The sequence below is a fragment of the Pelodiscus sinensis genome, chromosome 3, assembly GCF_052426305.1.
Source record: "Pelodiscus sinensis isolate ZL-2025 chromosome 3, ASM5242630v1, whole genome shotgun sequence".
Taxonomy (NCBI): Eukaryota; Metazoa; Chordata; order Testudines; family Trionychidae; genus Pelodiscus; species Pelodiscus sinensis.
Window position 1 is genome coordinate 92,621,649 of NC_143054.1, and position 1,016,935 is coordinate 93,638,583.

Below are 1,016,935 nucleotides of genomic sequence, written 5' to 3' on the forward strand. Positions count from 1 at the left end.
TACCACCATGGGCCAAATTATTCTCTCAGTTAAACCTATTTGAATCCAGAGAAACCCTGTTGAGGTCTAAGCAGTTTAATCCAGATTTACAGCAACACTAATGAGACCAGTATTTTGCTCTGGGCATTTGGACATATCAATTTCCTTTCTTGAAGGTATAATTGTTTAGCTTCATCCTCTTGAAAAGAAACTACAAAGCAAATTGGCTCATGCACATTGTATCTGTCCTAAATTGGCAATGCTTCCTCCTGTTGCTGCCACTATTAATTTTCCCCCCCTTTCACTTTTCCAGCATTGGAAAGCATCCTTAGCCCCCACATGGGATATGTCTGGCAGCTACAGGGATTTGCATGCCAAGTGGAATGCACTTGATATCAACGACTGCATCTGGAACGGTGTCTGTCCCTTTGGCTGCCTTCCCGGGGTGATCTTTTCCTTTGCAAAACTGCTGGACGCTGCTGCTAGTGCTCGTGACTGCTTGCTGGGGTGTCACAAAGTCGCAAGCAAAATAAAGACATTCTGTTCTCCTGTCTTGCTAACAAATAAAGACCCCCTCCCCCCCTTTGTTTCCATAAGTTTGGGGCCAGAGAGAAGTTTTCTGCCTAGTAAGAACCTAATCATGTTCCCCCGAAAGCCAATAGAAGTTTGCCATTGAGTGCACTTGTGGCATGCTTGGATCCCATGGAAGATTCCTGTCACTGCTCAGCAACAATCTGCCCTACCCTTATTTGGGGCTAACTTGCCTATGACCCTAAGAGTAATTGCAATCTCTGAAGAGTGGAGAGGACAGGAACTGCTCCCTTGCTGTACCCTTGGTAGTGCATATTGCCTCAAATGAGGCAGAAAGTAGGTGTGACTGTGTCTAATGTCCCCAACATTACCCTGAGGCTGTGTCTACACTGGGCCACTTATTCCGGAAAATCAGCCGCTTTTCCGGAATAAGCTGCGAGCTGTCTACACTGGCCCTTGAATTTCCGGAAAAGCAACGACGCTCTACTGTACAAAATCAGCCGCTATTCCGGAAAAACTATTCTGCTCCTGCTCGGGCATAAGTCCTTATTCTGGAACACTGTTTCGGAAAAGGGCCAGTGAAGACAGCCCAGTAGTCTTTTCCAGAAAAAAGCCCCGATAGCGAAAATGGCGATCGGGGCTCTTTTCCGGAAAAGCGCGTCTACATTGGCCACAGACGCTTTTCCGGAAAAGGGCTTTTCCGGAAAAGCAGCCTGCCAATGTAGACGCTCCTTTTCCGGAAAAACTGAAAATGGAATAGTATTCCGTTTTAAGCAGTTCCGGAAATTCATGCCAGTATAGACACAGCCATAGAGTGTTAAGAGTGAATTAGCCAGAGCAGATAGCACCATCCCAAGGCACAATCCTTCTGTTGGCTCTTCCTGGAGCAGGTCAGGTCCACGCTTGCCCTCTACACAGGACAGCGCCTGTGATCTAACCCTTATGATAAGAAGTGATGAATCTGTGATGTGGGAATGTGGACACAGGGGCTTCCGTCTCCCCCATCAGCATACACGGACAGCAATTCTATGGCATGTGTTGTATTTGTGTGTGTGAATCAGGAATGACATGCATTCTTTTAGCTGAATGTATCTGTTTCCTTGACCCTGGAGCCATCTTCACAACCAGAAACTCAAAACACATGATCATTAACACATGCAGCACAACAGTGTACATCAGAACTGGCCCTGCTCACAAATATATGTGAGAACATTGGGAAATAAGGTATAAATCATGTTTGTCAAGCAGTCAAAGTATGGCATGCTGAGAAACATGACTAACCTAACCCTAACTCTAATCCTAACCTGAGGACATTGACTCCAACAGTCTAATTTTCATTTAAACTCTGGAAGAAGGCCTTAAAGCAGATGTATGTTTATACCAAAATTTAAGGCCCCTTTACTGCCAGATGGCCATTTCAATGTAAATAAAAATCAGGCCCAAAATGTCTATTTCAAAAATATAATGTACAATACCATGAATGACCAAACGAAGGCCGGAGCCTGAAAACATTTACTACCAAGTGGAATGCTGCTTCCCATATCTGATCTCCCAATGATACTCACAGCAAAGAGACCTGCATTCCAGGAATATGTTCACAACCAGGTTCTAACATATCAGAAGGAGGTAAAATGACTTTACTTATCATTCAGTGTAGCTTCCCCTCTGCTGTTGTCCGCGAGTCATCTGACGCATTCAGACCTATTTGATAAATAGATTGTGATTAGGAATATAATAATCAGTCCACCCACCCCAACTTACTCTTGCATAGCACCTCTCACCAACTGAAGACAACTGTATGCTGAGTCGCAACTGTGTAATGGAGCACAGCTATGCTATGAGACAGAAGAGTAAGAAGAAAACTTGATCTAAGCTTAGGGACTATGAAGGTGTCAGCCTATGGTCAGGGCAGTGTGTGTGTGTTACACCCGAGTCTTCAACTGCTGGGACACAAGGTCCTGTCACAGCAGGCAGCCTAGGGAAGGCTGACAGGCGCCTCAAGAAGTTTAATGTCCGTGTCTTTGACTGCTAGGACCAGGTCCCTTTGTGGTGGGCAGTCAACAGGCTGACAGACGCCCCAGAGTTTAGAGGGACAGCTTATTACACCTGAGACTTTGACTGCTAGGATACATATTCCCTTCGCAGCAGGCAGCCTAGGGAAGGCTGAGAGATGCCCCTACAGATCTGTCCTCTGGAAGCGACACGATCCAAATGCCCAGCTCTATCTGTATCTGTCCCTTATGACCGGCTGGAGTTCTTTTAAATTGTGCTTAGTTCTGTTACAGCAACTGAAGGAGTCAGGTTAAAACTTAAAAAGTTACAGGTTTATTAAATAAGCTTAGAAATCATATAGTTACAATGGCTATTTCTCTATTTCTTAACTGCTAGCAAATATAGATCTTAAAAATGGTTACAAAGAAAATAAAAATAGAAAATAGAAATAATGGTACCAAGTGACAGCTTAATCTTTAAAGAGCTCTAAGTCTATGTGTACACTTAAGACAAAGGACACATACAGGTACAATTTTTACCCCCTTCTGTGCCTCTCGACTCCAGCGTATCAGGCCAGGGCCGGTCCCTCAATTCCCAGGAAAGACGAATATGAGGTGGGCGTCCCCATGGAACCTCGGGAGGCCAATCACCTAACCTGACCAGCAGTTAGATGGTAGATTGACACTCAGAGTAAGTGTGCTGCTGGACCCATCTTTATACCCATAGGGGCCCGGATCCTCTTTCTTATCTAAGATGCCAAATTGTGTTGGTCCGTCTTTGTGACGCCAGTTCTTACAAGGGAGTTTCAACTAAATTTACACTTGTAAGAGAGATAACTAAATTGTGAGTACTGGACATTCTTTACTGGGCGAGATTCCTCCCCCTGGATGAGTGTATGTTCGTATCAATATGGGTTTCAGTCAAGGGCACTCCTCTGCAGCCTCTTGGTCAGCGATTAGCTCGATCACCCTCATATCTCTGCTTACAGTTGTCCAGGGTCACAGCAGCCAGCATATCCAGCCCTTCTGTCAAGGCTTCAAAGACTATGCTGATTTTACTGCTCTCTCTCTATGCCCTGTGTGCTCCAGGCAACCAAAGATGGATGTTACGTTGGGAGGGGGGGGGGGCGATTCTTGTCTGGCTACAGAAGGGGTTTCTTAACTGTATTCAGCAGTGTACAATAATTTGTTGGTCGATTGACATCTATTTAGCTCCAGTTAAGCCAAGCACTTTAAACAGTCATAAGTTTAAGAGCTTTGATGATTTGGGGCTTTAACCCTTTAATCTCCCAATGTCACTGGGAAGGGCTCTGTATTATAGTAACAGTCTCTTTAGCCCCTCCCTCTGCCACCCATCAGAGCTACTCCAAACATTACTCAAAAGGGATTTATTAGCTAGAGATGTTAAGAGCAGGTTGCTCTTTCCCCTTAGAGCACACACTGCCTTGTCAGCACTCTTGTCTGATTCACGCACTTTGTGGCATGAACGATCAGTATCAGGATCATGATCCCTCCATGGAATTCAGGAGCTAAATCGCTGTTATAGCACTGCCACTCTACTACCCCACTACCCCTGTAGAGGGTGCTTTAAAAATGGAACCCTCAACAGCATTCAAATTGAGGCACAGGGAAACTAGCGTAGGAGGAGATGAATAGTTCAATAGTTGCATTGCGTTAGCCAAAAGGTACTTCGCTGTTACACAGTCTGTTATTATATACACAAAATCCAACCAACATCTATTTCCATGTTTCTTTATGACAGTTAAACGTGTAACAGATATGGCAAAGCACAAGTGGCTTTCTGCTGCAATCGTATTTCAAAAATATTTCCCTTGTGACTGCAAATTCTTCAAGTTGCTATAGGGAAAACTGCTGAGCTTGGCAAAGAGCCATTTCTGCAAGGAGAAGAGACTCACTGAGGACCATCTGCCCTAAAAATGTCGCTGTCAATATAGATTCATGCACCAATGCAATGGGAGCAAAAACCTTGCCGAAAAGCTAACATAACTTACCAAAGCAAACCCTGTGTCACTCTGTAACCCAGTTAGCTCAGTTAGCATAGCTGCAGGAATCTCGTTGCTAGCCAGATTTACTAATGAGTGTTTTTTTATTCCCTTCCACTTAGAGGCAGGCATTAGTGTACTTACTGGAATGTGTTTCTAATGCTTTGTTCACGGTGGTGTAACTGGGCTGGAATAGCTTTGTACACTGTCACATGATACAGAATCTAGAAACAGATATAAAAGGATGCTTTCTAATGTAATGCATTCTAGTCAACAAGCTATCTCCGATTACATTTATGATGTCTGACAGAGGCGTCTTTAGATTTCAGAACTGGCTCTATTCATAGCGATGTTTCAGTTAGGGATCAAATTAATCTAATAATATTTCATACTAATGGCTACTGTTTTTAAAGGCCCATCTTTGTGCCCAGGCATTGCAGCAACAACAGTGTGTCTAAGTAGGTGCCTGTTTCCAAAGCTACTTGGGTAGTTTACAAGGTTTGCTAGCTTCCCTAGGATATGTTTGAGGTCTTTGAACTAACTGCGTGCACAACTAGATTCACATACGTGCATCAATATTAATTTGTATGATTGAGCCCAAAGGCCCATGCTAAAAGCAGCACCCATTTGTTTTAGGCAATGTGTAGAACCTCTACCCGTAAGAGTTTATACTCAAAAAAGGCCAGACAAGGTGAAACAGAAGCACAACAGGTCAAATAATTTGCCCAAGGCTATCCAATAGATCAGTGGCAGAGCTGTGATGAGACCCTCCCAAGTCTCTTGATTTCCAGACCAGTGAGCTAGTCACTAGATCTGTCTAGTGCAACCAATTATGTTTTTAAATATGTACTTGTAGACTTGAGGAAATCAGCAGTACATGCTTGCTGTGTAGTTTTCAAATGCTCACCACTTTGCTATAGCAAAGCCAAACAAGGGCACTAGTTCTCAGAGAGGCCCATGCCCACATCAAACCTGCTGTTTCAGACGACAGCCATTTTTGCTGCACCCCACTTCAAAAATGCCTGTCTTGCATTATTTAACATTGGGAAAGTTGTGGGGTTTTTTAGGGGTTTTTTTGGTTTTGCTTCCAGAACAGCTTACCGGAGTTTGCTCAAACTTATAAAAAAATCACAATAATAAAGAGGTAGATATAACTGGAAACATGTGTTGTAGTTCAGTGACTATTACAATTATGTAATTTTTGTATATTTTCATAGCACCATTTTTGTGTGTGGTTCTTAAAGCCCCATTGCTCTGACAATCATGTGTTGGGGAGATGGGGGAAGCAGGGAGTAGAGCTAGCTGACACTTTTTTGTCAGAAAATGTCATTTTGACCAAATCAAAATTATTGGCAAATTCATACTGATTTCAACATAAGCTTTGACATTGTTTTTGAAATTAGAAAATGTACCCAAAAAATCCCATTTCAACACTTCTGAAAAGAAAAAAAATGACTTTTGTTTAATGACTTTTTCAAAATGTAGTTGATTATGTATTTAAAATTAAAATTAAAATATCAACATTGAAATTAAATATTTCATTTTTCTTTTAGAATGTAATTTAGTAAACATTTTAAAAAATTTGCCTGTGTTATGATTTGGGACAACTCGTTTTTGAGATCTCAAAATTTAATTTTCAGGATGGAAAAGCTGTTTTCTAACCAACTGTAGTAAGGAGCATTTCACATTACAGGAAAGCATGGCCAGCTATAAGATGGTTACTATGGCAACTGAGGACACATGAAAACAGAAGAAATAATGTGGCAAATCACAAAACAATTATTGTGCCCTTATATCTTTGTCTAATAAAAAGAAAAGAAAAGAAAAGAAAAGAAAAGAAAAGAAAAAACATAATGTCATGCTGTCTGACGTGGCTCATGACAGTGAGTACACACCTCCAGGAAGAATATTAAAAAGCGTAACCCCAATTTGGTTGTATGTGCTATACTTATGTTTCACCAACTCAGTAACAAGCATGAACTCCTAAAGCCCTATATCCTATAACATATTCCTTTCTGTGGAATCACAGAGGCTATGTCTAGACTGCAAGCTTCTCTTGAAATAAGTTTTTCTAGAAGAGATCTTCCACCACCAGGGGTGGGGAAAGGGCTGAACTGCCCCTAGGATGTGATGCAGTTCATTAAAATACGGGCAGGAGTTGGGTGCTGGCCTGGAGTGAGACCTGCATTCCCTGGCCCTGGTATAGCTCCTTCGCCTCGCTCCTCACTTGCCCCAGGCTCTTGGTGCAGCCCCTTGTGGTCAGGTTGATGGCCATCTGGCCATAGATATCGGCATTATGTCATCTGGAGCGGAGATCCTGGAGGATATCCTCCTCGCCCCACACCTCCAGGAAAGCCAGGATCTCCACCCCAGATCATGACAATGCATGCCTTTTCCTGCCCCTGGCAGGTTCCTGGGAGTCCTAGGCAGGCCAGTGGGCTCTTGGGGGACTTGTGGCTGGGACATGGGTGCCCACAACTCTGGAACTGGCAGTCACATGGTGAGTTGCAGCTTCCAGGGCTGGCTTCCTGGCACAAGCCCTGTCCCGGGTGTGTGCAGCTTTAAGAGCTGCCAGGAGACAAGAACTGTAGAGTTGTGATGAGTGTGAACATAGTGGCCAGCAGGCACCTGTGTTATTTCCTGGAGGCCTCTTTTTTCGAAAGAACTCCCTCTTCCTCATCCACACGTCTTTTTCCGAAAAAGTTTTTTGGAAAAAAGCATTATTCCTTGTAGAATGAGGTTTACCGCCATCAAAAAAAGTCCTCGGTTATTTCAATTTTTGTCGACAGTGTGGACAGAAGTATTGTTTTTCTGGAATAACAACCATTATTCTAGAAAAATGCTGCAGACGTACCCAGATAGTCTTCTGGAGCATTCCACTCTGTTTTGCAAGCTGGGCTACAATAGATGGTTACTTTACACCAAAGTCACAATATTCAGGTCACTCCTAGTCCCAAAGGACCATTCACTTACTCCAGGTCAGTTGTGCTAAGATCTCAAAACAAAGACAATGCCTTTAGCCAATCCTGTAATAAACTAAATGTTATTAGCAAAAAAAAAAAAAAAAAAGGGTAAAGACTGGAAACACACATAAATGTGTTAGACTCTAAGATTTTAAAAGATAATACAGCTGAACCTCTACACTCCGTTGACAGAGCCATGTAGATTTGTTTCTTCGGCAAAGGGAAATGAAGCCGCGATTTAAATAATCGCGGCTTCATTTAAATTTAAATGGCTGCCCCACTCTGCCGATCAGCTGTTTGTTGGCAGATCGGGGCAGTCTGGACTCTCCCCTGCCGACATGAAAGCCCTTTATCGACCTCCCCGGTAAACCTCATCCTACGAGGCATAACGGGGAGGTCGATAAAGGGCTTTCAGGTTGGCGCGGGAGCATCCAGAGTAGCACGCTGAGCTGACAAACAGCTGATCAGCTGTTTGTCGGCTCAGCGCGGCAGCCATTTAAATTTAAATGAAGCCACGATTACTTAAATCGCGGCTTCATTTCCCTTTGCCGATGAGCCTAATCTACATCGATGGAGCCATGTAGTTTAGACACACTCTGGGTGTCCCTGATACCACTGGGAGGAAATGGCTCTGCATGCTGCTGCTCCCCCTGCAGATGGGGGATCGGCAGCACAGCGAAGCACCGCTACAGAAGCTTTTGTCTCACCATTCTCATAGCAACGGGGGGCGGTTCTAGGGCTAGAGGGGGGCACAGACCCACATGTGCTCCCAGGGGTGGAGCACCACGTAAGTGCCCCACCCCCATTACACATCCTTCCTCCCTCCTAGACCCTGCCCCAGCACCCTCCATGGTCTGCAAAAATCCTTAATTTGGCATAATCTATTTCCCAGGGTTGTTGGATTAAAGAGATTCAAGTGTATATGTTTCTATAATCAGCAGCTTCTATAATAAGCAGCGTCCTTTAGGGTCAAACCATACCCTGCAACATGGGGATCACTTGCTTATGTTTAAGAATATTTTTCCTTGGCAGGGATTTTTAATTCCATGCCCACCCCAGAATCCAAGATGATGAGAGGAGTGTTCCTGCATGTATCTTCTTCATGGGTGGTGCGAGGGGAAGCAATCAACTAAAAGTCTTCATTTCACAATGGCCCATTTGGACGCAATAGTCATTTCTGATAGACAAGAGATAACACCTCTTGGAGTAAATGAAAATATTTCACACGTGGTAAAGTTTTGGCCCTGACCTTCGGGGGAATTCACAAACATTTTTATAATTACAGAGCAAACATTTAAACTGTACCTCATACCATGGGATGCAGATATTGTAAGTAGGCTTAATACACAAGGTATTCTACATGTGTTTCATGAACACTAATTGGGTTATTATAACATTGCAATATCTATTTTGCTAATGTTAACACAGGCAAGCAAGCCTAGTTCCTAGCTCTACATGTGCAAGTGTTCAGGGAGGCCTAAGGATTTTGGCATGAACATGTACCTGATCTGCCAATACCACAGGTGCACTCTAGGCTCAGGATGTGTGAAATAGAATAAAAAATAAAAGAACAAGAAAAAGGTATTTTGTCTCTGAGACATTTGTTGTATCTGTGGATAAAAGTAGATCTAGCAAGACAGTGAAGTGTAATTATCATAAGCAGGGGGCTGGCATGCCAGCCCTGGCCTGAGAGTGCAGGATATGTGTGGGAGTGTGGCTCCATGTTCCATGTTGGCCGAGGCAGGAGCACACCCAGAGTTTGAGTTGCACAGCTCAGATATATTTTTGGCTCCCCAATCAGACTTATGTACTAGAAGCAGAAACTTGCACCTTTTGCTGCATAGTAGTTATAGAGTTATGAGTGCCATGAATTGCTCTGCAGTCATTACACTTTCATTTAGTGTTGTGCAGTGGAGATTTTTACATTATCTAATGTTAATTAACTTTTAATCTCCATTTGTACAATGAATTAAGAGATATAAAATGGCACATAAAGGCCAACTACTATAAACTATCAAGTAATGAGGCATACCTGTAAGAACTAGCTACCGAGAAAAAGTAAATGCACCAAATGTTGCAGCAGTCCTACTGTTTGAATTCCTTTCTGACAGAATCCCTCCCTTCAATCCAAAACTGTTTCTTTGTTCCTCATGCCAGGTCTACTAGACCTGGAAGGTCAGCTTAAAGAATGGGACTCCAGGAGGAGTACAGATGCTGGCCAGAGCTGCCCTCAGCATTCAATTTACAGGTCTATACTAGACCCACTAAATCAAACACCAGAACGTCCATCTCCAGCGCGGCAAGTAAATACATGCCCTGAGGAATTGTGGCTGCTGTGGGTAGCAAGAACGGGAGGAATAACTTGGAGTGTCTGTTTCCCATTCTTTGTACTTTTTCCTCTTCTTTGAAGAATCATCTCCAGCTGGGTTCAGAAGACTGACAATTGGGCTGTGTCTAGACTGCAGGGTTTTTTCCAAAAAAGTAGCCTTTTTTTGAAAAAACTTCACCTGCGTCTAGACTACAGCCGTGTTCTTTCAAAATTAAATCGAAAGAATGTGGCTTTTCTTTCGATGGCGGTACTCCTCATTTCACGAGGAATAACGCCTTTTTTTGAAAGTGCTCTTTCGAAAAAAGGCGCTATGTAATGCAAACTGTGCTTTTTCGAAAGAGACTGCCTGGGTGCTCTCTTTTGAAAAAGCGGCTTGCTTTTTCGAAAGTACTGATTGTAGTCTAGATGCTCTTTTTCGAAAGAAGCTTTTTCGAAAGTATCTTTCAAAAATCCTCTTTTGAAAGAGGTTTGCAGTCTAGACATAGCCTTTGAGGGGACAGGAACCTCCAGTTGTTTCTTTGCCCAGATGTTAAGATTTCCTGCTTACCTCTCTTTCCTGTCAAATGATGGCCGCTTATCCAGGTGATAATCCATTTGATCTTGATACTTGGCTGAGGCATCAGCTAACTTTTTGTCTCTGAGGAACTGGTTTGTGACTCCTTCCCTAGAGGCAGATGTTTTCAGTAATATCATACAGAAGAATCTTATAATTTTACATACAATGTTGCCACATTTTACCAGGACAATAAGAATCAGGAAATTATGAGTTCAAGTGATAATCTCTCCAGGCATATTTTGTACAGAATTTATCCTACTCTTGTAAAAGAGGTGGATATGAGGATTCAGAGTTTCCCACTTGCATGTACATACTATACTTGCAACTGCATGTCCAGACTATGTATACTTAGAACCTTTCCTTGCAGATTGTGAAAGTGTTCAACAGTCAGGGGGGCCAACAGACATGCCGGGCCCCTAAGCAAAGAGCAAAGAGGGCTGGCTCTGTGCTCCAGAAAAGGACAGGGCCTCAGAGGGAAGAGACAGGGTTGGGGGCAGCCAGCCCTCAGTATTGCCCAGAGCATGCCACACCAGTAACCCTCCTCCCTCCAGTCCTACGACCCACCCAGAGTGCTCTGGCAGAAATTTAAAGTGCTTGGTGCTCCAGCCACCATCACTTCTGTGGTAGCAGAAGCAGTGGCTGGTGGCTCGGGGGCAACTGCACCCCTTAGCCCTTCCTGTCAGTGGACCTGTCAACAGGACAAGAGTGCTCTAGATATTAATCTTGCTGATCCCATTTTACAAGTTGAATGATCCCATCCTCTTCTCTTTCCACCCTTACGTTAATAGACAATTGGATCTCTTTTGTCATGTGCATACAGATGTGGATGTGTAAGATAATGGTAAATCTCCAAGTGCTAATATACCATGATGGATTTAAATTAACAGTATCAACTCTGGGACAACAACTGGGAATCACTGTGGCCAGCTCACTGACTAGCTCTGCTTACTGTGCAGCAGCTGTCAAAAGAGCAAACAAAATGTCAGGAGGCATGAAGAGAGGATGGAGAATAAAATGGAACACACACACTGTCATTTTATTACACAAACCAGTGACATGTACCCACTTGGGATACTTGGTCCAGTTCTGTTGTGGCCATTCCAAATTACAAGGGATAGGGCAGAGTTAGGGAGGATTTGGAGAATAGAGAATTATTAAAGGCATGGAAAATCTCTCATGTGAGACGTTGAAAAGATTGGGACTGTTTACCTGAGAGATAAAATGGGCCAAAAGCATATAAAATAATAAATAGGACCGAGAAGGTAGAGAAAGAACTTAATAGATGCCATGGGCAGAAGGAACCATTGTGATTCTATAGTCTGGCCTCCTGTACAATACAGGTCATAGAGCTTCCCCAACTGGACTGAGCTCTTTAAGTCCATCACTCTAAGGCGGGTTTTCTAGCCCTTTTGCCATTCTTATGGCTTTTGTCTGAACCTCTTCTATTTACCAACAGCATTCTGGAATTGTTGACACCAGAACTGGCCACAGTAGTCTGGCAATTGCTGCAGTGCCAAACATAGGTGCTGTCTTCCCTTCTAGTCAGGAGGTGCTCAACCCGCCCCCCCACATCTCAGTCCCTGCTCATACTCCACTCTTTCCACCCAAGCCACTTCTTCTTCCACTTCCACTTCTTCCCACAAGCTGGTGAAATCATAGAATCCCAAGGTTGGACGAAACCTCAGGAGGTCATCCAGTCCAACCCAAACCCCTACCCAAAGCAGGACCAATCCCAACTAAATCAACTCAACCAGGGCTTTGTCAAGATGGGAGTTAAAAATCTCTAGGTATAGAGATTCCAGCACCTCTCTAGGTAACCCATTCCAGTGCTTCACCGCTCTCCTAGTGAAATAGTTTTTCCTAATATCCAACCTAGATTTCCCCCACTGTAACTTGAGATATTGCTCCTTGTTCTGTCAAATGTCACCATTGAGAACAGCCTTTCTCCATCCTCTTTGGAACCTCCCTTAAGATAGTTGAAAGCTGCTATCAACTCCTGCCTCACTCTTCTCTTCTGTAGATCTGCCTCTTCTTCCCCCTATCTCCCTAAGCATGCTTCGCTCCCTTCCTCCTAATGCTTCCTAAACACTGAAAATCAGCTTATACAGAAAAAATAATGTATACTCCTACTCTTGATACCCATGTTTATGAAATCAAGGATTGTATTAGCCACAGTGTTGCTTTGAAAGCTCATGTTCACATGATTGGCCACCTCACCCTGAGTCTTTTCCAGAGTCCTTGCTTTCAAGGATACAATGCCCCAGCCTGCAAGTGTGGCCTGTATTCTTTGTCCCTATACATTTAGATTTAAGTACACTAACATGCACACAGTTTGTTTGCACTCTGTCACAGGGTGTTCGCTCACCACAGGATGAACTTTCTCTTGGTGGTTCTGAGGAGTAGCTCTCTTCCAGGTCTGATGCCTCTCCTTTCAGTCTTTCCATTACAATCTTCCACCTTGCTCTGCAGCCCTCTCTCTCACTCTAGGAACTGCAGTTCCCTTTTCATGACTTGGCCCTCTGATCTGTTCACTGTGATGTTACCCTACAATGTCCAGAGTCTCACTGGATCTGCTGTCCAGGCAATGCCATTCCATCAGTGGCTGGCATAGGAACTCAGGCCAGCCCACTGCTCCAAGTTCCAGCTCATGGACCCTCAACATGCAGCCAAGGTCTGTTCAGTCCCCAGTCTTGCTGCTCTCTCCTCTTGCCTGCCTCCAGAAGCTTTCTTCTCCACCTTTCCCTCTTCTAGGCATACCCTTCCACCAGGTCCACATATCTAGGGTCCTATTCTTTCCCTGGTCCCCTCCTAATCCCGAGCAGAGAACTATAGACATCTTCACAGCAACTACTTTTGTTGCCAGATTCCTGGTTTTATATTAGTCCAGACCACACTGCTCAGTTGAGCTTCATTTTCCAATCAGGGGTTGCTTCTCCAACCTAAGCCCCTCATATGTGGCCTAGGGATGTAAATACCCATAACAAGTTAACCAGTTAAATGAAATCATTTAATAATTTAACCAGTTAGCTGAGGGCTGGTGCAGAGTGACTGGGGCAGGGGCTGTTCCAAGGGCCCTGCAGCCAAAGTTCTGCCAGCCAGCATACCAAGGGCAGGCAGCTGCTCTGGTCTGGCTGGCTCTGCCATGCTGTGGTCAGGGGGCTGCTCCAACCCCGCAACCCTGTGCCACAGGGGGGGGGGGGGAGGGAGAGTGCTCTGGCCCAGCCGGCTGTGTTGCGCTATGGACGGATGAGGGGCTTCTCCTGCTGGCCTGGCCCTCTGGGTAACTGGTTAACTGGTTAATCTTTTACATTACTAGTGTGGCCTACCTCACTAATTAGTGCTTTCTCATTTTCCTTTACCCTTTCAGAGCTGGTGTAGAATGAAAAACCCCATTACATGTCCACTTACTGAGCGATCCAGATTTCTCTCTATAAACTCTGGTCTTCATTATTTAACAGTCTTCCAACGTGTGTGTCTTTTGTAGTCTTTATCCGTGATGACTTGAGTGTCTTTTACCAGTTCACTGATTTAAATAAATAGTATCGAGGTCAAATTTGGTGTCAAAGCACAAGAGCATGGGGATATCTAATGAAACTGAAATGTGCAACATTAAACTGAAAAAAAAATGCTTTTCCATTGTTGCCCAATTACCCTGTGGGATTCTTAGCCACATGGTTTTGTTGAGAAACCCAGAACTGCAACAATTAAAAGGGAGTAGATATTTATATGCATTACAAAAATATCCAGCATATAACAGTAATTATTAGGTGTTAAGATAAGTTTTGGAAGCCACATAAGATCTCATGGTTCAGGGCACAGACCAACCTCTAATTTTGCTGGATTAGGAGAGAGGATGAATGCTCTAGTGGGTGGGGCTATAGCCAAAGAGCTGATTTCAATTCTTTGATCCACCAAAAACATCCTGTGAGAATCTGGGCAAGGCGTTTAGTTTTTGTTTGCCTATTTTTCCATCCGTGAAATGGGGGTAGAGGCACATTCCGATCCCTTAGGATTGTTGGGAAGATAAATCCATTACAGACTGCAAGACGTTCAGATACAACTGTTCTGGGACAATATAAATATCTAAGGTAGACAGTAGAGGGAAACTTTTCCTGAGGTCTGGTTATGCTGTAAATTTCTACTGCTAGTTTTCTTGCTTCTTCCTCTGGAGCACAATATTAGCCCCTGCTAGTGACAGGACACTAGACTTAATAGACTAATGCAGGGGTGGGGAACCTCAGACCCAAGGTCCACATCCAGCCCCCTCTTGCCTAGATCCAGCCCCAGAGCCCATGCTGGTACTCTAACCCCCTTACTGCTTCACCATGGGCTGGAGTGCACAAAATCTACTAGGCTGGGCTCCCTTAGACTCTGGTGTGGGAGGGGAATGTGGGGAGTGTCTTTCAATCAGGGATCACATCACTAAGGGTTTCTTTTTGTCACGTGTGTGTAGGCCCCAACTGATTTTCCTGTGGCTAAGTAGCCCCCAAACCAAAAAAGTTCCGCTGGACTAATGGTATGGAAATTTTGGTGTTCCTCAGTATTTTCTGTCTTTGGTTTGGGAATTCCAAAGACTGTTTCTGTCCTATAAAGTGTAACCCAGTTCTTTGTACCTTCAGGCAATGATTCAGAGTTTTTTCCTTCAATGGTACTCACTGTATTGTGGCCTTCTGTGCTTTATCCAAGCCTTTCCCACCTTGTGGTTGATGTTGGGTATCAAAGCATTAGCAGGCATAAACAGTAAAGGACAAGAAGATGGATAAACAAAGTGTGGCCCATGGGCCAAATATAGCCACAAATTTCTCAGCTCTTGTCTGTGGGTCTCCTTGCCTTCAATATGATGGCACAGCCCTCAGAAACTACAAGTGCAAGTGCAAGTGAATGGAGCATTCACTAGGAGGGTGGTAAAGTACTGGAATGGGTTACCTAGGGAAGTGGTGGAATCTCCATCCCTAGAGGTGTTTAAGTCTCGGCTTGACAAAGCCTTGGCTGGGTTCATTTAGTCTGGATTGGTCCTGCCTTTGGCAGGGGCCTGGACTTGAGGATCTCCTGAAGTCTTTTCCAGCTCTTTGATTCTATGTGCTCTGATCTATGGTCTCTGCAACAAAGATCGATAATGAATAGAAATCCACAGAAAACTGTTGTCCTGCACCACAAATATTTTCAAGAGTTTGGAATTTTTTTCCATTAGGCAAAGGGACAAAACAGAAACCTTTGACATTTTTTGAAAAAAGAAAGAGAGAGAGAGAGAGAGAGAGAGAGAGTGTTTGGTGGTGGTTAGGATGCTCGTCTAGAATGTAAGAAGCCTAGGTTGAAGGCCCTGTTTTGGAGCAAAGACTTGGCTCTCCCCATGTGTGCTCTAACTGCTTGGCTTTTCTGGGGTGGATGTCTTTCTCTGATTTTGATCAGAAATTGCAGTCTGACCCTCAGAAACCTCTCACAACAACACTTTCTTTGGACCAGAGTATATTCCTGCAAACAGTTTTGGATTTGATGAACTGGAATTTTCCATGTCATCCAAAAGACCCGACCAGCTGTAATAATGAATGTGGGGGGAGACCATAACCAGATTTAGGCCTCAAGTTTCCAGCAAATTGTCAATGTAGGGTCTGACTTAGCAAAGTTTGGATGAGACCACACATAAAGCACTAAACAGTTATAACACAGTCAGTGAAAGGGGAAATGCTGAATTTTTTGATTCTTCAGTCTGCCCAGAATGTGTATAGGGATCACATGGCAAAATCACAAGACCCAGTGTGGCATTATATTTTTACCATGCTTCAATAATCAGGTCATTCTCATTTGTCACTGATCCAGCCTTTCAAACAAATACTAGCTTCCTTGTCTAATTCCAGTTCATGCTGGCCCTGCTACCGTATACAATTTGGCTTTCTCTTGAGTTAGGAGAGGTCAGTGGGGAAGAAAGGAAAGGGAGTGTTTACAGAGAGTAAAAAAGACAGTTTTCCTTTTTAGACTGCTTTTGTGTGAACTCTTCTGGCAATATCTCCAAATTCTTTTCTTTCACTGGAACATCTGACTGTGTTAAATGTGGAGGCCGAGTGTTTTATTAAAGATGGGCTTTTAATGAGAAGAGTTTTCCCAAACAATTACATGTGAGTTGCATGGGCCCAAGATCTTAATCAGGACAGGAAAATAAAATATTGCAGAGTTGGAACCTAACACATGGAATCTGTCAGCTCCTACTGACATATATGCACAACTGTTCACTTTTGAATCCAGTATTCCTTATATGGTGAATTTAATCATCTTTCAATGTCTCGAGCCTCTTCACCTGTTAATTGTAAATTCCTTTAAAAGACTTTAGAGGCTATCACTTGTCACTTCAGATACCTTAAAAACAATGAGTCCTATGGCAGTAACAGCTTTATTTGGGCATAAGTGTTGGATGCAACATCTGTATTTGACAAAAGGGCTTTTTGCCCATGAAAGATTATGCCTAAATAAATCTGTTACTTTCTATGGTGCCACAGGACTCCTCATTGTTTTTGCAGATACAGACTAACATGACTACCCCTCTGAGACTTGGGATACCTTAAATATTTTCCCACTACCAGAACCTGAGTGGGGCAAATCTTATAAAAATGTTATTCATACACATTTGTTCAAAATAATTAATGTATTCTTTTCACCTTTGTTCATGTCCCTTTTGTGAATACTTCCTGCCAATATTCTAACAAACAAATTTACCAAGAGGAATATTCTCAGAAAGCTAATCTTAAGCATATGGGGCCTGATCCAAAACCTAGTGAAATACTGTATCCAGTTCTGGTGTCCCCAATTGAAGGAAGATATTAATAAATTAGAAAAGGTTTAGAGAAGAACCCCAAGAATGATTAAAGGATTAGTAAACATGCCTTATTGTGAGAGTCTCAGGGTACTTTACAAGAGATGGCTGAAGGGTGAATTGATTGCTGTCTATATGTACCCATATAGAGAACACATATTTAATAATTGGCTCCTTGCTCTAGCACAGAAAGGTATAAGGCAATCCAATGGCTGGAAGTTGAAGCTAGACAAATCCAGACTAGAAATAAGCTGTATATTTTTAATGGCAAGAGTAATTAACCAGTAGAACAATTTACCAAAGGTAACAGTACATTCTCCTTCGCTAACAATTCTTAAATCAAGGATGGATATTTTTTTCTAAAACAGCTACTCTAGGAATGATTTGGGGAAGTTCAATGGTTTGTGTTGTATGAGGACAGAGTAGATGGTCACAAGGGTCCCTTCTGCCCTTGGGATCAATTAAGCTATTAATGGAGGAAGGGATAGCTCAGTGGTTTGAGCATTGGCCTGCTAAATCCAGCGTTGTGAGCTCAATCCGTGAGAAGGCCATTTAGGGATCTGGGGCAAAAATCTGTCAGGGATGGTAATTGGGCCTGCTGAGAGGCAGGGGACTGGACTCAATGACCTTTCAAGGTCCTGTCCAGTTCTAGGACATAGGCATCTCCATTCATTTTTTTCTTTATTCCACTGGCTAAAATAAAAGATAAAATGGATGTGTATTTTCTAACTATTTAAGGTAACATCTAGTGAGGGTGGAGGGGGCCTCTGCTTGATCCTGCTCCCCCAAGCCCTGGGGCAGTAGTGAATATGTACCTGCCTTAGGTGCCCGGGGGAGGGGGTTTAAATGTGTCTGCAGCAGGGCAGGCTCCAGCTAGGAGTCCCTACTCCCCCAAGCTGAGACCCCATATCCCCAGCCCCCTCACACACTGCCCTGCTGGGACCCTGCATCCTCATCCCTTTCACCCCCTCCACTGAGACCCCACACTCCCACCCTTCTCACTCATACCCCCAAGCTGAGACCCTGCACCCCCAGCCTGCACACTCACTGCCCTGCCGAGACCCCCACATCCCTAGTCCCCTCACTCACCACCCAGCCAAGACTCCCACACCTCCAGCCTCCTCGCTCACCCCCCCAAGCCATGACCTCACACCCTCAACCTGCTCCTGCACCCTCTCCCCAGCTAGATACTCTGCCCTCAGCCTGTTCCTGCACCCTCCCCTTCTGGCCAGACACCCTGCCCTCAGCCTGCTCCTGCACCCTCCCCACAGCCAGACACCCTGCCCTCAGCCTGCTCCTGCACCCTCTCTCCTGGCCAGACACTTACCCCCAGAGAGAGGGGGTTAGTAGCATAGTAAGCAGGGGGCACAGCTCCCTAGTTCTTGTCATAATCAATATTTTTCTTTTTTTGCCAAGAATTAAAAGGCACATTAGAGGAAGAAATTAAAAAATAGTAGAGGTGAGGTTGAATTTTAACTTCTTCATTACAACAGAAAAGAAAAGAAAGACACTACCTTAAGTTATGTACACAGTGAGGGGAAATATTTCTTCATCCATCTCCTTTTCCAGGAAATGGGATCCTGGATCCAGTGGATTCTGCAAGGTAGTCTCCCAGGGTGCTGATTTATGGGGGCAACACTTTAGACTCCCTGAGTGCCAAGATCACATTTCAGTATAGATCCACCAGCCATTCCTGCCACACTGTGAACTTGGTGCAATGCTGGGAATTCAGTAGGAACTATGGTGTGGTTCCACTAATGCTCCTCAGTGCAATGCCTTTCCCTTTCAGCTCCCATCGAGGGTGAAATATTCATAACTCTGAAGCCTAACAATAACCATAGGAATGTTAACACTGTTAGCTGCTTCACTGGGGACCATTTTAGCAGAAACACCCAGAACATGGATGAAGGTTGGGCAGACTAGTGCAGTTTCTCTCTCATTCTGTTCTTACCATAGGTGTTTCTGCAGAAGTATGTTGTTTTAGGAGTTATGCTTTGCAGGTCAGGCTAGTGTGTGAAATGGTTCCAATGGACCCTAAACCCTATGAAATGCTTCAGGTTTCTTTACAAGAGCTAAGCCCTAAAATATTAATTAACAGACATCAGTTTTTTAAAATTTGCATTTCATAATCATATAACATTCAGTAGCAGTGGGAGAAACTTGGTAGTTTTGCTTGAGTTTTGAGTTGAGATATTGGGTGGGGTCAAAAATAAAACTAGAGACAAGTCTGAGCTAAGGTCCTGGATTTGAACACTCTGCTCCGTCCAAACATTACAGAAGTTGAGCTCTTAATGTGGATGTGAGCTTTTCAGTTGGTTCCTGTGTAGTAATGGGCTGAACCAACACTCTTCAACCAAGTGCCCTCAATTTGGAAAAGTTTAGATCTGGTTCCAAATCTTGCATTGTGATCCACCTCTCTTCACAATCAAACTCATGGTGGGAAAAAGGCTCAAACACACTCAAAATGGCATCAAAGAAATATTTTCCTGAAACCCTGTGAAGAAAAGCCACGAAGTCTCATGGTGTTCTTAATGGTGATATACTGAGGAATGTGTGTGTAAAGCAGAGTGAGGCAAGGCAAGTAAAGTTGCTAGCACCCCTGTGGTACAAACATGTACTGTGGATAGAGTGGTGTAGCCCCCAAAGGCTATGTCCACACCACCAGGTTATCTATTTCAAAATAATAACTCCCAAAATAACTATTTTGAAATAAGCTTATTCCTCTTCACAAGCAGGAGCTATTATTTTGAAATAACAGGCGTGGTAGTATGGATGCTCACCTGGTTATTTTGAAATAAGGGGAGTTACTTCAAAATAATTCCCCAGTGTAGACATTCCCAAAGAGGTCAGTGTGTTTCCTTTCACCAGCACTAAGGATCTGATCCAAAGCCCACTGAAGTTAATTAAATGAAACCCTTGACTTCAGTCAGGGCCGGCTTGAGTCATTCCTGCACCCTGGGCAGTGGGCGCGCGACACATGTGCGGCACCGCCCCAGGCGCACGGCATATGAGCGGCCCCACCCCCTGGCGTGCTGCGCACCTTACAGCTGGCATCAGGCGCCCCCCCATAGGTTGGCACCCCGGGCAGCTTCCCGGCTAGCTTCCCCCCTCCCCTTAATCCGGCCCTGACTTCAATGGCCTTTAGATCAGGCCCTACGTTCACTTTTTTCTTCTTCTTCTTTTTTTTTGGAAAACCAACTATAGCTTCCTATTAAGCGTTTGTGTCAGTTTTATTTTAGGATTCAATTGTTTTTGATTGTCGGTGTAAGCAAATATCATTAAGTGGACATATATTTATGACAAAGGGTGAGGCCAGCTTTGAGTACAATGTATAGTTTAGGAAAATGCTTCTGGAATACATTTGCCAGCCACCGTCTGTGGTTCGTGACAACATAGCTCAGCAGGTGTGGTGGGTGGGAAAGTAAGGCCTCAATCCAGCAACGAGAGTTGCATGAGCAGTCCCATCTCCCTGAATGGAGTCTGTGCAGAGCTCAGCACAGGTGTCCATCCACAGAGTAGCTCAGTGCAGGATCCTGACTTACAGTTTTTAGCACATTCATATCATGGAATCATTTTAAAGCTGGTCAAATAACAACCTGTTTAAAAACAATAGAGTTGCCCTCCTTCTCTTCTTGTTAACAGTCAAGCTGCTTGATCAATAGGAACACAGCTTCTTCTGTTCACATCCACGTTATGAAACCAATGAGGCAAGAGGTCAGTATGTTCAGGAAAGACAGCAATTTACCTTCTGTTGTGAAACAGCCATAATTGCCTTTGCCCTTCAGGTTCCATTGTATTTTCCTGGCATTTAGACTCTTTCACTCAGATGGCTGAGTGGTAATTCAAGCTACTCGGGCTCCACTGTGGGTCAAAACATTCTGACTTAAATTACAGTTCCCACACAACTGACTAAATGTAGAAATGGTAGGGGGAAGGGTGGAAAAAAATCAGTGTACGCGCATGCACACGTGTGTATGCTTGGCAGGAGGCAGCAGCACATTGGCTTACCAAACTATTTTTTCTCATATATCATGCACCATCAATAGGCTGCCTCCAGCATTACATCTCCAGGACTTACTAGAGTATGTCTCCTATGCAAACAGGACAGATTAGGCCAAATGAGATGTGCTAACACTGAATGGCATCTCTTGGAAAAGAGTATCTGGTTTTTAACCATTCATAGGACCAATGTAACTTTTTTTGAACCATGAGGCCGTTGTTATGAAGTGCATGGGAGTTCATATCCCACCCGGGGTTCTGTTTTGTAATGAGTCATGCTTGTGTATGCACACGTGCGCACCTCCTACACAGTCTTAAGCAGGGATTTAAGTATGGGACTTCAGCACCAAACACACCATTTCTACCACTTGAGCTAAAAAAGAAAATAGCAATCAGTGCCATTGCTGCTGCTGCTGACGACATTGGTGCAATTCTCATCACTGGCTATGCGTGACTGTGAAGTCCAAACCCTGATACGATTAAATTGGCCGCACTAAGGTCATGGGAAGTCCATATCTATGGGCACGTCTTGACTACATGGCTCTGTCGACGGAGCCATGTAGATTTGTTTACTCGGTAAAGGGAAATGAAGCGGCGATTTAAATAATCGCCACTTCATTTAAATTAAAATAGCTGCCGCGCTGTGCTGATCAGTGTTTGGTGGCTCAGCGCTCTAGACTGGACGTGCCGTGGTCGACATCAAAGGCATTTGTTGACCGTCCCGGTAAACCTCATCCCACGAGGCATACTGGAGAGGTCAACAAATGACTTTGATGTCAACCGCGGAGCATCCAGACTACAGCGCTGTGCCGCCAAACAGCTGATTGGTACAGCGCAGCAGCCATTTTAATTTAAATGAAGCGGCGATTATTTAAATCGCCGCTTCATTTCCCTTTGCCTACAACCCTAATGTACATGGCTCTGTCGACGGAGCCATGTAGTCTAGAGGTGCCCTATGAAATTAAACAATGCAGCTCTGTGACAACTTTCACATGCAACCTGGTGATTATTTCATTGACCTTGCTCACATCTGTTACATTTCATCAAGATCTCTGAGACTAATACAAGCCCACTGAGCACTGCCCCGAGGATGTCTCTGAGGTGCTTAAATGGACAAACCTTCTTTCTTTTGCCTGGGCTCAGCTCCCCATACAAGTCTGTTTTGGGAGAAGGCGTTCTCCCATCCCACAAAAATATTGATATTGCAGCATCGAGTGAGGCGAGACAGGCCAAAGAAGGTTCCACCAGTGATCTAGGAGGCAACTAAACTTTCTTTTGGAAAAGCAAAACAGAGGATGAAGTCAGAATCCATGGAGTTGGATTTGCAATTAGAATATCTTTCCTGAAACAACTTCCTGATCTCCCTGTTGGCCTGAATGAAAAGGTTATGAAACTTCAATTCCTCCTGAATCCTTTATGGCTTATCACTGTCATCAGTGCCTATGCAACCCATACTGATCAGCACAGAGAAACACAAGGAACAAGTCTACACTGACCTGGATTTCATCCTCATATCAACTCCTGCCTAGGATAAGCTCATCCTGCTGGAAGGCTTCAATGCTAGAGTTCGCAGAGACAGCAGTGACTGGAGAGGTGTGATAGGATGACACAGAGTGGGAAAGATGAATAAACTCCTCCTTTGGGTAAATGTGCAGAACAGTTTGCTCATCACGCTCTAGACAAAACTATGAACATAAAACCAAATGCATGCACCAATGGTCCAAACAATGGCACCTGATCCACAATGTCAGAATTACCAGAGCCAGGTGTGGCGCAGAAAGATGGGCAGACCACAGATTAGTAATCTCAGCACTCAATCTGCATATAGTCCCTTCACAGCGCAAGCGCCCCAAGATCAACAGAAGAGCGTTCAACACAGGAAAACTCAAACACATTGACTTTCAGGTGCAGTTTCAGTAGCCACTTGATGATGTCAAGCTTTTTTCATGCCCACCAATCTTGGCAACCCAACAGAAAAATGAAACCAGTTCAAAGACCCGATTACTGACACAGCTAAATTGGTGCTGGGGCCAAAGACAAGGGTACTTCAGGTTTGGTTCAATGAGAACAAGGGGGCATTTCCAAACTGCTAAGTGAGACATAGAATGATCTCATTTCCATCTCAAAGAAAGACAGGGTTAAGTACCTACAGAGCAAGGCCCAGCCTGAACTGAAGAGATGGCAGGATGACTGGTGCAAGGAAAGCTGCAGAAGTTCAGAATTACTCATACTGCTAATAACATGCACTAAAGCGAGCATGTTACAGTTACATCCTTGTCTTTTTACTCTCCTTTTCCCTAACAAATAGCAGAGAATTTAGTATCAGTACAAGCTGCAATGTACCCACAATATACTTATAAAAAATCAGTTAAAAATGTCTGTCACTCTGACAGATGCTACCATTGGAATGTGGTGATTTCCCCCAGATCTTGTTCTGTTACTTCAGCAAACCATTTAGTCTGCTGGTATCTTACTGGAAGTGCAGGACACACACACACACACACACTGGCTGAACTCCTTTTACAGACCATTCATCCAGGCCTGTGTAATGTTGCTATCATTTCAATTACATAATTGACTCTTATCACTCTAATTCTTACATGGGGTCAGACTGCACCAAGAAGGGGTTAGACACAAGTTAGAGATGGTGGGGACATATAGCACTTCTGGGCATAGGGCTGGAACTAGGGATGCTGGTGGTGGTGCTGCACCCATTGGGCTTGAAGTAGCAATATCAACCCAAATACATGTTTGCTTTTTGCTGTCATATCCCTATTAGGAATTAGGTACCTACACACCTTTGACCTGAGACTGTGTTATAGATTTCATAAATGTCCAAATCATGAGTGCTATATCATATCTGCTGGCAGATGGAATTTAGTATCTACAAACGAACAGGTGAAAAAATAATTACTGGAAATTTCAGAAGACACACCACAGGCAATACAATGGAATGGTTCCTTAGAAACAAGAACTTACAAATTTACTACAAGTGTAGCGTGTTGGTATTTGATTCTTCTGTTGCTTAACTTTGTTCATATTGTGGGTTCCGTTTGTACCTCTCAGGAAGTTCTAGTTAAGGATTTAAAACAATGTATTTAACTGGTTAACTGATTAAAGGGGCAGGCAGGAGGCGGAGGGCATATAAGCCTGGCTGGAGCGGCCCCCTCTGTCTGCCACTGGGTCAACTGGTTAAACATTCACATACCTAGTTCTAGTAAAATACTTTTCAGAGTAACATCATAGCAAGGCACTCTAAGTATGAAATCCCATATCCACATAGCTGCGGATGGAACAATGCACATTAGGAACATGTTCCTGCTAATGTGAATGTTTTTTTAATAGAAAAGAAAAAAAAGCAAGTTTTATATAGGTTATGATATTAGCAGATGATTAAGAAAATGCATTTCAAATGAGCCAAAACAATAAATTAAGATCTAATATATTTATGGATGGCAACGGTAATATCAACAAGCTTAAGAACAAGATGTGTTGGGGGAAAAAGTTTGAGTGCAGTACAAACAGAAAATCCTACAGCATGTCATATACATATGAATCATTGGCAAGGAACCACAAAGAAACCATACCTTTACTGGGAATCAAGAAGTGGTGCAAAGGGCAGATGCAAAAAGAATTTTTACTTTTCAGATTTAGCAGAGAAAAGTAAATGTCTTCTACCTTTCATTTTAAAGAGCAAGTACACAATCGAAGGGAATATTACAGATTACTTCAAGAAAGAATAATGATAGTATACTAGATAGAATTGTATATTGTAGACCCCAATGCCAAAGAAATTCGTTTCATAGCAACACTGCAAAAACTGCACACTTTTTGCATGCTAGGGAATTTATACTTGGTCCATAAATTAAAATTGAGATATTGCTGACCAGCCTGCTGGGATGCTATGGAACTTTATAAAAATAACATTGAAGCCATTTGGATACAAGATCCCTATTTACAGTTTCAGCAGAAACATATTCTTAAATAGACAATGGTGCATATACTGAACAGAATCAAAGGGCAGTAGAAAGTAACTGGTGTTCAGAAGAACACTGAAAAATTATCTTGCACAGATTGACAATATATTTTTATAATGGTCAATTCATCCCTTACTGGATGAGTAAAGATCAACATACTAATTCTATGGCTCACAGAGAACAAGAAAAGTATTGTCTTCATTTCTTTAGCGTCATTTAAAATGTATTCTTTATCAGAAGACTATAACTAATACAGCAAAGATAAAACATTACATAGAACTAGACAGTGAATGATAAGCTATAGGCGACAGTATTTATGAGCATTTCTTTGGAGATTTACCTTTTTTTTAATTCTTTTTCCCCTGCCCAAGGCCTCTGTATCAGGTCAAACAATCATTCTAACTAAGCTAAGTTGGTTGGAGTGGTGTGTGTCTCTCATTTTTGCAAGCTTGGTTTATATACGGGATTACACTGATTTAACCAAACTGGTTTACAAACTGATTTTATTAAAAACGAGTGGTCCTGTGGCACCTTAGAGACTTACTATATAGTCTAGTATAGTATAGTCTCTATATATATCATGAGCTTTCGTGGGCAAAACCCACTTCTTCAGATGAGCTTGAGTGGCTATTAAATTCATACAACTTATTAAGTTCATACAACTTTTATGTGTAGACAAGGCCTAAAGATCTGTTTCTGTGTGTGTTTTCTCTAGTAAAATTAAACTAAGGAAAAATTCTGACTCCATGCCCTTTTGTAATAGAGTCAAGACATACTCCCTTTGAGCATCAAAGAAGGGAGGCAACTGATTCATAGTGACATTCACGTACTTTCAGTACCTGGTAAGTGTATGGGTTGGCAGCTAGCTCCACTGTGCCTGAGGAGTTTCTATTTAAGGTACTCTTACCCTGTTGCCAGTTAGAGTTTTTCAAGACTCTCTACTGGATTTATGGTGAAGCCAAAGTAAAATATATTCCTGTTGTGAATCTAAGCCATATGGAGAATCTAACAGTGGTTCAGAGAATGAATAAAAAGAGTGTGCCTCTATACAGAGACTTCCATCAACACAGGAAAGCATAACATTCAACCTGTCATTTTCACAATAGGCTCACAAAATAGGTCAGATTGGGGGGAGAGAAAAAAAGTTATGTTCCAGTTTGAAGATACATGAATTCTTTGTTCTCGAGACTCTCTTCTCTCAGAAACTCCAACTTGGCTGCTCTTCTCAATCTGAGGGCATGTCTACACAGCAGCATTATTTCAGAAAATCTGAGGTTATTCTGAAATAAAGAGTGTGTCTACACCACAAACCATTATTTCAACACAATGGTGAGCAGGAGGACTTCTTACTCTGACTCCTGTAAGGGAAGTCAAAGGAAGAGTGTTCTTCCTTTGACCTCCTGCTGTGTAGATAGCACCAAAAGCTGAAATAAGCTATTTCCACTTCAGCTGTACAATTGACATGGCTGATGTTGAGTAGCTTAATTCGACTTTTGCCCTGCTGTGTAGATGTGCCCTTAGTTAACACTGGGAAAACCAGCTAGTATCCCTTCCTCCTACAGCAAGAGCATATATTGTATGGTAAGGATGACAGATAGAACTTAACCTGGGACCACTGGAAGTTAGTGCATGAGTCTCTACAGCTTGAGCTAAAAGCCAGCTAGCACTTCACTAAGGCTGTAGAGGAAACTCCTTCTCTCTCTCTGTAGGTGGTCTAAAAGCCACTACATGGGACAGTGAACCACGCCCAGTAGGTGTGTGAGTTACGTAATCTCTAATTCTACTCAAGACAGTTGCCAAAATGTGGTTATCACAGTGCTGGGAACTGGCTTGGACATGTTTACTGCTGCAAAGACAACTTTCTTTTTAAACAGCCTTAGGGGCATATTACGAAAATCAGTATATCCAGCTGGCTTCCTAGGGTATTTATAGTGCATAAATTACTGCAATCTCTAGATACTAAAATGTAAGGTGTATGCACTAGAGAGACTCACAAGATCATCACAAAATGGACTTGTCATTTACCTATGTAATGGCTTACCTCCATAACTTTGTGTTAATAAAGTTACATATGCCAGGGAATGTTGCAGGTTTTTATTCCTATGTTATTCAACAACCTAATGTAGATCAAAAGTAGGGGGAGAGGTGGAGTGGGGGTGAGGGTGGAACAAGGAGACTGTCCTGGGCCCCATATCTCTCTAGGGATGGGCCTTGCTGAGCTCAGCCCATGGTAGGGCACAACTAGGGGGATGGGACTGGCCACTAGAGCTGCCACATATGCAGCACACAGCTGCCTAGCACACCATGAAATGTGGGGCAATTTGGTGCCCTATTAAGTTGCATGTTTTACATATGATACTCCCAATTTCTGAAGAGCTACTGCGTCTGTTTCCTGGTCTGCAGCACCTCAAAACCATCCATAGGTGCTTTTTTTTTTTTATGGAGAAGGACAAGATCCTTGAAAGAAATGACAGGATACTTATTCTGCTTCTTCATATGATAAGAGTGAGGATAACAAATGACTCCTAGGATAAGCATGTCTAGTATCCTACAGTATCACATGTATCATCCACCAGGACAAAAGCCTCTCTGAAATCCTGAAAAGAGTATAAAGGAAAATATGCACATTAATGGGATCCTGGGATTCTTCTTGAAATAACCATAAACACGCTGTGTTTCTTGAGGGGAAAAAGAAAAAGGTGCAAGAGATAAGACTATTCTGATAGTAAAGAAACATCTGTTTGTTCCTTGTAAACTGAGCACATCGTTCAAGGAAAATTTTTATCACCACTACTACACTATATATCTGGCAACTTTATTATGATGAGTACAAAATTTCTGGAATGGAAAACACTGCCATTATGACAGTTGAACAAAAATGCTGAATAGTGTCAATATTTCACTGAAGCTATGAGAAGGGAATAAGCCACCCTACACACACAGCATTCTAACGGCCAATAATACACAGACGGATGAGGGTACAAACATACTTCTAATGCCATCAGTCTAGGATTTCTGGCACCACAACGATCAGATCTCCTTCACCTCTTGAGGCAATATTTATGTACTATAGGAAGCTATTGCCAGAATGCAAGTGAACTTCATAACAGACTGCCACTTATACCATTCATGGGAGCAGTAAGTGAGCTGTTGGCTTACACTCTATCAAGTCCAGTAGCAAAGAGTAAAAATACAGCATTTGGTAATCATAGCATTCCTTATTTTCCTGTTTTCATTTAAAGTAAACAGGTTAAATTCTTCCAATGTAGCTATAAATACAATGATTAAAGAAAACAAACCTGAAAGAACTGCCATGCTTACCATCCTTTTTTTTCCTCCACAAACTGTATATTACAATATAGCGGAAACTACTGAAGTTAATTCCCTACAATAGGTTATATTAAATGGCACGTATAAAGCATTTTAAGGCAGCGGAATGTTTTAGGAATATCTCTGGTGCTGAAAAAGGCTCTAATATAGTACTAATCATACAGTATTTTAATTCAGAAAAAATATGCCCAGCTATATTGACCCTAGCATCATAAGGGTTGAAAAACCAAACAAGTATGCCATCAAGCATGCCTGAGGAATCCACTGAGCTAGTCTGCTTCTGATACATATTGTGCAAGCCCTTGTCGCTGCAATTATAGTCAAAAAAGTGTATTCACTACACTTGTGAACCTATGTAAAAGATGTACAAAATATAAATGTAATCAGGACTTTATATTTTCAAAATTTTAAAATAAACATAAAGTATATATAGGCATATATGTTGTAATTTCAGTGTCAATGCTAACACAGAGTTTGTCTCTTCTAAATACAGACCAGTATACTTCCTATTCCAACACATGCACCTACAAACACATGATCATGCACACAGCTTTACTTTCTGCTATTTGCAGAAAAGTCAGAATATACAGAACTATACATTGTATCAACTCAAAATGGATTGGTAAACCAAGGAGGATGTTATTCAAAAGTAATTTGTGAACCATTAAAAAAAGACAGACACCAAAAGAAAATGGGGGGGGGGTATACTTATTTCATCAATAAAACCACTGAAGACTGCAATGACGATCTAAGATTTAAAATGCTTTGTCCAGTAAGGTAAGTGACAGGATTAATCTTGGACGCTATACAACAGTGTAGAACTGGTTGCTGTCACAATCACAGAACACACCATTATAAAGAGGTGCAGAATTTTCATATTGCACAACAGCATGAAACACGTCCTTGAGTTCAGACTACTGCCAACTCTGACTTCAGGGAGACAGAATAACGGTTTGCAGTCATTCTCACAGCAGGTGGTGCTGATGGTGATCTGGATGCCCATCTGGAAGGTAAGCGTCGATTTGCTGGTCGCGCTGGCCGGGAGAAGCCTTTCCCAGTTGAATATTTATCTGGCACTGGTATCTAAAATGCAAAGGAAACTACTTGCCTCAACAGGTTAAAATACAATCTTTCAAGGAATGCAAAGGCAAAGGAAGTGGTATACACTGGCCAACCTCAGAACAGGTGGCCTTGGGCTATTAAAAGGATCTGAGGATGTGTTTACATAGCAATGTGTAGAATGCAAAGGAACAGACATTTCTATATATAGAAATTCTTACATCATTTGTAGCATGAAATATGTAGACATGGATGCTAGATACAAGGGAGGTGACATTTTAACCCATATACAAACCGTAAATGTATTGATCCTGAAAGCATGTTTTCATTTTTGGAATTTCTGTGGATGAACTTTTATGCTGGTTCATACACATAACTCAACATACAACAATACACTGAAACATGATTCCATGGACCTTTCAGGTATCCTTTGATGTACCCTGTTGTTGCAGTCAAGGCTCATTATACAGGACTGTGCTTCCATTACTGTTAAGTGAAGATGTTTGCACTTCATAAATTGATAATAATGACTTATGACTATAGTGTCATAACTGCATGCAGAGCATCACAAACACATGAAAAACTACAGTCCAAATTCTGTTCTTTGTTTCAGTGGTGTACATACACAGTAATTGCCATAGATCTGATTCTTCTGTGCATTGGACTATGTGTGGTTCCTTATACCTTTGCAAAGCGAGTGCAGATGGGTTTAAAATGTTGTCATTCTGATTAGTTAATATTTTACACCCACTTTACATGGGCATAAATGGTGACACAAGGGGCAGGGCAGCAGAGAGTCAAGCCCACTGGCTGAGGAGTTACTCTTAATTTATGCCAATATACATAAAACCACACTCTGGCTAATTGTTTTGCTCCAAATATTCACTGATGAAAATTCATTTTCCTATCAGATTTGCACAGAGCAAAAAACTCCTGAAGCTTCTCTTTTTTTGTTTGCTTGTTTTCTGTTGCTATGGTGGAAGAAAGTTGTTTCTGCTGAAAATTATGCTATACACCATGGGCTTGGGAACCAAAGGTGCAGGGGTGCTGCAGCATCCCCAGGTTTTATGTGGGGTCCCAACTGGGGTCTTGGCTGCTGACTCCAAGCTCGAGGCCATGTTCCTGGCCCCACTTCTACCTTCAGCCTCAGCCCATTACCACTGTCCAGGTTCCCCACTTCCCCATAGCCATTGGTAGGACCAGTAACTTCAACCACATAGTTTTTAAAATACCTGTTTCCTTTTTTTTAGGCTTTGAGAAAAGGGCAGTATTTCTACACTTCGCCAGTAAAATAAGGCCAAATGTAAAGCATTGCAGCTGTGCCAGCCCCCTTCTTTCCTCTAGGCCAATTTTGGAAGTGATGCATGCTCTGGATTTGAAGAATGTAAGAATGCTCCATTACTGGAAACTTACCAAAACAGCAGCATGGTACCTTCAGAGGCCAAGTAGCAGGTATCACTCCAGAAATTGCTGTCTCAGCCACCATAGGTTGTGCCATGGAAAGGCTTTGTCAAGGTCATTGGGGTGGTGGGAATAGGCCAGATTCTGATGTTAGTTACAGCAGAGCAATTCTCAAATAACTACACTGAAGTTAAACTCTAGATTTATACCACTGTAAGGGTACATCTACACTGCACCCGTAGCTCGAAATAAGATACTCAATTTGAGCTACACAAATTGCATAGCTAATTCTCAATTAATTTCAAAATAGCTTATTTCAAAATTTGGCACTATCTACACAGCATTTATTTCTAAATAGATCACTGTTCCAAAAAGTCCCTTCCTCCTCATGGAATGAGGTTTACAGGGAAGTCAGAACAGCAAGCCCATTATACTTAGAAATAATGGGTGCGCTCAAAAGAGGCGGAATAGCTATTTCACAATAAAGAACACTGTAGTGTAGACGTAGCCTAACTGAGAATAGAATCTGGTCCCACAGCACTCCTCTATTACACTGATGTATCTCCATTAACTTTCATGGAATTCCTCCTGATTCACACAGGTGTAAGACCCAAAGCATCTAATATTACACTGACATACAAAATATCATTTTGGACTGTCCCATTTTAGTGGTTTGTTTTTGAAGTGGGGCATACAATTGATTTTTATAAATCTTACCTCTGGTAACTTCTGTTTCTCTTTGCCTTGTTTGACTTGCTGCCCAAGACGCCTGGCTGAATTCCTCTGAAACTCTTGCTTTCCTTGCTCTATCTGGAGCTTTTCTAAATAATGACTCAATGTCTCACAACTCCCATCTGTGAACTCAGTATCTGCCTGTACCCACTTATCTTTGCAGCATTTAGAATTATACAAAGAAGTCACTGTTGATTTTTCATAGTTTTTCAAAAGTTTTTCAACAACTCCATAGTTTGACCTTGAGTCAGCTGAACGCGGGCGACCAGATAAATTACTTGGTCTCCAATCATGCTCCTGAAGCATATGTCGGTAGCCAGTGGTGTTTAGAAGTCCATTTATTTGTTTTTGTTGCCCTGTTGTTCTAGCAGTTTTGCTCACATTGCATGTATCCTGTTCCTCTGCAGCAGAGAGTCTGGGGTTTGAAGCATAAGCTGTATTTACAGTTTCTGTTCTGTTAACCACACAGTCACACACAAAGCCATATTGTTTATGATCTTCAGCTGGTGTTTGACGTTTCTGATTTTCTTGCAAAGACTTGTTGCATTTATCTGTATGAAATAAAATTCTGTTAAATTCATCAATCTTTGCTGCCAAGATTTCATTTCCTTGGGTCTTCTTTGGGAGCACTGCAGGGTAACAGGTGTCATTACCATAACGCAGAACATTCTGAGATTTAGGGCAATGTCTCCTGTGCATATTCTCTGTTTGTGCCATATTTCCATCTGAACAGCTTTTCTGGGTAGACAATGGGGAGGATCCATTCTCAGAACCTTTTCCAAGCTTGCCTACATCACAAGACCAGGTATTGTGACAAAAACCAGTCACTATACTATGCTCAGAGACTCTCTCTTTTTTAGCTATAAGTACTGAATCAGTTACCACTGCCTCACATGCCCCTTCATTTGCATGTGCCTCTGGAGCATCACTCTGTTTTGCAAGAGAAGGATTAATACATTTCCTTCCATTCCTACCTTCCTGAGCCTTGCACTTGCTTTTGCTGCCTGAATCTTTTATGGGTACGTCAGAGACATGTACAGCAGCAGAAAGTGAGCTTGTCAGATGTCGAGAAGTGCTCCGTGGAGGAACTGGTGGAGCTTCTTTCTTTGACCAGGGCATGAAGTCTCTTCCTCTATCACCAGTAAGAGAGCTACAAGGCATATCTTTCAAACCCTTGTTAGCACTCATCAAGTTCTTCCTGTTCTTTTTTCCTTCTGTTTCAAAAGTGACAGAAGAAGTTTGTGGTTCATTGCTGGAGACACGGTTCATCTCAGGCATAATAACTGTGTTTTGGGTTTTTCTAAATTCTTCCAGAAAAGGAAGTGACTTCATTCTATACATAAAAGAAGAGGCATTTTTAGGTGTGAGCAATGGCGATGCTTCTCTTAAGAAATCATCTGGGGAAAAGGAAGGGATGGCTTAACCTGTAAACATGTGTCAGAGGGCAAGGGCACTGCCTGACCCCTAAGGGGAACAAGCAGTTAACCCCAGCACAAGTTCCCCCTCCCAGTACACGTACACCCAGAAGAAGGTCTTTAAGACTGGCTGTTTGAGGAAACTTTGGGAGCATTCCACTACTAGGTCCAGAGGGGAAAAGTTCTACCCTGTAATGGAAGAGTTTAAACAAACCTAGTCAAAAAGAATGTCCCCTCTGCTCCTCCTCTGCCCCCAAGGTCACCTCTCACAGGTTTTACTGTAGGAAGGAGGACAGGCCCTCAAGTTTTTACTAAGCTGAGTGAGAGTTTGCATGAGTATGGACTGAGTGAGGAGAGCCTGTGCATCCAGTCATTAGCCTGTGCAAATGTCTTAATATTCAAGGAGACAGCACTAACGTGTGATTTATGGTTCCATTCAATAACCACATTTTCTAGCACACATTCACAAACTGTACACCATCACCTTCCCAGATATAGATATGAAAGCAGTCATACACTGTGAAAGAGACTCTGGGCTGCCCATGAGTGCATACCCTGGGGGAAACGCCAAGGAGACCCTCTGTACAGTACTTCTTGAAGTACTCAGCAAGAGCCTGGCACAGTGTGCAAATCTACCTAGAAGACAATGGGTGTTAGCTGCCTAGAAAATGAGAGGATGAGGTCAGGTCTGTGCTCAGCCACGTTGGCTGAGCATTGAGAGGGGAAGACAATACATCTTCTCCATGGGTGCTGTCACTACTTTACCAGTGTGGTCGTCACAATAGCCCCAAGGAGAAATTCTGGCAAAATCAGCCAAAAAAATCTTCTCAGGACTCAGCTACCACGTGGCCTCATTGAGCACCTGCCAGACAGTCTGTAACACCAATGGCACAATCTAGCCCTTTGTGCATTTTATGTATATCCCTGTATCAAGAGCAGTGCCTAGCCATATTTCCCCATGAGGTCCAAGGGTATTATGTTTGTAGTGGATAGGATGCTGGTGTAGTGGAAAAATGATTTGTGACAGTTCTTTTCAGCAAGCAGCTTACTTCTCCCTGATGTGCCCAACCATCTCCTCTACTCTGGGGGATAGGACAGGGAGCCACTCATGCCCCTTTGCTCCCTGTAGGGAGTATCAGGTACAAATCCCCTGTAGTCCATCCAGCATCCATTGCTGAGATCTAGGTAACACTAATATGACACAGAGGGGTGACAAATCTTTTCTCGTCTACTCTGCTACTGTGTGGGGCAGGCACAATCTAGCCCTATGTAAATACAGATAACAATTTATATATTTTGGAGGCACACTGCGGTTTTTGCAACTAAAACTTGAGTGTGAAACATATTTTGGTTTTCATTGGGATTCCTTACACTGAGCACTGAGAAACTGAGCATTGGATCCTAGCCAGCTCCTCACCAGTTCAATTGCAAATCTCCCTTTAACTTGAATGGGCTCTAGAATAAGCCCAATGTTGCCTTTCCTGCTCTAACATAAATGGGACACATATGGTTTTACCTTTTGTGGTTGGGCTTCTTTCGAATTTCCTCTTGATAGCTGCATAACTCTTCACTAACTTTCGCCAGTTCTTTAAGAGCCTTTACAAACATAAATAATGTTACCTTAGCATGAACAATAGTCTCCAGAATTGTTTTACATCCACTGATGATTTACATGGGAGAGGCCTGTGCAGAAGGGAGTAGCACAGAACTGTCTCCAAGTTATGGACCAAGGTCAATTGCATGCTGCTAGTATATTTAACAGAAGTTTAGATACACAACAGCAACAAACTGAGAGAGAAAGGGAAACATTCCCTGGCTGAGAAACTGTTGCATCCTGGGACTCAGAAGATGTATATTTTGAGTAGAGAGAAGGATTTCATCATACTCCCCACTTTTGCCGAAAAACGGTTACTGTCATACTTACTGCATTGAGTTCGCCAGCATAACTGGTATCTTTCTTAGGAATTTTCAAGCTGAGATCTTCATATTCCTCGTGGTTGTCAAAGGCCAGTTTGTTCTGTAATAAAACATTGTTTTTCCTCAGAGTTCTTGTTTCTTTACATTCTTGTTCTGTTTTACTGAGCAAACTCTTTTCTCCCATCTTGTCATTTGGCAAATTGTGTTGACAGTTCAGTTCTGCTGTATCTCTCCGTTCTGAAGTAGGGGAATATACAGACTGCTGCAGCATCTTGCTTTGGATGGCTTTATTATCCCACATATTCATATTGCCTTCCCTCCTTAGTTTTACCTCCTGGTAAAGCTGAAAAGGCAATAAAACATTCTGTTTAATCCATGTGGTGTTATGAGTTTGTAGGATACAGAACCATGTTTATGTTCTGTTTCTAACTGTTACAAAGCTCCTAAGCATTTTTAGTAAAATCACTTATGGGCTGAAAGATTTTATATGTATTTTTAGCTAAGAGATGCTGAGGCCTACAGTGAAATGGCCAACGGACCATTCTATCGTCACAAGATATGAAGAAGGTTTATTAGAATTCACTAAATCTTTGTTATATTTTACTCTATGGCTTAGAGCTATGGTGTGGAGTTCCAGAAGAGCTCATAAGTTACACTCCTCTGAGCTGGGTCAGTAATTGAGTGGTAAGCAGCCAGGAAACACCAATGTGCTTCAGCAAATTCTGAAACTCTCTCTGAATCCATAAAGAATCACAAATCCAGAATGGCATTTGATGATAATGTGCTGGTGTCTTTTTGATGTACTATAAAACTAAGGTCCTGACATTAGTGGACATATAAGCTCCTCTGCTTGTAAAAGCCAGGCCTTGTTAAACCAGGTGTCCTGGCATATTCTAATTTGGGGAATTGCAGTACAAAGGCTTCCATTTACAGTCTCTTGAATGCAAGGACCCAAAGCTCCTTTCTAACATTAATTAATTCTCACAACAGCCATGTGATATAGATAAGCAAAATAGCCATCTCTGAATTAAAATACACCTTCTTTGGAACAGTGCAAAGCAAGTCTGTAAAACAAATTTAGGACAGATAGTAACAAAAATATATGCATCCTCTTGAAACTGCAATACGTGTAGGTAGAATGCAATTCCCTGAATTGGGAATTTGGCTACAACACTGAGGTTTGCACATTCCTATTTTAATCTGAAAAGAGAGGTGGACTTTTTAATGACCACAAGTGGACCTTACATCTCACTCAAAAACTATCAGGCCTAAATCTCCCATTAAGGCAAAGGGTGTGTGTGTGTGTGTGTGTGTGTGTGTGTGTGTATGTGTGTGTGTGTGTGTGTAAATTACAATTACATTCACTTTAAAGTCCCTTTACGATGCAGGAACCAAGTCAAAGCGCTTTAGTGTAATTGAGAATTAGGCCCATCATTTCCAATACCACAGAGCCAACTAACAAAACAGCAGACGATTATTATTTATAATAATAATCACTTATTATTTATAATAATAATCACTTATTATTTATAATAATAATCACTTATTATTTATATTACAGAAGAATATATAGGCCCTTTGGGCTCTGTGACAGGGTGCTTGCCCTGCACTGGCCGTTTAAGGGCAAAAACCCAGTCCTGAGTCAGGGCTGAGAGTGAAGCCCCAGCTGAGGCAGTTCTGGCTAATGAGAGTCCATCTGGGGGGCTATATAAAGAAGAGCTCCTTGAGGGAGAAGGTGGAAGCTCACTCTTGCTCTGGCTAAAGAGCAGGAGGGACCTGGCTGCCTGGGAAGCAGAAGGCTTCCTGGAGGTAGAGCAGTGCTGGGGAAGGAAGGCAGGGCTAGGAAAGCTCTGGCCAAGCAAGCCTCCAGGCTGCAAGGCCTGAAACTACTGGGGCTGCGAGGGGCAGCTATGGTAAGCAAAGGCAGCAGGTCCATACCCCCTTGCCAGTGCTGAGTGGCCATTACAGACTGCAGTTTGCCCCGAGCAAGGGCTAGATGAAGACTGACAGCAGGTCACTCAGACAAAGTGGGTATAAGGGAACTGAATGTTCCCTGGGAGAAGAACTGGGTGCCCCTTGCAGAGAGACTGGAGTGGGCACTGCCGGAGGGCAGTGTCCTGAAGAGGAAGCCGTGGTTAAAGAGTGACACGGGTCTGGACTAAAAGGAAGAGCGAGAACACAGGGAGAAACCAGCTAGAGAGAGGCTTTCATTGGGCCAGTGAGCTAATTCCCAGGACTGTCGGCGGGAGGTGCCATGGTGACAGGCTCACATGACTAATCACTGAAATGTAGTCACTTCTGTGGCAAAACAAGGCAACTAGCTAACAAACTGCAGTAACATCATCACATTTAAGGTAGGAAATGGAGAAGAATATCATATTCAAATCCAATAGAAATTAACAGTTGAAACACAGTAAGGCAGACATCATGGAATTACATTGCAGCCTAAGAGCAGCATATGTCTATGAGTCATTTGGCTCCATTTTATTATTTTCCTTTCATGTGAACAATTTCTTCCTTAAATTCCTAGTTGTTGCAGAAAGCAAGCGAGAATATTTTCATGAGTATATCAGAATAAATTTGTGCATTAGCAAGTGGCAGAAAATTTTGTTCAGATAACAACTTTGGTGTAAAAGAAGAAGAAATAAATTACTTACCCTGTCCTTGAAAGAAACTGATTTAGGATTAATAGCAAGTAAATGATTGTTAATAGGTGTAAATATTCTTTGTGTCTATCCTTGTTTATTGTAATCTTTTTTTTCCCTAATAAATGTTATCAATACATATAGCAGATCCTTGCAGGAATAAATCTCTCATTTCCTGTGCCCCTTATTCTTTGATTCATGGAATTCCCTTTGATGTTAATAAATAAAGTAGAGCATAATTTATCCCAGAGGACTTGCTTGTGCATTTCCTTACAGCCAGAGAGGCACATTTCATGCTTGTATTAGAATTGTGTTGATAAACGTGCATTCACCTAAGCCAGTGGTTCTCAAACAGAACTATTGGGAGTATGCAGAGGTATTCCAGGGGTACATCAGCTCATCTAGATATTTGCCTAGCTTTACAAGAGACTACCTAAAAAGCCCTAGCAAAGTCAGTATAAACTAAAATTTCATACAACTTGTTTATACTGCTGTATATATTATATACTGAAATGTAAGTACAATGTTATGTTATTTATATTCCAATTGATTTATTTTATAATTATATGGTTAAAAATGAGAAAGTAAACAATTTTTCAACAACAGCATGATTTGAATACTTTTTTTGTCTGATTTTGTAAGCAAATAGTTTTTCAGTGAGATGAAACTTGGGGTACACAAAACAAATCAGACTTCTGAGAGAGATGCAATAAACTGGAAAGGTTGAGAGCCACTGACCTAAGCTCCTCACAGACATAACTGCTTCTTTTTAAAATGCAAGTGTGATATACAGTGTGCCCAGAACTGACAATGGTATATTCTGCCAGCAACACTGCAGCAAATTTGAGCTAAGACCAATGCTTCAAAGTGACATCAAGTTCTTAATTTCTATCTATGGTTATAAAATGAACAGTATCTCAAATACACCCACAGCTCAGACTTTGCATCATGCCATTAAACAGTGGCAGACACTGAATGGGAAAATGGGTCTCAGAGAAAAAGTACGAGGTGTCCTGGGGCCACCAGATAAGACTTCAGAGAGAATGTTCATTTTTCTGTTGTTGTTTACATTCAAAATCCAAGGTACCTCTTCTATTTTCTTCTGCATGACCTTCCACTGACTTTCCCACTCCTTCCTTTCACTGTCAAATCTCTCCAGCAGCTCCATCTTTTCTTTATTCCAGTTCCTCTCAGTATTCTCCAGTTGTTTATGCAGGTCCATTGTTGCACTATGAGTATCACCTCAAAGGGGTTTCTGCTCCTCTTTCTTTTCCTGGAAGCTGGGATTGATTTTAGCAGAATGTTTTTCTCGTCCTTGATTCTAGCTTCGAGGGGGAAAAAAGCAAATACACACATTATTGTCAACTGTATCAAAGCTTACTCGCTTGCTGAGCCTGTATCAGAATTATAATTGTAAATATATACGTATCAATGGAAGTAGGAATGAACTGGAATACACAGAAGGAAAAGGAGTTCTAACCCCTCCTCTCTGCAACAAGGGACAACAAATTACACTTTGTTACAAATCTGGTAACAAATTTAGGCCCCTACCATGTTCATGATCCAGTTTGGTCAATTTCACAGTCATGGGATTTTTAAAATGTTCAATGCCGTGATTTCAGCTATTTAAATCTCACATTTCATGGTGTTATAAATATAGGGATCCTGACTGAAAAAGGAATTGTGGCAGGGAGGGTCACAAGGTTATTGCAGGGTGGTTGCGGTACAATTACTTCTGCGCTGCTGCTGGCTGCACTGCCTTCAGAGTTGGGCAGCTGGAGATTGGTGACTGCTGGCCAGGAGCTGAGGTCTGAAGGCAGAGTTGCCATTGGTAGCAGCACAGAAGTAAGGATGACGTGATATATGTATGTCTGTGTTGTTGCCAGCAGAGCTGGGCCCTCAATTAGCAGCCACCGTTGTCTGGCTCCCCACCTCTGAAGGCAGTGCAAAAATAAGAGTGGCAATACCATATTCTCTCTCCTCCCTCCCCCCCTCCCCCCCACCAAGTAATCCTACAACTCCTCTGCAACTCCCTTTGAGAAACACTGGTCTTCCCCATGAAATCTCTATAGTACAGGGTAAAAGCACACAAAGACCAAATTCATAGTCTGTGATGCATTCTTCATGACCGTGAATCTGGTAGGGCCCTATACATGCTGTTCCTAAATAGTACATAAAGAGGGAACAGTCATACAAATGGGTAATATTCACATTTGCTCTCCCTTAGCCAAAACAGAAGTGCTATAATAGCACATGATCCTGCAAGATACGGAAAGCCTTCTGCAAAATGCTGAGTACCCTCAATTCCCCTTGTAGTAAATGGCAGTTCAAGGACCTTATGAGATCTGTCCTTTAGGCAGAATGGCCAAGAATGCGGTCTGTGTGCTATCTTTGGATTTGTTCACAAGACAACTAGAAATCTAAAGATAGGAAGTTTGCTCAGAGACTTTAACACTGGCATATTTAAAAAGTCCTAATTTTATACGTAGACATTTATTTACACAAAAGAAAACATGCAGATATGGGGAGGGACTCAAATCTCTTACATATATTCAAGTACATCAGAACACAATACAAAAGCTTAATGTAGTTTGTTTTACAAATCTAAATAAATACATTAGTCCACTGGCATGGCCCTGGAAGACAGTCAAACTAGAGTCTATCCCCAACTCTGATTCTGAGACCTTGCAAAAATCATGTAAACTTTCGGCAACTCTATTTCCCTTTCTGTAAAAGTACAGCTCATGAAACCCACCACCCTATGTAAAAATCTGAGTTTTATCGATGGACAAGTGCTAAGTAATGTTGTTATATTATGATATAATTGTAGAGGGAAAATTTTATTGAATGGTGATAGATTTTATAGACCTGATTCTCACTTAGTCAGTTTTTTACATCAGTAACTCCACTGACTTCAGTAGAGTTACTGCTGATTTACACAAGCAAAAGGTGAGAATCACATCAATTAATGCATTCTAGGGAGTGACAGTTCAGTAGTCATACATGGTACGATGTACTGTATTCAGTTTGTGTGTTCCTTAAATTTGGGTTTCAGAACAGACAGTTGTGTTGATCAAGTGAACATATATATTCATATCTTTTCACAATAAACTTGCAGATTGCATTGGTTCATGATCAGTGGTTGTGTCAATGTAATTTGTAAGATCACAAAGAACTACTCCCTTTATTGAACATGTTTCCTTTAATGTAGTGATTACTAAAAGAATTACCTGGTGTTGCTTGGGTCCTAGAGGGTGATAGTGTTGCCCCCTGAGGCCAATGGGGGCCATGTTGCCCAGATGGCAGCTGCTCTGTGGCTCTCAGAGGCTGCTGGGGGCATGCTTGCTTGCTCCCCCTCTGTGGTTATTCTGGAGTATAACCCTCCTGCTATCACAGCCCCCTTGTTCCATTTGATGAGAAACAATCACAATCCATGCACATCCCATTGTCCTGGAACAACCAAAAATCTGACCTTGCTTTAAATTATGATAAGAGGAAGCTGCAGACTAATTTTGGTAGTCCTAACTCTTATGGTTCAGGAGGAGTTCTTGAACAAACAGACGCACAGATGGACAAACAGATGCACAAACTCTCTCAAATATATAGTAGACTAGTTTACATCTAATTTTGTAATTCCCTTTTGAGCCTCATGCAAAGCTCTCCTCACCCCTTTATTGGGCAAAAAAGATTGATTTGGCTGGATCCGCAACATGAGCAGCACCCACTTTCTGAGTTTTTTCAGCCAACTGAATTCAATATATTGAATATCTGTTTCAATCTATGAAGCATATCTAGTCATATCAATTTTTTTTCATTTCTTTACTACAAAAGTTGTGGAGGAAGGAAGATTGGGGAGGAGAAGGACATACCAGAAGTAATTCACTTTTTTAATAGACGTTTTTAACTTATTCAAGAGACTTCGGAGGAATTAACCAAACTGATCTATTCACTCACTTGACTTCTCTTGAATGATTCGGATACATGCAGCAAAGATCAGTGCAAAAACAAACTAAAGACATATTGAGATGGGTACAGAGTGGAAACTATCAAAATGCAATCAAGTCCCAGAAAAAGTTAGCTGCAACTAGTTGCTTGTAACTGTAATTTTCCATCAAAAGTGCTTCTCTCTCTCATTCATGGTTTCTTTTCCTTTTCATATCACTTCTTATTCCCTTCACGTTTCCTCTTAAGATGCAAATAATAATAGTGAAGCTCATGATTGTTGATGTTTGCTCTGATGGCTGCTACTGCAGTAAATCTACCGAGTAAATTCCTTAGAGCAGTGTTTCTCAACTAGTGATATGAGTACCCTTAGAGGTACTCAAGAGAAGTCTGGGGGGGGGGGGGGAAGGGGTATGTCAGCACAACTGAAATTTGGAGATAACTGAATTTTTGTTTTAAATTTTACAGTGTTTTATTATTTTTGTAATTTTTACACCCAAAAATGTCATTGCCTTCCCGGCTATGATTAAGTTGTTTAAACAAATGTGTTGCAATGGTAGAAAAAAAAATTGTGTGTCTGAAAACTGTAGGTACTGGGGGTATTTTTTTTAATATATATATATTTAAAGAGGGGGTACTTTATTAAAAAAAAGGTTGAGAAACACTGCCTCAGAGGACTTTGACCCCTGCCCCTATAGTTGTCTCTTTCTTTGCTTCTTTCTCTCTGAAAGCTAGAAATAAGATCCCAATCGCTAATACTGCTATTAAACTCACCATTTGTATAAAACACTGGGCTGTTCCCACAGGTACTCCACATGGCTTGAGCAAAACAAACAAATGAAAAAAAAACCCTGCTTCCTTTTTATTAAAATACCTTTTTCTTTCACATGTGAAAGCCTATCACCCCAGCACAACCATGATTTTCATTTGCCTTGTGGAACATTACAGTGTCTGAAATCTGGCTATATTGGCACTTTCCACATGTCCTAGACAAGGTCAAAAGCTCATTACAGCAATCAACTTTATGCAAATAATCAATTTTGTCAACATCAGCTGTATTTATCTTTTCACTGTACCCTTTCCTCCTCTCAAATAAAGAGTTTAGGCAACTCCTGGTCTCTAATGTTACTCTTTCTTCCCTCCACCTCCCCTCTATGTTCATATAAAAATGCAAAATACTTTGAACTGAATTTCTGATGCGGTATGACAACTTCTAAAAATAATGTGCTGCGACATCAGAAGAGGTGTTATTTTTCACCACAGATTAACGATAGCGGACATACACAGCTATTCAGATAAACAGATCTTCCTCTTTTTTATGAGTGGTTAATTCACAGTAAGATAAGGTGATGGTTTCTGGATGGATAATAAATGATAGGTCTATTTATATATTTGTAAAGAAATGGTCGGCATCATAGTTTTTATGCACTTTGTATTAAACCTATAAGAAACTCTCAGAGTGTCATTCTATTATTTAAAAACAAAAGGTTGGCAAAAATGGGCTGTCATCTCTTTCTTGTTAATAAATCATTCCATGGTTTGGAAACACTGGCTGAACCATGGAACAGCCTTTCTTTAAGAAATAAACAACCACCATCACACTTTTAAACTATTATTGCTCTAGGTGCAAATATAAAAATGAGGCAGATGTTTACAAGAAACCTTGGTCAAACTGTTTACTGCCTTAATACTGAGTATTGTTAACTTTCTTTTCTATTTCATAAATAAGGCCATAATTCTTCCAAAATCACTGAGATTTCCAAACGTCCTTACCTTTTGTGGAGTAAGCAATCCTTCAGAAGTTTTTCAGTCCATTTCTCAGTGTAGTAGTGAAAGCAGTGAAATGCATAGCTAGATGGGATAAGGAGTTCCAGTTCTGTGAATCCTGATCCTTTAAGAAAACAAGAAGCCAGGAAAGAGAGAACTTTTCAAATCGGAGCAGCACTGCAACTCTCTTTGATTAACTTCACAACTTCAGTTTTGCAAACTGAAAAACAGTTCTATTTGGCATCCTCCCGGCAGCTGGGTTCCATGTGACGTCAGTACATGGAGGATGGTTTTAAAGCCATTTCTTCCACCCCCACCTCTGTAACTTTATATCTGCTCATATTTTGTGTAAACAACTTCAAGTCCAGGACATTTTTAGGTTTTATAGTGCAGCCTAGTATTTAAAGCTTGCCAAAGCAACCAATGTCAATGTTAAAGCTATGACAATGGACAATTTTAGATTTCTTTTATTAGTTAAAGGCAACCCTGTGTTTTAAAGTAGGATTCTTTTCTACATTCCACACCCAGTTTTGAGGGGCACATTTTAAGTTCTTTAGGAGCTGTGTTGTTAAAGTACATTTGTTTATAAGAGCAACTTTTCATGATCCACAGCTCCCCTAAAACACCCACTTTCCCCCACCCTAAAAGCTTTATTTTTTGTATTCAATTATAGTATCATTTCTGAAATAAGACAGTACAACTCATTGTGTAATCCGATCTTATTTGTATTCTAGCAATGCTGACAATGACTCATTCAAAATATATACAAATATTTTTACTACTTTACATCCCTTCGCTGGCAGAAACCTGGGAGAGATGATGGAAGATGTCTCTTGTTTCAGCTGCACCCCACAACCCTGGCACAAGAGGAGGGAGGAGACAAACAAGATAGGCTTGAGGTAAAGGGTGTGTATGATTAAGTTGAGGTCTGCTACAAAATATCCTCCACAGGTATAACATTAGTGAAGTACCTTATGCCTATATAAATTTGAGCTGCTACTCTGCAACACTGACCTAGGCTGGTGCTAGACAGCGGAGAATTAGGGAGCTACAACCACCATACCCCTACTCTCCATGGAGCCTGAATGGAGTGGGGTAGAGAATCTAGCCCACTGTGACAAATCCTTGTATTTGCCTATCTAATTGAATAGTGTTGTTGCATTTCACTGTAGATTATAAATTCCATGCTCATTTGGTATTTGATCTGTTCTGGATATGGTGTGGACCTACATAATCTCAGCAGGAACTTTGGCAGGGATCTGACCCAAGGAGCCCCAAGGTGTGCAAGTATGGGGGAGCGGGATGCATACTACTTTGCCATCGGCAAAGCATCAGGAAAATGGAGACATGTCTCTTTTCTGCCCCCACTTCCATATTTCACCAGTAGTGGTTCAGGAGCTTATCTGTGCTGGGGAACTACAACTGAGATGGCCTCTGCTTACACCCTGAGGTTGGGGTCTAAGATTACTTGTGCCCTCAACCATTTGCAACCTGCATTGACTTATATTGTGCATGGCTCATCTCCAGATGTATGCAGCGGCTTCTGGCTGTGCTGAACAGAAGACTGGTGGGCATCTGCTATTAGGCATGTGAGTGCTATTCTCATTGCCTTGAATGGGAACAATGTTCAGGCCCTCCAGAGCAGAATCTGAGCATCTTACAAACAATAGCAGTTGCTTGTGGGATCAAGGAGATAGTCTGCCTAGGCGCTGTGGGGATCACTTACTCAGCACTTTCCCCCTTTGGAATGACAAGGTGTGCCTATGTTAAAACAAATGTACAATAGAAGAGTTTCAGCTGAGGGTGCATTTTACAGTCAACACCAAAGTTGGTTGCAGTGAAAATACATTTTTTCTCCTTATATGGTCAGAGACTAAGTGAAGATATTACTTGGGTGCTTACTCTGCCCCTGTGAAAGATGTGCCATGGGACTCGGACTGTTTATACAAGTTTCAAAAGCCATTTGTTAGAAAGAAGAAAGATGATTGAATGTGACAGATGGTTCCTGAGGAAAATCCTCAGCCCATTCATTTAAAAATCCTTCTTGTTTAAAACCCCAGAGATACTTTCTGCCCTCAGTTACACTCAAACAACTCAGCTGTGCCTATGTAAAATGGAGCAGGACTGAGTCCCTAATTGAGGATTATGGATCCAACCCTCTTCTCACAACTTCAATGGAGTCAACAAGGCTGCACAGGTGTAAAAGGAGGGGCGGAGTATGATCTTAAGAACTTTTAATCCTATAGTTCCTTAAATATAGACTATCATTCCAATGTATTTATTTAAATTTTACTAAATTGGTGCCTATTGTCATCCAAGTGCTGTGAAACAAAATATTAAAACACAGACTCTTACAAATTGTGGCCTCAGTTTTTACTGACATTCACTTGAGCTTTGCCTTCAAGTCAGAATGAGGACCGACTAAAAACAGAGCAAGGTCTTGAGGGTTAGCTCTGTGAATAAAATGATGCAACTCACTAGGAAGCCAGACCTAAGGCAAACTGAAGTCTATGTTGTGAGCCACACAAAAAGGTGTCTAAGGATTGTAGCTCCCCTGCAGTCAGTTAGGGTATTAGAAGATTAGAATGAAAATTTATGGGACTATGAAGGAGATGTGTTTCTGCATTGACCCTATGCAGCTCCCTGAAAGTCAAATGGGGTTTTTGCCTGAGGGCAGAATTTGAGCCTTCCATTTTACTTTTAAAGTATGATTCTACCTGAAAATGACTGTTTTAAAATAGCATCTACTTATTCAGCAGACAAGATCCCAGTGTGGCTGGCACCACTGGCAGAGTATACATGACTCTTACATGGGCATGCTGTGATTGGGAGGGCACAAGAAGCCTTCCCCTGTCTGTAGCCTGTTTAAAGACCAGGCAAAATTGCTTGCCCCGAGGGAAAAGCATGCTCCCCCAACCAGCATGCACAGCAGAATGGAGACACCCAGCTAGCAAATTGCCTCCAAGAAAAGAATGAAATAGCAGGCATGTTCCCATTAAAGTCGGAGAGTTCAGAGAATTTTTTTCTGCTAAGTGTCTCCTCAAACTCTCAGTGAGGCAATGCAACTGCACATGGTCCCCCTATTCTGGGCACGATCTAGCCCTTTGTGATGAGAATAAAGATTTACTCCTCTTAAAAGATTTACCAGAGTCAACATGGCTACAAAAAAAAAATTCCTGTATTCTATTACTTTTCATACACCATCAGACTCGGTAACTAAATTCCAATCGCAAAAGGGGTTTGGTAGAAAATACAATTGCAACTGTGCAACCCCCCTGACTTTACGGACACCTCTGTAAGGGAGGGGAATATTATTCACAATTTACAGTTGGGGGAACAGAGTCACAGAAAGGTTACATCATGCAACTTGCTCAAGGTCACATTGGAAATCTATGATAGACATTTATAACATGTTTTCTCTCCTAAATTACAGCATAGCTTGCCAATAAATACTGCATAACTTATGGCAGAACCTGGTCTTGCATATTGTTTCCCCATCACTAAAAGAAAATAACAGTGTCCGAAATGTAAGTTAGTAGATGATAGGTGCCTAATAGACCCTCTTATTCTGGGCTGATTAGAAGAAATGGCTTGTTATACTCAAAAGCTCTACTTGTTTATTGTAAACAATCCTTCAAGTTCATGTGCAGTTCATCTTTTTTTATAATGCATATTTAGACAGATATTGTTTTGACAGTTTTCTATACTCCAACTGCTGGGTATATTTCTGTTTCATATGGGCACCTGCTCTCTTCCAGTTCTTATTCTAAAGCATTTGCGACAAATGTCAGCAAACCCATGTCTTATTATATCTGTAATATGGAACTGCAGACACACATATTTTCAGATTAAATAAATATCTTTGTTCCTGAACAAGATCTTTCAAACTACCATTTATTTTCATAGGTGCAAGTTACTTTGCAGTTACAATTTAGAAAATAGTTTAGAGGCATTTACTATTTAAAAGAATGTACATCTGGATGTTAAAAGGAAACAGACTTGACTAAATTTCTCTGGTTGTATTCAAAGAAAAAATACATTCAGAGTCTGCCCTTGTGGGAAATCTGCGAAGGCCAGAGAATGAGCTAAAATGTTCATTTTTTTTACATTGCTACCATACTGTTGAACATTTGACAGTATCTTCAGTGATGCCAAACGATTAAAAAATAATCACAAGATAAAAAAGTAATTGCAATTCATTATAGTTTTAATTTTGCTTTTAAACAATTACAGAATATGAATTTAAAATTATAAATCTTTTTGGATTTTTCTCTGCTTTCAAATATATTGATTTCAATTACAACACAGAATACAAAGTGTACAGAGCTAATGTTACACTACTATTTTTATTACAAATATTTTCACTGTAAAAAGACTAAAAATAGTATTTTTCAGTTCATCTAATAAGAGTACTGTAGTGCAATCTCTTTATCGTGCACTTGCAGTTTCAAAAATGTAAATTTTTTTTAACATAACTGCATTCAAAACCAAAAATATATAAAGCTTGAGCTTATAAGTCCACTCAGTCTTATTTCTTGTTCAGCCAAAGAAGGTAACAAAGTGAAATTTCTTAAGACAGCTATAGTACTTGACCCAAGGTTTAAGTATCTGAAGTGCCTTCCAAACATTGAGAGGGATGAATTGTGGGACATGCTGTCAGAAGTCCTAAAAGTAAAAGAGCTACACTCTGCAGAAACTACAGAACTTACACCATAAAAAAGAAAATTCCCCTTCTCTTAGTGGTATCTGACTCAAATGATGAAAATGAATGTGTGTCACTGTGCACTGCTTTGGGTTGTTATTTAGCAGACCCCACCATCAGCATGGAAGCAGGCCCTCTAGAATGGTGGAAGTAGGAAAGGGCATTAGAATATTTGTATATCTGGCATATAAATGCCTTACAATGCCGGCTACAACAGTGCCATGTGAACACCCGTTCCCATCAGGTGACAATATAAAGAAAAGGCTGGTGGCATTATCTCCTGTAAATGTAACTAAACTTGTCTGGCTTAGCAATTGACTGAACAAGAAGTAGGACTGAATGGACTTCTGGGCGCTGAAGCTTTGCATTGTTTTGTTTTTGAATGCAGTTATGTTTAAAAATGTAACTTTCGTAAGCTGCACTTTCAACCACTGACAAAGTGATTCCTATGTAAACTTTTAAAGTGAATGGGTGTCCTTTGAGGTGAAATTTAGTACATAAAGGTAGAGGATGATGATGATGTTAACCATGAAAACCACATTTTAATAACATCTAAATCTAAGCATAAAAGTTATACAATCCTGTTAACCAATATTAATTCTTACTTTCATAAAACAGGTTCCCTTCCATGCCTATTTTTTTTGTCTCATTTGAACAAAATGTCTATTTTAATTCAGCCAGACCTAACTCAATCTACACCAGTCTGGAATTTAGTGAGCAATGAAGAGCATTTCCTTAGGATACATATGTACTTAAAATACTACAGCAGTACAGCTGTGCCCCTGCAGTGCTGCTGTTGGCACAGGCATTGTCTACACAGGAGAGATTCTGCCATCAGCACCAGTAACCCATCTTTCTGGGATGTGGTTGATGAAAGAATTCTGCTGTTGACTTAACACTGTCTACACTGGGGGTGAGGAATGCGGAATACACCTTTGCTATAATTCCCTTTATAATAACAAACCTTCAGCTAAAATTAACCCGGTTCCTCCTTCACCACCACTGCAGCTACAGCTACAGCAGAGCTGGAGGCAGTGGCAGATCAGCCATTGGGCCAATGGGGGCCCGTGTCCAGGGGCCCCAGAAAAATGAGCACCTCCAGGTCCCAACCCTGCTCCCCCAGCTCTGTTCACTCTGGGGGTGGAGAGGTTTTGTCATTAACATCCAGCATTCCCTCCCTCCGCCCCCCCAGCATGTTTCGGATCATGAGGAGCAAAGAGGGTGGAGCAGCTTTCCTCCTGTGCTCTGGGTCCTGCCTCGGCAGCTGGACATGGACTCCTGGGTCCTAGTGCTTGCCTATTTCCTGGGAGCAGAGCAAGGGAGGTGGGGTGAGGAGACCGGAAGAGGACAGGAAAGGGAATGGGAAAGAGAAAGGGATATGGGAATGGTTGGAGGGCAGCAGAAGCCCAGCATGTAACATTCCCTGGGCAGCAGCAGCCCCAGCAGGGAGGTGGCTGCAGCAGCACCAGAGCAATGACATTGCTGCAGCAGCCTGTGCCAGAGAGATTGCCAGCAGCAGTTGAGGCTCTCCCTTACGTTGTCCTGTCCCCCTGAGCACCAGCAGACCAAGCATGCCTGTAAATTGGAGAACACCCGTAAGTGGAGGGGACTGGCTTCTGAGTCTGTATGTGCCTGCACATGAACTCACAATACAATGGATCAAACTGTGCGTATAGCCCCAGGTCTGGAGGAACTGTAGCTCCCTGCAGTAGCCTCAGGCCTTGGGGAGCGATGCTGGGCCATAGCAGGAGGGCAGAGCTCTAGTCCTGGGGCTGCAGTGGGGTGGGGGGAGGAAGGGGAGAATGGAGCAAGGCTGTGGGGCAACAGTGTGCAGGGGCAGAACAAGGCTGTCCATGTGTGAAACAGGGTGATGTGGAAAGGGGCAGAACAGAGGTGGGTGGAACTGTGCCTGGGACCACAGGCATCAGGGAGGGAACAGAGGCAGGACTGAAAGCAGAGTGGGCAGTGAGGAGACTCCTGCTTGCTCTGGCTGAGGGCCCAACAAAATTCTTAATCTGCCACTGGCTGGAGGAGCTGTTAGCTATCCTCCCTCCCTTCCCCGACAGGAGCAGGGCTGTTTTGCTATAACCCACGGCAGCAAATGGCTTCAATTCCAACAGGTTCATTATAATGAGACTGTACTGTATAGCTACGTCTCTCAGCAGTGTGGATTTTTCACTCACCTCTTCCCCGCACAACCCTCGAGAGATGTAGTCATACAAATGTAAATTACTACTGTAGACAAGGGCATGGCCTACAGAGTTCCACTCTGTGAATCCTCTTGTTCAACACAGATACAAGGCCTCTAGGAAGATTGTGAGATGATTTGGTTTGCAGGACTATATGCTACATTGATGATATTTAGCTCTACTCAGCTGATGTAAATCATCTGAGCTCTGCTGAAGTTCATGGAACATGGACTTTGGTCCACTTTCTCAATGCCTAACTTAGAGCACTGAAAGAGTTAAACTCAGTTCAGAAAAAGCGGGTGTGATCTTGTCAGACAAGAGAAGGTACCTTGATAAACTGAAGAGGTTACAAATTCTCTGTCCTATACAAGGGTATTCCCACCTCTTGATTCAGATATCACAATTTCATAGTATTATTGGACCTATCACTGCTGCTAAACTCCAAGACAGAAGCAAATCACTGCAAATACCTTCAACAGATGAATTAAAGCTGTTCTATGTGAATGATTTGCTGTAATAGGGATACTAAAAATTAATTTTTGTAAAGCTTACAACCCCTGAAGAAATTCAGTCATATTGTTTACAGAAAGAATGCTGGACCACTATAAATTAATAAACATATTGCACCAGAATATAACTTTACAGGAACATAAATATACACTAATCAAGATAATTGAGAGTTAACCCAGATTTCACACGATAGAAATCTGAGTGGCTCCACTGACTTCAAAAGAATCACTCTGGATTTAAATTTGGGTGACGGAATTGAGAATAAGGCCCTTATCAGATACTTTTATTAAATAAAAGATACAGAAGCATATGTGTTAAAGTCCACATGTCCAGCATTCCAGGCTCAGATTTGAATTTTCCTCTTCTATTGATTGAATCATTAACATTTAAAAATGACAAACTGATCTTTCCCTCAAGAGAGATTTAAAAATCAACAAAAATCCCTTTTGTGCTAAAATTCTCATATGACTAGCTTTAGCTTGGAGATATTTTTTAATTGTTCTAGTACAACACTCTGGAAAAAGGCACTTAGTGGTGAGAAATCTCAATGATTAGAGGCAGGGAATGAGGAAAAAGCAAGGGCTTTCTTCTTCAGTGACCTTTCTGTGAATAAGAAAAGTCACCAAGCAATAAGTGCATGTCCCTTTGAGGATTATGTGCATTCCTTTTGGGGGGAAATGATGTATCCATAGCAATCCTAACCCTGCTAGTCTCTGATAGATGGAATGATCCCTTGGGCAACTGGACATAAATTAGGGAAGCCTTCAGGGTCCCCTGATTTACTCCAGGGACCATCCTTTCCCAGAATCTGAGCAACACAAAGACAGTTTAAGATCACTTTTTCTAGCACTACTCTGGCAAGTCCTCTCAGGTTCTGAGAACCTGAGTCTACTCACCCATCTGTGTCCTTATGTGTTGCTCATTACCATAGCATGTGCGCACCTTTCAATAATTTAAAATAGCAAAGGCAGTATCTTTTGTTTTCTTCACTAAAGATAGCAGTACATTTCTTAACAAAATTATAGTTGGGAGGATTTTGATTTTTGATTTTGTTTTATGATATGTGAGAAGAGCTTTTTGAGAGAAAGCTCAATCAAAGAAATGAGGTCTTTTTTTTAATTCAGTGAAGTTACTACTTTCTTAGCTCCTGTAGAATGAATTCCAATACTGAGGTTCAAGCGCCTATAAAAGTTGAGTTTCTAACCCTCAAAGGCATGCTTTCAATCAGCGGGGGCCAAGCCCCTGGAAGTTTCTGAATACTAGGACAAAGGCACTGACCTGGATTTTATTAATTTGGGAACATGTGCAGAGAACAGAGCACTGCTGTGACAGGCCATGGCAACCTATGTTGTTAAGCAGAAAGGCTGATGCACTTTATACTAGCGGAGGCTTTTTTTTCAGGATGTATGTTTTCATTCCTAGCTATACTTAGCTGTGATGAGCATTCTTGAAAATCAGAAGTGCATGGGGTTAGTCTAACTTCAGTACCAGACAAACTGGTTGAAACTATAATAAAAAACCTACTTGTCAGACACATAGATGAACATAATTTGTTGGGGGAACATCAACATGGTTTCTGTAAAAGGAAATCATGCCTTACTAATCTACTAGAGTTCTTTGAGGGGTTCAACAAGGGGGATACAGTGGGTATAGTATACCTAGATTTCAAGAAAACCTTTGACAAAGCTCCTCACCAAAGGCTCTTGAGTAAAGTAAGTTGTCATGAGGGAAGGTCTTCTCATGGACTGATAATTGGTTAAAAGATAAAAAACAAAGGATATGAATAAATGGTCACTTTTCAGAATGGAGAGAAGTAACTAGAGGCATCCCGCAGAGCTCTGTACTGGGACCAGTCCTATTGAACATATTCATAAATGATTTGGAGAATGTGGAAAACAATGAGGGGCAAAATTTGCAGATGATACTAAACTGCTCAAGACAGTTAAATCCAAAGCAGACCGTGAAAAGCTTCAAAAGGATCTCACAAAACTAAGTGAATGGGCAACACAATGCAGATGAATTTTATTGTTGACAAATGCAAAGTAATGCACATTGGAAAACAATTCCAACTACATGTGCAAAACGATGGGACTAAATTAGCTGTTGCCACTCAAGAGAGAGATCTTGGAAGATAACGTGGATAGTTCTCTGAAAACATCCACTGAATGTGCAGCAGCAGTCAAAAAAGCAAACAGAATGTTTAAGAACAATTAAAAAAGGGATAGAAAATAAGACAGAGAATATTTTATTGACTCCCAGTCTATATAAATCCATGGTACGCCCACATCTTGAATACTGCATGCAAATGTGGTCGCCTCATTTCAAAAAAGTTATCTTGGTATTGGAAAAAGTACAGAAAACGGCAACAAAAATGATTAGGGGGTTAAAACAGCTTGATATAAGGACAGATTAATAGGAATGGGACTTTTTAGCTTAGAAAAGAGAAGAGTAAGGGGGAATATGATAGAGGTCTATAAAATCATGGCTGCTGTAAAGAAAGTAAATAAGGAAAAGTTATTTACTTGCTCCCACATCACAAGAACTAGGGATTATTCAATGAAATCAACTGACAGCAGGTTTAAAACAAACAAAAGGAAGTATTTCTTCACATAACGCACAGTCAACCTGTGGAACTCCTGGCCAGAGGATGTTATGAAGGTCAGGACTTCAACAGGGTTAAAAAAGAGCAAGATAAATTCAGGGAGGATAGGTCCATCAATGGTTATTAGCTAGGATGAGCAGGAATAGTGTCTCTAGCTTGTTTGTCAGAAGTTAGGAATGGGCTACAGGGGACACATCACTTGATAGTTACCTGTTGTGTTAATTCTCTCTGGGGCACCTGGCATTGGCCACTGGATAAAGCTAGTGTGCTGATCAATAATAGGCCTGTGGGATAGACCAGGTGAACGTTGCACAGTTTTTCTATTCCTATGTCACCTCTCAACCTAAGTTTTTCACACCAAATTGTACCATTCTAATTTTGACACCTCCTCTCTCAAATCACCATTCAACAGAGATAACAAGGAGCTCAAACAGGATAGCATATAAAATTCCCTCCATAAGCCTGAACCTTAAAACTGCTAAGCATCCACAACTTTCAGCAATGTCAAAGGAAACTCTGGATAGTCATCCCCGCCCAGGAGAATACAATACGTGTGACGAAGACTAAATGCAAAGCTCTTGTTATTATCATTTGGATTTGAGTGTCAAACACCATTATCAAATGAGTCCACCATCACTCAATTTGTACAAAAGCAATGAAAAACAATTGTAACAAACACTGGAATTGATTTTACTGTTCACTTGGGACTGCAATACAAATATTTTGAAATAAAGAAAACAAAATACAGCTATCAATTCTAATCAGTACAAAATTAATACATGCTAGCTACATTGATTTAATTTTCTCAAGAATAATTTTATTATAAAAAGTATAAAACAATTTTCTTAATACAAAATTTAAAAAACCTATTTTCTGTTAGCTTACCTGGAATACCTTGGGGAGCGAAATTCTTATTCAACTGGGTGGCTTTTTTAGGTTTTGTTTGCTTTTTGTTTTTGTTTCACTTTGTTTTGTTCTTTTTTTTTTCCAAACAAGTAGTCTTCAGTGTTTTTACAGCAGTGGCTACTACAGAAACTATATCTCTTGCACTTCTTATCTTGGAGGGTGGACAAAATGAACAAACTGAAAATAATACTACAATGAACATTAAATGATTAAAGGTTTACAGTACAAAAAATAGCGTAAAAAGGAAGACAAGTTTAAATATTGTTGTGTAAGAAAGGGATGAAAATAACACAAGGATGAGAATAAGTAAAATGATAGGCTGGAACATCTGGGAAAGTAAATACAAAGACACAGAGAACAGATAATTAATAAAAAAGAAAGCTCAACATTTCAACAGAATAATCAGTGAAACAGGACTTAATCCTGTATGTGCTGATCTCTCATTTGCTTCAATGGGAGGTCTGCATACAGAATGCCAGCAAGGACACATCCCCAAATTGCTGAGTTAAATACTGTATTTGGTTTTTCTGTTTTAGAAAATATTAAGTTATCAATTACTCTTCCAGAGTACAAGTGCCATCCTTCACATGCTCCATGCACAGGTCTCCTTTTAAGTTAATGGGAGTTCTACATGTGCAGAGCAATTGGCTAGTGGCAGAACCATTGAAAAGGATCTGCGGGCTATAGTGGATCACAAAATGAAGATGAGTCAATAGTGTGATGCAGCTGTGAGTAAGGCTAATATCATTCTTGGATATATTAACAGGAGTAAGACATGGGAAGTAATTGTCCTACTCTATTTGGCACTGGTGAGGCCTCAACTGGAGGACTGACCAGTTCTTGGTGCCACACTTTAGGAAAGTTGTAGACAAACTGGAGAGTGTCTAGAGGAGAGAAACATAAACAGTAAAAAGTTTAGAAACTGATCTATGAGGAAAGATGTAAAAAACTGGGCATGCTTAGTCCTGAGAAAAGAATATGGGGAGGGACAAAGGTGGGGACCTAATAGCCTACTTTAATTATGCTAAGGGCTGTTATAAAGAAGACTGTGATAATCTCCATGTCTATTGAACAAGTAGTAATGGGTTTAATCTGCAACAAGGGAGATTTAGGGTTGATATCGGGACACAAATTTCAAGGGAGGTTGTGGAATCCCCATCATTAGATTTTTTAGGAACAGATTGGACAAATAGCTGTCAGCCATGGTCTAGGTTTACTTGGTCCTGCCTTAGCGCAAGGAGTTGGACATAACTTTTTGAAGTCCTTCCAGCCCTACATTTTTATGATTCTATGATTATAAATGCCAGATCAAGCCATAGTCTGGATGAGAATATGATATAATGTCCTTTCCTTCTATAAAAAGATGCAATCACCCTGTCACACTTTGATTTTATGCAGCGCACTTATAGAACAGTAAATAATTGTGTCTGCCACTTTGTGATACAAGGGAACAAACACTCGAATTACCCAGCATACAAATAAGAAATCACAGCTTTTAGCTTCACATGACAACAATTCTGACTGTAAGGCTACAAATACTGTAAAAATTAATAAGAGACTTTTTATGAAATCTGGAGAATTTTAGAACCAATAGCAATATTTGTAGTTGTTCATGTTAAGATAAGAGTAGTTAAACCTTATTCTTCAAGGCATGAGATGATAGTCACAGGGGTCAGGCATGAATTATCTCCCTGAATTCAGCATGGCAAAAATTGCACATAATATGGAGAAGTTTTGTTGTTTCCTGTTTCTTTTTTTATTCTTTTTCTTGCACTACGGCATAAGTTCGAGTCACTCTAGATGCAGTGAGCCATGTTTCGTTTGCCACTTAATCAGCTAAAGCTAGTGCTATATTCTATTCTACAGTTTGTTTTTGGTCATCACCAATGTTCCTGCTCATCTTTTCCATCCAGGTGCAGATTTTATTCCATCCATGTGTGAAATAATTGCTGTGTGTATCGAGGCATGTGTGAATGTGCACCACCGTGGAAACACAATACCTGGCTGTTGGCACTCTGATAATCAGCTGGGCAGCATTTGAATTTCTCCTGAGTGGCTGCACAAATACACAGTTTACAGGAAGCACTGGTCATCACCTAGATAACACTTATATTGCACTCCATTAGTGCACTACCACTATTGGTGATATCAGTATAGTGCTGACAAACACTGTCCCTAAGCCAGAATGTTCCATCTACCACAATAACAGTAGCTACAGAATTTTGTTTGTTTATTTTTTAATGTTCAGGTGCCCAGTTCTACAAACCCCTTCCTTACTTGAGTAGTCATTACTCATATGAGTAGCCTCATTGACGTCATTAGGGGACCATGTGATGGACTGGGCGATGTAAAATTAAATCATAGCTATTTAGACCACAGATTTTACTCACCAGATAATAACTGCAATGCTTTGTAGATCAAATTAGAGGCTTAAACTATTTGGCAGTGTCTTTTTACCTCTAGGCTGTAATAAGTAAAAAACTACCTGACTCACTGACAAAGGTTCATCTGCATTTCGGTCATCTGATGATTTTGGAACTTCTAGTCTGTCGATGAAAGTCTGGAGTTCTTTCCTAAATGCCTTCATTTGCGCATTGATTCGATAAAGAAGCTCATGCTCACGAATCCTACTGCCATCATCTTCTTCATCCATCAGTCCAAACAGATCCCCATTGGCCACATAAATTCTTGCCTCCGTTATGATGGTACTCGTATCAGAAATCAGGCGATCTATTGTCTTGCCCAATCGCTCAGCTTCGGAGCGGATGTCCTTCATCTGCTGTCGATCTGTGAAGTTCTTCTGCCATCCAGCTGGTGTAGGATAAAAAGACCGAGTGGGAGTCAGGCACCGGATGTTGCGTACTTCCTCAGAGTCACTTTCCCCTCCAATGGGACCTTCCCTTTTGCGGTGGGGAGGGCGAGAATCATCATCACTTTCTTTTTTCCCTGCATCACTTTCAGCATCACTGTCTCTGGGGCTGCCCCGGATCCCAAGGTGAGAGGCCAAATCATACCGCTGCATGTTGGACATTAACACTCTGTTTTCATACTGAAGTTGCATGACTTTTCCACTGAGTTCATTGATTTGCATTCGGGCAGCTTTTAGCTCTTCTTGCAGTGCTTCTGTCTTGGCACTATCATGGTGCCTCGAGCTCTCATGGGTGCCAGACTTGTATTTGTATTTATTTAGCTCTGTTGTGATGCGCTTGTTTTGTTCCTCCAAGTCAGCCAAGTTTCTCCTCAGCAATTCTGTCTCATCTTCTACTAGCTGCAAATGCTGCCGTAACTCTGAGAGAGATTCATTCTGTTCCCCCAGGAGGGGGTTTGCTGTTCCTGAGAAATCATCTCCTCTTAAATCATCAAGCTCTGCTTTCAGTCCCCTATTTTCTACTTCCAGTTCTACTATTTTCCTTCCAAGGATATTGGCTTCTTCCTCTACAAGTCTCAGTCTAAGCTTGAGCTCTGCTTCTCTTGTGGTAGGTGGTCCTCCAGCTTCACCTTTTGGTAAGGGACTGTCTAGATCCCCATAAAATGATCTATATTTTTGAAGCTCATGTTCAAATCTGTCTTTCTCCTTATCAATTTTCGCCATTTTTTTCCTCATAAGGGCAGCTTCTTCTTTAACAAACTGCAACTGACATTTCAGATCTTCATTGTCCTCCTTTAAAAAAAACATTTTTTTACATCAACAAAGAAAGCACTAATTGAAATGAAACACAGCTTGAAATTAAAAGGTTAACAATAAAAGCAACCTAACTTCTGAAGTTAAAATATGACTACAGCAACTATTTTTCTACATCTGAAGACCAAAAAAGCCTTCTTTCTTTGCTATGAAAGTCTGCACCGTTATGAGAAAGCCTACATTTTCAGCAGCCTTTCATGAAAGAATGAGATTTTTATTGGCTCATGATGTATGGAAAGAGAAGAAAGAGTGAGATGACACTTTTTAAACTTTGGTAACCAAAAGGCTACAAAAACAAAATTGAAAGTCAGTCAAATAAGGCAACATACCCATAAAAGACTCTCAAAGTCAGCACCCAAAGGACCAAGTCCTCGAGTCTTGATTCAGATACAACTCTTGTTGACTGTAATGGGAGTTTTGCCTTTCACCTGGATCCTACAAGCTGGAGCTGACCCCATGCAGAGCCCTACTGCAGTCAGTGTACATGTCTACTTGTACTCTCCTTAGTAAGGGACTGGGCTTGTTGTCAAGCTGAGAGACAAGGCCCAAGGCCCCTATATACCATATAGCAGTATGATGTAGATTAAACATCAAAACTAGAAACAAAACCGAAGGGCCAGATCTTCAGTTCATGGAAATTGCCATAGCTCCACGGCTGTTATTTCAACATACCTCAGTGGGTGTCTGCTGTGACTTTTTTTCTGATTTTTGCAAGTCTTTGCTCCCTCTTCTTTTCAATGACAGCTACAAAAAAAAAAAAAAAAAAAAACAAAACAAAAAAAACAGAGAGAGAGATACATTAAACATATCACTAGCCATGAATCTAATTCAGTCCCATTTTCCAAAACATACCAAGTCACATAGAATTATTTGGTCTGCTTCTTCTAATTTCTGTAATATCACAAACAAGGGAAATAATTCTTAAATAACACAACAGAAATGGCAAAGTAAAACAGCAGTCATTGTTAATTGCATTTTCAATATTCAAACATCAAATAACAAATCCCTACAACATCCTTATGAGGCAGGTTTAACAAACGTATCATAATCCATATTATACAGAAGGGGTAAACTGAGAAGGGGTTGAAATCCTGGCTCTATTGAAGTCAATGAAGTTCTGCCATTAACGTCAATGGGGATTTCACTTGGGGAGCTTATGTGATTCATGCTTAAGGCCAAAGAAGGAATCAAAAACAGGCAATTCCCAATTATCAGGAAATTAGGCTTCCCTACTTTCATTAAAAATGTGTTACAAAAAAGTTTAATGCTAGAGCTGGTGATATAATTTGTTATTAATCAATTATCAGATGAGTTTAGTCCTCTTTTCTGTTCAGAATTTGTTTGCAAACCTATCCTTATGTGTGTGAATGTATTAGTCACAGGTATTAACAAAATTGTCTAGCAGCCCAATTTTCAAGTAGTAGAGTGTTTGCAAATGGTTCACTATTCCTAGACTACCACGAATCACTGAAGTCACATGGTGCAGAGTCAAGGTTGATGTAGTTAGATTGATGCAGTATCAGTGCATTGCTTATGTCGACTGTTATTGGCTTTCAAGAACCATCCCACAACCCCCGCTTCTTCCCCAACCCCCACATACAGACAGTACTATTGATACAAACGCTCCTGGTGAGGACTGACACCAAGAGCAAATGTAGATACGCACAAGCAATGTAATTACTTCAGCAACTGTATGATGATGTAAGTTAGGTTGATTTAATTCTGAAGTGAAGAAATGTCTTAAGTAATAGCTAGACCATACCTGACAGGTGTTTGAGTAACCTATTATTAAAATCTTCCAATGATGGAGATTCCACAATCCCACTAAGTAATTTGTTCTAGTTATTAATCCCCCTTCCAATTAAGAATTTTTTGCTAATGTCTAATCTAAAACTTTTTTGCTTCAGTTTAAGGCTATTACATATTGTCCTCAGTGGTTAAGAAGCACAATTTATCACACACATCTTTAAATCAACCTTTTACACCCTTAACATATATTTTTTTTTGTGATCACTATAACCCCAGACCCTTTTCTGCAGATTCCTTCCTAGGTAGTCATTTCTCATTTTGCATGTGTGCAACTAATTATTCTTTCCTACATGAAGTTCTTTGCATTTGTCCTTATTGAATTTCATCCTATTTACTTCAGATCATGTCTCCAGTTTGTCAAGAATTCTAAACCTATCCTACAAAGGGCTTTTAATTACTGCCAGCTTGGTATCACCCATAAACTCTATACACATATTCTTTATCTAAATAATTTACAAAGATATTGAACAGAACCAGACACAGAACAGATTCCTGTGGCACCCCACTCATTATGGTTCACATTCATGGTGGAAGTGCATTTATAATTACTAAGTATGCTTTTCTAAATAATTGTGCACCACCAGCAGTTCAAAACTGTATTTCTCAAGTTTTTTCACGAGAAGGTCATGTGGGAGACTATCAAGTGAAGATATATCACATTTTCTGCTTCCCCCTTCCCACAAAGCGTGTTACCTTGTCAAAAAAAGATATTAGGTTAGTTCTACATGATTTGTTCTTGACAAATCCATGTAGATAGTGACTTATCACCTTATTTTCTTCACTGTGCTTACTAATTAATTGTTTCAATATTTACTTCATTATCTTTCTGAGTATGAAAGTTAAGCTGATTGGCTTATAACTCTCTGGGTTGTCCTTATTCTACTTTTTATAGCTATGTACTACATTTGCCCTTTTCCAGTCCTCATAGATCTCTCACTTCCTCCATGAGTTGTCAAAGATAATCACTAATGGCTCAGCGATCTCTTCAGCCAGTTTGTTAAGTATTCTAGGATGTAGTTTATCACATCCTGCTGAATGGAGGACATCTAACTTGTTATTTTCCTTTATTTGCCACAGAACTTATGCCACTGACACCGGTATTCGCTATGTTTTGTCATCCAGTCACTTTTTGGTGACAACAGAAACAAAAAGCATTTTATACTTTGGCCACAGCTATGGGGATTTTTTTGTTATTATCTCCTCCTGCCCATTGAGGAGTTATATATAACTAATGGGTCGCATCTTGGATTGTGCACTGGCTGTTTTGCTCTGCCTCAGCAGGTTAAAGTATACATTGAACACAAAGAGCAGGTCGAGCTGGCCTTATGAATATTGTCCCAGGCTGGGGAATCTTTGGACAGCACTGCCAGGTGTCCGATATTCTACCAGACAGTCCAGTTTTTGGGCCCTCTGTCTGGTAAAAAAAAAAAATCCAGAAAATACCGGACATGTGTAATGTCCAGTATTTCCTGGATTTCTGGCTGGGTGCCGGACGGAAGCCTGGCGGGGGCTGGGGGGAGTGGCTGGGAGGCGGGGCGCAATCAGCTCTGGAAGCACTGCGTTTGATGTCTTGGGGAGGAGGAGAAGCCCTGTCCCTGCAGATGGACTCACTCGCGCTTCTCCAGACCATGCGCATGACTGACAGTGCCCCGGGATCTGCATGTGCCTGGGTCAGTCCCGCTCCCCCTGAGCCTTCCCGACCAGCTCCACTGCCCCCGACCCCCTCCCAGCTACCCCTTCTTTCTGGTGGCCGGTTCTTCTCCTCCCGATCTCCCCTGGCCAGCCGTGCTGCCCCCGCCCCCGCCGCAGATCCTCTGGCCAGCCATGCTGCCCCCGCCCCCAAACCCCCATCTCCCCCGGCCAGCCGCGCTACCTCCACCCCCCCACCCCCAACCCTCCCATCTCCTGCAGCCAGCCGCACTGCCCCTGCTCCTCATCCCGGCCAGCCCCCCCATCAAGTGTGTCCGGCATTTTTTCTAAACCTCCTCTTATACACAAGTGCAGGAGGTGTGACTGGGAGAAAGTAGGGTGTGACTGGGAGAAAGTAGGGATGGCCAACACAACCTTGGTGATCTCTGACTATTAGAAATATCTGTTGGGGCTTCCAGGTAAACTGAGGCTGCTCTGAGTTACGTTAGAGACCATTTAGCTCCCCAGACATCTCAGAAATTAGAAAAGCATAAAGATTATTTCAGTTCAGCCAGATCACCCACACATGCATGGTCCTGAGCTAAGAATCTAGTCCAATAAATAGTGAACAGTCTTGTCTGTGAATAGGTGCCTTTGTTTGCATATGAATATATGAGTATTCATATAAAATACTCCCTACATGTTATGTGAACAAAAACTTGTTCATGTGAACGCATGCAAATAGTGGACTAAGAGAGTTGTGAATATGAGCATACCAAGTGTTCTAAATTTGAATATATGTCTACATTTATGCTTTTTCAGTATTTCGCCAACCCTAGTTAAAACTGCTATAAATAAATTTGTGTAAATTCCTTTATAAAGTTCATTCTTGGATGCATTTAACTTATAACAATGGATCAGTACATTGTACACTGCAAACCTGTGCATCACTCTACCTGTAAATCACATTCATTCACTACACCGTGACAGCAGTCCTCATAGAAAATGCACGTAGTGCCACGTAGCAAAATTAAAGGCAATGACAATTAAATGCCAAAGGCAAACTAGAAACTAGCTCAAAGGCTAGTTTAGGGGATCAAGGTTCAGGGGTCCAGTATGAGCCAATTACAGAACCAAGAATGAGTCATGCAGTCCAGATCAGGATATAGGGCCAAAATTCAGAGGGGAGAGTGGGCAGGCTAAGAACTGGCATTGTACTTTGGAACCACCTCTTGCAGGAACACTAAGGCAGATGATCAAGTTGGCGGATTCAAGGATGGATAAAGTTCTAAACCTTAAGAGGTTCAGCTTCACTTTGTTTTATCAACGGAAAGGAACTTTGGAATTAGTCCTTCCAAGCAAACAAATCACATCACTACTGGAAACCTTCACAAACAAATCCTTGCCAATGCTGCCCAGTGATAAAACACAAAGAGTACTTCATCCCCTAATCTCATCTTTTCTGTCTCCCAGAGCTCATAACCTCTCCAGATATACTGAAGTTCTGAAGTGCTGAGCTCCAACTTCTCCATTAAGTGCCCCAACCCCTAAAGATAAAGGCCGTCGGGAAAAAAAAGTTCACCCAAAAACCCTCATATGATTTTTTCAGGTTTGAGAAGAGCTATAGACATGTTCACTCTTGTTTCAATTTTTTAACAAACACTGAAATCATTTTTGATAGCCAGGATACTAACATTTGAACAACAATTCAGTCCGCTCTTCTCAAATTTTAACTATACCCAAAGCTCATATCCTGTACCAAAAAGAAGCAGCTGTTCAGCAGCACACAGCAACAGTATATTTTATAGCAGAAAGCAACAAAGAACACCACATATGCAATTAAAATGGGAAGAGTGATTTGGGTAGCTAGACTGTGTCCAAATGGAATCTGGGTGGGGTACCATGGTTAACAGTCACTTTCTTATGAAAAGTACCATGGGGAATTCAATGATCACGGGAAGTGAAGGCCTCAGTTTTATATCTCCTCAGAACACAGGAACAGCTCTACTGGGGCAGATCAAAGGTCTATTTAGCTCAGTATCCTGTCTTCCAACAGTGATCAATGCCAGATGTCTCAGAGACAGTGAACGGAACAGTCAATCATCAAGTGATCCAAATCCGATCTCTTCAAAACACAGTGCCCTCTAACAGCATGTCAGAGCATTAATCCATTACTGACACTGAAGAGAAAATATCCACTGCCTATCAAATACTATATCCTGGCTGCATCACCTTAACAATAAATTCTTCTACAGGATTTTTCAATGGGATAGACAGCACTTTATAATGTCCACACATACCTGCCATCATTTTATCTTCAAGCCCTTCACATTTTGTACTTAAAAAAAAAAACATTGATCGTATTTTCAATGTCTGCAATTATCCTCTGCTGTTAACAGATATTTTAATTAATGGAAACTGAACTTAAGATAATTGGAGACTGAATAAAAAACACTGGACAAACTAAAATGTTCTCCTCCTCAATGGATTCTGATTCCTCACGTAATATTTCTTTGGGCCCCAAATGGAAGGAGAAGGAACCACTTGAGAGAGGCACTTCAAGGTAATAGAGTAATGTTTTAAGTCAGGATGCAGAGTGCTTTAGGTGAGAGGAGATGGGATGGGATTGAAAGAAGTGAGAGAAAACACAAAAGAGCAAAGAAGATAAAGTAAAAATAAATTTAAGATCAAGACAAATAAAAAACAATAGTAGAGACTCTTGGAGCCTGATTTTCAGACTATGATCTCCATTTGGCTCACTGTATTCATATGTCCTATGTATGCACTTTTGGTGCACTAACACCTGACAAGATAGATTATAGAGTCTGTCGTTTTCATGTGCAGAATTTTCATGTGCAAGATCTACTTGTCCACACATTAACTCCTTTGGGATATATTTCTCTACTTGTCTCCTTTTCCTTTGGCTGGATGATAACAAGATGCAATGCAGCAGCATCCAAATAACACCTCTAACTGCTTGTCAACTGCAGCAATGTTACACAAAACTAAAATCATTTAAAAAAATCTACCATGGTATTTAACAATGATGATAAAAATATGACATACTACATAAATAACTGATTTAGTGTGAAGATCAAATTAGTATACTTTGATGTTTTTAAATGTGTTTGTCAGACAGGTTTACAGTGAAAATTGATTAAGAATATTTCCAGAATATTTGATGAAACAAATTATGTATCTGAAGTGGAAAAGATTGAGAGAGATCGTTTGCCAAATGTGTCTACCCCGAGGTTTTTAGGGAATTCTCCCACTAGCAATTAGCAACTCCACCAGCGTTAATAACAGTGGAAGCATAACCTGGCTCTTCATGTTTCTACAACATTTTAAAAGTAACCCTGCTCAGAGCAAATCTAGAGGACATGGAGAGAACTAGACCAGAGCAGCCAAAGACAACCATGTGAGGAACTACCATCACACAGAGGAATCTCCGTGGGAGGCATAGGGCTGATACAAAAGCTCCTACTTCACTCCCGGCCCCATCCTGAGCTTAGGGTTGCCACATGGTTTAAACTAAAAAACACCTACCCTCGCCCCCCAAAAAACAACACCGGGGAAAAAATTCAGTTGAGGAAAAGAAAAGGGGGAGACCAGAGTTATGACGCAAAAAAATTAAAAAAAATAACAAAACAGCGTGGCCCCTTTAAGAAATGCCTTTGAGGCTTTTTGGCCCTAACATGCTGCCGACAGCCATCCGTCATCTTGTCTTCCTGCTCCGGGCCAGACAGCTCACTTACGGAACCAGGCAAGCACCCAGTATTTTCGCCTCCTGGCCAGGAAAACATCAGAAAATACCAGACATTTTAGTTGTCTGGGATTTTCTGCATTTTTTTTTTTACCGGACAGGAGGTGAAAATACCGGACTGCCCGGGTCAATATCGGACACCTGGCGACCCTACCTGAGCTAGCAGAGGTGTTATGGCCAGGGAAAAGGAAATGTGGCGCTCTTACACCTAATTGATCCTTGGCTGCTCTAATAACTTCTTGGAGCCACTGGAAGATAGAACTGGCTTTTAGCCACCTTTGCATTCCCCAATATTGGTACCTCCGGGTACCATGCTGGTCTCTAGGCTGCTCTAAATTACACTTACTTACTGCCCAGGCATTAGGTTAGAGCTGGGGAGGGGCAAGGAGAGTGCCTGGCCCTGTGGGAGGGGAGAGGGATTGGGTTAGAGAGAGGGTAGGGGTTTCTGACTCTGGCGGAGAGGAGGGGCATTGGGTTAGAGCAGGGGGGAGAGGGTGGACAGAGGGCTGGGAGTGCCTGGCTCTGGGAGAGGGAACAGGGTTACAGCGGGAGGGGGTTGGGGGTGCCTGGCTCTGGGGGAGGGGTGGGGCATTGGGTTAGAGCGGGGATGGGGGAGGTGGTTGAAGCACCATAAACTCAAAGTCTTCATGGATGCAGAATAAGGCAGTCAACACAGATGTCATATTTAAATTCCAGGGCAAAAAAGGAATCAGCATGTACCTGGTTTCTTTAAATAAAATTCAAAGGCTATTGTTTGCCAGGCTGAAGCAATTATTCTGAGATATGAGTCTCTCCCTTATTGTTTTTGAACCTCTCATATTCGCAGTCTGGGACAGACCTGAATTTTTAGAACTATAAAAAAGCCATAAACTTCACAAGTGAAAAAAAAAATGAGGAAACCATACCTGAGATCAACAAGCTGGAGTGAAGCAGGCACTTCAAATTCTGTTAATTTACTTCTCAGTTCAGTTTAATTTTAAAAAACTCAAAGGACAGAATACGGCAGTTTTGTTAAATTTAAAATACATGATGGGGATGCTTATATTTAGTGTGAGAATATTACTGTATTTTTAAACTTTTGGTGTTTTTTTTAAATTTGATGTTTGTTCCTTGTCAAGTTCTCTGAAGATCTATGGACTGGCCATGAATTTTTTAAGTGACTAGAGACCTTTTTATTGGTTTTTGTCCAAAATGTCCTGTAATGTTATTTTTATCACTACATTTTGTATAAATATATCGATCTATCTTTCTATATATAGACATATAAAAATAAATATATAATATTTGGCTATTCGTACTCTGTCCACCACTATTTTGGCTCTTCATCTCTAACTGGTTGGCCACCCCTGCCCTAGAAGGATATGGAAAGCAATCCACCTTCACCAGTGAGAGATAAATAGTTCAATGTAATCATTTCAACTAGTTAAAGCCAATACCAGCCAATACCACACTTCAGAAGAGGGGGAACTGGGTTCCATCAGCGATTTACATTTTTTCACATGAGCTTTGTTTTAAGTGACTGGGCCAGTAAAGAATCCAAAACTAAGGCTTCACTCATAAAATAAGCTAAGATAGCAGTGCAGACACAAACATTCTAGCATTAGTGGAAATGAAATAATACACCAACACCTAGCATACTTTCATTTGCATTTATATCTGCTTTCTCATGAACTGAAGAAAATCTCGGGGAAATGAGACATGAAACTCAGCGTTGCAAAGCTCTGTACATAAACTGGCCATGCATCTGATCCAATCCTGCTTCCTGCTGTTTATGCACTTTCTGATTTAGCAGAGTTCAGCACAGTGGTGATAAAGGACCTGTCCCTTGTAACTAACACTAAACCTTTCAAATCATTAAGCATGGATGTTGATTAAATTCAAAGAAAGTTACATTTAGCCATACTCAGCTGGGCCAGATTAAGGTAGAAGGTCACCACCACGAATACAGTCCCATAATCCTGGAATGCACAGGCAAGTCTCAGAGTGCAGTGACTCCTCTGAACTGATATGCCTGGCTCAGGGTGCTTGGTAAAGCAGACACTAATTTAAACTTGTTTCCTTGTGCTCCCCCAGTGTGTCTGTTGGATCTACCTTTTGTCTCTCATTTTAAAGTGTAAGATCTGCAGGATAGAGACTATCTTTCTTTTGTTTGTATACTCCCTTGCACAGTGAAGTCCAGGTCCATCACCAAGTCCTCAAGTGTACTAGATGCTACGTCAGCACAAACCAAACCACTACCACCAACAACGGAAGCAGCAGCTGGCACTGCTCCTCCGTTAATCAGATTTTGGTCCTTGAATGACAATTATAAAGCTAGGAAAATTAAGCACTTCTACCAGGAATACAAAGGGCCTCCCTCCTCACTGCTGCTATCCATACATAGATCTTATCCTGTCTTCTTATAATAAAGGCACAAAGCAGACTATTTAAAACGTCTCAAAAGAAATGAAAAGCAGAACCAACATGTCAGATTCACTGTTTTTGTCAGAAAGAAAGTACATAAACTGTAGTTATAACATCTCAATCAAGGGGCCAGAGAACTATAAAATAATCATAGGGAAAGAAAGGAAAAATACTAATGCAGCAAAAATGTACACACCAATTTTGGCCCATCCAATACTGTGGAAATGGGAGTAAGCATTGGATAGAAGCATTCTTTAAAAATCAGGTCCTTCAAAAGAATACAATGCATCTTGGAAAGCTATACCAGTCAAAGGTACAAGTGAAGAAGTCAAGAGAGACATCTACACCATTAGAATCCATTCAAGAGGATGAAAAATCCTTTGAGGAAACAATTGTTATGGGCAAATTCTACAATCTGCACTTAAATACATGAGCTATGTAAAGTGACTTCTCTGTAAAAGGAGGGAAGAAATCTTTTCTCTTGTCTTTCGTGGAACAGCAGGAATCCCACTGTGTAAGACTAATACAGACTCAGAGATGCAAAATTCTGTTTTATCCAAACTACACAGGATGGTTGAACGATGAATTTGTGTAGCTGTGGATCCAATGACCTTGCAGTCACTCAAAAAGAACAATACAGTATGCTCTATATTTGTATAGCACTAAGAAGCCCAGTCTACACTGGGGTCCCTGGGTTTTACTATCATTATGCAAATACATACATAATAAAATAAATAAATAATAATAATGGGAAAGATGCCGTTCCAGGAAACGGTGTTCCATGGCTTCCTACAGGACATGTGCATACACACAAACACACAGGAGAACTGCCTTAGATCCACTGTGTTCAGATTCAATTGGAGATATGTTGCTAGCTCTTCCAGTTGTCTGCAGGCCTCCACACAAGGCACCTAAATCCTACAGTGCTAGCAACTGGATCTAGATAATTTTCCACAAACTGAACAAATATAAAGTACAGAGAGACTTTGGAGGAGGCGATCTTCATAAGTTTTGTTTGCTCAGTGAATGTCCTTTTATTTGTTTCTCTTTATTTTCTATTTTAATTTGGGATTTTAAAAACACAGTCTACTGAACTTCAAGCCACAGTACTTCTCTGGCCTAACAGCAACATTCTAGATAGGCCTGGTAGGGTTGCCAGATGATTTCAACAAAAATACCGGACACACTTGACATTACATCACAATCTATATTACATCTTATTTAGAAAATACCGAACATTTATATTTTCTCAATTTGTTTCTCGAACAGAAAGCTCAAATACTGGACTGTCTGGTTCAAAACCAGACACCAAGCATCCCTAAGCCCTGGATACGAATCCTTGCTTGTCCCTGCTGTACCTGACATCTGGACAGAGGGAAACTCCTTATCATGTGGGAACTGAAAAGAATTAGGCCTTACTTCTTGATTCAGCCTTCCATGCTATACACAAGGGAACATTCTACTTTCCCATGGAGTCATCTCTCTCCTGAATTGACAGCAATAATCTCCCACCTATCACATGATGCTAAGAAGGAGCTGGCTCGCTCCCCCCTCCCCCCCCCCCCCCCCCCCCCCCCCCAAGTCTTCACTGTTGTCTGTGTTTGGTTTGGGGAAAATTGATCTGGAAAGCTAACAGCTTTGCAAAGATGCTAAGAATATTTTTTATCATATAACTAAAAGGAATAAAAAAAAGTTGGTCTAGTGACATGCAAATACTCCCACATGTTTTAAGTTAATAAAGACAGTGAGTCTTTCTCTACAGCAATAGTGGGCAGTTTGTCCTGCTGCAACAGTGTGGTCCTGCCACTAGCCAATAAAGTTACTTCAGAGAAAAACAGAGGTTGGTAGCTACTGGCACAGAAAGTCCAGGGGGTATGATACAGAAGAATGGAGTACAGTCAGGTGCAAAAGGATGTCATACTAATCCTCACCGCCTTGCCTTGTGCAAAGCAGATGCGTATTAGCTGTCCTACTTTCAGGAGCCTGAAGGATAAACTAAGATACCATGTAAAGATGCGGTAGAATGGAGGGGGAGGGGCGTGGTGGGCTGCTCCCGGGTAACGAGTTAACCGGGGGATACTTACTGGATAACCGGTTACCCATTCACATCCCTAATGACAAGCCATACTAATGGGAGAGGGATCCCAGATACACTCCCAACATAGCTACTGCATGTGACATAGCTAGATTGGTATCACTAACAAGTTATAATATCCAGACACAGATAGGTTGAGGCCACACTTGGGGAAACACCAAACAGACAACATATCCCAGCCAGTCACTGTGAGTAAAAACTGAAACCAATGGTACATCTGAACAAGATTCAGAATTGTGCTGCTACCCAAAAAACTGCATCCTCCACAATGTACTGTGCCCTGAAAGTCATGTTATTTTACTTGCTGTATTAAAGGCCCGGTCTGAGAGTGTGCATACCACTTGTGCCTCATAACAGGCTATTCTTGTAAATTCTTTTTTAAAAACATAAATAGACCAGGATTGAATGCCCACCACCTGTCAATGAGAACCAGCTCCTGTTCGTGAAACTTTGTTAATTCCACAACAGAGACTGCAGCAGAGCATGCAGACGCTACTCATAAGTACTCAGCGTACAACACAAATAATTGCGCATGCACGTGGATGTACATTGTGACACCAGGTACATACTGTTAACTTGTCTGCGCTATATAATTCCCCCTTCTGCATTAAGTATACAGATTTGCAGTAGCTGTCCTAAAAGATAACAGATGAACCAAGACAACCAGAGAAAGAGGTTAGCATAAAACCTATGTGCTATGTTCACTTCACACCTTAGGTGGTCATCATACATCTACTTTTCACTGTACATGGTGCACTAAAAGGGAGATTCAACAAGTAACTATTTTCCCCATTGGTCTGGTAAATGGTATGTGCCTGCCACATCACTGGACTTGAGTCTGTCACTCCTCAGGGGAATGCCCTAACCATTGGGCTATGGGATATTTTGGTGTGGCTATCCTTCCATCTCGCCTTCTGAACCTGCTCCACTGTGTATGAATAATTAAATATGCATTGGGTCAAAGAGTGAGAATGACCCTATAGTCTGACTGTTAGGGCACTGAGATGAGAGGTGTGAAACCCAAATTAAATCCCTGATCCACATTAGGTAGAGGGGGAATTGAAGCAGGATCTTCCACTTCCCAGGTGATTACACTTACCACAAGCTAAAGGGTAAAAGGAGGCTTTTGCACCCCTGATTTGTGTGGAGTTGGGCATGCATTGGTGTTTCTTACAAGAAATGGCTTAAGCACTGAACACCAGGAGATGGTTCATGGCTGTGAATCTCAAGCAAAACAGGCACCTTAGAGGGGAAGAGCTCAGGTGTTCCCTGTTCAACTTGCTGGCTTTTGTGGGTCCCACTCATAGGCACCTGTCTCTCCCCCTTCACTGCACAGGAAGCCTAAGTGCCAAAATGAGGCTGTGGATTCCATTGTGGTGTGCACTCATGGCTGGACTAAGTATTTTCTAGACCATTCTTGAGAGGTGTTTGTCTAACCAGCTCTTAAAAATCTTCAACGATGGAAATTCCACAACCTCACTCAGCAATTTATTCCAGTGATTAACCACCCCGAGAGTTAACAAGTCACCTCAAAGTCAAGTGTTGCAACACATAAGCCTCTTTGTGGATTTAGCCTGCTATCTCTACCTATAGGTTTATCCAATGCCCAGAATAATGGGGTGCCAATCCTGAACTGAGCTTGTGACCTCTACAGTTATACCAAAAATTACCGGTAACAGTAAACAAAAAACAACAAAGGCCCCGCTCCAAATGGAAACTAACCCTTCCAGTATGTCTGTGCCTGCATGCCATCACAGTTCTTTGAAGAGTTCTTTGAAGGGGTTAACAAACATGCAGACAAGGGGGATCCAGTAGATATAGTATACGTAGATTTTCAGAAAGTCTTTGACAAGGTCCCTCACCAAAGGCTCTTGTGTAAATTACATGGCCATGGGATAAGAGGGAAGGTCCTTTCTTGGATTGAGAACTGGTTAAAAGCCAGGAAACAAAGGGTAGGAATAAATGGTAAATTTTTAGATTGGAGAGGGGTAACTAGTGGTGTCCCCCAAGGGTCAGTCCTGGGACCAATCCTTTTCAACTTATTCATAAATGATCTGGAGAAAGGGGTAAGCAGTGAGGTGGTAAAGTTTGCAGATGATACAAAACTGTTTAAGATAGTCAAGACAGAAGCAGATTATGAAGGACTCCAAGAAGATCTCACCAAACTGAGTGATTGGGCAACAAAATGGCAAATGAAATTTAATGTGGATAAGTGTAAAGTAATGCACATCGGGAAAAATAACCCCAACTATATGTACAGTATGATGGGGGCTAATTTGGCTACGACAAATCAGGAAAGAGATCTTGGAGTTATCGAGGACAGTTCTCTGAAAACTTCCACACAGTGTGCAGCGGCAGGCAAAAAGGCAAATAGGATGCTAGGAACTATTAAGAAAGGGATAGAAAATAAGACCCAGAAATATCTTACTGCCCCTGTATAAAACTATGGTACTCCCACATCTTGAATACTGTGTACAGATGTGGTCTCCTCACCTCAAAAAAGATATTTTTACCTTGGAAAGGGTTCAGAAAAGGGCAACTAAAATGATTAGGGGTTTGGAATGGGTCCCATATGAGGAGAGGTTAAAGCGACTGGGACTTTTTAGTTTAGAAAAGAGGAGACTGAGGGGGGATATCATAGAGGTATATAAAATCATGAGTGGTGTGGAGAGGGCCGATAAAGAAAAGTTATTTATTAGTTCCCTAAATAGAAGAACTAGAGGACACCAAATGAAATTAATGGGTAGCAGGTTTAAAACTAATAAAAGAAAGTTCTTCTTCACACAGTGTGTAGTCAACCTGTGGAACAACTTGCCAGAGGAGGCTGTGAAGGCTAGGACTATAATAGAGTTTAAAGAGAAGCTAGATAATTTCATGGAGGTTAGGTCCATAAAAGGCTATTAGCCAGGGGATAAAATGGTGTCCTTGGCCTCTGTTTGTCAGAGGCTGGAGAGGGATGGCAGGAGACAAATCGCTTGATCATTGTCTTCGGTCCACCCTCTCTGGGGTACCTGGTGCTGGCCACTGTCGGCAGACAGGATACTGGGCTAAATGGACCTATGGTCTGACCCAGTACGGCCGTTCTTATGTTCTTATGTATCACAGCAACATTTCAGTTCAAAATAGAACCTAGCACATTGCTTTTAGTGTACTGTCTTTAATAAATCACTGGAAATCGAAACTGCTAGGAACCATTAAAAAGGGTTACTCAGCTCTGTAACACCACTCTTGGTAATTAGCTTTCCGTGATGGCCATCTTCAGTCACACCTGTGCCTGTTACGGGCAACAGTGATGGGAGCAGGTGCATGGCACATATCATGTAAATATAATCACTCATCTATCACTAAACAAGCAGGTGATTGGAACCATAACATGAACTGATGGATCCAAAACATGAACTTGTATTATTAATTCATTAATACAATGATACAACTATGATCCAGGCAATATAGAAAGATTATCCACAGCTTTCTCAAACATATCTGAGTATGTGCTGTCACCACTACTGATGGGAAATTTTTCACTTAATATAGTAAAGCATCTCCACAGAAATAAAGACTTTTTTTTAAAAAATGGTCCAATAGGTTAAACAACTTTTGTTATTCCCTGTCAATGGATGCGGTGCTTGGCACTCTGATTACCAAATATTAAAAGGACCTAGTTCTAATAAGACACTGAAACTGTCAGAGTTTTCTGGCTATTGATGTAGTGAATACTGTGACAAGCAGAAAACAAGCCTCTATCTGGCAACAAACACACACCAGAAATCCTGCCTGTAGCCACATACCCCACCTCCCCCAACCAAAGCAGATTCTGCTGAAAGGTCTGACCAATCACTGAACATAGCAAACACCACAGCTGTGCTGCACTATGATGGAAACCCAAGGTATTCCTATACAGCAAAGAAAAATCTGTGTCTGTTTCTTACCAGCAACTCAGGCTTGCAGGGCTTGGACTCTGGGGTTCTTTCATCACTGTGTAGACTTCTGGACTCGGGCTGGAGCCTGGGACTCTGCAGGATGGGAGGGCCCCAAAGTCCAGGCTCCAGCCTGAAGTTATACAACCCCACAGCCTGAGCCCCATGTGCCCAAGTCAGCTGGCATGGGCCAGCCACAGGTTTTTCTTTGCTGTGTGACATACCCCCAAAGGCTCTGTAGTGTTCAATGACATACACTACAGATACATAATTCCACTGCATATACTCAAGCACAATGCCATAAAAGCAGAAGGGTGGCCTGTGTCATGTAGTTCTGCACTCAGTGTCACTAGTACCGTTCATAAATAAAATCAGAAGTGAATGGTGAATTGCTTAGAAGGAACAGCTATCATGCTAGTAATGAATGTGGGATCACTACAGAGTTGTATGCACCATTCTGTATAATTACTTATATGCACTATTATACTACAGCCTAATCAGAGAAGCTGCTTTGCATGCAACATTCACCATCGATACCTGCATTATCCATTCTCTCTCACACCCCATGAAAGAGAGGGAAAAAAAGAAAAGAAAGTCAGATAAGATATTCACTTATGCTGATTTGTATTCCTTAGCACATTCACACAGAAATAGCTACCTCACACAAAACACAGTCACTGTGGTTGCAGACCACTTTACACCAAGCTCTGTGCATCAGAGAAACTGCCATATTTGTAGAATGGTACTTTCCTCTGTGTGTTGGCTCTGACAAAAGTTGGCTTGTATAATGTGTCCACAGTGATACTGTAGTATCTCTAACAGATATAATCTGCTCCTCCTCCTACAGAACAGAGGCCTACTCCCTGAAAGGTGCAAAACGAGTCACTAACACTGTGGACCCCAGAGAACATCCCAACTAAAAAGCCCCATTATTATTATGTCTTTGTCATACTTCACAAACTCTTGTTTTTATTGCATACATTGGATAATCAATGCAACTTACATTATCATTTGTGTGCAAAGGAACCTAGAAATGGTGTTAACTCACCTTTGAAAAGGAGATGTTTTTCAGCAACTAGAAAGAGAGGACTAAGATTTCTGCACTGGCCAAAGACTCAAACAGTCATCACAAAGGCAGAGACCCTTTCAAGAATAGCACATTCTACCATGTCACTATGTTCTGATACATTTGGCAATAGTTTATTGAGAATGAGAATGTTTGGTCCAAACAGCTTATCTAATTTTGAAAGCAGAGTGTAACTTACTAATAGTGGTTAGCAACCTAAAAGAGGGTCATTGTGAGAGAGCTACAAATGAGCAAGTTGTTGATCTGCTATACCATTACCATAGTATTTCCTTTATACAATAGTCAGAACTCAGATTAGTTGTCTGCTACTCATTTGCATAATTAAATGAGATTTTGCCAATTTCTTTTACCTGGTTTTGCATTTGAAAATGCACAGATATATTTCCAGAAGGACCAAAACAGCAGTGACCATGAGTACAATAAATAACATGAAAGCCTTTGATCTGGCAGAGCTTGAGGTTTTTTTGACAGTCAGCGGCAGGTTGCAAAGCCTACCAGTTTTCCCAGGCTTTTTTTCAGGAGTCAGGGGGCATTGAGGGAGTGAGCTGAACACAGCAGGTTGAAAGATAAACAGTTTTTAACTACTATTTTTCATGTCCTTAAAGAGATTTTCAGTAAAATAAAAATGAGTAGCAATGTCTTTCCTCTAGCTGGGCAATTAGGCTACGTCTAGACCACAAGCCTCTTTCGAAAGAAAGCATTTAGACTGCAACCTCTTCTTTTGAAAAAGTGAGCTGCTTTTTCGAAAGACAGCACCCAGGCAGTCTGGATGCTCTCTTTTGAAAAAGCCCTGTTTGCATTCAAGAGGGCCTTTTTTCGAAAGAGCACTTTTGAAAAAAGGCATTCTTCCTCGTAAAATGAGTTTTACCGAGGTAAAAAAAACCTGCCACATTCTTTCGATTTAATTTTGAAAGAACGCGGCAGCAGTCTAGATGCAGAGGAAGTTTTTTCAAAAAAGGCAACTTTTTTTAAAAAAAACTCTGTCTTCTAGACACATCCTTATTGATTCATATGAAAAATAAATTAAATTACATGGGTGCAGAATTTAGCTTTCCTGGATTACTAAAATATTTTTAGAAGGACGATAATCCTTCTGTAAGTGCCTTGAAATCCATATTCTGAAATCCATCTTTCACTGGCTCAGAAATCAATGGTGGATTATTACTAATATTATTTATACTGTAGTAGCAGAGTTCCCACATATACAAAGGTCTGATAAAAGATGGCCCCTTGTGAAGGGTTTACAGTCTAAATAGGCAAAGTGTATGGAGAATGTATTCTAACCCCACTTCTATTATGTTCCCATCAGGCCCTAAACACACCACTATGCTGAGGTTGGGAAGCCAAGCAAGTCTGCAGTGATGGGAATGGAGATACACTTTGAAGAGCTAGATATAATGTCCTCTGTTTGCTAAGATAATCTAATGCCTCAGGGCCTTGATGACTCCACTAATATCACTACTGGATGCTGGCATAAACTATCTTCTTTCACTTCCATATTTCTGGGAAATCATATCTTCCTTTAAGAGTAGGCCTGTGAGGGGGAGGCACACTTGGAGTGCTCCCTCCCCCCCCCCCAAAAATTATTTCTCAACCCTAGTTTAGGGTCTGGTCTATTATATTTAATTCATATTTGTTAATTAGTGAACACTACTCAGTATGAACAATGGTGGCAGAACCAGACTTAAAGATAAGTATTTACACAATTGAATATATTCCCACATATATAAAACAAAATAAAATGAATGTATTTGCAAAGCAAGTTACAAAAATCTCCACATCAACTCTACTAGGCCCAGTGAGAAAAATGTGTTTGCTGGAGACCTCCTCCCATTTTACCCTAGTTAGAGATGTGTTGCAGGCCCCTCCAAGCTCAGGCCTTCATATCACTGCCCTCTCTTCTCCCTCTGAAAAGCCCAGGCTTCCACCAAATTACACTGGCCACTACATAGCTAGCCACCAGAGGGCTGATATTTTTGTGCACTGAAGTCAAGAGGAGATTAACCAACATTTCCAATGATCAGATCTTGTTTTCAGTTGCATATATTTTTGCCAAACAAATTGTTTATGCTGAAGTTTTCCATCCTGTGTGATATACTTTAGACTAATTTTTTAAAAAACTTGAGACATTTTCAATAATGAGTCTAGGAAAAATACATTCTTTTGACAATATAAAAGTTTCAGGACACTCGTGTGTGGGAGCAAGGAGTTGAAATACGGCAGGGAGTGTGACCTTTTGGTCAGAAATGTGTCCTTTAGCTGTTCTTGTGGAAATCTGCCCACATTTGGACAAATTCAGCAATCCTCTCAAAAGCTGCAGTTCTCGCATCCTCAGCAAAAAACAATAGGTGAAGATTCTCTGTGCATTGAGAATGTGCCATCCCCCTCAGTATTCCTACTGCTGATCACATTGCACGTAAGCAATCCCCACAGCATGATTACAGGGACAAAACCTGAATTTCCTAATATTTGCTGGTGCTGGCTGGTCCAGACCAAAGTGGGGCTGGGCACCGGAAATGAAAGCAGGGAACCTGTCTCCCCTGTGCTCTCAGTGACTCTCTCCCACCAGCTGAAGTATGGCTCCCCCATGACAAGCCACCTAACTTGAATGCAGAGGGAAGGAGAGCTGGACTAAGAGAAAAGGGAACAGACAAGGAAAAGGAGTCTGGGGAGACTAGGACTTGGTGGCAAGGACAGGGGAAAGAAACTGTGATTAGGAGTTGGAAGGAGGACAGGGACTAGGAGTCGGGATAGAGATTGGCACTTGTTGGGAAAGGAGCCTGGGGCTGAGAGCCAGGAGGGGGCAGGCTGGGAGATAGACTGGGAGCTTGGTGGGAGACTGGTACTGGCTAAGCAAGAAGAAGGGGAAGCTGGGTTTGGTTGAACCAGGAGACTGGCATCTGTGCTACTGAGATAAACAGGGAGCAGAAGATGCTGGGAGCCCACTAGGAATGGAGAACAGAGGTCAGACCAGGAGCTGCAGGGTATGGGGGAGCTTGGCAATAGGGACCAGAAGGAGGAAGCTGGGGCAAGGACGGTGAATATGACAAAGACCCCAAGTGTAGAGTAGAACGATGATTGGCTGGGAAAAGAAACTTATAGAAAGAGGCAAGGAGCATAGAGATTGGAACAAGAAACTAGGGAGACTGGGCTTGGATCAGGAGTCCAGCGGGGGAGACTGAGCCAGCATGGGAAGGAAGCAGAACAAGAATGGAGAGGAACAGGAGCAGAAGACAACTGGGGACTGGGAGACAAGAGAGAAGTAGATCAGATGAGGAGTCAAGAGGGGATTGATTGTGCAAGGAGAATGTGGACAAGGAACTGTGGAGAGAGACAGATCCCCGGCTGAAGCAATTGCACAATCTGGCCCGGTAGTCCCGACAGGCCAGGGCTGGGGCTGTCCTCCAAGACCTGACCCTTCCCACCTTTGCCCTCCCTCTCACTCCCCTCGGCACCCCACATGGCTTTGGGGATCAATGGATGGAGGCCTGGTGCCGCATGGCAGCAGGGGTCAGGCCCCTCTGCACTACCCAGACAGGGTTGGAGGGGAAACGGAGAGGTGAAGTTGCTTGCAGGGCTGGCTTTAGGAAGTGCGGGGCCCAATTCGAACTGTTTTGGCGGGGCCCCCCCACAGGATGTTTTTGTTGAGCAAAAAAATAAAAAAAAAAACAAAAAAACAACAACAAACCACAACCACACACAAATATCACATCAAGTAGATCCAATCAAAATGTATATCTATATAATTGAACATTTTCAAAAAAAGTGCCATCCTTTATTATGCAAAATTTTACACAAAATTAAATCAGTTGCCTTAAGTGTAGGTCAAATATTTTCAATTGCAAACTATCCAATTTTTTCAATAAAGTTTAAAGTTTGATTTTTAAAAAGTTACCAGAGAGCGTTGCAGTTTTCTGTTACATTGATTTACTTTTTAAATAGCAAGAATGGAGTCTTTGTCAAGAAAGTGTCAGTTCTGTGGTCAAATTCCAGTCCTTAGTGATTTCAGCACCAATGATTTCACTAGGTAATATGGTACCTCACCATCATTGCTTCCTTTGCACTGCCCTTCAACACACTGCCTGCATGTTGAGTCCAAGGTCAGTCTACACAAGATTTTATCAATGATTTTTGCTCAAGCGATCACTGAGACAAGACAAGGACTCTCAATTGATTCTAGTCAGCTCAGCCTTTAAACATTGGGGCTAAGTCTAGACTGGCATGATTTTCCGCAAATGCTTTTAATGGAAAAGTTTTTCCGTTAAGAGCATTTGCGGAAAAGAGCGTCTAGATTGGCACGGATGCTTTTCCGCAAAAGCACTTTTTGCGGAAAAGCGTCCATGCCAATCTAGACGCGGTTTTGCGCAAGAAAGCCCTGATTGCCATTTTTGCCATTGGGGCTTTTTTGCGCAAAACAGTTTTTAGCTGTCTACACTGGCCCTCTTGCGCAAAAACATTTCTGGAAAAGGGCTTTTGTCCGAACGGGAACGTCAAAGCATTTGCGCAAGAAGCACTGATTTTGGACAGTAGAACGTCAGTGCTTTTGCGCAAAATCAAGCGGCCAGTGTAGACAGCTGGCAAGTTTTTGCCCAAAAGCGGTCGCTTTTGCGGAAAAACTTGCTAGTCTAGATACAGCCCAGATGTAAAGTGTCAGATATAATTGAGGACTCCCAAATAGACTCTACACCACCAGAAATAAAACCTGTTTTCATCTTCTGTGACTTTCAGTTAGATGTGACTCACTATCCTCTGCTTAGTGTTCAAGTTATGGTAGACCCTAAGCCAGATCATATTAAGTTCAGGTCTTTTAATCATACAATATGGATAACAACATTTCATTCTCCCAGCTCCAAGTCTTAAGTGAATTTCAACCCAAAAGAGCCAAAATTGATCACCTTGAGACAGCAATTGTGTCTACTGATCTCTGTGGCAACGTAAACTGTCTATACAAATAAGGTCTGCTCATGAAGCCTTTTCCTACAGTTGATTAACAGATGGCAGCAGATAGCTCATTCAGACCACTGTCTGATAATAGTTAAGTCACCCTGACCAGTCATTAACCATAGTCAGGGACTCACCCTACTCTCCATTGTCTCTATGATTCTCTGATGACCTGTGACAAAAAAGGAGGGTGGAAAGGGAAACTAAAGGGAGAGACCTCTCTAAATTCACCAATCAAAGAGCAGTATTGCCAAACCCAAAATCACAAGGAACACCTACACAAAGTTATGAGAATGGTCTACAAATCATAAGATTTTTTAAATATAAAATATGTTGGGTTTTTATTGACCTTTTGTTTCTTGAGTATTTAGGGTTCATGTTTTAAAGCTTTCCTCCTTAGCTGTAAGGCCCAGAAGTATAGAGAACTTTTTTTAAATGAAAGCTGAGATTCCTACATAATCAATTGACTCCAGGCCTTTAGAAAAACACCAAATGTTTTGAAACTCATGGTAAAACAATGGAGGAATTCTTGTGAGCCCATGCTTTGCCCACAGTATAAATAAAAAAACAAAACAAAACAATATCTTCTCCACTAAACATCCTAATGAGATACTGCAAATGGTGAACTGAATTCAACAGCTCCTGATATGAACAGGTATCAACCTAGTTTTTCATATTTGAGATGGGTTACCAGGAATCATACATGACAATATGAAATCTTTCACTCTCAAGTCAGCATATTCACAAAGCACCTATACTTTTGATCCATGCATTTATTGGATAGTGAAAGAGAAAGGAGGGGAATTAGTGTAGATAAATGTTCAAATTTAAAAAAAAAAAAAAGCCTGAAGGAATTAGGACTGGGCTCCTACATCTCACGTTCAGAACTGACTAGGACACTTATGACCATATTTTCAAAGGTGTGTAAAGATCAGATAGATATCTTTGAAGATCCGAGTTGGTAACTGTCTCTTTAGGAGCTTAATTACCTTTGAAAATCTGAGCTTAGATTTCCAAGTCAAATTTTCAAAAATTACTTTAGTCACTCAAGTGCTTTTGAAAATTTTAACTGGGAGCCTAAAGAGACAAAAATAGACAAAAGGCAGGAGATATGGTATTCCTTTTAAAAACGTGTGACATCTATTTTTGACTACATTTTATATTATTTTTCTCCCCAGGGTAACTGATCCCTCCAGCCCCCTCACTATGCCACTGCCCCCCCTCTCGCAGATCTATCATCTTATGCACATGCAAGATCTGTGAGAGCCGTCCCATGAATCTGCAGTTAGTGTCTGTGGCGCCTGCTTTTGGGTGGTGTCTCAATGCTGCCACATTCACCTCCAAAGAGGGGGCTTCCCAAAGCAGGCCATTGTTGCAGACCCCCAAGGCATCCACATGTCCAGTCTCTTTTCAATGGGCCCACTTCCCAGGGATCATTGATCTTGAATCTGGCTTCCTTCCCCTCTCCAACCCTCATCAGAACTACTGTGCCCTCCTAACTTAGGAGAAGAACAAACAGGAGGATTGGAAATTAACCCACCCAGTCTCATGTCCCCTAGGCAGGGAATGAGCCATCTACATTAGGCCCCAGATGGAGTATCATGTCCAGTTCTGGGCGCCACATTTCAGGAAACGTGGAGAAACTGGAGAAAGTCCAGAGAAGATCAACACAAATGGTGAAAGGTCTAGAGAACATGAGATATGAGGCAAGGCTGAAGAAATTGGCCTTGTTTACCTTGGAAAAGAGAAGACCGAAAAGGGACATGAGAGCAGCTTTCAAGTATCTAAAAGAGTATCATAAGGAGGAGGAAGAAAAATTGTTCTGCTTGGCCTCTGAGGTTAGGATGAGAAGCAATGGGCTTAGACAGACACGTGTCAGGGATGAGCTAGGGCAACTCAATTTTGGAAGCCCCAGGGGCCACGCTGATTCGTACAGAACATGCTGAGGGCCTCAACTTAAGTGTGGTTACATATGCAAGCAAATATATACAAATAGCTTCTCTCACACTGACAGGCATGAATACAAAGATTAAGGCAAGACTACACAACACATAGGCCCCATTTAAGTCAGTTCTGCTGATATTAATAAAATGCAATATTTACCCGATTTCTACTCATGTGACAGCACTTTTCATGAGCAATGACAGTCCAAGAATTTAACTACTAAAACACATATCAACAGAAGATCATTACATTGACTACTTTTGATTTGGCTCCCTCTTGCCAGCCACGTGTTGATCCCCACATAAACACACACACAAACTGGCCATGGGCAGCATACCACGTTATTAATAAATATTTTATAAACCTTTACCTTTTCTCTCTGTTGCCATGTCTCCTCTCCTTGCTCCATCATCTCCCCTGGTGCCTGCTGCCCCCCAACTCCTCACCTTCCTCTGCTGTCCTGACTCCTGCCCTTCTCACTGCCCTCAGCCCTCCTGAGACCTGCCTCCCCTTCTCTCCCCACTGTGCCCACTCCTCCAGTAGCCCCACTCTGATCAGGTGAGTTACCCCTCTTCTAACACCTCCCTCTACACACCTGCCCTGCCTTTCTCCTCTGGTGCTGGTCCCTCCCCTGCAGTTGTCTGCCCTTCTGCTTCACGCCCAGAATCCCCCAGCACCTGCACCTTCCCTTAGCCCTGCACCCTCCCCCTTCCCTCACTGCCCCTACCCGCTTTGCCCTCTTTTTCCCTGATGCCCACCCCCTCACCACCCTCTGCTCCATTCCCCCGTACCCCTCTGTGCCCTCACACATGCCTTGCTCCATCCCCAGCTTTCTCATGCCCACTCCTTCTTTCAAGCCTTCTCCCAGCACCTTTCCCTCTAGCCCCCAATGCCCTTCCCCTCTCCTCTCCTCTCCCAGCATCACCCTGTCCCCCTCCCACTGACACCTTCCCTCCTGCCCTTTTCCTCATTGTCTGTACTTGGCCCCCTGGCATGCGTCTCACCTTCACCCTGCCTCTTGGTGCCTTCCCCTCTGCACAAGCCTCTTCCTCTCTTCTCCCTCCCCTCCATACAAACCCCTTCCTCTCCCACTCCATCCAAGCCTCTGCACCTCCCACCACTCCCGCTCCCCTACCTTCTGTGGGGCCAGTCTGCAAACTGCGTGCGCCACGGCGGCGGCATGGCACTTTTCAGTTTTAAAATCCTGGAGGTGACATCATGTCACGCCCGGGTGTCTCCCCACCCACCTGCAAACGGCACACACAGCCACAGCAGCCGGTAGCGGGTGCAGGTAAGGATGGGGGGAGGGAAGTCGAGCAAAGCCAAGGGAGCTGACTTCCGGGTGCAGGGGCACGGAGCCCCCTTACGCGTGGGGCCCGATTCGGCCGAATCGGCTTAAGGCCGGCCCTGGTTGCTTGCCTAACCTTACCCAGATGATGAGTGCCAAAGCCAAGAATAGAAGCCAGCTTCCCTGACCTCCAATCCAATGCCCTACCTACTGAATTACATTCCCTCTAGACTTTTCTGTTTTCATGCAATACATAATAAAAGATGGTCCAGAGGTGCACCACTCCATCTCAAAAAGGCACAGTCTCCCCCAAGGCTTCACATTTGCCATGGAGTAGTGAATTCTGAAACCTATTTATGAGCTTTGGCATTCTCCTCCCAGCCACCAGCCTATTCCATCCCTACCCTATTTCACCCAACAGGAAGCATCTGGGGTACATCACCTATACAGCTAAGTGCTTGGCTGCAATTGAGTTTGGCACAAATGTGGATGCACAAGATAGGGAAATCCTTACTTTCTACTACATCTAAAAAGCTAAAGGCTACACAAAATGTAGCTCCAAATAATTAATTATTACTCATTAAAAGACATTGCCTAGTTCCTTCATGGCAGGGGGCTCGTGGTGTGGGGGGGTGCAGAGTCAGGGCAGTACCTTGGAGATGTGGAGGGCTCCGGGTAGGAGGACGGGGATGTAGGAGGTATAGGAGAGGACACCAGGGGCTCCCTCAGCCCTTACCTCTCATGATTCGGGGGGACAGCAAGGGCTATTTCCCTCCCTCTTTTCCCCTCCCAGGAGCTGTCTCCTGGGCAAGGAGCCCCAGTTACCCGGATGTGTGGCAGGCAAGATGGTGAGCCCTGTCCCCAGCTAGCCACTCTCTTGGTGGTACAGCTGCCCTGAGGTCACTGTACAGCAGTGGTCTCCAACCTTTTTGAGCATGAGATCACTTTTTGAATTTAAGTGCAATCCAAGATCTACCTCAAATATAAATACCCTTTCCCCGCCTCCTTCCCGCCCCTTCTCCAAGGCCCTGCCTCTGCTCACTCCATCCTCCCTCTCTTGCCCATCCTCACTCACTTTCCTCAGGCTGGGGCAGCGGGTTGGAGTGCAGAATCTGGTCTTGGATTAAGGGATCTGAAGTGTAAGAGGGGCTCTGAGCTGCTCTTGGGGCAGGCAGTTGGGCTGCTGGAGGGGTTCTAGGTGCAGGCTCTGGGGACAGCATTTGGATGCAGGGGTACTTGGGGCTAGGGCAGGGACTTGGGATGCAGGAGGGGGTTCATGTTTAGGGTAGGAGTTTGGGATGTGGGCTCCAGCTAGGCACTGCTGGTGGCTCCTGGGTGCTGGTGAAGTGGGGCTACGATGGGCTTACTCCTTCCCTGGGCCTGGACCACTCCCTAAAGCAGCCAGCAAACTCCATCCCACGTCCTGCTGTGCTCCCTCTTCGCACTGTGGAGAAAGGATACAGAGTTGGAGGGGACATCTTGACATCAGCACCCCTCCTCTCTTTCCCTGCCCTGCACAGAAAGCAGGAAGCTCCCCGGAGGGAGGGGCAGCTCCAAGGCAAAGGGCAGGAGATGAGCAGCAGTGCGGGGAAGGGGCATCTGAATTGCTGGCACTTGTTAGCCTCTTGGCCAGACTAGTCAGGATCACCTGTCAGAGGCTCCAAGATCTACCAGTAGATCTAGATCATCTGGTTGGTCACCACTGCTGTACAGTATAGCACTCGCTGCTCCTAGTGGCCATTGTGAGTATAGAGTGCCTCCAAATAGCCCCTCCCTTTCCATGTTATGGAAAAAGTCCCAATCCCTTAACTTCACATTTTCCTGGTACACTGCATTAAGTTATGAGAAGAGGAAGTTGCATACCAAATGTAGTGGTCCTAGCTCTTCCCATTTAGGAAGAATTCTTGCACAACCAGACCCACAGAGAGAGAGAGACATTTCTAAAATATATAGATAATTACTATGCCTTTGTCAACTTTAAATAATAATATATTTGCTGACCTTCATAACTGCCCTCTAATATATATTCAATATTAAGTTGCATGTCTAATGTGCTTTAAATGTAATATGCTAGAGAAGCCAAATTAATTAGAAAGAACCTGTATATCTAGCATCATATGCTCCCTGCAATAAAAATATTACTGTTAATGATAATTATTAATAATGGGGCATAGATATAAGCAATTAGTAGTAATTTGCTATAAAAGAGACTGAAATCCCACTGTGCACATGAAAAACCTGCATTGTGCATTGCAGCTTAATTGGCCTGCTTCCATCTGGAGATATGCAGTGGTAAGGTTGCTAAGCAAAGTATCTGCAGGGTGCATTAAACAGGACAGCATTGGATTGCAAGGGGGAGCAGACAGTGGAAAACACAATGTTGTATCACATGCTACCCCAAAACAGCTCCCTACATTCTGATGTCAAACTGACTGCAAGTTGGTGCTGCTCCGAGCAACATTAATTTCACTCATCAGGCCACACACCATGGTTCATTCAATTTCCAATAGCTCCAAATGAACAGAGGAATCTGATAATAAATGTGTAAGTGCATGTCTGTATGTGTGTCAAAGTGTCCAGTGAAAATTTCTAGCTCAATCTCTGCACACACCCATGTTCCTTTCATGGCACGTGCTTACAATATGGCCAACCCATATTCTTTAATAGCAGCCTTAAACGCCTGGCATCTTTACTATGAAATGTTTGGCTCTGGTTACCCTCTGCTTGGTGAGCTGGGGCATGCTAAATAGCATAAGAGGCTTCCACTGTGCTTTATTGTGTATTATTTGGAGTGTTTCTGCTATCTCCAAAGAATCACAGAAAAAGAATGAACTCCCAACAGAAGTCACACTTCAATGCATTTTAAAGAACGGAGAAGCTCATTACTTTTCCAACACATGAATTTAGGAGTTTGCATTTTCCCAGCAAATTTATAATTTGATTATATGCAATGTAAAAGATATTAAAATTACTGAGACACGTTCTGATCACACTTACTTTGTTATAAATCAAAAGTAACTCCCCTGACCTTGGTGAATAATGCAGTGATTAACACTGGAATAACTGAAATCAGAATCTGGACTTTTACTCACATTGGATACAATTAATTCACAAAAGAAGTTCAATTGTTATGGGACTACTCAGATGAGTTAGTGCTGTTAAGGATGAGAAGAGACTGGAACTAGAGTTCCAAAGAGAAATTATTCACAAGGAAACAAGAAGCCATCATTGTGGAAGTCTGATGATGCCACTAAACACACATGAAATGTAGATGAGCATCTGAATTCATGAGAGGCAGCAAACATAGACATTTGGTGCAGGTAAATTCTCTTATCCTTCACAATTATTTGGATTGTTCTAATGGTGGTTTTATAGTAACATTACTTTCTTCACAGATACTGAACTTCAAGTTCGCAAGAAGAGAAATCAGTTCCTTACATTGCTTTTTCAACCGGCAAAAGACTTACAACATGCATAATATTAGACTTTTCTTCACTATCCCTGTCTTCTGTCTGAACTGCTTCCCCTCAACCATCCTTCTATATTCTCCATCCCTGTGCTGAAAATCCTAGACAAACTCAGCATCCTCTATCCCAGGTTCCAGTTCCAGCCGGATAAGAATCAGTAGCCTGAGGTGGAGGTACAAGTCTCTCTTCTGACTTTTCTGCTCCAGCATGATAATATTCACCTACCCCATTCTTATGGTACAGCTGTCCATGCCAAAAATACACCTTTGCCTTTCGTGACCTGTGCCTGTACCCAGAGCCCTGCTTTCTAGTGCCTAATCTCCAAAGGGTGCCCCATTTCTCCTTTCTGGCCCAGTGTCCTCATTCTGTGATAACAGAGATCATAAGTGAGCTCTGGCCTTCTGAACCTATTGCCAAGGAGAACAGCACCAACTTCTAATCCAGCCTGACTTTTTCCTTCATCCTTAAATTCAAGGGTCCTCCTGCTGGACCAGAGAAGATACTGGGGCTACATTTAGACTACATCCCTCTGTCGGCAGAGGCATGTAAATGAAGCACTTCGAAAGTGCAAATGAAGCTGGGATTTAAATATCCCGCACTTCATTTGCATAATCACGTAATGGTGCTCTTTTGAAAAAGCGCTATTTTAAAATTGAAACCGCAGTCTAGACGCGGTTCTTTCGAAAACGGGGATCTTTTTTGAAAGATCTTGTAAGCCTCAAAAAATGAGATGCTTCATTTACATCTTTCTGCCAACAGAGGGATGTAGTCTAGACGTAGCCAGAGAGAAGTGGAAGATATTAGGAAGAACACATGGTTCATTGGGGTGGGACAGAAGTGTGTACAGAATAGATTCAAGAGTTAGAAGGAAATCATAGAAGCAAATGATGACAAAGGTCTATTATCAAGTTCACTGCCCTGCACTTACAAGATGTAGCTCCCTAATAGAGGATGTAGGAGATATTACATTGGTACCACATTTGATCTTAATTCAGAGACCAAGAGAAAACAGGAACATAAAAACATAAGAACGGCCGTACTGGGTCAGACCAAAGATCCATCTAGCCCAGTAGCCTGTCTGCCGACAGTGGCCAGCACCAGGTGCCCCAGAGAGGGTGGACCAAAGACAACGATCAAGCGATTTGTCTCCTGTCATCCCTCTCCAGCCTCTGACAAACAGAGTCCAGGGACACCATTTCTATCTCCTGGCTAATAGCCTTTTATGGACCTAACCTCCATGAAATTATCTAGCTTCTCTTTAAACTCTGTTATAGTCCTAGCCTTCACAGCCTCCTCTGGCAAGGAGTTCCACAGGTTGACTACACGCTGTGTGAAGAACTTTCTTTTATTAGTTTTAAACCTGCTACCCATTAACTTCATTTGGTGTCCTCTAGTTCTTCTGTTATGGGAACTAATAAATAACTTTTCCTTATTCACCCTCTCCACACCACTCATGATTTTATATATCTCTATCATATCCCCCCTTAAGTCTCCTCTTTTCTAAACTGAAAAGTCCCAGTCATTTTAACCTCTCTTCATATGGGACCCATTCCAAACCCCTAATCATTTTAGTTTAGGAAGTGAGACAGAAGTTAACCATGGCGCAACCTTCAGCACTGAACTGGGGCAAAGAAGTCACAAGTAGGGCTGTATTCTGAACAGCCACCGAAGGAGTCTGAATGGACTGGAATGGGGGAAGGTTTGGAGCAAGACTAAGTCTAACAACAAATGCTAAAGGCAATTAAAGAAGCACCACAACCTCAAGCAGCAAATAAGTGTGGCAGCTGAGAACAGTGATGTTTTACAATAAAGACCAGAACAAAAACAGAAGAGGAAGAGAGTCTCATGTATGGATGATGAACCAGGCTCAATTGTCATGCTGTTGACAAACTAGTTACTAGCCGGAAAAGCCGTGGAAGGAAGTTTGTGGGGGTGTGGCTTTATTTTCTATTGACAAGTTTAAATATCAACTAAGGATGGAAAAGAGTAGTTGATTAGTTGACTACTTGCATTTCCCTGCCCCCTTGCTGCATCTATATCAGAGGCAGCAAGGGGGAGAAGCAGGAACCAGTGCTGGGGGGAGCTGGCTTTAAAGCTGGTTCCCCCCAACACCGTCTCCATGGTGTGGGGACAGGGGAACAGGAGAAGCAGAGGCACAGTGGCGCTGTGGCTCTGCCTTTTAACTGTAGTAAGAGCCACCTGGCCACTGTGGCTCTGCAGTTTAAATGTAGTAGGAGCCAGGAGTGTAGGCAGCCCAGCTCCTACTGCATTTAAAAGGCACAGCTGCAGCGATTCAGACCCGGAGCAAGCCAGGACTCAGACCTAACCCTGCTGTGGCTCTGCAGTTTAAATGTAGTAGGAGCCAGGCTGCCTGCATGATCATGAGTACATGATTGGTCATGTACTCACTATTTAACATCCTTAGTATCAACACCTACAAAGAAAACATAGGTAATATATACATAAAGCCACTATTAAATTCAACAAATGCTAAAAATAATAAAACTTACCCTACAACACTGAAAATGTCCTGCCTGTCTTCACAGCTTAAATAAATTTCTTCAGTCTTTAAACAAGGACAGATTAGAAACTGGACTTTCTGTCGGGAAGTATCACTAAAATGGCAACAGGTGGCATTGCTGAATGCATTTGCTGAAATGGTGAGTTATTTCTTAAATCTGCTTGAAATACTAACTTTTAATCCACAAACTTTTTCTTGTTAATACCTGCTTTGTTACCTTTCAATCTGCTGTATTATGTATTACCAGTGCACAGATTTCTTCTTATTTTACTGGGAAAATTCTGTGTGCTCTTGAATTTAGGGCTGGGGAAGAGGATACAGAGAGTATTTTCTTCACTCTACATGTGAACAGCTCTGGTACAATACAGCCCTAACATTTCATTGAGCATTTGGCTGAAAGAACAGCTAGTACCTCCATCATCATTCCAAAACTCAAAGAGACTGTCACTAGCTAGGACCTGGCTTCTCTGCATGCCTGCTAGAATCTGACAGTGGTTGCTGGAGGAGCACATATGCCATTTAATACATTTATACTGGAACCGCCCATAGCATTCCTCATGCACCTGTCTTGAACAGACAGAATGTCTCAGAGCCCCTTGGCTATGACAACTCCACAATCCCAATGCTTCAGAGAATCAAGAATACAGTTAGGTTACCTATGCCTTTGAAGTTACATTTACAGCAATTGTTTACACCTTCTCAACAATCAAGCTAATCAGCAAAACTGTTTGCTACCTTTAAAGGGCTTCCTATTACATTTTGTGAGCCCTCAGAACTCCTCTTTCTCTGCAACGGGCATATGGAAAAATCCGTTATTTCATAAAGATGATTTCAGAATTTCAGGTTGGAATAAAACTGTTCACATATTTTGAAGTATCAACAGTAAACAACACTAACCTCTTTCACTTTTTCCAGCTCATTCTGTAAAGCCTGTTTAGTAATCTCAACTTCTATAAGCTGCTGTCTTAACTTTTCATTTTCATCTTCTGTTGTAGCTCGTTTTTCTTCCACGTTTTCTAACTCATGATGAAGTCTGACTGAGACGTCTTTCGCAACCTAAATGAAATGGAGTTTGCAAAAATAAATAAAGACATGAAAAATATATATTTCTGCAGTTCTGCCTGAATTATCACTTATTATGTCTTTTTTTCAGTAGATGGGACATGAAAGAGATGTGTGGAAGCCATAACTGACTGGTGGGATTCTGGCTAACTAAGAACTCCAACCAACATCCATTAAAGTTAATAAAGACAATTCTTTCCATTGGCTTCAGTGGATTAGGCCCCAAACAAACACTCCTTCTCTGGACTTCTGGGAGTTCACAATGAAGCAGTAGCTCCACCATCCTTGGAGACTGTACTTGAAAGAGACTGAGTGCTGCAATGTCAGTCCACTCCACTCCTTCACTCACTCTTTCCATTCCTACTACACCCAGGCAAGTCCCTTTCAGACAGTTAATGCTCATGGAAGCATGAACTAAGAACAAGATCTACAGTCTCCAGACATATGGAGCACAAACGAGGGGATAACTCCTCACTTCTTCCTTCCCTCTCCCCCAAATTTAGGCATGCAAGGTTGGCCCCAATATGGTCCTTACTATTGCTAACTACTTTAATTTTAAAAATAAAATAAGCCTTAGATTTTGTGACCAGACACTTGTACAAAATTTAGTACAAGTTGAACTGCTCTTAATCGGGACTCTCTGGTCTGGAAACATCCCTGGTCCAACAGGATCACAGATGTCCCAGGACCAGAGAATCCTGGTGAAGCACTGGTGACTGGGAGTCCTGCAGTGGGGCAAGAGCCCAGTAACAGGGCTGCCCTATGGCAACAAAACCAGGAGCTCAGCAGTAGGGCTGCTGCCCAGTGCCGACACTGCAAGGAGTGGGGGTTGGGGAGCGGGAGGCAGCAGGGCTGGCCCAGCAGCAAAACTGCCCCATGAGACCAGGAGGCAGCAGGGCCACGTGGCAGCACAACTTGGAGCCTGGCAGTCCTGCTACAGCCAACTGGGTCAACTGCCCAGTGGGACTGGAAGGCAGCATGCCTGCCCAGGGGGGCCAGGAGCCTGACTGCTGGGCTGCCTGGTGATGGGGCCAGGAACCCACGAGTGGGGCTGCCAAGCAGCATAGCATAAAGCCCAATAGCTGCCTAGTGAGGCTGGGAGGCAGCAGGGCTGCCCAGTGAGACTGAAACTCACGCAGGGCTTACTGCTTGGTAGTGCAACTAGACCTCAGCAGGGGGGCTGCCCCGCGAGGATGGAGCCCAGTAATGGGGCTGTGCCCGCCAGCAGCAGGGTTGCCACAATGGGCCAGGAGCCCTGCATTCAGAGGGGCTGGTGGCAGGGGGAAGCTGGCTGGGAGGTTGGCAGCGAGGCCATGGCTGGGGAGAAGGGGCGGTGACAGGGGTGGGCCCAGAAATGATCTTCGCTGGTCCGGCAAAAACCCTCATCTGAGAATGGTCATGTCCCGAGGGTGGCAGACCAAAGAGGTTCAACATGTATGTTTTTAAACTGCATTGATGCATTCATGGTTTTTGCTTTAAATTTTGAAATGCATGGGCACAGGATGAAAATTTAAAGAAATGTACCAGGACTCAGTCCCTTTTTTCATTTGTGTAAATGACATCTTTGCCATTCAGAACATAATATTATAACTTTATAGCACTTTTAAAACTGTAATAATACATATCAAATATTTAGAAAAACAACAGCTATGATGACTTCAGTACAATCATTTTGAAAGACCTGACTTATCAGTTTCATTACAAATGAAAACACAGTTAATCCCTCCTGATGTTTTCATTACTTAATATGTGCTCAACCTTCTTTTTATGGTGGTTACGCATTTTTAATACTGTGTTTTATTTCATGTACACACCCATGCGAGAATTTAGAAGGAAAAAGTATTGCATAGCAAGCAATGCTGAAGAATTATGTCTATCAGAAAACAGTTGCAGCTCGTGACTCACTCTCTCAACTGAAACACAATTGTGTGTAAAGTTCTGATACAATAGGCTGCAGCATTCATTCAATGATTTCCCTGTCCCAGTGCCAAGCTCCTCCCATCATGGAGAGCATGCACACCTTGGAGGTGGAGGGACCATGTTTGCTGAATTCCAAGCAAAGCCTATGCAAAGGGGCTGCAAGATAGGGTGGAAATCACATCAAGTCAGAGAATTAGATCCTAACAGACTTTCCCCCACTGTTGTGCACTGATCAGTTAGGTAATTCTCCAACACGGGAATCCACTGATAGCATCTGTTATTCTCCCTCTAAGTACTGGCATAGGAAGCAAGTCAGATATATGGCCTAAATTCTGCAACTCTAAGGCTGAATAGCACTTCATATCCTTTTTTGACAAGATTACCTATTGGGCTGACAAAGGTAACTACATTGACATAATATATTTAGATTTCTGTAATGCTTTTCTGTAGTCGTGCAAGATATTCTGATTAAAAAGTGGGCATTTCTAGTTGGGAAACCTACAAGGAGCTGTTTTTGTCCCCATGCCATTCTATGTCCTTATCATTCATGTTGCAGAAAGCATAAAATCGATGGCTGGTAAAGTCTGTAGATGACACAAAAATTGGCTGGGTGGCAAATAATAAGGGCAAGTCAGTTCTACAGAGCAATCTGGATTACATGATAAACTATGCTCATTTGACCAATATGAATTTAATATAGCTAAGTGCAAGATCAAATATCTAGGAAACTAGAATATCAGTCACCTTTGCAGGATGAGAAACTTAATTTTAGAAAGAAGTAACTCAGCACAGCACTAAGGGAGCATGGTGGATAAGTTTGGACATAAGTTTGCAGTGAAATACAGTAACTAAGACAGCAAATGCGGGCGGGATGTACATGCAGAGGACTATTGGGCTGAAGTAGAAATATGGTATTTTATCATTGTACATGGCATTACCAAGATCTCTACTAGAATGCTGTCTCCAGTTCTGGTGTCCACATTTTTTAAAAGGATGTGACACATTGAAAAGAGCTACAAGAATTATTTGAGTTCTCAAAAACCAGATTTACAGCAATTGGTTACTAAAAAGAAGACTAATAGGTGTTTTGATCATAGTTGCTAAGTACAGGAACAAAATCTCTAACACAGGGGGTGCGTCTAGAATGCCAAGATTTTGTGCAAAAGCCATTGTTTTTGCGCAAAAACTTGCCAGCTGTCTACACTGGCCGCTTGAATTTGTGCAAGAGCACTGACTTTGTAATGTTCAAAATCAGTGTTTCTTGTGCAAATACTTTCACGCTCCTGCTCAGGGATAAGCACTCTTGCGCAAGAATTCTTGCACAAGAGGGCCAGTGTAGACAGGCACCTTAATTTTTTGCACAAGAAAGCCCAATGGCTAAAATGGCCATCGGAGCTTTCTTGCACAAAAGCACGTCTAGGTTAGCACTGATGCTTTAGCGCAAAAGCATCCGTGCCAATCTAGTTGCTCTTTTGCGGAAATACTTTTAATGGAAAAACTTTTAAGTTAAAAGTGTTTCCGCAAAATCATGCCAGTCTAGACGTAGCCTAGAAATATATAATTCAACAGTTAAAGGCATAACAAGATATAGTGATAGACGAATTCAGACTAGAAATAAAGCACCAATTTGCCCCAATGAATATTTTACAGTGAGGTCAATTAACCATTGGAACTTGCCTATTAACACAGTGGATTCTCTATCAGTTAAAATGATTGTTTTCTTTCTAAAACATTTGTTGTAGCTCAGTCATAAATGATGGACTTGAGGCAGGAATCTCTTGGTGAAACTCTATGGCTTGTATTTTGCGGAGGGCTGATTAGATGATCATAACAGTCCCTTCTGGCTGGAAGATGTATGGCTGAAATTATGGATCCCACAGAAGTCAATGGGAGTTTTTCTATTGACTTCAGAAGAGTCACAATTTCACCTTACAAATATCTTATACATATAAACAGTATAATGGTCCCCATTGAGTCAACGGGACTATTTAATGAGGTTACAAAAAATGGCCCACATAGTGTAAGCTGTTTTGTTTTGTTTGTAATGACTTAAAAAGGTCCCTGAGTGTAACCATTCAGGGAAATTACTATCAGTAACTCCCACTGACTTCAGCAAGAGTAAAGACCGAATGAAAGATAAGTACAAACCCCAAAACGTGGCCTATCAAATTCTGCCCCCCAAACCAAAGGGTAAATCTGGGCTCCTATACCCTGTGCTTTCTGCACTGTCTAGAAGATGTGTGTATTTCAAACTGGCATTGAGCATCACAGAGAGGACACGGAAGCACCATTTTGCCTCAGCACTCAGTTCTCTCTTTTTTTCAACCACCCAGCCACACACTGAGACAAGGTGCTTCTGTACCTTGAGATCTTGCTCCATGCTGCGCAGGAGCTCTCCATCAATCTCCCCCGTCTGTGCATAGCGGAGCCTCTTGCGCTCAGCCTTGCGGAGCCGGTACTGTAGGATTCGGCAATTCTTGTTGGCTCGCTCCAGTTCATGACGCATTTCCTGCAGCTGGCAAGCATCCTCCTCGAAGAAACTGTCCCTCATCTCATCCATCTCAGTCCTCAACTCATCTATCTCATTCTGACATGCAGTCAGGCACAGGAGAACATAAGTAGATGGACCCAGAAAATAAATATCAGAGACAGACAAAACAAAGGCTAAAAAATGGAGCTGGAAAGCAGGTCTTCTCCCTCCATGCCCATTAAAAAGCAAGACAAATGGGAGAAATAAAGGGCAGTAAAAGAGATACTATGAACTAAAACTTGTTCTTGCCCTGGTATAATACTATATTGATGTTGTTATAAATCCTGCCTCTCATGAGCCAGAAGAAGAAATAAGAAACAAGCAGAGATCTGGCCCAGGATGCTTTGTGTCTGCTGTACAGCATCCTACCCACCCCCCAATGGGAAGCAGCAGAAGGGCTTGGCTAACCTGCTCTCTCCCCTGTCCCTGCCCACGAAGGGTGTGGGCGATAGGCCTTGCCCCTTTCCAGCTCAGCTCGCAAATCTGGCCAGAGGAATTTTCCCACCCCGCCCCCACTTCCCTGCCATAATGTGCTGGGCCCCTTTCTAGCCTCCAGTCTGCTGGGAGGGAGGGGATGGAGAAGCCCGGCGTTGCCCCTTTCACCCCCACCTGCCCACAGGAGGCGGCGTTCACCCCCTTCTCCATCCTCCGCCTCTGGGGAATGAAGGGCGGGGGCCCTGCCCTCCATTGGGGAACAAAGGGTGTGTGTGCCCCTCCCCCGCTCACCTTGAGGGTCTCGTTCTCCTCCCGCAGTCTCTCCATCTCCTCCTGCAGCTCCTCGTGCTGCGGCGGGCTCGGGCTCGCGTCTCCCTGCTGCAGCCCCTCGGGCCCGGCCGCCGCCATGGCAGAGGCGGAGGGGGCGGCGGCGGCGGCCTCGGCCGGGGCGCTGGGGTCGCCGCCCTTGTGGTTTTGCGCGCGGGCCGCCAGGCCGCGGCGCAGGTGGAACTGGATGAGCTCGGTCTGCAGGCAGCCCTCCCGCCAGCACCCGCCGCCCGCCCGGCCCCTGCCGCCGCCGCCGCAGGAGGAGGATGGAGGGGCCGGGGCCGCCTCCCCGCCTCCCCTCTGCGGTGCCCGCCCCGCTTTGCCCCTCCAGCTCCTGGGCGGCGGCTGCAGCGCGGCTGCCCCCTCCCGCTCGCCCGCTCCTCCTCCTCCGGCGGGCGGCGGCTCCTCTGGCTCCGTGGCGGAGGGCGGCGGCGGCTCCGGCGCCCGGGAGGCGGCGGCTGCCCCCGCCGCGTGCGGCTGCGCTTCAGCACCCGCCGCGGGCTGGACAGCTCCCGGCAGCGCCGCGCCCCGCCCCAGCGGCCTGTCCCCGCAGCCCCGGCCCCGGCCGCCTCTCGGCCGCGCCCAGCTGCCCTTGGGGGCGGCAGCCGGAGCGCGCGGGGGGGTGGCGGCGGCGGGGCGGCTGTCCCTGGGGCCGGCCGGAGAGGACGCTCGCGCCGGCGGCTGCTTCCTGCTACTGCTGCTGCTGCTGCTCCCCTCCGGGTGCTGGCGGGGCTCGGAAGTAGCTGCAGCGCCCCCGGCAGGCGGCTGGTTCATCGCTGCTTGCTGGCGCCGGAGAGCCTCGCAGGCGGCCGGGGCATCCTCCTGCCGGGGAGCTGGGGAAAGAGCGGCACAGAGAAGGGAGCGGGGGGCAGAGAGAGGCGCGCACGCTCAGGACTCGCACAGGACCGGGCGCCGCACACCCGCAGCCTGGGCTCCCAAGTCCGGCGGACCCCCCCCCCCCCGGGACAGCACGTGCCCAGCCCCTGCCCTAGGGAGGGGCTCGGCCCTCAGGGGTATGGAAATGCTGCCCGCGCTTTCCGAGCTGAGTTATGGGGCGCGTTGCAGCTGGGGAGGGAAGGTGCCTCCTCCCCCCCCCGGCAGTCAGAGCGCTTTGTTCCAAGCCAACCCCACCCAGCTAGGGACTCGGGGAGCGACTTTCAATCCCCAGCAAGCAAAAACCGATGCAGGCTTCACACTGTGGGATGGCCAGCAATTGTGCTCTCCTTTACACCCATGGGAATTCGGAGTCACTTCCTTGAAGTCATTTGAATAACCCCTCTGTAGTGCGGATCAGAACCTGACTCCTTTTTTTCTCCAGCAGGTGACATTTTTTTTCCTGCGGCTGTCAGAACGTGTAGTTGAGCTGTACACGTCTTATTTGCTTTGTTCGCTCTGGCCAACGTTATTCAGTGTGTACTAGCCGGATCTTGGTCATACTAGAAAGGACTCCCCCAGCTGTTGAGAAGGACATTCCCAATAGAGAAGGGAATACTTTATGCTCCTGGGGTTGCACACATGTAACTAAAACCAGAAGTTCCTTTAGCTCTAACAAGAGGGACTCTCCCAGCAGTACCAAGGCATAGACCATCTAAACTAGCCCCACCCTTTTACAATTGTGGAGATTATGATTATATTACTATGTTGAATTTACAAGTACATATCTTAAGAACTAGTGATATAGTGTCTCTGGATATCAAACTTATTACAAATCTAGGTTCGAAGGTTACTTTTCCCTCCAATTTCTCAGTATCATATTAATTATGAGGGTCTCGCTAGCCAATTTTACCCATTTTTGTAATTTAAAAGACTAAGAATCCCAGAACACATTTAGATTACTCCGGGACTGACTGTTACTATGGTTACCAAATTATGTTCAGTTGGCAACTTTTTTTCCATATTAGCAAAGTGATTGTTTCCATGGTCACAGTCAATTATAAAAAGGGTATTTATTTGATGTAGCGTTACACAGATGCTTCCTTGTGTGATCTGAAAATGACCAGTGTGACCAACAAAATGTACTTAATAGTCTTTATTCAACTTTCATTTATAGTTTATGATAATTTATGCAGCAGCAAAAGTAAAAACTGTAGCAGTCCAGGTATATTTCTAATTATCTAAAATTATCTGAATCCTCCTGAAAAGAATTAAACAGTAAAGAGACCAAATGGAATTTGGCAAGGTCATTCTATGGTCTGTACCAATTAGACAACTCTGAAACACACTCTAGGCTATGACGCTGCTTAGTGCCAGGGATGCACTGATTACATGCCCTGATTACTGTTACATGCATTGACATCTACACTAATGATTTTAGTTGAAGTATTGAAAATTAACATTCTGAGGAATGTAAGTGGGCAAAAAGTTCCAATATATTAATTGCCAAATGTGGAGCTATAATTTCTTACTATACATATAAAAAAACTATGAAATGTTTCTTTCAGTCATTTCAGTCGCCTATTACAAACAAGTTGTATCTAAAGGTGCTTAAAATGTGTGGAATCAACTTGATTTCTGTATCTTATTCATTACAATGAAGTATGACTTAAGTGTTGCTAAAAATTAAACCAACAAATCTGTCACCTTACACGCTACCTGGATTTCTTCCTGAAGTTTCACTGCAGCAAAGTCATCAGGTTCAGCAAAGTTCTGCCAGGAATATGTAACTTGAACCCTTCGTGTTCCAAATTCCAGCACCAGCAGGCTTCTATACAAATTAAATATTTATTTTTTAAAAATCCAGCAACCGAAATTCATTTCCAAGTAAGAATTCCCCATCTGCACAAAAACTCTGCAATAGAATCAGCTTGCTAGAGGTAAAATCATGTAGCATCAAAGTGGTGACAGGACATGGTTGCATCTCTGCAGGATTTCCTGCTGGAAACAGCTGCTAAGATAGAAAAGAAAAGAAGAAGAAAAAAGAAAAACAAAATAACCCCAACAGCAAACCAGAGAGAGGGTTCACAGTCTTTACCTGCCAGTGTACACATAAATCCCCTTAGACAGAAGCAGCCAGGAATTCAGAAGAGGCTTCCATTTAATTTGTTCACTTTCCCAGCACAGATCATGCCCTCTCATTCTGGTAAGTTTCACTATGCTGCCCACTGCAAGTATATTTATTAAAGCTCGAGGGTGCCTTTGTCCTGATTTTTGCATGCAGAAGGAAGAGGGTATTTTCACTGGGTTACCCTAAACGATTTATGGTGTGTTGAGTTTTAATTCTATTGAACATTCATAAAAACACCCCACAAAAACAACCCCCCAACACTTAACAATGGCTCTACTGTAAGGCAGTTTCATTACTCACCACCACTTTGTCTGCTGCTGGGCTGGTAAAATGCATACACACACGAGGTACCAAGCTGTGCCAGAGTATCTCAGGGAAATGCAGCAATATTCATGAGCTGACCTCACTGGGCCTCAGAGACAGAGAGGGTGGGGGAGGGAGAAGCAGCAAAGAGAAGAGAAAAGAGAAGAGAAGAGATTAAACGACACGCCCCAGGCCTTGAGACTCGATTGCAGTTCTTAGCAGCACATGGCAGTATTGGATTGAAGGGCAAACAGAAGGATTAGGCTTCAGTAAATGTGGACAATTTTCCTTCAAAATTCATTCCAGGGAAACAATAGATTCTGATCAATTATTTATTCTTCTTTTTAAGGGATGCTAGCTTGACAGTAATGGCAGACGTCTTGTGATGCAGCAGCAGGACGACAACCTAATTTTCCTTTGTTCACTTCCTTGATTTGCATTTCAAGAATAGCAAAATCATAATTATATTTCTTTAGCAAAATCCTAATGCAATTATTAAAGGTAGAGACACTGCTAGATTGCTCTCCTCTGCTAGAGATAATTCCATATGTAATTGATTAATGTATTCATTGAATAAAAAAGATAGCATTTCATTGACAAACTTCTAACATATTTTATAAAGATAGAAACAGTGCCATTCTAAGTTACTAAAGATGATTCCATATTTATTTGATTTTTTTACCATTATGGGGATTTCTCTACATGTTCTCTAGAACAAAATGATTAAAGGTCTAGAAAACTTTACCTGTGAGGGAAGACTGAAAGAATTGGGCTTGTTTAGCTGAGAAAAGAGAAGACTGAGAGGGGACAGATAGCAGTTTTCAAGTATCTAAAGGGTGTTACAAGCAGGAAGGAGAAAAAGTGTTCTCTTTGGCCTTTGAGGATAGGACAAGAAGCAATGGGCTTAAATTGTAGCAAGAGTGGTTTAGGTTGGACATTAGGAAAAACTTCCTGTCGGGGTGGTTAAATTCATAGGGAGGTTGTGGAATCTCCATCACAGGAGATATTTAAGAGCAGGTTGGATAAACATCTATCAGGGATGATCTAGATAATACTTGGTCCTGCCATGACGGCAGGGGACTGGACTTGATAACCTCTCCAGGTCCCGTCCAGTTCTAGTATTCTATGATAACCAAACATTATATGGCCTTTATCACTTTGTAACTAAGAAGCTCACAAATACATAAAACCAAAAAAAGAATAATAATACTTTTTTCTTCCCTCTGATTTTGATTACAATGGGAACCATAGGAACAAGAGCAAAATCAGCAGAGTCATCTGCTCAACACTATATTTCTTCACTCAATTTCAAGGGATATGGGCAATAAGCAGGAATAACTAAAAACAGTACATAAACTAAACTATAATATAACTCACATCACTGAGACATGATGGGATAATTCTCAGGACTGGAGCATTAGTATAGAGGGGTATAGCTTGTTCAGAAATGACAGGCAAGGTAAAAAGGGAGGAGGCGTTGCATTGTACATCAGGAAAATATACATTTGTTTTGATAGGCAGTCCAGCTATGAGTCTCTGGATAACGGCAATGGGGAAAATAGGAGTGATGTCATGATAGAGGTCTACTATAGACACGGAAGAGGTGGTGGATGAGGCATTTATTTATACTATATATTTTAAAGAGTTTGTCTGTTTGATCCAGAACTCCTGTTAAACAGTAAGAGCTAGCTCCACCAAATTCAGTATACAGCTTTCTTTGATAATAATTTAAAGCAACATAAGGCTTTAGTTTTGCCAGGAAAATGGGATGTGCCTGGAATGCTTCTTGTAAAACCAAACAGAAAAGAGACAATCACAAAATCAAGTATGGTTCTCAAAACTGACATAAATAGTGAATGTTGAAAGAGACTGAGCCAAGATGAGCCAGAAAAATAGGATGAACCTGGAATAGGATTGTTTCTCAATAAACCTTACAGAAAAGAAATAAAACAGAGAAATTTGGAATAGTGCTCTATTTTGGTTCAGCTAACTCAATGCTTAAGATTTGAAAATTAGTAGAAAATGTTATTGGAAACCAAATTGATTATAGCTCTTTTTCGTTAAAATGTAGCAAATGATAAGAGGTAGGGACGAAGAAAAAATACACTTGATGGAATTCCATTACAAAATTTTCTAAAAAACATTAAATGGAAAATGTTAACAATTCCCTTTTCTAAGAAATCAAAAAAAATTAACTTAATAAAATAACAATGTATTTTTTAAAAAATACAATCATTTAAATAAAGCATGTGCATTTCTTTTATTTTCAAAAAAATCCCCCCAAACCCTAGAGTCTCACTGAAACACTGGAAAGACCCACATCTCCATCCCCTTAATACGCCATCCTCAGAGTGGAAATCAGATATAGGTTCTGCCTTCCTAATTTGGGCGAGTGAAGAGGGGGGATAGCATCCTGTTGAGGAGAATTTGGACTTGTTCTCCCAGTCCAAAGAGGCTAAAAATGTTAATAAAAGCTCTTTTTATTATATTTATTGTAGGTTCTCATCCAACAAGCTAGTGAATTCTCACATAGACCTGGTCTTCACTTAAGAATTAGATTGACCTAGCTACATCATTCAAAGCTATGAAAAATGTCATGTCCTGCGAACTATAGTTAGATTGACCTAATGTGCAGTGTAGATGCAGTGAGGTCAGAAGAAGTCTTCTATTGACCTACCACCTGTTAGAGAGGTGGATTAACCATACTGATGAGGGAAAAAAACCTTTAATTGATGTCAGAAGCGTCTACACTACAGCTCTGTAGCAAAAATAGGTATCTCTCAGTTTCTCCAATGAAGTAACATACTATTTTAGGTCCATAGGTATTATGGAGCAGAATTGCTTCTTACGTCAGAGTGTTAGTTTGGCACATCCATTTGACTAAATTATTATCTGCTGTATTACAGAGTTGCTCTGATGCCTCTCCCAGGGGCCTGTTAACTGGCCAGAGAACCACACACCGGCATTCCCTTGTATCCTGCTATACAAGTCCAGGAGCAGGACTAGATTAACTTTTCAGTTGATCACAGGCAAAAATACACTTCCAAGAAGGGGAATCGAGAGCCTCCATGGGCCTCTGGTGTGGAGGAGATGACTCCGTGCTTCCGGAAGGGGAAGGGCCTTAAGTGGAAGGGGCTGGAACTGGTGCTACTCAGTGCCAACCCAGACTGTCATGAACACCCCTCTCCACCAGTCCTCAGCATTGTCTGGAGCACTCCTCACCGTTGGCAGGCCTGCTTCTGAGCCTCATCAATGTGCACAGAAAAGAATGACCATTGGGTAGGGCCTCTCCCCCTCACCAGTATGACCCTCCTCTGACACAACAGGTATCCCCCATTGGCAATGCTTAGGCAGAGCATTTGGGGTCAAGTGCGCCTCAGGTTTCTGCTCCACCAGTCCATGCAGGGAGATGGGTTTTATCCTTCTGTTGCTGTTCTTGCCTCCCAGCATGCTCTGCCCCTGACCCTAGCAAATGGGGAACAGAGGGGCAGGACCAGCCACTTCTCCTGACCGCTGCTTCAGTGGCTGCCTGCAAGAGCCCAGCTGGGGAGGTGGTATCCAGACTCTCTCTTAGGCAGCTGCTGAGCAGCCATCTTCAGCCAGTATGAGAAGCAGCTCTGTCCCTGTACCTCTGCAACCTACCTGATCCTGGCTGCCCAGCTGAATATGCTGGGGGTTGGGGAATAAGCACAGTAGGAAGACAGAGATGCTCCTGCAAGTAACTCTGGTAGATCAGGAAGAGTGTGGCAACCTGGAGGCAGAGGAGACATGCAGGGCAGTTATGTGTTGTCCCCCTTTAGATTTTGCTACTCCTTCCCCCACAATATTAGGAGGCATGTGTCTATGTCCCCCAGCAGCCAAATCTCACTAGTCTATGAGTCCTTGAGCCCCTTCACTCCCAGGAGCCTCAGCCTTCATGAGAGCCCCCCTGTCTAACCTTTCTCAGGAGCCCCTGCCTTCCATCTCCCTAAACCCCATCCTTAACATTCCTCAGGTCCATTGGTCCCACTTTCAGCCTCCAGTGCGGAGAGGAGCAGAAACCTCAGCAATCACCCCAGCATGCTGAGGGCCTTGCAGGTGACAGCAGTCCTCAGTGCCATACCAGCAGCACTCCTGGCAGAATGTGTCCCTCACACATCAATTGCCACATACCCACTGACACTGTTGAAAACCGACCACGAACAACCTAATAGAAAAATTGGCCAGGTGGCAACCCTCGCAGCTGGTCCAAACCCCCAGAGGTGCTGCTACCCCCAGTATACCCAGTCATAACATCACATGCTCAGATTTGGCCCCATCCCACTCCCATCACTACAGAAGAATTGCCCAGCCAAACTGGAATGTGCAGTATTGCAATCTGGCACAAGGGTTACAGAGCCACATTTTTTTTTCTGGTAGTCACAACTCCGCCTCTACCATTTCCACGGCCTATAACTTTACCCCTGCTCTTCTCCCTGCCCCAAACTTGGGCCTGAGGTCTGTGTCTCTTTTGCCACACACATATTTTTGCAAGAACCACTGGACTTGCTATTGTATTTGTACCTAGAGGGCATTGATTACATGACAAATGTAATGGAAATGTAGAGGATGCAAGTCATCCTGTGAATGAGAAGACCAAAATGTGAAGTTTCTGTAAATAAGCCAGCCTTGTGAGTAGAGTACACATAGAGCCTCCCATTCATATAGTATGTTGACTGAAAGCTAATGGATACAATATTCCTGGCAGTTAAATAGAAATAAAAATCTTATCCACATGTTGAAATAGCTGACTGCAGAAAGAGATTAGTCCAATCCTAAAACCCCTTATTCAAGTAGCATTTCTGTCTTATCCAGGTAGTCCCATTCATTTCAGCAGCAGTCAATGAGTCTACTTTTGTGGGTGCTGGTTTGCCCCAAAAGCTAAGGGCCAAAATGTGCCTGTCCCTACCAAGGTTGCAGGTAGAAAAACAAGGGCTGAAAAGAGGATTTCAATTCACTGTGTCCCCAGGCAAGGGACTAGACCTTAGGTGATGTGAGGGGGGCACAATAGGACACATGCCACCCAAAACCTTGTGTGGGAGGTGCAAGGAGCCAGCCAGCAACCAGTGGTGCCAGAGTCCCTGGGCATCTGGGGGGACTATCAAGGAGGCCTGGCTCTCACACCACAGATCTACCTTACACTGTCCCCACCACTCACTAGCAGTGGTGAGGCAAGCAGAGCAACATGCTCCACCTTCCTGACTGCATCACTCAGGGGAGAAAGTGGGACTGCCTCCGCACACACCAGTGGGAAGCAGAACAACACAGCTAGCAGAGCAGAGGGAGCTGGAGCCGTGTTGCTCCGCTTCCTCCACTGCTGCCAGTGAGTGAAGGCAGTGCGGCTGGAGTGTACTATGCACCACCCTCCTTGCCCTTGGAACTGCTCTGGAGCATGTCACCTGGCGCTCCGGCAGCGATGTAAAGGGCCGTGGTGCAGTCCCCCTTTCCTCTCCTCCCACCTGCAGGTCTGGGTGCACGTAACCAAGCAACCTGAGTGAAGGGGGGGCAAACCCCCACTGTAGGTGCGTGTCCCCTTGCCCCACTAATCCCCCTGAGCTGCATCACCCAGGGGAGGGAAAGAAGTGGGGCAGAGGCAGAGCAAGAGTGTGGAAAAGGAAGAGAAAGAGTGGAGCAGGGGCAGGGCCAGGGATGGAGGAGGGTTGCCCCAGTCCTTCCCCGGGCTGGGGGCTGTCATGTGGCTGGTGGCCACCTTTATCCCCCTTCACTAGATACCTCTGCTAGGGACAGTGATGGTTCCTGCACTCAAGGTAGAATCACAGGGTTAGATGGGAATTCTAGGGTTATCTAGTCAGCTCCCTGACAAAGATGCAGGATTTGTTGTGTCTAAACTATCCAAGACAGATGCTATCTAGACTCCTTTTGAAAGCATCCAGTGAAGGAGCTTCCACAAATGTCCTAGGCAGTCTATTCCACTATCCTGCTATTTTTCCTGAGATTCAATCTAAATCTACTGTGCTCTAGTGTGAACCCATTGCCTCTCATCCTTCCCTCTGTGAGAAAAGATATCAACTTTTCTCCATCTTTTTATGACAACCCTTCAAATATCTGAAGACTTCTATTAAATCCCCCAAATCTCCTCTTTTCCAAACTTAGCATACCCAATTCTTTCAGCCTTTGCTCATATGGGTTTCATTCCCCATCCATTTGATCCTCTGTGTCACTCACCTGTGGATCCTTTCCAGGTTCCTCTACAAACAATCCCTACATTGGTGATCAAAACTGGATACACTATTGCAGCTGGGACCTAACTGGCAACAAGTAGAACAGTATTATCACTTCCCATGATTGGCACTCTAATGTATGCTATGCTAAAATTTCCTTCCTTCTTGCACCCCTAGAGTTCAACTAACCTCAAAGAAGGTGTTGAAGACCCAGAACCAACCTTACCCATATGCAGAATATGCAGCTGTTTAGGGGACCCCAAAATGTGGGGTTCTACTGGGTCTTATTGTCCACCCATCCACCTCTTTCTATCCCTGTTCTGTGGCTTTGCTTTCTCCTCAGAGGGTCTAGTTAACTTAAAACAGGAAAAAATCTGCAAGCCCACTTAGCAAAACACTGAATGGATGAAAGAGCCATTCAGGTGGTAATGAAACCATTTAACAGGCATTTGCCAACTGTAGATATATAGTGTCAGTTTCTGACTTTCCTATTAAAGGACCTTTTATAATTTGCTTTAAAATATTTCCTTACTGTATTGCTGAAGATTATAAAATCATATCTCTAAAAAATCATCATTCCCCCCACCCTGGGTTGTGCCAGAATATATAACAACAATGGCCCCCTCACCACCATTTTTTTTTTTTTTTTGGCAATATAGAGCAGACCAGATCAAGGTGCTTAATTCCAGAAACGGGTCATGGTTGTGAATCATAAATAGAAATAGGTACGTATATCCCATTGAGGAGCAGAGATTAGGCCACACACCTTTCCACATGTCCAACTGGCTAGCTGAGGTGCATCTTGTTAGCTTTTGTGAATCCTGTTCTTAGGGTGCCTAAGTCCATGTCTACACTATAGCTGCTACAGTGACTCAACTATAGTGTTTTAATTCCAAAGTGTAGGTGGTTCCCACATCAATGGAAGGGTTATTTTTGGTTAATGTAGTTAATCTATCTTTCTGTAGGGCAGTACGTAGGTCGATGGAAGAATTATTCTGTTGACTTAGACACCTGTAGGGGATAGATCAATCTAGATACAGCACCGAGGAGTGAAATTTTTCACAGAGCTGAGTGACATAGCTACATTGAACTAATTTTCAAGTGTAGAACATGCCTAATTTCACCTGTTTGTTGAAAAAGGAGCCAGGTGCACAAAATGAATTTTAGGGTTGGGAGGCAGAGTGCTTAAAATTAAGCATTGCAATGCTGACCCTAATTCCCGTTTTATGAATTTAACCTGTGACTTAGGAGCCAAACTACCATTTCCAAAAAAATGGCTTATGCTTCTAAGTACTTTTGAATAAGTGCCTATCTACATTATTAGACTCTTAAATTCCTTTACAAATCTGACTATGTCACATTCAAAAATTAGATCCCTACATTATTTCGATGCTTTTGAAAATTGTAGCCCTTGTTTACATTCAGCATACCTTGATTTCTGTAAGCTTGAGGTTTTGGCTACTGATATTTGTATAGAGTTTAGAAATCGTTGGACTTACACTGATGCAAAAACTGAAATCATGCTTTACATAGTGAATCAGGCCCTGTCGGTCCATCAACATTCCTAATGCACATCTCTTTCACTGTACTACCTAGGTGCCTCATTGCATCGAGGCATGTTATCTAATATACTATTCTTGCAGCTGTTGCTGAGAGTAAAAACTTCTGGTAGATGTCAAAATCATAAAATAAAGAGAGCTGGTTTACCACTAAGTTATTTCAAGATGACTAGGCATTTTGCAGAGTTAATGTAACAGAATACTTGCCTGTTCAGACACTGTATATGAAACCAGAACCCAGGGCTGGCCTTACCATGAGGTGAACTGAGGCGGCCGCCTCAGGTGCCAGACTAGGGGGAGGGGGGGGCGCCACTAGGACCCAGAGTGTAGAAAATTGTGTCTACTGCTGGTGCATATGTATTCTCTCTGCTCTAGATGCACAGAGATGGTGGAGTGCTGGGCTGGAGGAAGGAGGGCACAAGAGACATAACAGGCAGGCAGGAGAAAAGGTGGCATGGGGCGTTATTTGATCTCCCCGCCTCAGGTGCCAAAATGTTGTGGGCCAGCCCTTCCAGAAACTTCAGAAACTGGTTTTCCCAAATATTTCTGTCTTCTTTCATTGACACTGCTTTGAAAGGTTTTGAATTATAGGCAATTTTGATATAATCTGTTATTGCATCTACAGTAGCCTCTGTTCTCTCTCTGGACTGCCTCAGAAGCGTTTTTTGTGTGAATGAGGCTGGAGTCATGGTTTCTATGGATACATCAACCACATGTCACCTCCTCACACTGTTCCACTCTCTCTTCCACAAAGCGGTTAGCTTGCTTTCAATTTAATTGTTATTTCATGGGGGAGGGGTAGAGGTTAGGAAGAGGGAAGCAACAGTTTTAAGGAGGAATATGGGAAAATTAGAGGAAAAAACACTTTACCCTTTTTAAAGCATTCATTCACCTTTGAAGACTGCAATAAACAAAAGCAATACATGCTTAACTCTTTTATTTCAGGTTGCCTGTGAAAATTGTGGATACCCAGGAGGACTTCCCTATGCACTGCCCAGAATTTAATAGAATTACACTAGAGTTCAGATAAACTTATGAGACAAATATCATTCTCAGTCAATGTAAATGTGGAGTAATTCCACTGAACACAACATAGTTACTCTCATATAAAGCTGTTATGAATGAGATCTGAACCAGGTCCCATGGAGTAATGTTGGTTTTTTACTGGTGAATCTAAAAACAGGATCTGACTCACAGAGTCTGTCTCCAGCTGATCCTGAGCAGACACAGGAGCTTGAGTCATGACAGCTGATGCTGTCGCTGGTGAGAGACCAAACCATCATGTGATAGACCTGAAATGCTCCTTCAATTAGAGTAGGGCACTGATTCAAGGATACTCTCAAACCCTGGAGCTCATGATAATACATTTAGATGAGAGAGACGGATGAGTTTACTAGGCAAATAGGCCTCCCCACGCCTCCTCACAAACCTCTGTGGCAGATGTGGAAGACATGCTCTGTGGGACAGCTGCCCACAATGCACTGCTCCGAAAGGCTCTGCATATACCAAGAATGTGGTCACACCAGTGTGCTGGCGGCTGACAGTGTGGACACCCAATGGCATTTTTGCTGCTGTACTGCATGAGCAGTGCTGCAACCGCAGGTGCTTTACATCTGCCAGTGCAGACATGGCCCTGGGCTGTGCACAAACAGCCTTCAGGTATACAAGTCATATCTTGAATGGCTGTGTGTAAATACAGCCTGGAGGATGTGACTTCAGGGATGTATTCCATCACAACTACATTATCATGTTGGTCCCTTCTGGCCTTAAAGTCTATAGTCTCAAGACACATAAAGTCTATTGTCTGATAGATTTCTTTCCTTTTTTGGGTACATGTTTGGATAGTGAATACCCCTGTTAATATACAGAACTGATACTAGTGGCAGTGGCAGTTCAATTTCCTTCCCACTACCTACTGTCCTGATGACATGCTTCAAATCTGACCTGGTGGATACCTATAGGAATAAAATGAGTTCAGCCTTCAGGTCTTGGCCTCTCTCTGGACACCTAGTCACTGGAAACTGAACTGAGCACGATAAGCGACCTTATTGCTCCTGTGTTAACTGAAGAACAGAAAAAGATTAAATGATGTGTCCCTATTCCACATCACTACATAGCAAAGAGGAATGGACCCTGGGTCTCCTGATTCCCTAAACCCTGCTTGCCACAGAGGCAAACATACAAATTTCAGTTTTCCATTTCAAAATGGCCTGATGGTTTTGTGTTAGCAGCACCATGATCTTTTTTTCTTACAGGAGGTATTTTAGTTATCCAGGAGGAGGGGAAGAAGGGTCATGTACTGACTTGACATGGAACAGAGATGAGAAAATGAACTTTGCCCTTTGCAAATAAATAGTGTTCTGTACAAGTGCAAAGTCTTTCACTGACTTTTCATAAATTATTTGTCATGTGTTCTCCCAATTATTTAATTACATCAATTTGTAAATTATTTAAGTCACACATTCTCCCAGTTATGTTGATTTTCCCCACCTTAAACTTGTTCCGTGGCTTCTTTCAATGTCTAAAGCTATGGAAACATTCACTGCCAATAAAAAACACAAAACATTATATTTACAGACTTCTGTTGAGTCCAGCAGCTTTCTAACAGGATTAAATGGCTTCCTCCTATTCATCCATTGCTGCAGTGATGAATCCCAAAGATGCATCTCTCTCATTGAGATATGTTTTGTGAGCCATAAGGGATACAAGCACTGATGTATGACTCTGATTTTGATTATGCTTATTTTTATTGCCTTTATGCCATTTTTTCTAAGCTTTGTTTCAGAGCTCTGGAACTGTAATAAAGCACCACTTAATAGAGATAGCACTTCAACAGTCTATTCCTTCTATGCAATCCAGCTGTCGCATGTACCAGAAATAACATTGTGGGCTCTCGGGGTGTGAAGTCGAGCAGTTATTTAAGCAGCCTCATCTTTAAAGTTTCATAAATTAGGGAATTACATTGTATGGAATATATAGGAGACTTTTTTATTTCAGAAGGTGAAGAAAGCTACTAGAGGCTGATCTAGATTTGATTTTGACAAATGAGAACTGGTAGAGAATTAAGAAATGAAAGGCAGCTAGGGCGAAGGATCAGTTATAGGACCATTTCTGTTCAATATCTTCATCAATGATTTAGATAATGGCATAAAGAGTACACTTATATAGTTTGTGAATGATATCAAGCTGGACAGGTTGAAATTGCTTTGCAGGATAGGACTACAATTCAGAATGATCTGAACAAACAGGAGAAATAGTCTGAGGTAAATATTGAATTTCATTCTAAGGACAAATGCAAAGAATTCCACTTAGAAAGGAATAAGCAGTTACACACATACAAAATGGGAAATGATTGCTTGGGAAGGAGTGCTGCAGAAAGGGATATGACCACAAGCTAAATGTGTCAATAGTGTAACACTGTTGAAAAAAACGCACATTATTCTAGGATGTATAAGCAGGAGTGTTGTAAGAATTAAATAAAAACTAATTCTTCTGCTCTACTCTGCATAGATTAGACCTCAGCTGGAATACTGTGGTCAGTCCTGGGCACCACATTTCAGGAAAGATATGGACAAATTGGAGAATTTCCAGAAAAGAGCAACAACAATGATTAAAGGTCTAGAAAACATGACCTGTGAGGGAAGATTGAAAGAATTGAGCTTGTTTAGCCTGAGAAAGAGAAGTCTGAGAAGGGACATGGTAACAGCTTTCAAGTACCTAAAAAGGCAGAGGAAGAAAAATTGTTCTTAACTGCTGATGATAAAACAAAAAACAATGGGCTTAAATTGAAGCAAGGCGGTTTGATTGAAGTCCAGCTTAAAACTTTCCATCAGGGTGGTTAAGCACTAGAATAAATTACATAGGAAGGTTTTGGGATCTCCATTACTGGAGATATTTAAGAGCAAGTTAGACAAACACCTATCAGAGATGGTCTATGGTGCTTCATCCTACCATGAGTGCAGGGGGATTTTGCTGCTCATACTGGAGAAATCTAATTAAGTCAGTGTTGTAGCATCTCTTTGCTATTGAATGGAACCCAATATCATGAAATTCAGGTTCACCCTGCAAGGTATGGAGTACCCTCCATTTCCCCTAGCACTAATGGGAGTTAAAGGCACTCATATGAAACATGTGTAACTGTTCATCTATTAGAGATCCAAAAACTAGGAGAAGAGCTGAAGGAAATAAAAAAGTGTGTTTTGAAAAATCTCAGTACATATTAGAGAAATATCTCTGAAAATGAAAGCATTATAAAAGGGCATGTTGTTCTTTATAAAGTCTAGAAAGCTTGCATACACCAATACAACTCTTGTATTTTACTATACATACATTTAATACCACAACAAAAACAGAGCTCTTAGCTACAGGTCTCTGCCTGCTCTGCTGAGCAGTAAGAGCCCTGTATTCTAGCACTAAGGGTGACCTTTACTTCTACAGACTATTCCCTACCCTCTTTCACATGCTTACCCAACAACAACAGCTACTCAATAGACTTATCCTCACAATTATACTTCATCTTCTCCACTCAGTACATCTTCATCCCAATGACAGTCTGCTTGCAGTATGCAGAGAGTGGAAGACTACTAAATCCAACCCTTTACCTATTGCTTTTCAAATGCATTTTCTCTCTCCCTAGACACTGATGGTAAATTAGTAGCAGCTGCAATGAGTGGTAGCTATCATCACAGAGGCAGACAACATCTTACAAGTATAGGCAGTGAGTTGTATGGGCCAAGGGTGCCTGAACTCCACCAATAACTGGCAAAGTCTCTCCTCTGGCCCCACCTGCCAGCCCCGGCATTAGCAGCCTGACCTGAGAAACAAATGAACTGCCCTCCTCCCTGCAGCATGCAGCTCTGCTCTGAGTGCTCTCTCTTGCTAGCTGCTGTTGCCCTGCTATAGGGAGCAACACCAGCAGCAGGCTGACTGCTGAGTCTGCCAAGGGAGGAGGCATGTGGCATTCCCCCCCGCCCCACACACACACACTCTCCCAGGCAACTTCTAATGGAGTCCTTTCTGCCTGGGGCTTGGGTGGGTGAGTGAGTGTGGTGTGGAGCGAGGAGAGGAGAAGGGGGATGAGGAATTCCTACCCCAAACCCCCTCATCTGCACCCCTTTTCCCCCACCCCAAGCCCCTCACATCTGCATCACCTGCCCCACCCCAGAGCCAAAGTCCTCACTGCCCCCCCACACACACACTTACAAAACAGGTATGGGGAGGCCAGGACTTGGACCCACTCTAGGCACCACCAAAATTATACAAACCTGCTGCTTCTGCTTATGAGAAATGGATTCATGGGCACATGTGGAAGCATTTTCTCATACATAACAAACCCTAGCAGAATTTCATCTTTTTCCTGCTCAGAAATTTGTAATCTCATTTCCTTTTGCAGTTTTCATCTGTATAAATAACTTCCCAGGAAAGGGAGTGGTACATTCCGAGCAGCAGGCAGCCACAGAAGATCCAGTATAGCAGAAAGGAATGAGGCAAGAAGCCTTTTTCTAGTCTAGCCCAAGGAGGGGGGGGGGGAGAAAACGTATATCCAAGAGCAAAAAGCAGCAATAGAGTTGAAATATGATGAGGACAGCATACAAATTTTCATTTTTATAAATTGCATTCCAAATACAAAACAGTGGCCTGTTTGGGGGAGGGGTGGTTTCCACTGATGTATGATGATCATATAAGTGCTTTCTTAAATCAATATCAAATCCACTTAAAGATAGATTAGCAACACTCACATATCCTATCTACTCTCTGGATGCCTCCTGCAGACAAATAACCCTTTTCACTATGCCATCAAATATATTCCAAGACAATAATACAGTCCCTTTAAGCATGTCCTTATAAAGGCTGAAGTAATGAAAATACAGTAACTCACATAAGAATGTGTAAATGAGATTAAATCAACCAGAACGCACAGAAAGGCAGCTGCTTATGCTGACCCTTAGTACAAATTACACCATTCAAGTCCAATTTTGTAATATCATGTTACTGAGAACCACCGTGACTTAAAACCACCATGGGACAGCTCCTCAGTTGGTGTAAATCAGCAAAGGTCTGTGAAAGACACTGAATCTAGTCCTTTTACCATGGATTAAGATCTGGCCCAAAGCTGGAGCATTAATATTTCTGTATCGCTACAGGTCTGACCTTGATGAGAATATAAGGAAGGGCCCTGACAGTTTTATACTAAACATGGGATTTTTGTGTTTCTGTACAGACTCAGTGTCACTTACATCACTTATAAAGCAGTTGAAGAGCACAACAGCATAACTTTACCTCTTAATGTTTAGCTAGGGGAAGCACCTCTATCTATCTCACTATAAAATATATTTTAGTAGCAGCTAATATTAATAAAATGGTTCCTTTGATAGAACATTCTGTATATAGTCAATTATATTACCCAAAATATATACAGGCAGTCCCAGGTTACGTACAAGATGGGGACTGTAGGTTTGTTCTTAAGTTGAATCTGTATGTAAGTCGGAACTGGCATCCAGATTCAGCCGCTGAATCTGGACACCAGTTCTGACTTACATACAGATTCAACTTAAGAACCCCAGGTGTCCCCAAGTCAGCTGCTGCTGAAACTGATCAGCAGCTGATTCCAGGAAGCCCAGGGCAGAGCAACTCTGCCTCAGGCTTCCTGTAGTCAGCTGCTGGTCAGTTTCAGCAGTGGCTGACTTGGGGATGCCTGGGGCAGAGCAGCTCGGGTGCTGCTGGGTTGGTCCAGTAGCGCGGCCACTCCTCGGCGCTACTGGACCAAGCCAGCAGCACCCCAGCTGCTCTGCCCCAGGCGTCCTGATTCAGCCACTGCTGAAACTGATCAGCAGCGGCTGAATCAGGACTCCTGGGGCAGAGTAGCTGGGGTGCTGCCAGGTTGGTCCAGTAGCGCCAAGGAGCGGTGCTGCGGGACCAACCGGCAGCGCCCCACCTGCTCTACCACAGGCCCCGGGCTTTGCTCCACATCTCCCTGGTCTGCTGAGGGGGGCACTAGCTGCGTCCCCCCCAGCAGACCAGAGAGACTCGGAGCAAAGCGGCGGAGGAACTGGGCCGGACCCGCAGCGCTTCCAGATCAGCTGGAAGCGCCGCGGTCTGGCCCGGGTCCTGCGCCGCTTTGCTCAGGGTCTCCCTGGTCTGCAGACCAGGGAGACGGGGAGCAAAGCGGCGCAGGACCCGGGGCCGGACCCGCGGCGCTTCCAGCTGATCTGGAAGCGCCGCGGGTCCAGCCCCGGGTCCTGAGCAGCTTTGCTCCCCGTCTCCCTGGTCTGCTGGCTCCCGCAGCAGACCAGGGAGACGGGGAGCAGCTTTTCTCGCCCCGGAGGAGGCGGGTGGCGGGACCAGGTGTCCCGCCGCTCCAGTCCTCCGGGGCAAGAAAATTCCCGTTCGTATCTGCGGATCCGACGTAAGTCGGATCCGCGTAACTCGGGGACTGCCTGTAGTAATACAATCAATTAGGTTGGAAAGGACTTGTAGACATCACATAGTCCACCCCTCTGTACTCTGCCACATTGAAAACTGAGCATCTGCATTCACTTCCCTAAACAATTTGGGTGGGCAGGAAAGAGCCATACAAAGAGAGATCAAGATAGCTGCAGTCAGGGGGGCATGTTGGAGGCTGGTGAGAGGAGGAATTTAGCTATTGTGGAGAGTGTCCAAAGCCAAAAAGAGTCTTCACTAGAGCTATCTATACAAATAATTCATTGAGTGGGTAAAAAGAGAGGCAATCAATTTAAAAAGAATCAGGAAAAAATGTTAGATTCTGAAACGGTTCAGAATTTGTCAGCAAATCATATATGTTTATTTTGGGTCTAGACTAATGGGGCTCTGGTCCTAGGCATGCCCCTAAGCAGGACCATTATACAAATAAATACCATTACTAAATAATGGATGAATTAGTAGAAGCATTTGGATGTGAGTGGGAACAGATAACCTGCATTGGTTAGACAGCTCACCCTCTGGAACAATTCTGTAGCTGGAGAGTCTGAAGACATTAGATGGGTGGAGAGAAAGGCTTCTACCCCCACCCTTAAGTTCCAACATAGACATGAATATCTGCTGTTCTAATTCATATCCTGTGGTACATGCCCAGATTATGGTGATTTGGTGATATGGGACCTGCACACCTATGGTACCAGAGAATTTTTGTAAGTTTCTAAGCTGATCATCAGTACATTGGTCTCATGACTTAATAGTACTCTCCACTGAGGAGTTCTGGAAACTTAAGCCCCAAGGCACAAGCAGCATAATTGGTCCTCTTCACAAACAGGAAAGCTTGATGTTTCTCCTTTAACCATTTCTGAGTTGTTTTGTGACTGCAGAAAAGATCATTAATATCTGCGTAGTGTTTTACATTCTGACAACTCAAATTAACTATTAATATTTGAACAATGTTAGTAACAAATATTTATGGGGCATAGGAGTATTATCCCCCATTTTTGCAGATGGTGAAACTAAGGGTGTGTCTAGACTACTGAGTTTTGTCGACAAAAGTGGACTTTTGTCGACAAAACTATACCAGCGTCTACACTACTGCTGAGTTCTGTCGACATAACGTCGACAGAACTCAGCAGTTTTGTCGACGCTGGTATACCTCATTTTATGAGGCATAACACTTCTGTCGACAGAAGGTGTTATTGCCTGTAGGGTTGTGTCTAGACTACAGGGTTCTGTCGACAAAGCAGCTTGCTTTGTTGACAGAACTCAATGTGTCTGGACGCTCTTTGTCGACAGAAGTTTTGTCGACAGATACTGTCGACAAAACTTCTGTCGACAAAACCCGGTAGTCTAGACATACCCTAAGGTACAAGGAAGAGACGTGATTTGCCGAAGGTCACCCAGCAAGTCTGGAAAACCCTAGTTATTGGAGATTTCCCAACTCCCAGTGCTATAGTCATTGGGTTATACTGACTCCGTTTTCAGCTCCAGCCTAAAGCAGGATGAATGTAGTAACAAGCACTCTCAAAAATCTGCCAGAAACTTGGCTTGAACTCACAAGTCTTGAGTATTAGCTTCAAGGACTACTGCCTATTCTGCTGAGCTGCTAAGCAACTAGCTTGGAAGCATAAAATTTACAAAAGTGTTGTATATTATGATTTACAAAATTGTAGCAACATGGTGACTGGTGCTGCAGTACCAAAAATCCATGTACGCCTTCTTTGAATTTTAAATGTGTCAACTTACAGGGCCAGGGTCCCACAGGGCTGTAGATTCGCTTCAAGACAGAGTTGATTAGGGATAATTGATTTTATTAATCTTACTACATCACTACTATTACAGGCTTAATACTGCCAGATGGTTACACAGCTACTGCAAAGTAATATGCCAGTAAGCATAGGCAGAGCAATGAATAAAACTGAGCAACACGCATTTGGAAATGCTTACACCCCTTCAGTCTGCAGGGAGTCCCATTCCTGTCACCTCGCACCAGGTTGCAGTGGACGTGGCTCCAACTGGGGGGGATCCAGGGTACTCTCCAAGGTCTAGGTCCCTGGTGAGACTCACCGGACACGGGACTCCCAGTGATTTTATACTTTATCTGTTTACCGAGTGTCCGTGAGCTGGCCCAGAACGCTGTGAATGTTCTCACAGGACTGAGAACCAAGGTCATGTTATTTATCCCATACTCGGCTCTCTGCTAGCAAGCATAGGGAGTTGTGGCTGATGAAGGCCGCCTGATAAAGAACACCTGGTATTTTTGCCAGCAGGGCTCATTGTTGGCCTAGAGGAATACAAATTAACCCCTGCAGGCCCACATATGGCTTTTTATGTGACAAAATGGACATATGTGCTTGTAGTTTACAGTCATGATTCTGAACTCAAACTGGTTTTATACTAATGTAATGTCATTGACATGCCTTGAGTTATTCCTATCACCAGTGTGAGATTAGAAGTATGCCAAAATCTGTTCTCATCAGCCACAGAATAGTACAACATGGGCAGAGGCAATATAAGTGTCTTCATAATGTCCCACCAATATACCTCAGCCCTGTTCTGGGGTGGTCAAGGCCCCCAACCCCCAGAGTGTGGGCTTTGGCTTGTTTAAAGTGCATGTATTTTGCTGCATTGATAAACGTAAGACCTAGAGTAAGCCAGGGTTAGGTGCTTTTACCACCAAATCATCTAATCCTCCTCTAAAATCTTACAGTTTCCTAGTGTAATTACTCCCTAATGATTGGGGGTGATTCAGTTTTCATGCTCATTTGATCCTTGGCCTTCCTTCTAGTGTGCCAACAAATGTCAGTTGCGATTGAGATGAAGTTTGTGATAAAAATGCACATTTAACTCAAGCAACTAATGATTCTTAGTGTATTTTCTGATTTGCCAGTGTATCAAAACCAAATTAGATTCTAGTCTACTTTACTTTTTTGTGTATGCTACTTAAAATCAAAGTAACTACAGTATAGAGGTTGTAGTATAATTATATGGCATCATCTAGTGGCCATATAGAGAACTACAGTATCCTCCAGTTCCATCTCATTTTATTTCAAGAAAAACTTAAAAAACAATAGTCTGGTAGCACTTTATAGACTAACAAAACATGTAGATGGTATCATGAGCTTTCATGGGCACAACCCTCTTCTTCAGTTTGTTGATGTTTAAACTGCTACTAGACTATTTGTTGTTTTTTAAGTTTTTCCTGTTATAGACTAACTCAGCTACCCCTTTGAAGATTTGATTTCAAGTCTGGCATTTCAGGCAAATATGTTACTAAGTTAAATATTTCTAGCCACACATTTATGGACTTTGAGGAAGGAGCATATTATTTGTTTATAAGCCATCTCCTCACGGATACTGTTTGTATGCAAAAATGCAGCACAGACTACAACCCCATCTGTTGCTGCTGCCTTAAGGACCCTGGGCCAGAACCCAGAGTAGCAGGTGGGCCCAGGTTCCCCCCAGACTTCCCCATGCCACTACAGAGTCTGTCCCTGGGTAGGGAGACCAGGACTATGAAGGGGTTTCACCCCATACTATGGACTAAGCCCATGATGAGTATGGCTCAGTAGGCTGTGACCCCTGCCTTCAGAAAAGAAGAGGCCATGTGGAGGGTCATAGCAAGCCTCTGAAGCTGAACACTCTTCCCCAGAAGCACAGGACCCACAGGCACAACCAGAGCTCTGCTACAATAGCTATTGTCTTTGGGGATGTGGATTATATAGAGCAAGCGGAATATCTACCTGAAAGCACTACAGTGGTGCCACATGAGTGTTTTAAGTGTAGACATGACCAATGGTACAACTGTCTCTCAAAGTCACTTCTGATCTGGTGCCACTCTGTCTCGGGAAGCCTTGCCATACCACAGTGACACTCCCAGGCAGCTGTTAATATCTCATCACTATCTATTATATATTAGAGAGAGTTTGTGAGTCTCTCTTTCTCTCTCTCTCTCTCTCTCTCTCTCTCTCTCTGTGTCCATCCATCTGTGAGTCTGTTTTTCAAGAATTCCTCCTAAATGGTAAGAGCGAGGACCACCAAATTTAGAAAGCAACTTCATCCCATCATGACTTACAGCAAGGCCAGGGTTTGGTTGTGCTAGGATAGTGGGATGCAATTGCTTCTTATCAAACAGAAAGTGAGGGGTGTGATAGCTGGGACAGTTATACTCACAGATTACCGCAGGGGGGCATCATGGTCCCCGCCACCCCAGCCAGGCTCCAGGGAGTAGCCAGCAGGTGAACTGTGTGTCCCCTGCCACCGCAGGCCAGCCCCAAAGAGCAACCAGCTGTCGCTCCACCCTTTGCCCTAACCCCCCACACCTTCTGCCCTGAGTTCCCCACACCTCTCAACGCCATGCTCTGACTCCTGCATCCCCACTTCCTGCCCTGAGCCCTTCCTCCTCCCAACCCTAACACCTGCACCCCCCATACCCTTAGACCCCTCTCCACCCTGAAGGACCCAAGCAACACCAGGTAACTCTTCTGGTACCTTATAAGGAACTCTTTATTCTTAAAGGTAAAGCTATGGTTAATTCCCCCTCAACTTCAATGATGCCCACTGTTCTGAAGAGTGTTTTGGCACTTGCCAATTAAACCAAAATGTTGCAGAGTTGGAACTTCCTGGTACACTGAATTTAATTTTAACCAACTAGGTGGATGCCATATTCTGTCTCTAAAGGTGCAGTGCAAAAACCAGGGTGGGTGGTGGTAGAACCACATCAGCTCTCAGCTTGGAGCAACACTTTACAACAGGGCATTGAAGTGGAAGGGAGGCCATGACTGCCATCCAGCCTTTTTTATAGATGCCTCTTGGCTGCAAAGATTCTCCTCCTATTTCTGGTAAAACACCAACTCCTTAATGTTGGATTTAGAAGGCATCAGAGTCGTGTCAGCTCAACAGCCCTTCTGAAGATCCTCCCCAAAACATCCGAAAACTGGGTCTTCAGTTCTATCATGTAATTAGTAAGGTTTGAGTTTATTTCAGGCTGATCCTAAGGGAATCCCATTGAAAGTGAATGAAAATTGAGAAACTAACTACCATAGGGCCCCCTTTAAAATCTCAACCCTAATTCCTTTAAGCAGAGAACTCTGTAGACATGGGCCAAAGGATTGTAAAGCTATTTTCCACACAAGATTTACTCTGGCAGTTTCATTATTCTGAGTAAGCACAATTGTCATCAGAAATTGTGTGGTTCTAGTGGTCATGTTGGTTTTTGACTTTCCCATCTTCCTTTTGATTTTTCTTGAAGGGAAGAAAAGCTCTCTGCTTAGGTGAGTATACCAGGGGCAACATATTTCCCCTTTTGCCAGTATTCTTATTGATAAACTAGGCAAATATAACTTAGATAGGGCCACGATAAGGTGGGTGCATAATTGGCTGGATAACCGTAGTCAGAGAGTTGTTAACGGTTCTAAATCCTGCTGGAAAGGGATAACAAGTGGAGTTCCTCAAGGGTCTGTTTTGGGACCCGTACTATTCAATATCTTCATCAATGATGTAGATATTGGGATAGAGAGTACTCTTATTAAGTTTGCAGATGATACCAAACTGGGTGGGGTTGCGACTTCTTTGGAGGATAGGGAAATAATTCAAAATGACCTTAGCAAGTTAGAGAAATGGTCAGAGGTAAACAGGATGAGATTTAATAAAGAAAACTGCAAAGTGCTCCACTTAGGAAGGAACAATCAGTTCCATACATACAAGATGGGAAGCGACTGTCTAGGAAGGAGCATGGCGGAAAGGGATCTAGGGGTCATAGTGGACCACAAGTTGAATATGAGTCAACAGTGTGATGCTGTTGCAAAAAAAAGCAAATATGATTCTAGGTTGTATCAACAGGTGTGTTGTAAGCAAAACTCGTGAAGTCATTCTGCCGCTCTATTCTGCACTAGTTAGGCCTCAGCTGGAGTACTGTGTCCAGTTCTGGGCGCCACATTTCAAGAAAGATGTGGAGAAATTGGAAAGGGTACAGAGAAGAGCGACAAGAATGATTAAAGGTCTAGAGAACATGACCTATGAAGCCAGGCTTCATGAACTGGGCTTGTTTAGTTTGGAAAAAAGAAGATTAAGGGGGGACATGATAGCGGTTTTCAAATATCTAAAAGGGTGTCACAAGGAGGAAGGCGAAAATTTGTTCCTCTTGGTTTCTGAGGACAGGACAAGGAGTAATGGGCTTAAAGTGCAGCAGGGGAGGTTTAGATTGGACATTAGGAAAAAATTCCTAACTGTCAGGGTGGTCAAATATTGGAATAAATTGCCAAGGGAGGTGGTGGAATCTCCCTCTCTGGAGATATTTAAGAACAGGTTAGATAGACATCTGTCAGGGATGGTGTAGACGGAGCTTGATCCTGCCTTGAGGGCGGGGGGCTGGACTCGATGACCTCTCGAGGTCCCTTCCAGTCCTATTATTCTATGATTCTATGTTACATAAATCCACAAAAATGTGTCATTTTCCTGCTACCTTCCAGTTACTGCAAGTGTCTATTCTCTCTTTTAGGAGGCTATGTGGCTTGCTAGGATAGTGGGGGAGCAGGAAGCATGCAGCAGCATGGTGGGCAGAAGCACCCATTTGTGAAGGAGCAGAAAGAACCCATAGAAGGAGATGGATACCATCCTGAGGCTCCTTAACTGCATGGGAGCTGACAGAACACCACTGCAAAAGTTAGGTAGGTGCCTGCTCTGTGGAGTTTCAGAGCTGCCCAGCTCCTAACACATGTCAGAATGCTCTATTGCAGCTGGAGTGGCAGCTGCATCCTCCTACTAGCCTGTGGTCTCTCCTAAAAAAAAAACCTTAACATCCTTCTGCCTCAACCCACACCGTATAGCCCCTAAATTGGGAGAGCAATGATTAAGCAATGAACCTTGGCAAATAATCTACACAATCCAGAGCAGAGCTGTCTCATGAATCAATGGGTCTTGTTTCACAATTTAGATCTAATGTGCTGACTAATACAGTGGATCTTAAATGCTGTTCAGTTAACTCTAGATGATTTCATGCCATTCCTCCATGCCAATAAGGATGAGTGGGGAAGTACCATGTACAACTCAGTGGCAATATATGGCTCTGTATATCACTTGGCTCATTCTGCATGTGGTTTAGGCTTTGTTAAATTTGTGTTGGAGTGTAGTAATGTGAGTTTCTGGAGATATTGCTGAGAGGGTCAAATCAGGGCAAATAGCTTAGAAACAGGGCTACTTACAGGTAGGGTTGCCAGATGGTTTAACCAAAAATACCAAATCCCGCCCCCTCCGCCCCCCCAAAAAAAACAACAAAGGGAAAAAAATTCTGTTGAGGAAAAAAACGGGGGAAACCAAAGTTGTTGAGAAAACAAAAAACAAAAAAAACCTAAAAAGGACCCCGACAGCAGTTATTAAGAAAAAAAATCAGCATGGCCCCTTTAAGAAGAGGCACTTTTTTTTTTTTTTTGCCAGAGGCCATTTTGTTTTTCTGACAGCCACAAGACAAGCCCCTGCAGAACCAGGTAAGCAGAGGGATGGGAGGCCTGCCAGAGGGCCTCAAGGGCCAGGCCCAGTTGCTGAGTGTGTCCTAGGGTTGCCAGGTGTCTGGCATTTTTGACTCCTGGCCGGGGGGGAAAATCAGAAAATACCAGACATTTTAGGTGTCCAGTATTTTCTGAATTTTTTTTACCAGACAGGAAGTGAAAATACCGGACTGTCTGGGCAGGGCCAGATTAAGGGGAGGCTAGCTGTGCAGCTGCTGGGGGCGCCAACCTATGGGGGGTGCCTGATGGCAGCTGTAAGGGGCGCCGCGCGCCCAGCCGCGTGGTGTCCCTTAGAGCTGCAATCAAGCACCATGCACCCAATTGAAGCTGTAAGGTGCGCAGCATACCGGGGGGTGGGGCCGTACATGCGCTGTGCAGGGCGCAGGAATGACTGGAGCCGGCTCCGTGTCCGGGTCAATACCGGATACCTGGCAACCCTTCTTCAGCCTAAGACTGTGGGTCCTCCTCTATAAGCAGGGCTAGACAAATAACGTAATCTACTCACATGTGGCGAGTACATTAGGACCCGGAAGAGCAGGCACAGAGTGATCTGAACATGCACAGAACAATCTGCGCATGCGCAGAACGCAGAACAGCGTGAAACCGTGCAGCTGGTGAGCTGGGCTCACTGCTGCTTGGCGAGCCCTGTCTATAAGGCACACCAAAGCAATCACAAAGAGCACTTCTGTTTGCCATGCTGTCCAGCAAGATGTCATACAAGCAATCCTCACAAACACTGCAGCTTTTCCTATGCCACAACCAGTACCGCACCTTACACAGATGAGAGGTTATGAAAACCAACCTCACCAAATGTGAACAGGTTTTTCTGATCCCAAAGGACCAGATATATTCCCAGGTCCATTTATACCTCAGATTTACCCAAAAGAGCACAGTGTGTCAATTCTTTAGAATCTAAAATCTAAAGGTTTATTAATAAAAGCAAGAAATAATAGGTTGAGAGTAAAATTGTTAAAGAAATCAAATTACATACACCAATGCAAAGTTCTTGGTGCAGGCTTGTAGCACAGACCATTGCACACAAGTACTCCGATTCATTTGACTAGCAACCCCTTAAAAATATTTTGGCAAAGCCTGTTGATATCTCCCAGAAGCAAATATTTGATATACAAGTATATAGCCAATACTCATAATTTCAAATACAAAACTGATACATGCATATGAGTAATATGAACCGAATCAGTGAATCATCAGTTTCGTGTGGACATCTCAGTTGGCCCACTTTGCACAAAATTTGGTGCAAACACAAAACAGTAGTTGTAATGTTTTGTATGTTCACATCACAATCCAATAACACCACATGGAACCTGTGAAATTATAGCATGTATGAAACTCCCTGACCAGCATCTCTAGTGCCACTAAGAATATTAGGGGAAAGGTTCTAAAAAGAAATAAAACAGAAGCTGGGACAAGGTAAAGACTTTGCCTAATGTCATCTACTATATATTTGAGAGAGTCTGTCTGTTTGTTCAAGAATTCCTCCTAAATTGTAAGCTCAAGGACCAAAAAATTCAGTATATAGTTTCCTCTTATCATAACTGAAAGCAACATAAGGGTTTGTTTGTGCCAGGAAAATGGGATATGCCTAGAATGGCACACAGAAAAGAGACAGAATCACTAGGCAGGTGAAAGGGGTTGGTTGGGGATGTGGTTCCCTTGTCTGGGACTGCCCCAGCTCCAAGTCTCTCACCCCCTAGGCACCCTTTAGGGAGGGCAGGGGAGTGAAGCTCCACTCCCCTCTCCAGATTCATATGGGGACATTGCCAGCTGTTCCCCTTGTCAGAAACTGAGGGGAGAGTGCACAGTTTATTGCATTCCTCATCCTGGCTGGGAGTGCAATGGGCAGACAAGCTGTGCACTTTGTTCTAGCTCTCTGACAGGGACAGAAGGGGAAAAGCAAGCAGCCTTTGGCTGCCCTGCCCTCACTGCCTACCCCCCCCCCCCCACACTCCTCTGCCCACAATCTCTCCTCACCTCCAACCCTGATTCCTGCATCTACCCCAACCCCACCCCTAAGTCCCTTCTTAAAGACCCAAGCAGTACCCAGTAAATGTGCTAGTGTGAAATATGTATTTGACTCACTTAAAAAAACTCATACAAAATTTGTTTAAGAACCCTCATGCACTACTGCCTTTCTGCTCTGTTACATCATGTCTGCGCACGTGCTCAAATTGATATTTCAAGATCACACTGCTTCATTATCTCTATTATTTCTGAGTCTCTTTCACCAGCCATACTTTGTAGGCATCTCCCAATCACTGAATATATCTCTGCACTGTATATACATTCTCTCCGTCTGCAGTGCCGAGACTGCACATTGACATTTCAGGCAGAGATTAGAAAATATCGTGCAGGTGGCATGACAACCATACATTATGTATGAATCTGAGTTTAACTCTGTTAGTGTTTGCCCGCCTTCCCCAACTGAGTTCTCTGAACAAGATCTCTGAAAAATCACACTCCCTTCTCTCCCACTGTGGAAGAAACAGGATCACACTACTATGCTCTGCTTCTGTTTCAACACAGAATATCGATTAGAAACAACCAGGGGGCTGCACTCTGAACACTATGCTCACCAACTCCCCTCTCTCTGGTTGCTTTGGGGGCCAGAGAGCTTGTTAATCTTGCACTGATTACAGTAGACTTCTGATAATCCGGAACCTATGGGACCTAGGTGGTGCCGGATTATCAAATATGCTGGACTATCAGGAGGTACTATAAACTGGTTATATATATACACTGTATACATTATATACTGTATATAAAGTGTTCTTAACCCTTTTTATTGTACATACTGTATACAGTATTCTGTAATGTTTTAGTTTTTTTAAGCCTTTTTTACCCTTTTTCTCAGTTCAGCTGCTGCCGCTGTTACCTTGTGACTCATTTTTTGCGGAAGCTCACTCACTAGGCTCTTGCCATTTTGATGCAGGACTATCAGAAGTGTTCAAAAACAAAACAGAACATACCTGGGATTAGCAAATACCTGTTAAATGGCTTCATAACTACTCAAATGGCTCTTTCACAGCTTCAGTATCTGCTAATAGGTCTGGCAGGCTTTTTCACTTTTAACCAGGTCCTCTCTGGAGGACACAGAGCCACAGAACAGGGATAGGAAGAGGCAGGTGGGTGGACATTACGATCCAGTGATGCCCCACGTTTTCAGGTGCCATATGCAGCTGCATATTCTGCATATGCATAAGGACATCTTATTCATATCTTCTTTTATTTGCAGTATATTACTATATTTCAACAGAGATCCCAGGGTTTGTCTTTGCTCAATGTTCTTTGTTTGAATTATGACAGCTTTATTCTCTTTTTAGGAAGAAGCTTTTTTTGTGGGGATCATGGCATATGGCTGCAGTGGGAAGGAGCCTAAGTCCCACAAAAGTCTTATTTGCACACTAAATATGAATAGGTGAAAATATTTGCTGGCATGATCACAAGCTACTTAAATGTCACAAAGCAATTTCAGCAGGAGATTGTAGCTGATCCAATCATTTTACCCATAGCTAATCTGGTGATCTGGGCAAGTTAATAAGGAGTTGTTGAATTTCCCAAGTCACATATGTGCCTCTTTCAATGAATAAATTACCATTGATTAAATAGGAAAAATTATGCAGAAACTTAATTATTAATTTTCATCTAATTAAAATGCCTAATTAAAAACCACATTCTCATTTATATTAATTTATTACACACACAGAGAGAGAATAATTAATGAAAAGCTGAAATAAAGCCAAACCATAAACTGACTGTGTATATATCATGAGGGACAAAATAAACTAAATGAAGAAAAGATATTATTTTAATTCAAACCAGATATATTAGTTCAATATGAAACAAATTTGTGAGGTAAGCTTGACTCTATATTGAATGTCACTATGATGTTGCTATAGCAGATACTGCTCATTACAACACAAATATTAAGTGAACTAGCCCATTTTGGTTTCTTCATTTTTAAATGTAGGCTCATGTGGGAATTCTTTTTGCCTGACCTAAGTGAACCAGGCCGCATGTCATGCAAACAAGACTTACAACTTTTGACAGTCAATGTTACTGAGGGTGTGGTGATTAATGTTGGTTAATTGGCCCCTCAGGCTCATATGCTTGCCTTGGATTGGTAGGAAGTTGATGGCAGAGTAGTCTGCTAGCTCTGTAAGAACTTAGCTGCCTGTGCAGCTTCTGCTCATCAGGTGAGGGTTGTGCTGCTCAACGACTAAGTGCTACATGGGGACAGCTGAGAGAAGTGGCAAGTAGAGAGAGCTATTCTGTGGTTTGGAACTGGAGGTTATAGTGTGGGACCCTGGAAAGCCTGGTGGTTCACAGGGGACCTATAGCAGGAACAAAATACAGGACTATGTAGCACTTTAAAAACTAACAAGATGGTATATTAGATGATGAGCTTTCATGGGCCAGACCCACTTCCTCAGATCAAATGGTAGAAGAAAATAGTCACAACCATATATACCAAAGGATACAATTAAAAAAAATGAACACATATGAAAAGGACAAATCACATTACAGAACAGAAGGGAGATGCGGGGGGGGGGGGGGGGAAGGTAAATGCCTGTGAGTTAATGATATTAGAGGTGGGGAAGGGGAAATGTCTGTGAGTTAATGGTATTAGAGGTGATAATTGGGGAAGCTATCTATGTAATGGGTAAGGTAGTTGGGGTCTTTGTTCAGCCCCCTGCGGAGAGTGTCGAATTTTAGCATGAATGCCAGTTCAGAGGATTCCCTTTCAAGTGCAGATTTGAATGTCTTCTGAAGTAGGATGCATGTGATTAGGTCACTGAGACAGTGTCCTTTCTGGTTGAAATGGCAAGAAACTGTTTTTTCTTTGTGATCCTGTCTAATGTCTGTTTTGTGGGCATTGATTCTTTGGCGAAGTGTCTGAGACGTTTGTCCAATGTACATAGCAGACGGACACTTTCGGCACATGATAGCATAGATTATATTTCTGGATGCGCAGGAGTGGTCAATAATTTTTGACAGGGGGCCACTCCAAGATTTTGGAAAGTGGTTGAAGGCCATGTTCTTCCATGATATTAATGGAGGAAATGCAGGGTCTGGGATGGAGGTTGGGTTCAGAGGGGAGTTTGGAGTAAGGGATTAGGGTGCAGGAGGGAGACTGGAGTATGGGAGGGAGTCTGGGTGAAGGACGTTGTGACCTAGGGCAGGGAACTGAAGTGCAGGGTTTTGGGATGTGACCTAGAGTAGAAGGGGGTTGTGATCTGGGCCAGGAGATTGGGGTGCCAGATCTGGGAGGGAGTATGGGTGCCAAGGGGACACAGGATTTGCGTATGTTGAGTGGCTTCCCTCCTCCCTTCCAGTTTTGAAACAGAAACGGAGCCCTGCAGCTGTGTTTCTGCACGGCACATGGGGCTGCGGGGCAAGCAGGGAATCCTGCCTAGGGCTCCCAACTGCCTTTCTGGGCCAGATCTGGTGGCTTGGCAGGCCAGATTCGGCCCATGGGCCTTATTTTGCCCCGGTCTGACCTATAGGCTCCCTCAGGAGAGGTAGCTGCAGGTGGAGGGCTCCAGGGAATAGATTAGAGCAGGACATTAGCAAGATGGCACATAAAGCCTGTAAGCCAAAGGGTCCGGGACTGAGTATGTTTAAGAGCAGTTGACAGGGGCCCTTCATGTATTTGTTTATTACTACTATTATGATTATTGGTGTAAAAAATGTTTTTCTTGAGTCTTGACTATAACTTGATCAAGAAATCTGAACCTGGACAAAAAGTAATTGACTAACCTTGAGCGTGTCCCTAGGGTAGGACCAGTGCGGGGGTGGGGGTGGGAGAGCTGAGCAGCCAAAGTGAACTCCAGTAGGGGCGGCTAGAGAAACAAAAGTGTGAGCAGCTGTGGCAGGAGTGCTGCTATTGGCTAAAGCAGCTGCAGCTTTGCAGGCAACCATGAAGGGCTATGGACCGATGACTGCAAGACATAAGGCTGCCAAGTGAAGGACAGAGGAGAACTCGCTGGCAAAGCTGCAGCTTGCACATTAGCTATAGGAACTGCTGCCAAGGAGGGGCTAGCTGGGAAGGTAACTCTCCTGCTGACAGCCAATGCCCAAAGAGGACCACAACTGCAAGTTGGACTCTCCTCAGAAGGAGCAAGAGGAGAGACTGGCTCTATTACTGGTTCAGCGGAGACACTGGTGGCAGTAACAGAGGAGCAGCTGACCAGAGACCGGTGTTACAGAGTCTGTCAGTTGGGGCAGCAAAGACAGTGACCCAGCAAAAGGGGAGATGGCCCTGCTGGAGTATGCAACAGGTAGCTTGAGATGACCCAGGGGAGAATCAAATGAGGAAAAAGGCTTGACAGGAATAGTTTGACTACTGTTCTGCACTGCAGCTCAGGAATCCCCAGAGAGGTGGGCCAAACAGCTGTGGCTGTTTCCAGGAAGTGCAGGAGTCCCAGAACCTCAGCTGTAGATGTAAGAGCAGAAGTGGTTGGGTTTCAGACTCATTAGGAGAAATAGCCAGCATCCTCAGGATACCAGACTGGACCAGCAGTGGCTGGAAAACAACTCTTTGAATCGTACACTGCCCTAGTAGGTGGCTACCTGAGGGGAAGAGTCAGCCTAAGAAATGAGGGGTTGGTTGGATTGCTTCAGAAAGTGGGGATTCAGGGAGAATGTTAGGAGTGTAGGAGAGGAAGCTATAGGGTAGAGAAAGGGGGATAAATACATACCGCAGTTATAGGCACAGTAGTAGGTCACCGCATGCAGAAGAACACACAGATATTGAGGGGGAGTTGCAGTTCTCTTTAGTGGGCATCATAGCAGTGGATTAAATAATTAAGGAATTCATCTGAAAACATCTGGAATATAATAAGGTGATAGGTAACAACCAGAATGGATTTTCTGCTGCTTGTAGACACGGACCCTATGAATGCCCAGAGCCCCATCATCTTGTTGGTGCCTTTTTCTCCTGTATCATACCAATGACGTCGTGGCTGGGGTGGGTGGAGCTGGCCCCCGGCTAGGCTCACTTCTTCTGCAGCTTCCTTTGCAGTAGCCTCCAGTTCTCATGCTGCTCCTGGCACTTCTCCACTTGCAGGCTGTAGCACCAGGATGCCATTTCAACATGTTCCAGCTTGGCTCCCCATTGCTTTCTAGCAGAGGGTAACAAACACATAGCTCTGCCCTCTTATGTGTGTACTGAGCATTGTGTGTCTCACAATAGGGAGGTACACTGGTGGTGAAGAGTTATGCCGTGGATTTTTCACTGAAGAAGCAAGCTGACAATATGAATTGTCTCATGAATGGAAGATCACAGCCAAGTCTGGTTGTAAAATGCTGGAAGGACTTTGGGTGAGCATTGCTCTGAAAGACATGAAAGTATCTAGTTATACAATTCTAGATTCTAGAATACATCCGAATTTTATTTTATACATAACAGTTTGTTTCCAATACTTTTACTCGGTATCACTTGACTGTCTATGCTTTGTTAAATAAATGTTTACTTGATTTCACTATATACATATGCGGTGTGCTGAGTAGAGCCGTGAACCGAGATGGAAAAGGAAAGCTGGCAAACTTCTGCTTCTTTACAAGCAACGGATCTGTGAATATGGCGAGTGGCCAGCAGAATAGGTGCAGGACACTTCAGGAAAATGCTCAGAGAGCTCAGGGGTTAGAGCATGCCTGTCACTAACATGTGGAGAGACCAAGGCCTGCTTGTGTTGCTCTTGGTCAGTGAAGCTGGGGTGATGATCCACACCTGGCAAAGACAAGTCTCTCTCATCCTAAGGACAAGTGGTAGCAAAGTGCCTCACAAGCTTGAGTACTCCTAGGAAGCATCACATTAGCACATGCCTTTCCTGGTCAGTGAAAGGAGTGAGCCATAAACAACTGGTGCTACTCATGACCACAATAGCCAGTTCCTCTTTCAGGGAAGGAATCTTTGCTTCTTCCTTCAAACATCTGACTGACACTGAAGAAAACCACCTGGGATATATCAGTTCTAGCCAATTATCACCCAGAAACAAACTTTCTGTTACTGAAAGCTCACAGAGAATTAGCTGAAACCACCTACCAGCTCATGCAACAGAAGCTAATCTTCTAGACTTGTCACAATGTGTATTCACACCAGGACATTGGATGGAAACGACTTTAGTGTCACTGATTGATAGTGATCTTCAGCTGTCCATGAATGGTGGGCAAATCCATTTTCATTCTTTTGGATTTGTAGCACTCAATACTACCCTCCAGAAGATATTGTTATCTGCCTGAAAGAGGTGGCCAGGGTTCAGGGAAAAGTGTAATAATAACTTTGTTATTTCCCTCAAAGACTAGAGCACTGTGATAAAGTTAGGCATGAAGCCCTCAGACTTTTGGAAACTCCATCTAGCACAGAATGCTGCTACAACATGAACTATGGTGAGCACATCAAACCTGTGTTCCACTCTCTCTACTGGCTTCCTAGAGAACATCACGTCAACTTGGCCTGGACGCAGCATATCCAAAGATTGCCTCAATGAATGAACATTGTGGCCAATAGCTCTGCTCCTCAGGCACCAGAGAACCTCTACCATCATGAGGGTAAAGCTCATCTGTGCAGAAGACAGCATTTTTCAGAGGCTGATCTAGCACTCTGGAATGAACTTCCACAGAAACTAAGGAACAGCTCACCATCTTCTGCCCCAACTGCAAGACGGATGTCATCAAGCTGCCTACTTTAATATAAAACACATAGTACATTGTACTTTAAAAAAAACCCTAAAACCCCCCAAAAGTTACCAAAACAAAAGACTACACACACCCAACTTTCCCACTGTGGAGAGAAGAAAGAACAAACCACATGTTACAGAGGTTAGTTACATTGGTCACTGTGTTCTCAGATAGCATTCAGATACTACAGTGGTGAAGGTGGTATAAAAAATCTATATAGAATAGAACTATGCATTGCCTGTGGAGATTGAATGTACATGTCCATTAGTGGTTTCTGAAAATATCCCTTGGAAATTAAATCGCAAACAGGAACTATAATTCAGGCATGGATAGGATATTGAATCAGTGTGAAGATGAAACATGATTTATACCATGATGGAGAAAATGAAGCTCAAGCATTCTGGAGTGCAATAAATTCATGGTGTAACATAAATTAGCTCTTGATAGAGGAATTGAAAGTGGAAATGTTTGCTATTTATAAACATAATTAATATGCTAATCCTGAAATTTCTAAAAAAGCTCCTTTCCTGACCATTCACAAATCTTCTCAAGGTTCAGTTTGTCCATAGGACCTATCGAAAACCAGCTAGCATTTTATGTTTGTGTTTAGCTGATTGGAGTGAGACACGGAGAAACTTGACAATGGTGATAAGTGTATGATAGTGCTATACCCTCTGCAGAGGTTGCCAGCATTGTGTTGCTGAATTAGTAGATCCAATGCCCAGGATGGACTGCAAGGGTTTGTAAGTGGAATCTTGTACAGAACCAAAGTCTTCCTCCATCAGCTGACTCGTAGTTTAATAATTCTATTGAAGCACTACCCTAAAGTGCAGTCTATACGCCTACTACAGTAAAACTCCAATAGTCCGGCATCCAATAGTCCGGCACTCCTGATAGTCCGGCATCAAAATGGCAAGAGTGAAGTGAGTGAGCTTCAGCAAAAATGAGTCACAAGTTAACAGCGGCAGTAGCTGAACTGAGCAAAAAGGTAAAAAAGGCTTAAAAAAACTAAAATATTATAGCATACTGTATACAGTATGTACAATAAAAAGGGTTAAGAACACTTTATATACAGTATATAATGTATATAGTGTATATATATAACCAGCTTATAGTACCTCCTGATAGTCCAGCACATCTGATAATCCGGCACCACCTAGGTCCCATAGGTTCCGGATTATCGGAAGTCTACTGTATCCTGCTATTCAAACCTATTTACAAACTCGCTTATCTATAATCCATTGTGGTGATCACTGGGCCTTATTTTCTAAAGGGCAGAAGTTAAAAATTTGTATGAAATTGTGTATGAAAATTAGACACATACATACATACGTTTGTTCTTGGCTCTGAGGTTCTACCCTTTACAGATCATGTTAATTGTATCCATTATTTCCATGAAATATCTTAGTTGCTCCCTTGCAGCATCCTATTTGTAACTCTGGTGAGCTTGCAGTCCTCACATTCCTTCAATTACATCCCAATTATTCCCATGATTATCCTTTGTAGATAATTTTCTTTCACTGAAAACAAATTTTTTCTGAACTATTTCCAAAAACGAAAAAAGGGAATAATTTAGGGGCATGGAAAGCCACTGCAATACACCCTGAATGGACAAAACATGCTTATATCTAGCCCCTGATATCTATTTGTTGAAAATGAACATTTTTTCTATAGCTTGCAAGACTAAAGCCACAAACAGTAAGTGACAAATGACTCTCAAAGGGTGTAATCTGGTTGAACCTTTTCTTACAACATGCAATAAACTTTAAATAAATAGATTTTGGGCTAAACATTCACTTCTTTCATAGTGCAGCATCAGGCTCATGTCACTTGTCATTCCCTTATCCAAGAGACTGGTTTATGTTACCTTATGTACACAAACCCCAAACTATGTTCACAGAATCCTTTAAAAGAAAATAGGCATTTGCAGTTTTTCTCATGTGAGAAAAGTAGATACAGATTTTAAAGGATTGGCTTGTTTAAATACCACTCTTTTGCAATGGTTGTTTTTTCTGAGAAAGAGCAGTTAAGATTACAAAGTCCCAGAATGTCAGAAGGTCAAAGTCTCATAACAGTTTTCTTTTTGTTGAGGAATAACACATACAAAGATCAGATTAAACAGAAGAGTAACTTCTTATTCTCATTTGGATTCCACAAGGTCAGCCAAGGAATTGGGAAGACACATTTTTCAGCTGCAAGTGATATTTACAATAACTTTTAAAAAAAAGTAATGAAAGGAAGGCAGTTTAAATTATTTAGAATTTTGTAAATTAAGAGCAGCCTCAATGGCTAGATCAATATTGATAAAGGTTGGATGCACCCCAGTGCACTGTATCACAAGGAGGGCTTGCTGCTGGTCCAAGGCAGAATAATAAAAGTTCTCAGATACATCTATCTGGTTCATTGTCATCACTATCCCATCCTTTGCACTATCTTTATTCATGGCCACCAGGGCTGACTTATCCATTAGGCACGGTAGGCATAGTACCTAGGGCCCACGATACTTTTAGGGGCCCTCGAAAAATTTTTAATTTCTTTTAAAATCTGAAGAAAAAAAATGATCTTTTAGGGTCCCAAGAAAATGTTTTAATTTTTTTCTCACATCAGAAAAAAATGAAACTTTTAGGGCCCACGAAAATCTATTAAATTTTGCCTAAAACAGAAAAAAAATAAAATGTTGAAATATTTAAAGTTATATCAAAAATAATTTTTAATATTCTTTTTTTATGGAGGAAGGGGCCCACGAAGGCAAAAGTGCTTAGGGCCCACGAAAGTCATAATGCGGCCCTGATGGCCACACGTTCCATTACAAACCTTCTCTCCTTCTCAGAGCCTCATCAATCTTAATCTGACATCAGTTAAGCAAAATAGAGAAAGAGAAGGATGTAAAAGTAAAAGATGGGGGAAACAGTTTGTATAAGATGGGGAAAACAAAAGGCAGACGCTGCTACTGTGCAATAAGTACTCCTGAGCCAGCAGATTTGACCTGCACAATTAGAAGGGGGGAGGAAACAGTGGCTGTGCATCTATTTTGTGTTTCCAATGTTCTGGATGATAAACGGCATGACCTCTGCCCTATTAGTGAGAATAGGGAATGTCTAATGTATGGCTGCTGCCCACGGCTCTAAAAAGACATCCCGAATAGCTTCTATACCATTGTGAATTCCCAGGATGCAGGGATCACCAGGTTCTGGTCCCTTTATGCTGGTGTAATGTAAAGTAGCTGGATTGGGCCCCAGAATCAGACCAGTTTTTCCATTTCACAAGAGACTAACAGATATAAAAAAGCCAAGTAACACTCTAGTGCCTTTTAATTGCTAGGAGAGCAAGACTTTCTGGCAGTTTCATTGCATGGACTCAATGAGGATCTTCAGCAGACCCCTAGTCAAACAAAAACAGTATTTAATACTTTTCTAGTGCTTCTTCACAATGGAATCTAGGCAACAAAATCAATTTAATGTAGCAACAGTAGCGGATGGTGATTAAAGACTGCTTGATTATGACCTTTTCTTATGCCCTTCTCTTCCTGAAGTGACATTAAAATGGATCATTAGAAAAGAGAAACATAAAGGCAAAATAAAAATCTCCCCAACAATTCTAAAGAAATCATTACAGAGGTGCTCCTAGCAATACCATAGTTAATGGTGAGTTTGGATTTGTACCCAAAGCAGGACTGGCACAGAGACTATTCAATTTTGCAGGAGATTTTTCCTGGATGAAAATCTTTACTTTTCCAGAATAGATTTCACAACAACTTTTTTTTTTTTTTTTTTACAAAAAAATTAGCAATGATCTTACCTTTTCATGGCTCAAATAAGCTTAATAGTAGAATATCAGACTTCAAACTTTCTAGATTGTAATATCTCTTAACCTAGAGCTTTCAAAGTCAGTAATGATTTTCATATTGTTGCATACTTCAGCAGTTCTAAAACCATGAGCCAGCCCCCAAAAATCATGGGTAGGGGTTATTGCAACTTTATTTTAATTATTATTTGCTTTCAGATGTTGGAATCTTTAGGATTCACATGTTTAAGCTTTTCTTCATAACCACAAAAGCTTGTCTTGGACTGAAGAAATCAAAAATTCTCAAATGATAACCATTCCAGCTGGAGCTGTGAGAAAAAAAAATTCACATAAAGTACCACAAGCTGCAGGATAAAATCTTGCGATTTGGCAGATGCTCAGATTGGAGTAGTCAGTGGAGCTATGTCAGTTGATCAACACTGAATTACACAGCAAAGGATCTGGGTCATTGTAGGCGAAGGCAAATCAAAAGCTCAAGACATTTAAGTGTGTCAGCGATAATTCAACCAATCCTAACTCTCAATCGCATGCTGTGTTTCTTCTGGTTGTCACGAAAGGGGTTCTGCAAATGTATGTCAAGTGTTCTTGTTACAGGGCCAGCCTTAGGGTTGGGCAAACTGGGCCCATGCCAAGGGCTCTGTAGCTAGAGGGTGAGGGGTAACAGGGCATGGGTGTTGCTGGTGTAGGGATAACATATTAATGTATTGAAAATGATTCCCCCAAATGGAAGTGACTCCCCATAATTTGTTCCCCACAACTTAGTGTTTAGATTTATTATTAATTCTTATTATTATTATTATTTGTTAAGATTGTTAAATGTTTACATTTATTATTATTATTGTCCCTTTAGAATATAATGTATTAGGTCATGTAACTTAGAACTGTTAAGAATATAATCCTATGTAGCCAGAAACAGCCCCCTCCCCCCCTCTGTGCTCAGGGCATGCCATGCTCAAGCTTGTGCAAGGGGCTGCTTGAAATTGACATTGCAGAGATACATTGTAACAATGCATTGTCAAGCCACTAACTCTGCTATGGGAGCCAAGCCCTGTAATTGACTAAGGGTATTGTTACTTAATTGAGGCCTGTTCTCGTTAAAACATTGTAACTTTATTCAGCACTCAGAGAATGTTTTAAGCAATACCACCCAGAAACTTTCTGTAACTACAACTTTTATTATTATACAAAATACTGTATGAATGTATGAGAGAGTGCTTGGATGATGAGTGAATGGTTCTGAGAGGTGCCAGCCTGAGAATACAGCAACAAAGGGCTGAAGAAGGCGTCAGGTGCCAGTGCAACCAAAAGGTGTCAAGTGGAGAAAACCAAGTACTGGAGGTCCACCCGATGAGATCACTGATGAGCACCTGGCAGCCACCCTGGAGACATCAGCATGATACAGCAATTTCCATAGACTGGCATAGGAAGAAATTCCTATAAGAACTGGACTAAAAAACTATGGAATCAGAGTCCAAGGTTCTGCTGCCAGCCCACCAGGAGCTTCAGATGCGCATCTGATCAGGACTTCGCTCCCCACTACCATCACTTGTGTACAGAGTACCTGGCCAGTATCCTGTCACAAGCAACTTCCAGGCTGGTAACTATATACACAGAACTTGAATGAATGGATGTATGAATGAATGGTTATATATATATATATATATATATATATATATATATATATACACAAGTGTATAAGGGTTAAGTAGTGATAGGAATAAGTAGTTAAACAACGTTGTTTGCTTCTATCTTTTCTTTATTTTTATTATTATCTTTACAATAAATGTGGCTTTTTGCCTTATCCCCCTCAAAAGATCCTGCTTGCTTTTATTTGGTATAACACTGGGCAAAGGTGGAGGGTACTGGGCAGGGGGCAGGGCATGCTGGAAGTGTAGGTCTGAGTTGGGGGCACAGGTGAGAGGAAAGTGCAGGGGTTGGGATGAAGGGTGTACTGTGTAGAAGGTAGGGATAAAGGAGGCAGAATGCAGGGACTTGTGGTAAAGAGAGCTCAGAATGAAGGTGCAAGGTTGGGGAGCCCATGGGTGCTAGGGAAAATGGGTGGTGCTAGGCTCACAGGGATCAAATTAAAGTTCGCCCAGGACACCATCTTCCCTAAGGCCGGCCCGGTATTGGTAGATAATTATGTAAACAGAAAGCTAATGGATTGTTCCCAACTATCTGTGTTTAAAGATTCAATTGCCGCATACCTAGGCATATAAGTTTCTACCATGGAACTTTGTGAAAGCAATATAACTAGAGAACTGGAGTTACGGAAAATGCCAAGAAGTGGAATGTGATACTTTGAAATGTTGGTTATTTTACAGTAATTACAACATTTTAAAAATATTTTTAACCTTTAAATAACTCATCTCTACTCTCAACCACAACACCAGTTTAACACAGTATTTTGTCTGAGAACTGAAGTAAGGCCTGCGCTAAAAGGAATCTTGCATTGTGCCCTAAAAGAGACAAGACACAAATGCATCCTGATCTATAGCTGTTAAGTCTCCTTTCACTGCAGACTCTCTGCCAACCTCCTATCCTACATCTAAATGAGAATATCATCATGGACATCGTCAACAGCTGCATCTTTGCTAATGACAGAATTCTCTATGTGGTGTGTGAAAATTAACCAGATCTTGGAAAGCTTTGAGGTAGAGAACTAGGCTCAAAAACTGGACCCAGTATTGCATGGGGACCTAGTGCAGAATGAAGAGCACCCTGCTGCACAGAGCACTGGTGTGCAGATCTCATCAACCTGTTTCATTCCAAAGACAGGGCTCTGTGTAAACAATACAACCCAAAGCATTTGTATGGCCTCCTCTGTTAGCCATAGGTACTGCAATGAATTTATTGACTCACTATTGCCATTTGTATACCCCATTTCAATGTCCAGCCAGTAGAGGGCTCTATAGTCCCAAGTGCAGGGAAGAAAAACAGATCTGACCAAGTTTGGGAGATTTACTGACTTTTTTTGCTCCCTAACGAAGAAATAAGTGTCAAATCGACCAGTAACTTGCCAGTTACAGTGATATTCAAAGAAAGAACCTGCCAACTTCTATAGTTATAAAACAATTCGCAAGCAGCTCCATAGTCTTAATAAAATCCATTCTGTGCTCTCCACCCCACATAACCTGCCTCCCTAGCCTCACCCACTTCATTAGCCATGTTTCCCTGGATCACAATGGGTATGTTCTTTATTATAGAGTGGTAAGACAGACCACAATTGGGTCAAAACAAGCTCTGCAGAATTCTCTCCAGAGCACACTAGCTTTAGTGAAGTATATAATTAGACTCCACAATTTTTTTTCCTCACGTAGGCTGTGCCTACACTGGCATGAATTTCCAGAAATGCTTAAAACAGAATAGTTTTCGTTATAAGTATTTCCGGAAAAAGAGCGTCTACACTGGCAGGCTGCTTTTCCGGAAAAGCGTCCGTGGCCAATGTAGACGCGCTTTTCCGGAAAAGAGCCCCGATCATCATTTCCGCGATCGGGGCTTTTTTCCAGAAAAGACTCCTGGGCTGTCTACACTGGCCCTTTTCCAGAACAGTGTTCTGGAATAAGGACTTATGCCCGAGCGGGAGCAGAATAGTTTTTCCGGAATAGGAGCTGATTTTGTACAGTTCTACGTCGTTGCTTTTCCGGAAATTCAAGGGCCAGTGTAGACAGCTCGCCGCTTATTCCGGAAAAGCAGCTGATTTTCCGGAATAAGTGGCCCAGTGTAGACACAGCCCATTAGATTACCTTGCAGTTGATGAGGTGTCCTAATAAATCTGTTAGTCTTTAAGGTTCCATAGGGCTCCTCATTGTGGATTAGTAGATATTTTACACCTTGCCATTCACATGTTAATTTCTATCTAATCCTAACTGAAATTTATTTAAGGACTGCTCAACAAATACAAGGCCTACTTCTATCCACATCATCCCATGCTAACACACTCAGCACATCTTTACCACAATCTTTAATTGGCCTATGTTAGTAATTACTGAAGAGGGGCAGTGGCAGCGAAAAGGGGGAGGAACTAAGAGCCAGGGTTCTCAGCACTGCACAATTCTTGATTTAGTCTGAATCAGAGTACAGGATTGTGTCCAAGAGGTAAATATAACAGAACCGCTTAGTAATAGCAACTGCTGTGTAATTAAATGTAATATCCTTGTACGGGGAAGTGCCAATGAAACTCATCACACTAGTATTTAACTTCAAAAAGGAGAACTACCCAAAAAATGAGGAAGCTAGTTAAATGGAAAATAAAAGAAACAGGGTCAAATTCCTGCAAACTGCAGGGAGACTGTTAAAAAAAATGCCAATGGGGGCTTAAATTTAATGTATATCCCAAATTTTTAAAAACAGTAAGCATAACAAAAAATGCCACCATGGCTAAGCAGCAGAGTAAAAGAGGTCATTAGAGGCAAAACAAGTGTGCAAATATAACAAGACAGGACAAAACAAAACAAAAAAATTAAGAGAAACTAGCTAAGGACAAGAAAAGTAACAATTATTTAAAGTATCACAGGAGTAGGCTGATTGAGGTGCCAAAGGAGTTCAGCTAATATAAGGTAGTTGAGGAGAAAATAAACTAATTCTGCAGTGAAGACTGATGACTGTGCCTAACCTGAATCATTTTTTTAGTTGAAAAGTCTGAGGAACTATCCCAGATTAATAAAGAAGGTTTTGGAACAAATGTATTAGGACCAAATGATATTCACCCAAGAGTTTTGAAGAAACTCAAGAAAAGGCAGAACTACGAACTATGGCATGTATCTTGTTGCTTAAATCAGCCTCTGTGCCAGATTACTAATCTGATACCTATTCTTTAAAAAAGGCACTAGAGATTGTCCTGGCAATTACAGTTTGATAAGCGTAACTGCAGTACCAGTCAAATTGGTAGAAACCATAATACAGAACAGAATTATCAGAAACATAGATAAATACAATATCTTGGGGAAGAGTCAAGACAGCTTCTGTAAAGGGAAATGACTCACCAATCTATTAGAATTATTTGAGCAAGTCAACCAATATGTGGACAATAGTGATTCAGTTGATAAAGTGTACTTGGACTTTAAGGAAACCTTTGATGGGGTAACTCACTGAAGACTCTTATGTAAAGTAAGTAGTCATGTGATAAGAAGAAAAATCCTCTTAAAAGATAGGAAATAAAGAGTAGGAATAAATGGTCAGCTGTCAGCCCTCCTGCAAGAGAGTGGGAGCTCGCACCCGTAAATCCATTACACCCACCCATAGGCAAGAGCAGTGGTTCCCAAACTTTTCCAGATAGGAACCCATTTTGACAATTCAGGAAAACTTGGTGACCCAGAGCAATTCAAAAAATGTGTGAATGGCTCCTTAAGAGCCACCTGGGGAGACACCTGGTGACCCTTTCGAAATGTAATGATGACCCATATTTGGGTCCCATATGGCTGCATTTATGTTTAACTCCAATCAACAGTCTCCACATATAGATCTTTGGGAGGGGCTGCAGCTGACACCCAATTACTCTTTCCCCTTAGCAATATCCATGATACCTGTAATAGGTCAGAATGAACTGGCTGCTGCATGAGTCCTGAAGTTAGGTGATTGTTAACACTGACATTTAAGTTAGTATTTTCAGAAGGCCAAGGGAGTGAGGTACCCAAATTGCACTAAGTTTCAATGAGATTTTGCCCCCTAGGTCAGTATCCAAAAAGATATTTAGATGCCCAACTCCCGTTGAAGTCGGGGGAATTAGGTACTTACCTTTGAGGATCTTGGCCCTAATCCCTTTAGCCTCCTTTGAAAATCTCAGTCCAACTTATTCAAAATAATTGAAGCTCAAGCTCTAAAAATAAATATGTTGTTTGAAGGTATAGCTGGAGTCATGAATAAAGAAGCCTTTCAATCAATTTTCCCTGTAAACTTCCTATCTGGGTCACAATCTTGTATGTATGGCACAGGATAGTAACATGCTACTCATACCACTTCTGTGCAGCACAGAAGAAATTAATTTAATCAAAAATTAATTATAGGTGGTAATTTCAACACAGAGTTCCCCACCTCCAGAGCTGCAACTGACAAGACCCTACCCCCACACACACACTGCTTATCCTCTCCCACATACACAACCCGCCTGAACACCTTCCTCACTAAACAAAGACACAAGCTTGCTCAAGGACAAAAATGTATTACTCAGTCGAGTTAGTAGCCCACTCACTACAACTAATTTTTAGAGAGAAAATTGATCTCAACTCTAGAAAGAAGTTACTTTTAGTTTTCCAGACAGAGCTTGTCTAGGTATTGTGCTGTATTACAGTTTTACCCACAGCCCACTATCTCAGGAAGAGTATAAGTCCCTTCCCTACCAATTCCTCATTTTTGCCCCTTATTGTTTCTGTCTCTCGGATTCTCATTTCCCTCCCTTTTCTCCCTCTTCTGGCTTTTTTCCCGCTCCCCATTTTTAAATCCCAACACTTCCCCCTGTTTTTATCCTGATTTTGTTCAAAGAGCAGATGATTATGGGTTACCATTACAGGCAGCTTCATTTAGTCCAGCCTCTTTCCTCCATTTTTACTGAGCACATTCAAGTAACTCAGAGCTGATACTGTGCCAGACATCCCTCAGTTCCCCTCCCCTGACTCAAAGGCATCTTTGGAATGGCAGAGGTATGAGTATCACTCTCCACCTGCCATTCTGCAAGAGCCACGTCAGCTTCGTTCAGGAAAGAGGTAGGGTGTCCCAGGCTGCCTGACAGCACAGGTAGCCTAACTCCCACCCTCACTCCTGCCTTTCCTGAGGAAAGCTCGTCCCTACCCTGCTGCAAACCCCAGATACCTCTGTAAGATGGGTGCGTTCTTGGGGCAGCACTTTCTTCTCCTTGTGCTGTTGACCACCGTTGTTCTCAGTCCAGCAACTGTAGTAGCACTAACCCAAGATGATGTCGGCAAAAAGGATGCCTATCCTCCTCTGTGGCATCAGGCTCGTGGAAGCATAGAGGATTTCCCACTACAAAACAAAAAAACCATCATAAATGCCTGGAACTATCTGGAGAGAATGGGAGTGTACAAGATCCTGCTCAACTCTTCAGCTAAATATTTCACTGCATTTGGACCAAATAATGCTGGCAACATCCTATGGGGCTTGCCTCTGCAACATGGCTGGCAATATCATACAGGTACAAACTCTTCCCTTTATTTCCATGGTCTCTTACTTGCAATCAGCACAGTCCCATATATTCTGAATTTTTATTTACCCAGAAGAGAGTTAAGTTGCTAAGTTGGAAGTGAACTTTTGCAATGAATACATTGTCCTTGTGCTATTGAGCAATAGATATGGTGCCGTGCCTTGCTGATATGGGAAGATATTGCCACATACAATATGTTAATCAGAAGCCAAGTTTTGTTTTTTAGACCAAAAATTGAGGTAGAAAATTAATAGATTGGTGTCTTAATTCACTACTTCAAAAAGATATTTCCTGATAATCAATTTCATAGTGGGTATTGCAACTCCAATTGTAAAATATTAACTTATTTTTTGTGGTTGTTTTAGTTTGGTATTTTATGAAATCTTCATTGTTGGCTTCAGCTTAATTCCTTGAGTAGGTTGAAAATATTATTTTCTGAATTTATGAAAATATTTTCTAAATTTGCCCCATTTTTGAAAAGCTTAAAGCATGGGTGAGTTTTTTTTTTTTTTGAAATTTCAAAATTGACAAAAAAGATTTGTGAAAAATTTCATGAAAATGTTCGTAGGTGAACAAGGCCTAGTTCCTAAGGGCCCTATCCGATAAAGCCAAGCAACATCACGCTTTTCAATGATTTATCATTCTTGTTGGCAGTCTTAGAAACCTGCAAAGTGGGAGATATATATGTGGTACAGGGATGCGTACCTATGCTAGCCAAATTAAAGCTAGCCTGCCAGTGAATCTGGGGACATACTTGAATTGCTAGCCCATGCCGAAACCCATGCTGCCATGTCTGCAGTTCTGCTGTTACTGGTGCTAGCTAATTTAAAGTTAGCATAAATATGTCCACCCATTCTAACATCACATCTTCACTTTGAAGGGTATAAATACCTAAAGATCTCTCCAGGTCAGATCTGAAGCAATTTTTGTAAGGATTTTATGAGGAATCTTGTCCTGCTGCTTATTGAAATGTAAATGCTCTGTGGATAAAGACACACACATAAAGATGGCATTAATTCCTCCGATATATTAACAAATACATTTACTAGTGTTACCACTCAGGAGACTAAATTTTCTAGAACATTTACTAGTTAAAATATTTGGTACATTTTCAGGTAAACATTATTAAATCACCCTGTTTTGAATTTCCCCTGACTTCCATTGTACAGTGTTGGGAGAAGGTCATAACTGGAACAATGAAGTGCTTCTGCATCTTTTCAGTGCCACTGGGAAGTTTGGAAAAAAGTTTCAGCTAAACACGATACCGTCAAGTTATTTATTATAACAAATTCTGCCACACTGCTTCCAAATTTTCACACATGATCTCTCCCTGCAAATACACTCTGTTCAGCACCCCATTCCTGACGCACATGAAAGAGTGGGAGCCAGAATTTCCATTATGGCATGGTATTTGAATAAAGCCAGAATGGGACAACATTCAGGAGCAGTGACAGAGTTTAACTCCTCACATTGGGCAGTAGCGTAACATGCTAGAGAGCAGTGCACAACACTTGCCTGCTGGTTTCTGCTCAGACGGTACGTCTACACTCCACACTTATTTCGAAAGCTGTCTGGAATAGTAATTCCAAAATTGCTTATTTCGAAATAGCACATCTACACTGCAGGGAAGCCTTAATATTAGTCCGAAAAAGTCTGAGGCAGGCTTCCCTAATGTAGATGTGCTATCTCAATTTAGAGCCCCAGAAGGCACTGTGGAGCAATAACTTAGAATGGCCCCGGTGAGGGGCTATTTCAAAATAGCAGCAGTAGAGAGTCTACACACACCTTATTTCGAAATAGCTATTTCGGAATAGGTGTTATTCCTCGTAGAATGAGGTTTACAAATTTCAGAATAAGCCATCCGTTATTTCAAAATTATTTCAAAATAACAAAATGGCTGTGTAGAAGTACATCAATTGTTTATAAAGACAGTAGCGTAGCGAGGGAGGGGGTGAGGAGGGCAGTTGGTGCCACATTAGGGGGGCTGCCAATTTAGCTGCCAAAAGTTATGTTGTTAGTGGTCAGGCGCTGAGAAATGTCCCTCTCCAGGTGCAACTACAGCCTCAGTCCTAGGGAGAAAGCAGGACCGAGCCCCCCTGAAGCTGGGCCCCAGCGGCAGGTGGTTTCTCTGTTGCCCCACACACCGCCCGCTCATGTTGCAAGAACCCACGGCTCAGGCTCTGGCAGAAATGACGAGCTACAAAGCACTGAAGGAAGGAGGCAAAGCCGCCTGAGAAGATGCTGCTCTGCCAGGTGCCAGCAGCCACTGCCAGGGGAAAGCAGGCAGACGAGTAGGACGAGCTGCAGCTGTGCAGACCCAGTCCCCTCTCTGTCTGCTCAGGCTGCCCTGGCACTGGGGGTGGGAATTGAAGCAAAAGATGTAGACAACGGCTGCTCGGGGCGGGGGGGTGGGAACCTGTTTCCCTTAGTCCAACTTCTGAGTGCAAAGTTGAAGGGCATGGGAAGGGAAGGCGCTGCTGCTGGTGCTGCTGCATCAGGAGGAGGAGGTAACAAATGATTGGGGGGGGGGGAGCGTGCAAATTTTACCTTTGCCTCCGGGCACGTAACACCCTCGTTATGCCACTGTATATAGAATCTAGTACTTGAAAATAATTTATTGTGTTTTAAATGTCATGTAATGCAATTCATATGGCAGAAACAAATGTGAAAGACACCGCCATATGCCCAGCTCATTCTCCACAGACCAAATGTCTACTGTCCACATCTGGGAACTTATGTAATAACAGGTGTTATAGGACCCAATTCATGAAAGCACATGAATAAACATAGTTTGCTTAATAAGCAAGAGAATACTCATGTCCTATGCTTTAACATGCATGTAAGGGAAGTGCTGAATTACAATGAAGTTACTCACATAATTAATGTCAAATGCATGCTTTAAATGCTTTTCCAAACAGGAAGAGGATGACTTATTTATATCCTCCAAGTTAAACATGTACTTAAATACTTTTCAAGAATCACCATGACACATGTAAACATGTTTAACAATGAACATGTATTTAAGAGTTTTGATAAACAGGAATGGGATTACTCAGATTCTTAATGCTGAGTACAAGTGTTCATGCTTTTCAGGATTCAGGCCATGCCTGAGTCTCTCAGTTCACTAGCATTCTGTACCTCCGGGTACAAACCTCCCTAAGACCAGCTGGATGAGATATCTGTGCTCTCCTGTTCATAAAATGTGTCTGGTACAAAAGCAGTTTTGCTTCTAATACAAATCTGTGTATTTATAAATGACAGATTTTTATGTTTTCCAGCTTTCAGACAATTCTACGTTTGCAGTTCTCCAAATAAATTCACAGGCTGTAGTAGCAAAAAACAATTTAGTTATGCATCTTCTACGCACTACAGGAGGCACTGATTGCAAAATTAAACTACTATATGAACAGTAACTTTTTTCTTTCACTGAGCCACACCCTGCACGATTTACTTATGCAAGAAGTCCAAAAGGCTTCAGTGGGACTGCTCCTGTGAACAGAGTGAGCAATATCTGGAATTCTGTTTTGTTTTTGTTACTTTTTTCCAGGCAGGCTAGCAGATCCTTCTAATGTTACCACCTGCGGCCATGGCACCGGACAGCATCTGTGCATCTCTGTACGAAGCTGGTGGGCCTGTAAGTACCTGTTGCTGATAATGAGTAATGGCCTAGAAGGCAATTCAGAGTCTGAAACCCATTTGAGCTGCAAAGTAATTGCAGGATTACGTGACTGTACAGCGAAAGTTCACAGAATAATATAGAAACACAAGTAAATTAAGACATGTCAACCCTGAAACTTGAAGTGGTTTAAATTCTCAACCTTAAAATGAGACTCTATTCTGCACAGTGACTAAAAATAGCAAGGTGGGGTTCCATATTTGGCAGCTCTCAATGGCCCCAGATCACATTGGCTCATTTGGACTGCCAGCACCGCTGCTAGTCAATGATGTGCTAGTTAAGTGGGGTTCTTTCTGGTTCGTGCCTCACTGCCAATAATACAAATCCTATGGAGAAATTCTATCCTCAGTTGCACCTTCCTAGCTCCATTGTTGCCAACAGGCTTGTAGTGGGGCCAATTGGATAGGAGGAACAGACGCAGTCTGATACCAAGATAAACAAGTCTGTGCTCTTATCATCGTCATCATCCTCTCTGAAATAAAAGTGTAAAGCCACTAGCTCACCCAGCAGACCTGTAGGAGGAGCAATATTGCCCTGACCAAGCATATTATTGCCCAGACTTCCATGTGAAAGGGAAGATGCAAATCAGTGTAAAGGAGGAATAACAGGTTTAGGGCTTTAGTTCGAAATACTGGGTCCCTACCATGTGTAGACGTGGGTAATTAGTCCGGACTTGTAAATTTCAAAAATGGCACCCGGCCGGGAAGATGCAAATCAAGCGCAGGATATTTAAATCCTGAGCTTGATTTGCAATTCCGAATGCCTACATTTGCAGCCCTAGTTCGAATTAGGCTGCAAGTATAGCCATACCCTGAGTGATTTAGATCCTAAGTTTCACTGAAAGGCAATGGGCTCTGCTCATGGTACTTTTGATACAAGAGTTAGGCTCCGATGTCACTTAAGCCTTACTGTGCTGAGTGGAGTAAAGCCTAAATATCTTCAAAAAGCTGGGCCATACATGCTTCTGTCATTTTATCTTATACCTTTTTTCTAAAAGAAAACTAGCAGGCAAAACCCTCCCACAAGAATAATACTTTACAGCTTACTATGAATATGTAAGTTTCAAGACACTTGAATGGAATAAACGTTTGTTAAAAACCATGTTCTTTTTAGAAAGAAAGGTCTTTTGCCCAGAGAACAACCCCAGTCATCAAGTTTTTATGATCTTTCTTTTAATATTCAACATATAGTCTACTATCTACGTATCTATCTCCTTTTAAAAAATTATTTCCTGTCTATCATGTCTGTGTCTCACTCCCAAATCTAACCTGCTCATGCTTCCTGTCATGTGGCCGTCCCCCAGCTCCACACCATCTGCTGGCCGGCTGCCTGGATCTTCTTCATCCTAGCAACCTCTCATGCCATATAAATATTTTCCTGTGGAGACTTCTGTAATTAAGTGTCTGGCAGCAAGTCAGATCCTAAAAATATACATCATCACGTGAGTAGTGGGTGCTCAAAGATACAAAGAAACACAAGCATTGCCACACTGGATCACACCATCAAATCCAGCATCCTCTCTGACGCTATGTCTAGACTGTAGGCTTCTTGTGGAAGAAGCTTTTCCAGAAGAGATCTTCCAGATAAACTTCTTCTAAAAGAGAGTGTTCACACTGCAAAAGTGCATCGAAAAAGCGATCTGCTTTTTTGAAAGATAGCGTCCACACTGGACGGACGCTATCTCACATGTAAACTGTGATTACTATGGACAGAATGTCCACCAGGGCATCTGTACTTTTTCCTCCTTCCTCTTCTTTCTAAAGAACTCTCTCTTCCCCAGCCACACATGCCTTTTTCTGAAAGAACTCTTTTGGAAAAAGGCATCTTCCTTGTAGAATGAGGATTACCAATGTCAGAAAAAACCCTCTGTTTTTCGGGGTAGGGGAGGGGAGGTTCGGAAGAACATGATTGTAGTGTGGATGTAATTGAATTTTTGTTGGAAAATAGCAGTTTTTCCAAAAAAAAACCTATGGAGCATAGACATACCATGATAGTGGCCAGCACCACTGAAGAAGGTGCAAGAAACCTTGCATTAGAATAACCTTTTTAAATGGGTATCATAATGTAACATAAGAACAGCCGTACTGGGTCAGACCAAAGGTCCTTCTAACCCAGTATCCTGTCTACCGACAGTAGCCAGCACCAGGTGCCCCAGAGAGGGTGGACCAAAGACAATGATCAAGCAATTTGTCTCCTGCAATCTCTCTCCAGCCTCTGACAAACAGAGGCCAAGGACACAATTTTATCCCCTGGCTAATAGCCTTTTATGGACCTAACCTCCATGAAATTATCTAGCTTCTCTTTAAACTCTATTATAGTCCTAGCCTTCACAGCCTCCTCTGGCAAGGAGTTCCACAGGTTTGACTACACGCTGTGTGAAGAAGAACTTCCTTTTATTAGTTTTAAACCTGCTCCCCATTAATTTCATTTGGTGTCCTCTAGTTCTTCTATTATGGGAACTAATAAATAACTTTTCTTTATCGGCCCTCTTCACACCACTCATGATTTTATAGACCTCTATCATATCCCCCCTCAGTCTCCTCTTTTCTAAACTGAAAAGTCCCAGTCTCTTTAGCCTCTCCTCATATGGGACCCGTTCCGAACCCCTAATCATTTTAGTTGCCCTTTTCTGAACCCTTTCCAGGGCCAAAATATCTTTTTTCAAGTGAGGAGACCACATCTGTACACAGTATTCAAGATGTGAGCGTACCATAGTTTTATACAGGGACAGTAAGATATTCTGTGTCTTATTTTCTATCCCTTTCCTAATAATTCCTAGCATCCTATTTGCCTTTTTGACCGCCGCTGCACACTGCGTGGAAGTTTTCAGAGAACTGTCCACGATAACTCCAAGATCTCTTTCCTGATTTGTTGTAGCCAAATTAGCCCCCATCATACTGTACATATAGTTGGGGTTATTTTTCCCAATGTGCATTACTTTACACTTATCCACATTAAATTTCATTTCCCATTTTGTTGCCCAATCACTCAGTTTCGTGAGATCTTCTTGGAGTCCCTCACAGTCTGCTTCTGTCTTGACTATCCTAAAGAGTTTTATATCATCTGCAAACTTTACCACCTCACTGCTTACCCCTTTCTCCAGATCATTTATGAATAAGTTGAAAAGGATTGGTCCCAGGACTGACCCTTGGGGGACACCACTAGTTACCCCTCTCCAATCTGAAAATTTACCATTTATTCCTACCTTTTGTTTCCTGTCTTTTAACCAGTTCTCAACCCAAGAAAGAACCTTCCCTCTTATCCCATGGCCATGTAATTTACACAAGAGCCTTTGGTGAGGGACCTTGTCAAAGGCTTTCTGAAAATCCAAGTATATTATATCTACTGGATCCCCCCTATCCGCATGCTTGTTAACCCCTTCAAAGAACTCTAATAGATTAGTAAGACAGGATTTCCCTTTACAGAAACCATGTTGACTTTTGTCCAACAAATTATGTTCTTCTACATGCTTCACAATTTTATTCTTTACTATTGTTTCGACTAATTTGCCCGGTACTGAAGTTAGACTTACAGGTCTGTAATTGTCAGGATCGCCTCTAGAGCCCTTTTTAAATATTGGTGTAACGTTGGCTACCTTCCAGTCATTAGGTACGGAAGCCGATTTAAAGGATAGGTTACAAACCATAGATAATAACTCAGCAATTTCCCATTCGAGTTCTTTTAGAACCCTTGGATGAATGCCATCCGGTCCCGGAGATTTGTTAACATTAAGTTGTTCTATTTGTTCCAAAACCTCCTCTAATGACACTTCAATCTGGGACAGTTCCTCAGTTTCAACACCCAAAAAGGACGGTGCAGATTCGGGAATCTCCCCAACGTCCTCTGCCGTGAAGACTGAAGCAAAGAAATCATTTAATTTCTCCGCAATGGCTTTATCATCCTTGATTGCTCCTTTTATAGCTTGATCATCTAGGGGACCCACAGGTTTTTTAGCAGGCATCTTGTTATTTCTTCTTGAGTTTTTGGCTAGCTGTTCCTCAAAATCTTTTTTTGCTTTTCTTATTACATTTTTACACTTGATTTGACAGTGTTTATGTTCCTTTCTATTTATCTCACTAGGATTGGACTTCCACTTCTTAAAAGATACCTTTTTGTCTCCCATTGCTTCTTTTACACTGCTTCTTTTACATGTAATCATGTAACTGTAACAAAATAAAAACATCACATTACTTTTTGCTGTGCCTACTCTACCACTCTTCAGCACCATACCTATAGCACATCTGATGCATAGAGCTCATAGTATGAGACTTTTTTTATCATCTTCAGAAAAGATGATTAAATAATCATAAGGGCAGAGTGTGTTGATTTTTTGAAGCTAGCAAGATGCATCTAAAGCACAACAGCAATATCACTTTGCTGATATGTTACATTTGTCCTCACCCTCATCCTTTTCTCCGAGACAGTGCTGGACTCCAATCTCAATACACTTCTGATGCACCAAGCAAAATTTTGTGCTATGTAAATGGAGAAAAAACTATCAGGCCCGTGAGTGTATGGAGGTACACGTGAGTTTAAAATAAGAGCCTTTCTTGTAATTAGAGATATGCAATGCATACCTTCCTTCCATTAATGTTTTTATATTTTGCTCATCATCATAGTATGTCCCACCTTCTCAGTCAGAGAGCATTTGACACATGATGTCAAACCTTTTGTAATCTAAGTGTAAAGCTTGAGGATATAGGCTAAATCTACTACAAGCTGTGTTTTAACTAGCAACCTTTTCATATCATGAAAATGTGTTTTCACAAAAAAAGGAATAGGCCATTTGATAACCTCCCTCCAGTGACTGCAAGCAGTATAAATCTTTCAGACCTCTAGATCTGTGCTCAAATCTACTTAAATAATGATAACAGACAACCAATATACTTATATATAAAACCATATTTTGCGGATATTCCTGAATTTCTTGTGAATCTAAAATTCAATGAGTGTGATGGGCAAAGAAATGCCAGGAGACTGGGAGTGGGAGAAAGAGAAAGCTGCTTGTTCCAGCAGCCAGCTGGAGATCAGAGACTTAAAAATCAAGAGGCATCTACAACCTGTATGCTGTTACAAAGAAAAAAAGTACAATATAATGCCCAACAGACAGCACCCTAATCAAATATTAGCACCTTTTCCTCTCCTAAATCATAGATGCTAGATATGGGTTCTCACCAGGATAGCTCCCATGAATCTTATTGCTATGTCCCCTTCATGTTTTATATTGATTTCTGGCTCCTGAGTTTAGTCTCATGTTAGTGTCTGGTAAACTTTTAAGCCCTGTGCATGGTAACCTGCAAAAGCCTGATATTTCAAGCTGCTAACCCATTCTGCATACGGCTGAACACCTTCAGCTCCTGCTGACTTATTAACAATTGAACTGTCATGTGTAAAATGACTGGTGATTTCAAACAATAGCACAGAGGCAGGATTGCGCTGTTTTCTCTAGGGGGACATGTTTAATTTACTTGCAACTGTCATTTCCTTTTATTTTTCTATGTCATAGCTGTGAATTATTATCTGGCTATTATACCATTTCTGAGTGCTGTGGAAGCTGGTTTCTTTGGACAGCTGCAACATGAGATAGAAATATTACCACCAGAAGAGCTAAGAGCAGACTTCTGCTACAGCATTGCTGACTGCCGTTCCCGCATTCCAAAACTCATAGATGCATGGAAGGCTTATTTTGAGGTAGATAATCATCTTTTGTTGTTGTTGTTCATAGTTTGTGACAGATGATATCAGAACATTGATTCTTAAAAGTATTAATAATTATTATTAATAAAATAATAATAATCAGACCTAATATACATTTCATTAAAACCGGCATCAGTTAGGAGAAATTCAAGAGAAGTCAATAGAGTAACCTGATGTAAAACTAGTTAGAGGGGAGTATAACATACAGAATTTAAGTTTTTGTAGCTTTATTTCTTCACTTCAAAATAATGCTATGTTTTGGAGTCTGACTCTACAGATTGTTATGCTAATGCTTATCTGAGTAATTTGGAAGTTGTGCTTGATTATACAAAAATCAGAAATGTGATGCAGAGTATTCTTCATGAGAAATGCTCCTTTCCTACTTTTATATAATCTGTTTGCCTCTTTGAATGACAAAAGAGTTGTTGTAAGTTTTGCCCATAATGGCATTTGCACGCACAATGCAATCTCTCCTTCTCTCTCTCACCTTACACCTTTTCCCTCAAAGAAAAGGGACAGTTTCTTCTCCATCCCAAGATTCAGTAAAGATTCATTTAGTTAGAATTCTTCTCTCACAATTTTTGTGACTAGCCAGAGATGCAAGTATTATAATGTCCAGCCATCAGAGACTCAAAGTCTAAAACAAAACTATGCTTGGAAAACTAGAAAGTTGAACCAGAGAACTGATGTGTATGATTGAATCAGTCATTACAGGCATTTGTTTTCTTAAGTTTATTCATCTGAAATATCTTGAAGATTATAATCAAAGTGCTAAGATTATAATACTCATCTAAAGTATATCTGTTTAGAAGATTATAATCAAAGAGCTAAAATGATACTCCTAATCTAAAAGACAGCTGGCATGATACGTTTTACAGCTAATTTTCTTTCAGATTTCCTGAAAGTTCACATTAACTCAGCTGAAAGTGAGTGAGAGATTGTTCAAATAAGACTAAGTAGCCAAGGATTTTAGCATGGAAAATTCCATGATGCCAAAACACCGAAGACTTGTTTATTATAAAACTTTTATAAAACTGTCCCCAATATTGCTAATACCATTTCAGCTCCACAAATTTTGACAACACTGGAAACCTATGGGAGGCATTTGTTATTTGTTTTATTAAACAAAATATAACCTTACAATTTTTGGGACCTCTCAACATTCCAAAAATATCAGCTAAAGTCAGTAGTGCACCACTTAATTTAGAACTCAGTGCTAATTTATTGTGGGAGGCAGGGGCAGAGGTAATCCAATTTGTTCCAAACGCTTTTATTTATTGTTGGCTTGTTTGCTTCTTTTATTCCCCTTTGAAATGCAATCTCTGGCTGAATCTATGGCTGATTTTAAGCAGAACAAACTATAGAAGAAGAATTAATTCTAAAATTTCTTCTCAGATGTAGCAGCAGGTTACCACATTTTAAAAAGCAGAGTGGGACAGCCATGAAATGTATCCATTTAAACAGAGATTTTAAATAACAGAATGCTTTCAGGTTACAAATCCAAGGATTTCTGAGTAAAAAATATCACCACTGTAGCAGCAAATTACAGTAGGTATCATCCAGTTGTGGGCCTAATACATAAATTACTGGGTGAAATTCTGTGTCCTGTATTATGCAGAAGAGATTACTAGATTATCAAAAACCCCTTCTCCCGTCCTTCCATGTGTTTTCTGAATTTGACCTGGCTACATTGAAGTCAATGACAAAATCTCATTAATCTCAATGGTGTCATGATTTCTATTAATTATTAAATCTATTCATCATTCTTTCCCCCTCATATCAAATATTATGCTTTAATCGCTATGCAATATCACCACTTGCTAACTATGTAAAAGCAATTTCCCCCATTTAACAAAACCTCATTTTTTTGAAATAGTTGTTTTGCAAGTAAATGAGTGTTATGTATTTTTAAACTACATTCTGCTGATATTATTTTTATGTTCTGTTTTTGCTTTAGTATCTGTTATCCACTGAGCAGAAATCTGATGGGACCACAGCATCTTCCTTCTCAATAGAAAAGGAGGAAGCATTGCACTATTTGTGGGAAGCTCATGTAGTGTCCATTGCTTATGCAGTTCCAAAGTTCAGAAACAGGTAAGATAAAACTGCAGAAATAAGGTCAAAGGGGGGTAACTCCCCATTATTAGGCAGCATATCTGCAAAGTTTACTGTACGCTTTCTCGCTCATCACAAGCCTGACTCTTTAGTGGTATTGTGATGGTACATGTTCAGTAAAATTTACATATTCAAAGAGTCTGATGGGGCTGCAATGTGAACCCACATCCCACTCCATCTAGAAAATGACAGACACCAACCAACCTACAACATGGCTTAAGTAGCAAGAAGACCAGGAGATTTATCATTTTGGGGCTGTGTATAGAATGGTCAAATTAACTGGAATTAACATCCTCAAGAATGGCAAAGTGCTGGTATAGATAGGATTCGCAAAGAGCAGATCAAATACTTCCTATCAGCAACAATTCAAATTGTTTAAAACATGCTCAGCCAAATAGAAGGTACCCACTGTCTGGGGCTGAGCACCTGCCATTGCAACTCTGTAAGCCAGGGAAGCATGAAATGGCTGAAGAACTTGAGGGCTATATAACCAAAGTACAAACTATGTGAGAATTTCATCTTAAACCACCTATTCACAGGTGGTGGAACCACCAAATCACCAGCCTGGCCCCGCCCACATTCCGCCCCCAGAATGCCTACGATAGGTGTACTATAGGCACACATGCTTCTCTCTCCCCGGTGCTATAGGCATACTGGGAGTGGAGTGTTACTGCTCCCAAGCATCTGCCATCCCTGTGCTCTGGGGCTGGGGAGGCTGGGCCATGTGTGCACGTGCTCACCCGCCCCCTCCCCTCACCTCCCTTTCCCGTGTTTGGGGGAGCACACAGCAATGTGCTGCCTCCCCATGGTGAGAAGCAGGGCCTCAGCAGAAGAGGCAAGACTGGTGGTGGGGTTGGAGGCTTGCCTCCCTCAGCCCTACCCTCATCAACCACCCATGCACCTATCACCACTTGTTGACAAGCAAATAATCCCCGAGCAAGCTGGAGGCCACTCAACCAAGTTATATACCTGGGAAGTGATGATCATCACTCAATGCATCAAAAATATCTTTGAAAAGCCTCTGCTAACAGGCTCTGTGTTTGTCGATGATCAGCAACAAATGACACAGTGAATCACTGAAGATTCTGCACTAGACAAAAACCATCATAATGGCCATCCTGCATCAGACCAATGGCTCATCTCACCCGGTATTCCATCTTCCAATAGTGGCCAATGCCAAATGCTTTAGAGGAAATGAATAGGCAATTTATCAACTGATCCATTTCCTGTTTTCCACTCCAGGCTTCCTGTCAGAGGCTAGCAACACCTAGAGCTGCTTCCCTGATCATTGTGGCTAATAGCCTTTGATGGACCTATCCTTGCTGAACTTAGCTGATTATTTTTTACATTACTATTGTAGTTTTGGCCTCTACAATCTCCTCTGGCAACTCTCTCAACCGGGATTCTCTGGTCTGCATTAGAGTTTCTGCAATATAAATGGTCATGATCTCTGGGTAGGATTATTTGGGTGTTAATTTGATCTTTTATTTCTTTCAGCTTAAAATATGTCTCTGGCCCTGAAGCAGGTTTTGGGGAGAATTGGGCTAATGCTGTGGATTTCATTGCGGCTACCCATTTTTCTGCTGACCTACAGAACATAAACTATTTCCAAGCTTTCTTACCACCACGGATGCTTTCTGAATCTGATCAAGTCTCATTCATTAGTGACTTCAGTCCAGAGCAGAACATAGTCTTACTTTCATTATGCACTCTTCACAAAGCAAACAAATTGACAGGTATGAGCCACTTACACATTCTGTAAATATTGTACCTTATTCATCATCTCTATAGTAAAAGGGTAAATGGATCAAGTGTGGAGACAACTTTGATTAGGCGTTATGATGATTGTGCATGTGTATACATACACCAAAGCAACTGACATCATGCTTTTTCCCCAGTAAACAAAGCGTAATATAAAATTCTAGTCTTTTTTTAAAGTTATACAGCACCATCTGATGGTGTTATTTAGAAATACAAGTGCCTACAGTTCCAATTATTTTACAGTTACACTACTTAAATCTCTTTCTTTACTTTCCCGCATTTAGGAAAATATGTCAGCATCCTGAAGTGAAAATAAAGTACAGTACAGGCAGTCCCCGGGTTACGTACAAGATAGGGACTGTAGGTTTGTTCTTAAGTTGAATCTGTATGTAAGTCGGAACTGGTGTCCAGATTCAGCCGCTGCTGAAACTGATCAGTTTCAACAGTGGCTGAATCTGGACGCCAGTTCTGACTTACATACAGATTCAACTTAAGAACCCCAGGCATCCCCAAGTCAGCTGCTGCTGAAACTGATCAGCAGCTGATTCCAGGAAGCCCGGGGCAGGGGCTTCCTGTAGTCAGCCACTGGTCATTTTCAGCAGCTGCTGACTAGGGGACACCTGGGGCAGAGCAGCTGGGGTGCTGCTGGGTTGGTCCAGTGGCACCCAGAGCGGCGCTATGGGACCAACCGGCAGCGCCCCAGCTGCTGTACCACAGGCGTCCGGAGCAAAGCCGCGGAGCACGGGAGCAGCGGGACAGCCCAGACGCGCCGTGGCTATCCTGCTGCCCTCTGGCTCCGTGGCTTTGCTCTGCTTTGCTCCCTGTCCCCCTGGTCTGCAGACCAGGGGGACGGGGAGCAAAGCGGCGGAACACGCGGGCAGCGGGACAGCCCTGACTGCCGTGGCTATCCTGCTGCCCTCGGGCTCCGCGGCTTTGCTCTGCTCTGCTCCCCGTCCCCCAGGTCTGCAGACCAGGGGGAGGGGGAGCAGAGTAGAGCAGAGCAGCGGAACGCGCGGCCAGCTGACAGCCCAGACGCGTCTGGGCTGTCAGCTGGCCGCGTGCTCCGCTCTGCTTCCCCCCCCCCCCCCCCATGGTTTGCAGACCAGGGGGAGGGGTAGGGGGAGCGGAGCAGAGCAGAGCGGCAGAACGCGCAGCCAGCTGACAGCCCAGAAGTGTCTGGGCTGTCAGCTGGCCGCGCGTTCCGCCGCTCTGCTGTGCTCCGCTCTGCTCCCCCTCCCCCTGATCTGCAGGGGGGGGGGGGAGCAGAGCGGAGCGCGTGGCCAGCTGACAGCCCAGAAGCGTCTGGGCTGTCAGCTGGCCGCGCGTTCTGCCGCTCTGCTCTGCTCCGCTCTGCTCCGCTCCCCCTCCCCCTCCCCCTGGTCTGCAGACCAGAGGGAGGGGGAGCAGAGCGGAGCAGAGCAGAGCGGCGGAACGCGCGGCCAGCTGACAGCCCAGACACTTCTGGGCTGTCAGCTGGCTGCGCGTTCCGCCGCTCTGCTCTGCTCCGCTCTGCTCCCCCTCCCCCTGGTCTGCAGAGGGGGGGGGGGAGCAGAGCGGAGCGCGCGGCCAGCTGACAGCCCAGAAGCGTCTGGGCTGTCAGCTGGCCGCGCGTTCCGCCGCCGCTTTGCTTCCTCTCCCTGGTCTGCTCGAGACCAGGGAGAGGAAGTGCCCCGTTCGTAACTGCGGATCCGACGTAAGTCGGATCCGCGTAACTCGGGGACTGCCTGTATAATGATATTATAAAATAAGGCTATAATACAGTAAATCTGAAATAAATCATTAACTCACACAGTATTCATTTACAACAAAACAGAACATGCCAAAATTGTTACTGTGACAGGCTGATTGGTGGAATGTGTCATTGTGAAGCTTCTTTGAGAGCTACAACGGTCTTCTCACAGGAAACTTTCAGTCAAAGAGCAATGAATAACTGTAAGAGATGGATTATCTATAGAGATCTAAAACAAAGATGTGCAAGTCCTCATGAAACTTCAGCACAAACAAATTTACAAACAACAATGGTCTCTCAGTAAGACTGTTTTCTCTGTCCTTCCTTGTGCAACGCCATAAGTCACTGTATTTAATGTAGCAAAATGCAGGACAATGTAGCACTTTAAAGACTAACAAGATGGTTTATTAGATGATGAGCTTTCGTGGGCCAGACCCACTTCCTCAGATCAAATAGTGGAAGAAAGTAGTCACAACCATATATACCAAAGGATACAATTAAAAAAATGAACAAATATGAAAAGGACAAATCACATTGCAGAACAGAAGGGGGATGGGGGGGGGGGGAGGAAGGAAGGTAAGTGTCTGTGAATTGATGATATTAAAGGTAGGGAGAGTGGGATGTTTGTGAGTTAATGGTATTACAGGTGATAATTGGGGAAACTGTCTTGGTAATGGGTGAGATAGTTCAAATTCTTGTTAAGTCCTTGTTGGCAAGTGTCGAATTTTAACATGAATGACAGTTCAGAGGATTCCCTTTCAAGTGCAGATGTAAAAGGTCTTTGTAGCAGAATGCAGGTGGCTAAGTCATTTAGAGAGTGTCCTTTCTGGTTAAAGTGGCAAGAAACTGTTTTCTCTTTGTGATCTTGTCTGATATTTGTATTTAATGTAGCAATTTGTTTTACCAACTGGTCATCTGTAGAAAAGATATTGTATAGATCAGGAGAGCCATGACCAGTCTAATGTCAGTTTGGAAAGGGCTTCTGTGGTTAGACACACCTGCCAATCTATGATTAAATACTTGCAGTCCACTGAGTATCGTGAGGACCAGGATTAGAACTTTAAATTACATCTGAGCAGAGACTAGAGCCTCTGCAGTGACTGGAGCACATGAAATGCCTCCTCACACTGAAAATCAGATGACGGGCTGTGGCAAGTTGCTGGCTTTCACTTTCAATTCCAGGTTGTCGCCCATTCATGGTTGTAAGTGATATTATGCAGGCAGCCCATTTGCGCATATTACCTTGCCCTATTCACACTTTACTGGTAGATTGCAGCAGAGGTGTCTTGTACCTGATGGCGTCTTAGCCCCTGGAAAGCTCAGTTTCTTCTATTGTAGTGGCAGTGATTTTACAGTAGCATTTTTTTGTTTATTTCTCTCCAAGGAGGAACCTTGCTACTGCTGTGGAGAATGGCTATGTCTACTGAAGCAGGAAGGGCAGTGGTCCGAAGTCTCGTTGAAAAATTGGTTACAGGCCTCAAGTTTGATCCAGTGGGAATATAAATTATTTGAGCTAAGGTATTTTTGACAGCATTTAGTGTCTTAAAAACAGTCCCAACATGAGCCTGATTGATTCAACTATTTAAACAACCGTAGAGTAGGTGACCTGGACACGTTAACTTCTTGAAGCAGGATTTCCTAAGTAGCCATGTGTGTGTGCCTCTCCCTCCTATTGAGTCAATATCATTATGCTTAATTTTCTTAATTTTCCCTCATTTAGTTCATTTGCATGTAATTAAAATGCTTCATTTAAATTATGAGAATTCAGTTAATTTGCCTTATAAATGAATGTATAATTAATGAGCAATCAAATAAAGCCAAATTACAGTCTGACTGTGTCTCTTCTTCTGTATTGAACAGTTTTATTAAATACGTAATTCGTCTTGTACCTTGATGGTCTCAGAACAATCAGCTGGAACAGCTCTTTAAATCTGTGCTCCAAAGACGATGCCCTGAATTGGTATTTCTCTGCTACAGCAGTCAGATTTTACAAGTCAGCAGCAATTAGGTTTGAAACTTGCAGCCTTTTGAATTTAAATACAGCTCAGATTAATCTTCTATCTGCTGCATTGCATCACACAAGCACCTCACTTCATACTCATGGAGATAAATCCTTACTAGTGCCAGACATCTTCAATTCTCATTGATCTTATTCTCAGGCATAATCCAGCTAGTGCTGGAGGACCAACAAGAACTTTGAGTATTTCATTTATTTTATATATTAATTCATGAGCTCAATCCTAAAAATACCCAGTGGGTATCATTTGAGTGGGCTAAACCTGTTCCTGATTTTGAATAGTTCCATGTGAGTAGCTAGCGAAAGGGTGGGTTCCATGTGGGTGACCTTCCTGCAGAGTAGCTTAGTGGTAGAGATGAGCCTGGTTATTCTGTTTAGTCATCAACTTTTGGAAAAATTCCTAATATGCGGATGTTTTTATATAATAAAAAATAAAGGCAACGCACTTTGATTATCTTTTATTCAACATATCATTCTTGAGCAAACAGAAAGGATCATTTTGGTATCATCTTCAAGTCTAAAATTTACAAAATACATTTATACTTCTGCCATCTGAATACCACATAATGTAATAGAAATGGGTCTCTCCATGTTTTCTCAAGCCTTTTCAATGCTCCCAAATTGCATGTCTTGCCATAACTACATGGATGAGTAATATATCAAGCCCATAATCATATAAAATGGATAAGCCACTAACAACTCAATAATCAATGCCTGACTGGAATGTCCTCTTGATTCATGCACAAAGAGAAAAATCTTTGCAGGTGACACAGGGGGTAACATCCTTCCCTCAGCTGCAACCCTGTTCTACTGTAAAAGGGCTCTTTCTGTCCCAGTTACAACTGGGTGAAGATTCATCCTTGCTACTTGCTCAGTTAGATTGACCAGTTTCCCCCCAAAATTCATGTGAAATCTGTTCTGGAAATCAAGCAGTAATTTTCAGAACAGTGAGCAATTCAATGTTATTCTGTCCTTTAACGTCCCAGGACAAAGATTTCAATTACTCAATGTCATTTTATGGATAAACTTTTAATGTACTTTAATGAGTCCTGTCATTATCCAACCATTTTAAAAATACATTAATGAGGTCTAAGAAAATGTGGGAGTTTTTACCTTAATTACCTGGTTCATAGCTCAGATTAATTATACTTCAACAGATTTTGTGTATCATCTAAAAGTAATTACTGCAGCTTCCAGCTGTTAAAATATTAAGCTAATTGTGTTCAAGAAAAGTTTGAAAACAAGATTTTGACCTTTTCTGTGTTTAAATTAGCTACATCCCCCAGGAGTCTTTGTGAAAGACAATGGGCTGACAACACAAATGTCCAGACAAATCAGCAAGGAGCATAACTACATATTGCAATTAGAATGTATTTGTAGAATACATTTTTACAAACCAGTAATTGTTTCTTTACATTGATGACATTAGTTAATACTTTTTAAATGGTAGTCAATAATTTCAGTACTTTGGAAAGCAAAGTTGATTTGAACAATTCCTCTTTTTCAAAAATATCTGGTGAGTGCTCACAATTTTGAACTTACAATACCTAGGCCCTGAAATTCCAAAGAATTCTGTGTAGATATATCCCTGAATCCATATTAAACTTCATTAACTTATTCTGAGGAGGCAATCCTTAACTGGGTCAAATCTTTAGTTCCTTTTTAGTCTATGGTTTCTCTGGTGAAATTCTCAGAGAAGGCAACAGAGGTTTGCCAGAATTAGGACTAATTTGGCTCATTATTACACTTTTGGGGTTTCATTTTCTACAGAACTTTCTGATTTTAGGTGTTTATGTTTGTGATACAAGATGGCTGACTCTGAGTATAAATTTAGTTTAAAAATTTATTTCCCTAAAAGTATTTATTTAAAACTGATTGTGGGAAATCTTTAACACTGTTTTTTCTCAGCTCCCTCTGCAAACAATCCTCAACAGTGCAAAAAAGGGTAAATGGTACTGCTAGATATACCAGCTGATGAGCAGGAGGAGTAGTGAATGGAGCCATGCTAAAGTTGGCCTCTGGAATCAGACTCTATAAACCTTATTTTCAAAAGAAAAGAAAGAAAGAATTCTAGCTCTTTTTCTAGGTTAGACTTAAAAATGTAAACACGATTACCAGAGCTGAAAGGAACAAGTAGCAGGACTTCACTTCTCCTACGCAAATGAGGGGAAGGTGGTCTAGGTGAAATTACAGTAAGGTGGGTGCACAATTGATGAAAACACCACTCTCTCAGTCATCATCAATGGTTTGCTGTCAACTAGGACAGTGTATCTACTGAGCCTGAAGAGGTCAGTTCTGGATCCTCTACTATTCAATATTTTCACTAATGATTTTGATAATGGAGAGGAGTGTATGTTTATAAACATTACAGACACAAGCTGGGAGGGGTTGCAAACATCTGGAGGACAGGAATAGAATTCACGACCATGACAAATTGGTCTGAAATCAACAAGGTGAAAGTAAATGAAGACAAGTGTAAAGTACTTCACTTTGGATGGTAAAATCAAATACACTTTGTAAAATGGGAATTGACAAGCTGGTAGGACTGTTGAACAGAAGCTGATGGTTAAAGTGGATCACAAATTAAATGAGTCAATAATGTGGTGCAGTTGCAAAAAAGGTGAGTATCATTCTGGGGTGCATGAGCTGACATGCCACTATTCTCACATTCACCGAGGTAGCATCAAAGTGAACTTAGAGGCATAAAGTGTGAAACTTTTCAGGATCTGAGTCACTGTTTGGCCATGTTCCACATATTGATTTAACTGTTTTCATCTTCCTCATCAGAAGTAGTATGGGTTATACAGAAAAGGATATCCTGTGGAGACAAGTAGAGAATAGATATGAAATCTAGGGGTCAAATAGGCAAATCTATCACTGGAAAATGCAAAAGTATTCCTGTAATGGGATGGTCAACCACTTTAAGTGGCAAGAAGCGTAGGGCCAGCCAACCTTGCTGTTAGGCAGAACTCCTTTAAGAATGGGTGCTTGAGCCTGGTGGAGGAAAGAGGTCAGCGGATTTCTATAAAGGACTGAACAAGCTTAATTGATGGGGTTGCTGCCAGAAGGAGTTTGGCTCCTGTTCTGTGGCAGACCCCGGAAGTGAAAGAGTTAACTATAGATAGGTCCAAAGGGCTTCTGGGAGCCTGCTGCCTGCTTTTGTCTTTGTGTTAGTTGGTGAGTTTTGTGTTGGACGTTTAAACGGCACCCTGAAGGAAGGGCCTGATTAGACTCTTGGCATGGTGCTAGTTCTTCCATATCACTCCTCTTCCCCACCCCCAACACAAACATTACACCAGGCTTTTAATCTTTCAAAGCAAACTTGGGTTCTCTTTGAAGACTGCATGTATTTAACACCATGTCAGCTACTTGCAAAGAGCAGCATCAAAGCAAAAAATTAAAATAACACTTGGGCAGACATAAGAGGTAACTACAGTATGAAATGCACTAAGTGGTGAGATAACACGCGTCAACCACAGCACTCCTTGGCAAGAGTGTTGCAGATAAGGATGTGTGTGACACAAAGAAGGAACACATTGTATTTAAACAAAAGGCTTTTTGGCATTTAAAGGAGAATGCTGGGAGAAAAGGGTTTTTCTTATCTCTTCCAAGCAAAGAGGCAGAACATATGGAAAATGTGCATGTTGATTATCCACATGGAAATGCTGTCTCACTAGGGGCTTGTCTACACAATAACTCTGTGTGCAGACATCCTTCTTCCAAAACAAGACAGTCCTACTCTTGTTTAGTTTAATATGCTTTCTGAGTGAAGTTCAATGGAAAGAAAGCACTGCTATTGCTGAATAAAGGTGATGACAGTCCGCAGTCCGCACTAGGACTAGCTGTTTCTGAATAACTCCATGTGCAGATAAGCCCTTAGTGAGTGTGCAGAGGAAGGCAAGCTCATTAACAATAAATAATTAAGTCTTTAAGCTAACAAGTATATTGGAAGGGTTATGCCAATCATTTACAAGGCAACTATTTTATTATTTAATAACATGACATATTCTTTCAGGCCTGGGAGCAATGTTCTATGCTTCCTTACCTGCGTTTCTCCTTTCATTCTTTATCTGAGTCCTCTCTGAGCTGGGGGGATCCTATGCAGGTCTCACCCATAGGTCTGTAGCAGTACATCTCATCGTCCTGGTTGCATGGCTTTGTCAAACAAGGTAAATTGACAAAAAAATTGTTGGGATCGTCAGTATAGACCTAGTCATGGTGATGGAGCTAATGAGCCACAACTAATACATCAAAAATACTCCACAGAGCTATGCCCTCTGATACTGCTTTTTTGTTAAAAGAAAAAAAAAGAAGTGCCGGTACTCCAGAGGAAAAGTTGTTGAGCTCTGACTGGAGGTACCGGTACTGCGTCTGAAGGTGCCGGTACTGCGTACTGGGCAGTACCGTCACAAAAGAAGCACTGCCATCTGATGCCTTTCCATGCAGAGTGGCATCTTACTACATGAATAGTGTGACTGTTCAGGGCAACTTACCTCTCAATGGTCCAATGAGGACATCCACTCCAGGCTTCTCAGCCACCACCCTCTTGAGTAGAGACCTCTATGTTCTCCTTCTTGACCATGTTTTTTTCTAAGCTGCACAGTTCCGTGCTTATACTCTGAATTTTCCTGCAAATCAGACTGTCTAAGCAGGCCTGCTTTGTTTTCTCCTCAGAGACTATAAAACAGCATAATTACCAAAAGGCATAAGTCACCACACAGTTCACTCTAAGCAAGTGCATTTATTCTTAAGGTGAAAGCACTACAGAGAGGACATATTCAAACAATACAAGAAACTACACACATACTAATAGGCTTAACATAGATTCCCCGTCTTCTCCCCCCCGCCCACCCCTCCCGCCCCGCTCTCCCCCACACACACTCCAACAATGGCTCTAAGTGGTGATCAGACTTTTGAAACTCTCCAAAGGATTTTTCTGTAATCACAAGTTCATAACAGCTATTGGCTCTGAATAAGTACCCCCTAGGAATCTGAGAATTACTCCTTTATTCAGCTGGGGGTTTTAATTTGAGAGACCGTGCATAGGTTATCAAACAGAGGATTGTCCCTTCTTTAGGGTGATGCTTCAAAGTTTCACAGAGAAGGATTGGAACTTACTTCATTTACAAGTTTAATTCTTACGCAAATGGTATGAACAAGGACATCGGCTGGCTCACACACTACTTTCCACATCCTAATGACTTAACCAACCAAACAATGGAGGTGCTAATTATTCTCATCAGCCTGTTGTAACTATTTGAACCATCTACTCACTGTCTCTCTATTTTTTTCCTCCTTTCTCCCTCCTTTTTTCCTTCTCCTCTCCTCCCCATTCCCCTATTTATTCTTGGATCTGGACTTCTAATACTCCAGTCATCTCAAGAAGTGGGTTGCACCCACAAATCTCATGATACCGTCTACATGTTTTGTTAGTTTTTAAAGTGCTACTAGTCTATTTGTTGGTTTTAAGTTTTCTCTGTTACAGACTAACTCAGCTACCCTCTGAAGCTTTTATACTTCTTCAGGTTTACATTAGCCTTGTCTCCCCTCTAGAGAGTCACAGACAATCCCACAAAAATGAAGAAATGATGCAGTTTCAATACAATGAATTCCTCAGCTACTTAAACTTTAACTCAGAAAGGTGTGTCCAAGATATTGCCATATCTGCACAAGCAGTGCCACTTAAAGTAGTGGGAACAGAAGAGTAGGCAAGTACTACTCCACACAAGGAAGGGTGGACAGAATATAATCCTTTGTAATTATCACAGAAAGAAGGATTTTATAGGAAAGCACAATAGTAAGGGCCAGTACCACTGAGATTTCACTTTTACAAAAGCAACCACAGTATATATGTTAGTGTGCTATGAGATAAACCTTCAATTGCCTGATTCTGTGATGAGCTGAGCATGCACAACAATTTACAGGCTTGAGCTTTATTATGTTTGTCCTTGTTGCTTCAAAACCTCAGACCTCTGCCACTTGAGCTAAAGGACAGTTTTGTAGTAATAGATCCCTTATAATCTCTAAACCTCCTACTGAATGGCATCATCTCTCTCTCTCTGTCTCTCTCTCTCTCTCTCTCTCTCTCACACACACACACACACACACACACACACACACACACACACACACACACACACACGTAAAATACAGCTTAGCCTCTCATCTGAACAAATGGGTTTTGCCCACAAAAGCTCATGATACTATATATAGCTATATATATATACATATATTTGTTAGTCTGTAAGGTGCCACAGGACTACTACTCAATTTTACATTTATGTATGTAAAGGACTGGACTTGCCAATGTTGCAAACTGGACTGTTTTTACCCACTAAAAAGAGAAATATTATTTTATGTGCAATCTATTCAAAGAGGTCAGAGAGGCATTTCAATACAGCCATTTCACAGGCCACATTACCCAATTAATCTTATGTATACAATAGGCAGATTAGGTGGGTGTATACATACAAATCGACACACATACAAAACTGTCCCTCATGTTAACTATTTACATGCCAAATGTTGTCTAAGAACATGTGCATACAAAGTGCTATATAATGGCTTAATTTAGACAAATTGCAATGGTTATGGTAAGGAAAGTTATTTACCCTAATTGCATTAATATAAAACAGTGCAAAGAAATTGTAAATGAATTTACTATAGAGGTAACTAGCCATTCCATGGATTTCCTCTAATTAATTCAGGGTATAGTATATACTGAGGGTATTTTTCTTTAAAAATATTTAGGAGAAAAGATATAGATGTTTTAGTGCTTTGTAATTATGGCAGTACAGAATGCATGCTATCAACTTATATATATCAACACAATGCATTCAGAGCTACATTTAAAGGCATGGCATCCTGATCTAAAAAAGCAGAAATACCCACTATAGCTGCTGTTTCCACAGTGGTAGGATAGTGGTAGGGCACCAATGAATGTACCTCAGATACTCGTCAGCTAGGTTTTTGATGCCAGGAACCCATTCACCCATAATGGAACTAAAAGAGATATTTTTCATTGTTCAAAACTATTTAGAACATTTTAAACAGAAGTGAAACTAAGTGCCAAGATTTACCAGTACACTGGAATCTTGGGCATGGTGGGTAGGGCAACTTTGGTCCTGGCAGGGGCGGAGTCTCAGGCAGAATGGGAATGACTAAAGGGACCAGACTCCCCCAGCCAGCCCTTCTTGGCTGCTGTTGCAGCAGCAGACAGGAGCTGCAGCAGTGGGGAGTCCTGGGCAATTTGAATGGCCTGGGGCTCCCAGCCACTGCTGCGGTAGCAGTGGCCAGGAACCTCAGGACATTTTAAATTTCTGGGTCCCAATGTAGCTGCCTCTTTTGCTTCACCCTGTCGACAGAGCTGCTGAATTCTACTGGAAGGGCTCCCAACAAGGGAAGGAGCAAAAGGGGCAGCAATGTTAAAACGCTGCCTTGACAGTGCTTTAACATCAGCCATATACGGGCTGGTACTGGCAGCTGCTTCTTAGTGGTATGAGAAAACTTTCCATACTGTCCCACTTTCACCTCTGATTTTAAGCAAATTTTTCCCTCTTTAAAAGAGTATGAAGCGTGATTTCACTCTTCTTGGGGTATTCTTCGTTATAGTTCATCTTTTGTATGTAACAGGTGGAGCTTTAATCAAGGCCTAATTGCACCTGTTTAGCACAGCCCCCTGAAAGGCTGTGTGGAGATGCACAGACCCAGAAGCTCCCAGTTGTGCTTTGGGTATGGGTGGGAGATTAATTTATCACGTATCTTTTTAAAATTGCAGCATGCTCCTTCCTCGCAATGCGTAGGAAGTGCTGAGACATGGCTCTACCTCCTCTTTTCAGCAAATTCCTCCCAGATTGAGTGACTGTGCTCCTCCCCAAAAGAGATACTAGGAGCCTCAGTGGCTTCTACTCACACTCCGAATGATTAGCTCTTCCAACTCCTAGTATGGTCACAATGTAACCCAAAATACTCAGATTCACTTTGTGCCAGGTTCAGCTACCTATCATCCCACAGGGTGGTATCTTACTCTGTGGGCAGCTGCATTGATTTCAATGGGATGATGAGTGAAGCAAAGGTGCTACTGGCACAGTAAGGTATTGCCCAGCACCAGAAAGGGTGGCAGAAGATGACCCTTTGTAATTTTGAGTATACCACCTAGAACTCAACCTGGAGTAGGAACAGTGACAGACTTTGCCAGGTCCTGGGGAGGATCTCAGGAGGAAGGGGCAGGGCTACGGATCATCTAGTGCTCAGCACTGTCTGGACCACACCCTGCCTCCTTCACCCAGCCCTCATTGTTGCCTGCACCATGCTGAGTGGGGCTCTGCTGGCAATTTAAAGGGCCCACAGCTCTGTCTGCTGCTGCTGTTGTGGTACCAGTAGCAGCAACCTGGAGCTCTGAGCTATTTAAAATCACCAGGCCCTGAAGCAGCTGACCCATTGCCGTCCTGCCCGACCCTGACCAGCAGCTCTGACCTGGAGCATTTGCAAATTGTTTGAATAAATGAGAAATTACTTTAAGCTTCTCTCCCCAAAACATATGTAATTACAGAACACTTTAGAAAAAGGAATTGTAGCAAGTACCCTAGAGTGGGCTAAAAAATTAATGGATGTTTTGGGTACACTGAGAATGCAGAATTGGTTCCTAATTGGCATAATTATATCAATATGTCAATAAATATTTACAAGGGAAATCATTTTTGTTCATAAGACATTAACACGTGTGATTTATGATTATGAAAGCAATTTAGTTTCTCAGGGGGATTGATGTGGCTGAATGCTCTTCACGAGACAGAAAGAAGATGCTGTTTCTTTCATGATTCGTCTGTTCTTCTAGTTGTAGATGACCTTAGTACATAATATATGCAGTTTTCCACTCGTTTCTGGTTAATTTCAGTATTATTCCATTTTAGAGGTTTCTGAAAACAAACAAAAAGAAAATGGATGAAACTGAAACAGAAATCTTTTGCATTGGTTTTAAAATGCAATAGTGAATGAACTTGTGGGAGCACCAGCATTGTGTTGTGTGAACAGTTGTGTGTCAGTGAAGAATTATCATTCAGCTACTGCCATTTGCTATGTAGCTTAAAACAGATAGGGAGCAGATCAGTTACTAAGGAGAAAACCCTGTCACTTCTACTGACCTCAGTACAATACAAATTCCACTCTTGCAGAGGGGAAACTACAGAGTGAGCTGTTGGTTAAAACAAAGGAGAGGGAATCACCAGATCTTGAATAAAATCTTGGTTCTGTTGGAGTCAATGACAAAACCCTCATTCATTTCAACAAAGCCAAGATTTCACCATTCTCTGCTCTGCCACTGGCCAATTGCATGATGTGAACCAAGTCACTTCACCTATTTGTCCGTCCATTTTTATTTGCTAGATGTGACCCCATTAGTAGTGCCTGAGTGTCCCACTCTCACATCCAGAGATGTCAGAGCCCAGACCACAGAGTAGTGTGTTTGTAAGCTTGGGTACCTTGCAATGCTTTGCTGTTGTGGCTGCCTGGATACTAATTTACCAGCATGCTGGTCACATTCTGAGTGACCCTGTACCCTAGCTGAGCAGTTCTAACCCCAGCAGCCTGTCTACAGTTCTACTCGGGCTTCCACCAGCCTTGGTTATTATTTTCTGGTTATTATTATCAAACTCCAAGTTCCAGACTTTCCTAAAGTTGTGTTTTGCACTGTCCAGACCCCTCCTGGACAAATCAGAGAAATTACATGGTTTGTTTGTTCCTCTAAATCAACAAAATACATCACAGCTTATTATCTTAACTGGGGTAAATACACCATTCTGTTTAAAGACAACATTGAGTTGGTTCGTGGTAAATATGATATTAAATGTGTTAACAAAATATCTATAGGATTAAGTGAGTTCAAGTGTAAGAAATGAAGATAGAAAGAATTACAACTAAAACAAATAAAAATATGCTTGCTTCTAAAAGTCTAAAATTTAATCTATCAAGATACATGCTTTGCTCATGATGGCTTCTCTCACAAGTCATTATTTTTCCCCAAGCATGGTTGACATTCTCTCTTTCAGGACTTTCCACAAAAGTGAAAAATGCTGGCTTTCCTTGTCTTCATAGCTGTAAGAGCTTTACTTTAGCAGGGTTTCTCATCTATATTCAGATCCAAATATTTTAACTTCTCTTTGTTGAAGGATCCATCTTTCTCAGCTTGCAAGAGCTCTATTTCCTCATATCTCTCTTGTGATGGATGTCACTGCTAGAGACTGCTTCTGTGCTTACTTATACCTTCCAAAGTTCAATGAACTTGTTTCAAGAGGCAGGTTGACTTCATACTGTTCTTCCCTTCCTGTGGGGTTCCCATCCCCCTGAATGTAAACAGGGCTTCCATAGTTTTGATTGCACCATGCTTAATTTACATAGAAGACAGGTAGATAGCTGTCCCCCTGCCTGTCAGAGTGGGAACTGCTCCTTCTTCTGTTGTTTGGCTACATACTTTAAAACATGCGAGTATTCATACTTTCCTCTATAGTGTTAATAAATACTTTTCACACTGAAACTGACACCAGTTCAGCACCCTCTAGTCCCCATCACCTTATAGACCAGCTATCCTTTGAGGTGGGTTCTGAAAAATAAAACTCAGGCCAAGCTTTTCTCATCTACTGGGTGTAGACTTAGGATGTTAAAGACTAGTCAACTATCTGATAAGCATTTGCTTGTTGGAAAGTCTTTTGACTAATTGATATCCCCCCCTCCCCCGCTTCCTCTATGAAATAGAGGCAGCAAAGGGGGAGGTGAGGGGTACTTCTAAGTGTCAGTGCAACACAGCAGTGCTGCTACTTTGAAACCCCACGGCGGCCACAGATCAGCTGTGTGGCGGGCTGCCCCTTTAAAACGCCGCCTCTGCACAATTCAAAGGGGCAGCTGTGGAGCCCAGGGTCAGCTGTGGAGTCTCCTGCTGACCCCAGGCTCCATGGCTGCCGCTTTGAATCATGCAGAGGTGGCGTTTTAAAAGGGTAATTGCTGTGGAGCCCGGGGTCAACAGGGGACTCCCCAACTGATCCGGGCTCCCCAAGGCATTTCCCTGGGTCAGCTGGGGATTCCCCAGCTGACCCTGGGCTCCTAGTGGCATGAAGCATAGCATGGAGCCTGGGGTCAGTGAGGGACTAACTCTGAGTCCCCCGCTGACCCCGGGCTCCAAAGTTTTGAAATGCACAAGAGCCCCTGTTGGGGACTCTTGTGCATTTGCCACTTGCAGCCTGGAGTCAATGGGTCTTCCACTGGCCCCAGGCTTTATGCGGAGTTCCGCATAGTGCAGAAGTGCATATCAACTAGTCAACTAGTCAATTAACTGAATTTTAACATCCTTAGTATAGACAACATGCTGTCTTCTCCCCCATTTATTAAAGTAAAGTTTAACTCTAACTCTTGTTAACTTGATGAGTCTGTATACTTCTCACATGTAAATTGAGGTGAAAACAAATTCTAAAGGAGTTGTGCCCACGAAACTCATGGTACTATCAATAGTTGGTTTTAGTCTCTAACGTGCTACAGGACCACTCATTTTTTCAGCTTTTTTTAAAGTTACAGAATAACATGGCTATCCCTCAGACTTCTACACTTTTTTTCTTTTTTTTACCATAGATCTGTTTAACAACTCCTACAATATACCTGGCTTACACTCACTTTGGTTATATTCCAGCATACATCCATAACTCTTAAAACCCATTTTGTACATATATCCCACAAGAATGTTAATGATCAGTGAATTATTCATTTTCAAATGATATCTCACAAGGCAAATCTTGGTGCAAAAATTATTACATGGGTGTAAATACAGGAGCATTTAGTGATGTACACACAATCTTTACTGCATTTGTTATCAAAATGCCCGAGACAGGACTACATTATCATCCTCTCTTTAGAGCTGAGGAATTGAGAAACAGAGGCAAAGCAACTTGTGTACGTCACTTAGAAAGTCTGGGGTAAACCAGAAAACTGCACCTGGGTCTCTCCAACTCCTGTGCAATTACCCCAATCACTCCCCCATGGGTGGCCCTAGACTAGCTGCCAGCAACTGGCGCCCTAGGTGAACCATGCAATCGGCGCCCCCACCTCCAAACCCCTCAACAATATTGCGCCACCATTTGGCGCCCCATTTAACTTGGCAACCTAGGCAACCACCTAGTTCGCCTATATGGATGGGCCGCCCCTGCACTCCCCATTCACTGATGCTCATATGTTCAGCTTACATTGTTATCTCATTTAAAAGCTTCAGCCATCCTATCAGACAGCAGAGAAAATATCAAATGGCAAAAGTTCTCAAATGTGGGTAATGTAGTTCAAATGTAGGCACCAAAATCCATAATTTAATAACCTAAATAAAAGCAATGGGACCTTTAAAAAATGCTGGGAACCCACAACACCCAATGACTTAAGCAGGAGTCTGAATGCCTAAATATGGATTTAAATGCCTGATTTTAAGATACTGGAGTCTGAAAAGTTTGCCCTTTGTCACATGCTTCACATTCAGTAAAGAAACAAAAGGAATAGTTACCCCACAGTGAACGAGAGTCTTTGCTTTGTGTGTAAAAAGCAAAAGGCTATGAAAGCCCAGAGGAAAATCTGTTAGTAGTATAAAAGACAGAAATGCAATATAGTCTAAGAGACAATGCACAGGCCTGGCAGTGAAGATCTTTCAGTGGCTTCGGGCAACTCTCTTTGCCTCTCTCTTTATCTTGTCTGTCTGGATTGTATGTTCTTTGGGGCAGGGACTGATTCTTTTAGTTCCTGGCACAATGGAGCTTGGATCTCAGCTGGCATCTCTGTGCACGACTAAATACAGTATTATACACACTTATTTAAAATCTGCTCCCCTTTGGGGGCAGAAGCTGAAATGAGAGTTAAATTATTGGAGTTTGCTTTTATTTTTAGCATCTTAAAACATTTTTGAATAATTTTATTATAATGTAATTTACATCAATGAATTTCAGCTTGATCATTGTCTAGGTTTAAATAATTGAAAGGAAGAAAATGAATGGGGGTAAATTAATTGGAAGTAGCCTGGTGGTGTAATCAACATTAAAACTTTGGCATGAGACCTTTGATTCCTGCCCCTTACTAAACTTAAAGAGATGTTTTTAATACGGGCCAAAGTAGCAAGTTCATCTCTCTTTTGACTGGCCCATTGAACTGACATTATGGGACTTTTTAAAAAGCAGACTTAATTTATCCCTGCAATTATGGCTTCCTATAAGTCTTCCATGTTTGCTTTTGCACTCACCAAAGCTTTGATTTACATGCACCAATTAAATCCACATTTCCCAATGCACACATGAATGTGCACACAGAGAATCTTGGCAGAAGAAAAACCCTAATGGAGGATTTCTGAATGTCCTGACCAAAAGATTAGAAGAAAATCAACATGTCCTTTGGCTATCTAATGATCTCTCAGCCACCGAGTAAGATAATTTCTGGGTCTGTTTCATTAATCCAAGACTCTGATAGCAATCTCCCTAGAGACAGCAAAGGTCTTTCCTTGTATGTTCTGCTAAAGCCTTCAACCAAGAGGACTAATAAAGTGCAGCCTTTTCTCTGTTGACAAGGAGTTTAAAGGGCATGTGTATAAAGGCTTGAAGGATCTGATGCCTCAAGAGTAAATGGCATAATTAGAGTCTGAGCCTTCAGGCAGATGTTGTCTCTTAAAACTGCATTCTGCCTGGCTCCCCGTGGGTAAGAAATCAAATGAAAAGTTTTTCTTTCCTAGTGTAACCATTGCTTACAGTGTCCAGTTAGTCCCCTATCTAGATGACAGGACAGCCATGAAAGCCAGAATCATTACTGAACTCATTCTGGTTAGCTGGGCAGAGAGTACAAATTCCCTGGCTAGTGCAAATCTGGACTAACCCATCTTTCTCCCCTTTTCCTTCTCTGACAGCTGTCTGGTTTTTTTCCTACTCATCTGGGTGTGATCTGCTATGGCTGCTGGGGATGCAGTGGACTCAAATCCCTCTGTTCTTGCTGCTTCCTGGCTCTCCTTTTCTCATGCCCCATGAACATTTCTGTCTTAGCATATACACTGGGAGCTGTCTCCATCTGAATTAGAAATGCCTCATCTCAGTTAATGGTCTTTTGATGAAAGGGAAGAGAAGACAGGCTAAAGAACCACTGCTGCTGGCCCTCCTACAGCAACAATGGGCAACTGAGGCCAATGAGTGGGCCACATGAGTGGCCCTACTTCACCTCAGTCTGTCATATCCAAGATGGTCTCCCAGAATAAGGTAGTTTTGCTAACTGCAATTGCATAGCTAGAATTTATGGGACATGACAATTGAACTGCAGCAGCACTTTGATTGGATACAGAAGGAGCTCACAGTCAATGTTGTGTGCAATCAGCACGCACCTCACTTCACATGTCCTTCCTTTATGTGTGTGTCACTTCAGTAATAATGGTAGGGAAAAAGCTACATGGCTGGAAACCAGTAGACTCTAGCAATGCTGCACCTAAATAAATCATCTTGCAGGCCACACATAGAACCACAGTAGGCCGTATCCAGCCTGCAAGTTGCACTAGAGGAATCAGGTTTGGAGTAGGGTTGCCAGATGGTTTCAGAAAAAATACCCAACAACAAAAAAGAACCCCAAGAGAAGTTAAGCAAAACAAACAAACAAAGAAAACCCCACTGTGGCCCCTTTAAAAACCACGTAGTGAGGCTTTTGGGCCCTAACAGGCTGCAGGTGGTCGCCCGCCATCTTGCCTCCCTGCGCTGAACTGGACAGCTCCCCAGTAAGCAATAGGGTTGCCAGGCTGCCTCCATATTGACCCAGACAGCCCAGGATTTTTGCCTCCTGGCCAGGAAAAAAAAAAAATCAGAAAGTACCGGATATTTTAGATGTCCAGTATTTTCTGAAATTTTTTTACCGGAGAGGAGACGAAAATAATGGGCTGTCCGGTTCAATACCAGACACCTGGAAACCATAGTTTGGAGATAGAATAAAACATGATCTGATGCTATAAACTCCACAATGTCTGCACAGAGGGAGAAGAGGATTTGATTCTGTGAACACTGGCCTCAAGTGAGAAGTGGAAGAACAGGATCTACAGGTGTGCCACATAGTTGTGCTGCTTGCAGAGGACTAGAACCCATGCTTGAGACATGGGAATTGATACAAGCTGCCACATACAACATTAGCTATAAGATGTATAATCTCTTCTAGTGCATCCTTTTCACCTCCCCAGGCATACTGAGGTTAGAGAAATTTCAGCACCTTGGATCCTCACTGAAAATTAGTCTTTGAACCCTACACTTAGTTAAGAGGGAGGTTTGTGGGGAAAGAGATTAGGAGGGAAACCCTACAGAGGGGAAAAAACGTATTATTAGAGTATGGGGAAGCTGAGGACCTCAGTCACCTTTTCCACTAGCTCCACCCATAATTAACAACATTAAGTTCAATTTGTGCTACATTTAGGTTATTAAACAATAAGAACCAGATTCTTATTTACTCCCACTTTAAGTTCCTTTCACACAACCAGAGCAGCAAAAAGTAGCCTTCGTGCAAAAGAGAATGAGTATCTAAAAGTGGACCTTTTTCACAAAGCTAAGTTACAGATTACAGATAGTATATGCTGGTTTTTGTTTCACTAGCAGTTCTAAAAAAAATGGAACAACAACTTGTTAAAGTTCAACTGAAACCAAAAGCGCTGGACAATTTCAGAGAATTACAAAAGTTGACAAAAATTTTAATTTGGGATTGAATGAAACTTTGTGTCTTTGGGCGTTTTTTAAATAAAAAGCAAAGTACATGAAGGGCTAGAGTCACAAAACAGCTAGTTCCCTGATAATCATTAGTCCTTTAGAATATGTCTATGCCAGTGTTTCTCAACCAGTGGTATGCGTACAAGTGAAATTTGGCAAAAAATGTCCAGGATTTTTCCCTGAAAAGGGGATCAGGGAAGAGATGTAGGTACATGCCTGTCAAATTGAATGTTCAGAGCCGCGCACCCGGATGTTAACAGATGCTCTGCGTGTGCACCCCAGCTCTGGTGGTAGCAGTTCCGGTGAGACCCAGGGCAGTTCCAAGTTGGGGGGTGGGTTTGGATGGGGAGAAAAAAAAATCACGTCCACATCTGCCTCTCCTAGTTTGTTTCCTCTCTGGCAGCCTTCTCGGGGTGCTCCAGCGGGGATGGCTGCTGAACCTTCCCCATGGCACTGCAGAGAGCAGCTAAAAGGTGGTAAAGCAGCACAATAAGCTTTTTTCCAGAGGCACCCCCCCCACACACACACACATCAGTGGCATAGTGAAGGGGAGCAGTTGTCTCCAGGTACCATGCTAGGGGGGCACTGGGCTGAGGTGGGAGCACACAGCCCCATGCAGCAAGCTCGGCACTGGCAGGCCACTTGCTCCCTGCAGACAAGCTGCCAAGGCAGAGCCAGGCAGTGGGAGCAGACACTTCAAAGGTAGGGTTACCATATGTTCGGTGCCTGGCTCTGGGAGAGGGGAGGCACATTGGGTTAGAGCAGGGAGGCTGGGGGTGCCTGGCTCTGGGGGAGGGATGGGTGCATTGAGTTAGATGGGGGGGCTGAGGGTATTTATTTTTTTAAAGGGGTACTTTTTTTTTATAAAGTTGAGAAACACTGGTCTATGCAACAGCTGGGAAACGTGGTTCCTGGCTTGGGTTGATAGACATGCTAGCTCTGTTCCACATAGGGTGCTAAAAATGGCAGCCTGGCAATGGCAGCTGTCCAAGTAGTTACCCTAGGAGGAGGTGGAGAGTAACAGGCAGGATTGCACTAGGGTGGCTAGCCTAAGCCCCCACCTGTGCTACCACAGTCACACTACAGCCAGATTGCACTATGCTGAGCAGAGCTAGCATGTGGCTGTCTATCCTAGCCGGGAATCACACACCTCCAAGCTGCTATGTAGACATAACTTTAGTGATTAAGAGTTAGTCACACCTGGGCTATGAGGACACCCAAGTTCAATTCCCCCCTGTGCCTAATCTGCAGAAAGGAGCTGAACTTGGAGCTCCTACACCACAGGAGAGTGCACTGGGCTAGGGAATATTCTGGAACAGGTCTCTCAGTATGTTCCATTGAAGCTGTTCCACTTTGTATTAGTGATTAAACAGTTACTGGCATAGGGACTTGAACGTGGATCTCTCCCCTCCCAGCTGAGTGTTTGGAATACCAAGTTCTAGAGACACTGGCATGCTCTGCCTTTGGGCTAATGACTATACAAATACTTCACACAAAATGGAACCATTGCAATCAGAGAGGGGGTATGGCCACGTCAGCATCGTGGCAGGGTTGTAGCTTGTGCAGATATTGCTGTAGACATTTGCTATACAAATCAGTGTGAATGTGACAGCAAGAGCTTCAGTGCAAGCTATACAAAGCTGGCTGCCTCTGTTCCCCTCCCCGGTATACAACATACATTGCTAGCCCACATAGCCACATCCTTAATGCTCTGTCTGGCCAGTTAGCTAGATTAAAAGCTAGTGAGGGTACATCTATACCAGCTGCAAATTGCACACTTTGTTGCAGTGCAGGCACTCAGATCACACTGCCCTATATCCCAGTGCTAAGGGCATTCTTCTCTAAAAGAGGCAACTGCAGCAGCACCACCCCTGGACAGACATTTTTCATCCAAAACCATTCAGTGACTCTGTGTTTCATCTATAAATATGATTGGTCAACAGAAACTGTGCTTTTTAGTGAACAAAACTATCATGCAAAAAAAATTTGCACCCACCTCCAATGACCCGGTGTCTATTTAAAAATGTGTAATTCTAAATAGTGACAGAGAGTCATAATGGTACTCCTAGTTTCTCCCCTGCTCTGCCCACTTTCCTCAGAAAATGATACTATGCAGACTTTCACACTCACAGAGAACTCCCAGGCTCATGAAGAATGAAGACTGCCCTTAGACCTGAAAACAGTGGCATGCATTTGTTTACATTCGTAAGTGATGGCATGACACTCACCTTCCCTCTTTTTCAGGAGGTATGTTTTATTATGAACTGTGGTGTCTTGGAACTTTTTCCTTACATTTTCAATTACATTTTCATCCAAATATTCATAGACGTGCTTCTCCGGTTCCTTTTCTTGTCCATGCTTTGGAAGCATATTGTTTATTGGACCTAAGTAACAAATAAACAAATTATAAAATAACTGTAAGGAGGTGACATTGGAGTCATAAGAACATAAAAACAGCCATACTGAGTCAGACCAAAGGTCCATCTAGCCCAGTATCCTGTCTGCCAACAGTGGCCAATACCAGATGCCACAGAGGTAGGGAACACAACAGGTAATCATGACGTGATCCCTCTTTTGTCACCTGTTTCTGTTGTTCACCATATGTATCTGACCCTCCATTCTTCAGAATTATCTCATTTTTGACCATTTTCACTTCTTCTCTGTTCCTCTTCTTTCTTCATGTCATATTATTTGTGAAGAACAAATCATGCCAAACCAACTTAATATCTTTTGACAGGGTTACTGGGCTACTGGACAAGGGAAGCAATCAATGTGATATATCTTGATTTTTGTAAAGCTTTTGACACAGTTCCGCATGACTTTCTCATAAGGAGAGTGTGGTCTAGAGGGAATTACTACAAGGTGGGTACAGAAATGGTTGAAAGACCCTACTCAAAGGTTTGTTTTCAATGCATTCCCTGAATGCAGTTCTCGGATACAGAAGTGCAGAGAACATAGCCACAATTTTCTTCACATACATTTCTACATTTGCAATTCATTTTCAACTGGCTGCATCTCTTATCAGTGAAAGTATACCAAATAATACACTGCAAGGAATAAACTAATTCCTGGAGATCAGAAGGGCAAACACTTTGTGTTCACTGGACTTGTTAATATGGAATTAAGCCACCAAAAGTGCCTAGAATTGATACTGACTGCTCTCTGTTTTTTCTCTCTCCACACTCATGCTTATAAACAAAATAATATCATCTAAGCTAGGAAGAAAGGAAATTAATGGTACTAACCCAAAACACATCCCAAAGGATTAAAGTCAGTAACACTTTATTGGAAGTATCCTTTAACCCCAAACTGGAGTGGGAGATCTTTTAAAATGTATGTATTACACTTCAATTAAGCATTAGAAAATGAGACAGAAAAAAATGAATCACCTCAAGAGAATACCAAGCAGTAAAATCAATACATGTTAATTCCCTGCTTGGAGATCTATTAACCTCAACACTAACTTTACATCACAGCTCTATGATTTTTAAATTACATTTCTTTCCCTGGGGTAGCAGGACACGGTCTCTAAAATTTAAAGCCCTAATATTCCCTACCACACTTGTTAATGGTTATGGACACTCTCTTTGAGGAGAGGTCAGCTGGATTTTATTTCTTTTGAAGTCTTTTGGTCCTTCCAGTGGCACCAGTTTAGATATTTCTTTGGAGGAGGAGGCAAATTCCAGCTCTTGCCTTCCCTCAGCCAGGACCTCAATCTACTCCTTATTCATTTCCCACATCTTCCTCCCGCAGAGACCTTGGGTCTCCCATGGCTGAAGAGTCTTCCATCTCTCTTACCCATAGAATCCATAAGTCGGTGCCACCAGAAGTAAAGTTCTCAGCAGACTCTCCTGCACTCCATTCTACAAAAACAGACTCCCGCTCCATCAGGTTATACCACTATTTGGTTCAACCAACCCTCCATCTGAGCACAGGGGAGGTTAGGACCAAATTTGGATGGTGTTGCATCTTTGTGTGCCAGGTCACAATGTCACGGGCTAAAATTTAGTTTGGCCAGCTCTCTGTACCAAGGGTGGCTGGATCCAATTCCAGTGGCTTTGCATAACACAGGCCATGTAATAAATGCAGTGCAGAGGAAGTGTTTTCTAGAGAGCAACATGAGGTTACTGTATCCCCAGTGCTCAATTCCCTTGCAGCCCAGACATGAAATATGCACAAAGTCCAAACTTATCTTCCTTTGAGGCTGCTCACTGCACAGCTGGCAGCCTCATCAAGGCTTGTCCCAAAAATAATATTTTGTAATACAATGGTATAATTGCAGGAAGACACTCCAGGGGAGAGTTATGTTGCATCAGTTCACAGCCAGGCCTGCTGAGAACCCTCCTTCTTTGGCCTCCTACCTAAAAGAACAATGTAGCTATAAATGATCACTCTTTAATTCAGGGGTTCTCAACCTTCATTGCACCATGATCCCCTTCTGACAAGAACCAACGCCTGAGCTGCACCACCCCAAGTAGGGGGGGGCAAATCCAAAGCCTAAGGACTTTAGCCCCTGGCCCCAACAAATCTAACTCCAGTGCTAGCCAGCCCATTACAATGGAATCATGACCCACTTTGGGGCCCCAACACAGTTTGAGAACTGCTACAATTCCATCTAAATGAGAAAGGAATGCATAATTACGTGTGAGTGCACATCTCCAGAATGTTACATACAAATCTGAAGAGTGAGTGTTCTGAGCAAACTCAGGTGTGTATTTATGACTAGTAGTCTTTTATTTCCTATGAGTCAGATTCTGGATACCTTTATTCATGCTCATAGGTATCTTATTGAGGAGGTACATCAAGATCAATAACTAAGGTATGTAAGAATCTGGCCCTATACAAATCACATTTCATAACAATGAGCCGTATCCTCCACTGATGTAAATCAGAACAGCTAGATAGCTTTGTTGGTCCAATGAAGCTACCAGAATAGACACTAGATGAAGATGTGAACCAGTATTTTAAAAAATATCATTGACATGTTAAAAAACATAGTGTGTACTATGTACAGTTAAATACGTGACAAATCAATGTTTACAGTACACTAGAATCAAACAAAACATTACTAATAAATTTAATGTTAAATTGTATGTTTTGCTTAAAAGTGCAGCTGCTGAATACATGTGCAGTTTCTCCTTTTTATTTTGAGTAACTACTGTGCCCAGGTAGTGTCTCTTTTTCTGTCACTTCACTTCCAATAATTCTAGCTCATTAATTGTATCTAAATCTTCCTGTCCTGAATTTCTATTTGCTCTACTATTTGTTTCTTTTTGGCACAATAAATCCATTCTTTAATATATCAACATTTCTTACAGGCAAGGAACAGATATTTAAAGGTTTAAATTGTTCTGTCACTGCTAGAAACAGCTATATTGTTAAAAATGTCTTATGTTTATATGAGTTAAAGTCTGAGCCAGGGATGCTGGAACAATTTGTATTGTGTAGGTGCTGCTAACAAAAGCACAGAAAGCCTGTATTTGGTGTTTGTTATTACTGCTTCAAGATAAGAGTGCAGCAGCACCCCTAATTCCAGCACCACTGGTCTGATCCTGCTCCCGGTGAAATCAGTGCTATTGGCTTCTATGAAGGCAGTGAAAAGGCACGGAGGGCTGGCTGCCCCTGCTCTGTCCCTTCTGCCTCTCCAATGCCTTCCAGAAGCACAGAGCTAGGCTCTCCCTCACCTTGCCAAGGGCCGGTGGGGCTGTCGGCTCCCCTGAGGAGGAAGCATGACAGTCTGACCCCATCTGCTATCTAAGGGGCAGAAGCCACTACCTTGTTTCCCCCAAGCCTTTGGAACACTGTATGAAAAACTGTGTTCACTGTGTGTCAAGCCTGAGCCCTGGCACCCCTAGGCTTGGCAGTTCACAGCAGTGGCACCTGGAACTGGGGAGGAGGGGAAGAGCCAGGAGACCAGGGCCCTCCCACTTTTTGAAAGTGGGGGAGCTGTCCCGTCCATGTGTTACTGAGGCTGATCCCAACTCCTTTTCCTTCTGTTTCCCCTGAGGGCTCACCCCCATTCAGGCTAGCGTGAAGCCCAGCTAGGCTATGTCTAGACTGCAGGCTTCTTTCGAAAGAGGCTCTTTCGAAAGATCGCGTCTAGACTGCAGGCGGATCTTTCGAAAGAGAAATCCGCTTTTTCGAAAGAGAGCACCCAGCGAGTCTGGATGCTCTCTTTCGAAGACGGCCTCTTTACATTGAAGAACGCCTTCTTTCGAAAGAGGAACTTTCGAAAGAAGGCGTTCTTCCTCGTGAAATGAGGTTTACCGCCATCGAAAGAAAAGCCGCGTTCTTTCGAAATAATTTCGAAAGAACGCGGCTTGAGTCTGGACGCAGGGGAAGTTTTTTCGGGAAAAGGCTACTTTTCCCGAAAAAACCCCTGAGTCTGGACACGGCCCTAGAGAGCTCTGGCAGCTGTGAGGAGCCACAGTAGACCAAACAATGCCCAGGATTCAGGGGCCTGAGAGCAGCTTCTGGCCTTTGACCCCTTCACCTCGGCTCCCCGCCCAGCTGAGGGCAGGTCAAATTGGAGTTTCTGCAATTCCACGCTGGCTCCTCACAACTGCCCCCACAGCTCTCCCTGACCTGGTTGTGGCAGGTAGGTAAAAGTGATGCAGGCAGCTGTGAGGATCCACAATATGGACCCTCCACCCTCCTTGCACAGGAGGCCCAGGGGCAGGGACCCAGGCCAGGGGCTGCTCAGACCCTTTACACCATGGGCAAAAGGAGGGTCCATCACAACTCCTCACAGTGACCTGCCTGGCTCTTATCATGGCCAGGCTGTGGCTTCAAGACCCGCACCCTCCTTGTGGGGAGAACAGTGTGGGAAGCTGTGGGAAGTGGGCCCCCCCACCTGCCCTGGGCAGTGAACCAGTGAGACAGGCAGGGAGGAGGGAAGACCAGGCTCCCTGGTACTACTCCAGCTCCAGCTCCCGGCTCAGCCAGGGGCAAGATTTCAGGGAAAGTGGGGGAGGGCTCCAGCACCCTTGGTTTGTAGCCCCAGTACCTTGCTTGCTTCATCACTTATGAATATTAAAAATGGCTTGAGTCCTGGCACCTCTTTCACTACAAATTAAGCACTCAAGGGAACTACTGTACATTTGCAAAGTCTTCCCACATCAGCAGAGGTACCCATTAACCATGCAGATCTTTAAAGACACATAAAGTCACAGACAATTCTGAAATGAAGTTGTCAGCAAACTCAAAATCTTCTCTGTAATCACCTGCAGGTAAAGCTGGGCTGAAAATAGCTGTCCCATTTTCCTGAAAATTTTAAACATTTTGAAATTTCTTTCACATTTTTGTTTCAGGACAAAACAGACTTTTAAAATGAAAAAAAAAAGAGAGAGAGATCCACACAGAGTAGCTAATAGCCTGTTGGCAAGGGCATTCAACCCTGCTGTGAAAGCCCCGGATGCAAATCCTTCCTCTACCTGGTTTGGAGCAGGAACTTGACCCCAGGATTTCTATGGTCCAGGTAAGGGTCTAGTCACCAGTCTTTTGGCTATTCTCGTGTGATTTGTATTTAGTTGCTCCTGTTAGTGTTGTTCCACTTAGAATAAATAATATGAATGTTCATTGGAATAGGGACTAAAATTTCATTTTGTGGATCAAAATCTATCTTCCTAGAAACCCTTTGCGATGAACATTTTGGTTTTGATGGGTCTGACAGAAAACTATTTTGTCAAAAAAAATGCCACCAGCTCTCCTTGCAATCCCCTGACTGGGGCTCCTGGCTGTAAGAAATAATAAATAAATACAGGGTGTACCTCCCTAAATCTGGGACTCTCTGGTCCAGCAACAACCATAGTCTGGCAGGACCATGGATGTTCCTAGACCAGAGAGCCCAGGAGCGGAGAGGTTGGGAACCCAGCAGGGGATCCAGTGATGCAGCCAGGAGCCCTGCGGGACTAGCAGCAGTAGGGTCAGCAGTGGCCAGGGAGCTCCAGCTCTGGGGAGCCCCAGCAAAGCCAGCAGCAGTGGAGCTGCTGGTGGTCATCAAGTTCCGGCCTCAGGAAATCCCATCCAGGTTGGCGCTGAAGTCCAAGCCCAGCAGCAGGAGCCAGAGTTTGGTAGCACCAGAGCTAGGGCCGGGGCCCAAGCCTGAGCCCAGCAGCAACAGGACCAGAGCCCAGGCCAGAAGGAGCCAGCAGCAAGAAGGGGTAGCAGACTGGGAGGCCAGTGGCAGGAAACCTCCCCCCGGTCCAGCAAATTTCCTCATTTGTGACCATATATTAATACATTAAAGTTATTTCTGCAGTACAGAGGGTCAGTACTTGGTCATTAGAGATTAGTCAGGTGCACTGTACACTAAACCTGATCAGGACATTACAAGCTTGTTACAAGGAGGAGGGGAAAAATTATTCTCCTTAACCTCTGAGGATAAGACAAGACGCAATGGGCTTGAATTGCAGCAAGGGCAGGTTTAGGTTGGACATTAGGAAAAGCACCCTGTGAACATGGCTTAAGCACTGGAATAAATGGCCCAGGGAAGCTGTGGAGTCTCTGTCACTAATTTAGAGCAGGTTAAACATACTCCTGTCAGGGAGGGTTTAGAGATCAAACTTAGTCCTGCCATAAGTGCAGAGAACTGGACTAGATGGCCTCTAAAAGTCCCTTCCAGCTGATCCTGCCTCATAGAGCCAGCACCCCAAGCCCTTTCCTGCACCCCAAGGGTAGCCCTGATCCCCCTCACAGAGCCAGCACTCCATACCTCCTCCTGCATCCAACCCCCTTCTCCAAGCTCAGCCAAGAGCCCTTTCCTCACACTCAGCCCTAGCTCAGAGCCCTTGCCTCCTCTCAAGCCCTTACCTCCTGTCCCAGTCTGGTGAAAGTGAGCGGGGATGGGAGAGAGTGTGTGATAGAGAGAGAGGAGATGGAGTGAGCAGGGTGGAGTTTCGGGGGAAGAGGAGCCTCAGAGAAGGATTGCTATTAAATTCAGAATGTGATCTTGAGCATAAAAAGGTTAGACACCACTGGTCTAAAAGCATATATTCCAGAAAGGCATCTAGCCTTGATCAGAAAAATCCATCTCTCCCCTTGTTGTTCCAGAGGTTAATCACCGTCACTGTTAAAAAACTGTGCCTTACTCTAATGTGAATTTGTCTGGCAACAGGTTCTAGTAATTGATTTTTGTTATGCCTAAAAGAGTGCAGAGTCAGCTTTTCTTTGGCCCTCCCATCCTTCAATTCCAAGACCACCTATGTCCAGGCCAGTCCTCAGAATAACTTATGACAGCCTGCCCTGCTGCAATACAGGAGCCCCTTTACTCTGTATAGATCCCCTGTGCTAGCCCTTCCTTGTGTGGGTAGTCTGATTTCAATATGATTGCTAGCATGAATAATGGTTTTCAGGGACCCTAAACCCCTGAATATGATTTCTTCAAAACTAAAATTTTCTGGAGACTAAACAGAAGATTTAATTTTCTGGAACCTTCCTCTTTTGCAAAGACTAAATAAATTCACAAACCAAAAAAATAAAAATTAAAAATTAAACCCCCAACTTGGCGAGATTTTCAAAGGCACACGTGAAAGATACGGCAATTTCCTGCAATATCTTGGATAAACCTCATTGATTTAAGTAAAACCATATCAAATTAAAGTTAAGCATCTCACGAGCTCAATGTATTGAAATGCAAATGTTTATGTGTTATTGTATGTAAATTGTCAGGAACCAAGACTAATCTAAACCTGGGGAAGCATTATAAGCTTCCAAGCACTCTTTCAATCAATGCAGGAAGACAAGAATGAACTGCCAGTTGAATAAGTTTCCTGGGAATTACTAGGGAGGAGGGGAATGGAAATGCCCACTCCATATCTGATCCTTTGAAGCTTTTGCCCTCAGGAGGGGACACTTTGTCTATGAATTACATGTTCCCTGCATTAAATAGCATAAAGGAGTAATTCAGTGATTCATACATGCTTATTTTGAACCTAAATGGTTACAAACGGGAAACCACTGAGAAGCCATGGGTGGGGTTTGAAGGACTGTTCAGCAGCCAGAGCTCTTGCTGATATTTATTAGAGTGTTTGTAGGTTCTTCTATTGTTTTTAATGTTTTCTCTGTAGTCTATGCCTCTCCCCTAAGTTCCAATGCGTTTGCTTAGAAAGAGTTGTGTGCTAACTTATACCTATGGAAAATTGTGATGTTTATTGCCTCTCAGAAGAGAACAAAGCAGGCCTACATAGGCAGTCTGACTCTACTGAAGAATTCACAGTGTAGGCAGGGAATTGGGAAACCTGGATATACCCCAGTCAGGAAGGAGACGTGGATTTCCACCCAAAAGAAGAGATGGCTGAGGAGCTGCAAACCTAGAGCAGGTGCCATTTTCTGAACTTTCAGAGGGAATAGAGATGCAGCTGCCATGGACTGTGACAGCACAAATGGGAGTTAAATGATAAAATCACATTATCTTTCAATAGGATTAAGGTGTCCTTTGTGCCTTTGAAATTCTTCCCCAGAGAAAGAACTTCCAAAGCATTAATAGCGAATCCCCCATTATGAAATCTGTTTATGTTATATTGGGAGGAATGCAATATTCAAGGTTTTCAAAATAATGTCCTGAATTTCATAGTTGGCATTCACACTCATTCAATGACAAGGCAATAAAGAAACGCTTTATGAGCCCTTTATATGTTACCAGGCCCTATCAGAGAAGAACGGGGAAGGAAGGGGGGCAAGAGAGCCATTTGGCCAAGGCCTCAAGAGACAAAGAAGCCTCAAATGTTGACATTTTTGTACCAAGTCATTTCCATTTATTATACACCTTGCTGCTATAACAGAGACAACAAAAGAAGTTCTATATATCTGCAAAAATTGATGTACATCATTGTGGGACCTCAGGTTTTTGTCTTTTTGCTTTTTCAGTCACATCTGAGTTTTCATCTACATTAATGGAGATTGGAGTAGCTTCTGTGATTAGTGATTCTATGCTATGAAATGCTGTTTATAGTCTGTGCAAAGTTTAGAGGTTTTGAAAGTCGTAATTAATTCTGTTACTGTAAAGTGATTTTGCTTGGTCTGAGGGTGAGTTTAACCTTTAAATTGGATGTTTATCTCTGCATAGGAGATTTCATATTCTTGTTTTTTTCTTCTGTGTCTTCATATACGATAGGTATGGGGAAACTTTTTTTGGGCTGGGGGCTACTGACCCACAGAAAAATCAGTCGGGGGCCACACACAAGTGAGAAGAAAAGTGAGAAGCCCTGACTGAGAAGGAAAAAGACACTCCCCACAAAAGACACTCCCCACATTCCCCTTGCACACCAGAGCTATGGGGGCTCAGGCTAGTAGATTTTGTATGTTCCAGTTCTGTGGGGGAGGGAGGAGAGGCTGGACCACCAGCATGGGCTCCCTAAATGCTGAGCCTCGGGGGGCAGATCCAGGCAAGCCAGGGGCTGCATCCAGCCCCTGAGCCTGAAGTTTCCTACCCCTAGTAACCATATCAGGTTCAGCTGTAAGCTACCTCTTCATCCAGTTTTAGATTTACCTTTAAAAGCTTTTTTTTTATACTAAATTTTTAATTCCATTTGTTTAATAAACTTTATATCTAACCTGGTAATCATCTGTGTTCATGTTCATAATAATGCACCAGTTATTCGAGGAATTTAATAATGGGAACATTTTATCAGATGAAATTTCAGGTCTTTGAAATAAGGCTATAAGGGCCGTCATAAATAACATCCCCAAACCATTAATATATAATATTAATTGTGAAGTATATACAATTAAAAATTTATATAACCAATAGCCTTTAGTGAACTGTGTGTTACTGTGTTTTAAAAGAACCCCTTTATGAAAATGAAGTGAAGATTTGAAAGTGGTGCAAATAAGAGCCAGCAAAAGCAACAGAGTGAAGCAGCAGTTAGAAGTTTAAAGCAAGTAACATCATTTCTCTTAGAAAAGATGCCTCAGCCATTAGACGGTGACCATACTGACAGTGACAGTTCCAGTTCTGATGCTGAAAACTTTGTAATGCAGGCAGAAAATGAGAAGCTCAGAGATTCCGCACAGCAAGAGCAAGAACTTATGACTAGCACAGGATACAGTGTAATAACAGTGGCATCAGAACCTGATATTGGACTTCTTGATAAGAACAATGTTGCTCAAATGCAGTCATTTCTCAGAGGTAGCTGTTTTCAGATTCCAAGTAATATACTGAAAGATGCTGATAATTATGCTTTTCCCACTTGTCTGCTGACAAAAACTCTTCCAAATGGAGAGATCTACACAAGAGACTGGCTCTGCTGGAGCACAGAAAAGCAGGCTCTGTTACTGTGTACCCTGTTTAATTTTTAACAATAATACTTCAAATGCATCAGTACTGTCTGATACATCTAGTTGGAGAATCAGTAGAGGTTGGAGTAAGTTGAAAGACTGAATACCTGCACATGAAACTTCAGTATTGCATAAAGAGAACTATGTTACATGGAGACCATCTAGTAGAGCAGCACTAACTGACAGTTCAATTGAAAACTTACTCCAGAGTGAAATAAACACAGAAACTGATAACTGGAAATAATGTCATTATTTTTCTTTCTGAACTGAGATTGGCTTTGCGTGGTTCCAGTCAACATATCGGTGACTCTATATATGTGTAAGTGGGGGAATGGTCCCACTATTGTGAGGAACTTTCCTGGCTTCTATATTACCCCGGTGAAATGGACCAGCGAAAGGATCTGAGTCCCTGCTCCCACTTCTTTTACCCAAAGACCTCCCTGACACTGAGGGCTCCCCTTCCACTCTCCTGAGTAGCAGAGTCCTCGAAATCCCAACAAGGCTGGGCCCAGGTTTTCTTGGGCTTAATCCCCAACCTTGTAGTTACTTAGGGCAGGGGCTAGGGTGTCCCCACTCCAGGGTGCTCTCTTCACACTGGATGCTTTCTTGACCCAGTGATCACTACATACAGTTCAAAGCAAATACAATTTATTAAACAGCAACTGATTAAAAAGAAAAGAATAAGGAAAAAAATGAGAGAGGTTAAAAGAGAACACATAACCCTGCTCTGTAGCACAGGGACATCACAAACAGCAGTCTGCAGAGTATAAGGACAGTTCATAGTCTGTTTCTTATAGGTCTCAGGCCCTGGCTGTGCTGCAGGGGGCTGCAGGTTGGACATGCTTGCTCTGGCAGTGACCACACAGCCTCAGGCTCTAGGTGGCAGGACCCCTCTCCCAGTTGGAGTTACAATCCCTCTCCAAGTCTGGCCTGCAGGGCTCTTGGCTGGTGGTATCTCCCTGCCCAGAGCCTCTTTTCCCCCCCTTTGCTGGTCCCAGCTGCTCACCACACCCAGCTGCAGACTATGTTGCTTTGCCAGCCTCCAGCTCCTTGCTTGCTCCTCTGACCCCTTTGGCTCTGGTCACTGTAGGTCTGCCTCTGAGCGCAGCTTGCACTCCTTGGGCTGTGTGTGTCTGGCTCTGGCACTGCAGGTCTGTTTCTTAGCACACAGTCTGCGCTCTGTGGGCTGAATGGGCCTCTGGCTCTGTCCCTGCAGGTCTGCTCCTCAGTACAGCCTGGACCCCTTGCTACTCTTCTTAGCGCTCTCCCACTTTGACTCAAACCCAGAAAATCCCAGTACACCTGGGAAAATCCCAGGATGGGACCTGGCCTCCTAATTCCCCCATTAGCCTGTCCAACCTGACAATCAGTCTGAGCTGGAGTGTTGGTTTCTTTCTATTGTCCCTGTGGTCTGTCAGTCTCAGGACCCTGATTTCTCATGGACCCTTCCCCTTTTAGTATTGGGAGCTGGCCAACCAAAAACTCCCACTGAGTTTAGTAAGGGGCTCACAATCCCCTTACATATAGAAACTTTCTTGGTATACTTGAGCTTCTTGGCAAGTTGATCCACTTTTATCAGGACATATTAAGCGTATTTGTGAACCACAAGAGAGCAGAAAACACATGCAAGTCCGTTTTCTGTCTACCAGAATACAATTGAGCTGTGTGGGACATGTGTGCAAACAACAATCCTTGAAGAGATACGACATGCAAAGTGCTTTTCAATTATTATTGATGCAACTCCAGACTGTTCTCATATAGAACAGATGACGTTGGTGGTTCAATATGTTAAAATTGCAGGAAGTTCAAATCGCAGCCTAACATCTTAATCTGATGCAGAAAGGCACTGTCAAGTCAATTTTGTTGTTGATATTATTGACTCCATCAAATCTGGTCTTATACATCGATTTGAGTCACTATGACAAATTTGTACGCTTTTTTAATTCCTTTGGAAGTTCAGAGAACTAAGTGATAAAGATCTACATTCAGGGGCGGCCAGTCCATATAGGTGAACAAGGCGGTCGCCTAGGGCGCCAAGCTAAATGGGGCGCCAAATGGTGGCACAATATCATTGAGGGGTTTGGAGGTGGGGGCACCAATTGCATGGTTCACCTAGGGCGCCAGTTACTGGTAGCTAGTCTAGGGCTGCTCCTGTCTACATTCAGTGGCTGAACAGTTTCAACAAAGGTACAACAATGAAATGTCAAGAGACCTCTGTGACAAGATTGTCTTCCTGAAATGTATTCATTCCACCAACTTTAAATCTGACTGCAAGCCAAAAGAACTGCTTCAAGAAATATTTGATTTTGGCCCGTTGACTGTATTTCCTAATATCACAATTGCATTGCATTTTTTTGTCAGTCTCCCTGCATCAGTGGCTTCAGGTGAATCAGATTCAATGTGTTAAAACAAGTAAAGAATAATCATCATTCTACAATGGGACAAGAGTGTTTGAATAGGTTTGAATAATGCTTAACATGAACAGTGAGGTTGCTTCAATTATAAACGAGTTAGCAACAACAAAGCCAGAAAAGCATTCCTAAAATGAAGAGTTTTGCTTGCAGTGGAAACTCACAATTAAAGTTACACTTTTAATATACATGCTATTGGTATAATGACTTAATTATTAATAAATAAATGTCTCAAGTGTCTGTTTTCATATAATCTTTTGGTTTTAGTATGACCCTGCAGATGAGACATTAGATATAATATCAGGGATCTGGAGCTGGGCTGGGCTGGGGCCTCTAAATTCAAAGTGGTCTCTGTCATTCTCTGAGAGGGCCTGTACATTACTAGCAGAAACCACTCAACTGATTGCATTAGGCAGATAGACATTTTGGGCCTAGTCCTGAAAACACACTACATTTGGAAGTCCCATTATTTATTATTCAATAGATGTGATGGGTGGACCTATCAAATGCACCATGAACCTGATCCAAAACCCACTGAAACCAATGGCAGTTACTCCACTGACTTCAAAGGTTTTGGATAAGGTCCCTTATCATGTTGCTTTTCAGCTTTAACGTGTTTGGAGGAAAGGGAGGAAAGAAGGGCAGATAGGAAACCAAAACACATTAAAAATATAGGAGGAATCCTAATGCATGGTACATAAAAAGTATAAATAAATGCCAATTAATTTTCTCAAGTTCAATTTTTTCTTACAAATATAAATATGTGACTTGAGACATCTTAATATTTTTACGTAACTCACTCATTCAGCTTTGCCAATGGGCTGAATCATCAGTCTTTAAAAGAGATAGACTGTAGATGAATATAGCATCTCCTTCACAAAGACCTGCTCCTGAGAACCACTGAATATTTATGCACAAGTGTCAAATTGAGTTTAATACCATGCTGCTGCTGAGAGTTTGCCTTATGGCATTTATTCAGGAAGAGCGGAGAGGTTCACATTTTATCTCCTTTGACTGATCTACAAGTTACAATTGAATCATGCAAAATACTTTTGCACATGAAGCATTTATCAGGGCTGGGGTTAAATGCTGCTGTATTAATAACTCAAATCATAAAGCTTAACTGACCTTTAATCACATTGGTGTCCACTAATGTAGCTGTCGCAGTCATGTCATCCTCATTCTCTCGTTGCACTAAATCATTTTGACAACTAACTTGTAATTCAGCTTGATCTGAGCAGAGTTTCTTTGTGGTGTCTACACAGAAATTCTGAAATTACATAGAACAATGTGATTGATTTCTTGTATACACGGTTAGTCCAAATTGGATGCTTTTCACAAAAGTGACAAGGAAGAGTAGCAGTAATATTTTAGGTCATTTCTGTGGATCTGGAAAATGAATTTACTGTTTGTCAAAGTAAGATACAAATAACATTTACTACAATGCTAGCCTTAGAGGCATGTATACCACATAGTAACATGACCAGAATAAGATGATATTCTAGGTACAGAAAATTACATTTAAGATACATTTCATAGCCTCTCTCTCTTGTGTGCATGTGTGAGAAAGATTTCCTTATCTATTCCTGTTTAAAAATCTTTTTAAATCATTGTTCTCACTGTACTGTTAATTAATTCAGTGATTTCTATTATACAGTACATGCCCAATTTTATATATACACACATATGTATGTGCATCTGGCATTTCAGTTATACATAGTTATACTTTATAAAATAGTCAGTGTGGCTAGGCAATAGTTACATGCAATTATATTGTAAATATATTGCAGTTATGGTTTCATAGACTCATAGAACACTAGAACTGGAAGGAACCTTGAGAGGTCATCAGATCCCATCCCATGCCCTCATGGTCTGTCTAAACTCCCTTAGCAATTTACTCCAGTGTATAATCACCCTGACTATATGGAAGTTTTTCCCTAATGTCCAACCTAAACTTCCCTTGCTCCAATTTAAGCCCATTGCTTCTTGTCCTATCATTGGAAGTTAAGGAGAATAATTTTTCTCCCTCATCCTTATAATAGCTTTTTAGGAATTTGAAAGCTGTTATCATAGCCACTCTGTCTTTTTTCCAGACCAACCAAACCACATTCTTTCAGACTAGTCCTTTAATCATTGTTGATCTTCTCTGGACCTTCTCCAAATTTTTCCTGAAATGTGGCACCCAGAACTGGACACAATACTCCAGCTGAGGCCTAATCAGCACAGAGTATACAAGAAAAATTACTTCTTGGCTATGTCTACATTGCGTTCTCTTGCGCAAGAACATATGCAAATGAGGCGCAGCAATGAATATTGCCACAACTCATTTACATACTTAATGAGATACCATTTTACACAAAAAAACCCCTTCTTGCACAAGAGTTGTTCTGCTGCTTATTTTCAGGCAGAACAGATCTTGCGCAAGAGGGGTTTTTTGCACAAAAATGGTGGCTCATTAAGTATGCAAATGAGGCACGGTGATATTCATCACCACACCTCATTTGCATATGTTCTTGCGCAAGAGAGCACAATGTAGACGTAGCCCTTGTGTCTTGCTCACAACACTCCTATTAATACTTTCCAGAATGTTTGCTTTTTTTGCAACAGTGTCACACTGTTGTCTCATATTAAGCTTGTGGTCCACTATGACACCTAGGACTGCTTTGTGCAGTACTCCTTTCTTAGACAGTCATTTCACATTTTGCATGTATGCAACTGACTTCCTAAGTGGATTAGTTTCCATTTATCCTTATTTAATGTCATCCTTTTATCTCAGACCACTTCTCCAGTTTGTCCAGATAATTTTGAATTATAATCCTATCCTTGAAAGCACTTGCAATCCCTCCCATCTTGGTATCATCTGTAAATTTAGTATGCATACCCTGTATGTAATTATGTCAATTTTTGATGAATATATTGAACAGAACCGGTCCCAAAACTGATCCCTGTGCACTCCACTCAGAATTCCACTTATTATGCCCTTCCAGCATGACTGTGAATCATTGATAAGTACTCTCTAGGAACAGTTTTTCAACCAGTTTTACAACCATCTTATAGTAGCCCTGTATTTACCTAGTTTATTTATAAGAAGGTCAAGTGAAACTGTATCAAATGCTTTACTAAAGCACATCCAGTCATATTTACATTCAGCTTTGTACCATACAGATAAAATTAATCCTGACTGAAACAACAATGAAAACATTGTAATATCAAAGCAACTAATGAGAGATAAAAAAAAACAATTAACACTTTATTGGGTTTTCTTATATTTGTATTTTCTGAAATAAACATAGGAAGATAGATCAGCAGGGGTTCATTTCATCACAAACTTCTGTACAACATTGCATAGTAGAAGTGTGTAGTACAGTTCATGATAAATGAAAGAACCTATGATATCAAGCAAAGCTTAAAGCAGTGTTTCACAAGGACCCCAGGGATTTGGGGAAAGAGAAATATAGCTGAACATATTAGAAAGAGAACAGAATTGTCAGAAGAAATTCTTAGAGCAGCAAAGAAAAAAAAGGAAAATGTACTGTTTGAACTGAGCCATATTCTTTGTTAGGGGATAGTGGCATAGTTCCAGTGAAGTTACCAAAGCTCTGACATTTTGCATTGACAAAAAATGGGGCCCTTCTTTGCAAATAAGATGTCTTCTTCCCCATCTGTGTTGTAGCATGCTACACGTATCATCAACTTGAGACCACTCTATCCTGACCATATCTTTAAAAGTTTTAAGAAATATCCAAATTTTAGCCAGGAAAAAAATTAACACATTTCAAAACACAAATGTACAAACCTTTCAGTAAAATTGTCACAGCTTCCCTAAAAAATGGGGCATTTGCATAGTTCACATTAGAGGTGAATTATAAAGAAAAAAATTAAGTGGAAATCAATTTATATACAAATTGCCACAGATTGTTTATTTAAATTATAACTAATCTTTTCTTCGGTATTTACAAAAGTATGAAAATGTTGAGAACATATTAAATAACTAATCAGAAAAATAATAAAATATTTTTAAAATATTTGTGTTATTCTTTTCTATTTAGATTTCCTTTTTTTCATATATTAATCCTAGTAATTAACACCCTGTTGTACAGTCATAGTCTTTATTTTGTGTTGTCCAAAATAACCTAAAAACAAGTTTTCATATTAAAAACAGCAACATGGGGAAATCCCACAGTCCTGAAGCATCTGATTAAAACTTGTGATAATCTTATCATTCAGTCTACTTTACCACTTTTTTTTATTGTCACTTCTTTGCAATGGTTCCCCAAGGCACTTTACAAATAAATTAAAATGGACAGAGCTCAGACATTTTAAAATAAACCAAGTTACACCAATTAGATTTTCACTTCAGTTTAGTTTGAAATCTGTAACACGCTAGTATCCCTAATTGAAATTCACACATTGAGTAGATTTAAGGAATACTAAATAATAAGCATCCAGGGTCAAATCTTTACTTTTTCACAGTTTTACTCAGACATGTCTGAAGAAGAATTCCAATTGGGTGAACTCTTGGTTCTACTGAAGTCAATGGCAGCTTTGCGATTAGACATCAATGGAGCCAGGAATTGCTAGTTGTTTCGAATGAGTGTTCTGCCACAGGAAAAATGTTAAAATCTTCAGAATTTGGACCATGGCAATGTGTTAAAAAGGATCAAAGACCAGTAAATGGAGAGAATTTCATATCTGACCTCACAACAACTAAAAGCTTGTGACCGGAAAATGTTACTGCAGTAATTACGAATTTCTGGAAAAAACGCTACAACTCCTCAACCTTTAGAAAGACATAAAGGTAAGGTAGCTCAGACTACGTACTACTGCAGAAAGGAAGATGTATTATATTAAACAAAATATAAAATGTTTTTGGGGGCTAATGCAGATAAAAATAACGGGGTTGCATCATTTAGTATGAACTGAGGCTGTCCCATTTTTCAGAATTTGTAAATCAGCACAGAGCTTATCTGGAATGCATGAAATACAAGACACTGAAATAATAATGGAGGCTAAAAGTGACCAAAGCATATTTTACTTAACAGTTGCAAACTGAGTTTAGCACAGTTTGTAAGCTCGTGCACACACATCTACCCTGAACCCAGTCCAGCAACATCTGGAAATATGTACTATTCTACTGAACAGTATTGTATAAATAGTCATCAGTAATATTCAGTATGCTTTGTCTTTAATTCAAGATGCCCACTATGCTTTAAAAGCAGTAATGAATCAAATATCTCGGTATCCCTGTGATGTGGGCATATATTACGACCTCTATCTTACAGCTGGGGAGACTACAGCATTTAGTTACTGTCACACAGGAAGTGTGTGTCAGAACTGAGAAAAAAAGCCAAGATTTCATCTCTCTAGCCTGTGCTTTGACCACAGGACTACCTTTCCTCTCCTATTTTAGTAATTTCTACCCAAAGCTGTCATCAGCTGAGAAGAGCAGTAATATTATGCTAAGATTAGGACCCTTAGACTCTTCTAAAAGAAGCCTCACAAAAACTATTGAAGACACTTGAGAGTTCTCATGCACTTGAGACAGCATAGTTCTTCACTGGAACCTGTAGCTACATTTATACATGACACCTGAAAAATAGCTCTACAGATAACCCAAATGTTTTTATGTTGAAAGACAAAGTGAGAGAGACAGTTCCAAAAATACTAACTGTGACCCCTGAAACAAGTACCAAAAAAAAAAAGTGACTGCAATAAATAGAGGACATTCTCTAAACAAGTGTGATAAGAATTCTATAATTTGATGCATTGCAATGTTTGTGAAAAATTCTATTAAGCTATTGTTTTTATTATTTATGGATGTGTTCATTTATGTTTAAGTCTCAACAATGTTAAGAAGGCTCAGAATAAAAAAGAGAAAACCTTTGACACCGTGTCATTTTTTAAAAAGTACATAAAAATGTGGGAGTAAAATATGAAACCAACAACTGTCATGCTTTCTGAAAATGTTGAGAGAGATGTAGTGGCGTAGAACATTTGATAAAACTACGTTTCCAGAAAGAAAGTAAAGCTGTTATGTGATTACAAATGACTGTATTGCAGAGGAAGACCTATTTATTGGAGCAATCACTGCTGGACATGGCACTACACCTTTGGAGTACATTTATTATGAGTCAGACATGCTATAAGATATAGATCATAAACCTTTTACTGCAATCTTTAAAGACTTGGAGTGACACTTTATGCGGTCCTCAGAAACTCATGCTAAAACTATAGAGATATTTCTTACCTTTGGCATATACAGTACTATATATCCACTTGTAAAACACTTCATTGCTGCAGATCGCCTTTTCAGTAGTAAACACATACCAATGACATAACTCTGTGGGAAATTATTTTGAAATCCACAGACAGCTCACTCTTTCCAAAGAGAAGAGGCAGTTTATTGACACAAGCAGCAATAGATGAGCATACCAGTAGGTAAGCCTAAACCTGAATGTGAGCCTACACTTTTGAATTTAGCTTTCAGTATTTAGGAAAGTGCAGAAGAGATCAGTCTAATTTGTATAAAGAATTACCTTTTTTGTTTTCTTATAGAGGGCTATTCACAATCCTCAATGCTCTTTCTGGAATTAAATTATATGCAGATCATTTCATTCCAGCCACCACATTTCTCAGATAGCTATAATATAGAGCCATAGGTCTTAATTATGATCTCACACTAGTGGTAAAACCAGCATATTTGATGTCAAAATCAGATCAATATACCATACTGTTCCACTGGACCAAATTCTAATCCCATTTACCAGGCGGTAAATTTGAACCAACTCCATTTGTTTCAACTGAAATGCTCCAGCTTTATACCAGCATACATAATGGAAAGATTTAGCCCATTGTGTACAAAGGAATGAGAGAACAGAGAGTTCATAAATGACATCTGGCAAAAAGACAGATTCAAATAAAGGGGATAATACAACTGGAAAGCAATGAGACCTCATAGGAAACTTGAAATATATCAGGACCAATTTATTACATTTAGAAACAAACAATATTTGATTGTGACTTGTATCCCAAGGTAGCCTTCTTACATGCTCAATCAGCAAGCCAAGTTATTTTGCATGCTAACATAATTTTTTCAAGGGCAGAGTGTATCTGCAATTATGGGTACCAACATGAGGCACTTATTTTGTAATCAATAATTTTTACTATCTCCCCAAACATACAAATTCCAATATATGACAAAAAGCTTTTATTTCCACAGTTCTCTGAGCAGCCTGAAAAAAAGGAATGAAGGTTAAATGAAAGTTAAAAGGTTCTTCAGAAAGGACATGAACAACAGAGGATACTCATTTAGCCTCATTAGCAGACAAAAGAGCAGAATTTCAGAACTTAATTTGTCAGCAGAACACGTAAGATATAAAATATAGTTAAATACAGACCTAAGGAGAAGGTTTGATGAAAGGTCAAAGCTGAGAACCTGTACAGGACAGGAACAACATTTTGATAGAATGTCAGCTACTTCATTTCAAAAGTTAGATGGCCCATTTGATTAACGTTCTGGGCTTTCACTTATGGCAACTTGAGTTCAAATTCTTCCTCTAACCCCTATTACAGTATACTGTCACACATGTCCACATAATAAAACCATGATAAATTTCACACTTATTTTCAGTAGAAGCCCAGGACTGGGACAAGTAAAGTGTTATAGGAAGTAAAAATGGAATGCTATACAAAGTCATAATTGACTATGGACAAACAACACTAAGCATTTTCTCAGAGTTAAAAATAAATAAAGCAATACATGTCCACTAGGCAACAGTAAGTATAGTACAACCTTATTGAGGCCTTCACTCCAAATTGGTTCCAGTAACAAAAGAGACCAGAGGGCAATATTATAATTATTCTCAATGTTACAAATATAAAACCAAAAGAGTGAATTGAGAGGAGCATTGAACATTAAGAGTTTCTCACAACAAGGTGGGTTAAAAAATCCATGAACTTGACTAAATATGCTCCTCTATTTTCTGAAAAAGAATAATTAGGTCTGGGAAAAGGCATTCTTTTATAAACAGAGCAAACAAATTTCTTTACCAAAAGGAGAAATGTAGGGAGGAGAAAATGTTAAGAAGCCACTAGATGGCTCTCTTTCCTGTTTTATGCAATGCACTCAAAAAACTCCAGTTAAGCATTTCCTTTTCAAACTTCTCGTTTCAAGGGTTTATAACGCAGTGGTAAAATTCACCACAGGCAGAAACATGAAATAAAGGGTCTCATCCTGACAGAAATGTTTTTCTGCCCCAAATCTTTCCTCTGCAACCCAAAAGCACAATAAAAACAATTATTGACGTTATTTACATGAATGAAATGGAGGGAGGGGATGTTCTTCACCCGCTACAGAGGCAGATCAGTGAAAAACTGATGTCTGGAAACTGAGCAGACAAAAATCTAATAAATGTTGGTGGGGAGGGATGGGGGTGTGGGAGAGGATGAAGGAAAATGGCCAGTAGAATAACCTTTAAAAAGAGGCTATTGCTGATGCATAGTAAGAGTTTTTCAGTGAAATTTCACGAGAGTTTTAAGTACATATTTAAACATTGTTGAACCTCACAGGCCATTTCAACAGTAAAGGTAAATCAGGGGTCCGCAAACTGCCCGGTACAACTTTAACATTTGGGGGGGGGGGTCACAGCAAAGTCTGGCCCAGCCCCCATGGGGGCAAAAAGAGTATGTCACCCAGCCCTGCTCTGTCCCCTGCTCTGAGCTTGGCTTCTGGCCCCTCTCCTGGTACTGGCTCTGGCCCCAGCCACACCCCCTAGCTAAAGCTCACAGCCAGCTGCCATCCTTTTTCTGGCCCATCTGTAGCCCTGCTCCCAGCCTCAGCACCCACCTGTGGCTCCTTCCCCAGCCTCAGCATCCTTACCCCGTCAATATTCCCCACTTCCTGAGCCATGACCCTGCTCCGAGCTCTGGGGGTGGGCAGACAGAGCTAAGCGGGGAAACAACCATAAAAAGTCTGGGCACCACTTGAGTAAATATTCAATAGCTGATTGTCTTGAAATATGTTGCATTGATAAAAACATGTAAATGTATGCAGTTCCAATGTTTCTGCAGAATCCATTAGTAGCCTCAGAATTCCAGCACTCTTGTCTCTAGACTCATTCACTGCTCAGGAACATATCTAACCATTTCATTACACTTCTGAGTGGGAATGGCTCCCCTGTTTTTCAAAGTCTGTTCCAAAATGGTGCCTTTTGACATGAAAATCTGTCTCCAAAAGGGTAAAAAATATATAGATGCCAGTGAAGCAAAAAGGACGTCTGCTCCTCACACCTGCTATTTTTTCCTCTGCCATATGTTTGCCACAACAGACCTCAAAGTAATCTAGCATGGCCCTGAATGACCTGGGTTGTAATTACATAGTATTTACAGTCAAGGTTAAAACTTTGAGTACTATTAGTACAAATCTAAACGAATCCTTAGAACATATATTGGGTAGTTTTATACCTCTGAATTGTTCAAACATCCCCTGAGGTTTGTAGAAATACTCATTGAATCCTGCAGCAACATCACAGCAAAACAGAGAATGAACCTGGGCATGCCTTTACCCTAATACAAACTGTGCCCCCACTTCCCCCTCTGACATTTTTTTTATCATGATCAGGCACTCATCTTGAGACATTTAACCTGATTTTTCAGAGCACTTGTATAGCATTTATATAGCACTTCATGTGCTCAACACACCGTAAGACTGAAACCAATCTATCTTCACAACACCTCCTGGGAGTTAAGTGGGTCAGTACTAAGTCTTCATCTTACAGATATCCAATAAACTGAAACAGCCTGGTCTGCGTGACCTCCAGTAATGAGTCAGTGGCAGAATTCAGGATTCCCTGCCTTCCAACTCTGTGTTTATTCTACCACATCACAAGAGCCGGATTTCCAATTAGGCACAGTAGACATGTGCCAAGGAGCACCAGTGTTCAAGGGGTGCCTAAAAGTTAAAAATGGGTTAAAAGTTTCATTATTTAATAGAAAACATGAAGGTCAGCTTCATGGGAGAGGGGCACTGAAGATGCTGTGTATAGAGGGACATAAAGTGTAAATCCAGCCCTGCAAATCACATTAACCTACTGCCAGAGGTGCTGTACCCTCCACATTTCTCATTGGATTCAGCTGCAGTGGAGAATGCCCAGCACTGCAGAAAACTGGGCTCAAAATATCTCAGAACTGGCATCCAGAAATGAAGCTCCCACACTTGCTGGCCACTTGTGAAAAATTCTGGGAAGTGACTTCGGCAGTATGACAAAAGAATTCTGCAGCAGAAACCAGATTAGAACCTGATTCTCCTTAGTGGTCAGCCATTGCCTTAGCCACAAAACAGTCTTGGCTATCCACACATAGCTCTTTGATTTAAAGAACACCATGTAGTGTGTAGAAGGACTTGTTTGTTCCAAGACTGTTAAATGTTATGTTTTGTGAAATCACCATTGAAATGAGCAATGTGAACATCTCTCCTTTATTTAATGGAATGTTAACTAGGAAGCTTAATTATACAGAAGAGTTAATTAGCTCCAGGCTCCCCAAGATGCAGGTGGAATTTAGGCCTGATCTACATCTAAAACTTAGATCCATCTAGCTACACAGCTCAGGGCTGTGCATGGAGTTTGAATAATGAAGTCAAAGTGAATGTGAACTTCCTGTTTGGTGCATGGGGACGTGACTTTGATACTGCATCCTTAGCCATCTGCTTCTGCCCTCTTAAGCCCCACAAGTGATTTGCTTTGTCTGCCCAGTCCTTTTGCTGCTGGCTTCCTGAACTAGAACCTCTGATCAGATTCCCTAACCTGCCTCTCATTCTTCCAGGTGTTTCCTCCCAGATCCTCAGATCTACTCCACGCTCCATCCCCTTCACTCTCTGTGCTGGTTCCTCTGGAATCCACATATATCCTGTCCAACTTCCCCTAGCTGTGGCTGGTGGGGAGCAAGGGGAAGCAAGATTTTAAAAATAAATTGTTTTCAAGTCCTTACTGCTGTGCTGCCCTTACTAACATTAAGCTGCAAGTCCAGCTGCAGAGCACACACTGTGCTTCCTCTTTCTGAATGACAGAAAATGCTGTGTGTGACAGACAGCAGCCTTAGTAAAGCAGCAGGATGCCACAATGGTAGGAATTAAATACTTTAGACCAGATTTTAAGGTACACCAATATAAATCTGCAGCAACTCCCCACAGGTTAAGGGGGTTATATTGACATTACTCCAACCTAATTGGAGCTCAGAATCTGGCCTTTTGTTTTTCAAAGTATTCTGCTCTACAAGTCCCGGTGAGGAATGGAATAGTGGGATGGATGGAGAGGGAAGGGAAAGGAATGGATTACTTTATTAGTAAAATACCTAGTGTAGTCATACTATTACTTTTGTAACTATTGATTTTTTTTACATGTGTTTGTCATCCCCTACAAATAGATAGATGTGTATAGAGATATTTTCATTCCACTATGCCCAGTAGAAGTAAGGGTATTTTTAATCAGTATTGTGGAAAAGAAAAAAACCACCCTGCTAAGTCATCTTCAACTTCTGGTTCTGGATTTCCCTTTCGATTCCTTCTTCTCTGTGTCCTTCTTTAAGCTCTGTCCTTGCAAACACTCATGTATGTGTTAAACTCTACACATGTAATTAGCCTTTGGGATTAACTCACGTGAGTAAAGTAATGCACCTGCATAAGGGTGCGTCTACACTACTATAGATATCACTGTAGAGCTGTAATGTAGATGTTTTATAGGTCAACTGAATAGGGTTTGCATCATTGTTGGTAATCCACTTCTCCAAGAGACAGTAGCTAGATCAACAGAAGAATTCTTCCACCCACTCATCTGAATCACATTGTGGGTTGGGTTGACCTGTGTCACTCAGGGCATGAAGTTTTTTCCCCCCACACTGAGCACTGTAGTTAGGACAAATGGGTCTGTGCATTTGCAGAGTCGGAGCCTTAATCCATGATCCTGCCAATAGTTATGTTTATGAATTACTTTGCTACTGTGGGAAGACAATGGAACTACTCAATAACATGTCCATAAGAGCAGGCTAGATTAGGACCTTAGATTGTAAGCTTTCCAATTTAAGCCGGGCCCATTGTTGGCACTAACTAAACATCATCATCGACTAGTGTAACATGGGCAAAACCAAATAATATATCAGATACTCAAATCCTGAAATTTTTCATTTGGAAATCAATCTGATCTTTTCTCTTTTTGAAAATGTTAAATTGTAAAGTTTTCAGGGCAGGGATGGAGTTTACTCATGAGTGAAGTCAGTGTTTGGGGATACTATCAAACACAAGTAGCAAATGAAATTTTTAAAATCAGTATAATCCATATACTTACTTCTTCAAAGCATTCATTATGTGAACTTAGGAGAATGTCAGTAGGATGTAGAGTCTTTCACTGCTAAATCGCTGTCAGATTTGCTTATTTAATTTATTTATTTTATTTATATGTACAAAATAACACATAAGCATCTACCTAAGTGCCCAGTGTGCCCTGCCATTGCATAAAACCACATACAAGCAATAACCTCAGGCCAGCCTCCCTTGCATAACTGTCTTCTCTGCTGGGACTACCAATAAGGCTACCAGAAGAGCCAAATGTGATGATGGTTTCTGGAATGAAGATACTTTGTCTGCCAAGAGCTGGACTGAAATTACTAACTCATTTTACACAGGTCATCATATTGCCTGTGGAACAGTAATGAGTTTTAGATATTACTGGCTGGGGCTAGATTCATGCTGGTGATTAAGAGGTGAAAGCTTCCAAATCCTGAGTCATCTGAGAAAATGATAGGTGCTTGATTGAGAACCTTGGAAAACAAAGTCCTTTATTTGTGCACAGAACAGCAAATGATCAAGCACTCCTAGTTCCCCCACCATGCCTCTTCACGAGTGGGACTTTCCCAACCTATTCAGTTTTTTCTGACCAGCGTCCCATCTGGGATCTCAATTTACATGGTTGTTTCTATAATGGACCTGATTCTTATTCACACTAAGGCCATTTCACACCACTGTATCAGTGTAAGGGGACCTTAATGTGACTAGTAATAGAGCTGTAGCCGTGTTAGTCTGGTCTTGTTGAAACAAAAGACAGGACTATGCAGCACTTTAGAGACTAACAAGATGGTTTATTAGGTGATGAGCTTTTGTGGAACAGACCCACTCCCTCAGATCAAATAGTGGAAGAAAATTGGCATGACCATGTATACCACAGGGATACAATCAAAAAAATGTGACTGTAATTGTAATGAATCTCATTGTAAGGCCTCCGTCTAGTGTCAGAGAGGTGTAAAGGGGCCCAAGTGTAAATGAGAATCTGAGCAAGTGTAGGATAAGAGCTCACATATTCAATTAGAGCTAAGTGAAACCAGTCAGCTTCAATACACACAAGTTTCAGTAAACTATATGCACCGGAAAGGTTTATTTGGTTTCATAACTCCCTGGTTTCATATTGAGTTTGGGGGGGGGGTGGGAGGTTAGGTTTCTAGAAACCTAAAAACTCAGAGAAAAATGACAATTTGTACTGTTCTTTCAACAAAAATGGCATGCTTTATTGATTGTGTAAGAAAACACCAGTAATCAAACTTTCTAGTTTCAGGCAAACATTTCACCTAGTCCTCTTTACCCTGTTCCTCTCTCATCTAGACAGGAAAAATATAGATGAATGTTTTGCATATGCCATAATATGTCTGGTGAGCTCACAATTGAACTCGCCTGGTTCCAGGCTATGCTATGAACGTGTAGAACGGCATTCATTTTGTTCCATGCTACAAAAAGCAAGAAGAAACTATCTTGTATTTCAAATCACTGTTCCTTTTGATGTTTTTGACCATTTGAGTGCCTTAATGTATTATTTCATTACATGTTTCATAGAAACTTTCTCACATGAATTAGTACATCCACATCAGTAATGCCATCTTTCCAGAGTTTCCTATATTTTAGCAAAAGTTTTGTGGAACATTAAAACGTCAGAAAAACAGCTGCTGCACCATTTAATATCATCAAAATGTGCATCTAGAGTAAGAAAAGTCTCATTGTACTTCTCTTACAAAATTAAGAATGTTCTTTGAAATGCGTAGGAATATAACTGTATAAAATCTCCCTGTTAAAATATGCATTCCAGCAAGTATTCATTTTATAACTCTACAGGTGCAAGTGATGCATTGCTCTTGACAGGTTAGAAAGGAAGTATACAAGCATTATCTCATTTAACTGTTGATCAATTCCATCGCTGTAACTATAAAATCATAGGCAAATTGTACACTAAATAAGGTTGTTATCAATCATTTTTAGTCCTGCACAGAAGAGAAGAAAGATATTGTAATAGGTTCTCTGCTGAGCATGTTTTATCAATGCACTCAGTTGTCTTCCATAGTGTTGAAGACCATTTGCTTCAAATAGCTGCTTTCATCTCACCAAGAATAAAAATAAAGATGCAGACTCAGATCAAAACGGTGCACTAAATACAACAGGAAACAGCATTGGTTTTATTTTTCTTCCATTCTGGCAATTACAAAAAATAAGATGTGTGTGTGTATATATTAGATTTCTTTTATTAGAAATGCATCTGACTGGCATTTTCTATCATCATCCAATATCTTTCTGTTTTGATTTACTAATTATCTGGATGCTTCTCTGTTTAACTGGAAGATATCAAAGAATAAAATCAAGGGCATGATTCACTGTTGTATTACTCCCAATTTAGGCAAATATAATTCCACAGAAATCAACAGAGCCACGCTGGAGTAAAAGTGGAGCCCCAAGAGGTTCCTGTAGTTCATCTGATTTTATCATGTAGGTTTCCAGAGGCAAAAGTCAGACCGCATGCTTTAGTCGCTGTTGTGCAGCTCTTAGCCTCATTAGCAGAGTCTAGTCTTCTGGTGGCTGGTAGAAAAAGCTTCCAGTCTACACCATTCCTGGCAGAGAAAGTCTGATGCAGTGAATAGAACACAGGATTTGCAATCAGGAGACAGGTGTACTCCTCTCAGCACAACTGCTTATTTCCCACTTCTAACTTTATATTTTAATTTCACCCTCTCTCAGACTCTACAACCCTTCCTTATTGGCACATTCATTTTGGCTGCCCATTAAATCATTGAGATCAGGATGCTGTCAGGGGATTGGTTGCAACTCCCTGACATAGAGCAAGTTAAAAGTTGGATTTTGCTAGTCTCTAAGGGTGCATCTACACAGCACCGTAACGCAAAATAAGATACACAATTTGAGCTACGGAAATTGCGTATCTTATTTCAATGCTATTTCAAAATAGCTTATTTTGAAATTTGGCGCAGTCTATACAGTGCCAAATTTCGAAATAAAGTGCTATTCCAAAACGTCCCTTACTCCTTGTAGAATGAGACTTATAGGGACGATGGAATAGCGAGCCCGGAATAATGGGCTTGCTGTTTAGACGCTGGATAGCTATTTCAGGATACTCCCAAAATAGTATTGCAGTGTAGACGTACCCTAAGGTGCCACAGGACTACTCATTGCTTTTAAAGTTACACATTAACACAGCTACCCCTTTAAGACTTTTTAATCTGATGAATGGTGTCTCAGGGACCTTATGCCCAAGGAGAATTGGGCACAGCCTACTTCCACCATTCCCATCCCATTTCTTTCTAAACCATGTTCCCTCCTTGCCCTTAAACTGAGAAGGGGGAATTCCAGTGTTGAAGGTGGTAGGGCTTATTTCGAAGTTGGGAGAGTCTACACAGCACTTATTTTGAAATAGAGCATTCTTCCTTAATTCCTTTACTCTTCATACAATGAGGGTTACAGGAGTCAGAGTAAGAAGTCCTCCAGCTTGACAGTATTTTGACATTATTTCAAAATAACTGCCTGCTGTATAGACACAGACTTAATTATTTCGAAATAATGTTGTTATGTAGATGTACCCTTACAGAGCTAGGTTGCCATAAGATATCTTACATTGACCTAACTCTGTATTGCACACCTGGTCTTAGTTTGGGTCCTGGGTTCTAATTCCCAAGCCCTGATTGTCCTGGGAGTGGGGGGAGCACACAAAGTTTCCTCTGCCCTGCCCTGCGGGGAACGTGTGGCACTTAGAAGTACCACGCATCTCTGGCAGGTTGGGAGGAGGCTCCCCTGATTAGCCTGGGGGAGGGGGAGCATGGGAAATCTCCCACCACCAGGGGCATGGGTGCCTAGAGGGACAAAGGGACTTCCCCACCCCCAAACCAATCAGGGACTGTGGGTAGAGAAATGGGAAGTGTCAGGGCCCCTCCCCTTCTTCCCGAGGCCCTGCCCCTTCCAGAGCAGCCCAGGCAGCTCCCCCACCCCCCGGCAAAATATTATTGCCTTTCCTGCTTTATAATCTAAAGACATGAGACAGGGAAAGTCATCAGAGCAAGGACTGTCTCTCACTAGGCAGTTGTACAGCACACAGATCTTAGAAGGGCCTCTGAATACGACTATAATAATTAAAGGCAGGACAATGTTTCATCACTACAGCTTTTCATTGCAGGAATTAACTTGTTCTAAAATGTTTAATATTTTATTCTAGCAATGATCCCAAATCAAAACTCTGGATCTGATCTTTGCAGTGAGTGCCAATCTCTTATTTCATTCTGTTTATGAATTAATTATATAAAATCAAATATTCATTTGGACTTGGAGATGGGCAAATTTCCTTAATCTGAGATTAGGCTATAAACTAATAGACTATTTTAATCTAACTAAAAATCATATTTTTAAGCATGAATGATCTACACTTTCTAAATCAGGAATAATTTTTTGAAACTAGAAACTAAATTACAATTCAGAAAGCTTCCAGTTCTGGTAAAATCAGATCTTTTAGAACATATTAAAATAGATATAATAGATACGAGTTAATTTGATTAACCATACTCTGATAACTGAGTGAAGCATTAAGCAAGCAAAGATAAGAAGCAGCAGCAGCAGAAGACCCACTTAGCAGAAGTGCAACATAGTTGAACAAATTTGCATTGGAAACTTTGAGAATACTTAAAAGCGATGGATCCTTTGAGACAAGAAGTTGCATTATTGCAGGTGGCTCAAAGTTTAGCTTTTTCCCATATTCACTGGACTACATTACAATCATAGGTTGGGGGTGAGATGAGCATCCCCTGGCAAAATGAGAAACTGGTGACATTGTTTACAATAATCAATGTTTTCCACATACTGATGTCTGAGATGCCACAAGTTTTCCATTTCCTTAGAACAGGAAATAAATGTGGTATCCAATATAACAGTATGGCAGGTAACTATTGGTAGATATCAAGATTTAATGACAAGCACTGTATCAAAATATGATGAGATCATAGCCTCTCCATCTGCCAGCCACTACAGACCACAAGGGTTTTCAATTTCAGTGATGACAGTACATTCCCTACTTTTTATTCATTTCTTTTAAAGATTGTAAACACTTTGGGACAGGGATTGCTTCTGCCTCAGGGTTTACACAATGCAGTAGCAAAGGAAGAAGTTAAGGAGGTACCATCGCCAGGTCCAGGGAATGCTAACATCATTCTACCTCAGGCTCCAGATTAATGCAACTTTACCAAGTTTTACTAAGGCCTTGTCTACACTCCACATTTTCATCAGCAAAAGACATGTTTTGCAGACAAAACAGCAGAAGTGTACATACTACGAAGCTACTGTAAGCAGCAAAACGCTTCCATTTTGTCATCGAAATAAAACCACCTCAAAGAGAGGCACAGACTTCTTTTATGGTAAAATTAAAGTGACAATGTCAGCACAGACACTGCTGATGGTTATGTTGCTGTATCTGGCCTACCCCAGTATCTCACAATGCCCGCTGTGACTGCTCTGTGTGCAGTTTTGAACTTGGCTGCCCCGCATACACGTGCCCCTCCCCTTTCTAAGCTCCAGGAAGCTTTGGCATTCCTCAACACTGAATGCTGACAGAGCTGCTGAGGATACCGCTCATAGGCCCTGGCTTCCTTCTTGCTTCAGGTGTTCAACCCAGGCCCTGCCCCCACTCCACCCTTCCCCCACACCTTCACCTCGCTCCACCTCTTCTTGAACATACCCCCTCCCTACTTCTCCTCCCGCTGTCTTCTGCACACTGTGGAACAGCTGAGGGAGGTGGAGGTACTGGCTGCTGAAGGGTGGTGAGAACTCACTAAATTTTTTTCCATGGGTGCACCAGTGCTAGAGCAAGCATAATCTAATCATGGAGCCATAGTGGAAAGATGGACCTTGGAACAAGCTCTCAGGGAAATACTGCAAACAAGCTTGAGACTTGCTCTGGTCTTCTAAAAAGAACACCACACAAAGCTCTGTTGAGTCCCACCACTATCATTTTTACACCCTAATACTTAGTTTTCTGTAAGGCCTTCGATACTAGCAATTTACTTTCCTTGATCCTCATAAGTCACCAAGAAAGGATACATTTAGTTTATCAGAGATTATTTAATCATACCATTTGAGTACAAACATTACACAGATAAAATGTTACATCCTTTCTTAGAATCTCCATAGAGTTTTTGAACCAGTTCCCCAGCTGGTGTAAATCAGCAGTTGTTTCAACTTCCGTGGAATTGTGCTGCTAATTTACACCAGTTGAGGATTTGTCTCACTAGAGCAAGCAGCGGGGGATGCAGCCTGGGGGGATGAAGCTTTTTAACTGTGGAAGATCACGACATACGATTATTTTTATTTAATTCTTCCTTCTGAGAGTACCTTTATTGATTAAATGTCCACGCTATTCACCATCCTAAAAGACTTCCATGGTAGAAGCAACTGCACAGTTCCTGCGCAGAGTGCGGGTGGTGATAATGCCATACAGAACAATTTAAGCCTATTACTAGGGCTTGCAGAGTGTTCACAAAATGTACTTGCAGTTTTACTTGATCATCCATAGAAAAAAAGCATTTCCTCCACTGTCTCAGTTAGGGAGTGCTGTGGGATTACAGGTACATCCTGATTCCAGTATATACATTCTAGCTCACCAAGGAATACCATCTGAGATCAAATAAGCTGGCTTCACACAGGTCATTAATATTGTTGTGAAATATATGTACAGATACTCAATATGCAGTTATGGATATATTTTTAAAGTATGCATCAAGTGTTTGTCACCAGCAAAGATGAACAACAGGCTTTTCTCCAGACAGGAGATAAGAAATATGCATCCATGTAAGGATGTAAATTAAGCATAGTAAGTTAATACAATGGAAGCCCATTTATGTATGAAGTCATGTGTTTAGAAAGAGATGTGAAATCAATAGGGAAACAATTTAGGAAAACACAAGCCACAGGAGATTATCTTGTCTAAGAAAACAGAGAGTGACCTTTTGGGAGGGAGATATTTGAAAGGCAAAGACAACACCTTAAATGCCCAGATGACCCAATATTATCTGGACCATCCCAATATTGGGGTCTGTCTTATCTAGATGCCCATCACCCATGACTGGCAGCCCCCCTTTTCCCAATTTTTCAAACTTGTCAGCTGTCCTGACTCACACTGGGTCCTCCCGCTAAGCTTCTGCTTTTTAAATGTATTAAGAGCCATCAGGCTCTTAACACATTGAAAAAGCAGAGGTACAGCGTCCGTGACTGGGCACAAGCCAGGAATCAGTGGATTCCTGGCTTGCACCTAGTCCCCACCACTCCCTGCATCCTCTGCCCCCTTGAGGAGATGGTGCTGTTGGGAACCAGCTTTTAAGCCAGCTCCCTGCAGCACTGGCTCCTGCTCCCTCCACCCCTCTGCCTTTCTCTGATAGAGGCAGCAAAGGGAGAGGGAGGAGACTAGTCCAGGGACTAGGCAACTAGTTGCTTACATTCCTATGCACAGCAGGCACAGACAATGAGGCACCTCACAATCCTGGGGACCTTTTTAACTTCACAGTGATATTACTATTCCTGTTCTTCCCCAGAACTTTTGGAGGGGGTGGAGCTTTTACCCGCTTGTGCATTTCAAGATAGTTCAATGAGTTCATTTTAAATACTGTGGAAGATAAAACCAATTACCTTGATTTTATAAACTGGTAATTTGGTTTATCTGAAGACAATACAAGCCCATTATTTCCTTCCATAAGAAGCACCTAACTGAAGTCACCCAAAACAAGCCTTGTGAAGAGCATTTATTTGAAAATTATATATAGTAAAATAAAACACTTGTACTAATGAGAGGCCTCGTGCTGCTCTAATTTAAGTCAGTAGCAATCCTCATCTCCTGTAGTTTTATGGAACAGGCTTTGCTGGAGAAAAAACATTGTATTTATAACATGTTTAAAGAACTAAGATCAAGCTCCTGAAAAATTGATTCATGCTGGTGGCTGTTTACACCAGTGGTTCTCAACAAGAGGTATGTGTACCCATCAGCTCATCTAGATATTTGCCTAGTTTCACAGCAAGCTACATAAAAAGCACTAGAAAAATCAGTATCCAAACTAAAATTTCATACTGACAATGACTTGTTTATATTGTTCTATATATAATACACTGATTTATATGTAAAATATTTTTATTCCAATTGATTTTTTTATAACTATCTGATAAAAATGAGAAAGGAAGCAATTTTTCAGTAAAGTGCGCTGTATAACATGTTTGTGTTTTTATGTTTGTTTGTAAGCAAATAGTTTTTAAGTGAGAGGGCACTTGGGGGAATGCTAGACAATCAGACTCTACACTAGCTAGACAAATCAGACTCTACTCTTACACTCCTCGTGGAATGATCTAGAGAAAGGGGTAAACAGTGAAGTGGCGAAATTTGTAGATGATACCAAATGGAATGAGGAGTAACGGTACTTCAAATTAGGATCTTTAATTCGAACTACCTACTCCGTGCCGCGTGTAGCTGCAGGCACAGAGTTCGGACTAAGGGGGATTTAAAAATGGTGGCGCCCGGAAACATTCAAATGAAGCCCGGGATACTTAAATCCCGGGCTTCATTTGCAACTCTGCTTGCCCTAATTACCCTACCTAGCTCGAACTAATGAGCTAGTGTAGATGTACTTCTAGATAGATTCATGGAGGTTAGGTCCATCAATGGCTATTAGCCAGGATGGGTAGGAATGGTGTCCCTAGCCTCTGTTTGTTTGTAAATGGGTGACAGGAGAAGGATCACGTGAGGATTACCTGTTGGTTTCTCTCCCTCTGGGGCATCTGGTATTGGCCACTGTCGGCAGACAGGATACTGGGCTAGATGCCGTTCTTATGGTCTTATGGCCCAGGGCTCCCAGCCACCACAACTGAATCACCAGGCTCTGGGGCAGTTGCCCCATTTGCCCTCACCCCTAATGGCAGGCCTGTAGAGAACAATTGGTTTATGCCAATCAGTTTATTGAATTGGGACTTTACATTGCAGTCTGTATTGTGGACTTTAATATACTGTATAGGTTCAGTTTCTCCTCTCTTCTATTATAAAAAATATTATGGATAAGTCTGTAATACAATTATTATTCTACTGCTCATATTCTAAAAGGAACATCCTCCCCCTTCCTCTCCCTTAAAAATGTGTTTGAAATAGTTAAGATGATTATTCCCCCACCCCCATTAACTAATAGCAAGCTTCTAGTTGATATGCATTGAACCAACACATCTATCCAGTTGCTGTATCAAAATTTGTTTTGAAGGATGCAAATATTAATTCATTCAACTCCCACTGAAGTCAACAGAATTTGCAAACCAAAATATTGCTTCCTTGATCCATGTCGCCAAATTAGTTCTGTTCTTACCACTACTTCTTAAACTGATGCCATAATCAGTAATCTTTTCCATCATTTGCGATAAGTCATAGTACAGAATTCCTCACTTAACACGGCAGATACATTTCAGAAAATGATTGTGCTAAGCGAAAACATGTTATGCAAGGTCAATTTTCCCATTGAAAATAATGGAAAAGGTGGGGGTTGCATTTCAAGCGCACGTGCGCTCGTGGCTCCAGCCTGAACTTGGTAGCAACCGGCCGCTGAGCACAGGCAGCTGCCTGGGGACTGGGACGTAAGGTTGGGGGAGAAAGGGGACTAGGTTACAGCAGGGAGGGGAGGTGTTCAGCTCTGTGAAAGGGAAGGGGAGGAGAGGGAAGGAGGATTGGGTTGGGAGTATGCCCCTGTGACAGGTCTGCCTGCCGGGACCCGTACTGCGTCCAGTAAGGGGGGGTCAGCGGAGAACAGCGCGGTGAGCGGCGAACCCTCCGCCACTTTGCAGGGAGGTGGGGGAAACCCCATGCAGCCGCTAGCAACAGGCCAGCTGGAGAAACTCAGCCACCGGCCTGCAAGCAGGGGCGAAGTAGAGATGGCGAGGCGTCCAGCGAGGGGGGGGTCAGTGGAGAACAGCGCGGCGAGCGGCAAACCCTCCGCTGCTTTGCAGGGCGGCAGGGCTTTCATGCAGCCACAGGCAACAGGCCAGGTTGGAAACCGTGTTATTTCAGGGACGGTCGTGTTATTCAAAAAAACGTTCCCACCAAAAAAACTGTGCTATCACAAAAACGTGTTAAGCGGGCACGTGTTAAATTAGTAATTACTGTATTCATATATATTCATTATTTCCAAATTAAACTACAGGGATAGGTGCTTCAGAAAGGCTTCCCTAAAGATACTTTTGCATTATAACTTATGGAATCTGGATACAGTTAATTAAACTTATCTCTTACATTTGGATAAGTTTTCATGTATTACAATCAATAGGCCATGGCCAGTGCAGGTTCATTGATATAAAGAACAAAGGCACCCATTTTCTTTCAGGTGCTGTGTAGTTTTTCATAAGTTAAAGTTCTTCTGTAATTGGTATCTACCCACAAACATCTTTCAGATGAGAGAAAAAGGTCAAGTAAAAAAGATCTGAAAGTAGCATGAAATGAGAACTAAACTATCTGAATACATTGACAAATGTAATATGGACCCTATGCGATTAATTATCAAGGAGCTGGCTATTAAATAGAGAAATAAAAAAGAATTCAGAGAGAAATTATGATGTGGAATATTTATTTTAGCCACAATTTAAAAATGACAACGGTTTGAAGTAGCAACATGGTTATGTAGTGGCATCTAGCAGCTATGGCCATGTCTAATTGTGAAAACATAACGTTCACACAGAAACAGGACACCTAAGATTTTTATACCAGATCACAGCTCTAGTCTGTCACATCTAATTTTCTGTATCTGGCAGTATTCAATAGTAGATGCTTCAGAGAAAAAGTGTGACACAATCACAAAGTTTTACAACGCAATGACTCAGCATAACTTTTGTGGCAAAGTCCTTTGCCCAGGCTCCTCGCCATGGGACCCCTCCTTCCACCACATATCAACCAGAGACCCTTTCTTATGCAATCACCCAGGTCTTTTATTGTCCATGCCAACTTCCTACCATCTTCTATTTACAGAGCTTTGTTTGTTCATTCCTGTAGCGAAGTTCAGCTAGCCTCTCCATCTGGCTCAGGGATCACACTCAGCTGCTCTCTGGCTCCTCCCCTTCCACTTCCTCTCCAAGTGCCTTTCTGGCAGCCTTATCTAGCCCTTCAGCTATTGAGGCCCACAGCTGTTTCCCATTAGCCCCTCAGGCATGGGCTTGCTCAGATGGCTTCAGTTGCCCTTTTCAGCAAGTTGTAGTGGCGGAGCTCTGGATTAGCCAGCAGCCTGTCATACTTTATACCATGGGATAGAGATATTATAAGTAGAATTAATACACCCTGCATCCTACAAGCATTCCATAAAGTCTAAACACAGTCTTGTAATTTTAACAACTATTTTAACTCACTGTTAATCCAGAGTGATTTCCAGCTATACATTTGTTTTTGTTCAGTGAGATCATGGCTCTTCACATGTGCTGACCCCAGGTCCATAAACAGGGGGGGAAATGTAGCAAGGACAGTTGTCAGAATTTGGAAGGTGATAAAGATGTAAAACTATGGTAAACCATTAATCTTTAATATTCCATATGTAAACTATATGGACATCAGGGTATATTTCTCACACAATGTTTGAATATGGATTTATCAAAACCATAGAAATGGCAGAATCTGTAAATATTTCTTCTCAGTGTAAATGATGCAATTATAGGGTTGTTTTTTGTTATGGAATTTTTTTTTATTTTCCATAACAAATATATTAAATGCCACTGGAACTATTTTTTAATTCAAGTTGATATTCAACATATTCACTGGCAGTGAAGTTTCATGCACCAGAAACCCTTTGTTATTTGTCTTTTTAAATGAAATATACAGTACACACTGTGGGGTTATTCTCTTAAAAAAAGCACACTATGCATTAATATTAATACAGTTGGTGTGCAAGCATGTGTGCAGAAAGCAGAATAGGCTCCATATGGATTTTGATAATATAAACAACTTTTCCCTTGGTTCAGTTGCTAGGAAAACACTATCTGGTTTTATGTGAGAGTTCTTAGACAAGAGATTGCACTATCAGTTCTTGAAAGTGGTGGGTCTTTTTCACATTTTTGAAAAAAAAAATATTCTTGCACCTCCACCTTGAGTTCATGGCAGCAGTTTAAAAAAGAACTACAATAGCAAACTGATACCTGAAAATGAAGATCTGTTTAACAGATGTAATATCCATCCATGTGGCTTTCACAGTTATTCCCCAGTGCTGTAAAGTGCTCTGAAGCATTCAGCAGAGTCGTATGATCTTTGAATTCTTTCATCCAATTCTTATATTGAAAGACATGGTGTTGTCAATGGATTTATGTATTTAGAAAAATACAACTCTTACAGTCTTTGCAGCTTTGTCCTGCTAAGAGTATAATACTCTTCTTTATTGGTGCTTATCATACATTATCCATAGTGTGAGAAAAGAGTGCACATGGAAGACAGAACATATTCCCTAAGCTCCATTTTGAGGACTGCATGGGAACTAAGTAGTGCTTATGCCATAAACCGTCCCTCTTCACAGGACATGAAATTCTCTCTGTTCACATGCAAGTGGCTGGAATCACAGATCTACAGTGAAATAAAGGTGGATACAATTCAGTGCCTGTCAGTAACTGTAGCATTTGTCACTGAAAAATGTGCTAAACTACCACTGAAGTAACTCTTAAGGCATATTCCAGTACAGGCTGAACCTCTGAAACCTGGGACTCTCTAGTCCAGCAACATCTGTGGTCCAGCAGGATATTGCTGGCCCAGCAAGTCCCGGTGCCTGGGAAGAGAGGTCGCTCAGGGTCAGGAGTGCTGCTGAGCTGGTGGCAGCAGCAGGGATGGCAGCCAGGAACCCTGGCGGGGGCTGGGAGTACAACGTGGGTTGGTGACACTGGAGAAGGTTTCTAGGAGCACAGGCTGGGACAGCAGCCAGGAGCCCCACATAGGGTGGGGAGCAGAGCCCAGTGGCCAGAGTTGGCTCCCGGGAGCGAGCCTGATGGCCGGGAAGTGAGCCCAGGAGTGAGGCCAATGGCTGGGAGGGGAGCACTGACCTCCCTTGGTTTAGCAAACTCCCTGGTTCAGGGTCACTCAAGTTCCAAGGATGCCAGACCAGGGAAGTCCAACCTGTATTAAAACCAAGGGGCCTAATTAATAACTGGTTGAAGCAGGTGCATCTCCAGTAAATACAGAAAATGGAATCGTGTTTGCTTACACCAGGCCTGAATTTGCCCCAGTAAATATATCTAGCATATCTCCAAATGTGTATGTTCAAATAGTCTAAACCAAAGTCCAGGAATCAAATTGTATTCACAGCTGAATGGCTGGAAATGTTGAGCAAATAAAACAGAGTATGGTTTTCAGAAAGGAAACAGTTTTGTAATGCCTACTGAACAAGAACAAGTATGAAAAACAGAGCCTGACAAACATTCTGATATATGGAAAAGAGGCTTATTTGTGGTTATAGCTAAAATGTGCTAGTTTCTTATAAAATTGCAGGCAAGTGATTTTAGCTGGTAAGTGCATGCAACTCACAAACCTTTTTCAAATCAGGTAAAATTGATGCATTTTTGTAACCACCATAAATTAATGCTGAAGACCTTTGTTATAGTCTTATAATTGAGTTCTGTCTGCTATCACACTTACACACTGTTGAGTCAGATTGACGTGAGAATTTTTAAAATTACAAATGCACAGTTTTATAATTCATTCTTTCAGAGAAATTGAGTGCTCCCCTTAAATAGAAGTCATAAGCATATATGTTCATTGTAGAAAGCTACTTTGTAAAACCTCTACTTTGTAAATAAATATGTAACCACAACCAGTTAGTACACAATAGTTGCTTAGCTGCTTCTGAGAAACTAAAATCTACATAAGTTTAGTTTATAAATCCTAGACCTGAAAATATCACACCAATTCAGAACAAATGTCACCAATGTAGAATGAGGATAATGATATGTGATTTATAAAGTGCTTTGAGATCTAGAGATGAAAAGCGCTATATGAATGCTACTTGATATTATTTATCATTAATGTTGTAGAAATCTCTCATCAGTAAAACATATTCAGAAATATTAGCTTTTACTTCATAGAGCTCCCATTACTTGCTATGGTAATTTCACACATAGAACAAATGACCTTGATCAAATTATTTGTTTTGAATAATTCTAGCTGATATATTTAGATTTTTCCACCTGCATATGAATTATTCAGTCATACATTAATGTTACAAAAACAACAAGGAGTCCTCTGGCACCTTAAAGACTAACAGATTTATTTGGGCATAAGCTTTCATGGGTAAAAACCACTTTGTCGGCTGCATCTGACAAAGTAACTTCTACCCTCTACTTTTGCAGATAGACACTAACATGGCTACCCTGGAGATTAATGTTATGGTTTTGTTTGGTATTTGTAATTGTTTCACAAACAGCTGTGAAAACTATTTATGTCATTGAATTGGTTACTGAAGTCACATAGGGCATTGTTTCTGGTCTCTAAGTGGATTATCAATACTTTACCAACAAAAGAAAGTTGTATTTACATGTGTTTTACACACACACCACAGAATATGTAACAATCTAGAAGTCTGAGCAAAAGATAGAAACAAAAGGCCACGTTTTGCTCATCACTGTCTTGTAGCAGCCCCTCCACTCTCAGCTGCATCAGTGGGGAGAAAGAGGGGGAGTTGTCCCAGCACCCGACAATTCAGAAGGGTCCAAGGCTTTTAGCTGCTGCCACTGCTACTGTAATAGCGGTGGTGGCTGAAGCCCCAGGCCCTTTAAATCGCTGCAGGAGTGACATGCGGTGCACTCTGGGTGGCTCTGAGGGCTGTTGTGGTGAGGGAGACACGGCACAACATGTTCCAGCAAGGCTGAGGCTGGCTGCCCCCAGGCCTCCCACTTCTCAGAGGTGCCCCCTCCTACCCTGCCCGGGGGCCAAGCAATTTGGTCAGCCCCTTCTCTTCCAACACCAGGCAAATCTGTGCCACCACTGAGGATCTGGCTTAAATTTCCCTCCATTGTTACTTGCCCTCACAATTTTCTCGGTTGCTTAGGTTTTTTGCTTTATGTCTTTTTCTGAGCTTTTTCATTGAACCTTATTGCATCAAAATTTATGCCTCCAGGTTTCCCTTTGATAAATTATTGGGGCTGCTCAAGTTCCCCGGTGAAATACATGTTGAAGAGTTTCTTACTGTTTCATACCTATTCTCCTGAGCTGCAGTTAGGCCGGATGTCATCAGTTTATTGTTTGCGTTGTCTCCGTGGTTTGCTTTGTCTCCTGCCATTTTTACTGACAAGTTCTTTCTCATCACAAAACTGCTCTAACCAGCCAATCCATTTTGGCCACTATGATTTATCAATATGTTGAAGCATTATGTGTGAAACACCTCTATAATTTGAGGAATAATTTGTTTCTTTACAAACTTTTTCATATTTTATCCTCCTGCCTTTGTGTTTTTAAGGAATCGCTGGTATTTGTAACTCCTCCTATGCTTCTCACCCCTTTCTGTTTCTATGGGCTTCCTTGCTTCAGCTGCTCTGTTTTGGGCCTGCAGAGACACCTCTTCATTGAGTTTACTCTTCCCTACCCATTATGCTTTTTTCTGTGCATCTAGCTGGGAACTTTTTATTCCTTCACAGGCTTTTTATTCCTTCACACACACATGCCCACCGCCACCTCTATCTCTGTATCTGGCATTCAGCTTGTTCAGGGGTGAAAAAAAACCACCATCACTGATAAAGAATTTTGCTTATTCTCCTTTTCTTGCTATCTTTTGTTTTGTCCTGACTCTGGATCCAGGTGGCACTGTCACTATAGTTTGGCCATATCCAGATATGACACAGGCAATAATTACTTCCAGGGGCACTGAGTATTTTTAAAGTGCCATTCACTTTTACACTTACAAGCTTGCTTCCTGGAAACAGCACTCCTGATGACAGTTTCATACCAATATTTTTCTGTATCTGAGCAGTCAATTAAACATCTGTCCCTAAAGTAAGATCCAATTATGAGAGCTTGAACTGACAGGAAATATTGTTATAAATGAACAGGATGTCAAATCCATGATTTATATGCTTTTGCCAGTTATGACTCAACAATAGCAACTTTCAGCCATTAGCATATAACTTAAGGCACTCGGAACTGTGGTTTAACATTCATGGGGAGGGGGTGGGAGAGAAGGGTAATAGACTTCCACTCACACACAACCTTTTAAGTTGGGCAGAAGCAATTTCAATAATTCATGGGGAGACTTCACTTCTGAATTTCCCATGGATACCAGCTACATCCACCCTACATTTAAACTGTTGCTGTTTTCTATTTTCTCGTATTTGCTGTGACTGTGTGTTCTTGTTGGTTGAAACCCAAATTCTAGAAGTCAAGGAAGGTGAGGGGTTGAACAGCATAAATACTTGTTGCCTGGATAGGCTTGTTAATTGTGTGGAATGTGAACTGCTGGGAAGTTAAAGGCATGGCTAGAACACTGCAGGTAACAGTTCAGACAAAGAACAGATTGCTTTCTACTCCAGAGGATTTCAAACTGGGAAAGTTGTGTCAAGGTCATCCTGAGAGGCCTGAGGACCCAACTGGTACAGGCTTGAGTCAGATAACATAACATATAACAACTAACACATGAGCTCACAGTGCTGCTCAGGTTTGTCCCAGTGATCCTGCCTACCACCCATCCGTGGAAGGGCAGCTCCCCTCCTTACTTAACCAGGGTGCGCTTGCTCTCCAACCCTTCCCCCCTGAAATAAAAGTAAGGGTCTTCTTGTGTTCATCTGGTCCAAAAGTTAGAGAAGTGGGGCGTGGCTGGAGCATAACTCTGAAAGTTTGGGGACCTCTCTTCTGCTTCCCAAAAGTTTAGGAAGTGTAAGGTAGCAGCTACCAAGCATAAAAGTAGATGATTTTTTTAAACTTCAGTATGAGCTGATATTTAAAAAAAAATGTCATTATGTTTTGTTCAAGATCAGTAAATCTTGAGATTAAGAAAAAGGTGGAACTTTCCTCTAGGTCAAATTTATTGAGTGCTAGAAAGCCACAAAGTGGAATCCCCCCTATAAAGAAAACTGATTTTTTTGAAAAATAATAATCAGATTCTACATTTTTAAAACTTGTTTATTACACCAAATCATTATCTTCCTACCTGGGTGTTACCTCTCTTTACTACGGCTTCTATTCCATCTCAAAAGGGGAGGGGATCTTCAGGTCTGAGGGAGAACAACACCCCACTCCTTTGGGGTTCAGTATCCCCCTACCAGCAGCCTGCCTTTTACCTACAGTCCTGGTATATGCCAGGATTTTCTGACATTTCCCTCCATTTGTGCACTGATGCAGATCCACCAATCAACCCTAAGTATTGAGTTGCTATAGGGAGTGCCTGCTATACAATTTTGAATGCTATTGTAAGCGGGGGAATGGTCCCGCTCTTGTGGGGAACTTTCCTGGCTTCTATACACCCCGGTGAAATGAACCAGCGAAAGGATCTGAGTCCCCGCTCCCACTTCCTTTACCCCACGGCTCCCTGATTCTGAGGGCTCCCCCTCCACTCTCCTGAGTAGCAGAGCCCTTGAAACCCCAACAAGGCTGGGCCCAGGTTTCCTGGGGCTTAATCCCTGACCTTGTAGTCACTAGGGGCTGGAGTTAGGGTGTCCCCACTCCGAGGTGCTCTCTTTACACTGCAGGCCTTCTTGGCCCAGTGATCACTTCATAAGGTTCAAAGCAAATACAATTTATTAAACATCAACTGATTAAAGAGAATAGAATAAGAAACAATGAGAATGGTTAAATGAGAACACACAGCCCTGCTCTGTAGCACAGGGACATCAACACAGCAGTCTGCAGAGTGTAAGGACAGTTCACAGTCTCTTCCTTAGAAGCCCTGGATGTGCTGCAGGGGGCTGCAGGCTGGACATGCTTGCACTGGCAGTGACCACACAGCCTCAGTCTCTAAGTGGCCAGACCCCTCTCCCAGTCCAGAGCCTTTCCCCACACTTTGCAGGTCCCAGTAGCTCACCACATCCAGCTGCAGGCTGTGCTGCTTGGCCAGTTCCAGCTCCTTGTGTTGTTTCTCTGTTCCTTTTGGCTTTCTGAGCCCTGCCAGTCTGCTGCTCAACACAGGGTCTGCACTGCTTGGCCTGTCTGTGTCTGGTTCTGTCGCTGCAGGACTTCTTCTTGTACTCCTCTCTCAGCTCTCTGTCTTTGCAGGACCTCTTCTGCACACAGCTGGCTCTGCTCTTTCAGCTCCCTGTTTGCTCAGAGAGAGCCAGAACAATCCCCACTTACAACCTGTCAGTCAGGCTGAGCTGGAGTGTTGACTGCTTTCCATTGTCTCTGGGGTCTGTCAGTCTCATGAACCCTTCCCCTTCTGAAGCTGGTAAACCAAAAAACTCCCACAGAGTTTTAGTAAGGGGTAACAGTCCCCTTACATTCCCCCTTGCTAGAATTCTACCACAGCCACAAAATTCACACCATATAAAAAACATTAACAATTAACAAAAACATTTCACATATTTAACATCTTATTTCTACTGGACATGCGGACACTCATTAAGCCATTACATAGGACCAATAACATAATCATCTCTAAGTTTAACAGGCAATACACCCTTATTAGTTCTCTGGGACCTTCTTACAACAGGTGGTTCATTACCCATATTTTCTATTTCCCTGTCTTCAGGTAATACTGGGTCAGCCTGAGGGATCTGGTCATCCTCGTTGTGGTCAGGGGTTGCTACCCTCTGCTCCCTTTGGTATTCAGTTTGTGGGACTAAAACCATTCCCCAACTCCTTTCAGTCTCTTCAGGCCGTCCTGATCTACGCCTCCTAGGATTCCTGACTGAACTAAAGGTGCAATGTTTTAGTTGGTCTCTATGAACTGTTCTCTCCTGACCTCCGCGTTCAGGTCGAATGGTGTAAACTGGTAGGTCAGGATTGTTATGAGCAACTACAATGTGAGGACTTGACTCCCATTTGTCCTGTATCTTATTACGCCCCCGGTGTCTATTATTACGAACTAGTACACGATCACCAGGCCTGATGAGAGCCCCCCTGGACTTGCGATCATAAGTCCTCTTCCTGCTTTGGGCTGCCTGTTTAGACGTACTGAGAGCAACTTCACAGGCTCTCTTCAGCCTGTCATGGTGACTTTTGACCCAGTCATCCAGATTGGTCACATCATCTTCCTCAGGGCCCTCTCTGTCCAGAATATCCAATGGCAACCTGGGATCTCTAGCAAACATGAGGTAAAAAGGAGAATAACCTGTCGATGAATGGATGTGACTATTATAGGCCATCACCAGCTCAGGGAGATGCTCCTGCCAGGCTCATTTCTTTTCAGGCGGGAGTGTTCTGAGCATGTCATGCATTGTCCGGTTAAACCTCTCGCACTGAGCATTTCCTTGTGGGTGATAGGGTGTTGTTCAGCTTTTGGCTATGCCATACAGTTTACACAATGCTGATATCACCCCTGACTCGAAATTCCTCCCCTGGTCTGAGTGTAACCGTGCTGGACAACCATAATACATAAACCAGTGTTTTAGGAGGGCTTCAGCCGTTGTCTGCGCTGTCTGGTTTCTAGTTGGAACTGCAACAGTGAATCTGGTAAACATATCTGTGAGAACCAGTACGTTCTCAAACCCCTCGGAAGATTTCTCTAGCTGAGTGTAGTCCATTGCTAAGACCTCCATTGGGGCAGTCACGTTAGTGCAGGTCAAAGGAACCCGAGTGGATGGAAACACATCCTTGGCTAGGGCACACCGCTTGCACTGACGGATCCATGCTGTTACATCACTAGCCATTGTAGGCCAGTAATAGTTCTTCCTCATCGCCTCAAGAGTGCTTCTGTCTCCAAAATGCCCTCCATGGTCATGCCTAGCTTCATAAACTTGTCGGCGAATTGACACTGGCACCACTAACTGCCACACTTCTTCGCCATCACGAGGATGACAGATTACACGGAACAGCACTCCACGGTGCAACCTAAGTCGCTCCCACTGTCTGGTCAGCTTCTTAGACTGAGGGTATTTGGCCCCAAAGCTCCGGTCTGGCCTCATCCGGTTCATGACTGCCTCTAAGACTGGCCCAAGGTCCCCTTCTTTTTGCAGGGTGCGAATTTCTTCCCATGAATACCCTGAGATTATTGCATCCTCACCTTCTACCAGGTTTTGTGATACCTCTTTTACCATCACTTCACCCTCTTGCTTCGGAACCTCTAGCCACAAACAGGCCCGCACAACGTCTGCAGGAATGACCAGAAAGTCCTTTTCAAGGTCTTCACCCTCTTCTAATTCCTCTTCCAAAGGCAATCTAGACAGGGTGTCAGCACTGATATTCTGTCTTCCAGGTTTATACTGTACTTCAAAAGTGAACTCAGCAAGTTGGGCCACCCACCGGTGTTCAATCGCACCTAAGTTAGCAGTGGACAGGTATCGGAGAGGATTGTGGTCTGAGATTACAGTGAATTTAGAGTACATTAGATAATCCTTAAATTTTTCAGTAATAGCCCACTTCAAGGCCAGCAATTCTAGCTTAAAAGCACTGTAGTTTTTGTCATTTCTTTCTGACCTCCTCAGCCCTCGGCTTGCATATGCGATCACACGCTCAACCCCCTCCTGTTTCTGGCTGAGCACTGCACCCAGGCCATGTAGGCTTCCATCTGTTGTCACCATAAATGGCAGGCTAAAGTCAGGATATGCAAGCACAGGTGGTGTCATCAGCCGGTGTCTTAGTTCATCAAAAGCTGCCTGACAGGCATCATCCCATACAAAGCATTGATCCCTTTTCTTCCTTTCAGTTGGTTGGCCCACCAATCCATATAGTGGCGCAGCAATGTGTGCAAACTTTGGAACAAATCGTCTATAATAGCTCATGAAACCCAGAGCTTGTCGCACTTGTTTGGCATTCTTCGGGACTGGCCAGTTTTCCAGAGCCCTGGTCTTCTCCTCGTCTACCTGGATTCCATCCTTCGAAATCACATGGCCCAAAAATTTGACTCTCTCACGTAAGAGGCAGCACTTGCTTGGCTTCAACTTCAACCCATGTTCCTTCAGTCGTGTGAAGACTACATCCAGTTTTTCTATATGACTCTCGAAATCTTTGGAAAACACAATAACATCGTCCAGGTATATTAGCTAAGTGTCTAGGATGTAATCTCCCAACACCCCTTCCATTAGTCTCTGGAATGTAGCAGGTGCATTGCACAAGCCGAATGGCATACGCGTCCATTCAAACAGCCCAAACGGAGTTGTCACTGCTGTCTTTTCCTGGTCCTGTTCTTCCATTGCAACCTGGAAATAGCCAGAAGTCAAATCAAGAGTTGAAAACACTCTGGCACTTCCTAATGCATCCAGGGACTCTTCCACCCGGGGTAGCGGGTAAGCATCCTTGTGTGTTACTTCATTCAATTTCCTGTAATCACAGCAGAATCGCACCCCACCATCCTTTTTTATTACAATCACTGCAGGCGATGCCCAGGGGCTGTGGCTTTCTTTAAGGACACCTTGAGCCACTAGGTCCAGGATGTGCCTTTTTACCTCCTGGAACACTTGTGGTGAAATCCGCCGGTGTCTCTGTTTTATTGGGACAGCATCTCCAGTGGGTATTCGGTGTGTCACTGTGGTGGTGTAACCAAAGTCTCGGTCATCCCTGGAAAAGACCTCTTGATGTTTCTCCAGTAGTGCCCGTAAACGGCCAGCCTGCATAGGGGTTAGCTGTTGGAGATCCACTTGGACTGGAATGAGTAACTCTCCATCAGGTGCCTCTTGAGGTGCTCCTCTATGAAATCCACATGATCTTCTTCAGGTATTCTTAGCACATGCAGAGCTGCCTTCACAGACTTCACCCACTCCTCTACCGTAATGTCTCCTGGCCTAGTTGGGAAGCCACCAAACTCTGCAACCTTCCGCTCCCGTGGGACATAAATAGTAGGGGGTTTCTTAGCTTCTGCTGCCTGTTGGTCTATAACTGCCCTGGCCAGTGATAAGGCTTCTCTATGCTCAGCTCTAGCTTGCTGTAATGCCTCACTTTGGTCTGATAATCTGCGCTGAAGTTCAGCAACTTGGATCTGTAGTTCTTCAATTCCAGCCATGGTTATGCTCTCGACCAGGCCTGGCTGGTGCTACCAGAACTCAACAAATAAACCAATGGGGTGGACCCTTTGAATAGGATCCTGTTCGTGACGCCAATTATGTAAGCGGGGGAATGGTCCCGCTCTTGTGAGGAACTTTCCTGGCTTCTATACACCCCGGTGAAATGAACCAGCGAAAGGATCTGAGTCCCCGCTCCCACTTCCTTTACCCCACGGCTCCCTGATCCTGAGGGCTCCCCCTCCACTCTCCTGAGTAGCAGAGCCCTTGAAACCCCAACAAGGCTGGGCCCAGGTTTCCTGGGGCTTAATCCCTGACCTTGTAGTCACTAGGGGCTGGAGTTAGGGTGTCCCCACTCCGAGGTGCTCTCTTTACACTGCAGGCCTTCTTGGCCCAGTGATCACTTCATAAGGTTCAAAGCAAATACAATTTATTAAACATCAACTGATTAAAGAGAATAGAATAAGAAACAATGAGAATGGTTAAATGAGAACACACAGCCCTGCTCTGTAGCACAGGGACATCAACACAGCAGTCTGCAGAGTGTAAGGACAGTTCACAGTCTCTTCCTTAGAAGCCCTGGATGTGCTGCAAGGGGCTGCAGGCTGGACACGCTTGCACTGGCAGTGACCACACAGCCTCAGTCTCTAAGTGGCCAGACCCCTCTCCCAGTCCAGAGCCTTTCCCCACACTTTGCAGGTCCCAGTAGCTCACCACATCCAGCTGCAGGCTGTGCTGCTTGGCCAGTTCCAGCTCCTTGTGTTGTTTCTCTGTTCCTTTTGGCTTTCTGAGCCCTGCCAGTCTGCTGCTCAACACAGGGTCTGCACTGCTTGGCCTGTCTGTGTCTGGTTCTGTCGCTGCAGGACTTCTTCTTGTACTCCTCTTTCAGCTCTCTGTCTTTGCAGGACCTCTCCTGCACACAGCTTGTTTGTTCAGAGACAGAGCCAGAACAATCCCCACTTACAACCTGTCAGTCAGGCTGAGCTGGAGTGTTGACTGCTTTCCATTGTCTCTGGGGTCTGTCAGTCTCATGAACCCTTCCCCTTCTGAAGCTGGTAAACCAAAAAACTCCCACAGAGTTTTAGTAAGGGGTAACAGTCCCCTTACACTATGATTGGCTCCAACAAAAACTATCATCGAGTTATTATCACCTTGTTGTCTTAACCTGGTCTCATTAATTAACTGCTTTAAGAGCCGATCCCAAGATGATGTTTATAAAAAGAAGTACATGTATGGCCAGCACTATAGCAGTCCCTATGCATAGCAAGCGAGTTATATGGGCCCATAGTGCCTATGCTACACCAATATTCAGGAACATGAGGCTGGGTCCCTCCACCAGTGTTTGGGCTTATATTTTCAGAGTTGTCCCACCCATAGGATGGACCAGGGCAACTGCCACAGGTCCTCACTTTAGCGTGCTCCATGCTTCAAAGGGACAGTCGAAGGCAGTCTGGAAAGTTAGCAGGAGGCCTGGCACTGGCGGCATCAAGTAACCCAACCCCAACCCACCTCACTCTGCCCCATTCCACCCTGCTTCTTCCCACGGCCCTGCTCTACCCCATCCCCACCACCATTCCACCTCTTCTACCGAGCCCCCAGCCCACCTCTTTCTGGTTTCCATCCCGTCCCCTCATGCCAGAAGCTGATGGGGTCCAGTGGCTGCGAAGAGGAACAGGCTGAGACCAGGTCTCACACTGCTGCTGGTGCCCTGCTAATCTCCAGGCTGCCCTGAAACCCATGCCCCCACAAAGCACAGGACACAGGGTGATTGCCTCAGTCCTATTTATGGGTAGGTCGGCTCTGCGTGGACCCATTCAGGCACTCCACCAAAAATTATACAAACCTGGTGCCCATGTCCCTATGCTTGTCTATACAGTTCCCTATTTACTTCCTTTCCTAACCCTGGCTGAACTGTACATCGATATTTTCAGTGTATAGCTTGAGCTACAATGCTATCATCTGAAAAGAAGTCACCAAACAGAGGAAATTTATTCTGGTATTCTGAAAAGTATCTGTGAAGTTTTATCAATAATCCAGAAAAACCTACAGCTGCCAGAAGGATCCTGTAAGAAGCCTTACAATGAAGAAGCAAATCTTTAGCTGTAAATAAGACAGCACTCTCCAGTAACCATAAATAAGCACATCAGCTAAAGTGTTAGTGGTATAACAGCAACAGTAAAGTGGTTAACAATTTATCAAGCTTATTAATATCTTATTCTGCTTCAAAGTTAACACCTAGTTAACTGAAATGGGACACATTCACATCTCTCTCAATGCTTTTGTTTCATTCTTTTCAGATAAACACACCTTGTGGGTTTTGTCAGTGTTGAGCTATGTCCAATTTATAGTCACTTTCACTTTGAAGCTGATTTGTAAAATAATTTTTCAATGGAAAACTTTTAACTGAGGTTAAAACTTAGTGGTGTCCAGGTATTCCATTATTTATTCCTGTTATTTGTATTATAGTAGAATGCTAGGTGTGTATAAACATATATTAAGACAGAGTCTGGCCTTCTAAATAGGAGGACAGACATTATTTGGATTAAGGAGACATTATTTTCCCCATTTCAAAGACAAGGAATTGAGGCAAAAGAAGATTAAGTGACTTGCCCATGGTCACAAAATAGAACAAGGAAGTGAATCCAGATCCTGAGTTTCAGATTTGTTCATTAATCACAAGACCATCCTTTCTCTTCCCCGGAGTCAGTTTTCTAAATGGGACTTATCAGGTTTCCCCTCAACTTGTAACAAAGTATAAGTGAATATAGCTATATACCTTTTTTTGATTTTACTAAACGTGTAACTTTCTTTTTTAAGCCAGGTCATAACAAGTTTCTTTCTTTTAAAAAAAAGTAATTTCTGGATGCATTTGCTCAAGTTCAAGTGTAACTATTCTTCACTTGTTCAGATGATTTAAGCTCGTAACATTTCAAGTAAAACAATGGCTGACGCTTATCTAGAGCACAGTTTTGTTCAGACGCTGTCACCTTATCTAGTCAAGCAGTAAATTGTCATTCCTAGTCCTCCCTTTAGTGCTAATCCAATTACACAATTACCACTTTATAGCAAATATCTCTAGTATCAGTTTTATGGTGACTGATTTGTACACTTTGAAATCCCTTTCTCAACTCTATCCTCCAATGGCCATGCCAAGCTTTTATGAAAGATGCATCTCTCTCTGACATGTGGGGTTACCACCCATCCACTTCCTATGACTATTGTAGCCAGATGCAGACAATCTACCTTCCCTTTCATTCTCCATTGGTGCTATCCCTGATTAGTCACAACAGATCTAATTAAAGGCCTCCCCAAAACCAATCCAACCTTTTGTGACCTGAATCCCAACATGAATGATAAAACCACCTTATTTCTTATCAACAGAACTATTTTATGTCCTACAGTACAACTAATAAAATAAAAGTAAAAATGTCTTTATCTGTAAGTTATTTAATTACCATTTTACAGTATCAAAAATGGGATTGAACTAGAAGTCCATCCATTGGACAAGGACAATCAATTGCAATTTACAGACATTACAAATATCATATTCCATCCTTCTATAGTCGATTCCTCAAACTGAGATGCCCAGCTCCCAGGATTCCCTCTCTCAGATTCCCCAGGTTGCTATTTGACCAGGGAGGCTGCCAGCTGGGGAGCCAGGCACCCCAGCTCGCTAGGAAGCCAGGAAGCCAAGGTGTGGGGAGCTAGTAAGTCTTGATTGCTGGGCTGCCTACGAAACCTGGTATCTTAGGCAGCCAGTCAACCATGACTGTTTGGCACCATGGAAACCTGGGAGCTGGTCATCCAAGTACTGCAGAAACCTGCACTGCTGCCATAGACGACTATCGGGTTCACCCTGATATTTCTATGCAGTTGCAACACAAAGCAGACAATGACAATGATAATGAGGGTCGGGCAGCTCAGAATGCCACCTACACACAGAATTGGCCATTTGGAGTCAGGCAACATGGAGAGATAGGCAGTCCAAAAGGTTCTCCCAAAACAGACTTTTTTGAGAATTTTCCTATAACAATTTCTTTAAACTTTTTTTTGTGACTTGTGACAACTTTTTGTCATAAATTCAAGACATTCAGTGGAAGAAAAATTCTCTTTTCCAGACATACTGACTTTGAGTGACTTTGCTGGACTTTGAATCAGATCCCACTTGTGCAGGTGTTCCTTTTTTCTTTCTGGGGATTGCTATATTTTATTATGGTTTCCCTTTTTAATCCTGATACTTCTTTCCTCCTTGTTCCCCAAGCCATCCATTTTTATCTCCATATCAACCAATTTGCTTTCTTTCCATCACCTGCGGCTGGGTATTTATATCAGTTAGCGTATCTTAATGTTCATTTATCTCTGCTTGAATTTCATTCACTCTACCAATGAGTTCTACATCTGTTGCGAATTCCCTGTAGAATTTGTGTCTCAGATTTCCCTGATATCATTTCAGGCAACTCTCTAATGTCTGCCTTTGTGGCAGATGTATTCCTATTTTTCCCCATTTCATTCTATTTATGAGGGCATCAGTGGCCCATGGTGAGTTCCACAATGTGCTGTTTCTCTTGACAGCTCACAAAGAAGCTTTCATTATTCAGAGATGCTTTTCTTCACAAACATTTGAGGATTTTCAGATACTTGTTAGCTGGGATTTTAGGTTCTTTTAGTTCTCAAACTCATTTAAACTGGCACCTGTAAAAACTACTGCAGTGGAGCTTTAGTGGATGATTAAGCAACAGCAATCTTGCTGACTTGAGGCCACTTGCTTTGCTATCATTAGGTAGGATTTATTTGGGGGGTTATTAGAGAAGTAGAGCGTGGAAAACAAAAACAAAACAAAAAGTGAAAATCCATAAACATGAAAGTGACTTCTATGAGGCAGCAGTCCTACTGGAAGATTTTCCAAGGGGAAAGATGGAGGAGAGAAAGAGGACTCATTCAGATCCTATATCTTCGTGGGCATACATTTTTCTACTTAAAAATTGCAATTTCCCCTTATTTCTAATGTCAAAGAATTATTTGTTCTTGAAGTCTGACCTTACTTATTTCTTCCTAGCAGCCCTGCATGCATTTTCTATTTTAATATTTATTTAGGAAGCATTTATTTATAGCTTCCTGCTGCACAGCATAACCATCTTTATTAAACCTACCTTATACAGACCCAACATTCATGAGAAATATATATGAAAGCACAACAAAGTAATGGCTATGTGGAAGGAAAGGAGGGGCTGCAGCAAAAAAAATATTTGCTTAAATATACAGCTTATGCTTTATCAATTTAATTTGAGACAAGTCTTCATTCTGCTGCGAATACAGATGTAATAAATATGTTAATGGCAGATTTTGGTAGTTCCAGCCATGGAACTAAAAAGCCAAAATGGAAGTGATCACTTTTCTTTTCATTTTTTCCAGATATGAGATTCAAAAAATGCTAAAGACAAAAAATAATCAAGAACAGCATAACATTGCAAGAAGTTCCTGAAAGATGATAATGGACTTTAACATAAAATTGTAGCTAGCCATCATGCCCTGATACTTATTGATAACTAAATTCCAATTTGGACAATTACATTCTCTATTCCTTAGTTCTAACACTGAGCAAATAACTGGCCATGACTAACTTTCTCAGACCTAAATTCTGCAAGGTGGTTAAAGATGTACCTAACTTAGATCATATAAGTAGTCTCAAGTGAAGCATATATAATAGGGCCTTGCTGAAACAGGCCCACAGCAGGAGCATACTGGCAATCAAAATAGGCCCGGGAAATGGGTTGAGAATGGCCCTCCCCATGATGTCAACCCTGCGTCATGTCCGGCACGCGCTGCAGGCAACAGGTCGGGCTCTGCACGCCACGTACAGCACGGATGCGGAGCCGCTCCAAGTGAGGGGCAACAGCATGCGGACACGACGGCCCAGCAGGAAATTCCCGGTATCCCGCCGGGCCAATCCACCCCTGGCCCACAGTAAATTTAACCTGTTTCTGCTTACAGAGAGCCCCGTACTGCCACCTCTTCTCCCCTTGAGTCATACCTTGCTGCACTAGCACTGTCCATGAAGTTGTAAGCATGGCAGGATTAGACACTTCATGTCCATGCGTAGGCTATAATTTCCTCATTAATATAATTTACTTGATAATTGCTGTTGAGTTAGTTTTTTCTTTGTTTTGTTTTTTAAATAAAGCCTTTCTGCTCAATGTTTAACAGCTTTCTCCAACTATTTGATACTCACTCTTTCAAACCTGAGCAATGTTGCAGATGATCTAATACAAATTACTCAGTAAACGTAATGCTCCCAAGATCCCATTCCTATAGGGTTACCATGAGAAATAGTACAAATAGTACAAATTTTGATTCTGTATCATCTGCACCAGAAATGCTAAACCAATTCACTTTGGGATAATCACTATATAGAGTTATGCTTCAGGGGGGAAAAATGCAACATTTAATTATGCATATAGAACTTGTTTTATAGCCACCTGCTTAAGCTATGTATCAAGGTACAAAAATAAAGCATTTCAATGCAGGCAATCCCCGGGTTACGTGGATCCGACTTACATCGGATCCCTACTTAAGAACGGGGTGAGGGAACCCTTGAACTAGCTGAGCCCTCCCCCCCAGCAGACCGCCGAGATGCGCCGCGGCGGTCCTGCCGCCCGCGTCCTCTGCGGCGAGAAAAGCTGCTCCGCGTCTCCCTGGTCTGCTGGGGGAAGCCCCCAGCAGACCAGGGAGACGCAGAGCAAAGCCGCGGAGGACGAGGACGGCAGGACCGTGGCGCGTCTGGGCGGTCCCCCGCCCGCGACCTCCACGGCAAGAAAAGCTGCTCCGCGTCTCCCTGGTCTGTTGGGGGGGGGGAGCTAGTGCGCCCCCCCCCCCCAGCAGACCAGGCTTTTCTCGCCGCTGGTCAGTTTCAGCAGCGGCTGAATCAGGACGCCTGGGGTAGAGCAGCTGGGGGGCTTCTGGGTTGGTCCCACAGTGCCGAGGTGCGGCGCTGCAGGGACCTACCCAGCAGCGCCCCAGCTGCTCTGTCCCAGACGTCCAAATTCAGCCGCTGATCAGCTTCCTGTAGTCAGCCGCTGGTCAGTTTCAGCAGCGGCTGACTTGGGGACACCTGGGGCAGAGCAGCTGGGGTGCTGCCGGGTTGGTCCAGTAGCGCCACACCTCGGCACTGTGGGACCAACCCGGATGCCCCCCAGATGCTCTACCCCAGGCGTGTCCGAATCAGCCGCTGCTGGTCAGTTTCAACAGCGGCTGAATCTGAACGCCTGGGACAGAGCATCTGGGGCACTGCTGGGTTGGTCCCCGCAGCGCCGCACTTCGGCGCTGCGGGGACCAACCTGGTAGCACCCCAGCTGCTCTACCCCAGGTGTCCCCAAGTCAGCTGCTGCTGAAACTGATCAGTGGCTGATTCCAAGAAGCCTGGGGCAAAGCAGCTCTGCCTCGGGCTTCCTGTAGTCAGCCGCTGGTCAGTTTCAGCAGCGGCTGAATCGGGGACACCTGGGGTACAATATGTACCAGTTCCGACTTACATACAAATTCAACTTAAGAACAAACCTACAGTCCCTATCTTGTACGTAACCCGGGGACTGCCTGTATGCAAAGATGTATTTAAGTTCTCTTTTTTTCTCAAACTCTGATGTGCACTTGAGAGAACACTATTCTACTGCTAGCCTGGCCCATGATTTCAGAACGGTAAAAACTGGCATGCTTAAAGAGAAAACAGAGAAGAAAGATATGAAGGAACAAGTAAAACAAGAATGCTCAGGTCTCAGCATGTCATCACATCTACCCACAACATTTAAGTGATTTGATAAGGAAAATGATAGAGAAAGTCTCTCTCTGCTTCCCCTGAGGGAGATGATTATAATACAACTGCATGACTTCTCATGTGTTATTCTTTCTTATAACTACAGATAGTGATCATCTGACAATCAAAGGAGATCCATGGCATTCACAGACTTTGAATCATGGGGCATAAATCCAGGAGATATAACTTTATCCTATAAAAGTCTGGAATCAGACTATGAATCTCTCTCTTTGGTACTTATTGGTCACTATGTCACAATCAATCAGAAGTGATACTGTGGCACAACAAATAGCTCCTAAGAGTCTTTAGCTTGCTTCAGAGGAAACGACATAACACGCCTTCCCTTTTGCCCTTTGCAGTTATACTCCATCATGCTGGTTCAACAATTTTCTTGTCCAATGCACAATTTCTTTCCAGTACTAGAAGCACATACAATGCTCTTTGCTTCAAAAAGCAACTCTCGTAAAGTGCTGAAAAAACTCATGTTGACATGACTCCCCTAAATATCTTCATGGTGAAAGAGGTTAGCTAGCTAGTGTCACCATCCAGAATGGAAATACAAATTGCTTTAGCAGTGAAACAAATTCTGCTTTAGAATTTGCAGCAGTGAAACCTCTTAGTACCTTAAATAACGTATTATCATTATTTAGTCTCTTGCATCTGATCTCGATCTACTATATATTTTAGAAACATCCCATATACAGCCGTCTGGCCAGGTCACAATTTACTCATATCTTTCTGGGGTAGCAAAGTCTGACATAGAACAGGCCAATGTCCTCACAAGAGGGTCTTTGGCCTCAGCTTGTGGCTCATGCCAGTGATTGAAAGTGTAAGCCATCCCTTCCACTACACCTGGCTTCAGTTCAGGAACCTTATAATCAGTAACCCAGGGCTGCACAGTCCAAATTCTTGCTGCTGTTTCCTTGTGTTCCTTCCTAAACAGACTTTCTAAGGACTTCTTCCCCAAAACTTCTCTAGGTTAACCTTTCCTTCAGGGATAGTATCCCATGGCTTTTTCTCTCCCTTGGGTTTCCTCCTCATCACCTCTCTGTTCCCAGAGAGTGATTGCAGAATCTCTTCCTGAAACACCCCTTCTTAACTGGAGGAGGGAGGTTTGGTGCAAAAACCCCATCATATGAGGTTATGACTACCACTTTCTTCATTCACTTTAGATCAGTTTTTTATGATTTTTAATATTTCTTTGCTCAATCTCATATCCTTCAGAAAACATATCAAGCTATTTCTGGTTTTGTTTTTGCACTATTCTATTTCCCTGATATTCTCACTAGTCCAGGGGCAAACAATTTTTCATGGAGGGCCACTCCAAGAATTTGTAAAGTGGTTGAGGCACTCTTCCACAATATTAATGGAAGAGGTGCGGGATCTGGGATGGAGGTTAGGTGCAGAAGGGAGCTTGGGGAAGGGACATAGTTTGGGTGAAGGAGGGGCAATGGACTGGGGGTACAGGGGGCTGGATGTGACCCAGGGCAGAGCATTCCACTAGTCTTATGTATCATTTTTCCATGATTTTCCCCATATATGTTGTGAGGGCAATAGGTCTATAAGTGCCCAGTTTCCTGACTGGTATTACCAGTGCTTGTTTCTATTCTACTGGCAACATTTTCCCAAAATATCATTATATACCAGCAACAGAATCTTTGGACTTCTTTCTGACAAAAGTGTTGAAGCATTCTATTATGTATATTAAAAGTTGAAAATTTTGTCATGGTTATTTTTTAGTAAACATCACAGACAGATGATGGGTAATAAACAAAAATTCATGAAATTTTGTGACCTGACTTTTACTAAAAATCATTGAGCAGGGAATTTCAGGGAACAACTGAAGCCCAAGCCATTGCTGCTGAGAGCTTTGGGGGAACCCCTGCTGTCACTGAGAGCTCTGAGAGCTCTCAGCTACCTAGCTGAGACTTTGGGTCCCCTTAACACCCATGGTGGCTAAGAGCTCCAGCTCACAGACTGATAGCTAAGGCCCCACCACACTAGGCTGAAGCAGAAAATGTCCCAGAGGTCTCAGAAAGTCACAAAATCAATGTTTTCCATGACATAATCTTGTCCTTCCTTATATTATCTTTATCTGAAGCTATATTTTTCCTTTTTTCTAATGACTAAAATAAGCTCCTTATTTTGGAAAAATGTTGCCAGTAGAATAGAAGCACTGGTAATACCAGTCAGGAAACTGGTCACTTATAGACCTATTGCACTCACAACATATTTTAATTAAAACTTTTAACACATAAGCCGCATACCATTTAATAATTCACAGTAATCCTAAATAAAAATGATAATCCTTTTCTACAAAACTTACTACTTTGAATCAGATCACACCTGGTCTTTTGGAATTCCTTTGCTAAAGTCTCTGCCTTTACTAAGTTGAAAACCTTAGTTTCATTGCTTCACTTCCAATTCCATTCATTCTTTGAATTTGCCTCTATATTGCTGAAAAACCTTCAATAATAATAAATAATAATAATAATATAATTCAAGTTAACAACATACATTTTTCCAACTTTTTTTCCTGATAATCCTATGTACCACCACCATACATCTTTTATACTATTTTTAAGTCTTTACTATTCACTATACGTTTGCTTGCATGTATGCCTTATTTCTTTCCTTGATTGCTAATTTGCAATCCTAATTCCACCAGGGAACTGAATTTCTAAGTCAGGGGCAATTTGATTTTTTGTAGATGGCCAGATCAGCTGCTGCTGTAGTTCTTTTTATTATATTGTTATAGAATTCTTCTGGGTTGTCACTTATACAGCGACAGCATAAATATTCATCATCCTTAATCTTGAAAAGGCCCTAATCAGCTTTTTAAAATTCTGGCTTAGAACTCTTTTCATGCTTTGAAATTTCTTCAGCCTTGATACCCAGTAAGTGTAGGAGGTGATATCATCCCATTTACTAGCTTATATCATTTGTTGCAATTCCCAGATCCAAAAGACAAATGGATCCCTCCAATCAATTAAATCTAATAGGTGTTCCTGTATTCAATATTACCATCTTTATGAGTGCCAATAAATTGTTCTAAGCATTTGCCATTTCAGTCAGTTTTCTTACTTCACCATAACTCATTGACTGTTAAAGTCTCTGCAAATTATCAATGGATTTTTGACATTACATAATTTTTGTGTTCTAAATGAACTCTTTTTGCATGCATTATAGATGTGATATATCTGTATATGAGTATTTTTGTTCTGCATGGGACCCTCAGTAGTGTTATATTAAAAACTTAGTTTCTGCACATTCTTTTTGATGTAACTAAATCCACCCCTCCTTTGGTAGCTTCTTGATCCCTCCTGAGTATATCATATCCCGGTAGATTGAACACAAATGTACTTATTACACAACTTTCTTGAACACATATTACATTAGACTTTTTTTCCCATTTCAGAGATGGCTTCCTAGATTCCTGTCTATGCACTATTAAACCATTCACATTCCAGATATGGATCATTAAGACCATATTACTTAAGCTGCATTATTGCCTTCATTCAAAATCCCGTGAATGTGATCTATTGAGAGGTTGTCTATCTTTACATATTTTTTCTGCTGCATTTGCTGTAATTTTGTACCTTTGAGGTTTTTTTCTCCATCTGTAAGGTGCAGTTAATTACTTCTATAATGAACTCTATACACTTCTCTTTACTTACAAGCAATATATTCCCATTCCTCTCATATTCTCCTCCCTGACCAGAGATGTATTCTGTTGCAACTAAACATCTTTTTTCTTATTTGTGGGTTTTTTTTTTCATTTTTCCTTATAATAGCCTCTGCATAAGATACTTTTTGAATAGTTTTAATATTTTGTAATTCTCTAGCGTGTTCTGCTACTGCGCCATCCTTTACTGCTATGCTGTGCTTTCCCCAGCAAGTGCTGCATTCGGGTTCTGTTCCTTCTAAATAGTTGTTATACGACTGATTTCCTCCACATTTGCTGCACCACCTTGTATCCTTAAAATTGGCTGCCATGCACCCAAACCTTTGGCAATTAAAGCACCTCACCAAATGTGCAGTGAAATATATGGTTTAACTCAGAAAGACTGATAATCATTTGCATCCTATTGGGAAGTGTCCCATCTTTAAGTGTTATATGTACAGTCATAGTTGGTTTTCCCTCCCTTCCCCCTTATTAAGTAGCCTTTCATCAAGCAATATTTTATCTTTGCCTACACTCTTTTGGATATCATTCTGAAAATCCTTGTGGCATTTCATACATAAACCCTCATTACTTCAATCAGGAATTTAGGTCATTGACAAGTAACTTTCATTTTCCCAAAGGTTCTGTTTTTCGAGTTTTTTTAGCTTGCTCTTTTTGCGTACAATCTATCCATAGCTCACCAGCCAGCAATTCTATTAGCTCTTTGAATGTCACTAACACTTTGCTTTATTCATTCTGCCATTTACAGGGCGTTAACATTTCCTTTTTACACATCTCCTGTCTCTGATCTGACAATTATAATATGATGACTTTTCCCCTTTTTCCCCTTTAATTTCAATCAATTCCTTATTCTTCAAATCCAGATTTTTTTTCCTGATCCATGACCATCCTTCACCTCCTGCTTTTTTTCCTTCGTAATCCAAGACTACTTTCTCTTCTCCCTCACCATCCTCCATTGTCAGGTTCAGTATTCAGCTTTATTTCAGCTGGGGGTCAGCTGCAATATTCTGCCCTACCTTCTCCTTAACTGCCTGCTAGCCAGTTTTTCCCCAGCTACCCTCAGCCTTCCCCTCCTCTTTCCACTAGCTACCCAGCCAGGCCCCTTCTGCTTCAATTCTGTGGCATGGCAGACTACCTTTCTGAGTCTAAATTGCTATTCACTGGATTTCATGGACAGATTCTGCTAAAGACAGTCACCTTTCCCAGGACAGATGGGCTACATCTAGACTGCAAGCCTCTTTCAAAAGAGGCTTTTGAGAAAGATACTTTAGAAAAAGCCTCTTTCGAAAAAGAGCATCTAGGCTACAACCGGTACGTTCGAAAAAGCAAGCTGCTTTTTTGAAAGAGAGCACCCGGGCAGTCTGGATGCTCTCTTTTGAAAAAGCACAGTTTGCATTACATAGCGCATTTTCGCGGAAGAGCATTTTTGGAAAAAAGACATTATTCCTCGTAAAACAAGGTTTTCCATGGTCAAAAAAACTGCCACGTTCTTTCAATTTATATTTGAAAGAATGCGTCAGCAGTCTAGACGCAGGGGAAGTATTTTTTTAAAAAGGCCACTTTTTTGGAAAAAACCCTGTAGTTTAGACATACCCTCAAAGAACTATAGCTTTTTTTCAATCAGGCCCTGTGACAGGGAGTCTGTCCTGCACTGGTCCTGTAAGAGTTAAAACTCAGCTCTGGGAGAGGGCTGGAGCTGTGGAACTGTGGAGCCATCAGCTGTGGCCAGTATGAGCCAATTAGTGCCCAGCTGAGGGCAGTATAAATAAAGGCTGTTGGAGGGGTGGAGACAGACAGTCTTGCTCTGGTGGGGGAGCAGAAGGCTCCTGGATATAAGGCCTGAGAATACTAGGGCTGTAGTTAGAGCAGGGCTGGAGAAAGGCAGGCAGAGCAGGGGAAGCTCTGGCCAGGCAAACTCCCAGGCTATAGGGCCTGAATCAAGGTCTGAGTCTACTTGTAGAGACGCAGCCGGGAAAGGTAAAATCAGCAGCTCCACACCCCCTTGCCAATGATGAGTGGCCATTTTAGACTGCAGTTTGTCCCTGAGGTAAGGGGCTAGATGAAGACGGGTAGTGGGTCACTGAGGCAAGGAGGCCATAGAGAATTGGGGATTACCAGAGGGGGAGGACCCCTGAGTCTTGAGACATGGGCAGACACCAGCCAGAAAGGGGCACTCCAGAACCAAGAAACTAATTCCCAAAGTGAGCAGCAAGAAGCACCCTAGTCGGCCCTGTGACAGGCTCCATTTTCCTTGTGCTATGTACAGGTGTTGCAAAGAAAATTTCATTACTCCAAAGTTTTTGAGTTTTTTCATATAAATAGCTCTTTTTACTGGTGGTCTTTACAGGTCCATAGAATCTGATCTATTGTTTCTTGGAGCTTACATATTTTGCATAATCCATCCTTGAGGTTGTAATTAAAAATAGATTACTATTTAATCCTCTATGACCTGTTAAAATTCTGAATAAAATCACTTCACCCTTCCTCTCAGGTACTTGGATTATATAAACATTTCCAAATATTGGTGTCACTTCACAGATTTCCCCTCCCAGCTTCATTCCACATGCCCACAAGTTCTTGCTGTTCCTTCCTTATCTCATTTTTGTTTAAGAGTGTAAATTCTTGCTTGCTTAACGGGACCTCTAGGTCAACTTGTTCATGCTTAATAATTTTTTTTTTTGCCCCTTTTTTGCCTTTGTCTGCCTACACATTGCAGGAGTCCTTACATGTGCCAGGATCCAAGCTATTCATCACATTGCATTGCACCAATTTCTTTGTTAGCCATAATATTTCATTATGGATATAATTTCTACTTCTGGTGAAATATATATAAGCACCTTCTACCATTCACATCCCATCCCAATTCTTTACTTTCTATCTGGTCACCCTATTTCTGCTGTCAGATTTGCCATTTTATAGTACCTGCAACCCTGATAAGGAATCATATAGGAAGGCAGCTGGTCATGCATCATAGGTCCAACTTAATGTTAGCCCAGCCATAAAGACAGAGAAAAAGTTAGTTAGCCCTATGGCTTTCTTGAGTCCAAATGCTGGCACACAAAAAGTTATTTCACTTGTTGTATCCTCTTTAGAGCTATCAATATGCATTTAACAATAATGCTTCCACTTATCACAGACACATTGATTTGCTATATCTTGTATATTTATCATACTTTTCCTTTTGTTTATGTTGTTATACAATTCTGTGTCTATTGCAGAGGGATGTTTTTTTAGTGATAGAGTATTTTCCCATAGCTATAGATTTTAACCTCCTGGAAGCCCCTTTTTTCACTTGATTAGACAGTCTCAGCCATCCCTATATTTCTGTGATTATAGGATCACCACCCCACTCAGGGAGCAGCAGACAGGTGCAGTAAGAGCCCCCTCCATTTCCCTCCAGCCAAGGAACTAGGGTAAAGGGGGAATCAAAGCTGAATTCCCAGCCTCGGACTATCAGCCCAACCAGAGCATGACCAGCTGATGGCAGGAAGCAACCAGATCTTCCTTGCAAGGCAGCAGCACTTTACACCAGGGCCGCTGACCAAAAGATGGCCTTTCACCCAGACGCAGACAAGGAGCAATTGGGGGCAGAGTCTACAGGAGGTGCCAGAGTTACCTGACCATCAGCTGGGGAGATACCAGAGCCAGCTAGGAGCAAGGCAAATGCTATACTCCTAAAGTTCATTGGTTGGGTTTATGTTCTGATCATTTGGATAATTGCTAACAATCATACAAATGAGGCAATTCACAGTCATAAATACACTGATTAGGCCATTTATCATTTGGGCAAATTTTTGAACCTTCAGCTTTGAAGGCATGTTCAGAAGAAAATTGTAGCCACTATCATCCATAAGTCAGATCAGGAAAACATCACTGCAAATCCTGGTACTCTCAAAGGCCTCTTTCTGTTTAAGATGGAGAGGTAATACATTCTGTTTGACTCTAAATCTATTCCATTGGAGCTTGGCAGGACTGTGGGGTGATCTTATGAATAAGGGATAGCTACTTGTTTCACCTTTCCGGGAAAAGAGAATTTACAAATCTGTACAGAGATAACATTTTTACTCTAATTTATTATTTATTTATTGCAAGTGTTCATAAAAATGTCATTAGCTTAAATGTGTTTCTGTATCTAAGTGTTTGAAGTCTACAGTTGCACATATATGTACAAAGGAACGGTAATGTAACTCTATTATTCTAAATGCCTTCTGCTAGCAGCAGTAAAATAACATCTCTTGCACAGTACTAATCCAGAATCACCTACTAGATCATAGGTCTTGCACACATCCACACGGATACCAGTGTGGAGCTCCTCCTCATTGGTGGTTCAGGTGCCTATGAAATAGACTCAGGAAGAGTACTTGGGTCCCAGTCCAGCACCTTAGATAACAGCATCATAGAGGCCTCAGACCTCTCTACCAACCAATTCTTGAACCCTTCCCTCTGAATGTCCCCACTAGCTGGCAGCATGGCTTAATGGATCCTTGCTTTTAAGAATTCCCCAGGCAGCAGCCAGCTGTGAACTCACCCTCAACCTCTCCGCTCCTTCCCCCAACAGAAAGAGGCCAGCATGCAGGGAAGACAGAGGAAATTAACATAGCCTCCTAATTTAATAACATAAGAACAGCCATACTGGGTCAGACCAAAGTCCATCCAATATCCTCTCTGCCAACAGTGGCCAATGCCAGGTACTCCAGAGGCAATGAACACAACATGTAATCATCAAGTGAGCTATCTGCTATCATCCATTCCCAGCTTCTGACAAACAGAGGCTAGGGACACCATTCCTGCCATACTTCCATTTAAAGCATTCCACAGGGCTGGTATCAGGAGACAATCTGTATTTTACCACCATCCACTTCTCTCTGGTCCTGCCTGCTCCTTCTGCATGGATCCTCAGGCCCATGGAAAACTCTCTGACTAGGAACAGAGGGGAAAAACACTGCCACAGAAGGGAATACATGGGGGTAGAGGTGTAAAGATGTTCCCTTCCAAAGGTGGATACAAAGGGCACAATATGCCTCCCTCCTTTTTTAAAATGTAAACTTAATAATTTCTGTTTGTGGATCATAGTCACTAAGATGTAATTATAGGCTAAACCTCTCTGATCCGGCACCCTCAAAGCTTGACCAGTGTTGAACCAGAAAATTAACCAAACTGCAGGATATCAATATTTTCTGGCAGTATTAGCAACATTTCCACTGCTTACTAGGCTCTTAGAATACATTTAGAATACATTGCGGAGAAACTAAATAATTTATTTGCTTCAGTCTTCACGGCTGAGGACGTTGGGGAGATTCCCGAATCTGCACCGTCCTTTGTGGGTGATGAATCTGAGGAACTGTCCCGGATTGAAGTGTCATTAGAGGAGGTTTTGGAACAAATAGAAAAACTTAATGTTAACAAATCTCCGGGACCAGATGGCATTCATCCAAGAGTTCTAAAAGAACTCAAATGGGAAATTGCTGAGCTATTATCTGTGGTTTGAAACCTATCCTTTAAATCGGCTTCCGTACCTCATGACTGGAAGGTAGCCAACATGACACCAATATTTAAAAAGGGCTCTAGAGGCGATCCTGGCAATTACAGATTGGTAAGTCTAACTTCAGTACCAGGCAAATTAGTCGAAACAATAGTAAAGAATAAAATTGTGAAGCATGTAGAAGAACATAATTTGTTGGACAAAAGTTAACATGGTTTCTGTAAAGGGAAATCCTGTCTTACTAATCTATTAGAGTTCTTTTAAGGGGCTAACAAACTTGCGGACAAGGGGGATCCAGTAGATGTAGTATACCTGGATTTTCAGAAAGCCTTTGACAAGGTCCCTCACCAAAGGCTCTTGTGTAAATTACATGGCCATGGGATAAAAGGGAAGGTCCTTTCTTGGGTTGAGAACTGGTTAAAAGACAGGAAACAAAGGGTAGGAATAAATGGTAAATTTTCAGATTGGAGAGGGGTAATTAGTGATGTACCCCGAGGGTCAGTCCTGGGACCAATCCTTTTCAACTTATTCATAAATGATCTGGAGAAAGGGGTAAGCAGTGAGGTAGTAAAGTTTGCAGATGATACCAAACTCTTTAGGATAGTCAAGACAGAAGCAGACTGTGAGGGACTCCAAGAGGATCTCACCAAACTGAGTGATTGGGCAACAAAATGGCCAATGAAATGTAATGTGGATAAGTGTAAAGTAATGCACATCGGGAAAAATAACCCCAACTGTACGTACAGTATGATGGGGGCAAATTTGGCTACGACAAATCAGGAAAGAGATCGTGGAGTTATCGTGGACAGTTCTCTGAAAACTTCCACACAGTGTGCAGTGGCGGTCAAAAAGGCAAATAGGATGCTAGGAATTATTAGGAAAGGGATAGAAAATAAGACACAGAATATCTTACTGCCCCTGTATAAAACTATGGTACGCCTACATCTTGAATACTGTGTACAGATGTGGTCTCCTCACCTCAAAAAAGATATTTTGGTCTTGGAAAGGGTTCAGAAAAGGGCAACTAAAATGATTAGGGGTTTGGAACGGGTCCCATATGAGGAGAGGTTAAAGCGACTGGGACTTTTTAGTTTAGAAAAGAGGAGACTGAGGAAGGACATGATAGAGGTATATAAAATCATGAGTGGTGTGGAGAGGGCCGATAAAGAAAAGTTATTTAATAGTTCCCTAAATAGAAGAACTAGAGGACACCAAGTGAAATTAATGGGGAGCAGGTTTAAAACTAATAAAAGGAAGTTCTTCTTCACACAGTGTGTAGTCAATCTGTGGAACTCCTTGCCAGAGGAGGCTGTGAAGGCTAGGACTATAATAGAGTTTAAAGAGAAGCTAGATAATTTCATGGAGGTTAGGTCCATAAAAGGCTATTAGCCAGGGGATAAAATGGTGTCCTTGGCCTCTGTTTGTCAGAGGCTGGAGAGGGATGGCAGGAGACAAATCACTTGATCACCTGGTGCTGGCCACTGTTGGTAGACAGGATACTGGGCTAGATGGACCTTTGGTCTGACCCAGTACGGCTGTTCTTATGTTCTTATTTAGGGGTAAATGAGAGGTAAATAACAGCACAGAACACTGAAAGCCAGGACTGGTGGCTGTAAGCAAACTATATGGGACCACAGGAAACTTGGCCAGCCCATGATTAGGGTACCTGCAGCTAACTAAAATCATGCTGGACCAGGGATGTTGTGAGACTAGAGAGTGCCAAATTAGAGAAGCTCAATCTGTAGTCACCTTCTGGAGATGTGGTTGTGTAACCACCACCAAGGCGGATTTGAACCTGGGACCTTGGGAGCTGACTATAGGAGCCTCTACCCTCTGAGCTAAAAGCCAGCTGGCTCCCAGCCCATGCTGTAGAGGTGTCTAGATCTTAACTGTTGCGGTGGTCTAGGTGCCACTTGCAGTACGCAGTAACCACACTAGGCATGTGGGTTACAGTTGCACTTCTAAAATCCGTGATTCTCTGGCCCAGCAACATTCGTGGTCTGGCATGCCCACGAATGGTCCAGGATCAGAAAGTCCCAATGCTGCGGGAGGCTGGGGGCCTCGGAGCTAGTGTGTGACTCAGTTGGGCTGAAAGCAGGGAGTCAGGAGCCAGCATGTGGCTCATCTGGGTTGTGAGGGGAGGCAGGGAGCTGGTGTGCAGCTGTACTTTACCTGCAAAAGTCTATTTGCTGTTTGGGTACAATGCAAAATGTTCAGAACAAAAATATCTATGCAGAATGTCTGTGTAAATTTCAAATTAAAATTCTGTGTTTTCTATTTGAACAAAATTCTCTGTAAATGCATCAAATCAACTTGTATTTCTCATTGGTATGCATGTAGCTGTGTAACCCTTCTGCCAGGTGGAGCCAGCAGCAACTGGTCTGGGTTCGCTATCTAGGGATTCCTTTCCATTGATACAGCACAGAAGCAGCTCAAGCTCCCACCCAGCAACCAAGAAAAATTACACACCATCCCTGGGAGCCTCTGAGAGGCAAAACTTCCCCACTCGCAAGCAGAGAGTCTGAGAGTAGAAAATAAACTTTTAATGAAAGGAAGGAAGTCACCCAACATTAATTGGGGAAAATTCCACATGCAGGGCTGTGAGCATCCATGGGGCAATACATCCTGCCTCATGTTCTTGAGTTCTTCAACCAAAAGTTTCTTTTCTGTGTCCATCTCTGCTCCTTCACCATACCTTACTCAAGTGGTTGTCCTTATAGAATCATAGAATAATAGGACTGGAAGGGACCTCGAGAGGTCATCGAGTCCAGCCCCCCGCCCTCAAGGCAGGACCAAGCTCCGTCTACACCATCCCTGACAGATGTCTATCTAATCTGTTCTTAAATATCTCCAGAGAGGGAGATTCCACCACCTCCTGTGGCAATTTATTCCAATATTTGACCACCCTGACAGTTAGGAATTTTTTCTTAATGTCCAATCTAAACCTCCTCTGCTGCACTTTAAGCCCATTACTCCTTGTCCTGTCCTCAGAAACCAAGAGGAACAAATTTTCGCCTTCCTCCTTGTGACACCCTTTTAGATATTTGAAAACCGCTATCATGTCCCCCCTTAATCTTCTTTTTTCCAAACTAAACAAGCCCAGTTCATGAAGCTTGGCTTCATAGGTCATGTTCTCTAAACCTTTAATCATTCTTGTCGCTCTTCTCTGTACCCTTTCCAATTTCTCCACATCTTTCTTGAAATGTGGCGCCCAGAACTGGACACAGTACTCCAGCTGAGGCCTAACTAGTGCAGAGTAGAGCGACAGAATGACTTCACGAGTTTTGCTTACAACACACCTGTTGATACAACCTAGAATCATATTTGCTTTTTTTGCAACAGCATCACACTGTTGACTCATATTCAACTTGTGGTCCACTATGACCCCTAGATCCCTTTCCGCCATGCTCCTTCCTAGACAGTCGCTTCCCATCTTGTATGTATGGAACTGATTGTTCCTTCCTAAGTGGAGCACTTTGCATTTCTCTTTATTAAACCTCATCCTGTTTACCTCTGACCATTTCTCTAACTTGCCAAGGTCATTTTGAACTATGTCCCTATCCTCCAAAGAAGTTGCAACCCCACCCCGTTTGGTATCATCTGCAAACTTAATAAGCGTACTCTCTATCCCAATATCTACATCATTGATGAAGATATTGAACAGTACGGGTCCCAAAACAGACCCTTGAGGAACTCCACTCGTTATCCCTTTCCAGCAGGATTTAGAACCGTTAACAACAACTCTCTGACTACGGTTATCCAGCCAATTATGCACCCACCTTATCGTGGCCCTATCTAAGTTATATTTGCCTAGTTTATCAATAAGAATATCATGCGAGACCGTATCAAATGCCTTACTAAAGTCTAGGTATATGACATCCATCGCTTCTCCCTTATCCACAAGGCTCGTTATCCTATCAAAGAAAGCTATCAGATTAGTTTGGCATGACTTGTTCTTCACAAACCCATGCTGGCTATTCCCTATCACTTTATTACCTTCCAAGTGTTTGTATATGATTTCCTTAATTACCTGCTCCATTATCTTCCCTGGGACAGACATTAAACTGACCGGTCTGTAGTTTCCTGGGTTGTTCTTATTCCCCTTTTTATAGATGGGCACAATATTTGCCCTTCATCAGAAAGGACCCAGGGTTCAGAGGCACATCTTTGTGCGTTCATCTCCCACCCAGGGAAGAAGGCACCGTGCTTGCTCCATCATCTGAGCAATTGCTCTGGCTAACCACCCATCGACTGCAGTTCCTCTCCACTGGCTGTCCCACCAGCCATGGATCCTTACTGCCTGGCTGCCCTGCCAGCCACTGCTCTTTGCCTCCTGGCCTGCCTACCAGCCGCTGTTCCTCACCACCTGGCCAGTTGCTCATTCTGCTCACCTCCTCATCAACCACTCATTCACCAGCTGACTGTCTGTCAGTCAGTCACTTTCTGCTACCACCTGCTTCTCTGCTGTGATCTCTGCACACCAGTCTCTTATTAATTTTCAGCTTTTTTCAAGTGAGGTTGAAAAAACTGCCTCATCTCAAGTGATCTCAGTTCTCAGTGATTTTTAGCTCCTTCAGGTGGGCAGAAACATAGTCCCAGAATATCTGATTTCAGTTCTGACTGGGCATTGAAAATAATGAAGAGGCCTAACTATGCCTATTTAGCTCTTTCTTTGAACAGTGGGAGAACTGGTTAAACTAATCCAGGGTCCCCTAGAGACAGTCCCTCCACACCACCTAGCTGGGATACCTGTCCCTACCCCTCTTATTTTCACAGGAATTTGGCTTAGTGAGATCCTTTCAGCTGAGGGTGATCCTCTTGTTTGAGACAGGTTAAGCACAGTCCTGATTCCCTATATTCATACAATAGTGTAAACAACATTGAAACAGCATTTCACTACCCCTGCATTCAGTTCTAAAGTGATTTGTAACCCAACATCAGCCAAAGTTGAGCAACCTCACTCTGCTAGATGTCTAAGGCAGAACAGGTCAATGTAGTAATTTGCTCCTCAGTCCTCTCCCGCTCTCAGCTAGCTGTCAGGGGAATTCATTCAGACCCTACTTAAAACTGTAAAACTCCAGATTGTCCCTTCACTTATACACCAGTGAAACAAAGGATTAGTCAACCCAAACACATGAAGGCCAGATCTTCAACAGGCCACTGATCAATTCATAGTAACGGAGGATTCAGCCCTCAATGTTAAGTTCTAGTCAAGATGTACAGCAGCTTATTTGTCTGTCACTGCCATCTCAAATGCTGCATGAAGATAAATGAGTTTAACATAAAACACATTGGCAAGTATCTCAAACACGTGCCAAAGGATATATAATAGAAAAAACGTCCTACCTTCGAAGCCTCTGGTGCATCCGGCACAATTTGCTGTGATACAGTGAGAAGAGGTTTTGATCCCAGTGTTGTTGGCTTTTTCGGAGGCCTGGGGGGTGGGTGTAGGGCTTGGTTTTCAAATCTCCTCACCATGTAATATTGTTCTTCACTGATCTCTTCCACAATAGTCCTAGTTGGGGCAGATACAGTTTCTTCAGCTGGTTTGCTGAGCAACTGAACAGACATATTTAGACGATACACAGGAATTTCCCAGCTGTCCGCAGGATCACCAGCACTGCTGATTAGCAAGTAAGAGTCGGTGATTTCTTCTTCAAGCCGCAGTCCAGGCACGGCAGCCAAGACATCTTCCTCAATGGAGAGATCCCTCACAGACACTTTGACATTAAAGGGCAAATGGAATTCTTTGCAAAGTTCTGAAAGCTGGTACTGTTTCTTGTCATGAATCACTTCTACAAAGCTACCTTCCATGTACATAGGGAGAAGCACTTCCTTATAGGCCTCACTTAGTATTTGTTCACAGGCTAAAACATCTATCACTTTTTTCCTTCCCTGATATATGACTTCACCCATCTGGCACTGTTGAACTAGAAACTGGTCTCCAACAGAAACAGAAAACAATTCTGCATGGGGAGAATCAAAGGCTTTAGTTGCTACAACATGAAGCTGCTCCTTGTCACTTCTTGCTAGCTCCAGGTCGTAGGCAGTTGGAAACTCCCGAGGTCTTCTCTTGAACTTTCCTTTGTAGCTAGCAGGAATTAAAAAGTGTCTTTTGCAGGAATCACTTCTGATCTCAGATGCAAGGATTCTGGTCGCCTGGTACTTTTTGTGAATGACTATTTCTTTCCCAGGATATAATAAATTGTAAGGTTGTTGCCTTCCTGTCGGACCTTCTATTACCTCAGCAACCATAGGAAATTCTTTGCTTGTCCTCTCAAATACATCTACCATAGATAATGGTTGAAGGAAACAGTTAATATCATAACAGTCTGTTACATCTTTGACTTCAATGTCTAGATCAGAGAGGATATGAACTATATCCCTTCGAACTGAAAGGAAAAGAGGTAAGAGTCAATTTTTGTTTTCACACTGATGTTGGAATGAAATACACATACTTCAAGAAACATCTTTAAAAACCCCTCTAAGGTGTAGTAAAACCATTGTGTCCACAATTTTCCAGTGTAAACCACTTACAAAGGCAAATATTATAATATTAAAAGTCTATTTAATTTCCAGGAGCAATTAGGCAGTTAGATATTTAATGAAAGAGGAGATAAATGAGATGAGACAATAGAAGTATACCAAATAACAAAATGCACAGAAAAGTTCAATAAGGTGTCCCAGTTTACGTTCTCTAATAATACCAATTGAATGGGAATAAATTGAATGCATAATTAACTCTCAGAACTCATTGCCTCAAGATGTTGCTGAGGCCAAAAACTAGAAGGATTAAGAAAGGTATTGATATTAATATGGATAATGAAAACATCTACAATTACACTAAGATAAAAACCAATCCTGCTCTTTTAAAAGAAGAGATATAAACTTTAATGTTCCAGGGTACATAGTTAGCTTATCCCTAGAATTTCTAGTTTTTTAACCTTCCTCTGAAGCATCTCGTACTGGCCATGGTCAGAGACAGGACACTACACTAGATGGTCTGATTCGGTGTTGCAATTCCTATTTTTATAATTGCACTTGTAAAATTGTATGTGTAAGTAATTACAGATGCAAAATTGAGGATACTATTAAGGGTAGTTTGAAAATATATCACAAACAAGTATTAAAGACAGTTAACACCGAAACATTATTTAAGGGCTTCCTTCATTAAGTTTATTATTTTACATACATGTGAATGCTGCATAGCAGATCCTATTATTACACTTCATGTCTTATGATATGTTCATTCTTCACTCATTAAAATCAGTACTAAATATACATTTTAGATACAAATTATGACAGCTGGTCAGCATCTGTGCAGTCACATTCTGCCCTTGTCGAATTTACTATCTTTCAAAGCCAAACATTTTGACTAGCGTGAAGAAATGTTGCCAAATTAAGGGTGATTACTGAGAATTAAAACAACATCCCATCTAATATGACAAACTGATACATTATCTGTGAGCTGTGGAGGAAGCTACATATAACAATCTATTTATTGTTGGTGGGCACAAAGATATATAGCTACTCCCCACACCCTCTGAAAACATCATTTAGCACCCTCTTATCAGTGATCTTGCAACTGAGAACCAAGTTTGCCTTACATCATTTCCAAGCTATAGAGAGAGAGCTTCACTGTCTTCTAGCAAACAGCGAGGATCTATTTTTCGAAGTTCTCAAGCAAACAGTTAATCATTTGCAGAGTGACCCATTTCTCAAATCAACATTTCAGAGCCATTTAATGTAGCTTACACATTGAACATACCATGAAAAATATAAATGCAAATGCTAATGAAAACCACAAGTAAGGCACATGTCAGGATGTAGAGTTGAGAGGTAAGTGCATAATACACATTATCTCGCAACCCTCTAGTAGTTTTTTAGCAAACTAAACTAATTTTTACTAAGGGCTTTGATCCTGCAGTTTGGATCTAAGTAGTCACAGGGATACAGCTGTGTGGATTGCAGGACTGGGGCCCAAACTACTGAATCCAGCTACAGTTTTGAAAAATGCATTAAGCCTATTATCTGGATATTGGACTTCATGGAATCTCTCAAATCCATCATTTAGCCAATGTTGTGTATTGCACAAACAATTGTTACCCATCCTTCTTTCCTTGTCCTGTGCTTTCGTTATTTACTTGAATCATTCCCTAGAGAAATATCCATTACAAAACATATTTTTACAAAACATACGGCTGAATACTAATATAATTCAGTTTTCATGGAGTTCTATCAGTATGCTTCTGGGACGAGCAGAAAGCAGAAAAACCTTGCAGGAAATAAGGTGTCAATCCTGTAAATACTTACACACGTCCTCAACTTTACTGCTGCGATTAATCCCACTGAAAGTAAAAGCAATTGTGTGCATAAGCACTTGCAGGATCTCGGGCTAAAAATGTAATTTTCTTCATGAAAAAGCTGAGAAAATTTTGACTGTCCAATATTTTTCAGAAAACAAAATCAACCCTTTTTTTTTTTAAACAAAAATTATATACTTACACACCAAATAATTTAAAAAAGTCACAGGGGGGTAGGCATGTTAGTTTGTATCTTCAAGAACAATGAGCAGTCCCTTGTTACCTAAGAAACTAACAAATATATCATATCATGAGCTTTTATGGGAAAATCCACATCAGAGTTGGAGTGGAAATTACAGGGTATATATAACAACAAAAGCAGTTACCTATCAATTGTAGGACCAGTGCTAATGTCGCTAATTGAGTCAGGCTGCATGTGTTTCATTCATACCCTTTGACATGTAAATGTGAACATCAAAAATGGGGAAATTGCTTTTGTAGTGTGTTAACCAGTTAATATCTTTATTCAAGCCCAAGCTGATAGTGTCAAACTTGTAAATGAACTTCAGTGTTACCATTCCTGATGTCTGACTTATGTCTATTAATCCTTGTCCATGACTGTCCAGTTTGGCCAGTATACATGGCAGAGGGGCACTGCTAGCACTTGATGCCATATATCACATTAGTGGATATGCAGGTGTATGAGCCCCTGATGTTGTGGCTTATTTGGTTAGGTTATTTCAATTAGCTCAAGCTAGAACTCATATTTTGTTCTTAATCTAGCCATTGCACGTACACATAAATCTCCAGCTTGGGTTATTTGACAATTTTAATCAGTAGCTCTCAACCTTTCTAGACCCCATATCTCTTTCAGGAGTGTGATTTTTCTTGTGTACCCCAAATATCACCTCACTTAAAATCTACTTCCTTACAAAATAAGACATAAAAATACGAAAGTGTCACCACACACTATTGTTGAAAAATTCCCTTTTTTCTCAGTTTGTCCGTATGAATTTTTAGTTTGTACTAACTTCACTGGTGCTTTTCATGTAGCTTGTTGTAAAACTAGGCAAATAACTGGATGAGCTGCTGTGCCCACTACAAGACTTCTGCATACCCCAGGAGCATGTGTGTCCCTGGCTGAGAACCACTACTTAAAACTCAAGCATGTTGGCTTGAGTGGGAATGAATTGAAACTCACTTTCTGCTTGTGCTGGAGCTAGTACTGTAGTAGGGATGCAGTAGTTTAAGTTACATCCCGTCAGATGCTAACCCTATCACTGTGTGTAGCTCATGTTTTGTTTTGCAGTATAGTCACTCACTCAACTAGGGTAGCTCAGGTGGATTAACTCAAGTATGATAATTTGAGCTAATTGTAGCAGTGAAGACAAGCCCTATTTTGGCTTGTATAATATAGTAATAATACCTTGTATTCTAATAGCACCATATGTCAGAGGATCTCCACACATTTCACATGCAATAATTAAGCCTCCTAATACTATTGTGATATAGATATTTATCAATACATCTATTTTACAGATGGCTAAATTAAATGACTCCCCTATGGTAAAAGTTAGTTAATACGGGTGCGTCTACACAGCAAAGCTATTTCAGAATAACAGCTATTATTCCAAAATAACTATGCGAGCATCTACACCGCAATTCTGTTATTTCAAAATAATTTTGAAATAACGGATGGCTTATTCCAACTTCTGTAAACTTCATTCTTCAAAGAATAATGCCTATTCCAAAATAGCTATTTCAAAATAAGGCATGTGTAGATGCTCCACTTCTGCTATTTCAAAATAGCCCCTCACCAGGGACATTCTAAATTATTCCTCTGGGGCTCTAAATCGAGATAGCACATCTACATTAGGGAAGCTTGCCTCAGACTAATTTTGAGGCTCCCCTAGAATGTAGCTTATTCCAAAATAACTGTGCAGTGTAGACGTACCCTAATTGTTTTGGGGAATAAAACCTAGATTTCTTAATTCCCTGCTTTATCTGCTTGGAAAAAAGTTTCTTCTCTAACAATAATTTAATAGTAGTATCAGTAAAAATGATAATAGCATATTGCAATAAAAAGATAGAGTCAATATTTGAATTAGAGGATGAGGGAAGGAGGAGAAAAAATCTTCCCCTTTTTAAACTATGAGCAATAGCAAATATAGGTATGGAATACTCATCTTCTAGCTGTCCAAACAAGCACGGTCTCCAAGAGATATTTTGAGCAGTTTACATTCTGTTTAGAACACATGGCTAGGCACAGAGGTACAACTGATTAACTTAGATTTTTACTTACATTTCATCACTCCTTGTACTTCATAGATTGGTGCTAGAATCAGGCAGCCATCAAAATTCTCAGGAAGTGGATTAGAGGACTCCCATGTGTGCAACATATTGGTAAATTTCACAACCCGGGTTCTACTCTTGGGGATTTTCCATTCAACAATCTCTTTCAGGGTGTAAATATGGTCATCTTCACATTCATAGAACTCTCCTTCTTGGGAGAGTGGCAAAGTAAAGGAGTGAGACTGATTGTCTCGTACTACTCCACAGTTCACAGTCAATGTCCCGTTGACCTCTTCTACGGAATTGAACATGATCTGCTCACCTTGTCTGATGGTGAGGTTTGCCAATTTTATGTCTTCATTGCAGTAGAAGCAAGGGTGGCCCAGTCGTGTTGGGCCAATAGATACTTTTCTTGTGATTTCTTCAATGCTCAGATACGGAGTTTTATCAGCCATGATCTTACAAAGTCCTAAGAACAGGAATGTTGTATTACACAAGGGCACTTGGGAAATGTGTAAGCATTCACTGTCACATCAACTTTTAGCCCACAAAACCAGAATCAGAACAAAACATGTAGCATTTAGAGTACAGCTGAACTGTCAGAAAAGTGGCTCTATGAAAACAGAATCATGAAGCTTCATTAGTCCTCATTCTCTGAGGGTGACATGCAGACCTGTGCAGAAGCTTAGCCAGCACAAGACCCGTGCATCACTCAAGTCCCACTAAATTTTAGATCCCGTTCTTTCTTGGAAACCTGCACGCACTTAACTTTGAAGTCACTGTGTAAAGTTAAGCACAGCATTGGGGCCTTACTGTAGTGATGGTCAGACAAGTATAACAATGTTTTTATTGAATATTTTTGTGTTTGAGCTGTTTCACCTCACTCTAACAAAGGTGGAGAGTTTACTCCTGCACACTATCCAAAGCCAACACAGCTACTGTTGATGAAGCAGGATTCTATTCTATGTCATGATAAATTGTTCTCTCTCAGAAGCAGTGTTTGTGGTCTTCTGGAACTGGGGGGGGGGGGGGGAGGGCAGGAGAGAGAAGGGGAGGGAGAGAGAACCTCCAAATCCCAAATGAGGATCCTTGGGAAATGTGAAGTCTGGAGAGGAGATCCAAAGATCTTCATGTCACCTTATGAACAGAATTGGCTGCATTTGCTATGCTCTGTGCTACTTAGGAAGATGGATAGCACAGAGTAGATGATGCTTCTCTTTGTTCAGAAGGAATACTTTTACTCTCCAAGCCTAGATAAAATACTTCTAGTTCCAGTGCCCTCCACCAAATTCTTACATGAAGAATAAAATAATAATCTGTTTCTTTACTACACCGAAAAGGGAAAATGATTTACCACTTCCCTCAACTTGATCATGAAAACTAAGTCTTATGGAATAAGACCCACGTTATGCACACACAACTGTGCTGAGCTCAATGTAATTTCACACACTTACACAAAAAATGAATTTGGCCCTAAGTATTCACACTAATTATTGATTTTCATGCAGGTCAGTGATTTATAAAGTAAATACAGGTCTATATTAAAACAAGCAACCAACCCTCCCCACCACTGTCACCACTGGATTGTAAGAGCAAGGGAGAAGAATGTATTTTAGCATGATTAATAGTATAAGCCAGCAGATGGATGACCCTAATATTTAGCCACTAGAGCAGTGTGGTTTATCATGAGATAGTTGCAACGCTTAACTACTAGAAACTAGAGGTTGCATATGTACATCTCTAATTTCTAGGGGCACTATTAATTCATGTTAATCATGTCCTTGGAAGCTGTCTTGTTAGAAGTCCATACAGCAAGAAAAATGTGTACGTTTATATATTTGTCAGTGTTTTCCTAGATGAAGATGAAGTGGACAGTTTTGAGAATTCAACAGCAGGATTTCGTTGAGCGGTATGATTAAGTTATCTTTTCACAAGATTCAACAGTGATATCATTGCCTCATAGAGGCACTTGGGTAATAGTTAGACTGTGAGTTTTTCTGAACAGCCATTATAAAGGTTCAGTTTTCCAAAGAACATAAATAGGCTACTCTAGCACCTCTGGGAACTAAGGGTATGTCTATACTAGCTCGTTAGTTCGAGCTAGGTAGGGTAATTAGGGCAACCGGAGTTGCAAATGAAGCCTGGGATTTAAATATTTGCATGTTCCCGGGCGCCGCCATTTTTAAATCCCCCTTAATCTGAATTCCGTGCCTGCAGCATGGTCCTGCTGAATGAATAAGTTACAAAGACATCAGTAACATCCAGCCAATGTTCCAGGCAAGTAAGCTGCAGGAGCAGGAGGGGCATCATCCACCTGGAAATGTTTCGGATGAAGGGGGACAGGAATAGATTTCCTCTGAAATTTTGTTGAAAAAATACAAACTATTCTATGATTTTGTATTCCAAAGGCAAAAACTATACTTATCAGAGTATTTTTTTGAACTGGGATTAAAAGTCCTCTCTAACTGTGAATTTTTTGGCAATATGTTGGGAAGGAAATTCACCACAAATAAACGGATTGCTTTCCCTTCTATCTGAGTCTGAACTTAGTACTAAGTTAAATTTCCTGGGACTATTGAACCATTTGGAATTCAGCTTTGGTGTCATGAAACTGATGAATATCCTCATGGCAGAAAGCAGGTTTAATATGAAACAGTAATTAATAGTTTTATCATACAAAACTAGACATCTGATTATCCCCTTGGGTTTATGCTCCATCAATGTTGGGAGGAAAAAAAATCTTTATCTTCCATTCTGATCATTTTCTCAATTTTGATAACAGCATGCTTGAGCAGACAGCTAAAGAATCATGTGGACATGTACATGTTGCTCCTCTACTGATTATACCCATGAATTAAATGTACCTAGTAACCACCTGCTTCTGTTTTGAGTATGTAAAGTTCCATATGTTTCTCTCTCTACAAATAAAAGGTAAACATTAAACAAAATATTCTGGTGTGAAGAGTGAAAACAGCAGCAATCCTTCTCTAACTGGCATTGTACGCTCTGATGATTTCTCATAATGCTTTGCTTGCTCTGACATATTTAGTCATTTCAGTTTTTTACCAGGATTTTTTTTTAATTTGTTATCCACAGCTGTCCAGAAACTTATTAGAATCATTATAAATTATAATCCAGATGTTTTTCACACACAACATATCAATAATTCCTCATGATATATGACAGTTACATTTCTAAACTTCAGACATTGAAGCTGAGTGCAAAAAAGTGTCTAAGGATTTTTTTTTACATCCATGTAATAAAAAATGGCTTGTTCAACTTCACTTAGACTTTCTAAATATAATCACATTTTGGCAAAAATCAAGGCATGCACATTTTCCAAAGCAGAACTTTTGGGGCTGGGAGAAAGTTACAAGCAATGGAAAGGACAGGTTTAGAATAGACTTGCCAATGTTTTGGCTCAGGTCCTCCAGTCGACTCTATAATAAGTGAAATCAGAACTGAGTTTGTGGAGTCTAATTCCAACTCTGCTGTCATCCATATGCTATGTTGCAACTCACATCTCTATGTACTTCACCTACCCCTTAAATAAAATGGGAATAATATTCCTAACCTATTTTTGTGAGCATGCTAATCATGATTGTTATAAAAGAAACTTCTGAGCAGTCAGAGAATGTACAAATATTTATGCAGACTAAAGATCACAAAGAAAACATTAATAGGACCAAGTTCATGTGTCATGAAATCTGTCAGCCTTCACCAAGTTGTTCATGATGAAAAGAGTAGCTCTGATATATTTACTGGATGTAGCTAGTCAAGCAAATAATGTACAGCAGAAGATTTTTTTGGCCAGTGTGTGAGCACAGAAAGAATAGACGGATACTCTGAAGCATGAACGAAGAAATTAGAATGAGGATAAAATGAAATAACATAGATATGAACTCATGTTTTCAGTACTTTTTGTTAATACAAGGGTCAGCTTAGGCCTTTATCAGGGATCTGATTTTCCGGAAAAGAAATAAGGAGTTCTATAGAGTTGTGCAAACACCAGAAATGTTCAAACAGAAAAAGAGCAAAAAATGTTTAAAGCGAATGGGCCTGACTCTTCTCTCAAATGCACCAATGTTTTACCAGTTTAATTCTCTTAACTTGGATAGAGTTGCTCCTCATTCACACCAGTACAAAGAGACAAGATAAGCAAGATCCTGGGGTGTGCATCTTAATTTGCAATGAATCATCCTTAAAAAGAACAAAGCCAAAAAGTTTGCTCTATTCCATGCGGAGCCAGGGAATGCTAGAAACACACCATAAGAGTTCTGGTGAAGTAAATAATGTTTCTTCCAAAATACGTAAAAAATAGAGTTTCTAAAAGGGAACTGGTATGCAGACATCTATGCTGTATTTTTATGCTGTGAGAGAGAGAAAAATGACAGCATTTACTATAATTTCATTCAGACCAGAATGTTAAAAAAGGAAAAAATTGTATAGTCAAAAAATAATTGTAATGCGTGGGACTGTCTGATGATGTACAACAGAATCTTTCTCTCAATAAGAAAAAAATTAAACCAATAATCAAATTGTTAGTGCGATGTACACCAGAAGAGATCCCAAATGTATCTATATGCTTTCTCGCTCAGACTAGTAAGAGGCTTCATTATTACCATCTTCTTGTTGCTGAGTTTAGTACAACCCATCACATAGAGTGTAACCATGAAAAGTGGTGTTAGCAGACATGAATTTAGTCTCACAAGGTGCAACATAATGGATTTTTAGGTTTCCCATGGAAATAGGTGCAGACAAGAACGAAAATCAGAATTCCTCTCTCAAATAAACAAACAGCCCCAGCACAGCCTCATGCATTTAAAACACAAGTCAGATCTCCCAAAAGCATGAGACTGGCTTAAAAGGCAATGACATTTTCCACTTTTTCTGCCTTCTCTGGTTCCCAGTCCCATAGCAACTGGGAGTAGCAATTGCAGAAAAAGTTTTGCAGAGCACCTGCAGCTCTAAGATGAGGTGTATGCAGTCCAATAGATATGAGAGAGCTGTGAAGGGCCAGAATATGGACATCACAAATGGAATCTTTGGGACATGCAGATGCCAAACTCTAACAAGTCTCTACGAAGCATGTGTGAGCTGAGCTTTTTCAGAAACATAACTTTCTGAAGACTGAAAGAATTGGGCTTGTTTAGTGTGGAAAGGAGAAGACTGAGAGGGGACATGATAGCTGTTTCAGGTATCTAAAAGGGTGTCACAAGGAGGAGGGAGAAAAATTGTTCTCTTTGGCCTCTGAGGATAGGAAAAGAGGCAATGGGCTTAATCTGCGGCAAGGGAGGCTTAAAAGGTTGGACATTAGGAAAACCTTCCTACTGTCAGGGCAGTAAAACACTGGGATAAGTTGCCTAGGGAGGTTGTGGAATCTCCATCTCTGGAGATATTTAAGAGCAGGTTAGACAGACATCTATTGGGGATGGTTTAGATGGTACTGGGTACTGCCGTGAGGGCAGGGAACTGGACTCAGTGACCTCTCAAGGTCCCTTCCAGTTCTAGTGTTCTATGATTTTATGAAGTTGGCCAAATGTTGGTGTTTTTCCCCCCACAGAGAAACAACACAAGATCCATCCTTGACACAAGGGCCATGCCTAGCAAATATTAAGTCCCTAATTCCAAAGCACGGAGACATCAAAAACTTCTAAACCAAACTATAGCATGAATTTTTTTAACAGCTGAAAAACACCATATTTTCCCCTAATCTCATTTTCAGAAATGGGTCAACCATTTTTGCAGACTTTGCAAACAAACAACTAAACTAAACTAAACTAAACATAAACCTAAACATTAGCCTGAAGACGACACCTGCATGGAAAATTGCAGCCCAAAAAGTTGAAGTCTGGCAGAGTCATAAGAAACTGAAAACAGATTTTCATAATGAGTCTTCTGTTGGACAACCTTAGGTATAAGCAGCATTATCAGCTCCATTTTTAATAATAATAATATTTTTTATCCAAGCATGAGAGACTGTTATACAATGAAAAGTTTAGAAATTCATTCCTTTTATCTAGTGTATCTATTATGACTGTATTTTTGGCATCTTAGTGGGCAGGCACCCCAATCTGTGTTCCCTGTAAGCTGAGTGCCTGGGTGGCCACTTGGGAAAGATTCAAATACTTCCCAGCTGATTAGCCAAGTGCCTACAGCACACACAGCTGGCTGCATGTATTTCTACTTGCCTCAGTGCACATAACAAATTTTATTCTACACATTAGTGGAAAAAATTAGAAAGGTCATTGACCTCAACAATCATCAGGCATAAGGAAACAACAGAACAAATAAAAGTAACAATGGGATTTATAAAACCTCAGTAACATATATTTGTGAAACACTGTACCTGGAAAATTCAGAGGCAACTCAATTCTGGCTGAGCACTGGCTGTCTTCATTATTCTCAAAGATGCTTGCAATGATCTTATTAATTTTGAACCCAGTAACTTTAATCAGTTCTCCAGTTGGCAGGCAGCATTCATTTCCAAACATTTCATAAATGGAGCCTAAGGAAATACAAAAGGAAAGAAAGATGATACAAAATTGCAAGCACTATTTAAAATACTCCTACTGCTTTTGTTGGAAGAGTTCCTTCTACATAGTCACTAAAAGCCATTTAAACAAGTTATGTGAAATTTACATGATCTTCAAATAACAATTGGGGTTTCATTCTCCCTCTCAGTATCATAGACCCTGCCACCAAGTTTTCAACCTCATTTTTTTCCTTTGGTATTATTTAACACTTAAAGATCAAAACCACTCTACAATCAAAGTTTGCCCTATTGAGATTTATGGTATGTTCAGTAAGCTATATGGGATATGATCCTAATATTTCCTATAGGATACATGATATTAAAAACAAGGGAGTTTCTTCTCCATGGGCTTGATGCAAAGACTATTGAAGTGAAAGGACACCTTTCTTCTGACTTCACTGCACTTTGGCTCAGCCGCAACTGTGCATATACACTTTGTAGCTCCCAATAACACCTCAAAATACCATTATGAAGAAAAAAGAGCCTAAAAAGATCAGCCCTTCAATCTTTCTACATTGTAATAGCATAGTCTGTGTCAATCAGAGAGTAGGCATATTGTATAATCCTGACTCACAAACTGCAGTAGTTTTCAGTAGCTGTTCAGGACACAAATCTTAGTACTTTGCCTGCAGAATTCATCAGCCTCGTGGACACTACATAAGGAATGACCATCTCAACTTCACAGCTATACCAAAAATACTATCTGCTGGTGATTTCATTCTCTTAAGAGGGATTCAAGGTTGCATCCAAATCATAACCCTATCCTGGGCTAATAAACTCCTCTCACTCAGCCCAGGGTGTAGTTGTGAACTCACTGCAGTCATTTACGAACTCAGTGACAAAACCACACACCACCCTGAGTATTAAAGCCAATCTTGAACATCTGGGTAATAAAAGCACTACTCCATTATTTTTGGTAGTGGGTGTTTGCACTTGATCCTTAAAGGAGAATAAAGCACAAGCTAAAAGAGGATATGTTGAAGAAATGGCAGCCTCTCTGTAATGAAGGCTATATTCAACATTCCCTTAGAAATGAAGTTTCCCCTACACTTCTCACTGGGAATATGGAAACCCACTGGTGAAGGGGAGGGAACTATCTTCCAAAGTCATTTCCAGGAGTGGAGGAGAGTCCAGAAAAAGAGCTCTCCCTACAACTTTTAGCACATGTTGGGAAAGCAAAGGAATTGGTCTTTCTCCATCTACAACATTCACCTGGGTTCAAGACATGAAGGTGTATCTTCATGGAGAGTTAACATGAATGATTGACTACTGGGTATGAGCTCCTACTGCCTGCTCCTCCTCCCCTATTCCTCCCCTTCCCTCCCAGCACTTCGTCTTTCATGGCTGCAGGAGGGAACGGGAGGCGTGAGAATGTTGTGCACGCTGAGGAAGCGATGGAGGTTTGGAGGAAGGGGTGGAATGGAGGCAGTAGAGCACACATGGGACAAGACGGGGCCAGGACTTGGGCGAAGGGATGAAGTGGGAGCAGGACCTGGGGAAGAGCAGGGAATCAAGCAAGCCCTGGCTAGAGTAAAAGTCGTGCCTATTCCTGTGTTACTGTGTCCTCACTTGTGCTATCTTCGCCTGATATGCTTTGCAAGGGCATATCCCATGGTTTTCCTTCTAGGCACGTGCGGGGAAGGTAGAATGGTGGGAAGGTATTGGAGGACTAAGAACACTTGATTACTTCAGCCTGCATCCTCACTGTTGAGTGCATGGGTAACCCGCCAGCGGGACAGTCTGTGGCATAGTGAGGGTGTTGTTACATTCACTCTTTGCTGTATTGTGCTCTGTGTGTGTGTGTGTGTGTACTTCAGTTGCCCTCTCCCCCCGCCCACAACACTCTCTGCATGAGGGGGGAGAGGCTGAGCGTGACTCACTTCAGATATGTATTGGGCCAGACATAAGAGATAACTCCTGGCCAAGAAGGAAGACAAAGGATAGGCGGGGCTGACTCCAGGCTGCGGGTAGGGCCTGCAAGAAGAGTCACTCTTGTCTGAGCTAGGAGGAGAGAAGGGGCTTAAGGGCAGGAAATGGGGGAGAAGGGCCCAGGACCCCTTCTCCCAGAGAAGAATAATGCTGTCTGCCCTGGCTCCTGTGTTAACATTGATCCTAAGCGACACTGTGTCCCTGTGAACCAATAAACCTTTTGTTCTGCCTGCTGGCTGAGTCTCACATCTGACTGTGGATGGGGGTGCAGAGTCAGGGACTCCCTGACATGCCACGACACAGCCTCCTTCAGGCTTTAGCCTTACTTGTACCCCCCAGCCAGCCTGGACTGAAATCACTACCAAAGTCTGCCCAGAGAGGTCTGTGCGTGTGGATGAGAAATGGTTTACGGTAACAGCTGAGTAAGAGCCTGGGCGAACTCCGCAGTGAAAACATCCCCAACAAAACCATTCTATTCCCAGAACACTCCCACTTCATTGGATTGCCTACAGAGGCAGCAAGGCAAGGTTGCCCCCCGCAGTGTTTTTTCCCCAATTACTACAGTATTGTAATCCTTACTGTTCCCTGCAGGGGGCATGTGCAAGACTGATTTTTCTGCTCCCTGCAGGGGGAAGCAGAGAGGAGCAGTATTTTCTCTCCTCCAGCAGAACATAGAAGTACATCGTAGCCTATTTCTCACACACACACAGGACTGAGAGAAGGAGATGATGGCAGTACTGCTGGGTGCCCTCATAATGAATTCCCCCTGTGATGCAGGGGGCCATTCTACTTAGACTGTAAACTCCCCAAGCAAGGATTGTCTTTTTGTTCCATGTTTGTACTGTGTTTAGCACAGTGGAGTCCTCACCTATGGTTATGGTCCCTAAAAACTATTGCAGCACAAACAACAATCTGGTGTGAGCTGGTGTAGTTTATGCCTTCCTGAGCCACGCTCAGTTAATCCGGCCCTAAACATATAAAACCAGGAAAGTCACTGCCTTGAGTCACTATAAAAGAACCAATTTGTCTTGCTTATTGCAAAAACGGAACCCTGTCACTTCTTGCTATTCTTTTGCACTGCTGCCAGTACCACATTGACTAACACTACTACTCCTGTCCATCCTGCCTGGCCTCTGTGGGTTACAGCAGCTGATGCTCCAGCGACCACATGAAGAAGTGTCAGAGCTCTCCTCGCTTTAGCTCTGCTCTGTAGGCAACGTTATGCCATCCTGAAAACATATAGGCAATATTTTATTTCATGGTGCAGTGAGTGACTTGAAACTGCACTAACGTTAGTCATCCTCTTTATTTGATGAATAAAACCTCTCCACCCCTCATGTACAGTATAGAAATCAAGAGCCTGATTGCTGTGAATATTATATGCTATTAATTTCTTCTTCTCCCTCCCCTTCTTAGCAAGCTTTCTTTGAGCTATGTGTGAATTGCTCAGCCCATTTACAGGCCAACTTAGAGGTATTCTCTTGGCTAGTACTAGGGAATATACTTAAAACAACAAGGCTTATCTGGCAATTTTCCCCCCTCCCATTCTGAGATGTTGGTGATCTCTGCTGGTTTGAAGGCTTCCCATTTGGCCCCAGTCCCTGAGCCTCCCCTTTCACAGTGTGGTAGAACAAGGGCCCCAGATGGACATTACAGTTGCCTTCACAACCATTTTTTAAACTTGACTAAATTAATCCAATGCTGTACGTTTAACACATTGTCTAGTAGCAGTGTGTCACAAAGTAGCTGGTTTTGTTAGTGAATCTTTTTTTTAAAATACACTTCCTGCTCTCTAAAAGCATAGCCCAGCTCTTCATTTTACTGCTGGCTGTCATCCCCATGTATCCTTGTCTCCATACCAAAGATGTGTTGAGTATCCTTGTACTTCAGTGGAGGTGCTCTGGTTTTACACTACTGTAGTGAAGATCAGGATTTGGCCTAATATGCACTGTTTAAATAAACAAATAAAAATATCCCTCACAATTATCAATACATTTTGTGCACAACTATCTGGTATTGGTTATAATTACAAATTTGTCTTATGTTAAATAGCCTAAATTCTGATTTTAGCCCTAGTTTGGCAGTTTGTCTGGACTAATACAATATGAGGTAACATTTTTCTTGCCTAAAATTTAGCCATGAGATTTGTCATCCTGCTAATTTTGCCAGATATGTTTGTTGTTGAGAATTAGAACCAAGTTTTCAAATAGACAAAAATTCTTTTCCCATTCATACCAGCAGGATTAATTTTATTGTTAGAGCTCCTGCCAGGTGCCTATGTGAATCAGAAAACCCTTGCTGAAGCTGATTAGCTGTGCACCATGGAACCCCAGATATAGTATGTTATATACCCATGGGAAAAAATGGAAAATGTCATACTTAGTGCATTACTCATTGTCAGCATGCCAATTCTCTGGGTTTAACCACAAAGAAAGCATAAAATACACTGAAAATGGAAGTCAATTAACCTTAAGGGTTGATTCTTTTCGATTCCAGAAAACTGTAGAGAATACAATGCAAAACCATTTTAGCAAAAGCTAAAATAAGGCAGCCTATTTACAGTGATCAAACAATGCCCCTGAAGGCTGTAATTAAAGAACTAGTTGCCTTTGAAACTACCTTTTTGGACTGTTACTTTGTTCAATAAAAACTACATTTACATCCTTTTATAATCTCTGGTTTGACAATCCATATTAGCAGCTGCTGTGATCATATCAAAGCAACCAAAACAACTAGTTAAATAGCCTTTCCTCTGTCTGTCCTAAAATAGTATCCTTGTGAAAACATCTACAATAATTTGTATCTGATTCTACTCTCATATGTAGGGTAAGGTTTATTTTCCCCTCAAAAATAACAATACAAAATATAAATGCGATCCATGTATAAGATGATTCAAGTTACTTTTCACATCAGGGAGAAGTGAGACAGAATGATTGAGATCAATATTTTATAAGTTAGAACAATAGTCATTGAAATTACATTTCTGCTTTTTATCCTTCCTAGCTTAGGACCCAGGTTCATAGCTGCTCTGAGTGTGAAATGTTCATTGACTCCCAAGGGAACTATGAACACATGGTGTCTCAGAATGAGGTCCATAATTAAGTCAATTAATAATAATTAGTTCTTACATCACTTTTTCATCTATTCACTTGAAAGCACTTTATGAAGAAAGACATTCTCATTGTCCCTGTTTTACAAATACATCAATGGCTGTTAGCCAGGATAGGTAGGAATGGTGTTCCTAGCCTCTGTTTGTCTGGAGGTAGGTGACAGGGGAGTGATCATGTGAGGATTACCTGTTGCGTTTCCTCCCTCTGGGGCATCTGGTATTGGCCACTGTCAGCAGACAGGATACTGGGCTAGAAGATGGACCTTTGGTCTGACCCAGTATGGCCGTTCTTATAGTCTTATGTAATGGAAACACAAAACAGCACTGTGACTTGCCTAAGGTCATTAACAGAGCTGGGACTAAAACCAAGGTTTCCTGATTCCCACTTCAGGGCTCGATACACAGAACCAAGTGCACAGCATATTTTTTTTAATATCTGTTTCATTTGTTCTCTTACAATGGTCAGTGCAGACTGTGATCTACTAGCCAAACATCAGCCATTGATTCACCCAGCCTATAGGCTGGGTTAAATTCAACAACTGTGGATCCAAACAGCATCTACTGATTAACTGAAGTCCATGCAGCTGATGGTGTAGGATCTCTTTCAAAGGAGGGTTAGAATGTGGGAGGAGAGAGAGTCTTAGCTTTTTGGCATGGATGTTCATAGAATCATAGGACTGGAAGGGACCTCGAGAGGTCATCGAGTCCAGCCCCCCGCCCTCAAGGCAGGACCAACCTCCGTCTACACCATCCCTGACAGATGATTCCCCGGCAAGTTTTGTAAGAATAGGGATTTTCCCTGCTGTCTTCTCTCAAATTTTTCTTCTCCTACTATTATGTTGTGCACAGGGGGCAGACAGACTTGCTGGGCTCCGGGGAAAGATCGGGGGGAGGAGGGAATGGGACCAACTGTGCACTCCCAGAAGGGGAGGAGCCTTGGGTGGAAGGAGTCAGATAGGGGCAGCTACCCTCAGCACCACCTGGAATGTACCACACCATGATCTCCATCCTCCATAAGCCAGCCCTCAAGAGTCACCCAGAGCACAATGTGTGGCACTCCAGTGGTGATTTAAAGGGCCCAGGGCTCCTAGCTACTGCCAGGCCCTTCTGAATCACTGGGTCCTCAGGCAATTGCCCCCTTTGCACACACACACCCTCTTTGGGAAACCTGGTTGTGCATTAGTTGCCTACCTAACCATAAATGTGGAGCACCCACATACAAAAAATTAGTGGCTGCTTAGCACCAATCGGCAGCTAGCTCCTCCCCTTCCTCCAGCACCTCCCACCTACCATAAGCCCCACTGATGAGATCCTCTCTTTCCCTGATAGTGTCTCCTCTCTACCACAATCAGCTGTTCCGCAGCAAACAGGAGGTGCATGGGGGAAGAGCAGGAGTGGGGGCGGGAAGAGGTGAAGCAGATGGGAACTTGGAAGAAGGGGTGGAGTGGGGTCAGGGCCTGGGGCAGAGAAGGGGTCGAGCACCTGGGATCAAAGAGGAAGCTGGCACCTGTGCACCTGACTGCTGTTCTTTCACATCAGAACTGCAATTCACTGGTTGGTGAAGTCATTTCTGTCCATGGGAAGGCCTGCCTTGGAATACCTGCTCAACCAGAAAGACATTAACCTGCCCCGTGATGCGCCATAGTCAGCTCAAATCACTGTTTCCATGAGTGCTGCTACAAGGCTCCAATAGGAGCAAAGTGCATAAAGTATATTCAGTATCGGAAAAACAAAAGCCATAGGGGATGTCTGCTGCTAGAGTTTAGCCTTCTGTTGAGTCTATTCTGTGAGGCGGGGAGTGTATATTTTAAAGTTGTTTTACACTGCAACCAATTTTAAGGTTTTCATTTTGGCTTATAAACTTTTTCCAGCACTTTTTACTAAGCAAGTAGGTACATAGAGTTCTATATCTCCACCAATAGAGACACTAGGTTTTTTTTCCAGTCACATGCCCAGTAAGAAAATCAGCCTCTGCCCTGTCCTACTAAGTTCAGGTAAACTATCGTTGTGTAAGAAAGTACACACAGAGGATGGAATTCATCCCCCAGCTAGCTACAGAGGCCTAGAATAGGTCTGCAACTATAGCTTCTACTTCCACCCCAGGCTCTCACTTGGGATACAAACTCTGTGAACCCGCAATGTGAGCTAAGCTTGGCTTTCCTAGCTATTTGCCCTTACTGCTCCAAGTCCTCCATGTTTGTACTCATCTCTCAGCAGCTGGCATCACTGCATTCAGGGGGTACAACAGAAACCCTCAGCACATCCATGCCAGCCGTATGTTCGCCCCACACAGCAAAAACCATAGGTGCTGGAACTAGAGGTGCAAGGGGTGCTACATCACTCCCACCCTCTGGCTTGAAGTAGTTTCCATCTTAAACAGGATTTACAGCACATAAAGCAATATACTGGGCACTTGGACAGGACCACTCCAAATGTATTCTCATTAGTAAATGGCACCCATTTAACAACAACCCGGGCAGGAGAGGGCCTGATTTTGCAAGCAGCGACCCATTAGAAAACAAAAGAAGCAGTTTTATGTTTCTACACATATTATAAAATGCCAAGAGCTTTCAGCCATTTCTGTCATAATGGAATTCTCTAAAAACAACTTGGGTGGTATCTGAGATATTCCTTTCCTAATAGATTGATGACTTTTTTTTCCTCCTGTTTCTCATTTATTTGGGTGAGCTTTAACTTTGCATGCAGCAGCATGCCTTTGATGCATACCATGTTATAGGAAAGAGCAGCTAAAACCACAGCTCCAAATGCAACATTTTTTACCTTTCTTTTGTTAGTTTTACCTTTGAGAATCAGCATTTCTGCAATCAAGTTGCACAATTGCCTACAAGAACTGTAAAAGTAATGTTGCTTGGCCTGTGGTAAGAGCTCTCTTTGCAGAACGTTTGCCACAGCCGTTGTAACTGTTCTCGATTTTTATAAATATGTATATGGAGCCATTGCTCCTCTCCCCAGTTCAAAGCAAAGAGGAGACCCCCCCCTCCCCACCAGGACAGACTATGCAGAAAGACAGTCCTTTCACTCCATGATGCTATTCCTATTCCCTTCCTTTGGCTGAAGTGGGTAGCATAGGGTACGGGGAGGACGGAGCTGGCTAAGGGAGAATGCACAAAAGTAACTTGCTGCATCAATGCCTAACTTTAAGCATGAGGGTTCTCCTATTGCAAGTTAATGGAACTACCCATGTGCTTATAGAGTTAGAGAGTTTAAGGCGAGAAGGGGCCACTAGCTAATCTAGTCTGGTTTTCTGTGTGTTTCAGGCCACGAACACCACCCAGCACCTTCATGCTAAACTCAACTAAAAAGGAGACCAAAGTATTACAGCCCAGAGGAGAATAGAATGTTATGAGCCCCAAGCAGAGAATAGGCAGGAGGGAGCGAGACCTGTGCTCAAGGCCCCTGCAGTGGCAGGGAAATGATTAAATGAGATATACTCAGATAATCCAGGCATGTGATCCTTACCCCCAGAAGGAGGCAAGAAACCCCAAGCTCACTGTCAATCTACTTGGGAGAAAATTCCTTCCTGCCCCCGCCTATGGTAATCAGTAGACATATGAGCAAGAACCAGCCAGCCGAACACCTGCGAGATACTGCTTGGCCCAGCCCACCAACTATCCCATCTTCAGTTAAGACCTTCCCTGATGCTTCGGAGGAAGGAGGTTAAAAATCCTCCCAGAAAATATTTGGATTGGGATGGAAATCCCTTCCTGACCCCTCCCTTCTAATTTCCAGCCCCAGTATGTTCATGACCATTTGTTCTTGTGCCAGCATTGTCCTTTAGCTTAAATAACCCTGCACCCTCCTTGGTATTTCCTTCCCCGCTATATTTATAGAGCGCTATCATATCCTCTCTGAGCTTTCTCTTTGCTAAGATAAAAAAGCCAAACTCTTCCATTCTCCTCTCAAAATAGGCCCTCCATGCCCCTAATCATCTTAATACTTGCTCTCTGTACCTGTACCAATTTAAATTAATCCTTCTTGACTATGGGTCTATGTCTACACTGCCGGTTTTGCCAGCAGAGAGTATGCTAATGAAGTGCTCATTAGCATTTGTCACAGTCATTAGCACATTCTCTGCCCAAGGCTTTTTGCACAAGAGGTTTTTGCGCAAAAACAAGCAGTGCAGATGGATCCATTCTGTGCAAACCCTCCCTTTTGCGCAAAATCTGTATACCTCCTTTTTTGAGGCATAAGGATCTCGTGCAAAAGGGTATTTTTTGTGCAAAACGGATCCGTCTACACTGGGTTTTTTTGCACAAAAACCTCTTGCGCAAAAGGCCTCAGGCAGAGAATATGCTAATGACAGTGTGACAAATGCTGAGTGCTCCATTAGCATAGTCTCTGCTGGCAAAAAACAGCAGTGTTGACATAGCTGGGTGACCAGAATTGTACACAGTATTCCCAGTAAGGTCCTACCAGTGCCTTGTGTAATAGCATTAACAGTGCTCCCCCTTTCTACTGGAAATGCCTCACTTGATACATCTTAGGCTCACATTTGCATTTTTCATGGCTTCATCACATTGGTCCCTCATCATTATCCTATGAGGAACCTACATCTTTCTTTCTCTGTTGATTCCAATTGCTGAGTCCCCAGCTTGCAGAAGAAATTTTTATTACTTGAGCCTAAGTGCATAACTTTCCACTACTGAATTGCATCCCATTTCTGTCACTCCAGTCTTCAAGGTCATCTTGTATAATATTCCAATCTCTTCTCTGTTCTGACAACTTTGTATTGTCAGCAAATTTCATTAGCACACTCCATCTCTTTGTGCTAAGGTCATTAATAAAGGGGCAGTATACTGCAAAGCACTTTAGCACATGCTTAACTATAAGTGTCTGTGCAAGTACTCGGAGATTAATGGAGCTGCTTAAGGTTAAGCATATTTTCCTTTGATGGATCAGGCCAGAGCATGTGTCACCTTGCCAAATAGAGCCCAAAGTTAGGCATGTGTTTAAGCACCTTGCTAAATTGGGGCCATAGTCTCCTCTCTGGCCCAACAATGATCACCAGAAAATGGTAACAAAGCCTGACCTTTATAATCCTTTCCACAGAGCTTCACTCACTCCTCCTATGTGTTTATGGGGCATCCACAGCCAGAGGGACTCCATGATTAGCACTACACCAGCAGGGACAAAGAACAGGGAATAATGGAGTCCAGGGCAGCTCTGTATGGATGACCCTAGAGTCTGGCAGAATACCTGATTGAGCCTTGTGGCCTATTTCATGAATGAAGAGGTCAACCCTTCTCCCCCTCCATATACACACACCCTATCCACAGAGTGCTGCAGAGGGGCTGAGGATCTCCACAGAGAGATGCTCCAGGAGATTTCTGACCCCAACATCTGCTCATGTGAGTGCTCCTGAGACAAAGGATCATGGGTCCAGCCCCTAAAGTTTATATTGTGTTGTTCCTTACAGCTTTCTGAAGAGCGCTGTCTAGGGTTAAATCCTGCTCACCTCATTTGGCCAAGCCTCCTGTTAGAGTCTATGCCATGAGCAAGGTGGACAAGATTTAACCCACAAATGTCAGATGTTACTATCATTCAGTACTAACTACTTAAAGGTGCTTTCCTTGCAGAATATTATTGGAAACAAAAATTGCTTTAATATCTGCCTGAACACTGGAAAGCAGCCTGCCTAATGGGAGGCAGAGAAAATTTACAAGCAGTCTCTGGATACAGATCACACCAGAAAATTGACACAGCTAAGTACAGTTATTCTCCGTGGTTCCTCTGGAACCTCGTTCCTGCCCACAAGTTGAAACAAGAGGAGCTAAGAGTCTTCAGAGCCTTGCTGCAGCAGACCCTCATGGGAGAGAAATCTCAGGTTTCATTGACAAATTTGGCATTTATCTCCATGCTCAAGTGAGGCAAATCTGCCAGGGCAAACACTATACAGAAAATGTCAGTAATTTATTTCATTATGTGAAAACATGCACGGATTTTGTGGGGAGGGTATCGACACATCTGGGCATTCAATTCAGTAGATACTCGGGCCATTGTTAAAAAAATGCATGCTCCACCACTTCAAATAATACAGCCCTAATTATTTTCATCAAAGTTTTTCTGGCTTTGTTTAAATTGGAGTTTACTTATATCTTGATAGATGTTAGTTAGTAGTTACAATAGTTCCCGTCTATTACTATAGCTATTGCTTCAGAGATCAAAAGGGAATATTAACATTTAGATGATTCTGGGGTGAAATAATGTCATTGTCTATAGGTCTCTCTAAAGTTTATGATATATTGCTTACTGGCTAAATTACCTTGCAGTTAATTACAGGTGATGTTTAGGAAATACAGTACAAGGTTACTTCAAAAGGCTATTGTTCACCCTAGATTGTATTGTCAAGCAGCTGCCAGAAAATTATATAAAAAGGCTCTTGGGAACTTACCCTTTCATCTCAGATCTGCTGGATGCTAGGTGCAGTCATAAGATTGAGAGCTCAAGTCCCACCTGGATCACCCTGAATATAATCGTTGGACTATATAACCTATGGACTAATTCTGAAAGAACTCTTTAAACTACAAAGCTCACCATCTTGACTATGGGACTGAGCTTAGAACTGTACTCATGTCTGTATGTATACTAATATATTAACCAATATTCACACACTTTTTTTTAAAATAAATTTTAGTTTAGTTAACAAGAATTGGCCATCAGTATGTATTTGGGTAAGAGCTGAAATATTCATAAACTTGGGAGGTAATGTGGCCCATCCTTTGGAATTATTAGAACTTTCTTATACAATGAATACAATTTTCAGTAATCATCACATTTGACTTGGCTGTCTGGGGGAAAACTCAAGGTTGGGTACTTCAAGGGAACTGTGTTCTGGCTTCTGGGTAACCAATAAGGTGTGATAGATTTATCAAGCAGCACAAAATAGCTTCGAAGTACTGGAATAACCACCAGCTTTAGGGATTGCCTGCCCTATTCGTCACAGTTTACCCTAATTAAGTAACCTGGCACACCAGTCACACCATCATATTTATTTTATTCACACATTTTATTGCAGACACATATGGACAAACCCTCCTTAACTCATCTGGCTTTTCACATTTGTAAAAGCAACTAGGATTTGCCCACTCCTCGTTGCCTTAACAGGTCACCATCGACATGAAAAAATACATTTCCATCTGATCATTCTCTGACTGGTTGCTTCCAGTAACCCTTTCAGGATTACACAAACAAATGGGGACTCTAAATAAATGTCCTCTTACGAATCAGTTTGCTTATTTGTTGGTTTGAATCTGACACAACACTAGGCAGTCAGTGGGCACGTATATACAGAGATGAAGGGGAGGCAGCGGAAGTGATCAGCTCATGCTCATTTGGAGGCATTGTTCTATGGATCACCAAAAACAATCTTTAAAAGGAAACTACTCACTGGCTTAAAAAATTAGTCTGTTTCCCCATTTCCTCGTGCTTTATGGTAGGGTCTTAGATATAGCTGTTAAGCGGGTATGTACCTCCACTAATAAAGCATCTGATCCTAAAAGTGCTGAGTACTCTCATAAGCACATAACACTGTGCTCCAAGAGCATTAGTTCTATATGTGTGGACACAAGTGGGGGTAGAGATGTGGAGGACTCCCACAAGACACTTTTTCATTTCCCTAAAACTTCCAAGAGTGGAGGGAACCTACCCTTGCAGTTCCTAGCTATATGGGACCATGGAACTTGTAGTATTATATTTGTGGCATGCTCCCTCCATCCTGTTCCAAGCTTGTGGAGGGAGGGGGGAATGGGGCCTGTGATCCTCAGGATTCCTCTTCCCACTGCAAATACGTAGGGCAAAGCTGCATAAATTACTCCTAATAGATTTCCATGGGCAACCAGAATCAGGAGAGCTAGCACTATAGATCATGCAGTGAACTGTTGTCCCCGGGGTCCGTCACAGTGAAACGTTATGGAGTGCCCACAAAGTAGACCCTGTCCTCTGGCAAAAACCCAGAAACCTGCAGTTTTGAGACCTTCAAACCTCATGTCATTGTAAGGTATATGTAGGGGGCAAGGTGCAAATCCAGTCCAAAGCCAAATGAAAGATTGAGAAGGAACCTTGCAAAATTCCCACTCCCACTTAGAGGAAGATAAAGTCCAATATATTGTTGAAGAATCACTGTGTGAAGTGTGCATTGGGAAGAATGGTTAGGGCCTATGTATCACAAAAAGGAAGGAGCCATTCTGGAGAACTCTATATTTTTCAAGATAAAAGTCTGACACATTTTACTGTCCTGACATTGGTTAAATTAAGCCCACAGAAAATTAAATTCAATAATTCATAGAATAAATATACCAGTATTAAATCAGACATTTTTCAACATACAAGTGAAAGCTTCTACTTGCCATCTTATCAGTAAAATCAATGGCAATGTCATAGCTCACTGAACATCAATATTTACTGAAATATTCAGACAGACATTCTATGAATCAAATCTGTTTCCAATAGAGTTACAGCGTTCTAATGTTTTAACAACATATTTAAACAACCTATTAAACAGCCACATATTCTAAGTGTCCTGAAGGTCCTTTCTAATCCGTGCTGATTACCAGGATATTTTTGTCTAAATAATCTCTGGCTTTCTTTTAAAATGGGCTTCCTTTTTCTTTCCCATTTCCTTCAGTGATTTAACTGTCCAGTGTTTGTGGCACTGAAAGTTAAGACCAGGGTCGTGAATTATGACAGCATAGCCACTGAATTGAAGTATTCTGCATGACCCAGGCACTGCCTCCATTTTTCCAGCTCCAAACTGGAGATAGAGATATTTCTCCTCTTTTGTAAAATACTTGATTTTGATGGATGAAAATCAACTTGTAATACTGAAGGGTTATGAAGTATGACTGTGGTGAGTCTAAAGAAGATTGCTGTGCAAGGACTGTTTTCATGTTGTTTTGTACAGGGCTGAGCAGACTATAGACAGATCCATCTGGATCCATCCTAAGGACCGGATTGAGCTCAGCACTATGGGTATGTCTAGACTACATGGCTCTGTCACTAGAGCCATGTAGATTAGTTTACTAGACATACCCAAATGAAGCGGCGATTTAAATGACTGCTTGATTTAAATTTAAATGGCTGCTGTGCTGAGCCAATCAGCTGTTTGTCGGCTCAGCGCACTAGTCTGGACGTTCCGTGGTCAACATCAAAGGCATTTGTTGACCGCCCCGTTATGCCTCCTGGGATGAGGTTTACCTGGGAGGTCGACAAATGCCTTTGATGTCGACTGCGGAGCGTCCAGACTACCACGCTGAGCCGACAAACAGCTGATCAGCTCAGCACAGCAGCCATTTAAATTTAAATGAAGCGGCAATTATTTAAATCGACGCTTCATTTTCCTATGCCGGGTAGCCTAATCTACCTGCCTCTGTCGCCAAAGGCATGTGGTCTAGATGTACCCTATGTGAGTGTGTGTAAGAGGCCTCTGGGAGCCTTGCCTCTTCATTTGTGCTTCTGGCCAGAGCCAAATGCATTCCCAGTCCTTGCCTCACCCTCTCTCTCTGCAAGAGCCAGTAGAACAAGCTTCCCCTGTGCAAAGAGCACCTGCTCCATCCTCTCAGAGGATGGAGTAACAGTTGTGCCCTCCCTGCACTCTCAGGGCAGGGGCACTGAGTCTACCTTGAGGACACTAGCATTGAGATAAACAGGTTCAGGCTTGTGCAGTTATGTCATGCTGGGTGTAGTGTGTGGAGCCTGCCCCCTCCAGTGAGCAGAGAATTCTCATTCAGTAGTGCTTCATATCCTCTGCACAAAAGGGTAAGTGACCACAAAAGGCACAAAAGCAATGAAGAATTCAGCCCTGCTGCCTCCATATTAAACCCGCCGTCGTCCCCCCCCCCCCCCCGCCTCCCAACACACACACACTGACTTCTTGGCCACAATCTGGCCCTTTCTTTGCTACAGCTTTGAGCATGCCCCTCAGCACTGGATTAAAAAAAATGCATATTCACTTCATATCTCATTCTACATCACTGCATTTTGCTTTCTTTTTGAGCAGTCTGCCTCATTCTGCTGTGAGACAAACCCAGCTGCTAGACATTTTTTCCCCTCTCTGTTGTAAACTCACCTTCATAGGTTTATTTTTCCTCCATAAATGAATTTCAAATAATCCCCATGATTTCTTGTTATGTTCTTTGAGGCCAGGTCTACACTGCAAGCTGACATCGGTCTGACTGCACCACTCTGGATCCACAATCCACATAGCAGAGAGATATAACTATACTGACCTAACCCTTGGGTAGACAGCACTGTCTCCCATTGACATAACCACTGCCTCTTGCTGAGGTGGATTAATTACACTGACAGGAGATGCTGTGCCCTACATGTTGCTGCAATGCAGATAAGCCCAATGTTAAAGCCTCCCCTTTACTGACCATCAGTTTCTTCTATGTGCTGTATGAAAAATGTACTAAGAATCCCTCAAAACCACAATACAGAAATGAAAGGCCACAGAAAAACTAAGCTGAACAGGCCTCAACTGCCTAGTGCCCCTTCACACCAGAATCAGAGCTACTAAAATCCATGTGTGCGCACTCTCATTTGTTCTTCAGCACACTAGCAATAATTCCATCACTGACTGGTGGAGGCATGCTGCCACGGGACAAGTGATCACTAGCATAATTGGATGTGGTAACAGAGATCATGGAAACTTCTGGGGGAAAAAATCCAGCAAGGAACCAAAAAACTGTTGTCTGTTTGGAAATTCACATTGAATACAGTGCTCAACATTCATGCTTACCAATATGACACCTGTTACACATCAGACTCTCTTTAAGCCTGACATCTCACTGTAGAGACTGCAATATAAGGCACAATACCCACTGTGCCCACAATACCCACTGAGCCGTGGGCTTTCTTCCACTATGTGGAATGAAGGGGAACATTTGAAAGTAAAAAGGGTCAGTCAAGACCTCAACGTGCAGAGAGAAGCGGAGTGGAGTTAATTAATCCCACACTTGCAAGGAACTAGATTAGGTGACCTAGAAGAGTCTTTTCCATCTTGCCCTGAACTTCCATTATAGTCTAAGGAGTTCAGGAAGGTGAGCACTTCATAGAATCACGTCCAATTATTATAATGTGAGTGCCTATTTTCTTCCAAGCCCATGATGTCATTCCTGTCTGGGCACAGCAGTTTGTGGAGGGGAGGGAAGGTGTCCAGGATATTTCAGAGGATGGGTCAGATTATGGTAAGGAGGAGTCAAGGAGCGCCTGCTTGCTTCACCATGATCTCTTCCAAAAGCAGGAGATATCTGCACTTAAATAAATGCTGCTAATTCCAGCATTTCAACATATTCTGTGCCTGCACTGCTATTGGAGCGGGGAGGTCTGGGGTAATGTGGGAGCACAGTTTGAATGCGAGAGAGAAAGCAGCACTGTGTGTCTAGTCTTGTGTTCAGAGATCTCTGAATCTGTCTAGTGGCAGATTCCATTTTCTTCAGCTCCCAGGGTTGGTGGTATTGTGAGGCTGTGACCTTGTCAGTTAGTTAACACTCTTCTACCAGAGGGACTGAGAAGTTAGAAAGTCCCTAAGGTAAAACCTCAAGGAATGACCCTCAGCCCCCATCATATGGGTTGCCCCAGGAACATGCCCAGTCAGGAACCCTGCTAATTCTCCAGTGAGTTACACAGATGCCTCTGCTACTCACATTCCTCCACATAAGGAGCTTTGCTTTCAATTTACAGATTCCACTCCTCTGGATTTCCAAACTCCTCTGGAAACCCTCTTTTCAAACTTCTAATTCATCTGAGCCTGGAATTTGATTCACGGGTTCTCAGCCCAGAGACAAAGGATTTTTCAACACCAAACTTTAGCTGCCAACAAATGGGACCATATTTCAAATCAGAGTGGGAAAAAATAGTATTTTTAAAAGCCTCTGATACTTTTAGGTGAGTTAATTTCCCAGAATACCATTTTCCAGATCCAATAAACTCAGGTGAATTAAGCACTTTTGTGGGTTTTGTTTTAGATCAATTATGATATAGGAGTTTGAGAAGATGCTATGCAACAGATCATAATTATAACTGAACTTTTTGCAGTAACATTGATATTTGCTCCATCCCTCTTCTCCTCTCCACGAGGGAGATTTCTTAGGTATCGATGGATTGGAATTCACCCCACTCCATCTGGCAGGCAAAGAGTTTGCAGGTCTGTCTCTCCACAGCCACTGTTAATATAATCTCTTCCCTCCCCATGCAGGACTTGGGGCTTTTGGATCTGTATATGGACAGATATGATAACCCCTACTCCAGCTAACTCCCAAAAAGCCCCTTCCACAAGTGTATGTCAATTCTACCCTCCCTCCCTCCTGTGCATTGCAACACTACAGACTGATGTACAGCACAGGACTTTCCTGGAACCTCTGTGATGCAGTAAATTTAACCATAAAAGGGAAGCATTCCCTTCCCTGACTTGGCACATTCTTGACTATTTTGTCACATGGAATTTCCACTGACATCTAAGGCCGTTTCATGCACTCGATGTCTGCAGAATGTGCCGTAAAGATTTTTGCTCTCTCATGCGAGCCTTTTGGAGCTAGTTCAATCATCAGGACTTTGTGGAGTAACAAGCCCCAAGACTAGAAAAGCCAGGAATACCTAGAACAAATACTTGAGGAAAACCCAGCAAAAAACCCCCACAAAACAAAAACAAAACTAAACGCCACCGTGATATTGTCAGAATCACAATGATTCATTCATATCAGGGCACACCTAAAAGATTTTCTCCTTGCCTCAAAGCTACTTACCAAAATCCTGCCTCTTAAATTGTGCCTCAGTTTTCCAGTGCATAAAAAGGGATATTATTATTTGCCTACCTCACAATTAACCTTTGTGAAGTGACCTGAGATCTTTTGGTTGAAGGCTTTATATTAGCACTAAGCATTCATAGAAATGTAGGACCGCAAGGGATATCAAGAAGCTATCTCGTCCATTCCCCTACACTGAGGCAGAATTAAGTATACCATGGTACTTATGGCACTCCCAGTCATAGCTCAGGACTGGAGGGCTAAGTGCCCTTTTCCAAATCACTTCTCACTCATTTCCTCTATGCTGACAAGTCAACTACATGTACCCCAACTAAACCACCCTCCCAAAGTCACTGACAACTTCACTTCTTTCACAGGGCAGGAGGCCTCCTTTCACCAGAAAGCTTCAAGTGGCTGTCAACCTTCCACCTATCTCCCCGGGTCTTCTTTCTGTAGAGTGAGTAAACAGCATGGACACTCCAAACTAGTTACCGCACCATGAAGAGTCTGCCACTCACCTTGAAAGTAGATGCCTGACTGGATTTGGAGGATCCTAGGGAGGGTTCTTGGGTCCAGGGAATGGATGAATTTTGTCAAGGAAGAAGCCATGGTCCGTGTCAAGACAGCACATGCATTTGTCGTCTAAAGGACAGCACCTCCTGAGAAGCCCCCCATGACACTCACAGGAACAGAGTCTGGGACATCTCTCAGAAACTTTCTGTTGCTTGGGGGAGGGGTGGAGAAGTGAAGGGAGGTGTTTCTCTTCTTCACTGTGATCACCACTTCCTCCTATGGCAGCTCTCAAGGGGTGGGTGGTAAGAGACTAAAGTGAGCAATACTGCAAGAATGGGCATCAACTGACACTGCTGAGTTTATACCACCTTGTGCTTGGGCATGTGCCAGTTGAGGCTAAACAAAGTGCTGCTCTTATTGGTTGCAGCTAGTGCCAGATTTAATGGGAAAGAGATCTTTCTGCAAAACTCAACCTAAAATGGGGAGTTATTCGGTTTGGTATGTGGAGGCATCACCTAGTCATCTGTCCCCATGGAAAGAAATTTGTTTAATGTTAGCTACCTAAAACTGGAAAAACAAATCACATTTATTTTTGGAGCAGAAAATGTAGTTTTGTATTTGCTCTTTTCAGAAACCACAAACTCTCCCCGAAGATATAAAATGAAACTGGGTTTTGTGCGTGTGTGTGTTTTTCTGGTATTTTTTTTCTTTTGTTGCCTTTAGAGAGTTCCTGTGCTCCTTCCTACAGCAATCCTCCTCCTCCTATAGCAATCATTCACTCTGTTACCAATCTTTAAAGAGAAAGCAAAGCGGGTCTGCTTAGGCAGATTGCCTCTGCTGAGCAATACACAGTGAAAGCAGGCAATAATACAGCCTGCATATACCCCCGTCAGAAGAGAAAGAGAAGTTTGTCTCCAGCCAAGAGACAACAGCTGGAGAGTCAGAAGTCTGAGAGATTGACAAATGCAGGCAATTATTTACAAGCTTTATAGTACAGATGCAGTTGCCCAGAACTAGGTAATCTGATGGGAAGTATGATCACCACCTGCTTTAATATGGGGGGAGGGCAGAATTTGTTTGCTTTTCTGAGTTTTTAATATTGCCTTATATAGGTGTATAATTTCTCACAAACATATCTGAGCTGCCTCTTATAATGAGGAGGAATGTTCAGCATGTGTTCCCAAATCCCAGGGGTATGGGAGCCAGTTTTAGAGATAGGGTATCTGTTCCAAGTACTGGGTGAAGGAATGAGGATCTGATTCTGGGCGGGGTAATAGGGCTGCTTTACAGAGTGCAGCTTATGCTTTTGAGAGCAGTGAGGTAGCAGGTGGAGAGATCACTGCTAGCAGCTGGTAACACTGCGGGGGTAGAGGCATGAATAATAGGACTTTGGTTTGAGCAGTGACAGCGATTATTGTTGTCCTACCTAGAAAACAGATGCAGGCAATTATTTACTAGCTTTATAAAAAGACCTTCTTCCCACCTTTCCCTTCCAGCACCACACATGGACACACACAAATTAAGCAAACATAAATTAATCATGGGGGGGAAAATAACATGTGTTCCCAATCACCTTTCAGTTCAGTCAGAAAGACGCATAATAAAGGGCTCCATCTCCCAACATGCTGAGTAGTCTGGCCCCAGGCCAGAAATGTATTTGACATAAGAATGCCATGTTCTAATCTGACATTTTTTTCATCCATGCATTTCAATGCCTTTACAGAGGAGGTTGGTAGCATTACCCCCATTTTACAGATGGAGACTTGAAGCATAGGGAAGGGAAATGACTTGCTTAGGTCACACAGGAGTCAGAGGCCCATTGCCACTCTGGGAAAAGAAACCAGGTATCTGGAGTCCTAGTCCACTGCTCTACCTACTAGGCAATGTTGCCTCCACGTGAGTAGTCCCAACCAGTTCAAGGGGAATTTCTATGTAGTTAAATGTTCGGTATGCACTTTGCTGGATCAGGACCAGAGTGCTTAGCTCTTTGCAGGATTGAGCTCCTAAAACTCAGTAGTCTCCTAAGCACAGAGCATGAATGGAAGTTGGTGGAATTCTTTTGTTGCCCCTGGAGGTCGGGGTCAATCCAGGTCAGACCCAAGGTGTTGCGGAAGTGCGGTCCACCATTCCCACACTTTGAAGATTTTTCCCTTTTCCCAAATTATGAACATCAGACAGGTTAAGTAAATTTAGTTTATTGGTCTGTCATATTGATTTCATGAAACAACAGTGATTTCACCATCTTAGAATAGCTGAGCAGTGATTAGTGAGTCAGCAGAGACATGGTAACTAAAGCTGGTCAAAAAACTGGAATTTTCAAAATTTCAGTTAAATTGTTCTGCAAACATTTTTCCATTAGTTCATCTAATGTTTGGATTTTTCCAACAATCCAAAATTCCAACAACTTTTCATGAAAAAAATCAAATATTTTTCCAATCAGCTGCAATGATAACCATATACAGTTGTTCATACTTCTCCAGCATCAAGCGCGGAAGAGGTGTTATATGCATAAGGTGCATAACCCGGGGTCAGAAGACTTCTCCCCCATGCTGCTAGCAAGCATTGGAACTCTGAAGGGAGATGCTCACTGTGAAAGGGGTAAAGGAGTTTATTAGAGCTAGATACAGGGGATATGGTTGAAGTGATTGGACAGAGAAAGCCACAGAAGTCTCTGTAGGGACAGTTTAGGAACAACCAAGATCAGGGAGGAAATTTAGGTGGATGTTTTTTGATTTTTTTTACATTTTTACCAGTCAAGTCAATCCTCAAGAAAACAGTAAGTTAAGACTAAATGTAGTATGCATATAGATTCTTTTCAGAGCAAGCTGGGAACTCTGCATGTGAAAGAGAATAAATCCAGATAAAATTAGGAAGTTCTTCTTTATGCAGATGGATTGGGCTAGGAAATACTCTCCCCAAGGAATGGGTAAACACTTGGGACACTTAAACCCAGACTAAATAAAGCACTATAAATACCACAGAACAATTCTGTACAATAGGAGATGGAATAGATGATCAAGAACACTAAGAATCTACAACCTATCCTCGAAGATGTTCCCTCACTCTCACAGACCTTGGGAGGCAGGCTGGTCCTCACTTAGGGTATGTCCACACTATAGAGGGTTTTTTTGAAAAACGGTTGTTTTTCCGAAAAAACTTCAATTATGTCCACAGTACAATCACATTCTTTCAAAAGAAAATTGAAAGAACAGAGGGATTTTCCCAACATTGGCAAACGTCTTTCTACAAGGAAGAAGCCTTTTTCCATAAGAGCTCTTTTAGAAAAAGGCATGTGTGGATGGGTAAGGAGGAGTTATTTTGCAAGAAGAGGAAAGAAGAAAAAGCATGGTGCCGTAGTGGCCACTCCATCCATAGTAATCACAGCTTACATGCGAGATAGCATCCATTCAGTCTGGATGCTATCTTTCAAAAAAAGCAGATTTTTTTATGCGCTTTTACAGTGTGGACGCTCCCTTTCGGAAGAAGTTTTTCGGAAGATCTCTTCCGGAAAAGCTTCTTCCGAAAGAAGCCTGCAGTCTAGACATAGCCTTTCAGACAGCTCCACAACCTGAAACAAATATTCACCACTTATCTAATAGACTAAGATCCCAGGGGAGCTACAGCTTGACACCACCAACTACATGCCATACAACAGAAGCACTAATTCAGGAACCAATCCTTGTTGCCAGTTCTGTCCACATATCTACCTTAGTGACACTATCTTTGGACCTAACCACATCAGCCACACCATCAGGGGCTCATTCACCTGCACCTCTATGAATGGGATTTATGCCATCAATTTGCCAGCAATGCTTCTCTGCCATGTACGCTGGCCAAACTGGACTGTCTCTATACTAAAGAATAAATGGACACAAATCAGATTTAAAGCATGGTAGCATTCAAAAACCAATAGGAGAGTACTTCAGCCTGGTTATTCAGTAACAAGCCTGAAAAGTTGCCATACTTGAGCAAAAAAACCTTCAAAAATAGACTGCAGCATGAAACTACAGAGCTGGTATTCATGTGCAAACTTGATACCTTCATATGGGCTCTGAATAGAGGGGAAAAAAGTAATTTTTCCCCTTGTGTTAGTCTCACTATTAAGAGTGAGCCAAATTTACCCTGATTGGATTGGCCTCATTAGCCCTGGTTCACGTATGTAATGTAACACTCCCTCTTTGCATGTGTGGGTATATATCCCTGCCAAACTGAAGTTTCCACTTCATGAATCTGACGAAGTGGGCTCCAGTTCATGGAAGCTTATGCCCAAACAAATGTGTTGGTCTTTAAGGTGCCACAGGACTCCTCATAGTTTTTGCTGAAACAGATTAACATGGCTCTCCCTCTCAGACTTTCTACTCTCTGTGATTCTATTGCCTCAGTGGCTGAAGAAGAACGTTACAGTATTTTATGGGACACCACTAGAGAAGGACAAAGCATACTTCAAGAAAGTGGTGTTAGTGACTTAATGATTGAGGTGATTTTCTCTGAATCAGAAGTGATTTAGACCCCAATGTGGTCCAATGGAGCCTAGGTTGGGAAGTGACTTGCCATCATCACTTAATGTCTTTTAAGTGTCTTTTGTGAAATAAGTTGGTGGCCTCAGTCCAGGACTTGATAAATAAATGTCCACATCACAAACACACCTTTCCAGTTTATACTTTGACTTTGCCAGCCGTATCTAAAAAGGCCAGACAGAATGGGCACAAAGACCAAACTGCTAGTATGGGCTGAAGGCATGCCAAAGGAGCAGTGTGATAAAGCTAATTCTATCACTCCACCTGTTCTGTAGACAGAGGAAATTAATTCTTCAGAAATCATCTCACCTTTTACTGGCACTGAAATCACTTCAGTAAAATACGAGACTAGCTCAGTTAACCTGTCATCCACGTGTCTTTTCATCAAACAGCTTCAAGACAAGTAAATTGCTTCTAATGTTATTTTATTAAAATGTAGCTTAAATATTAGGGGAAATTATTATGTGCCATGTTTCAGTACATGAAAAAAGTTTTTAATATTACAACTTCCACATTAAATCCCTGCTTATGCTCACCACAATGATTCATGTTCAGTAAAGGCCTTTTAAATCTAGCAGACAGAGGCACAGTGAGATCCAATGGGAGCTACAGCTTGACAAATTCAGACTAAAAATGACATGCATGGGTTTTTAACAAGTGAAGGTAGTTAGCCACTGGAACTTACCATGGGACGTGGTTGGTTCCCCATCACTTGAAGGCTTTAGATCAAAATGGATGCCAAGTTGCTCTAACTCTACCATAAGTTTCAAGGCTTCTGACAGGCACTCCTGGAGGACATTTTGTAGCCAGTTTTATGCTAGCCAGACTAGATCATCATATTTCCTTCCTCTTGGTCTTTGAATCTATGAAAATTGTGATGCAGCTTGGTTATAATGTGAACTTTCTGTTATGTTCTCAGTTGCTACATTTTGAAGTTGGCTGACTTTTACTTATGGCTTAACAAAGATTGTTCAGGCTAGTTTAACATTAAACCTAAATGGCTTTGTAGGACTTGGTGAAAGTCTAGAAGCTATGTTTCTTGAGACCAGAGTTCTGGTTGCATAGACATGGGAAGTACAGGTGCAGATTTGTGCCTGGCTTCCCCATGCTTGGGGGCCTGTCCCACTGCTGGCTCCTCCAGGCCCTGGCCTCTGGGTGGCCATCTTGGGGTCCTGCAGGCCCCACACACTTTTGTTGGCCCACTAGCCTTGTCAGGGGCTCTACAGCCCACAGGCCCAAAACTCTGCAGCTGTCCTCAGCTACAGCCCCATCCTGGGGCAGAGAGGGTTGCCAACTGTCCTAGACTGGATGGATTGGACATCATTTGCAGCAATGGAGTGTGGTCCAGGAGAATTGGCAACTTGATCTCAATAGGTCTAAAGAAGGTGAGCTCAGCACTCACACTCCAGAAATACTTCCAATGCCACTAGCTGGTTGCCAATGTTTGATTCTAATGGACAGTCAAGAATCAAGTGTCCCCTTTGGGGCACATTTAGATATGGAACATTTCCTCTTGTTTTATGGACTGATCTATCTCTGGTTGAAAGTAACAAGTGGCTGTCCATTGACTTTAATGGGGGTTGGACAGGGTCCTTAACAAGGGAGGATGGTTAATAGTTCCCGTTGGTCATTGGTTCCTAAGAAACACCAAACACGGAGGCTGATATTACTATTTTAATTTACTTTAATCTATTGAAAAATGTTAATCTCTCTTTTTTCAGTTTCTTTCGTGAGTATTGAGTGCTTTGCATGAAGCAATGAAGCGTGTCTCTAGCACACTCATTCATAACTACAGAACAGATGATCTGGGATTATATATAGTTTTAGAAATGTGCTTGAATTTGACGTGCATGAAACTGAAAGGCCAGTGCGCCATGTAGTGCAGGCAATTTTCACAATGCAAACCTAAACCTATCTGCTGTGGAAAGGGGGGGTGGAGGGGTTGATCTGAAAAGTGGGCTAGAAGCCAAGAATTCCTGATTTCTAATCCCTGTTCTTGCACTGACTCTGTGCAGTCCTGGGAAACTCTCTTAATCTCCCTCCCCCCTCCCCCCCCTCACACACACACACACTTCTCCACACACAGTTTCCCTTTTGTAATAGGGATTGATACTTATCTGGCTTCACAAGCATACTGTGAGGATTGATTAATGTTTGCAGAGTACTTTGTAGATAAAGTTCTTCAGACACTAGATACTTATTATTACTTATTTATTACTTACTTCCTTATTGTAGTTCTGGGCCTTTCTAGCACAAAGTAGTATTACTTATACAGAACAGGCATTAGAAGAGCCCACCAAATATCATCACTTGATAAACTAATTCAGGATTTGAACCCCCAGGCCTCCATCTGTGTGAGAGCAGAGTAGTAATGCCTATTCTTACTGCATTGACAGCTGTATGAACATCAACGTTTTTGGTTTGCTGGCAATTAAAAAAAAATATTTCAGGTCAAACCAGAGGTGAAAGTAAGCTGGTACATCCCGGTACGCTGTTCCAGCAAAATGGAGCCAGCTGGCTGCAGTGCTCAGCTTCCTGAGGAAGCAGGGCATGTTTCCATCCAGCTCTGGGGGATCTTCCACAGGCAAGTTAAAGGCAAGCTTGCTGGGAGGGCTATTGCCCCAGCCCCCATCAGTATCATTTAAGGAGGGCAGGAGGGGCTGAAACTACCTCCTCCCAAGATTCCTATCAGGATGCTGCTGTCTGTTCCCCTTCCTGTCATAATGAACGATGGAACTTCACTGGACCCCCCCGCCCCCATGCCCATTGCTCTGAATCCTACAACCCCAGTCTGCTGTCCTAAGCCCCTGCTTCCACTCCAACTCTGACTACTACACCCCCAGCTACCTCCAAACTTCTTAGCTGAGCCCTCTACATCCCCAACCCTGACTTCTGCAATTCCTCACCCACCCCAGCCTTCTACCCTGAGAACCTGCTTAGCCCCCAATCCTGACTCCTGCGCCCTTGCCCCTCTGCACTGAGATCCTCCTCATTCCCCAACCCTGAGTCCTGCACCCTTCCATCCCAGGCCCTGAGCCCTCCACACCCTAAAACTCCCCAATTCCTTGCCTTGAGCACCCCATTTTCCACCGGTCACTTACATTTTTTACAGGTACTCTGAGTCATATTTCAACCTTCCTCTCAACCTCCTGCCCCAAGATACGCCCCCACCCCCCAGGGGAGGAGGTTGCAGTACAACAGTACCTGTAAGACATGTAAGTTAATTTTACCCTGGGTCAACCTCAGTCCTAAACTTTTTGGAATTTTTGGAGAATTGGACATTTAAAAACATTCATCTCACGTCAAGCAAAATATCTTATACTGAAATGCGGGATTTTAAACCTTTTTGTTCTTAAAATAAAAAGTAAACAATTTGAAAACCAAAGGACTAGAATTCCAACAGGACTTAAGGCACATCTTCAATGAGATGAAAACCCCTAGCACCAAATCTCAGAATCTGGGACAGCTATCTTGGGTACACAGAGCTAAACACAGCCGTGTATGTAGATGTCTGGTCTTTTATCGCAATTGTAGCTGTCCCCTTAGGCGCCGTTCACTAACTGGAGGAGGTGATGAAGGGAGACTCAGGTCCAGATCCCAGATCAGGGGCAGAAATATAAACCCAAATCTTCACTCCCCACCACCAAGTGAGTGCCCTAGTCATCAGGCCACTGGCTCTTTTGGAAGAGTAGACGTCTGTCTCAGAGTGTCTTCTGTTGAAGCTGTCCCATTAGGCTGTTGGGAATAAGAATAAATAAATAAATAAAATAAATCTTCTACTGTATTTCACCTAAGTACTCTTGGTACAATCCTGAAAAATTAAAATGAATGTTTTGAAAACATCAACAAAATGAACCATTTTCTGGTCTTTTTAAAAATTTCCAACTGAAACAATTTGCTGAAGTCAACAAATGTACACAGTAGTTTGATTGACCAGAATCTAAAAATTTTCACCCAGTTCAACATCATTATGAAGAATCTATCTACGTATTTATAGAACCCTCATCACTGCAGTATATGAACACCTCACAATCATGAATGGATTCATCCTCAATATCACTTTGAAGTAAGGAAGAAATTCTTACCAATCCAAAAATTGAATCCAGATTTCCTGAGATCCCTCTCAAACAAATATCTTAACTGCGAGATTACATTTCTGCCCTTCATAAAAATTGACAAATGTAGAATAAATTGTGTGTGTCAATCTTCTGGAGAGACAATTGTCTAAAAAACCATATTACTAAGTTTGAGAGAGAAGTATAGGTCCATTAAAGGCTTACTTTGGGCAGAAATATTACTCGAGTTATCTTCAAATTCCAAAAAGTGTTTTTAAAATAAGTTTGTCATAGCATCGCTGCAGCTGGGGACATGTTGCAGATATTTTTTAAATTAATTTTAAATATCACTCTCTCCCTCTGTGGTTCCATGAGTGGTGCACACTGCAATTTATTTTTAAAGAGGGAACATAGGATCTTGAGTTGCCATCAAAGAAATCCAAAATAAACGTTTGCATCTAGTCCCTGTTAAAAGGAAAGGACACTGAATTCATTTAAATGTATTTATAAAAGATTGATTTTCCCAATAGGATTTACACATGTACTTTCTTTAATTATTCTTGAAGTTTTGCTTATCAACTGACAATTTTCTACAGAAGGGAAGCAAAAACAGCTCAACTCTCCTTGACAGCAAAGAGCTTTAATGAAACTAGAATGAAAACTGCATGTCACTTTCCTTATCTTTACTAATATCTCAGGCTATGTCTACACTGAAAAATTTTAGTGATGAAATTAATGTCGACATGCAAAAGTTGCCAAAAATCCAACTCTCCTCCCCCTCCCCCAGTCTCCAAAGTGTGTTTACGCTGGTTCTGTCAACAGATCATGGCCACATTTCTAGCTCCCCTATTAACAGACTAAACAATACACTATGGATTTTTGGTGACAAAACTTGCCACATGCCCAACATTACAGTGAGAAAACAACAATCCATTTTTAAGTAAGTATCATTGGCAGGAATATTTAAATTAAGCAGAAATGCAAAATTCAACAAATGCATCCATTTTTATAGCATTTGTCTTGATTTTATTTTTGTCATCTACTCCACTGATTTATTGTAAATATCCAATGTATTAGCGGAAAATATCAGAATTGCAAATAAAGTATAAAGCAGTATAACTCTGTTACATTTGACCATTTTTATTAAACTGAAATATAAACTGACATTTAACTATTGCTCCAAAACAAGCAACTCTTTAGCATCAGCAGGCATCCTAAGAGTAAATAGATAAAAATTACTTCTCCAAATGTACAGCACATCATACACAAAATCCTATTAGCTGAGTTATGAAGTGGCTTTTGAAAGCTGGAAAATGTTTTTAATTGCAATTTCTTCTACTGTGTGTATAAAGTTCAATCTAAAAGCCGCTTCATACCGTTTCATTTCAACATGTAAAATGGGTATTCATCTAAAGAATCAAGGTTCACACAAAATGCTGTTAACACTTTCAACACGTTGGTTACATTGATCTTAGTAATTTCCTACCTTCTGCAAGACATTTATAGTACACTGCTGCAGGGCAAATTTTCTCCATTCTTCCATAGAAAGGCACAGTATAAAGGTTTAAGTAACGGGTGGAATTCATTATCCTGGATTAGCAAGAAGGTGGGGGAGAGTTAAACATTGATGAAGGTCTTTAAAAAGTCTAAAAAGTGGCAGAAAAGTGAGATTGTCAATAAAGAGCAGTGCAGAGCTCATTTTATCGGGACAGATGGTGTGAGAATATGATTGGTAACCACCAAAATGTCTGGTGATAGGGAGGAAAGGATGTTTCTAAATTCCTTATTCCACATATTGGAGGTTGAGGGGTTCCTAAACTCTATCACAGTGACTGACATAGATTGTAGTAGTCTGAGTCTGCTGTGTATGTCACGAGGAGAGTTTATTTTTGCCAACTTACTGTTAGTTTTCTGGTTTGGGATCTGGCTCTGATTTGCTTCCACTGAATTAAATAGAAAATTTTAGTTGCACAAGAGATTCTGAATCAGGCCCACAGGCAAACAATTGGTCTTGTTATAGAGCTTTTTACCCTTGGACCAGTCTGGTGTCTCCAAAGCACCTACAGAGAATTATCTCCCTTGCTATAGAAGATCTTATTCTTTCCTTCAATATGCATAGAATTTTTGCTAATAATAGCAGGAGTCCAAATACAAATCAAGCATAATCATTACTAGCTAGTGACTATCAACACACTGTATACATCAGAGTTATTGCCTAATCTAAAGCCTTGTCTATACTTACCTGGAGATCAACACTCTGGAGAACAGTCTTCGGGATTCAATTTAGTGGGTCCTATAAGGACCTGCTAAATCAATTGCTGATGGCACTCCCATCAACACTGGTGCTCCACTAGATCATGAGGAATAAGGGAAGCCTTTGGGATAGTCTCTCCCATTGACCTCCCGCAGTGGGGATACTGCAGTAAGTCGAGCTACAATAGGGTCAACTCCAGCTACGCTATTCATGTAGCTGGAGTTGTGTATCTTAATTCAACTTTCTCCCACAATGCAGACTTAGTCTAAGTATAGAGAAATACAGCTGTACCCTAGCTGCTGTCCTGTGGGTAATAGTTGGCAAAGAATGCCTTTTTCTATGGTGATTATATATTTAAATGACATTCACAACACTACTGAACCACAGCTAGCTCTGCTGTAGAATTCACCAGCCACATGGACAATTAGGAGTACATGGCTTACTAGCATGCAGCATGCTTAACAGGGAAAGAAGAGCATTTGTCCTTTGAAGATTCAAGCAGTACAGCTTGAAGAAGGAGAACACTAGCAGACACATACTTCCTCCAACTTTATTGGCTGATAAGCCTATATATGAGGATTGGATTTAGGACTTGTTCAGTAAGACAATGCACAAACTCCCATCTTTTGGCAGATTAAAATGATCTTTTCTTGTGCAAACCATTTGCATTATATGCTTCAGCTTCCCCACCCATGTTTTGGTAAGTTCCTCTTTAAAATACATGGAAGGTGTCTCCCTCCCCAGCTTTTTGGAGGCTAACTGTATCTCATTCACTGAGGTGTCATGGTTAGCAATACAAGCATTGGGTCCATTTCTTGTTGGGATCAGCATACAAATATGGGACGTATGCTAGAACCCAGCCCGAGCCCTTTCAGCTCAGCCTTTTTCACAAATTACATTTAAACAATCTGAGGTTTTAAGTAGTTTGTAAGTAAACGTCCTGAGGCTCTGACCTGAGAGTTCAAGTCCTTCTGCCAGTACTTCAGTTCATTTTCAGTCTGTTGCATCTACGTTTCTTTGACATCTGAGAACATTTGTGAGCCGTAGGCAACTCCCCCATGTGTTCCTAGCACATGTCCTCATATATATACAGTGTAGCATTTGGACATTTCTCCCTGCCCTCTACCAAGGCTTCCTTGGCCCTGATCTTCAAGGTGCTGAGTGCCTTTTGTGTGCTGTTCCACCACCTTCAGTATAGCTACTGAGCACCTGGTGTGAGCTGGCCCTATATGGGTAGTCTGAAGCACTCGTCACATCTCTTTAAGGAATATTTAGAAGCATGATTGTATACAGGAGAATGAGGTCAACAAATTAATCCAGATGTCTCATTGCCAGAGGGGGATATTCTGAGTCTAGCATATGGTTGCTTATACCAAGGCCCATTCTTTGCTTGTTTAGATGGAAGCAGAGATATGATTTTAAGGGGTAGCGGTGGGGTGTCAGGCCTAACGTTTCAGTCAGGAACGGAGGTTGGTAGGGGAGATGTGAGAGTCAGAGGCAGTGCATAGAAGGGATGTGGAGCAAGGCAGAACAGTAGATGAGAGTCTGGGATAAGAAGGGCAAGAACCAGTTGAGAGGCAGGGCTCAGGAGTCAGGCAAGCAGGCAGGGTCTGTAGCAACAGCCAGCCAGAGATTTACCTAGCTGCTCAGACAATTTCTTCTGCCTCTTTCTGTCTTAAATAGTGCTTCCCAGCCAATCAGTGGAACTGCATGACTCACCCAATCAGGAGCTTTGTGGGCAGGGACTCCTGGGATAATACTTCCCCAGTTTCCTTTTCCACTGGCTTGGATGAGCTACCGGATGGCAGCCACTGTCTAAGCACTGACTGTCGGCCTGGGTATGAGGCCCAAGATTCCTCACAGTAATGTGGATGATTTATGAAAGTGTGGTTTGCTGAGATACTCACCACCATTCTTTTTGGACAGCTGGGACCATCCTGGACCACTGCCAGTGAGCTGAGTTCCACCCCAGCAGAGGGGAGAGTTGACCGCTGCCCACCCACATAGATGACTGTGTATGTTTGGAACCTATAGATAATAGGGCCATGAGAGACCTTGATACCTCCCCCATTGACTCTCTTTGACTGGAGCGGTGTTACAGCGAGGGGTGCCAGAGCAACACAGTTGAGACACAGCAGTTTGCTGTGTGATGAATGGCACAGTTCTTACAGCTACTGTTTCATGTTTTATCTGCACACGTAGGCAGCTGTTCCTGCATCATTTATATTAGGTCACATTTTCAAGGGGTTCTCCACAACTGCAAGGTGCTCTTTCTTAATCCTGCCTTGACAGCAGGCATGGCTTGGTAGCACTCTTTGGAAATAGGCATCTTCTTCTCCCATGCTATAGGCAGATTGCTTGAAACTGGGTACCCCCATTCAGACTCTTTGAGATTGAGGTGGGGTTGTTTCTGTTTTTGAAGGTTCACAGTAATTATGCCTGGTAAGACCCCTTCCCCCTGACAAGGAATTTTTCGGTAAACCAACTTTTCTTAGAAACCAGAGAATGCTAAAACCTTCCCAAAAGTTAAATGTAAAAAGATTGACTAGGCTATGTGACATCAGGCAAAAACACTGATATTTTACCTATAGTGTATCTGACACTTTTGGGACAAAGCTGCTTGTTTTTTAGTGTCCCCATTGTGGGCACGTGCAATCTTCTCCATATATCACTCTGTTCTTAGCACTCCCAAGCCCTATTGGTTGGCAGCTCCTATTTGCTGATTTTCAAATTTCATGAATGCAAGGAGAGAAATGTAAGTTGCCTGAAATCCCAGCATTAATACATCCCAAAATGAGTCTTCCTTAAAGTTGGCAGCTTCCACAAGTATAACAACTTTCCAAGATTATTTTTGAGTTAGTCTTTTTTTGCTCAACTCAAATATACAGCAGTACTGATTCTTTTATGCATCACAGAGGACTGCCGTGAAGCCTATTGTCACTCTCAGTCGCTGGAAGGAAACCGGCATTTTCCCCTCCTTTCCCCTCTGGAGATACAACCAGTGGACACAGGAGCAGTGGAAGGAACCCAGTCATAGAATCATAGTCCTCCTCTGGAGTTTTGTTGCATTGTTGTTTTGCTTGATGCCATAACAGGACTACACTCTTACTGCTTTGGAGCCTCCAAGTGATCCACCAGTGATGAGCTTGCCTGATGGTTTGACACGCCTTCCTCAAACCATTGTCTCACTTGCTCCCGCATTGGCATCTTGCATGTTGCCGGAGCTGCAGCACTTTCCTCCCCATGGCTTAGTCTTCTGGGAAAGTCACATCGAAGTCCCCTCCACTTTTGGGGTATTATCAAAGTCTCCTTTTGAAACCGTGCCTAGAAGTCACCAAATGGGCTTTCCCTAATGTGGCAGTCCTGCAGTGGCTGGCAGGGGAGCCCAGGCCTGTCCTCTTATTGGGTTCCAATCCAGGGACTCCGACTTAGCGGCTCAGGTCTTTACTCTCCCAGCCTTTACTGCTTCTTCCCTGACCTGCTTCTTATACTACCGTTTACAGGCTCCTACTCTCCCCTTTTGCATCAGGGAGAGTGACTGCACACGTCCTCACTGCAGATGGTGCTCAGCTGCCAGCTCCTTGGCTTTATAGAAGCGCTATCTATTTCCACCCAAGGGAGCATCCTCAGTTCAGCTTCACTGCATTTTAGCTCCCCTCTAGTTGCAGACTGTGACTCATTGAATTGTCTTGCCTATAGTAGGCCCTCCAGAACTAGTGTGGGGTGAACACCCCATCACAGATGCCATCATCACAACTCACAGTTGTCCCATGGCACCTTAGAGACTAACAAAAATATATAGGATCATGAGCTTTCGTGGGTAAAAACCCATTTCTTCAGGGAAATTGCTCTTGACATGTCCTGTGATATTGCTTAATGCAACAGTCCCCAAACTGTGGGAGCACAGCAGAGCCTGGGCTAGTCCTAATGGACAGCAAGCACCATTAAATCCTGTTCTGCCCCCCAGCTCTGGTGCCATCTCTAGCCCCCATCCCACTCCCAGATGCATGGTGTGGGTGGGAGGGAGGACAGGGAGTAGACACATTCAATTACAGGTGTTGGGGGGAAGGGGAAACGGACGCGCACAACAGGAAAAGTTTGGGCACCACTGTAAGATAGGAGAACAGGGAGTTTTAAGCCCATTTCCTACCAAATTTCAGACAAAATTTGAGCCAGCATATGAAATCCTTTTTGTCGATAACAAATAAACTGGAAGTCACAACCCTGCTCCTGCCTGCTTAATTTTGACTCAATTACTATGCAGAAACTGACTGTCAGAACAGGATAGAATTTACCGGGTGCAAGCGGACTCCTGATTCAGAATTCATGCACAGGAGTACAGCTCTCAGCTTGCTCCCACATGTAAAAGCAACTCTTAACAATGGCAGCTATTGCACAGATCAGCTCTGTAGAAAGCTCATTCTGTAAAGCATTCAAACCTGAACCCAGTATTTAAAAGGATTTGTTCTTCTCAAACGCTCGTGACCATTACCAACTCCAATACTGATAAGTGGATTTAGAAACTCAGGTTAATCAAGATGAGAACTAGACCAAGATACAGTGCCCAAAAACAAGCCTTTCCATGATCAGACAAATGTGTTACTTGATTAAGTATCAGAGGGGTAGCCGTGTTAGTCTGAATCTGCAAAAGCGACGAGGAGTCCTGTGGTACCTTATAGACCAGGCATGTCCAAAGTCCGGCCCGCGGGCCAATTGCAGCCCGTGTTCCGGTTTAATACGGCCCCCGCTTCCTCCCCCTTTCCTGGCTCCCTGGCGCTCTTTTGAACTGGCGCGCCCAGCGCGCCGCTTCCGGCCGCGCCGCCACCGCCCATGGCCTCCATGGTCCTAGAGCCTGCCCTGTAGGGCACGTCCGCTGCCCCGATCCCCCGCTCGGCTGCGGGTTCGCCTTGCCCCCGGGCCGCCGTGAGGCCGGCCTGCCCTGCGCTCTCCGCCCGCCTCCGACCCCGCGGGCCCTCCGCGTTGGGGCTGAGAGTGCAGGGACGGCCCTCACGCATGTTCACTTCTTCAAATCTGGCCCTCTTTGAAAAAAGTTTGGACACCCCTGTTATAGACTAACTGAAGTGTAGGAGCATAAGCTTTCGTGGGCAAAGACCCACTTCGTCAGATGCATGTAGTGGAAATTTCCAGAGGCAGGTATAAATATGCAGGCCAGGATCAGGCTGGAGATGACGAGATGGATCCAATCAAGGAGGATGAGGCCCACTTCTAGCAGCTGATCTGGAGGTGTGAATTACTTGATTAAAAATCTGGAAAAGGTATAGATGAGAGTATATACCTTCAACATAATTGACAGCTTTTATTCTCCTCTATTCTCAGTGCTGTCTGCCTACTCTGTTTTCACTTTGTTTGGCTAACAGTGGACCGTGAAGCAGAGATATCGACTTGGGGGGAAAAAAATACAAATTCATGTCAGAGTCTCCAGAAATACTCCCAGTTATAGGTGGGTGCAGCTTTATTTTTCTAAACACTGTACTGACTATAATTTAAAAACATTCAAAATGGAAAAATTCTTTATTCACATTAAAACCCCTACCTTAATAGGGGTTTTAATAATACCTTTATTTTTTCTTTTCTTGGTATACTAAAGACTAGCCTTGGTGGCAGTATTTGGATCTGGAATAAGAGTAGGATAGAATCTGGCATAAGTTGGATTCTGATCTGGTGTTAGAAACCCCCTTGTAAATTTTCAATTTTTCCTTTCAAGATGCTCAACTGCTAGCTCAGAAAATGAATATCCTAGTTACCACCATTGACAGCCTCAGCTTGCCACTCCTTCCCCTTGCCCCAACCTTCTTAATCAAGAATCACAAACATATATGAATCTCAGAATCATAGAATTACTAGAACTGGAAGGGTCCTCGAGAGGTCATCAGGTCCCATGGCAGAATCAAGCACCATCTAGATCAGGGGTGTCCAAACTTTTTTCAAAGAGGGCCAGATTTGAAGAAGTGAACATGCGTGAGGGCCGTCCCTGCACTCTCAGCCCCAAGGCGGAGGGCCCGCGGGGTCGGAGGCAGGCGGAGAGCGCAGGGCAGGCCGGCCTCACGGCGGCCCGGGGGCAAGGCGAACCCGCAGCCGAGCGGGGGATCGGGGCTGCGGACGTGCCCTACAGGGCAGGCTCTAGGACCGCGGAGGCCATGGGCGGTGGCGGCGTGGCCGGAAGTGGCGCGCTGGGCGCGCCAGTTCAAAAGAGCACCGGGGAGCCAGGAGAGGGGGAGGAAGCGGGGGCCGTATTAAACCGGAACACGGGCCGCAATTGGCCCGCGGGCCGGACTTTGGACATGCCTGATCTAGATCATCTCTGATAGATGTCTAACCAACCTGCTCTTAAATATCTCCAATGATAGAGATTCCACAACCTCCCTAGGTAATTTATTCCAGTATTTAACCACCCTGACAGATAGGAAGTTATTCCTAATATCCAACTTTAACCTCCTTTGCTGCAATTTAAGCCCATTGCTTCTTGTCCTACCATCAGAGGCCAAGAATAATTTTTTTGCCTCTTCCTTATAACCTTCTAGATACTTGAAAACCACTATAGTGTCCCCTCTCAGTCTTCACTTTTCTAAACTAAACAATCCCAATTCTTTCAGTCTTCCCTCATTGGTCATGTTTTCTAGACCTTTAATCATTTTTGTTGCTTTTCTCTGGATCTCCTTCAATTTCTTCACCTCCTTCTTGAAATGTGGTATCCAGAACTGGATACAATACTCCAGTTGAGGCCTAATCAATGCAGAGAGGAGCGTAAGAATGACTTCTCGTGTTTTGGTCACAACACTCTTGTTAATGTATCCCAGAATCATGTTTGCTTTTTTTGCAACAGTGTCACACTATTGACTCATATTTAGCTTGTGCTCCACTATGACCCCTAGATCCTTGTCTGCAGTACTCCTTCCTAGATAATCACTTCTCAATCTGTATGTGTGAAACTAATTGTTCCTTCCTAATTGCAGTACTTTGCATTTGTCCTTATTTAAATGAATAGTCCTCAGCACTGTATGATCAGAGTACCTTCTGGACATCAATTAATTTCACCTTGCAAATAACAGAATTAGGTGCCATTCATAGAATCATAGAACCATAGAGCTGGAAAAGACCTCAGAAGGTCATCAAGTCCAGCCCCATGCTCTAGGCAGGACCAATCCCAACTAAATCAACCCAGCCAGGGCTGTGTCAAGCCGAGACTCAAACATCTCTAGGGATGGAGACTCCACTACTTCCCTAGGTAACCCAATCCGGTACTTTACTCTCCTAGTGAAATAGTTTTTCCTAATATCCAACATGGACCTCTCCCACCACAACTTGTGACCATTGTTCCTTGTTCTGCCATCTGTCACTACTGAGAACAGCCTTTCTCCATCCTCTTTGGAACCTCCCTTCAGGAAGTTGAAGGCTGCTATCAGATCCCCCCTCACTCTTTGCTTCTGCAGACTAAACAGACCCAACTCCCTCAGCCTCTCCTCATAGGTCATATGCTCCAGCCCCCTAATCATTTTGGTTGCCCTCCGCTGGACCCTCTCCAATGCGTCCACATCCTTTTTGTAGTGGGGGGCCCAGAACTGGACACAATACTCCAGATGTGGCCTCACCAAAGCCGAATAAAGAGGAATAATGACATCTCTGGATCTGCTGGTAATGCTCCTCTTAATACAAACTAACATGCCATTAGCCTTCTTGGCTACAAGGGCACACTGTTGACTCATATCCAGCTTCTCATCCACTGTAAACCCCAGGTCCTTTTCTGCAGAACTACTACTTAGCTGGTTGGTCCCCAGCCCGTAACAATGCTTGGGATTCTTCCGTCCCAAGTGCAGGACTCGGCACTTGTCCTTGTTGAACCTCATCAGATTTCTTGTGGCCCAATCCTCCAATTTGTCTGAGTCACTCTGGACCCTATCTCTGCCCTCAAACATATCCACCTCTCCCCCTAGCTTAATGTCATCTGCAAACTTGCTGAGGGTGCAATCCATTCCCTCATCCAGGTCATTAATAAAGATATTGAACAAAACCAGTCCTAGAACCGAACCTTGGGGCACTCCGCTAGAAACCGACCGCCATCCTGACACTGAGCTGTTGATCATTACCCACTGGGCCTGGCCTTCTAGCCACCTTTCTATCCATCTTACCATCCATTTATCCAATCCACATTCCCTTAACTTGCTCGCAAGAATATTGTGGGAGACTGTATCAAAAGCCTTGCTAAAGTCAAAGTATTCACTGACTTTCCCATGTCCACAAGGCCAGTTACCTCCTCATAGAAGCTAATCAGATTCATCAGGCATGACTTGCCGTTTGTGAATTCTGGCCATGAATTGATCTTAAACTCCTCTGTAAACCAGGCTGTCCCCCTCACTGATATCACGACACCCTTAAGACTGCTCCTTTGTTGCAACTGCTCCTCATGTAAGCTCTCCTTTTCTTCTTTTCATCACACCCATTCTTTCAAACCATCACTGACTTCTCATTCCTTGGGGAATCCAGCACAGTAGTTTTTATATTTACACCTTCCAGATATGCCATAGTCTCACCCCATCCTGCACGCGTGCTCTCACACACACACACACTTACACTTCGATCAGATTTCCAGCATGTCTTCTAAGATCTCCAGAACACTAGGACTTTGCCATGTCTCCTCACACTGAATGCTACTCATCCCAGCTGATTTACTATTTTCAAATTTCTCATTCTCTGACTCAAAGGTGTTAAGTCCCTGCTCTAAAGGTACAACCAAATCCCACACCTCTCCGCTTCAGAAATTCTCAATTACCCTCCTTGAAATTGCCCAAAGCACCTGTCCTTTACCTTATCTACACATGCTATCTGCCGTCTACATACCAATAGTTCACTTGTATTTGAATGCACATATTGTAGTAAGCTGTGAATGTGATTTTCTTTAAAAGAATGTCATACAAAAAACCCCCAATAAAACAAAAAACACCACCACTCCACACCTGTATCAAGCTTAGCTACGGCTTCAAACCAAGGGTATATGAAAGGAAAGCACTCTGCAGCAGGCTAGGGTAGAAACAAAGCCTGCAAAGTTCTTGAGAAAGTTGAAAAGAAATTAAAAACCTCTGCTGTTTGTTAAAAACAGACAAAAACCACAGAGTTATTTTCTCACAGTCACAATTACAGAGGATCACTTCACTAATTTAACAAGGCTTTTTCCCTGAAGAAGAGACTTTCAATGACTTAACTGTACCAAGTATTTCTAGCCTCCATTTATTTCTGCTTGTCAGTGAAGTGACCTGTGAGAACTACTGTTCAATACTTTTTTTTTTTTTAAAACAAATACAAGGTAAGATGGAAGTTTCAGTCTTTTCAAAGGGGAAACTAAATAGCAACCCATTGTTTAATACTTTGAACTGCATCAGTGCAGGCTTTAGTGATGTGACTCGTGCAACAGTTATTGTGATGTCCCAAAGCCCAACTTTGGCATCAACGATACAACAGCTTCCTAAATCTCATTTTCTATCTGCTCCACATTGACAACACACTCACACATATTTATAGAACAAATGATATTTTCAGAAAATATAGAAGCAGCCTTTGGACTCCTAATTTGCAGCTGGGAGCATTTTGGCAACTGATTGACTGCTGGATTGGGGGGGGAGGGAGCAAAAAGGTGCCTATGAGCCATCTCCCTAACCCTGGAGCCTACACCAAGTACCTCTCATCTGGGTCCATGGATTTATCTATTTACATAGTGTATTTATATATAAATTAACAAACAATTCAGGATACTGGGTGAAATCCTGATATTATTGAATGGCTAAGTCACCCTGGATGTCCATGGGGCCAGGATTTAGCCCATTGCTTTTGCTATGCACAGCTGCAATATCTAGCAAATAATTTTTCTTTCAGAATTTTTCTGTGGCCCCCAACTTTACACTGATAAGCAAGTACCTTACTTTCATGCTTTCAAGACAGTCAAAGGTTTCAGACATGTTCTCTATACTTAAGGGCTCTGTCTAGACTGGCAAGTTTTTCCGCAAAATCATCTGCTTTTGCGGAAAAACTTGCCAGCTGTCTACACTGGCCGCTTGAATTTCTGGAAAAGCACTGACGATCTCATGTAAGATTGTCAGTGCTTTTCCAGAAATACTATGCTGCTCCTGTTCAGGCAAAAGTCTTTTTCCGAAAGACTTTTGCGCAAAAGGGCCAGTGTAGACAGCACAGTACTGTTTTCCGCAAAAAAGCCCCGATCGTGAAAATGGTGATCGGGGCTTTTTTGCGGAAAACCACGTCTAGATTGGCCACGGATGCTTTTCCTCAAAAAGTGCTTTTGCGGAAAAGCATCCTGCCAAGCTAGACACGCTTTTCCAAAAATGCTTTTAACGGAAAACTTTTCCGTTAAAAGCATTTTTGGAAAATCATGCCAGTGTAGATGTAGCCAAGATGGGGAATACTACTGGAATCTGGAAATCTTTAAGGAACCATGAGGATTTTTTTTCCCATTGTATTAACAATTGACAATTTCTTCCTTCAGTTCAAGTTTCTTTAAAGTGCTAGGAATATGACAAAAAGTTAAAAAAATCAAATTGAATGTTGTTCTAGTTACACTCTTTATATGATAAGAGTCACAGAAGAAAGAGTCAAGCTACCCATCATGGACTGGTAAAAGTTCACACTCTTTTGCACTTGACATAAAAATGTGCATGTATTATCACAATCTGGAGGTGCTGTGTTTTTCCAGCTGCTGTTTTGTGCATACAACTGAAAAACTGTAAGATACTCCAAAGCTTGAAAAAAATATTTGTTAAATTCAGAAGAGTATTTTTATATAGTTTATGTTTACTTGCTGGGATGTGAAAAATCTCTTGGTATATGGACTTTCAAATTTAATCCTAACTTCACAAATGATAAAAAGTTATTTTCTGGCTCAGATGGAAGATAGAATTTAGAGAGGCTTACAAAAGGCCTTTGTATGGAGTTTCCTGTCTCAAAAAGGAAGCAAAATATCCATTCTTGGTTGGCCAAGATGAAGTTAATACATATTATTATTAGGTAACGTCTTATGTGCTTAGCATTGTACAAGCCAATCCCCGCATACTGTGGATACAACTCATTACTGGATAAATAATTACATCTCAGAGAAAACAGCCTGCTATGAAAATAAAATAGTCAGATAAGCAACTTGACTGATTATTTCAAACTAATCACAACCCTCACTTTCAGGTCATCCTCATATGATTAATATCCAGCAAACTTTAAAGGAACAAACTTTTATTTCAGGCTGTTAAAGAAATTGCTTATATTTGACCCAGTAATAGGACCCTAACTAAAGGATTTTGCCACTAAACATCTTATTACTGTTATGAAAGTTGCTGGAATTTGTGTGAATGTATATGAATATATGGAATATGAATGGAAGATGTAGCTCTTTTAGCAGGCTCTGAAAATGTCAACTACAATATACAGAAGCAGTTAAACAGATCATTCAATTTGAGACCGTAAACACATCAGTAAACCTTCACAGGTATACATTACTATTCTGGATCGGCAAAGTTAGAGTTCTGTCTATTTCACAAAGGGAAAATATAAGCAATAAACTACATGCAGGTTCTGTTGTGAGACTGGGATCATTTAACTCAGTGAAGACCTTTTTCAGCCACTGGGAAAAAGTACAGTAGAGAATGAGTTACAGTACTTTCCTTTTCAGTACAGAGCAGGGCAATATAAAAGCAGCTTTCATGTTTACTTCAGGATCTCTGGGTTTCTTTTGAAACAGCAGCAGAATGAGGCTTGGAAAGGTTTTTGTATAGTCATTGTGTCAGTCCAAGTGGCCCAGTCCTGTAATGATTCCATAGAAAATTTCTCTCAAGCTGTCTCTTGCAATTTAAGATTTCAGTTCCCTTTGGTGGAGTTTAGGGACATACTAACAGTACTTACCTCGTATCACATCTCTCACTTTGTTGTCTTAAGGCTTACATCTTGGAAATCAGCAAGTCCATTAGTAACAGCACAGTGCAGACCTGCAATGGCTTTTATTTTCATGATTGTTGATATTGAGGGCAACATGATCAGCTCAGGAACACTTTAGTGAGAGCACTTTCTCTCAAAATGTAACAAATGCTGGTGACTGGTCGCACAAGCTCAGAGTAAGGGTTTCAAATCAAAATTGGGAGCTGGTGAATGACCTTGATTCTGCTTTCCAAGAAATCCACTGAAACCTTCAAAAAACAAACAAACAAAAGCAGCCAGATCTTGTTCTATAAGCATTTAGGAACCAGCATATTGAGGACAATCACTTCTTCAGCGTTAGCGCAAAGAATAATTTGCAGCACTACATCCAGTTAAAATTATTTTTGTTGTTCCAGGGTTCTGTTTTCATTGTGCAATATTAAGCCAAATGAGAAACCGTACCCATTTTAGCTCTGACTGATGGGCACGCTAACCCACTGATTATCCTTTATTGTCACACCCTGGTTCTCTCTTACTTTTCATCTCTACTAGCAATTTAACTCAGTTCTACCTTCATGTACTTACAGAGGTAGGCTGTGAGCACTGTGCTCAGACAGCATCTGGAACAGAGCAGAGCAATACCCCCCCAGGAGTTCATAGCTTACCTTCCAATGTTTGTGACCATACTGATGCGAGGCAAGAGGTGGGAGCAGATAAGAGAGAACCGTACTGAGAGAGAGCCCTGATTTTCATGGATTGCTAGTGGGCATGAGCTGACAGGTTGTGCTGTAGGTCCTGATGGCTCTTCTAGAGCCACAAGGAGAAAAAGCATTTCCTCCCCTATGTGCTCTGGGCAAAGGAGAATCCTCTCCCTCAGCTACAAGACCTGTACACTTTATTTTCTTGAAGTGCCTGTTTTGCTCCCTGTAGGGTAGTTGCTGCACATTCCCCCCACTCCTTTTCTTGTATCTTGTCCAGTCATAATGATTAGACCATGAAGCAGCTTCTGCCTTGGAGGAAGGAACTGGTGCTGCTGGTAAGCGAAGTTGGCAGTTGCTGTCATTGGGTAAGAAAAGGAAGGGGAAAGAATCGGTGTAACAATAGAAAATTCTTCCTTCAGATTTTGCTTCCAGTAGCCAGTTCTGATCTAACATTACACATCAGTTTATTATCCACATTCAGAATATGCAGCCTTACAGACTCCATTAGATTTGTATCTTTGTGCAGGAAGAAAGTTTGGATGGGTGAGAAACACTGAACTGATATTGCCATTACAGGTACTCTTGCTTGGCCTGGTAGAGAACAATTTTATGCAAAGTCACTCAGTCAGCAGAGTGTACAGATATGACAGGTTGTTGTCAAAAGATTTACATTTCAGTGGTAAATGACAATTAATTACTCACTCTTGGCAACTACACTACCATGGGTATGTCTACACTGCATTCCTCTTTCGAGAGAGGAATGCAAATACAGCTGAGCGAAATTGCAAATGAAGCGTGGATTTGAATTTCCCGCACTTCACTTGCATAATTGCGTCAGGCTGTTATTTCGAAATACCCTATTCTGAGATAAAAAATGCTGTGTAGACATGGTTATTTCGAGAAAAAAAACCTTTAAAATGAGGTTTAAAGGTTATTTTGAAAGAAGAGTTTTTACTCAAAATAACCATGTCTACACAGCAACTTTTAACTCGAAATAGGGTATTTCGAAATAGCGGTCGGACGCGATTATTCAAATGAAGTGCAGGGAAATTCAAATTCGCGCTTCATTTTCAATTTCGCTCAGCTGCATTTGTATTCCTCTCTTGAAAGGAATACAGTGTAGACATACCCCATGTGGCTTACCTCCGTATTTTTGATTCCATGTAAATTAGGTTTTGCTTTCCAGTTCAGCAAGTGGCAAATGTGGTTCTCAGTTAGGTAAAGCATTTGTCCACCACACTTTATAAGGCCTCACCCCTCCTCACCCCATTGGTCATCAAGTGTTCAGATGTGGTGATCTTCAGTAAAAGCATGTCTGTTTTTACAGGCTGTTTATGGGGCAGGTACTTGAATTGAATGATGAGAGATCTACAGCAGGTGGATGGCATGAAATGTACTGATGGTTGGGAGAGCTTACAATTTTTTAAAAAAAACTATTAAATGGCTTGTTTTTTTGGTAAATGTTTATATAATTCTGAAAGGGAATGTGTGTTTAATAAAAAAAAGTAGAACTATTGAGTTTTGTTTTCAAAGAGACAGCACAGATATTTTTCAAATACCTTGTAAAGCATTAAAGTTGAAGGACTGCAGTTTTCTTCTATAGATCTTTGTGACAGAGTGTGAGTAACCTAGGATTGCCTCACTACCCTGGACATTTTGTAAATACCCCACATTGGTCAAATTAGGAGATGACTGATTCAGCGCATCAGCTGGGAACAGCTAAAAAGGGAGGTATGGTTAAAAGGGAGGCAAAGAAGAAGGCTGGAAAAAAGGACAAAGCAGCTCAAGATCTGAAAGAGATTAGACCTCTCTTCCCACCCTCTCACCTGTTGCCTGTGGAATACATTGAAGCTAAGGAAAAACCTTATGTGATGAAACATGAAGCTGCATAAATCATTGTAAATAAACTGCTCTGTGGTAAACGTACATCAAAGCAAGATCAACAACATTTAGCAATTTAGGGTAATCTGGGCAATATAGTAATTAGGGAGACTTCAAAAGCAGGAGGGAAGTCGTATGCTGCAAAAAGATGCCATGGTGTGAAGACAGAGTGCAGAAACTGGTGGGGTGGGGTAGGGGGCACTTCTTCCATCAGAACATGCCTCTTGTGGGTGGAGGACAGAGAAGTCTCCCACAGAGATTTTAGAAAGTCAGTTTCAAGCAACTGCTCATGTTACAGGATGGCAGACCTAAAAGGAAAGGCAAAGCCTAGGGGAGGAGAGAAAAGTCCCTGAAAGGAAACAAAGAAAAAACTGGTGTGCAGGTTGTGATGGAGTGGCCTAGGGTTGGTTCACCATTCTGTGCATTTTATACATGTTCCTTTGCATAGGTCAAATTGGGAGATAATTATTTCACCAGTTAACAAGGGGATTCAGCTCCCTAGCTAGCTAGATGGTTAAGTGGAAGACACAGGAAGGGGAAAAGGCTGGAAGGACAAATTAGCTCCAGATCTGAGAGAGATGAGAAAATTCTTCCCATCTTCTCATACTCTGCCTAGGGAGCACAAAGAAACATGGAAAAATGGGACCTGAAGCTGCATAAAATCTTGAAATGAAGTGCACTGATGATGGTCTCACCTAAGAGCATGTGGAGACTGCGTGATAAAGTAAATCCAGGATGAGGGAGCATGCCCTGTGATTCTCTTCCTTTGAGCAGAGAGACCCCACTGTTGGAATCCATTAACACTACACTTCAACAACATGACAATTTCTTAACGATAATAAATGAAATGTTATTAAAATAAGCAATAATATGGAATCATCATATCTTTATAAAATGTGTTTAATTCACTCTTACTTTACATTAATATTTATAAGCACCATGTCATTTTCTGTCAATTCCAAAAACAAGAGGAAACTGGAATGATATTGGCTAACAAAATATGTCAAGACTTGTGCACTGTGGATGAAGAATTAAGTAAAAACACATGGTTGTTTTGTACATCAAGACCATAACCAGAATCTGGCATTGATTTATTCAAATTTTGCTTTGTCAAGAGGCCAAAGCTTACATGTCTGTAAACATCAAAATAAACATAATTTAATTTTACAATTTGCTAAACAAACACTTCTTACCCTGAAAGGATACATGTTGTCCTCTTCTCTTGACCTGTGCTTCAAGCATTGTTGAATAATTTGTTCCCCTATAAGTGTAATGGTGCTTAGAACTATTTCCAACATTGTGCAAGTCATAAGCAAGGCCATTTTAATGTGTGCGGTTTCCTTATATATTCCTTTGATCAGTATTTAACTAAAGCAACTGTGAAAAACTATACATTTTCAGCAAAATGTTTTGATTTTGGTCCTATAGTTAAAGACCTTCTATAACCGAATTGTTTATGTGGATTTCATTCACAAGCATGTACACAACAAAATCACTGTACCAATGTTTCCTCATCTATGCATAAAAAGTATGCCTTCTACTTACACTAAAACATACAAAAAATAAACTACAAAAATCGTTTACACTTGATTTCAGCAAAAAAAGCTTTCTTCAAGAAAAATGATTTTTTTCAGCCATCAAAAAAGGAATGCAATAAACAATAAATACAATGTGCTTTCTCCATATAGACATATTTACACTTGAGTCTTTGGCTTATGTTGAAATTTCTCTATAAAGAACTTTATGTGATCCAACCATCATTGCACATTAAAAAACGAAGTAAGCCAGTTATATATAGCTGCAACACTTGAAACGTATAAAGACTGAATTTTACTACTGATCTGCACAGTTTTGTTTTACTTTAACAATTTATCAAAAGAAAAACAGAGGAAAAATAATACCATATAGGAAATATTGATACATGCAACAGATGGTGGCTCTATTGTAATTGAGAGATGGCTGCATTTACAAACACCAGAAAGTCCTAATTTGAACAAATCTCTTCTGACTCTGGAATTCATTAAATTTATTTATGTAACACTAAATGTTGATACTGTATACAGGCATAGAAACAGATTAAGTCCTTTTATTAAGATCCACAACTTCATAAGAAAAATACTTTTGCATTTAAATTGTAAAAGTCCCCTTCCCTAAAATTTTTCTTCACAGATTGAACAACTGTTGTCAAGACACAGTTTACTAGCTTCATATATGCGGTGTATTTTGTCTCAGCCATTCTAACTAGGATGACTCAAGGTACTCCAAAGCAACATCATAGCAGAAACGATACTGTTCCTGAAAAAAAAAAGAAAATTAAAGAAACAGTCTAATATATTAAAGAGCAGGGATAACTATTAACAACTATATTTTCTGCCTACTGCTGTGCCATTTTAATCCACACTAGTCTCACATGGCTTTTCTTTAAAATTATTAGCTGCATGATGTCAGCTCTGATTTCAAATTTCAACCTTGCTACCATAGTGGAAAGGAAGAACCAGTCATGCATAACATTAAGCTATTTGCTTCCCTGTGATTTGTTCTTCTTCACTTGTAGTTCCATTTTCTAACAAAGTGTTTCTTCTCCTGAACCACTTCAGCCCCTGTACAACTGACAGCTTCTCTTAAGTCAAATGGCATTTAGCAGCTTACTAGTAATAGCATCTTAATATAATTGTGAGGAAATACTGAGCTGTGATACTAAACTGCATGAGGCCTAAAGATAGTGTTAGAAATTGTGATAAATAATGTCAAATAAATCAGATGATGCATTTAAGTGAGAAGATGAGGAAGTACAGTCAGGAAAGCTGATATTTATTCTTAACAAGGTTATGATTCAACATCAATATTTGGAGAAAAAAAAAACCCAAGAGAGAAGTTGATTAAATTTTACTACCTTTTAAAACCAAATTAAATGAGCCTGCTCTCATGATTTACTTTGGGTTGCACAGTAAGTCAATGTGATCCACTAGCAGGAAGTGGTGGGGATATCTAAAAAGTTTTATTGTGTTGCTCATTTTTGTTATCTGATGATCTTGTTGAATATAGGGCAGATGACAATGCTACCTTGGTTTTCCTGGTTTGTTTTCTACTAACGACTCAACAGCAGCAGCTGCTGTTGTTCAAGAGTTCTGAATAAAATCCCACACAACACCCACCACAGAGAAACACACCTACAGAAATTCAGTAACTGCAGATTAAAACTACAATGCAATTCAGGGCTTTTAAAAAAATAAAGATAATTTACCAGACTCAATATGCAAGGTACACTGGACTCTAATTTTTCATGCGATGTGACCTACCTTTCACTCTCAGCAACAAAATGGAATCAGGCAGCAGTTTTACATGTGACTATCAAAAGCGTGCGGCACACACAACAGTATACTACTTTTAGCACGAAGGCCATGGGCTGGCCAGACATTTCCAGTAACATTCCCCTTATAGCTGTTAACATTCTAGCTATTATATAATCCACTTGGTGCCAGCAGATGGAAGCAATTATAACCCTGGCAAACCAAGTCCTGCTACAGTGTACTCACATCAATTCACTTGTGTATTAGTATAGATCAAAATAATTGTGAGCTGCATAAGAGTGTATTTGGTGATCAAACTTCATGAAAGTAATGGGATGTTATAGGCACTGTTTTTACCTTTTTGTGTCCTGACATAGTATAATGGTTTGAGTAATCATTATCACAAAGTTCCAATTGCCTGGGGCAGTAAGACAGGCTGGAGAGTCTAAGGGAACTGTCTGTAACTCCACGGTAAAACTGATATAGTGAACCAGGAGTTCACATTTGTTACTGGCTTAATGAAATCTAATTATAGAACATGCCATTGGTTTGGGGTATCTAGTCCTAGGGGAATTCTGCAATTGTTGAATTTGGAACCATAGTAAAATTGCAGAATTCACTCTGTTCCTTATAGTCTGCCCAGATGTAGGCACTTCCATTGTGAGTTACTCCAGCCAGTGCAACAGCAACAAAAAATAATTAGGTACATAGTATCACATGTACACCTGAAGCCTAGTAAATTCTGACCCAAGAAAAAGGGATGTACAAGGGAAAGCAAACTGCACCCATTTTATTCAATATGCAGTTTCACAGGGTCAGAAGTAATTTTCACTACGCATAAACCATGAACATTTTAAATTTCAATTGGCATATCTGAACTTAGTGCTAGAGGCAACCATCTGCCTGAAAAGTAATAGTATTTGCGACACTGGCTTCTGTCAGCATGAGAGTCAAATGGCAAAAATTCTAAGCCATTTGCCAACCTGCTTGCATGCTTAACCATTTAAGACTCAGTTTTAAGGACTCGTTTTTTCTAAAAGGGCTTCACTCTCTCTTTACTTTCAGGGGCAGAAGTGTAATATGAATAGCTAAATTATCCAGCTGAGGTGGGGCAGAGGCTAGAGTGTGAAAACAAGAGACTAGTTCAAATCAGGCATCCAACTTGAAAAAAAAACATTTTTTCAGAGCTGTGGTTTGTTAAAGCAAGATTACAATATTAAAAAAAGAAAACTCATTTTAACATTAAAGGTTTCCTGCACCATTTTGGTTCTGTCAGGAAGTAGTTTTACAAACTACCACAAAGATTCAGAAATAGCAACTGTAATTACAAAATACAATATTTCTGCTTCACTGTTTATTCCTCTTAGGAAGAAATGTCTTGGTTTGTAAATTTTAAAGATGGGTTGGTTGAGCAAAATAAGACTATAGTGTTATTTTAACAATATAGGGTGATGTTATCTTGAGAGATTAGCGTGCATCCTGACTGTTCTTATTTTCCATGAAAAGCATATGACATGGTAGGAGAGAAATGATCTATCAAAACACAGAACCTAGACACTCACAATGCTGTAGTTCCTCAATGTACAATAGGTTTCCAACTACAGGATGTAATAACTCTCAAAGAATAATATTACACTCACTATTGGAATTATACTATGGTGAAACCTGCAGATCTCCTAGCTCTAGTATATGAATTCATATGAATTGACCTGTTTTTGAGCAGAAGATTCAGGATCTAATGCTTTGGGTCACACCAGTGAAACAAACAATTCTCTGTATCACAGGTGAGAATCTTTCAAGTACTCATATTAATATACACTATGCATTATCTTTCTTGCTAAGTGTCTGTCTGTATTCCAATCAACGGGCTATAACTTACCGGGGTTTCTACCATGTTTGGCTTACTGTTCCGTAAAGTCTTTACAGCATGGAAAACATCAACAACATTTTGTCTTTTGACCATCTCAACAACTATGCCGATGGCACAGAACATTCCACTCCGACCACCTCCATTCCTGAACGTAAGCAAAACAACAGAGTTAATACAGCTGTCACACACAAATATATCTGTAACATATACCTGACATTTAATTATGTAGTAATAAATGATGGGGGAGCCAGTAGAGGAAAAACCTCTTTATCAATCTCCTCATAGCTCTTGTTGATGGAGTTTTAAATATTTGACATCACTGCCACTCTTGAAACTGTTTTGAATCAATTGTGGTGTTGCTGTATAGCTCATTATCTAGCCTAGTTATGCTATAATACAGCTTAAGTGAGCAGGAAAAATTAAAAACAAGTGTTATGAATATAAACGGCAACATTTATCATTTTTTCCCCAGCGGGAACTGTTTTAAATCATCAAAAGCTACAAGAGTTTTGGCAGAATATTGCTGGAGTGTGTTGTTGATTTGATCTTTAGAGACGCTGCTAATTTTTTTTGCAACTTTTTTATATTATTTCTAAAGGTTCCTAGAACCGAGGATAGGTGTTTTTTTCACATAAATTTAAATTAAATAAAACAAACTATATGGGTCTGTGGAGACGATATAGTTATTCTGCAATTTTGCAGTTGAGTCAAAAGAGATCTGTGAATACTTAATTTATAAATCTCCTTTTGAGAGCAGTTTATTCAACTGATAAAACTGAAGCTTTAAGTTAAAACACTGTAGAAAAGAGATAAAAAATATGGCTCCCTTCTTTTTCTAAAAGTAGCTCTTTTAAGATTAAATTTAATTGGTTACACATATGGTGGGACTCAATGGATTTTCATCTCTTTTTAAATGACAATGGTAGAAAAAGAAGTATTCATAACATGCTATACATAATTACTTTTCATAAATACCACTACAGATGCGTAACAAAAATGTGTCTGATTTCAGGTACTCATTTTTGATACAGAATGGCACAAAATAACTAATGTGTATATTTGTTGGAAGAGCCCCATTCAAAATACACAAAAACATATGAAAAGTTTCACTATAAATAATCTGTTGCCGCTTAGTACAAAGAAGCATCCTGTTAGATTACTCAATAGTATAATGGTGCTGTATCAGAAGTCACTTGTGTACCCTCATTATAGCCACATGGAAAAGAGTGCTATTAGGTGTAAAAGGTCAGGAATCCTAAAAAATCCAGCAAAAGAGAACACGTCTAACCAGCCTCTCCTACGGTGCTCATCTTCACAACATATAGGCCCTAGTCTGAAGTGGGTGCCAAGAACCAGGGCCAAAATTGAAGGAAACAAAATAAGACACATCAGTGGTATAAGGCAGATTGGAACACTAGGGTGGGCGGGCAAGGACAAGAGGGTGAGGCAGGAGCCATCATGGGTATCTCTCCCCACCTCCAGCACTACTGCTGGAGAATGGGATTGGGAGCTTGCAACAATTGTGTGGAACTCCCCAGGGAGTGGGGGCAGGCCATGGGCAGGAGTGCCAATTGGGTGGAGCAGGGCAATTCCTTCTACCCAGACTCTGCTCTGCAGCAAGAGTACCAGACTACTGAGCAGAACAGAAGGTACTCAGGCCCACCCAAAGCAACACTATTGGGACACACAAAGTAGAATGTACTAAAAGGAACATTGGCTTGAACTTAAAATAATGAATTGGATGTACACAGTCTAAGGCTATGCCTAGACTGCCAAGCTTCCCGGAAAAACTGCCGCATCCAAGGAACATGTCCGTCTTTTCGGAACAGTTTCTGAAAAAGTGGACGTGTTCTTTCGGTATCCTTGTATTCTTCTCGGTGAGAGGACTAAGGGATGTTCTGAAAGAGGAGTTTTTTCCAAAATTTGTAGACAGACCAAATTTCAGAAAAACTTCTTTCGTAAAAAAACTGGAAAAAGATATGCAAATTATGGTTTGCAATTTGCGTATCTTTTTCTGACTTTTCTCTGCAGTGTACACATAGCCTAAGATGCAACCATATACCCAGTTGGCCATAACAATATTACTCACAGACAGTGAATGATAGTTCGGCCTTCGCCTTCTTCACATTCTTCTTGCCATTTTTCAACCTGAAGAATTAACTTCAAGAATGACCGCTTGGAGCCTGGAACGTCTCTGTGAGAAGCCCATCCCAAATACTGGAATTGCTGCACCATCAAATAGCCTTCCTGTGGCTGATGGAAGCCAAACCACTTTACATTAAAATGGCACATTTAAAATCAGTTTATCTTATCTGTTTAGTTTTCATCATGTGAAACTAAATCAACTAAAGTATATATTGCAAACAAATTCCATTACAAGTATGTGCTGAGCATACATATAAAGAGACAGCACAAAGGTATCTGTATAAGTATTACAGAAATAAGGCACAATGAAACAAGTTTAAGAAGAAAATGTTTTGGAGTTGCAATTAGAAAGATATCAACATTTATAGGGATATTAATTTAACCACTTCTAAATAAACATATTCCTCTGGATGCTAAATAGAATTACCTCCCCCCCCACCCCAAAAAAACCTAGCCTTCTCTACAAAATCAATTAAAAAGCCTGTTGTTGACCTGGTAGAAATGCAGCAGCTCTACAGCGGTACTTATCCTGACTGAAAGTATTTCCAGTTACAAAAACAAGAATAAATGATGGTGGTGTACAAGAATGTTTTTGCTTGATTGGAGTCTGCTCCTTTTTGCCAGCCAATGGCAAATCTCTGAGCTTTTCCTAAACTGGGTTTTAGATGCAAAAAGTTCTGGGGTGGCTCAGAATGTTTAAAAAAAAAAAATCTGCTGTACCCATATGTGCTGAAGAAAAAATAACTCACTCCAGTTTCATGTAGCAGGGGCAGGCAAAAATGGAAGGAGATGTGGGGCCCTGGGAAAGAAAGAGATGGTGCAGAGAAAGTTTCACAGGAAAGGGAGATGGGAGAGAGATGGAAGAAACAAAAATTAAAAAACAAAAAAAAGAGAAGAAAAGGAGAGAATGAAAATAAGAGATGGAACAAGTGAAAGAGACGGTAACAAAAAACCTACAAAATGTAAGATATGAAAAAGGACTACAACATGATAATTTAATGTATTACTATTGCTACATTGTATTGAATTTCCCAGACAGAACAAGGAGAGTTGAAAGATATAAACATTTTGCTCAACCAAAGCATAGTGCTAGAATAAAACATGGCCCACTTCTGAACCATCCATGAAAAGAGTTTGAAAATCAAAAGCTGACAGAAGAGTCTTTTCAAACATTTTAGTTTCCCCATATTCATTTCATTATCATCATCATTTATGAGTTACTTCACAGACACACTGTTGAAATTTGATTTCTAAATATGAGATGTAACAAGTGAGGGTACTACAAAGTGGCAGATGTTTAAAATAGCACAACTTATTGGTTCTCACATTTTCTTTAACTTAGTACATACAAGAAGCATGGCAGAAATGAGTTTTTAGTGGGCATCTGAAGAAGGTGGTAGCTGGTAAACAGTGTTTGAGGGAGTACTGAAATAATGCAGGACAACATGAAAGTAGGCAGATGATAATATGAAAGTAGACAGAGATGATAATGGTTAAAAGAGATTAAAAGTTCATCAATAACAATGTAAGTTTTGGAGTTGGAGAGAACATGTTAGTAAATCTAGGTCAGGGCAGAATGTCTCAAGAACATCCAAAACTAAAATAACTTTAAGAGACTTTTCACATGTATTTAGTAGAATGTCATAATGCTTCTATTTTATGTTGTGGTTCTTGCACCGCGAGGCGTAAGTTACATAACCACAACTGCTCTTTAGATATGCTTACTTACGATTTCATGTAAGAGTTAGACAATGAAATATTGCTTGTGTCCATTAAAGAGTCACTGCTCATCTTCCTGAATTTTTTCATTGTACACTGACTAAATTTTGAACTCTTCCATTACATTTGTATGATGATATATTACGTTCAGTATAGTGGATAATAATAGTTTACCGTAATGTTCTCCAAACCTAGTATGGAATTTTATAGGCAGTTGTAGAAAGATAGTTAAATCCTAGGAACTACATGTTTAATTCTCTTCTCCTTAATATATGAAGAGAATTAATATTGTATATGTAGTATTATTTAACATTTACAACTCCACAACAGCCTGGTGAGCTGTTATCTTTAGGATAATGCTTACTCTTGTTAGATTGCATATCCTGAAAATTCTGTTTATTACATCACAATCCATTGAACAAGACATGCATTCCACTTGAATGGGACCATATCTCAGCATTCCTTCTTCAGGCCAATACTGTGGACAGCCCTGCTCAAGAATAAAATGGATATAATTAAAATTTAAGTTATACCATGAATAGTATTTCATTATTGTAACACCACACTTTATAGTAGACTAATAGACATGTTAATACTAATTGGTTATTGAAGAAAAAAGCCACGGGTATTTACATTGTAATTGCAATGAAACTGCACTATAATTACACCCACCCTATTACAAAGTGCAACCACCTTGATGCATTAATTTGTTCAAAGAAATCCTATGTACAAACACTAACCTGGGCTAAATCAACTTCATTTAACATTACGACAGAGGTACAACCATAGTCGTACACTAATCTCCAGAAATCTTTCACAGTGTTTGGCAAAGGATGTTGTGTGACAATGAAAGCAGCTGGTTGCCTGTAGCTCTGTAAAGAAAATGGGTGAATAAGGAATGTTAGGAAAAAAAACACTACATAACAATTATGCAGTCTGGGCCTCTTGGCAACATAAATAAAACAAAGCCGTGGCATAAAATCAAGCAGTTTTAGCCAAAACAACTATTCAGACAATAAGATATTTTAAAGTGGAAAAAAAAGAACAAGTCACAGTAATCATACTTGTATTTTATCATATGCATAAGCCCCCTTTAAGTTAACCACTTAAATGTTGAGCCCATTGTTGCATTCTTTGCTGAATTGAAGTTAATATTGGGTGCATTCACCATAGTTTCAGATTACTTTAGAATACTTGGAAGTCAAGGTAGAGATGTATTAGTCCTATTTTACAGAGGGAGATATTGAGGCACAGAAAGATTGATTTAGCGTAGTTCACATAGGAAGTCTGTGACGTAGCCAGGAACCTGACCTAGATCTTGAGTCACCGGATGGTGTGTTAAGCATGAGGTCATCTTTCCTCTCCTACTGAGCCTAAGCCTTTTTTCTCCTATTTCTTTGGGCTGACAACAAAAAGTTTTTAAGGATTTTTTTTTGTACTTTTAAGAATTTATTGGGGAAGTTTTTTGGCATATTACACCAGCAGGTTACTTTATGCCATGTGGAAATAATGATACCTGAACCACTGGCAGTTATTTCTAAGACAGAGAAGACTGGTAACTAGGGGTTAATTTCCAATTGTAAGGACACTGCTGCACAGGTACTGGTGTAACTCAGGGTACACTGCCTCCTACTGCAACTGCAATACTCCTGATAGAGCAGCTCTCGTCCTATCTCCTGACGGTAGCAGTCCATGTGGCTGCCAGGGGGGGATTTCTGGCCTGACAGTACATAGACCACAGGCAGCAGAGAGGAAGTATAAAGCAACCAGGCAGGCTTTGATGAGATTCATCTCCTGAAGGCAGAGAATAGAGCTGTTCATATCTAATCCCTATAGCCTCCCGTTTATGATGTCCCTGCAACACATGAGTTGCAAGTAAGCAGGAGGAGACACAGCACAGGGAGCTAGAGTGGAACTGTTATATCACAGCACATTTGGGGGTGTGGGTTCTGAGGTGGAAAGGATGGAGTAGCTTCCTTCCCCCCACTCCAACTAATATGGAATTGCTACCCACAATTTATTAGCAAAGGGCTCAGATGAGCAATATTCATTTCCAGACCAGGGACAGATTTGAAGATGCTAGCTCTTACGAGCCTGTAGCAATGGAGATTTAATACAGTACCCTTAAAAAGGGGAGTTCCCAGCTTTCCAAGGGATCACACAAGCACTGAAACGTCTGAGATATCTAACCTTGCACAGGAACAACAAAAGTTAGTGGTTTTTAAAAATGTTGTCAAGATTTTCTTCTCTCTTCATTGTTGAGCCTTTTTACTGAACACTACAGGAAGAAAGAATTACGCTTTCTTTAACCAGTAAGAGTTCTTTCTCATATTACACAGCTTTTCATGGCATGTTACGTAGACAAAGGAGATGTCTCTTACATCCATAAGAGCAGCATTGATATAGTTGCTGCTCTCCCCATCAATAGTAATTAAGAAAGGCAGACATCTGTCAGGTGGCAGCATATCCATGAAGCGATTCTTGTCATGATTCCTTGGCAAGCAGGCGATGCTGCAATCTTCAGCTTGCAGCCGAGGGGTCACAGAATTCAGAGTCTAAAGAGCAGAGGGAATCACTGTCACGTTATGGTGCATCATACAGAAAGGGTTATGGAAATTAATTTGTTTTTATTAAAAATGTTTCCATGTGGGAATCGTGAAAAATCATAAGCAAGCAAGAGCATGTGTCTGCTTGAGAATCTTGACATTTTTTTTAGTTAAAATGAATGAAAGCTCAGATATGAAGTCACAGCAGAAACTGCTGAATAGATCCTTTAAATGCATCCCCTTTAACATGCAACCCAAAAGGAAGAGCTCATACACAATATACCCCCATCCTGCCAGTTCAAGGTCAGTACGGTTCATTATAGTCAGCAGTCTACTGCAATTATGATCTAAGACAGGTATTTCATATTTAAGGGTGACTTGTAAAGCACATGATAAAAGAAAAGGGTGCTATATTATGTTAAACAGAAGAAGAGGACAAAGGTTATGAATGTGATAGGAAAGCTTTTTTCTTGAAAATAAATTATATGTAGCTAGAGGCAAAAAAGTTGCTATTCTGTGAAGAGCTACCAGTATCTGTAAATACCTGAAATTCATCTTTGAGATGTGAAGAGTTTGTCTGAGAGTCTATTCTAATCATATCAAAATATGCAGCTTTGAATTCACAGACAGGGATGGCAGTTTCTCCACATAAGCAAGCTTCCAGAATGGCATCATGAATAAAGATGTACTGTTCCTACCAAAGGGAAAAAGAAAAAAAAAGCAGCAATTCAAAAACAAGAAAATCTGATTTTTCTTCAAGATAAGCAGATATTCCCCCTCTACAAATTGTATTTAAAGCAGCTTCCATCAATCCATTGCACACTGTTTTAGCACCTTAAGTACAGTACACTCTGCGCCTAACTGGGATGCTGTGAATGGGTATGTTTCCCTCAGAATCAACTTAAGTCCTGCAACAATAAGAGTATCAGTGCACTAATTTGCTTAATGGGAGAATTTTCAGGTGATTTTTGTGCTGCATAGATCAGTGTGGGTGCATCTACACAGCACCATAACTCAAAATAAGATACACAATTTGCTTAGCTCAAACTGAGAATCTCATTTCGATGCTATTTTGAAATAGATTATTTCGTCATTTGGTGCTGTCTAGACAGCACCAAATTTCAAAATAAAGCACTATTACGAAACATCCCTTACTCCTCGTAGAATGAGGTTTACGGGCACATCGGAATAGTCAGCCTGAAATAACAGGCTTGCTGTGAAGACGCGGGATAGCTATTTCAGGGTACTCCGGTATCCCAAAATAGCGTGGCAGTGTAGTAGTACCCACATGTGAGAAACAGTTTCATACTGGTTCTGCCTATTTGCTTCCTTAAAAGCAGCTTCCAGACCCATGATACATACAGATAGCATATAAAATGCTTCAAGCACTACCTGGTCCTGCCAATTATGTGGTATATTTCATGCTAATTATATACCTGCGGTCTGGTATATCTAGTGTCTCTCAGCTAGAACTAGGCAGGCAACAGACTCAGCATTATGCCAATACAGGAGATGTTGCCTCCTCATTCTGTTGTCTTGTCTTGTGAATCGGTCAGCTGCATTATTATTCGGACCATGTCTTTTGTCAAATATTATACAACACCCACAGTATATGAGTCACATCAGAGAGATAGTAGAAGACACAGTCTTTACCCACAAAGGTTTTAAAATCTAAGAATAGACAAGTTGTAAGAAACAACTGGGAGAGCAAATGAAAGGGACAATAAGATTGTGTGAACACTTCATGATGGTGGCAATTATTGCTAAGTTATTAGAGAAAATGGTCACTAACCTTTCGGTATTTGTTGAGATGTGTTGCTGCTCATATCCATTCCATGTTAGATGGGTGTGCATCATTTGCACCTCTGCCAGATATTCTTCCCTTAGTGATATCTGTCAAGCCAGCTTTGACATCCTCTAATGTTGCATGCTTATATGCCAATTTCAAGAATGCCCTCAGTTCCTTCTAGTCCTTAACTAGATTAGACTACAGGGGCAGAGGGTGGGCTGTGGAATGGACATGAACTACACACTTTGAAGACCAACAGTTATGGAAAGATTATAACTATTTTTTCTTCTTCTAGTGCTTGCTCATGTTCATTCCATGGTAGGTACCCCAGGAGTTGGGCTTAGAGTTCACAGACTTGCTGACAGCATCACTGCTCTCCCAAAACACATCCCAGGCATGTTGGGTGATGATGTAGTGAAATGCAAAAGTATGTACCAATGACCAGATTACGTCCATGCAGATGTCCTGGATTGGGAACTGAGAGAGGAACATTACTGATGAAGCCTGGAGTCTTGGCCTGGTTGATATGGAATTGTGACACCGCCTTTGGCAGGAGGGCTAGGTGAGGGTGCAGTTGAAGAACACTATTTAAGGTGGTTCTGATGTAAGGGCCTTGACTTCAGAGACTCTTGTGACCAAGGTGATTGCTGCTAGGAAGGTGATCTTCCAAGAGAGAAGCAACAGGGGCCACAATGTTAACAGTTTGAAGGGGGAATCCACGAGTCTTGACAGAACCAGATTTAAGTCTCATGGAGGGATCAGGTTACAGACCTAAGAACGGAGCCTCTCCTGTCCTTTAGAAACATATAGTCATGCTGTGGGCAAACACTGACCTTCCATTCACCAGTGGGTGGAAGGCTGAGATGGCTGCTAAGTGCACTTTGATAGACAAAAGGAACCTAGCCCTATTGCTTTCAGAGGAGCAAGCTGTCCAAGACTGAAGGAAAGACTGAGACGGAAAGAGAGCGTGTTGAGATGCCCACTTTGAGAAGCCCTTCCGTTTAGCCCTGGAGGTAGCCATAGCAGATGCCTTTCTACAACGTAACGAGATATGTTAGATGTATTATGAGAAAGCCTGTTTTTCTGGGTTTGGCCATGAAGCATCCTTACAGCTGGGGCAGGGAGGAGAGGTTCAGGTCTTGTGATATTAGGTCTGAACAGAGTGGGAGAGTGGAGCTGATACTGAAAAATCCAGAAGCATTCCAACTGAGAGTTGGCATGGCCATGCTGGGATTATCAGAATTACTCTTGGCTTCTTTGTTAGACTTTTAACAAAGCTGAGGGAGCATAGATAAGGCACAGAATCAGCAATCTGTCCACAGGAGCAGGAATGCATTGGAGGGGAAGGCTGAGTTGTGTCCAGACAGCGAGCTAAACTGATGGCATTTTCTCTTCTGGCTGGTAGTGATCAGGTCCACCTGGAGAGGCCCTCACCTTTGGATGATGAATGTGGTGACCTCCACGTAAAGGGCCCACATATGGTTTGAGGAAAGGGATCAGCTGAAGTGATCTACCAGTACAGGATCCAGGGAGATGTGACCCCTTGAGATGAATTTTGCACAGCCAGACAGATGGCCTTCCTGCTGAAGATCAGACATCATCCTGCTTGTTGATACAGAACATGGATGTGGTACTGCTTGTCAGGACTTGCACCATGTTGCCTGGATCTGGGGAAGGAACACTGGGCAAGCTAAGTGTACTGCCCCGAACTCCCTGAGGTTCATGTACAGGGAGAGGAGTTCTTACAACTAGAGGCCTTGAGTACTGAGTTTGTTGAGGTGGGCTTCCCACCACAGATCTGACACATACAAGATTAAAACTCTAATGGTTGAGAAGCAATAAAGGGAAACAGTATCATTACCTATCTTGGGTCTTTCCATCAAGATAGGTGAAGACTAGGGGAAGAACTGTGTACACCAGAGTCCAACTGGTGTCTTCTCAGATGCTAGCCATGTCTGCAGGAGCCTGAGGCAAAGTCTTGCATGCCAAAGTCCATGTTGCCATATACCCCAGTAGTTTAAGTCAAACCTAAGCGGTCATAATTAGATGGACCATAACAGTGGATATCAGGTCCAATGTGGTCTAGAATCAGGCTTCTGGCAGAGAGGCCTTGGCTTGAATCGAGTCAAGCATCACACCCTAAAAATACTATTTTCTGAGCCAGGGAAAGAGTTGATTTTTGTTCTTTTATCAGCAAGTCCAGCACCTGGAAGGTGGCTTGGACTGTACTGATGCTGGGGCATGTGGAAGCTGCTGGGCTCTCTTGTTCTGGATTGAGTGGGCTCCAGTTTGGGACCAGGCAAAGGGCTGTGTGCTCTTCGCTCCACAATGCTGTTCCTATTCAGAAATTCCTCTTGCTATGGATAAACAGCTAGGAAGGACTGATTAAGAGGATTCTGTTGTAGTGATTACAGGAACAAAATTCTGACTTAATGCATCTAGGAAAGCATTAGACCCATTGCAAATAAGCTGCCATACCTCTGTTTGTACCATGTTGATGCGACGTGACCGTAGGGCTTTGACACAATTGTAGATGTCCACAACACCTTCTCTTTCTGCCATGTCTAACATAATGTCAATCACAATGTAACAGCCAGTTCGTCCAGCACCAGCACTGGAAAGAATTAGGAAACTATTTTCAGAGTACTCCCCACAACTCAGAAAATCCCCCCCACAAATTCAACAACCAGTTCGAACTAGGGAGGCTAATGTAGGCATTCGAACTTGCAAATGAAGCCTGGTATTTAAATATCCCGGGCTTTATTTGCATGTTCCCATCCAGTCGCCATTTTTAAATGCCACTAGTCCGGACTAACTGCCCACGGATACACGCAGCAGTTAAACGGTAATTTAAAACAAGTCATTAGTTTGAATTACCTGTTACTCCTCCTGGAATAAGGTGTAACAGGTCATTTGAACTAAGGAATTAGTTCAAATTACCGTTTGTAATTCGAACTAAGGAATTAGTTCGAATTACCATTTAATCGCCACGTGCAGTTAGTCAGGACTAGTGGCATTTAAAAATGGCAACCGGACAGGAACATGCAAATAAAGCCCGGGATCTTTAAATACCGGGCTTCATTTGCAAGTTCGAATGCCTACATTAGCCTCCCTAGTTCAAACTAGGGGGCTAGTGTAGACATACCCTAGTACATGCTTGGAACATTAATATAAGTTCTCATACATATCTTTCCAAACATTACCTAATCTCCAGTTCCCCCATTTAGTATTCACAACAACATTAAAACACACATGAGATGTGTATAACTCAATAGCAAAAACTTTTCCAACAGATCTCAGATTATGTAAAAACAGTATTGGTGAGGTTCCTTTATGGCGTCTCAGAATATCCCTTCATGGCCCAGAAAGAAACCTGTACAGGTTGAACCACTCTAAAATGGAAATTTGGTCCTGTTCAGGGACCAGAGTGCTTTGGGGCAGGACCGGCAGCAGGAGCCCTGCAGGATCTGGGAGCCCAGCCAGGCTGGCTAAGGGGAGACAATGGCTGGGAGCCTTGCTGCAGGAGTCTCGCTAGGCCAGTGGCAGGGTGGCCAGTGTACCAGTGGCCAGGGGCCAGGAGTCATGGCATGGCAGTAGGCTGCTGGTGGGTTGGCAGGGCAGCAGGGAGAAGCCAGCAGGAGGAGGAGAGCTGTCTGGGAGGCTGGTGACTAGGCCAGGAGTGGAGCCGGGTTGGGAGGCCAGTGGCAAAGGAGCCAGAAATGATCTTCCCTGGTCCGGCAAAATCCCTTGTTTGGGACCAGTCAGGTGCTGAGGGTGCTGGACCTGGGAGGTCCAACCTGTAGTAACCAACTTGTTAATCGGACAGAGATCTTCAGGATGACTATGCTCTTTATGGAACTAGTTCAAATCATTTTTATTCAGAGACATTAAGGGGAGCCATTCCTTTCCAGGGACAATTTGAATAAGAAAGTTTGGCTCTAAAATGTAGAGAGCCATGTGGATAACTGTTCCCAAGAGACACTATAGCCCATGTAGAGGAACATGGGCCCATCATGTCCAGGAGCCAGAGTCCAGAGCCGGCAGCATGGTTGTACCACCCAAATGCCGCCCTGGCTATGTCTACACTGCAGAGTTTTTTACTAGAATCTAGCTATGTTTAAATATTCTAATACCTAGTTCTGCTTCCAGTGTGGGCAGGGCATTGAAAGAGGGAATTAACTCCAAAAGATTAGACAACAAAAAGACAAAGCTCACAACTTCACAAGAGACCACTATACAAGATCACATATAAAGTTGTAGAAAATTCATCTACCTCTTCTCTACACACCTGCAATGTACAATAATAGGCCCAGCACTAGGAGGGTTAGACAATTTGACTCGACGTATAAATGAAAGGAGGCCCGTGGCATTGTAAGGAACTCCATGATCTGGCCAGCCTGTGAAATGGAACTGTTTAAGTTCACGGATTTCATTGTAACCTCTCTGTCAAAGACAAAAATAATATTTCAAAAGAGGTTATTAAACTCAAAATATTCAACACCTCAAATATTCTCTGAGGTAAGCAATGACAACACTGCTAGAATCTACATACTATCTTCTCAAACTGATTTAAGCAAAGAACATGGTATTTTTTTATTTAAAGGAAAACTGATTTTACAATAGAATATAAATATGGCTATTAATAAATTGCTGGATCATCTTTATTACATGTACATAAAAAAGGCAAAATCTATTCTAAAAACTGCCTTGTATCTCATCACATAAGGCAGAAGCGGAGAACCTTTTTTTGGTTGGGAGCCACTGACCCATAGAAAAGTCAGTCGGGGGCTACACTAAAGTGAGAAATCAGAGGAAAAAATCCAAAACAGAAGTACCTCACTGACATGGCCCCTGACTGAGAAGCAGAAAGACACTCCCCCACATTCCCCTCACATAGCAGAGCCTGGGGGGGAGGAGGGAAGAAGGGCAGCACAGGCTAGCAGATTTTTTTGTGGGGGGAAAAGCCTCCAGGCAGCACTTAACTGCGCCAGCAGAGGTGGCGGTGGGGAAGAGGAGGAGCAGCAGTGCATGGAGCCCTTTCCTCCTCCATCAGGCAGAGTCTGTAGATAGGATCTGGCTCTGGTTTGTCTGACTCCAGCCTGTAAGGCACAGGGCTCCTCCCTCCACAGTGGGGAGCCAGTGCTGGCACTCCAGACCCACAGGGGCAGCTGGAGTGTCAAGAGTGGGTTCTCCAATACTGGGGGGGCGGAGCCCCAAGCTTCGGGGGCCAGATCCAGGCAAGCCAGGGGCTGGAGCCAACCCATGGGCTTTAGGTTTCCCACTGTGACATAAGGCTTAAACTGTATAATGGTTCCATAGTGTGATATTTTGATAATGTACTGTAAATCTGAAACCCATAATACTTCTATGTGCTATTAAAGGATGCCAGACCAACTGTTCTAGTATTTTTTGGAGTCAACACAAAAAAAAAAACATTTACTGATGTTGCTATATATAATAATATGATTCCCCAAATGATGCAGACAGGCCGAACAGTTATACTGGAAGACTACAGCTGTTCCACAACAGCTAATATTTGCTGCCTCATATTAATTGATGTTAATAGTCTACCTAATGAACAAGTCAGGGTATTGGAGCAACATTAACTCCTGTAAGGGTGAGGTCATGCCTCAGTGAATGGAAAGCTGTTAAGAATAATGTACTTGGGCCCAGCACACAGGTTCATTTTTAAAGTCAGAAGGGAAACAAAACAAATTATTGAAATCCAAAAGCTTTGGATATATGAATTACTGGGAACCAGCAGTGCAACATATTCTTCCCATGTTAAAATAAATTCTGCATTATGGAATTGTTAATTAGAATGATTTGGCATTGTACTTGATTATGTGAAAGACACTATTTAACAAACTGAGCTGAAAGGAAGCAATACTCTGATGTCTTTCAAAGGCCTTACCCTTTCAAGGGTGAATGTCCTGACAACATACTCTGCAAGTGGCTCCATTTCTACACAAGCCACTTTGAAGTCCCCATAAACTTCAGTGTCATCAGGCCAGTACTTATAACACTTGACCTAAAAACAAAATTAAAAGTCACCTTAAAGCATATGAAAGTGAAAACACAGCAAATAGTAACTTAATCCATCACATTACTTTCAAAATTACAATGTAGGTATATGAACCCCATTACAAACCACAGGCACCAACTGCCAATCAAGTACGGCGAAAGCTCTTCATACTGTTAGTGTTAAGAGTTTATGCTGATTTACACATCCCTCCACAAAAGCCAAATTATCTTTCTGAATTAGTGATTCTGAATTTTTTAGTTTTCTAGTACGGAAAACATATTTTTTCACAGGTTTTAATTAATGCTGTGGGATGTTTTCCATTTCAATAATTATGTTGCTGCAAAGCAATCTCAGGTGTTTTATTAAAGTAATTCTCAAGAGACTGGCTAATCCTAAAGTGCAAAATAGTCTGCTGATTTCTATCTGCTTTTAAAGTTGATGTGCTATATAGTCAGCTAGCTGTGATCATCTGAATACAGAGTATGTACAAATGTTTCTTATGCACTAGATTGTATTATGAACTCAGGCAGCATTGTTCCCTATTCATTAAAATAACATAGTAACAGTCTGATTCATTTTGTCTTTTTCTTTAGAAAGCAACCAAATTATACAATGCTACTCAAATTCAGAAGAATACTATCTTATCCCCATTATCCCCAGAGTTAAGGATATCTTTCAAAAGACTCTTCAGTAGTTTTTTTTTGGCAGAGATAAACAACAGCTTGAGAGGCTATCTGTAGCATGCAACATTTTAAAAATTAAGTGATTTACCCGTCCAACTTCAACTAAATTTGTAACCATCACTACACAAGCTGACTGTTCCTGCCATATCATTCTCCAGAAATCATACACTGTTTCATGGACTGGTCCTGGGGAAAAAAAAAAGAAAGAAAGAAAGAAAGAATATTATAGAATAAAACTACCACCTGACTGAACACTAAAAATAAAATCTTTTAGCATAGGCATTTGATATTCAGAAAGTTATTTGCTCAGATATGAAAGGCTCTAATAACCCCTGCAGAATTGCAGCATTATATTGACAAGAGTTGTTAAACCATAATGTTATTCATAATCGGGGCAGAAGCATCTCAATTTACCCAAATTACCACTTGAAGTGTAAGTGCTCATACACTGTACTACCTACTCAAAGAGTACAACGATAGAAGCTATATGTGGGTATGTTTTTAGTTTTAACATTAATTAATCTAGTTGTAAATTCTATGGTAGACAGAACACAGACATTTGACTGAGAACATGCTTTTTTTATTCCAGGCTGTAACCCAGGGGTTGGCAACATGTGCACACAAGAAGATTTTTTGTGGCACATGCAGCATGGCGTAGGGGCCAGGCAGCCCAGCAAGCCGAATGGGTGGCATGACCCTGTGCGGGGCTCTGCATCCTTGAGGCATGCGGCTCCTGGGAACTAAAGGGTTAACAGCCCTCTTCCCCCTGCTACAGACTCTGCCTCCTGTACCAGGAGGAGGTGGGGTTGGGACTGCTCTGAAGATTGGGGTGGTGAGGCTGGTCATACGCTGCCGCCGCCTCGATGGTGCTGGGGCCCAGGCTAAGCTGTGGCTGCTTCCTGTGGGTAGGGGAACTCTTCCCCAGTGCCCTGCTTCACCTTGCCACAGCCTGAAGATGAGGGGTGAGCCGTGGGCAAAGGGCTGGGCTAGGCAGGGAAGTGACTCTGTCCTCCTGGTCCCTCCTCTCCCCAGTGCTGCTCCGGGGAAGGGGGGGAGGGCGCTGTGAGTCCCAGAGCTGCTGCCCTGATGCTGCATGCACTGGGAGCACAAGGATGTGGGAATAGGAGGGGGTGAAGGAAGATATGGGGGCAGGATGGGAGGGGGGCAGGACTTGCACAGAGGGGCGTGGGGAAAGTTAAACCTTGGCACACAACTTCTGAAAAATTGCCGACCCCTGCTGTAACCTACATATAAATACAATTGCCAGCAAATGTTTGTGTCCTTTATGCACAAGGATTTACAACTGTAGTAATTAATGTGTTAAAACACAACATGAAAACAGTCAATTCAAGCAGATAGAGATTCCATTAGAGGCCAAAGAACAGGATTTTGGATCAGAGTATGACAAAAACTTGTGCGCCAAATTTTTAAACAGGCTACCTACCATTTAGCCTCTAGTTTTGCAAGTACAATCAACCACAGGTAAAATTTATTAGATTTAGAAATCTAATTACCTGATTTGTGAGCATGATTGGTAGCTACATGGCCAGATCATATTTATGCCTGCAGCTGACTGCAGATGGGCAATTAGAGGCTGCTGAACACGATACATTACATACCAAATCTAGTTCTGTATTTATATTATACATAAAAACGCAGAACCCACTAATTATTATGGATTAGGTTTACTGGGTGACAATGCTCTGGAAGATTCTTACCTTGGGTTGCAATGTAGTGACTTGGTCTCTGATAGCCCTAAAACAGAAGAATAAAGTTGGTTTCTGTCCTTTAATACCAATGAAAACAAACTGGGGAGGGGAAAATGAAGGCATAATGGACTGTAGACAGCTCAGCTATAGAAACCTTTTCAGAATTTTCAGATCGGACTAGCAGCTAAAAACTGTGTATGAGTCAGGGGCAGCTTTGTCAGCCCAGCCAAGTGAGGCACAGCCTAATCAAGAATTCCCAAAAGCTACATTTCACATAATCTTTTTAAAAATTGATAAATATATACAGATGTAAGGACAAATTATGATTGGGTTTGTGTGTCACAACTCTCTCTCTCTCTCTGGTGGCCAAAGGCACTACCAGGAAGTTTGAGGAACAGAGCACTCTTCAAACCTTAGTACAGCTAATTGTGCTTCAAGAGGCCACCTGGTTGTCATGGCCATTTACCACGCCCACAAGTCACTTTATAAGGATGTGGCTATGGAAACCACTGCTTGTTGAGGCCATGGCAGGGTTGTAGCAGTTAAGCCCAGAAAGCAGGAGAAGGGCCCTCTGGCTTCTTGCAGACACATGGAACTCACTTTTCTGTCCCCCTCTTCCACAGGGAGAGCTCCATGTCTGAGCATGAAGCTGCTGCTGAGCCCTAACGCCTACCTCATGCTCTGCCGCCTGAGGCAAGCTGGGTAGCAGTGGCAGTAGGTCCAGTTCCCAAATCTGCCTGATGTTTCTTTATTATAAATAAGGGAATCTTTTAATAGCTATTAAATTATATATTGGGCAGGGGTAGAAATAATTATTTTGTGATTAGTGCCTCACCTTTAAACTAAAAAATAAACTAAAAAGAAAGCAAGCAAGCCAGCCAAGAACCGGCACTGAATAGCTCATTACAAACAGCTCTATTAAGTCTGAAAAGGTTCAAATGGTAACAAATAAAATGGAAAAATTAACATGGGATCTAAGCATACTTGTAATGTAACAATAAAAATTAGTCACTAGAGTTATTAATTAGTCTTTTACACCCTATTCTGCTGAGTGAAGTGGGTGTCTTATATAGAATTTAATGAACATGGACTTTGCCTTCAGATTACCAAAAAAGATTAGTTCTTGTTGTCATAAACCATGAAAGAAATATATACTTTCTATTCTCTTATAAAAAATAATGTTAAGTACAAATGCACAAAAATGTCTATTAGAGCCATACAGAATAACAACGGAACATTCCAATGTTAGAGCTGGACAATGTGTGTGCGCGTAGACCCAATGCCCTGCTGCATTTGGGTACATCTGAGTGTTTTGCAAAATGTTTTCAGTATTCTACAGTGTGTGTATTATATGTATAATATGTGTATTATATTGTACATGATACACACACATGTATATACACACACACATATACAGAATCAAACCTACACAACCAAACCTTCTCAGCTAGCTGGCTAAGTTCCAGTGCTTGCTGTTTTGCACATCATTGTCAATGGTCCATTGTCAGTATGTGAGCTGCAAGATGAATGGATCCTGTTCTAAATTAACTAATGAAGAACTTATTCAGGCTGGGTTGTAGGATGGAACTAAATTTAGTTGTGCTAGTATGAGAGAGGTAATATAAGTGATAACACTCTGCAATATGTGAGAGAAATAATAACCCCAGCTATTTGCTGGGCTAAGGTCTTATTTAAGACATGAGGGTCAAACACTCATTAGAAGAATCATAGATCTTTAGACTCCTTGTGTCCCCTTGTTGCCACTAAACTGACAGATCTCCACATATCCATGCAATTCATATCCTCTTTCTGAGTGTTGCTTAATCAACCTTGCCATTGATTGATTACCTGCAGCCCATAAAATCCCTTCTGAACAGCATTATATTTGCGTCTTTACAATGGACCAAATTACTAAAATATTATTTAAAAAAACACAGCAGGAAAAACAATTCATTTTCTGACAAGATCTTAGCACTCAGTCCCATCTTAAAATTACACAGGTTTAGCACAGTGCTGTACTGTCTTTCTACTATGTATTTTCACGAACAATTAATATATATTTCCAGCAAAGTGTGAGTGTAAGTTTGAGGTCTTCCTCCTTGGTTATAATGAGATGGTATTTTTGTCTACATGGGAGAACAGTACCCCTGATAAATGGGATTTATTACAAACCAAGGGAAACATTTTGTAGAAGGCCTCTGGTCCTATATACAATATTACAGTGGTGGAGATAAAAAAAAAAATCAGTGCTATGTATGTATCAGAACTTAATATCCAGAAAATATCACAATTTATAAACCACCATTGCAAGAGAAAAAGAGTTAGTGTAGTGCTACATATAGAAGAAGTTGAGAAAAACCAGCACTTTACAAAATGCCCAACAAATATTCTGGGTGACATTATTTTTTACTGGGCTTTCATTCATCCAAATTTTTTGTTCTCCCACCCTCTTTTTTCTTCCCAAGGTTTTGGCTAAGCAAACTTGTATTTTCTTGACCAATACACATGGCAAAAATCTCTCAAAGTTTTCCAATCCTTTGAATTCCTGACAAACTGTGGAAATTCAAATGTGAAAAAGGGTCTACAATAAAGAAACGTATACTATATTTCCAAAATAATATATATATATATATATGTGTATATACTGTATAATATCCAATTGGCACCCACAGAACAAATATTAACTATATGTTCAGCTTGATGACTATTTTCCTTTAAAAAAAAAAAAAAAAAAAAAGGCCGCCCTCCCCAATTCTTTTCCAAACCATGTACTAGAAACACTGCTTTGATATACTTTCACAGCCACTACTTTACAGCATACTATCCAGCTTCTCACATATAAATGGGGGTGGAGGGAATAAAAGCTTGTAACCGAAATGATCCAAAATAAAATGTAAGTAAACAGAGTTTACCTGGTTTATGTAACAATACCTAGAACTATGTTAACAGTCTAAGCGTTCTCTTTAACACAGGTACATACATAAAGTATATACACAAAAGAAAATGGAAAAAATAACAGATATTACATGAAGTAAATTAAATGAAGCATGCATTGATATCTAGTAATAAAAGCAAAGTAACGTAATTAAGAATGTCTATAGCAAATATTTACAATAGGATGCTTTTATTCACATATAGTGGTACTTACATCCCTGTACAGCCAAATCTACAGCCCAAACCAAAGTCAGATGTGAAAGAAAGCACAACAATGTCAGTGAGTACTGGGACGTAGAACAAGGAAAGTGTACATTTTGTTCTTAATAAAAAAAACGCTTTCAATAAATTCGTAGGCACAACGTGCAAAAAGTTTCACACACAGAAGCTGGTACGGTGAAAGGGAGAAATCCATGCAAAGACTTACATCTATATAGTTGGCATTAATGTAATCCGAAGAAGGATCATCCTCAACAGGTTGCAAAATCACTCTGGAGTGGTCATCTGTAAATTTAATACAAGAAAAAAAGTAGAAATCATAGAAATTCCTTCAAGCCTGGCTTGAATGCAAATGTGAAATAAATGGCAGGCAATGGTAAATTATAATATTCTAGTGCACTAAAAGGCTTCTGGAGAAACTACTAGTGCTTGGCAATTTAAATCCTTAAATCAGAGAGATTACCTTAGAGTTACACAAAGAGGGGTCTTTTGTCTGAGAGTCTGAAAATGTTTCACACGGTTAATAATTTTCATTGTGAGGTTAAGAGGTATCAGAATGTTACATAAGGTAAATAGAGAGAAGGAAACTACGTGATTTGCCAGAAGTCACAAAGTAAGTCAGTAGCAGAGGTGGCAAACTAAAAACACAAAAAGTCCTGGCATACGAGTCCTTCACTTCCACCATCATGCAACTTCATGTTCAACTCCTTACAAAACTGCCATGTGCATATTAGCAACATGCTTTCAATATTTCACTGAAATGTGATGAATGGCAGTATTACCGCACAGACAATTCTTATATAAAATTATAATCAAATGTTTACCCTGTATTTGAATATAAGGCCTGGCTTACACTCCGTAGCAGTGTTGTTAAGCCAACTAACCCCCAGTAGCAATAGAGCTAAGTCACTATACGAACTTTCTCTGTTGGCCTCTTAGACAGATTACTTACACCAAGGAGAGAATGCCTCTTTTCAGAATAGGCAGTGTGTACACTGAAGTGCTATATAGTAATGCTGTGACATTGAAGCTTTTTAAGTATAGACATACTCTAAGCTAGTAAAAGAATTATGCCTAGGAATTCAGGAAAGTCAGGACTCCCTGATCCTAGCCAATAATGTAAAACACAACTTTGTTAAACAACTGGGGGCCAGACACAATGACTATAGCAACAACAAGATCATAAAAAGAGCCCAGAGACAGTTAGGTATATTATAACCTTGGACACCATTAATGTTGCACAAGGACTATAATTAAGGTAACATTCAAAGGGATTTTGTTATTCTGTCACTATCATCACATGTTTATGTCCACATACATTTTATGTACAAACATAAAATTAAACATACATTAGTCACGATGGGAAAGAATCTTTGACAGTGGTGCACATTCTGAAGGTAGCACTGTAAATCTGCACTGATCAATAATGAGCATTTGATTTTATAAGCAGATGTGCCACTGCATTTTTTTATTTTTCCTTTAAAAAGCTGTTCAGTAAACACAGCAGTATATGATAATATCAGCATAGGCAAAAACTGAATTCAAGCCATCAAGGAACTTACATGCTATGATGTTTCCATATCGGTTCTTTGTTCTGTTTTGATCCTTTTTAGCAACATCCCAAGATGCTGACTGTCCCTCAAAGAAACTCTATTAAAAAAGAGAGAGAGAATGAAATCAGATTGAAAAAAAATTAATACTCTAACCATGGTAAAACCTATGTACATTTTGCAAAACACACTGTTAAAGACTCCTCTTTTAAGATGGCACGATGATGTCCTGACAGCTCTCTATTGTAAAAGAATCTCAGCTTTGATTATCTGACTTGTTATCCACTATCTTCCTTGATACCAGAAGTAGAAATTTAGCTATAGAAAAGGGAGAGTCTCTCATTAACCTGTAGGGATCACTGAATCAGTCACTGATTTCAAACTGAGTCCTCCTGGTCCAAAATAGGTGGAGGTACGATGGACGTTTGATAGAGTGCTGGATATGGACAAACAAGTGCTTAGCAGTCTTCACAAGATGGGGAGGAAAGAAAAGAAGAGGAATCCCATATTGAATATACACAGACTGTCCCTTCCTCCTCCTTCCATCTGTTTCATAATTTTTCTTAGGGAAGAGCAGGCATTGCTCTAGAACACAGCATTCACAAAGACTCCTTCTAAAACTCTTGCTGTTCATGCTGTTATTTTAAAGCTAACATTTTAAAACTATTGGCAAAACATTTTCAAACTCCTCTCCATACTGTGAAGGTTGTAAAATAAAGGGTACTATCTCAGTGACGGCAGATGAGATTTTACTCTTGTGTTCTTTTCCACTGTCCACAACTTGTATTTCCGTGGTTCTACCTAATTGTTGATGGCGTATGCCACCACAGCTTCCTTTCTGGGTGTGGTGCTGCCCCCTACCAGGGAGATCAGCCACAGAAACAGAACAGAAACTATGGAAACAAACTTAAAAGCAAATTCTCCACTATAGGCCCATGTTAAGACAATAAGGGATGAAGCAGGAGGCCATGCCTCTGTAGTAGAAATCAGGAACCAAGGGACATTTGAGGGCTGTGCAATATGGAAGCACAGCCCTGAAATGAAGCATGGTATAAGAAAACACTGACAAATGGGAAAATGTATGTAAGCGAAGAGGGAAAATGGCAGGGGTCTGATGAAAACTGCTATGCATCTGCTTGAAGTCTGGCTCTCCTATTAAATCTATTAGTAGAGGTGGTGGGAGAAGGGCTCTAAACTGAATCAGCACAGGTTACCAAGCATGTGGAAACTGTTACATAATTTTAAATGTAGTTGTTCAAGCCAGGCTGCTGTAAAACTTTACTGTTTGTACTGCTTCTTAAAAAACAATTAAAAGTTCTGCAGCACCTGAGGGTGTGTCTAGACTACAGGGTTTTGTCGACAAAAGTGGACTTTTGTCAACAAAACTATACCTGCGTCTACACTGCCGCTGAGTTCTGTCGACATAACATCGACAGAACTCAGCAGTTTTGTCGACGGCTGTAAACCTCATTCTACGAGGAATAATGCCTTTGTCAACAGAGTTTTGTCGACAGAAAGCATTATTGCATCTACACCGTCCTTTGTGTCTACATTGTCATGTTGACAAAGCGGCTTGCTTTGTCGACAGAACTGGATGTACTCTAGATGCTCTTTGTTGACAGAAGCTTTGTCGACAGTATCTGTAAACAAAAGCCTGTAGTCTAGACGTACCCTTAGAGACTAACAAAAAAATATGTAGATGGTATCATGAGTTTTCATGGGCACAACCCACTTCTTCAGATGAATGGAGTAAGGGGTCCAGGGAACAAATAAATAGCAGAGAAAGAGAGGGGATGGGAAGGGAAAGAGAAGGGGGGGGGGAAGGAAAATATATTGTCAATAAAATACTGTACTGTTTCTGACATTCTAACCTCTTAGAATTATCCCAGAGAATCCAAAATGAGAGGTGGACAAGAGCAAGCTAGTCCATCTGCACCCACTCTCCAACACAAATGCTGGATTTGTCACCACTGGACATCTCTAGTGATTAGTTCAGACTACTGTAATTTGAAATGTGTCAAGTAATGGAACTCCTCTCATCACCTCCCTCTGGGATTATTCCAATACCTAATATAGCTGACTAACAAATTTTCTTTCATGCCATTACAATTAGTTTAACCGCTCTGCAACCTAGAGCCCTCCTTGCAAACAAGACAATATACACTCAAAGGTTTTTTCTGATAGAGCAATCCATGAATAAATCACTGAAGTTCTACCTCATATTCCTCTTTAAAACCGTAGCTATCAGATGTCTTCATGAGGTTAATATGTTGCAGCAAGTCAGCTACTCTGATGGCTGGGTGCAGCTGTCCAGTTTGGTAAGGAGACTCTGTTCCTTCACAAAGGTAGCGAGGGACATCCAGCAGACGACTGGACTCTGCTGTTCCACTGTGATTCTCATCTGTGGTTACAAGAACCCAGAAAATTAAGTGACATTAATTCTAACATCTGTGTATGCACTTAAAATGAATCAACCACAGTAAAATTTTTAACCTACTCTAGAAACAGAGGCTTACAGTTTCTAGTCATTTCATTTTCCAAGAAAGTTTCTCAATGAGAACAAGGAACCTACTGAACTCTGTGTGATAAATAAACATGTATGTATTTGATTGTAACACACTGAAAAGATTGAGATTTGAATTCCCATAGAATAAGGCTATGGGCAATTCATTAAAAAGCTACAAAGATAATTCTTAATAGTCACTTTTTAGAAAACTCCATGTTCTCACTGTTATTCAAAAGGTAACTTATTTCTGAAACAAGCATATGTTTTAATAAAGACAACAAAACTATGAAATAAACATCATAATGAGGATTGCTCTTCAGTGCTCCCACCTCACCATGGTTCTATATCCAGAACCGGTGAGTTCAGATTCCAGTTTGAAAAACAAATACCCCTGAACCAGTTATATTACTTGTTATAAAAAAAATTGTATGTGTTGGTTCTTCATCCCATTTGGGATGAAGAACCAGCACATACAGAAATGGAAAGTTTAATATTGTCATTTGTGCCACCTCCTTCAACTGAACAGTGCCCCAATTTCAGATGAACATTCTCCATTTTAAGGAAGAAAGAAATGCTATTTATAAAACTAGTATGTAATAATCTCCTCATCCTGAAGGTTTCCATGTCAACATGTAGTTGACTAAACAATCAACCAATTAGCCTGGGTTTATGAGTTAATCCTGTCAACTACACGCATCCCCCGCCCTTGCTGTATCAGAGGCAGCTGGGGGGCAGAGGAAGGAGAGGGAGGCAGGAGCTGGTGTCCGTAAGGAGCTGGCAAAAGCTGACTCCCCACAAGAACCAAATCCCATGGAACTGCCTGCCCTGCCCCGTGCTGCTGCCTATGATAGAGGCAGCAGCATGTAGAGTGAGGGGGGCAGGTGGGAGCCAGTACACACGGGAAGCTGGCTTTCAAACCATTTCTCCATGCGTATTGGCTCTCACGGAGCTGCTTCCCGCCCCTTTGCTGCCTTCCACAGAGGCAGTGGGGTGGGGGTAGGAGATGGCTTAAAAGCCACCTGACCCGCCCCCTCCATGCCCACACTGCTATGATAGAGGCAGCAGCACACATGGTGAGGGGGGCAAGTGTGAGCTGGTACACACAAGAAGCTGGCTTTCAAACCTGCTCTCCATGCATATTGGCTCTTATGGAACTACCTCCCACCCCTTGCTGCCTTCCATGGGGGAGCAGGGAGGAGGAGAAGGAGCCGTCTTAAAAGCCACTCTCCCCTCCCTCCATGCTGCTGTTTCTATAAGAGACAGCAGCATTGGGTGGGGGACCAGGGAAGGCTGCTCCGTGGGATGCTGGCTAGGAGAGGCTGCTTCATGGGCTCAGTTCCGTCACAGGTAGGGGCTGCTGCTGCCCCACGCTGCTGCTTCTCATACAGAGGCAGCAGTGCAGGGTAGCAGAGAGCTCCCCAGGATTGCGGCTGGGAGCGCACTGGCTGCTGGCCCTGCACTGGGGACTACCGAATAGCTGCGTAATTGCTAACATTTGATTCAATTACATGATAATTCAATTACACAGTAGCTAACATCCCTACCACTCAAACCTATTCTGATATATAACTCCAAGAAAGGGATCACTTCTTATGCCACTGACATGCAGTAAACTTCTTTTGTGAAGTGCAATTACTTTTTAATAGCACACAGCAATTCTACTGATTGTTTAGCACAGGAAGTAAAGGTGAATGCCAAAATTCCAATAAAACTACAGAGGTTGTATTTAGGAAGACTCAATGAAATACAGAAACCTGAATTGTGACACTTGAGCACTTACAGTGTGTCTAGACTACAGGGTTTTATCGAAAAAAGTGGCCTTTTTTGGAAAAAACCTTACTGCATCTAGACTACCGCCACGTTCTGTCGACAGTAAATTGAAAGAATGTGGTGGTTTTGTCGATGGTGGTAAACCTCATTCTATGAGGAATAATGCCTTTTTTAAAAAGTAATCTTTCGAAAAACGGCACCATTGCATGAAAAAGCGAGCCGCTTTTTCGAAAAATCTTCTTGATGTCTAGACACTCTTTTTCGAAAGAGGCTTGTAGTCTAGATGTACCCTTAAAGAATGTTGCTGATGTTTTCATGTTTTCTTAGGCAAAAGCTGATTTTGCCATTAGCCCACACCTGGCCCTTCCAAAGAAGCAAGCAGAAAGCCCTTGCAATGTAGCCAGAACTTCAAGGTTTTAGACAGAGAGCCCTGCACTTCAAAATTTTCTACAATTCTGCCAACAGTGCACAAACCTGAATGCTGTATCAAATGAAATGTTGTAGTAAGTAACCTTACTCCTCAAGCTGTCACACAAGAGTTGTTAATTTCAATACATTTATGCCTCATTAAACCACCTAATAGCATGAGTGACATATACCAGTCACTTTTACTGTGGCATTGTACATATTAAACCCAACACATTTCAAATGTTCTCTTGATGTGAAGTTTTCTATAGTTTCTTTCAATATACTTACCAGTAATAGGCACTTTAACCCATTGAAGCAGCAAAAAACAAAGAGTGAACAAGGATAAGACATTTATTTAAAGTCTGTATTAGATTAGAAAATGACTAAAAGATAAAAATAGCATTAAGTGTTATGAGGCTTTATAATATTCCAAATAATTTCTTAAATATAAAGGGTATTTCACACCATCAATTTTAAGCTGAACTCTCCAATGAATCCAATACAGTGATATGGATCTAAGAAAACCAAAAGCATGAGAGTAACTTACTACTTGATGATGTTATGTACAATCAAGAAAAACGTACTAAAATTCTTCAAACATCTAACCACTACAATCTATAAACACGCTTTGGCTATAGTTCTGGTCATATGAAAGAGTGTTCATTTGTGAAAAACAAATGGAAATATGCTGCGATGTGAATACATACAGAAACTATTAAATTCGCTTCCAATTAACCTCTAGGACTTGCCCTTCACAATTATGTCTAACAACAGAGTTTTGACAGATTTACCTCCGGCTATCAAGAAATTTGTTTCACCTAAATGGATTAGTGGTTTCAATAGTTCTAATGTCATTGCAAATAAAGCTGAACATTGTGTATGTGAATAGTAAAAGCCTGAGATAATGCATATTAAAAGAAAGCAGTCCAATGAAACACATTAAGGAAAGTTCAATTTTTAAATATCATCCAATCTAATTTTCCTGACTTTTTAATATTAAAGCAGCCATGATAGCTAACTGAACTCTACCACCATTCATTGGATTATATCAAATCAGAAAATAGCATACACACTTCATTTTCCACTGAATTTTTTAAACATTTTCTAAAAACAAAATGTTTCAATTTTTTTTGTAAAGCCAAACCAAAACAAAAAATCTTCTATTTTTGCTATAACTCTGAAGTCATCACTGCCTATGACTAGAGGGCATTTGAAAACTAATTGCATGGGTGAAAAGCATAAATCAATATTTTATTAATTTTTCGGGCATATTATATATTTAATTCTACCTCCCCTCATTCTTTAGTTAGAAAATAGAGCCTGGGATGTTCTCTCATCGTAACAGAGGTTCTCCCCCAGGTTCTAGTCTCACAGATCAAGTCATCTGGATTAGGTCTAGTGCCATAGGGAGATAAATACCAGTAACATTTTCCAAGAGTTATCATTTTGCTCCATTCACTTAGCAATGGGAGTAATTTTAAATGCAAGAATTTTTGTTTTTGCATTGACACATTTCAACTTTAACTGAGCTGACAAACTGAGAATAGAGTTGACTATGGCCACATTGTAGCTTGGCTATCTATTAATGCTATCTGAAGCGAAGAGCTTCAACACTGCATACAATGTATTTGTTGACAGAGCTATAAACCATGCAAGGTGATGAAATCCATGCAGAAACAGAAGATGAAGGACTAGGTCCTCACCTAACACAGCAGTCGGCACAAGTGGATCATTGGGCACTGCAGGAAAACAAAGCTCATGAAGAAATACAATACCCTCAATTAGTGTATTTTTAAGAAGAAAAAACAACAGGGTAAAATGCACAGTGAAATGCCTATTCTTCCAGAGAATGTATACTTCCACGTTACTGGATGTCATTCGTAAGAGAGGGGACAGGTTCTCTCTTTATATGTGATATAATTATATGAAGAGCTAAGACAAACTAAACTTCAGACACATTAGTCTTCATTAGAAGTTGCATAATAGTTTACTTTTACAGAACTATGCCCTTCCTTTTTAACCAAACCCATCTCATAATGTGCAATATTTACCCAAATACCCCAAATCCATTATTTACAAAGCTTGACAATCATCTTAGAAAACTAAATATCTTTTTGCAGTTAATAGTCTCATTATTTGTATATTCAAGATATTTTCCATAGTAAGTATAGGGAAAACTAACACACACTGATGTGACCATAGCTTAGTTAAAAGTGCCAGAATTTAACAGGCTATGATTAGAGCTGTTGGGAGAAACGTATTCCATTTCATGGAAGATTTTGATATTTCAAAATCAGATTTTGTTCTGATTTGGAATGAGAACAAAAAAATTCAAAATTTTCTACAAAATGGAATAAAGTTGGAGCAATAGGACAATCTGCCTGGTTGGCTGCTCCAAAACTACAGACCCTGGAAGCCTGAAAGTCAACATTCCCAGGGCTTCCAGACCTGCTGCTGAGGAGCTGGGTGAGAGAGGTAGCAGGAAACCAGGCAGGTTTCCAAATGTGCCCATCAGGAAGGGTCCCATAGGAGCCTTGCCTCAGTTCTATTTAGATTCTGATGAATTAGCATTTACTAGAAAAATTCTGGCCAACTGTGTACAGTCACTATTATAACACCTTAATTCCATAAAGAAATGGCAAGCACTAGGTTGGTATTAAACTTGAATTGAATAGGAGATACTCAACGAATGTCATCTCCACAGCATATTGTGCTTTACGGACCTGAACAGTAAGTCCTAAGGTCATCACCAAATTTGTTTCCTAGATCACAATGTAGCACATAGCTGCCAAACTGCCAAGAGTGTTTCTATTCAGAGTTTTAACTGGTTCCAGTAGAGAAAATTAAAAAAACCCTACTTTTTTTACATTATCATCTACATTTTAAATTTTCTCCAACAATATTGAGGAGCTATAATAGAACAGATCAAAGATCACTGTTATAATTACTACTTAGTTCTGAAATGAATCATGAAGTATTTTCAAGTACCAATACAGACCCTGATTCTTCTTGATTTGGAGCTCATGAAAATATACTAATCAGTACTAACTATAGCTAACTGCAGGTATATCTAACAACATGACACACTCCTCGGGAAAAATACTCCCAATCTATTATTCACAAGCATTTTTTCTAAACACTTATTTCTCTTATCTCCCACTGAAACCTACATTTATAAGTCTTACAAACTATTCCAGACTACTATACCCCTTTCAGGAGTTAAATTTATCGTGTGTACCCCATGTTTCACAACACGTAAAAACTGCTTGCTTACAAAATTAGACCTAAAAATACAAAATGTCACAGCACTCTATTACTGAAACATTGGGTTACTTTCTCATATTTACCATATAATTATGAAATAAATGGACTGGAATATAAATAGTATATTTAAATTTCAGTGTATAGTATATAGAGCTAGCTGTATAAATAAGTACTTGCTTATATGGAATTTCAGTTTGCAGTGACATCACAAGCGTTTTTCAAGTAGCATGTTGGAGATGAGCTGATGTGCCCCTGGAACACCCCTACACAGCCCATGTTGACAACTACTGCTGTATGCTGCAATCCAGAAAAGAACACTAATCTGCCTTTCTTATACTCTCATAGCCAACTACAGTCAATAGGCTCTATCACTGTTGTACTTACATCTGGGGTTGAAGTTATGAGAGTCCATAAATGTGATTGAGAGGGGATCCTCTGCATGAAGGGTGCTCTGATCAGCATAACTCCTATCCATCGCGTTCACCATGTGTGTCATTTCTTGTCTGGTGTTCCCCATGGCATCCTTGCGTTTCTTAGCAAGTTTGCTGCCCAGCCAAGAAAAAAACAAAACAAACCACCTTAATATTTGATGAAACATTAACATCTGCAATAGTAATTAATGTTGGTGCATGTGGGTGAGGGTTGGTAGCAACAAGCATTGACCAATGTTCCAATAAGCATAGCTGCTTATCCTGATTTTTTATTTATATATATAAAATAAAGTGAATATATATAAAAATGAATTATATTCATATTCTTATACATGAGAATATGCATATATATACAAACACACACACACATATATGTGCATAGATACACTGCATAAATACTTTAATACACAAGTTCTTATTTTCCTACCCTGTAATATATGCAAATTAAGACAGTGTAACTGTATTTAAACTAGAATGATAAACAAATAGAATCTGTACATGAAACTTTATCAGTCATCCCCATTAAGTCTACATTTTGATTTTATACTTGGATAATTCATTTCCCTGATCTTTCTATTAGGGAAAAATCATTTTACCACTGAGATTACTTTATTGGTCAAAAAAATCCACCACCACAATATAATTACCCAATGCACATTAATAGTACACTTTGTGTTAGGAGTTACTCCTTTCATTTATATACAAAATGCTAAATGGTATGATATTTCCTTATTTTTCCTGATGCTAACATTTTTGTTCAGAAAAATCTGTATTTTTATGCAGTTTGAGAAACTTATATTTGAATTAGCAACCTCAGACTGTAAATCTATCACACACACATTAACCAAAATTTAACAGTGTCCCTGAACTGTACGGTGAGGAATTATGCAAGAAACTCTTTTTATAATTGCAACACTGCAAGTGATTCATTGCCCTTTGCAGTCAGAGCTGACAGTGTCAAAATGGCCTGTATTTAAAGTCTTAAAAGTGCAAGGTACAGTATTATATGAAGTGTTCTTTATGAGTGAGCTACATACAATTTATTAATAAACATGATAAATATTCAAAATTGGAATTGTAGCAATTATAGCTCAAAGCTAACAGTAACAAGTTAGGAAGCTTCAGGGGGTAGCCTGGTCTTCTTGGATGAAATAAAAACACCATGTAGAAAAGAGCAAATACTATATGTTGAAAATCTCATTTAAAAAACAGCTCTGTGGAAAAGCAAGGATATTACCATACTGTTAAATGCTTTTACAATTTGCATATCTATCACATATTTCATTAGATATATTTTTTTAGAGCCTTGTAGTGTTGTCTGCAAAATTTCAATATTCTGCAGCTATACAGGAGAAGTTGGTGAAGAACACAAAACTCCAGTCATCTGAAGAAGTGGGCTGTCCCCATGAAAGCTCATGATACCATCTACATGTTTTGTTAGTCTATAAAGAGCTACCAGACCATTTGTTGTTTTTCAAGGTTACACTACTGTAGGTTATACATGGCATCAGCGTGGCATGTGCAAGAATTTATGACAAATTACCATATGGATATGATCTACCCTGGAATAGGAATAGGAAATGGGGCTGTCTCTCCACTAGATACTAAGTCCTTTGTAGTCTGTTTCACAGGTTTAAAAAACTTGATTTAGCTGTTAAGGCACACCAAGAAGAGTTGCAAATAGACAAGGCAGAGTAGACCTGAGAACTGGTCTCCAAGTATATAATCAAGAAGGAAAGATTTTTAGGTTAATCTAACTCCTTAATCTCCTTGACATTTTCATCCTAACAACCTGTTAGGGAAGACTATTATTCTTTAATTAAAGCCCTCGAGGTCAAAAATTGAGAATTCTAATGTCCAGAATAAAAGTGTTCACATTATTCCATTAGTGAATAATACATTTTGGCATCTCTTTAGAAGACTTTATGATATGGATTTTCTCCATGCATTTTTAGAGTAATTAGCAAAGTCTGTTGATACAATAATCCAGCTAAAAAAACCTTTACATTTATCACCTGCAAAAGTTATAGTATTCTGAATTGTATAGCTAAAAATACAAGTTTGAGAACTGAATATTGTTCAGATTTATTACTGCTCTCTAATTCTGTCAAAGCTTCCCTGAAACTGGCATTTCTACCCTAGATTCTAGTTTTCTAGTATCAAAGCCTTTCAAATATTTTCCGTGCTTTACTGCTCTTGTTTGGAAGGCTCCCAGTTTTAAGGCCATTTCTGGAAAGGAACAATAAAGGTTGATAAATTTAATCTCTCAGCTAGACTAAGCCCCATTTTAAAACACCACTTTGAAAAAAAATTGCAAGCTATGTCACATAAATCAGTAGCCACTGAAAAGCTTTACAGCTTATTAATGTATAACTGTATTTTACTAATTCTTCTGCTCTGTGTCAGCTTCCTCAAAAAAGGGCCATGTGTGTCTCATTACCATCTATGGACTCCTTGTAGGTTTGATGTTTTCTAAAGGCACATTCAGTCAGACAGTTAAGCAATTTATAATGCAACTACTTGAGACTGACAGAAGTGTAAATTGTCTGTCATTAACTATCAAAGGATCCCAGTGCATACACCTAAGGCAGGTGGGTGTTTCAGTGGGTGTTAAAAGGGGAAAAGTGCTCTATCATAGTATGAACCTGTGCACTAAATTATCTTTGGCTGAAGCAATACTTACTTATCAATGAAATTATAACTCATCACAGTGATGTAGAGAATGCAGTGATAGTTTACAGCACTGTACATATTTTAATAAACTGCAAAAGTTAAGTCAAGTAAATAACCTGCTTAAACAAAAATATGGAAGAGCAACCATAATCAGGTACTATGTGAACACATGCTTTAGTCCTTTTGAATTCAACAAAAGGAACTTATGCATATCCTTAAAATACCTACATCATTACAGATCTACAAAAATTCATTTGGCTGACACAAAAATAAATATATTCTGTTACAGTGAAGCAAAGTTTCTGCTGTACAATATAAAATACTTGGACTTGTATATGCAGATTTTCTTATAAACAGCAGAGAAAAATCTTGCATACAAACATTTTTGTAAAAACAATTCCCATTGTTGCTCCCACTATTGCAAATATTCTGCCCTCCAGGCAGCACGCAAGAGCCTGTTTACATATTAGATGTCTACATCTGATTTGCATAATACAGGTGTTATGCAGTATTGGCTGCAAATGTATCTTCTCTACATTGATTTATTCATATTAAATAAAAACAAAACAAAAAATAGTGATTCACAACCATGGCTTCCTATGGGATAGCTATTACACAAGACATTTTTAGTATGTGTAAGTTTGATATAGAATGCAAATCAAAATGTGGCTATACTAACTAAAATGATAATATGGAAAAAAGGCAAAAAGTAAAAATCAACACACAGTTATAAATACAATATCCCTTTAAAAAAAAAACAAGACAAAATAGGAAAACCACAAGGGAATCTTTATACCCCATAAGACCAAGGAAGTGTATCAAAAATTGAAATTTAGCAAAATTATAAAAACTATTTTTTTAAAAGGGATACTGCATCTTTAAAACATGTAAAGTAGTAAGTCACCCATTTTCTACTTACAGATAGTAGGAGTAAGAATAGTAGCTCCTCCTGGCAAGCAAATCACAGACAGTGGAAAAAGAGAAGCAATGGTGAATGAAAAGCGTGACTCTGTCACACTGAACAAAGCAGAGAAATGTGCGTTTAAAAAAATTGAAAAATTCATGTTTTTTTAGTTAGCATTTCAACTCGCTCATGCACTGATTAGCTTCACTTTGCCATGCAATTAAAAAAATACACTAGCATATAAAAATGATTTGGTTTTTAGAAAAAGATCACTTGAGAAAATTACATGCTGACATTTAATCTATTGCCAAAAATGGAAAATTAAATGGATTGTGTATTTTCAACATGAAGTTCAGCATAGTATGATGATCAATTACTACCTAAATGTCATGACAAATGGAATAGCTGTGTACAAAGACTGTGCAGTAAATATGCTTCTTACTTTTCAGTTACAAAAACTAAAGACTGTATTAATATGCTTGGTCAGAAAATGACTAAATTTCATGAAGACATTTTAAAGTCTTTACTGGTACACAGGTGTACATATATATACTGTATGTACATATATGTATACATTCATACCACACACAATACACAGTTTACAGCAGAGGTATGTGTATACTAATATACACATTTGCTGAATGCAAACATATAGTGTATATTTTTAAATCTTAACAGTTAGAAATATTGATGTATGCATGCTAAAGCATTTAAAATATGGAAGGTAAACAAATGGAAGGAAATGAAGCACATTTGGAAATAGTTCAACCATTAAAAAATTGGCATTGCTATTTGAAAGATGCAGTATCCCTTTTCTTAGTTTGATTACTTTGTAACACTGTGTAAGAGCCAATATAGTTTCATCCAGTTGAACATAAACCAATTTGAACAAAATGTTCAGGCAAACATGAAACATAAAACATGTCTCAGACTTGTGAAATCTTTAAGAGAACAGCTTACCACTCCGATTTTTTCTTCATTAAAAGATAAAGCCACATTTAATCAAATTTAGAGATCTGTGTTCGCATGAGACTTCTTAAACCCATGGGAATGAGTAAACTCATTGTACTGTCACTTTTTCTATGTAATAGGTTATAATCAATCTCAGGTATAAAAAGGGATACTACATTATGGAACCATTGGTTGTGTAAACTGATATGTAATTTATAATCCCGCCAAACCTAACTGAAGTGTGTGTGTGTGTGTGTGTGTGTACACATGTACGAGAGAGAGAGAGAGAGCTGTTCATAGATTTATTATACAAACTGTTGTTCACCAGCGGGACTGAATTAACTTAGGTATGTGTATACCATTGTCTTAATATTTTATGTATTTGTTGTAAATGACCTTGACTAAGAGTTGATCTAAAAAACTGTGCACTTTTCCTGGGGGGAGGAGGGGAAACGACTGAAAGATCTATTATATATTCAGCAGATGACCAATTAAACCATCACGGTAAAAAATTACTAAACATTAAATATTCATTAAATAGGTTAATTTTCTCACCTATTTTGAATACAGAATGTTACAGGAGTTTAAATGTGTTACACATTTTTAGACAGATGATCAAGTATGACTTCTAATTGGTTTCAGGGTTGCATACTGGGAGAAAAGTTTTAAAGCATCTTTTAAATGATGTTGTTAATTTATCTTCAATAAGCAAATTAATACATTAGGAATTGAAGGTTCACTTAAAAACTAGTGAAAGCAAGAGTTCAGGAAAGCTCTGAATGTAATAAAAAACCACATCTGCTAATGAATGTTTTCATACACCCCTTGAAGTTTTATGCAATTCTTATCCATAAGATTAACCAATCCCCTTTGGAAGGGACTGATAATATACAATGGGGAGCCAGTCATATGAAATCTTGTATCAAGTATAAGGAGACCCCAGTGAAAGGATATGCCTCAGAGATATATCTTCCAATACAGATGAAGCAAAATTACTTGCTGAAAGCTGAAAAAGCTATACGTCACTCTTCACAATTTATGTAAATAGAGAAAATAATAAATGTTATGTCTTTTAAAAATATTTTGACTTGCTCTTTTGTATATGCATAGAATTCTCAACCACAGAGGTAGACAACAGAGAAAAGTACATATTTTACTTACATACATTAGTAGCTAACTAACATAGAACACTATAAGCGTACCTAATGTTTCTAATGAAGACGTTTCTTCTCCAAGTTATATATCTCCAGGGGTAATTGTAAAGAGGCAATACATTAAAAAAAATCTAATGGAAACCATTAATTATACATATAGTATAGATCTTAGGCACAATTTTATTGTTTTTCTACTTTAAAAAATAATAGAAAACTTCATTTCAGTTTAACATATGCAGTATGTACAAATATTTTCTCTGTTAAGAATTTTAGGGGGTAGAGGGAAAGACTGCAATGCACAAACTTCTGGAAGAAGAAAATCTCATTCTAAGCAGGACATACTGGTTTGTGCATCCCAAAATGGATTGGGGTGAAAGATTGGATATAGGGGAAAAAAGGGAATGAGATGAGGGACTCATTATTTGTATTAAGATCTTCTCACTAAGAATTTATAGAAAAAGATTATGAAATTTTATGTGAGGCTAAGTTGAAAGTTTTGAAAAGTCAAGCATATTTTAATGCACAAGAGTATCTTGTAAATGAAATTAGCCTTTTGTATAGAATTTATTTTATAACTCCAAAAGATGGCGCTATTGCTTATTTTCTGGCTATGAAGCACACTAAGCAAATGAATTTTATTCAGAATAATATTTAAAAAAAATAATGTCCTAAGGACTCACTAGATAATTTTATAGTGATGTAATTAAAAAAATACTTTATAGATTTACAAAAATGGAGCCAAATACATAAAAATATTTAAAATCATTCGCAACAAAAGCCAGATGATTTTTAACAAAGGACATATAAGGATCAAATCTAGTTTGCAATATGGAAGGTAAATAAGAGTCTGTGCATTTTAACTTTTCTATGTGCTCGTAAATACTTTTACAACTTTAAACTTAAAGCTATTTGGAAATGAATAACAAACAAATATAGACACTAGACCTTAAAATAACAACAATCCTTATTTTAATCCTATATAACTGAAGATTTAGTATAAAACCAGTATACCAGTAACTACTAAGAGGAAATAAGAATCTACTCAAATACGGAGCTTATATTTTATTCAGCTACTGGTCCTGATAACTCTTTCCCTAAAATGGTTCTGTGAAAGAATATTTTTGGATTATTCAGAATAGAAAAAACAGGAGGAGATAGGAAAATTTAATAGTCTTACCTTTTTTTGACAATGAATATGACAACCAGGAGGAGGAGGATGAATACCAGAATTCCAGCACTTATTCCTGCTATTTTCACCACTCGATCTGTCTGCTTGGCTGGGTCTGGAATCACCTCTGGTTCTTCTGTTGCAGCTGCTAAATGAATTAAAAAAAAGTTACTGAAAGCATATAATTACCACTGACAGGAAAATTATTATGAGCTAAAAGCTCTTTAAAGACAGTTTCTACATTCTGTTAATACAGTACACAAACACATGCACAAACACCTTGTGAACTTCTATAGATACATCACATGTGCTATATAGCATGTGTATAATGTATTCGCCTAAAGTACAAATGCATATATATAGTTTAAAACAAATATTACTACTAAAAGAACAGACAGCAAATGTGTTTTAATGCACTTCAACCTACACCCAACATCAGTATTATTACTTTCCTTACAATTCCTCCCCGCTCCCAGCTCAAATAGTGCCTAAAAATGAGTATTAGAGGAATGCTGCATGATTTGCGGCCTGGCCCACACCACTTCCTGTGGCTCCCCTTGGCTGCAAGCTGCGAATTGAAGCCAGTGGAAGCCGCGTGTCTTTGTGGCTTTGGAACTGGTAAATAAAACAGAAGCAGCCAGTTAGCTGGTTTTTCAGAGTGGATCCGCAGACCACTTTGAGAAACACTGGTCTAGAGCTTTCAGTCAGGGATCTAAGTGGTAAGACTTGAACACATATAACAAGGATCATCGGGGCAATGCTAAATAACTTACAGTTTTGGCATATAGTTCTGATGACGCACAACAGATGGACAAAGCAAATGGGGAAGTGGACAGGGATGAGTGAGAGGGTGCACAAACCTCACAATGGTAAAGGAAAGGGCTATGGAATGGCCATAAAACCTTGTCCAGATATCCCTGCTAGGCATGCTCACAGAGAGGAAGAGTTCAAAGGAGAGCAGCTCAGATCATTCAGGGCAGACAGAACAAGGGAGGCCCTATTTGGCTAGGCCCAAACCTCAATGACAAGCCACTATCGGCCTAACAGTCAGAACCTCTGTGTCCTAACATATCCCCTCATACATTTGGAGGTCGTCAACAACAAAAGGCAACTGAAAGAGGAAGACCTACTGGAGTATGGACAGAGAGGACTCCAGAAGGGACCAGAGGTGAACCAGTGGTACCAACAGAGGAACAGACACTGGAGAAGAAAGTGGCTCACGGAGCATGCACAGAGTCGCCTGATGCCCTTGGCAACACATTCTGAACTACTATTTATAGGGCTCAGGGTTGGAATCTGGTAGAGCAAGGAGGGTCTGGGTTCCCCTCCCCAGTCACTGACTCTCACTGTTGGGCAATGTGGGCAGTGACTCCTGCCTTGAGTGACACAATCCAGAGTAATATCACTATGAAGTGCTGCCAGAACCAGACTCAAAACTCCCCTCCCCCAAGAGGTTGTAATATGCTAATAAAATAATCATATTTATCATAAATAGAATAGCACTCTAACTGCTTAGCCATTATTAAGTGTTTTATGGGCACCATAACAAGGATGAATTTTATAGATGTACTTGACGAAAGATAATATGTGATTTAATGGCATTTAAAGGGGAACTGATCCTCTACGACACAGAGGTTGGCATAGAAGAAAGCACCAAAGTAGAAAATTTTACCAATGGGCACGGAAATCCCTAGCAGAGCGGATGGGGGAGGTAGAAGGTTCTAGATAATGTATTAGAGTCAGGACTAAAAAAAAAAGGTCATACTCTGAATTGTCTTAAATGTAAAGAGAAGTGTGGAGAGACGTACTCAGAACAATGAGCTAAGGAGATTAAAAACAATAGCTTTTTAAAAAAATCAATCAAATTGAAGTGGGATTAGATGGCCTGTGCCATGCATAGCTAGGAAGTTTTAGTAGTCAAGATACAAGATACAAAACTTTTAGCTAGGTGGACTGACAGCAAAGGACTTCCTGTGTAGCAAGAATGAGAGAAGTTTTAGCATGAATGTGATCATCAAAAGAGAGGACTGACGCAAAGATGACAGGTAAAATACAGGCTTGACTCACTGGAAGAATGTTTGCATTTTCCTGGTGACTTAGAAAGGAGGCAGAGGAGTGTGACTTGAGAGAAAGATGAAGAGCTCAGTTATATTAACCTTTACTATAGTAACCATACTACTTGAGTTTCATTAAAAGGTACCTCCTCATCAGCCTGCTATCTCATTTTCAAAAGCCATTGCACAAATTCAGCAATTAATTGTTTCTCAAGCAATCTGAATAGAAGATTGCTTCAGAAATTTACCTATCATTCTGGCTAAGGTGACACATATGACATATGTGAATGTGTTTTATTGGCTATATTCTATGAGAATTATCTTTGTAACTAGTCAAAATAAACTGCTAAGGCCCAGATGGAAATCCATTGCATGTTCACACATGTTATTTTACATTAAAGAGTCTGAAGTAACAGTCAGTATTGCTTATTGTACACTTTAATAATAATAGGAAATAAGACTACAGTGGAATGGGACCCTATACAAGTTGGATCTCTCTTATTTGGCACCCTCGGGACCTGACTGATTTTATTTTGATGGCGCCAGACAATCATCAGAACAAAAATTAAACAGATTGCCAGACAACACAAAACAATTCCCTGAGGCTTTTCTAAATCACAATAATTCCCAATAACTGCCCAGGGGTTAGGAACAGTTGAATTAACACTGGTATTGCTCATAGGGCTGATTATTTACACAACTTTATACAAGGAAACAGTAAAAAACCTAAACCACAACTATTTATAAACTAACTTAGTAACTTTTTAGCCACTGTCACTTGACAAGCAATAAGGACAACTAAAAAATCAATTAGGATAGGGATGATGGCGGGGAGGCGGGGGTTATACCAGTTCTGGAGACAGCAGGAACACAAGTACCGGTCACATGCTCATAAACTATTTCAACTTGGAGTACGCTCAGTAAGACTCGAGAGCGGGGGGTGCAAGGTGTCTGGGTGATCAGGCCAGGCGTTCACTCGATGCGAATCCCCAGTGAGAGAGGGGCTGCCTGCCTGTTTTATTGCCTGTGAACTTATCACCCCATAGGTTGGTTTTTGCTGCAGTGGGTGGAGTAGCAGGCCTGAGCACAAGTCAGCCCATTGGCTGATCTTTCACTGCAATGGGTGGAGCGAGTAAGGGAAGATTATTAATTTACATGCCCTTATATGGAAAACACTCCACCTCACAGACAGAGCCCCCTATACCAGCTTTAGAGGTATTACAGGCTATGGCTCCCTGCGACAGGCAGCCATTTCTGATTTTCTGTCTCGGACACCTATGTCTTCATGAGACCCATTAAAGCACCACCACAGAATCAATCTCAGTGACTCCCATTTAGACTGTAGTGATGAGATGCCCTAAATGATGGTAAGATCTTGACTGTCCGATGAAGGTGGCAAATTTCCCTTCTATAGACAATATCAGTGGAAAGATAATTTCCCTTGATCTTCTGATATATGCAGCCACTTTAAACTTCTTTTAAAAACTAATTTTTATTACATACTCAACAAAATCACCTCAAAATTCAACACCAATGTACATAATGGAACTCTATGTTGGATATGATAATTATGGAGAAATTGGACAGGGTCCAGAGAAGAGCTACAAGAATGATAAAAGGTCTAGAGGACATGACCTATGAAGGAAGGCTGAAAGAATTGAGTTTGTTTAGTTTAGAAAAGAAAAGACTGAGGGGGACATGATAGCCGTTTTCAGGTATCTAAAAGGGTGTCATGAGAAGGAGGGAGAAAACTTGTTCATCTTGGCCCCTGGGGATAGAACAAGAAGCAATGGGCTTAAACTGCAGCAAGGGAGGTTTAGGTTGGACATTAGGAAAAAGTTCCTAACTGTCAGGTTAATCAAACATTGAATAAATTGCCCAGGGAGGTTGTGGAATGTCCATCTCTGGAGATATTTAAGAGTAGGTTATATAAATGTCTATCAGGGATGGTCTAGACAGTATTTGGTCCTGCCATGAGGGCAGGGGACTGGACTCGATGACCTCTCGAGGTCCCTTCCAGTCCTAGTATTCTATGATCAATGGTAGGTATCACCGTGTATGAGCATCAGCTATAGCACATCTCTTATCTGTGTTCTCCTTCCTTCTGGAGCTCAATATTCACAAGCAACCTTCCACAATCAGAAAATGTATGAGTCAAAGCATAAAATCTACTCACCTACCCTTACTAAGGAGATGGTGTTGGGAAAAATAATAATGATGTTCTACTCCATCACCTAAACAGAGTTATCCAAGTAGAAAAGACAAATAGAATTTGAAAGGCTGTTTATAGGATACTATTACTGAACAGTCATCCTTCTAAAAGCCACTTTTAAATCCAGATTATTATGTACAAGCTTGAATCTATAACCTCTTAACCTGGTGTTTTTCCTCTAACACTCATAACATTTTATGCTTGGTTGTCCTTCTCTGTGATGGGGGATATATACTATGACTTGTGTATGATGCTGCTGTTTATGTTATGCCTTGTTCGCATGTTAGTTTTTGGTTTGCATATGTTTTTGAGTATTCACCATGTTATGCAGTAGTAGTGTAACTATGTACCATGAGTAAGTCCAGAGGCATTTGGTCAAGAAAAACTGTTTTGCACTATGATTTTATGGTTCTACTATAAAACTGGTAATTAAAATGAAAAGATGACTGAATAGGTTTAAAAGCCAAAATTAAGGTAAGATTATATAGAATGGGTATTCCATATAACTCAGGTAATGAGTCAATCTATTATGGGGAGATGTTCTGTGAGAAATACAAACAAGTTTTTCTTAGAAGTAGGGACGTTAAATTTAGTTTAATCAACTAATCGAATAGTCAATGGAATTTCCATCGACTAGTCAATTAGTCGATAAGTGGGGAACCTGCAATGGAGTTGGCTCCTGGTCCCAGGTGCTAACCCCACTGCTGTTCTGCCTTTTAAATGCATTAAAAGCCAGCAGCCAGGTCTCCCCCACTGCACACCAGCCTTTTAAATGTATTAACAGACAGCTGGGTACCCCCACTGCACACCTGCTGGCTCATAATACATTTCAAAAGGTTGTGCTTCTGCTTTTTAAATGTGTTAAGAGCTGATTCCTGGCTCACTCTTGGTCCCCAGTACTCCACTGTCTCCTGCAGAGATGGACTGGAGGGGAACTGGCTTTTAAGCTGCCTCCCTCCAGCACAGGCTTCTGTTCCCGACCTTGTGGCAAGGAGTGGGAAGTGACTAGTCGACTATCCAACAAGCTTATGCTTATCAGATAGTTGACTAGTCGCTTACATCCCTACTTATAAGCAGCTCTTTTTCTGAGTGCCTTGTTCTCTGTTTTAATTATCTGACCAGAAAGACCATTCTGCTTTTTATTCTCTGGTTGCCATCATTTCAGAGCGATCTCTCTCTCTCTCTCTCACACACACACGTCAGGATTTGGTTGTGCCAGACAACTGGACGCCCCAGGAAAAGGACTGTTTTCCATAACATGCAAAGGGAGGGATGCTATTCGGAGGAGCATGAAATGAGGTAGGGGGGACAGGCCCTCAGGTGAGAGCTATCCTGTGGAGTGTACACTGTGTGGGTAGCAGTACCACCAAGTCAGTGGCCAGCAGGACTGGGGCTTTGCCATCTTGTCTGTCAGAACACTGAGTAAGTAGTCCTCCTACTCCAAACCCCTTTCCCCTTCCTGGCCCTTGGCTGCAGCACAGGGGGGGGGGGGGGGGGAGTAGAGAAAGAGAGAGGGAGAGAGAAGAAAAAAGTCCCCCGGCAGCTGGGGAAGCTAGAAAGAGGAAAAAAAGGCCTCTGGCACTTGGGGACGGGCCTGGCCCTTGGCCAAGGCGAGTGAAGCGGTTGCCTTGGGTCCCACGCATTCAGGGCCCTGCACTGCCCAGCTCCCAGCCCCGCCCACCCAACCGCTCACTCGCTACCCTGACTGTAAGCCACATGGACGTGCAGCTCAGCCACACTGCCTTGGGCCCCGTAAACTCTTTGGCTGGGCCTGGTAGTGGTGGTGGCTAGGGAGAGAACAAAAGGCTATATCTGACCCTCACATTCTCCCCCCCTCTTCCCACAGTCTTATCTTCCCCCACCAAAGCTCTGCCTTCTGTCTTGCCCTCTCTATACCAGTGTTTCCCAATTGGTGCTCCGGGGAACCCTGGGGTTCCGCGAAGCAAAACTAGGGGTTCCGCGAGGAGCCGGCACTCCCTCACCCCCTCTGAAAGAGAGAGAGAGCTGGCTAGCCATGAAAGGTATGGGCAGCGAGTTGTATGGGCCTGTGGTGCCCATGCTCCACCAATATTTGGAGCTGGAGCAGGCCCCGGCCTTCCCCCTCTCTCCTGCCCCTCTGCACAAGCCCCTTCCTCTCCCAGCCCTTCCCCTTCCTCTACTTTCCACTTTGCGGGGCTGAAGTCTGCGCTCCGTCCCCGGACTCTGAACCCGAACTCAGCCACACGGAGCAATGCAGCACCCAGCAGTTTTAAAATCCCGGGCCATGACATTACGTCACGCCTGGGCATCTCCCTGCCTACCGCGTTGAGCACGCCGCACAGGACAGCAGCAGCCAGCAAGGGTGAGCTCAGTGAAGGTTGTGCACGGCAGGGACGGGACAGGGACAGGGTCGGGGGAGAGACGCTCTGGGGCCAGGGTGGGAGGACGCGCGGGGGAGGCCGGGGCCTTCTCCAGCTCCAAATATTGGTGGAGCATGGGCACCACGAGCCCATACAACTCGCTGTCCATACCTCTCCTGGCTAGCCAGCTCTCTCTCTCTCTCTTTCAGAGGGGGCGGGGGAGTGCCGGTTCCTCGCGGAACCCCTAGTTTTGCTTTGCGGAGCCCCAGGGTTCCCCGGAGCACCAACTGGGAAACACTGCCATAGGCAATTTATTTCAGTGAAAACACTGAAGTCACCTCTTCTCCCAAAAGGCATATGAACAGAGAATTAAGTGTTCCTTTCTGTTTGGGACTAAACAGAGATTAGTTTGGGAATGTCCCCAAAACAATGGCAATTTCCTGTTTTTGAAGTTGTCAGTCTGAATGTAATTTCAGCAAACTGCCAGTTATTTGAAGAGTGAGCCTTCAAGTATTGAGAACTACTAAGAGGCAAAGTGCTCAGATCATGACATATGTGTACATTAAATAACAGTAGACTAAGAATAAGATTGTGGAGACAAATTCCAGCAGCTGTTTGTGCATTTGCGTTTGTAAATAGGTATTAAACGAATAGATTGGCACCTTTAACTGCATCCTTTTACTGGTCTGCAACCAAATGCTGCTGTGTGTGTATGAAATCTGTAGGCATGTTTAGTTTCAAAATGACAAGAGTAATGTGGAGTGAGCATAAAGGAGATTCTTAATGTAGGTGTTGAGCACACAGATGCTGTTTCTGAAGATCACAGACTAAGGAAGACAATTTGTGCATCCAGACTTTTACCAGACAGAGTTCGCCTAGGACTTGGCCTGGGTTAAGCAATAACAATAGGAACGTCTGTCTACAAACAATGACGTTTAAGTAGTGCTAAAAGCCTGTCCTGAACACAAACAAGGAAACTAAGAGTTATGGCTGACAACGAATATTGACAATGGTATTTTTTTTTCTGCTCAGTGACAGTACATGGGGGCATAAGTTAGAGGGACAATGTCAGCTTCCAATCAAATTCAGATTCTGTTTCTGAAAGCAAAGTTTGATAGTAGTAAAAAAGGAAGTAATATTAAGATGATCACCAACAATATAAATGAATAGGTCTCAAAAAAGAAATAATTAAAAGGCTACTGTATAATATATAAGTATGCATTTTTGAAGCAGCCACACTGTCATCTTCCAAGTTGAACTGTGGACTCGCCTGCAATGTTTCATCTTGGGCTTCTCAAAAAAGCAAGGTACTAGATATAATGGTCCTTGGAAAGCATTATGAGCTATCAGGCCTCAAGCTTCTACAACTTATCAGTTTGCACGTCAGTGACCCTGCAGACTGTTATAGTCAGCCAGGTCATTGCTAATGTTGCCTTTACATAGTAGGGCCACATACTCAAATTATTATGACATTTCTGATGAAAAAAGTACGATAGGTGCACTAAATCCTTTGCAAATAAAGGCATGCTTTTAACCTTTCAGAAAAGGAATCTGGGCAATTAGAGCACATTTTGAAATAATCACCTGTCAGACTGTGATTTGAAAAACAAAGCTGTTTAACTCTAGAAACAGCAATCTTAAAAATTCACTTGTAAATAAAAAGGGAGTAATAATTACAATTCAGCCTCATGAGTTTATAAAAATAATATTGTGCAAAAAAAAAAAAAATCCCTAGGCATTATCAATGCCTTATAACAACACTTAGTAGCACCAAAATTAACACTGGCAGTTGATATTCAACCCTCTGAAAACTGGTGATGACACATGCTTTATTACAAAAGCAACATTTTGTATATGGCATACACAACAGAAATTGTTTAAACATAATTTCCAGAAGGAAATGATGTATTATGCTATATAAAATGTTTAATTGTTTTACCACAGAAATACCACCTTTTAATCATCTCTATTGCTCATATGAAGACACAAACTTTACACAAAAAATAACTTATTACTGTCCAAGGCATGCATCTCCAATTTTCCAGAAAGCAACATTCACTGGATAACTTTGGCCACTGTCAGAAGATAGGCTATTGGGCTTACTGGACCTTTGATCTGACCCAGTATGGCTGTTCTTCTGTTTTGCTGTAATGTCAACCAAATTAAAAACCTATAAATATCACAAGAATCTACTGGAAGAAAGAAATACCTTGGGCTCGGTGCTCCAAAGCTGCTATAGAGCTCTGTAATTTCATTGAAGAAAACACAAATCACTCACCTCTCCCTCTGCCAGACAGCAAAGTTACAACCCACAGAACTTGTTTGCAATGCAAACTCCTTTGTAAATCCAGACTGCCTCCTCTCAACCCCAGAACACAGCAATGAACATGATGAGGAATTATTTTATTTGTAACAAAAGATTGCCCGCATCTGGGATGGACCCAGAAGACAGAACAACAAGTAAAGAGGAGGAGAAATAAAAGGCTTCCCATTCCAATAATTTGTAGTATTCAGCAAGTCATTACTATGGAACCACAGACCACAATCAGGGCCACTATATGAAACTTTGACTCCTGAGTTGCCGAGATGATTTGCGAGTAGAAAATACCTAGGACATCTTAATGAGAGAGATTTCAGCCAACCTGCCCTTCCAGAAGGGAAATCCTAAAATAAGTAATTACAAGAAAAATCCAAAAGGCAACACTGCTTAGGGTTAGAGATCATGCAGCTTACCATATACAAACCCACAAACATAAAAACAGTATGGAGATGCATACTGAATTAGATCAATGGCCCAGATAGCCCAGTTTCCTGTCTACCAAAAATGGCCAGTAATGAAGATTCAGGAGGAGCATACAAAGCAATTTTGGAGTGATCCAACCCTGTCTTCTACTCCAGTCGTCTAATTAGGGTCAATCTGAGCATGGGTTTACAGCCCCAACCATCTTGGCTAATAGCCATTGAGGGACCTATCTTCCATGAATTTATCTTATTATTTTTTGAAGCTACTTATACTTTTGACCATCACAACATTCCTCAGGTTAGTTGTACATTGTGAGAAGATGTATTTCCTCTTGTTTGTATTAAACCTGCTGCCTCTGAATTTCATGAGGTAATCATGGTTTATCCACTGGGGAAAAGGGTAAACAACACTTGTATTGTTTTGTCCATCCACACCATTCATGATTTTATACTCTAGAGATGTAAGCAACTAGTGACTCGACTAGTCGCTTCTCCCCCGCCTTGCTGCCTCTATCACAGAGAAGCAGCAAGAGGAAGAGAGCAGGATCTGGTGCCGAGGGTAACTGGCTTAAAAGCCAGTTTTCTCCAGCACCATCCCATGGGGGGAACTAGTGGGGGTTCCGCCTTTGAAATGCATAATAGTCTAGGAGGGCTCTTGTACATTTCAAAAGGAAAATGCTGCTAGGAGCATGGGGCCAGCCGGGGACTGCTTGAGTCCCCGGCTGGCCCTGTGCTCCCCGCAGTGTTTTCAGCTTTGAAATGTAGCAAGAGCTGGCAAAGGCAGAGGTGTCCTTATTGACTAATCGAATAGTCAATACAAATTACATTAACTATTTGATTAGTTAATTAATCTAAATTTGACATCCTTAATATATTCTATCACATCCCTCCCCCCCCAAACAACTCTTTTCTAAGTTGAACAGTCCCAGTCTTTTTACAGTAGTCTTTCCTTGTATGGGTGTTGTTCCATATCCTTGATTGTCATGGTTGATATTTTCTGAATCTTTTCCAATGCCAATATATCCTTTATGAGATGGGGTAACCAGAACTGAACACAGTATTCAAGATGTGGGTACATCATGGATTTATATAGCGGCATGATATTTTTGGTGTTTTCTATTAGTTTCCTAACAATTCCTAACATTCTGTTAGCCATTCTGACCACTACTGTGCATTGAGCTGAAGTTTTCAGATTTCTATTCATGATGACTCTTGAGCTGTAAGGGCATGTTTACACTAAGCAGAAGATTGACACTGCCACAGTTGATCGTCTGGGTTTCGATTTAGCGGATGTAGTATAGACCCACTAGATGGAATTCAAAGGACACCCTCATCAGTGCTGGCACGCCTGCTCCTCACGAGGAGTAAGAGAAGCTGATGGGATCATTTTCTCTATGAAACAACATAGGCTGTGACTTGAACTCAGGTCACTTGGAAAGCATTCAGATACTATAGTGATGAAGACCAGAAAAGAGTATGAGGATTTGTCTACATTTGAAATGCTGCAATGGCACAGCTGCAACACTGCATAACCTACCTACACTGAGAAGGACTCATGTCACTTCAGGTAATACACCTTTAAATGAAGTGATAGCTAGATTTACAGAAGAATTCTTCTGTTCACGTCACATTATCTATGCTGAGCGTTAGATTGGCTTAACTGTGCTACTCAGAGGTATGCATTTTTCACATGCCTGAAAGATGTAGCTAAAATGACCTCATTTTCTAGGGTGTGTCTAAACTACACCCCTCTGCCAACAGAGAGATGTAGATTAGGCACATCACTATTGCAAATGAAGAGGGGATTTAAATATCCCATGCTTCATTTGAATAGAAATGGCCAACGCTTTTTGACGAGGCGGCACTTTGCTGGCAAAAAGCGGCAGTCTAGACGGGGATCAGTCGACAAGGAAAGCCTTTTCCGATCAATCCCTTATGCCTCATGCAACAAGATTTACAGAATCAGTCGGAGAAGGCTTTCCTTGTCGACTAATCCCCTTTTAGACTGCCGCTTTTTCCAGCAAAGTGCCGCATCGACAAAAAGCGTCGGCCATTTCTATTCAAATGAAGTGCGGGATATTTAAATCCCCGCTTCATTTGCAATAGTGACGTGCCTAATCTACATCCCTCTGTCAGCAGAGGGGTGTAGTTTAGACATACCCCTAGTGTAAACCTAAGTGACTATAATTGGGAGGAACTTTAAGATACAGTTAACAGAAGGCAAAACATGAATTAGTTTTTACTTCACAAAGGTATGCTATAACACCAGACAATGAGGACTGTACTATGCCTTGTGTTGTACAGGATGCAAAGGTAACAGTTTGCGAATGGATCTGTGCTCCCTTTGGCCGCTAGTACTCAGAGCAGTGGAACGTTTAGCTGCTCTTGTCTGGAGGATGAAACTGGCTGTCCTGTTCTGAAAGGATGGTGGTCTGCTATTTTCTCATACAGCCTCCCAGAGGAGAAAAACAACCACATCAGAAGAGGAAAGTATATATTTAACAAAAACTTGATACCCATAACATAGCCCAAAAAAATGAAGCTAACTACAACCTATGAATATTGTATTATGATGCGTATTGGGTCCCTGACAAAGCAGATCATTCAAATGGCTTTTATGCTTTTAAATCTGGGTTTAGGGATTCCACCAGTTGTGATCTGATTAAAACATCAGTGTTTGGTAGAGAAAAGTCACTAAACTGAAGGAATGCAAAGATCCGTCACTTATCTGGTGGCAAAAAAAAAATTTATATTATAGTGAATCAAGAAACTGACCTCTGCAAAAACTTGAACATGTGTTCTTAAAAGAATTAAAATTGAGAACAAAATGTACTCAAAATTCAGGGCTATACATCCTTTTTTTTTAAAGTATAAGTCCCAAGTCATTTGCTCCTCATTTATCATGCAACTTAACAACTGAAAACACATGGAGACAATCTGCAATGTGAGTCTTCATTATGAGCAGGTATCACTGATATGCTCAGTGAAAAGAGCCAAATATGAATTTTCTCTTCTCTTTAAAGTGAAAGGAATACACACAGAAAACTTGACACTGTTACTTCAATCAATGAAACAATACCACTGGCTTTAGCTTAGTTAATCAACAATGCAGTCAACAATCCATCTACCACATATAGCACAACAAATCAGATTCCTTTTTCTTGAAAGATATGGACAAAATTTTCAAACTTGGATGCCTAAAGATTTGAGATATTCATGTTTTCAGATATGAAGTTCTGAGCACTCATAGCACCTGTTACTTCAGCACCTCTGAAAATCAGGTGCCAAGCTTAAAACATCTAAAACAGAAAATACTGTCCCTGCTAATATCTACAGCCTCCACAATGCAATTATATCTGATCATTACGAGTAAGAAAAATGATTCTCTCTTTTCTCTGACCACTAAATACTGAGGAGTCATAGTTTTTAAAAGACAAATTAGGGTAAATGTACAGCAACCACAGCCATCACTTTTGTTTCAATAGAATGTCTGAAGTAACAGGATTAGAATTTCATTTTATGAATCTGCATGCATACATCAAATAGTTAAGAAAACAAAGGACAAATGAATATGAACAACAGATATCTTTACCTACTGCTAACTCACCATATATTAATTTAAAAGGAATGACTGGGAAAATAAGTTATCTATATTAAACCTCAGTTTAATAAAATTCAGATTCATTAAAAATGCTATCTGGTTCCTGCAGCACAAATAAATTTCTTCAAAATTAGAAAAACATGCAAATACAAACAACCTTCTTAGATGTAAGAACCATCTCATAGTTTATTGATACACTGATGGCTAGAATGCATGGGAGGAAAACAAACAAAATGTAAATCTTCACCTTTTATGCTAAAATTACTTAAAACATTAATAATGTGTTTTTACAGTACAATGAATACAATACATAAAGGACAGGGTATAAAATTTCATTCTCTATTAATTCACCAAGCATTTAAGAAACAATCATTCTATTATCTCATACCTCTTCTGTAGACAGAACACATGTTTAATTTAAAAAAAAATGGTAATGAGGTGGGAGATGGAAATTGATCTATAAGCCCTTCACTTTTAAAAAATTAGGTAGACATTTTACCTTGAGTGTCAGGGAAAAGTAAATTTGGAGTTATGTGGTGGCAAAATTACATGAAAAGATTCCCCCAAAATATTTTATCAGGGTCATTCCCATTTGACATTCCCTGTTAAAAATAATTACACTTATCACCATAACACATAAAATGACCTAATACAAATTCCATCAGTCTCATTGTCCCAAAGCACATGTAAAGGTATCTTTAGAGTCGTCGTCCCCCAACCCTGGCCGTCTCCTACTGCAGTATGTAATAGGTTTACGTTAGATTACACTGTTACAAGTCTTCTCCATCAGTGCCAAAAGATACCTACAATCTAGTAGAAACAAAATACAGGACTATGTAGCACTTTAAAGTCTTTAAAGTGCTACATAGTCCTGTATTTTGTTTCAGCTACACCAGAGTAACACGGCTACATTTCTACTACCATGTAGTATGTGTGTCTTTCACATATCCTTCTTCCATGAACCTACTCAGATCTCACACATTAGTTAAACTGTGAGAATTGATGAACTGAAAAATCATTCTGAGTTCAGCCTGCAGGCATTAAAAAAAAAATCTCACTATGCACCTATCTGCCTCTTTAGGTGCCTAAATACCATTAAAAATCTGGCCCTGAGTGCTTAGCTACAATTCATTTGACTAGATTGCTAGAAGATGCTGTTGCAGCCATTGCTGGGCTAAAAAGCATGCTTTTACTTCTACCTCCTGTCCTGCTTTTATTGATACCTGCCTACGCTACACCCCTTGCAAATATGGAAGGGACTTTAAGAGGTCTATTCCCCATGTGCTGAGGCAAGAGTAAATATACCTAAGGTAGCAAAGAGTGGCCAGAAAGAGGCACAGAGAAGGCAAGAAAAGGAGACAATGGCAGATTCTAATATACACATGTTGAGGTTCCAATAATGGGGGAATGGGATGAAAATGCACACCTCAGAGACCAAAATGTGCACACATGTTTTGGGGAGATTACATCTTTTTCCAGCATCCACTGAAGTCCCCTTGTTTCTGCTACCACATGATCCTCACCTCATTTTTTTTCTTTGGAGCTCAAAGCAAGGGAGAGAAAGAGAAAGCACACTTTACAGTGACAGACAGTAGTGATTTAGCATCAAGGAGAGGACAATGTTTGGGTTTAAAGAGGAGATGGGATGGGACTTAAAGAAGCAAGAGAAACTATGGAAGAAGGGGAAAATATCAAGGAAATAAAAAGTCTCTGAAAGAGAGACAGAACAGTATTAGCGAAAAAGATAAATATTAGACAAAGAAAAACTGCAGGAGAAAATGTGAAGTAGAGAAAAGGCATGAACAAAAAACACCACCATCCTGACATAATAAATATATCATTAAAAACCTAACATAGTGAAAAATCAATAATATAATCATAGCTTCACTGTAAATGTAAGCTTGGGCAGATACTGTTTCGACAAATGTCATCATAAGAGATGAATGTTTTGGAAAGTTATGAACATGCAAAATAGTGAGCTATAATGGAAACTTCTCTGACACCCTATCAACTTGACCCATTATAGAATCATCTGCACACCTTTTACAGTCAGTTGGGTTTTTTAAAACCCCTAAGAACCTAATAAAGCAAGAACTTTTTGATTAACATGAAGCTATGGACATTGCTGTATATATTATATCTGGACCCAGCAAAGGAGGAGAAAGACAGATGGAAAAAGATCATAGAAAATAGCTGTCTGCTGTGGAGACTTTTACTCTGACAGCAAATCTACAAGCAACTGAAAATGAGGCTTTACACTCAGGAGCGGAGACAGCTCAATCACTTAAAGCATGGGTTCCCAAACTGGGGGACATGCCCCCCGGGGATGTGTGATGAAATTCCAGGAGGTCACGAGGCAACCCAGCCACACACCACGTCAATGCTACCCCAAGTTTTGCTGCTATTTTGGGGAGGAGCCATGATGCCAAAAAGTTTGGGAACCACTGACTTAAAGAGACAAGACATCGCAGCCTTTCACCCTACTTTAAAGATCTTCCCAAATGTACATACGCAATATTTACCTGTTTAATGTAAATCACTATATAACCTAACTAAAAGTTATGAGAGCACTGCAGGAGACTCAAGTTGCAAGGATTATTCTGTGCTGGAATAACTCAGTAAATAAACAATTTATACATTCAGGAGCGTATAATTTTTTTTTTTTGCACTTTCTTGGACTAATGTAGAGAGAGTGGTATGGCAGGGGGAGTCCATATAGAATTATTTTTCCTTTGGTTTGGCCATTCCTTTGGTATGGCAGTGACCTGCACATAAAGTTTAGAGCACTTCTGATATGGTTTAAGAGGGTGTAAAGAGGTCAGCAATAGGGATATGAAGATTACCGGTAATGCTTACTGGTTCTGGTTAACTGGTTAATGGGGGGAGGGGGCACTGAAGCAGATCCCCACCTGCTCTTGGCAGATGCTCACGCCCCACAGTGGGCCTGCCATGGACAGGGGCTGCAAGTCAGCAGCCAGTCCCAGTGTGGGGTTGGGAGTAGGAGCCCAGCGGGCTGGAGCAGTCCCCAGCCCGTATCCTGCTTAGTTGGTTAACCGGGATTTTATATCTCTAGTCAGCAGCAGGTTTCCAGTGGCCAGCCTTCCATTTGCTGGGGAGGTAGAGCACAGTCTCCAACTACATAGAAATCCTCGTAAACATCTCCCCAAGCTTCTGAAGTGCGCACACTAACTAATCTCTCTTATATTCAAAATAAGGCACATACCTGTAACTCACAGTTACTCCTAATAAGCTAACAACAAAGAACTTCATAGTTCTACTTATCAGCAAAGCAACTCCCAGCCAGACACCTAGGCTCAAAGTCAGCCAGCCATACCACCTTTCAATCTCATCAATCTGTCACTGTATCTATTCTCACATCCAACACTGTGCAGCTGTTGTGTCTACCCAGTCAAATGCCGAATTATTATAGACTATGTTGTGTCCATCCTTTCAGTTTATGGTGGCCAAGTTCACAACCTATGTCTATGATTATGTCAAGTCCAGCTCCTTTCTAACACTTTGGCAGTGCTATGATAGCCCATCAGCCTTGCCATCCTAAGTCCTTTTATAGGTCTGTATAGTATTAGAACAAGTTGAATGTAGCAATGCCCATCATTGCCTATGAGCAGTATGTAATGAAGAAATTATGTATCATTCCAAGAACTAAAACTAATAGGCAATGCTCTCTCAGCAAGGTAAAATGTCTATCATACAGATAGGTATGGAATTTCTGAATTCTGAAGATAGAGAATTTATCAGCTTTATTTGTGCACAGTTCTTCTCAGGCGTACTGGTCTTCATGAAGCAAAGACAACTGGTTTCTGCATACCCTTGGGGAAAAATGTGGAAAAGAACTGCATCCATTCCAGACAAGGAAGCACTGCCAGCCAACTGCAATAATGGTGAGACCTCAGAGTATATAAGAAATTTAGCTGATGGCAACAGTTTCTGTGCTACATTAAACACACACTCGCACTCTTTAGTCCATTTCCATTTTTCCTTTGCTCGTAACAGTCCATGTAAATTTGCTAATTCTGGCACCAGGTTAGGCAGAAATCAGCCAGGGGAGTTAACAGATTTACCAGGCCTCTGGGCAAGATGGGAGCCACAGTACTCCTGGAAAGGGTGTGGTCTTCAGGCAGAAAGGGTGTGGCTGGGTGCAGCAGGCTGCCCAGAGCACATTGTGTCAGCCCTCTCTGCCCACCCCCCATCTATCAAAGTCACACAGAGCATGCCACACGGTGCTCTAGCAGCAATATAAAGGGCCCAGGGCTTCAGTTGCCAGCACTCTTGTGATAGTGATGGTGGAAGGCTGGAGCTTGGGCCGTTTTGAAGTGCAGGGCCTCAGGACAACTGCCCTTTTTGCACCCCGCAGCCCATCAGCATGCCTGATCATAAGTAGATGAGCAGCACTAAAAATGAATGTTGCTGTGACACATTCTTGAGTGGGGAACTTGAAGAATTGCCTTCTTTTTCTTTGTGGATTTCCTTAAGCCTGAGTCATTAATTAAATTTCAAGATACTTTTGTGATTACATTGATTTCAGTCCAATTCACCTTGTGTACTTCAAGCCAAGATTTACCAAATAATGATGGTTAGTTTGCTTCAATCACATATACAAGGGTAAAATGATTCACGTCCATTGTGTTGGATATTCATCTGTGATGTCTATTTTAGAACAAACTTTTCTCTAGTACAAATCTCCAAATGGTAGAGGTTTCTCCCAGAGAATCTTGTGACAACAGCTGGTGATAGGTAAATGCAGAAATCAGTGAAAAGGACTAATAAAAAGGTTCATACTCATATGAACTCCCTTGCTCCAGGGCATGTCCCAAATGCCATCTCTGACTCCAACTTCCAACAACATGTACAGTGCTAGGTCTTGATCAGTGTCACTAGAGCTCTTGTCTTCTACATTATGAATTACTGATTTCCAGTCTTTAAGTTCAACCTTCTGTAGCCAGACAGAACCTCCTCTCCCCCCCATCACATCCATCTTATTTGCCTCTCTGAGGTTCCTGAAGCATACAGGGCAGAGAAGGAGCAATAAAATCAGCATAGTCTATGCTGGCTCATCTGATCCTGACAAGCTGAAAACAGATATGAGGAGAGACAGCGATTAAGGCAATAAGCTGCGAGAACTGCCCCGGCTGGCACTCATGTTAATACGATCACACACAGTCCCTGGGAGAGGAATCTCCCACTGAGAAAAGAATCCCCAGTACTTCCAATTTAGTTATCTCTCTTACAAGTGTAAATTAAGTTCACAACTCCCTTGTAAGAACTGGTCTCACAAAAGACAGACCAGCACCATTTGGCATCACAGATAAGAAAGAGAAATACGTGACCCCATGGGTATAAAGATGGGTCCAGCAGCACACTCACTTTGAGTGTCAATCTACCCTCTACCCGCTGGTTGGGTTAGGTGTTTTGACCTCCCGAGGTTCCACGGGGATGCCCACCTCGTATTTTCGTCTTTCCTTGGAATTGAGGGACCGGCCCTGGCCTGACAGCTGGAGTCGAGAGGCACAGAAGAGGGTAAAAATTGTACCTGGATGTGGTCCTCTGTCTTAAGTGTACACATAGACTTAGAGCTCTTTAAAGATTAAGCTGTTATTTGGTACTATTATTTCTATTTTTCTATCTTTATCTTCTTTGTAACCATTTTTAAGATTTATATTTGCTAGCAGTTAAGAAAGAGAGCAATAGCCATTGTAACCATATGATTTATAAGCTTCTTTAATAAACCTGTAACTGTTTAAGTTTTAACTGACTCCTTCAGTTGCTGTAACAGAACCAAGCACAATTTAAAAGAACTTCAGCCGGTCATAAGGGACAGGTATAGGAACACACCCTGCCCTGACCGTCGGCTGACACCTTCATAGGTGTATTTTTGAACGGATGGTTAATCTGTTTCTGGTCATTGAACTGTGCAAACTATTACAGAAATACGTGCTTTCTTTTTCAAACAATCTGGCATGCTCAAGAATCCTGAGCGGGTGAAGTTTGTGCACCAATACCATATTGAAATTCCTTATGTTCTTGTGGTTCTCTGTCACACCGATTCAAGAAGTAAACTTCTCAATGCACATAAAAGTCCAGAGTATCCTCTACTATTTCCTCCATGGCAACCGCTATTTCAAGAGCCTTCTTGAACATACACAGACAGTAATTTTGTTTAATCTCGTCATTGTGTAATCAAGAGACAAACCAGATCAAGTAGGGCACCACTCAATGTCTGTTTGAACTGACAATGTTCTGACAACTTTCCTTGATCAACAACAAACTGCTACCAACTTTCCAAGGCCCTGATGTTGCTGATGGAATCTTGGAAGTGTAGGACAGGAAAAGGACCTCAACAGGTCTTCTAATCTGGACCTCTGCACTCAAAGCAGGAATATTATTATCTAGATCAGGAACAGATATAATTCTACTATCACTGAAGAAGCAGGAGGAAAATGTTCCTGCATGGCTGTAGTAATGACAGTATACATGGCAGTTCCAAGCATAGTTGGAGACAACGGGGCATGCAGTAATCCAGTGTTTCTCAACCTTTTATTATAAAGTACCCCTTTTTAAAAAAATTGTAAGTACCCCCCTTTAAAAAAATAAAATTAGAAGTACTCCTAGTACCTACAGTTTTAAGTCACACACATTTTTTTTCTACCATTGCAAAAACATTTGTTTAAACAACTTAATCGTAGACAGGCAGGCGATGACATTTTTTAGTATAAAAAGTACAAAAATAATAAAGCGCTGTAAAACTTACAACAAAAATTCAGTTTTTTCCAAATTTCAGTTGTGTTGAAGTTCCCCCCAGACTTCTCTTGAGTACCCCTAAGGGTACTTGTACCACTGGTTGAAAAACACTACAGCAACTCATCACTGTCAGTAAGTTGAAACTCTATCTGGAATGGAACTGCAGCAAGCTACAGACTACTCGAGACATTCAAGATACAACACTTATGATTTGCAGTTTTTAATAAAACTCACCATTTCCCCAAAAGATGCCATTTCTCAGTTCTCTTGTTAGACTTCATGCATGTTGGACTAAGGAGTGCTCACATATTTAAAGGAAGAGAACATCATAGTATTCATCAAGTTAATATGAGGGTGATAATTAAACTCAACCGTAACACATTCCATCAGGAGATCCCAAAACTCTCTATAATCATTAACTTGTGTCTCATAATACACATGTGAGGTACAGCAATACAGTAACCCCATTTAACCACAAAAAAACTTTGGTGATAAACCCAAGATCATACAAGAAGTTTTCAACGAAGCTGTGGGTATAACCCAGGTGTCTGATTCCCACAAAAAAGCCTTAAATGCATGCAGTAAAAACATGGTTTAGTTATTGCTGGCTTTTGCTCATTTTACAGTTTGCTTTGGTGTTCTACAGTTAAATCTGCTACTTTTAAGTGACAGGCCAATTGTTTTAAAAAACTCTATGGTAAGGATGCACCATGTTTAGCAGCCTTAAAAAATGCATATACTGTACTTATTCTCCCTTTCACTAATTTTTGTCACACCAGCCCGCCTTCTTTCCTTCTGGATTTGTGTTAAGGAGTGAAGGCAGTTTAAAACTCACAATTTGAAAGACAGACATGAAAAGTAAAACAACCCAGGTTACCATTACTTTTTTCTATAGTAACTGAGCTTGAAGGGATAAGGAATAAATAACACGGTGGTCTTTTCACAAACCCTTTTTTTCCCCCCTCTCTTTTTTAATTCGGCCCATTCATAGCAGATTAGCATAACATCTTTCTATGCTCTGAAGGGTTACAACTGTAATCACTTCACCTCATCATTTTATTTAGAAATTCTGTCTCCGGAGGAATAATTAGATTAGTTGTAACTATACAAGTTTCATCTAACCAAACAGAAAATTTATTATAATGCTGTGCTGGTGCATTAGCTTACTTTGAGTAGATGTGAAAAAATATGTAAAATCAGAGATGTGAATGCCTGGTATGAAAGGAAGAAAACAATTCTTTCCTAACAAAAGGCTCCCAACAAAGGATAAAGTAGCTAGCAGAAATCCTTGCATGGTTGTCTCAAGACTAGTAATGACCTAAACATTGTAAAGCTCTGAGGTTTAAACTGGAGAAGAAAATCTTTGCCTGAGGAGAGTGAGAATAGTCTGCCTTTGACTGGTACTGTAACAGCGAGAAAGCCTTATCCATGAAGAAACATGTATGACAAAACTTAAGACATGCCTTATTCTCTTTGTATTGGTTGAGGACTGAGCTATCAGGATCTTGCTTTACTGACACATATATACATACACACACATATTCAGACAAAATATGGATTGGTGTGAATAATCAAATTATTCCCTTTGAGACAGGATTTTCTATGTTTATATAATGTCTATAGTCTTGATTGCCTATCACCACTTTCTAAAATAGTTTAAAGTAAACATCAAATGAATACATACAGTGAAAAGGTAAAACAAGTAGCATTCCCAGCTAAAGATTACAGAGAAGTATGATGGGCGGGGGGGGGGGGGGGGGGGGGGGAGAGAGAGAGAGAGAGAGAGAGAGAACACCTTAGCATCTCCAAAGGCTTCCAGTTGCCCATATGTCCAGAAGCATAAATCTAAGCAAAGCTCTCCTGATTGCAGAACATAATGATAGCACTTGGGGCGGTAGCACAGATGCCACAAGTATGCTTTTGATTTAGAAGGAGAGCATTCTTCCCCCCTCCTCCCACCAAAATGATTTATGGTAAAATGATTTAAGATGCCCAGAGATAATGGGATGGAGTTGTAGAAAGCAGAATTTGTTATTTAAGAGGTTTATGGGTATTAGGATCCAGCTGACAAATCTTTAGCTGTCAGAATGGCTTAGGACTGTTTTGAGCATTCTGAGCCCGTAACTATCTTCTTGATTTTTATTTTGACAGATTTTTGAGGATTTCTGAGGATCATAGGGATGACAATAAGAGCATTAAGGATTTATACATTAGTATTATGATAAAAACACATGAAGATTGAAATATACATGAGGTAATGCATAATCCAGATTCTACTCATAGTTGAGTTCAATGGCAGGTGTATTCATGGTCTGAGATCATTAAAAGAAGAAAGAAAAATATTTAATTAATCATTCTATTTTCACGCATCAGGAAAACAATCCTTCATCCTCACCATTAAAATTCATTTGTTAAAGCTACCTTTGTCTGAATGTGTTTTTTAATTCAATATACAAGATGTCATTTGCTCTTGTCTCTTTTCTACTCAGAGACTGCTTGGAGACCTTCTGGTCAAACACCTTATGCTTTATTTCAACCTCAGCTGGAATAAATTGACCTAATTCCATTGAAATAGCCAAGATGGGTGGGAATCTATTCCCCCTGGTTTCTCCCTGAAGAGCAATCAGAGGTTTCTAGGGTCAGAAACTGTTCCCAGAACAAAGGAAGCTACCTAGGACAGGGGTGATGAACCTTTTTATTGTCAAGTATGCAGTTCCAAGTGAGAAGCAAAAAAACCCCCCGAAACCCTGATATGGCCACATTTCCCTCACACACCAGAGCCTTGGGGGGCCCAAGCCAGGGGGCTGGAGTATACACCTCCTTTGAGCAAACCACCCTTTTATAGTAAGTCTAACACTTATAACTGTAGCAAAATGCAGGACAATGTAGCACTTTAAAGACTAACAAGATGGTTTATTAGATGATGAGCTTTCGTGGGCCAGACACACTTCCTCAGATCAAATAGTGGAAGAAAATAGTCCCAACCATATATACCAAAGGATACAATTAAAAAAAATGAACACATATGAAAAGGACAAATCACATTTCAGAACAGGAGGGGGATACGGGGGGGGGGAGGGGGGGGGAGGGGGAAGGAAGGTAAGTGTCTGTGAATTGATGATATTGGAGGTAGGGAGAGTGGGATGTTTGTGAGTTAATGGTATTAGAGGTGATAATTGGGGAAGCCACCCTGGTAATGGGTAAGATAGCTTGAGTGTTTGTTCATTCCTTTTTGGAGAGTGTCGAATTTTAACATGAATGACAGTTCAGAGGATTCCCTTTCAAGTGCAGATGTAAAAGGTCTTTGTAGCAGAATGCAGGTGGTTAAGTCATTGAGAGAGTGTCCTTTCTGGTTAAAATGGCAAGAAACTGTTTTTTCTTTGTGATCTTGTCTGATATCTGTTTTGTGGGCATTAATCCTTTGGCGAAGTGTCTGAGATGTTTGTCCAATGTACATAGCAGACGGACACTTTCGGCACATGATAGCATAGATTATATTCCTGGATGCGCAGGAATATGTGTTCTTGATCTTATAACTCACTTGGTTAGGTCCAATAATGGTATCAGCAGAATGAATATGTGTACAAAGCTGGCAACGGGGTTTGTTGCAAGGGAAGGTACCAGGGTTGGTATTAGTGTGGTATGTCCTGTGGTTGTTGGTAAGAATCATCTTGAGGTTAGGTGGTTGTCTATAGGAGTATAGTATAGCTTTGATTCAAGATCAGAAGGCAATGTTATAAATAATGGTGAACATAAATTTGTGAAGAACAAATCACGCCAGACCAACTTAATTTCCCTCTTTGGCAGGATTTCTTACCTAGTGGATGGGGGAAGTAGTAGACAGGCTATATCTTATTTTAAACTCACCAATGACATTCTCATAAGCAAACTATGCATACGTATTCTAGATAAAATTATTAAAAAGTGGAGACCACTAGTTAAACTATACAGGCAGTCCCCGGGTTACGTACAAGATAGGGACTGTAGGTTTGTTCTTAAGCTGAATCTGTATGTAAGTCGGAACTGGCGTCCAGATTCAGCCGCTGCTGAAACTGACCAGCGGCTGACTACAGGAAGCCCGAGGCAGAGTTGCTCTGCCCCGGGCTTCCTGGAATCAGCCGCTGATCAGTTTCAACAGCGGCTGAATCTGGACGCCAGTTCTGACTTACATAAAGATTCAACTTAAGAACCCCAGGCGTCCCCAAGTCAGCTGCTGCTGAAACTGATCAGCGGCTGATTCCAGGAAGCCCGGGGCAGAGCCCAGCAGACCAGGAGCAAAGCCTCGGAGGACGCCGGCCGTGGGACTGCCGCGGCGCGTCTGGGCCGTCCCGCTGCCCGCGTGCTCCGCGTCTCCCTGGTCTGCTGGGGGGCTCCCCCCTCAGCAGACCAGGGAGACGCGGAGCAGCTTTTTTCGCCCCGGAGGACGCGGGCGGCAGGACCGCGGTGCATCTGGGCGTCCCACCGCTCCCGTCCTCCGGGGCGAGAAAAGCCCCGTTCGTAACTGTGGATCCGACATAAGAGTAGTTATCTATGTGGATCCTGTATTCAAAGAGTAGTTATCTATGTTTAGTTGTGAAACTGGGAAGACACATCAAGTGAAGTTCTGAAGGAGTCTGTCATGGTCTAACGCTACTCAATATTTTCATTAGCAACTTGTATAAAGGTACGGAAAATATGCTTTTAAAATCTGTGAATGATACCAAGCCTGGGAGAGGATGCTAGCATTTTGGAATACAAGATTAAAATTCAAAGCAATAGTGACAAATTTGAGAACTGGTCTGAAATCAATAAGATGAAAGTCAATAATGACAAATGCAAATTACTACACTTAGTAAGCAAAAATCATACATACACACAAACACAAAATACAGGTTTCACCTCTAAAATCTGGGATTCTCTGGTCCAGCAAGATCTGTGGTCTGTCATGACCATGGATGGTCCAGGATCAGAGAGTTCCGGCATGCTGCAGGGGGGTTATGGCATGGGGAGCCAGGAATTCCGGGAGGGACTGTGTGGGCCAGCCCTGCAATGACCTCCCCTGGTCTGGAAAAATCCCTCATCAAGGACTAGTGAGGTCCTGAGGCTGCCGGACCAGGGAGGTCCAACCTTTAGATAAGCACTGATGAAGCTAGACACTGTACTGCAGAAAAGAATCTCGGGTTATAGTGAATCATAAATTGAATATAAATCAATGTAAATCTGATGACAGACTTCCATGAACACCGAATTCAATTGGATATTAGGAAAAAAGATCTAATGTATAGATAATTAAGTATTGGAATATTCTTCTATGGAAGGCTACAGAATCTCTTTTCTGGCTTGTTTTCAAAAACAAGTTAGACGAACACCTCTCTGAGATGATCTTGATTTTCTATGTCCACTCTCAGTGCAGGAGGTTGGGCTAATTGATTTCTTGGGGTCCCTTACAGACCTACATTTTGATCATCTTCAAGCACAGGGTGGGAGGGACTGAAATTCAAAGGTTAGCGACAGAACAAAGACTTTCACCTCTAGGTCTCTGTTTCAGCTGTTGGACATAAATTTGACTCAACCCAGGTAGTTAAATATCCAATGGGTGTTATATAGTCTTGTCAGCAATGTTCCCTTTAATCTTTTCCATCCACATGTGGATTATTTTACACACGTGCAAAATAAATTTTGTTATGTGCACCAAGGCATATGAGAATGTATATCACCAAAAGAAACACAAAACTTAACTGTGGGTGCTCTGCTGATCAGCTGGGCAACATTTGAATTTCCCCTACAAGACTGTACAAGTGCACAGCTTACAGGGAACACTGCTTCTAGATGCATTTCCTAGTGGACAAGTTAAGAACAATAAATCATCATAACTGGGATCCATGCTGGCAGTTTCGATGGAGGCATGAGGAAGACTGTGGAGAATGAACTAAATTGCCACACACCGAAATTATCCTTCCAGCTAAGGGTTGAGATACACTGGTGGGATGGAGATGATTGGACCATCACTGCCTGTGCCGGACCTGTTCAGACAGACTCCCCCCATATTTAGACCTCTGAAATCCAATACATTTCACAAGCACTTCAAAAATGTATCAAATAGTGCAGGTTGAACTTCTCTGATCCAAAAACATCTATCATCTGGCATGATTTTACTTAGCTAGATGTCTACTCATCATGGGTGTGGACAAGTTTCCTGTGGTGCCATAAAGTTTGTTTACAGCCACCAGTTCTGGCTCTCAATGTTTTGTGCTGTTATTTAGTTCTAATTTACCCCTAAATGTCTTCTAAGAGCTCAGTAAATAGTGGAAGTTTGGTAATGTTGCTAGAGAATATTGACCTCCTGTGGTACTGCAAATTCTCTGGTTCATCACTGGTCAGGTCCCAGGCTGCTGGATTAGAGAGGTTCAGCTTACAGTAACAGTCTCCATGGCAGAGGGGAGGCAAAGTTATGAAGGATTAAGATGTGAAATTCTATCTCCTGGGTAGCATGGTGATCAAGTAGCTGTGAACATGCGAGCTAGCCAGCAGCCTCTCTAAATCTTGGAGAAATGTCAAACTCTAATTCAGTCAGTATCAGATCTTTATCAAGGACAGGAAATGAGAGACTTTAAGAACTAAGCTAGGTAACAGAGAATCTCTTCATGGCTACAAAAATAATGGTAATAATGTATTGAATTATCAGTGTTTCCAGAGTTTGTTAAACTCCTGTGGAATATAATTTGCTCACTTTTAAACATGAAGAATATTCAGGTTTCACAAATTCTGAGGAATTACGAAACAGAGGTTTAGTCTCAGGCTTGCTCAATAGAGGCCTTGTCTATGCTACACAATACACAAGGAAGGTTGAGAGCCACTGCAGTTAACGAATGCAGTTTTTCATGTTCATACTACCCTCATTCTGCCAGTGGTGTACGTTCTCACCAGGAGCGCGTCACTGACTGATGTGGGGCAGTGCATAGGAATGACAGCCTAAACTGTGAGGTCTGCTGCTGGGTGCTGACAGCCTGGGCTCTGAGGCTAGTGCCAGGTCCTGACTGAAGCAGTGAGCGCCTCATGGAGGTCACAGCCCATGATGTGAGCACATGGGAACAGGGCTCTACACAGAGCTCACAGCCCTGAGTTGTCAATGTAGCGGTTTGTAGCTGGATCCCTCCCCCCCAACCACTTGTCCTTTCAGCTGCAGTTTGAACAAATTTTCTTTTCTGGTCAATAGTTGGAGTCTCACCAAGCTTCCTGTTGTGCAAGTAGTGGAAAATCCCCGTAATGTTAAATGCTTGTTAAAACCATATTGCCTTAATAGGATCAATTGTATTCATGCTTATGAATATATAACTTGTCAGTGTACGTATGAGGAAGTATGAGTGAGAAACTGCCAATCAAAGTAGCACAGCATGTGTTCCCTTTTATGGCTAAAGAAAACCCCTGCAAAGTTCATAAATGTATGTGACAGGCAGTCAGGTGGGGGCAGGGCTTCTCCTTGAAAAGATGTAACAGCACACCAAGTTTGTGATTCAACCAGAAGCAGTAGAGCCCTCCCAACAGATCCAAAGGTACTCCAGGGACTCTTGTTGCCTCGCAGCCAATTCCCGGGAAGCTGTCATCCAGCCAGCTTCACCTACCAGTGAAATCAAAACTAACTCTCTCCATGTCTGTAGCCTGCCTCTACGCTGCCAGCATGAATGTGATGTGTGTGTGAGTACTGCCGTACCATTAAGAATTTGTACTAATAAACAAATAGTGCTGCTCCAGTTCACACTTTGTCTGGGTTTATTCCTTGGCTGATTCCAAGGACAGGTAACAGTCAATGCCTGGTAGCAGGACTCACAACTCTGAGCTCCATGTGGATCTGAAATGCAATGTAAGTAATGCAGAGTCTACATAGATATTGCATAGCCCTGTCTACATCAACCTTAGCACTACAAGTCTCATGGAGGTGGAGTTATTAAGTTAGCTTGGTGGGGGATGTAACATCTACAGGAGCAACTGTGTACTATAAGAACAACAAGAAGTCCTGTGCACCTTATAGACTAACAGATTTATTGGAGCATAAGCTTTCGTGGCCACTTCGTCAGATGCTTATGCGCTAATAAATCTGTTAGTCTGTAAGGTGCCACAGGATTTCTTGTTGTTCTTGCAGATTCAGACTAACACGGCTACCCCTCTGATACTTTGTAATATAGACACACTTTATGTTAATATAAGCTGCCTTACACTAACCCAAGTGCAAACTAGACCAGGCTGAAGTGTTTATTAATGTAATTGTAATGCCAACAGATGGAATCAAGCCTGGGATCTCTGGACCTTAATGCATGAGCCTCTACCACATGAGCTAAAAGCCAGTGAGCTAATAGCTAAGTCTGTAGAGCAGACTCATTCTCTCTGTAGGTGATGTCTATGCTATTAGATGGGACAGTATACCACACCCAGAAGGTGTATGGGTTACATAATCAATCAGGCAGATAATTAAAAATCCCAAACAGTGTTTACATACATAGAAGTTGTACTTTTTTTAAAATGCTGTGAACACATAACCTTATAAAACTACCACCTAACAAAATGCAACAGAAATTAAACAGACATTTTTTCAGGATGGAACAGATGGCAGCCATTTCACAATCATGGCCCTAACCATACAGAAATTCCCACATCGAAGATTACTGGAAAACAGTCAGTCAGAGTTAAAGTAATTAATAACATGTTCTTTTCGGTCACTGTCCAATGTTCTCAATACCAAGGCATACAAATGAAAAATCTGCCAGATCATAACTAGTGGTTTATGTCTCCCTTAACTGTCTGAGCATTTTGGAATACCATATTTTAAAAGTGAAACATGGACAAGGATGTAAAGAGGGCAGGGATATAAGAAAAAAATAAATAAAAATAAGACCAGAAATTCTGAAAGAAAAAAGAGGGGTATACAGGGAGGAAATTAAATAAGAAGGAGATGAGGAAACAGAATATGGTAGGCATTTCATTTTTATTATAGGTTGGACCTCCCAAAACCAGGACTCCCTCATCTAGCAACAACTGTGCTCCGGCAGGACCATGGCTGTTCCTGGGCCAGGAATGCCAGTTATAAGAGAACTGGCAGCTAGGAGCCTCACGGGGCTGGGATCAGTGCCAGAGCCCCAGTAGTGCAGCATTGGCCACGGTAGCCCCAGTAGCAGGGCTGGAAATGCAGCAGCTCCGATAGCAGGGCGAGGACTGGAGACACGGCTGCCATGGCAGTGGAGTCAGGGCCAGAGATGCAACCGCCTCGACAGCAGGTTTGGAGATGGAAAGTTGGGGTTTATGGGGCTGCAGCAGCCTGGTAGGGGGGCAACTGGGGCTGGCAGTGGGGAGGAAAAGTGGGAAGCTGGCAGCAGGGGACCTCTTCTGGTCCAGCAAATTCCCTCGTTTGGGACAGGTCAGGTCCCGAGGGGGCTGGACCAGAGATGTCCAAGCTGTTCTTGCCACCAGTATTAGCAAATGGCAATATTGCTACAAAAGCTCAGTTTAGAGGTATGTCTCCATTGATAGAATAAAATGCTGCTTATCACACTGAAAAGTCTGAAGTCAGGATGCTCTTGTCCTTTCTGTCATGGCTATATTCTTACATTTATGATTCTGTATCCACGTTTGTAGATCACAGTAGATGTAGCACATTCAGTGCCCACAGGTTGATACATGCTAGAAAATCATCATTTCTGTTGTAACAGGGATAGTATTTCAACTTATTGTTAGCACATTTCTGAGGCTTACAATTGTGGCTTCCTTCCTATCATGGTGGACTCAGACCCACAACTGAAGTTTGTCAAACCACCATCCCAGAGCCATCATTTCCTTCACAAAAATCTCCATTGTCCCCACCGCCATAGTGCTTATACAGTCACCAGTGAAGGTAGATACTCAAAGCAATAGAGAAATAAGTCATTTAGTTAAAGTCACGTGTGGTACAACCACAAAATTCTGCAGGAGTCACTCAGGCATAACACATTACCACAATTTTGCCATTTTGCTCTAAGGAGCAAAACAATGCAAAAGTTCATTTTTAACTCCAGAGCAAATATGTAGACCACTGTCAATGTGCAGCACAATAGAATATGTTGCCCTAGTATTTACTTTCATTTATTCTTACTCTCTAGTTCTTGTAAAACACTTAAGAATGGGCAAATGCTTATAGGCAGATATCACTATTTCACATTTTCTAACAATTTGTTTCAAAAACATTTGAAAATCTAGGAAAGCTGGTAGTGATTAATATTTGGACTCAAAACAGAGTAACCCATAATGTATGAGCATCAATGTTTTTAATACATGGAAGTCAAGCATTAGGATTTTTCCTATAAACTTTGTGCTTCAAAAGTTTAATATGTACAAAACCAAATTAAGTTTCATATTGGAATTTGTGAATCTGAATGAGGTAGTGGACTTTGCAACATGTTTAAAAATACAATTTCCCTGAGAAAGTTATTGGAGTCACTCAAAATATAATCTGATTTATCCAAAGGCAGTAAATTGGGGGTTCTGCTTAAAAAAAATCAGTAATAAATACCACATTCTCTGAACACGGGAGAAGGAGCAAAAAACCTGGAATTACTTGTGCTTATAACCATTCCAGAACACAATGCATTCAGTGCTCTCTGGCAACATTAAACAGCTCAGCTTCAGTTGATGGACAGTTTTATAAAGGGGATTAGAGATAGGAACAAATCTAATGCAGAGTGTAATCTTCACCACAGTACCATGCGAGATGATTTCTGACTCTTGCTCTTCATTGTTTGTGATTATATGATATATAAATCAGAGTAATTTAATTTCACATTGCTCACCTCAGGGAACACTTCAAGTATCAAATGTATTAGGTAACTTAGAATTTACTGTTGATATTCCTAAACGGAATCTTTGAGTTGTGGACTAGTGGCGCAAACAGCTCCCCATCAGCCTTCCTAAAATTAAATGAGTGGCAAATAGTCCCTCTGAAATCAAGTTGAACACAGTAGTGTTATTTATGCATACCAGATGGCTTCAGATGCCCAGGTCATTAAATGAATTCCACAGCTACTGGAATCAGTGAAACAAAAATCCCTTACTCAGATCAGCATTCAGAAAGCTGGTGGACCCAGTGGTATTCATACCAATCTCATTTATTTCAACATGACTGAACTATAGGTCTTGCATCTGGAACTCGATATAATACTTCTGAGAAAGGTTCCCTCTAAGCCAGTGGCTCTCAAAGAGTGGTCTGCAAACATCTTGAAGGTAGGTCATAGGCTCGGTGTTCCCTCCTCCCCTGCAGCAGGAAGCCAAAGACATCCCCACCGGCGTGAGGTTGGAGGGACAATGCCAGCATTCCACTGTAGGTGAAAGGGGGGGAGGGGAGAATGACCCAGATCTGGCTTTTGGGGGGTTGAAATGGTTCTGTTCACTGCTGCTTCCCTCCCTCTGGCTGGGGATATGGCAGCACAGGAAAACGGTCGCCTGGAGGCTTTCACCACTGCTCCCATTGGCTTGAATCATGCCCAATGGGAGCAGTGAGGGGCAGTGCCTCAGAGCGGCAGGAGGCATGGAGCCAGTAAACATCCCATTTCTCCTCATGCCCAGATTCCGCACCCTCATGCCTCTCACTCACACCCCTCCCATGAGCCTGTACCTCCACACGGCTCCTGAACTCTCCCTCCCTTCCATCCCCCACATCCTCACCCCGCTCTTGTACCCTCCCTCCTTTCCAGACCTCCAGTCAGCTCCTGTACCCTACCTTCCACCCAGATCCCCACCCTCAGACCACTCTTGCACCCCTTCTTTCCACCCAGGCCCCCACCTCCAGCCTGTTCCTGTGCCCAACATCCTGTCCAGATCCCCAACCTCAGCCCGCTCCTATGCACAACCTACCAGCAAGACCCCGCACCCACACCTCCTTCTGCACCCATTTTGTCATCATGAGTGATTGACTGGTGGTCTGCAGAAAAGTCTGAATTGAGCAGAGTGGACTGCAGGCCAAAAATGTTGAGAACTACGGCTCTAGAGTACCACTCTACCTTTGGTATACACTGAAAAAGGTTGAGAGGGTTATTTAGTAGTTGCAATATTTAAATATATAAGATGAATTTCTGGAATTACATTAGTAATAGAAATGTAGCCGTGTTAGTCCGGTGTAGCTGAAGCAAAATGCAGGACTATGTAGCACTTTAAAGACTAACAAGATGCCAAGCCCTTCAATACAACCGCTTCTGCTCTAATCCCACTGACAGAGACCAGAAGCTTCAGGATCTCTACCAAGCATTTATAAATCTCAACTACCCACCTGGAGAAATAAAAAAGCAAATTGAAAGAGCCAGACGAATACCTAGAAACCATCTACTTCAAGAAAGACCCAAGAAAACCAACAATAGACCACTTGTCATCACCTACAACCCCCAACTTAAACCTGTCCAACACATTATCAATAAACTCCAGCCTATACTGGAATGGGATACCATACTCCAAGAGGCTCTGGGAGACAGACCCATAGTCTCCTATAGACAACCACCTAACCTCAAGATGATTCTTACCAACAACCACAGGACATACCACACTAATACCAACCCTGGTACCTTCCCTTGCAACAAACCCCGTTGCCAGCTTTGTCCACATATTCATTCTGCTGATACCATTATTGGACCTAACCAAGTGAGTTATAAGATCAAGAACACATATTCCTGCGCATCCAGAAATATAATTTATGCTATCGTGCCGAAAGTGTCCGTCTGCTATGTACATTGGACAAACGTCTCAGACACTTCGCCAAAGGATTAATGCCCACAAAACAGATATCAGACAAGATCACAAAGAAAAAACTATTTCTTGCCATTTCAACCAGAAAGGACACTATCTCAATGACTTAACCATCTGCACCTGAAAGGAAATCCTCTGAACTGTCATTCATGTTAAAATTCGACACTCTCCCGGAGGGAATGAACAAAGACCCCAACTACCTTACCCATTACCAAGATAGCTTCCCCAATTATCACCTCTAATACCATTAGCTCACAGACATCTAATTTTCCCCACCTCTAATATCATTAACTCACAGACACTTACCTTCCTTCCTTCCCCGCATTCCCCTTCTGTTCTGAAATGTGATTTGTCCTTTTCATGTGTATTCATTTTTTTTAATTGTGTCCTTTGGTATATATGGTGGTGACTATTTTCTTCCACTATTTGATCTGAGGAAGTGGGTCTGGCCCATGAAAGCTCATCATTTAATAAACCATCTTGTTAGTCTTTCAAGTGCTACATAGTCCTGCATTTTGCTGGAATTACATTGTGACCCTGATTCCTTCTTCTGTCTTCTTTAATCTGATTACACTCCCAGCATCAACATGAGTTCTCCCCGTGACCTCACTGCATCTCTTTCCCCCCTTCTTTCTGGAAAAGAATGCTCAGTCACAGTAGTTTTCAGATGTGGATAGTAATATGCACAATCTCCAATTTCAGTCACACAACTCTCTGCCAAGTTACTAACTGGAAAAAAAAAGGCATTCCTTAGCTGCAATGCACATTTTTTAGGGTATGAGGGAATAGTTTTCTTGCTTAGGAAAGTAAAAGAGAAAGAAAAAGGTGTATTACAAAGTATACTTAACATCTGCAAAAGTTTTGCATGTTATTTGTAAAAGAGAGTGAGCAAGTTTCCAAATTAATTTGGGGGCAAAGTTTAACTATTACATAGCACTGAACATATTTATCAACATATAATCTATAAGGAATGCTTTAACTACCTTAACCAAAGTATTTACAGATGAACGAATAAAGAGTACATACTTCAGCTTCAGAATCAGCCAAGACCACTTAAAACTAAGAAATTTATTATAGTATTACTGTTCAATCACATTTAGGATTTCCACAAATTTTGATGTATGAATGTACAAAAATTTCAAGTGAGCTTTCACCAGCATGCTGTGTGATGGCATTTCATTTTACCATTTTAAATTACATTGGCCGCAAAGGAAAAGAAACTAAATTAAAAGCACTAGAGAAGAATGATACTTCAAATAATTTAGCATGTAAATAGACATTTAAGAGGACAAATGGGACAACCAACTGCTAATAGCCAGGAAATGGATGAGGCAGTATGTTACAGACTGATGGTTAGTTATCAGGATGCAATGTTTGACAAGAATATCAATACTGGTATTTTGTCTAGTTTATAAGTATTATAAAAATAAGGAAAATAATAAAATTAAATTAGGATAAAGCAACTATGACAAGAAATAAATAGTGTGTAAGTGAGTGATGGGACTTGTAGTCCAGTCCCAAAATGTTAAAAAAGAATAAATACAGTTCAGCATTCTTTTCCCCCCCAATATGAACATTCACATAAAAAAAGTCCTTGAAATTTTAGTTGATGTTGCTGGTAGAAGCAACATTTGTTTGATCCCTCCATCGGAATGTGTGTTTACTTTATGCCGATAGAAGAAAATGCCTTTTCATAGCATCATAGAATACTATAACTGGAAGGGACCTCGAGAGGTCATCAAGCCCTCACAGCAGGACCAAGAACCATCTAGGTCCAGGCTGGGCAAGATGCAGTTTAGGGGCTGGATCTCGCCCAGAGCTTTGATCCGGTCCACAGACTGCATCTGGCCACTTTCTGTTTATATCCTGATGCCTATGTCACTGAATTTCCAGGCGATGGCTGAGGCAGCAGGATCCTATTTAAATGTCTCATGGCTCCTGGTCGTAGCTCTACCTTGGCAGGTGCAGGAGGTGTGAGCCATTTAAATAGCTGTAGCAACTCCGGGCGGCTGCCAGGAAATGCATTAACAGTGGGGCAGGGAGCTGTGAGCCCTTTGCTGTGTTTTTAATTCAAAGCCTCCAGTCCCAGACAACTCTGGGGAGAGGCTCGTGCCCAGCCCCACTCCTTCCACCTTGGGGTAAAGCCCAGCCCTTGAACATGTACCAAAATTCATTAAATGGCCCCCCTGTGAAAATTATTGCCCACCCCAATCTAGACACAAATCTATCTAACCTACTCTTAAATACCTCCAGTGATGGAGATTCCACAGTCTTGCTAGGCAATATATTCCAGTGTTTAACCACCCGGGCAGTTAAGAAGTACTTCCTAATGTCCAACCTAAAACTCCCCGTTGATGCATATTAGCTTGTGGTCGACTATGACCACTAGATCCCTTTCTGCAGTACTGCTTCCTAGGTAGTCGCTTACCATTCTGCATGTGTGAAACTGACTGTGTCTTCCAAAGTGGAGTACTTTGCATTTCTCCTTATTAAACTTCATCCTGTTTACCTCCCTTCTACAAACCATTTCTCTAGTTTGTCCGGATCATTTTGAATTATGACCCTATCCTCCAAAGCAGTTGCAACCCCTCCCAGCTTGGTATCGTCTGCAAACTTAATAAGCGTACTCTCTGTGCCAGTATCTAAATCACTAATGAAGATATTGAACAGAACCAGTCCCAAAACAGATCCCTCTAGGACCCCACTCAATATGCCCTTCCAGCATGACTGTGAACCACTAATATAACTATTCTCTGAGAACAGTTATCCAACAAGTTATGCACCCCCCCTTATATTAGCCCCATCTATGTTATACTTCCCTAGTTTATTGATAAGAAGGTCTGGATATGGTCTCTCATATGTTGTACCAAAGTCTAGTTATACCATCTCCACAACTTGTCCCTTATCCATAAGACTTGTTATCCTATCAAAAAAAGCTATCAGATTAGTCTGACATGATTTGTTCTTTACAAATCCATGCTGGCTGTTCGCCATCACATTATTTTCCAGATGTTTGCAGATTAATTCCTTAATTACTTGCTCCATTATTTGGCATTGAAGCTAAACTGGCTGGTCTATAGTTTTCTGGGTTGTTCTTATTTCCCTTTTTATAGATGGGCACTATATTTGCCCTTTTCAGTCTTCTGGAATCTCTCCTGACTTTCATGATTTTTCAAAGATGATAGATAAAAGCTCAGATACCTCCTCTATCAGTTCCTTGAGTATTCTAGGATGCATTTCATCAGGCTCTGGTGACCTGAAGACATTTAACTTTTCTAAGAAACTTTTAACTTGTTTTTTCTTTATGTTAACTTCTAAACCTACCCCATTTCCACTAGCATTCACTATGTTAGGCATCCCATCACCATCAATCTTCCTGGTAAAAGCCGAAACAAAGAAATCATTAAGCGCCTCTGCCATTTCCAAGTTTCCTGATATTGTTTCTCCCTCTTCACTGAACAATGGACCTACCCTGTCCTTGGTCATCTTCTTGCTTCTAATATATTTGTAGAATGTTTTCTTGTGGCGCTTTATGTCTCTAGCTAGATTGAACTTGTTTTGTGCTTTGCCTTTCTAACCTTGCCCCTTCATACTTGTGTTATTTACTTATATTCATCCTTTGTAATCTGACCTAGTTTCCTCTTTTTATATGACTCCTTTTTTAATTTTTAAGTCATCTAAGATCTCCTGGGGAAGCCAAGGTAGTCTGATGGCATACTTTCTATCTTTTCTATGCAGGGGAATAGTTTGCTTTTGGGCCCTTAAGAATGTTTCTTTGAAAACCTGCCAGCACTCTGAGTTTACTAAAATTTGCCTTCCTGAAATCCATTGTCTTTAGTTTGCTATTCTCTCTTCTACCATTCCTTAGAATCATGAACTCTATGATTTCATGATCACTTTCACCCAAACTGCCATTCACTTTCAAACTTTTAACCAGTTCCTCCCCTATTTGTTAAAATGAAATCTAGAACAGCTTCCCCCCAGTAGCTTTCACAACCATCTGAAATTAAAAAAAATGGTCTCCAATATGTCTAAGAACTTGTTGGATAATCTGTTCCCTGCTGTGTTCGGTTTTGAAATATCTATTTCAAAAATGAATACAGCAGGAAATAATTCAAAAATCTGGAAATAATTAAAAAATAATAGAAAATGACTTTTTAATCTGTTTTTAGAAATAAAAGTCTGGGTCGAATGTTTGGCTTACTATTTGGTGAATTCATTCCTATTGCAAGTGGGTTTCAATCCAAAGGTCCTGAGGTCAGTAAGAGTCCTGCCACTGATTTTAGAGTGCTTTATATCCTTTAGAGGCTATAAATGTGAATATACTGAAGTTGTATCCTTAAAATTGTGGCTGATGGTATTTCTGATCTCAAATGAAAATGTGTAGCACTTGAAACTCTTCCTCTAGTGGGAAATACAAATACTAAAGGATGCTTTGCACCAAGAGGCAGAGGGTAGAGATTAGGGGGGGGAAAAAAAGAAATCTGAAAGATGTTTCTGAGTTATTGATTGATCCTTAAATACATGAAGCTTTCTGATATTTAACCTAAATGAATACCTAATAGATTTCCAAGAGCAGAAGGGGTCATTGTAATCATTTAGAGGAGGGGCGGGCAAGAGAGCTGTCCAGAGGAGAAAATGGAATTTCAGCATGCCACCATCTTAGTTTTTCCCTGTTCACATTTAAGATCATACTAGTAAACTGTAGCTAGAATTATTTTAACAACAAGGGACATATGACCCACCAGTTTGTTGAATAGACGAGTATGAAAGAGCAGTAAGTATAATTAAAACAAGAATTGCTGCTCAGAAGCAGTGTTCCCTCTAATTTTTTATGTCCATGCGAGGAATGAAATTAGTCAGGTGCACCAATATGGAGATGGTGAGTGACTTATCACCTCCATATTGGTGACATAAAAAAATTCATTCTGAACATGGATGATTTCTGGCAGGGGTGAGGCCTCGGGGTTTGGAATATGGGAACAGGGTTGGCATGGGGTCTAAGAGGGAGCTAGGATGGTGAAGGGGCTCAGGGCTGGGGCACAGGGTGCTCACCTAGAGCAGTTCCTGTTTGGCAGGAGGAAGGTGTCTCCACACTGCTCCGCATTCACCTGTTGGCACTGCCCTCCGTAGCTCTCACGGACTGTGATTTGAAGCCAATGGGAGTTGCAGAGCCAATCTAGCAGGGAGCAGCCGTAACTAGGAAAAAAAGGTACATTCCTCCAGCCCCAGCAGGGCTATCAAGGAGCTGCTGCCATGGAGGAAGAGGTGCACTCCTCCAGCCCCCAGTAAGACGCTACTTTGGTTCGGGAAGAAGGATCTGTCCCCTAGCTGCAGCAGCTCCATGCCTAGCAGCCCTAAGCACTTGTGTGGGGTGTATAAGGCTTAGAGTAGTAATTCTCAAACTTTTTGGCCCATGAACCCACCCCACTCAATGCAGACCTTTCCCTGACCACCAGCCAACCACTAATGATGACTAAATCCCTGCTGCACGGGGTAGGGGTAGGAGGTGGAACGAGCCCCAAGCCTACAGCCTGAACCACTGCTCTAGAGGTATCTAGCCAACATTATGTAGGGGAGGTCTCACTCCAGTCAGCTCATTTTGTTAAGACATGTAAGATGATGTGTTACATAAGAAAATATTTTCTGAGTATAGGAAAACAAGACACTTCAATTTACACTTAGTGACCCTCAGCAGTTGGTTATCAGTACAAGGAATCAGTTCATCAATGGTTACAAGAATGGAAACCCTTTGAACAAAATTAATGGCACGTAACCTATTAATATTATGGTGAATAAATATAGAAAAGTTAAATTAAAGATACAATTTTCAGGGATATGAACATCTTCAAATAACTGAGAACGACATAACTAGCATTATGAAGTTATATTTTTCCCATTTCTATATCCTAAAACAACACTGTGAAAAATACAGCTATAAACTGACAGACCACATAGTCCATAAGGCAAAACAGGAAGATTAGTTTAAACCAGTCCTGTGAATTAAGTAACTCACTGCATGTCAGAAACACTGTGTTGAACCCTAAACTATAAGTAGGGTGCAAGTCATTTGCACAACTGAAATGTTCCTTGACTTTTATATGCATTTTTAAAACTAATTTAAATAAAACTTTTCAGAAAGTTCAACAGGAAAGCTCAATTTGATTGGCTACCTGCAGGGCTGCTTAAAGTCACAAGAGATGGCACAGAGCCACACAAAACTTTGTAACAAAATCTAGTTCAATTCGCTGATGTCACAGTTGATGCACTAGTTCTATTGGCAACACACTGAGTATTTCCTTATGAATATATTCATTTCAGTGAAATAAAATATTCTAGTTGGAAAAGCTGAGTAGGAATAAACTATGCCTTTCTGAGGGCTATAAGCTAAAACAAACTAATGTGAGTAATGAAATTATTCTCCCATATATTTAAGACAGCCTGATATATTAACAATTTAAAAAAAAAATGCATTATATAATAATTTAAGCGTGAAAATATTTTTCCTCAGAGGGACCTCAAATTATATCATTAATGTCCTCATAGAAAGCATAGCAGAAGTTGAAACTGATGGAAAACATATTCTCTTCAATTGTCTCATATGGGTAGCCATGTTAGTCTATATCATCAAACATAATAATAATGAGGCCTGTAGCACTTTAAAGACTAAACAGATTTATCTGGGCATAAATTTTCATGGGCAAAAACCTACTTCATCAGAAGCATGACAAACGGGTTTTTGCCCACGAAAGCTTATGCCCAAATAAATCCGTTAGTCTTTAAAGTGCTACAGGACTCCTTGTTGTACTTTCAATTGTACTTTACTGGGTATAGTGTTGACATCTCTGTCAATGCTAGTGCTCCAAGTGGAGTTGCTTCAGCCATGGTTAAGCAGTCAATCATACTAGTAAGCCATACTCATTGTATTTTTATTACAGGGGACAAGGTCACACAAACCACTGTGTGATCGGAATCTTGCTACTGTGCATGTTGCTGTGAGATTAACTGACAGATATTGTAAAGGAGATGACAATATTCCATGTTTCTTGCCCTATACCATCACCCAACTGAGACAATTCTGCATTGTGTTAGAACATTGCTGGTAATATATTTTACTGTTATCACTTCTGCAACATTTCTAGAATACGTCAGAACCTTTTAAAGATCTCCCCCATCCCTAATAACTGCAACATATGCATATTGATACATACATATTTGCTCATGATGATAATTTATTTCAGTTCAAACATTTCATTTTGTCAGGTAAACAATAGAAAGCTCACATGGATTTATTCTTTGCAGAAGACTTAACATTTAACTTCCTTACTTTTATTATCTTAACTCATTTTAAGAAAATACTATACTAATTTGTCTCAAGAACCCCATGTTCTTTTCCTTGTTCTAGTGAAAACATTTAGGCTACATCTACATTGGCAAGATTTTGTGCAAAAGCATAAGCTTTTGCGCAAAAACTTGCCACCTGTCTACACTGGCTGCGAGTTCTTGCACAAGAACACTAACGTTCTAATGTAAGAAATCAGTGCTTCTTGCGCAAGAAATATGACGCTCCCACTCAGGAAAAAGCCCTCTTGCGCAAGTGTTCTTGCCCAAGAGGCCAGTGTAGACAGGCAACGTGAATTTCTTGCGCAAGAAAGCCCTATGGCTAAAATGGCCATCGGAGCTTTCTTGCACAAGAGAGAATCTACACTGGCACGGTTGCTTTTGCGCAAAAGCACATCTCTTGCGCAAAAACACATGCCAGTGTAGACGCTCTCTTGTGCAAATACTTTAACGCAAAAACTCTCGCGTTAAAAGTATTTGCGCAAAATCTTGCCATTGTAGACGTAGGCTTAGTGGCTACCAACAAATAAGAGGTAAACACATCACAAGCTTTTAACTCAGCTAATAATTGAAGAGATGAAAAAAGGCTACTGTAAATTAAGCCTGCCCATTTGTTCAGATGCAACATTAATTGTAAGTTGTACATCACTGTGTGATACAAATAGACACAACAGAAGTAACACTAGGCTCCTGAGGAGTTCAGAGTCCTTTATTCTTTATGTTGTTAGAATCTAGGAAATAACTCTCCCTGCTGTTGACACAATCAAGTAACTCTCAAATTAGTGGTTATAAATACAGTCAGAGGAGAAGATACTGATGAGATGTATTCTAAATCCTTATTTGAAGATGAAATAATTTCTTGAATGGGCACCATATGATTATGCTGCCGTATGTGGGTCAACATGATTTACTCTAGCAGCTCTCAACTCATCTCATACTTGACTATCTCTTGATATTAAAAAATGCAAGCCTTCTTCAAATCAACCCTCCATTATAAATATCCACAAGTCAGTGAGCTCTTATTTATGTAAATTACTAGCCTAGCATTTCTCAATTTGAATAAAAAACCACACCCAGCTCTCCAGTACCTGTCAGCACAACAGACAGATTTAATCCATGCCAACTGGCTACTTACACTTATTCAGCTGTTCACAATGACAAGACCTCAAAGAATGCAAACTACTGAAATGAGGTTTAACTGATTTTGTCTAAATTCTGCTTATTCTTAAAACAGTCATCTCCAGGCAAAACACCGAAACATAAGAAGTGGCATCCCATTACTAAAACCCTCCAAGTGAGTCAAAATATTTTGCTGCAATATAACTGGGCACAGGTACAAATACTCTCTAACAGAAACATCATATTTAATTAGGTCTAAAGCAAGCAAAACAGCCCTTTTTTAGAGGGGGAAAAACCTCTTACCTTTAGTAGCAATTCGAACACACTGAGTTTTCGTTTCCTGTTAAGGGAGGAAAATTAAAGAAAATATAGTCAAATTAATAGTTCAATTTTTCTCACTTCGCGAACAGTATTAGTATTGCATAGGGTAGTGGAGACCGATGAGTAAAAGAATTTTGTCTCATCAGAGGTAGCAAGCTCAGTAAAATTGTTAACTAATTATCAATCATACTCTAGGTTTATAGTTATTTACTACAAAGGACTTGCACATATTTTACTTATATACACATACAAATTATATTTATTTTTTTTCCACCAGTGATTCATACAATGCATGAGATCACTTAGCAGTTGGAGAAAGGAATTGGCTATGCACCAATGTAAGAAACAGTTTTAATCTTATCTGAATATGTTAGCCTTTTTCTGTAATCACTCTCTTTAGATTTAATATGATACTTTAAAGCTAATATAAAAATGAAAAAAGTTTCTGTGATGGGATGTAACTAGCCCCTTAAAACTATGTAGGTCTGTTTTAACAAGTAATTAGCCAATGATTAAACCCAATTTAATACAGCAAGATCTGTATTTTCCCCCAAACAGCATTTCTTTCCTATCTATATAATTGCCTTCAGGATTCCATATTTCTTTTCTTGACTCTTCCCCTCACTCCCTCCTCAAAAAAAGACAAAAACAAAACAACAACAAAATGTAAGCACACACAAGAATTATTTATTTCAAAAGTTCTGTGCCAACCGCTTTGGAAAACTGTGATATACAAATCAATAAAGAGAGATCCTCTGCTAAAAACGTATATGACGTGTTCAATCAAGAGGCATTGTTCAGCTCAGATAAAAGCTCCACTGAGTTGATATCAGAAATGTCAATATAACCTATGGTGAATTTTCCTTAGGTATTGGCTAATATGTGCTCTGCCTTTACATTTTCTGCAGCAACCAGTGTGTAATGTAGGCTCCAACCCAAAAGAGCACTTTTGCATATACATGGGAGTAATCCTACTGATTTCAGGTTAAATAAGCGCTGAAATATTCTGCAGGGTCAGACACACAGTGTACAACCGTATTCTATGTACATTATGGTAAAACATATACCAGCAACTGGTAACAAAACTAATGAAAATCGTGAACAGAAATCTGTCCCAGGTTTTTATATCATACATACGCAACCTCTCTCAAATGTCAGATCAAATTGTCTCCCTCAGCTTTCGGTCATTACCTATTACAATACAGAAAATAAAACATGGATCTATTCTGGGGCTTTTTTTGGGCATTGATTGGGTTTATTTTTCAATCATTACATATGGTATGAAATATCAATTACCTCAGAACCCAGTTAAGTTGTTGGAAGCCAACGAAAGTTGTTAGGTGGATTAATGAAGGTGGTGAGGGAAGTATATATGTATATGTGACAGGTAGAATTTCCTTCCCTTTGTTTGCCTCAATTAAATTTATCAAGAGAAAAGTCTGTCTCATCAGAAAAATCCTCCAGCTTCATAGTAGTGTGTAATTTCATTAGACATAGCATTTTTTCCTACCTTTATATGATGAAGGGGCAATGTTCATAATTACAGGTATACGTGAGAATTTGTTCAACAAACTCAATGGCAGATCTATTCAATAGCTGTGATTTATTATTAGCCACAGCAGAAATCCAAATAGAAGGGTACAAATGGCTTCTATTTCTTTCAGAAGGACCAGGTGAAGATCATTTGCCTTCAATCTAGCTGCTTATCCCAGCAATTTCACTTAATCCCCCCTGCACACCTGAAATAGGGGCTTTATGCCCAGAACGTAGCGATTTCCTATAGAACTATACTTATCTAAAGCATAATTCATAAACTGAATTTTTAAATATCTCAAGTTACTGTGCTGAACACGATTGTCCTTCCCCCCTGCTATATTTCAGTTTACAAAAGAAAATAATTCAATGACAACAGCATGAGGTTTGAAAAGTCATGTTGTTTTTCACACCTGGAACCCTCTTCAGAGAGCAGCTTCCTGTCATTTTGTTCTTTGCAATATACATACAGAATCAGCGGCAGTGCTCAACAGCTGTGCCAAAAATGAAAAAGTAAGGAGGCACTGAAAGCAATCTAAAGCCATACCCTTAACTACTGCACAGTAGTCAAGCAATCAAAGTAGAATTGTGTATAAAAATGCTCACTAACATACCATGGACACAGGGTTACTTCATAATCTGGGGATTTTTACTTTTTATTTGATGTTTGGTGTCAGAGTCCTGAAAAGTTTACATCATTTAATTAGCCTGCTGAGCAAAGTAAGTTCTCTTTATCCTGCAGTAATTTAATCTTTTGAAGTGTGCAAGTATTGAGAGTTACAAGAAAAATAATGGATGTTATTTACTGAGGAGGCAGAATCACACAGCTGAAATTATTTCACTCAAACTATTACCATGAGATTTATTATAGTCTCAGCTATTAATAATTACTAAGAAGCAGGTGTAGTGTGAAAAATAGATCGCTCAAAGCCATATAGTTACAGTACAGAAGCCAGTGCCAGGTTAGAACAGCACCGACAAACTACACCTAACTTTGAGAGTCATCAACAGGATTACCATCTGAGCTATTTCCAACAGGAAAATATAGCTGGCACTTACCTTCTCAACACTGCTCATGGCTTGGAAATAGATATTGTAGCCTTTCCGAGGAGCCAGAGGTGGGTTCCAAAAGCCCTGGTATGTTCTATTATCACCAACAGTGAAAGGGGCTGGTTCAGGAAGGTTACCAGGGGGCAACTCAGCAGCAAAATAATATGGTGAGCCTCCGCTTACAGCATTTTGGTATGTGACTGGAACTTGGTAGCACTCCATTGTGCCTGTTTCTCGCTTTGTTCGGTGTGGGTGCAGCTCCTCAACCACAATCTGGTAAGCACTTTATAAAGAGGGAAACAATGAGCCGGTCATCTGTAATTCTCAAATTACACAAAAACATGATGCTGGGTTCAGTTTAAAAAGATAGTGACTGGGGGGGAAAAAAGACAAAAAGCTTGCAAAAGTTATGCTGAAGCTATGCAACTCAGCTGTGAAATGCTGTACCACTGTTATGCATTTTATAAAAATAAATCACTTTTAGACCTATTCTACAGCAGAAAAACCATGTTCACTGATTTTATTTTACATATGCATTTTTATTTTTTCTTACTCTTTCAATAATTTCTTTTAATATATTTTCTAACAATACAAAGAAACAAAGCAAATAAAAAAATCCCTCTCACCTCTGAAATGTTTTGTTATTAAGAAATCCATGATGACTCTGACATTAACAGTGAGGAGACCTGTGGCACCTTAAAGACTAACAGATTTATTTGGGCATAAGCTTTTGTGGGTAAAATACACTTTGTCAGATACATCTGTGTTTTTTACCCGCGAAAGTGGGTAAATACAAAGTGTTTTTTTACCCACGAAAGCTTATGCCCAAATAAATCAGGTGTCACAAGACTCTCTGTTGTTTTTGCAGATACATACAGATAAACATTTCTACTTCTCTGAGACTCTGACATTAACCGTACATTGTAATAGATTAGGCTCTTTGTCTGATATTCGGAGGCATATGAAGTTAGCATTTTCCTTTGAAATGATATTATAGCAAGCTCAGCTTCAAGGCCCAACATAATGACTGCCTCCAGGCAGTGCTTGAAGCACCAATTTGCAGTTGTCATATCATTAGAGACAGAATGTGCTGACAGACTTCTCCCACCTCTTGACCTTGCTAAGGCATCTATCTTGGCTCAGAGCTATGCAGATCTAAAATACAAGTGACACGCTATAATACAAGCACAGATGGACAGAAATCTGTCCACTCCACCAAAATAGACTGCCTCATTTCTCTGCAGTTGTCAACAATAAAATGTTACAAATTGTTGAAGCAGATGGCATTCAGCCTATTAAAACTCTAACCCAAACCTGCCAATACCTTTTTTGAAATGGTCCAAAGCTTGGTCACTTTTCAAAATCATGCTCTCTAAAGAGAAAAGGTAATTATAATTCTTCTTCCCTGTTGAAGAACTACATAACTACCGTATGTTACCAACCCATTATCAGCATTCAATGTTCTGCAGCAGCAGATTTTTTTTTTCACAAAGGAAGAACAAAGATAAGTTCTTATGCTGGAAAACAAAAAAGTGGATGGAAAGGGGGATTTCTTGTAGCCCTGAGCTTGAAAAATGCTCATTCAATTATCTCTGGGAAGTAGGCAAGAGCAGAAATAGTTGAATTAACCTGACAAGATTGTCAGTTTCATTCCTGCTTAAAAGTCTTCCAAACAGGAGGAGTGAAACTGACCAGAGTTTTGGAAGTGTCACTCAGTTGCTTCATATTTGCTACAGCTCCTTTATTGTGAGCTGCCAATGAACTGGAACGGACTCCACTCTCTGAAGTTCCAGGAGAGAAGGAAACTTGTCAACTGCAATATCCTGCCAGTTTACATGAATAAAACTAGCAGGAAAAGTGGAAGGACATCTCTATGTGCACACGACTGCAAGAAAACTATCTCCTGGAATATACTGTTATGTCATTCAGCTGAGAAGTGCAGTTTTCAACATAGTTCCATTTCAGTCCTTCTAGAGATTATTCGATTTCAGATAAATATTTTCTTTTTATTAGCCAAAAATTTGACCGAGAGAAGGGGGTAGAAGACCTACATATTAGCCAATTCATCTTTAACAGTGTCCATTAGGGATGTCAACGTGTAGTCAACTATACGATTAACTGATAAGTCTGGGTTTATCGGTTAATCCTGTCAAATACATGCACTCTCCCTCCCCCTCTTGCCTCTGAATCAGAAACATAATGGAGGGGAAGGCGAGAGGCAACACACATGGGGAACCAGCTCCCACAGAGCTGCCTGTTCCCCTCACCCACAGAGTGCATGTGCCGTGCACCCGGGCCCAGGGCGCCAAAAGGGCATGGGCCAGCCCTGCCCCTCTCATAAACAGTTGTAAAAGGCTTGTGCATACAGTCTTTTGAAATGTTCTTAATAATGTTCCCTCAATGCAAAACTGGAAGCTCAAAAGGCAAATGGCAATTTAAATCGTCCATTTTAAAAGCTATCCTTACCTAACTCCATTTACTAAAATGATCCCATCCCAGTATCTACATCATTACACCAAACACTACAACTATTATTGGTAAGAGAGAGTAGTTTGACATGCATTTGAAAAAGTGGGTCTTTGCCCACGAAAGCTTATGCTCCAATAAATCTGTCAGTTTATAAGGAGGCACAGGACTTCTCGTTGTTCTTGCAAATTCAGACTAACACAGCTACCCCTCTGATACTTAGTTTAGTGTAAGGAGAAGATCCATAAGGTTTCATTTTCTAGTGTGGGGTGCAAAGATATAATAATGGCATGATATGGGCTAGTTGGTGGAAGACTGTGGGATATGTATGGTTTAGAAGACTGAACTTTTCATTTTCTTGCTTTTGAGGGTGTGAGTGAAACATTTTTTTGGGTAGCAGCTCCATCTGCTTCACAACCAAGTTTTTTGCCATATTAATTAATAAATAGGCAGAAGAAAGGAAGTTTGGAAGTAATAAAGGGCAATATTCTCCATCTCCTTGTGCAGGTTAAACAGGATTAGAGGTATTCTAAAGAGAGAGATGGTGTTTGAGAAGCTGCTGAGTAGATTGTTGGTGCCCAAAAGCTCTGTGATTGTTGGCATTAAGAGCTGGGCAGGTAAGCAGAGAGAGACCTGAGAGAGAAAGGGTCAGTGTGGCTCTTCTGTGGAGCTTTGGTATATAGAGACCATTTTTCTTATCTCAAACTGATCTAATAACCCAAAACACTACAGTATGTGCAAGTAAGGAGCTCAAGGCTTGCTATTCTGCAAGCAGACCTCAACCCTCCCCTTCCCCACAAACTAATCACTAAATAGGTATGGATAAATACTGTCCACACTTGGTCTGTATCTTGACTCTGACTTAACAGGTGCTACCTAACCCATTTTAAAAGCCTAGTGTAGACAAGACATATTGTTACTTCAGTGTGTGCTAAACAGGTTAAATTATAATGATGGCCCTTGCTAGGCATACTGGAAATCTGGCTCATTACTAATCTAAGCCGTAATTACTTGCTTATTATTTCTGTATGTAACTCATATTGTTGGACTCCTGGTACAATGAAAACAGCCAGATAGATAGAAACATATTTCCAATTAAAAACACCTCTAAAATATCTAAAATGTCTGAAATAGATTTGTAGTAATACATATGGCATCAAATCTGAAGGTGCACTGTTGAAAGACTTCAATCACTTCATAGGTACTACTGAAAGGTAGCCATTTTTAACTGCTACTGACTATAATCTGAAACACCAGTCTGATGATGAAAAACTACATGTCTTGTAACAAATTCTGAATCATGCAGTGTCGTCCCCTTCTGTATTTTTTGTCTAGAGTTTGGTTTAAAACTTCTGGAAGCAATAAAAGCCCAAGCAATTATGATATAATACTTGATCAGCATGACATGAGCATGGTTCATGATAATAGTGGTGACTACTACAGCATACAGTTTTTTAAGACAGCTACCTGTTGATCTGAACTGGATTAAGTAACAACTGTTTTCTGAGGGCTCTGGTAGAAACAGGAGCATAGTAAAATCTAGTCTTAGTGTAGTTTTGTCCTTTTTTTTAAAGCAAATAACTATAAAATCAGTGGAGTTATACTATAAACAATGGGCCTCTATTGACTGAAAGTAATGAGGACATTAAACAGGTGATTAAAAACAATTATCACTTGACCATTGGTGGATGCCTGGTTTAGAAGAAAAATGAACAGCAGATTGCTCAATAACCTAGGCAGCACTGTCCTCCTTGGGCCTGGGAACCTAGAGTTTAACTCTTACCCTGCTTAGTTAAAGCACATAGGTAGGATGCAGCAAGTGAAGTGGTGTTAATCTTTTAACATCTACCTGGTAATGCTCATTATGACAGTGAAACATACTTGTGGTGGAAACAGAAGGTCAATGTAAGCTGAGTGAAGCTTTACTAAAACTGGTAGTAAAGTTCACTGAAATGCATTGAAGCAATTCAGGATTTCAGTATTTTACATTTATCTTTTGTATTAAGATGCTGGGGATATATAACTGATAGCAATATGCATATTTCAGATATGGATAGCCATGTAATGCCTGGAGTATTTCTTGGAGAGGCACTCTAGATCAGGAATAAGGAATAAAAATATCACATCACTTGCAGGTCTGGTTTTCCAGGTTTGAGAATACTCGTTTTATTGCACTCATGCTTAATTTCAGTGAAGAGAAACACTCACTATGGTAAGAGCATAGATAAAATTGATGGACCTGGATTTTGTACTGTTTCAGCCCACCTGAAGGTTCAAGTGTGGACACCATATGTCTGAAATTTTTTTGTTCAGCAAATACCAAGTTTGGGACAAAAGGGAGGCTCGCAGTACCTTTACAGTGTAAAAAAAGGACTTAATGGACTCTTATAAATTACTATGTATCTTTCTAATCTGAAAACTAATTCCCTTTTAGGGTTTATCTAAAGATGCTGACATATCTTTAGTTGTTCTATTTTGTGTTACACATACAATTATTTTCTGTTTTAATTTATAACTATCTACCACAAGCCATCTAGGAATACATTGGTTCTTTATGGTTAATAGTTTACCAAGTGCTCTAATTTAAGACCTCTCTCTATCATGTATAATTATTCTGTTTCTTAAACATTCCCATCACTGTACCGCCTAAGGTAATGTTTCGCACAGTGTTGTGTTTTAAAGCATGTATTCAAAAAAACTTTATATTTAAAATAAACAGGAAATGGGGCGGGGGAGGGGGGGTAGGGAAGGGAGAGAAGAATAATAAAGAAACAGGAAGTTAAGAAGGTCTCAATTTAACCACAATTATTTCTCTGACTTGCTCTGTTGCCCTAGGCAAACTCACTCCTCAGTTTCCCCACTGGCAAAATGAAATGATAAAAACTTAATTTCCCTCCACCCTCCTCTAGAGTCTTCCAAAATGAATGTGTGTACATTAACCTGAACATGTCAAGCATTCAATCTCATGGTCACAATGACATTCAAGGGCTTGTCCCAAGTGCTTCCAGTTAAATACATATAGCGCTGGACATTCTTCAATCTTGGTATAGTGTTGTGTATGGAAGTAGAGATCATAACTGTATTGTGTACAGACCTTTGCATCAATGATGAAGAAAGGACACAACTTTCCTGCTCGGCCTATCCTTAGAAGCTACATTTTAAAACTCTTGGTCAAAAAATAATAATGTTCTGCTACCAGACAACAACACAATACCAGACTAATAGTTATCTTAAACTTTCAATATTCTAAATATGTAATCTGCATCATCCTCACTGGTATAAAGGTGGTATGTGACTTATAAAGCTGGGCTAAAAAAAAAGCGTGGATCAGTAGAAGTGGATGTCTAAGTCTGACCAACCGCAAGTTTGTGGATTTGATTTAACTCTGTATTTGTTTCTGGACTTCTCACTACACACTCTTTTCTTTCAAGTTACCACAGCTGCATAATTGCAGCATATAAATAAAAAGTGGTAAGTTTAGAAGTTTTCTTTTGTTGGGAGTCAACATTGTTTATCATATAACTCCACTCTTCACCTTTTTATTGATTTTTTTTATCAGAATGGGTAGAGATGTATGATACACATGGAGTTCACATTTTTAAGAACCTTTTAAATTAGTTAATGGATTTTCAAAACTATAATTACAGTAAAAACATTTTTGTATGCATGTGCACACACACACTTTTTCCTTTCCCCAACATCTCCACTTTCACACCTCGTTTCACTTTTTCAACTGTCCCTCTTCAGGTGTGAAGTTGATGGAAGGGCTTCCAAGCGTGTCTGCCAGCCAGTCACATCTCAATACAGAAAGACAGTGAATTTTAGTACATCTAAACTGTGTAGTTACTACCACACTACTCTTCTGAAGACTGGAGGTGAACTTGCCAGAGTGAATGGAAACCCCCTATATTTATAATGGCCAGGATCCACTAAAAACCTGAGGAATTCTCTTTGAGGAAAGGGAATCACCACATGAAAGCACCACTCTTTAATTTAGAGAGCTGTGAATCATGTGTCTGACTCCAAAGATACTATTAATAATGCTAGCTTTTGAATAAAAAATGTTGAGGTGAAACTAGGAAATATTTTTCCTGGGCATTGATTAGGTACCACTCTTGCTAGGAGGAGAGTCTGTCTTAGAAGACTGATCCCTGAAGAGGGATGATGAAGGTAGTAGAGAGAAAAATGCTATGGTGTAGCCTGAAGGAACGATGTCCACCACTCACTGGTCCATTGTTATCTCACTCCGGTTGTGGAAAAAAAATTATAGATGGTCACTAGACGCTATGTGAGGCTTCAGTGGAAATGGTATCAAATAGCGGATCACTACTTCTGAGAATCTTGTCGAAAGTTTCTACTGGTGATGTTGAGTCAATGCAGGTGACACAGAAAGTTCAGGGTATGGTGAATTTTGCACCCTCTGTCTTTATAAAATAGTTTATAGGATTGTTGATGCTAAAATAATTGAGGAATACAGGAATAACTGAGGAATAGACCTAGGCTTATAGGGATGTTTACTGTTTTTCTTCTTCAGGGCTGGTATGTTTATGTGTGTATCTATTTACATTCAAGGAGTGGAGAGTTGCCCTGCAGTCCTTCAGTGAATGCTAAGACCCCATCAGTCTTTTCACTGAAAAGTCTCAAAGACCAAGTCCTTCATGCTGTTCCAGATTTGCCTGGGAAACCTCAAAGCAGAATAGCCTTCATTGCTGGAGCATGATAATGGCAGCTGACATTGACCACAGTTTGTAGTGATGTTCTGGCTACCAACTTCCCCCTCTCAAGAACATGAAACTGAATTCTGTTCGGCTGAAGTAATTTATTCTTAAAATAAAGGAACTCTGAATAACTTAGAAAATCATATCTTAGTTTGGTATTCTAAATTGGAAGCCAATATATGTAAATACCTTCCTTTTCAGTAAGTCCTAACTTTTGGCCTCTTTAATGGAGGGGATGGCTCTTGAGTGAAGCTTCCTCAAGCTTTCTGTGGAGTTCAGTGTGAGGTTTGCCAATAGAAAACTCTACTCTATTAGCTGGGATAAAATAATCCTTCTTAGGGATTGAGGTGCATGTTGGCAGTATATACCATACTACCTTTGCTGGCACCAATATGACTTCATTTACCAGGAATGCTCTATGCACACATTAACAGGTGTGTTGTGAGCAAGACACGAGAAGTCATTCTTCCACTCTACTCTGCGCTAGTTAGGCCTCAGTATTGTGTCCAGTTCTGGGCACCGCATTTCAAGAAGGATGTGGAGAAATTGGAGAGGGTCCAGAGAAGAGCAACAAGAATGATTAAAGATCTAGAGAACATGACCTATGAAGGAAGGCTGAAAGAATTGGGTTTGTTTAGTTTAGAAAAGAGAAGATTGAGGGGGGACATGATAGCAGTTTTCAGGAATCTAAAAGGGTGTCATAAGGAGGAGGGAGAAAACTTGTTCATCTTGGCCTCTGAGGATAGAACAAGCAGCAATGGGCTTAAACTGCAGCAAGGGAGGTTTAGGTTGGACATTAGGAAAAAGTTCCTAACTGTCAGGGAAGACAAATACTGGAATAAATTGCCCAGGGAGGTTGTGGAATCTCCATCTGTGGAGATATTTAAGAGTAGGTTAGATAAATGTCTATCAGGGATGGTCTAGACAGTATTTGGTCCTGCCATGAGGGCAGGGGACTGGACTCAATGACCTCTTGAGGTCCCTTCCAGTCCTAGTATTCTATGATTCTATGTTGAGGGCTGCAGGAGATCTGGACCTCCCCCCTAACCCAAAATAAGGCTTCCTGGAATTGCTTGTGATTATACGCAGGGGATAGTGAAGCTGGAGATAAGGCGAATTCCTTTGTCAGGACCACCCTGGCCAATGGATCTGGTGCTCAGAGTTCCTCTGCTTGCTCTTTTGGAAAAGAGGTTTGACATCCTATTAAGATCACACAGACCTTAAGTATCACAAATATGGGTTCCATAGGCGCAGTAGGGATTGAAGGTGGGTTGTGAATGTCCCCAACACATGAGCAACCATCAATCCTAAGAGGGTATCTTGGTTTGGGGTGAAGACTGATCTCCTTCAGAGGAAACAATGACAGTTCCTCTATTAGCTTAGATTCCTCTTGTGGGTTTCATTGAAGGAAAGTCATGAATAGGAGATGGGATCGCGGATAGACTTCTCCCAAAACCTGTGTGTCCTGGTCTGGTTAGACAAGGGACAGGTCAGACAACAGGGGAGATTCCAGATCTAGCACAACAAAGATGACCTCCAGAATGGTTTATCTCCTTGCTCTCTCTTGAGTGTGCAGGGCTCTATCTGCCCATACCATCAAAACTGATGTAGAAAGGGTGGTACTGCTGGTGGCATTATTGCTGGAGCTAAGTCTGATACCAGCAGAGCCTTGCTATTTTAAGCATTTTTCTTGGGACCCTGAGACTCAGAATATCCTAAGTCTTTGGGAGCAAGGAGTAAAGACTTCACAGATTTGATCAGGATGGTGGCGGAATCAATCCTCTTCAGAACGGACTTAGAGGGAAAAAATTTGTTCTTGGACTTGTTAGTACATTCCCTGTTTTCTTGAAACTTTGATGGACGATCCATTGGTGTATTTTCTCTGGCTTCCATAAACAGTTCTCATGATAAGGGGGCACATTTCTTGATGACTCTGGCCACTGTAACAGGGTGTCCCCCAACCTGGGTCTGACTGGAGTCTCATAGCTTTTTCCATGTGGTGCTTTCTAAGATGGGATTACAATACATGCTGGGTAAAAACAAGGAAGGTGGTGATAAATACTGCACCAGGTAAACATATACACTTCCCTGAGGCAGCACAGGCAGTGCCAGAGGTCATCACTGATCAAGAATTAGCAGGAACAGGAGGGAGTTCCCTAGCTACTAGTTATATTTAAAATATATGCTAACTCTAAAACTAAAACAAACAAATTTTGAAATATTTACAAGTTTGAGTACAGGAAGCTAAAGAGAAAGGAGAAGCTGTAGACACTGGCAGTTCTGAAATGGAGACGGCACGGAACAATGGATGCTACTTGCCAGAACTCTCCAACACCAGGGTCACAAAGCGTTCACATGCCTGCAATAAACTACACATCGGGACAACCACTTGAAGTATGCCACAAGTTGCTATCCAGAAATTGTAATGGTTATTAGCAGGGGCAGTCAAATCCAGACCACCAAATGCTTTTGAATGTACTTCAAATCTTGTTATTCACTTATCTTGATCATTATTGTTATTTTTTTTAGAATTATTCTCTCTTGTGTCTGGACCATGACTATACCTTGACCAAGAAATTTGGACCCCAAGAAAAAAAATACCATTCTTCATTAGTAGTTTATTTATGGATATAATTATTAAAAATAAATGAATCTGAATAGTTATCTCCTGTGCCTAATATCAAATCAATAACACTAATAAGTAGACTCTAGAATTACAAACTCTCCATCTCTGTGAAGAGAAGTAGTGAAAACAGGTTAGTTCACATTTGGTTTAGCTGTGCAACTAAGCATCTGAAAGACTGAAATGGAGACCAAGCCTACAGATGTAAACATCTAAACACAATGCATTCTAAGCTACTCATCACATTGTACCAAGCTACTCAAGACCATTTTACTTTGAATAAAAAAGGTGTTTAGAAACAGATAATTTTCTGTACTTTAACGTGGATGAAGTACTGTCCTATTCAAGCCAAAATACTGGTAAAAAAAGTCTTTGACAAACAGAAAACAAACATGCATTTCCCATCAACAATGAGAAATTAAAACAGGATGTAGATTAATCTTTGCCAACAGACTTAGAATTATCTTTCTACTAGGAGCAAACAGGAAAAGGTCCCTCCAAAGTTAATATGATATGGAATATTTAAATATGCTGAAGGGACATCCCAAATAAAATTTAATAGGTATAGTATGATTTCTAATAAGCGCTTCTGGGAGACAAAAAAGGTCAAAGTTAGTTTGCACTACTATTATTCTCCTATTTCCTCCAACCTTCCAATTTTTCCAATCATAGCTATGAAACGTATTATATGATAGCTGATATAAAATACTGGAGAGGTAGTGTTATTTTCAAATTTGTGATCTAACGCAGTGTTTCTCAATCAGTGGTACAAGTACCTTACTGGTACTTGAGAGAAATCTGGGGGTATGTCAACACAACTGAAATTTGGAGAAAACTAACATTTTGTTTTAAGTTTTACAACGCTTTATTATGTTTGTACTTTTTACACCCAAAAATTTAAATCGCCCACCTGGCTAAGATTAAGTTGTTTAAGCAAATGTGTTGCAATGGTAGAAAACATTTGTGTGTCTGAAAATTGTAGTTACTGGGGATATATATATATATATATATATATTTATTTAAAAGGGGGTACTTTATAAAAAAAGGTTGAGAAACACTGTTCTAACAAATACTTACAAACCTCATCTTCCACAGATACCAAGAGAAGAAATGAAATGAAATTGTTCTGAAATAGCTAGCGGGCTATTTGAAACAGAACATATGAGTTGATGATTCAGGTAATAAATATCTAATCCCCTCACCCAAGAATTTACTTTTATTACCTACAGGTTTATTTGTAGACTTTCTCTAACCAAGAAAAACAAAACTCTTGACAGCAATGTGAAATGAATATCACTTAGGAATGAATTGCTTTAACTGCTAGACCCCATGCAATCTATTACAGAAACTCATTTGTTTGTTTGATTGATTGTTTTTTTAAATACATACCTGATAGGAGCACCTTTGGCTTGAGCTGGTCTCAACAGTACAGTTATGGTAGTGGCAGTTTCATTGAGGGACGCGTCAACTCCTTCATAGTCGGGTAAAGTGGGAGCTGATTAATGTTCAAGGAGGAAAAAAAAAATAAAATAAAAAGAAGCAGCAAGAATCAAATTAGCTAAAGCATTGTGACTTTTCATTAGATTCTGGCCCTGCACAAAAATTGCACGAAGTCACATTTTCACAGGCTTGCTGGAGCCTTTTGATTATTTTTCAGCTTGGCACCCACTATTGCATATCTGCAACACCACCAGCAGTAATAAAAAAAACCCCATAAAAATCTCAGTGTCCCTGAGGTAATGGGGACATTATAGGACAAAGGGTGGAAATGACTGGAGAAGGTGACTATGTATGTATTCGTCCTGAATATTTTATTGTTGTTTATTGGGCTTTTGTGGAAAACTAGCAGAAAGGCTGTAAATCTCTCCTTAGCCCCTTCTTTTCACCTTTGTAACCACCCATCTTCATGCCCCTGCCTCCAGTAGCTTCAAAAATCTCTCTCCCTCCCTGGCCTCAATATTTTAGGATTCTTTCAAGTTTCATGTTTACTTTCAAGGAAGAATAGCCACACGCTACTAGATTTGGAACGATGATAAAAAACCCATCTTCTAAATCAGCCTAGTGTAGCTAAAAACTCCTCTGCCACTTTTCTAGCACTGCCCAGGATCACAGCTGGACAAAGAGAGGAGGCAGTAGTTTTCCTTGGAAGTATCACCTGCCAGTGCACCTTGAGGGAGTATTTTAAAGAGAAACTGTTACCTCCATTTTCTAGTCAGGCACTCAGAAAAACGTGGCTGAGGTGACATGCAATGCATTGAATTGGGAGTAGTTGAAAGGTTCTCAAGTCAAACCTTTTAAGTGAAAATATAATGTATACGTACACCATTGAGTAGGTTGGGCTTTCTTCCTTCCCATCACTACTATAGACTAAGGAGGACTGACAAGGAAGGATGGATTGTATGACAAATGAATACAGTAGATTAATTATTCTACTTAGAAGAAGAAATAAAGTTGCATTCATTATTTAATTCTCAAAACTTATTTTGAAAGATGGCTGTATGGCCCATTAAAAGGCTCAACATTGAAATGAAACTACAGGTTGAATCTCTCTAGTCCAGCATCCTTGGGACCAGATCAGTGCTGAATCAGAGAACCTGCAGAGATTGATACAGTAAAACTCCGATGGTCCGGCATCTGATGGTCCGGCACTCCTGACGGTCCGGCACCATCAGGAACCCGGAAGTGCTCCGGGCAGCCCGACCATTGGAGCTGCTCTGCCCCCAGCTTCCCCGATTCAGCCGCTGCTAAAACTGACCAGCAGCTGCATCGGGGAAGCCAGGGGCAGAACAGCTGGAGTTCTGCTGGGTAGGTCCCGTAGTGCTGCCCCTCGGGGCTGCGGGACCAACCCGGCAGCACCCAAGCTGTCCCCAATTCAGCCGTTGCTGAAATTGACCAGCATCTGACTCCAGGAAGCCAGAGGCAGAGCTGCTCTGCCCCAGCTTCCTGGAATCAGCCGCTGGCCAGTTTCAGCAGCGGCTGACTTGGGTACACCTGGGACAGAGCAGCTGGGGTGCTGCCGGGTTGGTTCCCGCAGCGCCGAGGTTTGGCGCTACCAGACCAACCCGGCAGCGCCCCAGCTGCTCTGTCCCAGGTGTCCCGATTCAGCTGCTGTTGAAACTGACCAGCGGCTGACTCCAGGAAATCGGGAGGGGAGGGGGAGTATGTCTACACTACAGCACTAATTCGAACTAGCTTAGTTCGAATTAGTTAATTCGAACTAAGCTAATTCGAATTAGTGCATCTAGACTTAAAAACTAGTTCGAATTAGCGTTTTGCTAATTCGAACTAGCATGTCCACACTGAGTGGACCCTGAACTGAGGTTAAGGCTGGCCGGAAGCAGTGCCGGCAGGGCATCAGATGAGGACTTAAGAGCGTGGAGCTGCTGTCTCAGGCTAGCCGAGGGCTGTGCTTAAAGGGACCCGACCCCCACCCCGGACAGACAGTTCTCAGGGGTGCCCCGCTTGCAAAGCAGTCCTGGCTTGGAGTGCCCTGAGTGCCCACACTGGGCACATCACAGCACTCGGCCATCAGCCCGGCTGCACTTGCGCAGGCTGCCATCCGGGAGTGGGTGGGTCAATTGGGGGGCTGCAGGAGAGCTTCCACCCCGAGGAGCCCACAGAGCCACCCCAGTCCTCCCCATCGGGGGCTCGTACCCCATTCCTCCATCACCTCCTTCCACTTACCCCTCCTTAACCCCCCTTCCTGATATACAAAATAAAGGACACGTGTTCAAAAATAGAAACTCTCTTTATTCCACAAAACTCAGGGAGACTGGGAAAAGGAGGTGGGAGAGGGGAAGAGAGAGCGTGGGAGAGGGGAGGGGGAAACTAGGAGGAGGGAGCTGGAAGGGGGAAGCAAGGGAAAGGAGGGGGTGGGGAAACTTAGGGATCAGGGGTGGGGGTCTCGCCGGGCCAACCGCCTCCCAGCACAGTGAGGGAGGGGGCCTCGGTGTCCCCGGGGGGATGGGGTGGAGGGTGCGGAAGTTGAGGTGGGGGGTGTGGACATTGAGGAAGAGGGTGTGGGGGTTGAGGAGGAAGAGGGGGGGCAGGAGTGGGAGGAGGGACAGCAGTTGGGGGGGCAGCAGGCGCAGGACTGGCACGGGGCACCATGCTCTGCAGCAGGACCTGCAGGTTTGTGCTCAGCCCTCGGACCTCAGCCAGCTGCTCCTGGCGGAGCTGGAGGTCTGCCAGCATCCAGGCCTCCAGTGTGCGGTGCATGGCTCGCAGGGCCCCCAGGTGCTGGTCCCAGTACTCCTGCTCCGTGGTGGGGGTCCACAGCAGGCCGCGGGTGCGGGAGCATGTCCCGGGTGGGGTGGTGCGTCCTGCACGAGCAGCTGGTGCAGCTGTAGAGAAAGAAGAGAAGTGGTCAGTTCTCCCTAGGGACGCAGAGGATGATGCCCAGCCCGCTTCCCCTCCCTCCCCCCCCGCGACGTGAGGGCGACCATGCCCTGCACCGTCAGGGCCGCTGTGCTTGTACAGAGGCCATGGTCACGATGTCTGGCTCTCCCCGGGACTGGGAGCTGCCCCAAGACCGCACCCATGTCCCTGTGCCATCTATAGTGTGACCAAGGCAGCGGGGGGGAGGGGGAGATGTCCCCTGCCTCCGTGTAGAGGGGACATGTGAAGGGAAAGCATCCTTCTGGGTCCCGCCCCGGGGTCGGGAGCATGTCAGGTCTCTTTGCACAAGCATGTGCCTATTGGGCCATGGCCCTGGGTGTCACGCAGCTGGAGCCACCTGCCCAAGGGTTGCATGGCATGTGCTCGCACGTGCACAGGTGTCTGCGTGATCCGTAGAAGGCATGGCCCACGCGCGTGGTCTCTGGTCTCCCCCCCGCCTCCCCCCCTCCCCCCGAACTACTTAATTCAAACTACTTACCCGGTACGGTCTCCCTGGACGACCCTGCCGACTCCAGTGCTGGAACATCCTGCGGTGGCCCCTCCGGTGTGCCCGGGTCAGGGCCCTCTGGCCCCGGCTCGCAGTCCCCCGGGCTGGCACGGACCGCCCCGCCCCCCAAGAGTCGGTTGAGGGCAGAGAAGTAGGGACAGGTGGCCACCCCTGCTGTGGCGCCACCCCTGGTGGCCCTGGCGTACGCCTGACGCAGCTGCTTGACTTTCAGGCACACCTGCTCCTGGGTGCGCCTGTGTCCCTTTCAGGCCATGGCGGCTGCTATGCGGCCGTAGACAGCCGCGTTCCCTCCTAGTGCGGAGATCATGGAGATTGGGGGCCTGCCCCCAAACCTCAATGAGGTCCATGACCTCCGCACTAGTCCAGGAGGCCGCGTGCCGTCTACAGCCCCTGGCTGGCTCCTGAGGGACTGGGCGGGGGACACGTCACTGCCACTGGCTGCCTGGCTCATCCTGCGGCCACTGGGTCAGGGGCACAGACTGCTGGCAGGGTTGTTTCTGCAAAGTGCCGTCTGGCCAGAATCTACCCCTTTAAGGGCCCGGGGCTGGGGGAGAGGAGAGGAGTTTTCCTGGTTGTGCCCAGAGAGGCCACCAGGGGGAACCTGGGAAGGGCTAGCTTCCCATTAGTTCGAACTAAAGGGCTACACAGCCCTTAGTTTGAACTAGTAAGTTCGAACTAGGCATTAGTCCTCGTAAAATGAGGTTTATCTAGTTCGAACTAAGCGCTCCGCTAGTTTGAATTAAGTTCGAACTAGCGGAGCGCTAGTGTAGCGCCTATCAAAGTTAATTCGAACTAATGTCTGTTAGTTCGAATTAACTTTGTAGTGTAGACATACCCGGGCAGAGCAGCTATCTCGGGCTTCCTGGAATCAGCCGCTGGTCAGTATCATCAGCGGCTGACTTGCGGACACCTGGGGCAGAGCAGCTGGGGCGCTGCCAGGTTGATCCAGTAGCGCCGCTCCTAGGTGCTGTGGGACCAACCCAGCAGCCTTCCAGCTGCTCTGCCCCAGGTGTCCCGATTCAGCAGCTGCTGTAACTAACCAGCAGCGGCTGAATCAGGGACTCCTGGGGCAGAGCCGGACTATCAGAAGGGGGGGGCTATGAGGGGGTCTGGGGTAGCATCCCCCCACCCCACCCCAGACCCCTCATAGCCCCCCCTTCTGATAGTCCGGCATATCTGATAATCCGGCACCCCCTGGGTCCTAAAGTTGCCGGATTATCGGAAGTTTACTGTATTGTCTGGCAGCATTACCAACACTTCTACTTCTTACAGGGTCCTTGGAAGACATTTAGGGGAAAATTAGAGCTACAGAACACTGAGAACCAGGGCTGGTGGCTGTAAACAAACTTTATGAGACTGAGGGGAACCTTGGCCACACCCATAAAAAGTGGACAATTTTTCTCCCTCCTCCTCCTATCATCCTTTTAGGTATTTGAAAACTGCGATCATGTCCTCTCTCAGTCTTCTCTTTTCCAAATTGAACAGGATTTGAAAATCATAAATTGTAATTTTTAAATTTGAAATTTTACGGTGCTGTAATTTAGGCTACTCTTTGGTCTGTCCTGCTGCTAGAGGCACCGCTGCCTTCAGAGCTTGTCTGCTGGCCTGGATCCCAGCTCTAAAGCCAGAACTGCCGCCTGCAACAGTGCAGAAGCAAGGATGCTATGGGATGGTATTACCACCCTTACTTCTGTGCTGCTGCTGCGGCACTGCCTTTAGAGCTGGTCACCCAGCCAACACTGCCACTCTCCGGCCATCCAGCTCTGAAGGAATCACAGAAGTGAAGGTGACATGCAAGCTCCCACACATGAAGCTGCTGTGGCTGGAAGAGCACTCCTGTCCCCTAGCTGCAGCAGCTACCTGCTGCGGGGCCAGAGGAGAGGAGCTGTTCTCCTACCAACCCTGGTACCTTCCCTTGCAACAAACCCCGTTGCCAGGGGTTGTCCACATATTCATTCTGCTGATACCATTATTGGACCTAACCAAGTGAGTTATAAGATCAAGAACACACATTCCTGCGCATCCAGAAATATAATTTATGCTATCATGTGCCGAAAGTGTCCGTCTGCTACGGACATTGGACAAACATCTCAGACACTTCGCCAAAGGATTAATGCACACAAAACAGATATCAGACAAGATCACAAAGAAAAAACAATTTCTTGCCATTTCAACCAGAAAGGACACTCTCTCAATGACTTAACCACCTGCATTCTGCTACAAAGACCTTTTACATCTGCACTTGAAAGGGAATCCTCTGAACTGTCATTCATGTTAAACTTCGACACTCTCCGAGAAGGAATGAACAAAGACTCGAACTATCTTACCCATTACCAAGATAGCTTCCCCAATTATCACCTCTAATACCATTAGCTCACAGATATCTAACTCTCCCCACCTCTAATATAATTAATTCACAGACACTTACCTTCCTTCCTCCCCCCCCCCCCCCGCATCCTCCTCCTGTTCTGCAATGTGATTTGTCCTTTTCATATGTGTTCATTTTTTTAAATTGTATCCTTTGGTATATATGGTTGTGACTATTTTCTTCCACTACTTGATCTGAGGAAGTGGGTCTGGTCCACGAAAGCTCATCATCTAATAAACCATCTTGTTAGTCTTTCAAGTGCTACATAGTCATGTATTTTGCTTCAGCTACACCAGACTAACACGGCTACATTTCTATTACTATGTTTTTCAAAGGCACTGCTTCCCAGGTTAAATTCTGTCATCCTGCAAGTATGGCCTACAGTCTTTGTTTTCATACATTTAGCCATATTAAAACCATACTGTTTACTAAGCCAGCTGGGTTACTCTGGATGAAAGTCCTGTCCTTTTCATTATTTACCACTTAACCAATTTGTAAGTCATCTGCAAACTTTATCATGGATCATTTTTTGTTTGTTTTCTTTCAGGTCATTGATAAAAACAGCCACAAACCAATCCGCGTGGTTTGTCAACTGTAAACCAATGTGCTAGATGATGATTTCCTGCTTAAAGTTACTTTCTGAGATTTCTCAGCCAAATTTTAACTGATGTAATGTGTACAATGTTAATTTTATATTGTTCTAGTTTTTTAATCAAAATGTTACATCCTACCAAGTCACATGCCTCACATAAGTCCAAGTATATTTCGTCAATGCCAAAATGTTTATCAACGACAGTTGCAAGCTCATGAAAAAAAGATACCAAGTTAGTTTGACAGGATCCATTTTCCAGAAACTCATGTTTGTCTATAATGTTACTCTCCCTCAATTTCATTATGGAGTCCCATATCAGCTGCAGATTTGGCGCTCAGTTGTTTTCAGCTTTGTAAAATGGCTGTATTTATGTGTGAGTGAACATATACACCATATATATGCTACCATTAACTTCTAGTTCTGTGATTAGTTTCTCTTTACCTGCTAGTACAGGTCTAATACAGAATTCCCCCATGCTGGCTGCAACACATTTTGAGTTACAAAATTGTAATCTCCAATATATTCAAGAAATTCCAAGGCTATTTTAGTACTGGCAGCATGCGACCACTAGCATATGTCATTCAAATTGAAGTCTGCCATGATCACTCAATTGCCCCCCTGCTTATTAGAGACAGACGTGTAAGGAACTCTGTAGAAGACTCTGACTACTGCCCCGATTTTCTGAATTATCTCTTAAGAGATTGAAGACACTGATCCACTAGCATCCAAGATAATTTTAATCTGACCTATCAGCGACTCTGAAACAGGCAGTGCCATTTTTGACAGAATGTCACTCTCCCTCCTTCTTTTGACCATTCAATTCTTCCTAAATAGATTATAGCTATTGATTTTAATGTTCCAGTTGTGCAAGTCATCACACCAGTTTCAGTAGTATGAACTAGAATGAATTTATGCTCATAAATGAGCCATTCCAATTTTTCTAGTTTGTTACCCAGGCTCCTCACATTAGTACACAGGCAATTCAATAATTTCTTCTCTTCATGTCTTTTAGTTTCTCAATTAATTTTTTTTCTCACCACGATGAATACTGCACAAAATCAAATCTTTCTCTTTTACCTTCCCTTTTTCCTATTAGTTTAACACCATCCTGACTCTTCTAACTTGTAAACTGGAACAGGGTACGCAATTCTTTTATGTAAGGCTTTTAATTGCCTCTAACTATTCTCACTTGTGTGCATTTGAAAGCAGGATGATAAGGGTGGAGTGTGAGGAGGACTTCGCACACAGATTTAGAGTAAGACTTGGAAAACTTTGATCCCCCTGCTTTGGAAACATTTCTAGACATCACTAGTAGAATGAGACAGTGATTGTGTGCTCACTCCACACTTACCCTGAGAGGGTTAATGAAACCCAACAAGCTAACGAAAACAACAGGTGAGGGCTAAGAAAAATGAGGTCGCGGGCAGTGGTGGCCAGAGCCAGAGTCACGTGTCAGGTGGTGGCTGCTCCAGCATCCCTGGCCAGGGCCAGAGTTGAAGCCACATGGCGGGCAGTGGTGATCCCGGCCGGGGTCAGAACTGGAGGTGTGTGTTGGGCAGTGGCTGCTCCAGTGGTCAGGGCTAGAGCCAGATGGATGGCAGCTGCTCTCGTGGTCACAAGTTGGGGCTGATTCTGCCAGGATGGAGCATCCCTGCCTGTGGTACACCAGACCCTACAGAGCTGGAGCAGCCCATCGGTTGACCATAAGTAGTAAGCATCACCCAATACGGGTGATGTTAACCATTCACATCCCTGTTTTGAACAGGAGTTTAATAGTTGGGCTTTATTGTTTCGTATTGATTTTGTGTGTGTGTGCATGCTAAGTGGGTTTTTATTTTTAAACTACCCAGCAGGTGCCCTTTTTTGAGCTTTTAAAATATTTTAATTAAGAAGCACTATTTTTTGTATTTTATAGGAATGCCTATAATTATTTTTAAATTTTTATTTTAATGATAATTTGTATTCTTTTAGTTGCTTTATTATTGACAAACGGATTTAGGATGTTTATGTTGAGTTTCTCTTTTTATGTTTAATGTTAATCACTTAATGTAAACAAAATACTTAAACATTGCGAAAGCATTAGGACAATTGAAGAGTAAACTAACGAAGTTAAGGCTGTCAGTAGATGTTCGTTGCCAGATAAACGGTAGCTGTCAGTTTTGCAACCTTGAATAAAATATCTGAATGGATTTTAGTGGATTTTTTTTTAAAAAGCTGATAATTTTATATATATATATATATATATATATATATATATATATATATATATATATATATATATATATATATAAAAAATTGTTAACTTATTTTTTTTTTAAATTGGAGGTTCTTTGCTATGTTTATTATGAGAGACTAAACATTTAAAACTTTCTTGGATTACCTTTTACTAGCTGAAGTTTTGAACTTTTTTGTTTTTAAAATGATTTTAGACTTTCAAAGAGCTTGGGGGGGCATGTCTGTAAATTGCAAGTTATGAACAAATTACTTGTTTAAGTTGCTAACATTTCTAAATTGCTATTCATTTTCATATTTAAGCTTTGGACAAGATTGTTTTTTTTTTTCCAGCTGAGATCTCTTTTAGCCTTGACTTTGTTAACTTCTGTATTTTCCTTCCATGTTTCAGCTATCTGAATATTAACTATATATTTTTTATAGTTAAACAATTTAAATGGGATTGTTTTTGTACCTGCTGCAACCACAATTCATTATTTACAGGCTCATTTGTTAGGAAGCACCCATTTCCTTCAGAATGACTGTAAGGCCTTCCATGTTGTATGTGGTGACAAATCACATAGTGCAGGGGTGGTCAATAAGTAGATTGCAGGGCAAATACAGTACATTAGTATTTAGAGTCAGCCATAATAAGAAGGATACGTGGATGAAAGTTCTGATTTAACAGCTCCTTTTATTTTTTATTTATTGACTGGGAAAGGGCTGTTTTAGTATTCTTTCTTCCACAACATTTAAAATATTATATATATATAGGTGGCACACATCTGAACAAGTGTACACGACCTCAATATTGGTGCACAAGACAAAACTCACTCTGCTCATGGATGGAAAATCTTAGAGGGAATACTGCTGTGGGTAAGTCCTTAATTTCTCTGCACTTCACTTTCCTGATCTGCAAAACTAGTGCAATACTTAACTCATAAAACACTTAAGTGGGTAGCCGAGTTAGTCTGTACAGAATAACTTAAAAAACAAAAACTGGTTTGGTAGCACTTTATAGACTAACAAAACATATAGACGGTATCATGAGTTTTGTGGGCACAGCCCATTTCTTCAGATGACTGGGGTTATGAGTTTAGGACATGCAGACCCAAAATAAATAGAGAAGAAAGGAAAGGGGGGGGGGGGGAAGAAGGGGGTCAGGAAACAAGGAGCAGAGGTATGAAAATATCAAAGGGAAAACAGGAAGGCAGATCAGTAAGGACCTAAAGATTGGATAGTTAAAATGAAGCAGATAAGGATCAAATTAAATTGATAGGGAGGCTACTAATGCAAGAATCTACACAAAGAGCTGTTAGCACCTTCATTGAATGTTGGATTGGTAATGTCCCAGCCGTCTCTCATCCCGACTGAGGGTTAATTACTTAAGGTTTGCAAAGCACTCAAACTCCTGGATAGAAAGCATAACATTTAAAATTTAAAATTTAAAAATTAGAGGTGCATAATTTTCTTTTAATGTGCCTGCAGACCCTTGGACTTATAGCAGGATTTAGAGACTATACCCAAAACATTTCTAGTCAAGCTGAACTGCTTTGAATGGGTGGAGTGCATGGTCATTTGTTTTCCCCCTTATTTTCCATATCTTTAAAAACATACTGTGTAAAACAATTTAGTAAGTGAATGCCTTTTCTTTTTTCAGTTACCTGAAATGTTAGTTGTTACATTGATTGTGGTTGCTGGTCCAAACCCTTTGATCGTGCTGGCTCGTATAAAGAATTGGTAGGTAGTACCAGGGTGCAGATGTGAAAACACATGGTGCGTACTGTTCCAAACTTTTGACACAGTCTGTGGGGGTCCTGCCACTAGGACAGCAGGATCAAATGATCTTATACTGCTATAGCTGACCTGTTAAAATGATTATTATTAAAATTATGTTAGAATTTTTGGCAGACATGGGCAGAATTTTATCTCTTTTCTTATTGTAAAGGAGATAGATAACATGCAGATATATGGCAGTAGACATCTTGAGAATACAGTATTTGCTAAAAATTATTTTATTGATTGGTATTAAAGTACAATCGGTTTTACTCCTGTATTAAAGAGTCTGTTTCACTCATCTTTACCACAATGTATACCCTTCCCCTTCTATCCGTACACTCTTGATACATATAAGCTCGAAGGGAGCATGTGTTCTATACCTCTTCCAACAGTTGCATGCAAACAATGCCTATAATCATGCTAAGATATTCAAACCCAGGAATAATACAGTCAAGAATTTCATTAGCATAGTGCAGAGCCTGCACACACTAGATATTCAAGTATTTTGAAGATACAGACTTACTAATACTGCTGAATTTCTCTCACTACCAGTTTTTAAAAAAAGGGCAGAAAACAGACTCTTCTCCAGAGTCTGCACATTTTGAAAGTGCCCGCATTCCCTGTGTATTTATGTTTTTTTCAAGGGCTCACACACCAAGTCATAAAAAGAACCATTCTAGAATTCGCGTGCTGTCTTCCTTGAAGGGAGGGCAGTCAAAGTTACCGCAAAGCCTAGATAAGTCAATTTCACTACTAATAATCCTCTTCACACCACAGAGTGTGTGTGTGTGTGTGTGTGTGCGCGCGCGCCCGCCCTTCTCTTTCCCCAAATGAGATTCCTCAGGTCTCTACTAAATCACAGTTTTGGAAAGCTGCTTATTGATAATACAAGATTTAAAATGAGTGTTTCCCCTTACTCATGGATTCCATCACATATGAGAGCCACACAGCAATGCTTCTTGACAAGGCCAACCAATCCCATTATGCATTATGACTCAAATTCTAATCACCACAATAATTCTATGAAGAAGAGTAATAGCTAAGTGAAGAAAACCATTATGCAAACCATAAGCACATAAAGTGATTACCTCCTCCTTCCCCCTCCCCCCTCACTCTCCAATCTCCTTAGGGTGATCAAAGAGAGAATGTGAAACACTGGGGCACTTTTTGTTTTGGGGGTGGTGGTGATGGTGTATGGTTGCGTATTGGGATGTCAGGTCACCCTAAGCCTCCTAGATGTTCTATTACCTCGTACTGTGTAATGATGCCATTTGGATCCAAAGGTTCTTTCCAGTTCAGGAAGATCTTATCTTCAAATGGAGTCCCTTTCAGTGATTTTGCAGGTACAGGGCCAGGTACTGCAAATAAAATGGATTTAAAAAAAAAAAAAGAAATCCAGTGAGAGAGTGTGTTGGGGGGAAGTAAAATGAACATCAGTAATATACTAGACTTGATGCAATCCCTAAATATTAATATTCCTTTGACTGCGGAAAAAAGGCACAGGTAAGGGTGTACTCTTATCCAGCTATGCAGGGAATGCACCCAGTCGGGATTGAATTGTTTCGTACATGTCATGCAAAATAAATTAATTCAGTCTTGCAAAGCAAACAGGGATCTCAAACAAAAACAAACAAACAAAAACCCCACATCATAGCCTCAGTTTTTAGTGAACCTCATTAATTATAATAAGGCTCTCTCAAGACCAGGACTATACTTGAGTAAAAGGATTTTGAAGACTGGCTGAAAACCAGCCTTCTAAATCAAAAGCCCATAACAATATAATTAAGTACATGTCATATTGCTCCTCCTGATATCTTCTGAAAGGTAGAAATGCAGGGGAACTTTGTTGTCAGTTACCCCCTTTCTAAACTGTTGTTTTAAAAAACTAAAAATCCTAATTAAAAACCAATTCTACCACCTCTACCACTTCCTAGGACAATAATGTTAACTGTGCCATACTGTTCAAAACTTTGAGCTGACCTAAGATAAAATGACCCAAGTTTCTTATATCAATGTAATCAGTAAAGCAGTATCCCATCATGGTAAAATAAGTTTTGAAGTATCACTTCAGGTCCCACTATCTGAACTATGATTTATCACAACTAATAATCACATCAATGGTAGGTCTGAGTACTTAGTTGTCTCCCATTTGCAAATGTTTTTTTTTTTAAAACCATCAACAGCATGCCAGGAGTTAAGAGTGAATGTTTTTAAAGGCAGGTAGCAGGGTAGGGTGATTTAAATCACTTATTTAAATCATAATTTAAAGCACAAGAAACCCCCACATTTATTTAAACTAAGTTTTTCACTGATACTTCTTCACATTTCTTCAAACAGTAGTATAAATCTGATCACTAAAACATGCCAATTTACAGCTCAGTACTAGGGATGTAAAATCCCATTTAATTAGTTAACTAGTTAAATATTATGTTAATATTTAGCAGCCCCCTACCTGCACCAGGTCCCATCAGCTGGTGCAGCCCCTTTCTATGGTGGACCCCATAGGGATGGAACCCATAGCTGGTAACCATCACCCTCATTGGGTGATGCTTACCAGTTAACCATTCGTATCCCTACTCAGTACAACATTTCACAAATCTATGAGGGTACGCCTTGTGTAATTTGTTTGATTAACTTGATTTTTATTGATTTAGGAAATAGTACTTAATACTCATTACCTGTGTCAAGCTATAGATGCAGCAGTAATACATCAGGAATGGTAAGAACTAAATCACACACAAATACAACAGCACTTACGTTTTTATTAAATGTTACATAAATGTTTCACATTTGCAATTGTAGCAATCAATTTGGATTTTTTTAAAGTTTATAGGGTATGTCTACCCAGCGGTGTTATTTCAGAACAACTGGCATTATTCCGAAATAACATAGTCCACGTCTGCACTACAAGCAGTTATTTCGGCATAATGTTGAGCTGAAGGACTTCTTACTCTGATTCCTGTAACCCTCGTTTCATAAGAAAGGGAAGTCGAAAGAAGAGTGCGCTCTCTCGGACTTCCTGCTACATAGACAGCACCAAAAACCAAAATAAACTATTTTGAGTTAAGCTATGCAATTGACGTAGCTCAAGTAGCATAGCTTATTTCAGCTTTAGCCTTGCTGGGTAGATGTGCCCTAACAGACAAATCTTCAGAACACTTAATGTACAGTGTCCTTAAAACCTCTACAACTAGCTCTCATCTTCCCACTCCCTCTGTCATTTTAATGCAAATCTTATTCCAAGTTACCAAAAATATCTACGATTGTGTGTAGAGTGTACTTAATTTTGGAAAAAATTAAAAAACAATTAGTTTTGCAGCACTATTGCATCTCTTATCTTGAATCTATTTCAAAAGAGCTTATTTTGAAATTTGGTGCATCTACACTGTGCCAAATTTTGAAATAACGTGCTATTTCGAGCCATCCCTTAACACTCATGCAATGAGGTTTACTGGGATGGCAAAATAGCATGCCCATTATTTCAAAAAATATTTAGAAAATATGGGCGGCTTCTGTAGATGTGGGGTAGCTGTTTTGGGATGCCTCTGGTATCCCGAAATAGTCGTGCAGTGTAGATGTACCGTTAAAGACTAAAAAAATGTAGATGATATCATGAGGTTTTGTGGGCACAACCCACTTCTTCAGATGAATGGAGTTTAAAGGGTCCAGTCTTCAAATAAATAGCACAGAAAAGGGGCGGGGGGGAGGAGAGAAGGAAAAGAAGGGGAAAGAAATTGTCAATTGGAGTGACCATGCTAAATGAAGCTGATAAGAGTACTTAGTACCCACTATAAGTACCCTTTGGTTTTTTATGTCATTAAGATATGGAATGTAGTGGGCCATCCCGCCAATGTCTTTGTTTAGACAGCCGTTGTAGGTATTAAATTTGTAAATGAAATTCAGTTCTGTAGCTTTCCTGTCAAGCTGGCTTTCTAAATTGGTTTGAAATAATATGATGACTTTGAGGTACATTAATGAGCATCTGGGCAAGTTAAAATGTACCCCAACAGGTTTCTGTGTGTTGCCTGTTCAGATATCTGATTTGTGTCCATTAATTTTTTCCCTTGGAGACTGTCCAATTTGGCAGAAGAGCATTGCTGGCATTTGATGGCATAAATCACACTAGTGGATGTGCAGTTATACAGGCCTCTGGTGCGGTGATTTATGTGGTTCTCTTTCTGTACTGCATACTTGGGCGATGGATTCTAAACCTAGTTAATGAATTAAACAAGCCATAAGGAAAAGGGAGCTTAACAAGCATAGGATGGGGTTCCCTTTTCATAATTAACTAAGCTAAACTTTTTTTTTTTTTTTTTTTTAAGCAACATCCAACGTAATAAACAGCTTGGGAATTGAGCTAAAAGGCATTGAGAGAGTCTTGAAGAATGAAGCATTGCAAAGTTGATCCCCATTGTTCTTCAGGCATATTCACATTTTTATCCACATCATTTTCCTTATGATGTTGTGACGTAGTGGGGGTAATTGCTGGGCTGTGGTGACCCCTGCTGTCTGGAGCAAGACCCAGCAGGGAAAACCTCGCTAGGCAGAGGTAAGGCCAAACTGGTTGAACCAGTGGCCAGACACCCCCCATGGAGAGGAACAAAGGAAGGTGGAATGCTGCCCTGACTGCGGGGGCAGGGCTGGAGGGGAATTTAGCTAGACTGTGGGAGAGCATGGAGGAGAGCCTAGGAGAAGGGACTGGAGTTTAGGGGCCCAGTCTCCCCCATCTCAAGGGGGCCTGAGGCATCCTAGCCCAGCTCTGTGGCCAGACTACATCTGTGCTGGGCTGTATCCTGGAGAGGCAATAAACTTCCTCTATTCCACCGGCTGGTGCAGTCTGTTTGTGCCATTTCGGGGTGCAGGAGACGGGGAACCCCCAACGCGCCGTCACAGATGTTTCATGTTTGCAGTTAGAGTTTACATCATCCTCTTGCACTGCTTACGCTTGACACATCTTCCTTTTTTACCCAGGAAATTAATTTCTTCAGTATATTTCCAGATACCGTCATGACAGTTTTTCTATGGCAAAAGTGTGGGGGAATATAGGCAGCTGAATAAGGTCTTCCTTTTTTCTTTCCAGTCCACCAGTTTCACTGTTCCTTTCTAGACTGCCGCTGTCCATTCCTATATATTGTGTTTCTTTTTATAGACAATGGCTTCACTAACTCCTCTGCTGTACTTGGCAAGAGTCCACCACCACATAAGCACAGAACCAATCCAATCCTATCTGGTCTGTGTCTGTCTTTGCACATGTTACTTTAGTCTGCAGAGAAACAGACATTGAAAGCCCAGAACTTTCAAGAGCAAGAGCTGATAGTTAGGCTGGACAGACTAGACTCATTAATTCATTGTTATGAGACGACGTGTAGGTGTAGCAGGTTTGTGATAAGATTTAACTGTATTTTTTATTTTTAAATGACAAAATTATTTTGTTGTTGATTTTAAAAAAATCAAAAAGATCCACTTTAAATAAAAACAGATTTTTTATGTTTTTAAAATCATTGATTTTTATCCCCTTGGCTGGTGGAAGGAGGGGAGTGCGGAATGAACATAAGAAAAATATATTAAAAAAAAGTCTCTCAACAAGTTGTTTGTATTTAAATATCCAAGCATATATTTTCCTTTCCTTTTAATTACTTTCCTTCTCCTCCCACCCCTCTTAATCCAATATGCAATGAGCTTCACACATGACATTTCCTGGAGATTTATTTTCAAAGTATCCTGCAATTCTATAAGGGGCAAAAATAAATTAAAAATCACTGGATCAAAGGCACTGCTGTGCACCGTGTTAGCAACATCAAGGAACAGAGAGTGGCCTGTCACAGCAGTAAGATTTATTTCAGTCTACATGGAAGACGTGAGTGATGAGCTGACCTCTAGGCTAGGCAGCATAATTTGATACATTAATAATAAATTTGTGGAGTCAGAGAAGCCAACAAGTAAACAGATGAGACTCCAACACAACTTCATAGGGACTGTTCATCCATCTGTCAGCTGAAGACTTTGGAGAAGTTAACTAAAAGCATTTATGGCTGTTTTGTTTCACTATACTGACAAAGAGTGTGTAGTGGATAAAGGCTGATGTCTCATGATAGTCCCTCTGTGCTGTTTGTGGCATTCAAGGATGCTGCCACAGGCATTACAGGCAGTCCCCGGGTTACGTACAAGATAGGGACTATAGGTTTGTTCTTAAGTTGAATTTGTATGTAAGTCGGAACTGGCTCCAGATTCAGCTGCTGCCACTGAAACTGACCAGGGGCTGACTACAGGAAGCAGGAGGCAGAGTTGCTCTGCCCCCAGCTTCCTGGAATCAGCCTGATCAGTTTTAACAGCTGCTGAATCTGGAGCCTGGGACAGAACAGCTGGGGCGCTGCCCGGTAGGTTCCCACAGGACCAACCCAGCAGCACCCCAGCTGCTCTACCCAAGGCATCCCGCAACAAAAGCCTGGTCTGCTGGGGAGGGGGGGGCGCACTAGCTGAGCCCCCTCCCCCCCAGCAGACCAGGGACACCGGAGCAAAGCCGCCGCCTAGGCAGCTTTGCTCGTTTGCCCGGGAGCAAAGCCGCCCAGGCAGCGGGACCCCCGCCACCTGGGCGGCTTTGCTCCTGTCCCCCTGGTCTGCTGGGGGGGGGGGTCCAGCAAAGCCGCTGGACCCCCCTCCAGCAGACCAGGGTCACCCGAGCAAAGCCGCCGCCTGGCTTTGCTCGGGTGTCCCTGGTCTGCTGGAGGGGGGGTCCAGCGGCTTTGCTGGACCCTCCCCCAGCAGACCAGGGAGACCGGGAGTAGCTTTTCTCACCCCGGAGGACACAGGTGGCGACCCGCCGCCCGTGAGTTCCGGGGCGAGAAAAGCCCCGTTCGTAAGTGCGGATCCGACATAAGTCGGATCCGCGTAAGTTGGGGACTGCCTGTATTCTATTTCATGGGAATGCTCAGTATCTTCTGTTTGTTTCATTTGCACAGCACTGCATGAAGTCTGAACACATTCTGCATCTGAATGTGTGTATAAGAACGAATGAGAGTCTGCAGGAGGTACACAAATATAGTTTTGCAAACAATCCTAAAAAGTTTTGCAAAGAAACCTGAAAAAATTACTTCTTGTGTCTAATTTTTAAAAAGACTGCGCTGCATAAAAAAACTGATAGTGGACACAACACTACAGGGATCTTGTATTTGAATACACCCTCCCACATTTCTTTTTTGATTGCACTGCATGATCACAGTATGCATTTCTGCACTACAATATTCCTTACAGGTGGCAGCAATAATGTTCAACTGTCTGGCACAACATGCACCTAGTTAGCTACATGATTTTTTTGTCCACAGGTACCAAAAAAAGCACCAGGGTAAAAGTCTGAACTGAGATTATCAGCCTGTGTTGTCAAGAATGCTAGACATATAAACTGGAGGAGAGATGGGTATGGAAGGAGAAAGGGAGAGGAAAAAGTGCCTAGAAACAAAGGCTGGCAAAGGAGAAGGGGGACATATTAAAGCATAGAGATACTGGAGTATATCTGTAAACTAGGGGACAGATTCACCACCCAGTTTAGTCAACATAAAACCTGAATTCTCATGTTCATTCTCCATGTCGCTTTTCTCAGGGCTAGTTTTATTAACAAAAAGATTATGTAAAAAGATTTGACATGCCCACAGAACAACAGGCATCAAAGGACTATCTCACTTACCATACATAAACTGAGAAGGGGAAGGACACATCCTTATTCCTAGATACCTATTCTTGGCTATTTCCAAGGGACTTTTCTTACGTCATCTTACCAATGGATGAGTCAGGCCTTCCTTTATATATTCTTTACCAGGCAATCACACAACAATTGGTCAGTTAGTCCATTGCCTGCTCGGTGACTAGCAGTGATTGCCCTCCAACCAGTGTTCCCTGTAAACTGACCAGCTGGGCAACTACCCAGGAGAATTCAAATGCCACCCAGATGATTAGCTGAATGCCCAGAACTAGAAGCCATGTGTTTCTCCTGGTGGTGCACATCTGCACTTACCTCAATGCACCTAACAAAAATTATTCCACACATGGATGGAAAAAATTAGAGGGAACATTGCCACCAACGTGCCTCAAAAGACCCAAAAGCCAAAACAGGCCCATTAGATGTCTCCCCCATGCCTTGTTACACTATTTCTTAGCTATTGTATCAATTCCCATATTCCTCCACAAGCGGTGTCTCTTTCCTCCTTTAAGTTATTTAATAATTACATGACTCATTTAAGATTCTGAATCAGTGACCAAATATTTGAACAAAAATTACAAATAGCTTTTGGAAATGGCAGAAAAACAGGAGCTGATATCTAATCCTTGAGTCTCTGCATTCACCCGAGTGACAAACAGATGACAGTGATAAGTCACCTCAAGCTCCTTGGGGCCCAGCATTTCCTAACACACATATCCTTAGAGCACAGCTTCAGCCATAATTCTGAATTTCCCTGCTTTTATGTGTATAAATCAATTTTATTTTAGACAATGTTTGAAATTTCTAATGAAATGGAGTTACTCTCACACCAATATAAATAGGGTTCCCAAATTGTTTGCACAAAGCATTCTGAAGTTCTATTTAAAAATACAAAAAATAGTAAATATGCCATAAATCAAAAGGGAATTTCATCATGGATTTATGGTGGAAATGTCACTAGCTCTTTTCATGATTTATGGATATCACCAGAAGACATTTTATGAAATTATATTCTTATACAGTGCATGGCTGATAATGTATTCTTTTATATATTTATAAGATGGTAGACTTTATAGAATACTATACTGAAAAATAACAATTATGACATCAGAATAATACATTAGTTTAGAACATTCCATTTGCATTAAACTATGTCACAGTAATAATTAAATCATTAGCTCCCAAATAGTGTCAGTTGAATATTGTTCTGCACTACCTGTATAGGAAAGGCACTTGAAACATCATTTTTACTAGAACAATGTTTAACTGACAATAATTACTATGAGATAATTCTATATTTCTTTAATTTTCCTGTTACATAATGAAAGAATCAACAGTATATTTTCATGAATATTAAGGATATATTCCATGGTGAAGGCTACATGGAAATATACAGAATATATGGAGATACAGGTACAATTAGAGTAAGAAATTGTACATAATATGTACTAGCCATAAACTTGTAATATTTACCCTGGGGGCAAATATCAACTTAGGACACTTGAAGTAAATACCCTGGGGGCTAATTTGGCTATGACAAAACTCCAAGATCTCTTTCCTGATATCGTGGACAATTCTCTGAAAACTTCCACGCAGTGTGCAGTGGCGGTCAAAAAGGCAAATAGGATGCTAGGAATTATTAGGAAAGGGATAGAAAATAGGACCCAGAATATCTTACTGCCCCTGTATAAAACTATGGCACACCCACATCTTGAATACTGTGTTCAGATGTGGTCTCCTCACCTCAAAAAAGATATTTTGGCCTTGGAAAGGGTTCAGTAAAGGGCAACTAAAATGATTAGGGGTTTGGAACGGGTCCCATATGAGGAGAGGTTAAAGAGACCGGGACTTTTCAGTTTAGAAAAGAGGAGACTGAGGGAGGATATGATAGAGGTCTATAAAATCATGAGTGGTGTGGAGAGGGCCCATAAAGAAAAGTTATTTATTAGTTCCCTAAATAGAAGAACTAGAGGACACCAAATGAAATTAATGGGGAGCAGGTTTAAACCTCTCCTCCACCCCTACCCCACAGGGCTTTCAATGCCAAGAAACATGGCACAGAAGCCAGCAGACTCTACATTGCAGCCGTGACAGCCCAGGGGTGGGGAAGAAGTGTACAATGCTTGGGACAACAGCCTGGGGACAGGCACTAAGAGGGGGGCTCCCAGCCGAGCTTATGTGCCAGCACCAGGCTTTTAGGGGCTCCCCCACTGCCAGGCTCTTAGGGAGTCAGAGCACTGTGCCTGACCACACAGAATCTGGCTGTGTCTGTAGAGGTTTCCCCTCCCCAGCGGCTGCACTTACCCCAGCTGCCAGAACAACCCCGAGCTGCAGCACCAACCTGTCTGCTCCTTCCCTTCCACTCCCGGCGGGCGGCACTGGGCTCTGCAGGCAGGGTTGGAGCAGTGAGCAGAGCAGCTAGGACTGCACGGGGAGAGGATGGGACAACAGCCCCAGCCGCTGCTGCTTTTCAGGCTGAGGTACCCCGGAGCGCTGCATGCACGCAGGACTACTTGCACCTTACTGCACCCCATGAAGAGCAGGCAGGCACCTCTGTGCCTCCACAGCCACTGGGGTTAGAGCTGGGCCTGGAGTACGCTGTGGCTAGGCGAGGGAGTCATGGTGGTGGGGGAGAGAAAGGGCCGGGGCTGGTGGGGGAGAGTGGGAGGGAGAATGGGGGTCTAGGTTGGCAAGGCAGGGAGAAGGGACCCAGGCAGCTAGGGGGAAGGAGGAAGGAGAAGGGACCTAGGTTGGCACAGCTAGAACCCAGCCCAGCCAAGCCGAGCCCTCCCCGTTGGCCGGGGGGGGGGGGGAAGCTGGGGTTGCCTACCCTCCATGAGAGGGGGTTGGTGAGCACAGCCCCCTAGCTAAAATAAACCAGATTTGAGAGAAAAAAAATTGAATGGTCACTCAGATAATCACAAATCTTCCACCACACCATTACTACCAGTACATAGCTGCAAGACACTTTCTAAACAATGGAAGAACAGACAAGACAGATATGTCAGTGTAGAAGTATCCCTTTCAGTTTGACCATTCATGCAAATAACATCCTGTAACAGGATCAGTCCTCACTTCTCTCAAGTACCCATTTTATCTTGCAAATAGTTCCTGCAAACACAGTTCTTTTTAAAGGAACTTTAAAACTCTTAGGCAGCCCCTTTTTGGTTTGCTGGGTGTGAGCCTGATTTTGGTTTTAGTTCTTATATCAGGGTGTGACCCGTCTCTCATGAGTGTGCTCCCACTGGCCAATGGCTCTCTCAGGAAGTCTTCAGCAACTGCCTCCCTTCTGGGGAAGAGAGTTTAATTTCACATCATGACCCTGTTATGGAGCCACAGCACTCAGGCTTCTCCTACAGCCATGGTCTTTTCCTACCAACCAGCCAGGTACCATCTAGCTGGCTTGGCCAGGTTCTGTGCTCTGTCCCCCTGAGCTTTAGACCGCTTAGAGACCTTTTACTGGTCCTGCTACTCTTCCTGACAGCCATGCATCAGGTCTTCAGCAACCTTTCCTGGACTTCAGTACTGTCTGCAGCAAGCTCTCCATGGTACTGGTGCTCTTCCAGCCAGTCAGTCACCTGGGCTTCACTTCTTGAGCATCTCACAGTAACTGACTTCCCTGCTCTGCTGCTGTGTGTCTTATATAAGACTCTTCTGGCCCTTCACTGGCTTTACCAACCAATCTGATTGGTTGTTCCTCCACAGCCATTCTAGACTGCTTAGGGGACTTATCTCTGCTCATATTCTAGGACAAGGTGAACTGCAAGACTTCCAGCATGGGACCTCCAAATCTAATCCACCTTGCCACAGATCCACATGACTTCAACACTTCCTAAATCTGATACAAAGAATAGTCAACATTGGGCTCAAGGTACTGGGTTACACTGGAAGGAATTGAATTCAGAAAAACTGCTGCTACAGTTTCTGACTATAAGGACAGAATGACTTCATAATTGGTTACAGTGAACACCCAGTAAAGGAAAGGGGAATTCACATTAAAACTAACTCCAAGTATAAAGAAGATCACTAATATATAGGTGAGAAAATTCAGAAATTGTGGTTTAGCAAATGCTGGTAGATCATTTGACTGGAGTGATGATTCAGTATCCTCTTTGATCTAAAGACTTTTGTATTCAATATTCTCAACAAATATATACCAAAATACAAGGCGAGATTTGTCCGTGCCATAATTCTTTGGTCAAATTCTGCAAGTCTTACTGGATAAAGGGTAAAAGAAGAGGATAAAAGAACAGCTTGAAATGGCAACTACTCAGCAATGGATAATGAAGTTCAATTCATGTGGGCATAGCATCATTACTTTGGTAATGCTCATGCAATACAGCAATCGTAAATTTGAATACTAAAACCTAGATATATCAATAGTTCCCTCTTTCATATCTTTAACTCACCTATAAAAAGCACTAAATCTGATCTGCATAAAATTAAAATTACGTATGTCTCAAAATATCCCTATAATCTATCAGTGCCTGTGACTCTACAATTTCTTTTATTCTCTTTCTATGCTGTGAAATACCTCTACCGTCTTTTCATTACGGCACTGTTACAACAGGAAAAATGCTGTTTCAACACAGAAAATATGCTAAAAAAATGCTCTGCTACTTCTTAGTTTTGCTTGCAGGAAGCATTTATATAACTCACTTTACTGTTTTAGACATACACAAACACACTGCACTTGTTTCAGTTTTCTCTTTTATGAATCTATGTCATAAGAATATAAGAATGGCTGTACTCGGTTAGACCAAAGGTCCAGTTAGCCCAGTATTCTGTCTTCTGACACTGGCCAAAGGGAATGAACAGAACACTTAACCATCAAGTGATCCATCCTCCATCACCCATTCTCTGCTTCTGCAAAGCTTACATGTGTTTCCTTACATTTACAAACTCATAGAGACTACAACTCTGTTTCTTTCTCTGTTATGTGTACAGAACTATATATATATTAGTCAAACTTTAGAATCATAGAATCATAGGACTGGAAGGGACCTCGAGAGGTCATCGAGTCCAGCCCCTCGCCCTCAAGGCAGGACCAAGCTCCGTCTACACCATCCTTGACAGATGTCTATCTAACCTATTCTTAAATATCTCCAGAGAGGGAGATTCCACCACCTCCCTTGGCAATTTATTCCAATATTTGACCACCCTGACAGTTAGGAATTTTTTCCTAATGTCCAATCTAAACCTCCCCTGCTGCACTTTAAGCCCATTACTCCTTGTCCTGTCCTCAGAAACCAAGAGGAACAAATTTTCTCCTTCCTCCTTGTGACACCCTTTTAGATATATGAAAACCGCTATCATGTCCCCCCTTAATCTTCTTTTTTCCAAACTAAACAAGCCCAGTTCATGAAGCCTGGCTTCATAGGTCATGTTCTCTAAACCTTTAATCATTCTTGTCGCTCTTCTCTGTACCCTTTCCAATTTCTCCACGTCTTTCTTGAAATGTGGCGCCCAGAACTGGACACAGTACTCCAGCTGAGGCCTAACTAGTGCAGAGTAGAGCGGCAGTATGACTTCACGAGTTTTGCTTACAACACACCTGTTGATACAACCTAGAATCATATCTGCTTTTTTTGCAACAGCATCACACTGTTGACTCATATTCAATTTGTGGTCCACTATGACCCCTAGATTCCTTTCCGCCATGCTCCTTCCTAGACAGTCGCTTCCCATCTTGTATGTATGGAACTGATCGTTCCTTCCTAAGTGGAGCACTTTGCATTTCTCTTTATTAAACTTCATCCTGTTTACTTCTGACCATTTCTCTAACTTGCCAAGGTCATTTTGAATTATGTCCCTATCCTCCAAAGAAGTTGCAACCCCACCCAGTTTGGTATCATCTGCAAACTTAATAAGCGTACTCTGTATCCCAATATCTACATCATTGATGAAGATATTGAACAGTACGGGTCCCAAAACAGACCCTTGCGGAACTCCACCTGTTATCCCTTTCCAGCAGGATTTAGCACCGTTAACAACAACTCTCTGACTATGGTTATCCAGCCAATTATGCACCCACCTTATCGTGGCCCTATCTAAGTTATATTTGCCTAGTTTATCAATTAGAATATCATGCGAGACTGTATCAAATGCCTTACTAAAGTTTAGGTATATGACATCCACCGCTTCTCCCTTATCCACAAGGCTCATTATCCTATCAAAGAAAGCTATCAGATTAGTTTGGCATGACTTGTTCTTCACAAACCCATGCTGGCTATTCCCTATCACTTTATTACCTTCCAAGTGTTTGCATTTGATTTCCTTCATTACCTGCTCCATTATCTTCCCTTTGTAGGTCTTTTGTTTTGAATTGGCAGTTAGCTAAAGGTATGGAAACTAAGCCAGCTCCATTTCCATAATATAGTTTTCATCTAATTAAGGGACTATAGTCAATGCTAGTTTCGTTTCATATTAACGATGATAACAATCATTGAATAGCTTGGAAAACACCTAAATCTATCCTTTTTTTCTCATATAAACAAGGCTCTCTTGATTGTGGATTGAATTAGGGTCATGAAGAAAATCTCAAAAGTTATTTTTTCTTTTTTAAAAAGTCAGCTAATAGACATTTTAAGTGTTACATACATAACATAATCTTAACTTATTTTGTTGAACTGAATTATTAAGTATAAATGTACAAATAAATTTCGTCCTTCAAATATTCTAAAAAAAGTTCTTAAAACACACCCACAAAAGTTCCTGTCCTATATGATATATTTTACCATCAAGGAACATTTTTATTATATATAAAAGTTACTCACAGTGACATCATGGGCTAAATGTTGGTCTGCTCCTGTAAGTTTTACAGAATGATTACTAAAATATTTGAAAAGCCAGAGTTTTGGGGGCCACTTAACTTTCTTAAAAGAAATTAATAGACTGTGACTTTTGTACATCAAAAGACAGATGTCTTAACTCACTAAACCATTCCCTTGCATTCCTTTAGATTACGTATAATTTCTATAATAGCATTTGTGCATACCATCTTCATCTGTTTGAATAATGGTCTCCTCACTCTCCTTTCTCCCTTCAGGATTAGTTAGAATCATTTTGAGGCTGACATTTGTGTAAGGAGGCAGGTGGTCCACAACATGCTGGGGTGCTTTGGGATCCATATCCAAGCAGTCTGCTTTGCTCTCATTGTGACCCCGGAAATAATGGTAGCAAATAGTGACATTGAAAGTGTGACATCGAGTAATATTGTAACCCAGAGACTCCCAATCCACTGCAATGTGTCGTGCCTGGATCTCAGCAATCTTCAGAGTTTTTGGTGTTCTCATGGGTTCTAGAAAACACAGAATATAAAGGAGATAACAATGTTAATGTTTCCATATTCAAAACAGTTTGTTAAGAGACACAATGTCAAAGCACAGGAGATACCCAGCAAGTAAAAATCCCTCATTAGAAGAGGTGACATCCCTCGCCAGAAAACCCCTAAGGTGATATGCCACGGCCATCGCATTTTTATTTCTTAGTGCTCTGCCCCAACTCTGTAGGTTTCAATCTGCGATTAAGATTTACCAACATTAAAAATAAAATGTTAAGCAACAGTTCTAAGAATTCAAAGCATTTAAGAATATAGAAGGCAAAATCAGGAAGAGTGACCAAAAGGCTACCACAGCTGTTATTTGTTAACTTATCTCTTTTTTCCCCCTTTATCCTTTTTTAAATGATTAATTAGATAATATATCATAGTGGTGAAGAGTCAACATGATCTGAAGTACGATTTATCATGACACCAAGCTATGCTGTATACTAATTACACTAATTGCTGTACTAAACTAGCAGTTACCAAAATGATGCAGATATTCATTAACGTTTATTATTTTGGTAATGATGCTGTTCATTCAAGCAAGAAAGCCAAGAAATATTACAAAAACACTTTTAGATGTTTACATCATATTTTACATCCTATCCCCGCATAATATACTTTGTCTGTGCATAGCTCTTAGCTACTAATCAGTGCATCATTAGGCCAGGCTCAATTGTTACCTGCACATGAACTTCCAGTCATCTAGAAAGTAACACCAGAACACAAGACACTTGCCCAGTTGACATCAATCTCTCATTGACTCTCCAATGTATTCATCCCTCATGCAAGACTAAGTTTTATAGCCAAACTTAATTAAAATGATTACACAATGAAAGTCATGACCATGACTATATATACTAGAGCTGCACTAAAAATTTACCAAGGGAATGTTTCTATACTCTTAATATATGGAATTGCTTGCCAAAGAAAATAAAGCAAGTTCCAAGGTACACTTTATCCTTTTGTCTTAGCTGATTCAAGGTGAAAATGAGAACACATACATACATGGAACACATGTTTTCTTTTGGGGGTCTAACTGTCCTGTGTAATCTTCCTTTTTGAATCAAGAATTTCCTCTAGGTAAATGAACTGTAGAAAGCACAGCTGGCATATCCAAATATAAGAGCATCTCAATGAATATACTCTATTCAACATGATTACTGCAACCAAACATCAAAACTACATTCTTTTCTCACTCTCTATATGCATGTACACAGAATAATGGATTATAAGTCATACATTATTTTTCTTAATATTCACATTAATCTATCACCTAGCTCTCAAATCTACTACAAGCTTGAATTCATAGATTCCTGTGTAGACATAAGTGTGTTCTGTTCCACCCATAAGTACTGAATTACTATCAAATGAACGGTTTTAAAAAAAGACTTCCTGAATAGTGGCCTTCCGAACATGTTGTATACAACAAAAGTTGAGAGAAATCATTAATGGCTGTATGGAGATCAGATGGATGGTGGTGGGACATAAGCTTCCTTTGGGAAGCGAGCACTTGTCTGGTCATGCATTGTTACTTGTAGGCCTGCCAACAGAGGAGCAAAGGGGCGGGGGGATTGTCCTGGGGCCTGGAGATTCAAAGGAGTCTGGGGTCCCAGCTGACACTGCTGCAGGAGCCCCGGGCCCTTTAAATCACCACCAGAGTGCCGTGAGGCTGTTGGTGCCCCTGGTTACTTGTCTGCTCATTTATTTGCAAAAACAGCAGTTATAAACAAGGGCAGTAACTTGATAATTCCTTAGGATATATCTATTGTGTAAGACCTGCAAGGGGCTTTTCTTTTGATATAATAAAGCATGCCCACAGAAGGAAATAGCTAGCAATGCCTACCCTGGGGTTTAGGTCACCTTAACTATGTCTCTCTGGAGGTATGAATTTTTCACATCCTATGCAAGATAGGTAAGTCAACCTAAACTTAAGGTGTACACCAGGCCTCAGAATTGGATGGTTCAGATCAATATTTCCCTTTAGCATATGTAGAAAATCTATGTTCCAAAATTTTAGAAGAATGTAATCTCTAAATAAGAAAAAAACCTAACTTTTTAAAAACTTTTTTTTACACAGATATTTTAGACTTTGAGAGACAAGATAGGTGAGATAATTATCAACTCCCATTGGGGACAGAGACAAGCTTGTGAGCTTACAGGTGACCCAAAGAAGAGTTCTGTGCAAACTCAAAACCTTGTCTCTCTCACTAATAGAAGTCAAACAAAAAACAGGACTATGTATCACTTTAAAGACTAACAAGATGGTTTATTAGGTAATGAGCTTTCGTGGGCCAGACCCACTTCCTCAGATCAAATAGTGGAAGAAAACTGTCACAACTATATATACCAAAGGATACAATTGAAAAAATGAACACACATGAAAAGGACAAATCAAATTTCAGAAAAGAAGGGGGATGGGGGAGGGGAGGAAGGCAACACCAGACTAACACGGCTACATTTCTATCACTAATGGAAGTCAGTGTAATACAAGGTATTACCATACTCATCTTTTCTCTCTAATACTCTATGACTTGATTACAATAATACCAGATACAACTTCTAGACTACATCCCCATTTGATCTGATTTAGAATTTGAAGTATAAATAAATAAGTGGGAGTTTGTATAATTAGATAATTTGTTTAATTTATTATTTTCTTTTCTAAAAATGATCCTGCTAGTGTTCTCAATTTCCTTTTTATTTTTCCTATTTCAATTCATGTCCCCATCCTGTGCTATAAAACACATGCGTCAAACTTGCTGTGTGTATTAAATTAATTTTAAAAAGAACATCTGCACATAAAACAACACAAGATAGTTGGCAGTAAAGATTCAAGCTTTGCATGTCTGAGAATTAAGCAAAGCTTTATACCACCCAGTGATAGGAAATGCACTGAATTTTGATTTGGTTTCCTTTAAATCAGAGCCCTAGGATGCATCCAGACTCTGTTGCGTAGGATTTTTTTGGGGGGGAAAAAAGCTGTATTAATATTTTACAATTCTATGCAAATTTTACAAATCTGTCACAGTATTACAGGAGATATTTAAAAAGATCCTTTATTCACCTATTGAAAAAGGAAGAAAAAGATAATAAGCATGATCTAGCTTTCTCACAGGCACACATCTTTGGCAGAGATTAACCAATTTTGCACGACTGAGATGGTAATTAAAGTCTGCTGAGTCTCTCAACAGCTTAGGTAAACTCTGCCAACTGTCCCACTGGTGATAAAATTATGCTTTAACACACGATTTTACTCTTGCCTCTGAAAAATATCCATAACAGGAATCTCTAGAGATAAAGTCCAATTGTTTTAAACTGCTGCACCACAAATTCTCCATCTGTAAGACGGTATAGGAAATAATATTCCAATAATTATTTTTCTCAGATAAAAAACTATTGAATTGTTTAATGAGTTTCAGGAAACTCACTGCATCTCGTTATGAAAAAAAAAATTTCTAGATTAGAAGAGGAAGCCCCTTGCTCTACCCACACTTCCATGATGTAGTTCAGAGCTTTACTTTCCCCCAAAACATTGTTTTAATTCTCTTGCACTTTCATTCCAACTGTTGGTTCTTTTCTCACTTAAAAGTATCCTTTCAGGAACAACAATCCAAGGTGGAATATGGCAATTTATTAATCTCATCCCTTCAGACATGATTATAATTCCTTCCACCCACCCTGAACTTTCCAATCATCTCCAGAACTGCTTTGTCTAAAATAAGTGACTAGTTGAATCACTACTCGACTAGTCGCTCCCCACCTTGCTGCCTCTGTATCAGAAGCAGCAAGGCAGGAGCAGGAGCTGGTGCTGGGGGGAGCCCGCCAGGCTCTCACTAGATTTAAAAGGCAGATCTGCAGCAGTGTGGGACCAGGGGCGAGTCAGGATAGCTGAGTGTGGCTAGTGCCCAATCCCAGACACGGCGGCTCTGCCTTTTAAATGTAGTAAAAGCCTCATGGCTCTTAGTACATTTAAAAAGCAGAGCCCAGCGAACCCTCTTATCAACTAATCAAGTAGTCGATGGAAATTCCATCAACTACTCAATTAGCTTACTAACTGCTATTTAACCTCTCCAGTCTAAAAAACATAAATATCACTCCAGAGCTTGCTTCTCTCTCATTTTAGGCTAAACCAAAAATGCATCCTCTGCTTAACATGAATGGAGTAATATTCTCTCCAGAAAACTCCTAATTTTTCAATCAATTAACAATACACACATTCAAACATTCATCTTCACAACATCTGGGCCTCAGTATACCTCCTTTTTTGAGGAATAAGGATCTTGCGCAAAAAGGGGGTTTTGTGCAAAAAAGGAAATGTCCACTCTGCTTGTTTTTGTGCAAAACACCCTAGTGCAAAAACAGATCAGAAGAGAGCATGCAAATGAAGTGTAAGAAAATGATAATCCGCACTTAATTTGCATTGCCTCGTCCAGCAAAACTCGTAGTGTAGACCTAGCCTGAGATGTCAAATAAGAGAGAGAGATGTGCTATAACAGTGTTTCTCAACCTTTTATTATACCCATTTAAAAAAAGTATAAGTACCCCCAGGACCTACAGTTTTCAGACACACATTTTTTTTTCTATTATTGAAACACATTTATTTAGACATGGTAGCCGGGAGGGCAATTACATTTTTTGGTGTGAAAAGTACAAAAATAATAAAACGCTGTAAAACTTGAAACAAAAATTCAGTTTTCTCCAAATTTCAGTTGTGTTGATGTACCCTCCAGACTTCTCTCGAGTACGCCATAGGGTACTCGTACCACTGCTTGAGAAACACTGTGCTATAAAGTTTCTCTGATGTAGCAAGAAAATTAAAGCATATGCCTAAGAACCTTGGTTGAAACGAGAACTACTATATTTGTCAAGTACTGAGTTTTGCATCTAAGATTTTCCTAGCAAGGACCTGAAACAATCACAAACACAGTTAACAGAATACAATGTTTGGGGACTTGTAAAAGAATCAAAACAGGATTCTCAGATGCAGTAAAGTCAAGGAGAAACTGTTCCTTGGATATTTAGGGAAAATTTTATTTTTAAGTTTGTACAAATTTAGTGTTCACCATTGCTTTGCAATCTCAAACTCCTGTTTATGTTGTAAAACTATAACAAGATACAGTATTCAATTTTTTTGTTTTGTTTTTGAGTTTTAAATATGCATTACAAAAAGCAGTTAGTTATTTGGAATTTTTGGTATTAAACCTCATTATTAACATTGAAATGTGCTGTTTTACTCAGAAGTCGTCATGTTCTCCAAGGATTAAAAAATGCATTTTTTACAGAGGACAATTCTTCAAGTGGGGCAGTAGCAAAGGGCTGAAGTGGCTCCTTAAACAATGTATGAGGAAAGAAAATCAGTTGGGATTTGAAAGATTTCCAAGAAAACTGACAAGGAAGCACAGTAAATCTGAGCATTTTAATTAGTCAATGGCACATCCTCTTGAGATGTGAATTTATTTTTATCTTTACATCAGGGAGAACAGAGAGTATATGGGAAGAGAACTGTTTATGTGAGAGGCTGAAGGTTGTGGGATTCAATATTAAATCTGAATTCAGATTGGGAGAGAAGAAGGTGCTCAGATACTATGATGCCACACCTATGTAATAGTGTAGACTAGACTAGACTAATCCTAGGGTGATCAATCATTTTTTTTCTTTATAGAAGGTCAAACTACATCCCATAATCAACACTGTCTCCTTCAATATCATCTCCTCCCCTTTTCCATCATCCCATCACACTGTCCTTTTTTGACCTCCACTCTAACAAAATACATAACATCTCAACCCCTCTCTGCACACTCTCTTCTACCTCAAGGCCCATCTTCAATTGTGGCTTAACTTCAGTAAATGCTGCTTCATCTTCTATTCTGATGCTGTTAAGTATCACTGGAGAAAGTCTCATGATCATGTGGTCTTCCTCCACTACAAATTTGTTCTACCATCTTCCTAATCAAATAGCTCTACCTTCTCTACTTTGATGTCGATGCTGGTAATTCCAGAAGTCTATTGGCTGGTTTTGACACTATCCTCAATGACTCCCTCACTCAGGGACTCACCTTCCTTAATCTTTCCTATATTGTTGTAGGATGCATAGGACTCCATTCTTGGTCCCTCTAAATCTTACTGATCTCTAGGCAATCTTACCTGCCCACAGGACTTCAACCACCATGCTAATCACTCACACATTTGTCTCTTCACGTTTTCCTAGGGATGTGAAAGTGTAACCGTGTCCATGATTAACCAATGAGCCTGGGCTCGTCGGTTAACGTTTACACGCAGACTCCAGGTACGCATGGGGAGCTGGCTTAAAAGCCAGCCCCCCATGTGCACCAGTCCTGGGGAGCTGCCTGCCCTCCCTGTTGAGCTGCTTCCTCTGATACAGGGAAGAGTTGACTGCCATCCCACCTGGAACTGTGTAATGGCTGAAAATTGTTTCCAAGTAATAGAAACTCAGTGACTATGGACTCAAAACAGCAGATTTTAAAAATCTGTTTCTGTAATACAATAATGCGTATTTTATAATGATTGACAATTGCAGTCAATGGCTAATTTACTTAATCCAAATGTTCAGCTCCAGTTCAAAGGGTAAATACAGTGAGGAGAGAGAGAAAGAGGGAGAAAGAGGTCTGCATATTTAAACTGGATCCTCAATCCATGTCCACAACTGTTCCAAATAAAAGAATTATATGCACAGACCTTCACATACAACAATTTATGGATCAAGAAGATTTAACCCAACTTCATAAGATAAAATAAAGAACAACTTTAGTAATTCTTAAAGGTTAACAATAGAGGGATAAAATGGCAGAGAAAGACAGAATCTGTTGACCCCCAGACACCTCTCAATAGCAGCATGATTTAATAAGTAGCTTGAGAACAGATAGAATGAAATTCAATTTCTTTAGCAATTGAGAAGTGACACGTGATATGGCAGGTCAATATCAGTGCCTCTTTGTAGACATTATCTCAATTTATTCAGAGATAGTTGCAAAATCAAAAGCCTCCACAGCTACAAAAGAAACAAGGACAGAGCATGCATTTCTCAAGAACCAATTTTGAATGATAAAACTTCTTATCCTGTGGTCAGAGGGGGGAAAAAAATGCTGCAAATCTTGTAACAAAACAAAAGCTATTTGCAAAGATGTACAGAAACTAAGGAGACTGAAACATGAAAGGTGCTTTGCTACTGCTGCCATTCATCAGAAAACCTAAAGGTTGACAGCAATGCACAATTTCAATTCCATTTATCTGGAAAGCCCCTCCCTGCAAAAAAAGCAGGTTTTCTGACCAGAAGATAAAACATAAATTTGTGTATGGGAAATTGAAAACAACAGGACATATTTTATAGTCAAGGTAACCTAAGATTAAAGAACTGGACTCCTTGAGTGACAGAACAGTCAACGTCTTCAGCAGGTTTTTTTCTTGAGATGTTCCTTTCTGTTTTTGACATTACCATCAAAAGTCATCTTAAAATTTCCACAACCTGAAGCTCAATATGTTGCATAATCACTTGATATGCCAAAATGATTTGAATAGCTCATTACAGCTCTTATTAAGCTAATGATGACCTGGGTTAACTTGACTGGTAACACAGGAAAAGGTGAGGCCTGAGAGCATATGGAATCAGAAGCCTCTTGGTACTTTGCATTAGGGGCCAGATGGGTTTCCCTTCTTTTGCTGATACTCATCTTGGCAAAGGACAGCAAGAGCAACACAACCATATTTTCTTAGGCTCTTCCCTACTGGCTCCCTATTTCTCCCTCAGAGCACCCCCTATATACCTATCTCATTTCTTTCATTTACAGCAGCATTTGGTCTACTAATAACCAAAACAAAAATGCAAATAGAAATTTAACTGAGAAATTGACGGTCTACAATCATAAACTAAAAAGAAATGAATTCAACTTGCAGCATAGGTTAGAGCTATGGTAAATTACAAAAGATCAAATGCCAAAGACAAAGAGTCCCAGTGAGAATGCATGCACCAGCAGAACCCTTTGGGAAATGCTAAGACAAAGATGGAGCCCATATTTAAGTTATGAATAAAACCGAGAAGTCCTAGCTCAGGTGCTTTCTCTTAGCATATGCTCTGATTGATGTTACGTAAAGTGATAGAAAACCCATACTCAGATGGCTGGAGCACTAGCTATAAAAAATAAAGGCTGTTTAGTTGTATCTTGAAACCTAGGCTGGTAAATGCTGCAAGTCAGAAGTCACTCTACATTACAGTAGATATGGGATCTCTCACTTCATTAAGACTTAAAAAGTAATAATATCTCCCATTTTTAAATCTAGAGTTTAAAACTTTAAGAAATTTTATTTTACTTCCTTTATACATAAAAACATACTATGTTCCAAGGACAAGTTATGGAAGTTATGTGCAGTCAATTTATCACCACCTGAAAGTGAAAAATGTAGCTGGCGTTGGAAGGTATTCATGTGTCAGATACACTAAACATTCACATGCCCATTCATGCTTTGACCACCATTCCAGAAGACGTGCTTCCATGCTGATGATGCTCATTACAAATATATTGTGTTAATTAACTTTGTGACTGTACTCCTTGGGGAAGAATTGTTCTATGGTTTTATTTGCATTCTGACATATTTTGTGTTATGGCAGTGTCAGGTGACAATCCAGCATTTAAAAAAACTGCAGTTTTGACTAAATGCAAAGATTTCTTTGATGTGAGATTTCTAAAGATAGTTACAGCACTCGACCCCACATTTAAGAATTCTAAGGGCCTTTCAAGATATAGAACATGCCTTCTGAAATCTTAAAAGAGCAACACTCTGATGTAGAAACTACAGAATCCAAATCACCCAAAAAATAAATTAAACCTTTTGCTGGTGGCATCTGACACGGACAATGAAAGTGAAGGTGTCTCGGTTTGCACTGCATTGGATTGTAATCAAGCAAAACTCATCTATACTCACTTTCAGGTGACATTGTAAATAAAAAGTGGACAACATTATCTCTCTCAAATGTCAACTAGTTGCTTGCACAGCCCAATGGTGTAAATGGCCAAAGTGGTATCCACACAGCCACCTCTGCACAGCCAGCAGCATGTCCAAACCTATTCCACAAATGCCACACCAGTATATTTACATTTTGAGCTACAAAATATGGGTTTCCAGTGAGTGTGACCTTGCAAGTATGGTGTATGCAAGATCACATTATGCAAAGGGTTGGAGACAGATGGCATCACCTATTAAGCCTAATTTTGCCCCTTTTATTTAAGGCCCCCCTCTGCTAATGGTGTAACCCCATTTGGAGTTACAACCTATAGTCTGAGATTCTAGGAGATAGAAATAAAATAAAGAAACATTTTGGGCATTGTTTCTTAACAACTTAGTGCTTTCAACAGATGATTACTACAGCCTTCTCCATTCTGCCTCTATTCCAAACCAGCTTTAGTAATTTAAACCAATATGGTCTCAGTATACATCCCAATAACCATGCCAACATACAGTATGCCCAAATTATTACAGTGTAGTTCCAAGACCATCACATTCAGCACTTTAGAAAACCTGGACACTTATTTGGGTGTCTAAATATGAATATGCATGTCTACAAATACTATACATTCATGGCTATATAGTATACATGCCATATATTTATGTACACTATGCCAAAGAATACCATATATACCAAGAATGAAAAATACACAGCAAAACAATAAACCATGATATTTACCTTGTGCTAGCATTATAGATTTATTGTGTTTCAAATGAAGGTTATAATTTAAATGCATGAAAATCTATGAGTTCTTTTTTCCTCTTTTCCTTCATGTAACTGACTTATGGAATTAGCATACAAATTTCTTATTGACCACTTACCTAATAGATCCAGAGAAAACATATGAATTAGTCCATAGGTAATCAGCTGTACTCAGGGAATATTTAATATATTTTAGTACAGCAACTTGTACCACTAAAATCTGGGATTCTCTGGTCCGGCAACATCCGTGGTCCGCCATGACCATGGATGTTCCAGGATCAGAGAGTCATGACACACTACACGGGGGTGAGAGACCAGGATTCAGCAAATAGCTCATCCAGGCTGCAAGGGGGGCAGGAGGAGCCAGGAGCAGATGGCTCAGTTGGGCCGCAAGGGGGGAAGAGAGGAGCCAGCGCATGGCTCCTCTGGGCAGTAGAAGGGCAGGGAGCCAGCATGCAGCTCAGATAAAAGCAGGAGCCGTCTAGCATGTGGCTCAGCTGGACTGGGAAGGGCTAGCCAGAAAGGCCAGTGGGAAGCTTGGTGGGGGGAGTGGAACAGGGGGCCTGAAATGCCCTCCTCTGGTCTGGAAAAATCCTTCATCTGTCAGCAGTCAGGTCCTGAGAGTGTCAGATCAGGATGTCCAACCTGTACTTCTTTTCACACACAAAATGCAACTGTATTTGTTTCAGAGATACTGTAGTACAGAGACAGCACTGATGGCAATTATTTGTTCATTTCCTTTTGATGGTATGTTTACTCTACTGCTTCCATAGATGATTAACAATTTGTGTATCCTTACCATGTAATCAATAGCGGTGAAGTTTTGTATTAGGTTTAGAGATTAGACATCCCTTGATAATAAATTCTATCGATTGCAGTTTAGCTGAAGAAATCCCAGTACATTTTTGGAGTCTAAATTAAAAGGAGATATATAGCCTACAAGGAGTGGAAATGCCAGCATGATTATAAGGTGTGACCTCTTTAAACTCATTCCTCTAGATGAATAAAACCTATCTGGTAATAATAAAATATGAGTCAGCACATCAACAGGCATCAAGCTGAGACAGTAAACCCAGTGAAATTGTGACAAAAAGCATTATACAAATCCAAAGAAACCTGCTTAGGACTGTAATTAATACAGTGTCTTGAAAGGATTATCTAAAATCATTTATAAATTATGAAATTAAGACAGAAAATTAACCCTTTACTTACAAATAGAAGATCTGTGGCTATATTAAAAATAAATTCGAGAGTCACCTTGTAATCACTGTAACTAGTACAGCCAGGGGCAGATGACTGTTTTGTGGGGCCCCGGGCAGCGTAACTCCCCAGGGTCCCCCCTTTGCCACAGCACATGCGCGGTGGTGCCACGGCGCATGCGCAGGGCTTTTTTAAGCGTAGGGCCCGGGGCAGCTGCCCCGTTCGCCCTGCCCTATATCCACCCCTGAATACAGCTGGATGAATACCAGCACGAACATTCAGTTGAACATGAACTTCCAGTTTTTTGGATAATAATCATGATGCCTTTCCAATGAACATTCTCACAAGCAATGTTTTAAAAGAATATTTGTGGAAATTTAAAATCTTATGCATAATGGTGTGAACATGTTTAGTTACTAACGTGACAAGACCTACTACAGATCTTCATTGTCCTCTTGAAATCTGATTTTCTTTCTCCTGTTTAGAAAAGTTTCAATCTTCCAATGAAAGAGCAGAAATGCCACCATACTCCTTAGGTGACCAGTTACATACCATGAACAACAAATATTACAAAGATAAACACATAATGGAAGCATATGATTTACAAAATTCAGAAATGTGCCTTGTCCAATGTTGCCAAGTCCCTAAAGTTCAAACATCAAGGGTGTGTCTAGACTACAGGGTTTTTTCAAGAAAAGTGGCCTTTTCTAGAAAAAACTTCCCCTGCATCGACCATGGAAAACCTCATTTTACGAGGAATAACACCTTTTTTTGACAGTACTCTTTTGAAAAAGGTGCTATGTAATTCAAACTGTGCTTTTTCGAAAGAGAGCATCCAGACTACTTGGGTGCTCTCTTTCAAAAAAGCAGCTCGCTTTTTCGAAAGTACTGGCTGTAGTCTAGATGCTCTCTTTCGAAAGAGGCTTTTTCGAAAGATTCTTCGAAAAAGCCTCTTTCAAAAGAAGCTTGTAGACATACCCCAAGAGTCCTGACCTTTGCACTCACCAAGACTGGCTAAAATCATGTGTTTAAAAAAGAAAAAATAATAAAATTATCATTGAGCCTCTGGGCAAACAACCTAACAGTTTTAAGATGGGTCTAGATAAATATATGAATAGATTATATGATGGGATTTCCTATAATAACAAGAACTGAACACAATGATGCAGTCCTGTTCTTTTGCTGTCTTCTCTGCTTTTCAAAATCTCCTTGTTACCTGTAGGGTGTGTGTGATATTTAAAATTCAACTAAACGCGCATACAAAATGCACACCTGCAAAAATGCAAACCTGAGCTCCTACCTTCCACTGCCCAGAGCATTCCCAACTCCAACTCTCCTATATTTTACAAAAGAAGCCTGCAAATTCTGATTACCAAGGGCTTTCCCCTGCCTCCAGCTTTCAGGAGAGATGGATATGTCTGAGTTCCTATGTCCATTAACTCTGCCTTTCTATACGGTAGAGAGGTGATGAGATCACTGGTGTGTTACTCAGAGGGCAACTGCATTGCGTACCACTAACACTAGCTCTGGCCTGCTCAAGGTATGCCTGCATTGCAATTGGGATATGGCTGCAGCACACAAAGGCACACCTAGATAATACTGATGAAGCAAGCTTAGTAAAAATACCAGCTAAGCCACAACTGCATAGGCAGCAGCCTGGGCTAGCAACTTAAGAAGCCTGCCTGGAGCTTGTGCACACAGTCGGGCTGCTTTCTTATGCTGCTGTGGAATCACTTATATATTTAGGAAGATATGTCAATCAAAAGCTTCTTCATGTATACCTACATGTGCTGCCATCACATTTCTGGATTTCAGTACTGACATAGCCGTGAGAAGTTTAGGAAAGCAGTCTCTAATGAGTCCCACAAAGGAAACTACAAGAATTCCAGGCAAAATATCAGAGCTGACTGGGTTTTATTGGGAGTCCTACAAACAAGTGGCACTCACAATAATATAGTGAATATTGCCAACACTACATGTCTTACTCCATAATTAGTGAATTTCTAGTGTATCTGAATGGGAATCATAGAATAATAGGACTGGAACGTCCTTAAGAGGTCATCAAGTCCAATACCCTGCCCTCATGGCAGGGCCAAGCACCATTAAGATCATGGGTTCCCAAACTGGGTGCTGTGTCCCCCGGGGGTGGGGGCGTGAAGAAATCCTGGGGGGGGGGGAGAGGGGCACGAGATGACTTAGGTGACACCCCCGTCAATCCCACCCCAAGTTTTGCTGCTATTTTTTGGGGAGGAGGGGAGTGTGAGGGTTTCTCAAAAATCAAAAAGGGGGCATGATGCTGAAAAGTTTGGGAACCACTGAATCATCCCTGACAGATATTTATCTAACCCGCTCTTAAATATCTCCAGTGATGGGGATTCTACAACCTCCCTAGGCAATTTATTCCAGTGTCTAACCATCCTGACAATTAAGAAGTTTTTCCTAATGTCCAACCTAAATCTCCCTTGCTGCAATTTAAGCCCACTGCTTCTTCTTGTATCCTCAGAGGTTAAGGAGAATAATTTTTCTCCCTCTTACTGTTTTTTATATAAATAAATCAGCAATAGACAGGACACATTAAGTGTGTTATCATCCTTCTATGCAACTCTGTCTTGTGGAGAATGTAAGTCTTCTCATGAAATTCAGTTTGATGCTGGGATAGTTCTTATACCTAAATTATGAATGAACAACATATGTTTAACAATTTCTGGTGACAGGCCACTATCAAGATAATTTTTTTTTACCCTTGTTAAAGTCACAGTGTTATGTATATTGAATAAAAATAGATTTAAAAATATGAAAAATCAGATTATTTTATCTAAATCAAATTTAAATGTAAGTGAAATTCAGTTTTCTGTCTAAGAATAAATGTTTAAAATGTAAACCTATGTTAAAGCCCAAATGTACTATACTCTAATAAAACCATTTAAATAAATACATTCAAAAAGTAATATGCTATTTCAATGAAACTTGCTGCTACATAAATGAACAAGGCAGTGTTTTATAGACCCTACAAAAGCAAAGTTTTCTATTTCTTACTGCTAGCTGCATAGCAGCTGTTAACTAAGATGATTTGGCATCAGGAATGGCCGTAGGTGTTTTGCAAGCCAAGGCAGAAAATGTTTCTGATCGCCTAGAACTAGTCTTGTATGGTATGATAAATTTACATACAAAATTTGTTCTTGATAAATAAAGCAACTAAGTTGCTGTTCTCACCATTCAAAACACAACAGAGAAGAAAACCCGGATCAATATTTGCCAAATTAAGAAGGAAGAAAAAAAAACTCGAAGATGACCAAAGCCCCCACAAAATACTATGTTTGACAGCAACCTTTTAAATTAAAGTGCACAGCTAAAAAAGTTAAGTCGTGCTGCTTAAAGAGCTTACTGGAACAGAAATATGATCAGCACTTAGAAAAGAAATCTCAGTTTTTTTCCACAATGTTTAGCTGGCTTCTTTTTAGTTGGAGAAATTGGTAATACCAGAGTTATAGAGCAGCTAGATTTGGCTTTTTTCACTACCAAAATGTATTGGTAAACAAACTAAGCAGTTTCTCATTCTGGGAGGCAGTGTGTTCAAACAACTAGAAAATGGGCTTCAGAATCAACACAAATGAATTCTAGATGTGACTACCAATGACTAACTGAGTATATCTGTGAATGCTTTTACGAGTGTGAGTCCCAGACAAAGTAGCCAGTCTCGTACTAGCACTCTAAAAACAGCAAATGTGGACATTATGGTGCTGGTGCCAGCATGGGCTACTCTGCTTGGACCCAGAAGGTTCTGTGCCACAGCATCCATGTTGCTATTTGTAGCATGCTGGCTCAAAGCAGCATTCGCATGAATCCGTCTATGTGGCTTGAGAGGCGCACACCCAGCTGCTGTGTGAATATACCCATAAGTCCTTACTTAAATTTCTGTGTCCCTCGGTAACATGTGAACAATACTTATCTACTATATAGGATAAAACTAGAGATAAGTAAAATATTCATTATGGGAAAAAATCATATTGAAAATGCTGGTCAGAATTACTATTGGAAAAGTGAAGCAAATCTTTAAAATTTAGAGATTTAAAAACATGTTTATTAAAAAGCATTTTTAACTGGACTGGTTGAGATTAGGCATGAGTCATGTGGAATTGTTTTTTATTTCCAATTACATGTGACTAGAAATGTTGAAGAAGCCTTTTTGGGAATTCAGACCTGATTCTACAATACCACTGTTCATATGAGATAGTTTTCTTCATATTGAAAAAGGGTTTTCAGGATTGCATTCATAAGCCCAATATACATAATGAAATTAGGTCTTTCTGGGAAGAAAGCTAGCTGGTCTCTAAGACAAAAATCCCATTCACAGAATGGAGATACTGAAAATGCTAAAAAAGATTTATCTGATTCTATGTTAAAAGGTAGCATATTAATTATTTAGTAAATATTTAGTTGTCTAAAAAATTATAACAAACTACTAGAATTTTCCTTTAAGGCAGTCAGTGTTACACAAATTCAATGCTTTTTGTCAAAGTAGAAACCCGAGAAAATATAAAAAAATCCTCACACTTACGCAAAAATATTAGGTAAACTTAATTTTCTCTTTGCAAATATACTCAATATTTGTACTCTATGCCACAAGCCTGAGATACAGAAATGCTACTGATATATAACTGAATAATATTGTGTATTAGATAGTATTACCAGATATAAACTTAGATCAGGAGTTTGACATCCAACAAAAAAGGGGTGCAAATCCAGCAAATTTTTGGAAGCTGTGTAAAGGAAACAACCTTAGTTGCTGCTGAGTCTTGGTTAGTCTCATTTTAAAATGAGATGTTTTGTATAAATGTGATTAATTCATGAACAATTGATCGTGCTTTAAAGTGAAATATTGAGCAGATGGTGTCATTAAATGCAAAAACAACAAACTTAGTTTTCATTCATATGCAGACCTGACGGATTAGTTCTTTAATTGCAACAGGAGTCACTACTGTTTACTATGTGCTTACTTATTCTAGACAGCACTGTTCAAACTGTCAATCACACCCTGTGAATTTCCCTTTTTTCTCTCTGTGATGGGGTATACCCAAGCCTTTACAGACTCCTCCTGCTACTCTGCTGAACCTTGCCCCAGAGAACAGTTCTCTGAGTTAAAAAAAGAGCAGAGAGTATTAGACCTCAGGCTTGCCTTAGAGCAGCTGTTCTGGGAACTACAGAAATCTGGTCTTCCGGCAACTAAGGTTCACTCCCACACTCTCCCTCCCAGGCCCTACTCCCAAACTCAATTCGTGCCAATCCACTCCCACACACTGAACCACTCATTTTTGGTCCCATACCTGAGTCTAGGGGTCCCCACAAAATCTACTAGCCCCAGGCCCCTAGAAGAGTTAATTCGGCCCTGTAAGTAAACCCTGAGCCTTGGCACCTCCCTCCTCCCCAATCCCAATGGTGCTGGAGCTTGAAGGGAATGTCTATTTTTTTCTCCTTTTCATTTGAGGGTCATCATCAGTGAGGTGGTTTGTTTGTTTGCATTTTTTTTTTAAATTCTCACTATGTGGCCCCTGACTCACCCTGAGTTCAGCAGAACTAGGAGGCTTAGGAGAGATTATCTATGGGGGAAGGGGCCAATCTGCCTAATCCAGTATTACTGACACATTCCTTTGAAACATCCAATTCTGGCCACTGTTGGAAATATGATACAGACCCAGATGGGTCTGATCCCATAGGTCTGATCCAGTGTGGAAAACTTTATGTTTTTGTGTGTCTAGAAGTGTAACCCTTCAAGGCAGGTATCTCACTATACAGTTTGGCAGGGTTTCCCATGGTAGGATGTCTCCATAAAATAAATTAAAAAATAATATTTCTTAACAGTATTTAAGTATGTGAAGAATAATTCAATTATCATCTTTAGATCCCAGGCTCCCTATCCTCCTGTTACTAGAGAAGTGAAACCAGTCATTTGCAGTAGGGTCCATATTTGTCCATATTGAGAAAAGCTTTGTGAGGGACAATTTTCCAAATTAATTGCAGTTCCAGGATGTTGCTACATCCATGGCCTTTAAAGGGTTGCCAACCTCAAAAGGCTAACAATCGGCATGTTTCCACCTCCTCAAATCACAAGACAATCCTACAAATTAACAATATTTTTGAAACGTCATACACGCTGGATTGTTTTATTTGCTTCTGGGTTTTGAATCTTCAGAATATTTACAATGTTCATGTTTTCTTCTCAACCATGAGGCTTAGGATATGTCCACACTGTAAAGAAAAAACAACATCCAGAACTGGTGGCTGAGAGAAAAAAGATGGCAACTGCATTCCCAGGGTCTACCACGGGCACCCACTCTAGGGTTCTGTCTTCTCAGGTGTCATCTCCCCCGGGCATCTCCCCCACTCCTGGCTGGGATTTTTTCATACTGCACAGTTCTCTGCCTATACTGTGTGGTATCTTCAATAAGATAGACTGCCTAAACAAATGTTGAAAGCCAGCATCTACACTCTATTTCCCTTTAAAGACTATGAAAAGTGTCCTTACCCACAGCTATAAAGTACTGCATAGTCCTTTACTAAGTAAGCACATTTATTCTTGAGGTGAAAGCATTACAGAGAAAATGTATTGAAAAAGTAAAAGAATCCACTGGCATATGTATAAACTTGCAATAGGTCACCTATCACTCTTATGGGACTCCTTCCAACTCTTACACAAGGAGTGGGGCCTACTCTGGCACAGAAGGTCCTGTCTGTTTGCTGGATCCCAAGTCAGCCCCGAGTCAGTTTCAACTCAGGCTACCACTACATTACAGCACTTGCAGCTGCACCACTGTAGTGCTTGTGGGGAAAACATCTTAGGCTGATGGGAAAGAGAGCTCCAATCAGATTAATAACTCCTACCTCCATGAGCAATAGTAGCTATGTCAGCAGGAGAAGCTCTACCACCAAGTTACTGGTGTCTGCTCCAGGGCTTAAGGTAGATTATTCATGCCTCTGAGTGATTTAAAGTCATACCACAGTAACTTAGAATGTAGACAAGGTCTCTGTAGCTTGATCTAAGATTATGTTTAAATTCTAATTGACTGGTTCTTTGTCCCAGGATCAGGCCCAGTATTCAATTATGCTGTGATTGGAAATCCTGATGTGCACCATTGCAACACTCACACTATAGAAACTCTTGTATATTTACAATATTTACAGTTTACTAATACGGTTAGCACAGTTACAAACACCCCAATTTCATAAGACAGGGAATGTACATCCATATTTCCTTACCATATACTTGCATCATTCTTTCTAGAACAATCTTAAGTGTTAGCCCATCATCTTTCTCATTATCTTCACCTTCCCCATCACCAGGGGCCATGCTTCTGGCCCTTCCAAGGACTACATCTTCTCCTCCCCATCACCCCGAGGCTGGGGTCCCACTTTTATACTAAGTGATGCTGACGATAACATGTTTTATGCATATTCAATAGGGAATGTTTCTAATGCTGAAATGTTCTTTTCCTATTGGTCAATATATCATTGCTCTTAACTTATTATCACATATGTCAATTCGTTGCCATGGGCATTTGTGTGTGGTTATCTATCCCAACCTGTGTCCTGATTACTCAACTCAGACTGAACCAATTATTTGGGACTTATATTTAACAATACATCTGCTGAGTCTGAGGGTATTTTCCCCACCATCCTGTGTGGGTTAAAAGTCCAGATCTAAGTCCCCGTTTTCCAGTCCTGGGAAACCATCTGGGTGAGACCATGTCTCAACAACAGAAGTCTGCTAACCTCCGTTTCTGCTGACCTTGCAAATGGCCTGTTGAAGCATGGACAAAGATAAAATATAACCCCATATTACTTGATCTGGACTGTGAGCTTTCATTCAAGTGCAACTCTGTCCTCTAATTGGTTGTAATGTACACGTGGCACTCATTGGAAAGTGCATTCAGAGGCTGAATAATCTTGTGATACTCTAGAGCAGGAGACATTGCACTGCAGGGGAACCTGACTCACCAGACTGCCTAGATGCTGCTCCTAAGCCTAATGGCATCTGGACTGCCACACAGTCAAGTCAGTTCATGTCACCAAGAGCCTTGTGGTCAGCTGTGGGGGGGAAGGCAAGCAGCATATGGACACAGACAGGTACAAGCAGCAGGACCCACTAATTTGGGCTCTTGCTAGTCTCTTGTATACCAACATGTCTTGGCCTCAGCTAAGAAAGGGCACAGACCTGTACCCAGCTGCGTTAATGGCAAAGACCCCCCAAGGAGTTGAGTGCTGCTGTGTTAGTATTAGCGGGCCTTCACAAAGTTGGGCAGACATAAGGCCTAGTGTATTACACCTGAACCCAGGCATCAGTCAAGCTAACACAACAGGCTAAAGGGAATGTTGAGAGCAGCTTTTAGAAAATTTCTTGCATTACAGCTTTTAATTATTACCGAATTAATCTAAATTAACACAAACATATTATTAGCATGATAGGAAAGTAACTCGATAGGCTACAGTCTCAGGCTACTTATCCAAAAGTCCTTTCTTTGCCTGTTGGTCTGAGGATAATTCAGTTTGAACCAGTATAGGCCAACATCCATAGGAGGTGGTACATTTCTAAAGGGGCAGGAGAGATTTACAACCTGAATGATTTACCTTAACTCACCATCTACTATTTGTAGTTCTAGGAGGAGCTATAGTAGCCTTCTGCCATGAGTAGGACACAATCCTACATAAGCTGTTCATTTGAAACAATGGACTCCAATCATACTGGATGGGGTTGCAACACTGGTCACAAATTTGGCCCACAGACACTTCAGCGTTCTCAAAAATATCTTTCATGTTCTAAAAAATTGCGGGGGGGGGGGGGAGAAGAGATTAGAAATCACTTTAATGATACTGTTATAAAGCAAAAAGCAAGGGACAGAGCTATAGATATGATTACATTAACAATGTTCTGTATTACAACCATTATGACTATGTTCTGGTACCAAGCTGTTAATATCATAGCATGACATACTTCATGGCTTGCAGTGGCACTAAGTTAGATTTCCTTCACTTTCCTGGGAGATTTTTCCCGATTTTATAATGTGCCTACTTTGGTGAGCCCAGTAATTGACAATAACTAAGTCCAACTCCTCAGGGAGTTATAAATTGTTGCAATTTTCTGCTTCCTACTATGTGTTGTCAAAACATATTACACTGTACTGCAAATAAGTATTTCACCGTTTGTTGGGCCATTACCACATAAACAAAGATTCTGTGCCTCTGTGTAAGATTTTTCAAATTCTTCTGTTTTCAAGTTGCATGACTGCACAGAATTTTTTTTAAAGAACTCAATGGCTTCAGAAACCTGCTAGTACTTTACCCACAAGGCCGATAGCTACACCTGGAGGAGGATGCTGGACAAAGGGGTGCTCTGTGACTGTGGGGCTTATTTCCACTCCTCCCTGGTCTCATATATCCAGTTCCACTGGGCGGCATCCACTAACTCCCTAGACAGCTTTGAGGAACAGTGGGCGCTGTCCGAGGTTCTTTGCTCAGTGTCCCCTTCTGGTTTCCTCGTTCTGAACCTACAACCTGCACCCCGAACCTGTTTGTCATTAACTGTCCCAAGTAATCCATTGGAAACTGGGTTGAGTGGTCCCTCCCACAAGGCTGAGGGAAAGGCCTTTAGAAGCAGGGGGGCATCCAAGATATCAAATAGAGCCTCACTACATCTCTCCCCCCCCCTTAAGTCTAGCTCCTGATTTCCAGGACTGGCCCCTTGATCTTCCCCCCAGGAGAGAAAGGTAGTCTGCATCAACGTTCTCATTCCCCAACCAGTGTTGGATGGTGAACGCATATTGTTGCAGGGTGAAGTACCATCTCATCACTCGGGCATTGGTGCCTTTCATTGTATGCAACCACCTTAAGTGGTGTACAGTCTAGTATTAAAACTAAAGGACTACCAGAGAACAGCAATATCATTTGATATTGAAATTTTGTACACTAATGATCAGTTTAGCTGATTAGCAGTTTTTGGTTTTTCTGAAGACCATTTAGGAATGTGACTATTGCATTTAATGTAACAATACTTCTTAATAGGTGCTTAAATAGTCATAGTGTTTAAGGCAAAAGGGGACCGTTAGATCATCTAGTTTTACCATATAAAATTTTGTCCAGTTACCAACCTTCCTGTATTAAATCCAGTAACTTGTGTTTGGCTAAAGCAAATCTTTAGAAAGGCATTCAGACTTGATTAGATGATATCAAAAGACAGAGCATCCCTGCTTCCCTTATGAGCTTGTTCCACTGGTTAATAAATCCTATTAAAAAATTGTGCTTTATTTCTTATTAGAATATGTCTGGCTTTAGCTTCTAGATGGTGGCTCTTGTTGTGCCCTTTTTGCTTCATAAAAGAGCCTTCGGTAATTATATGCCATAATCAAGTCACCCCTAAAACTTTTTGATGAATAAAACACACTGATCTCTAGGGCTGTGTCCAGACTCCATGCCTCCGTCGACGGAGGCATGTAGATTAGCCAGCTCGGAAGAGGGAAATGAAGCCGCGATTAAAATAATCGCGGCTTCATTTAAATTTAAATGGCTGCCCCGATCTGCCGATCAGCTGTTTGTCGGCAGATCGGGAGAGTCTGGACGCGATGCCCCGACAAAGAAGCCTTTCTTCATCGACACAGGTAAGCCTCGTGAAACCAGGTTTACCTGTGTCGATGAAGAAAGGCTTCTTTGTCGGGGCATCGCGTCCAGACTCTCCCGATCTGCCGACAAACAGCTGATCGGCAGATCGGGGCAGCCATTTAAATTTAAATGAAGCCGCGATTATTTTAATCGCGGCTTCATTTCCCTCTTCCGAGCTGGCTAATCTACATGCCTCCGTCGACGGAGGCATGGAGTCTGGACACAGCCTAGGTCTCACTGTAAGGAATTTCTCTAACCCTCCAATCTTATCTTTCTGCAAGGCTCTTTTCTGAAACATCAGTTTTTCAACATTCTTTTAAAAAAATATGTATACTTTAGCAGTATTTTACTATCAGTCTTACCAAGGCTGGGAAAGAGGTAAAATCACCTCTTCCCCCTCCCAATTTATATACAGTATACAAGGATCACATTAGTGATAGAAATGTAGCCGTGTTAGTCTGGGGTAGCTGAAGCAAAATACAGGACTATGTAGCACTTTAAAGACTAACAAGATGGTTTATTAGATGATGAGCTTTCGTGGGCCAGACACACTTCCTCAGATCAAATAGTGGAAGAAAATAGTCACAACCATATATACCAAAGGATACAATTAAAAAAATGAACACATATGAAAAGGACAAATCACATTTCAGAACAGGAGGGGGATGCAGGGGGAGAAGGAAGGAAGGTAAGTGTCTGTGAATTGATGATATTAGAGGTGGGGAGAGTGGGATGTCTGTGAGCTAATGGTATTAGAGGTGATAATTGGGGAAGCTATCTTGGTAATGGGTAAGATAGTTTGAGCATTTGTTCATTCCTTCCCGGAGAGTGTCGAATTTTAACATGAATGACAGTTCAGAGGATTCCCTTTCAGGTGCAGATGTAAAAGGTCTTTGTAGCAGAATGCAGGTGGTTAAGTCATTGAGAGAGTGTCCTTTCTGGTTAAAATGGCAAGAAACTGTTTTTCCTTTGTGATCTTGTCTGATATCTGTTTTGTGGGCATTAATCCTTTGGCAAAGTGTCTGAGATGTTTGTCCAATATACATAGCAGACGGGCACTTTCGGCACATGATAGCATAAATTATATTTCTGGATGCGCAGGAATATGTGTTCTTGATCTTATAACTCACTTAGTTAGGTCCAATAATGGTATCAGCAGAATGAATATGTGGACAAAGCTGGCAACGGGGTTTGTTGCAAGGTAAAGTACCAGGGTTGGTATTAGTGTGGTATGTCCTGTGGTTGTTGGTAAGAATCATCTTGAGGTTAGGTGGTTGTCTATAGGAGACTATGGGTCTGTCTCCCAGAGCCTCTTGGAGTATGGTATCCTGTTCCAGTATAGGCTGTAGTTTATTGATAATGTGTTGGACAGGTTTAAGTTGGGGGTTGTAGGTGATGACAAAGTGGTGTTCTATTGTTGGTTTTCTTGGGTCTGTCTTGAAGTAGATGGTTTCTAGGTATTCGTCTGGCTCTTTCAATTTGCTTTTTTATTTCTCCGGGTGGGTAGTTGAGGTTTATAAATGCTTGGTAGAGATCTTAAAGCTTCTGGTCTCTGTCAGTGGGATTAGAGCAGATGCGGTTGTATCGAAGGGCTTGGCTATAGACTATGGATTGTGTGGTGTGTTCTGGATGGGAGCTAGAAGCATGTAGGTAACTGTATGAGTTGGTGGGTTTTCTGTTGAGAGTGGTGTCTAATTTTCCATTGTTGATTTGTACTGTGGTGTCCAGGAAGTGGATCTCTCGTGTAGAATGGTCCAGGCTGAGGTTGATGGTGGGGTGCAGGTTGTTGAAATCTCTGTGGAATATCTCCAGTGTTTCTTGGCCATGCGTCCAGATCATAAAGATGTCATCGATGTACCGTAGGTAGAGAAGGGATGAAAGGGGACAGGAGTTGAGGAAACGTTGTTCTAGGTCAGCCATAAAGATGTTAGCATACTGTGGGATCACATTAGACATTTTTGGCATAGCATCATGCTTATTATGTTCAGTGGCTTGTCTATGATGACCAATAAATCCTTTTGGGAGTCACTAATTTCTAGGATATAGCCCCTTTATTTATAGGAATGGACAGTATTTCTTGTTCCAAGATGTGTACACTAATAGACCACCAGACCACCCAGAAACACCATCAAAGCAGGCCACAGGCAACATGAAAGTTCTGACAAGCTGGACAAAAGGAGCAAACTAATAACAATTTGCCCCTCATACTGGTTCCTAGTGAATCTAAATATTGGAATGTTATACCAAAAAATGATCAAAGTGCTAGGTCCCTTTAATTCTGAAGTCGAACAACGCAGATTCAATGACGGACAGCTAACCTTATCTTTAAATGTCCTTGCTTGCCTGCTTCCCAACTTTAACACTATTTAAACATAGATTTATGTGCATTAATTAAAGTCATCTGGATTATATTGCACTATCAGTTCAATAAAAAAGTGGATCATATTGTCAACTGAGTGAGCAAGTGGCTTGTGCTGTCTTCCCATATAAACTCACACCACAAGCAAGCTGTGCTTGAATGCAATTTTCTCTTAAAGACTTACTGAAAGACACAAAAACCTCCCCAAGGACAACTTGAATTAGCATCACAAGCCAAACATAGAGACACTTCTATGAAAGCTAATCCCTTCCACCATTTAGCATGCTTCTGCAGCTTCTGATCAAAAAATCCACGACTGGGATTTCATTAGATGTTGTTTGTTTTTCATTTTCAAAACCAAGCAACACAACTATCTGAACAAGCATCAATATGCAATTAAAATATTGCGAATACAAATTAATTCCCTTTCCTCAATTAATGTATGGCAGCCCCACCCACTTTAATTTCCTCCTATTGCTAAGTGTTTAGGGAAACCAAATTGAGGAAGAAAGTTTGAATGAGACAATGATCAGACTAGCATTTCAGAAAAGCAATCTATAAAGATAGCAATGCAATCCAGGTTCTTCACCAATCCTCTGCCACACAGGAAGGGTATTTCAGAGTCTTAAACCTATGCTGCACGTGCAAGTGGATTCCCACCTCGTACTCCTTTGTCCTATTACAAATGAATAATCAAAATCAAATTGTTAAACAGATCCTTCTTTTGTTCATAATATTAACTAAGTGTTGACCAAAACCAAACAACCGCCCTGCATTTTCAACCATATGGGTCAGATGGTCAAAAGAGATTTAGAAGCACAAAAAAAATCTCTTTCCAAATTGATACTACACTGGGTCGGTTGGCACTGACTGTTAACGCTCAATCATGGAATCTTCACCTCATTTCAGATGTAACATGTCTATATCACATTAATCAAACTAGTAGGTTTGAACAGGTTTTTTTTTTTTAACTTTTTCTCAACCAAAGATTTGTCTTAGAAAAGGCATTCTGTTCTCATTCTGTCTACAAACAGAAAGAACAGCAGGACAGCAGTGAGGGAATTACATATGAGGTAACAGAACACTGAAAATATTCCACAAATTCTAGCAAGAACCCAATATGCCTGCAAAATAATTTTCCAATTGCACAAAGAGAAGTGACGTTGATGGGTGACCCAAGCAATACTACTTCTTGAATTCCCATCTCTTTCTTGTAAAAATGAAACAAAATCAGTAGCAATAATTTACCACTAATATTAGAACATCTTGGATCAGGATACAAAGATGGTAATTTCCTTGTCATGACTATGTGTCCTTATTAATAATGTACATAAATCTTCATTGGTTTGCTGATCAAATCTATATACCACTGTTATGTTGTATCTCAACTAGGCTAAAGAAAATTGATATTCTTGACTACAACTTTTAGAAAAGTCTAGACAGAAAGGCATTAATATATATTCTGACAGTGTATTCAAAAGTCCATCTCTCCATTAAGTTTCCATTTATTCTACTAATATGACAACTTGTATATATGTGTGATGAATAGCTTTTGATATATACTGTTAATTTTTTAAAACAAAATATAATAAAATACACTCCAGTTATAAACTATTACCCTAACATTATCCCATCACTGTCATTCTCTACCCTACCCTTTTAGACTGTCCACATTTGACCATGGCCTATTTCCTATATTTCTCTAGACCATTCTGCTGTATGGTCAACTCTAACAATTAATTTCGAGTCTCAAAATAGTTATTTTTCCAATGTTCCCTGGAAAATGTGACACCAGCGTATCCAAAAAGTTCAAGAAACTTAAAGGCAAGTCAAAAGATTCCACACTGGTTGTTTTTTCTTAAACAGGATTTTTTTAAACCCCAATTCAAGATTTTTACATGTTCTGGGATGACAACGGTGACAGTCTAATACCTTCATTTGCACTTGATTCTATAGATCTTTATCCTGTGGGTATATCAACACTGAAAATGAAGGTGTGGTTGTACTGCATACCCCTTAATCTAGACAGACCAGGTAACAATCCTGTGAAGATATGACAGTATGGACTTGAGCAGCATGCACTAACATTCTGTACCCAGAGACCTCAGCACTAAAATCTCACCTTCATTTGCTGAATATGTTATAACTAATTTATAACCAAGTATACAAGTCGTTAAAATTAGTCTTTACTTTTACCTTGTCTATTTCTAACTTCCTTTTTTCATTATATGGACAAAACTCCTGACTTTCATTAGAGGCTTCTATAATTTCTCAGCTTCCTTAGCTTTTACAAAGCAAAATATTATCAAATTTAGACAACCTGCTTTTTTACCTCTTCCATAATTACTATATTGAACACGCAGTAATGATTCCTTTCATGATTAATCTCTTACAATACCAAGAATCAGCTATTTATTTCATCTTTAACTCTTCAGTGCTAGCCAGTTTCCAACTTATGACAGCTTTATTTCCCATCACATAGTTATCACATTTCCTGAAGGTCTTTTTAACTATTAGCTATATAAAACACAGGTTTCATACAGAATCACTGCATATCTATTTCCTTCTAGACATGTGCTAATCCCATGGAAGCTCAGTATTTATCTCAAGATAAGCACAGAAATTATGTTTTTGTAATATATGGTCAGAAAAAAATAGTACTTTGGCAAAACGATGAGGGTCAGAGGTAAATGGAGATTTAAAAGAATTTTTCATAAATAAAAGTAGGTTAAAAGCTTTTTTATAAAAACAGTAGTTTTCGCTAATATAAATTAAATAATCTGCAAAAGTCATTGGGCTAGAACAGCAATTAATCAATCATTACTAATACCCTAATGCTTTGCTTCTGAATGGACTAAAATAGGCCGTGTATCCTCTCTGTGCTGCCATGTGTGGTAACCTAGTTTTAATTCTGGCACACCAGCCCAATAAAACAAGCAGGCAGATGGCAGGTTGCTATTTTGTACTAGGCGTGGTCTGATTTCCGTGCTCGTCCTTGTATAGTTTCCAAAGACAAAAGCTAACATATCTCTTTCATTTGACTTGCATTCTGCATCATATACAACATGCCACTTTATTTAAACTGTTTCAAAGTCTTCTATTTAAAATATGCAAGGTCAAGAAAACCCTAATAAATGAAATCCATTTACTTGCTATGTCTAATACCTAGAATAGGATGGGGTGTGAGCTGTGATTGCTAAAAGCATAAAATCATTAGAGCTTTAAGAGTAACCAGAGTTCATATAACAAGCAAGAAATTCCAGTTTTATCAGAAAGATAAGTGCTTGCTAACTCCTACTGGGTCAAACGGACCTCTTTATTTCTAAATCATTAGGAGTATTATTTACTTGGAAAAGTCACTGGAGGAAAAAAAATCACATTATATCTTGAATTACCAAAATATATTTTAGGTATTTCTCTGTCTGACTAGGGCCACAATTTCATTTCATTTGATTTTGAGTAGGTGATGACATTAACTTGTTAGAAGTATAAAAGCCAATCTGAGGATGTTAAACTTCATATTATATATTAATCACAGTACCAGCCAGTGACATATGATTGATGAGAAGAAAACCAAAAAATGGAGTAAATATAGTTGAAACTACAGTTTATCTTTATTTTTTTCATTTGATACTTTGAGGTAAAATTATCCTTTCTAAAACTAGAACACAGTTCTCAGTGTTTTCAAAATTTTCCAGATTCCTTATACTGAATTAAGTTTAGTTTAAAATTTTATTTTTAATTTTCTTTCTTTTTGCCACTAACTGAAATTCCATAAATGGCAAAACTGTACCCCAATTTTTATATTTTTCTTCTTTTGCCATTCTGTATATTTTCAAAACTTCCTCACCTTTAGAAAAATTGTAATATGACAAAAGGAAAAATGAAATTATAAAAAGCTGCCAATCTGCAACATTTTAAATGTTGATGACATTTCTAAAAGTTACAAGAATAGCAAAACTACAAAGTTAAAAAACCTGCTAGATATAATTTTATTTCATTCAGAGAACAAAAAGAAGGAAAAAATTGTTCAATTTCAAACCACGAGAAACTTACTAAAAATAAAAGTTTTTCATACTTTTTTGTCATTTTTTCAGCCAGCTCCAATAACTACCTTATACGCAACTGCTTGAGGAGAGAAGGAACAAGAATAGCCTAATCATATCAATGTCGTTAAGTTTTTAAACACACTCAGATTTAACAAACTAAAAACCTATTGTATGTTGCCTCAGTTCTACTGTATTACTTATCTTTTGTACCTGACACACACACACACACTACTTTTGTATGAAAAAAGTACTTGCATTGTCAAAAATTCTGTTTATTTTGAATACAAAATTAGCAACTAAAATAGCATTTGACAAAGCTGTTAAAGTCTGATTTTGTATGTTCAAAACAGTCTTTCATTTGTAAAATATACTACATAATTAAATAGTTTCTGCATACAATGCCTATTTGAAGAGATGATGGATTTCTGTGCTCTTTAGTAATATATTGCAACAACAACAACAACAAAAAATCAGTCAAAATAGTACCACTAAACTCATAAAGACATGAAATTTAGATATACTTGAAACTATGTCCTCAACTAACCCACTTGTATGTAGATATTTAAACTAAACAAAAAAAATCAGAGACTAAGAAGGTGAGATAAACACCAGCTGATGCAATATGTGGACACAAAGAGACTGAATTAGAGACAGTAAGAAACCTATAAAAACAAGAAAATGAAATGTAGACCCCTATCATTACTTTGATATGGGATTTGTTTTTTGTTTGATTTTCACTTCCTAGAGTCTGCTCACAAAGTATTATTAAATAAATACCATCATCATATCTGATATGCCAAAGGGGCTGTTACAATTATTCTCTTATAATCTTGACACCTTCTTTAGATAGTTAACCTTTTGCCATTTCCCGAGATTTTGCATAACAATAATGATGTCAATGTTTTTTCCTACAAGAAAAATAATGAAATTAGTAAATATTTTTAGTGATTATGAAAGAGCCACAGCAATACATAGCAATATTCAAGCATCTACTGAGATGCAGAGGGGGCTATCCACTGTATCCATAGAATCCATACAATTCATAGTATGAAGAGTGAACCATTTTATTATATCAATTATTTATATAGTGTTTGCAGATAATGCCAATTTTGTCCCCAAACAAGCCTGAATAGTGTCGGCTAAAAATAATGAATAACTGAAAATTAGCTTTTAGATACACACAACCAAAAACTGTGAAACCAGCAATGCAATGTGCAAGTGCATGTTTTAAACATGCACCTCAAGTGCAAACTTGCAAATGTATTTTAATGGACTCTAGTTAGCTTTAATGATTTTAAATGATTATTTGTTAAATACACATTTTTCAGTGTTATTAAGAGTAGTACAAAATGCTATGGAGTGGTACAAATGCTAAATGGAATTCTCTAATATTTAATTCCATTTGCAAGCTCATATTCTTAAACTTTTGAAGTGATATCAATGAATAATTCACTATAAATACTTTTTTATATAAAGAAACATAAAAGTAATCCCACCATTACCATTAATGCAATGCTGATGTAATGTAAACTATAAAATTAAAAACCCCCACAAATGCTAAGGGTCCAGTGGCAACATTAACTCATGTATTGTATACAGCCTTCTGTTATGATAGTTGTATGATACTTACTGCAGAGGTATTTAAGTGACAACAATGTGTGCAGTATTTTCTATTTCAGTTTTTCTGATCAGATGTATAGTTGAATACTGATTAGGTTGTCAAATGCCTTCCATAAAACAAAGAATGTGCAATACAGATAAACTATGGATGCTGTAAAATCCTTATTTTTGCTCCTGACTTTTCAGAATTTTAATTATGTAATTTTTAATACAGAGTTTACATATTTGAATACAGGTTTATCTCTGTGTTGTCAAATCTTTTGTTCTCATGTTTTCTACTGTTTTGTAAGCTTCTGAAAGAAAAGCCCTTGAAAAACATTCTTTTCATCCCTAGAACACCATCACTGAATACACCCAGAGAGAAACAGGGTGAGTATAAAACCAGACTTGCTTATTCATTCTCTTCTCTAACATATTTCCTTTTCTTCCAGAAAAAGATCATGTTCTGCACTAGCATGCAAAGCCTAATAATGTGTAATTTAGTATTTTATACAGGAAAAAAATATTTTGACAAAGCCAAAGAAATTTTTCATGCCAGCTGTCTTTTTCCTCTCTAAATGACTACCTATTTGGACCGGGTACCTTTCAAATGTCAAGTGAATTCTGAACACCTTGTAATGTTCAGTGTTTTTTCCAGCAATCTGTGTGGAGATTATACAACACCTGCTCTTCTGTTTAGTTTCACTTTGTCAGAACTTGGTATCATACCCCAGGAGCTGAATTTAGCTTTCCAAATTTACACGTAAAGGGAGAGCCGTTAACCTCCTCGCAAGTTTACAAGCACTAGTCTCTTTGCTGAACACCTCTGGTGCTTAGAGATGTCTCATTTCATGATAGAAGGGCAGTTAACACCTGTACAGTAATTATAGCTACCAAATGTTGTTGGCCAGAAATATGAATATATAATTGTTCCTGCCATCTGTTAATTATGCTATTTGAATCACTTACTTAATCATATACATTTACTTGACATCTACAAACTTTTTAATAGCCTCTGCAGTGGCTATGCTTGCATACAGGGAATTAGAGTGTCCCTCCACAAGGAAACATAGTTCTACAGAAGGCCAGACTTTACAGTGGCGCCACAAAATAAAAAGGCAGCTTGTAGTAACCAGCTACTCATCCTGAACAGCAGATAACAGTAATACAGATCAATAGGAAGTTAAAATATATGCAAATGCATCATTTGTTAAGGACAAACACAGATAAGGTAAAAATATGGGAAGAAAATAAAGTAGATTGCCAGGCTGCTGGATGCAGGAATGTTACGTAGGAAAACCTGACTTACTCAGAAAGCAGCCCAAGTAACTGAGCAGTAATGTGATCCTCAATTCCACAGTTCAGCAATGAAGGAAGCCATGCAAAAAGTTGAGTTTGTACAACACACACATACACTAAGCCAAATTATAGCTACTGCATACAGCAAGGGTCAGCAACCGTTCTGAAGTGGTGTTTCAAGATTTAACCCCCTGCCATCGGCTACGCCACTCTCCCTTTTCCTGTGGAAAGGGAAGAAGCAGCGTGTATGCACTTCCCCGGAAGCCCGATGTGGCGCAAAGCCTTGGGGCTCTCCCACACAGGGAGCCATCACTGGCTCCAATCTTGCGGGGTGCTGGCACAGGCTAGGGTCAGGGTGGCTAATGGAAATTCATTGTTAATTACATAATTATACTTGAGCCATTCTGCCAGTGCTGCAGCTAGGGAGAATAGTTTAATTTAAACTAAACAGACTAATCATTTTAATTTTTTCATGTTAGTTTGTCAAACTTCATTTTAAATACATTAAAATATTAATTTATGTCCAATACAAAATATTTCAAATGTTTTCTTTATTTATGGCAGGAGTGGGGAACTATCAGTTGGGGATACTTCAAAACCCACCAACCCTTTGAGCCTGACCCCATCACACCCCAGTCCCCAATTTTCCCATTGCATCCTCACTCCAGCCCTCACTTCGCCCAGAACCCCCACTGCTTCCACAGGGAGGAGGGGGGTCCCAGCTCTATGTGTGATCCCTGTGCTTCCCAGCAGAAGCAGGTGGGGAGCCAGGACAGCTCTTAGAAGGGCACTAGGGGCAGTGCCCCACTGCTTCCTTCTGGCCCAGTCCACCCACTGCCTCATTACCCCCCAAGCCCTTGAAACCCCAGATCCCTCCTGCTCATCCTGCAGGGTGGCAGCTGTTCAGGGATGGTCCCGCCCCCGCGACCTGCAGGTCCCTGCATGCTGACAGGGCTGGGGCGGGTGGAGCAGCAGTAGTGCATGTGCGGGGGTGGAACCTCAATCCTGCAGCTCTGTGCAGGATCCCTGTGCTGCCCGTGGAAGAAGGTGGGGAGCCAGAGTGGCTCTTGGGGGTGCACTCCCACCACATTGCTTCCTTCTCCCCCTGGCTCCTCTGTATGCCAGCAGGACTGGGGCAGGCACAGAAGCAGCAGCGTGCATATGGGGGTGGGGTCTCAATCCCACGCAGGGATCCATGTGCAGCCCGGTGGGGGTGGGGGTGGGGAAGCTGGGGTGCCTCACAGGGAAATTGGGGAAGAGGGGGGGCAGAACGCAAGTCAGGGCTTTCTTCACCTCCTTCCCTCCCATGCACCTGGAAGCTAGAGCTAGTGCTAGCGCTAGCCATGTGCCGCAGATTGCCGACTCCTGGCATAGAGCTTTCTCCCAACTCTAGTACACACAATAAATAGATGAACATGTAGTAGTATCATCTAGCTGCTCAAAGAGTTAGAGAATGATTTCTGAATGTGACCAAAGGCTTGCTCTCAAAATACTGAAATAAAACCTTTAAACATTGCCACACCATGATGCCTTTTTTAAAACAAATGCCATAGCACGGGAAATATATTTTCTGTACATTAACAATTGCAGCAAATGATCAGCTTAACAAATTTGACACACATTTTAGCGGATGTGACACACATTTTAGCCAAAGGTAAAAATGGAACAAGGCCAAGAATTAAATGTAAATATGTGGACTGCTCTTTTGTTCTAAAATAAATTGGGTTGATTATGTTAAATGGTGCCCATCATATATATTGCAAACATTATACATATTTATATATAGCACAGAGAGATCTATATCTTCCCCTACTATCTAATTGTATAATTTTCTATATTTACATATGAAAATTTACATCAATTGAAATTTAACATTCCTAATACATGCTAATCATCTCACAAAATAGTCAATGGAATTTCCATCAACAACTCTATTAGTCAGTAAGGGACTGCTTGAGTCCCCACTCGCGCCATTTCCCCCACTGTGCCTCTGCCTCCACTGCCAAGAGTGCTGGGGGGAACCAGATTTTAAGCCAGCTCTCTCCAGCACCAGCTTCTGCTCCCCAACTTTGCTGCCTCTGAAACGAGGCAGCAAGTTGGGGGGAAGTAACTAGACGAGTAGTGACTTGACTACCCAATAAGCATAGGCTTATTGGGTAGATGACAAGCTATTTATATCAATAGCATGCATACAAATAGCGATATATATTGTGAGTTGTTTTCTAAATTAGGCCCTCATTCTGCAATGGCTTATTCAATTCTTTAATTTTACTCTCTGTAATTTCACTTTTCACAAAGTTCCATTTACTAAAGTGGGATTTGGAGCAGGTCAATATTGTATATATCCTGACAGCTGGCAACTTGGCTGACAACAGTTGAAGTTGTTATAAACTGTTCTGAGTTTCATTTTAGCAACAAATATTAGGCTAAAAAATTAGTCAGAACAGGCATCTATCCCCATTCATGTGTTAACTTTCCTCCAAAGGAAAATGTGTACTCAGACAACATGATGTATGGAGGATACCTTTCGAAAGCTGAAAGTGAACAAAGATAAATACTATGGTCTCTTATTAGTACAGGCAGTCCCCGGATTACGTACAAGATAGGGAGACTGTAGGTTTGTTCTTAAGTTGAATCTGTATGTAAGTCGGAACTGGCATCCAGATTCAGCCGCTGCTGAAACTGACCAGCGGCTGACTACAGGAAGCCTGAGGCAGAGTTGCTCTGTTCCGGATTTCCTGGAATCAGCCGCTGATCAGTTTCAACAGGCTGAATCTGGATGCCAGTTCTTACATACAGATTCAACTTAAGAACCCCAGGCGTCCCCAAGTCAGCTGCTGCTGAAACTGATCAGTGGCTGATTCCAGGAAGCCCGGGGCAGAGCAACTCTGCCTCGGGCTTCCTGTAGTCAGCGCTGGTCAGTTTCAGCAGCAGCTGACTTGTGGACGCCTGGGGCAGAGCAGCTTAGGTGATGCTGGGTTGCTCCAGTAGCGCCGCTCCTCGGCGCTACTGGACCAACCCAGCAGCACCCAAGCTGCTCTGCCCCAGGCGTCCTGATTCAGCCGCTGCTGAAACTGACCAGCAGTGGCTGAATCAGGACGCCTGGGGCAGAGCAGCTGGGGTGCTGCCGGGTTGGTCCAGTAGCGCTCAGAGTGGCGCTACGGGACCAACCGGCAGTGCCCCAGCTGCCGGCATCCTCAGAGGCTTTGCTTCCCATCTCCCCAGACTAGGGAGATGGGGAGCAAAGCCGCAGAGCACGTGGGCAGCAGGACAGCCGCGGCACGTCTGGGCTGTCCCGCTGCCCCCGTGCTCTGCGGCTTTGCTCCGGATGCCTGTGGTACAGCAGCTGGGGCGCTGCCGGTTGGTCCCGTAGCGCCGCTCTGGGCGCTACGGGACCAACCTGGCAGCGCCCCAGCTGCTCTGCCCCAGACGTCCTGATTCAGCCACTGCTGGTCAGTTTCAGCAGCGCCGAGGAGCGGCGCTACTGGAGCAACCCAGCATCACCCAAGCTGCTCTGCCCCAGGCGTCCCCAAGTCAGCTGCTGCTGAAACTAACCAGCGCTGACTACAGGAAGCCCGAGGCAGAGTTGCTCTGCCCAGGGCTTCCTGGAATCAGCCACTGATCAGTTTCAGCAGCAGCTGACTTGGGGACGCCTGGGGTTCTTAAGTTGAATCTGTATGTAAGAACTGGCGTCCAGATTCAGCCTGTTGAAACTGATCAGCGGCTGATTCCAGGAAGTCCGGGGCAGAGCAACTCTGTCTCGGGCTTCCTGTAGTCAGCCGCTGGTCAGTTTCAGCAGCGGCTGAATCTGGATGCCAGTTCCGACTTACATACAGATTCAACTTAAGAACAAACCTACAGTCCCTATCTTGTATGTAACCCGGGACTGCCTGTAATTTAAAAAGGGATAGAGAACAAGACAGAGAATATCTTATAGCCTCTCTATAAATCTATGGTATGCCCACATCGTGAATACAGTATACAGATGTGGTTGTCTCATCTCAAAAAACATATATTGGTATTGGAAAAGGTTCAAAAAGGGCAACACGAATTATTAGGGGTTTAGAACAGGTCCCTTATGAAGAGAGATAAAAAAGACTGGGACTTTTCATCTTAGAAAAGAGGAGACTTGGGGGGTGCGGTGCGTGTTTATGATAGAGGTCTACAAAATCATGACAGGTATGGAGAAAGTGAATAAGGAAAAGTTACTTACTTTTTCCCATAACATAAGAACTAGGGCTCACCAAATGAAATTAACAGGTAAGAGGTTTACAACAAATAATAGGAAGTTTTACTTCACACAGCACACAACCTATGGACTCCTTGCCAGAGGATGTTGTGAAGACCAGGACTTTAACATGGTTCAAAAAAGAAGTAAATAAATTCATGGAGGTTAGGTCCATCAATACTTATTAGCAGGGCTCGCCAAGCGGCGGCGACCCCGCTTGCCAGCTGTGCGGTTCTGCACATGCGCAGATCGCACGGCGCTGGCTGTGCCGGCCTGTAATCTACTCGCCACAAAATCTCGAAGGAATATTTCACATATATTTCCTGGGGAAAGACACTCTCCTGACATGAAAGTAGAGAGGCAAGGAGGGTGATTTTAATTTATAAAGACCATCTTTCACTTTACTGGACCAACTTCTGTTGGTGAAAGAGACAAGCTTTGAGTTTACACAGAACTCTTCTTTGGGTCTGAAGAAGGTAAGCTTCCAGTGACGAACTGGGACCTGATTCTTCACTTTGGATCTAACACTCATGGAGGTTTAATTTATTTAGGTTTTCATTTAGCGTTCCCAATATTTATTATCTAAAATTTCAGGCCTAGCTATACCTTTTGGAGTGTTTTGTTCTAGCAATGTTTATATTTCGCTTAATTTTTTCATATACTGATTTTCAGTTTCACTCTGGCAAATGTCACTTTAAGACCATCTGAATTGGATTTGGTGAGAGCAAGCACTGATGGGTGCTCTGCCGAGAAGGAAAATGAATGCTCAGACACAACTGAGCACAAGAAAAAGTAATGGTCTGGGAACTGAATCAAAGGAGAGGGAAAAGCAAACCTGAGAAAAATAGTCAGTAAAGAAGCTGACAATTGTCAGTGTGGGCACGGAGAAAGCTAAAAAACCTAGTTAAATATGCTGCAAAACACACAAACTGCCTCATCAAATACTACAGGAATTTTCTATGCTACTGGGGACAGTAAAATCCAAAGGTCGCATACGAAAGTTAGCTAGTTACATTTTCCTATTGGTTACCAATGCAATTGAGAGGAAAATCAAAGATCCAACTTTTCATTTTAATATATAAAAATAATGGACTACTTCAATAAGCCAAAATAGTCATCTATGTATTGTTTTCATCTTTAAAACATGCTGGCACATCACTATGGCAACATATAAAATATTACACACAAAACAACTACACTGTTGCAAAGTTAAGCACCAAAAATTTGGGAAATGTCAGGAAGGTACCTGTGCAACTTGAATTTGTGTATATTGTGTGTATACACAATCCAATCTTTAATTATATGCTCACAAACTGACTCCCTGCCCTCATTTTCTTTCTGCTCATTACTCAGTGAAACCCTCCCTAGTTTAATTGACTTGCTTATTATCACATAGGAACTCTGGTAGAGGTAGGAATAAAAAATCCGGTTTTCTGGAGCAGCATTCAACTGCCCTAACGATAGAAGTATTCTCTCTTGGCAATCACCTGCTTCATTCACGACACACCTTCTAACTTCTGCCACAAACGAGTCAAGAGTTTTACAAATAATAGTCTCCCTTTTATACAACTCCAATTCTTTCCCAGAGCGGATTCATACTGTGCAATAACTGTGTCAGTGGTCCTCCAGAAAAATGGGATCATATAGTTAAAAACTTTTGTAAAAATCCTTAGTCAAACACAAGCAAATATCCATCCTCGCATTTCCTAACTTTTGAGTACTTGACTTTGCATCCTCACTATTTTTTTTTAAATGTGGGAGGGTTGAATAATTTGCTCAAACAAAAGTGTAATGAAAAAAAAAACCCAGAAATTACACCAGGACACATCATATTAACATCCACATGGATTATCAAGGTTGAATATTTTAAGGATAATTTCACCTCTGCCACTTGAACTAACAGAGTAACTGATAACAGCAGTAGGCTGTTATCCTCTATGAGAACATCTACACTTCAGTTGCACCTTCACATCTATCTTTAATACCATGGCTATTTTTATACAAGTGCTAGCTCAATTAGATTTAGCACAAGTATATATACATGAGGGGGAAATGACACCCCCAGCTTGTAGTGCAGATGTTGCTTCAGGCAAGCATTTTACCAATCCTTAATATATAGCTCTACTACAATTGCACTGCAGAATGCTATACCAATGAAGTTTTAATCCTGATACACTATATCTTCTTCAACTCAACAGACTTTTTCAAATATCAAATTGCTACTTATGTCAAATACTCAGAATCCAACTGGTATGTAGGTCAAAAACTTCAGATATCTTCATGGTGGAATATAATATACTCCATTAACTCCACTGTATGTAATTTATCCACAACTGGGTTTTCCTTATTCAACGTTTTCCTTATTCTCTGTTTCTCTGAGCTGCAGCTCTGGAAATATATTCCGACAAAAACGCCAATATTGTTTTAATTAACTGTTCTAATTGAATGAAGGTGCCAATAAGTAGACAAGACTTCTAGCACAAGTTAGCTTCAGTCTCAAATGAGGATTTCATCATTTTATACTTTTAATCAGGGCTTTGTTCTCAAGCTTGTGAAGAGTGACAGCACAATCAGTCCATACTCAGACCTTCAGGAAAAGAAAAAAAAATACTTCAATTTTGAAAATTAAAGTTAAACAAGTATTTTAAATAAATGTGGACAGAATAATGGATTTTTTTTACATCACAAAGGATCTAATTCTGTCTTAGTTTCCTGCAGCATGTCTACAAAGGACATTTAAAAATATATGCTTAAGGCCAGAGGAAACGTATTTTGTAATTTATAACAGCTCCCCCAGTGCCCTCTTGCTTATTAAGATGCAGAACTGTCCCAAAGGAATCCCACCAAGTCATACCTGCCCAGAAGTGTAAAAATCAGGGGAAAGTTGTACACGTACACACACACGATGAGGCATTCTAAACTGGAAGGGACACACATACACACACACGATGAGGCATTCTAAACTGGAAGGGACCTTGAGAGTTCAAGTTCAGTCCCCTGTCCTCATGACAGAATCAAGCACCGTCTAGACCATGGCTGGGCAAAATACGGCCTGGGGGCCAGATCTGACCCGCAAAGCTACCAGATTCAGTCCATGGACCACCCTGTCGGGACCCTCAGGCACACAGCTGTGCTGTTTACAGCGCAGTCTGTGCAGCTGTCTGCTCTGTAGAGAGGGGAAAGCTTCATGCAATCTCCCTGTTCCCAGCCCAATCCTCAACTCCTATTGACCAGAAACAACCAGCCAACAGAAACTGGCCCCAGATAATCTTTTAGCTCTTATTGGCTGGAAACAACCAACTAATAGGAGTTGGGAGATTGGCTTGGAGGATGGGGTCAGTACAAGTCTCTTCCCACTCCTGGAATTGAGAGCCATGTAGAGGAAGCAGTCTGCAGTTTCAAGTGGGGCTGCAGCAGGCAGAAGCCCAGCATGCCTTGGGGCTGCTACAGGACTGCTGGCTTAGGTAAGAGCTTCCCAGCCAACCTCTGGCACCCTAGCCCTTCCCCATGCCAACTCCCTCCCCCAGGTCACTATCCAAACCCTCTGCACCTGCCTTCCCCATGTCACAACTCTCTCCCAGGCTCTGTACCACCCTCCTACACCCTTCCCCCAGGCCAGAATCCTCTCATGCATCCCAACACTCTCCCAGACCTGCACCCCATTTCCTTGCCCCAAGTCATCGCCCAAACCCTCTGCAGTCTGCACCCCATTTTGCTCTTTTTCCAAAACATAGCTTCCTCCCACACATTGCACCCTCTCCTAGAGCACCTCCCCAAGGTCAGAATCCTTTCCTGCACCCATGCCCCTCCCTGACCCTACATCCCAATCTCCTGATCCAGGTCACACCAAATGCCCTCTCAGACCTCACACCGTCTCCTGCACCCCAGTTCCTTACTCCATACACTCTTCTGCACCCAGCCTCCATCCTAGATCCCGAACCATCGCCACAGAAAAGTGCAGCTCTTGACCACTTTCCAAAATCTTGGAGTGGCCCTTCGCCAAAAATTATTGCCCACCCCTGGTCTAGACCACCCCTGATAGATGTCTGTCTAACCTGCTCTTAAATATCTCCAGTGATGGAGATTCCACAACCTCCCTAGGCAATGTATTACAGTGTTTAACTATGCTGACCATTGGGAAGTTTTTCCTAATGTCCAACCTAAACCCTCCTGCTAATGTTTAAACCCATTTCTTCTTGTCCCATCATCAAAGACCAAGAATAATCCGCGTGCCCCCTCCTCCCTGAGACACCTTTTTAGATACCTGAAAACCGCTATCATGTCCCCTCTAAGTCTTTTCTTTTCCAAACTAAACAAGCCCAATTCCTTCAGCATTCTCTCATAGTTCATGTTTTCTAGGCCTTTAATCATTTTTGTTGCTCTTCTTTGGACCTTCTCCAATTTCTCCACATCTTTCTTGAAATGTAGTGCCCAGAACTGGACACAGTACTCCAACTGAGGCCTAATCAGTGCATAGCAGATCTGAGGAATGACTTCTCGTGTCTTGCTCACAACTCTCCTGTTAATGAATCCAAAAATCATGTTTGCTTTTTTTGTATCAGCATCACACTGTTGACTCACATTTAGCCTGTGGTCCACTATGACCTCTATATTCCTTTCTGCAGTACTCCTTCCTAGATAGTCACTTCCCATTCTGTATATGTGAAACGGATTGTTCCTTCCATCCGAGTAACAGAGAACAGAGTTAGCTTGTCATCAGGCTTCAGAGAACAATAATGATCAGGGCTCGACAAACTATGTAGATTACAACCCGGAAGAGCCGGGTTCGGGTGATCTGCAAATGCGCAGATTGCTGGACAGCGCGGCTCGGCGAGCCCTGATAATGATATTTATTAGTTTACTCTTCTCAGTCTTTGTTTCTACTCTTAGTGACAAGTGGAGGCAGTAATTTAAGAGTAAAGTAACTCTTATGTTCTCAGCTTCTTTTACATTTACATACAGAAATCCATTACACTTTTTGCTGAAACTAGTTGTAGTAGTACCTTATTAATTTGTGCCAATGACTGGAGACCCAGTGCTTATTAGTGAAGTCTATGAATTAGTAAATGAATGAAGACAATAAAACAGCAAGAGATAATGCATTAGAAAATGTACTTTATTATACAAATGTAGTTTAATTTTAGTTATTTATATTTCACTGACTAAGAGGAAACATTCTACAGCATATTTTGCAAAAGTCATGACAGGCTTCATTACAGCAATTAAATCTGCTTAGAAGTGGGGAGAAACTGCTATTTTGCATGTGCAAATTATGAAGTATTGTGATTAGTAAGATCTCTTTCCTTTTGGGGAAAATTTATTCTCCTAAAAGCAGAAATCCACCACTTATAAAACTATGCAAAAGATTGTGTAACCACAGATGCCTCTGTACAGTTCAATGCAGTTCATACTCTGGCATCCTTTCAAGCAATAGAAGACAAGCTAACGTTTGTAATTATGGCAACTTTCCAAATCTGAGATGTGCCAGACACAGAACCCGCTTTCCTTGGTGACTAAACATGAACTACTGGGGGTGGAGGTTAGAAAGGAAACCTGACCTAATGAAGATCAATAGGGAACCTTGGCAGATTATGGAGTGTCATTATCAATGTGCCAGCCAGCATCTTGCTTTGTATGTCTGGGGAAAGTGGGGGATTTGTCATTTAAATGCACAGTCAATTAACTAGCCCACAGTGCTGAAATTATCTGCTTTCCTTTTGAAAGCTTCTCTTAGCATTGCTATCTCTAACAAAGAGCAGTATTCCTACCTCACTGCATTTCGAGCTGAAGATCTTACTGCAGTGATGGGCAACTTGGGGCCCATGGTCTGCATGCAGCTGATTGGGGCTCCACCTGTAGCTCACAAACCCACCTACTCCCCTCCCCCACGCATCTCTTGCGCACCAGGGAACCAGAGGCCTGCGCTTCCTGCTCATCCTTCTCCCTCCCTCAGAGCACTTTCAGAGGAGCTGCTCCGTCCCCTCCTTCCCAGTTGATTCATGGCATTCTAACTCTGGGAAAGAGGAGGAGGAGCAGGGATGGAGTGTGAACCAGGCAAACTGAGGGCTCCAAAAGTACAAAGAGGAAGGGGGAGGAGCAGGTAACTGTGGGGTTCCAGTACCCAAGTGCTTGAGAGGTGCGTGGGGCAGCGGAGTAGGCGGGAGACCATGGGGCTGCAGGTTAGGCACGGGCTGCTGTGGCCTAATGAGGTGAAAGAGGGAAACTCCTGCAGACCCCCCACATTCCTGGTTGTCTATGCCTGTCCTATAGTCATCGCTACCAAAAAAGGAGAAATGTGATATACAGAGTATAATCAACGAGGAGTCCTGTGGCACTTCAAAGAGTAAGGGTATGTCTGTTCGAACTAGGGTGGCTAATGTAGTCATTCGAACTTACAAATGAAGCCCAGGATTTAAATATCCCGGGCTTCATTTGCATGTTCCCGGGCGCCGCCATTTTTAAATGCCCAGTAGTTCGAACTACCTGCCCGCAGCTACACGCGGCACGGGCTAGGTAGTTAGAATTAAAGCTCCTAATTAAAGTTAAAGTTCAAACTGGGGTGGCTAGTGTAGACATACCCTAAGAGATTTATTTGGGCATGAGATTTTTTGGGTAGTTTTTACCCTTGAAAGCTTATGCCCAAATAAATCTGTTAGTCTTTAAGGTGCCACAGTCCTGCTCATTGTTTTTGCAGAGACAGACTAATAAGGCTATCCCTCTGAAACAGAATATAATGTCATCTGTATATGCCACAGCACAATACTTTGTTCATAATGTAAAGAAAAAAAAATCTAGGCTGAGTCTTTTAAAGGGTCAGTTTTCCCCAATTTAAAAACAAAATATAATTAACCATTTAAACATGAAAAGAATTCTCACCACATCTATTTAATAATGTCAAATTAGAGGCAACTAATACTGTGATAATGTTTCATAATATGATTCAGAAGTTGCAAATTGTGTCATTAGCAGTTCTTTTTTTACTCTCATCTTTTCCCTCAAGTAAAATATTATCCTGCCTAATAGTTTGTATATAAAATATTTAAATAAATTAGACCAATTAATGCACATGCATTCTTTCTTTAAAGGTCAAAACAGTTTTTCAGTCAAATAATTATAAAGCATTTCACTGTTAAATCCTACCTTGGTAATTTAAGACAAAGCTATAAAAAGCATGCCAAAGAAGCTGTATAATATTAAAGAACAAGGCTAAAAGTATTTGGAAGCTATGCAGTTTTGAAAATTAGTAATTTTCCAAATTAAAGTTGTTCATCCCTCTGCCTACCATTTATAACACTAGTTTTCATTGTACGCTTGAAGATTTTGCCAGAAAAATCTCAAACAAATGCACTGCTGCCTTTTGGACAAAATATATAAATTGGTTGTTCATCAACACAACTGCTCCACAGCAGCTTTGCCTCTTGGTATTTCTTTTCTGAATGCATTAATTGAATTTGATAACGTTTCCTAAAAGATACCAGCAAGCCACACACATCTCCCATATCTAAACATGAATTATTTAGATGATTTGAAATGTATTATTGAAAGACTCCACTGCTCAGCACTTGAAATTAAAACACACCTACCTGTAGAAAGAGCAACTCCAGACTGATACGGAAGTCTTAGATATCGTACAATGCATACTGTGATTTCAGTAAAAGCGCTAGGATTTGTCTACACTAGCAATTGAATGACAAAACTTTTGTCATTCAAAGGCGCTTAACCCCTTCCCCTCCCAACAATTTGCCATAGCAAGTCCCAGTGTAAACAGTACAGCTCATAGGGGTTGGAAGTTTTTTGTCTGCAAAAGCCCTAACAAACAGTTTACACTGCCTGACTTTTAGCAACACTGTATTGACACAGCCGTGTCACCAAAAGCTGCATAGTGTAGACAAACCCTGAGTTTTTAAGACTAGAGAGCTCCAAGTTGTAACACTGATTTACTCCCAGTGTTGCTGCAGTGCCAATGCATTCAAATCAAACAAACCGGCTGTGTCTACACTGGGCCATTTATTCCGGAAAATCAGCCGCTTTTCCGGAATAAGCTGCGAGCTGTCTACACTGGCCTTTGAATTTCCGGAAAATCAACGATGCTCTATTGTACAAAATCAGCCGCTATTCCTGAAAAACTATTCTGCTCCTGCTCGGGCATAAGTCCTTATTCCGGAACACTGTTCCGGAAAAGGGCCAGTGTAGACAGCCCAGTAGTCTTTTCCGGAAAAAAGCCCCGATCGCGAAAATGGCGATTATGGCTCTTTTCCGGAAAAGCACGTCTACATTGGCCACAGACGCTTTTCCAGAAAAAGGGCTTTTCCGGAAAAGCAGCCTGCCAATGTAGACCCTCCTTTTCCGGAAAAACTGAAAACAGAATAGTATTCCGTTTTAAGCATTTCCGGAAATTCATGCCAGTGTAGACACAGCCACCAGATCCTCAGACGGCTAAAAGTCAATAGCTCAAGAGTCTGTGGGAAATAGCTGAAAAGCTTAGCTCTTCGTTGGTATTAACAGAACAGGTTTAATTTTGCTCAATATGGGGGCCTCACAGAAATATGTCTCTGTGTCTGTCTGTCTGTCTGTCTCTCTATATATATGTATATAGGGCTTGCCAAACCGCAGTGACCCCGCTCGCCAGCCGCGCTGTCCGGCGATCTGCGCATGCGCAGACCACTCGAACCCAGCTCTTCCGGCTCTTCTGTTTGTCGAGCCCTGTATATGTGTGTGTGTGTGTGTATACACACACACACACACACACACCTATACACAGAGAGAGAGAGAGAGAGAGAGAGAGAGACACACAAACAACATCTGCAGTTCTTTGGACTGAAAACAACCAATTTCCTTTTTCTTATCTCCATGTTTTCAGAACCAAAGATACCACAGGAGTTTGGAAATGGCCATTTTATTTTTCAAATGGGGAGTCATAATGATCCATCAGGAAATATTGGTTGCATTATTTCAAATAATTGTGGTAAAAATCAGTGAAAGTGATGTGATGGCCTAAGGGACGGAGGGAAGTGAAGTCACCCCAAGTCACATGGCCAAGCCCTTCACTCCATAAGAAGCATTATGGTAATAAAAAATTCAATCACCAGAAAGTCTATTCAAAAACCTAGATAATTACCCACCTCTCTCAGGGAGCAAAAAAATTAATTTCTTGAATGTAAAGTCCACTGGAACTTCAGTGTCCTTCACATGAACACACACAGCAGAACAAATATTTAGAAGCATATGCAGTGAGATGCTCCAAGGAGTTCATAGTTTCCAAATGCTCATAGAGGGGAAGAAATTCATGACTTTAATATACTCACACACAGCACAGTTGAACATATTTTTTCTCATTTTCTTAGTCCACTAATTACAGCCAATTTGTAGTATATCTTAGCAAACATTGTACTTTTAGATGCAACACACATACTTTTCCAATATTAGCTGGATTGAGCATATATTTATGATGTAAGAGTATTTTAGAAGACACAAATGTTAGTTGGGCATTTTTAGGTTTTCTATTTCCACTGGCTTCCAATGAAATGGCAAGTAGGCACTAAAACTGGGTGAAAACAGATATTTTTATTTACTGTCAATTTAAAAAAAAAGGAAACAAGTCTTGTTTTCTATCAACCCCGAAATGGCATTTTCGGCAAATTAAAAAGTGAAAGATATGCTGGTATGGGTTTTCATTAATTCATTGACTTCGTGAATGACAATGAACAGTCACTTGGCAAGGAAAAATAATGCATGAGAATGACTCTGCAGCCTGCCAAGTTAGGACACTCATGGAGAATGAGACACAAATGTTACTGCTCTAGGGATGTAAGCGAGTAGTCGACTACTCAACTACCCAATGAGCTTATCAACTACTTACTCCTCCATCTTGCTGCTTCTATGTGTGTGTGGGGGTGAGGAGGGCAATAGGAACCAGTGCTGATTGGAGCTGGTTTCCCCCCAGCACCATCTCCGTAGTGCTGCCTCCCTCGCCCACACCTCTATTAGAGGTAGCAAGGGAGGGGTAGGGAAGGTGCTCCAGCAACAGCCCCTGTCTGTGGCCAGTCCCAGCTGCCGTGAACAGGAACTGCTGCCGGAGCAGCCCCTGCCCACGGCCAGCCCAGGCCGCTGTGAAGAGGAGCTGCTGGACCCAGTGTGAGCTGGGACTGAGCCATGTTGGCTCGCGTGGGTCCGTGACAACTGCGCATCTGCATTTTAAATATATTAAGAGCCACTGGGTTCTTATCCTCTTATTGACTTATCTAGTTGATAAAAATTGTATTTACTACACCAGAGCTACTCAACTTTGGAAGCCCTGGGGGCTACAATGATACTCACAGCACATGCTGAGGGCCACAACATAAGTGTGGTTGCATGTACATGCAAATATATATGCAAATATATGCAAATAGCTTCTTTCAACACAATGCCCCGGCACTCCAAGCACCTCCTCCCTGGAGGCTAGACACACCACCACCCTGTACCCATCGTCTGTTCAAGCCAGCCTGTCCGCTTGTGTCTTACAATGCTCACCTCGCCTGGGAGACACCTCACCATTGTGGAGCGTGCTCCCAGTGCAGGCTATGTTCAAAGAATCCCACCCACAGGCCACGTGTTGAGCCCCACGTAAACCCAAATTGCACCGCAGGCTGCAAACAAATGGGGCGTGGGCAGCCCGTGGACTGCGTGTTGAGTAGCCCTGGCTACACAATTAGCAAAATACCCATTTCTTACCATCCTTATCCTGCTCCAATGACTACTTTGTTATTTATTTTTCACTGTCCCCTCCTTCTTAGGTAAGCAGCCTAATCATCACAGTAAGTTCACAAGAAAGGCCCTTCCACCTCCTCTACCTGTCTTTTAAATGAATCCTTTTTCCTTTTCTGTTGTCGATATTCTTGGAAAGAAACCTTAGCACAATGTTTGTGGATCGAAACAAAATGTTTCAACTTTTTCCATTTGGTCAATATTATTGGCAAATACAAAGACATTTGCAAATATTTTTGGTCAACTCAGAAAAATTTCACCTAGATCCTTTGGGCATGTAACTCCCTTAGGCTCTGTCAACATAAAAATGTACACTGGTTTAACTAAAGATATATTTAAATAAAATTTAGTTAAACCTGTGCATGGGAGTGCATAAATGCTTGTATTTTGGTCAAAAAGCAGCTTAAACTGATTTACCTTGACCTGATTCCTTACCCACTTAAAGTGGAACTAAGTTATTCAAACCAAAACAAACATTTTAACTGATTTAAGTTAACCAACACAACTTTTTCATCTAGACAAGACTTTATATTTCTTTGAAAACCCTCAGCCTAATATCTTAATAGACACCAATCACAGGACAGTAAAAGAGCTGAGAAATGAAAGGTCTCTATTTTTTAGGAAACAGCTCTTACTTTCAGAAAAATAAAATCTGTGAAAATTGCATAAACCATAACGTCATCATAGAAATCTTGACATGAGGGGAGAATAAAAAGTTTCTGATTCTTCCATTTCCTCACTTTCAAGGAACACAACCTTGTTGTTTTGTGTTTGCATAACACCTGGCACAACATCTCAGTCCATATCTGAGGCACCTTTTCATGATGGTGAATTAATAAATGAATGAATGCATGAATATTATCAGCAGCAACCACCTGAAATCGGCGAATCAAATTATGAGCTATTCCTTCCAAATAATTTTTTCTGTATTTAGTTTTATCAAATGAGAGGTTCAGTATTTTACATGAAGGACACTGAAAGACATCAGGGCAACCAACCGACTTTGCTGGGCAAAGTGGAAGGTGGCAGGCTTGGGGTGTAAGGATATTAAATTGCTGTTATCTGGCTAACAATTTGTATTGACTACATAATTAGTAGTACTATATGATCAGTACTACTAATTAGTACTACATGATTAGCAGTATTACATGATTAGCAGTACAAGCTGCCGGGCACTTACTATTTTTAAAATGCAGAGGCGCAGTGTCCCAGGCCAGCGTGAGCCAGGACTGCTCAATCCTAGGTCGTGCTGGGTCCAGCAGCCCCTGTTCATGGTGGCCAGGGTTGGCCATGGAGCTGTCGGAGCTGCCCTGGTGTGTAGCCAGCCTGGGCCGCCGCAAAAAGGCCTGCCATGGACAGAGGCTGCAGCCTCCCTATCCACCCCATTCTCCCGCTGCCTCTGTGGAGACGGTGCTGGGGGAATTCGCTCCTGGCTTCCTATGCCGTCTCCCTCCCTCCCCCCCACCTCCGAGGTAGTGTGTGTGTAAATGAGTAGTCGCTTATGCTTATCAGGAAGTCGACCAGCTGACTACTCTCTAACATCCCTATTGGGGTCCCCAGAAGGGACGGGACTCAGGTGGAAAGAGTAGGGCCAGGAGCTAGCCTCCCCCAGCCAGCCCTTCAGCACAGCTCAGTGTGAGGCACCAAGGGCCCCAGTGGTGATTTAATGGGTTTGGGGCTCTGACTGCTGCTTTTTCTGCAGAAGCAGATGTGGTGGCTTGGAGCCCTCATCCTTTTCAAGTCCCAGGGTAGCTTACCCCTCTGCCCCTCCATCCAGTCAGCACGGGTGGGACAGTATTCTTTGCTGATGTGATTGACTTGAGTGGAATCACACCAACATACACCAGCAAAGAATCTAGCCTCATATTTAAGCAGTTTCTTTCAGACTCATTAAATCCACTTCAGTCTAAATCACTCCCAACCTTTTACTGATAAGCATGGAGGTTAGTTGGCAAGCCCAATATCTTCTGATGTAAGGTCAATAACTTGCAAGAAGGGAAATCCAAGACAAGTGAGGCTACTACACTAATATTGCTCAAATCCAACTACTCCATTTTCCTTCATTCTTCTCATTAATGGAGATCATACACTAAAGAACTGAAAAAATAATGCCAGTAATAACGTGTCCAACAACTTTGTCCATCTTACATTATCACCCATTTTCGTCTCTCAAATCTTAACAGAATTTTAAAAAATGTCTGTGGTAACATGAAGTTCAACCTATTAGTTCTACAAATGCAAACACCATATGACAGCTTCCCTTTTTCAGACACACAGGCAACAATTTAACCCACCACTATAAACCATCTCGGTATGATGCAAATTAAATGCATCTATGACAGTTAAACACAGTTTCATAATGCTCAGCAAGAAAGTTCTTTAGAATATCCTGTGTACAAAACTCCATAATTCTGCCGGTATTAACACACACAAAATTATTATATTCATCAGCTAAAAATGTGGCAGAACATGACAAACTGTGCCACAAAATTTTTCCCCAACCAACAAAATTATGCAGTAGTGAAGTGGAGAAATTGTTATTAAAAGTATCCATGCAAAAAACAAGCTTTCTTCATTTTTTGTTGAATCCATCTACAAATCCATATGCACTGACGATGAAATTGGTGACAACCAGAATGGTTTGTAAGATATAATGTTAACATAATCAGACCGATTTCTGCATCAACACCTCTTAATTATGGAGTATCTATTTCATCCAGGGTGCTAACACCCAGGAATCCATAATAAAATGGGTACAAGTTCCAGCTTGAAATAGTACTAGACTCAATTAAGTATATACATCCCATCCCCTTCCCTAGAAACACAGTAGAGAAAAAGTCATACAATAACAGCATACAGTGAGTGAGGTACAGTATACATCAGGGGTGGGGAAAATCAGGCCCAGGAGCTGGATCCGGCCCACCAAGCATTTCTCTCCCGTCCACCCAGCTGATTAGCAGAGGTTCATACTTCCAGCCTGCAGCCTGTGGGTATCCCCCTGCCCCTGTACTCCATCTCTGTTAGGGAGAGGAAGACACCCTGCACAGCTGCTCTAATCTGAAGTGTGGTTGCTAAGTGACTCAGAGCCAGTGCAAAAGGTGGGAGAAAGGGGGGAGACAACAGAGCAGGACTGATTACCTTTAAAGAGACATTGCCAGGCTTCTCTCAGAAACTTACTCAGCAGCAGCCAGCACACACACTCTTTGTGTCACTGTCACATACCCCCAGTCTGTGCCACACTGTCTCTGTGCTACACACACACAGTCGCTGTCACATACACACTGCCACACACTCTTAATCTATATCTCGAAGTCCATCTCTCACACACAAAGGGTCTCTCTTTCACACTCATTCACTCTCTGTGTCTCTATTGCCCTCCTCTGGAATACGCACAACTACATTGTAATCTTATTTTTAATTTCTAATCTAAACTCTCAAGAAGCCAATTGTAACTCCCAAAACTTGGTAAATCTGCTTTGTATTTCTTCACTTTTTCACTTCAGTGCCTGACATATTCTTTGTAGGTAAGAGAAGGTAGACATCTTCAGTCATTACAAACACACATGTCTGTGCCTACAAACTCAGTTGGAGTCACCTACTGGAAAACTTGTTTGAACAATGTTTTAGGAAAGTAGGGAAGCAATCACACAATTTTTTAAAACAACAATTGTTCTCCAGTAGGTTGTTTTGGGGATCTGTAAATCTTAGTAGTGTGCTAGTTTAAAGATCATTTAAGTTTTCCAAGAAATCTGCTTTTTTTCCCAAAATTTTCCTAGGGGTGGCTAGGAAGAGTTGTGTAAGTTCCATGGAAGAGCAGTCTGCTGACTAACTTCAGCCTCACACAAGCTTGTAAATAATTAAAGTTGCTTGGAAAAATGGTATTTATTGTGAAAAACTAAAAACTGATAATGAAAAATTTGTAATTTTTTTAAAATATGCACAGAAACTTTAGTTATCAAACTGGAAAAAAATCAAAAAGCTTTCAGATGGTCAAACAAATTGGATAGATGCAATTTTTAAAATACAGAAAGGCCATTTTATCTTCACCTGCTTATTACATAAAAGAATCAATTTTCAAAGAAAGTGTTAGATATTACTCAAAGAATCTGACATTTAACACTGCCTTCCTCATCCCTTACTATCTATCATGAGTATTTCTAACAAAAACAGTTCAAAAAGAAAACAGTTCAGGATAAGGGAGTAATAACATAAAGGTGCTACTGTGTTAATTCTGAGTATTAAATTCTTCTCCCTCTCTGTTGTGCCACTTGTCCCACAGAGAAATACACTAGACATAAAAAAGATAAAAATAAAGAGAATAATAGTAACTAGTGCCTATGTAACACTTTCCATCAGTAGACTTTGAAGGCATTCATAATGTAAAGATATTTGTCTTCATAAACACCTCTGTGAAGTAAGGAAGTGCTGTTATGCTAATTTATAGACAAGGAATTGAGGCACCAAGACACACATGGAATCTGTAGCGGAGCAGGGAATTAAACACAAGTCTTCTGAGTCCCAGGCTAGTGCCATAGCTGCTGAGCAATCTTCTCTATTACTAGTGATTATTACTGATTACCTATTCAGGTTAAAGATGTTAAGAGGTGGGTAATCCACTAATCATGTAGTCGATACAATATTTATTGACTACATCATTCATCGATAAAGGATAGCTTCCTCGGTCCCACCTCGTGCAGGGTTTAGGAGCTACCCCCGCTGTAACTTTGCAGTTTAAATGTAGTAATAGCTGGGCTGCCTGCCCACCTAGCTCTTGCTACATTTAAAATGCAGAGCCACAACAGGGATAGTTCCCAGACCCAGCACTAGCTGAGACTGAGCCGGGACTGAGCCAGGCTCGCACCTGGTCCAGCAGCTCCTGTGCGAGGGAGATCACAGTGAGAGGTAGGACACTCCGCAGATAGAGGCTACTGCTGGAGCAGCCTCTTCCCACAGCAAACCTAGGTTCATGGAGGGCAGAGGCTGTTTCACAGTAGTCTCCCTTCCCCCGCCATTGCCTCTGAGAGAGGCAATGTGTGTGGGGAGAGGAGGGGCAGGCGGCACAGTGGAGACAGTGCTGGGGGAACCAGCTTTTAAACCGGCTGCCCCCAGCACTGGCTCCTGCTCTCTCCCCACTTGCTACCTTTTTCACTTCATTCACATTTAATGGAGTGGGAGAAAGGATAAGATACTTAACTATTTGTCGGCCCAGAACAATTATCAGGTGCCAGCGTTGATTTTTTTTTTTAAAGTTTTGTTTTTCAAAGGAGGACTAGGGAGTACTTATCTCCCTTCTGTTGTGGCTGAATAGAACTTCTTCATGTAGCCTCACCAGGCACCAGAGTGGCAGATTAAGTATGGATATGGCAGTAGCAGCACACCAAGTCAGCAGAACAGCTTATCTTCATATTTAAAATTTACATGAGCTTCCTGCTCCCTAAGTAGCTCCATGAATGCCAGCAGTATAGAAAATGCACTAACATGTTAGTAAAGCCCTTCTTGTCTATGTGACCAGACAAGTGTGCAGCTTCTGTTACATGAAGATATCTTATAGTAGATGACCTATGACATTTACTCAGTTAATCTTTTCATAAATAGTTTTGAGAAAGGCAAATATTTATGCACTGAGAAACTGTATTTTGTATGCTATACAAAATAAAATTGTTCCTTTCTCTAAACAGTTAATGATCAACACAAGAATTTCTCCCCTGCATACTTGACCACTCTAGAGCAGACAGCTTTAGCTTGACCAGTCTAGAGTAGACAGCTTTCGTTTTTAGCTTTAGCACAGGAGGTCTAAAAAATGTACCTGAGAACCAGTGTCAATCTTCGGATCCTTTTAGTGGGTCAGCAGGCACCACCCTCTAGCAGAGTTCTAAGTGGAGAGGGGTCACCACGTGTTCCTCACCCACATGGCCCCCAACTCCATCTGCTGCCCCCCATCAAAATAACCCTCCCCAGCGGTTGCTAACACCACCACAGTTAGTGAAGCAGGGCTAGAGTGATTACCAGCTGCTAGCTCTGCACCTCTGCTACCACTGTTGGAATGTCCCTGTGGCCTCGGATGGATGGGATGGTTTTCCATACTCAAGTTAGCTTCTGGAGCGACTGGGCTGGCCTGGGAGAGCAGAAGCTTCTACGTTGCTCTGCTTCCTCACAGCTTCCGCGGCCACAATGAGTGCAGCGGGACACAACCCCTGCTGTTGCTCCACATCAGGCCCCCCAGTAAATCCCTGAATCCACGTCCCTCGAGGAAAGGGGCTTAAGAGAAGGGGTGCAATGGAGGGAGAAGGCGGAGTAGGGACTAGACATGTAGAACGATTAAAGATGCCTCCCCTGGGTCTCACGGATGGCCCCTGGGCCATGAGTGTGAGACCTCCGCTTTAGCATTTTCTTGAAGTGTTTCTTCACTGATTGAGTGAATTATGCTGCATCAATACCATTTCATCTTAACTAGGCATTTTATCTTGACTTAATTGTCTAATTGTCATCTCTTACCATAGGCCTAGATTAGAAAATCCCTATTTATGAAAAAAAAATTATCTGTAAGACATTTCAATTATGTTTAACAGCCTGTTTAACAGCTAGTTGAAATGGAAGCAGAGTACTATCCGTTTAACTAATTCTTTCATGTTACAGAAGATGTTCTATGCCAAGATGATGGCTTTTGCAGGATAGGCCTGGACAATTGCCATATCTAACATTAGAACAAAAGTATCAACTTGTACCTGCCGCTCTCCCACTTTACACTTTCAAGTGTAGGGGACTGTATCATTTCCAGTGTTCCCCAGCCTTCCACAGAGAAGGAAAAAAAACAAATAAAAACCAAACAAATAAGTAGTAGTAACTGGTGATAGGGATGGAATCAAACCCCCTTCATCCTTTGTAAACAACAAGCCAAAGATTTGCCCTCCATTCTCCAGGTATCACATCAACAGGAGAGTGCAGGAGTCGCTCTGTATATGGGCTCAAAAAGCAACACAAATGCATTCATTTTCAGTTTTAAAATTCAAATTGAGCAGCCTGCAGAGACACTGATAAGCTCTCTAGTGGAGTATGAAGTCTACATAGGCCTTAAGATCTAGCACAGGTGGATTATGTGTAATGAAGTAAAAGGAATAAATATCATCTAGGGTGAACAAATCCATCACTACTTTCACCCATGCAAGCAAAACAAAGCACAAAATACAGTCAAAGTTATGAATATAAATATCTCCAAGAGTACTCCAACTACTACATTTCCAAGAAATGTGCCTTCTAGTTTGAAATAAAATGTATTTTATGACATACATACACACACACACACACACACACATATATTCATTTTTTTAAGAGAACAGAAAGCAAAAATTAAATTCTTTGTTTACTTGTTAGATTAAGAAAAAGTAACCAGCCTGTCAAGTGAATCTTAAATATTGGAAGGCAATACACCAAAAGGTATAAATTGTAAGAAGTCTTGATTTTTGCATAACATTTATTTCAGGGCCATCACCATGATAAATCAGTTATTCCTTTTTGTATCAAAAGATTGACTTTCTTCAGAATTGGTGTTTAGTCACATTTTATATATTATTTTGCTTCAAAATACAGGAAAAATGTGTTTTCTGGGCTGTCAAAAATCGTAGTTAACTCTTGCAATTAACTAAAAAATTAATGGTGATTCATCAGAGTTTTAATCGCACCATTACATAGAATACAGACTTACATTTATTAAATACTTTGGATGTTTTTATAACTTTTCAAATGTACTGATTTCAGTTACAACACAGAATACACAGTCTATAGTGCTCACTTTGTATTATTTTTCATTACAAATATTTGCACTGTAAAAATGATAAAAAGAAACAGCATTTTTCAATTCACCTCACAAGGATTGCAGTATGATCTCATTATCATGAAAATGCATCTTACAGATGTAGACTTTTTTGTTACACAGCTGTATTCAAGGACAAAACTATGTCCCCAAGTACACTCAGTCCTACTTCTTGTTCAGCCAATTGCCAAGACAAACATGTTTCTTTACTTTTATGGGAGATAATGCTGCCCACTTCTTATTTTCAATATCATCTGAAAGTGAGAACAACGTTGGCATTGCACTTTGGTAGCCGGCACAGCAAACTATTTACATACTAGCGGAAGTATGCTGCCTGGAGCACCGTAAAACCGTCATCTGCCCCTGCAACCAGTAGGCACAAGCCCTTTAAACAGAAGCAACTGAAAGAGCTCACAGCTTTGCCCCATTGGCCCATTGCCTGGAAGCTGCCCAAAGGCACGAACCCTTTCAACTGCTTCTGTTCAAAGCGCTTGCACCTGCTGGGTAGCTGCCAGACAACAGGTTAGCACTGGGAGCCAGGAACTGAGAGCCCTATTATATGAAATCTAAGCCTCCACCCAAGACAACTCTGGGAGGAGGCTAGCCCACTGGCACCCTCCCCCCTCTGTTCCAGGTCCCTTCCATTGGCCAGAAGTCAGGGGACAAGGAACCCAGGCCACACAAAGCTCCCAGTAGGGTAGATTTCAACCCCGCCCCTTTCAACCAAGGCCCCGCCCCTACCGGGTCAGCCTGCAGCCACTTCCAAAATTTGTGAAATGATCAAAAATTATTGCCCATCCCTGCCCAAAATGATGACAGTATCTATTAATTTAAATTTTTCATTTTTAAATTGATATATGCTATCACATATATTCAATTATGGATGCAATATTTTTTGGGGGGAAGGAGTAATTCAAATATCTAATATACATTATTAGGCAAAATCCATAACATTACACCACATTGGCATGCAATGTTTTGGATTATATCATCATCTTCAGAGAAAAAGGGACTAGAACAGGTTGTGAACACAGAGTAAAATCCTAATGGAAACATGTCGGGTGTGTCTAGACTGGCAAAAACTTGCCAGCTGTCTACACTGGCCGCTTGAATTTGCGCAAGACCACTGACATTGTAATGTACAAAATCAGTGTTTCTTGCGCAAATACTTTCACGCTCCCACTCAGGGATAACCCCTCTTGTGCAAGAATACTTTAATTTTTTGTGCAAGAAAGCCCGATGGCTAAAATGACCATCGGCGCTTTCTTGTGCAAAAGCGCATCTAGATTGGCACGGATGCTTTTGCGCAAAAGCACTTTTTGCGCAAAAGCATCCTTGCCAATGTAGACGCTCTTTTGTGGAAGTACTTCTAACAGAAAAACTCTTCCGTTAAAAGTATTTCCGCAAAATCACACCAGTCTAGATGTAGCCGTCATGAACAAGTACATGCAACTGTATTTCAAGAAACCTAGAAGTGAATTCATAAACATACTGATTAATTATGTTGGGTTCTGGGTTTACATTCTGTCATCTGAAGACTGATGACACTGAAGATATACTGTGAAAATATTGGTTGCTATAATCAAATAAAATTATTTTATATAGGATAAGCAGAGGGTTCATGCTTCGTGCACTTAAAAATATGAATGAGAGATACACAAATGTTTTCACATAATCCTTACTAAATCAGTAAATACTGACTATTGTGATCCTACAAGGACTCCAGTGCCAATGGGCAAACTGATGACATTATGTATACCTAAAAGTTGACACAGAATCATAGACGTGTAGAGCTAGAAAAGACCTCAATAGATTATCTAGTTCAGTCCGCCAATGCTCAAGGCAGGACGAAATAATTACTAGAACATTTCTGACAGATTCCTTTCTGAAGTACTCCTTCCTAAGCAGTTATATCTCATTTTGTATGTGTGCAAATGATAGTTCCTTCCTAAGCAGAGTACTTTGCATAGTATTTACCTCAGACCATTTCTCTGGTTTGCCTAGATCATTTTGAATTTTAATCCTATCCTCCAAAGTACTTCAACTCCTTCCAATTTGATATTGTCTACAAATTTTGTAAGTGTACTCTCTGTGACATTGTCTAAATAATTTATGAAGATATTGAAAAGAACTGGACCCAGGACTGGTACCGGTAGGAACCCACTGAGTATGCCCTTCTAGCTTGACTGTGACCCACTGATAACTACTCTCTGGGAACAGTTTTCCAGCTAGTTATGCACCCATCTTATAGAATACATGGCGATCTAGGTCAGTGTTTCTCAACCAGTGGTATGAGTACCCTTAGGTGTACTCGAGAGAAGTCTGGGGGGGGGGGGGTATTTTAACACAACTGAAAGTTGGAGAAAACTGAATTTTTGTTTAAGTTTTACAGCATTTTATTATTGTTGTACTTTTTATACCTAAAAATGTCATTTCCTGCCAGGCTACGCTTAAGTTGTTTAAACAAATGTGTTGCAATGATAGAAAAACAATTTGCGTGTCTGAAAACTATAGGTACTGGTGGTACTTTTTTTTTTTTGAAAAAGGGGTACTTTATTAAAAAAAAAAGGTTGAGAAACACTGATCTAGGTTGTATTTCCCTAATTTGTTATGAGAAGGTCATGTGAGACAAAAAATGTGAGACAATCTAAAAAAATCTTACTGAAGTCATGATATACCACATTTACTGCTTTCCCCTGTCCACAAGGCTTGTTACTCAAAGAAAGCTATTAAGTTGGTCTGACATGAATTTTTCTTTAGGACTTCATGCTGACTATTACTTATCCCCTTATTATCTTCTAAATGTTTGCAAACTGATTGCTAATTATTTGCTTCATTACATTTCAAGGTACTGAAGCTATTCCCCTTTTTATAGATTTTAACTAAATACCATTTGGAAATTAACAGTTTACTGATCATTAATACTCTTGAGTGCTATAGGCATGGTAAACCCACAAAAAAGTTTATTGATACGTGCTGGAAACATGTTCTTAAAATAATTTTGGCAAGCAGTGCCTAATCCAAACCTATTCCAGACTAAAGAATATTTCAGACTACTTGAATGTAGAATGTAACTAACAAGGCATGATCACAAAGAAAAGCACATTTACATGCAAAATAAACAAAGCCATTAGGAAAGTAAATTGGGAAAGATGACCACCTAATCTCAATGGAAGATGAAGACTGAACCCCTAGAAAGACACTTTCTTGCCTCTTGAATCAGAGTCATTAAGCTTTGGGATGACACAAGGAGAAAGAACAAGCCACTTTAACATCCTTCACCTACAGACTCAAAGGAACTGAGCACTTTGACCTCTGCAAAGGATCCTGGCCAAAAATTCTGGTCAGTCATGCTGGAAACGAGATTTGATGAGAAATACTTCTTTGAGCGAGAGATCTTAGTTTGCCGAATTAGATTTTAGCCTTCGAACATATTTTACTTTTGTTTGCTTGTAACTCTTTATCTTTATACTTGTATCACTTACTCCTATGTCCTTTTGTTAAGAAACCTGTTTTACTTTTACCATAAACCAAGTCAATCCTTTGACTGAAATGGAGGATTCATCAACTTCACTTAAACTGCTGTGTTCTCTTTCTTTAAAAGACAAGCAAATTTGACAAGGTTATTTGTGTCCTACAGTAAGAAGGGCCAACTACTGCAGAGAAAAATATTTTTGGGAGAAAATTCAAGGCTGGAAGGGTCCTGCCATCTGTAAAGAGTAGCTGGGTGGTGAAAGCCAGGGTGAAGCTAGTGTGCGGTGAGCATGTTGTTTGGTGTCAGGTCTCTGTATCGATACTCCACAGCACAAAGCCACCCATGAATACAGGGCAGGCAGTGACACAGTCTCTTACTGGTCTTGGTTCAAACCCAAAGCATTACAACCATTCTGTCATAGGTGGTAGCCTTTAAATGTAAGTTGACCTACTATAAATTTCTGAATTTTAGAACTGAACCAACCAGAACTAATAGGTGAACAAAAATAAGGCTAATGAAACAAAACTGACTGTATTTTGACAAGTGTTAGTGAATTATGATTATAATAATAATTCAAAGGATATTACCAAATATCTAAACTATATTTCATTTAAAAGCAAATGGTCATATATAAGAGTTTATGATGCCATGACAAATAAACTTTTGCTGAGAAATAGTGAGAAATTGGTTTCTTTGAAAACTATAGAATGGATGGATCAGCAGCATTTAATTGCCCTATATTGTGTTTAATTTGTTTTTTGAGATAATAACATATTGACAAATTCAACAAAAAATAGTGCCTCTTAATTGCAGCATTTGCAAATCTGATCTGCAAGGGCAATGACAAGATGTAAAATTAATATATTAATATTCTTCTGTTGAGCAATGTACGATAATAAGTAGTTTCATATCTTATTTGTAAAATCTACAAGTATCGTGTAATTGCCTCAAACAGGAACATTTTTCAATACAAATGAGCAGCCTGAAAAACAGACACTGGAGTGCTGAAGTGGGAATGTTCTACCTTCTTTGCTTTAATTAGCAAATTATTTTACTTTAGCTCATTTCATTGTTATTTTTCAGGGCATAGCTTCTGCATTTCCTCAATCTAAGGAGAATATTCAATCCATTTTTAACTCTGTATACAAACTCATGAAGTATACCATTTGGATATAATTTAAAGGATCGTGACAATTCACTTGGTGCTGAAATTTGCTTTTTAAGTTATCAACTGACAGATATTTTTCTTTTAACACGTATTCTTCACCCCCAATTCTTCACATCACTTCCAACTTTCCAAATAAAAGAGGGTTTTTTAGTTTTGTTTCAAACTTTGATAATGCTTTAAATGAAATGCTTTCATAATGGGAATGATATTGTCTGTGGTAATCTGACACACCATTTGAACACTTGCTTTAAAAAGTAGCTGACAAAATGTTTCTTGTGACAGATAGTGAAATATCCAGTTGGTAGGTGAAAACTAGACATTTTCAGGATTCTTGAGGTGACTCTGAGGGCATTACACTTTTTTTTATGCCAAGAGCTAATTCTTTGTTATGTTCTAAAGATGTTAAGTTTTCAGTTAAAGAATATGATGTTCATGAGAAGGTCTGATAGGTATGACAATAATACTTATTTTCATACACTCAGCGGTGGATTTGGGGCAGGGTGAGTGGGGCAGCTGCCCGGGGCCCCGCACTTGCAGAAGCCCCGCACATGCACCGTGGCGCCACGGCGCATGCACCGTGTCAAAGGGCGGGGCCCCGTGAAACTATGCTGCCCGGGGCCCCGCGGCACTCTCATCCGCCCCTGCATACACTGAACAGACATTCATTACTCATTTGTACAAAATAAAGAAATCTAATCTGGTTGTTCTCAATGCCCATTCACAATTCAAATAGTGAACTGGTAGAAACAAAAACTATGTTTAATGACATTTATGTTGCATCAGGCCACAACCCATCTACAGAAGCATGGAAATCAGAAGTTAAAGGAGACTTCTCCTGCATTGCTTTCTACTTTCAAATTGTCGAACACTGTTGACAATACCTTCTTGTACTTGAAAGGGCTTTTAATGCCATCCCAAATTAATACCAAAAAGCAATGTGTATCTCAGCTTCAAACTTGAGTTTCATGCAAAAAGTTGATGAACTTCATATGCTCTTGTACAAGAGTGGGCAATAATTTTTGGTGAAGGACCACTCCAAGATTTTGGAAAGTGGTCAAGGGCTGCACTTCTCTGTGGAAAAGGTGCGGGGTCTACGATGGCGGCTGGGTGCAGAAGGGTGCATGGGGTAAGGAACGGGGGTGCAGAAGACTGTAGTGAGGTCTGAGAGGGCATTTGGTGTTGTGACCTGGGTCAGGGATTGGGAAGTAGGGTTGGCGGGGGGGAGGGAGGATGGGTGCAGGGGAGGATTCTGACCTTAGGGAGGGGTTCTAGGAGAGGGTGCAAAATGTAAGAAGGAGCTGTGACCTGGAAAAAGGGGGTGCAGACTGCAGAGGGTTTGGGTGGTGACTTGGGGTAGGGGAATGGGGTGGAAGGTCTGGGAGGGTGTTGGGATGCATGAGAGGATTCTGTCCTGGGGAAGGATGTAGGGGGGGGTACAGAGCCTGGGAGGGAGTTGTGACCTGGGGCAGGCAGGCACAGAGGGTCTGGATGGTATCCTGGGGGAGGGAGTTGACATGGGGAAGGGCTAGGGTGCCAGAGGTAGGCTCTGGCTCGGAGGTGTTTACCTAAGCCAGCAGCCCTGCAGCACCCCCAAGCCAAGCTGGGCTCCCTGCCTGCTGCAGCCCCACTTGACACTGCAGGCTGCTCCCTCTACATAGCTCTCAATTCCAGGAAGGGGAAGAGACTTGTACTGATTCCATCCTCCAGGCTAATCTCCCAGCTCCTATTGGCTGGTTGTTTCCAGCCAATAGGAGCTGAGAGATTGGCTGGGGTCAGTTCCTATTGGCTGTCTGTTTCTGGTCAATAGGAGCTGAGGATTGGGCTGGAGGCAGGAAGACTGCACGAAGCTTTCCCCTCCCTGCAGAGCAGACAGCCGCACAGACTGTGCTGTAAACCATACAGCTGTGTGCCTGAGGGTCTGGGCAGGGTGGTTGGCAGGTCGAATCTGGTGGCTTTCTGGGCCAGATCCGGCCCCCAGGATGTATTTTGCCCAGCCCTGCTCTTCTATAACACGTCTGCACAACTGATTGTCACGCACTCCAAGTATTTGTAAACCTAACCGGCTCTTAAAATTACTGTGGTCAGTATTAAGCTCACCTCTCAGGAACAGTCAGCGAGACAGAGGATTCCCATCAGTGACATGTTCCATTGTTGCTATTAAATGTGGCGGGGCAATCTTGGGGTACATTTTTGTATTTATTTCAAAACAGAAGTATGTTCTATACATAAACACTACTTGTGTATTACTAATATTGATGGAACCTGCATATACACAACATATGGAACAAAGAACAGATCTCAGCAACAAAGGGTCTGAAAATAAGTGAGACATGTTGGGAAAAACTGCCAAAGTGTGATTTTTGAACTCCATTCTCCACTATATCAACCCATTTTAAGTAAAAAATTCAAACTGTGTTCACATTTTACTATCTATATATTTCATTTTTCTCCTTTATCAGATTTTTACAAAATAATGTATAATTATGCAAAGCTAGACACATGAAGTAATTTATTTCATATCTTTAACTCTCATTCGGGCTTGCAGACAAGTATGATATACGAATATTGATAATCCAAACAAAAGTTACATTCCCTTACATCCTGACACAAAATCTTTGTACTGAGTTCCCATTCCACAGCGGATTCAGGACCAACTGATAGTATGTCTACACTTGCATCCGAGTTCAAACTAGGGATGCAAATGTAGGTGACCGAAATTGCTAATGAAGCAGGGATTTAAATATCCTGTGCTTCATTAGCATGATCTTGCCAGAGCGTTACTTAGCTGTTTTGAAAGTGAAAGTATGTGCTGGGACACGTTAGTTCAAACCAAACCCCTTGGTTTGAACTAGCGTTACTCCTCAATGAGGTTTGGTTCGAACTAATGCGTCCTGGCGTGCACTTTCACTTTCGAAACAGCTGTTGAGCGGAGTAACGCGCCGGCGAGATCATGCTAATGAAGCACGGGATATTTAAATCTCCGCTTCATTAGCAATTTCAGTCACCTACACATTTGCATCCCTAGTTCAAACTAGGGAGCTAGTGTAGACATACCCTGAGTGACTAAGTTTACTAACAGTAAATCTCAATATAAGCTGAACAGCAAACACCACTGTCACCTGTTTCTCCAACAAGGATCAAACTCCATAGTCAAATGTCTTCAGCTGTTTTTAAAGAATTTTAAAGAAACTGTTAGAATATTCTGAAAAAAGGAAATTTTTCCAAAGTCTTGATCACTTCCACATGGAGGAAGTTACTGATCACATTCATCATGCTAGAGAATTTTTGCTTTCGGCATGACACTTTTGCTGGACTAACTACCATGAGATCATTTATTACTTATGGGTGTCAGGAATGTCAGGATTGCCAAAGAGAGGCACAAAAGTCAGTGCTGCTTTTCATTTTGAAAAACAACCAGATTTAATAATTAATAACCTGGCCTATATTTTACCTTCCTCTTCAGTACTGCATTTGGTGCTCTTTTTATAAATGGTTTTGACTTCTGCAGGATAGCAGAACAGGGCTAAATGTAAACGATTCACTTTCTATTATTAATGGCATTGTTAAAAAGAGCCTAAATTAAGGTTTTCATTGAAACAATTAATTTTATGTTTTTAATTTGGAAAAGAAAAAAATAGGACAAAAATTATCCACTTCACCATTTACCCATTCTTCTAGCTCATTCACTATTAAAAAATATAATTTCTAGTTCTGATCCCTGGGGCATCCCACTATTAATGTCTTGACATGCTAAGAATTGGCCATTGATCTCTACTTTTTGCTTCTTTTCATCCTTAGGGACCAGTTTCCCTTAAAAAAAATCCCACATTTGTAGGTCACTATTATATTCTCCTCAAAATGGATTAGAACATCTTCAGGACTCAATTCTGTAAATAATGATACATGTGCTTAACTTTACTTGCCTGAGTAACAGTGACTACAATCAGACTACTACAATGAGTAAAGTTGCATTTGTACATGTTTGCAGAACTGACTTACTCAATGGCTTTGTCACATAAAAATAAAATAATGGAATTTAATCTTAAAATCACATCAAAGTTTCTTAGTGTTATGTAAAAGAGGATCAGTTAGGGAAGAGAAATACTTTAAAAATAAACAGTACAAAAAGACATATTGCATCCCTCTGATTTATTGGTATAAAATAATATATATATATTATATATATATATATTATTCAAGATACGAGAGTACAGTCTTTTTGTACTGTTCAGATGGGATTTTTAGTTTGACTAATTGTAGTTGAAACTATATATTTTATTTGGAAAAGGTTCAGAAAAAGGATGATAAAATGAATAGGAGTATGGAACACCTTCTATGAGAGATTAAAATAACTGGGACCTTTCATCTTTGAAAAGATACAATTAAGGGGGGAGGGAAATGATAGAGATCTATAAAATCATCACTGGTGTGGAAAAATAATAAGGAAGTGATATTAAGTTGTTCTCATAACACAACAACTAGGGGACACCAAATAAAATTAAAAGGCAGCAGGTTTAAAACAAACAGAAGCAAGTACTTCAGGAAGTGGATTAATATTAGTTCTTGCTTCTCTTTCCCCATGCACAGATTTTTTTTCTCTCCTTCCACTCTTTTCTTAAGCAGCCTCCTATAATTCCCCCAAATTCTTCTTCTTCTTCACACAACATACAGTCACCTTGTTGTCTGTAGTATTCAAGAAGTGGGCATACCACGGTTTTATACAGAGTCTATAAAATATTCTCTGTCTTATTCTCTGCCCCTTTTTTAATTATTCCTAACATTCTATTTGCTTTTTTGACTGCCGCTGCACACTGACTGGCTGTTTTCAGAGAACTAGCCACAATGACTCCATGAATTCTCTCTTTAGTTTTAACTAAAATATTTTCGCTGAGCGTTTCTGTGAATACAGCAATAAACCACAATAGAGCATGTATTTATTAGTAGTGGATTATCGGGGTCAACCTGAGATCTTCAAACATCTGAGAATGCACAAATAAGTGTGTAACACTATTATTACTGGAATAAGATTTCATTTAAAATTCCATTTTCTTAAAAATGTAAAACAATTTCTGTGTTTGATACTTTGCAACAAATTCTTCCACTATGAACAACAGTTACTAACAGCAATATGAGAGTCATAGGCAAAGGACTGTAAACATTTTCCTACTCCTTTGATCATATTCATTGCACTTTTTTCATATTCTCCTCTAGACATTTAGAAGAGTCACTACTTTTCTAGTTGCAATTTATGGCCCAATAGTCACTTGACCTCACATTTTATGATAAAATGATACAATGTACAGAATTGGCAAAACTGAACGGCTCCTAATTTCATTTTGACATCAGGAAACTCTTGCTTCTCTTTCCTCATGCACAGATATTTTTCACTCTCCCTTCACTCTTTTCTCAAGCAGTCTCCTACATCCCCCTTCCCCAAATTAATTTCTGGCCAAATGTCCATGGACATAAGGACTTGGTTTATGTATTTACAAGTGATAAGTTCCCAAACTGCACATCATTGGGAGTTGGTGCACAGGTATAATATCAAAAAGTTCAACCAATCCATCAGAACACAATTTTCTTGAACAACATAAAGAGCTAGATACCAATGAACAATAAAAGAGAGCATACAATATTTTCTGTTCCCAGTAGTCCGAAAATAGTTCCTGAAGAATCAAGATGATGGGACCGAGAAATATTATTTCTGCTACAAACAGACCAAGCTTTATTTGTGCAATACAGGCAGAACTAGTTCACAATAAGAACCTTTAATTTAAAAGTAATTTTACTTCAGATAGTGAGGGATCTTTTATAATGAAAACAGGGGTTCAAGCAAAAGAATATAGTTGTGGTAGGGGAAGGAGGGATTCAACTTTCTGAGACAGTTATTAGGTAGGATACAAATTTGTCTGTTTTGTATTGCAGAGAGGGTCCCAAATTTCATTTACCATCTGGCTATCCTTTCCCCTATGTAATTCCATTCCTTTTCTCTCAAAGACAGCCAGAGTCATTACACTCAGCTTGCAGATGGAAAGGCAGACTGGCTCCAAGACTAAAAACCTGCTTTGTTATCAGTAGCACAGAGGATTAAAGATGATAATCTACATGATAATTATTTATATTTATATAGTACCTTCTGGAAGGAAGTTACCATATGAAAGCCCTTCACAAAATACGTATATAGGAATTTCTTCATCAATCAAGGCGGTGCAGCCAATTCTGAGGTGAAATATCACTGCTAATGTACAACACAAACTGCAACTCTTCTGAAGCTAAACAAAGCTTATACAAAATATTGCAAACTACATGTGGTATTCTAGTCCCAGATTTGCCCCTAGGCCTTTCCCCATTATAGGAACATAATCCAGTTAATGTTCCAAATTTTTCGGAGTTGTCAATAGTGTTCCCCATAAGCTGTGTGCTTATGTGACCACTCAAGATAGATAGAAAGTCAAAGAATTCTGAATCAAGTATTACAGATTAAAGTCCCAACAGAAATTTTAAATAATGGGGGAAAAAAACATTCAAATATCATGGAGAGCCAAATCCCATAATGTGGCACTTTTAAAGGCCAAGTTAAAAAAAACAACAACAAAAAAAACCTAAAACAAACAAACCAACCCTAAAAAACCCCCACAACTGGAAAGCAAACTCAAATAATGGAATGGCTATGTAGATTTCTAAATTGGAAACACATTTAAGAGGAGGTTACTCACCTTCCTGTAACTGATATTCTTTGAGATGAGCATCCCTGAGGGTGCTCCACAGTAGATGTAGGAATGTCCCACTGCCTCAGAATGGATTTTTGATAGTAGTGCATTAGGGGCTGCACATTCGCAGTGCTCCCCCCATCACTCATGTGCGGCCACCCTCCTTTCAGTCCTTCTGTCTCTGGAACTCGGTGAAGGAGAACAGCTTACTCTCCCTTCTCCCCTCCCTCCCCCCCACCCCACAAAGTAGAGGGAAGGAAGGAAGAGTATTGGAGCACCCCCAGGGATGCACATCTCAAAGAATGTCAGTTACAGGAAGGTGAGTAACCTCCTCTTCTTCATCGAAGATGTCCCTAGGTGTCCTCCAAAGTAGGTGACTGCAAAACAATTTGTGTTAAGGAGGCAGGGACTTCGGATCAGGTAGGTAAGCTGTTTGAAGTAGAGCTTTTGCTACTCTTGTGTAGTGGAGAGGTCCGGAGGAAAGTGCATAGTGCTTCATGAAGGTGTGTTCTGATGCCCATGTGGCAGCAGCGCATATGTCATCAATGGGAACCTTCCTAAGGTAAACAACAGAGGTGGTCACTGCTCTGGTCGAATGTGCCCAGACTGAGGTAGGTGGTGGTAAATGGCTGAGCGAGTAGCATAGGGCGATGCAGTCGGAAATCCAATGAGATTTGTGATGGTATGTGGCTTTCCTTGTTGCGATGAGCAATGGAAACAAAGAGGGACAGGACAATTATTTAAGATCGCAAAACGTTTTGTGGGACAGAAAGAACTGTTTCCCCACACAGGTCTAATGAGAGTATTTATGCATATATAGTAGGGATGTGAACAGTTAACATCACCCTTTCAAGGTCATGCTTACCAGGTCCAGTGAACTGGTGGAGGCTGGAGCAGCATCCCACTCACTGTGGGTAGGTGGCTGCTTCATCCCTGCAGGACCCACCATGGATTGGGCTGCTTTGGGCCCAGGCAGTGGGGCTGAGGGCCAGGGGGCAGTGGTGTTTGGACTTCAGCTTTGTGGCAGTGGAGCCACTTACCTGTAGCCAGAAACATGCAGAGCCCTGCACCCAGCCCGCCATTCCCCCGTCCTCACTCTGCACTATAACTGCCCCCCACTAACCCCGTGTGCTCATTCCAGAGCATGAATGTCCTGGCTATCAGGCGCCCCCCACCCCCTTCCATTTAATGAGTAACAATCGGATTCCAAGCTCATCCCAGTGTCCTGGCACAAGCAAATCCTGACCTTGTTTCAAGTTATGGTATGAGAAGTTGCATTGGTGGTCCTGGTTCTTACCGTTCAGAAGGAGTTCTTGAACAAATTAACTCAGACAGACGGATGCACAAAGTTTCTAAAATATATAGTAAGATACCAAATGTAAGACACATTTCTAATGACGTGATAGTTTTGAATACATTTACTTTTAAAGCATCTTAAATATGGGAAGATGCAGGCAGTTGTGGGCAACCTGCGGCCCACAGACAGCCCACCAGAGCTGCACCTGATGTTCAAGCTCTGGGAAGGAAACAGGAGCGGAGACAGAGTGCGAATCAGTAGATACGCAGTGCTCCAAAAGAGATAGGAGTGGTAGAGAGGAGTAGGAAGTGTGGGGCTGCAGTGCCCCACTTCACAACAGCATGTCTTCAGAGTACACCAAATTAGGTTCTTTCCTTTTACACCCTTTATTTACTAACAATACTAGTGCTGGGTAGGAAAACATAAATTTACACAAAATATGGAGGAGGAAAAAGATCTCAAAACCAAATACCGGATAGGCATTTCTTAGAAATGCAACTGCCAACCCTGGAAAAGCATCGGCCATTGCAGAATGCAGCAGCCAGTGGCTCAGAAACAGAGGCTGCCATGAACTCATCACTCAGTTCCTTCTCTCACTGCACTGGTTTCACATTCCACTGAATAAGAAGTCAAGTTCTGATATTAAAAACCTTGCATGGGGATGGCCTGGGGTATTTGAGAGATCACTTCATCAGCAAAAACAACCTCCTACAATACCTATATTCCATTGGAAGTATAGAACTGCTGAGCTCAGAGGCAGACACTTGAGAACACAGATGACAGCTCCCTAGACAGTTGATCTATGACTGGAATTCCACTCTACTGGCAATTAAAATTTAAAGGTTCAATCTGCTGACTAAAAAGTGTAGCCAATTGCTTGACCATGCTCATATTTCACTCTTAAAAATGTTCAAGAGACCAAATATCCAAACTTAGTCAATTGTCAGTTTAAAGAGAAAGCAGTATAATAAGAAAGGGAGACGTACATGCCCTCCATCAGGAAACAATTCTTACCTGGCAGCATGTTCACACACTACAGACGTGCTTCAAAGATACACATTTCAGCTAGTAGTATTTTTAGTAAAATTTTACAACTTACAAAAACCTCTTTACATGTCATTAAACTGCAGCTCACCAGTTCATAATCCCTTAACTTGATCTGTTCTGTACTTTTCTTACCTGTTTTGAATACTACATGCCATACCAGCTGGGCATAGAGGCACATCACATCTTGTGCTAGGAGAGACACCATTAATGTACATTGGTTTTGATAAGCTTCCTATTTTCCAATACCAAAGCTGACTTCAGCATTGCAAACCATGAGATGGTTGACATTGGTGAAGAGAATTGTGAAGAGCACATAATAAATTCAGATAACATAACTTCCCAACAATTTTATACAAAAACTGTATACTATATTAATAAGATGCATATCATATCCCTTAATATGATACATACTATAGCCAACAGATCTGTATTGACTAACACTGGGAAAAATTCTAATACAGTAGACTTCTGATAATCCGCAACCTTTGGGACCTATATGCTGCTGGATTATCGGATATGCTGGAGTCTGGACTATCAGGAGGTACTATAAGATGGTTACATATATATACACTGTATATAAAGAATGTTTAACCCTTTTTATTTTACATACTGTATACAGTATACTGTAATGTTTTAGTTTTTTTAACCTTTTTCGCTCGATTCAGCTGCTGCTGGTGCTGCCTTGTGACTTGTTTTTTGCCAAAGCTCACTCACTAGGCTCTTGCCATTTTAATGCCGGACTATTGGGAGTGCCCATAGGATTGGATGCTGGACTATTGGGAGTTTTACTGCACTAATTACATACGGAAAAGTTTTCAAGACTCCCAACATTTATATGCAGGTGCTTGTACTTTCGATAACTTAAACCTCCCATCATGTAATCACTCCATTAAACCATGCCTGTTCCAAAACTCTCACTACTAGAGGTCCTATAATGAAATGAATTTGGGGTCAATTAATTAGGCAATTAATAGGCAGCAGGTTTAAAACCAAAAAAACAGGAAGTTTTTCTTCATTCAGCCACAGTGAACCTGTGGAACACCTTGCCAGAGGATGTTGTGAAGATTAGGACTTTAACAGGATTCAAAAAAGAGCTAGATAGATTCATGGAGGTTAGGTCCATCAATGGCTATTAGGCAGGATGGGTAGGGGTGATATCCCTAGTTTCTGTTTGTATGGAAATGGTTGATAGAGAGATCACATGATTACCTGTTCCCGCTCTCTGGGGCATATGATATTGGTCACTGTTGGCAGACAGGATGCTGTTCTAGATGGACCTTTGGTATGACCCAGTATGGCCATTCTTATGTTCTATAAGATCCACAAATCAAAAATTCTCTTCTTTAAGGCTCAGTTTTCTAGCTGAAGATAAAACCCAACCTATTTCAGATATCACCAACCTTCAATTGCATGGTAAATACATACACCCATTATTAGTTTGGTTCTGAATCAAAAAAGAGAGGCATAATTAGGAGTTACTACAAAACAATCTTCATTTCAACACTACTAGTTAAAACTGTGAAAACCATCTTTATGACAGTTATCTGTTTTAACATTCATGAAATGAAAAAAACCCAAAACAGTGACATTGAACAATATAGCACAGCAATCCTTCTACTTAGCTTTCTTAGAGGAAAAACATGCTTGCCCTATCTGTGGAGAAATTCCATTTTTCAGTTGAATCCAATGTGTGTATAAATCATTCTTGCTCCTTTTACATAGTTTCTATGTAAAATTTTATTTCACTAAAACCTATCAAATCTATTCCATTTATCTTGCTAATAGGCTAATATTATTTAAAGAAATGCAACAACTGACTATATTTGTGAAAATAGCACCTTTCAAAGTAAACAGAAATGCTGTCCCCCAATTCAACTACAGTTTTGTATTCTGAGCATATTTCAAAAAACATCTGACATAGCATAGAACATTGCAATCTGAGCCAAAATGCTCTAAAACCATTTCTGAAAGCCACGTTCAAGCCAAATTCAACTACCTATAATATTCAGCCAAAAATGTCTGAATTTGACATTACTGGGTTTGACAGAATTGTATTAAAACAGGATTTCAAACTTTAGTCAAAAACCTAGTGTTACCGGTGCCCTTTAAGATTTATTCATACAATAAATGGTTAATATCTTTGCTCACTTGCAGACCTCTCAGGTTGCTAGTTGTAACAAATATAGTAAGTTTCAGAAAAGCATTTAAAATTAATTTACAGATGCAAGCTAATGTTAAATGTTCCCCCCACTTTCACATCCTGATGACATGGAAACAGAAATGTGAATTCATTTATCCATGAAGATCTGTTAATAGTCTGTATGAAAGGTACAGACTTTTCTGTATATGCTTTAAAGGCTGCCAATCACACTGAGTAAACATATACGTAATACTGTATTTTACACTTAAAACATTCAACTTGTATTATTAGCCCAATTTCTTGTTTAAATGTAAATAACTCATCACTACTTAGGGTATTGTCCTTCATGCAAGTCTCCTTCTTGAACCTGCAGCAAAATCATAATGTGAAATCTGTGGTATATCAATCATTTCCGTGGCAATGGACTGTGGAGTAAAAACACAGGATTACTACTCCATTTCTATGTTCAAATCCGAGAGGCCATGACACATGCGAGAAAAAAATGATTCAGACAATTTGAAATAACAGCACAGGGAATGCAGATTAAGATCAGTCAGAACATTCTGTTTTAATACAGGTTTTCTTTTTTACCAGTAAGTCTCATCATGTAAAATCCCTCTTTAAAGATGAATGACTTAATTGGTATTAAGAATGAGGGAAATCAGCGACCTGAACACATATTCATCCAAATGGTAAGCATTTAAACTGTAGTTCCCCAGAAATGAATCTTGGGTAATAAATTAACCTTTCCTTTTTATTGTTATTTACAGCAAGTAGCAGAACTCATGTAAACAAAATACTACAGCAGTTAATGTAATATCATGATTGTCTTGCCTACTAGGATCTGTAGGAGGGGAAAAAAAGGCTAGAATAGCTATCAATTTTTTTAAAAAAACAACAAAAGGTCTAGTAGCACTTTATAGACTAACAAAACATGTAGATGGTATCATGAGATTTCGTGATCCCATCTACATGTTTTGTTAGTCTATAAAGTGCTACCAGGCCTTTTGTTGTTTTTTAAGTTTATCCTCTACAGACTAACTCAGCTACCCCCTGAAGCTTCTATATCAATTTTTGTTAGTCTGTAACTTTAAACTCCAACGAGTAGTCCTGTGGCACCTTAGAGACCAGCAAAAACATATATGTATATATTTTTGTATCACTACTATTCATAGACAAAATCCACTTCTTCATATGAGCTTGAGTTGAAGAAATGGGTTTTGCCCATTACAGCTCATGATACAGTATATATTTTTGTTAGTCTCTAAGGGTATGTCTACACTGCCACCCCAGTTCGAACTAGGGTGGCTAACGTAGGCATTCGAACTTGCAAATGAAGCCTGGGATTCAAATATCCTGGGCTTTATTTGCATGTTCCCAGGCACCGCCATTTTTAAATGCCCGGTAGTTCGGACTCCCTGCCCGCGGCTACACGTGGCACAAGCTAAGTAGTTCAAACTAAAGCCCCTAATTCAGACTACCATTACTCCTCTTGCAATGCAGGATGCTCTTCCCCGGGCTTCCTGGAGTCAGCCACTGCTCAGTTTCAGCAGCGACTGACTTGGGGAAGTCTGGGGCAGAGCAGCTGGGGTGCTGCTGCGTTGGTCCCGCAGCGCCGCCCCCCCAACCCACCCAGACTCCTCGTAGCCCCCCCTTCCGATAGTCCGGCATATCTGATAATCCGGCACCCCCTGGGTCCTGAAGTTGCTGGATTATTGGAAGTTTACTGTACTTAGATGATTTTTATTAATAGAAGATGTCATATGAGCCTACTCCTTGATCTTTGCACTAAAATGTGCTTTCTTTCATAATATGTGGATACTATTTTATTGAGCTATCACAACATGTGAGTATAATAAAACATTATTTTAAAAATAAAGCATATGAAAAATAGTCTTAAAACTCCACTACAACTAGCCAGATAGTGACTTTGTACTATAAAAACAACGTTTGTTGATATATTCACATTTTAGTTTCAATGTAAATGGGAATTTCCTGCACATAGACAAGATTTCTTTCCCGTACAATAGAATGACAAAGGATGAAGAATTCAATGATTAGGCAAACTCGTGATTTTTGGTTAGAGTGCATAAATTTGCTTTCTGAAAGGAAGATCAAAAATGTGCTGCTGCTCCTCTTTGTTCCAGTTCAAATAACTATGCCACCTAACTATAGCTAGGCCACTTGTTCCTCCTAACACAGCGTCCTCCTCCCTGCTGACAGTGTTACTCAGACATCTAGTGTGATTCCCTGTTCCATGTAGTGGCACTTAGACCACTTACAGCAAGAGATAAGAACAAGGGAGCTGTAAAGCCCTAGACTGAGAACCAGCTGACTTTATAGCTCACGCTGTGTAGAGGCTCCTACAAAGCTTCAAAGGTCCCAGGTTCAAATCTGCCTGGTGGTAGTTACACAAGCACTCACGAGCTCACATAACGTGAAAGCTTCTGTATGTAACTACAAATACTAACAAATCAACCAAGTGTCCTGCAAAAAACCTGAAATATAACCACCAGTGGGGGTTGGGCTTCTAGAGTGGTGATCTGTTCAGCAGGGAGCAAATTTACAAGGTAAAATCAAACTGCTCTGCTGAAGCACTGAAATCAGTTATAGGATGTCTGCTAAACATCTAGCTCAAACACCAGACTGAACTTATCCAACAAAAACATTTGTAAGGAACTTCCTCCTATTCAGTGACCTTTAACTTAGAACATGATGCCTTTCTACAGTGTATGTTTCTTTGATGAAAAAGCACATAGTCACTTCACTACAATGAAGAGAGGTCCTATTTGGCACTCTTGAACCAAACAGACAGCTTCCAAAACTCTTGGGTTCAGTGAACATAGAATTTTACAGCCCTATTAACATGGCAATAAGTGACATAGGAGGACAAGAAAAGCACACACACACACTCCTATCCCTATGTGAATGATATTTAAGAATACTGTAGTTCAGTGAAGCAGAGCCTGTGAAGCAACATTGAAGGGCACAGTAATGACCTAATGGTCACAGATTAGTTGGTGTCCACTTTCACAAATCTGGTGATTGGGAGGTAAACACCAATCAGCAGCACCTGGACTGGACTGCACATTGCCTGTACAGAATCTTATGAGCTTACCAATCTTTCTAATACTTGTAGGAAAATATCTAATATTTAAGAAATACAGTAAAATCTAGATTTCTAATCTTTATTCCTGCACCAGTAGTTCCAGTAATGGAACATTCCAAGGTGCAGTAATACATTTGGTAAGTCAAAGATTTTCTAGAGTTTAGGATAAGGAAAACTATCGAAGCAGACCCGCCCTGGTTAATTCCAGTTTTCTTTTTTTATGAGACTAGCCTGAGAATCCAGGGTTTGAAGTCAGATGGACAATGCTTTGGAACTGTTTGGAAGAAAAAATCATGGTTACTTCAGAAACTGAAATTCTAGTTTTCTACAATAGGGAACTTTCAGGAAGACAATGTCCTGTATTGGGAGAGCAGACTTCTTTTCTGACAAGGTTTTGGTTGAGTCTACATGTGGGAGGGAGAGTTCCCCAAGTCTTAACAACAGTTATCTGGAGAGCCAGGTGTCTCTCATGGCTCATTCATCATTCCTTTCATGTCTTTGTGAAACAGGAAACAGAACTGGGAATTCTTCTAACAGCCTGATCCTAGGAGTTTCTGCTTGAAGGAACCCTCTTTGAGACTATCCAGGGCTATAGTATTCTACACACTAGCCACATGTGGCTATTTGGCCAGTTGAGTGAGACTAGTTTACTATAGCTACAGAACTGGTTGGACACCATGGTTCTAGGGTTTTTGCCATCCCTTCTGTGAAGGAAATGCAATCCTTACACACACACTTTGGCTTGCTCTTAAATGAGCAGAGAGGGCTTCCTTGTCAACAAAGCACTCACCCTCTTTCGATAAAGGTCTCTCTGACACTGCAGGCAGCAAATGGGAATGGACTTGAAGTGAGGTGGGAGTGGAGGGGAGGTCAGAAGATGATGTTGGCCTACCTAAGGACTGACCGGTGCACCTGAGGAAGAAGAAAATGATTCCTAATCATTGCAATTGGGAAAAGACTATATTTGACTGCCTGATCCAAAGACCATATTGTGCTATACCCTAGAGGAGAGGGAAATTACTTCCCTATTCAAGGTTCTCTACTGTGAAGTTAGCGTGTATAAGGGAACAGGGAGAAGATGGGCTCCTGACCAGCTACAAGAGAGAAAGCATAGGCTGCAAAGAGGAGAAGCTGAACTAGGTTTGAATTAGCTTAAACACAATGTTGGTGGAGCCACATCAACCTGAGCTAAAAAGGAGCAGCAGCTAGAGCTCGACTGAAGATCCTCCTCTCAGAAATTTTGTCTCAGTAAGACAAATGAGTGAGTCAAGCCCAAGAAATTGCACAGACACAATAAAAGGAAAGAATAGAACTTCTGTACTAATGTTCTGGAGACAAGGCTTCACAGTTTGAAGCAATTGCTATAGTACATGAAATGTCTTCAATAACAAATGGCAGTTGGCTTCATAATTAACAGTTCCAGGGTCCTTCTAGAATATGAATCAGGAGACAATTTGAGTAACACATTAGTTGGAGTTTATGTTCTAGTAGACCTATGTGGATTGTCAGTGTGTATTCCAGTAGTTCATTATGATTTATCTTCATCAGCCATGGGCCAAAATTACCAGACTCCAATTACTTTGCTTCTGTGTTCAGGAGGGGGAAAAATAATGTCAGGCCTACCACAGAAGATGGTTTAAAATGCCGGAGGTAAAGAAAGTAATCTACTGTTATCTGACATTCACTGCCTGAAAGTCATTCACGTTAACAACCATTCATATTTGTTTAGTGCAAACCAACTGCTTCTATTTCTCTCTTGTCAGTAACATTAGCTTCAATTCAAATTTACTTCACAAAATAAAATGTAAAAAAAAAGAAAAAAAAAAGAAAATATTAGTGTGACTTGACAAGGGCATATATGAGTACTGACAAAGTAAAACTCTTGAATAAATCTGCTTTAATATGTTAATTTTGAAATTTTAATTTTAAAAGAAAAATCTGATAATTTCCAGTTGTTTCCTATCTCAGTAGAAGTAAGAGATATATGTACATGTTTAACAGATTCAAATTACAATACTACTCCTTATAGGAGAACTGCATAGACAAAAATAAATGGACTTAATTTAAACTAAGAAATTGTATGGTTATTTATTATTATAAGTTAAAGTCTAGCTACACAGTGAACTGCATTAAATATCTTGATAGCTCTTCATTATGAACTGTTAAGTCCTGTATAACAGACCATTAATTTACAAATAGTTTAGGGCTTACAAAGGTTAACATTAATAATGGGAAGGGGAAGTAGATTAGATAGTTAAACAACAGTAAGCGTCAGTCTACCACAATGAAAACTAAGGAGGATGTTAGCACTTTTAAAAAAAAAATAAAGTCTACCACATCCAAACACAACTATGTCAGTTACCTTTGAAAGAAACTATGATAATTTAAACAAAAAAAAGCCCCTTCTTTTTTCCAGCATACAGAAGATTAACATGTACAGTTTGAAATACACCATAAACTAGAATATATTCCAAATGGTACATTTTCTGTTTGTGAAGCAGGAAACAAAAAGGAATAGATATAAAATGTGATGGCTATGATGGAGCCAACCACTTAAAACAAATTTGTACTGTACTGGTTGGACATCTCTTATCCTAATACCCTTGTGACCTGACTAGTCCTGAACCAGGAAATTTTCCAGACTAGAGAAGGTTATCTGCCACAGCCCCCCAGCTTCTGACTCTGGCAGGTGTGGGGAAGTGCGGGAGAACTACCTCAAGGCCCTATTGGGATGCCTGCTGGGTTGCTGGCCCCGCTGCTGCTGCCCTGGCTAGACTGCCTTCTGGTCTCCAGCAGCCCACACTGCCTGGCGCTGAGTGCTTGGGCTCTGGTCCCACTTCCCGAAGTTGTTTGGAACTCGTGCCATGTGTTGCTGGCGCTGCTGCCAGCCCCAGTCCCACTACAGTGGGCTGCCAAGAACACAGGTTCTGGCTCCATTTCTGTGCTCTGGCCCCAGCCTGTGCTGCCACTGGTCTGATCCTGAGATGCCGGGGGCTGTCCCAACCCAGTCCTGGTGCCTCAGGCTGCTGCCGGCTCCAGCCCCACTGCTGTGGGCTGCTGTCAGCCTCAGTCCCAGCTCTTGCACCATTGCTTCAGCCAAGACCCTCCTGGATTGCCTTCCTGCCACTAGGCTACCAGGCTTCTCTGATCAAGGAACATCCGTGGTCCTGGTTGACCACAGATGTTGCCAGACCAGAGAATTCCTGGTTTGGGAGGCACAACCTGTAGTCCTCTTTGATATATAAATTTCAGCCCAGAGATAACTCAAATCAATCCTGAACATACTACATTAATAAAAGTAAGAAAGACTGGACATACACAGTTCATTCTGAGTTCTGTACATTTACGGTTTACAAATTAGCAGTAAAAATAACAAGAGGCAATAATTAATGTTGTCAAGCTTTGTAAGCTAAGTATTTCCCAAACTAAATCCCTACCAACCAGGTTGATAAAGGCATGATATCCAAAACGTAGAAAAATGCACCACATTACATAATACACAGGAATTTTCCAAAGCCTTTTTTAAATACTATGTAGACCAGTGTTTCCTGGGGTTCCACAAAGTGAAAATAGGGGTTCCGTGAGAAAATTCCATTACAACCTGAATTATTGTAATAGAATGGAATTTTCGTTCATTTATTAATTTTATTGAAAACAATTTTCATTTGTGTTTTCCACAATAAGTGTCCCTCAGAAGGTCATCTAGTCCAACCCCTTCCTCAAAGCAGAACCAACCCCAACAAAATCATTCTAACCAGGGCTTTGTCAAGCAGGACTTTAAAAACCTCTAAGAATGGAGATTCCACTACCTTGCTAGGAAACCCATCCCAATGCTTTGGCTTTCCTGAAATTATTTGGGACCCTCCCTCACGCTGGCTGACACCTGGCTTCTCCCAATCCATCAGGCACTTCTGCCCCTGTTTACATGTTCCTGCACTTCCTGTACCCCCATTCCCATATGTCCCTGCACCTCAATCACCTGTCTGTTCCCCATTCCCAGGAGTTACTCTACTCCTACTCACCCACCCTTATGTCCCATAAATGTATTTCTGCAAGTAACTTAGAGCCATCTAGTATAGCCCCTTGAGCTAAATGGACTAAAACATGAAGGATTTCCTGTGAAAGTAAATCCTTGTCAGGCCATGAACAAGCCTCAAAATAGCAGCCTCAGAATAACTGTTCTCTCAATTTCCCCATAGACCTTGTGTGTGAGAGAATGTTTTTGCTTATGTATAACTTCATCCTTCACTACTGGTCTTCAAGCCACAACCATTAGGCACCATGTAAACCAGTGGTAACTGGCTAGAAAATAAGTAATTAATTTTAGTATCTTTTTTATTGATATTTTTGACATGACAATAAATGAAGTTATTTTTAGTAAAAGTTATGGACAGGTCATGGGCAATAAAAAAAAATCCACAGGTTTCCATGATCAGTCTGTGACTTTTACTAAAAATAATAGGGAGGGGGAGGAAGAGGGAACAACAGAAAGCCCCACTCCAGGGGACAGGGGAATTGACAGCCAAAGTCCCAGCCACAGCACTGTTTCAGCCTTAGCCAGCCACAGGCGTGCATGCACAGCCCCAGCTCAACCCACGGTCATAGAATCTCAAATCCAGCTGCAACTGAAAACCCAGCACGGGGCCGCATAGCTTTGGTGCAAATGCTTACAGCTGAAGGAGTCATGGAGGTCTGGTGAAGTGACTGAATCTGTGACCTCTATAACTAAATTGCATCCTTCATAATAACTGTTCTGTTTTTGACAAAGGCAAATATGACTCCCCAGTGGTGTTTGAGTTTTGAGACTTTCACATTCCAGTGTAAACCTCATCTTTCAAAGGCCAGCTACCTTTCACAGGAAATTACTGGGATTGATAAACTACACATTACATTTTCAGTAATTTAATCATTTCTCTGTTTTGATCAACCCACATTAGTAAGTTCTTGAACTAAATGAGGTTTAATGGTATTCTACACCCTTGTCTCAGTTCATGTTTTCTCTGAAAATTACACTCTGCAATAACAGGCACTTTTGGAAAAATAAAGTGCTTCTGAATAATTTACTCATTTGTGATTTTTTCTGAACTGCTTGAACTGTTTAATTTGGAAAGCCAATACGTGGATTTTTCAGTACTTTCTTTCCATTTTTTCTATCAAATTGACCTAAAATATTTTCAGGTTACAACTAGTGTAGCCAATCACCTTTTGATACATGAATCGAAATAAAATCCTTTGATGTGTAAAGAAAAAGACACTTTACAAATTTTGAATTATTTTTTTTCTAGCAGGAAAAATATAAAAATTCTTAACAATAATGACAGTCCATTTTGACATTTTCTTAAAATATGTAATTTCTTATGCATTCATTACAAATATAGGCTGACATTTTGAGTTGTTCGTGCATTTTGGGGTGATTATTATAATTCATATTCTGTGGCACCAGGTCAAAAGGCTGTGTAACCCACCACAAAGGAAATGCAACCATCTCCAAGAACTATGCCAGGCATGTCCAAAGTCCGGCCCACAGGCCAATTGCGGCCCGTGTTCCGGTTTAATACGGCCCCACAGGTAATTTGACAATATCTATCTTTTATGGCCCCCAACGAATCCATATGTATTGAGATGAATACATTGTAAAATCTCAGTTAATGTCAGTTGGTCTAAATCAGTTATAAATATATTTGGACACAACATATATACTTGGTGTTATGTTCCTGTTCATATTTTTTGAACTTAAAAGTTGACAGACAACCTTTATTACCAATAATATGTAATGTACTTTACAACGTTCCTGACATATATTTCAGCTTCCTGCATTTTTTTTTCATCTGGCCTTCAGATATGAAAGGCAGAGTGATTTAACACCTGTTTAGATTTGTCATCCATGTGATGAAATGAAAAGTACGCCGTTTGCAATAAACTTTGCATAAAATAGTTAATTTGCATTTAATTTTAATGGTTCAAAGAATGTCAGGCAAAATGGTCGGCCTTCACGCATGTTCACTTCATCAAATCTGGCCCTCTTTGAAAAAAGTTTGGACACCCCTGAACTATGCTGTCTGAAGTATCATAGAATCAAAGGGCTGGAAGAGACCTCAGGAGATCACTGAGTCCAAACCCTACTAAAAGACCAGTTCCAACTAAATCCTATGGTTATGAAATGGAATTTCCAAATCAAGTGTCCAAATGAAGTACCTAGTGGTTTTGGATGGCCAGCCTGAAATTCTCTGAAAGGACTTATTTTTCAAAAAATACTGAGCAACCCATCCTCTGAAAATCTGGTTCCTTTAAAGGGGTCTCAAAGACAGTCATACTATTGAGACATCCAAAATTATCAGTCACGTTGAATTATTTTTAATTTGTCTGTCTGTCTTGGGTACAGATAATGACTTTATTTCCTCTGAATAGTGAAATTTATCAGTTTACATTTGTTTCTGAAATATTAATCGTATTTCCATTATGTATTATGCCGCACGCATATTTACAAATTAAGTCTGAAAAGATATCTCCAACCATCTGAAATGAGAGTGGCTAAGTATCTATGACAATTAATATATTTGCAAACAATTAAAATATAATTGTGCATCCTGTCTATCAACATATTTAACTTAGGTTCAAAGAAACCTGAACAGCAGGAAGTCCTTCCAAGAATATGATTGCTGCATTGCTTGCATGATTGCTTCAAGGTCAAGTTTCCCTACAGGTGATTGGATGTGTACTACAGAAGGAATTTGATTTCAAAGAGATCACTAATCACTGGTGAGTAGGAAGGAAAAGAGTAGTAAAACAGGGACTTAGAAATGTAAGTTTACTTGTAGTATCCTGCCTTTATTCATCTACACGCTGGAATGCAAGCACCCATAATGACACAATTTCAGGAACTTCCAGAAAGTGACAGTCTTCTGACAGTGGCCAATGCCAGATGTTGTGGAGAGAATGAACAGAGTAAAGTAGGCATCAAATGATCCATCCTCTGCTGCCCATTCCCAGCTTTGGCAAACAGAAGCTAGGGACACCTAGTAATGGAGAATGTGACGAATATGAACTTCAGGGGGAAAAAAGCACAGAAATAAATTTTCAAAATAAGCAACTGATTTAATATGTTCAAGATCTCAAGGCTTTCTTCACAAGCAAAGTGCTAAACGTTTTTTTAAATAGGTTAGGTTAAACATTCCATTTACTAAAATCTTCCTTGTATGCCCTGATATTGTGGAAGTGGGAGTTGTGGGCACAGAATTTAGCAACCTACTAACTTTGGAGGGAATTGCATTTATCCTTCCTGTGTCAGAACAAATACCACTAGAAGCTAATGTTGGCAAGCAAGCAAGAAAGAAAAATGTCTCTTACGGATTTCCTCTCTTGGTTAGCCTTTCCCACAGAAAACTACAACAAATGCACTCCAGTAAAGCACAACAGTTATTTGGAACGGTTACTTCTTTTACAGTAACTGCTGATTAAAGATATAAAATAGAGGTGAAGTCTGCTGTAAGTAATGCTTTTTATGTCCTCTGAAAACTGTCAGTCACAGAATACTGATCTAAAATGTGCATACACAAGCAATCACATGTTTTTACATGCTTTATGCATTTAAAGTGAAAATTCTTTTTCAAATGTCACAGAGCATTTTGGATGCCTTTGCCTCTTCCCTAGTCACCAGCATAAACTTTCAGGTTTAAAAAGTGCAAAATTATGGTTCTTAAGATCAGAAAAGTGTACTTATCTAAAGTAATGAAAGAAGAACACTGAAAGTATAAAATGGCTTCAAATTGAGATAGACCCTCCAACCTCTCTGCCTTCTAGATACTTTATAAATCCATTATATACACAAGTCTGCATTTTTATGCATTTTTCTTACTTCAGATTACTTTGATTTGTAATGGATCTTCTTCAGCAAAAAATAGTTTATAGAGCTTGTATACAAGGACTAAAAATGCACATATTAAAAACAAAATTTTAAAATTCTTAAATTTTAGTTTTGTCTATCTCCTTACTTTTATGTACATTAACTATTACACATACTAGTATACAGTTTCTTGGTACAGTAATAGAATGAGGCCTTTGCCACTGTTTGCAACTAGGCATTCATCTCAAGTATTTCAACAATGATCTATCTTTGGTGTAAAAAAAGTGACCATCATTCTGGGATGTATTAGCAGGAAAGTTGTAAGACAGACATAATTCTTCCACTCTATTCAGCTCCGATAAGACCTCAATTAAAATACTGTGTCCAATTCTGGGCAAAATACTTCAGGAAAGAAGAGAACATGAGACAGTCCAGAGGAGGCAATGAAAATGATTAAAGATCTAGAAAACATGACGTCTGAGGGAAAATTGAAGAAAAAAAATGGGTTTGTTTAGTCTAGAGAAGAGAAGACTGAGAGGAGACATGATAGCAATCTTCAAATACAATAAAGATTGTTACAAAGAGGAGAATGATAAATAGTGCTCCTTAGCCACTGAGGACAGAATAAGCAGTAATGGGCTTAAATTGCTACAGAGGAGGTTTAGATTGCACGTTAGGAAAAACATCCAAACTATAAGTTAAGAACTGGAACAAATTACTTTCAGAGGTTGTGGAATCTCCTTCCCTGGAGGCTTTTAAGAGCAGGTTAGACAAACACCTGTCAACGAAGGTCTAAATGGGGCGTTTCATACTTGGGTCATGGGCACCTCTGGCAGCTCATGCGATGCTTTGTTCATCTCAAGCCAAAGGGGAGCTGCGGGAAGCGGTGGCCTAGTCAACGCTGCTTCCTGCAACTCCCCTTGGAAAGGGTGAACCGCAGCCAATGGGAGGTGTGAGGTTCCATGCCTGTGGACACTCAGATAAACAAAGCACCTCACGGCCTGCCAGCAGCTTACCTGGGCAAGCCCACGACCCAAGTTTGAAAACCTCTGGTCTAGATAACACTGTGTTGCCTCGGTGCGGGTGACTGGACTAGGTGCTTTCCATCCCTACTTTTCTGTGGAAATTCTAAGCCCATTAAAGTTTATACCATGCTTATTACAATAGTAACAGCCTTTCTTCTAAAGTGTTGCCTGCAACACTTGTTAGCTCAAGTGGCCGTAGATTTAAAGGTTTTAACTGCTTATGAACCATGTCAGCAGGAATATCAAATACAGGACTATGTAGCACTTTAAAGACTAACAAGATGGTTTATTAGATGATGAGCTTTCGTGGGCCAGACCCACTTCCTCAGATCAAGTAATGGAAGAAAATAGTCACAACCATATATACCAAAGGATACAATTTAAAAAAAAAGTGAACACACATGAAAAGGACAAATCACATTACAGAACAGAAGGGGATGTGGGGGGGGGGGGGGGGGGGGAAGGAAGGTGAATGCCAGTGAGTTAATGATATTAGAGGTGGGGAAAGGAAGATGTCTGTGAGTTAATAGTATTAGAGGTGATAATTGGGGAAGCTATCTATGTAATGGGTAAGATAGTTGTAGTCTTTGTTAATTCCTCTGTGGAGAGTGTCGAATTTTAGCATGAATGCCAGTTCAGAGGATTCCCTTTCAAGTGCAGATTTGAATGTCTTCTGAAGTAGGATGCAGGTTAGCAGGTCATTCAGACAGTGTCCTTTCTGGTTGAAATGAGGAATATAGTGGCACATGTTAAGATTTCTGGGTTTTCAACTTGTTTTGAAAAAGTTAGGAAGACACACACACACACACACACACACACACACCGCCCTTCCCCCCCCCCCCCCCCCCCCCCCCCCCCCCCCCAATCAAAGGACTATTAAGATTGCAAAGTCAGGCACTGAAAAGTGAGGATATGAGAGAACTAAGACTTCTCATTTATGCATATGCATAATCTTTAATTACATGGTAAAATACTACTTTTTTTCCCACAGGGCCCTTGCTTAACTCCATGCAGGGATTGGATAGTACTCAGGCAATTAATAAAGGGTGTGCAGCAAATGGGGTTATTTGTAGTGCCCCTGCCTGATTTGTTTCAGAAGCTGAAAGGTGTGTAATGAAAAGAGGAGAGGATTGCAGAAAAAGAAATGAGTGCTGTCATCTAGACCAATGGTTCCCAACCATTGGTCCACAGACTGGTAGCTGTGCAGTCAGTGATACTCTGCCAGGCCATGCCTGCAGCTGCTAATAAGCCCCACCTACTGGGAAGTTCCATTCCCTAGAAGGTGCATACCTGCACTCTCACTAAAAATTCTCCTCTCACTCTCCCACAATGAGTGGCAGAGGACTGCCCCGTGTGTCATGACTGGAGGCGGGCCACGGTGTGGTTGTCCTTGTTGAGGTAGCCTCACCACAGCCCCAGTTCCAGCTCTGGTGGCAGCCACATGTCCTTTCCGTTGTGGGTGGTGCATTAAGGACTAGAGAGTGGAGCCTTAACAGCCATGAGTGTCCTGGCCTTAATCAATATTACTGAGAAATCAGGTTACAGGCCCCAGGGAGACGTGCTGGGTGTCTGTGATTTCTGCCCCTCTTCCAGTAGTGCCTGGTTCCCCCAAGGGATCTCCTTTGCCAACTCTGCCTGCACCACATGTGCGGCCGCTTCTCAAAGTGTCGGGGGCACTGTAGCCAATGATGCCGGTCAGAGTTATGCGGAGGAAGCTGGGCTCCCTCACCCAAACCAGCAGGTGTCAGGGGGGCTAGTAGCACTCAGCTGTTGGGTGAGTGCCACGAGCCTGAGATGCACACGGGCTGAATGACCCTGTGTCCCTAGGCTCTGACTTAACAGCGTGGGGAGGAACTCTCGAGCCACCAGAAATCTGAGCCCACCCTGTCATTTGTGCCACAGACACTGCTGATCCCATGCGTGTTCGGGGTTGGGGCTTTTGCCAGGCCTGGCAGGGCAGGGTTTCTTTCCAGACGAGGAAGAGTGGTTTGCTATGTGGCGGGAGGGACATATGGAACACAACATGGCAGCCTTAGAGCAGCTGCAACTGGGGTAGCAGTGCTCAGCTGGCGGCTGGGAGGCATCGCAAGGCTATGTGAGGGGGGCTCTGTGGGTGGGCAACTGGTACTGACGGACTTCGGGGGTGGGGCTAGCAGTGTGGGGCGGGCTATGGTAGCAGGGTTGGCATGGGGGGGTTCTAGAGATGGGGCTAATTTTGGGGACTGGCACTGGGGGGAGCTGGGTTCAGTGGGGCTCTGGAAACAGGAGGCTGACACTGGGGGGGGCTGGGGGGCTTTTAGGGGTGGGAAGCTGGCATTAGGGGGTGTTGGTGGAGGGGACTCTGGGTCAGTGGCTGATGCTCAGGGGTAGTGGAGGGGTGGGGGGGATCTAGGAGTTAGGGCTGGCACTGGGGGACTCTGGAGGTCAGGGCTTTTGGTGGACTGGTAACATGTTATTTGCATATTCATTATTTATATATTGAAGATGCAAATGAAATGTTACCAGTCCTCCAAAAGTTTGTGAATGGGTTTGCCGGTCCCTGGTATCAAAAAGGTAGGGAACTACTGGTCTAGAAAGTTGAATGCTAGATGGGAAGATCTACCCCTGTCTCTGACAGAGTCCATATGTAGTACTAGGCAAACCACAACTCTTCACAGGCGCCCACTAAGTGTGTGTTCCTTATTTTCTGAGATTCCAACTTGGGTCAGCTGCAATTGAAGTCAATGAGATCTATGCTTTGAACAAATAAAAAAACGTTACAAAAGGTTAACTCCTCTGAACAATCAGGCCAGGTCTGTGGTTCTCAATTCTCCATTTCTAAAACAAGAATAAAAATACCAACTTGCTTTACAGGAATGTTGTGAAAAATATATGAATTGTTTTTGAAGCACTTAGATACTGCAGTAATGAGCTCGACAGAAAGGCCCATGAGTAAGTTGTTAATTCTGCATTAAGAGCAAGATTTCAACAATGTGCAGTAACTAAGGCACATTTAATGATGAGGCCAGAACAAAATATTGCTAGGCAATGAATGAGACAAGGGTCCTGAGGAGAAAACAGGCTTTAATATATGATCACAATGGAGTCAAATTAAAGTTGCAGACAGCCTTAATTCTGTCATTCTCAGATTGCACAGTGCTTCACTTTGCAACTTTAATAATGATCTTTTAATTTTTTTAAATGTGTAATGCATGTATTTAAAGACTTACAGTGCTAGTCACATGACAATTTGCAGTGTCACGCCATATATGTAATTCTTCAATGTATTCTCTACACCAGTGATCAGGCCCGGCCCAAGACATTCGTGCCCCCTTGGCGAGCGGCGCATGCGTGGCCCCGTCCCTACCCCCGCTCTAACCTGGCCCAGGCGGTAGCCCGGTCAGCCCGTAGCTTGGGCCGGTTCTGCCAGTAAAGTGGTAAAGGTGTTACGGCTGGCATAGCTACTTCCAATACACACTGTCTCTAGCTTGCTTTCCCAATAATAGAGCTCTGCCAGAAATTTTGGCTTCACTCAAAGCCGAGTGATGTTAATGGAGATATTTCCATTGACTTTGATCAGTTTTGGATCAGACCTTTAATGGACAGCTAGTTCTAATCCTTCCTTCAAGTAAGGGAATGATCAGCAATGTATAACTGTTTAGCTCCATGAGTGAGGAAGAGCAGCATACTGGGTTGAAAATAGTGGCTGGTGTAGATAAACTAATCTTCCTCTAGTCTGTACCTCCCCACACAGGCTGGCCCAGAGCTATGGATCCAGGAAGCCCCGTGGTCCCTGACTCAGAGGCAGTTTGTTGGCAGTCTGCCTTGGAACTGTAGACTAGGGAAGCTCAGGTTTTTCAGCAGCTCAGCAGGTGGGCTACTGAGGAGCCACATACATTTCCAGTAGAAACCTGACTGGCTAGCAGGTTTCCATGAGAACCTAGATTTAGTCAAACCTTCGCTGAAATCAAATAGCCACCGCAGAACATATCAATTTTGATAAGTCAGCGACTTCTGATTAAATGTTTTGTCAAAAATGTTCCTGCATATTCTAAAGCTCATCAAAATATTAAAATAGTCAGAGAACAGAAGTAGTTAGGATCTCACATTATGTCTTTAATCAGTAGTTTAGGATTTCACCAACTAATTATCGCTTTTAAAATTAAGTGTTTCAGCCCAACCATAACAAGAACACTGTTTTGATGAACACTTTATTATTTAAGTTTTATCTCTTCCTGATCATAAAGAAAATGTAACCATTCAGCTGTGATAATAATATCTGGTAAAAACACACTCAGAAGTAAAATTAATTCACTATAAACTGCATTTTATCAGTAGGTAGCATACCATAACAATATCCCCAAAATGCAGATTTTGAATGCGCAGCTTTGAACAGTCTCTCTCTTCCATTAGGCTATTGCAGGCATATTCTTCCGCTGGGACAATTTTTTTAAAAAAATATGATTCTAAAGGCAAAAATAAAACACACAAACTGCTGGAGGGAGGGAGAGAGAAAATAGGATTCTCTCTTTACTCTGAAATCAGGATTACTACACAAACAGCAGATTTCATGACTTTCAGTGCCCACTGGAGTACAGACTCCAAAATAGTACGTTACTTCAAGGGGCTGAGGATTTTGGTGCGTTTCTAATAAAGAATACAATAAAGACAATAAAAAAATGAAGTCTTTTCATCCAGTCTATTTTAGACACCACTGCAGCTTACTTCACACAACTGAGTAACTACTTTCCCATTTCAGGCACTATACCAGAACCCATTCACTATATATTAGCTGAGTTCTATCACAGAAACAACTTGACAAGCCAAAAGCTGAAGCAATATGTGTCAGAGAGATTGAATTCCACTTTCATATTAGTACAGAAGAAGACAGTGCATGATTATTGCTTGGAGCATGTGGTTATTCAGGGGATAATGCTAGCACCTAGACATTGGGCAGTAATGGAAAATGTCAGTCTCGTTCTCATTCCTTTTGTGACAGTCACTTGTGATGTGTCTTGTTACAATGCCAGGTCATCTCTCTCTTCAGGCTTCTTAAATATCACCTGCCTAAGTTCAGAATACATTTTTAAAATGAGGGTATTATGCTTTGTCCCTGGCTAAATAACTAGATAGTTGCCTTAGAATGAATTAACTCAATTTTATTCTGCTAAAATTAAAAAATTAAAATTCAACTTGTGTCACAGGAATTTTGTTCTATAGCCATAATGAACACTGTTGATGAATATTTTATATGTGAAGCTTTATTTTTGTTAAAGAAAAAATATTTCAGTGATGTGAACTGAACAATATTTGAATATTTCAAAATGTGAAATGAACAATTTCAATGACACCTTCCTACTGTTTTGAACAACATCAGTCATCTTCTACCCAAAATCTGGAGGCACTGTTTTCTTCCAGACATATCGTCTGGAGCTATAAACCTCAAAGGGAAAGGCCCACAGAATATCTGGCAGGGGAAAGCAGGCTAGCCACAAGACTCCTTGCAGTGCTTTAAACCTGCTCTTCTATTTTAACTTGACTCCAATATAAAATAATATACAAACATAGGATTGACAGGTAGAAGGGGAAAATTAAGGAACTTCTGTCCCCCCAAAATTAACTGTACCACCTGAGTTAAAGGAGAACATCTTTCATTAACTTATCAGTAGTAGATGAAATTGTATCCACTTTATAAACCAGTCCCCAGAGAGAGGTATGAAATATATGAGCCAGTTTGACTCCATCCAGTAAAAGGACAAATAACCTATTACTTCATATTTCTGAGCTAATAAATAAGAAGCAAGTGAAAATGTCATGGTTGGGCACAAAATGAAAAACACAGAAGATGAAGAGGGGACTTCCAAAAGTGTTTGTGGCACAAACTAACTGAAAAGCAAGTTAATTACTCACTATCTCTCTTACAAACTTAGGGTATGTCTACACTACAAAGTTAGTTCAAACTAATGCATGTTAGTTCGAACTAACTTTAATAGGCGCTACACTAGCGCTCCGCTAGTTTGAATTTAAATTCGAACTAGCGGAGCGCTTAGTTCGAACTAGGAAAACCTCATTTTACGAGGATTAAGCCTAGTTCGAACTAGCTAGTTTGAATTAAGGGCTGTGTAGACCCTTAATTAGAACTAGTGGGAGGCTAGCCCTCCCCAGGTTTCCCTGGTGGCCACTCTGGCCAACACCAGGGAAACTCGTCTGCCCCCTCCCGGCCCCGGACCCCTTAAAGGGGCACGGGCTGGCTACGGTGCCCGTGCCAGGTGCAAGCCTGCCAGCACCCAGCCAGCAGACCCTGCACCTGGCACGGATCGAGCCAGCCACCCGATGCCCCCCAGCCCTCCCCCTCTTCCCGGGACCAGGCTGGCGGCTCCCGGGAGCTTGCCCGGGACCGCAAGAGGCGGGCACCCGCCTGGGCTAGTGCGGACATCGTGGACCATGTCCACGATCTCCGCACTAGGCACAGGAAAGTGGCCGGCTTGAGCAGGAGAGCTGCCAGCCTGGACACCCAGGAGCAGGTGTGCATGAAAATCAAGGGGGTCCACTGAGACCCCAGACCCTGAGCCCTGAGCTTACAATGGCCGTCCTGGGTCAGACCAAAGGTCCATCTAGCCCAGTAGCCTGTCTGCCGACAGCGGCCAACCCTAGGGACCCTGGAGGGGATGGACCGAAGACAGTGACCAAGCCATTTGTCTCGTGCCATCCCTCTCCAGCCTTCCACAAACCTTGGGCAGGGACACCACTCCTACCCCCTGGCTAATAGCACTCCATGGACCCAACCTCCATGACTTGATCTCACTTCCCTTTCAACTCTGTTCTAGTTCTAGCCTTCACAGCCTCCTTCAGCAAGGAGTTCCACAGGTTGACTCTTTGCTTTGTGAAGAACAACTTTCTCTTACTAGTTTGAAGCCTGCTACCCATTCCTTTCCTTTGGTGTCCTCTAGTCCTTCTTTATGGGAACTAATGAAGAACTTTTCTGTATGCACCCTCTCCACCCAACTCCTGCTTTTAGAGAACTCTATCCTGTCCCCCCTCTGTCTCCTCTTTTCTAAGCTGAAAAGTCCCAGTCTCTTTAGCCTCTCTTCATATGGGACCTGTTCCCAACCCCTGATCATTTTAGTTGCCCTCCCCTCTCCCAGCCTCTCTCTTCCCCTCTCCCACCTCCTTTTCCCAGTCTCCCCCAGTTTTGTTCAATAAAGACAGATTCCATTTTTGAATACAATTGTCCTTTATTTTGTACATCAAGAAAAGGGGCTAGGGAAGGGTAAGTGGAAGGAGGTGAGGGAGGAATGGGGCACGAGCCCCCGATGGGGAGGACTGAGCTGGCTCTGTGGGCTTCTGGGGGTGGAAGCTCTCCTGCAGCCCCCCAGTTGTCCCCTCTCCCCAGATGGCAGCCTGCGGCAAGTGCAGCCGGGCTGATGGCCGAGTGGTGTGATGTGCCCAGTGTGGGCACTCTGGGCACTCCAAGCCAGGACTGGTTTTCAAGCGGGGCACCCCTGAGAACTGTCTGTCCGGGGTGGGGGTCTGGTCCCTTTAAGCACAGCCCTCGGTTAGCCTGAGACAGCATCTCCACGCTCTAAGTCCTCCTCTGATGCCCTGCCGGCACTGCTTCCGGCCATCCTTAACCCCACTTCAGGGTCCACTTAATGTGGACATGCTAGTTCGAATTAGCAAAACGCTAATTCGAACTAGTTTTTAGTTCTAGACGCGTTAGTTCGAATTAACTAATTCGAACTAAGTTAGTTCGAATTAGCGCTGTAGTGTAGACGTACCCTTACTGATTCTTCATTTTGATGTGCAAGGGAGGAATAAAGTACTGTGCACAAATCATAGTGCAGGACTGTGGCCTGACATGATATTTGCATGTGAACACACGCGCGCGCACACACACACACAAAATTCTTCAGGATGTTTCTGTACTAATGTAACATATCCCATTTTCTCACTTTCACAAGCTGACTGCTATAATACAGCACTGTCTGCCCAAGGGTTGGGTCTTTATAACAAAACGATTTACAAGGAAGGATAATGACTTACAACAGAGTTAAGAAGCAGAGTGTAAGAGGTTTTTAATAGCAAGCTGTTAGTGTGGGTGAACTGTATTAACTGTGCAAGTATCTCTTATTAATATGTCTGTGAAACAAAAATTTTTTTATTTACTCATTCTCAGACTGCCTTTATTGGCTGGAGCCATTACAGCAATCACTATTCGCAACTCAGGCTTTTCAGATTCTAAGCAGGCATTCTGCTTGTCCTAAGCCACCCCAGAGACAAACTGATTTGAGAACTGATTATGAATTACCTTAAAGGAGTACTTTAAAGACTAACAAGATGGTTTATTAGATGATGAGCTTTCGTGGGCCAGACCCACTTCCTCAGATCAAATAGTGGAAGAAAGTAGTCACAACCATATATACCAAAGGATACAATTTAAAAAAATGAACAAATATGAAAAGGACAAATCACATTGCAGAACAGAAGGAGGATGCGGGGGGGGGTGGGAAGGGGGAGGAAGGAAGGTAAGTGTCTGTACCTTCCTTCCTCCCCCTTCCCACCCCCCCCCGCATCCTCCTTCTGTTCTGCAATGTGATTTGTCCTTTTCATATTTGTTCATTTTTTTAAATTGTATCCTTTGGTATATATGGTTGTGACTACTTTCTTCCACTATTTGATCTGAGGAAGTGGGTCTGGCCCACGAAAGCTCATCATCTAATAAACCATCTTGTTAGTCTTTAAAGTGCTACATTGTCCTGCATTTTGCTTCAACTACCCCAGACTAACACGGCTACATTTCTATCACTTAAAGGAGTAGAACTTCTGCTTCTAAATTCATGATTTGTAGATCTGAACATGGAATTTGTGACACAAACTATCATTTATTTTAAAAGCTAATACATATCAAAGTTAATTATTTAGTCTAGGAATGATCATATAAGACTATGTGGGAACAGTCATCATTTCATGGGGAAAGGAGGGGTTTTCACTCCCGCTAAAAGAAAATATGCGGGCCAGAACTCTAATCATAATTAAAAACTGCAAAAAAGGTCAATGTTGTAACATTATACCAAGTTTTCAGTACTACTGAAAAGACCAGTGTTTACAGATTAGATTGATATGCAATAATACTTATTGCATTAGTTTTCATTTTCTTGTTGCACAGGATACATCTGAAATATATTATGTTCTCAACATGCACAGAGTAAAAACAGCAAGGAAAAAAATGAATGTGTCTAACCCTTTGAAAATGTCTATTTCAAGTCTCTTTCACTACCATTTCCAATTACTGCCAAGGAACAATTCCTATCTATATACATGTTTCTTGGTTCCGGATTACAGCATTGCATAGAATTACTGCAGACAGTTCAATGGGTCATTCTCTATAGCTTCCTCTGATCTTTATTTCACTAATTCTGAGTATTAATAATTTGTTTTATGGAGGTAACAACTCAAGAGTCACAGGTCCCATGGCACTAGGCTGAATATAAGCACACACTGTCATTGCCTGCCCTGAATAGCCTATAATCTAAATGCACAGAATAGACCAGGGCTTCTTAACTTTGGAAACCCCGGAGGCCACAGTGATACAGCTCATGCCAATGGCCACAACTTAAGTGTGGTTGCATATAAGCAAATAGCTTCTTTCACACTGACAGGCATGAATACAAAGATTAAGGCAAGACTACACAACATGAAGGCCCCATTTAAGTCAGTTCTGCTGATATTAATAAAATGCAATATTTACCACCCATATGACAGCACTTTTAGTGAGTAATGACAGTCCAGGAATTTAACTACAGGCAGTCCCCAGGTTACGTACAAGATAGGGACTGTAGGTTTGTTCTTAAGTTAAATCTGTATGTAAGTCGGAACTAGCATCAGCCGCTGCTGAAACTGATCAGTTTCAACCGCGGCTGAATCTGGATGCCAGTTCTGACTTACATACAGATTCAACTTAAGAAACCCAGGCATCCCCAAGTCAGCTGCTGCTGTAACTGATCAGCGGCTGATTCCAAGAAGCCTGGGGCAGAGCAACTCTGCCTGGGGCTTCCTGTAGTCAGCCGCTGGTCAGTTTCAGCCGTAGCTGACTTGGGGACGCCTGGGGCAGAGCAGCTGGGGTGCTCCAGTAGCGCGGCTCCTCGGCTCTACTGGAGGAACCCAGCAGCACCCCAGCTGCTCTGCCCCAGGCGTCCTGATTCAGCCGCTGCTGAAACTGACCAGCAGCGGCTGAATCAGGACGCCTGGGGCAGAACAGCTGGGGTGCTGCCGGGTTGGTCCGGAGCGGCGCTGCGGGACCAACCTGGCAGCCCCCAGCTGCTCTACCCAAGGGTAGGCAAGAAAAGCCTGGTCTGCTGGGGGGGGGAGGCACTAGCTGCACCTCCCCCCCCCCCGCCCCCAGCAGACCAGGGGGACAGGAGCAAAGCCTTGGAGCACGCCCGCAGCGCGACAGCCCAAGTGCGCCCGGGCTGTCCCGCTGCGGGAGTGCTCCAAGGCTTTACTCCTGTCCTCCTGGTCTGCTGGGGGGGGGGGGGGTCCAGTGGCTTTGCTGGACCCCCACCAGCAGACCAGGGGGACGGGAGCAAAGCTGCCCAGGTGGGGGGAGTCCCGCTGCCTGGGCACCTTTGCTCCGGGGCAAACGAGCAAAGCCGCCCAGGCAGCGGGACTCCCCCTGCCTGGGCGGCTTTGCTCGGGTGTCCCTGGTCTGCTGGGGGGGTCCAGCGGCTTTGCTGGACCCTCCCGCCCCAGCAGACCAGGGAGACCGGGAGAAGCTTTTCTCGCCCCGGAGGACACGGGTGGCGATCCGCTGCCCGTGAGCTCTGGGACGAGAAAAGCCCCGTTCGTAAGTGCGGATCCGACATAACTCGGATCCGCGTAAGCCGGAGCCGCGTAAGTCGGGGACTGCCTGTACTAAAACACACATCAACAGAAGACCATTATATTGACTTGCTGTTGTGGAACAAGTTCCTAGTGGAGGCCATGTTCAAAGGATCTCACCCATGGGCCATGTGTTGAACCCCAAGTAAACCTAAACCACACGGGGGGCCACAAACAAACAGGCCGTGGGCCACATGCAGCCCATGGGCTGCGTGTTGAGTAGCCCTGGAATACACAAAAGGTAGGAGAAAGGACGTATTATTTTTCCATTTTTCAGATGGCAACCAAGGTAGAGAATGATTTAATGATTTACCAAGGTCAAACAGGAAGTCTGTGGCAGAGTCCAGAATTAAACACAGATCAATGAGTCTCAGTCTAGTACCTTAAACCCAAGATGATTTTTCTGAGATAATTTGGTGCAATTGGAATAGCTTACTTATTTATTTTTAACACCACAAGCTACTATAAGTTATACACTGGCATTCTACCATTAAAGAGCCACCATTCTATGTGATGTTTCAGTCTAATTTGGCGGTAAGTCTTGTGATGCCCTTTACCAATGTAATATTGCCCTTCCTTTGTTGTTATACACAATTCCATAAAATTTAACTAAAAAATTTGCATTTATGGTATTTTTAGACTCAGTGTCCTGAATACCAAGAATAATTAAACATGTCATTTCCTACAGTAAATATCTTTCCACAATTAATAATGTGGGATAGAAAATAAAATATAAAATTAAACTGTTTTTAACCATCAAGATTGAATGAAACAAATTACACAATGATATCAAATTAACAAAATCTCTAGAAGTTGTATGCTTTTTAACAATAGGTTGAGCTATAGATATGGAACCAAGAATAACAACATCAATCCAGTCTTTACCACTGACTCAATGTGTTCCTTTGGGAAAGTCACTTGATTAGAAAGAGGTTTTCTATCCAAACAAGGGGGCTAATTTAATACTTACATACCTCAGAGAGTAAGGTGAAGATCATTTTATATTTTGCATTTTCTACAAAGTTTCCATCATTCCATCTTTGTCATAGTCCCTCATATCAAGAGGCAACTATGATTCTACAGGATGAAGAATTAAAATGCGATACTGAATGGCTTTATTTTTGAGAACCAATTCAAGAATACATTTTGGAGGCTTTCGCAAAGTTTAAATTAAGGTGAGGGCCAGGGGTTTTGCTTTGTTCCCTAAGAGGCATCATTAGCTAATTGACTGAATTTGTATAAAAAAATCCAAAGAATTCAGGACCTAATCCTACAGACTTCTATACATGCGTAACTATCCACACTTTGAGTAATCCCATTGATACAATGTGTAAAGTTAAGCACATGCATAAACCTCTAAAGGACTGAGGCCTGAATGAGTACACCTTTGTGAACACTCTAGATAATCACACCTTCACGGATTATGTAACCTAAAAAAATCATCTAGTTTAATATCCTGCATAATACCAGCCACCATAGATACACGAATTAATTACTGCTTCAATTCTGTGGCTGAACTAGGTAACATATTTTTTTAGAAAAATATCTAATCTTGATTTTGAAATTTTCAGTGATAAAGAATCCATTGCAAACCTTTTTAAGTTTCCCTAATGCCTAGTTACCCTGACAAAAATGTACACCTCATTTTCAGGCTCAGTGTATCTACTTTCAATTTCCATCCACTGGATTCATACCTTTGTCTGCCAGATTGTTCTTCAGTTTCTGTTCCCCTTGTAGGCACTTACTGATTAAATCACCCCTTAGTCTTCTCTTTATTAAGATAAACAGACTCAAGGAACACAATCTTTCGCACTAAGGTATGTTTTCCAAACCTTTAATTATTCTTGTGGCTTTTTTCTGAACCTTCTCCTAGAATTTGGGACACAAGAACTGGACACAGTATTCCAGCAGTAGTCGTAATGCCATATACAGAGGTAACAAACTCCCGACTCTCACTCAAAATCCCCGTTTATACCTCAAAGGAACACAATAACCCTTTTGGACACAGCACTACACTGGGAACTCATGTTCAGTTATCACCCATGAACCCCTAAGGTTTTTTCCCCTCCAGAATCATTGTATCCCCGGATAGTGTTTCTCAACTCTAACGAGTGACATGTGTTTCTAGGTGCATGACCATAGGCGTGCGCAGCACATCTCATTAGGGTGTGCACCCAAAGAATTTTTTTAAAAATGCACTTTTACCCTCCCCCCCATTACCCACTCTCCTAACACCTATTAACCGCGCCTCTGGCCCCCATTAGCCACGCCCCTGGAAGTAACCCTCGCCGGGCAAGATGGGCACATGACCAAAATAAAAAGTGTTATGTGACCCCCGACCCAAGGACTTTTCCCACCATCCTCCTACCAATAGGGATTAGTTTGGCCCCCACCAACTCCCCGCCATGCAACTATCCTGCAATTGCATTAATCCAATGCGTGTGACATTAATGCGGGGGTGGAGAGGCTGGGGGGGGGGGGGAAGTGTTCCCTCTAACAGTTTCCTCCCATGAGCAGAATGAATTTTGTGTTGTGCACCAGTACTGAGTTCATGTGGCTTGCTTGGATGTGCCATCGTGGCACCCAAGTTATTAATAAAATATCTACCTTTCCCCTCTGCTGCCATGTCTCCTTCCCTTGCTCCATCAACCCCACTGGTGCCTGCTGTCCCCAACCCATCACCCCCCTCTGCTGTCCTGACTCCCCCCACCCCTTCTGTCAAGTCTTCTCCCAGCACCTCCCCCTCCAATCCCCTTACCCTCTCCTCTTCCAGCATCACCCTGTCCCCCCTCCCACTGACACCTCCCCTCCTGCCCTTTTCCTCATTGTCTCCACTTCCCCCCTAGCATTTGTGTCTCCTCTACCCTGTCCTTTGGTGCCTTCCCTTTTCTTCCTCCTCCACTCTCCCCCACCGCAAAAGCCCCTTCCTCTCCCACCCCTTCCTCTTATTCCCCGCCCCTTACCTAAAACTTCTGCCTTAAAGCTTGCAGGACTGGAGTCAGAGACAGCCCAAGCTGCAGGGCTGGGAGGGGCACCCCGAGGCGCCGTATGGTGCTGCAGGGACGGGCGGGGGCACCCCTGGGGCACCGCGCAGTGCTGCAGGGTGGCGCTGCAGTGCGGGGCGCCACGCGGTGCTACCGGGCCAGGCGGGGGTGCTCCTGGGCGCCGTGCCATGCTGCAGGGCTGGGCGGGGGCACCCCCAGGCGCCTCAATGGTGCTGCACTGTGCATGCCGTACTGCCGTGCTGGGCGGGGGCGCTCCCGGGTGCCTCAGAGGTGCCGTGTCATGCTGGTGTGTTGGGCGGGGTCATTCCCAGGCGCCTCAAGAGCACTGCACTGTGTTGCCATGCTGGGTGGGGGTGTTCCCAGGTGCCTCAGGGGCGCCGTGCCATGCTGCTGTGCTGCGCGATGCTGCCAGGCCAGGTGGGGCCCAGGGTGCAAAAATGGCTTGTGCTAGCCAGCCCGAGACATTAGGGTGTGCCTGGGCACACCCGGCACACCCCGTGAGCACACCTATGTGCATTACCTTATATTAGGCCATACTGAAACTTACGTTATTTGTTTGTATGTTTAGGCCTGCTCGGGGTAGGCGGAGAGAGCTGCTCCAGCCCCTAATGGTTAACTGGAACCCCTAAGCCTCATGTATTAAGGGTGAGGCTTACTGGTTAACCATTTACATTCCCAGAGCAAAGTCAGGCTGACTTTATCTGGATCATCCCATTTACCCTTTTAAATACTGACACAACTTTAGCTTTTTTCCAGGCTTCTAGAATTTCCCTAGAGTTCTAAGAGTTATTGAAAATCAACATAGTGGTCCAGGAACCTCCTTGGCCAGCTCTTTTAGAACTCTTGATGCACATTATCTGAACCTTCTTATTTAAAAATGTCTAACTTTACTAGCTGCTTTTTACCATCTTTCTTAGTTATTGTTGGAATGAAAAGCATTTCATCATCATATGATGAGAATATCCTCAATTTTTTCCCCTCCAAATACAGACAAATACAGAGAAATAAAAATATTGAGAAGGTATCCTTTATTTTATTCTCCCTGAGGTATCCTTTATTTTATTCTCCCTGAGGAAGGCCAAGTTTGAATCAGTGAATAGAGCAATGTTAGATTGAGAAGAATGGTACAAAATGCCTCACTTCAACAGGAGGGAACCACAATAAACAATGTTGATAGGCATAGGGATTGGAAGCTTTACAGATGCATTCATCTGTACACACACTTTAAATCTGGAGATGTGGGTGTTAACTTATGTCTCATCCAGATACACATTACCATTTTGTGGGTAAGAATGGGGGGTATTACTCTAGCATTTCTTACAGAAATAAAGATGAGAGAGGAATAAGTGCATGAATCAGAACTCTGATCCAGCGAAACAACTTTCCTCTGAATGTTCATCAAAATAGAATCTTATACTTCTTTTCCCTCCCTCTGGTGCACTGCTCTGCTCTTCTCACCCTTACAGAGTAAGCGTGAGAAAACAAAATGCTTGATCTCCGAACACTAGACATAAGTACTGCAGTGAGAGTAGTTTAATAAAGTTTTTCCCTTCATTTTTATGCAATGATAAAAACAATCTAAACAAAAGCTAATTGTATAAAACGGCACCTTCAAAAAAACTAGTTCTAATTTATGCAGATACTTATACTGCATCCATCACCATGGTACTGACCACTTAAAATGTTAAATGACCCTAATTACGAAAGCAAACTGAATTAAAGTTTCAAGCAAAATAATGGATGGCAGTCCTAAAAGATTTAACAGGGAAAACAGCCAGTCTATTTAAGAGAACCACATTTTTCATCTTATCCTGCAGATATTTTCTCTTGAAATGGACACAGATCAAAACCGTGGATCTGAAACACTAAATTTTGGAGAAATTATAATAAGAATCTGAACTATGTGGTTTGGAAGCTTTATTAAGTGGTACAATATGAATTATTTCCCCATGTCCACACTTTTACAGCTGGGATAGAGGCTTTGGATGAATACACTGCAGTACATTTTAATGCCAAAAACCAGTGCTTCTCTCCAAAATGTGCTTACACCACTTCTAATAAATCACTGAAATCTAACTGCTATCAGCACTCTGCTCTGGCATAAGACACCAAAAAGAGAGCGTGTATCTCTCCCTCACACACACAGGCGAATGTAAAGGTGAGAGGGTGAAGAAAGTCAATACATAGCTTACCTGTGTTGCTAGCTTGCACCTGCTACCTCTCCTCCCCAGCTAAGTACACAGCTCTCTGCTCCTCTTTCACATGGCTGGCATAGCTACTTCCAATATACACTTTCTTTATCTTGCTATGTTGCTCTTTCCCAATAATAGAGCTCTGCCAGAAATATATGATTCAAAACTGAGTGACATTAATAGAAATGTTTCCATTGACTTCTATCAGTTTTGGATCAGATCTTTTATGCATAGCTAGTTCTAAGTGTTCTTTCACGTAAGGGAATGACCAGCAATTTATACCTGTTATAGCTCCATAACTGAAGAAGAGCAGTATACTGGGTTGAAAACAGTAGGTGCTGTAGATAAACTAATCTTCCTCTATTACGTCCCTCCTCACACAAGCACCCACTTCAGTGGCACTGAAAAAGACTCTGCCCTCGCGTTCCCACATAATTATTCTTTCTTCACCCTCATGTCTCATCTGCCCTCTTCACCCTCATGTCTCTCTCTCTCAAAATGCATTGTCTGGAAATGATACTATTGGTTCCATTCCTTCACAACCAGTAGCTGTACTGGCTCCCACCAAGGGCCTCTCCCTTGGGTTTCCAACCTCAGTATTCCTCTTCACCTTAGGAGTTCAACACCTCACCACTAATCCCTTCCTCCATCTATTCTCTAGCAAGTGTCAGCAAACCTTTGCCATTTTGTAGCAGGACTGACAAAATTCACACTTGCAATTCCCAGATGGACTAAAGTGACATGCAGAAACAGGAAAACTTGGTTTCTGCATCTTCTATTTACCTATCTTCATCATCTAAGTACCCAGGAGATTTTCCATAGTTCACCTGGGAACTCTGCCCTTCATGCAGGATCAGAAGAAAACAACAGGCATGGGAGAAGCTAAAGAAGGTGTGGATGTGTCAGGGAGATTCCAGGACCCACTAGTTACACACCTCAGCTAGCTTTTAAACTGCCAACTAAATTGGTCCTTGTCTTTTTAACATTTATTTTTGTAGTGCTAATGCCCTGTCCCTTAAGTCTTTAATACCCCCTTGGGCCCAGCTCCACCTGCAATGATACCCAGCATTATTTCAGAGTTCTATACCAGTTTAAGAAATTAATCGGATTTTTACCCTCATATTGTCTCCCTTTAAGTTCAAGGGCCTTTGAAACAAGAGGGAGAAAGAAGGCATCACAGCTAGAGATGGATTAGCACTGGGTGATAGATAAATGCAACTGATCACTTAAGCAGGCCCCTCTTTCCAATCTCATTTCAAATGGACAGGGAGGACAACAGGGAGGACAACTATAATGTATTTGCATGTAGGGACCCAAAAATCTAAAACATTCTATTCTGTTGAGAAAGTTTTCAGTAAGTGAAGTCACAACCCTTATCTCCAAAGACCATGCAATAACAACAGTCAAAATGAACATAAGTTGTCATTGCTTGGATCATCAGTTTACTACTGATTCCAAGGGAGTAAAACTGCCCTCTGAGTCAACACTATATTCCTATGACCAGTGGGGTTTTCCTTGAAGATCTTTCAGCCAAGTACTTCCCAGCACACACAATTGTTTAGTTTGCGTGATGTGACAAGAACATATCTGTGCCACTACTCTGCAGTGCTATATCCTTCCTTATGGACCTCTCATTTGCACATCTCAGCCACTTAGTCTTCATATATGATGTGTGCAAATATTAATCAATAGAATTTTACTTGCCAAACCACTGGCAACCACAGCAGAGCAGAGTTCTGGTTTGATTTGCCACTTGAGCTGGACATCCCACTGATAAAAGCTTGGAGATGCTGGAGACAAAACATTTCTCAATGGTAAGTCTGCAGCTCTGGAATTCTGTCCCACAGAAAGATAAATAAGTGCAAACCCAGCCACATTTAGAAAGAGCTGCAAGATGCAGCCTTACTTGATTAAATTGTGATTTCATAAAACAGACAACTGGAAAATTTTCCAGGGGGTAGGAGTGCATAGTGTTTGAAATCTGTTAGTGAGATCTTCATGTCGTACATTCACTCTGGCAAAAGGATGGAAACAACACTTACAGGGGATAAAATTTGTAAAAATAAACAGAAACTTATAAATATTGGTGTAACGTGGACACCAATTTATTATTGGTAGAACCTCTGTGGTCCAGGACTCTCCAGTACTGCAACATGCAAGGACGTTGCTGGACTAGAGAGCCCCAGTCACAAGAGACTGCCAGTGGGTCACCAGCCGGAACAGGGCCAGAAATTGGGGTAGGGAGCTCCGGCAAGTGGGTGGGAGGGACGCTTCTTGCTCAGCGGTAGCAGCAGCTCCATGTTGGGGCCAGGAAGTAGGGGCCCTGTACCACAGCTACAGGAGCACTGTGCTGGGGCAGGCCACGATGTCCAACCTGCTGCCACTGCCATGCAGTGGCCATGGATTTTAGAGATGCCTCTCACCTGGCCCCAAGCTGCTGTGGTGAGAGAGGGCTGGGGGTAGTCATCTTTCCCTGGGGCAGCCTGCACCTAAACCACTCATTTCCAGCCCCACTCCACGGCCTCCACCCCAATCCAAAGCCCTGACCGCACACCCTAGCCCTTTGCCCCAGACCTGACCCCTTCCTGCGCTCCAGCCCCTCAGCATCACACAACCACACACTGTCCGTGTGACACATCATCTCCACATTGGTGTACATAAACATTAATTCTGCACATGGACATACAAAAACCAGAGGGAACATTGGCCCCACTCCATAGCCTTCAATAGGACAATCAATAGTATGAGAAATGTAACTATTTGTAACTAATCAGACCCCAAGTGATTTTTTAAATTTCATTTGGCCTACCTGCTGTATTTGAAAACAGTATACAATTTATTTTTAAAAGTAACTAGCATAGCATATTAAATCTGATGACCATGAGTTAGCCCCTTCCCTGCAAAACATCCATCTCTGGAACCTAAGTTTAAGAATGAAAAGAAAACATAAAAACACTTCAAATTATTTTATTTGTTCTGCTTATTCTCTTGGTGTGCTTTTTTTTGATGCTAGGAACTTCAGCAATGTCCTGGTATTCTTTGTATTCCATTTTCTAAATCGCAACCACATTCAGAAAAACAGGGGAAAACAGTCCTGATCCTGAACCTTTAATGAATGCCAAGCGGTAAGTCAACATTGCACACTACTGAACAAACATCTGAAACAGATTTTTGTGACTCAAGGCTGATTGTCATTGATAACTAGTCTTTGTGATTGATAATTATCCTGGACAACACTAAAAAAAAAATCAATACTTATGGTTCCATTTTCAGCTCTGATAATTCTGTAACCACAAGGGGAAAAGCTTCATCCCTTTCCTTGCTTTATAAAAATTTCACTGACCCAAGTTGACTTGAAGGGTTTGGAATGAAAATCAGATCATTTTGCCATTGCTCCACAGATCTATGTGTATTATCGAAAATAACAAACCACATTCAACTTCAGTGAGGAAGGAGCTCTACTAACTGTGTAGATATATTAAGTTCTGGACATATTGAACTGTTGACCTTCTTTGCCACTAAAATAACCATTAATCATACAGCTCAGCTGTTAACAGTTACTCAGAAGCAGCAGCCAATGTAATAGAACAATTTCTAACATACAATTGCTAAAGCATGCTAAGTGGACAATTTTAAAATACAGCATATTTTATTCCAGCATAACTCGGAAAAGACAGATTGCATACTCCCTGCTCTGATGCCAGATGATATCCTCAAAAGGAAAATATTGCTCAGTTAGGTATTAGGATTGCTTCCTATTAAAACAGCATCTCACTTCCTTTTATCTTTGTTTTAAAATGCTTATGTGAGCAATACTACAGAGCAGGTTGTGCAGTTATGCCGCAGGAATCACACATCCCAGTCAGGGGCCTTGTGAGGAAGGAGACAAGAGCAAGTGTCCTCAGCCACCAAAGGCTTGAAATCACTGCTCTAACCACATACACCTCAGAGCACATAACTGGTCTTAGGAAATAGCTGTAACCTTAAAAATGAAAATAAAACTAGACCTGCACACTAAGGGAGGATAATTTTTTAAAAGAAAATCACATTGGGTTTAGTGTGTTTTATCGTCTCATTCTAATTATTTAAAAATACTCAGTTGGATCCTATGTTTGCCTGCTGACTATCAGCTTTAATTGCCCACACATAGGTGCCATCTGGTAAAATATCTATATTTTCAGTATAATGCAGTCATTAAATTAAGCATAGGAAAAAAATCACCTATCACATTCTAGTTGTACAAACAATTAATTAATTTTGTTTGGCACCTCAAAAAAGTCCTTCAGAAATCCCTGGTACTACTGTTCTCACTCACTAATCAGAAAACATGACTACTCATTCAACCACTCTTGCAACCTCATAACTACAATGGATGCTTGATGCTCAAACCTGCACAATCGTACCTCAAACTTCATAAAATATAAGATGTTCTGAATGAAACATGGACTAGTACATCAATAACATATTATTCTGAATGTCATGACATTTGTAAATTCTAAACCAACAACATGTAAAAATCATTTTCAATCTCCTCCCAACATAAAGCAACTGTTTATTCTCAAGGTAAAATAGCCAACAGCATATTACTAACATTATTCTTTCCGATAATTCAGTGTTAGGTATCACCAGTATTGTAGAGCATAAACATTTGAAACCCAGTTCCGTAATGTGTGTTTCTTATCCACACAGTAAAGTAATAAAGAAAGGGAGTTTCTTATTGACATATTTATTTCCAGTCACTATATTTGATATTACATGGACCATCAATTATAACTTTTTTCAAAATTCATCTTTAAAGTCAGAAAACATACAGAAGTACAAATCTAGCAAAAGGGAAACAATGATAGCTATCTTAAGCCATCCTGTCTGAAATCAAAATGAGAATTTTCCAAAACAAGGTAATGCAGCTACTGGACTACAATACAGCATATTAAGCCACCCGATAGCAACCAAGCTAACACTACCAGCAAAGACTATATCACACCGCTAGCTATTTCATAATTGGCTTTTTTTCTTGCTTTTTAAAACTTCCTTGTTTGAAGAGGCTGGTATTGTATTGTTTCCTTCTGAAGGTGAGCATCATTTTAAAGATGCTTTCTTTACACACACAATTCAGAGAGATTTTACACTGATTTTGCAAGTTTTAAAACTACAATATAGTGGCAAAAGCCCAAAGGAAGCCCTTCTGGAAGAGAAATCTCTGTCTTCACTATTACAGCAGATGGCTGAAAGGAGTAAAGACCTGGAAATCACATTCTAATCCAAACCCTGTCAAAGACTCACTATATTGCCTGAGGCAAGTAACTCAACTTCTCAGGGACTAGAGTTGCCATCTTTTATTGAAAAATAGGTACCCATGCTATCATGGAATGAGAAGACTATATTGCTTAAAGTTTTAATAATTAAATACACTGTTACATGCACAAATACGTAACACTATGATTTTGATCCAGTCATACTATCAAACTCATCAAGAATATATTCTATTTTTATAAATGTAATTTTTAAAATATGAAAATATACACATTGCTTTCCTCCCCTTAAACTGACTAGCTAAAGGTATGTCAGGCCTGTTACATACCATAACTCTCTTCTTACCTTTTTCATATTAGGCAGCCTTTCACGTATTAGGAACACAAATGTCGAAACTGATTTCTGGAAAGAGACTCTAGGTTGTGTTGCCTTAATAAAGAAGCTGCTTCAAATTTCTATATTTTTGGAGCAACGTTTAGAATAGTTAAGAGAATTGAACTTACACTTTAAACTAGACTAGATTTCAATAGCTGTTATCTGACCTGAGCTAGACCCATGAATACTTTCACTTTTCAAGAGAGGTATATAGTAAATGAGAAATAAGATCGCCTCTTTCAAATTTCAAAATTGCCTGCAGTTTCAGAATTGCTTTATGCTGAGAGCTTGTTTGTTTAGGAAATTAAATGAGGAGAGTACTTCAGCTCCCAAGAAATGCAATGTTTAGTTTCAAAGTAAAACAGTATCATTACAGCTGGTCTAATTTTCTGGAATATAAACTCACTGACCGGGTCAAGTTAAGGACACTTACGACATTTGCTCCTAATGCTGGCGCTGACCTTTTCCAATAGTAACTGAAAAGAATAATCATACATACTATAATGTGCATTAGAACGAGCTGTCAAGTTGGGATCCATAGCTACTCTGAGAATGGAGATTTCACTCTAACATTGCTCTCACCACGATATAAATATAAAAATGCTAGAACTAAGCAATGTGACTGTTACAATTTACATCTCAGAGGAGAGCCTTGTAATCCCCTCATATTCAACATTTGTATATAACTGTGATGCTGCATATAAAGCATGCCATGTTAGATATCATAGCAAAGGTTATAAGCTGCTGAAACCCACTGTTCCATTTAAATATGTATTTCATTAATGCATATGAAGTTAGGAGAATTTAATTTTATGATTGTCACTAAAAAATACTGTGGATCTGGGAAGTGTCCACATGCTAACTCTCCAAAGACAATAAACAGGGAGCTAACCAAAGTTCGGGTGGGTGTTGAACAGTAGTCAATAGCTAATGTGAAGCAAGGGTGCTACAATGAAATGACTCACTTGCAAGAGGCCATCATTGCGGGGATTGCTCAAACTTGCCTGGTGACTCAGCAATACACACCAGTGGCCAGGCAAATATTCCCACCAATTGATGGCTCAGCCATTGTTGTCTTAACCACTCCAGTACCCAGCTTCAGTGGAGTTGTTTTGGTCATTGATTTACCCTTTCCTGAGTTCCTTAACAACCCTCCTTTGGTTTCACTATATGCATTCAGACATTTTGTCACAGCTTCCTAGATCCCAGTAAACAAATGGAAACAATGTGGAATAAGCAGAATATGGGGCCAAGCATGGCATAAGAACTTTCAGACGGTCGGAGGTGCCTCAAAAAGGAGAACTATTGCAATAGTAACACCACAATTACAGTGAAAACAAACTGGCAAAACAAAACAAAAATCACACCTCACCTGCACATTTAGTTCTGGTGATGAGTGGTGGCCCTGACTGGCCAGTTCCTCCTTCTCCAGGCCTGGTAAGAAGGACACGGATTTCATACTCAGTATCTGGGTCTAAGTGCCATAGTTTATAAGTTGGTGCATTTACAGCATGGGTTTCTGTCCAGGTCCCAGAAGTCATTCGGTACTCCACTTCTTTCAGAATGATAGGCCCATCACCAATTATGGAATTAGCATTCAGCTGAATCAGCAAATATGTAGGACCAACACCAAGTAACTGGGGGGGTGCTATTGGTCGAGGTGGTTCTGTAAGACATTAAAATATACACACTGAATAAAACCTAGAAAGAGCACAATATTGTTAATACAAATGTAGTTGAAGGTGTCTCTAAATAAGAAGTTATCATCTTGTGGTTAGAGATGCCAGAACTGGGAAGCAAAGCCAGAACAAAACACCAATAAGAACAGGAGATTATATTCTCAGCTGTTACAATTCAGCATAGCTCCACTGAAGCCAATAAGTTATATTTATTTATTCCAACAGATTCTGGCTCCAGATCTCTGCTGATTTATAAGAGCCTTATCCGGTAACATTTCCTGAACTATCATGAATTACTTCATGGCAATGTATGCATTTTACAAGACAAAAAAATAGGGTCATTGAATTTCAAAAGCAACTTTTTTTTTTTATTGAGAGGAGCTATGAACAATTCCTCCAGAAACAGTTGCAGTGTCATGTCCTCTTGCCCCCTGTACAGCATCTCCAAAAAAAATAATTGCAGTCCATTTCAAACCTGCCACGTGTAGAATAGAAGGAACAATATGGAAATACATCAAAGCCCTTCAGATCATTTAGAATTGGGGCATATGGACTGTATGGCGACAATGTGAAGATTTATAATAATATATGGAATTTTTTATGGTTCCTCAATAAAAAACCAACAAATCTAAACTGTAATACAGTTTAAACAAAGCCGTAAAATGAAAGGGACTGAAAAACAAAGGACTGAAAAGGTGTGAGGAAAAAAATTCATGAAATTTCTGCCTAGAGTAGCACATTGCTTAGGAGTGATTTATTTTAAGAAATAATCAAAGCAACATGTATTTTTCCAATAAAATGAGTCCAGTGATAAACATGGAAGGTTCATTTTCATTCCAGATGGCACATATTTCAGCTAATTTGTTTCAGTTAATTAGGCAACAATGCTAAATTCAAGTCTCATAGGGGTTTTACACAGCAGTGGTGCAGAACTAACATAGCAACTTCAAGCAGGTAGAGACATCTGGTGGTAAGTGCATAAATAAGAAATCTAACTCCACCCCACTACCTTCCCATCCTTCTACCCCAAAAGGAAACACAAACACGTTTAAGAAAATGAAGCAATTAAAGTGTTTCTGATCTTTGAACAGTGACTATGTAAAAATTCTTAGTAAATACATCACCTCCCTGTGTTTATTCAGAACAATAATGACCTCAAGATGCTTCAACACCTTGTCACATTCTGTCACCACTTTGAAGGGAAGTTTGGGATGAGATTTCCTTGTCCCTCTGTATCCCTGCCAGAAATGTCACCATTAGGAGCTACTAGATATTTTTCTAGAATTACATACTCGCCACTTTTAGAAAGGATCAGTGTCACAGCCCCCTCCCCTTGGTTTATGAAAATTGGCTTATGAATTATGCATAACAGACACTTTATGCAAAATGTGCCATGTAACGTATCAATTTTACAATCTGCTGAATCTGTATGTCCTATTTTTTGTGCATGTATCATTCTTGTATGTGAAGTTAGAAATATTAAGCGTGAATCTAGTTTTAATTCTGAATATGCTAATAAGGGTCATTAGGGATACTTTCGGAACATAATAGTTCAGTACTCGAACTAATGACCTGTGAATAGTGTTGTTTGTCCTGTAATTCCAAATTGTGCTTGGTACTAGAAATATACCTAACCTGTTACTGGAATCCATTTTGCATGTGGGTACTTTTCCATGGGAATGGGGAGTGCTAAACAAAGGGTTTCTGCCCAGAGGGAAAGTCTGGAGAATGGATATCAATCAGTTTTTGTCTTCAGCTGTCCTTTGAAACTACCTTATCCACCCTACGAGGATGTACATGAAAAGACCCGGTGACAAAGAACTCTGAAAAAAGTCATAGACCCAGGTTAGAGTATAAATCAACTCTGACGGAAACATTTTACCTGAGATAAGATCAATTGTTTAGGGTAAACATTTGCATGCAATACGTTTCTTAGAATATTAGAACTAGCTGATGTCCCTTGTTTATTTTAACTTAGTACCTTTCTTTCCTCTTTCTGTTTTCACTTGCAACCACATTAATCACACTTTTTATACTTAATAATATGCTTTTGTTTATTATCAAGCTCAGTGCAAATAACTGTTACCGGGGGAGGGGGGGGGGGGAGAAAGCAACCACTGTGCGCATCTCTCTTTCATTGATAAAGGGGACTGACCTTATGAGGTTTCTCTTTATAAAACTTTTAAATGGAGTAAGACAGATTTATTTGTGGTTTCAGTCCTCCTTCGGAACTGCGTTCTTGGGTTCTGCACCTTTATAGCTGAGCCATCCCAGAACTGAACTAGTTCAGCATCTGTGTTGCTCTGCAGGGGGCAGTAAACCCAACAGGAAAAGATGGTAGGGAGCCCCACAGGGCAGGAAGGCGGGCTCAGTGGCTTGATCAGCACACTAAGGGACAACCACAAGGGGATTTCTGTGATCCAACCTGTCACAATCAGACTGCCCAAATAGCAAGCATTACAAAATTTTGTCAGGGAGGGATTTCCCATTAGCTTCCATAATAGCTCTGCACCCAAAGCACTCATGTCATGCAACACGATTTGAAAACTGTGCTCTCTATGAATCCATGTAACTAGGATTGCCAGGTGTCCAGTATTGGACCAGACAGTCTGTTGTTTTCATATCGTGTCCGGTAAAAATATTCAGAAAATACCGGACACCTAAAATGTCTGGTACTTTCTGATTTTTTCCCGGACAGGAGGTGAAAATCCCGGGCTGTCCAGCTCAATACGGAGGCAGCCTGGCAATCCTAGTGCTTAGCAGGGAGCTGTCTAGTCTGGCGCAGGGAGGCAAGATGGCGGGTGGCTGCTGGCTGCCTGTTAGGGCCAAAAAGCCTCACCACGCGGTTTTTAAAGGGGCCACGGTGGATTGGTTGTTTTTTATTTTTATTTTTTTGCTCAACGTACTTTTTCCTGGAGTGTTTTTTTTCCCCCCTTTTGTTTGGTATTTTTTCTGAAACCATCTGGCAACCCTACATGTAACCTCATAATGGGAACAATTGGAATTATTTCAGTTTATCCCGAGTGACAGACTTAGGACAATTCAGTGATGTGACAAGTCCTACACAGTTTAGTTCAGGACAATCAGGACTCTCAAGAATCTGAACTAATTATTCATCTAAATTCCACTACCCCCTCTTGATTTTCTTGCTAAAATAGAATCACTTTGAATCTTTACCTGAATCAAACCTTAGCAATGAAGCATAGCTTAATGAAGACAGTTCATTTTCTGTGGAACTAGCATATTAAATGTCAAACTAATGAATTCTAAGGTCAGTCTTATAGCAAACAGCAAACATTGTTGAGGATGATATACCAACACCTCCAAGTTCTGAACCTCTATAGTATCAAGCTATGTTTAGAAGTATATACTTTGATTAACAGCATGATTATTACAAGTGAAACTATGCATTAATGAGACTAATATACCACTGAATATTAATTTTTTGTATGTTGGATGTAAAGTGTATTCTTACATTAGCATATGCATTTTTTTAAAGCTCTTGAGGACAAAGACTTTATAAATAAGTCCCTTCCTGTTCCAATAAATTATGTATGAATTTTAATCAGATAGCAAATGAACAAGTAATTGTTCTGCAGCAGTATTAATATTCTTCATAACACAATACACTATCAGACCCAGAGGTATGCTGCAACCAAAAATCCCTAAAGTACACTAAGAGTCAACTGAAGCATGCAATCCCAATATACCAGATAAACTTTTCTGATGTTACCCAATTAACTTAGAATAATAAATGAGAATCATTAATAGTATGACCAGATGTATCAAATCTTCTCCTATTATAATTCCAAATGGTATATTTTGTTTTTCTAGATCTAGTAACCTGAAAAATAACATTAACAATAAGTGCAGGGGTGGGCAATAATTTTTTGATCGTATGGGTACTCCAAGAATTGGTAAGTGGTCAAGGGCTGCATACTTCCGTAATATTAATGAGGAGATGTGGGGTCTGGGATGGAGGTTGGGTAATGGGGGAGGGTGTGACCTAGGGCAGGGAATTGAGATGCAGGAGATAGTACAGGGTCTGGCAGGGGTACGGTTGCCGGAGAGGATTCTGACCAGGAGGGAATGCAGGCTCTGGGAGGTGGTTATCACCTGGGGCAAGGGATTGGGGATGCAGGATCTTGGAGGGGTTATAGGTGCTAAGGATGTTAAATATTGAGTAATTTACTAGAAATTCCATCGACTACTCGACTAGTTGATAGCTCGTTGGGGGGCTCTTGAGCATTTTAAAGTGGAAGTGCCCATATGGAGCTTGGGGTCAGCGTGGGACTCAGAATCCCTTGTTGATGCTGGGCTTCAGGCTGCACTGCCAATTTGAAATGTCATGCAGAGCCTGGGGTCAAAGTGGCAGTTCCACACGAAGCAGCTGACCTTGGGCTCCGTGCAGCGCTGCCACTTCGAAGTATCCTCTCTCCTCCCCCTTTGCTGCCTCTATCTGATAGAGGCAGGGAATCAACTAATCAACTTGACTATATGATAAGCATTTGCTTATCGGATAGTTGACTAGTCCTTAACATCCTTAATGGGTGCTAGGGATGTGAAGAACTAGTTGTTTAGTCAATAAGAAAATGCTTATTGGATAGTTGACTAATCGCTCCCCTCCCATCTGCTGCCTCTATCAGGTAGAAGCAGCAAGGGGGGAGGGGAAAGGGGGGAGAAAGGAGGGTAGCTCAAAGCAGCAACACTGCACAGAGCGCGGGGTCAGCTGCTCCGTGCGGCGCTGCTGCTTTGAAGTACTGTGGGGAGCCTGGCATCAGGCTGCTAGCAGCATTTCAAAGCGGCAGCACTGCATGGAGCCCCACATCAGCTGCGGAGTCCCCAGCTGACCCAGGGCTCCATGTGGTGTTACCACTTTGACAGTGTTACCCCGGGCCCCAGCCCTTTCCCTAGGGCTGTTGCTACACTTCAAAGGCAGTGGGGCCCTATCAACTAATCGAATAGTCAATGCAAAAATGTATCAACTATTCAATTAATCAATTACCCGATATTAAATATCCTTAATGGTTGCAAGAGAGAATTCTAACCTGGGGGAGGGGTGCAGGATGGAGTGCAGGGTTTGAGAGGGAGCTGGACCTGGTTCAGGAGGTGGTGCAGGGATTTGGGCTGCAGTATGGGACAGGAGTGAGAGTGCAGAGGGTTTAGATTACATGGGGTAGTGGTGCAGGAAGGGGGCAGAGTGTTGGGCGAGGGAGTGGCTGAGCTGCCAGAGGTAGGGTCCGGCCATGAGATGCTCACCTAAGTAGATCCTGGCCAGTAGCCCCTACAGGTAGGCTCCCTACCTTACAAATCCCCACACACTGCTCAGAGCTACGGGGAGCATGTGCTGTTCTGAGTGCTGCGAGCACCAGTGGGAGGAGGGGTACTTTGCATGCTGCCTGACCTGCAAACAAGCAGTTCTAATTGACTGGTTTTCAACCTAACCTCCTCTTCCTACTGCCCGGTGCTCAGAGGCACACGTGGCCCCCATAGCCACCTGCTCTGAGCAGCCTGCAGGGTGGGACAGGCAGGCAGCTGGGTCATGGGCAGGATCTGGCAGCTTAGCAGGATGGATCCAGCCCACAGGGCATATTTTGCCTGTCCCTGAATTAGTGGGTGTGTTGAGACCATTATAATGTTGTGATATTTCCATTACACTATTATCAGGTGTATACAACACTACCCAATCAATGGCCTCAGGTTGGAGTTACTGCATAAATCAGCACACAATACAGAGATCCTACAGGACAAAGGAGTATGTGGTTTTCTAGTCTAGTGGTCTAGCTCCTATAGAATAAAAAGCACTACTCTTGCCAAGAGAGCTGGAAAAATGGTTTGTCCAAATGTGAAGCTTTCAAGTGTGGTATGGAAAGAAATAAAGGCAATAAGCAAGAGGGGAAACCTAAATTTGCCCTCTCAAAAAAATGCAGTCTCGGTTGAGAATACTACAAGTTAGACCTCCCTGATCTGGCATCCTAGAGACCGGACTGGTCCTGGATGAGGGATTTTGCTGGACCGGGGAGGTCATTTCTGGTCCCCCAGCTACTGGCCCAACTCCCCACTTCCTACCAGCACCGCTGCCTTGCTGACCGCACTGAGCAGCCACTACTGCTGTGGCACCAGGACCCACAAGGCAGCTGCACACCACAGCTCCAGGCTCTGCCGGGCAGCTGTAACAGCTCCCTGCCCCACCAAGCCACCGCCTTTGGCTCCTAGCCCTGCTGAGCCTTCCCTACCACCCTCCCAGTCCCACCAAGCAGCCATACACCAGGACTCCCAGGCACACTGGACAGTCAGCTTGCTTGAGGCAGCCCACTTCCCTGCCATCCCCACAGGATCCCTGCTGCTGGCCCTCACTGGAACTCTCTAGTCCTGCAACCTCTGTGCCGGCCCAAAGAGTTCCGGTTTAGAGAGTTTCAACATGTACTACTAAACTTAGAGCAAAAAGTTTGATCTTTCGATTTGAGACATCACCCAGAATTATTAATTACTTAATTGTCACATCTGAGAGACTATGAAAAAAGACAAGTATATATTTAAGTGCATTTGATGCTGAAACCCACTCTGCAAAGTAATGTACAATGGAAAAAAAATCCAAATATGCATACAAAATGATGGGGTCTAAATTAGCTACTGTCACTGAAGAAAGAGATCATGGAGCCATCATTATAGTTTCCTTAAAACATCTGCTCGATGTGCAGTGGCAGTCAAATAAATCTAACAGAAATTTGGTAATCATTAGGCAAGCAAATAAAATAGAAAATGTTATAATGCCACCACTGTGCAAATTCATGGCACACACGCCCTCAATACTGAATGAAGTTCTGGGTGCACCATCTCCAAAAAGATATTAGAACTAGAAAAAAATACAGAGAAGGGCAATGAAAATGATTTGAGGAATGACACAGCTTCCATAAAAGCAGAAGATAAAATGTGTGAAACTGTTCAGCTTAAAAAAGAGATGACTAAGGTATAGCTGTATCAGAGGTCTAATAAAATCATGAATATGTTGGAGAATGTGAATAAGGAAGCATTATTTGCCCCTTCATGTGACACAAGAACTAAGGATCTCCTGATGAAATTTATAGATAGCAGATTTAAAAGAAACAAAAACAAGTTGTTCTTTATATACCATCTTCTCAATCTGTGGCACTCACTGCCTAGGGATGAGGTGAAGACCACCAATATAAATGGGTTCAAAACAAATTACATAGCTTCATGCATAGATGCTGAAGCTAAGCTGCAACACCTCCTGACTTAAAATGGTTTCCATTACATACTGAGTTTGCAGTTTGGTTCAAATCACTCTCATTATAGAATCACAGAACACTAGAACTGGAAAGGACCACGAGAGATCATCAAATCCAGTCTCCTGCCCTCACGGCAGGACCAAGCACCATCTATATCATCCCTGACAGATATCTGTCTAACTTGCTCTTGAATATCTCCAGTGATGGAGATTCCATATACATTTATTTCCAGCACCCTTGAGTTGATGGAAGATAGCTCCATCAATGGCTATTAGCCAAGATGGTCTGGGATGCAAACCTCCCAAATCCCAGCAGTGGGACCATGGGATAGATCATATGAAATTGTCTTGTTTTGTTCATTCTTGCTCAGGCAACTGACATTAGACATTGTCAGACATAGGACAATGGGCTAAATGGATCATTGGTTCAACCCAGTATGACATTCTTATCACCAGAGACGTAAACTTTTCATAGAACACAATTTTTTCACTGAATTTGGCTTAAGTCTTGTATATGAAATGTTCATGAATAAATAAGAAATCCCACAAATGTGGTCACACTTCTGTAAAGATTTATGCAAAATTATTTCAACCTAGTGATTGTTCATGAGCTAATCAATGTGATCAATATCTGCTTTGAATAGATATTGGTAATGAATTTCAAATATTTCATATAGGTCATACATGATAAGTTTCATTTCCTTCTGTGATGAGGTGTGAATATTTTTATTTATGAACTAAAGATGTCGTTTCCACAGATATTGTGCACTACTGCTTAAATGTAAGCTTTTTGGTGAACATTCCAGCCAGTGAACTTGCCTGCTAGAATGTCTGCAGGAAGCAAACATAAAAGGAGCACAAACTCCTATGACAACTAAAATATGAATGTTCATGCATAATGTTTTTAGTATTTGGTCAGTTCAAAATGCCTATATGTTAGTAATTCAGTATGTTGAAATCAGGGTTTGACTGACATTATGTCTTAAATGCACTCTGATATTGAGGCAACACTGACTACAGTAAGCACAAAGCATCAAATTTAACTGATTTTTCTTGCATCATATCATCCTTAATATACACAGTGTGATAATTAATTATATATCACAGGCAAACCAGAAAACATTATAATTATTTAATGATTTTAGAATCATAAATGGTATTATAAAAGTAAAAGATTACATATTAGCACATTAAAATATACCCTTTACAACTTTACTACATTATTCACCCAGACCATTTGTATGTACTGTAGTATTCCATGTATGAACTGTACCACATGCCCACACACATCACTACTACTCATTTCTAATACAGAACATGTGCACAAACTTTGCATCAAGGGGGAGGATTAAGAAAACATTTATTTTAGTGGTAGTAATTGTCAAGCAGTATTGCCAACTTTTATTTATTCTTTTCCTATATTTATTACAGTATTTGATATTTTACTTAAAATGCCCATCTTTCAGTCAGATGATAACAAGAAACGCCCAGCATTAAATTTATTAAAAAAGAAGTGTCTTAGCCCTCATAGTTTTGGGGAAGAAGAAACCTTAAAGAATGACCTGCATGTGTTTCAAAATGTGCAATAACCAAAAAAGTAAATAAAAAGAAACCCAACATTTATTTTTAAACCACATTATTTTAAGCCAATCACATGTTTTTTTAACATTTGGGACTGGGCAGTATTGTAACTGTGAATGCTTATTCTTCCCTTTGAATAAGTACATATTATCACAAACAACAAAAAAACAAAAATTTGGAAGCATCATATTTTAGGTATGATGATAACAATGCAACTTGCAGAACTAGTATGTTTAAAAAATTCAAAACATGGAATCTTGTGCCTGTATTCAGAATGTGCACACAGGATGACCCAGGTATTGGCTAGTTAGCTGGATATCAATCCCGTGCAAAATAATGGAAAAAATATATGTAGGAGTCAATAAAAATAATTTTAAAAAGGATGGGAGTATCTTTAATGCCAGTCAACATGGTCTCATTGAAAACACATCATGGTAAACAAACTAGATTTCATTTTTGATAAGATTATAAATGTGGTTTATACAGACAACTCACTGCACCAACGTACTGCCGCTGTCAGAAGTACTGAACCAAGGCTGCCCAGTACGCTTATATGTAAGGCATTCAGAGTAACAGGGCAGCGGAGACAACCCTGTACAGATCTGGATTGCACTACAGAATTGACACACAAGCATACAGTTATGGTGTCCACATTATCTTCTTAATGGATGTTCAACAATCGGAGAAGGTACAGAGAAGAGCTACAAAAATGATTTGAGTGCTGGAGAAAATGCCTTACAGAGAAGTGTTCAATATGTTCATCTTATCAAAAAGAAGACTGACAAATGCCTTTATTAAGGTGTACCTTCCCCCAGCAAGAAAATAGATTAGATACTTAAAAGCTCTTTAGTCTAGCAAAAAAGGGCCTAAGGGGAACCAGAAGCTGAAAAGCTAAAGCTCGACAAATTCAGATTAGAAATAAATTACAAATATTTAAAAGAGAGTGGTTAATCATTGAAACAAGCTACCAAGGAAAGTCGTAGACTGTCCATTTTTCATATCTTCAAATCAAGACTGGGTGCCTTTCTGGAAAGTACATTTTAAATCAGACAAGAAATTGTGCTCAATATAGGGGCAAATGGGTGAAATGTTCTTGCATGGGTTATGCAAGAGGTCAGAGTAGATGGTCCCTTCTGAAGGAAAATTTGGATATTAAAAATATAGAATTTTCCAGCAAAATATTTGATAAAAGCTCTTTTTCCATGAATGGAATAAATTATTAAACCTTAACAGAAACATTTCATTCAATATTCCAAGCGATGTAATTTTTGTCTAGAAAGCTTTGCACCAATGGAAGAAAACTTTTGAGGGTAGATGTGGTCCTAAACTTTGTCTTCCTATTCACATGGTGTCTCCTCTGACTCCTGCATCAAGCTATCCTTTGTAACCAGTCGGACACAACCTCCCTCCCTCCCTCTTCACTGGTGTCTAGCTGACCAGACATACTCTGCTTTTTCCTTCTTCTCTGACCTTGGCTTTCTTATTTATAATTTGTTAAGCTTTTTATCATGCTATCTGTAGTACAATGCAATTTCCTGTACTCAAGGCCATCATAAGGCCCAACTTTACTTAGAAACCATATTGCTTATGAAAATACAGTAAACTTCCGATAATCCGGCACCTTTAGGACCCAGGGGGTGCCGGATTATCAGATATGCCGGACTATCGAAAGCGGGGGGGGGGGGGGAGCTATGAGGAGTCTGTGGTGGCATCTCCCCCCCCCCCAGACCCCTCATAGCCCTCCCTTCCGATAGTCTGGCTCTGCCCTAGGCATCCCCTATTCAGCCACTGCTGGTCAGTTTCAGCAGCGGCTGAATCGGGGATGCCTGTGGCAGAGCATCTGGGGTGCTTCCGGGTTGGTCCAGTAGCGCCACCCCTCAGCGCTGCAAGATCAATTCGGCAGCACCCCAGCTGCTCTTGGGGATGCCTGGAACAGAGCAGCTAGGGTGCTGCCGGGTTGGTCCCGCAGCACCGAGGGGCGGCGCTACGGGACCAACTGAGCAGCACCCCAGCTGCTCTGCCCCCACCTTCCCTGATTCAGATGCTGGTCAGTTTCAGCAGAGGCTGTATCGAGGAAGCCGGGTGCAGAGCAGCTCCAATTGTCCGGCTGCCCGGAGCACTTCCGGGTTCCCGATGGTGCCGGACCATCAGGAGTGCCGGAGCATTAGATGCCAGACCAACTGAGTTTTATTGTGTATGTAACCTGTGGAATGTGTGTGAGGTGTGAATGAGAAATACCCAACCAAAAAAAGAGATAGAAATGTAGCCGTGTTAGTCTGGTGTAGCTGGAACAAAAAGCAGGACTATGTAGCACTTTAAAGACTAACAAGATGATTTATTAGGTGATGAGCTTTCGTGGACCAGACCCACTTCCTCAGATCAAATAGTGGAAGAAAATTGTCACAACCATATATACCAAAGGATACAATTAAAAAAAAATGAACACATGTGAAAAGGACAAAACAAATTTCAGAACAGATGGGGAAATTTGATTTGCCCTTTTCACATGTGTTCATTTTTTTAAATTGTATCCTTTGGTATATATGGTTGTGACAATTTTCTTCCACTATTTGATCTGAGGAAGTGGGTCTGGCCCACGAAAGCTCATCACCTAATAAACCATCTTGTTAGTCTTTAAAGTGCTACATAGTCCTGTTTTTTGTTCCAACCAAAATAGACAGTTTAGGATCCGTGACTTTTTAAGGCAGACAAAGACCCTGCAAGCAGATAAATTAACTGAGAAGTGGCCAGAAAAATCTCTCTCCCCACCTCTTGGACAAGATGTAACGTCACAGCAGAAACCTGGGACCGGCCCAGAGGAAGTAAAGCCTCCTGCAAATCCAAAGGGATCTCCCCAAGGAACATCAAGGTTGAGTCTCTGGGAAGCTGACCCCTGGCCAGCATTCCAGCCACCAGCAAAATCAAAAGTAATCTACACTGCACTTGCAGCCTGCCTCCAAACTACCAGCATGAATGTGATGTATGTGTGAGAGTAACACTTAACGCTTAAGAATCTGTATCAATCAACATTCTCAAAAGCAATACTGCTCCAGCCCACCCTTCATCCAGGTTTACTCCTCAGCAGGTCTGAGGAAGTGCAACACCCTTTACTTTTTCAGGTTAGGTAATTAAGTTATTTTCCCTTAGCCCGGTGAGCCTGACACTTTTCAACAGCAGCTTTTAACTGCATTTACCTTTTTCTTTCTTTTCTTCTGTGGATTTTCCATTGCTGCAACCTGATCAGAAACATTTTTTGCTTAGCTGTAGATATTTCATTGTCTAGAGAGCTTCTAAATTAACAACTCAATGACTTTTGTTGCATTGCCATAGCCCAAGCCTGTCTGTAAATTATTCATTCTATATATCACGAGACATTCAGTAAAAATACAGCAATTTCATAAAATCAACCGGAATTCAAAAATGTTAGATACATTTTCCAAATTGTGTCAATCCTCACATGTTTACATTTTTCACATAAACAATACAGAGTGCTGAGATGTGTTTGAACTCTCTCAACCATTCATCTGTATGCATAAATTACCACAGTTATGATGAGAAAGACCTAAACGGCATGAGTCTCATCACTTCACTGAAAAGTTCTAGCATTGGTAGTCCCATGCTGAGATGTTTCATACATAGGATGAAGGATTATATTTTTTATCAGTAAATGTCAATAAACATTTATTTTCCCACACAAATACAAACAATAAAATGTCCATGACACTAATGGAAATTTATATGTAAGAAAAGAAAAATGCTGCTTCAGAAATTTTCAGAGTTGGATGTATAGAAATTTAACTTGTATATTTAAATTTATGATTTTGACAAATCATATTAAATATATTAGATTTTTGAAAGTTAAAGCTTTATAATGTTTACTGCCATTAAATAATTGTCTAACCCATTGTCCATTGTTTGATTTTCCTCCTACAATTTCCCCACAATTGTAACAATTTATATAAAAATATGCTTATAGATTAATTAAAGATAAATGTTGAATTCTGCCAAACCTATTCATATGACACGGGATATACACTCATTATGACCTCAAAAAGTAAAAGTTACCTTTTAACTGCCTTGTATCTTGTTGCCAGTTGATTGCCCTGACACTGATACACAGTACCTACAAAATGTTACTATTTAATTAAAGGAGTTAGTGGACTGGAACAAAAGAACACTAAGCAACTGCTTAGTGACCAGGTGGCACTGAGTGATTTATCCAACTCATATAAAAGGCACAGCTACAAACGTGGCAATAATTCTTATTTGTCTTTACTACCAGAAATGAGAAAAGTAAAACAACCGCTTTTAAACACAAACATTTAAATATAAATGTCCAAAATAACTTGATAACATTCAGCGGTGCTGTATAAAGAACCTGTTAGTATGGACACAACAGAAATGACAAACTGAACAGCAGCACTTGCCACTTTGCATAAATTATGGCCCCACAGTTTTTAGGCATAACAACATCAACTTTAAATTTAGGATCTCTGCAAATGTTGATACTGAATGTGTCACAGTTCATCTCAAACTTTCAAGCACCTATAATATATCAAGTTTATATCTGAAGTATAAAAAAGATTGTACAGCTATAAAGTGTTTAATCTTTGTGACACAGTACCTACTGATCACCCGAAGTGCTGAAATAAGAATTATTATTTCACAGTAGAAACTGCAAACTTCTGCATAGTGATTTCATATCCTATGCATCATCATGGCATTTTATTCACCTTGATTTGAAACACCATTGCAATCATTTTATTATCTCCTCTTAAATAAGAGGAACAGTGTGTTGCTTCAGCACTGTCAGCAGAAACTGAAAACAACATTAGCTCATGCTCAGCATACATATGAAAATAAAAAAGATTTTCCTTAAAACTGAAGTATGTTCTCTCCCACCTCTTGTAATCTTCTGGTGTTTTAGAATATAAGCACATGCCACTAAAGCACTCAATAAGACGTGGATGGCTTGCTTTGTCAAAAAGATAATATATTGTATTATAAAGACATTTATACAGGGCATTACTTCAGAATGCAATGAACGATACACAATACTTGGCCTGCATGAAAGCAAGTGCAGTGACCATAATGTGCTGCACTGCACATAAAGATGACAATTTTGTTCAGTGTAAATGAGTCAGTTGTAAAGCTAACTCAGAATTTTTATCAGAATTACTTCATTCTCCACATGCATCAGTGATCAAGATCTCAACTTTTAGGTTGTTAGAAACGAACGCTGACTGAAGGTTAAGAACAACTCTGAAACCCTTCTTCAAAAACTGGCACCTTCCCAAAATGACTGAGACTCTTTAAAACATGGCTTGTGCAATGGAGTGAGAGAGAATACTACATTCTTTACACCGATCTACAAATAATACTCTTGCTGTCAGATTGCCAGTTGCCTGTAATGGAAAGGAGGAATAAAGCTGGAGGGGTAGTTGCACAAATACAGTGTCCTGTTTGAAACATTAACCATGCAGATGGTGACAAAGCATAAGGCATTAAGATTCCACAGCTGTGCTATAGTTTGATTCATGGTCAATGACAAGAACGTATCCCTCGGGGTTTGAAGAGGCATGACACACCTCTGAATTTGAACCTTGCTTAAATAAAAATTCCACTGAAGTGACTAAGTTTTGCCCACGAAAAAGAAGCAAGATTTGCCTCATGGTTTCTGGTTATATACTGTACATTTGTTTTATGTGATGGAATTATACAAAAGAAATACTTGTTTAAATCTTACATCTTGAGTTCAACCAAATGCCAACATCCACAGTTTGCCTTTATTTATTGTATGTATTACTGAAGCACGTAAGAGCCTAGCCATGCACCAGGACTCCGTTGTGCTTCATGCTGTACAAACGCTGACCAAAAAGTCAGCCCTCAAAAAAAGCTTAAAATCTAAGAAGATGGCAACAGGTGGGCACAGAAGCATATGGGAAGTATGACGAAACAATAAGACAAGGCTGTCAGCATGATAGGCTGTGGTTTCAGCACATTAGCAGCCTAAATGTTGTTGCACCTTTTGTATGGATTATGACAAAGGAGAATTTTAAGGGGCAATTTGAAGGGGGGTAAATGAAATGGTTTTGCAGATGTTTACTTGGAGCTCCTCCGATGTTCCCTCGAATCTTTTCCACCCCGTGTGGATTTTTTCCATAATGTTTTTCTATCTGCAGCAAGGCATGTGCAAATGTGCACCACCAACAGATACTAAAACCTAGCTGTGGGCACTCTGCTAATTAGCTGGGCAACATTTGAATCTCCTGAATAGCTGCATAAACATAAAATATACAGGGAAACACAGCTCCTCCTAAGTCTGAGAGGCAGAATGGGAGGAAAACACAAAGGTGCTAGTTTGAAAATTTAATTAGCAGGATCATGGTCTGACTGGAGACAGGCATCAACCTTTGCATACTGAATGAGAGATGGTACAGAGGGCAGGAATTGTGAAGGGCCTTGACAATGAAGTAGCTTACGGCTGATATTACAGGAGAGGGAGCCAGTGTAAAAATACAAACAATGGAGAGATGATAAGAAACAGGCTAGGAGAATGATCTTTGTTTCAGCAGGGCAAGATTGCACTTGTCATAGCCAGAAAAAAAGAATGTTGTGGTATTCATGATGCAAGCTTCAGCTAAGTGGATGAATAAAAAAGTTTGTATCCAAGAATACAGCTAAACTATATCACTTTTTCGATAAAGGGATGTAAATTAGACGTATCAAAATTGTAAATGAAGACGGGATTTGAATTTACCCTGCTTCATTTACATAATGGTGGTCGCAGCTTTTTTTTCTTTCGAAAAGCTGCTTTTCGAAAAAAATCCTGGCAGCCATTATGTAAATGAAGCACGGGACATTCAAATTCCAGCTTCATTTACAATTTCGATACGTCTAATTTACATCTCTTTATTGAAAAAGGGATGTAGTTTAGATGTTCCCTTAGGGTACCACTACTATTTCAGGATACCAAAGTATCCCGAAATAGCTATGCTGCATATTCACAGGAAGCCCATTATTTTGAGCTCATTATTCCGACATCCCTGTAAACTTCATTCTAGGAGGAGTAAGGGACGTTTCAGAATAGTAGTTTATTTTGAAATTTGGTATTGTGTAGACAGTGCCAAATGACAAAATAAGCTATTTCGAAATAGCATAGAAATAAGATAAGCAATTTGCGTAGCTCAAATGGCATATTTTATTTCAAGAGATGGTACTGTGTAGACGCACCCCTAGAGATATGATGCAGAAAATCAGTAAGATTTAGACATATGTAAAAAATGACACACAGGCTTTGGGTCCTACTGGTAGACTGGATAAAGGGCATTGTAGCAAATCAGGAAAGAAGGTTACAGGGAAGCTCCCAATTTCAAAATATGCTATGCAATTGATGTATTAGCTCAATTAGCATAGCTTATTTCCAGCTAAGCCCTGTTGTGTAGATGCACACTGAGTGAACAAAGTGTTTTGGAGAGGGGCTGATGCCACCAAGTCACTTTTGCTTTCAGTTTATCTACTAAAACAACTACCTTGAATGGAATTTTTGAAAGGTTCCAACATATGTAGGAAAAAATATTTTTACCAGATGTGTTTCCAATTAGCCAAGGATAAGGAATTTTTAACAGATTCCAAACCTCTACTTCTAACATTAACACTCTTCCATATAGTCCCCAGGTTTTCATTATGAGTACACAAGTATCTTTAAGGTAAACTAACTAGAAAGGCTTCCGCAGATATTAGTAAGCAGATGGGCAGCAGTTAAGAAACCACTGTCTTCTAATGAAGGGGTTCTGGGTGATGTAGTAGAAAACGTAGAGTGAGACCTGCATGGTTTATACAATCTCCCAGACATAAATTTGGAATACTTCTGTTGCCAACTCAAGAATAATGCTTGTTTTCTATACCTTAATGGTGCATACTACAGATCACTTGGCAAATCAAATTGTTAAAATGGGTGTCATTTCACACGTGTTGACAAATTTTCCCAGTCATATTAAACAAACCACCCAAAAACAGGTACCTGATGGTTTGAAAACATATGAAGCCAGCTCTCTACCAGTGACTAGAGATGTAAATGGTTAACCAGTAGGGGCTGGTCCAGACCAGCGGGATCCACTGTAGGCTGGCCAGAGCAGCTCCTGTTCATGGTGGGCTCAGCCTGGGTGGTGCGCTTCAGGCATTATTTTTAACAGGGAGAGTAATCAACCACTGGAATTATTTGCCAAGACAGTGGTGGATTCTCCATCACTGCCAATTTTTAAATCAAAATCAGATTATCTTTCCTAAAAGATCCACTCTAGGAATGACGTTGGGGAATTTCTATACCTTGTGTTATACAGACAGTCAGAACATATAACCACAGTGGTTCTTGGAATCAATGAATCTATGATCTAACCTTATCATTCCAATGAAGAATAATGTGTGAACATCTGATTTTAAATGGTGATCACCAAGACAAATGAATTGTCATGCTATATTTAATATTGGAAAGAATATAGATTTGAAATGTATATACACTATGGAAACAAAGTGTTTACCTCACTAAATGAGGGCTTTTTTACAGACACATGATTGTTTTAAAAGATTAAACAAGATCAAATATGAACACTTCAAATATCTAAAATGCCAATCACCTCAAAATTGAAGAGTGAGCAGAAGTATTTTCGCAAATTCCAGTTTCAAGTTTTATATGTACAGAAAAAATAAAACTCTGGGTGGCTCACAATGAGCATAGGCATCAGGTAACTAGTAAATTTTAATTCCACTCCCCCCACCCCACCCCCAAGAAATGATCTGCAGTGCCTTTTGTGTGTCTCACTATCAATATCTCATCTTTTTCTAAACAGTGAGAAGGTAACCTATTGAAATGACGTAAGAAAAAAGAGACATGGGAAGTCCTTACTATCCCATTCACCTACTGAGTCACAGAGACAAAGTAGTAAGGGAACTTGAACTCTTGTTGAATTGGGAATTATACCAGTTAGACTAGATGGTAACAGTGATGGTAACAGTATCCAGTTTGTGGGGGACGTGGGGCAGAAAGAGAGACCCATGGACAAGACAGACTCTTCTGCTGGATTGAGTTTGTAGCTGGAGAGGTTAACAATATTATCCGGTGGGTTGAGGTTGTTGCCATTGTAGCCTGTGGTGTGGAGCAGTTTGGAAAATTTATTGTCTTTTCTTTGTTGTAGGGTTGTTATAAGGGGCTGAACAAAGACCCCAGCTATCTTACCCATTACAAAGATAGCTTCCCCAATTATCACCTCTAATACTATTAACTCACAGACATCTACCCTTCCCCACCTCTAATATCATTAACTCACAGGCATTCACATTCCTCCCCCCCCCCCCCCGCATCCCCCTTCTGTTCTGAAATGTGATTTGTCCTTTTCATATGTGTTCATTTTTTTTAATTGTATCCTTTGGTATATATGGCTGTGACTATTTTCTTCCACTATTTGATCTGAGGAAGTGGTTCTGGCCCACGAAAGCTCATCATCTAATAAACCATCTTGTTAGTCTTTAAAGTGCTACATAGTCCTGTATTTTGTTTCAGCTACACCAGACTAACACGGCTACATTTCTATCATTAACCTAAACAGACTGCATGAGCATCTTTTATAGAATGATTAATTTAGAGAATATAATACATATTTCAGAAGTGAATGAATTATTACAGGAAAAAGCAGCTGTCCACCCACTCCATGCCAAATGTGCTTTGCTGAGTTCCAAAACTTAGAGGAACTTTTTATGGAATGACAGAAAAACTTGGTTTTAAAAGTCCACTACTTCATCTGGATTTCTATGTTAGATTTAATTTTATTTTCTCGAGGTGTAAAAGAGGGAAAAAAACAATATATATTATACAGGACTAACAGCTTTTCACCCTGCTGTCCTGAAAAAAGAGTTTTGTATATGGTACAGGGTAAATATATTAATACATTAAAGAGATTTTTTTCCCCATTGAGGGCTTTTATTGGAAATTTATTTCACCATGAATTGTAAGAGTAAACAAGGAGTGTTACTGTCAAGTGCCAGAAACTAAAACCGCAGCAGCCTGAGCTACTGTACAGGGCAGTGGGGAGAGCTAGAGATCAACTGGGAATTAACCCACTTTGAGGGAGCTCAGGAAATTCAGAAGAAGAACGGCCATATTGGGTCACACCAATGGTCCATCCAGCCCAGTATCCTGATCTCCTGACAGTGGCCAATACCAGATGCCCTAGAGGGAGGGAACACAACAGTCCTTACTGTTGACATGATCCCTCCCCTGTCACCCACCTCCAGAGAAACAGGAGCTAGGAACACCATTCCTACCCATCCTAGCTAGGAACCATTAATGGATCTAACCTCTGTGAATCTACCTAGCTTTCTTGCCACAAGCATATAAGAACATAAGAACGGCCGTACTGGGTCAGACCAAAGGTCCATCTAGCCCAGTATCCTGTCTACCAACAGTGGCCAGCACCAGGTACCCCAGAGAGGGTTGACCGAAGACAATGATCAAGCGATTTGTCTCCTGCCATCCCTCTCCAGCCTCTGACAAACAGGGGGTAAAAAAAGAATGGGCTTAGGGGGTAAAAAAAGAATTTCTCCTTGGGCATTAGTAACAATTGGAGCAGGAATAAAAATGGACCAACAGGAACTACTTTATGTTTTGGACCCTATGACATTACTTGAATCAAAATTTCAGCTGGCAAAGAATAGTTGCAATTCACCTCGGTTCGTCTGCCTTCTGTGCACTAGGTAACTTTGCCAAAACAATTGCCTCTGTGCCACCACTGGTTTGGCTAACTGTAGCTGTATCCAATTTGACCTTGGCAATTAAAAACTACCCGCAGAAGTTGAAAGCATCTTATTCAGTCCTCTTCTTCCTTTGGACTTGACAGTTAAGGCAGTGGTGGAAAATAAGATCAACAATCTAAAAATAACTCCGTAGTGATTTTTTAAAGTGTCTAGATGAGAATTCTACTGGGGGAACTAACTATTTAAAATTTGGTTTCTCCTCCTCCTCCCCCCTACATTAGCTATAGGAATCACTGTCTCCCATATCAACACCAGTGAACTTCCTCTCAATTCAAGTCTCTACTTCATAGTGGTAGAAGAGACTTGTTCAACTTTTGTACCAGCCAGCTGATGGGGGAGGTTTTGAAGGTGTGTAGGTGGTTGTACAAGGCCAGAAAATCAGGAATCTGGTTACTTTTTTGTTCTCACCCTCGGAACTCACCACATTCCCCAGAAAACAACCTAACAACCTTTGATGAAGACCATGCTTGCTCATTGATGCCAAAGCAAGAGACAACTGTGATAATCACCTTCACATGGATCAGACAACAGAAGGACCAAGTGGATGTTCATCACAACATGAAGCAGGAATCCTCCTGTGTTACCACCTCTTTGCAAACCCCACAGAATATAACAGCCAGCTATTACTGTTGCTACAGACTACTAGCTGACTGCTAGTCTGTTCATGAGTCTGTTCAGCTTGGCTAGGGGATAGAAAGAGCCTTCACAGCTCTGGGAGCTCCCAACAACAGGAGAGGAGCTTTCATGTGGGACACTGGCAAATGTATGAGAGAGGTGTGTTTGCACGATGGCTTGTGTTACAATCCTGACTGAGGACACCAAGAAGGTAGTTGTGTGTGAAGGCAGGACAGAACTGAGAGGGCAGCCAGTAAGGATGAAAAGAAATAGAGCGCTTTGTTCTTTTAGGCTGTGTCTAGACTATAAAGTTCTATTGGAAAAAGATACACAAACTGCAAACCACAATTAGTGTATCTTTTTCCGCTTTTCTTCCAAAAGAGGCTTTTCCAACAATGAGCCCATCTACACTGGCCCAAATGTCGGGGAAAAAAGCCTCTTTCAGAACCTCCCTTCTTCCGAACAGAATGGCTGTGTCTAGACTGGCCAGTTTTTCCAGAAAATCAGCCGCTTTTCCGGAAAAACTTGCCAGCTGTCTACACTGGCCGCTTGAATTTCCACAAAAGCACTGACTTCCTACTATAAGAAATCAGTGCTTCTTGCGGAAATACTGTTCTGCTCCCATTCAGGCAAAAGTCCCTTTTGCGCAAAAGGGCCAGTGTAGACAGCTCAGATTTGTTTTCCGCAAAAAAGCCCCAATCGCAAAAATGACGATCGGGGCTTTTTTGTGGAAAAGCATGTCTAGAGTGGCACGGATGCTTTTCCACAAAAAGTGCTTTTGCGGAAAAGCGTCCGTGCCAATCTAGACGTGCTTTTCCGAAAATGCTTTTAACGGAAAACTTTTCCGTTAAAAGCATTTCCGGAAAATCATGCCAGTGTAGACGTAGCCAATGAGGTTTACAGGGATGCTGAAAAAAACATGTCTGCTTTTCCGAATTTTCCCCTCCACTAGACGTGGACCCCCCCTTCCCTCATATTCCTCAAGTCGCTTAAATACACCATTTTCCAAAGTTCCACCCTCTCCTGAGTTTTCTGGTTTACAGGTTCACTTTCTGTTTACCCTTCTGTAACTATCTGGGGATATGGATAGTTACAGAAACACTTTACTCAGAGAAAGCATAAGTATTCCTCGCCATTCCAAGAACCCTTTCAGTTTTGGTCACAGTCATTTTGGAATCCCAAGACCCTTCTCTCCTCCTGTTCAGTCTTCAGGTTCTCTTTTGCCCTGTTCCTCCAACATGCTCTCCTTTGCTAGTTAAGATCCAACATTCCACAGTTCCTCCTAGATCAGAGAACATCCCTGCCCGGCCCCCTTAACAAGAGCTTCTAACATCTCTTTCATAGTTCTCCGGTTTTGCTCAGGAATTGTCATCACTTCAATCCCTTTCCCTATAGACATGCTTGGGAGAACGGATTTTCTTACCATATTCATTGTACTACCCAGGCAAGTGACATTCAGAGTTAACAACTCTTGATTATCCTGCAGCTACTTCCAAGAGGGTTTGTGGGATACATACCCAGATTCCTGTTAGCAAATATCTGATTCAATACAACCAGGGGGTTAGAATTATGTATAAGTTTATAAAATCAATCAGAATTCATAAGCTGTTCATGGACAAATCTCCAAGCCATTACGCATATACAGTACATACAAAATACAGACATACTTTTCCCTCCTTTTGTGCATACAAAAAACCCAGCTAAGGTAAATACAGTCAATCAAGTACAATAAGCTTGTATAATCTCTGACACTTCTTTTCACTGTGGGACAATTCTGCCCAATAAACCCTCAGTAGTTCTTCTGGATTACAATTACTAAACACTTTGAAAGGAGAAGCTAAAATTGCCACTTGTCTACAAACCCTGTTTCCAAGACAAAACGTTTTGCCCTGCTGTCAGCCTTTGTTTCACAGTCAGCATACATGGTTCCCCACTGGTAAGTATTCTAAACCTGTGGTTCCTATACTTTGTTTGGTCTGAATTATTTATCATTTCTTTCTCAGAAATACAGGGGGGAAACGAAGCCAGCCAGAAAGCTCATTTAAACTTATACATTCAACACACCTTCAAAAAATATTTTCCTTGAAGTACTTATGTCCTCTCTTACATCATTAAATGAAATGCTCCTATTTTTGCCTTCCATCATTTATTCCATAGATGAACTCTGTGTAAAGAAATTTTACCAAAATGCCGTTAGCCTGGCCCTCAGTTTAAGTTCATACTTTTTGTTCTTAAATTTGACAATAGCTCAAATTGCCTTATAATATCTATCCTGTGTATTCTTCCTTGAAATATATGTACTTTACTGACACTCTCCAGTAATGTCCCTCCTTCCACTGAATGCAAATCCAGTTTCTCAATTGTTTTAAAACAAATTAAATCTTCAGAACTTACTCACGTGTTTAATGCAATTTCTCCCATTTCTGTAATTTCCATATATAAAATAAAATGAATTGAGCTTAGCTAATATACCAAACACAGATTCACTAACCTGATCAGCATTAGAATACTCACTTAAATTTGGATTTGACAGTTCATTTTGTGCATATATCATTTCTTTCCACCCCACTCTAGCACATCAACATACTCTAAAGTGTTTGGGGATTCAATTTGCAAGATTCAATTTGGGATTCAACTATACAACTTTGTACTACTGCACTGTTTTCAAGTACTGTCCTGAAGTTTTGGTGTTTTATCTAACACTACACATTACTGCTTCCCAAGGGCCAAGTGTTCGTGTCATGTCTACTATCAAGAGTGTATTTCCTTTCCAAGTTTTTGTCCTTAACCTAAATACTTTACATGTTTCCATACCTGACTGCACAATGAATTGATTTCTCTCATGATCTTAGTCAGTGCATTAAAAATATTATTCAGGTACTGTACTTGAAACTAGGGAGGATCTGGGAGCTAGGTTGCAGGAGAAACACATGATTTTTTTTCCCCCTTTAAAACTTTTCTAAATCATCTCCCTTCTTCTCTGTCCTACTTCATTTTACCCTTGGTTGGGTTTTAAAATTTCCTTACTAGTTTCACATACTATGACTGAGCTGTCTGCTCACGTTTTTATACTGGTGCCTATCATTACAGGCACAGTATCAAATTGCTTCTGCTTTTGTGCTAAGATTCAAAGGTAAAAATTGGCAACATTAATAAAAATAATATAAATAACAGAGGTGGTTCTTTAAATACATTAGTCACAAGGGAAAGATGAAGAAAATGATAGGTCATCTACTTAGTGGGGAAGGAGCACTGATGACATCAAGAAAGCAGAGGTGCTTAACACCTATTTTCCTTCAGTCCTCATTTAAAAAGTTAATGATAACCAGGTACACAGCACAATTAATGTTGACAATGAAAAAGAATTTAAGCCAAAATAGGGAATGCAGAGGTTAAAGTATATTAGATAAGTTTGAGGTATTCAAGCCAGCAGGGACAAAAGAAATTTCATCTTAGGACACTTAAAGAACAGGCGAAAGCAATCTCAGAGTTGTTAATTATCTTTGAGAACCCTAGAGGATGAAGAGGTCCCAGAAGACTGGAGAAGGGCACCCACATGGAAGGATGACTGGGAGAGACACCTTCCAATGATACCTAATCTAGCTTATGTCCCTTGAACATGATGCTGGCTATATTACATAGACAGCATAAACTACAAGACAAGTAAAAAATCTACTTTGGACTATTCTCCACAAGACATGGTTCAAAAAGCATCTTGATGACTTGCTATGAATCCAAACAATATTAGTCAAGAATAGACCATTTTGAGTTTTCCAAACTTAATAAAAAGGCCCATGTTGTTTTTCAGATTTGGTAAAGTTTTGGATTACAGGCAGTCCCCGAGTTACGTGGATCCGACTTATGTCGGATCCGCAGTTATGAACGGGGTTCCTCTCTCTGGTCTCCAGCAGACCAGAGAGGAAGCAAAGTGGCGGAACACGTGGGCAGCGGACAGGGCTGTCCGCTGCCCACGCGCTCCGAGGCTTGGCTCTGCTTTGCGCCCCCCCCCCCGTCCCCCTGGTCTGCAGACCAGGGGGAGGAGGGGGGCAAAGCAGAGCCAAGCCGCGGAGCGCCCGGCCAGCTGACAGCCCAGAGCATCTGGGCTGTCAGCTGATCGCGCGCTCCGCAGCTTGGCTCTGCTTGGCTCTGCTTTGCCCCCCCCCCCCCATCCCCCTGGTCTGCAAATAATGTAATCTTCTCGCCCGTGGCGAGTAGATTACAACCCGGAAGAGCTGGCGCAGAGCAATCTGCACATGCGCAGAACGCAGAACTGCGTGGCTGGCGAGCAGGGTTCGCCGCCACTTGGCAAGCCCTGATAATAAGTTTCGTAGGGCACGTCTAGACTACATCCCTGTTTCGAAAGAGAGATGTAAATTAAACAGATTGAAATTGTAAATGAAGCCAGGATTTAAATTTTCCATGCTTCATTTGCATGCTTCAACGGCCACACGTTCTTTCAAAAAAGGGCTTTTTGAAAGTAAAACCACAGTCTCGAGGGGGTTCTTTAAAAAAAAAAAACCCTTTTACGAAAGATCCTGTACTCCAGGAGTATAGGATCTTTCTAAAAAGGTGGGAGTTTTTTGTTTGCGTGTTTGTTTTTTTTTTTTTTTGAATGAATCCCATCTAGATGGCGGTTTTACTTTCGGCCACCATTATGCAAATGAAGTATGGGAAATTTAAATCCTGGCTTCATTTGCAATTTCGATCTGTCTAATTTATATCCCTCTTTTAAAAGAGGGATGTAGTCTAGACCTGCCCTTACATATAATCACCTTCTTATTATTACCAGGTCTCTTTTCTGTATTAAATATTGTAGTATGCATCATGGTGCCTCAATGTTACAACAACTTTTCTATCTTCATGTCATCATTGAATTGGATTCTGTTTCTGTTTCGTGTCTGTCTCTGTTGTTCCCACTCTCTTTCTGAAAAAAAAAATCTGCTACTTTCATGATGTGCTAACTTGAATCATAATGCTACTGTCTCTTTACTCTGAAATTCCTTTTTTTATGCGCTTCCATCCTTTCCCACTATTTGAAAATTTATAAGTATTGTGCAGTTGTAAAGGCTGTCTTCTTGTGTCCAATGACAACATTGCAGCATATTGTGTGTTTTCGTCTGGCTTTATACTCTGAAATGAGAGGAGCAAGGTTGAAAACAGATATCACATAGGTTCCAACCAAAGACTTGGCATGACACTTTACTCATTTTTTCAATCCGTTTTTGCATCTGTCCCTCTCCAAATGTTTATAACTTTTATTGATAGTTGCTCTGTATTCGGGTCTGTATTTAGCCATGTCTTCAAATCGCTTATGATGACTGCCCTTTCTCTACTTTCCAAGTTTCAGCTCAGCACACAAGACTGTTTTCACAAGTCTATCATTCTCTTTTGCATAACACAACCTGTCCATCTAAGCCAGGAGTGGGCACGATACAGTTGATTACGTTGACCACAATCATACACACACGCAAAAAGCTTCATCGAGGACTTTTCTTTCAAATAAGCCCTCAGAGATTGCACATGCTCAGTGGAGATTTTCTATTTCATAGAAAGCAGATAGATAGCTTTGCAATACTTTTTAGTCATTATAATCTATCACTAAGTGGTAAAATTTACTTTCATATCCATATATTTTTCTTCTCTGAATGAGCACTTGGTGCTCTGTCAATCCACTGCAATTGGGTTCATCCTTTTCATCTTCCAAGAATGTAGACTCATCCTTAAAAAACAAAACCACTTTCTCCAACAATGTGTTGCCAACTGTTGGAGTAATAGAGAATACTGATTGTCCCTCTAACTCTCCAGAGAAATGCCCAAGCTGAAAAAATTAACTATAAATTGTGATTAATACACATTACAAAAGATAAGCCATATCTGGGAAGGATATTTAATTTTTTATCTAAGTTTTAATTTATTATTGAAAAAATAGAAATGAAGATTTTCAGCTAAGTAAGATTCCAGGATGAGGGCATCCCAAGATTTCTCCATCTCTGTAGAAAGACAAGAGGAGAGAAGAAAAGACTGAAATATTTGTCCTCCAATGGGAAGTTAATGCAAAAATTGTGGTACTTGGGATTAGGGTCTCACAGAAAACCAGATATTTCCTTCAGGATAGGAAACATTACAGATGGGTAATAAATTTTCCCTTTCTCCCTCATGGGAATCTGATGTTCCAAGACCAAGGCAGCCAGGGAAGTTGCCAGCAGTAAACCCAAGCTCCACAGACAGGAGGAAATCCTAAATCAAAATATTGGGGGAAAACCAGGGAAAACAGTTCTGATAGAAGGGTTTTTATTTTTCTTTTCTTCTTCCTTTCCCGGCTATAGCTGTGTCTAGACTGCAGGGTTTTTTTCTGAAAAAAGTAGCCTTTTTTCGAAAAAAAAACTTCACCTGCGTCTAGACTACAGCTGTGTTCTCTCGAAATTAAAATGAAAAAATGCGGCTTTTCTTTTGACGGCGGTACTCCTCATTTCACGAGGAATAACGCCTTTTTTTTTAAGTGCTCTTTCAAAAAAAGGTGCTATGTAATGCAAACTGTGCTTTTTCGAAAGTACGGATTGTAGTCTAGTTGCTCTTTTTCGAAAGAAGCTTTTTCAAAAGTATCTTTCAAAAAAGCCTCTTTCGAAAGAGGCTTGCAGTCTACACATAGCCTATATGAAGACTTTGGATGAAGGAAAAGCAAGAGAAAAATTGGCAGAGTTTTGTCTAAAAGCCATATCAGAAAATGACAACGTGCCTCTTTTAAAATGAAGTTTACACTGAAGACCAGGAAGCCATACAGCAATATTAGTTGAAAGGACTGTTTTTTCCCCGAAGGAATGAGACTTGGCCCTTCAAGAAGTTAGGGCTCTTGACTAGGTCTGAATCCATTTAGAAGCGGCTCTAGTATATCACTTGATTTTGAGACAAAATACCATTCTTGTCCATTCAAGAGTATCATGAAGATTGAGTACTGTAAATTCTTTGAGATGTCTAGATATCTAAATGTGAGCCGGAAGTCCACACAGCTCTCTGAATATTCTAACTCCAGAAGGTAAAACCTCTAAGGATTCAGGGCAAGTACCTCAGCTGCTGAACGTTCAGCATACCATAAAAAGGGTGGTGATCAAAGGGGTGGAGTCATGCACCATTGGTTTTTGCTGCCCCAACAACTGACCAGTTGCTTGGACTGCATACCATATTTCATTACTGTAAGACCACGAGGGGGAGAGATTTCTGGCTTGCAGGTTCCAAAATTGCTGTTCATGCTGCTGAATTTACACCACAAGCACTTAAGGCTTCTCAGCATGTTCTTCTCTTGGAGTCAGTCTTTGATGCCAAGCTTCCCATGGACCTGGAGGACCTGGAATAACTAAACTTGGAGATTCTGCAAAGTCAGGTCCTGTATTTGAACTTCTCCGCCCAAACATCTTAAGGCTTGACTATCATATTGCAGTAGAGTGAAAGAGAAAATGGAAATTGGAGTTTGTCTTACTGTGTTAGTACAGTATTCAGCAAAATTATATTTGCATTACTACAATACATGTAGGGACCAACTGAGATCAGAAATCCTCTGTGTCGGACACTGTGATAGAAACAGGGTAAGGACGAATCCCTACGCCAAAGAATTTATTAACTAAGCAAATGAGAAAGGAAGGAAAGAATGGGAAGAGGGAAATTTCAGAAACCCTATTTTACTGATGGGGAACTGAGGCAGGTTAAGTGACATGCTAAAGATCACACAATGGGATATATCTACATAGCAGCTGGAATGTGTAACTCCTAACTCAACTCACACATACAAACATTCTAGCTCTGATCAAGTTAGCATGCCAAAAATAGGCTGGGCTTTCCAAGTACTGTACAGTCCACTATGAGGTACATACTCAGGCAAGCCAACCTGAGATGCTGCTCCATGCTGCTGTGGTCACACTGTTACTTTTAGCATGGAAGCTCAGTCAAAACTAGTGCACGTCCATCTTTCTAGCCTGGGAATTTCACCACCCAGCTATGGTGACAGAGCTGAATACTGTATCCTGACTTCAGACCCACTCGAGTGCCTTATCCATAAGTCCTCTTTGATTGGGTACCTTGGGTCTACTGCAATACAAATTTATACTACATGTGTGGAGTAAATGACAATAAAAATGAAAAGTGTTTCTTTACATCCCTCTTAATTTTCCTCCAAGGAATATTAGTCTCATTTGCCTATCTACCTCAAAGATAATCTCTCCAGCAAACCAGCACATCCTCACTTACACAGCAGGAGCTAACCGCTCCAACTCAGCAGGAAGAAATATTCCGTTCTATATGAAGCTAAGCTCTCAGTCTTTTATCACACAAAAAAAAATCACTGGGTAGGTTTCTCCACTGTTCTCAGTCTAATCCCATTAGTACCCTTATCTTTGCCAGTTACAGTAGGAGACAATGTTTTGTTTACATCTGTGAATTATTAAGCAATCAAATATTTGAGGGTATTTATGAAAAAAAACTTTTATCCAAACTAATCTAGGTAAAGTTTTTGCAGTCACTTTAAAATTATTCTCAAATACCACACCAGCCAAGATGATTAAAGGTCACTGATACATTGCAAAGCACATTTTTTAATGAGATAAATTCAATTATAATTGCAACAACTATTCCAGCCACAATTTAGACATAGAATCCAATTATCCATTTCATTTTCATTTACACCTCATAGGCTAGATCATTTATCATGTTTCAGGATAATGATCAAAAGGCACATGGAAAGTGATTTCTGGAGGTAACAAATTACCTACCATATTAGCATAGCTTACAAGATCCTGTCAACAACTACTATGCATAAATATGAAGTAATTAAATTTACAATGTACAGGAGTGTTTGATATGCTCCTTGGTTCTTTAGCAGCTGCCAAAAATCTGAGTTACTAAATTCAACATACCAGTTTGGTTGCTTAAGTACAGTAATTTAGCTCCTCATAACAAATCAGAATCATTACGCTACTACAGCACCAACAGGTAGAGTGTATGCAGTGGATCAAAATCTGGAGATGAATCTTTCATCATCAAATATTATTGCTTCTTGCCACCACACCATCTATCATGTTGCTGAGACAGCTTGGAATGATAGCACTGGACCCGCACATTACTGCTCCTTGAACTCTGTCTCATCCATCTTTTGCATCATTCCCAATTCACAGCTAAGTATCATCTCCCTGCTGAAAAACTGAGTATGAACCTGTAATGCCTTTAACCCACACTGCTGCTCTAATAGTAATTGATTTCTTTTTATTGCAGAGCCAGTGTTCAGAAAGACTATCTGTAGTTGCTGAAGCAGAAAAATGATCAAACACAGCACTAATATACAGGATTCTGATACCTTTTAGGAAATCACTCTTTTCAATTAATACTGTTATGGAATATCATGTTTTTATTAATATCTATATACAAATACATGCAAATATATTAAAATACAAAATTGGTGTGTGTATAATGTATATGTACACACACATGCATATGTATATATACACATACACACACACAGCATTATATATATATATATACACACACACACAGCATGAACCCATACTGCGCTGCTATAATTTAATTGTAAAGTAGACCAAATGCAAATGGAAATGAATGTCAGAGATTGTTGGTCTGCACGTTACTGTTAACGATTCAATACTACAACACTATTATATTAAATATATTTTCAAGCACAGATGTACTCTGCATTCAAAAGGAAACTTAGATTAAGTTTGCATTGATCATTAAAACAACCTTCATGGCAACACTTCAATAGCACGATAGCTTGTGTACCATAAACCACCCAATACTAAGCGTTTTAATTCAGCTTCATCTGAATGCCGTTATAAAAGTTTAATAAATCAAAATGATCAAAATGCCCCCAGTGGCAGGTTGGGATTCAGTTTCCAATTCAAATTCTCTTTAATATATAGCTTCTCTGACATCTTGCGTTTTCTGCCATCTATGCTGAATTCCAAATGCCTTCCTTTTCATTATTACCATGCATCAGCCAATCCAGTTATCAGCACACTTTAACAACCCTACACAATACACAGAGATGTCAAACCTGGTGGTGGTGTTCTCCAGTTAGAAAATAATGGCTGGCAAAAGTCCTTTGTCTACCTTAAAAGTAAATATTTTTTAAAGAAATTTCTCACTTTTTCAAACGGTATTCATACTGAAACAGATTTTTCTCATCTGCAGTTCTCAAGAGAACAATTTATTTAAATGAAAGTATATCTAAAAAAGAAACTAGAAGGATAATTGAAATCAACAGGGGGAAAAACGTGTCGGCAGGCATCTACCCTTCCAATGGAAAAAAATTCCACTACTTGTCAATTATTTTATTTTTGTATTGACTGCCTAAACAAATTGGAATAGACTAGTCAAATAGGAAAGGTGTGAGCCTAAAAGCAACAAGCATGTACGATTTTGTTTTTGCTATTATTTTTACTGGATGCTGCTGCCAGCCACCACACATTCTTTTTGTGCTTTTTTCCTTTTACTGCGTGGCATACAGAAAGTTTGTATCAAGTCCTCCAGAGTCTAAAGCAAAGCAAAGATTCACCAAATCATAATAATTATATTTCAAAATTTCAGACAGGGTATTTATTGTTTAATGATGCTAGCAGTTCAACTGTCAAAAGTACAATCGACTTTGAAGTTAGCACCTGGTGAAGCTGAATGAGAAAGTGACAGATTTCATTTCAAATTAAAAGCAATCATTAGCTTGGTGGCGGATGCCTATCTGGATACATTCTATGTGGCTGAAATTGGGCAACTGTAGACAACACAGCACTGAGGTACAGAGGAATAGATAGATGGCTAGACAGATAGGTAGAAAGAATATACAATATACAATAGTTTCCCAAAAGGGGGTGCTATTATAAAACAATCTGCTTATGTCTATAGGTCTAGGAATTCAGAGAACTCTCCTTTTAGGAACTGTTCCTTGAAAGACAAAAGCATTTATGGAGGAAGCAATAAAGCCTGAATGTTGTCCTATCACTGCTCTCTTTCTATATGCTCTTGAACACAGAATGACAATCTCTTTTCAACTGAATGGTTTACAGATTTCTTTTACAATTAAAAAAACAACAACAACAGCAGCAGCTAATTCTGGGGCAATACAACAGTGTGAAGAGAGTTCTTTAACTTGGATGTGCTACACTTGTTCACTAGACTGTCCTGTCTAATCAACTTCAAATCTCTTTGAGAAGCTGCTTAATTCATTTTCTCTACTTCGGGGTATGGAGCATAAAACTATGCTCAAGCCATGTTCTCTATGCCACAATTGCAGCATTGCAAACTTTATCGCAGCTTGCCATGTCTCTTAAATGTCATGTGAAACATGGATAACAGGAATGGACAAGATCCAGCCCGTGGGCCAGATTCCATCCCCCAGACTTTGTGATTCAGCCCATGGCCCACCCAACTGAGATCCCAAGGCAAGCTCTCTGCCTGCTGCAGTTTGAGGCCATTCAAAATGGTTGGCAGCTCCCTCTAGCCAATGGAAGATGTGACGATTGGCGGGGAGGGAGCAGAGCACAAAATCTATTCCCTGCCACTAGGGATGCATGGCACCAAGCGGCACATGAATGGAGCCTCTAGCCATTTTGAACAACTTGGAGCTGTGGCAGGCAGGAAACCTGCCGTGGGATCTCTGTTGGGTTGCTGGTTGGGAGCCACCTAAGGTAAATGTCTCCTGGCCAGAGACTGCCTCTGGGTCCCCAATTCCCTAGCCCAGGTCACCACCTAAATCCTCTGCTTCCCTTCCAATTCAAGTCAAAACTCCCTCCCAGATCCTATACTCCCCTTCATAGAAAAGTGCAGCCCTTGACCACTTAAAATCTTGCCGTAGCCCACATAAAAAATTATTGTTCATCCCGGTATATAACATACATCCATAAATATTGCATTAAAAGTATTATTTTGTAAAGTTTAGAAACGTTATTGATAGTCAGTTTTCTTAATATTAGATATTTTTCCTTGGAATCTGCACTTTGACACAGTGGACCATTTGCACATTCCCGTAATATGTGAACAAGAGTTTTGACTCCTGGTAGGGCCACCCAATCCAGACAGATTAAATGGGAGGACCCAGCTGAAAAGTAGTCCATGGATCTTCTAGGTTGGGGGTTGAGTGACAGTCAACAATTCATCCCCATAAAAAAAAAACGTTATGGAAACACATGGTATCCATTCTGGAAAGCATCATAACAGTCAATCAATGATGGCGGAGTCTTGTTCATACCCTTGTCAACATCACATGGTGCAGGAAGAAGTCAGAATATATAGCATTGTTTTCTTTCCCCACCATAAATCCCAGGAGTCTAGAGCAAAATAGCTACACATCCCACTTTTATGGCTGTAAGTCACAACTTCTGTCTATGGGCTTTGCAGTGTCATGCTGGAGTCATCAAATTGTTTTACCTCAAGGCTGCTTCCACTGTCAAGCTTCATCAATACTTTCATAAATGTTCTGACAGTGACTGCAGCTGGTTTATCTTGTTCACAGGTGTGTATGCCTTTTGCTTTACAGTCATCAATTCTTCCCCTCTTCGGCCATCCTGAATTTGACCAAAACCTGAGTTCACACTTCCTTGTTAATCATACTGACCATCTAGTGCTGGAGTCTTCTCTCTCTTGTCTCATTACATTCCAACTTTCCTCACTCACACACACAAAGGACAGTTCATTTCAGAGAAAGCAATTTCTCTTACAAAGAACAAACCATGTCAAACCAATCTGATAGCTTTCTTTGATAAGATAACAAGTCTTGTGGATAAGGAGGAAGCAGCCGGCAGTAGGTCTGGCTGCTAGGCAGGGGGAGTCATGGGGCTCCAGTGTGCTGCTCCTTCCCCTGAGCACTGGCTCCACACTCCCACTGGACAATTCCAGACCAATGGGAGATGGGGGAAGGTGTTTCCCCGTGAATGACAGCAGCATTCAGAGTGGCTGCTGGCTGTTTCTAGGGCACAGCATTGACCACGCTGACAGGAGAGGCAGGAAGCATTGCCTTAGCACTCCCACTGCACTGCTGACCAGCAGCCATTGGAGATAAGCCCCATGCCCAAACATAAGCACCAATCCCTTGATCCAGAACCCCAGGCCCCTCGTTCCTGTACCCCCAAAGCCTGCACTCTAGTTGAAAGATATAATTATGTTGGGTTGCGAACAACAACAATCTTCTTCAATTGGATCATGAGAAAAAAGTTTGAAAACCACTAACGTAAAACACCCACCCTGTGGGCCTCCCCAGTTAATTTCTGTTGTTTCACAAGTGCCGTGCCCTGTTTTTAACCATATTTCTTCTCTCCTGTGGTGGTGAGAACAATGCACTCAAACTGTTAAAACTTACTGAGCAGGCAAACAATCAAACCAAGGAACAGAGTATTTTCAAATACCAAATGAGAAAGAAAGAGAAAAATTGATTTGGTTCATTAATCTCTCATATCCAGTAATTTTAAGCAGTAATTGTAATATTTTTGTGGGCAATAAAAATTCTTATGCAGACATGTGATTTCTAAGTTGACTGCACCCCATAACCAAAGGCTTCAGTTATTTTCTAACTGCTGCAGCATTACACTTAAGCACTTTGGCATTGAAGATTAAACATTCTCCCCCTTCGTCTGTGGGTTGGAGGGCAAGAGGGAGAACAGAGGTCAGTCTATGGGGTTAGACTTAGATGGGCAAGGATTGTTTTTTAGCTTTAACATAAGATTGATCACCTTGCTTATTCATTTTTTCATTAACTATTGTCGAGTTATATAAACTCTATGCAGACAAACCCTTTGTGCTTGATGAATAAACTACTCCTCTGGGAGTTATAAAATAAAAGACTATAGCAGTACACTCTACAGTTTTATTGTCTCCCCCATCCCCACCCCCTACACCTTACCAATGATGCCTTTTCCATCTCTGCCAAGTCCCTGTCCTTTGCTCATCCTCTCCCCCTGTGATAAGGCTTCAAGAGAATCATGAAATGCACCTTTTGTCAGTTCCTCTTCCCAGCAATTCACACAGGGAAAAGTGGGGAAGGGAAGGTAGTGAAAGGAAATATCAGCACAGAATATGCAGACTAACTCTGGCCTTATTTGAATATTAGTCGAGATTTTTTTAAAAGCACAGAGCATATCTGCAAAGAGAACCCAATAGAATGTGTCTTGCATCGTGCACTTGTCACAGTAAAACATGGAGTGTGACCCAGAATAGGACAGACATTAAGGACCAAAAGCTATTGGATAACCCTGTCATTGCAGGACAATGAAAACTACCAGCCAAAGACTACTTATTGACTCCCATCCACTGTAAACAAAGCAGAGTGCTGGAAACCACATCCTACAACGTGTTACAGAATGGAAAAATCCAGGAGGAAGACTGAAAGAGACATGGTATTAATCTCTGCTGTTGAAGAGAACACACTATTTACAGCAAAGATAGACCAGAACCAGAAGAGAAGATTGATTAGCAGGATCACACATGTGGATTTCCACCCTAAAGGTTCCCAGGAAGCATAAGGAAACTGAAGCAGAGAGTTTCAGGCAGGTGTTTGCAGCATGGGGCTGCAGCTGGCTGCCTGGGAGCTAGTGTCTGTGGGAGCTGACTTTTAAGCCAGCTCCCCTGCCCACCTGCCTGCTGTCCTACTCCTGGGGAACTGGCTGCTGCTGCTGATACAGAGCCAGTGCAAAGGGTGGCAGTTGGCTCCCCAGGAGCGAGGCTAACTGTTACAGTAACCCATCAGCTTATGCTTCTTGGCTAGTTGTTTAAATGATTACACTATTACACCCCTAGTCAGCAGTAGATCTTGATGTCCAAGGCAACTGATCCACAGTACCCCACAGCCAACACTAAAGTCTGTATCTAAGGAGTATACAGAACCCCAAAGAACCAGAGTTGAAGACTGTGCCTAGAAAGAGCTCAAGTTCAGGAAGCTTAAAGGCACATGGAATCTAAAGTTTCAGATTAGTACAAACTAGGGACTGTGCACAAGATTTGCTTAGACAGATCTATTGCAATGTGAAGTGCTCCCAACTCTATGGTTGCTAAAAGAACCTCTTTCCTTCCCTTCTCCCTTTCCAAAGTCAGAACACTGAGAATAAGCAAACTGTCGGGTATTGTACTGTCCCCTCTTCTCCATTTTGGGTCCTCCTCCTGATTCCAAAGCAGCAGCAAGAAGCAAACAACAATTGCACCAGAGTTTACCCAAAACTGAGAAGCCCCAGTAAAGCTGGCATGATTTGTGCTGATCTCACTCTGCTGCTGTTTTGGAGGAAGATACAAGTGGCAATAAATGCATTGTAGTTGTCTGCCGACTTAAGCTCAAATTCTACAAAAACGTATGGTTTTATAATTTAATATACTAATACGCTACAGGCCCCAATTAAGATTCAAGTCCCATTATGTGACACAGAGCACATACATATGAGATGCAATCCCTACCCCCCGGATCTTACAGTCAAACTAGAAAAAGGAGAGAGAAAAATATGGAAGGGCAAAGAGATAGAAGTGAACAGACTTGAAGATCACGCTCAATGACTCTCCTAAGTCCCACTAAAGCAGCGTTTCCCAAATTATGGGCCACAGCCCATCACCGGACCGCAGGAAAAAACTACTGGGCCTCAGAGTGGTTGCCGGGGTGTTCTGTGCTCCCAGAGTGCCTGTATAGCGCCGGGTTCCCCAAGCCTTCAGCCGGCCTGGGCGGAGTCTGCGGCCGGATGTTCCAGATCCTGGCCGAGTCCTATCTAGGGGAGGTGGTGGTGGTGGTGGTGGGAGGAGGAGGAGGAGGAGGGGAGAGCTGGCCACCGGAAGCAGCACTGGACGGGGGAATCAGGGCGGGCCTGGGAGATTGGGGGGCTGGTGGAAGCAGGGCTTCCGGGGGGCACAAGGTCGGGGGGCAGGGAGCTGGCTGGGGAAGATGTCGGGGGGAGGGGGAAGAAGCGGCCACCGTAAGGAGGGCTGAACGTGGGCAGCAGAGCTGGTCAAAAGAGATTGGGAGGAGAAGCGGGGGAGAACTGGCTGCCTGGGAAGGGGTTGGGGGAAGTGGGGCTGGCCAGAGGCACAGCGGGGGGAGCAAATCGGCCTGAGGGGAGCAGGACTGACCTGGCCATATGTAGATCTCAGGGCGCTGCCCCTCCCCCCCTTGCAAAGCACAAAGCATGTGTTAGTCTGGCTCGGGGATTCTATTGTCCCCCGTCCCCCTCCCCCCCCCGGCCCCCTACACACACCCTCGAGTAGTTGCAAACTGTCTGGCTGGTAAACACACTCATGCATCCTGAGCACATTTACCAGCCAGGCAGTTCGAAACTACAAACTGATACACCTAGTAATAATAAAACTTACCTAATGAGAAAATACCAGACATGTTATATGTCTGGTATTTTCTCAGTTTGTTTTTTATGTGTTTATATTTTTGGGCTGCAAAAAACAGTACTGAAAAAAAGTAAAAAGTTTGGGAAACCCTGGTCTAACCAGCTTTGTCTGTCTGTCTTACAGTCCATTTATCCAATCCATATTCCTTAACTTGCTGGCAAGAATATTGTAGGTGACCATACCAAAAGCTTTGCTAAAGCTGGCACTGGGGGTTTTGGGAGGACCAGAAACAACTTATTTGAATATTAAGCATTTGATTAATGAATATGCAAATATATCTTACTGGTCCTCCAAAAGTTCGTGAATGGATTTACTGGTCCCCATGTCAAAAAGTTTGGGAACCCCTGTACTAAAGTACTCCAGGCACTCAGGCATGCTGCCTCCTCTAGACACTAAATTTAGATATCACTTTTAAAGCACATTTGTCCATCTAATGTGGTGTTCCAGTCCTCTGGGATGTAAAATACAAAAGTAGTTTGTGGGTTTAGTTGAAAATATCCATATATTGAAGTGTCTAGACTTAGACCTTTGAATTACATCCCTCCTAGTTTATAGATAATAAGCTGTTTTTGTTGGAGCAGACAGTTGGAAGTTTTTTTTCTGGTTTAACACTAACAGAACCATAGTTTTATGCACCAATCAGGTACTAAAGGAGTTCATTCTGCTGCAAGTAAGGGATATATTAACACCATTTAGTCACTTCAGGCCTTTTCCTCAATCTGTAACCTAGTACTCTTCATATAATCAGACATATTATTTTTCAAACTTACCACTGTGTTTACCAAATACACCAGGTGACAAGAATTAGGAAACTAAGTGCATCTACACATCAGGGCTTACCTCAAAATAAGCAATGCAAATGAAGCTACATCAATTGTGTAGCTTATTTCAAAACATGGAGCACTTATTTCGAACACAGCACTTATTTCGAAATAGAGCACTCTTCCTCTGACTTCCTTTACTTTTCATACAATGAGGGTTACAGGAGTCAGAGTAAGCAGTCCTCCAGCTTGACAGTATTTCAACATTATTTCAAAATAAATGCCTGCTGTGTAGAGTCTGATTAAGTTATTTTGAAAATACTAGTTATTTTGAAATAATGTTGCTGTGTAGATATACCCAAAGAATGGCATGTTCAAGGATTTAATGTATTCCCCAGCTAAACAAATTGGGCACTAGTTACCTTTCCAATGCAAATCTTAAATCTACTAAAACTTTCTTATATGGAAGAAATGTAGACATTCTAGTGAGAAAAGAAAAACAGTATTTTCCTGATGCTAATCCCACCATCAAGCTGTATTAGCATCATCAGAGGCATCACCTTAACTGCTGGCTTCTTAGGTACCTGAAATTCCTTTAATGGATGTTAAGAAAGACTAGACTATCTTATGGTCGGACTTTTGTTTTTACCACAGGAAGAAATATGGTGCAGTTCCTAGGAGATAAGTACAGCCCTAAAGGGGAGATCTAACACAGTCTGACATCACAAAGATTCCTCCATATAAAATCTTATCTGCATCATATTGCCTCTGAAGACTAAAATCTAATACCCTGCTGGAGGAAATAGAATCCTTACTTCTGACAGTAAGGATTCTAAACAACATCAATACATAAGATTGCAAGACAAGCCTTGGAAACGAGCTAACTTTTTTGTTTTTAATTTTGATCCAAATTTTGGATACAAATATAGTGTTACCGGCTCATACTGAACCTTATTATAGTGAAAATTAATAAAAGTTCCATGTTGTTCAACAATGCAACAAACAAATTTCAATTCCAGTTAGCATGAACATATATAGTACAGTGGACCTTTGGGGAAAGTATTACTTTAACTGTAAAAGGGTTCATTACATAAACATCAGTGTGCCTAAGGGGAAGCACACTTTCCCTAACCCAAAGGCTAGTCAGGCTCACACCTGGTGGACCTTCCAGACACACTGTCCCCACAATGGTGCCCTTACGCTCTACGGTTGTGTCAGACATTTATCAGTAGCTGACAACTAGTTGTATGAATTTACTGCTAAACAATCATTTAGGAAGGCTTCACAAAAACAAAACAAAACAAAACAAAAAAACCAACCAAACAAAAAAAGAGATGATTAAGCATCAGGACTGAAAGACACAGCCATCACCCATCACAATTATAGAAAAATGGATTCCTTTGAGCCTGAACTGTTGAGAAAATTCTGCTATATACAATAATTCCTCATTTAACACGTGCCCGCTTAACATGTTTTCCCGATAGCATGATTTTTTTTAGGGAACTTTTTTTGAATTACACGACCGTCCCCAGAATAACACAATTTTCTCAGCTGGCCCATTGCCGGCAGCTGCGCGGGCTTCCCCCACCTCCCTGTAAAGCAGCGGAGGGTTTGCCGCTCGCCATGCTGTTTCCCAGTGACCTCCCCCCCCCCCCCCACCGGACACAGGTGGGTCCATCAGACCCATCATAGGGGCATACTCCCAATCCAATGCCCCTCCTTTCTCCTCCCCTTCCCTTCCCCAAAGCCAAACACCTCCCCTCCCTGCTTTAGCCCAGTCCCCTTGCTCCCCCAACCTTATGTCCCGGTCCCAACAGACACCACTGCTTGAAACGCAACCCCCACCTTTTCCATTATTTTCAATGGGAAAACTGACCCAGCATAACACGTTTTCACTTAACATGATCATTTTCTGAAACATATCTATAGTGTTAAATGAGGAATTACTGTAAATGACTGAATCTTCTCTTTGATTCACCCAAGTTGCAAGTGAATGGGAAGAGGTCCCCACACTTTAGAGAAACACATTCACTAGGCTCACTCAAAGAGAGAGAGAGAGAGAGATTTATATCATTTTATCACTCCTCTGTTAGTAACATGCAGGGCAGGAGGAGAATCCCCTTGGTGAGCCAAAACAGTTTTATAGAAAAAATTAATCAGACACAAAAAGCCTGGAGAAAAATCTTTATTGATATGAAAAACAAACCAATGAAACACTTTGTTCTGACTTCTACAAGAGTGATTTTGAGGTGGTCAGAATACAACGAACATCCTGAGGAAACCAATCTATATTTTTAATGTCCCTTACTTGTGGGTGCTAGAAAGGTTAACACTGCCCGCACACTGGAGCTATGAAACAAGAAGTGAGCCTCTCATTTCATCTGCTCATCACAAACTCAATGAGGGCTAGGAGAACAGAGTAGAAAAAGGAATAAGCATCTGTGCACTTTTGCTATTAAAAAAAAATCCATAATAGTGACAATGATATAATTTCTGTAAAAGTTGTACTTAAAAATGTTTCGATAAAATTAGCAAATCTCTTTCAGACAAACGATGGAACGATTTATAGACTATTTGGAAATGGTGTAGCTGGACAGATGTAGTCTGCTGACCAAAATAAGCATATTGTGGATCCTCTTTACCTTGCAACCTCTAAATACGTACCAGAAATTTTGCATACTCAACCTGCTGACTGACATGTAGCAAGTTTAAGTGAAAGGAAATAGAGAAATACTATGTGAAATACTCTAGAGCAGTGGTCACCATCCAGTAGATCAGGATCTACCGGTAGATCTTGGCACCTCTGACAGGTGATCCTGGCTGGTTTGGTCAGGAAGCAGTCACTTCAGTTGCCCCTCCACCCATTGTCATGCTGCTCCTGCCCTCGGCTTTGGAGCTACCACTCCCTCCTCCCTCCCCCTCCCCCCCACGGAGCCTCCTGCTTGCTGTGCAGGATTTGGGAGGGAGAAGATGGGAGGCGCTGATGTCAGAGTGTCCCTCCCCCCTGCACTTATGTACTCTTATCTTCACACAGAAAGACTGGGATGGAAGGAGCTTGGCAATGCAAATCTCTGTCACTCTCACACACTGTGTGTGTCTATCATTTCTCTCAAACACTCACTGTCCTTTACTCTCATCTCCCAACCCAACACATACATGGGGGGTTGTTGTTACTTCTTTTACTGATTGTGAAGTGGGTTATTGTCACGTTACTGGATTTTAGGGGAGCAGCCAGATCACTGTTGTACTTGTGGGAGGGATGGGGTGTTTGCCCCAAAAAGTGGTACAAAGGGGGTCATGTGAGGTGTCAAATGAAAGCTTACTTTTTTCTTATTCTATATATGCTCTTCATATACCTGTATAATGTCTGGGTGTGACGTTATAAATATGACTCTGTGTCAATATTGGAAACTTCTCTGTTTGTGGCTGAGCAATAGACGAAGAATGCTCAGTCTATGGACATGCTAATAAGCAGGGCTTGACAATCTATGTAATCTACTCGCCCATGGCAAGTAGATTACAACCCGGAAAAGCTGGGTTCGGGTGATCTGCGCATGCGCAGATCACCGGACAGCACGGCTGGCGAGTGGGGCTCGCCGCAGCTCGGCTCCCCCTGCTAATAAGCAAGTCTCCATGGAATAGCCCTCTATAGGCCAAGGACACACCTCAAGAATGGTGACTGATACATACGGGCTACCAGCAGGAAACATCAGGATAGGCCATTGGCCTGGTGACCTGCTACAGCCAAGAGATGAGGAAGGAGGTGTTTAGGGGCTACGTGGCGTCCTCCATTTGGTGCTCAGCTCAGCTCTTCATCCCAGATGCAGCATTGCTAGGATCAATGAGCCGGAAAGAATTGTGGACCCATCCTGACCCCGGATGTACACCAAGGGCTTCAAGCCAGCAGTTATAACATCTCTGCTGTGAGCCTGCATCGAGAACGGGGAGATTCGATGCATGTAATGTATGATATTTTAACAATCTTACTCTCATGCTTTTCTTTCTTTTAGTATTAAACCTTTAGATTTTAGGCTCAGCGTGGTTTATAGGTAAGATCCAGAGAGTAAATTGACCTGGGATCTGTGGCTGGTTGCTTGGGACCGGACAGAACCTATTCGGGGTAGGTGAGATTGGGTTCTAAAACCCCTCACCTCTGGGCAGGCCTGGGGCTGTTTGGGGCACGGAGAGAGCTGGGGTGTCAGAGGGGTTTTGCTTGTGAGGCTTCAGGCTGGCCAGGCAGGCAGTTGAAGTGCTCTGAGGGACTGGTTTGTGGCCTATTTGGGGAGGGCCTCCGGTCCGGGGCTGTAAGCAGTTCCGAGTTTGAGAAATTCGCCCTGAGCGGATGCCCTCAGTGTTGCCCAGACCCAGCGTGGTCCGTCACAGTTATGTTTGGTTTTTGACTGGTCTGTGCATTTCATAATTTTCATTGTTCTCTTACGCGTAAATATGCAATAAGTTCTAAAATGCCTAACCTGGTGTGGCTGGAATAATTATCCTTATGGGAACTGCTTCTCTTGGAAGTGGCTGGCCTGTCTCTGCAGCTCCTAAGAAAAGCAGAGCAAGGGGTCTCCACATGCTGTCCTTGGCTGCAGACATCACTCTTTCAGCTCCCATTAATCAATAATGGGGAACTGGAGCCAGTAGAAGCTGTGGGCTCAGTGCCTGTAGATGAGGGGCAGCACATGGCACCATGAAGCCATTGCTGTACATGCCAGCTGCTTTGAGCAGTGGTGCAGAGCGAGGGCAGGAGTAACCCTGTCTTAACCCCACTGCTCCACCACCCAGAAGCCACCTTAGTCAAACAGTGCCCTGCCGGAGCCTGCTTCCATGAACCCCTATCCCAGCCCTGAACCTACACCCAACCTCCCCAGACGTAAGTCCCCCTGCACACAAACTCCTTCCTAGAGCTTGCACCCTGAACCCCCACCTGGACCGCAATCCCCCACCCTGCGTAAGCGCAGAGACCCTCCCACACTCCAAATCCCTTAGCCCAGACCAGAGCCTGTACCCCTCAACCCTGTACCCCATCCTGGTACAAGTGAGTGAGGATGGGGAAGGGAAAGCGGATGGAGTGAGCAGAGTGAAGCCTCAGAGAAGGGGTGGAGCAGGGGCTGGGCCTCAGAAAATGGGTGGGAAGGAAGTGGGGCAAGGGTATTTGGGTTTGAAGTAGATCTTACATTGCACTGAAATTGAAAAAGTGATCTTGCAGTTTAAAAGGTTGGAGACCACTGTTCTAGAGAAGCCCATAAGACTCAGGTGCATTATTTGTGAAAATCAGAACAATGCAAGCCTACGTTTCAGCCTCACTGTTCACCCACAGGCTTTATAAGGAAGAAGAAATGCTAGCATTCAGATTTCACAGCTCTGTCCTCTCCTACTCCATATTACACTCACACTCCCCAAAACAGGCATCTGCACAAGGCTGCATATTGTCTTATGAGCACTGGCAATTTTACCAAGGAACAAATAAAAGTGGAAGGAGGAAATGGGGGACATTTTCAGTTAGGTAAGTTTAGTGTCTGAAACTGTACACAGCATCCTGTTGAAGGAAAATACATAAGACTGACAGCTGTGCCACAGAAACCAATTAAAATCAATACAACACAGCTACTGAGCTGAGAGCTAAAGCTCAACTCAAAGTAAAGGTTTCAACATTAAATTATTGACTGGAAATACCTCTGGTAAAATGTTGTAATTGAATTGAAAACACTAGACTGGTCTTACTCGTGAAACAAAATGTAATGAAAGTGAAATGAAACAGCCAAGCGGTTTCTTATAGGATCTTTGAATGTGGTGCCAAAAAAAAATCTGGTAATAAAGTCGGGAAAGCAGCTAAAACTAATCTCCTTGTAAGAATAATCAGATGCTGATTTGCATGGCCTAAGTTATAAAACTGGAATGTTCATTATCAATATTAAAAGATCTAGCTGAGCAGTAAAATACACCCACGTTTGCACATTTATTCAAGTACATTTTCTACACACATATATATGCACACTACATAAACATGCACCAACATTTTGAAGCACTGAGCAGCAGATGTTGTTCATCCCTCGCTCTCTAATAACCAACGTTGTCAATAAAGTTTGGCTTCTACAAGCTGAAGACATTATCATTACTCAGAATGATCTGGAAGCAATACTAAAGTCATGACAAAGTAAATTGTGTTTCACTGTATATTTTTTCCTTTGGCTGTGAGAACACATAGATCAATACTCTTCAGCATGAGAATTCCACAGTGAAATTTTCATTTGTTACAAACAGCAACAAAAAGGCCCTAAGCAAGCCCTGTCACTTTCAGTTTAGGAGGAAATGCACTAATAAACTCTTACCCCTGGGTCATCTTTGACAATGGGCAATACTATGCCAGCTCTTATTAAAGGTAATTCATATCAGTGGCCCAAAAATTTCCTTTAAAATTACTGTCTTTTGTATCCATGTAGCAGGATGTCAGCTTTAAAGTGCCACTGAGATATAGGACCTGTCATTATGGTTAATTTTCAGCACAGTTTTAACACCAGGGTAGCTGATCCCCAAGGGTATATTTTTGGTTAACAAGATTTATTTGGTGGTTATCCAGACAAACAAGAAAATATATTACAGAATATTGTTTTTCAAATATAACAGTGAGCAACAAATTCTACCCACCCATTCTTTATTCTGATGTCCAATTGACCAATCCATTGGCAGAATCACTAGTAGAACAGTTTAAGAAATTTAATTAAAATAGAATAAAATAGCTAACATTCTTCAGCTTGTAACTCCAAAAAGTGCAATATTTTTTTTAAACCTGAACTTTAAAATAACAATATCTATATAAATAAATTGTCTGTATTGTCTAGATTGCTACTTAGCATCAAGCTATGATTATAAAACTTAGTTTTTCTCTGGATTTCAATATTTGTACATGATTTTTTCCAAAACGTTTTTTACAACTATTTTACCTTTCTTTTATCTTGCAATGGAAAGAACTAGAAACCATCAACCATTCTTGGGAAATACATATGAATGTTTTAGTTTCTTAGTTATATAAAAATAATTTTCATGTTACATGGGGACTAATTTTATGGCATTCAAAAAGGAAATTATATAGTGATCTGCGAGAAAAACAATATGATTTACTACTGTATAAAACAGCAGGTAACATTACCCAAGCCCACAGCTGATCAGCAAGTGCCCAATTAATGGTAGACTTTTGTAATAATATTTTGCACTTCCCAATCACCTTTCCCCTGGGGTCTCAACGCACATTACAAAAATATTAATTAAACCTCACTGCAAATGTGAGAGTAGGTAATTGAAGAGCTGAGTAAAGATAGCCACAGAAAGGTTAAATGACTCATCCTAGACCATTCAGTGAGTGGCAAAGCTGGGAACTGAACCTAATAGTCTTGAATCCCAGTTTTTTGTTCTCATGACTACACCAAGTGCCTTAGCCCCAGCACCCCAAATTACAAACTCTAGGTCTCTGCCAGACTTAGTAAGTGCAAAAACACCATGAAAGTCACCTCAAGTCAAGTCAGGAAACAGCATCAACTGAAACAAAAAATTGTCACATTCCCTCCTTTTGGGCCATGAAGCTTAATTAAAAATTAACCATCCTATTTCCCGAGCATAAAGCATGGTTGCTTTGAAACAGGCTGCCAAGTTTCTGAATAAATTCCAATCCATTTAAAGCCGTGGTCCCCAACACGCATGGCGCCCGCGGGGGCATTTCAGTGTGCCCGCCAGGTGCTCGGGGCTGGCCTGGCCCCAGGCACATGGCGCACGGGCGCTTGCGGGGGGAGCGCGCTTGCCGGGGGGAGCGCCGGGCGTGCGGCACTCGGCGGGAGGGGGGGAGCGCCGGCCCCGGGCCCGGCCCGGCCCCGGGCGCGCGGCACTCGGGGGGGGGGGGGGGGGGCGGGAGCGCGGCACTCGGCGGGAGGGGGGAGCGCCGGCCCCGGGCGCGCGGCACTCGGCGGGGGGGGGGCACCGGCCCCAGGCGCGCGGCCCTTGGAGGGGGCCCTGCCCCCGGGCGCGCAGCTATGGGGGGGCCCCGCCCCCGGGCGCGCGGCTATGGGGGGCCCCGCACCCGGGCGCGTGGCTGGGGCGGGGGCCACCCCCGGGCACGCAAGTGTCCCCGCCCCCTGGCGCCCGGCGGGCAAACGGCCACGCCCCCTGGCGCCCGACAACCTCAAAAGGTTGGGGACCACGGATTTAAAGTATTTAGGGCTGGGGGTGGAGCAAACATACCGTTGTTTCTCCCCTACCCCACAAATAGGATGAGATCAAAATCTCCACAAAACTCTCTTGGGATAAGAGCCAACTCTGTGGATGCTTTGGGGCTGGAGTACCTACATGGAAAAATTAGTGGGTTTTCAGCACCCAAAATCAACCCCCGAACCACCTCTTCTTCCCCGCTCTTCCTGCCTGCTAAGATCAGCTGCTTGGTGGTATTTGGGAGCTCGAGGACACGGCACGTTCCGGGGAGAGGACGGAATTGGTGGGAAGAGGCGGGGCATGGGTGGAACAGGGGTGGGAAAAAGTGGGGTGGGAGTGGGGCATTGGTAGAAGGGGTGGAGTGGGGGTGGGATCTGGGGCAGAGCTCAGGAGCAAATACTCTCCAGCACTTTTGAAAGCTGGCGCCTGTAGCGCTTAATCCTCGGATAGGTGAACATTTGAGACAATTTTTATATACTTCAGTCTCTCCAGTCACAGAGAAGCCTACCCTTTTCTAGTCCACTAGGTTACCTAAGGCAAAAACATTTTGAAGTAATAATTAACTAATTACAGTCGACACTTCCGTATCTGTAAAATTATTTGTTAAATGTTAATCACTATTCACCTTAACCACTACTATCCAGAAGATAGTGGGAAAGGAACGTGGTATTTTACAAGCATTGAATTATTAAGACTTTTTATATAATCTCATTCTATGGAAAGCACTTTTCAAAAATTAGGCTATCAAAACTTTATAGCCACATTCTTTACTTACAATTTATGAGGATTTCTGTAATTCTATAGTGCTATCTGTGGGCTAAATAAAAATGTAACTATGATGCATTGTCTTAAGAGTATTTAATTTCATAAAAATGAAAACATTTGCAACTTTACCTCTCACAATAAGTTGAGCAAAATTGGACACTCCAGAGCCTCTTTCTGACTGAGTTACACAGCGATATAAATCCTGATCAGTTTTTGTCACCTCTTGCAACTTGAAGGTAGCAGCAAATCTTCTATGATTGATATTTTTAGTTTGGGCCACTGGAATATCTTCACCGTTCCGTCTCTATAAATAAGAGAAAACAATGCAAAGGTATCTTATAAGAGTATTTCCTCTTGACAAAAAAATACAAGTATCAACAAATATATTGCAAAACATCCAAACACATTCTTTCCTTGCTGGGTTTCCAGGATGGAAAGGCTTAGCAAAGAGTTACCCCTCTAGAGTTGGGCAATATTGTACTACAGCAGGGGCGGGGAAACTCAGGCCCAGGGGCCACGTGAAGCCACCAGCTTGCCTGGATCCGGCCTCCGAGGCTCAGGGCTCCCCCTAGCATGGGGGCTCCAGCCTCCCCACCACACCACCCTGCTAGCCTGGGCCCCCCAGACTCTGGTGTGTGAAGGGAACATGGGGAATGTCTTTCTGCTTCTCAGTCAGGGACCACATCAGTGAGGGTTTATTTATTGGAGTTTTTTTTCTTTTCACTTACGTGCAGCACACTGATTTTTTCTGAGGGTGAGCAGCCTCTGACCCACAAAAGGTTCCCAACCCCTGTACTACAACAACAATTGCTGTGTAAACCCTTCTGACCCTCCAAGGACATGTGTATGTTGCAATTAAAAATCTATGGCTGGCCCATGCCAGCTCATGCAGGGCACTGGGCTTATATTAAGGATCCCTGAGCTTTGGGACCTGTGCCAACTAGGCACTCCCATCTCCTGCCCTACCTACCCTCCCTCCTGCCCAAATCCCACACCTCCACCCCACTCCTATGCCATACCTCCCACCATGGCTCCACATTGCCACACCAGCCTGCTCTCTGGCAGCTCCTCCCACACACTGACCATCACATTTTGACCCCACCCTAGAGCCTAGGGGGTCAACAAAATCTACTAGCATTGAGCCCCCAGAAAAGTTAGTCTAGTCCTATGGGGAAGCCTGGAGCCTCAGCACTCTCCCCCCATGGGGCTGGAAAGCGAGGGGAACCCTGGTGCCCTGATGCAAAAAAGGTTCCACAACCATCTCTACACCATAGATGAACAGTCCCTTAACCCAAATCCGAGTTAGCTGGAAAAGGTTTTTTAATTGCAGTGCAGCTATACCACAAGAAATCCAGTGTAACTGCCTACAGGCGGATTTGAACCTGGAACCTCTGGAGCTAAGCGTATTGCTTGACCTTACGCTGTACAGCTCACTCGTTCTTATCTCTTGCTGTAAGTGGTCTAAGACTAAGTGAACCACAAGCACTAGGGACAGTGGGCTACATGACACAGTGAACCACACCCATTAGGCACACCACATCCATCTTGCATTGTTCACTAATAGGAACTATTTACCATAAATCCTAGCTTTCCAGGTACTACAATCACATACCTGTACTGCAAGTTGCATTATTGGGACAGCTTACTAAACTTTGTAAAGTTAAATCAATTTATCAGTCCATTGTAAACAAAAGTTCTATAAAACTTCTGCACGGGCTCGCCAGATTTCCAATAGCTTTCTGGACCCTTGCTTTGCCCTTTCATGCTAGTTCTCTTGCACCATGAACCAAAGTTCCCTCTAAGCTGTTTAATAAGCCCTGCCCAGGGGCTCAGAGCCAACATGCATGGACCTGCCTGGCTGGTGAAGAGGCACTTCTCACTCAGACAGCAGCAGCTACCTGCTAAAAACAGAGCAGCAAGTCCCCCCAGCTGGTAGGGCAGTGTTTCTTAAAACTGTGTTCCATGGCACACTGGTATGCCGCAAGGCAGTCGGAGGTGTGCTGAAGAGAACAACAACAAGTTCAAAATGGCCATCCTTAAAGGGGCAGGCGACCTTTTTTTGTGTGTGTGCGCTCAGCAAAAAAATCCTTGGTGTTCCCCATAAAATGAAAATTGTTTGGTGTTCCTTGGTCTTATAAACTTTAAGAAACACTGCAGTAGGGAGAGTTGTGTCCCTACCGGCTGGAAGAGACTTATTGCTTTGTCCTCTTACTGGTGGAGCTCATTAAGCAGCTGCAGGGCCATGCCACTGCACAGCTTAGAGGGAACCCTGCCATGAACCCACTTTCTGAAATTGTATTGTCTGACATCAACCATCCTCTTACACTTGTATTTGTTTTTTGTTTGTTTGGTTGGTTGGTTTTTTAAAACTAAAAATGGAAAACAGGAATTTTTCATAACATGTTCACTGGGTTTTGAACTTCTGAACATGTCAAAACTTCGACACCATTTTAAATATCAAAAAAATTCACAGTTCCATATGTGACAAAAACTGAAAAATTTTCAAATGAATGTTTGTGTTTCATCTCTTCACGCCAATGAAAATTAAATTTACAATTTCAATTAAAACACAAAAGTTCAAAAAAACTTGACTATCTGTAGCTCCAGTTCCCAAAGAGAGCTTATCTCTTTCCCACAGACAGCATCACCCTCCTAGTATAAGGGGATGCAGCTGCTTCTGAAATGTTCAGCATTGTTTCTCGTTCATCAACAGAGGTAATTATCGGTCCTGGAGCAGCATTGCTTATTACCATCAAATCTCCATCTCTGATAGAAACCCCAGAAATGAGAATTATCACCCAAAACTTAAATTCAGAATGTCTGAGCATGAAGCAATATTGCTGGGCCATGAAGGCAGCAAGTTGGAATTTAATAAAATGAAAGCCTCTGGCAAAAAAGGAGGGGGAGGAAATGAGTCAAAACTGCATATGTATGTTTTCTGGGCTACTGGCATGTACTAGATAATTTCATTTTACATTTACCACTTATAGTCTTAGTACAAAGTTAGGTTCTCTATAAAGACTTTCCCTCTCCTAATGAAAAAACATACTTCTATAAATTAGGCAGCTGTTAGTACTGCCTCAGACTCACTGTAAAACTATCCATTTTTAATCATTAACACATTGAAACATGAATCTTATGTTTTTTTGTCTTATAGCAGTAAAAATGCACCATTCCCACATTCCATGACAATCTTGTCTGAAATCCACAATTTATATATTCCCTGACAGATTTCTGCTCCCTTCAATCCCAAGAAAATTCCAGTATGAAGACAATTCCATTATCTTTATCAACAGAAATTGTATTGGACTTTGTCTCCTTTATTTCATGATAAATGTTTATATTGAGACCAATTTAATTTCCTTTTCTGCTGCAATGTCAGAAATGGCACTGAGTCAACTATGGAGCCTCCAACTACTTCCACAGGCATGGTTCAGATTGCAGGAGAAAACTAGGAAATATCGCCAAGTTAAACAGATAAAAAAATGCATCACCAAAAGAGAAGAAAATACTGATCTGAAGTGTTATAAAAATTATTGAGTCTTGTTAGAGCCACCACCTCTTACCTTAATACAACTCTCAGATATTAATTTCCTATAAGATAATTATTTGAAAATGTATCATGAGGTAAGAGCACTGGAGAGCTGGATTCTATTGCCAGTTCTGTGACTGACTTACTGAATGACCTTTGGCACATGAGATGTTGTCTGTGACTTGGTTTTCCAGTCTGTAAAATGTGGAGAATTCCTACCTCACACAGGTGAAACTGGGCTTGGTTTGCTACTGTTTTCAGAGACCTGCAGATGGAGGGCACCATTGAAATGCAAACTATCAACAGAATTATTAAAACTTATGATATAGATCATCTGTTATGCACTTGAAGATTTCACATTCCACTACTACTCAAGCAACAGTAAAAGCACTATTCAATACTGTCTCTCTTTCCTCCTCCTTTTAGCTAGTCCATTACATTTGAAAGCCAGATTTTCTAGATGTTTATCTCCTCAGTTTAAATCACAGACTTAAAATGAACACGTCTTCATAGTCTACACAAGTGGTTCCCAAACTTTTTGGCATCACGCCCCCTTTCTTATTTTTGAGAAACCCTCACGCCCCCACTCCCCAAAAAATAGCAGCAAAACTCGGGGAATTTCTTCACGCCCCCCCAATGGAAACGCCCCCCAATTTCGGAACCCATGGTCTCCACAATGATACATTATTTTTAAGTCACCAGATCCAAGCTTTGTATTAAGAAAAATAAATAAATTACACTGCAGTTTCCTTCCTTTCTACTTGTCTAAACTCCCTTGCAATCTATGTTCTGATCATCAGCTCAGGGAAAAGGAAGGTGAAGGAAAATAATGTTCTTTCTCAGCACGCACACACCTGTCAGCCATTTGTTAAGATATAGTAAAGATGACAAAAGTATAGATTATGTTGACTAAAAGAGTAATACTGTGAAATACTATATTACAGAAGACTGGAAGGCAAACTCAGCTAATTCAGGGAGTCTACTCCTGAAAAGTACTGGATGTCAGTAGAAGAGGAAAAATAAAAAGATTTGTGTTAAAATGTACTGTTAAAAAGTGTTCTTTACCTTTCCACCAATTACATTTGTTTCTCCAGCAGAGGGGTTTTACTACATTATACAACTGATTAATTCCCTTTTAAAAAACCCTAAATATGTTTCTTAAAATGTAAATTCATTTTAGCTTCAAAAGTAGAATTTCCTTACAGTAAGGCATTTCCTTCATTTTGACTTTAAAGTTTTAAATTCTAATGTTCCAAACTCATTTTCTTGACAGTGAAGTACTTTACATAACCTATAGTGTAAAACAAATTATTCTCCAACTGTTACAGCTCACTTATTAAAGCTGCTCGGCATACTTAATGCTAGGGGAAAAAAACCAATTAGCTGGGCTCCTAATTTTAAATTGAATAATGGAACTCTTTAAAATAGTTATGGAATTGCCTCACTATTGATGCACAGAAATTTAGTTAGCTTAATTTTATTTAGTGTTCCCAACAAAACACAGAATTGTCTTTGCTGACTGCATTAATGAGTTATCGCTCCCTTATCTTCCTCAATTTAGAATGTTTTAGGAATGGCCTGATGCCTGTCTCTTTTACATAGTTTCTTTATGTCTGTGCTTCAGATCTCTAAAACAGGTTCTCCATAATGGTATTAACAAAGTCAAATTACCCAACTCAAAATGTGTCTGGGCTTTAAGCTCAGGTAAACTAAAAACTACAGACTCCTGTTATATGTGCACTACTGTGGGACTATCGAGCCCTTGACAGACCCTCCATTATTGAAGATTTTTTTGAAGTATATTACTACTTTTTATTAAGAATTATTTATTATTTGCATTGCAAAAGCACATAGGACCAAGATCACGTTGTACTGGCCCCTGAACACAAAAACAACAAAAAGACAGTACCTGCCCCTACTGCTTACAATTTAGGTACAAGAAAAAACAATTGACTATACAGCAGTGTTTCTCATACTGGGAGCTTGCAATTCCCCAAGGCTATTATGTTTGGGGGAGGGTCACAAGATCAGAGCTGTAACCAGGATAAGCAAAGGAGGGCAGCCACACAGACCACAAAGCTGGGGTGGAGATGAGGAAGGGGTAGAAAAAATGCCAGCTCTGAATGCACTGCAGCAGCAGCACAGAGGGAGGGGTGACAATGCCATAGTAATTTTCTATCATTCTTTTTGGGAGTGGAGGACTTCACAGCCTGAACAACTTTCAAAAGGGGACCAATAAAAAAGTTCAAGAACCCCTGCTATAGAAAGCATTGGGGAACTCGGGTCCCAGTACAACTACTGCCTAACTGTTGTCAGATTGCTGTAGGTATTCCAGCAAAATATTTTTAAGGAGGGATTTGAAGGAGCACAGTGTAGTGACTTTCTGATGGTTAATTCCTTCCAAGCAAGAGGCACATCTGAAAAAGCATGATGGAATTTGTTTAAAAATGTAACAAGTGGACTATGAAGGCCAGCACCACTGGCAAATCAGAGACAAGAGAAGTTGACATTTTAATAGCACATAAGAGATGAGAGCGGAGATAGACTGTGAATGGCCTTCCAAGTGAGGGCAAGTAGTTTACCTTTGGTGATAGGGAAAGAGCCAGTGGAGGGAGGCAGAGACAGATGACGTGTGCAAAGCAATGGGTTAGGAAAGAGATCTTTGCAACAGCATTTTGAATTAATAGAAAAGGGGCAAAACTGCATTTGTTGGAGGCCAGAAAAGAGGATGTTAACAGTAACTGAACCCTAAGGTAATGGTGAGCTGGATGAAATTCAGAATTAGGTTGGGGCTAAAAGAATTACAAGTGTAATTTGCTCAAGTTTCATTGAAGGAAGATTTTGAAAGGCTGAAACATTCTCTGACTGTTGCTCTAAGTGTAGTGAATGTGGCTTCTCCAGCAGGAGTGCAAAAGTTTATCCCCATATGTGTTTAGCTATATTTAAAAAAAAAATTAACTGCCAATGGACACAATGCAGTAACCAGAAAGTCATCTCCCACTTAGAAAATAAAGTTTAAGCAAATACCCTGGTTTCACCTCAGCTTTATATCTTGCACTGGGACAGTCTTAACCAGTCAGATGTTCAGATGATTTGAAATGATCTCTTAATTGAACTGTTCTTTTTAATGTCAGGGCTCTTGAAAGGGCAAAAAGAAAAGCAGCAGTATTCACTGCTCATTAGAAGGTTCAGGGCAGCTAGCTTGTTTCAATTTATGTCTCACTCACTCTGAAGAGAGCTTGAAAACTCTGCTCAATTAGATATTAAAAACTCAATTTAAAATTAGTGTGGATTTATGCTAATAAGGACTGGCTACACCCTGCACATGTCTTGATTCCTTTACTCCTCTTCTGTCTGATTTGATAACCTTGGATTACTCACTTTGGAGGGGTCAGAAGTAGTCATGTCACATGCTCTAAACTAGCACATTTCTCTTGTTGGAAAATAATGGTGGATGTAGCAAAGAATTACCTATATGCCATAAGCAGTTGATTGAAAATATGCAATTATCTACCGGCACTTGTATCATGGTGTTCTATAAATTTAGGACCATTTCTAGATCTTGATAATTAAAACGTTTTATATGCCAGATACTTTTACTTTGCATCAATGAAGCAGATAATCAGCTATACAACTATACCTCTTAAACTGCCTATACATTGGACAACAAAACTATCCTACTTAAAACACAAAAATGTGAGATAAGATGCCAATTACTCTCTTCTCCCTTTCCTGAAAGGAGGCAAACTGTGTCTGGGGAGTTGGTACTTTTATACCTTTTGACCAGACCATTTAGCTAAAATTCAGGGTCTTAAAGGATGTTCCATTTAGAGGAGACATTGGTGACGGAGTCAGGTTTTTTTTAAAAACATAATCCTGTTTACAGATGTTCCCCAACTTACGACCACCTCGACTTATGACCATCCACACTTACGACCAACCTTGCAGCAGCACGTTGTGTTTGCGTGTCTGCGGTGAGGCAGCATGTTTACGTTTCATTCCCTCACCATGTTTTCAGTGTTTGCTTGTGACCATCATGACAAGTAAAAGAAAAAGGGCTGGTGATAAGGGTGGTGAGAAAAGAAAGCCAAGCTCCTTGAGTCTCCTTTCATAAGACAGGTTTTCCATTCCTCGGATCAACTGAGTGGCCCTTCTTTGTACCTGTTCCAGTTTGAATTCATCCTTCTTAAACATGGGGGACCAGAACTGCACACAGTATTCCAAATGAGGTCTTACCAATGCCTTGTATATCGGCACTAACACCTCCTTATTTCTACTGGAAATACCTCGCCTAATGCATCCCAAGACCGTATTAGCCTTTTTCACAGCCATGTCACAATGGCGGCTCATAGTCATCCTGTGATCAACCAGGACTCAGAGGTCCTTCTTTTCTTCCGTTACTTGCAACTGATGTGTCCCCAGCTTATAACTAAAATTTCTGTTATTAATCCTTAAATGCATAACCTTACATTTCTCACTATTAAATTTCATCCTATAGCTATCACTCCAATTTACAAGATCATCCAGATCTTCCTGTATGATATCCTGATCCTTTTCTGAATTGGCAATACCTCCCAACTGTGTGTCATCTGCAAACTTTATTAGCACACCCCCACTTTTGGTGCCGAGGTCAGTAATATCTATATTGATAGGTTGCAGTCTCCCACGGAATTCATAAATTGTGCAGATAGTTTCTCAGACCATCACAAAGGCCCTTACCATTTCAAGGCCATAGCTCCATAAAGGAACTCAGTGGCTTCTTAGCAATTATCTTAAAAGAAGTGTCAATTAGGTTTAAGCCAGCCCATAACTATATCATGCAACAAAACCAAAACCTTACATCCAAATACCTCCAAATCTTGGGCAAGTTCCAATCTAGATTTGAAATGGAATGTTTCAAGGGGATGGGTATGATAAATGTAGCCTACAAATTATTTAAGTTGGCTGATATTTTACAGAAATAGAGGATAAAAAAAATCTCAACTATACCATCAAGCCCACCCGTGCTAATACTCAGTTATTCATAACGTTTTACAGAGTTATGTCCCTTCTAGTTTGAAATCACTGATATGATCGATTTCCTTCCACTCCTATTGGGAGACTCTTCCACAGATCTCACCCCTCACTAAATTGTATAGAATCTAACAGGAGTGAAGCCTATATATGGTGGTGTAGACGGTACTGGGTCCTGCCAGGAGGGCAGGGGACTGGACTAGATGACCTCTGGAGGTCCCTTCCACTTTAGTGTTGTAGGAGTCTATACTCTGTAAAAACCTATAGAATTAAATATTAAGAGAAAAGTTATTAAACTTAGCTACTTTATAGAGTTTCGTAACACATATAATTGTCTATACAAATCTGTAGAAAATGTTATACTCCTTTAAACTCAATGATTTTCCCATATGGCCAAGGCGTATCAGGATTTTTTTGTCCTGATATTCAGATTAAGTTGTTTGCTCAGTTTCACACCATCATTCTGAGTCATATCAGTTTAACAATCCAGAATAATTCTTTTTTTTAAGGTGTGCATCCTTGAAACATAAGTAGGTAATTTCAGCCCAACCACTTCTAGTCATTATCAGCTCTGCCTAGATTCCAATCTCTGTTCCACCCGGTACCCCATAATTGCCCTCCTTCCCTGGGCACCAGCCCTAACACCTCTGAGAAGAAGACTGACCATTCCCGAGATAGCAAGAAAATTCTGCAGAGGCAACAGTAGCAGCAGCAAGAGGTGAGTGGCTAGAGATCACATTTCTGGAAGCCATCAGCTTGGTGGCAAAATGGATTAAATAACTTGCAAGCAGTAAAGTCCCCCACTTACAGCTCCCGGTTCATTTTGGAAAAAGAGAGATACATACAACTGCTGGAAGGTGGGAGCAAGATGAAAATAAATCATTTTGAACATCAGTAACAAGACAGGTAGGTTTGAGAGAGTGGACATGGTGGAAGCAGATCATTTGGGGAAATGAAAAAAAAAATACTCAAAGGAATAAATGCAATTAATTAATTTTGTAATTTTATCCTTTACCTTATGTGCTATCTTTCTAGAGCTGTTTGGCCTTTTCTACATAAGCTATAAAGCTCTTCAGGAAAGGTAATTTCTCACACTGTATGGCACCCAGGACAACGAGGCCCCAATATAACAAGGGCCTTTGGGAAATTGTTGTACTTTAGCAACGCTATCTACATACAGATTTTAATCAGTTTTGCACAACATCTATTCATTTGTTTCTCACCACAAAGCATTTTACTTGCCCTTCAAAAAAACCTGGTCAGCAGAATTTTCAAGGCTTATAATAAACCCTTCCTCATAAATAAGTGGTTTCAGCATAAATGTTTTGCTTTAAAACTGATTTAAATATTGTTTAGAACACAATTGATAAGGTGAAGAAAATATTTGTGTTACCACTTTTGACCCAAGTGGTAGGCCTAAGTTCTGGGCCCTGTAGGTGCTTCCTGTAGGATGAGAAATTGATGAGAGAGTCAGATACCTTTGAAACAATACAGTTTGTTTACAAAGAGTGTACACAGTCCTTGTCTCTCTGAAAACAGGAGGAACCAAACAGGATGTAGTTCTTTTTCTTCCTAACAGCTCCAAAGCCTCACAACCTCGACCACAGACCGTCCTCGCTATAAGTCCACGATACGTTCCAAAAAAATTGGACTTACAGTGAAACAACTTAAAGCGGGGAATTTCTTTCCCATGGCTGGCATCCTTTTGCACAAACTGGGGTGGGTTTTTTGCACAACTTAAGAGTGGGGAATGGGAGGACTTATAATGCGTCAGTTCCTTCAACGCCTTTAGTGTGGAACGGATGTATACCAGAGCGACTTATGATGGGGATGCCCTGTATAACTTAGCCCGTTCTTCCACAAAGTTCAAACTGCTGTGTGGCCTCATGTTCTCCTTTGTTTTGGGCACTGACATGTATCTGTGTTTTAGGTGGAGGCTGCTGTTTGTTCCAGATTTCTGGTTCCATCAAGGAGCTCTGATGTCTTACAACCACCTCCAATGAAGGGCAGTGATTGTGCTTGCCAGCTTCAGTGACTTTTCAGCCAACCCACAACACCAACACCACCAATTCCACAAGCCAAATACACAGAGAAGGGTTGGAACTTAACTTCATTTACAAGTTTAATTCTTATGCAAATCGTATGAATAGGGACATCAGCTGGCCCCCACACTACATTCCACATCCTAATGACTTAACCAACCAACCAAACAATGGAGGTGCTAATTGTTCTTATCAGCCTCTTGTAACTATTTGAACTATCTGCTCACTGTCTCTCTATTTTTTCCTCCCCTCCTTTTTGTCTTTTTTCCCTCCGCTCCACCTTCCCTTATTTATTCTTGGATCTGTACTTCTAATACTCCTGTCATCTGAAGAAGTGGATTGTGCCCAGGAAAGCTCATGATACCATCTACATGTTTTGTTAATCTTTAAGGTACTACTAGACTATTTGCTGTTTTTTAAGAAACGCCAATCTAGTTTGTTTTAACAACTGGTCTTTCAAGAGGACACAAATTTGGAGCAAACCAATGGAAGGCCCAGCTTCCCAATAAATAAAGCAGTTCAGTGAGAGCATAGCTACACCGTATAGCCATACAGCTTGTACCTTGTAGCCAAACAGCTAAGTTTAATAAAACTAACGATGACTCCACTACATTTGGAGGGCAGTCATATGCTATGAAGAAGGGAGTGGGCCACAGGAAACCAACTGTGGCTGCCCAAATTCAGAGTCACCAGGCCTTAGCTCAACCACTTACAGAACTGACTTAATGTTCTTCTGGGATAGTACACTAAAGGGGGATTGGGCATGGTGGAGCTCTGCCTTGTCATAACCTCTCTCTTTCCTCTCTGGCCTATGCTCGGCCCCCAAAATGTCTTGCCATCCTTCCTTATAGCAGAGACTTATGTGGGAGGCATGATATAGGATTCAGTAGATCTATCTCCATCCGCAGAATTCCATTGCTTAGGGACATTCTTCACTTGCCATTTCTGCCCACTTTAAAGCTGCTGTGTAGGAACCAATATGTACCATAAAATAGAAGAAAGTATTTGAGAGAAAGCTGGACATCCCGAATACAGAATTATGTAGTAGAGTGCACTGGAACAGAGGCTTGGAAAGTGCTGAGGAAAGCAAGAGTGAGAGAAGCTATAATGTATGTTGGGATCCTATAATTTTTAAGTTTTGCTTTGCGGGGTAAGGTGTCAGGGCTTTGCACAAATACTTTAAGTTGAAATTGAACAAGAAGCTCTCAACACACTTATGTTGAGCAGAAGATATTACATTTCTCCATGAGAAATTAAACAAAGTATTACTAAATTCATATAGATTTTTTTAGCTAATCAAGCAAATAAATTTACTGGGCATTATGTTAGCTAAGGCAATAGATCAGACTAGTTCAATGTGGGACAATTCAAGTCTACTCATCAGTCAGTTAACAATGACAAAATGTTCTTCTAATGGGCACTTGGGATGAATTGAATATACCAGAGCCACAGGGACAGTGAGGTAAGGAAGGTCACAAAAGTGTGTTTCTGTAACCTACATCTCAATTCGATCTAGCTAATTCACAGGTGTTTAAACTACGTAAAACCCTATCTAGTTATATACCAACTATATATAGAACAACAACATTTAAGGATATGATACACCAATTTTTATGGCAGTTTTGTTAGGAAACTACAAAATGGCAGAAGGGATCATAACACATTATGCATGGTCAATGCTCTGACTGAGCATGAGAATCAGCAGAGAATCTCACAATGAATCCCTAGGAAGAGCATATATACTGGTCTAATGTTAGCTGGAATAAAATATCCCTAGGGAGTGCCTCCTTAGATGACAACTGCAAGAACTACAGTGTAGAATGAATGACTGTTAGCTAGTGGACATTAGAAAACATAATTAAGTGAGGCAGAACTAAAATCAAACCAGGAGGAATACAGCAGTTAGTCCTAGTTGAAAGGTAAAATAACTAAAATAAATAAATAAATACAAGCTAAAGATCCAGGGGAAATTGCTGTATTTGTCTTAAGGGCTACTAAAATATCAGGGGAGAGATGGATGGGAAGGAGAGAAGCTCTGTTCAGGCTTAAGTGACAAAGACAGCATCAAAAATTGAATGCATAGTGACAAAAAAGATTTTAAGAACTAGACTGGGATTAGTAGGAAAATATGAAATGTGGTATTATGAATAGAGATTGATACTGTATTTTCAATGGGTAATGTTAAAACATAGCAGTAGTATAGGAGTCAACGTGTGGCAGCACAGGATAAACAAACTAGCAAGTCTTTATGAAAATGTCTAGGGATATCAGCAGGCTTCCCTTGGAGGAACTGTTCTTCAAAACAGAGCATTGATCAGCCCTCCCTAAGTGAAGGATTCAAAAATAAAGGAAGGGGAGTAAGAGCAAAGTTAATATAAAGAAGAAATTTAAAGATAAATCTTACTTACTATGCTTTCTTTCATTTTCCCTTCAAAAGCATCATTACCATGGAAATGAGTGATCAGTAACAAGGAAAGTTAGAGATACTAAAGGTAGAATGGGAAACTTCAGTGTGCATATTAAGAACCGTGGGAAAAGGGCCTTTCTCCTATCTGACAGCAGAAATTTAGGAAATTAAAAACTACTGTGTATAGAGGGACCAAGAGAACACCACACACAAAAACCAGAAAAACTGAAACAAACTTTCTTTGCAAAGTCTGCAGTAGAAGGAGACATGCACTGAAGAATGATGTAATATTTAAAAGTGGAACCTATTTGCAAGTGCCAGCTAATCTGTATATGTGTTTTTCTGAAAGACAGCAGCAACATCCTGAAGCATGTTTCACCAGGCTACCCTGTGCCAATATGAGAGAGAACAAGATGAGGCTTTAAATGTTTTCAAGAGAGGAAAAGATTTGTGGTACTAGGAAACTACATCAAAGGGACTTTTGTCAATTAACTTTCTACCAAGAGAAGAAGATAAAGCAGCAAGAAATCTTTAAAAGTAATTTTGTTTAACAGCAGTACACTACGGAGTACAGTAAGAATGGATTCTAAGGCAGAAACTCAGTTTTCCAGAAGAAATGTAACCCTCTGTTAATTAAGCTCAGGATGTGTCCTTTGTCTAGTAAAGTAAACAGTTATGGCAGGGCTACCTATTCCACTAGGAAAACCAATCTGAACACTGATGCATGGCCTTAAGAGTAGGAATTTCTGAGATGGAAGAAGATGAAGTTACTGTGTCTTATAGCAGAGGAATTAATTTCTTTTCAAGCAATTTGCAGAACACTCAGTACCAAGAAAAATAACAATCAATATAGTGATTAAAGACAGATATACATCATTTTCAGAAGCTGAATGAGGCATCCTATTGGCTGAGCACATAACTATTAGTATTGGCATTTAAGGAAAAGGAGATAAAAAGCCTCTGATGAAATCTATTAAGCAGTAATAGCAACAGGTAGACAGAATTGGTAAACGGCAGAAATAGATTGTCTTCAAAGCGAGACGTATTCATATGGCAACCTTGGCAAAGAACATACCACAGCATTCCTAAGGATACCTGCTCGACTTCATGAGACTTTTTTTTGATTTTATATGTACATGCAGCATGGTGGGGAAGATGCTAAAAGAAAGAAAATGTGTCAGATTAGTAAATTTTCTGTGCAAAGTAAAGACTGTCTTCACATCACATTCTGTGGAAACAAAGTGCTGAAAACTAACAGAGAGTTGATAAAAGAAAAAAGCAGTGAGTTATCGTATATACATTTTCAAAAACAACCTTATGTGGTCAGCTATTTGAGCTTTGCAAGGCCAACGACAGAGATAGCCCCTCACTTGATACTGTCACTTTTTTTTACAGCAATTTGCATTCCATTTTCCGTAATGTTTTCTAATTTCACTTTTTCAAAGATTCCTTTCGGGCAATTGCTTTAATTATCTGTTACACCATAAGGAATGTCATTTTCCTCTGGCTGAGAGAAAAGATGTAATCACACTGCATTAATGCTGATGAGACTCTCCAAGGGTGAAACCATGGCTGCTTTTCCAGGCTTGGCAAGCCAGCGGAGGAGGCAGTTAGCCAGCACCTTGTGCTGTTGCTGACAGATTCCCTCAACTGCCAGCACTTTGATGGCAATCTGCACAGGATCACCAGTCATACTTATAAACTTTGAAACATGGGCAACAGCACTTCCAATCTGAGATTCAAAGCAAATGGTATCACCCAGGACCATGGCGAAACACACTGATTTGCAAAGTTAAGACAAGCCTCTCTGCCCAAACCAATGATGTGTTAATGCCAAGCTCAGCAATGATAGATGGACTCATTAGTGTTTCAGTTATCTCCAGCTGAACCTAGAGCCAAGGCATATGGTTTAACAGATGTTCCAGCAAAGGACTCTAGGTGTCCAGTTATACTGGCCACTGATAAGAGACTGAAAAATCTGATTGGCCATATGGAAGTCACAATTGCTCCCAGCTCAAAAAAGCAGCCCGATTCTGGTGAAGAAAAATAAAACTCAGCACCACCTATTGTTCTGTTATCCTTACTGGATTAATGGTACAAGAGCAAGACAACATATGTAATATTCAAACCACATATCATCTGCCTATCCATTCTGACTAGCCATCTGAAAATGAATAGTTGTATCACCTTAGACAGAGAGAGAGAGAATGAATCATGAGCTTTCGTGGGTAAAACCCACTTCTTTAGATGTAAAACTTGACAGGCAAAAATACACACAACACAAAAATAAAGGTCTTTGTGCAAAAGAGCTTCCAAATTAACAACACAAAGATGACAATTTAAGATGAACAAAGAAATGAGGGAAACAGAACATTAAACAACAAAAAGGAAACATTGCATCTGGAAGTCACTTTCAACTTCATTACTTAAAAAAAACCACACGGGCAACATAGCAGAGGTGAACCAAACTTCTCCATGGTTAATATACATAAAGCATAACATTAAATACAGACCTCTGGACTCCTTGAACAAAGGAATTTCAACATGTATTGGTCTTAACTTTCACAAAAGGACAGACATCAAGAAGAAATCAGCATCTTCACGTGCATGGCTACTGACATTACACTAAGAGAGGGCCTGCAGTCTGTAACCATATTGGGAAATAAGCTCTGAAAGAAAGAACCAACTTGAATATTAGTGATAGTTCTCTGAATATTTCTGCCTCCAAACTGGGGTATTAAGTTACCATCTCAATTTTGAATAATCATGTCAGAGCCCAGAAGTTCTAATTGGCTACAGTGGCTCCCTGCCACCAGAGAATCCAGATAAGTGTCTAGCAAACCTGTGAGATCCCCTGCAGAGGGAACTGGGGGAGACAGAAGGGGGGAATGGGAAGAAAGGAAGTCTATTATTTTTACCTGTAACAGTACCTTCAGGGAGATGGGGAAAGGCAGGCAGAGAAAAGGTGTATCAATAATTCAGGTATATAGGAGAAAGCTTTACATGAACATCCATATTTTGGAACGAGAACATAAGAACGACCATACTGGGTCAGACCAAAGTTCCATCTAGTCCAGTATCCTGTCTTCCAACAGTGGCCAATGCCAGGTGCCCCGTGACCCATTCCCAGCTTCTGACAAACAGAGACTACCGGCACAATTCCTCCCAAACCTGGCTAACAGCCACTGATGGACCTATCCTCCATGAATTAATCTAGGTGGTGTTGTGGGTTTTTTTTGTTTTTTTTTTTTAAACCTGGCGTTCACAATATGCTCTGGCAAGAAGTTCCACAGGTTAACTGTGTGTTGTGTGAAGAAATACTTTCTTTTGTTTCTTTTAAACCTGCTACCAATTCATTTCATTCAGTGACCCCTGGTTCTTCCATTATGGGAGCAAGTTAATAATTTCCCCTTATTTATTTTTCCACACCATTCATGAATTTATAAACTTCAATCATATCCCCCCCTTAGTCTCCTCTTTTCTAAGATGAAAATCCCAGTTTTATTAATCTCTCCTCAAATGGCAGCCATTCCAACCCCTTAGCCATTTTTACTGCCTTTTTTTGAACTTTTTCAAATTCAAGATATCTTTTTACAGATGAGGCGACCACAGTATTCAAGATGTGGTCATGACATGGATTTATATAGAGGCAAAAAGATAGCCTCTGTCTTATACGCTATCCCTTTTTAAATTATTCCTAACATCTATTTGTTCAACTAAAAGAAAAAAGTATATGCTTTTGATATTCTCCCACCGCATTTGCTACTACTAATAATTATAGGCCATGGTACTGAAATAATTGTGTGTTGCACATTTACTGCTAAAATAAGGAGTGCAATTTTGAGACCTCTTTCTCTCTTTCATCCTCATATTTAACATTCAATAGTCTCACAACAGGTCTCATTTATCCCTTAGTGAATCAGGTAAATCTTTTTTATCTAGACCAGTGGTTGTCAAAATATGGGGCATACTCCCTCAGGGGACACAGAAAAATGTTGGGGGGGGGGAGGGCACTTGGAGGCACCTGGGCAAGAACCATGAGGGGTGGGAGGGAGCGCTACTCAGCCTCAACGTGTCCTCAAACCCAGCTGCGGACCCAGCGTCAGCTTTTCTCCGTTCCCAGGCCCAATTCTGTTCCCCAGCTCCACCTTAAACTCCTCTACTGAGCCAACCGGGCATAATGGGAAAGCAGGGACAAAAACACAGTCTGATTCCATTATTGATAAAGGGGGAAGGGGGCAACAAGAAAATTTTGGGCACCATAAATCTAGTCACATATCTGTCTGCATTATATTAATGCAGCTGCATCTTTCAAAGCACTTTTGTTCTCAGTACTACTTATCTTCCAATGCCAAAATCCTGTTCCTCCCAACCTCAATCCAAAGAGGATGTGAAATTGGAAGAAAGAAAGCAAATGCTATCTGATTAAAAACAAAGCAAAGCACAAAAAACCCAAAAAACAAATATATATGAGATTCAACAAAGGTCCAGCTCAAGATCAGTCCTAACTCATCCTTCTATAATGCTCACAAAACCACAAGTCTGTGAAAAGCTTTTAGATCTTACAGCATTATAAATGCATATAATAAGAGATCTAGTATATTGGAACACCCTACTTATACTCATTTTATATACATGCACATATATGAATACATACTTAAAATTTATTTATATTTACATGGGAGAAAAAATATTATACATGCAGTAGTGTGCACACAATTCATCTAATTTACAATCCATTGTATTTATAACATCTCCGATTTCTGAAATTAGCAAAATATATGACTCTCTCAAACAAAGTGCTACTGTTTGTGTTACTGCCCCTGATAGTACCACTAGCCCCATCCCACAAAATAAATAAATTAGGACTACCAAGCAATTAAAAAATTGTGATTATTCACACTGTTAAAAATAATAGCAAATAATTTATTTAAATATTTTTAACGTTTTCTACATTTTCAAATTAACTGATTTCAATTACAATGCACAATGATAAGTGCATTGTGCTTTCTTGATATTTATTACAAATAGTTGTACTCTTAAAAAAAAAAACAGTATTTTTTTTTCCAGTTTACCTAATGAAAGTACTGAATGTAGTCTCTACCAAAAAAGTTAAACTTACAAATGTAGAATTATGTACAAAAATAACTGCATTCGAAAATAAAACAATGTAAAACTTTAGAGCCTAATGTCCACTCTGTTCTACTTCTTGTTCAGGCAATCCCGCTAACAAACTGCAGAAGATAATGCTGCCCTCTTCTTGTTTACAATGTCACCTGAAAGTGAGAACAGCTGTTCACCTGCACTGTTGTAGCTGACATCACAGGATATTTACCATCCAAATGAACTAAAGATTCACGTTTCTTCATGCTTCAACCACCATTCTGGAAGATATGCATCCATGCTGACATTGGGCTCTGCTCAATAATGATCCAAAGCAGAGCAGACTGATGCATGTTCATTTTCATCTGAGTCAGATGACACCAGCAGAGGATTGATTTTGATGGTTCCGGTTCTGTAGTTTCTGCATGGGAGCGCTGTTCTTTCATGTTCTCATCCCTCCAGATTTTGGATGGCACTTGAGAATATTAAACTTCAGGTCACATGCTATAGCTATCCGTAGAAATCTCTCATTGATACTTTCTTTGCATTTTGTCAAATAGGCAGTGAGAGTGTTCTTAAGACAAACGTGCTGAGTCATTATGTGAGAGTGCTATAACATAAAATATATGGCAGAATGCAGGTAAAACGGAACAGGAGACATATGACTCTCCCCCAAGGAGTTGAGCCACAAATTGAGTTAATTCATTTTGTTCAAATGAGCACCATCAGCATGGAAGTATGTCCTCTGGAATATTGGCTGAAACATGAAAGTTTAGCATATCTGGCACAAATACATTGCAATGCTAGCTACAAAAGTGTCATGCAAACACATGCTCCCACTTTCAGGTAACTTTGTAAATAAAAAGCAGGTAGCATTATCTGTCATAAATTTAAGCAAACTTGTTTGTCTTAGTGAGTAGCTGAACAAGAAATAGGACTGAGTGGACTTGTAGGCTGAAGAGTTCTACATTGTTTTGTTTTTGAGTACAGTTATGTACCAACAAAAAAAAAAAACACCCTACATTTGTAAGTTGCACTTTCAGAATAAAAAGATTGTACTATAGTACTTGTAGAAAGTGAATTAAAAACACTACAAGGTTGAACCTCTATAGTCTGGCACACTCAGGTCTGGCAACATCCAGGGTCCAGCATAACTTAGGTTAGCCAAATGTCCATTTATCATGGGTGTGACCAAGTTTCCCAACAGTCCTGGCTCTCAGTGTTCTGTTTTGTTATTTAGCTCTAATTTACCCCTAAATATCTTCTAAGAGTCCAGTAAACAATGGAAGTGTTATTAATGCTACTACACAAAATTGACCTCAGATGGTCTGGCAAATTCTCTGGTTCGGCACCGGTCAAGTCACGAGGGTGCATACTAGAACGGTTCAACCTATTTTTACTTTAATAGTGCAAATATTTGTAATTAAAAACAATGAAGTGAACGCTATACACTTGGTATTTTGTGTAATAATAGAAATCAGTATATATGAAGATGTAGAAAAAAATTCAAAAATATTTGATAAATCTCAGTTGGTATTCTATTGTGTAACAATGCAATTATGACCAATTTTAATGCAATTAACTTGTGATAAGTTAGGACTATTGCAATTGATAATTCTAAATAAATAATACATACATTTGCCTGATTTTACTGACGGAAATGGGGAAGGGTGTTCCATTATTTTTTAAATTTTATTTATTTAATTTAAACCTTCACTTATACATTCAATAAACTGGAAGAAATAGAGACAGCCATTATTTTCTTTAAATAACCCCATGACTGCAAAACTACAGCTTCATCGTAACCAAACAGGTATTTGTGTCGTAACATTTCTGGCACAAACAGCAAATTTTTCCCAAATGTCATTTCAGATCATTACATCCAACGTAGAATGGTTTATTCAAAGTTTTCAAAAGGGAAGATCTTTTCACATTCAAATATAATGACAACAAAGGTGTTTTTGTTTTGTTTTTTGTTGTTGTTTTAATACAACATGCTGCTAAAACATCTTTCTTCACACCCTTCCTGGCCTTGCTACTATGAGAGAAGATGCATTCCATGATTACACAGGCATTTGGATTTGATCTGTTGGTAGATTTCTTTTAAGACTTTAGAATCTGAATTTGCTAGTTTGGACAAAGGCTATACCTGGATATTTTCCAAGTCAGACTTTTGTATATTCCACATCGCCTATATTATAGCCTACCTTTACACCAATTTCAAGAAAAATTGATAGGTTAGATGTTTGGTCAAAACTGCACAGCAGGAATGATAACCAGCAATGTTCTCCAAAAAAAGAAGTACTTTAACAAGTATAATTAATTATTAGCATGGACGTGCGGGGAAAAAAAGAGCAAACACTTGAATGATGAGAATGGAACATATGGGGCAAAGAAGAAATGATGACAGACCTATCAGAGTTTAATGGGAGGAAGGATGCGAAGTAAAATACAAGTAAAGATCTGCATTTAAAGAATTCAAATTACTGCTATCAAACAGCCATTTTTATAGCAAGGTTGCAAAGCACTTTACAAATAATAGAGAAGTTATTTGAAGGGCAAAAGGACCTTCTAGTCCCAAGATTTCAGTCAACACATGAAAGGGTATTTTTAGCATTTTTAAAATAAGAAAGTATCCACTTTTGTGATCTATACAGTAAAACCTATGAACTGTGTGAAAAGAAAAAACAAATGTTTTCTGAAAAGTTTTGGTTAATAATTGGCCTCTTGCAGAAAAAAAGAAACGTTATAAAGGATAATCAGTCAAAGTTATCATGTTTGGAGGACAGAGTGGTATGGGAAAATTCCTGTTGGCTCTCACTGTCAGGTATTGTTCAGCAATTCTCTGTGTTGAAAGTGGCACTTCACATTGTTGCTTTATATTTTCATTGTTATAACCATATCTGTCATAGGTTAATTTAATTTAACTGTGTGTGTTTTATGTGGTCAATTTGGCAGTGTTCAGAAACTGAACTACTCCTTCTCAATGAGTACATTTTATATTTGTTCAATTTAAATAATGATTTGTACTTAGCAGAAAGACTAGCAAAACAAATAATTCCTGCTGATATCATATCTGTTTACTATACTGACTTACTAGTGTGAAATGCAATGCAATCACTTTTGGTTCTGTATTCATTTTTCATACTGAGGCACACTGTGATAACTGTTCGTGGAATATTTTCTCAGTTCTATTTATCTAGAAGTGAGACTCTCTCATATTCTACCCAACAGAAAAATTTGCTCTGTCTTCATTTTAGATTTAAAATGTATTACATAGCTATAAATACACAACCAAAGATGGTCATCGCCCTTCTCAATTACATTAAAAGTCAAACTCTGATTTGGAAAAATGGATTATGTTTCATTTTGGCAATGTCTGACTTACTAAAAGTATACAACTATACACCTAGTATATTTTCTAGATTTTAAAATTGTGTTCTTGAAATTCAGGGTTTTTAAGTATCAAAATATTCTATCTGAAGAAGCAATTTTCAGTTTTTTTAAATAATTAAGAATTGCTAATATAAAGTGCACACCAAAGTAATGGGATCTGTTTTGATTAGTTCTGCAACTTTCGTCTAGATCAAGCAATGAAAAACCATTCTTGAAGAAGCTGTCTAATGAACCTGTGGTCCTTACGGTTGCCAGGTGTCCGGTTTTCTACCAGACAGTCTAGTAATTGCACCTTTTGTCCAGGAGAAAAATTCAGAAAATACCAGACATGTGCAATGTCCGGTATTTTCTGATTTCCCGGCTGGGTGCCAGATGGAAGCCTGGCAGGGGCAGGGGAGTGACTGGGAAGCAGGGTTACGATTGGTGCTAGGAGCCTGTGGTCACATGCAAAAGCCGGGAGGTGAAGGGGGGTGGGCGTTGGGACCCCCCCTCCACTCGGCTTCTGTGCACCACCAGAGGCTCCTAGCGCCAATCGCAGCCCCGCCTCTCAGCTGGGAGCCTCTGGCTGTGTGCAGAAACTGGACAGGGGAGTGGCTCCCAGCCACTCCCCCCACCTGGCTTCTACTAGCAACTCAAGGTAATGCCTGCCAGGGGCATAGCCCCTTGAACTCTGGCTGCAGTCAGTGGCTGCTTCCCGCCCCCCCCTCCCATCCAGCCCCGCGGCCCCCGACCCTCCCTAACTCTGCTTCCCAGCCCCTCTTCCTCCCAGCTCTCCCCTCCCCTCATTCTTCCAGGCCAGCCCCATGCACCTCCCCCCCCCCCCCAGCTCTGCTTCTCATTCCCCCCCCCCCTTCCTCCCGACTAGCCCCGCAGCCCCTGGAACATCGCTCCCCCCCTCCACCCGCCAGCTCTGCTTCCCGCCCTGCCCCCCTCCCGGCCGGTCCCTCTCCTCCTCCTCCCACCTACCCATGATCAAGTGTGTCTGGTTTTTTGGTGGGGTCTACCTGGTAACCCTAGTGGTCCTTCCTAAGAACTTGCTTTTTTTCTAAGTTATGAGAAGAAAAATTCTCATAGTTTTGAGGGGCAAACAATATTGTGATTTTATATGCTCTTTAGATTAGAACAGGCACTTGTATAGCTATACCATCAGAAACGTTTAAATCTTTCTCCTATCATGCAAAGGCATGGTAATTTCATAGTGTCATCTTAAAAATCCCCTCTTTAAAACTCGCACCCCTCCCCAAGATATATTAATTGTAATTTCTCTCTATTATAGGATCATCCATCATAGTTATGACAGTTCTCGGTAAAGGCTGTACTAAATATAGCACATTTGTTTGACTAGATATTAATCTTTCTTTCAAGCCATAGGTATTTATTGCTTAAATATTCTGATAATGAAACAATTACACTGATAACTATCTTATATTGTAATCATTTATCTAGCGCACTTCTTATGTTTTTAATACATGTTTTAAAAATGTGTAGTCATTAGTATAGAATAATAGAAGTATAGCGCTGGAAAGGACCTCAGGTAGCCATCTAGCCTATCCATTTGAAGTATGACCAACGTATACCTAAAAAGCTTCAGAGGGCTAGCCAGGTTAGTCTGTAACAGGAAAAACTTAAAGAACAACAGATAGTCTAGTAGCACCTGAAAGGCTAACAAAATATGTAGATGGTATAAATGATACCATCTACATGTTTTGTTAGTCCTTCAGGTGCTGCTAGACTATTTGTTGTTCTTTAAGTTTTTCCAAGTATACCTAGACCATCACTGATGGGTGTTTGTCCAATCTGGTCTTAGAATCCCTGTCATTTAAGTTTTTTTCACCCCACCCCCCTTGTTAAAGAACTCCACTGTCTAATTATTCTTATAGTTACAAAATCTTTCCTCACATCTAATTCAAATCACCCTTGCTGCAGATTATTTCTTGCCCTACCTTCAGTGGAGACAGAGAACAACAGATCATCACCATGCTTTTGATAAAAGCCCTTAACACAAAGAATATTATCAGGTTCCCTCCCATCCTCCTTTATCTTTCCTCATGTCAAAGTTTCCAAACTTTTTATCGTTTTTGTTGCTCTTCTCTGGACTCTCTCCAATTTGGCCATATCTTTCTTCAAATGTGGCACTCAAAGTCACACACAATACTCCAGAGCTAGGACCTCACCAGTGCCAAGTACAATTACCTCCTATATCTGACATACAACACTCCTGTTTATTTACCCCAGAATAGGTCCCCTCCTCCCCCTCAGCTGCAACATATTGTGGGCTCATTCAATTTGAGATCTAATGTATTCATCAGGAAGAGTTTTTTTCAAGCAATACTACAACCTAGCCAGATATTCCCCAGTTTGTATTGTACCATTTGATATTTTCTTTCCCAAGTAAAGTACTTGGGGCTTGTCCTTATTGAATTTCCTTTTATTCATTTCAAATCAATTCTTCAATCTGCCAAACTAATTTTGAATTGTATCCCTATCCACCAAAGTACCTACAACCCCGCCAAGCTTGGGGTCACCTGAAAATTTTATACTCCATTATACAAGTAATTAATATTTACTGGTACCAGACCCAGGACAGACTACTGGGGAGATTTAACTATCCTCCAAGTGTGACTGTGACCTCTGAGTTACTGAGTATGGTCTTTCAGCTAATAGTTGTCTCTAAACATTTCCTTAGTTTGCATAGGAGAATGACATGTGGGACTGTGTCAAAAATTTTACTAAAAATCAAGATCTACTGCTTCCCAAGTTGATAAGTAATCCTGTCAAAGAAGGAAATTAAGTTGGTCTGGCATGATTTGTTTTTGAGAAATCCATGTTGGTTATTACTTATCACCCTGTTATCCTGTAAGAGCTTACAACTGATTGTATGATAATGTGTTCCTGTATCTTTTCCGTCTGATTAGGTTCTTCTGTGTAATCAAATTAATAGGAAAGATTCTACATGCTCAAGGTTTAAAAAAACACTAATTTAAAATATATTTCATTTTCAACAATAAGCTTATTCTTTTTTTTAACAGACTTGGATGAGTTAGCCTTACCTGCAGCCATAACTTGTTATTCACTGCATCCCTCCCTGTAGCAATGCACTGAAATGTAGCATTCTGCCCTGCATTGACCTCTACATCCCCCAGCCTCAAGAAATGTGGAGACTTATCTGTGGAGGTGGAAAAATAAAATTACAAACAGTGCTCACTAATAAAAAAAATACATTACTTTCTCCCAAAAGATACATATTATGACAACCTTTGGCTAAGACTAATCTCATATGAAAGAAAGTGATTTTTGTTTCATCTTAGTTCAAGAAAAGGCATTTTTGCTTTTTTTCCCCCTCTTCCCCAGTGATGCTACTACCACACGTTGTACATGAGTTATAATAAAGTAATTTACAAATCAAAGCAAAGGAGATTAAATGCACAAATATGAAAAAGACATCGAAAATATTCTTCCACTGAATTTCCACTGTATTTCACCTGACATGTAATCCCCTATAAGTAACACAATTTTTTGGGGGGAAGTGAGATTTAATTAGTTGTATTCATGATATAATGCATTAGCTCTTTTAATAATTTTGAGCTCTTTTCTTCTCAGCAGACAAATATTTTCTGTGCCATTAAATATGGGATAATTTCAATGGCAGACATACACATTATATATCTGCCTAGACTCAAGCAAAAGTCTGTGGCAAAACCACCTGATTAAAATATTGAGCATAAGAAAATGGACTGGAATGGGTTACCTAGGGAGAGGGTAGAATCTCCATCCCTAGAGATTTTTAAGTTCCGGCTTGACAAAGCCCTGGCTAGGATGATTTAGTTAGGGTTGGTCCTGCTTTGAGCAGGGACTGGACTCAACCTCCTGAGGTCTCTTCCAGCCCTAGGATTCTTATAAGTCAAGTCACAATCAGATTTCATACCCTTATTAAGTTGTCAGACAGCCCTCTGATTTACATAAAGTAAACTAACCAATTCAAAATTAGCAGAAATCGGTAAGTATATTTTAATGTAAGAAATTTCAATTTTAGTGTACACATCTATCACTAAAAGGCAATCACAGAAAAGCTACACTTTTATTTTCACCCCATGCTTTATCTCTGCTAGACAGGAAGATTTTTACCTATTTAAATCACTTTTTCTACCAGCCCCAATATTCTGTCCTGTAAGCTGTAATAGAAATTCTACAGAAAGAGCAAAGGACATCAATGATCTAGCAATGAAAATTCTGCAATCTGAGCCAATATCAAGCACATACTGAAAAGACAAAGAAAAATGCAGCCCTTAATCACTACTTACCACAAGGGTAACTCAGAACCTGGATGTCATCAATGGCAACGTAGCCATTTCTCCCTTCTGAGACATCAGCTTCAAATATTACCTGTCAAAAAGAAAGGAAAAAATGTTTACAACACTCATTTCTGCAGAATTCACAGTGGAGAGTGCAGATATATGGTACATTGCTTTTTCATTTAAGTTGAACTTTTCACAAGGTTTGATGATTGAATGGAATATTTATTACTTAATGTATTATCGTTCCATACTATTTGTGTATTTGACTTCTAGTTACAGATACATCACAGAATCATGTTAGTGTGTTTCCATTGGACTAAAGTTCATTTTCAACATTATATAAACAATTGAACTCTGAAAGTACCAATTGCAAGTGGGCCAGAAACCTCTTTACACTCAGGTACAAACCTAATTAACAAGAATTTAGATTCCCATTGGACTCATACTCCCCACATAATCCTGAACTCCCCCTCCAGTACAATTTCACAAAAGAAAACTGTTCTTGTGAGGTTGGAAGTAGCATTTAACCCAGGGCTGGGCAAAATACGGCCCAGGGGCTGGATCCGGCCTGCCAAGCCACCAGACCAGGCCCACAGACCACCCTGCCGGGACCCGCAGGCACACGCACCTACTGCAGTTTAAAACATAGTCCCTGTGTCTCCCTGCTCTGCAGGGAGGGAGAGGCTTCGTGCCATCTCCCCAACATCAGCCCAATCTTCAGCTCCTATTGGCCAGAAACAACTGGCCGATAAGAACTGACCTCATCCAATTTCTCAGCTCTGATTGGCTGGAGTTGAGAGCCACGTGGCAGTAGCAGCCTGTATTTTCAAGCGGGCTGGGGCTGCAGCAGGCAGGAAGCCCAGCCTGCCTTGGGGGTACTACAGCCTGTTTGCCAAGAGACACTTAGGTAAACTCCTCCCAGCCAGTTCCTGCCTCTGTCACCCCTGCCCCTCCTGCATCCCAACTCCCTCACCCAAGTCACCATCCAAACCCTTCTTCACTCCCTGCTCCAGGTGATAACTCCCTCCCAGGCCCTGTACCACCTCCTCCACCCCCCCTTATGTCAGAATCCTCTCCTGCACCCACACTCCCCCTCCCTGACCCTACACCCCAATCTCCTGACCAAGGTCACAACCCCCAAACACCCTCTCAGACCCCACACTGTCTCCTGCACCCCACTCCCTTATCGCATGTGCCCTTCTGCACCTAACCTCCAACCTAAACCCCCTGCACCCGTGCCACAGGAAAGTACAGCCCTTGACCACTTACCAAAATCTTGAAGTGGCCAGCACACCACAAATTATCACCCACCCCTGATTTAACCAGTGGCTCTGACATGAATTGGTGCAGTTTGATATTATTATTGTCTGTTTCATTCTTCACTTCTGTTAGGCAACAGGGAAAGTGAACTGTAGGGAATAAATAAAGGGATCCAATTCACATCTACTCCTACTTCCTGTCCCACCTTCCACCAGCAAGAGCAGTAAAGAATTCTAGGGCTGCTCCTCTACTTAGGGCTTGTTGCTACAGGGTGGATTGATGCTGTGGCAATCAATCCACCAGTGATTTAGCACCGCTGAAAAGCATCTGGGAGTTGTGGTGGATCAACCTCAACACAGAGTCAACAACGTGATGCTGAGGGTATTGCGGGGAAGCAAATGAAATTATGGTTGCATTAACAGGCATAACATGCAAGGCATGAGAGGTGATAGCACTGTTTTATTCAGTGCTGGTTAGGCCTCAGCTGGAGTACTATCCCCCATTTTGGTCAGGAATGTATAGAAAGGATGTAGAGAAACTGGAGAGAATCCAGAGGCAAGTGACAAAGATGAGCAAAGGTATGGAAGGCTGATAATATGAATAAAAGCTGAAGGAACTTAGGATGTTTATTTGGAAAAGAGGAGATTAATGGGGAGAAGGGTGGAGGACATGATAGCACTCTTCAAATACCTGACAAGCTGCCATTAAAGAAGAAAAAATTTGTTTTCTCTTGCCACAGACAGAGGACAAGAGGTAATGGGATCAAATTACAGCATAGCAGATTTAGGACATTTTTCCTGAAATTTAACTGTAAGAACAATAAACAATGAAACAGACTGCCTGGGAAGTAGGGATGTAAGCGACTAATCGACTAGTCAACTATCCGATAAGCAAAAGCTTATTGGATGGTCGGCATACTAGTCAACTATTCATTCCCCTCCCCGACCTTGCTTTATCACCAAGAGACAGCAAGGGGGGGAGGGGAGGAAGGGGTGCTGGAGGAAGCAGGCTTAAAAGCCGGATCCCCCCAGCTCCAGTTCTGCAGGAGGGGGAGAGGTGCAGCAGCAGCCATCTTTGAAATGCCCAAGAGTCCCCTCTGTGGCTCATGTACATTTCAAAGTTGGAACGTGGCGTGGAGTCTCAGGCCAGTGGGGGACTCAAAGTGCAGCCCCGCTGGCCCCGGGCTTCACACCGGGTTCCAACTTTGAAATGCACCAGAGCCTCACTACTACAGAGGAGAAGCTCCTTCATGGGCGGTTTTGATAATGAGGCTGGGTAAACAATCTGTCTTGAATGGTTAAACTCAACAAATCCTGCATCTTAGGCAATGGGTTAAATCAAATGCCTCATTGCCCCTTCTACTTCTAAGGTTCTATGATACCCCGAGTTATAGAGTAAAAAGCTCCGGTACACCTGCACTGGAAACAATTAAGTGGCTGGTACAGGAGAGTCTGGTTGACCTCCCCATGTTAAGGTTTAATAAAAGTTCTGACCTGCTGCTTAATTCCATACCTATCTCTGTCCTCATTTCACTACTGCATCAATACACAAATCTCTCTTTCAGCATTGCCAGAACGGCAATGCTTCAATGCTCCCTACTAATATGACTTTATATGTGTATTAAAATGTAAAAATGCTGCTGTTTTACAGAAGGTTATTGTAGGCAAGCTAAGTCAATGAGACAGAGTTTGAATTTAGTTCTGATTCTGCTACAGGGATAACAGCCATTCCTCTCTGCATTTGTCAGCAAATTACATCGTCTTGGCTCCATTCCAATGAACGATTCAGCTTTTGTGGACACAACTCTTCCCCTGCATTTTTCAAGTGAAGCAAAGCCACCAGAGCAGGTCAGCATTACTTAAGGACAGGCAATTTATGAGATAGTGAAGGGAGAATAACAAAAGGGGTAGTATTCAAAGGCTTTAGCTTTGCTCTGTCCTCCTTAGCTGGAGCAATAGTTATTTTAATATGGGACCTCTGAAGGATCTGGGGATCCTAAGTAAAACCAGTGATCATGGCAAACCAGAGATCAACTCATGCCATGATGAATACATAGCTAAAATCAGTCTGGCTCATCTGCGTCTTACTGTTGTTAAAATAGGTATTAACATTAAAAGAACGTGCTTAGACTTTTTTGAATGTTTGAGAGTGGCTGCATGCGTTAATCTCATAGCATCCATATTGCATATTCTAAGGTAACATTTGACCAGGTGTACTGTGAGCCTCTGTGATTCTGTAAATAACCAGATAGGACAGAGTCACTAATTAGTGTAAAAATGCTGACCTTCAAAAGAATGCATTATGGCCTTCTCAACAGGAAAGTCCTTTAATGCCTGAAGTAGTATTGTGGGATATTAAAGAAGACAAAAGACGTTCCTTGTTCTGCTTTCCCCTCAACCCATCCCCATATATAGATGAGTCCTGCAAATGGATTCCTCCCATCTGCTGAGCTTGCAACTGAGAGCACAAGGAAGGAGGGATATAACAACCCATAATAAAATGGAACCAATTAGCTGTATGCTGCTTAGACTCTGGGGTGGCAAAGGCTGTTTTATTCATTCCCTCTGAAGCACCTAGGATTGGTCCTACCCAGTATGGCCATTTTTATGATACAGAGATGTAAAATATTCATATTTCTAAGACTTTACAGTAAAGTTTCTCTGAACTCCGGGGTTCTTGTAGTGGTTTCATCTCATAACATAATAAGCATCTGACTAACACATCTGACTAGCATCTGAAAAAGGAAGAAATAAATTATTCATAACACAGAAATAGATTAAGATGTAAGTTCAAAATGCTGAAAAACTATTTCAGGTAGCTTTATGTGTTTCCTTTAAAAAATAGTCAATTTTTTTTATTTTGAAGTTTTAGTTTAGGATATGACCATGAAGTCCAATATGCAAACATTTTTCTTGTGCTTTTTAGATGACAATACTGTACAAGTAGAATCCTATCATTTCAGAATGGGTAAGTCCTACTGTATTACTGTGTGCACTGCCAAGAAAAGACTGAACAGGACTGCCAGTGAGCTAAAGAATGGTATGTTTGTCACAGAAAACGTATCACCTTTACAACCAGAAAACTTCACATTGTTGGTTGTGCAACTTTAGTTTTGCACCCTTGTATAGATGTGTTATGACACAATCTTTCATTATTATGGCTGTATACTATATTTTTCACAGAACTATCTTGTTCAGTGTATAGGATAGGCTGTGCTCTGCAGATGAATCAGAACTGTGTAATGAACGAGGCCATTGTGCATAGGACTCTTTCTTCGTTTATTGCAGAACTTGGTAGGTATGTAATAAATGAGAAAGGGAATTGCAAGAGGAGAAAGTATAATTCCAAAGTTATGACACTTGAATGGTGCACCGAAGAATTGGATTCTAGCCCATTCTAGCTTTGCCTAATTTTTTACTACTTGACTTTGTAATTGTAGCATTCCTTTTCATACATAATATAAACAAGCTACATGCATACTCAGACATTCATATGCATAATGAGCTACTACATACAACAGTGACTGTAGTGTGTGAATATTCTGTTTCTATTTTACTGTAATTTAAAAACTAACTTTTAAAACAAACATGTTCTTTGCATACATAAAGTTTTCAACACAGGTTCCTATCTTGTAAGCATGGTTTGAAGAGAGTCTGAAATGGCGTAAGTCAGTGGAGACTGAAGAAAGTTATATAGTGGTTATAGAAAGAAGAAAAAAACATTCTACAAAGAGATAGAACCTACAGTGGCAACAAGAAGTTTAACAACAGTTTATGGTCGCAAACTGGATCCACCAAACTGTACCAGCAGCAAAGCTAAAGCATGGAGATAGGAGTTAAAAGGAGGCTATCAAACCCAGGTACGGGGTGCCTCGAAGAAAGATGACATGAGAGAAATCTGGGTGCAGTTCAGAGACTGATGCACAAACTGAAGACAAGACCTGAATAGAAGTGTGGGGTTTTACTGAAGTCTCATCAAACAGTCCTGTTTTGTGTTATAGTTTTCTATTCTTGATTTCTTTTAGACCAGGGGTCAGCAACCTTTTCAAACCAAAGAGCCAAACTACATCAAAATTCAGAATAAGTGGTCAACAAAGACCCAGTATAAGAATGCCCATTTGCATAACTGAAAATATGCAACTTAATATTAGTAATAATTGGCATGATGAATAATAATATTACAAATGAAATACTTGTACTTACAGACTTTATTTAATGGGACTTCTGCTGCTGCTGTGGGGTGCAGTTTATGGATGTGGGTGTGCAGGAGTCAGGGTTGGCGTGTATGAGAGGCTCAGGGCAAGGGGTTGGAGTGTGTGGGGAAGGTGTAGGAGGTAGGGCAGTGCAATGGGGCTGGGAAGTAGAGTATGTGGGGGATGGGAGTCCTGGGGATGGATTACCTTATCTGGCCAGGGTTGGGCTGCTGCACCTGGGCAGCAGTGCTGGACGAGGGGCTAGGCCAGGATCACCACAGCCAGATCATGGCCTCCCTTCTTATCCATGCCACAGCAGGAGGGGGGCCATCACCAGCCCTTCCTGTGGCCAGATGAGAGCCGGAAAGTGAGACCTGCCCAAAGATCGGGGCCAGGGATAGGACTCTGCAGCCAGACAGGGGCTGGACCCCAACTGGGGCATTGTTGGCCAGGCTGCTCCGGCCAGAACCCAAGCCAGGCCACCACAGCTGTGTTGTTGCAGCAGTCATGGGGCTGCCGTAGCTGGGCCACGGGGTCTGCCCAAGGAGCATGGCAGCTGAAAACAGACAGTGAGAGTTCGGGGCAGTCTGTGGCAGTCAGATGGGGGCTGGAGGCCTCTGCCCCTCTCACAACCCCAGCCCCTCTCACAATCCCGGCTGGGTGCAGCATGCACCCTCAGCAAGCCCTTGAAGCAAGCAGATTGGCCCTGTCAGCCCATGTTACATATTTTTAAAATTATGAATTAATTTTTCATTTTAATTTAAAAAGTTGCATGTGTTTTGGGAATGACAAAAGAGCAGTGGTTCTCCAACTTTTTGGCCCATGGCCCATCCAGCTCAATGCAAACCCTTCTGTTCCAGGAGCAGGCTGGGGGTGGATAGGGTGTCTGGCCAGAAGGAAGGGTGCAGGAGCAGGCAGAGGGTGGGGTGTCTGGGCAAGGGGAGGGTGTAGGGTTTCGGTGGATTTTGCATAAACATATAATTATTTGTGCAATTGCAAAAAATTGCTTATATCTGATATAAAATTAATATACATTTTGTGATTTTATTTGGAAATAAATAAATAAAAACCAAAACATTAACAAAATATCCCCCTCCACTGTCCCAGAGCCAGGCACTCCCATATCTCCGTTCTAACCCAATTCCCCTCTGCTCCCCCAAAGAACCCCCCTCTAATCCAATGCCTCCTCCCTCCCCCAGATCCAGGCACTCCCGGCCCCTCCCCCCATACCTAATGCCTGGGTCCCATAGCCAGTGTCGCTGCCGCCACACATTTCTTTCTCATGCACTGGGGAGGTGTGAGCACAGTAGCCAGCTGTGAGCAGGTGCTTGATGCCTGTGCAGAGCAGCCCAACCAGCCGTGATCTGCACTCAGCCACATGCTCCGAGTGGGCAGCAGGCCACACGCTATTCTTTTATAAAACGGAGTGTCAGGCCACGAAAAAATTCAATTGGGCCACATGAAGCCCACCAGAAGCCTGTTTGACATGCCTGATGCAGATGGTATCATGAGCTTTTGTGGGCACAACCCACTTCCACCCACGAAAGCTCATGATACCATCTACATAAAGAGAGGCAATAATTTTTGCCCGGGAGCCACTTTAAAATTTTTTGAAGCCCTGGGTCATTACGGAAGGGGTGGGGACTAAACAGGAAGGGGTGGGGCTACCCAGACCATGATTGGGGTGGGGTGGGGGAGCCCCTTTGCCTCCTCCTTCCCACTAGGCACCCATGTCTCTCGTAGGGCAGGAGGAGGCTTTATGCACTCCCTCACCCCCAGGCTAATCAAGGCTTGAGAGCGGGGGAGAGTGGGATGCCTCCTCCTGCCTTGTGAAGAGTACGTGGTGCTTGGAAGTGCCGTGTGCTGCTCACTGGGTGGGGGCAGAGCAGAGAAAGCTTCACGTGTTCTTCCGTCCCAAGCCCTAATTGGCCTGGGGGCAGAGGGAGCAGCAGGGCCTCCAGAGGCTGGATATGACCCATGGAAGCCCTTTTGCCTACCTCTGATCTACATGTTTTGTTAGTCTTTCAAGTACTACTAGACTGTTTTGTTGTTTTTTAAGTTTTTCCTGTTACAGACTAACTCAGCTGCCCCTCTGAAGCTTATAAAAAAAAAGGTTCTATACTAAACCATTCCTTTTTGCCTCCCTGTTTCCTTTCTCCTTTGGTGAGTTGTGCAGGCAGTAGTCTTGATTAAAATGTATCAGACGTGCACACAGTTCCCGCTCTACCTCAGCCAGTACTGGATAATCAGAGCCTCAATTCTAAAGGAGTTGGCATTACTGAAGTGATAGATCACCCCACGTTCTGTTGCCGATTTTCCATCTCCAGTCATAGCAGAGACTTGGGATTAACGTGGCTCTCTCAACTAACATCTTATACATGTTTGGATGATGTGATTGTGAACACCTGGAGAGGCAGTCTGCTCAAGGCAAGGCTGGCCTTGAATCTTGATATCTATGGCTTCAGTTGAATGGCTTGTGTGAAATCTGGAAGAGCAGCTCAGAGAGACCTATCTCCTTTACTTAAGGATAGAATCTCATGGCATGGAAAAAGTCCTCATGGCAGACAGAAAGCCACGCTTGCAGGGTATCTTCAGCCTTAGGCTATTTACTGCTTCAAGTGCCTTCAAGAAAGCGAGGGTGATTCTTGTGTTGTGTGTTAGTTTTATTTTAAAGCTTTTCAGAGCGTTATTTTAACAGGTAAGTTAACCTCTAACATTCATAACTCTCATGTAGTTTTTAGCTGTGCAATAATGTAAAAAACAATTAGGTTAACTAAGTAAGTAAATGAGCAGTTAGGAAGCACTACAGATTGCTTATAACAAATTTATTAGGTATCTTGTTAGTCTTTAAAGTGCTACATAACTTTTTTCTTTTTGTTTTACCAAGGTCAGACTAACACAGCTCTATTACAATACATTTGATATGCTCAAAATCTTTTTTACTTTTTATTCATTAAAGCAATGTGTTACTCATTTGCTATAAAAGTGGTTTTAAATGCTTCAATGAAATATAGTGATGAAATTCATATTTGGGTTGTATAACATTAATTTCTCTCGTGTTTTATAAAACTTACATATTTAAGAATTTGACTTTTTTTATGTAAAAGACATGAACCTAATGAGAATGGGATACAAACAAGTTAAAGAGAAAATATTTAACAGAATATAAACCACAACACTTTATAATTTATATGTCTGTCGTTAGTAAAATAAGTAATTCATTAAACAATAAATATCCTAAGAGGTGGATTATTTACAGTGGTGTAGTGAGGAGAATGGGGGGAGGAGGGGAGTGGCCCTTGGGTGCCACACTAGTGAGGTGCCAGTATAGTCCCCTTACACTTCCCCTGTCATCTCTCTGCTCGCCTGCTCCTCCTCTGCCCACTGCCACTGGCTGGAGCTACCTCCTCCCCACCTCTCTGCCCCCAGCCCGAGCCCCTCCACCTCTGCCAGAGGGTTAGTGCACCAAACTGGTCCCAGCCCCAAACTGGAGGGGGTTGGGTAAGACACAGTACAGCCCCCCCCCCTTCCTCCCAGGGTCAGGCACAGCTGTGCGCCAGGTTCAGGGCCCCACCATTTGGCGGTTGGGAGGGGGGGCTGGGGGAGGGAGGCGCCAATTTTGCCTTCACCCCTGGACGCATAACCCCCTTGCTACACCTCTGAGGCCTGGCAGTCACATATTAAATATCATTTGAGACCTGTGGTCCAAATTCCTCTCTTGTTTAGCTAATGTGAAAGTCTATGGGGAAATCTCCCATAATTATAAATGCCACCAGATAATCTCATTTACATAACAAGGTTACATACATTAATTACAAAAGGGGGATGGGAACGTATGGAGAGGAGGAATCTTTCCCTGCAATTTTCATCACCGAGGTTTATCACTAATAAGAGTCTGAAATCTGTATATTTCCTTTCCAGTTAATTTTTCACTCTCCTCTCCTCATTACACTTTACCAACCACCCATGTTGTACTTAAAAGTACTGCACAGGATCTTTTCCGCAAGAAAAGGCAAAACGCTGCCATTTATTGGTAATATCTGTATCAATCAACACATCATATGCATATGATATATTACACTCTCTCTCTCTCTCTCACACACACACACACACACACACACACACCGTCTTGCTATTACTAGTAGTTGCTCCCCTTAACTGCACTGGCCAGATAAGTTGAGTGGGAGAGGGTGGAGCCAGGCTTTTGCCAATCCAGATCGGTGCTCCCATGTTGACAGGACAAAACCCAGGGTCCTCCTACAAGATACCTTTGATTTATGCATAGACAAAATTTGTGTGAGTTGTCATATGCAGTTAGTCTGTAGCACCTTCTTCTAAGTGTTGTCTGAATGCTGCCACATCCACCTTCCAAGAAGGTGCTTCCAAAAGCAGACACTCGCTGCTGACTCCCAAGGCCCTCCTCCATATGTCCAATCTTCTTTCCATGAGCCCACTTAATAGGTCTCATTGTTCTTAGATCTGGCTTCCCTCCCCTCTCAAGTTGTTGTAACTGCCTTGAGGTGCTTGTCTTTCTCCTTTTACCCATTCACACCCCATGCATTCAACATGTTTAGGGACTATTCTACCAAGGCTTAATACAAAAGACTCAATACAAAGTTTCTATGTTTAAATGAAAAGGTAACAAGTTTCTATGTAAAAGAACTCAATACAAAGTTAAAAAACTTAATACCAAGATTTATCATTAATACAAAGATGGATCTACACCCACATTGGCTGAACAATACTTCTCCATCAGTTTTTCCTCTTTCAATAATGTATTTATTAAAAAGATACAGAATTCATTTCATGTCTCATGATGTAGTTATAACAATAACAATTCTGAAAAAATACCTTATCTGCCATAGAAATGCTGTGGGGATGGTCAGGACAACAAAATTAAAATATCCTGCTTCTGGGTCTCCATCAGCTATTCTCAACTGCTCATGAAAACACTGTACTCACTACCTTGGACTTCTGTCACTTAAGCTGCTTCTTTACTACAGAACTAAGCAAGCCGGTGGCCGTATCCATCTTATATTTAGCTGTGACTTTCTACAGTACCATTCCCAGACCCTAAGAAGGGTCTGTGTAAACCTAAAATGTTGCCTCTCTCAATCACCTTGTCTCTCTAATATCAGGGACCAACATGGCTACAGTAACACTATCAGCATAGATTAAACACTGCAATCTGAAACATATCTTAAGCTGGTCCCCTCGACTTGCCCTAGCTTTAATTCAGCCCATTTAGAATGTGCTAATCTTATCCACACTGGAGTTTCTAGGACATGTTACTTAGAAAACATTAGGCAATCCCTTAAAACCCTTATCAAGAAAAACCTCCAGGGTAACCATAACAGAGTCTAAGCCCAACCTAAACTACTACTTAGTGTAAGGTAGGGTAGCATCGTTTACCACAATTTAGCTCAGTTGTACTTGAGGATCTTACCATAATTAACCAAAATCAAGCTAATGATCTTATTCTGCGATGCTAGACTGGTGATAGCTATTTTTTGTATTAAAAAGTACCCCATCTTAGAAATCTTATACCTTTCTTACCCTGCTGAACTGGAAATTGGGACTTGACTTACTATAAAAACAATAAAAGAGGAGATGCCAAGGTATCTGAGACTAGCACTTCAATATGAACCCTTATTTCCTAAATCCCCATGGAGGAAAAAAAAATCACATACAACACACATAGCACATCATTCCCCAGGATACAAATTCTTACTATTCAGGTACTGATAAGATCGGAATTAAAGCTTTATGCAACACAGGGGATGGTCAGTAATGTGGTATGTATATTGTTACACCTTAAATGTTGCAGGTTTATGGAACTAAATGTACAGGAGAAAAAATGGGGAATATAATATGTGGGGTTAAAGTATGTTCAGGGTAGATTCCCAATAAGGAACAATAACTTGGGATTTTTTGTTTGTTTTTCTTTATGAGAATTTAATACGGACATTTAAATATATGCACTATATAATAAAAAAAAAGAGAACAAGGGAGAGAGAGTATATTTGATGACAACTGCAAAACTTGAGTTTTCTTTCACTGACCTTATTTTCCCTCTTACACTCTGCGTTGCATCATTAACATGAGCTAAAAAGAAATTTCTGAGATCAAATTCCATGTCTAGCAAAGATCGAATTGCCCATACCACTTCAACAAATCATTCGCCATGAGAAACATTTTTTGTCAAGCCACATGCGTGCGTGCGTGCACACACACACACACACACACACACACACACGATTCTTAGGAGCTTAATTGCCCAAAGCTTGAATTCGTTTACAGGTCAATTCCAACACTTTGTTCTGAGAACTGAGTAACAGGACTGTATACAGAAGGGATTGTAGTCACGACAGATGACAATATAAGAACCATCCAATGCTTCATCTTGAGAATAGAATTACTTTTGCTTTTCACGCTGTTTTCTCTCCAGACCAGTCCCTGAAATACTGAAGATGGCTATTCTAATATAATATTTGCAGTTCCACCACTATTTCTACACTAGTGGCTAAAACTAAGTCATAGGGAAATTGTAGTTAAAACAGGGATTTAGAGAAAAGATTGAGGATGGATACAGGAGCGAGTCTTTTCATCTCCACAACAACTTTATCCTGGAAAGTTTGTGAGCAGTTTGTATGAAACAGGTTAATGATTTTTAAAATATTTAAAGTTTAAAGATAAAGTAAACCCAATAAATCCATGAGACTTATTTAGTTGGAAGATAGGGTTTCTTTGTTCTTTCATTCTACATTTGTAAAAGAACACTTGATCAGCTCCAGATGTACTGGAAACTGGTTAAGGTCATAGTATACATAGAAACAGGTTTGTACTCTAGAGAAAAGAAACATCCTACAGCTAAAAGGCTGTAAACAGAAAGACAAACTGTACGTACAAGTACATAGATGTTAAGGACTCCATACACCCCAATTTTTAATATAACTAAATATGCTATTTCAGCAGTTTAGAGACTTCAGGTATTAAGATTTTAATAACCTAGAAATAAAAGTAAATGTAAACACTTCAAAAACAATACACTATGTTAAGAAAAATACTTCCGGAAATAAGTGAAATGAAAATAAATTCAAATGAATGAGATAGGGAGGGATATCTAAATAATTTTCGTCTTAATATGTAAAAAAATGTGTTGACATAATAAAATGCATCTCCCTTGTGCCAATTCCAGATAATTTTGCTGAGCTAATTTAGAAACCATGAAAACATAATTACTTCCATTTGAATGCTTAACTAATGCTGTGGGGCAAGGTTTTCTGCTGACAGGGCCCTAGAGGTTTTATATAGTAAATCAAACACTTGGGTGAAAACTTTGGAATCTAGCCCCTTTACAATCTGCTAGTTAAAAAACACCCTCCTCTCTGTTACTTTTCACATCTCAACCTCTTCTGAGATTTAAAAAAAGGCAAAAGTTCAGAAGTTACTTGCTCGTTAAGATACTAATATTATCAAAGCCACTAAGCAAGCATTTACAGATACTTCTAACTTCTCATAATCACTCAACGGAGACCTAGTGCATACACCTTTATGTTTACACCAGGTGTTGAAATCTGAAATTGGATCATAAGGCTACTACATATTTCAGATCCCCTTCTGCTTAAAAATGTTCTTATGGGATTCCTCTGTAGAAATTAAACATATCTATGCTGCTGCTGGTCCACTGAACTAGGGATGTTGAATTGCAGATAATCAGTTAATTGAGCAGTAAATGGAATTTCAACTACTCTTTCACATCCCTACCCTGAACAGGGCTTAAAACGTGACTAGTAAGTATCACAGAACAATGAAATTGAAGGGCAGGGGTCCACAGGGTGAAGGCACAGTTCCCCAGGCATGTTCTCAATATGACACAACAGTAGTTTCCTACCTATGGTCTGTAGAGAACTCACTGGTTGCATGAACATAGCACACTGCCTCCTATCAGCCACTGAACTGCAGTTGACAACTAAACTAGATTTAATACATGCTAATACTGCTTTTACTGAGAAGCAGCTGCTGGAATAGCCAGAGGGGAGTTATATAATTCTGAATAAGAGGAGGTGGGGTTCAGGAGGGTCTTTCTATTAAAATAAGGTCCACACTGTCAATGAAAAAAATTTGAGAATTCCTGCCATAGGACAGAGTAAAAAAGCTTCACATTCTACCACCTATTTCTCTAATCTAGGAAGTCACTCTACCCTTCATCCCAACAGGTTACACATCTCTGAAAAGATTTGAAAGGTTTCACACCACAAAATGGTCAAAGGAGCATTTGGCTCATTAGTCTTTAATCGCCATCTGGGAGATCTGAAGCTTTCACACAGGCCCACTTGCACTGCCATCCCACAGGATGACTGAAGGAGAAGTTGGAGCAGAAATAGTGGGTAGGTTCTGTACCCAAGACGTTAGATATGCCACAAGGTGAGTTTAAGTTTAAGAGGGCTTAAAAGATGAGATTTAAAAAACAACAACGCAAAGCTAAAACCATTTTGATCATTCTACTTTAAAAATATTCATAGTTTTATGGACCACGGTATTTAGAGGCTAAGTGAAGGATAGGAGTAACAGCAAATAATGCCCATAAAATAAGAACAAATGCGCTTGTCTTTCTCTCATTATTACAAAATGAAAATTTTCAGAAGAGATCCAGACATAGTAATCTCTGCCAAGCCTCTTAAAAGAGGCCAGAGGGAGCTAAGCCCAAAGGCGTTTGAGGCTTGATTCCTGCATATTTTCTCCACCTGCTGAAGAAATCTATTTATAACTAAGACCATTTTGCCTTTACCAGTCCCACAGACGACACATTAGGGGTTTTAGCTTTTAGTCAAGTTAAAGAAGAATCCCAGTTCATCCCAAAATATGACATCTTCCACCTTTTCAATTTATTTCCATCTTTTATCATCTCCACAAGTACAATTCTCAGCTTCCACACAAGTTTCACTAGACACATATTCCTTATCCAGGTTTTTAACAGAACTGCCGATGTGTCATTGAAAATAAGAAATGGGTGCTAAATATAAAACCAGGAAAACAGACAAGCCAGGCAAAGAGGGGCAAGGCAGATCATAATGTTCACAATGAATCTTACAGTACCGTCTTCAAGTTGTAGAACACAACAATCAAGTCAAGATTAATTTTATATAAAACTCAGTCAAAGATAAGCAGACAAATAAAATTACTCTCTTTAGTCTATGAGGGACAAAATAATTGTCTAAATTGCTGATTTGCAGAATACCAATAAATACAATTTGAAACAGTCATCCAAAGATACAGAACCACATCCATAACAAAATGAGAGACTACTTGCTCTGCTGGTAAGTAAATAATGTGCTTCCCCAAGTCCATGTTCTATGCCATTGTCACAGCTGCTTTCCCGCAGTCTATTGACTGGAATACTGCCCTGTTCCTGTTTCAAGACAGTTTTGTAACAGTAAATTCAGATGAATCAAAACCCTACCAATTCTCCCCCTTCTTTTCTATCTCCACAAATCTGCACACTTACATTTGTGATCCATTTCAGTGTATCAGTCTTGAATGAATCTGAAGTTTATATTGTCCCAACTCCCTCAAAAAAGAAGTTAAGGCACAAAACGCGACAACTTTTTCAATGAATGGTGACTCTTCTGAAGAGGCACATTAATCTACAGTGGAGTAGAGAACATTGCTAACACTAAGCTTTATTAAGAGAAAAATCTCCTAACCCACAACATTCATTCGCTCTAAGGCCCCAATCCTGGGCAGCAACTCAAGAATACATAGTACAACTCAGTGGGAAAGATGTGTGAACAAACGGCTTAAGTTACCTTTGCATTGCCCCATTTCTATCTATTTATCAAGCCTGCACCATGGCATTATTTTCAGGATCCTTTAAGCTGTTCTAACTTATGTCATCTGCTAATGGCAATGCAGCATCTAAGAATCAGAAAGAAGACAGACTGAGCCACGATCCCTATGCCAAACTCAGAAATAAGAAGCCACATATGATCCATTATGCTACGCACAAAATGGCCCTAACATAAGGGAAATTCGGGGCTTAAATATACTGAAATAGTCAAGCAAAGGATGTGGCTGTAAATAGAGATTTGTCATCTAGAATCCTGCAAACCCGCAGATATGCACTAGAAATGTTAAATTTTGATCAATAGTTGATGCAATTTGCATCAATAGGACTGTTGCTATACTTCAAAGACGAAAGCGCTGCAGGGAGTATGGGGTCAGCGAGGCAGTTCCCGTGCTCCCCATGGCATTTCAAAGTGGCAGCACAATGTGGAGCCCGGGGTCAGCGGGTGACTCCCCCTTTGACCCTGGGCTCCATGCAGCGCTGCCACTTGTAAACGGTGTGGGGAGTGTTAGGCTCCATGTGGCACTGCCTCTTTAAAGCACCCGTTCTCCTTTCCCCCTCCTTATTGCCTCTTTCTGGGAGAGGCAGCAAAAGGGAGCGGGGGAGATATTAGTCAGTCAGATCCCTAATATCCACTTTATATGTGCAGGTATCCATGGATATGGATGCAGTTATCCACGGCTCATTTTTGTGGATATCGATGCAGATGCAAAGTTTGTATCTGTGCAGGGCTCTAGTGATCAAGCAACTCATTTCACAAATGTAGGCATGAGAGCAGGAGACATAGTCCTTCTTGGGCAGTGCCAGCTTCTCCTTCCGCCTAAACTCATGGACATGCTGATGGAGGTGTGTGTCTTTTAACCATTCCCCGACACACATGCTCCAGCCTGATTGGAGAAGAGAACAACAAAATGGAGAGAAAAAACCTTAGGGGCTCTACCCTCCCACAAAGACAAAACTGCTTTTTAAAAAACATATTAACATAAAAACTCCAAGATGCTAAACATTAAGATGAAAATTCTGTTTCCCTACAAATTTTCTGAAACATCCATATCACCATATAATCCATTGTTTTTTGTGATTCTGGTCATTAAGATGTGTATTTATGAGCTTTGGTGTCCCCTGGGAAATCTGCCATTCTGCTCCACAAAACATGTCACTTTCTCCCACAGGAAAAAAAAATATAGTCAGTATTAGTTCTTTGGATATCATGCTAACTCCAGAAAGACAGGAGTAATTCTATGCCTATCATACTATTGCGTGTGATTAACTCTGATCACTTTCCTACCCTCTGAGCTATTTCATGACAGCAAGATAAATGCACCACATTTTCAGAAGCTAATTGTACAAAATAACTATTAAGGAACAAGCAATTATCATTCTATAGCAGCCCAAGTTATATAATTAAAGGCCAACCTTAGTACCACAGTTACTTTTAATTTAAAGTATGTATTTTTAATGCCACTATAAAGCTCATTTTCTGATGGAAGGGTTATCAAATGTCAAGAAAAGATTACATAGATACACCATCAACCTTTCACCTCTTAGACTATATTTCAAGTTAATGTCAAGCAGATAAGCAAGAGGGGTGTTCTCACCTCTAACCTTCTGTAGACAAAAAGCCGCCACAAAAGGATCAAAATTGATTGGGCTAATTCACAATCTCTACTCTCAAAGGTCAGACACCTTCCATTACTATAAACCATCAAGTCATTAGTTAACATGTCACAGACAAGTACAGTGGAATATAAAACTACCTTTATAAATTCCTTCTTTGAACTATAACAATGTATATTAAAAGCAAACATTTTATTAAGTGCTCAAGTGCTTCTCGTGACTATAAATGAGATTATATCTTTGTTACAGTTAATGTTTTTTAAGATTCTATATTATTTGAACCCGGGTCTCCCACATCTCAAGTGAGTGTCCTAAACACCAGGCTATTTGTTGGTCTTCTCCTTCCCTATCTCCGTTTTCTGAATCAGAGAAAACTTCCTGATATCGCTTTTGTAAAATAATCAATTGATCTCTGCAATACTTCCTTTTAGCACAAGGACAATTTTCAGAGAAAAGTTTTATTGAACCTTTTTCAACCAGCTTTAAAAGCAAAGCATTTTTTGTGCTTTGATATCCTAGGCTAGTGCTTCTCAACAACAAATCCATGGACTGGCCTCAGTCCCTGAGATCTCCCTAATGCAGTTTGGTAGAAGGCAGCAAGCCAGTCTCTGGTATCAAAAAGGTTTTTGCCTTGGGATGGAGAATCTGTCAATTTTCAAAGTGTGCAAAACTTACCCTTTTGCAAAAGACTGTCCTCGTTAGCAGGAATAGATTAATAAAAATGAAAAAAGGGAGTGGGTGGATAGAGGAGGAAAGGAAAGGAAAGGAAAGGAAAGGAAAGGAAAGGAAAGGAAAGGAAAGGAAAGGAAAGGAAAGGAAAGGAAAAAGTCCAAGCTGAACAGAGAACTTAAAATAATGCTTGTTTTTTCTTAATACTCCATTAAGTATCTATTTATAGGTATTACAAAAATAGAAGTTAATACACTGTGGTAAAAGTGATGACTGCTCATGTCAAAATAGTCTCTCAAAATAAACTAAATCCACAATCCTCAAAATAGGCTTGTACTGTAAACAAAGATCACCAAATAGTACCACTGGGAATAAGTAGGCTCTCGTTGTGTACACAGGCATGCACACAATACATGTTTATACGTGCTTCAGAGCATCTTTCAAAGTATGTTCCAGAGTTTCTCTGAATGCAAGAACAAGTATTGTCTCTGCAGTTCATTGTTTCTTTTACTATTCTTCAATCCTCCTCGATGGTTAGAGAAAATTATAAAGATGGAGATCTCCCTTCTACCCAAAGTTCTCCCAGACATACATGATGTCTTTCTAAAACTTTGTACCTCTTTGCGCATGTCCATACTAAGAAAAAAGGTGGTTTCTTACCACATATTAGCTAATGCATGCTAAAAAAAAAAAATCCATCATTTTACTTAATTAAGACATGGCCATTATGGCACATCTCATGAGGTTCTTATGTATTTACAAGTACAACCATTAATAAATGATGTTTCAATCATATGTGTTTTATAAAACTAATTTACTCAAAAAGATTTCCCCTCAATAAACACAAATCCTGTCTCTTTCCACTTTGCTAAAATAGGCCTTTTCCATTTGCTGCTACATTTGTGAAGTCTTTAAATCCATCTGAAATGGCAAACAGTCTTGTCTCCATTCCAAAGTTATTCTACGTTCAGTAAGAAGGGATGTTGCAAGTGAGCTTGTATGTTGTTGTATGTTCAGCACACGACAGATGTATATTACTTTATATACACACCCACACATTCTAAATTTGTGGAAGAGCCATCAACAACATGCACCAATCAGTCTTGGGTCATAGTGAACACTAATTATGCGTAAGTGATGAATGTTGATAAACTGTAAAATATTGGATGGCATTTAGTGGCAATGCGGTAACAAATTCAGAAGAAATCTTTTGCCACTTGGCAGCAGAGGCATCTGGAGGAGATATCAGGAGTGTTTAATGCTCTTTTGCAATGTGTTTATCATAATAAACTTGCTGATGACAAGCATCTGCCCTGGGTGGCTGTATTTCTTCAAAACTTCTTCAGGTAATCTACATGGTAAAACATCAGACTCTCCTCGCCTTCCACCCTCTTTGTAGTTATCTTTTATTGCTCCGCTCCTCTCATCAACTTTCCTCTCTGGTGGTCCTTTGGGACCTCATGAAAAAAAGTGGACGTTCAGGAGAAAATGGACAAGAGCCTGTTTCTGGCAACAGATTTAGACAGCTATGTGAAAGAAGTCCTGAAGTCAAGGATAAGAGAAGAAATTAAAAGGGGGCGGTGAAGCTAAGACAGCAAGGTGAGACACAAGGACCACTAACCCGCCTCTGGTATGAAACATGCGTAATCATAGGAGTCTCCAAATAGGCATAAAACAAAACAAACAGAAAGTCTCACAGAAGTACAGACTTTAAAACTAGAAGAAACCATCTGTATATTAAGAAATACACAATCTCACCCACTCCTGTAATCATAGAAACACAGGACTGTGAGGGACCTCGAGTGGTTTTCCAGATCAGTCCCCTGCACTCATAGCAGCACTAAGTACAGGTTGTACCTCCCTAAACTGGGACTCTAGTCTGGCAACATCTGTTGCTGAACCTCAGAGCCCAGGAATAGAGAGGTCTGGCGGCGAGACCGGGAGTGCAGCATGGGGGCTGGTGACTCGGCAGGAGACCCATGGTGGAGGAGGTGGGGTGGGCGATACAGTGAGGAGCCCCAGCAGGCATGGAACTCCAGGGCCCAGGAACTCTGGCCCTAGGGAGCCATGGCTGGGCTGGCAGCAAGAGGAGCTGGAGCAGGAGCCTAACAGCAATGGGGCCCGAGCTCGAGCCCGAGCCCAAGGGAGCAGTGGGGCCAGGCACAAGCCAGAAGCAGGCAGCAGTAGTGAGGATGGGAGGCCAATGGTAGGGGACTTCCCTTGGTACAACAAATCCCCTCATTAGCACTGGTCAGGTCCCAAGATGCCAGACCAGGGAGGTCCAACCTGTGTTATATAGACCATCCCTGACAGGTGTTTGTCTAACCTGACCTTAAAAATCTCCAGCTATGGAGATTCCACAACTTCCCTGGGCAATTGATTCCAGCATTTAACCACCCTGACAGGAAGCTTTTCATAATGTTCAACCTACCTGCCCAGGCTGCAATTTAAACTCGTTTCTTCTTGTCCTATCCTCAGAGTTTAAAGAGAACAATTTTTCTCCCTCCTCTTTGTAACAACCTTTTAGTTACTTGAAAACTGTTAGGTTCTCCCCGCCTGCTCGGTTTTCTCCAGACTTAACAAAACCATTTTTTTCATGGTTTATAGACCTTTAACTGTTTTTGCTTCTCTTCTCTCTCTGTCTCTAATTTGTCCACATCTTTCCTGAAATGTGGCACACAGAATTGCACACAATACTCCAAAGGCCTAATCAGTGTGGAATAGAGTGGAAGGATTACTTCTCACGTCTGTCTTACCACATTTACTTACTTACAAACATCCCAGAATATTTGCTTTTTTTACAACCGTGTTACAATATTGACTTATATTTAGCTTGTGATCCACTATGTACTCCAGAACTCTTTCTGTAGCACTCCTTCCTAGACAATCATTTCCTATTATGCATGTGTGAAATTGATTGTTCCTTCCTAAATGGAGTTCTTTGCATTGGTCTTTATTTCTCAAGTTGGCTAGATAATTTTGAATTTTAATCCTATTTCCCCAGCACTTGCAATCTTTCTCTCTCTACCATTTTTTAATCATTGATGAAGACATTCAATGGAACCAAACGCAGAACTGATCTCTGCAGGACCCTTACTCAATATGCCCTTCAAACTTGACTGTGAACCACTGATGACTACTCTCTGGGAATGGTTTTCCAAGCAGTTATGCACCCACCTTACAGTAGCTCCACTTCGGCTGTTTTTTCTTAGTTTATGAGATCAAGTATAAAAAGCCTTACTCAGGTCAAGCTATACCTCCACATTTAGTGCTGTCCCCAAGACTTGTTACCCTGTTAAAGGTTGATTTGACAGGATTTGTACTTGACAAATCCTTGCTGTTACTTATTGCCTGATTATCTTCTAGATGTTTGCAAACTGATTGCTTCATTATTTGCTCCATTATCTTTCTGGGTACTCAAGTTAGGCTGACTGGTCTGCAATTCCCTGGGTTGTCCTTATTATACTTTTAATAGGTTAGCCCTATATTTGCCCTTTTCTAATCCTCTAGACTCTCTCCCTTCTTTCATGACCTCCAGTTGGGCTACTGAAGTCCTCAGATTGTGATTTAAAAATCTCAAATTATGGAAAATAGGGATATTAGACTACAACAGATTAACCATTTAACCAATAAGATGATGCTTATCAGGTAATGGTCTCAGTTACACTCAGCCCGTTCCCAGGGAGGCAGCTTCGCTGCAGCAGGACAGGGAAGCCACCTCCTGGGAGCTGGGTAGGCAAGGGAAGGAGGCTGACTGACGGGAAGGAGGCTTTCCTATGGCAGTGAAGCCTCCTCCCAGGGAGCTGGGCCAACAGAGGCTGGCAGCCCTGCTCCTGGGGAGGCTTTGCTATAGATTCAGAAGTATAAAGCTAAGCAGAGCCCATAGCGTGGGTAACTCTGTAACCACTGAGATTTGAAAATCTCAAGGATTACACGGTGACCCTATTACACAATTTCTAACACCCCACAGTTTATCTAGCTCAAACCAACAAGTGACCCATATCTGATGCTACAAAAGAAAGTGAACCCGCTACCCCCATCCCAGAGAGGTCTCTGCCAATCTAATCTGTGAGAACATTCCTTTCCCACCTTAAACATGTCAATCCATTAAATCCTAAACATGTGATCTAGATACCCAGAATTCTCTGTAATAATTCAGAGCCCTCCCCATTTAGTGTCCCATCTCTGACAATGGAAGATATTTGCTAACAGCAGTCACAGATGGGCCAAATGCCATGGCAATCTCACATTCAGACACTGCTCTCAAGCTATATTCAGCTTCCTGAGCACATATTAGACTATGTCTCTATTAACGGCTTCTTGCGCAAGTATGGCCGTTCTTACGCAAGAATCCGCAGAGCATCTACACTGCCCGCCCGCTCTTGCGCAAGGAAATTTACAGTACCGTGTGGTAAGAGAAGGCTTCTTGCGCAAGAGGTATGCTCTTTTTTAACAGGTGTAAGCCGTCTTGTGCAGGAGCTCTTGAGCAAGACGGCAGTGTGGACGCTCGGCAGGGATTTCTTGCGCAAGAAAGCCCTATGGCTAAAATGGCCATCGGAGCTTTCTTGCGCAAGAGAGCGTCCACACTGCCATGGGAGCTCTTGTGCAAAAGTACAGTGCGCACATGGCAGTGTGGACATTTTCTTGCGCAAAACTTCTTGCACAAGAGCCCTTGCACAAGATGTTCTTGCACAAGAAGCCGCAAGTATAGACATAGCCATTAGTGTAGTCTCAACTCACAACATTTCAGAAAATACTAAATGCATATTACAGTCATTTTTCAGGTTACCCAGATTTTCCTTAGTTATATACAGTACTACATATAATTGGAACCTGTACAGCAGTGATTTTTTTGTTTGTTTCTTCACTAAAGCTGTCTCAATGAATACGACTTTCCTTAGCCTTCAGATTTTTGTTTCGATTCCCCATTCAGATATCCATAGTAGACAATTTTTCTGTCCACACTCTGAATATTTGGATACAGTGTTACAATCCTGCCTTCACTTAGGGCAATGGGCAAACAGTATTCTCCAGATTTAACTTCGGGATCTCTCTGTATTTGCTTCTACTGCTTCAAAGATTATCTGCAATAGTGCCACTTACTCCTGCAGCTGCAAATGCTTGAGTGAAGAGTTATGCAAACATTTGGTTATCAACCCAAATCTCAGCTCAGGTTTGCAAAAAATTATTTACATTCACCAACTGCAGAATTAAAGGTTCCAAGTACACGCTATCACTCTTTATATAGCAACAATAATTATTCTCTTAATGAAGTATGTCGCTCCTGCTGTTGCAATCACCATTTTGTCACAGACTAGGGCCCAAGACACACATATTGAACCAAACTGATAAGGAATCCACACATTTTTAGAAATTAGATACTAGTAAACATATCTTCTAAATGCACACATCACACTGTTGTTGCTTCCCCCCTGTCGCCCCCCCTCCCCTCACACCCCAACTACCCAGCTAAAACACTGAGTGCTGAATTTTGCATTAAATCGCTCAGACAGGTTAAGGAGAAATTTAATCTTTGCTAATGATATATAGGATAAACAGAATAACTCTGAAGAGTAAGTAATTGATACACACTATATACATTATTATAAAATATATTATATTACAGGATATATATAAAAACTAAGAAAACAAAAGTTGTGTGATTATGCCCTACTTCACATGATGGTATAATGGTCAAGAAGATTAGTCATCTTAAAACATCAAGACTATTATTTCTGAAAAGCAATCTACAACTGTAACCCGGTCTAAGCAGTACATTTAGGTATTCACCCACATTTATTTTATACCTCTACTATTTCTGATATTTGAACTCAGAAGCTATTCCCAAACTAAATATTTTTTTAAATAAACACCACCAAAAACTGCCATTTTTTTGCATAATTTCTTTTCTATCGTCATTTGCTGAAGCTACTTTAATTGAGCTCATATTGATTAGAGACATGTAAGATGATTAAATTATTAAGTTATCAGATAGCCATCTCCTATCTTCTGAATTGATGGGGACAAAATTGTTACAGTAACCAAAACTGTCACTTATCCAAACATATTATTAATATTCAGTAGTCATCATTAAAAGTCAGTATTTGCCAACAGACACAACATAATTGTATTGGAGATGGTACAGTTCTTCCCTTAGTTTAGAAGAAGAAATAACTAAGGTGACTTGACACATTGATTTTTTTTAACAGTTATCACAAGAGGACTGTGACCAGTCAGTGTCCACCCCCTAATTCTCACTCTCCCCTCTGCATAATTACTGTTTTAATGACAGGTGCAACATGGTATATTGAATAAGCAATCTTGTCCCTTGGCACATCCTGCTATCCTTGGCTTATGTCTAATCAATCCTAAACACAAAGACGAAGCCAAACATCACAGCAATGACAAAAGTAAATGATGAATAAGGAAAATGCAAACCAAAAAGAAAGAAAAATCCTGTGATCCATCTCAGTGTTGTAAACAGGTTGCAAGGCATTTGTTAAACAATAAATTTAGTGGATGTCAGACTATCTAGGTACCTCAGGTGTAATTCCTCTTGTGTTTGAAAGGTATGTAGAACAATCCCCGTAGTAGCAGCCACAATTCTTCTTTTCCTCCTACCTATTTATTTTTTATTTACTACCCTACTGTAAGTTGTTGAATACCTCAATGTTTAAATCTAATGCACACCACTGAGAGAAAATGCTTTCATTGTTTGGCTCAGCAGTATTTATATTGTTTTTGTACTGACAGTCTATTACTACCATCATTTTTGACAACAAAAATATGAAACGTCAAAGCACTATTAGATAGCTTTAACTATATGTTCTCCATTTGTTCCAAGAATTTAATCTATACAACATACTGAAGTTTGAAAGGTGCGAAAAGGATAGATAAATTCAATACTGTATATTATTTCTAGTATAATTAATTGCTCAGTTTGAAGGATCATCCTGATTGCTAGCTATTAAGAGGAACTGTACAGCTCAGCTGGAATTTATGGTGGGCCACTGCAGAAATTTCACTGTTCAACATGAAAAAGTACATATGCTCCATGTCCAAGAAGCAAAGAATTTCCATGAGAGAAATAATGAAGAGACTGAAACACAGTTAACATTCAGTAACCTGAGGGTGAGGATATTAAACATTTCTATGCACTGCTGCATAACCCAGAGGTGTTCAAATACCACACTACTTCAATTATGCATTAAAGAAACATGAACACAGCTTAGCTGAGAAGCTTGTTAAATTGCTGTTTATAATCCTTGAAAATGAATTAACTGAACCCATATTTATCATTGAGTACCAAATGGTGGTCATTTACTGATGATATCAAGTCACTATTCTGCTTAGTAGGAAAGGAAATAAAACAAAAATCAAAGGGCATGACTACACACACAGTGCTGCAGATGTACCAATTCAGCGGCACAGCTGCTGTGATCCAATGAAGACACTCTATGCCAACATGACAGAGCTCTACTGTCAGCACCATAAACATACCTCCATGAGCAGGAGAAAGTAATACCGCTGTGCTCACGAGCACTTACGTTGGTGTAACTCAGTGAGGCCTGCTGACTGTGGGAGAGTAGAATTGCTCCAGAACCCAGTAATTCCAAAGGGCCCTGGGCGTCTGGCTGCTGTTACCGAAGGACAGCTCTAAGGACTGGGGGTGTAGGAAAGGCATGACGTACTCCTTTAGAGCTCGCTGTCCGCAGCCCTGACCTTTCCACCCAAGGCACCCCTCACCTGGTCCAGGGGCCTGGCATGACTGTCCTCTCCCGTGAACTCAGTGGTCACCAACCAGTAAATTCTGGAGACTCTATTGGTAGTAGGCAGTGAGGAAGGCTTGGTGATCAACAGAACATTCTAACAGGTGGTCCTACGCCCATGTTGCTCCCTCTTGCAACTACTTCTGAGAGGGACCTGCATCCAGCCGTTCAGATGTCACAGTGTCCCGCTATCCTATACCTCATCTTCACAGATGAGGGAAGAGAGGAGTCAGCCTGACTGGCTCAGTCTCAGAAGAGTCTATGAAGGGTGTGCAATTACAACTCTGCATTTCTTAGAGCAGGGCTGGGGAACCTTTTTTTGTTCAGAGGCCACTGATTCACAGAAAAATCAGTTGGGGACCACACACAAGTGAGGAGAAAAACAAACCACCTTCACAGACCTGGCCCACAAGGGAGAAATTTTTTTTTAAAAACCTCACATACGTTGTCCCCTTACCCCTCCAAAATAAGAAGCCAGTGCTACTAGATTTTGCGAGGCTCTGAGGTGGAACCAAAAGTAAGGGGTTCAGTGCATGGGAGGAGCAGGGGACTGCCAGGCATTGAACTGGGGATGTGAGGTCTGAGCAGCAGATAGGGTACAGGAGCAGGTTGGGGGTAGGGAGTCTGGCAGGAGGGAGGGTGCAGGAAAGGAGTCTGAACGGGAGGGTGAGTGTAGAAGGAGCAGGCTGGGTGTGAGGAAGTAGAGTTTGGAAGGGAGAGTGCAGAAGCTGGGAGGAGTGGGGTCTGGAAGAGGGATTTCAGGAGTAGGTTGGGAGGTCTGGGTAGGAAGGAGGATACAAGAGTGTGCTGGGGACTGGGAGATGTGAAAGGGGGTGCACGAGCAGGAGGGGGAACAGGCTCCTATGTGGTCCAACTGAGCGGGGGAGAGGCGCACGTGGCTCTGCAAAGCTTTGTGCTCACATCTGGCCAATGGGAGCAATGGTGGGCTGTGCCTGCATGGAGCGCTTATGTGAACACGCAGAGCCTGCAAACCAGATCTGGCCCAGCTTGCCTGGGTTGGCCCTGTGAGGGTCAGGGTTCTTCCCAATCTGGAGCTTCAGCCACAGTGTCCAGTATATGGCTGGAATGCCAACACCATCTTGTGCCCCTGTGGGAGGATTGAGAGGGGAGAGACACAGTCCTATGCCTTGTGGGCCAGATGAAAGCAAGACAGCAATAGGTTCTCCAGCTGTCTTAGAGACACAGTGTACTGTTTCTGAGATCTCCTTCTCCCTCCTTCATCCTCCGCCCCTGTGTTCCACCTCTGCAAAGCAAGGGACAGGAGAGAGAGCCTGGGTCAGGACAGGAGGACTGAGAGTTGCTGTGGTCTAAACTCTACTCTGAACAGTGAATGCCAGAGGCAGTGTACTGTTTCCCCAGAAACCAGCTAACAGTCTCTCTCTCTCTCTCTTTCTCTCTCAGGCTATGTCTACACTGGGAAAGTTTGGCGTCAAAAGTGCAGTGGACATTCAAAAGTGAGGAATAGTCAAACCACTTTTTCTGCCTCCCATTGTCAACATTTCCTAGCCACACTGCTAGCAACATGACAAGAGATAGAGCAAAGCAATGTGGGTAAGCATTCCACAGTGCAGTGTTGTGGGAAGGCAGAGCTGATCCCAGTGCGTCTTGGGATTCCCTTGTAGCTCTGTGAGCTCTCCAGGCTGAGAAATGTTAAAGCAGTACAGCGGTCTCCCCAGCCCTCTGCCTGCTGCTGTGTTTCTAGTAGGGAAGAACAGGAGCATCCCAATGATTTGCTCTTTGCTCCCCAAATGGAGCAGCTTACTCAGGTGTCAGATACTTCCCGTAGCTTTGAAAGGGGACGGGCTCATGTCTGCAGGGAAGCAGAGATCACAAAACACTGAACACAACCATCAAGGCAGGCATTGTGGGATACTGGCAGAAGTAATTCCTTTCCACAAAAATAGCTAAGTCCACACTGCTCTTTGTCAACCTTAAAGGGAGGGGAAAAGACATAAGTCCTGTAGGGCTGAAAGTGTTTGTTGCCAAAACTTGCATTTCCGTGTAAATGCTTTCACTGTTTTGTCACCAAAAGGTAGTTTTTGGCAACAAAATGTGCTAGTGTAGACAAGCCCTATGACACAAGCTTTCTCTTTCATAGTCACCTCTCAACACATAGTTCTATTATTTTTGTTGTTACTACTTGATACTTCCTGAAATACACAAATATTCTCTGAATTTTTATTCTTTCCAAGTGTGTTATTTTAGTGTTTTGACTGGTCGCTGCATTTCACCAATTTTATTTTTCTTACATTAGCTACATTCTTTATGGAAATATACTTATGAATGTGAATATGCATAACTGGGAAATGCTTTATGCAAAATACTCCATTTAAGGTACCATTTGAAAAATTATAATCTACTGAATATGATTTTCCCATTTGTATGCATGTACCATTTCTGTATCTGAAATTAGAAATACTGACTACAGAATCATTATCAATGTGTTCATGTCGGGAAAAGTTTATTATCAGCCCACCAGGAACAACAATGAAGAAGCCAGACACAGAGCTAATAGACCATTAGTAAGAGACAAATGAATGGGGGAGAAATGTCTTCCTGTAATCCAGCTGCACAGCTACTGACTCACTGACTGAGGTGATCTAAAGACATGTGACCATGTCACCTGATGCTGGAAACCATCTTGAACTTTGTACTTTTCCACAACAGGGTGGGGAAATCAAACAAAACTTTCCCACCCTATGGAAATTCTACATAAGGTAAGGGAAGTAAGCAACGATAGTCTTCAGTCGGCTTTATAGACTGCCCCCCCAATTCTCAAAATGATATTTGAAAACATCTGGAATCAAAAGGATTGTAACAAAAGGGGTGGAGGAGAACTGCTGGACACAGGTCAGAAAGGATCTCTCTACCTTTCCTGAAGGACTTTACCTGAAATAAGAACTTGCATGAGAAATTATGATTTGTAATAGGGCTGTTAAGAAGCATGTAATTCATTAATCATGTAGTTGTCAAAAATTTTGTTGACTACATGATTAATCGATAAGGGGTAGCACTGCTACTACTCAATCCTGGCTCCTGCTGGGTCTGGCAACTACCTCTGCTGAGGCTCTACACTACAAGCAGTTGTAGGTGCAGAGATGCAGAGGTGGTTGATGCCAGGTCCTGGCATGAGCCAAGAGTGAGCCAGCCTGCCCATGCACCGACTCTTAGTGTTTGTAGTGCAGAGCTGCAGTGGGGGCTGATGCTGGGTCCTGGCACTAAGAGCAGGCACAGGGGCAGGCTGGCTCAGTCCCAGCTTGTGCTGGGACCCAGCATCAAGCCCTGCTAAACTCTGCACTACAAGCATTAAGAGCCAGCGTGGGAGTTGATGCTGGGTCCCAGAGTGAGCCAGGATTAAGCCAGCCTGTCATCCAGTCTGCTAAAAATTTACTGGGGAAGGTGGAGAGTGTTGCATGTAGTCGATAGTGTTAACTGATCAGCAACTGCTTATCGGTAAATCGTTTAGTCAACTACACTATTACATCCCTAAATTGTAAAAAGTTCTCTTAATGTATTAAGCTTAGTTTGTGTTTTTTATTTTGTTTAATAACCTATAGCATTCTGCATGCTATCACTTGTGACCACTTCAACCCTACTTTTTCTACTTCATAAAATTACTTTTGTTTATTCATAAACCAGCTTAAATAATTGTTAATGGTGGGAGCATCTGTGACTCTCTCTCTTTACACAAGAAACAGAGCAAACAGAGTAGAGCTCATCTCAGTGTCTATATTGCTCTGCTGCGGACTATGACCTCTTTTCTGTACCAATGCTGGAAGAGGGCAGAGGGACTGGCTCAGCAGGGCAGAATGGGCCAGAGGGCTGGCAGGCAGGCTCAGTGGTATTTCATGAAGGAACCTTTCTGGGGGGGAAGGAGATGCAGTGGATTTTGGGCCAACCTCCATGAAGGAGAGGGAAGGTGCACCACTCAAGCCTAGTTCTAATCCCAGCCAAAGATCCATTCTGCTCACAGTTGAGTTCTGGTCCCAGTACCACCTCTACTCCACCTCCTACTCCATCCCAAGCCCAGCTCTGCTCTCATTCCCTCTCTGTCCCCAGGATAGCTCCACCTCTAGCCCCAGCTTCACCTTCAGACCAAATTCCTTTGCTGAGCCAACAATAATGGAGGGCACGGACAGATTATCAGTCAGGGAGGTACAATAATAAGAGTCTGAGCACCACTACTATAAACAAATAAAAGGAAGGGAAAATACCAATTGCATAAACTACTTTAAGTGCTTTTTGCAACAAAAAAGCATGCATGTGCATGTAACTGCCTAAAATATACTTAATCTCAATCCTGAACACTTTGAAAGGTTTGCCAAATGTTTAATGATAAAACAATAGCAAGCGTGTTCTGTGCAATGATTAAAAGATGGTTGTAACAGATCCCTGCACCTTCACATCCTCCATCTTGTTTGAAGCCTTAATTTGTAAGCTTAGTTTCTGCATAGATGCCTATCAATATGCAGTGAGCTACTCTGGCTGCCTTCCTGAGAGCAGCAGTTCTTAAAATTTAGCTCAGGACTAGGGATGTTAAATATTGATTAATTAAATAGTTGATTAACCTCATGAATTCTTATTGGTTAGTCAACTATTCTATTGTCCCTGTGGGCGGGGCTGGCAGCCAATGCACTTTGGCCCCACTCCTGAGGAGCCCCCTGCCATTCCGCGCTGCTGCCTCTGTATCAGAGGCAACAGCGCAGGGTGCCAGGCAGGAGCTGATCCGCAAGGGAAGCCAGTTTAAAAAGACGGCAACACCCCGTCTATGGGAGGTCTGAACTTCCGGACCTGGCGCGAGCTGGAATTGAGCCGGGCTGCCTGCCTGCTCAGCTCCTAATACACTTTAAATGAAGAGCTGCAGCAGAGGTAGGTCTCGGACCTGTCATAAGCCAGCACTAAGCCAGGATGCTAGCCAGCCTGCTAAAAAAATGTACTGGTGGGGCAGGTGGAAGGAAATGTGTATAGTCTATAGTATTACCATATAAGCTTTTGCTTATTGGTTAATCCAGGGATTCTCAAACTTTGTGATACCGCAACCCCCCTCTAAGTTGCTCATGACCCCCGAGGGGGTCGGGACCCACAGTTTGAGAAATGAGGGGTTAATCAGTTATTCGACTGCACTATTACATCTCGACCAGAAAATGAAATGTGATCCCATTTAATGGGGCTGCTAGTAGCAGCATTAGACTTACGAGGACCCATTGCTGAAGCTGAAGCCTGAACTCTCCCCAAATCCCCTCGTGAGGCAACAGAGCTTGGACTCCTGTTCCCTCTCCCTGCATCCAGGGCATCGGGGCTTTGGCTCTTTCCTCCTCAGCCTCCACCCGTAGGGTTGCAAGATGGTTTCAACATGACATCACAATCTACATTACATCTTATTCAGAAAATACCAGACATTTATATTTTCTCAATTTGTTTCCCGGAACAGAAAACTCAAATACCGGACTATCTGGTTCAAAACTGGACACCTGGCAACCCTACCCACCAGGAATAGTAAGGCTGAGGCCCACTCACCTCTTCACTTGGGGCAGCAGGGCGTAGGATCCGCCCCGCCACCCTTGGGATCATGTAGTAATTCTATTTTCAGAAGGGAGTCGTTAATGTGACATTTTCCATCATTACCTTAACAGCCACATCTAAGGGCAGAAGAGGACTGAATAAGATGCTTTCATCTACTGCTAATATTTTAATTGCAAAGGTTAAACAGGGTCAAGCTCCAGTCATCCAAACCAGAGGCAGCCCCAGAGGCAATTGTTTTGGTGAGGTTACCCAGGGAGCAGAGGCCACAGAAGTGCACCATAGCTATTCTGTCTCAGCTGAAATTTTACATGAGGTCTTCAATAGCCCTATAACAGTGGTCACCAACCCGTCAATCTCTGCAGCCAGCTGGCCAGGCGGCTGTCCCTCTATGCTCCAGCCCAGCTGAAGCACGGCGCAACCTCAGCAGGCTGAACGCCATGTCCAGCTGGGCTGGATCAAAGAGGGGCAGCTGCTCCTCTTTGTTAACTTCCTGCCTGGACACCTGCGTCCCCGGCTTTTGTCTTCTGCTACAAGAGAGGGTGGGGTGGGGTGGGGCAACCAACACAAATGGCACTCTGGGGACCAGGCTACACTGCACTGTTCCCTGCGGGGTTGGGGAGCCCCTTCCCTAGCACCCCGCTGTGCCTGGTCAGGCTGGAACCACCCCTGGGATATACCTGTGGCAGCCCCAGCGCTGCTGCCTGCAGCCAAAGGGCTGGGCCAGGCAGGGAAGGCACTCTTCCCCCGTGCACCAGCGCCATTCCCAGGAGGCTGCAAGGCCCAGAGCTGCTACCCTGCTGGTGACTGCACCGGGGGCACAGGGATGTAGGCTGGGGGCGGAGGAGGTGAAGAAGGATGAGGGGGCAGGTGTTGCACTGAAGGGCATGGGTTGATGCAGGGGATCAATCTGGGTAGAATCTTGGGCCTTAGGTGAGTAAGGCTGGACAGAGGAAGATGTGAGGGAGGGTACAATTTGCAGAAGCTGCAGTTTCCTTTACTCCCCACTTCTTTGCCTCCTTCCCCAACTAGCTATTTAGCTGCATTCTCATCCTTTCACCTTTTCTCATACCCCACCCCACACCCTCTCCTGCCGCCAAATTCCATTCCAGACCCTGCCTTCCTCACCCCAACCTGCACCCCACGTCCTGCCCAGTCCCTGCATCCCTGTCCCACTTGTTGGCAATCCTGTCCCACACATTGAGCCCCTCATTTTTGTTCCCACCCGAGAGCCTAAGGAAGTCCACGAAATCCACTAATACTGGAACCCTAGAAAGCTAAATCTGGCCTATGGGAAGCCTTGAACCTCGGTCCTCCCTCTCCCTTCCTCTCACCCCATCGGGACTGGAGCACCAGAAGAGTGAGATGTCTAGGGGCCACATCAGTGAGGGTTGGATGATTTGGGAGGAGTTTTTTTGTTTCTCACTTTTGTGGCCCCCAACTGATTTTTCTGTGGGTCAGTGGCCCATGACACAAAAAAGGCTCCCCACCCCTGCCATAAATAAAGAAAACATTAAAACCTTTTAGGTTGGACATAATGTTTTACTTTATTTAAAATGAAGTTTGATAAACTAACATGAGAAAGTTCAAACACTTAATCTGTTTAATAATTTAAATTAAACCATTCTTCTCTGCTGCAGCCCTAGCAAAATGGCCAGGGTAATTATGTAATTAACCATGAGTTTCCATTAGCAACAGGCAGTCTGTGGAAAGGAAAGGAAAGGAAAGGAAAGGAAAGGAAAGGAAAGGAAAGGAAACGAAAGGGATTTGGGGAAGGGATGGGGTAGATCCTGGCTTGCCATGACATTTAAAAAGTGATCTTGGGTGTAAAAAGGTTGAAGACCATTTCCCTATAAAGTCCCATTATAGTAATCAAATTCAGAGCATAGGTAAACTGTCCCTGTCTTGCAATAGAAAGCAATGATATAAGCACATCACATGTTTTATACAGCTGTCTCAGACATCCACACAGAATATTTGCCAAGTGAATTCAGCTGTTAGAGGTATTCCCGATGCAACTGGCAATTCTAGAAACAGAATTCAGATCCCTCATTATGGCAGCCTCTGTATACTAGGAACGGGAGCCGGCAGCCTGGCTGGCAGCAGCAGAGCCAGAGATAGCAGCCCCGCCTCCAGGGCCATCTGGCAGCTCAGCAGAGCCCGCAGTAAGGGGGCCAGCTGGAGCCAGTAGTGGAGAGGGACGGCAGGCTCAGGGGCCAGTGGCAGGGGACCTCCCCTGATCCAGAAAATTCCCTCCAACTCTACTGTCATCATATATTACGTGGAATGCAGGACAGCTATTTTCATCTAGTAAAAATACCATTTTAATAGCTTTGGGTTAATGATAAGAGCCACACCCTGTCCTCACACTTTAGTTTACTTAATTTTATACCAACTGAGCAAAACTAAATGACCACTTGAAAACAAAGCCTTTAATGACAATTGATATGTATACATTATCTCTTTATATTAAAAAGACAAAAGAAACTCGAACAGAGAAAATCTAAGGGCTTATGTACAGGGGGACATCTAGGAACAATAATCTGAATTAACGAAAAGGTGTGACTTTTAAACTGTGCAAATATTATTATCCAGAATTAAAATGGCCTTAATTTGCTTTAGTTTAATTTAATTTCCTTCACTTTGGGAATAAACAGAATGAAGGCCACTTTAATTCTGAATGATGGGTTTAATGTGGTTTAACTAATCCTCTTCAACTTCACACCTTTAGTTCATTTGGATTACTTTTTCTGGATGTCCCTGCATAGACAAATCCTTTGTCACATAAATCTGAATTTACACATAGCTATCACTTTAATCCCGCTGCAATTATTTGATATTCTTTTCACCATTTGACCAACAAGTCCAGAGACTATGAAAATTCTTTGCCATGTAATGTGTGATTCAACAATAAAGTGTGGCAAAGCCATTTAACAGTACAAGTTGGACCTCCTTGAACCAGCACCCTTGGGACCTGTCCAATCCTGAACCAAGAAATAGACCAGAGCAGGGGAGGTTCCAAGCCACCTCCCTGTCTCCCCTCCTCCCCGCACCACCAGCTCTGCTTCCAGCCCAGCCAGCCCCCCTTACTTCTGGTCCAGTCAGGTGGCCGGCCCCAGCTAGTCCCTAGCCTCCTACCGCCAGATGCCGGCTGGAACAACTGCAAACTCCCGGCCCTACGAGCTGCCAGATGCTGGCCAGAGCTGCTCGACACGGGCCCACTCCAACTGGGCTCCCAGGTTCAGGGACATCCATGATGTTTCCATACCAGAGAATCCCAGTTTATGGAAGTACAGCCTGCAATAATCACTGAAAAACTAAAGAGATAATGGTGACCTTACTACACATAGTAAATTGATTTGGGAATTCATGATTAAGACAGATACTTCAGAAGGAGACAGTGTAGGTACCAACACTAAATTTTAAGGGGATAATTTTATATTTCCCACATTCACCCTCATAATCAAATCAAGTTGAAATGAAAATTAAAAAGACAGACGTCATCTTTAAAGATCTTTAAATTTCTAGCAGGTAGGAGCAAAACACAAAAGCTAAATTTTGGACCTTTGTACTCCCCTCTTAAAAAGAGTTTTAAGTCTTCTGCTCCTCCTACTTAAAATTTGCTCCCATTTGTTCATGAAAAATCAGTTTCAAACACTATACGTACAGGACAAACCACACCTTAAGTTTTTTATGAAGTACAGAATAGGGATATTAAATATCTGTTAATTCAATAGTCAAGTAACCTCATGAATTTCTTGTTGGTTACTCAACTATTTTATAGTCCCTGGGAGAGGGGCCGGTACAAGTGCATTCCAGCTCCACTCCCCACCAAGTCCCTGCCACTCCACACTGCTACCTCTGTATCAGAGGCTATAGCGTGGAGTGCTAGGCAGGAGCTAGTCTGCAAGGAGAGCCAGTTTAAAAACCTGCTTCCCTTGCTGAGTGGCTGCCTGTCATTCCTTGAGGCTGCCTCTAATACAGAGGCAGCAACATGAGGTGGCAGCAGCCCCTCTCCGGGGGATATGGTGTCTGAGCTCTTGGGCATAGAGTGAGCTGGACCTGAGTCAGGCTTGCCTGCCCTCCAAGCTCCTAATACACTTTAAGTGCAGAGCTGCAACAGGGGTAGGTTCTGGACCATCGCAAGCCAGGACTGAGCCACGCTACTGGCCAGTCTGCTAAAAAATTTCCGAGGGGTGGGGAGATGTAATATATAGCATTAACCAATAAGCATTTGCTTATCGATTAATCGACAACACCGTTACATCCCTAGCTCATAATCACAGAATCATGGACATTAATAGCAATGTGGATTTCTACAGCACAATCCATTCCAAGGATCTTAATAAATTTGCATTAATAAATTGTGCCTCATTGCACACTTGTGTGGTATATTGACCATACAGAACACTGCTTCCCAACCTGTGGTCCATGGATCCTACTGCATGGTATCCATGGAAAGTTTAAAAGTAAAGATCGGGCCCTCGGTCCTTATTTATGTTTTTTCTCTTCCTCCCTCCCTCCCGGGGAAGGGGTCCATCAAATTTTAATAGACTGAAAGGGGGTTTGAATTCTCAAAAGGTTTTGGGAACCACTGATACAGACAATGGGGGAGAGGAGGGAGAATCAGCATATAAACAATTTTTTCCAAGTCACAATTAGAAACAGAACCAGAAAAAATATAAGAATGGCCATACTGGGTCAGACCAAAGGTCCATCCAGCCCAGTACCCTGTCTGCCGACAGTGGCCAATGCCACATGTCCCAGAGGGAGTGAACTGAACAGGTAATGATCAAGCGATCTCTCTCCTGCCATCCATCTCCACCCTCTGACAAACAGAGGCTAGGAACACCATTCCTTACCCATTCTGGCTAATAGCCATTAATGGACTTAACCTCCATAAATGTATCTAGTTCTCTTTTAAACCCTGTTATAGTCCTAACCTTCACAACCTCCTCAGGCAAGGAGTTCCACAGATTGACTATGCGCTGTGTAAAGAAGAACTTCCTTTTATTTGTTTTAAACCTGCTGCCCATTAGTTTCATTTGGTGGCCCCTAGTTCTTACATTATGGGAACAAGTAAATAACTTTTCCTTATTCACTTTCTCCACACCAGTCATGATTTTATAGACCTCTATCATATCCCCCCTTACTCTCCTCTTTTCCAAGCTGAAAAGTCCCAGTCTCTTTACTCTCTCCTCATATGGGACCCGTTCCAAACTCCTATTCATTTTAGTTGCCCTTCTCTGAACCTTTTCTAATGCCAGTATATCCTTTTTGAGATGAGGAGACATGCCATGGATTTATATAAGGGAAATAAGATATTCTCCATCTTATTCTCTATCTCGTTTTTAATTATTCCTAACATCCTGTTTGTTTTTTTGACTGCTGCTGCACACTGAATGGACGTCTTCAGAGAACTATCCATAATGACATCGAGATCTTTTTCCTGATTAGCTGTACCTAAATTAGCCCCCATCATATTATATGTATAGTTGGGGTTATTTTTTCCAATGGGCATTACTTTACATTTATCCACATTAAATTTCATTTCCCATTGTGTTGCCCAGTCACTTAGTTTGGTACGATATTTTTGAAGTTGTTCACAGTCTGCTTTGGTCTTAACTACCTTGAGCAGTTTAGTATCATCTGCAAACTTTGCCACCTCACTGTTTACCACTTTCTCCAGATCATTTATGAATAAGTTTAATAGGATTGGTCCTAGGACTGACCCTTGTGGAACACCACTAGTTAACCCCTCTCCATTGTGAAAAATTACCACTTATTCCTATCCTTTCTTTCCTGTCTTTTAACCAGTTCTCAGTCCATGAAAGTATCTTCCCTCTTATCCCATGACAACTTAATTTACGTAAGAGCCTTTGGTGAGGGACCTTGTCAAAGGCTTTCTGGATATCTAAGTACAGTACACTATACAGGCAGTCCCCGAGTTACGTGGATCCGACTTATGTCGGATCTGCAGCTACGAACGGGGCTTTTCTCGCCCCGGAGGACGGGAGCGTTGGGACGCCCAGATGCGCCGCGGTCCCACCACCCGCATCCTCCAGGGCCAGAAAAGCTGCTCCGCGTCTCCCTGGTCTGCTGGGGGGGGGCTCCTCCCAGCAGACCAGAGAGATGGGGAGCAAATCCGCAGAGGACCCGGGAGGCGGGACCGCAGCGCGTCTTGGTCCCGCCGCCCGCGTCTCCCTGGTCTGCGGGGGGGGGGGGGGGGAGGGGCAGCTAGTGCGTCCCCCCCCCCCGTCTCCCCAGCAGACCAGGCTTTTCTCCGTACGCCTGCGGTAGAGCAGCTGGGGCGCTGCCGGTTGGTCCCGCAGTGCCACTCTGGGCGCTACTGGACCAACCCGGCAGCACCCCAGCTGCTCTGCCCCAGGCATCCTGATTCAGCCGCTGCTAGTCAGTTTCAGCAGCGGCTGAATCAGGACGCCTGGGGCAGAGCAGCTTGGGTGCTGTTGGGTTGGTCCAGTAGCGCTGAAGAGCGGCGCTACTGGAGCAACCCAGCAGCACCCCAGCTGCTCTGCCCCAGGCATCCCCAAGTCAGCCGCTGCTGAAACTGACCAGCAGCTGACTACAGGAAGCCCGAGGCAGAGTTGCTCTGCCCCGGGCTTCCTGGAATCAGCCGCTGATCAGTTTCAGCAGCAGCTGACTTGGGGACGCCTGGGGTTCTTAAGTTGAATCTGTATGTAAGTCGGAACTGGCGTCCAGATTCAGCCTGTTGAAACTGATCAGAGGCTGATTCCAGGAAGCCCGGGGCAGAGCAACTCTGCCTCGGGCTTCCTGTAGTCAGCCGCTGGTCAGTTTCAGCAGCGGCTGAATCTGGATGCCAGTTCGGACTTACATACAGATTCAACTTAAGAACAAACCTACAGTCCTTATCTTGTACGTAACCCGGGGACTGCCTGTATCTACTGGATCCCCCTTGTCCACATGTTTGTTGACCTCTTCAAAGAGCTCTAACAGATTAGTAAGACATGATTTCTCTTTACAGAAACCATGTTGACTTTTGCTCAACAAATTATGTTCTTCTATGTGTCTGACAATTTTATTCTTTACTACTGTTTCAACTAATTTGCCTGGTACTTACGTTAGACTTACTGGTCTGTAACTGCTGGGATTGCCTTTAGAGCCCTTTTTAAATATTGGCGTTCCATTAGCTATCTTCCAGTCATTGGGTACAGAAGCTGATTTAAAGGATAGGTTACAAACCATAGTTAATGGTTCTACAATTTTACATTTGAGATCTTTCAGAACTCTTGGGTGAATGCCATCTGGTCCTTATTACTGTTTAAGTTTATCAATTAATTCCAAAACCTCTTCCAATGACACTTCAATCTGTAACAAGTCCTCAGATTTGTCACCTACAAAGGACAGCTCAGGTTTGAGAATCTCCCTAACATCCTCAGTCGTGAAGACTGAAGCAAAGAATTCATTTAGTTTCTCAGCAATGACTTTATCGTCTTTAAGTGCTCCTTTTGTATCTCAATCATCCAGGGGCCCCACTAGTTGTTTAGCAGGCTTCCTGCTTCTGATGTACTTAAAATACATTTTGTTACTACCTTTTGAGTTTTTGGCTAGCTGTTCTTCAAATTCCTGCTTCCGATATACTTAACCAAGTGCTTAAAGTTAAGCACACATGCTTCAGTGCTTTGTTGAAAAGAAATTGTTTGCTGAATAAGGTCTAATTCTCATCTCCTAACCACTAGGCAATATGTTATCTATTTATTAGATATAGAAAATGCTCAGTACTTCAGATAATCTTCCTTCCTGACAGTGAACCTTTATTTCCTAAAGCAAATTGTACATTTTGTGTGGTTTAAGCAATGGGGCTTCCTCTGCTCTATGAAGGTTTTTCTTTAAAAAACAAAAGAAAACATGGATACCTTGTTTAATAGTCAGACAAGGGATACATAATCTTTGTTTAAGGGTAACTGAATAGATCTAGGTTACCACCTAAGTTCTAACTAAACATTTTTTTGACCCACAAACACATGCTGTTACTGAATCAATAAACTGTTCTATATACCTTTCTATATTTTGCTAAGTGACCATGACAAGTCTGGCAATCAGGTACATCTCCAAGATAAGCGTTTAATCCGCTTTCAAAGATAAACTTTGAGAAAGCAGACAGAGAAACTGAACAGACAATAGTTCTACTGCTGTGCAATGTAGTATGCTTCTTGGCAAGCTGTTTTCACTCTGTTAGTAAAACCAATTTTCTAAGGCTATGCCTACACTTGAAACATTAAAATACTGCAGCAGTAGTGCTTTAATGTATGGCCACAGCACCAGCACTGAGAGAGCTATGTAAACCACCTAAACAAGGAGAAACAGCTCTCAGAGCTGGGAGCCCGTTTACACTGGCACTTTACAGCGCTGTAACTTGCTGCACTTGGGAGGTGTTTTTCACACCCAAGCAAGTTGCAGTGTAGACATGACCTTAATATACAACAAATCTCAGAGGAATTGAGATGACTTTCCCCTTCTCCTGCACAGCTGCTGGCATGAAATAAGAGTGATCCAACTCACTTCTGTGCTTCTCCCTGAATAGTCCCCAGCTTGCCCTCTTGGAGCTCCATCTGCAATGGACTGAAAATGGCACATGCTCCCACAGATTTGATCTCTCATACCACTTGTTGACTAGCTCATCACCATCTCTGCATTCTTTCCATTTCCTGCCTTCTCTCTCTCCTTTTCTGTATTTCTCCTATTTTTTTATTTGTATTTTGACTTATTTTTCTTCACCTTTCCCTGGGCCCCCCCCATCACCACATTTTACAACCCATTTCCCTCTCAAAAGTTCACCAGAAGCCACATGTTCCTCAAGACAGGGTCAGGCTAGGTGTTCTTTCACACCACCAAATCCACCCAGCCTTGCACATTAGAACTACCACTGCAGCCAGTAATATTACAGGAACAGACTTTCTGTAAGACTGTGGCTTTGCTCACTGTCATGGGGAACATGTGCACGGTTGCATGAGGGTTGGAGGATAAGAAAGTTATGAGATTCGGGATCATGCAGCTTTCCATAGCCCCTAATGACTCCCAACACACTTAGAACTAGACTGTCAATCTAAGAGTGCCTGAGTCCCCATCACCGAACCTCTTTCTAGCCTGCAGATAAAACGTTATACATTTACTATAGAATTGCATTACTTTACAGGTCACATCAATAGACAGTAATGCACTTATCAAGAGACCTTCTTACATGAAGAGTTCAGATCTCTGAGACAGAAATATTTCTGGGTTAATATTTCAAAAACCTATAGAGGAAATGAGATGTTCTCACAGGATAATTATAACTCAAGTAGTCATGATTGTTATTTCAAACCCAAAATGCTTTCTTGAAACCTGCCCTATTTCCTGTGTTCAACAAGCAGGCTGTGGGGACCTGAGGCTGGTCATGTGGACTGCTCTGGGGTCAGAAACTGTAAGGCTTCCAGACTGCACATCTCTGAGCAGACTACCCCAGATCTGGAACTGCTAGGTTTCCAGGCTTCCTGCCACAGTGGGGAACCCTGAAAACAGTGACACTACTCAGGACTCAACCCTGTGCTTTATACCCAGCAACCTGGAATCCCTGCGAACCCCACCTCAAGCTGGAGATCTCAGGACTTTCCAGGTCTATAGCTCTATAGCAGCATCCCCACAGGCATGTCCGAAAGCCAGGGACCACATGGCTTCCAGGATCCCAAGTTAGCTGACTCCTTGGGCTGCCCAGCTGCACTAAGTAAGAGTCCAGAAACTATGTGTGAAATGGAAGTCATGGCAGTTGCTCTGGGTGAAATGTGAGTTTCACTGTTGTTATTAAGTGCTGGGCAGCAGAGAAACTGACAAGAATCATGTCAAGTTCACACAGCAACAGCCCTGGTCTTTAGGGTGATTCTTCCTTTTGAAAACACCATGTGCCGGGGCTTCTGAAACAGTATTTTTCCCCTTCGGCATTTCTACTTCACAGGACATTTTTAGAAAAACCTCAATTTTGATAGAAATCAGAGCAAAGACAAATTTCTAAGCGCCACAGTGTAAAAGTTTCAAGCACCACCAAGAGCTATCTGACAACGCATTGAACTGAACCATGGCAGACAAAGTCTTAACAGTTACTGAATTTTACAAACAAAGATACAGGAAAATAGAAGAGTATGAAACGTTGTCAAATGGATTTAACGTATCAATAAATAACCGCCACCATTTAATTATAGGAAGCCAAAGAACTAGGGATGTAAGTGACTACTTGAATAGTTGACTACCCAGTAAGTTTAGGCTTATTAGATAGTCAAGTCACACTAATCCTTGCCCCTTTTCTGCCTCTGTATCAGAGGCAGCAAGGCGGGAGGGGGAGAGCAGCAGGAGTTGGTGCTGGGGGGAGCTGGCTTAAAAGCTGGTTCCCCCCAGCATCATCTCCGTGGTGCGCAGAGGGAGCAGGGGAGGCAGAGCTGCAGCTTATCGACTAATCACATACTCGATACAAATTGTATCGAGTACACGATTAGTCAAGTACCTGCTTTTTAACATCCTTACGAAGAGCCAGTACTTGACTGCTAAGAACACTAATTAATTATTGCACATAAAATTGTACACATTTATATGCTTCTATGGTAATGATAGCAAAGGAAACAATTTAAACTCTACAAATAATGGCAAGTGACTGTTAAAGAAAAAAATGTAATTGAAGTCTAAAATATAAACAAAGGAAAACTATTAAGAGACATGATGCCCATACACCACATCATATATTACCAGAAATGTAGACACTTTAAAAAATGGTGTGTCAGTGTTTATTAAGACCACTTCCTATCCTTTGTTTGTTCAGTTGTCTACTGAGTCATGCTTTAAGATAAGGAAGGTCTTTTTTGTTAGGCAATATTTACCTTGAAGTGGTATATTCACTATACAAACAAGCTTATTAAGAATACCAGACTATCAGACCTAATGACTACAGTCCTTTATTTAATCTACAAAATACTTAAACCAATCCATCCATGTCCTCAAATGCTATACTGGAAGGACTATTTCCAGTTGTCAGATAGCACTCCATTCTCCAAATCCAATCCACCCACCACTGGACTGTGAGAGTTTACTGTAGTGGTGAAGAAGATGATGGTTTTGACCTCTGTTTGTTACATACTGAAATTGTGAATTAATGTACAGGCTACCCTCAGTAAGTCCAAGATACATTTCAAAAAACTTGGAGAGTTTTTTTCCCTGTGGCTGACTTTCATTTGTGTAAATTGGGGTTTGTTTGTCTGCTGCATGATTTAAGAGCAGGGAATGGGAGAACTTATAACGCATCAGTTTTTACAAGCATCAGTGAAACAGATGTATACCAGGGCAACTCTTAGTGGGGATGCCCAGTAGCCAAAAAATGAGAAGTCAAAATTTTTGGTACAAGAAATTCAGGACATTCCTCTTCTTTTTCAACACCTTCTAAAAATATTTAGGAACTAAAGCTGAATGGCAGTTTTGACTGTGAATAAAATGTTTTGAAGGAAGCAATGAGCGTAAGTACTCATACAATACCAATCGAAATTTTTTGAATATACTGAATTAATAAGAACTAGATATTGGAGTACTGTAAAAAATGTAGACCAGAATTCCCCTTACTTTAAAGCGAGGCCAAAAATGCTGCTTACTGCAACTTGCACTTGAGAATTCATATATGATAAGATTTGTTTCTCTTCTTTGCTTTAACTGTTCCCTGGTGCTGCAGCCACATATTTATTTAATTATTTATGTATTTAACACACACACACACACACACATACACCCACACCCACCCACCCACCCCTTTTGGGAAGCTTTTTCCTCTGTATCCCAACTTCCTCTGCCCCTTTAACTGCCACTTTCAACGTTGTTATTAGATGGTCTAGAACCTGGCTATTGCAGACAAAAAAAAAATCACTCAATCTATTGCCTTGCAGCATATTCTGAAGTTCTTGCTGGAGCTAGATCTTCTGTGACCAAGGTCAGTGCCCTCCTTTGAAGACCACTGCCTCTGGGTTTTATTCTTCTAACTAGTCTCCCAAAGTCCAAGTCTAATAAGCTTCAGAGAATGATGTAAAGCACATATATTCAGTTAACTTATTGGTTTTGTTTCTTCATTTTGTAAGGAATGAAACTTCACAGCGGGTAACATTTCTGTGGGAAGTAGCAGCTTTCGTTCTGATGCCATTGTGTGTAGTTTATGTTACATATTTTACCTGTGTAAATACATTCCTTTCTTCTATGACAATAGGACACTACAGACCAGTAAATATAAACCCCTTTCATAGAGACAAACAAAACAGAGATCAGTTGGCAAATAACAGGCTATAAAACAGCACTGCCTGACCCAAGAAATATACTGGCTGGCTTACTTTCTTGGGATGCTCTCCATTGAGAACCATTGATTCTGCTCTCCATTGTTCCCTCGCACAGACTTCAGCAAACCCAAAGCCCAGCAACCAAAATTCTCTTCTTGCTCCTCTGACAACCTTGTTTCTTGATTTTTTTTTTACACTGCCATTTTCTTATATTCTTCATTAAATTGAAGATTCTCCTCAATTCCAAATTCTCCATAATTCTATCTCTTCCTTCATCTTTGTCACAAGTTCTTCTACAATCTCCCTCCCACTTCCAACTATCAGAACAGACTCTCTTTCCTCTGCTTTTCTTTTGCTCCTTCCAGACTTCCCTTTCCTCCTTCAAAAGTCTCTGAAGACATCTGTGGAAGCAGAGGTGGAGGTATAGCAAACCCCTGCCATCCTATCCTCTACCCCTATTCCCAGAATGAACCGGCGCTAGGGGCATCAAAAATTAGTTGATTACATTTAGGACTGCAAGAGGCAGGTAGATGTGTTGGCTGTATAAGCAGCCCCACAAAGGATGTGTTCAACTAGGTGGTTCCACCTATGTGCTGAAGAGGGAGCACTGGCTACACTTTTTCTGAAGTGAATCAGGTCCGAGTGCCCAGTTGCTTGCTCCACTATCGCTGAGCAGTTACATGCTGTAAAAAGCTATTTTTAAAAAACACAAAGCCTCCAATAAATACCACCAGACACAGATTAACTAGTGTTCACTTGCTGTGCCTGCACAGGGTCTCCATCTCAGGGACCATAAAAACAAAACAAAAAGCCAAAATTTTGGGTAGCCGAGTTAGTCTGTACAGGATAAACTTAAAAAACAACCAATAGTCTGGTAGCACTTTAAAGACTAACAAAACATGTAGATGGTATCATGAGCTTTTGTGGGCACAGCCCACTTCCTCAGATGTGGGTTCATACAAAACTCTGGTCATCTGAAGAAGTGGGCTGTGCCCATGAAAGCTCATGATTGAGTAGCACTGTACCCACACAGATTTGGCTTGCCTACTTCTCTGTTATGGTGGAGGAACAAACGGGACAAACATTTATTCAGCACTTGTGAGGATTATAAGGAGAGGCTGAGGGATTTGGGCTTAGTCTACAGAAGAGAAGAGTGAGGGGGGACTGGATAGCAGCCTTCAACTACCTGAAGGAGGGTTCAAAAGAGGATGAGGCTAGGCTGATCTCAGTTGTGACACATGACAGAATGAGGAGCAATGATCTCAGGTTACAGTAGGGGAGGTCTAGGTTGGATATTAGGAAAAACTCTCTCACTAGAAGGGTGGTGAAGCACTGGAATAGGTTACCTAGGAAGATGGTGGAATTTCCAACCCTAGAAGATTTTTAATCCCGACTTGACAAAGCCCCTGTCTAAGATGATTTAGTTGCGGTTGGTCCTGTATTTAGCAGGTGGTTGGACTTGATGACCTCCTGAGGTCTCTTCCAACCCTATGATTCTCTGAAACCTGAGCACCATGGGATTATTGTGAGTATGATGGAAATGAACCACCCTAGCCAGAGTTGGGATCAAAGCACTGAGTCAGGCCTACCCTGGTGCATGGTCAAAAAGGTTCTGAGGACACGAGTGAAGGGTTAGGGTGAATTGTTGATTGGATACAGTATAAGTGGAGAGTGCAGGGAGAGTGGGGGAGCTATGGGTTGAGAAGCTGGGGCTTCAGGACTGAGGTATGTGAGTGGGGCACATTGGCTTGTGGGGCTGATGTGTTGGGGTATGCAGTGAGCAGAATGTACATGGCAATAAGTGGGGGCTGGAGGAAGGTTGTTGAGGATATGTAGCTTGGGAAGGCATTTGAGGGTGTATGAGCATGGAGTTATATATGGGGCAGAACACTTTAGTTTGAGCCTGACCACTGCTCCATTTCTTTCCTTCGCTACCCCAAAACAGCCTCTTAGAAACCAAAGTTATGGTGTTTGTCTTTATTAATATTGCACTTTAAAACACCAGTCTGTCCCTTGAGACCCGTGGTCACCAACCCGTCGAATGCTATCAACTGGTTGATTGCGAGGTGTTCCAACCCCCTCCTCTCGTTCCCTCCTACCCCCATGAAGGCTTTACAACCTCCTGGGAAAATGGAGGTAGCGTCAGCTTCCTGCAGTGTGGGTGGGAAGTCCCTGGCTGCGCGCCAGATCCAGCGTCTCAGGAACTATGCACGCTACTCCACCCCTCCCCAAAATGGCCGGCATGCTTCCTGAGAAGTTGGATCTGGTGCACAGCCAGGAACTTCCTTCCCCGTACTGCCTGCCTGTCTTTCTTGTACGAAGGGGTGGGGGAGAAGTCCCGGGGTTGTGTGCCAGACCCAATTTCTCAGGAAGCACACCGGCTGTTTTAGGGAGGGTAGGAGCAGCGCACATGTTTCCTGAGATGCTGGATCTGGCGCGCAGCCATGGGACCCTCAGGTACCGGTCGAGCTTTCCCTGTCCCCTCCCACTTGCCACATCCCCACGAGTAAGTATCCTGCCCACTGCCCAGCGCCCCACCAGCAACCTGCTCCCTGCCCAGACCCTCACCAGAACCCTGTGGAGACCCCCATCAGCACCCTTTCCCCTGACCAAACCTCCACCAGCACCCTCTGGCAAGATCCCCACCAGCACATGGCTCCTGCCCTTGGCCAGACCCACATCTAGCACCATGTGCAGACACCATCCAGCATGCTGCCCCTGCCTCATGGCCAGACACTCACTAGCACCCTGCTCCTGCCCTCTTCCTCCTGGTCAGACACCTACCCCCAGCTTGCTCCTGTACCCTATTTTCCACCCAGATTCTGCACCCCCATCCCTCACTGGCAGCCCTGACCTGCACAATGGATCCCTTATTTTTGGCCCCACCTCAGTATAGAGGGGCCCCACAAATTCCACTAACTTTGGGACTCAGAAGAGTTAATCTGGCCTGAGGCTTTGAACCTCAGTCCTACCTACCTCCCTACCCCCATGGGGCTAGAATGTCAGGCGAGGGAGGTGTCTCAGGTGGGGCCACATCAGTGAGGCTTAAGGGTGGGGGGGGGGGGTGGGAGAGCTGGAGATTTTTTTTTTTTTTTTTTTTTGCCTCTCAGTTGTGTGGTCCCTGACTGATTTTTCTGTAAGTCAGTGACCCCTGACCCAAAACCGGTTCCCCGCCCTTCCCATAAATAAAGGCAATGCTGAAACCTTTTGTGTTTGACATAATATTTTATTTAAAAATGCAGCCTGGCCAACAAGCTCCCAATTGGGGCCAAGTTCCCATCTGGCTGAAGCATCATAATACTCCTACACCCTCCACAGATTCCAACCCTGAGCCTATCATACACCGGAACCCCCTGTCCTGAACCACTCACATCCCCAAACTCCTACATCTACATATCCCCAGTCTTCTGCCACAACACTCCTGCACCATCCCCACACTGCAAACCTCTGTCCTGAGCCCATCATACTACCAACCTCCCTGCCCTGAGCCCCTCACATACCCCAATCCAAACTCCTGCACCTTCGCATCCACAAGCCTGTGGCTTGCTCAGCACCCCAACCCTCTTCCTGACCCCAACACTCTCCAACTTGTAGCCCCCTCCCTGAGCCAGCATCCTCTTTTTCACCTTCTCCTACAATATAAAAAACAATAAGTTTTGACTATCTAATCTTCATTCCACATGTAAGGGGATAGTCTATACCAGTGGTTCCCAATCTTTTTTTATACCATGGACCAGCAAACCCATTCACAAACTTTTGGCAGACTGGCAATATTTTATTTGCATATTTATTATGCAAATAATGAATATGCAAATAAAATGTTACCTGTCTGTCAACCCACACACCCACTGACCCTGTCTTGTAACTGCTCCTCCCTCTACTTCCAACCCCAGCACCCTCTGACCTGATCCAACCAACCCTGGTACTCTGTTTGTTAAACCTGCCAAACCCATCGTATGATATCCCACTAACCTCATTACCCCACAAGTCTGTCTTGCCAAGCCTCTCACCCCAGTGCCCACCATCTCCTGCTTCCCAATACCCCCTACTGCTAGCTTCCTTTGGTCTTATCTGGATCCAGTCTGCATCCACTGTTACTACCAACCTTGGCACGCTGTATCCCAGCGACCCCTAACCTAAAGTGACAATCGCCCATTCCCCTGCATCCTGCCCCACCACTCCCAGTGCTCCCTGATCCTGCCCCACTATCCCCGGTGACTCTTGCTCTACAAACTCCATGACTGCCTATTGTGCCAAACCATGATCCGGCCCCACTGACCCTGCAACTGCCCCGTTCCACAAGCTTAGGTTGTCAGGGGCTGGGATCCAGCTGACAGCCTCACTCAGGGATGACAGTCAACAAGCAAAGTAAGTAAGTTGCCTTAATTAATCATGGAATCATAGAGCTGGAAGAGACCTCAGAAGGTCATCAAGTCCAGCCCCCTGCCCAAAGCAGGACCAATCCCAACTAAATCAACCCAGCCAGGGCTGTGTCAAGCTGAGACTTAAAAATCTCTAGGGATGGAGATTCCACCACCTCCCTAGGTAACCCATTCCAGTGCTTCACCACCCCCCAGTGAAATAGTTTTTCTGAATATATCCAACCTAAACCTCTCCCACTGTAACTTGAGACCATTGTTCCTTGTTCTGCCATCCATCACTACTGTGAACAACCTTTCTCCATCCCCTTTGGCACCTCCCTTCAGGAAACTGAAGGCTGCTATCAAATCCCCCCTCACTCTTCTCTTCTGCAGACTAAACAAACCCAAATCCCTCAGCCTCTCCTCATAGGTCAACCAAAGCTCTACATCTCTCACAAAGGTGGAGTTATGTTGATGTAGTAAGTGATTTACGTTGGTGGAGATTATAGCACAAACACTTACATAATTAGATTGACCTTAAGCTGCGTTGCTCTGAAATGCAGATAAGGCCAAAGTTTAGAAGTGCCATACACATCATATTTCTTGCTCTTTGAGAATGATTTTTTTTCTTCGTACCACCCACCCAAAACAGGTTCTTCTGTGTCCATGTTTTGCTTTAGGACAGGGTTTGTTTCACATAGATGCTGCTGCTGCTATTAGGTATGTTTCCGTAGTGTGCAACCAATGCTCTGAGGGGAAAAGCTGCTAGAATTACAGAATAAGAGAAAATTTGAAAGTAGATTAAAATAATTTTTTAAATAAAGGCAGAAAACCAAAATATGTTAAATGCCCCAAAAGTTGGGGAAAGGAAGCAAGAAAAATGTGAATGTACAGAGGAAACATTCTAAGAACGCTGTCCTCTATTGGAGAAGAATGGTAAGAATTTTGGTGAAAAACAAGTGTTCAGTTATCACAGTGCTTTTGGTGCAACCAGTTTCAAGAGCTTCTGTATCCTATGAGAAAATTATACAAGTGGAACATCTACTTTAACAAAGGCAATATGCTATGGTAAAGAATGTTTTCCCATTATACCTTTCGGCAGCAATTAAAGAAAAAAGAAAAAAGGATTTCACTGAAATCAAAATTTAAAACTATTTTTCAGAGAAAAAGTCTTCCCCCTTGTCATGCACTGAGAGCACTTTCTGAAAGCGCTACTCTCCCAAGCACCCCGTTTCTAAAAAGTAGACTTAGGGTACAACTAGACTGCCAGGATCTATCAGAAAAATATATGCAAAATGTGCTTTGCATTTTGTGTATCTTTTTCCGATGCATTTGTCAGAAAAGGCTTTTCTGAAATTTGGCTGATCAAGACTGGGCCAAATTTCAGAAAAATCTCCCTCTTTCGAAAGCCCCCTTTTTCCTTGTGGTACGAGGAATACAGGGGCTTCCGAAAGAGTGCATTTGCTCTTCCACAAAAAAAAGCCCACACAGTCTAGCCGTACTCTTAGAATGGCAAGTGAATATGCAAAGAGTCATTTCAGACATGCACACAAGAACAGCACATCGTACCTTTTGGCAGCATAAAGACATGCCACATAAAGCCCATTTCAACTCTCAGCTTTGGCTACGTCTGATGTGAGATGAGTTTAGTCTTGGAACCAGCAATACTGAGAATCTCAACCTCGATTAAAAGTTTCTAGATCACATCTACTAATTGCTTGAAAAAACACAACCTAAAAGGTTTTTTAAAAAGAGTAAATGAATAATCCCAAATTTGTTTGTTTCAGTAAGTCCTTATTTTTAAGTCAATTTCATGATTTTTTTGTGGGGGATGATCACATTAATTTTTGAATGCTTGGGGTTGGTAGTACAATGCATCCCAGATCTAAGTTGCCCCGGTATACATCCGTTCCACACTCAAGTCATTAACGCTTGTAGGAACTGATGCGTTATACGTCCTCTCATACCCCACTCTTAAATTGTGCCCAATCCCTCTCCCCCCCCCCCTTTTGTGCAAATGGTAGTTAAAGGAAAAAAAATCCCTGCTTTAAGTTGTTTTGCTATAAATCCAAGTTTTTGGGAACATACCTTGGACTTACAGCGAGGACAGACTATACTGGGACTAGCCATGCATGAGCTCTCTGAAAAGAACTCAGAAAGTGAACTAGCAATTTATTTAGGGACAGATTGCTCGGAGAAAAACTTCCTGAATCTAAAAACTATACTATGGGAGTATTTTTCAGTCAATTAATATGTTTTCACTCTCCTGTATTTCTCATCTCTTGTTACAACCATGGTTACCTGAAGTTTTTTTTAAAAGTAAGTGAACCTATTGATTTAGCAAAATGAAAAAAGTAATTATTGTTAGTGTGTCAGGAGACTGAAAAAATAATCAGGACCATCCAAATTGTCTCATCTTTAATTTTAAAAGTCCCAATTAAATAGACTGTATTCTCTGTAACAAAACCCTCAGCACCACAATGTTATGAGATGTGGTTCTCACAATTAAAATGAATGAGGTTTAGATCTAAAGTAAAAGTTACCATACACCAGAGCCTGTATCATAACAGGCCACAATAATGAGATATCAGAGGATATAATAAGGTAGTTTGGTTGAAAAATATTAACGTAGTTGAAAGTTTCCAAGGTGAAAACTACTATAGTGATTCCTCAGCTGTGATACTTAGGGTTTCCAGGTGTCCGGTATTGACCCGGACAGTCGGGTATTTTTGGCTCCTGTCTGTTTAAAAATTCAGAAAATACCAGACACTCAAAATGTCCAGAAAATACTAGACTGTTTGGGTCAATACCAGACACCAGGCGATGCTACACACACTCAGCAATCGGATCCAGTTCCCCCCACTGCCTGCTTATCTTGTTCTACAAGGAAGCTGTCTGGCCCGGAGCAGGGAGGGAGGCAAGATGGCCACCAGCTGTCGGCAGCCTGTTAGGAGAGGCAGAGCCCAGCCCGTCCTGTTCTTAAAGGGACCATGCTGGTTTTTTAATATTTTTGCTTAATAACTATCTGAGTCCTTCCCCCTCCCCCAATAACTTTAGTCTCCCCCCCCCCCCATTTTTTCAACAACATTTGTCCCCCTTTGGGAGGGGTATTCGGTATTTTTGGCTAAACCATCTGGCAAGCCAATTGACACTTGTTAGCTCCCTCAAAACAGAAGATGTTAAAACTATAGACTTGAGGTCTTCTATCCTAACCTAGTACTTTCACTTTCCCAGTGTTCTCAAATGACATGTGAAAGGAAGTTTGGCTGCAGTTTCCTTATATTTAACCTCCATTCAAAAGATTAGAAGATGCAACAAAATTGACATAGCCATTTTTGAGTTGAGGGGAGAGGAAGTTCATTTTATGTAAATAAATAAATACATAAATAAATAAATAAATAAATAAATAAATAAATAAATAAATAGGAGCGTCTGTCTGTGCAACTCCTCCTCCTAAATGGGAAGAGCTAGGGCCACCATATTTGGTATGCCATTGGGATGTGAAAGTTTAACTGATAGGCATCACCTGTAACAGATGAAGCTTATTGGTTCCAGTTAACCAGTAGGGGCTGAAGCAGCTCCCTGTTCACCATAGGCAGAGGGCTGCTGCAGTCCCCCAGGGCCAGCCAGTTCGGAGCAGCTCCTGCTTTCGGCTGGGGACCATACCAGCCTAGCCGAGGGAGCATCAGTGTTCCCTCTATGCTTCAGAGGTGATTAATCAACCCCACCCAGTCAATCAGCTCCAAGCATGGGGCTCTGAACCTCTGACTGGGTGGGGCTGATTAATCACTTGTGACACTGTGCTGCCATGCAGCCTAGAGGGAACACTGGGGAGGGGTGCCCTTAATTCTTTATCCTGTTAAACTTCACATTTAGTGGGTTAAGCATTTGAACAGGATTGTACGTCCCTAGTATGCAGCTTCCACTTCTCCTAACAAAGCAAAGTCAGGGTTTGATTATTCCAGGACAACCAGAAGCTCCAGGAAACAGACCGTTTTCTGTAACATACAAAGAGAGGAGCTGCTGTTCACAAGAATGTGATATGAGAGTGGCCACTGGGGACAGCAAGCCCATAGGAGAGAGCTGTTCTGCAGAGTGTCCCTTGCGCAAGAGGGCCAGTGTAGACAGGCAATGTTAATTTCTTGCGCAAGAAAGCCCGATGGCTAAAATGACCATCGGAACTTTCTTGCGCAAGAGAGCATCTACACTGCGCACGGATGCTTTTGCACAAAAGCAAATCTTTTGCGCAAAGGCACATGGCCAGTATAGACGCTCTCTTGTGCAAATACTTTTAACGGAAAAACTTTTCCGTTAAAAGTATTTGCGCAAAATCATGCCAGTCTAGACGCAGCCAAAGGGTATGAAGAGTGGAGACAGTGGTATTGGAACAATTTTTATAGTGGGGATGCTGAACACTGTATATGGATTATTACTACTTCAAATCAGTGGATGCAGAAGCATCTCTAGCACTTTTAATTCCAGCAAATATTGGTGGAGATGGTTGCTTATACAAATACAAAACCCAGAAGTTGGCTGTACAGATTTGTCAACATCTAGGATAATTACAGTCTCAATTTCTGTTAAAATACAATGACAGTACTTTTTTTTAGAAGACCACTCTCTTTCCTTTTAAGATCTTGTTTTTTAAAAATCTCTGTAGTTCACTTTTAGATACCAATATTTTTCATAATGTAATCACCCTTAAACTCTCATCTTTACATTTGCCTTAGACTATTTCACAGAGTTCATTTTGAGAGGAGAGTCTCATTACCTGTGTATGTTTAAAGAATCAAGTTGCTACAGATTAAAAGCAAATAATCAGGTAATAAAATTTGTATTGCTTGCTAACTTTCTGGAAAGAACAAAAGTTGCATTTTACGTCAATATTTCAGGTGAAAATTAACTTCTCCTTAATCCTGCACATCTTTGAAAAACCAATTCAATAATTGCTTTAATGACAAAACCATATTTGATGAACTATACTTGTATATCTAATGCTTTCAGCTTTTGAGAAATCACAGTCACAGTTTCTCAGTTTAAATGTTAAACTGACTAGAGAAGCAGTCTATAAGTTTTCTAGTTTTGGGTATCAGACCAATTTTCCAAAAGAATTCTCAAACAAAGCCTTTCTCTTTCACCAACAGAAGTTGGTCCAATACAGGATATTTTCTCATCCACCTTGTCTTTCTAGTATCCTGGAACCAACTCTGCTACACCATTCACAAAGGTCAGCTATTGTCCTTTGTTACTGAGATTAATTTAGTAGTCTGGGAAGTTGTATCAAAGAAAAAAATAGAATAAATGATGAAAAGGCAGCTGAGAGAAAGCTTTGCAAACAAAACAAATAGGGCTTTCTGGAATCCTCAAGGTAACAGTAATTCCATATTCTGACAATTTGTGGATCAGTGGTTTATACACGTGGAAAGGTAAACCCACATTTTAAAACTACTCTGTAGCAACAAACCACAAGGCTGCAATTCTTTTCTCCATGTCATCATCACAACTTGACATCATGTTGACACAACTAACACCAACAATCCTAGTGGACTTTTCAGAAAGCATAATCCATCAAAGAAACGTCACTCTAGAACCAGTTTCAATACAGAGTAGTCAAAACTCAAAGTGGAACAATTTAGCACAAAAACATGACAAAAGCTATATCCACATGTTCAGATTATGTCCAAATAACTAATGTCTCTCTGGAAGGGAAGGGAAGGGAAGGGAAGGGAAGGGAAGGGAAGGGAAGGGAAGGGAAATAATGCACTGCCTGTGACACATTACATCAACGTAAGTGCTGGTGTGAACAGTGCTATGATGGCTGGAGAACTACAAGGACATCGCTTCTGCAGCTCTCAGAGGCTGGAGTAGGTAAGCCAACTGATAGGCTTAGAACATCTACATTACACAGCACTGTCCTGTTGTAAATCTCTAGTGCAGCTATGCCATAAAATGGACATAGGGACTACCAGACAAGTGCACATATCAGGCTACAAGCAAATTGATTTTGTGGCTTTCTATATTCAATGAACCAAGTTTGTTGTTAAAAGAGAATGAAGTTGCATTTTTAAAAAAATCCAAAAGCTTTTCTTTGTATCTTTCAAAAAATACTATCAAATGGCAAAAGAGAAAACATTACTCACAGCTTCTTAGTCTATAGGAAATTATTAACTTTGCTTTTGACAAATGTCAAAAGAGCACTTTAACAAAGGCTTGCCTATTTAGGATTGGCAGACAATGTACATAAAGGGAGATAAAGCAATATATTTTGGAATGGGCTGATAAATTTGACTACGCAGATTTCAAATTAAAAAAGGTGATTTCTTCAAGTATTAGTTTTACCCACTATATTTATCTTTTCCTCTGAACAAATATAACTTTTTTTGGCAGCTCGTACATAATGCAAGCATAGTTTTGGAATTAAGTAGATAATTCTGTGAAAATTAAACCCCTACATTCTGAAATTAATATTCTGAAATTAACATTTCCAGTGTGACACCACAGTAAGAATCACAAGTGATCATCTTGGATTTGTAAATTGGTGATATTTTCCTGCCAATCACACAGGGAGGTGTTCTACTTATGTCTCAGAGGAGACTGGCCTCACACAAAGCTAAAGTGAAGAAGGAAAAAACAACAACTTATCCTACACACACTAACAAGGCATGGCTAATTTTCTCTTCTACTTGAGGAGACTCTTATAGTGGTCCTGACTAGGGAGAGGGGAACTAACTACTTTATTCCCACCAATCCAAACTGCAATTCTCAGTTTGCAATGGCACCCATGTCTCTCTTCCATGGTCCAACAAGGATACCCTGTCAGGGCTCCTGGCTCTTCAACTGTCACCTTTCGTGGGTATAGACCAGGGCTCTCTGCATGCAGCTGACTGACTGGGTAGGACTGGTTAATCACCTGTGAAGCTGTGCTGCTGTGCAGCTTAGAGGGAACACTGGTATAGACTAGGGATGTAAAATCCTGTTTAAACGGTTAACCCACTAAATATTATGGTTAAACAATTAACCGATAGCAGCCCCAATGCTCACGGCTGACATACTGGTACAGTGCCCAGGCTGGAGCATTCCTGCCCGTGTCCTGCTGCAGATAGGATCTGCTCCAGCCAGGCTGGCACTCATTCACATCCCTAGTATAGACCCATGGTTCTCTCCCTCTGCCTAGTGTTCTTCCAGGCTGCACAATTCCCTGATTACACTGTGATATCCCCAGCAAGCCAGACTGCCACCTTCAACACATTGGGATCTACCCTTTGCTCTTTCTTTGAAGGCTAGTCACAAGTTACCACACATTTCTTTATGAGCAAGCACATTTACTCTTACCGTGAAAGCATTATAGGAAACAAAAAAAAATTTCCAACAATGAATGAATCTATATGCATGCTAATAAGCTTTCCAAAGCTCACCCCACCCCAACTTGCATGCAACCAAGAGCTCTGAAGCAAATTGCTATAGCTGTTGCCCCCGAAAGACCTTCAATCTTCTGCCAGCTTTCACCTACCCACTGCATTTTCTGTTGATTGTTCTGGATGAGTATGGCAATAATGATGCACTCCCACCTGAAATATTCGAACACAGTGCCTCTCCAGGATACTTGCATTTATGAAAACCCAATACCAAGCCTCCCTTTAAAATATGAAAAAGTTAATTATTAAGGTAATAAACTATTGTCTAAGACAACATAAACCCATTAGAAAAACAAACAAAAAACCCCAAACACAAGCATGTGGGTGCCAAGAGGATCTATACCTCACTCACTCCAAGAGTAAAGCTGTCCCACATAGCTTGGCTTGATGATTGTTGGTCACAGCAACTCTAGGAAATATAGTAGCAGCAAAATGCTTTGAACTGTGATTGCTATCGAAGTAAAAATAATAGGGCTTCCACATTCCTAAAGGGAACAAGCTTCTTTTTTTTGTATAGATATATATTTTTAGGGAGGGAGAAGAGGAGACAAACTAACTGCTAAGAATTCTAAGTGAGAAAAAGTCTACAGGTCTAAGACTGCCTACACTACTCAGCTTTTAGCAACATGGCTGTGTCACGACAGGGTATCCCTAGAAGTAGGACGGCGTAGCCATTGTTTGTCGGCTCTTTTGCTTATAAAATACTTCCACCCCTAATGAGCAGCATTAGCTTTTTCAGCAGGATTGCACTCCTGCCAACAAAACCCTGCTCATACTGTCACTTCTTGTTGGCAAAACTTTTATAGAGGTGCCATTATAACATCTCTGAACAACAAAATGTTCATTGGTCAGTTGCCACTGTAGACATAGCCTCTCTCTATATTCCCCATGGATCTTCTGCTACCATTTCAATATGTCTGAAGACAATTTTGAGCTAATCTTTCTAAGTATTGCCACCTTATCACAATCACTGGTTCAAAAGACAGAAAAACAGCTGAGTCAGAGCTGAGGAATAAATGCATTACAAGAGCACTATCTGCTGCAATGAGGGAAAGCAAGGAGGTTATCCGTGATATTCTCTTGACAGGAGTAAGTGGTTCAACTTCCATAAATCTCTGTGAATTGTTTCACAAATTGCTATTCTACACTATATTTTTAAAATACTTTTAACATCTTTATAACAGCATCAGCAGAACTAAGAATTTTCACTTCAAATGGACAAAAATTACTTCAAATAATGATTGAGGTTCTGTCTTTCTAAATACAGTAGACTTCCGATAATCCGGAACCTATGGGACCTAGGTGGTGCTGGATTATCAGATATGCCGGAGTATCAGGAGGTACTATAAGATGGTTATATATATACACTGTATACAGTATACACTGTATATAAAGTGTTCTTAACCCTTTTTATTGTACATACTGTATACAGTATACTATAATGTTTTAGTTTTTTTAACCCCTTTTTACCCTTTTCGCTCAGTTCAGCTGCTGCCGCTGTTACCTTGGGACTCATTTTTTGCCGAAGCTCACTCACCAGGCTCTTGCCATTTTGATGACGGACTATCAGGAGTGCCAGACTATTGGATGCCAGGCTATTGGAGTTTTACTGTATATACAATTGAGATTGGTTTATTCGGATATATAGATTGAAACTGTTATTTAACACTGGACATTTTCTGTGAAGACATGATACCATTAACACTCTGTTAAAAAGCATAATATTTAAAAGCACAGTAACAGAGCAGTTACATTCACTAATAGTTCTCTCTAATTTCCCTAAGTGTAAATTTTTAAACAGAAAAGGACAGATCAAATACATTTGCTTTTTAATCATCTGCATCAACCCTCTTATCTGCTTACACTACTAGGATAATCACATGTTAGACCATCAGGCAATTTTAAAGGCTTGCCTACACTGAGTTATTCAAGGATAGCTGTTCCCGAATAAGAACATAAGAACGGCCATTCTGAATCAGACCATAGGTTCATCTAGCCCAGCATCCTGTATTCCAACAGTGGCCAATGCCAAGCACCCCACAGGGAATGAACAGAACAGATAATCAAGTCACCCATTCCCAGATTCTGACAAACAGAGGCTGGGGACACCATTCCTGCCCATCCTGGCTACCATCCATTGATGAACCTATGCTCCATCAATTTATCTAGTTCTTTTTTAATCCAGTTTAAATCCTGGCTTTCGCAACATCCTCTGACAAAGAGTTCCACAGGTTGACTGTGCATTGTTTAAAGGAACACTTCCTTTTGTTTTAAATCTGCTACCTATTAATTTTCTTCGGTTATCCCTGTCCGAGACAGAACATCAGAAATGGCTGCCCATCGCAGGGAGCCCTATACCAGCCTCTAAGGCTGGTATAAGGGGTTCTGTCTGTGAGGTGGAGTGTTTTCCATATAAGGGCATGTAAATTAATAATCTTCCCCTGCTCGCTCCACCCATTGCAGTGAAAGATCAGCCAATGGGCTGACTTGTGCTCAGGCCTGCTACTCCACCCACTGCAGCAAAAACCAACCTATGGGGTGATAAGTTCACAGGCAATAAAACAGGCAGGCAGCCCCTCTCTCACTGGGGATTCGCATTGAGTGAACGCCTGGCCTGATCACCCAAACGCCTTGCAACCCCCGCTCTTGAGTCTTACTGAGCGTACTCTGAGTTGGCCGACCCGAGTGGAGACAGTTTATGAGCATGTGACCGGTACTTGTGTTCCTGCTGTCTCCAGAACTGGTATAACACCCCCCCCCCCCCCCCGCCATCATCCCTATCCTAACTGATTTTTTAGTTGTCCTTATTGCTTGTCAAGTGACAGTGGCTAAAAAGTTACTAAGTTAGTTTATAAATAGTTGTGATTTAGGTTTTTTACTGTTTCCTTGTCCTTGTATAAAGTTGTGTAAATAATCAGCCCTATGGACAATACCAGTGTTAATTCAACTGTTCCTAACCCCCGGGCAGTTATTGGGAATTATTGTGATTTAGAAAAGCCTCAGAGAATTGTTTTGTGTTGTCTGGCAATCTGTTTAATTTTTGTTCTGATGATTGTCTGGCGCTATCAAAATAAAATCAGTTTGTGCTTTTTAAAGCCCCCAGTTGTGGTCTCATCCTTTCCAGCATCCCTTCGAACCTCGTGTATTATGGGGACTGACAATCCCTAGTTCTTGTTCTATGGAAACAAGTAAATAACTTTTCCCTATTTACTTTCTCCATCCCTGCCTTGATTTTATAGACCTCTATCCTATCCGCCTTCATCGTCTTTTTCTCAACTGAAAGTCCCAGTTTTATTAATCTCTATTAACGTGGAAGCCATTCCATACCCCTAATCATTTTTGTTGCCCTTTTCTGAACTATTTCCAATGCCAAGATACCTTTTCTGACATGAGGCAACCACTTCTGAACATAGTATTCAAAATGTGGGTGTACTATGGATTTATACAAAGGCAATAAGATGTTCTCTGTCTTATTTTCTATCTTTTTTTTTAAAAAAGATTCCTAACATTCTGTTTGCTTTTTGACTGCTGCTGCACACTGAATGATGTTTTTAGACAACTATCTACAATGACTCCAAGATCTCTCTCGAGTGCTAATAGCTAATTTATTTTCCATCATTTTATATGTATAGGTAGGATTATGTTTTCCAACTACACGTACATGGTTGGGGGGCTGTGTACAGGCAAAGACTGGCCTGTCTCCCAAAGGTCTGTGACAGTGAGGTGTCGTTTTCCAGGATAGGTTGTATATCAGGGTGAGGAACCTAAGTCCCAGATGCTGGATGAGGCCCCAGGCTTTCCTGGATCTGGCCCCTGAGGCTCAGGATTACGCCTCCCTCCCACCTTGCGCACTGGTGCTCTAGTGTCTACCCCCCGACCGCAGAGAGCTGGAGCACAAAAAATTTATAAGCTTGGGATCACCTAGATGTGAGGGGAATGTGGGGAGTGTTTTTCTCCTTCTCAGTCGGTGGCCACATCAGTGAGGGTTTGTTTGTTTTCACTTCTCACTTGTGTGCAGCCCCCGACTGATTTTTCTGTGGGTCAGCAGTTCTCCACCCCTGAATATTATCAATGATGCACTGAAGGGGTTTAAGATGGTGTTCTGTTATTTTCCTTGTCTTGAAGTAGGTGACTAGTCCGTACTAGTCAGGCTCTGTTACTTTGTTTCCTCACTTCCCCAGGTGGGTATTTAATTTTTAAGAATGACTGATAAAGATATCGTAGGTATTTATCTGTGTGGGACTGGAGCAAATCCAGCTGCCTCTTAGGGCAGGGGTTCCCAAACTTTTTGACATGGGGATCCATTCATGAACTTTTGGAGGACCGGTAACATTCATGTGCATATTTGCATATTCATTAAGCAAATGATAAATATGCAAATAAGTTGCTTCTGGTCCTCCCACAGCCCCCAGTACCAGCTTTAGCAAAGCTTTTGATACAGTTACCCACAATATTCTTGCCAGCAGGTTAAGGGAATATGGATTGGATAAATGGACTGTAAGATGGATAGAAAGCTGGCTAGACCAGGGTTTCCCAAACTTTTTACTTTAGTTGGAACCTGTTTTTTTCCAGTACTGTTTTTTGCTGCCCAAAAATATAAAAGCATATTTAAAAAAAAGAATGAAAAATGAAAAATTTTCACTGTTTCACTCGGCTGCATCCTCTGTCCAGCCCAGGCCAGGGCTTGGGGGACCTGGCACCGCACAGGCATTCTGGGAGGAGGGAGCAGGAGCAGACTGGCGGTAGGGTATCTGGCTAGGAGGAGGGTGCAAGGAGGGGACTTGGGCAGGAGTTGGACCTCCCTGGTCTGGCACCCTCTGGACCTGACTGGTCCCAGATGAGGGACTTTTTTGGACCAGGGGAGGTCATTTCAGGGCTCCTGGTTTCCCCCCAGAACCTTCCTCCTCCTGCAGCCAAACTAAGCTCCACACCTCTCCTCCCCTGCAGCCCAGTTCAGCCCAGCACTGATTCCCTGTCCCTCCCTTCATCCTCCCCCCTTGAGTCCAGTGCCGGGTTCCCAACACCTCCCTCCTCCTGCAGCCCAGGTGAGCCCAGTGCCCCGCACTTACTCCCCTCCCCCCCCACCCCTTCCCCACAGCCCAGCGTGACACCTGCATGGCATCCGGGGTCAACTCCCCCCCTACTCTCCCCTCTCTACGCGTCTGCCTGGAGCCCGGAACATCCGGCTGCATCCTCCGCCCAGACAGGCCCAGGGCTTGGGGTATCCAGTGCCGCATGGGCATTCTGGAAGCCGGGAACACCCCGGCAGCCATGCTGAGGCCCGGTATTTTTTCCCTCATGGACCGGTACCAAGCCGCAGCCCATAGTTTGGGAAACGCTGTCTTAGAGCATGGCTGTAGACAATGGATCATGTGATATGTCCTGGATGGAAGCTAGAGTCACGTAGGCAAGCATAGCAATCCGTAGGTTTCTGGTATAGGGTGGTGTTTGTGTGACCATCATTTATCTGTGCCATCGTATCAAGGAAGTGGATCTCTTTTGTGGACTGGTCCAGGCTGAGATGTATAGTGGGGTAGAAATTATTAAATATAGTGACACTTCAACACCACAGTAAGAGAGCTCTTATTCTCAAAGCTGAGTTTGGTTGGTGGGAAAAAAGGGGAAACTTGCCGTGCCTTTTCTCCTGGTCTTGGAATGGAAAGAAACAGAAGCACAGGTTTTCTCTAAACACATTCTAGACTCCCGTGACAGCTTCTCCTTTCCCCTTATTTGCCTTTATAATTTCCCTAGCTCAATGGGGCCCAAACCTTAGGGGCCACACTACAGGTAAATTGGTTTTTCAATAGAATTCATCATTGTAATGCAGCCAGAGAGCTATGTTACCTAGGCTATGTCTAGACCAGGGGTGGGCAATAACTATTGCCCGGGGCCACTTCAAAAAATTTTGAAGTAGCCCTGGGCCACCCCGGAAGGGGCGGGGCCTAAACAGGAAAGGGCAGGGCTACCCCAGACCATGATTGGGAAGTGCAGGAAGTCTCCTCCCGCCCTGCAAGGAGCACGTGTTACTTTGAAATGCCGTGGGCTCCTCACAGGTCTGGGGCAGGGCAAAGGAAGCTTCACAAAGTTCCCACACCCCCTAGCCTTGATTGGCCTGGGGGTGGGGGAGCGTGCAAAGCCTCCTCCGCTCACCATCACCCCCCCCCCCCTACAAGCAGCGCACAGAGCTTCAAAGCGCCACGTGCTCCTGGCAGGGCGGGAGGAGGCTTCAGGCGTTGACCCACTCCCAGGTTCTAATTTGGCCTGGCGGCGGGGGAGCAGCAGGGCCTCCGCGGGCCAGATCGACTGGATCCAGCCCACGGAGACCCTTTTGCCCACCCCTGGTCTAGACTACAATGATCTATCAGAAAAAGGTACGCAAAATGTACTCCTCAATTTGCGTACCTTTCTCCAATAATTTTGTCGGAAGAGGCTTTTCCGAAATTAGGCCCTTCTACACCAAGCCACATTTTGGAAAAATCCTCCTCTTTCGGAAGAGCCCTTCTTCCTCATGGAAAAAGGAAGACAGGGCTTCCGAAAGAGCACGTCTGCTCTTCTGAAAAAAAGAGTGGAATAGCAGACATGCTCCCTGGATGCCACATAGTCTAGATGTAGCCTTAGTGTCCTGACCTGCTGAAAAGGAAAGGAAAAGGAGGCCCTGCTATCCTTAAGGGAATAGAACAGTTCTGTGTCGCTCATAAAAAAATAATTAAGGTAGTCTGACAGGATTTACTGACCATAAATCTGTGTTCATTGACATTAATTATATTACCCTCCTTAAATTTTTATTAATCAACTTCTACATCAGAAGCTCTATTATCTTGCTCAGAAACAATGTATAGCTGACAAACATATAATTACCAGATTCAACCTGTTCTCACACTTAAAACCATTGCTACAACATAAGCTTTTTTCCAATGATCTGAAACATCCCCAGTGGTCTAACAGTTATTGACAATCAGCATTAATGGCCCAACAAGTTCCTTGACCAGCTGTTTATAAACTCTCAGATGCAAGTTAGCCAGACTTAATTATTTAAAAATGCCAAACACTAGTAACAGCTGATTAAAAATTGGAAAAGAAAGTATTTCATCATCATATATGACATGTCACATCATTTGGCTTTTCCTCCCAAATGTACAACGAATAGTGAACACCTCTGCCTTGCTTCAGGCCCTGAAGGATGATGATCCCTGTTGTAATTACGGCTCAGATGCAACCAGGTATAATTGATTTAGGTTCCCTAGTGCTTGGACATGCCGACTTCTGTGAAGGAGATATGGCAGCAAGAAAGGAACTGGAGATTGGGCAGCACTCTGTGTCAGTTCCAAGCCAGAATGAAAATCAGTCCTTAAAAATTTACATTTGTTCACAGGAAAAAAAATGGATTTTACCATAGTGACTGACCAAACGGACAATCCAAAAATATCATATTCTAGATTAGGATTTCAGTTTTGAATACTGTTGACCTCTGTCCCCACAAGTTAACTTGTCTGAAACTGACTCCATTACAATTGTTTTTAAACTGCATTTAAGAATCTGTGTTAAATACAGTGCAAAGGTTAGGGTACTGTAGAAGATGGAGCCCCTTTACAGAAACCAAGTCAAAGCCAGAATGTATTTGCTCAAGACTAAGTTAAGAGCCATTAAATGTATCACAAGATTGAGCACTGTTAGAAAAGCCAGTGACTCCGAACACTAAAGATAAGATTACAGAGGAAGACAAGAGATGAAAAAAAGCAGATTGCCAAGATATGAACATTGTAGAATTCCAGGGAAGAGAAGCCTTATTGTGGATTTGCAACTAAAACAGAAGAAGTTTTTCTCCTTTATTTTTAAGTCAGTAACAGAATAACCACAAAAGGAGGAAATCAGGGCACAATGGTCAACCTTAAATAGCCCACACTTGCCCTTTACTTACCACAAAGTGATATCTGAAATAGTACAAGGAAACATTGAAATATCTCTGGTACTACTGCATTGTGGTAACTGAGGTTAAATTGTGCCTATTTAATGTAATCATGGGCTGTTTCCTCACAGCACAAAAAAAATATAGTTCAGTAGTTAACACAGCAAAGACTAAAAAAGGAAAGAAAATAACAGTAAAGCACACCAGTATCATCTCTGAACACATTACTAAAATAGGTAATTTTTTTAGTGTAGCTAAAAGCCGTTTTACATGACATACAATTTGCGTGTATTCCACCAGAGATAGCTCAGAACACTGTAAATTGGTTCCCGAAATAAGCTAGTCTGGTAAGGCAAACTGAGTCTTTCCAAGGATGTTTCCTGTGGTTATAATTTGCATTTCAATATACTGCAAGACTTAGGTTTTAAGAACTTTTCCTTCAGAACATATATTGCTGCAAAAAACTGACATCGGTTTTGCATGCAGTTTTAGCCATCCTTCCATCTAATAGCAAACTTTATGCTACAACTTTTTTTTTTTTAGGTGAGGCAGGTTCTATGGTTCCACACAATAATCTAAGTCCATGAATAAACACATATAAAAGTCCTAGTATAAGCCAACACAGATAAAAAACAACTTAACTAAAAGCAGTAATATTTCTAGAAAACCAAATGGATCATTTATCAGAAAACCAAATAATTAATAACTGATTAAGACATCCTGAGAAGCAAAAATTACTAAGAAAATTCCCTACATTTAAGTTATAGTAAAGGAACTAACAATATAAGAACAAAAACAATTACATGAATAATGTTTTCAACTAAAAGCAACTGTACCATTGCCTTTACAAAAATACTCATACCATTTACATTAATAAAGAAAGAGATTGTAATGCAACATCAATAGCTTTTAAAAATCGCTAAACCATCAACAAACTATTTTCCTTGAAACTTGTGTTTGGGAAAATATTCATGATTTGAAAATGATATCAATATAAATAAAACGTCACAAAATCTTTTCTAAAATGTCAAGAAATTTTTCAGAATTTCTGTAATTTCCTACTAACCATTTGGAGACTGGGAAAGTAGATTTTGTGAGCCCAACAGGATGCTATTTGCAAGTATCAAGTAACTTTACTTTAGCTCTGGCTAAGCAAATACAGTAAGATTTATTTTCAGTGTGATTAGTACTGTCTTCATTCTGGCCAGACTCAAAAATCTATGGATTCTGCTCATTTTTTAAAAAAGATACAAGTAAAAAGAAGGCTAGAAAATAATCAGCCAGAATATTATGAATATTTAAGAAAGTTATGAATGTGTGAAAACAAGAGGATGTAAAATGTAAATCTGTTTTACAATCTTAACAGTGGGCACTATCAGGGACACATTTTAATATTGTAGCCATAATTACTTGGGACAAATACAATTACTCCCCTCAGTCATAGGCTTGCCCCATGTCTATACAGCATCCAAATCATTACATCAGGGGTGGGAAATCTCAGGTCAGGAGGCCAGAACAAGCCCCTTCCTCCCCCTTTCTTCCCCCCAGCATTGGGGAGCCCACATTGGCACTCCAGGCCCCCTACTCCCACACCATGAGGCTGGAAGACACTTCTAGACTGCCCCTCCACCCCCCCAGGTTCTTGTATGGAAGGTGAATGAGGAGTGTCTTTCTGCTTCTCACTCAGGGGCTACTTATTTGTTTATTTATTTTGTGCTTTTCACTTGTGTGTGGCCTCTGCCTGTTTTTTTTTTTTTGTTTTTTTTTGTGGCCACCGACCTAAAAAAGGTCCCCACTCCTGCATTACATAGACAGATATAATTCAATGTGTTACATATCAGTAATGATTCTATTTTACCTAAATAGTAACAGTTTTGGGACAAGAAAATATTACATTTGTAAATTTAAGTCCTACTAGCATTCACCAAGTCTCCCATCCACACAGGGAGAAAAAAATCTCTGTTTTAAGTGTTCCCATTAGTAGTCTTGTTTCTTCTTTCGGAGAATGGGTGTGGCGCACAGGCTCAGAATGCATGGCATCCTGCTTTTCCTGACTTGAAAAGGGGAAGCACTGTAACTTCATTCAGTTGCCATTCTTGATCTGACCACAGGCTAATTTAGTCCTGAGACAACTCTTGTTTTTAAAATATTTTTAATCTTTAGCACAAAATAATGGTAAGTATAACCAGTGCCCACAGTAATTAAGATTTTCAAATGCTTTCTGTGCTATAATCACTCTGCCTAAATTCTGATACTCTAGCAGTAACATAAGGAAAGTGAAAATAGGAGCTTAGTTCAACATAAAAAATAAGCTTATCACCTTTTTTTTTTTTGTTAAAAAAAACCTTCTGTAGATACTTCTGTAGATTAAATTTAATGTTAATTTAACATACGCAAAAACAAGTAGAACACAGCATGTACTAGTATAATATCTCACCAGGATTTCCTAATAAAATAAGACATAAAACCAAAAGTAGTTGATTAGTTGTTTTTAATGCATTATCCATTCCACATTACATCCTTTGGGTAAGTAGGAATATCTCAACATTTAAGAAACAAAATTCACAAATTGAATTCAAAGAAAAATACATCTGGGATGTTAGCTATTGGTTAATTGCATATAATTCCACTAACCACATTAAAACCTACCCGTTAGTCGACTATTCTATAGTCCGAGGGCAGGACCGGAAGGCCAGTGCAATCCGGCCGCACTCCTAGGGAATCCCCTGCCACCTCCTGTTGCTGCCTCTGTATGAGAGGCAGCAGTCCAGGGTGCCAGGCAGGAGGCAGTCCAGAAGGGGAACCAGTTTAAAAGTCAGCTGCTCAGTTCCCCTCATGGACCACAATTATTTTCACCCCATGCAATTCTTCCAGCAATTAGACATAAACCCAGAGAACACTCACCTATCAGCATGTGCATCTATTCACAGCAACCAAATGGTGTTGCTGAGTTCAGTGTGCTGTACTCATTATCCAAGTTTGTGTGCCAAAACCTGTTCTCCACATCACAGACTGTAAGGATTCTGGCTTTTGGAAAATTCGGTCAAGACCTCATCAATCGTGAAGAGTGGATAGTGGCATCTTCTCAAATTCCTGTTTCAGTGGTTTTGGATCTCTGCAATGGTGTAATTTGGCTAATAGCTTCTTTACTACCACCATGCTGCTTACCAAGACTGAATAGGCCTCCACAGGTGCAAAAATACCCCTGCTTTGCACACTTTTGAGCTGCTTGTGTACTGAATTACAGAGTGCCATTGGAATTTTCCTTCATGGTAAGCACACAGGTTCCACTGTGGGATCTACTGCCAGCTGTAGCACTCCTTTAAGGAACCATTCATCTAAACATCTGTCTAATATAAGATCACTTTTCCAGAGCACCTGCTTTTGAAGGTAGTGATCCCAAGTGTTGTGAACTACTTTATCTCAGATCAGGAAGCCTGTCAAATTCCCAAAATTGCATGTAACAGCCTGTGTGCATCATGCATAAGGCTCTATCTATCCTCTCCCCTTCAGATTGCTCCATTCTACTGTTCTGTAAGGCTGAGTTGCTTTCGATCTAATTTCATTAGTTCCCTGGTGTCCTAGCCATAAAAGAGTACCCTGCTTGTCCCCTAAATAACGTATATCTGTATAGATATAATTAAAGGAAAGCCAAGTTCAGAATCACACAATGCCTCTGACACAATTTCTCTAAAACATACAGAACATGCAACACAAAAAAAGGGGGCTACACACTACAGGATTTAAGTGAGCTAACAAGTAAAGCAGCTCTCAAATCAAGAAAAGTTTGTGTAGACTGCAACTATTTCCTCATTTCCTTTTAGACCGAGAATGCTAGATTAGCTATATCTACAAGATTAAAAGATGGAAACTACAGTCCCATAAACAGTCTAGTTCAGTGTTCCCAACCTTTTCACTAGTTTGGACCCCCAATCACCTCCTGAAACCATTCGCGGACCTCCAACTCCCCCCCCAAACTGTTCGCAGAGCCCCATTAAAGACAATTCTAGCCACGATTCTAGTAGTCAGCAGAGTATTTTCTCACTTTTTGTTTACTTATGTCCGTTTGATTAGACATCCCACTCGTGGATGCTTCACTCTGCTCATCAGTTTCCTTTCTCTTCAGCGAGCCTGATTTCAGCCACAGATCCATGCTGAATGTATGGCTAATGTTTGTATGCTTCTAACCATCGCAATCGTTTCGTCACATGAAGGCACCACAACATAGATTTTCAGACAGCAATTAACAACATTATTGGAAAATATTTAATTTAAAAATAATAATTGATTGTAACTTTGCAATTTATTTAAAACTTATTTTCTACGATCATTTGTATTTATCTTTTTTTTCCCCACAGAACCCCTGAAATACCCTTGTGGACTCCTGGGGGTCCACAGACACCAGGTTGGGAACCAGTGGTCTAGTATCTTACAAAAATGTGGCCCAGTAACTATGTGTCTCTCTTAAACCTACCAAGCCAAGGGGGAAAAAAATCTCAGAGAAAAGAGGCTAAAATGTTCAAAGATAGTATTTCATCTTTGTGGACTTCAAGAAAGATGAAGAGAGATGAGAGACAATTGAGAGATTTTTTTTCTCTGCCATTAAACCCAAAAAATCCTCCAATGCTACAGATTTAAAGCAAATGTAAGGATACAAAAGTATCTCTAAGATCTTTTAAAGGAAAGTTTCAGCATATGAGGAATAACCCATTTAAAATTATTTATTCTATAATTTAACCATGCTCACTCCATATATGAATAGCAATTAGAAAATAACTAATCGCTTTCAAATTGCTGTATTTTTTTTTTTTACGTCAACTCAATGTTCAGGTTCTTGTGACTAACAGTGAAGCTGAATGAAGAGAAAGAAGGATGTCACAGTAGTTCATCTTCAAGAAGCACAAAGATGAAAGCCAACACCTTATGCCCATTCGTCTGAAGTGAGTTGTGCCCACGAAAGCTCATACCATCTACATTTTTGTTTGTCTCAAAGGTGCTGCAGGACTATCTTTTTTTAAAAAAATTCACCTTATAATCAGCCATTTCTCTGCAGGCCACAAGCAGCCAAAAGATCACAAATAGGACCCTTGCAGCTGAGAAGCTGAGTTGCTGAAAACTAGCCACCAGGAGGGTATGATGTACAATCAGCACACTTCCTTTTCTTCCAATCTTACAGAGCTAAAGAACCAAGCGCTTGCAACCTGTCTGAGAAGTTCGAATCAAGTTTGTCTGTCCTTCTCTTGGATAATGCAAAAAGAATGTATCAGGTTCCAATGTCTTACAAATAGGAATTGCCCAGAACAGTTTAGCCTCACTGGGAAGTAATTTAATAGGTTTTCTGCAAATAATTTGGAATAAATGGATCTGTTTTCCTGGCTTGTAAAGTATTTATTCCTTAAACAGAAGTGACCCTCTTACTAGCTCAGGGTGTTAGCCTAATATTCATCTATTTGAAAGCTAAGAACCCACAGGATTGAAATTTCAAGCCTTTGAATGCAGGTCTGTGCAGCACTGTCAAAATTTAATTTTGGCTCAGTTTAAAGGAATAACTGGCAAAAGTTCTTTGCTTCCCTTCAAAAGACAACACAGCTATTCAAAAAGCTGATTTTCAAGATAAACTCATGAACTGTCAGCACAATACTCTCTACACTTCCCCATAATTTTGACTGAGATAATGAAAGCTGATCGCCTCAGTACAGAAACCTCTGTTAATTCTCCCCCCCCCCCCCCCCCAAAGGCTAACTACATTTTGGCAAGACACTGATTTCCTTCTAGTAAAGAACACAATAGCCACTCTGTAGTCAGCACAGTAACAGGAGAATGTGTCACAGCTCCATGAATTTCACTATTCTGTAGTGACAGACACTGATGCCTCCCCTAGGAATAGGAAATCTCTCCTTACTCAGCCTAACAGTTGAAAAGCATTGCTAGTTGCCACTATGCAAAGCAAGGAATATGTGCTATTTGGGTTTCTATTCACTGTGCCTGGGTTCACGTAGAACCAGTGAAGTGTCACATCTATTTCCTGCTCTGAGTGAGTACACAATGACTTAGTCTAGATTACAGGGTATAAAGTCAACCTAAATTACACAATTCCGGCTATGTGAATAAAGTCTAGCTGGACTAGACATACCTTAGAACCAGCCCAACAAGCATTTATCTGCAGCCTGTCCAGCTGATCAGCAGAGCATGTACACTTGCAGCCCACCACTTGTGTTCAGCTGCCCCTCCCCCCACCCACACCTTGCTCTGTCCTGCAGCTGAGTTGCTCCCACGAGTCTCTGCTAGCTGTGCAGAAGGGAGGGGAGAAGGGAGCGCTGAAGTCAGGGTGCCCCCTTGTCACTGTAGGAGTGTCCCCCTGTTCCTGCAGAACAGGGATTAGGGAAAGGGAGGCACAGAGCAGAGATGCTACAAATTGAAGCAGCTCTAGTATGTATCTCTCTGTCCCCAATCCCTGCTCTGCAGGAACAGGGGGAGATGGATGCTAAGTGAGTGGAGGGGGAGGGGGAGAGATGGATGGTAAGTGACTCAGAGGCATGCCTGTCTTAGAGGTAGTGCAATCATATATATAGTAGCCCAGTGTCTGAGTCTATGACGCTGAAATGCTGGCTGTTCCCTCTGGGGGGCACTGTTGCCTGAAATGCTGGGTGTTCCCTCTGGGTGGCCCATGCTGCATGAGGAGTCCTGGGCTCAAACGGCGCTGAGTGGCGCAGAAGTCAGCCGAGCACCACGGCGGGAGGGGAAGGGGGCGGGGAGGTGACATACATGGCCAGGGGGGCAGGGCAGTGACATACATGGCCAGGCCCCGCCTCCTGGCCATGTACATTACCGCCCAGCCCCCCTTCCCCTCCCACTGTGGTGCTCGGCTGACTTCTGCACCGCTCAGCCGGGTCGCTGTGTGGGAGCAAGCGGTCGTTTGGGCTCCATGCTTCCCATGCAGCACGGGGAGTGCGGAGCCCAAACGGCCCTTTGGGCTCCGTGGTCCCCCAAATGAGAGGCAGGAGGGGGAGGAGAAGAGAAAGAGAGAGGCAGGAGGCGGAGGAGAGCTGGGGGGGGGGGGGGAACGGGAGGCAGGGGGGGGGGGCAGGGGGGGGGAGGGGGGGGGGGGGGGAACGGGAGGCAGGAGGAGAGAGAGAGATGGAGAGAAAGACCGGAGGCTCAGGAGAGAAGACTGATGTAGAGGAGAGACCTGAAAATCCCGTTTTATGACGGGCTAATTGGCTAGTGTTTCTAAGATTTCAGTGAGCTGTCTCTCTCCTTCTCCCTCCCCCTGCCCCCATATCACATCTCTGCAGAGCAGGGGAGGGGAGGGGAGGGAGGACATCAGCTTTTCCTGTCTTAAAGGGGCAGCATGTGGCTTGTCTCAGAAACTTACCCAGCAGCAAGCACCACCCAAACACAGTCTGTGCCACAAAGTCTGTCACACGGAGAGCCTGTTTCTTTTTCCCACTCACACACTCTCCTTCTTTCTCTATGTAGCTAAGGCTCCATCTCTTCTGCTCGAGGCCCTGCTCCTTCTGGGAGACCCAGAGCCAGCCCATGACATGTACCAAAATTCATTAAGTAGCTCTCCTGTAAAATTACTACCCACCCCGGCTGTAGAATGACTTATGCTGGGTCAACAGAAGAAACTCTCTCATTGACTTATTTTAACTAAGAAGTAGGATTTGCAAAAAGGTGACATGGATCACATGTGAGAATGAAAGATTCCAGAATTTTCAGGTCCTACATGACAATGAAGGAGAAAAGAACTTGCCAGGCAGGACTTAGTATTGCTGAGGGTTTCTCTTAGGCAGAGATAATGGCTTACTAAACAATATTTGGAAAGCAACATATTCCCTTCAGATTTTTATAATGATCCTTTACATCTCCAAAGAGCTTAATGAAAAATAATTAAGCTATAGCCCCAGTGAGTTCACTTTGCAGAAGGCAACGACTTGACAAATGCCAAAGAATGAGTCATATGGATAAACAAATCAAAACTAGTTTATTATAAACAGTTATTTTACCACGGCTGTAAGAATTTTTTTTTTTTTAAAAAAGCTATATCAATTCCTTACATGCATTAAAAAAAATCTCCCAAAAATCCCTTTGTAATATATTTTCAATGGGAAAAAATTAAGTAATGCTATTACTTTCTATAGTTATATTTTTCAAGTATTAGTATTTTTTATTCGGGAACCTTGACTATCACAGTTGAGAGTTTTGGGGGTACAATACTATTAATATACTTCTCTGTACATTTATTTCTTCCAATGAGTAACAATCTTAGTTGGTTTGACAATGTCACCCTCACCCAAATCTAAAATGATGGAAAGAGGACTGTGCACATGTGGGAATAGGGAGAGATTTAAAGTATTCGAAGCACTTGTTTTCCTATAAGAGGGCCAATCACACTAGTCAACTGGGGATTCCTGTTAGATCCTCATATGAAAGAAGAAAGCTTTTGGTCTTCATTTTCAGCCCCAGGCTTGTTCATAGTTTACCTCCGAAAAAAAAAAGAAAACACTTTAAAAAACACCATCTAATCTGCTGCTATTTGAGGAGAGATTTCCCACGAGGATTTCTCTTTCCCTGACTAAGAAAGGTAGAAAAGGAAGGACAAAGCAACAGACAAATATGATTGCATGAAAAAGATTTTAAAAATCAGACATCCCTAGGAAAAAAAAAATCTTCAGGCAGATGAAAGCACACAATCCTGAGATGCAACATTGCTGAACAAAGCATCTTACCATGAAGAAGTCCATGATCCCCGTCCCCAACTTCCTCTGTTACTGTCCATTCTAGGCACACAAGTTTGGTGGCTGAATGGACTGCAATTTAAGTTTTTAAAAGTGGTAAGTTTTTGTTGGTGACTCAAAGAGTATGCTTCTATTTAAAAAGTAAAAGTCTGTTAATTCCTAGCAGACTATATTTAAACCCTTTCAGCTATTATATCCTGAAGTACCATGTATTATCAGTTTACTGTCCTCCACCTATCTACCCCACCTATATATGAAAGACTTCTTTGACATAACTTCTTGCAATGTTTTCATTGTTTCTCCTGGTAAGAAACTGGTTACAAAAGTTGTGCAGCATTGCTAGCTCATTTTATTGTGAGTCTTATGATATTTGGTATTTCTTTTAAAAGATACAGCTCCTAGAGTCAAATGATTACATGAGAATCTCAGATTTCATGTAAAACAAGTAGACATCTAACTCTCACAAAGTGCAGGCAAAGGCATGAAAAGGTGAATGCTTATGGCTCAAAAACAAAGTAAGTAATAAGTGTCCAATTTTCTAGATTTATATTTTAAAGTCTACTTCATAGTTTCCAGCCCCTAAAGCTAGTTTTCTTGAGTTTATAGAGAGTTAGTGCCAGTGCCTTTGCTACTGCTATTCAAAATCCTGTGAAGTTAATAGTAAGACAATGAAAACGCCTAGGAAGATTGTGGAAGTTCCTTTGCTGGAGATTTGTAAAAAGACACTGGATAGCCATCTGTCTTGGATGGTCTGGACCCAACTAATCCTTCATCTTGGCAAAGGAGAAGACTAAATGACCCTAGTAATCCCTTTTAACCTTATGGTTCCATTATTCTAATAAGAATCTTTTCACTGACTTCATGGACCATGGATCATGCCCATAGTTTCCCAGATCCTGGTCAGTTACACTAATGATATTCAGAACCCTGCAGAGAACAAAGGAGCATTAGACTTGCATATGGCAACTTCATGTCCAGATTTATCTCCTCCTTCATGTCCAGATTTATCTCTTCTCCACAGCCACTCTGCTTTAAAAATCCCATAAAGTATTTCCTTTTTATGGGAAATGGTGCAAAGAACAAGCAATGCAAATTGTTACTTGGCATCCTCAAGTCCTGCACTGACTCAGCAAGCCAGCGGTTGGGCCTAGAAACTCATGTCCATATGGTGTCTTTCACTGAGGATCTACTAGTTTTATAGGCAAAGAAACTCAGGTAATTCATATGCCTCATCTCACTTTTGGAGTTTTCAGCATTCAAAGAAGTGGAAGGTCCTCTCTGCTTGTGAGGATGACATCAAAATAAGACACGTCTTCATCTCTGGTCACTGATTTACACAAGGTCTGTTGCTTTAAGTTGCTGAGCAGTATTTTCTCTTCAATTCTTGTATATAATTAAGCATGTTATTTGATATTGAATTATTATACTTTCCCCCCATTTTATATAAAATACAAATGATTCTGTATTTCCAGTAGGCTAAGAAGTAATTTAAAACAGTTACAGAAGAAACACTGTGATGTTTTCCTAAGGGATTTAAGTGGTAAAACAAAATAGTTACTTAATTTGATCCTGTAACCATCTAATCAAATAAAAAATAAATACTAACCACAAGTATGTCAGGCATCTAGGTTTTGTTTCCTCATTCTTTCAGGCTGAGCCTCTCTCAGTTGCAAAACTAACATGGCTCTTATCATTTAAGGTAATTACCTCCTTTCACTTTTCCATTGTATTTCTGGAATAGATACTTCAAGCTTTTTACTTCAAGTACTAAAAATCACTTTTTGTCCAATTCCTCTCCCCTTCCACTGTACCTCATGTATCTGCCCAAACCAATATTTTGTTTAGATCACTGCATGAAGCCTAAAATGCATAAAAGTCAATCTTAATCATGGAATGGATGAGTGGATCACACTGAATTTCAAGTCAGAGTGAAATTAATGTGCTAAGAAACTTAAGCATAATCTGATCAGCCACTGAAGTCAGTAGTCAATATGAGTTCACAATACATGATTTTAAAATACTTATATCTGCATTTCTGTTTTCAGTATTGCAGCAAGAGCTGCTGGAGCACTATCACAAACATCATATAACTGCTGAATGGAAATGTTACACTCCACTTTTGACTGCAGTTAATGTGTAAAAAGGTCTCCTTTCCTTTGGGACACAATTTTCCTGTGTTTTTTTTAAATCCAAGCATCATCTACAAAATGGAATATCTATTATTCAAAACAGATATGTGGAAATAGCGTACAACAGATTAACACAAAAACTGGGCTAACCGAAACCAGCTTTATCATTTTATACATCTACAAATGGGCGAACTTACAAAGTTAGTCTTCATACAGTTTCTGGTATTCATATTATGACATTTTTATTTAATTTACAAGAGATTTTTTTCTTTTCTTTAAAACAATTTTGTTTCATTTGTAAAAGTTGTAAGAGAGCATAGGCTATATATTTCATAAGCAGTATTCTCATATGCATCGTAGGTCGAAAAGTTATTTTTAATGTGAAACTTGAAATCAAACTTATGGCCATAGGAACTCAGTGCCTTAAGAACAAAATAAAAATTATTGAGATTTCTTGGACTCATGATGCAGTGTTCTGCAGTAATTTGCTGTTAAACTGGAAGTATGCAAATTAAATTTTTCTCGGGGGCCAGTTCATAACCCTGGTATTTACACTGAAGAATCACCACTCTCAGGAATAATGCTATTCCAGTCTATAGGAAAACCTAAGTAACTACTCACCAGTGTAAAAGAGATTCATCTGAATTTACTGTATCTACAAGTGACAAAGGATGCAATGTCCTGAAATTTTACTCTGAGCAAGGGTTTACTTTATGTTTCTGAATCATTGCATTTGCCCTCCCATGTTATTGCTACAAATAATAGTCTGGATTAATTTTCTGTTTCTAGCTGTTTATCCAGTGTTCTCAGTATTATTAGATTTCATGGTGCGAGTGAGACTGGGCATTTTCATTTCAGCAACCAGTTCAAAAATCACCTTCCTCATTTGTAAAACCCTCTATCATTCTTCAGTTGAGTTTGTCAATGCTGATTCCCCACTCTGTGACAATGAATGCAGAAGTGGGGGCCTGCAAAAGTACCCCAAAACCTACTCTTTCCAGGCTTTGGTATAAAACTTTCCCTCAAAATCTTAAAAACCTAGATTTTGGGGATAAAAATCCTCTGCCACCATCAAGTGCTTTTGAACCCACAAACAGGGGGGACACTTGAAACCAACCTCAGGCCACACTAAGCTCTTTTCTCCAAAGAGCTTGAAAAAGAAAAGCGAAAATACAAACTGCAGTCTGTGGCTGCTATCCCCTGGTAACAGGCATGCAGATCCCACAGTCAGATTTTCCAGGACACAGAACTGAACCAATACCAGGTTAATAAAAAAAAAGAACTTTTATTATCACAACAATTCTCCTGTTACAAAGATAGTTGGATTGGCTAGAGGGTATGAGCCGCCAATTAATAAACTCATGGGGAATTTTCCCATCAGAACAAAACTTAGTTACAAAAGAGAGGAAACCCCATTTCTAAATGCACAGACATCAGATTCCCATTCCCAAACCATAAAACAATAAAACCTAACAGATTTATCTAGGCTTTGCCCTACTTACAGATGGTGAAGAGTCTTTTCTTGGAGAGGGACATGTCAAAGGGAAAGAAAGGGTAATTTCTTAATTGATCAACACCCTGTCCTACTTTTTTCAATGACTTTAATAGTGAAAGTTCAGTTCATTGCATACATTCTTCTGACAGAGAACCTCTTTCACTTAGATAAACAACACTCAGATCTCTCCTCAGCTGTTTAACTGCTTCATCTGTATCCTACCAGCCTGACTCAAGTCTCACTTCCATTCACTAATGCACTTCTTCTAACTCATTGCACTTTACCTGATCATCTTCTTAGGTCAGCGTTACTAGAACTTTCCATACCCGCACTGAAACTACAGATGTAAAACTGGTTAAATGTTACTTTTAACCAGTTTACCACTTAAATGGAGCTGGGCGGGTGTGACGGGGCAGAACCGCCCCGCCACTCGCAAGCGGTAGCTGGGACCGCGGGAGAGAGGGACGCAGACGCCGCAGCGCCGGAGGACGCAAGGAACGGGGACGGGGAGGCCGTGGCGCGTCATCACGGCGCGCCCGGGAGCGTGGCGGGTGACGTCACGGGCGCGACAACGGAGGAGGGAGGGGGGAACCCGGAAGTGCAGAGGAGCAGAAAAGAGCTGGAACGAGAGCGGCAAGGGGGGAAGCCAGGAGGAGGAGAGGCGAGCCACGGGCAGAGGAGCCCCGAGCGGAGCGGTCCCGGTCGGGAAGGCAGAGAGCGGAGCAACCCTGTAAGCGGGGCAGCGGCCGGCGGAGTGGAGTAGGACCCAGGGCGGGTCGTGTATCCCGGAAGCAGGTGCGTTTGGGGTACTACCCCCCTGCTACCACCGAGAGGCACGCTCTCGGTGTCAGGGCCCTGGGTCGGGGTCCGGAGTGAGGGCGGGCCCGGACCCCCCACTCCGCCAAGGAGGTGCGCGAGCAAGCGGTGCATTGGGCACTACCTGACTGTAAACAAAACAGTGGGGGCGGTGGACTGGGGTCCCGCCCCGTGACACGTGGTGGAGAATGTGGGCATTTTTGCGCCCCTGAAACCTAGGGTGCGAGGGCGGTGGTTTGTTTTGCCTTCCGTTTTCACTGGCGGGTGGCCACTCTATCCTAACTGCCATCTCAAATAGGACACGGCACCATGGATGCCGACAAAATTGTAGAATGGCTGGAGCGCCAGCTCCAGAGGCAACAAACGGAGGCGTTGCGACAGCTAACCTCCGAGTTTAGAGAGCAGCAGAAGCAGCTGGTGAGGGAGCTGAAGGATGGGACAGGGCTGGTCGGACCCACCAATGAAGAAGAGGAGGAGGCGGCGGGCCCAGCGCGACTCCCCATCAGGCTCACCAAACTGGGGGCCGAGGACAACGCCGAGGCATTCTTGGTAACTTTCGAACGTGTGGCCACGGCAGCCCGTTGGCCCCAAGAGCACTGGGCTACTATACTCGCCCCTTACCTGTCCGGTCCGGCCCAACTCGCCTACCGGAGTTTGTCCGACCGGGACTCGCTGTGCTACTACAAGGTCAAGGAGGCGATCCTCGACCAACTTGGTATTTCGCCCGAGACGTATAGGCAGAGGTTCCGGGCGGCCAGATATGCAACAGGGGAGCGGCCGCGGGCAGTGGCGCAGCGGATCCGGGAAGCCGGGTTTCGGTGGCTGGAACCGTCCACCAAGACTGCGACTCAGGTGGCCGACCTGGTCGTACTCGAGCAGTACCTGCAAGTGCTCCCCGCGGAGGGCCAACAGTGGGTCCGGCGACACCTGCCTGGGACCCTAGAGGAAGCGGTCACGCTCATGGAGCACTTCCTGGCAGCCGAGATGCTGGAAGGACCTGGCAAGGTAGGCACAACGACCAACCCGGTGGGTCGGGGAGGCCCTAGCCCCAAAGGGAAGGAAGGGCGGGACAACACGGGGTCTAGGGCTGGAAGCCCCCCAGTCCGAGGACCGGAGCGGCGATTGGCCCCGGTATGGCGTGGTACCGAGGACCACGGAAAAGGGGAACCCCGGGCCGAAGTCGGAAAGAGGGCAGAGGACACACAGAAGATCCAACCAAAGCCGACGTGCTACCAGTGCGGCCAGGAAGGCCACATCCGCCGGGACTGCCCCATGATGGACTGCACCTATGGCCAACCTAGACCCCGGAAGGGCCCGCGGCAGGAGGTAAGCCGGGCCCGCATGATAAGGTGGATAAGCTTGAACGGGGAGGTAGTAGAGGCCGTTCTAGACTCAGGGTGTGGACAAACGCTAGTGCGGAGAGACGCGTTAGGAACATCAGGGCACACGGGGGCCCAAGTTTGGATCAAGTGTGTACACGGGGATACCCGGCCGTACCCGACAGCCCGGGTGAGGCTACACGACGGGAGCCAGGGCGGGGAGTTACGAGTAGCAGTGACTCACCGACTACCCTACCCCGTGTTACTAGGCCGGGATTGGCCCGGGTTGCGGCGGCTGCTAGGCGAACGGGGCCCTACCGGCATAAGGGACACGCGGGAGGCATGGGCTACCCAGGAGGAGGAGGAGACGATGCCCCCACAAGGGCTAGGCGGGGAGGAGGCGCGGATGACCCTAGAGGTCGACACCGGCGACTTCTTAGCCTTGCAGCGGGAAGACCCGTCATTACAGCATGCCTGGGAGAACGCGCTAGAGCCCCGGGTGGAGGGCGAGGGGACCCAACAGCGAAGCGAACGGGGACCCCACTTCGAGATCCAAGGGGACCGGCTGTACCGGGTCCCGGGGATGGCAGGCGGGGAGACCCAGCTACTCGTCCCAAAAGCATACCGGTGGCGGGTGATGGAGATGGCCCACGACAATCCCTGGGCCGGGCACTTGGGAATTGAGAAGACGCAACAACGGGTGATCCAACGGTTTTATTGGCCTGGGGTATACCAGGATGTCAAGAACTTTTGTAGATCATGCCCCCAGTGCCAACGGACAGCGGAGGCCCGGGTCCCACGGGCGGCCCTCGTACCCATGCCGCTAGTTTCCGAACCCTTCGAGAGGATAGGTTTGGACCTCGTGGGGCCCTTGGAGCGGACTCGGAGAGGGCACCAGTATATATTAGTGGTGGTTGATTACGCCACCCGCTACCCGGAGGCTGTTCCCCTACGCAAGACCAACGCGGCCACAATAGCCGATGAGCTGGTGAAAATGTTCGCCCGCGTCGGGCTCCCGAAAGAGATCCTGACGGACCAGGGGACGAACTTGGTATCGTGCCTAATGAAAGAGCTGTGCAGATGGCTGCAGATAAAGAAGATTCGCACCGCAGCCTACCACCCTCAGACGGACGGGCTGGTAGAACGTTTCAACAAAACCCTAAAAGCCATGTTGCGGAGGCTGGTCCAAGATGACCCACGAGACTGGGACAAGCTGCTGCCACCCCTGCTCTTCGCAATACGAGAGGTACCGCAGTCCTCGGTAGGGTTCTCTCCGTTCGAACTATTGTACGGCCGACGCCCGCGGGGCATACTAGATCTGGTGCGGGAGGGTTGGGAAGAGCAGGCATCCACTGCACTGGGGGCGGTCCAATACGTAATCAAGTTGCAGGACCGCATGCGAACTATAGGCAGGTGGGCGCAAGAAAATCTGAAAAAAGCCCAAGAAACCCAGGCCCGCCACTACAACGCGGGGACGCGGCGGAGGGTCTTCAACCCGGGCGACCCAGTGTTGGTCCTATTGCTGGCAGGGGAGTCCAAATTATTGGCCAAGTGGCAGGGACCTTACCGGGTGACCAAGAGGATTGGGGAGGTGGACTATGAAGTCCAGGTAGGGGGAAAACACCGGCAGAGCCAAGTGTACCACGTCAATCTGTTAAAACGATGGGTACCCCGGGAGGAGCCCCCATCGGAAGCCCTTAGTACGGAGATCGAGTTCGGACCCTGGGGCGAGGAAGAGGTCACCTGGGCGGCCAGCCCCATGGGGAGGGAACTAAACCATACTCAACAGGCACAACTTCGGGCGGTACTACAGCAGGCGGCAGCCAGCCTGACGAGCCGGCCAGGGAGGACGACCCGGGCGTACCACGAGATCACGACAGAACCGGGAAGTCGAGTGAGGGATCCGGTACGCCCCATCCCCCGGAAGTTGTGGGACACGGTCCAAAAAGAGCTGCAGGACATGTTGCGGTGGGGAGTGGTGGAAAAATCACGGAGCGAGTGGCGGAGCCCCATCGTACTGGTCCCGAAGAAGGATGGAGCTGTACGGTTCTGCATCGACTTCCGTAAGTTAAACGCGGTATCAAAGTTCGATGCATACCCCATGCCCAGGGTGGATGAGCTACTGGAGCGCCTGGGGCGGGCGGAATACTTATCAACGATCGACCTTACGAAAGGGTACTGGCAAATACCCCTGGCGCCGGCGGCCAGAGAGAAGACAGCGTTCGCCACCCCGTTCGGACTATTCCAATTCGTCACCATGCAGTTCGGGTTACACGGCGCAGCAGCTACATTCCAGAGGCTGATGGACGAGATCCTAGAGGACCATCGCGACTACGCCACAGCATACATAGATGACATCGTCGTCTTCAGCAGGACGTGGGAGGAGCATCTACAGCAGCTGGGAGCCGTACTGCGAACGCTCCAACGGGCCGGGCTCTCAGCTAATCCCAAGAAGTGCCAGTTCGGGAAGAGGGAGGTATCCTACCTCGGGTATACGGTGGGGAGGGGCCGGCTAAAACCACTACTAGACAAGGTATGCGCCATTAGGGATTACCCCCGACCCCACACCAAACGGCAAGTACGCCAGTTCCTGGGCCTTGCGGGGTACTATAGACGGTTTATAAAACATTTTGCCTCCTTGGCGGCCCCGTTAACAGACTTGACAAAGAAAGAGAAACCCCAGAGGGTGGTGTGGACGCCCCAAGGGGTGCGGGCGTTTGAGGCGCTCCGGCAATGCCTGGTATCGGGGCCAGTGCTACGGTCCCCCGATTTCGAGAAGCCGTTTCTCTTGCAGACTGACGCCTCCGAGGTAGGGCTCGGGGCAGTCCTCGCACAGGAGGAGGAGGGTGCAGAGTACCCCGTAGCCTGTCTAAGCCGGAAGCTGTTCCCTAGGGAGAGGAACTATGCCGTGATAGAGAAGGAAGCGCTGGCCATCAAATGGGCCATAGACTCCTTACGCTACTTTCTTACAGGCAACACCTTCACGCTGGTAACGGACCATGCGCCATTGAGATGGATGCAGTCCATGAAAGATAACAACGCACAGATAATGCGATGGTACCTGAGCTTGCAACCTTTCCGTTTTGACATTAAACACAGACCTGGTAAAGATAATGTGAACGCGGACTGTCTTTCGCGGCTGCCGGGTGACGAGCAACCGGGGGGTGGACAGACCGTAGGAAGGGGGGAGATGTGTGACGGGGCAGAACCGCCCCGCCACTCGCAAGCGGTAGCTGGGACCGCGGGAGAGAGGGACGCAGACGCCGCAGCGCCGGAGGACGCAAGGAACGGGGACGGGGAGGCCGTGGCGCGTCATCACGGCGCACCCGGGAGCGTGGCGGGTGACGTCACGGGCGCGACAACGGAGGAGGGAGGGGGGAACCCGGAAGTGAAGAGGAGCAGAAAAGGGCCGGAACGAGAGCGGCAAGGGGGGAAGCCAGGAGGAGGAGAGGCGAGCCACGGGCAGAGGAGCCCCGAGCGGAGCGGTCCCGGACGGGAAGGCAGAGAGCGGAGCAACCCGGTAAGCGGGGCAGCGGCCGGCGGAGTGGAGTAGGACCCAGGGCGGGTCGTGTATCCCGGGAGCAGGTGCGTTTGGGGTACTACCCCCCTGCTACCACCGAGAGGCACGCTCTCGGTGTCAGGGCCCTGGGTCGGGGTCCGGAGTGAGGGCGGGCCCGGACCCCCCACTCCGCCAAGGAGGTGCGCGAGCAAGCGGTGCATTGGGCACTCCCTGACTGTAAACAAAACAGTGGGGGCGGCGAACTGGGGTCCCGCCCCGTGACAGCGGGCTAGAGAGGCCCCCTGTGGACAGGGACTGCTCCAGCCAGGCTAGAATGCCCCCCGACTCACGGCACGCCCCAGTGGGCTGGAGCAGCTCCCTGTTCATGGCAGGCCGATGGCCTTCTCCACCCCCAGCTGGTTAACTAGAACTGATAAGCATCTCTGGTGAACCATTCACATTCCTAACTGGAACCTTCCTAAAGGTTTCACGAGACTGTGCTTAGCATTAGCAACAATCTAAACCAGTGTTTCTGAAAGTGTACCACGGAAACACTTTCAGAAACACGTCAACTGGCTGCCCCCGTTTGTTTATGTACTGGCACCGTGGCCATGGAGCCTCGGCTCCCCTTGGCTGCAAAGGATGAAACGGAGCCAATGGGAGCCGCAAGGCTCTGTGGCCGCGGCAGCAGTACATAAACAAGCCAGGGCTGCCAGTTGAAGTGTTTCTTAAAATGTTTCTGCGGTGCACTTTAAGAAACACTGATCTAAACAATCTATCTAGGTATTTAACGTCACTTACCACCATGGCTTCTCTACACTTACAACCTACACATCTTAACCAAGCCAGTTTTAGACAAACTTTTAACCTGGGTTCTGCTAACAAGGTTTAAACACTGATCACATGACCTACTTAGAGACCTCAACCAACAGGAATTAGAGGGGTTTTGAAAAATAGTAATTAAAAAATAGCAAGGAATGATGTTAAGCCATGTTGGCAGAAAGTGTGGTTGGAGAGAACAAGGACAAGTTAAGCATATCCCATTTCTCGCTCTTCCCTCTTATACCTTCTGCCAGGAGATTATTGCCTTCTATTCTTTAGAAATCTCCCTTCTGGGAGCACCATGTCAGTATGCCAACATCTACTCTTTCACCAGTCATTTCCCATTTTTTGTTCAGGTTCCCTTGCTTACCAGCAAATGGTATTGCTATGTTAGTCACCACATCTGAATGCACTGGGCCATGCCATCCACATTAGCAACAACTTTTCCTATTTCAGGAGGATTCCTTGCTTCTTACTAACTTTGATAAACCCTTAATGACACTATAATTGCAGGGCTTCCAAATCAACTTTCCAAAAAACAATTATAATTTTCACAACTAAAAACAAAGAAAAAAACCCCAGGATCTTTGAGACACTGAAAGCTTTACCATTTTATATATCGTTTCAATATTCAAATGCAGAATGGAACAAATTATTCCAAGCAGGATTCACAATTGAGCAATAAGGTGTTCTGAGATAGTAGTTCTTTATCAGTCTGTTAATAGCAATGCACTGTCAGCCTTTACTGAAATGTCACTATTATAAATCTGTTCACTAGCACATTTATTTTGATGAGATATATTTCTAACCTGTTACCACCACCAATCACTGGGATTCCACACTCTCCCTGGATAACCTATTCCTTTAATTATCCTTACAGTTAGAAAGTTTTTCCTAATATCTAACCTAAATCTCCCTTGCTGAAAATTAAACCAATTATTTCTCACCTACCCTCAGTGGATATTAAGTACAAATGATTACCATCCTCTTTATTGTAGTCCTTAACATGTCTGAAAATTTATGTTCATCCTTAGCCTGCTCGTCTCTAAATTAAACATGCCCAGTTCTTTCAACATATTCTCGTAGGTCAGGTTTTCCAAGCCTTTTATCATCTTTGCTGTTTTCCTCTGGACTGTCTCCACTCTCTCTTTCTTAAAGTGGGTTGCCAAAACTGGATAGTGTAATCAAATGAGACCTCACCAGTGCCAAGTAAAGTGGATCAATTATTTCCGATATGATACATAATATACTGTGGTTAATATATCCCAGAATGTTATTTTTCTTTTCCAAAACAGCATCATATAAAACTATAGAAATGTAGGTCTGGAAGGGATGTCAAGAAATCATCAAGACCTCCTGCACTGAGGCAAGATCAGGTAAATCTAGACTCTCCATGACAGATGTTTGTCTTGTTCAACCTGGGTTTCCACAACCTCTTTTGGAAGCCTATTCCAGAGTTTAAGTACCATTATAATTGGAAAGATTTTCTAACTGAAAACACCTACCCTTAATCTACCTTGCTGGAGGTTAAGACCATTACTTCTTGTCCTACCTTCAGTGGACACTGAGAACAACTGACCACAGTTCACCTGTATAATAATCCTTAACACATCTGAAGACTTATCAGGTCTATCCTCAGTCCTCTTTTCCAAGACTAAATATGCCCACTTTCCTTATCCTCTTCTCATAGATCAGATTTTCTATTTTTTTACTCAATTTTGCTGTTCTCCTCTGGATTATCTATAGTTTAATCCTCGTTTCTAGTTATCTAGTATCCAGTTATCTAAAACCAGGCTGGCTATTCCTAGCAATCTTGTCCTCTAGGTGATGACAAACTAATTGTTTAATAATGAGTTTCATTATCTTTCCAGGTATCCAAGTCAGACTGACTGGTCTATCATTCTCCTTTGAAAAGATAGGTACTAATATCTGTCTTTCTCCAGTCCTTCATGAGATCTCAAACATAACTGCTAATGGTTCTGAGATTGCTAGTTCCTTAAGTACCCTAGGATGCATGTCATCAACATTAATACCTCTAATTTATCTAAATGAATGACAAGTTGTTGGCTCATTCAGTTTGTAATCCGTTATAACCGGGGCTCAACAAATAATACAATCTACTCGCCAATAGCGAGTAGATTGCAACCTGGAAGAGCTGGGTTCAGGCGATCTGCTCATGCGCAGATCGCCAGAAAACGTGGCTGGTGAGCAGGGCTCACTGTGGTTCGGTGAGCCCTGGTCATAACTATCAGAAACAGTTATTCATCATATCTACTCGTATTATTTGATTTTTCCTGTTTAGGTATAGGACTTGGTACTTCTATATAATTTTATCTTAATGATTTCAAACCAATGTATCCAGGTCATTTTGAATTCTTATTTTGTCTTCTAAAGTATTTGAACCCCACTCACATCAGTGCTATACACAATTTTTATGACTATATTCTCTCTAAAAGACAATGTCTATGCTGCTATTTTTATTCCTATTGTGTCTTATATAGTCATTTACTCTGGCCTGTATTTCCCTAGTTTGCCTATTATCTTCTTGGTGCTTCGAAACTGATTGTTCAGTAATTTGTTTCAGTATATTTCTGGGTGTCAAATTTAGAATAACTTGTCTATAATTCCCTCAGGGTCCTGCTTTTTAATCACAGATATAATATTTGCCCTTTTCCAATCCTCTGGGAACTCACTCGAACTCCATGAATTCTTGAAGGTAATTGCTAATAAGTGAGAAATTGTTTTGAGTCATTCCTAAGGTACTCTAGGTGAACTTCATCAGGTCCCACTGACTTGACTACATCTAACTCTTCTAAATATTCTTGAAACTATTCTTGCCTAAACTGAGCCTGTGTTCCTTTCCCTTTGTTGCTAATACAAAACAAACAGTGAATGCTACACAGCAAGTGTAGTCACCAAGAGAGAAGGAGAATCAGAAAAGATAGTGCTAGAAGCCAAAAGGAGGAACAGGGGGTAATTCTCACTGACCAAGCAGCAAATAAATCAAGGGAAACTAGAATAAAGCCCCTTAGTCTATGTCTATACTTGCCATATTAACATAACCTACCCTCCACCTCTCCTGTGACAGAGTCACAGAGTCTGGGTCTATAAACTCGGGCTCATGATATGGCATTAAAGTACACAGATGTTGTAGGGTAAACTGAGGCAGTCCATGGTATCTTGCTGAGAACTGACAACTCAAATCATTAGGCCAGGCCTGGAAAGCACAGACATCAGTTAAGTTGACCCTGGTCGTCCTGGCAACACATTCCAAAAGGACCTCACTTTGATAAGGCCGGTACCAAACAACCGCGCGGGATTCTTTTTCATTATCTGCTTGTTCCTAGAAAATAAGCTTGGATCCCAAAGATCGCGCCAAGGCAATACCACCCTTGCAGGAGACGCGTTATATTTCCGGCTGACAAAATGACCATCAACATGCCTTTGTTTATGTTGGCTCATTTAGCTTGTTAGGAATAACTACTTGTATTAGTGATAATATGTTTAATTGGCAATGGGAGGAGATACTGCGTAACTTTGTAGCTTATTGGCTCATGTGTATATCTCACTTCCGCTGCTAGACCTATCAAAACACTTCTCCTCCGTCCTTCTGCTACCTATATAATCTAATGTATATTTTGATTAAGTTAGTGCTCACCAGGTTAACCACTGATGAGTACTGCACCAGCTGTGTAAACCAAAAAATCCTCTGCTTGTTTTCACCTGCACTCAGCATGTCCAGAATCATTCCCTACAGATGTACCCTCAGGTCGGAGCTCAAACTCCAATACTGCCCTACACCTTGCCAGATTTCAGAGCCCAAATTCCAGCCTAAAAGAGAATGTTTATGCTGCTATTTTTAGTGCTGTGGAGCAAGCTCAAGTCTGCAGATGTGGGTTTCAAGGCTCTTTGCCTTGTGGGGGCGGGAGGTGTTTTTGTTTTGTGGGGGGCGGGAGTGTTAGACTCATGTACACAGTTAGAAATAATCAAGTTAGCTGGAATAAACAACTAGAGTAACCATATGGAAAATTAAAACCATACAGCTCTAAAGGGTTATAACATTTAAACAATTCAACCTCAGAAACTTCTTTCCCTGCAGTAGATTTTGCAGAAATCAAGAGTGGCCTTTTCCCATTACAACAAAACCTAAACAAAAACTAAACAGTACCCAATTCAAACATGGGCCTTCAATCCCAAAGGATTCTCTACCAAACAAACAACACTCATAGAGAGTTCATCCACATGTCAAACAGAAAAAAAAAGATCACTTGCCAGTAGCAAAAGAGAAAAATCAGATCATGACATAACTTCAGAAACATCCTACAGTATAAAATCTACAACAGAAGAATTACTGCTCCTCTTTCTTGAAAACATTCCCATGAACACAGCCAGATCAAACAGCCACCCTTTCATTTTCCAGAGCGCAGTTAGCCAATGAGGACTATGCTTTGGAATAAGTGCCACAGTTCTTGCAAAAGTACATTTACTCTTTTCTAAGTGGCAGTGCCTTTTATCAACAACATATTCACTTGCCTTATTTGCTCTATAGTTTTAATATAGTTGAACACTCAGAATTTTGGGGTTTGCCACAGAAAAACACTATATTCTGCTATATGAACGCAATGGAGGTCACTGATTTCTGGCAAAGCTTTTTCAGAACACGAGTATTTCTTCTTTGCCAGTTTTGCAACAATCATATGATGACCAAAAAAGCACAGCTAAATAACTGAAAAGTAAGTGATGAGATTTTTGATAACTTACTAAAGAGTGGAAATAAAATCCTTTCCCAGTCCATTTCAACACACAATCCTTACCAGTTTTTGATCCACAACAATATTTTGACTTACTTTATTTAGTAGCCTTTTGTGAAGGACATTGTCAAAAGCTGTTTGAAAATCTAAATCAACTATGTGAATCAGTTTTCCTTTATCCAGTACTAAATATTTTCCAAATATTCTAATACGTTAGAGAGACAATTTCCTTTTGCAGAAACAACGCTGAATAGACCATATTATCATCATGATTTCCAGGTATTTTATTATTCTACTATTAAATATTGTTTCAATCAATTTACCAGGCTTACATGCTTGTAATTCTCCAATTCATTCATTGAGTATGAGTCGTAAATATAGTATATGTCACTAAAAGATAGCTAATGTATTTTGTTTATACATATATTTTATATGTTGGTGTCTAAACTACTAAGAGAAATCACTTTTAATACAGTGTATTGACTTCTACGTAACTTTTTGAAGTAAATGGAAAGAAAGTTAATTTTTTGAGTGCACATAAATCTATTTTCCAGTTTACAATCTTTAACAAAAAGTTACATTGTTGGGGTTTCTAAGAAGCCAGGCTTAGTTTATGACCAATTGTTTGCCTTCAATCTTGTTTTAAGCATAAGTAGGTTCTTCCTGAACTCACAACAGGGGAAAAAACAACCCATGGAGTTAGTGAACAGCAGCACTATCACACAGAATGCAACTAAACAGAAAAAGCATTCATACTGTGCTCTGTAGTATAGCTCAACATTAAAGCTAACACTGTAAATAACTCTGTATTCTTAAAAAAGCCTTGTTAACCTCAAGACCTCTAAAGGAAACTCTTACAGATGGGCAGAAAAAATGAATGCTATTCCAAAACAAACAAACAAAAAACCCCACACTGTCACACATTTCCCATTTTTAGTCAGAAATAATATAACGTTAGTCTGCTTCCAACTCTACTGAACCACAGAACAGTACGAAGGCAGCATTTACAAGCCAGGTAAAGCTTATGCACAGATCACATCCGACTAACAAAACATGAGCCCAAAGCTACTTTTACTTTAAATTAAAAATAAGAAAATTGAACATAATGTATTTCACACAATTTTTAACATTATATTGGGAGCTGGGAGTGGAAGGGGTATTCTGAATGCAGGATTTTACAGAGAGTATGTGAAGACTATAACATAAATGAAGAATGGCTATACAAACCCCCAACCACCAATCTCACTGTTAAACCTGACTTCATAGGTATACAAAAACTTGATTACTGCTATAAACACCATCCCTGCTTTTAAATAAAGTAGAGGCTCTTAATGAACTAATCCCCTCCCCCCCCAAACAAATTAAACAATCTGAACTTTGCTTTTATGGGATTAATAATCCTATGCCATTTCAACCTGGTCTGTGGTATAAACACTTTTAAACTTTTTTTGAAAATGGAGAAAATTAAAGCAGCAGTATTAAAAAAAACTAATAAAAGAGAAAATCATGGCTATGCTTAACAGCTGAAGGGATAAAATTTAATAGAGAGCTCATATTATTTATATATCAGGTCTGGCCATTTTTAGGAAATACTCCAAAACCATCCTCTTCAAAGTCTTTCCACTCACAATGCTTCTAACTTCTACATCACAGTCCTTAGAGCTCTACCAATCAAAAAACAACCAGTGGGAGGAGCTGATAAAATTGTTAAAAAAATAACATTAACAAAAATTCCTAGCACAGTTTTACACTGAAATGGGAAGAAGTTCCATAAACGCCACTGAATCCACCAGGGACGTGTTTATTGCTGTAGATTTCACATAGAAGGCACTCAGATACTATGGTGATGGGAAGCAATATAAAATTCTAAAAATGATATTTAGAAAATTTTCAACACACTACCCTTCATATAAATACTTAACCCAATGAATCAGAAAAGCTCCTTTGGAATTTGACACAAATCCTCTTAAAATCTACTGAAGACTCCCACTGACTTCAATAGGCATTGGATGAGGCACTTAAAGAGTATTGTGCAGAGTTCTGACTTAGATTTTTTTTTGACAATTCTTAGCAGATGTATCTAGTTAACACAATTCCTCCTCACCACATGACTGTATTCTTATGTTCATCAGTCTGGTTTTTCACATCAGATCCCTCAACAGTCTGACAGCAGCAGTTTCAAGTGACCAGAAGGGAAGCCTTCCTTTCAAACTAATCCAGTGTTTCTTAAACTGTGTTCCATGGCACACCGGTGTGCGGCGAGGCAGTCAGAGGTGTGCCGCAGAGAACAACAGAGTTTAAAATGACCACCCTTAAAAGGACAGGCAACTCTCCCCTCCTTCTTCCCCCCCACCCCAATAACTTTTCCCCCAACTCTTTTTTTTTTTTTTGGCTTAACAAAAAAGTCTTTGGTGTTCCTCATTAAAAAAAAAATATTGTTTGCTGTTCCTCCATCTTAAAAAGTTTAAGAAACACTGAACTAATCCAATGGAGCCCATTTCTAATTATTTTGATACCAATGACGGGAAAGAACTTTCAAGGTGGTATTAAGACTAGCAGTTTTGACAATGTTCCCTAACCACTAGTAAATTTGCAACTGAAAGCTATTCTGGAGAATTGGATTCTATTCCTCCCTCTGCACAGAGGTGTTATGTGATGCCAATCAAATCACTGAAACCGAACCTTTCGCAGATGGTCACGAACTGTGTGTTCATCATTTTCTGAGTGACTGCCTTAAGACTCAGGGACTGATCTGCACAAGTGCCGAGCACTCAGAGCTGCTCTGGAGTCAATAGGAGCTGGCCTTCAAACACAGCATTTTAGAACACTCAGTAAGAAGTCTGAATAAGTGGGTCCTAAATGTCTCAGATTGGTCACTCAATGGATACTTTGACCTTATCTCTGCTTCAGTTTCCCAATTGTAAAACAGAATAGTAATACTATCTCATCTCACAGAGCTGTTGTGAAAATACATTCATCAGTAGCAAAATACAGGACTATGTAGCACTTTAAAGACTAACAAGATGGTTTATTAGATGATGAGCTTTCGTGGGCCAGACCCACTTCCTCAGATCAAAGAGTGGAAGAAAATAGTCACAACCATATATACCAAAGGATACAATTTAAAAAAATGAACACATATGAAAAGGACAAATCAAATTTCAGAACAGAAGGGGGATGCGGGCGAGGGAGGGAGGTAAATGTCTGTGGGCTAATGATATTAGAGGTGATAACTGGGGACGCTATCTTTGTAATGGGTAAGATAACTAGATCCTTTGTTCAGACTCAGATGTAAAGTGTCGAAACCATCTTGTTAGTCTTTAAAGTGCTACATAGTCCTGTATTTTGCTTCAGCTGCACCAGACTAACACAGCTACATTTCTATTACATTCATCAGTGTTTGGGATGCACCCAGATTGCACTATGATGACAGCCACAGGAAAGCTCATGGTGAAATTACTATAATTCTGTCTTCAAAGCAGGGTTTGAATAGTAACTCTAAAAAAGGCAAGGGATCACACTGAAAAAGTCAATTTACAGAGCTATCCATTAAACAAATACTGTACACCCTATGCACTGAATGAGGCAGGCTTCCAATGGGGGAGGGTGGAGGAAATGTAATTAAAGACTTATCTCAACACATATACACAAAAGGAGACCAAATTAAGAATATATAGGCAATCTTAACACTCACATTTCCTACCTTTTGAGTTCTGGACTTTTCAAGTTTAATAAAGTGCTTGCAATTTAGACTTTTCGACATAATATAAAATGAGATTCCTTGTGAAACACTTCACATGAAAAATCTTTACCCCAAAAGAAGTGTTGGCCTGAATGGGAAATCAAGCACTTAAAACCATATTGAAAAGCTTTTAAAATAGATCAGGTCTCGTGGATGCCACAGCAATGCATGCTGGCTCTACTTAGGAACATGGTGATGAGATAAGGCAGCACTGCAGGCTTACCTGATATTCATTTGGCCAGAAGGTGCTGACAGCCAGCTCAGCTCGAAGCCAGTCTTTGCCAGTGGAGCCTGTCACATTCCAAATGGGATTTGCAAGAGGTCCCTTATTCACCCTGACTAAGATGTTCAGTGTTCCAGGGCTCACTCCATTCTTGCTATATAAAAGGTAACTGAAATCAATGCAGTGTGTGTCATTTTCCTTCATCGTTGGAAGTTGGAGTCGAGCCTTTTCTCCAGGATCATGGTCTGAGGAATCCACTATCATGTAGGATCCTGGAGAGAGAGCGAGAGAGCGAGATGAAGATAAACGCACAGATTCAAACAGCGCACTCTAAAACAGAGGGAAAGAAGATTCATGGTATTGGCAAGTACTGATGTTCAAACATATTTAAAATCTCTCTCTATATATAAAAAAACATTTCCTGCGGGATGACAGATTGACGTCATGCATCACTCTGCGTCCCGCAGCCCCTCCCTCTACCCTCAGCCACATGGTCTTCCCCGTCCCCCATGCTATTTTGCGGATGTGGACCATTACGCCTTGCTGAATTTTCCCAGAAGTTTCAAATGAATGCACAAATCTTGTTTTCACTTCCCATCTCATACTTTTGAGTTGTACTCTTTTTGTCGTTTAAGAACTGCTACATTTCATGCCAAAGATGATTATGTTTCAGTGGAGAGTGAAATGGACCATCTCTTTTGTTTGTATGATGGTCCTGAAGTATTTTGTGATCCTGTGGGATGAAGGGCTTTACAAATCTAAGTTATTTTAAGGTACCTTTATGGTCTAAAAAAAACCTTAAAATGGCATTGTGGGGTTCTAAATTCATATAATCTTTGGATTCTTGGGTCAAAAGTTGCTCAATCTAAAACTATAAAAATGGGTTTTCTAACTAATATTTCAGCATCTCAGCCTGGGATTTGAAAGCCAAATTTACGTTGTTCCTAACATACACTACTAGAAAAAAAGGTTCTGCTGTCCAAATTACATGCTCCATTACACTTGTGTGACACACTTCTCTGCAATGGGGATCCAAAAGTGCAACCAACCAGAACTTATCTATCGAGCAAAGACACTGAAAAGTGGCCTTATATTAAGCTAGACTGTGCAACCATTATTCAAGTTTATCACCATTTATTCACACAAGGAGCCCCACTGCCACACTTTGACCTGTAATGTGTTCACTACCATTTCTTTTGCTATTTTAGGAATTGGAACTAAGAAATCTTGGTACAAAAAATAAATTAAGATTTTGTTCTAAAGCACTGACACACATAGTCAGTCCCTCAACCAGCTATACTGATTGGACTGGCCTCTTAACAAAATACCTTCCATGTTTACATTTACTTTAAAAATATTTTTAAATGAGGAGCAAACAATGACCATTTTTCCAGCAGAATAGAGATTTTATTGAGCATTCTGAAAGCTACCTCATGGGAACAGATCCAACCCATTCTGACTTTACTTACACACTCAGGGAAGCAACATGAGCTTAAGTGAGAACTGTAGTTTGCTGCATATTCAGTGTAACAATAGAATAACTGAAAAGCAAAAATGTCAAACTAAGTCATGCATAACTCATCAGTGGTACAAATAATTATAGTATAGGTAATAAAAAACCCAAAATATATTAACAGTTTATCCTCTTCAGTATTAAGAACCCCGCTATTAAGCTTTGGAAATTCCAAAGCCTTACAATCTTTCCACATATAGCTATTGTATAGAACTCATCTTCGCTTCATTTTTCAGCATTTAAAAATACATAAGACCAAATCTGCATACATTTATTTACATATGTTCATCCTCCCGCACAACATGAAATGCTCCAGACAGCACTTGTAGCCATTTGTCCCAAAGCCAAAGCATCTGTTCAGCATCTTGCAAACTACTTCTCCCCCCCCTCCACTTTTAGCAGATGTTATCCCATGAGAATGCAGAACCCTCCAACCACCACTTCCTAAACTGCTTTAGGAAAACTGAAATTCCAACGAGAATTCAATGCCAACATAAACTCAATTGTCTTCGAAAAATGTTGAGGGGAGAGATAAAACAGTACCTTAAAACGAGGTTAAACTTGAACACTAGGTAATTCCCTAAATTAATTTTCAAGCAAAACACACACACACACACACACACACACACACACACACACACACACACACACACACACACACACCCCAGAAATCCACATTCAAAGAATTTATTCTATCCAGTGACTACTTTTTTTTTTTTTAACAATGCCAACAGCAATTTATTGTCCTCCACACAAGGTTTATAATCAAAAGTCTGTTAAAATGCATGTAATGTGTCTGTAAAGAAATCACCGAATCATCAACTTGGAACCTGATTAGCTGGGGCAGGGTCATGCTATTAGCCTAGAGCAGGGGGCTGGACTTGATGACCTTCTGAGGTCTCTTCCAGTTCTATGATTCTATACTGGTGAAATCTAGGATATTGTAAGCACTAGGATTGCCAGATGCCTGGTTTTCAACTGGAAAGTGCAGTCAAAAAGGGAACCTACGGGTGCCAAGTGAGAAGTACTGACTGGACGCAAAAATCCAGCATTTGCTCTCCTGACCAAAGCATTAGCGGAGATGCCGGGTCCTGCCAGTTCCTGCTCAGCCAAAGCCTCCTCCAAGCTGCAGGCAGTCTCCTTGTCAGGCTGCATCAGCCCACAGCTCAGCCCAAAAGCAGAGGGAATCGAGCTTTTTTGTGAGGGAGTGGGGAAAAAGAGACAATGCAGAGTGGGAGGGGAAAAAGAGGGACTAGGCCAGCAGTTCTCAACCTTTTCCAGATGGGGACCCATTTTGACCATTCAGGAAGACTTGGTGACCCAAGGCAATTTAAAAACGGGGGGGGGGGGGGGGGGGAGGGGGGAGAGCAGAGCCACCTGGGGAGACACTTGGCGACCCTTTTGAAATATAATGGCGACCCATATTTGGGTCCCAAACCATAAATTGGGAAACCCTGGGCTAGGCAGACCAGGGGCAAGAGTCCACTTACCAGCAATTAGAAAGGTGGCAACCCTAAACTTTACCCACATGGGCAATCCCCATTGAAGACAACAAAACACACAGAGAACTCAGTAAGACCACTCAAGTGTGCAAAGAGCATATATACACGCTTAGGATTGCCAGATGGCTTCAACAAAAATACCGGACACACATGACATTACGTCACAATCTACATTACATCTTATTTAGAAAATACGGGACATTTATATTTTCTCATTAATATTTTCTCAATTTGTTTCCCCAAACAGAAAGCTCAAATACTGGACTGTCCGGTTCAAAACCAGACACCTGGCAACCCTATACACGCTTGCAGAAACAGCACACTCTACACCTATGCAGAAGCATACATGTTATAAGCATCATCAGTTATGAAGTAAAACTGGTAGTGTTAGAAAACAGCTGTAGCAGTTTTTGAAAAAAATTAAACTAACATTGTGAACACATTTCATTCCTTTATCATATATCAAAGATGTAATTTTTGTTGGGTAGGTAATAAACATCCCCATAACATCCCCTATCCAAATACTGTTAGCATACAAGTAATGAGATTTTTGAAGTTAGGGATATTGAGCTGCACATGCAGATTAGTGCACCTGAATAAGTCAGGTATTTGCATGTTCCCAGGGACAAAAAGATACCTACCTAGCCCTGTGCAGGGGCAAATAGCAGTTGCATAAGCACATGAGGGCTCACAAGCACAACTGTACATATCTACCTTTGAAAATTAAACCCACAGTTGTTTAGCACGAAAAGACAATAGATTTAAGTTCATTATTGCTTTTAATAAAAAATAATGCCAAATTTAACAGGACCAAATAATACCAATGAACAGGGCAATAAATAATGGACATATTGACTGGAACTACTGTGAAACTAGTAAAGTAAGTGAGAAAGGGGATGTACCTCAAATGATCAATTTTAAAAAAACAGATTACATAAATACTAACTACTGTATAGAGCACATTTTACAACAGAAGACAAAATAGCCTGGTTGATTTAGCCTAACAAAACTCCTCTCAGTATTGCACAAGACAAAATAAGTATAAAATGGTATATAATACATTTATTCTGGAAATTAGACTAAGATTGTGTGAGATTATGGAACAGCTTCCAAGTAGGACTACTGCATGTAGACAATCCAACTTATTTTAAAATGGACCTTGAGAAACTTATGAATGGGAATATATGATGGATTGCACGCTATATAGCAAAGGAATGGACACAATGATCTAGGAGTGCCTTCCAGTCCTATTGCTTATGTCAAACAAAGGAGTAATGAGCGGATAGGAAATCAAGAAGCTGTACAAAAATCCTTTATAGTACCTGACTTATATGAAGTAGGGTCAAAGTCATATGGCTACCAATCCATAAGACCAGTAAAATAAAACTGCCAATTTTCAAACCCACGAATTTAGAGCTATTGTTATATGTATGATAGTTAACAGAACTGTGTGAGACAGCTGAATGTTTTCGTTAATAAAACGTTAGTCTGCACTGTCAAAAAAGGTGTGCATTTACCAACTTATATTAACCATCTTGCTACAAGATACGCCACTCGTGGTAGCAAAGACAACTTCTGTTAAACATTAAAGAGTATGTTCATTTTTCTTCCCTTAAATCAGAAATGAGGCGTGAAGAATATCTATTAGGACATCTGATCATACTCTGCGCCAGTGAAGTACTGTTCCGATGTTGGCCAGGCCATTTTTCTGTTACCACTTTTTCTGTAGGACTACTGCAAAGTCCATCACATCCCACTGTCAGGTATTTAGTTTGACTTCCACTGTACTACACTGCCTTGGTACCTCTCTACACATTCTTCCTCATCCTTGACATGCTCTTAAATACTTTTAGGTAGCTTTATCCTTCCTCCATCATATTTAAAACACTGTTTTGCCCAGTTATATTTTCATAATTATTTCCCTTTGCACCTCTGAACTACCTCCAATTTATAAGTCTATTAATGATCCATAATATAATCACCCTCAATGAAGTACAACAAAAAGGTTAATACAATTATCTGAATCATACAAAGAGCCTTAGTGAGACTGAACTTGAAATTCAGATCTAGAAGTTTCAGATACATAAATATTGTAATTGTTTTCATCATGCTATTTTAATCTTTAACCCATTTGAAAACCACTATGCACAAATGGAATAAAGTGGATCCATACTATAATCAGTTAACTGGAAAAAGCCACAGAGTAGTGGAGGAAACCCTGTAGAACACTAAACACCTTGGGAATGGAGATTTCCATAGCTCTGATATGTTCGTACCCCTGAACTAATAACAGTTCAGGTTTCAGGTCCAACAGCTGACACTCAAGGCCAGGCTTCCGCAGCAGCTGAGCTTCCTACTCAGTGCCCGCATAAGTCTGCAAGGTGGTGTCCCAGTGCTGCTCTTACTGTGCTGGTTTTAGCACCCTTCAGCTGACAAGTAGCTGCCACAGGTAAGGATAGGGATGGGTACAGGCTGCCCAGATGCAACTATCTTTAAGATGCAATGCAGGCATACTACAGTGCCTGCTTTTTTTTTTTTAAAAAACTTGGTGGGGGGCAGGGGATCATCCCCACTGCATTACTTCTGGTTCCACACAGTGTCTGACCTCCTGGTCAGTTCATAACTCTGGTGTTCATATCGTTACGGTTCTACTGCAGGGGAGAGCAAAACAAGGCCTGAATTCAGCCCACCCAACATTTCTACCCAGCCCACCTAGCCTAGCATACTTAAAGCTGGCACTGTGCTCAGCTGTCTCTCCTCTCACCTTGCTCTGTTGCCTAGCTGCTCCCAGGACTCTCCTGCTAATTGTGGAGGGAGGGGGGAGAGAGGACAGGAGGGGAATGTTGATGTCAGGGTGTCCCTTTCCACAACTCCTGCTCTGCAGAGATTGGGTACAGGGACATAGAGGAGAGCTGCTCCAGACTCAGATAAATGCTTCTCAAAGAGGCAGTGCACTGTTCCTCATTTCTCCAGCAACCAGCTCTCACTTTCCCATACATACCCAGTCTTTTTGCCACATACACCAGTCTGTGTTACACACTGTCTACCTCACACGGACACCATCACTGTACAATGCACTCTCCCAGTTTCCGTGCCACCGTCATACACACTCAAACTGTGCCATAGTCTGTGTCTGTCTGTCTCTCGCTCATGCATGTGCGCGCGCGCACACACTTTCTCTGGTGCTCAGCTCTGTGGCCTGGAGCCACCCTGATGACTTCCCAACATTTCTGACGTGGAACCCCTGCACAAATTATTGCCCACCCTGGTTCAACTGTGTATCGTAGAACACAAACCCAGAAGAAACTCTTGTGATTAGTTTATCTCATAGACTCATAGACTTTAAGGTCAGAAGGGACCATTATGATCATCTAGTCTGACCCCCTGCACAGTGCAGGCCACAGAATCTCACCCACCTCTCTTAGAATAATCCTCTCACCTATATCTCAGATATTGAAGCCTTCAAATACTCTGAAGACCCCAAGATGCAGAGAATCCTCCAGCTGTGATCTGTGCCCCATGCTACAGAGGAAGGCGAAAAAACTCCAGGGCCAAAAACTGACCTGCTGTATAAGACAAGCATACAACTCCCCTAAAACAATTCCTAGAAAGTATCTTTTCAGAAAACAACAAGTAAGCTGAGGTGTTAAATGCTTATTTTTCTTCATTAAAAAGGTAGACTGCAGTCAGATTGTACAGGCAACCAATATTCACAACAAGAGGAAAAACACAATCCAAAAGAGGGGGGGAAAAAAGGCTAAAGAATATATAGAGAAGTTGGATGTCTTAGCCTAGCCAGATCAACTTCACCCTAGAATAAATAAGAAACTAGTTGATGTAATCCTAGAGCCATTACAGAATCTCTTAGGGTATGTCTACACTGCATTCCTCTTTCGAGAGAGGAATGCAAATGCAGCCAAGAGCAATTGCAAATGAAGCGTGGATTTGAATTTCCCGTGCTTCATTTGCATAATCGCGGCTGGCTGCTTTTCCGAAATGCGGCTATCTCAAAACAGGATATTTCGGAAAAGCAGCCAGCCACGATTATGCAAATAAAGCACGGGAAATTCAAATCCGCGCTTCATTTGCAATTTCGCTCAGCTACATTTGCATTCCTCTCTCGAAAGAGGAATGCTGTGTAGACATAACCTTGGAGACTTCATGGAGATCACTCCGCACCAGCTCTTCCAGGGTGTAATCTACTCGCCAAGGGTGAGTAGATTGCACTATTTGTTGAGCCCTGGCAATTATAGTACCTTGATTTAAAGAGGAGAATAAAGAGCACCCAGGGAATTACAGACCTAACTGGAACACCTAAAAAGATACTGGAACAAATCACAAAATTGATGTGGAAACACCTATAAAAACAGGTTCTACAGAAAAGTCAACAGATTTGTCAAGAACAAATCACGCCAACCTAATTTCTTTCTTTGATAGTGTTACAGCCCGAATGGGATGAGGGGAAGCGGTAGATGTGATTTATCTTGATTTTAGTAAAGCTTCTGACAGAGTCCGACATGACATTCTCGTAAGCAAATCCCTGAAATGCTCACTAGATGAAGTAACAGAAGGCGGGTTAATATCTTAGCACAGGGGTCACCTCTAGCCTTTCATTTCTACAGTTCTCTATGAAGAGTGTCACATATCTTTCCGAGTCCATAATTATGATGAAAGAATCGTTAACAGTAATATAAATATATATATTTAAATAGAAAATAATAAAAAGCATTCACAGCTTTTTTCCTAGATACAAAGAAATCCTGATAATTCACAGTTCGTGGGTGGCACACAACAACAGAATTTCTTTTTCTCCCCTTATCTCCTCCAGCTATGGATATGTAGATACGTGTACTGGGAATGCATCTGCTCTTCCGACATTTTTTATGAAAGAGCAGATACACTCTTTCAGAAACCCTGTATTCCTCGTTTTATTAGGAATAAGTGCTCTTCCGAAAGATTTGGTTTTTCCGAAATTTGGCCCATTGTGGACTGGCCAAATTTCGGAAAATCCTCTTCCAAAAAAATAACCTGAAAAAGCAGCAATCTAGGCATAGCCTCTGATAGAGTTCTATGATAGATAGCATCCTATAAAATCGTGTCCCACATGGAAAAATGTAAAAAAAAATTCCTGACATAACCAAAGATATAGAGGTTACCCAATAAAATTAAGAGGCAGCGGGTTTAAAGCAAACAAAATGAAGAATTTCATACAACACACAAAAACAACAAATAGTACAGTAGCACTTAAAAGACTAACAAAACATGTAGACAGTATCATGAGCTTTCTGAAGAAGTGGGCTGTGCCCATGAAAGCTCATGATACTGCCTACATGTTTTATTAGTCTTTAAAGTGCTACCATACTATTTGTTGTTTTTTTAAGATTATCCTGTACAGACTAACTCGTAAAAAACAAGTAAGTCTTTTAGGAAAGTGTCAGTGAGGCCACCAGTGAGAGTGAAGCTCACAAAAAAACGTGTTCTGAGAAACCCCATATTGGAACATGCTCACTTACACAGCCTTTTCTAGCAGACCTTAGAGAAAAGGGCCAGAAAACTCAAGAAAAGGTTGTATCAGCCATTGAAATCAAATTCCCTGCTGCAGGTCCCACAACAGGATCTTTCTTTTTAAGAAAGTAAAGAGAAAAGGGGAAAAAATGGCACTACTTTGAGTCAAGCAGACCTGTTGTAAAGAAGGTGAGAGCTCTGTACATTGTAACTTTAAGCATCCATTATTTGTCATGGCACTATAAAGCCATGACTCAAAAGTTAACATCACTATAATGCAAAGAAATATGGAATTTGGCATTGAAAACATTGAATCACTTTCCACAAGTGCTTCTCATTGAGAGAAGGAAAGAAACGGAGGGACAGATATTTAGGTCAAGGATTCTCAAAACTACTACTTGTCCAGTCAATCTTTCAAGCCTAGCCATTTTCCCATCACCTTTTTCGAGAGACGACTGCTTTAAATAACAGTAGCAACATGAGTTACTTCCAACATACCAGAAACAACTTGAGTGTCAGTTGTGTACATTTTTTGAAAACAACATCATGCAATCTTTCTGGTAAGACTTACAAGTGTATTAAATCCAGTTCTTCTTGAACATTAGTACATAAAAATTTAAATTTTACATTATGTTTACTTCTTTTTGCCTAACTTCTGATAAAAATCACATTGTTACTTTTTCAGTTGAAGATGCTGTTTCCTGGAAAAAAGAAGACTTTATTCCAACAAATGTAAAACTCAAAATAGAAACGAGTATGTGGTTGAAACAGCCTCGATAATATGTCACCTATGTTATGCTTTCCTCAAGCCTGATCCTAATACTCCTTCCTTGAGAACAGGCAAGATCCTTGTACTTTTACCAAAAAAAGAAGACAGGGAGGATCTCTAAATCTATTTATCACACAGTCCCACAGTTTACATGACCGTACATCTATTTTTTATTTTTCTTATAAACAGTCCTGATTTTCTGTTTTCAGAACCTTTTTGGGAGAACCTGACATTCTTTATTTTTATTTAATTAAACAATCAAAACATTTCTCCTTATAAACAACATGTCACGAAGTACTGTTAAACAGAGTAGAAATTTATTCTGTTTATACGGAACATTCATACCGGACAATGAGCCCTGCCTGTACTGAGGAACAGCAGCATATAGCATGCAAACTACAACTCCTATAAGACACTAAGACAGTTCAGATAGGTACCTAGTAATGAACTGACCTGAAAAAGCTTCGGTTCAGTTTACTAAACCAACATGTTGATCCAGGTCAACCCAACACTAGGGATGTGAACAACTAGTTGACTATCCAATAAGCAAATTCTTATGGGATAGGCGACACGCTAGTCGACTAGTCACTTCCCCTACCCCTTGCTCTCTCTATCAGAAAAAAGCAGTAAGGAGTGGGGGGAGAGGAAGGGGTGCTTCAAACAGGCAGCACTGCATGGAACCTGGGGTCAGATCCTGGGCTCCACATGGCACTGCAGCTTTGAAATGCCAGAGTCCACAGCTGGCCCGGGCTGCAAAGCAGGAGTGCCACATGGAGACTGGGATCTCCCGCTTTGAAATGCTTTATGAAGCCGGGGGGTCAGCTGAGGAATCCCAGGCTGACATGGGTTCCATGCAGCACTGCCACTTTGAAACGCCATGGGGAGCCCTTTTTTCCAGCCTCAATAATATGGTAAAGAGGTGGCATGGGTTCTTGAGTGGACATGGGGATACAGCACTTGCCTGAGGAGGGCAGGGTTGTGGATTAGAGTCTCAGCCCCCACCCCCTCCAGCAGCCCAAGCCCTGCCCACCCTGGGAGCTCTGCTTGAGTCCCCCACGGTCCTGTGCTCCCCAGAATGCTTTCACCTTTGAAGTGTAGCAACAGCTCGAGGGCTGTTGTTATACTTCTAAGGCAGAGGTGCCCTTATTGACTAATCAAATAGTCAATGCAAATTGCATCGACTATTCAATTAGGCAATTAAAAGACATTTTACATCCCTACCCAACACTAATCATTTTGTTTTGTTTCTGATGCAGAATCCCACCTGCCTCCCCCAATCTAGATTTTCCCGGAAACTGCACTTTTCATCAAACTCCAGCCTAGTTCTAAAAATAGCATGAGTCTCAAAAGCGTTCTGACAGATAATCAGAAGTCTCTGGCTCTGACACACAACCAGGAGGAGAGAATTTTGAAGGCACAAGCCTTTGACTGAGAATCAGCCATCAAATAAAAAAGAATTCCAACTTACCGACAGTAAGAGATTCTTAAATACTTTTAACTACTGTGATGGGAGGCACAGACACAGACCTATATTAACCCAGCATTAATCTCTGAATGCTAATTCATCATTGCCTCTTACTCAAAAGAGGCCAGTACAGAGAGATGATCTGAGATACCTTAGCCATCAATGGTTATGACAGAACCTTATGCCAGAGGTTCTCAAACTGTGGTCCCAGTCCTATCAAATAATTGTACTGACTATACGATTAAGCTAGGTAACCGCAATTTAACATACTTAGTGCCCATTCATCTAAATCAGCGATGGGCAATCTGCAGCCCATCAAGGTTTTATGTGTGGCCCGTGGAACATTTTTTTACTCTTGCCTACGTGCAACGTTGACAGATTCCTCTGGCTTCTGTCCACTTAGTTTTTTTCCTGCTGGTATTACTAAAGTAACATGCATGTGAAGTGAGGTAGATGCTGATTGCACACAAAGTTGATTCTGAGTACCATGTGCTCCCTCAGCATCCAATCAAAGCACTGCTATGGTTCAGTAGAGACATCCTATAAATTCTAGGTACACAGGCAGAGTTAGCAAAACTACCCTATCCCAGCAAACCATTTTTGTTGGAACAATCTTGCGGCCCACTGAGATGGAGGGCCATTCATGTGGCCCACTCACTGACCTAGGTTGCACATTGCTAATCTAAACGTTTTAACGCCTAGTCTGATTTATTAAGCATTTATGCTTTTAAAATTTTTAAAAAGTGCAAAACTAGCTTTGCCAAACTTACTTTGTCTTTCCTACAGGGCCTTGATTCACTGCAGTGAATGAGACAGGACTGTACAAACCTTTCCTACACAAATATTTTGGAAAACATTCTAGTTATTAAAAGTATTAATGTGTTAGCACTATGATTTTTAAACAATTCAGGAAAAAAACAGATTTTTACCAGGTTGTCAGAAAGGCTGCCTTATCTAAAGATTTTTTATTTCCATACATTAACTAATAGGAGTTAGAACCATTCACAAAAGACACATTTGTGTTTGGTTTTAGAAAGAGGATGTTTGTATATGGCGGGGAGGCAGTTTGTTGTTGTTTTGGGTTTATTTTGTTTTTTTAAGAAATATCAGCAGAAAATTTTTTGTTGCATAGTTTCTCTCTCAAACGAAATCCTATTTGCTCAAGTTTCCAAAACCAACAAATTATACATTCCCCTCACATGGAGGCCAGGCCTGAAGAATTTCTGTCCAGAAGGTGAAAACTGGACAAAGTTTAAAGCAAGTGGAAAAAAAAGAAAATGGAAATGTTTAAACCTTAACTCTAGTTGTTGCCATACGTTATTTATATATAATGATACACAATTTTGAGTTGCCTAATTTTAGAAGTTAAAAATTAGACTGCTCCAAATAATTCTTCTTAGAAAAATTGTGCACTCAAACCTCCCAAATACTGAAATAAATTTAAGAAATGTAATACATTCAGTCACTTTTTCTCTGCATAAAGACCTTATGCTTTATTATGCAAACAACTAATCTTAGCTAGAAGCAACCATTTTCAACAAGTTTTTAAGAGACAAAAAACTCGAGAATTTTAATTTTGTTTGTTTTTTGACCACATTAACAAAATTCCTACATTCTAAAAATAATTTTGCACTTATTCTGATACTAAATAGAATTCAGACCTCAACTGGTACAGAAGAAGTATATCATAAAAGATAGCATTTGCATTTAGAGTATCTTTAAGACACTATCAACTGCTCCAAATGGAATAATGTTAAAATAGGCTAAGAAACACATACTTATTTCCATAACCTTAAGACACTAAAAGTGAAAACAGAAATGAAATTACCTATTCTCTTGATGATAGCTATTCTCAGTTGTGAATGAGAATACTAAGACTCCTCTCGGTACACCTCCAGGCTCAAAAGGGTAAAGAAAACTCATAATTCCTTATTATGACTATATGCAAATAGCAGTTTGGGTTTGTTTGAGTAGATGTCTTGAGAAGTTATGGAAAGAAGATTAAACCCCCTATATTTCTCAAGAGTCTTTTGAAAGTATTTGAGATTTATAAAATGCTTTGCATAGCTCTTGCTAATAAACGACCTCTTCTATAAATCACCCAATGCATTCTGAATCCCCCCTTCCTCTCCTCCAGATTATTTATTCCCCCTTTGGAGATCTGTAAATAATAACCAACTGAAGAATCCCGTATCACCAACACCACACAGTGGTGGCTTTTTGTTTAACACATTATAATTTGATTACACAAATAATCATAATTGCTTTACGTCAGACATAGTGAGTGGATTCAGTCTGAGACCCAACCTCTCTCTTGTGGGTAACAATACAGGCTAAAGATGCATATTTGGACAGCCATGGATGTCGATATCTTAACTGTTCTAGTTTGAAAAAACAACAAATGATCTGGTAGCAAACCATTTATTGTTTTTTCCTGTACAGACTAACTTGGCTACCCTCTGAAACTTCTGTTCTAGTTTGGACAATATTGTAAAACTACCCAAAAAAGTATAAGCTTAGAAACCTACAATTTGTGGGTTAACTTAGCCTCCTCACATATCTGAACACAATCTCATAATTCCAATAAATACTATGCAACAGTAAAACAAAAGTAATGGTGTCAGCCATAATAGATTTCTTCAACACCAAAAGTTATACAGTTAACAAATTCTAGGTATTTAGGCTATGCAATGCTGATTTGGCATTTATCACACCATCCTGAACTGAAGCAGCAGCAAATAACTTGCTTGTTCTTTGAAAAGGCTGATATTCTTTTCCTTGTGGTTATCCTCTTGCTGCAATTAGTAAATGCATGAATGCTAGCATCACCCCTTAGGTCAGAGATCTTCACATCCTCTCCGGTATGGCTGGCTGTCCCTCCCTCCCTCCCTCCCTCCCCTTTTTTACTCTTAACAACTGGGAATGCAAATGGACCCACCTTTGGAGATACCCTACTGAGAATGCTGCAAGGGCTCGTGAACTTTTTTTTAAACCAGCTACTTTCAAACTAACTGGAGGCACTGAATAGCTGCTCCATTCTTCTCACAATCAAAAAATAATCCAATTATTTAAAGAAACAGTTACAGGAGCATAGATTACATTCTCCCCTACTGAATCACGATCATCCCGACCTTCCTATGAAATGTCTATGACCCAGATTATTTCCCACCACTTCTGCTAGTATTGTAAATGTTGTAAAGCTGTGATTTGTGTCCACATTGTATCATAGGTAATGCATATGAGAGGCTATGCACGTGCAGAGGCATATGGGAAGCAAATTCTCAGCTACAACGTTCTTAGTTGATGATAGTTCTATATCTACTTGTTTACATGAAATTCAACAGAAACATCAGGCAATGCCTTGCTAGGTGTACATGGTAAAGCAGTATCCTGACTGTATACAGGGAACTCTACTGATACATGTGGGCAGTCTTTCCCTTGCTCATATGGTAAAGCACCACTGAAACCCATTAATATTATGTGTGTTCAGCATCTGGTCGCTAAGTATTAACTACATATTAAAAAGCAGGATATTTGCGAGCGAATTTTGATGCTTCAGGATTCATTCCAAACTTATTTTTCAGATCCTTCTAATCCTAAGAGATTTTCTCTTTGGGCATGTCTACACAGCAAGGCAAGTTGAAATAAGCTATGCAACTTGAGCTACCTCAACTGCATAGCTGAAGTTAAAATGGCTGAATTCAGCTCTTGGCACAGTCTACACAGCATGAAGGCAAAGGAAGAACACACTTCCTCCAACTTTGCTACTCCTCGTAAAATGAGTTTTACAGAAGTCAGAGTAATAAGTCCTCCAGCTTGCCTTTATTTCAAAATAATGGCTTTCAGCAGAGACATGCTCTTTGTTATTCTGAAATAACGCAGTTGTGTAGACACAGCCTTTGAGAGTTGTACAGCCAAGTCTAATAAATAACTTTCAGAACCACTGTCACACTGAAGCTCCTCTTTTTGTGTAGCTGAAGTAAACCATATGCCCTCAATCAATCATGATATTGTATTCTTTCAGGTGCAACATTATCTTCTGGTTTCACAATGTAAACACAAAGGTCATTCTGCAGATGCTGGATCACAAACTTGTATCTGGGGATCCCATCCGTCCACTAATTTGCATTCCCTCTGAAATTGAGATTGTGAATGAGGACCCTGTCACCTTTATATGTGTGAAATCATAATCTTCCTGTCAATCTCCTCTTGTTAGTTTTCTGACTTTTCTCCAATTCTTTTCTTGCCAACTCACTGGCGTTCATCAGTTTTCTCTTTAGAACATTCACAGAGTGGATAAAAATCAATGAATAAAGAGATTTTTTATTTTAAAATCAATAAAATACTCAATTACTCATTTTAAAGCAACAATTACAATTAAATTTCATCACAAACATGCTACATATATACTTACAATCTTGTAAAAATAAATTAATAGCTCTATTCTGTCCAGCCTGACTACCAGCTCTTGCTTTCTGGGCTTTCAATGTTTCTCAGCAGACTAAAAAGTACCATGTGTAAAAACGGACACAAACTGGATAGGTTTGTTTTTGTTCTGTGCTTATATGGCAGTGGGAGCTTGGCTGAAGCATGGTAGAGGAGTTTGTTAAGACATTGTTTTAATGACAGACAATATATAGGAAAGGGCAGAGGCATTTCAGAAAGGAACAATGGAGAGGACTAAAAAGAAAAAAGAAAGAGACAACATTATTCAACAACACACAGCTTCTTATATTCCCCCACATTTTTGCCACAGAAAAACTGTCAGGGCCTCTGAAGGCTCATCTAGACTATGCCGAAGCACCAAAAAAGGCTTTTCCTCAAAAATGAGGTTTATGCAGCTTTTCAAAAAGCGGGGAGGAGAGTGTTCGCCGAAAAAGTTGCGTCCAAACTACTTTCACTTTCGAAAGTGAGATCGGAAGAAGATATGCAAACTCCCTCGGAATTTGCGTATCCTCTTTAGGCACTTCAGCGTACTCTAGATGAGCCCTGTGTGCAAGAGACCGTATCTGGGAACATATTGAAGAAATTTGTTTCGTGGGTAAAAAAGAAAAATGTGTCAAGTGTAAGGAGGGCAAGAAGATGATGCAGGGTCCCTAGTTGCAAGAATGAATCATCATAAGGAAAACTGCTTATTGGGATAAAATTATGTAAATGAGAATGTGGATACAGCTGAGTGGATCAACTGGTTAGTAACAAATAATTTGTTTTGCAATCCATCAGTCTTCAAGACTCTCTCTATGGCTTTTTGTATAAGTGTGATTATTCAAGAGAACCCCATTATATTCTTGTTTTCTCAAAAAACAAATGTGCCAGTGAGTTCAGTGAAGCTTACTTCAAAATTAAGTGCACTCTGAGCACAGTTAAGTCTTGGCTTTATTGGTAACTTGATTTAAATAAATTTTGGGGGCAATTGAAATCATGATTTAAATGACCTTGATTTTAATCAATCCACCATGTCACATACTGTTTGTTGATAAGTTATTTCAAATTGGCCTTGTAGCTTAATTCCAAAACCCAAGTCAATTAGCAATAATGGCCATCTGCCAAACATTAAAAGAAATGTTATTTCTGGTACCATTGTAAGCATGAATCAATTGTTTAACATACTTCCTCCACTGAGGGTTGTTGGTTTTTTTTAATTCACCAACAACCCTAACATGCTCAACAGCATTCTACTGAATTATTCTACAGAGTTTTTTTGTGGGTGATATGGAATAGTTCTTCATTTTACACATAGTAGGGTGCATAGCAAAGATATCAGATCTGATTCAAAGTCTGGTCTTTGATAACCATGTGTTCTTTTTGGAAAACCATACAGAGAGTACATTTTCTCAGAATAGTAGCAACTATTTTGGCTGTTTGATCTTTAGTAGGACATGCGTAAGCAGTAAAATAATCAGACATCACCAAAATATTTCTTGCATCAAAGTCATCACGTTCTAATTCTAAAAAATCTATGAATATTAGCTCCAACTGTGAATAGATTTTATTATTCAATAAGATTCTCTGCTTTTTCTAAGACAGATTTTTTCTTCTGAAACCTCTCACATAGATCCTCTATTTACCATGAACATCAACTGCCATTCTAGGTCACAGAAGCAGTCTCCAGCTAATTTCAAAATTTGCTCTGCCTCCCATATGCACAGCTTCATCCTGGACACCTTGTAGCACAATACCAAAAGAGAATGTGGGAGCTACTTCTCATCCCAAATATTTCCTTTTATTTTTACAAGAGGCTACATGAAAAGCATTAAGTCAGTAGAAAATAAAGAAAATAAAATTTCATACAATGGCATTTATATTGCACTATACACTAACAGCAGCCATTTTAGGTCAGACCAAAAGTCTATCTAGCCCAGTAACCTGTCTTCTGACAGTGGCCAATGCCAGAGGTCCCAGTGGGACTGAACAGAACAGGGAATGATCAAGCAATCTCTCTCCTGCCATCTATCTCCACCCTCTGACAAACAGAGGCTAGGACAGCATTCCTTACCCATCCTAGCTAATACCCATTAATGGACTTAACCTCCATGAATTTATCTAGTTCTTTCTTGAACCCTGTTAAAGTCCTGGTCTTCACAACTTCTGGCAAGGAGTTCCAAAGGCCGAACTCATGCTGAGTGCAGAAAAATTTCCTTTTGTTTGTTTTAAACCAACTACCTATTAATTTCGTTTGGTGACCCCTAGGTCTCGTGTTATGGCAAAAAAATAAATAACTTTTCCTTATTCGCTTTCTCCACAACAGTCATGATTTTATAGACTTCTATCATAACCCCCTTTACTCTCCTGTTTTCTAAGCTGAGAAGTCCCAGTCTTTTTAATCTTTTTCATATGGGACTAATAATTTGTGTTGCCCTTTTCTGAACCTTTTCCAATAACAAAATATCTTTTTTGAGATGAAACGACCATATCTGTACGTAGTATTCAAGATGTGGGCATGCCATGGTTTTATACAGAAGCAAGATGATGTTCTCTATCTTAGTCTCTATTACTTTTTTAATAATTTCTATCTCTCTCTTTGCTTTTTTGACTGCCGCTGCACATTAAGTGGATGTTTTCAGAGAACTACCCACAAATACTCCAAGATCTCTCGAACAGTTATAGCTAAATTAGGCCCCAGCATATTGTGTGTATAGTCAGGATTATTTTTTCCAATGTGCATGATTTTACGTTTACCAACATTAAATTTCATTTGCCATTTTGTTGCCCAATCACATAGTTTTGTGAGATATTTTGAAGGTCTTTGTGGTCTACTTTGGTCTTAACTATCTTGGGCAGTTTATTATCATCTGCAAATTTTGCCACCTCAATGTTTACCCCCTTTCTCCAGCTCATTTACAAATAGATTGAATAGGATTGGTCCCAGTATGGATGCTTGGAAGACACTACTAGTTACTTTTCTCCATTCATTTGAAGTATGTATTGTGGTGCAGACATGTGGACAAGATACCAGTAAAAAGAATTTAATGATTGAACTGGTGTCATGCAATGGTATTGCTGGTTGAGTACACATGCCCAGAACTATGTCAGGTAACCCATACTTGGTGTTAGGCAATTAAAGAAAAGTACAGAGGAAAGCTAAGTCATCAGCAAGCATAATTCAATTGATGTAAGACGATGTGGGATGCCAGGAAGGTACTGGAGCTGGCTCACTCGAATCCGTGGCCCGGTCATCTCGGGCAGGAGAAAACGCTGCAGTGCATAACCCAGAGATTTTTTTGGCCCGGGAAACATAAGCAAGTGAGGGATTTTTGCAACTCTTGCTCCGAGTGTTAGCTTACCCGGCCTCAGGAGATAATCAAGGCCACCCTAGTTTCCCTACCGGTAATAGGGCTGCCCTTTGACCCGGCAACATTCGACCTCGTTGGACCGGTCGAGTGGTCAAAGGGCACCCGACTATGCCACCCGATACCCTGAGGCGGTGCCCTTGAAAAACACCACATCACAGACCCTCACAGGAGAGTTAGTGAAAAATTTTTCTCGGGTAGGGATCCCCCGAGAAATACTCACGGACCAAGGGACGAATGTGTCTTCCAAGCTAATGGTGGAACTATGCCACCTATTACAGATTAAAATGCTGCGCACCTCAGTTTATCACCCACAGACTGATGGGTTAGTGGAACATTTTAACCGCATACTAAAATCCATGCTCCGCCACTTCACAGCCAGTGATCCACACAAGTGGGACAAGTTGTTGCCTGCACTGCTGTTTGCCATCAAGGAGGTCCCCCAGGCCTCAACCGGGTACTCCCCGTTTGAGCTCCTCTATGGACGTCAGCCCCAGGGGATCTTAGACCTGTTCAGGGAAACCTGGGAGGACCAGGGAACCCGAGTCCAGGGAACGGTTTCCTATGTTCTGCACTTGAGGGAAAGACTGCGTCATCTGGGGGAGTTCACAAAGGCTAACTTAATGCAGGTACAGGAGAAGCAGACTTTTTAATATAATCGGGATGCTCGGGCCCAGGAGCTTAAGCCGGGAGACAGGGTTCTCCTCCTTCTCCCCTCCTGCGAATCTAAACTACCAGCCAAGTGGCAGGGACCTTTTGAATTTGTTCATAAAGTGGGGGCGGTGGGAAAACGAAAAGACACTCAGGTTTATCATGTCAACTTGCTGAAGAAATGGAACCCGAGGGAGGGCCTCTTCTTGAATCCTCAGCCCCGGCCCACTGAGCTGGGGCCATGGGCCGGAGACCTAGAGTCAACTCATGCCGTAGATATAGGACCAGAATTGATGGTGACTCAAAGGGAGGAGATACGAGGACTACTCCAGGAGTTCAGGTCAGTGGTTAACGCCGTACCAGGGTGTACCAGCCTGATTAGTCACCATGTGGCCACCAAACCCGGATGTAGGGTAAGGGAAACAGTACGCCTCCTTCCTAGGAAAATGTGGGACACAGTGTGGGAGGAAGTCCAGAAGATGCTGTGGTTAGGCATGATAGAAGAATCGCATAGCGAATGGCTCAGTGCCATTGTGCTGGTCCCGAAATCAGATGGGACCATACGGTTTTGCATTGACTTTGGAAAAGTTAATGTGATTTCCAGGTTCGATGCGTACCCTATGCCCCGGGTGGATGAGCTCTTGGAACGGCTAGGTCAGGCCAAATTCATTTCCACGTTAGATCTCACAAAGGGGTATTGGCAAATCCTGCTGACACACGCTTCCCGAGAGAGGACCGCCTTCTCCACCCCTTTCGGCCTCTACCACTTTAAAACCATGCCCTTTGGGCTCCATGGGGCAGCCGCTACTTTCCAGAGACTCATGGACCGCGTGCTACGGGGATACCAGCAGTACGCGGCTGCATACATAGATGATTTAATAGTGTATAGTAGATCGTGGGAAGACTATATCCAACACCTACGAGCAGTCCTGGATGCACTGCAGCACGCCGGGTTGACAGCGAACCCTGAAAAATGCCATATAGGGCAACGGGAGGTGACCTACCCGGGCTTCACGGTAAGGAGGGGACAATTGAGACCCCTAGCCAGCAAGGTACAAGCCCTGGCCGACTATCGCCCTCCACCCCCCGGACGAAAAACCAGGTCCGGCAATTCTTGGGCCTACCTGGGTACTACAGGCGGTTTATTCCAGGGTTTGCGTCAGAGGCTGCTCCGTTGACAGACCTAACAAAGAAAAACAGCCCGAAGCAAATAGTATGGACAGAATGGTGCGCTCGCGCGTTCTAGCAATTAAAGACAATAAACATTACTCCAAGATCTAACTGTCGACAGCGTGAATACAAGAAAACCATGAAGCCACCTGTAATATCAACATCTATTATACCTCTCTCCTCAAAACTGCCTTGCCCCCACTTCAGGAGCCTACTCTACAGACACTAGCTGAATAACAGCGTCATGTCTGTTAACACAATCACTGTATCTTTAAATATGACTGGTTAGCTCTGTCATTGGTTCCTTAAGAACTAACCCTTTTCGTATAAATGTATCATTCCAAAGGAAAAGCTTCATGACTAAACACCTTCAATCCATCAATCACTTAAGTAAGGCTCTAGTAAAGTATTTGTGAAATAGAATCTAAAGCAATTTAGTAAGCATGCCTTGACAATGCTTGTAAAACCTCAAGGGAAATTAATGAGTGACTAACACATTGAGTTTTAAATTTTACACAGACAGCACCAGACTGCCAAAGGAAAAAAGTTATAAGGAAAGTCTACAAATAATAAATGTTGAAAGTATTTACAATGTCCCAAGTTACTGAATGCAAGTTTGCAGTTATATTAGCGGCTCAATTCGTTTTTATACTCTGATATTCCATGCTTGTTCTACAGGGAAATAGTTCTGTGAGATGAAAAAGCCTCCGTCCATTACACAAATAGATTATGCTACAATACTAGCATTTTTTGTTACCAAAACTGTGCTCTGCACTGAATGATGGGAAGTATTGCAAAAGACAATGATGCATATAAACAGGCATTACTGTCTTAGAAAAAAGTAAAGATGTTCACAGTCACTAATGGTTTTTGCTCATCAAAACATTTGAGGTCTGAAAATTAATATCTTTCCCCCTTGATACTACATGTTCAGACTAATTATAACTTGAGATTAAAGTTAACATCTTTTTTCTCCTAATAGTTCTAGTCTATACATGTTAGTGCTATTTAAGTTTTTCTTTATTTTGAGTATTAAAAATGCTCACATGACCAATGAGATACTAAAAGTGAATGTGCTTTTGTCCCCAAGACACACTCCCTTGAGTCTCTCATATAATGCAATCTAATGAATACAAAAATGAGTGATCAAGCTTGTTAAAAAAAAAAAGTGTCATCTGGCAGACTGGAACCTGATCTGGATTTAAGATGAGGTGATTAATTTGCACTTAACTTTAACTCACCAAAGTCAAAATTTTACTTCTAGGCTTCTATTAGAAAGGAAGGAGTGTCTAATTAAACCATAGAACTGTTAGACTATCATTCTAATCTCAAACTCTGCAACAGATCTGCTGTTTGATCCAAGTTATTTCATCTCCATGCTTCAGTTTCCTGATCTATAAAATAGAGATACAACCATCTAGCTCAAAGAAAGGTGCTGAGGCTAAATTCATTAAAGTTTACAAAGCGCTTTGAGATTTTCTGTAGATGGGCAAAGTATTTCTTTCTTTTTCTTTAATTTTAGTCAAGCTTTGAAATAAAATTATTTCTGCACTTGTACTTCCTAAGGGAACATAAAATTCTCACTGAACCAATAGACTATATCAATGAAAAGATGATAATTTTAACCTCTAGCACTTTCCCTTTCACAGACAGAATTCTCAGACACTGCAAAGGAATATTAAAAGAGCAAAACACCATTGATGAATCTTAAATGTGTTTTAAATTTTTTTGAATGTTCAAATCAGACACTTTTAGGGTAAATAAAAGGGGGGGAAGCTCACAAATGAAGGTAATTAAATTATCAGAATAAAACCAAAAAAGCTTTTTATCTTAATTAAAAAAAAAAAGTGCAGTTATTCCTCCCAATACTGTGGCTTATAAAAAAAAGTTTGATCAACTCTTCCTTTCATATACAACAATATAGCCATAATCCTGATAAAGAGCCAGCCAGAACTCTGTTTACTACAGAATTAAAAAATACAACAAATCAAAAATGGGAGATAAAAATTTTTCTTCGGGTCATCTAGGCAAAGAAACTTCCATATAATGAGTTAACAACTTCCTTCATTTAAAACATAAGCAAACACATTTAAAAGTTCCTGGCATCCACACACAGTGAAATCATAGAAGAGAGTCACCTATAATAAAACTCCAGTATTGTCACTGTGTGTCATACTGAAGTCTATTATAAAAAGTGATGTAAAGACATGCAGCTGAAAGCTCCTTTTGTTTAAAGTGTCATCAGGTTGAATTGTCACTTGGTTTCATGATCTGTTACCACCTAGTTTTCAAGTTCTCAGCCATTTTGACTTCCCTGGTTTCACCCATGCAACTACACCAGCTTTCAGTCACTAGTTCCAAATTATAAGCATGGCTCATGAGATAGGTTTGGTGGGAGGGAGGCGGCGATAGGAGGGGAAGTAGAACTGTTGGCTTTTTTCTCCCCTGTGGTCAACTCCCAGGTTGGTTATTTATTGTTTGGGGGGGGGGGGAGGGGAGAGAAGGGTTAAGTACAGGCAGTCCCCGGGTTAAGATAGGGACTGTAGGTTTGTTCTTAAGTTGAATTTGTATGTAAGTCGGAACTGGTACATATTGTAGGGGAAACTCTAGCCAAACATTTCTCCAGAGCTCAGTTTTAGTCTCCCACACCTCACTTCCCTCAGTCCTTTATTCTCAAGATGAGGCGTCTGCTGAGAAAAGCCACTCTGCGTCTCCCTGGTCTGCTGGGGAGGGGCGCTAGCTTTGCATCTCCTTGGTCTGCTGGGGGGAAGCAGCTAGTGCAGGGTTGCCTCACCCCGTTTGTAAGTAGGGATCTGATGTAAGTCGGATCCATGTAACCCGGGGACTGCCTGTATTCCTAAACCTTATATATAACTCAGGCTCGCTTTTTGTAAAGCATAAATCTGAAATTGTTTGGATACAGTTACACACCCTTCAGCCTGAGAAAATACCCATATGTCTGAAAATCACTACACAGGAAATAACACATTATACAAGAAACATGAAAGCCTATTTTTCTGTGTGTGCTAATTTTCTAAGGGCCTGCACAAAAGTAGAATATGTTATCCTTCATTCACTATCACACAATTTATTGCCATATGAAGAGACAGTAAGGAAACAGAAAGGTAAGGAGAGAATGCAAGAGAAACCACTGCTGGGTAAAATAACTACCTCCAAATTTCTAAGGTTCATCACCAGCCTGTGCAGAGACACAGGCTCTAAGAGACAGAGAAGGAGAACCGTGCCAACTTCTGAAGAGGACATGTTCTCGTCAGGATACAAGATATCGTAACACTGATATCTATAGTTTCAAAGGGGAAGCCAAGTTAGTCTGTTACAGGAAAAACTTAAACAACAAATAGTCTGATAGCACTTTAAAGACTAACAGAACATGTAGATGGTATCATGAGCTTTCGTGTGTACAACCCTCTTCTTCAGATGACCAGAGTGTTGGAAGTCCAGAACCAGGAACAGATATCTGTAGCTGCCTTTTTGCCTCTTACTTAGGGTATGTCCACACTGCCCCAGTTTGGATCTTCAGGATATGAATTAGGGATGTAAAGCCCTGCTTAATCAGTTAACCCATGACATGTTAGGTTGACCTAATGTTTAACAGTTAATTGATAAAGAGGGATCTAGGCAGGAAACTGCCCCCAGCCCAGGAGGTTCCCATTCCCAGCCCTGCTGAGGCAGCCCCTGTCTGCTGTGGGCCCCTGTGGGACTGGAGCAGCCCCCCGCTTGCAGCAGGCAGGGACCTGCTTCAGCCCCCCATGGGTTAGCCAATTAATCTTTCACATCCTTAGTATGAATAGCAGTGCTGTAACTATCTCATGTAGGAACAAGTTAGAAGAGTCATACTTCACATTAACATAGCCCTGTTCAAATAAATATGACAGGACCATTTTAGATCACAGCATCCATGCAGGCAAGTTACAGCAAAGCACAGTGGTGTGCTCCACTATTCACACCTCCATAGACAATTGTGGAGGAGTACAAACGTGCCCTCAATTAACTGAAAGCAGAGGTAGGCAAGAGTAGAAATGGACTCTCTCAAACGTTCTCATGCCTTATTCTATTCAAGAATCAAGTCCTTCAGATAGTGGTTTATAATTGACTAGATAGGCGCAAATGGAGAGAGGGGGTCTATCAAAAATAACTGCAAGAAGTCACTCTGCCACTATGTCTTTTCAACCTCAATTTCATCCCTTGTTCCCGATGTCATCCTTATTGTGTACAACGTAAATAAATGAATAAATAAAATCACAAGTATCCAGAAAAGGCCTTCATACCTTAAGAAGCTGAAAATAATAAAGTTCCACACCACTAACACATTTATTTCTCTCAACAGATTACATAATTATTGGATAACTTAGTTATAGATCCATAAAGAAACTTGGCCAGAAAAATAAGATAATTATAAGGAAGATAGAGATATTTTGAAAGAACCGATACTTCCTTTTAAATAATCAAGTTTTCACTAAGTAGTCCAATCACGAGGCAACACCAGGCAACCTCTATAGCCCATCTGTGGCTCAATCATACGGGGAAGTAAGAATTTAAGCCGCAGTTCAACTGGTTATGAAATATTTTAAAAACATTGAACTTGAATAAAACAATTTGAGAAATGTGCCATGAAGTCAAGGGGGAAGTTTTGAAGCAAATCAGGGAGACATTTGGACAGGATAAAAGGTAGGCCCCAAAGGATGCAGAGGGACAGGTACTGCAGGAAGCTCCAGCCCCCAGCTGAACACTATGTGGACTAAGCAAGGCTGGTTTAAATAATCAAGGAGAGGCTAGAAGATTAGAACAATCGTGATTGTAGGCTCTCTTCATTGTTTTAATCTCTGACAGATTGCTACTGGCTGTTGAATAACCACAGGATCCCCTTTTCCATGCGCTGTCAGAAGCAGGCAGAGTCCCTAGAATAATGGCACAGGCACAATCAACAGCAGAACATGCTCATTACTGGAAGAGAGGATAGAGGCAGTTCCCATTGTGCAGCTACTGCCTCCAAAATCACTCTTCATTTCCCCCTATCCCAGGCAGGAAACATCCTCTCCCTTCCTTTCTCCCAGGGTTACTCCCAGAATCAGACGTATTTCCCTTCCTTTAGGGGCTGCCTGTGGATGTACTCAACATAGAACCTATCCAGGACACTAACTTTGGATTAAAGAATAAATAAAACTCTGTTTTGAATAAGCTATTTTAGTCATTTTAATCAGATGTCACAGGCCTTTGGAAGAAAAAAGTTAACAGGTGCCAGATCCACTGAAGCCTATCACAGTAACATGGTTGGGAATTCAGAGGGCTAACACTCAGAGATCCAATCAAAGAAAGGGAACACCAAGAGGAGAAGGCAGTGAAACCTCTCCCCAAAGGGGTGCACTTGGGAAAGATGAAAGCAGCTCTAAAAGGGCAGAAACCCATGAAATATGGCTTATGCAGTTAACACTTTTTGCAACACTAAACTGCAGTGACAGGATCATAGAATCATATAAGACAGGACTGTGCAGCACTTTAAAGACTAACAAGATGGCTTATTAGGTGATGAGCTTTCATGGGCCAGACCCACTTCCACAGATCAAATTGTGGCAGAAAATCATGACCATATATACCAAAGGGAAACACTCAAAAAAAAAAAGCAAACACATATAAAATAGACAAATCAGATTTTAGAACAGAGGGGGAATGAGGGGGGGAGGTTAATGTCCATGAGATAATATTAGAGATGATAATTGGGGAAGCTATCTTTGTAATGGGTCAGATAATTAGCATCTTTGTTAAGGCCCATTTGTAAAGTGTCAAATTTAAGCATGAATGACAGTTCAGAGGCTTCTCTTTGAAGTCTTGTTTTAAAGTCTCTTTGAAGCAGGATGCAGGTAGTCAGGTCATTGAGACAATGCCCAGTCTGGTTGAAATGGCAAGAAACTGTTTTTTCTTTGTGAAACTGTCTGATGTATGTTTTGTGGGCAAAGTGTCTGAGAAGTTTGTCCAATATACATAGCAGATGGACACTGTTGGCACATGATGGCATAAATTATATTTCTGGATAAGCAGGAATATGAGTTCTTGATCTTATAACTGTAATGGTTAGGTCCAATGATGGTGCCATGATGTGCCAAGAGTGTCCGTCTGCTATGTATATTGGACAGTATATTGGGGTGTATGGGGTGTTCAGGGAGGGGTAGCACCTCTGATGTACGGGCATGTCGTGTCCTTTTAGGGCAGCTCGTCCACCTTTGGTCCCCACTTGTCACTCAACTCTCACCTGTGGCTCCTAGTAGCTGTAGCATGTGCAGCGGCCACACCCCGGGCAACAGCTTCGACAGGCTGGCTAAACCAGGTTGAGAGTAGCCGTCGGGTCATCGACCTTCGGTGAGATAGGGACTTGTCTATCCCGAGCATGTGAAGACAGACTCCGGCGGATCGAGCGGATGAGACCTACTAGAATAGGACCAATGGTCATGAAGGTGGTTTCTGCAAGCGTTGTGGTACGCTAAGAGCACGGCAAGACATGAAAGATGCCCTGGTCAACCACTGCGCCCAGCCCATCTCCAACCGTCTCGACTTTCGTCCTGCCATTGGAGTAAGATGGAATCTGGGAAGAGAGAGTGAGGCTGACTATGCGCACCTCTCCCTCACTTTAATCCAATTCACGCGCAAGTCTTGACATCTCGACATCTCCTAAGTCCTGTGGCGACGGGCGAGCGACGAAGCAGCAGGTGTGGATACACTGGGAGCTGTAGCCGCGGACCTGCACACAGGCGGCTCAGGTCTAATGGTCGTCTTCTTGCTGGTGGAAGCAACAGCTGGATTCGGCGTCTACCTGAGTGACTGAGCAGCCCTCTTTAGGATTGCACTGCTCACCTCCGTAGTAAGAGGAAGGGGCTAGAAAAGGTGCCCTAAACATTGTTTGCTTCACAGAACCCTGGCCAGCTTACCGCGGCTGGAGGGGATCCCATCTCATGCGGTCGAACAATAAAATTTCGAACAAAATGCAAGGTGACACCACTCACTATTGGCACATGGAACGTACGCACGCTTCAGGACAACCCTTTAGCAGACCGCCCAGAAAGAAGAACAGCCCTGGTCGCCAGAGAGCTCACAAGATTTAACATCGATATTGCGGCACTGTGTGAAACTCGTCTAGCAAATGAAGGTCAGCTCATGGAAACAGGAGGTGGTTACACATTCTTCTGGCGTGGACGCAGCAGTGACGAACGTCGTGAATCTGGAGTTGGCTTTGCGGTTAAGAATCATCTTGTCCGCAAACTTGCCAGTCTTCCCAAGGGCGTGAATGACCGACTCATGACATTGCATCTTCCACTACCGAGAGGAAAGCAAGCCACACTGATCAGCGCTTACGCGCCCACAATGACGAATCCGGATGAAGTAAAGGACAAGTTTTATGAAGATCTCGATGCCCTACTCTCATCCGTGAAGCGCACTGACAGGCTGATTCTACTTGGCGATTTCAACGCGCGAGTAGGATCTGATCACACTGCCTGGGATGGCGTCATTGGAAAAAATGGAATCGGTAAATGTAACAGCAATGGCCTACTATTACTGAAGACATGTGCGGCTCATGATTTGATCATCACCAATACCATCTTCCGCCTGCCCACTCGCAAAAAGACGTCCTGGATGCACCCACGCTCTAAGCACTGGCATCTCATTGATTATGTCATTGTGCGGAGGAAAGACAGACAGGATGTAAGGGTGACCAAGGCCATGCCGAGTGCTGACTGTTGGACTGACCACAGACTTATCATCTCCAAATTAAGCTTTCGCATCAAGCCAAAGAGACGTCCGCAGGGAAACAAAGCTGTGATGAAAAAGATCAATGTCAGTAGACTGAGGAACCCCAACACAGCAACTTTACTAGCAGAAGATCTTGGCAACCAACTTTTAGAGCTGCAATTAGAGGAAAATGCTGAGAAGGACTGGGAACGCTTCCGGGATATTGTGCACTCTTCTGCACTAAAGGTTCTTGGACCCTCACACAGGAAACAGCAGGACTGGTTTGATGAAAACGATGAAGAGATCAAGGCCATACTTGCTGAAAAGCATCGCCTTCACCGTGCTCACCAGAATGACCCATCGTCAACAGCTAAGAAAAATGCCTTCAACAACATTCGCAGGATCGTACAGAACAAGCTTCGTAAGATGCAGGACTCCTGGTTGAGTGCCAAAGCAGATGAAATCCAGAAGTTTTCTGATAGAAACGATGCCAAACGGTTCTACGAAGCCCTTAGATCCTTGTATGGACCTCAGCCCTCAGGGAGTTCCCCTCTACTGGACTCAGATGGTGCAACTCTCATTACTGAGAAGGCTCTGATTTTACAGCGTTGGGCTGAGCACTTCCAATCCGTACTGAACCGCCCATCTTCCATCAATAACGAGGCGATTGATAGAATGCCCCAGGCGGATATCAACCACAGCCTGGATGTCTCACCATCAGAGACTGAAACCTTACAGGCCATCAGCCAGCTGTCCAGTGGCAAGGCCCCAGGATCTGATGCGATTCCAGCGGAAGTCTATAAGGGTGGTGGTGCAGTGCTTGTCAACAAACTCACTCAGCTGTTCCAGTCCTTCTGGAATCAAGGATCTATTCCTCAGGAACTGAAAGACGCGTCTATCGTACACCTCTACAAGAGGAAAGGAAATCGACAAGTTTGCGATAATCATAGAGGAATATCACTGCTTTCCATCGCAGGTAAGATCCTTGCACGAGTGTTGCTGAATCGTCTGATTAACCACCTGGAACAGGGTTTATTACCCGAGACACAGTGCGGCTTCCGCAAAGAGCGTGGCACGGTGGATATGATCTTCGCAGCCCGACAGCTTCAAGAGAAGTGTCAAGAGCAGAATCGTGAACTGTACACCACCTTCGTGGATCTCACCAAGGCTTTTGACACTGTCAGTCGCGAAGGTCTGTGGCGCATCATGTCGAAGTTTGGGTGCCCTGACAGATTCATCTTGATGGTACGTCAGTTCCACGACGGCATGACGGCTCGTGTTTTGGATGATGGAGAAGCTTCAGAGGCCTTTCCCGTCACAAACGGCGTCAAGCAAGGGTGTGTGCTGGCACCGACCCTGTTCAGCATAATGTTTTCAGCCATGCTGTCAGACGCCTTTCAGAACAGTTCCTTGGGAATCAGACAGATACAGGACCGATGGGAAATTGTTTAACCTGCGAAGACTCCAGGCTGTCACCAAGATAAAAGAGACTGTGTTACGAGATCTCCTTTTTGCTGATGACTGCGCCCTGAATGCTGGATCAGAGCAGGAAATGCAAGCCAGCATGGACAAATTTGCAGCAGCATGCGACAACTTCGGCCTTCTCATCAACACAAAGAAAACCGAAGTGATGCACCAGCCAGCTCCAAAAGCTCAGCATCAAGTGCCCACCATCACAGTGAAGGGACAAAAGCTGCAAGCAGTGGACCAATTTACATATCTTGGCAGCACCCTCTCCCGCTCAGTGACAATTGACATCGAGGTCAACTGCAGAGTCGCCAAGGCAAGCTCTGCGTTCGGCAGACTGTTGACCAAAGTGTGGGACCGCCGTGGAATAAGTCTTGCTACAAAGCTTAAAGTCTATCGAGCAGTAGTGTTAACTACCCTGATGTACGCCAGTGAGACTTGGACTGTATACAGGAGGCACGCTAGGCAACTGAACCACTTCCACACGATTTGCCTCCGCAGACTTCTGAGGATCCGGTGGCAGGATAAGGTGCCAGACACAGAAGTCCTTTCTAGAGCAGGTCTGCCGTCAGTTTACACCCTGCTGATGAAAGCTCAGACACGCTGGGCAGGCCATGTTGCAAGGATGCCAGATCATCGCATCCCTAAACAGCTCTTCTATGGTGAGCTGTTTCAAGGGAAGCGATCGCACGGGGGACAAAAGAAGCGATACAAAGATACGCTTAAAGCCTCTCTCAAGTCCCTGGATATTGACACCACCTGCTGGGAGACCCTGGCACAAGACCGATCAACATGGCACACGCTGATCTACCAAGGCTGTCAAACATCTGAAGCCAGAAGGACAACCATAGCACAAGAGAAGCGAGCACTCCGTAAAGCCAGAGTTGCAAAAGCTGCAACAGTGGTGCCCACACATGTCTGCCCGACCTGTGGTAGAACATTCCGTGCCCGTATCGGCCTTATCAGCCATTTGCGGACACACCATGAACAGTCCATAACCTGTTAGATGTCAAGGTCCTCTTCGAATACGATGGACGAACAACAACAACATATTGGACAAACTTCTCAGACACAAAGAATCACTGTACACCTGGCAAGTCTCTTTCTTATACTCACAACTACTTTCAACATGTCACGCTGCAAGAAAGGAAGGCTGCTTGCTTTCCACAATGCATTGGAGGCCTCCGCTGATGCAACAGTGGGTCACTTAAGGCTTTTCTTGTCGGCCTGAATTTTTTACCTATACTACACAGTCTGCAATGCTGATACACCCATAATTATGAAAATGTTGTGACACTCCCACATTCCCTCCCCAAGTTAGATTCAGCAAGAACCACTGGATGGTTTGAATCTTTTCTGTGTACTGTGTAATTAAGTTAAAGATACACAAGACAATCATACATGTGTGAAAAAAACTGCTTATATAGTTAGACTATTTTTTTCTTAGTTTCTGAAAGTCATTTGAACAATTTAATAGGGACGACTTAATTATTACAGACTCCTCTCAAGCTGATATACCTCTACTAAGTATAACTCATTGTTAACAATCTATATTACCATAGTGCCTAGAGATCCTTATCGGAAACGAAGTCGCATTCCACTAAGCACTGTACAAATACATAAGAGCATCTCTGCCCAGGACTGGATTAAGACACAGACAATATAAATCCATGCCTAGGGCTTCAGCACCTAGAGTTACACAATTACATTAAAAGTAAGCTTTTCATTTTAAACCGGAAAATGCCTAGCCCTCAGAGAAAAGCATGGAAATACTACAGGAGTGCAACAGATGCAATGGCTTCTCCCTGAGTCTACAAACCACTGAAGTCTGAGAGGTTTGACCTGTATCATGCCTTTCAATTAGGGTTGCGAGGTGTCTGGTTTTGAACCAGATAGTCCAGTATTTGTGCTTTCTGTTCAGGAAACAAATTGAGAAAATATAAATGAGAAAATATAAATGTCCGGTATTTTCTAAATAAGATGTAATAGAATTGTGATGTAATGTCAAGTGTGTCTGGTATTTTTGCTGAAACCATCTGGCAACCCTACTTTCAAAGGAGTTGTAAAACCAAGACCCACTACTCTGACAGGCCCCACTAACACTGCCCCAGCAACGGACTGTGCATGTGGCAAGAAGGAAAAAAATAATAGAGTGAAGAAAGCCCAACCAACATATCTAAAGACCCACTAGCCACAGTGTAACTATTAAATTGCCTTTCTTGCTGCCACCACTGCCTTTCCTCTCCAGGTTGGGGATGGAGATGGGAGCCCTGTTGCTTCTGAGAGCAAGGAAACCACAGCTGTTGTAATACCTGGAGAAGGAGGAAGTCCCATGCCGCTGCCCCTACCTCTCAGCAGCAAAAAAACACAACACAGATTGGTACAACGGAACAGGGAGAGAACCACGGTGCATCTACAGCCTCTTGCCGTAATTTCACGTACTAACCCTGAAGAGTTCACAGTACAGTAGACTTCCGATAATCCAGAATCTTTGGGTCCTAGGTGGTGCCGGATTATCGGATATGCCAAACTATCAGGAGGTACTATAAGATGGTTATATGTATACACTATACACAGTATACAAAGTGTTTTAACCCTTTTATTGTACATGATGTATACAGTATACTGTAATGTTTTAGGGTTTTTTAACCCTTTCGCTCAGTTCAGCTGCTGCCGCTGTTATCTTGTGACTTGTTTTTTGCCGAAGCTCACTTACTAGTCTCTTGCCATTTTGATGGTGGACTATCAGGAATGCTGTACAATTGGATGCTGGACTATTGGAGTTTTACTATACTACCTGTGCTCCAGCTATTTATAACATATAGGGAGGCCAGTAACACAATCAGTACCCCACTAACTTGAAAGGAATTACACTGAGATGCAAGAAACTGCCAACATACTGCAAACCACAGGATTTGGGCCTACAAAGGCTAAAATACATTTTTATATTTTACTTTTAAAAATTAGAAAGGAAACAAGTGACAGTCATTCCTGTCAACCTTCCCACTTAGCCATCATTTTCTCATAGGCATAAGTATTTTTAGAACAAATCATTAATGAGATCTACTGCTCGAATCTGTAATTCATTTGACAAAGACAAATCAAATTTTTTTTGAATTTAGCCTGGCATGCTGTTCTAGGTATTTTAATTTCTACCTTTGCTTCCTTCCACCTCCATTTTAACTTTTGCTACTGGCAAACACTGTCACAAACCTTCAAAAGGTATTATTCATGAGTGTGACTCACACCCTAATCTAGGCATCTCTCATGGAGCTCATATCAGTTCAGAAGCTTCCCCTGCCCTTTATTTTCTTGGCTAAGACTGGATTTTATCTTGCATACTATTTTACACTCAAGATAATCTACCATTTAGTCTCTAAGGAAAGCCATACGGGAACCCAGATAAATACTACCTAAATTGAAATTAGAACACATACATTTTAATCAATGGTATCCAGGCATTTTCCAAAATTACCTCTTGCCCCCAGGGTATGGTTGAATCTCTGTAGTCCAACATCCTCAGGACCTGACAGATGAACCAAAGAACCTGCCAGACCTTGGGAGATCAGTATTGCCTAGCAGCATTACCAACACTTGAGCTGCTTACTGAGCTCTTAGAAGACATTTAGGGGTAAATGAGAGCCAAGGAACAGCACAGAACATTGAGAGCCACAACTGATAGCTGTAAAACTTTATGGGAAAAATCCAATGTGCACCTTCCAACTTAGCATTATCTTATTGCAAAAATGATAATCTACAATATGAGGGTATGGCATTCCAGGACATGGTTCGCCAAGGTTAGCAATTTCTACAATCTCTGCTGAATTTAATTACTTGGTAAACTAACTCAAATTTATTTGTGGTGATCTCACCAACTGACACTTGTGATAGCTTCCTAAGGCTATGTCTAGACCGCAAGCCTCTTTCGAAAAAGCGCATCTAGACTACAATACGAGGATCGGAAAATCGATCCGCTTTTTCAGAAAAGAGCGTCCTGACTGCTGGACGCTCTTTCAAAATTAAAAGCCACCCAGAACCGCTTCTGCCAGTGCATGGGGGCAGCATTTCCTTCCGGGTGCTGCTGCCTGCCCTTTGCAGAGACGCGTGGTTAAAGGGACTACCCTGAACTCCCGTTGCTGTGCTTCTGCATCTGCCTTTGCTGTCCCTCTAGGAGATAAACAAGGCATTGCAGTGCTGGTTTGGAGTGCTCAGCTTCCTGGGACACCCCAGCAGGTTTTTTGTTTGGAAGTTTTTCTATTTTAGACCCGTTTTTTCGGCATGGAGCCAGAGCTGCCCCTGGGCAGGCAATGGCCCCACACCATCATACTGCAAGTGTTGCTGCATCTGCATGACACAGTCATGAGGCTACTTCCCCATCTGGACCCAGACCAGAGGTACGAAGGGGTGGTCCGTCATGCAGCCCCACTGCCCTTGCCTCCAAACTTCTTTGTGGACAGGCATGTTTGGAGGCTTGACACCAGCTCTGACTGGTGGGACCGGCTCATTATGCAGCTCTGGGATGACCAAGAGTGGCTACGCAACTTCCGGATGCGAAAGACCACTTTCCAGGAGCTGTGTACCTGGCTCGCCCCAGCTCTGCAACGGCAAGACACCCACCTGCGGCCCGCTATCACTGTGGGAAAGAGGGTCACTATTGCCCTCTGGAAGCTGGCAACCCCCAACAGCTACCGCTCCGTGGGACACCAATTTGGAGTCGGCAGATCTACTGTTGGATCCATCCTGATGGAGATAAGTCAGGGTATGTCTACACTACCCTCCTAATTCGAACTAGGAGGGTAATGTAGGCATACCTCACTTGCAAATGAAGCCCGGGATTTGAATTTCCCGGGCTTCATTTGCATAAGCCGGGTGCCGCCATTTTTAAATCCCGGCCAGTTCGAACCCCGTGCCGCGCGGCTACACGTGGCACGGAGTAGCTAGTTCGGATTAGGCTTCTAATCCGAACTAGCTATACTCCTCGTGGAATGAGGAGTACAGCTAGTTCGGATTAGGAAGCCTAATCCGAACTAGCCACGCGGCACGGGGTTCGAACTGGACAGGATTTAAAAATGGCGGCGCCCGGCTTATGCAAATGAAGCCTGGGAAATTCAAATCCCGGGCTTCATTTGCAAGTGCGGTATGCCTACATTACCTCGCTAGTTCGAACAAGAGGGGTAGTGTAGACATACCCTCATTGTCTGGGGACAGTCACAGTTTGGGGTGGGTGAAGGGAGACTGTCAGGAAGGGCAAAGTGGAGTGTGAGTGGGAGGGAGCTCCTCCACTCACCCTGAATTGTTGGGGGGGGCGGGTAGTTCTGAGAAGGGGATTCCCGGGGTGTTTGAGAGGGAAGGTGGGTTGTGGGTTCTCCTCCTAAGAGATAAGGCACCCCTTCTAACATTTTGTTGTCTGTCTCGTTCTGCAGGTGGTGAGGGCCATCAATTCGGAGCTGCTCAACAGGCTCGTCTGTCTACCAGATCTGGACAGCATCATGGCCAGCTTTGCTGCCCTTGGCTTCCCGAATTGTGGAGGAGCGCTCGATGGGACACACATTCCAATCCGTGCACCGCCCCATTGAGCAGCCCAATTCATTAACAGAAAGGGCTACTTTTCTATGGTCCTCCAGGCCCTGGTTGACCATCATGGCCAGTTTTCTGACATTTGTGTTGGGTGGTCAGGGCGGGCACATGATGCCCGCATCTTCAGGAACTCGTACCTCTACCGGAGGCTTCAGGCAGGAACATTTTTCCCACATCACGACTTTGCGGTTGGGGATGTGCATATGCTGGTGTGCATAGTGGCTGATGCCAATGCTGTGGCTGATGAAGCCCTACACTGGCCACCTGGATGCGAGCAAGGAGCAGTTTAATGCTCACCTTAACCAGGCTTGCAACCAGGTGGAATGTGCGTTCGGACATTTAAAAGGCATATTCCGGTGCTTGCTCACACGCCTAGACATGGGGGAGAGCAACATCCCCTGAGGTGGTGGCTGCATGTTGCGTTCTCCATAACCTGGTGGAGAGGAAAGGGGAGGCCTTCCTACCAAGGTGGGGTACAGGTGCTGATGGTCAGGAGAGGCACTTTGCCCAGCCCCGGACAGCTGCTATCCGCCAGGCTCACCCATCTGCTGTTTGCATACGGGAGGCCCTACGGGAGCAATTCTCAATTGGAGGCCACTGACTCTACTGAGGGGCTTCTGCCTGGGGACTGGGCCCTGGCCCAATAGAAGCTTCCCTCCACAACCCATCTCCTGACTCTGTTTGGAGAAATAATAAACACCAGGGTTTGTCTCAAAAGAATAAGTTCTGTTTTATTTTTTTAAATATCACTCACTGGAAAATAGTATAACTGTTACAAACATAAAAAAGCTTTTGTTCATTTTTGATGTAGAAAATATACTTTCATGCCAAACTATGTACAATAAACATTTTTTTAACACATTCCTTGTCATTTAACTGGGGTGATGGGGGTGCTTGAAACCTGGAGTGGGGAAGGGGACTTGAAACCTGGAGTGGGGAAGGGGACCAGGTTGCACGGTGCTTGCCTGATCTCAGTCTCCTGCTTGGGCCTCGTGTTCGGGGTCCACCATGGCCACGGGATCGGGTGGTGCACCTGTCGGTTGGCTGGATAACAGCAGGTTGGTGCTCTTGGGACTGGGAGGCCTGGGAGAGAGGAGGGCCAGGGGGAGAGAGGGGCTGGGGGAGAGGGAGGTCCAAGGGGGGAAAGGGATGCTGCTGTGGAAGGGGGGTTTGGTGGGGAGGGGTCATGGGGTGCTGGAGGAGCAGGACCAGGCACAGGAGCAGGCAAGCCGCAGACCTCCCTGAGAGTGGCACTCAGGGACGTGCGCTGCTGGACCAGCTCCTCCATCAGCCGGTCATGCCACCGATCCTCTGCCTCCGCCCTCTCTCGCAGGATGGTGTTGAGCTCCTGCATGGCCTCCACATGCTGCCTCAGGATGTCCACATACACACGCCTGTGTTTGTGGCTCCCATGTCCCTGAGATGGAGGTGGGGCTGGGGTGCTGCGGCCCTATTGCACAGCTGGTCCGGCTGTGGAGGAAAAGAGGAAGACACAATCAGTCATAAAAAACTGGACTATATAGCACTTAAAATACTAACAGGATGGTTTATTAGGGGATGAGCTTTCGTGGGCCAGACCCACTTCCTCAGATCAGAGTAACACGGCTACATTTCCATCACAATCAGACGTGTGCAACAGCTGTCCAAAAGGGCATGCCCTCTCCTTGAAACAGGGGAATCAGACATTCTGAAGGTAACACCGTGTGTGACCTGGGCATCAGCCTGAGCATTACAGGTTTCCCTTGTGCATCACCCACTGTGCACCCACCTACCCCCCTCCTCCCCTGGGTGTTACACAACCTCACTGCACTCACCTGCTGCTTCATCTCCAGCGTCAGATGACACCTGGGAGGCCTCTGGGGTCTGTGTGACTGGCTCCAGGGTGAGGGTCGCCGTCTCCTCACTGTCCTCCTCTGGCACCATGTCCCCATCTCCAGACTACTCTGGGTCCTGCTTTGGCGCGTCCACCACAAGGTCCACCAAGCCTGACTGCACGAGACGCCGTGGTGTACGTGCTTCACCACCACCCAGGATCTGGTCCAGCTCAGTATAATAGGGGCAGGAGTGGGGGGCTGCCCCATAACGGGAGCTATCCTCCCTAGCCTTCACATACCCTTGGCGCAGCTCCTTAACTTTGGAGAGCACCTGGTCCTGGGTGCGGGGGTAGTGTCCTTTCTGGGCAACAGCCTCTGCCATGCAGCCATAAATGTCCGCATTTCGCCACCGGCTTTTTAGGGCTTGTAAGGCCTCCTCTTCTCTCCAGAGCTCGAGAAGGGTCTTGAGCTCTGGCCCAGACCATGACGGTGCCCGGCGTTTGGAGCCCCTGGTTGGGTCCCCAGAAGGCTCGCTAGAAGGGCCAGGACGGTCTTGGGGCTGGGACATGCTGCACTTAACCAGCCATGTGCTCTGGCTGCTTTGCTGCCACAAGTGGCTGTGAGGGTGCCTGTCCCTTTAAGAAATGGCTGCAGACAGGAACCAGAGACATGCAAGGCATGCCCCAGATTGTCCACCAGGGCTTCTTCCTGGAGGCCATTATTTTCGAAAAATGGCCTCCCCGCGTCCACGCTCACTTATTTTCGACAGATCTCCGTCGAAAAAGGCGTTCTTCCTCGTGCAATGAGGTTTACCACCATCGAAAGAAAAGCCGCGTTCTTTCGATTTAATTTCGAAAGAACGCGGCTGCAGTCTAGATGCAGGTGAAGTTTTTTCGAAAAAAACCCTGAGTCTGGACACAGCCTAATAGAGGACATTATAGTATAATTATGTGTAGATTAATATCTAGGAACAAACATCTCTACTTTCAGGAAGTCCTGAGTAACAAAGGAGAGCGTACATGCAGAAAGGAATAAAGCCTGAATGTTGTGCTGTTCTTTATGTTGAGCAGTAAACAAATACTCTATAAATTTTTTAGACTAATCAGTGCAAAGCAATATCCGTTTTCTCTCCTTCCATGATCTTATCCTCCTACCTTTTCTTTTTCTATGTCTGAACAATACATTCCAGCTTTTAGCCATTTGTAGGATGGCTTACATAAACTTCTGAAGTTTGATTCCATTAAATATGACTTTAAGGGACTTGAATGTTGACATTTCTGGAAATCTAAAACACTGTGGATAAAAATAAAGTTGTTTATTTGAGCAGTAAGACATCAATGGGTGGAATTCATTCAGCCAATAATAAACGCCGAAATTATGTTCTGAATCTTGAGACCAAAAACAGTCTTCGTTCATTTGAAGCATGCATTACTGATCTTAAACTGTCCCGTAAGTCATGTCTTACTGATAATATAATCTGATCCTATATGATTTTACTGATGTAATATTGTCTTTAAAATTTTACTAACCAGTAATTAAAACATATGAATTTTAATATGGAAGGACTTATATGGGGCTTTTATTTTCATCATGTTTTATATTGAAATTTTTATAATGTTTGCATATTTGACAGAGCCTTGAAAAAAAATCCCAAGTATACATAAAAGACACTTTAAAAATGTGATTAACCTAGTTATGCCAGCATATACACAGATCTCATTCACAGGTCTACAAATTGTCATCCTTGGTCAGCAATTCAAAACCAAGACAAGCTAGTGGTGACAGAATGTGTCAGCATAATCATTTGATGCACTATGTGAAATCAGTGAGCCTCAATACAGTTATCCAGGACTAGTATCTGCATCCCAGAACTATCCACCAAAATTGGCACCCTTCAAATCTCAACAGAAAACCCATGGAGTGAGCGATCAAAAAGGCTGTACTGACACCCTTCTCGATGCAGGTTGTGGATAAACTGAAGATTTAAGTAATCACTGCTGTCAGCAGTGTAACGTCACAAGCAGTAAAGTACACTTTACAATTCTCAGGCCTTCAAAGAGCAGGAAAATAGATTTTAATAAGTGAAATTCGTTTCCACAAGTCCCTTCTTCACACAGTGTGCCTGGAACAAGCAAGACTGGGCTAACTTAATGTCAAACAATAGAAATCTAACATCTTCTAGTGAGGAACATTAAGAATGTGGTCTAGAAGATTAACTTATGCTGTCTCTTTGCTTTCCCAATTCATATTAAATTTTGTTTAGACTTCTGTCTCCAGAAACACAGAATAATATGCTTTAAGTAAAGTTTAGCTGTCAAAGAATTTGCAAGCACTGCATAAGAAATTGGTTGTTTAAGCATAACACAGCATTTGTTATGTATACAGACTTCTGAGTTAGTTTAACAAGAAAACGGCTTGGGTGTTTTCCTCTGTATTATTTCCCTTCTCACCTTAATAATTTCCAATTCTCTTACTGAATCTGTAGTCAGTCTGTTCAGGTTTGAGGGCACTGTAGGTTGCTCCAGTGGAACAAAGCTTTTTGTGCGTTATTTTAGGTTCGTTTCAGTGGTATACAGTGTGTAGGTTTGAGGTTGCTCTTTGAATTGTCAGACGGAAATGAATTCTGATTAGCTGGTGTGTGGTCTCATTACTATGAAAAATTGACTGTCAACTTTGCTTTCATTTCTAGCTATAAATTGGGAGAAAATGTCTGTCTTCTTTTCTTATTTCATATATGTTTTTCTATCCTGGTAGACTTCACTAAGTATCTTGGCAGTGGTGACCCATTATCAGACAGATGGGAGTTTTTCAATGAGTATTTATGAGACCAGTACACAGGGATTCTCAGTTTGTCTTCCCATTGAGATTCGAAGATCAATGGGAAATATAGTTAAGCAAATACCAGTCATTCAAATACTGGATACAAAAAGCAGTTGAGGAAAGCAGAAAAAAGTATGCTAACATTTATGGCAGGATGGAGCCAGCTATTGGGATAGAAACTGCAGCTCTATCCAAAAATAAAATTGAAGGCTTCCTTGGTATTAATGCTCAGAAGAGCACATCATGCTTATGTTGCACATTTCCATTCACTTTGGGACATTAGGAGTACCACAGAACTCCACAATGCACTTTAAATGGCAGCACTTCATGGTCTAAAATGATCAGAGCTCTGCTCGAAAACAAATTTTGTATCCACATCCTATCCATGATCTGCAAACATGGTCCATGGATTTAAAACAGATTGGCAGAGCTCTACATACGAAACTTTTATTTGCAACCACCTCACAATCTGTCAACACAGTTCACTGATATCCAAAGATTTGTAGCGTTCTACTAATGGCCACCGCTCTCAGTGGTCTATTTTATATTTCCTATTCTTTATTTGTTCATATGCATTTAACAGACTTAATTCAATTCACTCACTTGAAAACAGACCGAAAACATATCCTAAAGCCTCATATACATGGAATGGTTTGATCATAGTCTTGTGTCTTCAGTTATACAACTATAAAAAAGATAAGATTGTTTTAAACTGTCAAACAGTTTTTGAAGGTTGGTGGGGGCGGGGGAGAGTTAAACAAAATTCCTTAAAAATGCAAATAAACAGTCCTTAAAGGCATTTTCCAGCCATGCAAGTTTCCCATACCTGCTTTAGGAGAATGGGAAAGGAGCATGATCTGTAAAATAAATCTTTACCCTCAAAAGAGAGCAGTAATCAGCTACATTCAACCACAAACATGAATGCCCTTCCTCAAAGAAATTTCAGAGTCAATGAACTAACAGTAATTGACTTTATATTTCTACTGTCAATTACACTTCCCACAGGTCTCCTTAGCTGGAAATGGTGAAACACAGCCAATGGGTGCCTATGGACACTTAAATAAACAAAGCAACTTATGGCCTGCCAGCAGTTTACCCAGGCAGCCCTGTGACCCAACTTTGAAAACCCCTGCTCTAGATCAGTGGCTTTGAAGCAAGGGTATGTGTCAATATAGGGATTTTTCAGGGGGTATATATCTAGGTATATGCCTAGTTTTATAACAGGTTTCAGAGAGAGCATTAGTGAAGTCATCAGAAACTAAAATTTCATAGACATAGAATACACTGAAATGTATGTACAAAAATGTCAATGGGTTTATATGTTAAACAGGAGAAAGTCTGCATTCTTTCAGTGCCATTGTGACATTTTTCGTATTTCTGAGTTTGATTTTGTAAGCAAGTAGTTCTCAAGTCAGGTGAAATTTGAGGGTATGCAAAACAAAACAGATTCCTGAAAAAGACACGATATCTGAAAAGGTTGAGAGTCACTGCTCTAGACCGTAAGGATGTGAAAGTGTAACCATATACACGGTTAACCGATGAACCTGAGCTCATCAGTTAATTTTCACTGTAACACACAGACTCCCGGACCACGTGGGGAACTGGATTTAGGTAGCAGTAGGGGGAGAAGCAGGCAAGAGCCAGTACGTTCAAGAGCCAACTTACAAGCTGGCTCCCTGTGTTCACCGGCTTGCAGGGACTGCTAACTGCTGCCTTGAGTGTAACCATTTTCAGGTTTAACTCATTTTAACGTCCCTACTAAAGAGTATAGTTTCTGTCTAAATTATGTAATATAAATAAGCTTTCATTTGGGGTAAAATCCTATTCAAGAGAACTCAGTCTATGCCTACATTTTGGCAGCATGCTGAATTCAAGCACAACATTTGTAGCTAAACACCACAGAGAAAGACGCTCTGCATCCACAGATTGACAGCCACACACTGCAAAGAAAAGGCACAGCAGGGGATGCACTGGGGAAAGACTCCACCTGCTCCTTTCTCCTGTTACGTTTCCTTCCTGTCTCCCTGCCATCACCTTTTACTATGCCAGGGAAAGGTTCTGGCAGCAAGACACTCCACCACTGAAAACAGACATGGGAAGCACTGCTTGGACATATAGACACACATGAACAGAACATACCTTGGGGGTACAGAAATATGGGGCGCTTTATTTACTTAATCAGTGCTTTGCTCTCTAAATTGGTATATACACATTTGCTAGGGAGACTTGGCAGCAATACAGCCATAAGTGCAGATATAACTTTAGAATGTTTACTCACACTTTTGTAATACAGCCTACTCAACGTACAAAGCTTCTGTTAGAACACCAGGGTAACAGTGAGCAGAATTCGGCCCCGTGTGTTTATCCTAAATAAAGCCAACTAATAGCATCTCTGAAAAAGTATGTTTCACAACAAATTGGATGTAAATATGCAGCACATTTCCGCCCTCTCTGATAATATGATGGATAGAGAACCCTGCCTCTGGGAGGAGAAATGTGCCATGGAATATTTTTCAAGTCTGAGGCTCCATCGTAAGAGTCAAGTTCTTATTAAACACATTCAAGTGTTTGTATTTTCAGTAAATATTTAGTGATTTCAAGAAAAGTTTCATGAGATACCTCATTGATCAAGATTCAAGAAAAAATGCAACTGTGGGATTTGAGTTTAACCAAAGAACTGATTACAGCTTAATTATTAGATAAATCCTTTTAAAAAAAATCAGAGGAACTAAGAACCTTTGAAACTGCAACATATTCAAATAAATAATATTAATCTCTGACATGAATCTAATACTTCTTCCACACTACTGCAAGTGACCAAAAAAGGACATACAGGAAGCATTAGCCAGGGATACACTCTGGAAATAACCTTGAATGATGAAATCCACAAACAGAGAGTACGGGAATGTTCGCAACACACACAAAAAACCCACACTGCCCGAAACAAGTGTTTTACCGCTTGCTGTTTCATGGTTAAACAACTTAAACCCTAAAATTCATCACCCAAAACAGTTCTTTAGACCTGCTCTCTGCGAATCTTACTGTTCCTCCAGGCTGGACGAGTTATCCGAGTGAGTTTGCAAAGGAACATTTTGATGGGAAGTTCTTTAGTCTTGTTCTTCAACCCCTTTAAAATGTCCTGGCATCACAGCAGCTTCAATTTTCCTTTTAACTTTCAGGCTCCTTTACTCAAGGGATCATAGTCAAGCATTTTGTTAATGAGGTGCTTGCTGCATCTGAGAAGATCAGCCAGTTTCCCTAAATTTAAATCTGTTTTTTCTGACCATTCTTCCCCTTCCTCTTCACTATTTATCACAAGTCCTGTTAGGTCCTCATCAATTAATTCCTCTGAATGCAACTCAGTTTTTCAACCTCAGAATCCTCAAAACCCTGCCCTCCAACATCATGGGCCATTCTGAAAATCCTTTTGATCTCTTCATCAACAAAAAGTGGAAGATCAGTGCTATCCTTGACAGTTTCCTTCCACAGCTTCCTGCAACAAGCATTGATGGTTGATGATTTTATTTCATCATTTGATTCCTTTATGTTAGTAATGCAGTGAGCAGTGCTGTAGCTCTTAAAACTTTCTGAGATCAAGCATTTCATCAGCTTCCAACACATTACGCATCTGAGCAAAGGTGCACTTGGTGTAACAGGCTTTAAAAGAGGCAATCACAACCTGATCAAGGGGCTAGATGAGGGAAGCTGTGTTAGGTGGCAGGAAAATCTCTTCCACATCAGGATCGGCAAATTACAGAGTGATTTTTTGTGTGTGGCCCGGAGCACTGTACACAATGAGTAGCACTTTGAAGGGGTCCCCTTGGGACTGTAGGTATTTTTCTACCTTGTGTACAAACCATTGAGGAACCAGTTCAAAATATATCAACCGTGTCACAAGCCCTTCTGCTTGACCTCCAAAAAACTGGCAAACTCTTTCTCTTTAACGCCCTGGGGTTTAACGCATGGTAGAGCAACATAGCTTTCACCATGCAATTAGCACAGAAAGAAAGAAAGGTTAGCCTGTTTTTTGGTGCCTTGAAGCTCGAAAGTGTCCTTTCCTCCTTGGAAAGATATGTTCTTATGGGCATCCTTTTCCAAAACAAGGCAGTTACATCCACATTGAAAACTTGGTAAGGCTCCTAACCCTTTTCCTCTATTCTAAGACACTTGACGGATAATTCCGTGCTCCTTTATGGTCTGCTGACACCAAGTGCCCCATTAACTTCACAGTATGTCAACTGTGCCTTTTCTTAAATTTGTCAAACCTTCCCTTGCTTGTGGTGAATGATGCTGCACTGTCATGACTTCCCTGACCACCTGACACTTGCATACAATGCTTCCACAGGCTCAAAGCCTTTTCTTGAATTACAGCACCATTCACAGGTGCTTGTTTCTATGCCATGCCTTCAATCCAAATGCTTCATCCCTTTTCCTTTTGTTCAGTTATGGGATCACAATTCACATGACACCTTTGCACAAGCTGGTGCACTTGCGGCAACACTCCCTCTTATGTTTGTCTCTTTTCTAAAAATATAGACTTTTTAATGTTGTACATTCTAGCTACTGAGGCCACACTATGACCACTTGCAAGCTTACCCAATAATTCAACTTTCTGTCTTAAAGTCATCACCTTTTTTCTCTTCTTAGTGTCTTCACTACTGTCTGCATCACCTGCTTTTCTTTCTGGTTCCAGAATTAAGGTTAGGTGTTACTTTAGCCATCGTAGTATTTTCACCATGATGTTTGTCCATCGTGTTCAAAGAGGACCTTGACATCTAACGAGTTGTGGGCTGTCCACGGTGTGTCCGCAGATGGCTGATAAGGCCAATGCGGGCACGAAATGTTCTGCCACATGTCGGGCAGACATGTGCAGGCACCACTGTTGCAGCGTTTGCAACTCTGGCTTTACGGAGTGCTCGCTTCTCTTGTGCTATGGTTGTCCTTCTCGCTTCATATGTATGACAGCCTTGGTGGATCAGCATTAGCCATGTCGATCGGTCTTGTGCCAGGGTCTCCCAGGAGGTGGTGTTGATTTCCAGGGACTTAAGAGAGGCTTTAAGCGTGTCTTTGTATCTCTTCTTTTGTCCCCCGTGCGATCGCTTTCCTTGAGACAGCTCACCATAGAAGAGCTGTTTAGGGATGGGATGGTCTGGCATCCTTGCAACATGGCCAGCCCAGCGTGTCTGGGCTTTTATCAGCAGGGTGTGAACTGACGGCAGGCCTGCTCTAAAAAGGACTTGTGTCGGGCACCTATGAAAGCATTAGCACACTGCAAATAAGTGAAACTGCCAATAGTGAAACTGTGGATGGTGAGGTCTTGGCTTTTGATGTCGACCGCGGAGCGTCCAGACTACCATGCTGTGCCGCCAAACAGATGATCAGCACAGCGCGGCAGCCATTTTGATGTAAATGAAGTGGCGATTATTTAAATTGCCACTTCATTTTGCTATGTCTACAAAACTCATCTACATGGCTCCGTCAATGGAGCCATGTAGTGTAGACATACCCTACATGTGCAAAAGACAGATTTGGTGACAGTGAGAAGCAAGGCTGAAGGAAGATATCCGTATGAGTTTTCTTTCACTTCATATTTTAAATAGCCTCTGAGAAGCTGGAAAACTAAATTTTGTTCTTTGCTGGGACTGAGGAGACTTTTCTAAACTATTTTCATGAACTTATTTGTGATACAAAAGCCTCTTTCAGCTTATGTTTCTCGTGGTTATTCTGCCGAAAAAATTGTTGAAAGAGTACAGAGGATTTAAGTAGTGTTGACTGTTTCATATTTCACAATGTGAACAGAAGATTTGCCAGTCAATTTTTTTCTGGCTGTTCCAAATGTTCATAAACCAAAGATACTTCAATATTTTAATTTCTAAACAGAAGAGCCTCTTCCATCAAACTTTACATGGTAGCACTCCTTGCAATTCACTGTACTTTAAGCTTCCATTAGTGCACAATGCCACAACCCACCTTCTGAGCAACACCAGACACCCAAAAATATCACCACAATGCTCAGTTTACTCTCACTATCCTATCCCCCTTCCCCACACCTCTCTGAAGCAAATTCATTGACTCAACCTTTAATGCCTTCCATGGAGCCGACCTAAAATATCTCAGAATCACTCCTCCATGACAACCTACCTCAACTGCTATGTGGTTAAGGAACTATGAAGATGTCCATCTTGGGGTGAAGCTGGTATGCTTTTGGGGAGCTATCAGCTCACCATCTAGTGTCCAACCCTTCTGCCCCATCCTTCACCCAAGCTCCTCACTGTACTTCATCACTACCTCCAGCTTCAACTTTTTCCTAGCACTACAGAACACCAATTCCTTCCTCACCATACCCTCTCATCTCCCCTCATCTTCAGAATCCAAATTCCCTCATATGCTTTATCCTCTTGCCCCCCCCCCCCATGCCTTCAGAGTGCTGTGCATTTTGAGTGGGAAGTGTTCGTTCACCACCACCTCAAGGGTTGCAGGTGGGTCCCCCATCTGGCCAACGTACCAGAAATCTTAGCTTCTAGTGTGGATACACACAACAGGCCTTGAGGAGTCACTTTTCTATAGCAGCTAGCATTGCTAGGATATTAGGGTGCTGGGGTAGTAGGCACTCCCTCTCCCACAACCATGCCAGCTGAAAAGAGGGAGAGCTGGGAAGATGGTATTAAAAATGGCAGCACACCAAAAGATTCTTCTGCAGTCAGGTGATCTCCTCTCTGGGAACAGTTATTCAACCAGTTATGCACCCATGTAATAATTGGCCCATCTAGGTTGTATGAGAAAATCATGTGAGAGTATCAAATGCTTTACTAAAGTCTAGGTATACCACGTCAACTGCTTCCTCCTTATCCACAGGGCTTGTTATCCTAGCAAAGAAAGCCATCAGGTTTGTTTAACATGGTTTGTTCTTTACAGATCCATTCTGTTATTCATCACCTTATTATCCTCTAGATCATAAGTTCCCAAACTGGGGGGTGCACCCCCCAGGGAGTATATGAAGAAATTCCAAAGAGGGGGGAGGACATGAGGCAACCCAGCCCCCATGAATCGCCCCCCAAGAGAGAGCCTTGTCTGCCTGGTAAAAAAAAATTCAGAAAATACCATGTGAAATGTCCGGTATTTTCTGTTTTTCCTGGCTTGGGCATCCACCAGAACACATGCAACTCGGGATGGCTGGAGCAGGGAGGATCCCAGGCAGACTTCAAAATGGCCACCTTAAAAGGGCAACCTTTTTGAGGCTGGAGGGGTGTCCCCTGGAGTACCGGCACTTTTTTTTTTTTTTTTTTTTTTTTTAACACTAGTCCCAAGAATAAAAGGGGGACTGTTTTCCAGCCCCGGTCAGTTCCTTTTTTTTTCCTCAACAGGTTTTGCTGCTATTTTTGGTTGTTTTTTTTGGGGGGGGGGGGGGGGGGGCGGAGGTTCTCAAAAATCAAAAAAGGGGTCTGATGCCGAAAAGTTTGGGAACCACTGTTCTAGATGTTAGCAAATGGATTCCTTAATTATTTCCTCCATTAGCTTTCATAGTACTGAAGTTAAGATGACTGGTCTAGAGAGTGTCCTGGACTGACCTTATTTTCCTTTTTATAGATGGGAACTATACTTGCCCTTGCCCAGTCTTCTGGTATCTGTCCTCTTTCCTATGACTTTTCAAAAATAATAGCTAATGCCTCAGTTATCTCCTCCATCAGCTCCTTGCGTATTCTAGGATGCATTTTATCAGGTGACTTTCTTCCCACCTTTTCTGTGGCTGTTACACATTGGTTAAAGCTCAGGTTATGAGGGGAACAGCCAAAGCCAGACTACATTTGTGAGTTTTGTAATAACTGTTGGGCAATGGGGTTAAAGTGAGAAGCTTTCTCCATGTTCTCCATCAGAACATGCAGAGTGTTCCATCAGTTAAAGCAAAAACTCTCTTGTCTTCTAAGTCATACAATTGAAAATACCTGTAGGTGTCCCTGAATGCAATTTGTAGATCTCTATTCACAGAAAACATCCCTGAACATGCATAATGTACTGAGAGCTGTTTTGACAGTAAGAGTGAACACCCTATTACGGCACTGCAGTAAGTATCCTGTAGTGAAGTTCCTAGGTCTGGCTTAATCCTATGAATTGTGAATATCTGGGGTGGCCCTGCTATTGGTGCTTATGTAGGGGTAAGGGCATGTACATTTTCAGGTTTTGAGAAAGTCTTTTAAAGCATAATATGCTGGAGTGTTTTTATCCATTTTGTTGGCACAGTGGACGAGCATGCAACACTGCTTTTGAATAAAAGGAATGATAGAAATAAGGCCAGAACTCTGCAAGCCTGACATTTCACAAGAAGTCAGAACACTTTATGCTTAGGATTTTGTAGTGCATGTAGAATGCCTCTAACTATTCCAAGTCTTCCTCTAAGAGGGTCCACATTTAGCAAACTATCTGGAACACTGACTCCTTTCAGTGTGAGCCAACATGCTGACCTGTCAACCAAATCAAAAGCTGTGTTAATGTTGAGGTATGCCACATGAAATAGGCAGTTAAATTTTCAGTGCTCTTAACCAGAAGGGGGAGGGTAAAGACAGCAATAACTGCTGACCATCCAAGAGTAAAGAGTGATTACTGTGGTTGATGTGGTTAAGAAATGGCTGCACTCCACAACACAACATATGAACGAAGACATTTCCAGGGACTGATAACTAGATCAGCCTGCAGTTGCTATACTCAGTGCTAGTGATGTAAAAGATTAACCAGTTATCAATAAGCATTAGCCTTACTGGCGTGCATACCCCGAAGCCCTGCTCTCTCCCCATCACAGCACGGCCAGCTGAATACCAACCCTCCACAGTTAACTAGTTAAGCTATTAAAATTATATCATTTAACTGGTTAACTTTTTTAATTGGTATTTACGTCCCTACTCAGTACAACAGGGATACTGTGATGCTGTGTTTGCACTCTTGCCTGATGCCCATGTTTTTAACAACAGTTGATTCAGGTTGTTCTCACTGATTCCCAAGGCAGCTTTCGGCAGCTCAGGTCCAGCAGAATGTCCATTGCAGAACTTTCAGGTGACCTTTTGAAGTTCCTCAAGAGGACCAGTGTTGGACCTTGGGTCTGCAGATACACAGTTCATACGAAGACAAGTCTGAAACCCCTGCAGATTTTATTAAATAGCATACCATCAAGAATATCTCTGAACAATTTGATTCTCTGACCCTGAAATGTTTCTGCCCAAGACATACTGTCAAGATCATGTTCTGCTTGTCCGTAATGGGATTAAAACAGTTGGTAGGAGATTCAGAGGTAAAGTCCAAAAAGCACATCTTTGGGAGCTCATTCTCCTTGGCTCACTGATGCTTATATCCTTAACTTCCTAACAACTTTCTGCAGGTGACTGAAATGTCTGCCCAGAACAGCTTCAGCACAATTTTCATCAGACAAATGCTACATTGCATTGCCTGTCCTTAATCCTATGACAGATCTACTTTCAGAAAACTGCAAGCAGTTCTGTCTGTGTCATCAGCAACTGAGGCCCAGTCTACACTAGGAGTTTACACGGAATTTAGCCACATAAGGTCTGTTTTTTAAACTGTGTGTCCATACTACCAAGCCTGTCTCATTGACCTTAAGGGCCACTGAAGCGAAGGTCAGGTACTCCTGATTTGATGAGGAGTAAAGCTATTCCCAACCTTGCCTGGTCAACTTTGTGGTAGTGTAGACGCAGCATTGGTGAAAGTCAAGGTTCTTGGCCAGTGGGAGACATCCCATAGTGTCCCACTCTGACCAGGACTTGCACCTCTACTGCTCTCTGGGTGAACAGGAAAAGCCTGAGGAAAGTTTGAATTCCATTTCCTGTGTGGCCAGCATTGTGAGCACGTCAGAGCAAGCAGCACACCTGAGCAGCACATGTGACCATCGCTTCCATGACTTCAAATCCCATGAGCTTCAGTTCCCATTGATTTTAAACAGGGGGGAGAGGGAGCACTAGACAAGTGCATTATGGGATGCTGATAACAGGAACCCATAATCACTCACGGCACAATTTTGGTTCCAGCCTGCATCAAGAGCATAACCCAGAATGGAAAGCGGCACAGGCACTGTGGGGTAGCTACCCAGAATACATTACTCTCAAAGACAACAGCAGACCCCTTAATGGGAACGTGCTACTTCAGAATACATTAAACTCTTCTCCACAGTGAGTACATGAACCTTTGACTATGCAAAATTGGATGACCAGACATCAACCACAACAGAGTTGGCCTTATTTCATAGTGTACACGTGGCCTCAGGATATGTTAGATGAAAGCAATTATTAAATAGGAAAATAGGTTGTAGAGCAAAGATAGAGTTTTGAAGTACTTTTTCCTGTTTTAAACATTCATACAGGCTCAATCCAAGCCTTGTAAATGATATACTACTGCAACAAAAGATTTTATTTGATTGGAAACATTTTTGAAGAATATGATCAATTCAGCTAAACCAGAAAACGCACCTAAAAGTATCTGAGCTAGGATTTATCTAATTTTTTGCTATGCAAAAAACTTGCTTTGGTATAAATTCCAAACATAATCACTGTCCTATATTTTTCTTTTCTTGATTATATTTTTTTCATTAAGCTAAATCTTTTAGTCCATGGTAAGTCTCCAGAAATAAAAACTAATTGGATCCTACATAATCACGTGAATAGCATTTCAAACAGTGATTATTTTGGAGAATATTTTAATATACTTTCATGTGCCTCAAAGACAATATAACAAATGCAGTCTATTTAGGATTTCCACTACATTGGCAGCATTGTTATTACGTAATTATGAGCCTAAAATGTTAGTTGCTATAACAACTTGGAACAGCTCTGCATCTTACAATCTGTTGCTCTCTCCATACACACACTTATTTTTAACCCTGACTTTTTCCTGATGTAGTCTTTGCTAGGCAACCTCATTAGCTAAAACTCCTGCTGTGTCAGGATGGCAGATGCAACGGTAGCCATCTCCCATAACCAAGCAAACCTATCTTCCTCAGATGAACTGCCAGATGTGCCATACTTCTGAATGCAGGACCGTGCCAGCTTTAATTATGTTCTCTTTTTTGCGGATGGAAGAAAAATTTCGATTTCTCCAGCTCCCTAATAAACTCATTAAAGATTTCAGACTACTGTCTCATGCCAATTCACAGTATGGTGCACTGTGATTTACACACCCACCTTGACATATACATCAAGAGAAGACTTTAAGCCTCAGATTTTATAAACACAAGGATAAAATTACACTTGGGGTCTGCAATCCCACGAATATGTATGTGTCTCAAAGGCTGCCTCATATCACATATGGAATGAACTATTTTTCCATTATCTTTAAAAAGTAAAATAAAATGCTCACACAAAGACATGCCCGTCTCCCCATCCCAACCTCCAATTTAACATCTAAATTCTAACATGCGTAGAACTTTCTATACGAGTCTAAAAATTTTCAAGAATGGTGTTTATGTTATGCTTAGAATATTGTATTTAAATTAATGAGGTCTGAGGAAGAAACCCATCAGAAAAATCATTCAACTACTGTCACAAAGATGAGGTGCCAAATGACAGGGATATGAAAAACAATTTCTGTGAATTGCACTAATTAAGAATCATGGTGGCCACATCTTTTGGGAGAGAAAAGTTATCAATTTGCGGGTTAAGATGGCAGCGTATGTCTACACTATTACCCTAGTTTGAACTAGGGTGGTTAATGTAGACAACCAAAGCTGCAAATGAAGCCCAGGATTTGAATTTCCCGGGCTTCATTTGCATCTTGCCAGGCGCCGCCATTTTTAAATGTCCGCTAGTTCGGACTCCGTACCCGCGGCTACACGCAGCACGGACTAGGTAGTTCGGATTAGGCTAGGTAGTTCGGATTAGGCTTCCTATTCCGAACTACCGTTACTCCTCGTGGAACGGGGAAGCCTAATCCAAACTACCTAGTCCGCAGTTTAAACGGAGTCCGAACTAGCGGACATTTAAAAATGGCGGCGCCCGGCAAGATGCAAATGAAGCCCGAGAAATTCAAATCACAGGCTTCATTTGCAACTTCGGTTGCCTACATTAACCACCCTAGTTCGAACTAGGGTGGTAGTGTAGACATACCCGCAGAGTGGAAGTATTTCGGTAAGCCATGGAATATTATCTGCTTAGAATCTTACTTCCATTACAGATATACACTGTGGGGGAGGGAGGGAAGCATCTCTCTTTCCTTTTAGGGTCCATACACAGTATGAAGAAGTGTAATACTCGGAGAATGGTAAAGGAATTATAATTCATATGTCTTGGGCTAGCCAGAAAGGAGTTAACAGCCCTTAAAAGGTACCTTATCACTGTGGAAAATGGAAAAATGTGGTTTTGAAGAGTGCAAGCTTGCTGACACTAAAGCTTTTAGAAAAATTACTATGAGTAAGTAGCATCACACTTGGAACCCACCAGCTCAAAAGAACACAGGGCTAGAATAAAGCTTTATGTAGTAACTGTGAATTTCAGTGGGGACATCTAAGCAAGCAGTAAGAACTTACTTAAAAAAAAAAACTTTTTCATGAAGTGCTCATTCTGTTCAGGAGTGTTAACTAAAACATAGCCAAAGCAAAGATGAAATATGGAACAAACTGTATTTAGTTTAAATGTACTGTTTAAAACAACATTCAGTCATTAATGCATATTTCCTTAGGGTACGTCTAGACTACCGCGTTTTGTCGACGGAAGTTTTGTCGACAGATACTGTCGACAAAACTTCCGTCGACAAAGAGCGTCCAGACACACTGAGTTCTGTCGACAAAGCAATCTGCTTTGTCTTCAGAACTCCGTAGTCTGAACTCTGTCGACAGAAGGTGTTATGCCTCGTAAAATGAGGTATACCAGCGTCGACAAAACTGCTGAGTTCTGTCGACGTTATGTCGACAGAACTCAGCGGTAGTGTAGATGCTGGTATAGTTTTGTCGACAAAAGTCCACTTTTGTTGACAAAACTAGGTAGTCTAGACACACCCTTAGAGTGCTGAGAAATATTTCAAACAGTGGGTGTTTCCTGTTGAATTTTTTTTAATTAAAAAGGAACTGGTGCTGCCTGCTACCCTGGCAGACTGTCCAGCAACAGGACACTCCTATACTTCCCTGTATTAGGAAAACTGGATCTTGCACCCTTAAATCCATCCACTATCTCTTAATCTACATAAGCAATGCTAACTTACAAATACTGAAGATGGAGCCCAGCTTTGGAATGGTTTTACTAGGTAAAAATCCCAGCCCAGGGAAGCATTCAGTGCTTTCAACCCTGGTTGCCATGACACGGTAATGAGGTCAAAAAACAACTACACCTGCTAGTGTTAACCTCACAGTGTTAACAGACTTCTCCTTATGCAGTTGTTTTTTTAAAGCAGCTTGTAAATTCTTATACATAAAGAAGGTACCAGGTAGCTTACTGACCTACTGTGAATGAAGAGTACCGTGGATGCACAGTAAAGAGAAAGAAGTCATCTTGTGAACTGTAGGTCAGGTAATCTATTCCTGATGTGCACTTGTGTTACAGTATGCCAACCTACTTTGGCCTTCAAAACTGCTTTTGCACTGGAATTAAATTGGCGAACTAACTCCTTGTTTCAAAGGTCAATTAAGAATTCTGTGAATGGCTGGCATCTAATCAAATTGAGAGAAGATTAAAACTTAAGACATGAATTTTTTTGATAAGCAGTGCAAATATGTATGAAAAATGGTTGGCAATTCTGTCATCTTCAACTTTTTTAGTGCTTCATTTTGTTATATTAAGAACCCATGACAGGTGCTGGGGACGGAGGAAAGTAGGAAGAGGTTCCAGTAGGCTGCATTTGAACAGAATTTCCAGTGAAGTAAAGTAAACAAACGGATGTCAAGAGCTGAACTAGAGTGCTTTGTAGCAGCCTTGATCTTATGCTACATGACCCTGAGTTGAAAAAGATACGATAGGTTTAAAGCATATGGTTGTTTTTGCTAAACTGTAGAGAACAAAATCAAGGTTTATTAGACAAAGATACTTAGCACTGAAATAAGGCTACCATCCTAATTAACATGGCAGGACAAGGCAAACATCTCAATATGACATTTTTCTTCCCACTGTAAATTTTACTCAACTACACAGGAGTGTAAAAGCAGTCAAATTAGACTAAATGTTTTTAAAAATGTATTAAAATCCCTTGTTTCTTAAAGGCATAAAATCCACTCCTCTTTACCAATCAACCTTGAACAGAGGAAATATTACTATCCAAGTTTTTAAGTTTAGATCTTTGCTCAGAGTTTGCTCGAAGACAAAGCTTTTACATCTTTAGTGAAAACTAACAGGCTGATGACAATGAAGGCTTTGTAGCAGTAAAATCATAAATTAGAAGTAACTTTTAGTTAATGTTTAGTGATAAATGTACGCTGTAACTCTTGGAAGGGAACTGGAAAAAGAGAGGAGAGAAAAGCAGTTTATCATCAACTGCACTCATTGCTAGAAACATACAAAATGTCATGGTCCAACACACAAAGAACTCATTTCATTTTATCTTTAGATATCTAAGTGAGTGTACCTCTAATTTAATATTCAATCTCGCATATGCAGCATTTTCAAAGAAACTTGAAGGCAACTAAAAGAAAAGGTAATTAAAATATATTGCTTATTAACTATATAAAGGTCTTTGTGTATACAAGGAACTCAAACAAAGCATTTGACAATTCCACTACATAGGAACATATAAAATGCCATACTGGTTCAGATGCACGGACCATTAATTCCAGTGTCCTGACTCAGATAGGTCCCAATTCCAACACAAACAACCCTTCAGTAGGCAGATGTGGGATAATCTTCACCAAATTGGTAGAGATTATCTTGATTCTTGAAGCATGGAGACTGAATATCCTCTTTCTAAAAAAACCTGTTTTAGCATCAACTCCAACTCCTGATATTATTGTTATCCATACAACTACTCAAATCCATTTGATTCTTGCTCAAAAGATTATCACTAAATTAAAATTCTTGTCTGAGTCATAATTTTCCTACAACTTTCCCTTTTGAAAAATTCTTTTTACCTAATACTGCCTTCCTTCTTCCCTTCCTTTGCTCATGTCAGTTTCCATTTCCTCCATCATAACTCACAAGTTCCTAATAAAAGTTGAGCAGATCCCCAGAGATTCATGAGAAAACCTACACTGAAGAAAAGGATGGTCCCAGAGTATTTTGGAGGTGCAACAAATAGCTGTCATATTCTTAACAAAGATGATAATCAATTAAGACTAAGAATAAAGGGAAGCCCTAGAAATAAAAATAACCATCGTCTGTCCTTTTCCTTAATATTTCTATGATATCCTTAGACAAATTTTGTAGGGATAGGTTCAAAAAAAGCTTTTACTGAAGTCTTCAACACAGAGCACTAATTTCTATGCTTTCCATGTCCAAAACATTAAAACTCTGAGTTCCACAAGATTTTGACAACCAAAAGAACATTTAAAAACAAAAACAAGTTACTGATCTTTGCTGCTAGTCATAGGTAGTTTTTTCATTTTGTTCTTTTTTTTTAATCTATAGTTAATTTAAAATCACACAAGCTTGGAGAAAACAAATTTAAAAAGCAGTTTAGTATACTACTTTTCTTATTCTTTTTTCTATAATATGGCTGTGGATATTTGCATTTTAGTCATTACCAGATCAGATCCAGGCATTGTCCCTTAATCTCAGTATCCTTCCTTTAGCAGTGACTACCACCAAAGGCTTCAGGGAAAGTTTGAGGGGGAAAAAACCCACATACCCAATTAGACAGTGCTGTATAGAGTTTGGGAAAATTATTTTCTAATTGCTGTATGAATCATGGGTGTACAACTCATTTCATAGAGCAGGCATGACTCTTGGGTGAGAGCCACATTTGGCCTACAAATTTCCCATGAATCTTTGGGTTTGTCTCTATAACCCCAGAGTTTGGATTATGGTGAAGTGATGCACAGAGTGCACCAATATGTCACAATAGCAATAGGCAACCTGCAGTAGTGAATGGGCCATTTGAGTGGTCCTACATCTCAGTGGACTGCAAGATTGATATAACCAAGATGATCTCCAGAGATACGGTGGTTTTGTTAACTGCGTTTGAATACCAAGAATTTGCGGGTGTGCCAACTGAACCATAGCAGTGCTTTCACTGGATGCATAGGGAGTGCATGGCTCTTGCTGTCAAAGTTGGGTGCAATCAGCACACCCCTCACTTCATGTCTCCTTGCTTTACTCATGTGTCACTTAAGTAATACTGGTAGGAAAAAACTATTCAGGCAGAAACCAGTAGAATATGACAACCCTGCATGTGGGCTACAGCAATCAAAACGTCTCCCAGGCCACAAATAGATCACCGATGGGCTGCATGCAGCCACAGGCTGCAGGTTGCCCAATACTATGTTACACTCTTAACTACTTATTTGGAGGACTACATCTGTGCATGCTAGCATACTCTGCATTAGGAACTTAGAGCAAAACACACTGATAAGCTTGTACATACATAATCACACAGTATAGACTTCAGTGTCATATAGATAAGCCAGAAGATTCATGAGACATCCACAGACCAGATGAAATGTTTCACATGCTCGACATATTTTTGTTAACCCCGACTCAAGCAATCTGACTACTTATATTTAGCCAAAGTTAAAAACTGTCTCTTTATCATTATCTCCACTTATTAATTATTGCAGCAAAGTCATACTTCTGTATGTGTGACATTACAGTTTTATGGAAATGAAAGTAATGCAAGCATAATGAAGGACTAAGATTTCAGTTTAGGATCAAAGACATGGTGCAAATGAGTGGCAAAACACCAAATGTTTAAATAAAAGATAGTCTTCTAAGTAATGATCATGTCAAGAAAAGTTATCAAAGCACATGAAAGATGCTTGCATTTCAGTCAGATACATCTGAGTTTCTTTCAATGGAAAAGTCACTTAAGCATCAAAGCAATCCGGTGAGGTTTAATATGACTAAAAAATAAAAAGCATGAAAGATTCTTCTGTTGTCTTTTCAGAAGTCAGTATGATGAGTAACCATTAATGGGCGGATTTGAACCTGAGACCTCAGGAACTTTGTGTAGGAGCCTCTACCTTTGAGCTAAACGTCAGCAGACTATCAGCCTAGGCCCGTGGTCACCAACCAGTAGATCGCGATCTACCGGTAGATCTCAGGGGCTCTAAGAGTAGCTCTTGAGCCCTCTCTGAACTGCATGCCTGTGCAGTACATTTACATTAGATTTCCTCATTTGAGGAGCAGCTACTCACCGAGCAACAACACAGGTGAGTAGCTGCAAGGAATGGTGGGAGCTGGGAGGTCGGGAGGGATGAAACACCCCAGCCAGCTGACTGTGGCTTTCAGCTGAAAGAGGCTGCCCTGCGCTCCAGCTGATCGGCAGCTTCTCCTCTGGCCTGCCCAGGTGGAGCTTGGTGCACCCTGGCTGAGCACCATGGCCAGCTGGCCGGGCAGCCGCTTCTCTTCCCTCCAGCCCGGCTGTCCTGTGCTTAGCCCTGTGCTGGAGCAAGCTTCCCAGGCTGAGCTCAGGATCATAGATGCCCATCTGATGGACTGTATACAACTAGCCATCTCAGACTACAACCCAGACTTCAAGACACTAGCAGATACTGTTCAGTCACAGGAGTCACACAGACTGTTATTGGAAGAAAAAAAAATATATTTATCAATACTTGATTTTAGATTTACAAAATAGCCGAGAACAAAATGTGTAATTGTAAATGCTTCATTTGACATTTAAATAGCAGGAATTAAAAAACAGACCATTTATTTCATAACTAAACATGTGATTTTAATTTTATATATTGCATAATTTAAAAATAAAACTGTTTAACAGTGTATAAGGGCTGAAGATAGCAAGTGATGGACAGGAGAATAGAGGGGGCGGGGCTTCAAGGAAGGGGCGGGGCAGTAGATCTTCACCTGTTCTGCGACTTAAAAAGTGATCTTAGGTGTAAATAGGTTGGAGACCACTGGCCTAGGCTGTAGAGCTCCCTTGTTCCTATCTCTTGCTGTAAGTTGTCAAAGTACCACTACATGTGATACTGAATCTCAGTAGGTGTGTGGGATACAGATGCACTTACCAAAGATTCAAAAGATGCCTTATCTACTTGGATATCATTTATTATCTGTTTTGGTGGTACTCACAATATACAGAATAAGCAAAGACACTGATCCAATCCAAACGAAATGATAGCTAGTACTTCATCATCTGACCACAGAAAAACGTACCAATTTTGTAGCTAATATAGTCTAGTTCTAATTCATTTCTTTCATAAACTATAATTGATGCTTGTGGCACTAGGTGAAAGATAAGCATATAACCACTCTGAACCAGATGATCTGTTCACCAAAATATATTTTATATCTTATGCAAGAGCAGCAGGTAAATCAGACTAATATGACAATATCTGTTTCTCTGTCTACCTCCAAAAGCCTTGAAAAAGTTGACACTTACAGCGAAGTTATCCTGCAAACAAATAGATGCTGTTTACGGCCTAAATACTTATGTATGAGATTCCAGACTACTATAGTTGCTTTAGACAGCTTGTTAAACTACCCATTGACACTGTATACATATATTTGTTAGTCTCTAAGGTGCTACAGGACTATTATTGTGCTGATTCCTCTCTCATAAGAAGTAACCAAGTTAGGAGAAGGTAAGAATGTTACAGAAAAGTTTAGCCTTACTTTTGATTTACTTTCTCTGAAATACGCCTGGCTTTTGTGTGCGCATGGGTAGGTATTCTCCCTTAAGGGACTTGGAAACAGTTCAATCCAATTTATAGCAGGCAACTTGAACATCTTCTCAACTGCTCAACAGAAGGACTTAAGAAAAACAACAGTAAAAATCCCAATACTGCAACAACTGATTAATACTCTACATTCTAATGCTCTGATTAGTCAGTGGCTTCAACTTAATTCCATCCGCTACTTTTCTGAACTGTGGTTTTAAATCACAAGTCCATGGTGGAACAGAATTGTCATATACTGCACCCTTAAAAATTCTTTCTTCTGATCAGTACAAAAACTAACTTTCTCTCTCAAGTACCTCTTGTACATGAAAGACAAAACTTTAGGAGTTGTTTCTGTCCTTTTTATTCTTAATACCCTTAATTTTAATTGCACTTCACCATGGACTATGGGTTCCTGATAACAAATGCTGCCTCCATCAGATCCTATGTGTTTACAACATTTGGGAAATATATGGACTCTCAGACCAACAGTTGCTTAGCTTTGGCGTTTGGTGACTTGGCGTTTGGTTTTCATTTTCTCCATCATTGGATAGACCTCTCTCTGCAGAAAATGATACTATGCATTTTTTTATTTGAAGAGCAACGGGAGATATATATCTGACTACTTAGATCTTATTGTCTTAACCTAGCCATTAATCATCTGAATCACTTCACTGAAAGGCAAACAGCACTATGACTTTCCTAAGTTATTCTGCCCTTACAATGTATATTTTGATTGTCCCTCAAACACTCATTTCAAACCTTCATTTCTTCTTAGTATACAATGGGACTGAATAGAAGCAGGTGCTAATCTCTGAGTTCCAGGAAATGTAATTGTGTTCTTGGAATGGAAGCATTTCCATCTTCTCACTGTATCTTAACTCTATATTAACTCTAACACTCTCCTGAAGAAAGTTATCGGAATTAGAAATGCTGTCTTGACAAAGTACGAGATGCTGACCATGAAAGCTTGTTCCTGCAGCATCCGATTATCTAATTCAAGGCTTTAGACAGGTACGTGGATGCAACTAGTACTCATTCATGCTGACTGATGCTCTTGTGAAAGGTACTAGAGAGTGGAGAGTTCTACTGATTGATTTCTCATTCTCTTTATGTATCATGCATACCTAGGTTCATTCGTCACACAAATATAATAGTGGAGGTTGGGAGGGGCAATCACTTCTTCAGGATATCCTTAACTTTCCAATATTTCCTTTGGCACAGTCTACTGTGCTTATAAAGACTGGATCTGAATAGCAAATCAGTCACAGTTGTAGAAGATTTGCTGGTAAACATATTTATCCCTCAAACTGACAGCTGAAGTATTTGGGAGAAACAATCTCTTTGACCAATTAGGGTGAGTATAGCTCATCTATCAATGGCTCTTGAAAGTAATCAACTCTGGAAATGCATAACATTTCTTATGGCTAGATTTAAGCCCTATGCTTCTTGTTCTTGATAAATATTTTTCTGTTTTGGGCTAATACAAACAGTTCTATAGTCAGTGCCTTGAACATGGATGTTATCCAATCTCATTCCCTTGACTTGGGGAATTGCTTCTTTAGCCCATTTTCTCTATGTTTACCCCTTCATTTTTACATACAGCAATCTGGGTTTTATGGAACCTTTCTAAAGAAGTAACATGATCCATAATTGAGACGCTCTATTTTAGGACTAAAAGAGCTGGGTTCAAATCCCTGCTCCGCCAAGTATTTTCTGTGTGACGTTAAGCAAATCACTTAGCCTGTCAAGGAACAGCAGCATGCTGAAAAATAGAAACAAAGGGGTTTTGTGTGAATAAATACAGTAAAATATGTAATCTATGAGGCCTACAAAACTAGTTCCTAGCATTAGGAGTAGAGGGGAGTCCAGAAGGGAACAGGTCAACAGGATGAAAATTAAAATTTACATCTTTATAGTGCAAAAAAAAATCTACATTTCATTTTAATATTAACAGCACTCCTTACCTGTGATTGAAACATAAACAATACCCAAGAGTTTTTCTCTCAGATACAAATCTGTAGCATTAACTATTCCCATTTACAACAGCTATGCTAGATCATCACTCTTAAACCAGTAACAATCGCTATCTGTACAAGTGACAGGAAAACTGTCATGTTCCCTAAATAAATGCACTCTTACCATAAACAGTTCAGATGCGCATTACGTCTGTACAGAAACAACATACTTAATAATTAAGAGTTTCATACTGAACTACAACAGTACCATTGGACCTTTTCCACTGGCTCGCCTTCCTCACTTAGTTCAGAACAATGCCTGCTAACTTGCTCTACAAGCAAGGAGGAAAAAGTCACTCTGCTAAGCTACAAGGGACAAGGTTATGGGATCTGCTGCACCAGAGATGGCAGCAGGCATATCCATTCTTATGATCCCTTCAAGACCAAGAGATAACACTAAGTTGGTTTTACAAATTGAGTTACAACTCTCTTGCAACATAAACATGCTGACTCTTTGGCTCACAATGACATCACCCTACTGCTAAGCAAATAAAACCCCAAGCAGTGGCAGGCAGTTTTACAGCCTACCTACTTACTGGTGTTCACATCGACCTCAGCTTTTAAGAGGTCATTTTCCACATGATCTGTGAGTACAAGGGTGAGAAAGGGGAATGAAAAATTCAGAGGGCAAGGGAAATGAGAATTAAATAAATGTTGCTGCTAAGACAATACTCCATTGCAGACACAGTTAGCTTAACAGCAATTTTAACAGATCTCTATACCACTAATGGTTAACAGTACACAAATTGAAAATCTGAATGGTCTCCAAATACACTTGCTTCATCAGCCCACAGTTAATGAAAGAAAAAGTTACTTCATTTCTAAATGTTTAATCACGGTGTTTATGGTATATTTACTATTAAAAAAAATTCAGTAGATGCTTCATCAGCTCCCCCAAGCAGCAAAACCATAACAAAGGAATATAAATTTGATGCTGCACAGTAAAAATGGAAAAGCTTGAAAGTAGTCAATATTTAAGTAGACAGTAACACTTCAGATATTATATATTATATAAGACAGACACAGTATTAATTTTAGTGTTTCCTCTCTTTGCCCCTTGATTTTGTTGACTTGAATGGGATTCTTGATTTTAAAAATTCAACAGAATTTACCTCTTTATAAGGGTGTTGAAACTCTTTCCTTCTACCCATCCATCATCTGGTTTGTTGCTCTCACTTATTTTGAATGTAATCTTCAATAGGGATGTGAAGCGCTAGTGGACTAGCCAGTAAGCGTCAACAAGCTAGTTAACAAGCTAGTCGCTCCCTGCCCCCTTTATCAGAAAAAGGCTGGGGGGGGGGGGGGAGAAGGGGGTACTTCAAAGCAGTAGCACCGTGTGGAGCCTGGGGCCAGACCCTCACTCCCCGGGGGCTGCCGCTTTGAATCGCCAGGAAGAACCTAATACCAGGCTTCCATGGTGGTGTTTCATAAAGGCAGCACCCCACAGAACCCGGGATCAGCTGGAGAATCCCAGCTGATTGCGGGCTCCATGCAGTGCTGCTGCTTTGAAATGCTGGGAGGAGCCTCATGCCAGGCTCCACAGCATTTCAAAGTGCCAGCGCTGCACAGAGCCCGGGGTCAGCAGGAAGTCCCCAGCTGACCCTGGGTTCCACATGGCATTTTCACCTTTAAGGTGTAGCAACAGCCCTAGGGCTGTTTCTATACTTCAAAGGTGGAGGTGCCCTATCGACTAGTCAAATAGTCAATGCAAAATGCATCAACTATTCGATTGGTCAATTACCTGCAATTTAACATCCCTCATCTTCAAATAGGTTGCTGGCTCTTTGGATTTTGCTGTGTGTAATCAGTGGGACCCAGATATTCTTTGAGAGCCCAGGACATTACTGCAATATGATCACAACCCAACATGTTATACAGAATACATCCATCTTCAGTGGGAGTTTATATAGTGCTAATGTAACTGAAAGACAACAGCAGTCTATTACAAGGATAATAGACCCAAAGCCTCGACTGGGGGGGTGGGAAGAGATAGGGCTGGCTACGTGTCAGGTAGCTTAACAAATCTGCCTCCGAAGCAGGCTCCAAAATGAGAGAACAACCTGCTCTATATCTCCTCCAGTTACAGACATGATAATCCAGCACAATGAGGGGAGACACTCTCAGGTAACCAAGTTCCCCAAACAAGGAGGAGCTTTGTAACTTCAATATCTTCAACTCCTATTTGCATAGTTCATTTCAATAGAATGTTGATTGGCGATATCACAATTAATACATTTCTGAAAATATAAATGTACATCTCTAATATTTGTTATAGCTCCTTTGCATTGCTAGTTTCACCCCCACTCTATTCCGGTGTGAAATCTTGGTGCAACTTGTCTTCAAAGTGTTTCCCCTAAATTTCCGTCCACTTTTCTTCCCCAAACTCAACTCTCATACTGTACTTCTCTTGTCTAACTTTTCCACATAGGAGTCAGGACAACAAAACATACTAGCCAAAGCTGAATACAAAATGGTGAAAGGCTATGGGTCTATAAGCCTCTATTTCCAGCCTGCTGGGAAAGCACTGAGATACCACCCTGAGGCTCTCTCTCTCTCTGTCTTGCCTGGGGATTCTAGTCTGACAACAGACTTTGGCAAGTGGGTGTTTGATAAAACTTGAGGCCCTGACTACTCTAAGGGAAAAGCACTCACGTCCCTTCTACCTCACAAAGGCTCATATTCTACTACTCTACTCTCTAGATTGTTCCCAAATGAGATACTCCAATGACTGCATATCCTGACGCACACAACTATTCCCAAGCAGTGGCAAACTGAATCGGAGTCAGTAATTTTAATGCTGTCATCAGGAGTCTGAGATGCAACAGTGAAAACTGACTAGGACTGGTTATTTTTAACCCTGCTGGACTGAAACACTTTACCCGCAAGAAGTTGATTTTTAAAGCACTACCTTAAACCACCACCCAAGAAATTGAAAACACAGGCGAGATCTATTAAAACATGGAGCAGAACTGGAGATACCTGAAGAAGGGGAGGTGGTATCGTTTCTGAGATTACCTACTTAAAGTTGCATTTTGCACAGGTTCCATTGTTACTTTGTTTAAATGGGATCTTAGCCAATTCCCAGCCCACAGATTTAAGATTTAATCAATGCCTTTGCAATGTCTGTGCATGCACATGAGGGGGAAAATAATGTTTCAAGATCAAATCAGTTTCTTGGCAATACATTCTCAACCACAAAGGTACTATTCAACTAAAAGATATCCATGACCTTTCAAAAACCCCAGAACAAGCAGTCAAGCTTTCATTCTGTAATCATGAAGGTTTGAGTTCTCTCGGCAGTTGGCTAGGAGTGTAAAGTACAGTGAGCCAGCAATTTTGCTAATATCCAAGCACTTTTAATAGTTTCTGCTAGCTTTATTTCTTATAACTTTCTAGAGAGAAAGGATAATCTGGTTGTTTCACTGGATGTGAAAACAGCAAGTAGATTATTCTATTTGGAGACATGCTTGTTTCTATTACCAAGACATTACTACCTTCAGGGCATTTACTACTCCAATATCCACATTTCAAGAAAAATCAGGTTTATTCAAACTCCGCCCTCAACAATACATTTTATTTCCCTCTACATTATCTACAAGCCTTTCTCTAACACCTGTCCACTTCATTATTCTCAAGCACATTAAAACTCAGCATAGAAACTGTGGTGCTTTTAGAATCCTACTGCACATCTGCAACATCAAGTAATAAACTAGGTTCTGCTTATTTCAAAAGACTGGGATAGTAAGTCTATGAACGAGCTGTACTAAGCCAACCTGATAATAGGTGAATAAGTATAGTAGGGCCTAGACTTTTATTTCATAGACTCATAGACTTTAAGGTCAGAAGGGACCATTATGATCATCTAGTCTGACCCCCTGCACAGTGCAGGCCACAAAATCTCACCCACCCCTCCTAGAATAATCCTCTCACCTATATCTCAGATATTGAAGCCTTCAAATACTCTGAAGACCCCAAGACGCAGAGAATCCTCTAGCTGTGATCTGTACCCCATGCTACAGAGGAAGGCGAAAAACCTCCAGGGCCTCTGCCAATCTACCCTGGAGGAAAATTCCTTCCCGACCCTAAATATGGCGATCAGCTAAACCCTGAGCATGTGGGCAAGACTCATCAGCCAGACACCCAGAAAGTTCTCTATAGTAACTCCTATCATCCCTCCATTGACCTATTTCCCACTGATAATGAATGGTCAATTAGTTACCAAGATCATGTTATCTCATCAAACCATCCCCTTCATAAACCCATCTAGTTTAATCTTGAAACCAGATAGATCTTTTGCCCCCACTACTTCCCTTGGAAGGCAGTTCCAGAACTTCACTCCTCTAATGGTTAGAAACCTTCGTCTAATCTCAAGTCTAAACTTCCTACTAGCCAGCTTATATCCATTTGTTCTTGTGTCCACATTGGTATTAAACTTAAATAATTCCTCTCCCTCCCTGGTATTTATCCCTCTAATATATTTAAAAAGTGCAATCATGTCCCCCCTCGGCCTTCTTTTGGTTAAAGTAAACAAGCCAAGCTCCTTGAGTCTCTTTTCATAAGACAGGTTTTCCATTCCTCGGATCATCCTAGTGGCCCTTCTTTGTACCTGTTCCAGTTTGAATTCATCCTTCTTAAACATGGGAGACCAGAACTGCACACAGTATTCCAAATGGGGTCTCACCAATGCCTTGTATAATGGCACTAACACCTCCTTATCCCTACTGGAAATACCTCGCCTAATACATCCCAAGATCGTATTAGCCTTTTTCACGGCCATGTCACAATGGCGGCTCATAGTCATTCTATAATCAACCAGGACTCCGAGGTCCTTCTCCTCCTCCGTTACTTCCAACTGATGTGTCCCCAGCTTATAACTAAAATTCTTGTTATTAATCCCTAAATGCATAACCTTACACTTCTCACTATTAAATTTCATCCTATTGCTATCACTCCAATTTACAAGATCATCCAGATCTTCCTGTATGATATCCCGATCCTTTTCTGAATTGGCAATAGCTCCCAACTGTGTGTCATCTGCAAATTTTATTAGGACACTTCCACTTTTGGTGCCAAGATCAGCAATAAAAAGATTAAGTAAAATTGGCCCCAAAACTGATCCCTGAGGATCTCCGCTAGTAACCTTCCTCCAACCTGACAGTTCACCTTTCAGTATGACCCGCTGTAGTCTCCCCTTTAACCAGTTGCTTATCCACCTCTCAACTTTCATATTAATCCCTATCTTTTCCAATTTAACCAATAATTCCCCATGTGGTACTGTATCAAATGCCTTACTAAAGTCGAGGTAGATTAGATCCACTGCATTTCCTTTATCTAAAAAATCTGTTACTTTCTCAAAAAAGGAGATCAGGTTGGTTTGGCACGATCTACCTTTTGTAAAGCCATGTTGTAATTTGTCCCAATTGCCATTAGCCTCAATGTCTCTAACTACTTTCTCCTTCAAAAATTTTTCCAGGATCTTACATACTACAGTTGTCAAACTAACAGGCCTATAGTTACCCAGGTCGCTTTTTTTCCCTTTCTTGAAAATCGGAACTATATTAGCAATTCTCCAGTCAAATGGTACAACCCCTGAGTTTAGAGATTTATTAAAAAATTTTGCTAATGGACTTGCAAGTTCATGTGCCAGTTCCTTTAATATTCTTGGATGAAGACTATCTGGGCCCCCCGATTTACTCCCATTAAGCTGTTCAAGTTTGGCTTTCACTTCGGATATGGTAATATCTACCTCCTTATCCTCAGTCCCATTTGTTAACTTACCATTATCCCTAAGATCTTCATTAGCCTCATTAAAGACTGAAGCAAAGTATTTGTTCAAATATTGGGCCATTCCTAGATTATCCTTAACCTCCACTCCATCCTTAGTAATTAGTGGTCCTACTTCTTTTTTTGTTTTTTTCCTATTTATATGGCTATAAAACCTTTTACTATTGGTTTTAATTCCCTTTGCAAGGTCCAACTCTACCTGACTTTTAGCCTCTCTCACTTTATCCCTACATGCTCTAACCTCAATAAGGTAGCTTTCTTTATTGATCCCTCCCATTTTCCACTCCTTATATGCTTTCTGCTTTTTCTTAATCACCTCTCTGAGATGCTTGCTCATCCAGCTTGGTCTAACACACCTGCCTATAAATTTTTTCCCTTTTCTAGGGATACAGGCTTCTGACAGCTTCTGCAACTTTAACTTAAAATCATTCCAGACCTCCTCCACTTTAAGATCCATAATTTCTTTAGTCCAATCAACTTCCCTAACGAATTTCCTTAATTTACTAAAGTTAGCCCTTTTGAAATCAAAAACCCTAGTCTCAGATTTATTTTTGTTTATCCTTCCATTTAATTTAAACTGAATTAGCTCATGATCACTCGAGCCAAGGTTGTCTCCTACAACCATTTCATCTATGAGGTCCTTGCTACTCACCAAAACCAAATCTAAAATAGCATCCCCCCTTGTTGGTTCAGCAACTACTTGATGAAGGAATTCATCAGCTATCACATCTAGGAAAATCTGAGCCCTATTACTATTACTAGCACTTGTTCTCCAGTCTATATCTGGAAAGTTGAAATCTCCCATGATTACACAGTTTCCATGAGTATTTACTTCATTAAAAACATTAAAGTGGTCTCTATCCATATCCAAATTGGATCGTGGTGGTCCATAACACACCCCAAGCACTATCCCAGGGGAGGATCTGATAGTTTTCTTCCCCAATGTGATTTTTGCCCACATGGACTCTGTCTTCTCCATTCCATCACTTTTTATTTCTTTACAATCTACCTCATCTTTGATATACAATGCGACTCCACCACCTTTACCCTTATTTCTGTCTTTCCTAAACAGCACATACTCAACAATACATTTAATTTCCCTCTACATTTCCCTCTACATTATCTACAAGCCTTTCTCTAACACCTGTCCACTTCATTATTCTCAAGCACATTAAAACTCAGTATAGAAACTGTGGTGCTTTCACAATCCTACTGCACATCTGCAACATCAAGTAATAAACTGGGTTCTGCTTATTTCAAAAGACTGGGATAGTAAGTCTATGAACGAGCTGTACTAAGCCAACCTAATAATAGGTGAATAAGTATAGTAGGGCCTAGACTTTTATTTAATACACATTCATTTCCGGTGTTAACAAGGCAGTTCAATATTAAACAAACCACTTCCAAATAATAGAAAGAACTGACCATCATTAATCATTCTGTTAGAACATAAAAATGCCTGTCATTTTAGAAGGTCAACAAAGCATATTTCCTGATCAAGCTCTCTGAAGTTAACAAGGAATGAATGCAGCATGGCACCTTTCCACTTCAGAAAGGACCACTGCTCACAGGATATTCCCCTAACCCAGCAAGGCTACTGTATATCAATACGATCAGCATACATACTGCGTACTCTCTACACTTCAATATAAATATGCGTATTTACATATTGTGTGTGTACACCGTTTTGTTTTGGGATGTTTTTTGGATAGGTAGAGAGGCGGAAAGTGCTAGAGAAACCAAAAATTCACCAGTTAACAAAAAGCATACTCCCTTTCAATACACGATTAACAAAACGGACATCAAAAATTCTTATCCCTCCAGTACATAAACTTGTTGGGTTTGGTTCTTTTTTAATACACCAAGGCAAGTTTCATACAATGAAATGTCTAGATTTAAGATATGCCATAGGAAGAGAGTCTCTCAACTAAATGGATCAGCAGATAAACTCTCACAAAGTTTCTCTGATCTCCTACCCCCCCTAGATGGCCAATTCAAACCATTAGTAGCACAATGACAGCAAGAATACAGTACTCAATTGCTCAGTTGTCTGGCAAGTTTTAGAGTGTTCCATTTAAATCCTGTTCTCCTGCAGTAGAGAGAGAGCATGTTGGCACATCTTTTCTCCATCAATGTCTTTAAAGGAAGGGCTTCATATTTCATGACGCTGTTGGCATTCTCTCCCCTCTTCAAAAGCTGCAAAATGCTCAATTTTCTCTATAGAACTTCTATTTCTTGGTGGATATTTTTCTACTTTTCAGAGCAGCAAGTTAGTCATTTCTTTTCACCCTTACACACATCCACACAACTTGGTCTTATTCACAGCCAGCTGAAAATAATTTTTGCCTATATAAATCCCCACAAAACTGCACTTTATTCAAAGTAAAAGGAGAGACTAGAAATTAAATCTTTAGACTAAATTTTAAACTCCTCCTCACCTGTGTCTGCATCTTAACCACAGCCTTTTTATGCTACTTGCAAACTATGTTAGGTCTGCTAGAGCCATGTAAATATGGATCGTGTAGCCCTTCTGTCCCAGTATTTCCACCAATAACCTTCCTGCGGGCCTGTTCTGGGCCAGTGAAGACAGACTGATTCTGAGCTAATGCAGCTGGTACACTGGTGGCCCACCCTCTATGCACCCCAATGCAGAAAGTGGCATGTATCTGCCCCTCTGCCCCCAATCCAGGATGAATTTTGTTCAATTTGAATACCAAAGCATTATTCATGTGGAACATTAAAGAAATTTAGACATCTGTGTCAAACAACCTTTCCTCTTTTTGACAGTTAATATCTTTAACTTTTACAACTCATGCTGTAGCTTTTAACCATGGAATTATTGAATGATCTGCACCAGAACCAGCAATGTATATTTTGGGTTGGGAGGGGCAGGGTAAATGTTTCCTTTAATCTTTTACATTCATGTGAGGATTTTTTTCCATCCATGGACAAAATAATGTTTTTATGTGCACTGAGAAACATGTGACTGTGCACCACCAGCAGAAAGATAAACCGTACCTGTGGGCACACTCTCAATCAGCTGGGCAGCACAAGTGTACAGCTGAAAGACAACACTGGGCAGGGTGAAGCATTGTTGTTGTTTTTTAAATTTAGGGTGATAGTGCAAAGTCCTAACTAATTTCTGCAAGGTTTGTCACAAGGAAAAACACAATTACCTATTTCCTTATCTGGTCTTCTTCGAGATGTGTTGCTCATGTCCATTCGACTTAAGTGGGTGTGATTGCCACATGCACCCATGCCGGAAGATTTTCTCTCAGCGGTATCTCTAGGGGATCCTGGAGTGGCATACACATGCTTTGCTTTATAGGGCACTGATGGACCTCTCCGTCTCTAGCTCCTCCTTCCTGGAAACATCTAACAGACAGGAAGGAAGGAGGGACGTTGAATGGATGAGCAACACATCTCTAAGAACACCAGATAAGGAAACAGGTAATCGTCTTTTCTTCTTCAAGAAACTGCTCATGTCCATTCAACTAAGGTGATTCCAAGCAGTACCCATGGAAGTGGGTAGGAGTTTAAGGATATGCAGAATTTAGTACAGCTCCGCCAAATCCTGCACCCTCTCTGGCCTGCTGCGTGATTGTGTAACAGGTTGTGAACGTGTGAACTGAAGACAACGTTGCAGCTTTGCAGATGTCCATAATCAGGACATAGGCTAGGAAGGCAGCCAAGACGACTTAGACTCTAGTGGAGAGCCCATGTGGAAGGCAAGTACAACCTTGAAAAGAAAGGCCAGATGAGATCTAAGCTGCACCTTAACCTTGAAGACGACCATATAAGGGGGTTGTGATGATAAGGCACAGATTTCAGACACCCTCCTGGCAGATGTAATTGCCACTAAAAGGGCCACCTTGGCCAAAAGAAGTGAGAGGACAGGAGGCCAGCGACTTAAAGGGTAGCCCCATCATCTTATACAGAACTAAATCAATTTCCCCGTTGGGAGAGAAGGGCAGGGGCATGTGGGAAAAGCCTCTCAAGGCCTTTTAAGAATCTGACTGTCTAACTGTGGAGAAATACAGAATGGCCCTGAACAGGTGGATGGAAGGCCGAGATTGAAGCCAGGTGGCCAGACCCGTGCGTTTCAAAAGGAGGCAGTCCAGAATGGTCTGCAGAGAGGCCTCTATAGAGTTAATTCCCCACTCTGCAGCCCTGACCAAGAAAAAGGGTCCATTTCACCATATAAATAGAACTAGTGCAGGGTTTCCTGCTTTCCAGGAGGCCCCTTTGTCACGTCCAACAAGCAAACCTGTTCCTGTGGGTCTAGCCATGGAGCAGCCATGCCATGAGATGGTGGGGTTACATGTGCAGTAGATGGCCGCGGTCCTGCGACAGAAGATCTGTGCGGGCCAGAAGCTGCTTCACTAAGAGGTTCATGAGAGTGCCATACTAGTGCTGACACAATGAGAAGTACTCATGCTGCATCCTGTCTGAACTCCTCGAGGACATTGCTGATCATGGGAAATGGGAAGAACACATACATGCAGCCCTCCGTCCAAGAAAGGCGTTCACGAGGGAACCTTCTTCCAGGCCCAGTCTGGAGCAAAACTTGCAGCACTTCATTTTCTGTTTGATTGTGAATAAATCCACTCAAGGAGACCCCCTACTCTCAGAAGAGTGCTGAAGCTACCTTCAGGTGAAAAGCCCACTCGTGGTGACAAGAGAACTGCCTGCTCAGGCAGTCTACAAGTGCATTTGTGACCCCGACAGCTATGTGTGTGTGAGAGACGAACCTCCAAAGAAATATTGTGAAGGATAAAGTTCCAAAGCCCTAACACCTCTTTGCAGAGGACTGCAGAATAAGTCACTGTTCCTTGCCTGAGCTGCCTGAAATGAGGGGATCTGGATGCCTGGAAAAGGCAGCAGGGAACAAGAAGGGCAATTTCATCTGGAGTAGTGCCTTGTCCATTGCTTCTTTGGGTTTGTCCTTACACGTTATCATGGCCCTGTTCACCGGAACCACTGATGACAATGAGTGCCGGCTAGCCAATAGCACCTGGGGAGCGCTCCGCACCGAGGCACTAGTACTTGGTACTGAATCTGAACACTACTTTTGGGCAGCCAAAGCAGATTCTAACAGCAGTGTCTTAAGTCTTATAACTCTGTCTGTTATGGTCCTAGATGGAAAGGACCTACAGATGCAGCACTTGTCACTGATGTAGGAGTCATCCAGACAACAAAGACAGTTGCCATGTGGGTCACTAACTGGCATAGACCTGCAGCAGTTAGCACATGGTTTAAACCCAGAGGACTGGGACATGCCCTGTCCCATGACAGAGTCCAGGCAGGGGACTATATACAAAGTTCTAACAGCTAAGCACTGTCAACAACCGAATAGGAGGGAATTAACAGCAGCGGTAACTGAAGCAATGGTTCCAAGCACCATCACTGGTGACAAGAAGGAACAGGAGAGGGAAGGGCCCAGCAGCACCCTATATAGCGCAGCATGTGTGCACCACTCCCTGGGAGTGCTGGAGCCAGTCCCCTATGCATACTGCTGAGGGAAAATCATTTGGCACTGCTTCATGTGGCAAACACTCACAACTAATTTGAATGGATATGAGCAACCACGCAAAGAAGAAAGAAATTGTGATAGGATCAGATCTGAAAGTTACAAAAAAGTAGTTGAAGGCAGGTATATAAGCCTCAGTCTGAGGAGATCTCTGTTCCCAGGGTAACAGGGAGGGGCTGGGTCTAGAATCAGCTTAGGCAATCACGGGCAGTTGAACACCTGGGACTAATTGACCAGGCCTGCAGAGGCCAACTGGCACTTGGGGTTAATTAGGGAAACCAGCTGAGACTGGTTATAAAAGGAGCTTGCCTGTAGTTGGTGGTGGGCATGTGTAGGTGAGAGGATGGAGGAAAGCGCTGATGGGAGTAGGAGGAACACAGACAACAAGTAGACACTAGGGCTATGTCTATATTGGCCCCTTCTCTGGAATAGGCATGTTAATTTCCAACTTCAGAATAGGGAAATCCGCAGGAGATTTAAATAAACATGGCCGCCGCTTTTTTTCCGGCTTGGGGAAAAACCGGAAAAAAGCATCTAGACTGGCGCGATCCTCCGGAATAAAGCCCTTTTCCGGAGGATCTCTTATTCCTACTTCAAAGTCAGAAAATGTTGTTTCTCTGGATCAGATATTCATTTTAAGGACATGCAAAGAGTTGCCAGAACAGTCCATGAAATCCCTTCTATTATTTCACATCTTTTTTCTTTCAAAAATATACTTTTTTCAGGACTTTGACATTAACGTTAATTCTTTTTTCCTCCGCCTTTCTTAAAAACTAGTTCTACAACGTTAGAACCAATTCTGAAGGACCAAGCTCTAGAAGATGCTCATCTTACCCATGCCATTCCTGTCCACTACAATTTAGACATTCTTCCGATTGCATTTGTACCCAGAGGGGAAATGGCCCTTACATTAAAAACCAGCCATCATTAAGCAGTTCGCCTTCAGCAGTCCATTAGAGGCTCTCACTCAATGACCCGACATTGCCGCACAGTGCTTCTGCTCTTAATGGGCAACACAAATGTGTAAATGAACTATCTTCTTTTGATGAAGGGTAAATGCACCAATAGATAACACAAAATGGACAGAAAAGCACCACTGTCCCCAACTAACTATGGAATATGTCCCCAATAATATTATTAAAAGAGCAGTATTGTTCATAAAGCATTACACAAAAAAAGATGACCTAATGAACACAAGGTATATCAAACTGTCCCACAAGAGTGGCTAGGGGAGTATTCTACATCCAGAAATCTGATTTCATCTTCTCACTCATGGCCCTTAATGTTTCTAATGTATACTTTAATTATACAGCTGATGGTGATATTTTCCCAAGACTTCACTTAGATAGACAAGTAGAAAATATTTGTTTTAATGGGTATAAAAAGACATGTAGGTAACTCAAAGGGAAAGAGGAGCTATATAGAACCCCATCTTTCTTTCCCTATTTAAATGAGTACAAGTCAGTTTACGAACTCTCCCTCCCCACATTTCATAAAATTCTCTCATTATTCCAACCTCATTTTCAATACAACTCCATGCAGCTGCACTTATGCAAGTAAAGAGAAACAGTACACAAAAATGCAGAAAAATCCAGCAACACTGAAAAATGTTTACTTTCTCAATACTTTTCTGTCGAAATTAGCCCACCCACAGTTTGAGCTGTGCAAAATCTTCAATGGAGACCTATTACACTGCATATCACTAACCCCATTACATCTTGCAAGGAGTAATTCTGATTACTCGAATGTTGCCCAGCCTACTTAAGTATATTGTTCTGGACAAACATAGCAACAACCCACATTTGACTGTAACACAATTAAATTGTATTTATGCATATATTTTCACCAATTACCAGCCTTCTTGCTCAACTATACAGTTATAGATGCGATATTCAAATAATTTTTATCCTACATAAGGATACAGAATGCAAGTAGAAAGGTATAAGTGGGATGTTGGCCATATTAGATAATGTTTCCATTGACATTAATGATAAAATTCAGATTCTTTATGAAAACTGTAGCTCCAACAATTTACGAGTTTTAATATTTAAAACTGCAGGAGACTACCTCCTGTAATTATTCCTTTTTACATTTAATAAAACGTTTTATATTCCACATAATATGGTTTTCCCCTAACAGAAATAACAGACTTTTCCCTTTGATTCTAATTTGAAAAGTGCAGACTATATTGATTTAGAAAAATACACCTGAAGCTGCATTACTCATTCAAAAGAGTTTATCATATCTGGTGCGACAGTAGGCAAATACCATAGTTAAAGTTGCAAAACACTTTCCATTATTAGTTGTCACATGCTCACAACATTCCAAAACACTTGCCTGTGGGTCTGAAATTTTCCATGCTTGACTTCAGTCCAATGAGAGCTTTTTGTAAAGTTTGATTAAAGTTTCTTCAGCTATTCAAATTATGGGAGAGAAAAACAAAAAACTGCTACCAGCTATCCACATACATTACCTCAAGTATCAGAGGGGTAGCCGTGTTAGTCTGAATCTGCAAAAGTGACGAGGAGTCCTGTGGCACCTTATAGACTAACTGAAATTAGTCTATAAGGTGCCACAGGACTCCTCGTCGCTTTTACATTACCTCAACCATCTTAAACAGCAGAAGTTTGAAAGCTGAGATTTGGCCTTCAAATAATCCTCTCAGAATATTTTGTTCTTTGCTTAGTTTCAAAAAAATGCTTAATTTTGAAAAAGGGGGATTTAAAACTGCACACTGGGCATGTGTAATACCCTTTTTTTCAAATAGCTAGGTGTCAAAGCCTTAATCAAGCACCCTCTAACGTAGCCCAGATCAGGCATTGGGCAGTGGAAATTTGTGAAGATGTGAAAAATGAAGCACTCTTCCCCCAAACCCACAAAGCAGCTCCATGAAGAGGACTTCAGCCAATAGTTGGTTATAGCTTTATTATACCCTAAATGAGTTGGGCTGCTTGAGAAGACCGGAGCATCAATGCATTCTCTGCCCCTAGCCTTGCACCTCAGTGTGCAGCAGATCTGGTGACGCATACCCCATGTTCAGCTTTCTTGCATCCAACCCCCTTGCCATACAGAGTAGCGAGCTGGTTATTACCCTTAAAAGAGATCCCTGGCACATGAAGAGCAATAGAAAAGTGAGGATTTGCAAAAATAAGGAGCAGAAGTTTAACTTGAATTGCACCCTCTCTTTCTGTTGCCTCTATTTTACCTTTCCCTAGCTGGATGGCTGCTGGAAGTGAGCGCCATGGGAAGCTAGAGTGCTACTAGCTGCTCTTCTATCCAAATTGCATCCACGTTTTTTTCTACCCACAACCTGAAATTTTCAGTGAGAAAAAAAATCCAAAACAATTTGTTTTTCCAGGTTTTTCTGCTAACTGGTTTTTCAGTTTGGTGACCTATTTGCTCATCTTTACCACTTATTCCCACTGATGGTCAGAGACAACAGGATGAGAGAAAATAAAAAACCCTTCGAACTCAGTGGCTGTTTTTTTGTACTACTAGTGCTTACAATCTGAGCACCATGACAACCAGATGCAGTGAGACTCTCGAGTACAGCTCCATTGTCTGGGAACCATCATGTGAACTTGAACTCATTTCCTCTCTTGCCATTTCTCCTGTACTTCATTTAGGAGTATCTACTTCACTTTAATTCTGACTCTATAGTCTTTCTATCTTAATTGAGTAACTAACCCCTCAATCCCTCCTAACCTAGTTACATTTTCTTGTTTTGAGGGGCAGCATCTATTCATTAAAACATTACTGGAATAAATATCCAACTTATTTTACATGAGTCAAAAAGGCATCCATCTATTCTCTAGAAACCTGAGCCAAAGTGAACTGGTGACATATTGGTGAAAGCAAGTTGTTAAGTCACATTAGTCTCAATTAATATTTATGAACAGTCTGCTATTATATATTTTAGGTACTTTCAGTTCGTGTCTTAAAAAAAAAGATGTAACACTTAAAACATTCCATAAAGATGTAAAACAATGCATGCATGACAGTCTGATAATATGGCGTGTTTAGAAATAGTTTCATTATAAAAGCCTTAAGAATATCATGAGAAGTCCCTCTGCATAGTAAAACCCTAATCCTGGGCTGCGTCTAGACTGGCATGATTTTGCGGAAATACTTTTAACAGAAAAGTTTTTCCGTTAAAAGTATTTCCGCAAAAGAGCGTTTAGATTGGCACGGATGCTTTTGCGCAAAAAGTGCTTTTGCGCAAAAGCATCCGTGCCAATCTAGACACGCTTTTGCGCAAGAAATCTCCAATGGCCATTTTAGCCATCGGGCTTTCTTGCGCAAAAAATTAAGGTGCCTGTCTACACTGGCCCTCTTGCGCAAGTATTCTTGCACAAGAGGGCTTATCCCTGAGCGGGAGCATCAAAGTATTTGCGCAAGAAGCACTGAATTCTTACATTAGAACGTCAGTGCTCCTGCGCAAATTCAAGCGGACAGTGTAGACAGCTGGCAAGTTTTTGCGCAAAAGCGGCTGCTTTTGTGCAAAATCTTGCCAGTCTAGACGCACCCCTGGTGTTCTAGGCATTTCATACCCGAAATAGTGAGTGTACGAGGTTCTGGTGTTGTATAGGTCTTTTAAAAATCAAAATCACTTAAACTTACTTTAATGCCTTCTGATCAGATTACAAAGTAACATTATTGAAAAGTCAGCATTTGAAACTTGGTATTAATTCCCAAAAATTATCTAGATTTTTAAACATTTAACATACTAAAATGTGGCAATGTATAACTCCAAAGTCCTGGAGTGAAACAGCAAGCGTCTAGCTAGCTACAAGTTATGAGAGTAAAAATTACTCAATCTATAGCAACTATTAACACACAACAAGCAATAAATGAAGGGCAAGAAATGGTAAAAGGATAGTATTGCTTGTAAATGGCAAGGCTCCTCCTCTTCCCCACATGCCTAAATTGAAGTTATATTACCTACAAATAGAGTGGCCATGACCTTTTCTCCTCTTCTGCATGATTAATTACTTAATGTCCTATTAATTGGAAAATATAGTTGAATTTCAAAGGCTTTCATTTTCTTTGCATATCATCCTGTCTGGGAAGCACCGATTAAGCTGTTCATCAAAGGTGAGCATGCAAGGTCATCAAGGCTGTACCTCTTCAGTTATTCATTACCTGTCCTCAATAGTAATTAACAATGGAAATATTTCCATAATTCACCTTTCTGATTATCCCCAGATGAGCAGTCAGTTTTCTGCCAGCATCTTTTTCTGTCCTCTGAATATTATCTAATGGTTCAGTCTAAATATATCAGATATCATTTAAAATGGAAAAAAAATTGTTATGTTTATTTTAAACAGAGCAGAGTTAGCAGAAGCTGGTTAGATTCTTGTGTGTATTTAGGAGGAAGACTGAACAAACAGATTTGTTAACATTTGAAGGAATATTTGCCAAGTGCTTCCATGAGTTCTGGCTACGTAATGCTCAGAAGACCTAGCCAAAAATCACAACCAACATTTAGAATATTTACCTATTTTTTTCCTAAAACAGGCTTGTGTATTATCTAATTCTAAGGGAAGTTCAAGGGCTGTAACCTCAGTAAGAAAACTTAAAAATTCTCGAAACCACCAAGAAACATAAGCCACGAATCCTTTCCTTTTGTACCATCACCACAATGGCTCTCACCTTGAGGCATCTCAGGTGGCAAATAGTGAGGCTCTTGAGCACTGACATGCACCCAATCAAAGTCATCATATAGGTCTTGATGGTAATCACAGGGCCCCAGGCCATCATCAAAAGTGCATCCTCCTGAAAGAAAGAAAGAAAGTCAAATGTTCTATTAGTTACAAATTCCACAAAAACAAAAACCCTTTCAAAAATCTAATAGGGGTGTTTCTTCTAGGCCCATCTTCCACAGAACCCACCTGGCCTGTGACATTGTTCACAAGCTATTTATCTGCAGCGCTAAAAATAACAAGCATCCCATCCACCAACGTTCTTCTCTTTAAATTTTCTCTGCTTCTACAGCCAAATCCCTCCAACAACTCTTCCTATTGGAGCAGGAAATCACATCTTGAACTACAGATTGTACCTGACCAGTCCCGGATGAAAGATTTTGCCTGACCAGGGGTGATCACTTCTGGACCCCCTGATGCTGCCCTCCCAACTGGCTCCTCACCCTCCTCCCGCCTTCACTGGCCCCACTGGGCAGACCTGCCACCTCTGCGCACCGGGCTCCTGCTGCCATGCCAGGCAATCCGGCTGCCTCTGGTTCACTGGGTACTCAGCGCTGCACTGTGCAGCCCCGCAGCCTCTGCATGCCAGGTAGGGTTACCATGTTTGAACTATCAAAAAAGGGGACACCTGGTGCATGCCAATGCTTCTATGATGGTGGCTGCTCCGCTCACACAGGAGGACGGGCATGGGAGCTGGTAAACTCGTCCCAGCACACGCCAAGCTCAGGACTCTGGCCACTTCCTAGCTGCTGCCGGGGCTGCCACTGCCCCCACTGGCTCTCATGGTGCAAGGCGGACACTGCATGCTGGCGCCGCCAACCAGCTAGCAGCCCAGGCTTCTGCGAGCCAGGAGGAGTGAGTGGGGGGCAAGGGAGGTTCCTGGCTGGGGCTCGTCCTGGGGAATGAAGTTAAAGGCACCGAGGGGAAAAGTGGCATAGCTAGAAATGAAACCCAGGAATCCTGCTTCCCAGAATTCCTTCCTTTCCCCTGGCCATTCCACCAAGTACCAGCTCCAACAGTCTTCACAGAGCTGAGACTGGAACTCCCAAATCTAACCAACAGACCCACTTGCCCACCTACAAGCAAGGAAAGAAGCCAGAAGTTCTAATGCCCAGTTCCTTGCTCTAGCCCCTGTCCTCCCCCAGAACCAGTCTAACACAATGCCTTTCCCCTCTCCCAGGGACGGGGACATAACCTAGTGGGGAAGAGGGTAACACGATGACTCCATAGGAGGAGCCAACCCCGCCCCCACATCAGACCTGCCCTGGGTCTCAGGAGAGCTGCCACTGCCGCAGCCATGTGCTTTTCCCTCCAGGCGCTGGGGCGTGTGGGCAGAGTGGCTATGAGCGTCCAGGCATACGGCTCCAAATGTTCAATTTGAGTGACAGACACATGCCCCACCCTCTCCCCGATCCCCTTTGCAGGGCAAAATCCCGGACATTTTTAGCTATTTAAAAAAGCCAACCAGCTGGAGATTTTAAAAGTGAAAGGGAGGACATGTCCGGGAAAAAACAGACGTATGGGAACCCTAATGCCAGGTTCCTGCTGCTGAGCCTAGCTTCTACTGCTGCTACAGGCAGCCCTGCAGCTTCTGGGCCAGGTTCCCCATGCCACATGCAGGGCTCCCCGAGCCATGCCAGGAAGCCCCATTGCCCTGCCAACTTGCAGGGCTCCCAGGCACTAGCTCTACACAGGACTCTCTGGTCCTGAAACATCCGTCCTCCTTCCAGACCACAGATTTTGCCAGACCAGAGAGTCCCAGTTAAGCAGGTTTCAAACCTGTACCGAAGTCCAAGTAGAACTTGATTCAGTGTTTGCATAATGAAAGTGACATGTTATCTAGACTAAAGAGGAAATACACAAAACTATAAACAAGGCTAACAACAGTAAAGGCGCAATCAACAACTTCCTTGATACACTGACAGCCTACACTGACAGCCTACACAGTCCAAACAGGAATAAAACTTATCGACAGAGGTTGAGCAGAGGGAAAGGAGCAAAGGGAAGAGAAAGAACTCTGACAGTATAATTACAGTCACTGAAAAGTGAAATATTTTGATTTCTTCAAAATGGATGTGACGTTCATATTTTATTAAAATCAATCCAGCCTAACAAAACACAAACTAAAGGTTCTTTTTAAGGGTCATAAACAATAGAGCTAAAAATCTTCAGTGCCCATTATCAGAACAACAGGAATTGTGAGAGGAAAGCACAAAGAGAAGAAGTGTGAGGAGGTAAGGGTAGGGAGAGAAAATGGGAGTTTGTAGCATCATAAAATCTATTATTTAGTCGGGTTTAACAGTTTTTCAAATCATCTTCCTCACTTATGTACCATCAAGGTGAAAAAGGTGAATGGGTGGAAGAAAGAGGCAAGAGGAGACACAAGAGGGTGAGACAGGAGGATGGAGTCACAAGCAAGAGTAACAGGAGTGAGGGACTTCAGGGGAGGAAAGGTATTTTTCCCAATAGGAACAGGAGATGCCATGCATGAAGCTCTGCAGCAGCTGTTATCTCCATCAAGGGTAAACAATCCCTGGATTTGCTGCTTCCCTTTGAAAATTGGAGGAAAGATCAGGAAAGATGATCTTTGATTATACCCAAGAGATAGTGAGACTGCAAATACAGAGCATGACCATCTTTATACTAAGAGAAGCTAATAATCCATTAAGAGAAGCCGTAGGGCCCTAGGGAAAAGGTTACAGAAGTATCAGGCTGTTGAAAATAAGTTTGAAGGTATTTAAGGGATGAACTCATATCTGCCTCATTGGTTTCCCAAGAAATGTCTACACAGGGACAAAGCAGTCACAGCTAGCCCAGAACAGCTGACTCAGGCTTGGGGGGTGGAGGGCAGGCACTCAAACTGCATGGCCAAAAATCACTGTGCAGCTTTTCAGGCTCCAATAAGAGCCCGAGTTCTGGGACCCTCCACGCTCACAGGGTCCTGAGGAGCTACACATCAATCCTTCAGCCCCACAGCCTAAGCCCTGTAAACCAGTCTCAACTGAACTGGGCCAACCATTTTTTTTTTTAATCCATGCATACATGTGGCCTGAGTCGTTACATTAGTCTGATTAACAATTCTCACTGCTGCAAACATAAATCCCTACTGTTTAAGAATAAACTACAGGCAATTTATAACAGGCTATAGAGTTTGTTGTTAAGATTTCAGATACAGTAATGAAAATGAAACTGGATGGTGTGAATGAAAAATGCTGTTCATGGCAAATTCAATATTATCTGGAAAATGTGTCATTTTCACTTCACATCCCCTGTGCTATGGGTGGAGGCCTGCCAGCCCTGCAGGGATCAGGAGCCAGGACTGCCAGCAGCAGCAGCCAGTAGCCAAAGCATGGGGAGCCAGTAGAAGTTAACTGATTAACCAGGATTTTACATCCCTAGTTTTAACAAGTTCAGTCTTCCTGGCATTTTGAAAATTGCGTGCAGGACTCATGTCATAAAACCATGATATCAGAGTTGGCAGTGGAAGCAGGAGTTTGGTCTGTCACATCGTTTGGCCAAGGTTATGCTCCCCACTTACCCTCTTCCCCAATGAAATTGCTCTGTTTATTATGCCAATTGTTACTAAATGCTACTTTCACCTAGTATGGACAGCACGAATGAAGTAGATAAAATGCAGTACAAATAAATCATCATCAACTGGCAACCTAAACTGGAATTCTGTTCCTCATCTGACAAGTTGGACTGCCCTGTCCAAAAATCTGAATTCAGCCTCATTTCCATCTAAGTGAAGCCTTGTATGGATCATGCTTTTCATGCATCACGTTGACAATATGAACATAAGAAAAAAAGCAACATTGATATTCCACTCCGAGTTTATTGCTATGCCTGTGTCACTGTCAGGGATGGCAAAGCACAGAAAGAGAAATGTTTGTGTGTCAAAGAAAGATTAACTGTATGCCGTGTTGTTGTAGCCCTGTTGGTCCCAGAATATTGAAGAGAAACATGGGTGAAGTAATATCTTTTACTGGACTTGTAGAAGAGTTCTGTGTGTGCTCTAAAGCTGGTATCTCTTACCAACAGAAGTTGGTGCAAAAATTTTTTTATAAACAATAGTCCTGTGGTACCTTAGTCTACTCGTTTTTAAAGTTACACACTAACACCCTCTGAAAAAAATTGTATCATCCACCTTGTCTTTCTAAAGAAACATTAATACCTTTTCATGTTCTTCTCTGATATCCTATTATCACCAAGATAACTTTATAATTAGCATCTATCATTATAATACCATAAAGACTTAAAACACAAATCTTGCCCTTTGATTTAACTTCCAAGACAGTGCTGTGATCATTCTACAGCAAAAACACACATTTCCATACACATTTAATTGATAAATGAATAGCAGCTTCCCTTCAAGCTAAGTTATCACTGTCTACTGTCACAGCACCAAAATAACATACTGCTTTGAAACACATGCCTTTAGGGCACACATTACCCTTTTTAATGGTTTACGTGCCCTCGGTATATAAATTAGAACTACCAATGGATATCACATTGACTCATTTCGAAGATGAATGATCTTAATTGCTGTCCTTTCAGACACACTACTAATTTTAGGTATCGGGATTCCGATTAGCAACAACAAATTGTGTCTCAGTACACAAACACAGACCTTGTCATTTTTTCGCATCACTGCCGCAACAGCAAGTAGTCATTTACAATATACACACGAAGAAGTTATCAAGATGAATTATCAACCTGCTACAAAATCCACTTTAAATAAAAGGTACAATATCAAAAGGGGAAGAGCTCTATCTAAATTCATATGCTTCACCTAACAATAACCAATACTCGTTTCAGAGAAAAGCAAAGTCAAATGCACTTATACAATAAAGCAATATGATACATACATAAAAGGAAGTAGAAATTATTTCCCTATTCCTTCAGGTCACCTTTTATGACCTGAAGTTTGACCAAGACATTACAAATACAGATCAGCCCCTTCTGTTTATTAATCAAGCACTTACATGTTATTACACTAACTAGAGCAACTAAAGACCTATCTTGTCTAAGACACTGGGACTACGTCTAGATTAGAGTTTTCTTGGAAAAAGGTACACAAATTGTGCTCTGCAATTTGTGTACCTTTTTCCAATTTTTTCCCAAAGAGGATTTTCCAAAATTTTGCCCATCTACACTGGGCCAAATTTCAAAAATCTTCTTTTGGAAGAGCCCTTATTCGTCACAAAACGGGGAATGTAGGCGCTTCCGAAAGAGCACATCTGCTCTTCCGCAAAAAATGTCAGAAGATTTCCCTGGATGCGGTGGAGTTTTTCTGGGATACCCTGGAAAAAATTCCGCAGTGTAAACAGCCTGAGATGAAACAACAGAAGGAGTTCTCGATGGAGTGGTGAAGGTTGACATGGAAGTCCCAATTGTGGAACACTATTCATAGTCACTGAAAAAAGGGACTGATATGTTTAAACTTATTTCCAGCAAAATTGCTGATAAGTGAAAAGTGTGTTGTTAGACTGGGGGAAGGTCAACTTTCACTATAGACTGGGCCACCATCTTCCAATTCACTAAAGCAAACCACTTTTCTTTGAATAGTGATAGAAATGTAGCCGTGTTAGTCTGGTGTAGCTGAAACAAAATACAGGACTATGTAGCACTTTAAAGACTAACACGAGGGTTTATTAGATGATGAGCTTTCGTGGGCCAGACCCACTTCCTCAGATCAAATAGTGGAAGAAAATAGTCACAACCATATATACCAAAGGATACAATTAAAAAAAAGGAACACATATGAAAAGGACAAATCAAATTTCAGAACAGAAGGGCGTTGCGGGGGTGGGGGAGGTAAATGTCTGTGAGCTAATGGTATTAGAGGTGATAATTGGGGACGCTATCTTTGTAATGGGTAAGATAGCTAGGGTCTTTGTTGATACCCACGTGTAGAGTGTCAAATTTTAGCATGAATGACAGTTCAGAGAATTCCCTTTCAAGTGCAGATTTAAAAGGCTTCTGAAGTAGGATGCAGGTAATTAAGTCGTTGAGACAGTGTCCTTTCTGGTTGAAATGGAAAGAAACTGTTTTTTCTTTGAGATCCTGTCTAATATCTGTTTTGTGGGCATTGATCCTTTGGCGAAGTGTCTGAGATAGGGACATTCTCTACCTGTGTGTTTTCACAGCATAGAGCACAAGAGAGCACCAATACTAACAAAGGTCTCTGAGCATAACTGTTACAGGGCATCCCCGCTACAAGTCATCAACACTTGTAGGAACTGATGCATTATAAGCCCTCCCATTACCTGCTCTTAAGTTGCGCAAAAAAAAAATTGCGCAAATGAAAATCAGCCATGGGGGAAAAAATTCCTTGCTTTAAGTTGTTTGACTAAGTCCATGTTTTTTGGAAGTATCTTGGCCTTAAAGCCAGGCCAGCCTGTATATCAATATTTAATGAGCATAGTGAGCCAAGTCAGAGATGAATTCCAAATGACCAGAGGGACTGAGGAAGAGAAAGGGTCTAAGATAACCCTGAATTCCTACTGTAATGTAGTAAGATCAAGCCCATTACTTGAGAAATCAGTAACAATTCCTAGGCTGAATATAATAGCCTATGTGGAGCCGGGCACCTCTCTTCATGCCTTTCAAAACACCATTCCATCTGGTTGGGGTAAAATTTCCTAGATAATGTCTTTGAAAGCCCTTAACGAAGTGTATACATATTGCTGAGTTCAGGGCAGGGGTGGGTAATATTTTTTGTTGGGGGGCCATTCCAAGGTTTTGGAAAGTGGTCAAGGGCTGCACTCTTCTGTGGGGTGGCTCTAGGATGGAGGTTGGATACAAAAGGGCTCATGGAGTAAGGAACTGGTGTGCAGGAGATGGTGTGAGGTCTGAGGGGGAGTTTGAATGAAGAAGAGGATAGGGGAATGAGGTGCAAGATCTGGAATGGTGTTTGGGTGCAGGAGAGAATTCAGGCATGGGGGAGGGGTGTAAGAAGGGGTACAGGATCTGGAAAGGAGTTGTGACCTGAGGCAAGAGGGGACAGAAGGTTTGGATGGTGACTTGGGGTGCAGGAGAGGCTGGGATGGCAGAGGCAGGCTCTGCATGGGAGCCGCTTACCTAAGAGTGTGTCTAGACTACAGAGTTTTGTCGACAAAAGTGGACTTTTGTCGACAAAACTATACCTGCGTCCACACTACCGCTGAGTTCTGTCGACATAACGTCGACAGAACTCAGCAGTTTTGTCGACTCTGGTAAACCTTATTTTACGAGGCATAACGCCTTCTGTCGACAGAGTTTCTGTTGACAGAAGGTGTTATTGCATGTAAACTGTCCTTTGCGTCTACACTACCATGTCGACAAAGCAGCTTGCTTTGTAGTATAGTGTAGACGCTCTTTGTAGTGTAGACGCTCTTTGTCGACAGAAGTTTTGTCGACAGTATCTGTCGACAAAACTTCTGTCGACAAAAGCCTGTAGTCTAGACGTACCCTAAGTGTCTCCTGGCCAGCAGCGCTGCAGCACCCCCAAGACAGGCTGGACTTCTTGCCTGCTGCAGCCCCAGACTGCTTGAAACTGCAGGCTGCTCCCTCCACGTGGCTCTCAGCTCCAAGGGGGAGAAAAGTCTTGTGCTACCCCCATCCCCCAGCCAATCTCTCAGCTCCTATTGGGTGCTTCCAGCCAATTGGAGCTGAGGATTGGGCTAGGGACAGGGAGATCACACAGCCTCTCCCACTACCTGCAGAGCAGAGAGCTGCATGGACTTTAATCCGCAGCAACTGCATGCCTGAGGGTCCCAGTGTGGTCCCAGAGGGTCCCATGCGCAGATCACCCAAACCCAGCTCTTCCAGGTTACAATCTACTCGCCACAGGCCACAAGCGAGTAGATTGTATTCTTTGTCGAGCCCTGCATATAACCATGTATCATTCTCATATAACTTTGTATTAAGAGAAACTTCATAAGTCTTTATATAGATAGATCTTGTATAGGTCGTTGCTTCTTACAGACCATAGAAACTTTGTATTAAGCCCTTTATGTTATAGGCCTTAGGAATAGGAAAATGTCTTTTTTTAGGAATAGAATAGATCTCTCCCCTTTCCTTGATTGCCCTGTTGAAATGAATGAGGTGTGAATGGAGAATTAAAGGTGAGCATGTCCAGCAGCAATTGCAAGGGTGGAGAGGGGCTGGGAGCCAGATCCAAGACAATACGTGTGAAGTGAGCTCATTGAAAAGAAGACTGGACATACAGACACCTTGGGAGTCAAGCAGCAAGTGCCTGCCCTTGGAAGAACTCTCTTTGAAGCAGCATTAAGAAAGGCAAGGTGATGACTAATTAGCTGCATGAGAGGGATAAATATGAGGCATCTTGCAGAGGGACCCCAGGTTTTTCATCTTGTCAACATGGGAGCATCGATCCGGATTGGCAAAAGCCCGGCTTCACCCCTTCCCCGTCTAACTCACCTGGCCAGTGCAGTTAGCGGGAGCAACTACTGGTAACAACAAGATGGAGAGAGAGAGAGAGAGAGAGAGAGAGAGAGAGAGAGTGTGTGTGTGTGCGCGCGCGTGTGTGCATCAATGTAATATATCATAGGCATATGATAAGTATTGATTGATCTATGTATGTTCAATAAATATGGCGTGTTGCCTTATCCCCCTGAAAAAGATCCCAGGTGCTTCTTTTAAGCACAACACCGGCAGAGTGGGCTGTGGACCGGATCCAGTGGCTTGGCAGGCTGGATCCAGCCCCCGGACTGTATTTTACCTGGCTCTGGTTCAAGGGATGCCATTTTTTCATACTTTCCAGCGTAGACACTTGTTTCTTCCAAATTAGTTTCCAAACCACACACTGGCTGATAATTACAAAGGATGAAAATGTTTAAAAAAAAATATAAAGTCCTCATCTGTATTAATACAGTTTGTGAGTTTGTCATGAAAGTCACAGATGCCATGACTTTCCAAACCCTAGCGCACTGCCTGAGTTCACCTCCCTCTGCCCCCGCCATCCAGCAGCAGGAAGACAACAATGACTTTGGGTGTCAGCCTCCGGGGTTGAAGCATGGGAGGCTGTGTAAGAGCTCTCTCTGGGCAGCATCTATGCTGGGGAGGGGCTCCATGGAAGCAATGATGTGTCCCTCCCTCTCAGCTCTTAGCTGAGCATGCTGCCTCTGCCTACAAGCACGGCCCATGCTGCTCTCAGTGGTCACAGTTCCCTACCAATGGGAGCTGCACAGCTTGGGGGGGGGGGGGGGGGGAGGGAGGGGAGGCATGTCACTGGTTCCCAGAAGCTGGGTAGGAAGACTGCCATCCCAGCATGGCTCTACCACCACCCCCTACGCCCCCATACTCACTGCACCCTGTTGCCTTCCAAGCACCTATGCCCCCTGCACACCTCACAGCACTCGCTGCTTTCGCAGCCCCCCAAGCCACACCTCCAGCACTGCAGCACTCACAAGATTTAGACAGGGGTATAGCACAAACCGTGGACAAGCCCATGAATTTTTATTTACTACCCATGATTTGTCTATTACTTACTAAAAGTACCCATGACTAAAACATAGCCTTAATTACTAACAATGCCTAAAAATTAAAACCCAATTTACTTTGCATTGTTTATACTGCTTGTTCACTAAGTGAAACAAGAATGAGTCAGCCATGACTTTCATTTCTATATTACGCACTGGACCAATGCAAATTTCAGAGGCAATCATTGTAGGAGATTATTTAAATCCCACAGAAAACTAACTAATCAACTACTCATATAAGCTAAAGAGAAAAAAAAACCATGGAAACATTTCCTTGTTAACTAACTAAAGAAATCCCAGAATTTGGATATTAATTATTTTCCTTTTTAACGAGAATCATTGGCTCAGGCTACTTTCATGGGAGCTTCATCCACCACATACAGTTTTAATTTCTTAAAACTGGGGAACCATTTTTGGTTGTATACCAAGGGGTGTTATAAAGAAAGGTGGCTATTCTACATTTAATTTTAGACACATAAATTGAAGTTAACCTTGCAGAATGCCCATCTTAGCAATGGTATTGGGACACTGAGTAAGATATACTAAATTGTGCTTTATACTCCAATTTGCGTATGTCCCTTAGAAGTCATTTAGAAACAGAGAAGACAGTGTAGCCTACAGGGCTAACCTGCTTGCTTACCTATACATATCTATATACTTTCTTATGGTTTAATCATTTGTTTTATTATAGTCTATAGGTTTATAGCCAAGTAATTTGGTTGCAACACAAGAGACCTACAGGCCATATCCTGTATGTTAAGCTAAGGCAAGTTAGTGTTCTTGGCTGGGACCTTTCACCCAGATAGCGCTAACAATCATACACATGTCTGGGACCTTTTATCCTGACAGCAAAAGATGACTTACATGTTTAGGACCTTTCACCTGAATAGACAGTGACAAGATAGAGTGACTTTTCATGGTATATAGGCTTCCAAAAAAACCTTCAAATTTAATAAGTACTCCTCTAAGAACAAAAATAACATAGGCGAGAGTGTTCTAGAATCATGAATACATATTATGTCATGAATATGTACAAACATGTTACATGTGTACAGCTCATGGAGTTAAGTGTACTCCAATAGTTTGTGGTTAAGGAAGTTAAATTTGGGCATAGAAGGAAGTCCCAGGCTCTTATGCTGATACAACAAGGTGCCCAGATCTTTTGTTAGGAGAGAAAAAGTAGAGAAAAAAGAAAACGGAAGGGGAGAAGAGTCAAAGAAAGAAGAAGGGCAGAAGGAGTTAGGAATTGAGATTAGTCTCTAAACTTTGTCATTGAACTTTATTTTTCTAATAGACAGTTAGGTAAACTAAGTTAGCTTCAGTAAGCTTTTGGCATTAGCTTTGAACCTCTCACCTGAGAGCTGAGAAGCCTGTACCTGAACTGCTGTACCAGAGAGAAGCTCATCCTCTGTCTCAAGTTATCAAGATTGGGTGTGAGTATATTAACCACTACTTATAGAAATAATGCCATGTGCATCTTAGACTAATAATACTGCATTTGTAACCCAGATTTATTTTACTATTCAAATTGCTATTTGATTTCAATTCCATATATTTTAATAACGTTTAAAATTATTTTGTCACAGTGTGAACATCCTGTCATAGCCCCGAAGTTCCCTGATATATTCTGTGTAGTCTGATTCTGGGACAAAAACCTTATTATCTTCTGATTAGTTCAATTGACGAGCCTAACCAACTGTCCAAATTAATAATATTTACCATCCTTAAAAGCAGGCTAGAATAGTCCAGTAGTTAAAAGGAAATCAGTACTTGAACAGTTGTGATGAAGTTTCTGTTGAACCTTCTCTGTATGTTTTATGACTGTCTTATTTGCAGCTAGCAACAATTTACTGGAATAAGTTATAACATATAAACATAAAATAAGCAGGCTTATACTTAAATTAATAAAGATTATGTAATAATTAAGATTTAATGGATCATATATTAAGCAGTAACCTAATCACCCTAAGGTATAAAGTATCCAACTATTTTTATTCATAATTTATGAGTCTTTCAGCCCATGATCATTAGGGATGGATGGATTTAAACATCTATCGCTTCCTTTTTACTAATATAATAACAGACAAATTAATGCTAGGTGCACAAAAATATAGTGGAATACACAGCAATCAACAGGCAGGATCAACTTATTGGAAGAAAATTCCAGTTTAAAGCCATATTTACACTCCATTTTCTTTACTGTGGAAGCCACTCAAACTCACGTTTCAAATAGGGATGGAAGCATAAGCTTATTGGATAGTCGACTAGTTCCTCAGATAGTCGCTTCTCTTCCCCCTCCTTCCTTGCTGCCTCTATCACCTGATTTCCCCCAGCACCATATCTGCCGGGGGGGGGGGGAGCAGGGGAGACAGAGGGGTAGGGGGTACCAGACTCATGCTGGGTCCCCCCATGCTGTGTAGGAGACTCTTAATACATTTAAAAGGCAGAGCCACAGAGGGGTTAGCCCCAGGGCCAGGAGCTAACTGCTGCAGCTCCCCTGCTTATGAACTAGTAGATGGAAAGCCACCACATCAGAGGCTCATATAACTGCACATTCTCTAGCGTGATATATGGCCATCAAGCACCAGTAATGCCTCTCTGCCATATATATTGGTCACACTGGACAGTCACTACGACGAAGAATAAATGGACACACATCAGATATTAGAAGCGGTAACACACAGAAATCTGAAGGGGACCATTTTAACCTGCCTGAGCACTCATTAATGGATTTAAAAGTAGTCATTCTTCTGGGGAAGAAATTCACAAGCCAAATGCAGAGAGAGCGCAGTACTTCAAATGCAAATTTGACACTGTTTCCCTGAGCTTGAACAAAAACTTGAACTGGATTGCCTATTAGAAAATCAGGTCTCTTTACATTCAACACCCCAGTGACATCAAAAGCTAAGTATGGGACACTACCAGCCCACTCAATTACCCTCATTAGCACCAGAAGTACAATTGTCAGGTAATTTTTCTACTCTCCCTTTTTCTGTTATGAGGGTCTCCTTTTTTTCTTCACTCAAGTTCATCTGAGGAAATGGGGTTTAGTTCACTTTACTATAGATTAAAGATGTTCAGTAGCGAGTAAATGACTAATCATGTACTTGATACAAATTGTAGAATGCTCAATTTCCCAATGCTCAACATAGCATTCCAGCACTGAATTTTAGCTTTGGTTTTTAACTGTTAGGATCTCTTGTTTCAGGCAATGAATTCCCTTTTGATCCACCACCTTTATGACCTCCATTCAAACTCATTTGTTGTTGATCTGAAAGTCCATGATTTCCTTCTAACTTGCTAACTGACTGAGTCTTATTTAAAAAACAAACAAAAAAAACCCCAAAAAACACTACGAACATGAACAGGTAGTTAGCCTAACTCGTAACAATAGGCCCACCTCTTAATTCAATAGATTCCAAGTCACTGTGGAAGATGTTGCAACAATATGGATTTAGATAGTTTCACTGGTCAAGATGCAGCAGAAAGGTTGAAAATACTGTGTAAGGACAGCAAATAGAGACACCAATTGTTTTGATATAATCTCTTAAGTAATCTCTTTTATCGCCCCTTTTATGCATTGTAATAGATCACATGACACAACCTGTATTATCTTTAATATTGCTCTATCTAGTGTAGTGGGAAAACTTTCAGATCCTGACTTTACCAATTACATTTTTCTGTTGGATACACATGATGATGCCATGAAAAAGAGCATTATCAATGTTTCAAGGATGCCAAAGTAGGACTAAGGATCAGCCAAAAGAAAGCATAAGTCATGATCGTTGAAGGATAGTCAGCAACGATGGTGTATTTATGTTTGAAAATTAACAATACTCCATTGTTAATGAGTCAATGTATCTTTGAAGCAAAACCAGTGCTGATGGCCAAGGAAGTAAAAGCAAGAACTAGGAAGGCAAGTGGCACTTTCCTGAGGCCAGCAAATATTTGGAAAAATGAGATTCACCCAAGAACAAAGATACAGTTCCCTGTCACTGCGATATCCATATTGTATATGTGTCTGAAAAACTTGGCAAATGTTAGAAGTCCACATTAGGAAACTTTAATGCATTCTATTATAGATGCTTGCAGAGAATACTTAAATTACTTAATCCCTCAAGCAAACAGCAACACAGATGTAGGGGAAAGATCCGGCCAACAGACTATGAGACAATGATTTGAGACAAGGTGTTAAATGGTTTCATCGTGTTGTACAGAGGTTAAAAAAACTATTTCTAGACAAGTCAAGTCAAGCTAGACTTGATGGAAGATGGAAAAAAAATAAGACAATAGATATACCAAAATTTAGAATGATGTTGCTGTCATAGTAACAGACTATAATGAAACAAATAAGATGGCACTCATCTGACAGAAGTGGAAACAATAAGCTGCCTCATGTCAAAAGGCACAAGAGCATATAATCTACTTCATCCACTTCAGACCCACTGGTTTATTTAAGCAGCTACTTCTGCAATTGGTCTGGCAGAAAAGAATCAGGACATTTTTATTTGTGAAAATACCTCTCAGAAATGTGAGATTTTTATTCATCTTCAAGAACAGAAATGCATTTTAACATATCAGTGCCCTGGTTCCATACTGAGAGAGAGAGAGAGAGAGAGAGAGAGAGAGAGAGAGAGAGAGAGAGACAGACAGACAGACAGACAGACAGAGAGAGAAGTCAAATAAGCCACAGTATTAAACTACAAACACTTTACATAAATAAAAATATAAAAACAGATTGGACCATTGCCAGAAAGGATGGTGGAGTATTTAATACAGAAATTAGTTTCCAAACTGAGACATTTCTCAGAATTGTACCATGTCTAGAAAAGAAAAGAAAAAATTATCATTCTGCCATTTTTGTAGGTGCTACCTCATTTTGTAAGTACACTTTAAATAAATGTCGCACAAGAGAATCATTTTCCATTACCAGTACTGGTATCAATGTTGGAATGACCTGTTATTTTGATTTCCCTAAAGTATCCATTTCAACGTAAAAAAGGAGGTCTAGATTCTCCCTTCCACCTTGCTGAGAGAATAACTTCTTAAAGTTGATAAACCACACTGTGCATGTTCATGGCACTCTAGATTAATCTAACAGGGATGTTTCTGCTCTCAGCTCATGATAGTGAAACTGAGTTTAAGAATGGCCCCCAATCCAAATGCAGTACAGGTCAAATTATTAAAGCCTTTTCATTACAGTCATTTCTGTGGAGACAGTGTTCCGTTTGAGGCTGTCCCATTTGTTTTACTATTTCAAAATAGAAGTAAGGTATAGATGTTCTGAACAATACAACACTTCTGAAGTGTGGCTCTGCTGAAAAGTAATTGAAAGTGGCATGGTGAGATTTCACACATAAGGCTTTAATGATTTTCAGATCAAATGTGCTAAGTAATGTATTTTATATAAAAAATTTAAACTACCATTCCTTCTAATTTAGCCTGGAATCTTAAAGTCACATGAGTTTAATTTCTGTAGGTCAAACTACAGCTTTAATCAGTTGTGAGCATCCTCATTGTCACTGAGGATATAATCCTAAAACAACTGTGCCAACTCAATTTCAGAGCTTGTGAAACTATTAAACGGACATAAAATTAGATATCAACTATTAAAATAGTTTTCTGAAAAGATAAGCACATTTATTTTCATATATTTTGTGTCATCAGAAGACCCCACATATTCTGAAGGAATAGAATAATTGCTCTCTCTCATCTTTCTAAACAGAACTGATTGCCTTTAAAGCCAAGTCTTATGCGATGAACAAGTATTGCATATGCAGTATTCAGACTGAGGCTGTAACATTTAGTATAAGCAAACTAAAGACAAGCCCCTCCATTCCTACATGGAATATGTTATAACTTTAAAAAGCTTATTATTCACCCTGTAGTAACAAAGTAGATAACTGTCAGAATTCACAACAGCAAATTGCATTGACATCAGATTTACAAAACCTCATAGAAGAAGCCAATGGTAGAAAAGTTTTAGGATAAATGTCTGTAGAACTATGGGTGATAAAGTTTTAGAATCAACAATGTCAAACACGTGTCAATCATTATATGCCTTATCTTTCCCTTTGCCAGGATATATTTTCCTTTTCACCATGCAGTTTATGTAGCATCTTAAATATTTGTACACATTTTCACAGCTTGTTTTGAACATACCTGCTCATCCCTAAAACATAGCAAATCACAGAAGAATTGCAAGGATAGAAGAGCAGTTGTGCTACAGTCAAGAAGTTAACTTTGTCCATCACAATTTCTTGCTTATATTGGTTAATCACCCTGGTTTTCCTGAGACTGATGGGTGTGAAGCTATCATCAGGAATGAAACACTTTTCTCATTAAATCCAAATGACTGGTTGGAACAATCTGATTCTTTTACTCAAGGTGTTTTTATTTTCTCTACTGCCTACTCTAAAAGCATGAATATCTTTATATCCCTCATACTGGAAGGCTTCATGGAAAAAGGCCTGGGTAAGTTGTACTGCTCCAGCATGACACAAAAATCCTGAAAAAAAAATAATTTTTCTCCCTGACTGATTGGTAGATATGAAACACCCAGAGAGATAAAGTTGATATGCCAGGCCTTATACGTCTCATATATTCAAAAACTGCATTTGCTTTTAAAACCACCATCCATATTAAACTACGGATATCTAAGCAGATTTATAAGCATAGTGTGTTTAAATCTTCTAAAGGCAATTAATTTTTGGTCTTGTTCCCAGTGTGTTTTAGAGCACACAGTAGAGCAGAAGAAGCAGTTACCAGATTAGAATTTACCATGAATTACAATTTGATCATTAAAATGGAATGACTTGTGTTCAAGCCTACCTAGTAAAAACTACAAGAAACCACCTCTAAATTAACCTAACATTTAAAAACTGACACTGTTTAATTAACAAAAATATTATGAAAGGACAGCATTTGGGAAAAGATACACGCTTCCATTCATTCCAGAAATAGACACACTAACTACTACTGTACTATTATTTCCCTTCTTTGCAGCAACAACCTATTTATTTCATGGTAGTAAAATTCATAGGGCACACAAAATAAAACTTATTCAGTTAATAGTACTCAAAGCCAAGCAGAAACTAAATTATCTATAGAATGATGGTTTATAATATCCTAGTTTGATCTTGTCTCCCTGCTTCTAATAACATATTCTTATCTCTCTCTGCTTTTATCACCTCAATAACTAAATTCAGGTCTCACCTGAAAATACAAGCAAAATGGGAAACTAAATCACTCAGAAACAATACTAAAAATTAGATATGACAGCATTTCTGATGCATCTATCATTTCAAGATACAGTTTTTTAATTTGTTACAGAGGCTAAAACTAATCCCCAAAACCGCTGAAACATTCAACATTTCTGAAATGTGAATGAACTAAAGCCATCCTGAACCATGATGCTCTACTGGTCACTCGTACTACTTTAAGATAATCACTGTGGCTGCGTCTAGACTGGCATGATTTTCTGCAAATGCTTTTAACAGAAAAGTTTTTCCGTTAAAAGCATTTGTGGAAAAGAGCATCTAGATTGGCACGGATGCTTTTGCACAACAGCACTTTTTGCAGAAAAGCATCTGTGCCAATCTAGATGCAGTTTTGCACAAGAAAGCCCCGATCGCCATCAGGGCTTTTTTGCACAAAACAGTTTTTACCTGTCTACACTGGCCCTCTTGTGCAAAAGCAAGCAATTACCACTTCCAGGAGCAGCAATTACCACAGGGATAACGACTCCAGCCAACTCCCTACTCAAAGAATAAAATTTAAGTGTGAGAGAAATGAAAATTATGAACTGCACAGACCAGTCAAAAACCAAACATAACCCAATTTGCAAGTAGTAACAACAACCCCCCACGTGTGTGTTGGGTCGGGAGATGAGAGTGAAGGACAGTGTGTGTTTGTGAGAATGACAGACACACATATTGTGTGTGCGACAGACAGATTTTCATTGCCAAGCTCCTTCCATCTCCTTCTCTCTGTGTGGAGATGGGGTACAGAAGTGGAGGCAGGGAGGACACCTTGAGATCAGTGCCCCCTGCCTTCGCCCTCCCACACCCTGCACAGCAAACAGGAAACTTTCAGGGAAGCAGCTCCAAGGCAGAAGACAGAAGCAGCATGACAGTGGATGGAAGGGCAACCGAAGTGCCAGCACTTGATAGCTTCCTGGCCAGACCAGTCAGTATCACCTGTCAGAGGCTCCAAGATCTACTAGTAGATCCCGATCTACTGGTTGGTGACTACTGGGCTAGAGGATACTTAAGCAGCTCCCAGCCAACAGTCCAGCAAGATAGTAAGGCAGGCTAGGCTCCCTGCCTGCTCCGCTCCTGCACGCACTCAAAGCAGACAGCTGCGGGGGCCATGTGCACCTCTGTTCTAAGTCCCTCCCTTCCCAGGGGTGTGTGGCACGCAGAGATGGACGTGGGCCTATAGCCAGCCGCTTTGCTTGTCATGCCCTCGCACACCGCTCGCTGGGCTGCAGGCTAGAGGTGGGCTGTATTTTATCTGCCCCTGCAATAAGAGGATAAGAATGGCCATACTGGGTCAGACCAAAAGCCCATCTAGCCCAGTATCCTCTCTGCCAATCGTGGCCAATACCAGATGCCCCCGAGGGAGGGATCCTCATGGGACCCTTCCCGTCACCCACCTCCAGAGAAAACATTCTTACCCATCCTGGCTGAAAATAGAAGGCAGCAAGTCAAGTGATGTTGAAGAGACAGAGATGGGTGACAGGCATAGCAGGGGCAAGCTATCAGGCAGAAGAGAGGAAAGGAAAAATATTCTAAATGAAACATAGGAAGTGATCTGCTGATACTGCCATCATCTAAAGGTCCAGGTTGACACTGCTTCTTCAAGCTTCAGTTTAAGCTTCTATCTATGAGCTGGCTCCTTCTTGGAAGATTTTCCACAGGATGGTAAGTTGAAGGGGCATACATAGATACTCATGCCACTACAGGTGGTGTCTCCCCTGCAGTTTGGATTATAACTAAGAATGCACCTCTAACCCTGGCTAAGAACCAGACATGAAGCGGCAACCTGTCCTCAGCAACAACACTCAACCATGTATAACTGTTTACATCTATAATGGTATTTTTCTTTCAAGCAGTACTTGATACCTTAGTAACATTGCACCTACCCTGCAACCATGAGGTAAGTGAGCCTCTGAAAAGGATGTCACATTTCAACATTTTGCTCTGTGGCTGACTGTATTCCCTACAGCTTTTTAAAAATAGGTTGTTCTTTAGGCATGTTTTTATGCCAGCTAGTGAATTTACACAGTAAGCCAGTGATCACATACATATTATAGGACTACCTTTAAATATTTTTGACACTATGTAGTGATTTGGTCATTTCTACAACGATAATATTTTCTTTCCTGTCTGCCGTTACTTAAAAAAAAGGGAATAGAAAGGGGAGTTGGTGGAAGGAGAGATGCAAATACTGTTCCTTCAATAATGCTAGACATATACATAGGACCAAGAGTGAATTAAAAATAAGTTTCATCTGAGCTCAATGAAATATGTTGAGGGAAAGGATGTAGAAAATAAAAGATTCAACTTTAAAAAATTGTATTTCCCTAACGGAATAAATGCTAATAATTTCAATGGACAATAAGTGCCCTGAAGCTTCTACTACTTGCCACTATGTATCAAAAATCCTTATTGGCTAAGAATCTTTTACTGTTCTGTACTGTGGTCTAAAACTATAGAATCAGTCTCTTAGAAATCTTGCTGCTCTTGTAAGGATCATTTTCCTAACCTAGTGCTTTAATCCCATCTCCCCTCTTTCCTTCACCAGTTGCTCCTACTCCATTGCATCAGTCATAACCTGCTTGTCTTCGCTTATAAAATCCTTCACAACTCATCCCTATCATCTTTCATTCAGTACTGAAATGTCAACTCCTACCTCTAACTGCCCTTTGACACCAGCCTCCATCATCCTTGTTAAGTTTTCAAAGAGCATCTTCATGCTTTCTTCCATTCTGCCACTAACACTCAGGGCCTAAACATCTACAAAGCTGCATCCTTCTAAACCACCCTTTCCCATGATAGCCTCTCCTACCCCCCAAAAAATGGTAGGATTGCTGGTGTGCTAAGATCACTGCCCATCATGCTGGCCAATATGATCTCATTTCCTTCTACTCCCCCATTTATCTGTAATCATCTATTGTCTCTAAGCTCTCTGGGGAAGAGAATGCCTTTTTTGTTCTGTGTTTGTACAGTGTCTAGCACAATGGGGCCTATGGTCCATGACCAGGGCTCCAAAGCACTGTAGTAAGATAAAATAATAAAAGTATAAATATTTTAATTCCTTCTCCGAACAATAAGTGACCCGATTTAATTATTAGGCAGTTGACTAAGGAAATAACTAACTCAATGGAACTAGTCACAAAAGAAATGTTCCTCATATGCACAAACGTTAGCAGGATTGGGCACAAGCTGATTACAAAACTGCTTACACTGGAGATATAACTGCAGGAAAGGACTATACTATTTTTGGAAAATATTCTTTCCTTTTTTTTCCAAGTTTAAAAATGGGAAGGAAAGTTACAAAACAAAACAGTAACCAAAAAAGTCCCCAAGCCATCAAATTTATCTGCAATATGGAATGAGTTTCACTCATTCTTAAAGGAACAAGAATGTGCTTTATTCACTTATAGTATGTATTACAAGTCACCGTTAAGGTTTTAACATCTTGAATTTAATTGTGTTTATTTTATACAGCTCCCTCTAGCCTAGGTTTACTCTTTTCTGTTCACTCAGAGCTGGAACTATAACTTTTGGCAGAAAACCAAATTCCTACGTAGGCTTCACCATCAATGGGTGTACTAGTATCTCAGGATTCCATTCCAGCCTGCTTCTGCAGGCTGTCCTGGCCAGGGACTAGGGAGAAACTGGTGGGCGGGGTGGGCAGCCCTTCCCTATTCCAAGCCAGCCCTGGGGACAAGCTAGCAGACGGGGTGCACGGTCCTCGCTATCCTGGGATGCCCTCAGGGAGAAGGCAACAGCCAGCCCACCCCCAGCTCTGAGCCCCCCTCTGAGTTATCCCTTCTGCCCATCCCCTTCCCTGACTTCTGCACACTCATTCCCTGCCCTGAGCCTCTCCTCACCCCCTGTGCTGATTCCTGCACTCCCATCCTGTGCCTCTTCAAGCCTCCACCCTGATTCCTGCACCTCCCACATCATCAGCCCTTGCCCTGAAGGACTTGGGCAATACCAGGTAAGTCTTCTAATAGGACACTATATATCCCACCAGAGAAGTCTCTTTCTATTTCTCTTTAGAGGTTTTGCTAATAGCCTAAAGCATGAGGTTTTATATCCCTTCTAAAACACTTTTTAAATATTTAATATTTACTATTGTATTCCTTAATAGTATCTTTTCTTTTTAAATTCTGCTATACTAATACCCTCAATATCATCCTAGATTGCAAAGTCCAGTAGTCAATCAGTAAGCCTAACCTTTAAGTGTTTTTCCCTTTGTTGTCAACTCATGATTTTGCATGATTTTCTTTAAGCACCATCTTCTGGTGAGATATTTCTAAATTAGAATCTCAGTTTTTATTTTAAAATATGGAAGTAGAGCCCTCATGGCTCACAACCTCATGGCTGTGGAGAAAAACTTCAAGATGTAAACTCTAACGGCTTTAAAACACACAGATGGCACATAAAAAGAATCCAGAATTAGTAAGTCTCGTGATTTCTTGCAGACTGATGCATGGCTTCTAACTGCCAGGGGTTGAAAATAGTGCTTTTGCCTGACACCACTATCCGCACCCCACTCCACCCCACCCTCCCCGCCACTCTGCACGCATCTTTGCATACACTCCATTTAAAAACCACGTAACATCAGGAAACCAACATTTCAAGCAAATATTTTCTTTTTACATACTTTGGTTTCAACATCCCTTTTAAAATGAACTAATTTTTTTCCTGCATTCATCTATGATTTCTCTGATATGATGCATTAAAAATTTGTGAGAGCATTATGTTACTTTACTGTTTGTTTAAAACAGTTTTGGGGATGGGGTAGCTTTTTGCTGTTCCAGCCTCTCCTAGTGCAATAAACAGGATTTCAAAAATATTGGGGAGAAATTGCTAATAAGAACTCTATAAATTAGTTTAGCCTTAAATTACAAATACATTTGGAACTAAATTTAAACAGTCAAATCTCAGTTCATCCTGTTCTGCCAAAATGTGTACCAAGTGCATTCCAGTCAACCAGCATAGCACAGAAATGTATTTTTAGAAATGAAAATAATTGTTGTGCATATACATACACAATAACCAGTCTTCAGTATGAAGTGTTGAAATAAAAAACACTATAACATTTATTTTAGTAAACTATAGAACTCAATTATGTGATATACCGTAGTTAACTTTTTGCTTCCTCTCTCTCTCTCCAAGTCTCTCTAGCTTAAAAATGCTCAAGTCAGACAGTAACTTTCCAACTGCTCTTAGTCCAGAACAATTTTTTTTACTGTTGTCTTTGACTTTGAACTCCTGAGACCACTCAGGCATAATACAAAAGTTAGGGATTCTTAAGTTTAATAAGATTAGCACGTATGCTTAATATATTCAAAGGGAACTAACTGCTGGAAAAAAAATTCTAATTTGTTAGCACATCATTAGAAATGGATTCCCACCCTCATCCATTATATCTTGACCAATATTCTCAGCAGAGTAAATATTTTCAAATCATACTTGGGATGTGTCTCTCCCTCCTGTTCTGTTTGAAAGAAGTAATTATTTAAATGAAAGGGAAAAAACACGGGAAAGATAACACCTCAAGGAAATTATAATTCTATTAAAGTCTTAATATTTTGCAAGAGTAGTTTCAGTAGTCCTAGGCTACAATACTTCTTGATCATCCAATAAAACACAATTAACTTTTATAAGTATCAAAACTCAGTTTAAGAAATACTTTTTCAAGTCACCAATGCCGCATAGTACACAAAATGAAGGAAATACAAGAACACACAACACCCCCACACCCCCACACTATAAAGAATATAGTTTAAAACAGTCTATTCAGAGATCATTTCAAACACTAGAATTTTGAGGGAGAGAAGGCAGAAGGAGTTGTGGACATTTTCTTCAACAAAATATTTTTACGAATAACTTGAATGATATGTATTTCTCAAGTCCTAAGTCAGGGTTCTGGCATTGTTTCCTCTGACCACTTATGACATCATCATGCCTAAAACACAAACATTTGTATTTCTTCGCTGCTTTTAAGTGAAGAAACTGAAATGAAGAATTAAGCGCTGTGGTTTTGGTAGGTAAGCAAAGGAGGATTCAGTTTTGTTTATATGAATTTAAGATTGCAAACATCCTGTAAAATTATTCAAGTTTTAATTGAAGAAATGGTCAGTTCGTGTTCTTCTGAAACGCAGCTTCTAAAAGATAATATAGGACAGTTAAATTTTCCACTATTCCTTATCCATGCAAAACACAGATTTTCTGAAAAGGTGCAATAAATCAGCAAAATCTACCAGTTCAACTACTTTTATATCTGTGTTTCTTAAGCTTTTTAGGATTGGGGAACACCAAAACTTTTTTTTTAGGAGGTACACCAAGGATATTTTGTTGAGAAAAAAAAAGGGGGGGGGGAGCATGGGCAAAAGTTATTGAGCAAAACAAACAAAAAATCACCTGCCCCTTTAAGGGTGGCCATTTTTTAACTCTGTTGTTCTTGGCGGCACACTGGTGTGCCGCAGAACAGAGTTTAAGAAACACAGTTCTATATAGTGCAAAAATACCAAGCATGTGACGAAAACTTTACTGCTGTCAGTTAACACCACCTCCACTCAGGAATTGCACCCGCATTTCTGAGCATAAGGAAAAGTGAACAGGAAAAAGGAAGTATGCTGACTGACCAAAGATGATGCCAACCTCACAATGGCAGAATAACCACAATGTGGCTCTAAATGATTAAGCCCAGCCCTTTCTATCAAACACAAAACTAATCAGTTGAGCACTTCACTCTGTATATATGGTGTAGAGGGTAATTGTTGGAAGATCTTGGTATTATACTTCATAATGGCACACTTCCAGTGTGATCTCATATAACTAGATACTTAGTGAAATAATACCCTTTGCATTTACGCTATAGGCAGAATCACCACCATCATTCAGAAATGAACAGTTGAGGGGGAAAGTGTCTTTGCAATTCTGGACCAACCTGTTCCTTGGCCTCAGAATGTAAACCTTCAACATTGTTGCAAACATAGAATTCTAGAAGGGAAAATGACAGCTCCCGGGTCTGAGCTCCCAGACCTGGCACAAGCTGGAACTGAGCCAGGCTGCCTGCCCGCCTGACTCCTAATACACTTTAAATGCGCAAGCCGGGACGCTGGCCAGCCTTCTAAAAACTGTACTGGCCAAGGGTGCGGGGGGAAATACATGTAGTCTATAGCATTAACCTATAAGCTTTTGCTTATTGATTAATCGACTATATTACTACATCCCTACTGCACATTTCCCTCCCACATCAGAACGTAGGGATGTCCAGCCTAGTAGATTTAGTGAGATCCAGCCCTGAAGTGGGGCATTTGAGGGGAAAAGGGAGCTGAAGTGCCAGCGCATGCTCCCCAATGCCGGAAGGGCCTCTGAGCCTCAAGGGTCAGATCCAGGCAAGGTGGGGGCTGCATCCAGCCCATAGGCCTGAGATTCCCCACCTCTAGCTTACATATCGCTGAGAGGGACAGGTAAGTGCAGACTGCTAAACAGATTGGGTGACAATTCTTTAAGGTTTTTCAGTGGGAAAGAGAAGGTGAACACTAGGTTGTTCCTCTGCACATGAACATTTTTAGAGCAGCAGTGTTTTTGTTTGTTCCTTCCTTTCTTTTACTTCAACCACTTTAGCCAACAGAAAGAGTGAGGAGAGGAAGACAGCATGGCCTGATTTCAAAGGGACAAGAGAGAAAACAGGCTGAATTTTTATTTTATCAATACTGATATAGATTTGGTATTTGTGGAGAGAATTTAACACGGAGCCTCATTTTTCTCCACTACTGTATCAGGAGCACCATCCTTCTGTAGTCTGACAGGATTAAAGAAAGCGGGATCATTAAAAAGGCAAACCAGGATGCATTCACTTTTTGGGAAAAAAAATCAACAAATAAAACATGTTTTTAATAATGTAGAGATTGGTAGAAATACAGAACACACGCTGTGCTGAAAAAGAATACCCCATCCTGGCTTGAATAATGGGATGGTGGTGAAAAGTACCAGGTATATAATGCAAATCTTTCAGGTCAGAAAGAAAATCTTCACCCAATACAGAGAGACACTTCCAGTGATTGAGCAAGGAACAACAGCTGCTGAGACAACACTAGGTCAGATTCTCATATACCTTAAGGGGCATCTTTATACCACTCTGGCATTGTAAAGGATAACATAAAAGTACTTTAAAGTAGATGAGAAGCTATCCCACTATGTTCACCCCCCAAGTGGTAGTTAAGGGATTGAGGGAATGGTACAGTGCTCATAGTGATTGAACTGGTGAGCAGGGAATGAGACTGAGGAATAAAACTAACTCATATTCTGGATTTTGTGATTCATGACTCTCTCGGTACTAAGTGGGCCTGGATGCAGTTACTCCTCAGACAGGCTTTGTAAAAACACCTTGCCCATATTCGCTAACACCTCATGATTCCTACTCACTGGTCTGTACAAACAGAAATGCATTTACATTACTAAGCAACACAGGACAGCTTACCACCTTATGTCACTGCACTTACAACTGGAAACAAATGGGTTTGTTTTTTAGCCAGAGCTGCAGTACCAGTTTTAAAAGCAAAAACATTTTACCTCAGACATTAGATATAAATGAAGGTTTTAATTTTCTTGTATTGTGATTTATGATTTAAAAAACTATTCTTTGACTCAGAGCGGTCTTCCCTTTGCAAGCAAAGGCACCACCTTCCTAAAATAATTTATTCCTTTTGAGGCTCTCGTTATATTTTAAAATTAGCTGAGAATGGCATGCCATGATTGTCAGTATCTTGAGCAGAAATTTCACCTTTTACTTACAATGACACATTTTATTCCGAAGTCCATAAACACAGCTAGTTCACCGACAATACCACAGAACTGGAGATTATTTGAGAATTAAGTTTTCTACTGCTGAGACATCACTCATGCATTACAAATTGTGCTATGTTGTCAATATGGGGGACGAGGCACCAATTCTGTTATTTTTTCTCTCTTAAATATAATATGATTTTACACTTAAAAGGCTAGATCCTCAATTGGTTTAAACAGGCACAGGATTATTCAATGGCACTCCACCAATCCACTAACTGCTACAGGATCTGCAAAACAGAACAAAAAAACCCTCCAAGTACAACAGTGTTGGTGGGTAACAAGGCCTCCAGGGGGAAAAAAAACATAATTGATCCTTTAAGAAGTCAGCAGAGTACAGGCTGAACCTCTCTAATCTAGCACACTCAGGTTGAGCAGTATCCATGGTCTGGCATTATTTTAGTTAGTCAGATGTCATGTGTGTGGCCAGCTTTCCCGTGGTCCAATATAGTTTGTTTACAACCACCAGTCCCAGCCCTCAGTGTTCTGTGCTGTTATTTAGCTCTAATTTACCCTTAAGTGTCTTCTAAGAGCCCAGTAAGCATTGGAAGTATTGGGAAGGCTGCTAGACAATATTGCCCTCCTGTGGGTTGGCAAATTCTCTGGTTCAGCACCAGTCAGGAACTGAGGGTGCCCAACTAGAGAGGTTCAACCTGTACTAATGACAGCTTTGTACAGGCCTAGGACATATCACAAGACCATTTCTTGAATCAGTAAGTGAGCACAGAGAACAAAGAAAGATGGTAAGAAAGTCTCTCTCTGAACCATGGGATATGTTCACGGGTCATAAAGAAGCAGCACGGGAGGGCGGGGGACGCTCTGTGAGATGTCTGTGGTGGGCCCAGGCTCGCTTTGGGCAGAAGCTACTCTGCATCCCATGGAGCAGCATCTGTCCGCGGTGAGCTTGGGCCTGCTATCTAACATCTCTTAACTCCAATACGAAAGGGCAGCATCATGTCTGAATTACTATCCAAAAGATGCCCAACACCACAAGTCCACCCACCCCTTTTAAAAACAAAACTGTTTATCTTCTCATCAATGTATGAATACAGGCAGTCCCCGGGTTACGTACAAGATAGGGACTGTAGGTTTGTTCTTAAGTTGAATCTGTATGTAAGTCGGAACTGGCATCCAGATTCAGCCGCTGCTGAAACTGACCAGCGGCTGACTACAGGAAGCCTGAGGCAAGAGTTGCTCTGTTCCGGATTTCCTGGAATCAGCCGCTGATCAGTTTCAACAGGCTGAATCTGGACGCCAGTTCTTACATACAGATTCAACTTAAGAACCCCAGGCGTCCCCAAGTCAGCTGCTGCTGAAACTGATCAGCGGCTGATTCCAGGAAGCCCAGGGCAGAGCAACTCTGCCCCGGGCTTCCTGTAGTCAGCGCTGGTCAGTTTCAGTGGAAGCAGACTTGTGGACGCCTGGGGCAGAGCAGCTGGGGTGCTGCTGGGTTGCTCCAGTAGCGCTGCTCCTCGGCGCTACTAGACCAACCCAGCAGCACCCCAGCTGCTCTGCCCCAGCCGTCCTGATTCAGCCACTGCTGAAACTGACCAGCAGCGGCTGAATCAGGATGCCTGGGGCAGAACAGCTGGGGTGCTTCCGGGTTGGTCCAGTAGCGCCCAGAGCGGCGCTGCGGGACCAACCGGCAGCGCCCCAGCTGCTCTGCCACAGGCGTCTGGACAAAAGTCTAGTCTGCTGGGGGGGGGGGGGGTACTAGCTGCGCCCCACCCCCACCCCAGCAGACCAGGAAGACACAGGCGGCGGACCGAGACGCACCGCGGTCCCGCCACCTGGGTCCTCCGCGGCTTTGCTCCCAGTCTCCCTGGTCTGCCAGGGAGACGGGGAGCAAAGCCTCTGAGGACGCCAGCAGCGGGACAGCCACGGGGCGTCTGGGCTGTCCCGCTGCCGGCTTCCCCGAGGCTTTGCAAAGCCGCGGGGGGGGGGGGGGGCTCGGGCAGCGAGGCAGCTCAGGCGCGCCTGGGCTGCTCCGTTGCCGGCTTCCCCGAGGCTTTGCAAAGCCGCAGGGGGGCTCGGGCAGACGGAAGTCGGATCCGCGTAAGTCGGGGACTGCCTGTACTCAAACATCAGAAAATTTCAGCTTGATCTACCATTTAAAGCATTCCATTCTCCTTTAAGTTTCAAAGCAATTATACTAACACTCAGTGCAGTGATGGCTAGGGCTGTGCTAGTATAGGAACTGCCCACTGTATAAACTTCATGGATTGTGTCATTATCCTTCAGGGCTTCAGCACTATCCACATAAGCGGATATTAGGCTGTTTTTCTAGACTCATTTGTTTGGACACTCTGCTGAGACACTGATACACAATCCCTTGTTTTCTGAAGGGAAAAAAGCCTCTTGGGTGGATTAATTTTTCATAAGGAACCAGTTTGCTTTTCTCAAAGTTCATCCTGAATCTACGGTATGTTGTAAGACTCACTGAACTCTAGACTGCTGAAACAGCTACCTAATAGGACACTGCTACTAGTAACCAGTTTTTCTGGCATATCAGAACATGAAATGTCTAATCCATAGTTTCCCAAAGTTTTTCAGATACATAGCTCTTAGGGGTCCTGAAAAGTTGGTGGAGCCCTTAAAATACCATGCTTTTTAATTCAATAAGTACGCAAATAAAGAGAGAAAAATCTGGAATTCTATTTTTATTTTTTATATATTTTAAGAAAGCTATCAAAAAATTAGTAACAAAGTAACAGGGTCATACAACTGACAGTAATATTTTCTCAATCACATGGAGCCCTTGGGCACCATGGAGCACACTTTGGGAAATCCTGAATCATGACACAATTGGCACCTCATAAGAACCTCATAAGTAGACTTCCGATAATCTTGTAACTTTGGGGCCTAGGTGGTACTGGATTATTGGATATGACGGACTATCAGAAGGTACTATAAGCTGCTTGTGTGTGTGTGCGCGCGCGCACGCGCAGCATCACACAATACCAGTGGCAAACTGACTCAGTCCCATCCAGTTTCGCTCGGTTCAGCTCCTGCTGCCTTGTGACTAGTTTTTTGCCAAGGCTCACTCACTAGGCTCTTACCATTTTGATGTCGGACTATCGGGAGTGCCATACAATTGGATGCCAGACTACTGGAGTTTTACTGTATATAGACTGAAGTCTAACACTTTAAAATGTCAACCCAGTAATCTATGTAACACCTCATCCTTCTAGCAAAGAAACCCTGGTAATAAAAGAAGCAGTTATGCAATGAACTGAGACAGTGGGGCAAGGTTTGCAAGACTGGTGAATCGGGGGGTTTAAATTCTACTCATGTCAAAATTTAACACAGCCTTTTCTCTGCCCCAAAAAACAGAGGGAATGAAGATAGCCCCAAAAAAGGAGTGTATGTCTAGACTACATTCCTTTTTCGAAAGAGGAATGTAAATGAAGCAAATTGAAAGTGCAAATAAAGCACGGATTTCAATATGAAAAAATGACGAGTACAGGTTTTCAAAAAACGTCCCCCCCCCCCCCCGAAAGAACCCCGTCTAGACTGCACTTTCACTTTCGAAAAGCCCTTTTTCGAAAAAGCGCTTGGACATGAATATGCAAATGAAGCACGGGATATTTAAATCCACACTTCATTTGCTTCATGTACATTCCTCTTTTGAAACAGAATGTAATTTAGATGTGCTCTGGGTGACAAAAGTACCACCTGTCCTCTTCCCAGCTAGGAAAACCTCCATTTTTCTTTTGACAATGTTTACGATGTTATTGACTGTCAATATGAAAATTTGTAACATATTAAAATTTGGAGAAGTATAAAATAAACTCCATTTACTGTACAGGCAGTCCCCGAGTTACGCGGATCCGACTTATGTTGGATCCGCATTTACGAACGGGGCTTTTCTCGCCCCAGAGGACGGAAGCGGCAGGACGCCCAGATGCGCCGCAGTCCGCCGCCCCCGTCCTCCGGGGCGAGAAAAGCTGCTGCCCGTCTCCCTGGTCTGCAGGGAGATGGGGAGCAAAGCCTTGGAGCACGCCCGCAGCGGGACAGCCCAGGCGTGCTTGAGCTGTCCCCCCGCGGGCATGCTCCAAGGCTTTGCTCCCCGTCTCCTGACCAGCAGAGACGGGGAGCAAAGCCTCGGAGCACGCCAGCAGTGGGACAGCCGCGGTGCGTCTGGAATGTCCCGCTGCCCGCGTGCTCTGAGGCTTTGCTCCGCGTCTCCCAGGTCAGCAGACCAGGGAGACGGAGCAAAGCCATGGAGGACTTGGGCAGTCCTGCCACCCCCGTCTCCCTGGTCTGCTGGGGGGGGGGGGTGCAGCTTGTGCCCCCCCCCCCCCAGCAGACCAGGCTTTTCTTGCCTTCCCCTGGGTTAGAGCAGCTGGGGGCTGCCGAGTTGGTCCCGCAGCGCCACTCCGGACCAACCCGGCAGCACCCCAGCTGCTCTGTCCCAGGCGTCCTGATTCAGCCGCTGCTGGTCAGTTTCAGCAGCGGCTGAATCAGGACGCCTGGGGCAGAGCAGCTGGGGTGCTGCTGGGTTGCTCCAGTAGCGCCGAGGAGCCGTACATACAGATTCAACTTAAGAACAAACCTACAGTCCCTATCTTGTACGTAACCCAGGGACTGCCTGTACTACCAAAGTAAGATGCTGGAGAAACAATTATGCATAATGTAAGGGTTTCTAACACAATTCAGAGATCTCTCTTACATAATATACAATGTGGCACATAGGACATAAGGCTTTTATTAAGGAATTATGCCACTTGTACAATTTTTTTCAGTTTGATTCTCAGCTAATACTAGAGATTAAATAGTAAAGAAGAATTACAGGTTTGACCTCCCTGGTCCATCTCGATGAGAATTCGCCAGACCCCAGGAGCGGCCTGAGGCCAGCTGCAGCAGCTGGCGCCCTAGGCGGGGCGGCGCAATCGGCGTCCCTGCCTGCACAGCTGTCAATGGCCGTGACGTCATCATCGGGCGCTCGGGCCAGCGGCGCCCTAGGCAGCTGCCTAGCTTGCCTAGGCTCACGGGCCGCCCCTGCCATGGGAGCTGTCCCCAGCCACAGGCCCTGAGCCAGCCGGCCCCCTGCCTCTGACCTGCTCTAGCCTCTCCCCCATTCTGCTGCCGCTGGTCCTGGCCACACTATCCCAACCGTGCACTGCCATGGACGGCCAGGCTTCTCCAGCTCCCCCGACCCTGCACTGTCACTGGATGTCGGGAGTTTTCTGGCTCCATGCTGCCATGGGCTGCCTCAGATGGCTGGGCTTGTCAGATCCCCGACCCTGCACTGCCACAGGCACTCAGGCTTCTCCAGCTCCTGAACCCACACTGTCACAGCTGCCTAGGGCTCCCCTGCCCCCGGTTCTGTGTTGCTATGGGCTGTCGGGGTCCTCCAGTCTCTGGCCCCAGCACTGCTGAGGGCTCCTCTGGCCCCGCTGTCCACAGCGGGGCTGCTGGCCGTCCTGCCATTAGGCTCTGGAGCTCTCTGGTCCAGGAGCATTTGTGATCCTGCTGGATCACGGATGTTGCCCGACCAGAGAGTACCAGTTTCAGAGGTACAAATAACCGTGCCAAATAACTGTACAAACTATAATACAATACCTAGCTTGCCTGAATGTGACCCCCAAGGCTCAGCATCCCCCCAGCATTGGGGAGCCTGCACTGGAGCTCCAGCCCCCTCCGCTGCCGTACCACAGGGCTGGAGCTCACAACATCTACCAGGCTAGGCGGCCCCAAGCTCTGGTGAGCGAGGGAAATGCGTCTTCTCCTTTTCAGTCAGGGGCCACATTAGTGAGGGATGGCTTTTTTGTTGTGTGGGGGGTTGAGGTTTTTTTCCCCCACTTGTGTGTGGCCCCTGACTGATTTTTCTGTGGGTATCTGGCCCCTGACCCAAAAAAGGTTCCCTGCCCCGATGTGTACAAGTCCCCTTGCATGCTGCTTGGTGTAAGAGAAGGATATCGGAAAAGGCAGAGATTATGGATAACTGAGGCAAAAAATGAGGAGGGGACTGCTATTTCTCATGCACAATGTCAAGGAATACTTCAACTTCTGTGGCACATTCAGTACGCAGCTCTTTTCTATTAGACTGTGATACACCACAGATGTAAGGAGATTTCATGTAGGTAATAAAAGCAACTAGTACACACCAGTCCAAATGGACTTTCAGCCAAGTAAAAGAGCTGAAGCTCATAACTGGAATAGAACTTTATTCCCCCACCACGGAACAAATGCAACACGTAACAAAAGATACCTGTTAAATCTAGAAGGGTTGAGTCACCTGAACTTTTCGTGCCACAGCTGCCCATGGGTGATCATTTGCACAGTTATAGAAAAGATTACTACTATATGATTGGATGTGGGTAAGAAATCAGTATATAATAATTCATACCTGAAGATTTTGGGATCAGAGGTTTTATAAGTGCAACATGCTTCATAACCAATATAAGCTCCCGGGATCACAGTGAAGTAAATATTTTCAATTTACAAAAAAAATGTAGCCTCTTCAGACACAGACTAATCTAGATGCAGTCTAAGGGTACATCTAGACTACATGCCTCTGTCGCCAGGGGCATGTAGATTAGGCTACCCGACGTAGTAAAATGAAGCGGCGATTTAAATAATCGCCTCTTCATTTAAATTTACATGGCTGCCGCGCTGAGCCGACAAACAGCTGATCAGCTGTTTGTCGGCTCAGCGCGATAGTCTGGACGCTCGGGTGTCGACATTGAAGGTATTTGTCGACCACCCAGGTAAACCTCCTGGGATGAGGTTTACCTGGGTGGTCGACAAATACCTTCGATGTCGACACCCGCGCGTTCAGACTATCGCGCTGAGCCGACAAACAGCTGATCAGCTGTTTGTCGGCTCAGCGCGGCAGCCATGTAAATTTAAATGAAGCGGCGATTATTTAAATCGCCGCTTCATTTTACTACATCGGGTAGCCTAATCTACATGCCTCTGGCGACAGAGGCATGTAGTCTAGACGTACCCTAAGAGTGAATTAAGGACGAAGTTGGTGTTCACACTCTTGTTGCTAGTGGCTGAAGACATGTCAAATAGACAAAGTAAACAAGATTATAATCTCCACAACAGAGAGCATCAGAAAATTGTTTAAATGAGAATTTAAAGGAAACATGGTGAAAATTGTAAGGTTAAAAATGGACTTGTGTTTGGTTTGTTTCTATATAAAAAGCAAGTTGTAACATACATTTTTTTCCCTCTAGAAACAACAGTGTAAATTCTCTTTTTTGTACTGAAAAAATAATAAATCCAACTCTTATAAACAACTCATCAACGAAACACAAATATGACAGTAAAATACTGGTATACCTTGTTTTTTTCCATTCCTAGTTCCTGAGTTTAGAAGACAGTTGAAGTATACGATTTTTCTCTTTTTTTAAGATTTGGCAGAAAATGTATAAAATTCTGTATAGACTCATACTTACAGATTTTACAGGGGATGCTCAACTCTCCACTCTGTCCTATGCCTCACCCCCTACTCCTCACCCCTCCCAGGATGCCCCATATTTAACTGGTGCCTCCCCATAGTGGGGGGCACGATCTAAAGGGACGGTCCCACGGCCCTCTTGTGCCCAAACCAGGGGACACTGCACTCTCCCCATTCCATGGCACCTGTGGGGAGCACTTTGTCCTCCTACTGTACCAGCCCCTCCCCTGGCACATTCTGCTGCTGTCTGGCAACCTGGGTGGGGAGAAAAAAGAAGCAACTTTAACCGCTGGCTCCTGCTGCCTGGCAACTTCCTGACAGAGTCTGGCTGGAGAGGCAGCTTCTGCTCTCTGTCCAAGCTCAGATTCTAGGGTTCAGCACCTGAACCAGAGTAGGGACCAGATGTTACCTCCCCAGCCAGCTGCCACGCAGGACTGTAGGGTAGTGTCTCAGCAGCTAGCCTCTAAGAGGCTGGTCCTGTCCTTTCAACTCACAGTATTTGGGCCATGCGTTGTCCAAGTCTGCCTCAGTCCTAGCTCTTCCTGCCCCTGCTCCTCCCCACTCCCAGCACCTCCAGCACTCTACTAAACAGCTCATGATGGCAGGCAAGAAGCTCTGGGGAGGGATGTAGATGAGCTGACTGGAGGGGCCCACGGCTGAGAGGGGCAGGGGGTGGACTATCAATGGGTGCTCTATACCCGCTATTTTTTCCCAGCCCCAGAGCACTTGAGTCAGCACCTAGGACCTGAGGTCAATGAACCCTGCCCCGCTGGCACTTTGCAAGGGAATGGAGATAAAATGAGGCAGAAAACAAGTCCATCTAGAGTAGACACTAATGACCTAAACTTACTTTGCTGGGAGAAGCAAAGGAGTTGGAGATAAAGGTAGAATGAAAAGCTCATCCATTCCTAACAGACTTAATATTCGCCTAAGCACAGAAAAAAAAACATACTGTGAAAGCTTTGGAAGGTGACATAGTGAAAAATGGGTTAATCTAATTTATACTTTTGCACAATTACTCACCAACCCCTTTAAAAAAACCTGCAAGTTTTAAGTGAAGTGACAGTTCTTGCATGGGAGAACTCAATTAGAAGATTAATAATGTCCTGCTGGCTACAGGCAAAAAATGAAATGTTTAATTTTTGGACTTCACCATAATTTCTGAGAACATTCATTTTCTTACTGGTATTGCTTGAATATAATGTGTAGGGTTGCAGCATCTAAGAAACTTACTCAAGTGGAGTCTGGAGGGTTGAAAATAAAGTCTTTTGCCACAAGGTCTCTTCGTAGAAGCCTGGTGACAAGTCTGGAAGCAAATTACGTTAAAGCAGGGCATAGACTACTTCTGCACCAATTAGTCCAATTCCATCTCATGGAACACTTAACCAAGGTGTGGCTGAGGGGACACAGAAAAACAATGAGGATATTTCTGTTTAAAGCTCTTTTGTTATTTGTAATAGAATATACCCAAACTCCACTCATCTATACAGTTCTGTGTATCAGCAGCTTTAGGTTGTGAAAGAAGCTTTCCAATTAACCATATTTTCTACTGTCATCTAGTGGTGATCTATATCCCTGGCTGAACAAGCCCTGTGTTAACGTTTTTTATGGAGGATATGGGTGCTTTATGCAGCATGAAGCAGATAGGTAAGTATTCAGACCCACAGATAAGTATTCAGACTAAGCTATGAATAAGCAATAAAAGTAACATGGAGGTGAAATACAATTCAAAGATGATGAATGTCTTAACGTGGCGCACCTGTTTGCTATATTCAGAAAGAATGTACTACACGCTGCTATAAGCCATCAAGTATTTGGCATTATTACAAAATTAAGTTTGACAAAAAAATTCAATTAAAAACTTGCACCATTCAGGTTGTAAACAGCTGGCACGTTACAGTTAATGCGGAATCTGGATTCTGATTGAGCTAAAGATGCAAGAATTAAATGGTCTCAATATACTAAAAGCTATAGCAGATGCCTGCCAAAGTACAGAGAGTTTTTGTGGTAGGGATGATTATCTCTATACTCAGTAGCCCAGAATGGAAAGCCACAGGTCACAATCAAGAGAGATTAGTGGAGCAGTATATACAGCACCTGCCTATGGCTCTACTCACTGTTATCAATCCTTCACTTCAATTGCTAAGATCAGCAACTTTTCCTGTTTGCTCTTCATGGAAAAATATACATTAAAATCTGTTCCTTAATATTTTAACGTCATGTTTCATCATAGACAATGATATTTTTCACTCATTAAGTGCCAGGGTATCTTTGATCCTCTTGGAGGTTTCTTCAGAGACATTTCCCTTCAGTGACCAACTCTCAATTTCAATTCATTAATAGACATTTTTCTTGCACCATAAAACAAATGCAGTAAAAGACTCATACCTCTATTTCTGTGAAGGATCAATGCCTCGGTTACTGAAATAGGTTCTAAAATGATAGATATCAAGACAGACAAACTTGACTCCTTCACACTTCTTTTGCTGTTCCGTTGCTATTTCATGCACTGTTATTCTGTGTATTGGATTCCAGCTGATTTCATTAGCTTGCCAACATTGTATCTGCTGAAACTAGTTATTGAATATGAGATCATGACCTAGTAGCACTAAACTGTCAGTCCATGTCTCCAAACACCACATGCAAGCACCTCAGGCTTAACTGTTTTCCGTTAATGAGGCAATGGTTTTCTATGAAAGCTGCATTTTGTACACAAAACACATAAAAGACCTAAATGCTCATCTTAAAACCAGCTCAAGGACACCATGGCTAATCTGCCAGGTGAAAGATGGAGGTTTTGAGAACTGGACTGGCCTCTGGGCCAAGTACAATGTAACAAGCTCACTGTGATGGACAGGTAAGGTGGAAGAATCAGAGCTCAAGGCATGTGCTGCATGTTGCAGGTGGGTTGTTTCACCCCTACAGAGAGCACACACACAACAGCCACATATATACCCAGCTGTGAAAATCTCCACTGGCCTATGTGTTTGTGAATTCCTTTTTCCTTCCCCTTTAAAGTTACTTTTACCTGTGCGTATGAAGTTTGTTTCAGCTTTAAATATATATATTCCAATGGGTGTGGAACAGAAGTCTAATACAGCTGACTTAAGTCTCCAACATATAGCGGATGTAGCCAGTAATCAAAGGTAATGGCAACGCGCGCACCCCCCCCCCCCCCCACTCAATACAAGGTTCATGGTACAACTCAAAAAATAAATAGTGCCTGAGACAGCACACTACAGCAACACCCATTACTGTAGCTTATCGTTAAAATGTTCCTTCAACGTCTCCCTAATTTGAATTGTCCCCCTACCGACTGCCAAAGATATCATCATCATCATCATCTTATGCCATGGTATCTGGCTGCTCAAAATAGCAGAAAACTGATCCACTCCATGGCTCCATGCCTGCAGAAAATTCTGCCCCTTTGCCTCACAAAGATTATGATGCACACAGCAGGCAGTAAATGCCATAGGGATACTGTCTTCACTGCCACATAATTTCTTAAGTGGACAGTGTCAGAAGCTCTTCAAAATGGCCAAAGGCACACTCACCTGTCATTCTACACCTGCTGAGCCTGTTGCTTCAGTGCTCCTTGATGAGACAAAGTGACCAGTGTACAGCTTTATGAGACACGAAGTAAAGGGTAGGCAGAGTCTCCCAGGAACATTATTGACATTTCAATATCCCCAACAGTAATCCTTAACTCTGGAAAGCAAATCCCTTCTTTCAGCTTTTAAAAAGCGGTGCAAAATATAACAGGATGCTCATGGGTGGAGGAAATTGCATCCTGGGACACTGAACCTATGGTCCCAGTCACCCCTACCTGACTCGTTTGTGCCCATGAAGTACTGCAAAACCATCCCACAATATCCCAAGCTAGATGGTGGCAAGGTGCACAGTGGGATAGCTACTATGGCACGATGCTCTCTGCATGAATAAAATGGATGCACACTAGCAACTCAAGAAAAATAGTATGGGCATACGACAGAGGATTAACTGCTGCAGCAGCTGTATAGCAACATGATTTAAGTGTAATTCTGTAGTGTAGACAAGGTCTCAAACTATTAGGTATTTATTTTAAAATATGCCAATCATAGCTGCTGCTCTCCCATGAGCATTAGCATCAGAAAGGAACATTTAATGGGAACAGTTGAGCAATGAAGTTATATATGGTGCCAAAATATTTAGTTTACAACTTGGAACCATTTAGACCAGAGACTGGTCCTAACACAACATTAACAGTGTGGTTCAGCCATACCTCTAAAATGAAAAGGTCCATTCTCCGCCTGAAAGGGAGGACTCAGAATATTGGTGTATATACTGAAACTGCTGAGGCAGTTAAGGAAAGAGGGAGGGAGGAAGAGAGAGTTCAAGATCCAACACACTAATTCATTCATTGATTGACTACTGCATTTGCAAGGCACTAATTTCAGTAATTAGGGTGGGAAGTCCATTAATACACTATTCGTTAAATAACGATCAGTAACCTTAATGGCTAATTGAAAATAAAAAAAGATTTATTGCAGAAAGCATTCAAATTCAAGTCAGCATCGATACAGAGACAGATAGAATGTTTATAGGCTGTGTATTTTGAGATATATTGTGTATTATTAACCATATACAAGCACATACACAGACCCACAAACAAACATTTTCCAACAGAAGCAGAAGAGAGATTCAAACTGTACTTCAACAACATTTTACCAACCTCAACTCAAAGTGCTTCCTTTAAATTTTAGGATAAAGTTGGCAAACTAACATACACACAAATTCCTTTCTGTTTGCAATGTTATTGTAGCCATGTTGGCCCCAACGATATCACAGGCAAAGTGGGTGAGCTAATATTTGTATTGCCTTAGCAATTTCATGTCAACAGACTCCATAGCTCGAAAACGTGTTTCTTACCAACAGAAGGTGGTCAAATAAAAAAATATTACCTCACCTCTTTTGTCTCTCAAAATTTCTTCTTAGGCATTTTCAATATCATATGAAATAGTAAACGGAGTTAAAAAAATTAAACTAAGGGTGCATCTCGACCGCCCACAGCTTTCAAAAGATATGCAAATTCAGCGTGAATTTGCATATCTTCTTCCAATCCTGTTTTCAGAAGAGGTTTTCTTTCCCCTGGAAAAAAACCCTTTTTTGAAAGAACGCTTCTTCCTTAAAAAAAAAAAAAAAAAAAAAAAAAAAAAAAAAAAAAGTGTACAGGGTTCTAGACTGCTTTATTTCGAAAAAAAAACTCTTCCAAAAACGGAATCAGAAGAAGATATGCAAATTCATGTCGAATTTGGTTAATCGTAACAATTACACGCAGACCCCTTCAACACTGCCTCTGTATCAGAGGCAGAGGGAAGCAAGAGCCCCTCCCCCACTGTTGCCTCCCCCAAGCATCAGCTCCTGTGGAGCTGAATACTCCTCTGTATCAGAGGCAGCAGTGCAAGAAGGGGGACCATGTGGGAGCCAACTTCCGCTCATGACAGCCCCCAAGGAGCCACTAATCCCCAAACTGCTGCCTCCCACAGAAACAGCAGTGTGGGAGAGAGGGGGTAAGCAAGCACTGGCTCCCATGCTGGGGGTGGGGTGACAAGTTCTTGCCTGGCCGCCGTGTATAAAAGCTGTAAATTTCAGTGGTTACACATTTACAAAAATAAACTCATTTTGACATCCCTAATTTAGAGGTGTCAAACTATCGATTTTTTTGCTTTTCTAGACACATTTTTAACATTGAAGACCGTTCTTTTTCTGGGTTACTCTTAATTCTTTTTAAAAATTACTAAATTGAAGTGTAAAAGTTGACTATCAGTCGATAGTTAATTTGTTAGTCTTTATCCAAAAAGTTTATTCTGGATCTGCTTTTTCCACTGATTTCAGTTGGCATAGAATCAGGCGGCTCTTAGAGAAAATACTCTCTCTTTATATTGGCTCAATTGACAATGCTGTTGTGGCATAGTGGGGGGCCATCTGCTCTGTAACCCAGTGCTCCCCCCCCCATCCCCCCCCCCCCCCCCCGCTGTGATGTGAGATTCTCAATGACTCTCCCAAATGTATATTAACCCAGACACCTAGGCTCAGCCTCCCAGGGAGAGAGACAAAGGAAGGAAGGCGGAGACCAGCACCTGGCTGGGGGGTAGGGCCTGGGAGGGAGGCAGTGGATGTCTGGGAAGCATGGAGAGAAGAGGCTAAGCAGCAGGCCTAGGGGCGATGGACCCCTAACCCTAGGGTCTGAGGGATCCTGGCCCTGGCCCCTGTAGCCACATCACATATGTGCTGTATCCTGAAGGAATAAACCCCTCTCTATTCTACGACTGGCAGAGCCTGTTCTTGCTGCTACGGGGGTGCAGGAATGGGGAAACCCCTAGAATAGAGAGCTATTAAAAAAGCATGCAAATAGATTACAAATAAGCATGAAAGAGGAAACTTATTCAGTAGTCAAGGTAATACTGCTTGCAAGGCCATCCCTAGCTACAATGGGAATGATGATGTTGAATCCTATGGTAGTTCCTAAGCCCATGAGCCAGGAAGAGCCAGAATCATAACAAAAGCTGCCCCATCTGCCACATAACAGGGGCTAGCTATGCTGATTCACTTTCAGCACATGATAAGCTGCTGGATGAGCTGCTTCCATGTCATTTTGTGTAAAGAAACCATCACGCCCAACTATAAGGAAACCTTTATACAATGAAGGGAACAAAGCCAAAGTTGTTAAGGGGCAGGCAGAAGGAAGCAAAGAGGTGGATCTTGTATGTGGAAAACTGAACTTGGCAAATTCCATATTCTTGCCTATACCACAACTGTAAGAAAAGTGACAAGACAGCAAAAATGTGTTTGGTCTACACTGCAGAGCGAAGCAGACATATGGCAGTTTATGTCAACCTATTTGTGTCAGCATCTACACTAGTATGCTGCTTCCACCAAAATAAGTGACCTGCTACACTGACATAACTCCACGTCCACAAGAAGCATGGTGCTCATGTTTGTGTAGTTAGGGTGAAGCACTGACCATGAAAAAACTGTGTTTCAAATTGTTTCCTGGGTATTATTCTTGCCAATTTCCCAGCTGCTTCCTGCAGAGAGAAGCAACACAAGGCTTGCTTTCACTGCTGGCAGACTCCCTACTGTAAAAGTGAGCCCCACACAGGGCTAACAATTGCTCCCAGACCCATGTGTCAACTGGGTGCTTGAGGCTCCATTCCATGACCCTGGAGTGACAGTCCAAGCTGTGAGCCCAGTGTGGGGCTCAGTTTCACTGCAAAGCTTCTACAAGTAATAGAAATGTAGCTGTGTTAGTCCTGCATTTTGCTTCAGCTACACCAGACTATGTAGCACTTCAAAGACTAACAAGATGGTTTATTAGATGATGAGCTTTCGTGGGCCAGACCCACTTCCTCAGATCAAAGAGTGGAAGAAAATAGTCACAACCATATGGCTGTGGGTCTGGCCCACGAAAGCTCATCATCTAATAAACCATCTTGTTAGTCTTTGAAGTGCTACATAGTCCTGCATTTTGCTTCTTCTACAAGTAGTGAAATGGACATTTTTTGTCAGTTACATAAACACAGCTGTGAGCCCCACCATACTGCTCTGACACTGAGGCAGCTGTGAAACTGACAAGTATGTCAATTTCACATACTTGAAACTGTCCAGCTGTGAAACTGAGCACAGACTGGCTCACAGCTTGGACTGTCATCCAAGTTTAGGCAGAGGGCTCTAGTTGTGAGCCCTGAATGGCTGTCAATGCTCCACACTACCCCATTTCACTGGATGCAAATGCTGAGGACACACAGAACTGGCAGAAGGAGGAACATGTGGAGAGCAACAGGATTACTGTGGTGGCTGTAGGGTGACCTAAATTAAGTTAAGTTAACTTTGTACTGCAGATTAGCTGCTAATTTATTTTCTCTTTTTTAATTTGGATGGCTATGTCTAGACTACACAGAAGATTCAAAAGAGGATATGCAAATTCCGTGGGAATTTGCATATCTTCTTCCCATCTCATGATCCAAAGCAGAGCTTTCGAAAGTGAAAGTAGTCAGGACGCAGCTTTTTCAGCAACCCCCCCCCCCTTTTCAAAAAGCTATTTCTCCTCAAAAAATGATGTTTACGTGGCTTTTCGAAAAAGGGGGGATTGCCGAAAAAGCCGCAAACTGACTACTTTCACTTTCGAAAGTGAGATCAAAAGAAGATATGCAGATCCTGCGGAATTTGCATATCCTCTTTTGAATCTTCCATGTAGTCTAGACAAGCCTGATCAGAGAAGAGCTAACAATAAAAACGCCAAAACAAACTTTTATTCATTATCACAAAACACATGGCTTTAAAAAGCCCATAAAATTTAAAACAATATTGCTGAAAGGCCAACATAAGGTTTCAACATGACATTTCATTGAAGAGCTCATTTGTCTCACAAAACACCAAACCACTTCTTCCAAACAGACTTTGGCCTGGTATACACGAAGGAGGGAGATCTATCTAAATTAAGCTATTTGACATACTTAGATCTACTTACTGAAATGTCTTCACTGCAGTGAGTTGATGGGAGATGCTCTTCCATCAACTCCCCTCATGCTTCTTATTCTGGGGGTGTCATGATTATGAGGGTTAGCCAGCAGCCTGGGGATTAAGGGGTTAACTACACCTAGCCAGGTGGAGTGGCCAATAGGAATGTAGGCACAAACTGGGACAAAGGAATTTGGGTTTTTTCCTCTCTCCTTTTCTCTCTGAGTGAGTCCTCTGCAGCTACAGAGAGGGACAAGCATCTCTCTCTCTCTCTCTCTCTCTCTCTCTCTCTCCAAGAAACAATTCTTCACTTTCCGTAAGTAGGGAAGTTTTGTTAGGCTTTATTATTTTAAGGGTTGAGTATGGGATCTGATATCTGGCACTGTTTAAGAGGTGTTTGGCTTTTCTTTTTAACTAAGTTCTAAGCCCATGGTGTAATTCCTCCATGAGTATATTTTGTTACCTTTCCATCTGATCCTTATGCTTGCAACAGGAATATTGTTGTAATAATAAAAGTTTTCTCTTTTCTTTTTATTAACCTGGCATTGGTTACTTGTGTGTCCTGATTTTTATAATAGTGGTGAGATTTCCCAAATGATCTTTCCCCTAATCTCATTATTAATATTTGGGTGGTGGCAGCGGAAGTTTTATTCCCAAAATCTAGGTTTTTTTAGATTTTGGGGGAAGTTTTATACCAAAGCCTTGTAGATAAGGCTTTGGGGTACACTTGCTGGCCCCCACTTCTGCATTTATCATGCCAGAGTGGGGAAGGAGCCATGACAGTGGGTAAGGGTGGCACCGAATTGATGTGAGAGCAATCAGAAGTTCATTCATCAAGTCTAAACTATACTCAGTTGCTGCCCTTCAATCCGGCTGATAGACATACACTTTGTCTGACTGTTCACCGTATAGTGGCACAGCTGTACCACTGTAAGGTCACCCATGTAGCCACAGCTCTCTGAACAGCATAAATCCAAGAAACAGTGGCAATTTTGAAGGTAGATCTTCTTCTGCCAACATAGCACTGCCCTCACCTGCACTTTTGTTGATGAAACTTTTGTTTCTTATTGGAGGGAAGGGGCTTCTGACTCTTGATCAAAAAACAGTTTTACTGACAAAGGTTCTAGGTAGAGAAAGTCTTAGAAAGTCATGTTTGATTTTTGACTGCTAAAACCCTAATGGCTTATAATATATATTTGCTGTTGTCTGCTCCTTAAATAAAGCACTGAGATGACATATGCTCACTGAAGGACCCATGGCATCTTTGGAATCCCAGAACAGTTATATTACACAAGGCAGTAATCTGGGCTGCAGATCTCCCATTCAAATAAGGGAAAGAGGAAAGCAATTCTTAGACTAGTATGAAAATAATTTTATATTTTATTTTAAGAACTGTACAGTTAAACAGCTAACACATGAAGTATGGAATCTGTTACATAATTACCTCATACATTTTTACAGATTCATTTAACTGCATTTGTGTCTTCTACAGATTTCTGGTACTTACAAAAGCCTTAAAAACTGACTGCCCTAGTGAAATCCAATCTGTCTGGAAATTATTCCTTTTAGGCCTTATCTATACTAAGGCTAGGTCTACACTGACATTTTACTGTTTTGTAGCTTTCTGGCTCAGGAGTGTCTCACACACACACACACACACCACCCAGCAAATTTGTTTACGCTGTAACTGTTAGGTGGTTTACATACAGTTCTGGGAGAGCTCTCTCCCAAGTGCACCTACCACTTTCACTCAGGGACAATGGAGGCAGCACAGGCTTCCTGCAGGATGCGGGGGGGAGTTCTGCAGCTGCACATCAGATCCCAGAAGTGCACAGGCCGCTCTTCCTCCCTCCCGCCCCCCCAACAGCTGGCGTGGAACCTAAAACACTGGTCTGTCGCATGCTGTGGACTTTATTCCCCTGCTGCCTTCTAGCACGCCGGGGGGGTGGGGAGGGTCCGGGACTGAGCCAGTTCTGCTGCTCAGGCATCACGCGCTGCCGTGGGGAGCAGAGAGCAAGGTGCGCACTGCCCAAGCGGTAGGGGCTAGCGCGGTCCAGGACTCCCCCTTCCCCAGCTCCACGCCCCCCTCCCTCCACACAGGAAGGCATCAGGTATGCAACAGTCCAGCATTTCAGGTACCGCACCGCGGTTTGGGAGACGGAGGAGCAGCCCGCACGCTTCCTGGGCCTTGGCGTGCAGCTGCAGGATCCCCAGGTACTGGTCCTTGTCCCCTCCCCCCATCAAGACCCCCATATGTACCCTGCCCCAGCACCCACCGGCACCCTGCCCCGGCACCCACAAGCACTTTTTTCAATCCTTCTTTTGGAAGAATTTTTTCTAACAATTTTTTCTGTCCTCTGCCCCAGGCCCCTGCCCCGGCCTCCACTGGCACCCTCTCCCCTACCGCAGCACCCACAAGTGCCCTATCCCCTGCCCCAGCACCCTGTCCCCTGCCCCCACCAGAATAGTTGGGGGCCACATTAGTGAGGCTTGAGGAGTTTGGAGGGGGTTGTGTTCTTGTATCTCACTTGTGTGGCCCTGACTCACTTTTCTGTGGGTCAGTGACCCCTTACTCAAAACAGTTCCCTGCCCCTCTCATAAATAAAGACACTGATGAAACTTGTGTGTTTGGCATAATATTTTATTTAAAAATGAAGCCTGGCCAGCAAGCAAGCCCCCAGTTGGGGCCAAGTCCTCATCTGGCCACAGCATACACAACACTCCTGTACCCTCCCCCCAACCCCAAATCTGAGTCTATCATATACTGGAACCCCCTGTCCTGAGCCTCTCTCATCCCCAAACTCCTGCACCCCCACATCCTCAGTCTTCTGCCACAACACTCTTGTACCATTCACACACTGCAAATCTGTGTCCTGAGCCCACCATACTTCCAATATCCCTGCCCTGAGCCCCTCACATACCCCAAGCCAAACTCCTGCACCCTCACATCCAGCACCCCAATCCTCCACCTAAGCCCAACACTCCCCAGCATGGAGCACCCTCCCTGAGCTAGCATCTTCTTCTCCACATCCTCCTGCATTCAAATTCCCTCCCAGAGCTTGGACCTCTCACCCTTTCCCACTCAAATCCTTCATTCCCACCCCATAGCCCGCACCTCCTGTCTCAACCCAGTGAGGCTAGACTGCAGGAATATTTGCGGCAAACACGCTTTTTTGGCAGCCCCTGTATTCCTTGTTCCACAAGGAATGAGAGGGCTTCCAAAAGAAGGGTTTTTTCCAATATTTGACCCAGTCTAGACAGGCCAAATGTCAGAAAAATTTCTTGCAAAAGAAGGATAAAAAAAGTGGCAGTGTAGCCATACCCTGAGAGTGTATAAGGGCTGGGGATAGCAACTGACGGAGAGAGGAAGAACAGAGAAGGAAGGGCCTCAAGAAAGAGATAGGGTACATCTTGGCTTGTCCTGACATTTAAAAAGTGATTTGGGTGTAAAAAGGTTGGAGTCCACTGGCCTAAGTCTTTATCAAAACTAGAAAAAAAAGGTACCATTGCAGTCTAAACATTTATGCCTCATGCCACACCCACCTGTTGCTCTGTTTTACAAGTGTGTCTTGAACCAGTTCAATACAACTCCTGGAACAAAGTATTAGTTCAGAATTAGTTTATCTGGCCTGTCATTTAACAGTGTGACCCCCCCCAAGGAGATTAGCTAGATTCCCGGGGCTCTGTCTGCTGGCAGCTCAGGGAGAGGAACTCTGAGTTTGCTTTGGCTCTCCCTCCCTACCAGGGACAGAGTGTGCCCGGCAACCCATAGGGAGTGAGATGACCCTCCCAGGGAGTTCAGGAGGTGAAGGAGGAGCCATTGTTGGGGGGGTCTGGAGCCAGCCGGGGCAAGGGGAGGACTGGCTGTGTGGGAGCTAGTAAGCCCCAGGCCTGCATGCAGGGTTTCCCCTGAGAACTAGACTCTAGGGACCTGAAGGCAGGATCCCTCAGCTGGGTTTTATGTCTCCGCTGTTGATTCCCAGTTTGTGGAGTTTGCTGGGAGGCTTTCCCAGCCAGGCTGAGTTGGCTCTCTGGCTCCCTGGGTGAGACCAATCACCGCGTGGTCAGCTCTGCTCTGGCTGCTGGTTCGGGGCTTCTGCCTGTTGTGTGTCTCTGAACGCTGGTGTAGAAGATTAGAGTTTGAATTTTGGTGCAGTTGTATGGCCTGCACCTTGAGCCTTGCACCCCTTTGTGATGAGGGGAAATTCGGGGATCAAAGCAGCCTGATTCCTGCCCGAAGAGGATCCCTGCCAGAAGAGACCAGCCCCTCTGCAGTGACTGAGTCAACTCTGAACCTGAGGCTAATTCTTGGAGTGTGTGAGTGCACCAATTTTTAGTTAGTAAGTCAGGGAATTTGTTTGGGGATTTTACAACCTGCTGCATATTAAACCTGTGGAGGGATTTACCACCTTCTCCCACTTGTGAGTCCTTTGGGCTGTACTAGACCCTGTCAGCCCCACTGCTAAACCACTGCAGAGAAGAATTTTGTAGTCAAAAGTCATCAAGGGCCCCAACAAAGTACGCTTACCAACTGGACACTAACCTTACAGTTGCTGGGCACCTGTGACCCTAAAAATAGTGTTTTACCCTGTTATGTTATATTTGTCTCCTGTTTAATATCATTGTGTTTATTACAGTGTATGTGTTCGTGCTGTTTTCTGGGAGTCTCCAACTATCTTGCCAGAACATGGGGATTGCCTACTATGCAGTAGGCTAATTACAAACATTTTCTAAAAGAGAAACTATTCAACGTTTTTTAAAAAATGCTTTAAATGCCATGTTTCTTCATTTGGAAAGCACCTTTTATTGAAGCTGCCCTCTGTTTATCACCAGAGAGTAAATAATTGAACTTAAGGGTTCAATTGTATTGTATGGTTCCCAAACAATGATAAACAGTATTTGCAACCATTCTTCCTCGAACCTATTCTTATTCACTTGCTGGCTGTTTTAAGAAATCCCATTTCTAAATGTCAAAGCACTCTCTCTCTAGCACACACAGCCGCCACAAGGATACAGGTATTATTTACATTCACATTTTACTCGGCATTCCCCCAACCACCTGTGCAAACTGGGGGACAAGAACTAATAAACCTGGCACCAGCATTTTCACAAACATGTCAACAGTGATGACTAGGGATGTGAGGAAGCGAATAATTAATTAATCGTGTAGTCGATAGAAATTCTATCGACTACAAGATTAGTTGATAAGGGAAGAAGCCTCAGTCCCAGCTTGCACCGGGCCCAGGCACTAACCACCGCTGCGGCTCTGAAGTTTACCTGTACAGGCAGTCCCCGGGTTACGTACAAGATAGGGACTGTAGGTTTGTTCTTAAGTTGAATCTGTATGTAAGTCGGAACTGGCGTCCAGATTCAGCCGCTGCTGAAACTGACCGCCAGTTCTGACTTACATATAGATTCAACTTAAGAACCCCAAGTCAGCTGCTGCTGAAACTGATCAGCAGCTGATTCCAGGAAGCCCGGGGCAGAGCAACTGTGCCTCGGGCTTCCTGTAGTCAGCGCTGGTCAGTTTCAGCAACGGCTGACTTGGGGACGTCTGGGGCAGAGCAGCTGGGGTGCTGCCGGGTTGGTCCAGTAGTGCCCAGAGCGGCGCTGCGGGACCAACCGGCAGCACCCCAGCTGCTCTTCCCCAGGGTCCACAACAAAAGCCTGGTCTGCTGGGGGGGGGGGGGGGGGCACACTAGCTGCGCCCTCCCCCCCCCCCCCCCGCAGCAGACCAGGGACACAGGGAGCAAAGCGGCAGCGGGGGGGTGCCTCGCCTCTGAGACTTTGCTCTGGCGCGGGACCCGCTTTGCTCCCGGTGCCCCTGGTCTGCTGGAGACGGTCCCCAGCAGACCAGGTTGCACCGGGAGCAGCTTTTCTTGCCCCGGAGGTCGAGGTGGCGGACCGCTGCCTGTGAGCTCCGGGGCGAGAAAAGCCCCGTTCGTAAGTGCGGATCCGACATAAGTCGGATCTGCGTAAGTCGGGGACTGCCTGTAGTAAGAATCAGGCAGACAGGCAGCCCAGCTCCTCATTGGGAAGCCCCGCAGATGCAGAGCAGCCTCTGCCCATGGAAAGCCTGAGCCCGCCACAGGCAAAAGCTGCTTTGCAGCAGCCTCCCCTGCCCCCTTCCCCAGTGCTGCTGCCTCTGCCTCTGATAGAGGCAGCAACATGAGGAGAGGAGAAGAACAGGTGGTACCACAGAGATGGTGCTGGGGAAAATTGACTTTTAAGCCAGCTCCCCCCCAGCACCGGCTCCTGCTCCACCCCCACCCCACTTGCTGCCATCAGAGGCAGCAAGGGAAGAAGGAAATGCGAGTGGTCAAGTAGTTGACTCAACTACTCACTTACATCCTTAGCGGCGACTACAGCATTGCCCAATCTACACCAATGCTCCCAACATTGCTACCATCACTGGAGCTCCACATGCAGCAATTGTGTGGAAAAAAGCGATAGTATAAACACAGTCACATTATTACGGCTTTGTGAAAAGTACTATGGATTTGGGAGATTAATGGATATACTCTCCTGCCAACCCACAAGAAAGCCAACTCCTCCTCTGACTGCCACAGATCAAATTTATGGTCAGAAATAGTTGCCAAAACTCTTCTAAATCCATCAGTATAGGTGATAGTACTGCTGGATCCACTTAGGGGCACTCCTTGTCGTCCTTCTCCCTGGCCTATTTCCTGTGGTATACTCTACACTAAATTATCCGCAGTCTCTCCCCTCTCATTCATGCAACCACCCCGTAAGTCAAGTGCAGACACACCACATTTGTGTGAATTTTACCTACCGTGAATGAGTGAAACTCCAAGTGATCAGATAGACGTGTACCATTTCCTACACAGGCTCCAATACAACAGAAAAAAGATTGTTACTGAAAAAAACTAATGCCATGTCAATCATGTGCAAACTGTCAAACTTGAACAGCAAGGAGGCTTTAGCACAGACAACAAATAACGGGTGGTTGGCATGTTTGTGCTGGAATAGAAAATTGGCAGCTCATCCATCTAAACACAGTTAAATTTCAATTTAACTAAATTACAAGGTTTGAAATTAGCAATGCTTCAAGAGCCCTAGGCTACTACCCCCATTAGAGCACTTACAGCTTTAATACCTGGCCCAGCCTGCAAATAAGCCAGGGAAACAGACAGTAGGAAAAAAATCAAATTAGATTTTTAACAGCTGCCTTGTTTTATTATTAACTTCATACTGGCCATGCAAGCTATATTATATTTATATGTAAATCATTCAGCTACACACAGGACCAAAAGTGACCAGACATTTTGCTAGTTGCCTGACAGGACTAAAGCCCAACTCTACAAATATTTCCCCGTCTGTTAAAACGTTGCCCTATCATCCGAGGTATTGTCACGTGTCTATATTGTCAGAGTGAAAAATAGTGCTTTTAAAACAAAGGCCTTGTCTTCATTGTATGTTAACCTAGTGCCACTGCTCACCCCTGATTGTCTACCCTTAATGATGCATACATTTATATATCTACACAGCAAAGCAGCCTTCATGCATAGAGCAATAGGACAAATTTATTGGGAGTTTCTACACAATATTAATGCAGTGAAAATGTGCACCCAGCAGCACCCATAACAATTGAGATATCATAGTTCTCCAGTCCCTTCGTATAAGCCTATTTCTGTGTATTTCCTTACCATCCACCTGTACTCTTCAGATCCATGACCAGAAGTGATATAGTTTCATACCCTGCTTGCCTACAACCACACCATTTGCAGTTTCCCAGCTTCCCACACTTCTAAGTGTCTCTCTCTCAGCAGAACAAGGAGGCCAAAAAAGCCTGGGCATTAAGCATGAAGAGTATGTTCTGGTATGAAGGCTCTGGTATGCTGCACTTTTGTTCTGAAGAGTGAAAAACCTTCTTTGTCCTATATCAATAATGGAAAATCAAACCGTGCGCAAGTATGTGTCTTGGCAGCTGCTGGTCGATCACAGGATGGAGTGGACTGCACAACAATGAAAGGAGAAGATGGTTAGCTCATCTTGAGCCTGGTTAAGTCAGAAATAAGAAAGTTCACTGACTCTACAGCAACATGTCTGTTTTATAATGCAAAGGACCGTGTTCTGAGTACCCACGCAAGCACTGCCGTTTCAATGTGGACTTTACTACAGAGCTGGACAGGTCTGGGTCCAAAACTTGGGTGTCAGCAAGGACTCAATATACCAAAGCCAGCAAGGTGAAGAAAAAGTGGGAGAGAGGGGGAGAAAATCTGGGAGGCAAGCTCAGCACTAGTTCATGGACACTCTTCCCTGAGTATACCTCAAAAAGAGCACAATTGTGGTAGAGGTTGTCCCCACCCAAAAAGCTGGGGAGAGCTCATTTACCGTTGGAGCTAATTTTCCTCAAGTTTAAGATTTACCATGCCTTGATTGCTACAAAACTATTTCTTCATTAATCCAAAGGTCACATGGTCTGGATTCCATCCAAAATACAGATACAGTATAAGCATATCCACCCTTACATTCTATAGCCTCGTACAACAACAGTTATAAGTAAGCAAGCGTATTATTCTGCCACAGAGATTACAGATTCCATTACTACTTCTGGGGAGAACCAGAGCAGATGACTAGTGGCAAGTCCTGCCACCGCCAGAGCAGCAGCAGCTGGAATCGCATCAGTCGGCACCTGCCGCAAGAACAGCTGCAGGGCTGAAGCAGCTGCAAGCCCCAGGATTGCTCTGTTTGTCCCTCTTTTTCTCCTTCCAGAGTACTTTTAATACAAGTCAGGGACAGGTATCAGGCTCCTGTAAATATCTGTTTACTGCCCGCATTTTAATGAATTATCTCCTACACTTGGGGCCCAATTAACCATACTTTGTTAGTGATCCTAAAGCTTAACAGGACAACCTGTCCATGATTTTACTAAAAATAGTAGTGATAAAGTCTTAGCCTTAGTTATAAACTTTGGCTGAATAGTCACAACTGGACAAGGGCCAAAAGACAACTTCTTACCATAGCACAACTCCAGAGGAATAAGGAAAAGCTCTAACAAAGAATCCCTACTAAACACTAACTAATGTGGACAGAGCTGGTTATTGGACCTTAGCTAACACCACCTAAAGCCATTTAAGGCTGCACACTACTCTCTTCAAGGTTTTTCCCTCATTTCACTTCACCATATTTCCCCCTCAACTAGACAACGCATTTTAACCAATTATCTACTACAACTGGGGCCCAATTAACCATACTTTGTTTGTGATCCTAAAGCTTAAATTGGACAATACTGGAATTGGGTCACTAACAGTTTCTTAACACTCCCCTTCAGCACACAGACCAACCTGGAGAAGCTAAAGATACAGCCAGAGGATCAAATTCAGGGATGAATCCTCGTCACATGACTCCCAGGGCACACTGCATATGCTATGCAGCAATCTTCCTTTCTCATGAGTTTATTCATTTTGGTCACGCAATTTGTGCCTTTTCATGCTAATATCCTAAATCAATTTAAAACCATAATTCACTCAGGTCTAATGTGAACCTATAGTCCCACATCGACTCAGTCTGATAAAATGGAAGCTGCTATCTATGGGTATGTTTACATTAGTCCCCTGGTTTGAACTAGGGTGGCTAATGTAGGCATTCGAACTTACAAATGAAGCCCGGGATTCAAATATCCCGGGCTTCATTTGCATGTTCCCAGGCAGGCGCCATTTTAAAATCCCCTTAGTTCGAACTGACTGCCCGCGGCTACACGCGGCAGTCAGAAATTAATCTGTACTAAGGTGCAAGTTCGAATGCCTACATTAGCCACCCTAGTTCGAACTAGGGGGCTTGTGTAGACATACCCTGTTATTATTATGAAAGATATTACAAAGTATTTGGATGGATTCTTAGCCTACATGCTGTTTCCATTGGAGGTAGATGCTGAACCATTATACTTACCAATCACACCGACATTCACATTGCTCAAAACAGACAGATAAAAATTAAAAGTGACATCAGCAGAGCGAGGGGGTGTTAAATGCAAACCATTAATATTAAAGGTTTTTGACCATATTTTGACCAAAATAGGAAATGCCATAAAACCGTGATTAGAGACATTCATTACCATCCCAAATCACCTGCATTTTAAGACTCCCAGCCACTAGCGCAGAAACTGTCTCATCACTCAAATGATTTTGGTCCATTCCCAGAGTAATCAAATAGCATTTTTCACTCAGTAAAAGTTCTAGGTTGTTTCTGAGATTTCTTGGACAGGTAAGCCATCCACTGCCATTCTTGTAACTTACAATTCCTGTCATAAAGTTTTCCTTGATGTAAATATAGGGTCTCATCCTCTATGAGTAGAATAAATGGTCTTTTGGTTCAATTTTTGAAGCACCACAACATTGTGTGTCAACTGCAGCAGCCAGAAAAGGGTGCAACAATCACCACTGCTGCTTTGTCTTCCAGCAATTACCTCCCTCCCACAAAATAAATAATTCATATATATTTATTATATTCTGTATCATATTTGGAAAGTAAAAATCACATTTCTCAAGAAAAATTCTCAGAAGTTTGATAACAGAATGAGAAAGCAAAGAGAATAGCATTCTTCTGAGAAAAAATGTTATTTTACTTGCAGCTGTGTAGCTAAAGAATAAAACTGTCTGAACTCAAGGGCACTCGTCACGTTCTTCCTCTCTGTCAGCAACTAGGCAAGTACTCAAGTCGAAGTGACAGTAATCTGAAGTTGAGGATAAAGCAACAGAAGAGCAGGGATGACTTGATAATGGAGGTGCATGAGGAGTCATCTGAACACTGAAAAAAGAACAAGGAGTTAGAGAAGCAAAGGATGGCGAAGGTAAGGAGCTGCTGTTTATCCGGAGGTAGGGAATGCAAAACAGTTGCACAGCCACATGTTTGAGAGACTTTTCCAGGTTACACGTCAGAGGTGAACCCCTAGGAATCACAAGCCCCTTGCAATTGCCTTGATGTTACCATGTACTACAAAGAAGCATAACTTCTCAGGGAGACAAGTGTGCCACAAATCAACACACCATCAATAGTACCAGCTTCAATAAACTTCATCTAATGAGCCAATAAAAAAAGCAGATACACTAAAAATGTATACAAATCTTACAAGCAAGGAGGTTTTATGATTGCACATACTTTCACACAATTAGGTCAGGGGATATGACCACTTTTTTTAAAAAAAAGTCAATGAATTTCAGTAAACATGGACAAAATAATCTATTAATGTAATACATGTATAAATACTATATTTGAAGTCAACAGCCACACAATCCATTACTCAGGTCCCAATATACCCACCATTCAGCATGAGGAGCTCAAATGAAAATGGCCTCCTTTTTAGCCTTTGCTTTAACAGACCCTGAAGCAGGAAGAGGTTCATTTGCTGGTTATCTGTAAATATACACTGAATCACAGTTGTCAGCAACTGAGTCCAAGTCAAAGTACTTCCCCATAAGCTCACATATTTAGTGAAGCATATAAAGTGCCCCAATCACATGCATGATGTCAAAGACACTTCAGTCCACGCAAGTCTATAAACTATGTCATCTTGTTTTAGTCAGCCAAAGGCACATTCCACCACCATTCTACACTCGCTTTTCAAATAGTTTAACTGACTCTTCCACTATTTGCACATCACAATACGGTGTCATCAAACAGGGTAGCAAAAAGTCACCGAAAACCACAGCTGATACAAACACCTGCTGATGGCGGGGTGGGCAGGAGGCAAAGGGAGAGAACAACCTACCAGCTTGCCTGTGTTTAATCTCTCTACCCCTCTGGAACATCCTGGCATCATGCACTCTGTCAGTGCATGTCAAGTAGTTGTCTGCATATACTGAAGTCCTGCATAATGTGGTATCCTTTCCTGGTAATTAACTCACTCACACAGGATGGATATACACATGCCATCAATCACAACTGCACAGGTTAGGAACCCATTCCAAACTCATCCATAATGTTCTACAGTTACAAGCCTGGGGGAGAACACTAAATTAATTGCCCTGCACATCGTCATGACCATTGGGTGATCTCTAGGTTTCAGGGTTAAAGCAACACAATTCTGGAACATTACCGGGTCTCCTAATAGGGTGTCCTGCTACTCACATATCCAACCACACTGCTCACAGCTACAGGAATGTGCCTTTCCTCATCCATGCAGGGTAGTTGTAGACATATCAGTCCAACTTGCATTCAGTTGTGACACACTGAGTAAGTTTCCCAGACATTAAAAAAAAAGCTGTATGGAATACACACATAAGTTGATATTAATCATTCTTAAACCTATCTGAAAGTCTACATTATAACCCTAAATTGAAGTGTGTCCATTGTCATATGTTGCCACATTACCCTCTTGTCAGTGAGGCGAGTCCTCACCAGAATTGTGCCCACTTCCTGAAGAGGAATAGTGGGGGGGGTTTCTATGCTCCCAGGTGAGTGGGGAGTTTCCGGGCAGCAGCGTGGCTGAGAGTGGGCAGCCAGGTCTGCAGCTGCCCAGTTTTCTCCAGCATTGAGTTGTGAAATTGGCAAGGGCGCCAACAGTGGATGTAAGTAATGCAGTATCTACACGGACGCTGTGTTGCCCTCACTTTAGCTAGTGAGATGTAAGCATTTTTTCCCTAGTTATTGTTTTAGCAGTGCTCTGAAATCACACCAGAGACATCCTCAGAGGGCTACTGGCAGCCTCTCAGTATGGCTGTTTTTAGCAGTGTAAGCCAGAGTAGAAATAGTCATAAAATGAACTTCTGTGAGAAAAAGCTATACAGGAGTGTAGGCTTTGTTGCCATCCTGCTATGATGCCCCCCCCCTCCCCCCGCCCTCCAGCTGAGTAGCTGGAAATGTTTCATTTTGACTCAACAACTATCATACCTCAATAAGGCACTGATGTTGGTTTATACACTTTTAAGAATTCCATGAAGAAGTCAGCTTTTGTTTTTCAAGTCTTAAGACTTTTGAATGAAGTGTCTATGTATGGATTAGTGTTCCATTAGCAAGTATTCTCCCATGATTTGTTGAGTTTAATTGGACTCCAGCTGGCAATGGTGTGTTTCTCCCCACCTCTCTTGCTGTGTCTTGTTTCTTTTAATATGAAAGATTAAACAGACTGAAAGGAGTATAAAAAAAAAAAAAAAGCCATTTGTGATTGTGAAAAAGGGAAAAGCATTTGATTTTGCAAGCAGGGTAGGATAAGGATGATTTTAAGAAAGAAAATGCATTAAGGTTCAAATAGCCTTCCCAATGTAAATTATGCTCAGCAATGTTACTAATTCTATGTGGCCAGACAGCCCGCCTCCATATCATCCATCTTATTTGCCTTCCTGAAGCATACAGGACAGAGAAGGAGCAATAAAATCAGCATAGTCTATGCTGGCTCATCTGATCCTGAGAAGCTGAAACATAGATATGAGGAGAGATCAGGATATGTGAGACTGCCACCGGCTGGCACCTATGTTGATTCGAACACACACACAGTCCCTGAGAGGAATTTCCCACTGAGAAAACAATGTCCAGTACTTCAAAATTTAATCACCTCAATTCTCTCTTACAAGTGTAAATTAAGTTCACAACTCCCTTGTAAGAACTGGTCTCACAGCAGACAGACCAGCATCAACTGGCATGACAGATAAGAAAGAGAAATACGTGACCCCATGATTATAAAAGATGGGCCCAGCATACACTCACTTTGAGTGTCATTCTACCCTCTACCTGCTGGTCAGGTTAGGTGTTTGACCTCCCGAGGTTCTATGGGGACGCCCACCTCGTATTTTCGTCTTTCCTAGGAATTGAGGGACCGGCCCTGGCCTGACATGCTGGAGTCGAGAGGCACAGAAGGGGGTAAAAATGGTACCTGGATGTGGTCCTCTGTCTTAAGTGTACACATAGAAAGAGTAAGCTGTTACTTGGTACCATTATTTCTATTTTTCTATCTTTATCTTCTTTGTAACCATTTTTAAGACCTATATTTTGCTAATAGTTAAGAAATAGAACAATAACCATTGCAACCATATGATTTATAAGCTTCCTCAAATAAACCTGTAACTGTTTAAGTTTTAACCTGACTCCTTCAGTTGCTGTAACAGAACCAAGCACAATTTAAAAGAACTTCAGCCAGTCTAAAGGGACAGTTATAGGAAGAGCTTGGGCGTTTGGATCTGTGTCACTCCCAGGTGACAGGATCCACTGGGGCATCTTTCAGTCTTTCTCCAAGGCTGCCCGCTGCGAAGGAATTATGAAATTCTAGCAGCTGAAATCTAAGATGTAATAAGCTCTTCCTATATAACAGGGCGTCTGTTGGCCTGCTGGCCACCCTCTGCGATGGGACCCCGGTCCTAGCAGTAAAGGCACGGACGTTAAACCTTTTCTCGGAAACATACACACACACACTGCCCTGACCGTCGGCTGACATTCTATCTTGCGAAAAACTGGTTCCAGACAAACATGGAAGTTAAATATATCCATCTGAACTAAGCTCAAACTCTTGGAATGTTTTAAAATTTCCAAACATGGCAAGTATCTATTGACAAGTGAGCATTAATGAACAACCTCTAAATAGATTCTATCATTCTGCCAGTGACTAACCATTGGCCAAGTGGATGTTTAAAGATGACTTGTAGAGAAAACGGAGTTCACTGTGCACTGACTTTGCTTTTATATAGTCTCATTGCCATCCCCACTTGTTTGCCAATTTAAAATTAGAAGTACCGTATATACTCGATCATAAGCCCATTTGTTCATAAACTGGAACCTCAAGCACCTGTGGGCATGGAGCCTCTCAGATTCCACTGGCAGCTGTTACCAACCAATGGGACCTGCAGGAAGCAGCGTATGCTTAAGGGGCATGCTGGTCACCATTTCCAACCACTCCCATTTAGGAATGTTAAGTAGCAGTTAGGAAGCTAAACGAGTAGTTGATAGAATTTCCATCAACTACTCGATTATTTGATAAGGGGGTTTGCTGCAGCTCTGCTTTTTATGTAGTACGGCCTGCCATGCTAGTAGAGATATAAACAATTAGTCGACTAGATGACTACACAATAAGCCTAGACTTATTGGGTACTCGAGCCACTACTTGATTAGTCGCATCCCCCTTCTCCCCGTCATCTTGCTGCCTCTGTATCAGTGGCAGCAACAGGAGAAGCAGGGGCCAGTGCTGGGGGGAACCAGCTTAAAAGAACAGGAGGCAGAGGTGCACATGGGAGAGGAGGCAGAGGTGCGCCGGGTCCCAGATGCTGACCCCCACTCTTTCCTGCATCACTTTTTTAACCAAAAAATATTAGGCTTATGATCAATATATATATTATACACTCTGATGCTGTGTCCATCTCCTCTCTCACAAGCTTCTTGTTTGCCATTCTCTCATACCCTTCTATTCCAGGGACACTCTGTGACCCCACCCTTTCCCTCATGCCAGGGATTTTAATCCCCCCCCCCACCTTCCTACTTCATGAACCCTTCCCATGCCAGTAGTTATCTGTGTCCCTTCATTCCCCAATATCCCACCCCCAAAATGTAAGGGTTCTGTGTTTCCTATTACCCCCTCGAAAGTACCTATTCTTCCCCCCAGACTCAAGGGACAAAAGAAGAGTGGCATCCTTTCCCCACATCATGGAGCAGACTTTGCAGACGCAGCAAGCTACGAGGGACGAAAAAATGTCATCTCTTTTACTCTGTTCTCCCTCTAGCTCCCCAGTTGATTGAACATGTCCCACTCATCTGTTCTCCCTGAAACAAGCCACCTAAGCAAAATTGTTAATGACTTTTAGCCGGGGGAGGGGGGGAAGGTGAGGTTTCTTGTACTATTTGCCTAATGGCTTTCCATTCCCATCTTTTCTCCCCCCATTGCTTATTTGTCATCTAGAGTGCCAATATTTTGGATTCAATTGGTACAAATTCCAAAGAGGAGATGGGGCGTGCTGATATGCTAGATGATGTTAACGGGACAATTTGACCGTGCCTATGAGCTACAGACAACTGCAGACCTGATCACAGCTGCTGAGCCTGCTAACCCAATGCCATGTGTCCCCCATTTTCCCCTTACAGTTTTCTCAATTTTCACACACAAAAATAGGGATCTGCTTGCCCATTGATGCTAAGTTTAATAATTGATCTGATTTGTTACCTATCTTGGTTTACCTATAATGTGAGTGTCATCTACTTGTATGTATGACCATGCAAGTCAGTCAAATACCTGGTCTGTCTTGCTTTTGCCAAAAGACTTAAACACTACAGAACTGGATCATTGGATAAAAGAAGGTCTTTTCTCCCAACTGTCCATCAGGAACATAATTAAATTTAAATCACTGTTAAAGCAAAAATATTTTTCAAGAAACAGTCTGACAATCTTCTCTTGCTGTGTATCAGGTTTCACTTTTGTCTGTGAAACAGTACAATCCCAGTAGGCCTATAGTTGACCACTAAATCCTCCAACAAAAACAAAGTAGGCATGGTCTGATATTCTTTACAGTCATCAGGAAAAAAAAATTCAGTCTTCCTGTATGATGGAAAAGCAGCACAAAAATTACTTTTCCTCTGACGTTCACCTTTAAGTATAAATGGTGGGTATAGATGGCTCATGTAATGAAAGATCAGTCTTACTCTTTGTGAAAGAGATTGTGAAGTCCAAAAACGAAATATTCATCGCCATACTCACTATAGCTTCTCCATTTCCTTCCAAAAACTCCTAATCTTGCAACTAGGGCCTCGGCTACGCTTAGATTTTATCCCAATGTAACCATGTCAGAAGGTATAATTATTTTGCCCATTTAGTTCAAGTAAGGCCTCGGTGGTCTGGCACTCCTGGGACATGACTGGTCCCAAACAAGGGAATTTGCTGGACCAGGGAAGGTCCCCTGTCACAAGCCTCCCAGGCACACACCAGCTAACTGGCCCCATCCAGCCCCCTCTCCCTTCAGCCACCTACGCTGTTGGCCCTGGCTGGACCCCTAAACCCCTGGACTCCCAGCTGTGCTGCTGGACCTCCTAGCCACAGTGCTTCCTGTGCCATCCGAGTTCCCTGCTGCAGGGCTCCTCGCAGCACTCTGAGGCTCCTCGCATTGCCTGAGCCCCTGCTGCGCTCCTGGCTGCATCACCAGAACTCTTCACACCGCCGGGGCTCCTGGATTAGGGATGTTAAATATCGACTGACTGGCTAATCAAATAGTTAATGAATTTTGCATCAACTACTTGAGAAGTCAATAGGGCACCTCCGCCTTTGCGATGTAGCAACAGCCCTAGAGCTGTTGCTAAATTTCAAGGATGAAAGCACTGCACCAGCTGGGCTCCCCATAGTGTTTCAAAGTGGGAGCGCTGCACTGACCCCGGGATCAGAGGGGAGTACCCTGCTGATCGCAGTGCTGCCGCTTTGCAATGACGCATGCAGCCACAGGACACCTCAGAAGGTCCCGGGCTGCATGCAGCGTTTCCAAATAGCAGCACTGCATGGAGCCTTCGGTCTGGCCCCATGTTTCAAGCGGCACTGCTGTTTTCAAGAACCCCTTCTTCTTCCCTTCCCCGCTTGCTGCCTCTGAGAGAGGCAGCAAGGGACAGAGGGAAGCAACTAGTTGACTAGCCTGTCAACTATCCAATAAGCATTTACATCTGCACTTGAAAGGGAATCCTCTGAACTGTCATTCATGTTAAAATTCGACACTTACCAACAAGGACTTAACAAGTCTTTGAACTTTCTCACCCATTACCAAGACAGTTTCCCCAATTATCACCTGTAATACCATTAACTCACAAACATCCCACTCTCCCTACCTTTAATATCAGCAATTCACAGACACTTACCTTCCTTCCTCCCCCTTCCCACCCCCCCGCATCCCCCTTCTGTTCTGCAATGTTATTTGTCCTTTTCATATTTGTTCATTTTTTTTAAATTGTATCCTTTGGTATATATGGTTGTGACTACTTTCTTCCACTATTTGATCTGAGGAAGTGGGTCTGGCCCACGAAAGCTCATCATCTAATAAACCATCTTGTTAGTCTTTAAAGTGCTACATTGTCCTGCATTTTGCTTCAATAAGCATTTACCTATTGGATAGTCAACTAATCCTTCACATCCCTATCCTGGATATGCCACTGAGCTCCCTGTGCTGGCAAAGCCTCCTGCCGTAGGGCTTCCAGCTGCACTGTGCAACTCCCTCTGCCACTTGAGCCCCCTGTTGTGGGGTTCCTAGGCCACCACTGGCCTCCCTGCCCCAGGCTCTCTGGTCCAGGAACATCTGTGGTCCTGCCAGACCACGGAAGTTGCTGGCTCAAAGAGTCACAGTTTAGGGAGGTACAACCTGTATGAATGCCTATAGTGTGAGCACAATTATTCCCCATATGAGTGCCTAACACCAGCAGTGTATTCCCCTTCCTCTCATATACTCATTAACGGCTTTCACACTATAAGGAGTTTCACACTATAAGGAGCTGCCGTGTACAGCATCAAGTGACAGGATGAGGTCCATAGACATTTCACTTCCATACATAACCTCAAAGTGCTTTCAGATACATCAAACTAAAAATACATTCATTTTATTCTAATGTGAAATAGGAAAATCTTGACAAGGATGGAAATTATAGATGAGCAACTTGGGGCAGGAATGGTCTTCACAGTGTTCATGCACAGTGCTAAGCACATTACTATATTTCTTTAGCAAACTAATATATTTGCAATGGAATAATGGCAAACATCCAAGCTGCGCATGTAACTAGAGTTTAGAAACATCAAGTGACTTACTTAAAATTTCTAAGGCAAGAAGCTTTGAAAGATGTGCCACATTCTGGACTTTGGTAATCATGGGACATTCTTACAGGACTGTTTTGGTTTTTAAGATGACCCTTTACTGTTTCTGTGAGGCTTTAAAAAAAAAACTAACATGGTGAAACTTGGACTTTGTATTGTATATTTCTAATTCTTTTCTTTTTGCACTAGTTCTTCATATTGACTGAAGTCAGTCTGAATGGAAAAAAACCTAACAACTCCAAAACACTGAGCCATTTTGGTTTTGTATCACTGTTTAGAAGCCAAAAATTAAATCTAACTAATTAAAAATAACCACATTTTCCTAAAAAAGCAAGCGTTCAAGACAACACATATATGTGGGTTAGAAGCTTTAAATATTTACCAGTGATTGATAAATTATTAGATAGATAGATAGATAGATAGATAGATAGATAGATAGATAGATAGATAGATAGATAGATAGATAGATAGATAGATAGAAAAATGAAAACTCAGGTGTATGTTCCACACAACCTGCACTCACTTTTAAAGTCAATGATTAGTGATTAAAAACAAGCGTATTATGTAATCATAGACATAATTAAAAGTGAGTTTCTAAGTTAGTTCATTCACATTTTGTTGCCAAGTTTGATCCCTTGTAGCTAGTCAGTCTATTTATTCGTATATTACAATGCTTTTCTCAAATAGATTTAAAGATAAAAACGGAAATACATCTCTAGCCTCATGACATGTTTTATTAAAATAAATATAAAATAAACTACTTGTAATTGCCTGGGCTTTTCCAAGTGGGCATCACAACCTTAATATTTGTTAATGTAAAGATGACATTTGGTTCTGTATTCATGCATGTACAGAGCATGTGGAAGATGGAAAGCAGAACAATGTGAGTTTAGGACAATGCGTCAATCTTGAATGTTTGCCTAGATTTTGTCAACACCTGCCAAACTTCAGCTTTATCTGGCTTTTGTACAAAAAAATATCACCCGGTATGCACTAAATCAAGAAACAACTATTTTCAGATTAATGGGTGAATGTATCTTTCACACAACAAATGAAAAATTAGGGTTTAATCCTGGTCTGTCAATATATTTGAACACTTCAAGAGATCATTAATCCAACAGAATGCAACATCTTCCAAGCCATTTTGCACTATGTAACAAAGAACCACAATTTCAATGGAAAATATATGGAAGAACATTCATGCCAAGTTATTGGGAACGTATCCCTGTGATGCAATGTCAATAGGACTGCATATGAGTAACTGACAACCTACAAAATACTTATTGCTGGTTAAGAAATAGTGTTGAGAATCCACCCTGACAAAACCTAATTTGATTGTGTAGGACAGACAAATAGAAAAAACATTTACCATCTGCATCTGAGTGCATTTGAGAGGAATTAACAGCAGCACAATCATGGAATTCCACAGTACCATTCTTAGAAAGTTGCTTCTCAGAATAAAATCACACGAAGAGTTTTGGCTATCAATACAATAGCTATGCATCTATGCTCCAGTTCTGCTAACGTTTCTGGCAAAACTCTCTTGTCTCTCCCTGGAATATGATTGTTCTACTCACATTGGCCCTTGTTGCTAAAAATGTTGCAGCTTATGTGAGGCAGTTACATTCTGTATCAAAACTCAAATGTTTATATTCTTTCCCCATTACCCTTCCCACATGTCTTCAAGTTCATATTCTGGATTTCCTACTCATTGTTTTAAAAAAAAAAAAATATCCAGCACTGCCCAGAAAACCAGGATTAATTATTTCCCAGCAGTTTTCAGATGTGGTTTCAGAAAGATGAGAGAAGTTATACATATTCTAATCAACTCTGATCTATTCATCTATTCCATGAATTGTTACCTCAATATTACTGAAGAGTGAGCAGCAAATCTTTTGCAGTTTTGATTGGCATGTCATCAGGCTACAAGTTCTCATTTCCGCAGCAAATATCTTTTTACATTTTCCAGGCAAGAACTGGCCATTTTACATTGCAAATGTAGGCTATGCAATGAAGTTCCTCAAAAACATGTATTTAGTCTGCCCATCCATGGAGATGGGGCAGAAGGAAAACTAGTAACATGACAGATCCCAAGGACACATGCCTTCACGTGACCAAAAGACCAACTGCACTAGAAGAATCAGTATTTTTCCATTAGGTGTCAGTGACGATCAGTTTGAACTGATAACATCTATTGGCCCCTCAATTACAGTTTACACTGAAGCTGACACTTCTTATTTCCATTAAGATAGCACATAGGAGTCCCAGTCATGGACCAGAACCTACTGATGTTAAATGGTGTACAAACCAGCACATAAAGATGGCCCTTGCTCGACAGGGCTTAACTTTATTCTTAGAAGTAATTGTAATAGATGGACAGAAACAAATGGGAGAGTACAAGAAAAAATACAGCACTGATCCAGTGCATTGGCTTTGGGAATCCAAATTTCTACATATTCTACAGGCAGTCCCCGAGTTACGCAGATCCGACTTGTGTCGGATCCGCAGTTACGAACGGGGCTTTTCTCGCCCCGGAGGACGGGAGCAGCGGGACGCCCAGATGTGGAGCAAAGCCGTGGAGGACCGCGTCTCCCTGGTCTGCAGCTAGTGCGCCCCCCCTCCCCCCCAGCAGACCAGGCTTTTCTCACTGACAACGCCTGGGGTAGAGCAGCTGGGGCGCGGCCGGGTTGGTCCTGCAGCGCCGCTCCTCGGCGCTACTGGACCAACCCGGCACCACCCCAGCTGCTCTGCCCCAGGCGTCCCCAAGTCAGCTGCTGCTGAAACGGACTAGCGGCTGATTCCAGGAAGCCCAGGGCAGAGCAACTCTGCCTCGGGCTTCCTGTAGTCAGCCGCTGGTCAGTTTCAGCAGCAGCTGACTTGGGGACACCTGGGGTAGAGCAGCTGGGGTGCTGCCGGGTTGGTCCAGTAGCGCTGAGGTGCGGCGCTGCGGGGACCTACCCGGCAGCGCCCCAGCTGCTCTGTCCCAGGCGTCCAAATTCAGCCGCTGTTGAAACTGATCAGCGGCTGATTCCAGGAAGCCCAGGGCAGAGCAACTCTGCCTCGGGCTTCCTGTAATCAGCCGCTGGTCAGTTTCAGCAGCAGCTGACTTGGGGACACCTGGGGTAGAGCAGCTGGGGTGCTGCCGGGTTGGTCCAGTAGCGCCGAGGTGCGGCGCTGCGGGGACCTACCCGGCAGCGCCCCAGCTGCTCTGTCCCAGGCGTCCAAATTCAGCCGCTGTTGAAACTGATCAGCGGCTGATTCCAGGAAGCCCAGGGCAGAGCAACTCTGCCTCGGGCTTCCTGTAATCAGCCGCTGGTCAGTTTCAGCAGCAGCTGAATCTGGATCCCAGTTCCGACTTACATACAAATTCAACTTAAGAACAAACCTACAGTCCCTATATCTTGTACGTAACCCAGGGACTGCCTGTATTTCAGAAATGCTTTATTTCAAATGTAATTATAAATGGAATGGAAAATGAGATTAACAAATGAAGCTGTGGTGCCATCACATTTACACCTTGTTAATATTTATCAACATATCAATATAAACTTCCATTCTGAGTTTGTGTACTGAGGTCGCAGAATTGCAATTTCAGCAGTGAGAACAGATCATCAGTAATGAGGTGACCAATACAAGGACATACCATAACTGGAGTTCATTATAATGCCTTCAAACATCAAAAGCATTACAGACTTAACATGAGCTTGTCATATCATAGCAATGTCTGACAGGAGAACACTCATGAGAACATTAAAACTAACAATAACATAGTCCAGTTCTCTGCCTTCATCACTGTTTCCTACACTAGTACAGGAAATAATCTATTCAACAAAATTTGACTACTCTACATGTACTTTCTGCAAATAAGCGCACATTTATCCAATGTTTTTGAGATCTGTAAACCCCCATTTATCATGAGAAATGTAGCTAATGAAGTATACATTCTCCTTCCTGCTGGCTGTAGATTTTGTACTTAAAGGCACTGAGTAATATTTTTAAAAGCATTTAAGGCCCTTGACTTTCATGAAGACTTAGGAGCATTAGGCCATGTCTACACTAGCACTTCTGTGGACAAAACTTGTCACTCAGAGATGTGAAAAAATAGTTCCCCAACAACAGAAGTTTTGCAGGCATAAGCATTCACATTCTAAGTGCTGTCAGGAAGAGACGCTCATCTACCAATATCACCACCACCATTCACTGAGCTGGTTTTATGTTGTCAATTGAAAAAGCTCTTTTCTATCAGCATAACTTGACTACATGAGCACTTAATCTTGTAAATGTAGATACAGCCTAAGTCACTTTTGAAAACGTGACTTGAGAGAGAAGCTTTCTAAAGCATTTATGACTAATTTATGCTCCTTCTCCTCTCCCCCCCAAATAAGGGGACAATATGGAAAAAGGAGAGCAACATCTATGATATTTCTGATTTTATACTTCATTAATAAGGAGAAAATATTTAAGGTGAAAAAATCTTCAATTACAGTAAAAGCGTTGTTCTCCAACATGTCACAGAAATGGAAGTGGTGCTTAATCAAATATTCCAGTTACTGAAGAGTTACTTACCAACGCAATACCCATTGTTCAAGAATTAGAATAAAATGAATGAAGTATAAAATGTATTCAGGTACTCAACAATCTAGTAATAGAACTACACCGTAGAGTGGCTGGTTTCTTGAATCACTTCAGTGCACACATGTAAAGTTTTCTATATGGTAGGTTATCTTATGACACTACGTATCACTATGGGCAGTTCCTACTACACACCCAGATCACTAGAAATACACTGAACACTAAAACTATACTGAATATAATTTAATCTTTGATGACTGAGAAGGCACTTCAGCATCTTGCAGTGACTCAGGATCATTATTGTAGATGTAGAACTTCAGTGATAACTGATGTTCTACGTCTACAACACGTTAATACAACATGAGTTGGTAGATGCTGAAACACTTCTTCTCAGGAGTGTCCTCTTTTTTGAAAGTTCAAATATGGTAACCCTGAAGTAGAAGGTGCAAGAGATAGGCCTGAATTTGTAATGAACCTATGACACACTCTGGAAGCTGGTTTTTTTTAATAAATCCCTGAAAAGCAGCTGGCTGACATGTCTTCTGCCACTTTTCTGTACAAGTAGAATGCAGAACATGCCATTACATAACCTCCTGGGAGGTATGCTGGTTATTAGATTGTAGATCTGTATTGGAAGAGTTCAAAAATGACAATTAATAGAGCTTTCCCAGCTGGTCAAGTGCCAGGTAACAGAGCTTTTACTATGTATTAACTGGCATTTTCCTCCATCATGTTGTTTAATGCAAATACCTCTCAGAGAAGAAATTATGAAAACTTTATAATCTTCTTCCATTATCCACAAGTGCTGCCCTACATGAGCCGATTTTATAAGCTAATGAGTGCCTAGCAACTTAACAATCAGTGGCCAGAAACTGGTTATCTAAAGGATAAAAGTAATATGACAAAAGTTTATGTTAAACAGATAACTAGCACTCTACTTATAGGAGTGGTTTACAGTTTGAATGTCAAGTGTCTGTATTAACAACCTTTCTGCCAGCTCAGATCTAGTGCTGGCTAAACACTACGAAGTAATTTTTCCTGAGCAGGGTCATCCACTTAGAATTAAAACTTTGCATGTTTTCTTTGCATCGGTATTTTATCAAACATTTACTTGCAGGAACATCCACAAAAGCAGCAAGTTCTAAAATACTAAGGGAATAATTATAGAAAGCCAATTTTGAATATTCATTCATCTAATCTGGGATAAAAATATAAGTATATTGACTAGGTCTCTGACAAGTTCAGAAACTGGGGATCTGCTCAAACCAGCTGCAGATCAAATTATTCACATAAGTTAGCTAAATAATTTAAAACAAATATCAAGAAAGAAGTCTTCAAGTTGACATTTCTGAGGTAAAAATTTGAATTATTATAAGTTATCCTTCCTTGTAAGAATGTGATCCCAAGATAGCCATAGCAAAACAATACAACAAAAAAAAAACATAAAAGGGACAAATGTGAAATACATAAATCACATAAAATTTAGAACGGAATGTAGTTGTTTGAGGAAAATGTTTTGTTAAGCATGACAGTGAGCCTGGAGTAGCTGAAGAAAGCCAACCGTTCTGACAGGACACATAACAAGCTAATGGCTTGCGTGGAGATAGGAACTAAGTCACAGCCATGACAAACTGCTTCATTGTACTCGTCCCACCAGCTGCAAGGATAAGTAAATTTCTTGTTAGGGTCTGGAGACTTGCTATGATAACTAAAACTTACTAACCAAATCTCAATTACTTCTGGCATTAATTTTCCCCACCCTTTTGCACTTCATGCCTTTTATAAGGTATGTTTGAACATATTTTCTTTCCAACTAAATTTGACATTTAATGTGCTACGAAGTCATCAAAAGCAATTATGACATCATATTACATAGAAAAGACCAATTAAGGGTCAAACAGGTGCATATGGGCTGCAAAATGAAAAATATTTAACTTTGATAATTCGCCAAAATGTCAGGTGAAATCATTTATTTCGGTGGAAGAGAAAGATAAGGCTTGATCAAGATAAAACTGGATTTTCTACACAGCAAGAAACCTCTGCCCGCCCACTTTCCCACGCCTCCTTTTCCATTATTTCTTCACTCAGAGAAGCTCTCTTTTTAAAATTTTAAATTCAAGTAGAGCAGTTTGCCAGAGTCAGATATTTTTCTTTGCTTTAGTTCTATTTGTCTTTTTATTATCTGTGAACAACACTGTACTTCATAAAAAAGACATAGTCAAGCTCAAAATAAGTTCATATGAGACACAAAAAGCCCACTAAATCAGGTCTACTCAACTTTGGAAGCCCCACGGGCCACAATAATACTCACAGCACATGCCGAGGGCCACAACTTAAGTGTGGTTGCATATACATGCAAATATATAAGCAAATGAATGTAAATAGCTTCTTTCACACTGGCAGACATGAATACAAAACACTTCCCACAATCCCTGGGGCTCCCAGCACCTACTCCCTGGATGCTAGAAATGCTGACACCCTGTACCCATCTGTTCTAGCCAGCCCATCTGCTTGCATCTTTCAATGCTCACCCTACATGGAAGACGCCTCGCCATTGTGCAGCGCGTTTCCAGTGGAGGCCGTGTTCGAAGGATCCCACCTGTGGGCCATGTGTTGAGCCCCACGTAAACCCAAACAGCACCGAGGGCCGCAAACATACAGGTTGGGGGCCACATGTGGCCTCTGGGCCATGTGTTGAGTAGCCCTGCACTAAAGGATCAAGGACTTAAAGGACATTTTGCAGGTTCCCAAAATTCTCCAATAGCTTTCTAACACATGGGGAGTAAAAGCAAGTGAACTCCTTGCTTTCTGTCACTCCAAAGCAATGTAATCACTATTAGCCAAAAGAAGGAAGAGCGTTTGCTTTTCATGCCTCTACTCCACTTGAGCTTAAACAAAAAAAAAAAAATTCAACAACATGCTTTTTTGTTGCCATTAAAAGCTGCCTCCAGGTGCAAGTCCTTTTTATCAAAATGGGAGTAATTGACAATGAAGAATCACAAGCATATACTTCACAGTTTTAAATATGTTTTGTCCAATCAATTTATAAGCTTTTGTTTCACCACCCACAGCTACTTCCTTTTATCTTAACAAAAAAATAGTCCTTCTCCACTGTAGGCTAATTATACCATCTGTTTAGCCTCAGTACTGTAACATCAAGACATAGCACATTAACTCCCTAACAATTCCACTTCCTCATACTCCTTCAGATTCTCCAACTCAAAGGCAGGGCAGAAGGCAAGAAAATCAGCTTCCCATTATCTGTATTCCCTGCTTCCTCCAATGTAACTGCTGCCAGGCTCCACAGGGACTTACACAATCTGACACTCCCCCCCACCTCACCTCAGAAGAATAATGCCAGTTGTCAGGACCAACAAGAAAAAACATCAATCATACATACTAACCAAAAAAATAAAAATAAAAAGTGGGGAGGAAGCAGGGAAAAATCTGTGCAGATCAGCATTGTTTCTCATAGAAAACAGGTTGATTCCATGAATTGTTTCCAAATAGAGGAGCACCTGAAATGCATCTAACAGTGGAAGCCAGCCTCAGAAAACCAAAAGACTCCTCGCCAACCGTACTGACGTAGTGTTCCCAAAATGTCTTTTAGGCAAATCCTCCTCTTTAGGAAAATGGTATCAAACATGCCACCTTCAGTTTCAGCATATGCTACCAGTGCCTACACATCTTCATTTACGTATCTTTTATGCTCTCCTTAAAACCAACATGCTTTGAGAGATGCTGGTACAGATCTTTTGAATATACTTACTCTTTTTTCTTAAGGAACACTGAAATATCTAACAATCTTGACATGTCACACCACCCTAGGTATCTGAACTAACACTAATTAAAATCAGTAGGGCAATTCACAAGTCAGAGCTACTGTTCCAGGCTCTCTCTAAATTCAGGCAGACTCACCACCTCATGTACACTTTCTTCACATTTTGCAGGTTTCTTTCACAGTGGTAACAGCTGAAAATTTATTTTTTTTTATTTGAAGGAAACCTGAGATTCTGGAGAACAATTGGAAAGTATGTATGGCTAGTCCTTCATGCCACCTAGAGAGGCTATACATGTTAGATGGAAGAGAAAAGAATTTCCTATAAGCATTTAACAGCACTCTGTTTATTCATTTTCAATTTTACTGATGGCCCAATTACAATACCGACTTCTGTAACAAGCTGGAAATGGAAAAGGATGGAAGAGGAAGATACAGTGGCATACCCCACCTTGGAAAGTGCAAGGAAAAGTATTTGTAAGTATCATAGCGGCAGCAAAAATTCAGATGAAACCAAACAGGCAAGAAGCAAGCATATCAACAGAGAGGAAAGAAAAGGTGGAGGATTGGTCTTGAGCATGTTTTCATGTTCCCCCAAAAGTATCTTCTAAATATCTGTAGGTATGTAACTTCCTTTTCTCTGTCTCTCTCATTCACTTAATTTTATTAAACTTTTACAATATGTTCTCTAGCAAGAACTACAAGCATTTTAGTTTTGTTACCTTGGTTTATATTTTCAGGATGACAGGAATATCTAATGACATCTGAAAATTAAAGTATTTCCATTAACACATTTTTCCTCATTCTTTAATCATTCTTTATTTTATTTTGGGAACTTTTGGGGACACTTTTAAACAATTATTCCTTTACTTATCCAAAGGAAAGACAGAAGATACAGTAACTTATTCTGATGGTACATATTTATCAGTGGAAAAATGCTAACTGGATTAAATCTCAACACATATGGCCACTGGCATCAAGATATCATCTAAGTATTCATTAGTGCTGCACGCAAGCCCCATCTGTGCAGAAAACATTTATAACATTGCCACAGCTTAGCGAAATGGATCTGAGAGGGAGGAGTTGCACAGCCTCAACTTTAGGAGCTCCTGCCCAGTAAAGTCAAGGGGTATGCTGAAGGAACCAGATATAACCTCAGAAAGTAGAAGCAAATATTCCGCGCTGTCATATTTCCTGCTGGTGAGACAATAGAGCAACACCAAGAATTCAATGCAAAGAGAGCAAAACTACCTGTCTGCCTTCTCAGCTAATGGAAAAGTACCAACCAAGCAGCACTATTCTACACAGAGGTTGATCTCAATTAAAGATTATACGGATGTTAGCTGTCATTTAGCCTGTTCCTCTCTTCTCCCTCGCACTAGATGACCCCAGCAATGCCGGAGTGAGTCACAGCTATACTTATTCACCTACTTACCTGGACTACATGAGAAAAAGCTTCTCAGAAATTATTGTAAACTTCTTTTTTGTTTATTGTAAGGAAGCATTAATAGAATGCTCCCAAACTAAAGGTCAATTATTTTGCTATTGAAAGCTGAAAACATTTGCCACATGATCTTTTCCTGAAAGAGGATGTTGCCAAACAGCCACGATGCACAATGTATGGAAAATTAAACTAATTGGTTTTATTTATTTTCAGTTATTTCAATTGTAACATACAGCTTCAGACCTTAGATTTGGTTAAAACGTTTAATTTTATAGATAACTTTTGATATTTCCATTAATTAATATAACAAGTCTTCCTCATCTACTCAAAGTGAGCCATGGATATCTATCTGATTAATAAACCTTAACTCATCAAGCAGCTGAACGTGAAAAAGCTTAAAGAATGCAGATGATACTAAACTGCTCAAGGTAGTTAAGACCAAAGCAGACTGTGAAGAACTTCAAAAAGATCTCACCAAACTAAGTGATTGGGCAACAAAATGGCAAATGAAATTTAATGTGGATAAATGTAAAGTAATGCACATTGGAAAAAATAACCCCAAATATATATATACACACAATATGATAGGGGATAATTTAGCTACAACAAATCAGGAAAGAGATCTTGGAGTCATCATGGATAGTTCTCTGAAGACGTCCACGCATTGTGTAGCGGCAGTCAAAAAAGCAAACAGGATGTTAGGAATCATTTAAATAGGGATAGAGAATAAGATGGAGAATATCTTATTGCCCTTACAGAAATCCACGGCACGTCCACATTTTGAATACTGCGTACAGCTGTGGTCTCCTTGTCACAAAAAAGATATACTGGCATCAGTAAAGGTTTAGAGAAGGGCAACTAAAATGATTAGGGGGTTTGGAACAGGTCCCATATGAGGAAAGATTAAAGAGACTTTGACTTTTCAGCTTGGAAAAGAGGAGACTAAGGGGGGATATAATAGAGGTATATAAAATCATGAGTGGTGTAGCGAAAGTGGATAAGGAAAAGTTAATGAATAGGCATGTTACATTCCATGCATTTTACTTAATCTGACGTGTACAACTTTGGCACAGATTTCAACGGAGTCATCTTCCAAGAAGTTTGAGCCATCTGGAAAAAGACTGCATTATCCTGCCATTGCTATATATAATACATCTATCATAAAAACATTCAGAATCACTTTCCTTCCTGATGATTTGCCATTTCTGTGTGCCACTTAAAAAGAAAAAAATTCTTTTACCTATATCACAACTAATAGAAAAACAGCAAAGACTTGTAGAGCTATATTGATTACAGGAGACTCACAGGAATCTTGTTGGTGGATGCTAGCATTTCTCTAAGCTTGGCCAGCGAGAAGGTAGGTTGTAATAAGAGGTGGCAGAGAGTAGCTTTATTCATAAAAGGGAGAAATGAAATGACCTTTTGAATTTAAGATCCAAGATCTACCTCAAATGTAAGTACACTTTCCCTGCCTCCTTCCTGCCCCTTCTCCAAGACCCCACCCATTCTCACTCACTTTCTTCAGGCTGGGGCAGAGAGTTGGGGCGCAGGCTCTGGTCTTGGATTGAGGATGCGTTTCTCAAACTGTGGGTCCTGACCCCCTGGGGGGTTGCAAGCAACTTAGAGGAGGGTCACAGTATCACAAAGTTTGAGAACCCCTGGATTAAGGGATCTGGAGTGTGAGAGAGGCTCTGAGCTGCTCTTGGGGTAGGCAGTTGGAATGTAGGAGGGGATTCGAGATGCAGGCTCTGTGTTTGGATGCAGGCATGCTAAGGACTGGTGCAGGACGGGGGTTCATGACTGGGGTAGGAGTTCAGGATATGGGATCCAGCTGGGCACTGCTGGTGGCTCCTGGGTGGTGGTGCAGTGGGGCTAAGGCAATCTCACCCCTGCCCTGGCCCACTCCCTAAAGCAGTCAGCAAATTGCTCTATCCCTGGTCCTGTTGTGCCTCCTCTCTGCTCTGTGGAGAAAGAATACAGAGTGGGAGGGGGCACCTTGACATCAGTGCTCTTCCCCTGCCCAGTAAGCAGGAGACTTCCCACTGGGAGGGAGCTCCAAGGCAAAGGGCAGGAGATGAGCAGCATTGGGAGGGGCAGCTGAAGTATCGGCACTTGATAGCCTCTTGAGCAAACCAGTCAGGATCACCTGTCAGAGGCTCCAAGATTTATCAGTAGATCCCAGTCTACTGGTTGGTGACCACTGTAGTAACTGAATGATACATATGACCAGTGTTTGACAAAGTATTTAATCTACTTGCCCGTGGCGAGTAGATTTCCGCCGGGTACCTGTTCATTTGTGGCGCGCGCATGCGCAATGCGGGTCTTGTGCATGCGCAGTGCGGGGCTGGCGAGCGGCTTTCGCCGCCGTTCGTCAGCCCTGCATATGACAGAAGGCTCTTGATAAGTTCTGGTGTGCAGGCTACTGTAATCTATTTCTGTGCATCAGCCAGCCATACATTTTGTGCTCTATTTTTTAAAGCAGAAGTCAGAATTTGAGGTGTGCTTTAATTGGCAACAGCTTTTGTGGAAAAAGGTTGCCTAAGTTCATTTGTATCCATTTTCTTGTCACAGAATTCTTTTCTTCTTCTCGTTAAGAACATAAGAATGGCCATACTGGGTCAGGCCAAAGGTCCATCCAGCCCAGTACCCTGTCTGTGGACAGTGGCCAATGCCAGGTGCCCCAGAGGGAGTGAACCGAAGAGGTAATGATCAAGCGATCTCTCTCCTGCCATCCATCTCCACCCTCTGACAAACAGAGGCTAGGGACACCATTCCTTACCCATCCTGGACTTAACCTCCATGCATGTATCTAGCTCTTTTTCAAACCCTGTTATAGTCCTAGGTGTGACAACCTCCTCAGGCAAGGAGTTCTACAGGTTGACTATGCGCTGTGTGAAGAAGAACTTCTTTCTATTTGTTTTAAACCTGTTGCCCATTAATTTCATTTGGTGGTCCCTAGTTCTTATATTATGGGAACAAGTAAATAACTTTTCCTTATCCACTTTCGCTACACCACTCATGATTTTATATACCTCTATTATATCCCCCCTTAGTCTCCTCTTTTCCAAGCTGAAAAGTCAAAGTCTCTTTAATCTTTCCTCATATGGGACCTGTTCCAAACCCCCCTAATCATTTTAGTTGCCCTTCTCTAAACCTTTACTGATGCCAGTATATCTTTTTTGTGACAAGGAGACCACAGCTGTACGCAGTATTCAAAATGTGGACGTGCCGTGGATTTCTGTAAGGGCAATAAGATATTCTCCATCTTATTCTCTATCCCTATTTAAATGATTCCTAACATCCTGTTTGCTTTTTTGACTGCCGCTACACAATGCGTGGACGTCTTCAGAGAACTATCCATGATGACTCCAAGATCTCTTTCCTGATTTGTTGTAGCTAAATTATCCCCCATCATATTGTGTATATATATATTTAGGGTTATTTTTTCCAATGTGCATTACTTTACATTTATCCACATTAAATTTCATTTGCCATTTTGTTGCCCAATCACTTAGTTTGGTGAGATCTTTTTGAAGTTCTTCACAGTCTGCTTTGGTCTTAACTACCTTGAGCAGTTTAGTATCGTCTGCATTCTTTAAGCTTTTTCACGTTTCAAAAAAAGCAAATATGATTCTAGGTTGTATCGACAGGTGTGTTGTAAGCAAAACTCGTGAAGTCATTCTGCCGCTCTACTCTGCACTAGTTAGGCCTCAGCTGGAGTACTGTGTCCAGTTCTGGGCGCCACATTTCAAGAAAGATGTGGAGAAATTGGAAAGGGTACAGAGAAGAGCGACAAGAATGATTAAAGGTTTAGAGAACATGACCTATGAAGCCAGGCTTCATGAACTGGGCTTGTTTAGTTTGGAAAAAAGAAGATTAAGGGGGGACATGATAGCGGTTTTCAAATATCTAAAAGGGTGTCACAAGGAGGAAGGAGAAAATTTGTTCCTCTTGGTTTCTGAGGACAGGACAAGGAGTAATGGGCTTAAAGTGCAGCAGGGGAGGTTTAGATTGGACATTAGGAAAAAATTCCTAACTGTCAGGGTGGTCAAATATTGGAATAAATTGCCAAGGGAGGTGGTGGAATCTCCCTCTCTGGACATATTTAAGAACAGGTTAGATAGACATCTGTCAGGGATGGTGTAGATGGAGCTTGATCCTGCCTTGAGGGTGGGGGGCTGGACTCGATGACCTCTCGAGGTCCCTTCCAGTCCTATTATTCTATGATTATTAAATAATCTTCTTCGCACACAAAAAAAAAACCATTGTTAAAGATACAACAGCTTAGGCTTTTTACATTTTTATTTTAAAAGAGAGTGTCCAGCTGCATTTAAAACAAAAATTAAAAGAAAAAGCTAAACTCTTAAGAACAAATAGATTGTTTCAACACCAGAAAAAGCCTATAAAATATCCAAGTCTCACAACAATGTGAAAAAAAATATTAATACTAAGCCTTTCAAAAACAATATCACACAAAGCAAAATTCTGATTGATGTAAGTATATGGTTAGTAAATCAATTTAGATAAATGACAACTTAAATTTTCACTTTAGTGTCTTGCAATCAACACATCAGCTGTTTCACATAATTATCATAAAAAAACAAGAAACTTGCTAAAAAAACAAACACGTATCACCTTTCAAATCCTGCAGAAGTTAAAATTCTATCACCCCAGACGCAAGCCCTTTGTGTCAAAAATATTAACTTCATATTTGTATCATATTTGTATTCATATTTGTATTAGTAGAAAAGTACACCCACCTCATGGCATGAAAATCCCAGAAATTTTCTTAGAATAAGAGCAAGAAAATTGATTGTCAAGGGAAGGGGAAAGAATACAGGTTACATAAGGTTATTAATTGAAAAAATTAAATCCAATTTGTTGATCCTCCCCGGGTTAGTTTTCCACATTGAAAAGTAAGCTTTTGCAACAGGCAGCAACGCCATGATCTCAAGTATTAAAAGACCTATCGAAAAACAAATATGACCTTTAGTAAAGCAATCAAGTCAAATTTATATATCTCAACAAAAACAATTTGGAAACTTGAGTCAACTGAGTAACAGTTCCTGGCTGGGGAATGGGGTGGGGGAGGAGAGACACAAGAAAATAGGCAGAAGGGGGAAAAAGTGGTCTTTAACTACTGTTATAGTATCATCTGTGAGTAAAAAGCATATACAAATGACAGGTAACCAAAGTACAGACACTCCAAAGTACCAGCAAACACTGTCAGAAGCATTTTCCAGTAAAATCTGGAGGAAAAATAGTAATTGACAACTGTTACAAAAACATATTACCCTGTAATGAAACATAACATCTATTACATAAAGTATAATCCATACACCAAGTTTGCGTCATGCTTCCTTTTCAAACTTTTTTTTAAAACATCTATAGCCTTTTAGTTGAATGAATTGACAGTTCTGTGGTAAATTACAGTGAATCTAGTTCTTACAATGCTACAGTTTTAAGATTAATAAAATGGAAATCATCATTAGATTTGGAGCCTCTCAAATTAAATGAACAACACACACAGTGACCAAGATTTTTACTTGCAAGTTATGTTATACGCACATACCCATTTCCTCATCTTGAGAGAGCCCGACCAACACTGTATTCATTTCAAAGATATTACAGAGCATGGTGGATCTCTCAATAGATGGTCACCAATAGAAGACTGGTTCTTGCTAGAGTGTTCCCAGTGGGATCTTCCCATCCTATCCATACAAAGGAACCCTTTTATCTTGCTGTTATGACTCCCCCCCCCCACCACGTTATGCAAATGCACAAAGGTTCCAACCTATTTTTCCTTATCTGCCCTTCCATACAACATATTACTGGGGTGCCCCACTCATCACAGGTTGTCCTCTTGGCTCCCCTTTTTCTTATGTATAAATGTTCCCATGGCAACATCAAACCTGTGCTGTTACAATCAGATGTTCTCCCATTTGAATGGGTACACTGAGGTCTAGACCTAATATATTTTCCCGAAACATCAACTATTGGCACACCCTTTATAGTACTCTAATTGGCATAGGGTCATTCTTGGGTCATCTACTCATGTCAAATCTCCTTAAGCCTAAGGCCTAACGCGGCTGAGCTGAAATCTTACAGGTCTTAAGACTTGTAGGTTTTGCAGTATTGCTTTACGTTACTTAAATATCTAATAGGGATGTAAAATTTAGATTAACTAACTAATTGAATAGTCGATGAGATTTCTATTGACAATTCAATTAGTCGACAAGGGCACCTCCGACTTTCAACTGCTGGGGCTCAGAGGCAGCGGGGTAGGGGGAGTGAGAAGTCGATACTCCAGTCGACTACTCGCTAACATCCCTAGACCCAAGAATATAGCCAATACACACCACACTTTTATACTGTATTCTCAAAAAGAATCCCATGTCTGAGCTCTTTGTTCATACATACTGAATGCTTACAGTAATCTCTGTCTTCAGTGCAGTTAAGAGAATACCACCCCAATACCTCCACCCACACTACCTCTTCTAGTTTCTTTCTGCTATAAATAGCAACAAGAAACAAGTGATTTTATGCTGCTACCACTGTTACTGCCTCCTTTTCCTCCTCTTCCATCACCATCTTGAAAGCATTCCAACCAACTTTCACTTCTGTCACCTGGGTTTAACCACTGCCTAACACAGCAATATCCAGTCTACGGCCCTTAAAGGCAAGCATGTTACGTTAAAAAAAATTGATTACTGTTTGAAATGTGTTCCTGGAGCTGGATCCTTAGAGTCTGAATGTTGAATCTAACCCATTTCAAAGGGGAAGAAATAGAGGGCACAGCTTTGCATGGCCTCTCCCCAAGTAGAACACCAAGTACAGCTCAAATGAAAGTTGGGGATGGTTTAATTGGTTGCTGTCCTTTTCCTGCTGCATCTGCTTAGCAGCTCCTCTGCTAGCTGCCTATGACATCACAAGGAAGAAGTGCATCTCTCTGGCTGCTCCATTGCTCATTTCCCTTGGTCTCTAGCATATGGAATCACAGCAAGAGCAGGATATAATCTTGAATTTAGCAAGAGCAGAACATGACCTTGAGTTTAGCAGAGTGTTTAGCAAAAAACTGTTCCCTTCCTTCCCCTACACAGCCTTTAAGGGCAGCCCAGAAGGGAGTTAAAAAGAAAGCTAACAATTACCTGCTGTTTTGGCTCAATTGTGTACTCTGCCAACGATGCAGTTATAGCAGAGCCCGAGCTGCTCCAACATGGACCAGATAACCTCAATCCCCAGAAGAAGCCTGTCAGCTAGAAATAATCAATGCACACGCCACCCCACGTACTTCCTTTCCCCATCCGCAAGAGGGTACCACAAGGAGGGAGGCACAGAAGCCAGCTCTGTCATACCTGTCAGAAACTCGCCTACAATGGAAGAACGCTTAACTGAGAAAATTCAAATCGTTTCCACTCTCTCTCTCTCTGCTATCTGGGTGGTGCAAAACAACCAGAATAGGACTAAGAATCTGCCCTCAAATATTGATTGAATCCCCCAGTCCTTGGAAATCTTGCACACTAGTCTAACAAATATGTCCCATATTCACCAGATGGGCACAATATATCTCAAAAGTAATCTTCACTTATATGACAGATTAGAGGTATCTCGCTTCCTCCTCCCCTCCCACATACACTTTGAAAGCTTTTGATGTAGGTCTCCAGTGTTCAGAATTTCTATTTGGATTAGCTATCTCCTGACCAAGTCCAAAAGAAAGAATACTACAATGGGCAATTTATTCATATCAAAGGGTCACTGTTTGCCAGGGTATAGCCTTGCAAAAATATCCCATCACCAGAGTTTTATTTCAATTACATTATTAAATCTATGATGACACTAAAATGCTAAAAACCACTATTCTCAAACCCCAAAATATTCCAAAATATTCTGCATCTTCACTCTTGTGTCCTGTGAGCACACAGGTTTTGGTTCAGTAAGCCATTCGATATCCTAAAGCAGCTCAATGAAAGTATAAAAATCAATGCAACTCAGAGATGCTGTGTTTTTAAACACCTGGGATAGGTTCTGATCTCACTAACCTCAAGTGAGTTACTCTGGATTTACATTTTATATACCCAAGATCATAATCTGGATTCTAGTCCATAAAATACTATTCTTTATCACTCCATTAAACAGACTTTGGGAAATGTCTTTGCAGTTCTGGGCAGGAAGGAAAAGTTATGCTGCTATATGATTTTTCTTCTTGTGTATGAACCAATGTTAGTTCTTATCCACTCTAAGTTCATAGATAGGAGACTATTTCCTTATTCTGCTGGGAATTTTTGAACAACAAGAGGGTTTGACTTTATTTTCTCCTCTTGCAGTTTCAATAAACAGAATCCACGAGGAAACCAAAACCAGTTTTTAATAATTTAGTCATCCTGGTATATGGAAAACTTCCTGGAATTCAAAACTTACTGTTTTAGCCAATTAAAGTTTTACAAGACAGGAATTCAGTATTAGCTGCTAATGTTACCCAGTTTTTATTGTTTTGTGGTAGCAACATTTCTTTTTGAGATTTCATTTGACGTTCACAATGCTAGCCTGACAACTAACACAACTTACAACACTTGCATTTATTCTCTGCTAAAGCAACATAGGGAATGAAGTGCAAACTGTGCCACTCTATTTTGTTAATGTGCCTGTTTGTGAAAGGATTGCCTCTCCATGTAGGAAAGGAATTTAGCCTCCATGTATGTTCTTTGCCTTCTGTGGCCAAAATTGTTAATTTGGATTAATTGTGATGGCATTTCTGTGTCATCTCATTTCACATAAGCTGTCTAACAGAGGTCACATGTTAACAATTGAACGTGGACCAGATGCAATTCGCGTCCTCAAGGTGAAAGGTTCCGTATCCCATTACCTACCCCGGACAAGTAATGTTTGCATAAAATTTGACATAAATGCTAGCTTAGCCACCAAGGTTTCAAATAAAAAGCTTTACAACATGTTCAGTGTGACAAATTAAATGGCCCTAGAAACGTTCTCTCATGCAGTCAAACCTAAGTCTCAAATTTATGCTAGACAGCTTTCTATAGCTCTGTCCGTCAGAATTTAAGTGCCTTGCTAACACCCTGAACAGCAGAAAAATCACCTCTTAAGAGCATGACAGCCTCAGGCAAAGGCAGGAAGGCAAATATCTTCATACTGATGTATAGTTTCATCATATTCATCTCAAGAACTAGACAGTTGTCCAAAACCATGACAAGGACAAGAAAAGGCACTCTAAAAAGTATGAAGAAAAGAGTATACAAGTTAGACCAGAAGGCTCTTTCATTAATTCCTTAGTGATTAAACTTTAAACAACAAAGGCTACCTTGACATAGCTTTGATTAACACAATTCTTTGTAGGCAAAATAAAAAAAGTCTCAAATCTTGTGTTAAGTTCGTTAGATCAAGAGCTTCAATATAGGCACTATACTGAGAAAATAATGTGGCAATTGTATTAATAAATATCAGTTTTAAAGCCACATTTCAGAAACTTCCAGCTGGTAAATCTAATCTTATAACACTCCTCCCTTTGGAAAATAAGGAGTCTTAACTAATCTGTTAAGAAATCTCCCATTTCAAGACTTGAATGGAACATGAAATATTGAATGTGCAAATCAATTAATTTCCAAGAGCTTTGGATAAGATCATGGTCATGTGCATCATATATATATATATATGGGTGTAACATAATAAAGATTCTGAAGAGCATGAATGGAAGTGCAAAAAAGTCCCAAAAAATGTAATGTGCAAATGACAGTTTTCATACCATGCTATATCAAAATAAATTTATACCAGACAACTTAAAGCTTTTAACTCCAAGTCTCTCCTGCACAATTGCTTCTCATATAGAAATAACAATTTGGGGGGTTGTTGTTTTTTGAAGTGCAAGACTCAAAATATTTTTCTATTTGTCTTCTAAACAGAAATAGCTGCATTTCTTTTCTAAGACATTCCAAAAAAAATCATTCCTGAGCAAACACACATGCAAATAGTGTCAAATTCCAAAAGATACAATCAACTTAAATTAGGAAATAGTACAGGAATTATAAAGGAGGTAAAGTAGTGCAGTATATAGACCAAGGTTACTTAACACACGGCCCGTTTGTTTGCAGCCCACGGCGTGGTTTGGGTTTATGCAGGGCACAACACATGGCCCGTGGGTGGGATCCTTTGAACATGGCCTCCACTGGGAACACGCTTCACAGCAAAAATCACTATAATGGTCTTCTGTTGATATGCATTTTAGTAGTTAAATTCTTGAACCATTATTGCTTATTCAAAGTGCTGTCATATGGGTAGAAATCGGGTAAATATTGCATTTTATTAATATCAGCAGAACTGACTTAAATGGGGCCTGAGTGTTGTGTCGTCTTGCCTTAAACTTTATATTCATGCCCATCAGTGTGAAAAGCTATTTGCATATATATGCAACCATTCTTAAGTTGCGGCCCTCGGCATCTGTTGTATCATTGTGGCCCCTGGGGCTTCCAGAGCCAACCAGTTCTGAAGTCACAGCCACTACAGTAAACACACTGTTATATACATACTGCTATAACAAACTATCCACACTCAACCAGCCAAATAGCCACCTTGTTCAAGCCAACTAGCCACACTCAACCAATCAAATAGCTACATGTGGCTAATGCAGAGGTGGGCAATAATTTTTTAATGGGGGAGGGGGCACTTCAAGATTTTGAAAAGTGGTCAAGGGCTGCTCTCTTCCATGATATTAATGGAGGAGGTTTGGGGATCTGTGATGGAGGTTGGATGCAGAGAGCAGCTTGGGGTAAGGCACTGAGTGCAGGAGGCAGAATGGAGTTTGGGAGGGAGTCTGAGTGAAGGAGGCAGTTGTGACTTAGGCCGGGGGACTGGGATGTGATCTTGGGCAGGAGATTGGGGTGCCCGATCTGGGAGGGGGATATGGATGCAAGAGGGAGTCAAAGGGTGTGGGTATGTTGAGAGGGGGCAAAGGGTTGAGGCAGGGAAAGACAGGGGTGCCAGAAGCAGGCTGTGGCCAGAAGACTTACCAAGCAGCAGCCAAACCAGCCTGCCTGCAGAGCTAGGGCTTGCAGAGCTGAAAACATTTGTCAGCCTGCCTGCCTGCTTGGCCATGTGCTTCAGTAAATAACTAGGCCAAGGAGAGGGGGGCATGGTTCTTCTTGGCTGGTATTGTGCAGGGAGTGGAGGCGGCTCCTGAAGCTTTCCCTCTCCCCTCCAGTTTTTAAACAGAAACGGGGCCCGACAGCTGCATTTCTACATAGCACACAGGGCTGTGGGTCTAGCAGGGGAGACTGCCTAGGGCTCCCTGCTATCTCCACGGGCTGGATCCGGCCCACGGGCCGTATTTTGCCAGGCCTGGGCTAGTGGCTAGTGTGTTGGGCTCCACAGGTACAGAAGACTGGATTGGGACTCTGCTGCTGTAAAATGGGGAAAATGATGCTTACATCCTTCGTAAAGCACAGAGATCTACTGGTGGAAAACACAATGGCTAAATTTACCCAGGAACTTTACAGCACTATAACTTTCTGGCTCAGGGGATGTAAAAAAACACAAACACACACCCCATGTGCAGCAAGTTACAGAGCTGTAAAGTGCCAGTGTGAACAGGCTACACCGCTGTTAGCTACTCCGCTCATGGAGGTGATTTACATAAGAGTGCTGGGAGATCTTTCCCCCAGCTCATGTGCTATGGCCACACTTTCGTTTCAAGGGCTGCCATGGCTGTGCTTCACACTTTCAAATATAGAAAAAACATACATAAGATGTAGGTAGTACTCAGGCAACCTTTAACTACAGGGTTCACTATTAGTTCTTCTTGTACAAATTTTCCTACTGTAAGGCTACAATTACTGCTTCGACTGTACTTTTAACTAGGATGACCAGAGGTCCAATTTTTAAAGGGACAGTCCCATATTTAAGTGCTTCTGCAAGTGCCCCAGCTCATTCTTAAAAACAAGTAATTTATCTCACATTTTTTGTCTTCCTCCATATCTGTACAGGTGGGTCCTGCTGCTGGTTGGATCCCCACTCACTAATCGTCCAATGACCAGCTGGCCAATGATCAGGATGTGTTTGCCAGGCTGGTGTCAGGATGAAAATGCAGTGTGCGAGGCCAATCACCCCTCCTGTTCATCTGCCAACAGAGTCCCATTCCAAGGTTCTTGGGCCAGCAGGGTTCTGTCTCCTGTCCCATTTCTGGCTGGCATTGACACTGAGCTGCAATAGGCGGTGAGTGTGGACAGGCACCAGGCAGTGGCCAGTTACGTGTTGTCTCTGCTGCCCAACCACTGGCCCTATACGTGCTTCCTCTCTCACTGTATTCTCCTTGCTTTGCCATTTTGCACCCTTGTCCCCCTCCCCCCACAAGCCTTGCTATTCCTCCATATTCCGTCGTCCTTCCCCCACAGGATTCCCAGTGCTGTGTAGAGAATCAGTCCCTGGTCAGAACACTCATCCCATCAACTATCTTGCTAGCAGGCTCCTTCCTTCCTCCACTGCCTCTGGCTGTGCCAGCACCCAGGGAAAGACCAAGACCTTCTGGTCTAGGACACTGTGTAATAGGAGCCAAACCCTGTCTATGCCAAAGCCTCACACAGCTAGGGGCAATGGGGAAGCTGCTCTGCCCCAAGCTGAAATCTGGAATGGCAAGGTGGGAGAAGGAAGCCATTTCCAATCTTTTCACAAACCACATGAACAAAGCACTTCTTCACCCATGCCTCCTCTTCCGTAGCCTGGGTCCTGTCCCCAGGGAGCATAATGCTAGGCACTCTCCCCTACTTTACCAGCTCTCTGGCTGGGTTCGGTGAAGTCCCTGTAGCCAGGTTCCCTGGGATTCAGTGCACAACACATTCTGAGGGCTCTTCACTCTTCCTGCCCACACTGTAGCCAGGGAACAAGGGGCGGCTGAGTTATGTCAGTGGCCAGCAGCAGCCAGGAGTTTTTAGCTGACTTTCAACACATTGTGGGTAGGAAGCGACAAGTGGTTTCCAGCCGCATTGGGGAGGGGAGGAGTTGAGCGCTGCGAAGACAAGATCATGCTTTTCCCTCCTCCTCCCCTGCTTCTGCAAGCAGCCCCTGTTCCTTGTTTTCTGCACCATGCTCAACAGCTGCTGCTGCTGACATTCTGGTGTGAACCCTGGCAGAAATCTGGGGAGGGAGGACATAGGACCCTGCATGCCCTCTCCTATATGCTGTCTCAAGAAGATGCATCACCAAGTACCAGGAGATGCAGGTCAGTCCTGCAGGCCCAGCCAGGCATGGAGGCCAGAGAGCACTGTGCAGGGAGATTCTGGTCAGTCACCTCCCTGTCTGAGTGTGTAGGAGAGAGAGAACATGCTTCCTGTGTGGCAAAAGGGTGTATGAGTCACCCCTCTCCATGGGAACTCTAAAGTCTTAAAGGTAAGGTAATAATTTAATTTTTTATGCATTGGTAAGTATTTCTTTTTAACAGGGACTCGGTCAACTTGAAATTAATTTGAACTTTATACTGCATAGTTGACTGATTGCTATTGAACTAACATGAATACTAGTAATTTTACCAAGTGTTCCATATTCAGCATAGGGAAATATGACCACTCTACTTTAAGGCTGTCTAGTGATTAAAAACATTGATCACGATTAATCACATGCACTGTCCCTCTAAAACACTGCGGCAGCGTTTCAAAGGGACAGTGCTGCGGAAGCCCAGGATCAGCAGGAGTCCCCAGCCAACCCTGGCTCTGTGCAGCACTGCCCCTTGAAAGCGCCATGGAGCCTGGGATCAGCTGGAGACTCCAGCCAATCTCCACAGCTGCACTTCGAAGGGGCAGCCCAGTGCAGCATCAACGCCTGCCATTAACGCGTTAATCTGGTCTTGCGTTAATGGCAGGCATTAAAGCAGGTCAATTGACAGCCCTACTTTTAACCTTTCCTAAAAGCTTGAATCTATTTACATTTACTGTAGAAAAGGAAATGAAATAGCTTGCATGCCGATCAAAACCAAACACCCAAAGTCTTAACCACAGTGGATATGACTAAATGCTTAAAAATTCCAAAGTATTGTCAAGAATACTTTCCATAACAAGCAGCCCACTTACGAGACATGGTGAATTAAGTTTCAGGAAACCTTTGAGTTCTTTTATAAAGACTGAGTCTGTTAATAGTCTCCTGATAATGGTTTTCAGTTACCAATGAGGGTGTATTGAAGGGCATGCTACTTTAGCTTGTATATTTGTAATTGAAGGGAGAGTGTATCTTAAACAGAGCAACATCAGATCACCCACAGCAGCCAAAGAAAAGATCAGGAGAAAAGGTATTTGTGAGCATGCAAGCCATAAAACCTTCTATAATTGATGTTGCAGCAAGGATAAAATGTAACAAGTGTACTGAGGGAGCAGCTGCACATTGAAGTACATTTTTGATCCACATCCTAAACTTTGTAAACCAGAGATAAAATGTAGCCTTTCCTTAGATCTGCCTTGCCAGCAAGGAAACAGATTCTTCACCGGCTGGAGGCAGAAACAACAGGCTGCAGTGAACTATATCGCCTCTTTTTCATGTCATCAATGGATTAAGTTGTACCATTTCCAGCTCCTGCTAGGGTGACACCATCTGAACTGGTGTGAACTAGTAAAGTGAGAACGGTAATATGATTTGTCACAATTCAATTTTAAATCAAAAGGCTTATTTACAATAGCACAAGTGTTAAGTATGCTTTTGTACTATAAAAATAAGTTATGTAATGAGAGAACAGAGAAACAGTTTACTTGCAAATAACATCTGTAGGTTTAATGAGAGGATAACAGGATTTCTCATTTTACAAGTGACAGACTGAATTTATCTTAATATAAATACTTAATTTATGATGGAAAATAGTCATCTAACTATAAAGTGTTCTATAATATTCAGGCAAAAGTGGGGCTCATGCACTCTCTGAAATTAAAAGAGCATTAAATACATCTAGACATAAATTTAAGAACAGACCAATCAAGATAATCAGAAATAAAAGGAGTCTTACCTTTATTGTAAGATTACTATTCATTTATAGAATTTAAACTTACAGAAAGAGGAAAATTTAACTTTCCATATATACGTTCATATATCTGTCTACATGTCTGCCATAGTATTTTCTACATTCCTTTTCTCTGTGTCAGAAAATGCATATTGAGCACAGAACAGAAAGAGCCCTGGAAAGTAGAGAGCCTGACAGCATTTATCAAGGTATCAATAACTCACTCTTTCTACACGCAGCAGAACAACAATAAAAGTGACAGAGAGAAAGGTTCAGATTGCATAACCTTTATAATTTCTAGCATCCTTAAATGTATTCGATTAATTTGTTTCTTTTAAACCAACTCCTCACACTCCCCTGAACAAAGAAAGGGAGTTAAAATAGCTCAAGACAACAGTGAGCATGAAAAGCTTAACGTTAGATTTTGGTTTTGTTTAAACTAGAAGAGTACTATAAAAGAATATAAACTCATAATTAAGTTGCCATATTTTTATTTTAATTCTAGATTATAGAATGCATTTATAGGCAGAAGCATTGAATGTTGCACTTAAGAGTACCTTTGTTAAAAATATCAACTGAATGCAGCCACAAACAAAGACACTCTCCTTTTTTTCCAGTGCTATTACATTGTATTTAACATGTCTGAGAATAGCATTCATTCAACTGTAGCAATACATGCCACAGCTGATTGTACAAAGGACATTCAGCAAGTGTTTAGTGGTAAGCTATCACAGATACAGCAAATGGATTTTCAAGCCTTGCTTGGTGAGCCAAATCAAACTTCAAAATGGAGAGGAAGGAGTAACTAGAAAAATGGCAGTGTCCAGCTGCTCTGCTCTTCTGCAAATAAACTACTAATGGTCCTGGGGGGAAAAGGACATAAGGCAAATGGATTATACTTGAGCTTCTGCTCTAAGGCATTACCAGTATTTTTAAAAAATTATTTCCCAGGACCCCAATAACACTGTAAAACACCACTTAAAAGTTCAACTATTTCTGCAGATGTGAGCACTTAAGTTATTCTATTTGCATAGGCATTTCTTAAAGAGATCACAATTACTATGTATATGTAATTCGATACAAAATAAATCTAAGTTAAGCAAATGTGAAAGTGCATAGTCAAGAGATGCCAAAGCTAAAGTTGCATGGGAACGAGCTACAACTTCAGCTACACAACTATTCCAACTTTCAATCTGAGTGAATATTATAAAAAAAAGTTGCCCTAAATTTCCCCATACTCAATGCAATTCAACTATTTTTGCTCAGACTTCTATTAAACATTATTAATTTTTGGGAAGAAACAAAACCTAGATAATTTAATTCCAAAAGGTGTATGTAGTGTGAAGCTATAATCAAGGAAGGAGTAGCTAGAATGGAAATGCTTATGCAACCTTAGCTGAACTCTCTACCCGTGTCTACATTACATAAACTACATTAACAGCATTTCCTCAGAGTTGTTGAATGCTTTGTAGTAACTGAACATTATTTGAATAGTCCATGTAACTTTTACCCTATCTTTTCACAATTTGTGCTGCTACTATGGTTGAAAAATCGTGAGTTTTCCAGAGCATTTTGAATGGCAGTCATTCAGTAATCAAATCAAGAGGGGAAACATTTATAATCAGAAATATAAATATTAAAGAAATGTTATAGTCCTGAATTGTGTGGAAACAGAGGGGAGCAAAGAACATGGGATACAAGTTAAAGCAAAAAAAGCCTGTGTGTGTGTTTTCTGCTGCCACCTGCTGGGCACAATCAGATCACTTTAAATACAAACAACTAAAGTTTATATTATTTTTACAGTCTTCACAAAAATTCAAAGTTGACAATTTGTCACAAAATTAAAAATGGTAAAAAATGTGAAATTCAAATTTAACACCAGGCTTTTTTAAATTCCTGTACAAAAAGCAGAGATGAGTACACATAACCAAACCTACTGAAATAGGATTGACAGTGAAGACAACAGTCAGGAATGGTGCTTGGTAAAGAACTAGTTGGCCTGCTCTTGGGCTAAGACCACCACAGACCAGAGCACAGAAAGTGGAAGTGAAAGGAAGCATAAAAGACTTGCCTTCAGAGTTCTCCTGCTGTTTTCTTTTGATATGTGATATCTTTGTCACCTAAATTCTTGGGTTTCCTTCAATACTCTTACCAGTCTAGTTACCAGGGCAGGTGCCTTTGTTTCAGCTGCCTGTATAAACAAGCAGGACAGCCAGTGCCTGCTTACCTCCTTCGGTCTGAAGCATTTAGAAATGGGAAAAGTGGGAAGGAGAGGACAAAACTCAAGAACTTCTAGATCTCTTCCCAAAACTCAAGAGAAAGCCAGACTATAATTGGTAATGTTTTCTCACAGGGACTATTGCTTACATTTTTATCCTCTTTGCTTCCCCATTTTAATAGCTCTCTCTCAAGGCAAACATGCAGGCACCACTGACAGATGTGGTTAAATAAATAAGCCTGGTTCTGCTTTAGAGCATGAGTTATGGTATATATAGTGTAAGATTTTGAGGTAGAAGCAACAGGTTTTAAGTCGGGAAACGTTTCTGCCTAATTTCCCACTCTAACATAGAAAAGAAAAACATATCAGTGTCTGGGTATATGTTTAGCATTTTGTGAAGTAGTCCAGGTCATCATAAAGAAAAGGTATAAATGTTCACCATTTAGAAGCCTTAGCATGCACTGACGAGAAAATGTATAGGTTGCACCATGATTCAACAGGTGACTAGAAGAGTAACAAAAATATAATGCATTAAACCACCTTTTTAGTGACATTTAATATTAAGGTTACCTTTATAAATAGTTTATAAAGGTAATAAATGATTAATAGATTTAACACATGACCAATCTGTGTATAGTTATGAATTCCTTTAGGCTGCTTGCAATCTTGGCTTATAAACTTGTAATCTTGGTTTATAAACATCTATAATGGCTTTTTCTGTTATGCTTACCATCATCGTAACATATACCACAGGTCTGTAACAAGCTTATAACATCTTTTAATTGTTTAAGAACTCTTTATATAAAAGGTGTATTAATAAATGGTTTACCAAGTATCACCACCTTTTTATTTGTTATAAGTATTTATATGTGCAAATGTCTCTTCATTCACCCAGCTCTACATCGCTGCCTAAAAAAACCTAATCTCAGCTTTCTTACAATAGATATTCCAGAGCTTTGAAACTGATTTTATTGAAGTATATATTTGAATGAGTTATCTCTGGATTACTAGAAAAAAAATTGTAAGCAAAGACCCAATAATCAGAAGTGAATAGAATTTAAGAGATACGTAAGATTCTCGTCAGATTCCCTGTTGCTCCCTAAAAGTTACAGGCCACTGTAGCCAAGAAATTCCTAACAGTCTTGTAAATTTCAGTCTGCTAATTGTGGAACAGAAGAATTTACAACGGTGAACCAGGGCATTCAAAAATCAGATCAAGGAATATAAAGCAAATACAGAGTACCTTGAAGCTCAGCCCTCCTCTAGTAGCCATAAAAGGTGAGTGAAGATTGAAAGCAAATGGAAGGAAAGAGAAGGGAAAAAATAAACTATAAACTGAGGTCAAAACAAAAGCGCAGCGGGCCCATTACAATAAAGGACAAGTTGCCTCTTGTAATGCCTTATGAAATATGCATGACAGGAAAGAGGTGATTGTGCTTTAAGCAGTAGTTCTCAAACTTTTTCATACCATGGACTAGCAAACTCATCAAAAACTTTTGGCAGACCGGTATAGAAACGTTTGCATATTCATTATGGTAATTGATTTATTTGCATACTCATGGAATCACTGTGGTAATTAGTTTTAAGCCATCACATGTTATTTTACATTGCATCTAGATGCACACAATACATGTTATTGTAATGGATTTTTTTATTATATTCTCTCCCTCCAAAAGTATTCGCTTTCCACCTTGAAAAAAAATCAACACATTGCTAGCTACCCAAAGTATTTTCTTAAAGCAGCCCAACAAAACATGATGCTGATGCTGGAGAGAGGGAAGGGGAAGGAGGCAAAGAACAGAAGGCTGCCTGGCAAGCTGCTGAAGCTTGTTTTTAAAGCAGCCCAACAAAACATTGTTACTCCCATCCCAGCTGCGTCCTTATTCCCTCCGTCTCTCCCTCCTCACGTCCCCTTCCCAACTAGCATGCTCTTGTCTGGACTCAGGGAGCTTCTACTGCTGAGGGAGTGCCCGTCAACCGCCAGGAAACTCTCTGTAGGCAGGGCTCAATTAGCAGCTTTGCGGGCATGCAGCCACACCGCTAACAGGGAATGTTGCCAAACCAATCATCAGGACATAGGGGCGTGGCCTGGCAGTGTGCCGTAACCCAGCAGCCAGCCGTTTGCGGCCCAGCACCAATCTGCAGACCAGTGGTTGGGAACCACTGGCTTAAAGCACTAGACTTAGACTGAGGACTTGAGCAAAGGAAAAAAACACCTTCAGAAACAGACTGCAGGGTGAAATTGCAGAGCTGGAATTCATATGCGAACTAGACACTATCAGACTAACTACAAAAAGTAATTTCCCCCCCTTTTGGTATTCTTACCTTCAAATCAACTGTTAGCAATGGGCCAAATCTGCCCCAATTGAATTGGCCTTGCTAGCACTGGTCCTGCCCATATTAATGTAGCACTCCCATCTTTGCATGCATGTACATATCCCTGACAAACTCAAGTTTCCACTTCACCCCATATTAGGAAATGGGCTCCAGCCCATGAAAGCTTGTGTCCAAGTAAACTTTAGTCTTTAAGATGGAAAAGGACTTTGTTTTTGCAGCAACAGGCTAACACCACTATCCCTCAGACTTCAGTTCATTATCATCCAACATTACTCTCCACTTCTTCTCTCAAGAAAAACATATCTGTCAGAAGTACTGTAATTATAATCTAGTTTGTATCTGAATCACAATGTACATGAAACCCATAAAAATTGTAGTGATTAGAAAAAGCAGTCTTTGCTTCTGGATAATATTTATAGGACCAAGCATTCAGACAGTCTCTGAGACACAATAAAAAGAATTATCATCAGATAATAAACATTGATCATTTGCATCTTTATTGCCATCTCAATAAGAAATACCAGCTATATAATTACAACTGAAGTATATCATTAGAAAAAGTAGTATCAAAATTAGCTGGCATTTTGTGGTCTATACAAATATTAATTTGTAGTTCCTTCTGTTCAGCTTATCACAACATTCAAAGAATGGGTCACATTTGTATACACACCCATTATTGATTATGCCGGCAGTCCCCGACTTACGAACGGGGCTCTCTCGCCCCGGAGGTCGAGGTGGCGGATTGCTACCTGTGACCTCCGGGGCGAGAAAGCCCCGTTCGTAAGCTGCTCCGGTGCCCCTGGTCTGCTGGAGACCGTCTCCAGCAGACCAGGGGCACCGGGCGGGTTCCCGCGCCGTAAAGCCTCAGAAGCGCGGGGAACTGCCGCTGCTGCCGCTTCAGTCCGGGTGCCTATGGTCTGCTGGGGACCATCCCCAGCAGACCACAGGCACCGGGACTGAAGCTGCAGCCACGGTGGGGTCACGTGCCTCTGAGACTTTGCCAGAGCAAAGCCTCAGAGGCGCGGCACCCCGCTGCCGCTGCGGCTCTGCTCCCTGTGTCCCTGGTCTGCCGTGTCCCTGGTCTGCCCCACCCCCAGCAGACCAGGCTTTTGTTTTGGACTCTGGGGCAGAGCAGCTGGGGCGCTGCCAATTGGTCCTGCAGCGCCGCTCTGGGCACTACTGGACCAACCCGGCAGCACCCCAGCTGCTCTGCCCCAGGTCCTGATTCAGCCGCTGCTGGTCAGTTTCAGCAGCGGCTGAATCAGGACACCTGGGGCAGAGCAGATGGGGTGCTGCCGGGTTGGTCCAGTAGCACCGAGGAGCGGCGCTACTGGAGCAACCCAGCAGCACCCCAGCTGCTCTGCCCCAGGCGTCCCCAAGTCAGCTGCTGCTGAAACTGACCAGCGCTGACGACAGGAAGCCCGAGGAAGAGTTGCTCTGCCCCGGGCTTCCTGGAATCAGCTGCTGATCAGTTTCAGCAGCAGCTGACTTGGGGACGCCTGGGGTTCTTAAGTTGATTCTGTATGTAAGTCAGAACTGGCGGTCAGTTTCAGCAGCGGCTGAATCTGGACGCCAGTTCCGACTTACATACAGATTCAACTTAAGAACAAACCTACAGTGCCTATCTTGTACGTAACCCGGGGACTGCCTGTAGAGAACTAGCCCTAAACTCCCAGACCGAAGCAATGCTGTTAGCCTTTCCAAAGTATTTCTGTTGTTGGAGGCCTCCCCTAAAACAATTTTCTGTAAAAACAAAATTACATCATTTTACTATTTTTAACCTGACCTTTTTAAGTTTCCCAACATGAAAATGACATCAGTCTCCCAAGTCGTCCAACAATTTCTGTGCACTAAAAAGGTATCCAGACTAGCATTCAGAAAGGTGTTACTGGCAATCAATTGAAGCTTAACACCTCCATTGAAGACAATCATTTATGCCATGACAAGAACATTTTTTTCTGTGGTTTAAATTTTGACAGCCACTGTAACTACACAATGCTCTTCTTAGTAAAAGATTTCCAATGATCACCTAGTAAAATTAACAGCTGTCTTAGTACTTTTAAAAAAAGTTTTCAAAACTGGGAAGACAGATTTTACTAAAATTAAGTCAGGCAAGCCACATGAGACATGAGTTTGATTCCTGACACTAACCTTTTATTTCATTGACCAGAAAAAGCTAGCAGCACTGCGTTTGTCATGTTCTTAGTCCAGTAAGAAAGCCTCAAACTCCCAACAGCAACCTCTTGTGACCAGCTAAGAAGGGGTATCTATCAATTGTAAAAAAGATCATACCGGAGGTGTCATGCAGCATTTAGGACATTTTCAAATGCAGCATTTACATGGGTTATTGGCAACTGGATCAGCCTGGACCAGGTGTGAGCACTTTAGTTATACTGTGTTCCCAGGAGTGCCTCACTCATGTGCATCACTAGGACTTCAGGGGGCATATCCCACAGTTCTTTATGCTTCATTAAGTTTATTCTATCCTAGTAAATCATGAGAATTTGCCTGTCCTGAGCACATGGGGAAGACATTGGAAAACTATCATCACACAAGTGGTTTAGCCACCTCAAAGTGGGTGTCTGCCAACCCAGCTGAAAGAAGAATGTGGGTTTTTAGCAGCAGCTGTGAAACTGACCAGTTAGTATTTCATACAGCTTCTGCTTATTGCTTTGCCATGTAGCAGAAACACTGAAGCTCTCAATACAAACTCAGGAAGACAATATTGGTCCAGCATATATTCAGTTCACATTCATGAAATTACTTTAGATCTGATTCTTCGTGCTTATTTTCCCAATTCATATGCAATCATTTCCACAGTAACCAACTTACATGAAACAGACATTACAATTTCAAGTAGATAATAAGAATATAAAGCCTAAAATGTATATTGTTTTATTACTGTCACCAGAAATAAAAAGGAAATAGTCACTTACAGGCAGGATTGTTTCTAAACAATATTTTGTTTTTAATTTTATCCAGTAAGCAGCAAACTGCTCTGTAAATTACCACATTGAGCTTCTTCCTACAACTTTGCCTGAAAACATCACACTTCTGATTTCCCCCCCCCCCCCCCCGTGTTCAGCTGAAAGTATATACTATACATAACACATAAGGCTAAATAAGTGGAACTGTGAATTCATTGTACCACTCGCCAATGAAGCGAGCCCCTAGGCCTGTTTACAAGAATAAACTAGATCATACTAATCTGGCTCTAGGAATGTAAAGATTGGTGTCATATTGCAACTGGCTACATACTTAAACATTATTTCCTTATCAGGTTTTTCCTTCCATCTTGTAATGTCAGCAGTGTTAACCAACTCTGGTTATGTCTAGACTGCAGAGTTTTTTCAAGGAACTCATCCAAACAGTTTCCGAAAAAGTAGGCGCATTCTTTTGGCATCCCTGAATTCCTCATTTTATAAGGAATAAGGGATGTTCCAAAAGAGAAGGTTTTTTCCACATTTGGCCCCATGTAGATGACAAAATATCGGAAAAGCCTCTTCCGAAAAAACAAGTGGGAAAAGGTCCGCAAATTGCAGTTTGCTTATCTTTTTCACAGAAAAAAAATGCAGTGTAGACAACCTCATTCAGGCAGTATGTACAGCAGCTGCTACACCAGTTCAAACAGTACTTAACACTGTATACATACACAAAAAACTACTAAGAATTAAACTGAATTAGCATGAATTATGCTAAGCAATTCAGTTTTCACTAGTGAGTTGTCCGTCTTATGCCTGAAAGCTTGTCTTGAAAGATTTTTGTTGATTTTTAGTTTAATAAATTAACCAAGTGGGAGAGAGAGACCTCCTTAGGAATGTGAAAAGACATTTAAACTACAAACCACATAGTTTACTCTAACCACTACAAGATTAGCCAAAACATCTTCTGAACAGGGGTGCCTGCATCTGTACAAAATGAAAGAATGCAGAAAACATTAATTAAAGTTGCAGCATTTTCCCAGAAGTTCTAGAAAGTGCTTTAAAAGGTGTGCATGTTCTACAAGAAGGAACAGGGCTAGTATTTTTTAAAAGAATCTGAAGCACACAGCAAAGTTAAATATTAAGTTTACTAGCCTTATAAAAAGGGACAGGTGCCAATTAAAATCTTCCCTTTGCAAAGAAGCATATACAGCTAGGGACTTTGTGTCATAGCTATGAGTTGTGATTTTGACGAACATAACTATGCCAACAGAAATCCCTAGTGTAGACTTAGGTTTTTACTTTTGGCGACAAAACTGCATGAGCATTCACACTTCAAGGCAACTTTTGAAAATGGCCTTTTTCGTCAACAACAAGCTTCCAGCTCCACAAGGAACTTTTTTCTTTTCCCCTCCCTTTGTCAGCGATAAAACATGCAGTGTGAATACTTCAAGGCACTTTTGTCACTGACTCTGGCCTCAGGGAGTGGCCCACAATTTCCAATCAGCTGCTCGAACTGCAATGGCTCAGGTTATGTCTACACCACAGGGTTTTTGCACAAAAATAGCCATTTTTGCGCAAAACCCCACAGAGCGTTCACACTTCAAGTGCATTTTTGCGCAAGTCAATTACAGTAAATCAAAAGGTCAGAGGGGTTTTTGAAGTGTAGGTATTCCTTTTTCTACGAGGAATAACTCTTTTTGGTGCAATAGCTCTTGCGCGGATGAATAACAGGGGCGTTTTGCGCAAAAAGAGCCAATTGAAAAAGGTACAGGTGCTCTGGTGGCTATTCTGTGAATAGCAATGAGAACCTTCTTTCAAGAGAGCATCCTTGCAGTCTGGATGCTCTCTTGCACAAAAGCATAAGCAATGCACTTCTGTAGTGTGGACGCGCTCTTGCGCAAGAAGTTTTTGCAGCAAATCTCTTCCGCAAAAAGCTTCTTGAGCAAGAAACCTGTGGTGTAGATGTAGCCTCTTAGTGCAGTGGTCTTATGGCATTTTCCCAGAACTGTTGCATCAAATGCTGCCCCACATGGATCATGGCAGAGTTGATGGACCTGGTTAATGCATGGGGAAAGGAGTCTGTTCAGTCCCAGCTATGAGTGACCCATAGGAACAGGGGCATGTATTGGCAGATTTCTCGATTCTTAAGTGAAAAGGGTAAAAGCAGCATGTATTGAAGTGCAAAGTGAAGATTAAAGAACTGAGAAGCATATTAAAAGGCCCGTGAAGAGAAATGATACTCAGCTGTGCCACTGAAGGCCTGCCTTTTCTATATGGAGCTGGACTATTCCTGGCGGTGACCCCACTTCCACCATCAAGAGCCCCCATGAATACTTTAGAGAGCCCAGAGGCAGTATACAGCGGACCTAATGAGAAAATGAAATAGTAGATGAAGAGGTTGAGGTAGAGGACCTCAACACGCATTGATGACTTTGCCATTATCTATTTCTGCACATCAATATTAGTTTCCTCAATAAAACTTGGTGGTGAAGACATACCTGTAGTTATACCAGTAAGGCGGAGGTTTTATCAGTATTGTTTGTTTCATTGTTGGTGATGAGATGGGTTTGCTATATGAAGTACAGCTCTGCTAGTATTACGGATTCCAATTCTTATACCAACTAAGCGTTCCTATTGTTGACATGGCCTGACTCTTCAACATTTTTAAGGACAGTGCATAAAAGCCCAGTGGGGTGACCCAATAGATCTTAAGGAATTTTCAGTTCTGGGTGCCTCACCATGAGGCTCTCTAGTATTCTAGACTAGCCTATCTTATTCTTAAGGTAAAAAAGCATTGCAAAGACTACCAAAGTTTACACCAGATCTCACAGAGTCTAGCAAAAGCAGTCTTTCAATGCCCCATCCTAAGGCTTCCTTGTGCTTACAAGTTAAATGGAGCTTCAGCTCAGAACTGGTATCCAATCCTATCACGCCTCAGTAGATCAAGACCTTCCAACCTCACCCAATGAGCAGGGGCCCTCCATGGACCAAGAATCCTATATGCTTGCCGGATCCAGAAGAAGGCCCTGAATTGGCTTAAATTTTAGGATTGTGGAACAGGCACATTGACCAAATGCTTCTGTTAAAATCAGTGTGAAAGATAATATTTGTTTAAAGTGCTGTCATTGATAAATTTCAGAATTATCACAACTAGAAGGACAGTTGAACTACTGTGCCAAGGCTTATGCAAACTCAGGAAGATATCACTGCACTATGAACCCTTTTTGTTTGTCTGTCTGTTTTTTACAGTTCTTTTACAATCATATGAACTCCAAACAGTTGGGGGCTTTTGAGAGGGAAAAGAAGTTAAATGAAAGTTTCAATTCTGCAGCATCAAGTGAATTCTGCAAAAAGTTCCTGCGCCACAAAACACAAATAATAGAGGTGATGGCATTGTTAAGAGTAACCTAAACAATATATTCCAGAATCTATCAGCAAAATTTTTATTTTCTTTTATTGATCATTTGTTTCTAAATAGCTAATGCAAAAAAGACCATTAGAACAAGTAGGATATTCTTCTGAAGAAGAGTTGTGAAAGGTGGCTTTAAGTTACTAAAACATGCAAATTAAACTTTGGGAAGTTATCACATGCAAAAGTATTCTTTAGCTTAGCTCTCCCCCATACACTTGTTTACATGTTGATGTGTCCATATATTACCTCAGAGAAAATACAGCTACAGAAATGGCTCCAACTAGACTTAATCCCTCAGAGCTGGTCTCCACATGGACACAGAAAAATTAAAATGAATTAAGTAATCCTCTTTGAAGAGGCATTAAGCTAAAGTGAACTAAGGCCACCTGACTTCTAAAGGAGAGCATAAACTCAGGAATTAAATGTGCTATAACTTTACTCCTGTAGTTAATTAATCCTAACTTCCTGAGCACCCAGTGTAGACAAACTCTCTTACTAGTATTCTAAAGAGCTTCTTTATGAAATCAACACAGTTCACATAGATGTCTCTGCATTGTAAAACATAAGCAAAATATCTTAAACAAACTCTACCTTCTTCTGGTATAATCCCTTACTAAAAAGCTGATCTATCCCCCCCCCCCCCTCACACCTCACTTCACTCCCTCTCCCGCCCCTTCTTCACACACACTCCGGCCCTCCCCAGTATTTAAGAAACACCAGCATTCTCAACTAGAATTAACACCTTATTAGATTTAGAGATTTAGGAGGGCCTCTTTAGATACTTAGTGCTTTGAAAAGTAACTTTAAAGTAGAGGCCAGCCATAACAGCAAGCAACATTTGACAGAGTTCTACATTAGTTAGAGGTCTGCATCAATCAAGAACGGTTCCTCTTAGAGGGATTAATCTGGATTCAAGCCCCTTAACTGAAAGCCGCCTTAAGAGGAAAGTTCTGATTTCAACAACTAGTTTCTACCTCAGTGAATCTCACTGAAGTCAACACTATACTCCTTCATTTGTAGATTGTATCAATTAGCTACACTAAGGCGAAAAGTACTATATCTTGTCTCCACTAAAATTTTATCCTGAGATAGCTATCTTGACATGATAATATGCTTTATTTGCAGTTGAGAGATAAGCTAGGAGAAATCTAAGAAACAGGGACATGGCTCATTAAACCTGCATTAAAAATTCAAAATAATTAGTGGAGAGAGTTCTCAGTCCACTGTATTGTATAGGCATTTTTACCTCTACCTCATCTAGGCATGTTCTTAGAAGGATTAGAGGATAAGGTGCAGACACAGTCTAGATGTACAGGTCATCACCCAGCTAGCACTTGTGTCACAGGAAGACTCATGCATAAAACAATATGTACTGGAGATCTCAGAATTTGAGTAGGAGTTTGACTTTAAGCCAATCCTTTCAGAATACTCAAGGAGAGCTGTCAGAGGAACATTTTCTTCTGAATAAACTGTCTTGTTTTTTAAGCCAGTGGATCACATTTTACTTCATCAAAACTGGATATGGGAGTGAAGTGGTGTCAAAGTATTTTGGCTGGTTTTGTGAAAAAATTAAAAGATTTTGAGATGAGCAGAATAAAGGGCAAATGTTCATATGGAAACATTTCTGAATCAGTCAAATGGGAAGGAAAGAAACATTTTCAATAATCATAGGTATGTCTACCCCAGGGGTGGGCAATAATTTTTGATGGGAGGGGAATCCCTTCAAGAATTTGATAAGTGGTCAAGAGCTGGACTCTTCCATGACATTAATGGAGGAGGTGCAGGGTCTTGGATGGAGGTTGGGTGCAGGAGGGAGCTTGGCATGCAGGAGGAGATGTGGGATCTGAGAGGAAGTTTGGGTGAAAAAGGGGGTTGTGACCTGTGGCAGGGAACTGGGGTGCAGGAGAAGATTCTGACCTAGAGAAGGGATTCAGGAGGGAGTTCAGGGTCTGCAAAGAGGTTGACACCTGGGATGAGGTACAGAATCAGGAGCAAGGATTTGGGTTGTGACCGGGGGCAGGTGATTGAGGTATGGATGCAGAGGGTTTTAGTTAAATAAGATACGGGTGCACGGGGGGGAGGAAGGGACTGGGGTTCCAGAGGCAGGCACTAGCTGGGAGAAACTTACCTGGTCGGCTCCCAGCCAGCAGACCATCAGGTCCCTCAGTCAGGCTCCCTGCCTTTCATACGGGTTGTAGGGGCCATATACTTCTCTGAATGCTTCAGTCCTCTGGAAAGGGTACTTTGCGCATTGCCAGTCCTGCAAACAGGCAGCTCCCATTGACCAGAAACCAGCCAATGGGAGCTGTGAGATTATGCTGGGGCAGGGGCAGCATGCAAAGCCTCTCCCCCAGCCAATCCCTCTTGGCTCACAGTAACACATGGTCCCTGCAGGTAGCTGCTCTGAGCAGCCTGAGGGAGCAGGGCAGCCAGGGAGCTTGACTGAGGATCCTGCTGGGCTGTGGGCTGGATTTGGCAGGTTAGTGTATACAGACATTACAGTTATTAGACACCATACCAAGATACCTGTGGCTGGTCCAGGGGTTCACAGAACTGTTTAACTGCAGTGTACATATTCTGACTTGAGCTGCAGCCTGAGCTCTGGGACTCTCCCTTCTTTCAGGGTACCAACACCTTGGCACCAGCCTGAGCCTGAGCATCTCTACTGCAATCAAACAGAACCGCAGCCCAAGCCCCATGAGCCCAGGTGAGCTGGCATGTGGTAGGCTTAGGTTTTTAATTGCACTGCAGAATTCCTCAGTGCGACAAAGTACAATGGTTGACATCTGAACAGAAGAAAGTTTTAGCAAAACCAAGCATAAGCAGAACAATCTTATCTTTCTAGAAAAATGCGTATGTAATATTTAATTTTTAGACATCAAATACATTCAGAACTTAGATTTCTGGAGCTTTTTCTACAGATGGATGGAGAGTTTAGGTTATATGCATTTCTGCCATGTGTATTAAAATTTCTTAAATACATCTATGCTTTCAAGACATGTTTATACAATGAAAGTAAAATTGTTTAACACGTTTGTTTAATAATAGTATTGAGCTTTCATTGTTTAACAAAAACTTGTAACTTAACTGGATCTGCAAATTTCTCATTACTTACAGTGTCAAGTAATATTAAATATTAAAAGGGAAGATGCCAGGAATGTGCCTTGCAACATTAATAAAATAATCAATTTTAGTTTTGTTTGTAATCATGCTATAACTAATAAGTCCTAATTATATTGAGGATACATTTAAAAGGCACAGTAATAACCTTCAAAAAAAGTAAAACCTGTTTATTATGGAAGAGGATCACCCCCTCTTCTGGATAATGCTTCGACTGACTTTCCAACTAGATTTCCTCTATTTTATTAATCACCATTGGTAGTGGACACCTCTGTGAAGATGCAATGTCTCAGCCTCCTCCTCTGGTCAATAATTGTTTTAATCTCATTTCCAGATCACAGACTTTGTACATAGTGTGATATTAATCTCCATAGGGGTGGATGTCTCTGAAAATGTGTATACTCATTTCAAGCTTAATGTGTTCTTCCCTTAATGAACAAGTAAAATAAGAGTCCATGTGAACTGGGGCTACGCAAAATTTAAGTCCAATATAGAAAGCTGATCCACATACATAAAGTGAAAATAATCAGAGAACAGAGAAAATAACGTCTGTGGTAATAAGACCTACCTGTACCATACTAAGTTTAAAAGAAATAGAAAGGGATGCAATAGTAATATATCAAATCTTTAAAAGGAGGAGGAGGGAGGGAAAGGAGTTCAATGAAGTAATTGTAGAGTAAGGATGAGCAAAAAGATGGAGACGGTTCTCCAGAGTTAACCCCTGGCAGGCCGCCACTGCTGTATTTACCTGAGCTTCTGCAAGTACAGGTGCTTACAGCTCCCATTAGACATGACTCACCATTCCTGGCCAATAGGAGCTGTGGGAAGCAGAGTTCCAGCCCGTGCCATTTATTGCAGCTCCCTTAGACTGGGAGGAGCAATCCACAGCCAAAGGGAGCTACAAGCACCCATACCTGCAGAGGGGCGAGTAAATACAGTGGCAGCCCACAGGGGCTTACCCTGGCAAATATCTGCCATCTTATTGCCTGCCCATCACCTGTTTTCAATGGGGCTTACTCCAAAATGAAGCGCATTCTACGCAGAGTCAGTCTTTTATGGTAAATTGGACTCAGTTCTGCATCAAAATGGCAGAGGGAATAGGGAAGATGAGAGCTAGTTGCAGAAGTTTCAAGGACACCATACATTTAATGTTCTGAGGACTTGTCTGTTAGCGTTAATAAAATTTGAAAATTTTTTAAAAAAAGAAAGTTTAAGGACAGCTGTCAGCCAGCAACTCAGGAGACTGCTGCAACTGCAGATGTGAAACATTTATATAACGCTTAAGATTTAATTTAATATCATGTAAGTGCTATTGTGTTTGTGTGTGATTTAGTTTTTATCATTCCTAATGTACTGCTGCTGCATTTACAGCTTGATACAGGTAATGATCATTATGTACTATTTCCCTAAATTAATAAATAAAAATAAAGTTATCTAAAAAATTACTCAAAGTGTATCCTAGAGATGTAAAATTTACATTCATTAGCTAATCGAATAGTCAATGTGATTTGCATTGACTATTCAATTAGTCGATAAGAGCGCCTCCTCCTCTGAAGTGTAGCAATGGCCCTAGGGCTGTTGCTACACTTCGAAGGTGAAAGTGCTGCTGGGAGTACAGGGCCAGCGGGGGACTCAAGCAGTCCCCTGCTGGCCCCTTGCTCCCTGAAACATTTCAAAGTGGCAGCACCGCATGGAGTCCAGGGTCAGCGGGGCGTCCCCAGCTGACCCCAGGTTCCACACAACGCTGCCACTTTAAAATGCCAAGTGCAGCCTAGATCAGCTGGGGACTCCCCCTCCACTTCCTCACCCCCCTGTTGCCTCTTTCTGATAGAGGCAGAAAGGTGGGGGGGAGCAACTAGTCAACTTGTATCAATTATCCAATAAGTATTTGCTTATCGGATAGTTGACTAGTCATTAGTGTACCCTTTTCAGTGTTGCAAAAAGATGGACTGAGTTGTGAATTCATTTGTTTTAGTGATCAGATGTGCACCATTTTTTGAAGACATATATGAAGTAGTATTAGTGGGAAACAATGTAAATAATTTTTGGGGGAGGTGATTTAAATCCCCCAAGTCACAAACGCACTGAATTTTGAGTACTAGCTGCCACCATCAAGTAATTTTATCGCTAAAAACAGGGGGGATAACACTTGAATTCTCCCCCAGGGGTACCCCAAAATCCTTTTTCCATGCGAGAGTTTGAAAAACAAGAGAAGAGAAAACCCAACTGCAGCCTCTGGTAGCTGACCTCTAGTCTAAGGCACACAGACAGACACAGGCAGACCTGTGTGTTACTTCCAGGACACAAGAATCAAATCGTCACCTTAAAAAGTGATTTTTATTACAAAACAAAAGATCTGCTTGATAAAGCATACTTGATTGCTAAGTGTTACAGAGCAACAAAGGAAAACAAATTAAAACACAGGGAAAATCTCTGGGAACTATGCTTAGCTGGTGGGTGGGGAAGGGGAAGCATAGATTCCCATAAAGCAGTTCAAACCAAACCGCAAAATAAAGAAAATATCTTGATTGCAACTAGATTCACTTTTTTCCCTTTATTTACTCTCAGTCTTTTCTTTGTTCAGTCCACTTCCATGCCCTGAATTCCTTAGAGGCATGGTAATCCTGCCTGGGTTTAAATCATTCGGTCTCTCAATTCCTGGTTTAACTCTCCTGCACAAAGAAAGCAGGTAAGGTACCTTATACAATTCAAAGTTCAGCACTTTATTTCTATTGGTTCTTCTGGCTTCCTGCCAACACCCTTGCTAGCTACCTGAATTTAATCCCTTAGTCACCATATGCTGGCCAGCACTCCTCCTATCCATCAGAGCCCCCCTCCCAGGAGTTGCACCAAGTACACGCTCCAATCCCCTGCCCTCTCCTGCCCAGATCCTACACCCACATTCCAGCCCACTTCTGCACCTTCCCTCCCTACCAGACCCCGCATCCTCACTCCAGTCCATTCCTGTGTTCTGCCTGCTACCTAGACCCCGTCCTCTCACCCCAAAGCCTGCTCCCCAGCAGCCCACTCCCACACACTGAACCCCTTATTTTGCCTCTACCCCAGAGCCTCGGGCAGCACAAAATGTACTACCCAGACCCCTAGAAGAGTTAATCCAGTTCTGTGGGTAAGCCCACAGCCTTGGCACCTCTCCTCACCAATGGGGCTGAAGCTAGAGGGGAATATCTTTTCTTCCTGCTTCTCAGTTGGGGTGCACATTTGTGAGAGTTTTTTTTTCTTCTCACTTGAGGGCCAGACAGTGAGGGTTGTGTTGTTGTTTGTTGGGGGAGTTTGATTTTGGGGGGGGGGGGGGTTGTTGCTGCTGCTGCTCACTTATGTATGGCCCCCAACTGATTTAATGTAGGTCAGTGGCCCCGATGCAAAAGAAATTCCACACCCCTGACTAAAGCATGAGAACTGATGGTGAGTGCTTCACACTCAAACACAAATTCCTCCACTCAATGTATTCTGCACATTGCTCCATTTTAAAGGTTTTTCTAATCAGATTAAATTTTATTGTCACAGAATTATGCTGACCTTCACAGTTTATCTTAGGATGCTTTTCTCAGATAACTAAGAGAAGCAAAGACAGTATATTTTAAGAGAGTATTTCACCATATTTTACTTTCCATTAAACCTGGTCTTTTGAAACACAAACAAACCAAATCCTTATTGTTTTCATTTCTGTACTCAGCAGTCAGCGATGAGATGTTTATAGTTAGCATCTGGATACTATTATTGTGCATAGCTACTTATCTGATTATTTCAGTACTTGTAGAGGTCCAGAAATGCCATTAATCATTACATATTCTATTCTTCCAGAGTCACAGGATCATTACAAGCCAGAAACTCTGTATTTTAACATACAAGGTTTCTCTCAATTCAAAGATAACGTAAACCCACTTCAAGGTTTATAAGAAACATGAGGGCACTCTCTCTCTACTCCTAATAGGCACACTGTGATAATCATCCCCCAAAATTTACCAATCACTCAACACAATCCCTTATTCCACAACTGAGAGAAATGCAGCTTTGATTAGGCCATGACCACACTACCACTTATATCAGCAAATCTTATGTCTATCAGAAGTGCAAAAAACCCACACACCTCAGCAACATACCTTACACCAGAATATGTAGTTGTGTGCACAGCACTATATCAGCAGGAGAGCCCCACAGACATAGCTACAGCTGCTCATGGGGAAGTGGTTTAATTATGTTGACAGAAGAGCTCTCCCACTGGCACGGAGTGGCTACATGAGAGATCTTACGATGACACACCTGCATCAGTATAGCTGTGCCGTTCTAAGTTCTGTAACAGAGATCTAGCCCCAGAACTACAACAAATTAGTATCGAGCAGGGGTGGGGAACCGTTTTTGGGTCATGGGCTGCTGACCCACAGAAACATCAGTTGGACGCTGCACACAAGTTAAAAAAAAAATCCTTCCTGGTGTGGTCCATAACTGAGGAGAAAAACACTCCCTGAATTCCCCTCTCACACCAATGCCTAGGGGGCCCACGCTAGTAGATTTTGTGTACACCAGCACCATGTGGTGGGTGAGGCGGCTGAAGCACCAGCACAGGCTCCCTCAATGCTGGGGGGGGGAGGGGGAGAGGGAACCCTGAGCCTCGGGGGTCAGATCCAGGCAAGCTAAGGGCCACATCCAGCCCCCTGGGACTTCGGTTCCCCACCCCGATACAGAGGAAGGAGCTGAAGTATCAAATACGAAAAAAACCTGTTACGTTCATATGCTTGAATATGTTTTGAATGGTATATAAACTGACCCAGCTGCTAACAGTTATGCAGCCACAAGACATACAAACCAGTCGTAGGGTCCAATTCACTACTGGGAGGGACTGTAAATATGAGAGCAGTCCACACCTCAAGCTACTCAAATATTACCTTAAGGAGAGCTGCCATCAGGCCCTGAGAAAAATCCTATCTAGTCCTTGGCCCAAATGGCTATAGGGGGACTTCAAATCAATGTTTTAAGGTAGAGGATAATCAACTCTAAGTCAGGGGTGGGCAAAAGATACAGCCTGCAGTGAGCATGCAGCAGCCCACCAAGTCTTTCAATCCAGCCTGCAACCAGTCCCACTAAGACTTTCAAGCATGGAGCAGCCCCATGACACTCAAAACGGCTGGCTGTGCCATGTTACTTTCTGTGCCACACACCAAGGAACCAATAGGAGCTGACAGTGTGCACTGGGGCAGGTGCAACACATGAAGCCTCCCTCCGGGACGTGTTGTGCAGAGCCACATGGAGCAGTCAGCTGCTTTGAGCCTAGGGCTGAGGCAAACAAAGAGCCTGCCTGTTGGTCCTGCTAGGCTATTGGCCAGGAGCCCCCTAGATAAGCACCCTTCAGCCAAAGCCTGAGCCTGGCACCCACACTACCTGCACCCCAACGCTCTGCCCGGGGTGAGAATTCCTGCCATGTCACCACCCAAACCCAGTGCACCCCCTCTTCCCTAGGTCACAATTCCCTCCTATACTCTGCACCTCTTCCTATATCCCTTGCCCAGGCCAGAATCCTCTCCTGCACCCATAGCCCTTCCCAGAACCTGACCCAGATAACAAGCTCCTCCTTTACCCAAACTCCCTCTCCTGCACCTGAATCTCCTACCCAAGCTCCCTCCTGCACCCAGCCTGTCTTAGACCCCACACTCTCTCCATAGAAAAGTGCAGCCCTATCAAGATCTTGGAGTGGCTCCCCCCATCAAATATTATTGCCCACCTCTGCTTTAAGAAATACATGGGATCTTCTCCCACTCTCATAAAAGAGTATAAAGGCTTATAACAACATATTTGCCTAAGAGAAAACAGGCTGAACAGCCTGACCATATTTATTGATTTGAACTGCTTTTGACATTTGTCTCCAAAACTGAAAATACGAGTGCCAAGGTCTTAAATAGTAAACTTGTAACCAAAGGAATTCTCCTTCCTGTCTGTCTCCACACTATTTTGCATTGGTCTAATCATGTCATTTTAATAATGGAAATTAGGTTCCTGTTCAGACTGAGATTTGTTTCAACCCATTCAGCATTCCAGTGGTGATGCCATTAAAAGAGCTTTGCTTTCATCCATAACTAAAGTAGTTGCTCCTTGCTTTGAAAATAATGTTATCTTTTAGACTAAAAGAGAAATTGAAAGATGCTTGAATGGGAAAACAGCTACTGTAAAATCCCAACTATAATGCGCACCTACCTTTTAAACATGAGAATTCCAGCATAAACTGAACTCCTATCTATAATGCGCACCCTGACTTTGCCATATTTTGTCTTGCCTAGTAATCACATGTGAGGGCACGAGTATACAGTGCGCAGCATTTCCATGCTCTCTTTGGGATGCCATGAGTTGTCGGCGATCTTACATGACTGCTGAAAAACTTAAAGTTGTTAGCTATGTTGAGGCTCATGGCAACAGAGCTGCCAGCTGTGAATTTGATGGCATAGCAGAGTCTAACATTCAGCTTTGGAGACAGCAGAAAGAGCGCCTACAAGCACTTCCTCGGATGAAGATGGCTGAGTGAGGTAGAAGCGCTGCATATCCTGAGCTGGAGGCCAAGCTGGTTGAATGGATTGCTGAGCGTAGACAGCAAGGCGGTGGTGTTAGCATTGCGGAGGTTAGAATGAAGGCTAACCATTGCCAAAACATGCGCTAACACAGCCAGGTTTAAAGCTTCGCATGGCTGGGTCAACCGGTTCATGAATTGCCATGGCCTGTCGGTCTGACACCGAACAACAATTGCACAGAAGCTACCCATGGACTCAGACACCAAGGCTGTGTCCAGACTCAGGGGTTTTTTCGGGAAAAGTAGCCTTTTCCCGAAAAAACTTCCCCTGCGTCCAGACTCAAGCCGCGTTCTTTCGAAATTATTTCGAAAGAACGCGGCTTTTCTTTCGATGGCGGTAAACCTCGTTTCACGAGGAAGAACGCCTTCTTTCGAAAGTTCCTCTTTCGAAAGAAGGCGTTCTTCAATGTAAATAGGGCTTCCTCGAAAGAGAGCATCCAGACTGCTGGGTGCTCTCTTTCGAAAAAGCGGATTGCTCTTTCGAAAGATCCGCCTGCAGTCTAGACGCGATCTTTCGAAAGAGGCTCTTTTGAAAGATGCTTTCGAAAGAGCCTCTTTCGAAAGAAGCCTGCAGTCTAGACATAGCCCAAGGTACTACAGTTCCAAAAGTTTATCATAAAACTACGCAAGCAGCACTGCTACAACCTTTCATTAACTGGTAATGCAGATCAGACGCCATTAAATTTCGATAATCCCTACAACAGAACGCTTGAAGTGAAAGGTGCCAAGACCGTCTCCATTGCTACCACAGGCCATGAAAAGTCTAGGTTTACCGTAATGCTTGCTTGCATGGGCGAGAATGAAGCTGCCTCCTTATATTGTGTTCAATGCCAAATAATGTTATATTCCTGAACACCATTCATGTGCGTTTTCACCCTAAAGGCTGGATTGGCGAAGCTTTAATGCTTGTATGGCTACAGACGGTTTGGGCGAAGCAGGCAGGTGGACTTATGAGAAAGCAGTCTCTAATAGTTCTGGATGCATTTCGGTGTCATCGTTTGCCATCCGTCAAGAAAAGGCTTCATCAGGAATTTAATCAGGCAATTATTCCTAGTGGAATGACCAAAATGTTGCAGTCACTTGACAAGACAGTTAACAAGCCAATGAAAGATGCACTATGCAGGAAATGGAACACCTGGTTGTTGGAAGGTGAACATACATTTACTGCATGGCCCCCCAGGTGAGATGGATACTGGACTGGCACTGGGTCAACCTTCGCCTCTTCTTCGCCCTGGCTGCAAAGGAGCAGCTGCTGATTCAGCCCAGCATGGGACTGGCAATCCTTGAACAGGAGACCAGGTCCAGCTCAGGACCATTCAAGGCCATTTCTTAAGAGAGAGTGCACTACCAAGACACGTCTCGTATAGCTCAAGGGGGATGGTGTGGCCACTGAACCTGAACAATATCTAAGCACTACAAACTCAAATATAATTCTAGACAGACATCTGAAATAAAAAGACAAGGCATCTTGCCTGCTTCCTGAAAGAAAATAATTACAAATGCCCACAAAAAGGTGAAGCTGTTTAGGATGATATGGAAGATTTACAGATTCTAAACTAGCTTAAGAGAAGATATATTCAGCAGTAATGCAGGCCCAAACCTGTAAGATAGTAGCTTAAGCTGTTAGCCGTATGTTGATCAGCAGTGACCCTCAGTCACAAAATAGCCTAACATTACTTTATAATACACCGTTTTGTTAAGATCTTGCTTAAATATCCAGTTTGAGATATTTTGAGATATAGCAATACCTACATGTCTGCCATAGTAATCAAAGTATCTGTATGTTAATAAATTAGTGATAATTAGCCTATAGGATACTAGCCTACAGGATAAGGAAAATCTGTTGTTATTCATGTGAGGAAGTTAATTATAAAAATTTCCTAGAGGTAAGACTGCTAAGCACTAGAAGAAACCACCTACAACTCTCCATCACTGTAGATTTTTAAAAGCAGAATAGGCATCTGTCAGGAATGGTCTAAGTAATATTTAATCCAGCTTTAGTTCAGGGGACTGGACTAGATGACCTATCCATGTCCCTTCCATCCTAAATTTCCATGATTCTATGCTTAAAAAGTTACCATAACAACCATTTAATAAAATTGCCAAGTTTATGGGACATAGAGCATGCCTGAGATTTCTCTCACCAGCTGTTAGAAACCACACAAATATTTCAAAGCAAGACTACTTTTACCATTCCACTGTAACAAAGGGTGTGGGAGTGTGAAAAGGAAGAGAGAGCATTTAGGAATCACACAGCGACTGTGTGGGCCTACTAGAGAGAATGGTAGACTGAAATTCAGAAAACCTAGTTCTATTCCCAGCTGTCACACTAGCTCACTGAATGACTTTAGCCAAATTACTTCACCTGTCCATGCCTTATTTTCTTTGTGTAGATGATGATGTTTCCCTTCTTGAACTCTACAGATGAAAAGGGGTATGCAAGAGTTAGATATACTTTACCATAGGAGTGTCTGAACTGCATACGTACATGATTATTACTACATCAGTAACCACCACTTCCTACCTACACTATTTCTCTGTCTGCTCAAAGAACTATAAAAAAAAAGTGGCAAAAAATTTCATTAACCTACTTTGGGATTTCCTCCGAAACCTTTTTCTCCTCAGCTTGCCAAGAACTCAGCTCAACTCCAGATTTGGTCTCTCAGTATTTTCATTTGGCAAACAGCAAACCTCTAACAAGTTTATCAGAGTTAGATGGTATTCTGAGAGTTAGTATGAAGTGTTAAATTGGGGGTGGGCATAGGTGTACTACACAATCATGAAACAGCTTATACACACGCTTACACTTAAAATATCAGATCACGTTCTTTACAGTTGGTCCACTCGTTTTTGTAGCCATTCCCCATCTAGACTCTGAACTATTCACTTCTATACTACATGCTAACCCATGATGCAAGTCATCACACATTTACTATCCCACCTAATTTTTTAAATGTCAGGACAAGCCAAGATCTACCCCTTCCCCAAGACATCATCCTTTCCTTGCAGCCCCGCCCTCTCTATTCCCCTTCTTTCCATCACTTGCTATCCCCGGTTCTTATACACTCTCAGAGTATGGCTACACTGCCACTTTTTTCCAATCCTTCTGTTGGAAGAAAATGTTCCGACATTTGGCCCATCTAGATTGGGCTAAATGTTGGAAAAATCCCTTCTTTTAGAAGCCCCTCATTCCTCGTGGGACAAGGAATACAGGGGCTGCCAAAAGAGCGTGTTTGCCAGAAAAGCTCCTGCAGTCTAGCCATACCCTCACTGGGTTGAGACAGGAGGTGTGGGCTCTGGGGTGTGAATGAGGGATTTAGATGTGGAAAAGGGTGAAAGGTGCAAGCTCCAGGAGAGAATTTGGATGCAGGAGGATGTAGAGAAGGGGACGCTGGCTCAGGGAGGGGGCTCCAGGCTGGGGAGTGTTGGGCTCAGGTGGAAGGTTGGGGTGCTGAGCAAGCCACAGGTTTGTGGATATGAGGATGCAGGAGTTTGGGCTGGGGTGTGTGAGTGGCTCAGGGCAGGGAGGTTGGGCATATGATGGGCTCAGGACACAGATATGCAGTGTGTGAATGGTGCAAGAGTGTTGTGGCAGAAGACTGAGGATGTGAGGGTAGAGGAGTTTGGAGATGTGAGAGGCTCAGGACAGGGAGTTCCAATGTATGATAGGCTCAGATTTAGGGTCATGGTGGGGGGTACAGAAGTGTTATGATGCTGTGGCCAGATGGGGACTTGGCCCCAACTGGGGGCTTGCTGGCCAGGCTTCATTTTTAAATAAAATATTATGTAAAACACAAAAGATTTCATCAGTGTCTTTATTTAGGAGAGGGATGGGGAACCTATTTTGAATAGGGGTCACTGACTCACAGAAAAGTCAGTCAGGGCCACACAAGTGAGATACAAAAACACAACCCCTCCAAACCTCACTAATGTGGCCACAACTGTGCTGGTGGGAGCAGGGGCAGAGTGCCAATGGGTGCTGGGGCACAAGACAGGGTGCTTATGGGTGTTGGGGCATGGGACAGGGTGCCAATGGGAGCTGGGGCAGAGGACAGGGTGCCAATGGGTGCTGGGGCAGGGTATTTGTGGGAGTCTAGGTGGGGGGAGGGGACAGGGACTGGTAACTGGGGATCCTGCAGCTGACACCAAGGCCCTGGAAGTACGTGGACTACGCTGGTCCATCGCTTGCCTGATGCCTTCCTGCGCAGGGGGGAGGGCGAGTCCCAGACCCCGCGCCAGCCCCAACTGCTGGGGCAGCATGCGCCACCCAAGCAGCTGGAGCCAGCACGCTGGAAACATTATTCCCCTGTTGCCTTCCCATGCGGGGGAAGAGGGAGTCCTGGACCACGCCAGCCCCAACAGATGGGGCAGCGCGCACCTTGCTCCTCTGCTCCCCAAGGCAGCATGGGACGCCCAAGCACCTGGAGCCGGTGCGCTGGGGACTTTATTCCCCCGCTGCCTTCCCGTGCAGGGGGAGGGTGGAGGCGGAGTCGCGTACCACGCCAGCTCCAACTGCTTGGCCAGCGTGCGCCTTGCTCCTCCACTCCCCATGGCAGCGCGTGCCACTCGAGCAGCTAGAGCCGGCACAGTCCCGGACTCCCAGCCCCTCCCCCATGCGCAGAAAGGCAGCATGGGAACAAAGTCCCCAGCGTGTGATGGACCGGCATTTTAGGTATTGTGCCAGCTGTTGGGGGGGCAAAGAAAGCAGCCTGCACTTCTGGGACCTAGTGTGCAGCTGGAGAACTCTCCCCATCCCCGCAGGAAGACTGCGCTACCTTCATAGTCCCTGGAGGTAGCATCAGTGCGGCATTAATATTGGGGGTGGAGGGCGGGGGGAGAGGTCCCCAAAGCCTCGCAATTGACTGGTCAAGCCTCCCTGATCGACCACTCGATCACGATCGACGGCTTGGTGACCACGGCTTTAAAGGAAGTGCACTACCTGAACCTATTCTACACTCAACCACTTAATCCAGGTGTACACTAGAAAACCAAGTACGTATAACTACATTGCTTGGGGCATTCAAAATTTGCATCTCTAAGCAATACAGGCAGTCCCCGGGTTACATACATGATAGGGACTGTAGGTTTGTTCTTAAGTTGAATCTGTATGTAGGTCGGAACTGGCGTCAGCCGCTGCTGAAACTGATCAGTTTCAACCGCGGCTGAATCTGGATGCCAGTTCTGACTTACATACAGATTCAACTTAAGAAACCCAGGCATCCCCAAGTCAGCTGCTGCTGAAACTGATCAGCGGCTGATTCCAGGAAGCCTGGGGCAGAGCAACTCTTCCTCGGGCTTCCTGTCGTCAGCGCTGGTCAGTTTCAGCAGCAGCTGACTTGGGGACGCCTGGGGCAGAGCAGCTGGGGTGCTGCTGGGTTGCTCCAGTAGCGCAGCTCCTCGGCGCAACTGGAGCAACCCAGCAGCCCCCAGCTGCTCTACCCCAGGGGTAGGCAAGAAAAGCCTGGTCTGCTGGGGGGGGGGGGGCACTAGCTGCACCCCCCCCCCCCCCAGGAGACCAGGGGGACAGGAGCAAAGCCGCCCAGGCGGCGGGAATCCCGCTGCCTGGGCGGCTTTGCTCCGGGGCAAACGAGCAAAGCCGCCCAGGCAGTGGGACTCCCACCGCCTGGGCAGCTTTGCTCAGGTGTCCCTGGTCTGCTGGGGGGGGGGGTCCAGCGGCTTTGCTGGACCCCCCCCCAGCAGACCAGGGAGACCGGGAGAAGCTTTTCTCGCCCCAGAGGACACGGGTGGCGACCCGCCGCCCGTGAGCTCCGGGGCGAGAAAAGCCCCGTTCGTAAGTGCGGATCCGACATAAGTCGGATCCGCGTAAATCGGGGACTGCCTGTACAGTTAAACCAATCTAACTTCTAGTGTAGACAGCACAAGGTTGATGAGAGAATTCTCCACCGATATCAGTGCTACTGCCTTTTGAGGATGTGGACTACCAGTGCTGATGGGAGGCCTCTCATCAGTGTAGAAGGCAGTATATTCATTGTGACATTTTAACTACAGACCTTTCCCTAGTTTACAATCACGTTTGGGAAATTTAACACTTCACACTAACTCACAGAAGACCATCTAAACATGGAGACTGTTCTCATATCCCACTTCATTACTGACAATTACCATGGTAAAAATACCTCCCTTACGCCAACCACTTAACTTGGTAACGAGACAACCTGTACAATTTTGCAATAACTTCTCAAGATACACATGCTTTCCCACTTCCCCTTCCTTTACTTGGGACACACACAGAGTCCAAACCCTGATCTTTTCATACTATAATCACAGCTCTGGCTCTTCAACCTAATCCCCATCTCTACAGCAAACAAACAAATATCTAGCTACCTGTTCCACTTACTGCCTTTACCATTCAATAAAGCAACAGTATACCCCCGAATGAAGATGCAAGTAGTTTTTAGAGCTTATTGCCTGCTTTGGGATGGGGGGGGGGGGGTGAGGGGCGAGATAACATTACAAGGACATGTTCTTTAATTCTGTATTTCCTGGACTTCATAAATTTGAGTTTTGCTGTACTTCATGTCCTGGAAAGACAGAAACTATCACCAAGCAACCTTAACTGTTGATTAATTATTTTTATTGTTATTTCTTTGCCATTTAAAATCTACTTAACTTCAGTGAATTACAGTTCAGAGAAAGGATGTGTATGACTCAATGCCTTTTCCCTTCACTTAAAGTGCAAGAATTAACAATATTTATCTTCCAAGGGCCTTTAGAAGTACCTCCAGCAAAACGTGGGAAGATCAAAGTTGACATTCCTTGTATTTCTAAAGATTAAAAACAAAAAAACAAAACCCAAGCAGAAGGGAACAAACAGACCAACATCTTTCTGGTCTTTTTTTTTTCCCCCTCTACAGCAGTAAAGATAAAGAACCCTATTATATATATTTATTTGCAGGTCATTTATAACAAGGTAATATTCATCTCTCAAAATGCCACTCTGAAAAAGCCCTCCTCCACAGGAAGGAAAATAAAGAAAATACAGATATAATGCTTTCATAGGGAAATCAGAGGTTAGCAAATGTACAAAATATAAAATTGACTTCTGCACTTCACATTACTTGGTTCTGATGCCCTGTCCTTCTACTAAGTATTGACTGCCATCTCACTACCAAAAATCAAAAACACTTACCCCTGCATTGCTGTATATAAGAAAGAAAATTATGAAAGAAATTCAGCTGTGCTCTCCCACATTTATAGTCACAGAGACGGTATCAAGAACTGCAGAGCTATAGCTAGTCGCCTGATGTGATTTTAATCCCCCAACCACCAGGCAAAGCCCGAAAGATGCCAAATGACAAGCTGTTTTAAGTGGAACAGTTGTTCTACCACCAGCAAGAGATACAAGATGAAAATGATGGGTTTTTATAATTTTCACTTGCTATTCTTGATGGGATATCTGGAACCCCCAAGTGAAACATTCAAGTATTAAGGCACCAGTGCTTATCAATGTTAAGGTATATCTACTAGTAACTAGGAGTTTGCTCCCTAGTGCAGGTAGACAGGCGCTAGCTCTGCTTGAGCCAATGTGCTAAAAACAGCAATGTGATTCATAGATGGCAGCGTGGGCTAGCCCAGGGGTCAGCAACATATGGCACACAGATCATAAGTGGCACATGAGCCAATTTTCGGTGGTACACAGAATCTGTGTCGGAAACTCAGCCCCCCTCTCCAGAGCCCACGCAGCTGCAAGGCTTTCCGGCACATGGGGGGTGGTATATGTGAAGAAAGCCCCGACTCGCACCCATTCCTGGTTTCTCCAAGAGCCACCCCAGCTCCCTACACATCTCCACCAGGCAGCACAGGAACCCCGTGCAGAGCCAGGACGGGCTCCCTATTCCCAGGTTGAGGCCCCATCCCTACATGTGTGCTGCTGCTGCTCCACCTACCCATCCCTGCCAGCATGCAGGGAAACTGAGGGAGAAGGAAGCAGTAAGGTGAGGGAGTCCACCCCTGGTGCCCGAGAGCCACCCCAGCTCCCTGCACTCTTCCACCAGGCAGCACAGGAACCCCAGAGATGCAGGATTGAGGTCTCACCCCCGCATGCATGTTGCTGCTGCACCGCCCACCCCAACCCTGCCGGCATGTGAGGACTCACAGGTGAGGGGGAGGGAACAGGCTGCCCTGACCCTGGGGCCTGGTCGGGACCGTCCCCAAGCAGCCGCCACCGTGCAAGACGGGCAGGGGGGATTTGGAGTGTCAAGGGCTAGGCGGTGATGAGGCAGTGAGGGGGGCGGGGCTGGGTGAGAAGGAAGTAATTGAGTGGGGGAGTCTACTTCTGATGCCCATGAGAGCCGTCCCGGCTCCTTGCACCACTTCCACCAGGTGGCACAGGGACCCCACACAGATCCAGGACAGCCCTCCCCTCCCCCTGAGAGAGGGGTGGGGAATGGCGGGCCAGGTGCTGGGATGAGGATGTAATGGGGGAACTGGAGAATGAGGTATGATGGGGTCAGGCTCAGAGGGTTTTGAAGAAGTCTTTTTTTGCTTCTCACTTGTGTGATCCCCAACTGACAGTTCCCCACCCCTGCCATAAATAAAGAAAACATTGAAACCGTTTGTATTAGACATAAATTAATATATTAATTTATTTAAAATGAAGTCTGAAACTAACATGAGAAAGTTAAAACACTTCATCTGTTTAATAATTTAAATTAAACCATTCTCCCTTGCTGCAGCACTAGCAAAATGGCTCAGGCGAAATATGTAACGAATGGTCAGTTTCCATTAGCAACTGGTGGTCCACGGAAAGGTTTGCATTGAGCCAGGTGGTTCCCGGACCAAAAAGTTTGAGAACCACTGCACTACAGGGTGAGCACTGCCCAGCTGCAGCTCCGACGGGCGGCAGCAGGGGCAACTGAGGGGAGAGGGAAACGTGTGGGGGGGTTCCTCTGCCCCAAAACCACATTGGCCCCGGGCATCTGGGTCTCTGGCAGGAAGACAAGGGCACCACGAGCCGGACCCCTACAGGACCCGGCTCCCAACAGGGATGAACACCTCAGGGTCACCTAACAGCCCCCCTCCCAAGCCACCCTGACCCCAGCCTGTGCTAGTGATCCAGCATCACACCACCTGCAATATGGGAGCCAGTGCTGCCTTCCTGCGGCTAGGGAGGAGCCCCAAGGCTCTGCGCCTCATCCAGCTTCCAGGGAACCGCACACACACTGCTCTTCCCCTCCCCACAGAAAAAGCCAGAGCAGAGCCCAGCGCAGGTAATCAAGTGGAGCACCCAAGAGAGCTCCTCCCCCGCTCCTGGGAGAGCAGCGCAGCCCAGGGCAAGAAGATTAACCTTTCTGAAGTAGTGTGCCTAGATTTGTAGACCCCTGGGCTAGCCACAAGAGTACTTACCCACAGGGGGTCATTCAGATTTCTGCTAAACTGACTAACTCAAGTTGCTGTGGCCACATGATCATTTTAGCATGATAGCAAACTCTCAGGTTTGTGTAGACATACCTTTAGGATGACATAAGCACCTAAAGTCAATAGGTATTTTAAGTCAAGCTACAAAAACTATAGAAAAATGAATGTGTGGAAATGCTACTTAGCACTAATCATAATTAAAACCTACAACATTTATAAAATTAAGTGTTTCCACTCCACAAAGGATATAATTTATCAGAAGCTCTTAGAACTTATTTTAATTAGAATCTAATTTGTTTTGTCATGGTATTTTACTCTGCCAGTTAGTTATCTTCAAAGCCAGCAGTATGGTTTTGCTTTGTTATTACAGTAAGGAAGTGTATGTGTATACGCAACGCATACAACTCAACCAGTCAGTATAAATATGGTATTCAATGTACAGTAAAAATAATGTGAACATGCCACCATTTAATTACAGAAGAAAGAAAATATGGCTTTAAAGCATAGGCCTAATTCAAAATTCTTAAGTACCCATCTAAGTGATAGTTGGGAGAGTGAGAAATATTGCATTTTTCAATTAATCTACATAATTGTATGATGCTTACAAATTCATGTCTTTAAAAGTCTCAGTCCTGCAGCAAATTTACATGATAGCAAACTCAGATCTCAATTCCATACTATAATCATGCCATAAATGTGTCACTCAAATACTTCCTGACAAAATCCTGTTATGGCTACGTCAACTGGCACTGCCATAGTGTACTCTCAACCAACTCTATTACAAAACCCTCTCTCAAGGCATATAGAACAGCTGTAAATCAATGTATCCTGTCTTTCTCAGATAATGATTTAAAACAATGTTTAAGTATAAAAATTAATGTGTGCCAAGAAAACAATATAAAATTTAAGTTTTTATGAATAATTTTTTAGTTTTATAAAAATTTTGATTTTTTTTCCCCCTTTGTTTTGATGGACATAGTTTCTCACGTATTCTGGAAAGTTTCCTTTGTTTTGCTGTAAAACACAACAGTCAATTAACTAAGGCTTGCTCTAAAAGAACTTTTACATTTGGGACAGAAGTTACTAAAAATGAGGAATCTCATGCATAAAATACAGGGATTTTACCTTTAATGTGTAGTCTAATGTCCCCAATCCTGAAAATGGGCCAGAGCCAGAATTACACAACTTGGATCACCTGAGGTTGCAATTAAATACTGGGAGCTAAGGGGTGCTGTCCATAACTTCAATGTGTTCTCAGCTCTGCATACTGCTACCAGATGGGAGACGGGCAGTTCTTAACTGAATTGTCTTGTTTTGATTTGTCTGTCAGCCAGTACCTATGAATCTATTCAATATTTTAAAACTGCTGATAAATTGTTGAAAGTAAGACAAAAATCTTGACTCACCGGCAGGGATTTGGCTGTGAAAACAGATACAGTGGAGCAAATGGATCAAACACACTTAGAGTTTTACTAAGAAAAAAAATACACCTAGAGTTTGAGGAAATAAATTTCAAGAACAAAAGGCAAAAAACAAACAAACAAAAACAAAAGAAAATGAGCATTGTTCCCTCAGATACAAACTGATCCATAGTGACAGTGCCCTAAACTTGTGCATAGATTTCCCACCCTCACCCCATCCCCCACCCTGAACAAACAAAAGCAACTGACTTGCATAACTACCTGCCAAATGCTAAACAAAGTAAATGGAGCTCCTTAACTGTATCAACAACCCTCACAATGGTCAACTATGACCTCACCCTCCACAATTCAAAAAAAAATTACTTAAAAGTCTACTGAACTGCTTAGCACCCATATAAAGGAAAGATTAAATCATTATTCAACAAGCAGCCTACACTAGGGGAGATTGGTATTGTTTAACTAAAACTGTAAACTTTGGTCTCTAACAAAATATTGCTGCTGTGCAAACATAAATAGCCTATTATTTCAGGAAACATTGCAACTAGGGTTGCCAACCCTCCAGAACCGTCTTGGAATCTCCAAGAATTAAGACTGTATCATGTGATAGAACCTTCAGGAATACGTCCAACCAAAATTGGCAATCCTAAATGTGACATATTTTATTCTCAGGAATTTGTATCAATTGCTTAATCTTTGTTATAATTTCAACAGCATTTTCATAGTTCTTCAAAGTTATACACAAACTTGTCTGAATGTGCAGACAGAAAGTAGTTCTCTGCCCCCTGCACATCACCAAACAAGGTGTACAAAGTGCAAGAATTAGGTTTACAGCCAAAATTCTTTTTTAATGTCATATGACTCATTTTATGCCTATCTACCAGTTCATATGACCAAATGCGAACTATGCAGTATCATGAATGTCTGGCTAATACAAATTGCACTCTGGAACTTAATCCACATCTCACAATTTTAAGAGTTTCAGCCCCACTACCACAAATATTTATGCAAGACTGGAGCCTTGAATTAATAAGCCCACATACAAGAGATACTAACATACAAGGGAGAAATGTATTCTACAACAAAATGGCTTCATCCATCACCACCTAAGCAGTCTGTCAGGGTTTTAAATATTTTTTTAAGTATTTAACCTTCTTTAATATGTTATACACAGACTGTGCATGAGTGTATATTACACACAAATTTGAACAGTGAGAAAATACCAGCCAGACTTTAGCTGTTTTAATAGAGAGCTCACTCAGTTTCAAAAACCTTTTTAATTCCTAATCTTATATTTTAAAAAATATTTTAGTAACTACCTAAACCTTTCACACAATCAGATAAATAAAATAAAATTGTTAATATTTTGTGTAAGTGGCTAAAGATTTTAGTTTGTTTCCCTATATCAAGGGTAGCTCTTAGATTACAGATTCCTTATAAAAGAAATAACATTTGTGCTGCTCTATAATACCAGATTTTGAGGACAGTAAGGTTCTTCCTTTGAGGAAGTTGATCTCGGAATTTTAGCTTAATATCTTGTAGTAAACATAAAATAAAATTATATTTTAAAACTGCTATTATAATCACATTAAGTGGCATTTAGAGTAAACAAATTTAAAAATCGATCAGTTCCTTATTAAACTCTAGAAATCATAGAATAAAGAAAGTGCTGTATATGAAGTAGCTAAACTTCTGTGAACTTCAGGCACTGCCACAATGTTTTAGCCCAGAATGTGACAGCCACATACCAAGATGACGGGCCACGTCCCATTACATCTTAAAAAAAAATAAGTAGTATAGAAAGAAGCAGCTACTTAAAGAAACAACACACTAAGGTCCACAGAATGTTAAAAAAACCTGACTGCACTCTTGCAAAGAACAAAATTAGACACCTACCATGTCATCTATGTATGATGAGGCTGAGGATTACACGCCAGAGAAAATTTCCATCTGTGGCTATTGCCTTTCAAAATCCATCTTCCTCTTTTTTTCATAGCTGTTCTCATTTTTCCTAAATTTCTCTTTAATGTGCTCCACCTCATTTCCTTCCTATGTGCTTTCATAGAATACATAAGGTTGGAGTGCAGGCATCAGAAAACCCATTTGAAGGAGGGATGCTTTTAACAAGATTGTGGGTCACAGTTTGGCCTGTCCTGTAATACAACACATCACACAATCCAAACTGAATATTAACTTAAACTGTCTTCGATCTGGCCATTATTCATAGATTGAAAACTATGTGAAGGCTCATGAAACATTTCAGCTTATACATTGTAGAGGTGTCAGTGGGGTGCTGCTGATATTGCTAGCAGACCCAAATTAAGTCAACATCTTTATTAATGACCAGAGAAGTTATGATGAATAGTACCACTGTTTTAAATTCTTATGAACTGGAGAGTATGAATACAAACATAAAGGAAACTGGAGTGAAATTAGAATGAGTTTTAACTTGGAAAACAGCAGGCTAATACATGGGAAGGGGAGCAGTAGTCAGTTTAAGGACTATAGTCAGAAAGCAGTATTGCTGCTAAAAACCTCAAGGTGCTAGTAGGCAGCAAAGTGGATGTGCCTTTGGCTACATGCACAGGGGTATTTCGCTGTGGACTAGAGAGCTAGTTCCTTTCTGTAGGAGGGGTACACTCATCTTGTGTTTACTTTTGAACCCTCTGATACTAGAAAGATTGTAAACTGAAAGGAATTCAGAGAACAAAAATAATTAAAGGGCTTTGGGGGCTGGCATGTGATAGGGAAAGAATAGGTATGTAGAGGTTTAGTAAATCTGGGAAACTCAAAGCTAGACTAAAGATCAGGAAACACACAGTAGCAAACAACTCTACAAGGAAAGGTGGATGGACAAGGTGTTTTAACAAGTCTTTTCAGTCCCAAGTGTCTAAATTATGATGTATAACCATAGAATCTTAAACATCCATATTTTGCAGCTGTTTTTCTTCTAACCTTTAAGAGTCGGAGTGTTCTTCTAAATGATGGAGCTCTGATCAGTACAATATATCAGCACATCTGATACTTTGCACTAGAAACTGAAGGCATCAGCTAATGATACACTCAGTATGAAATAAATTAATCACGTATTTCCACAAATGTGATTAAGTCAGACAGACTTAACTTAGTCAAAATCCTACATTCTCTTCTTCTCTCTATAAATCCTAAGATATTGACATAACTTTTTATTGTCTCCATTAAATATCAATAGGGTTCCATGACAATCTCAGACACAACATCTCATGAAAACCTAGAAAACACAAGTGACCACACGTCTATGTAAATCAAGACCCTTGTTTTTACAAGGCTGTATAAGTAGAAATCTATATGGTACATTGATATGAGGTTGTCAAGTCAGTGTTATTTCATATTGCCATAGTGTTATTTCATATTGCCATAGCCAAATCGGTCTATAATATGATGCATACATGAAGCTATATTCTGCCTTAGCATAAAATTTTAGAAAGTCCTGTAATATCAACTATGAGGAAAACTAGTGCTGCGCATTTAGTACTCTTCTTTCCTGTTCCCCAGTGAAGACCTTCATGATGCTAAACATCAATGTTTACCTTTGCTTACAATTTCTATAAGCAGATATGAAATTATACACTTCCAAGTCAGTCACATAGGACACATAAGCAGCAAATAATAGCACAACTTCTATCTTCACCTTTTTCTTAATTAAGAGAGAATTACAAGATTCAAATCTTCTAATCAAGAGAAAGAAATGTATTCAGGGGAACAGAATAACACCTTTCTATTACAATTAAAATTTTACACTTCAGCTGTAATGACAACAATATTTCAAATTCTCACAAATACATATACCTTCAGTCATAGCAATGTTCCAAATCAAATTTTCAATCAACAAACTAAGGTCCCAATAGATGGGACTCAAACGTCTATTCAAACTCATGCAACCGAGGGCAGGGGATAAGGAAAGAGAAAACAAGTGTCTTCTGTACTATTCTTATATGTAATGCTTCACATTAAAGAGCCAGCCCAAAATGTGATTTCAATTCTACAGTAGAGATGCAGCATGTTTACTACAGACAAACTCAAATTAAAAATACTATCTTGTCTAACATGATCAGAGCCTTGTATGTTGTATTTCATCATCTTTCCATGACTGAACCTCACATAGTGCATGTGTTGCCATCTGAATATTAGCCTCTCTCACTTTTGAGCCATTGGAAACGGTTACAGATCCCTGGCTGGAGTCCCTCACCTGAACCACCTTTCTGGTCTTGCTCTGTTTTTTATAATCTGGGAAATTCCCACATTTTCACTGCTATAAACTTGTACCAGGGTAGTCTAAGAACAGCGAAAAACAAACACACACACACTCCTCTGTCATTTCCACTCCATGAAGCTCACAAAGTTGTTTTGACCCAAGAAAGTTTATACCCAAATAAACGTTAGTCTTTTAAGTTGCCACAGGTCTCCTCGTTGTTTTAGCAAAAATCTATACATTAGTCTGAAATATAAAGTCTTCCATGGATTCGCCCTTCTGACTACCTCTCTAGCCTTCTGCAACAGCAACGAGGGGTTACTCGTGGAGGTAGATGTGAGGTTGGCCAGGAAAGTTCTTAGTCCGGCAACCGAGCGAGTACGCGGCCCTGACTGTTATTTACCAGGTAAACTGTGAAGACTGCCACACCGCCGAGAGAAGCAGCCAACACAAATCAGCAGCGCTTCAAAAAATTGTCCTGCTAGAGGCGACCCCAAGTGCAAGGCGGAAAGAAAAAAAACCAGCCTAATTCGGGGTGCAGCTTGTTTGCTTAGAAAAATCAAACAGCGACGGCTCGATGTGTTTGGCAGCCCCCTCCCTCGCCTGGGAAAATAAGGTGGGGGCAAGGGTGAAGTCTATATTAAAACTGGGATTGTTACAACTCAATCAAATCCCCGCCGCCACTCTCTTCGCGTGCCAAATTTCCAGCTGGGTTTTTCCACCCCTTCGTGATCACCCTTCGGCCGAGAGGCGATCGCGAGGCCAGCCCCACCGCAGGAAACTTGGGGCTGATTTGCTTTTATGTCCCAGACCCCCCCTTCTCCCGTGTGCAGAGAAGGAGCCCGCACGGAAATAAGCCCTGACCACACACCAGTGCACCGAGCACATGGGGCAGGAGAAGAAAGTTACCCGAACAATGGGAGCACCAACAGCTCCGACACGAACGCTACCTGGGAAACTGGCGAGGGAGAAGACAGCGAGTTTCCGAGACATTTAAATGTCCACCTCGCTCGCCAAGCCCCGCAGCAATGAGGCGCAGGCCGCTGAGAGCCCCTCGGACACAGACCCCCCCCCCCCCCAACCAACCCTGCTCTGTCCCACTGCAGCGGCGCGGAGCTCAGCCCCCCGAGGAGAAAGGGAGCTGGAGGCGAGCCGGGCTGTAACGCCCAGTCCCTGCGAGCTCCGGCGGGAGAACCCCGAGACAAAGCCCCCTGCGGGGCGCCGCAGCCTGGCGAGCTGCTTGCGGCTCTGCCCGGGGCTGGACGCTCCTTACCTGAGCGCCAGCCCCTTGGGAATCGGCCCGGGCCGGAACCGTCCCCCGTCCCCACCAAGCGCAACAGTGCGCCCGTGGCCGCCGCCTCTGCACCTGGTGGGCAGCAGCGGCCAGCGCGGGCTCTTCGCCCCGGGCACTTACCTGCGGCGAACTGAGCTCCGAGCAGGGCCGGCGAGGGACCGGCCAGCAGGGCGAAGAGCGGCAGCCAGGCGGCGGCTCCGGGCTCCATGGCGAGTTTGCAGAAGTTTGGGGAAGATAAGCGGGCTGGCCCCGGTCCGCGGGCAGGGCTCGCCTGCAACCCCCCACCCCGCTGCAGCCGCCACTGCCTCCTCCTCCGCGGCCCGCGGACCCGCCCCCGACCCACCCCGAGGGCAGCCCCAGCCCGGCGCTTCCACGCTCGGCGGCGGCTGCTGCTGCCCGTAACTCCAGAGTTACTTTGCTGCCGCTCGGCGACAGTGGAGGGAGGAGCCGCGCGAGCACGTCAAACCCGCCGGTTCCCAGCGCTGGGCAGGGGGAATGTGGGACTCCGGCCCGGAGCCCAGACGCCGCCAGAGCGGGGCCCGTCAGCGCCTCCTGCTGCAGAGACGCGGGCATGCAGCCTGGCGGGTGGCCGCGGGCACACCAGCTGCTGCTGGAGCCGCTGGGGCCCGGCCTCTCGTGTGTAGCAGCCTCCTCTCCCCGGCAACGTGAGCAGTTTTCGCAGGAGAGCGAGCGATGGGGAACGCTCCTGTCTCGGGCTACCGCGGTGTGTTCTCTTCTCCAACCAGGGGAACAAAGGGGGAAAGAGGCAGGATTACAAACTCGCCCCTGCAGGGGCAGACCGGAATGATCCTAGCTCACTCCACACTTTTATTGTTTTGCGTTGGCTCGAGTTTCTCCGTTTTTAAAATATAAATACTGTACTGGAGCGAGGAGGGTATTATTTCAATGCACACCTTGATGCAAACTGGACACATTGTGGAGCCAGTCTATTATATATAGTTGTTGGCCAGGGTGTGCGGAAATATACTTTCTCTCTGGCAACTCGCGTAGCTTGTAATGCTATTAAATCTTATTTAAGTGCATTGGCATTGTAATAAACCATTTACTCAATTGTCTCCACAGATATAGGTGGGCCTGATTCTTTCTCCCACATGTTATCTCCTGGACATTAATGTGGCTCTGGCCGGGTACAAATGTGACTATTGGGAAAATCCAAGCCAAATGTATGCTGTACAGTAAAATCCTGATCCTGCTCCACTGAGTGCAAGTGGAAGTTTTGCCATTAGCTCGAATGGGAACAGGATTAGGCTCTTTAAAAATACCTGAAGTAGTAGGTACATGCACGTTTATTTACACCAGATGACTTCTCCCCCCCCCCGCCGTTTTTAACTGTGAACTTGGTTCCTGGAGTGTGTTTTCCTCTTTGCATAGCAAATTATAATTAGGGATGTTACGAAACGATTGCAACAAAAATCTGAAACCATTGAAAACAGATGGGTTTTATTACAAGCTCGAAATTCAACCCAGGTTCATCAAAAGGTTTGTTGTGATTCAAAACCTTTTCCAGCCAACTTGTGCTAATTGATAGGGTGTTTTTGAACCCTGCAGAATTCATGGTTTCACAGCAAAACTGGGTGAAATCAGATTATTTTCTCATTATTTGAATACAAAGCACACACAGGTGTGAACTCATGGAAATCAAAATCAAATAAAATATTCTCACAGGACCCTGTGTAAGATAATGCAGAGATTTCTTCTGCTGTATCTGACTCCTGGATTTGTGAAAGGGAATTGGAATACAGTTAACCTACACCAATATAGCTGTAATTTAAAATCTAGGCCTTTTATATGATTAGCCCTGATCCTGAGAAGACTTGTGTATTAGCTTTAAAAAAAAACCCAGAAAATCCAATACAAAGACTTTTGTCTAAAAAAGATGTTGGTTTTAAAGACTTTTACTGTGTAAAGGAATCAGATTCTTGTGCCCAGGTAAATGTTTCATTTGGGTGGAGTTATTGAAAACCAATCCAAATGTATTTCTATGGAATACAAATGCTGCACATCAAAGAACACTGAGTCTTTCTTTAAACTGACAGAAGCAGAGAAATTCAGAGTTATGTTAGCGTGACACATTAACTTCTCATCTAACTGCACTGGTATTCTAAGTGTGGCAGAAAAATGGGCTATCTACTGATTTCAAGTGAACACATTAGGCTGCGTCTAGATTGGCATGATTTTCCGGAAATACTTTTAACGGAAAAGTTTTCTGTTAAAAGCATTTTCGGAACAGAGCGTCTAGATTGGCACGGACGCTTTTCTGCAGAACCACTTTTTGCAGAAAAGCGTCCGTGCCAATCTAGACGCGCTTTTCTGCAAAAAAGCCCCGATCCCCATTTTTGTGATCGGGGCTTTTTTGCGGAAAACAAATCTGAGCTGTCTACACTGGCCCTTTTGCGCAAAAGCTTTGCGCAAAAGGGACTTTTGCCTGAATGAGAGCAGAATAGTATTTCCGCAAGAAGCACTGATTTCTTACAGTAGGAAGTCAGTGCTTTTGCAGAAATTCAAGCAGCCAGTGTAAACAGCTGGCATTTTTTTCCGGAAAAGCAGCTGATTTTCCGGAAAAACTGGCCAGACTAGACACAGCCACTACAGTTCCTGTATTTGAGGAGAACCAAGGACACTTGTTAATCCTAATTTTGAGTAAGTTGCTTTAATATAAATCTTAATATTATCTTCAATTCAAATTTTTGTATAAATACAAAAATATTTTACCCCTGAAAATATATGGGAAAAGACTAATTAGGTCCTCTCGACTCCAGTCCTGCATCTGGATCCTTGTGGATGGACTCTTGAATTCATACTGGCAGATCACATATTGACACACTAGCACAGGGATCCTTCTTGTGGATCTACTTGCCCAACTGGATCATATAGTCCAATATACTGCCATTGAGTACCTACAGCTAGGCTGTGTCTAGACTGCATCACTTTTCTGTAAAAGGGATGCAAATTAGACACATCGCAATTGCAAATGAAGCGGGGATTTAAATCCCCCGCTTAATTTGCATAAACATGGCTGCCGCTTTTTTCCGGCTCGGAGCTTTGCCGGAAAAAAGCGCCAGTCTAGACGGGGATCTTTTGGAAAATAAAGCCTTTTCCGAAAGATCCCTTATTCCTTATTTTAAGAGGAATAAGGGATCTTTCGGAAAAGGCTTTATTTTCCGAAAGATCCCCGTCTAGACTGGCACTTTTTTCCGGCAAAGCTCCGAGCCGGAAAAAAGCGGCAGCCATGTTTATGCAAATGAAGTGGAGGGATTTAAATCCCCGCTTCATTTGCAATTGTGATATGTCTAATTTGCATCCCTTTTACGGAAAAGGGATGCAGTCTAGACACAGCCCCATAGTATATTTACAAGTGATTTATCTGAACTGGTTTTCACATCTTCCAGTGATGGAGTCTTGTAATTTCCAGTCTTTCCTATCACTCAAAAATTTCTAATTATAGCTAACATTATTCAGGTTAAGGAGCAATGAATGGATCTTCTTTCTTCAGAAATAATTCTGATTCTTAAATGAGTGGAGAGGTCACTAGTGATGAATAGAGCAACTATGAAGTACATGGTCTTTCCTTCTCCAGGGCATGTGCAGAGTCTATGGAGCTCAAATCCATGTTGGCTCAGAGAGAATTATTTTAATGTGAAATAAGCACACTTAAAAAACTTACATTCACATATGAGGTTTCAGATCGCAAGTAGTATGATAGGAACTGATTTGTTATTCTTGCTTTCACATTGTTACAGCCATGAATATTTGCAGCTCTTTGCTGTGAATTAAGAGCAAAGTATAATATATTTAAATTACAGCTTGCACTTCTTTAAAAAAAATCTGAGCTAAGAGCTCAGATGCAAAGTGTAAGCCTGAGGTCAACTAAAACAGCAGAGAGAAACTCACAGATGACTTTTCCCCCAAATCCCCTGGAGAGGGAGAACACATGGAGCCCACCATCTTTAATCCCAGACGATTACAGTCTCCAACTAAGGTGAAAAATAGATCTCCCCAAACTAGAAAAAGCTTAATGCTTTGAGAACTCTGCTGGATCTCCCCATTATTTATGTATTTCTCATTGAATCCCCTACATTGCACTGTTGGGTGCGACTGAATCAGAGGGGTAGTCTTGTTAGTCGGTTTTCATAAAAACAACAAGCAGTCCTGTGGTACATTAAAGATTAAGGGTATGTCTACACTGCATTCCTCTTTCGAGAGAGGAATGCAAATGCAGCAGAGCGAAATTGCAAATGAAGCGCGGATTTGAATTTCCCGTGCTTCATTTGCATAATCGCGGCTGGCCGCTTTTTTGAAATTCCCTATTTCGAAAGAAAAAACTCAAGTCTAGAAAAACCCTTCTTTCGAAATAACCCTTACTCCTTAAAAAATTAGCTTTAAGGGTTATTTCAAAAGAAGGGGTTTTTTTTCAAAACAACCCTGTCTAGACTGAGTTTTTTCTTTTGAAATAGGGTATTTCAAAAAAGTGCCCGGATGCCATTATGCAAATGAAGCACAGGAAATTCAAATCCGCGCTTCATTTGCAATTTTGCTCTGCTGCATTTGCATTCCTCTCTTGAAAGAGGAATTCAGTGTAGACATACCCTAACAGATTTATTTGGGCATAAGCTTTTGTGGACAAAGCTTTTTTTCCCCAGGAAAGCCCAAATAAATCTGTCAGGGTATGTCTACACTACCCCGCTAGTCCGAACTAGTGGGGTAATGTAGGCATACCGCAATTGCAAATGAAGCCCGGGATTTGAATTTCCCGGGCTTCATTAGCATAAGCGGGGCGCCGCCATTTTTAAATCCCCGCTCGTTCGAACCCCGTGCCGCGCGGCTACACGCGGCACGAACTAGGTAGTTCGAACTAGACTTCCTAGTTCGAACTACCGTTACTCCTCGTGGAATGAGGAGTAACGGTAGTTCGAACTAGGAAGCCTAGTTCGAACTACCTAGTTCGTGCCGCGTGTAGCCGCGCGGTACAGGGTTCGAACGAGCGGGGATTTAAAAATGGCGGCTCCCCGCTTATGCAAATGAAGCCCAGGAAATTCAAATCCCGGGCTTCATTTGCAATTGCGGTATGCCTACATTACCCCGCTAGTTCAAACTAGCGGGGTAGTGTAGACATACCCTCAGTCTTTAAGGTGCACAGGACTCCTCATTCTTTTTACTAGATCAGTCCCCTGCCCTCGCAGCAGGAGCAAGCACCATCTAGATCATTCCTTATAGATGTCTATTCAATCTGCTCTTAAATATCTCCAGTGATGAAGATTCCACAATCTTCTTAGATAATTTATTCCCATGTTTAACCACTCTGACAGTTAAGAAGTTTTTCCTAATGTACAACCTAAACCTCCCTTGCTGCATTTTAAGTTTGAACTGAATCCTCCCAATTTAGTGTTTCTGTAGACTTGCCCAGCCATTCCAGCTAGATTCTAGGAATTTAATTTTTACATTTGTGCAGCAATGAAGTCTTCTTATGACTGCTCATCCATCCTCAAGGCTAAGGAAGCCTTTGCAGATCTTTCACACAATCCCTTATCAATCAATGGCTGTATGTGTATGCAATTATAGAGAGGGTTGTGTAACAGTTCCCATTCCAAGAGTCTTGTTCTCTCTTGCTCATAATTTTTTTCAGGCTGAAAGTTTCCATTCTCTGTCCAAAGGTAGGCTTTTATTTGACTTGTTTTCCTTTTATGAAGTTTTGATAAAATATGATTCAGTCATTTTTAAACAAGAAAAATGAAAAAATAATTTCTTCTATTAACCAAATTCTTGCGACTTATTTTTGAGCATCTGTACATCCAAAAAGGCTGAGGATTGAAATTTAGAATAGAAATAGCCCTCAGATAGGTGCAGTTCATGGTCTTTATGTAGAAGAAAGTGGTTTTAATTTGATTGAGCAATATCCATTTAGAAATCACAGACCAAGAATGCACAATGTACTTTTTTGTGTAATTCAGAGTTCAGTCCTGCATGGTGCTAATAAATGGTCTTATCCTCAGACTATGAGAATCTGCCCCTTATGAAGCAGCTAAGAAGTGAAGCAGGAGGCATGTGTACACAGTTGGGTACATTAAACTCCTTACATTTCATTAGATTTTAAACCAGCTCCCACCTAACGTTTTTTGTGTGGTCTGGTTTAAACTACAGTAAAACTCCAGTGGTCCGGCACTCCTGATAGTCCGGAACCACCTGGAACCTGGAAGTGCTCCAGGCAGCCGGACAATTGGAGCTGCTCTGCCCCAGGCTTCCCTGAGTCAGCCGCTGGTCAGTTTCAGCAGTGGCTGACTTGGGAAAGTCTGAGACAGAGCAGCTGGGGTGCTGCTGGGTTAGTCCCACAGCGCCGCCCCCCCATCCTCCCCCACCCCAGACCCCGCATAGCCCCCCTTCCGATAATCCAGCAGATCTGGCACCCCCTGGGTCCTAAAGATGCCGGATTATCGGAAGTTTACTGTATTATGTTTCCCCACAGCTCCCAGAAGCCTTTAATCTGCCTGCTTCAAGTCCCTAGCCACTATGTCATAACTCCTAAGAAGAATTTGAGGGCATTTTGTACTGCATACTGGGTAATAACATCAGAGGATAGGACTCCCTGTTTCTCCTTCTTTGTTAGGGCAACTATTCACAGAGATGCTGCAACTAAAGCTAGCATTCAAACCATACACACACATATGGATTTCCCGGTGCTATCTCTAAAATCCATCCTTCCTTCCTGCAAACTCTGCTCTTCCAGCCAAGTTCCAGGGAGACTTAGAAGGAGCCTTACTCTTATTATAAGCTTATCAATTAGGAAAAGCTACAACAAGAGAGGGTCTACCTTATGTGGACTTCCTAAAAGGTATGCTAGCTAAGTGCCATTTCAGTGCTGACTTGCAAAATTACAAAATGTATAAGTGCTATTTACAAGCCAACAGATTTCTAAGTCCTGGAAATGGAAACTTCTTTTTTGTTTTTGTTTTTTTATTTTAATCCTTCCTATCACCACCCTCCGAATTTAGGATATTCCACACAAAGAACTACATTAAATATTAATTTTTCATGGTTGAGCACTCTAAAACCCAGAAATGTCCATAAAATAATTCAGTGCAAATTCACTAGCTAGAAAGATAAAATAAATTTCCCAACTCAACCCAAGGCCCTTTCCTCCAGATTGACAATTTTCAAACAAAAGTAACCCAACAAATACACTTAAAATACAGGCTAATAACCATTTAAGGCATTTTCATACACCATGAGTTGGAAAAAGAGAAACACCCTTCCCTTTTAGTAGCCTTATCAGGCTATTATGGAGAGCTGGATAGATTAAAATAACAGGATGAGATAGCGAGCTTGACTGTCGAGGAAGATCATGTTAGCAGCTGTATTTTGGATGAATTAGAAAGTAATCTGGATATCAAAAAGGAGGAGGTGTGGTAATCAAATGGGATGCAAGGGCCTGGAAAAGAGCAGTAATTTCTGGACAAAGAGAAAGGGCTGGATGTTCTAAATGCTATGAAGCAAGAAATGGCAAATTACAATTGTAATTTATACTTTATTCTTGTATAATTACATATATTACACATACCCAGAGTTTTGGTTACTCATCCATGAAGAAAAATGAGTAACAAAGTAGATGTATGTATTTTGATACATGAAAAATACTGTTTAATAAATGTGTACATAACATTTTGTAATATTACATTTAGGAAGAATGCAATAAGATATGCTGCATAAGCAGTAGGCAGCAAAACTAATCATAGAATCCTAGAACTGGAAGGGACCTCGAGAACTCATCAAGTCCAGTACCCTACCCTTATGACAGAACCAATCACTATCTAGATCAGGGCTACTCAATGTGGAAGCCCCGGGGGCCACAATGATACTCACAGTACATGCTGAGGGCCACAACTTAAGTGTGGTTGCATATACATGCAAATATATATGCAAATAGCTTCTTTCACACTAACGGGCATGAATACAAAGCACTTCCCACAATGCCCCGACACTTCTGGCACCTTCTTCTTGGGGTTTAGAGATGCCAACACCCTGTACTCACCTATTCCAGCCAGCCCATCCACTTGAGTCAGTCAATGCTCACCGCACCTGGGAGACACCTCACCATTGTGGAGAGTCTTCCCAGTAGAGGCCATGTTCAAAGGATCCTACCCACATGTTGAGCCCTGCGTAAATCCAAACCGCACTGCAGGCCACAAACAAAGAGGCCGCAGGCTAGATGCAGCTCATGGCCGTGTGTTGAGCAGCCCTGATGTAAAACACAGTTTCCTACAGTTATAGACTAAAAATCTATTTTCTACATTTGTAAGAAGGATTCCCTCCTGCTGGTTTCTTCCTGAAAAACTTCTTCTCTGGAAAATTTAAACGTTTCTTCATTAGTATTTGGCTCAGATTGTAAATGGACTACCGTACAGGCAGTCCCCGAATTACGCGGATCCGACTTATGTCGGATCCACAGTTACAAATGGGGATTTTCTCGCCCCGGAGGACTGGAGCGGCGGGACGCCTGGTCCCGCTGCCCGCCTCCTCCGGGGCGAGAAAAGCTGCTCCCCGTCTCCCTGGTCTGCTGAGGGAGCCAGCAGACCAGGGAGACGGGGAGCAAAGCAGCGGAGGACCCGGGCCGGACCCGCGGCGCGGATCTGGAAGTGCCGCGGGTCCGGCCCGGGTCCTCCGCCGCTTTGCTCAGCGTCTCCCTGGTCTGCAGACCAGGGAGATGCTGAGCAAAGCGGCGGAGGACCTGGGGCCGGACCCGCAGCGCTTCCAGCTGATCTGGAAGCGCCGCGGGTCCGGCCCGGGTCCTCTGCGGCTTTGCTCAGCATCTCCCTGGTCTGCTGGGGGGGGACGCAGCTAGTGCCCCCCCCCAGCAGACCAGGGAGATGTGGAGCAAAGCCCGGGGCCTGTGGTAGAGCAGGTGGGGCGCTGCCGGTTGGTCCCGCAGCACCGCTCCTTGGCGCTACTGAACCAACCCGGCAGCGCCCCAGCTGCTCTGCCCCAGGAGTCCTGATTCAGCCGCTGCTTATCAGTTTCAGCAGCAGCTGACTTGGGGACGCCTGGGGTTCTTAAGTTGAATCTGTATGTAAATTGGAACTGGTGTCCAGATTCAGCCGCTGTTGAAACTGATCAGTTTCAGATTACTTACAGATTCAACTTAAGAACAAACCTACAGTCCCTATCTTGTACGTAACCCGGGGACTGCCTGTATATGATACTTGTGGACCATATGATACTCAATTTACACCTAGCCAGACTGATAGTGTTGTATAAGAGCTAGATATTATGGTTAAGAAGTTAAAATTCCATGCATCAAGCTGAGAATTCTGGAGTTCAGCGCTATTAGAATTTGGGAAGAGCAGACTTAAATCCTGGCTCCAAGGTTTCCATTGCCATTGACTTCAACAGAGAGAGGATTGGAGTGCTTCTGTTTTATATAATGAGGGCGTAAAGAACATGAGAAAGCTACAGTGGGTCAGACCAAAAGTACATCTAGCTCAGTATTCTGTATTCTGACTGTGGCCAATGCCAGGTGCTTCAGAGGGAATAAACAGAACAGGCAAAAGAGAGGCTAGGGACACTCCAGAGCAGGGCTACTCAACTTTGGAAGCCCTGGGGCCACAATGATACTCACAGCACATGCCGAGGGCCGCAACTTGAGTGTGGTTGCATACATATCCAAATATATGCAAATAGCTTCTTTCATACTGACAGACATAAATACAAAGATTAAGGCAAGACTATACAACATGCAGGCCCCATTTAAGTCAGTTCTGCTGATATTAATAAAATGCAATATTTACCTGATTTCCACCCATATGATTGCTCATTAAAAGTGCTATGACAGTCCAGGAATTTAACTGCTAAAACGCATATTAACAGGAGACCATTATATTGATTACTTTTTTGTTTTGGCTTTCACCTGTGGGCTACAAACAAACAAGACACGGACCTCATGTGACCCATGGGCTGCATGTTAAGTAGCCCTAATCCAGAACATGATTTTGCATTCCAACTCATTCTGGCTAATAGCCATTGATGGACCTATCCTCCATTAACTTATCTAGGTAGGGTTTTTTTTCAACATTTATGACGTAGACAGTGAGTACTGGTCAATCTGAAATGTCAAACACTATCATATGTTTCTTATTACTCCATTAAGTCTAAATGACTTCAAGATCACACCGGAGACATAATCGACAAAATAGACACCAGAAGTGCACTTGTGTGTACAGGAGATGCGACCCTAAGATGCGACTACCCAAGTTCCAACCCCCTGCACTTACAACCATTTTTATAAGTGCAGTAGGGGCTGGAACCCCCCTGACTTACATCCTTGGCCCACATTTATAATGGCACACGGTGCCTACCGAAAATGCGAGTTTGAGTTACGAGACCCCTGACTTGCGATGCTTCCTCCAAAACCAAGCGTGTTGCAAATCGGGGCTCTCCTGTATCACAATCTGGTCCCCATGGTAAAAAATCCTGAGCCTTCATCTGAAAGGTGTGATTTAGCTATGGAAAGTAATGACACAGAAGTTGTCCGTAGCCTGAAGATCTTTCACAATGCTATTAAATCCAGTGTTCAGTTTGTTAAAGAGCCTGAGGGAGAAGGCGGAAACCTTAATTATTTAGAAGTCCAATCTAATTGAGAAGTCAGTCCTTCCTCCTTTAATGTAAATAACATTCTGGAGATGACTATTACATCTTTAACATTACAATTTGCTAACTCTTCTGTCAAAGGATGATCATTTAATATAAACCTTAAAGTGAAATAAAACATATGATTCAAAAGTAACACAAGGTCCTGGTTGCATTTAACATTCATGTTGTGATTGGTAGTGACTTTGTTTGCCTTATAGAGGCATAAATGTACAATATAGATCACTTAAAAACCTATTATCAAAATGAAAAAAATCTAGATTTGGCTTGGAGCAGAGTAATTATTCACCCTAAAATAATTGTTACAATTATTTTGAGAGATTGAAAATCTCTTTTATAAGATCCAAATTATTTCAGCTTTCCACCTCTTCCTGGTTAATTGGAAATTGATACAGCTCAGGATAGCTGTGGAGCCTCCTTGAATATAAAAATTTCTAAACAAAACAATCATGAACACAAAGAAGGTAGAATTAGTGGCAATATAAAAAGTGTTATCCATTCCTCCGGCACATTTATCTATTTAAAGGTTCCCTCTGTTAACCAAGGGGCATCCATGATTTGAATAAAAAAGAGAACATAAGAACGGCCGCACCAAAGGTCCATTTATCCCAGTATACTGTCTTTGGATAGTGGCCAATGCCAGATGCCCCAGAGGGAGTGAACAGAACAGAGAATCATCAAGCAATCCCTCTCCCGTAGCCGATTCCCAGCCTCTGACACAGGCTAGGGACACCATTCTTACCTATCCTGGCTAATAGCTGTTGATGGGCCTAACCTTCAGGAATTTATCTAGTTCTTTCTTAAACCCTATTAAAGTCCTGGTCTTCACAACCTCTTCTAGCAAGGAGTTCCACAGGCCGACCATGCACTGTGAAGAAAAACTTCCTTTTGTTTGTTTTAAACCTGCTACCTTTTAATTTCATTTGGTGACCACTAGTTCTTATGTTATGGGAACAAGTAAATATTTTTTTCTTATTTACTTTTTCCACACCAGTCATGATTTTATAGACTTCTACCATACCCTCTGCCCCTCCCCAGTTCTACTCTTTTCTGAAAAGTCCAAGTCTTTTTAATCTCTCTTCATATGGGACCTGTTCCGAACCCCTAATCAGTTTTGTTGCCCTTTTCTGAACCTTTTCCAATGCCAATATATGTTTTTTGAGATGAGGTGACCACATCTGTACGCAGTGTTTAAGATGTAGGCGTACCATGGTTTAGACTTTAGAGACAATATGATGTTTTCTGTCTTATTCTCTGTCTCTTTTAAAATAATTTCTAACATTCTGTTTGCTTTTTTAACTGCCGCTGAACATTGAGTGAATGTTTTCGGAGAACTATCCACAATGACTCCAAGATCTCTCTTGAGCTATAGCTAAATTAGTCCTCATCATATTGTCTGTCTAGTTGAGAGTATTTTTTCTAATGTGCATTACTTTACATTTATCAACATTAAATTTAATTTACCATTTTGTTGCCCAATCACTCAGTTTTGTGAAATCTTTTTGAAGCTCTTCGGTCTGCTTTGGTCTTAATTATCTTAAGCAGTTTAGTATCTGCAAATTTTGCCACCTCACTGTATACCCCTTTCTCTAAATCATTTATAAATAGATTGAATGGGATTGGTCCCAGTAAGGACCCTTGGGGGACATCACTAGTTACACCTCCTCATTCTGAAAACTTAAAATTTATTCCTACCCTTTGTTTCCTGTCTTTTAACCAGTTATCAATCCATGAGATGACTTTCCCTCTTATCTCATAACAGCTAATTTTACTTAAGAGCCTTCAGTGAGGGACCTTGTCAAAGGCTTTCTGACAATCTAAGTACACTATATTTACTGGATCCCCCTTGTCCACATATTTGTTGACCCCTTCAAAGAACTCTAGCAGATTAGTAAGGCATGAGTTCTCTTTATAGAAACCATGTTGAGTGTTCCCAACAAATTATGGTTAACTATGTGTCTGATAATTTTATTTTTTACTATGGTTTCAACTAATTTGCTCGGTACTTAATGTTAGACTTACCAGTCTCTAATTGCCAGGATCACCTCTAGAGTCCTTTTTAAATATTAGCGTCACATTAGCTATCTTCCACTCATTAGGTAGAAGCTGATTTAAAGGATAGATTACAAATCACAGTTAATAGTTCTGCAATTTCACATCTGAGTTCTTTCAGAGCTCTTGGGTGAATGCCATCTGGTCCCAGTGACTTGTTACTGTTAAGTTTATCAATTTGTTCTAAAACCTCCTCTAGTAACACCTCAATCTGGGACAATTCCTCCAATTTGTCACCTAAAAATAATGGCTTATGTTTGGGAATCTTCCTAGCAAACTCAGCCATGAAGACTGAAACAAAGAATTCATTTAGTTTCTCCGCAATGACTTTATTGTCTTTGAGTGCTCCTTAATACACTTAATTTTGAAAGTGTTCCTTTCTATTTTCCTCACTAGGATTTCACTTCCACTTTTTAAATGATGCCTTTTTATCTCTCACTGCTTCTTTTACTTAGTTGTTAAGCCACGGTGGCACTTTTTTGATTCTCTTACTTTTTATTTTAATTGGGGTATACATTTAAATTGGACCTCTGTTATGGTGTCCTTAAAAAGTTTTCATGCAGCTTGCAGGGATTTTACTTTTGTCACTGTACCCTTAATTTCTGTTTAACTAACCTCCTCCTTTGTGTGTAGTTTCCCTTTCTGAATTAAATGCCACAGTGTTGGGCTACTGTAGTGTTTTTCCCACCATAAGGATGTTACATTTTATTACATTATGGTCACTATTTTCAAGCAGTCCAGTTATATTTACCCCTTGGACAAGACTGCATGCTCCACTTTGGACTAAATCAAGAACGGTCACTCAGAGGCTCAAGAAGGTAGTATGACTCAGTCATAGTTTCATATGTTTTAATGATAGCAGTGGATGAAAATTGGACTCTGCTGCCAGTCCATACTCAGGGATAAGAACATGATTAACAACTAAGGTGCACTGACTACACACTGAAAGCAAAATTGAGGGCCTATGTCTGTAAACAGGTGTCACATAGCAGTTTTGGTGGCCAATGGTGGCGTAACAAAGGAGGATTCTCATGGGACAATCTCACCATGGTCTAAGTGTGACTCCATCTTCCATTCATTATTTTACAATAATGGATGAATTCAAAATGGCAACCCTCTTTAAGCTAAAATGTCCCCATCTCTTTGGTTCTGCTAAGTGGATTCTAACATTGAAGATGGTATGTTCTACCTTTTCAACAGGGGGTAAGTGGAATATATTTAGCTTTTTTTCTTTCTTTTCCTCTTTTACAAGCTGCAATTTTGGAAGTTCTAAAAGGATTTTTAAAGAAATGATTGTTAACAATTCATGGGTGCCATCATGTCTATCATTCCAGGCAAATTTTAATCCTGAGGGAAATTAACTCCAGTCACATTAATATATACTCAACAGATTCACAACTCATTACTGGTTTCCTATATACTGATTGCTAATGTCATTTCAGATAATCTTTCTTTCTCAGAACAGTCTTTCATAAGATATTGCTAAACTTCTCTTCCAGGCTAGGATAGTCTAAAGGAGATAAATTTTACAAACTCATAAGGACTTTGTCTCTTGGGTCCAACAAGGATTTTCTAGTTGCCTTCAGAATATTACTGCTTGAACACTACATATTTTCACTGCAAGGTACAGTGTGGCTTTCATATATCAGCCTTCAAGAGCAAGGCTTCCCTTTTCTGTTCTTGTCTGTTTCTTGTCTTTCCAGGGCTAAAATATTTTCCTAAATCACCCTTTTAAAAATAGGCTATTATATTGAAAAGGGTCCCAAATACTCCAGAAATAGGTCATGGGTTTGTGTGTGCATGTATAACATCCAAAATAGATTAATTTCTACTCTAAAGATTACTGGCAGTTAAATTACTATGTCTTTTTTGTATTTGCTGGGTGTCAAATGACTCACTCTGAATTGCAATACATCTGCATATTGGAGTCACATTTAAAATATTCAGTCCAATTTTTTTTACTTCTAAATTTAAAACGTACATATTCTAAAATCCATACATATGTTGTCTTTAGCTGGAATGTCCCGCCCATTCCTACAGTGCTAGCTCTCCCATGTTTTAGAGCATAACCTGACACACAATTTCAGTAATAAAGGTGAAAATAGCACAGGGAAATTCAAAACTATTCAAGACTGAGTAGTAAAGTTGACCTTAGTAGCTCCAGAATCAAGTGAAGAATGTTGAAAAGCCAAACCCCTGTAGAATGGAATCATTGGAATTCCTTAGGAAATATTTGTTTAACTCTATTGTTTGTGCAGAGAGGGAATGATAAAATGTATTAGAAAAGCATGTTGTACCTGTCACTATTGTATACTCTGGGTCTAAAAATATATCCCCATTGGCTTCAAACATTCTTTTGATTTCAGTGGAAATAGGATTAAGCCTACGAGGACAAGTTTGGGTTTCACTAACATGTTTTTTTAAAAACTCAATACTTTTCCCCTTACTGTGGTCAGATGGCATGTTCAAGGAATTTTTCCGTCAGTCAAGAGTTATCAGTATCTGATGCTGAAAACTGCTCTTAAAGGATTATTGCCTAATTTAAATTAACACTGGTAGACTTGGGAACAGCACTGTATGCTGCAGAATGGAAGGCCCCAGTTCAAGACCAACTATGGTACTGGAGGATCCTTGTAGCAGGCAGAGTTGGCATTATCTAACCTGCTTTTGGAACAGACAGTGTAATAGTATCATCTTTACCTGGTGGTTTAAATTGATTCTGAGCAGCAGTGCTCCCTCTAATCTTTTTCAGCCATGTGTGGATTTTTTTCCATCCATGCGCAGAATATTTTTTTCTATGTGCACTGAGGCATGCACAAATGTGCACTATCAGTAGAAACAACACTTAGTTATGGATGCTCTGCTAATCAGCTGGGTGGCATTTGAATCTCTCCTGAGTCGCTGCTCAAGTGCTCAACTTACAGGGAACACTCCTGAGCACACCTTCACACTTCCATAGTTTTTCCTTTTTTCAAATGTCACCAGCCTCCACTGACCAGATGACCCTGGTTTCCTACACTGCAGTGCATCAGCTGCATTATAGAAGTGCACCTTCTTTGCAAGTTTTGATGGCATGTGGGAGAGAGTGGTTTGCCCTTGCTGATAACTGACTCCCTCGGCTGTTTGTCACATCCAGTGTTCCCTCTAAGCTGTGCCTCAGCACAGCTTCACAGGTGATTAATCACCTGTGAACCTGTGCTGCCAAGCAGATTAGAACAGGGCTACTCAACTTTGGAAGCCTAAGGAGCCACAATGATACTCACAGCACATACCGAGGGCTGCAACTTAAACATGGTTGCATATAAATGCAAATATATATGCAAATATATGCAAATAGCTTATTTCACACTGATGGCCATGAATACAAAGGTTAAGACAAAACTAAACAACATGCAGGCCCCATTTAAGTCAGTTCTGCTGGTATTAATAAGATGCAATATTTACTAGGGTTGCCAGATGATTTAATCAAAAATACTTCTCCCTCCAAAAAAAAAAAAAAACTCGGGGAAAAATTCTGTTGAGGGGAAAAAAAGGGGGAGACCAAAGTTGATGAGAAAAAAAAGTACCCCCGAGAGTTATTAAACAATAAATAAATAAATAAAACAGCATTAAAACAATATGGCCCCTTTAAGTGCATTCAGAGTCAAAATAGGGATAAGGAGAAGTTGAGCACTAAGACCCAGGGAAGGCATTGCTTCCCCTTGCTTGGGGTCTTTAGGTTTTTTTGCTGGCGGCCATCTTGTTTTCTTGGTCGTGCCAGAAACCAGCTTCTCCGTGGAACCAGGTAAGCAGGAGGTCCAGGGCCAGGACTCGGGGGGGGTGGGTACCAGGGACTGGGTCCAGTTGCTTAGTATGTTGTAGAGTTGCCAAGTGTCCAGTATTTTTGCCTCCTGGCAGGGTAAAAAAGAGAAAATACAGGACATTTTAGGTGTCCGGTATTTTTTGAATTTTTTAACTGGACAAGAGGCGAAAATACCAGACTGTCCGGGTCATTACCAGACACCTGGCAACCCTAATATTTACTCAATTTACACCCATATGACAGCACTTCTAATGAGCAATGACAGTCCAGGAATTTAACTACTAAAATGCATGTCAATGGAAGACCATTATATTGACTCGCCATTGTGCAGCGTGTTCCCAGTCAAGGCCATATTCAAAGGATCCACATGTGGGCTGCGTGTTGAGCCCCATGTAAACCCAAACCACACAATGGGCCGCAAACAAATGGGCCACGGGCCGCATGCGGCCTGTGAGCCGCATGTTGAATAGCCCTGGCTTAGAAGGAACTCTGGTTATATCCATCCTATTACCTCTTCTTCTGCACACAGAGAGCAAGCAAGCAAGCAGGGACACTCTGGGTTTGTCTACATTGCAGCTGGGAGGCATGATTCTTCCCAGAATAGGTTGACAGACTTATGCTAGGTCTGCTTGAGCTAGCATGTTAAAAACAGTTGTGTGGATGTTGTGGTACAGGTAGTAGTCTGGGGTAACTACTCAAGTCTAGACTCAAGAGGTAATATGGGCTTGGAATGGAGCAGCTAGCCCAAGCCACAGCTCATGCAGCTAACTCTACACGACTGTTTTTAGCACGCTAGTTCAATGCCTCTGCCAGTTTGAGCTGGGAATCGCCCTGCCTAGCAGCAGAGTAGATGTATCCATGCAATTGGGTCCTAATTTCTAACTGGGACCCTAAAAGCTACAATCATAATTTAATTGTATTATTATATAAACAGCAACACAGAGAGGACCACTGGACCACTGTCTGCTTTAGCAAAAAAACACAATATAGAATAGAGCAAAAGCTGAATATAGAGACATCAAAATGGATCAGTATAGGTTTTAAGCCTTTGAAGAAACCACTGGCTTAGTGTGGAAGGAAAATCCCAGAATCATGATTATCAGAAAATGTGGAATTCCTAAAAACAAAAGGCGAAGGGTTCCTTTGAACCCCATGTAGGTAAGCAGAAAGGCCTTAATTAGACAAGACATGGATTCACAGAAAATGTGTGCCTGCAGAACTGACAAGGAAAGCCCTGTCACCTACTGGAGTGATAAGCCATGGTATGAGATAAAAAGTAATTGGTTGGCATTTATGAATAGAACTGTTAATTCTGAATTACTAAGTATTCTGTTCAAAAGGAAATGTAGTCAACTTAAAAATTACAATTCTGTCTGAAATGTTTACCTTCTGTTGTCACAAGTAACATATATGATTACTGCAACTGAAAGATTAGAGAGAAAGAGATTTTTCTTCTATTTATCACCTGCTTCCTTTGTGCATTTTACAGCATTTGGTCTAATAATTTTCACTGTTTCCTTTATATAATCAGATAGGGCCCAATTCTGCAAACACTTATTGTCAGGAGTAGCATTTAGGACCATGAATGATCACATTGAAATCAGTTCTCCCTTACTAGATTCTTGTCTTAGTTTCAATGGTAGCTGCATATATTTTTCTCTCCATGGTCCACTCCAGGAATATCCAGTCAGGCCTCTTACATTTAGAAATGTTGTGCCCGAAGGGACTTTGAGAAGTCAAGTCAAATCCCTGGTACCATGGTCGAACCAGTCCATCCCTTACAGGTTTTTGTTTAATATGGTTTAAAAACTGATTGCTAAAAACCTCCAGGAATGGAGATTCCAGTAGGGATGTAAAATCCCATGTAAACTGTTAACTGGATAAATTATAGGTTTAACTGGTTAACTGCTCACCATATTGTGGGCGGGAGGTGGTGATGCTGGAGCAGCCCCCCACCTTTGGAGCAGTGGGCCTGGTTGAGCTGGGCAGCCTGGTGGGCTGCAGCACCCTTCCCCATGGCTAGGCATAGTGGGCCTGGCTAGGCCAGGCCTGGCCCACCACACCATGCCACAGGTGGGAGTCTGCTCTAGCTCATCTGGGCTGGAGTGCCCTCATGGTGTGGTGGGCCCCATGGTGTTCCATGGGCGAGGGGCTGTACCAGTTGGGCTGGGTGCCCGTTAACTGGTTACCCAGTAAGCATACTGGTAAGGTATGAGTTACTGGCTACCTGGTTAAATCTTTACATCCCTAGATTCCACAGCCTCCCTTGAAAGCCCATTCCATTACCCTTATAATTCCGAATATCTAACCAAAATATCTCTCACTGAAGATTAGGCCTATACTTTCTTCTTCCAGAAGGCATGGAGAACAATTGATCACCATTTCCCTTATAACATCCCTTATTATAAGACTGTTATCAAGTTCCCCCTCACCATTACTCTTCAGTCTTCTCTTTTGGAAGCCTAAATATGCCCACTTTTTTAACCTTTCCTCATAGATCATGTTTTCTAAACCTTTTCTCATTGGCATTGCTTGCCTTTGGACTCTCTCTAAGTTGTCCACATCTTTCCTAAAGTAGGAGGCCCAGAACTGTACATAGTTCCCGAGCTGAGACTTTACCCCAGTGCCAAATAAAGGAGGAGAATTACCTCCTGTGTCTTTCTTATTACACTCCTGTTAATATATCAGGGTATGTCTACACTACCCCTAGTTTGAACTAGCGGGGTAATGTAGGCATACCGCACTTGCAAATGAAGCCCGGGATTTGAATTTCCCGGGCTTCATTTGCATAAGCGGGGAGCCGTGCTACACGGGGTTCGAACAAGCGGGGATTTAAAAATGGCGGCTCCCCGCTTATGCAAATGAAGCCCGGAAAATTCAAATCCCGGGCTTCATTTGCAAGTGCGGTATGCCTACATTACCCTCCTAGTTCGAACTAGGAGGGTAGTGTAGACATACCCTTAGGGATTAGGGAAGGATATTGGCCTTTTTAGCAAATGTATTACCTTGTTGACCCATTTTCAATTTGTGATCCACTGTAAGCAGCACTATCACCTGCCCAGTTCTTCTCCATTGCAAATTTTATAAGTATATTCTACCCTCCATGATGAATGTCACCAATGAAAATATTAAATAGTGCCAGATTCAGAACTAAAATACAAGACTATGTAGCACTTTAAAGACTAACAAGATGGTTTATTAGATGATGAGTTTTTGTGGGCCAGACCCACTTCCTCAGATCAAATAGTGGAAGAAAATAGTCACAACCATATATACCAAAGGATACAATTTAAAAAAATTGAACATATATGAAAAGGACAAATCACATTTCAGAACAGAAGGGGAATGGGGGTGGGGGAGTGTGGAAAAGGTAAATGTCTGTGAGCTAATGGCATTAGAGGTGATAATTGGGGAAGCTATCTTTGTAATGGGTAAGATAGTTGGCGCCTTTGTTGAGACCGACACATAGATTGTCGAATTTTAGCATGAATGACAGTTCAGAGGATTCCCTTTCGAGTGCAGATTTAAAATGCTTTTGAAGTAGGATGCAGGTAGTTAAGTCATTGAGACAGTGTCCTTTCTGGTTGAAATGGCAAGAAACTGGTTTTTCTTTGTGGTCCTGTCTAATATCTGTTTTGTGTGCATTGATTCTTTGGCGAAGCGTCTGAGATGTCTGTCCAATGTACATAGCAGACGGACACTGTCGGCACATGATAACATAAATTATATTTCTGGATGCGCAGGAATATGTATTCTTGATCTTATAACTCACTTGGTTAGGTCCAATAATGGTATCAGCAGAGTGAATATGTGGACAAAGCTGGCAACGGGGTTTGTTGCAAGGGAAGGTGCCAGGGTTGGTATTAGTGTGGTATGTCCTGTGGTGGTTGGTAAGAATCATCTTTAGGTTAGGTGGTTGTCTATAGGAGACTATGGGTCTGTCTCCCAGAGTCTCTTAGAGTTTAGTATCCTGTTCCAGTATAGGCTGTAGTTTATTGATAATGTGTTGGACAGGTTTAAGTTGGGGGCTGTAGGTGATGACAAGTGGTGTTCTATTGTTGGTTTTCTTGGATTTGTCTTGAAGTAGATGGTTTCTAGGTATTCGTCTGGCTCTTTCAATTTGCTTTTTTATTTCTCTGGGTGGGTAGTTGAGATTTATAAATGCTTGGTAGAGATCCTGAAGTTTCTGGTCTCTGTCAGTGGGATTAGAGCAGATGCGGTTGTATCGAAGGGCTTGGCTATAGATGATGGATCGTATGGTGTGTGCTGGATGGTAACTGTATGAGTCAGTGGGTTTTCTGTAGAGAGTGGTGTCTAATTTTCCATTGCTGATTTGTACTGTGGTGTCCAGGAAATGGATCTCTCGTGTAGAATGATCCAGGCTGAGATTGATGGTAGGGTGTAGGTTGTTGAAATCTCTGTGGAATGTCTCCAGTGTTTCTTGGCCATGCGTCCAGATCATAAAGATGTCATCGATGTAGCGTAAGTAGAGAAGGAGTAAAAGGGGACGGGAGTTGAGGAAACGTTGTTCTAGGTCAGCCATAAAGATATTAGCATACTGTGGGGCCATGCGTGTACCCATGGCTGTGCCGCTGATCTGGAGGTATAAGTTGTTCTCAAACTGGAAATAATTGTGGGTGAGAACAAAGTTACATAGGTCTGCTATCAGGTTGGCAGTGGTGTCCTCTGGGATAGTGTTTCTAATTAAGCCATTCATAAGAAGAAACCAGATTCAGAACTGACACTCCCGCTCTCTCCTGTGAGTCTCCACTACATACACCCTCCTAATTTGACAGTGAACCATCACATAGGCAGGGACCCTTGTCCCTCTTCCTTCTGAACCAGAGTATAAACGCTGCACAATCCCCTGCTTAACTTTGTGATATCCCCAGCAAGCCAGTCTGTCCAACAGCCAGCTCCTGTGCTGGGCTTCATCTTTGTGGGCTGTGAACAGTGTCATGCCAGCAGTTCTAATTACCACGTTGATTTTTCTCAGAGCACATTTATTTTAAGGACAAAAGCATCACAGAGAAAACCTATTAAAAAGACCCAAAAGTTTACTAAACATACCAGGAGTCACCCATGTTCCACTTGGGAAATCTGATAGGCAGTGTCCTGTTCAGCCCTCCATAGATGGAGCGCTATAGTGCCAAAGGTCCTGTCGGTCTCTCTGCTGAATCAAAATACAGGCCCTAAGTAGTGTTTAAACTCAGCTTTTTATACCCAAGCCCATGTCTTTGTCTCTTGATCTCTGTAAAAGCCCTATCTGAAATAAGCATATACAAGCCACTAAAGAGGGTGGAACTTCTCTGGAATTGTTTACAGTCCCAGGGGTCATCACCTTCTGGAGGAGCTGTGATAACCCTCCCTCCACAGAGTAGCATACAATAAAAGTTAAGGCCTTCATAAGTTTTATACAATTGTCTCCAAGGATACAGAATAGGGTTGCAATATCTACGATTGAATACCTGCGGGTTTCCAGAATCAGCTGTCTTGGGTTCAGAGGGCTTGGGATGTAGGCAGGGGAGCTGACAGACTTGTTGGTCCCCTGGGCAAGGTGTGGGGAGGCAGTGCCGTGCTCTTGGAAAGAGCAGGGCTTAAAGCAGAAGGAGTGGGGGTTGGGCCTCTGCACTGCCTGGAGCTGCACGGCACCATGGCCCCCCAGTCTCCAGCCAGCCCTCAGAGCCACCTCGAGTGCACCACGTGACAGTCTGGAGGCCTTTTAAAGGGGCTTCTACTCCGGTCAGCACTGTTCCAGCAGTAGCAGCCTGGAGCCCTGGGTCCCTTTGAATCGCTTGGTCCCAGAACAATTTCCCTCCTTGCCCCCACTGTTGCCAGCCCTGGGTGTAAGGCTGTAAAATTACAGTGTAGCTATTCATGTTTGGGTGGAAACCAAGCTCTGAGACCCTGTGAGTAGAGAAGGTCTCAGAGCCCTGACTCCAGCCCAAGCCAGAACATCTATAACACAATTTTTACAGTCCCACAACCTGAGCCCTCCAAACCCAAGTCAGCTGATCCAGGCCATCCATGGGTGTTTAATCACAGTGTAGACATACTTCAAGGGAAAAGAATAATAAATTCCAGGTAGTCTCATTTACTGGTTTCATTTTAGCACACACAAGATTTTTACCCCTGCTGATATAAAGGACATAGAGTGCCTGAGATTGTGCACAGATTCCAAAGTAGTTTGTGATCTTCTAATCCTGCTGTGTTCAAAGTTGTAGGGTGTCTTGAAGTGAGCATTTGACGGATGGCACATAGTGCTCTGTCGCCTGGCTCTGTGAATCATATAATTGTTTCTTGTACTAGTGTGCTTAACTTGCAACCATCATATCCCACACAGACACCCAAATGTTTCTTTTTCCTGTCTCTAAGAACAAACTTTCTGAGTTTTACTTTATGTTCTTTCTTCATGACTTCAGAAGCAAAATAGAATTTTGGATATGGAGTCTGCTTTTTACTCTTCTATATAGAAAAGTAAACCCTGATTTATTATGAGTTTCTATTAGCAGTATTCTTTCTTTTATAAGGCAATACCTTTTCTCTCGGGGTGTGTCTAGACTACATGCCTCCTTCGACGGAGGCATGTAGATTAGCCAGATCGGAAGAGGGAAATGAAGCCGCGATTAAAATAATCGCGGCTTCATTTAAATTTAAATGGCTGCCCCGATCTGCCGATCAGCTGTTTGTCGGCAGATCGGGGGAGTCTGGACGCGATGCCCCGACAAAGAAGCCTTTCTTCATCGACACAGGTAAGCCTCGTGAAACCAGGTTTACCTGTGTCGATGAAGAAAGGCTTCTTTGTCGGGGCATCGCGTCCAGACTCCCCCGATCTGCCGACAAACAGCTGATCGGCAGATCGGGGCAGCCATTTAAATTTAAATGAAGCCGCGATTATTTTAATCGCGGCTTCATTTCCCTCTTCCGATCTGGCTAATCTACATGCCTCCGTCGAAGGAGGCATGTAGTCTAGACACACCCTCGGTGTGTGAAAGATGATAGATTGACAGCCCTGGGAGATTGACATTCTCTATTTATCCATAGAACAGATACAACATGGATAGTAAAAATTCATGTTTCTACAAACTGCCCTACCAATGTGTCTCATCCCTCACCTAGATCGCCAGTGAGACTATTCAGGGGGCAAGAAGATGTTCTCTGTGGTCATTCAAACTGTAGCCTTTGCAGAGACTGTCCTCCACTGTGATGTAGATACCTGAGAGCATCAGCTCATTTTACAGAGTCATGGAATGGCCATCAGACTGCACTGACTTGCATTAAATACTGACGTGAGCTGCATTTGATCCAGCAATTTACAGATCAAAGCCTTTATGTCTCATTTCCAATCCTCTGTGCCATCCAGCTAACTTGAGTGTCCCTTCAAGGCTATTCCTGATTTAAAAAAGAGCATCTATTTTAAATTTCTTGGACTGGGAAAGAAACATTATCTGATGACACATGAGGGATGAGTGAACTCACTTGACTTCCTTCATGTCCTAGTGAAATTAATGATACTGAAATATTTTTTTGCATGCTGTCCCTTTCATGTTGCAGTAACTTTTTCCTTATTTCCCTCTACATTCTGGTCCTGATTTTAAAAAGGGTGCAGGACTATACATCCAGTAAGCACATCTATCTGGGAAGAAAAGAGATTTATCTGCATAGACTTTTCAAAGAGAATGGCTGGGAGCTCCCAGTGTGCATGTGTATCTTATCTTGAATCTATTTAGAAATAGCTTGTTTTGAAATTTGGTGCATCTCCACAGCACCAAATTTCGAAATAACTATATAGCCTCGTGCAATGAGGTTTAGCAGGATGGCAAAATAGCACGCCCGTTACTTGGAAAAATATGTTGAAATAACGGATGGCTTGTGTAGATGTGGGGTAGCTATTTTGGGATACCTCCAGTATCCTGAAATAGCTGTACATTCTCATAGCGAAAGGGCAGTTCTTCACACATTATTTATTTTCAGATTTGCAGAGGGCCAGTTTAATAAGATTTAGATCACACAAAATATTGGTATGTGGAATCCAGAAGGTGTAGATTACGGAAGGTCTCCATGATCCTATCAGTTGGTTGTTTGGCTAGCCCATTCCCATTCAAATAAAGCAACAGATGGGGGCATGGACAGGCTAAAGCATCCCTTGCATCTTGGGCTGGTGAGGGGCTGAAGGGTGACTAAAGATTGGGTTTGATGTCTGTATCAGGACATCATATCAGGTTTGGAGAGTCAAGGACAAAATAGAAATACTTTATCTGTGGCAAATAAAATACAGAAGGCAATAAGGAAATGAAGTTGGAAGCCCAGCACAGAGAGCACTAACATCATTGGAGTTGAGGATTAATTTAGTTACCATAACCAAGTTAATCATGATTGAAACCTTCTACTTTTCCTCCAAACTCCCAGATGTTAGCTGGCCATGTCATAGGAACTATATCATAACCAGCTAAGGTTATTATTTATAGTACTGTATCACCAAGGAGCCTCAATCACAGACCAGGACCTTGTTGTGGTCTGTGATACAAACTAAGTTGGCTTAACTTGAAACATTTTTGCATCTTCTAGATTCAATTTTTTGCTGTAGAGAGACTCTCAGTCGTTTATGTTCTAATGCTGGAGCTATTGAGATCCACCTGAGCTAGTTGCTAGGATAAAGCATAATTCTATACCTCTACACAAGGCTCTTGAACCTGACCTTGAAAAGGTCCTCAGAGAGGATGAATCAGCAGAAACCACTAGCACCTGCAGTGCCATGGAATGGGGAGTTAGAGAGCTTAGAATGAAGCTGATATATTGAAGACCTCTTTTAAGATCTCTCCCTGGCTATGTCTACACAGCAGCGTTATTTCGGAATAACTAACAGTATTCCGAAATAACATAGTCCATGTCTACACAGCAAGCAGTTATTTTGACGTAATGTCAAAATAATGTCAAGATGGAGGACTTCTTACTCTGACTCCTGTAGCTCTCATTTTATGAGGAGTAAGGGAAGTCGGAGGACAAGTGCTCTAACTTCTAGACAGTCCCAACAGCTGAAATAAACTATTTGGCTTAAGCTATGCAATTGACGTAGCTCAAGTTGCATAGTTTATTTTGGCTTTAGCCCTGCTGTGAAGACGTGCCCCCGTGATTAGAGTAGGTCCAACTGCTAGAGCAGTAGGGCCAATATAAGGAGGAGGAGGAAAAGGGAGCTGTGACACATAGATAGAAAGGATTAAGCATCCTGCAAGATAAATGACCCACATTCCATCTTTAGGGACATATTGGTAGATAATGTCTGTATTTTTTGCAGGTTTACATAGATATTGTTAAAGGTTAACAATGTGACCAAATGGTTCCTGTCTGTGCTGTATTCTGTTAATTCAGAGATCAGAAGGAAATCTTAACATTTAAATGAACTGTGAATATAGTGACATCATGGTATTGATCTCTCTTTAAAGTGTACAGCAGCTCCCCTGCAAATGGCACTGTGGGGATAGGCAATTGTCTTATGTTAATTCATGTAGCTAATAACTGGTGATGCTTAGGAAATAGGTCTACTTCAAGAGTTTCTCTGATTACCTATTGTTTGCCAAAGGACTCTACGCTATCAAGAGAAGGCCCAGAACTGTATAAAAACCTCATGGGTCCTGATCCTTTCATCTCAGATCTGCTTGATGTTTCATTCAGGGTAAGCTTAAGTCATAAGACTGAGATCTCCAGTCCCACTTGGATCACCCTGAAATATGAACACTGGATTATAACCTATGGACTAATTCTGTAAGAGCTCTTTGCAACTACAAGGCTCTCCATCCCTACTGTGAATCTGATCTCAAAATTGTACTCATGCTTATATGTATATTGACATTTTAACCAACACTCTCTGTTTTCTTTTTTAATACATTCAAATGAGGATTACTACTTATTAAATAAAAAAGAGTTGGTTGTAATCATGTATTTGGGAAAGATCTGAAATATCCACTATCCTGGGAGGTAATGAAATTAGTACACATTTCTTATGTGATTAATAAAATTTTCAGTAATACTCATCATATTTGACTTGGGTGTTTGGGTGAAGCCCTATGACTGGGTTGCTTTAAGTGAACTGTGTTGTTGGCGTCTATCATACAGATTGTTTTGAGCTGGCTTGGTAAATCTAAGTATTGGAATATCACCAGCTTTCGGATTTGCCTGCCTCATTCTTTGCAGTTTACCCTAAGTGAGTAACCTTAGTATGGCTCCCTTGGGATTCCAGTCCTGGGACACATAGGCTATGTCTACACTCATGGCTTCCTACACCAGAAATATGCAAATGAGGTTAAGCATGGAATATTGCTGAGCCTCATTTGCATACCTAATAAGCTGCCATTTTTGCAGAAGAGGCTCTTGCACCAGAAGGAGCTGTCTACACTGCCCCTTCTTGCGCAACAAAACCCCTCTTGTGCAATTCTGTTACACCGATTACTTTTCAGGTAGAACAGCATTGCACAAGAGGGATTTTGTTGCGCAAGAAGGGGCAGTGTAGACAGCTCCTTCTGGTGCAAGAGCCTCTTCTGCAAAAATTGCAGCTCATTAGGTATGCAAATGAGGCTTGCTGATATTCCACACTTAGCCTCATTTGCATATTTCTGGCGCAAGAAGCCGCAAGTGTAGACATAGCCCTAGATTATAAAGGGTCCAAGAGAGGGTCAGGGAGAGCAGTGCTAGAAAGGAAGAGCTATGTATGCACAAGACTGCATGGAGTGAGATAGGCTCTTGCAGAGAAAAACCCAAGTGCCCAGTGGAGGCTAGTGCCTAATGAGCAGGAAGTACCTGAGGGAAACCTGATGGAGTTTGTCTCTGGTGCCAAAAGGCTGGGCTACTGCTAGGAAGAAGTGTGGGGAATAGATGTGGGAACAGACTTGGACAGAAGAACTGACAGGAGATGGCAGCACTAAATATGAACCCTTGTGTTGTGGGGATGGGCTTTGTTTTGGGAACCTGAGGGCCATCTTGATCTGTTTCTATGATTAAGCAAACCTTAGGTAGAGGATGTGTGGAAGTTATCCCAGAGAAAGTACATTAAGTTCTAAAGGGCCCTGAAGAGAAGGAAACAGACAGGCTGTGTCTAGACTGGCAAGTTTTTCCGCAAAAGCTACACTGTCTACACTGGCCGCTTGAATTTATGCAAGAACACTTATGATCTAATGTAAGATTGTCAGTGTTCTTGCGCAAATACTATGTTGCTCCCACTCGGGAAAAAGCCCTCTTGCGCAAATGCTTTTGCGCAAGAGGGCCAGTGTAGACAGCTAAAAACTGTTTTGCGCAAAAAAGCCCCGATGGCGAAAATGGTGATCGGGGCTTTCTTGTGCAAAACCGCGTCTAGATTGGCACAGACGCTTTTCCGCAAAAAGTGCAAAAGCGTCCATGCCAATCTAGATGCTCTTTTCCACAAATGCTTTTAATGGAAAAACTTTTCCGTTAAAAGCATTTGCGGAAAATCATGCCAGTCTAGACGTAGCCACAGTGTACTGCAAGTGACCTCTGGCCACAAGAGGGTGGCTATTCTTGTTACAGTACCCTTGACTCTCATGCATGCCTGAACACTGGCTACATTTCTGACAGGGTAAATTTTCAACCTACCGTAGAAACGTGGCATCTTTCTGGGAGCATAGTAAAGCTGTCCCCCAGGGTTTAGTTGATCAGATACAGAGTTTAAAAAATGGCTACACTTCTAGTTTGGAGTAAATAAAAGAATGATTTCATCCCTGACATCTGCAGCAGCCATGGGAAACCACATCCTGCTTCTTCTATATAATTATGAATACCTAATCCATTTTGGAAAGTCTTTTAGGGAATCTATTTTATGACTGTGAGCAATATCTTTGCCACCTCCTTGTCTGCTATTTCATATGCAGTACCTGTTAGTGAGGCTATAAATATGCTGACTTTCTGAAATAGCTATGTTGATTTTTCTGAAACTCTTGCAATTTGGATGCCAATTCTAGTGAAGCTTACTTTTTGTATCCTTTGTAATTCACATGCCTTGCTGAAATACGCAAATTCTTTGGTTCACAAGACCATCTTCAAAAGAAAAGCAGTGCTCATATACAGATGTATATTATAATTTAATAAAACCGCCGTTAGCATACTGAAGTTTTCTTGACGTTGGTAAACTTCACTATCAGTTCAGTAAAAGATTTAAAACACTAGCTACTATTTTCTGGTGTATAAATACTTCATTATTCCTTTGTAAGGTTATTCAGAGAGTTTGGTATGATACACACAAAGAAAAGCTATATTTTTTTTAGCACTGTAATTGTTTTCACTTCCATTAAAAGTGAAAGGCACAAATAATAGGTAGAATGAAGGCATGCAATCTAGGGCATGTCAGACAATCCTCCACGTCTATTAAAACCCCATCTTAACTTGCAATTCCCTTGATAAACACATAGGAAGGCCTTTCTTCATCTGTTGTTTGGATGATGAAATGCCAAATGTGTTTACATATAGTCTTCTAGAAAGGGATGGAAATAAAATTACAAGGATTCATACTCTTAAAAGCAGTATTTCAAGAAAAGCTGAGTGGGTTTATATATACTAGACCACTGCATATGGATGATTCAAATGTTCATTAACAGTAAAATAATTTTATTTGAATGTTTTATGTTGGTATATCTCTAATGGATGTATGAAATGTCCATCAGTCATCACTTTGCTGTTTCAAACATCTTTCTGTCTTTACACTTGCACTCTTGCATAAAGTATATTTATATTGTTTTTGATAACTTTTAATTAATCTGTTGTGACTCACAGAATTTGGTTATTTTAACCTAAACATGGCTGCATTATATACTGATGAATGAATGGGAAGCCTAAGAAATAATTTAAAAAGGTAAATCTCAATACAGTCTCAAATACTTGCCTTGTTTATAAAAATGAAAAGTTCTAAGAGGAAACAGGTATTACATTATTAATATGCGTGTGTGTAAAACACCTGAAAATGGTTGCACAAGACATTACTTTTCTCATTACTACTGTACAGGTATACAATTAATGTATTTTCTTGGAGATTGTAATAATAATTATGCTGTTTCCTATAACATGCCCTAAATGGAAAATCTCTACACCTAATCATCCTGACATTTTTGACATGTGTTATTGACTTTACTTGTGTGTGTGTCACTCTCTCCTTTTTTCTTTCTTTTTTTTTAAAAGACAAATTGGCTTTAGGGTATTTCCAGATGAGGATTCCTTTCTTGTCCATGGTTATTCCCTCAAGTTAAAGTACACATTCTTTCCTGAAAGCAGCAAGCTGCTGAAACAATGTCTATAAAAATAACACTCTTTGTGGTTATGGGTCATACATTTTCAGTGTTGTCAGATATAGGTGTAAATTGGCACAGACTAAAACTAGCAAGAATTAAAAGACTGTCTTTGTTGTTTCATTTCCTTTGCTACCAAGTGCAATCAATACTCTACAACGGGGTTAATATGCTCTCTTCAAACATGCTATTATTCTTTCAGAAGAGCACAATAACTTTATTAGTTATGCTGTCTGCAGTCTTTCTAATGTGACAAGACTGTGTGGGTGTTCAGATCATGAGTAATTCTTAGTGCCCTCTGTTGGAGTATTTTCTGTGTACACTAACAATAGCAGCTAGCACTACACAGCTGCAGGAAACTTCAATGGTGGAAATTCTAATTTTAATTAGTATAATTAACACACACACATACAAACCCACACAGAGACTTACTGTTTTTGCTCAGTAGTTATTGAATATTCAGATTCCACATCTGCCAATGCTTCCCTATTCCTATCTTCTTTTCCCAGATTTGAAGAAGAGCTCTGTGTAAGCTCCAAAGCTTGTCTCTTTCGCCAGCAAAAGTTGGTCCTTTAAGGTTATTACCTTTTCTTTCTAATATACTTGGACTAACATGGCTACAACAACACTATATATTTTCCTATTCAAGTGAGGCCGTTTAATATTTTTTCTCCAAATACAGTGGCATTGCAGTGCATTTTAAAAATATTTGCCTTTTGGAAAATAACTATTCTATAACTAAATACAAATCTAACTGTTAAGTGGTCTTGCAATGTCATTTACATGCGCTTTTAGATGTAAGAGATTACTGGCTCAGAGGGATAAAAACCTACCCCCACTCTGTAGTTGGAGAGTGCTAGTTGTGAGAACCAAAGTGGAGCAAAGTTGGACTAGTTTGAATGTGTCAGGCACTCTACTGCACCTCAGAATTCCTGACTGAGTGCTTGTCATCTTGATTTATTAGTCTGGATGACAATATCCAATAAATCATCTGTTAAAGAAAACAATTGTACAATCTATTGATCTGTTTCTACATTTCCCTTTCTAAAGAAGGCTGTGTTGTCTAGGGAGTACTCAGAGTTCATTGTCCCTTTTCAGTCTGTCTTTTGGCCTTGAAATGGTAAAGACACTGTATTAGTTTTGTTAATTATCTCCTGCTAATAATGCATAATGAATGGTTCTGGGACAATTTTTAGAGTGGGGATGCCCCCCCTCCTCTCCTGTCTTACCCTCAGGCTGGGATTTCAGCTGGGGATAGCTGCAGCATCTCAGGCACAGACCCAAACTGGTGGCTGGTTTTCCAGGTAGAAGCGGAGCCTCCCAGGCCAACAGTAGGACTGGCAGCTGGGACCCCCTGTAGGGAGCAGGGCCACTAGGTATGACTAATCCTGTTGTGAAGTGCAAAATCACCCCAGCACCCCTACTTCCCACAGCTGTGTTGACAATGGTTGAATGTTCATGCTTATCCTTCGTGAGCTGAAGATTTATTTAGTTTAACATGGAGTGTCTAGCTGCTGTTGATACCTACATGGAAGCTGTACTGTGTTCTTTCATCTCTAACTGACCCTGGAGGCTGGTTTTCCAACTGCTTGTCTTTACCTAGTTTTCAGAAATTGAAAAGCAGTCAGGGCTAGGAACAGCTGTGATCAAGTCTAGTAGTCAGCCTGGACTGGAGCCAGGCATCAGAGCAAAAATTGGGAATGGAGCTGGAAGAAGCTCTAGCTGGAAGGTGGGTAGAAGTGTAATGCTGGCAGGCAGAATTGAACCTGGGATCTCTAGAGCTTACTGTATAAACCGAAAGCCAGCTGCCTTCTAGTTAAGGCTGCTGAACAGACTTCATGCTCCCTTGCTCAGTGGTTTCAGTACCTCTGGGTTACATACTTCCCTCAGCTGAGGAAGCATGTCCCAAGTTTCTGAGACCTCCCAGCTGTTTATTCTGGACAAGCCCCCACTTACAATGCTGGCAGACAGATTTGAACCTAGGACCTAAGCTGCTTCCCCATGACCTAAAAGCCCCCAGACTCTTGGCTAAGGCTATAAATCAGGCAGGTGCAGTTTCCCAGAACAACCAGTACAGGTGGTTACTCTCAGGAGTAGTGATATTGAGTAGACTGGAACCTATATGCTGGGTGTTAGGGTATCCTGCTTCGACCTTGGCCTGTGGATTGACTGAGCCCCTGTAGATTGACATGAAACCCTCAGGTGCTCAGGGAGAGGACTAATCTAACACAGCAAGCACTCATGAGGCTCAGAGATGATTCATTAAATTAGTACTCTCTTGTGCTGAGTTCCACAAGGTTCTCTTTAGTCATCTCCTCCTGTCTGTGACTCTACTCAGGAGCTAGTGAATCAGTTGCAGCATCATTAGTAGGTCAATGAGACACAGCTCTGCCTCTGTCTCATCAGACCAGGATGTTGTGGTTCTGGACTGTGCTTTTCTAAGTGCTTGGACAAGATGGGGATCTGAGTTACAGCAAGTAATCTGAGCCTCCCCCCCCCCCCCATGGATAGTAGGGTGCAGTAGCTGTTGGTGATGGTTTTTGCAATGTCTACAGAGGAGTTATCTGCAATTTTGCCAAAGGGCTTGAAGTTCGGTGGTGCTCTTCAATCTACAGTCTGTGGCTGTGTCTACACTGGTGCGATCTTGCGCAAAAGCGGCTGCTCTTGTGCAAAAGCTTGCTGCCTGTCTACACTGGCCACATGTTCTCAGAGCTTTCTTGTGCAAGAGACCATTTACACTGGCATGGATGCTCTTGCACAAAAGCACATGCCAGTGTAGATGCTCTCTTCTGGAAGAGTTTTTGCAGAAGAACTCTCCCGCAAAAGAGTTTTAGCATGAGAACGTGCCAGCGTAGATGTAGCCACAGTTTAACTGGCATGCAGCATCTTTTCTTGTATCTACATTTATATAAGTGTTTGCAACTCTTTTTAATTTAGACCCCACAACAACAGTAAGCTATTTTTCTTACATATTTTATTATGGTTGACCCCCTGCCAAAAGTGGACACCATAGAAGTATGTGAAGACATGTTTCTTCTGGAAAGATTCTTTACATTTAAGAAGAAAAGTGACATACAAAGGAAAGGGGAGAGAGATTCAGTTGAAACGTGTCCCTTCTCACTTCTAGACTGGACGACTGCAATGTGCTTTTTGGAGGGCTATCTGAAGACATCTGAGGTGTCACTGAAAGTTCTCCAAGCAGCATCTTCTGCCTTCATAAGGTGTAACTAACTTTTTTCTTAGCTGTATCATCCATTTTCTCACTTTTTAGGGTGTAATTTGAATATGATCTTTCTTCAAACATTTGTCACAGAACGTGCATAGTTAAGTTTGTGGGTTGTCTTGTTCCTTCTTGAAAAAAGGGACTACAATTAAAATGGCTTTTGATATGTGCATCACAAAAATAAAAATGTAGCCCTTGATGTTTGCAAAAACAGCACATACAGGTATTACTATTTCTTTACATTGAATTGTATAATGCTAACAAGGAACGTAGTGAAGTCAGTATTTTAGTTGTGGTTAAACAGTAGGCCATTTAGATAATTTATTAAATGGCTTGTAATTCACACACCAGTTTTACACCAGTCTTCTAGTGTAAAGTGGTGTTAGCGTAAGTCAGAATTTGTGCCTGCATTCTCAGTTTTTCACTTAAGTGAATAGCAATGTGGCATACCCATCTTCCGGCTCTTCCTTATTTCTTGCTCTCATTTTTTTCCTTCCAGTGATGCATTATATTTTCAGGAAACAAACAAATGAAGCATAATTTGAAGTAGGTGTAAAAATAAATGTAATTACAGCTGTTCGCATTGCTAAATTTATGTAAATGAGAATCAGCCCACAATGTTTATAATATCAAAAAGACAAAGTTTCAATTGAGTCCAAATACATTACATTATTGTAGTATGGTCTGTTTTTCTCTTTGAACTGAATATGGACAGTAGTAATCATCTTTAATAGCTAGTTTTGAGGAAAATATAACCCAAAGTGAGTGAAGGTTACACGGAGTTGCATCTAGTATTAGAGTACTAGCTAGGGAAACATCACCATTGTCCAGCTCCCATTGCAGCTGTCTAAAATAAAACCTCTTTGGAAAAAAAGGAAAATGTAGGCATATAGCAGCATTCATCAAAGTATGTGTCTGAGTGTTCACTTGTAGTAAGGTGTTCAGAAACACAAATGTGGAATGTTGGTAAGATTATAGATGTATCAGCAACACCTGCTCTGCAGAATGGCATGGTTTTAGACACAGAATCATAGAATATTAGAAAATGGAGATGACCTCTTGAGGTCCCTAAGTCCAGTCTTCTACCATCACAGCAGAACCGAGCACCATCTAGAGCAGTAGTCACCAGCCAGTAGATCAGGATCTACTGGTAGATTTTGGAGCCTTTGACAGGTAATCTTGACAGGTTCGGCCAGGAGGAGGTCAAGTGGTGGCACTCCATCTGCCCCTCTAAGCATTGTTGTCTTACTCCTGCCCTCTGCTTTGGAGCTGCCCTCCAGTCCCCGGAGTCTCTTGCTTGCAGTGCAGGGCACAGGAAGAAGAGGAGGGGTTGCTGATGTCAGGGTGCCCCTCTTGCCACACTGTACCCCATCTCCACAGAGTGTGTGTGTGTGCAAAGATGGAGTATGCTGGCTGCTTTTGGGAGTGGTGTAGGGCCAGAGCAGGGGTGAGCCTGCCTTAGTCCCCTGTTCCACGACTCAGAAGCCATCCTGTGGCTTCCAGCAGTGCCCAGCTGGAGCCTGCATTCTAAACTCCGGCCCCAGTCCTGATCCCCTCCTACATCCCAAGTCCCTGCATTAGCCTTGAGTTCCCTACACTCTGAACCCACTGCTGTACCACAACTCCCTGCCCCAGGCTCAGCTCAGAACCCCTCCCATACAGCAAAGCTTTTAGCCCAAGATCAAAGTTCACATTCCCACTCCCCTCTGCCCCCAGCCTGATAAAAGTGAGTGAGTATGGGGGGAGGCAGAAGTGAGCAGGGGCAGGACTTTGGAGAAGAGGTGGAAAGGAGGCAGGGCAAGGGTGTTTGGGTTTAAGGTGGATGCTGGATTGTATTTAAATTCAATAAGTGATGTTATGCTTAAAAAGGTTGGAGACCATTGATCTAGACTGAGCATCAATGATAGATGTTTGTCTAACCTTCTCTTAAATATCTCCAGTGAGCTCCCTAGGCAATTTATTCCAGTGTTTAACTATCCTGACAGTTAGGAAGTTTTTCTTAATGTCCAACCTAAATCTCCTTTGCTGCAATTTAAGACAGTTTTTCTATAAATCAGTCAAATTTTAATCTCAACTGAGAAGCAATATGCATGCTATTCTGACACTATAATTTTCACTAAGTACTGGCTATTGTTAAACAGGTAGTGAACTTTTGTACTTCTGAAAGCGAGAATCTGATAGTGTAGATCAGTGCTACTCAACTGATGTAGATCATCAATATAACTCAGGTGGGAGCTGCATCATTCTTGTTACACTTGTGCTAGTTTTATGCTGAGGATGAATCTATCACAAAGTTGATGGGGAATAAGGTCATGCTATGTGTAGCAGCTTATCACTGAGAGTGCCTACTTCAGTGCAAAGTGTCAGAAAAAGGGCAAATGCCTCAAACTGTGGTATGTTCTATAATTAGTTTTCACCAACCTTATAACAAATCTGAACTCCTGGATCACTGTACCAGTCTTACCATGGAGAGAGACAGTCCCCTTAATCTCTCCAACCTATCTTGGCACCCAGAGTAACCAAATTTTGTGATTAACATTTAGACCACATCAGATTGCTTCTAGTCCAAAAAAGGTCAGTTGCTCACCCTAGATAATTTGGTTTGGTGAACCTTACACCAGACAATGCAGATAGCCCTTGAATGCTTTCAATTTAGCACTTTTCATTTGCATTTGATGAGTTTCAGTGATATGCATAATTAAAAGACTGTCATTACATTATCATAGGAATAGATAAGTAAAAACAATATTCCATTAGTTTTTATAAAGTTCCAACACATGAATATATTCTTATAGGGTTATTTAGGAACTGAGAAGGCATAATGAAATGTAATAGTAAACAAGAAATCTAGATAGGTGAAAACAATTGCAATCATCTCCTTTGATCTCTAGTAACACACAATATATACTGATATATTTAACTCCTTTTGATATTCACATGCAGCTGAACTGGCCTATGTTTCTGGCCTGAGCTCACCTGTCAGTGTCAAACAGATGGTGCTGCAGTAGACCTGCCTGGAGCATTGTTGACTAAATTGAATTTCATTGAAACATGAAAATATTTGGTGTCCTTGTGACATGGGTATTGAACAGGGATGTGGGAGACCCAAGTTCAGTTCTCTGCTGGAGATGATTTCAGAGCAGAGGGTTTTGGTTTTTTTAATCCCAGATATCACTGACTTAAGCAGAGGAGAGATCTTGGTTTCATTCATTCTAGGCTAGAATCTAATCCATCAGTCTACATACTTCTCAAATCCCAAACTGAAAAGATCATATTTGGATTTAAAAAATAAACTTTAACAATTCTATTTCTGGAACATTCAATTGTTTTAATTTTTTCATTTTTTTAAATATAGCACTGAGACAAACCCCACATTTTAAACTTTGCATGCTGTCACAAAACAGTGTTACCCCCTAGTCAGCCCAACTTTTTGGTTGCTATTTTGTTGATGTGAATGTTCCCAGACAAACACAGCAGACTCCTTCCCTCTTGCTTCCTACAGGAAGCATCCTAAGCTTGAGAAGCACTCAAGAATTACTAAACTCCTATGAATGCTTGCAAGTCTTACAGTATTTGGTGGTGCTTCTTAAAAGCTCCAGCTGCTGGATTCTTGTAAGAGTGAGTCTCAGCTTTCATGGTGAATGTGGGGGGGTGGGTGGAGAGTCTAGCCTCACTGAGCAAAGTGTGAAACCATGGGTTTGTGTACACTCTTAAAGCTTAGGAAACCCACAGACAAAATACACAAAGAGATGAGATTTTTAAGAAGTGTTGTATTATGAGTGCTGGGGATTGGCAATACTGGGAAATTCCTGGATGTGCCTGTTCTGTCTGTTTGTGATACAGGGGGCAGCATTAGGTAACAAACACAACAGAAGGGTACTGCCTCCTCGTCCCTTCCAATAGGAACAGATGTGGTTCTCTTACTTATTAACATTGTTATTGTGCTTTTCTGGGGATCTGGATTGCAAGGTCAAGATGCTATGTGGTTGGAGAGGTATTTTTTTAAAGCCAACTTTACTTTAGGCCAAACTTCCCTATAGGACCTTCCATTTAGTTTAAGCAGATTTATACCAAGGGTGAATCTGGGATAATATTTTCAGGACATTAGCAAAATAGCAAGAAGAGAGCACTATCAGCATGTATGAAACATTACTATGCTAAGTGTGCTGATGAGGCTCCAGCTATACCACCAGATAACGGTTCACTACCCTAAAGAGCTTAATAATCAGTGTGAGAGCCAAGAGGTGGGTACAACAGATACAAGGAAAGGAGATAAGCATAAGAGGGGTATGCATCTGACGAAGTGGGTCTTTGCCCATGAAAGCTTATGCTCCAACACTTCAGTTCGTCTATAAGGTGCCACAGGACTCCTTGCCGCTTAAGGAAAGGAGATGATACTCCTTTGGACAGGGGTCACAGTACACTAACTGCCTCATCACTTTTAGCTTCCCCCCCTCTTTTTTGTAGGTTTCATGGTAGAGGATATGTACTGGAAAAGTTCTAGATACTTCTCAAGTAGTCATTTTCATGGCTGCAACCCTGAGGAAGAATAGCTTAGAAAAAGGACTTCTAGGCCCATTAACCATATGTTCCTAACTTTGTTTTTAGGGTGGGCCAGCAAGAGTTGTAAGCTACATAGAATTTTTTTTAAATATAATTTCAACTCATAATATCAACTCGGTTTTAAGCACTAGCTTCAATTTGTATCATTTTCAATTTTGTTGCAGAAAATTACTGGGGGAAATGCCAGGTAATAATTAGCTAATGGCAGATCGTGAGAGTCACAAAGTTAAAGCTTTTTACCCATTACAGTGTACAATTTCAACATGACAATAAAATGTTGAGTAAATGCGCTTAAATCAAAGTCTGAGTTTTCAAGCAGCATTTTCCTTATTTTGCCTGCTTGTACATTGCATTATTTTACAGATGGAAATATTTTTGTTTGTGTATTGTGAAATGAATGTTAACCACCATTTTACTGTTAAAAATTGAATCCTTCCATTCCTAAGTACTTGCAAAACATTTTCTCAAAGCCTGGCCTTGAAGGGAGCCCCTTTGTTTGTGCTTTTGGTTCCTGCTTTTCACATTCTGTTGGTGCTTTGTCTCTTGACTTATATGCAGTTATTTATGTTTTTTTCTTGTATAAAAATACAAGAGGGGCTGAAAAATCAAAAGTGAAGCAGTGGAGGAAAAAAAAATCAGCTCATTGCTGCGCCTGCTGGTACTAATAAGTGGCTTTCCACAATTAGATGTTTAGGCTCCTCAGTGCCATTCTCCTCCCAGGTTCTGTTGTTGCTAGCATAGAAACCATAAACAGCATACATATTGGCTATAAATGTAATCTATTAACCTTTCAATAGAGAGTATGCTTGCATGTCCATAGTTCCAGGCACTTCTCAAGTAGTCATTTTCATGTGTGCAGCCCTGAGGAAGAAAAATAGTGTAGAAAAAGCACTTCTAGGCACATGAACCATCTGTTCCTGATTTTTTTCTTTGATGGGCTAGCAAGAACTATAGGCTTGGTGGAATTCATTTTTAAAAATATAATTTCAGCTCATATCCATTTGTTTCCATAAGAATGCACACAGAAGGCCATGACATCAGGCATAATTAGTTACTGTAAATACATTAATATTAATACATACAGTAAAAATTCACTAATGCAACATTACAGCTTAGAATTAGCATACGTATTCAAAGATAGATAGTAAGTTGCTTGCACATATGTGCCAGACTGATGCAATGGCAGAGCAAAAGGCTACTGAATTTGGAGATTCATTCTTAGCTGACAGCAATGAGAAGTTATTAAATTTTATATCCTGATTGTTTTTGCAGACCTATGACTATTTATCACATTTTGAAAACCTTTTGTGGATTGAGAAATATGGGGAAGGATATAGGTAAGTCTAGTCTAGTTAAGACTCACTAAATTGAACTAAGAGGGTGCTTCAGCCAGTACTCCTGCTCGTGAGTGTTTGCTCCCATTGGCTTCCCGCTGTGGGGACAGTGCCAAGCTCGGCTTAAGGTAAGTTGACGCCAGGTATGTATTCTGCGTAGCTGGAGTTGCGTACCTTAAGTCAATCTTCCAGATCTAGTGTTGATTTGTCCTAAGGATCAGGCTACAAGTTGTATCTATCTCAGAGAAACCTAGGGCCACAGGATTATCTGTACATTTGCAAAAATCCTTCTCCATTCTCAGGGATACCCTTGGCCACAGCTGTCTTAGATCCCCTTCAATATGACTATAGCCTGTATCTTCCTTCTAAACGCCAAAGAGTTGGTGGTAGATAGTATTCACCACATTGCTCTCAGCCCAGTACATCCACCCCTGCCTACTCCTTCCTTTTGTCTTTTACTTTTTACATGAGAAAATAATAATAAACTAGAGGCACAGTTGGGTCCAAAATAAACCACACTTACACTATACAAAAATGCTGGAGCTAGTGATATTTTACTCTGTCTGGTGTCTTAGAGTAACGACCAGTGACTTCCACTCAGGGCTCACAAGCTATTTCAAGGATACTGCTCCTTCTCTGTAACTTGTAGACTCCTTCCTCTTTAATATATTTATGTATTATAAAAGGATATGAAAAGTTACAAATGCATTATTATCAAAGCTATCACTGAGTATATAACATGCTACAAATTAGGTCTGGGATGTAGCTTATACTCTGAGCGGCAGTGCTTATTCAGAAATAATCTAGCCTGACCTATTTAATGACAGGCTGGGACCTCACAAATTTCAGTGTGACTGTCTGACCATTTGATTTAAAAAAAAAAATGTCCATCTATAGATTGGTCTTAAACAAGATCTAGTGAGCTGTTACTGGTGTATGATTAGTAGCATGTGCTATTTTCTTATATGCCAAAAGAAAGTTCACAACTTTGATGTGAGCTACCATTATCTGGAGTCTATAATAAGTTTACAGACAAATCCACTTGTGGCAGGATGTGGAGGTAATGGTCTATTTACAAACTTAAAAAAACCTAGCTTTTTTGGTATTCCAGGTTAGGCAGTAGTAAACTCCATATTCCCCAAATGAATTTTCCTTCAACTGCACAACTGGGAAAAAGCCAATGATATTGCATAGTTGCAGGGCCCCTTTGCTTTACAACAGCATGTGCTGTATACAGTTGTTACCTTCAATATCATCAGACCCAAGGGAATGAGGATTTTCCCTTTGTATGTTTTTAGTAGCACAGATAATCTTACTGAGAAATTACAGAAACAGCAGTCCTTGAATTAAACTCCATTTAAAGTCTTTCCTCTTCTTTGTAGAGAAATCCAAAATCCACTCTGCTCAGAATGTTAGCATCTCTGAAACAGTTTAAGATAGACAGTAAGCAGGCTCCATGTTGCCACCTGCAAGCTGATGATTATGAAATACAGGCAGTCCCCGGGTTACGTACAAGATAGGGACTGTAGGTTTGTTCTTAAGTTGAATCTGTATGTAAGTCGGAACTGGCGTCCAGATTCAGCCGCTGCTGAAACTGCTCAGTTTCAACAGTGGCTGACGCCAGTTCTGACTTACATACAGATTCAACTTAAGAACCCCAGGCATCCCCAAGTCAGCTGCTGCTGAAACTGATCAGCGGCTGATTCCAGGAAGCCCGGGGCAGGGGCTTCCTGTAGTCAGCCACTGGTCATTTTCAGCAGCTGCTGACTTGAGGACACCTGGGGCAGAGCAGCTCGGGTGCTGCTGGGTTGGTCCAGTGGCGCCCAGAGCGGCGCTACGGGACCAACCGGCAGCGCCCCAGCTGCTGTACCACAGGCGTCCGGAGCAAAGCCGCGGAGCACGGGGGCTGCGGGACAGCCCAGACGCGCCGTGGCTATCCTGCTGCCCTCGGGCTCCGCGGCTTTGCTCTGCTCTGCTCCCCGTCCCCCAGGTCTGCAGACGGGCTGTCTGGGCTGTCAGCTGGCTGCACGTTCCGCCGCTCTGCTCCGCTCCGCTCTGCTCCCCCTCCCACTGGTCTGCAGACCATGGGGGGGAGCAGAGTGGAGCACGTGGCCAGCTGACAGCCCAGACGCGTCTAGGCTGTCAGCTGGCCGCGCGTTCCGCCGCTTTGCTTCCTCTCCCTGGTCTGCTGGAGACCAGGGAAAGGAAGTGCCCCGTTCGTAACTGCGGATCCGACATAAGTCGGATCCGCGTAACTCGGGGACTGCCTGTACTCTGGTGTTGCCCTTGTGAGGTGGTGTTGGGCCTTAACCTAACGAATACATATTTGAGCTATCTTGACCCACCATTCCAGGTCAATTTCCCTAAGGTTTACCCGCCGGCTCCCTTCTTCTAAAAGGACCTCACTAGTTTCCTTAACTCTTCTTTTCAGGCCTTCCCTATAGGAACCTAGTTTGTTCCTATCTTTCTCTAGACAAGGCCAAGCGTCCCTATTTCAGAACTCTCCCCCTCCAGCCTAATTAGCTCCTTGTGGGTTTCTCTATGAAGAGGAGTCCTTCCTTCTTTCCAGTCTCCCTCTCCCTAGTTCCTTTTATTCATTACCCACCCCCCTCCTCCACACACCTGCAGTTAATCTCCACAATTAAGCTTCTCCCTGGAAAGATACTTTAAAGAACAGCAAGTGCTGCTGGGGGTTCTCTGCTTGGTATCCTATTCCAGTTACTTGATGTTTACCCTGTAGCCTATGCTCCCATCCTTGTTTTTACCTTTGTTCCTAGTATTTAGTTGTGTCTGGGGTTAACTGGTCTCTCTATTCTCAGCTAAGTGGGAGGCCCTTTAACTACTGGCAGGTTTAGGCTCACCATTTTTCCAAAGCCACAATTGGTACTAGGAAGGTACTCAAATGAAATGCCCTTGCTCTTAAGCTAAGTGCTGAGCAGGCACAAGTGCAGTGATGGCGTGTGACTGTCAAGGGCAATCACCCAAAGACAGGCAGTGGTTGTGATGTTTGTTTGTTCTGTTTTGTTTGTCATTGAGCTGCACATTACCCGTATGCTCAGTTCTGTTGAGGTTTCCACAGGGTTTGTCTCTGGACCCGCTACCATTTGCATTGTGTTATTTCCAACAATGGAAGCACATGCTCTTTGAGGGATATCCATGGTGTGTTTTCTGGTTTGCTCACCAGTTTATTTGTTGTACAGATTACATGATGCTACTTCAGTTCTGGGGCATCACTGTTTCCATGGACACATAATTTTTGCTTTTTTTTCTTCTTATGAGCAGTTTAATTACATTTCTAGTAACTGTGGGACAGAATTTTCTTTTTAGACTCACTTTCTACTGACCTCTGCAGCCATTCTGAATTCCACTATATTCTTGGATTAGGAGCCTATCCTTTTTTTCCCCTCTTTGCACACCAAAAAGATGAGGAAACACCACCAGTATTCAAAACTTGCTTCATATTTACTGCTTTTCTGGCAACTACTAACACACAGATATGACCCAACATATTTAAAGGAATACTATCCTATACACAACACTCCCCATTTCCCATGTACATCCTCTGTGGATGGGCCTATACAGGAGGGTTTAACTCAAAATAAGTTACGCAAGTTGAGCTATGTCAATTGTTTAGCTTATTTTGAAATAGCTTATTTCAAAATTGGGAGCATCTACACAGCACTTATTTCAAAATAGAGCTCTCTTCCTCAGACTTCCCTTACTCCTCGTACAATGAAGGTTACGATAGTTGGAGTAAGAAGTCCTTCAGCTTGACAGGATTTCAAAATAACTGCCTGCTGTGTAGACACGGATTAAGTTATTTCAAAATAATGTTGCTGTGTAGACGTACCCTCAGTGACCTAAGGGAAGGGTGGGTAGAATCCTTCTTTGAAGGCATCAGACCTGGGTAGAGGAGGATTCATATGAGGAGGGTCTCCTCAGTACATGAAAATCAGTCTTATTTATTGGAATTGGTTGAGATAGATGCCATTTATCTGCCAATTCTCATTAACACAGTTTACATTTTGAGTGTTTATTTATATTGCATATATTAGAAGACTGTTCACAGCAAAAAGGGAAACTGTTTTGAATTTTTAGTTGCATAATTTACCTGGCTTCATGTATGTGTGAAAATTGTTGGACCCGAAAGCTTTGAAATTTTGTAACCTTAATGTGATCACAATGAAGCATTATTCAGGATAATGTACAAATTTGTTCCCTTTGGTCTGTGAATTGCAGAGATCTGTCAAGGCCTGGTTTAATCCACTCCTCCTAATAGGATTTGTCTGTAGCTTGAGGAAACAGAAGGTTGTAACACATGGGGCTTACTAAAGAATAGGATATGAGCGATTTGAGATTTACAAAAAAAATCTGTAATATTATCAGTGTATACAGTGGATATGGGCACAGAGGGGCTTTAACTTTTCACATCACATCCTCTCTATACCATCTCAAGGAAGATTGATAGCAAAGTTAATATTTATGCAATAGAAGGGCTACCTCCAGAAGTCTCTATTTTTCCCTGCTTTAGCTTCTAACACCACTTCCTTCAGATTCAGGAATGAGAAGCCAGGAACCCTGACAGCCTTTGCTTCTGCTCTAACCACTGAACTGTATGGCTGCCCAGTTTTGGGAAAAAGATTTATGGGGGTATTTTTTCCATGTTTGCAGGAACCTCTGGCAGCAACAGCTTATGTTGTTTCCATGTATACTTATGCATAACCCTTATGCCTCTAATTCCAAACAGGGCAAGCCAGAACTGCTGAAATGATCAAAGCACTTGGTCCTTGTTGAGGGGTGCATCCCCCTCCCCCAGCAGATTCCCATAGTCAGAATTCCCAATGGGTCCACTTATCAGTGTCTGTCCAGCCAGTGGTTAGAGTCTGCGTCCCAGATCCCCCTCTATGGGATCAGTGCAGCTCAGCAGCCTAAGTCCCTATAGCAATCCCCCCTATCAGGATCACTACAGCCCTGAGGCCCAGTCTTAGAGGCACTCCCCTCTACTGGGGGTAAATACAGCTCTGAGGCCTAGTCTTTTCAAGTACCCCCCTCCATTGGGGTAAATACAGTCCTGAGGCCTAGTCCTTGTAGCACCCCCCTGTAAGGGTCAATACAGTCCTGCAGCCCAGTCTGTGAAGTACTCCCCTCTATGGGGTAAATATGGCCCAGAGTCCTAGTCCTTGTAGCACCCCTCTATTAAGGTAAATATGGTCCTGAGACCTAGTCCACAGGCTTCAGGAACTACCTCTGCTTAGGAGCACTGCAGAGGGAGGGGTAGTGGGACCGAGGCCCTCCCACTCCACTGGGTCCCAGCCCAGGGCCCTATGGGCAGTGGCTCAGTCCACTGCTTGCTCAGCAGGGGTCCCTCCCTGCAACATGCTGAGCACTCAGGGTTGCAGTTCCTACCACCCCACATGTCTCCCTGGCAACATACCTCCAGGCTGTCTCCGGAGCCATGGCTGTCGTGGTGGTGGCAGCAGCTGCTGGGGTGGCTCTTCCAGCTCTAGAGCTTGCTCAGCAAGTGTTTCCTCTTCAGCAGTCAGCCCTGTGTGAGCTGTCTCAGGGCCTTTTATACTCCAGCTCACCTTTGAGCATGCTCGGCAAGGCCATGGGGAAGGGAACCTTTCAGCCAGTTGTGCCCAGCCTACAGTTTGTTCTACAATGCAAGGCAGAGGCGCCCCATCACAGTCCTGTAAAGTGCTTCACTTCTTCTGTGATCAGTAATGAGACAATTGAAAGTATTTTCAACTTGCCCATTCCATCTTCCACTGCCTTGTCAGGAAGTTCCCAAATGGAAAGTTTTAATGATCTTTTTAAAGGAGTTTATGATTCTTTACTTTCAAGGGTAAAGTTTGTCGAATTTGCCCAGTACAGTTAAGATTAAAGACTAAGGATGCCAAAACTTTAATCGGACCACAGCAATGTTTTCTGCTGGATATACAGTGTAGAAGCCATCAGCATTAGGAAGGAGCTATTAGGAACGGGCAGTGTTGTCTTCAAGTCATCATTGTCAAGTCTAAATCGAGTCTCAAGTCACTACAAGTCAAGTCTCGAGTCCCTAAAGTCACTTTCAAGTCAAGTCCCAAGTCGAGTCTCAAGTCTTAATTTAAAAAATGTCAAGTCACTTTTGTACAAGCCATCAATATCGGCATTTTCAGACAATTTTTTCACCAAGTCGATTTAACAAAATTAGCAAGTCTCAAGTTGAGTCTCAAATCACAAACAATGAACCCGAGTCGAGTCTCAAGTCAAGTCACCTTAAGTCGGACTCGAGTCCAAGTCGTGGGACTCGAGTCAACAACTCTGGGAATGGGACTTTCCACTTTGCATGCTCCTGAATACTCTGACTCATTACAGTAGAAATGGGAGTAATTTAACTCCATGCACAGTCACACCATCATAGCCTTAGTAGAAAGGTCACTCTCAAAGACTAGAATGGAACTTGCATTTGCCAAGTGTCGTTATCAGCCTACATCTCCAGTAACTAGAGTGATTTAATACGCAGACGTCCAGTGAACTGAAACAGTGTGCAAGTTATATTCTACAGTCAGTTACACCTCTAGGGAGCCTGCATTGTAGGTAGTTTAACTATTTACTCCCCTGATTTATATGACTTTGTCTACGTTCAGATTGCCAATTGAGTAACAAGTTGTTCCCCTAAAGTTTAATGAATATTCCTTAGATTGTCGAGGTCTTTTCTCTCCTAGGGAATGGTCACAATTAGTGAGGCAGCTTTAATGTGTTTTCCTTCTATTCCATGAAGAATCTTGCTAGGGTGGCAGAGTGTGTGTGTGTGTGTGTGTGTGTGTGTGAGAGAGAGAGAGAGAGAGAGAGAGAGGAGAAACAGCAAATCTTCTCTGAGATTTTTGTGGAATTAAAAGATGAATTTTTGGATTTAAAAATATTAAAAGACATTGCTATTTCAATTTGAGTAGCAATAGAAGAAAGGTGATGAAATAAAAGGCATTTTTTCCTAAGAGGTTTTGCCTAAGCACTTTCCCCTCCATCAAATAAGAGAGAAAATAAGAATTTGCTTTTAATTAACATGAATTAATTTAGAAAATGAGGAGGTTCAATTCCTCCTGTAAAGCAATTTGGCAAAGTGATTAGTTTTGGGTGATAGCTCTGACAGACAGAGGAGGAAAGGATAAGTGTGGTTCTGAATGTGCATGTTTGAGTTAAAATCACAAAACACTGTGGCTTATTGCTTGGAGATAGTTAGGGAATGCACCTTAGAGAGAGATTTAGGTTACCTATCTGAGTCAAAAGCATTACACTGAGAGCTTTCCCTAAGACCAGGTTAGCAACAGAAGGCTTTCAAAGAATCCAAAGTCCCAGCAGGAAACTTGGAAAACAAACGAGTTTAGCTACTTTAATGCAAACCTCCAGTACTGATGCTTAACATTGGGCTTATACTAGTGCAGTACACTGCTTATACAGGAAGTTTAGCATTGATAGTCAGTCTTCTTTCCTTGAACTCCTGAGTGGGTTTCACTTTGTGGTTTCTTTTCTTTTCTTTTCTTTTCTTTTCTTTTCTTTTCTTTTCTTTTCTTTTCTTTTCTTTTCTTTTCTTTTCTTTTCTTTTCTTTTCTTTTCTTTTCAAAATAGGATATAAAGAGCCATTACTATAAAGGTTGTATCTACAAATCCCACATAACAACACTGTTGTCAGAATCTGTTTCTAAAAATTGTATGGCAATATATCATTTGAAAACTCACAACATGCTGGTCATTAATATCACTGTGATTTGTATATAATGACACTGTATGTGAAATTATAGATACTCTTTGATATTAGGTTTTGGAATCTGCAAACAGACCAAGGAGGCAAAACAGATTCTTTCCAGACAAAGCAGAATGGTCAACACCTTTTTGGCTCAGTTGCAATCAAGCCAGGTGTGGTGAAGAACAATGGGCTATTTATTTGTGTCTGGGATTTCAGGAAGAAATTGTAGACTCATAGGAGATTGCAAAAATTAATATGGAGTGGATTCCTTGGTGGTCACAGAAAGCTGATCCCCCCCTGGACTTTGAAAATAGGCTGGTTGAAGCCAAGGAGAGGCCCTTGTACTGTAAGCAGGATGCTGGTGTCAGTGCTACACAATTCAATGGGCTTACAAGGTAGGTGATGACACAATTCCCCAAAGTGTTACAGACATGGCCCCCACTGCTGTAACTAATGAAAGCAAGTAAGACCAAGTATAAAGAAGCTTCAGGGGGTAGCCTAGTTAAGAAGCGGGCTGTGCCCACGAAAGCTCATAATACCATCTATAAATTTTGTTAGTGTATAAAGTGCTACCAGACCAGTTTTTGTTTTTTAAGTTTATCAAGTATAAAGAGTAAGGAATAGACAGGAAGAGGCCAGAAGAGTTTGAAACTTCCAGGGAGTAACAATTTGCCGACAGAGAAACTACTGCCAGGCTTCCTCGGAGAGACTTATAACTTCTTAAAAGTACGAGATGGAGGCCCTAAAGACCAATGGCCCTTTGACTCCTTCATGTTGCATTTATAGCTTCTGACACTGCTGCTTGGGTCCAGGAGCTACCCATGCTCCTTTAAGGTCTCAAAGGATCTGAACTGCCTTTTGTATAATTAATATCCAGTCCATTTTATAATACGTTAACTAAGGAACTTGCTGAAGAAATCTGAAGTCAGTTATTTTTTGTTACTTTTTATGTAGCATGAATACGTTTCTTTAGTAGAGTACTATACAGTGAAAGGTCTGAAAAACAAGACAAAATAAATACTTACAAATCATAAGCGGTTTTTCAAACATAAGAACATGAGATTGTCCATACTGGGTCAGAAAAAAGGTCCAGCTAGCCCAGTATCCTGTTTTCTGACGTGGCTACTGCTAGGTGTCCTGGAGGGAATGAGCAGAACAGATAAACATCAAGTGATCCATCCCTTGTGGCCCATTCCCAGCTTTTTGTCAAGCAGCCTAGAGACAGCATTGCTGCTCATCCTGGCTAATAGCCATTGATAGCCTATCTTCTATGAACTTATCTAGTTCTTTTTTGAACTGTGTTATAATCTTGGCCTTCACAACACTCCTCTACCAAGGAGTTCCACAGGTTGACTGTGTGTTGTGTAAATAAATGTTTCCTTTTGTTTCTTTTATATCTGCTGTCTGTTAATTTCATTTGGTGTCCCTTCATTCTTGTGTTATGAGAAGGAGTAAATAACACTTCCTTATTTACTTTTTCCATACCCGTCATGATTATATAGACCTCTTTCATAGCTCCACTTAGTTGTTTCTTTCCCAAGCTGAAAAGTTCCCATCTTATTAACAGGCTCACCATGGAGGGGAGGGGGATCAGGGGGGTGAGGTGAGGGACAGTTGCCCCGGGGCCTGGCAAGTCAAAAGTTCCTGGGGCTCTGGTTGCCACCACCACTACCACAGCAGTTGCAGCAGCTAGAACCCCATGTCCTTTATATTGCTGCCAGAGTACCACGCAGCATGCTCCAAGTGGCTCTGAGGGCTGACTGTGAGGAAGCATGGCACTGAGGGCTGGCAGGGAATGGGGGGCCTGGCATACTCCAAGAGGTGCTGAGGGGGGCTGCCCCAGCCCTGCCCCTTCCACCAAAGGCCCTTCTGGGAGCACAGAGCCGGACTCTCCCATCTTGCCCAGGAGCCCAACAATCCTGTCGACCCCTCTGCCTATTAATCTCTCCTTATACAGAAACTGTTCAATATCCCAAAAGAGCTGAAGAGACTAAATAACACGTTACACTCAAATAAAGCCTGCCATACAACTGCCTAGAAAAAAACCTGACTGATGTGAAAAGAATGTAAACATTGAATTTTAGTAGATGTGAGAAAAATCCAAGAAGTATGATCTGACTGAGTCTGAAGCAATAGTAGAAAACCAGAGCTTCAAAGTTACAATTTTTCTGGAAACAAAGAATCATAAGGCATATAAAAGAGAACATTGCCACCATGAAAAGAGAAGTTATTACTAAATTGACTGAATCCATTAGTATTAGAGGCTCGCACAGGATTTTGGCAAATCATATTGAATGGGGCAAATTTAGTGTTGACTAATTCCCCATATAGTCACTACAATGAGATTGTAAAACAGTTCAGAATTCAACCTGAAAAGTCTAAGGCAAATTTTTCAAACATGAGCACTAAAAATCACAACTCCTAAGTTGTATAGAGGAGGCCTGTGTGAAGCCTTACTTTGGAGAGCTGTAGCAGCACCTGCCTCCCCAAATGCTGTGTGAAGGGTCTGTGCCCCAAGGCAACTGTGGGTCTTTGGTTCTGCGAGATAGTAGAGCCCACTCCACTCCTGATTTTTAAAGTGCTGAGCACCCAGCATTTCCTGTTGACTCCAAGGCACTTTTGAAAAATCAGGGCACTTTTAAAATGCCTACATGTGATTGAGGAGTTTGATTTTCAAGGACCTGTTGAAAATCTTAGCAGTAGTTTGGCCAGTTTACATTTACAAGATTTACACTTGGTGTAACATCAAAATTAGCAGTAGTGCAAAAAGGATATACACTTTTTATACAACCAGTATTAGAAGGCTCTGAGATAATAGTAGGCAACACACACACAATAGGTAGAACATACCTCACATTCCACCTATAAAGACACTGTAGTAGTAATTATGGACTGATAATAGAGTTACAATGGATAAAGCTGATCAACAGGACAAACTGCAGAGCAGTCCACCAGTCTGTAGAATAGTCTTGCAAGGGAAGGAATGAAAGTCACATTGCTTTTAGTAAATAAAGAGTAGATTGGACAAAGTGTTGAAATTATAGGTGTATATGTAGGTGTATAATGTATATTTTCAATGCCTTTTGCCCAGCAGCATGAAGCAATCCCTTTTCTCCCCATGGATGTCTGTCTAGAGTACATTTGATTCTATCATTAAACTGTCTCCATGACAACGTCTCTTTCCATCATCCTATAACAGATCATTCTTTGTCCTCCATGTCTTCTTTTCCCTCTGGGTGGGATCCTTTCTAGGACATTCCTTGTGCTTCTGTCATGGGGTAGTCTCATGCCATAGCCAAAGCATCATCACCATCTTTGTCTGATTACTGAGCTTACAGTCTACTGACTTGTGCAGCACAGTGCTTCCACATTATTTACATGATCTCACCAAAGAATTCCCAAGGTTTATTTTTAAGTAATGCCAGTAGAGTGTCTTCAGCATCCTGATATTCACTTCCACCATCTGCCATGTTTCCATCGTATACAATAGTACTGGAAGGACAATAGTGTTGTTCAATCTTATTTTATCCTTCCAGATGTTTAACAAATAGCAAAATGATCCACTGGCTTTACTAATTCTTGCCTAGTGAGCCCTCCAACAGCAGCTATTATACTTTCCAGATAGATGAAATCATTTTGTACCTTTCACCATCAATCACACACCTGCCAGTGTTGACAGCATTCTTCTATTATCTGCAATTCTGTCACAGCGAAATTATGCGTAAGTCACTGCACAGTCACGATAATAATAGATTATTTCATGCTATGGTCACAGCAACAAAATATTGTATCTGCTGCCACCCATCAACAATGAATGAGTTCACTTGGTGCTAGTCCTTTTTGAGATGGGACTAAATCAAAACAAACTGAGGAACTGCTAAAGTGTGGCCATTGATCCAAGTGAGCTAACAACCTTTATTACATGGCATCAGGGCCCATGAGAACAGTTCCTTAGGGCAGATCTGCACTTTGCATTGGCACAGCTGCATTGCTGTAGCACTTTGAGGAAGACCCGCTAAGCCAATGGCTTAGTTTCTCTTCCTCCATGAGAGATGGTAGGTTTGCTGGCTGAAGAAACTCTCCTGTCAGCATAGAGCTATCTACATGGGAGTGGTGGTGGGGTGGGGTTAAAGTTGGTAAAATTATGTTTCTCATGGTATGGACTTTTCACACTCCTGAGCAACGCAGTTATACTAAAGTAAGTTTGTGATGTAGACCTGGCCTTAGTTCACTTTAATCAGTTGCTGTGCATTAACAGTTCAAACAGTTGAATGGGACCCTGCTGCTGCACACTAACAGTTCCTTAGTTTGCTTTGATTGAGTTCTCTTGGAAATGAGACTTGGTCAAAGGGAACCAATACACTGTCAATGTGCAGCAGCAGCATCCATTTAAATGACAAAACTTACTGTTTCTATGACATTCATGATTTTTGGCATTGAGTTAAATGGCAAAATTCACATTTTCCATGACAGTGGTGATCCTTATGATGTAATCATATCTTTTCCCATGGTCTTGGTCTTCCTCATGTTGATATAAAGTCCCACTTTGGCAGCTTCTACTTTTATGCTTATAAAAGGTCTCTTTCTTTCACCCAAGTTGATATCCAGTTGTCAGCCGATGGTCAGGGCAGTGAGTGGTGTGTGTGTGTTATACACCCGAGACTGCAACTGCTGAGACCGGGGTCCCTTCACAGCGGGAAACCTGGAGAAGGTTGACGGGCGCCCCAAGAAGTTTACAGGGAGAACTTATTACATCTCAGATTTCAGCTGCTAAGATACAGGATCCCTTCACAGCGGGCAGTCTAGGGAAGACTGAGAGATGCCCCAACAGATCTGTCACCTGGGAGTGACACAATCCAAAACTCCCAAGCTCTTCCTATACCTGTCCCTTATGACCAGCTGAAGTTCTTTTAAATTGTGCTTCGTTCTGTTACAGCAACGGAAGGAGTCAGGTTAAAGCTTAAACAGTTACTATTTTATTGTTACAGGGTAAACTTAGCTATTAAATGCTACTACTGTGTTACAGATAACACAGCCACTACAAAGAACAGGACAGAAATTACACTGATAAGTCACTTACAGGTACCATGAAACCCTTTTGGTTCTCTGAGCTCTCATTAAATGCATGCAAAATAGACACCTAGCAGGTATATATTCTCACCCCTGCATTCCAGACTTGGCGTGGCCAGCGTCTTTCTCTCAATTCCTCGGGAAGAAGTAGGGTGAGGTTGGGCATCCCACAGACCTCGGGAGACAATCAATACCTGCCAGCAGGTGTAGATGATTGGAGCTCAAATGGGGTGGGCTACTAAACCCCTCTTTATACCCCATGGGTCATGTAGGCTTCTTCCTGGTCTCAAGTGGCCAATTAGAAAAAATCGCTTTGAATGCCAAGTTTCCCACGAAGGGTGCAAAGCATAATTCACACCTGGGAAAATGCAGACAATGGGCACCTCTGGTATGTGATGGGTGAAGATTCCTCTCCTGGGACAGTGCAGGTGTGTCAATTACTGGTACTAGCCATCAGGACTGCGGGAGGCCCTGAGTCATCAGCTAGCCCATTTAGGGTATGTTTACACTACCACCCTTGTTCGAACTAGGGTGGTAATGTAGGCAACCGGAGTTGCAAATGAAGCCCAGGATTTGAATTTCCTGGGCTTCATTTGCATAAAGCCGGGCGCCGCCATTTTTAAATGTCCGCTAGTGCGGACTCCGTGCCACGTGTAGCCGTGCGGCATGGACTAGGTAGTTCGGACTAGGCTTCCTAGTCCGAACTACCATTACTCCTCGTGAATTCACGAGGACAGGAGGAGGGAGAGATGAGGGGGTGCCAGTAACAATCTTAAACTATTCTCTGCCTTCTGTCCTGACCCATTGCATACAATGTGGACTCTTCATACAAAGCTTTTACTAATTTAACATTCTTTGCTGGAATTCCATAATACCTCAGGATCTTCCAGAAATCTTCTTTGTGGATGCTATCAAGCATTTTAGTAAAATTAAGGACATTAAAAACCATTTTCTTCTGGTATTCAAAGCATTTCTCAATACATCTTCGCAAGGTGAAAATCTCATCTGAACACTACCTACTAGACTGAAATCCATCGTGTTCTTCCCCAAGCACATTATCAATAGCAGTTTTCATCCTATTCAAAATGATGATGTAAACACATTTCTGAGACAACTAGGAAAACTGTTTTACATCATAAAAAATGCTGTTAATAAAGCACTTGGGGAAGAACAGGAGTGTCACCCCTCTCTAGTTATCACAAATAAGCTGCTCCCCATTTTTATGGAGGCAATCCCTCTTCTCCAGCCTTCAAGCCACATCTAATCATTTCAGTATCTTATCACAGCCTGGTGCTTTCCTACTCATCATTTGGCTTATTGAATTGGGGTGGAATGCTCAAAAGCTAGGAGTTGTAACTCCTTCTGAGCATTCCATCCTTAGTTACCTCCTCAAAGACTTACTTCTAGGGGTATAGGTAAGTCTGCTATTTCTTCACACTGCTCAGTCTGAGCTAGTGATTTTGGTTGGTTAAGCACTGCTTTGAAATGCTTCATCCAATGAACTCTGTCCTTCCTCTTAAAATTGTACTTCACAATACTGCAAAAATTGTGAAAATTGTAAAGTTAGTTGTTTAGATACAAGAAAATGCTTTTTAGAATCCCGTCTTATACACCTCCTCAGTTTTTCTTGTTTTATTTTCCATTCATTCTCTCTTCTTTCTGATCTTTTAACATCTTTATCTTTGTTTGCATATTCTTGTGACACAATGGCTTTTTTACTGTCGTCTCGTCTTTTTGAATTCTCTTCTTTAATTCTCTCCTTCCATATCTTTGGTTGGAGCCATTCTTCTTTCTTAAGTCTTCTCACCCTCACTGTGATCCTGCCTGCATCCACTTGTGCTTCTTTGAAAAACTGCCATTGTTTGTTATTCTATGCCATTCAGCTGTGTCTAACTTCACATTTCTTATTAAACTACTTTGAAATGTACATTTGTGGTTGACCACTAATTTTCTAATACACATACCGTCTGCCTTGTGTGATGTTACCCTCTTTAGTTTTGTATTCCCAATAATGAGATGGTGGTCACTCAGCATTAGCACTCGCATATACTCTGGGATACAACAATGAACTACTCCCAGCCTACTACTGACAACAGGGTGAAGTTTTTTCTGGATGCAGCCATCATGTTGATATCCAAGTTAGTTTGTCTCTCCTTCTGTGGAAATACTGTAGTGCCCCCATCAGGCCAAGATTGCGTAGACCACAGACTTTAATATGACATTCTGCACTGTTAGTTTGAACTGGAATGCCATGTCTGCCCATTATTTGTTCATATGCAGTATTATGCATTTAGATCTCCCATAAAAATAACAATGTCATATGTATTGATCTTGCCAACGACACTTTGCAATCTTTCGGAGAAACAGTCTTTACTGCATTTGTTGACATAAATGCTGAACTGTGACTTTGCATGGTTCGTTGCAATGAGAGCAGTCAATATTCCTGAATTTACAGACTCCCTTGCTTTCATTGGCTTCCTTGCTCATTATTAAGCTTAAGCTTTCCCCCTTTTGTCATCTTCTTTCCCCCAATATAAGCAATCATGCTTTCTGATGATATTTGTCTCATTCAGTTTACCTCATCTCAATCAGTCCAAATATGCTTAGACCACATATTTTCATTTTTAAATAATTTGTATCAGTCTATCTGTGTTCCATAGTGATCTAACACTCCAACATCTAATTCTCGTGTCGACCTTACCTGTGAAGATACTCCATTTCAGATGAAAAACTTTCTTGTGGCTTTGATTCTCCATTATCATTGTGTCAGCTGGATTTTCTGATTTTCTAGTACTACAGTAAAACTCCAATAGTCCGGCATCCAATAGTCCGGCACTCCTGATAGTCCGGCATCAAAATGGCAAGAGCCTAGTGAGTGAGCTTCGGCAAATAATGAGTCACAAGGTAACAGCGGCAGCAGCTGAACTGAGCAAAAAGGGTAAAAAAGGCTTAAAAAAACTATAACATTACAGTATACTGTATACAGTATGTACAATAAAAAGGGTTAAGAACACTTTATATACAGTATATAATGTATACAGTGTATATATATAACCAGTTTATAGTCCTGATAGTCCGGCATATCTGATAATCCAGCACCACCTAGGTCCCATAGGTTCCGGATTATCGGAAGTCTACTGTACATTGTTTCACGTTCAGCAGATTGTGCTTCTCTCCAATTGATGTTTATACTTGCAGATCTGTAACAGATCTTGCCTCTGCATCGTTTCCATAACAGAAAGCATTTTCATATGGAGAGGTTGTTAGCCTGCTCACAACCTCCTATCAGGCTGATCCTCTAGCCTGGTTCCTCCCTGTTGACCCATCTGGCTTGGTTAGATGTGGCAGGATTTCTAGTATCACCAGCATAGCTCTTAGGGTAATTGCAGTATTCAGTCTTTCCCGCCCACATGGGGAGATTCCATATAATGGGCTTACCAGGAAAAACTTATATTGGAGTTAGGAAATGATGTTTTTTGCACTCTGGCATTTTCTCTGAACGTTATAATAGGGGTGTGGGCAATGGCTTCCACTCTCTGAATCCATAGTTATGTCAAGATCATATTAGAGCTCTTGAAAATAGTAAAGAATATCTACATGGAGGTTGAGTTCTTCTGCATAGTTGGTCCCTTGAGTTGTCATGTGGTTTGCAGTAGCAGCTTCTGCAATACCTTCCTTTAGAAGTGGGATTTGAGCTGTGCAGGGATAGCTAGTCTGCCTCCTTCAACCAGCAGTAATTCCTGAATGGATTTCTAATTGAAAACCCAACTGTGCTTCCAGAGAGCATGCTTCACAATTTAGATACTCCACATCTTCTCTCCTGCATCCTGTCACCAGGACCCTTCTTCCTTCCAACAGAGATTAGCACTCTGCTCCTCTCTGAGGGCACCTCGAGGACTGGGATAGGACCTTTGCACACACCCATTTTCTGCTCCACAACAGCCAGACATGCTGCAGCACAGCATTGTTCAGAGGAGACCGAATCCTACCCTTCTGTGACTGTCAAAGAAATATAGCAAACCAATACAAATAAACTTTTTTCTCAGAGAGCCCTTGTTAAGCAATGGCCTCAGTCCAGTTCACAGGAAAGTTTACAGTATAGTTCAGGGAGGGAGTCATCAGGCAGCAGCCACTCAAGAAGCTCCTGTCTTTACCAAACCTTTCTCCAGGACCTGAGGACTGAAATCCCCTCTTCTGTCAGGTGTGCCTCCAATTGTGCTGTGCAGTCTCCTTTTAAGCTCCTTCTGTCAAGTCTGACATTTCCTCATAGGCAAGGGAGGACAGGGTGGGTTGAGTTATTGTACACCTATCTTCCAATTAGGATACATTTTTAGACACAGTTATCACAACAGCTCACAACAGCTATGAGTGCTCTGTGTTGTTTGGAGGGCAAGGACAGAGTTTTGTGGAGCTGTTGTCCTTTTGTCCCTCTTCTGTGGATTTGGGGGCTTTTTAGATACATTGTGCTTCTTTCTTAACTACTGTAGCAGGTAGCATGCAATTCAGAGGATGGAACATTCTGCCATTGTCTGGTGAATAGAAAATGTGACCTAACAGGTCTTTGCCTAACTTCTAAGAAAATGGATGAGCCTTATCAATTATCTGAACTAGTTTAGGTCTACTGTAATATCTGCAAATACATGTCAGTGGAGTTGCTGGAAGAGCAAATAGAATGGGAATGAACAAAAGCACAGGTTGCTCCTTTTTAAAAGTTAAAATCTCTGTCTACTATTGAATGCACCAATATTAAAATACTGAAACCCACAACTATGAATCTGCAAATGAATATTTCAGGGGTGCAAACAGCATATTCAGAGTTATTAACCTGTGTGAGAGTGTTCTAGGTAGCTAAAAATGTTTGAAAAGTAGTTTGTGCAATATTAAAAGAAAATGTTCGAAGATTCAGAAGCTCAAAATTCTTAATTTCTTTATCAACAAAAAAATAAAATAATTGATAAATTCATATAGGAAGAATCCACAAGTTGAGAGATCACCTGTTTAAAAGCCATCTGCGGGCACATCCACAAAATTTCTAAGAATATAGAAAATAAGTATAAAATATGATGTGAAATATTATTTTTCTGGCAGGGAAGAAACATAAGGTAAAATGCTGGACCCGTTGTAATCAATGCCATAATTCTCATTGACTTGGAGACAAGGTTTCATGAGCTTTGTCTACATTACACAACTTTTAACAACAAGGCCTTGTTGACACAGACGTGTTGTGAAGTTGGGCAGTGTTGCCATTTGCCAGCTCTTTTGCCAACAAAATACTTCCACTACCAATGAGTGGTGTTAGTATTGTCAGCAGAAGAGCGCTTCTGCCGGTAATGTGCTATTCACACTGGCACTTGCCATGGCAAAATTATATTATTTTGGGGGAGGAGTATGGGTTTAGCACCTCTTAACAACAAAAGTTTTGTCACTCAATTGTCATTGTAGACATAACCTCAGACTTATAACTCTGTTCTGTTCCCTTAAGATATTATTGGTGTATTTTTTATAAGGACTTAAATAAGGGGCATATACTAAAAATTTCTGAGACAGCTTCATTTCTGGTCTGAGTTCACCTCTGTCCATGAAATGCTGAAAGGAAACTGATTACTGTTTTCTGACTTTTAAAGGTGAAAGGCCTGGGACAAGGTCGACTTTAGTATCCCAAGGTTCTTCTTGTAATATAACTCAGATATAAACATTGCCTCTTTTAATCAGAAGCATGCAAGAGTATAAATTGTTAAATTTGTTGTGTACCTTGGTTTTTAAACAGTTCAACATTATATTATAACATTTTTAGAGCCTTCTAGGGAATTTTGCATGGCTAGAAATGGTCACTGACAGCTATTCTTTTGCTTGCTGGAAATTAATATCAAGCACTCTTACAATATGGAGCTGAGGCAGGAAATTGCCATGTCCTTCTGTAGAAAATTGATTGTGTAGCTCATTACATTGCCTTTGAAAATGTGTATCTTATGACTCTGATAAAGGTAAGAAATACAGTTTCTTTTTGTGACTACGTGACTCATCTTAGTATGGCTGTTTCCCACACATTTTCTCTGGACAGCAGTCCTTTTATATGGTTGAGCAAGTGAAAACACATTACACCCATCTGAATCTTGTCTGTAGAGTGTTTTAGGTAAGCATCATACAAAGAACTTTACTCATAGTTTCTTCTGCAACTCACAATCTGTGGCTTTTATGCTTTGCTTGAAACGTTTGTTATACTCTATCAGAATGCTATATGCAGCATCTGAAGCTCCCCAAGGTATTTTCTTTCCATTAACTTTCTATTGATTTTCATTTATGTGTATAGATTGCAGCATATACATTAACTGTAGCTCAGAAAAGTTCTAGACTTACAAGAGTTTTGTCTTTGTGACAGTGACTTTGCATCTGAATATTAATTTTAAAAAAATCTGACCCTTTAACATGTAGGCCTGGACAGTGACATATAGGTGACTTCAAATTCACATGGATGCAATCTACAGAAAGTAAATAAAGCAGAGTGAGGAATGTAGCATTTTATACCAAAGTGTGGACAGAAAGAATTCAGAGGGCACCAAGGCATGGCCAGAATGCCAAATGGTCTGAGGTTGAATAACATGGTAAGAAGATAAACTATGAATAAATCAGTCTAAAAAGTAGTGAGGAAAAGGGAAGGAAGAAAAGAAACACAGATGTAAAGGTAAATAAAGTAGGAAAAGGGACACAATCAAGTGTTTTTTGTCCAAATTCCATTTAAAAAAAACATGTGGTTTTATATAGCCTATTTTGAATAGAAAGCTATTTTAAAGAAACTCAGTGATAAATGTAAATGAGTCAATGAAAGCCTCTCTCTATTTGTCATCTCAAACAAAAAAGAATTTGAACCAATCTAATGATTCAGTATCAGAAAATGAAACTGACTTAAAATGTGGCATGAAATGAACCAGTCTTGTTTCATTGTTCAGTCTAAGGGAGGTGTGAAAAGCAAAAATATAGCATACATGATGAAAAGGAATTTATATTTTGCAGTGACTCCGAAGTGGAAAAATACCTCTGACTGTGTGCTAATATATTTTCTTCAGTAAAGTCCTATCCTGTTCAACTGGTATTCAGTCCAAATATTTAGGTTTTCCTTGTCATAGTCTCTCACTTAAGGGTTGCTCGCTTAAACATGAGAGAGGTATCCAAGAATGCATCTACACAGCAGGGCTTTCCTTGAAATAAACTACACAAATTGAGCTATGTCAATTGTATAGCTTATTTCGAAACAGCTTATTTCAAAATTGGGGGCGTCTACACAGCATTTATTTAGAAATTAAGCACTCTTCCTCCGACTCCCTTACTCCTCGTACAATGAGGGTTACAGGATTCGGGGTAAGAAGTCCTCCAGCTTGACAGTATTTCGACATTATTTCGAAATAACTGTGTGCCGTGTAGATGCGGACTAAGTGATTTTGAAATAATGTTACTGCGTAGATGTACCCCAAGTCTGGGGACTTAAAAAATAATGTCAAGTGTGATACACATCACTGTAACTGAATAATGGTGTGATTGTTAGTCACTTAGAAGACCTATAAGAGTCATTTTTTCATTTAGAGGCTCACAAGCCGGGACTATATAATTCTTACACGAGTGAGCAATTACTCACACTAATCTTTCTATTATAGTTGTAACCTTTTTGCCAGGTGTTCTGGGTGGCAACTAGGGCACGGTTGGCACAGTTAAGTATCCCTCTTAAAATTAACAGATAGCTCTGGCTCAAGATGAGATTACTAAATACCATGCCTGGGCACCCTTAATAGACAATACCTCCCCACTTGCAAGCATTGAGTCTGTGTATGAAACAATAAAATGTTTAACAAACAGAATATAACCTCAATTTAGGGAAGTACAGTAACAGTAAACCTATATGAATAGTTAAGTAAACTATTCCTCTATGTTAACATTGGCAGTATCTATTAAGTTGGCTCCCCACCCACCAGGGTGAATGTCCAGGAGGGACATAGCCCTTTTCCACATCCCTTTCCGACCTGCAAGACCTCACTCATAGTTCGGTATCTATGCGTAGCAGATTCCCATATTCCTGAGGTGCTTGTAGGTAAGCCTGTCTCTAGTCCCTTAGTAAATGTTGCTTGGTCCTGTCCTGAGGCTCCACTATTTAACCCGGTGATAGAGATTTCAGCTTTATATAGTGGCTGATTTGCAGGGGAGAAGAGGAAGGGAGTCTTAATAGAGTTCACTCTGCTCTGGTGCTGCCCTGTGCCACTTTATCCACAAATCTTCACTGGGTTGCACCAGCTCTTCTCATCTCTTTCTTCACTGTCGCCTCTCACAAAGCTGTTAGTGCAAAATCCTTCCAACAGTGCAGAGTCTTCAATGGAAGGGAACCAGTAATAGCTGGAACCCTGGAGCAGGGTCCTTGCCACAATTTAGGAATTGTTTTTTCCTCTCGCCATTCAGTTCTAGTACCCAAGTAGACCTGAGTTTATGTAGCTCCCAAAGTGTCACTAGAAGCATGTTGCATCAAAATCTTATGCAGATGAAATGCTCTCTGTAGCCACTTAGTTCACTATATTTACCACTAGATGGGGACAGAGAACACCCGTGAGCTTTTGTCTATGTGGAATGCTGGGTAAATAGCTTATAAAGATGAAGCAGCTCTGTGTCCCTTTACTCCTGCTCACAAACCAACAGGAGCAGAAAGCTCCTTACCACTAGCACCTTCAGCCACAGGATTTACATATTCAATGGTGTTACTTACCAGATATTCCTGTGGCAATTCTGTGCCAAAATATCCAGAATTCTGCATACACCCCAAATTCTGCATATTTGATAAACTAATGCCATATAATTATACCAATTTCACTTTTTTGGTAATTTATTTAAACTACTTACTGAAAAAAAATCACTATAACCATTCAGCATTTCCTAAACACATGAAAGTTAAGTAACAAATACCTCATAACCAATCATCTGGATTTTTGTTATAGTGCTGGATATACATTTAAATAAATTACATTAGATTTATTTTCCTGTTTAATGTTCTGTAAAGTAGACTATTGCTTTAAATTGCTCAGACTTTCACACTGGAAGTCATATATTTTTGCTAATCATTGTCCTGCAATTTTTAAAATCGATAAGGAAAATAGATCCCAAGCTGTAATCTAACCCCACTGTGCCCCTCTGACACAGAGGGGGGAAAAAGGGAGAAAGCACACAGACTTTCCCAGCTGAGGATTCTGTTACTATCACTTACAATAAGGCTTCTTTACACCACACTTAAAAGATAAAGGAGCCTTGGTTGACTAAGCATGGGAACAATTAACTAACAATAGGAATATCAGCAGCCTGCCTGCTTAGTTGTTATATTTTCTGCTCTGCCTCAGGGACAGAGCCTGCTTAACACAGTCCTAGTGCCCTTCACTTCCAAGCCCAGGATGCAGCAACAGCCAGCAAGACAGCTAGAGTGAGTCTCTCTGTCATTTGCATGTAGGCATGTGCCCAGCCCCTTCTTCTTAATGTCTATCCATGGATGCATGCATGCCCAACCTCCAGTCCCTCCTCCATGAAGATCTGCTCCCTTCTGTGGTCTATTCCCAGCAGATGTGTCTGGGTTGCCAGGAAAGGGGCATCTGTACCCCACAGATTTCTTTGCCCTCCCCTATTTTTCTGCAGGGGAAGGGTGCAAAATTCCCCCAAGAGTAGTATTGCTTATCAGCATGTGTGAGTCTGCACAGTCTAGCCCCTACTTATCAGGAAAATGTTGAGAAAGGATAGTAGTATGTCCACTGTCACTGCAGCCCTCCTATCTTTAAGACAGGAAGAAGAATCAGATTTTAGTCAGGCAAAATTATGAGTTTAGGTGATTCGGAAGCTGCACTAGGGCAGGAGTGCATTGTGCTTCAATGGCTGACATCCCTCTCAGTCACAGTTCTGACTATGCAGCAAATTATGACATCAACCCATTCCCATCCTGTGACACTCAATACCAGCTCAATTGTGGGAGGAGGGCACTTGCAGACTCCCATGTGTGTAAATACTCTACATAGGGGTGAATGGATAGGGGATTTTCACTGGTTCATATGTCTTTGAGTGCAGGACTAGGCGCAAAGTCAAAGTTGCACTCTACCCCTCAGTTACTATTATATGTAAAGGTGGCCAGATGCTGAGATAATGGGGAGAGGAACGTGTCCACATTCTGGATATTGGACCTCAAGAATCTATGCTGTTTCATTTGAACAAGTGTTTTCTTGAAATAATAATTCATCACAATTTTTGTATCGATCACAGTTCTGTCCAGCTGGAGTGAGGTTTTTGCATGACAATCAAATGTTACAAAGTGCAGATGAATAAAATCAGAGTTAAACCAAATGCAGACAGTTCTTCAACCAACTAACACCTGAAAATAAGAAATGAACATGAGAAATAAAATCCCAGATCATTCATGTATTTGGATGTAAATGTATTTCAACATATGCCAAATGACAGATAAATGATCAGTCTTTCCCAAGGTCTAATATCTATTTCCTTGTGACAATACAGAGCTTTGAATTCTGTCAGGAAAGAAATTTGACAATAGAGATCTGTCATTGAGTTGGAGCTAAAATGTTGATTTAGCAAGAAGCCTTTGTGTGGTATGTATTTGGATGTTTCCCACAGATGGATCCCTATATAAATGAGGAAAAATAAAAACTTCTTTGTCACTTGTTTGTACTTTAACTTCTGATGAGTATTTGACTGTCATGACAACCATTGTTTTCAAAATAAAAATCCATGTAAGCCATTTCCATTTGGTTGCTTTTTGGGAGCCTGCATGGAACAAATGAGTTGTCTGATTTCAGTTCCTAGAGGGCAATCCACATCCAGACAAACTAGCACCAATTGGCATCTTGGTTGGCAATGTCAGAGTGACTGGCTCCTGTAAGAATAGGTCCAGTGCACTTGGACCAATCAGGGACCGCCCAATTAGGCATATGGGAAGGTATCTGGGCTTTATAACCAGAAGCCCATGCAGGGAAAAAGGCGGCTTCTGTGGGATCTTGAGTCAGCAGAGATAGGTACCTGCTAGGTCAGCCTGTGGAGAAAGCCATACTCCAGGCAAGAGACAGGTGATGGGAAAGCAGAAATATAGATGGTTAGGAAGGAAAGGCTGTGCCCGGGTTGGGACTGGGATGAAGACTTTTGAAGATGTTAATTTAAAAAAAAAACAACACTTTGTGCTGGACATAATACACTACACCTCAGCAGTGGGAATGTTTTGAATGTTTGGCCCGTATGGACTTTTTAGTGGGAGTCTGCCTTAAGGAGAAGCTCAGGCAGGCCTCAGCAATGCTACTTGTGGTCAGAAGGGGTGGCTACAGGACAGGTATGACCTATGATAGGCAATCTCAACGGGCTGTGTATTGAGTAGCCCTGGTCTAGAGCAGGGGTCTCCAAACTTTTCAGCCCGAGGGCCGCATTAACTATCAAACAGCAGTTCGGGGGCCGACTACACACTTGAGGTCCAAATAAAAAACAATCAAAACATGGATGTTGTTTTTAATTATTTATTTAATATTATTTTATTCAGTTATTATTTAATAACACATTCATACACTACACATGAACACCTGTATTAGTGTGAATGGTGAAATTGTTTCCTGGATGCCAAAATAGCAGACATTTCTGGCTTTAGATTTGTTGTCCCTAACATCAACAGTGACCTGAGATTATCATCGGACAAGTTTGTTCTCAAATTGTTCTTCACATATTTCATTCTTGAAAATGTTTGTTCACACAGGTATGTTGTTCCAAAGATTGAAAGGTACCTTGATGCAAAAGTTTTGACATTAGGAAAGTCTTCCTTGGGCAAAAACTGGTAAAAACCCACCAGTCCTATTTTGCACTTGTCCCTAAGGAGGTCATTTGCTTGCAACTCAATGACTTCCAGCTGCAGTTCATCTGGGCAACTGGCCACATCTGCTTCAAATGCGTTTTGAAACAATCTCACTTCTTCTGCCTTTGAATCCAAAAAGGTCTCCACGGGCCGGATGAGAGGGCCTCGCGGGCCGCATCCGGCCCCTGGGCCTTAGTTTGGAGACCCCTGGTCTAGAGCTTGGAAGCAGTGTGTTCTGATGTATGGATGCCTATTCTTATATTTTAATGGATGGTGCACTGGACAGGAAGTCCATAGACCAGAGTTATCTGCCCTGTGTCCACAGGCAATTCACTTCAGTTCTCTGTGCCTGTTTCCTTTCTCACCTCTTCTCTGTCTTGTGTATTTAGACTGGGGGCCAGGGCTTTCTCTTATAATATGATGGTAGAGTGTTTGTATAGCACAGCTGGTTCCTGATATCAGGTAATGTCTAGAGGTACTGTAATACAGATAAAGAAAGTGCACAGAGATTAAATTTGGGGGTTGATTTGGTTCATATTTGAGAGGGGAGCTAGTTGCTAAGTTTGGAATTGGATGCAGAGCCAGAGTTTGAGGGTGTCTGAATCCAAGATTTAGCTTTAAGTCCATCTCTAGGTAAGTCTCAGAGATGAGGTAGGGTGGGAAAAGCTTGCATTGGCTGCACTGTACCCCTTCTGAGCCTAACTCTGCTATCCATAAAGGAAAATTGTTCTTATCGTAGTCAGTGGTCAGTATTCATTCGAGCTTCTGACAGCACAGAGTCTGATGCAATTGCCAGCAGTGAAAACTCCATGTGGGTAGAGTCCTGCCAATATCCATGGATATAATTCATGGTATCCCCAACCATGGCTTTTTTTATGGATATAGCTGCAGATATGGACACACATTTTGTAACTGCTCAGTGCTCTATATGAGGGAAGCTATAGAGGGTCAGTGAAACCCAAAGAGTGGAGTCTATTGGCCAGGCACTCTGGAGATTAACTGATTCAGTACAATTCCTGAGCAATCCTTGTTGATGAGTCTCCTGTTAAGCTCTGACCAAAACGGAGGCATTCCTCTTGCCCATCAAATACCTAAAAGGGAGGGCAGAAAGGGGCATCACCATCTGTCTTTCTTCAGGGTGATGTTATTTATGTGTTTGTTTGTTTGTTTATTGTTTTTTACAACGCAGGGGCATAAACTGGTGAAGGCAGGTATAGTTTTTTCTTCCCTCTGCCAGCTGGTGCCTATGTAGTAAAAACAGTAGATCTGGGCTCTAACCCAAGAGTACTCCATTTTGCAATGGCAATATTATCCTGACACGCTTTATAACCACTGGTTTAAAATTAATTTTGAAATAAGAAGTGAAAATCTATGCTGGATACAAAGTGCCAGCAACAAGTTAATGGGGAACATCCTTTTACAATGTAAAGTGGATGAGCCCTCGTTTGCCAATCTTACACTCATTCCGCTATTGGCATGAATGGATTATTTCCCAGATGGGCATTAATGTGTTTGTAGGGCACATTCAGTTAAAGGGTCAATGTTTATTAAAGCTGCAGATATTGCGTTTGCTCCGAGCATATAATTAGAACAGCAGATTGCTCTCTGTTTTGCCTTTCATATAATAGATTTTATTATAAAACAGCTCTGGATAATTTCACCGCCTGCTTTTGTCATGAGCTTTAAACTAGTATATAATATATGATTCCTTATTTAAAATGAAATTGTATTTTTCCATAAAGCTTGTTTTTGAAGATTAAGAGTTATATGGTAGACTGTGAAATGTGAGAGACCATATTTTCTTACGCCTCTACAACTTAGGGTTCTGAGTTTGTGGGATTTTATTCTCTTCAAAGCTCACTCATCTTGTGTGTGGTATTTCATTTGGTGAGATTTTCAATGACAGAAATATAATTTATATCGCAGTCTCACTCTGTGGTCATGACAAATGCATTATGTTTTCTAACTGGGTGGTGTTGGACATACTCTGTCACATAAACACAAGGGCTTACTTGTTTGTGAACAGTCAAGATCTTATCACAATTTTGTAAGAATTCAGTGATCAAACCAAACATGTTTGAATTATGATACACTAATTCAAACTAAAACAATTGTTTGGGGTTAAACAAAACACTTCATTTGAACCAAAGCAAAACTTTGTGTATTATTCTGGGGTTTCATTCACCTTATTTAAAAAAAAAATTCATGTACAGGCAGTCCCCGGGTTACGCACAAGATAGGGACTATAGGTTTGTTCTTAAGTTGAATTTGTATGTAAGTCGTAACTGGCTCCAGATTCAGCTGCTGCTGCTGAAACTGACCAGGGGCTGACTACAGGAAGCTGGAGGCAGAGTTGCTCTGCCCCCAGCTTCCTGGAATCAGCCACTGATCAGTTTCAACAGCGGCTGAATCTCGAGCCTGGGACAGAACAGCTGGGCCAACCCTGCAGCACCCCAGCTGCTCTACCCCAGGGTCCACAACAAAAGCCTGGTCTGCTCTACCCCAGCAGACCAGGGACATGGGGAGCAAAGCCGCAGCGGAGGGGAGACGGTCCCCAGCAGACCAGGGACACCCGGAGCAAAGCCGGGGAAGCGGAGGGGTCCCACGCCTCTGAGGCTTTGGTGTGGCAAAGCCTCAGAGGCGTGAGACCCCGCCGCCGCTGCGGCTTTGCTCCCGGTGCCTCTGGTCTGCTGGGGACCGTCTCCAGCAGACCAGGGACACCGGGAGCAAAGCCGCAGCGGCGGCGGAGTCCCGCGCCTCCCCGGCTTTGCCAGAGCAAAGCCTCAGAGGCGCGGGACCCCTCCGCCTCCCCGGCTTTTTTCCAGGTGTCGATGGTCTGCTGGAGATCGTCCCCAGCAGACCAGGGGCACCCGGAGCAGCTTTTCTCGCCCCGGAGGTCGAGGTGGCGGGACCGCTGCGCTCTGGGCGGTCCCGCTGCCTGCAAAGTCCGGGGCGAGAAAGCCCCGTTTGTAAGTGCGGATCCGACATAAGTCGGATCCGCGTAACTTGGGGACTGCCTGTACAATTTGAAATAAAAAGGCATTGCAAATTTTTAAAATGAAATTTTTTGTTTAGAAAATATCAAAATTGAGAATTTCAGCTTTTTCAGATTTTCCTCCTTTTTCCAGCTGAAAGAGTTTTGCAAAATTGAAACATTTGCAAGGTGTAAACCACTCAAATCTGTGTTTTTTGTCAGGGGTGGGACCACTGTTGGCACCACTTCCAAGTTGGCTGACCTCCATGCCTCTGGTCTGGCTGGACTGTTGGCCTTAGGCCAGCTCCCGCTAACACCAATCATGACCGATCCCCCTACCACTGGCCTTGGCTCTGTTGCCACCAGCTCTGGCCCCACTGCTGAATGCTGGCCCCCTTACTATTGACCCCAGTTGGCACATGGTCTACCTGATGCTGGACACATGCGTTGGCCCCAGCTCCGCTGCCTGATGCCAGTCTTGGGCCCATTGCTGGATGCTGGCCCTGCTGACGCCACCCCTGGCAAGGCTCCCAGCTGCTGGCCCTTCTGCCACTGGGCTCCCAGCCCTGGGGCTCTTGGTCCAGGAAAGTACATGGTCCTGCTGGGCTTTGGATGTTACTGGACCAGAGTCCTGGTTTAGGGAGGTACAGCCTGTACTATACAAGTTACCCCCTCACACAAGGAATGAAGGCTCCTCTGGGGATTGCATTGGCCAGCTCTAATGCTGCCAGAGGGCACAAAGCAGCTGAGACACACCATAGAATCAGTGTCAGAGATGACATCAATATCATCTTACCTGGATGGGCAGAGAGGGTGGGCATGCATGCCGTCACCCCGAAGTGACATTTGAGAACTTCTCGTGTACAGGGTACGGATATGTGAGCAGATATTGGGATATGCAATGTGGCATTTTACATTTATGTGTTTATTTAGGACATACATTTTTTAACTGCTCACATTGCCCCTCGTGTGTTAGGATTCTGCAAGAACTCTAGTTTGTGCCTTACCCCTTATTGGTCTGTGGTGCTTAGAAGCCTGGGCTTAGCCTGGTCTGTGCAGTTTAGGAGTATAATAAATTGGGTTTTATGAGGTTAACTGGATGATGCAGAGCAATAGAGGATGGACCCATGTTCTAAATTTCCCTTACTTCCTGTGTCATTAGGAGGAGTTTTCCCCCCTATGCTTAGTTTGTTCTGATACAGTTCCACATTAGTTACCTTGGTAATTCCTCTGCCTCCACCCTGGAGTGACCAATAGACACTCATCAAAGTTTCTGATTTGATAGGATTATTTTGATTGGTGAAAGTGACTGTGAATGTTCACTGTGAATTTTCTCATTTGGGTCAAAACAGAAAGTTCTGGAGAGCATAAGAAAATGACATTTCTGGGATCCCAACTTACAGTCAAAGGGTGTGATTGTTTCATCTGATTCATAAGGCTTAGCAGTGAGGAATTATATAAACTGAGCAGTATCAAATCAATAGGTGAGTAAAGGTCACATAATAAAGGCGATCAAGTGTGTGTATATGTAACCCTCACACACACTGTGGTTCACTGTCCCATACAGTGGCACTTAGATCACTTACAGCAAGAGATAAGAACAAAGGAACTCTACAGCCCAAGCTGAGAACCAGCTGGCTTTATAGCTAAAGCTGCAGAGGCTCCTATACAAAGGTCCTACATTCAAATCTACCCAGTGGCAGTTACATACCCAGTGCTGCTGGGAAAGGCATAGCTGCCATGCAGACAACTTGCATGAATACAGATGAGGGTCAGACCTACCTGTGAAATTGGGATATCTGCAGGACCAGCCTGAGTGGTGCAAAACTCTCTTTCTCTTATATAGAATAGCTATGTGATTATTACAGTGTAGGACTGGGCTCTGGGATCCTCTGGCTGCTGTCAAGCTATGCTGCAATTAAATTATTGCCTGTATGGCTGGAGATGATGTGAGGATTCAGCTATTTTTTCCTGAAATGATCATTTTTAATACACTCCCCCATACACATTGCAGTTGACATGTGTGCAGAGGTGGGTTTAGTGTTTACCAAACAACTGATGACTTGATGCAGTCTGTGCTCCCATTTGATTTCTTAATGAGCCATACACTCCCTTCTATGGCCATATGCAACCTGCTGTGACTAGTTACCAGCAGAATATACCACTAACAACTGCTTCAGAGTGCTTGTGTTGACATGTGGCTCACTACATCTGTTGGGCTAGGTGGATACCACTGACAGGTGCTGTGGTAGATATTTTCTGCTGATGGAAGTTATGTCTTCTTGTGCACCTGGATAGCTCACTCTGAGTGTTGCGTACAATGATCTCAGTCACAGATGGTATCGGGAATGCATCTGTCCAACTGGGGCTTAGTATCCCTGAGGCAGCTGCAATGGGAATTTGGCGCTTATAGTGTGGCCTGTGTGTTAAGTGTGCTCCTCTAATCCTGCTGCCTTCATCCTGTCTCTTATTACATGATTATTTATTATACAAAGTGATTATTATTTGCTAAGTGCTAAAATGACATGGCAACCTGTGGATATGAACACAGGCCCACGTGCTCCATGAGTTCCTGGCCTGCTGCAGCCTTTTGTTCTATGTTCATTACTAGCTAGTAATGCTGCTTCTCTCTGCATTTTTATTTCAGCCACGAGTGACTAGAGCAGACGTATCAAGCTCATTCTGAGGAAAGAACAAATCCATTTTTAATGCTAGTCCATGGGGCAGGGCATAAATTTACATTGAGGTGTTTCCTTCAGTCCACAGAAGTCAATGTGGATCTCCCACAGAAGTCAATGAGAGTTTTGTACAAAGACCAATGGTAAGAAATTGACTTTATAATTAAATCCCAGTTGAGTTCAGGTAAATCACATTCAGTTTCACATTGCAGAAAATTAGGACTACCACCCCTTCTTCTTTTGCTTCACCTGCTTCCTTATCCTCCTTTCTCTCTCTCCTCCACTTTTTTGCCTTTTTTTTCATTCCTCTTTTCTTCCACCTGCATTTCCTTTCGGGGAGCAACTCCCTCCCCTCCTACCTCCCTCTGTGGGTTCACTTCCACTCCATTTCTCATTTCATTTCATCATGTCATCATACACTATTAATTTCTGATTATTTGGGTTGTCATCATTATGCTTTAGAATCCATTTCTCTGTGTGACTGATAAGAATGAGGAAGCTCACACCTCCCAAAGCCGTTGTTACAGACTCTGCAGATGCAGGAAGGCAACACTGAATTATGCTCACTTTACGTCTGAAAGGATAACTCGCTAACCATGAGGACTAGAAACTTGATTTTCTAAAAATACATATTTTACAACATCTGAACATGTCGTGTGGTCCATATAAATATATATGAGCTTGTCTGGAGTCATCCGGGGCGGTGTGCTTGGCATACCCAGCATGCACTTGGCTTAGACACTCTACTGTAACTTGTGATAGGGTTGTGCATAGTAAACTCCACTTCACTTTGAATCTTAAACTGGTTTCTGAGGAATATTCTCCTGTGACCATCTCTAGGCACATTTGAATTAATGCACCACTTTATATAATTGAACTCCTGGGCTGTGTCTAGCCTGGCCAGTTTTTCCAGAAAATCAACTGCTTTTCCGGAAAAACTTGCCAGCTGTCTACACTGGCCACTTGAATTTCTGCAAAAGCACTGACTTCCTACTGTAAGAAATCAGTGCTTCTTGCGGAAATATTATTCTGCTCCCGTTCAGGCAAAAGTCCCTTTTGCGCAAAGCTTTTGTGCAAAAGGGCCAGTGTAGACAGCTCAGATTTGTTTTCCGCAAAAAAGCACCGATCACGAAAATGGAGATCGGGGCTTTTTTGCGGAAAAGTGCGTCTAGATTGGCACGGACGCTTTTCCGCAAAAAGTGCTTTTGCGGAAAAGTGTCCATGCCAATCTAGATGCTCTGTTCCAAAAATGCTTTTAACAAAAACATTAAAAAGCATTTCTGGAAAATCATGCCAATCTAGACGCAGCCCTGGTGTATATTATCTGTTCTACGCAAAGAATTAAGCCCTGCACTCATGGCTTAGTGCAGCCTTGATTCTGGGACCTCTAAGGCTAATTTAGTCGTGGTTCATGTTAGAATAATCCTAGGGGCTGCTCTAATTTGTTCACTGGCTTCCATTGTCCTTATAGATGTTATGGCATCTGGGAAACAGGACCATTCATATCTAACATGTCCCTGGCCTGGCCAGAACATTTTCTGAATTTTTTTTTCTGCAACAGCTAAGAGAGGCTTCCTGTACCAGTTGCTTCCCTGCAAGGGGCTTTGCTCCTGCTTTCTAAGCCTTTTGTGCTGGTTATGATGCTTCAGGGCAACAATGAATTGGGCCCAGCGTGAACTCACAATGGTGCAGAGGAAGGCAGAGAGCAGTAGGAAGAAGGGGATATATAGTAGACCAAAGAGAAATATAGATTTTTAGAACATTTTATTTAGCAGTTTGTCAAAAGCCTTTGGAAAGCAGAAACATTAAACACAGAGACCAACTCTCTAGCAAGGATTCGATTTAAAAAGTCCTAACCTAGTGAGAGCTTGCGGGGGGGGGGGGGGGGAGTGGCAGGGGAGGATTGAACAAATTGAGAACTGATCACATACAGGAAATGGTTTTCATCAGGCAGCAAAGCTTGACTTACTACTACTGTACCTGTGAAAAATGTCATAGGATGGTGAGATTCTAACACTGAAGGCAGCTCCCCTACCTTTTTCCTCCCTCTTAACTTCTCTTGCTTCTTTCCTTTTCCCCTCCTTTCCTCTTTCTGATCTTTCTTTGTTTTCCTCCTTCCCATTATCTGTGCTCCCTTTCCTCTTTCACTACTTGGTTCCTCCTCTTCTCCCATCTTTATTTCTGCTATATCCCTGGTTCTGTTTTCTTATCCTTCTTTTTTTCCCTCCCTAGTTTCCATTTCCTCTCCTGCTTTCCTCTTCCCATTTCCTCCTTGTTTCCCTTTAAAATACCCTACCTCTTCCCTCCTCATGTATTTGATTTTTTTCAAGAAAAGAAAAAAAAATAAAGCAGGAAGGGCAACATTGGCATAAGCGCTGAAGTCTAACACCTTGTATTATTTCCACTGTATTATATACCACAATCTCAGGAGGACCTAAATTGGCAGAGGGGGAAAAAGGAAAGGAAGGAAGGGAGCTGCCTCTGATGGTAGAACCCCACCACTAAAAGAAATAATAATCTATTGGTTAGTGTATGAGAAACTCATGGAGCATGGGAGGTTGAATGTCTTGCTCCACCACAAGACCTTTGGCAAATCACAGACTCCCTCTGTGTCTTGCATCTTCATCTATAAATGGGTACAATAATCCCTATCTCACAGAGGTGGTGTGAGGATAAATACATTATTTCTACTGTTCTGCTAAAAGACTGTGAGGTGCTCAGACCCCACAGTAATGAAGGCCATAGGTATACCCTCCATTGATAGCTCACTAATAGCTACAAGCTGACAAATATCTTAAGAGTGGACAACAATACTTAAAAGTTTTCATATGGTATATTTTCAAATACATGACACACTACTACTGAACACAATCCATTTTCTAACCTTCTATTTCCCATGTGAGCTCCCAAGACTGTAAATCTTGAAATACCATCAGAATATTTTTTGAGCTTCATTTCCTTTTCAACTGAAATTTGGAAGATTAAACATTTTGAAACAGAGATAGATCATCCAGTTATTAATAATAATGCAGAAGAACTTGGTACATGATTTTCAGCAATCAGTCACCAGTTTTTAAAGTTTTATAGTTCATGAATGGGAGTGCTGAATATTGAAATTTGATTTAGTGGCTGACTAGCCTTTAAAGCACAGACAACATACCTTATTTCCTCCAACTCCACATGCTTTTTTGCACTTTTTCAAAGTAACTGATTAGTGTAGAATGAATTTTCTGAGTGTGATTCAGAATTCACTGCAGAGAATGAAAAGCGAAATGCATTATAATCAGGGGTGAGCAGATAATAAAGTGGTTCTGGCCTCAACAACTGTCTTTCAATATCCTTTCTTGATCTATCTCTAATGTTCTGTTATCACCAACAGCAGCAGGGAATACATATCTCATTGCTGAAAGAGGAGAAAGAAATATAGTGGTGTGGAAAACAATTCCCAGTTAGGAAATGAAGTGCTTTAAAATGGATTGCAAAGTTTTTGATACAGAACTTCATTAACAAATTGTTGAGGTGAAATTCTGGCTCCAGTGAAGTTAATGATAAATCTCTCATCGACTTCAGTGGGACCTAGATTTCACACCAAATGTAAATTTAAACATTAAAAATACACTTGCATAGTCAAAGACAAAGTTTGGAAGCTATTCTTATTTATAGCTCTTGTTCTGGAAGGTTCTAATACACACATTAAAACCAATGGGATTACTCATATGCTTAAAGTTAGGCATGTGTAAGTATCTTCCAGCACTGGGATGTATGTGCCAAATCTTGAGCTTAGGACTCTGCTTCCCTTAAATCTGCTGATAATGCCACAGCTGCCTGAAAGTTAAGTGGTATTTATAGTATTGTCACTGAAGGGGAACCTGGAATGCTGCTACCAGACAGATTCTGTTAGGTGCAGTGAGTACAGGAGGAAAATGGTTAGTAGATGTTTCCTTCCTGTATTTATTTGTTTCTCATCACTTGCTCTGATGGAATGGGATTTCCCTACACACCCCCTATGGGGGTATATACCCTCCCTGAATTCCCCCCCGCCCAGTTTTGTGAACTAGTTACATGCCAATCTAGTGATTGTTTGGAAATTTGAATTGAAATTGAAACATTAATACACACTTTAAAAGCATATACAGTATATGATAAGATATGTGTATATGAAAAAGTATAATAGATTTGAAAAGTATGTACATAGACTAGCTTCCTTATGCAGCTGTTGTTTTTTATGACAATCTCAGTGCATTCATTTTGGTGATGTTGGCCAACCTAATAATAAAAGTCAAAATGAACTCTTCCTGACAGCTAGTGATGAGCTGGGAGCTGGGGGGAAAGGCTTCAGGACCAGATTGTATTTACATTCACACCTAATTTACCTAGGTATCCAGCAAACAGAGCTGTGTTGCCCAAGTGATAGATTTTGGTTGGGGTTGGGTTACAAATCACTTGAATGCGGGGGCGGGGTGGGGGGGGGAGAATGAAATGTTGTTGTTCTTATTGTATAAGTAAAGGGCAGTAGAACTGTAATTAACCTGTACTGAGTGAGAGCATCAAGAGAGAGGGTGGGGACAGGTGTGGACAGGTGTTTTGCTTGATGGTCATTATTGCCTGGCAAGCTAGAATGCTAAAGAGTCACACCCTAGTTTGCTGTGCAATCATACACTAGATAGGCAAGCCTTCATATTTTCTTCTCTGTCTTGATATGACAGGTCCTTTGCAAATTATGACACCATGATAATATGGGGGCATTATGCTACACCTATGGCCTTTTGAGCTAATCAGTTGCAGGGAAGAGTCCTGAAAAAATGACCGGCTTTAATGTTCCTGGTTCTGAAATGGCAGATGTTGGCTTTTACAGAAGGGTCAGACTGCCATGGAAATCAAACCAAGAAATGTGTGCTCTTTGGAGTTGCTAAGGGTGAAAGGAACTCTATAATAAACAGGTCATCTCCTGAAGCCAGAGCTGGATTTACGCACAAGCTAAGTAAGCTAAAGCTTAGGTCCTCAGATGATGAGGGGCTTCTAAATACAAAAAATTACTAAATTTCATTTTTTTATACTGCTATAAGGCCTCTTAAACTTGACATAACTTAGAGCCTCAGCATGTCTTAATCCACTTTCTCCCCAGATTCTCAGGAGCCACTTTCTCCCCAGATTCTCAGGTCAAGACCATTTCCTAGTTAAGGGTCCTGAAATTCATAAGAATTACTTATGAAAGAGCCAATAGAAAACATGTTTGGAAAGCAGGTAGGTCTACCATATGTTTATCTCTGGCATCTGGATCGGAGAGTATGAGGCAGGCAAGGACCCAAAATCCATGGGATATTCAGAGCTGTTTCTGGCTATCCACATTGATTCTCTTTTTCCCTACCTCTTCGAGCTCACTAGTTCCTCTTTCAACATGGTTTGCAGGGCTTACAAAGTTATAAACAGCTTCCTGCTGTTACTCGTGACAACCAAATGCTTCCCATGTAACTTCCTATTCCCTAACTTATACCATTCTTCTTTGGTTGCCATGCCTCTAGTATCCAGATGACTATTTTTGTTTATAATTCTTTGAAGACTCCTCTGTATATATTGGTGGGGTTCTATAAGTACTCAAATAAATATATGGTGATAGACCCTATAAGTGCCAAAATAGATTTTTCTTTCTGAAACTGAATTTTCTGCAAATTGGTTTTTCAGGGTACTTTGTCTCCTCTCCCCCCACCCCCATACATATGTTCAGTGACAACATAGGAGTGAGGAAGGGGGAAAAGAGAGCAACTGAAACCCACAATATTTCCATTTTCAGTTTAGAAAAGAACAAAGCCAAAATTAGTTTTTGGACAAAATGCCCCCCAAACCTGAAGAAGTGGTAAAGTTTTTGTAAAACCTTTTGAGAAAACCTAAAGGTTTTGTTGTTTTAAATTTTTTTAAAATGTTGCCATTTTCCAATCAGATCTTGTTAAAATACTCAAATTCACTTGAAGACTTTTCTCAGTGGCATATTCACTGAAGCAACTCAAAGAAATCTCTGAAGAATACAAGACAGAAACAAATAAAGGAAAACAGGATTGGAAGGGGGAAAAAAAATCTTGCACAATTTGATTTGGAGATTTGTTGAGTAAACTAAGCTCAAGAATTCTCATGCACCACTTCAAACTATCTTCTTATGTCCTCAAACACATAAAGGATAAAATATAACAAAATACTGCTCATGCATGTTTACTTATTTGAAAATGTTCTCCTTATAAAAAAGTAATGATACCCTTTCATTGACATCATCCAAGTGATAATATCCTTTTGTCTATGTCATTGGGGGTAATAATAACCTTTCAACTACTTCAGTGAGCAGCACATTTTTTTTTGTCATTCTAAATAAGCATAAAGAGATTGCACTTTTCTTAAAAGTAGTGAGGGACAAATATGCTCCTATTTACACCTGCATCAATACAGAATGACTCAGTTGAAGTCCATGGGATTAAATTGGTGTAAATGTGTAGCAAATGAGAACAGAATATGGTCCATATTATTTAAGAGGATACACAAATGCTAGAAGATTCCAGTTATTTTCTTGTTTGTGCTAGGGGTTTTGTTACTATATAGCAGTTTTGTTTTCATAATTCATTAGGGTTCTATATTTAATGCCTGAAATTTGACAAGAGTACATGATTCCATTAATTACCAGAAATAATACAAAGGAACAGCATGACACACTTGGTCTTATCAGCTATGTTGATCACGTAAGTTTAATTGTGCATAGTTTATCATTGAGCACGTTAGCCTTTAGAGGCCACTGCTACGCCTGCAGGCCATTTGCATTACTGCTATGATATTATACAGAAAAACATTGCACTTAGACAGTTATTATTGAGATTTCTACTTTTGTGCATGCCAACAGATGGTTGGCTCAGATTCTTTTTCATATGAGTCAGCAAAGGGGTGTATTGAAGCTGTTCATAATGAAAATTTAAATTTTCTTCTTTTAGATAATTACTTTAATTCCTAACTTAAAATAGCTTTAGTATGCTAAAGATATGTATTCATTAATGTACCCTGACTCGATTGCTTCCTATGATAGTGAATTATCACAAAAGTGAAATACATTGTGATGCCGATCTCTTTATTAAGCTCATTTTTTTAAAAACTGAAGAGGATGGCAAGTTATACAGAATGTTATCTGTGTTTCTGCTTACTGAGCCTGATTTATATAATTTTAGCTTTTAATTTAGTCAGATTAAAAAGATCAAAGAATTTTTCTGACTAATACGGGAAGTGAACTGCATACTAACTTTTTCATTCTACTGGTAAGACTTGTAACCAAACAAAAAGGATAATTGCATTGCAATAGAATGAATCTTAGTAATTGACTTGCAAGATAACTGCACTGATTAGCTATAGTTCCTTTAAGGACATATATACTCACTCAGGGGAGGATGAAAGTTTTGCGGGGCCCAGAGCAGCACAATTTCGCGGAGCCCCCCTTTGGAGAAAAAATAGAAAAAAGGTGTCAAATGCGCAAATTGAAGGCTATTTTCATATTAAATGTGAATTGGGTAAATTTGATAGAAACTTAATTTAGCTGGATAATTTTTATTTTAATTATATTGTAAGTCATTCTTAAACAAAATTCTGCGTTAATAATTAAAAATTTTCATTTGTATTTAAGTCTCCTCTCCCTCTGGCCTCACTCTCTCTTTCTTAGTCCTCCCCATCCTGCCTCTCACTCACGGAGCCCAAACGGCTGTTTGGGCCCCGCGCAGCATCCCGGCTGAGCAGCGCAGAACTGAACTGAATGCCATGGTGGGAGGTGAAGGGGGGAGGGATGGTGATGTACATGGCCAAGGGGCAGGACCTGGAGCCTCTGTCACGCCCTGTGCCTCCTACCCTCTGGCCGTGTACATCACCGCCCCACCCCCTTCGCCTCCCGCTGTGGCACTTGGTTGAGTTCTGTGCCACTCAGCCAGGCCGCCCCACGGGAGCAAGCGGCTCAAGCAGTCGTTTGGGCCCCATACGGTGACTCAGCATGGGGCCTATTTCAGTGCGGGGTCCGGGACAGTCGCCCTGCTCACTCTGCCCTATATTCGTCACTGTACTCACTCATAACTGTGAGTTAAAAGTGGGTTGCACTGTTGCATCTTGTTACAAGCACTGTTAATGTTGAACATGACAGCAAGTGAAATTCCCATTTTAATTCTATGACAAAAATATTTTAGTTGTAAATCAAATTGTTTGTTTTTCTTTCTTTATTCATTTTAAAAACAACGCATAGTTCTCATATTAAAGCACATTTGCAAGTCTCTGCTGTGTCAAATATTAATTTTGGATTTGTATTCACAGTGGTAACATTCAAGAATATATCAGATTTTCTAGAGCAATGTTTCTCAAGCTTTTTTTTATAAAGTACTCCTTTTAAAAAAAATTGGAAGTACCCACAGTACTTACAGTTTTCAGACACACATTTTTTTTCTACCATTGCAACACATTTGTTTAAACAACTTAATCGTAGCCAGGCGGGCAATGTAATGTTTGAGTGTAAAAAGTACAAAAATAATAAAGTGCTGTAAAACTGTAAAACAAAAATTCCGTTTTCTCCACATTTCAGTTGTGTTGATATACCCCCCCCAGGCTTCTCTCAAGTACCCCTACCGGTACTCGTAGCACTGGTTGAGAAACATTGTTCTAGAGGGCCTTTCTACCTTCCTCCAAATGCTTCAATCAGCCTTTTTATTGAGCAGACTATCCCTGCTAAGCTGCAAAGGAAACCGACAATAAAAACAAAAATGGCTGCACATTTCTCCAAGAATACTAACTTTTCCCATTTAAGTTTTAAATGGAAAAGAGATGGAAGAAGAAAAGTCATAGCAGCACCAGTTACACTGCCTGTTAAACCCATCAGTAGAGCAAAATGTGGTATGAACATGGCCATCAGCAAAGTAAACAAGAGGACAAAACCTCTTAAAACTACAATAAACAGATAGGCTCTGTAATCGGAATGATTACTGCAAGATATACAATTATGCAGTATTTCTGTTACTGCAAAAAAGGGCAATGGGTAAGATAGAAGAGCCTTGGCTACGAGGCACAAATTTACCAAGGTTTGCAGGGATGATGGCAGGTTGTCAGTAATAACTTCCTTTGTCTCTTCACCCCATGTCAGGAATGCAGTCAGTGCAAAGGAGGTCTTGAAGAGACAAGCGAAAAAGTGAGTCCAGTTCAACATACAGCTAAATTCCGTTGGGTTTTTCATGTTCCCTTCAAGAGTAGGAAGAAATATTTGTGAAGTATAACTGAAAATGATCACCCCCACTGAGACCAGGAAATCCTCAAACTCAATGGAGAGTCTAAATCTTGTCCAAGACCATAGATGTATTTGTGTCAGACAGTAACTCATCACTATGAAGATGATAACGAAATGGACTAAGGAGCAAAGCAGGCTGAGTTTGGAAACGATATTGAGAGTTTTGATAAATACACAAGGCAGCAATGTTACAAATGCAAGTACAGACCAAGTTTTCTCCGTCACTGGTATATATGGAAAACTATGTGACAGTAAGTTCCCACTACAAACCAGATACAAAACGCATGTCATGATCAGTTCCATCACCTGGGTCACATTGACAAGTATGCCACCTAGTCTGGGAAATAAGTTTTTACAGCAAGCATTAGCAATGTCTTCATATGTGTCTCTCACTCTTATGAGCTGCCCATCTTCATTTTCTTCGTACAAGCAAGCAATTAGAATTTTGCCAGTATAGCAGCAGAACATTGCAGCCAGGATAATAAGAAACAGTCCACTGTATCCACTGTGGAGAAGAGCATATGGCAATCCTAGAACAAAAATTCCCTAGAGAGAGAAAGAGAGAAAAGATAGGACAAAAACCCTGAGGCAAAATGTTTACTAGAAGTAACACTTTCAAATCTGCATCTGTTGAGTATTACCTTTTCTGTGGTGGGAGAATTGTTATAGCAGTCTAAGTAAATAACAATTGAAAAAAAGTGTTTATTTAAGTTAAATGAAGTTATCTGACAAAAAAAAAACCCAAAACAAAAAAACAAAAATCTGCTCTCCCTGACACACATGTACAGATAAGCTAAGAGAAAATGCAAGAAAATGGTAGAGACAAGTTCCTTCTTAATATTTAATGCTGATGTGATTAGAAGCATATTTTAAAAGGCTCATAGGCAGTTATTCAGTCAACATGCATATTAATGGAGCAGATTCAACAATAAAATCAAACAGCTGTAGCAGCCGTTGTATAAGTTTCCTACAAATATTAAAATAGTATCTTAGGCAAATCCAATAATGACACACTGCATTGGTTTAAAGATTATACAGGGGCATAGTTAACAGTCATCTGGAAATAAAATGCCATTAGGCATTTGAATGGGTTGCTTCCCCAGCAATTTGAAACCTTATGGATTCTTTGCTGTTGTATTCATTTCTGACATGAACTCTTTTCTCGTAGCCGAAAGCAAGAAGGTTTGGCCTTTATTACATATCTAAATATGTATCAGGGGTATACACATACTTTCCCCCCAAACATTTTCTCAGAGGAATTGGATCATATTTGTTTAATCCAATGCAAAGCCCCACACTTCAGTTTCATGAAATATCATGTTCATAGTCTTTTACGAATATGTTTTTATTGCTTTTAATTCAGATCAATATGAAGCTATTAAATTCAGGAGCAATAGGTATGCTTAAAAAGATTCAATTTAAGCTAAATGGCATCCCTGGCATTTGCCTCTTTTTTTTTTCATGTGACAAAGCTGAAGATATACAATGCACATTTGTCACACTCTCATCAATGCTTTGTGTTCTTGGTGATCATTAAAATAAAATGGAAAGGAAGCAAATTAATGCTAAAGTCATTATATTATAATATTATGTCTTACAGCTTTATACGTGAAAATAAAATTTAAGTATTAACACATTTTCCTGGGCATGTTGGTCCAAATCATGAGATCCTTGTTGAGAGTCACATGCCATCAATGAAGCTACATGCAAGATAATCAGATTAAATCTCTTGTCTTGCAAACACTTAAACATGTGTAGTTTCATTGTGTACAATTAATCATATATGTAAATGTTTTATAACCAGGGCCTTCATTTGTGCTCAGCATGAGTAAAAGTGGCAGAATACGTCTCTCTTTATTTACAGAGGGCCTAAGTCTGTCACCCTTATTCAATTTGTGTGGTGGTTTACTCAAACCATGTCTACACTGCAGAGTTGATGGAAACTGCCACAGTCAATCTTTCAGGCTTCGAATTAGCGGGTCTAGAGAAGACCCGCTGATTTGAACTGAAAGGGTGCTCCCATCAACGCTGGTAGTCCTACTCCTATGAGGAGTAAAGGAAGCCAAAGGGAGAGTGTGCTCCCGTCAACCTCCCACATTATGGACTGTGCCAAAATTCGATTTAAGACACTTCAACTCCGGCTACACAATTAATGTAGCTGGAGTCAGGTATCTTAATTTGAATTTATCCCCTTGTGTAGACCTAGTCTCAGTGATTATGTTCAGAGTAAGGTATTACTCAAAATGAGTAAGGGTCGTGTATGTGTACCTTTGCACCCAGATTCTTAAAGGTGCTTAAGTGCCAACTCCTCTTGGAATGAATGGGAGTTAAGCACCAATGTATCTTTTGAAGATCAGGGCTTTCATATAGGTACTTACTCAGGTGAACTACATGATTTGAGGTTATAGGTAAGCAGAGTACAACTTGTAGTTACTGTAAAGGGGGAAAATTAGAAAAGAGAAGATACGTACAGACCTAGATAAGGGGTTCAGGGAGAAGAGAAAGTAGTGGTAAACCACTGAATAATAAACAGTGAGGTTTTTTGCCTCCCAGCTATAAACTAACATACATTCTAAGTCAATGACTGCAAGAGACAGCCAACAAGGGAGAAAGATGGGCAGCCAACAAATTACAATGAGATCTTTGCACTAAGGGCTTGTCTAGACTGCCTCTTTCCTACTTTGTAACTTTCTCACTCAGGGGTGTGGAACCCCCCAAGTGTAGCAAGTTACAGTGACATAAAGTGCCAGTGTAAACAGGCTCTCTGTGCTGTCAGCTGAGGTGGTTTACCTACAGCACTGGGAGAGCTCTCTCCCATCACTGGTGCCATGATTACATTGCTGCATTAAAGTGCTGCTGCAGCTGTGCTTTAAATTTACAAGTATAGACAATGCCTAAATTACTAAGCAAGTCAGTACACTCATCGTGTGCACCAGTGATACTACTTGTTTTATTTGACTTTCTTGTAGGTCCAGAGACCTTTAAAATACATTTGGATTAAGACTGCAGGATTACTCTTAAGTGCATCCTTAACTGTACCCATGCTTTAAGTGTATATATGCATTACATCTCTTATTATGCTCAGACTATTGATTATACTTCGTTACTTGGAGTGTGATTGTGGTTTTCCCCTATTAAATGCATTTGCAGGAGTGTTTTAAGTCACTGGGTGACCCATTTTATTGGGTAACTGTAATGTTTGATAACCTGTTTGTCCTACTCTTCAAGTCACCAGGACTTTTCAAAGCCAGATAGTAACTATAGTCAGTGCCTTAATTCAGTTCTATTCAAGGTCTTATACAGTCCTTATTTCCATAGTACCTGAGCAACTTCTAAAACACATTAAGCAACACAATTAGTAACCATTATGTATATTTAATACATACTCTATGGACAGGTCCAAAACTTCTTCCCATTTCTGGTTACTAGTCATCATTATTGGACAGACTACAAATCTGGCTATACACAGAGTATAAAAGGTGCATGTGCAACAACATCATCTTTAGAGTTCATGTACCTTTCTGGTCCATGTGTTTTACTAAGTACTGCAGGTCAGATACATCCCCAAAGAACAATTTTCCTTGACTATGAAAGCAATCTTTAGAAGAAACTGAGTAGAAGAATCTAGACAGGAATGCACTTTTAGTATCAGCATGTGGAGAATGCTTTTTCCTCAGTTTCTTCACAGTATATAGAAATATTATCTCTTTTCTTCTGCATTCAGAGGTGTTTTTTTAACTATGTAACCCTAATGTGTAGTTGGGAATTCTAAGAATCTCTGCTAACCCAAAAGGGTGACCATATAATTAAGCCACAGATAGATGTCAGCACAAGCCTTCTCCACACAATGCCTTTTCCCCTGCTGAATTTACTCCATTAACATATATATAGCTATTTTCATCCCAGACTAAAGCATAAGTCTTCAAGACTACATTATCACACCCCACAGCCATTGACATCTCACCCTACAGGTATCTGTTGCCCCTTACTTAACTGTTTGTTTAATTAGAACATGGCATAACTAACTTCTAAGATCCCCTTGCTATTTACTTACATCAAATAGTTTTTCTTTAGTTGGACACACTTGTGACCAAGGCCATATTTTTCTGAACTGAGGCCTAATTACTCAGTCTTCTGAACTCAGGCCTAATTACTCTTTGAAAAAGCTGGCAGAACAGTGATACAGAAATAATCTCAGGATTTGGATAGTCTGCTCTTTCTTAAAATAAACCACAAAAGGTTGCCAGTTTCAGTGTACCTTGGAAGTTAGTTTGGAGTTGACAAATGTAAGTTTAGACTGTACATTTCCATGGTAAAACAAGTTTTTCTCTCTTATATTCAGGCCTGCTGACAAGGAGGGGCAAAGGGGGGAGTCGTGGTCTGTGAGGAGCCGCTTGCCCACCAGCTAGGAGAGCTGCAAGGAGCCATCGGAGAAAGCTGGCCAGCCCAGCCATTCCCTACTGTGAGGAACCGATGGGCAGCCCAACTCTGGCTCTCCCCCTTCCCTGTGAGGAGCCTCCAGTCTTGAGAGCTGGGCAGTCTCCCCATGAGAAGCTACTGGCCACAGGGCTAGGTATCTCCCCAGTGCAGAACTGCCAACCAGGGGTTCTAGTCATCACCCCTGGGACAAGCCACTGGCTGGAGCGTAGGGCAGTACAGCCCTGCCCGCCCCACCCCCCTCGGGAGGAGTCGCCAAGGCAGCGTACTCCCAACCTCCTGAGAGGAGCTGCTATGGGTTACCCTGGTAAGCTCCCTCCCACCTCCCATCCCCTGCCTTGAGTCCCTACCCCCTGCCCTGACTCCTGAATCCCCTCACACTCATAACCCCCTGCCCTGAAGGATCTGAGCAACTCCTGGTAAATATTCTAGTATTTATATAAAAATACAGATAAGTGCTTATTTGAACCAAAGCTATGCTTACAAATAGAGTAATTCCCTTAAATTAGAACAGAGCCATTTGCAGTGGTGCTTTATTTGTTTTCTTAGACTCTTCAACAACCTATTTGAATGTATGACTTTTGCATCACCTTCATAGAAAGACTCATGATTGTTTTTTATTTGGGTGCGTCTACACAGCACCCTTAACTCGAAATAAGCTACGAAATTTGCGGTACGCAAATTGCATAATTTATTTCAAGTGTGTTATGAAATAACTTATTTCATAATTTGATGCTGTCTACACAGTGCCAGATTTCAAAATAAACTGCTAATCTGAAATGTCCCTTAATGCTCGTAGAACAGGACATTAATCCCTTAATCCTCATAGAGACGTCGGAATAGCACACCTGTTATTTCGAAAGATATTTTGAAATAACGAGCATGTTGACAAGACGCAGAATAGCTATTTCAGGATACCAGAAGTATCCTGAAATAGCTCCACAGTGTAGACGTACCCTTTTAGTTTTAATTTTAAACTACAACAGCATCAGAGAGTACAGCGTTCCTGTTTCTTACTTTATTTTTAACAAGGATGAAAGCTGCCCTGCAACACTGGGTCTCCAAAATGATATCTAAATAAAGAATCTCAGAGCTCTAGCCATTTTAATTTTTTCTTTACAGAACTAAATTTAAGAATACATTTTCTATCCTGGTATTTCAAGAATTTAGTTCTTATCCAAGTTCTTTCTCTGTTTTAAGGACCTGTTAAGCCTGCACTTTCTGACCTGTATGAGCAAAAACTATGCTCACTGGAAATAATTGCAGAATGAGAATTTTTATGTGGGCTTTAAGTCTCTCAAGCTTCCAGAAATTCATTTTTCCCCCTCAGGCCATAAGGACCATTAGATCATTTAGACCAGTGGTTTTCAACCTTTTTTCATTTGCAGACTTCTAAAAATTTCAAATGGAGGTGCAGACTGCTTTGGAAATCATAGAAATTGCCTGTGGACCCCCAGAGGCCAGGGGACCACAAGTTGAAAATCACTGATCTAATCTTACTCCTCTATAACAAAGGCTATAGAAACTAGTTGTTTTTGTGCTGAGCTAAATAACTTGTATTAATTAAAGTTTACTCCCAGAAAGGCATCCAAATTGATGGGAAGACAGCAAGATATGGTAAATCCACCACTTCCTTGGAAATTTGTTCCAATGGTTAATCACTCTCACTATTAAAAATGTGTGCCTTATTTCAAGTATGAATTTTTTTGACTTTCACTTCTATCCATTAGTTCTTGCTAAATTATGGAGCCCCGCCCAGGTTCTCCCCATGAAGAGATTGATATACCATAATCAAGTCACCTCTCCATTTTCTTTTTGATAAGTTGAACACATTGAGCTTGTTTACGCTTGTCTGCAGCCCTCATATCATTATTGTGTCCCTTCTCAGAATCTTCTCCAATTTTTTATCATCCTTTTTGAAATATAAACAGAAGAACTATAGATAGTATTCTAGTATCAGTCTGACCGAATGCCATATCCCACTAGAAACACCCCATCTAAGCTATGTCTAGACAGTGGGGCTGACATCCAGTATCCCGAAATAGCATTTTCCATGTCTTAACAGCGTGCCTATTATTTCAAAATGCAATCGAAGTAACAGGCTTGCTATTTCAGTGTTTCAGTAAACCTCATTCCCTGAGGATTAAGCGACTTGTCGGAATAGCAGTGTATTTCAAAATAAGCTTGAAATAAGCAGCCCAATTTGTGTAGCTCAAATTGTGTAGCTTATTTTGAGCTAGCGCTGCTGTGTAGATGCACCCACAGTGATGAATCCCCATTGATGGCTACTTTTTGAGATCTGTCAGTTAGCCAGTTTTTAATCCATTTATCATACACTTTATTGATATTGTATAGTGCTAATCTTTTGATCAGAATGTACTGTGTTACCAAGCCAAAAGTTTTATAATAGCATATTGCATCTACAGTTATCTTTATCAGACTTGTTGTGGCATAAAAAAAGGGGACAGGTTTGTTTAATGAGCTATTTACCATGCTTCTATCATTTAATTCTTTATTGACTGAATACTATCACAGCCTTTCCATTATTTTGTCTAGGATTGTTCCATCCCATTGACTCTTTTTTAGTACAGGGATGACATTAGCAGGCTTCCAGTCTTTTGAAATTTCCCCAGTATGTCAAGATTTATTAAATATATTATTGTTTTTTATATTACTGTGGTGCCTAGCATTCCTGTCATGGACCATGAATGTGCTACGCACACAGGACAGAACAATGATCCCATCCCTAAGGGCTGTGTCTAGACTGGCAAGTTTTTCCACAAAATCATCTGCTTTTGCGGAAAAACTTGCCAGCTGTCTACACTGGCCGCTTGAATTTCCGCAAAAGCACTGACGATCTCATGTAAGATTGTCAGTGCTTTTGCGGAAATACTATGCTGCTCCCATTCGGGCAAAAGTTTTTTTCCAAAAAACTTTTGCGCAAAAGGGCCAGTGTAGACAGCAGAGATTTGTTTTCCGCAAAAAAGCTCCGATCGCGAAATTGGCAATCGGGGCTTTTTTGCGGAAAAGCGCGTCTAGATTGGCCACGGATACTTTTCTGCAAAAAGTGCTTTTGCAGAAAAGCATCCTGCCAATCTAGACGCGCTTTTCCGAAAATGCTTTTTACGGAAAACTTCTCCGTGAAAAGCATTTCTGGAAAATCATGCCAGTGTAGACGTAGCCAAGGAGTATACTGTGATGGGTTCAGTTACTGAAACCTTCTTGGAGCTGTCACTTGATATGCTAAATTCCACTGAGGCTACCTTCCTGTCCTCAGCTCTGTCCTCTGTCCTTGTAGGCCTCCTCAAGAATTGACACAGAGCTACGGTCACAACCCTTTGCAGTATAATACAGCTCAGCTCTGGGAACGCTCAGTCAAAGGGACTTGCCTCAGCACTCAAATGTACAGCCTTGGTGGGACCTGAACCCCAGATAAATCCATCTTACTTTGTATAAAATTTTATTCAGGGTAAGCTCATGTTCATCTTTTTTTCAGGCTACGTCTACGGGTTTTGCCGGAAGAGGCAATGCAAATGAAGTGCTGATTAGCATTTTCTCATGCTTCCTTTGCATAATCTCTTCCGATCCATTTTGTCTATGATCGTTCCATCCCATTGACTCTTTTTTAGTACAGGGATGACATTAGCAGGCTTCCAGTCTTTTGAAATTTTTGTGCAAAAAGGAAATATCCACGCTGCATGTTTTTGCACAAAAATGGATCGGAAGAGATTACACAAATGAAGTGTGAGAAAATGCTAATCAGCGCTTCATTTGCATTGCCTCTTCTGGCAAAACCGGTAGTATAGACATAGCCTCAGGGTAAAGAGTGATATATACAGACTCCTTCCCCTCATTCCCCCGTAACAGTTATTTACACTGGGTTTATGAATAAGCAAAAGTGAGTTTATTAAGTATAAAAGGTAGGATTTAAAAGGTCATAGGAGATAGCATAACACCAACAGGCAGAACTGAACCTGGAATATCTGGAGCTTAATGCATGAACCTCTACAACATGAGCTATAAAACCAGCAGGCTTTCACTTAAGGCTACAGAGCAGGAGTGGGGAACCTAAGGCCCAGGGTCCAGATGCTGTCCCCAGCTTGCCTGGATCTGGCACCTGAGGCCTGGGGGTCTCCCGCCCAGCATTGGAGAGCTCTCATTGGAGCTCCAGCCACCCTGCTGTCCCATTGTGGGGCTGAAGTACACAAAATCTACAAGCCTGGACCCCTAGACTCTGGTGTGCAAAGGGAATGTGGGAAGTGTCTTTCTGCTTCTCAGTTGGGGGGCCATATGTGTGCGAGTTTAGTTTTTCTTTTTTGCTTTTCACTTGTGTGTAGCCCCCAAATGATTTTTCTGTGGGTCAGTGGTCCCTGACCCAAAAAAGGTTCCCCACTCCTGCTGTAGAGAAAACTCATTCTTTCTCTCTATCCCTCTGTAAGGGGGTCTAAGTGCCACTATTGGGGATAGTGAACCACACCCAGCATGTGTGTGGGTTACAATAGGAGACAGAACAAAATAGATTACTAAACTAAATTAAACAGAGCACACAAGCTAAGCTTAATACACTAAAGAGACTAGTCTTAACCTCAAAGCTATTCTAATAAGTTTCTTTCTCTGATTGGAAAGCTTTCCAGTTTGGCCCAATTCTTTCCCCAGTTAAGCTTTGGATGTTTCCAGCAGTCATTTTGGGTGGGGCAGCCAAGGAGAACCAACAAACACCTATATTTCCTCACTCCTCACCCTTAACTAGGATTTGCATAAAGTAGAAGTCTATTGTTTCTGTTTGCCAATTATTTCAAATTTCTTCTCATCAATGAGAATTCCCATTTGCTCTTGCTTATTACCAGACTCCTAGCATTGGTATTTAAGCTGCTGAAAAAGATGTCTTTGTATTCTTTGCCACCTGAGTTCAATTTGTCCATGACACATCAAGCATGAGTATGCATTTGAAATCACAAGGAGCAGTTTCCCTCCAACTTGTTTCTGTCATCTTATGGATGGATACAGCTTCTTTTAAAATCCATTGAAAGACTTCACTGGAAGTTTAATTAGGCCCTATTCTCAGCAATATCCTTTTCTTCCTGGTGTTTCTGCTCTCAGCCAATGCAAGCCTGCTTCTAACTTCTGGGAGGAAAGTGACACACGGGTTTATTCTGTGATTAATGCCTGCAATCACTTCATATACTGAGGGAACTTTGCTTAGAAGTGTTGGTCTGTCAGTCCTTCAGCTCCTGTAAACAGGTACAGATTGTGATTAGGCAGGTAGACTGCTTGAGATGGTAGTAGAGGATATTGAGGTAAAGAAGTTGTTTAGTCTGTATTCATTGTAAAATGTGTGTGTTTGTCATAATACCCACTGAGTTCACTCTTACTTCCATGACTTATTTGTGAGAGTCTCCAGAAAGATTAAAAGGGGGAGGAGGAAAAGGAAATGTCCCACAAAGAATGCTTACTACTGTTGAATGTGAGAGCTTCCCACCTGCAAGATGGCTAGTTTTAAATGTTTAAAATTGAAATAATATGCTTATGGCTTAGTGCTGCATGATTTCATAGATAATGCCAGTGTTGTATAAATTCCCAGTTTTCTCTCAGAATACACTGAAGCCCACGAAACATAATCAGCAAGCAAATTACAGTAGACTTCTGATAATCTGGAACCTTTGGGACCTAGGGACAATATAACATTATGTTTATTTGCTTTTCATCCCATAAGAACTTCGTAGAGTGATCAAAATCTTCTCTAGCCACTGCCATGAGAGGAAGATTGGTGTTGCCAGATACATCCTCCTCTCTGGTACTATGCCATCTTGAACAGAATTCAGCATGGGCTACAGAGTGCAAAAGGTAATACACAAAAACCTGTTGGAGAACACTTTAATCTACCTGGACACTCATTAATGGATCTCTAAGTTACCAATCTGTTTCAGGCCAAAGACACAGAGATGGGTTGGAACTTAACTTCATTTACAAGTTTAATTCTTATGCAAATGGTATGAACAAGGACATCAGCTGGCTCCCACACTACCTTCCACATTCTATGACTTAAACTACTAACCAAACAATGGAGGTGCTAATGGTTCTTATCAGCCTCTTGTAACTATTTGAACCATCTACTCTCTCTCTCTCTCTCTCTCTCTCCATTTTTTTCTCCTTTTCCCCTCCCTTTTTTTCTCTCTTCCCTCCCCCCTTCCCTTCCCTTCTTTATTCTTGGGTCTGGACTTCTAATATGCCTATCATCTGAAGAAGTGGGTTGAGCCCACAAAAACTCATGATACCCATCTATATGTTTTGTTAGTCTTTAAGGTGCTGTTAGTCTGTAACAGGTAAAACTTAAAAAACAACAAACTCGGCTACCCCTCTGAAGCTTTTGCAGTTAGCTGGCTGGACACATTGCATAGCTATAACCCATGCTGCTCCATTTCCCAGCACGGGCATCCCATCACTACAGATATTCTCTAGTATTAGCAACCTGTCCCAGCTAGCATAATCCTAAGAGCAGCATCCCTCTTCCTATTTGCACCAACTAGAGAAAGTTTGCTCTAGATTGTAAAGTACTTAGGGAATGGTCAAAACATATTGTAGTAAAATAATTTTGTTTCCATTAATTATAATAAAGGGCTACATCTAGACTACATCCCTTTTTTGGAAAAGGGATGTAAATTAGACGTATCGCAATTGCTAATGAAGCGGGGATTTAAATCTCCCACGCTTCATTAGCATAAAAATGGCTGCCGCTTTTTTTCGGCACGGAGCTTTGCTGGAGAAAAGCACCAGTCTAGATGCTTATCTTTCGAAAAATAAAGTCTTTTCTGAAAGATCCCTTATCCCTCTTGAATAAGCAGCTGTTCTTATTCAGCACAGTTTTAGGATAAGAAATTATGGAGCAAGAGCAGCTGCTCTTACCTGAAATTGCAAAATGTTGGGCCTCTTCCTTCGACAAGCAACAAAAAAGTTGTATTGGCCTCAAAATTATTAGGTTTGACTGGTGCCAAAGTTGAATATTTAATAAAATGGACACACTAAAATAAAGGGGGAGGGGGAAATAATCAGAAAACAGCAAAGAAATACAATTAAACTTAATGGGCTCCCTAGCTGAGATCTAACAGTGCCAAAACAGTGAGGCTACGTCTACATTGGCAAGATTTTGCGCAAATACTTTTAACGCAAGAGTTTTTGAGTTAAAGCATTTGCACAAGAGAGCCTCTACACTGGCATGTACTTTTGCACAAGAGATGTGCTTTTGCGCAAAAGCATCCGTGCCAATGTAGACGCTCTCTTGTGCAAGAAAGCTCCGATGGCCATTTTAGCCATCGGGCTTTCTTGTACAAGAAATTCATGTTGCCCGTCTACACTGGCCTCTTGCGCAAGAACACTTGCGCAAGAGGGCTTATCCCTGAGTGGGAGCATCAGAGTATTTGTGCAAGAAGCACTGATTTTATACATTAGAATGTCAGTGTTCTTGAGCAAGAACTCGCGGCCAGTGTAGACAGGTGGCAAGATTTTGCGCAAAAGCGACTCCTTTTGCGCAAAATCATGCCAATGTAGACACAGTGTGGGGTTTTTTCTTTTAAAATTTTTTACAGTTAACTTCAGGGGACAAGTGATCAAAGAGGTCTGGGAGTGAGGGTTACATAGCCATAAGCAGGGATCCTGACTTGCTGAGCTTCTATTTTAAAAAAGTTATTACCTTTTAAAATTTGGAATGTTCTGTATTGTCAGCTTTGGCATGTGGCACATCAAATTTCTACTGAAGATGTAGGCTTGCTTCAAAAAAGAAAAAAGTCACAAGTCAAAATACATTTAGAATGTAAAGTCTTTCAGTCAGGAACTGTCTTTTCATCTTTGGTGTAGTGCACTAGAGGTAATGTAGTCTTGATCCCTGTTTGGGGTCTGTAGGTAATACTATAATAGAAATCCTACTACTCAAACAATCACTGTGGCGATTTGTCAATTTAAAAAAGAGAATTAAGAATATAACAATGGCCATACTGGGTCAGACATGGTTCATCCAGTCCAGAATCCTGTCTTTCGACAGTGGCTGGCACCAGATGTTTCAGAGGAACTGAACAGAACATGGCAATTTGAGTGATCCACTTCTGTCATCCAGTCCCAGCTTCAAGCTTAGTGTCTCTCAACCTTTCCAGACTACTGTACCCCTTTCAGGAGACTTGTTTGTGTTGTGTACCCATGTTTCAAGTCACTTAAAAAGTATTTGCTCTCAAAATCAGACATAAAAATATAAAAGTCCCACAAAAGCACACTATTACTGAAAAAAATGCTACTTTCTCATTGTACCAGATAATTATAGTGTACAGAGCAACATAAACAAGAAATTGTATGAAATTTTAGTACTGACTTCGTTTTTAGGTAGCCTGTTATAAAACTAGGTAAACATCTAGATGAGTTGACTTACCACTTGAAAGTCCTCTGCATACCCCTGCCTGAGAACTACTATCCTAGAGGATTAGGAATACCCAGAGGATTGGGTTGTATTATTGATCATCTTGGTTAATAGCCACTGATGAACCTATCCTCCATGAGTTTATTTAATTGTTTTTTTTATTCCAGTTATATCGTCAGCTTTTACAACATCTCCTGTCAATGAGTTCCACAGGTTGACTGTGCACAATGTGAAGAAGTGTTTCTGTTTTGAAAACTTGATTATTATTAATTTCATGGGGTGATTCATGATTCTTGTGTTAATTTAAGGGGTAAACAACATTTCCTTATTCACTTTCCTCACACCATTCATAATTTTAAAGATCTCCATAATATCACCCCTTAGTCAGCTCTTTTCTCAACTGAACAGTTCCAGCCTTTTTAAACTCTTCTGATATGGAAGCTGTTCCATACCCTTAATCATTTTTTCCCTTTCTCTATACTTTTCCCAATCCCAGTATATCTTTTTTGAGATGGGGTGACAGGGACTGCGTGCAATGTTCAATGTGGGGGGGTACCATGAATTTCTGTAGCAGCATTTTGATATTTTCTGTTCTATTATTTATCCCTTTCCTAATGGTTCCTATTCTGTTACATTTTCTGACTGCCACTAAACACCAAGCAGACGTTTTCAGAGAATTATTCACAATGATTCCAAGATCTCTTTCTTGAGTGATAACAGCTAATTTAGACATCATCATTTTGTGTAGAGTTGGGATTGTTTTCTATTGTGCATTACTTTGCATTTATCAACATTGAATTTCATCTGCCATTTTGTTGCTCAGTTACCCAGTGTTGTGAAATCCTTTTGTAACTCTTCATAGTCAGTTTTGGGCTTCACTATCTTGGGTGAAGTCATCTGAAAACTTTGCTTCGTTCACCCTTTTTAAGATCATTTATGAATATATTGAACAGCACTAATTACTAGGAACAATATGACATTACAGTAATATGCTTTCAACTAGAATGTTCCCAAAGTATGTTATCAAGTGAACCAAATCCTCTCTAGCAACTGCTGTGAGGAGGAAGCCGGATGTTGCCAGTACATATCCTTGGGGAAACCCCTCCCCCATTTATCTCTTACCCATGTTCCCATAAAGTTGACTCTCTTCAAAGAATTCTAAGAGACTGGTGAGGCATGATTTCCCTTTACAAAAGCCATGCTGACTCTTTCCTACCATACTGTGTTGCTCGATGTATCTGATAATTTTTTTTTTACTATGGTTTCAACGAATTGGCTTGGTACCAAAGTTAAGCTTACTGGCCTGTAATTACAAAGATCCCTTCTGGAGCTTTTAAAAAGAATTGGTGTTAATGCAACTATCCTTCAGTCATCTGTTGCAGAGGGTGTTTTAAGTGAGAGGTCACAAAGAGATATGGGGGGAGATGTCACATGCAATTGAGGAAATCATGCAAGTAAAGAGGATGATTTTAAAATGAATTGAGGGAATATCTTCTCAGTGCCAAAAGGAGAACAGTGGAAAACAGGTACATTTGAGTGTCAAAATAAGGAACTCTTTAGTAGAACGGTCTGGTGGACCAGATAAATAATATGGGTTTCTAGAGGGGAAAACAATGATAAATAGGTATTTGCCATGAAAGGAAGCTGTCTTGTAAAGAAAGGGTTGCAGCACTTGTAGCAGTTGGCGCCATACATCAGTGTTTTTCAAAGTATGGGTTGTGACCCAGTCCTGGGTTGCAGAATATCACACAGAGCTGTGACGTGACCAGTGGGATGCTAAGGCAAGCAGTTTCTGCCTGTCTTGGCACCACAGACCATGTTGTGTTCTGGAAGCAGCCAGCAGCAGGTCTGGTTTCTAGGTGAGGAGGCCAGAGGCTCTGTTCTTGCCTCCTGCCATGAGCACCAGCTCTGCACTCCCATTTGCCATTTCCTGGCCAACAGGAGATGGGGGCAGTGCATGTGGGGGAGAGCCATGTGCAGAACTGTTTGTGCACATGCCTCCGCTTAGGAGCCATACCTACTGCTGGCTGTTTCCAAGCCACAGCACAGCCAATGGGAGCTAGGACATACAGGGTGCGTCAATACTTTATCATAACTCGAAATAAGATACACAATTTGAGCTACGCAAATTGCATATCTTATTTCATTGCTATTTCAAAATAGCTTATTTCGTCATTTGGCACTGTCTACACAGCACCAAATTTTGAAATAAAGTGCTATTCCAAAATATCTCTTACTCCTCATAGAATGAGGTTTACAGGGATGTCAGAATAGCAAGCTCGAAATAATGGACTTGCTGTGAAGATGCAGGATAGCTATTTCAGGATACTATAGTATCCTGAAATAGTGTTGCAGTATAGACATACCTCTCTCAGCAAGCCAGCTGGGGTACTAAGGCAAGCTTCCTGTGGGTAAGCCCATGCCCCAATCGTCTGCCCTTGTTCATGGGCATCCACAATTTTCTTCAACTGGGTCATGAGAAAAAAAAGTTTGAAAACCACTGTCATGTAGCAACCAAAAAGATAGTTGTGGGAACTCACAGAAACATCTATTTGTGCTATTGTTTGTCTCAACAGAGGAAACAGCCTGAAAAAAAAACAAGTATACAGATAATGTGGATATGAGCGAATATGTTATTTCATCCACTTGGATCCATATATTTATCTTTTTGTGAAGTACACATTAGATTCATGGATGATTTCTAGTTGGTTGGGAAAAGCTATATTTTTCCACGTGGCAACCCTAATGCTACTGGCCAAGCAGACGGAGGTATGTTTCTGCCACTTCAGAAACATGGTTGGGTTTGACACTTTCCGTTTAGTTTTAGACATATTTCATACAGCTCAGTCTTGCCAAAGCTAGGCTCCAATTTGTCATCCTCAGTAAAGTGTGACTCCATGTTTGGGGCTTTTTCTTATTTTCTTGAATCGTTCCATTTGTTCTTTGAGGCAGAGCTTGTGTCTGTTCCAGTGAATCTGCTGCTACTAGAGTTCCACACCTAGGGGTAAATTGTAGATTAACTATGTGTGAATGGTGGGGGAAACACTTTGCCATTTAGATATTCTTTTAATAATAGCACTAATTATACTGATTATATATAACACAGTTATTTAGGTACACTTCACTTATGGTATTGAATTCTTCATCTTCAAGAATGGGGAAGATAGATTCACACAATCTTTATTTCTGAACAAACACTAGGGGTCACCCTTCTTTATTTTAAGGCTTTGGTCTCCACCCTGTTTCCACTGACAATTTGTTAATTGTAAGGGAGAGCATTTCTATAGAGCAAGTAAGATTCTTGGCTGTAAAAGCATTAGCCTTTCTGCTGTCTAGCCCTGTGTTCTGGTAGCTACATTCCTTACATTAACATTCTTAACAGGAATGAATTGTGTGCCTAAAAGTTGTTCATTAAAACAGATTAATTCTGTGAGATTTCACATAGGATAAAGTTCAGAGAGTAAGAAGATTTATGACTTCAATCAAATGTAGCTATATACCAATCTGGTTTTTGTCCTGCATAAGTATATATATGCTCACATACATATCTGAGCTGATTTTTACAGCATAGCTGGAGGACTACATATGAGGAACCAACAATTGTAATTTTGGCTTTCATCTGAAAGAAAACTTGATGGGCAACAACATTCTTAATAAGAAAGGAGTTTTCTGAATATTATAACTGTAAAAGTAAGCAGGTAAAATAAATATCAGGTACAGAAATCCAGACTTGCCAGTTATAGTACTTTAGAAAGCCTCAGGCCAATTGTGAATGAGAAGGAGAAAAAGTGCCAGTACATTTTTATTCAGCTTCCTATAAAGGTTACCAGGGACCGATCAGCCAGAAATGTAGGCATTAAAGTGACTTGTTTTTCTGAAGAGGAAATATGAATCAGCTTTTTCCTTTGGGTTGAGGAAGTGAAGAATCTCTTTTCTGCACCAAGCTCTAGTGTTTCCAAAGTTGGGGAAATTCCTTGGAAAAAAGTGATAGTCACTTTAAAATATGGGGCTTGGACTGAGTGATCAACTGAATCCAATCTTACTCTGTCTATAGGTTACAGCATTTCATTTATTGTCTATGGAAAAAAGCTTTGTTATGGCAACTGAACACTAGTTTTTTCTGTTTATGATCCTTACAGATGTAAAAATGGCTATAGAATAAAATGGGTATTATTGCAATACATAGCACCTCATTTGATGCAATTCTATTTTGGACAATACATACACTATTTTGAGCTAAATTCTGCCACCGTGTTCTCATGTTGATTATGTGGCCATATAAAAAGGCAGCAGGATATTCTAAAGCAGTGGTCTCCAACCTTTTTGAGCACAATATCTCTTTTTGAATTTAAATGTAATCCAGGATCTACCTCCAACCCAAATACCCTTTCCCTGCTTCCTGACCCATCCCTTCTCTGAGGCCCCACCCTGATCGCTCCAGCCTGCCTCCCTCATCCACTTTCACCAGTCTGGGGCAGGGGTTGGGGTGCAGAGGAGTGTAGGCTCTGGTATTGGGCTGAGGGATTTAGGATATAGAAGGGGCTCTGCACTGAGTCTGGTGTTCAGGTGCAGTAGAGGGTTCAGGGTGCTGGTTCTTAGTGGATGGAGTTTGGGTGGAGGAAGGGCTGAGGGCTTGAGGTGCAGGAGGGTATTTGGCCTGGGTCAGGGGTTCAGGATGCAGGCTCTGGCTGGGCACTGCTTATTTCAGGTGGTGGTGCAGTGGAGCTAAGGCAGGCTTACACCAGCCCTGCACCCTTCCTGAAAGCAGCCAGCATATCCAGCAGTGGCTCTTATGGGAGGGGCGGGGGCAGCACGCTGAACTTTGTCTGCTGGCATTGTCCCAAAGAAGTGCTTTGCGGTCTACACTCCTGGTTATACTGTGCTGAGGGGTCATGCAGTGCATGTACTCTACGTGCCAATACAAGTACAGACACACCATAGAGTGAGCCGTGGCAGAAGACCTGCAGTTCAGCATTGAGCTGTAGCAATTAATATAAGATGTCTACATGAGATTTTTATATAATATGCTTATTTTCAGATTCTGTGGAATAGGCTGCTCCTGGAAAGCGCACACAGCTCTCATCAGCCCAATTTATTTTATGGATATTGAGAAGAGATTGCACCTTGGCAGTCATTAGAAAGAAATGGGTTTGTAAAAAACCTATCATCAGGCATTGTGTACAGTCATCGATTTTTTTTAAAAGCTAAATTATTCAGTGTTTAAATAAAAAGTAAACAAACAAAAAAGGTTTCTGTTTATAGGGAACACAAGGCACTTGTAAAATTTCTATTGAAAATCAAGCTTTTTTTTTTTAAAGGTGTGTTACAAAAAGAACATACAAAACTGCAAAAAAATTTTGATACCATGGAACTATATTCAGCAATGTTCTAGCTTCTGCTACTAAGAATAATTACCTGAAGGCTAGTAACTAGTGAGTCTATAAGCCCACATCATAGACTTGCACAGAAGCTTCAGGTAAAGTTGATGGGAACTGTGGGTATTCAGTACCTCTAAAACTCAGATCCTTAATTAATTAAAAAAATTATGTGGGGGCATGGATCAGTGTAGACATCATGCTGCGTGTCAGTACCCAACCTGGGCCAGGAAAGTTAATGATCCAAGCAATGAACTAAATTTGGTGATGATTCCTGGTCACATGCCCCCTGAGGCACATTGCACATACATTAAGAAGAAAGATAACGTTATAAAGATAGTATTTCTACTGGAAACATCAACAGACCCTTCATCATAACACTGCTTCCAGCTACTGCTATCAAAAAGATATAACATTAGATAGTTTTACTCACATAAAAATAAAGTATCTGGCTTAAATCCACAATAATCAAGACATTTAAAACTGAGCCTGCATTTTAAATTCCATGTATTTGTTCAGCATTGCAGTTTAGAAGGTCCTTCATTCTTCTCAGACCTCTGATATCTGACTTAAACTACATAGTCAAAGCGATTTGAGTTTCCAATAGAATGGCTGTGTGACAAAAAGAAGGGGGTTTGTGCAGCCCTGAGCTTTGTGTGTGCTGCTGAGAGTTCTGGGGCAGTCCATTTCAATTGGGTTCAGTGTTCCCTTTAATTTTTTATGTCCATGTGTGGAATGACTTTTGTTACGTGCGCCAGTATGTAGACAATATATCACATCATAAAAGTCATTCCACACGTGGACAGTATGTGGTGGGGCTGAGGGGCTAGAGTGTGGGAGGGCTGGGGCAGAAGGTTGGGGTGAGAGACTTGGCTGGAGGTTCGGGGAGTGCAGGCTATGGATGAGGGATTCAGGGTGAAGGCTGCCCTGGGGAGAGGGGACTACCCCAAGCCCTCTCTCATGGTAGCAGTTTGGGGCAAGGTAAGAGGTACCTCTCCATGGCTGTGCCTGTTCCAGTGGGGGTCAGGCCAGGTCTGGGCTAGGCTGGGTGTGGGCCAGGGAAGAGGCACCTATCCCCTGGCAGTGGCAGCTCTGGGTTGAGCACCATGCTTGGGTGGGCACGTAGCTGCTGTGGCTCTGTGCTGGGGCCAGCAGGCAGAGGCACAGCTGGATGGAGGCATGGGCGAGCCGGGCAGCTGCCCAGGGCACCAACCGATGTGGGAGGGGTGGCGCCTGAAGGCATCTGTCATCAGCTGCCATCAGGTGCCGCGCACCCGGCTCTCACAGTGCCGACCCCGAGGCGCTGGCCAGCAGTGCCCTTCCCCCCATGGCCGCGGGGCCCTGCACAGCCCAGCACGTGTGCCAGCAACGTTGGCCGAGCTGGGCAGCACATGCACCGTGCGCCCCGTGGGCAGGCCCCAGGCTGCGCGCCAGCGGCTGTGGCCAGTCCGCGCATTAGCCGTGCGCCCTGGGGGTGTACCCGCGCTCCCTGGGGGGGGGGGGGGTCGCGCATGTGCCGTGCGCCTGGGCCCAGGGCGCCAAAAGGGCTCGGGCCGGCCCTGGCTGGGGCAGAGGCAGTGCTCTGTCTAGCAGCCCTGAGTCTCTGCATGGGGCTTGCTAGACAGCTGAGCAGCCTCACAACTTAGCGGGATCTTAGATTGGGTTATAAATTAAAGTAGAGATTATTTTACATATTCCTAATAGCTGTTTTCTGGCCACTTACACTACGTCAGGACATGGTAGGGTTAGTGCAACTTTGATTTTGACATACTTTTTCTTTGGAACACCATGTCATCTCTTCTGACTATACTCCTCTTCCATGCTGTTGGTATATAAAGAGTTGAGACTCCTTTTGTACTACCATATTGTTAGAATCTAGACTACTATGAAAACCAGTGTAACTGTTTGCCCTTTTATTGCTAGCTAGACATTGAACCCCTCTTCATCCCTTTATCATATAATTTTGGGCTTTGTCCCTTCTTAAAGGTAGTTTGATCTGCACAGAGATTTTCAGTGGCAGAATATGGAATACGTTTCCTTGGAAACTTTAAATGTCTCAAACAATCATTTACATAAACAATGCTGTCATCAAATTTCACATTCTTCAGTTGAAGGAAAAAAAACGTAAACATTTCCAATGCAAATAAGTACTATTTAATAAGCCGTCAATCTAAAAAGCCCCTTTTGTTGTATTTTATAATAATCAAAAAGTTATCTATCTTAAAATAATTCTAGATTATAATATAATTTCATTTGTGGATTAATTGTCTGCACTGAAATAACTGTTTAAAGTGCTTTCAAATTCAACTTAAACATTTATCTCTAATTGCCATGCAAAACACTGTTGCCCTTTCCTCTGGGTAAGGCAAAAACAACTGTCATTCCCATTTTAACACAGCTTGTTTCCACCTGTCAAGAGCATTCTGATTGCTTTAATCATTCTGTTCATAACTCCTGATTTTTCTCTTCTGAGGTTTGCATAGAAATATAATATTCCCCTAACCAGACATAAAGACACTACAAATTTTTATTCTATACTTCAGAGAAGTTCATGAAAAGGCAACACAGAATGTATTGCATACCTGCTCGATTGCAAAACTCCAACTGTACTGATAAATAAATCATTATTCCCTACCTTACCACTGTTGTGTTCCCCCAATAAACAAAATGCAATAAAATGGGAGCTTGCACTCTGTTTTTTAAAATATTGGGCAAAGCAAAACTAAGCAGCAGGCTTCAAAACTGTAGACACTAAGGGTATGTTTACACGGCAACAAAACACCCACAATTCACCTGGGTCAGCTGACTTAGACTTACAGAGTTTGGGCAATGTGGGTTATAAAATTGCAATGTAGACGTTCAGACTTGGTCTGGAGCCTTCATTCTCAGATTCTCCTACCTCATGAGGTCTCAGAAGTGGGCTCCAACCTAAGGCCAAATGTCTGCAAGTTTATTGCCTTAAAGCCGGAGGCTTTGTTCTACCCACACCCGCCACCCGCAAACCTGAATCATCTGACCAGGCCATTCACAGATGTTTTATTGCAATGTGGACCAGAGTGAAGCCATTCTTCTTAAATTGATTGGCCACTTTGTCCTTTTTCAAAAGCACTTTTTTAAATTCTGCCATATGTAGGTACTATTGCTGCTGCATTGCTAAATATCTAGTCTTACACTGGAATCTTAATAATTAATAGTAAAATTCTATTGTATTTTAATAGATCCAAAAGTCTTAAAGTACTTTGAGGGACTAGTATTATTACTTATATTTTTAGATGGAGAAACAATGTCAAAGAAAGATTGACACTGACATTGACATTAAAATGTATTACTTTCATGTCTATGTCCATGGTAAAAAACATTTAAAGTAACTTTGACTTACATTTTATAACCTATGTATTCATGTTAAATTAGAAATAGCAGGGAAACTTCATTAAGACATAGACAATGTTTGGTTCATCCCTCCTTACAACAAGATTGTAGGGATTAGAAGAGGATGAACAAGGAAATCTCCATTATAGTTATGAACGTCTCAAACAATAGTGGAAGAACTGGGTTTTTTCATATCTAGGGTGTAATGAAAATTTCCAAGTGAGCAAACTGTACATTGTGTATAAGAAATGCTAAATGAGAAATATGTCTGTAGATATTTGTTTCTTCCTACTATATGATATCTCAAATGAAAAGGAGGGAGGAGGGAAAAAGTTTTAAAATCAATATTATGCTAAATTTATGGATATGAAAAACACTTTTTTTCCAGCAAGAAAATTATGGGACAAAATGTTTTAAATTTGATGTCTAATAAGAAGTGTTATTTTACTTCTACTCTCTTTGGTCTAAATTCATAGTCTTATTTCCACATCAATTAAGTTAGAACCGACATGGATCTGCTTCTTAACTACGTCTCTTGTTTTGTGAGATGCTTAGAAATTGTATCTCTGATTTATCTCCACTTTCTTCAACTTAGTGATTTTCTCTGAATACAAATGTGCACATGGAAAGCCAGTTCCAGAACTACAGAGGCATCTTCTTATTTTCTGAATTGTAAATATATGAATTCTTGACTTATTTTCAGAATCTTTCTGTCCTTTGAGAATGTTCCTGCTGGCCCCCTCCCCCAGAACTCAATTTAGAAATTTGTTCCTTTTTAAATTAATGTAAAAATGTTGAAATATGTCAGTAATAAATTAATTCACCATCTGAGATTTAAATAAAAAACCTTCAGAATGTTGTGAAATGATGATATAGTTAAATCAAAACAAAACAGACTCAGTGATGACTAAGTGTTTAAAATCATGCTCAGTGTAAACAGAAAACATTTTACCTGAATAGCATTGGTAACATTCCATCCAGCTTCCCAAGTGGTGATCAGTTTGGTCTGGGCACCTTGCATGTGAGCCTTGAATTGATATCCAGGATCCTGGTGGTAGGCATTAAACTCAGGGGTCATGGTGGCATCTTGTTCCTCTTTTTCCTCTGTGTGGGTCCTGTTAAGTTCATCCTTTCTGGCAAAATTCACATTTTCTTCATCAGCATCTAGGCAAGCTTCCCATCTCACCAGCCTGAAAAATGACTGTGTACCCCTTAAATGATGTGGAAGAGATGAAAGAGTCTGCTTCAGAGAAGCCATCCTGAATATGGCTATTAAAATAGTCTTTTCTTGGCTGTCTTTATTTTTTGCAGTAGTTGTGTATTATTAGTCCCTTTGTTAGATTGGCATTGACCCTGTAGCTATGATTTATGAGGTCTGCTGGCCTTCAGTCTTTTATTTGTGTCAGTTTCAAATAGCAAACTAAAGGGTCTTCAAGGTGCTGCTCAGAGTCAATGAGGTTTAGTAGCCTGCAAGCTGAAATTTACAATTCAAATCTTTTACTTATGGTAAGTACATAGATCAGTCACTCGTGAAGAAGCTACAAGTGATTGCAAGAATCTGTTCCTGGAAATTTATGCAAGCATGTTTTTTTCAATGCAAGTAAATATTCCTCTAAAAAAGAGAAATTAGTGCATTGATTGACTGATGCCTTTTAATGTAACATAATATATATATATATAGAAGCTAATAGAGTAGGCTATTGCTGGGTTAAAGAAAGGTTTATTGCATTCTCCATATATACTAAGTAGTCCCATCATATTTAGACCAAATTATATCATTCTTTTGTAGAGGCATAACATCATAACTTGAAGAATAATTTATTCAAAATTAAACAGAGAACAGGAGAAAATCCATTCAAAACACTCTCTATTTTTCCAGATGTTAGATTTTTTGCTCTTATTTAGTGTCTACAGAGGTCAGTAGAACTTTAAAAATGTTTTAAAATGTAAACCTAAAGTTTAAAAACTTCTAGCATATTTATAACCATTTCTATTTCATATTGTATGTTCTGAGGAGAGAGAGAATAGTATGTTAATGCTGTTTAATTCTGTTTGTTCATTCCAGGGCTATAAATAATTTTACATTAGCCTTGATACACTGTAAGACTATAAAAACTGTATATAGTTTTTCTCCTTATTTTCACAGCAAGGCACCTGGGATATGTTTAAGGAAGGAAAAGAGAGGAAGAGTACTTTCAGGTTTCACTGATTTCTAGGGCCATTTTCTGCATATAAAAGCAATCTTCTCCTCAGAATCTTGTGTTAAAGAGATCTGCCAGTACCCCTTTGGAAGAAGCCTAAGAGAGCACCACTCTGGATTTGACAGCCAGTCTGAGTTTGTTCACCTTTTTAAAGTCTATATAGCAATATGGTGAGTCATTTGTCTTTGAAATCAACACAATAGGACTTCTCCAGTCTCTGTTGCCCCAAGTTCTGATGTGACATTGCATTTTTTTTGATAACCCTCCTCAATTTGTGTGTGTGTGGGGGGAGGAAGGGATTGTTTGGAACTGTTCTGAATTATTTTACTAGGTTCCATGTTAATGTGATCATGGTCATTGACATTTTCTGAGGGTGGGAGTGTGTGTTTTCTTTGCTTTTGGTTTAGGTTTTTGTTAAAGGGCACTAAGGTTTCTTTCAGGCAATGTCTAATTTGGAACCCCATGTTCCTCAGCAAATGGCATGATGAAAAGGCTTTCCATAAATTCCCCTGGTTTCAACAAACATGGTAAATTTGTCATTCCTTCCTTTCCACTGATCAAATAGTTTACAGTTCCTACCTCCATTACTATCTGATAAGGGCCTTACCACTTGGCCGTCCACTTTGGTTCAGAGACTGGAAGAAGCAGTAGATCACTGCTGCCTGGTTGAAAGGCACATAACCATGCCTTTTTATTACAAGATAACAATTGTTGTTACTCCTGTGATACTTGGAAGCTTCTTCTAGCACAGGGTCTTATAGTCACTGGTCCAAGGTTTTTGGGTCTTGGAATCTGGCTCTTCCATGTCTCTCTCACCATGTCTACTATGCCTCTTGGCCGTTGCCCATATAGCAATTGCAGTGGTGAAAACCCTGTTGGAAGCTTGTGGTACTTCCTTAATAGAGAAGAGTAGACTCTGGAGTAGTTGGTCCCAATGTTAAGCAACTTGGATAATTAATTTCTTGAGCAGTTTCTTTACCATCTGATTTTTTTCAACTCGGCCATCTATCTATGGATGGTGCACAGAGGAGTATAACCTCCTGACTTAGGCTATGTATACACTACAAGCTTTGCCGGAAGAGGCAATTCAAATGAAGCGTGGATTAGCATTTTCTTGTGCTTCATTTGCATAATCTTTCGATCCGTTTTTGCTCAAAAACAAGCAGTGTGGACATTTCCTTTTTGCACAAAAACCCCTTTTTGCACAAGATCCATATGCCTCAAAAAAGGAGGTATAACGATCTTGCACAAAAAGGGGTTTTTGCTCAAAATGGAAATGTCCACATTGCTTGCTTTTGTGCAAAAACGGATTGGAAGAGATTATGCAAATGAAGTGCAAGAAAATGCTAATCTGTGTTTCATTTTCATTGCCTCTTCCGGCAAAGCTTGCAGTGTAGATGTAGTATTAGCGTAAGCCACAGAACTCTCTTATCAGTCAGGCTGCAAAACCTGTTTTCTGGTCCATCAGGACATCTCTGGGAGTCCTTGAGCAGCTCATTAGCAACAGCCTTGTCACTTGTTTTCTGGAACAGTATGATTTCTGGCTATCAGGTGGTGAAGTCCATTATAACAAAAATATGCTGATTTCCAGAGGCACTCTTCTTTAGAGGGCATATAAAAATAATTACCGGTACTATTCATTCAAGGAGGGTCTCCATCAATGGGAAAAATACTAGTGGAGTTCATGGGACTCCTTTGGTGGCAACTAGTTAGCATTTAAGGCATGATGCATAGAAATTCTGAACTTCTTTAAAGACCCTTGGGCAAAATATTGCAGCAGGATCCTAGACTGTATTATCCTTCCCAAGGTGTTCTACACCTAGGATTGTGTCTGCTAAATGTAGAAACTCACAATGATATAACCAGGGCAGAAGTAATTGCATTTGTATCTCATGCCTTTGCTTGTCCTTGTCTATATTTTCAATTTTTATTTGTGTAAAAAAAAAAATCTGAACATTTGTTATCATTTATTTTCCAAACATTAAAACTAGGATGAAATTGGCTTACAACAGGAGTAAAAAAAAAAGGCTGGGGAAACTTGTGTAATATATACATTGAAACTATTTTTACGTACAAAGATATTTTTGTCTTTCTGAGCTTTTTCAGAAATACTGGCTTGTACATGCTTGCATAATTTCCTTCAAAGTATCCTCACTCATGTTGAGCCTCTTACTGTCTTGGAGGTAGTTCAATTTTGAAAATATGTGCTCTATATCAATAGATGTGCTGGAAAAAAGTACTCTGCATCAATTTGCTCAAATTGAGAAATATATTTTGATGCCAGAACATTGAGCTTCATATATTAGGTATGTTCATGTAAGTAGTCATTCCCTTTTGGTGACTGTTGACCCCAAATTCTCCATAGTGACTATACCCTGAAGCTCACTTTCTTCTTTAAGCTTCTTGTGTCTCTTGCTTTCTACATGCTCATTATTCTGCCATCAATATACTATAACAAGTCTGTCTTATTGGCAAAATAAAGGAATAGTATGGCCATACCCTCAGGGCATCCACCTCCCCAGCAGCTGTCGCTGTTACTCTGACCAGGCCTTTGAGCATGTATCAACATTTCTTTGCCACTCTGGGTCCAGTTGGAGAGGAGCAGTCTCATTTTAGCCAATGGAATGCTGTTCTGTGGCACCTTCAGCATTGTCTAGATAGAATATAGAATCTGTGGTCTCCATTATGCTTATGAAGGTGGTCATCTTTATCACCTCTCTCTCTGGGGCTACGTCTCTCTCTCTTTCTCTCTCTCTGGGGCTACGTCTACACAGCTTCCCTCTTCCGCAAAAGCTTATGCAAATGAAGCATGGATTAGCATATTGCCATGCTTCATTTACAGAATTAGGAGCCGTTTTTGCACAAAAGGCGCCATCTACACAGCACCTTTTTGCACAAACCCCCCCTCTTGCTCAAAAGACGTTCTTCCTCATTTTTTGGGGAAGAACGGCTCTTGCGCAAGGGGGCTTTTTACACAAAAAGGTGCTGTGTAGATGGCGTCTTTTTGTGCAAACACCTCTTGCGCAAAACCAGCTCCTAATTAATTATGCAAATGAAACAAGGCAATATGTTAATCTGTGCTTAATTTGCATAGGCTTTTGCAGAAGAGAGAAGCTGTGTAAATGTAGTCTGTGTCCTCTTCCTTCTAGGCTATGAGGTAAGTATGTTAGTGGCTTAACAGGGAACAGTACTCTAATGTTTATTCTGGAGTGTGTTCCTTGGGTTCCTGTACTAAGGGAAGTTTCTGTGAGAGTTCAGGGAAATATGTCCAGTCTCAGTAAATGTCACTGAGAGGAAGATCTGGAGGCACACCTACCTTCATCCTATCCTGGTTCCCATGGATGGTCAATTTTACTGTCATGCTGAGATACTATAGAACACTTCTATGAATGCATCTATTGGAGAGCCCCCTTCTTTTACAGATTCCATACCATTTCCACTATCTACTATCTATGTCTGATTATACTGAGTTTATAAGCACTAGTGTTTTTTGGCCATTTACCTTGACTGGAATGATGAGTTTTCTTGGGTCTTTTGTCCATGCCCTATTTTGTCCTGTGCACATCTGCCTAAAATTACATTCAGTTTTATGGGCAGTCATAAAACCTGTGTCCCTGTTGTCCATGCAATTAACAGGCTACCAAATCTTTCTCATATGTTCTAGTGACCTTGACTTCTTTCTGAGTTTCACTGGTCCCGTGTTTCTTTATTGTCATGGGATGTAGGGCTGGTGGAGCATTTAAAGTATGACCCTGCTGTCTTGGGGAAATCTTTCTCACAGATCCTTAGAGGGGCACCTGTGCTGCCAAATGATCAGGCAGATATTTGAATTTTCTTGTGGTTTACCCAATATTGGCCACCTCTATCCTTGGATACTCAGTCCATTTCCTTCTCCAGTGTGTATGAAGCAGGTACTTCTGCAGCAGAGGGCCCTTGGGTGGCTTGAATTACCACATAGGCCATAAGCTAGGGTAACCAGTCAGTGGCTATAAACCAGTCTTAGCACATAGAAAGAAGAATCTGTACAAATAGTTCCATAACTGAGTTCTGCTCACTCAGGTCCCATTTAAGATTCTGGCTTAAACTAACACTAGTAGAAATTCTCTAGCCTTTGCATTATTGCCTGTAGTCATGCTTCAAGAAAGTAATACTCATGTTGGAAATGCTGATTGTAGGTTTATACATCTAAATCTGGTTACTCCCATATAGCAGCCTTCACCTATTCATAGTCCTTGGTGACTGCATCTTCAAGTTCCTAGTATATTGCTTTCCCCAGTAAGGAGTATAGCAAACCAGGAAACCAGTCATTCATTGTACCTTTGCAAGCATGACTATGGTCTCTCAATTACAATCTGAAAGCATGGGACATATTCTCCATAGTGGTGCAATCCCAAGGAGCTGTAGGTGGTACCAGGTCCACCATCCATTGTAACAACTGTTGCTGGTGCAATGCCATCTTTTTGAACAGTTGTTGCTACCTCTGTTGCTGTGCCTGAGTCGGACACCCACTGCAAGATCTTCCAGAACTCCCATTTTCTGCTGAGACAATTAAACTCAACACTACTTCTGGTACCACATTGTCAAGTTTTCTAGGAACAGTCTCTTTAGAAATCCCAGTTTTCTCCTAACTGGTTTCCCTTTATCATAGAATCATAGAACCATAGAACTGGAAGAGACCTCAGAAGGTCATCAAGTCCTGCTCTAGGCAGGACCAATCCCAACTAAATCAACTCGGCCAGGGCTTTGTCAAGCTGGAGACTCCGCTACTTCCCTAGGTAACCCATTCCAGTGCTTCACTACCCTCCTAGTGAAATAGTTTTTCCTAATATCCAACCTGGACCTTTCCCACCACAACTTGAGACCATTGCTCCTTGTTCTGCCATCTGTCACTACTGAGAACAGCATCTCTCCATCCTCTTTGGAACCTCCCTTTAGGAAGTTGAAAGCTGCTATCAAATCCCCCCTCACTCTTCACTTCTGCAGACTAAACAGACCCAACTCCCTCAGCCTCTCCTCATAGGTCATATGCTCCAGCTCCCTAATCACTTTGGTTGCCCTCTGCTGGACCCTCTCCAATGCATCCACATCCTTTTTGTAGTGGGCGGGAGGGCTCAGAACTGGACACAATACTCCAGATGTGGCCTCACCAGAGCCAAATAAAGGGGAATAATGACATCTCTGGATCTGCTGGCAATACTCCTCTTATCTCAAATTGGCTCTGTCCATCAACTTAGCCTTATATAAATCAATCAGGCTATGATGGGGTGGACTAAGTCTGGAGGTCCCCTGCCAGAGGCCTCATGATTCTGCCTCACCCAGCCTGAGAAAAGAGATGAAAGAGAAGAGAAATCTTCCAGGCAGCTAATCAGAGGGGCTGCTGGCACAGAAAATCAGGGGCCAAAAGGAAGCAGCAGAGGCCAAGCAGTCAGTTTCTGCCTGGAGCTTGAAGACGGAGAAAAAGGTGCCTGGAAGAGCAACAGGACCATGGACAGCTCACTGCAAGCAGCCCAGGAAAGGCTGCCATAGAATGGGTGCCTAGATGACTGGAAGAGTAGCAGAACCATAGATAGGTCAGTGCCTCTGGAAATGAAGTATTGGTGCTATCGCCCATTACCAAAGCCACGAAAGAGAACTAGAGCGGGGGTGAGCAATAAATCAGAGGTGGTTCACCAGGGTTAGTCTTTGGTGGGCCACTGATACTTTGTTTATCTGTGTATAAAGCCACTTGCAGCTCCCATTGATGCAAATCACTGTTCCTGGCCAAAGGGAGCTGCAGGAAGTAATGTCTACCAGGACACCACTTTCCATAGCTACCATCGTCTGGGAATGGTGATCTGCAGCCAATGGGAGCTGCAAGCAGCCATACCTGTGGACATGGAAGTAAATAAAGCACTTGTGGCCCACCAGGGGCTAATGCTGATGAACTGCCTCTGTCCCAATAGCCTCTTGAACAAGAGACTGTGTATTCCAGAAGCAGGGACAACATGCGACTTGGCCAGAGGATCGTGAAGCAGGGCTTCAGTGATTCTGCCATCTACTGGGGTGGCACTTGCAAGAGATGGATGTCACATTGTTATAAAAACTGAATGAAAAACAGGCTAACCTGACCAGAAAGGGGTTCTTGTGAGAGGTGTGTGTCCTGTTCAGAACTGAGTGTTTGGAGGCACGTATCAGCCAGAGGGGGATGCTCATGAGAGGTAGCTGCTGATGACATTACATAATCCTTAAACTCCAGGGCCTGAAGTCTTCCTTTGTCTCCTAGACAGTTTTGAGAGGCAGTCTGGCATGGAAGCTGTTGCCTTTTGCTAACCCACAGGCCTTTGTACTTCCCCAGTACTTTCTTAATGGATTATCTTTCTTTTATAACTAGCCTTGTTTTCCTTATTGGTCCTAGCTATGAGTGGGTGCTTCCAGGATTGGCAGTACTGGCAGCTGTGCTGGGGTGTGCCCAGTCTCGATGCCTGTAACTGGGAGAGACTCTCCTCTCTGTCTGTGCTCAGTCCGGGGTTTGTAAATCTCAATACTCTGACTTATGTTCCCTGCCTGTAAGATTTCCAGTAGCAGATCTGTATTTTAACAGTTCAAGATCTTGTTTATAGGAGTATCCCTACTGATTTCACTAAGGAGCTTACCTACCTATACTAGGTCTGAATGTGACTTCATGAGGTCAAATCTTGCCCTTATTTGCATCAGTATAAATAAGCTATAATTGGACCTACGTCTTCCCCTAGCAATCTAGATTTCGTTTTCAGGACTTCCTCCTACACCTCCCTATATCATAGTACCAATATATATCATAGTCATAGGCTCCTCTCTGCCATTAGTTGAAATTAATCTAAAGCTATGTTCACAGTGCACTATCTGGTATAGAGTATGTACCTGGGTAGCCTCCCAGCATGATTTTAAGTAGCAGTATAGACAGTGATGCATGTTTTAGGCCAGTAGAGATGAGACAAGTGTGAAGGGTATGGATATGTTCCCAGGTATGTACTCTATGCAGCTCTCTACTCATCCCAGGTGTGCCTTCCCATTTACACTGATACTTTTATCCATGTAATGGCCTGCTGCCTCACAGCTGCTTTTGCCATTTCCCAGGAATACTTTAGCAGCAGAGAAATGTTCTGGTTGGGGAGAAGGGTTCTGTGAGCTCCCCACTGCTGGAGCCTTTCCCTGCCACAGGAAAAGACCCTGGTACTAGGGACAAGGCTATGACATGGAGAAGCTGTTGAAGTTTTCACTTCTGCCTCTACATGGCAGAGCTTTTCACTGTTATGTGAAATTACATAATGTGGTGTGGACATAACCAATTTTTCATTGCAATCTGTGACTATATCCCTTACCAAAAGGGTTGTGTAGTACAGACTTAGTCTAGCTGTCTGGTGAAATTCACCAGTTTTGAGATTCATTGGCAAATAGTTCTCTTAGTTGCAATATATTCATGTTTGTAATGACTAAGGCCCATATTGCCATAGTCTTTCTGCCTCTCTCAACAATATCCTCATCTGCTGGAGTAATCTCAGGAGTGCAAGAAAAATCACCAACCTTTTTATTTCTATCTGTCATCTAAGGGAGTTTGTTCCTCCTTAACTTTGGTTCCCTCCCATCATGAAATTACCTTCCTCAAATGAAGGGTCAAGGCTGCCACTTTTGAAGCGAGTTACTCTACAATGACTCCATATGCTTCTTATGTTCAATAACTCTGGGCTTCAGATTTGCAAATGGAGATACTAATGCTTCACTTCCGTACTGAGTTGAATTCACTAATGCATGTACTTTCGGATACATGAATGGAAGGCACTATGGAGGTACATTGTCAAGGACCATTCAATATTATTTTTCACTAACCATTGTTAATGTAGATGTTTACATTTCTGGACAGAAAATATTTGATTCATTGACTAAGACTTATGTGGATTGGAAGGTATAATCTAGTGAGGCATGTGATCAGCATTTTAAAAGCCTTTTTTATTATTTTAAACATGGATAAAAACTACTTTATCACCCTTTACTGAGAACCTGAATTACATCAAATGCAGCATCCCTATTGTTCATTCTGCATTTGACATATTACATGAAAAACTGTAGTTTGCCTGCTGCTTGTAGGTGAATAATTTTTGCTTTTTAAGAGAAATGATCAAGATGCCACGATGACAATCTTGTTGTTTTGGTCTCCTCTTCCTCCCACTTTGCAATATGTTCAATATTTAGTGCTGTTATCTTAATCGAGGAAACAACAAAGGATAACAAGAATGACCATATACTACTTGCCTATATATTGTTAGACCAAGTGTGTAGGGCTTGACTCAATCCATTGAAGTCTATTAAAACAGTGGGGTTTGGATAAAGCACCTTGACTAATTGTTAGTCAGTTTCATACTACTGTACTGGTCTGGTAAAGCAGAATAGTTTAATGGCTATTTAAAAAAGGGTTTTCACTTTGTTTGACGAAAATATTTAAAACTTATTTTAATAGAGACATTTTGGTGGATTTAAGCACATTATATGGAACACTTTTTCCAAAGGAACCTGCCTTCTGGCTACCAAATAGATTGAAAGGCAGATTACAAGAATATGTGTTTAAAATATGCATAAACCTATAATGTATTTATTTCAGAACTTCTGGGATTTTTTGACAAATCTCTTACTGAACTAACTTCATTAATCTGTCACAGAGTGAAGAGCACATTCCAAAATAACACAGGACAGTACAGCTTGGCAAAGTTCAGTGTTTTTATTATTATTATTTATATTACAGAACTGTCTAGAGGCACTAGCTGAAATCAGGACTCCTTTATGCTAGGTGCCTTAAAATCAATTTGGAATATACAATTCCTTCCCCAAACACTTACAATTTAAATAGGCAAGACAAAGCCTTGTGCTTATTCTTTGACAACTTAGAAATGTTTTTTCCATTTTATACATCATTCACAACTTCAGTTGCACAATCAGTGGACTAACTTTTGTTCCCAGTTACACCAGTGCAACTCCTCTGGCTGTTTTATTGAAATAAATTAATAACAGGTGAAAGAAGGAATATCTAACCTTTTTCCGTTGTCATGTTTTGCAAATTGTGTGTTAATATTGTTGAGCACATTTCATATTTTTGTACCACATTGACATAAAAGCTTGAACTTTGAAACAAAGAAATAGTAAAATTCATATAATTCCTGAACTGGGGCCAATCACTTCTAGACCCCACACTAGTCCCCTATTGAGAGGAGGTAGGTAATCAACACATGGAATTCACTGTTTCAAGAGGTCATTAAGACAAATACTTTGGCTGTAAAACTGGACAATTTTATAACCATTGACATCTGGAGCTACACAAACAAAGATTATGTGACTAATTAAACCTGATGCTTTGTCTTGGCAAAATTTTTGATCGGTGGGAGCCAATAAATACAGCTGTTATCATCTTCGTTGGCTACAACTAATCCATCTCCACCCTTTTTTGTTTTACCACCTACACTCTTCCCAAGATGAAAATCTGAGCTTGTTACAAGTCAGGGTGCCTTCTCCAAGTGGCCTACTAGCCCTGTTAGGGTATGTCTACACTACCACCCTAGTTCGAACTAGAATGGTTAATGTAGGCAACTGGAGTTGCAAATGAAGCCCGGGATTTGAATTTCCCGGGCTTCATTTGCATATTGCCAGGCGCCGCCATTTTTAAATGTCCGCTAGTTCGGACTCCGTGCCCGCGGCTACACGCGGCACGAACTAGGTAGTTCGGATTAGGCTTCCTATTCTGAACTACCGTTACTCCTCGTGGAACGAGGTGTACTGGTAGTTCGGAATAGGAAGCCTAATCCGAACTACCTAGTTTGTGCCACTGTAGCCGCGAGCACGGAGTCCGAACTAGCGGACATTTAAAAATGGCGGCGCCTGGCAATATGCAAATGAAGCCCGGGAAATTCAAATCCCGGGCTTCATTTGCAAGTTCGTATGACTACATTAACCACCCTAGTTCGAACTAGGGTGGTAGTGTAGACATACCCTTAGTCATGTGTCAGGCAGTTGAGTTGTCTTTTGTCTTGTCTGCCTGCACCCCCTTTAAATCCTGCCTTGTTTGTTCTTTCTCTATCTCTGCTCAGTGATCCTTATTCAGTCTCCATGTATATTGCCATACTTTATTTCAAACCCCTTCTTTACCTTCCTTTTTCTCTCCTCTTCAGTTTCTTTCTCCTGTCCCTCTGCCACAGAAGCTCACTTTCTTATCTCCTTTTGCAGTGAAGCCCATGAGACACTTGGTGATCCTTTCTCGGCTCTTGGTGAACAGAGTACCATCCCAGAAGATCTGAGCTCATTTGAATCATCCAGCCAGGTGTCAGTTAAAGATGGATAGCTGAGGTCTTTCCCACAGGGAGTCATGTTAAATGAAGGCCATTAGTAATACTCAAGGCACTTAATAGCCCAATACTCAGGTGTAGTGGGGTTCAACTCACTGCCGCGGTACCTCCTGCTAGTCATTTGGGAATTAGCTCAGTCCTCAGCAGGGCACCCCTTTCTGGCCTGTCTCTCATTCATCATCACTATGCACACTCTCTACACTTTAGTAACTCACCTGGGACACTCTCAGGACCATAGCATCCTCTTAGAGACATTGCTGTCTGGCAGTGTCCACCACTCTGATCTCTCACCCCCTTCCAGGGGTATCTGCAGACCTCAGTCTTATGCCTACCACCACAGCCAACTGTAGCCAATGTCTAGCCCTTCACTTCAGGGGTAAGCCACGGTCTATAAAGGCCACTCTTCAGTGTGGCCATGTACAAGCACAGGGGAGTGCATAAAAATCTGGCCCCAGGCGCCCCTGTTAGTCCTCTAAGCCACTCAGGGTCTCTGGTCCTGATGTCTGCTTGCCCATTGCCCTCCCTACCTATGGCATTTGGGGGGTCATGTGCTCCCTCTTACACATCACCCCTGCTGTCTTTAGTCTGTTCAAATGAAATAAATACATGGAGCTTTTCTGCCCACTATGTGTCCTGGAAGCTGCTCCTGAGGGACCAGCACAGCATGAGTCTTGGAAGGACTCACCACAAGCTGATGCAGATGTTTCTCTTCAGATGGGTGGATACAGCTATATCCAGAAAGGCTCAGTGCCAGAGTGCTGCAGCTGCTTTTCTTGGAGGGTGAGACAGGCAGGCAGCTGCCTCCATGAGGCTGTAAGTTGGGCTAGTGCTGAACTGCAAAAACAGGGGAAGTATGTGGATAGTGTTGGGAAAGCTGGTGTTGCTGCACGTCAAAGTTGTGTTTGTACTATGGCTTTGATTGGCAGGCTGTTCCAGCAGAAGCCATTGCCATGTCATGCTGATGGGGCAGTGGAACGACCTCTAAACTCCCCAAGTCTGATAAAATTCTAGATGATAATGGGGGATGCGTCAAAGATACACAAACAATTTTAATTAAACTGGCTTTAGGGATGCTCTAAAACTGGTACACTGTGGTAGTAATTGGGTGGCGGGGGAAGGAGGTGCTGATGCCTATTGAGGAAGGAGCAGATGTTCAAAAATAAACTCAGTTCTACCACAAGACTATTGTGTATTCCTTCTTATTTGTGCAAAAAGAAAATCTCTGCAACTGCTGTACACCAGATCAACCACTTTGTGAACAGCACAACTGGATCTACATTTCTGAAAGTGTCCATTTTCTTCTAGTTTTCAAACCTTGATCATTGATTTTAGCTGTGGCAAAACAGAGCACTACAAATTTCTCCATTTTCTCTCTTTTTTCCCCTGTAAGGTTTATTGAAAAGCAATCCTATTTCAAGCTTATCCTCATCTTCTTCTGGTTTATCTTGATTCAGTTTCTTATACTATTCACTCGGATATGTCAATTTTGAGGACTGGATTTGTTTTGGTGTTTCTGTCACTTTTCTGTTTGGTTTGAGAAGAAATCCCTTTCAAGGTACATTGCTTTTCCCTGACAAAAATCAAATCCTTACATGGCGTTAAGTTATGATAAGAAGAAGCTGCATAAGGAATTTGGTGGTCATAGCTCTTACTGTTTAGGAGGAGTTCCTGATCAAACAGGCAAATGAACAAACTCTCTAAAATTTGTAGTAGATTTAAGGGCATGGGAGCTGAGCCTTTCAAAGAGGGTGGGCAAGGCTCTCCTCTCAGCCAGCCCATAAGAAATGAGCTGGGAAAAGGGGCCAGTATAAATGTTGCCTCCTTCATAGCAGTGCAGCTGTTTGTAAGTGCTGCAGGAACTGAGGAGGTTTCTACAGGCCTCCCTGCTAGCAGGGATAAGATAGTAGCAGTCTGCCTATTGAACCCTCCTAACCTGAGGGTGGAAGGGCTGACTAGGAAAAGGGCCAACTGAAAGAGAAGCTGCCTGAGGCTCTATAGTGACGAGGAGTCCTGTGGCACCTTATAGACTAACTGAAGTGTAGGAGCATAAGCTTTCGTGGGCAAAGACCCACTTCGTCAGATGCATGTAGTGGAAATTTCCAGAGGCAGGAATAAATATGCAGGCCAGGATCAGGCTGGAGATGACCAGGTGGATCCAATCAAGGAGGATGAGGCCCACTTCTAGCAGCTGATCTGGAGGTGGCTCTATAGCTGGCTTAAAATACTTTAGCTCTAAGGCGGAAAGCTTGGATGCTCCTGGGTAAACAAGAGGGAGAAAGGGATTGTCTGAGGTACAGCGCAACCCCAGGAGAAGGTCTGGGACCTGCAGAACAGGGGAAGAAACTGCCCAGGAGTCTTTCATGGACCTAAGGTGGATGTTAACTTGAAGGACTAAATAAGTGAAAAACTTAAAAAACAACAAATAGTCTGGAAGCACTTTAAAGACTAACAAAACAAGTTATCCTCTGTGAAATGAGTGACTAAACCGGTCTCCCTGGTTCGACTAATGTTGTCAATGGAATTATCTAAAAAGACTCAGAGTGAGGAGTGCAGTGGGTATGCAGGGCCATGACAAGCCACAATGGAACATGTGGAAAAAAGTTCCCCCTCCAACAGCTCTTCTCAGAGAAGCAGTCTCTAAATAAAGTCTCTGTTCTGTAGTCAATTGGTCAGCTGGGAAACTGCAACTAAGCCATATGTTTAGACTGGAGGATTCCAGCCCCCTCCACAGACAGGTTTCTGTGTTGAGTCCTTTACTTCCTACTGAAGCAAACTATTGTTGTCCCACAAGAGAAGAACCGTTCAGCAGCAGCTCTTTAGAAATTGTCCCTCCTCCATCTGAGCACTCAACATCCAAAATAGAATGGCTTTGCCTGGATTTGACTGGCTTGCAACACCACTTGGACATCTTAACTCTGGATTTCAAGGCCAGAAAGTCTAGTCTGATCATCTAATCTGCTTCCTCCTCCTCCATGTAAGATTGGCTATGGTAGAGGTTACAGTGCAAAATAATGGTTACAGAAGCTTATACTGGAGGTCAGATGGGATTATCACACTTATTTCTTCAAGCCTATATTTAATGAACAGTTATAGGGAAGATTGCAATCAAAATGACATTCACCAAAAAAAATGGAGTTTATAATTCGACACATACTGACAGACTGGGGCGGTGTAACTTGTGAATATTTATTCACTATTCACATTGTTGGTTTGTTCTGATTAAGATTAATCACAGGGTATTTTTTTTATTGCTCTCTAATATAACACTTTTGGCCAAAGTGTACACACCTGCAAACTGAAAATGTTAGTTTTCTGACTACTCAACTGTGTGACTAAAATTTATTTTCTGAGGCCATTTCTGCTAGTGAAACTTGATAGAATGAATAAGTGTGATAAGCAAACACAAACCAGGCATAGTGTATGATGAAAGGTAATATAACTATAAATTTGATAGTATGTTTGAGGAAAGATCATTGCAGCATTTGGTAAACTCCATTTTCATGCTTTCTGGAGTGGTGCCTAAATCATGCTTCCAATGTATTTTTCTACTAGCTCTTTTAAATCAGCTCTTCCAGAATTATTCTGCTTGTATTTTTAGAAGACTATTAGTGTACATGGCACTTTAGAAGTACATAAAAGATGAGGTGCCTGCCCTGAGGCGCTTAAAGTCTAATTCAGTAAGACAACAATTAATGGGATAATTTAATACAAGATGGTAGGGATGTATGTCAGTGAACAGTTCAGTACTTGAAGGTTTCTTGAAATATGTGGATTTTAAGCCAGGATTTGACTAGAATGGCTCTTGTCAGATGAAAAGAGGAGAGCTGTTCAAAGCCTAAGGGACAGTATGAAAAGAAGAGTGAAACAGAGTGGGAGAGACAAAGAAAACAGTAAGGAAAGTGGATTGGAAGAAACATGCATACGGAGAGGGTGAGTAGGAAGAAATGACAGCAGAGGCATACAAGCAGAGGAGAAATTGCACAGAGTCCAGGCTGAGAACAGGATGTACCAAGAGTCAGGAAACCAATGAGGTAGTTGTTATAAACCCGACAGCAATTGTTAAATATTCCACACACACAATGTTGCAATAAGAAAGACAATAAAAACCACCATATTAAACAGATTACTGAATATTATTTTCAGTGAGTCGTCTCCTGCATGCGCATATTAGTTTTGTCTTAGAGGCTATGTCTTGACTGCAGAGTTTAATCAGAAAAAGATATGCAAATTGCAAACTGAAATTTGTGTATCTTTTTCTGCTTTTTTTTTTTTTTTTGTGTGGAAGAGGCTTTTCTGAAATTTGGCCTGTCTACACAGAACATCCCTTATTCCTCTCACTGAAAGGAATATAGGGATGCCAAAAGAACGCACCTGCTTTTTTCAGAACCTGTTCCAAAAAAGCAGACGCGTTCCCTGGACTCAGGAGAGCTTTTCTGGGATACTTCCAGTACCCCGGAAAAACTCTGCAGTCTAGACATAGCCTATTGTCACAGATGGGACGACCTCACTAGAGAACGGAAGGGAGCTGATGTGGCTCAAGGAGAGTACTGGGGGTAAGAATAGCTTAACTGAGAGTGTCTCTTCCCTTCCCTATGCACATCCCAGAAAAGAAAGATTTATATCTCTGTTAAAAGAAAATTTAAGGCTGCAAAGGTAAGCCAAAGGTAGGAAAATGCACAGGCTGCATGGTGCTTGAGGAATGCATTAAGGTTATGTAGTGAATAATCAAGGGACTGCAAGATGAGAGAGGATGGTCTCCTGGCTGACGCACCTGAGTGCTTACGAGGAGAATTGGATTCTATCTATGCTTCTGCCATACAGTTCCTGTGGGGTGCTGGATAAAACATAGTTTTCACAAAGGCTGCCTTTAGTGTGCTATAAATAATAGAGCTGAGATGGGACATGTATAAGTAAGTATGTACTTAGCAGCTAACCCAAACTATAGTAAGAAGCTCACTGCCAGTTATAATGTAGACATCCCCTATGCACACATCCAGGTATCTAGCTTACGCTGGAGTTTGACTTGCAGAAATGCTGAGCACTTGTAGCTGTAAATGTAGTCAGTGAGCAGTGCTTTGAATGTATGAAAAGCTGAGAGCTCTGGAAAAAAAATGCCACAGGCCTCTCAGACTGGGAACCCAAAATTAGTTGACACTTTTGACACATTCTTCACTTTAATCTTGGCCTTACTATTTCACTGGGCTAGCAGAAACATTGCGGAAAGATTAAGTGAAAGTTAAGGTTAAAAGAAATTAAATAACAAATAAGGAAGTGATAATAAAGCAAAGATAACTGCAAAATGGAGGTTTATATGGACCTTCCGCTGCTTGCACTTACTTGTATTCCATGCCTTCCTGTTCTCTACATGAGAAATACACCAAAGCTTATCAAAGTTCCATCACTTTATTTTTTTTCCTTTTGTGATTTTTTTTTCCTTATGAAGAGCTCCAATAAATAATATATTTGTATTTCCTCTGTTTTCTTCTCATCTCATATCATCTCTATATCTCTTAATGCATTTCTTTTATACAGTGCTCCTTTGGTAAATGGGACAAGGCATTGCTTAGTCCAATGCCAGGCAGTACTTTCTGGCTGTGTCTAGACTGGCCACTTTTCACGGAAAAGCACTTGCTTTTCCGGAAAAACTTGCCAGCTGTCTACACTGGCCGCTTGAATTTCTGCAAAAGCACTGATGATCTAATGTAAGATTGTCAGTGCTTTTGCGGAAATACTATGCTGCTCCCGTTCGGGCAAAAGTCTTTTTCTGAAACACTTTTGCGCAAAAGGGACAGTGTAGACAGCAGAGATTTGTTTTCCGCAAAAAAGCCCCGATTGCCATTTTCGCGATCGGGGCTTTTTTGCAGAAAACAAATCTCTGCTGTCTACACTGGCCCTTTTGTGCAAAAGTTTTTCTGAAAAAGACTTTTACCCGAACGGGAGCGGCATAGTATTTCCACAAAAGCACTGACAATCGGGGCTTTTTTGCGGAAAAGCATCCTGCCAATCTAGACGCGCTTTTCTGAAAATGCTTTTAATGGAAAACTTTAACGTTAAAAGCATTTCCGGAAAATCATGCCAGTGTAGACATAGCCTCTGAGTATTTGCATTGGTACTAGACACTTGATCCACGTTTGTCAGAATACTGGGCATATTAGGCTGCTGTATTCTCTTCAAGTGTTTGTGGGACATTATCTTCAAGTACTTTGGCAGAATTACAATTACTGTGCTTCAAAACAGGAGGACAAATACAAAAGAAAAAATAAGTTAGTGTTCCTTTTATGTCCCTAGCATACTTTAGTTTGCAAGTGGAAACATCTTTCTCGAGGTTTATTTCACAGCTTATAACATTGCCACAAGGGTTCATGAGATGCCCAGCTAAATGAATGTCTTAAGCTGCTTAGAAATTTACTAAAGCTAATTATTGTTAAAAGATTCTTCTGGTTCCACTTTACTAGGGTGCACATACGTACTGCATTTTTTAACATTGTCTTGAAGTGATTGTCATCAAAGCTGTGCACAATGTTGAGAAACTTCCCTCCCACACTAAAACAAATAAGATGTTTTCCATTAAATAGACCATTAATAATTGTTTTCAGAAATATTTCTGAAGATTGATTCATGCATAAAAATGCATTTAGTCAAGGATTTCTTGTTTCAGCAGGGTTTTTTAGTTGCATAATTTTCCTCTTGAAGAAATATCTTTAGTTGCATTGGGCAATAGACTAGGATTTATGGATATACTGTAATTATGAACTAGGAAAACTGGAAAACTCTTCATTAAGAAAAAAACAAACAAGCAATCCAGGAACACACCAGCACTTCACTAGTGAAATTTGAAGAGGAATTGTGTGGTGTTTTTATTTTCAGCATTACAGAAATAAAATGGCACTCCACATATTACATTTGTTGATGCTGCCTTTTAGGAGTCGGCTGTTTTCTATAATTCAGAAAAGAGTACAAATAGTTTCTATTAATAAAGCCAGTGCAACTAATTCTACGTAGTAATAATATACCACCACCTATGCTATCTACAGCATGTACATAGTAAAAAATTTTCCTTCTAAGGCATTGATTTTTAAATGGTTGAACATTATATATTAAAAGACATAAGCTTGGAAGTTTGTGTACCCCACTCCATTATTGAGCATGACATCTAAGTCACCACCAGTGTGCACATGTAACTCCTATTATTGTTAATGGAATTATACATTCATAACATGGGAAGAATATATGCTATGGGTATCTGCTTAAACACAAGACTTTGTAATGAAGGGTTTTTCTAACGTTGTAAACAACATGAACAGCTGGAGCACATACTGTGTTACAATACATTCTAATGATAATACAATAGACATATTGTTAGTTGTAAAGATTATGCATAAAGAAGTTATTCAGCTTTAAAGCATGGAGTTGCAGAGGGCTCCTTGCCAAAATTGCAGACTATGGTGCATAACTCCCTCAGAGTTCGCAACCTCACTGCATTTCACTTCTTTGGCTCAATCTTCACTGTAAGATGACAAAATAGGCTAGGTTCATAAAACCGTTGGGCCTGCCATGGAATCTGGGAGCTGACTCCAAACTTCCAGGACACAACCACTTGTCCAAATTCTGAAGTCCTTAAGCAGGTGGCATTCCCATTTGGCCTAATCCTGAGGTTCTCTCTCACTGTGTGAAGACAATGTTAGATGCCACTTGTGTCTGGATCAACACCATTTTTTTTAATCAAGATCTAATGGCTTTGGCTTTCCCACCTAACCAACATAGTCCTTTCTAATCTATTTATTGTCAGCTAGATTGTGAAGTTGAGATAGTACCTTCATTTCATAGGGACTTGTGAAGGAGTGAAGAGAGGAGGGCCTGGCATTGCAGGGGTTAAATAAAGCCTTTTGGCCTGGCGAGCCCCAACCCGCTTTACCTGTAGCCAATGCCTGGCCCGGAGGGAGGATAAAAGGAAGGAGCCTGGCTCAGTTAGGGGTTGACCAGCAAGGAGACAAGAGCATAGTTCTGCAGGACCTGAACTAAAGCCTGTCCACTTTGCCAGCCACAGGAGCAAGTAAGCCTCCAACCCCATCCCCTGGGACAAAGGGGGGAACTCTACTAGAAACCCTTACTAAGGGAGGAAATCTGGACTCCTGGGTCCACACCCCAAACTTAAGGATGGTACTAATATAGTGGACCAGTACTAATATAGGCCCTGTGCACCAGCGACAGGGGTCTGCACCCCTTTTCCGACAGCTAATTCCAGGACCTAACCACTAGGCCACCCCTCTACCAGGAAGACCCAGCCACAGGACTGCTTGTGGTGTAAAGTACAACTCAGTGTAGCCATGGGTACAAGAAAATATCAAATCATGGTTAGCTTGAGTTTCACTGAGTGATTAATACAAAAATCAAGCATATGCTTATCTCTGCCATGTCCCATCTCTAGTACTAGTGATAAATGACTGCAAACATAGGCTAGCTTCAAAACTCTCATTGTCAATATATTTTTGCTGCCATAATTGTTTACATTTTAAAATTATCTATTGGCTTTAATTGCCCATATGTGAACCAGAAGAAGTTTATCTTTAATTTCCCCCCTAATCATATGGATGCATGGCATACACAAGAACAGACATACCTCAAGCATTCATTTTCTCCTTATTCAGGATATTTAGTGCCAAATTCTTTCCTGCTATGACTCTACTGCCATCAATGTAATGCTGAAAATAAAAACACCACACAATTCCTCTTCCAATTTCAGTAGTAGTGTCTTTACAACTATAAACAATTGTATTGATCATTTTCTTTGATATAGCTATATTCAAGTCTAGGCTTGTCTCCATAGTCTGTGTCAAGAGTATCCATGTTAAATGTTAGCAAATTAAGGTAGGGTATGTCTACACTACAAAGTTAGTTCGAACTAACTTTCATAGGCGCTACACTAGCGCTCCGTTAGTTCGAATTTAATTCGAACTAACGGAGTGCTTAGTTCAAACTAGGTAATCCTCATTCCACGAGGATTAAGCCTAGTTCGAATTTACTAGGTCGAATTAAGGGCTGTGTAGCCCCTTAATTCGAACTAGTGGGAGGCTAGCCCTCCCCAGGTTTCCCTGGTGGCCACTCTGGCCAACACCAGGGAAACTCTACTGTTCCCCTCCCGGCCCCGGACCCCTTAAAGGGGCACGGGCTGGCTACAGTGCCCGTGCCAGGTGGAAGCCTGCCAGCACCCAGCCAGCAGACCCTGCACCTGGCACGGATCGAGCCACCCACCCGATGCCCCCCAGCCCTCCCCCTCTTCCCGGGACCAGGCTGGCGGTTCCCGGGAGCTTGCCCGGGACCGCAAGAGGCGGGCACCCGCCTGGCCTAGTGCGGACATCGTGGACCTCGTCCACGACCTCCGCACTAGGCACAGGAAAGTGGCCAGCTAGGGCAGGAGAGCTGCCAGCCTGGCCACCCAGGAGCAGGTGTGCATGAAAATCAAGGTGGTCCAATGAGACCCCCGACCCTGAGCCCTGAGCTTACAATGGCCGTACTGGGTCAGACCAAAGGTCCATCTAGCCCAGTAGCCTGTCTGCTGACAGCGGCCAACCCTAGGGACCCTGAAGGGGATGGACCGAAGACAGTGACCAAGCCATTTGTCTCGTGCGATCCCTCTCCAGCCTTCTACAAACCTTGGGCAGGGACACCACTCCTACCCCCTGGCTAATACCACTCCATAGACCCAACCTCCATGACTTGATCTCACTTCCCTTTAAACTCTTTTCTAGTTCTAGCCTTCACAGCCTCCTGCAGCAAAGAGTTCCACAGGTTGACTCTTTGCTTTGTGAAGAACAACTTTTTCTTACTAGTTTGAAGCCTGCTACCCATTCCTTTCCTTTGGTGTCCTCTAGTCCTTCTATTATGGGAACTAATGAAGAACTTTTCTGTATGCACCCTCTCCACCCAACTCCTGCTTTTAGAGACCTCTATCCTGTCCCCCCTCCATCTCCTCTTTTCTAAGCTGAAAAGTCCCAGTCTCTTTAGCCTCTCTTCATATGGGACCTGTTCCCAACCCCTGATCATTTTAGTTGCCCTCCCCTCTCCCAGCCTCTCTCTTCCCCTCTCCCACCTCCTTTTCCCAGTCTCCCCCAGTTTTGTTCAATAAAGACAGATTCCATTTTTGAACACATTGTCCTTTATTTTGTACATCAAGAAGAGGGGCTAGGGAAGGGTAAGTGGAAGGAGGTGAGGGAGGAATGGGGTACGCGCCCCCGATGGGGAGGATTGGGCTGGCTCTGCGGGCTTTTGGGGTGGAAGCTCTCCTGCAGCCCCCCAATTGCCTCCTCTCCCCAGATGGCAACCTGCGGCAAGTGCAGCCGGTCTGATGGCCGAGTGCTGTGATGTGCCCAGTGTGGGTACTCCGGGCACTCCAAGCCAGGACTGCTTTGCAAGCGGGGCACCCCTGAGAACTGTCTGTCCGGGGTGGGAGTCGGGACCCTTTAAGCACAGCCCTCGGCTAGCCTGAGACAGCATCTCCATGCTCTAAGTCCTCCTCTGATGCCCTGCCGGCACTGCTTCCGGCCATCTTTAAGCCTGGTTCAGGGTCCACTTAATGTGGACATGCTAGTTCGAATTAGCAAAATGCTAATTCGAACTACTTTTTTAGTCTGGATCCGTTAGTTCGAATTAGCTTAGTTCGAATTAACTAATTCGAACTAAGTTAGTTCGAATTAACATTGTAGTGTAGACGTACCCGTAGAGATTTATGCTGAAAAGTAATAATGAATTATACAGTTGCCTTCTCTCTGGATAAATACTTGAGACACATTTATTATTTTTCTGGATGGAATCTTGTTGGTGGATGATGAAGAGTCATACTATAGTTCTTTACTCCATAGTCAACCCCCAGTTTTTGGGATGGAATTGCAAAACTAATATTTTTCCCTACTCCAGCAATTTCTGTCCCTTCTCCTCTGACTGCTCACTCTTCAACAAGTCCCATCCAGCCAATGCTCATTCTACAGGCCTAGCCAAAGAACTTTTTGGGGAAGGGTTGGGGTAGGATAGTGAGATGGTTCTCTGGAGTATCTCTCAAGATCAATCTTTCTTTACATAACAAAGTGTGAGAGAGCCCTTGAGTTTTTGTTGTCCCAGCTTACTGCAACAGAAGTACAGCCTAGTGGCTCATTCTTTTCAACTCCAGGGATCCATTGGTATCAGCTTATTCATGTTTTAAAGACTTAATTATGTAAAAGGAAAAAGTAATTTATGAAAGATGGTCAAAAGACCATCCACAACTTATAAGAGAGAGGAGCACATTATCTGAATAATGGCCAACAGGTTGTATGCAGATGAACTATTTAGTCGGAACCCAAAAAGTAACTTTCCAGCTGTTTAGGCTGCAGAGAAATCCTGAAACAATCTACAGACATTCTATCTGCCTAGTACAGATCCTCATTAACTACAGCTGATTTTTTTTCCAGTTCAGACATAAGGCTAGCTGACCCATAGTCCATGTAGAAAATTATTACTGGACAGAACCCTCCAGAAATTAAGACAAGCACAAAGAAGAAAAAGATTCACCACAAGTCCTTTAAAAGTTGCAGGTGTGAAGGAGAACAATTATGATAGCATTGTCTTTGTAGGCAGCAATATACTTGAATATAAAACAATAAGCGTATGTCTACGCTACCACCCTAGTTCGAACTAGGGTGGTAGTGTAGTGTTCTTGCCACAATATAAGCTAAATATTTTTTAACAATTTAGGTTTTCATCAAATCCATTATAGGATAAATATAAGACAAGACACGTTCTTGTGTACTTTAAACTGAAGGCTTTTAATCTGGTCATTTTAAAGTGCAGTCCCAGAAATCTAACAAATATTGAAATACAGAAGTGGCAGTGATTGGTATGCATTTCATTTGAGAATCTCATAGCATGTAAAATTCATTAACTTCTTTATATCCTGCAAGATAAACAGTATTTTAAACACTTTGAGGAAAGTGACATGCGTGATCTACACAAGGTCACAGAGTAAATCCTGGCTCAGACCAATTTTCTAACCAATGGAAAACATTACATGTCAGAGAGGAGTTATTGTCCTCAGAATTTTTTCCTACATGTTTTTTTCTTCCAACAACTTAGTAATAATACCATTCCACAATCACCTCTAACTTTCAAATCAAGTGGAGTAAGAATCCAAGAAGAACTAAAGCTCTCTGGCTCAGGAGCTTCTGCCACTGCAGAGATATATAAAAGCCTAGTATTAAGGTTGCTGATAGAATTCTGTATGAGACAGGTTTGGAGGCTGCTTTGTTGGAGCAAAATGATGATATGACAGGAACTAAATAAATCCAGTTGTGTTTTTAGTCACAATGAATAATTACACAATTGGGCAACGATAAGGCTTTCTCTTCTTTTGACTTTATTCTCCAACATTTCCCAATATGCAATAATACAAAGTGTGCAGTGTTACATGAAAGCTGCTCCGAAACAGGTGAGAATGATTTAATGTCTGTTGCTTTAGAGTATAATGACTTCTAAAATCTTTTTAAATTCTCTTTTTACCAGACAGCTAAGGTGCCAGGAGAGATGTTTGGAACTGAATTTACTAATAGTATGGTAGCACTTTAAAAACTAACAAAACATGTAGATGGTCTCATGAGCTTTCATGGGCACAGCCCATTTCTTCAGATGACTGGAGTGTTGTATGTCCAGAACCAAAATAAATATGGGAGAAGGGGGGTGGGGGAGAGGAACAAAAGGAGGCAGTGGCTATATAAATATAAAAGGGAAAACCAAGCTGGTATGTAACAGGCAAAACTGATAGTCTAAAAACTGGATAGTTAAAAGAACCAGATAAGAACTATTAGTTAGCATTAGAGAGGAAGAGTACTAACACCAGAATCTACACAGACAAAGAACCATTGGCACCCTCATTGGCTGGTTGGTTGATAATGTTCCAGCCATCTAGAATCTTGATTCAAACCATTGGTATGAGAATTAAACTTGTGAATGATAATAGTTCCAACCCTTTCCTGTGTATTTGACTTGAGGAATTGGTCTGTAACAAAACTGCAACTTGAAGATCTCTTAATGAATGACCGGGCTTGGTCTATCATACTATTTGCTGTGTTTTAAGTTTATCCTGTACAGACTAACTCGGCTACCTTCTGAAGCTTTTGAATTTACTAAGTTAGTTGACAAAACCTCACCAATAATCTAAAGAATTCTTTCTTTCTTTCTTTCTTTCTTTCTTTCTTTCTTTCTTTCTTTCTTTCTTTCTTTCTTTCTTTCTTTCTTTCTTTCTTTCTTTCTTTCTTTCTTTCTTTCTTTCTTTCTTTCTTTCTTTCTTTCTTTCTTTCTTTTGGTTATTCCCCAGCACTTTGCTGACCCGCATGCTTTGTTGTGCTGGACTGGCCACTAGCAAATATAAAAAGAACAACCAAAAACAAATGACAAATGTGTTTAACCATCATTTCTTAAAGTATAATTTTTGTATTTTTAGCTAGTAATTAGACATAATGTACATAGTGTTGGACTACATAGCACTTTACCATTGATCAAATGATTCAGCTTTGCACCTGCGCTTAATCTTGCACACGAGTCACTCAAGGCTTTGTATATTCTAGTGCCATGGACACTATGCTTTATATAACTGCATTATTAAATCTACATGAAATATTTATTGGGAATTTAATTTAAAAGATTGCTGTGTGATTTTTACAAATCACAATATGGTGAAATAATGTAGCTACAATACAGTAAATTATAGACAGAGGGCTAAATTCTGCTCTCAATTACATCATAATTATTGACTCAGCAATTTGTGTGAATTTTCAATTCTTTTCCTTCTTTAGCTATAAATCACACAAATTACTACAGTTTATTGTATTTTTGTAATACATTTTAAATATAATACCACAAACTGTACTCACATTTGTGTATTAAAGTGCTAACATTTAAATACTGGAAATGATTTGGATCCTTTTTACTCCCTATTAATTTCCACAAATTAAAATATTGTTCTGGGTAAAAAGTGCACTATAAATAGATTTATGAAGTGTTAAATTTCTCTGAAGAAGTAAGTTTCATAGATCACATAATTTTGCTAAGTCTCAGAGGGATATCTGCGTTAGTCTGTAAGGGTATGTCTACACTAGCCCCTTAATTTGATCTAGGGTGGCTAATGAGGGCGACCGAAATTGCAAATAAGCATTGGATTTAAATATCCTGCGCTTCATTAGCATGTTCTCGGCCAGTCACCATTTTAGAAATTGACTAGTCCGAAGTAACTGCCCACGTCTATACGCAGCAGTGAAACGGGATCCTGAATTAAAGCCCTAACTCGAATTAGCTGGTATTCCTCCTGCAATGAGCACTGATAGCCTCCCTGGTCTGCCCCACTAGGAGCTTGTGCCTCATTCTTCCCTCACGTCCTTCCACTTATCCCTCCCTAACCCCCCTTCCTGATGTCAAATAAATACATGTATTTTCATGAACACAAACTCTCTTTATTTAACAAAACTGGGGCGGGGGAATGAAACTCTGGTAAGACTGGGGAAAGGAGGCGGGAGAGGGGAGAAGAGAAGGTGGGAGAGGGGAGAGGGAAACCTGGGAGGAAGGAGCTGGAAGGGGGGAGCAAGTGGAAGAGGTGGGAGGGGAAGCTCAGGGCTCAGGGTTGGGGAGGTCTCACCAGACCAACTTGATTTTCATGCAAACCTGCTCCTGGGTTTACATGTGGCCTTTGGTGGGCAGGCCATAGACAACCGTGTTCCTCCATCTAGTGCAGAGATCGTGGATGTTTGGGGCATCCCCCCCAAACCTGAATAAGGTCCATGATCTCCACCCTAGAACAGGAAGGCACCCGCCTTCTCTGGGACCTGGTAGGCTCCTGGAAGCTGGCAGACTGCTCCTGGGGATTGGTGGAGGGCTGGCTGCCAGTGGCTTGCTGACTCATGTTTTGGGGCCACTGGGTCAGGAGCAGTGACTGCTGGCTCTGGGCTGGCAGGCTTG

General features: G+C 41.7%; 6 protein-coding genes across 13 annotated transcripts; 1 reads left to right on the forward strand and 5 right to left on the reverse strand.

Moving 5' to 3' along the window:
- Positions 1 to 24,588: 24,588 nt before the first annotated feature.
- On the reverse strand, positions 24,589 to 38,854 carry KIAA0408 (KIAA0408 ortholog). The gene is made up of 5 exons (XM_075924130.2): positions 38,720 to 38,854; positions 34,995 to 35,330; positions 34,587 to 34,666; positions 31,641 to 32,988; positions 24,589 to 29,546 (listed from the first exon to the last, which is right to left on the reverse strand). The coding sequence occupies exons 1-5, from the start codon at positions 38,852 to 38,854 to the stop codon at positions 29,373 to 29,375; spliced, it is 2,073 nt and encodes a 690-aa protein (XP_075780245.2). The 3' UTR covers positions 24,589 to 29,372.
- A 4,493-nt stretch (positions 38,855 to 43,347) lies between these two features.
- On the reverse strand, positions 43,348 to 98,941 carry MTCL3 (MTCL family member 3). 2 transcript variants are annotated; one of them, XM_075924129.2, is made up of 9 exons: positions 98,375 to 98,941; positions 97,663 to 97,774; positions 95,035 to 95,903; positions 94,141 to 94,365; positions 89,694 to 89,852; positions 58,605 to 58,676; positions 56,736 to 57,911; positions 54,230 to 54,578; positions 43,348 to 43,465 (listed from the first exon to the last, which is right to left on the reverse strand). In XM_075924129.2, exons 3-8 carry the CDS (start codon positions 95,842 to 95,844, stop codon positions 54,468 to 54,470), a joined length of 2,553 nt encoding a protein of 850 aa, XP_075780244.2. In that variant the 5' UTR covers positions 95,845 to 95,903; positions 97,663 to 97,774; positions 98,375 to 98,941; the 3' UTR covers positions 43,348 to 43,465; positions 54,230 to 54,467. The 2 variants fall into 2 exon arrangements, with proteins under 2 accessions (XP_075780244.2, XP_089633376.1); XM_089777250.1 differs by lacking the exons at positions 97,663 to 97,774; positions 98,375 to 98,941 and having other exon boundaries at positions 95,035 to 96,272.
- A 41,357-nt stretch (positions 98,942 to 140,298) lies between these two features.
- C3H6orf58 (chromosome 3 C6orf58 homolog) lies at positions 140,299 to 157,549 on the forward strand. The gene is made up of 6 exons (XM_006139428.5): positions 140,299 to 140,729; positions 144,286 to 144,372; positions 149,921 to 150,105; positions 152,069 to 152,205; positions 153,724 to 153,962; positions 157,101 to 157,549. The coding sequence occupies exons 1-6, from the start codon at positions 140,399 to 140,401 to the stop codon at positions 157,217 to 157,219; spliced, it is 1,098 nt and encodes a 365-aa protein (XP_006139490.2). The 5' UTR covers positions 140,299 to 140,398; the 3' UTR covers positions 157,220 to 157,549.
- A 5,049-nt stretch (positions 157,550 to 162,598) lies between these two features.
- Positions 162,599 to 275,431, reverse strand: THEMIS (thymocyte selection associated). The gene is made up of 7 exons (XM_006139427.5): positions 274,972 to 275,431; positions 256,469 to 256,627; positions 250,130 to 250,588; positions 244,871 to 245,916; positions 189,277 to 189,418; positions 175,690 to 175,845; positions 162,599 to 166,651 (listed from the first exon to the last, which is right to left on the reverse strand). The coding sequence occupies exons 1-7, from the start codon at positions 275,060 to 275,062 to the stop codon at positions 166,632 to 166,634; spliced, it is 2,073 nt and encodes a 690-aa protein (XP_006139489.1). The 5' UTR covers positions 275,063 to 275,431; the 3' UTR covers positions 162,599 to 166,631.
- A 25,750-nt stretch (positions 275,432 to 301,181) lies between these two features.
- PTPRK (protein tyrosine phosphatase receptor type K) lies at positions 301,182 to 890,065 on the reverse strand. Of its 7 annotated transcripts, none has more exons than XM_075924132.2 (31): positions 889,450 to 890,065; positions 767,396 to 767,518; positions 689,884 to 690,155; positions 599,462 to 599,543; positions 598,211 to 598,326; positions 573,797 to 573,971; positions 527,023 to 527,316; positions 422,167 to 422,469; positions 408,725 to 408,834; positions 407,362 to 407,563; positions 397,010 to 397,115; positions 385,823 to 386,096; positions 383,213 to 383,249; positions 342,017 to 342,152; positions 335,111 to 335,271; positions 333,166 to 333,201; positions 328,995 to 329,179; positions 326,791 to 326,878; positions 325,437 to 325,513; positions 322,085 to 322,121; positions 320,455 to 320,552; positions 319,573 to 319,689; positions 317,932 to 318,101; positions 316,137 to 316,272; positions 312,414 to 312,563; positions 311,705 to 311,878; positions 310,064 to 310,195; positions 309,688 to 309,813; positions 307,549 to 307,712; positions 305,469 to 305,604; positions 301,182 to 302,594 (listed from the first exon to the last, which is right to left on the reverse strand). In XM_075924132.2, the coding sequence occupies exons 1-31, from the start codon at positions 889,535 to 889,537 to the stop codon at positions 302,541 to 302,543; spliced, it is 4,359 nt and encodes a 1,452-aa protein (XP_075780247.1). In that variant the 5' UTR covers positions 889,538 to 890,065; the 3' UTR covers positions 301,182 to 302,540. The 7 variants fall into 7 exon arrangements, with proteins under 7 accessions (XP_075780247.1, XP_075780246.1, XP_075780248.1 ...); XM_075924131.2 differs by having other exon boundaries at positions 342,017 to 342,155; positions 889,450 to 890,063; XM_075924133.2 differs by having other exon boundaries at positions 317,947 to 318,101; positions 342,017 to 342,155; positions 889,450 to 890,061.
- Positions 890,066 to 967,224: 77,159 nt separating this feature from the next.
- LOC102450548 (vesicular inhibitory amino acid transporter-like) lies at positions 967,225 to 990,670 on the reverse strand. Its single transcript, XM_089777156.1, is given in 4 exon segments — positions 967,225 to 968,413; positions 979,955 to 980,031; positions 983,035 to 983,136; positions 990,365 to 990,670. Coding segments are annotated over 4 exon segments (1,674 nt in total).
- Positions 990,671 to 1,016,935: the final 26,265 nt, after the last annotated feature.

What these genes read in the sequence shown, in the direction of transcription:
- THEMIS (XM_006139427.5), bottom strand. Translation starts at nt 275,062, where the DNA reads ATGGCTTCTTCCTTGACAAAATTCATCCATTCCCTGGACCCAAGAACC. An exon ending in AGTACAAGGAGTGATGAAAT is followed by an intron (nt 245,917 to 250,129) that starts GTAAGTAAAAAT and finishes TTTTCCTTTCAG; the next exon opens with TTCGAAGGGATATAGTTCAT. An exon ending in ATGCACCAGAGGCTTCGAAG is followed by an intron (nt 189,419 to 244,870) that starts GTAGGACGTTTT and finishes ATGTAATTTCAG; the next exon opens with AATTTCTGTGTAGACACCAC.
- MTCL3 (XM_075924129.2), bottom strand. Translation starts at nt 95,844, where the DNA reads ATGAACCAGCCGCCTGCCGGGGGCGCTGCAGCTACTTCCGAGCCCCGC. An exon ending in AGCTGGAAAAAGTGAAAGAG is followed by an intron (nt 58,677 to 89,693) that starts GTTAGTGTTGTT and finishes TTTTTTTTGTAG; the next exon opens with CTGTCATTGAAAAGAAGAGG. An exon ending in CACAGCAGACACCCACTGAG is followed by an intron (nt 57,912 to 58,604) that starts GTATGTTGAAAT and finishes TTTTTTTTAAAG; the next exon opens with GAGGACAATGAAGATCTGAA.
- PTPRK (XM_075924131.2), bottom strand. Translation starts at nt 889,537, where the DNA reads ATGGAGCCCGGAGCCGCCGCCTGGCTGCCGCTCTTCGCCCTGCTGGCC. An exon ending in TATTCAAACAGATGAAGATG is followed by an intron (nt 408,835 to 422,166) that starts GTATGCACAAAT and finishes TTTTATTTGCAG; the next exon opens with TACCTGGCCCTGTACCTGCA. An exon ending in GCCAAAGGTGCTCCTATCAG is followed by an intron (nt 386,097 to 397,009) that starts GTATGTATTTAA and finishes CTCTTTATAAAG; the next exon opens with TGCTTACCAGATTGTGGTTG.
- C3H6orf58 (XM_006139428.5), top strand. Translation starts at nt 140,399, where the DNA reads ATGGGTGCGTTCTTGGGGCAGCACTTTCTTCTCCTTGTGCTGTTGACC. An exon ending in TGGCTGGCAATATCATACAG is followed by an intron (nt 140,730 to 144,285) that starts GTACAAACTCTT and finishes ACTTTTTTCCAG; the next exon opens with GCAGGCTAGCAGATCCTTCT. An exon ending in GTTCCAAAGTTCAGAAACAG is followed by an intron (nt 152,206 to 153,723) that starts GTAAGATAAAAC and finishes TATTTCTTTCAG; the next exon opens with CTTAAAATATGTCTCTGGCC.
- KIAA0408 (XM_075924130.2), bottom strand. Translation starts at nt 38,854, where the DNA reads ATGGACCTGCATAAACAACTGGAGAATACTGAGAGGAACTGGAATAAA. An exon ending in TGCAGAAGAAAATAGAAGAG is followed by an intron (nt 35,331 to 38,719) that starts GTACCTTGGATT and finishes TTGCCTTTTCAG; the next exon opens with CTTTACCAGGAGGTAAAACT. An exon ending in AAGAAGCCCAACCACAAAAG is followed by an intron (nt 32,989 to 34,586) that starts GTAAAACCATAT and finishes TTTTATGTATAG; the next exon opens with AATGAAGTCACTTCCTTTTC.